The 1,153,433-nt window shown below is 37.3% G+C and overlaps 6 protein-coding genes and 1 pseudogene across 9 annotated transcripts; 4 read left to right on the top strand and 3 right to left on the bottom strand.

Annotated features, from left to right (window-relative positions):
* Nucleotides 1-39,896: 39,896 nt before the first annotated feature.
* Nucleotides 39,897-43,709, top strand: PRDM8 (PR/SET domain 8; the record flags this gene model as incomplete). The annotated part of the gene is made up of 3 exons (XM_081231195.1): nucleotides 39,897-40,115; nucleotides 41,109-41,340; nucleotides 41,763-43,709. The coding sequence occupies 3 exons, from the start codon at nucleotides 39,897-39,899 to the stop codon at nucleotides 43,367-43,369; spliced, it is 2,058 nt and encodes a 685-aa protein (XP_081087321.1). The 3' UTR covers nucleotides 43,370-43,709.
* Nucleotides 43,710-111,502: 67,793 nt separating this feature from the next.
* On the top strand, nucleotides 111,503-130,588 carry FGF5 (fibroblast growth factor 5; the record flags this gene model as incomplete). Its single annotated transcript, XM_081243446.1, has 3 exons — nucleotides 111,503-111,863; nucleotides 119,618-119,721; nucleotides 130,241-130,588. 3 exons carry the CDS (start codon nucleotides 111,503-111,505, stop codon nucleotides 130,586-130,588), a joined length of 813 nt encoding a protein of 270 aa, XP_081099572.1.
* A 47,053-nt stretch (nucleotides 130,589-177,641) lies between these two features.
* CFAP299 (cilia and flagella associated protein 299) lies at nucleotides 177,642-817,713 on the top strand (the record flags this gene model as incomplete). Of its 2 annotated transcripts, XM_081232737.1 has the most annotated exons (7): nucleotides 177,642-177,752; nucleotides 196,345-196,475; nucleotides 423,192-423,282; nucleotides 455,614-455,664; nucleotides 711,841-711,983; nucleotides 798,297-798,426; nucleotides 817,506-817,713. In XM_081232737.1, the coding sequence occupies 7 exons, from the start codon at nucleotides 177,642-177,644 to the stop codon at nucleotides 817,599-817,601; spliced, it is 753 nt and encodes a 250-aa protein (XP_081088863.1). In that variant the 3' UTR covers nucleotides 817,602-817,713. The 2 variants fall into 2 exon arrangements, with proteins under 2 accessions (XP_081088863.1, XP_081088864.1); XM_081232738.1 differs by lacking the exon at nucleotides 455,614-455,664.
* On the bottom strand, nucleotides 251,137-251,616 carry LOC308617197 (dynein light chain 1, cytoplasmic-like; annotated as a pseudogene). Its single transcript has one exon. The product of its transcript is annotated as a dynein light chain 1, cytoplasmic-like (transcript).
* Nucleotides 817,714-881,250: 63,537 nt separating the features above from the next.
* On the top strand, nucleotides 881,251-909,863 carry BMP3 (bone morphogenetic protein 3). Its single transcript, XM_081252652.1, has 3 exons — nucleotides 881,251-882,087; nucleotides 898,662-899,572; nucleotides 905,963-909,863. The coding sequence occupies exons 1-3, from the start codon at nucleotides 881,763-881,765 to the stop codon at nucleotides 906,152-906,154; spliced, it is 1,428 nt and encodes a 475-aa protein (XP_081108778.1). The 5' UTR covers nucleotides 881,251-881,762; the 3' UTR covers nucleotides 906,155-909,863.
* A 30,062-nt stretch (nucleotides 909,864-939,925) lies between these two features.
* PRKG2 (protein kinase cGMP-dependent 2) lies at nucleotides 939,926-1,031,041 on the bottom strand (the record flags this gene model as incomplete). Of its 2 annotated transcripts, none has more annotated exons than XM_081239170.1 (18): nucleotides 939,926-940,064; nucleotides 942,507-942,573; nucleotides 952,946-953,008; nucleotides 954,000-954,122; nucleotides 958,262-958,425; nucleotides 974,229-974,370; nucleotides 976,434-976,523; nucleotides 978,714-978,850; nucleotides 980,720-980,873; nucleotides 982,221-982,319; nucleotides 986,379-986,447; nucleotides 989,668-989,762; nucleotides 991,590-991,667; nucleotides 998,807-998,870; nucleotides 1,002,254-1,002,359; nucleotides 1,003,777-1,003,890; nucleotides 1,008,503-1,008,669; nucleotides 1,030,572-1,031,041. In XM_081239170.1, the coding sequence occupies 18 exons, from the start codon at nucleotides 1,031,030-1,031,032 to the stop codon at nucleotides 939,969-939,971; spliced, it is 2,289 nt and encodes a 762-aa protein (XP_081095296.1). In that variant the 3' UTR covers nucleotides 939,926-939,968. The 2 variants fall into 2 exon arrangements, with proteins under 2 accessions (XP_081095296.1, XP_081095295.1); XM_081239169.1 differs by having other exon boundaries at nucleotides 980,807-980,873; nucleotides 1,030,572-1,031,032.
* A 30,361-nt stretch (nucleotides 1,031,042-1,061,402) lies between these two features.
* LOC308622214 (ragulator complex protein LAMTOR5-like) lies at nucleotides 1,061,403-1,061,630 on the bottom strand (the record flags this gene model as incomplete). The annotated part of the gene is made up of 1 exon (XM_081243460.1): nucleotides 1,061,403-1,061,630. The coding sequence occupies one exon, from the start codon at nucleotides 1,061,628-1,061,630 to the stop codon at nucleotides 1,061,403-1,061,405; it is 228 nt and encodes a 75-aa protein (XP_081099586.1).
* Between the last annotated feature and the right edge of the window lie 91,803 nt (nucleotides 1,061,631-1,153,433).

Here is a 1,153,433-nt window from a genome sequence, read left to right on the forward strand (position 1 = left end):
TACCGAAAAACTACTAGAGCTAATCAATGAATTTGGTAAAGTAGCAGGATATAAAATTAATGTACAGAAATCTCTGGCATTCCTGTACACTAATGATGAAAAATCTGAAAATGAAATCAAGAAAACACTCCCATTTACCATCGCAACAAAAAGAATAAAATATCTAGGAATAAACCTACCTAAGGAGACAAAAGACCTGTATGCAGAAAACTATAAGACACTGATGAAAGAAATTAAAGATGATACAAATAGATGGAGAGATATACCATGCTCCTGGATTGGAAGAATCAATATTGTGAAAATGACTCTACTACCCAAAGCAATCTACAGATTCAATGCAATCCCTATCAAACTACCAATGGCATTTTTCACAGAACTAGAACAAAAAATTTCAAAATTTGTTTGGAAAAACAAAAGGCCCCGAATAGCTAAAGCAATCTTGAGAACGAAAAACGGAGCTGGAGGAATCAGGCTCCCTGACTTCAGACTATACTACAAAGCTACACTAATTAAGACAGTCTGGTACTGGCATAAAAACAGAAAGATAGATCAGTGGATCAGGATAGAAAGCCCAGAGATAAACCCACGCACATATGGCCAACTTATCTTTGATAAAGGAGCCAGGAATGTACAGTGGAGAAAGGACAGCCTCTTCAATAAGTGGTGCTGGGAAAACTGGACAGGGACATGTAAAACTTTGAGATTAGATCATTCCCTAGCACCATACACAAAAATAAGCTCAAAATGGATTAAAGACTTAAATGTAAGGCCAGAAACTATCAAACTCTTAGAGGAAAACATAGGTAGAACACTCTATGACATAAATCACAGCAAGATCCTTTTGGACCCACCTCCTAGAGAAATGGAAATAAAAACAAAGATAAACAAATGGGACCTAATGAAACTTCAAAGCTTTTGCACAGCAAAGGAAACCATAAAGAAGACCAAAAGACAACCCTCAGAATGGGAGAAAATATTTGCAAATGAAGCAACTGACAAAGGATTAATCTCCAAAATTTATAAACAGCTCATGCAGCTCAATAGCAAAAAAACAGACAACCCAATCCAAAAATGGGCAGAAGACTTAAATAGGCATTTCTCCAAAGAAGATATACAGACTGCCAACAAACACATGAAAGAATGCTCAACATCATTAATCATTAGAGAAATGCAAATCAAAACTACAATGAGATATCATCTCACACCAGTCAGAATGGCCATCATCAAGAAATCTAGAAACAATAAATGCTGGAGAGGGTGTGGAGAAAAGGGAACACTCTTGCACTGCTGGTGGGAATGTGAATTGGTACAGCCACTATGGAGAACGGTATGGAGGTTCCTTAAAAAACTACAAATAGAACTACCATATGACCCAGCAATCCCACTACTGGGCATATACCCTGAGAAAACCATAATTCAAAAAGAGACATGTACCAAAATGTTCATTGCAGCTCTATTCACAATAGCCCGGAGCTGGAAACAACCTAAGTGTCCATCATCGGATGAATGGATAAAGAAGATGTGGCACATATATACAATGGAATATTACTCAGCCATAAAAAGAAACGAAACTGAGCTATTTGTAATGAGGTGGATAGACCTAGAGTCTGTCATACAGAGTGAAGTTAGTCAGAAAGAGAAAGACAAATACCGTATGCTAACACATATATACGGAATTAAAAAAAAAAAAATGTCATGAAGAACCTAGGGGCAAAACGGGAATAGGGACACAGACCTACTTGAGAATGGACTTGAGGATATGGGGAGGGGGAAGGGTAAGCTGTGACAAAGCGAAAGAGAGGCATGGACATATATACACTACCAAACGTAAGGTAGATAGATAGTGGGAAGCAGCCGCAGAGCACAGGGAGATCAGCTCGGTGCTTTGTGACCGCCTGGAGGGGTGGGATGGGGAGGGTGGGAGGGAGGGAGATGCATGAGGGAAGGGATGTGGGAACAGATGTATATGTATGACTGATTCACTTTGTTATAAAGCAGAAACTAATTAAAAAAATAAATAAATAAACTTAAAAAAAAAAAAGAAAAAAAAATTAAAAAAAAAAAGAAAAAAAAAAAAAAAAGAAAAATCAAAATCTATCAACCAACAACATAAAGTCACAATGCCAGGTACCTGATCACAAATTGCAAGACATGCACATAAACAAGAAAATATGACTCATAACGAGAATAAAATTCAAAGTATAGAGAAACAGAAAAATTACATAAATGATGAAACTAGAAGACAGGAATATTATAAGTTAATATAAATAAGCTCTCTATATTTAAGAAGGTAACAGAAAACATGATCATGATGAGGAAATAAATGGGAGTTGTATAAAAAATTGTACATATAGAGATGTAAAATACTATATCTGAAAAGGAAAAAAAAGACATGGAATGGGGTCAACAGCAAATTAGACATTAGAGAAGAAAACAGTGAATTTGAAGACATAAAACTATTAACTTTCCAAAGTGAAAGACAAAAGGGAAAAAAATATGGAAAAATAAGTGGGCAGAGCATCAGTAATCTAGTCAAACTTACAAATGATTAGTAGAACTCCAAAAGTGAGAATGAAATAGTGACAGAACACAATATTTGAAAAAATAATGGATGAAACATTTCCAAATGTGATTAAAGTACTAAACTCACAAATCTAACTCAATGAATCCCAAGCAGGAGAAACTTGAAGAAAAACATGCAAAGGCACATAATAATCAAATTGCTGAAATGATCAATTCAGTAAATGCCAAAAAAGAATGGTTTATTAAATTCAACATCCACTTGTGATAGAACTCTCCATAAACTGTAGATAGAAGTGTATTTCTTCAACCTAAAATATAATCTATAAAAAAATCTATCACCAATAGAATACTCAGTGGTGAATGACTGGCTACTTTACCTGTAATTTTGGAATAAGGCAAGGATGATCACTCTCAGCACTTTTATTCAACATTTCCCTGAAAATCCTAGCCAGTGAAACAAGGCAAAATAATAATAATAATAATTTTAAAAGTCACTCATGTTGGGAAAGAAAGAAATTTTAAAAAAATATTCTTTTTTTCATAAAGGGTACATGGTCTATGTAGAAAATCCTAAGGAATCTACAAAGTCTACTAGTCTACTAGTAGATTCTACTAGTTCTAGTAGAAGGAATCTACTAGTTCTAGTAAGTGAGCTAAGCAAAATCAGAGCTAAGCAAAATCACAGGATAAAAGGTTAATCTACAAATATCCATTTTATTTCTATATTTTAGCAATACCCATTTGGAAATTAGGCATTTGTCAATTTTTAAAAGTTGTGCAACTTCGTTTTTCCTTCTAAATAAATATTCACTACTGCACTTAATTTTCTATTCATCATTTTGTATTCTTGTTCCTTTTTTAAAATAAATTTTCTTTATTTATTTTTTTTTAAATTTATGGCTGCATTGGGTCTTCGTTGCTGCGTGGGGACTTTAGTTGCGGCGAGCGGGGGTTACTCTTCGTTGCGGTGTGCTGGCTTCTCACTGAGGTGGCTTCCCTTGTTGCAGAGCACGGGCTCTAGGCGCACGGGCTTCAGTAGTTGTGGCACGCAGGCTCAGTAGTTGTGACTCGTGAGCTCTAGAGCGCAGGCTCAGTAATTGTGGTGCACAGGCTTAGCTGCTCCAAGGCATGTGGGATCTTCCTGGACCAGGGCTCGAACCCGCATTCCCTGCATTGGCAGGTGGATTATTAACCACTGTGCCACCAGGGAAGTCCCTGTATTCTCGTGCTTAATGAAATTCTCCCAAATTCTACATACTTCAGGCCCCATAAAACCTGGGTCCTTCCCTAACACAAATATTAGGGTCTACTTAAATAATGTCTTTATTGTGTACCTCTGTAATGTGGAACAAGCTTAAGAAATAATTAAACTAACTAATGCAACATTCTGTTTGCTTCCTTCCAAAAGAATAGTTCTGAATTATCAATGAGATCATTGATGGAAAGCACACCATATCCATGCAAATTATTATCTTTATTATCCTTCTAAATACAAGCATCTCACATTTGTTTGATAACTATTTTGTGATCTTCCAGTAAGTGTATGACACTCCTGGGGCTGTGGAGGGTATAAGATAAAATACATCCAATACTTGCTTTCAGGGAGTTCACAGTCTCCAGTATAAGAATACTGTAAACTGAAGACAAAATTAAGATATAAACCGTACATTAATGTTATGAACTGAATTATGTCCCTCCAAAATTTGTCTGTTAAAGCCCTAATCCTCAATATGATGGTTTTGGAGAAGCGGCCTTTGGGAGGTAATAAGGTTTAGATGAGGTCATGAGGATAGAACCCTCATGATAGGATTAGAGCTCTTATAAAAAGAGACACCAGAGAACTTGCTCTCTCTCCTCACTGTGTGAAGAAGGCAGCTGTCTGTAAGCCAAGGAGAGAGTTCTCACCAGAATTTAACCATGCTGGCAACCTGATCTCTGACTTCCAGCCTCCAGAACTGTAAGAAAATTCATGTTGTTTAAACCACCCAGTTGATGGTACTTAGTTATGTCAACCAAGGCCAACTAATACAGTCAGCAAATTTCAACATTTTAAAAATTATAGACCCATTTTAAAGTGGAAATTGTGATCCAATACATACATATACACACACTCAGACAAAGGTTTTACAAAATAATACTTACACTTACTATATGCTATATACACTTTCTCATAGTTTTCTATTCTAGTCTACTTCATTTTGTAAAATGCTCGTTACAACTCTCAATTTATTTCATAATTTCCTAATAAATCACATCCTATCATTTGAAAAATGTGACTATTTTATCCTATGGGGTGTGTATGAAAAGTCTATTAATATAACCTATACAGAAATCTTTATTAGCTCTAATAAAAATTGTTTAGAGCTCTATTGAGTGAAAAACAAGACACTGAAATCCTAACTGACCTTCTCCCAATTATTCATATATATTTTATTAGAGCAAAGACCTTAACTGTTCCTCTATATACATACATATTCAAGAGCACACACATATGCACACACGTATACTCGCATGTCTTCACCTCCTGTATCTATATATTAAAATTGATTGCTTTTTCACAGTGACAACTGCATTGAAAGCTTCCTGCAGGGAATCACAGGAGTCTGGGTGAAGGGGTTATTTTAGTGGTTCCTCACCATCCGACAATTGTATTGAGCTACAAGAGCTTTCTGACAAGACTTGGCAAGCTTTGCATCATACTCAAGATTGTTTATTCTGTTGGAAAATTTGTCATAAAGGGGTTTGGCTCTTCTCTAAAGTATGTTCTGTGTGTGTGTGCATGCGCATGTGGGCATGTGTGCATGTGCACATATGTGCATATATATGTATATATAGATATTCTATAAAATATTCAATATATAGATATAGATGGATATAGCGAGATATTTTCTTAATTCTTTAATGGCAACATTTGTACCTGAGTTATTATAATAATTATTGTTATAATGGTAAATATTTACTTAGAAAATACAAGTTTACGGAATGAAGCTGAGAATCTACCTCCTCACTATAGCACTTAGCTCTATTTAGAATGCATTTTTCAGCATCAACTCTTTATGTCTTAGATCGTCCACAAGAATAGGTAGAGTCATTGTGTAAAGAGAAGATGTTTTAAAATACAAGAATATTAATAAGTTTCTATTGTTCCAGTAGATGAGCAAACGTTTTACTCAATCCATTTCTCTCTCTGCATCTGAGGAAGGCCACTTCAAGAATGGGCAAAATCAGGCTGGAGTAGGGGCATGACCAGCAGCTTTGAAGCATCCAAGAAATGTCTTTGGTGTAACTCCTGAAGTCATGCAGAACAGTCTGTGATAAATCAGTCGCTCTCAAACCCCCAGCTGTTTAACCATGCCACAGTGCCATGCAGATTAGCTAAAGAGATATCTATTGAAGTGAGGGTTGGGTGATAAAGGGAATAAAGGGATGAGACGATGTGAAAATCCAGAAATACAGATATATTAACTACCTCTTGTCATTTGGAAATGTGCCCAACTTATACCAATTTTAAGCCACCTACTAGTTGACTGATCACAATAACTGAACCCAATAATTTCCTTATTTTGCAAATTACTAATAAAATCTAGTTACTGCATTTCCAAGTTTCCAAGTCTCTATTTTTTTCTTCATCTCCCTAGTTTATCTTCTCTGCAACCCATATTTCCCATAAATCCCAATCTTTATTTCCTGATTTTCCCAATATGATTGGGCCTTCTAAATTCCACTATATGCTGTTCACTCTGACTATGATGTCTTCCCTCCCTTTACAGTAGGTCCCTATTCATCTCTCAATATCAATTTCAGATAATCCTCCTTCTGTGAAGCCTTCTCTGACCAACCCAAACAGAATGTATCACGATACCTCATACCATGGCTGCAAGGCCTTCATGGTCTTTTGGCTTTTCTCTTCTTTCTCTCCTATTAGTATATAACCTCCTTGATGGTTGAGACTGTGTAATATTTATGTTCTATCCCCAGAGTCTCTTACAGAATCTGTTTCTAGGGTATTGAGTAAATTGATTGATTGATTAATGTCTGTCCTGGGTTAATGTCTACTGTTCTTGGGAATCCTACTTTGTTATGAAGTACTTTTCTCTGACCTTTCTGAATTTTTCAAAATGTATTTATTAGAAGTTCATGAGGGTAGTTCAAACTTCTTTATCCAAAAATCTAAGCAAGCATCGTGGCCTAGTCTCACTTGAGAATTTTGACTGATGGTGGTTGATATTATTCTCTGGAGTAGGTCTGCATTACATTGGTTCCTTCTAATGATCAGAGGCAAGCTATTTTGAGCTTTCATCACCACTATTACTTTTTTCTTATTGAAGGACTTCTCTAGTAGATCAAATATATCTAATAAGTCTTAGGTCCATAATAAAACTAGAGTAACAATATGTCACAGTTTCTGCTGAATTTGAGGATGCTTTCCTCTCTAAGCTAGACTTCTTGGTCTGAAGATAAAAACATTTTAATTGTTAATGGTCCCAGAATTGGCATTATTTTCTCAGTAATTGGAGCCCAATGATAGAGGGATTACTTGTTCCTAATTGCTGATTCTCTGCATGTTTGTCCAATATTCCATAGCTGGAAGGAGAAATAGTGTTCTTACACTTAGTATTTTTTATTATTTTTTTCCATTATTATTTTTTTCCAGGCAGAAATTTGGAACTATTTCACCTGTGGTGAAACTCAATTGTAATACCTTTTATCTTCCTTGGATTTCAGAGACAAGGTTTTCCCTATTTTATATATGAATATATACATATCAAAATACTAATCAAGTATAATTCCTAAACAAAAGGAGCTTTTAAAAAGGGATTCATTTTTCTTTCAATTCATTGATAAGTGTTCAAAAAGGAGCCCAGCAACCTTGAGCCACCTTGTTTAAGAAAAATAGTTGGACTATACCAGTCTTATCTGTACCCAAGGGAAGGAAAAGTTATTATTACATGGTAGCATACCAGGGACCTCAGGCCCATTTGGGGGATTTTTCTATAGGGCCCCTATAACATAACTCCATCTACTTTTCCTATAGAAAGTCTAAGTTCTCAAGTTCCCCAGAGAAACAATCCTTCCAGACTATTTTCACCTTTAGGTAAGAAGAGGTTTATCTCCCAGTCCCAATGTCTGACAGTGAGACTACAAGATGGGCAATTCCAGTAACTGCTCTAATGGGAGTTCTGTTACCTTATCCTAGAGCTCCCTGATTCTTGATTTTATCTTCCTCTTTGGAATGGCTCTTAGCACCCATTTCCTAGGCATTCAGTTTCTCCTCCCAACCTTCTGTTAATGTCCTTAACATCTCTTCATGGTTGTACATTGGGTCTCAGACTAAACCTGAAGGCAGTTTCCTGACGCCCGCAGACTCTGTTGTCACACCCCTTCCCAATGCCTTCAAACTACTATTGCTGCCACCACAGAATTATTAGGTTGACTATTAGATAGAAGAATAATTCAATAATCTAAACAAGACATGAAGAACTGAACTGAGGCATAGCAGTGAACATGAGAGGTCCACATTTGAGAGGCACTTAACTTACAAACAAAATAATCTGGTGATTTATTGCTGGTGATAGAAAGGGAAGAAGCTGTTAAACAGAAATGGAAATCAGACTGCTCTTCTAGTTACTAGTTACTGCTTGAAAGGAAAGGGTATGAGTGTGTGTGTGTGTGTGATCATGGGCAACCATGGGGAAGACCTAAGGAGAACCAAGTGAAATTTCTTATATTAGACCATTTTTGACCTATAAAATGTCAACTTCATTTGATTTCAACCTAAAAGGATTAAACCCAGAAGGAGCCATTTCCATTGCTGACAATCTTATTTGCATGTTTCACAACTTTCCATTTCCAATATTCTTTCTAGGTTTTTGTGTGTACAGAAAAATACTCATTGGTAAGTAGTACAAGCCTCCTTAGGTCTCTAAACTACCAGCAAATCTACAGATGCTTTCTTTTTAATAATAATAATGCTAGATAAGTGCACTTCCACAAAGATTATATCATATTATCCTCACAGTAATATCCCCAGGGAAGATATTATCCTCATCGTACATATGGAAACAGGCTCAAAGAGGTTAAACGGCTTGTCTGATGACAAGTGGAAAGTAATGACCTCTAAGTATTCTAGCTGCTGGTCTGCTGTTCTTTCCACTTTGTGTGGATTTCCTATCTATGAAACAGAAAAGAACCAGCAGGAAAAAAAAAAAAAACCAACAAAACAAACAAGGTCAACTTTTATTCTCTAAACTGTGATATTTTATATGGGCTTAAAAGTTATTAAAACTATCATTATTTCCCTTTTTCAAAGTAATTATATCTGCAGACCTCCTCTCACATTACATCCTATGGAACTTTACTGTTGGGAAGACCACTGAATAGCCTTCCAGTAAAGTAACTTTTCCTGTTCTCCTGCCCAAATTTGCCTTTCCTGGTGTTAGTTGCTTTCCCCTAATGACCGCTGTCTAGAGAACATGACCAGTGTTTTCTTTGTTTCATAGAATAGGCCTGCAGAAGACTTTGGATTTTAATTTGAAAAATAAATAAATGCCCTTGAAATAGGATAAATGTATTCCCCTAGGCCTCTTTCATTAATATAAGCTTCATGAAGTGCAGAGTTCATTAGTGAGATTCAAGGTTAGAGGCAGAAGACCACACAAACTTGGAGATGCCTTAAAAAATAAGAGAGGAAAGTGTGGTTTATTAGTTATACTAGTTACAGAATGAACAGCATGTTGTATGTGCTGTGTTAGAGGTATGTTATGAATAACAAAAGCCCTGGAGCATTTACATATTTGTTTTCAGCAATCCTGGCAGTTGGATTTCACCATTCTATGCCTCTTTGCCAGAATCACTAAACACTGGTACATATGGCATCTGAAGTACCATATGCCATAGAAAATGTTAGCTGATGCCTATACTTCTATATTATATTTTTATTTCAGATTTTTGCAGTTTGAACAAAGAATAGTAGAAAAAACAAAATATTGGACAAGCAGTAAACAGTAAAGTGAAAAAAATGCCTTCAGAGAAAGCAAATAAAGGAAATGAATCTACCATGAGTTAACACGGCTATATGGTAATGAATTAGATATGGGAAGTAACTGTTTGGCATGAATAAATTTAGAGAGCCTTTCAACTATTATTTTGGAGTTAAAGGCTGCAACATGAATACTAAGTGTTGACATATTTTCTTATCTGATTCTTTCTGACATTTCTTGCTAAAATCAGTCTCCATTTGATTGAAATTAATTAACATGAAGGCTACAGTCAGTGACATCTAAAATCCAGGTTAAACAGAAAAATTCAGATACCAGGAATTATTTTGCAATATTTATTTAGATTTTTGACTGAGATTTTCAGCTAATATCTAGGGTTTGTTTTTTGTTTTTGTTCTTAGACACAAGACTCTAAAGTTAAAATCAGTATAATTGAATACTTGGCTCTCTCAAAACAGAGAAATAAACAAAAATCCCATGGCCAACTGTAATGTTGTGATTTACAAGAAATACACATAATTGGTCATTCATATGACCAAAATATATTTCTCATATATATTTGGTCTTAATTCACAGTTCCTGGCTCACAGCTCCCAAATCCCTTGAAATTTCCTGAGTGATGGTAACAGTAATAGGAGCATCTTTTGTTATAATATTTGGTCTCTTGTCCTTAGTTCCTGAAAACACTTCAAAGCCATAAAAGTCAAACAGGTGTCTTGTTATTCATAACAAACCCCTTTGCACCACAACTGGGGTTATGTTAATCAAGGTGACTTTTGGCCTGGGTAACCAACCATAAATAGAGGGCTGGAACTTTCAGTGCCACCCCCTGATTTCCAAGAAGAGGAAAAGGGGTAGAGATTGAATCAATCACCAATGGCCAATGAGTTAATCAATCATGCTTATGTAATGAAGCTTCTCTAAAAACCTGAAGGGGGCTTGGAGAGCTTCCAGGTTGGGGAACCAGAACACTTCCACATATCACCTTTCCAAGCCCCAGGCTCCAAGAGGACAGAAGCTCCCTTGTTTGGGACCCTGCCTATATGTCTCTTCATCTGGTTGTTGATTTGTATTCTCTAATATCCTTTTTAATAAAATGTTTCTCTGATTTTTGTAAGCTGTTCTAGCAAATTAACTGAACCCAAAAAAGGGGTTGTGGGAACCTCTGATTTACAGCCAGTTGGTAAGAACTACAGGTAAAAATCTGGACTTGCCATTGGCATCCTGAGTTGGAGGGAGTCATTGGAATCTCCAATTTGTAGCCAGTTGGTCAGAATCACAGGGACTGGTGATTGCCATCTGAAGTGTAGGCTGGTCTTGTTGCACTGAGCTCTTTATCTGCTGAATCTGATGCTATCTCCTGCTGGTACCTGAGAATTGGATCCAGGAAGTCAAAAGACCAACCTTTACCACTAAGAAAAACAGCAAAATAGCTGAATAGCTCTAGTGTGTAATAGGTAAGTGATAGACCATTGGGAATGACTTGGTGAATATATTAATCCTAAGAGAGAACTGCTTATTCACAATTTTCCAAAGGCAGTTTACTCTTTTTAATAGTCTCAAAAATTGGAAGTAAAATTCTTAGTCTGAAATGGTCTGGAATAGGGAAGTCATCCAAAATTGTGCAAACTGATAAAATATTAGGATACTTCACCCTGGTTGAATGAGTGAACTTAATGGAGTAAGAAGTGAGAGAAAAAAGAAAAAAAAACACAACAATGTAAAGCATAAAAGTTGTAATAGTTTGGCTTAAAATCATCCAATAATATTAATAGTTTTAAAGTAGATTTGTGTAGTGTTTTGTCAGTGTCCTCCAGAGAAACAGAACTAGAACCTAGAAAGATAGACAAATAGATAGATAGATAGATAGATAGATAGATAGATAGATTATGAGGAATTGGCTCACACAATTATAAGGCTGAGAAGTCCCCCAATCTGCCATCTACAAACTGAAGACCCAGGAAAGCCAGTCGTAATTCCAATCCTAGTCTGGAGGACTAAGAACCAGAGGAGCCAATGATATAAATCCTAGTCCAAGAGCAGGAAAAAAACAATGTCCCAGCTGAAGCAGGCAGGCAACAAGGGAATGAATCCTCCCTTCCTGTTTTCTGTTCTGTTCAGGACCTCAGCAGATCAGATGCTACCCACCCCCATCCGGGAAGACAATCTACTTTACTGAGTCCACCAGTTCAAATGCTAATCTCATCCAGAAACACCTTCAGATACACCCAGAAATAGTATTTAGCCTAAGCACCCCATGGCCCAGTCAAATTGACACACAAAATTAACCATCACAAGTAGTACTTTACACTTTTAAAAGCACATTCTTGTTCTTTCCCATTAAAAAAACAAACAATTCTGCACATTGGATATTAGTGCTTTCTCATTTCAGAGATGAAAAAACCAGCTCAGAAAGGTTGTCCTTGTGTCCTTATGTCTTAAATGTATGTTGGAATTACCTGCTATTTTAGAAGTAATACCACCAAAAATTAAAAACAAGATATTTTTTTTCCAGAGGAACTGTATATTTCCCAATAAGATGCAAAACTACAGGTGATATAGAATCTTAAGCTTTTCCTAAAAGTTTGCTCTGTATAGGGCCTCTAAAGAGGTGTATGTAAACTTAGGCCATATTACCCATGTCCCAATCATTCCAGAACCAAAAATCTCAGGCTCCCAAACTTATACAAAGAAACCAAAACTATATGAGGGCTCTTTATAATGCTAATGTGATCCTCTCGAACACAGCTCTAAATCTAAAAACATAACAATGTAGGTATATTTGTTTCCTTAGAGCTTTCATAACAAATTAATGACAAACTCTGTGGCTTAAAACAACAGAAAAGAGTTCTCTCATAGTTCAGGAGGCCAGTAGTCCAAAATCAAGGTGTTACTCTATCTGAAGACAATAAGAAAGAAAAATGTCTTGCCTCTTCCAAGTTCCAGTGGTTCCAGGCATTCCTTAGCTTATGGCTGTATAACTCCAGCCTCTGCCTCCATCTTCCCATGGCCTTCTCATCTTCCTATGTGTCATTCTTCTGTCTTCCTTACAAGGACACTTGTCATTGGGTTTAGAGCCCATTCAGGTAATCTCATCTTAAAATCCTAACAATTATATCTACAAAGACCATTTTTCCAAATAAGATCACATTCTCAGATTCTAGGGATTAGAATGTGGCCATATCTTTTGGAGGATGATACCATTCAACCTACTAAAGTCCACTCTCTAGTTCCCCAAAATTCATATCTGTCTCATGTGTAAAGTATATTCACACTATCTCAACATCCTCCAAAATCTCAACACATTAGAGCATCAGTTCTTAAGTCCAAAATTTCATTGAAATATCATCAGCTCAAAAGTCCTGAATCTCATCATCTATATCAGGTATAAGTTAGACTCTGAGTATGATCCATCCTGGGATAAAAGTTTTCTTTTTGTGGATATCTAAACCAAGAAAACAAGTTACTTGCTTCCAAAATACAATGGTGGGCTAGACATAGATATAGACAGGATAGATATTCCCATTCCAAAAGGGAGAAATTGGAAGGAATATAGGGGTCACCAGTTCCAGGTAAGTTAGAAATACATAAGGGAAAATTTCATTAGGCTTCAAACCCTATGAATAATACTCTGTGTTTTAATGCTCTGACCTCTGAGATTCCATAGGTCTCTGTACAACTTGCAGTGGCTGCACTTTTGGAATCATCATTACTTTTTTTTGAAGGGTAGCATATGTTTGCAGCTGCAATTTACTGCTTGAGTAATTTTAGAAGCCTAACAGCTTTCTCATTTTGTTCTGTTTCTGTCCCTTTCAGTCCAAACTAGCAGTGCTCCTACTGATGTAACATTCTCAAAAACCTTGTGGGTCTCCCTTATACGTCACAAGGGTCCATAGCATTAGACAAGAGAGTCCTCCAGAGATATTTCCAGAATAACCTTATCTCTATTCCTGCCTTCTCCTAAGATAATTGAGTGGATCCATGAGTCACATGACTAATTGCTTCAGCAAAAGTTTATCCAGCCATAACCTTGGCCTTCTCTCCAGAACACACTTCCTTAGTCAGTCTCCTAATATTAGCATCCTTTGAAATCTGGATAGGCCAAGAACCTCCCAAATCATCAAATGTTGGTTCCTTTTTGCTTAACAGTTCCTTCCTCAATTTACCTCTTTCCTCCTGTATTTTACTAAGCAGAATAAAAAAACAAACTAACTAAAAACAGGCTTCATCTTCAATACTTTGCTTGCAAATCTCTTCAGCAACATATCCAATTTCATCATTTACGTCTGCTCTCTCCACATCTGTAGAACACAATGAAGCCAAGTTTTCTGCCACTATAACAATTCTTCCAGTTATATTTTAAATTCCTTCAATTTCCAATAATGTGTTCCTCTTTTTCTTCTGCATCCTTACCAGAATTGCCTGTAACATTCATGTTTCTCCCAACAGGCTTCTCAAGGCAATCTAGATTTTTTCTATTATGTGCTCAAATTTCTTCCAGCCTCTACCCATTACCCAATTGTTATATAAATGAGCCAGAGATAGCCTCTGTATATTGGCCTCTAGGTTGTTTACTTCTTCACAGAAGGCTCCACCATCAACTCTACCAGTGTCAAATTCAAATTTTCACATGCCCAGTTGTTTTAAATGTACCCCAAATAAGCAGATTTTTAGCCATCTGAAGCCTGCCTGCTTTGCATACCCCATAAAATTGCACACAATATCTGCTAGCCATAGATAAGACAAACTCTAGAGCAGTAAAGATCCTAAACTGCTGCTGCCCTTTGAAACTCAGAGATTCCCTGTTGGGCTGCTGAGCAACATCACCTCTCCTAACACCTTTCCCTCAGGAATTCCCTTGCCCTGCTCCATTTCAGCATGGTAGCCCCTCTGGACAGTCTCATGCATCTCAAACCTGTCAAAGTACCCAAATAAAGCCTGTTTGTGCAACTACCACCTCATGGTCATATTTTTCCTGAGATCAGCCTCTAAATACCTCAAAACCCCTAAAGTAGTGATAAGGATGAAATAGCCACTTTCACATTTCTCAGCTATATGTCCAGCAGCACTCCACTTCTCAGTACTATAGTTCTGTCTTCTTGAGAATGTCCAATAAATAAAAACAACAGTATATAACCTTCTCAGATTAGCTGCTTTCACTCAGCCTAATGCCTTTGAGAAGCATCCGAGTTCTTTTATATGGCTGAGTAATATTCCATTATATATACACACCACATTTTCTTAAACCAATCTTCTGTTAATGGGCACTTAGGTTGTTTCCATGTCTTAGCTATTGTAAACAGTGATTTTATGAACATTGGGGTACATGAATCTTTTCAAATTAGAGTTTTCATCTTTTCTGGATATTTGCCCAGGAATGGGGTTGCTGGATCATATAGTAACTCTATTTTTAGTTTTTTAAGGAACTCCATACTGTTTTCCATTGCGGCTGAACCAATTTACATTCCCACCAACAGTGTAAGCAGATTCCCTTTTCTCCACACCTTCTCCAGCATTTATTATTTGTAGACTCTTTGATGATAGCCATTCTGACCAGTGTGAGGTGATACCTCATTGTGGTTTTGACTTGCATTTCTCTAATAACTAGTGATGTTGAGCATTTTTTCATGTGCCTGTTGGCCATCTGTATGTCTTCTTTGGGGAAGTGTCTATTTAGGTCTTCTGCCCATTTTTTGATTTGGTTGTTTGATTTTTGATATTGAATTGTATGAGCTGTTTGTATATTTTGGATGTGAACCCCTTATTGGTCACATAATTTGCAAATATTTCCTCCACTCCATAGGTTGTCTTTTCATTTTGTTGATGGCTTCCTTTGCTGTGCAAAAGTTTTAAGTTTGATTAAGTCCCATTGGCTTACTTTTGCATTTATTTCTTTTGCCTTGGTAGACTGATCTGAGGAAATACTGCTACGATTATGTCAGAGAATGTTTTGCACATGTTCTCTTCTAGGAATTTTATGGTGTCATCTCTTATATTTAGGTCTTTAAACCGTTTTGAGTTTATTTTTGTATATGGTGTGAAGGAGTGTTCTAATTTCATTGATTTACATATAGCTGTCTGTTTACATAGCTGTTTACATATAGCTGTCCCAACACCTCTTGCTAAAGAGACTGTTTTTTCTCCATTGTATATTCTCCTTTGTCTTAGATTAATTGACCATAGGTGTGTAGGTTTATTTCTGGGCTCTCTGTTCCATTTATCTATATGTCTGTATTTAAACATTTTTGAGTATTCATTCAGTTTATTCATTGTTTTTTTTTACTATATCTTTTTATATAGTTTTTTAGCAACAGCTCTAAGGATTGTAAGATAACTAGTTATCTTTTCACAGTCTACTTTAGAACGAGTATTTCACCAGTTTAAGTAGAAGATAGATATATTACCACCATATGTGTCTCTTTACTCTCCCCGACAAAGAAAACCCCATCATTAAATGTTCCCTCACTTGCAATGTGTTCAGTTGTGGTAAAATATACGTAACATAAAATTTACCATTCAAACCCTTTTTAAGTGTACAGTTCAGTGGCATTAAGTTCATTCACATTGTTGTGCAATCTTTATCCATCATCAGAACTTTTCCATCATTCCAAACCATATACCCATTAAACCATAACTGCCCTGCCCCTACCCCCACTATTCTACCTTCTGTCTCTATGAATCTGCTGCTCTAGTTACCTCATATAAGTGGAATGGTATAATATTTGTTTTTTTTTATAATATGTCTTGCTTATTTCCCATAACATGTTTTCAAGATTCATTCATATTGCAGCTTGTATCAGTACCTCATTAGTTTTTATAGCTAAATATTACTCAATTGTGTGAATATAGGATAATTTATCTACCCATTCATCAGCTGATGGACATTTGGGTTGTTTCCACTTTTTAGCAATGATGAATAATGCTGCTTTGAACATGTGTGCACAGGTTTTTGTGTGGACATATGTTTTCAATTTTCTTGACTGTATATCTAAGAGTAGAACTGCTGGATCATTAACTCCATGTTTAACCTTTTGAGGAACTGTCACATACTTGCTAACACTTGTTATTATCTGTCTTTCTTACTATGGTCATATTAGTATGTGTGAAGTGGTATCTCATTGTGGTTTTGATTTGCATTTCCCTAATGACTAATAATGCTGAGCATCTTTTTATGTGCCCATTGGCCATTTTCCCACCTTTTTTAGAGAAATGTCTAGTCAATTCCTTTGCTCATTCTTTAACTGGGTTATTTATCTTTCTACTCTGGGATGACTGGTACCAGCAGGATTCTCTTCCACTCTTTCCTTGACCACACCTAGCTATTAAACTCTACTAACTCCTGGCCTATTGCTCTAATGTTCTCAACAGTGCCTTTGCATTTTTCAGAGAAATATAAAAAAACAATCCTAAACTTTGTATGGAACCACAAAAGACCCTGAATAGCCAAAGGAATCTTTAGAAACAATAATAAAGCTGGAGGCATCACATTTCCTGATTTCAGACAATATTACAAAGCTATAATAATCAAAATGGCATGGTAATGGCATAAAAACAGGCACATAGACCAATGGAACAGAATAGAGAGCATAGAGATAAACTTATGCATACACTCTCAGCTAAACTTTGACAAGAGTGCAAAGAACACACAATGGAGGAAGGATAGACTCTTCAATAAATGATGTTAGGAGCACTGGATATCCACATGCAAAAGAATGAAATTGGAACCCTATCTTACACCACTCACAAAAATTAACTTGAAACGAATTAAGCCTTAATCAAAAATTAACTTGAAATGAACTAAGACCTGAAACCCTAAAACTCCTGGAAGAAAACATAGGGGAAAAACCTCTTGACAGTGGTCTTGGCAACGATTTTTTGGATATGACACCAAAAGTACAGGCAAGAAAAGCATGAGTAGACAAGTGGGACTACATTAAACTACAAAGCTTCTGCACAGCAAAGGAAACCATCAACCAAGTGAAAAGGCAACTTATGGAACGAGAGAAAATATTTGCAAACCATCTTTCTGATAAGTGGTTAGTCCTCAAAATGTATAAGAAACTCCTACAACCCAATAGCAAAAGAACAAATAATCTGATTTAAAAATGAAGAAAGGATCTGAATAGACAGGTACACAAAAAGATGCTCAATAGACAGACACATGAAAAGATGGTTAACATCACTAATCATCAGGAAAATACAAATCTAAACCACAGTGAGATATCTTCTCATACCTGTTAGGATGGCTATTATTCAAAAGACAATAGATAACAAGTGTTGGTGACGATGTGGAGAAAACGGAACCCCTGTACACTGTTGATGATAAAGCTATTATAGAAAACAGTATGCTGGTTCCTCAAAAAATTAAAATACAATGACTATATGATGCAGCAATCCCACTTCTGGGTAAATATCCAAAGGAAACAAAACCAGCATCTCAAAGAGATATCTGTATTCCCAATGTTCATTGCAGTATTACAATAACCAAGGTGTGAAATCAACTTAAGTGTCTGTTGATGGATGATGCATGGATCAAGAAAATGGGGTATATATTATATATGCAATGGAATATTATTCAGCCATAAAAAAGAAGGAAATCCTGCCGTTTTTGCAATGGATAACATTATGCTAAGTGAAATAAACCAGACAGAGAAAGACAAATACCATATGATCTCACTCATATGTGGAATCTAAAAAAGAAGTTGCACTCATAAGAGACAGAAAATAGAACGGTGGTCTCCAGTGGCTGTGGGGTTGGGGGTGGGGGAAATGGGGAGATATTGGTCAAAGGATACAAACTTTCAATTATAAAATGAGTAAGTTTTGAGGATCTAATGTATAGCACGGTGACTATAGTTAATAATATTGTACTGTGTACTTGAAATTTGCAAAGAGAGTAGAACTTAAACATTTTCAGCAAATAAAGGTAACTATGAGGTGATGAATGCTTTAATTAACTTGATTGTGGTTATCATTTCACAAAGTATATGTATATTAAATCACCACCTTGTACATTTTATATACAATTTTATTTGTCAATGATGCCTCGATAAAGCTGGGGGAATTTTTTTTTAAAAAACACACAAACTAACAGTTCCCAGGAGCAGAGTTCCTCTTAAAACTAACCCAATCACACTGTGGCTCTTTAGATGGAACAGTTTCTGAGGTCAGTGTTTGATATTTGTACTAACCCCAGAAGGATTACTTACAGCTCTTATTTCCAAGTTCGCTCACACAAACTAGTTGCCTTACAATCCAGGCTTCATCTTCAGTAGATTCACAAATCTCCTCCCAACTGCCTTTTACCACAACCTCTACTGTTCCTGAAAGTAAGCCTTAGGTTTAAACTTCACCACTCTGCTGCAAATGAAGTCAATTCTTTCAGGAAAAGATTAGGAGTTATCTGCTTCAGGACCTAATTCCCTACCCCCACCCCCACCCCCAAGGCAAAATTTCTGAGCCAGGGCTCTGGAGCTGGGGGTGGGAACAGTGACAAGCTTCTGAGTGACACCCCTGTTCTAGGAACTGAGCGCTTAGTGCAGGAGTGAGAGTGTGGTGGGGATGGCAGCAGCCTGCAGTCCTCTCAGCTTGCTTCTCCTGGCATGGAATCTCTGCCTCAAGGACTGGCGAAGGGGCTGGCTGTGCCCCAGGATTCTCAAGGCACCACACACCCAAAGGAGAACCTTCATTCCACAAGTAAGGGTTGGGCAGACGAAGGAAGCGCCATCTCCTGACCACACTCACCTGAGATTTAGCCTCAGCAATAGGCAGCTAGAGGCAGGAGCAGGAATCCTACCCCTACTGCAAAGAAAATCCTCCAGTTGGGACCTGGGGGATAGAGGGAGCCCTGTGTTCTTGGCTGCAGCAGTCTAGAGTTGAGTCTATGCCTCAGTGAGTCAGGAGAGGGGTTTGGAAGGGGTCTTAGTTCAAATACGGCAGACTCTCATCTTTCTTACCAAATTGTCATAGATTTTCTTGAATAGGTATTTCTTCATTTGCTGTTTGCCTTTAGGACCATTTTCAGAGGCTTTAAATGAATCAGTCAACAGAGTTCCCCATGGCTGTCATGCCAGAAGTTGGTCTGTTTCAGTTATATTCATTGTTTAGTTGTATGTGGTGCATCCAAAATTATTCATCTTTGCTGCTCACTCTCAATTTTCAATTTTTCTATAGTTAATTTGTTTCTCTCCATTAAAACAGTGATTGCTGGGCTTCCCTGGTGGCGCAGTGGTTGAGAGTCTGCCTGCCAATGCAGGGGACACGGGTTCGTGCCCCAGTCCGGGAGGATCCCACATGCCGCGGAGCGGCTAGGCCCGTGAGTCATGGCCGCTAAGCCTGCGCGTCCGGAGCCTGTGCTCCGCAACAGGAGAGGCCACAACAGTGAGAGGCCCGCGTACCGCAAAAAAACAACAAAAACAAAGCAAAACAAAACAAAAACCAGTGACTGCTAATTTTATATCAGGCCTCTCAATTTTTTAAACTCTTAGTGTCTAGGAAATTCATAAATGAGGCTTCTGATTGTGCTAATTAATATTTAGAGTAAATACTCAAGACTGTTATTCGTTATAATGTTTATCTAAAATTAGAAAAGAGAATATGTTTCTTTACCACTGTTTTTCATCATTTTGACTACAGGTTAGTTCAAGTATAGGAGGAAAGGATAGTGATGGCAAAACTGGAAAGAGGAAAAATTACTTCAGTCTGAAGTCCACACAGACTTTGAACTCAAGAAAAGGCATTAATAGGATTTCCTATTGCTGTGGGGTTGATTTGTTATGAAGTAGTCACTTTTTGCTGAATCTTGGCTGACTTCCTTGAAAGCAACAGTCAGCAAGTGACTAACCAGGCCCAGCAAGACTGATCCAAACACAGGAAGCCACAAAATGATGAGAGACCTGGGGATGCCCAAAGTAAGTGAATAGGGTGTACTTTGAAATTCTTCCAGGTCCTGGCTTGCAAAGACTGCCAAGAGCTCTGGAAATCTTTCATGAGTGCTAGTAGGAACTTTCAGCCAAAGTGCTCTGAGAGATGATTCTTAAAAACTTGGATGGTTAGGTTTACAAAGCCTGTTAAGTTTTTACCTCCAGTCGGAATTGTGCTTCGAAAAGATGTTTGCAGGGAGGGTTCTCAGACAATCTTTCTGATGAATAATAATAGTTTTGTGTTGATTATTCTCCATCTGTCTCCCCAAGATCCAATCTCCAACCTTCTATGCCTGACTCGGGGTCCTCGAAAGCTGACCCATGTAGATTCATCATCATGCTCCAGTACATTGCTAACTAGTTTCCAGTTGGGTTTGGCCAATGAAAGATATCAACATGAAATTGGAAGATGTGAGAAGAGAAAGATTGGGTGTTTCATCCCTGCTCCCTCCTTGCTATGCCACTACCTCTCTGGCAGGAGCTATATCCCTATGACTCTCACTGAGCCCTTCCTCCAAGGTTCCAGTCCTTACTAGGCTCTAGAAACACTAATTCCTCTCCTAAGAGCTTCTTGTGGTGCTGTTTCTGTGTGCTTCATCAGGTCATTTGTTCCCATAGCTGTGCCCACATCTTTTTAAGTAGTCTCTTCATATGATCCATTTGGACTAAATTCTGATTCCTGCTGGGTCCCTAACAGTTACTACATTTAAAAACCTTTCATTATTTCTAAGTCTCACTGTAACCCTGCAAGGCATTATTAACATTATTAACAGATAAGGACATAGACTTAAACAGGTAAAATACCCAAAGTCACACATCTAGTGAGGCACAGTGTTGGGATCAAAACTCTAGTCCTTCTAACAAGAGGTATTTTCCTTGTTGCATTTAGTTTTGTAAACAAGTTCTATTTATACTTTTCTTCCAAAAAACTAATTTTATTTAGATATGTCAGATTTTATGTCTGCTGTCTCAGATTGATTAAGCTTGAGCCCTTATTTTGAAATAGAATTTGATGAAATTTACAAAGAAATTGCAAAATTCAAGTACAGTATCCCTGACTGATAAGTTTTAATGACTATAGTGAAAAGAAAAGAATTTTATTTAAAACAATATGATAAAACTTGATAATCTACTCTCGTCTGCTGCTAGCATTGTCTTCTGCCTTGAGTTTTTTTTGCCAGACACCCTTGGTTGCAACTCGACAACTATTTCCAGTAACCTTATCCCTATCTTTTTACATTTTAAAGGTCAGTTCTCCCAGACTTCTCTGCAGGTATCTGTGGCCAGGTGACCCAAATCTGGCTAATAAAAAGTGAACGTATTTCCTTCACATAAATGGAAAGAACTACTCTTCTTTGCCTTGTTCCTTTCTTCATGCTTAAAACAATGGTGTGATGCCTGGAATTATAGCAGTCATCTTGTGACCATGAGCCAGTATAAGAATACCCAAAATTTTTCATAGTATATTTATACTAAAAAGAGTATTATAATTTTATACAGTATATATATATATATATATATACATGTATGTATTCAATAAAGAATATACTCAAGTTAAACACTGAGTTCCACAAGCCCTCAAACCTCTGAGTTTTGTTGTTGTTTTATTAAATATTGCATGGACAAAAATAATATTTGTAAAATATGTGCATGACATAAAGAAAACAATACACTGACCACCTAGGTAACCACAACCCAGCCTAAGAAAAAGAAAAACCCCAGAGGCAACTTCTATCCTAGATTTTATCTTTATCCATCCTTTGCTGTTTTAAAAATTCCCTTGCTTTCCCTTGTTCGTCTCTATCCCCTTTGAAAGGCTAGGAATTGAAATAAGACTTTTACTTTTTCTTTCATTCATGTTGTTAATATATGCAACACTTTAGTCCCCCAAACACACTTTACCGTTTCAAATGCAGTAAAGATAGCCTGACAGCCTCCCTCCCTCCTCAAATTACAAGGCAAAGAGGACTGTGCAACATTAAAAACGGAAAGGTGCTCTTTATATCAGTTATCAGAAAGCCTTGAGGACAGAGAAGTTCATATTTTCAGAGCTGGTTAGATAAACAGAGGTACACATGGGGTGGGGCAGGGGTGGGGAGAGAAAGAGAGAGAGAGAGGGTGGAAGAGAGAGAGAGAGAGTTTGGAAGGGAGAGAGAGAGGGTGGAAGGGAGAAAGAGGTCTTACAGTTAAGGTGGTAGGCGGTTGATCTTTGTGTGTTTTTAGAGGAGCAACTTCAACTTTGAGGTTTTGAAGGGGTTCCCCTGCCCCTGCCTGAGCTCATCCCTGGGCAGGCAGACCCCTGCCCATGCCTCCCTCCTGAGATCCTGCATATGCTTTCTTGCTAAATGACTCTTCGCACCGTTATCTCCTCACGGGATACATCTGTTGGGTGCTGCTCATCCTCAGCTCCGCGTTCATTTCTTCGTATCTCAACACATTGTTTGCTCCAGTCCTGGTGCCAGGGTGGAAGGGAGCCATCCCTCCCGTCCCCGCTCTGGGATTGGCAGCGAATGAATGATTGGCAGCGGGCATCTCTGTCAGGGCTTTGGCATGCTGCAGAGTAGAAGCCCTGTGCTAATGAATGTCATCTACACCTACCAGATGTGCCACTGGGTGCCATGCCAGATCTTTTACATAATGCCATTCTGCCGGACACGAGACAGCTGGGGCGGGTGTGTGTGTGTCTTTTTAATGCCTTGAGGTGGGAGTGGGAATGCCTTGAGGTGGGAGTGGGTATACCTTTTTTTTTTTTTTTTTTAAATCCAGACTTCCCGCCACCACCCATACACCCAATCATTTCCCCCTACATTGAGCTACAACCTATGGCTGAGGGCATCTCCCTCAGAGATAGCCCCGAAGCTGGAGAGCGTGAGTCCGTTTGACCGGGTCCCTTGGCTCTCTCCCACACTCATCACCTTTCCCCTTCCATGAGCTTGCTCCCCGCCACCATCTAAATTTAGGAAAGGGGATTTTTTTTAAGTTAAAGATATAAAAACATTGGAGGGTCTGAAATGAAAAAAGGAGAGGGGAGAAAGGACACACCCTATCCTCTCCTTCCCTACGCTAAAAGTACAAGGATGAGCTCCCCATCACCCCTCCCCCTTCCTTTTCTACGGTCCACCGGAAACTAGGTGGTATTTATCCCCAGGAGTGATATCCTGTCAGTGTCTGTCCCACTTTCTGGCTTAAGTAGTTGTCTGAAGTAACGTGGAGTGTCCAAAAATCCATGCCGTGTGGAGAGGACTGTTTCCTGGAGTGGGATGGACAAGGTGGGAGGAAAGGGAAATGAGAAAACCACTTCTGACGGGCAGCGGGTATGTGCGCGTCTAGGAGTGTTTTGGTGCCCTCCCCCCCACACACACAGCTCTCCACCCGCCAAGGCGAAATAGCTGGTAGGAGGATGGACTGCCACGCGGGGCCCCCGCTCTTTCTGTTAGACCTGCCGGTCAGTACTGCCCCGGAATTCCGGGCGCTTAAAAGGGGCAGACGCCTGCTCCTCCTCCCCAAGGGCCATAGATCCTCACTCACACCTTCCCCCCACACCCCCAGGCATCCGCTCCCACGCTCGGACCCGGGCCCCTTGCGCGCCTCGGGCCGAGCCGCCAGGCCCCTTCCCTTGCACCCGCACCTCCGCCCGCTGCCGAGGCTCCAGATGGCGGCTCCTCGCGCTCGGCTCGCGGGCCCTAGACGCCGCCCGGCAGCAGCCGGCGGTCGCTCCCTCCCTCCCAGCTGCTGCGGCTGAGACCTCGACCGCTCGGCGAGGAGGGCGGGATGCTCCGCCGGCTCGGAATGGTGCGGGAGCCGGGCCGCAGAGGGGAGCGCAGGAGCCGCGCCCGCGGGGAAGGAGTCCTGCAGGCCCCAGGTGAGGAGACCAAGGGGGAGGGTGCGGGGAGGGGAGCCTGCCCGCCGCCTCAGCACCCTCACACCCACCACCGTCTCCCGACCTTCCTCCCGGCACCACCTCCACGTCCCCGGCGCCGGGGGCCGAGCACGCGCGGGATCCGAGCACTCGCTGGACCGCCGGGAGCGCCGCCCAGCCGCCAGGAGGGGGCGCCCAGCACCCCGGAGGCCGGGCCCAAGGGCGGGCTCCGCCTGGGCATCCCGCCCCAGCCCAGTGGAAGGCTGTCCGGGCCGGAAAGGTGCCCCCTTCTGCCGGGGAGCGGTAATGCCCACCAGCTGCGACCACCCCCTTCCCCCTTTTCTCCGCTCTCCTCCCTCTGCTCTTCTCTCTCGCTTCCTATTTGCCTTTTTCTCTTGCTGGCCAGGTTCCCTTCTTTCTTCCCGCCTTCCCCCTTGCATCCTGGACCTTTCCTCTCCTTCCCTGGTCCCACCAACCGCGCGGTCAGGGTTTGTCTGCCCCCTGAGGCGGTGGGAAGTGGGGTGTATTTCGTGCCTAGGCTCTAGCTCCTCTCCACGGGTGCCTCCCGGGTTCCCCCGAAAGCAGCTCTGAGAGTGGTGGCTCGTGGGGTTGAGGTTACTCTCTTCCTGGCCTGGGCCCGGCGACTCTTTGACTGGGACGCGGGGTGGGGGGTAGGGGGCTGCGTTTGGGAGCAGCGCTTCCCCTGAACGCGGAGCTCGGAATTCCCTTTACTGGAGGGTTGTATGAAGTTCAGCGGCCTGGTACTGAGCACCCTTCTCCCACGCCAGAGTCAGGACACTTCGAGGGCATTTTCCCTTACACAGACCCCTATAAGACCTAAAGTCCGCCTTCCCGGACAGTCCTCACTGCGGTCCTCCGTAGCAGTTGTTCTGGGATGGGGTGGAGGGAGGAAGGCGCTAAAAGGCCGCGACGCCTGGCGTCGCGCGCCCAGGCGTCGCGCGCCCATCTGACGTCCCCTCTAATCCCCCAGTGCTCTGGCGCGTGCCCACAGACCCTCCGCTCGTCCCTGCTCTCGGTCTTCGGGCATTAGACCCCCGATAGCACGTTCCGTAAGCTCCCAGTACAAATCCCCTCGGAAACATTAATCACAACCACCAGAGAATGCAAAATATGTGCCGTGCAGTGTCTGCCTTTTAATCCCGAACGTAATTCTGGAAAGCAGCATCAGACAGGGGCTCTATTAATCCCTTACACGAGCAAATGCAATCTCTGACCTACTAGACTTGTTTTCCTGCAATTTCACGAAGAGTTAGCCTCGCTAGAGGAATATTCAAAGAGAAGGAAAACCGTGAGAGACTGGAGACGCGGCGCAGTGTCGCAATAATGGGGTGCATTTCAGTCAAAAGGCGCTCCTGCAGTGGAGTGGGATCGCCAGCCAGGAGTCCTGAAATTCCGCAGGGGTGGCTGCGGAGTGTGTGTGTGTGTGTGTGTGTGTGTGTGTTGGAGGGTGGGAGGGGTGGGGTAGAGTTAGCTAGGCGGCAGGCGCCTAGTGAGATTGGACCCCCGAGAGGAAACCAGTTCTCTTTCCTCCGAAGGCTTCGGACACAAGTGACCTCATTTGGGGCTGTTCCGTTGCGACGGCGTTAGGGCAGGCGGAGGGGTCAGGGTTTCACCCTCTGAGGCCTGTTCCTCGCACTTGAGATTTCACTATCCACTCTCCTGCCGTTCAATCAATCATGTTCCCCTTCTCCATTTTATTCAAAACGGTCTTCCAGTTCCCTCATAACCGTAATTTGCACCATTGCCTTTTATCTTTGATTAATTAGGAAATCGAAAAAGATAATGGAGGGTCGGGCCAATAAATTAGCCTTAGGAGCCGACTGACGGACTTCTGGGGCTGCTGTGTGGGTGGGCGCTGTCCGCAGAGGCTGATGGGGGCTGCCGCCGGCCGGGCAGAAAGGGGTTAAGTAAAAGCGCGCGGTGCCTGCTGAGTGGAGAGATCCGCTCCGAGACAAACCCAGTGGCCTCAAGCAAAGACTTCTCCCTTATTAAGTGGAGACTCTCCAGTGATTTTTAGCTTTTCCTGTTTGGGTCTAGAAAAGGAGAGATGAGAGGGCTGGGGGAGGGGGAGGGCGGGACTCCTGTTTCTTCCAAAGAGGCCTCCCTACTAGCGCATGAACAGGTTTAAAGCTTGGTGTCTTTAAGCTGGGGTCTATTTCTTCCGGGAATATAAAGTTATATTTACTTTTGCACCCTTTCCTTCCCACTCCACTTGCCTACTAGTCTGAAGGAGGGTGGGAGGAAGGGAAAAAGAGAGGGAGACAGAGAGAAAGAGAGAGCGATTGAGAGATTCTGCTATTATGATCAAATCAGTAATTCCCTGGCCCAAGAGGAAAGCTCGTGGAGTTGTTCCCTGCCCTCGCCAAGGCGCCAGGCGGGTTCCAGATTCTTCTTTTCGCCCTCCGCGAAATCGATCACGCCTCCCAGACGGCTGAAGATCACTCTGCCACTCTTCACAGCTTCGTCCCAGCCTCTTTAGCTTCCAATTGAAAACCAATTAAAGGTTTCTATAAATCTGTTAGTTCCCCTTTTATCTGGAGACCCCTGATGCATGCGATATTGCCCTTTAGATGCCTCTTCCGTGTTTTGTTTTACAATTGTTGTATCAATATAATGCGGCCTTTCTTCTCCTGTCTCTATAGATACAGATACACAAGGAAAACCAAAGCTATTCAGTCTCCTCATTTGTCCAGCAGCCTAACAGTGGTGCCCTTTCTCTGCTCTGCTTTCCCTGCTTCAGGAGCAGCAGTTATGGTAGAAGCAGATGGCTACTGATTGGGGGAGCTTTGTGGCTCTAATACTGAATACTTTATGGAAAAGGACTTTATCATGCTTCGTTGGGCAGAGGAACAAGGGGATGAGATTTATGGCCAGGAAAAATAAATCTTTTCCAAGTTGCAGCTCCTTCTCACCAGTTGTTGCCTTTGCCCTGGGTTGGGGGGGGCAGGTGTTGAAACACTGAGGAATTGGTTGTATTTCATTTCATTCTCCTTTCTGCTAACACGGTTTTACTCAGGGTCTGAGAGGAGAGCAGAAGAAGAGCCAGAAGTTTATAAAATACCTTAGATTGCTGTTGCTGCATCAGTATTCTCTGCCCTCAGGAATAAAGCAGAAGGGTATGGTCTTGAATGCTGTTTGGGGCCATGTTTCCCCCAATGTCCTGTTAGTTCCTGGTAAAACATCATCCTCCATTATCCTATTATCTATAGAAAACAGAAAAGCATGTTAGTGCTTCCATCTGAAAAATCAGAAGACACTGGTATTGAAAGAGTGGGGCAGTGATGAGGCATATGGTGATGTATGTATGCTCCCCTTTTTTGCAAGGGTCTGAGCTCTAAGGATGATTAAGGGATGTCTGTGAATGTGAGCTCCTGGACTCTTAATTGAATTTTCAAGCTTTGGGGAATATACAGATCCCAACCCTCCACTAAAGGCCTAATTCACCCCAAGATAATTCACCCCTGTGTCTTCCCCTCCCAGAAGCCAAGACATAATGTCACACAGAAATGCTCTTAACATGTCTACGGGCAGCCAGGTGCAGAGAGATGGAAGACAACCCCAATTCTGGGTCCTCCATTCCATTTCAGACAGACTCCTTGTCTCATTAATATCTGAAATGCCATTTTTTTACTCAAGAAACATTTGTTGAGCATCTTCCATGTTCTAAGTTCCTTTTCCCTGCCTTTCCTATTCTTTTACCTTGACCCTAGAAACTGAAGAGGAAAGGCCAAGAAGGAAAGGCATGCAGCTTTCAGAAGTGTCACCTACCTTACGGCCACAAGCTGCTTCTTCCCAATTCCGTGTGCACCACAACCCACACAGCAACATGCACCTGTGCATTCTGCTTCTCTCTGAAGAGGATACAAAGATTAGGAGAGCTAAGATCTAAAAATTATGTTTACTCAGCATTTCAAAGTAGCAGACACTGAGGTGCTTTAATTAACTGTTTAGGCTCTTACGATGTGCTAGACTAAATGCTCCCATAGGCTTATTGCATTTAATTCTTATGACCCTTTGAGTTAAGTATTATTAACGCTAGTTCACAGATCCCCTTCCTTCACAGGAAATAGAAGAACAGAGAAGTTAACCCAAGCAAGTGGTCCAGCTGGGGTCTGAACCCAGGCTTGCTTTTACAATACTCATAGCGACCCTATGAGACAAATGGTGTTTTTGCTATTCTCCAAATAAGGAAACTAAAGCTCAGAGAGATTAGGTGATTTGCTCAGACACACAGCTAGTAGACTGCAGACCTGGGGTTCAAACATAAGTGTCAGGATCCCAAATTTTGACCTCTTAACCACTGGTTCCAGGACCCTTCGGAAGAAAGAGCCTACACTGACCTCTGTTACCTGTCCCTGCCCGGGCAAGAGGTTTCGCAGAGCGTGAGACTGCGTGAGACGCAGACGTAGGCCTACGGCAAACGGACCGCGCCTGCCCAGGGCTGCGGCCGCGCTTAGCCGGCGGGGCCCAGGGAGAAGGTTCTGCCCAGCAGCGCCGCCTCAGACTGGACTCCGTCGGCCGCGCGGCCCACAAGGCCCCGCGCAGGCCGCGTGCGGGCGTCGGGGGCGGGGCGGGGCCGGGGCGGGACCGCGACGCTGAGGCCCCGGCGGCGACGCCCCGTACCGCAGCGCTACCCAGGCTAGGCTGTGGAGGGGAGGTCCAGGGATGCCCACCCTGCCTCCGGGCCCGCCTGCTCCCGAGGGCCGCAGCTGAGCCCCGGCCTTTGGAGGGAGAAGAAGGGCCGCGCCGCTCCGAGGCCCTGAGCCCTGGTGGGAGCAGGCGACCCAGGCTTCAGGTTCCTCTGGCCGGCCAGGCTTTGGCTTTCTGGCCGCGGCACTTGAGCCAATCAGCGATGCGTTCACAGGCTTCTCACCCCACCGGGTCGTAGTGCCCGGACTTCCCTGCGTTTCTAACTTGCGCCGCTGCCAGGTCTAAAGAAAGGACTCACGGCCGGGATGAGGGATAGAAGAAGTCCAATCTCCCAGCCTACCGGCCGAAAACCGCTCGCTCTTCCGTAAAGTCTGTTTGGGACCTTCCTTTGGCCGTAGAAGGGATTCCTGAACACCTGGACACATTCCTCCCGCCTGCTTATTTTATCCTCCAGTACCTCCTTCCGGTGTTCCTAGAAACATCGAGAAGTCCTCAGGCTTCACTGAGTGGCTTTGAAGGCGGGTGCACAATACAATTCTTAAATTTTCTGAAAAGGAAGCTGAGGCAGTGTTACTAACGGTAACAGTAGCCAGCCCTGAGATAGGTATTTACTGTGTGTCAGGCGGTGTTCTCTGCGCTTGCTAAATACCAGCTCGGCCCTCACGGTAACTTCATGAAAGGAGTTGCCTTTATTACCCTCGGTTCACAGAGGAAGGCCTGAAGCACAGACAGGTTAAATTACCTGCCAAGCGTCACGGGTCGGGATTCGAACACAGGTAGTTGCCCTGATGGAGTTGCGGCCCAAACCTGAGTTGTTGGTCGTGCTTGGGTCAGTTCCCTAGACGTCTGAGAATGTTCCTTAATGAAGGCATTGCGACCTCTCTGGGATGGCCAAGGCTGAAATGAAACTAACCCCAGCTCTTGGAAGTAATCCCTTACCATCTGCTCAGCAACTGGCTTTCAAAAGCGCGCTCGCCCTCGTTCCCTCACTGAGTCCTTACCGCGACCCGGGAGGCAGCTCTTGGCAGCCTTAGCCTGCCTGAGGAGGAAGTCCAAGGCTGGGAGAGGTCACTGGCAGCCCAGCTAGTGAGACATCAGAACACAGACCCCGTGCCCTGGGAAAGGGGGGCGGGGGAGGGGGGCGGCGGCTGAGGACCGCGCAGGGGGCTGGGGGATGGGAGGGAGGGAGCTGGTGTATGCAAAAGCCTAGCGCTCGGGAAGCCTTTCCACACGGAAAGCAGTCGCTTAGCAGGAGGCTAGAGTTGGCACTAATTCCGCGGAGGCGGTAGGAGGTTGGAGACCACGGAAAACTTGGAGGAGAGGAGGCTTAACTCCACTTACTCCCAGCTTAGCCCAGGGCGTGTCTGTCGCGCGCTGAGAGCACTGCGTGGCTTCTTCTTGCCCCACGTTCCTGGTTTGCTAACGCTGCTTCTAAAAGAGTAACCGTCCGCTGAAGGCTTGTTTGGTTCCTCCCAGGTCCTGTCCAGTGTCACTCCTTGGTGACTCATTCCAAATGTAGTGGGAGCGTTGTCTGCCCTTTGTGATACTGTCCGGGTAATGCCCTCCCTGGGTCTCTCGCAGGAAGACCTCCTTAGCCCACATCTAAGCCTGTCTCTGTCATTTGGCCTTCTCTGTACTCTTAGTTCTACTGAGACATAGGCACAGGAGATCCAGACATCAGGAATGGTCTGCGGCCAGCAAGCACTTCCCTGCCTTGCTTTGAGGCCCAAACGTTGGGCCCAAACTCAGCTGTCAGTGACTTTAGGGATAGAAGAACTAATTCAGTCCCCCAGGTAAGAAATGGAACCGGCCACACTCTCAGAGCATTGACTTTCCCCAGGACATTTTCCCAAGTTCAGAAGATCCCTGGAAACGTTGACTTCCTAGTGCCTCAGGTAAACTGACTCTAGCATGTGGATAATGCTATGAGGCATCTGATCACATACACAAGGTACTTGTTACTACAATCATATGTATAAAATATATTCTTTAGAACTCTATTGTTTTGCTTCTCCAAGACCAATTGCTCTCCTATATGACTTCACACATTTTCTCAAAACCATCTTACATGAAAACATGCAACAAGGAGAAGTGACTGCTTTGTAGACATGCAGCCAAGAAAAATCTCTCTCTGTAATACACACACACACACACACACACACACAGCCATGTCTGATCAGGTATAAAATTGTTCAGACCTAAATTGAATTCTAGGCCTTCAGGAAACTGAACATTCAGGACTTTAAAGTCAATATGTTTATTCTTCTTAGGATTTTGTGAATGATTTGTTTGACAATTCTGGATATTATTTATTTTAAAAATATGGATTTTCCTTAAAACTTTAGAGGACATTATTAATTATATCTTGCTTACCTTTATATTACATCACCAGAAGACTAGCAAATCAATGTGGAAATTGGCTTTTCAATAAGTAGGTACAAGAGAACAAATATAAGTTTCAATCCCCCTGCCTATTATTTTTGCCACTTTTAATGTATATACAATACTGTTTATAATAATGTTGCTATTACTGTTGTTTGTGACAAGCTGATCTTTGAATTCCTTAAGAGACCACTTCTCCAAGTATTAGGATTGAAGAAAACCTACTCTGGTAGTTTTTTAGTGCTTATGCAAATCTGTTAAAAGCTATAGGCCTTCCATATAATATTTGGGGAGACATTCCCCCATTGATGCTAGATTAATACCCCTGGATTAAATCATGGAATACCTGCAATTAATTTGAACTGAAATCATAAAAGATAATTTTCACTCAATCCAATTTGCAAGATGACCAGGTAGCAGTTTGGGTATGAGAACATAGTTTGTGGAAAAAATGAAACTATTTCCAAGGCTCTAACAAAGAAATGTGAATCATCACTGTTGTGGTCACTGATTGATATCTACTCCTCCAAGCCTTTTCATTCCTTTTCTTTTTTTTTTTTTTTTTTTTTTTTGCGGTACGCGACGCGCAGGCTCAGCGGCCACGGCTCACGGGCCCAGCCGCTCTGCGGCATGTGGGATCTTCCCGGACCGGGGCACGAACCTGTGTCCCGTGCATCGGAAGGCGGACTCTCAACCACTGCGCCACCAGGGAAGCCCCCTTTTCTTTTTTTACCTCTCTTTTCCTTAGAGAAAAACAGATGTCTCTCTCCTCAGGCTTCAGGAAAGTATGCCATGGACAGATTCTGAGCTAGAAAGTCCAGGATGTGTGCATTCTGACTAGGCCCCCTTCCCAGGAGAGAATGCTGCTCATTCCCCAGCAGCCCAATTTACAATCTAAGTCCATACTTTAGAGGGCTAGCTTCGACCAGGTTCCAGGGAGTCGAATCTGCCTAGTATGAACCCACTGTTTCAATAAGCACCTCTCTTTTAACTCAGGAATTGCACACACCCTAAAATAAAGAGGAAAAGAGGTGGAACTCAGGTACTACTGAGTATTGGGATCATGCCCCTTCTCCTGGCTGTGGAAAGAAATTTGATGTAGAGCCTCTCAACTTGGTGACATTCCTAAAGCCTAGAGTCAGTCTTCTCAAAATCTGATGTTCCCTCTAATTTGAGACTGCTAGACACCCCTTGGTCCCCTGTCTGCCTGGAAAGCCTGGCCCAGAGAGAGAGAGTCTCAGAGGGGCTGACTATGCCCTGTCTACATTTCCTTCCTCCTACCCTACTCCTCCTACTAAGATACATTCAAGAGTTGTGTGTATGATTCTGGGAAGGACTTTGTAACCTGAGGATTTGACAGAAAATTCCTTGCTAGATCTCTAGATATTCATCTGGGGAAGGGTATAAAATCTGGGAGAATCCAGGGGGTCAGGATGCTGCATATTAGATCTGGTTCACAGGTTACATTCACATAGGTGAGCATGAGGCACTGGTTTCAGATCTCTAGTAGTTGCCTTCAATATTACCACAGTTTGCTTGCCCTGCTGGAAGTCATTCTCAGAAGCCATTAAGCCAGCTGACTACGACTTAGATCCAGGAGAGAAAATGAATTACACAAAGCTCTCAAAGGCTATTCAGCTTGAAGCTGAACTCCAACAAAAGGAAGGGCAAGTGGAACTTGAGATCCCTCTGAGAGAAGGTTTTAAACTTGAGAAATGTAGGTTATAACTATAATGATGATAGCTTTAGTAGCAGCAGGATTAAGAACAGTTACCATTTATTGAGAAACAGGAAAAGCTGAAAAGAGAAAAATGTGAGTCAGTAATAATGATCCCTGCAGTTGGAAGCCTGGAGTCCCTCCTCACAGGCTACAAAATTATCCATCCTTTGAGTCTCTGGCTGTCCAAGAATGAGCCTGGGAAACCATTTATGACCTATTGAACCAACTGTAACTCTTGGTGAGGAACAGACCCATACTGAAATTGCCATGAATACTTATAAAAAACAAAGTGCCCCCTCCCCATCCCTGTAAACCATTATCCAGCTCAGCAAGACTCCCTCTTCTTGCCTCTAAGTTAGACCTTAGAAAGTTCCTTACCCTCCTTGGTGAGGCTAGGGCAATGCAACACCCCTCCATGAAGTTCCTTTCTCTGCCTCCCCCAATCTCCTCATGGCCCCTTCCAGAGACCTCCCTGTAGGAAATTCATAAGTTGAGGAAAATGTCTCCACCATCTATCTGCTTCTTTGGCATCCTCTTGTCTTCCAGTGTGTAAATATATATAATATTATATATATATATATATATATATATATATATATATATATATATATATATATATATATTTTAACTGAGCCTTTGCTGCTGTAGTGCTTTGGTGATACGATTAGAGGGGGATGAGCCAGGACCTAGAAAGTGATAGAGAAAGAAAAATAATGTGTTTTCATTCTTATAAAATAAGAATCCTTCTGAGTGAGTTATTCGTAGAGACTTTACCTGCTTCCTATTACAGAAGTTGAGATATTTGGGGCCCCCTTTCTCTACCCTGGGAGGAGAAACGACATTTCCATTCTAATGCTCTCAAGAATCAGATTTCCTTTCTTACCCTTTCTCCATCCTCTCACTTAGGTCGCAAAAGGCACCACCTCGGGAATCATTCATCAACCTCTCTCCAGCCTTCTCTTCTAAAACAATACTGCAGTTGTCTACTCATGTATTTTTTGCCATAACTGCAAGAAGCCTTGTTAAAGTGGGGAGAGGCAAAAATACCTTCACTCTTCATAGTCATCCCTCTAATCATTTAATTGGAAATAAAATCCCAGGGAAAAGAGCTCCAAATATATGCATAAACCCATTGTTCCATGTGAATTATATAAAACTATTGACCGAGATGAATCTTTATAGTATTGTTTTAGGCTGAATAAACGCCTCAACTCTTCATTTAGTACCAGTGAATTCCAGTAAGAAATAATGCAGAATGATTTCAAAGTGGCTTATGCACCATTTTAGCCCATAAATTTCTAAAAAAAGAAAAGTAATCTGTAGATTTTATTTACCTCCAATTAACAATTTTCATTTAGACCATTTATATTACCCAACGAAATGTGTATCACTTAAAGTACTGGGAAACCCTCAAAGTAGGAATTTCAAACTTACTATTACCTATATTTGTGGGTTTGTGGCTGTTGTGTAAATCATTTAATACATAAGACAAAGAGTTGGTTGGATTCATAAAATGTAGGAAAATTTTTACCTGGGGATTTATATCTAAAATCAGCAGCAGAAATCTAATTAGGGGGTAGGTAACTGAAACTGAGAGGAAATATCATCTGATGGCCAGATTCTCAATACATCTCTCCCCTCTTTGATGTATAGAACCTTAGTTATTTTCTAGCTTGAGATTTGGAAAGTCAAGCTCCCTCACCCCCAATTTAACTACCAGAAACATCTGTTATTTTATACAAATTGGAGTCTAGGTTTCAGTACCTCAAAGGAGACATAGTCTAAGTGCTCTTTATATTTAAGAAAGGAGAGGCCAGGGAAAAGAAAAATGCCTGCCATTTAGATTTTAAGGTTTTCCAGAATGCTTATATTCTGGGGTGGATGCTTTTAAATTTACAATATGTAAGAGGATTTTTTAAAAGTGTCTATGCATGGACTGATGACTTTTCCTGGGAAAGGCAAACTTCCTATTCTCTTTAAAAAACAAAAACAAACAAACAAACAAAAAGCAAAAGAAGGCCCTAAGGAGTGTTTCGTTCTACAGTTTAGGAATTAGGTTCGAAGACACAGCACTCCTCCCCCCGTCCACACACACACCTTTGCTGTAGTTTCTAAGGGACCACAACCCTCTTATGGCTACTTCTGTATCTTAATTTGCTGTTGTTTACACCTGTGTGTCACCTGCTCTTACTTTTTCCTTCTCTGAATTCACTTAAGTGAATTCTTCAACACTGCAAGTTATTTTTCAGATGTTTGAGGCAATTCTTTTGACATTTCTAATCCCATCACCCTTTCTTTAAACAAGTGATGGGGGGGATGCATGTGTGTGAGTGAGATGGGGGGAATAATGAATGGAGCATCCAGGTATAAGCCAATTGGTGGCTAAATACCTTGCAGATTCTTATATAGAGACATGTGAGAGCCCTCAGCATTAAGCTTTGGTCATTACATGAGTTGACCTTGAGCAAACTATTTTAAAGTGTGCACATGTGCATAAGAGAAATGATATGTTAAGATGAAAGACAACTGTAGTTTGAGAAGGTTTCTTTGAAAACTCAATAGCTAACCTGAAAATTTAAGGGATAATTCTTCCTTTACTTCCTAGTATATGGGGATTTTGCAACCCTTCTTTCTCCAAGTCCCAGCTTAATCCTAGACAACGGCTCTGTCTGGTCAGAAGGACTCAGAACTTATGTGGGGGCCGGATGAAAAGAGAAGGGGAGGGAGAGAGAGAGACAGAAGGAGGGAGGGAGGCAGAGAGAGAGAAAGGAGAAGTCGGTGGGAAATTCCTCGCACTTTTTTTTTTTTTTTCCTCCTCTGCAAAATCCTTTCCAGGCTTCCTTGTATGGTAGGTGCCAGCGAAGAAAGGCGCTCCATGCCTGGTTGCCTCACTGGGTTCCGGAGAGAGGTCTCTGAACCACAGGATCATCAGAGTAACACTGCACACACCTTTTCCTTTTAGGCTGCTCTTTGCCAACCCCCAATCCACTTACCTTATTTAAACACTGGCTAAAAACTAGGCTGTCTCCTCAAGTCGTGGTTCTGCTTTGTCCACTGTAGCGGCTACACGTCCGATTTATCCTAAAGCTAACTGATTGCCCTCTTCAACGTAGTGGTGTTGTGGATGAGGCTGAAGGAGTGAGACTGTCTATACCACTCAAAGGTCTTTCTTCCCTTAGGAGCAGAGAGTTAAATGTCGAAAATGAACCCCGAGATCCCCCAGCGAAAATGTGTTGCGGGCCCCTGTTGAAGGAGTCAACTTTCAGGCTGTTAAAGACCTCAAGTCATTAGCATCAGCTGCTGCGCTAAAGGGGCCAGCCAGCGCCTCTAAGTGGCTTAGCGCACAAACGAGGCTCCCGAGACGGCGTCGGCCACTCCATTCACTCTTCCACCACCTGCTGGACGTGAAAAGCTCTCCGGAGCCCATCTCGGTAATAATTTTTACTTTAACTCACACTTCCCACCCCCGGGGGGTCTTAGACTACCTGCCTCCCCGGCAAGGGACCCCCTTGGGGATTATGCAGAACGCTCCAGGCTGACGGCGGAAGAGCCGGAAAAGCTTGAGTCCCGTAACCTGGGTTTTCCCAACCAGTCCCCTCCTCACCACTTCCCCCGCCCAGGTAAGTGTGTGCTGGGACCAAAAGACCCTTGTAAATCCCTTTCGGAGGTCTGGCGGCGTTCCTACTCCATCCCTCTTACCCATCTCCGTGTTCAAGGAAAGACTGCGCCAAGTTCTCACCAAAGCGCACCCTTTCTGAATCTTGCTCGTGAGGACTTGGTAGTGTGAGCGCTCCTGGAGAGAGCTGACGCCGGTTTATCACCCCCAGGCAACTAGCTGCTCGTGTCAGCCGCGGCTGGAGGGCCAGAGAATCCCGCGGGGCTAAACCTCAGCCCCCTTTCCCTTCACAGAACTCAGACTCAGGCAATGCGCGCGGGATCCGTGAGCGCGCTGAGTGGCCAGCTGTCTGCCAGAGGTTCTCCAGGTGCCAAGCGAAACGGGAAAAGGCCCTCTCCAGGTCTTTTGGTACTTCCCTTTCCGACCACAAAACTGATTCCCCCCCACCACCACCACTCTCAGAGGGCCGAGGCTTTAGGAGGAGGCGGGCCGGGCCGCGCTCGGAGAGGCGTTGCCACTTGGGGAAAGCGCTCGGGGCTGCGGGGCTGCGGGGCACGGGCAGGCCGGAGAGAACGTTTCCAGGCAGGCGGCGCCGCCGTAGGGAGCGCCCAGACCAGCAAAGAGTTAAAGGGAGGGGACGTGGGCTGTCACGCGTCATTGGGCAGATTATGTGCAGCAAACAAAAAGTGTGTGTCTGCGTGCCAGTCAGTCACTGCATCGGGTCCATCTGTACAACTCTCTCTCTCCCCTCATTTCTCTCTCCACGTCTCTCCATCTCTCTCTCCTCTCTTTAGGCAGAGCCTACAAGACAGCAACACCAACACCTCTTGACATGGAAATACACTGATACAGTAGGCAAAAGAAACACTCGATTGCATCTCCCGGTTCCAGGTGGCCTTATCTGGGCGATTTGGTCCTGACCTTATTCCTGGTAAGTCTATTTGCATTGATGGGAGAGGAGGGTGGGAGGAAGGCAGGTCTGGTGGGGAGAGTGGAAAATTTTGTCCTCCGTCTTCTCATTATCCAGAAAAGGGTTGGGGGGGATAATTATTGACGGGATCTCTACTGCCAATAGGGTTATACAAAGGGAGGAGGGGTGGAGAGCCCTTTGGCGAAGAAGCCAGCGACTGGGGAGCGCGCGGCCGCCAGACAATGCCTGCCTACGGGGGAGGGCGAGCGGCCGGCGGCAGCGACGGCTTTCGGCGAGCCCAGCGGGCTCTGGGAGGATCCCCCGGGCGTCTGAGAACCCGGGCTTAGAGGAGGATGCAGAACTGTGAAAGGTTAGGTGGCAAAGGCGACCGCGCGCGGGCGGCAGAGCCCAGGCTCTCGCCCAGCTGTATTGTGACCGACTCGAGGCTCGTGGCGGCCGCCGCGGCGACGCGAACCCCTATTAGCGCGGCGTAGCGAGGATCTTTTCACCGTATTGTTAGGTAGAACTGCATTTTAATGATTGGTCCCTGCTGTTGCCCGAAGTGACGGGGCGACCTCTCGGCACAATGAAACGCTTGTGTGAAAGAGACTTTTAAAAGGAAGAGAAAAATTGGAGCATAAAACGCTGAATTGAGGAAATTGAAAAGGAGAGAATAGGATTCCGTTGAAAAGGAGGTTCTGAGAGATTCTGAGGGATTTTTTAAAATGTATTTAAATTTGCAGTTGGAAATCAGAAGGGCTACCTTGTGTTGGGTAAAATGCCCAGGGATAGATGCTGTAGCATAATAAAGTAAGTTTCTACTGTATGGATATTTTCTCTTATTCCTGCCTGGCATATACAGCCCATACTTGACATTTGGGGGATGTAGCAGAGTGAATGGAAAAGAGGCTGACCAAAGTTTCATGCTCTGTTAGCTGGAAAGAAAAAGTAAAAAAGAAAAATAAAAGCACTACCTTGTAATTACATTTGCAAGATTAAATGGTTAATAGACATTAAGATAAAAATGAACATGACTAATATTATTCCATGAAGAACAGCTTCTGAGGAAAAGAATTAGGTTTCCCTTTCCTGCTACTTAAATTGTACAAAATATACGTAAACAACTGCCTATGGAGACGTTATTAGGGAAAAAAAAAACAACTTGGAGGAATCTTTTAATAAGTCAGAAAGAGTAAACAATGCAGTTAGTTTAAAGACACTTTAAAATTTAAATATCTGTTTTGTTTGTTTAATGATAAGTCTTGTGGGGGGGGGTGTCCAGAGGCAAAGAAAGGAAAATGTCTCCTTATGACAGCTTAATAATAGAGAGCTCTCCATCGGAGCATCACTTTCTGAATTACTGTGGATTAAACAGCTGGAGAGCCCACCGAGGTCTACTCAAGCGGGGCTGCCCCCTCTTACCCAGACAAGGTCCTATCTGGGGGAGTGAGCATTCACTAATCATTACACACGCGGTATTTCAGACTGGGGACCCTTCAGTCCTGCCTTATACCTGCACACTTCATGAGGCACATGCGACTCTATCCACCCCCTTGTATAACAAGGTAACTGGGATTCACCCTCATCCATAAATAAGCATGTCGAGAAAAAAATAATTACCTCTGCTTGCTGCTTTTAATTAAAGCCCTCGGAGGGACAGTGTTGGATTATGGTAATGAGCAGACAGACGTCCCCTCTTGTAGGCTGCAGAGAAAGGTTAGCTGACATGGAATCAGTGGCCCTGACACTCTACTTGAAATCCATTCGCCATGCTCCGCTGTCTCCGCCTGCTCGCAAATGCTGCTCCCCTCTTTGGAAGAAAAAATAGAATAAAATCAGCTCCCCGGTGCCCAGTTCAATACATAAGAGTAGAAGAGAGGAGCTTTCTCCCAAGGGTTAGAAGTTTCTTTCAGTCTGGAAAGTCTATAGGCTAGTAAAAAATCCTATTGTTCTTCCCTTCTTTCTCCCTCCCCCCAGCCTCCCCCAAGGTAATGAAAAAAGCGATCTTCTCTTTCCTAGCCCAGTTTTAATTTCTCTAGCAGTCAGTCTGCTCTGAGCTCCCCCATCACAATTTTTAAAAATAATTTTTAAAGGAAAAGAAAGTACTCTTCGTTGGCATCTTTGTAATATGCCAGATTTAATCTGCCATTGGCTTTATTTTTGAAATAGAGCGATGCAAAAACCAGGCAAATTCAAGAAAAATCTGTCTAGTAGTCAAAACGTTCTGCCTGGGTCCATAGAGGCAAAAGGAGTAATGTAACTCGCTTCAATTGTCCTGTGTATCTGTCTTCAGTGATGGAGGATTCGGGCATCCAGAGAGGCATCTGGGATGGAGATGCCAAAGCTGTCCAACAATGTCTGACAGATATTTTTACCAGCGTTTACACCACCTGCGACATCCCTGAGAATGCTATATTCGGTCCCTGCGTCCTGAGCCATACTTCCCTGTACGACAGCATAGCTTTCATAGCTCTAAAGTCCACCGACAAGAGAACGGTCCCTTATATCTTCCGGGTAAGTCTTGGCCGATGCTGTGTAGGGTTATGAAGGTAATATCCTTTTGAAAATGGGCTAAGAATCATTCTAATGACAAGCTGAAACAGGTTCTGAATGTAGAAAATGCAATGATACGTGCCATTCTATTTTACACACCAAAAATTAGAAAAGGAAAATTAAACTCAAAAGTATTGTTAACTGATTTTCCGAAACAAGTGACAAAATTTGATTTTGAATGCCAGATATGTCTAAATCAGTGCCTCAATTCTGGGCTTTCCTGGAGATGAACACCACTTCCTTAACATTTTGGGAGGTTTCACTAGGGTTGAGGCTATTTGCATACTAAGTACTTGCTATAAGTACTTTTATTATAATTATTGGGTGCATTTGCCTTCCAATCCCAGAGGCCTCTTGTTCCCTGGAATATTACTCTTTCTGGTTAAGCTAGCTAGTGCCTAGAGTTTGTACTTATATAAAAATGTTTATGTTTTGACAATAAAACATCATTAAAGTCATATGTTTGAGTGTGAAAAGTCCTCTCACTTCCTATTCTTTCTTTACAAAGAACTATTAATTGTTTAAGCCAAAATTAGGAAGATGAGTGAATGCCACAGAATAATTTTTAAAACCTAAGCCTGTTTTTACTTCTAAAACAAAGAAAATTCCCCATACTTTTGCAACGTGGGATAATTTAGCAATCAATTCTCAAGAGGTTAACACTAATTTGAATTGTAAGAAGAAATTTGCTAATTTGGTGTTCAACCAATATATGATGACTTAAATAATCTACATAATTGATGCAGCTTTCTAGGAAAGTTATCTTGCCTGCCGGCCACAAACATGAGGATGGATGTCAACTCGGGTCAAGTTTTTGGAAGCTTGACCTCAGATGATTCTTTGGGAAAGAGTAACAGAGGAAATGGCCCTGGATCCTGTGGCTTCATTCTCTCACAAGAGTCTCCCTCCCTCATCCCCTTCCTTCTTGTATTCTTTCTTTTTTCTAAACTGTAGGTAGACACCTCAGCGGCGAATGGTTCCTCAGAAGGTCTGATGTGGCTGCGTTTGGTCCAATCAGCCAGAGATAAAGAAGAGCAGAACCTTGAAGCCTACATAAAAAACGGACAGCTGTTTTACCGCTCTCTCCGCAGGATTGCCAAAGATGAGGAGTTATTAGTTTGGTACGGGAAAGAACTGACTGAGTTACTCTTGCTCTGCCCCTCTAGATCCCACAGCAAAATGAATGGTAGGTTGGCTCTCGACCTGCGTCTGGGCCCTTAGCTAGCGGGGGAGCGACGCAGGGAGCGGCGGGGCTCACTCTGGCGCTTTGGCGCGCCTTTCCTCCCTTGGAGCGCCTCATAGAGAGCTTCTGAGATATAGTCCGGAATGAAGCTGGGACAGCTAGGTGAGGATAACTCGGGGCACGCTTGGCTTAATGACTGCACTCCCCCCAAACCAGGAGGGAAAGTTAGATCGGGTCTTTCACGATGTTCTGTACTCAGGCACTCAGGCCCTGAGAGGCGAAGGTGGATTTGTGAAGGGGGTGATGGCAAACTGGCCTAGAAACGATGCTGAGTAATCATGTGGTGTGTGTGTGTGTGTGTGTGTGTGTGTGTGTGCGCGCGCGCGCGCGCAATTGTGTGTATGTGGTGTTTGCTCACTAAGCAGGGTCGTCCCCTTACACATGCCTGGAATGCAGCCAACGTTTCCAGTTTGAGTTTCCCTATGTGGCGCATCTGCGCTTCCGCTGCCCCAAGAGACTTCACAGCGTTGATGTGAGCCCCCGAGAGGAGCAAGGCAGCGGCGTGGGCACCAAGGATCACGGGGGCGGCGGCAAGGACCAGCAGCCGCCGCAGCCGCAGGAGGCACCCTTGGGTCCCAGCCCCAAGTTCTGCAAAGCCGGCCCGGTCCACCACTACCCGGCCCCCTCCCCCGAGGGCGGTAACCCGCCTGCGGCTGGCGGCGGCGGCGGCAGCGCGAAGCCGTCCACGGACTTTCACAACCTGGCGCGGGAGCTGGAGAACTCCGGGGGAGCCAGCAGCTGCTCCCCAGTGCGGAGCCTCAGCGGCTGCAGCGACCACCAGGGGGCGGAGCTGAGTCCCGACGGCAACGCCGCGGGCGTGGGCAAAGGGAAGAGGAAATTCCCGGAGGAGGCGGCGGAGGGCGGCGGCGGCGGCGCGGGGCTGGTGGGGGGCCGGGGCCGCTTCGCCGAGCGGCCCCCGCCCGCCTCCAAGGAGGACCTGGTGTGCACGCCCCAACAGTACCGCGCCTCGGGCAGCTACTTCGGCCTGGAAGAGAACAGCCGCCTCTTTGCGCCGCCCAGCCCGGAGACAGGCGAAGCGAAGCGCAGCGCCTTCGTGGAGGTGAAGAAGGCGGCCCGAGCGGCCGGTGTGCAGGAGGAGGCGGCCGCCGACGGCGGGAGCACGGCCGCCGAGGAGCAGGACGCGGGCGGCGGCGGCTCCGCCACGCCCGTGGCCGCGTCGCCGGCTGGCTCCGAGAAGCTGCTGGCCCCGCGGCCCGGGGGAGCGCTACCCAGCCGGCTGGAGGGCGGCAGCCCGGCGCGGGGTAGCGCCTTCACCTCGGTGCAGCAGCTGGGCGGCGCGGGCGGCAACGGCGCAGGGGGCGGTGCAGGCTCTGGGGCCGCGAGCGGGGCGGGCGGCGGCCAGGGCGCCGCGTCGGACGAGCGCAAAAGCGCCTTCTCGCAGCCGGCGCGCTCCTTCTCTCAGCTGTCCCCGCTGGTGCTGGGCCAGAAGCTGAGCGCGCTCGAGCCCTGCCACCCCGGAGACGGTGTGGGCCCCACCAGACTGTACCCCGCCGCCTCCGATCCTCTGGCCGTGAAGCTCCAAGGAGCTGCGGACCTGAACGGAGGTTGCGGGTCCCTGCCGAGCGGCGGTGGCGGCGGCGGCGGCGGGCTGCCCAAACAGAGCCCCTTCCTCTACGCCACCGCCTTCTGGCCCAAAAGCTCCGCCGCCGCGGCGGCCGCGGCGGCTGCGGCCGCGGGGCCCCTGCAGTTGCAGCTGCCCTCGGCGCTCACGCTGCTGCCGCCCTCCTTCACCTCTCTGTGTCTGCCCGCGCAGAACTGGTGCGCCAAGTGCAATGCCTCCTTCCGCATGACCTCCGACCTGGTGTACCACATGAGGTCGCATCACAAAAAGGAGTACGCCATGGAGCCCTTGGTGAAACGAAGACGGGAGGAGAAACTCAAGTGCCCCATTTGCAACGAGTCCTTCAGGGAGCGCCACCACCTCTCCAGGCACATGACCTCGCATAATTGACACGGAAAGGACTCCAGCTTTCCACGCGCGCACACGCACAGTCGAGCTCTGCAGGAGCAAACACACGAGGACATCCACCACCTCCTTGTGACCTGAAACATCTCACCCCCCCACACACACACACGTGCTCTGCCCCCAACCTTTATATCCAAGTGTTTACCCGTGACCTACACACACACACACACACACACACACACACACACACACACACGAGACAAGATGGTGGATTTTTGATTGGGTGGGGTGTTTAAGAGGTTTTTTTTTGAATGCACGTATTTTCACTTTCCCCAAAACAAAGTACATTTTTTAAAATGTCATATATTGCAACATATTGATGCATTTGTCATACGTTTCTACTTAAATTATTAAGCACTTACGATTTAGATGGAATAATATGTAAGGGCAAAATTTATTTTAGATATAAAGTAAAGGAGGAGGGTGAGATGCTTTCTGCATCTCTTGATTACAGTTTGTGTTCCTACAAAAATAAGCAAAACAAATAAAAAGGTGGTCACGATTCAATTTAAGTTTCCAGGGGGAAGTGCATGTATCATGAAATGATTATGGACTTCAATGAAGAATGTCATCATTATGTAAATATGTATTTCCTTTTAATACAAAGTGTAATTTTGTGCCAGTGAAATGGAGTCTGAATAGTTATGTGTTTCTTTTATCCCTGGAAAGATTTATTAAACTTTATATAGATTATCTGGATATGTTGGATGCTTTGACAATAAATGACTATTTTCTTCAAAGCAATTATTGGGAAGGTGTTTTAACATGTTTTTTGTAGCTAAGGGCTACACTCTGAGTAGATACCATATATTTTCATTGAGTGCCCGAAAAGAAGGGGAAGAAACTACAGAACAGAGGAACGATAAACCCTACCCCACTTGTATTATTTACTCTAAGCCAGTTTTGAGCCTGAAAGTGAGAAGACAAAGTTTGATTATTATTTGGAAAATCTTTTATCTGGAGAGTGTTGAGCTTCTTGATCAAAGGACAAATCATCTAAACAAAGATGCCTGCCATGAAGCTAACCTGTCCCTGGGATGTCATCATTCTTTTCAGCAGCAGGATAACTAGCATTTTCACAAGTGGCCAAAGACAAATAATTTTCAGACCTGGATCAGGGAGACCAGGTGAAAAGCCCACTTTAGGTTCTACTAGTGATGCTTACATGGAAGAGTATGTTGTGCTCTAGAACCCTTCAGCTTTCTGTCATTACCCATTAAGAGACCCAATGGAGAGCTTCTTTAGAAACCAAGGTGAAATGGCCATGGTAGTGTATGTATTGGCCCAGTTTTCCCTGCACAGACTTGAACAGCTGCACATCCTCTGGAAAAAAACTAGCCCTGGAGCATTACAATACAGAAGACCTTGAGAACTTTCCTCCTCTCCCTGCCCTTTGTCTTATGAAATGTCCCTCTGTACTCTTCATATACTGACAACGGTTCTGAAACAGAGTGTGTGTATGTAGGTGTATGTGGTATGTCCAGAAACCATTAGATGCAAAACCAAATGAATGATGATCCTTTAGGTCTTAGGGTAGCATGTACTTAATCCATGGACATCTTCAGAGTCACTCCACAGGTGTTCTAGAAACCAATATTACACTGTTTTATCTATCACAAGAGGTGTTCTTTCCCATCTGTAATTCCTTCCTTCACATCTTGCCAACCCTCCCCTATATCAGAAGAAGGATATTTGTGAGAAGTCTGAAATGTGAAACTTGCACAAGGTCTCATTGCAGGCCTTCGATGGTTTTCCCTAAAAGGATTTTGAAGCCTTCATTATCTTAAGAGGACCACATAATGAGTTACCATTAAGCAGGTAGAGACCAGGGGTAAGGCAAAGAGATGTATCCATAGTGTGATTGGTGGAAAAAGCAGGTTGACTTTCTTAAGATTATCTAAGTACTTTTTGTGCTACATTTCTTTGAGTCCTGATCTCACTTTTCCTAGGCAACAGTTGGGTGATCTGAAACACTAATCCCCAGCAAAGTGTGATGAGAAGAACAGTCCAAAATTTCCGTTCTAACTCTTCTCTGCATGACTAGTATGACCTTGCATCATTATTGGTATCATTAATTTACCTGCATTTTGGTTTTCTTATCTGTACAATGAGTGAGACAGGTTCTGCTATCTTTAAAGCACTTCTGGCACTGGAGAATTGTTTTCTCTAATGGGCTAATCAGGCTCCAATTAAATCTAAAGGGGGCTTTCTAGAGAAAAGACCAAGATTGCTTTGGAGTAAATTTGATGGCAAGAAATGAGAAAGATATTTGGAGGTAAATGTAAGGTGGGCCGCAAGAGATCCTTAAACCACTATGCCTGAGAGGCTGACTAAATTATCCATGCCTGGAACACGAGTGGATCTCTAGAGCAAAAGTTTCTTAAAAACCAGCCAACCAACCCAGGTTGCCTAAGGCCTAACTTAAAAACAAAAACCAAATAACAAACAAAAAACCTGGAATGCCCCCTTTGTTTCTGTCCCATCCTTCCAGAATCTTCCTTTCACTAGTTTTATTACATGTTGGGGATTCAAAGATGAACTTAGGTCTACAGAAACAGTAAGTAAATACTGCTTTTTGAAAAAGACTTCCCCATAGTGTAGAAACTTATTTTTTGAAGGACACATGTAGACAATTTTGAGCTCCCCCTGTGTTTTCCTTTATATGGTCATTAATTTAATCACACAATCAGGAAGAAAGCCGAGCCTTGGCTGAGCTAATGCCCAGGCGATCCAGGTAGGTGTGTTAATGGCAGACACTTTAGGGCTGGGCAGTTTTGCTGACCAGTCTGCCTACAAGACTTTCTTTGGCGGGAAGCAGTAGGGGAAGGGTGCCCAAAGCTAGTTTTGCCTTCAGCCAAGACAAACTGAGAAATGTTTTATTTTAATGTTGCATTTTCAAGCTTTTGGATGTATCTTAACTTTGTCAAATGAGAGTTTCTAAAATCCCATAACCCCACTCATCTGCCAAGCTAGCTGAGGTTGCTGGCTGAAGCCATAGACGTAAACGTCTGCACCCAGCTGCGGAGGAAACAAGGTCACAGGGTCATGCAGGCTTGGAGCAGGCTGGTGCCATGAAGTCCAGGCTGGTGGCCTGAGCTCCCAGTGCCTGCCGAAATCACACGTCGTAAAGACTGGGGGAAAGGCAGCTCAAGCGGCTGCCGCACCAGCATTTGCTGTCCCAGTCAGGGGCAGAATGCTTGAGATTGACCCGGCGCCTAGCGTCTGCGATCTCCAAGCGTGCTCTCTGCACGGACTGCGAACCCCTCTCCTCTTTGGGCGTTTGCGAGTGGGAGGGGGGACGCCTCTATTTTCCCAAGATGAACTTGTAGAGTGTAGCTTACGCGTACAGGCGTGCGGAAACCGGAGGGTTGGGGAAAGAATGCACGCACATCTCTGCACCTGTTCGCAGGCGCTGGAGAGCCGAGACCGAAACCGGACCCACCCGGGAAAGTTCCCAAGGTCCTGGGCCCACTCCTAGGCTCTGTGGCTCTCCGAGGCCCAGAGGACCTTGTGTAGCCGTCGCGCCCGCGGGCCAGCCCGTTTCGAGCACGTGCCGCCGCAGTCGGGCGCCTCGGTGGAGGTGAAGGGACAGGGGTCCAGCGGCGTGGCGCATTTCCCCCTCCCACTCCCGTCTCTGAACCGCTGTGCACCGCCCGCTTTCCGTCGTCTATTAAGTTTGCCCTCCCCGCAGCTTATCCCTTTAAGCGCCCTGTCCAGTGAGCGTGCCCCCCCCCCAGAGCGGAAACCTGGGACACCCGGGACCAGTCATACCCAGAAAACGACCAGGAAGTGCACGTCCTACTTCCCCGACTGTGAGGGCCCCAAAGTGGTCTTGCCTCGTGAGTCAGGGGCTTCTCCTCTCTTTCTCCATCCATGTCCATGATCGGCCCAGACTCCCTTCCGCCCGCTAGGACCGTGCAGCCGGCTCGGGTGGAGGAGTCCACGATTGGTCTGCAGGGCCCCGGGGAGATGCCCTTGGGGAGGCGCACAAGCTCAGGTCTGTGGCAGCCCTCAGCCCTCGGCGGCGCGGAGACTCGGCGCGTAAGCGAATCATCGCCGACCGACCGACCTAGCGCGGGCAAGCGCGGCGACCGAGAATCCACGTGCAAATCTAAAAAAGGCTTTAGATTTCTTTTTTCTCCCCTTGCCCAATCCCATATTCTGGAATCGGTTGGCTCATTCTGTGGTATCTCCCGTTTCCCCTTCCCTCGATCCCTCCTGACTTCCACGCTCTTTTCCGTCTCTTAAGTACTTCTGGAGATTTGAGATCTTTCCTGGAGTTTTATTAGTAAACCCCTCTTTGATGATTCTCAATCATTCAGGCAACTAACTCCTATGGTAGTCTCACCAGACCAACAGGAGACTGCACTGTCAATTTACTGGGCATTGAGGACTACTGCACACCCTACCCGGGTTTTCAAAGAGATGGGCAAGTGCCAGTACCCACCCAGACAGACCCCACACACATACACACACCCCCACACACACCCATGTGTGTCGCTTCTTGAACAGTTCCTCCTAGGAGAGGAAGCAGCTGTCCCGACTTTTGAACTGATGTGCTTTTAGCCTTGCTTGGAAATATGGTCGTCCCTTGAAGGTGCAAAAATACCTCCAGGGGGTGTAGAAATACCTCACACCATTCCCAGTTCAGCCCAGAAACTGAACTGGGGATGGGTGAGAAGCTGGGCCACTTCCTTTTCCTCTTCCAAATGCGTTTTTATTGACAGGTGGGCCATGAAGCCTAGAATGATCAGGCAGAAACATAAGTGTTAGTTAGGCCGGTGGACCTGAGTGCCTTCTGGCTCCATAATCTGGCTGGGCGGGCAGAAGGGGCACTCTCTGCCTCTCTGCTTCACAGATCCTACTCCTAAGGCAAATTTTGCTTTTCTTATTTTAAATTGGATTTAAAACTTTTTAGAAACATGTCTATTCTCCAGGACTTAGAGGATGAAGAAACTGAAGTAAAAGTTCTTATAAAAAATTACTTTTAAAAACTCTCTAGGGTTAGAGGTCTGGTAAGGTGTTCTACTTGAATAGCTAAACTGGTTATGATAATTGTTATTTGCTTATCCCTTTACGACTTGTGTGTTGTGTGTACTGGAATATATATGTATGCATGTTTGCACACATAGTATATATTTACACATATATGAATATATTATGTGCACATATATGTATTCATATATACAAATGTACATATCCATTTTAGTACACACATAGACACAGAAATGGCAGGCACTATTCTAAGTACTTTTCATATGTTGACTTGGTTTAATTCTCACAACCTACCCAGGAGGAAGCCTCCTAAGGGTCCCACTCCATCAAGTTTTAGGATTGTGTGGTTGGTTTGGCTGTCATCTTGGAACAGAAAGCTGAGATGCAATACCAGAATGTAAAGGAAAGAATAGTAGCTCCTAAGTCAGTAAGCCTGTCCGAATTTTGTGACCCTTCCATCTGTGTGTCTCAGTTTACTTTACTTGAACTTGTGAATAATACTACCTGTGGGTTTATCACACAGATGTGTCTTGAAAAGCAAATAAAAACATTCATGTAGAAGCTTTGAGACTATTATACACGATTGACTTCACAGTTGGTGAAAGAGATATACTTTTAGCCTCAACCTATCTTCCTCAGATGGTCAGGAACCTCTATAAGAAATCCTCAGGAACCGCTATAAAGGAACCTTCTGTGGCCTTGACTTTCTTTAATGATCTTTGCTCATTCTTAAGCACAGGTGGGAGTAACAGCTGGTTTGATTTTGTGGATGTGTATTTAACTACTCAATGCTTCTTCCTTATGTCCCAAACTTACAGAAGAGCCACTGAAAAAATATTTGAGAAATAAAATCAATCAAGCCATCCAGGGATATGTAGTTTTAATTGCCTTAGCTAGAATAATCTTAAACTATAAGTACAATGTGTTCCCGGCACTTAAAACTTATATGCAATCAAAACACTAAAAATGAAAAGGGCTATAAGAGGAGTCCTAGCTATAATTTTCCTTGGTGTAGAAAAGACAATCAAAATGTAGAAGAGTAGCCCATTTCTCTTCCTGAGTACCATGTAACAAAGGGCATCTTGCTTAGAAAGATGTCTCAGTGCTTAATGAAGACAACTCAGGGTCTGCAGATCATGGGGATCCATGAATGATACTAAACCATGAGTCAATGTCATTAGAAGGGGGCCCTGACTCCAGCTCACGTTTTTTAGTATTTTAAATGGACCTTGAGCTAGAATGCATTATTTTATTGTACATTTCCCCTCCTTTAAAATGGAGATTTGAAGAATACCTACACTATCTTCTTCCCTTTCCCAAATCTTCCAGGGAGTAAATTCTTCAGGGAAATATTAAGAGCCTTTGTAAACCAAAAACAGGAATGAGATTTGGAAAAAAAAAATCATGGGAGAAAAGTAACTAACTCTATCAGTTATTTGTCCCTTCACTTCTTTTCAGATGTCTAGCCACCAATTCCAAATTTCTTTCATCCCCGCCCCCCCCCTTTTTTTTTTCCTGGAGAAAAGCAGGACTGTGGCTTTCAGGGGAGAAATCCAGAAAACAGGCACACCCTTGACCAGCAACCCAGAGCACATCTTCTTTGGGGGTTGGAATCTGGGAAAATGTAGCATAATTACACTTTTCTCTGGAGATTCATCTCAGCGGGGTGTGCCGGTGTTACACTATTGCTTGTAGACCTCAAAGTAGACTTTTCAGTATTTAATAACTTTTTTGGTGAAGTGTGCAACTTAAAAAAAAAAAAACATTTGAAAGCATTTGATGGCTTTTTTCCTCCCAGACAAACAAATGAAGTACGATCTGTTTTCCCCTCTGGCAAGATTTCACTGGGTCTTTGAAAAAGAAAAACATAGCCAAACAGCGACACCCAGCCCCCAAAATGATGCAAATCATGCAGTTAGAAAAATCTTAGTATCCATAGGATTCTCTAGGTTCAGCGGGTCCAAAATGGAGGTGGAGGGAAAAAAAAGGGAGGAAATATTACTGCAGGGTCCCTCCTAGAAAGAGAGGTAAATCAGACTTCTCCATTAAAATCCTTTTGGAGAGAGTGTAAGTTAAACTATTTGCTTTAGCAGGGCTGGATAGAGGTAAATAATGAATGCCATGAAGTTTATCTTCATGGACATTTAATGTGCTCTCTGAATTCCATCTTCTGACTCATCCTCATCCTCAACTCATCCTCAGTTGCCTCTGCCTTATGGCTTTATTATATCTCCCTTTGTCCTTTCCCCTCCAGCAAAAAGATGGTATAGAAAATTCCCACCAGTATGAATAAATAGGAAGAAAAAGTTTGAATTGACTTGAAGGTATTTTTTCCTCCATTTGCTTTTTGGGGCTTAATTTCTAATTTTGGAACAATCTAAGGAAAGATGAGACATTGGTATGCAGAGGTACTTCTCTTTGGGAGTGATAATGCCTAAAACTGCTTTCAAATCAGAGATCTTTGATTTTGAGACTGCACTTGAAAGTGTTTAGTAAGCTTGCAAACATGTCTAAACTTAAAACCAGGGAGATATTTAGAAAACCTACCTTTCAAAAATCTAATTCCGCGCATAGTAAAGATAACAACATTGTAAGACAAGTTTCGTCAAGTTACAAGATTACCAGCAGCTCACATCTGAATTTCTTAAATCCTTTAAATATTTAAAATACATCTATTTTGGTATTAAAGCAATTTATAGCAGCTCAAAAACAGGAACATGGGATTTCAGATAGCACAAATTCCTCTCTTTTCTGGGATGGTGGCTTTCCTTTGAACAGATTTCAGGAGAAGAAATTTAAAGTTTAATCTGTACAGTTTCTGAGTCCGTGTCATATCGGTTCTTTACAACAGCCTGTTCAGGGACCCAGGAGCATAGTCAACTGGAAAATCAGGTAAAGATACTGAAAAAAAGAGGACTTCTGGTAACAACTTCACAATTTCATTGACTCAGTGAGAGAACAACTCCAAAAGCAGGTAATTCCCAGAAACTCATATTCTCAGAAATTTTCATCGGAAATGATAGAAAGAGCTATCATTTCTATCATTACTCTTCTATTAAAGAGTTATTAAGAGCTCCCAGAGCATAGGAAAAGTAATATCTTTGGGATTAAAGAGGCCCCAGAGAGAGAGAAGGAAATCTCTAAATCACCTATGTAGCTGTTAAAAATGCAGATTCTCAAACTCACCTCCAAAAATTGAGTAGATCTCATCAAAGGCCCAGAATCTTGCATTTTAAACAGTCATTAGGTGATTCTAGAGCAGGTGGTTCTCGATGCACACTTTGAGAAATACAGTGCAGGGGTTAGAACAGCAACCAGCCCTATAGAAACTTAAAGTAAAATGTGTGCATCCTCAGTCTAGAAAATTGCTCTGTTTCTGAAATACTGAGGCTAAATTGAATTATAGTGCTATGAATATACATTAAGTTAAAAAAACTCTTCAGTGATGCTCTATCTTTGTTTCAGATCGATTTTTCTTCCATTTCCGGTGTCTCATAACATGTTCACATTTTGCTGTTTTTTTCTCACTCAAGTCTTGGTCACTTTGAACAACAAAAAATTATAAATGCATAAGAAAGCCTCTGTTAAAGAAAACTTTTAAGCTAAATCTTTATGGAAAAAATTTTAACTGTTCATGATCATCACCCCCTGAGGGGTTTAATTTTTATTTTTTGGATTTCGATACATTAGGTTTTCTAAAATCATGTCACAACTTATTTGTATATGTGTGTTCACGGCCTGCACCAACTCATACTCTGACACCAAGCTCCTAAAAGCCCTCTTTACCCATGGGTTTTGGATGGGTAATAGCAGCAGAATTGAAAATCTCTTGAGCTACCCGTTTGCTCCGTTCCAGCTGACCAATCAACCACTGCTGCTTCTCTGGTGATGACTGCACAGAGGCTGCCGTTTCTGATGGTGAGTGATTCTAAGCCAAGAACTCCTGCTGCAGAAGCTACTGGTGCCAGGGAAACAGTCTTCACCATTGGCTTCATCTCCCTGAATTTGCTAACTCGTAACTACAGCTTCTACCTAGGAATCAGGCCTAAATCTGAGGAGGTGGCCAGCAGAGCCTGGCAGCAGGGTGGAGGAGGAATGCAGTATTCACAATAACCCATCAGTTCTGATGTTGCCCATTGTCTCTGAACACAATACAGGCTCCTGGAATGCATTTTTAATGGAAATATAACTGTAATGAGCCTGCCCTTTTGGGCTTCTAAGTTTGTCAGGACACACCCGAATTCAAGGGTAGATGCAGTCTGATACTGGGACCAGAGCTACAAGATCGTTTTAATGTCCACACAGTGCTATGTTATAACAGAATCCTGCTAAAAATTAGATTGGATTTCAGATCTAACATCTAATCTCCTTCCTGTTCTGATATTCTCTAGCTGTGTGACCTTGGATGAACTAACTTCACCAAGCCTCAGCCTTTTCACCTGTAAAATGAGAGGGTTAGACTAGATCAGAGCTTCTCAGACTTTTGGGTTCATAATAATTACTAGGGCACCTGATAAAAAAGACTTGGCTCCATTTCTGGAGATTCAGAATGAAGACAGCAATGGCCCATGTGGAGGAATTTGTATTTTAATAAACCCTCTGGGTCATTCTCTAACCACCTTTGGGAAATATTTGTCTAAAATCAGTGATTGTCTACTCAGGTCTCAGAAATGATTGGGAAGTTTTTTCAAAATACTCATGACTGGTCCCACTGCAAATTAATTCATCAGAATATCTGGGTCTGGGACCAGGCATTGGTGTGCTTTAAAAGTTCTTCTGTGTGGCAAGGGTCAATAATCAGTGGATTAGATAATCTCTAAGGTTTTTCCTTAGCTCTAGAACTCGGACTTTCAATCTAGGATTTTTGGCTCTACCACAATACCTCAGTTTAGAAAATGGGGCAATCTGTGTATACAGACTTACTCGTTGTTATGGTCTGAATTGTGTTCCACCCTTAAATTCATATGTTGAAGTCCTAACCCTTAGTACTTCAGAATGTGACTATATTTGCAGATAGAGCCTTTAAAGAGGTAATTAAAGTAAAATAGGGTCATATGGGTGGATCCTAATCCCATATGACTGGTGGCCTTGTAAGTAGAGGAGATTAGGACACACACAACACAGACCTTCAACCTTGTGAGGACTCAAGGAGAAGGCTGCCATCTGCGAGCCATGGAAAGAAGCCTCTGAAGAAACCAACCCTGCCAACACCTTGATCTTGGACTTCTAGCCTCCTGAATTGAGAGAAAATAAACTTCTGTTGTTTAAGCCCCCCAGTTTGTGCTGTTTTGTTATGGTAGCCCTTGAAAGCTAATGTATTAGTCAAACAGTTTTCTGAAACTTATCTGACTTTAAGGAAAATAAGATTTGTCTTATTATTCATTCAGAACCAACTTATCTCTAGTATGGACACAAACTAAACACACACACACACACACACACAAGTGATTTAATGAGTTTTTTTTTTCAAAATCTTGATGGAAGATAGGCTATGGAAATAAGTAAAAGCTATGACCTAATCTTGAGGATGATGTTTTAAACAGGACTAAGAAAATTTTCAGTGCTTTTTGCTACTAGCAGTAAATAACAAAACTGATTTCAATTAAACAATAAATCACTACCAAATTTTTAATGTGATCATGTAAATTTAATGTAAATTTTAATTATGAGCATATGTGAAGCGAAATTTATTAATTTTAATTCTGGGTTTTATAAGACAACCCTGTCCCCTATCTTAATACATCTTTAATTTCTTATGACTCTTTCTTAAGGTTTCTTTAGTCTTAATTTCAGTTGGGTCAACTAAAAAGGAAAACTACTCAAAAAAAGTAATTTCCGGCATACCTTGGAAAAACAAATTTAGACCGTAAAGAAAAAGATATATTGCCACCTAGTGGAAAATAGGCAGAATCATCTGGTTGTAATTTAGGTTTAAACTACAAAATGGTTAGTACAAGAAATGTTTTAAAATGTATTTTGATCATGAATAATTATGCTTTGTTAACGAAAGGATGTTCTCCATGTTTAGCTGCAATATCACCTTTGACTTTTATATATTCTTTACTTTTATTTAACAACTGCTCATATACATGTAGTATATGCTGCTTGATAAAGTTGAACTTAATCTTTATCAAAGATATTTAGCTAAAGTGACAAAAGAATTTACAACTAAATATTAAATATTTACCACCCACAAAAGGTCAGTAATATAGTAAACAGCCAATGTAAATATAGCTGACTGAGCTTGGGCAAGTCACAGCTCTGGACTGTTTCCTCATCTAAAAAAATGGGGTTGAACTACACGATTTATTAGACATTTTCAATTCTAATATGTTCAGATTATATATCTATAATACATGCTTATACTTATTAAGGTCACGGTCTTTTTAATAATTAGGAGAGTACTCAAACTTGGTATAGGAACCAGTGTTGGTGAGTAAATAGGTGTATGTCTTTGGAATAATGTTTCAGCACAGAACTGAAAGAAGCTTATTAATGGGAATGAAGTTCCTATCTATTTATTTGGTTGCCAGGTTCCCAGGGGTTTTTTTTTCCATAAGAGTAAGATGACATGGCTAATTTTAACTTCAGCAATTACATTCTATCCAGCTAAGTTATCCTTGCAGCTTCTTTTTGGATATAACATCCTTTATTGTTTCCTGTCCTAAACTTTTAGGAAGCTGCTAGTAACTGATTTACTGTTGCTGAACTTTAATAAGCATGAAGGATAATATTAACTACTTGGTAATTCTGTACGTCTTTCTTACCATAGGTCAGGGAAGGAAAGGAGAGTTTCAAGATGCTTCCCTTTTAATAGCCCTTGGTATGTATCAAGAGTGTCACAATCCTTGATTATTTAACCCTCCTATGTGTATGCCCTCCGAAAAGGTCCTATTTCAAGTGAGGTAAATCAGGGAGCTTAAGTTATCAAATTGTTTTGGCTCAAATTGTTGGATACAATTTCTTGCTGTACAGCATTAAGGTAGAAGTCTTTCCCTTTCAAATAGGATGGATTTAATGTGCAAATGTCAATATGTCTATAGGAAATATGGAAGCATGCTAAGTTAGTAGGTGTCGTGAAATACTACAGATAGGTAGTTTGCTATAATCACTCAACTTTTAAATAATTAATTGTGAGAAACTGCATTTATATGAGCATTAAGAAAATAGAAGACATAGGAAAGATTGTTATCAAACTTCTGTTCGAGGCTTTATCCAGAGATAAGGCACTAGGGAATGCTAATTGTATTATTTCTAGTAACTTCCCTTACTTGTCCCTTTTTCTGTCCCACCCTCACCCCCCAACAGAGGCAAGAAAGGAAAAAGGGACAAAAGAGAGAGAAATGACTAATTTTCCAGAGTACATTTATTCTAATAAAGTCACAGAAAGTTGCTTCTGACAGCTGAGAACAGCGAAGACATCTAGGGTCTCAGTTTTTTCTTCCTAGAAACTCTTTTTGTGTGTTCTCTTTAGCAATAATTGATTCTTAGGTGCATATTGTGATACTTTTTACCCATTTTACCTATTCTATTTTCAAACAAGCAAAACGGAAGAAAAATAATATTCTAAGTCTCCAATATGTAGCTAGAAACTACCTATCTTCTTATAATGCATAACTGTTTCTCCTCTATTTCTTTTTCTAAATGAATAACCAGATCCACCTAGTTTCAGAGGTAAAAGTTTCAGTTAATAGTGTGAAATACTCTTTATTCTATCAGATTACATGGCTGCTTCACATCACTTTCATTATCAATGTCACCAGCCTGTTATATATCGTCAAATTTCTCAGTTAGGTAGGTAGTTTCAGCAATAAAATATGAGAGAGGGGTATACTGCATGCTTGAAACAATGGTTGCATGTGACAAGGACAAATTAAAGGTCATGACACATGTCATTAGGGAAGCAATCTCTATAGGTTTGAAAAAAAACTATCAGATTGATCTATGACTTAAATTTCAACATAATTTAACATATCTGTTCCTTGAACAGATACATCTGTCAACTGATTACCATTATTATTCTCTTTAAGATAGCATTTTCCCCTGCATTGTAGTGGAAGAGTACTAAAGAACATATGAAATAATGAGATGATTCCTGCTCTAGGAATATATTATTAAACTATTCCATTTCAACTAAAGAAGGCATCTTAAGTACAGACTCATGGAATGGGTACTTTGTAAGGTAACTTTGCTTTGACTGCATTGATTTTTTCCTTTTTATTATCCAAATGCACTTTCGTTTGATACACATTCCAGGGAAGCTGAGTATAAAAAGTCAAAGGTTTTTTTTCACAATAAATGAAAAGAAATTTTTGAAGTCGTACATGTTAAATTCCAGGCATTTTCTATGGCTCCTAATAGAAAGAAGTTGTAGTATAATGAAATAGTTTGGAAATACTGCTCGTACTTAGAATTCAGAGAGAATTAAGATGGAAGAATGTCCCAGAAATACAGGCGAAACTGACAATAGTTCTTTGTGATAAAATATTGGTCTGCTTAACAGAAAAATGTTTTATTAACCCTCAGTTCTATTGATCCCATTTATACATATGCATGATAATAAGCCTATTTATATTCAACCAAATATTCATTTGGCAAGCAGCCTAGAGTATTCTACTATTCTAAGAGTCAAACAAATGCCTGAGAGAGTCAAAGTCTTTGTTTCTTTTTCAGTATCTCAAATCATAACAATTCTTTGTCGTCTTGTTGCTGCACTCTGAAGAGCATATGAATTGACAGGCTACACAAGCTGCCTAAATGGCTTTCTCTATCTACCTTAGAGGTAGAGTCTTCATTTGGGGCTTATATATGATATTGTTAATACCTCTGTGTATTTGAGTGGATGAATTTGGCTTCTAGGTGGGCTGAAAAAAGTCACAAGTTTTAATTTTATTTCATCTTGTTAGAGATTTTTTTTCTTTTGGTTCATTGGTGGGAAAAAACTTAAGTCAGGGTTCAGAATTATTGGCTAGGCAGCTAATAAGAATGATTATTCAGGGCTTCCCTGGTGGCGCAGTGGTTGAGAGTCCGCCTGCCGATGCAGGGGACACGGGTTCGTGCCCCGGTCCGGGAAGATCCCACATGCCGCGGAGCGTCTGGGCCCGTGAGCCATGGCCGCTGAGCCTGCGCGTCCGGAGCCTGTGCTCCACAATGGGAGAGGCCACAACAGTGAGAGGCCCGCGTACCGCAAAAAAAAAAAAAAAAAAAAAAAAAAAAGAATGATTATTCAGATATTGAGATTACTGATGACCTAAGGAATGACCACTGCCCTTTCTTGCTTTTCTAGGTTTTCTGACTCCAAAAACAGGTATCCGAGTCAGAGAGACCATGGCATTTCTTCTCGGTATTTGTCTGTGCAGTGTGTACTGTTGGCAAGTCACCTTACTTTTCCAAGCCTCAGTTTTCTCCCCTGTAAAGTGGAATACTGAAGACCACATACGGTTGTTGTAAAGACTGGAGATAAAGTTTGGAAGTCCAAGTCACCTAGTAGGCACTAGATGCATAAAAATTATTTTCATAACCCCACTTTCTAGGTCTTTGTGAATTTTCCATTTCCTTGGGGTTACTCAACTTTATAAATTGTTTTCTCCCTTTTGTGAATGAAGGGAGGCATCTTCGGTACTCTATGTGTACAGAGAAGAGGATGTTGCTGGGAAACTATGAAAGGAGATTTCCTGGGATGCAGACTCTTTCTCTTCCTGAGAATTGCAGACGGGAAACTAAGCCAAATACAGCTGGAGCCTGAACCACGGACTCCTCCACTTGACAGATTAGATTCCTTGCCTTCCCTCAACATCTTGGGTAAAAATGCGCTCCCCCAGACTCCTCTGGAAGCTCACTACTCCAGAGAGCTCCCTTCCCTGGTGGTCTGGTGGAGCCCAGGAATGCTGGCCTTTAGGGCACACTGGCCAGACCTGTTTGCTCACTCAGACTCCGAGTGAACAGCATGGGAGGTCTTGATAAGCTGGCTTCTTAAGCACGTAAGGCACGTTCCGAGCACTTGTATAGGCTGGTGAGACAAACTGTCAAGTGGTCGCTAAGAAGTCTGCATTCAAAGAAAAAAAAAGAATAAAAGAAAAGTTTTTATTAGAATATTATCCTATTAGAGCCCTAAAAGATGATTCTATATAGAATATTTTCAAATCTCTACGTTTAACTTTGGAAAAGAATTATCCTATCTCTTTAAATAGCCTTCCAGTTCTCCTTTTTTCCTAAATTACCTGGATGCTAGAAGAATTTAAACCAGGAAGGATGAAAAATTCGTGGCTCTGTAGTTTTCATTCTAAAGGAATTGAGTAAAAAGGAAAAACAAAACATGAAAAGTAGATGAAAGTAATACTAAGCTTACACACCCCATTCCATTTTAATATTTCTCTGAATGGGTGTGGGGTTGAGCTACAAGAGGTTTTCAACTGTTACTGAAATCTTATTAGTCCCATAAAACTATATTATATTAGTTAAAGAAGACCTATAAAGTTCTCCTTCTAAAAATCTCCTCACCTCGAGATGATTACTGATTTACAAATTTTCAGAAATTAATTTTTAATTAATTTTTAACTGTAATCAAAAATTACAGTTTTTCTGGGTTAGAAAGAGTAAAATGATCATTCCAGGAATTTTCTATGCTCCTTGGAACTTGCACAGAATTTCTATGTTTACTTGAAAATACAGTTTCTGAATATATTTGCTTTTATATTCAAGAAATTTCATCTTAACTTTTTTTTCACTCTTTGGGAAAAAATGGTTCTTTTTTTTTTATTAGAATATATCATGATTTTTGAAAAGAAATATCATCTTTAACTTGGTGAGAACATCTTCTACTTTTACTATTTTATCACCCTACTGTAAATCAACATCTTGCCTCCAACTTATACTTTTTAATGAACTTCCTTCAAGATCCTGAAGTCAGGAAACAACTGGTGCTGGTTCGTGGGACTTATTCATCAGAGGATTTAAGCCCCTGCAGAGGATCGGCCTCATATTTTTAACTGGAGTATAGATGATTTACAATGTTGTGTTAACTTCTGCTGTATGGCAAAGTGATTCAGTTATAAATATATAATTCTTTTTCATATTCTTTTCCATTATGGTTTATCAAAGGATACTGAATATAGTTCCCTGTGCTATACAGTAGGTCCTGGCTGTTTATCAGTTCTGTATATACTAGTTTGCATCTACTAGTCCCAAACTCCCACTCCATCCCTCCCCCATCCTCCATCCCCCTTGGCAACCACAGGTCTGTTCTCTATGTCTGTGAGTCTGTTTCTGTTTAATAGATAAGTTCATTTGTGTCATATTTTAGATTTCACATGTAAGTGATATCATATGGTATTTGTCTTTTTCTGACTTACATCACTTAGTATGATAATCTCTAGGTCCATCCATGTTGCTGCAAATGGCATTATTTCATTCTTTTGTGTGGATCAGCCTTATTTTATTTATTTGTTTTTAAAATAAATTTAATTTATTTATTTTTGGCTGCGTTGGGTCTTTGTTGCTGCATACAGGCTTTCTCTAGCTGACGTGAGCAGGGGCTAATTTCTGTTGCGCTGCACGGGCTTCTCATTGGGGTGGCTTCTCTTGCTGCAGAGCACGGGCTCTAGGCACGTGGGCCTCAGTAGTTGTGGCATGCACGCTCAGTAGTTGTGGCTCACAGGCTCTAGAGCACAGGCTCAGTAGTTGTGGCGTACGGGCTTAGTTGCTCTGCAGCATGTGGGATCTTCCCGGACCAGGGCTTGAACCCATGTCCCCTGCATTGGCAGGTGGATTCTTAACCACTGCACAAACAGGGAAGCCCCAGCCTTATTTTAGAATGTGAGGAATCAGCACGTGCTGTGGGTCAGTCTTGCAGGTGAGCTGTTGACTGACAAAGTGGGAGGTGAAAGAAATGAAGCACTGGGCCCACAGAGGCAAGTGCTGGTGAGATCCTATCACTCATTCCTTATAGATCTAAGCCGTGTCTGTCCTGGCCTGACTGGAAATGCATTTTTGGCTGATAAATGCTATTCCATGTGTGAAAAGTACTTTTTCAACTTTATTATATTTTTTAATAAATTTATTTATTTTGTATTTATTTTTGCTTACATTGGGTCATCGTTGCTGCACATGGGCTTTCTCTAGTTGCCTCGAGCGGGGGCTACTCTTTGTTGCAGTGCACGGGCTTCTCATTGCGGTGGCTTCTCTTGTTGTGGAGCACGGGCTTCAGTAGTTGCAACACACGGGCTCAGTGGTTGTGGTTCATGGGCCCTAGAGTGCAGGCTCAATAGTTGTGGTGCACGAGCTTAGTTGCTCTGCAGCATGTGGGATCTTCCCGGACCAGGGCTTGAACCCGTGTCTCCTGCATTGGCAGGCAGATTCCTAACCACTGCACCACCAGGGAAGTCCCCTAAAGTTTATTTTAAATATATTAGATTATATCAGGAGAATTTATGAACTTCTTTTGAAATTATGATTTTAAAATTTTGAAAACAATCAAAATAAATACCTTATGTTACTAAATCTGTTTTTAAGATATGTTATCCAGATTCTGTGCCTTCAGCAACTTATATTCATAATAAAAACTTATTTTTTTCAAAGTGCAAAACTTTTTTTTAACATCTTTATTGGAGTATAATTGCTTTACAATGGTGTGTTAGTTTCTGCTTTATAACAAAGTGAATCAGTTATACATATACATATGTCCCCATATCTCTTCCCTCTTGTATCTCCCTCCCTCCCACCCTCCCTCTCCCACCCCTCTAGGATGTCACAAAGCACAGAGTTGATCTCCCTGTGCTATGCGGCTGCTTCCCACTAGCTATCTATTTTACATTTGGTAGTGTATATATGTCCATGTCACTCTCTCACTTTATCCCAGCTTACCCTTCCCCCTCCCCGTATCCTCAAGTCCATTCTCTGGTAGGTCTGTGTCTTTATTCCCATCTTGCCCCTAGGTTCTTCATGACCATTTTTTTGTTTGTTTTTTAGATTCCATATATATGTGTTAGCATACAGTATTTGTTTTTCTCTTTCTGACTTACTTCACTCTGTATAACAGACTCTAGGTCCATCCACCTCACTACAAATAACTCAGTTTCTTTTCTTTTTATGGCTGAGTAATCTTCCATTGTACTGTGGTGCCACAGTACATGGTACTGTATGTGCCACATCTTCTTTATCCATTCATCTGTTGATGGACACTTAGGTTGCTTCCATGTCCTGGCTATTGTAAATAGAGCTGCAGTGAACATTGTGGTATATGAATCTTTTTGAATTATGTTTTTTTCAAGGTATATGCTCAGTAGTGGGATTGCTGGGTCAAAATGCAAAACTTTATACATGAATCTCAGAGTCCACTAGATGTCACTTTTTCAACTTATTTCCTTTAAAAACAGAACAATTTAGCTTTGATTCCTGCCACTGAATCTTTTTTACATGACTTTGTTTTCCACGTTGGAACTTTTGATTCCTTCCAGAAAAATTACTTCTATTTCTTAATCTCTTTTTCCTGAAATCTTTCTAATACTGGGGTCATATGTCCTTATGTTTCAAGTATATTTTCTATTGTGACATTTTTAATGACCTTCCTAGATATCTAATTAAGTCTATATTATTTTTGATTATTTAAATATCTCTATTTGAACCCTAGCATCTAGAACACATGTCTATTTCCCGAAGTTTTCATGGACTTTAAAATGCTGTATTAGTGTGAAAGAACCAGAGTACAGTCTTCCTAAGACTTAGAAACAGCTGTTCAATTTCTGCTTTTTGTCACAAACACTAGTGCTGATGAAAATCATCCAGTATCAACACCTGTTGAATCGAATCTCTGAATTTCATCGTTCTTGATTTAATTTCCCTAGTGATCCATTAGAGCCATGTTCTGAATCACTTTTTAAAAAGCAATGACTCTAAAATGTGAATGCTTAATGTATTTTTGTTTATCTAACACATTTTTTTGCTTGAGGCTTGACTAGCATGAAAATGTTCACAAGCTGCTATTACATTGCTAGTACCACTACTTGTACATAAAAAGCCACTTTACAAATGTATCTTTGTGTATATATAGTCTTGTGTACTTTTCACTAAGCTGTCTGACATAAAGTTACAATTTTCTGTCTTCCCAGTTGAATAAATGCCCTCTTCATAACTATATTGATTTTCAGTTATTCTTAAAAAAAATTTATCCCAAGTCAGCAGTTTTTAAACTCAGAAATACTACCATATCTCATTTCTCTATGAAATGGAGGCATTTGTAGGGAAATCACATAGATTTATTCTTACCTTCCAAAAGACTATCTCTTTATATCATTCACTCAACACTTACCTAAGTACACTATAACAGAGGCCCTTTTAACATAATTTCTACCACTTTTGAAAAGATCTTACTGAAGAAAATATTTGATATCTGAAAACAAAAGTTAAAGCAGCAGGTATGATTTAAATCATTCTACATATAATACATAATTTGAACAGTATTACTTGTTGAATTTATTTTCATGCACGAATATAATACAAGAATAATTTCTCCATGTAAAATACTGAAATATTACAGAGACGAGGCCATCTCCATTGTTTACAAGGTCTAATCTCCAAAGCGGCCCAAAGATACCTTCTTTTGTGTATTCTTCCAGATCTTGTGATAAATATTTACATTCAAATGCTTCAAGCAGCTAGAATATATACCATACTATTATTATACATGTGTACTACATGTTTTATGTACCATACTACTATTATATACATGTACTACATGTTTTGTTTTATGTACATGTGTTTTTAAAGTAAATGTTATACAACATTGAACAAATTGTTCTGTCATTTATGAGCTTGATTTTTATTCAATAATAGATGTTGGAGTTATGTACATGTTGGTTCCTATAAATCTCTCTCATTCTTTTGATCTACAGAATAAAGTCTTTGAGAATAAACCTGTCTATAGCTGAATTACCCATTTTCCTAGATAAGCACAGTCGTTTCTCTTTCCTCTTAGAAACAATGTGCGTATGTGTGTATATTCTCCTACATGTGGTCATGCCTTCCCCTACACTGAATATTGTGAAAAGAATTGCTAGATCATAGGGAAGAGGCACTGAACATGTTAACAGATACTGCCAAATGGCTCTCCCAATGTTTATCAGTGTTTCACCAGTGTCCTCTCTACTAGCAGCAATTGCAGAAGAGCGGACTCCTCACACCCAGGTCCACAGTCATTACTTAACTTTACATTTTCGGTCATTTCTATGGTATCTCATGTTTGAAATTGTACTTGCCTAGTTATTAATGCTAATTATGTTCACCATATTTCTGTACATTTATTGGGTATTTGTATTTCCTCCCCTGTGAATTTCTTATTCATATTTTTTGCCCCTTTTCTACTGCATCATGTGCTTTCTCTTACTAATCTCTAGGAGATTTTACATATTTTGACTATCAAGTCATTATTGGTTATATTTACGCAAATATTCTTCAAGTCTCTCTCTTGACTTTTAACTTTGTGATTTCACTATCATAAATTTTTTTATAGTTTTATGTGGTCAATTTTTCAATTCTTTCTCTTATTACTTTAATTTTGTTATCTTGCTTAAGAAGACCACTCCCACTCTCACGAAAATATATATTTTATATATTTATCTTATATACGATTTTTTCATTTAATTCTTATATCATTTTATTGTTATAATTATTATTTAAGTATTCAGATTTTCTTATTTTTTTAATATCCTTATTGGAGTATAATTGCTTTACAATGGTGTGTTAGTTTCTGCTTTATAAGAAAGTGAATCAGCTATACATATACATATATCCCCATATCCCCTCCCTCTTGCTCCTCCCTCCCACCCTCCTTATCCCACTGCTGTAGGTGGTCACAAAGCACTGAGCTGATCTCCCTGTGCTATGTGGCTGCTTCCCACTAGCTATCTATTTTACATTTGGTAGTGTATATATGGCCATGCCACTCTCTCACTTCGTCCCAACTTACCCTTCCCCCTACGCGTGTCCTCAAGTCCATTCTCTACGTCTGCATCTTTATTCCTGTCCTGCCCCTAGGTTCTTCAGAACCATTTTTTTTTTGTTTTAGATTCCATATATATGTATTAGCATAGGTATTTGTTTTTCTCTTTCTGACTTACTTCACTCTGTATGACAGACTCTAGGTCCTTCCAACTCTTACAAATAACTCAATTTCATTTCCTTTTATGGCTGAGTAATATTCCATTGTATATATGTGCCACATCTTCTTTATCCATTCATCTGTCAATGGACAATTATGTTGCTTCCATGCCCTGGCTATTGTAAATAGAGCTGCAATGAACATTGTGGTGCGTGACTCTTTTTGAATTATGGTTTTCTCAGGGTATAAGTCCAGTAGTGGGATTGCTGGGTCATATGGTAGTTCTATTTTTAGTTTTTTTAAGATCCTCATTTACATTCCCACCAACAGTGTAAGAGGGTTCCCTTCTCTCCACACCTTCTCCAGCATTTATTTTTTGTAGATTTTTTTAATGATGGCCATTCTGACTGTTGTGAGGTCATACCTCATTGTAGTTTTGATTTGCATTTCTCTAATGATTAGTGATGTTTAGCATCCTTTCATATGTTTGTTGGCAATCTGTATATCTTCTTTGGAGAAATGTCTATTTAGGTCTTCTGCCCATTTTTGGATTGGGTTGTTTGTTTTTTTTAATGTTGAGCTGCATGAGCTGCTTGTAAATTTTGGAGATTAATCCTTTGTCAGTTGCTTTATTAGCAAATATTTTCTCCCATTCTGAGGGTTGTCTTTTCGTCTTGTTTATGGTTTCCTTTGCTGTGCAAAAGCTTTTAAGTTTCATTAGGTCCCATTTTTTTTTTTTATTTCCATTTCTCTAGGAGGTGGGTCAAAAAAGATCTTGCTGTGATTTATATCATAGAGTGTTCTGCCTATGTTTTCCTCTAAGAGTTTTATGGTGTCTGCCTTTACATTTAGATCTCTAATCCATTTTGAGTTTATTTTTGTGTATGGTGTTAGGGAGTGTTCTAATTTCATTCTTTTGCATGTACCTGTCCAGTTTTCCCAGCACCACTTATTGACGAGGCTGTCTTTTCTCCATTGTATATTCTTGGTTCCTTTATCAAAAATAAGGTGACCAGGGGCTTCCCTGGTGGCACAGTGGTTGAGAGTCCACCTACCGATACAGGGGACACAGGTTCATGCCCCGGTCCGGGAAAATCCCACATGCCACGGAGCGGCTGGGGCCGTGAGCCATGGCCGCTGGGCCTGCATGTCCGGAGCCTGTGCTCCGCAACGGGAGAGGCCACAACAGTGAGAGGCCCGCATACCACAAAAAAGACAAAAAATAATAATAAGGTGACCATATGTGTGTGGGTTTATCTCTGGGCTTTCTATCCTGTTGCATTGATCTATATTTTTGTTTTTGTGCCAGTACCCTACCATCTTGATTACTGTAGCTTTATAGTAGAGTCTGAAGTCTGGGAGCCTGATTCCTCCAGCTCCGTTTTTCTTTCTCAAGATTGCTTTGGCTACTCGGGGTCTTTTGTATTTCCATACAAATTTTGAAATATTTTGTTGTAGTTCTCTGACAAATGCCATCGGTAATTTGATAAGGATTGCAAGTGTACAACCTTGTTCCTGTTCCTGATCTTGGAGGAAATAGTTTCAGTTTTTCACCATTGAGAGCCATGTTGGCTGTGGGTTTGTCATATATAGCCTTTATTATGTTGAGGTAAGTTCCCTCTATGCCTACTTTCTGGAGAGTTTTTATCATAAATGGGTGTTGCATTTTGTCAAAAGCTTTTTCTGCATATATTGAGATTATCATATGGTTTTTATCCTTCAGTTTGTTAACATGGTGCATCACATTGATTGATTTGCCTATATTGAAGTATCCTTGAATTCCTGGGATAAACCCCACTTTATCATGGTGTCTGATCCTTTTAATATGCTGTCGGATTCTGTTTGTTAGTATTTTGTTGAGGATTTTTGCATCTATGCTCATCAGTGATATTGGCCTGTAGTTTTCTTTCTTTGTGACATCTTTGTCTGGTTTTGGTATCAGGGTGATGGTGGCCTTGTAGAATGAGTTTGGGAGTGTTCCTCCCTGTGCTCTATTTTGGAAGAATTTGAGAAGGTTAGGTGTTAGCTCTTCTCTAAATGTTTGATAGAATTCGTCTGTGAAGCCATCTGGTCCTGGGCTTTTGTTTTTTGGAAGATTTTTAATCACAGTCTCAATTTCAGTGCTTGTGATTGGTCTGTTTTTATTTTCTATTTCTTTCTGATTCAGTCTTGGAAGGTTGTGCTTTTCTAAGAATTTGTCCACTTCTTCCAGGTTGTCCATTTTATTGGCATAGAGTTGCTTGTAGTAATCTTTCATGATCCTTTGTATTTCTGCAGTGTCAGTTTTTACTCTCCTTTTTCATTTCTAATTCTATTGATTTGAGTCTTCTCCCTTTTTTTCTTGATGAGTCTGGCTAATGGTTTATTAATTTTGTTTATTTTCTCAAAGAACCAGCTTTTAGTTTTATTGATCTTTGCTATCGTTTCCTTCATTTCTTTTTCATTTATTTCTGATCTGATCTTTATGATTTCTTTCCTTCCACTAACTTTGGGCTTTTTTTTGTTCTTCTTTCTCTAATTGTTTTAGCTGTAACTTTAGGTTGTTTATTTCAGATGTTGCTTGTTTCTTGAGGTAGGATTGTATTGCTATAAACTTCCGTGTTAGAACTGCTTTTGCTGTATCCCATAGGTTTTCGGTCATTGTGTTTTCATTGTCTTTTGTTTGTTGGTATTTTTTGATTTCCTCTTTGATTTCTTCAGTGACCTCTTGGTTATTTAGTAGCATATTGTTTAGCCTCTGTGTGTTTGTATTTTTTCCAGATTTTTTCCTGTAATTGATATCTAGTCTCATAGCGTTGTATTTGGAAAAGATATTTGATATGATTTCAATTTTCTTAAATTTACCAAGGCTTGATTTGTGACCCAAGATATGATCTATCCTGGAGGATGTTCCATGAACAGTTGAGAAGAAAGTGTATTCTGTGGTTTTTGGATGGAATGTCAAATAAATATCAATTAAGTCCACCTTGTTTAATGTATCATTTAAAGCTTGTGTTTCCTTATTTATTTTCATTTTGGATGATCTGTCCATTGGTGAAAGTGAGATGTTAAAGTCCCCTACTATGATTGTGTTACTGTTGATTTCCCCTTTTATGGCTGCTAGCATTTGCCTTATGTATTGAGGTGCTACTATGTTGGGTGCATAAATATTTACAATTGTTATATCTACTTCTTGGGTTGATACTTTGATCATTATGAAGTGCCCTTCTTTGTCTTTTTAATAATCTATATTTTAAAGTCTATTTTGTCTAAGAGAATTGCTACTACAACTTTCTTTTGATTTCCATTTGCATGGAGTATCTTTTTCCATCCCCTCTCTTTCAGTATGTATGTGTCCCTAGATCTGAAGGGGGTCTCTTGTAGACAGGATATATATGGGTCTTGTTTCTGTATCCATTCAGCCAGTCTATGTCTTTGGGTTGGAGCATTTAATCCATTTACATTTAAGGTAGCTATCAACATGTATGTTCCTATGACCATTTTCTTAATTGTTTTGGGTTTGTTATTATAAGACTTTTCCTTCTCTGTGTTTCCTGCCTAGAGAAGTTCCCTTAGCATTTGTTGTAAAGCTGATTTGGTGGTGCTGAATTCTCTTAGCCTTTGCTTCTCTGTAAAGTTTTTAATTTCTCCATCAAATCTGAATGAGATCCTTGCTGGGTAGAGTAATCTTGGTCGTAGGTTTTCCCCTTTTATCACTTTAAATATGTCCTGCCACTCCCTTCTGGCTTGCAGTTTCGGCTGAAAGATCAGCTGCTAAACTTATGGGGATTCCTTTGTATTTTATTTGTTGTTTTTATCTTGTTGCTTTTAATATTTTTTCTTTGTATTTAATTTTTGGTAGTTTAATTAATATGTGTCTTGGCATGTTTCTCCTTGGATTTGTCCTGTATGGGACTCTGTGCTTCCTTGAGTTGATTGAGTATTTCCTTTCCCATATTAGGGAAGTTTTCAACTATAATCTCTTCAAATATTTTCTCAGTCCCTTTCTCTCTCTTCTTCTTTTGTCACCCCTATAATTCAAATGTTCATGCATTTAATGTTGTCCCAGAGGTCTCTGAACCTGTCCTCAATTCTTTCCAATCTTTTTTTCTTTATTCTGCTCTACAGTAGTTACTTTCACTATTTTATCTTCCAGGTCACTTATCCATTCTTCTGCCTCAGTAATTCTGCTACTGATTCCTTCTAGAGAATTTTTAATTTCATTTATTGTTATGTTCATCATTGTTTGTTTGCTCTTTAGTTCTTCTAAGTCGTTGTTAAATGTTTCTTGTATTTTCTCCATTCTATTTCCAAGATTTTGGATCATCTTTACTATTATTACTCTGAATTCTTTTTCAGGTAGACTGCCTATTTCCTCTTCATTTATTTTGTCTGGTGGGTTTTTGCCTTGCTCCTTCATCTGCTGTGTGTTTTTCTGTCTTCTCATTTTGCTTATCTTACTGTGTTGGGGGTCTCCTCTTCGCAGGCTGCAGGTTCATAGTTCCCGTTGTTTTTGGTGTCTGCCTGCAGTGGCTAAGGTTGGTTCAATAGGTTGTGTAGGCTTCCTGGTGGCGGAGACTGGTGCCTGTGTTCTGGTGGATGAGGCTGGATCTTGTCTTTCTGGCAGGAAGGACCGCATCCAGTGGTGTGTTTTAGGGTGTCTGTGACCTTATTATGATTTTAGGCAGCCTTTCTGCTAATGCGTGGTGTTGTGTTCCTGTCTTGCTAGTTGTTTGGCATAAGGTGTCCAGAACTGTAGCTTGCTGGTCGTTGAGTGGCGTTGGGACTTAACGTTGAGATAGAGATCTCTGGGACATCTTTTGTAATTTGTTATTACTTGGAGCCAGGAAGTCTCTGGTGGACCAGTGTCCTGAATTCAGCTCTCCCACCTCAGAGGCACAGGCCTGACACCTGACTGGAGCACCAAGATCCTGTCAGCCACAGGGCTCAGAAGAAAAGGGAGAAAAAAAGAAAGAATGAAAAAATAAAATAAAATAAAGTTATTAAAGTAAAACATAAAAATTTATTAAAAATAGAAATTAAACAGTACTAAAAAAAGAAAACAAAGAAAAGAAAGAAAGAAAACAACCAAACCAAAAATCAAATCCACCAATGATAAGAAGCACTGAAAACTATACTAAAAAAAAAAAAAAAAAAAGCAAAAAAAGACAGAAAGAACCCTAAGACAAATGGTAAAAGCAAAGCTATACAGACAAAATCACACAAAGAAGCATACACATACACACTCAGACAGGACGGGGTTAAAGGAGCAGCTGATTAGAGAGCTCTGGCTCACTCAGGCCGTGGGGGAGGGAGGGGTACGGAATGAGGGGAGAACATGTGGTGGCAGAGGCCGGGGTGATGTTGCACTAGCCTGATGCGGCCATGTGTTCTCCCGGGGAAGTTGTCCCTGGATCATGGGACCCTGGCAGTAGTGGGCTGCACAGGTTCCTGGAAGGGCGGTGCAGATAGTGACCTGTGCTTGCACACAGGCTTCTTGGTGGCTGCAGCAGCAGCCTTAGCATTTCATGTCCGTCTCTGGGTTCCACACTGATAGCTGTGGCTCACGCCCGCCTGTGGAACTCGTTCAGGTGGTGCTGTGAATCCCCTCTCCTCACGCAGCCTGAAACAATCGTCTCTTGCCTCTTAGGCAGGTCCAGACTTTTTCCCAGACTCCCTCCCGGCTCGCTGTGGTGCACTAGCCCCCTTCAAGTTGTGTTCACGCAGCTAACCCCAGACCTTTCCCTGGGATCTGACCTCCAAAGCCGGAGCTTCAGCTCCCAGCCCCTGCCCACTGCAGCAGGTGAGCAGACCAGCCTCTCAGGCTGGTGAGTGCTTATTGGCACTGATCCTCTGTGCAGGAATCTCTCTGCTTTGCCCTCTGCACCCCTGTTGCTGTGCTCTCCTCTGTGGCTCTGAAACTTCCCCCCTACCACCGCTAGTCTCCACCAGTGAAGTATCTTCCTAGTGTGTGGAAACTTTTCCTCCTTCACTGGTGCAGGTCCCATCCCTATTCTTTTGTCTCTCTCTTTTTTTTTTTTTTCTTTTGCTCTACCCAGGTATGTGGGGGAGTTTCTTGCCTTTTGGAAAGTCTGAGGTCTTCTGCCAGCATTCAGTAGGTGTTCTGTAGGAGTTGTTCCACATGTAGATGTATTTCTGATGTATTTGTGGGGAGGAAGTTGATCTCCATGTCTTACTCCTCCACCATCTTGAAGGTCTTTTCCCAAGTCTTCAGATTTTCTGAGGATTATTTTTGTGTGTGTGAGGTAAAAATCTCATTTCATTCTTTTTCCCAAATGGATGATAAATATTCCTTACACCCTTTGATGAATAGTTGACATCTTCTTACTTTTATGATAATGTAAATTTCCTTACTTTCACAGAATTATTCCTGGGCACTTTATTATTAATTTATTATTGTTTATTATTCATGCATACCTGTGTAACACCACCTTTAAAAAGTAGCCCATGTTTCACTAACAGGCATATCAAAACCTTTTTTTCTTTCTTCAAATAGCAAACTTAATAGCAAAATTATCTTTGCTATTTTTTCTCACTTACTCTTTCATATTAATTTCAGAATTAGCTTATGAAGGTTACTGAAAAATTCTACTGAAAGTCAATAATTGCACTGAATTCACATATTAGTCTGGGGTGAAATGGCATGTTGAGTCCTCTCATCAATGAATATGTATCTCTGAAATTTTTATGTCACTTTATGTCCTTCAGTTAATGTGTTTTTCTAATACACTGGTCTTGCCAGCTTTATTCACAGTCATGCTATAGTTATTGATATTGTGAATGAAACCTTTTATTATTTTTCCATTTCTCATGATTGTTTGTGTAAAAGAAAGCTACTGACTTTTAAAGATTGGTCTTGTGTTTGTCTACCAAAATGGATTAATTCTAAATGTTAATTCTAAATCTTAATTCTAGTAGTTTGTCAGGTGACCCTCTTAGATGATTTTTACATCAGTGATCATATCATCATCAGACAATGACAGTTTTATTTCTCCCTTCCAAAGATATATACCTCTTATTATTTTTCTGGTTTATTGCATTTAACTAGGATCTTTAAAATGCTGAACTGAAGGAATATTGGGCATCTATGTCTTCTATTGACTTTAATGGGAAAATTTTTATTATGTCATTATGACTTTGTTGGGTTTTTGCAGCCACTTTTTATTAAGTTAGGGAACATGATATTAGTTTTTAATCTGCATATAATGTAATAAAATATTATTCTTGTTAAACAGGGTAATCACTATTTTGAAAGTGTTGAGTTATAATGGATTATTGTGTTGCTCAGTACTCCAAATAAATTGCATACAACATGAATTAGTCTATTCAATATGAGTGAAGCTGAGGCTCATCCTAGAAAAATAATGAGAGGCAGCTAAAACCTCTGATCTAATCTTTAGGTTTTCTCTTAATTGAAATTCTTTTTTCTAAGGCTGTTTGTCAGAGAAATCTGAAGCCAAAGGTATAAAGAATATACCACTTGTGTGTACTAAAATATCAGATACAACACAATTTTAAACTACATATTAAATACTTTGTCCAGGTTTTCCTAAGAACACTGCTGCTTAAAATTTACTGACTAATAGGTAGTCCATTATTGGTCTTGGCACTGTTATAATGAATACTTCTAACCAATGACAGTATAAGGAGTCTGTGATTTATTCAACAAACATTTAAAGAATGCTCATTTTGTGCCGGACATAGAAGGTGAATATTGAAAACTGGAGAAAAGTTGTGCCTCTGAAAATCTGAGTTGATTTAATTGTTATTGTCATATTCTAGAAGTAAAAACAGACATTAAAACTTATATATTTACCAGTGGTATATTACAACAGTTCTGAAAGTTCGGAGATCCCTGAGATACTTTTGGGGAGTCCATAATGTCAGTACTAACTCATATAATCTCAGTCTCTCACACTGGATAGGGGTGTTCCAGAGGCAATAGGAGGTGTGTTATCACAACAGACTGAATGCAGATAGGAGAATCCAGCTCTCCTTTAATCCAGATAGTAAAGAGATTTACAGAAATGTAAAACAAAGCTTCTCTTCCTACTAAATTATTTTTGGTTTTGGAAAATATGATTAGTCCTCATAAAAGATATACAATTCCATGCTCACAATTCCTTATGTTAAAAACCTTGGAGTTATCCTTGATTCCTCTATTTTTCTCCTATTCCTCATGCAAACTATCAGTAAATCCTGTTGGCTCTATATCAAAATGTATCAGAATATGACACATATCTCATCATTTTTGCCACTACCAACTGCCTGATCCAAGCAAAGATGATCTCAAGTCTGGATTATTATCAAAACATTCTAATGCTTCTCCTTATTGAAGCCCTTTTCCACCTTCAGTGACTTGATCTGACTTAAATTTTATTTTATTCCCTTTTTTTTTTTTGCTTTTCTTTTTAAAAATTTTATTGAAGTATAGCTGATTTACAGTTGTGTCAGTTTCAGGTGTACAGCACAGTGATTCAGATACATACATACATATATATATATATACATACATACATACATACATACATACATACATATATATATATATATATATATATATATATATATATATATATATATATATATATATGAATCTTTTTCAGATTCTTTTCCCTTACAGGCTATTACAAAATATTAGATATAGTTCCCTGTGCTATACAGTAGGTCCTTGTTGGTTGGTTATCTATTTTATATACAGTAGTGTGTATGCATTAATCCCAATGTCCTAACTTATCCCTTCCCCCTTCCTTTCCCCCTTGATAAGCATAAGTTTGTTTTCTATGTCTGTAGGTCTATTTCTGTTTTGTAAGTAAGTTCATTGGTTTTTTTGTTTGTTTGTTTGTTTTAGTTTTAGAAGTCCTGGCTATAGCAATCAGAGAAGAAAAAGAAAAAAAAGGAATCCAAATTGGAAAAGAAGAAGTAAAACTGTCACTGTTTGCAGATGACATGATACTATACATAGAAATACTAAAGATGCTTCAAGAAAACTACTAGAGCTCATTAATGAATTTAGTAAGGTTGCAGTATACAAAATTAATACATAGAAATCTGTTTCATTTCTGCATTAAATTTTAAACTAATTACTCCAGGAGCTGTGCTGAGGATAGACTTTAGAGGGAGACAAGTGTGGGATCAATGTGTTCAACTAGGAGACATTGCAATAATTTAGGTGAGAGTGATTGCAGCTCTACCTAGGCTAGTGGTGGTAGAGATAGTGACAGTAAATGATTAAATTCTGGATGGCTTTCATTATGGGAAATTTCAAACAGATACAAATGCAGAAATAATAGAATAATGAACTCATATGTAACTATCTCCCAAACTCAACAACAATTGACTCCTGACCAATTCGTGTTCATCTCTAATTTCCCACTCTCTGCTTTAATAGATTATTTTGAAGTATGTTCCAGACAGCAAATCATATGTAATCCTAAAAGATAAATTTTCAAAAAAAAAACCATGATCACATTTTAAAACTTAAGACTAATTTCTTAACATCATCAAGTATCAAATCAAATCAGTGTTCAAATTTCCTTGGTTGTCCCATACTAATTTTACAAACTGTTTGAATTAAGATCTAAATTGCAACTGATCTATATGTTTCCTAAACCTTTTAAATCTACAATTCCTTTCTTTACTTTTTTCTTGTAATTTATTTCATGAAAAAATTGGCCATTTGTCTTATAAAATTTCCTACATTCTAGGTTTTTTGGATTGCATGGTAGTGTCATTAAATCATGTTACTCTGTCACCTTTATTTCATGTAAACTGGCAGTTAGATCTCTAGAGACTTAATCAGAATTCTTCATAGGTGGTACTGTGAACATGCATCAGGAGCCATCTGTCTGTTGTTTCACTTAGGAATGATAATGACCATTGATGGTCATTGCCTTGATCCATTATTTCATCAAATGTTGAAAAATGGTGACATTCTAACATTTCTTCTTTAATTATTATTAGCTGGAATTTTTCTGTCTGTAATTTCTTATAATTACAGATTCCTTGGAGCTTGAAGTGGCCCCACAGATAGAAAATCTAGCCCATTTTACAGTTGAGGAAATTAGGGGCAAAAAAATATAAGTAACTTCCCCCAATACACATGGTAACAGTGTTGGGACTCGATTCCTCTCTTTTAGTCAAATCTCTGCTCTCTGTATTACACCTCTTTGAGCATTGTAAGCTTCTTTGCAATTGTTGAATGACAACTTTGTGTTATTTTAACAGAATTTGAGACCCCAGTAAGTAGGTGGAAAGGGATTTTGGGTGATGGTTGAGAGGTGGTGGAGATGTCCCAGACTAGTCTGGCTACAGGATTTGCAGGGCCCAGTGCACGACGAGTGCAGCAGGAGAAGAGTGCCATTAGAGGTATTAAAATAAAAAAGATTTTCCTTTTCTTCTGCTTCTCTATCTCAACTTGTCTTGTTTTTTTTTCATTAGCTATTTAATATGGTTCTAAGTAAAGAAAATTTTAAAATGTAAATTATTGCATAAAGTTTACTGTTTATCTTCATATTGTGTGATGCCAGTTTTAAATGTAAATATAAGAATATTGAACAAGTTTGCAGAATCAGTCACTGAAATTACACAATTCTATTTTGTACCTCATACATGTGGCTTTGTAGTTTGTTCTTATCAGAACAGTGGCAATCTGCACAAAACTAACTCAACTGTTTTTATTTCTTTTCTTAATAGACACACATTCTACCAATAGTCTTTGCTTTTGGCTTCCTGATAAGTAAGGAAGGCCTGAAAGGAAAAGAAATTGTGCATTTTCCTATCTTTCCCTTTTCTTCTATGTCTTTATTTTCAGCATAAGTGGTTGGCTAATACAAGAAAGCAGCACACCACCATTGCCTTCTTTCTGCTCTCAAAGCAAATTCTGGTTCAGACTGAAAGTGTGGCCCTTGGGGACTGTCAGCAGCACTCCCTCACCCCCCCTTTCTTGGTCTTAGATGTATCAAACTTACCTCGTACTGGCTTTGTGCCTCACTGAACTCCCACACATCATGGGTCCACTGGAATTCTATGCTCATGGGGATCACAAGCACGAAATATGAGTGGGGCAGCGAGGAGCAGAGGTGGACACTCATGTTGGGCATATCCTCTCTGTTCTCCCTCATGCTTCCTTGTCCCACTAGACTTCATATCCGAAACATAATTTCAAGGATAAAATTATTAAGAATTTCAAGGTAGTAAGAGCAGAGTGTTAAACCAAGCAGTGTCTTTCTGAGCCTAGGGCCCTGAGCACCTGCACAGGTCACGTGACCATGAAGCTGACCCTACTTCACATTTTCCTGTAATCAGTCAGGAGATCCCTGGCTTGCCTGTGCAGTAGCACCAAGCTGGTCTGCTTTGCATCACCTCTTCCCTTCCTCCCTCACTCTTTCAAGGAGCTTTTATCCAGAAACTCTCCCTTCATTCCTGACACTCATCTTCTACAGGGTTTCCATTGCTTACTGACATTTTATTTTATTTTATATCACTTTAATTTAATTTAACATATCTTTGTGCCAGTTATCTAAATGATCTGATCACTGTTTCTCTTTACTAAACTTCCCCATCTTTACAAAATCATTTATTATTAACATTGTACATTATAACAAAACTATTGTTTGTCTATTTTTCTTATTCCTTATGAAATGTGTCCTACAAATACAAGGTATTTCTACCAGAAATTTTCCCATGAGTACATTTCATAACTTTCCATGTTGCAAGGGTGATCGTCTATAAGACTAACAGTAGTAAATACTTTGCCTCTTTAAACTTTAGTCCACGTTACTTGGTTTTCTCTTTTAAATATTTGTATCTTCCAAACTTTATTTTCCTCTAAATGTGTAGGGATTGAATTATCTTTCTTCACATGTATTTTATCATTTAATGTTTTCATTTAGTTGAGCCATCAGAAATGCACATTTGCAATGACTTTTATTTCAGAAGAAATATGAATAATAGAGCTTGAATTTCTTTAGCATTTTATACTTACCAAAGCATTTCATTTACACATTCTCATCTGATCTTCATGGCAACCCTGGAAATGATTCACAAATGTATTTTTAGTTTTAAAATTAATAAATAACATTTTGTGTTATATCATTTTAAGCATTTTTATTTTTTCTTCCAATTTTATTAAGATATAATTGACATACAGCACTGTATAAATTTAAGGTGTACAGCATGATTTGACTTACATATATTGTGCAATGATGACCACAATAGGCTTAGTTAACATCCATCATCTCATATAGATTTAAAAAAAAAGAAAAAAAATCTTTTTTTTCCTTGTGATAAGAACTCTTAACAACTTTCAAATATACCATGCAGCAGTTTTAACTATAGTCATCAAGTTGTACCTTACACCCCCAATACTTCTTTATCTTATAACTGAAAGTTTGTACCTTTTGACCACCGTCATCCAATTCCCCCACCCAGAAATAATGTTTTAAATAGCATATTAACATACTTATTCCTCTCATTCTGAGGTTTAAATTTTTACAAGCACTTCTTTGGAAATGATACATTAGCCTCCTCCCCTTCATGGCAAACAAATAAACATAGCCATTTTGAGGTCAAATCAGTTAGGTTGGTTGCTTACTACAGTTAGTCAGTCTAAAAGCACAATAGAATAACTTTAAAATAAGTATTTCTTTATTCTAATACTTTTTAAATTTGCCCTGTGCTTATTTTCTAAGTCAAATGTACAGTATGGTAAAAGAGGAGGTCAAGTAATCAGGCCTCGTTTTTTCCCAGTGACCTCTTGTGTTAAGCAGAACTCAGTATTTCATTGTTACAAAACATGGGTACAAACATATCATAAAACTAGACCCAAGCCCCCAGTTTCCTTGAAAATGTTTCATACATTTTCTCTTTCCAAAATTTAAATTACATAGGTTCATTCTTTTTTTTTCTTTTTCTTTTTCTTTTTTTCTTTTTTTTTTTTTTGTGGTACGCGTGCCTCTCACAGGCTCTGGATGTGCAGGCTTAGTGGCCAAGGCTCACGGGCCCAGCCGCTCCGTGGCATGTGGTATCCTTCCGGACTGGGACAAGAGCCCATGTCCCCTGCATCAGCAGGCAGACTCTCAACCACTGCGCCACAAGGGAAGTCCACATAGGTTCATTCTTGAAATTACAATTGCTGTAAAATATTCTTTCTTACCATGGCAACATATAAGGAGAATTTGGAAAACCATTCAACTTTCCCTGCTGGTCAAATGAACCAACATTCCCTGTTACACAGCATCATAGTTAGCAGACTCCTAAATGTCTTCTCATTCTGACTATATCACCTAGTTAACTCTCTCGGAAATTATGTATATATATAAAATATAATATATAAATATAATATTTATAATTGTATGATATAAAACATATAATATATAAATATATGTCTATAATTTATAATAATCTGAGAGAAGCTCTAAGCTATCTATTCTTAGGCGAGTTTTATCAAGGTCTCATTGTTTGTTGCCTTCTTTACATTTTATTCTGATTACCAATTTCTATTTTAAATTCAGATTTCTCTTCCTTCTGCTCACTTTCCATTCCTTCATCTGGGACACACCAATTCTTGGAATACCTTTGAATATTCACACTTCCTCTCTCTGTAGTTTCACTTTCTTTCCTTTTCCTTTCTCAGGTGTTCAGTTTCTCTATCCTCAGGTCCTTCCATACCCTCCCCTCACCACTCCCTCCTTCCAATTGCTATAGCTGACTAGGAGTTGTCAGTTCCTAAAAAGGAGAAGGAGGAAGCATGTATTCGCACCCTACACTTTTTGGCTATTTTCCTACTATTGTTCCTCCTCTACCTCTCCCCCTACCCCCACACCTTCCTTTCTGTGACTATTAACTTCTCTTCTAGGATATTCTCCCCATTCTTTCTTCCTTTGGTAATTTCTTGTAACTGCTACTGGATTCTTTCAATCATTACTTCTTACCCTTTTAGGTGGTAGTTATCATGTTACAGTCTCAGGATACAGGTAAAAAGATACAATTATTGTTAAAAAAAGAAATATCAGTTATTTAAGTCACTGAGTAAGGGTCACACTGACCATTAATCTTGGAGCTTAGACTACAGTCTGGTGTCCCCAGTCCTAGGAGTTCCAGCGTTCTCCCATATTCTTGAATATTATGAGTCATTATAGTAGATCCTGGCTTGCCACTAGAAAAACAGAAGTGAGTGCCCTCACTTTTGTAAGAGGCCAATAAGGGATATTATAAGATAATTATGCATTCATGAAAGAAACAGAATTGTGGATATTGTCAGTGTCTTAAGAGGAATGTCTGTTGAGTGTGTAAAGAAGCCCTGAGGATGTATCCTCTTGCTTAAGTTCACACAGAGACAAAGACACCTTATACTTTATTCTCCAGGGCCCTCATGAAAATGATTCACAGCAAAAATTTATCAACATGCAAAATTGGTTGGTGGAATTGGGAAAGATTAACTCAAAAAGAGGAAGAACTAGATTGGACATGACAACTGTCCTCAAATAGCTGAAGTGCTATTAAATAGAATAGCAGTTAAATAAATAATTAAATTGATTTCCAGAGGATGATAATTGGACCAAAATTGGAAGCATATTTTTACTGCTTTAAAGAAAATGAGGGGGTCTTTTGCCTATCTGTACATTTTCCCCTCTCTTCAGATTATATCTTTTTTCTATGGCTTAGCTACTCTAGGTGAAAGGGGTATTTTCTCCATCCTTTGGAAGATTCTATAATGTAAATCCTTCAGGACTGGCTTGACATATTAAATGGAACTAAAAAGAATTTATTAAATTTTCTACCACAGTGGTTCTCAACTAAGGATTTTTTTTTCCTCCAGGAAATATTTGGCAGCATCTGGAGATATTATTGGTTGCCACATTTGGAGTGCTGCTAGGTAGAAGCAAGGGATGCTGCTAAACAGCCTACAATGCACAGGACAGTCCCCCCAGAACAGAGAAACTTTTCTGAGGTTGATAAACCCTGGTCTATCAAGACAGTAGTCCATTTGACAAAGCTATTCCTAACTAGCCCTGCTGCCTAATCCTGTTTTCCATGTCAGAAGTAAAATATTACTTTATCCTTTCTCTTCATGTTTTCTAGCAAACTCTTACCATTATTTTCCCTTTCCAGGCAGTTGTATATTTTGGGTCAACTTGGTAAAGATCTTACACTCAGAAAGATGAAGGAGAGAAGCATATTTACAATTTTCAAAATATGATACTTGTTAGAGGTGTCTATTAGGAGTAGCCACGAATAGCTTCTTAATGTGATTAGGTAATACCTTGAGTTGCTAATTTAAATTCCTTTATCTCTGTATTTCCCATTCCCCTGATCTCCGTCAGAGCAAGTGGCTGACTATATACTTTATTGTGCTAGAGGAACTACATGGCTGGGTAGAAGCCAAAGCATCATGCAGATATTTCAGGGTACTGGAAATCCAAAGAACACTTAGGAGAACTGAGAGGGTTTGTGGATGAAGACACAGGGACAAGGGAATTCTCAGGTATCAACAGGGTGCCTCAGAACTCAAGGGCATAGGTAGTGCTCTCCCACCCACAGACTAAAAGCACAACCTCCAATATTGTGGGTAAGGGTAGCCTGGAGGCAGACATATGAGGAGAGAGATATTTGGGGGCTTTGAGGCTCAGGTAGCATTGTCAGAGAGGAAGAAAACCTTTGAGAAAAGTGTCTGGTGAATTCATACCACAAATACAGCATACACCAGCACAAGTTTAATAATTCTTAAGGGATAGCTTAGGGTGGATGAATGGTCATTCCAGTGGCAACATATATTCACAAACAGTTAATAGCCAAGACTCCCTACTTCTCCCCCACCTTGCCCACAACATGGGGAGAGGGATGAAGATCGCAGGAATCACTAGTAATTTGCCAATCTGACATAATAAGGACCCAGAGAAATAAACTCAGTTGTTACATAAGATGAATTATATTCCTCGCACCTAAGAATTTGGAAATTCATATCCGTTATAGGCGAGTTGTGCTTAGTTCCCTATGACTGAATAATATATAAGACAAGGCTTCTTTCTTCAGCCATTAAGATAGCGTTTTTCAACCTGCTAAGCATAGTCTATTAGTGAGTTGTGAATCTGATTGGTGGGCTACAACATTGTAGAGAGAACAGTGTAGATAAGGAAAAGAAAAGAGAGTCCATAAAAAGTCTCAACCACGGCTAACTTAAGTATTAGTTTGTGAAAGTGTATATTGGAAGCCACATAAAATGCACTTCTTCAAACAAAATGTTTTAAGAGCTTGGCCCAGGAGACTACTAGGCCTAGTGCCACCATGTCCTACATTCTGGCTGACTGCATCCAGAAGGCTCTCATCTCCACACAACTTTGCACGTTTCATCTAACCCTTTTCCACCTTCTTCCATAACCCTCACACATTTTCCACTGTGACATCTGAAGCTCCTGTTTTGTCATGAGAAAAATCCACGATGTCTTCAACTGCATTTCTAAATGTTCCTTCATCTTTTTGCTCTAATTTAATCTCTGTTCCCCTCTAAACAAGGGACTGTGATTCCCTGACAGCTTTCTCAAGTCACAGCTATTTCTTTCAGTCCCTTTGGGCCACTGAGTCAGAATTGAAGTATGTGTTCTTGCCCCTCACTTCTCTGAATCCAAGCTTTGGAGTCATATCATTGGATTATACCACTTGCTACCCTCCTTGTTGCTCCTTGTTGGAGATGTCTACAGATGCCCAGATCTTATTTCCTGAAGATGTTATCTCCCCTCCCCCATCATGTATATAATTTATTATTTCTGAACTATCTCTTAATGGTTCCCATATCCATATTATACATCCTTCAATACCCTTGCTGTTCTTTGATCTGCCTTCCTCTAAGGATATTGTCCTTCACCCACAACCATAGTCGCAATGCCTTAACCATGCTGATTGGCTTTACTTTAAATTCATTACCATTAACTTTAGGGCTCTCTGGTAATCCAACTACATTTCCCTACTCCATTCACTCTCCCACTCTCTGAGATACTGCTCTTCTCTTCTTCAGTTTCCAGTGCATTCTTTCCCCTTTACATTCTCAGATGAAACAGAATCAATCCTTATATTCCCACTATCACATCTTCAAGATTATCTGAATCCATGACCATTTACTCTGCCTTTCCCCTTGCTACTGTGGGTGAACTATCTGTACTCTTGCCTAAGACCAAGTCCTACACCACTGGTTCTCAGTGATTTTATCCCTCAGGGGGTACTTGGCAAAGTCTAGACATGTTTGATTATCACAACTTGACTATAGGGGATGGGGTGTTTCAGGCATCTAATGTATAGTAGGGTCATGGTTTCTGCTAAGCAGTCCTGCAATTTACAGGAGAATCCCCACAATAAATAATTTTCTGACCCAATGTGTCAGTAGTGCTGAGGTAGAGATATCCTGACCTACTCTAGTGCCTTGAATCCCATCCCAGCATTTCTCTCCTCCTTTCTTTGTATCATCAAATTTTTCCTCTTACCTTATCGTTTTGTCTTCATACCAATATATGATTAATACCCTCTATCTTAAAAAAACTATTTTTCTCATTCCTGCATTCCCTTCTAACCACCTTTCCATTTCTCAGATCCTCTGAACAATAAAATTCATGAATGAATGAATAAATTTTCCAAATCCTCTTTTCTTGTTCCCTCTTGAACCCACTGCAATCAGGCTTTCTTTCTCACCATTTAGAAAAATAGCGTTTGTCAAGGTCACTGATGAGGATCTTCTTGCCAAATTTAATGGTCAAATTCTTCGTTCTCATCTAACCTAACTGTCAACATTTAATGTGAATGCTCATTTCCTCCTCCTTGAACTAATTTCTTCTCTTGGTTTCTGGCCACCTTTCTCTCAGTTTTTCTCTTACCTCACTGGCCAGGGGTTTTCAGTCTGTTTTGTTTTCATTTTATTTGTAACTTAACTTTAAAGTCTTTAGACCTCATTTGGATTGCTTGAATATATAATTAAAGAATAATTTTACTTTGTGTTTTAAAAAAAAGTCTTTAGACCTCATTTGTATCTACACAAGTTTCCCAGGTGACCTCGTCTGGTCTCAGGATTTTGTTTCATGTATACACCTATGGCTTTGGAATTTGTATCTCTAGAGCCAATTTCGCCCAAACTCCAGACTTTTACAATCAATACCCAGTCAATGTCTTCATGTGGTTACCCAATAGATAGCCAAAATAGAACTCCCAACTGATTTTCTTCTCCAGATCGACCCTTCCAGGAGTCTTCCCTATCTCACTTAATGGCATATCCCTTCTACCAAGTTGCTTAGTTCAAGAATTTTTGTGTCCTTTCTGATTTCTCTGTTTCTCTTGTACTCCATACATTCTATCCATGGGTAGCTCCTGCTGGTCTATCTTCAAGATGTATCAAGCATCCAACTACTTCAGTTTCTTTCAGTGCAAATGCCTTTGTCCAACCATATCATCTCAGCACTAGATTATTTCAATAGTCTAATAGAACTTCTAGCTTTGACTTTTGTGCCCCTTACAGTCTGTTGTCTATGCAACAGCCAGAGTGATCCTTTGGAAAATTAAGTCAGATCACATAATTTTGCTCAGAAAACTTCAACAGTTTCCCTTACCTCTCAGAATAAAATTCACAATCCTTACCATCATCTGTAAAGTCTCACATGATAAGCATCCACCTGTTCTCCTATAACTCTCATTCTCTCTCATTATGTTTCAATCACATTGACCTCCTTGTTCTTCCTGAATTGCACCAGACATGTCTTTTTCAGAATATTTTTTGTCCATATCTTCACAGCTTGCTTCCTCACATTTTAATCTCTTTGCAATGGCAATTTGTTAAAAAAATAAAAATAAAAACTGTCCTTGATCTCTCTATATAAAATAGCAACATTCTATCCTCCAACCAAATATCTCCATCCTGCTTACTATGATTAATTTTGTAGTGGTTTATTTATCATTTGCCACCCTTCACTGCAATGAAAGTTCAACAAAAGTTTTGGTAGATTTTTGTTGTTGTTGTTGTTGTTGTTTATGACATCTCTAGTACCTAGGACAGCACCTGGTACAAAGTAAGAACTAAGAAAAAATTTTTGAATGAATAAACCAATCTAGTCATACCTATAGGTTGACATTTTAAGAACCTCCATTTAAAAAATTATTAATGGGCTTCCCTGGTGGCGCAGTGGTTAAGAATCCACCTGCCAATGCAGGAGACACAGGTTCGAGCCCCGGTCTGGGAGGATCCCACATGCCGCAGAGCAGCTAAGCCCATGCGCCACAACTACTGAGCCTGAGCTCTAGAGCCTGCAAGCCACAACTACTGAGCCCACGTGCCACAACTACTGAAGCCCGCGCGCCTAGAGCCCATGCTCTGCAACAAGAGAAGCCACTGTTATGAGAAGCCCGCACACCACAATGAAGAGTAACCCCCGCTCAGCACAACTAGAGAAAGCCTGCGTGCAGCAACAAAGACTCAATACAGCCAAATATAAAAATAAATAAAGTATATAAAACAATTATTAAGTGTGTTAGAAAACATAATATACAGTAAGGTATTGAAATTAAACTCTGCTTTGCAACTCAACTCTCCCCTCATCAAGACTGACACTTTGGAATCCTAGAGGAATATCTTCTAATGTGAGACAACTTGTCAAAACAAACATAATAAAATATTGATGCAATTCTATCACAGTGAATTATGTATGTAATCATATAGTTACATAGTGACAAGGCAGTATCCAAATACAGCATAGTAGCAATCATCAGTGACTCCTTATTTTATAGGACTTTTAATGCAGTAATCTGGCATCAGTAAATATTTACTCAATTGAATTGTATGAGAGAAGTGTTTTACAATCATCGGTAATTAGCCATCTTGATATGTGGTCTCAACACAGCTATCAAGCAGATAGAATTGGGGCTATAACAAGATATTTAATCTCAATCTAAGAACTCTGGGTTCTCAGAGTATTTGGGGACACCCAGATGTTCCTCTCAGATCATGGTTCTTTGAGTGGAAAAAAAGCAAATCATCAACAATAGATGAAAAAAAAGAAATATCACTAAGGCTCTTTTCTCTTTGTTTTCCTCTCTCCATGTGGCTGCAGTGTGTGGACTGCCTTCTGGCATGGGAGCTCTGGGTGACTCGCATGTCTGCTGGGGTACTGCAGGCTTCACTGTCATCATGGTGTGATCCTCCCAAGCCAATTTGGGGCTGCAGGCTACCACCTCCACTCTCATCACATTTCCTGTTTGTTCAGGGGGTACCTGTCATCCTGCTATGACAGTCTGTTCTGCCCTGCTCCTTTATCCCCATGCCATCATCTCTGCTCTTTCTCTGTTATCAGTAGTTCCTGAACTCTGGTTACCGACAGCTTGCCAACAGCACACTCTGTGCCCTTGTCATCTCTCGCCTATCACACCTGCTGCTGCCACCTGTTCCGGTACCTTGCCAACATCTCCCCTACTGCCTTCAGTGCTGGTTATGCTCCTTCAGGGGAAAAGGTTTTTTTTTTTTTTTTTTTTTTTTTTTTTTAATTGGTGGCTGCTGCTGGACAGTGACACAACTAAACAGTGACATCTGGGAAATATCATGTCATCTGTCCTTGAGCTGGTGTACTCACTCTCTTTGTTGCCTAGATATTTAACCACCAAGTTCTGAGGTCTGTGGTGTTTACTGTTCTAAGAACACTCCCCACTCCTCCACTCCCCAGCTTTCTAAGAACTGCAACTTCTACCAAAATAAAATCTAACTAACTGTTAATTAAAACTACTCCATTAAGCTTGTTTTTAAGTGTTGCCCTTTGATTGTCATATCAAAATTTAGTTATGGGGAGATGAAAGAAGGGATATTTTGCAAAAGTTTGGTTTCAGCATCACTGATGTTAGCTAAGATGATAGAGATAAGTCGAAATCAAAGAGCCCTATTACGTTTATAGGTAAGTCTGAATTAAACTTTTAGATTTTAAGGTGAATATTAAATTGGTATACGATCTGTAAAAGATACATAATTAAGATATTGATGACTATGCCACATACATCTGGGTGAATGATGTGCCCCATAATATTCTGGGTTTTTTTCCAAAATGCCAAAGAGAAAACTCGAGGGTGGGAGAGGGAGAGCAAGGGAAAATGAGAGAGTATGTTAGAGGTTAATATACATTTTCAGAAAACAAGATTTCTTAAAAACTTACATTTCTATAGAATAATAGATTAATGCAGATCCAAAGATCAATAGAAATCAAATGATATGAATGTGCTATGTAAGCAATTAACTATTATGTAAATATAAGGATTATTTTTAAGGAGGTTATTTCTGAAGCACAGCTAGAAACAGTAAACTGATCTCTTAAAATGGCAGTCTATTTCATTTATGAACAGCTCTCACTGCTAGAAAGATTACACCAAGCCAAAAGCTAATTTCACTTATGCTAGTTCTATGTTCTAGAATGATACAAAATAGCCCAATCTCATTAGCAAACCTCTTAAAACAATTGAAGATGTAAGTGTAAATTCCAGAATATCTATGTTTCTGTAAAAGTGAAAAATCAAGAGTTTTATGCATTGTGGAGGAGGTCTGTGGAGAGATATATAGCTTTTTGACAAGTAATCTGACAATATTTATTCAAATAAAGATTGCTCATAACCTTTGACCCAGCTATCCCAGTTTTGGGAATCTATCCCACAGAAATAACATCAAAGGTACATTTGAAAGTTTTGCATTCTAAGTAACTATGGTTAAAAAATACTGGAAACAACTTAAGTAACAGTGAAAGAATATATATTTATTGTATATGATTCTATGGAACATAGAGCAATTATTTAAGAGAATGAACTAGATTCATATGTACTGATCTAGTCTAAGAAGGCCACCCTTGGCATATTTTTATATGAGGGAAGCACAATCATGTGTATTATATCATCTCATTTCTTAAAACAAACAAAAAAACAACCCAAATATATATATTTGGGGATATGTGTTTGAAATAGCACAGAAAAAGGCATGGAGGAACATACTACTAACCAACATAGATTATATTTTTAAAAAACACACTTTGATGTAAATCAAATGGCAAGATATTTTTTGATTCACTTCCTAGAGTAATGAAAATAAAAACAAAAATAAACAAATGGGACCTAATGAAACTTAAAAGCTTTTGCACAGCAAAGAAAACCATAAACGAGATGAGAAGACAACCCTCAGAACGGGAGAAAATATGTGTAAATGAACCAACTGACAAGGAATTAATCTCCAAAATATACAAACTGCTCATGCAGCTCAACATCAGAAAAAAAGAAAACCCAATCAAAAAATGGGCAGAAGACCTAAATAGAAATTTCTCCAAAGAAGACATACAGATGGCCAAGGGGCACATGAAAAGATGCACAACATCACTATTAGAGAAATGCAAATCAAAACTACAATGGGGTATCACCTCACACAGGTCAGAAAGGCCATCATCAAAAAAATCTAGAAACAATAAATGCTGGAGAAGGTGTGGAGAAAAGGGAACCCTCTTGCACTGTTGGTGGGAATGTAAATTGATATAGCCACTGTAAAAAAACAGCATGGAGGTTCCTTAAAAAACTAAAAACAGAACTACCACATGGCCCAGCAATTCCACTGTTGGGCATATACCTTGAGAAAACATAATTCAGAAAGATACATGCACCCCAGTGTTCATCGCAACACTATTTACAATAGCCAGGACATGGAAGCAACATAAATGTCCATCAACAGATGAATGGATAAAGAAGATGTGGTACATATATACAATGGAATATTACTCAGCCATAAACAGAATGAAATTGGGTCATTTATAGAGATGTGGATGTACCTACAGTCTGTCATACAGAGTGTAGTAAATCAGAAAAAGAAAAATATCGTATATTAATGCATATTTGTGAAATCTAGAAAAGTGGTACAGATGAACCTATTGGCAGGCAGGAATTGAGATGCAGATGTAGAGAGAGGATGTGTGGACATGAGTTGGGGGAAGGGGGAGTGGGATGGAATTGGGAGATTGGGATTGACATATATACACTACCATGTGTAAAATAGATAGCTAGTGGGAACATGTTGTATAGCACAGGGAACTCAGCTCCGTGTTCTGTGGTGACCTAGATGGGTGGGATGGAGGAATGGGAGGAAGATCCAAGAGGATCTGTATATATGTATACATATAGCTGATTCACTTCACTGTACAGCAGAAACTAGCACAACACTGTAAAGCAACTATACCCTAATTTAAAATATATATATAGGTCCCTTTTATTTGAATGTTTGCATTCTTTTTTAAATTTAAACTAATATCTAAAAATACAAAACATATTTTTAAAAGTAAATGTCAATCTATGCTGATCTCTAACTATACATGAAATTGAAGTTTCTTTTAGTATTTCTTCTGGTGTGGAAATTATACACAGTGACAAATTTATACAGTGACAAATTCATACCTAGGAAACTCTTGGTTTTCATACATGAATCATTAAGGATCCTGTTAATCACTGTTCAACTCTAATAGTTATGGCAATAAGGCCTCTGTTTTTTTTAAGTCCTCACTTTTATATTTCGATTGAAATTGGGAATACAACCAAATAAATGTAGAAAAGTTAAAACTCCAAAAACATGTATAGTCCTTCCAATTCTATTTTCTATGATAAACATCCTCTGATCATTCAGTCAAATACTAATATTATCAGATCTTTTATACTGTATTGTCTGTAATTCCCTGGTCCTATTGTAAAATATGTCATACTGTTTTGGAAACAGTTTTCCATATCTTTTTTTTGGCCCCGCCACGCCACATGTGCAGATCTTAGTTCCCTGACCAGTGATGGAACATGTGCCCCCTGCATTGGAAGCATGGAGTCTTCACCACTGGACCACCAGGGAAGTCCCATCCATATCTTTTCTAAAGTATTCCAATAATGCAATTGATTTTGAGAAGCCTTGTCTCAATAGAGATTTACATTGAGATTGTGGCAAACTAACAGTCCCAAGGTCTTTTACCTGTGTTGTACTTATGAATGTTTTAACACAAGCTATGTTAGATTCTCTGCCCCATCTATCTTGTACCTGAGCAATTGATTTTTTTTAAGCCTACATGTAGGGCTTTATCATTATCCATTTTCACATTGACTGCGTGCACCATGTTAAAATTTTAAAAGGAACTAAATTGTACATACTGTGTGACTAAAACTATGTGAAAAATACACTACTTGTTAAAAGAAGTGAAAAAGAAAATAAACAAATCAGAACTGTTGACTGCGAGTATGGTTAGGAGTTAAAATCATAAGTGATTTGTCCTCCCACTCCCTTCTGATAGCTTTCTAATTCTCTTTAATGATATTTCAGTGAAAAATTATATTCTTTTAAATACAAAAATTAAAATAACCTTCATCTTGTTTGTTTGAACAAACTGCTATATATCTGATGATGACATCAGAAAAAAACCTTGGGAATATTTAATAGTGGAGAAGCAAGAGAACCCAGTTGATAGGATCTTGGGTGCTGATGTGGCCTGTTTCCTGACTTAAAAGGACAAAAGGCAAAAGGGAAAAGAGGAGCTGTTGTTTAATGGGTATAAATTTTTAGTTTTGCAGGATGAAAACGTTCTGGAAGTCTGTTTCACAACGATGTGGCAGTACTTAACACTGCTGAACTAACACTACTTAAACATGGTTAAGGTGGTAAGCTTTACGTTATGTGTGTGTTTACCACAATTATAAAAAAGTGTGAAAAGAGCAAACTTCAATATTAGATATGGTGGATGGGGAAGAATATGATCACTCAAAGCATTCTGGCTTGGAGAAACTTGGTAGAGGGTTATTGCATTAATGGAAGAAGTGAATATGTATGAAGAGGAGCAGTTTGGAGGGAAGATATTAATAGATGCTGTGGTGCTTTGCACCATCTCTCCTTTGCACACATATTTCATCCTTGCTGCAGTAAGCAGTTCCTTGTGTACCACCAGGGTCCCATCTCAAACAGGAAATGTACCTCTCTACTTTTCTACCACAGGGCTTTCTTCTAAGGTGACAATACCCTCATCCAGCACGTAGATGCAGCCTGGAAGTGGGAGGAAGAGGAATCAATGGATAATTGCTCCAACTTCCCCAACTTTCTATGAGACAATTTTGAGCCAGTTTCTACAAGGTGCCCAGCATGTTCCCTGTGGGTCTGTGCCCCAGTTACTGATGCTGGAAACCAGTTCAATAATCTATCCTTTTTTTTTTTTTTTTTTGGCTCTCACCTCATTTCTGGTTTCATTCTCTCATTTCTCTTGTCTGCTTCCTAGGATTATCTTCCAAATAAACTATCTACACCCAATCCTTGTCTCAGGCTCTGAACAAATCTAAGATAAAGAAAATGAATGATATTTAGGACGTGATAAAGTTTTAGGAGTCTTTGGGTGACTCATTGAAGATGTCCATTAGAAAGTTAAAAATTAATTACTGGCATTGCAAAAATAGTCTTTCCATTGTCTTGATCCATTTTGCTCTTCACCCTTTCAAACTTTTTTCTTTCTGCCCCTTATGTGCATTTATCATTGTTCTGTGCCCCTTCTCCTATTTTACTGTTTTTATTTTTAAAGTCTGAGATCTCAAGAAAGTTTACTGAACAGAAATTTTGTTTAAAATGCCTCAACTTTTTCTTCCTCAAAAGGATCATATGTGACTATATACAGTTCTAGCTTCTTTTCAGAGAATCTTTGGTCTCTCTTGAGTTTCTGGCCCTGGGACCACACCTAATTTTTTCCTAAATCTAATTGCTCTAAATAAGGGCATGTTCCCTTCTGTGTGCCTTTATTTCATCAAATGCAAAGCAGTGTCATTAAAAACAATGGGAAAGAACATAATAAAAGATATTTTGATCATGCTTGGTCTTGTCAGTCTAAGAGAGGTTTAGTATTATAACAAAGTGAGTTTTATTTTCTTTTAAAAAAATCTCTAGGAACCTGTTATGTCCATGTGTCACATCTTATTGGATGCACAGTGTCAGAAATGTGGTTAAAATCTGGAGAAATCCTGGATCTTTGGCACTTTTCCAAATGCTAAAATAAATCCTTGCAATAATGAAAGCTGTTTGTGTCTGGGAAAAGTGAAAGTGTTCTGCTTGAATCAAAACTGTTGTTTCAAAGAGAGCAAAAAGTGAAGAGCTTGGAAGATGAAATGATGTTAATCCACTCTTGTAAGTTAGAGTATTCTTCTTGTGGCAAGGATGCTGTGATCATGTTTCCTTATCCTAATCCTTCTGCAAGCACAGTGATCCCCATCTCCTGGGATATCACTTTTCCTCTATGCTTTGTTTCTCCTAGTTTTGTATATACTCTCTATTGTCTTTTTCAGAAGTAACTGTTTTCTACAATATTTATTGTCTTTATAAGGTTTAGAGAACTTGTTAGTTTGACAAGCTTAAAGAAAATCATTGGAAATTAGGCATTTAAAATACACTAATTCAATAATTTTCACAAAAAAGAGTAACTTTAAACAAAAAAAAAAGATATTGAAAAAACTAGAATAATCAAATGTTGGTGATAAAAATGGTCAGAAATATCCTGATTCTTCTCCTAAGTTTGTATATAAGAAAATGAAGGTCCATGCAGTTTATATACTATGCAAAACCACATACCAATAATCAACCTTGCCAGGACTAAGATATACTCTTTCCATCATTTAATGTAGTTTAATTGAAATGGGCTGCAATGTGGTCTATAAAACCTGAAATAAGGTAGAGATAAGTGAATTTTTCTGTTGATCCTGTGTTTATAACATCTGTCTGTTTTTTTTTAAGACTCTTAGTGATTATCCAATTGAATTGCTTTTCAGATTTTACATGTTACTGTTGAGGAAAACCCGATGTATGGAGAAAATAAAGAACTTGGCAACCACATAGTTAATCGATGGCAGAGACAGAACAAGAACCCATTGATGCATTCACTCATTCATTTTTCCACTCAGGCAACAAATATTTCCTGAGTGCATTCTCAGTTACTGGAATCATGTGGATTCAACAAATGACCAACATAAACACAGTTCCTGCTGTGATGGAGTTCGTGACCATGGAGACCATGGCTGGGCTGCTATAGATCCAATGGTCACATGAGAAAGAGAACTTGGGAATATTTAATTGTGGAGTAGCAAGAATTCCTCATTGTTAGGATCTTGGATGCTGGTGTGGCCTATTTCCCCAGCCTAAAAGTATAAAAGGTGACAGAAATATCGACAAGATGAAAAGGCAGAGGGCTATGTACCAGATGAAGGAAGAAGATAAAACCCCAGAAAAACAACTAAATGAAGTAGAGATAGGCAACCTACCAGATAAAGAATTCAGAACAATGATAGTGAAGATGATCCAGGACCTCAGAAAAAGAATGGAAACAAAGATCGAGAAGATGCAAGAAATATATAACAAAGACCTAGAAGAATTAAAGAACAAACAAACAGAGATGACAAAACAATAACTGAAATGAAAAATACACTAGAAGGAATCAATAGCAAAATAACTGAGGCAGAAGAACAGATAAGCGACCTGGAAGACAGAAGGGTGGAATTCACTGCCGTGGAACAGAATAAAGAAAAAAGAATGAAAAGAAGTGAAGACAGTCTAAGATACCTCTGGGACAACATTAAACACAACAGTATTCACATTATAGGGGTCCCAGAAGGAGAAGAGAGAGAGAAAGGAGCCGAGAGAATATTTGCAGAGATTATAGTCAAAAACTTCCCTAACATGGGAAGGGAAATAGCCACCCAAGTCTAGGAAGCGCAGAGAGTCCCAGGAAGAATAAACCCAAGGAGAAACACACTGAGACACATAGTAATCAAACTGACAAAAATTAAAGACAAAGAAAAATTATTGAAGACAACAAGGGAAAAATGACAACATACAAGGGAACTCCCATAAGGTTAACAGCTGATTTCTCAGCAGAAACTCTACAAGACAGAAGGGAGTGGCATGATATATTTAAAGTGATGAAAGGGGAGAACCTATAGCCAATATTACTCTACCCGGGAAGGATCCCATTCAGATTAGATGGAGAAATCAAAAGCTTTACAGAGAAGCAAAAGCTAAGAGAATTCAGCACCACCAAACCAGCTCTACAACAAATGCTAAAGCAACTTCTTTAAGTGGGAAACACAAGAGAAGAAAAGGACCTACAAAAACAAACCCAAAACAATTAAGAAAATGGTCATAGGAACATACATATCAATAATTACCTTAAACATGAATTGATTAAATGCTCCAACCAAAAGTCACAGGCTTCCTGAATGGTTACAAAAACAAGACCCATATATATGCTGTCTACAAGAGACCCACTTCAGACCTAGAGACACATACAGACTGAAATTGAGGGGATAGAAAAATATATTCCATGCAAATGGAAATCAAAAGAACGCTGGAGTAGCAATTCTCATATCAGATAAAATAGACTTTAAAATAAAGAATGTTACAAGAGACAAGGAAGGACACTACATAATGATCAATGGATCAATCCAAGAAGAAGATATAACAATTATAAATCTATATGCACCCAACATAGGAGCACCTCAATACATAAGGCAACTGCTAACAGCTATAAAAGAGGAAATCGACAGTAACACAATAATAGTGGGAGACATTAACACCTCACTTACACCAATGGACAGATCATACAAACAGAAAATTAATAAGGAAACACAAGCTTTAAATAACACAATAGACCAGATAGATTTAATTGATATTTATAGGATATTCCATCCAAAAACAACAGATTACACTTTCTTCTCAAGTGTGCACGGAACATTCTCCAGGATAGATCACATCTTGGGTCACAAATCAAGCCTCAGTAAATTTAAGAAAACTGAGATCATATCCAGCACCTTTTCTGACCACAACACTATGAGATTAGAAATCAATTACAGGGAAAAAATGTAAAAAACACAAACACATAGAGGCTAAACAATATGTTACTAAATAACCAAGAGACCACTGAAGGAATCAAAGGAAATCAAAAAATACCTAGAAGCAAATTACAATGAAAACACGACAATCCAAAACCTATGGGATGCAGCAAAAGCAGTTCTAAGAGGGAAGTTTATAGCAATACAAGTCTACCTCAAGAAACAAGAAAAATCTCAAATAAACAACCTAACCTTACACCTAAAGGAACTAGAGAAAGAAGAACAAACAAAACCAAAAGTTAGTAGAAGGAAAGAAATGATAAAGATCAGAGAAGAAATAAATGAAATAGAAACAAAGAAAACAATAGCAAAGATCAATAAAACTAAAAGCTGGTTCTTTGAGAAGATAAACAAAATTGATAATCCACTAGCCAGACTCATCAAGAAAAAGAGGGAGAGGACTCAAATCAATAAAATTAGAAATGAAAAAGGAGAAGTTACAACAGACACTGCAGAAATACCAAGCATCCTGAGACTACTACAAGCAACTCTATGCCAATAAAATGTACAACCTGGAAGAAATGGACACATTCTTAGAAAGGTATAACCTCCAAGACTGAACCAGGAAGAAATAGAAAATATGAACAGACCAATCACAAGTAATGAAATTTAAACTGTGATTAAAAATCTTCCAACAAACAGAAGTCCAGGACCAGATGGCTTCACAGGTGAATTCTATCAAATATTTAGAGAAGAGAGAACACCCATCCTTCTCAAACTTTTCCAAATAATTGTAGAGGAAGGAACACTCCCAAACTCATTTTATGAGGCCACCATCCCCCTGACACCAAAACCAGACAAAGATACTACAAAAAGAGAAAATTACAGACCAATATCACTGATGAATATAGATGCAAAAATCCTCAACACAACACTAGCAAACAGAATTCAACAACACATTTAAAAGATCATACACCATTATCAAGTGGGATTTATCTCAGGGATGCAAGGATTCTTCAATACACACAAATCAATCAGTGTGATACACCATATTAACAAATTGAAGAGTAAAAGCTATATGATCATCTCAATAAATGCAGAAAAAGCTTTTGACAAAATTCAACACCCGTTTATGATAAAAACTCTCCAGAAAGTGGGCACAGAGGGAACCTACCTCAACATAATAAAGGCCATATATGACAAACCCACAGCAAACATCATTCTCAATGGTGAAAAACTGAAAGCATTTCCTCTAAGATCAGGAAAAGACAAGCATGTCCACCCTCGCCACTATTATTCAGCATAATTTTGGAAGTCCTAGCCACAGCAATCAGAGAAGAAAAAGAAATAAAATGAATACAAATTAGAAAAGAAGAAGTAAAACTGTCACTGTTTGAAGATCACATGGTATTACATGTATAGAATCCTAAAGATGCCACCAGAAAACTACTAGAGCTAATCAATGAATTTGGTAAAGTTGCAGGATACAAAATTAAGGCACAGACATCTCTTGCATTACTGTACACTGATGATGAAAAATCTGAAAGAGAAATTAAGGAAACACTCCCATTTACCACTGCAACAAAAAGAATAAAATACCTAGGAATAAACCTACCTAGGGAGACAAAAGACCTGTATGCAGAAAACTATAAGACACTGATGAAAGAAGTTAAAGATGATACCAACAGATGGAGAGATATACCATGATCTTGGATTGGAAGAATCAATATTGTGAAAATGACTATACTACCCAAAGCAATCTACAGATTCAATGCAATCCCTATCAAATCACCAATGGCATTTTTAATAGAACTAGAACAAAAAATCTTAAAATTTGTTTGGAGACACAGAAGACCCTGAATAGCCAAAGCAGTCTTGAGGGAAAAAAAACAGAGCTGGAGGAATCAGACTCCCTGACTTCAGAGTATACTACAAAGCTACAGTAATCAAGACAATGTGGTACTGGCACAAAAACAGAAAGATAGATCAATGGAACAGGATAGAAAGCCCAGAGATAAACCCATGCACCTATGGTCAACTAATCTATGACAAAGGAGGCAAGGATATACAATGGAGAAAACAGTCTCTTCAAGAAGTGGTGCTGTGAAAACTGGACAGCTACATGTAAAAGAATGAAATTAGAACACTCCCTAATACCATACACATAAAAAAAGCTCAAAATGGATTAGAGACCTAAATGTAAGACTGGACACTGTAAAACTCTTAGAGGAAAACATAGGAAGAACACTCTGACATAAATCACAGCAAGATCTTTTTTGATCCACCCATTAGAGTAATGGGGAAAAAATAGTATAAAAGGCAGTATGTTTTTTTGTCTACTTTTACCTGGTCAGTTATTTAAAGGACTGAATAAACCAATGTGACACTTTGCACACTGTAGCGTGAAGAACTAAGGAGAAATGATCAGTCATGAGCACTCCCTTCTAAGATCTTTCTGTGTGTAAGCCATACTCTATATGACTGATGTTTCTGTAGTAAGACAAAGTGAAAGAAACCTTTGTTAGCATTTTGATTGCGTTTCTTGCCAGTGTTTGAACCTAGATCAACCTTTGTGGGCCAGCCTGGCTTAGTGCTGATTGTCCATTGAAAGCTACTGAAAAGTGTAGCTGACTATAGTGTCTAACCCTAGGAGCAGAGAGACTGGTGGTAGGTCTCATGCCATTTGTTGGTTGGAAACAAGTTCATACAAGCAAGCCTCCACATTTAACTTCATTTATGTACTTTATAAACCCTAATGCTGATTTTCAGCTGCACACACTGATCTTTAGTTTCACACAGTTTTTACCCAACCATCAGAGAAAGGTTGATATGGTATGGTCCCACTCCTGAGCATATATCTGGAGAAAATTATAATTCAAAAAGATGCATGCTCATTGCAGCACTGTCTACAATAACCAAGACATAGAAGCAACCTAAATGTCCATTGACAAATGAATGGATAAAGAAGATGTGGTATATATATATATATATATATATATATATATATATATATATATATATATATATATATATATATATATATATATATATATATACACATATATATACACACACACACACACTGGAATATTACTCAGCCATTAAAAAGAATGAAATATTGCTATTTGTAGCAACATGGATGGACTTAGAGTTTATCACACTAAGTGAAGTAAGCCAGACAGAGAAAGACAAATATCATATAATGTCACTTATAGGCAGAATCTAAAAAACTGATACAAATGAATTTATTTACAAAGCAGAAATAGACTCACAGATATAGAAAATAAACTTATGCTTACCAAAGTGGAAGAGGGGGGAAGGGATAAATTAGGAGTTTGAGATTAACATATACATACTACTATATATAAAATAGATAACTAATAAGAACCTGTTGTATAGCACAGGGAACTCTACTCAATGCTCTGTAATGGCCTATATGGGAAAAGAATCTAAAAATTAAAAAAAAAGAGTGGATATATGTATACATATAACTGATTCACTTCGCTGTACACCTGAAATGAACACAACATTGTAAATCAACTATGCTCCAAGATAAATTTAAAAATAAAAATAAAAAAATAAAATAGATAACCAACAAGGACCTACTATATAGCATAGGGAACTATACTCAATATCTTGCAATAACCTATGATGGAAAAGAATCTGAAAAATAATATATACATACATATACATATATATATATATATATATATATGTATATATATAATTGAATCACTTTGCTATACACCTGAAACTAACATAACATTGTAAACTATACTTCAATTTAACAAAATAAATAAAACAGATAAAAAAAGAATTTGATAGTATTAGGCTTGTTTTACCCTTGAGCCTGAAAAAATTGTTGAAAAAAATACCATTTTTGGAGAGACTAGCAGGACCAATTGTATTCTCAACTCCTTTTTCAGCTTAGGTGATGTGGGAGATGGACTTTGTTTAATTATCCCATAAAAAGCTATGTAGAATAAAGCTGTATAGATAAAATTGTGGCAAGTAAGAATACTTTATCAAGAATGGGATACATTGAAAAGACATGAAGGGAGGACCTAATCTAGATTTGGGGTGGGAGATGAGTCAGGGAAGGCACTTGAGTGGAAATAGCTTTTAAGCTGAGATCTTTTTTTTTTTTAAAAGGAACAAAAGAGAAGAAATTAGTTAAGAAAAATTGTGGGAAGTGGAGGGCTTATTTCAGAAGACAGAAGCCCATGTACCTTTCTTCTAACATTTTCCCCCATTCTTTGTGTTTTCCATTTAAAGGACTGATTCTCTTATACTTTGTATTTATATTGTGTTATGTATATCTTAGGGCCAATTACAACCAAATGAAGGTCTTGACCGTGGTGATGGTTACATGTCTATGCATTTGTAAAACTGAGATCAGTACACCAAAAAAGAATGAATTTTACTATATGTAAATTTTTATTTATTTATTTATTTATTTATTTGCGGTACGCAGGCCTCTCACTGCTGTGTCCTCTCCCGTTGCAGAGCACAGGGTCCGGACGCGCAGGCTCAGCAGCCATGGCTCACGGGTCCAGCTGCTCCATGCATGTGGGATCTTCCCAGACCGGGGCATGAACCCGTGTCCCCTGCATCGGCAGGCAGACTCTCAACCACTGCACCACCAGGGAAGCCCTATATGTAAATTTTTAAAAGAAAGAAAAACAAAATGGAAATAAAGTAGAGCATTGACTACTGTTGTCCAGTTGCTCCTTGGGCTTCATGTAAAGAAGCAGTAAGTAACACAGAAATAAATGTGTGCTTCCTGGAAATTCTAATCTTACCCTGGACTGTTTGCACTTGTTTTTATTTGAGTGTTTTATGTTTTATTTTCCTAATACAGGAAGGACTCTTTAATATGCCTCTAATATGTGGACTGGCTAGGAAAATCCCTGCAAGAAGAATACTTTTTGTGACATACGGACGTGACAAATGGAGTGTCATTTGAAGGCTTTATTCTGGCATTACGTGGCAGGTGTCTTTGCTATCTAGAAAAGATATGCTACCCACACTGGGAGAACCCATGATATAGGTGCCTGAATATCATCACTCCAGAAATGGGAAGACATCAGTGATCATTATTCCATAGCCTGCAAAACTTGTGTACTATTGTTGGTAAATTGGAGGCCTGTCACTTCGCTACATGTCATCTGATGACATTGTTTCTGATATTTATGACAAAGGAAATCCCTTGTGATTTTTACCCATCAGGATAAAGAGCATTTACTTTTCCTTTCACAGAATTGAAGAAATCTGACTTAGAAAAGGAAGGTCCATTTAGATGCATTTGTTAACTTGCATCAAAATGTGAAGCCCTCTCTCTTCCAAAATAATTTCCCCCAAAATAAGTGAATGGAAAAGCGGGATTGCATTTTGATGGTTAACGGTATTGAGGCACCCAACGTGCCAGGAAAGGATAGTACTGCTTTTTTTTATGTGCATTAGTTCCTTGGCTTTTACAACAATAATCAAAACAGCACTTGGAGACAGAGGTTATCACCAGTTCCATTTTACCAGTGAGGAGAGTGAGGTTCAGAGAGGTTAAGAAAGTTGGTCCAGGTTGCAGAGCTACGAGTATTATGCCTGTGCAGATGATTGCGTGTGTGTTTCATGTGCCAAGGTCAGGTGTGATTATGGAGAGGAGTTATGCTTCATAATTCATCCAGTCAGCCTCTAATGTTCATGTTTAGGTGCTGATTTCTTCTTGTTGGGCCTGCATCTTGTTTCAATTCATATTAAGATCTCAGTACCGTACTTCCTGGTTCCCAGAATTTACATAGAAGTTAGTTTCCTGTGATTCCCTTTAAGAAGCTGTAACCAAAGTGTCCCCCAGATTTTGCTTTGTTAACAGTCCTTCTTTCAATGTCAATAGATTAGGTGTGAACCAACCGCAATGGAGAGTGCAAGAGTTTCCTACCTCCTTATTAATCAATGCAAAGGTAATTTTTTTTTTTTTTTTTTTTTTTTGCGGTTCGCGGGCCTCTCACTGTTGTGGCCTCTCCCATCGCGGAGCACAGGCTCCAGACGCGCAGGCGCGCAGGCTCAGCGGCCATGGCTCACGGGCCCAGCTGCTCCGCAGCATGTTGGGTCTTCCCGGACCGGGGCGCGAACCCGCATCCCCTGCATCGGCAGGCGGACTCTCAACCACTGCGACACCAGGGAAGCCCACAGAGGTAATATTTTTAATAACAATTTCAAACGTTTCAAAATGCTTTACCTTGGTAACAAACCAACAGTGGTCTTTGCCACTGAAAGTTTCTTTTTGATTCTTTTTTTTCTTAAAACATATTGACCTTTAAAATTTTTAATCTTAGACATGCCCCCAAATTTTCCCTATGAGGCCTTGTTATAGTAAACCTACAGTCCTGTTGCTCATCTTTCTCTGAACAAATCAAAACACATTACAGGTGAAGCTTAATGAAGTAAGAGGTCCTAAAATACTTTTAAAAAAAACTTTGAAAATTAATTGTATATAAGGAAAACTCTTAAAACTGACACGTTTGTGTCTCAGTTTTACTCATGGAGAAAAGGCTGTGAAAACAGGTTAGAGTTTGTTCCAAGTGCTCTCCTCTGGCACCTCAGACACTGTGAGGTTATTCAACACAGTCTGTGGAAATTATTTGTTTGATTTTAAGACAAGTAGCTTTCGCTACCATGGCGTCAATGTGTCTGCTACCAAGGTATTCCCACGTGGAAATCTGACGAGAATTCCTTTTCTTTCAAAGGGCAAGTTATCTGGATACATTCTCCTACTCTGCAAACTGCTGTACCTGCTAAAGGCCTAAGAGTCAGAGAAGATGACACACCAGTGACTCTTGCTGCTTTTAGAAGTACTAGCAGTATTAGGACCACTATTTGAAGAAGACACTTGCAAATGCAGATTGGGCATCTTTACTTTGATTATCTTCCTTTCCTTTAGTTTTCCTCAAAATAAAGCCGATAAATCTCATTCATCTTATATAATTCACAGATGTTCAGCTGCTTTCAGCTGCTGAAGTACCTATAGGGAATCACAATCTAACCTTGTAAGAAGTTGCTGAACCGAGCTCTTCTGTCACAAATTATGACACACCAGCGCATTAAATTTATTTATTTTACTGTCTACATTTCTCCAAAGGCAAGGTGAACCGATTAAAATATTTTTATACTCATACATTGTTAGATTTTTTGTATATTAGGGAAGTGCATTACTCTGACAAATTTAACATGAGCAGCTATAATTTTTATAATTATATAATTTTAATTATAAATTAAATTTGTGTGATAATTTCTCATTTATAGTCACACCTGTGCTCCTATTTACTTCTCAAAACAAAGAACACCAAAACAGAAATTATTACCCCTATTTTTACAGAGAATGAAAATGAGACTCTAAGGTTTGAGTCACCACACAGTGATTGTGTGTGTGTTCATGTGTGGAGGTGAGCTGTGGAATTAGAATTCAGGTATATTGGTTCTCGTTAGGGATCTTTTCCACCATTGCCCCTGTTGTCTTTACAAAACAAACTGAGTTGTGAAGCACTGCAGGCTTCCACTCTGGAATTTTTAAAAATCTGGATGCAGGAGGTTTGCTTTGTTTTGTTTGTCAAGTGTGGGTACCACAAAGAACCAGCTCCATTGCTATCACATAGCCCATCCCCATTTTCTGGCTCCAGATCCATCTGTCTTTGTGTTGTCATCACTGCAGAATTCTTAGAGGAAGTAAGGTTTAAAGGATAACTGGTGTTTAGTACGTGTGTGTGACCCTCACTTCTTTCCTTACTTCTCTCTTCTCACATCTACCCACTCCAAATATAGGGTGGAGAGGAGTGGGTGGAGTTGTAACGTAAACTTACAGTGAAAAAAAAATTAGAGGGAAATAACAGCAGCATCTCTGAGTCAGTTTCTCTCATTCAAAAATTATAGGGTGAAATAAAATATCTGAACTAGAGTGCTGTTTCTCCTTGTTCTTATTCTACCTGAAGTCCCTGGAGGATAAACTGAGAAGTGGATGTTTCGGTAATGAACCCAAAATAATGTATCTCAAGCTGGGGAGCTGACTCTCAATCATCCAGTTTATTTATTCATTCAACAAATAATTATTGGGCACCCACAATATATGTCAAGCATCATTCTAGGTGAATGATAAATATTTGTGAACAGAAGAAAGATCCTTATCATCGTGAAGCTTACATGCTAGCAGGGTGAAACAGACAATAAACAATAAATACAATAAGAAGTATATCCTGTAATATATTAGAAAGTGATAAGTACTTCGAGCACATTTGTAAGGGTATTGCTCCTAGAATCAGACTGAGTCTGAACCTCAGCTCTACCACTCCCTGGCTGTGTGACTTGGGTAAGTTACTTATCTACTCTGTGCCCCAGTTTTCTTTTCTTTTTTTTTGCGGTACGCGGGCTTCTCACTGTTGTGGCCTCTCCCGTTGCAGAGCACAGGCTCCGGACGCGCAGGCTTAGTGGCCATGGCTTACGGGCCCAGCCGCTCCGCAGCATGTGGGATCCTTCCAGACGGGGGCACGAACCCGCGTCCCCTGCATCGGCAGGCAGACTCTCAACCACTGCGCCACCAGGGAAGCCGCCCCCCCCCCAGTTTTCTTATGACTATAAAATAGACAAGACAATAGGGCCTACTCCATAAGGTTGCTATGTGCATTTGATGAATTAATACCTGGCAAGAATGCCTGATTGATGGTAAGAGCCACATAACTGTTTATTAAGCAAATAGCTGCTGTGGAAAAAAAATTAAAAAGAAAAGCAGCATGAAAGTTAGGGAGTATGGAGCCTGTAGTTTTTTATAGGGTGGGCAGGTAATGTTTGGGAAGAAAACATATGAGCAAAACCTTGAAAGAGGTGAAAGAGACAAATATATTGAGAAGAGTAGTACAAACAGAGGAAGTGACCTTGGTAAATGTCCTAAGGTGAACGTGTGGCTGCTAAGTTTTGAGAACTGCCGGGGAACCAGTCTGGCTTGAACAGAGTGAGCCTGGGGTTCAGTTAGGGGCTGGAAGGCCACTGGGAGAAGTTTAGCTTTTATTTTAGGTGTGAAACGAGAAGTGATTGGCAGTTTTTTTTGTTTTTTGTTTTTTTTTCGGTACGCGGGCCTCTCACTGTTGTGGCCTCTCCCCTTGCGGAGCACAGTCTCCAGACGTGCAGGCTCAGCGGCCATGGCTCACGGGCCCAGCCGCTCCGCGGCATGTGGGATCTTCCCAGACAGGGGCACAAACCCGTGTCCCCTGCATCGGCAGGCGGACTCTCAACCACTGTGCCACCAGGGAAGACCATGATTGGTAGTTTTAAGGAGAGGAGTGGCATACACTGACTTTTCTTTTGAAAAATATTGCTATGCTGCATTGACAATAAATTGAAAGGGTGGAAAGGCCAAAAGCAAGGTCTTTTGGGAGGTGATGATGGCTTATACCTGGGTGGTTACAATGGAGATGGTATGAAGTGTGTGGATTCTGCATATATTTGGAAGATAAAGCCAAAAGGAGCTCCTGATAGATTGCATATAGTGGGTGCAGGAAAGAGAAACATCAGGAGTGAATCCAAGTTTAAAAGTTCTCTTAATGATTTCTCCTCTCTGCTCTCATTACCTACAATTTTATTCGTGCACCCCCGTTTCCTCTTTTTATCTTATGCCAAGAGAGCTCTGAGCCTAGGAAAAGTCATAACGTAGGGAAAGGAGACAGTGGGACAGAAGAGACAAGCAAAATCCATCTGGAGGAGGAATTTCAAGCTGACAGAATATAGTGGAAAACAGTTCCAACTGGAAAGAGATACAAATGGAAAGGCTCGATGGCTCCATTCTTACATTCCCTAGCTTTGTGGGTTATCTTTCACCAGATGAGCCAGGATCAAGACGTTTCTCTGAGCTGGCGTGGATTTCTATATATCTTGATTATGGGGAACAAAAGGTTAGGAAATCTAAAAATAAATATTGGTGCTAAAATCTATCTTTGAAAAATGTAGACTTTTAATCTCCTCTCTCTCCTTCCCAAACTTTTGTATCATTTCATTTTCTTCCTTCTCCATGTGTGGACATAAACTGTATTTAAATAGCTGAACTGTCAAAGAATAATCGATAAGTTCAGGAACTGACACTGACTTTTTCCAGAGAAGTCCATTAAGCTGGTTATACCTGTCTCTACATAGGACCAGCCCAGTACCACGAATGCGCTCCAAAGGGTGATTTTCTGAAGGAGGTTGTCATATGGAAAAAATCTTTGTCCCATTTTTCTTGCTCTCCCAACATTTCTTCCCATTATCTCTCTTTTCTTCTTGCTTCCCTTCATCCACTCTTAGCAATTGGATATTCATACATAAAAGCCATTTATAGTTTGATGCCTCAAAGCCCTCATATCTGTTAAACTACAGTCTCCTTTAGAAAGGAATTTCCTCAAACCTGACCACATTCATTCACTCATTAACAGATGTTGCGGCCCCAGGCTGCATTTCTGGGGAGTAGGTAAAGGGAAGGGATTCATCGACATCTTCTGTCAGAAGTCAGTAAGCTATTATTCAGCCCTCCCGGGCCCTAAGCAGGTGCTCTTTCCTTTCTTCTGACAATAGCAAAGGTTCCCAAGACCCCAGATGACAGTCTCTACATTAGTACTTACTGACTCCACTGACAGGTGTTTGTTCCTCTGTATAACCAGACAACAGGTGTTTGCCCGGTGCAGCCTGCCAAAAGCCAAGGAGCCAGAGTAGAAAACAAAGCCCATTTGTGAAAATGATTACTGTAATTAAGAGCCATAGTAATGCAAACGATGAAAGCTCATACACATTCGCACTTACACTCTCCCAAATTCTCTGTTCCCCTGGACAGAGGAAATGACAGACTACAGATCACCCAGCCTTACGATATACTTTTAAATGCTAAAGTTCTCGCTTCTTTGGGGGAGAGATTGAAACGATTATTAAGGCATCTTTTGAAACCATCCCACTTAAGGATCCTCATTTAGAATTTATGTCATTGTGCATTTGGGGGATTACAAGGCAGTGTATGCTGAAGGAGACTACCTCTGAGGGGCTTATGATTTACTTGAGAGCCCCGTATATATCCATAAGAAACGTGAAACAGCTAACCAACACCAAATCACAATACATTTGGTGGTGACCCTCATTACATCAAGTTCCACTGTGTGCCCCACGGCCCCCCAGCAGGAAATTGCCTCAGTTACAACCAGGAAAAGTCTTGATAGTAATATGCTGTGTGCTTCTCAATTCCTTCCCTAAGAAGCATACATGAGCTTCAGAGCTAGGGCAGATAGCAGAATGGTGTGCATAAGGTAAATATTTCTTTTCAAAAAATCTGTGAACATACATCTGTCACTCATTTGTATTTCAGGAGCTAAGGATCCGCTCACTGCTCTGATCTGAGTGGGCTAGTGGAATGAAAAGCAAAGGGTGGAATGCACCAAGGGTGAGGACACAGGTCAGAAGATGTCATGGACTTTATCAATTTGATTTTCATATTATGCATATATAATCACAATATACAAAATAAATTATAACTGTTAAGTCCCTCTGCTCCATTTTCAATCTTTTTTTATATGTTTACATGGGAGCTGAAGGGAGGCATGTGGGTAGTTCAATTCTAGCTGTTGCATACTGTGATTAATATTACTATTATTTTTGCCATCAGGAGCTTCTTTATTTTAACAAATATACAGAAGTGTAAAACTTATATTCTTTTTTTTCTAGTAAACAAGATAATTATTATTCATCATATATGGTTTAAAAATGCTTATACAGGGCTTCCCTGGTGACGCACTGGTTGAGAGTCTGCCTGCCGATGCAGGGAACACGGGTTCGTGCCCTGGGAAGATCCCACATGCCGCGGAGCGGCTGAGCCCATGAGCCATGGCCGCTGAGCCTGCGCATCCGGAGCCTGTGCTCCACAACGGGAGAGGCCACAGCAGTGAGAGGCCTGCGTACCGCAAAAAAAAAAAAAAAAGCTTATACAATTTTCAATTTTGTAGGCCTTTATATTCCCCTCTCCCAACTCTCTAGCCAAGTTTAAAATGCCTTTTATTTTGATTTTCTTAGTGTATTACATAGTAAGATCATATTTTATTTCAGTTTTCTATAGTTATTATTATTATTTTATTTTATTTTTTATTTTTTGCGGTACACGGGCCTCTTACTGTTGTGGCCTCTCCCGTTGCGGAGCACAGGCTCCGGACGCGCAGGCTCAGCGGAAATGGCTCACGGGCCCAGCCGCTCCGCGGCATGTGGGATCTTCCCTGGCCGGGACAGGAACCCGTGATCCCTGCATCGGCAGGTGGACTCTCAACCACTGCGCCACCAGGGAAGCCCTCTATAATTATTAAAGGGATAAGTAATGTATTATGATTCACTAAAATAGAGTAATAAATAACTTACATACTGCGATTATTAAATACTTTTATAGTGTGATTGCCAAAAGAAAGGTCCTGGATTTTTCAGCTAGGTATTTTTCAATGTAAAAAAAAAAAAATGAAAGAAGTAGAAAAGGCAGTTCACAAATAATTCTTTTAGAGGACACAGGAATGGGACGCTTTTTTGCTTTTTTTTTTTTTTTTAAACAGCTTTTGGTTAAGCCGAAAAAAATTTTGGGGCTTCTCAGAAAGTTCTGGATTATTAAAAAAAAAAAGTATGAAAGGAGTATTTCTCTAGAATGTGATGTCTAAAGTTTTATTGGGAGAAGAACTAAACAGAAGCAAAACATCCACTTGGTATTGTTGAAGATATCTTTCAAATTCTGTGTACTTCCCTGCCAACAGTTGCATCTTCAATTTTGGTCCCCATACTGCTTTAACAACTGAAGAAAAATAAGCATCTTATTATGGAAAAAAAAAAACTGTCTGTGTGGACTGGCTCTCAGTCTTAGTCTGAGAAATCAGCTTTGATCAAATTACTTTCTGAACAAATGGGCTTTGACTGGGTCGGTGAAAAGATAGCCCATGTGTCCCGGGTTTCAGCAGCTTCCTATCTGTTTATCACTGGTACCAGGCTTGGTCTCACTTCTGTTCTCTTCCTCCTGTCTCATTTGGCACAAAAAGGATGTCCTAGAAGAGGACACTGTGCTTCTTTTCTCTTCATTCCCCCACCTTCATTTTTCTTGAATGAGTGCCCATTTGCTTATGGCCTGTCTCTCTGGATACAAACCAAACATCCAGAATGCTAAAGCTATTCCAATAGCAGCAACTCTAATTCACCCTCTTTATCTCTCATGATAAAAATGAGAGGTGAGAAAAGTCTCTGATTCCTCACTCTTTTTGCTACCTGACCCACTTCTTACTGAGAATTGAGACTGGAAGTACCACACCTCTCTTCCTATGCTCAGAACGGCCTCTCTAGACATTATTAGATACAGATTGTGCCAGGAACAAAACCCATCATAAAGGCAAAGTGGGCTCTGTTTGGGTCAGGGGATGGTGGCATGATCTCAGATGACGACTTTTGTACTCATATGTAGCCAGCACAAGGAAATACATCCTCCATCTTCAATGGCTGACCCTGGACAGGATAAGGGGCTTCTAGTACTTTAAGAGCAGTTATTTCCTGCAATTGGATATTGTGTGCTGAGATAACTGGGGGCCTGTAGTGCTTTGGGACTCAGGGCATGGATGTACCAGAAACTAAAGCAGTACTAGTCACCAGGTTAGTTGGAAAGCATTAGAAATGAGCTTTATGAGAAAAAGTAACAGATTTCATTGAGTCAATTCACAAAAGATCTCTTTCTACTAGCAAGGGCTGCTTTGCTTTCTGACTCCACAGATATGGAGGAGATCAGCTGCCTGTGGCCATTTCAAAACAGCTGCCTCTTCAGCAAGAAGTAATAGACCCTGGAGAAAGAAGAAGAGATCTAACCTCCGGACCTGCGGAGTGCCTAATCACTCTGTCAGCACCCTGCCTGTGCGCCCTCACTCTGTTTCCTTGCCGCACAGCCAGCCCTTCCCACCCTTCTCAGCCTGCTCAGGGCTTCTTTAGCCACAGGCTATTTGTTCCTGTAATTGCTGCCAACTTGGCTGGTGAGAAGCCAGGCCTGGAGGAAATAGAGGGTCCTGGCAAGAACGCGGACTGACGGCCCCAACAGGGTCAGCGCCTGAGTCCTCCCACAATGCAACTGTGCCTCCGACAAAAATGCTATGGAACTAGAAGTCATTGTGGGGTCACCAGGGACCTGGTTAGCAAAAAGCAGTGCTGCTGTCTGGATTCAGCCTCTGAGTGTGTGGAAGGGCGGTAGGGATGGAGAGGGAGGGACAGATTCAAGCCCTTCACTTAGGAAAAAATTCTGAAATCCTCTGGGCTTTTGTCTGCTTGAATCAAGCAAAGAAAACCAGTCCTTGCCTTGAACTGCAAAAAACCAGACTAGGCAAACCTCATAGATTGTGGGCACCTCCAGCAGAAGAGATGAGGAGAGACTGACTTGCTCTGAACAGAAGCCTGTGCGAGGTCCGCGGGGACCCTGGCAGCCTCGTTCGTGGGTTGGAGAGCCTTCCGGGCACTGTGGTTTGCACTGCCCAGGGTTGCTCATCCTATCCCACCATCTATCTCTGGTCTTTCCCTCCATCACAGTGTGATGCACTGTAGGACGGACCAGGCTTTGGCCTCTCCTCTGGAGCCCTGGTCTCAGAGACCTCCAACATCTGTTTACACCCAGAGGAAGGTTGTAATTAGTAAGCTTGTCCCTCGGGTGAAGGGAAGCTTGTCTTTGCCCTGATCTCTTTCTTCCTAGACTTTTAAGTGCCAGCCTGAGGATACAAGTCATTGTATCTTGCTTTGAATTGACTCCTGTTGCTGGTAACTGGATCATAACTATAGCTACAAAAGACCTATGAGAAATTCATCCTTTGGTTCCCACACAGAACTAGGGGAGGCCTGGAAAGAAAGTTCAGGTGCTGGGGCTAGGAAAGGTGAACCTGAGGTGGTGAGGCTAGAGAACGTGAGGCCGAGAGATTGAAGAGCTGAGGAAGGTAAACCCGAAGAGATGGGGACCAGAGCTATGCCTAGATGACTGGTGGGACCCATTCACCTGTTAGTTTTTCGGTGCCCCGTCCAGTGGAGATGAGTGGAAACTAGCCTTTATCTCTGCAGGTAGCCAGGAGCCTGCACCTTCTCCCCGAGCTTGCTTCCGCGTCACGGAGAGCGCATGAATCAAGAACAGCACGGCGCAGCGGCCGCGGGCGCGTCTCCGCCTATGCCCTGGCGACCTTGATCAGGCTCACTGGCCTGTGAATGGACTGAGGGATCGTCTCCAGCCAGGGGGCTTTTGATGATCCAGAAAATAACCAGAAAAAAAAAAAAGTGGTACAGGCTTGCTCTCTCTTTTGAGTGGAATTTATGGGAGTAGAGCCCGGGTAGCCAAGACCGTGAAATGAGAATTTTTCCGACCGCAGATTTGCGGTGGACCCAGGCTCCGCGGATCTGCTGCGCCGAGAGTGAGACAGCGCGCGGGCCAGGGAGGGCGCAGCCGGGAGCGCAGGGCGACTGGCTCTTCTATCGGCGGAGCTGCGGAGAGAGGGAGCTTGGCTGTTCAGCGCACGGGACAGGCGCAGTGATGTCTTCTTTCACTGTTCAGTTTTTGCAGGTCTTTACATTAAAAAAAAAAAAAGACCCAAATACATGTTCAACCCTCTTGTAGATTTTTAAAAGGTTACTGGCACCCACACTACTTGCTCACGTACACCATACCGATTCAGTTTTAAGGACACACTTTTTTAAAAAAAGCATCCAGGAGAGTTGAGAAGGAACCTGGAGTCTAGTTTGCCAAACTCAGTCACAAGAGTTGGTCACTGCTCTCCACTTAGTGAATGCTCTGCTTTTCCGAAAGTTTCAAGCTCGGACCCCAGAGGAGGTCGGAGTGCACCTTGCCACCCTCCAGGCTGAGCTGGGCTAAAACCTGAGCAGGTGTCTTGGCCTTCCTGGGTCATCCCTAGACAAGAGTTTGATCCCCAGCTGGAATCTTGCAGGACATGAGAGGGATACGAGAATGGTTGTTTCACTGGGGGTGGGGCTTGAGGAGCTGAAAGAAAGAAGAAAAGAAAAGGCGCAATCTCAGTTCCAGAGGCTCAGCCCCAGAGTGGTTTTGACCTCCTGGGTTTGGGAAGGAGGCTGATAGTGCCTCTAAGGCCAGCCACTCTCCTGTTCTTTCAGCAGACTCCTAGAGAAGAGGAAGGGTGAGACACAAGCAACTGGATTTACTTTGGAAAATCTTTGTCACTGGAGGAATGGGTGACACACAGGGGAACTTAGTGATGGCATCCAGCACCACCAATGGGTCTTAAACCCTGACAGCTTTTTTAGAGACCCAAGGACATCACTTGCAGAAAGCACAGTGCCCAGCATTCCACAATCATTCACCCTGGAAAGAGACAATGCCAGTCAAGTGGATAGTCCTGAGGGACCACCCGTCCTCAATGTCCACTTTCAGGATTGCCTTGCAAGGGTCTGCTTACCTATGGTGGTTAAACCAGAAGCTTAAAGCTTGAGCCTAGCACAGCGGAAAAAGAAGAGGTGTTCAGCCCAGTATAGCATCTTATATAGTGCCCAGGCCATGCACACCTATGTGTGATGCGCCCATTCTTCCCTTTCCCTCGCTCCCCCACCCCCACCCGCCCCGTGGCTTCACTAAGTTGTCCAGGTGATTTTCTGTTTACAGCTGCCTTGATGTTAAGTATTCTAACCATGGGAGACTTCCAATCCTGAAAAATAACATATGTTTTGTATGCTTTTCATTACTGAGATAGGAATCCTTAAGTGGGTACTCAAAAATGGAGAAAGCCACCTCTTAGCATCAACCTTGGCTTATATGAATTGACCTTATCGGTCCAAATCACAGCCTTTTCATTAAAATGAGCAATGAATAATGTACCAGAGTGTAGTTTAAAGCTTCAAATATGTTTTCAGATGGAAATATTTCAAGAATGCAAGCCAGGTATATTTCTCAGATAAATGACAGTAGGGGCATTACATACACGGGAATTCTCCGTTCTCAGGTTTCCTGAAATCCAGCGCGCGCATCATTAATCATTCATTGGAGTCGGCCTTCAGTCAATGGCAGCTCTGAGTAAGCTGAAGCGAGCCGTTAGCTAATCCTTCCTGCCACGGGGATCCTGGGGTGAGAGAGGACAACTGGACAGTTAGTCACATGTGCTGGTGCCCAGACCCTACCCCTCTTGCCCGGCTCCGAGCACGGTGTGCGTGTGCGCTCACCCTCCCGGGCGCAGACCTAGAGCTTCCCAGAAGGAAGAACAAATTCGGTGGCATTATGTTTAGCGCGCGACCAAGAGTTTCCCAACAGGAAAGCAGCTCGAGCCCTGGCGTAAAGGCTTAGGGCAGCTCTCTGAACGCTGAGTAAATCCATTCATTAGCTCTTTAGTAAATCAGTAGCAACAACAAAAGCCTTCTCCCACCGCGCCACACCAAAGCCTTCCAAGTTGCGCTGCGAACACTAGCAGCTGTGGGATCCCTCGGCGGGACGCAGTTCCCGAGAGATCCCCGGGGCAGGGGTTGTAACAGTCGGGTCTGCTGGGCAAAGGGAAGGGAACCTGGAAACTGTGTCCTGGGTAGGCGAGAGCGCATTGCTGGGACGCAAGCCTGCGGCAGAGGTGCGAGAGACGAGAGCTCACTCCCATGTTTCACCCTCCCATTCCCGTGGCTGCCCCAGGAGGACTCCAGTGCTTGCGGGGAGCTGAGCTCCGCGCAGCGTTGGCTCGAGTGGAGGGTGGCCGTGTGGCGCGTGAGAAGTGCTGGGGTGCGTGGCCTCGGTGTGCGCGCGCCCAGCGTCGGGGCGCAGCTTCTCTCCGCCTGGCTTCTCCTCCCACTCACCCTCTCCCGTCTCCTCCCTCCTCCACACCCCCGCCCCCAGGACGGCGAGGCTCCCTCCCCGCACCGGCCGGAGAGTACACAAAGCGGCGGGTGAGGGGAAGCCTCGCAGGCGTGCACCGAGCAGTGAGATCACTGGCGTTATAAATATCCCAGTGCCAGCGCCGAGATCCGTTCGGGTGGCCTCTCTCTCTCTCCCCCTCTCCCTCTCTCTTCCCCGAGGCTATGTCCACCCGGTGCGGCGAGGGGGGCAGCGCCAGAGGCACACAGCCGCGCGCGGGCTACAGAGCCCAGAACCAGCCCTGCAAAATGCACTTAGGACCCCCGCGGCTGGAAGAATGAGCTTGTCTTTCCTCCTCCTGCTCTTCTTCAGTCACCTGATCCTCAGCGCCTGGGCTCAAGGGGAGGAGCGCCTCGCACCCAAAGGGCAACCCGGACCGGCTTCCACCGGTAGGAACCCCGGAGGAGCCAGCAGCAGCCGGAGAAGCAGTAGCACGAAGTCTTCCTCTTCTTCTTCTGCCTCCTCCTCCCCCGGGGCTTCTCTGGGCGGTCAAGGAAATGGCTTGGAGCAGAGCAATTTCCAGTGGAGCCCCTCGGGGCGCCGGACCGGCAGCCTCTACTGCAGAGTGGGCATCGGTTTCCATCTGCAGATCTACCCGGATGGCAAAGTCAATGGCTCCCACGAAGCCAATATGTTAAGTAAGTTGCCTGCTCTCCTATAAAACCTGTCCTAAGCGGGCGGCGGGAGTCTCGGGGAGGGGGACAGCTGGTGATTCCCTGGTCTGCAAGCCCACCTTCCGGAGCCCCGGCCACTGGGATCCAGCTGGCCCTCCAAACAGCCGGGCGGGTTGGGTGGAGATGCGTCTACGTGGCGGGCACACACTTTCCCTTCTCGTGGGTACGAGGAATGGCGATTACCTGGGTGTAGGCTACTCGGAGGCTGGTGCAGACAGGCACCTTGTTTCCAGTTTGCCCTGGTCCCAAAGAGGAGCTCCAGTCAGTGCCTGGAGAAAAAACAAAAATCTCCTTTCTCCTCGTTTAGCTCCTGTTTACCTTCTGCTTCTGTTTACCAGACTCGCATTTTTCACTGGGCATCAAAGCGCACCCCTTTTCCCTGCCCATAACTGAACAGTTTTATTTAGAATAATCAAATCTCACATACTGCCCCTCACAACGGCTACCATACCCCCAAATTAATATTATATATAATGTATATATACATATGTGTATACGGATATGTCATTGTAGATACGTACATATTTACACATTGTATACATATAGAATATATATGTATATTATACGGACGACCAGACATTCCCTGTTTGGAAGAAGACAGTGATCTAGAAAACTGGACACGTTTAGAGAGGGAGACGTGATGGACATTAGAATTATTAATTGCGGAGTTGGGTTTAGCACCTTTTAGTGTCTTGAAACCATGACCAGATCTTGTGAGGAAGAGTGGCCCGCCTTTGGTCCCCAAGGACAAGTAGGGGAGAGTTCTTTATTTTAGAAGAAATTCAGAGGCGGTTCAGTTCGGTACAGGTGAAAATTTTGTAGGTTTTTTTTTTTTAAGCCAAGTTTTACATTTTCTTTCTGAGTTTAGCTCTCTCATTCCCTCCTTTCTCATCTTCTCCTCCCTTCCACCCCGTCTGAGTTTTCAGACCGTCACTGCCATTCCTCTGATTCCTCTCACTGCCCCCCTAGGCAGCAGAGGGGAGAGATGATTTGCGGTTGTATGCGGGACTGGGGAGATCTCTGCGGGCCTTTTCCTCCATAGGGCCAGATGGTCTTCCAGCCGGGGTTAGTACAACAGACAGAAGCACAGCCCGGGCCTCAGAGGGACTCAGGGAGAGCGGAAACATGGCCAGGAGATAGCGATGCGCACATGGTCACCCGGCTCCGGAGTGTCAGTCTGGTGGCTCCCAGGTGTACTTAACTTTCTCCGTCTCAAACCAACGACCCCACGGGTTTCTTCTTACCCAAGCTCCGGAGGAGCGCGGGCTCCAAAGCGGGGCTGGCATCTGGCACCCGGCCCCGACAAGGGTTGGACGTGTGCACGTCTGTGGGATGGCCGGCCAGCAAGCTTCCTCCGGGGGATTCAGGAGGCTGGAAATGGAAGAGCTGGCTGTTCGCGCCGGAAGAGGAGTGGGTCCACGCCAGCCTCCTGCCCCTGACTGGTCTTTCGGGCTCTGCCGCTCCAGCTGTCTGTGTTGCACGTGGCGAGGTGTCCTGGAGCACCAAACCCGAGAGGGGGCCTTCCCTGTCTGCCCCAGAGAGTCCCAGGCCCTCCCACACGCTCCTTAGAGGTGTCCGCTTTTATGTTTTAAGGTTCATTACATTCACTAAGCAACTGACCATCTTCGGTGATAAAACGCAAGGTCAGTTAGGGCGAAGGGGAATTTCCTGAGATTTAAGGGTAAGCAAGAGTTGTGTCTAGTTCAGTATTTCCATTTGTCCCACCAAACTCTTTTCCTCCACCAGCCATCAGAGCTCATTCCCCACTTCTAGTAATATTTTCCCTTTTCACTTACATGAACACTGTTTCTATTCTGTTCTTGCGGTTTATCCAAAAAAATCAGTCTCAACAGAGGATAACTTCTGTGTTCCCAAGGGAACATCCAAAGTTAGCCTGCAAGGAGGGCAGATTGGACCCCAGGGGGGTAAAAGAATGTGTGGGAGGTGGGTTTCGGTGTGCTAGGGATCTCTGAAAACCAGACTTATTCCCAAGATATTCACCCTCTTCTCTTGGAAGAAACCATAAGAGACAAAGATTTTTGCAGCTTAGGCCTTGTGGAGGGGAAATTGTAGAAAAGAATAAAAAGGAAAAGGAGAACAGATCAACAAAGAACACATTCAGCTAAAGAAGACATTGGCCAGTATTTATGTCTAAGGTACATTTTATTTTAAAATCCACTTTGAAAGGTATCTAACAAAGAACAGACACAAAACACTGCTTTGTTTCTTAAACAAAACTGAAGTGCCTAAATAAAACTTTCTTAATTTAATGAACACTTTTCTAATTCATTTCAGTTTATAACAGCCTTTCAGAGTTTAGCCTGTGCCTTTCACTTGGCTTGCAATCATTCACTTATTCATTCATCCATTTATTCATGTACCCAACATAGGATACCTAGCTCACCAAGCTTGTTATTTTGGTTACTTTTGGGTTAGTTGGGATTTTTTTTTCCTTTGCCTTCCATAGGTTTTTCTCACAGAGGAAAGTATAATTTAAGTGTTTAAATCATGGTGATTTTCAGCTTTGTGATGTCTGGAATGTCCAATAATATATCATAAGATTTCACTACCATAGATCCATGAAGAATTTATGAAATACGTCATGTTTAAAAGGATAGCAAGTCATTTGGAAGTTTAAAATGAATCTCTGTCTTTAAGTAGCTGTGAAAGAAAAACAGAACCTGCTAATTGCAGTTGGTCCTATACCTCTTTGTAGATAGCACTTGATGGTTTCCTGATACATAATGTAAACTCAGGAGTTGCTTATGGAATGTTGGTTAGAGTAGATGAGGAACCATTTGTCCAAGTCTCTCAAGAGAAACTGAGAGAGCTTGGACCATGAGGATCATGGAGAATACATCAGAGTTTTACCTCATCGTCTAATTCTATGGTCTGTGAGTTAGCAGTGATAGAAAACTTACACTATTTTGTCACAGCTTGCTACTTCTGTAAAGAGTCAAAACTTTGCCATGCCAAACATTGTAACAGGTTCTTTTAAACTCAATAATTTTCTGTAATGTTTGTTAGAAGAAATAAATAAATGTTGGAATATGTTTCACAACTATCTTTTGACCTTAAAAATTTTGCAAACTGTGAATATTTTCTAGTTTGGCTATCAGAAGTACACTGGCCATAGATTTGAAGCATAATTTGTTTAGTTAAGGAATACCACTTAATATATTCCTAGCTTCTCTTATACAGTAGTTATCCCAGGTTTTGAAGACAGGTAAAAGAGTCGAGCTCATTGTACATAAACTCTTATTATAAGGAAATACTAGGGAAGGGTGAAGAAAGATGGGCAAGACAAGATAGATGATAAAATCCCACTACTGAATAGAAACAAAGACTTTGTTTTAATTTCTATGCTTTTAAGTTTAGTTCCAAAACAATGCTTCTGTTGGCTTATCTTGGGCCATTGAAGAATAGGCAATCAAGTAATTGTCAATTTAGGGGGCAAAAGCTTAAGGTTATAGCTACACAAAGCCAAATTGTTCACATAAAATATAGAAATTCCAATTGTGTATTTTTGTCTAAACCAAACCCTCAGTTTTACTAACTTTTAAAAATCTGAATTCACTATCAATTTTGACGTTAATGTAGAGTCAACCTTTATAGTCCCCAAAGCCTAAATAAACCAGAATCTCTATCTTCTGTATGGAAAAACTTAAGTAGGAAATTTCTATGTTGCTAACTTAATCAATGAAGACTACTAAACTGGATATTTCAAGACTCAGATTTGATAAAGACATGGCATATTTGTTGCTATGTGAGCACAAATAAAGAAACTTCCATTTTAAATGATTTTTCTTGGGGCTTCCCTGGTGGTGCAGTGGTTGAGAATCTGCCTGCTAATGCAGGGGACACGGGTTCGAGCCCTGGTCTGGGAGGATCCCACATGACGCAGAGCAACTAGGCCCATGAGCCACAACTACTGAGCCTGCACATCTGGAGCTTGTGCTCTGCAACAGGAGAGGCCGCAATAGTGAGAGGCCCACGCACCATGATGAAGAGTGGCCCCTGCTTGCCACAGTTATAGAAAGACCTCGCACAGGAATGAAGACCCAACACAGCAAACATTAATTAATTAATTTAAAAAAATGATTTTTCTTTGAGGATTTTTCAGATGGGCTGTTGAAAGCTTCTGAATACATGGAATATCTGTATATCTTTGTCATTCACTGAGAAAAGAGAGAAAAAGGAGAAGTCTACATAATTGTATCAACAATCATTGATAGTGTCCTAATGTATTAAAAATTCTAGAGGGGACTAAGTAAGAAAATCTATATCTGGAATAATTTTACTTTGTAACGCATACTTATGCTTGTAAGTAAGTGGATTAAACAGTGTATAATCTGAGAGACACTGAGTTCTTGCATCCTTCAACCTAGATGTCAATCGCAAAATTCCACCAAGAGAGAATAACTCCTTCAGTTAAGCACTGCTTTTTTCTTTTGATCCTCTTAAATGTGAACACCCTAAGAAAGATAACACATTGTCACTTGCACTTTAACTCTCTCCCTGCCCCACTCCCCCAGCAGTAGAGGGCCAAAAGAGCAGGAGAGTACTAAGACATGTGTCCATACATGCATACACATGGGGTGTCCTGAAAAGGAAGAGAGGTAGTGAGAAGGTCAAAGAAACAATCCAATTTAGCAAACATTCATTGACTATCTATGATCTGTGAGACACACTTGGCCTTCCACAATTTTGCTTAGGGATACCATCTGGGCTTCCACGTGAATTGTAAATTCCCATCAAATTTATTATTACTGACTCCTAAGAGGAACTTACTGAAATTGAAAAAAAAATCAGTTTTAGAGAAATGTTTTCTGGAATTTATATACGTGTGATTTAATGCACATGGGTTTAAAATACTTAGAATTCTTGAATGAGTTACTGAGATTTGGCATGAAAAATCGATAGGCCTGTGATCTTTTCGGGGTGCGGGAGCAGGATGTTGAATTGTGGAGCTTGTAGAATCTGCTCCTATATTCTAGGAAAAAAAGACATCATGAAATTGCTGTTGAAATTACTTTGGAAACTATGATCTTATCAAGGTTCCTAATATTACACCATAATTACATTATTTAGGACATCATACCAAAGTTGCTTATTTGAAAAAACAATTATTTCATCTAATCTCATCTTTTCTCTTTCCTGCATTCTTCATAATTTTAAATAGAATGATATATGTAAAAGTATGTTTTTAAGCTTTCAATTAAATATAGTTTTCATAATATTATAAAATCTTTTCATTCTCAGGCATATCATTTTTTATACTGGAACTTACAAGAAAAGAAACCATACAGTATGTAATAAAATAACACTTTCACATATGTTATTTCCTCTTCCCCATATTTAAAATTTATTACAATGCAAATTTATATAACATATACATGCAGAATGTACAGTGTTGGGAAACAAGTTGAGTCAAAATGGGTCTTTCTTAAAAATAGAATATGTTGTCAGAAACCAATAGTTTACATAAGCAAAGCAGTGCTCCCATTAAATAAGTATTTACAGAGTCCTTTTGTCTTGACCTCTTAAATGATAGCCTTCAAACATATATGCTTAATGAGAATTTTATCTTTTATTCTACCATGTATTTTTTCCCCACTAATACACAATAGATTTGCATTTACAAAACCAGGTAATTTTCCAGACAATGGTATAAAAAACTTTTAACAATGCAGAACCAGGAGTAAATTGGGGGAAACATATGGTCAAGTCGCCTTTTCTACCAACTCCACATTGTCTCTTTTGTGGCTGTCATTTAACACATAGATGATTTCTCATGTTCTCCCTGTCTCATTTTTTAACAGACATTTACACAGCATTCACAATCACATCCCCCATCTCTGAAATATCCAAAATCATTAATGCGTTTTTCAATATTATTCTGTAATTTTGATAGAAATATAACTTTGTATCAGATGTTCTATTCATGTTTTATTAATAATATTATTACAGCACTACATTGTATAGTAAATTTATCTTTACAAAGGATTCTGTGTGCTTTGTTTCTATTTGATAAAATGATAATTCTTTTAAACCTTTTTTGGGTATGCATCACAGTCAAATAATTTGCATAGCAAAATGTATTGTAAATAGCATTTTGAAAACATTTTGAAGGAAAGAATTTTTTGAGACAGTTTTTTTTTTTTTTTTTTTAGGAGTTTCTTCCTAGAAGCAGAAGTAGTTCCTTTCCAACAGTTTTTAGATTTTTTTGGTTTGTTTTAAAGAAATATCCACTAATAAAATGGTAGCTACACTTTTCTTGAGATGTGTTTTATTTACGCTAGGCTAAGAATGCTTATCACAAGATCAATAGTTCCTTCATGAACTTTCTGATCAAGTATCTTTAAGAAATCAGGTTGAATAAATAAGTGGCAGTATTTGCTACAATTATAGGTATTAGGTCGCATTGTTCAACATAAGTGATCTATAACGATATTCATATATGTGCTTACATGTATTATATATATATATATATATATGTTTATCCACAATACACTGCATTTGGTAAGTTGAATAATTTTATATGTACTTCAAATACTGCAGGAGGAGACTGCTATTTTAAGGAAATCTGGTGGATTTCTCTATTCGTCATAGTCCTATTGACATATTCTAATTAGAATATGTACTCAAAATATTACAGATTGAAATGTTGAGATGTTTTTTCCCTCCTCCCTCCCATCCTTGCTTGCTTCCTTCTTTTCTTCCAGGTCAAGTCCTTTTTTAGCTTTAGTGAACCATATTATTTTGACCTTTTTTTTTCATTTTGTTGTAGGCAATTAACAAAAAGCTCTATGCTTTTCTTCTGTTCATATAACATTACATACAAGTTTATGGTAAACAGGCAGTAATCCCAATTATATACAAACTATGAGTTTCATCTTCTTAAAATACTCTAAACTGTGGTGTGTGACTCTCTTCACCCAGTGGATGTGGACTTTCAAATTATTAAAGGAGACAGAGGGACATCGACTTGATAATTCTGACTACTAAATGCCAAATATAAATAATAACGTAATAAATACCTCATTAAATTTTTTCCAGAAAAGTCACTCAAAATGCAAGATGTCTCAAACCATAATCCATCAAACACTTCACTGAGCCAATAGTCTCAGATTATTTATATTGCTTTCAGTATCTTATGTATAATCTTTAAATGAGCAACTCACTAAATGATAGTGTGATATATATTGATTTAGCAATTTGTATTATGATCATTTGAGAAGAGAGATTTCTTTTATGTAAATAAGTATTATTTTCAAGGCTTCCAATGATTTATACTAATCTTGAGTACCATCTTCTGTGCTTTAATAGTAAAAGTACTGTATTATCTCTGACAGAAAAACAATGTATGAGAACTGTTTTGTAAAACATTTCAAAAAGTCTTTGCCATTCCTTTAGAACTTGAAAAGATTCTACTGTCAAACATTGACTACTAAAAGTGACTTATCATTTGTAAGAAGAAGAAGAATTACTAATGAAACACACATTTTTGAACCTTGAAATTTATCATTTTAAATGAATACTTGAGTGCTAGACCTTTTTATTTCTTTTACATAATAAATGTCACAAAAAATAAAGATGTTAAATACTTAAAAAAAATCACAGTGATAAAGAATGGAGACAATCTACGTAGAAATTTAATTATTCACAATGGTATATAGAAGAGTCTGTGTTTTATTTTGGGATTTCTGTCATCCTAGGTATTTTGGAAATATTTGCTGTGTCTCAGGGGATTGTAGGAATACGAGGAGTTTTCAGCAACAAATTTTTAGCGATGTCAAAAAAAGGAAAACTCCATGCAAGTGTAAGTAGAACCACTTTATATTTGTTAAAGGTGTTATAGAGATTTTACATTTGTAAAATGGAACGAAGTGATTTTCCAAATTGATAGATAGGACAATTTGCCCTGAGAACTTAATGTTTTTCTGTTTTTGTAAAATTATATGTACATTAAACCAAGAGAATTGTATGTGTTTTTGTAAGTAATCATTTAAATATTTTATTTACTTGAGAAGATAATATAGAATCCACAAAAAGTTTTAAGGGTAAGTGTATTTGAAAACAGCATTCTCTAAGTGATTGCCATTATTTATTTCTTAAAAGTGGTCCAAGTGAGGAGAAATGTTATGGAAATACTATATTTTTAATTTACATGTTTATGATGATTGTGTGTGTGTGTGCTCAGTAAATCATGTTCTTAATTTTAAAAGCTACTCATGATGTCAAAAATGGAGTCTAAGTAATATAACGTATATTCATATTAATAAGTATGGAGGGAAGAAAGCAATAGTGAGAAGACTTTGACCTTTAATAGAGAAATTTAATTTGACTCATTTGAGAAATTTTCATCTTTTTTTTTGTTGCATCAAAAGCACTTATTAAAACTATGAAGACTAATTTTACACTCTTAAAAATTTCTTCAGCCCACTTAACACAGTTTATAATCAATTTACAAATTATAGATTTCTATGCTTTTGAAAATGCTTATTACTTGGGAAGCATTAAAATGTTTTAAAGATAATAAAATATATTTAGCTTAGTTTTCCCGCTCACAGATTCTGTGTATTAGTATTAGTAGTATGCACAGCCCTTAAAAGTGATTTATGCTTTTTCTGTAGTGTACTGAGTTTTGTCATATTAAATCATTTTAAAAAGCAATTCTTCTTTAAAGCTACTCCTTTAATCCTTATTCACTTTAATTCTTATTAAACAAATTGGAGAAATATCACCTTTCCAGTTTCCAAAGTATATAGTAAGTTTTAATTGAGTGCAATCAATTGGAACTTGCTAATTATGATTTCTTCTTTACAGTCCTTTAAAAAATTGAATGAGAATTTCACTTGGTTTAATGTTTAAGACTTTCAATTTTCCTTTCTCTAGCATCTAAAGGTGGTTTTTTAATATCTCTTGGAGGAGACAGTAGAATTCAAGCTATTTCTACAGTTATTTGAGTATTAAATGAGATAATATGTATAAAGCTTGTTAGAACAATATTAAATACCTTGTAAGTACTCAATAAATATTACCTATTATTGAATGATAATTTAAATATAGTCTAAATATAATAAACTACTAAAATCTCAGTTTATTAAGATAGATGGGAAATCTTTGGTAACCTCTCTGATCATCCATTACAAGAATTATAACCAGATTTACTTATTTCATCTTCTGAGCTGGTAAACCACAATACAGTGTTCATAAAATAATTGCTCTTTGATTTATTACATATCTTAAGGGGAAAAGTTCTTCATTGCTGTGGAAAAGTAGGACATGCCATTTTATTTTTTAAAAATATTTGATTTTTAAAAATCCACATACAAAATAAAAAACAATGATCAAATGCATCTACACTGAATAACTTTTCCTTGATCTACTTTATGGTGGTAAAAGATTGAAACACCTTCAAAATCTAAGCACCATAATAATATGCAATGCCTAAAAAGAAATTCTCTTTTATTGGTTTGCTTGTTTTGGGTGAAAATCTTAATTTTTTAAATATTCTGATTCATGCTTTAGTACATGCAAAAAAATAGACTACCTTGGGGAAGCTTAAGGATAATTGCAACAGAAAGCGAAGTACTACAAATGGATGCCAATTAGAAAGGTCAAACTGAAAGGTTAGGTTACATGATTCCTCTGTCAAATGCAAGTAACAAATTTCCAGAAACTTGACCCAAATGTCTAAGGATGGCTGGCCGAAATAATGCAGATAATGCAAAAACAGCATCTGTTATTCTTTCTCATCTTGGCAGGCTAAAGTTATTTCATGGAATAATGACTTTTAAACAGTACAAAGCAAGCCTTGCTCTTGTCACTCACTGAAGCCCTTTGATATAAAAGTCATTCTGATGACTTTGAGCTGAATTATAGATAAAAAAAATAAGCCCTACGATTATGTGGATTCTTTCTAAACCATTTGTCCAAGCCCACTTTCTCTTAGCATTTATCAGCACTTTTTCTCTAGGTGGAAACCTAATTAAATTATAAAGTGATTTATTTTTAAGGAAGTTGAATTTAGAAATAGTATCAATTCTAACCATTATTAGTTTTATGCCAGATGGTTTCTTTCCTCTTTTCAGTTTCTAGCTAAACATGTTAAAAAAATATTCTTATAGCTAGCTTTAAATATAATTATTTGATTTAGTTTTGGTTTTTACAAAATTTCATCACCACTAAAAAGGCTAAAACCCCTTATACTTTTAGGATTAAATGTTGCTTAGGATTAGTGAGTTGCTTTAAATTAATAATTGTGCAGAGGCATTTAAAGAGTACCTTTATAATCATTTCAAAAATATATGTATATAAAACCACGTTGTGCATCTTAAACTTACACAATGTCATATGTCAATTATATCTCAATAAAACTGGAAAAAACATTTAAATAAATAAAGAGTAACTTTAGGGTTTTATTTACAAAGTAAATGTGAACTATAAATCTAAAGTATTCATATAATTCTGGGGAAAGTAAACCTATAGCGTATTGAGAAATACTCATGGATAATAGGAGATTTTCAACTTCATTTTTATAGTAACAATCAGACTATTAAAAATTAGCTACTTGTCAGAGGTAAAAGATTTGCATATTTCTTTAAAATCTCTTTCATTCACATTATCTCATTACATAGTTAGGTGAGGAAATAGTCTCAGAGATGTTAAATATTTTCCTAAGTTATCACAGTTAACAATTGATTGAAGCAGAATTACATAATTCAAAAATTCTCTCTCCTTTTAAATGCTACAATACTTGGTAGGGAAAAGTTAGCTTGAAAGAACGTATTTTGTTTCATTTGGAACTATTTACTTAGAATATTTTTGGTTGCTTCTCTCTCTCTCTCTATTATTCTAAACCCCTTCGGAGGATCTTTTTTTCCCCATCTACTTCTGTGTCTCCTACTTGATTTTAAAGTCTAGAAAGGAAGGGATGTGTGCACCACAAAACTTGTCACACAGTTTTATAAATGTTGGTTATTCAGTGTGAAGATGAGTTGCATAGGGAACCCCTTTTAGGATGTACTTTCAGAACAGAAAAGAGATCTGTTTTGTTCACAGAAACTCTTCATTTAGAAAATGCTTCATTGTCAGTGGACAGGAAGATGGTAAACACTATTATCAGGCCAGAAAGTTTAAACTTAGGCAACATATATGCTGATTTCCTTTGTGTGCTAAGTTTTTTAATTTGGTAAGAGAAGTTTTCATTGAACTTCGCCATCTCGGTGTGCTCTGCTCATGCACTCAGTCAACCTACATACTCATAGTAATCTCCATGCAGCTCTCCTTAAGACCTTGACTGATTAACCCTAAGTAGACAATGCATTTAAATTCCTAGTGTGCAGGTTTTTTTCAGCATCCTTTACCAGGATGAAGGTGTCTGGTCTTCTTCTCAAGATCCCTTGGGAATCACTGAGAGTAAGAGCAAGTAATTGCTTCCCCAAGAGCCATGAGGGTTAGTCAGAGCCTTCACTGTGGCCTGTATCCTCTTTCTCAACTTATTCCCAGACTGAGGTGCTTTGTGGGGCTGAGCACCCTTCTCTTTTGGTCTCTATCTCTGCCTGCCTGTCTGTTCGTGCTCCTCCTCACTCTGTTCTTGCTCTCTCCTCAGGTTTATTGTCTTTATCCAAAGTTGCATAGGCAGCCTTTCTGGATTTATCTGAGGGTGGGTCTAGATGTAAGAGTAGAAGGTCTTGAGTGTGGTGGTGAAGAGCACAGTTCCATTGTGTCATTCTAGTTAAGACACACTGTGTCATTTTACTTAATCTTTCTATTCCTTGGTTTTATCAGCTATAAATGGAAGAAAATTATAGTAAAAATACATGGTGATATTTGAGGATCTTAAATGAGACAATACGTATAAAACACTTAGAATATTTCCTGGAAAGTATTCAGCATTTAATGTTAGAACAGATCTTCCTGAATTTGCTCTCAGGCAGCTGTTTGATGATCCTCTATCCCCTCTCAGAATACTTTCTGATTTTGGGGTCAGGCAGCTGTGACCCCCTCAGATATTTAGACCAGCCGCAAATCCCATTTATTATTGGCCTATTTTTTCTTTAGGTCCAAACTCGTCTTGCATACAGTAGACCCTTTTCTCCTGGGTTTTTCTTTTTCCAAGGAACCTAATTTGAAAGCGAAATTCCCAGTTTCAAGATCTTAAAGAGGCAAGGATTTCCAATGGTCATAATCTCATAATTTTTTAAGATCCTTCTTGTGAATTGTGGTTTTCCCCTTAAAAAATCTAAATCTTGAAAAAAAGTGGTTATCATGAATTCTTCAGTCTTTTCATTAAGTATGCATGTTCACTTATTGCCTGTTGAGGAAAAACATTTTAGCTCATTTTAAAGATACAGAAAGAAGCACGTGGTAGAATTATTTTTGTTTCTCAGGGTTTTAGGGAATGATGTTTGGAAGGAAAGCTAATTGCAGAATTTACGAAATAGGCATGGAATGTGTGCTTGATCAGCCCTAAGCAAGGACTAGAACAGCCTCCCTTCCTGGTTTCAGAGGGTGCCAGCTGGCTTGCCCGGGATGAGAGTCTGGACTAGACTTCCTGAGCTGGGGGCAGAGTGAGGAGGAGTCCGCAACCCCTAAAGATGGGCATGTTTGTTGAAAGGGGAAACGGAGGCTTGAGTAATGGTTATCATCGTCATTAAAAAAATAAGTGATTAAGCACTCCAATCTTGCAGTCAAGATCCTGAGCTATATAAAGGCATTGATAGAAACTCGCCTTGCCCTCTAAGAGCTTTCAATTTACATAGTAAAATTGAATAGCTAGTCATTCAGGCAAAAAAATGGGTTCTGTGTTTTGCCTTCGCAGTAAATGTCAGTTTTCTCTTAATTTCACACTATGTAAATCTGGTTAGAGGGCTTATTTTATTGAGGAAATCTGCCTGTGATGAATCAACTTGTAATTTCATAGACCCATTTCAGCCTAAAGTGAGAGATGGTGTTCTACGTCTTAGATGGTTGGAGGAATGGCACTTGTTTTTCATCAGTATTTTAATATGGAGCAACTTCAGGGCAGGTAGGACTATATAGAAACCTAGGAGATGCCTTGGGTTTGTACAGTGTTACAGAAAGAGCTTGAATCTAGGAATCAGTAGATGAGATTTAAGTCACAGACCTACCCTGGCATGTGATAAATGTGGGGCTTTAGACGAATCCTTTTCTTTACTCTTCTGTCTGGGAAATCAGGTAATAGCATCCTAATAGTCATGGAATTATAGCAAGAATTAAATAATATATGTAAAACACCTGGCACATGGTAACCCTCAATAGCCCAGCTTTTTTGAGCTATTAAGAGCATCAGACAGTAAACTATCTTATACCATGCTTCTACAAGTGTGGTTCTCACCTCACCTGCATCAAGATCACACAGGATGCTGGTTAATGATGTGATTCCAGGGTCTCAGCTCAGACTTACTAAAACAATCTCTGGAGATAAGGTCTGGGGAATCTGCATTTTGAGCTGGTTCCCTGAGTAATTTGAAGTCAAATTCAAGAGGTTCAGAGGAGGATAAATCATGTGGCTAACATTCTTCACTACTTTACCTCAGGTTGATTTAAATCCAACTTGTATATTCCCTTGGTTGCATGAAGAACTGAAACACAGAATGACCAGATACCTAGTGCCAAGCAGGAAGTATGACCATGCTCTGGAGATGGTCATACATCAACTGACCCATATGAGGCTTGTGAAGTAAAGAGAAAGAGGCAGCTCCTGTATGTGCATGCTGCCCTGTTCTGGAGTTCTTTGCTTGGGAGCAGTTGGAGCAGGGTCCGGCTTTCAGCCTTCACTCACCACCAGAGGTGGGTGCTTTTGGGCTGGGCACATCCTACATAACCGTACAAAACAGTCTGGGCTTAGGTGACCTGACCCGGGCAGTCCCATTTGTGGGACTAGGGGTGGGAAGAAAAATGCATTGAAAGGAAGCAGGGGAACTAGAAGAGTAGGGATGCAGGCAGCAAGAAAACTTTGCTTAGAGCACAATTTGGTCTTTAATTATTTTCATTACAGTCTATAATAATAGTTTAATTGTTTAATAAATATTATATAGTCTATAATAGCATTTTAGTTACTTATATTTAATTATTTCTTAACTTTATAAAATTTTTCAAGAGAAAGAGGCAAATCAAAGAAAACAAAGTGAAATAAAGAAGTAAAATCGATTAAATGATTAAATAGCCTGCAGACTCCAGGGTTGGTACTGCTGTTAGTCCAAATTCAATCCTCTTTATATACCTCTTTCATACAATGCATATTTACTTCTTCCGTCACACGTAATGAGAATAGGGACTTGTAGGCATAGCTTCAACTCATTTGCTACAAGATTCTCAATCATCATAGAGCATGTTTACTAAGGAACAAAACTATGTTAAGAGGTTTTAGAAAGTTTTTAAAAATATTGTTTCAGAAAGAATTCCCTGTTTGGTTTAATTGACCTTCAGATTTTAATTAAGCAGAATTAGTCTTTTCTGGAATATCACAGTCAAAGTTTTACTTTCTTTGAACTGAATTTGACCTTTCTTTTAAATATTCACTGTGTGCCCTCATCACGCGAGGAGATGAGTAGAATCAAGGTAAGGTATCCTCCTAAGCCAAAAATTCTTGTTTTATTTAATAGCACTATATTGCCCCACCTCTGAATAATTTGCATACTCAAGCAGAAGTAGTTTAATTTAATTTTCATCTGTTTTTTTCAGTTAAGACTCCTTTAAATTACATAGAAATCAGCCAATTTAAACTTGTTAGTTTTGCAATTATGGCTTGTTGACTATAACTTATTTTTACACTTGCAAGATCAAGGAGAAATTATAGAGAAAAACATAGATAATTTAAGTCAACAAAGAACACGGGCAGGACCATCCTATATTGTTTTTCATTGTAAAAGTGACAACCAGCACAGTGTCTGGCATGTGATATACATTTGATAAATATCTGTGGAATGAATCCACAAAGAACTGAGTTTGAAACAAAGATAGGGGCTCTTTATGAACATTTTAATGAATGCGTTTTTTGTAGTGGCTGATGGTGGTAGGGTGGAGGTTATGGGGGTCCTGATTTCAATAGCTTATTTGAAATTAGATTGACCTCTCTACTTCACAGCTGAACTGTAGATAAAGTCTGTATGTCCACTTCCCATTTTCTAGGGAAATAATCCAGTTCTACTGTTTTAAAAGTATATATATTGCTAAAGCACTTTTTATAATTCAAAGGAGATTTCAAAAATTAAAAGTAACCTGGAAAGTTTATTATCTAAAATTGTGTAATGGTAAATGGCAAATATATTTAAATGGTTCTGCTGCTTGGTGACTCTGTTGTGAAGATGCTTCATGCATAACATTAGGGACAGAGATGAACTGCTTAACGTCGCCGTGTTGTCTGAACAGGGCCGGGAATACTGACAGGAACAGTCCATCCCTCCAGAAGAAACCAGATCTCCTGATGAAAAACTCACTATGTTTGTTTCAAATGGTTTTGTTCCAATATAGCTGGAAGAATTTTTCAGACAAAATATTAAATTAGAAGTCAATTATGAAATCCAAAACAGTCTGACTGCCTCCCTCCTGTTTTAATGTGGGGTTTGGAATGGCTGAGGGCCAGCAAGTAGTGTGGGTCCTCAGAATTCTGAACATCTCTACCCCATGTGACAGTTAGGTGACCCTTGAAAAATCTAGAGCCTGAACAGCTATCCTCTTTAAGTCTTCTCTTAAGAAAGAACTTAGAACATGAACCTTGAGGGGGAAAGGAGAAAGTGTTCAGATGGAATAATTTTCGGGGGTGGCGTCGATAGGTTTTCACGCTATGAAAGACAGTAAGATGGAATTGCTATAGGTTAATATACCATGTGTATGTGTGTATGTGTGCATGCACATGCATGTGTGTCTGTTGGCCACATCAATTAAAAAAGACATGTTCCTTCTTTATTTTTTTTGACACCATTAAGGAAAAAATAAGGTTAAATTATGCAGTACACTTAAAAAAATCTAACGGTCAAAATTGAATAAAGCAATCACTGCTATCTTTATTTCAGGAAAATGATTTTTTTTGTGTGAAACAAGGGTAGAAGTAAGGTCTATAATGTATTATACATTAAAAATGTTATTCAAATAAATTTTAAGAAAAAAATCTGAGGCAGGGTAAATATACCTGCTACCCTTTTTAATGAAATCTCCCGCACCTTTCTAAAATGCTTGGTCTTTTCTGTAGCAGAAAATATTCCAGATGGTTATAGCTTTTATTTTAAAATAAAACTTTGGGATTATCTAATTGAATGGGAGAGCATCGAAGTCCCTTTAAGAGCTAAGCAGACAAATCTATGTTTGACTTGTAAGAAAGACTTTTTAATTTTAAAAAAAAAGGAACAATAAATGTGTGCTCTTCTAAAGGAATGGCAACATAGTACCCTTGTCCTGGTTATGGGCTTGTAGGTTATGGTGGGATGAGAGAAAGCCATTGGCAGTTGTTCTTTAAAATAGCGGCTTAATAAAATAGCAGCTTACAGCCTGCTAGAGACCCAGTCCAGGGAATCCTTAGTAGATAAGTGCTTATATATAGCTTCATAGACTCCAAATAAAGAGCTTTATTGATTGAACTACACTCGAATGTAAATAACCTGGATAGACTGTCGTATATAAGATAAATGTGCTGCTGGAAATACTCTGAAACTGGTTGTCTTCTGATATTGTCAGTACCTTGCACAAGTCAAAAATTCCATGTGGCCATGGAATTCTGTGTAGCTCTGTGTAGACTGCCTTGCAATGTTCAGACTTCTAGATTACAGTGTTGGGATCTGTATTGCAGAAGAAAGTTTGGCATTATTAGAAAAGCAAGGGAATTAAAGGACTTTTAATTCCATTATAGAACCTCTTGGTTTGATATAGAAAGAATCATATCTGTGTGTGTGTGTGTGTGTGTAGTGTTCTTATATATAGGGGTCAAGATATTGTGGTATTTCTAAGCCCCGGACATTTATACAAATGGTGCTCCCTGAAATTGTGAAACATGTTAGTCTAGTCCAGGTTAGGGATTTGAATTCTTTGGGGGCTATGGACTCTTGTATTTGATAAAAGCTCCAGATCCTTTCCTTAAAAATATTTTGATTCTCACAATAGGCTTACAGTTGCAAGGATTGTGGATAAAGAACCTAGAGCTAAGAACTCAACTGGCAGGACTGGCATTTGATTGAATGTCTGTCTGACACATTCTAACTTGCTTCCCCTATACTGTGGTCGTTCAATTTCCTCAATACGGCAAACTCAGCCTTTTCAGAGCTTGTTGTGGCCGGCTTTCTCATCCTCATCCCTTCTTCCTTTCTCCGTGCGTCCTAAGTGGAAGTCACACTGAACTAATTATAGTGGTGTCCTGATGACCTGTGAACACACCAGTTCTGCCCCCTGAAATCCTTTCTCACGTCACCTGCCTTGCTCACACCTTGTTGGACTTGGAGACTCAGCTCAGAAGTCAGCTTTTCTAGGAAGACTTCCTGCCCTCTTCCCTGCTACCTCCATCCTCTCAGATGCCCTTCCTCTATGCTATCATTGTATCCTCTGCATACCGCTGTCATAATTCCATTTATCAAGCTGCATCGTGATGGATGTCTACTTCTTTGCTTAGTCCACTGTTCTGTGAGCATTTCAAGGGCAGAGTTGTGTGTGTGTGTGTGTGTGTGTGTGTGTGTGTGGAGAGAGAGAGAGAGAGAGAGATCTGGCTGAAGTATTGTTAGTGACTCCAAAGGTAATTTTTTTCTTCCTGCCATCAAATATACTCTCCTGTATCACTGTGTGAAGATACATTCTTTCCTAAAGAACTCTAACATATGCAATATTAATAGGGCCATATGCTACCCCTTTCTCAGCACCATGAAGCATGCTGATAAGATTGAAAAATGTATTCTTGTTTCAAAGGATAATATGACCCCATTTCTCTGAATAATATAGTACTATTTATTTTCTTGATGGCTTAAGAGGGGGGAAATCTTATAAGTTAAATTTTTAACTAAAAATTTCAAAGTAATTAAAAAGAGTAATAGAATTTAAATATATGAGTTCTTGTTATCATTTTTATATACATTGATATTATTTCACGATTGTACATAGTAAACAGAAATCAGCATTACAAAGATGAATAAAGTAGGAATATAAAAACAAAAATAGTAATTTTAAAGCAACTCTAAAAGAAGCAAATGTGTCTTTATAAAAGAGAATGTAGTAGGAGGGCAGGGTTCAATGGAATTCTTGTTTTTTTCTTTACAGTAAAAGACCTCATTTTATTACATGCTGAAAAAATTATCACTATTTGAATTTCCTCTTCTTCTTTTATTCCCTAGGCCAAATTTACAGATGACTGCAAGTTCAGGGAGCGATTTCAAGAAAATAGCTATAATACCTATGCCTCAGCAATACACAGAACTGAAAACACGGGGCGGGAGTGGTACGTGGCCCTGAACAAGAGAGGGAAAGCTAAACGGGGCTGCAGCCCCCGTGTTAAACCTCAGCACATCTCTACCCACTTTCTGCCAAGATTCAAGCAATCAGAGCAGCCAGAACTTTCTTTCACAGTTACTGTTCCTGAAAAGAAAAAGCCACCTAATCCCATCAAGCCAAAGGTTCCCCTCTCCGCACCTCGGAGAAGTCCCAACACAGTGAAATACAGACTCAAGTTTCGCTTTGGATAATATTCATCTTGGCCTTGTGAGAAACCATGTCTTCCCTTCAGGAGTTTCTGTAGGTGTCTTTGCACTCTGAAGACAACTTTTTGGACACAGCTTCAGTTACACTACACTGTAGTGAAGTCAGGACATTTGTTTCAGTTTGGCTGAAACAAAAATGTCTCCTGATAGGAACTAAACTGGAATTCTTTGTACCAATGTAGGGAGCTCACTGCTTTAGTTCAGTATGACATAAAGCATTTTGCTTTATGTTTGGTGCATACTGGGACTCTGGTTCCAGAAAGTTAAATGGTGGGGATTATGTATTTTTCTGACTTCTACAGATCAACCTGAAAAAGCATACGATACATTTTTACTTTTCGTTTCCAAAGACTATTTTGATGCAGATAAAAATATTTTATTAACGTTTGTTTTTTTTTAAAGTACCTTGCATCGAGCATATTTTCTTACTTTTGTTATTTTTAATTAAGACATAAAACAGCCATTTTAATGCAATTTATGAATTATAAATGTGTTTATAGACTGTTTATAACTTGTGGATTTCTTTTTCATTTTTCTTATTCATTGCACTTTTAATTTTTATTGTGATTATTATTTTTTTTACCATACCTCAGATAATGTAAGTTAGTCTTGCATCTTAAAATGTTTAAATTATCTTCAACAGCACCAAATGCTGAGCTTGGGTTTGTATGTGTGTGTGTGTGTATTTGTGTGTGTGTGTGTGTGTGTATAAATTCATGCTATTATATGGAATCCTGCCTTTTTGGTGGCTGGGCTACAATGAGTGGGAAGTAAGGAGAAAATATAAGGACTTTCTAGGTGGAATTAAAAGTTGGAGATAAGGAAAAGGATTAGAGGTACAAGTACACTGAGTTTGCAGCATTTACTGATATCTAATTCTGCCTTGCCTTCACTTCTCCTTTTATCTACCCTGCCCTCACTCTTTAACAGCTGGAGGAATACATTTTATTCTGTCCATCAAGCATACACTATGAAACCAGAGTGCTTAAAATACCTCTTTTATGACCCTCTGCTATCTCCACTGTATAGATCCACAGGGAGCAACCCACTTAGTGGAAAAACACAGAGAACCGAAGGAGATGAATCATGTAACAGTTACTCATGTCAAGTCCCATTGTCAAAAATATTCTTATTACTCAGTTAAACATACTTTGAGTTTCCTTTCCTAAAGGTAACCATCCCAGTGAATAGATCTGCCCTTTTATAAGGAAAATTTCTGATGTATGTTTTTAAAAAGTTGGCTGTGCGATATGGGAAACTTAATTTGGGAATTTGATGAGTTGAAAATGGCACTTAATTGTCAACCCAAATACTGGATGTTGAGCATAAATCACAGAAAATTTAACTTAAAAGAATTTATATAATTTATTTTCTTGGGTAATCATTTTTATGGAATTCTATGAAACATAAGTGTTTATCTTCAGAAATGTGGCAATAAAAATGGTAAAGCTAATGTTTAAAAGTATGTCTCATAGGAAGAACAAAAGCATTCACAGAAAGTTTATGGTTTGTATTTAAGCATGTTTCTTTTCTTTTAGAGGATATTGTTAAACTTCTTTTAAAAACAAAGTATGTTTTATTTTGATGCACAAATGCAAAATAGAAACTCAGCAAAATTGAACTTACTACCATTTAAGCAGACTGCTTTGTTTTAATGGAAATTATACACATATATATTATATACAATATATATAAAATCCATCCATCAACTAAAACATCACACGTATACTCTAGTATGGTGTTTTATTATAAAACTAATAATATGATTAAACATTGTTTGCATTTAATGAATAATTTTTTATTTTTAAAATTTATTATTATTATTTTTGCCACACCACGAGGCATGCGGGATCCTAGTTCCCTGACCAGGGATGGAATCCGTGCCCCCTGCAGTGGAAGCATGGAGTCTTAACCACTGGACCACCAGGGACATCCTTTAATACATGATTTAAAAAATAAATAAAATGCTACAATAATTTTAACTAATTTATACATTAAATATCTCCTAGATTAAATGAAATGAAATTTTGCCAACACAGATATGTCTTACTCTTATCTAATTGGCATATCACATATAGACATGGTATAAAGCTAAAAATAATCCTCTAGTTTATTTCAGTATATTGTTAAAAATTGTGCACTGTATATCAAGTTCTTACTAAACATGAGAAATAAAATTGCAGAACAGAAGAACAGTAGACATATGTCCCTAAATGGGCGAGGAAACGATGACTTTAATGATGATTAACAACAAACTAAGTTAATGTATATATTGTATTGGACAAATGTTGCTAGTAATTTATGTTAAACTAAAAAAATTACCTTATCTTGTACTCCTAGTTTGATTTGATTAGCATATGGAAGTTCAAGTAGAATAGCTACCAAATATATATTATGCAAGGCAGGACTTATGAATTTCAAAATTTAAAGCCAAGCTAAAATTAAAAACAAAAAAAACTTTAAATTACACTTCTCTTTAGTTTACTGGCCATACACAATTATATTTAATTAAAGCTCACTGAAGCAAAAAGTTACCTAAATTAATTAATTGAAAGAACTCATGTAGAGAAAATATGTATAAATATAATTCCTTACTAATACCTAGTACTTTTTAAAGGGGTCCTTGCTTACGTAGTTTTGGTGATTTCAAAGTAACTAGACCTATCTAATATGAAATAAAATTGTTTAATTGAGATTGTGTTCACCTAAAAATGTCAATGAATTTTACATTACAATTTCGGAACCTCATTTGTCTAGAAGAGAGATGAAAACACCTTCAGAATGACATTTCAGTTTTATTAATTATGTTTAATTTAATTTAAGATAATCTTTATTTGGAGCAACAGTAGAGGTAAATAGAGGTTTCCAATAAGATGTAATAATATCATGGTTTTTATTTCACAAAATATACCGTCACTTCTTTCTCAAGAAACTAATTTGAGAGTGTGGGTATATATAAATTATCTTAGTTCTTTTAGCTGAGTTATAGTGACTCAGCTGTACAAAACTGTGTGACAGTGATAAAGGACGCTGACAAAAGTTATTTCCAAATTTAACAGTTATATCATCTTAGATGCTTTTATTTCCTGTACCTGAAAATAAAACACCATAAATCTAGTAGGTAAATTTTCTATAAAGTTGATCTTGAAATAGAAAACTGAACAATTGTCTTACATTAACATTTTTACCCTTCCAAAAGAGAGAGGAATTAAGCCATAACTTCCCACATTTTCAATCACGAAATGAAAATACTGCACTAACCAAAAACTTGAATTCTGGCACGATTTCTACAGCTGCAGAAAATTTCTTGTACAGTTAATTTAAAAAATAAAAACAGTATGGTAGACAATGCTGTAATGGGAAGAAAACAAAAATATCTTGTCCAAGGAATTCTACACCTTCTTCAAGATTTATTTCATTGCTACAACTAAATTTTGATCACTTAAAATCTTTTTTTAAGCCAATCATCTTTTTGCACATTTTGAAAGCTTTTCTTTCTTTACTTAAAATTTATTTATTTATTTATTTTTGGCTGTGTTGGGTCTTCGTTGCTGCACACGGGCTTTCTCTAGTTGCGGTGAGCGGGGGCCACTCTTCATCGCAGTGCACGGGCTTCTCATTTCAGTGGCTTCTCTTGTTGTGGATCATGGGCTCTAGGCACGCGGGCTTCAGTAGTAGTGGCACGTGTGCTCAGTAGTGGTTCGTGGGCTCTAGAATGCAGGCTCAGTAGTTGTGGCACACGGGCTTAGCTGCTCCACGGCATGTGGGATCTTCCCGGACCAGGACTCGAACCCGTGTCCCCTGCATTGGCAGCTGGATTCTTAACCACTGTGCCACTAGGGAAGCCCAAAAGAGACTTTTAGGTAAGTGAACATGACTCCTCTATTTTTCTTTTGTAAGTCATCTAATTGCACTAGTCGGTTTTTGAAATAAGATTATCATATGATTAGGCATTAGTCCAAGAAAAGCGTTACCTCCTCTATGTCATTCCACAGGAGAGAAGGGAGGAGAACCCAGCCTGAGTCAGTGGAGGCATATTTTACATCTAAGAATCACATACAAACCAGAAACTAACACACCATTGTAAAGCAATTATACTCCAATAAAGATGTAAAAAAAAAAAAAGAATCACATAAAACATTCAGAGATACCATCAGACAACTGAGCTACAAATCATCCATCAGTATTTAAGCAATTTTATGTAATAAAAATACTAGATTAGGAAGCAATAGCTCTTACATACTTTTAATTTTATTAAGTTGTCTTTTGTCCCAACTCTGATGTGTGATTATCAGAGGTCAATCTCTAGGCCCTGTTTCACCCATGCTATCTCAAACGTCATTTCCAGCTTTGTCATCAGTGATTGTTTGAGTCTTAAAATGTTGACGTACCAAAAAGAGGACATGGTTCCTCTTCAGGCAAAACTAAAAGTCTATGTCCAGTTGAAATTGCACAACCACATGAAAGGAATTGTGAAACAAATAATAAACAGATATTTTAAAAAAAGGCCTGGTCTTAGATTAAGAAAAATAAATAAACTGAGTGTGAGATTGGATCAAGACATTTAAAAAATGGGAATCAATTCTGGGCTTACTTTTCTTTCTTTTCTTTTTTTTTTTTTTCTTTTGCCCTGCCAAGAAGCTTGTGGGATCTTAGTTCCCTGACCAGGGATTGAACCCGGGCCCTTGGCAGTGAAAGCACTGAGTCCTAACCAACCGACCACCAGGGAATTCCCCTGGGCTTACCTTTTCATAAGGGACTTTGCAAATTTGCATTAATTTCCTATTAATTAAATCAAATTTCCTATTAATCCGGATAGGAACAGTCAGAGTAGCATCACTGTTGATAATACATAGTTCATGACCTTAACTAAACATGTAATCATTGAACATCTCTGTTCGGACCAAAATCGCACTTTCTCCATGAAGCCTTCTAGAAATTCATGAAGAAATATGAGTGATCTCATCTTGACACCACTCCTTCAAATATGTATAACTCATGACATTCCACCACCATTCCCTTACTATCCCAATAATTCAGTATTTTCTGAGATCCTGCTTCGCCAAGACACTCAGCTAGTGAAACAGTTCATCATTTGCTCAATACTTGTTCATTATGTTCCTTGTAGAGGTTGACATCAACATAGTCTTAGATTTTGAACTCCTGCAGGGAATATAGCTGCTCTCTCCTTGCACGTTGCCCAACCCAAGTTCAGGCTAATAAAAGGAACTTAAGAAATGCTCTTAGATGATATAGCAATTTTGAATGATGTGTTCCTCTGACTTAAATGCTTCGTGGAGGTTATTGGACATTCTATTTATCCAAAGTACTGGCTGTATAATTATAGCTATAGGTCCCTATATGGAATATGTTAGGTGCTCAGAAAAAAAGCTTGTAGGATGGATATTAGTGCTGAATAAGATTTACTTGATGAAGAGGATGATGATGGTTAAGAGAATTCCTGTGACATACAAAATGGCTCCAACAAGACTCAGAACAGCGGCTGCTTCCCTCACTTTACTTGGATTTCCCACACACAAATCCCAAGTCCAGACTAGAAATATCAGGCACTTGCAAGCTGCATTTAAACATCAATAAATTAGTCATCGTATGAAACTTCTGTTTCATTGACAATCAGAAAAATAGGTGACTGTGCAAATCCCGATGATTTTACTGTTTACAGGCCAAATAAGCAGTCCAGTGGGATGTCAGTAGGTATCAGTGGGAGGGTGAAGACTACTTTCTGGTAATTTGTTTCTAGACATGTTTTTTTCCCTTTTGTCAGATAAACTCTCTCAGAGAAGACCGCCTTTTTCTGTACCCTACAGAGAGATTAGTGAATGCATAATCACACAGTGACAGGTCTGGTTCCAATGTGTTTCTCATTAAATTCTCTGTCATTCACTCTGTGGGAAACTGGAAAATTTAACAGATTTTCATACAGGGAGGTGAATTTCTGCTGAAGAGGCAACACAATGTCTTTTACTCTCCGGAGTGCAATTATCATTCTGCTGCCACAGCCCTGCTTCATTTTCCATAGGGCTCTCTTTGTGGGATGCGTGAATTCCATAACCTGTTTCCATACTTTGACACAGGTTATATATTTACCTTTTTAAAAGTTTGCTAGTTGTTCTACATTCTTCTCCGTAAAAGGCTCCTGAGAGCAAGTGGAAATATACTAGAATATTAAATGCACCAGAAGAAGATACAAAGACCTCCCTAATAATCAACATCCTAATGGAGAATGGGACAGGACGAGTTTAAAGTCTAGAAGCGAAAAGCATTCAAAAGTTGTATGTTCTCTGTCTATTCTCTCTCTCTCTCTCTCTTCGCATACAAGATGCATTACAAAGGGGGGAAAACATGTTTTCTGTTTAGGTAATGAAAGAATAACAGTCATGGCAATGACTACTATAAACCTCCTCTGAGACCTGCAGTTCCTGTAAATGATGATGAGGAGGGAAAGCTATGCCCATTTATGTTGCCACATTTATTATATCACTGAGTTATAAAACTGAGTCAGCTCTGAGTGAGAGCTTGCTTTCACCTTGGAAATCATGCTACCTGAGATTCTCAGCCTTTACTGTCTGGAGAGCAAGAGAACAAATGAGAAAAAGACAGAGCCCGATATGCTGGTACAGAGCACAGACCACAAGATCTCTCTACTAGTTAAGGGAGTTTAACATTTAATTATGAGAAATCAACTCTGTCCAGCAAACTCCAAGGTCCAAAGGAAACTACTCAAACTAAAGGGGTAATGATTTCTTGGTTGCTAATTTATGGCAGAAATCTCTAATACATTTCTAATAAAATATTCAATGTTCATTTAACCCCTTATAAGACACTGGCATAGTGCTGGGGTTCTAGGGATAGAACTAAACATAGCACCTGTTTGGGAGGAAACTTACATTCTTGCTTCTATTGTCAGGGTAGTGGATTATTTCTTTTGAGTGTTTTATCCAGTTCTCAGTTAGTTAAAATGACACTTATTCTTGCCAACGGAATGTAATATGTTAGGATACTATTTACCACAATAGACCCCAAAGCTTAAGCTGTAGGTTACATTATAACTTTGGAAGTACTTCACAAAATTCTTTGGTACTCCCTTTGGAAATTCATAGCATGTTTTCTATTGGTTATTGAAAAAGATGGAAGATTATTCTACACTCATTGAAAGACAATTAGGAAGACAATCGAACATAGTAAAATGGGACGTACATTTTTCTATGGAGACCTCTAATTCTATCTGTTGTAACACTGACTTGATAGCTGGGATTGGAAGATCAATGGCCAACTGATTTCAGTATTGCTTAGAAATGGGAAAAACTGATTTGTGCTTCCCAGAGTCTGATATTTTTCCCACGACAAAGATGTCCATGGGATAGGAACAAGTGTGTGGGTAAAAAATCAAAATGTGAACGTGGCCCTGAGTCTTGCCTAACTTTTCAGCTCTTTTCTACCTGTTTGCAGGAAGCTGGAAAAATTGTTAACAATTTAGAACTTAAACAAAACAAAACAAAACTACCTCCCACTGTTGGTTAAATAAAGGATTATATCAGACTCCCTTTGAGAACAGCTGTTGCTTCAGGGGCTGCTAAGATTACTGCAAACCAACCTCCCCCAGGACATGTGAGGGGGTTGGCAAATGTTACGGTGTCTACCTTAAGTGTTAACAGAGGCACTCTTGCAGTGCTTTCAGACAGCGTTCCTGTAACGTTGGCCTGCAGTCAATATGTATTTCATGTCTCTCGCCCCCAGGGTGTGCTCAGAGGACCACCCTGCAAGTGTCTACCTCTGTGGTCATGGTCATGCTGTGGGAGGAAAGGTAGGTGTCGAGCCAGAGACAGGATGTTCAGTCAGGATCCAATGTGGTTAAAATTTGGGATCACTGGTCTGGCTGTAGGGAATCTGGAGACTTCTTCATGTCAACACTCATTCTGGGAGGAGAAGTATGTCCACCAGGGGATTATCATCAAGCATCAGTGTGACTCACTCAAGGGGTAATGGAAGGAAACATTCATAAGAGGTGAGGTTGCAGGTTAAAGGAGAAATAGAGGCCTCTTGGACTTCTCACCAGGGCTTTCACTGTTGAGGTAATGTACAATGTCACCTTCCATTTAGGAAGGAAACTCTCAAAATTTCCCAAAGACAGGCACACAAATGGGAAAGGGTTCTTTTCTCCTTAACTCTTTAAAACCTGTCATGAATGGTGCATTGAAACAGTAATGCACTAAGTGAATATATAATAAACCGAATGATTCAGGATATGGTCAAGGTTCTGATTGCATAATAAAGAAATTCACAGGCCAGAGAGGGTATTACCTGTTTTGTATTGCTGAAGAAAATATAAGGAAAAATGAAAATGAAGTCTCACATTGATTTTGGGGCCTAATATTACCTTCCTTGCACCCTAATGGAGGATGGGTCTAGTTGTTGTAAACCATCATTTGGATGCCTTACTTATTCATCTCCTGCCTCTTTATTTTCCATTGACACTGGTTGAGTACCTACTGTATACCTAATACAGTACCAAGTATTGGGTACACAGAGATAAATAAGACATGGTTTCTTCTGTCAAGAAGCTTCTAGTCTAGATGGGAAGGTGGACAATTCAGCAAATAAGCCCTATACATGCTATAGTGGAGGGGCTGGGCCAGGTAGGCAATAATATTAGTATCAGAACTTGACTACTCTAATTACTACTACTACCTAATATTGGAACAGTGCTTTTTGGTTTTAACTTAGCACTTTGGGTTTTCAGAATATATTTAGCTACCTTACCTAATTAGATGTATAGTTAAAACGCTTCGAAGGAAATGAATAGTTTCTAAAGTTTTGTCATTTGAACCTTGAACCCTGTTGTGCTTCATGCAGATTCCCTCTTCAGTGCTGTGACACTCATTCCCCAGCTGCCAGAAATGTACCTACTCAAGGCTGTGGCCCTTGTCCCTTAGAGAACAGTCCTGTCCAAGATTATACCCACTCCCAGGGGCACCATGAGGACAATGATTGGCTGATTCAGAGATTCAGTGACCTAGCCACTTGCCACAATTTGCAATAAATAAGGAGGACCACGCTAGCTTCAAAGTGCCCCCAGGATCATCTGAGGCCTTCGTTGTAATCACACAGAGGATCACCTCCTTCTAACCTGCCTTCTTCACCTCCTTACAGGTAAGGATGCAGATAAAATACAACATTTTCAGTTTAATTAAAATTCCAGGTATATCCCAAGTAATGTTTTAGTATTAGTGTACTCAGATGTTGCATGGGCTCCCTGTACTTTTATTTGTTGTGTTTGGCAACCATACTTAGAGAAGTTACTCTCGAGCGTACTCCCCAATAAACGTTCTGTGTGCTACTGTCAGCCACAGATCGTTTCCAGGGAATCCATTCTCCAGGAAAAGGTACTATGGGCACTCAACAGCAAGGGTTACCTTGGATGGCCAATGAAAACTCAGAGAGGAACAAGAATAGGATCTAGAAGTTTCTCCTTCCACATTTAGGGGGACGTATTTCAACATTTTCATGGGCATAAAAACTGTTATACTCATAAGCAATGCCAAATTCAGAAGTTTCAGTGGCTATACAACCGCTAAATTGTTTTTTATCCAAAGTGTGATCGTAAGGCATCAACTTTTCACTCCACCAAGATATTGGCTGTCAGTCTATGTGTTTGTATGTGTTATACCAAAGCATTTGGACTGTATTTTCCTAAAATTATGCAAGGAATGCAATCATTTTGTGACTTACCACCACCATTTCTGAAAGTCTCTTAAAAGGTTGGTCACTCCTGCCTTTGTGAACCGCATGTTTTAGTTATTTTCCAAAGTGCCACACGCCCTTGGTCTTCCTGCCAGCTCAGTGGCTAGCTCCGTGCAGATTCCCTCTTCAGTGCCGTGACACTCATGAGCCGCTCCTTCCTCATCTCTTGGGCTACCCCTCTTGCAGCTGACCTCTAAATCCTGCAGGACCCCAGGGCTCAGTTTTCAGCTCTTTTCAACTCTCTCTCTCTCAAAACTCACTCTCTGTGTGACTTCATCTCTGCTTTAAATACCATTTGTATGCTGATGACTCTCTAATTTATTTATTTATTTATTTATTTTTTTTGCGGTACACGGGCCTCTCACTGTTGTGGCCTCTCCCGTTGCGGAGCACAGGCTCTGGACGCGCAGGCTCAGCAGTCATGGCTCACGGGCCCAGCCGCTCCGCAGCATGTGGGATATTCCCAGACCAGGGCACGAACCAGTGTCCCCTGCATCGGCAGGCGTACTCTCAACCACTGCGCCACCAGAGAAGCCCTGACTCTCCAATTTAAATCTCCAGCCTCAACCTCTCCCAGAGCTCCAGGTTCACATAATCAGCTGCCTACTCGACATTGCTCTTTGGATTTCTAACAGGAATTTGAGCTCTAGACTGTCCAAAACTCAACTCTTGTTCCCAGATAGCTGAAGTGTCCAAACTGCCACAGTTCAATAAACAGCATGATGATATATTTAGTGACATGAGGCAAAAATCTAATAGGAATCATTTTTGTGCCTCCTCTTTCTTTCATAACCCTCATCCAACGTACCAGTAACTCCTTTTGCCCAAACCTTTAAAATAAATCCTGAATCCTCTCTCTCTACTCCATACCTCAGTCCAAGCCACCCTCATTTCTCACTCCATTTATTGCTACAGCCTCCCAACTGGTCTCTCTTCTCACAAGAGTGGATTTTACAGAGAAATCAGAGTAAAATTTTCAAAACTTAAATCATGTCTAAGTCCTGCTCAGAACACTTTAGTTCCTTCTCTGTCCACTAGAATGGACCTGGTCCCATCTTCACTCTCCCATCAAATCTCCCACTCTCCAGCAGCCTCACTCCCTCTGTTCCAAACACAATGGCCTGGAATGCCTTCCCTCCAGTTCTCCACCAACTGCACTCTCTCTCTTTCCTCAGAGATGCCTTCTCTGATAGCTCTGTTCAAAGCCTCTTCCCCAAGTTAACTCTATCTCATCCTCTCTTTATTTTCTTTAGCGCATCTTACACACTCCTTAATTATCTTACAACCTTCTGTGTTTACTGGTTTCCCCAGGGGAATGTAAGTAGTCTGTCTCCTCCCAGTAGAATGTAAGCTCCTTGAGGGAAGCCACCTTGTTTGTTTTATTCATTGCAGTATCTCAGACACCAAGCAATGTGCCTGGCACGTAGGAGGCACCCAATATTTATTGATTGAATGAATGAATATGGTCAGTTTTGTTGCGATGCTTCTTTTGAGAATGCTAATTTGTTCCAACTTGATTGATATGTAAAGGAACAACTTGAACAGATTGAGAATTAGTGTTTGCTTATATGAAATTTCATCCATGAGAAATATTATGCATTTCAGATAAACCAAACTGCATAGACATACACAATATATACTACACACTTCTCATGAAGTCAGTGAGTCACACCTGTCCACGTCTGGTTTTACAACTTTCCACTTGATTTAGACAACCCTCCTTCAACCATTTTATGGACTGAATTGTGTCTCCCACAAATTCATATGTTCAAGTTCTATCCTCCATGTATTTGAAGATAGGACCTTTAAGGAGATAATTAAGGTTAACCAAGTGTATAAGAGTGGGGCCCTAATTTGATGGATTGGCTGGGATTGGTGTCCTTATAAGAAGAGTAAGAGGCAGCAGAGAGCTCCCTCTACCCTCGCACTGATGCAGAGGTCCACGCAACAGAGGAAAAAGGCCACATGAGGACACAGAGAGCAGGCAGTTATCTGAGAGCCCGGAGGAGAACCCTTACCAGAATCTGTCTACTGGAACCTCAGTCTGGGACTTCCATCCTCCAGAACTGGAGGAAATAAATTTCTGTTGTTCAAGCCATCCATTCTGTAGGTTTTGGTGACGGCAGCCGCAGCAGACTGGTACAAACCACTTGGCAATAACTCAAAAGCCACACCCCTCCCTACAGCCACCCTGGTCACACAGTCTGGTACGCTCCCTCCTTTTAATTTCCCCCTTTCTCCTCTTAGCCTTTTTTGTATTTTTTTCATCTCTGTTCTTTTCCTCTCTTCAGCGCTCTTTTATTATAAAAGTATTGTCTCACTTTTTTTCTATCACTTTCTTTCTCTGTTACTTATACTGGAAACTTAAGTATAAGCAAACTTAAGACTTTTGAAAAGGTAAAATGGCATATTTATATTTATATCTATACATATGTATATATTTGTTAACCATTTAACATGTATAATCTGTGCTGTCATTTTTATTAGGTTTCTATCCCTTTTTAATGGGTCACCTGAGGAAGTTTTGAGTGTTGTATTCCTAAATCCCCCCCAATTTTCTCCTGTGGTTTTTATTGCATAATTTTGTGTACTGCAGTGATTTTTTAGAAATGCATATGTTGGGTTATAGAAACAAATATATCCATATATTTGTGTAAATATAAATATATACAACTATATAGATATGTTATATATATATAACAAATATATAGCAAAAAATGTATCCTTACTTTATAGATGAAGCAAAGAATTGAAACCTTAGGCATAAGTCATAACATATTCTTTAGTGTGCCAGGTGAGCTTCTGTCTTGTATTTTCTGACATTAACCTTCATTTTTAAACATTAGCAACCATCTTTAATCTGATCATCTTTGAAATGCGTTGTCTTTTTATGATGATATTTGCCTTGGCAAAAGACATGAGGATATGGCTTAGATAACTTAAGTCCAAAGTGTTTCATTGACAATGCTGGACAGGTTGAAATTTTACATGGTATACCCTTATTACTGGATTCAATCGAGTTGACAGTTGTTTGATTCATGCTTTATTTCATTTTGTAGGTCAAATATACATTTATTATTAAATAATATCAGTTTAAAATCACACAGGTCAGCAGCAAATAAAAATATCAAGCAGATTAATATATAAACAATCATTTTATTACAGTTTTAAGAAACCATGCATTTTATTATAAGATAATATTTATCAAACACAAACTATGTATAAATCTGTAAAAATGACTAAAGAAGACTTCTTCTGTTAGTTGTTCCATTTACTGGGTGCATTCTCCAAGGTGGGGAGCCATTGGGTGAACTGCTTGTAATAGAAAGAGCTGCAATTGGCAGATGTGAGTCAGTGTCCTGACCTTAGCCTTGCCATGAATTAACTGGAAAGGGTTAGACATCTTAATGGGGAATAACTTGATGATTTGTAAAGTTCCCCAGCAACGTGAGCTGGTGAATTAGTCAGGGTTCTCTAGAGAAACAGAACCAATAGGATCGATCTATCTATCTGTCTATGTAACTATCATCTATCTATCTATCTATCTAAAGAGGCAATTTATATAGGAATCGATTTGTATGATTATGGAGTCTGAGAGTCCCCTCATCTGTCATCTGCAAGCTGGAGAACCAGGAAAACCAATGATATAATTCAGTCTGAGTCCAAAGGCCTAGAACCAGGAACACTGATGTCTGAGGGCAGGAAAAGATGGATGCCCCAGCTCAAACAGAGAAAATAAATTTACCCTCCCTCCATCTTTTTATTCTATATAAGCCCTCAGTGGATTGAAGGATGCCCAAGCACATTGGGGAGGGTGATCTTCTTTACTCAGTCTACCCATTCAAATGGTAATCTCTCCAGGAAACACTCTCCCAAACACATTTAGAAATAATGTTTTGCCAGTTATCTGGCATCCCTTAGTCCAGTCAAGTTGACACATAAAATTCACCATCACAGCTGGGTTTTCTGATGTTCTCCCTCCAGTCCAGCTTCCAAATTGGCTGCCTTTAGGGCTGAACCTCTGTTTAGGCTGTAAATGATATTGTGGAGAACTCTTTGTTCTTCCACCAAAACTCCGCAGACCTCTGTAAGCTTCCTTTAGGAAGACCTTAGAGGATGAATAGGAATAAGACAAAGTCTTCTGTAAGAACACAGAGTCCTTCTAACTTTGGAAAATGATGTACTCAGAAATGATCTACTTAATAATTACAGACTACAGGGCGAGAAGGGGGAGAGGATACCAATAAGACATGGCTAGTTTAATCAGTAAAGTTAATTGAATGAATGAAAAAATTAACAAAGATTACTTTCTTTGCTGGTGTGTGCCAACTCTCTAAAGTCTTTTAATAACATTCCACTGTGGGGTAGAAGGAGTTGATGAGATTATTTCAATTTGGAGGTAACCAAAACTTTTAAACTCTCCTACTAGATTTAAATCTTGTTTTCAACTTGACTATCCCAAAATAAATCACACTTCCTAATGTAGCTCCCGTTAACCTATTGATATAGAAACTCAATTCTCTTTTAAGACTTGTTTTCCTTTCTTACAGTGAATATTTTCCAAATTAAAGAGAGAGAGAGAGAAAATCTTACAGTTATAAACACAAATGTGACAAAAAACAAGACAGAGATAGAAATGTTTATAGTAAGATGTAGGAGGTTGCATCTTAAATTGCTTCTAAGGCACTATCCAAATTTAAGCTTTTAAAATTACATAAAACTCACTAGTTTTAGATATGTTGATTGACCAGCTGCTACATTAATTATAATTTAAGTCATTTTTTGAAAATCTCACTGAAGTGGACAACCATGGTAATAGCCCTCATAAGAACTTACCTTAAGATGTGCTTAAATATTTCAGTGATAAGCCACACATTCTAGTAGTGAGGTACTCATTTTACAAGAAAGGAACAATACCATGTAAATAATTTAAAAACAATAAATCATTTAGAGTGGCTTTAAACCAAGCTTCTGATCTTGTCTCTGAGAGAGTTAAGATTCATTTTCCACATATCTTGAGTGGGAGAAATGAGAACACTCTTGTTATCAACAACAACAAGAAAATGAACGGACGGCTGAGTTCTACAAAAGATAGTCTGTTTTGTCTTCAGAATACAGTAGGGGGCAAAGGAAAGGGCACTTTAAGGAAAATGACACACATATTTTTAGCAGAAGTTACGACCACTCATATGATCCAATAAAAAATATGTCCCATCTACATAATAGCATCATGCTTACTATTGTGTTAATTGAACTCTGTACTTTTGATACATTCTCTATTCATGTAAAATTGTGGGTAGCAAGTGATAGAAGTCAACAGTCATGGCAATTGGACACTCTGAAAATCTTTCTTCTGTGACTGAGTCAGTCTCCTCAGTGGATTACTAAACACATTCCAGAAATCTTATAAGTTACTACTGGTCTAAAAATGGATATAATTAAAGATGAGTAAACCTACCACAGAGCTTGATGTAATCTTTAATGGTAATTAGCACAAACTATTTACAATGGACTTTTATTCCACTTTTTTAAATACCGCATCTATGTTACTACAAGTTCATATACCTTACCATTACAAAAGCAACCCCTCCTCCAACATATTCACACAAAGCAAAGAGATATCTGCATTGTAACAGTTCCAGAGGAGGTAAATCCAGTAACTATGGTTGTCACTTTGACCGGAGTCCCGCTAGGATCTGGGGATCTTTCATGGATTTCACTTCAGAGATTTACCAGTACATACCTTTGGGTTTGGGAGTACTGTGATTTGGGGTGATAACTTCCTAAGATATGACTGTCTCAACGTTAAGTTGCTTTCATTGCTATACCACAAGCTGCTTTCCATGGTTGGGGGAGAGAGGACTCATTTATAAAATTCTCCTTTTTTGTTCAGTTCTGGTGGAGTGTTATTAAATTCTAGAAAGTTAGGCTCCTTTTCTTGCTGTCTCATAGTTTTCTCTTAACTCAGACACTAACTTTCCATAGTAATGCTTTGCATTCTATGTAGACTTGCTAAAAGACTTATGAAATAAGGCCGTTTCCAGATAATTAGCTCTATTTTTTCATTCATAATCGACCATTACTTCTAATAGGCCAGGTACAGTGCTCAGTGCTTTCATCCTATATCTTTAGCCCTCACAACCACTGCAGGTGAATGAGTAATTTCTCCCTTCTCAGGCTGATGAAACTGAGGCTGAGGGATTAAGTCTTCTAGGATCACAGGGCAAAACTGAGAATCAAATCGGGTTTGTTTTTTGCCCCTGTGTTCCCCAAGTTTTAGCTTAAAAGCAGTGTGTTCATCCTTGAAACTCTGTTATATATTACATCGTTCAAAACCTAAATGTTACCTTCTCTATTGAGACAGCTATGGGGGGTAGGGTGCAGGGGGTATCTAGGGTTTAGAAAAGAAGAGCAAATGGTCAGATGTAAATTCAGTTTTCTATGCCTGCTCGTGGAGAGTTTATGACTCTGTGTGTTGGTATACAGAAGAGATGCACCAAGCTCTGAGAAATAACAAAATGACTGGTTGGATAAGGATTATGGATATTGAGTGACATGTATGTCACCCTATACATCTGGAGATGCCCACTGATCTTTTAAGGTATTGAATCCTTTTTACTTGTCCATTCTGATTTTTGATGAATAACATACAATTTTTCTTTCCGTTGTTACACCTACATATCAGAGATTAATATCACCTTCAATTTTAAAAATTTTGACATCAAAGAACCAGAAAACAAATGGTAGGAATCAATCATCACAAAACTCAGGACGCAAATCCTGTCTTTGAGATACGTTTGTCTTATTAAAATTTGACCTGATTGTAGCTGAGTAGTAGTTGAGAATATTTCCCTTTTTCTTAGCTGTCAAAATTCAGTTGATACATCACAGATCCCTAAAACTATGTAGGGAACTCTTCCCCTAATTCCACCTGCTTCATTTCTAAGCATCTGTAATAGTCATGGCTGGGTTCAGTGAAAGTTCTTCTTGCCATGAGCATGAGATCATGACCTAAGTAATTACAGTGAGCATGCAATGAATATATGTGGTGAGTATAATGTCAGGAAATCATGCAAATTTTATTATCGTCAGTGAAGTGGTGGCTGGCTGGTGGAGAACTTGTGAGTATTTGCAACTGGTAGCTTCTAATTACTCTGATTTACTTGTAGTTCCATTCATAAGCTTGCTGCTGTGTTGTTCCTGACAGCATTATTGCATTTTACAAGAAAGGAACAATACCATGAAAATAATTTAAAAACAATAAATCATTTAGAGTGGCTTTAAACCAAAACCTAATGCAGTAGCTGGCTGAGGACTTGCTACACTTGACAGGTAGCTGGCATGCAGAATTCATCTATGAATCATAAGTATTTACTTTAAAAATTCCCCAATCCAAACCAGGCACATTGAAGAAAAAATAAGATCTAAGTCTCCTCCATTCTGCCTCTCCTTCTCCTTCTCCTCCTCCTTTTTGAGGCAAAATGGGAAATAGACAAATTAAATTTTATATAGGATAGTTCTACTGAGAACACAGATTTGCTGAGTTATGCTAGGTAAATGACTAATTAAGGCTGAGTCTCTGAGCAGAGCTGACTGAGTGTTGGAAGAGTACATAGACACGCCTGTGGTGGCATCCCCCCCACCACCCCCGGAGGGAATGACTGGAAATATTGAGAGCAGGATGAGAGAACAAGCTGCTACGTAACCAGTTCCCACCTACTCGCAGGGGAAGATGGAGCTCTTTCTCTTTGGTCATTTCTATTCACACAAGACAAAGCAGATAATGAAAAGCAAAAACCCACCTGGTAAAGCTTCAGCTTAAGAAAAAAGGTAGGACTACTTCCATTATGCCGGAGGTAGCGTGGGTCTGCCAGCTGCCTTTGGACAACTGAGTTCCTACTGGGTACCAAACATGTCATTATCTCTTGTAATCCTCTCAACAATTCTCTGAGGTAGGTATGATTATCTCCTTTTACAGATAAGGACAAAACCTGAGTTAGATTAAGTAATTTGCCTGAGGTCACCAGCTAGGAAATGACTTTCGGAATTAAGTCTGAATCTGTCTGATTCCGGCAGCATTTTCCCTCCTGCCCCTGCTTTGTATCGCCCATCCCTCCCCACAAGTCCGACTTCTTTCTGAACTCCATCTATATTTTTGACATGCTTGTGAGGCCATCCTGTGAACATTCAGAATGGTGGAATCCCTGAAACTCAGTGAGTCAGGCTATGTCTAAAACATCACTCTTGGAACAGACTTGTGTTTGCCAAGGGGGAGAGAAGGATTGGGAGTTTGGGGTTAGCAGATGTAGACTATTATATATAGAATGGATAAACAACAAGAACCTACTGTATAGCACAGGGAACTATACGCACTACCTTGTAATAACCTATGATGGAAAAGAACCTGAAAAAAAAAATATATATATATATGTGGGTACATATATATATCTTGGAATCACTTTGCTGTACAGCAGAAATTAACACAACATTGTAAATCAACTATAGTTTAAAATAAAAGAAAATAAAATAAAAGCTCCCTCTTCCACCTCTCCAAAAGGGGTCCCCTAGCATATTCTGCGAGTACCCCATTGTAAGGCAGTAGGGCACACACATGGATTGCTTGAAACAGATGACAGCTCTGTTTCTTTTCTATACATTGCTCCTGTCCGCCCCCAGTAATCTCCCCAAGTTCCCAGCTATCTTGTTTTCTCATTAAATGTTTCTCTTTCAGGGGAGACCTCACCAGACCCTTTAAAAATGCCAAAGTGTTTATTTTTTTTCTAAAATACCAACATTCAAATATTTATTTCTTTAGATTAATGGTTCTCCAATGTTAGTCTGCATAAGAATTACATGGAGCACTTGCTAAAACACAGATGGCCATCTTGTGAATTAAAAATGTGTAATGCTCTGGCTCCTGGTAGGCACTCAATAAATGTTAGTTCCTTTTTTTTTTTTTTTTTTTTTTTTTCTTTTTGCGGTATGCGGGCCTCTCACTGTTGTGGCCTCTCCCGTTGCGGAGCACAGGCTCCGGATGCGCAGGCCCAGCGGCCATGGCTCACGGGCCCAGCCGCTCCGCGGCATATGGGATCCTCCCAGACCGGGGCACGAACCCGTATCCCCTGCATCGGCAGGCGGACTCTCAACCACTGCGCCACCAGGGAGGCCCTGTTAGTTCCTTTTTTAGTCTACATTTTAAATGATCCTCATATCTTCCCGATTTATGTTTACCTTGGTGTCCCCCAGACTTTGAATATCAGTTTCCTATTAACCAACAGCAGTTTTCTTGAATTAATGCATTTAGAAGGAAAATCAGGGGTATTTTTACCCACTTATTTGTACTGCACGAAGAAGCAAAATCTACCTGGCATGGACAAGAGACAGTGTAGTGTAATCACAGTTGTGCTGCATTTGTGGAAAAAGATCATGCCTTTAGAAGGTTACTCTTCAAATGTATTAGAAATATTTTGAGGGAAAGAGAGTTGTTCTTTAAGAACTAAAAGTAAATGGCAGAGTCTAGACGCTAGACGCTTACTAAGGATACTGAGAAGGAAGTACATTTGCGAGAGGTTAGGTACTGATCAGAAGGGGACTTGGCAGTTAGTTAACAAAGAATCTTGCCTTCTGTGGGGAAATATCATTAAGGAAGAAGGAACCTGGTGGGCTTTTATCAACTGCTCAGAGTAGTGGTTCTTAAAGTGTGGTCCCTAGACCAGCAGCAACAGCATCCCCTGTGAAATACAAATTCTTTGGTCTCATCCTAGACCTACTGATGTAGAAACCTTGGGCGAAGGCACAGAAATCTGTGTTCTAGCAAGCTCTCCAGAGGATCCTCATGAATAGGAAAGTTTGAGAACACAGTCTTAGAACAGTTTTCCTAAAGAAAGGCTCAAAAGACCTAGGATATTAGCTATGACTTTGGTCTATCACTTGCAGTAGAGTCTTTCATAAGGACAACTTAACAGTGGAGCAGTAGAAAGGTGATTCTCAACTCGTGGCTGCATATTAACATCACATGGGGGCACTTTAAAAAATACCACCAACCACCAGAAAACCAACCAACCAAATGAAAAAACTCCACTCTGGGCTACATCCTAGCAATTGCATTTTCCTTGAGGTGGGGTCCCAGGCTTCCATAATTTTAAGGCTCGCTCAGATGACTAATGTGGTGGCCTGGGTTGAGAATCACTGTTGTAGAGACCTGAAGTTTGGAACTTAAAATACCATAAGAGAAAGTTAGTGATATTTCCTTAAAAAACACAATTTAAGTACTGGATGATAACAGCCACCAGTTAGCTGAGTTATCGGAGCTCCTGTCACAATTAGGAGGCTGTCTAGATGGCAAGGCCACTGCCATTGTTCCTAGTCTGACCTGTCAGCAGCTTTTGCAGGCTGCTGGACACATGCACAAGTAGAGTTGTATACCCTTGAACAGAGCCCACTGCCCCTTTTGCAACTGTGCTCTGTGTGAGGGGAAAGTAGAGAGGCTCATGGAAAGAACTTGGTCTCAGAGGGAGAAAATCTACACTGGAGCATCTGCCTCACCACTAACAAGCTCTAAAATGAGGTCAAATATCTTAAGTACTCTGCACCTGTTTCCTTGTCTGTGCTACTCAATACCCTTCCTCCACCTTCTTTAGTTTCATGCAAAGCAGATATTTGTACATTTACTTATTAAGGGACAACATGGTCTGATGCATCACAGGTCTCAATCCTTGAGTCTTATTCCTTTGGCTCTTTCATTTATTAGAGTTAACCTTTCCCCTTTTGATAAATAAGATGGATGCTCTAAGGGAAACACAGAAATTGCTGGAATTAAGTTCACACTATGAACTGAGAGTGTCCACTTTACCTCTTTCAACTGTAAAATCAGTTGAAAGCAATCCATTCAGGTACCTGTAAAATCAAGTTTTCATGAAAGGAATGGAATTGGCTATAGAAAATAAGAAGCTTCTCTGGATGCCTTTTTTAACAAACTGCGATTAGATGTGCTTAAATTTGATTTCATGATTCTTTTTTATTATCAAGTCAACTTATAAGCTGAGAAGCACATTCCTGTCCTCTCATAAATGATGCTCCAGATAGTATGTGATTCTGACAGGTACCATATGAAGCATATCATATAATAATTACGGTCCATTCTTCATGGTTGGTTTCAACAGCTGGATTTGGAAACCGTACAAAGATCAGATTCTAAATGGAGTGCTTAGGAAGGAGACAGATATGGCCTCTGGCTTTATTGCTCCTATACTCTATCCTTCTTACATATTAATATTGTAAATATTGGTTCTGCTGTAGCATAAAAGGACTCTTTTCCCATCTCTCTCTCTCTCCCTACCTTCCCTTTTGCCCTCTTACTCTAATGTATCTCCAAGTATTATTAAGTCAGAAAAGTTCACTTAAGAGGTTTATATAAACTTTCATTTTTGTTGAGGCATAGGTCAATTGATAAATGCCAGTTCTCATTCACGTGCTTTTAACAAATCTCAAAATACGTATGTGTCTATGGATACATGTGTGTGCATGTGTGTATGCACATGAACACACGCATGCATGCGTGCACACACACACACATACACACATTTGCAGCCTTAATAGCAAAACTATTCCCTGCTCTTTAACCAAAACATGGTCTTGGAGGCAGTCACATGGGCCAGGACTAGAGGTTGAACCAGGAAGTACTGAACTGGAGGAAATGAGACCACTTCTAGTTAAAGATACACAGTACTTTCTAACTAGCATGAAAGATTGTTATCAGGGAAGACAGAGATATATTTGCTGGATTTCAACAAAACTCTTTTACCTAATTGGCATGTGAGATTGAAAAATGCTATTGTGATTCAACAAGCAGCCCCTATGTCGCACATCTCCTATATGGGTCTATGAAGCTTAGGAAGAATATTTTTCAGTTACAACAGCTGTTTAAAATCATGTATTGAAACATGCTGAATTTAGACCCATACCTTTGAATTGCTGTACTACAAAGGGTTAAATCAAGTTAAAAACATTACAAGACACTCAATCATTTTGCTCTTAATTAAAATAATAATATTAGTGAGAGAAAAATTATTTGAACTATTGGTAACTAAAAAAATTATTTAAAACTTTATGAATTACATTTTATCTCATCCTTTTCAATTTCAATTTAATATATATTTATAACACAAACATGATATAAATATGTATTACATATTCATATTTTATGTTTATAAGGGAAGGTCACCTATATAGGGGACAATCTATAACAGAAAATTAGTAACAAAGAAGACTGCTGAGTGGGTGAATTAGAGTATTGGGTTCATCCACAAACAAAGGCAATTATGGTTCTTTTATTAAAACAAACAGACAAACCAAAAATAACAATCCAAAACCCCTACAAATCTTATTGAGGACTTATAAGAAGGTGACTGTTTTAATTCAGCAAAAGAGATGCAAGCTGTATATCAAGACAAGTTCTCCAACTATGAGTTGTGAAATATTTCTAATACATATTAGGAGTTTGACAAGTAGAGTTTCTTGGATGCTATGATGTGTGTGGTACCTATGAGGCTTGGGGAATTAGATGTTAAGAGACTTTTCACAATCCATTTTATAACTACTGATGATCAATCGTACCTCCTGTTTTCTCTTCCATCATATCTGTATTTAAACAAGAATTTCAGGTGAGAGAAATTTCAAGCTGAAAAAACAAAGGTGGATGGATCAATAGGCAGAGAGATGTATGGTAGATGAGTGAAAGTTATTTCAGCACCCCCCGCCAAAGTCTCCATACCTTTTACAATTAACCCTATTAATAAAAGATTATTTGAACCCAAACCCCAAATTTTATATCTTTATTTATAAATTGCATAGAGTTCTATTGTACCAATATATAATTATCAGTAATATGTATCAAAACAGAGTAAATATTTTTATATTGCTTTATAGCATATCCAAGGAGATTTTTTTTGTATTATTGAGTTTTTTAATCTACCTTATCATCTCCCCCCTATCTTTCACCAGGTAGAGGTGTAGTTTTTGTTCATTGAACACTTTTTGAACTCCTACTATTTCCTAGGTACAATACTAAGACCTCTAGGTGATACATAGAGGAAATAGGCTTGTCATATCTCATCTATTGTGTGCCTAGTGCCTCTGAAAAAGATACACCCTAGACATAATAGCAGCTGTTGAATTAATGAGGGCATATGGTTCAATGCAGGCTGTGGTTTGTTATCTGCTAGTCCTCCATCCAGGTAGTACTGCCTTCCTGGAAGTAAAGGAGATAATAAAGTGAATGCTAAGGTACAAAAGTTGGAAAATTATATATATAATATATATAGCATATATATACTTTATACATGAATATATATGCTTTATATACAGCATATATAGTATGTATATGATATGTTATATGTTTATCTTTTAAATTTAAAGTGTTTCAGTAATATTAATAGTAGACAGTATCAATGTATATGTTATAAGAGGAAATTATAGTGTATTCTTATTAGCTCTCAATTATAATTAAAATAAACGTGAGTGTAAGACAAATTATTAGTTAAGATTTTCAGATAAGTAGGCAAAGAAAGGAATAGAATCCAAAGTCTATATGAGAACTTACCATGTGCCAAGCATTGTGCTAAGTTTTTCAATGTACATATTCTCATTTCATCTTTTAAGATAACTCTTAAGCTAAGTAGTTCCATTACTTTCAGTTTACAAAGAAGAGAGCAGGCTTAGGAGAGATTTTGTGATTTACCCAATATGACACAGCCACAAAAGGGTAGATCCAAGACTACAATTCAGATTATTCTGGTTAATAGCTAAGGCTCTGGAGTCAATTCTAGACTGACTTTCCTACCTCTTTACTAATAGGGATGCTCCAGTGTTTTCACTGAGATTGAAATCAACAGCATTTAAGTACAGTTTGTGGAGGCATGTTTGGATAAGTCACTTGTAAGTAAGCGTTCTCGCGGTTTGTTTTGTTATGAATTAATGATAACTGAGGCTATCAACTCTGGCAAATTTTAATATATGTTCAATAACTGTCTTTATAACAGTTAAAGCTTGGTCTTAAAAAATGTATGAGTGGCAATGGTTAAAAATATGAAATATAACCAGCCAGATTAGAAGACTAATTACTTAAACCTTTCCTGTGATTATATATATTTCACTTCTAGAAGCATGTAATACAAAATATCCCAAAACAGAGCTGAAGTTCTATCACAGATTAATCTATTTCCTTCTGATTAAGGGTTTTAACCTCATTCTAAATGCAGCATCTTTTTCTGTGTGTCACTCTCCTAACTTCTAGATAAAACTCCTTAAAAGAGATATTTTCTCAGAAATTTCATGGTCATATTCCTTATAATATACATTGGTTCTGGGATCACCTCACATCCTGGGGTCAGGAGGTTGCTCCTGAACTCAGTACCTTCTTTGGTAACTCAGTAACCCATCAGCTGAGCTCCTTAATGAGTGCCTCAGAAACATAAGTCTAATGAAGACAGCCATATGTGGCTGATAGATGGAATTTGGACAGAGACAGAGAGACATGTTGAAAGCTTCACAGTGTTCCCGGAATCAATTATATAATTCTTGACTAACTTTTATTGCTTTGCTATTAGTCTTGTGCCAAATGCTGGTAGATTTGTTTTTTAATTCAATGTGTTACAAAGTGATTGCAGGGGTGGTTTTTTCTATAGAGGGGAAATTAACCATAAGTGGCAGGTATTTATGTTTTGTGATGTGGGGGACACATACATCAAAATTTTAATTGGCCTCTTGTGGGCAAATATTCTATTGTCTTATTTACATTACTACAAGTTTATTGCCATAGTGATGTGACATTGCTCTTCTGTACTTTTGATTGCTGTATAAAACTCTATTCTAAAGAAATTTGTCTTATTTTATTGAATCAAGTACTACTGACCCTGCGATTGGTTAGATAACATATTCTTTCAAAATAAATGGTAATACCATCTTTATTTTTGGCAGAGAGGTAACAGTTTTACTATGGGGAAGTAAAGTGGTCAGAGGGAACAAAGGTCCAAGCATATATTTAAGAACAGAAAAAAAAGGGAAGAAAAGGAATATTTATCAGAGAATCATATATTAGTGAAAAGTAGATTTGACAAAAATGAAAACTCCATGTATAAATTTGGACTTAGTATACTCAATGATTTCATTTAAGACTAAAATGTGGTAAATTATTATTTTAAAGGCATTACTAAGAAGTAAAACTATCTCTATTTGAGATGACATGAACTTGTATATAGAAAAAACTAAGGAATCAACTAATAAACCATTAGAAGTAATGGACAAATTCAGCCAGGTTGCAGCATATAAGATAAATATATAAAAATCTATATTGTATATACATATAAGAGTATATATTATATACTCTTGCAGTGAACAATTCAAAAATGAAATCTAAAACAATTTCATTCATATAATAGCATCACAAAGAATAAAACGCTTAGGAGTAAATTTAACAAAAGAGTATGAAGCTAATACTCTGAAAACTACAAAATATTATTGAAAGAAACTAATCATCTAAGTAAATAGAAAGACATCCTGTGTCCATGGATTAGAAATCTTAATACTGTAAAGATGGCAATATCCCCCAAACTGATCTACAGATTCAACACAATCCCTATCAGAATACCAACTGGCTTCTTTGTAAAATCTGACATGCTGATCCTAAAATCCATACAGAAATTCAGAGCACCCAAAATAACCAAAGCAATTCTGAAAAAGAACAAAGTTGGAGAAATCGAATTTCCCAATTTCAAAGCTCACTACTACAAAGCAACAGTAATTAAGACAGCGTAGTATTGGCATAAGGATAGACATATAGATCTATAGAAAAGGATCAACATCTCTATCGTCAGTTGATTTTCAATAAGGGTGCCAAGACCATTCAATGAGGAAAGAAGAGTCTTTTCAACAAATATCAATAGGACAACTGAATATCCACCTTGAAAAAAAAAAAAAAGTTGGACTACTACTGCATACTCCATGTGAAAATTAACTTGAAATTTGTTAAATGGAAACTCTAAAACTATAAAATTCTTAAAAGAAAACATAGGGCTAAATCCTCATGACCTTGGATTTAGTAGTGATTTCTTAGATATGCTACCAAAAACATGAGCAACAAAAGAAAAAGATTAAATGGACTTTATAAAAATTTACAACTTTTGTGCTTCAAAGGGCACTACCAAAAGAGTGCAAAGACAACTGTCATCCCGAATAGCCAAAGCAATCTTGAGAATGAAAAATGGAGCTGGAGGAATCAGGCTTCCTGACTTCAGACTATACTACAAACTACAGTAATCAAGACAGTATGGTACTGGTGCAAAAACAGAAATATAGATCAATGGAACAGGATAGAAAGCCCAGAGATAAACCCACTCACATATGGCCACCTTATCTTTGATAAAGGAAGCAAGAATATACAGTGGAGAAGAGACAGCCTCTTCAATAAGTGGTGCTGGGAAAACAGGACAGATACATGTAAAAGTATGAAATTAGAACACTCCCTAACACCATACACAAAAATAAACTCAAAATGGATTAAAGACCTAAATGTAAGGCCAGACACTATCAAACTCTTAGAGGAAAACATTGGCAGAACACTCTGTGACGTAAACCACAGCAAGATCCCATTTGACCCACCTCCTAGACAAATGGAAATAAAAACAAAAATAAACAAATGGGACCTAATGAAACTTAAAAACTTTTACACAGCAAAGGAAACCATAAACAAGACAAAAAGACAACCCTCAGAATGGGAGAAACTATTTGCAAATGAAGCAACTGACAAAGGATCAATCTCCAAAATTTACAAGCAGCTCATGTAGCTCAATAACAAAAAAACAAATAACCCAATCCAAAAATGAGCAGGAGACCTAAATAGACATTTCTCCAGAGAAGATATACAGATTGCCTACAAACACATGAAAGAACACTCAACATCATTAATCATTAGAGAAATGCAAATCAAAACTACAATGAGATATCATCTTACACCGGTCAGAATGGCCATCATGAAAAATTCTAGAAACAATAAATGCTGGAGAGGGTGTGGAGAAAAGGGAACCCTCATGCACTGTTGGTGGGAATGTGAATTGATACAGCCACTATGGAGAACAGTATGGAGGTTCCTTAAAAAACTAAAAATAGAACTACCATACGAGCCAGCAATCCCACTACTGGGTATATACCCAGAGAAAACCATAATTCAAAAAGAGTCATGTACCACAATGTTCATTGCAGCTCTATTTACAATAGCCAGGACATGGAAGCACCCTAAGTGTCCATCAGCAGATGAATAGATAAAGAAGATGTGGCACATATATACAATGGAATATTACTCAGCCATAAAAAGAAATGAAATTGAGTTATTTGTAGTGAGGTGGTTGGACCTAGAGTCTGTCATACAGAGTGAAGTAAGTCAGAAAGAGGAAAACAAATACCATATGCTAACACATATATATATGAAATCTAAGAAAGAATAATAAAAAAAAGGTCATGAAGAACCTAGGGGCAAGATGGGAATAAACACACAGCCTTACTAGAGAATGGACTTGAGGATATGGGGAGGGGGAAGGGTAAGCTATGACAAAGTAAGAGAGTGGCATGGACATATATACACTACCAAACGTAAAATAGATAGCTAGTGGGAAGCAGCCGCATAGCACAGGGAGATCAGCTCCGTGCTTTGTGACCACCTATAAGGGTGGGATTGGGAGGGTGGGAGGGAGGGAGATGCAAGAGGGAAGAGATATGGGAACATATGCATATGTATACCTGATTCACTTTGTTATAAAGCAGAAACTAACACACCATTGTAAAGCAATTATACTCCAATAAAGATGTTAAAAAAAAAAGACAACTGTCAGAATGAGAGAAATTATTTGCAAATCATATATCTGATAAGGGGATTGTATCTAGAATATAGAAAGGATTCGTATGATTCAATACTGAAAAGACAAGTAACCCAGTTAAAAAATGGGCAAAGGATGTGAACAGACATTTCTCTTAAGAAGATATACAAATGGTCAATAGGTTCATGAAAAGATGTTCAGTATCATTTTTAATCAGAGAAGTGCAGATCAAAGCCACAATGTGATACCATTTTTCCACCCACTAGGGTAGTTATAATCAAAAAGTCAGATAACAAGGGTTGATGAGAATGTGAAGAAATTGGAATCCTCATACACTGCTGGTGGGAATGTAAAATGGTACAGCCACTTTGCAAAGCAGTGTGGCAGTTCCTCAAAATGTCACACATGGAGTTACTACATGTCCCAAGAATTCAAATTCCAGGTATATATTCAAAAGAAATGAAAACATATGCATACAAAGACATGTACATTAATTTTCATAGCAGCATCATTCATAATAGCCAAAGGGTAGAAGCAATCCAAATGTCCATCAACTAATGAATGGATAAACAAAATGTGGTTATCCATGAAATGGAATATTATAAAAATAGGTATGAAATGTGTATACGTGCTATAACATAGATGAACCAGATGCTAAGAGAAAGAAGTCAATCACAAAATACCATGTATTTTGAGATTCCATTTACATAAATTATTCAGGATAGGCAAATCTACGGAGACAGAAAGTAAACTAGTGGTTGCCTAGGACTGGGGGTGGGAGTCTGGCTGGCTGGGAATAACTAAAAGGTACAGTGTTTCTTTGGGGAGTGATAGAATGTTGTAAAACTAATTGTGTTAACAGTTGCACAACTCTTTGAATAGACTAAAAACCATTGAGTTATACACTCTAAATTTGTGAATTATATGGTATGTGAATTATATTTCAATACAGCTGTGATCAAGAAAAACATTATTTCTGAGGCAACAATCACACAATTTTAAGTATCCAGCCCTTTCAACATGGGTTTTCCAGTTATACTTGTGCAAAATAAGGAAACATTTCTGAAGAGAACTTTATTTGTTCTGGATGAAGAAACATCCAATATACTTCAAAAATACAGATTCATTTAAACTTTGGTATGTCACAATGCTTACTGTGAAGTTATAGTTGAAAAGGTCAAGGGATGTGAAATAGGAGAACAAATTCTTTAGACTTTTTTCTTTTTTAACAGGTGCACCATATCCAGAGAAACAGTTGGTGTAACCCCTATATCCATCTTTTTTGTTGATATCTCAGTAGAAAAGACTATTTTCAGAAAGTATTGTCTTGCCAACGAGTTATACGTTTACAACCTGTCATTCTTGCCCAGCTACAAAAATAATCTTGGGGCATCGCACCAGAATCCTGAAGAGCTGGCGCAAGAGCCAATTCTGCTTGCCTCTTGTCTCTCTTTTGCCTCTGAGCCTTTCTACTTAATAAATCTGAAAAATGTATTAGTCACAGTGGTTTTGGATTCTGCTTTCCTAAAGCTCTCTTCTAAGTGAGCTGTTGCGCTTCTGAATTAAAATTTCCCCACTCTTTGCCATCTTTCACCCTGTGCTTTTCCATTCCTAAAATGTCAAAGTATCAAGCAGATGGAATTACATTTGGAACATGGGTTTAATAGGAAATGGCTCCATGCTTTTAGCAGATCTGTAATTGTAGTATTTTTATTTATTTATTTTTTGGCCTCACTGTGGCATGTGGGGATTTTAGTTCCCTGACCAGGGATCGAACCCATGCCCTCTGCAGTGGAAGCATGGAATCTTAACCACTCGACTGCCAGGAAAGTCCCCTGTAGTTGTAGTATTTTTAAGAACAATAGACTATTAATAAAGGACTCATTGAATCCAGTTCTCTGTCTCAAGTAACTATTGTGTTAAAATATTCAATACTGTAAAATAAAATCAACACTGGCCCTTTGCTAAGGTACCTAGGAAGTTATCATAGGCCAGATTTTTGTCTAGTAATTCTTTAGAAGAAAGAGTTTTAGGTACATTTGGATATACTTCAAAACTTTTTTTTTTTTTGGTGCATCTGGGCTAAAGAAGTTAAAACACTTCTTCGAACCTCATTTGAGCAGAAGGTTAGAATAGCTTCCTTTTTGCCAGGGTCTTGTGCCAATGGAGCATCAGGCAAGGACATTTTGTTCTGCCCTTTAAAAGGATAGGCATTATGTTTCGTTTAACTAGAAGTGTACAAAGATGCATTTCTGTGATTGGGAGTACATTTTTTTCTTTACTGGATTTCAGACCTACATGACTACAATTATGTCTTATTGCATTGCTGACTATGGCTAGGGAAAACGTGAGGATGAATAGTGCCAGAACAACTGACCAGGAACTAGGAGTCCTTCTGGCTTCTAACACTGGCTCTGTCACTAACTCTGCCTTTGGGTAATATTTCCATCATCCAACAAATATTTATAAGCACATACTGTGAATGTGCAAAGTACAGTCTAGATGTCTAAACTCATAGGATTTCAGTTTCCTCATCTGTAAAATGAAACATGATTTTTAAGCTGTGAAGTAGATTATTCTCCTATGATCCAGAGAGCAGAAGTTAACACATTTGACCTTTGTTCTAGAGAATCAGAAATTTTACCCATATTTGTACACCATGATTTCTCACTCATAGGGAAGCTCCCTCTATTCTAAGTGATGTTAATAAAGTCTTGTACATGCCTTAAACTAAATTTTGAAAGTCACTTTAAATGAAAATTGTGTGCGTGCATACAACCTGACAGGAAAGTCAGCAGTGGAAATGTGACACTGGGCAACTTATGGTATGGTGTCACAATTTTAAATGACTTGAGATTCCCTCCAGTCTGAACAGGGAGGAATGACAAGATATTTTGTTAGTCTTGAAAATCTGCTGGATTCTAGTCCACTTGCTCCTTTATTCTTCTCCCCCTTTTCAAGAAAAAAAAAAAATGACCAAATGCAATGAGGACCAGTGTAGCTGTAGCCCAGTAGGGGCTAGCAAGTGTTCTTAGTTGCAGTCACATTATGGTATACAGACCACTTTATAAACTGCCCTTTGGTCCTTCAGCCCTGCTTACAATCAATCTGCTTCCTCATGATGGGGGATGGGGAGACCACTGAAGCATGGGCTCTGTTTTTTTTTTTTTTTTTTTTTTTTTTTTGTGGTACGCGGGCCTCTCACTGCTGTGGCCTCTCCCGTTGTGGAGCGCAGGCTCCGGACGCTCAGGCTTAGCGGCCATGGCTCGCGGGCCCAGCCGCTCCACGGCATGTGGGATCTTCCTGGACCGGGGCACAAACCCGTGTCCCCTGCATCGGCAGGCGGACTCTCAACCACTGCGCCACCAGGGAAGCCCTCAGAAGGCATTTATAAGGAAAATAACCTCCACAGGGAAAGGAAAACTCAGAACTTCTTGTGTTTTAGGAAGTAGAATCATCTGGTGAGGAATGTTCCCTGAGTATCTGTGTTTGCTTGGATTTTTCTCATTCTGGTTACAGTTTCCATTATTTCTGTTACCATCACCCCTGGGCCACTCTCTTCTTATGTGCATACAATCTCTTGTCTTTAGGCAAACTTATTTTTAACACTTTTTTTTCCTTTCTAAATACTAAAGTAGAATAAAAGGATTACAAGAAACATAAATATCTTGCTTACCAAGCACCATCCGTTCTGCTATAACGCAATTGTTGAAATCTTAGGAAAGCTTGAGTTCTCAATAATCATGTAGGGAAACAATTATTTCAAAGAGGAAAAGGTAGGAGAGGTGCAAGAAGGATTCACAGTCAAAACAACAAAGTTATTTTAAGGAGCAACACTAATGATCCTTGGCTGGAATTTCAGGTAGGTTTCCCGTGGAGTTTTTGGCTGACAGGCCCGATGCCCTTCAAACCACACCGTATTACAGCTTTCACCTGTAGGTAAAGCTGTTCCTGAAGGGCACTATTGGCAGACACAGAAGTAACCATTGGATCATGCTTTCAGGTTGGGGAGACTCGAGCAGGAGCGCTACCCACAGGAAGTTGGAATAAATGCATTACTCAGGGAAAGACGAAGCAACGTGGAAGAAAAATCCATCTCCAGGCCAGAAGCAATGGCCAAGGTCATAACTGGGGAAGTAGGGTAAAATATGGGCACAAAGGCAAACTCAGATTGTAAATGGAAGAGTAACAAACTTCATCAGTAATAGAGAGGTCAGAAACTAGTTGGAACACAGCGTATAAATTAGGGCAATTGGTTCTGGACCAAGAACCTTGAATAGTGATTAGAAGCCAGCTGTCATCTAATGTCTTGGGTGCAGAGTTTATGGATTGAAGAGCTCATGACTTCAAAAAAAAAAAAAAAAGGAAGAAAACATGGTCTCTGTTTTATGTAGCTCATTTCTCTTAATTAGCTTCACTGTTTAACTATGACTTTAAGCTGTAATTATCACTGTCTCTCAGTAAAGTAAGATCTAAAGGATTTATAGGATTTGACTATGGTTCCCAACTAAATAAACATAATTGGGCCTTGATTTTTTCGAACCTAAACCAACACAATATGTTAAATGCTGGCTTCTCAGGAAAGCTGTCTTAAATAGTTTTTTTTTGACCCAACAAAAGGTTTAATTACTTTTTTTCTGTTAGTATCCAAAGACCTACATAAAAATTACATTAGCCTAAGAAAGCTATTGATTAAGATTGATTAGCATGTGGAGGAACAAATTAGTTATGTAATCATGTATATTATAATGGTCAATAAATTATACAGGCCTATAATAGAAAGTGTGCAAGTATTTCATAAAAATAATATCGTTCTTTGCTCTTGAATAATTATGCAGGCTAAACTTTCGGAAAACAGTAGAAGCGTTAATTCTATTTTAAAATTACTTAGCATATTTTTAGTTTGTTTTAAATTAAAAATTAGATTTCCTCCTTTGTATTAATAATTATTTGGAAACATTGAGTGACTTAGTTTAATCAGAATGATTGGCAAAATACATCTTTTTTCTTTCTTTTTTTAAATTAATTTTTATTGGAGTATAGTTGCTTTGCAATGCTGTGTTAGTTTCTACTGTACAGCAAAATGAATCGGCTATACATATACATATAGCCCCCCTTTTTGGATTTCCTTCCCATTTAGGTCACCACAGTGCATTAAATAGAGTTCCCTGTGCTATACAGTATGCTCTCATTTGTTGTCTGTTTTATACATAGCATCAATAGTGTATATGTGTCAATCCCAATCTCCCAGTTCCTCCCCCCCACTTTCCCCCTTGGTATCCATAACTTTGTTCTCTATGTCTGTGTCTCTATTTCTGCTTTGCAAATAAGATCATCTATATCATTTTTCTAGATTCCACATATATGCGTTAATATATGATATTTTTGTTTTTCTCTTTCTTACTTCACTCTGTATGACACTCTCTAGGTCCATCCATGTCTCTACAAATAACCCAACTTTGTTCCTTTTTATGGCTGAGTAATATTCCATTGTATATATGTACCACATCTTCTTTATCCATTCCTCTGTTGACGGACATTTAGGTTGCTTCCATGTCCTGGCTATTGAAAATAGTGTGGCAATGAACATTGGGGGACATGTGTCTTTTTGAATTATGGTTTTCTCTGGGTACATGCCCAGTAGTGGGATTGCTGGGTCACATGGTAGTTCTATTTTCAGTTTTTTAAGGAACCTCCATACTGTTCTCCATAGTGGCTGTATCAATTTACATTCCCACCAACAGTGCATGAGGGTTCCCTTTTCTCCACACCCTCTCCAGCACTTACTGTTTCTAGGTTTTTTGAAGACTCTCACTGTCGTGGCCTCTCCCGCTGCAGAGCACGGGCTCCGGACGCGCAGGCTCAGCGGCCATGGCTCATGGGCCCAGCCACTCCATGGCACGTGGGATCCTCCCGGACCAGGGCACAAACCCGTGTACCCTGCATCGGCAGGCGGACTCTCAACCACTGCACCACCAGGGAAGCCCTGTTTGTTTTTTTGATATTGAGCTGCATGAGCTGCTTGTATATTTTGGAGATTAATCCTTTGTCATTGCTTTGTTTGCAAATATTTTCTCCCATTCTGAGGGTTGTCTTTTCATCTTTTTTATGGTTTCCTTTGCTGTGCAAAAGTTTTTAAGTTTCATTAGGTGTCATTTGTTTATTTTTATTTTCATTACTCTAGGAGGTGGGTCAAAAAAGATCTTGCTGTGATTTATGTCAAAGAGAGTTCTGCCTGTATTTTCCTCTAAGAGTTTTATAGTGTCCGGCCTTACATTTAGGTCTTTAATCCATTTTGAGTTTATTTTTTTGTATGGTGTTAGGGAGTGCTCTAATTTTATTCTTTTACATGTAGCTGTCCCGTTTTCCCAGCACAACTTATTCAATAAGCTGTCTTTTCTTCATTGTGTATTTTTTTAGCCGCCTTTGTCATAGATTAGGTGACCATAGGTGTATGGGCTTATCTCTGGGCTTTCTATCCTGTTCCACTGGTCTATATTTCTGTTTTTCTGCCAGTACCATACTATCTTGACTACTATAGCTTGGTATAGTCACATATTCTTGATAGCTGCCATTGCAGTAATACTTTAAGGCAAATAACTCGATTTTTAATTAAAGTAAGGGACAATATTCTTAAACTACATTTTAAAAAAATTCAGGAATTTATACTACATGTACACTCTTTCTGGAATATGTAATCTACTGGGAACATGAAAGAACACAAAGTAAAAACACTTCTGCTCCCCAGAGTGGTTATCATGAAAGGCTCTCAGAGTACTTTGCAATCCATTTTTATTATCAGCCCCTTTACAAAACCCCTCAAAATCCAGTAACTGACTCATAAACTAAATAGTAAATGGAAAGGGAAAAAATTAGAAGCATAGTGCATTACACATGGTATCGTAAACAGATGCCTAAGTTATCATTATTAATGCATTTGGTTATTGATAGGTATGCATATAGAGCCACATTTTATGTGATAAAACTTTATCACAGACTCACTCACAGTCATTTCAGTTGTGTTGTTGCCATCACCTCATCTGTCTCAATGTTCTATAATGCAAATCAGAGATACTAACACTAATGTGTCCTGGAAGAAAACAGGTTTTAAAGAAATTTGAAATTCTGAGAATAGCAACAATTTTGAAAAAGAAAATGTGGGCCATTATATATGACAGTAGATATTCTGAATGGACATAGAAAAGGAGAAGTCTGAGGAGAAAGGTAAAAGGACTGAGAAATAAAAGTGTTAATGAGGTCCAGATAGAAAAGGTGGCAGCTGGGAATCTTTTAACATGGTCACACAATAACACATTCGTGTTATGTTCATTAAAATAATTTTACATTTATTGTGCGTATTGCTGAAACACTATAGTTGCTAGAAATATTCACTCTTGGTTACTGAAATTAATATTTTTGTGTGCCTTTGGCTAAAGTTAACCACATCATTTTGGCAAGTGGTAACAGTGTCTATTTATATAAGCTTTTCATTTTTCTTCATAAATACATTCTAAGATATTAATATATTTTGTGTTCGGATTATTTGGTTAGGGTTAGCTTTATCTGTCTGAATTTTCCTAAAAATAATATTCATCTTCTCTGTTTTCATATTCAAAAATTAAATTGCTGTGTAGATGTCAATATTGGGTGGGTAGTAGTGGTGGAGGGAGGGAGATGGAAAGGGACAATTTTGAATAAGAGAGAAGATTGTAAATTCACATTTTTTGGACACACTAAGACAATATGATAGTCTTGCCAAACGTGCTGAGAATTTTGGTCATACAATAATTTAGTACAATATGTGTTTTTCTTAAGGCAAAACCCATTATAGGGGAGCAATTCTACTCTTTCCCCCTCTTTTTAGAGATTTTCTTTAGGTTAAATCCAAACACTTAATAAACATTATGTTATGTTAGAGTATCACAGAATTTTGAAGCTAGATGTGATCTCACAGATCATCTACTTCTCTTAGAGAAGATAAAATTATTTTCTGACTTCTTAAAATACAACATTCTTGCACTCTTTCTATTAAGTATGTCCTTCACACATAGAACCAATTTTTCTCACCTATATCTCACTCTGTACACTGTAAATATTTTCATCATAACTCCTATAAATTTTTCATTTCCTCATTTGTTTAAAAATATATTTCCCAATTCTGCTTAGTTCATCTCCTTCTTTTCCTTCACTCAACCAACTACCAGTTCAGGCCCTCTATCTCCCATGCCTAAATTATAATATCCTTGAAGATATAAAGGACCAGGTTTTATTTTTTGTTGCACTTTCAGGGCCTAGCACTGTGCCTGATCTGGCTATGTTAAATTATTACTGAGTGATTAAGTTTATTGCTTTGATAAGTAACGTCAGTGGGAAAGATGGAACAAAACATCTTTTATTATAATTACTGTGATTAATTTATTTGTAGTCAGAGAATGTTTGATATACTGGAGAATTAGAGCCAAGTTCAATGCGTGAATTTTCCCTTAATGGAATTGACATCGCTTCCTTTAAATGCTTCTTCTAGAGCGATTAAAGAAGTCTAGTGATCTTTCTCCCTGTTTTGTATTGGCTTAGTTGTGACCGGAGTTGTATTATTACCATGGCTGCAAAAACACTTTAGTACCTGATGAGCCCTGACACTGTACTCAGAGGCTAGAAAGAAGATGTTGGTTTAAAATAGATCAAGCTTCTCCTCTGATGAATTCTATAGAGGTCAGTGCATATTTCAGAGGTGCTAAATATACTCCTCAGGGAAGCAGTTTGTTTCCACCTTGTCTCTGGAGTTTTAAAAGTGTCACTTTTTATTTTCTCCAGAAATTTCATCTGAATTTTTTTTTTTTACCTTCACATCAGTGCCTCATTATTTGAGTTTATTAAGTAGTTGCAAGCTTTCATTAAAAACCAACCACATCACTGTATTTCTTATTTTGAGCAGGCAAAAGTTTGATCTGAAATGAAAATTTTCTGAATCTTATTTGAGGGTAAAAGTATGTATTGAACTTGAAATCAGTTGTTCCTCTATACAGTTTCTTCCCCAAAGGTTTCTAGAATCCATCTCTCCTAGGTGTAATGTGTGAGATGGAGGATAGAGATTGTCAGATGAAAGAATGTGGATGGCCTTGTCAGCCATGTTAAAAAAAAAAAAGAAGGGAAAGAAAATTTACTCTGAGGACAATGGGAAGCCCGTGGAGGTTTTCATAGGAGTGTGATGAAATCAGATCAGTGTTTTTAAATAAACACTTTGACTCCATTGTGAAGAGTGGAATGGAAAGGGTGCCTATGGGATTTAAGGAAACCAGAAAAGGGGCTATCTTTGGAGTCTAGATATCAATCTCTGGCTTAGGCAAGAAAGCAAAGACAATGAGATTGGAGAGAAATTGAAGCCTTCAAGTGATGTATTTGGGAGACTGAAATAACAAGTCATATATTTCAAGGGTAAAGGAGAGGCAAGGATCACAACTGTCTTCCAGGTTTCTTCCACGAACCACGGAGTGGAGAAAGAAAGATGTATACTGAAGGAGGGAACACATGGGTAGCAGCAAGTTTAGGAAGCATGGGAAGAGAAAAAAATTCAATTTTATACATGTTATCATCTGGCGATGTATTGTAGGCAGTTGGTTATTTGGGCTGGAGCTCAGGAGAGTGACCGGTCTAGTTGCATAAACCTCGGAACCGTTAACATGTAGGACATTAGTTATGGATGTGGATTTAGTCTTAAAGTCAGAGTATAGAAGCAGAAAAAGGCCTATGAGAGAACCCTGAGACTCTCCAGTTTTTAAAAGCTAGTTAAGGGGAAGAGGAGCCAACAAAGGAGACAGAAAAAAACCCAGCTAATGGAAAACCAGTCAACCACTCAACCAACCAACTAGCCTTAGGGCAAAGTAATGTGATGGAAGCTACAGGAGAGTTTTGAAGAGAAGGGAGTGGTCACAGATGCAAATGCCCCTGAGAGTCAAGTACTATGAGGACAGAAAAAATATGTAGGAGATCATATTGGTGAAGATAGTTTCATGGAACAGTGTGTAACACTAGATTGGAATGTGCTGGGCAGAAAGTGAAAGGTAAGAAAATGGGGATAGGGATTGTTGCTAACGATTTCAAGAAGCCTTGCTGTGAAAGATGAGAGAGCCTATAGCTGAAGCAGGCTGTGGGGTTGATGGGGGGTTGTTTTGGGGTTCATTTGCTTGTTTTAAAAATGGGAAAGGAAGTACGACAGAGAGAGAGAGAGAGAGAGAGAGAGGGAAAGAGAGAGGAAGAGAGATAATGATACAGTAGTGAGAAGGGATAATGAAAATAAGAAATCCCGAGAAGGCAGAAGGAGAGAACCAGTGTAGAATGAAGGTCTAAGAGCACATGAATGTCTTCCTTTGAAACAAAAGGGAAGAAGTAAAGGATTTTTATGTGAGTTAACTTGTATATTTGACTACAGGATATCTAATCTGAAGACCTTTACTTCCCTTGTGATGTAGGAGTTAAGACTGTCTGCTTTGAGACCAGAGGATATAGGAGTAAAGAGAGAATACAGAGTAGGAAAAGTCATTGTAGGACAAAAGAGAAAATTGAAGGGAAAAAACATAGTAAAGATCGGGGGCACTGCTGAGCAGCCATTTGAAACTGGCAGCTCTGCATTGATCGTGGTGACAATCTATTCACGGGTCATGTCTTTTGAGAGCATTTGGCCACTCAGGAGAAGTGGCGTTTCAGGGTAGAGCCTGATTTCCATGTAGGCAAGGAGGGTGAGAAAATTTTCAGTGAAATTGTTAGGAAAATCTTATAGAGTCACTGAGAGCCCAAGTTTTTTTCTGTTCCAAGGAGATGGTTGAGGCTACCATATCCATCATCTATCCCACAGCACCGTAACTTTCAAACATTTATTAGCTTCTGACACTTGTCATCTCCACTCCTGGGAACAGTTCCCTCTTATACTTGTCTTTCTCTCTTCTGGATCCTTCCTTTTACACTGTCAGATACAGTCAAGGAGAAAACTCTGGAGTTATGACACACGAACCCATCATGTCTCCATGACCGAGAAGCTGTGGAACCAGAACTCCAGCACCTTTAATAATTAAGACAGTGTGGAAGTCCCCTGATCTCATCACAACAAATACCTTAAATAAATTCAGTGTCATCATTATTATAAAGCACAAAAGAGCTCTCTTCAGCTGATGATTAAGTAATAGTGCTCATCTGTAATACACAGAAACTTTACAAGCAATTGGGCATCATCAGACACAAATCTCTTATCTTTTTAGCGTGAGCATATGTTTTTCTTTCTTACAATATGGTAATGTATTAAGATAATTTTAATAGGGCTTCAAGTTCTTAGAGTGTTTAGCATCTTATTAACATAATAAGCAGGGTATTCCCATTCTTAGCACGTCAAAATATCAAAAGTATGTTTTCTATTCACTTTCCCAGATTTCATGGTATATTGCTAGATATTTGGACATAGAAAAGCATAGAGTTTAATTTGAAATTCTTTCATATACTTTCACCAGGTAGGTATAATGCCAACACCTTTTTAATTCTAAGAGATAATGATGCTTAGATTTTGTTTACAGTCTTATGATTTTTATTTTGATATTGTGTCATTTTTTTTAACTCAGTAAACTAAGCTAAATAAGGTATATATTTTGTTAGTCTTACATAGCAAGTGTTTCTTTTCTCTTACGTTTTGGAGTTTTGTTGTGAATATACATAATCCTTGCCGGTCCTCTTGCAAAAAAATGGAATATCTGGGAATGGGTGCTAAATTCAGATTTCAATCTTTAAAAATCCTCAACTTTAAGTAAGAATTCATGTTATCCAAAATAAAGTATTTCCCAATCATAACAAAGACTTTGCAATAGGAAATAGAGACCTGCTGAAGCTTGTTAATTTCTTTAATGCAATTTTTTTTAAAAAACATCTTTATTAGAGTATAATTGCTTTACAATGGTGTGTCAGTTTCTGCTTTATAACAAAGTGAATCAGTTATACATATACATATGTCCCCATATCTCTTCCCTCTTGCATCTCCCTCCCTCGGACCCTCCCTATCCCACCCCTCTAGGTGGTCACAAAGCACCAAGCTGATCTCTCTGTGCTATGTCATGCAATTTCTTTCATGCGATTTCTCAGGTACAGGTTTGAAACTGCTTTTGAACTTAAATTGAAAGTTAAGCAAAATACAATTGAATTAGGCCTACTATCATGCAAGCCTTTCTGTGGGAACCAAGCCTATGTTTACACATTTTCATTTTTTCTTTCACTATTCATAGAAAAACTAATTTGTTAAAAATCATCCTCAGTGTTTTGAGTTGGAACACATTACTAGATTCAATGACTGAAAATACTTTCATGATTGTTTAAGTTTAGATGTTTCAGAGATTACTTCATCAAAGAGCTGTTGATTTAATGAGGTTTCCATTGAAAATGCATAGTCACAATGGATAATAGATAATAGAACGATATACAGGCAAACAATAACCTCACATTTTACTAACATATAGGTCCTTGTAATCAAACTGCCATAGTTTAATGAACCCAAAGATTCCCTAGATGCTTTACAGTTTCTCGAAGGCAATGAGATTGTGATGCAGGAGGACTTCAAAGCTAATATAATAAATATAAGCACTCTGGAGGCTTTAAGAGTAAGACACGTTTTGTTCAGTAGTACGTGATCATCACTCACAGTCATTTTCATTTTACCCTCTCTTCTTCCACGATTACTATCTCTGCAAGCAATTCATCCAAGCACGCAAAGCCTCCCTACGAGTTGTCCTCCTTAGTCAGCTTCCTTTCCTCTGCTCTCCTTACTGGATCCCTCACAACTGTCGGATGAACTTTTCTAAGCATTTCCTTATGCTCAGTTCATCCAGAATAATGCCTCTTTCAAGAGGAATTTATAGAACTCTCTGGATAATTGAGAATACTGAGACCCATGGATTTCTTCTCATCCTTGGACTGTTTGAATTTTCAAGTTTTTTGGACATGAAAATCTTTTTAGATTAGATGATATCAAAGTGGTGGTTGTTAATTTTAGAATAAATACTAGTTAAAGATGTAATTCATTGTTGACACTTAGGAGAGTGCTTGGTATGCAGGGTGCACTCAATAAATGGTATTATTATTATTAATGTTGTTGTTGTTATTATGTGTCCAGGGTTTCTCTCTCCTTTCTTTCTGTTCTCCTAAATTAAATGATTACAATGCATTTAAAAATAATGTCCAGACCTAACAAATGAAGAGGTAATAGGCACTCTACCTAAAAAAGAATTCAGAATAATGATAGTAAAGCTGATCCAAGATTCTATTTCCAAGATCCATAATCTTGGAAATAGAATAGACAAAATGCAAGAAACAGTTAACAAGGACCTAGAAGAACAAAATATGATTCAAGCATCGATTAAAAACACAATAAATGAAATGAAAAATACTCTAGATGGGATCAATAGCAGAATAACTGAGGCAGAAGAACAGATAAGTGAGGTGGAAGATAAAATAGTGGAAATAACTGTTGCAGAGCAAAATAAAGAAAAAAGAATGAAAAGAACAGAGGACAGTCTCAGAGACCTCTGGGACAACATTAAATGCAACAACATTCGAATTATAGGGGTTCCAGAAGAAGAAGAGAAAAAGAAAGGGACTGAGAAAATATTTGAAGAGATTATAGTTGAAAACTTCCCTAATATGGGAAAGGAAATAGTTAATCAAGTCCAGGAGGCACAGAGAGTCCCATACAGAATAAATCCAAGGAGAAATACACCAAGACACATATTAATCAAAGTGTCAAAAATTAAACACAAAGAAATCATATTAAAAGCAGCAAGGGAAAAACAACAAACAACACACAAGGGAATCCCCATCAGGATAACAGCTGATCTCTCAGCAGAAACTCTACAAGCCAGAAGGGAGTGGCAGGACATAATTAAAGTGATGAAGGAGAGAAACCTGCAACCAAGATTACTCTACCCAGCAAGGATCTCATTCAGATATGATGGAGAAATTAAAACCTTTACAGAAAAGCAAAAGCTGAGAGAGTTCAGCACCACCAAACCAGCTTTACAACAAATGCTAAAGGAACTTCTCTAGGCAAGAAACTCCACAGAAGGAATATACCTACAATAACGAACCCAAAGCAATTAAGGAAATGGGAATAGGAACATACATATCAATAATTACCTTAAATGTAAATGGACTAAATGCTCCCACCAAAAGACACAGAGTGGCTGAATGGATACAAAAACAAGACCCATATATATGCTGTCTACAAGAGACTCACTTCAGACCTAGAGACACATACAGATTGAAAGTAAAGGGATGGAAAAAGATATTCCATGCAAATGGAAATCAAAAGAAAGCTGGAGTAGCAATTCTTATATCAGACAAAATAGACTTTAAAATAAAGACTATTAGAACAGACAAAGAAGGACACTACATAACGATAAAGGAATCAATCCAAGAAGAAGATATAACAATTGTAAATATTTATGCACCCAACATAGGAGCACCTCAATACATAAGGCAAATACTAACAGCCATAAAAGGGGAAATCGACAGTAACACAATCATAGTAGGGGACTTTAACACCCCACTTTCACCAATGGACAGATCTTCCAAAATGAAAATAAATAAGGAAACACAAGCTTTAAATGATACATTAAACAAGATGGACTTAATTGATATTTATAGGACATTCCATCCAAAAACAACAGAATACATATTTTTCTCAAGTGCTCATGGAACATTCTCCAGGATAGATCATATCTTGGGTCACAAATCAAGCCTTGGTAAATTTAAGAAAATTGAAATTGTATCAAGTATCTTTTCCAACCACAATGCTATGAGACTAGACATCAATTACAGGAAAAGATCTGTAAAAAATACAAACACATGGAGGCTAAACAATACACTACTCAATAACGAAGTGATCACTGAAGAAATCAAAGAGGAAATTAAAAAATACCTAGAAACAAATGACAATGGAGACACGACCACACAAAACCTATGGGACGCAACAAAAGCAGTTCTAAGGGGGAAGTTTATAGCAATACAATCCCACCTTAAGAAACAGGAAACATTTCGAGTAAACAACCTGACCCTGCACCTAAAGCAATTAGAGAAAGAAGAACAAAAAACCCCCAAAGTTTGCAGAAGGAAAGAAATCATAAAGATCAGATCAGAAATAAATGAAAAAGAAATGAAGGAAACGATAGCAAAGATCAACCAAACGAAAAGCTGGTTCTTTGAGAAGATAAACAAAATTGACAAACCATTAGCCAGACTCATCAAGAAAAGAAGGGAGAAGACTCAAATTAATAGAATTAGAAATGAAAAAGGAGAAGTAACAACTGACACTGCAGAAATAAAAAAGATCATGAGAGATTACTATAAGCAACTCTATGCCAATAAAATGGACAACCTGGAAGAAATGGACAAATTCTTAGAAATGCACAACCTGCCAAGACTGACTCAGGAAGAAATAGAAAATATGAATAGACCCATCACAAGCACTGAAATTGAAACTGTGATTAAAAATCTTCCATCAAACAAAAGCCCAGGACCAGATGGCTTCACAGGCGAATTCTATCAAACATTTAGAGAAGAGCTAACAACCATCCTTCTCAAACTCTTCCAAACAATATCAGAGGAAGGAACACTCCCAAACTCATTCTACGAGGCCACCATCACCTTGATACGAAATCCAGGCAAGGATGTCACAAAGAAAGAAAACTACAGGCCAATATCACTGATGAACATAGATGCAAAAATCCTCAACAAAATACTAGCAAACAGAATCCAACAGCACATTAAAAGGATCATACACCATGATCAAGTGGGGTTTATTCCAGGAATGCAAGGATTCTTCAATATACGCAAATCAATCAATGTGATACACCATATTAACAAGTTGAAGGAGAAAAACCATATGATCATCTCAATAGATGTAGAGAAAGCTTTTGACAAAATTCAACACCCATTTATGATAAAAACCCTGCAGAAAGTAGGCATAGAGGGAACTTTCCTCAACATAATAAAGGCCATATATGACAAACCCACAGCCAACATTGTCCTCAATGGTGAAAAACTGAAACCATTTCCACTAAGATCAGTAACAAGACAAGGCTGCCCACTCTCACCACTCTTATTCAAGTTAGTTTTGGAAGTTTTAGCCACAGCAATCAGAGAAGAAAAGGAAATAAAAGGAATCCAAATTGGAAAAGAAGAAGTAAAGCTGTCACTGTTTGCAGATGACACGATACTATACATAGAGAATCCTAAAGATGCTACCGAAAAACTACTAGAGCTAATCAATTAATTTGGTAAAGTAGCAGGATACAAAATTAATGTACAGAAATCTCTGGCATTCCTGTACACTAATGATGAAAAACATCTGAAAATGAAATCAAGAAAACACTCCCATTTACCATTGCAACAAAAAGAATAAAATATCTAGGAATAAACCTACCTAAGGAGACAAAAGACCTGTATGCAGAAAATTATAAGACACTGATGAAAGAAATTAAAGATGATACAAATAGATGGAGAGATATACCATGCTCCTGGATTGGAAGAATCAATATTGTGAAAATGACTCTACTACCCAAAGCAATCTACAGATTCAATGCAATCCCTATCAAACTACCACTGGCATTTTTCATAGAACTAGAACAAAAAATTTCAAAATTTGTTTGGAAAAACAAAAGACCCCCAATAGCCAAAGCAATCTTGAGAACGAAAAACGGAGCTGGAGGAATCAGCCTCCCTGACTTCAGACTATACTACAAAGCTACAGTAATTAAGACAGTGTGGTACTGGCATAAAAACAGAAAGATAGATCAGTGGATCAGGATAGAAAGCCCAGAGATAAACCCACGCACATATGGCCAACTTATCTTTGATAAAGGAGGCAGGAATGTACAGTGGAGAAAGGACAGCCTCTTCAATAAGTGGTGCTGGGAAAACTGGACAGGGACATGTAAAAGTTTGAGATTAGATCATTCCCTAACACCATACACAAAAATAAGCTGAAAATGGATTAAAGACTTAAATGTAAGGCCAGAAACTATCAACTCTTAGAGGAAAACATAGGCAGAACACTCTATGACATACATCACAGCAAGATCCTTTTGGACCCACCTCCTAGAGAAATGGAAATAAAAACAAAGATAAACAAATGGGACCTAATGAAACTTCAAAGCTTTTGCACAGCAAAGGAAACCATAAACAAGACCAAAAGACAACCCTCAGAATGGGAGAAAATATTTGCAAATGAAGCAACTGACAAAGGATTAATCTCCAAAATTTATAAACAGCTCATGCAGCTCAATAGCAAAAAAACAAACAACCCAATCCAAAAATGGGCAGAAGACTTAAATAGGCAATTCTCCAAAGAAGATATACAGACTGCCAACAAACACATGAAAGAATGCTCCACATCATTAATCATTAGAGAAATGCAAATCAAAACTACAATGAGATATCATCTCACACCAGTCAGAATGGCCATCATCAAGAAATCTAGAAACAATAAATGCTGGAGAGGGTTTGGAGAAAAGGGAGCACTCTTGCACTGCTGGTGGGAATGTGAATTGGTACAGCCACTATGGAGAACAGTATGGAGGTTCCTTAAAAAACTAAAAATAGAACTACCCTATGACCCAGCAATCCCACTACTAGGCATATACCCTGAGAAAACCATAATTCCAAAAGAGACATGTACCAAAATGTTCATTGCAGCTGTATTCACAATAGCCCGGAGCTGGAAACAACCTAAGTGTCCATCATCGGATGAATGGATAAAGAAGATGTGGCACATATATACAATGGAATATTACTCAGCCATAAAAAGAAACGAAACTGAGCTATTTGTAATGAGGTGGATAGACCTAGAGTCTGTCATACAGAGTGAAGTAAGTCAGAAAGAGACAAATACCGTATGCTAACACATATATACGGAATTAAAAAAAAATGTCATGAAGAACCTAGGGGTAAAACGGGAATAAAAACTCAGACCTACTTGAGAATGGACTTGTGGATATGGGGAGGGGGAAGGGTAAGCTGTGACAAAGCGAAAGAGAGGCATGGACATATATACACTACCAAACGTAAGGTAGATAGATAGTGGGAAGCAGCCTCAGAGCACAGGGAGATCAGCTCGGTGCTTTGTGACCGCCTGGAGGGGTGGGATGGGGAGGGTGAGAGGGAGGGAGATGCATGAGGGAAGGGAAGTGGGAACAGATGTATATGTATGACTGATTCACTTTGTTATAAAGCAGAAACTAATAAAAAAAATAAAAAAAATAAAAATAATGTCCAAAGTGCCTTTTAAAACATTTCAGAATATATTAATTAAAAGACAAGTCAGTAATATCCTAGAGATTATTGTTTACATCACTTAAAATTTGTACATTAATGACATCCTAATTTTGAGATGACTTTTTAAATTAAGAAAGCTAACTGAAGGTGAAGTATCTTACCAGATGTTTTCATTAAAAAATGTTTTTGCACTTCTATGAAAATCTTCAAAATCAATTCAATAAGTACTTAGAGAGCAACTTCCTCAGGCTCAAGTGTTGTACTATGTGTTAATTCCTAAGGACGATTTGTAGAACGTTAAAATCCAAAAATGGATTCTGAAAAGTTTTGCCAGTTGCCAGGTTGGATTACTTTAAATCCATGTTTTAAAAATGCAAAGCTGTTCTAAAGGAAAAGTCTTTAGTAAAAACCTTTACTGTCTAAGTTTCCACAGATATTGTACCCTTTGAAAAAGGCAGCTTCAACAAGCCAAGGTCTTTCATTGTGTGCTTACTGAAACTTAAAATGTAAAAAGAAAAAAAAAATAAAAACAAGCACTTGGGGCCAAAAGAGGTCTTCAAAGATATTTAGTTAAGTTTCTTTCCTTTGGGAAATTCCCAAATTCTTCCTTGTATCCAAAATTTTTGAAATAACACAATCATTAATGTATTTTGTTGTCGGATTTGTTCACAAGACCATTTCCAGAAACTTGTTTTGAGATACTCTCCCTGCAAAAATGGGTCTTCAGTTACTTGAGAACTAACCCTGAAATTTTTGTTTTTCACAGCACTGTTTTAGAACAAGATTAGAAGCGCTGATCTATAGTATTTTGTCTACATATTCTTTTAAATTTTGGATTGCAATTTGCATCTCTCCCGTGGCTGCATGTTTCGCCGAAGTCCGAGTCAGTTGACGGTGTCAGACCTAAACTTGGAGTGGGTAATTTGAGACGGCGTTCCTAGGAGTTAGAATGAAGCCTGAAACGTTAGCAAGACACGGGGGTGGGATTAACGTCCAAAGCTCCGCACCGGTTCCCAACTGATTGGAAGGGACGAAGTGGGTGGAACCTTCTGACCCTGCCCCCCCCCCCCGCCTCCGTTGCTGGGGACGCTCCGACCAAGGCAATCGCAATGGATCAGGAAGAGGGGTCGACCACCGTGGACAATATAGTCACTCAATTCAACACCTATGAAGATTTCCTGGACTCGCAGGTCACTACACTGGACTTGTACTACCTGCAGGTAAGGGCGGCGGCCCCGCAGGGTGGCCACAGCTTCGCGTTCCTCGGTCCCTCCCGAGCCCCCGCGTCGTGGGGTGTTCGCCCCCTGGCGGTGGACCGCGGGAACGGCAGGCCCTGTAGTTTCCCGACTGCTGTACGGCGGGGCCTGGGTCCGTACGGAATTCGGGCCCCTGGCGTCCGTGACCCGGCACAGAGCCGCGTACGCGACCCGGCACAGAGCCGCGTACGCGCGCACGCGCGCACGCGCGCGCACGTACACTCGTTGCGGGGCCTGGAATGTCTGTACGGCGGCCTCCGTCGCCCCCCTCCTGGCCCGTGCCCCTTCCTGCGCCTTTGAGGAACGGGGCTGGATTCCGAGGCCCGCTGAGATCCTTCTGGGGGCTGCAATTCAGGTCTGACACTGTTTCTCTCTCCTTTGCCAGTTTGTACTAAAGAACAGAAGACAGTATCCTTCCAGGTGTTTCTGGTATATGCTGGGCATTTGGTTCCATGAACTTCCACCCCAAGCTAGTTGACTCAGAAAGCCCTTTAATTACGGGTACACGTTGCAGCTCCCTGGCATTGCAGGCATGAGCTGATTTATTTTTATCGAGTTGATTGTTCACAACTATTGTTGATAGTTAAAAAAAAAAATCCTGCAACACAGCAAAATCGGACGTAATTGGGATTGGCTACTGTCTTCCTCTCAGCAGCCATCCTCCGACCTGCTTCTTAAAGGTGTGGGGATGGGTGGGAAGCTGGTAGGGGGCGGGGGGGGGCGCGCGGAGGGATGGAGTTCTTGTGCTCTTCGGGGAGAACCAAGTTGAGCGGGGAAAATAATAGACTACGGGTCCTGAGAAGCAGGAGGTGGACGGTGGTCCCTAGAGCCCTGGTGTATTCCCAGACCAGGCCGACTAAATGGGCACTGACTTGGATTCTCCTGCCCTGGAACCATGCCACAGAGCCGCCAATTGCCCCTCTCTATTTAGGCCAGAAAGAACAAGGGCCTCTGTTTGGGCTCACACCACACCTGAGTCTGAGAAGGATTTGTATCCTGCAGCCAATCCCCAAACTCCTTATGAGCAACCACGTGATTCATCCATTTAGGGGACTGAACTTTTTGGACTCCAATGATCGTGTTCAAAGTGAGATTTTACTTCAGTGTGGATTCCAAGGTCTGAAAAGTGCTTATCCTCCAAAACACCTTCATGTTCTAGATAGGAACATAATTTTAAGGAACTAGAATCATCTAATTTTAGTCCTATCTCTGCTAAGAACAAGTTGTGTGACCTTGGACAGATAATTTGATCTCTCTGGAATTAACTGTTAAAAAAAGCCAGGTGGTATTTCCAACATATCTTCTGATTTCAGAAACAAGCTTTTTAATATTTTATACAGATAACATGTTTAAAATCATGAAGTTTCCGTTTTATGCCTTGCATGGGAGTCACTGCAATGAAGGGGAAATAGTAGTGGTGCCAAACAATGTTTGCATCTAAGGTTTTGAATATCTAAATAAACAAGAATGAAATATAGACAATAAATATCCCAATAGGCTATAATCATCTTTGTAGCACTTGTGGAAAATTGCCAAGCTTAAGCTTGATATTCTTAAGAAGGGTTTCAATTTTTTTAAAGGCAGAGTTTTTTTTTTCATGTGAATTAGAAACTAAAAGCATTAACGTTGATTAGGAGCGAGAAATTAATACTTTGTGTTTCATCAATCAGAATTTTAAAGGTCTGCAAAATGGAAAATGGTGACCATGTTTAGGCGAAAGGTAAAGAAATTTACTTTTAAATTTGGCATTGGTTAAGACAGTTGCTGTCAGCCAGCCTCTTTCATTGGCCACCTTAGCGCTGGCATGATGGGCACAGGGAGGAAGATGGAGGCTACACATGGGCCCAATAGGGTAGGCTCCCACTTGCCAAGGCTGATGTAGCTACCGCTACCTCAGAATGTCCAACTTGGATGACAGGCATTCGACTGTCAGCAAGCAAGTCGAATGCCTCCGATATAGCATCATTTTTCAAGGGAACCAACTAGCCACTTGGTGGCAACTAAAAGCATTGGGCCCCTTCAACTTTGGAAGGGTCAGCAATTCAGTGGGATAGGAACAGCCACATTTGGTAGTAATGGGTTTGCCTCTTCTGGCTATAGTCATAATACTGCTCTGCTACCTAATGGAATATTTTTTTCTCTTGGCTTTATTGAGATCTCATTGACATATAGCACTGCCTAAGTTTAAGGTATAGAGCATAATGACTTAACTTACATATTTTGCAAAATGATTACCACAATAAGTTTAGTTAACATCTGTCATCTTATGTAGATGAAAGCGAAAAAAAGAAAAAAATGGTGTTTTCCTTGTGATGAGAACTTTTAGGATTTACTCTCTTGGCAACGTTCAGCTCTACCACCCAGCAGTGGTAGCCGTCGTCATCAGGTTGTGCATTACATCTCCAGTCCTAATTTATACCTGGAAGTTTGTACCTTTTGACCACGGGCATCCAATCCCTTCTTCTGGTAACCACATATCTGATCTCTTTGAGTTTGTTTTTTTTGGGTGTTTGTTTGTTTGTTTTTAGATTCCACATATAAGTGAGATACAGTATTTGTCTTTCTTAGTCTGACTTATTTCACTTAGCATAATGTCCTCAAGGTCCATCCATGTCGTTGATGATGGCAGAATTTCCTTCTTTTTCATGGCTGAATAGTATTCAGTATGGCTGAATGGTACACCACTTTTCTTTATACATTGATCTGTTGATGGACTCTTTTGTTGTTGTTTCCATGTCTTGGCAGTTGTAAATAATGCTATAATGAACACGGGGGTGCAGATATCTCTTCAACATAGTGTTTCTGTTTCCTATGGATGTATTCCCAGAAGTGGAATTGCTGGCTTGTATGGTAGTTCTATTTGTAATTTTTTGAGGAACTTCATATTGTTTTCCATAGTGGCTGCAAGCATTTCCTTTTCTCCATATCCTCACTAGCATTTGTTATCTCTTGTCTTTTTGATGATAGCCATTCTAACAGGCTGTAGTAGTATCTCATTGTGATTTTGATTTTCACCCTACTGATTAGTGATGTTGAGCACCTTGTCATGTACCTGTTGGCCATTTGAATATCTTCTTGGGACAATATGTCTATTCAGATTCTTTGTCCATTTTTAAATTAGATTGTTTATTTTTCTGCTATTGAGTTGTATGAGTTTTTCTTTTTTTTATATTTTGGATTTTAACTCCTTATCAGATATATGATTTCCATTCCATAGGTGGCCTTTTCATTTTGTTGATCATTTTGCTGTGCAGAAACTTTTTAGTTTGATGTAGTCCCATTTATTTACTTTTGATTTTGTTGCTTATGCTTTTGGCGTCAAATCCAAAAAATCATTGCCTAGACCCTTCAATGAGCTTTTTTCCTGTTTTCTTCTATGAGTTTTACGGTTTCAGGTTTTACATTTAAGTCTTTAATCCATTTCAAGTTAATTTTTGTAAGTCATGTAAGATTTGGGTCTAGTTTCATTATTTTACCTGTGACTATCAAATTTTCCTAGCACCGCTTATGGAAAAGTCTGTCTTTTCTCTACTGAGTATTCTTGGTTCCCTTGTCAAATGTTAGTTGACCATATGCATGGGTTTATTTCTGGGCTCTCAATTATGTTCCATTGGTCTATGTGTCTGTTTTATGCCATTACCATACTATTTTGATTACTATGATTTCCTAATATAGCTTGAAATCAGGAATTGTGATGCCTCCCAGTTTGTTGTTCTTTTCCAAGATTACTTTGACTGTTTGGGGTCTTTTGTAGTTCCATATAAATTTTAGGATTTTTTTTCTACTTCTGTAAAAAAAAAATGTCATTAAAATCTTGATGGGAATTGCATAGCATCTATAGATGGGGTCTTATGGAATGACTATTTCATCCACAGGCACAGGGTCCTATTTACCACTGTGTCAGACTAGGGACCTAGGCTACAACAGAGGAGCTGTGGGAGTAAGGACCTGAACATGTGGTTCACTTTTAATAATATATTCAGAAACATTCAGAGCTGCCAGCAGATAGATCATTGGAATGGGTTGCTAAAAGCATAAATGAAGTGCCAATTTGGAGAGGATAGTTTCAGAGAATGGGTGCCATCCACCATGATACAGCATATACTTAGCATCCAAGATCTTTGCACTGAGCTTTGTTCCCTTTTTCTGGGAACTAAGAGGTTAAAGCACCTAACCCAAAGAATTTGGACTTTCTTTCCTCACTGGGGGCTCCGTGGGTTAATTGTCTTGGTACTAAATGGGGGAACATGCCATCAGGTGACTTGGTGAGAGTCAGTTGAATTAGAAGTTATAACACTTGCCTGGAATCTTCAGGGTACTTGTCTAGGAATCAGGAGGCAAGAAGAGAGTCACCATCTCGGCAAGCATAATTGAGCTTTACTGTCAGGAAAAGTTAGGACTTATAAAATCAGTCATGAAGAAATGTGTTTGGAATTCTGGTGACTCACTTGGATGCCTCTTGGTAATCTCTTTCTTAGTTGTGGTGGTAAATGTACAAGGGCAGCAGCCCAGACTTGAAAAGGGCATGGTGACCAGGGGTTCAGAGCCCTCAGCAATGAGGGTCTGGCTCACACCACTTGATATGCTACCAAGACCAGTAGAGGTGTTAGCTGAGGGTGAGGGGAATCTAGACTAGGAAGTAGAGGTAGGAGATGGTATTTGTGTGGTTCTGAGTCAAGCTGCAGCAGCGAGAGCTGAAGTTTACCCCAGTATCTTTATTCTTCTTGCATACATCTGAGTAGTCTTCAAAAATATATATATATACTTAATAAATTTTATTTATTTATTTATTTATTTATTTATTTATGGCTGTGTTGGTTCTTCGTTGCTGCACACTGGCTTTCTCTAGTTGCAGAGGGCGGGGGCTTCTCATTGCCGTGGCTTCTCCTGTTGTAGAGCGCAGGCTCCAGGGCACATGGGCTTCATTATTATACTACATAAATATTTTCATTATATGTAAATATATATATTATTCTTCATTTATATTTTCTACACAAAAGGTAATATTTATATCTTTCTGTAACAAAAAAAAATCGACATTAAATCTTGGAGGCCGTTTAATGTCACACTATATAGATCTTCCTATTCTTTATAAGTTGCTACATTGAATCCATTGTTTACTTAGGTTGGTCCTTTGGAAGTTCATTTTCCTTATTGCAATATCCCAAACAACAGTGAAATGAGCGTCTTTTGTACATCCTTTTTGTGTGCAGTTGTAAATGTATCAAAAAGTAGAATTGATGGGTCATAATAAACATGGTCAAAGTGCCCTCCAGAGTAGTCATTTACTCTCCCACCAGCATGTATGAGACACCTTTTCTCTCAGACAGTCACCAGCACTTGATATTGTCAACCGTTTTATTTTTTGTCAAATCATATGGTGAAAAAAAACTCTTTGTTTTAATTTTAATTTCTCTGATTATTAGTGAGGTTGACCATCTTTTAAATTTTTCCTGGCCATTTGCATTTCTTTTGCGAATTGCCTATTGCTCTTCCTTGATTCCCCCCGCCCCCGCCCCCAGCTTGTTTTTCAAACTTTCTTTCCTCTCTTCAGGCTCTTAGTGGATGACATCATCTCTCCAAATCAACAAAAAGAGTCAATCAGTCTGGAACTCTCTTCAGTTTTCTACCATGAAACTTATAAAACTACCTTAATTTCTGCCCATCCTCTCTTCCTTCCCACCTGTGTTAATGGTGTCTACCATGCATGGTGCCTTTCTGAATACACTGAATCTGGCATTTGAACACCCATTATCATTATAATGTTTTGGGAATTTTCCCAACTCTGCGTCCCACCTCCCTAAGGTAGAGGCAGAAATTCATTTTCTCAGTTTTCCTTGCTGCTAGTATATCTTTGTGTGACTTAGGCACTGCCAATCATATACACCTACATGAGACTGCTGTATAGGAAAAGAGTGACATGAGGAAGAAAACACCATGTAGAATCTATTTTGTATTGAATGAGGTGGTTGAGGCTCTTGACTTTCAGTTGATGCAGTGGCAGAAGTTCGGGCGTGTAATGTCCTAGGTCAACATGGTGAGTTGCAGTATATGTTTTCAGTGGTGGCAGTGAGGGATATTTGCTGAAATAGTTTGTATGGCTTAGAGTATTGTTTCTGGCTGTGTAGCCTTCAAATTTCACTTTCCCAGGGATCTTTTGAGCTATTGTATTTTAATAATTCCTTTTTATGCTTGGACTGACTACAGTAAACCCTGCTGTTTGCAATTAATAGGCTTGATCGATGATGGTCACTTGCATTCTCTACCCTTTCACTTCATGTATTTAGGGGACAACCTCTATTGATTAGCTCCTCTCACCTTTAATTCCAACAGTCCCTTCTGTGCTCAATGAGGTATCTCCGATTCTCCCCTCCATATCTGTCTTTTCTTCCTTTTTTGCAGTTATCCTTTTTGAATGAATTGTAAAATCCTTAATCTTCATTTCCTCCATCTTCCGTTTTTCAACCCACTGCTAGCTGGCTCCCATCTTCACATTCAATAGAAATTGTTCTTGCCATGGTGACAAGTGAGGGATGTGTCACTAAATCCAATGGACACTTTCTGGTTTAATCATTCAGTCTTCCATTGGAAGGATGGATTGGATTGTTTTACAACTAGAGGCAAGAAGATTTTTTCTGAAGCTTTTTAGGTATATTAAAAAAAGAAAATGTTGTGGCTTAAGTAGACACTGTGGACTTGTAGAGCCCTGGATATAATCAAGCTTGCTTCCTTCCTTGCTTCCTTCCTTCCCTCCCTCCCTCTCACTCTCCCACTTCCTCCCTCCTTCCTTTCCTTCCTACCCATCATCTGTCTATCCAATTTCCTTGTAAATATGAGATAGAATAAATCTATAATAGCACTAGGAGACATGAAAGGATGCTACTCTACAGGATCAGAAATTGTGCTTATTTCTGCTAAGTTAGAGATTGACAAGATAGAGAAAACCATAGCCCAAAATGAATAAATAAGAACAGTGTTGGGAAGGTAAAGCAGATTTAGAGAAAAGTCAGAGGTAACAATAATACAAAGAGCAAGAGAGAACCTATAATTGATTAAAGAAGTTAATTCTGCATTAGCTAAGCCAGAGGTGTATCCTATCCCCAGCATATACCTACAATGTTTAACCCAAGGATAAATGAGAGAACTGCTCTCTAAAAAAAGTGCCTAGCAAGGAGTCCTGGAGCAGGTAAAGGGGCTTGAGAGATAATCAAAACTAAGTGTGAAGTAGCTAGATAGTGCTAGAAGTCCAGAATAGATGTTGGAGAGGAGAAGAAAATCTGGAGAGAGTTACACTTGTTACCAAGTCCTTTTTATTTTGGTAATTAGGTTGGAAAGGGTGGGATTTACCCCAGACCGCCTTCCTTCTTCATGTCTGCATCCTCAAGTGGAGTCTGTACATTTCTATACTCTGCACTTTTACACATAACTACCTCGGTTCATCTATTCAGAGGAGAAACCAGTTAGGGAATCAGATCTGTATGACTATAGAGGGAATCCATGCTAATGACTTTGCTAATTACGCAGTTCTCTATTCATAACTATGTATTCCCAGATGTTTGAGGGAACACAAGAGCATGGAAGAGAGGGCCTAAGATGAATAAGGAGAACAAGTAATGTCAGACAAAACAAAACACTCAAAACCTTGAGGCAACTTTAAATAAATTCCAATTTTCTACCTTACAGGCATTTTAATATGTATAATATGAAGTCTGTAAGCAAAATAATAGACTGGTATGAAAAGGGAGCAATCAGAGAGCAAGAAAGAATTCTTAGATATTAAAAACTTGATGACATTTTTAAAAGAGGTAACTAATGGAAGGACAATGTCACTTTTAAAGGACAATTTAATGATCTGGAAGTTAAAGTTGATGTAATTACCCAGAATGCAGTAAGAAAAAAATGAGGAAAATAAGAATTATATGAAGAAAAGTATGAATAAATAATTCCAGGAGGCTCAATATTTATCTAATAGACATTACAGAAAGAAATTATACAGAAAATGAGGGGGATAAAATAATCAAGTAAATAACAAACAACAACAGAAATTCTCTGTGTTGGAGATAAGTGCAAGATTGTAAGTGCCCATCTTATAATCAGTTGCTTAGTAGGATGAATGAAAAAGATCCACACCTTGGCAGATAGTGGTAGAATTACAGAACTCTGAGAATAAAATGGTAGTTCAAAAATGATTCAAATTACATGACATCAAAATTAAAAATTTTTGTGTATTGAAAGACACCATCAATAGAGTCAAAAGGTAACCCATAGAATAGGAGGAAATATTTGCAAATTATATATCTGATAGGGGTTAATATCCAGAATATGGAAAAAACTACAGTTGAACAACACAAAAGCAAATAACCCAATTAAAAATTGGGCAAAGAACTTGAAAAGATGTTTCTCTGAAGAACGTACACAAATGACCAATAAGCACCTAAAAAGGTGTCATCAACATCATTAATCATTAGGGAAATGCAAGTCAAAACCACAATGGCATATCACTTCACACCCATTAGGATAGCTATTATCAAAAAAAAAGTAGAAAATGACAAGTGTTGGTGAGGATGTGGAGAGACTGGAACACTGTACACTGCTGGTGGGAATGTAAAAATGTGCAGCCATTTTGGAAATAGTATGGCAGCTCCTCAAAAAATTAGAAAGAAAATTACCATATGATCTAGAAATTCCATTTCTGGATACTATGTAGCCAAAAGAATTGAAAGCAGGAACTTGATCGGATATTTGTATACTCATGTTGATAGCAGCATTATTCACAATTGCCAAAGGTAGAAGCAACCCAAGTGTCTACTGATGGATGAATGCATAAACAGAATGTGGTATATATCTACAATGGAATATTATTAAGCCTTTAAAATGAAGGAAATTCTGAAACATGCTACAACATGGAAGTCTTGAGGACATTATTCTAAGCAAAATAAGTAGCCACAAAAAGAAAAACACTGTGTAATTCCACTTAGATGAGATGCCTAGGGTAGTCAAATTCACGGAGACAGAAAGTAGAATGGTCATTGCCAGGGTCTTGGGGGAAGGGAAGATGGGGAGCTATTGTTTAACTGGCACATAGTTTCAGTTTTGTAAGATAAAAAGAGTTGTGGTGATGGATGGTAGTGATGATAATGTCACAATAACATGAATGTACTTAATACCACTGTACTGTACACTTAAAATGGTTAGTTTTATGTCATGTATAGTTTACCACAATTTAAAAATAAATTCAGAGTGTCAGCAAATAACCTGTAAATGGGAATCAGCTTGATCCTAGACTTTGCATTCCTAATAGTGATTCCTAGAAGAAAATGGAGTAATATCTTTAAACTTCTTAGGAAATTTTACTTTGAGCCTAGAATTCTGTCCCTGGCTATATTCTGTCCCTGTTTGACCCCTGAGATTCTGTCTTACCTTGAGTTCTATCCTACCCCAGCGTGCTCTGTGCTGTGTGCCCCAAGAGGTTGATTTCTGTTGACTACTTCAACTGGACTCTTTACATTTGGCCAGTTGGGTTCAGCCAATAAGAGGTGCCAGTAAGAAATTAGAAGCCAGGAGGCTGGGCATTTTTTTTTTCAGACTCCTTCCATACTATGCTGCAGGTTAGCAGTCGATATTTTCTTCCACCAAGCCAAAATTCAGGGTCTGATAACACTGCCCTACAGCCATCTCCCTGTGTCCTATTAGTTGCTCCCTTCCCTTACCTCATTTGCATAGGTTAATGGCTACTTATACAGTAGCTTACTGTTGTTGCTAGCTGCAGGGTATTTCATTGTCCCACTTGGATTTCTCTTAACCTGGTGAATACCTTTGTAAATTAACTCAGCCATTCAGTTTCCTTCAGTTTCTCCATTTAAGTACATCATCTATTTCCTGCCTGGACTCTGAATAAATAAACTAATATTCAAATGGGAATGCAAAATGAAGAGTTTTTTGGGGAAAATCAAGAACTCATAAAACCACCGACAGATCTCTTCTGAATTCATAACTTGAGCAAATGCTTCATATATTTTTACACAGATTTTCAAATTATTACTATAAACTTGTATGTAGTTTTCTTTTATCTGTTGTTATGGCTCTTTTCTGATTTCTAAAATTGTTTGCGTATTCCTTCTTTTCCACCATAAATCTTGCCAAATGTTATCTATTTTATTGGTCTTTTAAAAGAATAAGCTCTTGAGGGACTTCCCTGGTGGTCCAGTGGCTAAGACTTTGTGCTCCCAGTGCAGGGGGCTCGGGTTTGATCCCTGGTCAAGGAACTAGATGGACATGCCGCAACTAAAGATCCTGAATGCCACACCTAAAGATACCGCATGCCGCAACTAAAGATCCCATGTACTGCAATGAAGATCCTGTGTTCCGCAACTAAGGCCCAGTGCAGCCGAATAAATAAATAAGTAAATATTTAAAAAAAAATAAAAAAGAAGAAGCTCTTGAAATCAACTATACTTCAATTAAAAAAAAACAGAATAAGCTCTTGGCTTTCATTAGACAATTAAAGTTGACTGGATTTGTATATTTTAATTTCTATTTTATTCATTTTCATAATGAAATGAACAATTTGTTCAGTTCTTTTTTATTAATTCTTTACTTCTATATCATTTTGGTGTATTTTGTTATTCTTTCTCTAGTTAAATGGTTAGCTGTTTATTTTCAAGCTTTCTTTTCTCTATTAAATGCACTGATGCAGTTTTTCCGTGTATTTTATTAAGCTTTCATATACGATTTCCTTGCCAAAATTTTTAAACTCTGTATGACAAAATATATCATAAATCAAAAGATAAGCAACTATCTGAGAATAAATATTTGCAAAATGTATACTCAACAAGGACTTGCTGTATAGAATATAGCTTTATAAATCAATAGTAAATAAAAAAAATCCAACAGAAAAATGAGCAAATTTAACAAACAGGTAATTCTTTTTTTTTTTTTTAATTATTTATTTATTTTTTAAATTTATGGCTGTGTTGGGTCTTCGTTTCTGCGCGAGGGCTTTCTCTAGTTGTGGCAAGTGGGGGCCACTCTTCATCGCGGTGCGCAGGCCTCTCACTATCACGGCCTCTCCTGTTGCACAGCACAGGCTCCAGACGTGCAGGCTCACTAGCTGTGGCACACGGGCCCAGTTGCTCCGCGGCATGTGGGATCCTCCCAGACCAGGGCCCGAACCCGTGTCCCCTGCATTAGCAGGCAGATTCTCAACCACTGCGCCACCAGGGAAGCCCAAACAGGTAATTCTTTTATGGACACTAAAAAGTAATAATTATATGAAAAGTTGTGCATCTATGGCATAATATCTTTATGGAAAAAAGCTTTTAAAAATCATGAAACTATGTCAAATATTTTACCCTTTCATAATGTGAGTAGTCCTGTGTAACTAACCTGCCACCAAATGGCTGGCTAATCCCCAAACCGTGAGCTTCTCATTTTCATTTCCCAAGGCCTTCAACACACTTGGAAGCAACCAATACAGTTATGTTTCTTATTGCCACTAAATTGTCCTCTGGCAGCAAACACTTGGTTACCTAAAGCTCTGTTTTCATTGCACGTCTCTAAAGGTGATAAATAACTTGGCCTCTGAATTTCACTGACTACAGTATAATCTTTTCTACTGTAAACAGGGCTTGTAATACTTTTAATAAGATCAGAGAACCAATTCTAGGTAACCCAGAACCAATTCAGAGAACCCACCCTTAAATTTCTATTCCTCTGGAACCATTGCCAATAGCTAATTGTGACTCATTCAGGGTTCAGTCAGAGAAGCAGACACACACACATACATATATATGTAGATGTAGATGTAGATATATATGTGTCACATGTATTTACTTTTTTTATAGAGATTTGCTGCTACACAATTATGAGAACTGTTTAAATGGTCAATGAAAGGCTGTTTCTTTGGTGTCTGGTGCTGGAACCTGAAGTCATTAGGACAGACAGCCAGGAAGGAAACGTACATGAGAATTGTGGGAAACAAGGGCAAACAGACCTGCAAGGATGAGCTAGAATTCATAAGGACAAACTGGAACTTGGATCAGGCCCTCACCTCTTTCACACCTCCAACTTTGATGCTAGAAGAGATCTGCAGAAGAAGCTGACACCTTTAGTCACAGAACTTAACATACTCATGCACTTGGCCCAGGAGTTGGAGGAGGTACAGGAGAAGCTTCTATAAGAGCTAGAACAGTATGGCTTCTCCTTTTCTGTCTTCCAAATCTATTGCAAATGTCTCTTGTGGCCCAATCTAACCTGTAACTATCTAAGGAAGAAAAATTTTGGAAACAAAGCTCCAGCTTAGCTAAGTTGACAGAATACAAATTCACTGCATCTGCCACATGTTAATCTTTTCACAAGGAGAATGTATTTATGTCTGACTTATATAATTAAAAATTAATGAAAGTAAGAGCATGTAATTTTCTTAAACCATTTTATAGGACTTGTGTAACCCTGACATCAATCTAGAGAAGGATAGGGCTTCCCTGGTGGTGCAGTGGTTGAGAGTCCGCCTGCTGATGCAGGGGACACGAGTTCATGCCCCGGTCTGGGAAGATCCCACATGCCGCGGAGCGGCTGGGCCCATGAGCCATGGCCATTGAGCCTGCACGTCCGGAGCCTGTGCTCTGCAACGGGAGAGGCCACAACAGTGAGAGGCCCACATACCGCAAAACAAAACAAAACAAAAACAAAAACAAATCTAGAGAAGGATAGCACAAAATGGAAAGCTAAAGACTAATTTTACTTATGAACTGGAGGAAAAGAAGTGAAAAATGAATCTAGGACTATATTAAGAAATAATAGATCAGAGACTACTAAGTACTACTCTTAAGTAGTGTGATTTATCATAGGAATGCAACAATGAGTTCAGACAGGAAAGATTGAACTTCTCATCAGAAATAATACAAGTCATGGGACAATGGGATGACATCTCTAAAGTTCTGGAAGGTAAAAAAGTCAGCCTGGAACACTAATCCAGCAAAAATGTCTTTCAAAAATTAAGGTGAAATCACTGAAGAAATCAAAGAGAAAATTTTTAAAAATTCCTGGAGGAAAATGAAAAAGAAAACCCAACAATCCAAAATCTAGGGGATGAAGCAAAAGCAGGTCTAATAGGGAAGTGTATAATGAAAGAAGGTTTACAAGAAACAAGAAAAATGTCAAATAAACAACCTAACCTTACACCTAAAGGAACTAGAAAAAGAAGAACAAACATAACCCAAAGTGAGTAAATAGAAAGAAATCATAAAGATCAGAGCAGAAATAAATGATGTAGAGACTAGAAAAACAATAGAAAAGATCAGTGAAGCTAGGAGCTGTTTCTTTGAAAAGATAAACAAAGTTGATAAACCTTTAGCCAGTCTCATCAAAGAAAAAAGAGAGAGGGCCCAAACAAATAAAATCAGAAATGAAAAAGGAGAAGTTACAACTGACACCACAAAAATACAAAGGATCATAAGAGACTACTATGAACACCTATATGGCAATAAAATGGACAACCTAGAAGAAATGGACAAATTCCTAGAAATGTACAATGTCCTAAAACTGAACCAGGAAGAAATAGAAAATATGAACAGACCAATTACCAGTAATGAAATTGAATCAGTAATAAACTCCCAACAAACAAAAGCCCAGGACCAGATGGCTTCTCAGGTGAATTCTACTAAATATTTAGAGAAGAGTTAACACCTATACCTTTCAAACACTTCCAAAAATTAAGGCAGAAGTAATGCTTCCAAACCCATTCTACAAAGCCAGCATCACCCAGATACCAAAACCAGGCAAAATCAGACCAAAAAAGAAAATTCCAGCCCAATAGCCTCAAAAATCCTCAACAAAATATTAGCAAACTGAATTCAACAATATATTGAGAGGATCATACAGCATGATCAAGTGAGATTTATCCCAGAGATGCAAGGATGGCTCAATATCCACAAATCAATCAAAGTGATACACCATATTAACAAATTGATGAAGGAAAATCATATGATCATTTCGATGGATGCAGTAAAAGCTTTTGACAAAATTCAATATCCATTTATGATAAAAACTCTCAACAAAATGGGTATAAAGGAAACATACCTCAATATAATAAAGGCCATATATGACAAGCCCGCAGCTAACATCATATTCAACAGTGGAAGGCTGAAAGCATTTCTTCTAAGATCAGGAATAAGACAAGGATGCCCACACATGCCACTTTTGTTCAACATAGTATTGTAAATCCTAACCACAGCAGTCAGAGAAGAAAAAGAAATAAAAGGAATCCAAATTGGAAAGGAAAAGTAAAATTGTCCCTGTTTGGAGATGACATGATACTATACATAATAAATCCTAAAGATGTCATCAAAAAACTACTAGGACTCATCAAGGGATTTGGTAAAGTTGCAGTATACAAAATTAATATATAGAAACCTGTTGCTTTTCTATATGCTAACAATGAACTATCAGAAAGGGAAACTAAGAAAACAATCCTGTTTGCAATTGCATCAGAAGAGTAAAATAGTTAGGAATAAATCTAACTAAGGAGGTAGAAGACCTGTACTTGGAAAAACTTAAGACACTGATGAAGAAAAGTGAAGGTGACATAAACAGATTGAAAGATACACAGTACTCATGTATTGGAGGAATTAATATTGTTAAAATGACCATACTACCCAAGGCAATCTACAGATTCAATGCAATCCCTATAAAAATATCAATGGGATTTTTTTCATAGACCTAGAACAAATTCTAAGATTTGTATGGAAACACAGAAGACTTCAAATATCCAAAACAATCTTGATAAAGAAACAAAGCTGGGTTTCAAACTATAATACAAAGCTATGGTAATCAAAAAAACATGATACTGGCACAAAAACAGGCACATAGATCAATGGAACAGAATAGAGAGCCCAGAAATGAACCCACCCTTTAATGGGAAATTAATCTTTGACAAAGCAGACAAGAATATACAATGGGAAAAAGACAACCTCTTTAATAAATGCTGTTGGAAAACTGGACTACCTTCTCACACCATACACCAAAATAAATTCAAAATGGATTAAAGACTTCAATGTAAGACCTGTAACCATGACACTTCTAGAAGAAAGCATAGGCAGTGTGCTCTTTGACATTGGTCTGGGTAATATATTTTTGGATATTTCTCCCCAGGCAAGGAAAACAAAAGCAGAAATAAACAAATGGGATTACATCAAGCTAAAAAGCTTTTGCACAGCAAAGGAAGCTATCAACAAAACAAAAAGGCCATGTACTGAATGGGAGAAGATATTTGCAACTGATATATCTGAGAAGGGGTTAATATCCAAAATATACAAAGAACTCATACAGCTCAACATCAAAAAAACCCCAAGCAACCTGATTAAAGAAATGGCAGAGAATCTGATTAGACATTTTTCCACAGAAGATATACAGATGGCCAAGAGGTATATGAAAAGATGCTCAATATCACTAGTCATCAGGAAAATGCAAGTCAAAACCACAATGAGATATCACCTCACATCTTTCAGAATGACTATTATCAAAAAGACAAAAAATAACAGGTATTGGCGAGGGTGTGGAGAAAAGGGAACCTTCATGTACTGTTGGTGGGAATGTAAATTGCTGCAGCCACTGTGGAAAAGAGTATGGAGATTCCTCAAAAAATTAAAAACAGAACTACCATACAATCCAGCAGTTCTACTCTTGGGTATTTATCGAAAGAAAATGAAAAACATTAATTTGAAAAGACATGCACCCCTGTTTTCATCATAGCATTATTTACAGTAGGCAAGATATAGAAGGAACCTAAGCACCCATCCACAGATGAATGGATAAAGAAGATGTGGTTGCAATAGCATATTATTCAGCCATAAAAAAGAATGAAATTGTACCATTTCTGAAAACATGGATGGACCGACAGGGCATTATGCTTAGTAAAATAAGTCAGACAGAGAAAGACAGATACTGTATGATCTCACTTATATGTAGAATCAAAAAAATCAGAACAAATGAACAAATATAACAAAGCAGAAATAGAGTCAGAGATACAGAGAACAAACCGGTGGTTGCCAAAGGGGAGGGAATTGGAGAGAGGAGAGAAATAGGTGAGGGAGACTAAGAGGTGCAAACTTCCAGTTGCACAGAAGTAAATGAGTCACAGGTATGAAATGTACAGTGTGGGCAATATAGTCAATAACTATGTAATATCTTTGTATGGTGACATATTTGTTAACTAGATATCGCGGTGATCATCTTGCAATGTATAGAAATATCGAATCACTATGTTGTGTGATAGGACCTAACTTAGTGTTTTAGGTCAATTATACTTCAAAAACAAACAAACAAACATGCTCATAGAAAAACAGCAGATTTGTGGTTACCAGAGGTTGGGTTGTGGAGGGAGGGGGAATTGAATGAAGGCAGTGAAAAGGTATTGAACTGCCAATTATAACAGAAATAAGTACTAGGGATCTAATGTACAGCATGATAAATATAATTAACACTGCTTTATGTTATATATGAAAGTAAATCCTAAGAGTTCTCATCCCAAGGGAAAAAATATATATTTCTATTTCTTTAATTTTGTATCTATATGAGATGATAGATGTTCACTAAACTTACTAAGGTAATCATTTCGTGATGTCTATAAGTCAATTATATCTCAGTAAAACTGGAAGAAAAAAATTAAGGTGAAATCAATATTTTTTTCAGTAAAACAAAAGCCACGATACTTTTGTTGTTAGCAGACCTTTACTATAAGAATTGTTAAAGTTTTTTAGGTAGAAGGAAAATCATATATTAGTAGGAAACTTAGGTCTACACAAAGGAATGAAAATCACCAGAAATGCTAAATATGTGAATAAATAAAAGTATTTTATTTCTCAGTTTCTTTAAAGATAATTCTTTAAAGATTATTGACCATTTACAGTAGAGAGATGGCTTGTAATTCCACCAGTTAAAACATAGTAATGGTTAAGTGGGGCAACAACTTCAACTTTGTACTTGATCTTGTCATTTGTTGCAATATACATGAGTGTCAGTGAGTGCAGAACTATCCAAATGATTCTGTGTGGCACAGGTAAGGCACACAGGAATGCATAATTCATTCCATATACAAAGTTAGTACAGCAACTTTTTAATGGTCTTTATTATGTAAAATACTCTGTTGACCACGAGCAACTTATATTCCACTAGAAGAACCCCACAGTCTCAGCAGAGCTCACTGCGAGTTCTTCCCATAAGCTCACTTTAAGTAATGTATTTAAGACAATTTACACTCAAATCATTACACTTTTGTAAATCAAACCCGAAATCTGCATCGCTTTTTCATTTAAATAATAACTCCACTAGGTGGAGGCATTTGCTCAGTTTTGTTGTTCGCACTAAAGCAACCTGGGATAGCAAGTATAGTGAGCAGGGGAACAAGTCAGAAAGAAGGCAAAGCACCCTTGTGCAAAGCCTGGTGCTTTGCCTTAACTTGGCAAATGTATCCATGTTGCTACACAGAGTTCAGCATTTGCTTTTAGTGTTTAGCAAAGCAAAGTAGCAAAGTTTTCTAGGTTGATGCTGTCTAAATTTTTTTGTTAGAATAGTTGGAACTTTAAAATAGCCACCATGGGTTGTATAGATTATTAACCACAAATCTTAAGTTTTCTTATTTAATTCTGTTAGACAGTTCTTGCATTCAACAGTGATGTAGTAAGTAAGGGTCTGTAACAATAAAATATATGCTGTTTTCTCTATTTCAGACATTTCATGTTTAATGTAAGGATAATGTAATATGTTAATCTACATATTTTTATGTAATACATAGCCTTTATATTAGTAACTTCAAGTAAAATGTCACCTATTCAAGTTTTGGGGAAATGCTGTTCTTTTTTGAATATGCTATGCAAGTGACAAAAATGTGTGTGACAGTTCTTAAAGTAACTGAAATATAAAAGATCTAAAGGACTGTGGGGAAATTTTTTTTTTTTCAGTTTGAAGCTTCTTGTCATCTTCTTGGGTTTCCACTTCTCTGCTTTTATTGGTACCAACATTATATGGAAACAATATCTTTCTACTCAAATAGGAAATTCATCTGTCCTTTGTTTTGTATTTGAAGTTATAATGCTCTGTGTCATCAGTTAATTGACTTCAAGGAAGTAAGTCTCTGAAATGTTGAACTTGCTGAAAGCAACCCAATTTTCTTCTTGTGCAGTTGGTTTTTAAAAAGTCTTTCTTGTATAAATGCTATTGTCTATAGTTTTATTGTTTTAAATATACTTTATTATCTACAGCTGTTCTCATAAATTGATTAAAAACATTACAGACTTTTGTCCTGCAATCCCTTAGAGAAAATTTAGTGCTTGATGTTATTATTATTATTTTTTCGTCTTACATCTTTGGGAAAGGGATGACAAATCAGATGTTTATAAAACTATTGTTAGAAAGAATTCTAACTTTTCATATCTAATAGATCTTGTCTCATATTTAAATATTCCATTTGATTTTTCATTTAAAACAATTATTCAGTATACATTGGATACAATAAGATGTCTCATTAATCCACAAATGTAACAATTGATTTTCTTTTTAGGATGAAGGCCTGGCCCGCCAGTTGGTGGAGCTAGGCTACCGCGGGACTGGAGAGGTGGTGAAAAGGGAAGATTTTGAAGCAAGGAAGGCAGCTATAGAGATTGCAAGGTTGGCTGAAAGAACTCAGAAAAAGTAAGTTTCCATGTTCCAAATGGATTTTATATTGTACAGTCTCTGGAAAAATCCAATTTTGTTGGCATTGTTGTAATTTAGAAACATTGGTTGGAGCAGGTAGAACTTGGAATATTCTAAGCATTTGTTCTGCAGATCAGGAACTGGAGGAACTGTGATATGGTTGTGATAAAGCCACATGCAACTGTGAGCTACCAATTTAAAAATATAAATACCAAAATATGGCCATCCTACCAATAAAGTCCTGTTTACACATAGCTCAATATTATTGGCTTTACACATTTATATACTAAAAGTATGAGTGATTTTGCCTTAGAGTTCTTTGTACTTCTGAGGCCTGTAAATCTTTGGCTTCATTTATGTTCTCACATTTTTGTAAACATTGATTCATTGAACTCTATTAACGATCACTGGCTTTTGTTAATATGACTCATATGTGGTTATATAAAATATGAATCTAATAAAGTATGTTAGGAAAGAGATGTACACCTAAAGTGAACCGTATCAAACTAAGACAGTCTGAAAAAGACTTGACAAAGTAATTATCTATTTACTTTTTAAAAATGAATGCTGAAGTTTTAAATGTTGGTGAGAAAAATTACTTAGAAATTGGTATATTATTCTTAGATAACATTTTAAAAAATACCCAGTAATTATGAGTAGAAGTCTCCCATGTATTTATTATAAAAATGACATTTGGTAGTGGAATGTGAATTGGTTCTGGGAATGTGCAATTTTAATTGATTGTTCTAGTGGTTCTTGTATTTCAGAACCCTAGAATATTGTCATTTAATACAGTAACATTCAGTAATATACTAGTTTTCTATTGCTGTCATAACATATTACCACAAATGTAGTCGCTGAACACAACACAAACGTATTTATTCATAGTTCTGTAGGTCAGAAATCAGAGTTCAGTGGCTCAGCTGGATTCTCTGCTACATATATCACAAAGTTAAAATCCTAGTGTTGGCTGGACTGAGTTCTTTTCTGGACGCTCTGTGGATGAGTCTGCTTCCACCCTCATTCAGGCCAAATTCAATTCCTTGTGATGATAGGACTGACGTCTCATTTCCCTGTCACCCGTCAATCTGGGGACTCCTCTTTGCTCCTGTAGGCTGCCCACATTCCTTCTCATGCTTTCCATGTGGCCGCCCACCAGCAAGAATGGGTCAAGATCCTGCCAACCTTTAAATCTCTCTGACTTCTCCTTATGCAAGTCTTCCCTGACTCCAGCCACAGAAAGATCTCTCCTTCTGAGGGTTCATGTGATCACACTGGGTCCATCTAGATAATCTAGGGTAATCTCCCTATTTTAAGGTCTATAACCTTCATTACATCTGCAAAGTCCCTTCTGTCATGTACTGTAACATACTAATAGGATTAGGCATGGGGATCTTTGAAGGGGCCATTCTTCTTACCAAAGGTAAATTTATATAAAACTTCACTAGTTTATGCAACACAAGTGTACTTGGCTTCTATTTGTAGAAAATTGAAATGATGCAAAATATATGTGTACATGTGATGTGTCATATAAAACATCAGGGGAGTCTTCTCTTTCTGTTTTTAATCAATGAATGTTTATCAGTCAGGAGCAGAAGTATAGAGATTTTTGTGAGATTTTATAAGGAATTAATGTATATTCATATTATAGATGTATCGTATTTTATATCAAGAGGAGTTGGTCATGTTTACAGTATAAATTCTATCCATGTACATGTCCATTTTGTGTTTGGCTCAAAATGAGTATTTATTCTATTGATAGTCTCTTTAACTGGCCAGAGCTAGAAGTCATCAGACTACTTAAGTGCCAGTCTTGAGAGACTAATCCCCACACAGAGCTGCTAAAATCGGAAAGCCTTTTCATCTGTGCATCTTCTCATCTGCCTTTGTAGTGGGATGGACCCCATATGTTTACTCTTTCCTTCCCTGCCAGGTCCATTGTAGTGTTATTGGCAGCAGGGCCAGCAGAGTGTGGACACCAAATATGTCCTGTGCCTATATTTGCTTGAGGATTACTTTGAAAATATGCATGAACACGTGACTGCCTGCCAACTAGTACCAACTTGGAAACACGTGATTCTACTATCAGATTATCTTAAATTCTCTAATGTGTGGGTGAGCAGCCCCAAGTAGATCACAATCCTCTTCACTAGCAATCATAGAGCACCCGTTTCAAGAAGTGCTGGCACCTAAGAGTATGTCACTTACTTAGAATAGTTTCATAGATAAAAAGGGTCTGGTTAAAGATATTGGGAGGGGGTATTTTGACAAGAGTTTTGCCAGAAGAAGGCATAAAATGAAAAAAAATTATTTTGACCCTTTATTTAGTCATTCACTTCACAAATACTCATAGACAACCATACTCCATTAGGCACTATGCTAGGCGCTGGAGATACAATAGAACATAAGACTTAGACCCTGACCTCAAGAAATTTGAGGGTTAGATAAATGAAAGACAGTTACATAGCTGGTGGGAGTATACAATGGAAAATAGTTTGACAATTCTTCAAATAATTAAACATAGAGTTACCATATGACCCAATAATTCCACTCTTAGATGTATATCCAAGGGAATTGAAAACAGAGGTCCACTTAAAAACCAGTGTTCCTAGCAACATTATTCATAGTAGCCATAAAGAAGCAACAGCCCAAATGTCCATCAACTGATGAATGGATAAAAAAATGTGGTACATAGATAAAATGGAATATTATTTAGTCATAAAAAGGAGTGAAGTACTCTTACCTGCTACAACATGGATAAACCTTGAAAACATTAGGCTTAGCAAAAGAAAGCAGACAAAAAGATTGTAAATTGTATAGTCCCATTTATATAAAGTGTTCAGAATAGGTAAATCCATAGGGACAAAAAGTAGATTTGTGGTGGCCAAGGGCTAGAAGGAAGAGTGAAAGAAGAATGACTGCTAATGGGTATGGAGTTTCTTTCTGAGGTGATAGAATGTTCTGGAATTAGATTTTGATGATGACTGCACAACTTTGTGACTATACTAAGAGCCATTGAATTGTATACCTTAAAAGTTTGAATTTTATGGTATGTGAATTATATCTCAATTAAAAAAGGCAGTTACAACAGAAGATAACATATGCTATCACAGGTGTTGTGGCAACACCCTAAAGTCGTACTAAGTCAAGATTTGAAGGATGTGGAGAACAGGGAAGGCTCTTCTTAAGGCATGACTGCTAAATTTACCTTTAAAGGATAAGTAGGAGCCAAGCAGGCAAACAAGGGTATGAAGATGGACACATTTACTTTGCCTCAATTCTATGATAAATTTTTCTTCTTCACAAATCATTTGCTCTACCTCTTTGTTTTAACTTGTGCCTATTCCCTTGCTAAGACGTTTTTCCCCCCTAAAGTTGTGCCAGCTAGAGGCCACTAATTTCCACATGTACTGGATTGGTGGTGGTGGCAGTGGTGGTGGTAGGTGGGCTCTGCATTCTCCTAGCTTCTTCATGCTTTGCTTCAAAGCCATCTCTGCTTCACTATCATGTAAACAGCATCTCTCATCTCTCTTCCCCTGAGATTCATGCCAGCTGGGTTTAGTAGCCACAAGGCAGAGACTATAAAGTTTGGAAAGAAGGGATGGGATAAGTTTCCCTGGTGGTTACTGAGGTAGCTCCCATCATAAGTCCTGGAGAATTTCTATTGGTAGTAAGAAGTTCAGTTGATTTCTATGGGTGATGGAGAGATAGACTTTGACTGTTTGCACAGAAGTTGAATATTGGGTTCTTGGGATCTAGTTAGTAGTTATAACTGAGTCATCTCTCAGGCGGAACACTTTCCTGGAGGAGCTTGTAAGACCGTTGGCCTCTTCACTTTGGGTCAGCTTATCTTTTTAGGAGATGAATTAGCTCTTCTTAAAACTGCTTCTGAGATAATGACCTTATTTTACTGAAACACAGAATCTGAAACATAGATGGAATAAATGGCAGCCCTGGTGGAACTGATAATTATACTGCCTGGCTGTTGCTATCTTCTCAAGAGACTTTGTGATGAGCCTTTGGGAATTCTTGTAAAGTGAGCTTGACAGGAGTCTCAGATGCTGAATATATAGGGATCTCTGTGATCTTTTTTGCTGAAATGAAGAGGGTATCTGTGGTGATTAAGGAGAAGGCTCTTATGTCCTTTTATCCTCTGGTACATCTGGGACTAAATTTAAAAAGTTGGACAAGTCCCCAACCTTTTTTATTCTAGCCAATCTAGTCAGTTTATCAACTGTCAACTATTTCTGGTATGATTGGAGTATTATTCTTCAATTTGTTTTTAAAAATAGGAGTTGGAAGTATCTATTAATTGATAACATGCTCTTTTAATTTTATGAAGATGAAGTTGGATAAAAGGCCAAAATTTGTTTCATGTAAAATGACTTTACTCCATTCACTTTATGATCAAAAGTGAATACCATATGCTAGTAAATTAGATGAATTTCTGTAAGTTTAAAATGTTCTGCTAGATAAAATCTGACTTCTGTGAAATGGTTTCAACTTTTTGCTTCGTTTCAAATATTTTATGTTTTAAAAGTTATTCTCATACATTTTATAGCTCTTAAACAAAAAATAGGGAGTTGTGGCTTGTCACAGACTAGCTGCTCCAGGAAGCAGACAGTGAGGGTTAAGAGTGCAGATGGTTTGATGGGGACGTAACACCTGTGAAAGGAAAAGTGAGGAAACAGGACTAAGCAGGGTCAGAATCTTGATGCCAAAGTTACAGAGACTCTCCCAGCACAGTGGAAAGCTCCAGGGTAAATGTTGTCCATCAAAGAAGTCCCACATTGGGTGAAATGTTCAGGCCCTGGTACCTCTTCTGTGCCCAGTCATTGCCTGACGGCTGCCCCCAAAAGTGTGATCTCAGCTTGAAACTGAGGCAGACCCTGGAAAGGTTCACAGCTGGAGGCTGTCAGCTCAGCAACTCCTCGAGGCAGAGAGGCCTTTCTCCATGGGGTATCTGAGTGATGTGTTCACATGCCTGCCACGGTTCACCCCTTGTGACATACAGATCCATTTTGTGCATGCAGGGAGCAGTTCTTCCAGAGCACTGAGGGCCTTTCTCCTGGGCAGGATACTCAGAAGAGGAAAGTTAGTCCCCAACACTGCTGTTGGTCTGGAGGCCAGAGGTGGTTCTCATCATCTCCTTCTTCCATTATCCATCCTAAATCCTCTGCCTTCAGCTGTCACCTCTCTGAGCCTCAATCATAAGATGGTGGAGGCCCTGATAATCCTACTGTCCTTAGGCTGGGGTTGTTACATTTCTCATTCTCATTTAAAATTCTATAAGGGGGTACCAAGAGGTAGCTAGGTGGGCCACTCGAGTTTGTCACTTGTTACTCTCTACCCCCATTCTGTAACAACAGTCCTATCTCTCTTGCTGATCAGCAGCAATTACTCTTCACAAGATAGTGTCTCTCTGTCTTGCCTGCTGTTCGCTGGGCACAAGACGCCCAAAGTGCTCACGTGGCAGCCATAGTTTGTAGTTCAGTGAGACACTTGCTGTTTTCCCTGGTGAGAGTGTTCTAAAAGATGGCGCCCTATCCTTGAACAATATTGCCTCTAAGCTGGTGATTCAGCTGTGCCTTAAGTGGACCATTCCAACACTTTCAGGCTGACAGCTTCTGATGGGGTACTGTGTGATATGTACAGAAGATCCCATGGTCATGAGCTCTCTCCCACACCTTTTCTGTTGTACAGCGGGTTCCCTGGTTGGGGTGCTATATTGTGTTGGATTCCATGCCTGCAGATCAGGCATTTTGTAAGCACCCAGACAGTGGGGCCAACTAAGACCAAGGAGGCAGAAAAGGCACACTCATATCTGGAATAGGTAGGTATTCCTGTGGGACTGAACTGTTGTCCCTTCTTGGTTTATAAAAAGGACCCAGTGTAGTCAGATTGAGTCCATTGTTCTCCTTGAGGAATAATGACCTACCAGGGGCTCAATATTGGTCTCTGTTGCTGGCAAATTGGACATGGAGAAATAGAAGTAGCTAGACTGGCCTTGGTAAGTGGGAGTCTATGCTGTTGGGTCCTTGGATAACCTTCATCTGCTCTACTTTGTTCATGTGTCCATCATGCCAGTATTGAGAAGACTGCTGACAAGGCTGGCTGACATCAACTGGCTGAGCCCTTTTGTCTGTTTGGGTTGTTTAGTGCATCATTTTTGGTGGGTGTTATAAAAATCTTCACACTTGTACTCATTCCCCTATATCCATCCACGTGACTCAGACATTCCTAGTCTCCACCTTTTTTCTTCACAGTTTCCTGCCCAGCCAGCCAGTCCATTCACCATTGCTTATGAGTCTTTTTTCATCTTTGGGACATTTCTTTTTCCTTATCCTTCTACACAAAGTGGATGATCAGATGTGTCACCTGAAGTTCTGCCCATTTGGGAAAGTTTTTCTTCCCTACTGTAATTTAAGGCCATCCTTGAATTTTATAGGTTGAAATGTGTTCTCCAGCAAAGGTATTTTGAAATCCTAATTGCCAGTACCCTAGCATGTGACCTGATTTGGGAATAAGATCATTGCAGATATTCAGATCAATGATCCCTGGGTGGATCCATGGACACAGTGGACCTATTATAAACCAGCCCTTGGCCAGGATTCCATGTGTTATCTTACCCTCCTATGACTTCACTCTAATAGTGGGACCATGATGATGCTTTGGATCTCCAGATACCAATCTCAGCTATGACCCTGCACCCAATACTCTATCAACTATCTGGCTATTCTCCTTTCCTTAGTGTCTACTCATTTAAGTAAATGGTTAAAGATCCTTTGGGGTAAGAACAGAGGGAATCATGGCAATGGATAATTGACATAGTGTTACAGGTCTGTTCCTCTAGGACAGGGTAATTTCTTTAGTCAGCAGGTTCCTAGTCTGAGAAGTGGATCAGGTAGAGATACTGGGCAAGACATCCTGACTTTCTATTGTGATGGCTGCCTTCAACCTCAGATAATTAACTTTGATTTCTTGTTGTGATACAGATTGAGTAGTACCTCTGTTGACCGCCTATCTATTTTGCCTCAAGGGATGTCGTGTTCAATAAACTAACTTCATGACTTTCAAGGTTAGGGTCCTTGACTCTGAGCTTCTTGGTCTTTATAATAATTACAAGTCCCTGGATTCTTGAGGTTTAGCTCCACTTCTGAGTCTGCAATATATGGTATTGGTAATTGCTCTCTCTCAACTGGTTGGATATTGTAACATTACTGAGATTACACACTGAATTTTTCTTCCTTTCCTCCCTCCTTCCCTCTGCCTCTTTCACCCTTTTTTTCCTTCTCTTTCTCTCTCCCTCCCTCCCTCTCTCTCCAACAAGCAAGTAATTACAGATGGTGTTGATATTTTCAAGGAACATCATATTATCTGTATCTATCTATCTATCTACCTGTCTACAGGTGTATCCATATTATTCTTTAGTTGAGTACTTATATGAACGTGCTCATAAGTGCAATTAATTCTATCTCAGAGAGTAAATGGACCCATTGCTTAGATGAATTGATTATTTTTGTATTTGGCAAGTTGTTAACGGTGCCACATTTATAGATCTTAGCCTATTTGAACTTAAAATAAATCTAAAAATAGTCACAGAGAAAAATATGTTGACAAAATCCAATATTGATGACAGTTCAGCTAATGATTAATCAAAAGCAGGTGAAATTCACATGTTTAAAAACGTTATAGCCCTTTTCTTCAGAATATTATTTAGATTTGTTTCTTTTTTGTTCTTAATTTAGCTCTTGGTTTAAATTGTGTTAATTCATTCAATACTCATTCATAGTCCCTTTGTAGGCAAATTCAAGGATTTCTTCTCAGATTCACTTTGCTTGGTTGACGTCTACTGATGCCTTTAACAGCAATTTGGAATTATCCATTTCTTGAAATGTTCCCTTTGACTTTTATTACATATAACCTCCCATTTTCTTCTGTTTGCTGTTGTCCACTATCTTTGCTGTATCTTCTTCCTTCTCACTAATTTGGATCCCTCTCAAAGGACAGTTTTTTTTCACCCTTTTTTTTTTTTTTTTTTTTGCGGTAGGCGGGCCTCTCACTGTTGTGGCCTCTCCCCTTGCAGAGCACAGGCTCCGGACGCGCAGGCTCAGCAGCCATGGCTCACGGGCCTAGCCGCTCCGCGGCATGTGGGATCTTCCCAGACCGGGGCACGAACCCGTGTCCCCTGCATCGGCAGGCGGACTCTCAACCACTGCGCCACCAGGGAAGCCCTCACCCTTTTTATACTCCACTATTTTCATATATCAACCACTTTTATGTTTCCAGTTTTCCTGTGTCAGATCTCCAATCCTGACTTCTTTCTTGGGTTTTTAACTCAAACATGTTTGTTTTAATACTGTGTTGTCAAACCAATAACAAAATAGTAAAAAAAAAAAAAAAAAAAGTCTCATTATTGTTCCTTTACAGATCCACTCCCCATACAAAAATTCCATTTTTTAATGCTGGTAATACCATTTTTTTAAAAAAAAACTCTATAGGCATTATATTTTACAATATCTTCAAAGTCTACTTGTGAGCAATTCTAAAAGGCAATTAACAATGGATTTCTGTTGACTTCTTTGTTCAGATTTGCTCCTACGTTCATACATTTTCCACTCTACTTACACATTGCTAATCCAATTTTTCTTCAGATTGACTTTTATTGCGATGTCTTACCTGATTGCTCAACCTCAACTTTCTTCATTCTCTAATACCATGCTGCCTGATCATACATCTGTGAAACAGCTTTCAAAACATCTCTTTCCTCCTATCCCTTCCTCATTCCATTCCTTCCTCTTTCTATCAGCATCTAAATCTGCATCTCTACAAAAGAGTATGAGGTATGAATATGAGTTTACAAGGGAAATAGGAATACCTCATAGCAACAAGACTTTAAAAGGTAGAGAAGCAAAAGTAAAGGTGGAAGAAATGCAGTGAAGCTGAGGTTGAGCTTAGTGCCCAAAATGTATGCCAGATTTGGGAAGATAATGCAAAGAGGTAAATATCTACATTACATAATTCATTATGTCCACCTGGAGCAACAAAACCATTGACAAAAAGTGTAGATATTCCTGGTTCTGAGAGCTGTAGGGAAGGGAAAAATTTCCTCCACCCACTTAGGGTCCCTGGATTCATCTGAAAATTGAATTGACAAACACATTAGCAGGAGAAAAGGATACAAATTTATTTAATATAAGTTTTACATGGTACAGGATCCTTCAAGAGGAAATAAAGACCTAAAGAAACAGACCTGAGTATTTTATACTAGGTTTGATGAAAAGTAGACAGTTATCAAGGAATATGACAGATTAAGGAGGATGAGGTAATTCTAGTAAACTGGGGGAAACTTAGCAAGGCCTGTTTATTAGGATTTTTCTTAGCATTTCTTTGTCCTCAGAGAAGCGAGGATTGTTCAATATTTGTAAATCAATCAGTGTGGTACACCACATTAACAAACTGAAGAATGAAAGCCATATGATCGTCTCAATAGATGCAGAAAAAGCTTCTGCTAAAATTCAACATCCATTTTATGATAAAAACTCTCCAGAAAGTGGGCATAGAGGGAACCTACCTCAACATGGTAAAGGCCATATGTGACAAACTCACAGCTAGCATCATACTTAATGGTGAAAAGCGGAAAGCATTTCCTCTAAGATTATGAGCAAGACATGGATGTCTACTCTCTCTCCACTTTTATTCAACATAATTTTGGGAGTCTTAGCCACAGCAATCAGAGAAGAAAAAGAAATAAAAGGAGTCCAAATTGGAAAAGAAGAGGAAGTAAAACTGTCACTGTTTGCAGATGACATGATACTATACATAGAAAATCCTAAAGACTCTACCAGAAAACTACTAGAGCTCATCAATGAATTCAGTAAAATTGCAGGATGCAAAATTAATATACAGAAATCTGTTGCATTTCTATACACTAACAATAAAAGGTCAGAAAGAGAAATTAAGGAAACAATCCTATTTACCATTGCATCAAAAAGAATAAAATACCTAGGAATAAACCTACCTAAGGAGGCAAAAGACCTGTCCTCTGAAACTATAAGATGCTAATGAAAGAAACCAAATATGACACAAACAAATAGAAAGATACACCATGTTCTTGGATTGGAAGAATCAGTATTGTCAAAGTGATTATACTACCCAAGGCAATCTAGAGATTCAGCACAATCCCTATCAAACTGTCAATAGCATTTTTCATAAAACTAGAACCAAAAATTTTAAAATTTGTGTAGAAACACAAAAGACCCCAAATAGCCAAAGCAATCTTGAGAAAAAAGAAAAAAAGGGGACCTGGAGAAATCAGGCTCCCTGACTTCAGACTATACTACATTGCTACAGTAATAAAAATAGTATGGTACTGGCACAAAAACAGAAATATAGATCAATGGAACAGCATCGAAATCCCAGAGATAAACCCATGCACCTATGGTCAATTCAATTAATCTATGACAAAGGAGGCAATGAAGAAAAAACAGTTTCTTCAATAAGTATGCTGGGAAAACTGGACAGCTACATGTAAAAGAATGAAATTAGAACATTTTCTAACACCATACACACACAAAAAAAACCCTCAAAATGGATTAAAGACCTAACTGTAAGACTGAATACTATAAAATTCTTAGAGGAAAACATAGACAGAACACCCTTTGACATAAATCACAGCAATATCTTTTTGGATTTGTCTCCTAGAGTAATGGAAAGAAAAACAAAAATAAACAAACTGGCCCTAACTAAACTTAAAAGCTTTTGCACAGCAAAGGAAATCATAAACAAAAAAAGCCAGCCTACAGAGTGGGAGAAAATATTTGCAAACACTGTGACTGACAAGCGATTAATCTCCAAAATATACAAACAGCTCATACAGCTCAATATCAAAACCAAACAACCCAATCAAAACATGGGAAGAAGATCTAAAAAGACATTTCTCCAAAGAAGACATACAGATGGCCAAGAGGCACATGAAAAGATCACTAATTATTAGAGAAATGCAAATCAGAACTACAATGAGGTATCACCTCACACTGGTCAGAATGGCCAACATCACAAAGTCTACAAATAATAAATACTGAAGAGCGTGTGGGGAAAAAGAAACCCTCCTACATTGTTGGTGGGAATGTAAATTGGTACAGCCACTATGGAGAACAGTATGGAGGTTCCTTAAAAAACTGAAAATAGAACTACCATACGAGCCAGCAATCCCACTACTGGGTATATACCCAGAGAAAACCATAATTCAAAAAGAGTCATGTACCACAATGTTCATTGCAGCTCTATTTACAATAGCCAGGACATTGAAGCAACCTAAATGTCTGTTGACAGATGAATAGATAAAGAAGATGTGGTATATATATATATATATATATATACACACACACACACACACACATATACATACACACACACACACACACAGTGGAATATTACTCAGCCATAAAAAACAATGGAATAAAGCCATTTGTAGCAACATGGATGGACCTAGAGATTGTCATACTGAGTGAAGTAAGTCAGACAGAGAAAGAAATATCATATGATATCAGTTATATTTTTGTGGAATCTAAAAAAAAAGATGCAAATGAACTTATTTACAAAACAGAAATAGACTCACAGACATAGAAAACAAACTGATGGTTGCCAAAGGTGGGGGAGAGATAAATTAGGAGTTTGGGATTAACATATACACACTACTATATATAAAATAGATAACCAACAAGGACCTACTGTAGAGCACAGGGAACTATACTCAAAATCTTGTAATGACCTATAATGGAAGAGAATGTAAAAAAAAATTATATATTCATATATATATATATCTGAATCGCTTTGCTGTACACCTGAAACTTACACAACATTGTAAACCAACTATATTTCAATAAAAATTTTAAAAAATACCAAGAACATTGAAGTTATTTGTTTCAGAAAGCAAAGCTGATGTCGTGCTTCCCAGTCCCTTTTTAATTTAAGGACCTCAGAACACAGAGTTTATCTGATTGTGCTCTTCTTTCCATTGCATGCTATTTCCATGAGGCCTTACTAGGCTCCTCTTTAATGAAAAAATTTTAATGTTTTCCTTCTTTATCCCCCATTTTTAATTGCACTTCTCTTCCTCCTAATATACCTACTCTAGAATATTGAATTTGTTTCCCTCTCTTTCTTCCTTTCATACATTTAAATGTATGCTTTCTAGAAAAATCATGTTTAAAGTTTTGCAGAAATATGAATTGCACTATATATACTATATTTCTTATAATTAGTTAGTAGTTTATTTGGGGCAGTAGGATTTCAATGTAGGTAATCATATCATTTGCAAATAATGATATCATATTGTTTCTTCCAATTATTTTGCTTAATTTGTTTTTCTTTTTTTTAATTGTCCTTGTAAGGCACTCAAGTACATGGGTCAATGGGAATGTTGATAGTGGGCTTTCTTATATTGTTGCTGATTTTAAAGGGATGGTGTCTACTATTTCCCTGTTTATAGTGGTGTGTGTGTGTGTGTGTGTGTGTGCACATGCATGTGTTTGTATGTGTTTGACCTGGAAAGTTCCCTTCTATATGTGGTTTACTGAGATAGACAATCATATGGTTTTTTTCCCCTTTATTAAAGTGGAGAAAGATACTTAAGGTTTTTCTAATACTGAACTATCCTTGAATTCCTGGTATAAACTTAAGTTGCTCAGGTTTATTATTCATTTTTGGACTCAGATAATAGCAACTTATCTGGATTGTCTCTTGGATTTTTCTACCAATATTACCTGTTAATCACTTTATTTGGTATCACCATAACAAACTAACTCTTTTCTTCAGGGCTTTACCTTCTAACCATCTCCCTATTTCATTCCCCTACCTCTCCCCTCTGGGGTTAAATCAATCTTTTATAAGCCCCATTTTAAGAATCTAAGGATTTTTTTTTTACATCTTTATTGGAGTATAATTGCTTAACAATGGTGTGTTAGTTTCTGCTTTATAACAAAGTGAATCAGTTATACATATACATATGTTCCCATATCCCCGTCCTCTTGTGTCTCCCTCCCACCCTCCCTACCCCACCCCTCCAGGCAGTCACAAAGAACCCAGCTGATCTCCCTGTGCTATGCGGCTGCTTCCCACTAGCTATCTACCTTACGTTTGGTAGTGTATATATGTCCATGCCTCTCTTTCGCTTTGTCACAGTTTACCCTTCCCCCTCCCCATATCCTCAAGTCCATTCTCTAGTAGGTCCATGTCTTTATTCCTGTCTTACCCCTAGGTTCTTCATGACATTTTTTTTCTTCTTAAATTCCATATATATGTGTTAGCATATGGTATTTGTCTTTATATCTTTCTGACTTACTTCACTCTGTATGACAGACTCTAGGTCTATCCACCTCATTAAAAATAGCTCAATTTCATTTCTTTTTATGGCTGAGTAATATTCCATTGTATATATGTGCCACATCTTCTTTATCCATTCATCTGATGATGGACACTTAGGTTGTTTCCATCTCTGGGCTATAGTAAATAGGGCTGCTATGAACATTTTGGTACATGACTCTTTTTGAATTATGGTTTTCTCAGGGTATATGCCCAGTAGTGGGATTGCTGGGTCATATGGTAGTTCTATTTGTAGTTTTTTAAGGAACCTCCATACTGTTCTCCATAGTGGCTGTACCAATTTGCATTCCCACCAGCAGTGCAAGAGTGTTCCCTTTTTTCCACACCCTCTCCAGCATTTATTGTTTCTAGATTTTTCGATGATGGCCATTCTGACTGGTGTAAGATGATATCTCATTGTAGTTTTGATTTGCATTTCTCTAATGAGTAAAGATGTTGAGCATCCTTTCATGTGTTTGTTGGCAGTCTGTATATCTTCTGTGGAGAAGTGTCTATTTAGGTCTTCTGCCCATTTTTGGATTGGGTTGTTTGTTTTTTTGTTATTGAGCTGCATGAGCTGCTTATAAATTTTGGAGATTAATCCTTTGTCAGTTGCTTCATTTGCAAATAGTTTCTCCCATTCTGAGGGTTGTCTTTTGGTCTTGTTTATGGTTTCCTTTGCTGTGCAAAAGCTTTGAAGTTTCATTAGGTCCCATGTGTTTATTTTTGTCTTTATTTCCATTTCTCTAGGAGGTGGGTCCAAAAGGATCTTGCTGTGATTTATGTCATAGAGTGTTCTGCCTATGTTTTCCTCTAAGAGTTTGATAGTTTCTGGCCTTACATTTAGGTCTTTAATCCATTTTGAGCTTATTTTTGTGTATGGTGTTAGGGAGTGATCTAATCTCATACCTTTACTAAGGATTTTTTAAAAACACACTTAATTAACATAGGTCTGGTCCTAATTGAACTAAAAAACAAGGTAGTCCCCAGCTGTTTCTAAATCTGTAGTCCAGGCAAGGGACCTGTGCTTGGAATGGACAAAAGAAACAGAGCAGAAAATCAATGGTATCTGAGGGATGAAGGATAAATAGAATACTTTTTGGTTTTAACTGCACCAGGGGAACAGGGATGAGTAGAATGATAAGACTTTGGCAGAAAATGTTTATTTGAAGACAGGGGCTTGATTCTGTCATTAAGAAATCAAGATCTACTACCTGGGTAACTCATTGGCTAACTGAGCTAGTTAGAGCATTTTTACTTTATGCCTCCATTGTTTAATTGATAATGAAAATAACTAACATTATTGAACCCATAATAACATTCAGATATTTAGTACTAAAATGCTTTTTTTAGTATTTACTTATTAAAACCATTTCATGGATGCTGAAATTGGTCACAGAGAAATCAAGAAACATGGCCAAAGTCCTTCAGTTGGTATGTAGCTGAAGATTTAAATCTAGGCCAGAGCCCACAGTGGTTTTCTAGTTTAAGAATTGATTACTAGATATTTTAAAACATTTTCTAAGTATCATGCCTTAAGTGAGAAGTTTAATGAGTCTTAACCTGATTATTACAAGTTATGAGGTAAAAGTTTTGAAAAAACAAATGGAATGATTTAAATAAACCTGTGGCATGTAGCTTTTTGCTATCTTTATTAATTTGAATGAAGTTTTAAAACTAAATTCAAGCCCATGAAAGTGTTCATTTTTTATCAAGTCACTGTATAATTTACTATGTTAACGATCTATTAATTCCTTTAACCCCTGGTTACTGTATTTATTATAATAGGTTAACATTGAAACGGTATTAAGATTGAGCCTGGAGAACCTAAAAAATGCTTATGTTCTACACACACACACACACAGAACACACACACATGTATTCTCTCTTTCCCTTTTCTTCCTCTCCCTTTCTCTTTTAATGTGTTTAGAGTCACTACTGAGGGACAATAAGTAAATGGAATGATATTTTCCCCATTGCTATATGTTGCTCTCAAGTTTTTTAGCATATTCGCGTAACTAGTTTGCTTAGTTGACAAATTATTTTTCTTGTTTGTTTTAGTTTTTATTTGATGGGAAAATTCTTTATAACCATCAAACCATATATTTGATCTGAGAGAAGGATAGCAAAACCTCACTACAATGGTCCTTTCATCTACTTAGAGATGTTCATTTCCAGTAATCAATGTATAATAAGGAGAGGTGTCAGGAGCTGGGTAAACAGAGTTTCTTCCAGTTTCTCATGAGTCAGTTCAGTACATCGTAAACACCTTTGTTTTCCTCAAACATATTTTCAAGGGTAATTGCAAACATCCATTGAGAAAATAAAATAAATAAATATATATATATATATATATATATATATATATATATATATATATATATAACATTTCATATATGCGATATTCAGATAATGATTTCTAAAATTTTATATTATGAATTTTATTAGCATCAGTATTAATTTTAGAGACAGGTAGTAAGCATTAAGTTCTTTCAAGTGTACAGAATCCTACTAGTAGAATTATCCCAATCAAGATGATTGTAAGTGATCTTTTTTAATTAAAATGTTGAAATAATTTCCAGATGTGAGCTAATTTCTTTACTTGACACAACTTATACACTCTAGAAAACATAGATTTTCTTTTAAACCAGAGGGGTTTTTTGTTTGTTTGTTTTTGCCATAACATTAAATGATTGTATGGCACATCCTTGAAACAAATTATCATCATAAAGCTACTAAATTTTTAACATTAAAATTTAATTTCCCTATTTGTTGGGCTAATGTTATGACTTTTTAATTTTGGACTTTAGTTTATATATTATCTTTTTCTTTATGTCTGTATGTTGAATGATATATCCATATATCATAGAACAACAGTATATACATATATATATATATATATTTAGAAACAGACTTTCATGGCAGTGAATAGTTTGACAGTATAGTGATCTGAGTGTATTTTGTGTATAATATAATAATAATAGTTAGTAGTATGTAGCTATCACTTGCTGATATGTGCCAGGCACCATAGATCATTTTATGTGTTTTAACTTATTTAATGTTCACAACCACCTTTGTGGATATAGGTATAATTATCTCCATTTTACAGTGGAAAAACTCAGTACATAGAGTTTATATACAAGTTTAAACAACCATTAAGAGGCAGATGAAGGATGAAGCGCAAGAAGTCTGGTGTTAGAGCCTGGATTCTTAACTACTACACTCCTTGCCTCATGTAATATGTCATTAAATGCCATATCCTCAGTACATAGCCTCTTCCTTATATTCAGTACATTACTCTGTGTATTCTTAATCATGTATGTCTTATGAAGAAGGTAATACTAAAGTGAAATTATAAGCACCAAGTACCACCTGATAATATTGGATTTGAAACAGAAGTCACGAAATGCGAAGGTTTATCTTTATCAGAATCTAAGTAGCTTGTTTAATTCACTTTAAGTAGCAGATTGGGAAGTAGAGCTTTTTGATGACTAAACTTCATGTCCTTAATATGTTTACTTTAACACAATATTAAATCAGTTCTGAAGGTGCAGGTGTGTTTGGGTAGCTTTTCTCTCTTAGTAGTGAATTTGTAACATTAGCAAAAATGTTTTTGCACCTGGATTTGGACAGTGATAACAGACTTTCTCAGCCTAAGAATAAATTTGGACTCCTTAAAATTTTGTTTCTATGATTGAAAAATAGTCTAAATCTAAATGATTTTGGAAAACCTGCAGCAATAAATAAATAAAATTTGTTTACATAGGTGCAACAAAATATTTCCTTTTAATAAGGATTGTTTCTACTTGTAATAAGTTAATAATCTTCAAGCAAAAGGGGCTAGAGACAGTAACTTGTTTGTGGAGTCCGAGGCTGTTAACGCATAGGTTTAAAAGGATCCTGCTCTTTTGAATCCTTTTCCTTTTTTATTTCAATATTAACTGACAGTTTTGACTTGTTTCTTTTGTGAACATGAAGCTTGTTCCTGATATAGACTCTGCACTAGCTGTTATTTTTGTTTGGAAAACTCTTCTGCCTGATTGATAATTATGTGGCTGGCTTCTTTATGTTATTCAGATCACAGTCCATATCTCAATATCGCAATAGAGGTATCCCCAGACTGTCAATCTAATCTGGCCACAGTCATTTGCTTCAACATTGCTCTATTTTATTCTTCTGTGAGGTCAAAAACTTCATTGGTTGGACTTCCCTGGTGGCCATCCGACTGCCAATGCAGGGGACATGGGTTCGAGCCCTAGTCCGGGAAGATCCCACATGCCGCGGAGCAGCTCAGCCCGTGTGCCACAACTACTGAGCCTGCGCTCTAGAGCCCACTAGCCACAGCTACTGAACCCGTGAGCCACAACTACTGAAGCCTGCTTGCCTAGAGCCCGTGCTCTGCAGCAAGGCAAGCCACCGCAATGAGAAGCCCGTGCACTGCAACGAAGAGTAACCCCCTCTCGCCGCAACTAGAGAAAGCCTGCATGCAGCAACGAAGAACCCCCCCCAAAAAAAAAAATTAAAAAAAACTTCATAGGTTTTTGTTTGTATTGATTGATTGATATATGCAGTCTTTCTCCTCAGCTACATGTAAGCTCTGTATGAACATGTGTCTTTCTTTTGCTCACCACTGTCTCACCAAAGTCAGCCTTAGTGCCTGATAGATGGTAGGTTCTCAACTACTAGTTGAATAAATGACTTTTTGATTCAGGACTTGAGAGTGCCAGGTGCTGGATGTATTATGGACAAGGTAGCAGTAAAATGGTTTGTCATTCAATTTGCAACACTAATGTTTATCTAGCACTGACAATGGAGTCCCAGATATGGCACCCAAGAACTTCACCCGAGTTCAGAAACTTAACACATGCACTTTGAACCTACATTATTAAAATAAATCACACTGCCAAAACGTATACCTCCATATATCTTTTAAAAACTTAGGTCTAGGTGCAATTAGGTACTTAGGCAAATTGCTCCTAATTTAGATTGTGAATCAATGGCAATGATTAGCAAGTCAATGGTTAAGTAACAATTATAAGTAATATATAACATATATAATATATAAATATATATAATATAAATTCTATATTTATGGTATAAATACACATTACATAAGCTTTACCATTCTAACCATTTTAAAATGTACAATTCAGAAATGTATATTCACATTATTGTGCAGCCAATCTCCAGAACTTTTTGGTCTTGCAAAACTGAAACTCTATACCTGTTAAACAAAACTCCCTATGTTTCCCCTTCCCCCCCAGCTCCTGGCAGCCTATTTTCTGTCTCTGAGTTTGACTACTCTAAGATACCTCATGTAAGTGGAATCATGCTGTATTCTCTGTTTTATGACTGGTTTATTTCACTTAACATGATGTCCTGCAAGGTTCATCCATGTTTTAGCATGTGTCAGAATTTCCTTTGTCATTTTCTGAAGAGCATATTATTTTTTCTTCATTTTAGTCTTTTTTCAGCTCCTGAAAAGGTATTAACTATATCCTGGATATAGTTATTATATTTAGCCTTGACAATAATTATTATCAACTCACATGCTTTTTTTTAAATTGGCTGATCAAAAACTGCAGAATTATGGGTGATATTTTTTATTATACCTACCCGTCAGGATATGCCATGTCTTAACTGAAAAATAAAAAAGGTAAATCACACACAGGAAAGACTCAAGAGGAATAATTTTAAGGAGGCATAGGGATGTCGATATATTCAGCACACGTTATTTAATGATCTTGTATATTTGCTTCCAGAATGTTAGTAGCACGGGTCCTGGGCATGTTCTCCTGGCAGAGGCAGGGATCTAAGGGAGAGAGACCCAGACTTGGAACCAGCACACTATCATTTCTGTACCATCCTATTCACCAAAGTGAGTCCCAAGGCCAGTCCAGACTCACGGGATGGAAAAACAGACTCTGCCTCTTGATGGAAGAAGGTGCAAAATGATATTGCAAAGGGCGTAGTTGTAGGGAGAGGTATGAAAGATTGAGCCCATTTTTGTAATAATTTGATTCATTTCTATTATCACAAATTAACCAACATTCTGAATTCTGCATTCACTATCCCCTTGCTTTCCTTTTAATATAATTTTATATCTATATGTGTTCCTAAAAAGTAAACTTTTAATTTTAATTGTTTTGACTTTACAAAGGATGGTATTGCTAAATATCCTCTTTGGGGATTTACTTTTTCACATAATATTTTATTACTAGGAATAATTCATGTTGTTGTGTGTTGCTATATTTTATTTATTTTTTGCCTTCTGTATAACATTCTGTTGATGGTATCAGCACTGAGTCTTAAACATCCTTGTTGATAGGAATTTGGGTTGCTTATAGGTCTTGCTGTTGTGAACATATATCCTAATGCATGTGTCTCCTGGGCATATCCCACACACTGGGATATATCAGTTGTAGAGTATGTGAATGTTTAATTTTACTTCCAAAGTAGTTGAGACAATTTGCCTTCCTACTACCAATTAATAAAATATCTTTTGGCTCTCCATCCCACCCAATACTTGTATGGTCAGAATTTTGTTTTATTTTTGCCACTTGAATGTTTTTAAAGTGACTTCTCAATGTAGTTTTGTGTTCCCTAATCACGAAAGAAATTGAATTGAAAATACCAATATGTTTATCGGCCATATACGTTTCTCTTTTGTGCTTTTCTTATTTTCTTGCAGCAATATTTTATTTATACTTGTTTCAGGATTGTATACTTCAAGTAGTTCCTTCTAGTCTGTAATTTGTCTTCTCCCTTAGTTTAAGGTGTCTTTTGATAGTCAGAATGTGAAATTAATTTGGGTGTGAGGTTATGAAGAGTCATGGAGTGAGTTATACATTTGCATTGTCACACACAAAACAGAGATGCATATTGTCCTCTCTTCCATACATTCCTTAGATTGTGTACTGCTGTTTGAGGGAATGGTTAAGAATGGCAGGTGCGCAGAAGAGGCTCGGAAAATATGGAACAAATTGGGAAGAAAATTCCCTATTTAAAAAATTAATTTCTAAAATGAAAACATTGCTTTTACTGTTTTTCTTCAAATCATTGTAATGCTTTTCTTTTTACGTCTTTCAGTTTTAGCATTCCTAAATAATAAAGTGGTCAAGTGATGTCTTAAAAATATAAACAAATGATAAATATATGTGTTAGGGAACTGTATAATTTTGGCTTAACATGTTTGTGAAGTGAGAATTTGTACATAGTTCAGTAGCTTCACGAAGGTAAACAGAAAAAACATGAGAAATATTAGCTGGTTTCAAAAATAGTTATTTATAATAGTTCAAGATAAAAATTAGAGTTACTGGCAACTCTTAACACCCTCTGAAATGTATCCCTTGATAAATACATTCAGACATTTAAAGCAATACGTGTCTGAAAATGCTTAATGTATATCATTAAAAGATAGAGTCTAGATAAAAATTATGAAACTCAAGTCAGATTTAAAATGTGCTGGCCTCACCATTTTTACAAATTTATTGACAAATTCATCTGTAAATTTTAACCTTTTTGTTTCCCGTGTTGTTATTACTTGTTTACAAGTTACTCCTATAAAATCTGTCAGAATATGTCATCTTAAATTAGAATAAAGTGGATTTCTACATACATGTGAAGAAAACATATTTCTTAAATGTCATCAAGATGTAAATGTTGATGGTTATTTCATGGATTGTGTGAATTTTGATTTTGTTTTCACAGCTTTTCTATTTTAGCTTTGATAGAAGTTAGAAAAATGTTCTGAAGCTGTGCGCTTCTAAATTTGGTCCTTACTGACAGGAAGGAATTATTTGAAGCACCCGAAATCTGATCTGAGCCTTGGAGGAAGGTACCACAAGATGATAGCATACATGATTACAAAGCAAGGAGGATTAGAAAGAGCAATATATTTTTGGAAAAAAAGGGCAAGCACACCGCTTGGAATGTTTTATCAAGAGAGGGATACAGAAGTGAAAAGTAATCCTTTTGCTTTATTTGGCATTATTGCTGTGTTCGATTTTGGTCTTTGCATTTGGCAAAGTACATGGAGACTCTGGAGAAGGTCCAGCAAAGATCAGCAAAAGTGATGTAAGGAACGGGGACTAGCTCCTAAGAGAGGGCTCAGTGGGATCAGAACTGTTTAACTTGGAGAAGGGAAGACTAAGGGGTGATTTAACTGTCTTCAAGTATTTGAAAGGTTATTATATGGAAGATGCAGAACAGATGTTCTTTACTTCCACAGGAGAGCAAATAAAAGGAAATAGTTTTAAATTGTAGCCAGAGAAAAAAGTTCAGTTGGTCATAAGGATGGACATAACTATGAAGAAGGGATTAAACATTGAAGAAACAGGTGACCAAGGAATATGGGGAAATTCAGTCCTTAGAGATCTTTAAAACTAGAATAGACAGCCATCTGCCTAGGATGGTTTAAGTGTCTTCCACCTCAGTGCAGGGAGCTACCCAGTTTCTCTTTCTGAAACTCTTCCCACTTTGAGATTCTATGCATGTTGTTTCTACTCTTTCAGAGTTACCTGGAAGATAGTCAGTTAGTAGTATCTATCCCAGGATAGAAGCTAGAATTCAGCAAAGGCAGAGATCAAAGGGCTACCCGGTGTTCCCCTGAGTATCTCTGATCTCCTTCTAACTACATAGGTATTAGTGATTGGAAGAGAGAGGAGAAAGAATTTCTTACCTGTTCATTTGTAGAACTATAGTATATATGTTCTTTCTTCCCGGACCTTTCTGAATATGCAATGGTAATTCAGGGATTATGCTAGCTACTGTGATATGGAAGGTCAGATATTGCACTAAATTATCTCAGTCACAGGCAGGTGGTGTGTTTCTCCTTTCACAGATAAGGAAACCAAGACACAGAGAGTTTAGTCATTAGCTTAAGGTCCTTCAATGAGTTAGTGACAAAGGCAGAATTCTTGTTTGGACTTCTTGTTTGTCTCTGTTCTAATGAGAGGTTATATACGTTTAGATGTGTTCTTCATTAATAATGGCAGCTTCTGTTAAAGAATAGAATGTGGGTACAAAAGTAATAATCATCATTAGGAGAATATAAGGAAATATGTGTTGAATGAATGAGGACCCAAACTTAGATTTGAAGTAAAATTTGTGATGTTTGTGATATATGTCATAATTAAGTTGCTCCCTTTCACTAAAGCAGCACTTTATGTAACCAAAGATGATTATTTGCTTTGGCTATTTGATCTATAGTTAGGACAATTGAATAGTGGCCTCATGAATCATAAAAACTTTACAATTCAAATAAGCTTTGAAGTTTGAGCATCTATACTTCCTAAAGACATGAGTGACATGAGATATTTCAAACTTCCACAATTAAGTTAAACACAAAATGATAATATAACTATTTTAGAGGAAATTTAAATAAATCAAATGGTATATGTTTAAGTTGATGTTTGATTCACTAATTCTTAATGGTCCTCAATCAATACCTCATTTAATTTTATCACTGCCTAAAGTTTGTTTAGAGTTAACTTAATCTGACTCTTTGTATTTCTAGTAAAAAATACTTCTGGGAAAATCTAAATAGATAGAGGGAAGGGATGTGGGAACAGATGAATATGTATGACTGATTCACTTTGTTATAAAGCAGAAACTAATAAAAAAAATCTAAATAGATAAAAGGGATATAAACAATCTATTTTTTAAATTAAAGAGTTAGCAATTAACATACTACAGTATTTTTCTTGTTTTTAGAAAAAATAATACCTTTCTCATTAATCTATCCAATGATAAACTTTAAAGAACCGGCGGCTATGTATTATGAAGTCTTAATTTGTTAGGGTAGTAGAAGTGTGAAGTCTTTCACCCTATTTTGTTACTGTTTCATTGCTGTGATTCTTGGGAAGCTTATCAGGCAAATAATGTTAAGAGCACTTGAATATTATTTTCTAGGATAAGATTTCTCTTTGCTCAATTTCTCTTTTGTATTCCATAATTTAGATTTCTTTTATTTTGTAGTAAAGAGAAAGAAAGATAATAAATAACATTTATTGAACACTTACTGTCAGTGCCACAGAGGGCACCATCTATGGTACAGTCTATGCAGTGGTTTCTTTTTTGTACGACAGGTAAATCATCTAAATGCTCTGCAGGTATTATCTCATCTAATCCTGATACTCATCCTATGAATGGGACTTTGATTAGGCTCCTCTTATGGAATAAGAAACGGAGTTTGTGGTATGTAGACTACAGTCACAAAGAGGTTAGTTAATGACTCAGGTCACCCAGCTAGTAAGTGGAAGAGTAAGGATTCATACTCAGGCAATCTAGTGACCATGCTTTTGGCCTCATACTGTGCTGCCTGTCTTTTTGAGACCACTTGCCTATGAAAAATCTCATAACTGTCATTTCAATAGTCCAAGCTTTCTGTACCTTATTTCTAATTGATAGTTTGCATCAACATAGTATTTTTATTTTTTTGCTTATTAAACACTAATCACAAAACCTTTACAATTCAAATAAATATTTGTTTCTTCTAAGCTATGACTAAAATGAATGCGTTTTGCATGACACATTTTAGGATAAAAGTTAAGCATGAAAAAGCTGTTTTTGTTTTGTTCAAGAACTTATAGTTCAGAGAGATTAACACATAAATTCAACTAAATATATTGCTTGAATCAGAATGTGCTAACTGGTATAAGAGAAGTATAAACAACATATTCCAGAAGCACAGAGGAGGGAGAGATTCATTCTCACTTGGCAAGTGTAGTGCCATGGAGCTTGCTATAGGGAGAGAGAGCTAAAGGCTATGTATTAAATAGGGTAACTACAAGACGTGTGGGCACATACGATGTGCAGTACGGGAAAGAGAGACATTCTTTCCAGCAGTTTATGCCCATTGAGGACTGGGGGGAATGCAGCAATGTGTAGATATATCTCTCAATTATTTGCTGGATTATGAACATCAGAAATGGCACTTTGACACACACACATATCCATCCATCTGGCTATTCACTCTTTTATCAAATCTCTGGTTAAAGTAATATCAGTTAATTGGGATGGTGATTGTCTTCCTTAATAAGTATGCATTTAAAAAAATTTATTTATTTATTTATTTATTTATTTTTGGCTTCATTGGGTCTTCGTTGCTGTGTGTGGGCTTTCTCTAGTTGCAGTGAGTGGGAGCTACTCTTCCTTGCGGTGCACGGGCTTCTCATTGTGGTGGTTTCTCTTTTTGTGGAGCATGGACTCTAGGCACTTGGGCTTCAGTAGTTGTGGCTTGTGGGCTCAGTAGTTGTGGCTCGCGGGCTCTAGAGTGCAGGCTCAGCGGCCATGGCTCACGGGCCCAGTTGCTCCGCGGCATGACCAGGGCTTGAACCCGTGTCCCCTGCATTGGCAGGCAGATTCTTAACCAGTGCGCCACCAGGGAAGTCCAAAGTATGCATTTTTTCAACCTCAAGAAGATTTAAAATGAGTGTAAAAGTGTTTAAGACTCAAAATTTTAGAGCATTAATATCTCTGTGTTAAGGAAGAATCTTCATAATTATTGTATTTGCTTAAAATGAGCAGATCTCAAGCTTTTAAAATGATAACCTAGTAGCTTCAAATTAAAATTTATAATTGACTAAGTAGTTTTGACTTGTGGTTTTATGTATAAATATTTCTAAATTTATATGTTGTATTAGAACATTTAAGAGAACTTAAGATTACCCTTTTAATATGTTTTCTGTCTTTAGCTACAAACCTGCTTCTCTGTTTCTGTGTTTATACCATAAAATGACAGATGCAGCCTTATATACCTTTTTGTTCAAGCAGTCAGAAACTCATAAAAGTCATGAGTCACAACTGCAAATTTCTAGGAGCAAAAAGTGTGATTGACCCAGGTCCAGTCACTTCTGGCTAAGGGAGCAAAGTCTATGGTCCATTGTCCTCTTAACAAGCATGAATATCTTCTCTGAAAAGCAGACCCAGTCATTGTCTTGGAGTGGGGTGTGAAGGCCATGCAGGAAATGGATGGGCATTTCTGGTGTAGTGGGATATGTCTGGAAAATGCAGCTAGAGAAGAATATTATTCCAAATCTAATATTTTAATAGAAACGAGTTCAAAACTTTATCCATGATAATTAAAGGATTTTTACATAGTTCTAAAGTGGTTTTGCATCAAGTTTAAGGAATAAAATGAAGCATAGTAAATAGGTCAGTGATTTTCAATTTTTTTTGTTTTTTGTTTTTCCTTCAGCAGAATCTTTTTGCAAATGAAATCTCATGTGCAACTCCACAAGATAGAACAGATGTGGGTGGAATGCTGTGGCAGAAGTATTGTCAAGGGGTATGGAACCCTCGTTGCCCCATTCTCTGAAATATATGTTATATCCTAATAGGTTCTATCTTCTACTTCTATTTCTAGCCCCTTTTCCACATCCAGCATCCACATGAAACTACCCTTGGTGTACTGTAGAGGAATTTCATCTTTCTTGACATATTTATTTTAATTTTACTTTTCATTTTCACATGTGCATTCTATGTGAATAGTTTCATATATGTTTATGTTAGGGACCTTGAAGGGACTGTTGAACATTTTGGTTCACCAAGGGGACCCTACCAACCCAGACCCCTGGCTGGAACACAGATGTGCTGAAGCCATAGTTGTATTGAATGAATATAGATAAATTAATAAAATTATAAAGATAGGGACCATGTCACACTGTAAAAACCATTCACCTAACAAAAGTCTAGTAGTTGTGCAATAAATATTTGCTTAATTAAGTCAACTTAAAAATGAAAATAGAACCTCTATCTAGTGCTGCTTGGTAGTGTTACAATTGTGGCTGTGATAACATATCTAGTGAAATTTTGCCTGTCTTTCTGGATTAACTAAGGTGCAGTTCAGGCCTAAAAAAATGACTTAGGAGGCTTAAAAGTTGTTACTAATTTTCCATTTCTGAGTTTTTTTTCCCCAAATAATTCTATACTGTAAAGGAGGTCAAATAAAAAAATACTCTTGCAAACATTTACCACTTGCATAAAAATTACTGCCACTTGTATAGTGGATTATTAATTTGTGTATAATCCTACATCAACACATTGAATCTGAGTGAAATAAATTTTTGAATTTTGTTTTATATATGTGTATATATATTTAAATATTTTAATTAAGACTTGTAATTAAAACTACTTTTTTTTTTTTTGTGGTACGCGGGCCTCTCACTGCTGTGGCCTCTCCCGTTGCGGAGCACAGGCTCCGGACGCGCAGGCTCAGCGGCCATGGCTCACGGGCCCAGCCGCTCCGCGGCATGGGGGATCTTCCCAGACTGGGGCACGAACCCGTGTCCCCTGCATCGGCAGGCAGAGTCTCAACCACTGCGCCACCAGGGAAACCCAAGACTTTACTTTTTAAAGGAGTTCTGGGTTCACAGCAAAATTGAGAGGGAGGTATAGAGATTTCCCATATGCCTCCTTCCGACACATGCATAGCCTTTCCCATTATCAACATCCCCTACCAGAGGGGTACATTTGTTATAATTGATGACCTTACATTGACACATTGTAATCACCCCAAATTCATAGCTTACATATGGTTCACTCTTGATGTTGTCCATTCGGTGGATTTGGACAAATGTGTAATGACATGTATCCATTATTACGGTATCATATGGAGTATTTTCACTGCCCTAACATCCTCTGTGTTCCATCTATTCATTCCTCCCCTATCAATCCCTGATCTTTTCACTGTCTCTACAGTTTTACCTTTTCCTGAATATCGTATCTTTGTAATCAAACAGTATGTAGCCTTTTCATATTGTTTTTTACATTTAGTAAAATATGCACTTAAGTTTCCTCCCTGTCTTCATGGCTTGACAGTTCATTTCTTTTGAGTGCTGATTATTTCATTGTCTGCATAGTCTACATAGGTGTAAATGACAGTACTACTTATTTGTCTGAACTTGTAAATCCACACATTTCTGCTCACCAGAAATAAAAGAAATATAGCAATTTTCTCTATGACATTTCAATAAACTTCATCCTACCATTCACTGATTTGAGTAAAATGAGGACAGTTCTCAAAAGATGCTATTATAATGAGCAAACCAAATAAATGAAGTTACTTTATAAATTGCATCATTGTGTTATAATTACTGACTTAAAAATTAATTTAAACCTATCTCCCATGTATAGATGTTGAAACCTGGGGATTTGGTAAAGGCCCATAACATTGACATTCAGAAAAGGAAGGCACCGTGGCAGGATTTCTATCACAACAGCTCACCAACAGTAAGATAGCCCCATTCTGCATGTGAGATCAAGAATAAATGCTCAGATGTGCTGGTGGCTCTTTCCTTGAGGTGGTACTCAGCATGTTGTGTTTCTATTTTGGCAATACTAGGTCATTTTTACTATTACAGAAGGATTAGTTTCACTGTTGGTTGGCAATTTGAAATCCAATTATATTTTATATTTCATTACACTGAAGAGTGTTTCCAGAGCTTTGACCTAAGATGCCAGGTGATGCCTTGCCATGTTTTAGGGAGGTTTTGACAAGGGCGTGGTCATGATGTGCCCCATGATTCTGTGGCTCCCAGCCCTCATCTCTGCCCTTGGATCTTATATCCTACTCTCCTCTCACTAAAACGGAGCTCTGGTTTTGCTTCTCTCTAGGTCAAAACCCTTTAACAGCTTCCCTTCACTCATTGTTCCAACTTACTTTTCCTATCTAATTCCTCACCTCTCCTCTTGCTATTTACTTTCACCAAGATAAGATGCTTCTTATGGCTCACACAGGCCTTGGATTGTCCTGCTTCTTTGCCTTTTCATATTACTTTGTTTGTTGAATAACCAAGTGTTGGGGCTGCTTCGTGCCAGACACCTGTCTTTCTTAGCCTCCTCATATGCTGTAGAATCCTATCCATTATTCAAAGCCCAACTGAGACACTTCATGAAATCTTCCATGATATACCTTGATAGCCCTATTCTTCTCTTCTTCTGGGAGCTTATGACATATTGTCACATTATCTGTATTTTGCTCATGACAGATCACATTCAGTCTTGCATTATCATTACTATGTAAGGCTTTTAGAGCTTCTATTAGATTATAGTCTCCTTGAGGACATAGATTATGTTTTAGTCCTTTTGCTTTCTCCATAATCCCTAGTGTGGTACTTTGTAGATTGTCATAGATGTTTGTGGAATAAATAACAGAAATTAGATTTTAGACCAGTTTTAATTCAAACTGATTTCCATGTTGAGAAATTAGGAGACTGATATATCTACTTTATGATATTTTGTGGTCTTGGTACAGTAGCTTTCTAAATAATTAGCACTTACTGATAACTTATCTTATAGTCCCATGAATTTTTATTTCCCTCTGTCTTGTCTTTCTCTTATTTAAAATGTTTGGATAAGAAAGATAAGTAGGAAAAAATAGAAAATAATTTAATGTAAACCAAATCAGGTTTTGAACCTGTGTTCCCCAAACTTCTTAAAGAGGTGATTCCATGAATGGCCTTTAGAGGCTCTGGGAACTCCATGATATTATATGCAGATCTTGTGGGTGAGTCAGTAGTTTTTATCCAATTCTCAAAGGAATCTTTTACACAAAAGCAAAACAAAACAACAACAATAAGAACAAAGAACCCCACCATTCTAATTAGTCTTCTTCATCCTTCTACTTTATCCCGGCACTTCAGAAAAGGTCACTATATATGAAAGGGTTTTTGGAAACTAAATTCTATGTATAAATTAATTTTAGGCATTATGGTTGTCAGCAAAAGTCCATGTGATAAAAACAGTTATTTAGTATAGTTCACTAAGAGACCATTCATTAGTAAGACTTAGAGAAGTGAATGCCAAAGTCGTTTTTTTTTTTTCCTGTCTTAATGAGATAAAATACAAACATGTGAATACAGCAGTCTTAAAGGCTGGTGTACTATTATGAAAGAGCATGTGATTTGTTCCCTAAATACTAAAAGAGTGAAAAAATGCTGCCTTGCTTAAAGCTGACCGAGGTTTAAGGAAACAGAGAATGCAATGATTCTGGAATGACACTCTCATTCCATTGAATTTGTACTCATAACTATCCACCATAATTCAGTGTCCTATAAAGTCACTGGTATTACATACCTGATGGAAAACAGTCCTCTGTAGTTTAGGAAATAAATAGTTTTCCTCCTTACTAATCTAAAAGCATTGTTTTTTCCAGTGCTACCCAAATTAAGAAAACAATCTTCAACTTAGCCCTCCACAGCATGGTTAGTGAGCTGCATTTCTAACTGCATCTCCCAGGACCTTCATACATAGAACCTAAGTTTCTTACAAATGAGATTACTTGCAGGGCCTTGCACTTTTTCAGCTTTTTACTTTTCCTCATCCTGTTATTTGTTCCTTAAAAGGAGTTAACTAACTCAATTATTTATTCCACCAGTTTTTATTGAGTAAGTACCCTGTACCAGGACTGAGCACCAGGTATCTTACTTACTGATAAGTAAGATATAGTCTTCAGGTAGCCAATACTCTGCCCTGGCCATTAGATAGGGTAATTAGATAGGATAAGGTATTAGTAGATGATCAGTATACATTTTATATACATAAAAATGTATATAAAATAGCCTTCACAGTCATTTACACATTTTCATGTAGAAAACCTATTTTTTTCTGCCTGGACACTTGTACTGTATATGTATACCAGACAAACATACTGATCATCTACTAACACATTCTTACCTATGTGTCCTTCTTGAAAACATTATTTTAAGAAATATTCTATATTGTGAACTAATTTTTGACAAGGGAGCCAACAATACTCAATGGAGAGAAGATACTCTCTTCGGAACTTCCCTGGCAGTCCAGTGGTTGAGACTTCACCTTCCAGTGCAGGGGGTGCAGGTTTGATCCCTGGTCGGGGAGCTAAGATCCCACATTTGCAGCCAAAAAAAACAAAATATAGAACAGAAGGAATACTGTAACAAATTCAATAAAGCCTTAAAAAAAAAAAAAGACAATCTCTTCAATAGACGGTGCTGGGAAAACTGTGTATTTACATGAAAAAGAATGCAACTGGATACTCCTGTATCATACCACTCACAAACATGAATTGGAAATGTATTAAATAATTAAATGTAAGGTCTGAAATCATAAAACTCCAAGTAAGAAAACATAGGAAAAAAGCTTAAGTCTTTGCAATGATTTTTTGGATATGACACCTAAAGCTCAAGCAACAAAATAAAAAATAAGCAAGTGAGACTACATCAAACTAAAAAGCTTCTACACAGCAAAAGAAATTATCAACAAAATAAAATGACAACCTACAGAATGGGAAAAATATTTGCAAATCATACATTTGATAAGGTGTTAATATTCAAAATATATAAAAAACTCATGCAACTCAATAGCAAAAAATAAAAAGAAATAATAATAATCTAATTAAGAATGGGCAAAGGACCTGAATAGACATTTTCCAAAGAAGCTATATGAATGGTCAACAGGTATATGAAAAGGTGCTCAGCATCACTAATTATTAGGGAACTGTAAATAAATACCACAATGAGATATCAGCTCATGCCACTTAGAATGGCTGTCACCAAAAAGAGATAACAAATGCTAGTGAGAATGTGGAGAAAAGGGGAACCCCCATGAAATATTGGTGAGATTGTAAACTGGTTCAGCCACTATGGAAAACAGTATGGAGATTCCTCAAAAAATTAAAAATAGAACTATCATGATCCAGCAATTCCATATCTGGGAGTATGTTCAAAGGAAATGAAAAGTGGTATATATAATGGAATATTATCCAGCCATTAAGAAGAAGGAAATCCTGCCTTTTGTGACAGCATGGATGGACCTAGAAGACATTATGCTAAGTGAAATAAGCAGATAGAGAAAGAAAAATACTGTATAATTTCACTTATATGTAAAACCAAAAAAGAAAAAAAAATGAAAAAGAAAAAGAAGAAACGCAAACTCATAGTATAAGAGATCAGATTTGTGGTTGCCAGAGCTGGGTGGAAGTGGGAGGGGGAATTGGAGGAAAGTGGTCAAAAGGTACAAACTTCCAGTTATAAATAAGTCCTGGGGATGTGATGTACCATATGATGACTACAGCTAACACTGCTGTGTTATATATTTGAAAGTTTCTAAGAGAGTAACTCCTGAGAGCTCTTATCACAAGGAGACAAGAGTCTTTTTCTTTTTCTTTCTTTTTTTTTTTTGTATCTATATTGGATGATGGATGTTAAATTGCTGTGATAATCATTTCATGATATATGTGATTCAAGCTGTTACACTGTACACCTTAAACTAATACAGTGCTGTGTGTCAATTATATGTCAATAAAACTGGGGGTAAAAAAGACAATAAGAAAACAGTGAAAAAAGAAGAGAGCACAGTGCCAGGCAAGAATAGTAGCTCAATAAATATCTCCTGAATAAATGAACAGAAAGGAGAAAAGGAGCCCTGAAAATTTAACTGGATTATGATGGGCTGGATTTCAGAGCTTCTGGGATCAAATGCAACAAAAAATATTCAGACCATCAAAAAAAATTCTAGATGACAAAAATTAATCAAAATTAATAATGGGGAAATCATGGCATAATAACTGGACTATTGGTGATCCCTAGAATAGACTGATATAGTTGGGATTGCCAGATTTAGCAAATAAAAATATAGGACACCCAGCTAAGTTTGGTTGCCAGAAGCCCTTTGCCAGAAGCCCTTTCCTCAAATGTTTGGAGTCCTCTTCTGGTTCCTGGGACCTGTTAAGACCAGTGGTGGGTTCTGGAGCAGCACCTGACAAGTTCTAGACTGTGTGGGCTGCAGTCCCTGTGTTTCCTGCTGGGGGAGCTCTCCAACTCTCTACCTTGAGGATGAAGCCAATTAGATGTCACAGGAGCTCTGGGACTTGAGCTTTTGGGGTCACTTCAGCCCACCATGGCTGGGCTGGGATTCTGGGGGGCAGTCTGCTGGGAAGATCCCTCTTCTCACTGGTGCAGTAATTCTTTCTCTGATTGGGCAAGATTGAGTCACAAGAATGGTACTGACATACAGATTATTGGTGACTCACCCATGCAGGTCAGTGAACAAATTCAGGGCTCTGGGAGACTGAAAGAACCTTGTGCTTGAACCACTTGGGCAGGTGTAGGCATTGTCAGTGTATTCCAACTGTGGTGCTGCCTTGAGTCTACTCTACTCTCAGCACTCCCCACCCCTGCCCACCCCTCCCACTGCTGGCATCCAGGGCAACCACCCACCTCTCTGCAGGTGTTCCTCCAAAGTGGGCATGCCCCTGCCTCTGAGAACTTTAGAAATCATTGCTCTCAACACCAGTGGGCCCTACTGATTTATATCCTCTCTTGTCTCTGATCTATGTAGATGCATGTTCTACTGGTCAGTCTTAAGCCATGTCAGAAAAGAGGGACATTCCTGACTCTGGTGGAACTCTTCTCTTGCGGACCATGGCTCTTCCCCTAACCAGGACACTAGTGGCAGTGTGTGGGAGGCAGGTTCTTGTTTCAAAAGAATCCACATTCTATGAATGCAGTGATTATAACCAGAAGACTTCAGGAAGAGGCATTGAAAGATGTTTGTTCTGTGTTATAAAAATCCAAAGGTAAATTTAACATGACCAGAAAATGAATTATAATTCACACTTTCCTGCATGCTCTGGGTAAGACTTGCTTTTGTGTTTATCATCAGTAAAGCAAGTATCATCTTTTGAATGTCACTGGATGCCATGCCAGCATTCACAAGTGACATGAGGGATGAGGCAGGTGCCTAAGGAATGATGTAATTAGCATGAAAGAACTGGTATTAGGGAAGTGCAGAGGCAAGAAGGTGTATATTGTTTCAATACAAACAAGTGCCAAAGAGTCATGGCATTATGAGTAATAATAGTGCTGCTAGCTTTTACTTGCTGAAGGGGATAGGAAATTAACCAAGAAAAGCACACTTGATAATAAAGAACACAAAGAGATAGTTCCTGGACTTGTTCAAGAGGGGTTGCTACCTAGATATTAGGAGGAATTTTCACATGTGTTACTGGACTGAACTTGGGTCTTCTTGCCCGCCATGCAGCCAAGCCAATCTACTGACACCACTGGGTTGTGGTGAAGAAGAGTGTAACATTTATTGCAGGCACCAAGCAAGGAGAATGGGTGGATTATGCTCAAATGACCTGAACTCCCTGATGGCTTTCAGGGAAGGGTGTTTTAAAGGCAACATTTGGGGTGAGAGTTGCAGCTCATGGACTTTCTTCTGATTCATTGGTGGTGAGGTAACAAGGTGATGTTTTAGGAATCTTAACAATCAACCTTCTGGTTCTAACCAGTTTAGGGCCTGGTGCTTGTGGTCAGTGTGTCCTGACCTCCACCTGGGTGGCAGGGATATCTTAGTTTCTGTAGAACAATTCAAAGACATGCATCAGACTGTTATGTATATCCCTTGGGGAGGAATAGGACTCTGTTTTATCACTGAATTATTGTTTAAGCTACTTTTCTTGCTTAACTGCTTTTTCTTTGTTTCTGCATTCCCTCACTTCCCTAATGAGTAACTGTTTGAGTCTGCCCTTTGGAATTCAGGGGAGGCCTAGGAGAGTAAAGTTTTTTTTTTTTCTACAAATAAGAAACTGGGGACAAAGAGGGGCTTTTATACCTGGGAAGGCCCTGCATGGTCCTGCTTGGTTTCAACCCTTCTTTTTCTTTGATATTTCTCAATCCTGATGGGAACAGAGGACAGGGCAAGAAAGAGAATACAGTTTTGGATAAAGAAGTTAATCGTAAACCTGACAAAGAAACTCGGTTTTAGGGGTACTTGGTTTCACAAACACTGATTGGACAATACAAAAATACTTAAGTACCTGTTTTCTACTCATTTTACTGAATTCTTATCAATCACTAGACATCATACAGATTCATGAATTTTTAAAATGAATTATTTAATCAACTAGTTTATATAGACAGGGACCCTACACACCCTAGGGGCAGCATAGCCAGAATCAGCACTTTGTCCATGGATTGTTTGGAAGGAATGGTACCATCTGTTCCTGGAGACTGTTTTATTTATTAGTCATTTTTTACCTCTTGCAAGGCCTAGCCCATAGTTTCTCACATGATTTTTTTTTTCACATTGTACACTGAGGACATATGGTAAGCTCTCAATAAATATTTGTTGGATGAATAATAGCTGCTTAATACTTACCTGTTGAATTGAAAAGGATAACTGTATAACAAATGGCACAGAGAAAATGCTTAGCTGTTACTCCTGGTAATTATTTCTCCATTGGGGGATAATAAAAAATATTTTCCTGTTATTTACTACTACAGATAAATTTCTGAGAACACCCTTACATAGCTCTGGGGATACCTTTGCTAGACCAAGGATTATTCTCACCCTTTCTTGTCCTTGGGGAGAACTGATTCAGGCTTTGTGAAGAAAATGTTTAGTGTTGTTTTCTTGTTCCATTATCTGTTCCTAGGTCTTTTCATTCAGAATCCTTGTAAAACAGGTGTATAAATAGAATTGTTTTCAATGAAAGGGAACCTTGCCCTTAGCAAGCCACTGAACAGTTGTTTTCTGCACCTGCAGTAATAAAATTCGAGAGAGATAATGTATTGAATTTTAATCACATGCTGCCTTGTTACATATTCACTGTTTAAAAACATTTCCTTTATTGTGGAGTTGTTAGTAAAAAGGCAGTGTTGCCAGTTAAGCCACTGAGTGGCCTGGGGAGTGATTTTACACTGGGGAATGATTATAGTCTTGTGTAAAAATATCAGATTCTTAGGTTAAAGTGAAAAAGACTGGTAAAAATGCTTGATGAAAGCTGTGCTCACCAGAAATGCTTCAAGTGTGTGTGTGTATTTAAGGTTACAGATGAAGTTGGATTTTTATCTAAACACACAGAAAAAGATCATTTAGTCGACAGCTATGTATATTAAAATTTCGATAGCATCAATATATTTAATAAAATTGACCACTGAAGGGAAGGGGAGCAGATTTTGCCACCCCAAAATATGTCTGTTTAGCATAAGGATTATCTTTACCTGGTTATTTTTTAAGAAACAGCAGAAACAGAAAAGCTTCAAAAACTGAATAGAAGTAAGAGACGTTGACAGATATAAGGGAAATCTCCATTTGTAAGGACGTCTCCCTGCTGTAACAGGAGGAGGATGATGACCAAATCTCTAGAAACTCTTATCAATGGAGAAGGCTATGACTTAAATCTGTATAACAGCATTAGCCTTGTTTATTGTGCTTTGCCTGATGATTTCCCATAACTGGTTCCCCTACCCCAACGTTTTTGTCTTTAGGTGGAGATGGTATTTAAGGCATTGCTTGGGCCATTTCCTGGGTACTCAGTTTTCCTGGGTATCTCCCATATTTATAAAAGGTATACATAGTATTAAGCTTCTGTTTGTTTTCTCCTGTTAATCTGTGTTTTATTATAGATTATCTCAACTGAGAACCTGGAAAGGTGGAGGGAAAATGATACTTCCTCCCCAACACAACCAAAGACAGTTTAACAGAGTTCCTAGGGCTGTCAGTTTTCTTGTTACTTGACTTTTAAAAAATATTAGACTTGTTTCATGTTGACTGTTTCCACATTTATTTACCTGAACATATTCAATGCTTATTTAATAGAGATTATTTCAGTTATTTTTTAAAAGGAATTATGAAAGGGAAAAAAAAGTTATTCTTATTAGCCTTTATTATTTTACTGTATATTTTAATATGATCAATGCATTATGTTTTGCTATGTTTTCTGGAAGACTAGATATTTTCTTTATATTGGAATATGGAGTTCTCTATTATGGAGTTTTTCTCAAAAGGTGGAAAATATATAAAGATGAAAAAGTATCTGCTCTTCTTCATCCTCAGGTAAAAAGTACACAAAAAAACTAAAATGTATGAATTTAGTGGTACTGATGAACCTAGTGGCAGGGCAAGAATAGAGATGCAGAGGTAGAGAGCGGACTTGTGGACACAGGTGGGGAAGGGGAGGGTGGGACGAATTGAGAGAGTAGCATTGACATATATACACTACCATGTATAAAATAGCTAGCTAGTGGGAACCTTCCATATAGCACAGGGAGATCAGCTCCGTGCTTTGTGATGACCTAGAGGCATGGGATGGGGAGGGTGGGACGGAGGCTCAAGAGGGAAGTGATATGGGGATATATGTATACACATAGCTGATTGACTTGGTTGTACAGTAGAAACTAACACAACATTGTAAAGCAATTATAATCCAATAAAGATGTAAAGAAAACAAATAAAATGTATGAATTTAGGTTAATATAATATGTTAGAAATTAGGTTACCTATATGTTAGAATTTTCAGAGATTCAGCATAGCATAGTGTGGGATTTCCCAAACTTGCATGTTCATAAGAATCTTCTGGGTGTGTCACCTTGGTGAGTGTCAAGACAAAAGGCACAAACAAGCCAAAGATCAGGAGGCGGAAGTATTTATTACTTGCAGCAGTAAGGAGAACACCAGGGATATTTCCCAAAGTAATGTCTTCCTGAACAGCAAAATTGGGGAAGTTTTAAACTAAACATCATGCATATTCATGAAGGGGTTTCAGCAGAGGAGAATTCAGCATAGAAGTGGGGCAGAAGTGGGGCAGAGGCCAAGCTCTAGCTTGACTGAAGTCTGGAAAGGTCAACATCATCATCCATTCTTCACCTGGGTGAGGGCCTTAGTTCCTGCAGAACTCAAAGATATGTATCAGATTGTCATGTTATATCCCTTGAGGAGGAACTAGGACTCTGTTTTATCACTGAACTATTGTTTCTAGACTGCTTTTCCTTTGTTCCTGAATTCCCTTACTTCCCTAAGGATCATTAATTACTGAGATCTGTTCAAGGACAAGCACTGTGGCCCGGCTTAGATCACAAAATGGCTCAGGCCCAAAATAGCTTCTCTTATGTCAAGAAAGCCATGCTTGATTCTCTTTCTCCAGGGACTCCCTATCACATCTGCTTACAGGAGGACTTCTTGCTAATGTAGATTCTTGGGTCCCCCAGGCCTGCAGAATCAGAATCTCCAGGGAGAGGGCCTGGAGTGCTTGTTTAACATACAAAACATTGGGTAGTGGTTAAGATCAGGTGTTTGGGACTAGAATATCTGAGTTAGAACCTTTATTTCATCATTTTTTAACAGGTTATTCATGGAGAAGGTATTAAAAGTTGTAAGCCTCAGTTTTCTCATACATAAAATGGGGGAAGTGGTAATGCCTACTAAGAGGGTTGCTGTATGGATTAAATGAGATGGTAAATTGTGTCAGGTATTTAGTACAAGACCTGGCACTAGGTAAACGTTCAATAAATATTAGCTACTATCATTTGTAGTATAATATTTAGTACATATTCAAATAAATTTTCTCAAAGAAATTATGAAATACACTGATTATTTAAATAGGTTGGTTACTATTTAATGTGAGAATCAAATAAACCAAAATGCTATTTTCAGCTCTTTGAAGCTAATTAAGTCTTTTGAGCTTTTCCCTAACAAAAAGGCACATTTATGCCACATAATATTCTGGCATTTTAAAAAATACAGCATTTTCCTGAAGTAAAATGTTGCGTTGGGTCTTTGTTGCTGTGCATGGGCTTTCTCTAGTTGCGGTGAGTGGGGGCTACTCTTCATTGTGGTGTGCGGGCTTCTCTTGTTGTGGAGCACAGGCTCTAGGCATGCAGGCTGCAGTAGTTGCGGCACGCAGGCTCAGTAGTTGTGGCTCGAGGGCTCTAGAGCACAGGCTTAGTAGTTGTGGCGCACGTGCTTAGCTGCTCTGTGGCATGTGGGATCTTCTGGGACCAGGGCTCGACCCCATGTTCCCTGCATTGGCAGGTGGATTCTTAACCACTGCACCACCAGAGAAGTCCTGTAAATTGTTTTTAAACCACAACTGTTAACATTTGAAATGACCTAATCAGGAATCCAAGGGCTAAAGGACGTTAGTTAGCATTCAGAGAGACAATTATCTGAATCTGCAAGAGAGGGTTTATTAACTATCATAAGTGATTTTAGACAAAAATTTTCGTTGATTAAATGGGAGCTTTCAATTTACGTGGATTGGGTAGATACTATAATGTACCACCACTTTTGCATGGTTGGGGTAGAAAAATTAGGAGCGTCCATCAGCTTGATCCCTTTGGATTGATACAGATATGTTGACTTTCCTTCAGTCCTTTATCCCAACACTTAAAGGATGGGTCATTGTGTGATTCAGCTAGGCACTCAGATCAGCTCATCCTGCCCACAGAATGCTGTGTTTGTCTCTGAATCTTTAATATGAGGCTCTTCCTGGAGAGCCCAAGGGCAAGTGTGGACTTCATCTCGCTTACAGACCTGGGTTTGTGCCTCCTTTCTATAAATGTTTATGAATGTGGGGGAATTCATTGTGAAACTAACTTTGTTTTTCACATATTCTCCTGGTGAGTTATAGAAAAGGACATGTGCAGCACTCACCTGCCTTTGATCATTAAAGCTACTAAGCAAGAGATACTCAGAAAAAAAAAATGTGACCAATTTTGAGTGACCACTGTTAAAAGATAAACTGAGACATATTAAAAATTTTAAAAGCGTTTTTGAGCAAAAATTGACTTGAATTGGGCAGTGCCAAACCAGAAGTGGTTAGGAGCACTCCTTGGACAGGATCCAGGGGAAAGACTTACCTAGAGAGGATGAAGAAGCAAAGAAAGGAAATTATTGATTGGCTTAAAGCCCTGCTGGCTGTTTGTGATTGGTTGTGCTTATCATTTTGATTTCAAAACCATGAGGCATTTACAGGCTGAAATTTTGGTTTGCTTACATAGGCCACCCAGACATTAGTACCACCGCAGTCTGATGGCTTCTTTGTTTACTTAATTTAACACCACGTAAGTTTACTTCAATTCACACATACCTCCTAGTTTCATTGCAAGTTTTAAAGGTTGAAGGTCAAAATCTTAGGGATTTTAGTATTCGTTTTTCAATCCTTGGTATCATATATTCACTCAAAAGGGGCAGTTCTGCATATCTCTTCCAGGTTCATTGGCAGCTTGAAATAGAACATGGCAGGAATGTCCACAAGTTGGCAAACTCCACAAACTTCCCCAACCATCCCCCCCACCCCAGAGCTGTTTGCTAAATACTTACCTAGGCTTTCATGGTCTGGTGTCCATTCTGACAGGTCTGTACTCATGATTCACTGGATTTAAAAAAGATTCAGAATAGTACCTTTGCATAGAAGATAAAGGTCAGCAAATACTTAAAAAGCTCATAAATTTCTTGCTTTCTTTCTGGACCACGTTGCATTGCTGGGAGACAATGTGGAATACAGCCAGCTAGAAGCACAGAATTGGCCTGGGCCTTTGGCATAAGAGGTTGATTTTAGATGAAATTCAGAGATAAAACCCAGATAAAACCAAGACAGGTGATGGAGCTGAATAAAGAAACTAAGGTTCATGTATTAATTTCCACAAGTATCTCTTAATTTTCTGTTGGTAATAAGGATTGGTAGCATATTTATTGTTCTTTATGTAAATGTTCTTCAGTTAAAATTTTTCTTTTGAGATATTTGTAGATTTATTTGCAGCTGTATGAAATAATACAGAGATCCCATGTACCCTTTATCCATTCTCCCTCAGTGGCAACATTCTACAAAACTGTAAAACACAATAGCCTTGATGTTGACACTGATGTAGTCAAGATACAGAACATTTCCATCACTACAAGGATCCCTCCTAATGCCCTTTTACAGCCATGGCCACTCCCACTCACCACCACTCCTTCCTTATAACCCTTGACAACCACAGATGTGTTCTTCATTTCTATAACTTTGTCATTTTAAGAATGTTATGTAACTGGAGTAATACAGTATGTAACCTTGAGATTGGCTTTTTTTCACTCAGCGTAATTCTCTGAAACTTCATTGAGGTCATCGTATGTATCAAAAGTTCATTCAGGGCTTCCCTGGTGGCGCAGTGGTTGAGAGTCCACCTGCCGATGCAGGGGACACGGGTTCGTGCCCCGGTCCGGGAAGATCCCACATGCCGCGGAGCGGCTGGGCCCGTGAGCCATGGCCGCTGAGCCTGCGCGTCCGGAACCTGTGCTCCGCAACGGGAGAGGACACAATAGTGAGAGGTCCGCGTACCGCAAAAAAAAAAAAAAAAAAAAAAGTTCATTCATTTTTATTGCTTGGTGGTTATTCATGGTATGGATGGACCACAGTTTGTTTTATCATTTACCCATTGACGGATATCTGGGTTGTTTTGGCTGTTATGAATAAGGCTGTTTTAAACATGGGTGTACAGGTTTTTTGGTGAATGTAATTTTTTATTTCTCTGGGATATATGCCCAGGAGTGCAATTGCTGGGTTATATGGTAGTCACATTTAAGTTTTCAAAGAATGTGCCACACTTTTTAGAGTTCTGTATCATTTTTATATTCCCAACAGCAAAGTATGAGAGATCCAGAGCTTCTGTATCCTTGCCAGCATGTGGGCGTGTTACTGGTTTTTATTTCAGCCATTCTTGAAGGTGTATCTCATTGTGGTTTTAAGGCATTCTTACTGGCTAATGATGCTGGACATTTTTTTTTTTTTTTTTTTACTTATTTGCCATCTGTATGTCTTCTTTGTTGACATGTCTCTTCATGTCTTTTTCCCATTTTCTAATCGGATTTTTTTTTTTTTTTGACGGTTGAGTTTTGAGAGTTCTTTAGATATTTTAGGCTAGTCCTTTGGCAAATATGTGGTTTGTAAATGTTTTCTCCTGGACTATAGCTTGTCTTTTCACATTTATCATATGATCTCTTGCAGAACAAGAGATGTTAATTTTGATAAGTTCCAGTTTATCATTTTTTTTCTTTTTGGTGTTGACTAAGAGCACTTTGCTTAATCCTAGATCGTCAGGATTTTTTTTTTCCTTCCAAAAGTTTTATAGTTTTATATTTTAGATTTAATCTGTGGTCTATTTTGAGCTAATTTTTGTATAAAGAGTGAGACTTAGGTGAGTTTTATTTTTTGGTTTATGGTTGTTTAATTGTCCAGCATTGTTTATGGAAAAGGTGTTTTTTTTTTACATTGAAGTGCTTTTGAACTTCTGTCAAAAATCAATTGGTTATATTTGTGTGGGCCCATTCTGGCTTCTCTGTGCTGTTCCAATTTCATTGATTTTTGCCCTCTACTTTTTTCATCCTTCTGCTTGCTCAGAGTTTATTTTGTTCTTCTTTTTCAAGGTTCTTGAGGTGGGAGCTTAAATTATTGATCTGAGAATTTTCCCCTTTTCTACTGCATTAAGTTCACGCTATAAATTTTTTCTCTCAGCTCTATTAGCAGTCTCCCACAAATTGATGATGTATTTTCATTTTCATTCTGTTCAATGTATTTTTAATTTCTCTTAAACCTTTCTTTTTTTATCCATTTACTATTTAGAAGTGTGTTGTTTAATTCCTGTTTGTAGATTTTCCCATTACCTTCCTTGTTGATTTCTAGCTTAATCTCTTTTTGAAGAACATACTGCATGTGATTTGAATTATTTTAAATTGTTAAGACTTGTTTTATGTCCCAGAATATAGTCTATCTTGGAGTATATTTCTTGGGCAGTTGAAAAGAAGGTGTATTATGCTGTTGTTGGGTGAAATGTTCTATAAATGTTGAGATTCTGTTGGTTGATAATGTTGTCAAATTCTATGTCCTTGCTGATTTTCTGTTTGGTGGTTGATTTATCAATTGTTGAGAGAGGAGTGTTGAAGTCTACAAGTATACTTTGGAATTTACTTCTTTTTATTTTCAGTTACAGCACTTTGGGATTCACATAATTTGCAGCTCTGTTATTTGGCTCATACTCACTTAGGATTGTTATGTCTTCAAGGTCAATTTACCCTTTTTTTTTTTTTTGCAGTACGCGGGCCTCTCACTGTTGTGGCCTCTCCCGTTGCGGAGCACAGGCTCCGGATGCGCAGGCCCAGTGGCCATGGCTCATGGGCCCAGCCACTCCACGGCATGTGAGATCTTCCTGGACCGGGTCATGAACCCATGTCCCCTGCATTGGCAGGTGGATTCTCAACCACTGAACCACCAGGGAAGCCCTACCCTTTTACAACTAGATAATGTGTCTCTCTGTTTCTAGTAATTTTCTTTGCTCTAAAGTCTATTTTATGTGATATTAATAGAGCCACTCCTATTTGCCTTTGATTAATGTTTACATGATATATCTTTTTAATCCTTTTACTTCCAGGTGACCTATATTGTTACATTTAAAGTGAGTTTCTTTAGACAGTGTATAGTTAGTCCATGGTGTTTAATTCACTCTTCCAATCTTTGTCTTTTAATAAGTATATTAGGCCATTTCATCTAATGTATGTATTGATATGTTGGTGTTTAAGTCTGCCATTTTATTTTTTGTTTCTTGTTTTCTTTTGCCCATATTCCTATGTATTTCTTGAACCTGTTTTAGACCTTGGTTTTCATTTATCTGTATTGTTCGTGTGTGTGTGTGTGTGTGTGTGTGTGTTTCTGCTTTATAACAAAGTGAATCAGTTATACATATACATATATCCCCATATCTCCTCCCTCCCACCCTCCCTATCCCACCCTTCTAGCTGGTCACAAAGCACAAAGCTGATCTCCCTGTGCTATGCTACTGCTTGCCACTAGCTATTTTACATTTGGGAGTGTATATATGTCTATATATACACTACCACACTCACACTTTGTCCCAGCTTACCCTTCCCCCTCCCTGTGTCTCCAGGTCCCTTCTCTAGTACGTCTGTGTCTTTATTCCCGTCTTGCCCCTAGGTTCTTCATGACCATATTATTTTTTTTTGTAGATTCCATATATATGTGTTAGCATACAGTATTTGTTTTTCTCTTTCTGACTTACTTCACTCTGTATGACAGACTCTAGGTCCATCCACCTCACTACAAATAACTCAATTTCATTTCTTTTTATGGCTGAGTAATATTCTCTTGTATAAATTTGCCACATCTTCTTTATCCATTCATCTGTTGATGGCCACTTAGGTTGCTTCCATGTCCTGGCTATTGTAAATAGAGCTGCAATGAATATTGTGGTACATGAATCTTTTTGAATTATGGTTTTCTCAGGGTATATGCCCAGTAGTGGGATTGCTGGGTCATAGGGTAATTCTATCTTTAGTTTTTTAAGGACCCTCCATACTGTTCTCCATAGTGGCTGTATCAATTTACATTCCCACCAACAGTGCAAGAAGATTCCCTTTTTTCCACACCCTCTCCAGCATTTATTGTTTGTAGATTTTTTGATGATGGCCATTCTGACTGCTGTGAGATGATATTGCATTGCAGTTTTGACTTGCATTTCTCTAATGATTAATGACATTGAGCCTCCTTTCATGTGTTTTTTGACAATCTGTATATCTTCTTTGTAGAAATGTCTATTTACGTCTTCTGCCCATTTTTGGATTAGGTTGTCTGTTTTTTTTGATATTGAGCTGCATGAGCTGCTTGTAAAGTTTGGAGATTAATCCTTTGTCAGTTGCTTCATTTGCAAATATTTTCTCCCATTCTGAGGGTTGTCTTTTCATTTTGTTTATGGTTTCCTTTGCTATGCAAAAGCTTTTAAGTTTCATTAGGTCCCATTTGTTTATTTTTGTTTTTATTTCCATTTCTCTAGGAGGTGGGTCAAATGGGATCTTGCTGTGATTTATGTCATAGAGTGTTCTGCCTATGTTTTCCTCTAAGAGTTTGATAGTTTCTGGCCTTACATTTAGGTCTTTAATCCATTTTGAGTTTATTTTTGTGTATGGTGTTAGGGAGTGTTCTAATTTCATTCCTTTACATATAGCTGTCCAGTTTTCCCAGCATCACTTATTGAAGAGGCTGTCTTTTCTTCATTGTATATTCTTGCCTCCTTTGTCAAAGATAAGGTGACCATATGTGTGTGGGTTTATCTCTGGGATTTCTATCCTGTTCCATTGATCTATTTTTCTGTTTTTGTTCCAGTACCATACTGTCTTGATTAATGTAGCTTTGTAGTATAGTCAGAAGTCCAGGAGCCTGATTCCTCCAGCTCCATTTTTATTTCTCAAGATTGCTTTGGCTACTTGGGGTCTTTTGTGTTTCCATACAAATTGTGAAATTTTTTGTTCTAGTTCTGCGAAAAATGCCAGTGGTAGTTTGATAGGGATTGCATTGAATCTGTAGATTGCTTTGGGTAGCAGAGTCATCTTCACAGTGTTGATTCTTCCAATCCAAGAATATGGTATATCTCTCCATCTATTTGTATCATCTTTAATTTCTTTCATCAGTGTCTTATAATTTTCTGCATACAGGTCTTTTGTCTCCTTAGGTAGGTTTATTCCTAGGTATTTTACTTTATTTTTTTTGTTGCAATGGTAAATGGGAGTGTTTTCTTAGTTTCACTTTCAGATTTTTCATCATTATTGTATAGGAATGCAAGAGATTTCTGTGCATTAATTTTGAATCCTGCAACTTTACCAAATTCATTGATTAGCTCTAGTAGTTTTCTGGTAGCATCTTTAGGATTCTCTATGTATAGTATCATGTCATCTGCAAACAGTGACAGCTTTACTTCTTCTTTTCCGATTTGTAATCCTTTTATTTCCTTTTCTTCTCTGATTGCTGTGGCTAAAACTTCCAAAACTATGTTGAATAATAGTGATGAGAATGGGCAAACTTGTCTTGTTCCTGATCTTAGTGGAAATGCTTTCGGTTTTTCACCATTGAGGACGATGTTGGCTGTGGATTTGTCATATATGGCCTTTATTATGTTGAGGTAATTTCCCTCTGCCTACTTTCTGGAGGGTTTTTATCATAAATGGGTGTTGAATTTTGTCAAAAGCTTTCTCTGCATCTATTGAGATGATCATATGGTTTTTCTCCTTCAATTTTTTAATATGTTGTATCACATTGATTGATTTGTGTATATTGAAGAATCCTTGCATTCCTGGGGTAAACCCCACTTGATCATGCTGTATGATCCTTTTAATGTGCTGTTGGATACTGCTTGCCAGTATTCTGTTGAGGATTTTTGCATCTATATTCATCAGTGATATTGGTCTGTAGTTTTCTTTTTTTGTGACATCTTTGTCTTGTTTTGGTATCAAGGTGATGGTGGCCTTGTAGAATGAGTTTGGGAGTGTTCCCTTCTCTCCATTTTTTTACAGGAGTTTGAGAAGGACAGGTGTTAGCTTTTCTCTGAATGTGTGATAGAATTCGCCTGTGAAGACATCTGGTCCTTTTGTTTGTTGGAAGATTTTTAATCACAATGTTAATTTCAGTGCTTGTGATTGGTCTGTTCATATTTTCTATTTCTTCCTGGTTCAGTTTCAGAAGGTTGTGCATTTCTAAGAATTTGTCCATTTCTTCCAGGTTGTCCATTTTATTGGCATATAGTTGCTTGAAGTAATCTCTCATGATCCTTTGTATTTCTGCTGTGTCAGTTCTTACTTCCTCTTTTTCATTTCTAATTCTATTGATTTGAGTCTTCTTTTTTTTGTGTGTGTGTGGTATGTGGGCCTCTCACTGTTGTGGGCTTTCCCATTGTGGAGCACAGGCTCCAGATGTGCAGGCTCAGCAGCCATGGCTCACGGGCCCAGGCACTCCGTGGCATGTGGGATCCTCCCAGACTGGGACATGAACCCGTGTCCCCTGCATCGGCAGATGGATTCTCAACCATTGCACCACCAGGGGAGCCCCTCCCTTTTTTTCTTGATTAGTCTGGCTAATGGTTTATCAATTTTGTTTATCTTCTTAAAGAAGCAGCTTTTAGTTTTATTGATCTTTGCTGTCATTACTTTCATTTCTTTTTCATTTATTTCTGATCTGATCTTTATGATTTCTTTCCTTCTGCTAACTTTGGGTTTTTTTTGGTGTTGTTCTTCTTTCTCTAATTGCTTTAGGTGTAAGGTTAGGTTGTTTATTTGAGATGTTTCTTGTTTCTTAAGGTAGGATTGCATTGCTATAAAATTTCCTCTTAGAACTGCTTTTGCTGTTTCCCATAGGCTTTGGGTCATCATGTTTTCATTGTCATTTGTTTGTAGGTATTTTTTGATTTCCTCTTTGATTTCTTCAGTGATCTCTTGGTTATTAAGCAGTGTATTGTTTAGCCTCCATGTGTTTGTATTTTTTTTTTTTACAGATTTTTTTTCCTGTAATTGATATCTAGTCTCATAGCGTTGTGGTCAGAAAAGATACTTGATACGATTTCAATTTTTCTTAAAATAACCAAAGCTTGACTTGTGACCCAAGATATGATCTATCCTGGAGAATGTTCCATGAGCACTTGAGAAGAAAGTGTATCCTGCTGTTTTTGAATGCGATGTCCTGTAAATATCAATTAAGTCCATCTTGTTTAATGTATCATTTAAAGCTTGTGTTTCTTCATTTATTTTCATTTTGGATGATCTGTCCATTGGTGAAGGTGGGGTGTTAAAGTCCCCTACTATGATTGTGTTACTGTCGATTTCCCCATTTTTTGCTGTTAGTATTTGCCTTATGTATTGAAGTGCTCCTATGTTGGGTGCATAAGTATTTACAATTATTATATCTTCTTCTTGGATTGATCCCTTGATCATTATGTAGTGTCCTTCTCTGTCTCTTGTAATAATCTTTGTTTTAAAGTCTATTTTTTCTGATATGAGAATTGCTACTCCAGCTTTCTTTTGATTTCCATTTGCATGGAATATCTTTTTCCATCCCCTCACTTTCAGTCTGTATGTGTCCCTAGGTCTGAAGTGGGTCTCTTGTAGACAGCATATATATGGGTCTTGTTTTTGTATCCATTCAGCCAGTCTGTGTCTTTTGGTTGGAGCATTTATTCCATTTACATGCAAGGTAACTACTGACATATATGTTCCTATTACCATTTCCTTAATTGTTTTGGGTTTGTTATTTCAGGTCTTTTCCTTCTCTTGTGTTTCCTGCCTAGAGAAGTTCCTTTAGCATTTGTTGTATAGCTGGTTTGGTGGTGCTGAATTCTCTTAGCTTTTGCTTGTCTGTAAAGGTTTTAATTTCTCTGTAAAATCTGAGTGAGATCCTTGCTGTGTAGAGTAATCTTGGTTGTAAGGTTTTCTCCTTCATGACTTTAAATATATCCTGCCACACGCTTCTGGCTTGCAGAGTTTCTGCTGAAAGATCAGCTGTTAACCTTATGGGGATTCCCTTGTGTGTTATTTGTTGTTTTTCCCTTGCTGCTTTTAATATTTTTTATTTGTATTTAATTTTTGGTAGTTTGATTAATATGTGTCTTGCTGTGTTTCTCCTTGGATTTATCCTGTATGGGACTCTATGCACTTCCTGGACTTGATTGACTATTTCCTTTACCTTATTAGGGAAGTTTTCAACTCTTCAAATATTTTCTCAGTCCCTTTGTTTTTCTCTTCTTCTTCTGGCACCCCTATAATTCGAATGTTAGTGCTTTTAGTATTGTCGCAGCAGTCTCTGAGACTCTCCTCAATTCTTTTCTTTCATTTTTGTTTATTCTGCTCTGCAGGAGTTATTTCCACTATTTTATCTTCCAGGTCACTTATCCGTTCTTCTGCCTCAGTTATTCTGCTATCAATCCCTTCTAGAGAATTTTAAATTTCATTTATTGTGTTGTTCATGATTGTTTATTTGCTCTTTAGTTCTTCTAGGTCCTTGTTAAGCATTTCTTGTATTTTCTTCATTCTTTTTCCAAGATATTGGATCATATTTACTATCATTATTCTAAATTCTTTTTCAGGTAGACTGCCTATTTCCTCTTCATTTGTTAGGTCTGGTGGGTTTTTACCTTGCTCCTTCATCTGCTCTGTGTTTCTTAGTCTTCTCATTTTGCTTAGCTTACTGTGTTTGGAGTCTCCTTTTTGCAGGTTGCATGTTCGTAGTTCCCGTTGTTTTTGGTGTCTGCCCCTAATTGCTAAGGTTGGTTCAGTGGGTTGTGTAGGCTTCCTGGTGGAGGGGACTAGTGCCTGTGTTCTGGTGGATGAGGCTGGATCTTGTCTTTCTAGTGGGCAGGTCCACATCTGGTGGTGTGTTTTGGGTTGTCTGTGACCTTATTATGATTTTAGGCAGCTTCTCTGCTAATGGGTGGGGTTGTATTCCTGTCTTCCCAGTTGTTTGGCATGGGTGTCCAGCATCTCTATTGTTTTTGGTGTGTCTTTTTGCATAGCTTTTTGGCGGTTGCACTAGATTACTTATATTGATATATACGTAATTTATCCCAATCTGTGACTATTATCATTTTTCTCTTTTGAGTTAAATATAGAAGGCTTACCTACTGTTTAATCATTTTATTTTCCTTTGTTTAGTACATAATTGTTTTAAATCTCTCCTCTCCATACATTTAATCAATCAGACAGTGTTACAATTTTTGCTTCAACCATCAGTTACCTAATTGTTCATTTACCTCTTCCTTGTTTCACTCTAGCTTAACGACCACTCATCTGCCCCACTTATTACTTATAAAATATAAATCAGAGATAAAGTGCTGTAGATGGGGTAATATCAGTGCCACCCTGCTGAGTGCAGGGACTGCAAAATAGTCTCCGTCCTCAGTCAGGGGTAAGGTATGGGAATAGGGTCAAGTTCATTGGCCAGTAGCACAATATTTTAGTTCTTGTCATTTTTGTTTTCATTAAGTTTCTTTCTGATTTTGTTTGGGTTATGAATGGTAAGAAATTTGGAATCCTTATTGAAAGAAGTGCAAAATGTGTCTGAAAACCAAATATAACATTTAAAAAATTAGTTTCTGTTTCTCAATATCTGTATCCTTGCTTCAGGATTCCTGCTAATACACACAGTGTCTGTGAAAAGTAGAGGAAAACACTCTCACTGGGGGAAGAATTGTAAAAAGGTGCCATTTTTAGGGCTGCTCTAGCCCCACAATATGTGGGCTGAATTTTCTACCCTCACCCTCTTAGTAGGGTCCCTCTCTGCTGGGCTCAACCTGCCTCACTGCTACCTGTGAACCTGCCTTACCTCTCTGAATTTCTCTCATGTTTTGATCTAAAGAAATTTTCTAAGAAATCTGCTCAGATATATTATTTTTCTTTTATTCTGATATCTTGGTTTCTTTCAAGAGGAAAAAAATGTATATTAAATATAGATTTATTTCTATTCAAAATTCAGTATTAATAAAAGCAATTGTATCTCTTACCACACCCATCATAAGTAATTTCCAACAACTGGTAACAGGTGTTTTGAGGAAAATGGGACTTCATGGTCAAAAAAAGTTGTGAAAATGGTACATAATCTATCCCATTTTTGTATATTTATATAGTAACAACTCTCAAAAGTTATGTAGTAAATAAATTCTTGCTTAACTTTGTTTAATCTAGCATTTAACTATATAATTCTACATAACTAAATAATACAAATGTATTTAACTACAGACTTCCTCTCCAATATATTTCATTTTATTTTACTTTGCATATCACCAATTAATAAGTTTTAGTCTATTAAAGACTATTAAAACCAATTTGAGCTTGGGAAATATAAGTTAAAAATAATTTATTTGATTTCTACAATATGTGGGATGTTATACTATGAACTGATATAACTAATCTTTTTTGGCTTTTTAAAGTTAATAACAAATCTGTAACTTTACTGTCATCTCCTCTATAGGAAGTTCTCTTAATCTGCATCTTATGGACCTTTTCAGGTTCCAATGAATGGCATGAACAGTCCCCAAATTGGGTTTGATATTTTGTGTAAGATGTGAACATTTCTGTAGAAAGGGCTCATTGTTTTAAAATTCAGTCTTCAAAGAGTTTGTTTCTCTTGTAAGATTAAGACCTACTCTTCTATAGGAGGTAGTTACCACCATTAGTGTAGTTTTTCCTTTCCCAAATCAAGGCACTGCATTAAACAGCAATTTGTGTATCTAAACAAGATATAAAGATACATTATAATATATGGGTGAAGGCATTTAGGACATTTTGTTTTTATTTCAACTACCTATAATGATTATAACTTGTATAAAAGGGCAGGGGAAGTCACACACTTTATGTTTTTATATTAAATAGCAGATTCAAAAATTTTTTTCGTTGTTGCTTTAGTTTCCTAATGTGTTTTTTTTTGTGTTTATATTTATTCACAAATGGCTATTAAATAGCGACTAGTTGCCATATATTAGATATTATGAAATAAAAAGAAGAATCATCCGGTGATTTTAAGGGATAAGTCTTCATTTGAACTTTACATTTCTTGGACAATAATTAGTAAGGGTAATATGCTAGAGAGCAGGCCATTGCAGAAGGTGTTCTCCCCCCCACAAAAAAACAACAACAGAAATTGAAGGGATGCATTTTTAACAGTTTGTTGAACAGCTAAACTTACTCCTGTTTTGTTACTTCAGACACCTGTTCTGATGCTATTCCTTGGCTCTGTATCACAGAACTTCTCATTAATGACTGTCCTTTTATTTCCAGTTTGATTCTTAATTCCATAAAATTTCTATTTTCATTCTTCCACTATTCCTATCCATCCAACATCTTTTTATAAAAAGTCTATTTTATATTGAAAACAGGCAGGCACCATTTTTTATCTGTATTCTATAAAGTGATGCGGGCAGGATTTAGATCCCAGTGTGTAATTTTAATAATTTAAGTGATCTGCCTGGGAATAGGGAATGGCTGAGTGTGCAAAATCTGAAACCTTGACCTTAATAGCATCATGTTTGAAAAAGCTGAATTAATTACTCAAAGAAAATAATGTACAAATGTAGTAACATATGAAGAAAATGTTTACTTGGGAGAAAAATGAATTAATTATGGTAAAAAATTTTCAGCAGAAACAACACTGCATTCTTTTAAAGTGAAATCATGAATAGAGGTAAACTAATATTTCCGGAATTACTGACACTCCATGTACAACGTGTGTATTTTTCTTGGCCTTAACATTTTTTTTCCCACTAAATCAGATTCATTGCATTTGGCAAGATTTTCAGAAAGAGCATGAGGTTATTTGGGGGATGAGTATTTGACATGTTCACACAATGTACAGTTCAGGGTTCAAAGTTGAAATCACAGCACTGTTTTTCTTGACAAGAATTCTCTCTGGCAAATTGCCTAGGAAAATTCTGGTAGGTTTCCTTGCATCCCACCCAATTTTCAACTAATATTGTAAAATCAGTCATCAACTGGGACTAACTAATTGCTCTAGAGTTATTTATCTGAATAAGATGACTCTCCATTAGACTTGTTGAAACAATAGGACACATTTAATTGAAAGACCCAAATATTCTTTTGCGTAAAAATTGGTGAGAAAATATATGTTGAATTTGTATCTTTGATAATATGACAATTATATTATTGGTAAGTTATAGAAATATCTATATATCTCAGGATAAAATCTAAGTAGGAACTTCTTAGAAATGTTTCTGCTCTAACTGCATTTAATGACATGTTACTGTTGTACTCTTACTATGACATCAGCATTTTCACTTGTTAATTTATTTTGGTGGCTATAGTGCTGAAATTTTTTGTCATTTTGAACTATAGACTCTGCCTCATGGAAAATATTATAGTGGTATTCAGAGAGTATAGACTCAGATTGGCTATTATAGTGTGAGTCTGAAATTTGATTTTAAGAGTGTGAGCATGTTGCTGAATCCAAGTTTGTGTGACTGACTCACAGTAAGGCCAAACAAACCGAAATGTCAGAATTCGGAGCTGAGAAAGGTATACTGTGAGGGCCAAGCAAGGAGAACAGGCAACTCATGCTAAAAAAACCCAAACTCCATGATGGTTTTCAGGAAAGAGGTTTTTTTTTTCTTTTTTTCTTTTTTTCAGCATATTATGCTTTATTATTTCAAGACAGGTGAAAACACAACTGAAATGCAAAAAAGATTTGTACAGTATATGGAGAAGGTGCTGTGCTGGATCGAACATCTCATGAGTGGTTTGTGAAGTTCCATGCTGGAGATTTCTCGCTGGACAATGCTCCATGGTCAGGAAGACCAGCTGAAGTTGATAGCAAACAAACTGAGACCTTAACTGAGAACAATCAATGTTATACCACACTGGAGATAGCCAACATACTCAAAATATCCAAATCAAGCGTTGAGGAAGGAGGTTTTAAAGGCAGAATTTGGGGTGCAGACTGCAGGGTGTGTGATTTTCTTCTGATTGGTTGGCAGTGAGGTAACAGGGCAGTGCTCCAGGGATCTTGTGCTCAGCCTGAAGTTACCATCCTCCACCTGGGTGGAGTCCTTATTTCCTGCAGAAGAACTCAAAGATAGTTAGGTACATCCCTTGAGGAGGAGCTAGGACCTTATTACTGCACTATTGTTTGACTGCTTTTCCTTTATTTCTGCATTCCTTCACTTCCCTGCTTAGTAACTGTTTGAATCTGACCTTTGAAACTCAGGAAAGGTTTAGGAGGCTGAAGTCTTTTCCCTACAAATGAAAGTGGGGACATGAAAAGGCTTTTGTACCTGGGAGGGACCCACAGGGTCCTGCTTGATTTCAAGCAGGCTGTGAAATGTTGAACAACTAATGTAATTCTAATGGAGTTCTTCAGTGTCTTCCAATAGAATTAAATATTGCTTTTTGAAAGAAGTTGATTTGGGATTAAGAGCTGTAATTTGTAATGTGTCATTGCAAAACATTATGTAAAATGGCCATGTTTGTAAATATGCAAGGTTTAGGTAAAATAAGTAATTTGGATGCTAAAGCAAAAATTAGGGATGCAAATTTTTTTTTTTTATTTCCAAGTTTTCTTTCCTGTATACTATCAACTCTCTGCATTTTGTAGTTAAATTGGTGCTGTGTAGAACCTGAAGCTTTATAGCAAAGTTCTACTTTTTTCTATCTAACAATGTTTACAAGCATTTCACCATCATAAAACATTTTTCACTTTATATTTTATTTTTATGTTTATATTCACAACAGAGATTCATTCATTTATTAATATGCATTTATTGAACATGAATTATGTACCAGGCACTGTTCTAGTCCCTCAGAATTTACTAACGACTAAGACAAGAACAAACTTCCTACCATAATGATGTTTACATTATAGCAGGAGAGAAGACAATAAACAAACAAATCCAATGGCTAATTCTTAGTTCTCATCTTTGTTGGCTTACAGAAGCATTCAACAGAGCTGATCTTTTTCAATAGTTTGCAACACTTTACTTAGTTTTGGGATTTCCCCAGGTTTTCTTCTCTGTCTGTTCATTCTCTATTTCCTTTGCTGGTTCCTCCTCATCTTCTTGATTTCTTAATATTGACATGCTCCAGGGCTGTCCTTGAACTTCTTCTTCTCCTTGTCTTCTTTGCATCCTTGATGATTGTATTTATTAGCATGGCTTTAAATACACTCTCTACTCTGACAACTGCCTACTCATTAGTCTCCAACTTAGACCTCTCCCTGGATCTCCAGGTTCACTATGGAATCGTTCACTCCATATATCTTCTTTAATATCTGATACACATAAAGTCCTGATTGTACCTTCCAGATTGGCTTGTCCTGCAGGCTTTTCCATTTTAGTAAATGGTAACCCCAGCCAAAAATCTAAGAGCTATCGTTCACTTCTCTTTCTCCTCTAACACATCTCTAGTCCATTGTCTTTTTGATCTCATTACCCCTCATTTTCCCAACTCCAGCCATTCTAGCTTCCATGCTGTTCCTCCAGTACACCTTATATGGTTCAGCCCGAGGGCCTTCTGCTGGAAATCTCATCTCCCAGATTTACTCATGACACACTCCCTCACATCCTTCAGGTTTGTTCCCAAACTCACTTCTGTGAAACCTTCCCTGACCTATCTATTGAAAAATTATACACCCCTTATTTAAGTTCCTTCCTAAGTTTTTCTTTATTACATTTACCCCTGTCTAACATACTATGTATTTTACTTCCTTTGTACTTTTGCTAGCTCCTCTCCTGCTAGAATGTGAGCTCCATGGGAAGGAAATTTCATGTTTTGCTCTGTACCTGGAATGGTATCTGGCAGGTGGTAAGTCCTCAGTGAAATGTGGGGCTCCAGAGCAGAGGAACCACATCTCTGCAGGGTTTTCCTCCCTCCTTCTTTCCTCACCATTTCCCCTCCTTCCCTTATTCCTTCCCTCTTTCTCTCCCTTCCTTCCTCCCTTCCCTGGCACCCTTCCTCTTCCTTCTCTTTCTTCATTGTTCTTAATAGGCTTGGAGAAGCTGCTGAGTTAAAGCCAGTTTTCTATTTCTGGCTCTCTGTTTGGATTGGCAGTCACTTGGTTATGTGGGAAATCCGTGCCTAGTCTTCCCGAGGTGTACGCTGCCTGGGCATCATAGAAGCCTCTTCATCTTCAAGGTCATGGCCTATTTTTTTTGTTTGTTTTGTTTTGCTAACTGCTTTATAACCACAACAAACTAGTACAGAGTATGCCCTGTACAAAGCAACACATTAAAGATCGAGGTGTTCCCTTGGGCAAAGCTAAAGATTTCAGTCTGTGGTATTTGGAATTTAGGCTACAGTCCTTGTTTTTGGATCGATCATTGGGTGTGTGGCACAGTCCATGCTTTTAACCAGATTTGAACAGGAGAATGGCCACTTGGCCCAGGTAGAAGTAGATGAAGTGTTTGGTTTCATGTGTCACATAAGTACCGAAGTTCCTCCCCACAATGCAGTGCCAGGTGGGGTTCTACTTCTTGTCAAACTCCTTCTTGATATGGGCAGCAATGTCCTTCTCTATATTTCTCCAGTGCCTGAGTAGCACACTCCACCAAGTCCTGTTGCATCTCCTCCAACATATCGGCATTTTTGATCACGGCCTTTCGGTCACACATGGTTACCAAAGAGCAGCGGCTGACCTACTGCAACGGTCTCCTGGGGGAGAGGCTGGCAAGGCTCAGACCCTTAGAGAGGAGCGGTCCCTACTGAAGCCATGGCGCATCTATCAGGGTCACAGCCTATTAACCCTATAATTTGAATTCTGCTCCTGGCAGCTCAGCAGTCATTGAATGCCATTGATATGTGGCTGCAAACGTTCTGCTTGGGGAGTGGCTTGTTATTCTAGTGAGTGTCTGAGCTGCTGCCCACCATCGTGGCTCTGGATAACCCTCCTTTAGCACCTCCTATGCTACTGTGCTACATTCACAGACTTATTTATTTTTCTCCATGGCAGTAAATTGTAAGCTCTATGAGAATAGGAACAGTTTTTGAATAGCAAGGCCTAGGACACTGCCTTGGTCATGAAAATAAATATTTGTCGAATAAAGGAAGGAATGTCTAAATTACACTTATAGATAGAAAAATCTAAAAACAAATAAAGATGACAACTATTTTATGATGATAAAATATTGGTAATAAGCACATAGTTTTTTCTTTCATTTGTTTTATCTATGCTATTTCTAAAAAAAGTCTTTGTCGTTTTTTGGCACAAAGTTTCCAATTCTTATACAGTGTACACCCTATTTTTAATATACTTTCATTCATGTTAATGGGAATCTGGAGCTGGATGAAGAGGAATAAGTGTGCCTAGCTTGCCATCTTTCCCAGAATATTTTCACCAATGTTTATGTTTTTTAATAAATGTGTTGTAATGAAAAATACTTCTCAGCTTTTTACTCACCTTATATGCTTGATAGAGCAATAAATGACTTTGTCCACTCTCAAAGAATAAAAATTTATTCTCATCAAGGAGACTTAAAAAAAATATCTGTTCTTTGTGTGACAAGGCAGGTCTTGAGCAGTTGCTTCCTGCACCTATTGTCCTTAATTTTTTCTGTTCATCTCTTCATTCCCAAATATGCAAAACTACAGAGAAAAAAGTTATAAAAGGCTAAAGATATGTGATTTCTCCTAAGGTGTTATTCTGTAGGAACATCTGGGTGTGTCATGTACCTGAGTGATTATAAAACAAACATTTTATATATGTTTGAAAACAGGTCATTCCCCTTAATGTGTGCACAGCCTTCTAAATAATATATCCCTATAGTCTATAGCAATGCATTCCTAAAAATAATCCATGGTGATAACTAAATGCTGCTTCTAGGAATGGAAGAATAGAAAAGAGAAAGATTTGTGAAAAAATGAGAATAGTTTACCTCATTGAAAGTACTGGTTCAAGTTCTTCTTTTCTCTGTTTCTCAAAACTACAAATGAATCATTTCATTCTTCGTATGTAAGCACAAATAGCTTTGATGGTTATAAAGAAATAGTTCATGCATTTGTCATTGATTTAAATTACTTGAAAACCATTCCAATTTTAAGCAAATAATTACATGTCACAATTTCATGCTAAATATGTTGTTACTTTTTACTAAAATCTTAAGTGTAAGATTCAGTATAATATAAAAATTACATAAATAAATACCAATTAATTCATTTGCTCTTAGAGTAACCATCTTACTCAGAGTGAGTTAAAAAAAGGATACCCAATTTTTATCTTATTTGAAATTATAAAATTATTTTAAGAAAAATTTTGGAAGTTTTATTTTTCTGTATAATCATTGGGAATTGTGTAGAAAATTTATTATATTTATTATTTATATATTATTATTATTTTATATGTTTATTAGATGTGTATAGTGCTTCACGTTGCCAGTATCATCAAGTAAAATGCTGCCAACCCCTTCCATATGTCATACTTTTTTAAAATATGTCTTTGGTGTCTACACAGTCATGGCCTCATTGCAGGGATTCAGTAAATATTTGTTGCTTAGTCCGTTCATTCATTCTTTCATTCAACAATTATTTATCAAATGCCTATTATGTATCAGATATTTAATGCAAAAGGTAAACTAAATTTACATTTATTTATATCAAAATTTCTATTTTGGATGTTATACCTTGGAAAATATTCTATAAATATCATTAAGTGAGCAGTTATTCCTAAAATAATGTTCTATTCACCTTAGTTCTTATTGTTATAAATACTGGTTCACAAAACACTATGTTAGATCCCAATAATGTCACTTATTTTAAGGCTGTAGCAAGGACATTTTTTGCTCCCTGATATCTATGATCCTCTTCTCCTATAATGAAAGGACTCTTGTTTTGTAGCAGGACATGTGGCTACAGAGTAAGCACTGCATTTTCTAAGCTGCCTTGGAGGTGATGTGTGCGGTTTCCAGATTTTCCTTAAAGGACGAAGAGCTGGCCCTCTGCCACCTTTTCCTCATCCTGCTGCTTTGAAAAGTGTTTGTGGTGATGGATCATCTTGTACCATGTGGATAAGAGCAGTATCTGAGGGATGACAGAGTTACGTGATAGAAAAAGCCTGGGTCCCCCATAAAATCCCTAGACTATCATTTCCATACTGTAATGTGAAAGGAATAAAGCTCTATTTTCTTTTTTTTTTTTTTTTTTTTTTGCGGTACGCGGGCCTCTCACTGTTGTGGCCTCTCCCGTTGCGGAGCACAGGCTCCGGACGCGCAGGCTCAGTGGCCATGGCCCACGGGCCCAGCCACTCCGCGGCATGTGGGATCCTCCTTGACCGGGGCACGAACCCTTGTCCCCTGCATCGGCAGGCGGACTCTCAACCACTGTGCCACCAGGGAAGCCCTATTTTCTTTATGGACTGTATTTGAATCTCTGTTATGAATATCCTAAGACAGACTTTGGTACCAGAAATGGGGTGCATGAAGTGGCATAACCTAGATCTGTGGCATAATATGTTTAGTACTTGGGAGGCAGGAAGCACAGACACAAATATTGGAAGTTGAAAAGCTGGTTGATCCCTGATATGCTGAGGCAAAGCATTGATATAACTATTGATTACAGTATTTCAGAAGGCAGATTAAATGGTGACGGAGGCCATACATAACATTAGGGGAAATCACTGGAAAGCTGCAGGATCTTCATGTGTGTTGGCAGCTTCTTGCTCTTCCAGCAAAATCCTATGACAGAGATGAACTCAGGCTAGAGTTAACCAGTCTGCAAGCAGAGGTGGAAGGGCATATAGTTCTGTTAAGAAAGGCTCTTTGTGCCAGGTTAGCAAAATAATTTCACTGAGAGTCCTATAATTTGCGGCCTTTTGAGGGTTGAAAAAGTCAACTCCTTCTGTATTCCAAACCAAAGCAATTATAGCTGGTAGCTTCAAAGCCACTGCCTTACTTACTAGGAGATAAATTCAATGTCCTGCCAGATTTGGGAGCCAGATGAGAAGCAAAATCAAATTAAGAGTATTGCTTTTCCACCCAAACAAAATGGTTTAGATAGCCTGGATGTAGCTTCCATCCAGAGAGGGGGTAAGGAAAGCACACAGGGTAATAAGGAAAAGACAAGCATCTTCAGCCTTAAAGAGTACATCTAGATTAAATCTTTGGCTATAGTTACTTACATATGGAACTAATCCAAAACAAATTGCCTGGAAGCTTGCTAAGGTTTTGAGGGAATTGTATGGCTACAGAACAACAACATAGCCTGCAAAAGCCTGTAATTGTTCAACCCTTTAGAAAATTCCTGAGCTGCCAAATCTGGACCAGCAAGGAGAAGGCTACAAAAATATCGCAGTCTCCAAGAAGAGCAATCTTTGTACCACCTGCTTGATTCATGGCAAGGGAGGACAAAAGATAGGAAAGCACCCACCAGGGGATAGAACCAAAGGCTTTGGAAGAAAGTGTACATTTCTTCCAGGAAAGCGGAATCAGGGCCTTCCAGATGAGACTAATCCATTGTTGGTTCATGGAATATTTGTAACGCCTACCTAGTAGGATTTGATTATTGCCATGGCCCAGAGACTGCTATAAGTTTCCCAATCCCTCTTTGCTCAATAGGGGCAGTTTAGTTTGCAATATCTACTTCTTCACAAGCCATGAGTATTGAGTGTATGGGGACAGATAAACTTGTTTTAGTTTGTAGGTTGCCAAATCATGAGGCTCCACATCCATGATTAATGAAGGGAAAGGGCTATACATCATCCAGAGGGGAGACTTTTAGCTGGGTACAGTAACCAGTGGGACTTCGGAATTTTCTCCCTTGTGGAGGTGATCAATGTATTCTATGTGAAGGAGAGAGATTGTGATGGATATTTGGGTTGCCACATGAATAGACTGTGGCAAATAATGCTAGTTGTATTTAAATGTCCATTCTCTCATTTAACAGAGACACAGGCATACCTCTGAGATGTTGCAGGTTCAATTTTAAACCACCACAATAAAGGGAGTATCACAGTTAAGTGAGATACACAATTTTTTTTTGTTTCCCAGTGTATATGAGTTATGTTTATACCATACCATAGTGTATTAAATGTGGAATAGCATTATGTCTAAGAAAACAACGTCCATGCCTTAATTAAAAAATACTTTATTGCTAAAAAATGCTAACCATCACCTGAGCCTTCAGTTGAGTCATAGTAGTTACATTAAAGATCACTGATTTCAGATCATCACAACAAATATAATAATAATGAAAAAATTTGAAATATTGTGAGAGTTAACCAAACTGTGACACAGAGACATGAAATGAGCAAATACTGTTGGAAAAGTGGCACCAAAAGACTTGCTCCTTGCAGGGTTGCCACAAACCTTCAATTTGTAGAAAACAATAACTGTGAAGTGTAATAAAGAGAAGCACAACAAAACAAGGTATGCCTGTTAAGCCCCTGATTTTTGGCTATGTGCAGGACTGCCAAAAATAAAGTATTTTTACCTTCCTTGTAGTTAGGTGTGGCCACATGACTAATATCTAATGGATGTAAGGAGACTTTGTGGGTGCAGAATCTGGGATGTTTTTAAAAGGCAAGTGTGTTGCATTTCTGTCACCCTTCCTCTATCCCATTTTTTTGAACACAAATGAGGTAGTGAGCTATCTTGGCACAAGAACAAGGATGATTTTGATGGAAAGGTAGACCAATAAGATAGAAGGAGCTTTTGTCCTTGGGTAACTTTGTGTAGCAGAGCTCCCATACTAGTTGTGTATTGCTTCCCTTAAGAATATTTCACAAGGGAGAAGTAAACTTTTATTACATTAAAAGGGTTGATATTTGGGTCTTGTATCAGTCAGATATTGCTGCATAACAAACAATATAAAAATTTCAGTGACATACAAAAATAATCATTTATTTCTTGCTCATGATTTTATGAATTGGTTGGAACAGTTCTATTTCATACTTCAGGTAGAATGGTAAATTCTGCTTCATATTCTCATACTTCTCCTAAGATCATATGGGTGTGTATACTGTTTGTAGCTAATAGTTATGAGAGCCAGGTAAATGACTGTAGTGAACTGTCCTACATAATAGTGAACTATTATGCATTTATGAATATCATGTAGGTGAAAGAGAAGTTGAATGATGGTTTTGAGTTTTGAAGGTGTAATTTAGTACTGTATTGAGTGGAAGTAAATTACTATATCAGTGCTAATGCTAGTGTAGCTATACAAAAATCCTGTTATTTTCCCATCTCTCTATCTAGAACTGTATAAAGGCCTGGTATTTTACCCTACTTGCACACTAATAAGTTAGCCTGCTATAGTTTTATAGATGCTGATGGGAGACAAGACTCTTGGGTCAGAGATGATGAACAATTTATTATTCACAGCATTAGCAGCAGCCAGAAAATCAGCATTTTTTTGCACCTGTTTTCTGGGCTCCAGTTGCCATAAGGAAACACAAAGAGGGTGAGCTGATACCTGCACACTCTATGGGTTGCATTACAGAGAAGAATCCAGAGCATACTGAGCCCAGATTTTTTATTAATGGGTAGTAAGCATCCTGCCTTTTGCTACAGAGGGGAGACAATGTCTTTATCTTCCAAAGTTTTAAACAAATGTGTCTCTTACTGCATAGTAAATACCACATCTTCCAAGGCTGTTCACGATACAAACATACTTGAAACGATCTTCTGGAATAAAGGACAGTCAGTATCCCTACTAGCAACGGGTGTAGAAATGAGAGATCCATGGAGAACTGTCTCCCAAACTGCTTTTGCCAAAGTCATTAGTGACATTCTAATTTTTGTTCTAACGTGTACTTTTGTTTGCTTATCTAACTTGATCTCTTACAGCTTATGGCTCTATTGTCATTTTACCCATTCTGGTTTAATTACACCATTTTCTCTAGGCTTTCTTCTTACTCCTTTGACTTTTTATTCATTCTTTCTTCATTTATCAAATATGTTTTGAGCACTTCGTATGCTCCAGGTAGTCTTGTAGGCACTGAGAAGGGAACAATACAGAAAAAGCACCTTTGCTTTCATGAAACTTGCAGTCTAGTAGGGGAAGTCAGATAATAAGTGAGATCAATTAAATGACATATAATATTTTAGGTGGTGGCAAGTACTAAGGAGAAAATTAATGCAAGGTAAAGGAATAGAGGAATAGGAAGATTCCAGTGGGTTGCCATTTGAGAACAAAGGCTTTACTGAGAAAGTAACATTTGAATAAAAACCTGAATTAAGTGAGCAAACCTTGAGGCTGTTTGGGCCCTATTTGAGAGTGGATGGAAGAGATCTAGGGAAAGCCAACAGGAAATGCAAGGCCTTGAGCCCATAGTGGGCTTTGTGTGTCTGAGGAATAGCAGGAAGTGTCCTATTACTTTATCCGTTTATTGTTCAGCTTCCAAAGGTCATCCTAACTCTGACAATATAAACTTAATTTTTTTCTACAAATTTATGGTTTTATGTGTGTGAGTGTGTGTGTGTGTGTGTGTGTGTGTGTGTGTGAGAGAGAGAGAGAGAGAGAGAGAGAGAGAGAGAGACATGCTTCATCCATTTGTAAGAGTTAAGGTAGAGAATTTTCCAAAAGGTTATCTAGTTTTTCTAAGATAATTTATTGAGTAATCTTTTCCTTTCTCCATTGATTTGAAATGTTACCTTTGTCATTTAAAGAATGAAAATAAATTCTTATCTGAATTAAACTTTTTTTTTACTTTCTTCTGTTGCATTCATCTGTCTATCAATTTTTAAAATTCATGAAGAAGCTATTTTAATTATATGACTTCTTTTAGAAATTTCTAGACTTTCCTCCTTATTTTTCCAATTGAAATGTATAATCCCTATGTCTGATTTCAACATTTTCTTGGTATTTTAATTTATATTGCACTTAATAGATGACAGATAGATAAATAGATAAATGAATACGGCAACTGGGTCATCCCATACAAGAAAGTGATTTGTTTATTAATTTATTTAAATATTCTTTTATACTCCTCAATAGATCTTTAAGGTACAATAATGTGTCTTTTTGGTTATTGGGTTTATACTTAGGCCTTTTTTTTTCCAATTGTGTTTAGGTGTTAGTAACATTGAACATAATAGAGAAAAACACATCTCCGGACCCAATTTTAACAGTTAATATGCTTTATTGTCAGCCTCAGGTAATTCTTAGAATTCAAGTTGCCATTATTATGTTTATTATTCTAATGAAATTATGACATATCCAGTATAGAAAGTATAGAAAGTTATCAAACATATTTCTAAGTGAGAGTTTTGGTGTTCTGGGCTTTGCGTATATAACAATGATGAGGCAGTTACTGATCCTGTGACAGAAACATACCCCAAGTGATCATCTAATCTTCTGTCTCCCCCTGGATAGAGCTAAATTAAAAACATCAGGCAAAGCAGCTTAATGTACTTATTGGAGATTTAGGTCAAGACAAGAAGATCCACATATTCCTCTGGTACAGTCTGCAAAGCATAGAGTAATTTTGCAGATGGACTTATATCCCAGTGGGGCGAAGATATACCACCTGCATTTTTCTATTTTGTTTTGATTTTTAGTCAAAGTTTGCATGATGGCATGGAGACTATCCCACTCACTTTCCTACCATAGTCTGATTATTATTTAAGTCATGATGTTTATCAATAAAGTTCTTTGTTTTGTGGGTACAAGTAAAATATTCAGTTTTTCTTAAGATTTATTTTCCTCTGAATTTTCACAATGAAATTGTTTCATGCTTAATTTTATTATTTTTATAATAAAAACATAATTACTTTTTAAATTATCTCTAGCTTCATTCTTGGTTTCCTTATTTCCTTATTGGCTACTGATATTAACAATTAGCCAAGCCTGATTCTTGATGCAATTTCACAATTTTTTTCATGTAGAGGTAGAAAAGGTTTACTTCTAAAAGCAAATAAATGAAAATAATTTAATAATTTTATTAAACATGATTGTGTGTCTTACTGGATTCAGAAATCTATTTATTAAAAACATTTAAAATAATGATCATAATTGATAATTATAGTTTTTGAATTTTCCAGGATTACAATTAAATTAAATAATTTATAATATTTTCTACTTTGCTAACCATGTGCTTAGCTATCAAGTTTTCAATCCGTTTTGTTTTGTATAATTTCTAAGAATGCCAACATCTAAAAAACACTGACAAACTTATCTTCTGAAGCTAGAAAGTCCCACAGTCTCCTTCAGTACTTTATTTTTAATTCAATTCAATACTTATAGATATTAATTTTTCACCAAAATGTACAACTTCTTTCTCAAAGCTAGAAGGTTACTGATTCATAAGGTAGATTACCTTGTTACTAACTCAAATAGCTTTTTGGTCCCCCCCCAAAATTTCTCTCTTCCTCTTCTCTTCTCTCTTCCTCTTCCCACATGTCTTACTTGCCTGGAAAAGATATGCAATAAAGCAGTGGAGCAAAGTACATTATGCTGGCACAAAATTTTAAAAAACCCATTATTTTGAGATTGCTTATAACAGCAAATCAAGCCCAAGAAGCTAGTTTTAGAATTAAGTCCTAGTGCTAGAAAAAGAGACACCTCACATAACTGCAAACCTTTAATTTTACCAGCCGATATAAAAACTTATCAATACTGTATTTGATACCAAAGAGGGGAAGAGAATAAAAAAGTTGCCTTTTCAAACAATGCTCTTAGTAAATACGTTGACATTCATATCAAATGAGAGACAATATGAATCCAGAAGAATAGTACATCATAAAGTTTTCGTTACACGTGGATGATTCCACAGAAGTAATATACTTATATCATACAGCTTGGAATCCCTGAAGACAAATGCTTGGAAGAATATTATTTGCTCCAAAGAAGCTCTATATCAAACATCTGAGAATAAAATGTTCAAAGTGGTAAAGGGATACTTGAAACCAATAACATACTAAGGAAGCACTCACCAAAATATCTTTGGGCATTGAAGGTTATGTTAGGTTGTAGGAAAACATGAGATTTACATCAAAAGTTCTTTTTAAATGCTAGAATTCAAAAATACATTATTTAATTAACATTAGATATGTTTAGATATGTCAGTGTTTGTCCATAGATTTACAGTCCATATTAAAAGATGTTATTAAAATGGTGATCGCTAATAAAAAATGAGGGTAATATATATATAATGGTAATTAAATCCAAGCTGTTAAAATATCTTTTTCATCTTTATTAAAAGAAATATGATCAGAACACAATTTCATACTGAAGTACATTGGTTCTTCAAGGAGAGTTAGGCAAGAATTTATAAAATTATTGATGAATTGTGTGTGTGTGTGTGTGTGTGTGTGTGTGAAAAAGAGAGAGAGAGAGAGATGGAGTGTAAGGAAGAGGAGGGGCTGGTTTCTTTGCATATTTTTAAAAGACATTGTTGTTGGCTTTCAAAATAGTGCATTTTGTGCTTTTTCATCTTCCAAGGAGCTTAATTAAAGTATCTTAACAGGTACTGATAGAGTTAATGGAAAAATCTGAATCCTGAACATTTAAGATGAGCAAAACAACATCTGTGTAGGACTGAGGAAAATCTTTAATATTTTTAAATACTTGAAGGTTTAAAGTCAGCCTTACCACCAGACTGTTCACTGTAAAATTTGTCCCACATAAAAAAGAGGGAAGACATTTTAAAGGGCTGATTGCTCCCGTGAAATATTGATATAATTTAAACAGAATTATCTGAATTCTGATAATGTTGTAAGAAAACAATTGAAATACAAGCAACGTATATTCATTTGATACCACCTACTTGTGTGAACAAAATTTGTTATTAATATCACTATGAAAAATTTAAGGAGATCATCATTAAAAAGTCTTGATAAGGATTTGTGTATAGCTATTTCGAACATAAAACCATATACTAAAGCATTATGTCCACAGATGAAATTTCATGTTTCTTATTAAAAGTTAGAAACCATTTTTTGGAAAGTGCATTTATAGTCGATATTTTAAATCTTCCCTAATACTTTGTACTTTATTTATATTATAATCATAAAATGCAAAGGAAATTTAATACTTTTTTCCTCTAAGTCTTATATAGATGCTCCCAGAGTCAGTTTTGTGACAATTTTATTTCTATGTGTGTCATGAAAAAAAGGCTGTGAGTCACTTCTTTATAATGCAACAAGGGAGAATAGTGAGTCAATAACTGGTGAAATTATCAGGGCTGAAAAAAGCAGCATCTTTGAAAACAAGCAGTGAAGAAGGAGTTGGATAATTTTCATCAGAATAAAAAAAAAACAAATGAGGTAAAGCTAAAGTAGATTAGGGAAGATAACTGTTCTTGGGAAGTTGAAAACTCTTTGTCGATTTTTATACAGTGTTTTAGTAATTGTGCTTCTCAATTATGTGAAGTGTTTCTGTAATGCACTGAGCAGCTGGGATGAGGACCAGTCTCCCAGTGCTGTACCCAGCCCAGCAGCTAGCGCCCTCCCAGCCCATGATGGTGCTCAGGTAGCATTTGTTAAGTGAATGGGGGTTATATTAGTTTGCTCCGGCTGCTGTTACAAAGTATCACAGACTTGGTGGCTGGCTTAAACAATAGAAATTCATTTTCTCACAGTTCTAGAGGATGGAAGTCCAAGATCAAAATTTTGGCAGGGCTGGCTTCTTCTGAAGCTTCTGTCCTTGGCTTACTGATGGCTGCTTTCTTGTAGTGCACAGACATCCTTGGTGTCTCTTCATGTGTCTAAATTTCCTCTTGTTATAAGGACACCAGTCAGATTGGAATAGGGTCTGCCTATACAGTGTATCTCCAAGTATAATCATGCTCTGGGGTACTGGCGCTTGGGATTTTCGCATATGAATTTTAGGGGGATACAATTCAGCCCATAATAGGGGTGCAGCAATGCAATTGAGACTCTGTAAGAGCTCATTTAAAAAAAAATTTGAGTTAATATCTTTCAGTGTAGGAATGATTTTCATGATATTCAGTAATGATAAAGGAAACATAGTTCTGTCAGGTATACAATTAATATAGTTAATTATCTACAGAAATACTGCTTTCATTTAAACTTTTTTTTAATGCTTGATTTAGTGTTTGTTTTCAATCTTTTGACAATATAAGCCATTCATTTCCTTTCCTCTTTGACAACAGTTATACAAAACATTATACAAAGGCTAGAAATGTCAGTGATAGATGGCTTAGATTAATTTAGTCTCCTCCTCACCTTTGCCCATTACTCTAAAAAGCTATGCTACTGAGAAGGTGGGGCCTCATTTAAGACTGTCTATATTGATCTGATAATTACTCAGTGAAAGACTAGATCCCATCTTACCTAAATCCTGAGCCTGTTAATTGGAAAATTGTTCCTAGAAAACTGATGGTACACCAGTAAACACTTAGATCCTGCAGTAAACACTCAGAAAAATGCTAGGGATGTAACCTGTTAACTTGTGCCTCATGGGTACAAGAACAGTTGGTGAGGGTAAAAATATAAACCCACTGGAAGAAATATAAAAGTAACTTCCAGAAGGTCTTAGGAGATCTTCACCCTGAAGAGACACGACCCTGCTGATAGATGTTTGCTGGGGGCTTGAGGCAGGCAAGCCTGCCCTCTGCCTGGGAGTGCTGCCATGTCCTGATTGGTGCATACAGTAAGCTGTATGTCGTAACCTGAATTCTTTCCATACTTTAAAGGAGCAATTTAGTCTTTGCATGGCTCTGTGGGTATATTTTAGTCGGTTATATCATCCTGTTGGGGCAAACAGGCCCTCAGCTATTCATTTCATTCCCTACTTGTTCCTCTTGATACAGAGGAATGCCCAGCAGAATAAGTTACAGGATATGTGAATCCAAATTAGTTTTCTTCTGGCTACTGTCGTTTCTGGGAAAGAGAAGTGGATAAAATTACGTTTGTAATTTCTTCTGAGAATTGTTGGTCTCTCAGGTTTGTAAAGGCCTTGGGTATCCTGTATGGAACTAGCTGAGTTATGTTAACATGCTGCTGTTTGGGTAAAGACGATTGTAAAATACATCTCATGATTGATTTTAGATGACAGAAATTGAATGCCCTTTGGAGCTAAAGCTATTATTGTTAATACTACTAACATTAAAAGGGCCATCAAACCAAGCTGAATGAAAACAATGTGGTACAACAACAATAAGTCTGAAAGATAAGGTAATTAAATTATTGTATTTTACTTGATTACTTGTTAAGCAGTAGGAGTTGTGGGGTTAGATTATGGGATTTGTTTGAAGGGATATAACACATTTCTCCAAATGAAAACATCTGTCCACACTGGTGTTTTCCATTAGTCATCTTCAGGGATGTTAATTTAACTTAAAACAATTCACACTACTCTGTTGATGATTAATTTGAAAATGATGTTTGCATTATTAGTTGAAGTCAGAGACACCGTGAGAAACGGTAGTAAAAGCACATGGCCATGATGATGCATTTAGTACTTAGAATGTTTACATTAAAGCAGCCCCTGGTGTTTGCACAGGGATTGAGAGCAGAGGAGAAACCAACATTGGCACAGGTTATTAAGATGCCTGACTCAGGAGTCAACATAAGCCCTGAGTAGAGTCTCATAGAAACTGCAATCTTATCAAGTTTCATGTGATTGATATAGCATGCACTCACCTATTATTCTACAAGGCTATAGGGTAAGCAGTGAGAACTCAATCTCTTTTATTTGTTTATATCTAAGAAAAGGTTTTAAAATAACAAAAACTATTAGGAGAGATCATGCTTTTGTCTAATGAACCTTGCATATCACAAACACTCCAATTTTTAATAGACAACAGAGTTTCCTCTGAGCATTCAGGCAGAGACATTTACACTCCTTTAAGAGTACTCATACTAAGAGATGTGTTCTCATATATCATCCCTTTAATTCATTTGTTCCCAAATTTTAGTGTGCACGTATCCTGTCCTATACATCTTAATTTAATTAGTCAGTATGCTGGCCCAGTAATCTAAATTTTTAACAAGCTTTAGAAATGCTCTAAAGAAACATTTTAAAAAATTCACATATACCTAATCCTCAAATTATTCCTTAAAAATAATCCCACAAGCCTGATGTTCGTTTTTACCTAACTAGCTATTTTCCTAGCATTTTAGCTTTACAGTAGCTTTAAAGGTCAGAGAAGATTTTTGGTTCATTATGGCACACTAATCACATGGTATGGTGTTCTTTACCATTTCAGACACCTCAAAGGGATTAAAACATATAAATACATCATTTTGAAGATAATAGGAGGTGACCATTAGTGGTTGACAATTTACAACAATTTTCTGGCAGACAGAAAGCAGTTTGGGGAGAGCTACTGGAGGAAGCAGGATAGAGGGGGCCAGGACCTGGAAGGGAGTTGATCTACCCTGCTGAATCCTAGAGAGCCTCAAGATTCTGGAATGCCAGTTCTGATGAACAACAGGAGTGAAGAGTGAGTTGAAAAACAAGACCATTAAGATCTATATATGGAAGGTCACAATAATCTTATACTTCACATGGTGGACAGAGTACCCAACAATGACCATCAACCCACTTAAGCAAAATGTTGGAAGTTTCCTTCTTTTAGAAATAAGTGACTGTCTGAATGCATGTGGACAGCTGGTGTGGGAGTTGGTCCCAGATCAAAGACCTCAGCATTCTGGGAGGTAGGAGTTCTCAAGCATAAGGACCAGCTCATCACTGAAAAATTCCACCACCATCCGTGCACACGTTGCCATGTTATTTAGGTTTTTATTGCCTCATTCCTAAATGTGAAAAGATGACTAATGTTCAACAGATATTTGAGGAAAACTTGAAACATAAGAGAGAAAAACTAGGGTAAACATATTTAAAAATACCTACAAATGCACACACAGTCTCAAATGAAACAGACACTTATTCAAATTATATGGAGATTTTAGTGAATTCTCCCACCACAGACTCATACACACTTTCACACTCTATTCAGTATTCTTAAAAACAAGGGTACAATGCTGTGTGAAAACAACACTTGGAGAACAAGAATAAATTTTTTAAAAATATAGGCTCAATAAAAGATTTCAAATGTAGGACCAGTAAAGTTGAGGAAAATTCCTAGAGAGCAGGAAAAAAATACACTGACTGACCTATTTCACTTTATAACATATAGCCCAAGGGAATAAACACCTCCTTGAAATGCCCTTAAAGTTTAAGTTACTATTTTCAGATACAAATTTTGACAGTCACTAGTATACAATATTCAGTGATTCACACATCAATGAATTATCCTTTATTCATTCATTATCTGGTATTCATTGAGCATCTACTATTTGCCTATCATTACTCTAAGTACCAAGTAGTGATTGATACAGTGATCAAAATGTACAAAAAATTTCTGTATACACAGAGCTTATGTTTTTGTTGGGAAAGATAGACAATAAACAAAACCCAAAAATATATAGTATGATAAATGGTCATAAGTACTTTGGAAAAAAAATAAAGCAGGTAAAGGAGATAGGAAATGTGTTGCTGGGTGTGGGGTTGTGAGGAGGATTTTATGGAGGGTTGGAATCTATAGAGTTTGTGTTTCAGACATATCAAGTTAGAGATGCCATGTAGAAGTCCAAGTGGAGATGGAGAGGGCAGTTGGGTAAGCATTTTGGAGTTCAGTGGAGAGATCTGGGCTGGAGATATTAATTTGTGAGTCATTCAAGTATAGTAGTATTTAAAGTCATGTGAATGGATAAGATAAAGAAGAGTTACAGGGAATGAGCCCTGCCACATGCCAGCACGTAGAGGTCCCTGTGACGAGGAAGAACTTCCTAGCAGAGACAGAGAAGGGTTAGCCAGGAAGAGACCAAAGGGAATATGGTGTTCTGGATACCGAGAGAGGAAAGTATTTTGAGGAGGAGGCAGTAGTCAGTCATTCCGAATGCTTTTATAAAAATGTTTTCATCTGCAAATGGGTAGTGATAGTGCCCTTCTTATTTTATGAGGCTTTGAGAATAAGTGAAAATGGGAGAGTTATACTGCACAAGTAGTTTACACTATACCAAAATGTAGCCACTTCAAATACAACTTTGAAGTAAGCAGAGTAGAAGTAAATTACTGAGTTAACCACTAAATTGAAAGGGAAGGGTTACACTATTTGATGATCCACAGACAGCATTCCCCCCAACCCCCCAATAAATCACATGGGACATTGAGTAACTGTCTTTGTTATTTGCCTATGTCCTAATAGCATCTCTGAAACCTGAAATCATTATTGGGCCATGGTGGAAAGTTGTTTTTGGTAATTTCCCTAGTTTGGAGAAGAGAGTCAAAGAGGCTACCCTGTTTGTGGTATTTTAAAACATATTCTTTGAGTTTTCTCACTTATGCAAAATTAAATGGAGTGATAGATGTTTAACCACTGAATCGCTTTGGCTTGGATGCATTGGCAGGGTAGCAGGAAAAGTTCTTGCTTTTAATATATTCTTTGGGTGCCTAGAGTGCTCTTAATACTTCACTTATTATAAACATTGATACAACAACATATGTTAACTTGTTGAGATATTATTTGTTGGTCCTTTGCGTTTCCTTCCCTCATTTATTGATATTTTCCTAGAGCTTCTGCCTGGAGTCCTGGAGTACAGAGAGCCCAATCTTTGAAAGTAAGGAGAGGTACAGAACAGGTTTTCTTCCTGACTCAGTAGGATAGAAGCTGTCAGATCTTTTGAGTAGGAGTGAATCCATTCCCACCTTAGAGCAGTACCTTGCACCATGGGCCTAGGGAGCCTGGTCCTCAAGAATGGAGGGTCCTAGCCATACCAGGTGTGACACAGGGGAAACCTTCAGCTTCCAGGGCCTCTGTGGCTAGAGGCAACAAATGTCATTCTTCTGTGATCTTCAGGTGGCACTGGAACAAATTTATGTGCAAGAGTTCCGTATAGTGCCATCATACAGTACCATCTCATTTTTGCCCTTGATTCATAGGCTACTGCTCAAAAATTCAAGGTTTTTTAGTCATAGCTTTTCAACCCTAGCTTTGCTGGTTCTTCCCTGCCCCATGGGTCATTTTCAAATGCCTTCCAGGCCTTCTTTAACTACATTCTACTTTAACACTAATTTTTCATAGACTGCTTCATACAACACTTCACTTTTGCCCTAACTGAAACTAGGCCCCCCTGCTGAGGATCTGATTTTTCTGGCAGCCATCTGCAAGAGAGACTATTTATCCATCCTGTGTTTCACAGAGCTTGTAGTTTTCTGTTGATTTTCTATACCATTTCCTGCATCTTCCAGTAACAATCCTCCTTCTACTTTGAGACTTATTCCTGACATCCATCTCCATCCTTCTGTGACATATTAATCCATCTCTTGTGTTTGTCAAGGGCTTTGGCACCTAGGTCAAAATTTTACTTGGCATTCCAAGTGCCTTCATGTTTTACCATTACTTTCTGTGGTTCACACAGCTCTGAAAGTTCACAGTTCTTACGATAACCTGCCAGGTGGCTACATCCTGGAACCTCTCATTCCCAGTACTCCTCCTTCTTTGGACCCCAAAATTCTACTATCTTTACTTCTAGTCACAATCTCTAATATTTCTAGCTTTCTCTCCCCTCCTTGGTAATCTTAATCTCCAGTTTCTTAACTTCTTATAGTCCATATCTCCTTCCCCTTTTGGCTTAACTTCATTTTTCTCTTACTACTTAAATCTTCCTTTGCTTGTGTTCTCAACTTCTTAGCTTGTCTCTGTCTTTGCCTCTTTCCTTTTTCCCTTCCTTTCTTCCTTCCTTCATCTATATCTTCCTCTTTATCTTTCTTTTTATCTATCCATCCATCCATCCATCCATCCATCCTAACTTACTGAAACCTACCCCTTATGTCAGCAACTTGGCTAGCTCTTCACCGAAAACTTTTTTTTTTTTTTTTTCTTTCTAGCACACAGGCATCCAGTTAGGTTTTAGCATGTGTCTGAGGTCTAGCCAATAGGCTGTGAGTGGAAATAATGTGTGCCACTTCTAGGCCTGGCCTATAAATAAACCTCTGGCATGACCCTTCATCTCTCCCCCAGTCCCATCTGCTGGTTGGATGACAACACCCAAGGTGTTCTTGGAAGTCGCATGTTGAAGATGGGTGAGCCTTCACTAGCTTGACTCCCTAAATGACTTCATGAATAAATCCCTATTCCTAAATAATTTCAAATGAATGAGAAATAAGCTTCTATTGTATTAAACAATTGAAATTTCTAAGTTAATCTGTTATAGCATTTAGTGTTATCATAACCAAAGATAGATCCACACCTCTGCCTTTTTTTTCTTCCCTATGTTTGGTCTGTCACTGAGTGGTACTGGGGAAATTCTCACCATCGTGTGGATTTGTACTAAAATCTACCACCTTCAACTTTAGCTGGATTGTCAGTTGTGCTTGATGATCACCCTGTGTATCATGTTTCTTCTTTTTCTCATTTCATTCAATAATTATTTTATTTATTTTACTATGAACATCCTCATTTGGGTATATGATTTGCATCCTGTATTATAGAAATAGGAAAGACCTTGATGTATGAACTTTTTCAAGCTCCTACCCAACTCTGATCCCTTTCTTCCCTCCATCTACAAACATGCCTGCATTCATCACTTTACCCTAGTTCCTTGAAAGAATTGATTCTCTTTCTCCTTGAGGCTAATAGCTCCATTTGGATATTCATATCATTTACCTTCTTAGAGCCTTTGGTCCAGTTGTGAATCTCAACAGGGCAGCAGTCATGCTAATTTAACCCATCCTTGGATCCCCAACATGAAGCATGGTACATGATACCTAGTGGGTGTTCAAAACAAATTTCTTGAGTGAGAAAATAATTGCATTTTCTTTATTGTATTTTCAACATCAACCTCTCTACTGATACTTTTCCTCCTTAGTATATAGTCGATTCTGTCCCTGTGAAAAACAAATAGAAGTAAACAAAACTTCCTCAACCTTTAAAATCCTCGAACTCCTGCTCTATTTCTCTTTTATGAGCAACCTTTCTGGGAGAGCTATCTACATAACTCTTCTCCTCCTAAGCCCACCATAGCTAGACTTCTGTCTCCATTGCTTCACTAAGCTGTTTCACTTGTTTGTTAAGCAAGACTTTGTAGTTCTTAAATTAAAAGTACATCAGCACTCTTCTTGTCTTAGTTTCCTTGATTTCTCTGCTGGATTTCATGCTGTTGTCACTCCCCTACCCCCACCACAACATGTTCCCTTGACACATAGTTTTGGTTTTCTTCCTATCTCTCTGCTCTTGCCCTCCCACCATCAATTTATCTATTCATGCTGGTGGTACTGATTTGCTTTCTTCTCTCTTTATAGATTCTAAGTGATCTCTTCCCACACATGCTTTCCCAATTTACAACAGTCCCAACCTCTGCCCAGTTTCAGATCTGTTTATTCAACTATTCACTGGATGATCCATAGATGCTTCAAACTCAACATGTCCCAAAGTGCATGCATTGGCCTATCACCCAGGGAAGCTTCCTCCTGTTCCTAAATTTTCCTTTTCAATGATAACAAAGTCCTAATAACAGTCTACACTGGAAGTTTTAGTTCTTTTTTTCTTCAACATACCACTTCAGTCTAGAGTATTGGAGGATGAGGTTGTGAGGGCAGGAGAAGTTGACTCCTAAGTATGACAGAATAGGACCAGGTGAATATCTGAGCAAAATGGGAAGTAGAAGAGGAAGGTATGCACGTCAGTTTGTTTTGAAGTTGTGCATCTGAGAAAAGAAGTCACCTGCTCCCCTCAGACAGTGCGTGGGACAGGAAAAATCTTCAAAATCTATCTTTTGGCAACAGTAAGTCAGAATAAAATGACTAAATATTAAAAAAATCTTTTTAACACAAGACTTATTAAAACTTTTATATAACCAAGGAAAAGAAACAGGAGACTAAACACTCAGAAGAAAAGCAAAACTTGTGAAAATCATGTATAGCAAATGGCTATCTTAGAAACACTATCATAAGAATGAACCAATTAGGAATGAATGCTATAAATTATATGAAGAAAGAACATGAGGTATGATCAAGAAACTGATCTGAAGAATTTCACGAACAAAAAGAAATAACCTTAAAGAGATTAAACATATCTTCTTATGAGTACACCAACCCTATCATGTTAGGGTCCCACTCTTACGACCTCATTTAATGTTGATTATCTCTCTAAAGGCCCTATCTCCAAATAGAGTCACATTGGGCACTAGGGGTTCAACATATGAATTTTAGGGGGACACAATTCAGTTCTTAACATTATACTAAACACAGTAGAGGTTCACTGAAGTGATATTTTGCTTACTAGGTAATATTATTACTCCCATGGCATAGGCTCATATGCACAAACGTTAAAGCTCTGCCAGTCAGACCTGGTCTTCATTATCTACAAATGTCTGCAACATTTCATTTTTAAAGTTAAAACTGGCTTTAAGTGAGAGATGCATAAAAGTATCTAAATTCTAGCCAAGACCATGTTATTTTTGGCCACCTTTGACTAAATAACAAGAAAACTAATTTTGACTTTATTTTGTAAGGTAAAAGAAATAAAAAATTGCACACTCTAGTGAAGAACTTCCATGCCAAGTTTAAGCCTGGAGCCAATGTTAAAACCAAATTATAACTCTGTAAAATGTAGAAGTTTGCTAGAACCTTAACATTACTGTGCTGCCAATTGCTTACTGTAACATTTACTTAACATTACTAGTCCTTAAGCTAAAGGAAACTGAATGTGGCTGCTTAATTCAAGACACATGAAACTATGTGCTGTATTTTCTGTGCATTTTACTCTTTTCAGCATTCACTAAGAAAAGGATGATTTTTACCTAAGCAGTGAAAAAGGTAACATTAATTGGCCACTCAAAACGTTGCAGTGCTAAATGGTACACCCATAGTGTGTGATGCAGAACTTTAAAAACACTGAAATTTTCCAATATTTAAAACTTTGCTCCTAACATTTTAGAGCTTCACAGATGAGGTATATCATCCAGGATTCCAAACTTCAAAGGCTTAAAAAATAAACTACAAACTAGCAAACTTTTTGTTTTTGTTTTACTTCCATTATTTTTGTAACCTTTCCTTTTAAACACATTTTCTTGCATTTGCCATTTGCAGATAAAGTTAGTAGTACTGAAATAATTCATTTTTAATAAATTTTAAATGGGATAAACTTTCTGTGAGTTGTACCAAATGACATAAAAATGTAAATTCCAGAGATTTTATAGTTTCTTCTACCTTCTCATAATATTTTGACATCTTCTAGTGAGCTTCATATTAAAAAGGTACCTGGCATGTTATTGATTAATAGAAAAACAAGGAACCTGTGAACTGCAGAGAACACTTTTATGTCTTTTACTTTTTCAGTTATTTAATTTTCTACTCTGGCAAGATAAAACTAGCTAGTATTTTTTTCTCTTCTATGATGAGCCTAAACTTTTTTATTAAGTATGGCATTAAAATTATAAATTATTTCATAATTCCATGTAAAAATGATTTTCCCATGGCTAAGTTGCTTTTAGGTATTGATCAAAGTTGATTTACAATTAATAATGCAATAAAAATTATGATTCCTGGGTGTGTGTGTAACCTAAATGATCTGGATTATTTTATTAGATTACCATGCATTGTATGTACTGGACCTTAGTTTCCAGCAGACATAAGTCAAGAATAGACAAAAATAGAATTTGACATTCCTGTTTTATATGGTACCCTAATTTAGATAACAAAAATGCCAGAGATACAGACTAAGGTGACAGGGGAGGAGGGCAGTGATGTTGGGAGGTCATAATTCCCTGTGAAGGGAGAGACAGGAAGGCTCAAAGTGGACTGCATTAGAAAAGAGGTGGTAGAGGGTTGCAGAGGCAAAGATTCCAAAATGCCCCACAGATCCCGGGAGCAACCTGAGATTATGCATCGGGACTGGAGTGAGGGAACCAAATACTTCAGTTTTCTGTATCTATCACTGCCCTTCCATCCCTTCCACACCCTCAAAACTGTTGCTATATTATGAGGTAATTAAAATAGATCCCTTTCCCTCCCTCTCTCCCCTTGGAGAGTGAAAGAGAAAGAAACCAAGGACGAAATGGAGTGAGTGACACAGAATGAAAAAAACAAACCAAGCCAACACAAAAACTAACAAATCACAGCCTTTCGACACATTTTGGAGCTTTTTCTTAATGTTTTAACCCTCTGAAGACTGTTCTTTCCTTGGACATACATGAGCAAGGCTCCTGAGACAGTCAGTCCCAAAGAAAACAAAAAAGGAGTGCCTAATGAATAAACACTTTGTGTGATTAATGTTCACAACCCTGAGGATTGCAGCCGGGCAACTCAAGCTGTATTTCACACACAGACGAATGTAAACTCCTCTTTCATTCAGCGGCCATAATTTCTGGGAAGAAACAGATCCTTGCACAGGTTCAGAGGCACACAGAATTTCCAGTTTTTGAGGCCCCCAGTTGCAATTTTCTAATTTAAAGGAGGATTCCGGAAAATAATTCAGGGTACCTTAAAAAACTCAAATCATTTTCTAGTAATTTAAAATGTATATGAACTAAAAATCAAGGGGAAAATATCTAGTTTTTATGTAATGTCATCTCAGACCAGAATGGCATCGACTTACGTACAAAAAAAATGGCACAAAGTACAAATTAGAAGCCCTTTTTGAGCCCAAATCTTTCTAGATCCTTTCTGAAAAAGGAATAACAAGTATAAGTCATAGAAATACCACCAGGATAGTCATTGTTATGTTCTTTCAAACAAAAGGAACCAAGTATTTTAAGGTTTTAAAAATTCTCTGTGAATTGATTATCAATGTTGGAAGAAACAAAATATGTGACGGTTTCTCTCAAAGTATTTTTGAAATAAATATGTCTAAAAATCTAAAATAGGTACAAAGCATTTCGAACCATATTTCAAAATGTTTAACCTGAAGGCTCAGTTTGGAGGTATGGTCCTGTTATGGACTGTTGACCAGCACTAAAACTATGGTAGGTGGTCATGGAGGCCTTCTGCTCCTGGGCAATTGCTTTCCTTCTAATTACTTTGAAGCCAGCTGTGGTAGAGAGCCTTATTCCCCTTACCAGCCCACCCCACATCACAGAGAGTCAGCTGAAGGCAGCATTTTTCATCCCTCAGGTCTTCAATTCTGTTTTCACTGATCTAGCCCCTGAACCTGACCACAAGTAATCTCTAACCCCCCGTCAAATGCTCTGTCACCCCAGGCTGCTGCAGTCTTGCATCACCTCAGACCCTTACATGGCAGGGTATATGTACAATGAGAGTAGCTAGAGATGTATGTCAGTACCAAAAGATGAAATATCTGCAGGCTAAGGCTTTGTTTAGAAACTTGGAAGAAGGTAATCCCATGCCTCTCTCTCAATTACACAGAAGAGATGGTTCTCCATTCTACCGAGGACTTTAGGGTCAACATTCTAGCAGAGAGCTGTGGAGAAGGCTGTAGAGATATTGTCTTCAAGCTGTGTTTGAATAGTGGGTCAAGTGATTTTTCTCTTAGGTTGTGTTTTCCTGTGTGGGTTTGGGGCAGGGGTGTGCTGGAGCCAACTTTCACAAACTAGCAAGACCATTAGGCACTTCTCTTCCCAGATAACCCATCAGTTGGTAGCTTGAAATTGGCCAAGGTGCGAGTGTTTACACCTTTACACCATTCATACTGGCAAATGCTATCAATCAGGGCCTCTGTCCCTCCTTTACCCTACCCCAGCCAGGTTTGGGGATATTGATAGTTATTGGAGAAGAGCAGCTAAAACCATTCTAAGCCAATGCCTTGGTGGTACCACTGTCTTAACCACTTCCTAAAATGCAAACCTTGCTTCATTTTTCTGCTTTTTTCTCATCTTTATTTTGCTCTAGATTTCCTCTCCAGACTAATCCACTTCCCCTCTCCAACTTTTCCCATTCTAGCTTTCTTGTAAGACCATCTGCCTCCTGAATCTCTTCCCAGAAAGTTCCCCAATTCTTTGCCTTGTCTCAGTCTGGCAGGCTTCTACATCCACAACTTTGCCTGCACCTGCATCCCTCTTTTTTTTTTTTTTTTCCCTTTCCTTTCCCACAGGGTGAATCAGGATCCTTAATTTGTTTTCTTTTTTTTTTTACATCTTTTTTTAAAATTTTTTTTTATTTTTTGCTTTATAACAAATTTAATCAGTTATACATATACATATGTTCCCATATCCCCTCCCTTTTGCGTCTCTCTCCCACCCTCCTATCCCACCCCTCCAAGCGGTCACAAAGCACCGAGCTGATCTCCCTATGCTATGCAGCTGCTTCCCGCTAGCTATCTACCTTACATTTGGTAGTGTATATATGTCCATGCCGCTCTTTCACTTTGTCACAGCTTATCCTTCCCCCTCCCCATATCCTCAAGTCCATTCTCTAGTAGGTCTGTGTCTTTATTCCTGTCTTACCCCTATATTCTTCATGACATTTTTTTCTTAAATTCCATATATATGTGTCAGCATACAGTATTTGTCTTTCTCTTTCTGACTTACTTCACTCTGTATGACAGGCTCTAGGTCCATCCACCTCATTACAAATAGCTCAATTTCGTTTCTTTCTATGGCTGAGTAATATTCCATTGTATGTATGTGCCACATCCTCTTTACCCATTCATCCGATGATGGACACTTAGGTTGTTTCCATCTCCAGGCTATTGTAAATAGGGCTGCTATGAACATTTTGGTACATGTCTCTTTTTGAATTATGATTTTCTCAGGGTATATGCCCAGTAGTGGGACTGCTGGGTCATATGGTAGTTCTATTTGTAGTTTTTTAAGGAACCTCCATACCGTTCTCCATAGTGGCTGTACCAATTCACATTCCCTCCAGCAGTGCAAAAGTGTTCCCTTTTTTCCACACCCTCTCCAGCATTTATTGTTTCTAGATTTTTTGATGATGGCCATTCTGACTGGTGTGAGATGATATCTCATTGTAGTTTTGATTTGCATTTCTCTAATGAGTAAAGATGTTGAGCATCCTTTCATGTGTTTGTTGGCAGTCTGTATATCTTCTGTGCAGAAATGTCTATTTAGGTCTTCTGCCCATTTTTGGATTGGGTTGTTTGTTTTTTGTTATTGAGCTGCATGAGCTGCTTATAAATTTTGGAGATTAATCCTTTGTCAGTTGCTTCATTTACAAATATTTTCTCCCATTCTGAGGGTTGTCTTTTGGTCTTGTTTATGGTTTCCTTGGTTGTGCAAAAGCTTTTAAGTTTCATTAGGTCCCATGTGTTTATTTTTGTCTTTATTTCCATTTCTCTAGGAGGTGGGTCCAAAAGGATCTTGCTGTGATTTATGTCATAGAGTGTTATGCCTATGTTTTCCTCTAAGAGTTTGATAGTGTCTGGCCTTACATTTAGGTCTTTAATCCATTTTGAGCTTATTTTTGTGCATGGTGTTAGGGAATGATCTAATCTCATACTTTTACATGTCCCTATCCAGTTTTCCCAGCACCACTTATTGAAGAGACTGTCCTTTCTCCACTGTACATTCCTGCCTCCTTTATCAAAGATAAGGTGACCATATGTCCGTGGGTTTATCTCTGGGCTTTCTATCCTGTTCCATTGATCTATCTTTCTGTTTTTGTGCCAGTACCATACTGTCTTGATTACTGTAGCTTTGTAGTATATATAGTCTGAAGTCAGGGAGCCTGATTCCTCCAGCTCCATTTTTCGTTCTCAAGATTGCTTTGGCTATTCGGGGTCTTTTGTGTCTCCATACAAATTGTGAAATTTTTTGTTCTAGTTCTGTGAAAAATGCCAGTGGTAGTTTGATAGGGATTGCATTGAATCTGTAGATTGCTTTGGGTAGTAGAGTCATTTTCACAATGTTGATTCTTCCAATCCAAGAACATGGTACATCTCTCCATCTATTTGTATCATCTTTAATTTCTTTCATCAGTGTCTTATAATTTTCTGCATACAGGTCTTTTGTCTCCTTAGGTAGGTTTATTCCTAGATATTTTATTCTTTTTGTTGCAGTGGTAAATGGGAGTGTTTCCTTGATTCCACTTTCAGATTTTTCATCATTAGTATATAGGAATGCCAGAGATTTCTGTGCATTAATTTTGTATCCTGCAACTTTACCAAATTCATTGATTAGCTCTAGTAGTTTTCTGGTAGCATCTTTAGGATTCTCTATGTATAGTATCATGTCATCTGCAAACAGTGACAGCTTTACTTCTTTTCTGATTTGGATTCCTTTTATTTCCTTTTCTTCTCTGATTGCTGTGGCTAAAACTTCCAAAACTAACTTGAATAAGAGTGGTGAGAGTGGGCAGCCTTGTCTTGTTCCTGATCTTAGTGGAAATGGTTTCAGTTTTTCACCATTGAGGATGATGTTGGCTGTGGGTTTGTCATATATGGCCTTTATTATGTTGAGGAAAGTTCCCTCTATGCCTACTTTCTGCAGGGTTTTTATCATAAATGGGTGTTGAATTTTGTCGAAAGCTTTCTCTGCATCTATTGAGATGATCATATGGTTTTTCTCCTTCAATTTGTTAATATGGTGTATCACGTTGATTGATTTTGTATATTGAAGAATCCTTGCATTCCTAGAATAAACCCCACTTGATCATGGTATATGATCCTTTCATGTGCTGTTGGATTCTGTTTGCTAGTATTTTGTTCAGGATTTTGGCATCTATGTTCATCAGTGATATTGGCCTGTAGTTTTCTTTCTTTGTGACCTCCTTGTCTGGTTTTGGTATCAAGGTGATGGTGGCCTCGTAGAATGAGTTTGGGAGTGTTCCTCCCTCTGCTATATTTTGGAAGAGTTTGAGAAGGATAGGTGTTAGCTCTTCTCTAAATGCTTGATAGAATTTGCCTGTGAAGCCATCTGGTCCTGGGCTTTTGTTTGTTGGAAGAATTTTTATCACAGTCTCAATTTCAGTGCTTGTGATTGGTCTGTTCATATTTTCGATTTCTTCCTGATTCAGTCTTGGCAGGTTGTGCATTTCTAAGAATTTGCCCATTTCTTCCAGGTTGTCCATTTTATTGGCATAGAGTTGCTTGTAGTAATCTCTCGTGATCTTCTGTATTTCTGCAGTGTCAGTGTTACTTCTCCTTTTTCACTTCTAATTCTATTGATTTGTGTCTTCTCCCTTTTTTTCTTGATGAGTCTGGCTAATGGTTTATCAATTTTGTTTATCTTCTCAAAGAACCAGCTTTTAGTTTTATTGTTCTTTGCTATTGTTTCCTTCATTTCTTTTTCATTTATTTCTGATCTGATTTTTATGATTTCTTTCCTTCTGCTAACTTTGGGATGTTTTTGTTCTTCTTTCTCTAATTGCTTTAGGTGCAAGGTTAGGTTGTTTATTCGAGATGTTTCCTGTTTCTTAAGGTGGGATCGTATTGCTATAAACTTTCCCCTTAGAACTGCTTTTGCTGCATCCCATAGTTTTGGGTCGTCGTGTCTCCGTTGTCATTTGTTTCTGGGTATTTTGTAATTTCCTCTTTGATTTCTTCAGTGATCACTTCGTTATTGAGTAGTGTATTGTTTAGCCTCCATGTGTTTGTATTTTTTACAGCTCTTTTCCTGTAATTGATATCTAGTCTCATAGCATTGTTTTCGGAAGAGATACTTGATACAATTTCAATATTCTTAAATTTACCACGGCTTGATTTGTGACCCAAGATATGATCTATCCTGGAGAATGTTCCATGAGCACTTGAGAAAAATGTGTATTCTGTTGTTTTTGGATGGAATGTCCTATAAATATCAATTAAGTCCATCTTGTTTAATGTATCATTTAAAGCATGTGTTTCCTTATTTATTTTCATTTTGGATGATCTGTCCATTGGTGAAAGTGGGGTGTTAAAGTCCCCTACTATGATTGTGTTACTGTCGATTTCTCCTTTTATGGCTGTTAGTAGTTGCCTTATGTATTGACGTGCTCCTATGTTGGGTGCATAAATATTTACAATTGTTATATCTTCTTCTTGGATCGATCCCTTGATCATTATGTAGTGTCCTTCTTTGTCTCTTCTAGTAGTCTTTATTTCAAAGTCTATTTTGTCTGATATGAGAATTGCTACTCCAGCTTTCTTTTGGTTTCCATTTGCATGGAATATCATTTTCCATCCCCTTACTTTCAGTCTGTGTGTGTCTCTAGGTCTGAAGTGGGTCTCTTGCAGACAGCATATATATGGGTCTTGTTTTTGTATCCATTCAGCCACTCTGTGTCTTTTGGTGGGAGCATTTAGTCCATTTACATTTAAGGTAATTATCGATAGGTATGTTCCTATTCCCATTTTCTTAATTGTTTTGGGTTCGTTATTGTAGGTCTTTTCCTTCTGTTGTGTTTCTTGCCTAGAGAAGTTCCTTTAGCATTTGTCGTAAAGCTGGTTTGGTGGTGCTGAACTCTCTCAGCTTTTGCTTGTCTGTAAACGTTTTAATTTCTCCATCAAATCTGAATGAGATCCTTGCTGGGTAGAGTAATCTTGGTTGCAGGTTTTTCTCCTTCATCACTTTAATTATGTCCTGCCACTCCCTTCTGGCTTGTAGAGTTTCTGCTGAGAGATCAGCTGTTATCCTGATGGGGATTCCCTTGTGTGTTATTTGTTGTTTTTGCCTTGCTGCTTTTAATATGATTTCTTTGCGTTTAATTTTTGACAGTTTGATTAATATGTGTCTTGGCATATTTCTCCTTGGATTAATTCTGTATGGGACTCTCTGTGCCTCCTGGACTTGATTAACTATTTCCTTTCCCATATTAAGGAAGTTTTCAACTATAATCTCTTCAAATATTTTCTCAGTCCCTTTCTTTTTCTCTTCTTCTTCTGGAGCCCCTATAATTCGAATGTTGGTGCGTTTAATGTTGTCCCAGAGGTCTCTGAGACTGTCCTCTGTTCTTTTCATTCTTTTATCTTTATTTTGCTCTGCAACAGTTATTTCCACTATTTTATCTTCCCCCTCACTTATCCGTTCTTCTGCCTCAGTTATTCTGCTATTGATCCCATCTAGAGTGTTTTTTATTTCATTTATTGTGTTTTTAATCGATGCTTGATTCATCTTTAGTTCTTCTAGGTCCTTGTTAACTGTTTCTTGCATTTTGTCTATTCTATTTCCAAGATTTTGGATCTTGGAAATAGAATCTTGGATCATCTTTACCATCATTATTCTGAATTCTTTTTCAGGTAGACTGCCTATTACCTCTTCATTTGTTAGGTCTGGTGGGTTTTTATCTTGCTCCTTCTCCTGCTGTGTGTTTTTCTGTCTTCTCATTTTGCTTATGTTACTGTGTTTGGGGTCTCCTTTTTGCAGGCTGCAGGTTCGTAGTTTCCGTTGTTTTTGGTGTCTGTCCCCAGTGGCTAAGGTTGGTTTAGTGGGTTGTGTAGGCTTCCTGGTGGAGGGGACTAGTGCCTGTGTTCTGGTGGATGAGGCTGGATCTTGTCTTTCTGGTGGGCAGGTCCACGTCTGGTGGTGTGTTTTGGGGTGTCTGTGGGCTTTTTATGATTTTAGGCCATCTCTCTGCTAATGGGTGGCGTTGTGTTCCTGTGTTGCTAGTTGTTTGGCATAGGGTGTCCAGCACTGTAGCTTGCTGGTCGTTGATTGAAGCTGGGTGCTGGTGTTGAGATGGAGATCTCTGGAAGATTTTCACGTTTTGATATTATGTGGAGCTGCGAGGTCTCTTGTGGACCAGTGTCCTGAAGTTGGCTCTCCCACCTCAGAGGCACAGCACTGACTCCTGGCTCCTCAATTTGGGATGATTTGTTGTCTATTCATGTATTCCACAGATGCAGGGTACATCAAGTTGATTGTGGAGCTTTAATCCGCTGCTTCTGAGCCTCCTGGGAGAGGTTTCCCTTTCTCTTCTTTGTTCTCACAGCTCCTGGGTCTCAGCTTTGGATTTGGCCCCGCCTCTGCGTGTAGGTCGCCGGAGGGCGTCGATTCTTCACTCAGACAGTACAGGGTTAAAGGAGCAGCCTCTTTGGGGACTCTGACTCACTCAGGCCGGGCGGGAGGGAGGGGCACGGAGTGCGGGGCGATCCTGCAGCGGCAGAGGCCGGCGTGACGTTGCACCAGCCTGAGGCGTGCCGTGCGTTCTCCCAGGGAAGCCGCCCCTGGATCCCGGGACCCCGGCAGTGGCGGGCTGCACAGGCTCCTGGAAGGGCGGTGTAGACAGTGACCTGCGCTCGCACACAGGCTTCTTGGCGGCGGCAGCAGCAGCCCCAGCGTCCCACGCCCGTCACTGGGCTCCGCGCTTTCCCCTGCATCCCTCTTATTCAACATGTGGGAGAATATTTTCCTTTCATGTGCCCTCCAATGCTGGAATATGTAGTAGAGACTAAATAATGTAGATCTTAATGCTAAGTGATATGATACAAGTGTGCATGAGAGAAAGAAAATGTTGATACTACATAGGCATTGTGTTACCTGTCTTTTGCTTGTTTGTTTTTTTGCCCTTATACGTAATCCAGATTTTTCACTTATAAGATTGAACAAAAGAAATGTAACCATTGTAAATGTCTTTAATAAAAGAAGATACTGAGAACCAAAGTGAACATTGATTCCTTTGTTAGCTTTAGAAAACTCATAGGTAAATGTGGTTTAGAAAGGGATGTTAATTACAATAGAATAATATCCAACCACTACATGGAATGAAGTTCTGATACATATTACAACATGGATGAACCTTGACATAAGCCAGGCAGAAAAGGACAAATATCATAGGAAATACATAGAGACAGAAGGTGGATTAATGTTTATCAGGGGCTGGAGAGAGAGGTAATGGGAAGTTATTGCTTGATGGGCCCAGAATTTCTGTTTGGGATAATGGAAAGTTTTGTAAATAGTGGTAGTGGTGCACAACACTGTGAATAATTAATACCAATAAATTGTGCACTTAAAAATGGTTAAAATAGCATATTTTATGTTATGTTTATTTTACCACAATAAAAAAATACCCTAATTGAAAAAAAAAAAAGAAAGGGATGTTATTTCTTGATACTCCTCTTTCATTATTCTTTATCTCAGTGAGGTATATATTTAGAACCTTTAAAATTCTAGGCCAGTGGTTCCCAGTAAGTGGTCTCTGACCAAGCAACATCAGTATCATGTGGGAACTTGTTAGAAATGCAAATTCTCTTGGCCACACCTCAAGTCTACTGAATCAGAAACTCTGATGGTGGGGGAGGGGTGGACGGGTGGGGGGAGTGGGGGGATGAGGTGTTCTGTGTTTTTCACAAACCCTCCAGGTGATTGATGCCTTCTGGTTTTGAGAACCACTCTTCTGGGCTGTGGCCACAGAGTTGACTGCCAATGCAGTGCTATCTTTTTATCTGAAGGAGAACATGGGATTTGGAGTAACAGGTTGTGCATAAGTGTTTAAGATGAAATGCATGAGTATTTACTATTTATGTGACCTGAGGCAAGCTACTAAGTTTTCTCATGTGTACAAAGGTTTTCTCATCCATTAAGTGGGGATAATGACAGTACCTAATTCAAAAGATATTCTGTGTGCAAACACAAAAAAATTCGACATTATTATACATTTAATATTAATAATAACAGTATTAACAATAGCTAACAATATATAGGAGGATGCTGGGTTAGGATGTTAGGAAAGGGCATCATTTAATATATTATCTGTGGGTGCCCAATCAAAGAAAACAGGTGAGAAATTTCCTTTGAAGGTTTAATGGCAGGAAAAATGTTTTATTTTTCCCCAAGTAATAAGTGCCCTTGTTCACTTCTGCTAATGAGAATTATATAATTTTTCATGTGTTCATTTTTACTTTGGTTGCTAAGATACTCAGGACCCAATTTGATACTCAATCCCATCGATTACTCAAGACTTCTTGTATAATACATTTACTTCCCTTAGTTCCTTGGTTCTATTTTTTTTTAATTCACCTTATTTTGTATAAGTCCCTAATTATAAGTTCCTTCACACTTACTTTTTTTTTTGTCTTAGTAAAAAATAGAAGAGAGAAAGAAGAAAAAACCTAAGAGTATCATTTGATTTAGTAAAATAACTTTATTTAATAATGCTAGGAATACCAGGAAAAATCTCCATAATGACGGAATGCCTCTGTGTTCTTTCTGTGGTCATAAGCTTTCTCATGCTCAGTCTCTCCTCTGCATAATGAAAAATGATTTTCTGGGACCACATAGTGAGAAGAGCACTAGCCAGTATTCAGGAAAACCAACCACAAGCCTCTGCTACCTTGTACATTTCATATATTCAGTTCCCTCATCTCTTAAATGGATTATGAAGATCAAATAAGAAAATCTGTGCAAAAATGCTTGGTAAATAACAAAGCTCCACACAAGTTGAAGCTGATGTATACAAAATTTTGGTCACATAGATACCATTTGTTAAATGAATGGAGAAACAATGAATGAATTGATTCTTCATCTGCCTTCTTCTCTTTCCCTCTCTTTCTATTGCTGTGCCTGAGTACACTGGCTTCCAGAACAAAGTTTAGGGCAATGTTTTAATAAATGAAATTCATTTTGTCATTAAGAACATGGTATTCAGTTCATGTAGATATCACCTCAAATGGAAATGTGATACTTTTAAGCACCTTATACAACTGTAATTGTTACTATATGTATTGTTACTGAGTCACTTGGTGTAATTTAATGGCCTGTACTTGTTTTTATTTTCTTTAGATTCAGTTGTGGATATGACAGTTGTCTTAATTTCATGTTGACTTAAAATTTGTCATTTATTTTGTGAATCAGGAATAATAGCATGACATGTTGTTAATGAAATCCTTGGATGCATTTTGACAGTTTTTACCAAAGTGCCATCTTTCATACAGCAGAAAATTGACTCAAGAGAAATGTTCAAAACTGAGAAAAAAGAATAGAATAGGGGAGAGAGATTATATTTTAGCAGAGAAGTTAATTACAAATTTATTTATTTGCATTTTATAGTCAACCATTTCATACAATCAAGCAGTTTGGGAACCATATGAAATGAAGTTAAATTCTAAATGAAATAAGTTGATATTATTAAAAAGTGGTAATCATGAGATTAATAGTAATTTTACACTATTACCAGGCACTGTATAACCAATAAAATAACCCCCTACAGGGAGCTATCACACATCTCCATTTTGTAAAGGAAGACCTGAGGCTTGAGAATTTACATAATCTGCTCAAGCCTCATAGGTTGTTCAGCTAAAATATGAACTGAGATTGTCTGCCTTCAGAACATATATATATATATATATATATATATATATATATATATATATATATATATATATATATTTAACATCTTTATTGGAGTATAATTGCTTTACAAATGGTGTGTTACAACCTATATTTATAACCATTGGCTACCCTAAAAGTTATTATACACTATTTTAACACTGTTTTTGGTAACAACAGACAGATATGTCAGAAAAGTAAACCCACCCCTTCCCCCCCAAAAAAAAACCCACATAAAACCAAAACAACTTCAAAAAAGCAAAACCCTAAAAACTGAAAGAAAAAAAAAAACCCAAGCCCAAACCTATTAACAAATGTTATTTTTATTGATACATTTATTGGTAATGTATGGCATAGTCCTAATATATTTTTAAAAGGCAATGCTATGCCCTTTAACAGACTTTGGCAAGAATAATCCTCTTGTGGCATTAATTCCATGCAACCATAAAAAGAATCCTTGCTAAATGCCAGCAAATGAGGTGGTAATAACTTCAAACTACTTTACTCAGCAGGGAGATGCTCAGCAGGGGGAAAAAAAGATCTGCTCTCCATCTCTTAAAATTTTCAATGTAAAACAATGATATGAGGTTCAGGTGTGCTTCATGAACCCTTTAAGTTGAGGATGTATTAACCTGCGAATTAAGATGTAGCAATTTTACAAAAACGGTCTATTTTCAGAATTTCGCATTCAGACTCCACAGCGTGACCGCCAGTGTTTCTTTAGCTGCTAGATGGGAGAGCCCTGCGCGCCTTCCCACACACCTGTGTTTACATTGAGGCCTTGGCAGCACATGACCCGCAGCCATCCCTCACTCACAGCTTTCGGTTTGCTTTCAGCCATGGCAGGCCGCACTGTCCCTGCACTTTCACTAGCTAGCACTGTTAGAATGTTGACTCAGGAGTCCTAAGCTTGGAATTTCATATAAATCAGTTTGTTGAATCTCACTCATTTTAGAATGTTACACAGACATTTTCTAAAATCCTAAACTGGAATTGATTATGTCTTGAAAATACTGTTGAACTTTAAAAAGGGAGTGGGGCGGGGGAGTTGTTTTCATGTAACTTTTGCTTTTATATGGACTTAAGATATTTCTCCCCATTTGCAACTCTTGAAAAATAGGGATCATGGATTTAAAATGAGTTAGTTATTTAGCAAAATAGACAGCAAGACAGGAGGGGGATAATGTTTCTTTGAGGCTTCTTAGGTTTCAGATACAAGATATTAAAGCAAAAGAAAGCTATAACAATACAACTTTGCAGTGATGGTTAAAGTTTTTAGATGTTACTTTTCATGAAAAATTTGATGCATAATTAATCTTTTCATCAAAATATATGCCACTGCTCTCAGAACCGGATGAATGAATAGTGAGTGGAGTGCACTGACCTCCAGATTTCTTGGGAGATAGCAGGTACTGTGGCTATATTCAACTACAGTGAATATGACTGATGTGATTAATTTATTCATGAAACAAACTATGCTTTCCAAAAGTTCATTGCTGAAGAAGATAATCAGCTCCTGCCCACAAGGAGCTTAAACTTGTTTAGGGGTTAGAGACAAGCAAATAGACCATTACAATAAGAATAAATAAGAAGAGAAGTATGGGATGTCCTGGAAATCCACAGGAGGGACCCCTAACCCAGATGCTGTGGGACCGGGAAAGCCTGTACACAGAGGGGGATACAGCCAAGTTGAGACCTGACAGGTGAGTAGAGGCCAGCTAGGTAAGGATCTGGGTAAAGGATATTCTAGGCAAAAGGTAGAGATGTATGAATCCCCAAAACCAAAAACATATTTCTACAAAACAAATTTTGTAAAATGAGTCTGAGGCCAGTATCATTAATCCTTCCCAAGTGGCTCTAAGGTTTAATTTTAAATTTGTAGTTTTCAATAGGCTTAAATCATCCCATGCTTAAAAAAAAAAAAAAAAAAATCCAAGGTGCTATTTTTTATAGGGAGGTGGACTGTCTCTCAGGGAATATCTCTTTTATTTATATATTTTGTGCCCTTTGGGAGTAAAATAGAAAGAGCACAGCCTGTTCAAAAAATTAGAAATTTTGTTTTAGTCCATGAATTACCAAAAAGAGTTTGATTATAAACTACATTAAAACTAAAGATCTTTTTGATATTAAAAAAATTTCTACTATTAAAAAAGTTTATTATAAATCATTCTTTTTACTATTTAAAATACGTTTTGACCATTTAAAATTATGATTTTAAAATTGAAATTAAATTAATTTACTGAATAACATTAAATTATAAATTTAATTTAATTGAATAATTTAATGAATATGTTGAAATTAAAATGGAAATTTAATGAATAAGTTCTGGGTCCTCAGGTACAGTATAGTGATTACAGTTTGTAATACTGTATTATATACTTGCAAGTTGCTGTGAGAGTAGATCTTAAATGTTCTCACCACAAAAAAGAAATGGAAGTATGTGACATAATGCAGGTGTTAGCTAACATTATCATGGTGATCATTTTGCAATATTAAGTATATTAAATCAACATGTTGTACACCTTAAACTTACATAACATTTATATTCAATTATATATCTCAAGGGAGCTGGAAAAAAAATTTGTTTTCATCACATTATGGCTGTGTCTCAGGTTTCTCCAATTTTGTATTATCAGCATTTTCATTAAGCAAAGGACATGCTGAATAATAGAATAAGAAAAATGTGTTTATTTGAACAATTATGTTTGGGTACATAATTTATCTGGTAAATATGATTTTATATATAGTTTTAATTTACTGAATTATGACTCTTTTCAAAAAGCTGAGCAGTGAGTTTACAGATCTCACAAATAATACTCCTTATTTTTAAAATGGAAGTAAGAAAGTGATTGTAATTAGAAAATGTTTTTTCCACCTAGAAATTTCCTGGATGGGACAATAAAGTCAGTTTTGGAACACTTAAAGTTAGTGAGGTATTGAATAATTCCCTGTTCATCTATAAAAAGCAAGCAATCTAAAACAAATTCAGTTTTCTTCTTTGATATGGTAGGGTGGGATGAAAAGTATATATGTTCAAATATGACTTTAAAACAATTTTCTGAGGGGCAATTCAAGATGGCAGTGTAGGAAAATCCTGAAGACTCACCCCCTCCCATGGACACACAAATTGTGTGTGTAGAACCAATTGTTCTACGTTTGGAACAAGTCCTTCTGAAAAAGACCTGAAAACTAGCTGAATGGTTCCTCCCCAATAAAGGATAAAAGGGCCACACTGAGATGGTAGGAGAGACAGAGACGTGGTCTCACCAAACATTCAACCCTCCCACAGTCAGGAGGGATCTCACAAATACAGAGCTTCTTTCTGAGGAGTGAGGCATTCATGCCCCACATCAAGCATCCCAACCCTTGGGACCTGTACTGGAAAGAGGAGCCCCCAAAAGGTCTGGCTTTGAAAACCAAAGGGACTTACATCCAAGAGACCCAATGGGCTATAGGGAACAGAGATTTCACTCCTGAAGGACTCACGCACAGAGTCACTCACCCTGGGACCCAGCACAAAAGCAGCAGTTTGAAAAGCACATAGATCATATGTGAAGGAGATTCATTTGCTAATCTTAAAGCATCTGTTGGAGTGGCAGGAGCCTGTTGGCACTCTCTCTTGGAAAAGAGGTGATGTGGGGTGCCATTTCTGTGTTCCTCATCTACCTTGCTAGCAACAGTGGGCATGCCCTGGCCCCAGACTCTCCTACAGTCCCACAAAAGCTGGTAGGTGTTCCCTAGCCTCATGCTCACCTATGGACCTGCTAAAGTCAACAGGAGCACACTGGCCTCACACTCTCCTGTCACTGTGCTAAAGCTCGTGGGGGCCCACAGTCCACGCAGCTGGTCATGCTTGTTGCCATCAGGTTGTGCATTTCTGTCCCCTGCAGAACTGAAAACAATCAGAGAGACTGTTCTTGGCAGGCTTTGTACAGACAGTAGACTGAAACACATCCCTAGTCATCCTGTGAAAAAGGCCTATTTACTTGCCCTGGAGCTTCAGCCTGAGCAACAGACTTCACACATCTAGAGGCTACTGAGGTGCTCTCAGTGTATGTGGGCCAGGGGAACCATCTTTGCACTCTTCCTTGGCCTTGCTACAGCTGGCCAGTACTTCCCAGAAAGGAGCTTATACACTTATCTGGACCCCTGATTTTTGTTATTTTCATCAAGAGGACACCTCCAGATCACATGGTTTGGAGGCCAGCAGGGTTTATGATTGAGGTCCCACAGGACTGTGTATGTGTGCATACTTTAAAAGCTGCTGCCTGAGGGTCTGGCTTCCATTCAGCCTGAAACTTGTGCTGACTGAGATCCCTCCCTCTGGAATGCTGACAGGTCTTGGCACACCCTCAGTAACTGGGACCTATCAAGAATAAATCAGGCTGCTTAAACAATCACAAAGGTTTGAGAGACAACTAAGAACTAGGGTAAGGTTGAATGATGTTTCATTTCTTATATAAGGCCACTCCTTCAAATCTGGAAGAGTGAGTTTTTTGCCCAATACATAGAAACAAACATGGAGAGTCAAGCAAATGAGGAAACAGAGGAATATGTTCCAAATGAAAGAACAAGATAAATCCCCGGGGAGGGGGGGAACTTAATGAAATGCAGATAAGTAATTTAGCTGATAAAGAGCTCAAAGTAATGGTCATAAAGATGAGAACTTCAACAAAGAGATAGAAAATACAAGAAAGTAGCAAACGGAAGTTGTGGTTGAATAAGAATAAGAATATAATAAATGAACTGAAAAATACACTGGAGGAGTTCAACAGCAGACTAGATGAAGAAGCAGAAAGGATCAGTGGTCTGGACGGCTGACCAGTGGAACTCACCCAAACAGAATAGCAAAAAGAAAAAATAATTTTAAAAAGTGAAGGTAGCTTAAGGGACCTATAGGACAACATAAAGCAGAACAACGTTTGCATTATAGGTGTCCCAGGAGGAGAAGAGAGAGAGAAAGGGGCAAAAAACTTATCTGAAGAAATAGTGGCTGAAAATTTCCCTAACATGGGGAAGGAAATAGACATCCAGATCCAGGAAGCCCAGAGAGTTCCAAATAAGAGGAACCCAGAGAGATTCACACCAAGACACATTATAAGTAAAATGTCAAAGTTAAAGATAAAGAGAGAATCTTAAAAGAGCAAGAGAAAAAACACTTGTTATATACAAAGGAATCTCCATAAGACTATTAGCAGATTTTCAGCAGAAACTTTGCAAGCAAGAAAGGAGTGGCATGATATATTCAAAGTGCTTAAAGGGAAAACTTTCAAGTAAGAATACTCTACCTGGCAATGTTATCATTCAGAATTGAAGGAAAGATAGTGTTCCAGACAAGCAAAAAGTAAAGGAGTTCATGACGAGTAAACTCGCCTTACAAGAGATGTTAAAGGGACTTCTTTAAGGTGAAAAGTAAGGGCACTAATTAGTCACAAGAAAACATATGATTATAAATATCTCACTGGTAAAGGTAAATATATAGTAAAGGTAGGGGATTAATCACTTATAATGCTAGTATGAAGATTAAAGGACAAAAGTAGTAAAAAAATAAGTATAACTACAATAACTAGTTACACAGAATAAAAAGATGTAAAATGTCATGTCAAAAGCATAAAATGTGGGGAAGGAGGAATCAAAATGTAGTGTTTTAGAATGTGTTCAAACTTAAATTGCTACAACTTAAAATAGAATGATATATATATAGTAAGTCCCCTACATATGAACCTTCAAGTTGCAAACTTTCAAAGATGTGAATGTGCATTCGCATGTCCAATCACATAAGTTAGTTCACATGTCTGATATACATTGTCACGTACATGCATCCTCTACAAGTGGTTGTGCTTTTGTGTACTTTACAGTACTGTATAGAGTACAGTAGTACAGTATCTTTATGTCAAGCCCAGGATGTTCAGAAGCAAGCATAAAAGCAGTGATAATGTAGCTGGTACAGTACTACCCAGACATCACTAGATCGTTTTTTCAAGACAGTAGGTAGAATTGAATCCAGCAAGGAACCAGAACCTGTGCCATCAATATCAGGCATGAGTGAAATTGCAGCTTGTCCTTCATCTGTTATTGCTGACAATCCTTCAGCTATATCCCTCACCTCCCCTCCCTCTTCCAGTAAGTAACTCTTCTTGCCTATTCACTCAATGCCAGCCCCTATATGCCAGCAGTTGTACTGTACTACTGTACTTTGCAAGGTAGTGTACTGTAAAGTTAAAAATGTTTCTTTTTTGTGTGTTTGTTTTTTATGTATTATTTGTGTGAAAAGTATTGTAAACCTATTACAGTAGAGTACTATATAGCCGGTTGTGTTAGTTGGGTACCTAAGCTAACTTTGTTGGACTTATGAACAAGTTGGACTCATGAATGTTCTCTTGGAACAGAACTCGTTCATATGTAAGGAACTTACTATACATACACAAATATACATACATAGGCTATTATATGTGAGCCTCATATAACCACACCTAAAAAATGAACAGGAGATAAACAAAAGATAATGAGAATGGGATCTAAGCATAACACTAAAGTAAGCCATCAAACCATAAGGGAAGAGAACAAGAGAAGAAGAAACAGAGAACTACAAAACATCCAGAAAACAACTAACAAAAAGGCAATAAGTACATATCTATCAAACTTACTTTAAATGTAAATGGACTAAATTCTCCAATCAAAAGATGTGGAGTGGTGGGTTCAAGATGGTGGAGTAGAAGGTGCTCACTGCTTCTTGCAAGAGTGCCAGAATCACAATTACCTGCTGGGCAGTCATTGACAGGAAGACACTGGAACTCACCAAGGAAGATACCCCACATCCAACGACAGGGGAGAGGCTGCAGTGAGATGGTAGGAGGGGTACAATCACAGTGAAATCAAGTCCCATGGCCCCTGGGTGGGTGATTCACAAACTGGAGAACAGTTGTGCCACAGAGGTCCACCTCACTGGAGGGAGGGTCCTGGGCCCCACGTTGGACTTACCAACCTGGGGGTCTGGCAACGGGGGGAGGAATTCCCAGAGAATTGGACTTTGAGGGATAGCAGGATTTGATTGCAGGACTTTGACAGGACTGGGGGAAGCAGTGACTCCACTCTTGGAGGGTGCACACAGAGTGGTGTGTGCATCGGGACCCAGCGGGAAGGAGCGGTGACCCTGTGGGATACTGAACTGGACCTGCCTGCTGGTGATGGAGGGTCTCCTGCAGAGGTGGGGGGGGGGTAGCTGTGGCTCACCACAGGGACAAGGACACTGGCAGCAGAAGTTCTGGGAAGTACTCCTTGGAATGAGCCCTCCTGGTGTCTGCCATTAGCCCCACCAAAGAGCCTGTAGGCTCCAGTGTTGGGTTACCTCAGGCCAAACAACCAACAGGGAGGGAACTCAGCCCCACCCATCAGCAGACAAGCAGATTAAAGTTTTACTGAGCTCTGGCCACCAGAGCAACACCCAGCTCTACCCACCACCAGTCTCTCCCATCAGGAAGCTTGAACAAGCCTTGTAGATAGGCTCATCCACCAGAGGACAGACTGCAGAAGCAAGAAGAACTACAATTCTGGAATGAAAACCACATTCACAGAAAGATAGACAAAATGAAAAAGCAGAGGACTATGTACCAGATGAAGGAAAAAGATAAAACCACAGAAAAACAAATAAATGAAGTGGAGATAGACAGCCTTCCAGAAAAATAATTCAGAATAATGATAGTGAAGATGATCCAGGATCTTGGAAAAAGAATGGAGGCAAAGATTGAGAAGATGCAAGAAATGTTTAACAAAGGCCTAGGAGAATTAAAGAACAAACACCTAGAAGAATTAAAGAACAAACAGAGATGAACAATACAATAACTGAAATGAAAAATACACTATAAGGAATCAATAGTAGAATAACTGAGGCAGAAGAATAGATAAGTGACCTGGAAGGTAGAATGATGGAATTCACTGCTGCAGAACAGAATAAAGAAAAAAGAATGAAAAGAAATGAAGACAGCCTAAGAGGCCTCTGGGACAACATTAAACACACTAACATTTTCATCGTAGGGGCCCCAGAAGAAGAAGAGAGAGAGAAATGACCCAAGAAAATATTTGAAGAGATTATAGTAAAAAACTTCCCTAACATGGGAAAGGAAAGAGCCACCCAAGTTCAAGAAGCTCAGAGAGTCCCCGGCAGGATAAACCCAAGGAGGAACATGCTGAGACATGTAGTAATCAAGTTAACAAAAATTAAAGACAAATAAAAATTATTAAAAGTAACAAGGGAAAAATCACCAATAACATGCAAGGGAACTTCCATAAGGTTAAGAGCAGATTTCTCAGCAGAAACTCTACAAGCCAAAAGGGAGTGGCACGATATATTTAAAGTGATGGAAGGAAAGAACCTACAACCAAGATTACTGTACCCGGCAAGGATCTCATTCAGATTCGACAGAGAAATCAAAAGGTTTAGAGACAAGCAAAAGCTAAGAGAATTCAGCACCACCAAACCAGCTGTATAACAAATGCTAAAGGAACCTCTCTAAGTGGGAAACACAAGAGAAGAAAAGGACCTACAAAAACAAATCCAAAACAATAAGAAAATATTAATACGAACATCCATATTGATAATTACCTTAAATGTGAACACATTAAATGCTCCAACCAAAAGACAGGCTCACAGATTAGATACAAAACCAAGACCCATATATATGCTGTCTACAAGAGATCCACTTCAGACCTAGGGACACATACACTCTGAAAGTGATATTCCATGAAAATGTAAATCAAAAGAAAGCTGGAGTAGCAATATTCATATCAGATAAAATAGACTTTAAAATAAAGAATATTTTAAGAGACAAGGAAGGGGCTTCCCTGGTGGCACATTGATTGAGAATCTGCCTGCTAATGCAGGGGACACAGGTTCGAGCTCCGGTCTGGGAGGATCCCACATACCATAGAGCAACTAGGCCCGTGAGCCACAACTACTGAGCCTGCACATCTGGAGCCTGTGCTCTGCAACAAGAGAGGCCGCAATAGTGAGAGGCCCACGCACCACAATGAAGAGTGGCCCTCGCCTGCCACAACTAGAGAAAGCCCTCGCACAGAAACGAAGACCCAACACAGCAAAAAATAAATAAATTAATTATAAACACCTACCCCCAACATCTTAAAATAGCAAGTGGAGTCAGAATGATAAATTGTTTATATATATATAAAAAAAGAGAGACAAGGAAGGACACTACATAATGCTCAAGAGATCAATCCAAGAAAAAGATATAAGAATTATAAATATATATACACCCAACATAGGAACACCTCAATACATAACAGCTATAAAAGAGAAAATCAACAGTAACACAATAATAGTGGGGGACTTTAACACCTCACTTACACAATGGACAGATCATCCAGACAGAAAATTAATAAGGGAACACAAGCTTTAAATAACACAGCAGACCAGATAGGTTTGATTGATATTTATAGGACATTCCATCCAAAAACAGCAGATTACATTTTCTTCTCAAGTGCACATGGAGCATTCGCAAGATAGATCACACCTTGGGTAACAAATCAAGCCTCAGTAAATTTAAGAAATTTGAAATCACTTCAAGCATTTTTTCTGACCACAACACCATGAGATTAGAAATAAATTAAATGGAAAAAAAACGTAAAAAGCACAAACACATGGAGACTAAATAATAAGTTACTAAATAACCAAGAGATCACTGAAGAAATCAAAGAGGAAATCAAAAAACCTATAGAGACAAATGATGATGAACACATGACAATCCAAAACCTATGGGATGCAGCAAAAGCAGTTCTAAAGGGGAAGTTTATAGCAGTATAATCCTACCTCAAGAAACAAGAAAAATCTCAAATAACAATCTAACCTTACACCCAAAGAGACTAGAGAAAGAAAAACAAACAAAACATAGAAGGAAAAAAAATCATAAAGACCAGAGCAGAAATAAATGAAATAGAAAGAAAAAAAGCAGTAGCAAATATCAGTAAAACTAAAAACTGGTTCTTTGAGAAGATGAACAAAATTGATAAACCTTTAGCCAGACTCATCAAGAAAGAGAGGGAGAGGACTCAAATCAATAAAATTAGAAATGAATAAGGAGAACTAACAACAGACACCACAGAAATACAAAACATCCTAAGAGGCTACTACAGGCAACTCTGTGCCAATAAAGCCAATAAAATGCACAACTTAGAAGAAATGGACAAATTCTTAGAAAGGTATAACCTTCCAAGACTGAACCAGGAAGAAATAGAAAATATGAACAGACCAATCACAAGTAATGGAATTGAAACTGTGATTAAAAATCTTCCAACAAACAAAAGTCCAGGACCAGATGACTTCACAGATGAATTCTATCAAACATTTAGAGAAGAGCTAACATCCATCCTTCTCAAACTCTTCCAAAAAATTGCAGAGGAAGTAACACTCCCAAACTCATTCTATGAGGCCACTGTCACCCTGATATCAAAACCAGACAAAGATACTACAAAAAAAAAAAGAAAATTACAAACCATTATCAGTGATGAATATAGATGCAAAAATCCTCAACAAAATACTAGCAAACAGAATTCAACAGCACATTAAAAGGGTCATACATCATGATCAAGTGGGATTTATCCCAGGGATACAAGTATTCTTCAATATACGCAAATCAATCAATGTGATACACCACATTAACAGAATGATGACTAGAAACCGTATGATCACTTCAATAGATGCAGAAAAAGCTTCTGACAAAATTCAAACCCATTTATGATAAAAAGAAGAAAGTAGGCATAGAGGGAACCTACCTCAACATAATAAAGGCCATATACAACAAACCCACAGCAAACATCATTCTCCATGGTGAAAAAATGAAAATATTTCCTTTAAGGTCAGGAAGAAGACAAGGATGTCCACTCTTGCCACTACTATTCAGCATAGTTTTGGAAGTTTTAGCCACAGCAATCAGAGAAGAAAAAGAAATAAAAGGAATATAAACTGGAAAAGAAGAAGTAAAATTGTCACTGTTTGCAGATGACATGATACTACACATAGATAATCCTAAATATGCCACCAGAAAACTGCTAGAGCTAATCAATGAATTTGGTAAAGTAGCAGGATACAAAATTAATGCACAGAAATCTCTTGCATTCCTATACACTATGAAAGATCAGAGAGAGAAATTAAGGAAACAATCCCATTCACCATTGCAACATAAAGAGTAAAATACCTAGGAATAAACCTACCTAAGGAGGTAAAAGACCTATACTCAGAAAGCTGTAAGACACTGATGAAAGAAATCAAAGGTGACACAAACAGATGAAGAGATATACCATGTTCTTGGATTGGAATAATCAATATCATGAAAATGACTCTACTACCCAAAAAAATCTACAGATTCAGTGCAATCCCTGTCAAATTACCAATGGCATTTTGTACAGACCTGGAACAAAAAATCTTACAATTCGTGTGGAGACTCAAAAGACCCTGAATAGCCAAAGAAATCTTGAGAAAGAAAAACGGAGCTGGAGGAATCAGACTCCCTGACTTCAGACTATACTACAAAGCTATGGTAAACAAAAAAAAAAGATGGTACTGGCACCCAAACAGAAATATACATCAATGGAACAGGATAGAAAGCCCAGAGGTAAACCCATGCTCCTTGATCACCTAATCCATGACAAAGGAGGCAAGGATATATACATTGGAGAAAAGAGTCTCTTCAATAAGTGGTTCTGGGAAAACTGGACAGCTACATGTAAAATAAAGAAATTAGAACATTCCCTAACATCATACAGGAAAATAAACTCAAAATGTGAAATAAACTCTAAATGTGAAACCAGACACTATAAAACTCTTAGCAGAAAACATAGGAAGAACACACTTTGACATAAATCACAACAGGATCTTTTTTGACTCACCTCCTAGAGTAATGGAAATAAAAACAAAAATAAACAAATGGGACCTAATGAAACTTAAATGCTTTTGCACAGCAAAGGAAACTATAAATAAGATGAAAAGACAACCGTCAGAATGGGAAAAAAATTGCAAACGAATCAATGGGCAAAGGATTAATCTTCAAAATATATAAACAGCTCATGCAGCTCAATATTAAAAAAAAAAAGAACCGAATCAAAAAGTGGCCAGAAGACCTAAATAGACCTTTCTCCAAAGAAGATATGCAGATGGCCAAGAGGCACATGAAAAGCTACTCAACATCACTAATTATTAGAGAAATGCAAATCAAAACTACAATGAGGGGGCTTTCCTGGTGGCGCAGCGTTTGAGAATCTGCCTGCCAATGCAGGGGACACGGGTTTGAGCCCTGGTCTGGGAAAATCCCACATGTCGCAGAGCAACTAGGCCCATGAGCCACAACTACTGAGCCTGCACATCTGGAGCCTGTGCTCCACAACAAGAAAGGCTGCGATAGTGAGAGGCCCACGCACCGTGATGAAGAGTGGCCCCTGCTTGCCGCAATTAGAGAAAGCCCTCACAGAGAAACAAAGACCCAACACAGCCAAAAATAAAAATAAATTTTAAAAGGAAAAACTACAATGAGGTGTCAGCTCACATCAGTTAGAACGGGCATCAACAGAAAATCTACCAACAACAAATGCTGGGGCAGGTGTGGAGAAAAGGGAACTCTCTTGCACTGTTAGTGGGAATGTAAATTGATACAGCCACTTTAGAGAACAGTATGGAGGTTCCTTATAAAACTAAAAATATAATTACCTTATGACCCAGCAATCCCACTACTGGGCATACACCCAGAGAAAACCATAATTCAAAAAGACACATGGACCCCAATGTTCATTGCAGCCCTATTTACAATAGCCAGGTTATGGAAGCAACCTAAATGCCCATCGACAGGTGAATGATTAAGGAAGATGTGGTACATATATACAATGGAATATTACTCAGCCATAAAAAGGAACAAAATTGTTTTTTTTGGAGAGATGTGGATGGACCTAGAGACTGTCATACAGAGTGAAGTAAGTCAGAAAGCAAAAAACGAATATGTGTATTAACACATATATGTGGAATCTAGAAAACTCTTGCAGATGAACCTGTTTGCAAGGCAGAAATAGAGACACAGATGTAGAGAACAAACGTATGGACAACAAGGGGGGAAAGCAGGGTGGGGGTGTTGGTGGTGGGATGAATAGAGAGATTGAGATGGACATATATACACTAATGTGTATATTATAGATAACTAATAAGAACCTGCTGTATTAAAAGTAAATAAATAAAATTAAATTAAAAAAAAAAGATGTGGAGTGGCCAAATGGATAAAAAACAAGACCCCTCTATCTGCTGCCTATAAATGACTCACTGTAGATGTAAGCACACACAGACTAAAAGTGAAAGCATGGAAAAAGAATTTTCATGTAGATGGAGACCAAAAGGAAGCTGAGGTAGCTATACTTATATCAGGCAAAATAGACCTTAAAACAAAGAGTGTAATAAAAGACAAAGATGGGCATTACATAATGAAAAGGGGTCAATCCAACAAGGAGATATAACATTTGTAAATATTTATTCATCCAGCATAGGAGCACCTAAATATATAAAGCAAATATTAATAGACCTAAATGGATAAACTGACAGCAATATCATAGTGGAGGATTTTAACACCCCAGTTACAGTAATGTACAGGTCATCCAGACAGAAAATCAATAAGGAAGCATTGGCTTTAAATGAAATATTGGACAAGATAGACTTAATAGATATATACAGAATATTCCTTCCAGAAAAGCTAGACTATATTCTTCCCAAGTGTACATGGAACATTATCCAGGAAGGATCATATGTTAGGCCACACAAGTCTCATTAAATTTAAGAAGATTGAAATCATATCAAGTATCTTTGCCATGGTATGAAACTAGAAATCCATAAGAACACTGGAACAATTACAAATATGTGGAGATTAAACAACATGGTACCAGATGACCAATGGGTCAGTGAAGAAATCAGAGGAGAAATAAAAAAAAAATACCTTGAGACAAATGAAAACGGAAATACATGTACCAAAACTTATGGGATGCAGCAAAAGCAGTTCTCAGAGGAAAATTCATAGTGATACAGACCTAACTCAAAAAACAAGAAATATTTCAAATCAATGATCTAACTTTACACTTAAAAGAACTATATAAAGAGGAAAAATGAAGCCCAAAGTTAGCTGAGGGAAGGGAATAAGAAAGATCAGAGTGGAGATACATGAAAGAGACTAAAATGCAGTAGAAAAGATCAATGAAACTAATAGTTGGTTCTTTGAAAAGATGAACAAAATTTACAAACCTTTAGCTAGACTCACTAAGAACAAAAGAGAGAGGACCCAAATAAGTAAAATTAGAAATGAAAGAGAAGTTACAAGGTGTACCAAAGAAATAAAAAAGATCATAATAGAAGAAATGTATAAATTCCTAGAAACATACACTCTTCTAAGACTTAATCATGAAGAAACAGAAAATCTGAATAGACTAATTATTAGTAAGGAGATTAAACCACTGATCAAAAATCTCTCCCCAAATGAAAGTTCAGAACCAGATGGCTTCACTGGTGAATTCTACCAAACTTTCAAAGATTCATTACCTATTCTTAAACTCTTCCAGAAAGTTGAAGAGGAAGGAATGCTTCCAAACTCATTTTACAAGGCCAGCATTACTGATAATTAAATCAGAGAAGTACACCACACAAAAAGAAAATTATAGGCCAATATCCCAGGTGACCCTAGATGCAAATATCCTCAGCAAAATATTAGCAAACCAAATTAAACAATATATTAAAAGGATCATATACTATGATCAAGTGGATTTATTCCAGGGATGCAGGGATTGTTTAACATCTGCAAATCAATTACCATGATACACTACATTAATAAAATGAAGAATAAAAATCATATGATAATCTTCATTGATGCAGAAGAAACATTTGACAGAATTCAGCACCCAGTTATGATAAAAAAAAACTTTCAGTAAAGTCAGTATAGAGGAAACATACCTCAACATAGTAAAGGCTATATATGACAAACACACAGCTAACATCAAACTCAATGGTGAAAAGCTGAAGTCTTTCCTCTAAGATGAAGTATAAGACAGGGATGCCCACTCTCACTAATTTAATTCCACATTATATTGGAAATCCTAGCCAGAGCAATTAGGCAAGAAAAATAAATGAAAGACATTTAAATTGGAAAGGATGAAGTAAAACTGTCATTTTTTGCAAATGAAATTATTTATATATAGAAAGCCTAACGAGTACATTAAAAAAAACTGTTAGAATTAATAAAAAAAATTCAGTAAAGTTGCAGGTACAAAATCAATATACAGATATCTGTTGTGTTTTTATAAAGTAACATTGAACTATCAGCAAGAGAAATTAAGAAAGCAATGTCATTTACTATTGCATCAAAAAGAATAAAATACCTAGGGATAAATTTAAGCAAGAAGGTGAAAAACCTGTACACTGAAAAATATAACACATTGATGAAAGTAATTGAGGGTGATGCAGATAAATGGAAAGATATTCTGTGCTCATAGACTGGAAGAATAAATACTGTTAAAATGTCCCTATCACTCAAAATGATCTATATACTCAGTGCAATCCCAATCAAAATCCAATGGCATTTTTCAAAGAAGTAGAAGAAATAAACCTAAAATGTGTATGGAACCACAAATGATCCCAAGTAGCCAAAGCAATATTGAGAAAGAAGAACAAAGCTGGAGGCATCACACTTCCTGATTTCAAGCTATATTACAAAGCTATAGTAATTAAAGCAGTATGGTATTGGTATAAAAACAGACACATAGATTACTGTAAGAGAATGGAGAACCCAGAAATAAACTTACACATATATAGTCTCAATTAATTTCCAACAAAGGAGTCAAGAATACACCATGGGGAAAGGACAGTCTTTTTAATAAATAGTATTGGGAAAACTGGACAGCCACAAAAAGGTGAAATTAAGCTACTATCTTATACCATGCACAAAGATCAACTAAAAAGTGGATCAAAGATTTGAATGTAAAAACTGAAACCATAAAACTCCTAGAAGAAAATACAGATGGCAAGCTCCCTGACATTAGTCTTCACAGTGATTTTTCATGTTTAACACAAAAAGCAATGGCAACAAAAGCAAAAATAAACAAGTGAGACAACATCAAACTAAAAAGCTCTGCACAGGGCTTCCCTGGTGGTGCAGTGGTTGAGAGTCCGCCTGCTGATGCAGGGGATGTGGGTTCATGACCCAGTCCGGGAAGATCCCACATGCTGCGGAGCAGCTAAGCCCGTGAGCCATGGCCGCTGAGCCTGTGCTCTGCAATGGGAGAGGCCACAACAGTGAGAGGCCCGTGTACCACACACACACAAAAAAAGCTCTGCACAGCAAAAGCAGCTATCAACAAAATGAAAAAGCAGAGGTACAGAGTGGGAGAAGATATTTGCAAAGCATATATTCAACAAGGGATTAAGATCTAAACTATATAAAATACTCATAAAACTCAACAAGAAAAACAAACAACTTGAAAGTTGCTAAGAGAGTAAACCTTAAAAAGTTCTTATCACAAGAAGAAGAATTTTTGTTATTTTGTATCTTGACAGATGGTGACTAGACTTATTGTGATCATTTTGCAGTGTATACAAATATTGAATCATCATGTTGCCCACCTGACACTAATATAAAGTTATATGTCAATTATACTTCAGTTATGAAAAGGAAAGAAAAATCTCTGCATCTCACCATCAATATACTATGACAATTATTTAAATATGGCTTTATATCATATAATGGGATGCAGGTAATGGGTCAGGTTAGAAATATTTTGCAGAATACAAAGAAGAATTAAACTGAGTCGTATAAGTGAGTAGAATTTGAGATTTAGTATATAAAGCAAAAAAAAAAAGAGAATGTAAAGAATATATTTATAAATTGACCATTCATTTATTCTTCAATTCTTTCAGCAATATTATTTGGTCATGGAACTATCATTCAATGTTTTGGGGATACAGAGATGAAAAAGACATACATGGTGCCTGTGTGCATGGGGTTTATATTCTACTGAGGAAGTAAACAAATCAATTTGAAATCCAGGTTTAAGTGTTAATTGATAGTATGAGGAAATGAAGCAGAACACGGTGCCTGGGCTGACTTGAGGTGGTGCAGTACAAATGAATGGACAAATGAATGTTCACGGGTATGGGGTATATGCGGGGTGTTCAGTGCTGAGAACACGGGTGTTTAAAGCTAACTTAGTGGGCATAATTGAGAACCTCCAGGGAAAGTGATAGAAGTAAAGAGGGCCAAGGACAGAGTCCTAGACCACTTCAAAACTTAGACATTAGGAGAGGAGGATGATCTAGCAAGGACACTGAGAAAGAGAGTCAGTGAGGCAGGGTGGAAGCCAGGAGAATGTGCTGTCCCAGAGGTCAGTAAAGAAAGGTGTTGACATGTACAACGTGAGAGCTGTGAGGTTCCGTTTTACTGGGGACTTACTGAGCACTATAGCCCAGGATACAGCCCCTCAGACAGCTCTGAGGAACTGCTCCAAAGAGGTAAGGGGGGAGGTCAGCATATATGTGAAGAGTACCTTTATAGAAAAGGGGTACATGCAATCAAGCTCACATCTTGGTAGAAGGCTACTGCTAGTCACAAGGCACAGATACGTTACTTAATGATTTTAGTGCTTTTCTAAGTATGAGAAGTTGCAAGAAATTGGGTTCACAAAATTTTCTCCTGAAAATATCTGTCTGAAGACATGTTCTGGCGGTTCTCCCAGAGCACAGAGTGACTCATTCCTGATTTCTGTCCTGAACTACTTTCAGGGTGTGTTGAAGGTCAGCGAATGCAGTGGCTAATGACTCAGTCCTTGTGGAGCCAGATGGCGAGTGACATTCTTTAGTTGGCAGAGGCTGCTAAACTCTTACTGGTCCCTGGTGAGGCCAAGTGGTCTGTTTTTTTTAATGGATGAAGTGCTGTAATAAGGCTGTCCCTCCTCCAGCCACTAAAGCATCAATGGCAGGAGTAATGAAGGAGTTCTTGAATCTCCAAGCTCCTGGAAAGATCCCTTCTTTCTTAACACTCACAACTTCACCAACCACTTCTGTCTGCCTTGATAGTGTTGGGATGAAAACTTGTCCTCTTCCAACTTGGGTCTAGTGTTTGGGGACCTGCATGTAAATTGGTAATAGAAAGATTAACAGGAGAAAAGACAAGGTTCATTTGTACGTTCACAGGTATGGGGTATATGTGGAGTGTTCAGTGATGAGTAACTCACACAGTAGCCAGAGATAAAAGGTTTATATACCAGAATTCACAAGGGTGGGGTGTTGGGTTAGGGTTTCACTGGGAAGGTTTGGAAAGTTTTGTTGGGCTTTTTGATGCTAACGGGAATGAGTAGTCTGTCTTCATGGTAGCTGAATTCATAGGAAACTCCCTTGGAGGGGGTTTAAAAGTAGCTGTACTTTTGAGAGACTTTACTTCAGGTCAGATAGATGAAATTCAGATAATATTTCTTTCTGCATCTTCTATAGTTCAAATGTTTTCACTTAAATTAATCTTTATACCAACTCTTGGGGTCCAAGTGTTTCTCCCATAATGGCATCAGGATTAATCTCATGTTCTGTTTCACTGTCAGTTATACAGACACTCAAGATTTCCAGGAGTCCTTATCCCCTGGAATTTCATTCCATTTATGCATCTCCTTTTCTGACTCTATCTTCCATTTCTTTCCAAGTTTTGGATCCCTTTCACTGTGCTCTCTGGAGCTCTTGTATGATCACTCTCTTCACTGCCTACTGGCTCTTCCTCAAGGACACTATCTCCCCTGCAGCCCTCTTGAATAATGATGAATTTTACACTTTCATACCCCTGGGACTGCTGTTTCTGGACAATTTTCCTTTGTCTGCTCCAGTCTCCCAGCTTTGAAAATCATGTCTTCAGACTACATCATCTACCACCCCTGCTTCTTGATGTTCTCTACAAACTTCAGTTTAACCTCCTGGATCTGTCAGTCTTTTTGAACTGTTAAAAGATAAACTGAAGCCTATGAAAAATTTCAGGAGTTTACTTGAGCAAAAAACGATTTTAATCAGGCAACACCAAACCAGAAGTGGTTAGGAGAGCTCCACCAACAGGAGCTCAGGGTGAGACTTTTATAGAGAAAAGGCAGAAGCAAGCAGGGAAATTATTTATTGACTACAGCTTAAAGCCTTGCTGGCTATTTCTGATAGGTTGTCCTTAGGTTTCGATGTTGTAACCTTGAGGAATTTATGGCTTAGATTTTGGTTTGCTTACTTTATAGGCCTCTAAGACATTAGAGTCACCTCAGTCAAATGGCCTGTTGTTTAAATAACTTAACAATCCCCATACCCATCATACTCTTGGGGATTCAGTAAGCATGGAGGTAAACCTTTCAGTCTGGCTACTCAGATCCTGGCTCTCTTCTCCTCCAATGAGCTTGTCCACCAATGAATCTTATCCAACTCGTCACACCATCAGACCCTAGATCTTGCATTACACTTTCATACCCCTGGGACTGCAGGGATATCTGCAGTCCCTCCATAATCTCAATTTCAAATATCTCATTTTCTCAACACCACACTGATGTTTCCACAGATCTCTCTTTAGTTCTCTAGATTTATTCTTTGACTCTCATGAGCCCTATAGCCCATTGTTCCTACACCTTTTAAAAACTATCCCTTAAGTCCCTATTCTCCCATTTCCCTCCCAAGTTAGTTTGAATTCCATAATGCATCATTATAATCCCTCCCTTGCAGACATTGTCAACTCACTTGCTTCTATTTTTTGCTTTATTATTGTTGCTTGGCAAAACTCCAACTCTGGTTAAATCCAACTCTCCTCTCCTTCCACACCTACACTTTCAGACCTGAACATAGCTGGAGAAAATCCTGCAAAAGTGACTGTTCTTTTTTTGAATTCTTAAGAACTAATCTACATGAACCCTTAGTGATCCCACAATCCTACAATATTTCCCTAGTGCATTTGTTTACTCCCCCACTTTCCTAAATCAGTGGTCTTCAAACATATTGTTCATTTATTCCTAGAAGAATTTTGAAAAACTCTACACTCATGTATTTTTTAAGTTTATATCTAATATTTTCACCATAATTTAAATTATTACAAAGGATGTCAAGCCTGGTATATTGTATGCCACCTTTTAAAATGTATCCAATGGAAACTAAATGCCATAGCAGATATGTCCACTATTTTCCATTTAAAAACCCAGACAAGATGTTCCATAACAATTCAAAATGTTTGTCACCAATGTTTAACTTTAATTCCATTCTACTTACCCTACAGAATTTTATTTTGTTCTAATGAATTTTTCTTTGTGTTTGATAGCCTTTCATTTATGCCCTTATCATACTTATCTAGAATAACAATGCCTATAAATAAAAATTTACAAATTATTTGTATTCCAAGCATAGTCCTCTAGCCTCTAAAGTAGTTAATGGATTATTATCAGTACAAATATTTTTAGTAAGTAGATGATCAAATATATAATCTTTTATGTATTTCATAAAACAATAATAAGCCTAAAAATAAAAAAAAATTACTGGAAGTTCAGGGTCTAAAGAGACTGACAATTTTTAAGCACCAATAAATATACGCAACCAATGAAACCATTTTGTTTCTGAATGCAATAGTTGGGTGTGAGTTGATTCTATTTCCTTGCATTTTCCTTAGATTGAAAGTTTTACTCCCTGTCTTAATATATTTATTATCATTTAATTTATTATCATTTATGAAATTTAAAATCCTTGCTTAGAAAGACATGACTGTAGTGGAGTGCCCTGGGAAAAAAACCCCCATATTTTGGGGGATGAGGGTGGGAGCGGAGGGTGTTGACGTGGTGATTTCACATAAAATTTTCAAAGAAGCCTACTTTAAAAAGGGAATGTGCAGCAGTAATATCAGACAGGTCTTGATGTGTAAAGTGGTTCCTGGTTCTTGGAGTATGCTGTCTTCATTAGATTGATATGCCTAGTGTCGATTATCACAATTCAAAATGATTGTAGACATTTTTGAAAAGGTAGGGTTCCAGAAGAATGGTCAAATGGGTATAAATTGTGATTTATAAGGAAAAAATAGTAGGACTTTGGTCTATTTAGTCTACCAAAGTAAAAGCTAAGGAGTGATATAACAGTTTTACAATGCCAAGCACAGCACCTTGGTGAATATTTCCTGCATTGAGTTGGATTATGTAAAAGTTGAGTTTAAGGTTGCCAGTTTATCAATAGCCTCTATTAAAAAAAATGAGACATAGGGGGCTCAAAGTAAAAAGATATAGATTTGAAACACTTGAAAACAAATTATTTAAGAATTAGAAATGAAGTATACAAAGAAAACTTGGAGGTATCTTTTCTATCCCAAGCCTTTTAAAGTACTCTCTGCATGAGGTTAATATCTTTTATCGGATATAAGGATTCCATAGTCAAATAAATTTGGGAAATGCCGAGATAAAGAAAATCAAACTGATTTCTTTTTTTGCCAGATTTCTCAGATCATTTAATATGCTAACATGCATAAGAAAAGTGGATAAATACTTTTATATTTTGTGGAACACACTCTGAGAAAACACCAAATTAGACTTTAATAAATGTTTCTATCATTAATTGGTTTTTACACCTGTGAGGTAAGACTAGGACATATTTCTGGTCAAAAGTGCAAATATTTGCCCCAGACTGATAAAGTAATGAATTATTTATTATGAAAACTGGTCTATTTGGAATAATGGCATTGTAAACAAATCCATTAGTTAAAAAATTGAAATTAGATATTTTAATGTTAAGTGGTCATGTAGAACTTACTGCAGCGTTAGAAAGTGCTACATCACTTTAGTCCAATGAAATTGGTTACTTTAGTAAATTGAGACTACATCTTGAAAAATCTTTATATTGTACTTATTCAGTACTAACTGAATTAAGTGGACACCTGGAACATTAACACATTTTGGGAAGCCTTAAGAGAACCAAGTGACAGAAAGCTCACAGCCTATTGCCATAGAGCTAAAACATGTGTTCTGATTTATGCTGGCCAAATATCTGCTAATAGTTGTATCCAGACTTTTTTTTTTTTTTTTTTTTTAGTGGTTATACCCAGCTATAACAATTTAATGTGAACCTGGGCAGTACCTATTTGATTTATCCTTTCCCTTAATGTACTATGGCATTTTCCTTAAAATCAAATTAATACAAAACTTTTAACTGTGTTTTTTGTTCAAGTATTATCCCCATGCTTTCTTATTGATTGCATAGTACTCCAAGGATATTGTAAAGATGCTTCTGGTTGTTTATTTGATGGATTGTTTCAAAGAATTACATTTTTAAGATAGTATTTCCAATTAAAATAAATGTCTAATTACAGTATGTGTAGAAAAACCTCTGAAGTTTTGGTATTGGATTTATTCTCATTATTCATAGCTCTACTCAATTTACAGAGTGCAATAAAATATGCATTTGTCCATGATGTATTTTTTTAAAAAATCATTCTATATTAATTTAGCTAATAAATTATCTGAACAAGTATGTGCTATTGTTAAGTATCAACTGATGGCCAGAAAGTCAATCATTATCCCTGGAAAATTATCAAAATACCCCAAAGACATATTTTTAGACTATTAGTCTCTTTAAGTCATGAAAGCAGAAATGGCATGTTCAAAGACAATGACATCGTCATGTATGGCAGGTGGGAAAGCATAGTCATAGATACTTCTAAGAAGAGGCAGCACTTTGTTGGAAAGGCTTAGTATCAATAGAGGCAACCAACAGATGTTCCGAGGATTTGGGGTCTGACTTGTAAAGACAAATAGTCTAGACAAGGATGCCAGTGTGTCACTGAAATGAAGATGCTCTTGTGAAGTTCATAGCTGGTTGTTTCTGAAAAATCTCTTTATGCCACAAAAACAAAATAATGTGCTAAAATGATTAATTACCACCACTTAAATCCCCCCAAAGGCATAGCAAATAACATATTTTAAGATCTATGTATATTAGTGAGCTATTGATTTTTTTTAAATTTATTTATTTTTATTTGTGGCTGTGTTGGGTCTTTGTTGCTGCACGCAGGCTTTCTCTAGTTACCCTGAGCAGGGGCTACTCTTCGTTGTGGTGTGCAGGCTTCTCATAGCAGTGGCTTCTCTTGTTGCTGAGCAGGGGCTCTAGGCTCACGGGCTTCAGTAGTTGTGGCATGTGGGCTCAGCAGCTGTTGCTTACGGGCTCTGTAGTTGTGGCTTGCGGGCTCTAGAGCACAGGCTCGGTAGTTGTGGTGCATGGGCTTAGTTGCTCCGCGGCATGTGGGATCCTCCCAGGCCAGGGCTCGAACCCGTGTCTCCTGCATTGGCAGGCGAATTCTTAATCACTGCACCACCGGGGAAGCCCTATTGATTTTTTTTAAGTTAACAAAATTGAAACTCACTGTAGAGACTGCACTCAGCTTAAGGAATTTTAAAAAACTCTGTTGAAAGAATAAATTCACCTATTTTACTGGCTTTGCAAAGTACATATGACATAATTTTGCTAATATGAATTTTGTTTTCTTTAGAAAATTTTGATTACTGACTGTAGCCACTAAATGTGGTTAAAATTTTAAAACTAGAAGGAAACTTGGAGATCTAGTCTTTATTTCCTTATTTTACAGGTTGAGGATACCATGCCTGACCCTGAGGGCTTAAAAGTGACTTGTTTAAAAATTTCATGCTGATTGGTAGCAGAGCTGGGGCTAAAATACAGGTGTTCCTGCTTCTAAGCTGAAAATAGAAAATATAATTGAACGAGTATGTATTTGTTGTTACCAGTTAACATATGGTGATAGTGGTGCTACCATGTATTTTTCCCCCCATTTATATTCTGTTCCTCTAAGAATTGTTCAATATGAGCCTGGTTTATTTTAGGACCTGGTACATGGCTAATGCTCAGTATCGCACATTTAATTAGAAATCCTATTCCAAGAAGTGGAAAGACAAAATATTCTGGTATATATGGCATTATTTGAAAATATGGGAACACACATGTTTTGAGTGAATATATGAGAAAGGCTTACTATCTAAAACTGGATAATAATAAAAGAAGTGGAAGTGTAAAATGGCTCTATAACTGCACAGGTGGCAACTCTATCTGGGAATATAGAATTTAAGGAAAGATTTTATGACGCTTGAAATTCTTTTACCAGAAATGTGTACTAGATCAATAAGAAAGTACATATTACTGTTTGTAGTAATATTGGTACTGGCTCTAACTGCCCTTTCTCTTTTTTCTGACCAAGAAGCAATATTAGAGCATGAGAGGAAATTCAGAGTGAAGTCTCATGGACTGTCACTTTTGTCTAGATGATATTTCTATCATTTGTTTAATAATAATATTACCCATAAAGTATTCCTTTTGGAAAGATTAAAATACCACTCAAGATTTTAACACTACTAAGAAATCTCTTATTAAGTCATCCAAGAAATGAGAAAGTTTTAGCACATGCACTTAATAAAATATCTTGGCATTCAGGCTGTCATGACATATGCATTTTAGCAATTGTTGAAGTTAGTAAAACAATAAAGAACAAAGCAGTAGAGAATAAATTAAGGAAAAAAAGTCTTAACTCTGTGCAGAAATTTGAGGAGGTAGCAAATAGTATATTGTTTTCAATAATCTAATAATATCAACTAGTGTTTTTGAAGGACTGATACTAAGTCAGGTATTGTGTCCAATCTTTTACGTAATTTACCTTTATCCTCACAATAATCCTATGAGATATTTTTGGTCTCAGTTTCTTAGATAAGGAAAGCATTGCCCAGATAATTTCAAAAATATGCTAAATCAAATAGCCATTAAATGCTGTAGCTGAAATTTGAATCAGGTGTCTCTCTGAACACTAGCTCTTGGTGAATGATAATGTCATCTCAACGTTTGTCTTTTAAATGTACTTATTAGTGTATATGTAAATTCCAAAGAAGGGACTTCAAAGAGAACTGAGGTAGACAGAATAATGAGCCTCCGAAGATGTCCATGTCCTAATCCCTGTAATTTGTGAATGTTACCTTTCTGACAAAGGGGAAATAAAGCTGTAGATGGAAGTAAGATTGCTAATCAGCTCACATTAAAGTAGGGAGATTATCCTAGATTATTGTGGTGGGCCCATTGCAATCCCAGGGGTGTTTGAAAGTGGCTGAGAGAGGCAGAAGAGGAAGTCATGTGATCACAGCATCCTATGTGAGAAGGATTCGACCTGCATTCTGGCTTTGAAGATTGAAGGAGGCCACAATCTAGGAATGCAGGTGCATTCTAGAATGTGAAAAAGACAACGAAATGAGTTCTCCCCTAGAGCCCTAATTTACAGAACTATAATACATATATTTTGTTTTACATCATGAAGTTTGTGGTAATTTGTTATAGCATCAATAGAAAACTAATACACCAGGTGCAGTTTTATCGTTCTCTTTCTAATTATGATGAGTTACATAGATGATTTCCTATTTTTTATTCTCTTCATTGGATTATGGATACGAATATGTTTAAAAATCTTCTTGTCATTCTCAATTTTGTCTTCATTATATACTAAGTTTCTCCATAGTCTTTTAAAATGTGTTTAAGCAAGATTAAAGTATAGTTATAACAAGATGAAGTATGGGTTCAATTTTTTAAAATCTGAATGAAAATAATAAAAAATCTTCAGGAGTAGTTTGTAGTAGTCAGTTCAAAACAGTGTACATGAAATGTTGAAAATATCTTAAAAGTAGTGTTCTTAAAACTTTCCTCCTTCCTTCTTCATTTTGTCCCAAACAACTTTGTGAATCAAAGAACTAGACTCTTGTTGTTGCTGTTAATTATTTAAGTTAACTTTGAAACTCTTGTTAAAACATTTTCTTTTACAATTAAAAAACTAGGATACTTGAAAGTTAAAATTGTTGTTTTGTCCTATACCAATTTTATTTATTTTAATTTACTTGTTTATTTTATTATTTTTTAAATTAGTTTCTGCTTTATAACAAAGTGAATCAGTCATACATATACATCTGTTCCGATATTCCTTCCCTCTTGCGTCTCCCTCCCTCCCACCCTCCCTATCCCACCCCTCCAGGCGGTCACAAAGCACCGAGCTGATCTCCCTGTGCTATGCGGCTGCTTTCCACTATCTATCTACCTTACGTTTGGTACTGTATATGTCCATGGCTCTCTTTCACTTTGTCACAGCTTACCCTTCCCCCTCCCCATATCCTCAAGTCCATTCTCAAGTAGGTCTGTGTCTTTATTCCTGTTTTACCCCTAGGTTCTTCATGACATTTTTTTTCTTAAATTCCATATATATGTGTTAGCATACGGTATTTGTCTTTCTCTTTCTGACTTACTTCACTCTGTATGACAGACTCTAGGTCTATCCACCTCATTACAAATAGCTCAGTTTCGTTTCTTTTTATGGCTGAGTAACATTCCATTGTATATATGTGCCACATCTTCTTTATCCATTCATCCGATGATGGACACTTAGGTTGTTTCCATCTCCGGGCTATTGTGAATAGAGCTGCAATGAACATTTTGGTACATGTCTCTTTTTGAATTATGGTTTTTCTCAGGGTATATGCCTAGTAGTGGGATTGCTGGGTCATATGGTAGTTCTATTTTTAGTTTTTTAAGGAACCTCCATACTGTTCTCCATAGTGGCTGTACCCATTCACATTGCCTCCAGCAGTGCAAGAGTGTTCCCTTTTCTCCACACCCTCTCCAACATTTATTGTTTCTAGATTTCTTGATGATGGCCATTCTGACTGCTGTGAGATGATATCTCATTGTAGTTTTGATTTGCATTTCTCTAATGATTAATGATGTTGAGCATTCTTTCATGTGTTTGTTGGCAGTCTGTATATCTTCTTTGGAGAAATGCCTATTTAAGTCTTCTGCCCCTTTTTGGACTGGGTTGTTTCTTTTTTTGATATAGAGCTGCATCAGCTGCTTGTAAATTTTGGAGATTAATCCTTTGTCAGTTGCTTCATTTGCAAATAGTTGCTCCCATTCTGAGGGTTGTCTTTTCATTTTGTTTATGGTTTCCTTTGCTATGCAAAAGCTTTGAAGTTTCATTAGGTCCCATTTGTTTATCTTTGTTTTTATTTCCATTTCTCTAGGAGGTGGGTCCAAAAGGATCTTGCTGTGATTTATGTCATAGAGTGTACTACCTATGTTTTCCTCTAAGAGTTTGATAGTTTCTGGCCTTACATTTAGGTCTTTAATCCATTTAATCCATTTGGTGTTAGGGAATGATCTAATCTTATACTTTTACATGTCCCTGTCCAGTTTTCCCAGCACCACTTATTGAAGAGGCTGTTCTTTCTCCACTGTACATTCCTGCCTCCTTTATCAAAGATAAGTTGACCATATGTGCATGGGTTTATCTCTGGGCTTTCTGTCCTGTTCCATTGATCAAACTTTCTGTTTTTGTGCCAGTACCACACTGTCTTGTTTACTGTAGCTTTGTAGTATAGTCTGAAGTCAGGGAGCCTGATTCCTCCAGCTCCGTTTTTGTTCTAAAGATTGCTTTGGCTATTCGGGGTCTTTTGTTTTTCCAAACAAACTTGGAAATTTTTTGTTCTACTTCTGTGAAAAATGCCAGTGGTAGTTTGATAGGGATTGCATTGAATCTGTAGATTGCTTTGGGTACTAGAGTCATTTTCACAATATTGATTCTTGCAATCCAGGAGCATGATATATCTCTCCATCTATTTGTATCATCTTTAATTCCTTTCATCAGTGTCTTATAATTTTCTGCATACAGGTCTTTTGTCTCCTTAGGTAGGTTTATTCCTAGATATTTTATTCTTTTTGTTGCAGTGGTAAATGGGAGGGTTTTCTTGATTTCACTTTCAGATTTTTCATCATTAGTGTACAGAAATGCCAGGGATTTCTGTGTATTAATTTTGTATCCTGCTACTTTACGAAATTCATTGATTAGCTCTAGTAGTTTTCTGGTAGCATCTTTAGGATTCTCTATGTATAGTATCATGTCATCTGCAAACAGTGACAGCTTTACTTCTTCTTTTCCAATGTGGATTCTTTTATTTCCTTTTCTTCTCTGATTGCTGTGGCTAAAACTTCCAAAACTAACTTGAATAAGAGTGGTGAGAGTGGGCAGCCTTGTCTTGTTCCTGATCTTAGTGGAAATGGTTTCAGTTTTTCACCATTGAGGATGATGTTGGCTGTGGGTTTGTCATATGTGGCCTTTATTATGTTGAGGAAAGTTCCCTCTATGCCTACTTTCTGCAGGGTTTTTATCATAAATGGGTGTTGAATTTTGTCGAAAGCTTTCTCTGCATCTATTGAAATGATCATATGGTTTTTCTCCTTCAGTTTGTTAATATGGTTTATCACGTTGATTGATTTGCATATATTGAAGAATCCTTGCATTCCTGGAATAAACCCCACTTGATCATGGTGTATGATCCTTTTCATGTGCTGTTGGATTCTGTTTGCTAGTATTTTGTTGAGGATTTTGGCATCTATGTTCATCAGTGATATTGGCCTGTAGTTTTCTTTCTTTGTGACCTCCTTGTCTGGTTTTGGTATCAAGGTGATGGTGGCCTCGTAGAATGAGCTTGGGAGTGCTCCTCCCTCTGCTATATTTTGGAAGAGTTTGAGAAGGATGGGTGTTAGCTCTTCTCTAAATGTTTGATAGAATTCGCTGGTGAAGCCATCAGTTCCTGGGCTTTTGTTTGTTGGAAGATTTTTAATCACAGTTTCAATTTCAGTGCTTGTGATTGGTCTATTCATATTTTCTATTTCTTCATGATTCAGGCTTGGCAGGTTGTGCATTTCTAAGAATTTGTCTATTTCTTCCATGTTGTCCATTTTATTGGCATAGAGTTTCTTGTAGTAATCTCTCATGATCTTTTCTATTTCTGCAGTGTCAGTTGTGACTTCTCCTTTTTCATTTCTAATTCTATTGATTTGAGTCTTCTCCCTTTTTTTCTTGATGAGTCTGGCTAATGGTTTATCAATTTTGTTTATCTTCTCAAAGAATCAGCTTTTAATTTTATTGATCTTTGCTATCATTTCCTTCATTTCTTTTTCATTTATTTCTAATCTGATCTTTATGTTTTCTTTCCTTCTGCTAACTTTGGGTTTTTTTTTGTTCTTCTTTCTCTAATTGTTTTAGGTGCAGGGTCAGGTTGTTTACTCGAGATGTTTCCTGTTTCTTAAGGTGGTCTTGTATTGCTATAAACTTTCCCCTTAGAACTGCTTTTGCTGCATCCCATATGTTTTGGGTCGTCGTGTCTCCATTGTCATTTGTTTCTAGGTATTTTTTGATTTCCTCTTTGATTTCTTCAGTGATGACTTCGTTATTGAGTAGTGTATTGTTTAGCCTCCATGTGTTTGTATTTTTTAGAGGTCTTTTCCTGTAATTGATGTCTAGTCTCATAGCATTGTGGTCAGAAAAGATACTTGATACAATTTCAATATTCTTAAATTTACCAAGGCTTGGTTTGTGACACAAGTTAGGATCTATCCTGGAGAATGTTCCATGAGCACTTGAGAAAAATGTGTATTCTGTTGTTTTTGGATGGAATGTCCTATAAATATCAATTAAGTCCATCTTGTTTAATGTATCATTTAAAGCTTGTGTTTCCTTATTTATTTTCATTTTGGATGATCTGTCCATTGGTGAAAGTGGGGTGTTAAAATTCCCTACTATGAGTGTGTTACTGTCGATTTCCCCTTTTATGGCTGTTAGTATTTGCCTTATATAGTGAGGTACTCCTATGTTGGGTGCATAAATATTTACAATTGTTATATCTTCTTCTTGGATCGATCCCTTGATCATTATGTAGTGTCCTTCTTTGTCTCTTCTAATAGTCTTTATTTTAAGGTCTATTTTGTCTGATATGAGAATTGCTACTCCAGCTTTCTTTTGGTTTCCATTTGCATGGAATATCTTTTTCCATCCCCTTACTTTCAATCTGTATGTGTCTCTAGGTCTGAAGAGGGTCTATTGTAGACAGAATATATATGGGTCTTGTTTTTGTATCCATTCAGCCAATCTGTGTCTTTTGTTGGGAGAATTTAGTCCATTTACATTTAAGGTAATTATTGATATCTATGTTCCTATTCCCATTTCCTTAATTGTTTTGGGTTTGTTACTGTAGGTATATTCCTTCTGTTGTGTTTCTTGCCTAGAGAAGTTTCTTTAGCATTTTTTGTAATGCTGGTTTGGTGGTTCTGAACTCTCTCAGCTTTTGTTTGTCTGTAAACGTTTTAATTTCTCCATCAAATCTGAATGAGATCCTTGCTGGGTAGAGTAATCTTGGTTGGAGGTTTTTCTCCTTCATCACTTTAATTATGTCCTGCCACTCCCTTCTGGCTTGTAGAGTTCCTGCTGAGAGATCAGCTGTTAACATGATGGGGATTCCCTTGTGTGTTATTTGTTGTTTTTCCCTTGCTGCTTTTTTTTTCTTTTTTTTCTTTTTTCCTTTATAACAAATTTAATCAGTTATACATATACATATTTTCCCATATCCCCTCCCTTTTGCATCTCCCTCCCACCCTCCCTATCCCACACCTCCTCCCTTGCTGCTTTTAATATGATTTCTTTGTGTTTAATTTTTGACAGTTTGACTAATATGTGTCTTGGCGTATTTCTCCTTGGATTTATTCTGTATGGGACGCCCTGTGCCTCCTGGACTTGATTAGCTATTTCCTTTGCTATATTAGGGAAGTTTTCAACTATAATCTCTTCAATTATTTTCTCAGTCCCTTTCTTTTTCTCTTCTTCTTCTGGAACCCCTATAATTCGAATGTTGGTGCGTTTAATTTTGTCCCCGAGGTCTCTGAGACTGTCCTCTATTCTTTTCATTCTTTTTTCTTTATTTTGCTCTGCAGCAGTTATTTCCAGTATTTTATCTTCCACCTCACTTATCCGTTCTTCTGCCTCAGTTATTCTGCTATTGATCCCATCTAGAGTATTTTTCATTTCATTTATTGTGTTTTTAATCGATGCTTGATTCATCTTTAGGTCCTCTAGTTCCTTGTTAACTGTTTCTTGCATTTTGTCTATTCTATTTCCAAGATTTTGGATCTTGGAAATAGAATCTTGGATCATCTTTACTATCATTATTCTGAATTCTTTTTCAGGTAGTCTGCCTATTACTTCTTCATTTGTTAGGTCTGTTTGGTTTTTATCTTGCTCCTTCACCTGCTGTGTGTTTTTCTGTCTTCTCATTTTGCTTATCTTCCTGTGTTTGGGGTCTCCTTTTTGCAGGCTGCAGATTCGTAGTTCCCGTTGTTTTTGGTGTCTGTCCCCAGTGACTAAGGTTGTTTCAGTAGGTTGTGTAGGCTTCCTGGTGGGGGGGACTAATGCCTGTGTTCTGGTGGTTGAGGCTTGATCTTGTCTTTCTGGTGGGCAGGTCCACGTCTGGTGGTGTGTATTGGGGTGCCTGTGGCCTTATTATGTTTGTGAGCAGTCTCTCTGCTAATGGGTGGGGTTGTGTTCCTGTCTTGCTAGTTGCTTGGCATAGGGTGACCAGCACTGTAGCTTGCTGGTCGTTGACTGAAGCTGGGTGCTGGTGTTGAGATGGAGATCTCTGGGAGATTTTTGCCGCTTGATATTATGTGGAGCTGGGAGGTCTCTTGTGGACCCGTGTCCTGAAGTTGGCTCTCCCACTTCAGAGGCACAGCACTGACTCCTGGCTGCAGCACCAAGAGCCTTTCATCTACCCGGCTCAGAATAAAAGGGAGAAAAAGTAGAAAGAAAGAATTAGTAGAAGAAAGAAAGAGAGAGAGAAAGAAAGGAAGAAGGAAAGAAAGGAAGGAAGGAAGGAAGGAAGGAAGGAAGAAAGAAGAAAGGAGGGAGGGAGGGAGGAAGGACAGAAATAAAGAAAGAAAGGGAGGGAGGGAGGAAGGAAAGAAAAAGAAAGAGTGAAAGGAAGAAGGTAGGGAGGGAGGAAGGAAAGAAAGAAAGCAAGAAAGAAAAAGAAAGACAGGAGGGAGGGAGGAAGGAAGGAAAGAAAGAAAGAAAGAAAGGGACGGAGGGAGGGAGGGACAAGGGAAGGTCAGAAAAAAAGAAAGAGAGAAGATAAAGTAAAATAGAATAAAGTATAAAATATAGTAGTGTTATTAAAAATAAAAAAGTAATTATTGAAAAAAAAAAAAAGGACAGATATAACCCTGGTACCTATGGTGGAAACAAAGCTATACAGAGAGAATCTCACAAAGCAGCATACACATACACATTCACAAAAAGAGAACAAGGGGAAAAAATCGGAAATCTTGCTCTCAAAGTCCACCTCCTCAATTTGGGATAATTCGTTGTAAAAAGAGGAAAAAGGGGAATAAGTCTGAAATCTTGCTCTCAAAGTCCACCTCCTTAATTTGGGATAATTCATTGTAAAAAGAGGAAAAGTGGAAAAAATCTTCAATATTGTCCTCAAAGTCCACCTCCTCAATTTGGGATGATTCGCTGTCCATTCATGCACTCCACAGACGCAGGGCACATCAAGCGGACCATGGAGCTTTAATCCGCTGCCTCCGAGGCTGCACAGAGAGATTTCCCTGTCTCTTCTCTGCTCTCACAGGTCCTGGGTATCAGCCTTGGACCTGGCCCCGCCTCTGCACTTAGGTCACCGGAGGGCGTCCGTTCTTCACTCAGACAGGACGGGTTTAAAGGAGCCGCTGATTCGGGGGCTCTGGCTCACTCAGGCCAAGGGGAGGGGGGGCATGCAGTGTGGGGCGGGCCTGCGGCACATGAGGCCAGCGTGATGTTGTACTAGCCCGAGGCTCTCCGTGCGCTTTCCCGGGGAAGCCGTCCCTGGGTTCCGGGACCCCGGCAGTGGCGGGCTGCACAGGCTCCCCGGAACGGGGGATGGACTGTGACCTGCACTTGCACACAGGCCTTGTGGCGGCGGCAGCAGCAGCCCCAGCGTCCCATGCCCGTCTCCGGGGTCCGCCCCTTCAGCCGCAGCTCACACCCGTCTCTGGAGCTTCTTTAAGCAGCGCTCTTAATGCCCTCTCCTCGCGCACCAGGAAACAAAAGGGAAGAAAAAGTCTCTTGCCTCTTCGGCAGCTTCAGACTTTTTCCCCGGTCTCCCTCCGGGCTAGCCGCGGCGCACCAACCCCTTCAGGCTCTCTTTCTGCCGCCAGCCCCATTCCTCTCCCTGCGCTCTGACCAAAACCCGATACGCGAGCCTCAGCTCCCAGCCCCACCCGCCCTGGCGGCCGAGCAGACAAGCCTCTCGGGCTGGTGTGTGCCTGAGGGCACCGATCCTCTGTGCGGGAATCTCCCTGCCTTGCCCTCCGCACCCCTGTTGCTGTGCTCTCCTAGGCTACTCCGAAGCTTTCCCCCTCCGCCACCCACAGTCTCCGCCCATGAAGGGGCTTCTTGTGTGTGCAAACCTTTCCTCCTTCACGGCTCCCTCCCACTGGTGCAGGTCCCCTCCGTATCCTTTTGTCTCTGTTTATTCTTTTTTCTTTTCCCCTACCCAGGTATGTGGGGAGTTTCTTGCCTTTGGGGGGGTCTGAGGTCTTCTGTCAGCGTTCAGTAGGTGTTCTGTAGGAGTTGCTCCACGTGTAGATGAATTTCTGATGTATCTGTGGGGAGGAAGGTGATCTCTGCGTCTTACTCTTCTGCCATCTTCCTCCGAACCCCCTGTCCTATACCACTTTTAATACCTGATTTTTTGGCAATAGTATTGAAAGCATTCGTTTTTATAACAGTCCCAAAAATTTTCTTTAAAAGAACAAATTCTTAATGCTAAACATGGTAGAGAAAATATCATTTTATTCAAATATGGAAGAGGTATTGAAATAGTATAGTGATTTTTAAAATAATAAATGACTTGGTCTCAACTTGCATATGTTTACCTTTCTCTTTTCCTGGTTTTTTGGTCTTAGTGAAATATAGCTTTTTAAACAAACTTTGTCTGCTAAATATTATTAATTTCAATTTCTCTGTAACTGTAATGCCTGAATAAAATGAATAATTGAAGAGATCAAATATAAAAAATTGATTTCTACTAAAAACATCTAAATCATATTCACTAAAGATACCTAACAAGATGCACTGTTGTGTTAAAGGAAATGTATTTGATAACTGTAACTTAATAATATTTTTATCTGAATGAGTGTAAGTGAAGTGAATACTGATGGCAGAAATTGAAGTACAGGACTACAAGCTAAATTTTTTTTTCTTATAAGATTTGCCTTCCTCCATCAGAAACATTTGTATAACAAATTTTAGTTTTAATTTACCATTATGAATGCAATTTTATTATAAAAACTTTAAATATAAAGGAAAATTATTGCAAATTTCAGCACCTACTAACCCAGTCACTGTAAGTGTTCCTGCTCTTTTTTAGTGCATATGTTTTTATATAGCTGGGATAAAGGAAAAAAAAAATTATCGTATTTGTCCTATACAAATTATATTTCAGGGTAGAAATGGCCCTAGTTCATGAGAGAACATTTTTTATAGGAAAATTCCAGCTAAGTACCATAGAAGGAATGACAGCATTAGCAAATCACATTTTGCAATCCTATTGAAATAAATGAATTAGTAGCAGCGATGAATGCTTAAACCATTAGGAGAGAGAGTGACAAGGAAGTTTATAATGGAAGGACTGGGCTGTGCTCACCTGGGCTTAGCATCACTAAATGGAGGCAATGAGGCATTATGTGTTTCCTCATGCGATGCTGTATATATTTCACAGCACCATCTATGACATAGTCTTGCTAAAGAAGTTGAATTTGACTAATATAGCCTTTAGCTCTAAGTACAATTTCTATGAGATATGGAGGATAAAGGAACAAGTTGAATTATAAAAGAGGAAGAAATCAGAAAAAATCAGAATATGGAGTATTCTCAGGACAACCAACCCAATTTCTCCAAGTCAATGGCATGGATAGGTTGGTGGAATGAGGTGGTTCTTATTTACAAGAGAATTAAAAAACTAAATTAAATGTGTGGATTTTGTTAGGATCCCAACTTTAATAAGCCAACTATTAAAAGATATTTTTGAAGATGACTGGGATAAATTTAATAGGAATGATATTAATGGAATTTGGTTAAGTGTAGTAATTATAATTATGTAAGAAAATTTACTTTCCTGTAATACCTGTAGAAACATTTGGGGAAAAAATGACATTATTTGAGGACTGACATTGTCTTCTAATTATTCATCCATGGGAAAGTGCAATAGATGGTAAACTAGTAATGGTTCAGTATCTTGTCTGTTTTCTGTATCTCTGTTGGAAAATGATATAGCTTATAGCAACTTCAAACTCTTATGCCTGCTAATTTTTAAATACCATGACTTCAAATAAGCTTGACACTAAAAAGTTAATAGTAATAATTTTGGACAGAATACCAATATAATTTACTAGTATACATAAAATATAAAATAATAATTTTAGACAAAATACTATTTCCAATTGGTATATAGATGAACCTGTGAAGAGATCTCTAAGAGTGTTAAAATATTTTGAGCCTTTGTATGTTTAAGTAGTAAAATGAAGACTTAACTGGAACAACTCTGCAGAAGTAACCCAAGAGAGTGGGTGTAAATGAATCCTGAGGAGTTTTGGAAACACGTAAAAATCCCAATCAAGTATACTGGAATGTTGTCTCAGAAAGGTAGAGCTGGATTTTGGTTGCAGCTGAGAAATTTTAAAACCATCCATTCATTTATTCATTAGTGGTTATTGACTGTACCTTACTATGCAGCAGGCTCTGTGCTAGGTAAAAGAGCAACAAACAAAATACCATGGTAACTGCTCTTAATAAGCTGAATATATTATTATATCTTTTGCAAAGGAAAAGCTCTGTTGAAAGAAAAGGAGATGCTCAGCATGGAACCTGGAATCAGATGGCAAGCTTATGTCAATGTGTTTCTTGGCACTGCCCAGATTCACCTTAATGGTTGCCTGAAACAAAAGTAATTACTCCATTTTCCTTGTCTTCAAAGAACAATGATATTTATTTAGATTTAACAGAAAGGGTCAGCTGGAGCCAAAGGTGTTGTGGCCTCCCTGAATGTTTCCTCTCTACTTTTCCTGTTTCTTCTTGGAGATGGGTCCAGAGGTAGATTCCTGCTAGTTGGACAACATAGATTTCTCCAACAAGGTAGATCTAAAGGTATTTTTACTATTATTTTTAAAACGATTTCATGTATCCTTTTGTTGAGTTGGGAGCTGCCATTCAGATGGCCACTGCTCACTTACTGCTCCTCTTGGTAAGCCCTGAAGTTGGCAGTTCTCTTCAGTTGCTGACCAAGGAGAGAGGTAGGGTTGAATGTACCAGCAATTGGTCTTTGGGCAGCATGAAAATTAAGAGTCTGTTACTGGATGAAGTTTCAACTTCAGTCAGTGTCACAAGAAGACAAGAGATAATATGGAAGCTAAGGAAGGCAAATGTAGAAAGCAAACATGGCCCTTCATCTAGCTGGGCTATGTCATGTAAGGCATTGGGATATTCGCCTAGCTGGAGAGGTACAAGTAACCATGGTTACATATAAAACCTACTTTATTTCAGACAGCTGACCTCCTCTTTATCTCTGGTGCTAGGAATCAGAGTTCATTTTCCCACCTTTCGACCTAACTGTAATAAAACACAGCTTTTGTATAAGAAGTTTTGAAACACGTTCCTTTAATGATTCTACCATAGCATTCAAACTTGTCAGACTACTTGGCAAATATATCCTTAAGTTATGATCTACCAAGCTACTAATTATAACTTTATTTTTATTGACCATTAAGATTATTCAACTATCTGCTCTTGTTGGAATCCATGACCATTGAAGCCACCTTCTGATTTTAAATATGCTTTCTTTGTCGCATTTCTTTTTTGGCAGTTACAGTTCCCAATGCAGATTAGCTGTCTGGTTTTATAGCAATCTCTTGGGATTTGGTTAGCAGAAATCAGCATCCCCTGAGCCTGTTTACATGTGACAACCTGCCTGTGTGATCAGCCAACAGCTTCAGACATTTGGAGTCCTCATTGCAACTTGACTTTATATTTTTCTAGATCTATACTATCTCCTATAGACTATAACATAGTCTATATGTTATAGACATATAACGTAGTCTATATGTTATAGTCTATAATATAGACTATAACATAGTAAGCAGAACTTTCTTCTTGAATGTCAAATCCCAAGTGTATTTGGGAACTTTATATAGGTTGGCTTCATTTCTCCCCATTCCTAGGTGCTGCTGTAGTGTAACATTATTTCAATTATGTCAATACTTTGGGAAAATATACAGAACTTATATCACCAAAGGCATGCAAAAAATAAATTTAGTAATTTCAAACTATTAGTACATTATTTTAGCAATAATGGAACATGCATTTAATTTTTAAAAAACTGTTTACTTTATCAGAAGCTGTTACAGTGGAGGATTACTGGACTGAATGTCAATATTATGACATAGTATGAGTGTGCTTCCTGTTTGGTAATTGTGATCATTGTTGCTTTTGTTGTGGTCATCCATTTACAATGCTTGGTGTTAGTTTATTTATCTCTTGTAAAAATAAAATACAGTGTGTGTGTGTGAAAAAAAACGTAAAAAACAAAAAAAACATTAAATAAAAATAAAAATAGGGCAACATAACAGTCAAAGATTTAGAGAACAAACTAGTGGTTACCAGTGGGGAGAGGGAAGAGGAGAGGGGCAATATAGGAATAGGGGATTTTGAAAAAGGGTTATTATGTGATTATATGAAATCATGTGTGTGAAACTTTTTTTTTTTAAGAAGATGTTGGGAGTAGGAGTTTATTAATTAATTTATTTTTGCTGTGTTGGGTCTTCGTTTCTGTGCGAGGGCTTTCTCTAGTTGTGGCAAGTGGGGGCCACTCTTAATTGCGGTGTGCGGGCCTCTCACTATTGCGGCCTCTCTTATTGTGGAGTACAGGCTCCAGATGCGCAGGCTCAGTAGTTGTGGCTCACGGGCCTAGTTGCTCCGCGGCATGTGGGATCCTCCCAGACCAGGGCTCAAACCCGTGTCCCCTGCATTAGCATGCAGATTCTCAACCACTGCACCACCAGGGAAGCCCATGTGAAACTTTTGGAAAGCAGTATAGAACTTAAAGAATCTTTCATTCAGTAAAACTAAAAAAAAAAATATTTACTTTATCAACAATGATCTTTGTCAACTATGATGACTTAGGTTTTTAAAAATAGTAATATACATTCTTTTTTTCCCTGACATATCTCCTTCTGTTCTACTGAATATCGCTCTGTGAAGTTTCACTACAGTTTTTCACATGGTGAATATATGGATCTTTTTGCCTTAGGTAAAACCTCTCAAGGCTGTGTCACCTGAGGGTTTCAGAATACTTACATATGCCTCCTGGCTTTGACTCTTCTAAACCTTAGCTTCTTTGGTACTTGGTCTTTCTTTGTTTCACTTCTCTGTTTCAGCCTGCCTATATTGCCTCTCTTACAAAGCCTCCTGACTGATTTAACAAGTCACCATCTACATTTTTTTTTTTTGAGGTACGTGGGCCTCTCACTGTTGTGGCCTCTCCCGTTGCGGAGCACAGGCGCCAGACGTGCAGGCTCAGCGGCCATGGCTCACAGGCCTAGCTGCTCCACGGCATGTGGGATCTTCCCAGACCAGGGCACGAACCCGTGTCCCCTGCATCGGCAGGCGGACTCTCAACCACTGCACCACCAGGGAAGCCCTCACCATCTACTTTTGTTCTACTTTATCAATGTCCATCCTATAGAGTATAAGACCCATGGGTGCAGAAACCTCTTCTGCCTCATTCACTAATACCCTGAGTTGTTCTGGATTATAACAGAGGTTAGATATTAAATAAATGCTGAACCAAGTGCCTCTTTATATGATGTTTCTTCTTCTAGAAGTAATATAATTTATATATTCTGGGAATTCCAAATTTCATTCTTCACATTTAACAAAACTTTCCTGGATTTTTTTTTTTTTTTTGGTTTAAATTGGCACTTAAAAAAAATCAAACACATTTGTTTTGAGATCTCATAGTTTTAAATCCAGTGAAGTAAATAGTCATTATATATAAAATTTAAACCCTTACAACTTTCCAATAATTCAGTAAAATATTCTACAGAAGGGTTTACTGACTTTTTAAAGACAATTTTACTTATAACTTTTTATTATATAAATTTCGTTTTCTCTAGTATTTCTATAAAGAGGATGTTTTTCTTGGTTAATTAATCTTGTTTGCATCTCCATTTTAAGAAAGGCAAATCTTTTGTTTTAACAGTGCCTGAGTAGCCTGTCATTCTCCCAACAAAATGTTCAATTCAACATTTAACAATGTTTGCCAAGAGTAAAAATATTCTGAAATGAAATACTTTTTTAATGTGTTTAATTTTGTCTAATATGGATGTCATTAAGCTGTGGATCAAAATTATTTAACTCTAATGAAAATAATTGTAATTTGCTTTTCAGGAAAGACCCCATATTTTATGTAATGATTATTTTAATGAGGAAGATTTTAAAAAATTCTAAGGATAATTTCATAGTTTAAAAATAGAATTTATATAGGCTGGATACCAGAATTTTTTGTGTTTCATATGTTCATAAAAATAGAGGTAGAAAATTAAACTTAGAATTCTGAATGCTGTTTGATAAAAGCACTTAAACAATAATGAGTTTTGCTCAGCTTTTAAAAGAGAACTCATCTGGAAAATATGTTATGCAGGACAACACATATGATATGCATACAGATACCATAGTTAACGTTCATAAATAGGACATAAGAGTAATATAGCCATTTTCTTTCTCTAGTTAAGGAAATGTTTTGTTGTAGTCAGGTAAACATGACGTTATACAACCCATATCTGTGTGTAATAACTTTGAAAAACTACTTTTCTGTTCATTCTCACCTGATTTCATGAGTTAATATTTTTGAAAATCCAATGTCAAGAAGGGTTAATGATAGAGATGTTTGTAAAAGTAAATAAGCGTGTAGTGGCTCATGATAAACTAGTTCTTTGGGGGATGCAGGGAAAATAGTTGTAAGCAATAGGAGGTCAAAGGCAGAGAGCTTTTATGTAGGATAAAATGGAGGGACTTGCAAGTATGTGTAAAGGAGTCAGGAAGAAATACACCTTGATATAGTATAATGCTAGTTGCTAGTTTAAATAATTTCAATGGGCTCTGGAGTATATATAAGGCTGTATCTAGCTGTATGGTACCTGGGATTGGTGATTAGGGCAAGATGATAGTAGCTTGGGGTGTGAGAGCCTGATAAAAGGTATGGTTTGGGCTTTGAATCAATTGGTTTATACATGAAAGGTATAAGGAGAGGAGAGTCCTTTACTGTCTCTAGGAAATTGGCTAGCCCCAGGAGGGGCCAACTCTCCAGGGTCAGCGAGGCCCCAGTTGTCACAGCATCAGAATAAAGAGATGCTTAATACAAGTCTCTCACCAACCCTTAAGGTTGATATAGTATTTATAATTTATTTCATCTAACTGCATGCTTCATACATTCTCATGCCTTTAAAATTCCTTATATGCTAATGACTTAATTTATATCTAGCTCTGGCCTCTCTTTGAACTTGAGCCTGAACTGTGTCATCAACATCTCATACCTGGTTGTATTATATTCTTGAAGTTAACATTTTGCTTGATTTCCAAACCCATCCTTCATCCCAAACTGCTCCTCTTCCCATTATCCCCAACTCCACTATGTTAGACAAAGTCATTATCAAAGTACCCTAACTGTTCCCACGTTTTGCTTTCCTGTAGTACTTCACATAATAGGCAGTACGATTTTTTTTTTTTTAAACATACATCTGATCAGGTAACTCCCTTGCTTAAAACCTCTGCTTGGCTTCCCTTTATATAGAGAGTAAAATCTAAACTCCTTACTGTGGCTTATCAGTGCCTACATGATTTGACAGTTGCCTGGCTTTCTATATGTATTTCATACATTCTACCAGTGCTCATGTGCTCATGACCCTCTGGCCATGATAGCCTCCTTTCCATTCATCACACCCCAAGTGCATTCTTATTTCCCTTACTTGTATTTACTCTGTTTGGATTGCTCTGCTACGTGTTCTACATGTGTGACTCTTCATCGTTTTGGTCTGGGCTCATATGACAGTGATGTTAAGCAGTCTTCCTTGATCACTTGAATTAACTAACCCATCCTCTACTCCTTAACCCTATGTCAATTTTATTTCCTTCATGGCATTTTTTAAAAACTTACAATTTATAATTATGTTTAGTTATTCAACTATTTATTGTCTTTTACTCCACTGAATTGAAACCCTCAAGACACCTGAGACCCAGTCTCTTTCTCTTTCCCATTGCTCTAATATCACCCTTATGTTTTAGTAACTGGAATATACACATAGTCAATATTTGTGGAATAAAACAATATATTAATATATATGGTAGACTCAGAAAAACAAAGTGATCATCTGTGGCAATTAAGAGTCTTAATTCCAGTATATTTGACTCCAGGTCCAGCAATTTCTCAATTATAATCTACAGAATGATGTCTCTGTTTTACCTCATCTTTTAAAAGAAAATCATCACAATTTATATGCTAAATTTTATTTTGTTTTCTTAAGGCATATAAAGGTAGGCTAGATTTTATGGATCTGGTGTTCGTCCACAATGTGAAAATTCAGTATTAGCTTACATTTTACAATGAAGGTAGCAAGAGGAAGGAGAAGGAAAAACTATTTAATTTGGCTGAAACTCTAATTTCCTTCTTGAAATGTATCCTTATATTGCTTACTTTACTAGCAGAAAAGCATCAGCAGCAAGAACAAATTTTACCTATATATTTAACATAACATTTTAAGAAATCATATAAAAATCACAGACACATTTAGCTGTCAATTTTGGGTTATTGTGAAATTTTTAATGTGGGTAAAACAATTATAATTTTTCTTTATTTAGAAGAAAATTTTCTTTAATTTCTACCAAAGTAATTATACAATTCATATCAATTTTTTTGTTTAATTTTCTTAAAGCAGTAATGCAAGTTTTGTTAGTTAATAAGTGACTTTGCCCATTTCTTTTTTTAATTTTTTTTAAAAAGTTATTTTTATACAATTTTTAAAGGTCACTTTCCATTTACACTTTCCAGTTATTACAAAATATTGACTATATTCCTTTTGTTGTAAAGCACATCCTTGAGCCTATCTTACACCCAGTAGTTTGTATCTCCCACTTCCCCAACCCTGTATCGCGCCCTACCCTGCACTGGGAACCAGTAGTTTGCTGTCATTTCTTTTGACATAGATTTCCTTAAGTGGCTTTGATAAATGAGACTCTTGAAGTAAAACAGAAATATGTTAACTTAAAAGGTAAGGAATAGAGTATCAAATGAGATAAAGTCAATACTTGTTACTCTAAAAGTAACCTTTTATAAAAATGATATTCAATATAGAAAATAAAAAAATAAGCAAAAATGATAAAGATTGCCTGTAATTCTGTCACCTTGTTTTGGTAAATTGATATATTTCTTTCCCTTTATTTATATATATATGTGAATCTGTATTTTATATATTATTTAAAATTTGGATCATACTATACATTCCATTATGAAACTTCCTTTTTAACCTAATAGTATATTATGGGCAATGTTCAAAATCATTGCATATTTTTTGTAACTTATTGTTTATTTATTTATAAATATATTTTTAATAAAAATGTATATATTTAAGGCATACAACATGAAGATTTGGTATGCATTGTGAAAGGATTTCTGGATACCCACTGTTAATTAACATATCCATCACCCACATATTTAACTTTTTTATTTTTTTGTTTTGTTTTTTTAAGATTTTGCATGTAAGTGAGACCATGTAGTACAGTCTGCCCTCCCTATCCGTTCTGCATCTGCAAATTCAACCAACCACAGATGGTAAATATTTGAAAAAGAAAATTCCAGAAAGCTCCAAAAACCAGAACTTCAATTTGCCTCACACCAGCAACTATTTACATAGCATTTATATTTTATTTACAATTATTTACATAGCATTTACATTGTATGAGGTATTATAAGTAACCTAGAGATGATTTATATTATACAGGAAGATGTGCATAGGCTATATGCAAATATGACACCGTTTTATATAAGAACTTGAGCATCCATGGATTTTGTTTATCTGTGGGGGGTTTTGGAACCAATATCTCATGGATACCGAGGGACAGCTGTATTTATATTTCTTTGTCTGGTTTACTTCACTTAGCATAATTCCCTCCAGGTTCATCCATGTTGTGCAAATGCCAGGATTTTTTTTAAACACAATAATATCCCATTGTATATGTAAACCACATTTTCTTTATCCATTCAATTGTTAAAGGACACTTAGGTTGTTTCTATACCTTGGATAAGATAAATAATGCTTCATTGAACATGGGAGCACAAATAACTCTTCAAGATAGTGATTTCATGTAATATAATTTTTTTTTTTTTTTTTTTTTTTGGGGTATGCGGGCCTCTCACTGCCACGGCCTCTCCCATTGTGGAGCACAGGCTCCAGACGCGCAGGCCCAGTGGCCATGGCTCACGGGCCCAGCCGCTCCATGGCATGTGGGATCCTCCTGGACTGGGGCACGAACCCGTGTCCCCTGCATCGGCAGGCGGACTCCCAAACACTGCGCCACCAGGGAAGCCCCATGTAATATAATTTTTAATGGCAATATCATTATATGGATGTACCATGTTTAGGATTTTTATTGTACTTTATATTTCACATTATTCTTTTCTTGTAATATAAAAAGAATAATGATAATATGCTTCAAACTTGAATTTTCTTACTAGAACACTAATAGATTTTTTTTTACCATGTAATGATTTAACCTTGAATCTAATGTTTCTGACATTAACATTTCTGCATTATTGTACATACCACTAGCGTTTGCCCCATGTACTTGTTTCATCCCTTTAATTTTTACCTTTTTTTTGTGTGTGTATTTTTTTTTTTTTTTTTTTTTTTCTTTTTGCGGTATGCGGGCCTCTCACTGTTGTGGCCTCTCCCGTTGCGGAGCACAGGCTCCGGATGCGCAGGCCCAGCGGCCATGGCTCACGGGCCCAGCCGCTCCGCGGCATATGGGATCCTCCCAGACCGGGGCACGAACCCGTATCCCCTGCATCGGCAGGCGGACTCTCAACCACTGCGCCACCAGGGAGGCCCTGTGTGTGTATTTTGATATAGGTATATCTCTTGTTAACAGTGTGCATGTATTTTTTAAAAAATATATATTCATCTAAGTGGAAAATCTCTGGTAGTTAAAAAGAGATTTTAGCCTACTTTCAATATTTTTGTTTAATTTGTGTTAATTTTAGTGGGTGGGTGCAGTATATGTCCATGAGCTACTTCAGCCATTTTAGTCTATCTCCTCTTTTTTTAATTGAGGTATAATTGACATATAACATTATATTTGTTTCATGTGTACAACATAATAATATGATATTTGCATATATTGTGAAATGATCACTGCAATAAGTCTAGTTAACATCCATCACCATATGTATAATAGTTACAAAAATTTTTTTCTTGTGATAAGACCTTTTCAGATTTACTCTAACAGTAGCTTTCAATTATTTATTATAGTATGATTAATTATATTCACCATGCTATACATTACCTCCCCATGACTTATTTATTTTATAACTGGAAGTTTTTATCTTTTAACTCCCTTCACCTGTTTCATCCACTCCCCATCCCCTGCCTCTGGTAACCACCATTCTGGCCTCTATATCTATGAGGTTTGTTGTTGTTTAAATTCCACATATAAGTGAGATCATATGATATTTGTCTTTCTCTGTCTGACTTATTTCACTTAGCCTAATGCCCTCAATGTCTATCTGTGTTGTCAAAAATGGCAAGATTTCATTTTTTTATGGCTGAATATACACACACATACACCCCACATTTTCTTTATCCATTCATCCATCAATGCGTACTTAGGTTGTTTCCTCTACCTCCTCTTGATAGCTCTTTTTCTAAGTTTAATAATAAACATAAAGTCAATATTTCTCTGATTAAAGCCCACATTCTAGAGTATGATGGCAAAAGTCTCATAACTTCTAATTAAGTCTTGCCATTTTAAATCTCTTATTTTATTTACATAAAATATCCATTAATAGCCAGCCTAGCTCTAAGGAATTTAGAAACCTACTTATTTTATTGAGTTCATTTTGTTGCTGTTGTTGCTCTTTTTTTTTAATGACAGGCCTATGCATTTGCATTTTGAAATGTTAACACTTGATTTTTTTGGTCAGAGGGAATATTACCTACACTTCCATTTAGTCCTCAGACCACTGCAATCTGGATTGAACTCCCATCTCAACTAAAATTGCCCTTGTCAGCATCACCAGTGACTTCTAGTTAATCAATCCATTGGTCATTTAATACTGCTATCCTAATTAAACTCTCTGATGCTTTTGGCATTATTGAAAAGGGGCTCCCAGAAGAATATGGTGAGAAACCGTGAGAAAGTAGTGTCTTAATGGGCAGTCTCCTTTGGGTTGCCTTCTTCCATGTATGGAAGGTAGTTTCATTCAGTGTTTAGTCTTTGAGTTTGTTCTCTTCTGATTATTAATTTCTCCTTGGAAGAGCTCATTTAAAAGTTGTTTCCTAATTTTTCACATACAAGAGCCTGATATATTTTATTATAATAAAATCCTTAAATTTAAATCTGTGTAGATTGTGCAGTATTAGTAAAATTAGACTATACCAAGCTACCATATTTTAAATTGCAATAATTTTGCTATTTCAATATGCCCAATTTTTCATTTGTTGGAATAACCAGCTATTTTGTTGAAACTGCTGTCAAAGCAATGGTAAATTTATTCTAAAATGTTTTAATATTTGTGGTATTTGGCACTATATTCAATAAGTCTTTAATTATATCTGTTAGAAATACAAGTTCCATCTGTCTTACACGTGCATCCTACTCAGAGTATGGCACCAGTGCAAGTCTGTTTCCGATGCTCATAAATAAGATACCAACAAACCCACAATATTGGTACAGACTGTTCTGGACTAGGTTCTAAAACGTTAACCACAGGAAGTGATTTTAGTTCTTTTTTTAAAACCTTTTTTCCCTTCCAGCAGGCCGCCTACGTGCTCATTGTGGCACTTTAGATTTCCTGGATCTTCTAAGTACTCAAAATTACTGGAATAACCAAGTGGAAGGCAATCTTATTTACTTAAATAAAATGTGGACATATAACTAAAATGATAGCTGCTAAGTCTGATTTTTCTGAAACTGGGGATTTTAATAAAGCCCATCGAAGCTTGTAAGATGTATGGTCACAGCAAGTACAGACTGGTACATTAATGGTCAACCTTCCTGATAATTTGTAATATAACATGGGCCTTCATAACTCTAGCTTACCTTATCACTGCTCTTGGACATTTGTATTTACAATATGAGCTATTGCTTATTGAAATTGAAATTGTTTTAAATGGGAACAAAAGTACTAAAAATGGAATTGGTGCATTGTGCTTAATAGTGAACTCAATTTTTCTCAGGAGACACTTTCTTTTGTAATTAAAATAATGTATTATTTATTAATTTCTATTTATATATAAATAGAAATAAGTGTATATTTATAGTATATAAATATATAAACATGTCACAATTAATTTATTAAAATTAATCTTAAAATAAAAAAAATTCTATTCATGTAACTGAGTAGGTTTCTAAGAATTGTCTTAACAGTTTGAACTTGTCTCCACATTTTTGAACACAGAAAAATATTTCTACAGTGTTCATAGATGACACTATGTTTGATGTAATATTTATTCTCTTTATTTTTTCTTGTTTATAACATAATAGAGTAAATGAAACATATAAAGTTTAGTAATTTGGAAGATATGGTTTTTCATTTTTTAGGATGAATTTTAATTATTGTGATCATTTTACTAAGGTTATAATTGATTGTCTTGGTTCTGCTCAGTTCTGCACAACTGCCCAATATTTTACCCCATGGTAAATAATTTGAAATACTTTTATGTTTTGGGTGGTCCATTTTAATTATTCTTGATAAAGATGACTGATTTTATAAAAGGCCATGATATAATCCCTCTCCTACTATTTTTATTTTATGAAATGCTTAGATGAATGAGTCAAATTTGATGCTTTCTTTAATTTTGCCCCACATACCCACTTATCAAGTAAATTAAATTTGAAAATTTCCTTTATTCAGGTGGTTCCAGGTAGAAACTGGCAAATAAGAGATCCTGACTAAACGCTTTTCATTTACTGAGAATTTAATCTGGTGCTTAATTGATCAAACTCTAGAGGGGAGTAAAATTTAGGTAGGGAAGTGGACAAGGGTGGGGAAGGGTAGAAACGTGTTGTTAATTTCCTAAAGGGCATGTGAGAGAAAGTGTGAGATCCAAAGATCTCTAGGATTTTGAAAGACCATCTGCCCTCCATGGTAGGAATTATTAAACTGAGTTATCACAGAAAACCCTAGGAATTACATGGAACTGGCAAACTGAGATTGTTGTCCTTTAATGTCTGAACAAGCTTACTCTCAACTCTTGATTTCTCCAAGACATCCTTATGGTTATCTTTACCACAGAATATCTTGAAAATGTAAGTCTGTATTCACTGCTTTTACTTCTCAGTCCTTAAATATCAATCTGATTTCCTCCCACCATTTTGTGAGTTCTTCTGGAAAAATCTAAGTCCACTACTGTTTTTTATCTTCATCTTACCCAATCTCTTGATAGCATTTGTCACTGAGACCAACACCTCCTTGATAATATCTCAGCTTCTGCCTACCATGTCACACTTCTCTCTTAATTTATCTTCTGCCTTCTGGAATCCTTTTTTGGGCTATTTCCCCCGATCTACTTCTTCTACCTAACTTTACTAGTTAGGTTTCTCACATATACTTTATTGTCCTCCTTTTGGCATGTTTTTCTTTGTCCATCTCATTTATTCCTATGGCTTCAACTACTGATGACACCCAGTTTTATATGCATACAAACCCCTTCTTAGCTCATGAGCCTGGATCACCCATGAAACATATAATTACAAGCTGTGGTAGGTGTTAGAATAAAGCTCCATTAAAGCTATGAGAATAAATAAACAATTTAGGGAAAAAGAAAGGAAGAATCTGACCCATTGGGGAAAGGGTGGTTAGGGAAGACTTCCTGGAGGAACTGGTAATTAAGGTGGAATTTGAAGGCAGTGGTGGAAATGATGTCATGAAGAGGTAGAAGAACAAGCAAGATTCTTGCATCCTGTCTAAAACTGAATTTGCCAAACATCATTCTCATGGTAACGATACCTGACTAAAATCCTTCAGTGCTATCTTATCATCTACAAAATAAGGTTAAAATCCTTCCGTCTAGGACTTGAAGTCCGTCATATCTCAAGTTAATTTTCTTCTAATTTCTAGAACTCCCTCTGATCTACTTGGTTGGTCCCTAAACATAAATGTACACCTAATACTTTGTCATTTGTTTTCCACTCTTTTCTTTACCTAGATTGTCATTTTTCTTCCACATTTTGTTCCTGGTGAGCATCTCTTACTCATCATTCAAAGTCCAATGAAATATTGCGCCTCTGCAAGTTTCCTACACAATGGGTTTTTGTAGAACTTTTCACGTGACTTTATTATGTTCCCATTGTATCATGCTCACAAGAGGCAGTGTTGTATTGATGCTAAGAGCAATGACCCAGGTCACAGACTGCCTGGAATCAGTATCCTGATTCCTCTGATTGTTACCTGTGTGATCTTGTACAAGTTTATGATAGTACTTCATAGGGTTGTTGTAAGGGCCATAGGTATCTCCTTTTATTTTTTTAAGGTTTTTAAAATAGCATTTGTTCTTAAAAGTTAACATGTGCATAATAGGAAACCAAAAAACACAAGAAGCAAAAAACAAAGTCATCCATGATCACAAGCAGTTACTGTTTGATGTGTTCTTCCAGGTCTCATTTGTGTATCTATACAACTAAGCATCCATTTGTATGTAATTAAGATCATACAGTTATGTATCATGTTTTTCACACATCATGAATGTTTACCATTTCAAAGTCCCAAAGCTATGTGTATTTTGATAACCAAGAATACACTACACCCACTCAGTCTGGAAGGAAAAAATGTAATCCTGCCTTTCTTGGTGACAAAAATTTCATAAAAGACAAAAATGGCAGTGGGCCTCTAGATAAAGATATTGGCAGAGTTATGATTAAAATACTACATTCCCTTAATTTTCAATTAAAAATGAGACATAAAGCAACAGAGTACACAAAGTATAATGTTTCTAAGAGGATTTATTATCTGATCTAAACTGTTAAAGTATTAGCAAGGATGTATGTTTCCATTGAATTACTTAATAATGTATTCCTATAGTACAGCCAAGATATGCACACACATCGATGGTTATCATCAAAATATAAATATGAGCACATCCACATACATCCCTCCTTTTATACTGCCCTTTACTGTCAACCTAATGAGCAAGTTCTAACGTACATTTCTCAGAGATGGTTTAACAATTCCATGTCCAAGATACTGCTTTTTTAATCAATTATAACAAAGATATTTACAAATTAGTTAATTCACTAGCTCTACTTTTTATCATACATAGTCACCTCAGAACATCTAAAAAGCCTAGATGTTGCAAAATAAAGAATGAACCTTGGCTATAATAAAGATAGGTACTTTACAAAAATACACATATATACCTAAGTTTATAACCTAAAACTGTCTTCTAGATATGGAGATATTAGCCAAGAGCCCTTCCCTTCACTCTTCCTCTTACCCCTCCTCCAGCACATCCTCCAGCTACTAAGTACAGGATTATATCTAGCTCTAAGAGGTGGATTAACATAAACACTCCCAGAAAACACAGCCCTTCCTAAAAACCAACAAAAGGACATTTATTAAGGGGTTATTTTACTACCTCTACTTTTAATATACTTTGGGCATTAGGACTTGCTTATTCTTTACTACATAGCAATATTAACTAAAATGCACAAATAGAACAATGGTTAGACAATCCGAACTTGTCTAAAGACTCATGGGCACAGAACCCTTTTCTCTGTACTTCCTTCCCTGTCCCCTCTCCTCTCCCCCACTACCCAGTGAACAGCTTACTCTCCAAGACTCAAGTTTAATAATCCCACTCCCCAAATACAACCGTTCCTATGAATTAACAGAAAAAAATACCTAAAAGGTGTTACTTTAACTCACTACTTTCAACTTAATGTTGTGCACTTTTACACATCTAGAAAGACTAGATATGTCAAACAAGGATTTTAGTTTATCCACTATACATATACATAGTAGCATTGAATGAACTGCACACGAAGGCTATAATCTCAAAGTGTCTTCTAAACAGGGACACTCTGGCCTAGAACCCTTCCCCTTCTCATCTCTGTCAACCCCGTGGACAAGTGTAATAAGCATCTGTAATGCTTAGAGAGGATTTTAACAATTTCACTTCTTCCAGTTGTTTTTAGGAGTCCTTCCTATGAATCTTAATACAAAGTGTGAACAGTGTATTTATTTGCTATTTTTGTCATACACTGGCCACCTCTTTAACATCTAGGGAGACTAGATGTTGTAAATTTGGACGTTTGTCCTTTATGTACACTGTATACACAGCTAAGTAAAACAAAATGCAGAGACATATAGACAATGGTTAATCTTGCCTAACTATAAACATACTGGTATAAAGCCCTTTGCACCTTCTTCTTTCTCCCTGAACCAGCACAAATAAAATAATGTGTACTGCTCACAGAGGTGGTTTGATCATTTTGATCTTTCCATTTCTAGAAGACAGTATCTCATATGAATTTTCACAAAAGGACATATCTATGAAATGTGCGATTTCACTACCTCTAACTTTAACATACTTTGTGCACTCCTAAACATCTAGAAAGACTAGATGTTTTAAATAAGCACTTAAGTGTATCCACTATATACACGGTAGTGTTGAATAAACTACACACGTAACAATGGTTATATCTGAAAGTGTCTTCTACCTAGGAACATTCTAGTCTAGAACCCTTAATTTCTCCCAATTCCTCCTTTCCACCATCCATCCAACAGTGGGCGAGTACAGGCACGTGTGTCACTTAGATGTGATTTACAATTTCACTTCCAAAGGCCCTTTTCAGAAGACGGCCTTCCAATGAATTTTAACACAAAGTGTACAAAATGTGTTAGTTTAGTGACTCTACTTTTGTCATACATTGGCAACATTTTTAATATCTAGAGACTAGATATTATAAAATTGGGACCCATTTGCCCAGTGTATATGTAATATATAAAGTTAAACAGAATGCATGTAACATATAGAGCAATGGTTAAGTTGAAATGTTCTAGTACACACTAGCAAAACATCTTTTGCAATCTTCCCTCCCACCTCCCTCAACCCAATGAACAAGCACAGAGTATATTGCTCAGAGAGGAGGTTTAACAATTCCATTTCCAAAGACAGTATTTCCCATCAGTTTTTACAAGCTATTTACAAGAAGCATTATTCCACTACTTCTACTTTTAAATACATCAAGCATTTCTAAATTTCTAGAAAGACTAGATATTTCATATAAAGAACTTACTTGTCCACTAGGTAGGTATTTATTTCTTAGAACAGTGGCTGACTTGTATTAAGCAGTCACTTTCTTAGTTGTCACTTTTTTCTTATATATCAACCTGTATGTTCAAACTACAAGACTTTTGGGGGCAGAAGCTGTCTTATTCACCTTTGTGCTGGCCACAAAAGTAAATGAAAAAATAGATATTTGTAAGACTGAGTTGAAAAGGATGCCACGGCATTAAAGTTCAGGCTTTAGTTAGTTGATCGGGTGATATTTCCTATTATGCATCAGAACCATTCATTCATTCAACAAATATTTATGGATAGCCTACTCTGTGCCCGGAACACTGCTAGGAACTAGAGATAAGATGGTGAGCAAAGAAACAAGGTTCATGCCTTTGTGAATTTTATAGATGGTGGTTAAGAAAGATACTAAACAAATAATCATGCAAATAGATGTATAATTCAAACTGTCTAGTGCTATGAAGGGGTGGTATGTGGCATTTCTTGTGCTTATCATCGGGGGGAGGTTGACTTGATTTAGGAGGTTATGAATGGCTTCCCTGAGGAATTGATACATGTTCTGAGATGGGATGGATGATCAAGTTGGTGGTAGAGAGAACCTGGTAAGCAGGGGGGAAAGATGCCAGTGTGTCTGGGACAGAGAGAGCAAGGGAGAACATGGTAGGAGATGGCACAGTAGAGGTAGGTCTTTGTAGAGTAGGAGTATATTTTGTATTGTGAGAATAATGGGAAAGCATTTTAAGTACTGGGTGTTATCAGTTTTGCACTTAAAAAAAAAAAAACTAATTCTCTGCCTGCAATGTGAAGAGCAGATGGATAGGCCTAGAAAGGATCTAAATTGGTATCTTAGGACGATGATGAGATGTTTCCATTAGTTTGATGATGATTAAGTAACGTTAGGAAGATGGAGAGACTTGGATGGATTTGAAAAAAACAAAGAGATGGTATCACATACATGATAGCCCTTCCTGGAGCTCATGTCCAAGGAAAGCCTTAAAATGCATACAAAGTAGCAAAGTAGCCAGCTGCCCAGCATTTTTAATTAAATTTTGTACTTTATGATTTTTTTAACTTACCTTTTTATTTTTACTTAAATATGTACTTAAATTGTACTTAAAATCCCAGCATTATAGATTTTTTTCCTTTAGAATGGATCATCTCTTTCTAAAATTCCATTCAGAGAATAAAATAAAGCTTCCCTTTTAAAAATATATGCACTACTGGGAAGGAAATACATTAAATTATTTTAGATTTTATTTATTAAGACCCCAATTTTTAAGATTTGGGGGAGTTTGTGGAAAATAGAGGATAAGAAGGCACTTTAGAAATCAGAGATTACATGGCACTTTTTGGCAAGGTCAAGGCAAGTGGGCTGAGAAAAGGGTAGCACGTAGTTACTAAAGCTAAAAGGAACAGGAGTGAAGAGGAAGATGGAGAAGGGCATATATGAAAGGACTTCTCTTTCTCTCTCTCTATATATATATATATATGTGTGTGTGTGTGTGTGTGTATGTATGTATGTATATATGTATATATCTCTCTATATATATACACACACACATATATATGAAAGGATATATATGTATATAGCATACATATATGATGAAGGCATATGTATGTGTATATACACACACACACACATATATATATGTATATATACACATATATATATAAAAGAGATGGAAATACATCTTATCTTTTCACAATTTTTTCTAGATTAGTAATATATTTAGTACTTATGATTTGCAACTTTTATTTCTTTTATATTCTTTGAAATGTTGAACTGTACTGCTAAGTTATACGTGTAGTGACCAAAATTTAATCCAGTTATTTTCTGAATGGAGGAACAAACTTGTTACATTTTAAAGTAATGCTCTGTTCTCCATTAGTTTGCTTGTGTAGGTGCTAATTGACGTATGAAATGATATCCTTTTATTACAGGGGAGTGACATAAGCTTTCATCATTTTCCTGTGCAGTTGTACTTGTTTTGACAGAGGCTAGGAATGATACAATAAAACTGTTAAAAATAACAATATGAAAATGACTATTACTGTAAAAAATTTAAAAGTGGAAGTCGTATAAAATGTGAATATCGTTATGAAAAATCAGTTCAACTACCTCTTATTTTCCTAGCCTATTTCCCAAGACACTTAGATATTAAGTGATATAAGAAGGGTGCTTATTAAGATATAAGTATGTATAGTAATATATGTGAAGATACTTTTTGTGAAGGGTTAAAGTCTATAATATATGAAGAAAAGATATTTTTTATTACCTCAAAAGGAAATCCTATGGGTCATACCTTTGTGGGGTTTTTGTTTTGTTTTGTTTTGTTTAATGTCTGCTTGGCATTTTCTGCTTGTGGATAAATTTGAATGTACTTGTTTTATGCTTTTTTCTTGACTCAGTTTGGGAGATGACATTTAGATGTAAGTGATAAAAATGACATTGAATTGCTTGTGACTTTAAATGTAAAATTCTACTATTCATAAATCTCTAGACTGAGTTATGGTAGATAGATATATTTTCACATCAGTCCTCATTTTAAGAATTTTTGGTTGTAGTAAATCCAGGTGAGACTCTTTGAGACACATATTTACATAAAGAGATTTCTAGATGTGGGAAATATTCTTTTTTATAGTAATGTGACTATTGGAATCCATGGGGGTTGTGTACATGCAGAGATAATAATACTATAGTGAGAAAGTGTATTTGTCAGAGGGGAAATCTCACTGAGGCTAGACTAGCTAAATTAAAGTCTGTGGTTTGCTATTTCTATGAAATTCTTCGAATGAAATTTTTACTACCACCTTTGTTTTTATATCTGTTCATTGTTTTGTAGGGAAACAGAATTAGGGTAACAAACTAATTTCTCTGTCACTTGAGTGAGTGTCAATATATTGATTGATGTCTTGATATAAAGTACTCAGTATACGTATAACTGAATCACTTTGCTGTACACATGAAACTAACACAACATTGTTAATCAACTATGCTACAATATAAAATTTAAAAAATAAATAAATTTAAAAAATACTCAGGAAGCCCTTGACTGAATTGTGAACTGGACAAAGTTTGTCCTTTTTTCCTGAATTAGTTCCCCAAAGCTCTTCTCCTATTCCTAATCTTCTAGCTATTCCTAGCTATTCTTTATCTGCCTCAAAAACTTCAACTCTCAATTACCTGATAAGCATCTCAAAAGCAGTGGGATATAAAAAAATAACACATAGATTGGTGTGAATTATTGTCAGTGTTCTAGTTCCAGAGTTGTTTGTTCAGTTCATGGAAGTTCAGTATAAAATACAGAAAAAAGAAAAGTTGATCATGCATGGCCCATGGTGATTAATCCAATTCTATGAACTAAAGTCTATCTAACAATATTTTCCATTTTTAGATGATAAGGCTACAGTACTTTCCAGAGTTATTTACATTTTAATGGAGAACTGAATTTACTTCAAAGAATCCATCTCTTAGTCATTTAAAACCTAGTATCAGATTGTCCTGTTATTTCCAGTTCTAGAGATTTTGATTCTCCTGTATCTCATATTTGCTCACATTCTTTTTACAGAGGTTTATTTCTTCATGTTCATAAGAAACATATATGTGTTTTTATGTTGGTAGTTGGGGAAAGGAGCTGTCCTTATCATCTTAGGTCATCATGTTGCCACAGATTCCTGAAGGCATTGCTAATAGTTAAACTTCAGAGTAACAATCCTTGGGCAATGTGATGGGAGGGGCATTCTTTGGAGCATCACATGATCTTCCCACTCCATCTGCTCCTAAGGTAGATCCTGATTATACTTATTTGAAAATATTGTTAATGTGTTTGGGAGCCTTTGGAACTATATCCTATAACAAGAGTGGAGGCAATTTTCTAAGTAGTACATTCAGAGTGTTGCATTAATTTTATAATACTAGCTTTAGAAGCATTACTTTCTTGGATCTTTCACAAGTATTCTTTTGGAAGATTGACTTTTAATTAAAATCTAATCGATCACCAAATTATGTTGATCCCAGTTCAAAAAGAGATCTTAAATTTACTGACATCTGCCAGTTTTCACTGCCACTGTCCTGGTCCAATCACATCATTTCCGCTAGAGAAAACCACCACATTGACCTCCTACCTGGTCTGGGTGCTTGCAGTTTGGCTCTTCTTCTCGACAAACTCCCTATCTTATGCTTTTACAGCAGAAACACATTACAGGTGCCAAACTCTAAGCCTTAGGAACTTTCGTAATGGACTCAGGTTCCAGAAGCTTCACTTATTGGGGATTTATGTTATCTTTTCTTGATTCAAAAACAATAAATTACAACTGATTTCCATATAAAGACAGATGACACTTTTGTGTCAGTTTTGTCTTTATACTGTACACTATAATTAGTCAGACCAAAATAACTTTAATTATACTAGCTAGATACATTTTTAAAATTGGTCTCAGCTGGTATACAAGAATAATACATAATTGAGACCTTAAAATTATGTCATGTCTACTGCACCCTAGGAAAAAAAAATTAAAAACCTATATTTAGATTATACTGAGAAATGTGTTATTTCTTTAGGGGAAGCAGTTAGTATGAATTTGATTTTTTTCTACTCATTTACCTATATTCTGAAATTTCCACACTTCTTCCTTTTTAATATTAATATCCAAATAAATTGACCTTCCATGTAATAACTTTCTTCACAGAGAAGGACTGTGTAAAGATATTATTCCGTGATATACTTTGGTATAACAATTATTTTTTTATCGTGTGGTAGAAAGGTATAATTTTTTTTCTGATTCAATCAATTCTATGGAATAGATGGTCCTGTAAAAGCAATTTTTTGTTTTGATTTGTTTTCTGTCTAATGTAATAAACAAAATAAGGAAGAAACTTTTGCAGTAAGAACTTAGTTGTATAAACCTTGTAATGACTCTATCCTGTATCAAGTAGGTGTTGTCTTCAGATTCCCTTTATCTCTTCAATTCTAATCAGCTGTATTGACTATCTAAAGTAAATTTACTGGAAAAACAATACGGTGACACACACACACACTCATATACTAGAGCCAGTCCCCTCTTGCCAACTTAAGGACATCTCTCCAGGCATGCTGTCTTCTTTCAACATAACCTTTCCTCTCACTATTAGGTCATTCATGTCAGTGGAAAATTTTACTGTAATTTTTCTCATCTCATAAATCCCAATCTTAAGTCCATATTTCACTCTAGATATCATACCATCTCTCTGTTTCTCTTTACAACAAAACTACTTGAGATAGTTATTTATACTTTCTGCATCCAAGTCTTCTCCTCTTATTATTTCTAACCTTAGAAAAAATTGTATTCAGATTTATTGATTAGCGCCATGTAGTGTACAAAATCTATTTTATTCTTTTATGATTTCTTGAACCAGTGAGTTTTATATAATTTTTCCATTTAATATTATTAAAACCTTTTTGCTTTCTATCATCTTAAAACCATGGCTATTAAATAGTCTCCTTTTTAAAAATTCCCAATGAAAATATACTTAAATGTGACATTTCACTTTTTAAAAAATTCATGGGGTATTTTGTACCTACCTTTGTGGCATGATAATTACCATTTTATCTTGGAGGGACTATATTCACTAGCAAGAAAGATAGTTTATTAGCAATGCCCTCTGGTATGGTCTTACTGCAGGGTGCTATGACTTGAAACATATACCAGTGTTTTTGCTATCATAAAGTTGCAATGCTTTTCTTCTTGAACCTACTCTACCAGGCTTCCTTCCGTCCCCACCTCTCTCCACTTAATCTACTCTTGCTCAGGTCACCACTGATCTCCATGTTGTTTTTTTCCAGTGGCTGATCCTCAGTCCTGGTCTGACAGAGACAATCACTGTATTCTTCTTGAAACAACATCTCTGCTTGGTTTCTAGGACTCTTTCAGGACACCATATTCCTCTAGTTTCCTTCCTATCTCATTGGTCATTCCTGCTCAGTCTCACTGACTGGTTACTTTTAATATTCCATAATTATAAATGCTTGAGTATTCTAGAGCTAAGATCTTGACCTCTTCATATCCACTTACATGTTATTACTTCCAGACTTCTCCCATAAACTCCAGACTTTTATACTCAGATGTCTATTGGACATCTCTACTTAGATGTCTAACAGGCAACTTAAATTTACTGTGTCCAAAGCTGAACTTTTGACCTCTAATTCCATCTCCAAATCTCCTTTTTCCCACAGGCTTTCCCATATCAGGAAGTGGAAGATCCATCCATCCAGTTGCTCAGACCAAAAAATATTTGAGTTACCTTGACCCTTCTCTTCCTACCTCACCCCAAATCAAATCTGTCAGCAAATCATGTAAGATCTACCTCTACAATATATCCAGAATTGAATCATTACTCAATAACTCCACTACTACCTTTCTGGTCTACACACCACCATTTCTAGCCTGGAATATATATACCATACAATAGCCTCTTAACTGGTCTGCTTGATTCTGTGCCCTTCCCGCTTCCCCACCACTTTCTTTTCTCAACTCAGTAGTCAGAATGATCATATTAATTTAGATCAGTTTAGTTCTCTACCCCAAACTTTCAGTACATATTGTTTTCCTTCACTGTACAAGCCAAAGTCTGCATGATGGCTTACAAAGCCCTACCCAAACTGGCTTCTCTTCACCTTTCTGACCTTACCTCTTACCGTTCTCCCCACTACTTACTTCACAGAAGCCGCACTGACCTTAACATGTCACACAAACTCCTAACTCAAGGACCCTGCTCTTGCTATTCCTGTTGCCTAGAACACTCCTCTTCCAGATCATACCCTTCCTCCTGAGTCACAACCTTACCTTCTTTGCACCTTTGCTTATGCATCACCTTCTCAGTGAGGCCAACCCTACCACCTACCATATGACTGAATATATATTTACTTGCTTATGTGGTCATAGTCTATCTCCACACTAGAATATAAGCTCCAGGAGGATAGGGACTTTAGTTTTCTCCCTGCTGATTTTCAAGTGCCTAGAACAGTGCCTGGCTGGGTTATAACAATGCTTATTAAATGAATGAATGAATGAAACACAATACAAATGTTCTCCATCTTCACCCTGTAATTTTATTCATTCTTCAAATCTTATTTTATACTTTACATCCTTTGGGAAGGCTTTATTTCCCCTCCTGCCCCCATGTCAAGAGTGAATTAGCTGCACCTGTTAGCTGCAGTCATTGCATCCTATACTAAGCCATATTTTTGCACCTTAACACACTGCCTATTTTCATATGTGCCATCATGGAGGGCAAATACCAAGTGTTTACCACTACACATTCAGTAACTGTATCATAATACGTATTCAAATAATTATTTGTTGAATAAATGAATCACATATATATTCTTTATTGGGATTCTACCAGTGTCACAGAAATAGTATTTGTTGTGTATCTAATAATTATCTTTATTGTATGCTAAGATTTGTTTTATGCTTCAAACCTCTTCTTAAATGAATAGTACATGGGTACCTTTTGAATTAAATTTTAAAACATACTGTTGGCAACCTTGACAACTTGACTATTCACTAGTAAATGTTTTAAATAATACACTTATTACTCTTTGCTTAATTTTTAGACCATATTTTCTCTCTCGGGGAATTGTGTTGATTTATTGCCCATTATCAGATTGAAATCCTAGATAAAATCCAAGTTCATTGTCTTCAATAATCTTTATCAGTGTTAGGATCTGTTTTTATTTTATTTTATTTTTAAAATTTTATTGGAGTGTAGTTGATTTACAATGTGCTGTTAGTTTCAGGTGTACAGCAAAGTGATTCAGTTATACATATACGTATGTTCATTATTTTTCAGATTCTTTCCTCATATAGGTTATCACAGAATATAAAGTTCCCTGTGCTATACAGCAGGTCCTTATTGGTTATCTATCTTATATATAGCAGTGTGTGTATATTAATCCCAAGCTCCTGATTTATCCCCCCCTACACACGTTTCCCTTTTGTAAGGGTAAAAACCATAAGTTTGTTTTTGATATCTGTAAGTCTGTTTCTGTTTTGTAAATAAGTTTGTTTGTATCATTTTAAAAATTAGATTCCATATACGAGTGATATCGTATGATATTTATCTTTCTCTGTTTGACTTAACTCCACTTAGTATGATAACTTCTAGGTCCATCCTTGTTGCTGCAGATGGAATTATTTCATTCTTTTTTATGGCTGAGTAGTATTCCATTGTATATATATACCACATCTTCTTTATCCATTCCTCTGTTAAGGGACATTTAGGTTGCTTCCATGTCTTGGCTATTGTAAAGAGTGCTGCAGTGAACACTAGGGTGCATGTACCTTTTTGAATTACAGTTTTCTCTGGATATATGCCTAAGAGTGGGATTGCTGGATCACATGGTAGTTCTATTTTTAGTTTTTTAAGGAACCTCCATACTGTTCTTCATAGTGGCTGTACCAATTTACATTCCCACCAACATTGTAGGAGGGTTCCCTTTTCTCCACATCCTTTCCAGCATTTATTGTTTGTAGACTTTTTGATGATGGTCATTTTGACTGATGTGAGGTGATACCTCAATGTAGTTTTGATTTGCATTCCTGTGATAATTTGTGATGCTGAGAATCTTTTCATGTGCGTTTTGGCCATCTCTATGTCTTTTTTGGAGAAATGTCTATTTAGATCTTCTGCTCATTTTTTAAAATTGGGTTATTTGTTTTTTTGATAGAGCTTCACAAGTTGTTTGTATATTTTGGAGATTAATCCCTTGTTGGTGGCTTCATTTGCAAATATTTTCTCCCATTCTGTGGGTTTTCTTTTTGTTCTGTTTAGGGTTTCCTTTGCTGTATATGATCTGTATTTTAACATCTTGCTTTTCTTTGAAGGAAGGAAAGAGGTCAAGTAAGTTGCTTTAGATGAATCTAACTTCTTATAACAGTTCCTTAAGAGCTAACTGGCTTCATTTAGAACTTAGGTGTAATAATGAAAAGCAAATGTTGACTATACTTTTGGTAAAGTTTAAAACAAAGTAAGAATTAATTTTTATTTTATTCCTGACACGATATACAACAGAATATCATTTTAACACAGTCCAGTTGTTTCACATTTTCAGATATTTTAAAAGTCTCATAAAGTCTCCAAATAGACCACGACACATTGCATAAATTTGTTGGAACGTTGATGGCCTGGAATAACAATGTCAGTCCTGCAGTCAGCACCATATGTATTGTTCAGAGATTAAATTTTATAATAAATTATCAAGATATTAAACATTTTGAAGCAACATGGGTATTTGGAAAAAAAATTTAGAAGGCGCCTTCATGTCTAGTCTTATTCCTTATTTAAGGAGGAGTAAAAATATATAATATATGTTAGAAGACCATCATAAAATTGTTAAAATGAACTTGATTTGTAAATGCTTATAGTCACTTGCTGTCTGAAAATGTGTATAAATAAAACTATCATTTCTAGATTATGTTGGGTACAGGAAATGTCATTTTACACTTTTATTCTAATTAATTATGTGATACATATGAAAAAATTAACCTAAGTGTAATCGTTTTAAGTAGGTATTATATGCAAGTTATATCCATTTTAAGTGTTAGGCTCAACAGTCCTTTATTAAAAATAAATAACTGTGAATCAACCTGTAAACATTAAATGAAATCATTTGTAGCCAATAGTATTTTAAAGCATGTTCCACTTTTCTTAACCAGAATTTTGGTGGATCTTGGTCCATCTGCTATTCAATATGCTGGGGAAGTCTTTATTCATTTCTCCAGAGAAGGGAATACTGAGAAAAATGTTGAGAATAATGGGAAAAGCAAGAGAATGTCTTGCTTCAGGAGGGTATAGGAATGGGGCTGGGGAGAAATTCAAAGGAGAATTGATAAAGCCTTTATCTCAGTCTGGGGGATCCTTGAGAAAAGAGTCGTGTACTCTGATTGCCTCCCTCTAATAGTCGAGCCCCAGGTGAAGATCAATAGAGATCTCAACTGAGATCCCAGAGCAGAGGAGACCTAGACCATACCCTTATGGAAGGATCTGGGACCTGGAGACCTGGCAAGTAGAGATGGCTACATAACACGTCTAAGCAGACTGCCCTGAGGTTAACCCATAGTTTTCCCATGTACCACCATGCTCTGCAGTGACTAAAAATCCTCAGGCACCCAAAAGGGTCATGAAAATAAAGGAGAGAGTTTCTGGGTAAGATTCTATGATGAGAATTAAGTTTGACAGAATTGTAACCTCAGTAGACTGACTTCCATGGACCAGACCACAGATTAGGTAAGATTCAGAACGTGTGAGCCTGGGCAGGTGTCACCAAGGAATACTCCCAACCCTATGTTTTAATACTACATTAGACCCTTAGCATGTAGACTCAATCCTAAGCAAAAATAGCTGGAGTTTGGGTGAGTTCAGAAATTAGATTGTTATAGAAAAATAAAGGTTTTGTTTTCCCTTACAACTGAATATGTGGGTAGAGCTTCATACCTATTTCAAACGTCTTTTTTCAAATATATTGAAAGTTTTAACTAATATGTATCCTTAACTCAATAGACAACCACAGTTCATATGATGACAGTGGAGAATTGTTTTCTTAGCTACATTTCAGGGGCCATTTGGCTGGTATATGGAGCTCTTTATACAGTTCTGATTGGCAAAAATATCTTCTACAGGAACTGTAGAATATGGGTTGTCCTGACCTTGGGAACATTTGAGATCTATACAAGAGGAGAATCCAGATACTCTCCATCATATATACAAAAGCACCATGGGTAAATAAGTCCCTATCTGTTGTGCTTAAGAATAAGTAAATAAAAGCCACCCTCAGAGATTTTCATGTTTCCAGATCCAACACTGAGTAATTTCCAAGTTCATGGTGAATTGCCTCCTCTCCTCAGTGTTTATAGATTTTCTCCGGAACACAGCTCTCCAGACACCAGAACAGGCCAAATGACAAGTTGCCAACAGAGCAATATGGGAAACGGTTGAGATTACATTTTAGACAGAGAACCACAAACTTCTAGAACTAGAGGTCAGCTCTAGAAGTTTAGCTTTTCTTGACTATAAATCTGGAAGGTAGCTTCCTGACCCCAGGTGTTGCCATGATGATCTTGGTGACTAATGAAGGGAATGAGGGAAGATGTTTAAACCACAGGATATGGTATGGTTGGAATTAAATACCTAATTATGGCTTATATAAACTAAATAATAAACACATTTGCTCATGTACTCTGAATATGTGGAATTATGTAATTTTTGTTTTAAACAACTTATAAAAAGTAACAGCATGGCACCCTTTATTTTTATTAGTCTATAGCATGCTAAAATATATTGTTAAATCTTGAATTTATGTGAAAGTATTTTAGAATAAGCTTGAGTAGAGGAGGCAGAATTAAATGTGAGTATTTATAGACAGTAGTACTCTGCACACAGAGGAAACAAAAAAGTTTTTTTTTAATTTATTTGTTTGATTTATTTATTTTTGTCTGCATTGGATCTTCATTGCTGGGCATGGGCTTTCTCTAGTTGTAGCGACTGGGAGCTACTCTTTGTTGTGGTGCACGGGCTTCTCATTGCGATGGCTTGTCTTGTTGCAAAGCATGGGCTCTAGGTGCACAGGCTTCAGTAGTTGCAGCATATGGGCTCAGTAGATGTGGCACGTGGGCTCAGTAATTGTGGCTCGCTGGCTATAGAGTGCAGGCTCGGTAGCTGTAGTGGATGGGCTTAGTTGCTCCATGGCAAATGGGATCTTCCCAGACCAGGGATCGAACCCATTTCCCCTGCATTGGCAGGTGGACTCGTCTTTTTTTAAAATAAATTTATTTATTTATTTATGGCTGTGTTGTAGTTTCTGTGCAAGGGCTTTCTCTAGTTGCAGCGAGAGGGGGCCACTCTTCATCACGGTGCGTGGGCCTCTCACTGTCACAGCCTCTTTTGTTGTGGAGCACAGGCTCCAGACGTGCAGGCTCAGTAGTTGTGGCTCATGGGCCCAGTTGCTCTGCAGCAGGTGGGATCTTCCCAGACCAGGGCTCGAACCCGTGTCCCCTGCATTGGCAGGCAGATTCTCAACCACTGCTGCCACCAGGGAAGCCCGGCAGGTGGACTCTTAACCACTGTGCCACCAGGGAAGCCTGGAAACAAAGTTTTAAGATGTATTTGCTTTCACATGAAGTAGGCTTTTACTTAAAATGAAATGAAAGCTGACTAAACACCAAATCTTTTGTTATGTGTGAATAAACACGTGTGAATGTGGCTTTTAGTCAAAAATATATTGTTATATGCACTCATAGCAGTTTTCCTTAGTCAAACCTTCAATCTTGACCTTTAAGTGTGAACATTGGAACTCTATATTGTGATCTTATAAAGTTGCCTATTTCTGAAAAAACTAGTAACTAGCAACAGAATTTATTAGGCCATATACATTAGGGATACATAATTATTCTTTCTTCACATAGAATTGACTATTACCGATGTTAGAATTAACTAATCAGCAACAGAAAATCACCATACATTTTGAAGATTGAACATTTTGTTTCATTGAGGTGAGTAATGTTAAAGTTACCTAGAAAAAACATGGATTTATCATAAAACTGATTCCCTGATTATCCTCTGTCCCCTGACTTATCCTGCTTCCCTCACTGCTTTTCTCCTCTGAGCAGTCCCTTAACAGTACAAAAGTACACGAATCCCTGACTCAGGCTTTGCTGCTAGGTGCCTCTGTTTGAGTCAATCACTGATTAGGACAGGAACCATTTATTACTCATCTCTGCATCTCCACCACCTTGCACAGTTCTTGACACATTATAGGTGTTCTATAATGTTTGAATGAAAGGGCTTTCTAGGATGGTTTATTTTGGTAGTAAATTTCTTTCAATTTAGTATTGTCCAAGACATAATTGTGGAGGATATAAATTAATCTTCCTTCATAGATACATACTTCCCTCTAACTTCCTGGTGTGGTTTTTCCAGTAAGGCCCCCAGCTCTAGACCATCTCAGACTCCAATCTCAGACTTCTAAAATGTTTATTTCTTTGATTGCCTATTTTAAACTCAGTTTCTTTGGAAAGGTTTTGAATTCATAGAATATTAGAATGAGAGAAGCCTTACAGAATATCCAGAAAGGAAATTGTAAACGAAAAAATCTCGGATATTCAGGAAGCAGGAAGAAAAGAAACAATGAAAAAATCAGAGGTGTGGTTACATATAATGGGTTATCCTTTTTCTCCTGTGCTTTATAAATCCTATTCTGATGATCATAACAAAATTATAAATTATCAGATGTAACGATCTGCTACACAAGACAATGATATTTAAAGATGAGGAAAGTAAAGGGACTTAAATGGAAGTGAAGTGTCCACACTTAAATAGGAGTGGTAAAAATAATGATACCAGTAAAGTATTATAAGTCACATGTGTATACTGTAATTCTCTGAGCAACACTATGAAAACTACACAAAGAGATACAGTCAAAAACACTATAAAGCAATCAAGTTGGAGTCCTAAAAAATATTCAGTTAACCCACAGAAAGGCAAGAAAAGAGAAACAGAAGAATGAGTTCCAGGAGAAAGAAACAGAAAAAAATTTAATAAAAAAGGAAGACTTAAGTTCTAGAGCATTGACACCTCAATGATACCAATCAAAAGACAAATTGGCAGAGTGGCTTAAAAAATAACACAACCATGTGCTGTTTCAAATTCAATGACATAGGTTGAAATAAAAGACAGAAAAAGGTATACATGAAAATATTAACTTTAAAAATGGAGGATTGGGGCTTCCCTGGTGGCGCAGTGGTTGAGAGTCTGCCTGCCGACGCAGGGGACATGGGTTCATGCCCCGGTCCGGGAAGATCCCACATGCCACAGAGTGGCTGGGCCCGTGAGCCATGGCTGATGAGCATGCATGTCTGGAGCCTGTGCTCCACAACGGGAGAGGCCACAACAGTGAGAGGCCCGTGTACCTCAGCAAAAAAAAAAAAAAAAAAAAAAAAAAAAAATTAAAAAACCCCCGCAAGATTGCAGTGGTTGAGAGCCCGCCTGCCAGTGCAGTGTACATGGGTTCAAGCCCTGATCCAGGAAGATCCCACATGCCACAGAGCAGCTGGGCCTGTACGCCACAGCTGCTGAGCCTGCGCTCTGGAGCCTGTGAGCCACAATTACTGAGGGTGCATGCTACAATTACTGAAGCCCACGTGCCTAGACCCTGTGCTCCACAACAAGAAAAGCCACCTCAGTGAGAAGCCCGTGCACTGCAACAAAGAGTAGCCCCACTCGCCATACCTAGAGAAAGCCTGTGAGCAGCAACGAAGACCCATAGAAGGTAACTGGGTAAATTTGATTTCATCCAAATTTAAAACTTTTGCTATGTGAAATTCTATGTCAAAAGGATGAAAAAAGCTACAGATTGGGAGGAAATATTTGCAGGCTATTTATCAACAGAAGACTAAAATGTAGAGTATATAAGGAACTCTCAAAACTCAACAGTAAAATATAGTCTAAACAGACAATGGAAAATCACCATGAAGAGGCATTTCAATGAAAAGGATATACGGATGGCTAATAAGCACATGGAAATATGTTCAGCATCAAAGAAACACAAATTAAAACCTCCATGAGTTGTTACTGCACAGCTATCAGAAGGGAAAAAGTGAAAAAAAAAAATAGTGACCATACCAAGTGCTCGAGAGGATATGGAGAAACTAGGTCTGTCACTGGTGGGAATGTAAAATGGTACAGCCTCTTTGGAAAACAATTGGCAGTTTCTTATAAAACTAGACATGCAATTGCCATATGATCCAGTAATTATACTCCTAGGCATTTATCCCAGAGAAATGAAAACTTATGGTCACTTAAACTCCTGTACAGTGTTCATAGCAGCTTTCTTTGGAATAGCCGAAAGCTGAAATGACCCCCAATGCCCTTCAACAGATAAATGGTTAAACAAACTGTGGTACATATATATTGTGGACTACTACTCAGCAATAAAAAGAAAGGACCTGATTCATACAACAAATTGGGTGAATCTCCAGGGAATTATGCTGAGTGAAAAACAGCCAATCACCAAACGTTACATACCTTGATTCCATTTATAGAGCATTTTAAAAAATTGAAGTGTAGTTGATGTGCAGTATTGTGTTACAGATGTATGATATAGTGATGCAAAATTTTAAAAGTTATATTCCATTTATAGTTATTATAAACTATTGGCTATATTCTCTGTGTTATACAATATGTCCTTGTAGTTTATTATATACATAATAGTTTGTAACTCTTAATCCCCTACCCCTATATTGCCCCTCTCCCCTGTGCTCTTGCCACTGGTAACCAATAACTTGTTCTCTATATCTGTAAGTCTGCTTCTATTTTGTTATAGTTACTAGTTTGTTATATTTTTTAGATTCCACATATAAGTGATATCATAGAGTTTTTGTCTTTGTCTGACTTATTTCACTTAGTGTAATACCCTTCAAGTTATAGCTTTTTTTTTTTTTTCTTTTTTTTTTTTTTTGCGGTACACCGGCCTCTCACTGTTGTGGTCTCTCCCGTTGCAGAGCACAGGCTCCGGACGCACAGGCTCAGCAGCCATGGCTCACGGCCCCAGCCACCTCGTGGCATGTGGGATCTTCCCGGACCGGGACATGAACCCGTGTCCCTTGCATTGGCAGGCAGACTCTCAACCACTGTGCCTCCTGGGAAGCCCAGTTATAGCATTTTTTAAATGACAAAATTTTAGAAATGTAGGACAGATTAGTGGCTATCACAGGTTAGGAACAAGGGAAGGTTGAAGGTGGGAGGGAGATGAATGTGGTTACAAAAGGGCAACAGGAGGGATTCTTATGATGATGGAACTCAGTATCTTGGCTAGGTGGTACATACAGGAAGCTACACATATGATAAAACTGTATACTACCAAATCCACGCACACATACCTGAGTTCAAATAAAATGGGAAAATTGAATAATATTGGTGGATTGTATCAATGTTGATATTCTGATTAGGATTTTATACTATAATGGTATTATACTACCATGCTACCATTGGGAGAAACTAGAAAACGTGTACAAGGGATCATTCTGTATTATATCTCTTAACTAAACATGGACCTACAATTTTCTCAAGTGAAAAATCAATAATTAATAAAAAGTTATCTCAATAATAAGCCAGAAGAAATTCAAAGAATGGTAACTTTAATTATAAATTTAAATATTTTTGTTATAGTCTTATTCAGTATAAGGGCAGTATTATTTCTTATTTATTAATTGCCTATAGAGTTCATTTTTCATTTGGGAACTTTATGTTCACACTTTGTTATAAGATAGTTATTCATGTACAGCCAGTTCTAAGATATAAAATATATTGAGGGGGTGGACCTTCAAGATGGTGGAGGACTAAGACATGGAGATCAGCTTCCTCCTCACAAGTACATCAAAAATATATCTACATGTGGGACAACTCCTACAGAATACCTACTGAATGCTGGCAGAAGACCTCAGAGTTCCCAAAAGGCAAGAAACTCCCCACATACCTGGGTAAGGCAAAAGAAAAAAGAAAAAAACAGAGACAAAAGATTAGGGATGGGGCCTGTACCTCTGGGAGAGAGCTCTGAAAGATGAAAAGTTTCCACACACTAGGAAGCCCCTTCACTGGTGGAGACGGGGTGTGGTGGTGGGGGGAAGCTTCAGAGTCATGGAGGAGAGTGCAGCCACAGTGGTACAGAGGGCAAAGCAGAGAGATTCTCGCACAGAGGATCGGTGCCGACCAGCACTCACCAGCCTGAGAGGCTTGTCTGCTCACCTGCCGGGGCGGGCAGGGGCTGGGAGCTGAGGCTCGGGCTTCGGAGGTCAGATCACAGGGAGAGGACTAGGGTTGGCGGCGTGAACACAGCATGAAGGGGCTAGTGCGGCACGGCTAGCCGGGAGGGAGTCTGGGAAAAAGTCTGGACCTGCCAAAGAGGCAAGAGACCATTGTTTCTGGGTGCATGAGGAGAGGGGATTTCTTTCCTGTGTGCCCACAGAAGGCAGTTCACTGCCTACATGAGCTCCAGAGACGGGTGCAAGCCGTGGCTCTCAGCTCAGACCCCAGATATGGACATGAAATGCTAACACTGCTGCAGCAGCCACCAATAATCCTCTGTGCAATCACAGGTCACTATCCACACAAGCCCTCCCACTCCCTGGGAACCTCTGCAGCCCGCCACTGCTAGGGTCCCGTGATCCAGGGACAGCTTCCCCAGAACATATGGCACACCTCAGGCTGTTGCAATGTCACGCTGGCCTCTGCCATTGCAGGCTCACCCCGCATTCCAGTTATGACTACTGTACCCCTCCACCCCCAGCCTGAGAGAGTAAGAGTGCCCTAATCAGCTGCTGCTTTAACCCCCTCCTGTCTAGGCAGGGAACAGGTGCCTGAGGGTGACCTACACGCACAGGTGGGTCCAAATCCAAAGCTGAACCCCAGGAGCTGTGCGAACAAAGAAGAGAAAGGGAAATCTCTCCATGCAGCCTCAGGAGCAGCGGATTAAATCCCCACAATGAACTTGATGTACCCTGCATCTGTGGAATACCTGAATAGACAATGAATCAACCTAAAATTGAGGCAGTGGACTTTGGGAGCAACTGTAGACTTGGGGTTTGCTGTCTGTGACTAATTTGTTTTTGATTTTTATGTTTATCTTAGTTTAGATTTTAGTGCTTTTTATCATTTGTGGATTTGTTTATTGGTTTGGTTGCTCTCTTTTATTATTTTTTTAATTTTAGTAATTTATTATTTATTAAAATTTTTTTTTGTGGTTATTATTTTTTTCTTTCTTTTTTCTCCCTTTTCTTCTGAGCCGTGTGGCTGACAGGATCTTGGTGCTCCGGGCTGGTGTCAGGCCTGAGCCTCTGAGGTGAGAAAGCTGAGTTCAGGACATTGGTCCACCAGAGACCTCCCAGCTCATGTAATATCAATCAATGAGAGCTCTCCCAGAGATCTCCATCTCAATACTAAGACCCAGCTCCACCCAAAGGCCAGCAAGCTCCAGTGCTGCACGCCCCATACTAAACAACTAGCAAGACAGGAACACAAGCCTACCCGTTAGCAGAAAGGCTGCCTAAAATCATATTAAGTTCACAGACACCCCAAAACACACCACCTGACACGGCCCTGCCTACGAGAAAGAGAAGGTACAGCCCCACCCACCAGAACACAGGCACCAGTTCCCTCTACTAGGAAGCCTACACAAGACACTGAACCATCCTCACCCACTGGGGGCAGACACCAAAAACAGTGGGAACTATGAATCTGCAGCCTGCAAAAGAGACCCCAAACACAGTAAGTTAAACAAAATGAGAAGACAGAGAAATATGCAGCAGATGAAGGAGCAAGGTAAAAACCCACCAGACCTAACAAATGAAGAGGTAATAGGCAGTCTACCTGAAAAAGAATTCAGAGTAATGATAGTAAAGATGATCCAAAATATTGGAAATAGGACAGAGAAAATACAAGAACTGTTTAACAAGGACCTAGAAGAACCAAAGAGCAAACAAATGATGATGAACAACACAATAAATGAAATTTAAAATTATCTACAAGGAATCAATAGCAGAATAACTGAGGCTGAAGAATGGATAAGTGACCTGGAAGATAAAATAGTGGAAATAACTACTGCAGAGCAGAATAAAGAAGAAAGAATGAAAAGAATAGAGGACAGTTTCAGAGACCTCTGGGACAAGATTAAATGCACCAACATTCGAATTATAGGGGTCACAGAAGAAGATGAGAAAATAGAAAGGGTCTGAGAAAATATTTGAAGATATTATAGTTGAAAACTTCCCTAACATGGGAAAGGAAATAGTCAATTAAGTCCAGGAAGCACAGAGAGTCTCATACAGGATAAATCCAAGGAGAAACATGCCAAGACACATATCAACCAAACTATAAATAATTAAATACTAAGAAAAAATATTAAAAGCAGCAAGGGAAAAGTAACAAATAACATACAAGGGAATCCCTGAAGGTTAACAGCTGATCTTTCAGCAGAAACTCTGCAAGCCAGAAGGGAGTGGCAGGATATATTTAAAGTGATGAAAGGGAAAACCCTACAACCAATATTACTCTACCCAGGAAGGGTCTCCTTCAGATTTGATGGAGAAATTAAAACCTTTACAGACAAGCAAAAGTTAAGAGAATTCAGCACCACCAAACCAGCTTTACAACAAATGCTAAAGAAACTTCTCTAGGCAGGAAACACAAGGGAAGGAAAAGACCTACAATAACAAACCCAAAACAATTAAGAAAATGGTAATAGGAACATACATATCAATAATTACCTTAAATGTAAATGGATTAAATGCTCCAACCAAAAGACATAGACTGGCTGAATGGATACAAAAACAAGACCTGTATATGTGCTGTCTACAAGAGACCCACTTTGGACCTAGGGACACATACAGACTGAAAGTTAGGGTGATGGAAAAAGATATTCCATGCAAATAGAAATCAAAAGAAAGCTGGAGTAGCAATTCTCATATCAGACAAAATAGACTTTAAACTGAAGACTATTACAAGAAACAAAGAAGGACACTACATAATGATCAAGGGATCAATCCAAGAAGAATATAACAATTGTACATATTTACACACCCAACATAGGAGCACCTCAATACATAAGGCAAATGCTAATAGCCATAAAAGGGAAACTTGATAGTAAGACAATAATAGTATATACATATAGCTGATTCAGTTTGTTATAGGGCAGAAACTAACACACCAGTGTAAAGCAATTATATTCCAATAGAGATGTTAAAAAAAAGACACATATACCCTAATATTCATTGCAGCACTGTTTATAATAGCCAAGTCATGGAAGTGACCTAAATGCCCAACAGATGAATGAATAAAAAAGATGTGGTACATATACACAATGGAATATTACTCCGCCATTAAAAAGGAATGGTGTTGGGTCATTTGTAGTGTCATGGAAGGACCTAGAGACTGTCATACAGAGTGAAGTAAGCCAGAAAGAGAAAAATAAATATCACATATTAATGCATATGTGTGGAATCTAGAAAAATGGTACAGATGAACTGGTTTGCAAGGCAGAAATAGAGACACAGATGTAGAGAACACACTTATGGACACTAAGGGGGGAAAGCGGAGGTGGGTGGTGGTGGTGGTGGGGTGAATTGTGAGATTGGGATTGACATATATACACTAATACATATAAAATACATAACTAATAAGAACCTGCTGTATAAAAATAAATAAAATTCAAAAAATAATAAAATATATTGGATATTTTTATAATTATAAAATTCCTTGATGAAATGGACCTGCTGATACTTTTTTTTTTCCTTTTTAAAAAAAATTATTTATTTTTGGCTGTATTGGGCCTTTGTTGTTGTGCACGGGCTTTCTCTACTTGAGGCGAGTGGGGGCTACTCTTCGTTGTGGTCCGCGGGCTTCTCACTGTGGTGGCTTCTCTTGTTGCGGAGCACAGGCTCTAGGTGCACAAGCTTCAGTGGTTGTGGCATGCAGGCTCAGTAGTTGTGGCACACGGGCTTAGTTGATCCACAGCATGTGTGTCCTATTCTATTTTTTTTCCTTCCTGATACCTACCAAATGTCATACAACTTAATTCTGATATTAACTATATGTAATTAGTGTCCATCTCCTTGGGTTTATGGACTCAGTCCCAAGATTTTCTCCACTTCAGACACCAGTTGCAAGTGAGGTGCACAGGAGACCCACATTTCTGCATGGTTGAGTACAAATTCAGGGGTTCTTATGACCTCCCCTCAGGTTTGTTAATTCACTAGGACAGTTCACAGAGCCCAGGAAAATTATAGCCAGATGGAAGAGATGCACCGGGCAAGGTATGGGGGGAGGGGTGTGTGCGTGCAGAGCTTCCATGCCCTCTCAGACCACACCATCCTCCCAGCACCTCAATGTGTTCACCAACCCAGAAGCTCTCTGAACTACGTCATTTAGGGATTTTTTTGGAGGTTCCATCATGCAGGCATGATTGATTAAATCGGCTATTGGTGATAAAACTCAACCTCTAGCCTCATTCCCCTCCCTGGAGTTCTGGGGGTGGGGCTGAAAGTTCCAGCCCTCTAATCACGTGGTTGGTTCTTCTGGCAGCCAGCACCCATCCTGAAGCTAAGATCATGGTTGCTCAAGTTGGACTGAGTTCAAGTCCCACTTCACTTATCTATAAATTATTTGGGCAATCTACTTAACCTCTTTGTGCCTCTCCATAACTATAGTAAAAGTACCTACTTCATGAGTAAACTAAGTACACATAAAATGATTAGAACTGAGGACACATGGGAAGCATTCTATTGATGTTGGTGATTGTTACTTTTGACATGAAATACAGGAGATGCCATAGCATTTGATAATTTATGTTTGAGTGTATTACAGCTATAGTCAATACAGATTTGTAAATGATTTTTTCTGAATTGATAAAATAATTAATATCTTAATTTGGCCAATATTTTGTATGAAGAAATAAAATAATGGTTTAATATAACTAATATATTGAAGTATTCAAAACTACCGGTTCATATTTTTACACTAAAGTGAATAGACATATTTTAATATCTGGTTTTTGGTAAGTCACTAGTTACTAACAATGAAGTTAGTGGCTATGGATGTGATAATGAAATTAGTCACTGTGCAGCATTTAGGGTGTATTTTTTTTTCTTGAATTTATTAAAGACTGGAATCTTCAGACAAACCATATTGCAACATTTATAAAGCTACTGACCCCAGGCCCATCATATGACCTAAAGATTGACTGAAGAGAATCTTTATATATCTTAATGGTATGTCCAATAACTGTAGTCAAACCAAGCATAAAATAACAGGTCCTCTTCTCTTTAAAGTTATATTAACTCAGGAATTGCCTTAATGCTAATTTCTCTTAGGATCACTGAAAGGATTACTCCATTGAGGCTAAGATTTCATATGAAATCCTGAGAGAGTCATAGAGGCCTAGAGTTGATTTTTTAAAAATTCTTAAGTTTTAATTATTGATCAACATATATGTTTTTTTGTTTTTTGTTTTGTTTTTTTAAAGAGAGTGTCCCCTCAGCCCCCTTCAGTTTTTTTAGGACCTGGGACAAAACAAATTGTTCAGCTCTAACTCCCAACACTTTTATATGTGTGAAATCAGAATAAAATGAAGATGAAGTACAACCATAGAAGAGGAAAATAATAAAAAGGTCAATTCTGTTTGGTAGAGATGGCAGGCACACATTTTACACATTATATACTAGTACCTTGGGAGTTTTTTATGTATGTATAAAATAAAACACATCTTTTCCCATCAGCCATCTCCCTGATTGATTACCTCGATATCTACTAATCTGAAGAAAATGGGAGAAAGTGATGCAACTTGCTATGCTAGGAAGAGCTGTGTCTTGCAAGAGAAAATTGTACTCAACTTCTAATGAACAACTTATAGAGTGGCAGTATGCTTATGGAGCACACATGGAGAACAGCTCTAAATGGCAGTACTCAGTGTAGTGACACATATTTTGGACCCAGATGACGATGCAGTCCTCAAGGCTTTTATTGAGTAAGTTATATATTATATGAGTGAGCTGTCCAACAAGAAAACTAGAGCCATTTAGTAGTGGGGTACTATAGGATAGAAGCTACCAGTTAAGCTCAAGAGATCAGACTGCCTCAGTTCAAATCCCCAGCTCTACTGTTTAGCAGCTGTGGGGGCTTGTGTAAGTGGCTTAACTTCTTTTTTTTTTTTTTTTTTTTTTTTTTAGTTTCTGCTTTATAACAAAGTGAATCAGTCATATATATACATCTGTTCCCACATCCCTTCTCTCTTGCATCTCCCTCCCTCCCACCCTCCCTATCCCACTCCTCCAGGCAGTCACAAAGCACCGAGCTGATCTTCCTGTGCTATGCGGCTGCTTCCCATTATCTATCTACCCTACATTTGGTACTGTATATATGTCCATTCCTCTCTTTTGCTTCGTCACAGCTTACCTTTCCCCCTCCCCATATCCTCAAGTCCATTCTCAAGTAGGTCTGTGTCTTTATTCCTGTTTTACTCTAGGTTCTTCATGAATTTTTTTTTCTTAAATTCCATATATATGTGTTAGCATACGGTATTTGTCTTTCTCTTTCTGACTTACTTCACTCTGTATGACAGACTCTAGGTCTATCCACCTCATTACAAATAGCTCAGTTTCGTTTCTTTTTATGGCTGAGTAATATTCCATTGTATATATGTGCCACATCTTCTTTATCCATTCATCCGATGATGGACACTTAGGTTGTTTCCATATCTGGGCTATTGTGAATAGAGCTACAATGAACATTTTGGTACATGTCTCTTTTTGAATTATGGTTTTCTCAGGGTTTATGCCTAGTAGTGGGATTGCTGGGTCGTATGGTAGTTCTATTTTTAGTTTTTTTTTTTTGTTCTTGTTGTTTTTGTTTTTGTTTTCCTTGCTGTATGCGGGCCTCTCACTGTTGTGGCCTCTCCCGTTGTGGAGCACAGGCTCTGGACGCGCAGGCTCAGCGGCCATGGCTCACGGGCCCAGCTGCTCCGCGGCATGTGGGATCTTCCCGGACCAGGGCACGAACCCGTGTCCCCAGCATCGGCAGGTGGACTCTCAACCACTGTGCCACCAGGGAAGCCCTATTTTTAGTTTTTTAAGGAACCTCCATACTGTTCTCCATAGTGGCTCTACCAATTCACATTCCCACCAGCAGTGCAAGAGTGTTCCCTTTTCTCCACAGCCTCTCCAACATTTATTGTTTCTAGATTTCTTGATGATGGCCATTCTGACTGGTGTGAGATGATATCTCATTGTAGTTTTGATTTGCATTTCTCTAATGATTAATGATGTTGAGCATTCTTTCATGTGTTTGTTGGCAGTCTGTATATCTTCTTTGGAGAAATGCCTATTTAAGTCTTCTGCCCATTTTTGGATAGGGTTGTTTGTTTTTTTGCTATTGAGCTGCATGAGCTGCGTATAAATTTTGGAGATTAATCCTTTGTCCATTGCTTCATTTGCAAATATTTTCTCCCATTCTGAGGGTTGTCTTTTGGTCTTGTTTATGGTTTCCTTTGCTGTGCAAAAGCTTTGAAGTTTCATTAGGTCCCATTTGTTTATCTTTGTTTTTACTTCCATTTCTCTGGGAGTTGGGTCCAAAAGGATCTTGCTGTGATTTATGTCATAAAGTGTTCTGCCTATGATTTCCTCTAAGAGTTTGATAGTTTCTGGCCTTACATTTAGGTCTTTAATCCATTTTGAGCTTATTTTTGTGTATGGTGTTAGGGAATGATCTAATCTCATACTTTTACATGTCCCTGTCCAGTTTTCCCAGCACCACTTATTGAAGAGGCTGTTCTTTCTCCACTGTACATTCCTGCCTCATTTATCAAAGATAAGTTGACCATATGTGCATGGGTTTATCTCTGGGCTTTCTGTCCTGTTCCATTGATCAAACTTTCTGTTTTTGTGCCAGTACCATACTGTCTTGATTACTGTAGCTTTGTAGTATAGTCTGAAGTCAGGGAGCCTGATTCCTCCAGCTCCATTTTTTGTTCTAAGGATTGCTTTGGCTATTCGGGGTCTTTTGTTTTTCCAAACAAATTTTGAAAATTTTTGTTCTAGTTCTGTGAAAAATGCCAGTGGTAGTTTGATAGGGATTGCATTGAATCTGTAGATTGCTTTGTGTACTAGAGTCATTTTCACAATATTGATTCTTCCAATCCAGGAGCATGGTATATCTCTCCATCTATTTGTATCATCTTTAATTTTTTTCATCAGTGTCTTATAATTTTCTGCATACAGGTCTTTTGTCTCCTTCGATAGGTTTATTCCTAGATATTTTATTCTTTTTCTTGCAATGGTAAATGGGAGTGTTTTCTTGATTTCACTTTCAGATTTTTCATCATTAGTGTATAGGAATGCCAGAGATTTCTGTGCATTAATTTTTTATCCTGCTACTTTACCAAATTCATTGATTAGCTCTAGTAGTTTTCTGGTAGCCTCTTCAGGATTCTCTATGTATAGTATCATGTCATCTGCAAACAGTGACAGCTTTACTTCTTCTTTTCCAATTTGGATTCCTTTTATTTCCTTTTCTTCTCTGATTGCTGTGGCTAAAACTTCCCAAACTAAGTTGAATAAGAGTGGTGAGAGTGGGCAGCCTTGCCTTGTTCCTGATCTTAGTGGAAATGGTTTCAGTTTTTCACCATTGAGGACGATGTTGGCTCTGGGTTTGTCATATATGGCCTTTATTATGTTGAGGAAAGTTCCCTCTATGCCTACTTTCTGCAGGGTTTTTATCATAAATGGGTGTTGAATTTTGTCGAAAGCTTTCTCTGCATCTATTGAAATGATCATATGGTTTTTCTCCTTCAATTTGTTAATATGGTGTATCACATTGATTGATTTGCATATATTGAAGAATCCTTGCATTCCTGGAATAAACCCCACTTGATCATGGTGTATGATCCTTTTCATGTGCTGTTGGATTCTGTTTGCTAGTATTTTGTTGAGGATTTTTGCATCTATGTTCATCAGTGATTTTGACCTGTAGTTTTCTTTCTTTGTGACATCCTTGTCTGGTTTTGGTATCAAGGTGATGGTGGCCTCGTAGAATGAGCTTGGGAGTGCTCCTCCCTCTGCTATATTTTGGAAGAGTTTGAGAAGGATGGGTGTTAGCTCTTCTCTAAATGTTTGATAGAATTCACCTGTGAAGCCATCTGTTCCTGGGCTTTTGTTTGTTGGAAGATTTTTAATCACAGTTTCAATTTCAGTGCTTGTGATTGGTCTATTCATATTTTCTATTTCTTCCTGATTCAGTCTTGGCAGCTTGTGCATTTCTAAGAATTTGTCCATTTCTTCCAGGTTGTCCATTTTATTGGCATAGAGTTGCTTGTAGTAATCTCTCATGATCTTTTGTATTTCTGCAGTGTCAGTTTTTACTTCTCCTTTTTCATTTCTAATTCTATTGATTTGAGTCTTCTCCCTTTTTTTCTTGATGAGTCTGGCTAATGGTTTATGAATTGTGCTTATCTTCACAAAGAACCAGCTTTTAGTTTTATTGATCTTTGCTATCGTTTCCTTCATTTCTTTTTCATTTATTTCTGATCTGATCTTTATGATTTTTTTCCTTCTGCTAACTTTGGTGGTTTTTTGTTCTCTTTCTCTAATTGCTTTAGGTGCAGTGTCAGGTTGTTTACTCGAGATGTTTCCTGCTTCTTAAGGTGGGATTGTATTGCTATAAACTTCCCCCTTAGAACTGCTTTTGCTGCATCCCATAGGTTTTGGTTTGTCGTGTCTCCTTTGTCATTTGTTTCTAGGTATTTTTTGATTTCCTCTTTGATTTCTTCAGTGACCACTTCGTTATTGAGTAGTGTATTGTTTATCCTCCATCTGTTTGTATTTTTTACAGCTCTTTTCCTGTAATTGATGTCTAGTCTCATAGCATTGTGGTCAGAAAGGATACTTGATACAATTTCAATTTTCTTAAATTTACCAAGGCTTGATTTGTGACCCAAGATATGATCTATCCTGGAGAATGTTCCATGAGCACTTGAGAAAAATGTGTATTCTGTTGTTTTTGGATGGAATGTCCTATAAATATCAATTAGGTCCATCTTTTTTAATGTATCATTTAAAGCATGTGTTTCCTTATTTATTTTCATTTTGGATGATCTGTCCATTGGTGAAAGTGGGGTGTTAAAGTCCCCTACTATGAGTGTGTTACTGTCGATTTCCCCTTTTATGACTGTTAGTATTTGCCTTATATATTGAGGTGCTCCTATGTTGGGTGCATAAATATTTACAATTGTTATATCTTCTTCTTGGTTTGATCCCTTTATCATTATGTAGTGTCCTTCTTTGTCTCTTCTAATAGTCTTTATTTTAAAGTCTATTTTGTCTGATATAAGAATTGCTGTTCTAGCTTTCTTTTGATTTCCATTTGCATGGAATATCTTTTTCCATCCCCTTACTTTCAATCCGTATGTGTCTGTAGGTCTGAAGTGGGTCTCTTGTAGACAGCATATATATGGGTCTTGTTTTTGTATCCATTCAGCCAATCTGTGTCTTTTGCTGGGAGCATTTAGTCCATTTACATTTAAGGTAATTATTGATATGTATGTTCCTATTCCCATTTCCTTAATTGTTTTCGGTTCATTATTGTAGGTCTTTTCTTTCTGTTGTGTTTCTTGCCTATTGAAGTTTCTTTAGCATTTTTTGTAAAGCTGGCTTGGTGGTGCTGAACTCTCTCAGGTTTTGCTTATCTCTAAAGGTTTTAATTTCTCCATGAAATCTGAATGAGATCCTTTCTGGGTAGAGTAATCTTGGTTGCAGGATTCTCTCCTTCATCACGTTAATTATGTCCTGCCACTCCCTTCTGGCTTGTAGAGTTTCTCCTGAGAGATCAGCTGTTAACCTGATGGGGATTCCCTTGTGTGTTATTTGTTGTTTTTCCCTTGCTGCTTTTAATATGATTTCTTTGTGTTTAATTTTTGACAGTTTGATTAATATATGTCTTGGCGTATTTCTCCTTGGATTTATTCTGTATGGGACTCTCTGTGCCTCCTGGACTTGATTAACTATTTCCTTTCCCATATTAGGGAAGTTTTCAACTATAATCTCTTCAAATATTTTCTCAGTCCCTTTCTTTTTCTCTTCTTCTTCTGGAACCCCTATAATTCGAATGTTGGTTCGTTTAATGTTGTCCTATAGGTCTCTGAGACTGTCCTCTGTTCTTTTCATTCTTTTATCTTTATTTTGCTCTGCAACAGTTATTTCCACTATTTTATCTTCCATGTCACTTATCCGATCTTCTGCCTCAGTTATTCTGCTATTGATCCCATCTAGAGTATTTTTCATTTCATTTATTGTGTTTTTAATCGATGCTTGATTCATCTTTAGTTCTTCTAGGTCCTTGTTAACTGTTTCTTGCATTTTGTCTATTCTATTTCCAAGATTTTGGATTTTGGAAATAGAATCTTGGATCATCTTTACTATCATTATTCTGAATTCTTTTTCAGGTAGACTGCCTATTGCCTCTTCATTTGTTAGGTCTGGTTGGTTTTTATCTTGCTCCTTCACCTGCTGTGTGTTTTTCTGTCTTCTCATTTTGCTTATCTTCCTGTGTTTGGGGTCTCCTTTTTGCAGGTTGCAGATTCGTAGTTCCCGTTGTTTTTGGTGTCTGTCCCCAGTGGCTAAGGTTGTTTCAGTAGGTTGTGTAGGCTTCCTGGTGGGGGGGACTAGTGCCTGTGTTCTGGTGGTTGAGGCTTGATCTTGTCTTTCTGCTGGACAGGTCCATGTCTGGTGGTGTGTTTTGGGGTGCCTGTGGCCTTATTATGTTTGTGAGCAGTCTCTCTGCTAATGGGTGGGGTTGTGTTCCTGTCTTGCTAGATGCTTGGCATAGGGTGACCAGCACTGTAGCTTGCTGGTCGTTGACTGAAGCTGGGTGCTGGTGTTGAGATAGAGATCTCTGGGAGATTTTTGCCGCTTGATATTATGTGGAGCTGGGAGGTCTCTTGTGGACCCGTGTCCTGAAGTTGGCTCTCCCACTTTAGAGGCACAGCACTGACTCCTGGCTGCAGCACCAAGAGCCTTTCATCTACCCGGCTCAGAATAAAAGTGAGAAAAAGTAGAAAGAAAGAATTAGTAGAAGAAAGAAAGAGAGAGAGAAAGAAAGGAAGAAGGAAAGAAAGGAAGGAAGGAAGGAAGGAAGGAAGGAAGGAAGGAAGGAAGGAAGGAACAAAGAAAGAAAGAAAGGAGGAATGGAGGGAGGAAAGATGGAAAGAAAGAAAGGAGGGATGGAGGGAGGAAGGAAAGAAAAAGAAAGAGTGAAAGGAAGAAAGAAGGGAGGGAGGGAGGAACGAAAGAAAGAAAGAAAAAGAACGAAGGATAGAAAGGAAGGAAGAAAGAAAGACGGTAGGGAGGGAGGGAGGGAGGAAGGAAAGCAAGAGAGAAAGAAAGAAATGAGGGGCGGAGGGAGGGAAGGAGGAAGGGAAGGTAGGAAAACAAGAAAGAGAGAAGATAAAGTAAAAAAAAATAGTGTAAACTGTAGTAGCGTTATTAAATAAAAAAGTAAGTATTGAAAAAACAAACAAACACACACACACACACAAAAATGGACCAATAGAACCCTGGGACATATGGTGGAAGCAAAGCTATACAGAGAAAATCTCACACAGTAGCATACGCATACACATTCACAAAAGGAGAACATGGGGAAAAAAATCGAAAATCTTGCTCTCAAATTCCACCTCCTTAATTTGGGATAATTCGTTGTAAAAAGAGGAAAAGGGGGAAAAATCTTAAATTTTGTCCTCAAAGTCCACCTCCTCAATTTGGGATGATTCGCTGTCCATTCATGCACTCCACAGACGCAGGGCACATCAAGCGCACCGTGGAGCTTTAATCTGCTGCCTCCAAGGCTGCACAGAGAGATTTCCCTGTCTCTTCTCTGCTCTCACAGCTCCCGGGTCTCAGCCTTGGACCTGGTCCCGCCTCTGCACGTAGGTCGCTGGAGGCCGTCCGTTCTTCGCTCAGACAGGACCGGTTTAAAGGAGCCGCTGATGCGGGGGCTCTGGCTCACTCAGGCCGAGGGGAGGGAGTGGCACGCAGTGCGGGGTGAGCCTGTAACGGCAGAGGTAGGCGTGATGGTGCACCAGCCCTAAGCGCTCCATGCGCTTTCCCGGGGAAGCCGTCCCTGGATCCCGGGACCCCAGCAGTGGCGAGCTGCACAGGCTCCCCGGAAGGGGAGTGGACAATGACCTGCGCTCGCACACAGGCCTTGTGGCAGCGGCAGCAGCAGCCCCAGCGTTCCACGCCCGTCTCCGGGGTCCGCGCCTTTAGCCGCAGCTCGCGCCCGTCTCTGGAGCTTCTTTAAGCAGCGCTCTTAATGTCCTCTCCTCGTGCACCAGGAAACAAAGAGGGAAGAAAAAGTCTCTTGCCTCTTCGGCAGCTCCAGACTTTTTCCCCGGACTCCCTCCGGGCTAGCCGTGGTGCACTAACCCCTTCAGGCTCTCTTCCTTCTGTCAGCCCCAGTCCTCTCCCTGCGCTCGGACTGAAACCCGATACCCGAGCCTCAGCTCCCAGCTCCGCCCGCCCCGGTGCCCGAGCAGACAAGCCTCTCGGGCTGGTGAGTGCCTGAGGGCACCGATCCTCTGTGCGGGAATCTCTCCTCTTTGCCCTCCACACTCCTGTTGCTGTTCTCTCCTCCACTACTCTGAAGCTTTTCCCCTCCACCACCCGCAGTCTCCGCCCGTGAAGGGGCTTCTAGTGTGTGGAAACCTTTCCTCCTTCACGGCTCCCTCCCACTGGTGCAAGTCCCGTCCCTATTCTTTTGTCTGTTTTTTCTTTTTTCTTTTGCCCTACCAAGTATGTGGGGAGTTTCTTGCCTTTTGGGGGGTCTGAGGTCTTCCGTCAGCGTTCAGTAGGTGTTCTTCTCGGCTTAACTTCTTACTATCTCTGTATTCTCATCTGAAACATGGGAATAATAATAACTACCTGATGGAGTTATTATAAGTAGTAAGTATTATTCTTTGAACAATGCCTAGTACTTAATAATCACTCAACAAATGCTGACTATTTTTAATTTTATTATTTGGCAATTTAGTAATAAATTTTGTACAGTTCAAGAACAAAACTTTCCTATTTGATTTCTACTTTGTAGTGATTAGTACTATTGATGTATTTCAGGATTCCTTGCCCTTTGGTACCTGTTTTCTATGTTTATCATTACATTATTTAAAAGTATGGAATTTGAAATATTTTGTAATCCATATAATTTTTAGGTATGGTCATGTCTGACTACATCAGGGAGAATGTTTATCAATAAGCACAACTCTGTAAAAATCCAATTTACCTCATTGTGTTCCTCATTAATGTGTCCTGGAAGACTGAAAGATTGTAAATAGGAACCAGATGCTATGAATCTTTAACATATAGCTTCAAAGTCATTGCAAAATTTTTAACCTAAATACAATCACAAATATTTAGCTCACTAGAGCCACTGTAATGGAAGGATACATAAGTTAGAAAGCACAGAAGTAAGGCCATATTTACATTCTAACAAAATTCTAGTGTTTAAATCCATGCTGAAAGCCAGCTTGTGAAAATACAGTGCAAAACTGGTTGATTTGTACCTTATATTTTTATTTAAAAACTTGCATGCTTAGATAAAGAACATTCAGTGTAATTAAAATTTTTATTAAATTCAATCAGGGAGCATTTGAAGTTATAGTTTACAAAGTGCAAATTTGAAAATTAAATTTTAGACTTTACTGCTAACATATTGTAAACAACTGAACCTTTCCCACAGCCCCCGACACCAGTCCCAATATTGGATATCATAGTGGTCAAGAGTCCAAACACAAAGGACAGGCTGCATGAGTTCAAATCCCAGCTCATATCACTGCTGGTGGTGTGACTTTGACTTTGGGGAAATTATTTAGCCTCTCTGTGGCTCAGTTTCCTCGTCTGTGAAACAAATTATGCTAGTACAGTACCCACCTCATAGGGTTTCTGTGAGGATTACAGAATGTATATATTCTGTATATATTGTATATATATAAGATGTCTCTCTATATAATAGACACACACATATATACACAAGTGTGTATATATATGAGTGTGTGTGTCTATATATATTATATGTATATAGAAAATATATAGCTGAAGAATTTCCACGTCCCTATATTTGGCTTTCTCCTAAACCATTGTTACTCTTGCTGCCTTTCTCTAGGTATAAGGGGAGAGAAATCAGACTTTTCAATAACATCTTTACTCTCCTGGCCTGGGAAAAATAATGAAGCTGTTGAAATTTGTTTTTTTATAGCATTCCGTCTCCCCTTCTGCACTCTTGTCTCTTTTCCAGTATTCAATATTCCCTTTATAGCCACTCTTAAAAAGTAATGCCTTTAAGCTGCCCACACTGGTTTTCTAAAGTCCATTTCTCTAGTGCTTTTCTTGTGTCTGCCTTATCACAAAGTGTTAAAATAATAACTTCTTACCCTCTTGCCCCTTCCCATCAATTCAAAACTTTTTTCTTATGTGATCAGCACTTGGGACCATACCCACTGGCAAATACACACTAAGGTGTGACCTACTAATAGCCTTACCTGTGGCTCCCTTCCTCTGATGGAAAAAAAAAAAAAATCTGTGGCCTTGCACTGGAGTAGTGAAATTGGAATTTTGCATGTTGATTTGTATTAGTGGGTATGAGTGATTGGAGAGGTGGCTGACACCCTTGGGGTAAAGCTCACTGTAAAGAGAAGTAGATAGCCTCGGTGCTAATATTTAGTGAAAGTAAGTGTCATGGAAAGGTAAAGAGAAGAATCTAGAAACTAAGGTAGTTTAACATAAGCAATCTTTATTTAGAGTCACTGTCTTTCATTCAGTTACTTAGAGTACTGTTTATTTCCTTTACAGCTCCTAAGCCACTATCTAAAATTGTCTTGAATAACTTTGAGAAGGGGAGACATGAGAACACAGATATTGTGGATCTTGTTTACCCACTGTATCTCCTAGGGTAGATGCTCAATAAATCCATGTTGAATACAAGAAATAGAAATGGGCCTATTTCCTTTTGACATCTTTTTGGCTTACTTGCCTCAACAGACATTTTTTTTTTAATAAAAATTGAATTTTTGTGTATTTTAAATGAAAATTGATAATGAATAGAGAAGTTTTTAAAACCTATTCAAACACAACTCTGCATTTTCAACCCTATTAAAATGCACATATGCACGAATTGCAGCGACATTATTCCTGGGGCCTAGAGAGAGCTTGAAGGGAATGCACAAAAGATGCTAACACAGCTTTAAGTGGTAGCAAAGCCAGAGCAATACAAATGGGTTTTAACCAGTTTTCCTCTCTCAGAGGTGTTTCACTGACCTTCTCTGGGATAGCCAGGCCTAGGAAATACCAGTTGGGCAATAATATTTAAATAAATCCATAAATAAATGATTTCAAGCAGTTGTAATGTAACCTGATAAGCACCTTTAATCAGTTCTCAACCAATGTGTTAAGTAACTTCTCATTATCCAGCTGCAGAGAAATTACATTAGAGCCTTTGTGCAAAGATAATCTCTGGATGTGAAGATCAAGAAAGTTTAGTAAAATGTATTTGATGACTAGGTGATAATAATATTGAGGAAAACAATACTTTGTACTTGTCTCTAGAGGATTAACTTCAATTACATCTAGTACCATATTTGACATTTTTAGAATTTTTCTCTTTCTGTCTCCACATAAATGATTACTGATAATGATTAAAATAAATTAATTACATGTTTTAAATTTTGTTGAAGGCATAAAATAAATAGTAGATCAAGAATATTTCCAATTATACCCCAAGCAGAGTTCAAATTTTTAAACTTTGCTGAATTTCCATTTAAATAAAAATGTATGGAAGAATTAATTATGCATTCATTTTTTGGTCCCCTGATATTAAAGAGACCATTTTTGCTTGTGACTTTGTCTGGGTAGTGTCAGATTGTGTCAGTTATCCCAACATAATTCATAACACTGTCTTTGACGCTCAGCAATATTGTGCTTTGATTGATACAGCATATGTACATCCTACCTAGTACAGATAATTTGTTTGTGATGTGCTTTTATAATCTAAAAAATTCTGGAACTTTTCATGCTGTGATTCACACGTAGTGGTGCAAATTGTGTCCAGTCATAATAAACATCAGTTCTTCTGCCTGGTCATTCTTACCGATGCTGCTTTGTGAGGCATTCCTCCAAATACTTTGCCATGTTCTTTAAAGTAAAAAAGTATTACTCCTTCTTAATATGTTTTATTCAAGACATTCAAAAATGCAAGTCCACTTTTCCCCCTAATATATTAACATATCTAACATGTTAAGATTTTTATTTGTGCAGTACTTAGGAGTTTGTGTTATTACTCAGTAGAGGAAAGATCTTTTGGAAGCTATAGCTTCATTAGTCAACTTCATCCTCAGGTAAACTCTTGGCTTCTGGAAGCATCATCCTGGATGTAGCATAATGTCTGTTATGCAGTAGGCACCTAATAGATATCTGTTAAATGAATGAATGAGTAGCAATAATAGTTTTCTAAACTTTAAAAATATATTAATTTATTTTAAGTTAATGGCATTATTTTTCAAGTCATCCAAGCTACAATGCGAATAATAAAATTCTTACTTGAAAAATAGCCAGTCATTAATATCCACATTTATTAGGATACACTAAAGGAGAATTAACTAAATTACCCCAAGTGAGATATTAACTGAGAAACTTTAACCCATTTATGTTTAAATATGAAGGAAGAAAAACAAAAAAAAACAATGTAGAGGGGAGAGTACCCATGAAATAATTGAATTTCTTGTCATGGTGAATGGTGGACCCATGAATTTCTTCAGACTTGCCGTTGAAAGCTTATCAATAATTATTCTGGAGCCCCTTAAAAATATACTTTCCATATTATGTTACAAATTTCTTTAACGTTCAGAGAGATGGCTTGTGATTTCAGCCTAACATCAATTTTAAAAATACACCATATTACAGAGGAGGAAAGCTTGGGACATCAGTAGGCTGTGAACTTTTCGGCCAGTAATTTGAAAGCAGAGTTTGAGAACTGCACTTTAAGGAATGGGCTTTGCTCCTTTGATCATGTTATTAATCTTTCAGGAATTTAATAACACTTAAGCCAATTTTACAATTAAACTAAGAGGTAGTCAATAATTACAAAAAACTATAAGTGTCTGTAATAGCATGTGATGGGAAAAGAAAGGATCAGAGTGGATCAGAGTTTTAAACGTTTTTAATTCTTCAAGTCAATTGGAAGAGAATTATTGGCATAAAAATAGGCTAATTCAGGTGAATTACCAAAAGGTGACCAGCAAGCCACTATCAAATTAAAATGATTGTTTAAAGCCCACTTGTCCCTTGATGTTGCAATTGAATCCCATCAAAGCACTATGCTCTATATCCTCTTTTCATTCCTAACCACATTTTTTGTATACCTGGCAATTTTTTCCCTACCTTTCTCACTCCTTTCTCTTAGTTTCATCTACCTCTTTTAGTTGTTAAAAAATAGTATCATTTTATGTCCTTTTTTAAGTAAAAAAAAAAAAATCTAATGGAGATAAAAGCATAGTTGCTTCAAAGTTCAATAACTACATATTGAAATTGCTGGAATAAGTAAAAAATTGACCTTACTGGGGGACCAAACCCCTCTCCCACTGTAACAAGAGAGAAGACAGAAAACATGCATGTTGATGCAGCTAAGTTTGTAGGTCTGATGGCAGAAAATTGAGGGGATGCTGTTGGCTTTAATTTTTGTTGTGTAATGCTAAGGTTATTATTTTATATTGAGCAAGGGTATAGCCAGAGTTTTGAGATGAGTGGAGATTTTTTTGAAAAGGTTGCATGAGGACTGGAAAGAGAGCACTTGCTAGTGATACCTAAAAGTGTCCTAGACAGCAAAGTGAGCTGTTGATATTGGAGGCCACAGATATTTAGTGACACTGACATGCATTACTTATTTTCTCTAGCAAGCTACAGCTTTGCAGGTTTAGAAGGAAGACATTCAGTTTAAATCAGTGAGGGTGTATTGTAGGGATAAGCGAGGGAGTTGAGGACATAGTAAGATCAATTGATACGGTGCACTATAGAGTTGAATATGAGAGAGATAAAGTAGAGATATGATTAGTGTATTTGATAGGGAGAAAGTAGAAGCATTAGAAATTGGGTACCTTACTAAAATCTAAGACTGGTGCAAGGCAGAGAAACATTGTGTTATAGAGCTAGGATAATGGACAGGTGTGGTTGTTTGAGTTTCAGAGTTTGGCAGTGGACCAGTTGCAGGTTATGAAAAGAACCAGGATACAGAAAAGAGAGTTGGATGGTAAAGTGGAGTAGAAGTGAGGTTCACTGAAGATGAGGAATCATGAGAGATTAAGCTTGTGCTTTTGGACTTTGAGGATACTCAAGGTGATATTAGCAATTGGTGTACAGGAAATAATGCTGAGAAAAGCACGAAGCCTTCAGTGAATGTGGGGCAATGGCTAAGAGATTGATACATAAATAGTAACAAGGAGATTTAGAGGGTAGAAAGCTGGAATGCAGCATAAGCCTTTAAAGATCAGAGGTTCTCATGGAATTCTGTAGGCATAAAGATCTAGAGGCATCACTGAGGATCTGGAATTATGATAACTAGTCATCTTGACTCTAAAGTAAAACAGAATATGAGGAAATGAGCGGATTTTTCCCATGAGTTCTATATGGGAAAACCAGGTTTGAATCAAGGCAAGGACATAGAGAAGATATTCAGTGAAAATGTTCAGAATGCATGTCTCTTTGTTCTTCATGAAATACTTTTTTGGGACCACTCTGTTTTTAGAGGGAGGAAAACCAATGTTTGGTCAGATGAGAGGAATTACAGAAATGTATGGAGATATGAATTTAAGAGAGAGAAAATGACCGACAAAGGTTACACCTTGGGTGGAAAGATAACAGGGCTGAGAGAGGAATGCTGACTTAACATGCATCAGATTTCCTGCCCTGGTGAATGGGAGTGTGAGACCCTCAGCTTGCTCAGAACAGTCACTGATGGCCTAGTTTGGCATTTAAGCTAGGTTTTAACAAAGTGAGTAGGACTTTGCTTAGAAAAAAAAGCATGGGAAGCTGTAACAGGCAGAAGAAATAGCACACACTAAGAAATGCAACTATGAAAGTACTTTTCAAGTAAAGTGAATGCTGTAAAGTTGAGTATGGATAGAGCCACAGCATATGTGGGCAGGAGTAGTAGACCATAAGCCTCGATTGTAAAGGAGTAAAAAAGTTTTATCAGTGCTGGTGATGAAATAAAAACTATTTTTATCTTTCTCATCTCTGTAACCTCACTTCCTAGCATAGTTACTAACACATAGAAAGCACTCTGTTACTATTTGTTGAACAAATACATTTGCAGTTACCTAAAGCTTTGAGGAATCAACACATTTGAGTTAGATTTCAAAAAAAATTGAGAACAGACTGGAATGGGCCAAAAACATTGAGGTGTAATCTAATATCGGGACCAATATACAATTTTAGCCTCATGTTCAAGAAGTCAACCAGCTAAGTACAGAATGGTGTGGTGGTGTGGTGGTAAGCCGAGCTGAAGAGCAGTTTAGGACTGGAAAATGTAGGGGCTTTAACTGACCATAGCCAAATATGTGTCCACACTGCCATATAAAGGACCCAAATCATGGATCCCCAAATATATGTCGCTCACTAGAAGTTACTAAAGCAAAGTGGGTAAGAGCCCAGAAACCTACAAGTTAGTCCATACCTAAAGCATCATTTTGGGTTCTGAGCACATAATTTTTATGATTCATATAGTGTAAGAACTATAGTTGGTGAGTGTTGGATGGGCCAGAACAGAAAGAGATACAGCCTTTCTACTCCTTGCCTGCCTCCCCATCTCCATTCTAGGCAACCACGAGTTTGGGGGTCTCACTGGAGAGCTGCCAACAGATCTTTGAAGACAGTATGAAAGAAGCACATGTTGACTTTTAAAGCTCTTTAAAAGTTCTTTATTTAATTTTCTATGTGTTCACTCTGTTTTGAGTACTTAGTATGTTTAATTGTATCATATGACACAACCAGAGAGAAATAAGCCTATCTAAAACATTGTTCTGGGAGGGGCATTCCTTAACTCATTTTATCTCCTCTGAGCACCAAAATGTTGACTTTTACCAGCTAGCTGGGGTATATTTAGCAGCATACCTTAGAGTTAGTTCACTTGGTCCTGTTCTCTATCAGCATTTTTTCTGTGATTATCTTCTCTGACACATTAGGGAGGGCTATACTCTGATCTGCCAAAAGAATCTACTGATTGCTTAAGAATTTTTTCCTTAAATTTTCCTCCTTTACCTTTAATATGGAATTGTCAAAACATTTCCCAAGATGGTAGTGACATCACCATCACAATAGCATAAGACATTCCTTGTTTTTGTCGCCCCCATAACAACAAAAATTTGGCATTTATTCATCCACAAATAAAACTGACTCTGTGGGACTTGTGGGATCCAGTACCATATGCCAAGGGACCTGGAAAGAGTCTCTCCCATCTGTGCATCAGGTAATAGACTGACAGACCTCAGGACCAGCTGTGGACCCTGCAGTAGCCTGTGAACCAGTTCCAGCCCTCTCGGCAGTGGTCCAGAGCACCTGGAGAACACTGACCTGGGCAGCTACCCATGGAGGGACAAGAGAGCCTTTGTGGAAATCTAGGTTTCCAGAGAAGAAGTTGTAGCACTCTGATGGAGAGGGAAAAAGTATGAGTTTGGATGAATTGGAGTGGATAAGTAGAATAACTTGACTTTGCCCACATCACCCATCTCCCAGGTGGCACAGCTTAGGCCTAAATGAGACCCATTTGGCCTGAGATGTCTCCCATGGGGGAAGAGAGAAATGGTGAATGAATGTGAGGCTTCTCCAGCTGTGTGGGATGCTGCCAAAGAGACTCATTTCTCTCTTCCAGCATCCAGAGTCCTAAACTGAGAGCTTAATGACTGGGAGGAAGAAGGAGATTGGGAAAGAGGCATATATGATTCTAGGAAGGTATTAAAGGGATGTAGTTTCTGATGGCTGCATAGTGGACTCCATTAGGAAGCTTGCCCATGAGCCACTGGGGAAGCCTCATGTGTGAATTACCCCAGCTGGCCCTTGGGTACCTGCAGTACCTGCATGCCTTTGCCCACTTCCCCCTACTCTGCTGCTGGCTCCCTGTGGTCACTCCAGAAAGCAGGGAGAGTGCACTTTGGTAGGAGGCCAGTGAGCAAGCACAGAAAGCAGGCCAGGTTCTGTGGGCCAGAGGGAAACCACTAAAAAGTCCCATGGTAGGGCTACATTCAGGAAGACAAAGAGGGGCTATCAGCAGCCAGTCTGTTGCACTGTAGGATTGAGAGAAGACATACAAGCTTAAGAATTATGCCACAGTGGGAGCAAGAAGTATGGAGCAGGCATATTCATACAAGGTCTGAGAAAGCCTCAAAATGTCTACCAGGACTGATGAAAGGTATTGTTACACTGAAGTCAGTTAATAAAGATTGGAGGAGGTGACTGCTAACTCAACTGTGAAGACAGCAATACAAAACTCCAGGGAATAGGAAAAACCAAGGAAACATTATGAAAGATCACAATAATCTTCCAGTATCTGAAGCCAAAGACATGGAGAGCTATGATTTATGCAATAAAGAATTTTAAAAAGCTGTTTTAAGGAAACTCAATGAACTACAATAAAACACAGAAAGACAATTCAATGAAATCATTAACACAATGAGAAGTTTAACAAAGAGATAGAAGTCCTAAAAGGAACCAAACATTCTGGAGCTGAATAATTTGGTGAATGAAATAAAAAATGCAATAGAAAGCATCAACCACAGAATAGAAGAAATAGAAAAAGAATCTGTGCATTAGAAGATAGGAATTTTGAAAATACCCAGCCAAAGGAAAACAAAGGAAATGGTTACAAAAGGGAAAGGGGGGGGAGGGATAAATTGAGAGACTGGGATTAACTTATACACATTACTATATATAAAATAGATAACTAAGAAGAACCTACTGTATAGCACAGGGAACTCTACTCAGTACTCTATAACAACCTATATGGGAAAAGAATCCAAAAAGAGTGGATATGATTCACTTTGCTGTACAGCAGAAACTAACACAACATTGTAAATCAACTATACTCCAATAAAAATTAATTTAAAAATACTGCTGCATTATTTTAGGGGTATGTGTTTTCTCACTACAAGCAGATATTATCACATAGTAAATGCTTATCTTCAGATGCCCAGCTTTAATATTTATTAGCTGTGTAACTGTGGCAATTGCATAACCTCAGCTTCTTAAACTATAAAATGCGGATAAGTAGTAATGACCTATTTCAAGCATTATTATTCAATAATTTAGAACATTATCTAGTACACATGAAGTATCAGTAAATTTATTAAGAGTGTATTCTGAAATGTATCTTCATTTTCATATGACAGCCCCATTGTTCAAGAGCAATAAGATACCTCCCTATGCAAATCAAAGTTTTTAACAGAAAAAAAAAATGAAAAAGTAACCCATAGAATGGAAGAAATTATTTGCAAACCATGTATATGATAAAAGGGTAACTCATACAACTCAGTAACAAAAACAATCTGAATAAAAATTGGGCAGAGGATCTGAATAGACATTTTTCTAAAAACAACATACAGATGGCTAAAAGGTGCATGAAAAGGTGCTCAGCATCACTAACATCAGGGAAATGCAAATTAAAACCACAGTGAGGTAGCACCTCAAACCTGTCTTATCCAAAAGACAAGAAATAACAAGTGTTGGCAAGGATATGGAACAAAGAGAACCTTTGATGGGGAACAAGGATACGGAACAAAGGGAACACTGTTGATGAGAATATAAATTGATGCATTTATGGAAAATAGTATAAAGGTTCTACAAAAAATTAAAAATAGAAGTATCATATGATTCAGAAATCCCACTTCTGGGTATATAGCCAAAGGAAATGAAAACAGAATCCCAATGAAGTGTCTACACTCCCAAGTTTACTGCAGCATTATTCACAATAGCCAAAATATGGAAACAACCTAAGTGTCCATCAAGGCCAAATGGATAAAGAAGTTGTGGTATATACATATATAATGGAATATTATTCAGCTATGAGAAAGAAGGAAATTCTGCCATTTGGGACAACATGGATGCACCTGAGGGCATTATGCTAAGTGAAATGTCAGACATGAAAGATAAGTAAGTGTATGATATCACTTATATGTTGAATTTTAAAAAGCCAAACTTGTGGAAACAGAGAGTAAAATGGAGGTTACCAGTACCTGAGAGCTGGGGGAAATGGAGGGATGTTGGCCAAAGGGTAGAAATTTCCAATTAGAAGATGCATACATTTGAGGGATCTTGTGTGCAGCATGGTGTCTATAGCTAACGGTACTGTATTATATACTTGAAAAATAAGAGAGTATATCTGAAGTGTATTCCTCACAAAAAGGAAATGGTAATTATATGATGTGATGGTAGTGTTAGTTTATGCTACAGTGGTAATCATTTTGCAATATGTAAGTATATCAAATGAACACCTGGTACATTTTAAACGTACACAATGTTATATGTTATACATCCCAATAAATGTGGGAAAAATTTCCCATGGATCATCATTAAACATTCCCTACAAGCAGTAGCTCAGCTATAATACACCTTCACCAAATTATGCCCCACTAACGTACAAGTTCAAGGTACTGAGGTCAGCCTTGTATGTGAGAAGATGAGACCCTGATGATTCATATCTACTCACGCATAAGTGGTTGTGCTAGCAGAAAACACCCAAGTCATATATACTTTCAGAAAAGTGACTTTAAAGACAGTAGACACATTTTTAAAAATTAAAACTGTGGTTAAGAAGACTTTATGGTGGTTTTTAAAAAACTATAAAGTATGTTCTAGCTTATTCTACAAATAATTTAAGGTACCTTATAGCAAGCAAATATAATTTAGAAACAAAAAAGAAAATGAAGAAAAAATAAAGATATATGGAGCTAGGGTTATGATGTCTATGAAAACACATACCACAGTGTGCCATGCTGGTGAATAGTGGACCACCAATTTAAGTTTTTTATCAGTCAATGAAAAAAGGAGAAGCAGACTCACAGACATAGAGAACAAATTAGTGGTTGCCAGTGTGGAAGCGGGAGGGGCAATATAGGCATGGGGGAGTGCGAGGTACAAACTACTGGGCGTAAGATAGGCTCAAGGATGTATTGTACAACATGGGGAATATAGCCCATATTTTGTAATAAATGGTAAATGAAAAGTAAACTTTAAAAACTGTATAAAAAATGAAAAAAAAAAGATGAACTCACAGGACAAAGGAATTATGTACATAAAGAAATAGATAAAACTTTTGCCATAAGAGCAATGACACCAAATATGTAGACAAAAGAAAGTCTTAGGATCATTTGAAAACTTAAAAATAATACAAAAAATTAGATATTAATAACTGAAATGATGGAGGTTTTAGGTTCATTCCTGAAGGATTAAACTGACAAAAAACAGTTCTTGTATGTATTGTTCTAAGTAAAACTTCCACCAAATGATATCAGATTTGGTACAGATTTTCCCTAAGCACAATAAGAGATAAATTTTATTCTAACTATTATATGACTATCACAAAGTTGATATTCACTTGAATATTTTACTCCTTGATTTAAATTGAAGTGGTTTCTATTTCTGTTATATGAAACTAATGTTTTTATACTTGAATGTTAGGACAAGTAGTCTTTGGCTATGACAAAAATAAGAGAATGGTTTTATTTTAACATGCATAAAATGTCTTGTTCTGTGTCAAATGTTTTATACACTTTTCTGAAAATGGTAAATTACTTAACTAAAATATTAAAGAGTTATTTTACCACTTTCAGAAATTTCCCTGAAATAAAAGGTAAATACAAGTAAATGATACAATAAATTAAGGGGAAAATTTTCATAAATAGTCGAGTGGTTGCAGAACAGGAACCTATAATTTTGAATCTCATACCCAGTTCTGATTTTTATCACAGTATTCTCTTGAACAAATTTGTACTATCTGTACTGTAATTTATGCTCATACAACAGAAATCCATCTTGCCTTACATGAGATGATATTTTCAAAAGAGAGAATGATAAAAATACCCATTATGGTATTTACACCATAGATTTTTTTTATCATTTTAAGTAAACTTCAAGGAATGCCCTAAGTCACTATAGAAGCAGCTGAAATTCATCCAAAATGAATAAGACATCAGATAATTTGTTGACCCAGTCTTTTATTTATTAGACAGTGTTACCTTGAAAACCAATCAATTCATTCAACAAATATTTAATAAATGTCTGCTTCAAAACACTGTGCTATTTTCAGTGCCAAAAATAAAATTATAGGTGACATATTCTCAGCCTTCAAGGGGCTCACGGTCTAATAGCAGAAATTAGACTAATACAAATGTATTAAAATGAGACTTAAAGCAAGCTCAGGAAGAAGGAGGAGTTGGAGAAGGGGGAATTTAAGTATGAATAGTTTTTTTTTAAGTAGACAGAGTAAGTTTTTACTGCTAGTATATGAGCTGAAGACTGCCAAGAGATACCTTTTACTCAAAGATATCTCCCTCACTATCACTTTAGGTCTCAAAGGCTTTTATGTTATTAAGAGTTAAATGGCAGTTTAATCATTAAACACAAATGTCTTGGAAATTTAACATCTTCAGATCTAATGATTTTCTAGTATTCATTTTTGGTGTCCTAGAAAGTGAAGAATCTTGGGGTAATGGGAGGAAGAATATGACCTAGAAGAACAGAAGAGCACATAAAACAGATTCTGAAGGCTAGAGTGCTATGTGATATCCTTCTCAGTACTCATTTCTCTCAACCTAAGGTCCTGCTTTATGTGGCCAAACATAGGATGCTGGCCCTGGAACCCTGAATTTTAAAGCTTGTTGCTTAATAGAACTTCCTAAGCTTTCCCACCAGCGATTGCTGCCTGACTGTCTGCCAGAACTTTGGTAATATTATTAAGACTCTTATTGATGATCACTTACCCCAAGATCATCACCTACCACCTGCCCAGTGTTTCCAGAATTTATTTACTGAATCCCCCAAATTTTCCTTTACCTTAATATTTAAATCCATTAAAAAATGACTGTATGTCCTGCTTGAAATAGATTCTTCAATATTCATTACATTTTTTGGGTTCACTCTCATCTCCCATGAAACTAGGAGTCATCCTGGACTCCTCCCATAGTCTTGCTCCCAATTTCTGGTCAATTACTAACATCTACCTATTTTACCCCATAAATATATCCAGAACACATTTTTTTCCCTCTCCATCTTCAATGCCATTTCCCTATTTGCACTCATCTTTACCACTGTTCTGACCTCCTTTATTTTTCCACATTCTGTCTACATAATTCAGGCCCTTAGGATCTTCCTCCCCAAACTACCCCATAAGCATCCCTTTATTTTAAAAAAAATCATATTGCATTCTTATAAATCTCTTTTCTTCATTCTGACTTTTATCCAGTTTGTCCTTCAACCATATTCAAGTCCTTATAAGGGAAATATTTTTAAAATACATTAAATTTTCTATATTATTTTCTATATGTCATTCATACTGGAAAGTTTATTTTATGTTATTAAATCTATTTTTGAGGAGAATTTTAGATATACACATATATGTAGAGAGAATATAATTAACCTTTTTTTGAAACTAGCACTATTTACTAGAATTTTTCAAGTTGAAGTTATTGCTATTTTTATTGAAAGTTTTTGTATTTTAGTTTTTCTAAAATATTTTTATTACAAAACAATATATATTTATTTAAAAAGTTAAAAAATAAAATTGTGTGAAATAAAAAGCACAAGTATCTCTGTCTATATCCTTAATACACTCCTTGGAGTAAGCTACCGAAAATATTATGGTAGTCATTCTTTCAGACATTTTTTAATAGAAAATGTATATAATTTTTATATATGTACACATGCATGTACTTTCTACATATACATGGAATAATATATTGTGACCTTCTTTTAAATCATTTATCAATATATTTTAAATATCACTTCACTTGGCGGATATAGATTTACCTTATTACTTTAATATATGGATGTCCTATAATTTATTTAACCAGGTTCTTATTGATGGACATTTAGATTTTTCCCAATTATTTACCTTTATCAAAATGCTACAGTGTTTGCACAGCAAAGGAAACCATAAACAAAACGAAAAGACAACCTATGGACTGGGAGAAAATATTTGCAAATAATGTGAATGATGAGGGCTTAATTTCCAAAATATATGATCAGTTCATATACTCAATATCAAAAAACAAACAACCCAATCAAAAAATGGGCAGAAGACCTAAATATATATTTCTCCAAAGAAGACATACAGCTGGCCAAAAACACATGAAAAGATGCTCAGCATTGATAATTATTAGAGAAATGCAAATCAAAACTAAAATGAAGTATCATCTCTCCCCGGTCAGAATGGCCATCATTAAAAAGTCTACAAATAAATGCTGCAGATGGTGTGGAGAGAAGGGAAACCTCCTTCACTGTTGGTGGGAATGTAAATTGATGCAGTCACTATGGAAAACAGTATGGAGGTTCCTTAAAAACTAAACATAGAGCTACCATATGATCCAGCAGTCCCAGTCATGTGCATATGTCTGGACAAAACTATAATTTGAAATGATACATGGACCCCTATGTTCATAACAGCACTATTTACAATACCGAAGACATGGAAGCAACCTAAATGTCCACTGACAGGTGAATGGATAAAGAAGATGTAGTATATATATACAGTGAAATATTACTCAGCCATAAAAAAGAATTAAATAATGCCATTTGTAGCAACATGGATAGACCTAGAGATTATCATGCTAAGTGAAGTAAGTCAGAAAGAGAAAGACAAATATATGTGTAATCTTATATGTGTAATCTTAAATGTGATACAAATGTACTTATTTTTGAAACAGAAACAGAGTAACAGACATAGAGAATAGATTTGTGGTTGCCAAGGGAGGGGGGGAGGGGGAGGAGGGATGGATTGGGATTTGGGTATTAGCAGATGCAGACTACCAAAAGGTCCTACTGTATAGCACAGGGACCTATATTCAGTATCCTGTGATAAACCATCTCTCTCTCTCTCTCTCTCTCTCTCTCTCTCTCTCTCTCTCTCTATATATATATATATATATATATATATATAACTTTGCTGTACACTAGAAACTAACAAACACATTATAAATCAACTATAGTTCAATAAAATAAATTTTAAAAATGTTACAGTGAATATATTAATATATTTGCTTTCTTTCATTAGTATATTAGTATAGTAAATTCTGAGAAATGGATCCTTGGGCTAAACTATGTATATTTTAAATTTTAATAGATATTTCCAAATAGTCCTAACCAAATTTTACCAACTTACATTCCTAAAAATGGGCTATGAGATTTACTGTACTCAGTGACCACAGGCTATTATCAAACTTCTTTTTTATCTTTTCAAATTTCCAAATGAAAAATGATACCCCACTATATTTTTACCTGTACAGTTGACCTTTGAACTACACAGGTTTGAACTGTGTGGGTTCAGTTATAAGTGGATTTTTTTTTCGATAAATATGTACTGCTGTATTACAAGACTTGTGGTTGGTTGAATCTGTGGGTGGAGAACTACCAATAAGGAGGGCTGGAGGGCTGACTATGAATTTAAACCCTGATTTTTCAACTACGCTGGGGGAAGTTGGCATCCTTAACCCCCATGTTGTTTAAGGGTCAACTGTACTTATTAATGAGTGTTGTTGAGCAACTTTTCACATATTTATTCATGACAAGAAAATTGATCAACGGTTTTCAAATTACTGTAGTCATTAAGACCACTAAAATTCAAGGATGTCTTTTGACCTCCAGGAGACTTTCTTTTTATCCATGCCTAGAAGATCATGTTCAAACACCCTCTAATGCATGAAAGAAGAGTGATGGGTAGACATTTATTTGAGAACAGATGAAATATTTTGGATTCATATTGGACAAGGAAAGACTGAGAGAAGAATTGACTTAAATTTCTAAGACCATGGACACTATGATAAATTGAACATAAACTTGCTCACTCTGATGAAATGTTATAATGTGTTCATTATTGGGTGAATGCTTTGATTGGCCAGGCATGTTAGTTAAGAGTGGAAATTGACTTGGGTGATTTTTTTATACTAATCCACAGATATCTGAGAACATAGGAATCAAGTCATATTCCACTGAGTTTTACAACACCCAAACCTTGGAATTAACCCTGGAGCACTCACTTCTCTTGAAACGCAATAGTGGTTGAGATCATTGAAGGAGACTACAGCCTAGAAGGGGAAATACCTAGGACAAACTTCGGAAGAACTCAAACTTCTATTTAATATAGTACTCTCTTCTACTTTTCTTGCAACTTATATATCTAGCCCAGAGTTTCCCAACTTTAGCATTATCGATAATTTGGGTGGGTTTTTTTTTTTTTTTTTTGGCATGGAGATCTATCCTGTGACTTTTAGGATGTTTGGCAGAATTCTTGGCTTCTCCCACTAGATGCCAGTAGTAACCCCCATTTGTAGCTATCAAAAACATTTCTAGACATCGTCAAATGTTCCTGAGGGGCAAAATCACCATTGATCTAGCCTAAGGTTTCTTTTAGCCCCATATATACAAATATCTAATTACCATGCCTCTTGAATGTTTCAAGGAGCCTCAAATTCAATATGACTCAAACAAAACTAATTGTGGAACTCCTGTCTCTAAATCTGGGTGTTTAACAATCCTTGCTCACTCAATGAAAAGCACCACAACCTCTGGCTATGCAAGCCAGAACCTAGATAACTCTCTTTTTCTAGATGTATTCATTATCTACTGATGTGTAACAAATTACCACAAATTTAGTGGCTTAAAACATCACTCATTTATTATGTCACAGTCTCTGTGAGACAGGAGGAGTCTGCACACAGCTTAGCTGACTCCTCTGCTGAGGATCTTATAAGGCTGTGATCAAAGGGTCAGCAGGGCTTTATTCTTTTTTTTAAATAAATTTATTTATTTTATTTATTTATTTTTGGCTGCATTGGGTCTTCATTGCTGTGTGTGGGCTTTCTCCAGTTGCGGTGAGCGGGGCCTACTCTTCGTTGTGGTGTGTGGGATCCTCACTGTGGTAGCTTCTCTTGTTGTGGAGCACAGGCTCTAGGTGTGTGGGCTTCAGTAGTTGTGGCACACAGGCTCAGTAGTTGTGGCCCGTGGGCTAAGTTGCTCCGCAGCATGTGGGATCTTCCTGGACCAGGGATAGAACTGTATCCCCTGCATTAGCAGGCGGATTCTTAACCACTGCGCCACTGGGGAAGTCTGCAGCAGGGCTTTATTCTCGTTTGAGGGCTTGACTAGGTTAAAATTTACTTCAAGTTCCTTTTGGTTGTTGTTGAAGTTCATTTCCTTGTGGCTGTGTGACTGAGGGCCCTGACTGTTTGCTGGCTGTTGTTTGGAGGCTGTCCTCAGGTCCTAGAGGTTACCCACAGTTCCCTGCTCTATGATCATCTCGATAAGCAGTTCACAGTATCTGATATTTGCTTCTTCAAGGCCAGAAAAATAATCTCTCTCAGTCTGTTAAGACAGCCTTCTATGACATAATGTAATCAAGAGTAAAATCCCACTACCTTTGCCATATTCTATTAGTTAGAATCAAGTCACAGGTCCCACCTGTATTCAAGGAGAGGGGATTATATGAGAGCATGACTCATTGGGGGTCATCTTAGGGTGTTATTGCCTCCCTAGAAAATCAATCCATTATCAAGACGTGAATTTTATCTTAACATGTTTATCTATATCTACCAGATTCCATCTGTCTCCTCCTCAGCCTTTCTTATGAACCTGTTCCAGTCTATCGTCATCATTTATCTGGACTGTTGCAGTGTCTTCTTTAATGTGTTTGTCTATACCCACTCTGGTCTTCTCCAATCCATTCTCTACCATACAGCCAATGTGATCTCTTTGAAATGCAAATATATTCATGTCCCCCTTTTGCTTAAATCTTTCCAAAGGCTTTCAAGAGTTCTTGATAGATAAAACTCCTCATCAAAACTTCCAGGGCTCCTGCTAATTGGTCATTCCTATCAAGATCCCTGATCTCCTGCCTCACTGCTCCCCTTCACTGTGTCTGCTCCAGTCATTTCAGCTTTTTTCAGATCCTTTTCTCCCTTCTGCCACAGGGTCTCTGTATACATTTTCTTCCTTCACCTAGAAAGATTTTACCTCTCATCATCACCCAGCTCACTTCCTCAGAGAAACTTTCTGACCTCTATGTATATAAACTCTTCTTATGACAAATTCCTCCTCTTGGAATTTATAGCGGTCTCAATATTATAAATGAGTTTATGGTTAATTGAATAATGTCTCTCTCTTCCACTAGAAAATAAGCTTTATGAAGGCAGGGACTGTGTCTGATTTTGCTTACTTTTTAGCCTCTGCATGAAGTACGAGATCTGACATATAATAGGCATTTATTTTTTTATAATTAATTTTTATTGGAATATAGCTGATTTACAATGTGGTGTTAGTTTCTATTGTACAGCAAAGTGAATCAACTATACATATACATATATGCCCACTTTTTTGGATTTCCTTCCCATTTAGGTCACCACAGTGCATTAAGTAGAGTTCCCTGTGCTATACAGTATGTTCTCATTAGTTGTCTATTTTATACATAGTGTCAATAGTGTATATGTGTCAATCACAATCTCCCAGTTCCTTCCACCCCACCTCTTTCCTCCTTGGTGTCCATACGTTTATTCTCTATGTCTGTGTCTCTATTTCTGCTTTGCAAATAAGATAATCTATACCATTTTTCTAAATTCCATGTATATGTGTTAATATACAGTATTTGTTTTTCTCTTTCTGACTTACTTCACTCTGTATGACAGTCTCTAGGTCCATCCACGTCTCTACAAATGACCCAGTTTCATTCCTTTTTATGGCTGTGTAATATTCTATTGCATATACATACCACATCTTCTTTATCCATTCCTCTGTTGATGGACACATAATAGGCATTTAATTTTTTTTGGTTTTAGTAGATGATTAATTGATCAGAGAGATAATTCAGGAAACTGCAATCATATAGGAGATATGGATACTTTGTTTGGTTTTTAATATCAGCTGATTCCACAATGAGAACAATACATACATGTACTACTTAGCAGTCATATATCTAACAGTTTTTGAGGGTCAGGAGTCCAGGCATAGCTCAGCTGGGTCCTCTGCTTGGGATGTACTATGATTTGATTGTTTTATACCTTACCCCCCCCATTCATATGTTGAAGTCCTAACCTCCAAAGAAGATGATATTAGGAAGTGGGGCCTTTGGGAGATGCTTAGGTCATAAGGATGGAGCCCTCATGTATGGGATTAGTGCCTTATAAAAAGAGGCTCCAGAGAGATCTCTGGCCCTTTCCACCATGTGAGGACACAGAGAGAAAATGCTGGCTATGAACCAGGAATACAGCCCTCTCCAAAGAAGGCAGCCATGCTTGTATCTTCATCTTGAACTTTCAGCCTCCAGAACTGTGAGAAATACATTTCTGTTGTTTATAAACTACCCAGTCTATGGTATTGTGTTACAGCAGCCCGAATGGACTAAGAAAGGCTGCAATTAAATACTCTGAAAACTTCAACTGAGATGAATTGCTCAGGAATTTTAATCAAGAAATTAAGAAAATGTATTCATTTGGAAAGTAGCTTGAAAGACTATATTTTGGCATAGAAAATAGAAAATTCATTATATAATATTGAACAGAAGTTCAAAGTGAAAAATAACTCTCTATTCCTTTAGGGCCCCAAACCTTTCTACTGCCCAGTTAAAAAAGTCTTTCATGCAAATTCGACTAATACATAGTAAATTAAAATCATAAATCTCTAGACACTAGTGACATAGTTTCTACTATTTATGCTAATGTATATTTATTAAAGAGCAAATTTAAATTAAAAACCTGTGTGTCATCTCTTCAATATCATTCTGTCTTAGCAATTTAAAGGGAAGTGAGGGCTTTCTTGGTGGCGAAGTGGTTGAGAATCCGCCTGCCAATGCAGGGGACACGGGTTCGATCCCTGGCCCGGGAAGATCCCACATGCCGTGGAGCAACTAAGCTTGTGTGCCACAACTACTGAACCTGTGCTCTAGAGCCCATGAGCCACAACTACTGAGCCTGTGTGCTGCAACTACTGAAGCCCGTGCGCCTAGAGTCCATGCTCCACAATGAGAGAAGCCACTGCAGTGAGAAGCCCACGTACCGCAACGAAGAGTAGCCCCTGCTCGCTGCAACTAGAGAAAGCCCACGTGCAGCAATGAAGACCCAACACAGCCAAAAATAAATAAATAAATAAATATAAATAAATAAATAAATAAAATTTTAAAAAGGGGAAGTGAAACCTTCTAAATATTCTAATGATTTTTAATAATGAGTATAGATTTTTTGCATTAGTACAATCCTGCAATTGCAATTTATAACTTTAAAATCAAATGAGGTATTGCCATTTTTTAATGGGCTCTCTTGGTAATTTGTTGTTTTAGTAAATAAGGTTATTCTACAGTTTGTAAGGTATGTACTGTGATTCTAATTAAAACTGATCAACAAACATAAACAAATAGACAAATAGACAAGCAGAATGGATTTACTTAGCTGTTCTATTGCATCATGTCTTATATCCCTTTTAGTTCCCAGTCTAGCCAGCACTGTATGCATCCTAAGAGCCTAATATCTAGTTTTTGAATAAACACTTATATAAGGCCTTTATTTTGAGATGTTACAATTAGACAAAAAGTGCACTTTGAACTTTTTCCATCTCTTTCCAAAGTACAGTGTACAAAAGCAAGATATCAGCTGTGTGGCCTTGGGGCAGTTACTTAAATTTTTCAAGCTACATTTTCCTCATCCAGTACCTACCTCATTTATTATTGTGAGGATCAAATGAGATAAAGCACACAAGTGCTTAATAGAATGCCTAGTTCATACTAAACATATTCAGGTAATATTAGCAGTTGTTACTTGCTCTTTATATAAATTCATCATCATCTTTCAGAAATGTGCTCCTCAGTGCTACATCATGCTTGCTTGTCATGGAATCATTGGGGACTTGCTAGTAAAAAAAATTAATCTTAACAGTAACATTTGTTTCTGTAAAAAAATATTATCCTACTCAGATTAGAAGCATTTTTTCATGACAGATTAGCATAGAAACAGACTTGGAGGGTTTTATAAGAATGTGCCTGTGACCTTTTTCTGTTTATTGCATCTTTCCTCACAATGTTTGCCTATGTAGGTGTTGGCAATGAAGAAGCAAAAGAGGGCATAGGGCCTTATTCATATTCCTAAAATACCACTTTTTTCATTTATCCACCTTTTACAAAAGCCCTTAACAACTTTCTGTTGTTTAGAAGACAGTGTGCAAAGCCAGAATCAGAGAGTGAAGGTCCCTCTATATTCAGGCCTTCCCCATCTTTCACCAGTGATTCCTCTTTCTCTTGTACATGCTGCCCTAGCAGGATTGGTCTGCTCTCCATTTCACTGGAACTGCATAACCATTCTCACATCTGCACTTCCATTCATGCCCTTTCTTTTCCTGGTGTGCCGCCTCTGTTTCAGAGTTTATTAAGTCTTTATGGCTTCTTATGATTGCTTTTCCCAACATTGTGTGTATGCTTGAAAAGAAGGGATACTCTATGATGTTGTTATATAAAGAAAATAATTCTTGGAGAAGGGTGGTTAAAGAACTTAGCCATCTCAGACCTTGAAGAAGAGAATGATTGCTGTCTTCTTGTTTCACAAATTTTGTGATCTCTGCATTAGGCTTGCAAGCAGCTAGGGGTGGCTCTCACCCCTAACTTCCTTCTCCTATTTCCTGATTCAGAGCCCCTTCTACATTTTGGTTAATGGACAATTCTTGCAGTCTGATAGATTATGTATTAAGATTTCTGGTTTCTCGTGTGGCTGCATTTTTCACTTTGTTGTGTATTATTCTCATAAATAAATGGAAGGAGATATAGCGGAAGCTGCTCGATAGTTTTCATCTTACTGGAAGCCCTTCTATATCTGAATTTAATGCCAATCATTAGAATTCCTCTAGCACTCTTTTGAGCCCATTAGACCCTCTCTCCTATATTTGCAACCTCATTCTGCTCCTGGATCTTTCCCTACAACATGCTTATGCCACTTTGTTTGAAAAGAAAAAGGAAAGTACTTTCCTGTGTCTCCTTCCAGCCGTTTTTCTTTAGAGTCATGGTTCATGGAACCTTCTCAGTCTAATGTCTAAGTGTCTCCATTTGTAGTGGACATCATGGAGAGATGGTTAGATCCCTGTCTTATTCTGTTCACTCTGCTATAACAAAAATACCATAGACTGGGTGACTTGCAAACAACAGAAATTTATTTCTCACGGTTCTGGAGGCTGGCAAGTCCAAGATCAAGGCTGTGCAGATTCAGTGTCTGATGAGAACCTGCTTCTTGGTTCATAGAAGGCTGTCTCTCACTTTGTCCTCGCATGGCAGAAGGAGCGAGGGAGCTCTCTGGGGTCTCTTTCATAAGGGCACTAATACCATTCCTGAGGGCTTCATTCTTATGACCGAATCACTTCCTCAAAACCCTACCTCCTAATACCATCACACTGAGGATTAGATATCAACATATGAATCTGGGGGGAACATAAACATTTGTCTATAGCAACCCCCTTTCAGATCAAAGCCCTTCTTCTCCAGCTGTGGGGAGATTATTGGCTGCTATAGCCAAACAGTTGAGCTCCTCTCCAGGAATTGCCCTTACAGAAGGACGCTGCCTGGCTCACCTCCCAGGCCTACTACCCAGACCTCACACGCAGCCCACATCCAATAACCAGTTGATGTCAGGATATAAATGTCTGGTCTTCTTGCCTTGAATTGGAATAACTCTGAAGAGCTATGTCTCTGTGAGACCCCTTTTGCAACCGCAGTATAGTTAAACCTTTCCCCTTGCACATTCCTTTACAACAATGATGAGAACACTCACCAATAAACCTCATACACATAATCCTAGATGCTCAAAGTCTGATTCTCAGAGAATTCAACCTACTGCTCTTAGCAATATTCCTTTCTTCTAGAAAAAAAAAAAATATTTCCTGTTTTCTGCTGATAGTTATTAAGTTCTGCTGTTCCTGTCACTTTACTGCCTTACACCCTAAACTAGAGCCTTACACAGTTAAGAGCATCTCATGTTCCAGAAACATCTCATGCTGTTTCACACCTCCCACTCCCTGGCTTTGAACTTGCCCTTTGTTTTCCCTTCAGAAATGCCACATCTCTCCCACATTGCATTGCAATTCTCATTATCTTCCAGACCCAGGTCACAATCACTGCTAAGCCACTTCCAAAAATGTGAATTTGCATTCTCGTGCAACATTGTGTTTTTAATCACAATGTCCCACATTGTATTATAATTATAATAATTATTATAATAATTATTAATATTCCTGCCATCTTCACTAAATTGTGTGTTTCTTGATTTATTTATCTTGGCATTCCCACCTCTTAGTATGGTATCTAGAGTGTAATAGATAGCTAATAAATGTTTTTTGAATGAGTGGATGAATGAATGCAGTGGCAGAGGAGAGAAGGAGAGAGAATCAAGAGATAATTTAGCACTAGATTTGATAAAGCTTCATAACTATGGCCTGTGGGAAAGAAAGGAGCTATCTATCGGTACACTTGTGTGATAGTCAGGTAGAAATATCTAGAAGTATCAAAGAAATAGGAGAATAAAACCTGTAAAAGAAAGGTGGAACCCCCGCATCCAAATTTGGGAGACATGTATTAGCACTTTTGTTCTGTGATTGTTTGGCAATTAAATGCTAGAGTTCCTTCTCCTTGGGAAACATTTACTCTCATGTCCTTGATTACTGTAACTAAGGATCACCAAATCTTTATTTCAAGTTGACTAGGGTCTTTTCATACCCATATATCCAACTGCCTATTAGATATCTCCTCTAGAATCCATTAAAAATTTATTTACTGAGCACCTAATATGACCAGGAACTTTTCTAAGTGATAGGAATAGTGATCAAAACAGACCGATTTTTTTCATGAATTTTCCATTCCATACAAGGATATAGATGATCGACACATAAATAAATGCATAGTATAATTTCAGGTAGTGATGAGTACTATACTATGAAGAAAAATAAGAATGTTTAAACAGTTAGAAAGGGGCAGGGTGATATTTTAGATAGGCTCAGAATGGGTTCATCAGGGAAGACCTTCCTAATAAAGTGAATGAGTATAGCAGCGAGCTATGCAGATATTTGATGGCAGAGTGTTCCAGGCAGAAAGAGGAACATGTACAGAGCCTTGGGATGAGAGTGTGTTTGGCATGTTTGAGAAATGGCAAGGAGAACGGTGACAGCATAGTTAGAGATGTGATCAGAGAGGCTAGTTGGAGGGGCATGACCTTGGAGGCTATGACCAAGGTCATATCTAAAGATTTTGGATTTCATTCTGTGTGAGATGGGAGGTCTTTGGAGAGTTTTGAGCCAAGCAATGACACAATCTGACTTAAATTTAAAGGGTTCACTCTGGCTGCTATATTGAAAATCAGTTATAAAGGGACAAGGAGGCCAATTAAGAGACTGCTGCAATAATCCCAAGAGAGTCCGTATCTTGGACTAGGATAAGAGAAGAGCAAATGGTGAGCAATGGTCAGATCAGACTCTGGATATATTTTGAAGTTAGAGCCTATAGGCTTTGCTCATGGACTAGATGAGAAGAGACAAGGGTTCTTCCTGGATTTTGGCTTTGAATATTCTACAGTAACCTTAAAGACAGTGTATTCAAAACTAAACTCATCTTATTCACTCCAGCTCTCATTCTGGTATTTAAATTTCAGTGTCCCAATATCTCTTGCTTATTCTGACCACTTTTTTCTCCTTTCTTGGTCTACCCAAACAATTCCTAAATCCTGCCACTTTTACTACCTTACTGATATTAAATACATTCACATTTATTCACTCACTATCTTATTTCAGGCCATGGAACTACCTTGTTTGGATTACTCCCACAAACTTTCTCTGTTTGCCTTCAGAATATCTTCATTTCAATCTACTCTCTGCATGTAGCCAAAGCAATCTTTCTCAAACTCAGTGAAACATTTCAGTGACTTCTGTGATCTGGCAACAGTCTTCTTCTCTCTTGCTGGATTCTTCAAGCCCCAGGCTCTTGCACCTTTGCCTGCATCATATTCTCTTACATCCAGCCCTTTGCATGTGCTGTGTTCTCTGCTCATAGGCTCTCTTCCAATTCCTTCTTGAGAATAGGTATGACTCATGTCTCAGGTCTCAGTTTAGTCATGTGAACAGTTTGAGAAACCTTTCCTGGTTCATTTTTATAGTATACTGCATTGTATAAGACAAATAATGTTCTTATTTTCTAAACATGAACTAACATCATTGAATTTTCAAAACAGTAATCAATGCTTTTGTATCTCTGTGTTGGATTGTTTATTTCCTCTCAATCTGTGCTGGTAGTTTCACTCATTTACAGTAAAATTAGTTGGCCATTTGAGTCACCCTAATGTGGTTTAATCATTGCTGGAATACAGTCATGTATTTCACATGGACACATTTTTATCCTGAATTTTAGCAGGGAAACATTTTAAAGAGCTATTTTGCAACTGCTGTGTTTAGTTTTAGCTTTTGTTTTTCTTTTCTGTGTGCATGGAGAGAGTCTATGGACTCCTTGCTCACCTGTACTTGCTAACTCACTGTTTAGACACAGGGCCTTCCTTTTGTTGGCAAACAAGGTAGGTTGTAAGAAAAACCCAGGAAGGTGAGGGGACCTGTGGACCCAAAGGAAGGACAGTGAATTACATACAAATTAACTGAAGTAAAAGACAGCAGATTTTCCTTTTTCTAATATGGTGAAAAATTTTTAAACACCTAATCTCTTGTTTTGAAAGCAGTATTTGAACACAGTGAGGGAAAAAGAATGTGAACTGAGGGAAGAAATTGTATAAATCACCAAGTTGAAATATTTTCCTTAGAGACTATAAATACTAATTTTTCAAATGCATGTGAGTTAGCAAAGCAGGTCACACGTTCACTAGTGTGGTGAGAATATTTATGTGAAATACACAAGGGGTTTCAACATCTAGATGTTTGCTTTGGAATGTGATTGCAATGACATCACAAATATATTTGAAAATATGTCTGAAACTATGATCATAGTGTTTCAAAATTTGAAATGCCAAGAGTAGCAAAATATATCATGTTAATATTGGTGATTTCTTTCAGAAATAGTATAGATTTTATTTGTAAGATATAAATACTTCCTGAAACAATCAAGTGAAATGTTTTTAAGATAATATGGGTACCCTGCTACCAAGTTGCTATTTTCTAGAGAATATCATTTGTAGAAATCTCATGCAAAAAAGAAAGTCACTTAATTAAGCTGTAATCTAGTTTTCTTTTTCTATTTCTGAACTATAAGGCATTTCTTCTTTTTTATTAAATAATGATGTCTATCAAGCCATTCAACAAGTATTTATGGAGTATCTCCTATGTGTCAACCATGTTCAGGCACAAGGGTTCATCAGTTAACTAAAAGTAAAGTACCTACTTTGATAGAGGCTACTCTGTGGAGGGAAGAGAGACAATAAATAAGTAACAAGACAATGTATTGTATGTTACAAGGATGATAAATGCAGAGAAGAAAAAGAAAGCAGAAGAGGTAGGATACAGAATGCTGGAGGAGACGGGCTGGGCAGCCATTTTTCATAGTGTTCCCCAGCAATGCCTAATCAATATGATGAGAGTGAAGAAGAGATGAAAGGAAATTTAGGAAGAAAGCCAAGCAAATTTTGGGGAGAAAGTGCTCCAGGCAGAGTGAAAGCATGTACAAAGATCTTGAGGTGGACGTGTGCTTCCAGGAGTGGCTAGAGTGGATAAATAGTAGAGCCGATAGGAAATGAGATTCAAGATCTGTGATGTGGGAGTGGGTGATGGCACAGATCACATAGGGCCTTGTGATCAAGTTTGTATGTCAACATACAAACTTGAAGTTTTGTTTTGGAAAAAGATTGGAATCTTTTAGATGGTTAAAAGCAGACGCAAAAATGGTTTACATTTTAGAATATGACTGTGGCTGCTGTGTTGAGAGGCAAAGGAGGGAGTGGGAAGACCAGTTAAAAGTCTAGTTTTATAATCTAGGCAAGAGTTGAGGATAGCTTGACTATGATGGTAAGAGGGTGGAAATAGAAAACCATGGCCAGGTTCCAGATATATTTTGAAGGTAGCTTTCAAAAAACTTCCTGATGTCTTAGATGTGAAATGTGAGTGAAAGAAAGAAATTGTGAATTATTTGAAATTTTTTACCTTTATATTTCTTTTTTATCATTTTTAAAAATTTTATTGAAGTGTAGTTTTTTTACAATGTTGCGTTAATTTCTTCTATACAGCAAAGTGACATATATATATATATATATATATATATATATATATATATTCTTTTTCATATTCTTTTCCATTGTGGTTTGTCACAAGATATTGAATATAGTTCCTTGTGCTACAGAGTAGGACCTTGTTGTTTATCCATTCTATATATAATAATTTGCTTCTGCCCATCCCAAATTCCCATTCCTTCCCTCCCCTACCCCCATCCCCCTTGGCAACCACAAGTCTGTTCCCTATATTTGTGAGTCTGTTTTTGTTTCATAGATATGTTGATTTGTATCATATTTTAGATTCCACATATAAGTGATATCATATGATATTTGTCTTTTTCTTTCTGACTTAATTTGCTTAGTATGATAATCTCTAGGTCCATCCATGTTGCTGCAAATGGCATTATTTCATTCTTTTTTATGGCTTAGTAATATCCCATTGTGTATTTATATATATACTGCATCTTACTTATCCATTCATCTGTCAATGGATATTTAGTTTGCTTCCATGTCTTGGCTATTGTAAATAGTGCTGCTATGAACATAGGGGTACATGTATCTTTTCAAATTATAGTTTTGTTACCTACCTTTATATTTCAATTTAAACATTGCTTTTTAATGTTTAGAACATAATTTTAAATAATTCTTAAAGTGCAAAACGAAGTACTTGATAATTGTACTGGTTTTTATTATTTTAGCTTGTGGCTCAAATATTTGTTTTCAAATGTTACTCCACCTGCAGCTGATACAATTTTCCAATTTAGAATTAATATTTTAATTATAATACTAAATTATAGTCTTTTATCATCTTTGAAAATCTACAGAAAAAAACCCAGAAAGACTATTTTAGTCTGTGAGAAGCAACTGATGGTGACCTATTGAATATCCGTTCTTGTCTTCATTAAAGAGAGATCTCTGATTTGGTTCAAGGTGGAAATGTGCCCAGCTAAATATACTTGCTTTCTCAGCCTCCTTGGCAACTAGACATGGCTGTGTGACCCATTTTTGACCATTAAAATGTAAGAGGCAAGCACAGGTGATGAGACTCTGGGAAAGATATTTTAAGGTACAAAGACAAAGATGACACGGTGCTTCTCCCTACTGCCTTTTCTTCTTCTTCCTACTTTGAGTTGTCTTAAAATCTCAACTGAGTATTTAATGTCTTGGAGATCTGGCTATTTTGGGAATACCTTTTCACAGTTTAATACTTCTAGTTTTTTAAATAAGAGAAATAAGCATAAGGAAGAATGTGACACTTTTCTAGATATTTACTGCTAAGTGTTGGGAAAAGGTTTGTTAGAAGGGAACAAGATATTAAAAAATACTTATTAGGGCTTCCCTGGTGGCGCAGTGGTTGAGAGTCCGCCTGCCGATGCAGGGTACACGGGTTCGTGCCCCGGTCCGGGAGGGTCCCACATGCCGCGGAGCGGCTGGGCCCATGAGCCATGGCCGCTGGGCCTGCGCGTCCGGAGCCTGTACTCTGCAATGGGAGGGGCCACAACAGTGAGAGGCCCGCGTACCGCAAAAAAAAAAAAAAAAAAAAAAACTTATTAGTCCATTATAAACTTCTTGACTCTTTTGGTCATTTATCTGCAACATTCTGGAATGTAAGATTGGAAAGCCATATTTATCTTACCCATTCTCTATAGTGTCAGGTAGATTTAGAAATGTCTTCTGCTCTGTCCCTTAATCATATGGGTGGGCTAAGGTTTAGTTTCCTGGTTTGTAAAATAATATCAGTAGTTATTTTCTGATTAGTTTGTTGTGAGTATTAAATGACATAATATTGGTAAATTATGTAAATCCTATGAAATTCCGCAGCCTATGTCTAGCACATGGTAAGAGCTAATTACATGTTAATTGCTACTATTATTGTTGTTATTTCATTGATATTTGGAAATCTATATGTTATTTGAGTAACACAGTAAAAAATTTGGCAAATAAACTTTAAGTTGAACACATTGTTTATAAAGCAGAAAGAAAACTCCACAAAGCTAGAGAGACCACAGATCTGATATAGTTACACCAAATTTGTCTGCCAAGCTAGTACAAAGGACTTCCTACAAGGAGAAACCTAATGGATAGCTAAGTACTGTTCTTTACCCTTTTCTTCCCATTACTTTAATGTCACTGGGCCAAGCATCTCAATACTAAAAAACTTCTTAATAATTTATTATATTCTTGTTGTTTCTGTTTTCCATCTGACAATGTCTAAACCTTATATGTACTATGACATTGAATTCCTTGAAAGTATTGTCTTCCTTTAAAAAGCTTTTTACCTGCTTTACTGTAATCTGAGTTGAGCAATCTCACATGCTTGTCTGTGGAACAGGATTTAAGAACTCATTAGAAATATTAAATCCAGAGGCAAGCACAGGTGCAAGACTTCTGGCTTCAATTTCATTTGCATAATAGTAGCTGGGTAATTGAAGCTGTCAGTGGTTACCTGGCCAAACACAAAAGATAAAAACACGGTATTCAAGCATGGTTCCCTAAAGCTGTCTACCTTTTAGTCTTTACAAACTTGAGTGAATGTTGTTAACATTTATTAGTATGCACAGGTGTGGAATTCTAGGATTCCTATTTATAAATTCTTTTACTGGAATGTCGCAGTCTCTTCGTTAAACCTTATTTTTGACTCTAGCTAGAAAAGAAGTTTTTGCCACTAAATACTTTTTTCCTTTCAGGGTGGGTACCTTTTGCAACTTTAATTATAGAAGAGCCTTAACAGTTGGCAAAACAAAGCTACTGGGTTTCCGGCCTCGGGGAAACTTTAAAAAAGGATTGTGGCTGATTGTATGGACTAAATATGTAAGGTCCAGGCATTTCTCACAGTCTTTCAATATTTGAAACAAAACAAACAAACAAAAAATCAAAAAAACCTTCTAACAACAATTTAGCAATACATATCAGAAGCATTTTAATGTCAGTGAATCCACATCATATGCACACATGGTCCAAGGATGTTCATCATAGAGAAATTTATAAGACAAAACCTGGGAAGCTTTCTACAGTAAAATGTGGAACCCACATACAATTGAATACTAAGTTGTCCTTTAAAGTAATATTGTAAAAAAAAAAAAAAAAAACTGTTTTATAACCTAGGAATATGTTCTTGACTTCTTAAGTAAGAAATAAAACCCCAGATACGTTGCATTGTATTATGTAAAAATAATGGGAATATACATAACTGTTGATTAGATCCAGCACTGTGCTCAGAATAATTGTGAGGCAAACATTATCATAACTGGGAGAGAATACTAAGATTAATTATTGATAACTGCCATAGGTAAAGAAAAAGATACTAATGTCCTGAATGCTATATATTTAAAATTCTTGCCCCAAACAGTAAAAGTGATCATTTCTGGGAGGTGGATTAAAGGTTATTTTATTTTTCTATTTTTGTTTATCTTTGATTTTTGAACCTTTGAGCAATAACTTTGTTACTTTATAACATTAAAAACACACAAAAAATTTTTGTGAATCTTTCCTTAAAAGCAAATTATCCGTAAGTTAAACATAAAACTCATAAAGAAATCAATCCAAAATTTTTCTGATATATTTTTGTTAAGGTTTAGAAAGTTCAGATAACTTTTATAACATTTCTATGTGAGGTGATTCCATCGGCAATGTATGCTGGCCTGGTCTTAGTAGTTAAATGTACTTTAAGTACAACACAATTAATCTTGATAATTAGAAATAGAAAATTATCTCTTAAGATTTTGATGATTTTCTTAGGCTTTAACAAATTTAACTTTTGTTCTATTTATCCACAGAAACAAAATGATTTACTGTGGTGTTAAAAGAAAATTTTCCACAGACAATTTACTGATCCGGTTGGCTTTTATTTAGTGAATCAAGAAGCATCTAGTCTAGAAAATACAATCATGTTTCAAAGAGTTGTATAAGGCGAGAGGGTTTTATAGACCAAAGTGAGCAAGAAGAAGGAATTTACACTGGGCATTTTCTGATTAGTTACAGCAGGGTTACTTTCCTTAGATGGAGCAAAGGGAAGTATTAGAGCCGGGTCAGGTCACTTGTGTTGAGCTGGCAAGTATTGAGTGGTTGACTCAGTCTTTCCCTTTCTGAGAGAGTCAAGCATAGGAACATAGATAAGTTTTCATTTGCTGATATGGGGCTTAGCGTGCGCTAGTCCATCTTGTGCCTTATCTGGTTACTTCCACAGTTGGTAATCAGTTGAATATGAAAAATAAGGTTTTTAATTTATAGTTTTATGTCGGGAATATAAAGACATTTTCTTCTTGTTTCAGAAAATAAGCCATGGGCAAATGAGAAAGAAGTCTGAAAAAGAGTGGGTATATGTATACGTATAACTGATTCACTTTGTTGTACAGCAGAAACTAACACAATATTGTAAAGCAACTATACTCCAATAAAAATTAAAACAAAACAAGACAAAAACAAAAGCAAAACAAAACAAAAAAAACAGAAAGAAAGTAATCCATGGGCTCCTGTTATTAAAATAAAGAATGACAATCTCCAATTTAAAGAAAATAAATGGATTTCATTATTCATCAGTATTTTTAATTGGACATGGATTTTTTTCTCTTCTTTTTTTAAATGTAGGAATGATTGAAACATTTGGATGATAGGAATAACCAGAGAGAAATTTGTAAGACTATCAAGAAGTCTTTTAAGAATTCTAGATTCTGCAGGATTTTTACCTGATGTCTGAACAATAAAAATAGTAAGGATTAAAAGAGAACTTTCATCCCACTCATGCCAGTCCTGGATGAGATGATGGGCTATAACTACATTACAAAGGAAAGAGACTCATAGTTTAGCTAATTTGTGTGTGTGCCTGTTTCGTTGAGGAGAATCATTTTCAACCTGGGTAGGGCAAAGCACATACCATAAACGTACAAAAAGTTAAGCGTGAAGCATATTTTCTAAGTCCCATTTTTTTAGCCCCCAGAACTCACATGTTAGGAGTATAACAGAGTGGCCATTTTGTTTTCAGAGTCATTTCTAAGAATGAGAGACCTGACAGGGGACCCTACTTTAGCTTTCCAAACAGGAAAAGAATTCAGTTTCAGAGACTCTAGACTGAGGAACTTCATGTCAATCCCTAGCCCTGTTTTGGAACATATAAATAGACAACTGATTGGTAAACACTTAGTGAAGGGGTGATATTAACAGTAGAACAGAACCCTGATTCTTAGGAACAAGAATTTTAACAAACTCTTTTCCTGTTTTGATAAATGTACTAGCTTGATAGTCATTCTTTTAGCCTTGAGTTTTAATGGTGTATGACTGAAACTTGCAAATACCTTGGGCAGTTAGATAAAAATGACTTTAAGGTTTGTTAAAATCAGTCTGTGTCAACAGCATGATGTAAGTGCTTACAAGTGTAGAGCAGAAATGCTTTCCCATTGTACTCTCAGTTAACCACCTGCAGAGTATAGTTCTGAATTGTGGGAACTTTATTTTATAGGAAATACTTTAAAATTGGAGGTTATTCAGAGAATGGTCATCAACTAATAAGAGCTCTGGAACCATGTGTGTTGAAGTTGTTAAGGAAATGGTGATATTTAGCATAAAGAGGTGAGGTATAAGGTGGTCACAGAAAAGCTATCCTCAGATAGTTAAAGATATGCCCAATGGATGGCATAATTGTGAGGATTAGGAAAACAAAACTAGAAGCAGTAGGTAGTAATTTCAGGGAGGAAAATATTAACTCAGTGTAAGGAACCATTTTCTAATCATTAGAACTGCTCAACAATGGGATAACTGGCCTTTAGAAATTTCCTGCCATGGAAAATATTGCTGCAGAATCCAAATTACTGCCTTTCAAGGATGTCACTAAGTGGGCTGCTACACTGGGTAGGAATCCTTAGATTCTCTGATTTTGACTCTAGTTTTGTTCTATATAAACAAATCTGCATAATTATTCCACTAGGTGACTCTAAGTCATGAAATACATGTATCATTTAAAGATATTTTAATTATCCTACTCTGAGATTCATTAGATGAATATTATTTCATTAACAAAAACTCATAGAAGAGTGCTACATCATCCACAACTCTTAGATTAAGGTACTTTAAAATGTGTCGTATAAACAATAGGGTTCACATTTCTACACTGTGACTTCCTTGGTAGGCTTTTACTTGTCTCACAGTGCTAAAGACATCTTCAGATTAAGGACAAGTTTAAAGGACATATTGGTGGTTTTCCAGGGAAGTTTCCTAAATTGAAATTTGTCTACAATTTCTCTCACTAAATTTAATTAACTGGAAAACTTTCTATTAATAAAATGATCTCATTTGCTTATTAGATGTATTGGTCATTTATAATATTTGTGGCTTTGCACCATCTTTGAAACACATGTTCTGTATTTGGATAGTTCTTCAGATTATATGCCTTGGACTCATGGTTTAAGATTTGTACCCTGGATTTTGTTTTAATTAGATGTGGTAAGGTGACAGGCAAAGAGACATCTGCCTTTGAAAGACGAATTTATTACTTACATTTTCTAAGAAAAGGGACATGCCATGCTCCGGAGGGCCACATGGAGAAGCACCAGGTTTTGTCAGGAGGCAGAAGCAGGAGTGAGGGGGAGAGCGTGGCTGAGAGCCTTTATCATGTTTTCTGTGGGAAAGGCAAGGCAGGGCAAGGGAAACAACTTAGGGTTGGCTAGTTTGAATAATGTCAGCCGGCTCTGGGAAATAGGGGTAGTCTCTAGTTGTTTGTGATTTAGGACAAGAAGAATATTGGCTTGGTGTGTGAGAGTTAGGTAAAGGAGTTGGTTGGGACTATGGAGTCTTGATTGGCTGGAGGGTTTGTAATATCATCTTCATATACCTGCAAAATCTGGATTGCAAGGGAGATGTAAACAATTTCAGCTGTTAATTTAGCTCTGTGATTATTCAGTGCCAAATAGACAAATATAGAATTAAAACAAAACAAAACAAAACACAGAATGCTTCCTCAAAGTAGAAGTCAGGATCATTATCCTAGCCTCTCTTGCTTCTAGGGCATGAACATGTGACTTCCACTTACAAATCTCTTGATTTGCAAGAGATCTGTATTTGGAGGTGTCCAAGGTGAGAGAATCAAGACATTTGGAATACATTTTTTTGGCAAGTAAAGAATCTAGTTCTTGGGGCCTGCAGTGGGGAATCTTCTGGAATCTATTCTTAGTATTTTTGATATGAGCTATGGAGTCTATAAAAGCACAATGTCTTGACTAAGTGCAGAGGCTAAGTGCTTTTGCAAAGCTATCAACTCAAAGTAATTGAGTAGCTTCTGTTTCTGGATTTCTGCCCTTTTTCAAAGTTATGTGATCTCCTTAAGATCCTTTGATTAAATCTGATTTATGCTTAACCTAGCCAGAGTGGATTCTGTTGTTTGAAACTAAGAACATTGAGATATACAGTGACTTTCTAGGAGTCTACATTTTCCTGAATTTTCTTTTAATAAATAGAGAATCCAGACATAAATAGTTGAAAATATGTTTAACTATTTTAATTAAACATGAATATCAATAAACTAATTATGGCTTGAAACTTAAGTATCTACTGAACCATATGATGAAAGGCAGAAATTGTAAGTGGGTTAAACAAATAATATGTTGCAAGATTGTGTAATTCCAATACCACAAACAATGACAGGAAAAAAAAGTAGGCAAATTAACTTGTAAACTTCAGTTGTAAATATAGACTTTTATGACTATTTTGATGACATAAAGAGATCTAGAGGAAAACAACTCTTTACAATGAACAACTTTAGTTAGAAATGAAAACAAAGTCTGTTTATGTGGAGCAGAGAGAGGAAAGACAGAGTTGGCAATCATACGTCAGGATGTTCAGCACACCCCTACCCATGGATAGCAACCTAAAAACCTCTGGTTCAAATAAGAAGGATGAAATGTGTATTTTCTCTACATGTAGGTTTTATTTCCATGATGTACAGTCAATAATGTATAGTTGAAACTTACAAAAAATGAAGAGTTCTTAATGTGCCACAAATGGCCCCAAGTAATTTTTTTCCTATGTCATATAAGAAAACTTTGTAGTGATTAGCAGGGGGCTATCTAACAAATTTTTTCAACTCTTGCAAAACTCTCATATGTTTCTTTGATGGGGATTTTTATTCTTGATAATTATCAGAGCTGCTAACCACAGAGAAGGATCAGAGAAGCAGATGATTCACTTCTTGCTCTGATCTTTGTATCCTAGTCAAATTAAAACCTTTTTACAAAAAAGAAATTTGCTTCCTCTAAGACATTTAGTAATGTATGTTGCTTTTTCCAAGAAACATGATGGAGATATTATTTTATGTGATTTAGACATAATATGAACAGAAAATAAATGTTTCATATGACAGGAAAGATAATTGTGAGAAATAATATACATGCCATTTTTCTAACTTTCCTTAGACATTGCAGAAATATAATTTCTCTGTTTCTGTGTATTCCACATAAATATGGTTATGTTTATTTGAACATTTTGTTTTCATGTTGCTTCATTGTGGTTGGTAGTTTTGACCATTATAAGGATTAAACATTTCTTCCAAGAGACAGTTGTGTTAGTTCAAAGTTATAAATGTGTTAAATATATATATATATATATATATATATATACACACACATATGCATATTATGAATATTTTTCTTCTTAACATTTTACATTAGTTAAGAGAACATTAGGATATTTTTGATGTAGTGTTATATGCCATTTCTACAGGTTTATTTGACACTCATACCTCATAGGTTTTATCAAACTTCTAATTCTCTGTTTAATATTCTGTCTTCTTCTATTTCATTTATAAGTTTTTAAGAGAAGGATATATTATCACATTTCTTCTTCTAGTTTTTATCAAAGTAACTGATACAGTAGGTAATTCATATAATAATTCACTCAATTCACAGACATTTATTGAAGCACTCTGCTGCTCATTGTGTATGCAGAGTTAAGCGAGGTAGATAAGGTTCTTGGTCCCACCAGCTTCACCCCAGTGAGGATAATAGACATTTCCCAATTAAACACAAAAATAAATTTTATAAGCGCTATAAAGAAAAAGAAAAGGATTCCATGTGAATTTGTGGGAACTCTAAAATAATGTGGTAGGAATTCCAAGTAGTTTATTTATTATCATGGTACTAGGCCACTACTGAGCCATTGGCCAAGGATTGGCAAGGGAATCAAGTTTGAAGGCATATTCACAAGAAAAATAAGAAAAAAGCCATTGTAAAACATGAGAGCTAGGCTAGAAATATCCATCTACATAATTAATTATGAAAACTCTAAGATATGAGAAATTCAGTTTGTATGACTGCAGTGTGTTTTGTCTTTTCCCTGTGAGGGAAACTGTGGCCCTACCAATCTCCTCGCTCTGTGTGAGTTTGTGTGAATTAAGGCTCTGATCAGGATATGACGGTTTGCTTAACTAATTTTCCCCTTAGTATTACTTTCTTTTGTAATAAAACCTTAGTTTTAATCTGCTGTATTTTCAAGTGCTGTAATTATCTTTCATTGAAATTGTGTAATTGCCTAAATTAGAAAGGAGGTCAGGGAGCGCTCTCTGCGGATGTGACATTTAAGCTGATATATTATAGATAAGCAGGAATTAGAGGGACAAAAGAATATTCCAAATAGTATTTTCCACAAAGGAAACATCTTGTAGGGAGACCTGCGGCGGGAAACAGCATTACACGTTTCAAGAACTGTACATGACCAGTACGGTCAAAGTAGTGAGAGGGAGAGAGTGGCAAGAAAAACCTTGCAGCACTTTTCAGGACAGGTTTGTGATTTTTATATTTTATTCCAAGTTCTGCAGGAAACAATTAATTAGAAGGGTTTAATCAAGCAAGCAACACACACACATGCACACACATACAGACACACATATTTTTAGGGTACTCTGGCTTCAGTGAGGAAAATTGACTGGAGAGTAAACTTAGAGATGCCAGCTAAGAGGCTATTGTAATTTTGAACATAAGTGATGTCTATGGGTTGGATTTATGATAGTGGCAAAGAAGACAGAGGAAGTTGAGTGGATTCTAGATATATTATAGAGGGAGACCTAGCAAGACTTGGTGAAAAGTGAGAGGGAAGGACACAACATGATTAAACTATTGAAATGTTTACAGTGTTTCCAAAAACATATTTTATATGTTTATGTATATACTTGTTACACATATATTAATAAATGTTCTGTGAAATTACAGAAACTCATTCTGTGGTCAAATGAATTTTGGAAACACTGAGTTTAGGCAAGGTTAAAAAGATTACTATAAGAGTTTTCCATGTCTTTAATACACTAATGTGCACTGTGGATTTTCAGCAGGGTGACAATAAAAACTCTTGTATTTGATGAAATTCTTGTAGACTTAGCCTTTTCCTGAACATACTTTGTGATTTGCTGCTTAAAGGAGTAAATGAGCTCTCATAGAAACATATTAAATTCTGAATTTTAATAAATTTTTCTTTTAGCTGATTGAGACTATTTATGTGTTTTAGGAATTGAGATAAAAAGGGATTTTAGAAAAAACATTGAAAGCAGAATATAATGTTTGATAAGTTTATTAGACAGAAAAAAGTGTATATGTTATAAATGAACTTTATCATTGCTGCAAGGTAAGAGGAAAAAATGAAAATTTATCTATGGAAATTATCCATAGATAAGTGCAAGTATCTCTTTATATTTTAATTGAATCATCTGAATCCTGAGTCACCATATCCAACTCTTTCTTTCCTACATTTAAGTACACATGTATCTACATAAGTTGGGCTGATCTGATATAGGCAAATTTTACTTTTTCATAGCCATGTCTCAATTTATGGCTCAAATGTCTTTAGATTTTTTAAATAGCTAGTGGGAAGCAGCTCATAGCACAGGGAGATCAGCTCAGTGCTTTGTGATCACATAGAGGGGTGGGATAGGGAGGGTGGGAGGGAGACGCAAGATGGAGGGGATATGGGGATATATGTATACATATAGCTGATTCACTTTGTTATACAGCAGAAACCAACACACCATTGTAAAGCAATCATACTCCAATAAAGATGTTAAGAAAAAAATGTCTTTAGATTTTTGACTGGGTAATATCATCTTCTTAACTGGCTTCAAAATAGGTTCTGTTTTATTTTACTATTATTAATTATTCATATGGAAAATGAAGTTAGAATTTGACCCTGATCCCTCTTCTTTTAATCCCTACCATTCTTCTTATCCTAAGTTAACATTGTTCCTAACTTAACGTCTCATATGATTCAGGCTGTAGCAACGTATATAACTTAGAATAATTTCTAAATATTTTAAAGTATCACTCAACACAAACACACACATGCACAAATACACACAGATACACACACAGACACACACTTCTAAATATGAAATATGAAGGACAAAAATTAGCTCTTCACATATACTGGGCTATGCTATAACCACATAAGAAGAGCTTCTCAGTGAAAATTTTTTCCCCTTTCTGGAAGTAGTGGGTTTTACAAACTTAGCAGAAAACTGATAAAGAAATTATATATATATATATATATATATATATATATATATATATATATATATATATATATATATATATATACACACACACATATATATATTGTTAATGCTGGTTAAGTGACATGGGACATGCTGCTGGTAGCTCTGTTAACTGTTTGAAACGTTTGTGCCAATATTTGGTCAGGTGTAGACTTCCAGTTTAAGCCAAAACTCCCATAACCATGGAAACTGTTCAACTGAACTTGTGAGCAATAATATTTTTTTAAATCGTTTACTCTGTGGAGATTCAAATATCATATACTAAGTGTAGTTTTTACAATTACTTGTTCATTTTATTAAACAATAAAAATGCGGTATTAAGATCCCTACAAAGGCATTTCCTGTACATTAGATTATGTAAGTAGCAATCAAATTTTTATAGTAGAATTTTCAGCTGACAACATGCCAACAATGTCAAAATGACTAACAATCTAAGCTTTAAAAAATGACTTCCTAATCCAATTATTTCTTATAAAGGATAGCACATTTTAAAAGTATCTTTAACATAAAAGTAAAATATATGATAGAAAGATAGGGTATACATAAATAAAATATGTTTATTCTGACAGCATATACATTGTTACTTCTAATTCATATACATTGTTATTTCTAACTCATATTCTAAGTCCAGATATCAACTAACTGTACTATAAATAATATGTGTTAAAACTTTTTTCCCTTGGAGTAGGTTTTAGTTTTATACGTGGAAATTTATGTGTACAATTCCTCCAATATTAAATCTAAGATTTCTTCAGTTGACTAATACTTGAATTTTGGTGTATAAAAATTTTCATGTAAGTTATGTATCTACTAATGTTTTTAAAGAAGCTGAAACCATTTTATTTACTTAAGATAAGAACGTAATAAAATTCTTTGCCTTTCAAGGTAGTAATTAGATACAAATAGCCCCTTAAATAATAGAATCTTGTTTGTTTTCCTTATTGGGGCAACCTAACTAGTACATGCTGCTTGGAACATCAGTTAATAAAAGGTATTAAAATATTGCTGGTTTAAATTGGAATATGATGCTGGTAACACAGGTGACCAACTTGATTCCTTTTGTATTTGGAGAAATAGAAATAGATTCTACTTTTGATGAAGTAGAAAGTGCCATCAAAAGGAAATGAAAAAGAAAAATGTCTGTTCCTTGGCCCTGACCTGTAAAATGCTTTTGTAGCATATATATAATTGTGCCACCAACTCTGAGACAGCCAGGCGAAATTCCCAACCAGAACAGTATGGGCCATAGTGCTTTTTATTAGAAATGAGTGGTATATTTAATTATCTAGACTTTAAAGTCTTCTAATATGTCTCCTATGTATTTGTATGGTCTAGAATATTACAAAGGAAGCCATAGAGAGGAAAAGAAAAAGGGAGATATTTTGCTAACATGAAAGCTGACTTTACAAAGATTTTTGAACAAGAGTTTATTACTACATCTAGAAGCTTTAGTCTTAGAACATATGTGAATGAATAGCCATTTATGAATAGTAGACAAATTTATGAAATGAAAGCTAAATTAAAATATAGTTTTCCATTCATTGAATGTGAGAATCATTTATTTTGAACATAAACATGAAGGTTTATAATATTTTTCCCGTAGGAAATAAACTTCATTTTACATCTTCTAAATAAATATTTGTTCTGGTTAACCCTTCTTTTGCAAAACACACCACAGCTTTAGATATCTGTTTTGTTTTGCTTATAGTTCTGTGAGTCAGGACTTCAGGAAGGGCTTGTCTGGAAAGCTGGTCTTTGCTCAGTAGACTCTGAGGGGGATGGAGCTGGAGGGTCCACTTCTAACATGGCCTCTTCACTGATATGTCTGTGGCCTCAGTACTCTGTCTACCAGTGTCTGTCTGTCTGTCTCTCCCTCTCCTTCTCTCCAAGTGACAGTTCCCTCTCCAGGAATTTTTTCTGGTGGCTTGGGCTTTTCACAACATGGATGTTGTCTCAGTGTAGCTGGCTTACATGGCAGTTGGCTTCTGAGAGAGTATGTTCCAAGAGAGAAGGAGAAAAGATGCCAATTCAAGTACAAGCTGGGTTTAGAACTGGCACAGTGTTATTTCCCTATATTCTGTTGTTCAAAATAATCAGATTCAAGGGGGTGGAGAAAAAAAGGCTACTCCTTCTGCTGGGAGGGATGGCATGAGTGCAATACATACGAGTATGTAGGATGGGAGATACTATTGCTGCCATTTTGAAATACAGTCTAACACAATGTCCAATAAATCTTTTAAAAAGCCGTGGTCTAGATGGATACTTTATGATTTACCTATTTGGGAAGCCCACATATCTCCTTGATTGGAGCATAGAGAGAGGCAGGTGAAGATAAAAGACACTCAAAATTTAAATGTTAAAGTATAACTTTACTATACCAGATATCTCTTTCTCTGTTTCGATCCTCCATCAAATTATGGCAATAATAATTATAATGATAACAAAAATAGTTTTATTTATTGAGCACTTACTATGTGCCATGCACTGTACTAAGGGCCTTGCATAGATTATCTTAGAGCCCACAGCAATACTACTGCATTATATACTGTTATTATCAACGATCTTTTTTCATTCTAGTTTCATTCTGGGCTGCCAAGAATTGCTAACATGCAGCAGACATTTTTATCAATGTTGCATTTATCTAATGTCTTTTACTTTTTTTTTTTTTCAACTTGGGTATGTCAATCAGAGTGAGTTCACAAAGCAGAGTAAGATATATAGTGCTATCTTATAGGCAATGTTAATAAGAAAAACAGGCATGTTTGTTTCCCATTATTATAAAATTAAAGAGCTAACACAACAGGGATAAAGAACATGAATAACAAATATACATATGCATATACATATGCATACACACATATGTTGTAGGAGTGCCTGGAGAAGAAAAAAAAAAACATAAAATTAGAACTAAGCATTATACTTTAAGGAAATTTTCAGAAATAAAAGACTGGAAGGGCACACTACTTTTCCAGAAAAAAACAGAATAGCCTACAAGACATGTAAAATAGAATTTAAGGAAAAAGAAAAGAAATGGCTCTGGGTATACAGGCAAAAAAGACTTCTTAGGGAAAGCAGCTCAGATTGTCATCAGACTTTTCAGTGTTTTATGCAGCAAATAATGGAGAATGTTTAAGAGACTCAAAGAAAGAAATTATGAGCCAAGGATTTTTTTTCCAGCCAACCTAAACTTCATGTACAAAAGCTGCAAACACGCTTTCCTGGGCATGCAGAAACTCAGGAATATTTTTCCCATGAGCCTTCCTGAGGAATTAACAAAATAAGACACTTCAGACCACTAAGATGACCAGAAAGACGTAAACCAAAGACTCGTGGTCAACAATAAATATATATTTATCTGTAAAACTAAGACTAAATGGAATATAAGTGAGGGAGTATTGTGTAACATTGTTGTATACACTGGCAATACAGATAGAATTAGCTATCAAAAATAAGGGAAAGTATATGAAGAATAAAGTAAATTCACTAACTGCCTTATAGGTATTAATTGAGAGGAAAAGGCATATGATTCTACATTAGATGTTCAGAGATAGGAAAGAGTGGTAGAAAAAATTGCTGCTAGTTAATTTCAATATTTTTCATAGTAAGAACAATGAACATTAGATAAAAAGAAAAAGAGATGGGCAAGAGTTTTATATAAAGGTGTTCATATAAAGGTAATCATTTGAACAAAATACAGGCCCTTCATAATGCCAGGGAATACATAGAAAAAAAGATGTATCTTCATAGTGGAAAAACCGTGTGTGTGTGTGTGTGTGTGTGTGCACTATATGCAATGCGAATCAGTATGACATATTATAATATAAAGCATTATGACACAAACTAAGGCCAAATTTATCAATTACATCAGTATATGTAAATGAACTTAATTCAACTATAGAAACAAAATGGTCCATATTTTATATAAAATATATAAATTAGAGAAATACAGAAATGTAAAAATAAAAAAATGCAAATACTCCAGACACAAATAAAAGAGTTATAATTTTGACATATAACAAATTAGTATTAAAATAAAAAAGCATTAACAGACAATGAAGGACAAAGTATAGTGCTTAAAGCTATAATTCACAATTGTAGATATGAGTTAATATTACCCAATTAATAACCCAAGAACACAAATTGATAGAGCAGAAACACAGTAGAGGAAGTGATAAATGGCAGAAACACACTAATAATAGGAGTCTTTAGCACATTTATCTTAATACAAATCAGAACAAGCAGGCAAATATTTACTAGAGGGATGAAAGACAATGTAATTAATAAGTCCGTTTTTATTAGTATATAGTAAACTCTGAACTCTGATAACAAAGACTTCACCTGTTCAAGTCTACATGGAACAATCTCCAAATTGAACTATATCTTGCCACACACGTGCACCAAAAAAGAAAAAAAAATCCCCTTAATAAATTTCACTCCCTTGATTACTACAAAGAGCATTATCAGACCACAATTCAATTAACTGACATTAATAGCAACAACAATAAAAACGACTTTAAAATAAGGTTTTTAAAATCATATTATTAAATAACTCTTGGGTCAAAGGGGAAACAGAAAATGAAATAGCAGAATTTCTTCAAAATAAAAATAGTGAAAATACAACTATCAGAATCTACAGATACAGTTAAAGCAGTTTTCAGAGAAAAATGTATAGCATTAAATATCTCTATCAATAAAAACAAATGAAATAGGTACCCAATTCAAAAGGTAGAAAAAGGACTACAGAGTACCCCCAAAAGTAAAAGGAAGACATTAATTTTAAAATCCAAATAAGTGAGAAAAATGTAGAATTAATAATATATCCAAATGCCAGTTCTTTGAAAAAAATTAACAAAATAGTCAAACAGCTAGCTAACCCAGCTAAGACAAAAGGGAGAAACTAAAAGTACATAAAATGAGAAATGTAAGGGGTTTTAACTGTTAAAACAGAAGACTTTAAAAAAATCAATAGAGACTACTCTGTATTTGTAAACAATAGATGAAATAGATAAATTTTTCCAGAAAAATGCAGCTATCCAAAATTGGTTACGGAAGAGATTGTGTTAATAGATCAATTATTATAGACAGAAATGAAGTAGATGGTGCACAGTATGATAGTATTTATGAGTTCAGTTTGGTGATCAGACTCATGAAAACACATGATTTTAATCTAATATTACATTTATTAGATTAATGGAAAATATAGAGCTGGAGATAAAACAGTGGAGCATTTTACTCTCTTCGAAAGGCATAGCAATAATTCAGGTACACAGCGTCTACAGGAGCCAGGATACATGTGGATAACCATGACACAGAGAAGCTGCAATTCCAGTTTCATGCCAATCTTTTACACTGTTCTAGTCAAGGCCTACATTTCAATTTAAATCTCCCTCAATCCAGTGCAGTCCCATACAGCAGATGAGCAGACAGAAATTCCATATCTATCTCCATTCTGTAGTTCTAAAGAAAACAGTTCTGTGCAAATGGATTAGAGATTGTTCTCTTAGGCAGGCCTGGATTGACACAGGCCTGAAATTAACTTTTTTTTAATTGAAGCATAATTCTGTACAATATTATGTTACAAGTATATAATATAGTGATTCACAATTTCTAAAGGTTATACTCCATTTATAGTTATTATAAAATATTGTCTATACTCCCCGTGTTGTACAATACATCCTTGTAGTTTATTTTATACCTAATAGTTTGTACCTCTTATTCCCCTCCCCCTATATTGCCCCTCCCCCCTTCCCTCTCTCCACTTGTAACCACTAGTTTGTTCTCTATATCTGTGAGTCTGCTTATTTTTTGTTGTATTCACTAGTTTGTTGTATTTTTTAGATTCCACATATAAGTGATGCCATACAGTGTTTATCTTTCTCTCTGACTTATTTCAATTAGCATAATGCCCTCCAAGTCCATCCATGTTGCTACAAATAGCAAAATTTTGTTCTTTTTTATGGCTAACTAGTATGATTCAAACTAGTTAAGGAGCTGCACTAAAAAGGAGTTCCAGTCACAGTGGTGTCACAGGAATTCCACCAACCTTTTAAATATCAAATAATCCCAGGTATTAGACTACTTCAGAACATTGAAAAAGAAAGAAAACTTCTAAATTCATTTTATGAAGTGTGTTTAACATTGATTCACAAAACTTACAAAGCTTATATGTAAAGAGATATCTACTAACTTTGCTTATGAATATGATACAAAAATCTTAAATAAAATACAACAGTACATCAAAAAATAATACATCATGATTAAGTGCAGTTTATCCTAAGAATACAAGGGTGATTCAATAGAAGTAGATAGGAAACAATAAAATCCATCATATAAACAATATTAAGGAGAAAAATCTTTATCATTTCTATTTTGGTTATTTATTACTACAAATCAAACCACCTAAAACTCAGTGGTTAATAGTAATCATTTATTTATTTGCTCATGATTCTGCAATCTGGGCATATTTTGGTGGGGATAGCTTATCTTTACTCTGTGTGGCATCTGTTGGAACTAGAATATCCAAGATGGCTTCTTCAGTTACATGTCTTCTCATCTGGGACGTTTGGGGGCTGGCCAAACATCTCTCTTCATGTGGACTCTCCAAGTAGCTAGCTTGGGATTTCATATAATAGGACAGATTCAGAGTAGCAGGACTTCTTACACATGGTGGCTGGCTTCCCCAAAGTGAAGAAGTGGAAGCTTTCTGGCCTTTTTAATGTCATTTCTTAATGTCACTTCTACTATATTGTATAGGTCAAAGAGAGGAGTAGATTCTACCTCTTAGTGAGAGAGAGCAAAACTCATGTTATAAAATAAAAAAAGAATGCATGAGACGGGGGATATTGTTGCAACCATCTTTAGAAACATAAGTTATGACATTTAGAAATTTAAAGTAATCCTGGTAAATGATCATCAGTTTTTGAGCGTTTTTGGGAACTAGACAATTTAATTATAAAATTAAAAATGTATTTGCTTTGGAAAAAGCAAATAAGTGGGAATACCCACAAAAACCCTGAAAAAGAATAGCAGTGAGAGGGGGTAAATTTACCAGATATTAAAAGATATAGTTTTTATAATCAAGACAGTGTGGTACTAATGCACGTACAGACAAAGCAACTGAGCAAAATAGAAAACATAGGAATAGACTCAGGCATATATGGAAATTCATTATTTGATAAAGACATCATCTCAAGTCAGTGTAAAAAACAAAGGTGGACTTTTAAATAAATGGTGTTGGGAATAGGCAAATGGAAAAAGTTATAAGTGGATCAACTTATCACACAGACAATTATGGTACATTCCAAGGAATTAGAGATATAAATGTTAAAACATATAAAAAAAGAAACCATTCAAGTTCTAGAAGAAAACAACATGAATTCCTCCATAATTTGTAAGTGATTCAAAATCCATAGTCAGGAAGGGAAAGATTGATAATTTGATAACACAAATAAAACATTTGCTTGTTAAAATGCACTCTAAGCAGAGTAGGATGACAAATGAAAAACTGGGAAAATATTTGCAATTCATATCACAGAGAATAGCTAAAATTCTTCATGCTTAAAGAAGAAAACAGGCCAAGAATTTTAGAGAAAAATGAGGTATCAACATATAGTCCACAGAAAAGGAAATGCAAATAATCTAAACATATGAAAATATGTTCACTTTAAAAAAAATAAGATAAATACAAAAAGTGTACTGAGATAGTTTCTAACCTATCAAATCAGCAAAAATCTAAAAACTCTGGAACATACTTTTTTGGCGAGTCTGTGCAGAAACTTATAAATGGTACTCTTATAAATGACAAGGAGGACGACAACATAGCCCAACCCCTTGAAGGAGAATTTGATAATATTTAACAAAATAAAATACTAATGCACTCTTTGACCAGGAATTCTGCACCGAGGTATTTATTCCAAAAATATACTGGCAAAAAATATGAAATGACCTATGCCCAAAGTTATAAGCAATATTTGTCCTAACAAATAACAGAGAACAACCCAAATGACCATAAGCAGCTAAGTGACTATATTATAATAGAGTACTATGCAACTAAAATAGGAGTGAAAAAGTCTCTTACTGCTATAGCATAATTCTCTGAATATAATGCAAAGTGAAAAAGCAAGGTTGAGATAAATGAGTATAGGATGCTACTATTTACAAAATAAATATAGAGCTAGCTAGCCAGATGATAGATAGATATGCTTATATTTTAAAAAATAACAGTTAAAAAGGCAATATAAAGCTAATCTTTTTATTTAAAATGATGATCTATATAGAAGGGAGGGAATAGAACAGGATAGAGGGAACTGGGAGAGATACAAGCTAGACTTCTTTAAATCTCTAAATTGTAGATTTGACTTTAGAATTCTAAGAATATTTTCTATAATTATAAGGCAAATTTTAAAATAGCTTAAAAACTGAAATAAAATTAAATAAGTGAACCTAATTATGTATCTAGCTGGGATCATAGCTATAAAGAAGGGATGTTTTTCAAGTGTGGTAACTTTACAACACAGTAATGTGGTCATGCATCCCTACTGGATTATACCCTAAGGAAAAAAAGATCTGCAAAAAGTCTTAAAGTTTTTTTTCAAACCATATTGTTGATGATAATGTTGGCAATTTTATTTTGAGACTCTATTTGTGATAAAGCAAGTGAATTATTGTGTTGGTGATTTTGAACCTCGGGATTTTTGTTTTGGATGAAAGGAGATTGTGGTTGTTAGGAGAGTGTACCTCACATAAGGAGTGTAATTAACTGAGGGCCCCATCAGATGGTTTTGAAACGTATTGTGCATTTGCACCCAGGCCACAACTCCCATAGGCTGCTTTCCCTCAGTGACTGAGTGTGGCAGGGATATTAAGGGCAGATCCATTTCTGGGGGCTGTAACTCTGTATTTGCTGACTTTGGTTCAAGGACATACGTAGAGCTTTGCTGAACCTTCCTTAGCATAGCAGTTGAGGTCTCTCTTTCTGTCTCCTCATTCTAATGTTGTCCCATCTTTTCTAAACTCTCTTTATCACTAAGGGTCAGACTTGCATCACAGTACTGCAACTTTTATTAAAGGGCTAACACAGGGGTTCATACAGAGGACATCAGGCAGCAAGCCTTCCTAACAGCCTTCTTTAGGTATCTTTCTCCTCAGGGTCCCACATGGGATACCCCTCTCCTCCCATACAGCGCCCCCCTCGTCTGTATACTCTTCTGCTCTGAGCACCCATATGTCCACTATTCCTGCCACATGACAGACCTTACTGCCTCATACATTTGTTGAGAAATACAGTGTGGGCTTCTGCTTAGACTGCTTTTCTCTGGTGAGGAATTGCCCCCTGGAATTTCATTGTATCAAATTGTCTTCCTCTTCATATAGAATCTTTCAAAAGTTATTAACAAGAGACACACACATAAAGACTAGCTATAAATAGCATAAAGATGTTGAACCTCAAGACCTTCAGCTTTCTAAAGCCTCATGTGCATGACAACCTCAGCGTTCTCTGGAGCAATAAGGCTGATTCCCACAGATAGAGAGGAGTTTGGAGGCAAGCATTATCAAACCAGGGGTTACTTTCCTTGCCTTCTATTTTCTCACTGGCTTTCACTGTATAAATATAACCAGAAGATGAGGGAATATACTTCAGACCAGAAAAAAGATTTAGCTGCCTCCCAGAGGAGAGTAAAAGCAAAGTTATATATTAATGTGTTTACAGAATAAAAGCAAACACGTTCAGAAACTACGAGCATTTATTTTCTCTCTAAGCAACTTTTTTCTCCTCAAAGTGTGAGAACATCTTAACCTACCATATTTAAGAATTAACTAGAGAAACTTGCCAAATGTACCAAAAAAATGAGGAGTTCATTGACACTTTCTCACACAGAAGCCAAACCATTTTGTTCCCTCAAAGAAAAGCACAAATTTTCATCCAGGCAAAGTGGAGTTTGACTGATGTAAGATACCGCAGATTTTTCAGGACTCCCACTTGGGTTTTTCTCAAAATAGAAAATGAAAAGAAACAGCTGTCCAGTGTGCATGTTAGCATTTCTTGTCTTTCGTCCGTGTGCTTCTGACAGTTGAAGTTTTTTCCCAGAAATGTTGATAGCTTTACTGTACATTTGATAATTTAAAAACTCTTTCACACAGAAAAGGGTGCGGAAGGTGGTGCCATTCATCTTCTTAATGGAAATTTGATTCTCATTCCTTCTCACCAATAAATGAATCTCATTTCTCAAGTAGTCTCCTTTTCTGAAATTTATTACAATATAAATTGATGACCTCCTGGAAATTCTGTGGGAATCACCGTATATGGTATAAAAGTTCCTAAACCTTAAATGTCTCCAAATGTATTCCTGACTGATTTGACTCCTAAGGAACATTGTTTCAATTACATTTTAAGAAAAGAAAGAAAGAAAAGCCACCAAGAATAGCTTACACAAAAAGACAGAAGACTCAAAAACCACACATTGGATTTAGCTCCACGATATTTTTCCTCTTGGATCTTCAAAAAATCATCCCTCCAGTATTAAAGGTGGATTTATGCTCAAAGGAAAGGACTTGAAACTGTTCAGTGGTTGCTTTTTTCCTTGTACACAATTTCTGGTATTCATTCTGGTATTCAGAGGACATACAAATCAGACATAAAAGTAGGTACATACAAAACATAAAAGTAATCAAGGAAATGCAAATTAAAGGCATGATGAGATACTAGTACAAATACACTGAGTTGCTTAATATTAAAAAGTCCTAAAATACAACATTTTGGGAATGATATGGAGCAAAGAGAACTCTCATGTTCTAGTAGTAGGAGTGTAAATTTGTTCAACCATTTTGGAAAGAAGCTGGCATTATTTTGTAAAGTTAAAGTTACAAATATCCTACAACACAGCTGTTCCATTGCTAGCTATATATCTTAGAGAAATTTATGCTCAGGACACATGTACAGGAAATTCTAGCAGCTTGTTTATAATACACCCAAACGAGAAACAACTTTGAGGTCTATGTTAATAAAAAGGATAAATAAATAATTTTATATTCATGTAAAAGAACTCAGTGAAAGTGAGGTATAGCCCCATGCATCAGCATGTATGCAAAAATGTACATCAAAAATATTAATGAAGGAAACAGTATGTTAAAAAGACACACTTCATGATCCCATTTGTAGAAAGTTCAAAAACAGGCAAATTAAACTATATTGTTTGGGGATACATACTTAAGTGATAAAAGATAATGATGATCATGAAAGTTTAAGACAGATAAGGGAAAAGTATTGGAGTGGATTTCATAAAAGTAAGAAAGTGGATACCTGTGGTGATGATGGTGGTGGGAGATGGAGTTGAGAGCAGGAAGGAGTAAGTGGGGGTCCTGGAGTGTCATCATTGTTCTATTTCTTGACTAAGTGATGAGTTACAGGGGTTGGCTTTGTCATAACGGATTAACTACGTTTTATGCTGTTTTTATGTATGTTAGTTATATTCCACACATATAAAAGTTAAAATAGTCCTATAATGCATGTATTAGTTTCATCTAAATTCACATTCAAGATAAGGAAAAGGAAGTTTTTCTCTATGCTATTTGAGGCAAATTCCTATGGTCTGGCATTTGGAGTTTTTCTGTGGTTATCTGGCTTGAAATTGTTTGCACCTTGCTAAGGATAGCTGGAGAGGAACAAATAGCTGACTGCAGTAACTTAATCTAGCATATCTCAAGAGGTAAAAATTTGCTAAGTTATCCCACATGATAAAAGAAAATTTGAAATATCAAAATTGTACCAAAGAAGTGATAAGGCAAGCAAGACAATATTGCAAGAAAAAATAAAATGTGGGAAATGAGTTCTGAAGGGAGAAAGAATATGCTATGAAAAGAATAGTGTGCACCTCTCATCCCACTCCCACCCTGCCAAATTCATATGCTGAAACCCTAACCCCCATTGGGATGGTATTTGTAGACTGGCCTTTGGCAAGTAGTTGGGTTTAGATGAGATTATGATGGTGGGGCCTTCGTGATGGGTTTAGTGCTCATATAAGAAGAGATACCAGAGAGTTTGCTCTTGTTCTCTCTCTGCCATGTGAGGACACAGTGAGAAGGCAGCCAGATGCAAGCTAAAGAGAAACAGAACATGCTGGTACCCTGACCTCAGACTTCCAATGTCCAGAACTGTGATAAATAAATTTCTGTTATTGAGGCCACCCAGTCTGTGGGCATAATAAAATACTATGGTATTTTACTATGGCAGCCTGAGCTGATTAATACAGAGCAAATATACAATGACAAATTAAGAAAAGGAATGTGAAGATTTGCCAATTTAAAGATATTTATAAAACATTTTATTGGGGGAAAAATAAGATTTTTTTTCCTCCCAATTTATGTAAAGGACAAAACAAAAAGTATCATGTTGTTCTGGAAAAAATGTGCAAGATCATCACTCTCTGACAAAGCAACAGATGCCCTATGATAAAGGACTATAAAAACATACCTTCCTATTTCATACTCAAACACTCAAATGACTTATCTAAAAATTCACACATTATTTTAACTAAAATTAAATATTTTTCTTCAACTTTGCAAACAATTTTTTCCATTTTGGCCTCTAAAAAATCAAAATTATATTATTTGAGACCATATAAATACACATACATACAAATAGTTTTGTCAGTAAACTCATCATGGGAAATAAAACTGTTTATGAAAACTACTTTTTCATAAAAAGTGTGCTTGTTTTTAAGAAGATAATAGTATAGAGTTTTTATAATAATTTTTTTACTTATTTACTATTTTTTACTTTATTTTTTACTATACTCTCCATTTAATTTTTCCAAACTGAGTTACTAAAAATCCTTTTAAAGAAACTGAGGCACAGAGAGGTTGAATTACATATTGAACCGAATGCTAATGAGTTGAATGTAACTTCTAGAAATATGAAATATGAATGTGGGATATATAAGCAACATAATTAAATCATAAAGCCAGTAGCCTAATTTTTGAGGATTAAGAATATATTTAGTCATTCATGTAGAATTATATAAATACGTTTAGCTAATGATTAAACAAGGTTGGTAAAAATTAACTCACCCATATGATTGTTACACCATTTTGAAAGTGTGGTAGAGTGTAAACAACAAAGATGGAGTATTTGCCTTTATAAAACTTATAACCCTCAGATTTTGTAACAGAACTACTTCATTTCTTGAGGAAGTAACTCCTTTTGTAATATTTACTTAAGCAAGGTTTCTCAGGTCACTGACTGTTAAATAAATCTAGTTAAGTAAGAGTAATGCACATTAAAGATTTAAGAATTCCTTACCACACACTCAGTATTACCTTTCTTTTCCAATATTTCTCCTTGCTGAGAAGTTTCAGATTCTCAGATGTAGCATGTTATAATAATTGATTATTTATATAACTTTTTTTTTTACTCTGCTGCAAATAGCTTAGGGGTTATAGACCGTATCCTCTCTGTTCCCAATTTATATAACAAAAATACTTTTATCTTCCTCATAGAGGTTATAAGAAATGATGTAAGTCTGTGTATGTAAGACTTGAACAATATACTCTTAATGTATTGTCAGTGTGACAGTCACATTTCTTAAGCTGATTATAAATTAATGATGCTTGGTGATTGATGATAGAGTATGATCATTTTACATTACAAGTTGTACAGCTGCTAGGGGGCTTAGAGATTATTTAGCCCATCATGAAACCCAGGTTCAGAAAAACATGATTACTTGGACTAATCAGTTGGTAAATGGATAAGAATTAAAGACTGATGTCCCATCTTATATTTCAGTTTAATTTCCATTATCTCATGCTTCCATTTAAAATACTTAACATTTTGACTGTTTAAAAAACAATTCGTTTTAATTAGATAAGTAATACAGTCTCCTGTGATATCCTCAGAATATTATGGATAAGGTTAAAGTCTAGTTTGATAACCAAACCAATCCCACAACAGCATCTTTGTTGGAAGGGTGAGCAATTTCATATGGTGAATATATCTGTTTAGATTAAGTTTAGTTAAAAATAATAGAAAAAAACAAAATGACAGTGGCTGAAACCAAATATAAGCCCTTTTTAGTCTCATATTCCAGATGTACAGATGGTGTCAATCAAGGCTGGGTTGGTCCTCCACGGTGTCAGGGACTCTCCTTCTTTCTCTTGTTTCTCCATAACAGTGGCCTCCCACTTAAGTCAAGATGGCAGCTGGAGCTACAGTCATTATATGGCATTCCAACTACAGGCAAAATGGCACCCACCCCCTTTAAGTACAGAAGTTGTATGTAATTTTCACTTGGATACCATTGTGCAAAAATTAGTCATATGGGCATAAGTAGCTGCAAAAAATGCCTAGAAAATGTAGTCTTTATTCCAGGAAGCTACATGCTCAGGTGAAAACCGGGGTTTTATTTTTATGGAAAAAGGGAAAACAGTGTGGGTCAAATTAAGTGTCCAGGGACAGCAAAAATTCTACTGCAATTATTTCCTTTTCCTGCCCTGCCCAGATACCTGCTAAAAACCTCAGCTGTTTGCAAGTGAGCTAGGCCTGGCAGAATATTAGGAGTTCCTTCCCTGCTAATGAATGGTACCTAGAAATCTATTCTTCTGACTTTTCATGTCTGATAAACTTGGGAATAATTTTGATCTTCCTTGGTACTCTCATAAACATCTACTCCCAGGAACAATAACAACAATGCAACAAAACAGTAAGTTGAAAAATATGTGATAAAATGAACAACTCACCAACTGATACTATATATGCTTTTATGGGTACACAAGTGTATACGTAAGCAATAGACAATAACCTTGAAGGATGCATGCAGAAATGATAATGATGGTTACCTTTCGTGTTTTGAGGCTGGGGTTGGTGATCAAATTGGACTTTAACGTATCTGTAATGGTCTAAAGATTTACAGCAAAGTAAGATGTATTTGGGGAGGTGGGAGGAGTGGGGAGTAGACTTACTATATGGAAACCTTTAGGAGCTCTGCAGTATCTTAGCTAGATAACCATCATGTCAATTATAGGTTTTGGTTGTGAGCAATAGAAAGCAATTCTAATGAACTAAATAAAAAATGAGATTTATTGGAGGAGCACTGGTTATCATAGATTTGAAGAAAAAGTTGAATGATGAGGTTATGTAGTAGGAATTAAGGACACTCACTACAATTCCAGTTGCTTTTCATCCTTGTGTCTCTGTTTATGATGTACGTTCTCTTGAGGTTAAGTGATATTGGTTAAGCTTGAGGTATATTCATTCGCTGGGGTTTAGGAGGTAAGAGTTGTGAGTGGGTACCTTAAATGACTCTGTTACCAAAGCATAGAATGTGGGAGGGACCATTTTCCAAATAAAAATTAGGTTCTGTTATCAAAAGTGGGAAGGGATGTCAGGGAGGCAAAACCAACAGGTGTCTATGACTATCAGAGAAGACCACATACCAAAGTCTATTTCATTCCTTCACCTATAATTTTTAGAAGTTTTGTGGGTCTGTGGGAAAATATTCTGCTTTGGAGCTAAGATTAGTGAACTTAATTTCCAAAAGCATCTTTATTTGGTTAAATTACAATGAACCACATTATTTAACACATTTTGTATACCTTTAAATTTTACTCAGAAATTGTTTTCTTTATTGCTCTTGTTTACTGAGCTATGTACTCTCAGCCTTTGTTTGCTTATGCTATAGAAGCAAGGGGTACCTAGGATACTGTTTACAGATATTTGCTACTCTTCCCTGGGCAGTATTATACTTTTCCATCCCATTGATTTCAGGCATGGCACTTGCTTTGGCCAATCAAATGTGAGTGGACATGACATGAGTCTCTTACAAGCAGATGCTCTAAAAGCCAGCGTGTGACCATGTTCCCTCTGCACAATAACCACAGAGGTTTCACATAGAGGCTATTTCATGAGCCTCCCAGTTCATCCCTTCAAGATGAAGAGCCACAATCAACCTGCTATTGATGCATAGCATTATTGATAAATAATCCTTTGTAATTATAAACCACAGACATTTGGGCCACTAGTTACTATAGCATAACCTAACCAGTCCCGATTGATAAACTTGTAAAACTAATTCTCTGTTCAAACTTCACAAAGAATTTCTAACTCATTCTGATTTTAAATATAGACCATAAGCAGGAAATTAGGTAGAAACTGACCAGTGATGAAAAGATTAACCTGTGAGCAATAGAGAAACAATGCGTGTTTTCTGGGCAAGCTTCTGACAAAATAAATTTGATATTTTGGAGATTTATTTTCAGAGCAGTGCATAAGTGTATTATAATATGAAAGACTCACTTTTGAATAGCACAATAAATTGAGAAATTTCTCAAACTTCTGATTCTCTGCATTGGTACCAATGAGTAGTTAATGTATATTTAGATATTTTGATTATTAGTTGATATTGATACTATAAGCCAAGGCACATAAAACTAGAAAAGGAAAAGCTGACAAGCTGTGATCAACTTAACGAGTTTAATTTATAGTTCAACAAAATTATCAGTAGGTTACATATTGTACATGCCTATATTGATTTAAAGAAACCTGGTAGTAATCTCTCTTTAACTCTTTACAAAAAGAAATCACCAGGTCTATTTCCCTCTTAAATATTTCCTTAATCTATCCCCTCTTATTCTTAGCAGCACTGCTTTAACTCAGGTCTTCATCATCTCTTACTAAAGCCCCCTAATTAATCTTTCCAGTGTGGCTCTCCTCCAGCCTATGTTTATCACAATGCCTGGATACTACTACTGAAACACAAAATTGACCATCTTATTTCCTTGCATACGACCCTTGTGGTTCAATATCTCCTAGAAGATAAGGCTCAAGCTCCTTAATGTAGCATACAAGGCCTTCCTGGTAAGGCAGCATGGCCTAGTGGTTATGAGAATGAGTTTTAGAACTAGACTGCCTGAGTTTGAAAACAGGTCTGCTCCGATTAGCTGAATGGCCTTAACTAAATATTTATAACAGTATGTCTGTAAAAATGTTAGCTTTTATTAATATTGTATGGTTTCTCCTTCACTTCCTGTGCTTACTTTCTGACTGTTTTGCAGTTACCCAAGGGCACCTGGCAGTGTTTCATCTCTGTTCTTTAATTCCTTTGAAGTTACTCATAACTCTTTCCTTCTCCCATCACCGTCAGCCCCAAACTGGCTAATGCTGTCTCATCTTTTAACATTTAGTTCAACGATGGCTTTAAAACTTATTAAGTGACTTATTTATCTCTTGTAAAAATGAAATACAGTGTGTGTGTGAAAAATAATAAAAAAAAAAGATTAAGTGACTTTTCCCTGAATAGGTAAGATATTTCTCTTATGATTCAATATCCATCCATATCTCTATTATTACACTTATCACATGGTATGATATTATAATGTTCCTGTATCTGTTCACCTCCATGACTACAGGCAACTTGAAAGCAGGAATTATGTCTCATTCATCTTTGTCCCTAGTACAGTTCCTGGTACATAATAGACATGCAACAGAAATGTTTGTTGAATATATAGAACATTGCTAAATAAAGAAATGCTTATTATTTCACAAATCACTCTTGAGCTCACTCTTTATTTTGTGGTTCAGTGTTGCTTGATCAAGATCGCTGTGATAAATTTTCTTTAAAATTTATTTCCAGAGAAAGTCATTTCTCTCTTAAATTCTTAATGCTTTCTTTTATCTGGCAAAGATAACCTAGTTTCCTGTCTTGCCTTGATTATCTCCACTCATAAAACTTAAACAGTGCTCTGTTCCAGCAACTGAATTGGCTTAAGTGGCTAATATTTTAGTTTTCTTATATTAAATTAATAAATTATACTTAAATTACAGGCAATTTAAAATTATTTTTTGTAGTGAGGGGAATAAATATATTGAATTTTCATGGCGTAATAAAAAGAATAATATGGGCACATAAATGGAATTAACTGTATCTGGTGTGAGTATTGATATTATTTATAAACTTGATTCCAATTATTTGTAAATAAAGACTGTATAACTGAAATTAAATTGAATAATCTAATTGATTATAATAATTGTGTATGGTTTATAATGATTTCATATAATATGTATATATAGTTTTAGTGTTAAAGGGATTGTCACTTGGAATAAAGAAGCATTGCATTTTGTACCCAGAGTATTTTCAACATATTTGTTTATCTAATATATTATAACTGAGTACCTGCTTTTTATAGGACATTAACAAGTGCTTGTAAAGACATACATGATAATTTTCTGAAGGCTCTGGCAGTGAGAGAAGAAGACAATCGCAGTGGAATAGTAAGCGTGAGTACATTTCATTCAAAGGCTAAAAATGTATACCTTAAATGCACAGTTAGTATATAATGTATAGTTAGTTAAGAATATAACTTTTACTACTGTCTCTGAAAGGTAATTCATGAGGGATGTAATATAGCTCTTTATTATTTATATATTATAAGAATATATGTAGAAAAAATTTTATTCCAATTTACATCTGTAGAAGTAGCCAAATGGTGAAAAATATTAGTAGTATTCTATGTATTTGCTGTGAAGAAAATGTCTGTATTTGGTAGACTGGTTGTCATCTCCAACTCTGTGCTACTCCTGTGTTGAAACTTCATGCTTCTTTTCAACCCAAACTCCTACTACACTTCTCCAAATCATGTCATCCACTCATCCCCAAGGTTTTCCCCACCTACCTGATTCGCGCTACCTACAGAAGATAGAGTCTGCCCTATCGTCGTCCTATCTGAGGAGGTGTGATAGAAACCACATAATGGAGAGATATGATTTTGAATCATACAAGGAGAGCATGCTCTTGCTTTATTAAAATATGTGCTAGATCAAATGTTTAAAATTGCTAATATTATTTGGAATATTTGCTTTCATGCTTTGCTAATATAATATTGGTGATAACAGTCTTCTGTAAGTCTCAAACTGTTCCAAGTTAAGGATAAAAATAGACAAATATTCATGCTGAAACTGTAATAGTGAATTACAGAAAAATAATCAGAAGTAGTACAATGAAAAATTTTGAGCAACAGATAACTATGTTATAAGGATGTCTATTTTTACCAAAGTTTTCTCAATAAAAAAATTGGCATTTTTCTCACTATCATGTCCCTTGAAAATTTCACATGCAGATAAAATCTTCAGTGTTCTTCATAAAGAAAAAAAAAACATGCTTTCGTTAGAGAATTGTATAGAATGATCCTGGACTTGAAAGCAGGGAAAGTTTCTTGGTGGAAGTGGGCTGAGTGAGGTTGGAAATATGGGTGGGGACTAGACTTAGAGGACTTTGTCAATCACAACAGAAAAGTTTGGAATTTATCTGATCATTAATAGAAGGAGCAGCTAGAGAGGTAGGAAGAAAGGCAGAAAAATGTGGTAACATAGGAATCCATGGTAAGGACTTTCAAGAAGGAACAAACGATCATCAGTGAACAAGCAGGATAAGAACTGAAAAGGGATCTGTTGTATTTGGGAACATGCACATTTAAAAGAAAAGAAAGTTTGGCAGAACAAATTCCATTCATAGGAAGGATAGAAATAAGTTTTCTTAGGTTTGAAAAAAAAATGGCCCATGGTTAAACAGTAGCATCAACAAACACAAACAGCGTTAGATGCGCTAGACCCATGTTTTTCTTTTTACTGCAGTGGTGTACTTCCTCTCAAAAATGTCTTTTTAACCTTTCTATCCTATTGGTATTTCCTTTAACAATGAATGATGGTCTCATCCACTCATTTACCCACATCAAAAGTATGTCAGTTATAATAAACTTTCTTTTTTGAAAGTCTTTATTGAATTTGTTACAATATTGCTTCTGTTTTTTATGTTTTGGTTTTTTGGCCACGAGGCACATGGGATCTAGCTCCCTGACCAGGGGTCGAACCTGCATCCCCTGCATTGGAGGTGAAGTCTTAACCACTGGCCTGCTGGGGAAGTCCCATAATAAACTCTTTATTCTCTTTCACCCATGTTAAATGAGCCACTAAGTTCTTCTAAATGTGTCAAATCGCTTCACTTTTCACCATCTCAAATATCATTTATCTACATTCAAACACCCATCATATCTTAAATAGATTACTCTAACAGCCTCCTAAATGATACACCTGTGTATTTTCTTGGCCGACTCCCATCCATTTTCCAATCAATCAACATATATTTCTTGTGTACCTGCTCAAGCCTGAAACTGTTTTAGTCGCTGGGACACTGGGGCACTGCAGAATCTATGACCTTAAAGTGTTTATATTTTAGAGAGGGAGATAAAAAATTAGTAAACAAAATAAAAATGGAACAATTAATTTCAGCTCTGTATAGGTGCTATGAAGAACATTGAATTAGAATATGTAATATAGAGAGATTGAATAGACAGTGGTCGGTTGCTTTATCTACTGTATACAGGAAAAATTACTTTAAGGAGGTGATACCTGTTGAGACTTGAATGAAATGAGGAAGATAGCCATGGAATTTGAAGGGTGAGATACCCCAAAGAGATAAATATTTGAGAGGGAGAGATATCCCAAGAAGAAGGAACAGGTATTAAAATCTCCTGAGATAACAGCAATCATGGCATATTCAAGAGATGGTAAGAAGACCAGAATGGCTGGAAGGCAGCTATTGAAGGGAAGTAGAAAGACAGATGAAATCAGAGAGGAGGTCAGCAGCCAGATCATGTAGGTTTTAAGGAATTTTGATTTTATTCTTTTTTAATTTTTATATGTATTCTTTTATTATTGTGATAGAAAGTTGATGGACAGATGATCTTTAGCAGAGAAGTGACCTGATCTGGTTTACACTTTAGAAAGATTGATCTCATTGTTGCTGTGTGGGGTAGAAGAATGTGGTGAAGAAGTCTAGAGCCAGAAGCAAGGAGATAAGTTAGGGAGCTCTTGTAATCAACCAGCAGGAGATGAAACTCTCAAAACAGCATGGTTGTAGTTGAGATGGAGGGAAGTTACTGAATTGTGTCTATGTTTTGGAGGCAAAGCAGACAGGACTCACTGATGGATTGGATGTGGAATATTAAAAAGAGGAAATTAGGATGACTTCTAGGTTTTTAGTTTGAACAGGTGGGGATGATGTTGGCACTTACTGTGACAGGAAAAGTTATTTCAGGAATCAATAATGAAATAGCTCTGTTTGGGCTATATTAATTTTGTGATGCCTATTAAATATCCAAGTGGAGAAGTTGATTGGTTATTTACATATATTGGTTTCGAACTTGGGAGAAGTTTTGGCTAGGATATAAATTAGAAAGCTATCAACATCTAAATGGTACATAAAGCCATGGGCTTGCAAAAGTTTACCAGGCAGAGAGTGTGGGTAGAAAGAGTGAGGCTCTATGACAGATTTTTAGTACACTCCAACATTTAGAGATCTGAAATGTGTGAAAGAACTAGCTAAGGAACCTGAGAAGTAACAGAAAGGAGAAAAATCAGGTGAGAGCCATGCTATAGACATGGGAAAAGAAAAAAAAATTCAAAGGCAGGAATGCTCACCATGTCAAATGCTGCTGAGAGGTTAAATAAGATGATCTATTAGTTTCTCATGGCTGCCATAACAAGTTATCACAAACTGAGTGGCTTGAAACAGCAGAAATTTGTTCTCTCACAGTTCTTCTGGAGGCCAGAAGTCTGAAATCAAGGTGTCAGCAGAACCATTCTGAAGCGTCTAGGGGAGACTCTATTCCATGCCTTTCCCTTAGCTTCTGGTGTGTCTGAGAGTCATTGGTGTTCTTTGGTTTGTAGATACATCACTCTAACCTCTGCCTCCATCATCACATGGCATTCTCCTTATGTATCTGTGTCTCTGTCTTCTTTTCTTATAAAGACACCAGTCATTTGATTAGCTCCCCCTCCCCTGGTTGAATACCACTTAATATTAATTCCATTACACCTACAAAGAGCCTATTTCCAAGTAAGGTTATTTTCACAGGTACCAAGTGTTAAGATCTCAACATATCTTTTGTGGGGGGGCATACAGATGATGAAAAGTTTGCTATTGTTTTTGGCTAGGTAAGTATCATTGAGTATGTTGATGAGGGCTGTTTCAGTGGAGGGCTGTGGTTAAATGTCTCGTTGGAGTATGTATAGAAAAGAAGAAAGTGTGTAAGTGAAGATAAGGAGGTCAACTGTTTTTGAGGATTTTTGCAGTGAAGTCTAACATAGACCTTGAATGACAGTTGGTACAGGGCTGGGGGTCTAGGAAGTTTGTTTTAAGATGGATAATATTAACCAAGTTTATGTTAACAGGAATGACCCAGTAGAGAGAGGGATATTGATGGCACAGTGGACAAAGGGGATCTTTGCTGGGGTTCAGAGCACCAGGAAAGGGTTTGTCTCTGAGAGGGGCAGAACCCACTAGCAGGAGGGAAGAAAGAGTATATAGGCACATCTGCTAAGTAGGTTGGTGGATTTAGATTTGGGAAGATGAGATAGCTCTGCTCTGAGTTTATCTATTTTTTTCTACATTGCTGCTCCAAACGACCTTTAATTACATCGCTATGTTTTTTTTTCCCCTTAGAAAGTATCATAAATTTAACTTTTTTTTGAGTCATTTAATGTTGGGTAGGTTGTCATTGATTTGGAAACAAGCGTCTTTTTTAGATTCATAGCTTGTTTGCTGACTTTGAAAATAACATCTGGTCATTTATTTGGGCCTTTGAATTTGTGATACTATTATAATCAGCAGACTACAAATCATTGTATCAAGGGTGGCATTTAAGGCTTAATTTTCTATGTCCTAGTCTTGTCTTAATGAAGACTCCAAATAGTTTTAGAGCAAACAATTTACAACAGAATACAACATATTTTAGAAAGATCTAATTATTAGGATCATGGGCTTATTTTAAAAGCCATTTACTAACTGGATATGCTTTTTAAAAAGTAGTCCTATAAAATATACAATATTCATGAGATTTGAATCTATATTAATTCACTGTCAGCAGAAATTACATGTGAATTTTATGAGGTCTGAACTCTCTGAGGGAAATGACTATTTCCTGAGCATTGAGATTTCTCTACATCATGTGTAGGGTCAAAATAAATGGAGAACTTCAAGCCAGAGGCACATTTGCTACTCTTTTTGTTTCATCTTATTGAAAGTACATACGAGAAAAAATTATGTTAGAGTTTTAGAACTGACGTAGTTGACTTGACCTGCATGGCCTAATAAGGTTTGAAGGCTAATTTCATAGCAATTTTCCTAGGTAATTTTCTTTAAATGTAGCTAGGAAGTTAGAAGAAGATTAGCTTTACTTTCCCACACTCATAACTTTTTATTTTATTTTTAAATTGGTGAAGCCAGGTTTCAAATGCTATTTAGTGTAATTGGATCTTGTTCTGAGTGTCCTCTTTCTCCCTCTGGTCAACTAATTGCAAATGTGATTTATTAGTTTTCTCCACTTAGGCTTTGAATTTACTCTTCTATAGAGCCTGGAGCTTAGGAAAACAGCACTCCTCTCTGTCCCCCCATCTCCAGGGGCCTCCACCCTAATATTTTCAATGTGTAAGTTATAGGATTATTTGCTTATTATATACATTTATACCATTCCCACAAAGCTGCTGCTTGGGTGTGTAGTCTTGGGCTATGCCCTGGGAGAGAATAGGGTTTTATGAAAATTAGAAATTTATATAGCTGTTATTTAAAGAATAAAAAGTCTTGAAAATGTACTTCCTTTAAAGCTTTCAGTGGCTCAGTGGGTCAGATGTTCTACATATATATATTGTTTAGATAAGTCCCTTTTTTAAGAAGCTTGTAGTAAGCCAGAGGTAACTCAACTTAATTCAAGAATTAGTATTATTTCATGATTGCCTCTGAATTTTTTATATAATGTATACAAAATAATGTGTATGTATAATATATGAATATGTATATATACGCATATATACACACATATACAAGCACTATATATAAGCATATATATATATATATATATATATATATATATATATATATATATATATATATATGTATGTATGTATGTATAAGCACACATTTCTTTTTTTACATCTTTTCCAAAATACTCTGTTTTAAATTACTATGATGCTCCATGCATTTTGTTTAGACAAAACATTGAGGCTTATGTGTAATTCATGTACAAAAATGTTTGAAAGGATTAATTGTGTAGTACTTCAAATGACAGCTACAATAAGTATTTTTTCCTAGTAATATAACTATTTAATTTTATTTTAAATGTGAGCTATTCATGTAAGAAAACATTTCTACCTCATGACTCATGTATTCCAGATTTAAAACTTTTTAAAAGACTAAAATGACTAACCATTTTCTTCTCATTGGTAAGCAGATTTATTGTTTCCTGGGAAAGTGTAGTTTTCTGATTGCTCATGCTCTGAAGTGTTTAACACTGCCACCACAAGGATACATTTATTAAGTGTATGTTTATAACAAGTGCTTGGAAAAGCATGTTAAACAGGTCTGGTTCTAGATACCCAGAAACTCAGATTGGAGGCAAATCATAGTGATGCTAGTGGACATTAAAAAGTTCACAGAGAACTGAACATATTGTGTGAACATATGAGATAGTGCAAAATGCATTTTCTCAGAAAAATCAGTGGAAATGTTAAATAATTAAATCTTTAAATGAGAGTGAGATTAAAGGTGATTTTTTTTTTTTTACAATTTCCAGAAATGTCTTAATAGAAATGGTTGAATTACAGAGGATGCTTGAATGAAGATGTTACATGCTGAGGGCATTTCATGTACATGATAGAGACTAAGAAAAATATTTGAGGTCAAGATGTGATGATTGTATAAAGAAAATACTAGATAGACAACAGAGTGAAGAGGTAAAATGAGTTCTTCTGAGACAATAGTATCCAATTTCTTTCTAAACTGCTCTGAGTTTTTTATATAGCTGATTAATCTTTTTTTTTCTCTTCTATCTTGGTGTCTATGACATGATTATCTTACAGTTTTCCAACTTTCTTCTGATTTTGATCTCAGTCTCTTTCTTGGGCTGACCACCATATACCTCCATTTGACCTGCATCTCTTCCACTATACACATTTTCCCTTGGTGAATCACCCAGACACATGAACTCACTAACTGTAAGCTTCTTGCTACCAAAGCAGAGGTTTAGCTCTTTGCTGTCCATCTATTTATTAATTTATTCACTTATTTAGTAAATGGTGATAACTGGCTCTGTGCAAGGCGTTGTATGAGCTTCTGAGGATACAGTGGATGGCAAGTGCCTTACAGAGCTTAGAGTTTCTTGGAAAAGAAAGTGTATGATCAAGTAAACATACAGATAAAGCAAAATTGCAACTGTGAAAAGTGCTATGAATGAAAAACACAAAAAGTTCTGATTGCATTTAAGTAGGCTGAGAGATGATATGATCAGATTTTTAGACAAAAAGGATCAGTGTGCTATCAATATAGAGAATAATTTATAGAAAGCATAAAGCAATAAATGCATTGCAAGATCTGATAAGAGAAGATGAATGGTAGCCTGGACCAGGAAGATGATAGGGAAGATAAAGAAGATTTGAGAGTTATTTAGAAGGAAAAGTGGACAGGAATTGGTGACAGTTAGGATATGGCTAAGGAGGGGGCTGAGGCAAAAAGAGTGGCCATGGATAGTTGGCCTTCACAGCTGGATAGGAGGTGCTGCTACTCTTTGAGACATGGGGCAGTGAAAGATAGGGGAATGGGGTACAGAGATCATGGGTCTGATTTTGGACATACTGAGTGTGAGTTGTCTTTGACGAAAGAAGTTGTTGAGATGTTAAATAGAGAGCTGGGGAAGAAGCTCTAAACTCTATTCCAGTGTTTATCTCCACATTGCTATACCTCAGATACTTACATTTAATCTATAGCTAAATGAAAATTCTGTTCCTCATCTATTCCTCAGTTATCACACCCAGTTGGTGACAAAACATGGTCAACTCTACCTGGTAAATATGTTTCAAATAAATGTGGGAGAGTGGCAAGAAAACCAAAGTGGTGGGTGACAGCCAGCTTGGAGGGCTCTGTTGTGCTGTGCTCAGTAGCGTGGGTAATGCCCTGAAGATGATGGCTATCCATGAAAGAATTTAGACAAATGGTCCATGTGATCCAATGTGTATTTTAACAGTACATCGGGGACAGGATGTAAGGAAAAGCATGTGTCTGTAGAGATAGGAGATGAGATATGAGACAGAGAGATCACCTGAGCAGCCACTGTAACATTTCAGATAGATAATAAAAGGCTGGGATAAAGAAATGACAGAATGAGTGGTGGGAAAGGATGGATTTGTGTAATTCAGGACATAACTTTGTTTTTTGATAAGGAAATGGTGAGAGGAAGTTTTGAATACTGTTTATGCATTTCTGTTTGAGGGATTCAATGGAGCATATAAACAGCTGATGATAATTTTATTTATGGGAAGAGAAGTGTGATCCTGGCTTTAGAGGATTTAGTGTAGTTCAGTGGCTAAGAGCATAGAACTTTCAGTAGACAGTAACTAGTCTAAAGTTCCAGATTTACTATTTACCCAGTATTACAAATTTCTAAAGGACTATGGTAGTTTTCCCTAAACCACAATGTCCTGCTCTGTAATGTAGAGATTAAAAGGGTACCCTCATCTTAATAATGATTGAGTATTGAAAAGAAAATAAAGGTTAAACACTTGGCACACTGCATGATACATGACAAGTATTTAATAAATAATGTTGACCAGTCCCTCCCATCAGGAAACTTGCTCAAGCCTCTTAGATAGTCTCATCCACCAGAGGGCAGACAGCAAAAGCAAGAAGAACTACAATCCTGCAGCCTGTGGGAAAAAACCCACTTTCACACAAAGATAGACAAGATGAAAATGCAGAAGGCTATGTCCCAGATGAAGGAACAAGATAAAACCCCAGAAAAACAACCAAATGAAGTGGAGATAGGCAACCTTCCAGAAAAAAGAATTCAAAATAATGATAGTGAAGATGATCCAGGACCTCAGGAAAAGAATGGAAGCAAATATTGAGAAGATGCAAGAAATGTTTAACAAAGACCTAGAAGAATTAGAGAACAAACACCTAGAAGAATTAAAGAACAAACAAACAGAGATGACAAAATAATAACTGAAATGAAAAATACACCAGAAGGAATCAATAGCAGAACTGAGGCAGAAGAATGGATAAGTAACCTGGAAGACAGAATGGTGGAATTTACTGCTGCAGAACAGAATAAAGAAAAAAGAATGAAAAGAAATGAAGACAGCCTAAGAGACCTCTGGGACAACATTAAACACAACAACACTCACATTATAAGGGTCCCAGAAGGGGAAGAGAGAGAGAGAGGACCCAAGAGAATATTTGAAGAGATTATAGTTGAAAATTTCCCTAACATGGAAAAGGAAATAGCTACCCAAGTCTAGGAAGTGCAGAGGGTTCCAGGCAGGATAAACCAAGGAGAAACACACTGAGATACATAGTAATCAAATTCACAAAAATTAAAGACAAAAATTATTGAAAGCAACAAGACAAAAACAACAAATAACATACAAGGGAACTCCCTTAAGGTTAACAGCTGATTTCTCAGTGGAAACCCTAAAAGCCAGAAGGGAGCAGCATGACATATTTAAAATGATGAAAGGGAAGAACCTACAACCAATATTACTCTACCCAGCAAGGATCTCATTCAGATTTGATGGAGAAATCAAAAGCTTTACAGACAAGCAAAAGCTAAGAGAATTCAGCCCCACCAAACCAGCTCTACAACAAATGCTAATGGAACTTCTCTAAGTGGGAAACACAAGAGATGAAAAAGACCTACAAAAACAAATCCAAAACAATTAACAAAATGGTAATAGGAACATACATATCAATAATTACCTTAAACATGAATGGAATAAATACTCCAACCAAAAGGCACAGGCTCACTGAATGAATACAAAAACAAGACCCATATATATGCTGTCTACAAGAGACCCACTTCAGACCTAGGGGCACATAGAGACTGAAAGTGAGGTGTTGGAAAAAGATATTCCATGCAAATGGAAATCAAAAGAAAGCTGGAGTAGCAATACTCATATCAGATAAAATAGACCCTAAAATAAAGAATGTTACAAGAGACAAGGAAGGACACTACATAATGATCAAGGGATCAATCCAAGAAGAAGATATAACAATTATAAATCTATATGCACCCAACATAGGAGCACCTCAATACATAAGGCAACTGCTAAGAGCTATAAAAGAGGAAATCAACAGTAACACAATAATAGTGGGGAACTTTAACACCTCACTTACACCAATGGACAGATCATCCAAGCAAAAAATTAATAAGGAAACACAAGCTTTAAATGACACCAAAGACCAGATAGATTTAATTGATATTTATAGGACATTCCATCCCAAAACAGCAGATTACTCTTTCTTCTCAAGTGCGCACAGAGCATTCTTCAGGATAGATCACATTTTGGGTTACAAATCAAGCTCAGTAAATTTAAGAAAATTGAACTCATATCAAGCATCTTTTCTGACCACAACATTATGAGATTAGAAATGAATTACGGGGGAAAAAACGTAAAAAACACAAACACATGGAGACTAAACAATATGTTACTAAATAACCAAGCGATCACTGAAGAAATCAAAGAGGAAATCAAAAAATACCTAGAGACAAATGACAATGAAAATACAGTGATCCAAAATCTATGGGATGCAGTAAAAGCAGTTCTAAGAGGCAAGTTTATAGCAATACAAACCTACCTCAAGAAACAAGAAAAATCTCAAATAAACAACTTAACCTTACACCTAAAGGAACTAGAGAAAGAAGAACAAACAAACCAAAAGTTAGTAGAAGGAAAGAACTAATAAAGATCAGAACAGAAATAAATGAAATAGAAACAAAGAAAACAATAGCAAAGATCAATAAATCTAAAAGCTTGTTCTTTGGGCAGATAAACAAAATTGATAAACCATTAGCTAGACTCATCAAGAAAAAGAAGGAGAAGACTCAAAGCAATCAAATTAGAAATGAAAAAGGAGAATGTACAACAGACACCACAGAAATACAAAGCATCCTAAGAGACTACTGCAAGCAACTCTATGCAAATAAAAAGGACAATCTGGAAGAAATGGACAAACTCTTAGAAAGGTACAACCTTACAAGACTGAACCAGGAAGAAATAGAAAATATGCAAAGACCAGTAACAAGTAATGAAATTGAAACTATGATTAAAAATCTTCCAACAAACAGAAGACCAGGACCAGATGGCTTCACAGGTGAATTCTATCAAACATTTAGAGAAGAGCAAACACCTATCCTTCTCAAACTCTTCCAAAAAATTGCAGAGGAAAGAACACTCCCAAACTCATTCTACGAGGCCACCATCACCCTGATAACAAAACCAGACAAAGATACTATGAAAAGAGAAAATTACAACTAATATCACTGATGAATATAGATGTAAAAATCCTCAACAAAATACTAACATACAGAATCCAACAACACATTAAAAGGATCATACACAATAATCAAGTGGGATTTATCCCAGGGATGCAAGGATTCTTCAATATATGCAAATCAATCAATGTGATACACCATATTAACAAATTGAAGAAGAAAAACCATATGATCATCTCAATAGATGCAGAAAAATATTTTGACAAAATTCAAAACCCATCTATGATAAAAACTCTCCAGAAAGTGGGCATAGAGCGAACCTACCTCCACATAATAAAGGCCATATACAACAAACCCACAGCAAACATCATTCTCAATGGTGAAAAACTGAAAGCATTTCCTCTAAGATCAAGAACAAGACAAGGATGTCCACTCTCACCACTATTATTCAACATAGTTTTGGATGTCCTAGCCACGGCAATCAGAGGAGAAAAAGAAATTAAAGGAATACAAATTGGAAAATATGAAGTAAAACTTTCAGTTTGCAGATGACAGGATACTATACATAGAGAACCCTAAGGTTGCCACCAGAAAACTACTAGAGCTAATCAATGAATCTGGGAAAGTAGCAGGAAACAAAATTAATGCACAGACATCTCTTGCATTCCTATACACTAATGATGAAAAATCTGAAAGAGAAGTTAAGGAAGCAGTCCCTTTTACCATTGCAACAAAAAGAATAAAATACCTAGGAACAAACCTACCTAGGGAGACAATAGACCTGTATGCAGAAAACTATAAGACACTGATGAAAGAAATTAAAGATGATACCAACAGATGGAGAGATATACCATGTTCTTGGATTGGAAGAATCAATATTGTGAAAATGACTATACTACCCAAAGCAATCTACAGATTAAATGCAATCCCTATCAATTTACCAGTGGCATTTTTTACTGAACTAGAACATAAAATCTTAAAATTTTTATGGAGACACAAAAACCGTGAATAGCCGAAGTGGTCTTGAGGGAAAAAAATGGAGCTGGAGGAATCAGACTCCCTATCCTCAGAGTATACTACAAAGCTACAGTAATCAAGACAATATGGTACTGGCACAAAGATAGAGATATAAATCAATGGAACAGGATAGAAAGCCTAGAGATAAACCCACGCACCTATGGTCAACTAATCTATGACAAAGGAGGCAAGGATATACAATGGAAAAAAGAGAGTCTCTTCAATAAGTGGTACTGGGAAAACTGGATAGCTCTATGTAGAAGAATGAAATTAGAACACTCCCTAACACCATACACAAAAATAAACTCAAAATGCATTAGAGACCTCAATGTAAGACTGGACACTATAAAACTCCTAGAGGAATACATAGGAAGAACACTCTTTGACATAAATCACAGCAAGATCTTTTTTGATCCACCTCCTAGAGTAATGGAAATAGAAGCAAAAATAAACAAATGGGACCTACTGAAACTTAAAAACTTTGCAAAACAAAGGAAACTACAAGCAAGACGAAGAGACATCCTTCAGACTGGGAGAAAATATTTGCAAACGAATCAATAGAGAAAGGATTAATCTCCAAAATATATAAACATCTCATGTATCTCAATATTAAAAAAATAAACAACACAATAAAAAAATTGGCAGAAGACCTAAATAGATATTTCTCAAATGAAGACATACAGATGACCAAGAAGCACGTGAAAACCTGCTCAACATCACTAATTATTAGAGAAATGCAAATCAAAACTACAGTGAGATATCACCTCATACCAGTTAGAATGGGCATCATCAGAAAATCTACAAACAACAAATGCTGGAGAGGGTGCGGAGAAAAGGGAACCCTCTTGCACTGTTGGTGGGAATGTAAATGGATACAGCCACTATGGAGAACAGTATGGAGGTTCCTTATAAAACAAAAAATAGAATTAACCTATGACCAGGCAACCCCACTACTGGGCATATACCCAAAGAAAACCATAATCCAAAAAGACACATGCACCCCAGTGTTCATTGCAGCACTATTTACAATAGCCAGGTCATGGAAGCAACCTAAATGCCCATCGACAGATGAATGGATAAAGAAGACGTGATACATATATACAATGGAATATTACTCAGCCATAAAAAGCACGAAATTGTGTCATTTGTAGAGACGTGGATGAATCTAGAGACTGTCATACAGAGTGAAGTAAGTCAGAAAGAGAAAAACAAATAGCTTATATTAACGCATATATGTGGAACCTAGAAAAATGGTACAGATTAACCAGTTTGCAGGGCACAAATTGAGACACAGATGTGGAGAACAAACGTAGGGACACCAAGGGGGGAAAGTGGTGGGGCGGGGGTGGTGTGATGAACTGGGAGATTGAGATTGACATGTATACACTGATATGTGTAAAATGGATGACTAATAAGAACCTGCTGTATAAAAAAATAAATAAAATAAAATAAAATAAATAATGTGATTTCTGCAGTAAAAGAAAATGTAGCATTCTAGAGCTAAAATTGTAAATAAAATAGAAATTGTAGAAAGTATGCAATACTTTTGTTTATAGTTTTTAAGGCAAGCATTGAATAGTTTTTAGTCCATTTTTAGAAAAAATCGTGGAAAAGGTTCCTTGAGACCATAGATACTGATAGATTTTATTAGAGATCTAAAGATTTTTGGTCATTGGCAAGATATTATAGCAATCAGAGTATTTTTAAAAAGACTTTACATTATGGATTTTTTTTAATGTTATAGGAAACCATATAGGAAACCACAGTCCATTTCATTAATTTTCTGCTCCTTGCAAACCACTTTGCTCTTTGCCATAATATTTGCTGTTTTCCAAAGACTAAAAAGACACAGGCCAGCCCTACAGGGTTTCTAGTGTGATAAGGTTACATAACTCTTTTAAGTAGCTAAGTGGCAGGGTAGGGGCGGGTGAGGGGAGCTGTTATTTTTCAGGTGGTAGTAAACAAAGAATCCTGCATTTATTGATTCCACAAAAACAAAAATAAAAAGTCCCTTCCTAATCAGAGATTGATGAAGATTGAAATGAAGGGTCACAGCTGTTATGGGTTGGAAAAATAGAACCTGTTGACACTTATTTTCCCACTGAATGTTGACTGTGTAAACAGTTACATGGCTGACTAGTTTGGGCTTTGAAGTATGCATTATTGAAGCTGGTATAAAATCACTTGTTACAGGTTTTCCTTCAGAGTCATTCAAAGAAACTACTGTATGTGGGACAGGAAAACCTATGAATTAGGCAGTTCCTAACATACCCATTTCCTGTGTTGAAATCTCTATGAAACATAAGATTGAGTTGTATATGACCAGTAACATTGTGCTGACATGATCTTTTCCCTCCTTGCTGTTTTCCAACTTATATAAAATGCTCCCTTTCAAGAAAATGAAGGTATTATACAGATGTTTATTTCCTTTTTAGTTGAATCCATGCTTGTCCACTAATAAACCCTATGGAAATTATATGACACATACAATCTTACCTTCATTTTAAACAAATTACATCAATGTTTGGAAAATAGAATGCACATCAACTTCCATTTCACTAAAAAAAAAAAAGTATAGTCAAGTAGATCTTTAATTTTTTTTATTTTCTGGATAAAAATATGATACAGTGGCAGTGAGAAATTCTAAAGAGTAGAGATTATGGAGCCATATTCAGCTGAGTTTGATTCTTGGATTTCTCACTTATTATACACTAAGTTCTTCAACTCTACAATCTGAGTTTCCCCACCAACCATATGGGGATCATAATTTTCATATAGTTCAGATACTTCTAAAATAAAATTATACCATGTTTAAAGCACAAATAAACCTAATCCTTAGTAGTGTTTAATAAATTATAAATAGTATGTGTTGTGTTAGTTCATGTCCTCTAGAAGCAGAGTCTAAGATGCAGATTTTGGTGCAAGTGATTACATGAGAAAGTTTTCGCATATGAAACCTGTTAAGGGAATGAGGGATGCATGATTGTATAGAAGAAAAAGGTAGGCAGAGATGTGTTTTCAGGGGAAATCTAGCCTCAGTCTGATCACACAGGGGGCTCTGGAGCATGAATCGTATCAGATTCATTCTGCCTTGAGGTAAGGGGGATGTGCTTATATACACTCTCTGTCCCCTTTCCTGTCTCCATCAATTAATTCTCAGCTGCCACAGGGGTTGGGGGAGGGAGGAAAGTGGCTCCAGTCACCAAAGGACAATCCTTTCTGAGGGGAGTGCAAGTGTGAACCATTAGCCGTTAACACCTGCAGCATCTGGAACTGAGTGTACCAGCCTGGGAAAAGGGGATCTAGGAGGGACCCCACCAACATACTCTTCAGATGCAAAAGCTCAGTTTCAGCCATTTTTGAAAGAAAGGAATGCCCCTCTTTCAATAATGTAATCTTATAGACAAAAAATATTTTTAAAATATTTAAATTTATCAATCACTTTTATACAAAAATTTATTTCTTTAGTGTTACCTTTCCATAATCATTTGAATTAAAATAAAATGTATTATACTGCAAAGGCCTCTTCATTTACAAATAATCAGAAGTTCAAACATGGTTTTCAGGTCCAGAAATTTTTCATATATTAATAAGCTTTCCCATTTAAGTCTTATTTCCGCTAGTACATGTCCCTATATAGATAGAATATTTTGTCAAGATTGACGGAATCAATGACCAGTGACTCTACTCATGAGTGAGCAACCAACCTCACATTCGAGTGCATTCACCAAAGATATGTTTGTGAATATAGTAAGAAATAAAGTCATTATAAGGAATGGAGATACAGTTTATTACCTGCTAAACACAATGCATTTTCACATCTAGTACAATATTTTTGGATGCTTTTTGTTGTTTATGGGATATGAAAAAAAGTAAAGTTGATATATGGTTACCAAAATTTGAAAATGAATCTCTTTGCCACATTATGGAGTTATTATATCCCCAATGTTCTGTGCAAACCAGTTACCTTGGTTCTTTGTCTAAGGGTGAAATGTAGTAGAATTGTTTAGATATTAACGAAGGTCTGAATATCCTAAGAATGCATCACTTTTCTCCATAAATGAAAATAGAGCTAAAAATGTTTTTTAAAAAAGCACCAGTTTACTGACAGCAAGTGCCCTGATATGAAAGATTTTGTGAATTTCCAAGTCCACAGTCCCTTAAGCACCAATCTAAAATCCACAAAGTTCTGAAAACCAAAGGACTTTTTAAGTTTGGAATAAAGTAAATCAGCATTGAAACCTGACCTGACATGAGGCTATTTATGGAGTTTATCTCATTTAGTGTGACTATCCTTTTAGTTCATCACAGAAAAATTAATGTGTTAGGTTAATGGATGCTGTCCTAGGCTTCTGTGGGAATGTGGATTGATATTTGAATATCCACCATGTTACCTTACCAAAATCCATATATTCTGAATTCTAAAACAATTCTAGCTCCAGAGATTTCAGATAAAAGTTATGAACCTGTATACATATAATACAAAGTATTAATTATGGTGCAGTGAGCTGTATAAGGAAACAAAACACATCTTAGTGGTCTAATGCAATAAAAATTTATTGCTCTCTCATTTTATGCTCAGTCTCTTGTCCAAGTTAAACTCATAGTAGGGCTTTTTCTGTTTCTTGCATTCATTCAGGAACCTATATTGATAGATGTGCTCTATTATCCTCATTATATAGCTTCTGAAAATGCTCTTGTTATTGAGAATCCGCTCAGGGAGGAGAGAGAAGAGAATCATGCAGACATTTCTTTATGGGTCAAGCCTGGACGTGTTGTTTACAGTACTCTGTCCCACTTCTTGTGCTTAGGACTCAGTCACATGGCCTCACCTAATTGGGATGACTGGGAAATGCAGTCTAGCTCAGTGACAGGAGGAAAAGAAAATGTAATTGATGATCTAGATGTTCCTGGGGTCTGCCACATATGCATATGTACACATTATATTATATATATATATATATATATATATATATATATATATATATAGTTGTGTCATATTCCCAAAATGTTTATTCACAGAAAAATTATTTTTTAATTAAGGCCATCGGTGATCTTTAGTAAATAAATGACATTTACATTTCTAAAAATAATGGCAAACTCTGAAAAAGAAGAATAATGGTGTGGGTAACCAGTTTTACCAGATAATAATACACATCAAAAATCTATCATTACTAAGTCAATTTGGTACTGGAGTGTGAAAAGATAGAATACTTAACTATGCTAGTAATCAGAGAAATGAAAATTAAAATGAGTTACAGTTCATGCCCATAAGATCGGCAAAAATTAAAAAGACTGATCTTTCCAAATGCAGGTGAGGATGTGAAGAAGTAGGAAACCATGTTCAGAGATGGCAGGAGAGTGCATTGTTAAGTGCACTTCAGAGAGCAATATGGCAATATCTGGTTGAAAGAAAGATGTACACAATCTTTAAACTAGTAGATATATATCTAAGAGAAACTGTCGATCATATATATATATAAGAAGATAATTACAAGTAAGTGCATTATAGCATTGCTTAGAATAGCAAAATAACCTAAATGTTCACAGATATGAGAACAAGTTGTGGTCTATTTATGGAGTGGGATATTATACAGCAGTCAATGTGAAAAGCTAGGTGTATTCTGTATATCAAAGTGGAGTCATCTTCAAAACATCATTTTATGTTAAAAGAAAAAAAAGTGTGTTTCAGAATGACATGTGCAGGATGACCCTCCCTCAGTTACTGACAAGCTCTGTTCCTTTCTATGTCTCAGTTTCCCTATCTGCCTATTGAACTAATCACAGTATTAAGTTTGTAGAATTGGTGTGAAGTTGAAAGGAACTAACACAAGCAAAGTGCTTGGAACTCTATTTGGAGCACAGTAAATTCTCAACAAATACCATTATTAAAAACATTTATGTAAGCTTTAAAAACATACAAAGTCACTGATCATTTTTTACGGATATACTCATGTTCTAATTGTATAAAAACTTCATGGGGTCAATATACACCAGATTTTGGAAAGTGGTTATATTGTGCAAGGTAAGAAGAGGTTGGAAAGGAAAGAGGGGAGAAGAATAGAACTGAAGAACAGGCTTTTATGTAATGTTTTATTTCTTTATAATTTATGATGCCAGTATGGGAGAATGTAAAGATTTAAGCAAGTTACTTAGCTGGATGTTGGCTAAGGTGTATTAGTTATGGTAGTTATGATAATAAATATTATTCATGGTAATATTTTTTGTAATTTTCTTTATGCTTAAAATATTTCATAGTCATAAATGGAAGGGAAAACAGATTATAATGTTTTTGGAAAAAATCTTAAATGAGTGAGTTTAAATTTTTATAAGGAAATAAACGAAAAATGCAGCCAAGAAGTCAAACACACAGGGCAAATTTTGGGGTGGCAGCTCACAATTCTTTTGCCTCTGAGAATGGAACCCAGATCCAGAAGAGGACCTCCAGAGGCCGCAGGTGTCCTGCTTTCCCCTCTGCTCCAGATGACTGATTCATGTTGGGCCAATAGGATGTTCTCTGGTGGGAAGGGACATTAGAAATGCTGAGATACACAACCAAGAAGTCATTGATGCCAAGAGAAATGGTCCATGAACTCCAACTGCTGAGTTATCTGAGCTGCCTATGCATCTACTCTTATGTTTTGAACATTCAATCCTGCCTTTGAATCTGGGAGGTATTGCAGGACTGTTCCAATAAAACCTCCATTTTGCTTAAATTAGAGTCCAATTCCTGGCTTACAGCAAGGGAACCTACAATCTTAAAATTAGTAAAGTTTATCTCTGATAGAGAGGGGATAATCATTTAGCAGAATCCTTTTGTGGGAATATGATATTTCCAATTTCATCCAGAAGAAACCTCCAAAAGCATTGGTAAACTTGGAATCTATGGATTCATGTTCCATGTGAATCTAAGAAACCTATTACTTCTTCTAAACCCAGTTCTGTGTACTTACTTTTCACACAGCAATTCAAAGGTTAATTGAAACAAATTTTTGAGAGATGCAATGCAAAATGCTGTGAGTCCAGTGAAATGTAAAATTAATGGATGTGCCAATAGTGGTGATATACACAAGGACTTTTATTTTTTAAATGTTATATGTTAATTAAATTATACATCTGTTACTCTATATAAGTAAGGAAACATTTACAGATTGTTTTGTACTTGGACATGTGCAGTGGAGGCCCAGTATATTCATGAGGCTATTTGACCATTGATGCAACATATAGTAATATTTCTTTCTTCAAATCCATACATTTTAAGAAAAAACTTCTGGCTGCTTAATGTTAACAAACACGATGATTTTCATAAAGTGAGTGGTACAAAAACAACAGGAAAAGAAAATTTCTTGGTACATAAAGTATGCTCTTAGAAATGAATGAATTAACTAGCTCTTCTGTCAACAGACAGTTTCACTTCCTGAAATTAACAGAGGATCTCATAAGGAAGTTTCTACTGGAAATTAGCTGTTTACTATAATAAATAATAGAGCTGACCTTCAGAACAATAAGAGGGATATAACAAAGATTGCTCTTTAAAATTTATTAACATTTTTGCTCAACCTAATTTGTAAAACGTGATGGTGAATTTGACAGAAAGTTGTAATACCTAATAGTTCTAATTTACTGTTTGTGGTGTTAGGAAAAAAATATGTTATATCATATTCAAAAGATTTTTTCTTTTGTTTTTTCAATTGAATATAATTTAGAACTTTAAGAGATTAGTAGATATGTTCTTAGCAAGGTCTGGATCACAAACAGAAACTTAGCAGCCATGTTGATTTCTCTTTTCCTCTTTAACTCCAGTATGTGGTGAATTAATTAAGTGCTCTTCTTTTTTCCCATATTCTCCAGTCCAAGCAAAGGTATATATTATAGCTCTAAACACGTGACAAGATTGTGTTCCTTTAGATGAGAAAAACAGTGTAGTGTTGCCAGGTGCCTTTCTTTGGACCAGTTCTACACGTCTGACCATTGCTGGTCTCTATATTTACTAATCTTGGGTAGAGAGGCTCCAGGGGAGGGACCAGATCTATACCAATGTCTTCATTAAACTCAAGATAGCAAGAATACCTGCTTCCTTTGGCATGGTAGGGGGCCAAATACATTTATACTCAGCTTTAGTTCTTGAGAGATGGAAGAAAAATCTCAGAAGGATCATTTTATCTGTCACTCTTTTTTTTTTTTTTTTTAGAAATCTCTATTCCTCTTCATATTTGATCAACATAGAGCCTTTGCAGTGTTTACAAATTACAATTACAATTAAGATAATTGTCTTTTATTGAATGTTCACTTTTTGTTGGCACTTGTAATTTGTCAAATTTATTAGCATAAACTTATTCATAATATTCCTTGATCATTTTATTATCTGTAAGATCTATAGTGATATCCACTTTCATTCCTGATATTGGTAATCTGTGTCTTCTTTTTTTTCCTGAGCTGTCTGGCCCTGACGTTTATCAATATTATTGGTTTCCTTATAGAACCAGTTATTTGCTTCATTGATTTTCTTTATTAATTTCATATTGTTTATGCCATTGATATTTGCCCTTTATTATTTTGTTTCTCCTGCTTACTTTGGGTTTAATTTGTTCTTTTTCTAGTTTCTTAAGAAGAAAGTTTAAGTCATTGATTTGAGATTTTTTTTTTCTTTTCTAATACAGGTGTTTTAGTGCTATATATTACACTCTAAGCACTGCTTTAGCTCCAGCAGATATTTTGATAGGTCATGTTTTCATTTTCATGCAATTCATTTGATATGCAGTGCAAGTTACTTTCTGATTTCTCCTTGGATTTCTTTTTGACCCATGAGTTATCTAAAAGTTATTATTTAGTTTCCAAATATTTGGGTATGTTTCAGCTTCTAAGATTACCCCAAGGTCTAAGATTAATTTATTAACTTTGATTACCTGTGCCTTTTCTTCCTTTACTGCCATGGTCTTATCATTTGAGATCAACAGACTAATATATCACTGTTCTAGCTGATGTTCTTTCATCCTAGTATTGTGTTCTTATGTGATCCCTGAGGAGACTAGAGGTTTTGGTTTTTTGTTTGTTAATTTTCTCTGTTGCCTAAATTACTTCTTTGTCTTCTGGGGGAAATCATTTTGTTGTATTTTTGTCTATCATCTTGCAAGATTCTTCATTCATGTTTAAGAAAAAGACAGCATAAAAACTGACTATGAGCTCTGATGAGTTTTGCATTAACCTGTGGTTGGTCAAGGAGTTTACCATAATGCAGCAGCCCTCTTAAACTTGGAAGACTTTGTTCCGTGGCTGTTCTGATTCTCCCCAGGGACTTTGTGCAGTTTCTTTAAATATTAATCTTCAATTCTTTGGGTGTTTGAGGGTCATGACTGTCTAGCTACTGATAATTCTGTTCATGCAGGTGGAGTATATTTTGATTGGCTTTCTTGTTTCTAGCTCACTTCTTAGCCTTTGACACTTATGTAAGTGGAATCTCTGAGTTCTGAGCTTCTCCAAGGCTCGGCTGATAAAACTGGTCTCCTACTTGGATGCAGTCCTCTCCCCACTGCCTCCTGCCATCCCTTCTTCCTTTCCTCCTTTGTGAATAGGCCCAGTTATACATGATTCTCTTTTATTAATAGTGACAGGTATATTTTAATCCTTGATAGTTACAGAGCTTTATTTTTTTAAAACAGAATTATGCCATTGTATCCTCACCACCAAGAATCTAACGTTTGATATGAGCATAGTGTGCTCATGTATAATTTATAAATTATACAAGAAAATATTCTGTTCATTTATTAATGTAATTTTTGGTAAAGCAGATTTTCCCATATTTTAAAGATTTCTAGGAATACTAAGAAATGTAATATATGCACCAAATTATATAGGAAGTCTTTGGGTGTTATGTTGAGGGGGCTTGTTCAACACTTTGTGTGTATGTGTGGCTTTGCAATAGGTGTTATTTGATGGGCCAGAACTAAGATGACTTCCTAATTAAATGCTTTCTACCTTATTGGATTGGGGTTAAAAATAAAATGACATCTCAATTATTTGAGAACTAATATGCTGAAATGAATATAAAATTCAACCAAATGCTGTTGTTCTGAAGACCTAAGGGATAAGGTATTGTTGGAAGAATTCTGCATACCACTTTGGCATCTGTAGTCAGTTTTGAAACATTTATTATGTATGTATTTACTTGTGTGTTTTCCGAGGTAGTGGAGTTCTTAAAGATTCTTGGTGTAATATTTGGGGAGAAGAAACCTCCAGTTCCAAAATATTTTCTCTTTTGGGAGAAGGGAAGTTGACAGGGCACGGACTATGTAGCACTCTACATCTGGCCCATGGTGAGGGCTCCCATCACACTTACCAGTCTTTGTGTGATTCACCTGAAGGAAATAGAATTAGGAAAACAAAAGATCTCATTTTCTATTGTTATCTTTTTAGAGTCTGGGGGACAGAGAGGGATTGTGGAATGAGGGCAAAGAGAAGGGAGGGAGGGAGGAGAGAAAGACAAGATACATTTGACACCAATTTCATCATGAACCATAGCATCTTAGAAATGAAGGGAGCAGAGTGCATCTTGTTCAGCCCTTTTCCAATATGGAAATCCCTTTTTCAGCTTCTCTGACAGAATAGTTTAAATACTTTCATTGTCAGGGAGCTCATTTCTCTGTAGGTTGTCATTACATTTCAGAGTCTAACAGTTAGAGCTGGGAAAAATCTGCCTCCTCTTAGTTCCTTGTCTTCTGGAATAATATAAATAATGCTGCTGCCACACTGATTTTTGAGGATAGCTTTCACTTTTTTCTTTTACATTTTCTGGCCTTTTTAAGTTAAATTTTTTATTTCCTTCAATCATTCTTTATTTAACATTCAGTATTCTGATTGATTTTTTTCTTGAAACTCCCTAATTTTCAGTGTCCCTTAACAAACTTCTTAAAATTAAATTATAACATACATATAAAAGTACACAACTTGTAAATGTGCAGCTTCATAAATTACCATAAATGAACAAACCCCTTGATCAATACCCCAAATAAGAAAAAGAACATTACAGATATCAAAAAAGCCCCCTCTGTGCCCATTTATTCACTACTCCCCTACCCCCAAATATAATCATATTCTGATTTCTAACACCATTGAACAGTTTTGTCATTTTTGAAATTTTATGTAAATAAAACCAGGTTGTCTGAGTTCTTTCACTCAATATGTTGTTTGTGAGACTCATCCATGTTGTTGTGTGTAGTTGTAGTATATAGTATTTCATTTCTGTGGCTTTTCACTGTATAATAACACAATTTATTTTTCTATTTTACTGTTATGGACTGTGGTTTGTTTACAATTTGGGACTGCTAAGAATGATGGTGCTATGAACATTCTTGCACATGCCTTTGTGTGCATATGTGCATGAATATTTCTATTTCTATTGAGTATATGCTTATAACTGAAATTGTCAGGTCATAAGTTATATATATGTTTAGCTTTAGTAGATAATGCCAAACACTTTCCAAAGTGATTGAGCCAATTTACATTCCCAGCAATCATGTATGAGAGTCCCTATTGCCTCGTTCTCATTAACATTCATTTATTTTAATTTTTGATTTTAGAAATTCTAATAAGTGTGTGATGTTATCTTATTGTGGTTTAAATTTGCATTTCTCTGATTATTGATGAGGTCTTCCATATGTTCATTGGTCATTTGGATATCCTCTTCCGAGAAGTGTCTGTTCAAGACTCTTCCATTTTTCTACTGTATTTTTTTGCCTTTTTCTAATTGATTTAAGGCATTTTCCATATATTCAGGATAAAAAGTCTTTGTTGATTGCTTGTGCTGGAAATATCTTCTCCCACTCCGTACCTTGACTTTGTGCTCTCTTAATGAAAGTTCCTAGTTTTAATGTAGTTTAATTTATTAATCATTTCCTTTATGGCTAGAGCTTTTTTCTTTATCCTGTTTAAGATATCTGTGCTATTCCAAGATCATAAATATATATTCCTATGTTATCTGCTAGTAGTTTTATTGCTTAATGTTTACGTTAGATGTATATTTTACCTGCAATTACTTTTTCAAATATGGTGTGAAGTAGAGGTCAAGTTCCACTGAGATACCTATTGTACATCCTAACAAAGACACCAAGCAGGCATAGATATAAAAATTTGAATTTCCAAATGGAGGTCTGCATTGAAGTTAAAGTTTTAGGAGTGTTCAGTGTGCAAGATGCTGCTTAAAGTTATGAGATTGATTGCTATTGCTAGAGAAATGAGCAGAGATTGAGAAGAAGCCTGAAGACAGAGCCCAGGGGCATGCCAACACATCACCTAAAATTACGTTCAGTACTCTGCTACATGTTAGTGTGGAGTACAGCATACTAACATAGGGCAGAGTATACTGTAGATTCTGGCCATCTGGATACCACCTTCAGTAGTGCATCCCATGATTGTATTGGCTTATGCCACAGTCAAGGCAGAACATAAACTTAGTTCAATGTTATGGCAAGCCAGAATGTCATATTTTTTAATATGAATTGTTAAGCCAAATGCTTCATTCTGCACTAATGGAGTTAATTAGTTGGCATATAAAAGCAACAATTTATATTTTTTTCTTGAGCATTTTATGAGGTTTTCATGTTATTCGGCTTATTTGTCTCAACCTATCAGAATATTTTGGAATTCTAAATAATTAATCCAACATGTTAGCTATCTGTCATACATACAGACATTCAACATTTATAGATTTGATAAGCAAGGGACTAATAGGGAATATTGGATACTATACGATCATATCTTGAAATCTTTGGTACACTAGAAACCTTCCTCCTCTAGCTGTCATTGCTCCCAATCTCAAACCTTGTTTGAGCAAAACTGTTCAACTATGTCTAACTTACTGTCATCCAGATCGTATTTCCTCAGCTTTTCTAGGAAGGAAATCTTGAGAGAAGCCATCTTTGTTTGAATTCTCACTTCAGGTAGTCTTGAGTGGGGCCCCTAATGCTGAAATCTTGCCTACATTCTTGTCAAAGTAAATTACTTCCAGTGGCAATTTATTTCACCTCTGCAAGAAGGAATATCCACAAGATGGTATGATGCATGCCCAAATGTCACATTTGGCCTCCAGCCACCTCCAACAGTGTGAAAGTAAAAACTGTGCAGAGTAGCTTTTATTCAGCCAAATTCACGAAGAAAAAGTCCCTGAGCGTTCATTCATTTCAGCTGCAACATTTACGAAGTGCCTGTTTTATGCAATGCACTGTTTTAGATGTTATGAAGAGTGTAACATGAATTATGGATTCCTGCCATCACACCATATACCTAATTTAGAGGTCTGTCACTTATACTGCTAGTGAGTCCACAGCTCTGTAATTTTCTTCATTTTCCACGTAATTTGTTCCCAGATCATTTCCTGTGCTATCATTGTTTCTTTGAGACACCTCTTCGTTACAAGGTGCTTTTCTAAGTTCTTTCTAGCAGTGACAGTATTTGACTCTTTACAGCCACATGCCTAATATTCCTATCCTGTGAACCACCTTTGATTCTCTACTGTCATACAGAGTGTTGGTAATGAGAAACAAGGACACTGAGTCTTTTAGAGGTTAAGTCATGTAGTTTGTGGCCAGCGGGGTCTAGAAAATAAATGCCCTCATGTCCAGTTTTATTCTTTTTTCACTAGTCCACAAAGTGGGACTTCAGAATTGCAGAGGCGCTGAATTTAAGGACCCTTATTAACAATAAATACAGACTCAAAACTCTCTTGGGTGTACCTCATGACCATGTTGTTGTGAATTTCATGTAAAATGAGGTACTGCCGCTCCTGATCTTGCAAGCTACTACTGTTACACTCCTAGGAAATCTTTGAGGTCTGAAACTTGTGTTTAGATTACAAGGGATCATTTATTCCTGAAACATTTACAGTAGTGTTTTTATAAGGCATGTGACCAAATCATAATATGTGCCTTTAGTGATGAAGGAATAAATGTTGTTGATTATCAGTTGGAAACTTGGATGTTATACACTTGAAATTGGGATACAAAACAAAACAAAAAGCTAAAGATGACCAGATCTCAAAGAGAAAAATTAGTAACCCATGAATAATAAACAGAGAAAATATTTTTAAAAGGTAGGGTGTCAGAATACCTCTGAGATCAGTTTAACATATATGATCCGCACTTATATATAGCAGATTACCTAAATTCAAACTGACCATGGCCACCGTACGGGAGCAGTACTTTTGAAAGAATGAGCTGTACTAAAACAGTTTCTGCTGTATATTAGGCACAAATATGCTTTCCTTCCATGTTAGGCATGCAGAATTTTTTCCCACCTGTTTATTTTTCCTTAAACAAACATATTATCTGATATAACTAGTCCAAAGAAAATTTTCTCTTCCTCTGTGTGAATGAACTCCCCTCTTACCCTTTTGCTAATTCCTGGAGTTCTGATGTAGTTCAGGATCTTATATTACATCCATGTCACTTTTTGGAATCACTTCAGTGGTATAGTGACTTGAATTATTTTCAAGTATTTAATCAGCTTCTGTTTGTCAGTTTTCTCCTTTGACAGTGTAAATTTATTTTCCAAATACAAATGTATGATAATACAGACTGGCCTCCCTGTGCTGTTGAGGTTTGAAACAAAAAATAAGCTTTTGTCTTAAAGTCTTTTATAGCTGCAAAAAGTGGCAAAATTAAGAGTGCTTCATCAAGTCTGTACTGTAGCTCTCATGACAGTTATTAAATACTGTGGCTGTTTATTTTCTTTTCATCATTGAAAAATTAAGATGTTTTTCCATGGGAATGGACAGCTCCTAAAGGAATGGTTCTGAGTTTCCAAAATATAAGGAAGAAGTTTTCTAATAAATGAATTTAGACTTATTCTGTGATTTAAAAAAATAGTAGGTGCTGGATTCAGGTTTTAGATTTATAGCTGAGCTCTGATATTTACTAGTTTGAGCACTTTGGGAAAAATGATATGCCCTTTCTGTACCTCAGTTTCCTCAGTTATGGAATAAGGATGATAGTGGCTCTCAGTCATTAGATTATAGAATGCTTTAAATGAGATAGAGTGTGTGATGTGCTTAGTGAGTGCTCAATAAATATTAGTTATTATTAAGATTTACACACAAGATTATTATATAAAGTAGTGACCTTCCCAGAGGGTTGAAGAATGGCATCACTAGGAAAGATTTATAAGGTTCAGTTACCTTTTGTATACAGGTGATGAAATTGAGACTCAGAGGTGACAGGTTATTATAGCTAACTTAATTACCTAAAAAGGTAAATTGAAGAGGTTAAGCTTTTAATCTCACTGTTTTATCATACAGCGTTATTTAAAGTGGAAATTTGTGCTAGTATGACTTAACTTATGCCTAAGTTTTGAGTTTATCTGATTTGGGTACTTAAAATTTTTCATTTGATGAAATTTTCTTAATGGAAAATATACCATAGTTTGTGCATTTTGAGATGTAAGTGGTATGAGTAAATAAACAATAAATACTGTTGGAGTTTGTGGACATTATATATGATTTCTCTGTTCCTTACCTAAATTTGGATTTGATTTAGAGAAGATCCTAAAATCAGACAGAATGGGAAAATGATATTGATCTTCAAACAGATAAATAAATATATATTGAATGGGTGGCTTAGGATGAAAGCAAATGGGCTTGCCATTGCTATTCTTTTTCTCAGGATAGATTTTGGAGCAACTAGCCTAAAGGGAAAGTTCGCTCTACAGAGTGGAGTTTACGTTTACCTAGGATCACTACACCACTTCACAGTTACAGCTTTTTTAGCTCTACCTAGTTGAGCGAAGCAAGGATTACTAACTTGTCCATTTCTGTAGGGAGGAGTAAGAGGTAGAACAGGCAGTTTTCTTAAAAATCAAGAGGTTCCAAGTAAGTGTAGATGAGGAGAATGCAGGGATGAAACACTAGATGCAGGCCTGTTAAAGTTGGACTACCTGGCAAGAATGTTGGCAGTCACTGCAGTTGTGTAAGATTATCATTATCCTAAAGGCTCTAGCTTAAGAAATAACCTAATGAAATAAAAAACATATATGTAAACATGGAAAGGAAGAATCAAAGAATCAATAGTGGATGATGATGTCATTTTTTTTTCAAAGTTCAAGAGAACTAAATGAAAAATTATTGAAACTACTAAGTGAGAAGACCAAATATCAGATCTTTGCCTTCTGCCAGAGAATTCCAGGATAAAAATTTAAATATAAAAAGTAATTAATCATTAGATTTAGGTTGATGAGAGACAAATCCAGCAGCCCTGGTGACTAACCTCTTTTCCTCTCTTGGTTGCTTAGCAGAGAACTGGCTCAGAAGGTGTAAGTTAGTTCAACAGAAGAACAGTCACTGGGGTCCAGAGGCAACACCTTTCTAACAGGGCCATCCCCTGATGAGGAGGTTTCTACTGATACAGATCCCATAGATTTCCCTGACCCTTAGCCTTACAAATATGTGGGGTATTACTGATGCGAACTTCCTCTCTGCTGGAACATTGGCCGTGTGCACATGGATATGAGCAGTGGATGATGAGAGTTGAGGGCTGGGAATGTTGTGTGTTCTACTGCTTCTCTGCTTGTCAGTTTTCTCTTGATAACCCCCATGTTCTATCTGCACTGTAAAGTGTTGGTGGTGTTTGCCCATGACTGGCAACTAGGAAGCAAAGGGGGACACCCATGTTTCAAGGTGAACACAGGAAAACAATCAATAATCAAAGTATGAGTCGTACAAAAGTATGAATTGCACATCACATCAGAAAGGCAGAATGGGTAGATGTCAGTGACCTTGGATTGGATGTGTCCCACGAGGCCAGTGTGATACCAGGAGGAAAAATTTAACCCTGGGAGGATCAAAAAGAGAACAGGGAGGAGGAGAATTCTGAGCCATCAGAATATTTTTCTCAGAAAAAGTGTGTTTAAAGTAACTGAGTTTATTTTACACTGGCACAATTACATATTTTTCCACCAGTTGAAATGGGGACTCACGAGGTAAGTTCAGTTATACAGAAAAAAAACTTAAAGCTCCATTTTTCATGGCTGAGTTATGTAAAATTCATACCTCAATGAAAAGAGAAATTGTTATTTGTATCCTACTTGAGGTCATGTTAAGATAATTTACTCATATTTTAAAAAGTGGGAGTTAGATGATTTTCATTGAAGAGATACTTCTGTACAAATATATTCTCTTTTGATCAACATTTACTTTTCGACCAAATGCTTAATAAGTATGTCTGTGACTTTATTTTCCAAGGGTAAAAAGTGGCCTAATGGGAGAAGAAAAATACCAAAATGATTTTCCTAATGTGTTTCCATAATAATAATTTTTCCTTAAACATAAAAGAAGTTACACTAATACATCTAACTCTAGATACAGACTGGAAAACTGAAAAACTAGATTATATAGCCAAGAGGAAATAACATTATGAAATACTCCTACTGATTTACTACATTACCTTTTAAATAAAAGAAATAGAAACAAATGTTAGGAATGTTCTTTCAAGAATAGTTTTTGCTTGTGATATTTCATTCTGGCTCTAAACATAACCTACAAATGAAATGAGGACATTTATTTGTTTTTATAGAAAACCAAAAACAGTTTGTTTTGTCACCTACTTGATAACGCTTCATTATGCCAACTTTCTTTTTTTGTTTTTGAATCTTTTTCTTGAGAAATAATTTTAAACTATAGAAAAGACACAAGAATAATATAGACAGCATCTGTATACATTTTACCCAGATTCACCTATTGTTATCTATCATTTTTAAGGACACTTTTCAAAATTTTAATATATTGAGTACTTAAACTAAAGTTAGTCATGCTGCATTGTTTTGTGTGTTTCATGGGCAACATCCCTGCTTCCAGGGAAGGACAGCTCTAGCCAGTCCACACAAGTCCTCTTAGGGCAACAGGAGCCAAATTGCCTTTCTTTTGTAATTCTAGGAGGGGCCACTCCACCTGTTGAAAGAAAAGTCAGTGAAGCTCCCAACTATTCTACCTAATGAATAAATTAAAAAACAATAAATAAATAAATGTGTTAGCAAGTAAATAAGTCTTAACAATGGTATAAATTTTAAAAGTGAAAGTCCCATTTTCCAATCTCACTACTCCTTCTGCAACTAACAGTATCTGGTAAATCTTTCCAGAAAATTTCTATGGATGTACAAAGATGTATGGCCATCACTATAGAAATAGGTATATATTGGGTTGGCCAAAAAGTTAGTTTGGGTTTTTCCATAAGATGTTATGGAAAAACCCAAACTAATTTTTTGGCAAACCCAATAGTTATAGACATATATAGAATTATAAATACACTTGTAAGTGGAATTACAGATATAGATTTGGAAATCCTTTTCCATATATAGTCTAATGAGATTATACTGTATATACTCTTCTGTAGCTGGCTCTTTCCACATAGCAATATATGTGAATTAGCTTGTGATATTAGGTCATATAGATCTACCTCAATCTTTTTAAAAGCTGCATAATATTTCATTGTGTGTATATGCCATAATTTTTTAATCCATACTACAAATGATAGCATTTAATTTTTTTTCTTTTTACCTTTTGCTGTTACAGAACTAACAAATATCCTTATCTTAACTGAGTTTCTGTAAAATAAACTTGTAGCAGGGTATTTGTGCATTTAAATTGTGATAATAATTGTTAAATAATTTTGATAATGGTTATTTGTTATTTCTTGTGTTTGGAACACAATATGCATTCAAAAATATTTGTAGAAGGAAGGGAGGGAAGGAGGTAGAAAGGGAGGGAAAGAAGTAAAGAAGACTAGTCTCTTGGGGACAGTTTCCTTTACCTAAGTGAAGAAGAAGAGGGACCTTTCAGACAAGATTATGATTGCCTTTACTTACAAGTTTTCTACTATGCTTTATATCTTTGTATTTGCATACTTTTAAAATATTATGTAATTTTTATATCTTTCAGAGGCCAACTTGACTCTTACTTCCTCAGAAAGCATATAAGAAATAGAATGTTAAATATTTTTATTGTATGGTCCTGTCATACCCTAAACTTCTTCATCACACTTGCATTTTCCTTCAATGTCTGTCTCCTTAGATCAGAAGCAAGAAGCGCCATAAGGATCGAGACCATGTGTGTCTTGTTTGTCAGTGTATTCTCTACATGAGGATGTCTGGGTGTTCAGCATTTGTTAAAAGCAATAAAGGTGGCGGGGAGGAAAGAATTAGAGAGAGGGAGACAGAGATAGGGAGAAGTAGACACAGAGAGGGAAAAATAGAGAGAGAGAAAGAAAAGAAGGAAGGGAAAGAGTGATGGAGGGAGAGAGGAGAGGAGGGAGATGAGAAGGTTGATGATGCCAGGAGTTAGAGCTGTAAATATGGGAGAAATAGGTAAAAATGAATGGTAAGAAAGAAAAAAAAACTCACAGATATAAGAATCTCAGTATTTTCTGACTAGAATCAGGAAACACTGGGACATTTTTCAGCAAACCAGAGGAGTTGACCATAGCTTGGTTTCTGACTGCAGAGTGAAAGCTATGAGTGTTGGAAGGTCCAGAACGAGAAGGATTGTTTGGAGGACTTGTTTTTCCATAAAGTGGTGCAAAGAGAACTGGGAAAGGTAACACTGTAAAGGTGAAATATCTGCTTTCTATTCCTAACGCTGTGGGAATAGGAATATAATTATGATCATGAATCCATCATAGAGGGACCACTTGAAAATTGCACTGGACTCAAAGCTCATGTAACATAAGAGTATGAAGGTTATATGAGGTAGTTTTGCTTATTTTTATTTTAGATTAGAATGTAATGTAGTGGAGACATTTATAAAACATTTCCTAGCTAAAATTTCTTTTTGAATCTACTACATTATAATTATATAACTCTTTATCTATATTTCTATGTCTCTATATACATACAAAATATAATTATAATGCATAGAGACATTCACATTCACAAATGAACCATCTTAAATTTAATATCATTCATAAGTGTTGTTAAACCTAAAAAATTAGGAAGTAGATTATTCAATTTATAAGCTTCTTGCTTTTTCTGTTTCACTCTCCTTTTTTGGGCCATATGTCTGTTTTCACCAACAATGGAAAGTGGGTTCTTGAAAGGAAAGTAAATGAAATATTTAAATGATTAATAGCAGGTTGCACATTTTTTGTTCATTTTACTTATCAATATTCTCATATTATCAATATGCCTGATTGATGACTGATACCAACAATAACAGAAAGTGGGATTCAAATTATACTCTAATAGGACCATTTGTTAACCTATGGAACATGCCTCATTTGGATTTCCTCTCAATTCATTGGAGTTAAATCAACAGGAGGCTGATGCTGCTTATACCTTGAAGAAGCAACTGGCAGAAAGTAGTGATCGTGGAAAAGTTTCCTTTACAAGTTAGAAAAACATTTTGCCTTCATCCTACATATACTACACTCCAAGTTCTACTGCTACCGTTTTCCAGATTACTCACTGGCTTGATGAATGGCAGTTACAAGTAGTGCTTTTATTGCAATACACAGATGTTGTTTTCCACAATTTTCATGAAGTAAATGGAGGGCTTTCATATAGAAAAACTCATTTTGGATGTAATAAAAGAACCTAGATTTCTACTTTTTAAAGATCCATACAACTCCTACATTTTTATTCTTATTTTGTAAAGAAAGTTTATTTAAAGAACCTGTCTTTCTTGGCATTGATAGAAAGCAGGTGTTACCTAATGGGATGAAGCCAGGAGGTTTAATGAGGAATAATAGAGAGTTAGAATAATCATGCTGAGGGTCAGAAAAGGGTTAGAATTCTTATATACAACTGAGTAAAGCTAACAGTGTGTGTGTGTGTGTGTGTGCATCTGTGGGCATATATGCAGAAAGAGAGAGAGAAAGAAAGAGCGAGAGGTTGAGAGGGAGTGGATGATTAAAAGGAGGTGAAAATAAGGAAACGTTGTGTGAAAATATTTCATGATAAAATTTAATTCTACAAATGATTTGGGATTACCTACATTTAAGTTTATTTCAATTGTTTGAGGCTCACAAAGTGTGTGAGACTTTTAAATTAGGGCTTATAACTCAATATAAAGAAATCTAGGGATGAATTTCTTGGAAAAGTTTCTGAGGGCTTTTTGTATAACTCTACTATTTGCTATTTGAGCACCTTACTATATCCAGAAACTTAAGGTTGTTTTGGGGGGAAAAAAAGTTTACATGTTGTTAAATAACATGACTTTATAAATCAGTAGGACTCTTGCCTTGTCTATAATTATTTATACTAACAAAATTTTATAATGAAATCTGAATAATATTCATAGTTATCACTTTCTCCCCATATGTCCCCTTCCTCCACACATGCATGGCCCTCCCCATTATCAATATCCCTCAACAAAGTGGTTCATTTGTTACAATTGATGAACCTCATTGACACACTGTGATCACCCAAAGTCCATACTTTGCATTATAGTTAACTCTTGGTGGTGTGCGTTCTATGGGTTTCTAAAAATCCTCTGTTCTCTGCCTCTCCATCACTCCCCACTGGCCCCCAGCCTCTGGCAACTACTGATCTTTATATACTGTCTCCATAGTTTTGCCTCTTCCAGAATGTCATAGAGTTGGTATTATATAGTATGCAGCCTTTTCAGATTGGCTTTTTTCACTTAACATTATGCATTTAAGTTTCTTCCACATCTTTTCATGGCTTGATAGCTCATTTCTTTTTAGTACGGACTAATATCCCACAGGTCATTTATCCATTTACCTACCGGAGGATATCTCTGTGGCTTCCAAGTTTTAGTAGTTGTGAATAAAGCTGCTGCAAGCATCTGTGTGAAGGTTTTTCTGTGGATGTAAGCATTCAGTTCTTTGGGTAAATATCAAGGAGTGGTCTGATGATTTTTTAATGGTGCTTTGAATGTTTACAACTTCCCCTGTCTTTTGTTTATATGACATTGGTGAAATTTTTTATAATTTCTGTTTTATGTATAACAGTATGTTTTGGTAACTTTTCAGTGGTACCTAACCGCCTATATATTTGCCTGTTTGTATGCTACATTCTGTGACTTTTGGTGACCACATCTCTGTGCCCAATAGTGGATTTTTGTCTGGTAAAATAATGATTTTGTTTTAATAGTTCATAAATGACCCTCAAAATGATAAAGTGAAAAGAAGCCAAAAATTCTAAATGTCTTTGAACAAACCAAATGCATTTTAGTAGTTATTTCCTTCTTTGAATCATATCCAGCCAACATTTTACCCATGGGAAGTTTCTTGAAACTTTACAAAAGGCAGAATAATACTCATTAATATCTGTGGATTTTCAGGTAATTTGCATATTTATTTAATCTTTATATTTTATGAGATAGTTCTAATTTATTAATTGAAGAGATTTCAGTTACCCTTTGTAGTGCCTCTTTCTGATCACATTAACTTCTTTAATTTAATAGAAGCTCTAATAAAAATAAATAACATCAGCAAGATGCAGAGGGAAATGAGGGTCTGCTCTCTGTTCACAGAAGACATTACACTGGTTTCATGGGAATGAGTACCCCTGAATTCATCTGAACCCCCAGTCCACCCCAACTGGACATAGTGCCGAAGTAGTAAAAAGATGCACATTTAAGGAAAAGAGAGCAATTTTTTTTCCAGCTTTATTGAGATATAATTGACAAATAAAAATCATATCTATTTAAATGTAAAATATGATGATTTGAGCTACATATATATTATGAAATCATTAACACAATCAAGCTAATTACCATGTCCATCACCTCACATACATTTTTTGATGAGAGCACAAGATCTATTATCATAGCAAATTTCAAGTGTACTATACAGTATTGTCAACTATAGTCATCATGCTGTACATTAGATCCCCAGAATCTATTCATCTTATAACTATTTGTCTTATACTCTATGACTAATATCTCCCCATTCCTCTCTCACTCCCCCACTCCACAGCCCCTAGCAACCACGATTCTACTCTTTGCTTCTCTGAGTCTGGCTATTTTAATTAGGATTTCACATATAACTGAGATCATACAGTACTTGTTTTTCTGTGTCTGGTTCATTTCTTTTAGTGTAATGTTCCCAGGGTTCATCCTTATTTTTGCACATGGCAGAATTTCCTTCTATTTTATGGCTTAATAATATTTCATAATTATAATTTTATGGCTGAATAATATATATATTTATATATACTGCATTCCCATCAGCAGCATAGAAGAGTTCCCTTTTCTCCATATCCTCTTCAACACTTATCTCTTAACTTTTTGATAATAGCCATATGAACAGGGGTGAGGTGATCTCTTTTGTGGTTTTGATTTGCATTTCCTGATGGTTAGTGATGTTCAGCACCTTTTCATATACCTGTTTGCCATTTGTATGTTTGCTTTAAAAAGTGTCTCTTCAGATTGTTTGCACATTTTTTTAACAGGATTATTTGTTTTTTTGCTGTTGAGTTGCGTGAGCTCCTCATATAATTTGTGTATGAACTTCTTATCAGATATATGGTTTGCAATTATTGTTCTCCCCAAAGAGTAAATTCTAACAAAATGGTATGCTAATTTGATATCTAAAGAGAAATAGCCACTTCTTGTTTTTGTCTCCCATTCTATCCCATGTCTTTCCTGTGACACTCATTACATACTCCCTTATATTATAGTAATTTGCTCTTACATCTTCTCTCCACATTTAAAATTTTTCTTAAACTCACTGTTGCTAAGCCCAGTGCCTTAATGATAATAGTATGTTGGTTTAATTAATCAATATGATTTAAAGACCTTTTATCAGAATGGACTTAAAGCTAAAAAGTCCTTTGGGACCTTATTCTCAATACTATACAATCTAAAAAAGTGACATAAGATCCTTTCTAAGTGTAAACCCATGGTTTGTGTTCAGTGATAATTATAAAGACTTTTTATACCCAGGTCCCTGTCTTAAATCTTGTGATTAGCCCAGAAACTTGCTGGCAGGAGGGTTTCATCAGTAATGGTTCAATTGCTCTGGGTGGCCTATAAGCATTATGTCATTATCAGCTGCAGGATGAGCTGGTCACACTGTTTGTAGGTTCACTAAGTTGTTCTATCAGCTCTCCAGAAGTAAATGCAAATAAACGGGTTCCAAACCCCTTCAGAGCACACTGTAAATCTTTGTAACTTCATGGCCAAATGGTAAACCGCAGGACCACATGACTCAATTCCCTTGAGACAGTCGTGTTATTCCTGTCAGACTTTTCTTCCCTCATTCATCAGCTGGAGGCTTTCATCTCCTTTTAAAGTCATGGCCTTTCAAGTAGGGGTGAAATTACACCTGTCAGTAATAAATGTGCCCAGTACTCTCTATCATTGTCATTTCACAAAATATATTAAAAGGAAACATAGCTTATTCCAATTCAGTTAGCAACACTTTTTTCTTTTCTCCACAGTACTTTTCAATACCTTCCAGTTATGTAATTGTTGAGAGAATTTAAAACATTCTCACGTAAGATGGTTTAAAAAAATTCCCCTAAATCGGGGAACCTTGAGGAAATTAGCTTCCATGTGAGCTATACGTTATATTCAGTAACTGCATTAAGCTTATTTGACAGAAAGATTTAACTGTATACATAATCTACAACGGCAATCTAAATGTGTCCCTTAGCACACTTGTTCTGTTTATTTTTTCTACCTTACCCTCTGATAACTTTGTGTTTGCCTGTAATACCATACAGCAGGTGCACCTGGACAGCCACCATTTTATTTACATAGAGAACAAAGTTAATGTTTTATCAAATGCAGGTCACACCTGGGTTGAGACTTTAGTAGGAAGCAGGGTTCAAGTCAAAACTGCAACTTGCTTTCAGCCTGATATTTGAACTCCATTGAGCAAACTCTCTTGAGTTCTCTTGAAAGTTCTGAGGACTTGGTCTCTTAACTCCTCATTTACTGAAGGATGAAAGGGAGGCCGGGAGACTGAATACATTACTTGTAGTGCTACCACTCTCTATGGTAGGTCTGGATCTAAGCAATGAGAAAAACTGAACTGTGTCATTATTGTCCATACCATGAACTCCATACACTGTCCCAGGTAGAGAATTCTTGAAATACAAATCTATTTGGTCTGATGTACCTGAGGGTGAGAGAAAAGTTTGGGTCAATTTCCTAAAACTCAACTAGGTAAATGAATGAGTATTGTGTGAACTTCACAAATCACTGATAATGGTCATACTGTAAAGAGTTTTTGTTGTAGTTGTTGTTATCCCTCAAGGAGAAAGTATGTGCCAGTTGTTCTTAGGTTAGTGATACTGTGGAGAAGACATGAATACCATTATCCACCACAATTATTAGCAAAAAAATTGAATTTTATTTTTTTCAGAACACCAAAGAAATATATAATTCTTCTGTCTCTGTACGTTGTTACTTACCCTGTGTTGTCCATTTTCTTATTTCCCCTAAGGAGAAAAAAAAACACAGTAAACTAAAAAAACAGAGCCTAAAACTTAGTGAAAAGGGTGGGTTGACTCAGCGTGTTACTAAACTAAAAAAAATTATGTCAAAAGCACAATGCAAATTTAATTTGTCTGGAAATGATTACATCAGAGTCTGATGAGAAAACGTCTGAAGTATCTATTTGAAGCTTTATCAACTAATATCCTCTTTATAGAAACAACCTCAACCACATATAAGGCTAAAAATGAATTACTATTTTTTAATGTGATTTTTTTTGATTCTTCTTTAAATTTTTAATCTCTATTGGAGTACAGCTGATTTACAATATTGTGTTAATTTCAGGTGTACAGCAAAATGATTCAGTTATACATATACATGTATCTATTCTCTTTCAGATTATTTTCCCATATAGGTTATTACAGAATATTGAGTAGAGTTCCTTGTGCTATTCAGTAGGCCCTTGTTGATTATCTATTTTATATAAGTAGCATATACATGTTAATCCCAAACTCCTAATTTATCCCTCCCTCCGATGTTTCCCCTTCAGTAACCATAAGTTTGTTTTCTAAGTCTGTGAGTCTATTTCTGTTTTGTAAATAAGTTCATTTGTATAATTTTTCTAGATTCCACATATAAGTGATAGCATATGATATTTGTCTTTTTCTTTCTGACTTGCTTCAGTTAGTATGGTAATCTCTAGGTCCATACATGTTGCTGCAAATGGCATTATTTCATTCTTTTTTATGGCTGAGTAATACTCCATTGTATATATGTACTGCATCTTTTTTATCCACTCATCTGTCAATTGCTTCTGTTTATCCGTAGGTTGCTTCCATGTGTTGGCTATTGTAAATAGTGCTGCAATGAACACTGTGGTGCATGTATCTTTTTGAATTATGGTTTTCTCCGGATATATGCCCAGGAGTGGGATTTCTGGATCATATGGTAGCTCTATTTTTATTTTTTTAAGGAACCTATATACTGTTCTTGATAGTGGCTGTACCAATTTACATTCCCACCAATAGTGTAGGAGGGTTCCCTTTTCTCCACATGCTCTCCAGCATTTATTGTTTGTAGACTTTTTGATGATGGCCATTCTGACCCATGTGAGGTGATACCTCATAGTAGTTTTGATTTGCATTTCTCTAATAATTTGCAATGTTGAACATCTTTTCATGTGCTTTTTGGCCATTTGTAAGTCTTCTTTGGAGAAATGTCTATTTAGATTTCTGCTCACTTTTTTTAATTGTGTTGTTTCTTGTTTTGATATAGAGCTGCACGAACTGTTTTTATATTTTGGAGGTTAATCCCTTGTTGGGTGCTTCATTTGCAAATATTTTCTCCCATTCTGTAGGTTGTCTTTTCATTTTGTTTATGGTTTCCTTTGCTGTGCAAAAGCTTTTAAGTTTAATTAGTCCCATTTGTTTATTTTTGATTTTATTTTCACTACTCTAGGAGGTGGATCCCAAAAGGCATTGCTGCGATTTATGTCAAAGAATGTTCTGCCTATGTTTTCCTCTAAGAGTTTTATAGTATCCGGTCTTACGTTTAGATCTTTAATCCATTTTGAGTTTATTTTTGTGTATGGTATTAAAGAATGTTCTAATTTCATTATTTTACATGTGCAGTCCAGTTTTTCCAGCACCACTAATGAAGAGACTGTCTTTTCTCCATTGTATATTCTTGCCTCCTTTGTAGATTAGTTGACCATAAGTATGTGGGTTTACTTCTGGGATTTCTATCCTGTTCCATTGATCTATAAATCTGTCTTTGTGCCAGGACCATACTGTTTTGATTAGTGTAGTTTTATAGTATAGTCTGAAGTCAGGGAGCCTGATTTCTCCAGCTTCATTTTTCTTTCTCATGGTTGTTGTGGCTCTTTGGGGTCTTTTGTGTTTCCACACAAATTTTAAGATTTTTTTGTTCTAGATCTACAAAATAAAACCATTGGTAATTTGATAGGGATTGCATTGAATCTGTAGATTGCTTTGGGTAGTATAGTCATTTTCACAATATTGATTCTTCAAATCCAGGGACATGGTATATCTCTCCATCCGTTTGTGTCATCTTTGATTTCTTTCATCAGTATCTTATAGTTTTCTGAGTACAGGGCTTTTGTCTCCTAATGTAGGTTTATTCCTAGGTATCTTATTCTTTTTGGTGCTATGGTAAATGTGATTGTTTCCTTAATTTATTTTTATTGTCTTTCATTGTTAGTGTATAGAAATGCAACAGATTTCCATGTATTAATTTTGTGTCCTGCAATATTACTGAATTCATTGATGAGCTCTAGTAGTTTTCTGGTAGCATATGTAGGATTTTCTGTATACAGTATCATGTCATCTGCCAACAGTGACAGTTTTACTTCTTCTTTTCCAATTGGATTCCTTTTATTTCTTTTTCTTTTCTGATTGCCATGGCTAGGACTTCCAAAAAAATGTATTGCGTTTTGTGAATCTCTTTATCTATATAAGTGATTTGTGAAAATTGAGTTATTCCTAGTTCTTTACCCAGATAATCCTTATACTAAATAATTTTCTGTGGTTTAAAGTGTTCTAATACTATTTCCACTTAAATAGCTTTTGAACATTCCTCTCAATTAGGTGCAAAATGCCTCTGAACACCCCAAACCCTAATATTGTGGCCTTGGGCTATCACTCCAAGTCTTCTTCCATTTAACGCATGGTTCTTAAGAAGCTTGTTTTTCTGTTTTATTCACCTTTAGAAGATAAGAAGCACCAAAACAAAGCAATTAAGTACCATAGTGAGAAAGTAAAAAGTAACAGGAAGGAGAGAAAGGAAAATAACAATGACGTGCTAGACATTTTATTAGTCTCTTTTACATTTAATGCTCACAACCTTACATGAGGTACATTACTTATTTCACAAATAAGTACATGAGGTACATTACTATCTCACGAATAAGTAGGCTAAGGCATAAGGCATCCAATTTTCCTCAAGGATAATAAGCAACAGAATTGGGATATTAACTCAGGATATTTTACCTTCAACCAGTGGGGAAAAGTCAGAAGGCTGACATGTCACCTATACAGTGAGTTTAAATGTTGTCTAGTGTGTTTGTCAGAGCAAGAAGTAGAGAATTCATTTTAGGGAGATTCATAGAAATGGTTAAAATATACAGAGCTTTGAAGTCATTGGTATAATGTCTTTTGTGGAACCTCTCATTTTCTAAAGATAATTAGTACATTATTTTACATATTTTTATTGTCATTGCCTGAATCATTTAACTCTGAAACTGATGTGACCCCTCGGGTGTCTCAAATAAATTTAAATAACTCAGTTCCTTAAACTCAATTCATTATAATCCCAAATTACATTATTTCCTTCACTCTTTCCCCAAAACTTGGTCACATACATAATGCCAATCAGGATAAACAGAAGCACTTGTCTCCTGCCCCATTTCAGCTGGCTTTTATGTTTTACTGATATGCACCCCTACCATGTAGCAGTATTTTACAAAATGCAATCCACAGGTCACCTCCATGAGAATCACCTATGTTCCTCTTTGTAGAAAGCTGAATTAGGTCATCAGGGACTGGGGCTTAGGCACTTAAATCTGAGAACCGCTGTCTTTCAGTTCAACATCATTTCCCTTTGCACATACGATGGTGGTGTTTTGCACTGACTGCATTTTACAATCCGTCTACACCTACAAAGTTAATGCTTGCCCAAAACCCTGTTAACTGAGACAGAAGTGATGGGGAAAACAAATGTCTGTCTTTGGTTTATAACTCTGAACACTGTTGGCCATGCTCTTCCTATTCCTTTGCCAAAAAAAGCAGGCTGGAACATATTTGATTCATTCTCTCCAATTATTTTAAGTTATTACTGTTGTTTCCCAATTAGTATGGAATTAGGTTTTGTTAATTGATGCTATTATTCATGAGCCCGTCTTATTTGTTAAGTACATTTGTAATCTGTATTCCATTTTTTCTCTCCGTATATATAACAAATCATCCATTTACAAGTCAGGTTTACCCCAACAGATTGTTAATGTAAGGTTACACTGAAATTATGGTATTTTTCCTATCTTAATGAGAAGAGTTTTGATTAAAATTAACTGCTATCTTAGAATATTTCGTCTCAAGGGGTGATTCAAAACACATAGGGTGTTCCTGACAGAAAGTGTCCTAGGAAGTGCATTTGTATGACTAATAGTGACCAGGTCCCTGTAGCTCTATATTTAATACAGATGACAGAGGTACATGGCAGTGGGGAGGCATCTTCTCTAAATTAAAGGCACTTCTGAAAAAGGAGATCTTGTTGTAGCAGATATCACAGATACTCTAATTAGAGAAGATGGCTCTGATTTGATGTGGGTGATGGGGAAGAACTGGGGCCAGGTGTTCTGCTGGAAAAGCATGTGTCACTGTGTCCTTGGAAGCCTAGCTGCACTCCTGAAAGGTTAGGAGGCAAAGTTCATGTGGTTTGTTTGACAGAGAAGTTAGGTAATATGGGACAATGCTTTTTTTTTTTTTTTTTTTTTGTAAGAATAAATGCTGTCAATTTCTGGCAATGTGGCTCTTTTTAAATGTGGTTGCAAGTCAAATTTAAATGTTAGGGGCAAATTAGGGGTTTGGGATTAAGAGATACAAACTACTATCTATAAAATAAGTGAGCAACAAGGATATATTGCATAGCACAGGGAATTATGGCCATTATCTTGTAATAAGTTTTAATGGAACATAGTCTGTAAAAATACTGAATCACTATGCTGTACACCTGAAACTAATGTAATATTGTAACTCAACTATACTTCAGTAATGTGTTATCTTATTGCATTGAATGTCAGTTACCTGGATTTCAGCATTAATAGATCTTTACTTCAAAACTAAATAATAAAATTTCTACTTATCCCTGCCTATAAAAAAGTAGATGAGTTAGTCCCATTTACCACAAGTTTTGAAAAAGCATTGCATACACATGCTATTAAAATGTTGTTTGACGTTGACATGTTTTGAAATGTTTTCTGATCAGAAGAGGAAAACATGATTTTAATGTCAACAAGAAGAAGACACCTTTGCTTGCACTTGTACCAAAACTTTATGAACTATTTTTAACTATAGACTCAAGTTTCCCATTTCTTTATGGATATATTTAAATGTTTATCAACTGATTATATTTCAAATACCATATTCTATTATGGATTTCCTCAATGGTAAAGAGTATTAAAAGTTCATTTGTATTTTAATAGTATACTTTACTTGAAAATCTCTGTATTTTTATTTCATTAACTCTTTCCTTCTCTCTGTGTAGTCAATTTTTGGCTAATACTGAGAACTGAAATTGCTAATATTTACTAAGATGAACAAATTAGTGTATTAAGTTTTAGAAATCCTGATTTGAGCTTAGGGAACTGTAAACAGAGTGCAGAATTTAGAAATCATTGGCTATTTACTGGTCAAACATTGTTCATTGGCTAGGTAAATAATGATATGGAAGCAAACTTGTACAAGTGCAAAGTAAATAACAATGTGTTTACTTTTTTCTAATATCTCCATCTATTTATAACAAAGTATTATGGGTTATTGGAAGTCAAACTTTTTTACAAAGTAAATCTTTAGGAATACTTTAATGCCTAACTGCAATGTGTCTACTTTAGAATAGAAAACTGACACCACTGATTCACCCTAGGTGGGCATGCATCTTGGTATTTTCAAAAATGTTAGCTTAGAATTAATTTCTGTCCCCCCTGTTTCACTCAGCAACTTTTACAAGACCTGAAAGGCATTATTGAAAAAACCACATTATTGCTTGTGCACATGGAGTAGAGTAGGTTTAGTTGGGTGGGTATCTGGGCCCTCACTATCTCCTTCAAAGTAGAGCAGTCTGGGGGTTACTCTCAACGCCATTCCTTCAGCTGCTTGGGAGCTGGTAATTAGCCTTAATTATCCACTGCTTAGTTACTAACCCTCTCCAGGAAAGGGGAGCTATTTCCTCTGATTGGTTAATACAAACTCTGATGTCTAAGAGTTAACCTCACGTAAAATTATAACAAGTATCACAGTATTGTGTTGTATTATGTTGTATCATATTCTATTTTCATGTAAGTTTTGTTTGTGTGTCTTCCCAGGTAAACTGTAAACTATTCATTTTGGGTGTCAAGACTGGAACCAGGCCAAAGTAGCTCTTTTTTGTGAGTCCTACACTTATGGCTGCCCCCAAACATATAAAATTACAATGAAGGGTTAAGAATCTGTTCTAACCTATAAGCATCTTATGGTTATATTAAGGAAGGTCAAACCTGGAAAGAATAAGCTTTTACTCTTTCAGGTTTTTGAAGAAAAAATAAGAGGTCGAGCAAGGTTTACTCTTGGAATTAAGTGGTAGGAGGTATTGTATGAAGTCAAGTTATATTTAAAGAAAAAAGTATTATCTGCAACATGTAAGATTTTTATCTCATGAGCATGTAAGTAAAGAGAGTAAACAGCTTTTCTTAAACAGACACAGGACTGAAGGACAACCAAGCAAATACATAATTTGATAATAATTAAATATTAAGTCTTTCAAGTTTGTGATCAAGTATTCTTATATTCAAAATTGTATCATGGATACAAAAAAGTTAAGGACCTCTACTGTGTTAGAAAAGAATTAGAGGTATATAAAAGTAATTTAGAGGTGAAATCATATTAGGTAAATATAGATGAAGTCTTAGAAGATAAAATGGAAGCACAAACTAAAATCATATAAAAATAGTTGAGGTAGCAGGAAGGGAGTTCTTTCTGAAGGGTCTTGCAGCCAGATCAGTCACATGAACTCTGATTATTTCCATGATTTTTATTACTAATAAACTAAAAAAATATATATCAATTTTTCCCAATTCAATTGAAGAGGAGATAGCTAATAAAAAGTGGATTTTTACTTATTGTAGTTAGAGTAGGGTTTACTATATTATAAATAGAACAAACTACTAGTTAAGGGCTTAAAGTAAGTACCTTCTAATAGCAGAAATGAAATAAAATTTTTATTTAAAGCACTGGTGAAACTCATAATAAAAATTATTTTTTAAAAATAGAGGAAGTGTGACATCTATATATGTAATACTTATTACTTTTTTGGGGAACCCAATTTATTATTCCAGGATGACCCAATTCCAGCATGTGTGAGTGTGTGTGTGTGTGTGTGTATGTGTGTATAGGCTTCCTCACACCAATGAGCAATTCTTAGACAGACACCAGTACATGTCCAAGAATTTGACTTAATTCTGACCTATCTACTTGGAGATAGCATCAGATTACATAGGTAAAGGGCTCAGTCACACAAGACCACTCTTCACTTCAGATGTCAAATACAAGTCCAGTTTGTTATCTGTACTTCTGACCCACTGACTATATAAATCAGTGGTTCACATGACCCCTTCCTTGGGTTTGGTTAATTTACTGGAACAGCTCACAGAATTCAGGAAAACCCGTTTACACACTAGAGTCCTGATTTATTACAAAGGATATTACAGGATATGGATCAACAGTCAGATGAAGAGATATATAGGGTGAGGTCTCAGGCAAAAGAGTTTCCATACTCGTGGAGCTTGGGGCCTGGCATAGTGGCACCTGGAAGTGATCTGGTTCCCCAGCCTGAAGGCTCTCTGAACCCCCTCCTTTTGGGTTTTTATGAAAGCTTCATTACATAGGCATGATTGATTAACTCATTGGTCATTGGTGATTGATTCAACCTCCAGCTCCTCTCTTCTCCCTGGAAATCATGGGGGGGAACTGAAATTTTCAACTCTCTAATCACATGGCTGGTCCTCCTGGCTACCAGCCCTCATCCTTAGTACTTTCCAAAAGTCACCTTTCATAATATGAATGTATACTCAATAGTGATGGAAAGGGGTTTGTCAAGAACAACAAAACACCCATTTCATCTTTGTGGCTCTGAGGCAGTTTCAGGGACTGAGGATAGGAGACCAAATATTGTCATAAAAGTTGTTCTTATTCTTCTTATTGCTTAGGAAATTCCAGGTGTTTTGGGAGCTGTGAGCCAGGAAACGTGGATGAAGATCAAATATATACGATAAATATATTTTGGTCATCTGGATGACCAAGACTATATTTATTTCTTATAAATCATGATATCACAATTACCAAAGTGATCTTTGGTTACCTTTCAGTTTTGCAAAGACATTCAGAACTCAGGGACAATTTTAACTTGTTGAATATTTTATTAGAAGGTAATTGATTGACTTGTCTGAACCTGTGAAAATACAAACTAGATATGAAAAGAATTACCTATACAGCATTAAAATCCAGTGAGAATCAGTTTACCACCAAAGGAAATAATTGGGAAAGATCCCTACTCCAGTTTACACTTCATCGTGATATATTAGGGATACATCACTTATCAAAACGTGTTGAATCAAAATGCCACGAGGTCGCAGTGGCCTGCTCAAGACAGTGGCTTTTCAGAGGGCACTGAAGGCCCTTTAGAGTTGACATTCTATTTCTATCTTGTATTTTTCGATAATTGAACTTCCTGTTTAGACACATGGCATTTTCTGAATACATTTAATGTTGGAAAACATTTAATTACTCATTTCCTTAAACTTTATTATCTTCTTCAATCCTAAAAGAAGGAAAGAAGAAAATATTATATTTAATGTGCCAGCCACCCAACTAGATGCCTTACACATATTATGTATCTAGAATGTAGTTAAATATTCAGCAGATATTTAGTACTCTTGAAGGACTGAAATAAAGTATATTTTCCTTCATCTCAAAACACAGTGCAAACAGATCTTTACCAAGCACCTATTAAACCTCTCACTCTCTAAGCTCCTATCACTCTCTGTGACAGTTGATTTGATTTGCCTATGTAAAATATCTGTCCACATATGCATTTTATGTTTAGGGATATATTCCAGGGCGATTGCGTCTAATGCAATGATTTTGTAATATTTTTTTCTCTATTGCAATGTGCTAAGCTGAGGTTGAGAGAATTTGTCATGATGCTGTTAGCAGTCCATTTTCTACTATAAAAATGACTAAATAATCTTATTGTAAACTTATTGTTTTCCAATTCCCATATAAACATTTTGATATATTAATGAAAAATGCCATTAGTAGTCAAAAACATTGAGAGAATGAGATAATACAGAGTTGTGGAAACAATTTTAAAATATGTGATATAAAATACAAAGCATTTTGTTACTGTTATTGTTCTTAGGTTGAATGCTATGTATTTTCACAAGTTACATTTATGAAAAAAGATACAAAAAAATCCATGCAACAGTACACACTTTTCTCAACACCTGTAGGCAGAGTACAGTGGTCAAGGCTGTGCAGTGAATTTATAGATAAGAATCTTTGGAGTCGAATGTTTGCCATTACCCTTGCTTATTGATAAGGGCAGTAATATAATGTATAACTTTATTTATGAGTGGCTTATCAGTGGATGACTCCAGGAAAGAATGAAAAGAGCAATTTGTTGAAAAGGAGGTGACTACAGAGGTGCCAGGGACGTCTTGGTAATGAAGGAGGTGTTGTTCTACTCTCAGAGATAGCACAGGAAGACTTCTGAAAGGGCTTTGTGATTGAGAGCTATTGAGACTTTATTCAAAGATGTTCATAAAACAGTTTTGAAATGAATTTAATAAATCTTTCATTTGTATTTTCTGTTTGATCTACGATTGAGTGAACTTAGACTACGTTACTGTTGCTTCAGAGGAATGGTTTTATTTCTGATGATAAATTCAGGTTGGACTCCTCATTCCTGTCATCATTCTCATCCCTTGATTTAATTAGTTCTTTGAGGCCATGTTTAATCAACTTTACACTGACTGAGTGATAGTCTCTCCTGTCTCTTTTGTATCCTTAAATCTGTGCCCTGTAGAAAGTCAGAGCCCTGGCTTTATAGCAAAGTAGATCTGGGTTCAAATTTTGGCCTAGCTACTTTCTAGCTATGAGATTTTTGGCTATTTATCCTCTATAAACCTTACTTTCCTAGTGTATAAAATAAGAAAAATGATGTCTGCCTTTGGGGGTTGGTTTGTGATGAAGACTAAATGACACAAGTATTTAGAGCACTTGGCCTACATTATTTAGGTAAATTGGATCTATTTCTGTGACTGCTACTTCCAGGCTCTGGAACTGTCTCAACAGCTCTATCTACTTCATCAAGTCAGTCACCTTTAGTAAAGTTACTGACACCCTTTTCTAGTGGTCCCTGTGAGTATTTCCAGTGGAGAGCTTCCCTCCTTCAATTATTGCCTTAAATATTTGGTATATTATGAAATTTTTTTTTTTCTGGGATCCAGTTATGGGTGTGAAGCCACATCAGTTTTATCCAAGATGCTTTGAAATGTGTGCTGTGAATGTTGCCACTTGAAGATGACTTCTTCCCTTCTCCCAAGGAGTAAGCTTGGAACCTATTTAAGAGAGTAGTTAACATTATGAAGACTTATGAAAGATTAAATACCAGATTCTAAAAATATTGCTTTTGGACTCACTGAGTAAAAAGCTCAACTAATAGTTAGACAAACATTGGAGATCCTTGGGGTGAAGGAGATAAGGACTCTTTCTAGAAGATCTTAGTTGTAATTATTTGCTTATAAATAATTAATACAGTATGATAAGTGCTTCAAATGAGGTGTCAACCCAGTGCTGGGGCATGCAGAAAAGGCAGATATTTGGCCTGGATCTTTAAGGAAGTGAGAATTTTCTAGGACATTGGGGGAAGTGTGGGCTGCTGAGGGTAATGTATTAAGGAAAAAGGCTTTTATAGTCTTAGAGTGAAGCATTGTGTTAGGAATGTTTTTGTGGACAAAGAAGGCACTTAAAGTTCAATACTACAAGCTGAGAATGCAGAAATAAGTTGGGGTCAGATGCTAAAGGCCTTGAGTGCCATGCTTAGAAAGTCAGTCTCTTTCCTGTAAGGTTGGGGAACAATTGGATTCTTTAATACAAAGATCTGCCATGATCATTTGTATTAGAATAGTAATTCTTCTGGTCATGGAAGAGGAGAAACTGATAGTGGGAGACTAATTGGGAGACTGTGGCAATAGTCAGGTGAGAGGGGATGTAAGATGAAGAAGGGCATTGAATAGGAGTACAACAGTCCAGGTGTACTGTGACTTATACGGGGGAGCTTCTGTTTTCTTCTTCACATCAACATGGAATGATTTTGCCTGCACCATGGCCCTACTGTCTGGATCAGGCCATCCTCAGATGAGTTAGATAAGAGAATGTTGATCAGCATTCTCTTTCAAATCTCAGTATGCCAAAACGTTCTTTCTTAGATAAAGACTTTTACATAAGCATCTTTTCTAAAACCATCTTGTCTCATAATATGTTAACTTTACCAGTCTTTATAATTTTTCTTATAGATATGTTTTTAACAATAACTTGCATTTCAGGTTGGGATAACACAGTGAGTTCATATTTAAAGCACCACCTCTGCTTCAAAAAATAGCAGTGAGAGATGAAAATAAAGAATATCTAAAAGATATAGCTGGGCTCAAAAGCAAGATCAGTATCTCTATAGACCCAAAACATGGTTTGAGTCACATGGTCTAAAAATCTTTATGTAATACTTGAAACTAGAGAGAGTGGGCTTACTGCTTCATGTCTGGGATGGGAATGACTCTTGCTTATTCTGGCGCCACTCAGGAAAGGAGGTTAGAATTATGGTTGTGATTGTGAGCCTGGGACTATGGCATTATAAGACACAGTAGGTCAAAGTAGGCAAGAATACCAATACATCACTTTTTTTTTTTAATTGAAAATGAGTCAAGTTGCTCATTGGCTTAGTGGTTAAAGCCTGTGTTATCACTGATATACCCCAAAGAAGGACCTATTTTATTGTTGGATTCTGGACTTAACTCATTAGGAGCCTAAGTGGATACAACTAAAGTACAGAAGAATAAGAAGGGCTTGTAGTAGGTGAGAGAGAGAGAAGTGAGAAAGAAAAGGTGGAGGAGAGAGGGGATTCCTTTCATTCAAATGAACTTGCAAACCAAGATTCCAAAGTATATGAGCAAACTTAATGTTAAGAAACACAGCCAACAAACTAGGTAAATGTTCACAAGAATGCACCCACGATGAAATTAATTTTAGGGAATAGTCTGATAATAATATTCATGACAAAAATTAAGAAACAAAAAAGGCAGAAAGGAAATAAAAATAATTAGATATGAATAGAGCCAAGTTACACTTTTGGAAATACAACTATTTTTATTGAAGTTAATAAAAGTATTAGATGGAATAAATTCTAGATTGAACATCATCTAAGAGAAAATTAGTGAACTGGATGATTGGACTCAGGAACTCACCCAGAATATAGCACAGAGAGGCAGAGAGATGGGAAATACCAAACAACTAAGAGATATGGAGGATAGATTGAGAGGCTCAACATATTTTCAATAGGACTTCCAGCAGTTAATGGAAGTAATGGAGCAAAAGCAATATTTCTTATTTGTCTGTTTATTTATTTTATTTTGTGACAAAGAAAAGGAAAACACTGACTAATGGTAGAGTAAAATTATTTCAAATTCAACCTCATCACTCTGCATCTGTGAAAGTTGCCTATGCCAGACATTATAGCAGTTATCAGAAAAGTCCTGTCTTTAAAGATATCTTAAAAGGAAAATTTGCAGCCTGCTTTAAATTTTTCTTCTACTTTGTAAATTGGTGAATACCATTGTTTTAAAAACTGTAGCTTGAGTGATAACTAAATTTAGAAGAGTGCAATATTTAAATAAATTATGAGATAATAAACTTAAGAAGTATTATGTTTTGGAATGCTTTAGAAAAGACCTTAGTGACAACTATAATGTTGATATTTTTCTAGTCATATTTTGTTCAAGGCAAATGAAAGACATAAGCTTATTTTTTAATATCAAAAGCTTTGATAACTGCCACTTCAGTAGATCTACAGTTCAGTGATAGTTGGTGATCATAATCCTGACTCTAGACACATTCCAAATTACACAATTTCTTAGAAAATTAAGAAAACAAACCACCAAATTAGGTGATGCAATATGTTGAAATTTTGAGACCATATTAATAATTCAATTGTAAAAGTACCAGTTTTGCTAAGGTATATGATCTGCACACACACACACTACATCACAACTATAAATCAATATCTCAGGATTCTTATTTTCTTTTAAGGGCTTGCTTATAAATGTATCTTCAATAGTTTCCTAAAACTTTACAACTTATAAAGTAGTTTCCTTGGTATAGTATTTGAAAATATCAATTGTCTTTATATTTTGGAAACATAAATAGTTCTGTAGTTTGATATTCTTCCTTGAAAATCTTTCATGTTTCTTCTACTTGGATAAACTTGTCAAAAGTTTGAAATAGCCCAGGGGCCTGGAAAATGCATTGCTTTAGGGCCATGGGACTCATTCAAAGAAGAACAAAGTTATGACGTTAAAGTTTTCATCATATACACTTAATTATTTAGTACATGGCATTTAAATTATTTATTCATTACATGTTAGTACTATAGATGGAAATTAATGATCCATTTATTATTAAGTAATATATTGACCATAACTGCATGATATATTTTTATAAGAACTTAAATGATATTACTTGATTCATGGTAGATTTTCCATGAAATCAATGCCAAGTATAGGTAGACTTGTTAATTACTTTTTTCACTCAAGCATATGTAAGAGTTATGTTAACATATTATTTTAGCACAACATATTTTGGAGATTAATTAAGTCTAATATGAGAATAGACCCTCACCAAATCCCCTTAATGACAGGAAGATGCCATTTAGACTGTTAAAATATTAAAATTAGAAAGTATAAGAGAAGTATGATCAGTTGTAGGGATATTCATAAAATACAGTTACTTCCTGTATTAGAGAATAGTGTTGTTTAAATTAATTATAAACTAACATTGTGTTCACATCAATTGGCCCAGTCTTTGATATGTTAAACTGGTATAGTCACTAGGATTATCTTTTTAACTTTAATAAAAGATACATTGGTATTTTAATAAAAAACACAATAAAAGTGTTGATTTTGTGATTATTGAATGTTACCAGATTAGTAGATATAAATAGTAAACTGCATTATTATTTTATAATTGATTTTATATGAAATATCTGTTGATATGATATTATATAATATATGCTTTGTTAATTATATTTACATATACATTATTAAGTGATAAATTATATAAACATCGTGAGATTTAATGCAAATACTTAAAATAGATGCTCATATAAGTATTAAGCACAAATTATGAATTAAACACTAGGGCTGGAAATTAGTAGTTGATAAGATTAAACATTAAAAAAGAAAAATATATATGGTGGGATTCCTGGCCATATGCATTCTTCCCTTTTAATAATTTTCCATTAAGTTAGCATCCTTTCCTTTATGCTTTTTGGTATATTATAATCCTAGTAGATCAGATGTTGAAGTATTTATCTGTTTCATTTTGAAAATGAGAAGGCACTTCACTTTGCCTCTTGCAATGTTCAAATACTAGCATAATTCTGACTGTATGAACATATTGTTTTCAAATCAATTTGCATAAAATTCCTTTCAAATTTTTTTCTTTTTACTCCATATCATCATGGATTATGATTGCTTTTGTCATGTTAACAATAGTAAAAGCATTTTGGAAAATTAGAGTTATTCAGAACATTTTATCTGAGGTTTCATTTTGTAGTTCATTTTATTGATTTATTTCATTATGATATGAACATTTTGTAATAAAAAATCATTTTCTTGTATCAAAATTGTTTTTATAACACTATGGCTTTCTTTTCACAAAGGCCAAATACTCCTGGTTATTATTAACACTGTGTTATTTATTTATTCTTTTCTCCATATTAGTTAATCCATTTATTCACTCATTCAATGCATCTACGTTTATTCAGCATATTTTATGTGCTTAGCAAATGCTAGCTGCTGGTGATAAAACTTGACAAGTCCCTGGATATCATGGAAATTAATGTTCCCTAGGAGAGATAGACAATAAACAATAAGTAAATGTAGAGTGGTAACTACAATACTATGAAGAAAACAAAGAACAAGAAGAATGACTTATGTGTGGCAGACTAATTTACATATACATGCTTATGAGAATACATACACTTACCATTTTTCATGCATATAATGAGAAGTAAAATAATTTTTTGGTGGGCAGGTGCCTTTTTGCAAGTTTCTTTGTATATATTCAACACAGTGATAATTGAACAAGAGAACATGTATTATCAAGTAAGTAGAAATTTAAATATCTCCTAAGATCTCACTAGTGGAAATGTTTTAAACCCATTTACCTGATTTGTAAAAGAGAGAAAAGAGAGTAAAAATAATCTATGTGAATAATGTAATTTTAATAAGCACAATCCATATTGTGTTGAAAACTCACAATATGATGAATAAAATATTTTATATGAGTGACTTTTATTTGATATAACAATTAAGACATAAAATATGCTGAAAGGGCATATATTGAACATGATTGTCTTTATCTCTTTAAAATGCCAATTTTGAAAAAAATTAAATGTTTATCTTAACACTTCTTAAAATTGGGAAACTTGTAAATCATATACATTATGGTAATAAAATCTTCCTTTTTAAAAAATGTGAACATGACTACTTAACTTTTTAAATTAGAGTTTAAAAATTACCTGCTAATTTTAATAGACCGTATTACTTGGTTTAATTTTTTGTTCTTAGGACACATTTTAGTAGATTATGCCATGGCTTTAGGGTCTTATATATGGCAGGATACTATCAGGAATGTAGATACTTTCTTTCTTCAATTTTCTTTGAGTCTAATTAAGATTATAACTACCATTAAAAAATTAAATCTTGCTCCTTTGTTTCTGAATTTCACGGGAGAATAATTTATTTTGAACTGTACTGATTATTTACTTTGCTCAAATTTGTACGCTAATAACAACTGCATTAATGTATGAGAAGCAATGTTTCCTGAAAATAGTCTTAATTACAGATTTTTTTTCTTCATGGCTTAATTTTTTTCCCTCTTTAAACATTTTTAATATGCAGAGAATGAGAACCCTGAAACTATTAAAACAAAAATCTGAGTGTAAACTCTTTCTCACTGAGAGGAAAACTCATGAGATAGCACAGAATAATGGTGAAGAGTAGAGGTGAAGGGGCTAGAGCCAGATTAAGCTTACTTCAAATGAGCTCTGCTGTCAACTTCTTGGGCAAGATCATCTCTGTGGTTCTCAGTTCCCTCATGTGTAAAATAGAGGAGATAATATCTTCCTCAGACTGTCATTTTCATTATATATATATATGTGTGTGTGTATATATATATATATATATATATATATATATATATATATATATATATACATATACACACATATACCTATATATAGATATATAGATATATGTACATAGGCACATTTAAAAGAGTGTGCCTATTTTATAAACACTCTATTAATGTTTGCTATTATTTTTTAACATTTTCACCTAACTGTTTAAACATTCTACCTTGATTGCAATGATTGTAAAGTAGTGTGATCTTAGAGCATAGAGGTTGAACATGTGCGACAAAACACACTGTTTTGGCAGGCTACTATAATTGAATTATTAAATTGTACTCAAAATCACAACCACATTGGATCTATTAATTTGAATTTTGTAAGCTTCTAAAAGCATTCAGTTTTCTTTTTTTTTAAGTTCTTTGGAGACATCATTATGAACGTCTACTATCATTTAATTGTAGTTGTATTAAAGTTATGTTGACAAAGAGTTCCATTGAGTGAATGCCTGTTAAACTTGAATTGCTAAAATATAAAAGCTGTAGGCTATGCATTCTCTAACTTGAAATCATCAAAATGTGAATAGTGAAATACAATTAACATTATGTATTCCACTGAGGTCATTGTAAATCATTTCATATTATGCTATCTACCAAAGGAATTTAATATATGAACTGATTAATTGTACAAAAATTGTACTTTCTTAATATAGGCACCCTTAGAGTAATCTAGCTTTATAAAATTCTGTAATTCTTATAAAGTAGGAAATGAATTTCATGCATGTTTATGGAAAATTTTCATTTATAACATTTTAGCTTATGTTGACATTTAACATACATGGAACTAAGCTGGAAATAGCTGAAATAGTGATTGTCATACATGCAGCTTTCCCCACAGGAAGTGTGTTTCATGAAAGAGAACTACCCACCCCCCCAGAATATTGAATCTGGAATGCAATCTCCCTAACATGAAGTAAAGATCTAGAATCTGCTTTTCCTTCTCCTTTTTTCTTCCTGCTGCAAACAGCCACCCTATAACAAACAGCCACTTTCACTTTCCTACTTTACTTCCATTACGTTTAGACAAAATAAATAATACTCAAAGAAAATAGATTTACATTTTTAAATTTTGTTAAAATACAGCATTTTATTAAAAGCTAAGATAAATTCTCTGAAACAAAATTGCTCATAAATTTAATGTATGTTAGTGACTGCTATTTACTCTTTATCTGTAACTTATTCTTAGAATTGAAATTAATAGAAGAGAAATGTAAAGGTAAAATAAGCAGGTTATTTCATTATTTTACATGCTCATTTACGTTTTCACAGCTGCCCTCAGATTCCCCTCAGGTAATACAGCAGTAATTTGCTAGGAAGTGGATTTTTATGACCCATGTTAGTATTGAAAGTAGCAGCAGGCATTCATCTGTCAATTTGTAGTGTTCTAACAACCATGGGCCCTCACTTATTCAACTTTACTACCTTAGGCAACTGCAGAAAATTTGGAGATCTTAGATCTTTGGTTAAATATGGCCCACTGATAATTGGATAGTTTTACATTCTGATAGAATTATAAATTATATGTTTCTTGGAAGAAACTTCACATAAATTCACTAATACCCAAAGTAAGTGTACCATGAAAAGCAAATCTTATCAGCATTTCAGTTAGTTAATAGGAGTACTATATTATTACCAAAATGACAAACCTTTTAGATACTATCACAGTTGTCATGTATCATGGTCACTAATATTCCTCAGAAGGTTCAGAAAATAAAGGCCCCTCCTTCTCCTGAAGGCTCACTCTCTTCTTCAGGGTTACAGACAGCAATTTGAGAGGGAGAAAGAGGACAGAACAGCAACCTTAACCTTGGCCATTCAAGCAGTATCAAACGTCACAGCCAGATCCTTCTCAGACCCTTCCTTTTCAATATTAAAATTTCAGTTGTGGATGAATGGAGCGTTTCATTTATAACCACTCAGAAATTTTATTGAGTGGTTCTAAAAGTTTACTTTTCAAAGGAAAGCAATAAAAAAATATTTTGCAAAAGAATTTTTTTAAGATTAAAAAAAAAACTGTTCACAAGTTGTAGCATTTAGCATCTTTAGCATTTGTCCATGAGTAGTGAAGGGGATGCTTAAGTGACTATTGAAATGTTAGGGTTTGTTAACATTCACCTCGACCAGACATCTTCACATTACAAATTAGGGAACTCAGAGAGGCTAAGAGATGTGCCCAAAGTGACATAGTTGTTGAAAAAGCTTGTTCTAAATGAACATATCTTGGCATCCTATATTTATGATTTGCACAACACCATATATAGAATAGGATAGAGCAGGAGTCAACAACTATGGTCTGTGGGCCAAATGCAGCCTTTTTTTGTAAATAAAATTTTATTGAAGCACATCTATGCTCATTCAGTAACATACTGTTTATGACTGTTTTTGTGCTAGATGACAAAGTTAACTAATTATAACACAGACTGTATGATTCCCAAAATATAGAGTACATACTATTTGGCTCATTACAGAAAAAGTTCACTAACCCCTGGTATAGAGAACTAAGGTATGAGTGTGTGCTAGAAAAGAGAACAATTGCAGTGTTTTAAAAATTGTTGTTCAATGTGCCTATCAAAAAATAGTTTGGAACTTTACTCTGAATCTCCAATCAAAAATAAAGATTATAGCCTCCATGGATGTTATAAAGCCTGGGTCTTTCGTAAATTACTTTTGTTCCTTTTTTAGAGATCAAGAATCTAAAACCCATTGTATTATGTTTAATGATCATAAAATCTTAGTATGGAAAGGCTATATAAAAGGTATGACTAATATTCTCTAAATTGTATTCCAACAAAATAGAGGGTAAATGAGAAAAAAAGTCATTGTCAGCAAGGTATAATAGATATAATATAATGTACAGTAAAAAGGAGAAGTGATAGACATGCATTTTCATTCTTGTGAAACTCCCTTACTTTGGAAAGAAATGGTTGTCAATGCCTGTGCATTTCCTTGACAGATTATACCATGGTGCACAATGGCAGCATTTGTCTTTGGTCTGTGGACCTAAGACATTCAGTATTGATGGGACCTTTTTCAGTACAGGTAATAATAAGGTGGTCAGTCATGCAACCGAAAGATCGAGTTTAAAGTTAAAATTAAAGAAGAATTCCCAGCACTATAGCATTTCATTTTATGTAAAGCTCTTCACCAGCCAGGCTCGTTTACTTGTCATAGGTCCCCAAATGAGAATATAAGGTTGACATGAAAGGTACAAGCAAGTAAGCTAGTCTTATTCCATAGAAAAGGAGCTAACAGAAACACTAGAACGAGCCTATTAGATGACTTAAAAGAATGGCAAAGGAGTAATTAACAAAAGTTTGTAATCTCTATCATGTCCTTTAAAAAAATAACATGTCCAAGCAGCAGTTCAACCAAAGGTCATGGTGCCTGACTTCCCAGTCTTCACTGGAGAAGCCACTGGTAAAGAGTCAGTACAATGTGTTTCTTTTGTCACACATAGTTGACTCTCTTAAAATAATATTTAATTTACAGTATCATGGTTGATTTCTAGCAATAAAGACAATGTTTCTTTAACTTTCTACTTGCACTTACATAGATGAGAGGGAAACTGCTGACTTTTGTAGTGTTTAGAGTTCAGGGAGATTAACCTCACCAAACCCTCTTGTGTTGACAGATAAGGAAACTGAGGCTCAGAGAGCCTTATTTCCAGAGCTACACAATGTGTAAGAGTGTGGCTGATAGAATAGAAACAAATGACACCAACCTTCTGTTGTAGACTCTGCACAGTACCACTTTAATTCCCTACTTGGAGAATTTTTATTCAGTTTATTTGTTGAGGTGCAACAAGGAGTTAAGTTATGCCAAAGGGATCCAATTTGAGGACATTTCCTTCAACATTTAAATATTATCATGAACTTTACTGATACATATGCTTGTGGTACTATAAGCTTTGACACCTATTTAGCCATCCTTCTTAGGTCTAGTCATAGGTCCCCAGGTGAGAATACAAGGTGGACATGAAAGATACAAAGAGGTAAGGTAGACTTATTCTTATTTTTTATTCCAGAAAAAGGGAGCTAGAGACTTCCAGAATCAGAAACACTAGGGCACGCCTATTGGATGACTAACACATGGAGTCTAAGACTTGGGTCACACTTTCCGGAGAACATAAGTGCTAGGTTACAGCTCACAGTTTAAGTGACTAGAACAAGTCCCAGACTAGAGTTTCTGGACACCAAAGCTATCACATTTCCCAGTGTTCTATCATTTCCCCATCAGTTCTTACTAAATTTAAAGCCCTTTAACAATTCCAATTGTGATCCACTATGGGAGCATGCAGCCATTCTTATATTCGGTGAAAATATTAGAGCACTCAGTTTGTGTCAGATTGTCTTAGTCTGCTTGAGCTTCCATAAGAAAATATCATGGAGTAGTTGACCTAAACAACAGAATTTTATTTTCTCACATTTTCTGGAGACTGGAAGTCTGAGATTAGGGTGCTGGCATGGTCAATTTCTGATAAGGACTCTCTTCCTGACTTGCATATGTCCACTTTCTGAATGTGTCTTCACACAACAGAAGAACAAGGACAAGCTCTCTGGTTTCTTTTCTCATAAGGATAGTATTCCCATCATGAGTGCAGTAACCGCCTACCATGACTTCATCTAAACCTGATTACCTCCCAAGGGCCCCATCTCCAAATATTATCATACTGGGGATTAGGGCTTCGACATGTGAATTTGGTGGGGGGGGCACAATTCAGGAACTATACCAAGCATGAAGGATACAAGGATAAGTAAGACATTTCCTCTAGCAGGGAAGACAGATTTAAGAAGAAAGGATCACAATACAATATGAAGAGTGCCATCAATGAGTAAATACAAACACTCTAAGGAGTGTAGTGGGCTGTATCATCTGTTATTCATCTCATGGAAGAGATGAAATTTAGGTCAAGCTCAGAAGGACATGGAGATGATTTTGGTTTGGAGAAGACGGAGGTAATTACAATTATTCACAGAAGGACTAGCTACATAACTTGTGAGAGGACCAGTGCAAAATGAAACTGGAGGGGCTTTTGTTCTAAAATTATTAAGAATGTCAAGACAGTGACAGTGAAGTATTCAAGTATGGGCTAAAGGACAAATACTGTATGATTCCATTTATATGGGAGTACCTAGAGTAGACAAATTCAAAGAGACAAAGTAGACAAGTGGCTATAGGGTTTGGGGAAGGGGAGAATGGGCAGCTACTTTTTAAAGGATATGGAGTTTCTGTTTGGGATGATGAAAAGTTTTGGCAGTGGGTGGCAGTGACAGTTGCACAACAATGTAAATGTACTTAATGCCACTGGACTGTACACTTAAAAATGATTAAAATGCTAAATTTTATGTTATGTCTATTTTCCACAATAAAAAAATAAATAAAACAAGTGTGCGGCTCTTCTGAGTCCAGGGCACTATGTGACAGCTGGGAGGTATGCCCATGAATCCACCTCTGATATGCGACAGCTAGGAAAATGCTGATTCCTTAGATCTGCTCGAATGCCAGAGGCATATGTGTGGGTGTGTCAGGGCTGAGAGGAGACGAGAGCTGGAACAGTAGACTGAGACCAGGTCATTTTGGCCCGTAGCATTGCTTGCCTACCCAATGAGGTTTACCCTTCTTTCCTCTTAATTGGCCACCTGTTTTGTTCAGGTCTTGTGCCCTTGGGCACAGTAACCCTATCTCAAGTTCAGAGCTTAATACTGATTAGCCTGTGAAAACAGAGCAGTACTCAGAGTATTCGCATTGCCAGTGGTTAGTTAAGCAGCAGCCCCAAATTCATCTTCACATATTTTCCTCCACGGAGTGCTAAGAAACACATGTAATCATGTTTCAGGATTAGTCCTGGGAATTTTATAATTCCCCCAAAGTGAACTCTGGTAGTGACACTAGATATCACCTGTAATACTCATTGTATTTGTTTAAATGTAGTCTGTTTTTAATCTGTGTCTATTTTCTGGTGAATTATTGTTTTCCTCCTGTGTGCACATTGCTTACATTCTGTGTCTCAGAGGGTTACTCAAGATTAATTAGTGGCCCCCTGTATATAGAAAGTGACAACCTCTGCAGTTAATCATTAGGGAATATCATCCATACTTTGATCAACAAACTCTAGATAAAAATATTTTACATTTCCATGCAGGTATTAATGGGATATGTAAATAAATATGCTATGTCCATTAGCTAAATTTTCTGGGTAAGTCTGTCACTATAGATAGAAAAATTTAATGACGCTAAATATGATATCAGATGAATTACATGAATTTGAAAAATTTTATTATACAGAATATTATTTTGAAAGACTTGATATTTTGATCAACAAAGCATTTTAAAAACTAAATCAGTATAGTTATGCAGATATAACATCATCATATCTATAACTTAAAAGTCATTTCTGCAAATTTAATATATTCATCATAGCATATTTGGCTACATAAACAGTTTCTCTTTTAAATCCGATATCACAGTGGTATTTATTCAGAGATTGCACAACATTTTGCCCTATTTATCACCTTAGTTTAATTACTTTTCAAATTAGGTATATACTTTGTACAAGATATTGTGCTAGGTGCTATACAGAATTTAATCATGAATAAGAAATCTACCCACAGCTTACATTTCGTATGAAAGTAAAAATGATTGTAACAAGAAAGAGTAGAAAGGGCATCACATGGATATGGCCACACAGTGGGGGACATTCACATATCATTGAGCTGAACAGGAAAAGGTATCATATGAGTTAAGCAAATGGGATAGGGAGAATCTGTGTAAGCTGAAATCAAGCAAAGTACAATTCGGCAAATATTTAATGAAGGGGTCATTTGGGGTAGCGAGGAACTTGTAAAATCAGTGGCAGGTACCTACTTCAGGAAAAAGGGATGGTTCTGTTTCATGGATATTTAGGGGTAACTAAATGAAGCTAATGGAGGGGGCATGGGTTTGCATTTAATAGGGCCTTTAAAGGCCAGTCTGAGGAGTTTGTGCTTAATCTGTTGTTTTTAGGGAGTTAAAAAATTTATAAATTGCAAATTATCATTCTAAATCTTCTGTCTAGGAGAATTAATCTGTTAACAGTATGAAGAGTAATTTAAACTATAGAAGGATAGAGGCCACGGGATCCAGTTGGAAGAGATACGGTAAACATAAAACCTCACAGGAGTTGGCAACTGACTAAATTTGGATTTAAGTACTGTTCTGAATAATCTAGCCAGCCAGAAAAATGAATGTTGGCATTATTAACTGAACTAGGAAAGTCACGAGAAAAGTTGATTTATGACAGAATATAATCAATTGTTTAGACATTTTACAAATTAGTAGGAACTCTTGAGGTTCACTGTGCCAAAATTACCAGTATCTACCTTGGTAATTTGATGAAAAGTCAATAGTTGTGCAAGCATACCATAGACCTACTACATGGGCTACAACATGCCAGACCCTACTTTAAGTGCTGGGATATTAAACAGTTAATAAAAGGGACAGAAACTAAGACCCTCCTGTCATGGAGCTTACATTTTAGTGGTGGAAAACCAGCTAAGGACACTTGAATGAAATAGGAGGAAAATCCAGAGAGATGCTAAACTGGAGTAGAAGTAAAGGAATTGTTTAAAGAAGGAGAGAGTGACCTACTGGGTCAAATGCTGCTGGTAGAGGAAGGGGAAGACAAACAAATGGTCTTTAGATTTGGCAAGATGAAAGTTGTTGGTGACTTCATGAATAATTGCTTTGAAGAGAAGGATGAGGATAGACACCTGAGTGGAGTGGTACCAATAAAAAAAAGAAGAAGAGGGAATAAGTGTGAAAGACCCTACCATTTATCAGAAGACTTTGCCATAATGAAGAGTATAGAAAGAGGCCAGTGGCTAGAGAGGAAAGAGGGGTCATGGAGTCATTGGCTTGTCTGTTTTGAAGTGGATGAAATTGTAGGATATTTGTTTATTGATGGAAAAATCCACTAAAGAAGGAAACATAATGATGAAGTAAGTAAAGGGAAGAATTCTAGAGCAATGTCTTTGAATAGGTGAGAGACAATGGCATCCAGCATGCAAGTTGGAGAGTTGGCTCTTGGATAGGAAGATGGATGATTCATCCTGTATGATAAGGGAAAACAGAGTTTTGGGGTCCAGATGAAGGGATTGGTAGGTATGATTGAGGGAACATATGGAAGTTCTGTTCTTACTGCTTCAGTTCTCTTTGCTTCAGAAAAATAAGAATCAAGGAAATTAGCTGAGAATGAGTTTTTTGTGTAACTCTCATCAATAATCAGAAACATATTTTATAATAGATTTAAAGGAAAAAAGAGAAAATTTTCATGTTACAATGTAATATGTCTTTTTGAAAGATATTTGTAACATTAGGCAGTACAGGCTGCTTTAGTATCTGTATGAGATATTGATTTTTGCATCATGCAAATTCTAAGATATAGTGTCAATAGCTCTAATGTCCATCAATAGGGAAGTAGTTGAATTCATTATGGTACATCCACACTGGAGAATACTGTGCAGTTATTAGAAAATAAATTTGTTAGCTCTACAGCTACTGGACTAGAGGTATTTCCAATATATCTTTGTCAAGTGAGAAAAGCCAGTTATAGGGTAATGTAGTTATTATGATCCCAGATTTTATAAAAAACAAAGCTTGTGTCTTGTGTATATTTTTGTATATCATGTTATTAATATGAAAAATCAATGCAAAAGGATACATAGTAAGCTATTAGCATTAATTGACTTTTGGGGAGTGAGAATGAAAGAGTGATGGAGGGATTAATAGCTTTATTTTTACATATTTTTTCACTGTTTCACTGATGAAAATGAATATACTTTTATTTAATTAAAAATTAAAGAGCAAACAGGTATAGAGACTGTGAATTATTCAATATCATCCTTCAGTAACACACCCAACACCAGAAACCAGACTTAACAATTCCATTTTATGGTTCTTTTTATGAAAAAAACTATATCGACTTTTTTCATATTTTGGACTTTTTGTACCACTATCCTATTTTCTTCTTCCTGTATCCCCATGGAATTACAGATCAGTTGGTAATTGGATTGAAGGAAACAATAATAAGTATTTGTCTAAGTGTTCTATGAAGCCTGATTCAGAAGTTTAGAGAATGCCAACTTCTGTTCCTTGAGTGGATTTTGCAACCTATTTGGAAGAATTTTATGCCTGAGGCAGCTGCTGCCCCTGTAATGGGCTTATGTATGACTGGGCCTGTTGCCTAACTTCATAGGGCAATATTTCTCATGCTTCATTATGAAATGAAATAAATTTTTAAATGCCTAATTCATAGCAAAACTGTGAGCAAAAACAGAAAAAAGGATATTAGACGCAGAAGTATTTTTCACCTCCACTCTCACTGATCTTTCATCAGTGTTTGTTGCTTTACTTCTTGAAAGACTTTATTAACCTAGCTTCTGTGACACAACATTCTCCCACAGAAACCTTACCACATTTATGTTTTCCAGCTCAGACTTCCTCCCTGAGTTCCAGAGTACCTACTTTACATACAGATGCTCTTCATTAGATCAAAACTGGAAACCTGACATTGCTCAAGCTGAATTGTGCATCTTTCCCATCACTGTTCTCCAATGTTTGCCATCTCAACAAATGTTGAGGGTCCTTAAAATACTTATAGTTCTTATAACTGTAACACACAGAGGCAGAAGAGGGGGAACCAGAGAGATGTCTATCATTTATCCAGTTGTAGAGTTGTACTTCAACGGCAAGCAAAGAAGTGAGGCCTACAGTCCAGTAGCCCATGAATTACTTCATCTCATCCTGCCAGAAACTGTGAGAATGAGCTTGGAAGTGGATTCTCCCCAGCTTGAGCCTTCAGAAAGTCTGATATTTAGCATCTTTTATCCACTTTGTTTTTTTCTATTTCCCTGTATTAGTTTCCTTTTGCTGCTGTAACAAATTACCACAAACTTAGTGACTTAAAACAACACAAATTCGTGATTCTAAAATGCTGGAGGTCAGAGCTTGAAATAGGTATCACTGGGGTAAAATGAAGGTGTTAGCTGGGCTGCATTCCTTCTAGAGTTTCAAGGGTAGAATCTGTTTCCTTGCCATCTCCAGCTTAGGGTGGCCACCTGCATTCCTTGGTTTGCCATCCCTTTCCGAATGTTGGGCTGCATCTTTCCCATGCTGAATCTCTTGTGTTTACTTTCTTCTGCCTCTCTCTTCCACTTATAAAGACCATTATGGTTACATTGGACTCACCCAGATGACCCAGGCTAATCTTCCCATCTCAAAGTCAGCTGATTAGCAAACTTAATTCCATCTCTAACCTTAATTCCCCCTTGCCAAGTAACCAACATATTCTTAAGTTCTATAGATTAAGATGTGAGTGTCTTTTGGGGCCACTGTTCTACCTAACACATGGGTTCACCCTAGAAAATGTGTGCAAATTAGATGCACACACAACAAAAGGAGAGTAGAGTGGGGTGTCAAATATTTATAAAGTAATTGGAGTGAGAGAATGTGAAAGCAAACATGATATGAGTAGCATGAGGCTATGGGGTCAGGAATATCCTTTCTTCTGATGTGTTCTTAGGTGTTCCAATAAAATCACACTTGTACAGTAAGAGTTTAATGTATGAGTTTGGAAACACAAGAGAAATAAAAGAATAAAATAAATTGGTTATTGGACATAATTAGTACTTATTTTTTCCCCTATGTCTAGGCTACTTGTGACAGTGAATCTCCTGATGCCACACTTGTTCAGTGTGGCTGGAGCTATGCAGTTGGGAAGCATCCCACAGCAGAATGGTGCTGCTGGGTCCCCGCCTTTAATTAGCTCCCTTTCTTGGGCAAAGTATGACCTGTGTCCCCAACTAGAAAATGAAAAATTCTCTTCCACTTCCCAAACTCTGTGATTTTTATGGTCCATACTAGTCAAAAATCATATTGCCAGGGAAAACTCCCCTCTATATTGTAGAGATAGTCTGACTTTTATTTTGCCTTGAAAGATTAGAATGTCATTATCCAAGTAGATGACATTGAGAGCAAGAGGTTTGAATTTATAAAATGCAAGTAACTGCCTAGAATTATAGCTGATTTAAATTAATGTTATATTCAGAAGCTGAATTAATTACTTCTTTAGGTCACCCTGCAACAGTCAGTTCCAAGTCATCTAACTTATGAAATGTAAAATAACTAGGAAAAAAGGGAGAACTAATAGCTCTCTGGGTGCTTGAAATGTCTTCCCATCACTTGGATTATTTTTGAGGTGGGGAAGAGACATTTGGCTTCTATTGTGTGGGGTTCTTTCTATTGCTTGGCATATTTTCCAAGGCCTTCATGACTCGGAAGGTTAAGTGCCGGTTGTGCCTTTTCTCACAAACAATATCAAGTAAAAATGAGGAAAGTGCTTGGTAGACATTATCTGCAAAGAATTTTTGTTTAGAACCTGTGTTTTTACTGTGGTTGAATTGCTTTCAGTCCGAAATATTTGAAATTTAGCATGACCTCCAAACATGTGGTTGTTTCACTCTTTAGCTTTTAGGACTGAGCTTTTAACACACAGTCACCGAAAAGGCAGCATCCTTTCCTAAACGTGGTTGTATCTTTGAACCATAAGTTAATGAAAATGGATGATTTCAACTGCCAAACCACAACAGTGCCTCCAGTGTCTGTAATCTTGCTTTGAGCTGGCACAAATGCATGTGTTCTGCATCTGTATTAGAAAGTTTTGCCTTGACATTCCTTCATCCCATGCAGTATTTGTTAAAAAAAAAAAAAAAAAAACAGAAAAAGAAAGGAGTGGACATGCTTCATCCAGATGTGATATTTAGTCAGCCTGGAAATTCTTCCATGATGTCTTTCCTGTCACCAAACAGCACCATGCCAGTGCTGGCTTCCTGCATCCAATTTAAATTGTTGATTGCTGGTGACTTATTATCCTAATTTCTCATCAGCTGATTACAATAGATCTACTGCCCAGAATATGAGTGCTGCAGTTTATTCCAAAAAAAGTCTTATTCTCAGTTTCATGTTTACAAATTCTACATTTAATTAATTATCTCCTGTGTGAGCCACTTTAATTTTTGAGTGTTTTGAAAGGTTAGAAAAAAATCAATCCAAATCATTTTGAAAGTTTTATCAGAAAACAAGGTAATGTGTCACACTTTTATCATATTCATTCCTGGAAAACAATGTATTTTGACTGGTGATATTCACTGTCTTCTCCAAATCCTAGACTCCAGATAACATGGAAATTCTTGAGATTGTTTTGTTCTTCTTTCCACATTCCCTTTTCTCCCTGCCCCTGTCTCTTCTCTCTCCCTCTTTTTTCTCCTTCCAAACTATAAGCCATATTTTGTGTGCTAATAAAGTAACATAAATGCAGAATGGGTTACTAATATTTTAAAATATAAATAATATTTAATAATATTAAATATTATTAATTATTTAATAATATTTAATAATGTTTTGGTTTTATATTATATTCTCCAATCTGACACTGTGATTTTGAAATATATAAAGTGAAAAAAAAGACTTGAAATTGGATTTCAATTAGGTTTTTCAGTTTTTTGAATATATAAGTATTTCCAAGCACTGGAAAATGAAGTGTAGGAGTAGTTTGTTGTTAAAGTATATGAACAATTCTCCTTAAAATAACGTGTCAAATCATAAATATTATGGAGAAAGCATCTGTGCCAGACAGTGGACCTACATGCCCTAGACCAGAGAGCAGTGTCCTTCAAACCATGTGCTAATGAATGCTAGGTTTCACAGAAACTCTCTGAACATTCCCTAAAATATAATTTAAAAAACTCTCACTTGCATTGTAAAATTTTTTAGGTCCACCAGTTTGTTTACTTATGAAGAAAGGTGTATTTCTTTCTGGTGTAGACCAGCGGTCCCCCACCTTTTTGGCATCAGGGACCGGTTTCGTGGAAGACAATTTTTCCACGGATGGGGCAGGGAGGGGGGATGGTTCAGGCAGTAATGCGAGCGAGAGGGGGGCGGCAGGTGAGCAGATGAACCTTTGCTTGCTCGCCCGCTGCTCACCTCCTGCTGTGTGCCAGGTTCCTAATAGGCTGTGGACCTGTACCGCTCCATGGCCCTGGGGTTGGGGACCCCTGGTGTAGACCATGGAATAAACTCTCAATCAGGGTGCAGTTGGCTCATCTGATAAATCTTTTATCAAATGGATGACTGTATCGTTGCACTGGTCATGTTAAAAAGAAAAACTCACTTCTGTGCGTGTCCCCTTATGTAAAATGGTGGAAGTAACAAATAATTTTCCTACATTCAGAACCATGTAATCCAAAGTTGACTATGAATATTTCATAAAGCATAATATGTACAGATGTACATCATATAATTTATAAATATACATATATAAATATGCATATATGTGTATATATGCATATATGTACATAGATAAGTATATAGATAAGCATATATTTATAAATAAAGAGATATAGATAATCCTCAAATATTTTTACTGGTAGAGATGTGTGAACAATAAGTTTAGAGACTATAACTCAAGAATATAGGCTCTATAAGGGAATGGATCTTTTTATCAGTATATTTCTTGAACTGAGCACAGTTTATTGCACGTTTTGGGAGTCAATGAACATTAATTAATCAATTCAACTCACTCGCATAGAACTCAATTAAAAATCAGTCAAGTCTCAGATACATTTGTTTGGTGGATGCTCTTATCTTTGTTGTCAGTTGAATAACATGAAATAATGTTTTAATGGCAAGTACTAAAATGGTATTACATATAGATTTCACATGTATTTTACGTTTTCTCTCTAGTTTATATTTCTAACAGGGATTCCAAATATTGTTAAGTAATTAGTACAGTAGAAAGCCTCTAAATCTACATTTCATGACTCACTGGACTATGAAATGATCCATTTCCTCTGAAAGCCCATGGTAGGATGGGCCCTGTGCACTCCTGCTCCCTCTAGCTGTGCTGTATCCTAATCATTAGCCATTTATTTTATTATTTTATTATTATTATTATTATTATTACATCTTTATTGGAGTATAATTGCTTTACAATGGTGTGTTAGTTTCTGCTTTATAACAAAGTGAATCAGTTATACATATAAATATGTTCTCATACCTCTTCCCTCTTGTGTCTCCCCCTCTCCCACCCTCCCTATCCCACCCCTCTAGGTGGTCACAAAACACCAAGCTGATCTCCCTGTGCTGTGCGGCTGCTTCCCACTAGCTATCTATTTTACATTTGATAGTGTATATATGTCCATGTCACTCAAGAGCCATTTATTTTTGTTTCCCTACCTGTGTATGCTAGTTGTTATCTTATTTACTATTACATTAAATTTAATATTTAATTGTTCACGTAATTGAGTGTTACGTAAGGAGATGAAATACGGGAGCCAAAAAAAATGTTGTTTCTAAGAAAAGTAAGGTAAATGCTTTGGAAAGTTTTGGTTATAATCACAGTTAAATTAGGTGTAGAAAAAATAATTATAAATTATTGGAAAGAGAATCATAAAAATCTAGATGATTTTCCTGTGCCAGTTGCTTCTAAATATCTTTGAGTTCCTGTCATGTTTTAAAGAAACAGATACTAGACTTTATAGATGATGCATAAGAAGCTCTGAGGAGCAGCTGCTTACTTAGAAAAGGCTTATCCATAGTTTTAAAATGGGATAAATTGGAAGATTGGGATTGACACATACACACTACTATATATAAAATAAATAACTGATAAGGACCTACTGTATAGCACAGGGAACTCTACTCAATACTCTGTAATGGGAAAATAATCTAAAAGAATCTTAAAAAGAGTGGATATATGTATATTTATAACAGATTCACTTTGCTGTACACCTGAAACTAATACGACATTGTAAATCAACTATACGACAATAAATCTTTTTTAAAACGGCCACAATGTGGACCTTTGTATGTTTTACATGAAAAATTAAATTGTTTGTATCCTTTCATAATCCTCTGCTTAACTGTTTTTTTGACACACAGACTACTTACCAGACTAACTGTCAGTAAAGAGGCCTTCTACCATAATTCAACTTTGACATTTCCTTTTATTCCTCTTTCATGCTTCTGGGGCAATGTTATTGAAAGATCTTGAGACTGAAAAATAAGGAGTTAAAAATCTATTACCATTTGCAACTTAATTGTGTGAGTCATGATTTTTTGATATTGTACAACCTAGAGAAAATTCAGAAATAAGTGAAAAAGTACAGCTGTTAGGCATGAAAATAAATGTTACTCAGATTCTCTTTTCAAATGTCTCTCAAAACAGCCTTATTGTTTTCACTGATTAACTACAAAATACGTAAAGATCATAAATGCAAACATAAACAAGAAATTCTAAAGCACATTTTGATATATTGGGGGATTTATATAAGGTTTCATCAAAAAAGTATTTCTTTATCAAAATATGCTTCAAATACCTTAAAATTTTCTGGCAGATAGAGGGAAAGGTAATTGCAGAGAGGAAACTCAGCAAAGGATGGTACAAGAGAAGCGGAAAGTACTTATAAAGAAGGGTAGAAGCCATTGGTCCTGGAATCAGGGGAGGGAGGGAGCTGCCTGAAGGCCAAGGCATTGGACCTTTTAAGTAAGTGTCTTTTTTGAGCCACTGACGTTGCCTGAGTCTGAAAATGACACTAATTGTTAATTTATGGAACATCTGTTAAGAAGGGTATGAAGTATTATGGGAGAGCCTATGAAACGATGACTAATTCTGCCTGTAGGGAAGCTTCTTCATAGAGGAGATGACACTTCATTTTAACTTTAATTTAATTCATTCTGATGGATCCATATTTCGGATCTACTTACTGGGCATAATTTGAAGGAGCTAGAGACCAGAGGCAGAGACAGTGATACTGATATGGTACAATGGAAAGTAATTTGTGACTTTAGTCAAACAATTTCCCTTCATTTTAAGGTAATTACTCTTGAAGTTTAAAAATAAATTCCAAATTAGCAGAATTTAAATTAAGAAATTATCATTTCCTCCTGCTTTATTTGTCCTTTTCTCTTACATTCAGAAAGTCCACCACTAACTAACTTAGAGGCATTTGACTGAAGTGAAAAATTAATTTAAAAAACCTTTAGATCAAAACTGATCATTATTTCTAAATAAAATGAAATATAAAATGAAAATACAATTTTATTTTGTAGAAAAATAAAATGTTTGCTCAAATTGTAGTATTATTAAAAGACCACTAAAGTTGGATTTTAAATGTTTTTGAAAGATTCCTAATTGTTGTCATATGGTTCAGTTTCATGTATGTTTAGGCATTAACGAGTTTCCTTTCATAAATCATTGAAAAATATGTTCCTTGTGAAATGGTCTTTCAGTTTTATTCATGATTAATAAGGGAAAGAAGTAAAATTGTGTCTTTTTTTTTCTGTGCTATACGGGCTTTCTTTTGAGAGGTTAGCTTGTAAATAAGCAAAATAGTGACAAAATAGCTTCATAATACAGAAATGCCTTATATAATACATGTGGTATAAGAAATATGCATACAGTTCATATATAGAATCATTTAAAAATATGTTGGGAAGGTTAATATTTGAAAGCGTTTGCAGAATTCATAGTATTCACATATTGAGATCTGTAATTTTTGTGTATTAGGTATTTATTTTTTAAATAACAATTTTAAATTAATACTTAACGAAAAACTTTTTAGAAACATCAGTAAGACAAAAAAAAAAAGTACTTTTTATCCTACCATCCCTCCAAAATACTTTGTAGCATATATCTTTTATGGATACATAAAACTATGTAGCCTATTTTTTTTTACTGTTTTCTTACAAAAATTATATTGATATATCATTTTTTAAGCTTCAATTCTTTACTTAGCATATCCCGTTAACATTTTTTTAATATTCTAAATCAGTTTTTAAGAACCAGATCTTAAGGCTTACACAAATGTTATCATATTGATATATCATATTTAATTTAGTCATCTGTGGTGGGCATTTACACTGTTCATGTTACCTCTAATGTAACCATGAAGGTGAACTACCTGAGTTGTGCCCATCTCTTAGAGGACAGTACAAGGATGTAGGCAGTAAGCGTCTTAAGGCTTTTGATTTGAAGTGTGAAAGGGCTATCCAATTTAAATGCCTACATTCTCTGAACTCTCCCATCCTAGGTAGCATCATTCTTTCATCATTGTTTTTATTATTTTTATTCTTTGTAGTTTTCTGCTTAAAAATCATTTCTTTGGTATTGAACATGTTTTACATTTATTGGCTATTTATATTTTTGTGAACTGCACATTAATGTACTTTTCTGTGAATTTATATGGTATCTTTTGTCATTTAGGTTGCCAATATTTTCCTCCTCCTGTCCCTTGCTTTGATATTTTGTTTATGGCATTTTTGAAATGCAGATATTTATAATTTGATCTGTCTAGTCTAAATATCTTGCTTCTTTGTCTAGGCTGTTAGGTTCATGCACGTGTGTGTGTGTGTGTCTGGGTCTGTGTGTGGTATGGGGCTGTAAATGGGCACATAAAAGGAAAAAGCACTCAGATAAATTTTGAAATATTAATCCACTACATATTATTCAATTTCATTCAGGACAAAGTCAAAGTCTATTTAAACAGTCCATATATTTATGAATTTGAGGATTCACTTAAGTTGCAAGGTTAAGGCCTTAAAAGTGTTCTGGGGCTAATGAATTCTCTCTAAAAGAAAGATAATGCTCTTACAATCTATGACATACTCTACTCAAAATTAGTGTACTTGGGTGGTTTTGAGAATAGAACAGAAGAGAGAATTCTTACAAAAATGAAAATCTGCACTTATGCTAGGAGATAAAAAGTCAGTGGTATGATTAAGTCTCTCAAAACACTCAAGACAAATTAGGCTGTGATTGTCACAATGAAATTTTCATCTGATGAGAACTCGAAACTCAGTGCATGGTTGCCAATAAATGTTTCCCATTAGAAGGGACACTGTACATTTTAGATGATGAAATACTGTTGTTAATGGATATAGAACTTCAACAGTGCCAAAATTATTTCATCAAGTGAATTCTCTGCATGCGGTGAAATTTCACCATGTACAAAAATTTTATGAACAGTATTTTAGAAAATATGTATTTATATATTTGACAAAACTATAGAGAAAAGTAAAGAATGAAAAACATAAATTTTAGGTTAGTAGTTACCTTTGGGAGAGAGGAAAGGGAGTGTGAATAGGGTAAATAGGGGCAAAAAGTTACTGAGAATGTTCAAAGTGGTGGTGGTTACACAAGTTATTATCATTATTATCCCTTATGTATACATTATGCCTAGGCTTTGTTTGAAGAAGCTATTAAAATATTTTAATAATTTTTGAAATCACAAAAATATCTAAAATAAGTACAGTGATAGTCAATACTTCTGAATGTGTCCTGTGTGCCAGGTACTTCCTTCATGTCTGGTTCCCCTTCCCCCGTCATGTTTCCACACTCTATTGACCTCCTTCCTACCTGTCTTGTGTTTCTGTTCTGCTTCTGGTGCTCTCTCACTGCTCTCTGGTGGATGCCTTCCTGATATGGCTGTTCAGTTTTCTCTGCCAAAATACCTTGGGTAAGTTCTCCCCAAGAAGCATATTAATGAGCTTGAGCTTCTAAACCTGACTCACTTCCAATTTACTTATCTTACATGTGCCCTATTGCCATAGAGTCTCAGATTCAGGCCCCCCGTGCTTTCCAAACGGTGAATTGACAAGTCTAAAACATTAATACTATATGAAAACTGTTAATAAAAGACATAGAGCCTCTTCTCTCCTTTGTCACATGTTATTGATGGCCTTCAGAGACAATGGCCCACACTTCTGCTGTCCACTTAAAACTGCAAAATGATGTTTAATTTTTATCCCAAACCTCTTTTCTCAGCTCCACGTTTCTATATTCAGCTGCATGCCCTACTTGTATAGCAAACATATACTAATGTGGATACATAATTCCTCACACTTACCCTAAACCTCCTCTTCCTGTGCTATGTGTTGATGAATTGCAGGGCTACTGCCAAATGGTGCAGATAAGAGTCATAGGAGGCACCCTGAACTTGTCCCCCCATTCATTTCCATTAACTTCACCCTGGCCATCTGTTTCCCTTCCTCCTTCCGTCTCACTGCTATAGTTTTAGGGCTTCATTCTTACTCAGCTAGATTATGTATGTAGTAACAAATTTAAAATTACAAATGACCTCCTTATTGACCTATCATATTGCCTCCTCAAATTCATTCTCTACACAGAGTGAACATCCTAGAACATCGATCTATCAATATCATCCTCCTGTTCAAAAACCATTTCTCCTCAATGTCTATATCAGTGGTCTCCAAAGTACAAACCTTAAGGGTGGGCAAGACATATCAGTGTAGTGCAGGAAGAAAACATTAACAATTATATTTATATTTGTTTTTTTAATTTATTTTTGATTGAGGTATAATTGACAATATAACATTGTGTAAGTTTAAGGTGTACAACAAGTCAATTTGATACATTTATATATTGCAATATGATTAAGACTGTAGCTTTAGCTAATGCCTCTATCACATCACATAATTATAATTTCTTTTTTTGTGCTGAGAACATTTTGTGTTTGTTGTGAATATATAAAATTAGGAAGAAATTAATCTTTATTAGTATTAAAATGTGTTTTGGCTGGATTGGCACTGTTTTTTTTTTCATTCAATCTATATAGTCTATGGCCATTGGTTATGAACAGTAACAAGATATATTGAGGAGCAAGTGGGAATTTAAAAACTCTAGCAGGTCTGCCCTGGTGGTGCAGTGGTTGAGAGTCTGCCTGCCGATGCAGGGGACACGGGTTCGTGCCCTGGTCTGGGAAGATCCCACATGCCGTGGAGCAGCTGGGCCCGTGAGCCATGGCTGCTGAGCCTGCGCTTCCGGAGCCTGTGCTCTGCAACAGGGGAGGCCACAACAGTGAGAGGCCCATGTACTGCAAAAAAACAAAAACAAAAACAAACAAACAAAAAACTCTAGCAATTGGCTAATGGTACCTTTACTTATTTTCTTCCTTTCAGCATATATTAACGTATTGCAGTTCATGTGTGACAAGTTACTTGAATTTACTGATGATAATATCTAGTTTTAATTAAACTAACCTTCAGAACATGGACAAGAAACTAACAAATATTTCTGCAAAATGAAAGAAAAGGAGAGAGGGAGAAAGGGAGAGGGGAGAGGAAGGCAGGAAGGAAGGGAGGGAGGGAGGGAGGTTGGGAGGAGGGAAGAAAGGAGAAAGTGAGGGTGGGAAAGAAAGAAGCCCTGCTGATTAGGAATAATACTAATGATGAACACACAAGTAATAGTTTGCAAGTGGCAGAGCTGACCCTTCTACATTTGGTACAAACTCAAATAATTCACATTGGAGATAAAAACGTGGTGAGCTAATTAGAATAAGAAGTTGGCCAAACTAAATTATATTTTAAAATTAGATTTTAGAAAGAAGACAGTTGGAAATGTGGATTTACAGCCATTATATTTAACAGTAAATCTTACCGGAAGTATATACTGAGACTTCAACTATTAGTGATGAAAATATGAGGCTCCAACGATTTGCCAAGTCAAGAACCTAGAACCTGAAGACAAACTAATTTTTGAAGCAAACTCTTGCTTGCTATAGGAGAAAACATTTGAAAACTGATTTAAATATGTTCCACTATTATATTATTTCATTGATGAAAATAATTTTAGGACAATTCCAAATAATCATCCATGCATTTAAAATTTTAGAAAATAAATCTTTATATCTTTTAGATTATTTTTAAATGAAGAGGTTTTTGTGATTTTAGGGAACTATTTGTTAAAAATAAAAACTGTATTTCTTAAACATTGTCTTTCCCGCACATTATTGAATAAATTTTCTAAGTGAGGAAAAATTTCCTTTAGGGAGACTAGATTAAATAAAAGACATTTTAAAAGTAGATAAAAGCTCTAATATCTAATATCTTTCAATTAATTTGTCTGGAAAAAAATTAACATTAGAGAAGATGAAAATTTGCTAGCTGAATTTTAACCAAAAAAATTGTGTAATTTGTGGATGTAATTGAAAAATGAGTGTCATGATTTAGTGAGTGCATCTTGGTTTGTAACTTTTCTACTTGCATCTAAGTCAGTTTGTGAGTTATCTTTTTTCAGTTCTGACAGACATCAAGAGCAAGTGGGCAGCTAATCCAAATTTAGAACCAGGTTTTTAAAGCACTATTTTACAAAGTATTAGAAGTAAATTTGGGGGTGGGGTGGGAAATGAAGCATGTTTATTTTAAAAATATTCTAAATTCAAAATAGAACTACCATATGACCCAGCAATCCCACTACTGGGCATATACCCTGAGAAAACCATAATTCAAAAAGTGTCATGTACCACAATGTTCATTGCAGCCCTATTTACAGTAGCCAGGACATGGAAGCAACCTAAGTGTCTACGACAGATGAATGGATAAAGAAGATGCGGCACATATATATATACAATGGGATATTACTCAGCCATAAAAAGAAATGAAATTGAGTTTTTTGTGGTGAGGTGGATGGACCTAGAGTTGGTCATACAGAGTGAAGTAAGTCAGAAAGAGAAAGACAAATACTATATGCTAACACATATATATGGAATCTAAAAAAAAAAAAAAAAGGTTATGAAGAACTTAGGGGCAGCACGGGAATAAAGACACAGACCTACTAGAGAATGGACTTGAGGACGGGGGAGGAGGAAGAGTAAGCTGGGACAAAGTGAGAGAGTGAAATGGACATATATACACTACGAAATGTAAAATAGATAGCTAGTGGGAAGCAGCTGCATGGGACAGGGAGATCAGCTTGGTGATTTGTGACCACCTAGAGGGGTGGGATAGGAAGGGTGGGAGGGAGATACAAGAGGGAGGAGAAATGGGGATATACATATATGTATAGCTGATTGACTTTCTTATAAAGCAGAAACTAACACATCATTGTAAAGCAATTTTACTCCAATAAAGATGTTTTTAAAAATTCTATATTTCATCTCTATTGCATCCTTTAAAAAATATATTTGATGTGTGTTTAAACATACATCCATGTTAGTAAAGTAATAAATATATATATATGTATTTATTTATAATAAAAAAGGCACAAACAAAATACTTATGTGTTTTATTTTCACTTATAGTGCATATTCTTTAAAAGATTAATAAAATAGCATAAATTTAGGATAGTTATGGAATATATGCTATTTAGGAGAGGCAGGATAAAATTAAAATTAAAAGTTTTGACAAGATAAATAGGGCTATTCATAATCCTGACCATCTAATTTAAATATAGTGTATAATAAATTTCGCTATCTGGTTTCCCAGTTCTCCTAGAGGAAAGTACTTGTGAGGTAGGCACAGGCAAAGAAATGTGAGGAGACAGCTGACATCCTGAAAGCAAAGGGAAAATTAAGAACTATCTCAAAAGTGTTTACTCAGTTGTATAATACTGTACATAATACAAGATGGATATTCATGATGGTATCAAGAAACACTTTTTTTTTATTAAAATGGTTTTGATTTTCACTAAAATTATTTGAAGATTTTTTTTTAAATTTATTTTTATTTTATTTATTTTTTTTAGGAGATAAGGATGGTCTCTGCTTTATTTCAAATACATTTTGAAAATAAAGTCAAAAGAATTCCTGATGAATTCAGTGGGGTATGAAGGAAAGGTGGATAGAGGAACAAGTGGAAATGAGGGAGTTACTATTAACAAAACTGTGGAAAGATAATCCTGGGTCAGATTTCTGGGGAGATCAGATTGGGAGTTCACTTTTGACACCTGAATGTGAATATCTAATAGAAAATTGTACTTATGAGCCTAAACTTTGGGACACATAACTGGATTATGTATACAAATTTGAGAGTCATTGATATATAAAGAGATTATATTAATAAAATCATGACACTGGATGAAATTACTAGAATGGTAAAAGTAGGGAAATTGAAAAGCAAAGAACTAGAACTTGTACCCTGGAACATTCCAGCATTAAAAAGTCTGAGAAAAGAGTATCAAGCAATTAAGAATGATAAGGATTTACCATGGGCATAGGAGTGGTGTGGAAGCCAGGTAAAGAAAATGCAGAAGGAAGGGAGTATCAACAGCAGCAGTATCAAATGCTGCTAGGTCAAAGTAAGGAAAGACCTGAGAATTGATGACCAGGTTTAGGAACATGGACATCAAATCCTGACTGAGTGAATAAAGAAAGAATGAATGGACAGGAGCTATAGATAGCAAATAAACTTCTTTGAGAATTTTTTTTTTTTGGGGGGGGAAAGAAGAGTTATATTAACGTTAGAATGCTGAAAAAGAATAGCTTTTGGAGTAAAATCAACAGTTGAAATCAGTTGAAGTATCAGTAGATTTAATTATCTCCAACGTGTTCCATGCATTTCTGTCAATTATCTCCAACAAGCAAATGAGTTCTGCTATATTTCACTCATTTTAAATGTCCTTATGGTCGGTAGTGTATATATGTCCATGCCGCTCTTTCACTTTGTCACAGCTTACCCTTCCCCCTCCCCATATCCTCAAGTCCATTCTCTAGTAGGTCTGTGTCTTTATTCCTGTCTTACCCCTATGTTCTTCATGACATTTTTTTCTTAAATTCCATATATATGTGTCAGCATACAGTATTTGTCTTTCTCTTTCTGACTTACTTCACTCTGTATGACAGACTCTAGGTCCATCCACCTCATTACAAATAGCTCAATTTCATTTCTTTTTATGGCTGAATAATATTCCATTGTATATATGTGCCACATCTTCTTTACCCATTCATCTGATGATGGACACTTAGGTTGTTTCCATCTCTGGGCTATTGTAAATAGGGCTGCTATGAACATTTTGGTACATGTCTCTTTTTGAATTATGGTTTTCTCAGGGTATATGCCCAGTAGTGGGATTGCTGGGTCATATGGTAGTTCTATTTGTAGTTTTTTAAGGAACCTCCATACCATTCTCCATAGCAGCTGTACCAATTCACATTCCCACCAGCAGTGCAAGAGTGTTCCCTTTTTACCACACCCTCTCCAGCACTTATTGTTTCTAGATTTTTTCATGATAGCCATTCTGACTGTTGTGAGATGATATCTCATTGTAGTTTTGATTTGCATTTCTCTAATGAGTAAAGATGTTGAGCATCCTTTCATGTGTTTGTTGGCAGTCTGTATATCTTCTGTGGAGAAGTGTCTATTTAGGTCTTCTGCCCATTTTTGGATTGGGTTGTTTGTTTTTTTGTTATTGAGCTGCATGAGCTGCTTATAAATTTTGGAGATTAATCCTTTGTTAGTTGCTTCATTTGCAAATATTTTCTCCCATTCTGAGGGTTGTCTTTTGGTCTTCTTTATGGTTTCCTTGGCTGTGCAAAAGCTTTTAAGTTTCATTAGGTCCCATGGGTTTATTTTTGTCTTTATTTCCATCTCTCTAGGAGGTGGGTCCAAAAGGATCTTGCTGTGATTTATGTCATAGAGTGTTATGCCTATGTTTTCCTCTAAGAGTTTGATAGTGTCTGGCCTTACATTTAGGTCTTTAATCCATTTTGAGCTTATTTTTGTGTATGGTGTTAGGGAGTGATCTAATCTCATACTTTTACATGTCCCTATCCAGTTTTCCCAGCACCACTTATTGAAGAGACTGTCCTTTCTCCACTGTACATTCCTGCCTCCTTTATCAAAGATAAGGTGACCATATGTCCATGGGTTTACCGCTGGGCTTTCTATCCTGTTCCATTGATCTATCTTTCTGTTTTTGTGCCAGTACCATACTGTCTTGATCACTGTAGCTTTGTAGTATAGTCTGAAGTCAGGGAGCCTGATTCCTCCAGCTCCATTTTTCGTTCTCAAGATTGCTTTGGCTATTCGGGGTCTTTTGTGTTTCCATACAAATTGTGAAATTTTTTGTTCTAGTTCTGTGAAAAATGCCAGTGGTAGTTTGATAGGGATTGCATTGAATCTGTAGATTGCTTTGGGTAGTAGAGTCATTTTCACAATGTTGATTCTTCCAATCCAAGAACATGGTACATCTCTCCATCTATTTGTATCATCTTTAAATTCTTATATCAGTGTCTTATAATTTTCTGCATACAGGTCTTTTGTCTCCTTAGGTAGGTTTATTCCTAGATATTTTATTCTTTTTGTTGCAATGGTAAATGGGAGGGTTTCCTTGATTTCACTTTCAGATTTTTCATCATTAGTATATAGGAATGCCAGAGATTTCTGTGCATTAATTTTGTATCCTGCAACTTTACCAAATTCATTGATTAGCTCTATTAGTTTTCTGGTAGCATCTTTAGGATTCTCTATATATAGTATCATGTCATCTGCAAACAGTGACAGCTTTACTTCTTCTTTTCCGATTTGGATTCCTTTTCTTCTCTGATTGCTGTGGCTAAAACTTCCAAAACTATGTTGAATAAGAGTGGTGAGAGTGGGCAGCCTTGTCTTGTTCCTGATCTTAGTGGAAATGGTTTCAGTTTTTCACCATTGAGGACGATGCTGGCTGTGGGTTTGTCATATATGGCCTTTATTATGTTGAGGAAAGTTCCCTGTATGCCTACTTTCTGCATGGTTTTTATCATAAATGGGTGTTGAATTTTGTCGAAAGCTTTCTCTGCATCTATTGAGATGACCATATGGTTTTTCTCCTTCAGTTTGTTAATATGGTGTATCACGTTGATTGATTTGCGTATATTGAAGAATCCTTGCATTCCTGAAATAAACCCCACTTGATCATGGTGTATGATCCTTTTAATGTGCTGTTGGATTCTGTTTGCTAGTATTTTGTTGAGGATTTTTGCATCTATGTTCATCAGTGATATTGGCCTGTAGTTTTCTTTCTTTGTGACATCCTTGCCTGGATTTCGTATCAAGGTGATGGTGGGCTCGTAGAATGAGTTTGGGAGTGTTCCTTCCTCTGATATTGTTTGGAAGAGTTTGAGAAGGATGGTTGTTAGCTCTTCTCTAAATGTTTGATAGAATTCGCCTGTGAAGCCATCTGGTCCTGGGCTTTTGTTTGATGGAAGATTTTTAATCACAGTTTCAATTTCAGTGCTTGTGATGGGTCTATTCATATTTTCTATTTCTTCCTGATTCAGTCTTGGCAGGTTGTGCATTTCTAAGAATTTGTCCATTTCTTCCAGGTTGTCCATTTTATTGGCATAGAGTTGCTTGTAGTAATATCTCATGATCTTTTGTATTTCTGCAGTGTCAGTGTTACTTCTTTTTCGTTTCTAGTTCTATTGATTTGAGTCTTCTCCCCTCTTTTCTTGATGAGTCTGGCTAATGGTTTATCAATTTTGTTTACCTTCTCAAAGAACCAGCTTTTAGTTTTATTGATCTTTGCTATCGTTTCCTTCATTTCTTTTTCATTTATTTCTGATCTGATTTTTATGATTTCTTTCCTTCTGCTAACTTTGGGATGTTTTTGTTCTTCTTTCTCTAATTGCTTTAGGTGCAAGGTTAGGTTGTTTATTCGAGATGTTTCCTGTTTCTTAAGGTGGGATTGTATTGCTATCAACTTCCCTCTTAGAACTGCTTTTGCTGCATCCCATAGCTTTTGGGTCGTCGTGTCTCCATTGTCATTTGTTTCTAGGTATTTTTTAATTTCCTCTTTGATTTCTTCAGTGATCACTTCGTTATTAAGTAGTGTATTGTTTAGCCTCCATGTGTTTGTATTTTTTACAGCTCTTTTCCTGTAACTGATATCTAGTCTCATAGCATTGTGGTCGGAAAAGATACTTGATACAATTTCAATTTTCTTAAATTTACCAAGGCTTGATTTGTGACCCAAGATATGGTCTATCCTGGAGAATGTTCCATGAGCACTTGAGAAAAATGTGTATTCTGTTGTTTTTGGATGGAATGTCAAATAAATATCAATTAAGTCCATCTTGTTTAATGTATCATTTAAAGCTTGTGTTTCCGTATTTATTTTCATTTTGGATGATCTGTCCATTGGTGAAAGTGGGGTGTTAAAGTCCCCTACTATGATTGTGTTACTGTTGATTTCTCCTTTTATGGCTGTTAGTATTTGCCTTATGTATTGAGGTGCTCCTATGTTTGGTGCATAAATATTTACAATTGTTATATCTTCTTCTTGGATCAATCCCTTGATCATTATGTAGTGTCCTTCTTTGTCTCTTCTAGTAGTCTTTATTTTAAAGTCTATTCTGTCTGATATGAGAATTGCTACTCCAGCTTTCTTTTGGTTTCCATTTGCATGGAATATCTTTTTCCATCCCCTTACTTTCAGTCTGTATGTGTCTCTAGGTCTGAAGTGGGTCTCTTGTAGACAGCATATATATGGGTCTTGTTTTTGTATCCATTCAGCCAATCTGTGTCTTTTGGTGGGAGCATTTAGTCCATTTACATTTAAGGTAATTATCGATAGGTATGTTCCTATTCCCATTTTCTTAATTATTTTGGGTTCGTTATTGTAGGTCTTTTCCTTCTGTTGTGTTTCTTGCCTAGAGAAGTTCCTTTAGCATTTGTTGTAAAGCTGGTTTGGTGGTGCTGAACTCTCTCAGCTTTTGCTTGTCTGTAAACGTTTTAATTTCTCCATCAAATCTGAATGAGATCCTTGCTGGGTAGATTAATCTTGGTTGCAGGTTTTTCTCCTTCATCACTTTAATTATGTCCTGCCACTCCCTTCTGGCTTGGAGAGTTTCTGCTGAGAGATCAGCTGTTAACTTGATGGGGATTCCCTTGTGTGTTGTTTGTTGTTTTTCCCTTGCTGCTTTTAATATGATTTCTTTGTGTTTAATTTTTGACAGTTTGATTAATATGTGTCTTGGCGTATTTCTCCTTGGATTTTTCCTGTATGGGACTCTCTGTGCCTCCTGGACTTGTTTAACTATTTCCTTTCCCATATTACGGAAGTTTTCAACTATAATCTCTTCAAATATTTTCTCAGTACCTTTCTTTTTCTCTTCTTCTTCTGGAACCCCTCTAATTCAAATGTTGGTGCGTTTAATGTTGTCCCAGATGTCTCTGAGACTGTCCTCTGTTCTTTTCATTCTTTTCTCTTCATTTTGCTCTGCAACAGTTATTTCCACTATTTTATCTTCCACCTCACTTATCCGTTCTTCTGCCTCAGTTATTCTGCTATTGATCCCATCTAGAGTATTTTTTATTTCATTTATTGTGTTTTTAATTGATGCTTGATTCATCTTTAGTTCTTCTAGGTCCTTGTTAACTGTTTCTTGCATTTTGTCTATTCAATTTCCAAGATTTTGGATCTTGAAATAGAATCTTGGGTCATCTTTACCATCCTTATTCTGAATTCTTTTTCAGGTAGACTGCCTATTACCTTTTCATTTGTTAGGTCTGGTGGGTTTTTATCTTGCTCCTTCTCCTGCTGTGTGTTTTTCTGTCTTCTCATTTTGATTATGTTACTGTGTTTGGGGTCTCCTTTTTGCAGGCTGCAGGTTCGTAGTTCCCGTTGTTTTTGGTGTCTGTCCCCAGTCTCTAAGTTTGGTTTAGTGGGTTGTGTAGGCTTCCTGGTGGAGGGGACTAGTGCCTGTGTTCTGGTGGATGAGCCTGGATCTTGGCTTCCTGGTGGGCAGGTCCACGTCTGGTGGTGTGTTTTGGGGTGTCTGTGGACTTTTTATGATTTTAGGCCACCTCTCTGCTAATGGGTGGCGTTGTGTTTCTGTCTTGCTAGTTGTTTGGCATAGGGTGTCCAGCACTGTAGCTTGCTGGTCGTTGAGTGAAGCTGGGTGCTGGTGTTGAGATGGAGATCTCTGGAAGATTTTCGCCGTTTGATATTATGTGGAGCTGGGAGGTCTCTTGTGGACCAGTGTCCTGAAGTTGGCTCTCCCACCTCAGAGGCACAGCACTGACTCCTGGCTCCTCAATTTGGGATGATTTGTTGTCCATTCATGTATTCCACAGATGCAGGGTACATCAAGTTGATTGTGGAGCTTTAATCCGCTGCTTCTGAGGCTGCTGGGCGAGGTTTCCCTTTCTCTTCTTTGTTCTCATAGCTCCTGAGTCTCAGCTTTGGATTTGGCCCGGCCTCTGCGTGTAGGTCGCCGCAGGGCGTCTGTTCTTCGCTCAGACAGGACAGGGTTAAAGGAGCAGCCTCCTCGGGGACTCTGGCTCACTCAGGCCGGGCGGGAGGGAGGGACACGGAGTGCGGGGCGAGCCTGCAGCGGCAGAAGTTGGCGTGACGTTGCACCAGCCCGAGGCGCGCCGTGCGTTCTCCCAGGGAAGCCGCCCCTGGATCCCGGGATCCCGGCAGTGGCAGGCTGCACAGGCTCCCGAGAGGGCGTTGTGGACAGTGACCTGCGCTTGCACACAGGCTTCTTGGCAGCGGCAGAAGCAGCCCCAGCGTCCCACGCCCGTCACTGGGCTCCGCGCTTTCAGTCGCGACTCGCGCCCGTCTGTGGAGCCCCTTTAAGCAGCGCTCTCAATCCCCTCTCCTCGCCCACCAGGAAACCACGAGGGAAGAAAAAGTCTCTTGCCTCTTCAGCAGCTCCAGAGTCTTCCTGGACTTCCTCCCGGCTAGCTGTGGCACACCAGCCCCCCTCAGGCTGAGTTCTGACCGCCAGCCCCAGTCCTCTCCCTGCGCTCTGACCGAAGCCCGAGCCTCAGCTTCCAGTGCCGCCCGCCCCGGCGGGCAAGTAGACAAGCCTCTTGGGCTGGTGAGTGCCGCTTGGCACCGATCCTCTGTGCAGGAATCTCTCCGCTTTGCCCTACCCAGGTATGTGGGGAGTTTCTTGCCTTTTGGGAGGTCTGGGTTCTTCTGCCAGCGTTCAGTAGGTGTTCTGTAGGAGTTGTTCCACGTGTAGCTGTATTTCTGGTGTATCCGTGGGGAGGAAGGTGATCTCCGCATCTTACTCTTCCGCCATCTTACCCGGAAGTCCTTATTTGAAGTTTATCACTTGAATTATTACACTCCAATATTGAAATTTTTTAAGATATTTTTTCTCAATAAATTAGACAGCCATGTAGTGTTCTTTTCTTGCTGGACAGTTCATGTGAGTGTTTTATGAAATTATTCACTGCCATGAAGTCTGTGTCCAATTTGCTCACATACTAGTAATATCTGTTATGTCGATGTGGGTATGCATGGTGTGCTCATTAAGGAGAATTCATTTTTATATACGAATACAATAGGCAAGCATTAAGCTGATTTTTTTTTTCAGATGCTCACTCGTTGCAGTTACTCCATTTCAGGCATAAGATTTGCTTCAAATTGTGGCTAACCTGATTATAAAGCTCCATGATTTTGGAGTACTGGGGAATGATAGGCATCTTCTGAAAGCTGATTAATAAGATCAACAATACTAATACATTATTGGGCTCATGTGTATCTTTCTAATTGCTGATGTGCAAGGAAGATGAAGCATATTTAATGATTCATTATGTTCTTAGGATAAAGAGAGGCACAAAAAGAAAGGCATAAATTTAGATGGCAGGTATTTAGGTGGTATTTACTGGTCAGTGTAGGTGGCTCATGGAACTTTCTTAAATTCTGCAGTGTTCCAAAGACCTGATAGTTCTTATTAGGTCTTGTCAGACTCTATACTAAATAATGTGTTTATGGTTCTTGGTTTCTTTCCTTTTTTCAGCGTTTTGGTCACGCTGTGTTTCAGGTCTGATTAATCTTATTGTGAAGTTTACTGTCGTAAATGAATGATTATCTGGGGATAAAATGTCAATAGAAATTTAAAGTAAGCACACAACTATAAGAGTGTCCACAGATACACCACCTATATTGTACTAATTTATTAATTTGTACAATTTTATATTCATTATTCTAAATATTGTTTTTAAAAAATAATAGATATTTCCACTTATATAAGTAAGAAATATTCTAAGACTTCTGTTTCCTAATCCCTTTTGTCAGAGCCCCCCCGACCAAAGGAATATTTTCATAAAAGACATTAAGGGTGAATTCTAGGCAATGCCACCTAATTATCAATATTAACTTATTACTTTTATTTATAAAAATAATGTCCTAAGAGTTTGTATTCTGCACAGAATTAATGAAAGACAGTGAAGGTTTTCAGTGAAACTGATTAAGTTGAATAGGCTTTTTCCATTAAATTATTGATAACATATCACTTGTCCATTTATCATTTCCAGTAATTAATTGCTAAACAGTCTCTCTAGCATAGTGGATAGAAAGAAAGGATTTACTATGAAGTAAAGGTGACACTGAAAAGTACTAAGATAAGCTAACTTCCATTGGTGCCTTATACAATATCACTGAAATACTTATTTTAAAAACCAATATTCTGGAATCATGGCAGGAAATACATTTCATGTGTCTTAAATTTGAATCTATATAAAAGCTAGAAAGGATACTGGATAGACAGACTTGGTATGGTAAGTGGGTCCTGCAGCTGTGTTGGCTTCACAAATGCTTTGCATGTATCATTCTTGAAGAGCGAATAATAAAGCAGTCTCCTCATCTCCAAGGGCATGAGAATATTTTTTTTCCTTTTAATAATAGTCCCAAATATTATCTTCATTTTATTTCCTTAAAATGTTTGAAACAGTGAGTAGACACTTCAACTTGAAGACACAGCTGTTCAGTTCATCAGGCACAAAAGAAGCCCAACAATATCCTCAAAGTGAAATTGAAATTGTAATTACGTGGATTTTAGCTGCTGAAATTATAAACGTGGGGACCCTTCAAGGGAAGCTGGAAAGCTGCCAGCTGCGATTTATGAAAACATTCGCAGATATCACAAAGAAATTTACATTTTGTCACCCTCTTCCCTATGTTGACATGTAAACCATCTCCCTGATCTCTACCACGTACTTCTTCTATTTGAAGGTGGAAGTCAGGTGGTTTGAAGTTGCTTTAATGATTTCCTCTCATCTGCTCAAAATGAGCAGCTGCAGTAAATTGTGCAGCATCATTCTGCATATGCATAGACCAATGCTCAGCTCCGATTAAAAAGAAACTGTGACTTTATTTTCTTGGCTATTTCAGTTTGCATTGAACATTTTTAAGGCAGAACTATTATTGTTGCATTTCAATACTGTACAAAATGGACTATTATTGTTATGGGGCCTTTGAGATATATTTTAATTTACTTAATGTACACTTTGAAAATTTTTTAGAAAATTCTTTGGCAGAAGCTAGAAAAATTTTTTCCTTTTCAAAGTTTCCAAAACATTCTATTTAGTATTTTTTATGATTACCCCTCAAAATTATTAATACAATTTTGTGTTATTGAAGATAGTCATTTGCTTTTATCAAAGCCATGTGAAATAATTAATGTGCTCCCTGCCATATATTTCTTGTTATTAGGACAAAGCTAGAACTTTGTGACTTTTCATTAGCTTTCATTTTTTTTATTCAATTCTTGTGTCTGTCCAGCCATACATTTCTTCTATTTTTAAATTATTTCTTTTTATTTTTTTTGAAATTTTTAACGTTTTGAAAATGTTACCTTTCTGAGCATACCTTAATATTAACTTAAATTTTAATTTATTATTTATAAAAAGCTTTGGATTTTTTCATAAAGAATCTCCAAACAAAAAGAAAAATGTTGATTATCATTTGTATTTGGGGTCAGCATCTACTATTTAAACTAATGCTGAAAACATGTAACTTTCATCTATAGTAATCTTGTTTATTCCATGAAAATTCTAAATTCTAAAGGATTCCTTGGAAGGAAAGTTAACACTTAAAGTATAAAAAAAAGTTTTTATACCCATTATTATGAATTTTGAAGTGAAAAATGATTTTGAATTATTATCAATATTTTAAAAATATTTTCTAAATATGATAATGCAAAAGTATCATTAAAATATTTTTTAATATACTACTTGTATGTCTCAAAATTATGAGACATCTGGGGTTAGAATTGTTTACCATGGCTAAATCTATTGCTCACTTCTAAGACTTGTTTGAATTCTCTTTGTAGCATTTGATAGTATTAGCCATTTAAGCTTTTTGCCTTTTTCTCACTCTCCCTCCTACTCCAGAGCTCGTACTTTTTCATAGCAGCATCTCATGTCACAGCTAGCCTCTTAAATATGTCTGAATTTTATTCATGTTTGTATATTCCTTTCTTATTAAACTTATTCTACCCTGGTTACTTCTTTTTTTCCCCAAGTTTTCACCTCATGCTCAAGGCTAACATATCTTTCTTCATCTCAGCTCTCTCCTATGAACTCCAGAACCATATCAAGTGCTGCTGGAAATCTCCACTGAGTTGTTCTACAGACACTTTAAACTCAGCTTCTCCAAAACAGAACTTATTATTTTTCATTTCCCCCTCTTCCAAGCCCTGTGTTTCCCCACTACTACTTGAAAAGCCCAGGAACATGGACATCATCCTATAGATAATATCTTCCTTCTAACCTAATCTCTCACTATACTCATCAAGGCTTATCAATTTTAGCTTCTCAATACTGATAGCAGAGTATCTCATTCAACAGCCATTCCAGCCCCTTTCTATTTTGACTTCTCAAATTCTAGATGCTGGAAAATAATATAATTACATATTTCTAGACTGTCTTGCAACTAGATTTCTACATGTGACATAGATACCTCCAAATAGGGAGGAGCTAAGCAAGAAGATGCAGTAGTCACACTCACCAAACACCATATCTTCTGTCAAACCTTGAGGGTACCATCTGATTATTTTGGACAGCTGAAGCAGAAACCCTAACATCAAAGTTCCCAAGGGATGAAGAGTGATTGAACATTTCTTATGACTGACCTGCATTCAGGTTCCATAGTCTGGCATTCAAGGTTCTCCAAGATCAGCTCATCTACTTTTATTTTCTTTTTGTCCTCCCATTACTCAGACAAACAGGACTGACTTTTGTTATAACTGCTTTTGTTATTCATACCTAAACCAGAATTTCCTGTGGTCAAGCCTTTATTCTGCATTTTCTTCCCATAATCGGTCCTAACCTCACCCCTACAAATGTAATCTTCCAATTCCTAGATCACTCAAATTCTATTACTTCTCTTATCGTTTTATACATTGGAATTCACTTATTTACATGATGATTTTTTTTCTGTTCTACCCTTTTGTAATTTTCTTTAAGAAATAGTTTATGTTTTTTTCTTTGTATCCCCACAGCTTTTAGCTTTCAGTCTTTGAACCTTGAATATTTAAATATTTTGAATGTATGCATGGTTTTGATTAAGGATTACTGAGATATGAATGGAATTATTGACCAACATTTTATATTGTGGTAAAATACACATAGCATAAATTTTGCTATTTTACTTTTTTAAACTGTACAGTCAAATGGCATTACGTATATTCAGATGGTTGCGCAACTATTAGCACCATCCATCTCCAGACTTTTTCATCTTCCCGAACAGTAACTTTGTACCCATTAAACCAAAACTTCCCATTCTACAATAGCTAGCCCCTGCCCCACGGAACCACCCTTCTGCTTTCTGCCTCTATGAATTTGACTACTCTAGGTACCTCATGCAAGTAAAATCACACGATATTTTTGCTTTTGTGACTGTTTGTTTCTCTTAGCATACTGTCCTTAAGGTTAATCCAGGTTGTCACATGGTCAGAATTTCATCCCTTTTTAAAACTGAGTAGTGTTCCATTGTATGTATATACCACATTTTGTTTATCCATTCATCTGTCAATGTACATTTGGGTTGCTTCCACCTTTTGGCTGTTGTGAATATGCTGCTGTGAACATGGGTGTAAACATATCTGTTCAAGTTCTTGCTTTCAATTATCTTGAGCATATATCCAGAAGTGGAATTGCTGGATCATATGGCAATTCTATATATAACTACTCTACTGTTTTTCACTGTGGCTATACCATTTTAAATTTCCACAAGCAATGCTCTAATTTATCCATATCTTTGCCAATGCTTGTTATTTCTGTTTGTTTGTTTGTTTTTGATAGTAGCCATCCTAGTGGGTGTGAAGTGGTGTCTCTTTGTGGTTTTGATTTAATTGCCCTAATGATTAGGGATGTTGAGCATCTTTTCATGTGCTTATTGGCCATTTGTATGTCTTCCTTGGAAAAATGTTTATTCAAGTCCTTTGTCTTATTTGTTAATAAGGTTGTTTATTTTTTTTGCTGTTGAGTTATAGAAGTTATTTTATATATTCTGGATATTAAACCCATATCAGATATATGGTTTGAAAATATTTTCCGTTTTGTGGACTGTCTTTTCACTCTGTTGATAATATCCTTTGATGCATAAAAATTTGTAATTCTGATAAAGTCCAATTTATCTACCTTTCTTTTTTTGTCTGTGCTTTTACTGTCATAGTTAGGAAATCATTGCCAAAACCAGTGTCATGAAGATTTTCCCCTTTTGTTTCTTCTAAGAGTTCTATGGTTTTAGATCTTATGTTTTGGTCTTTGATCCATTTTGAGTTCATTTTTTGATTATGCTCTAAGGTAAGAGTCTAACTTTGTTCTTCTACATGTGGATATCCAGTTTTCTCAACACCATTTGAAAAGACTATTCTTTCTCTGTTGAAAGGTCTTGGCACCCTTGTTAAAAATCATTTGAGAATACATGTGAACGTTTATTTCTGGGTTCTATATTCCATTCTCTTGGTCTATACTTCTCTTTATGCTGGTACCACACTGATTACTTTGTAGTAAGTTTTGAAATCAGGAAATGTGAGACCTCCAACTTTGTTCTTTTTCAAGGTTGTTTTGACTATTTGGGGTGCCTTGAAATTTCATATGAATTTTACTTATGAACCACATTTCTTTGTCCTCTTTTTACTCAGCCACACAAATGGGCATAGAATAAAAGCAATTAGTATTCCATCAGTTTTTTTTGTGAAGTAGAATATTGCATATTTTGGGATATTAATAATACCTGAACCATCAGAATACAAAGAAGACATTATTGTGTAATGGAAACAACCTTGAATAGCAGTTGAGAAGTTGAGAGATTCTGGTTCTAACCTCTAACTAGCTATGTGGTCATCAGCAAGCTATTTAATCCATCTGAGACTCAGTTTCTTTATCCTTATACTGAGGATATGGAAATGGATTATATCTAGATGTGTTCTAACTCTGAAATTTTTATGAAAAATATAATTTTTGGAAATTCTGCATGATAGCATTTTAGTTCCTTTCCCTACCTACTCCTAGCTAGTATTATGATTATGAAAATTAGTCCTTCTCTCTCTCGAATGTAGGTGTAGCCCTTCCTGTGGCAAAGGGAAATCTCTTGTGAATTCTGTACATGCATATGTTTGTTAATGCCCCATCAATCAGGAGGTTGATGAGGTGGAAGTTTAACAAAGGATGAAAGACAACTTGTACCCAGGTGTGCAGAAAGGAGTAAGTTGGGTAAACAAGAAAAAGCACAAGGGGTTAGCACCAGAGCAAACAATTAGGAGAGGCCAGTGGAGGAAAGGCGGTGGGAAGCTTGTAGAACTGGAAAGTTTGGGACTGGAATGCTGGAAACTGGGGCAGTAGAGGACATTTCCACTTATGCATCTGAACTAGAATTAGGACTACCCACATCTTTAGTTGCTCAGGGACTTAGAGATATAGAAGCAGAGAAAAGGAGAGAACTCTTCCTGACGTGTTGAAAGGGAAGGGTGAAGCATAAAAACTAGATTAAATTAGAAAGAGAATGTAATGTAGCATAGCATTAGCCAAAGGTAATTTAACAGATGGCAAGATGTGTAAGATGCATAATTATGATCCTGACCAGTAACTACGAAATATTCAATAAAGTCCCCTAAGCTCATGAATGCTTTGTGTGAGAAACATTTTGGTGTGTTTAAACTGCCAAAGGGCTAATTCTCATGCCTGCATCCATGTAGCCCAATGCAAAGGCAGCCCTTGAATTCAAGAACTTGGAGAATATTAGACCACCAAAAGTTCCCAGAACTTTGGGGAAGGCCTTGGAAACTTACAACTTTAGAAAGTGGTGGAGAAAAGAGATACAAGGTGATATTGGAATATAAGTGAAAGAGAAAAGGGAGAAATTAGCTGTTGAACGGGCTGATTTCAGTGGGATATACAAAAAAGGTCAATTTTATTCTTCTCCAATCGCTGCTTTTAGATTTGTCCCGTGGAATCTGCCTTCCTTTTCCCTGGACAATATCGCAGGCTTAGTTTTCTATTTTTTATCCCACGAAAAATAGTCTTACGGTTAATTCAAATTCACTTTCAGTTTTTAAAAGTCCAGTCCAGTCTAAATCAAACTTTTAGTCTAATGCACAATTATTATTATCAGATAAGGTCTCACCTTACATTTGGGGTAGGAAACTGTGATCTGTTTCATTGTTTATTTCATATTCTTTTGAATAAGAAGAACAATAGCTAAAATTTGAGTGCTAAGCTGTGCATTCTATGTGCATAGCACATTTATTCTTTGTGACAACCATATTATGGCCTCCATCACATAAGTGAGGAAACTGAGACTGAGAAGGTGAAGTCCCTTTCTCAAAGGTCATATTTTCACTGCTTTTAGGCTAGATCTTCCCCAATAAGACAGCATTTTATGCATATCACTTAGATTTCATTTTTCAAGTTTCACTCTATCAAATCTGGCCCACTGAGATCCTTCCAATGTTTCTGACATCCAACCCCTTTCTCCTAGCTCTTGAAGGCTGCCAATGGATAAAACCTTCCCTGTCATCATCCCAATTGTTGATAAGACCGTTGAACAGATTGGTACCAAGAGCAGAGCCCTGAGGTCAACTGCCAGAGAGCAGTTCTTACGTTGTATCAATTCATCCTTCAACGTTCTATGCAGGCTGCTGATTTACAGGTTGTGAATTAACTCTCATTCAGCCCATTTTTAAAAACCTGGTCCACAGATTTTGTCAAATTATTTTTTCCTTCCCTAGTATAACACCTTTATCTTAAAGATAATATGAGAATGAATTTGCTGTTCTCTGGGCTGATGTGGTGATCGTGGTGGGCAGAATACAGTGTAAATATGAAGACTATATAAACTATTATTTTTAAGTTCACAAAGTGAAAATATCTCAGGGGATCTCCCAATACATTCTGCTCCATGACAATATATTAATAAGTATATTATTTATTTCTTAAATATCTATAAGTCCTCATGCTTCTTAGTAACAAAACCTAGTGCCTGATGTCTAAATTTTCATAAACTCAAAAAGTCTTACAGAAGATCCCCTTGAACATTCTATCTAATATTTTCTTATTTTATCATTACCAAAAATGTTTAATAGAGGAGACTGGTATTTATTTTATAACATAAAACCTACAGGATTACCTGGAAAATCTCCATTTTCTTTTAATTAACCTAATGTGGATCTATCCACATTGAATTTAATGAAATATCTCTTGAACATATTTGTATTTTTAGCTTTACTTTTAAGGTTAATGAGTTCCATATGTTTACTACTGAACTGCCTAAAATAAATATTTTATAACTTTTTTTATAATTTTAGTTTTGAAAAATAAGAATAGCACAAAATTTATGAGATATTTATTGAGTACACACTATTTACACAGTGCCTTATCCATAACAGATGCTCAATAAGTATTTATTTAAAGAGCTTTTGTGTTATGGAAATCTCATGTATTTTCTTTTCTGTATTATAAAATGTCTTTCTTTGAGTGTCAAGGAGTGCACATTAGTTCTAGTCTTAATATTTGGGGGAGTAGTCCCTTTTTATAAATTTTAGAATTTTATAGACTTTAATCATATCTATTTTTAAATTTCAATTTCTAAACTGTAGTCCCAGTTGTTTCTAATATAATCTTGTATGAGAGCTACATACCATCCTTGCTAATTGCAGTTGTCCATTTCTGAATCCTTGCCAGAGTAGTTGTGTCTTTTCTGTTCCACAACTGATTAATCAGAATGTAAGCTTCTAGGTATGAGTGACCATTATTTGTTGTTCCAGGGCATCTTAAGATGTTTTTCTTTGTTTTATTTCTGTCATTTATCCTGAGATAGCTATTTTTAAATCTTTCTAACTACTATATGCTGGTTTAATTTTTTAGAATCAGGAAGTCATTAATATTATCTAAACTAGACCCCTTCTCTTTGAAATGAATTCCTTTTTTCTTGTTCTTCACCCAATGGATAAGGTTTAGCCACTCTTACCCAGGACTACTAGGCTTTACATCATTAAAAACTCTCATTACAATTACCTTCACACTTTTCTTTTTCTGAGTAAAAGTACATCTTTCTGTAGGTTCTATTATATCTGTTTACACAGCCTCAAAACTGTTTCTCGGGGCTTCCCTGGTGGCACAGTGGTTGAGAGTCCGCCTGCCGATGCAGGGGACGGGGGTTCGTGCCCCGGTCTGGGAAGATCCCACATGCCGCGGAACGACTGGGCCCCTGAGCCATGGCTGCTGAGCCTGCGCATCCGGAGCCTGTGCTCCGCAACGGGAGAGGCCACAACAGTGAGAGGCCCGCGTACCGCAAAAAAAAAAAAGACAAAAAACAAAACTGTTTCTCTTCCATTGAAGCCTAGGCACTTCAGACATGCATGTATATTATGTCTGTCCCAGTAACGTCTCAGAAAAAATTTTAAAAATAGAATTGGTAAAATATTAACGTTCATATAAACAGTACAATGATATCAATATGTATTATTTGTGTAATTATATACAATTTAAATATTAGAAAATTATTTAAAATTTGTATCTGGATGTTGCTTTATCAAGGTGACAAAAATAGGAAACTTATCCACAAAGCCAGAATTGAATACTCTATACAATGCTATTGTCCTTTAAAATTTTCAGATAAAAGAGACTTTGGGGCTGGCTGCACACATTCAGCTAACATTTCTCTGTAGTTTTCATCACTTATTCTAAGACGCTCTTGTTCAGCGAATGAATTTTCAGAATGTTATTAAATTTAGGTTACTAGTTTCTTAGATTTGGTTTGAGATCTCTGAGGGGAAAACTGCAGAGCGTCACCATTAGCTACCCAACACATAATGTCTGCTTTCAAAACAATGAGCAGGGAAATGTGACCCCGTGCTTGGGAATTGAAATCTTGCCAATTGCACTGAAGTGTTACATTCATTATGTCATACCACACACATCTGATAAGGGAAGACATAATGCTGTTGGATAGGTTCTTGTATACAAGAACTCTCTAGGTCAAGTAAAGGGCTGTTTTTCATTTAATAACTGAACTATGCAGGTGCTAATTTGGACCATATGTAGGACAATGAAGAAATATATGTTACTCTACAGTGGAATGGTAGCATGTGTGTGAATTTATATTAAGGGGGATTTTTTGATTAATTAAGGTGCCTATGCTCTGGTTAATTTAAACCATGGAAATCAATTAACATAACTTTGTAAAAAATAAAGCTTGCAGAAAACTGTCATAATGCTGAAATTTTTCCTGTTCCTTCTCTTCATACACCCTGACTTTTTGAAGCTCCCAGTGGACCAGTTCATCTGAGAGAAACATATTGGACATTGGGAAAGGCCAAATTAGAACTGAGGCAGCAACTGACTCCCTCATTAAGTATGCCTGCCATGGGATCTACATAGTATATCTGGCACAAGTATTACTGAGTGATTCAGGTTCTTAATATTTTTCATCTTCTTGTGGGAACTAAGTTAGAAAAAAGGACCCCAGAGGTAACATGCTAAGAACCATTTTCACAATTTAATTGCAAATTTGCCCTAACCAACCAAATATAGCCTACATATTGAGGATTAAATAAATCCATGAGAACTTTGGTGAAAATTTCATTTGGATGCTATTAGGATCAACTCCTAAGAGAACTTTTTAGATTGTTGACCTATCTAGTGAAATCCACATTTTGCAACCTTCTGCCCTCCAGTTGCTCATATGCCTTTCTAGCTTTTTTGTACTTTCTTCTTGCTCCTTTTTGAGATTATTTTATCCTTTTATATCCTTTTATTTGCATTGCAAATATTATTCTCTTCCTAAAAGAATCGTTAGAGCTGAATAATTTTTTAGTTCATTATCATCATACAAATGCATGTGAAGAAAAATCTTGTCACCCTACTGGATACAGAAATGCTGCCCCAGGTCTCCCTATTTCATGGGTCTTATTGCTATTGCACAACGGCCGGGTTTATGGTGCAGTGGCAGCACATAGATGCCATTCTTAATTTTGAGGAGCAAGAAGATTTCCAGATAATGTAATTTTTGATCATATCTTTGGCACTTAACCAGGATATGGCCCTTCCTGAGCCTAGATTTCTACTGTGATGTGAAGCATCTGCCCTGCCAAATGAAAATATGGACTGATTTCCTCCAAAGTTGAATGTAAAACTGATCTCCACTCTACAGTGCAGTGATTTGGAGACCATGTGCATTTTCTGTTTTTCCCTTTACATTTCCAGCTGAAACCCCCTGTGTTATGCTCCTTATACAGTTGTTCCTATATCCCTATAGCTTGCTAATTGGACTTATCACCTCTAAAATACCCACACATATCAGTTTCATAAATCTCTATAAAACGTAGTTTGCAAAAGTTACCCCTTCTCCTTAGAAAACACTCTTGTTTCTGAAATAAATCCTGAACCCTGAGCTGGATAATTAAGTCATTACACCATCTGGCCCAACATACCAGTCAACTTTCTCTCCTGCCACCCTCCAGTGTGTCTTCACTTGAACAAATCTGACCCATCACTGGACTTTTGAAACTGTTATGTCAACTCTTCTCTAATCTGTGCTCGCCCAATTCCGTTTCCCTGGAATGTGCTCCTCCCTCCTCTCTATTTATTAAACTTCCGTATTTCACATTCTTATCTCAAACTCCAGCTCTACCACCCTTGATCTCCTCAGCCTCAAAACTCTTGAAATTAGTTATTGTAGGATCTCAGAATTTTCATACCTAAAGGGAGCTTTATAAGTGACCTATTTTAATAAGCTCATTTTATAAGTAAGAAAACTGAGAGCCATGGAAGATAAAATTAATAGCTTGCTATTGAAGAAAGCTTTAAAGATACACAGAGGAAGGATTTATCCCTGGGGAAGGGGGTGGGTGGAGGGTGGGCATTACAATTGCAGATTCTTTGAGATCAGAGTTTGGGTCTCATACCCATCACCTAGCAAGTATGTAACGGGTGCTTTGTAAATAATTTGATGATGACATCCTGATCAGATTTACATGATAGAAAATGGTGACCATTTTTCATCATCTAAAGGCTATCCAAAATGTAGAGTATTGGCATCCATCATTAGAAACTTTGCAACAAAAATATTAGGGTGGCCAAAAAGTTCGTTCAGGTTTTTCTGTACCATCTTATGGAAAAATCCAAATGACCTTTTTGGCCAACACAATAACTTGTAAAAATCATTCTTTCATCTCAGCAGATTAATGCCCTTATAGCTGTCACAAACAGCTAAATTTAATCATAGAGGGAGTCATTCCTAGTGTTTACTATTTATACATAAAAATTATTTTAAAACTTCCATTTTAAAGTTTACTATGAATAAAATTGTCACTGCCCTAAGAACTGGTGTTTCTGCCTCACCACTTAATATTGGAAATACAACAGTTGAGTTCTGAAAGTCACACGTGGAGTACATTCTTTGGAATCTTCTTTGTTTGATCACTGCTGAACAACACGCAAAGCTTTGTATTTTTTCACCTGAATAAATAGTGCCCTGCATTTCACCCTTTGAGGTCAATACATATGTCTCACAAGACAGGCGTTCTTCAGCTCTTTCCTGCAGATTCTAATGAAAAGCAAAAAGTTCAGCACTCATGCCACCTGACTGAGAGTGGAGGAGTCTGTGTTTTTTATTCTTATTTTGCAAGACCAGATGCTGGTCACCAGTAGTTTTATATATGGTAATGTTTTCTCAGTAGGAAGGAAGGGTACATCTATATACTGCTCTCAACTTTATCTACCAACATAGCTTCAAAGTAGATGACTTGCCAAATACACTGAATATTTAAATATCATTGTAATTTGTAATAACAGGTGTGCAAAAGAGTTGCCAGTATCTGCGTAGTGTTTGTGAATTTAATTATTACTTGCCAGAATAATTAATATTTAATTGATATTTTGAATTCTAACGGCAATAGGTCTTTAAAAAGTTTCACTTTCATTAGAAATTGTTGTGTTTATTATTCATAAATGTCAATTGTGGGTGGAAAACATGTTTACTATTTTTAAGAAATCTCAGATTATTTACAGCATGTATTTAGTTGAAATTGTTTTCATTGTGTCTTGAATCTAACACTTTTTAAAGTAACGTAAAGAAAAACTACTGTGATTTAATTGTGCAGAACAAATGCATTATAAGGTTTAGAGTCCAAAGCAGAAACCAAGACTTCATTTGTGTAGCTTCGATGAGTCTCCATAACTTGACCTTTTTTTAGATGCAGGGGCCAAATTTGGGGTGCTAAAATTTTTCTAGTGGTTATCAGACCATTTAGGTTTGCTAACAAACCCTATACACTCTATAGTGTTTGGAAATGTCTCAAAATAACATCATTAAACAAATTAAGTATGTGATGAGAGCCACATTAATATGAATGTGCACATGGTTTTCTTATTTAGGCACAGGATAATATTTCGATAGCACATTCATACCTCATCATTCATTTGGGGAAATATTTGCTGTGTTGTTAACTAATAGGCAGTGTGGACTATTCTGGATAATCCTAGGTATATTATAAAATTGATTTCATTAGCATATCTTACCAGTTAAGTCTAGTAATAATATATGGACTGCTAGAAGCTTCTTGGCGTTTTTTTGGTTGTTGTTTTTGTTTTTGTTTTTTGCTTTTTACCACCTAGCTTATTCCCACTTACCTTATTCCAGGGAAAGCTTCCTCACATGCAGTGAGGTCCAGTTGCTGTCCTTGGCAGGTACCTTCACTACCCAGATGGGACAAGCTGTATTTTATTCATCCACATGGTTTTTGTTTTTGTTTTTGTTTTTTTTCAGAATGAAAATATGGCCCAAATGGATGTGAGCACCTGTATAAATGTTGTTTGTGTTACTCCCCACCACCACATCCTCAAATGTTCCTCTCCTTTCATAAAGCTAGAGTTGACTGTATCAGAAATCCACCAATGCAAACCACATTTTTATCATCTTAAATGGTACACAAACTTGGGCATAAATAGACAAAAACCTCATGTATATAGGATTTTTAAAACTATAGAAGAAAAATTTGAGTCACTATGTCTTAAATTTACTAATTTAAAATGATTCATTCGTTCAGTGGACGTATAGGAAAGAGGAGAAGCTGGATTTCTTCAGAATAGTGTGGTTTTCCTGAACCATGTGAGAGGAGAACCTCCTGACAGCAGTTAAAAGTGACAAATGACAATCAAATACCAAGATAAGAGACAGAAAAATAAAGAAAGCAACACATGATCTGTGAAAGTACAGTGAATCTACAGACTTTATCACCTGGTCTCTAAAATGCTTCTTTCTTTAATAATTACTGTCTTCTGTGTTCTATATAGTAAGGATACAGAATGGTGAATAAGGATATAGAACAGCAAGTAAGGATATGGACACTGAAAATGTAGAACAGAGGATAAAACAGGCAAAGCTCCTCTTTCTATGTAATTTATGTTCTATGTGGGGACACACATAAATAAAAATAAACTTGATCATTTCATGGGAAAAATACAAAAGGGAATAAAAACAAGGCATGATAAAGACTTTCAAAGGGTGGTTATGAAAGGCTTATCTGAGACAGTGACATTTGAGAGGAGGGCTAAATGGCCGGAAGAGCAAAAGGAAGAACTGATGAAAGTGTTCCAGGCAGAAGGAATAGTGAATGTGAAGACCTTGAGGCATAAATGAATTTAATGTGCATGAAGAACAGTAAGAAGGCCAATATACTTGGACTATGTAAGTGCTGGGAAGAGTGGTATGAGATGAGGGTGGGAGGAGGTAGCCAGACACAAATCACGTGTGACCTTTTGTGAAGATAAACAGTTTGGATTATATTCTTTTGTGTCAGTGGAAAAAAATTAAGTTCAATATATTTGAGACCATATAAAGCTGATGCTTTTAAAATTTCTAGTTACCAAGAAAATGGTCTATCTCAGAAATAGAGATCCTGGTTAAAGGTGACCTTGAGGAGGATGAATTTCTTTATAGGATAGCCTAAGGCTTGGGAGTAATTTTAGACGCAAATTGTGTTTGTGCAATCACTGTTCTTGTTGTCTTTTTAATTGCTGTCACTCTCATAATAGAACCCTATTACTTCAGCTTTCCAAGTCTATTCAAATAAGTACAGGGGCCACGACTAGCCTTATCTCCAAACAAATGAATAAATAAACAGAATAAACCACAACTGCAAAAGACAGACTGAAACAAGAATCAAGTGGCTCCTGCCTTTTGGACTTGGTGTTATTAACCTACACAATTTAGGCTAAACCTCAGCAGTGACATTGGGTGACAGTAGTAGAGACCACTCCCTGGGAAGGGTCATGAAAACCTCTTAGATTTGTAGAATTGTGGCTTTGGACCACGGTGAAAGGTAAGCGTGATCATAACATTTAGATTTCTCACAATGGAAGTGAACAAGAGCAAGATTTATGGATGCTACTACTCAGCTTCACTTTAGCCCTCCAATTTACCATGCATGACATGGGGCAGTATGTCTCAAGATCTGTCCATACAAAGTGGCAGTCAAGATAACTTGTGGTTGTATGAGGACAAACTTTTAATTTTGTTAGAAATATATTTATTTTAATGAATATTATAAGGAAAAGAACTATAACAAATCAAACTAAGGATTTTGTAGACAGTATTGCTTTAGACAGGTAATATTTAAATGGAAATAGTACCTTATATGACAAAAATTGTCAACTCATAGCTGAACGATGGAAGATTGAGGAATGGTAGCCTTGACCTAACACAGATACCAAAATTGAAATTCTGGTGCTTTGACTTCCTAAATGTATGACTTTGGCAAATCACTTGAATCTTTGAGGGACCACTTCTTATAAAATGGGGGGAATATTCCAAATTTCATCATTATTTTTGTGAGAATTAAATGAATTAATTCATTTACAGACACTAACATAGTGTCTGTCCTATAGTAAATGCCCCAAATTAGCAGTTGCCATTAATGTTTTCTACCACCGTAGGCTCCTTGAAGACAGATATTTTCTTTAATACATTTACATCTCTAGAATCTAGCCCAGTGACCTGGTAGTCAATGAATGTTTTTGAATAAATAAAAGAATGGATGGATACATGAATGACTCTACTGCAATTGAATTTCTTAATCAGTTAAATTAATTGGATTTCTTTCTCAACTTTTGTTCAATCCAGTAAATATTTTTTAGGTGCCTACTACATATTAAGCACTCTCTTAGTTAGATGATCATTGCCTTCAAAGACTTCACAACATATGCCACAAAATAATTCCAACACAGATAAGAATTAGAATCCTAAGCATGTTAAGCTTATTTGGAAAATTACTAAATGTTTAATATTTCTGGCACAATTTGAACTTCCTCAGTCCTCATAAGCTTACTGGTACCAAAGAAATCACTTAACAGTGATAATTAAATTTTGCAACTTCTTTCTCCTCTGCAGTAAGTGCCTTAAGCTTGCAGACCCCAAAGGGGTATAATTGATACATCCCTTCACCCCAGCAATTTACTTTTGTCTGAGAGTAGTCAGTATTATCTCAGACGTGTTTATTAAAAAAAAAAAAAAAAAACTTTGTTCCAAACAGTTTCTGCATTTGCTCTGTTGGGCAGGACAGGCTGTCTGCTGGGCTATGTGTTGCCTGTCAACATTTCACTCTACAACTTCATTGCTGCTCCAACAGATACCATGTTATCTATGGCTGCTTTTCCAGACTCCACAATTTCCAGCCACCTGCCACATTTTCCCCAGACGCAGAAAGCATACTTATTATTCCACCAGGCAGTACCAGAAACACTCTGAATCCCCATAGTGCCCAAGATGGGAAGCAATCTGTGGCAAAATGGGCAATGGGAAGTTCACTTTCCTCTGACTTATACCTTATTAGAGTTGCCCGAGAAATGCTGTTAGCTAATATTTTACGGCTTCTTCAATTGTTACAGGTAGTCAAGTTCCAGAGAACAGTTGAAGAGATGGTCAATGGCTATATATGAAATAGCTCCTTACCTCTGATAACCAGGGCTTTGTTATTAGTGCAAGTTTACACTAGTTTATTGTACATTGCCATATGTATATGCCACTGGCTCTTCAAACTCAATATTTCAAAACTTTAACTCATTATGTTACCTTTCAAACTTACCTTGAATCCTAATCTTCTGTCCCATTTTTTTCATCTAGTTCTTGGTTTATTGGGTTTGTTTGGTTTTTTGTCCCTGGGTTTAAATTCTCCCAGAAAGTTCCTAAGTCCCTGGCTCAATAGATTGCTAGGTTATCACACATGCCTGAACTTCAGCTCTGGACACAGTCTATACTCAATTTGGGATCCCTAGTTATATGTGTGGATAAAAATGACAAGAGTTGGCATTGAAGAGGTAGGCAGTATCTGTATAGTGAAACTTAGTTTTTATCCTCAAAGTTATTGGGAACCATTGAAGCAGGGAAGTAACTCACCAGGATTTAATATTAGACAGATCCTTTTGGCAGGATTAGGGTAGATGTATTGGAAAGAACTAGAAGCAAAGAATGTAGTAACCATATAGGTGAGATAAAATGAGAATCTGAAGCAATCTATTTGTTAGGTATAAAGGAAATAAACTGTGTAGAATTTGGTATACTAGCCCAATAAAGGAGGTGAAGGAAATTGAGAAGTTAAAGGTGACTTTTATCTTTCTGTCTTCTAAGCTGAGGTCAGTATAGCAAAGTTGTTAAATATGCAGTCTCCAAAGGCAGAATACTTGGTTTTACTACTTACTAGCTCTGTAACCTTGGGCAAGTTACTTAAGCCTGCTTTTCATCAGCTATGGTAGTAATTGCTTCCTAGGATTTTTTGGACCACTAGTGAGTTAATATTTGTAAATACTTAGAACAGTGCTTGGCACACAGTAAGCATTCAGATAGCTTTAGTTATTACTGTTATAGTTTGTAGTTAATATAATACTTATTATTTTATCTAATGGATTGTAATGGTGCCACTAATTGGAATGGGCAATAGAAGAGGCAAAGTATACTTGAAAACTAAGGTAATGTTTTAATTTAGACTTACTGAGTCTGAGGTGCCAGTCCTATGTTCAGGTAGCAACATACCACCAGAAGATGAGCCTGCAGTTCTAGCAAGGGGTCTGGCTAGAAGAATGTGAGTAGGTAAGATTGCCTTCTAAAAAAATGTGCTAGAGTTTGGGAACTAAACAGAAACCAGTTTGTTCAGGAAAAAATAAAATGAGAATGTGATGATAGGATGTCTAGCATATTCGTTCAAGAAGTTGTAGATGAGAGAAAAATATGTATGGCAGTAGTCAGAGAGAGGAAGAATTTTTTAATAAAGTTTTTAAAAATAAATCTTAAAATATTTTAAATAAAAAAGTAGATTTAATATATTTATAGACTGAGTTTATACAAAGCCAGAGGATGGCAAGGAAAGGAAAATGCTTAATAAAAATCAAAATAAAAACTAATATTAATTATTTACTAATGAAAAGGCATACTTATTTTGTGTCAGCCACTGTTCTAAGTACTTACATGCATTATCCCACTGGACCCTCAGAACCAAGCAAGATGTGTACTGGATGAGGAAGCTTGGAGTTTGAGAGGCTAAGCTGGACTGTGTGGCCTTGAACCCAGGACTACCTGTTACCAAAGTTATTGTCTCTAAGCACTGTACTATTTTGCTTCCCATACGTGGAATAAAAGGGATAATGGACAGGGATCCTAAAAACAAGAGTTCGGGTTAGAATTGAGAACAAAAATGGAAAAATCGATGTAATAACCTATAATAGAAGAGAATGTAAAAAGAAGAATATATATATTTATATATATATATGTATAACTGAATCCCTTTACTGTACACCTGAGACTAACACAATACTGTAAATCAACTATATTTCAATATTTTTTTAAATGAATAAATCAAGAGCATCAAATAGTTGAAGATATGGTTGAAGAATCTTTGGCTTGGGTTAGAAAGGAAGATATTAAATGAGTGAGAGGATATAGAGAACAGATTTCTCATACCTTGGACACTGTGAAAACAGAAATATTATTTATATTAAAAAATGTCTAAATCCTAATATTCAGTTGTCAAACACCAGTCATCAAAAAAGTTTAATGAACTTACTGCTTTTTCAAGAATACCTAAATCTGTTGCTTCTCTTGAGGAAGTGCTAAGACTCCTTTGGCAAGAAGGATTCGAAAGTGATATTTAAAAATAATAATCCTAGATGTGAGTCCATTTATCTAAACTGATTTTAGGCAGGAAATACAGTGAGGTTTACTGGTATGTCTATCTGTCTATTTTTTTTTCCACAATAGTTTGAATGTTGTTAATGGGGTAATTGTTAGCAGAAACCTTCTCCTTATAGCAATGTTGGTGGGCTTTAAAATCCCTTGTACTTAAATTATCTTTTTCCCCCTTATTTTATCTATGCAATATTTACTTGAGGGGAAAAAAAATCCGTACTGATTCATACCAGGCTTATAAAACAGAATGTGTGCTTCTACTTTTAATAGGCAAATGAAATAGAATGATTATAAACAATGGACTTGCCAATGTGATACTACTAATCAGCTTGTTTAAACAAAACCCAAGTCATGTGCCAAATACCTGCCATCTTGTTAAGGAACAGTTTGTGTTCTTTGTATGTGGCCAGATTTTATTCCCCAGAGATTTGATGCTATGAGGCTGGAATTCAATTTGTATGTGGTTAGGAATGATATTAGGTTCTAGACACACTGCCAGGACATATCTTTCCAAACAGGTGGGAGAATGAGGTGGAGTGGAAAAACTCTACAGTGATGCTTGAGGAGATGCATAAATAGATTTATTTTTATAATGGCCTTTCAAAAATTTCCTCAGCCCTTTTCAGTTACTCAAGTTAATCACAAGGTTAGGACGTTCTCATTCTCATTCTCAATACTCATTACCCTGTATTTTCTTTTGCTTAACACAATATAGAGGATGTATTTCAATGTTTGTAAATATTCATTTTTCAGAAACTCTTTTTCCATACATTTCACGAATCCATACTTGGTTTATTGCATTTTTCCCATCTGTTTAAAAGACATTTATCAATTAAAAAAACTTATGGCACGGAAAATTTCTCTTGGAAATGCTGCAGAAATAATTTATTTTTCTGCTTTAATATACAGCACTAAGCTGTCCCTTAGTGAAAGGGAGATAAATATCTTACCAAATGTCTGAAATGTTGGCATTGGTACAAGCTAATCTGCATGTCTGTGATGGATATTAGGTCATTCTAGAAAACTGTACGCAGATAAGACCATACAACTACTTTTATTTGTCCCTTTTTAAAGTTTTTGCTATTTGGGTAAGTTCTGGAATTTCATTGAATATTTTTTTCCTGCCCATTTTGCCTCACAACATCTGCTAAGTGAGAAATAAATGAATCTGCAAATATTTTACATTTTATATTTTTAAAAATAAACATATGAAGTCTCAATTAAGTTTGCCTATATTAAGTATTTCATGCTAGTTAACTGCTAATGGGGTTTAAAATCTTGTATCATATAACAAATAAGCCTCATAAGATAAATTGGAAACTATTCCAACTGAGTCTGTATTCTGAATCATGGAGCATTTCGGAACTAGCCTTGGAAAAGTTGACATAATGGAAGAAAAAATGCTTGACTTTCTGGAAAGATATTATGGAAATAAACTGTGCTAATGCCATCCTTCATAGTTAGATCAACCTCCAGCTTGACATATACTCAGCTGTCTTCTTCCTACTTACGTCTATTTCACCTTCCATGACCTGTTTTGTCTTAGTGGGACTGGAGGGGAATCTACTCCTGCCCCTTAACACAAACATAGCATATGTCTTCTTAATAAAGAAGTTAATAGGTCTTGGTTGCTTCAGGTTAACCCCAATTAACATCTGTAGTTTTCTTATTCATTAAACTGAAATCTTTGTGATCAAAGACTGTCTTTGATTGGACCTGGATCTACTGACCTACTACTGTCTGTAACTAACACCCTATGACCTTAGAGGAAATGTCAATTTTTGAAGACCTAAGGAAGGAGCAGTCTAGCTTGCCCTATATATATATATCTCCTTAAAGACAATGAAGTGTTAATATAGTCAGTTATTGAAATGATATTGATCATCGGCATATCTTTTGTCCTTCTGTACAGAATAACAGCAAATTTCTTGTGACCAAGGATGAAAATTTTAAACAATAAGACTTGAACCCTGGGAAATTAAGACCTATAAACAAAATTGAAATATCTATAGAAATTTTTAGAAATATCTATAGAATTCTCTCTGGTCTCTGCCCCTGTCTTCTCTGTTGCTGCCCAGTTGTCCTTCTGTAATCAACAGTGCATAAATAATCTTGGCCCTTCACTTCCATACAGAAAAATAAGCAAATTTCTATTTAATTATTACAGAGCAATATCTAATCTGAAAACCAGGTAAACTGACGCACACAAGTTTGCTTGTAATTGGGAGAAAATAGAACATCTCTTTCTCAGGTCACTTTCCCTTAAATTGTGATATTTTTGTGAAAACACTCCTTGCCTTTGTTGTCTGCATGAACTATTTTTACTGGGACTTGGGAAAGGTTGTACATAGCAGTAGCAGCTTTTGGTGTCTTAGGAAAAGTCCCAGTTATGTGATGAAAAGAGCATGGGCCACCTACTCATCTATGTGGGCAGATCCTGTCTCTTCTACTTTAACTCAAACCCTTGGCTTCTCCGAGCTACCTTTCTATTTTTAAAAAGAATTAAATAATTTAATAAATGTAAAGCATATGGAACAGTGTATGGAACACAGAAAAAATCAACAAGCCAACAATCAATAAATCAATTCCTGTAGATAGTTATGCACATATAAGGTCAGCCCATGGACTTTGCTTCAGCAGGCACCCAAAACCCATTACACACCATAACTCTATGAGAAAGCTTAGAAGGAACACTGACAATTGTATATATTCCTGAAAGAGCAAATCTATTTGTAAGGCCAAATTAGTGCTTCAATAAGTTCCCCATTATAGTCACAGCAATCTTGTGAAAGAATCATATCTCAAAAGCCCATAAGAAATAATGGAAGTGATGGTAAATGGTTAGTTATTCCTAATTTTTTAACCAGAATATCCTGTATTAATGGCTTATTTACACACTTAGATTTTTCTTCACTGTATTTCATTGATTATGGGAAATATAAAATATGAAAATGTCAGTTCTGATAGTGGCAAAGAAAGCTGTGAATTGTTGTAATGTGATAAGGACGTATATAGTTAGATTTGGTCTAAAGGCAGAAGAATATAATAGCAAGGAATAAGTGACAGGATGTAGCAAAATACAAGGATTTGGAACCAAGAAGAGTAGCTAAATTTCCTTACTTACCCATTTTCCTGAATTTAAAGTGTATTCTCATATTTTGGTGGTTTTATAGGTTATGAAATATTTATTTGCTTAAAAATAACTATAATGAAACTGCTGGATATGCTACATAGATGTTGATATTCAGGACCCTCTACACTCTATCATAGTCTACTTTCTCAGCCCTTTCTCCTCTCTTTCTCTGCAACCACCCAACAAGATAAATATATTTCCTTCCAAAAACGTTGTCTTTTTGTCTCAACTTTGCTCTTCTATTTCTATGCCTATCTTAGTCCATCTCCAGTGGACAATATCCAGCCCACTTCCTCATAAATCTAGATTAAAACTGATTAAGAAACCAGCGGCTGGGAAAGGAAAAGAAGCAGAAAATGTAGGTTATCCTTTTAAAAGTTTGTTAGTAAAAAAGAGAAATGTGAAATAATGTTGCGAGTCCTTGAGGAAGATTTCCTTTCTCTTTTCTTTTTTCCTTAGAATTTTGCTTTAGACTGAGAAAATTAATAGAGAAGAAGAGAAAATTGTATGTACTGGGAAAATGAGGAAGCTTGATAGAGAAAACCTGGAGGAGGTGAAAATAAACTGAATCAATAGTAAAGATGGAGCTGTATCTAGAGTCTAGGAGGTAGTGCATGATAAGGCTTCAAAGAGATGCTGGAGAGTTTTTTATAGATAGGTGAAAGTTGAAGAATTTGAGTGAACTCATTATCATGGCCTGCATCTTCTCAGTAACATAACTGCTGAAAATGAGAAATGCAGGGTTGGAGATGATGGACACTTAAGAAGAGCAGAAAAGTTCTGGAAAGGCTATCATAGGAAATAAGATAGGTTGTCAGCTGAATTTAAGGAATGCAAAGTTAAATTGAAGACCTAGTTGAGATTAGATACATATAGAGATGATGCAAGTTGCAATTAAGGAATCTCATATTTTGTTCATTTCTAAGAATAAGGCATGATGAGTACAGTTACATCTTATGATTAGGTTCCTGATAGACATAGCAGATAAAAGGCATAATTACATGTCAGTGTTATTGTTGGCAAAAGATCAGACATTCCTGAAATTGCAGAAGCAGCATGCCTTTCTTCAAGCCTTTAATATTAACAAAATGGATAACTATTGGTTGCTAAAAAATAATCTAATGTAATACCAGCTTGTCCTAGATAGAACTATATCTGCAGATGTACCAAGCACTTATGGAGATTTCAGTCAATTCTAATAAATATAAAATTCTGTTTTATAGAATGTTAATATACATGGTTTTACATTACTGGAACTGTCATTTAAGAAGAACTAAGACTACAGGATTAAATGGTTATTTTGCCATTTTAGATACAATGATAGTAATTGGATAAGGCTCACCCAGTTTTTGTATAGATAGGAGATCATAGAACCATTGGCCTTAGACTCTAATACAGGTTCAAGTAGAAACTAGACATGGTAATGACAATGAAGTCAGAAGTGCTTGACAGGCATTGGAGGGACAAGAGTGCTAGCAGTTTTCTTCTTCTTTTTTAAATTTTTTTTTGAAAAGATTGCTAGCAGTTTTGTCTTGGAAAGAAGAAAGAGAGAAAATGGAACCTCCTCTTTGCCTATATCCACAATTACATAATAATAGGGTATATATGTCCATGCCGCTCTTTCACTTTGTCACAGCTTACCCTTCCCCCTCCCCATATCCTCAAGTCCATTCTCAAGTAGGTCTGTGTCTTTATTCCTGTTTTACCCCTAGGTTCTTCATGACATTTTTCTTTTAATTCCATATATATGTGTTAGCATACGGTATTTGTCTTTCTCTTTCTGACTTACTTCACTCTGTATGACAGACTCTAGGTCTATCCACCTCATTACAAATAGCTCAGTTTCGTTTCTTTTTATGGCATGAAGAACCTAGGGGTAAAACAGGAATAAAGACACAGACCTACTTGAGAATGGACTTGAAGATATGGGGAGGGGGAAGGGTAAGCTGTGACAAAACGAAAGAGAGGCATGGACATATATACAGTACCAAACATAAAATAGATAGCTAGTGGGAAGCAGCCGCATAGCACAGGGAGATCAGCTCGATGCTTTGTGACCACCTGGAGGGGTGGGATGGGGAGGGTGGGAGGGAGGGAGATGCATGAGGGAAGGGATGTGGGAACAGATGTATATGTATGACTGATTCACTTTGTTATAAAGCAGAAACTAATAAAAAATAAAATAAAATAAAATAAAGTATTTTACAGTTGTCATACACTTAGATTGGTAAGAAAGGACTCATAAAACAGTATAAGTAAAGCAAATGACTGTACTAAACCCAGAAAATTGTTGAAAGAAAAGTGGTTAGCATGTTCTAATTGGGATTCTAAATATAACTCATATTTCCTGCTGGCTTTGAGTATTTGTTGCAAAGAATGAAGTGCAGTGATAATGATTATCCTACTGGTCATACAGGGCCAGCCTCATTCTCTTCACAGATTGATATATGACTCAAGCATCTGCCTATTAACTTACCCCAGTTGCCAGTATTTTAAATTGCTATGAGCCAAATATCTCTTCTGTACAGTTGATCCATTTATTTTAATGGGTGCCTTTTAATTTCCATCTTTCTTTTCTTGCTGCTACCCATCTTTCTATGTAGTCATTAGAAAACAAAATGTGGCCACACTTTTTGGTGGAAACATTTCATGTTAAAAGTGAACACTTTGAAAGCTTTTTTGATTGGTGAAAGAAATGAGCTTGGAATAATGCAACCAGAGACTGAGTGGGAGTTGCCCCTTTCAGAGGTGCCATTCTTAGGAGCTAAAAATTAGGTGTTTAAAAGTTTACCTTGAGGGAATAACATGTAATATAGTTTGAAATAAAGGTATAATAACCTTATGAAGAAGAGCATTATAACTGATACCGTTGTGAAGGGGGTGAAATTGTTAAATGAACGACTTTGATAAAGTTTTCATGCACAAAATGTATTCACTAGCTTTCTACATAGAGATCTGCTTTTACTTTGTAATTTGTAGTCCCTAAAAGACTTTTTTTAAAAAATAAAGTCCGTCCTTACACTTAAAAAAAAATAATAATAGGGTAATAGTAACTGCTATAAAAAATGTGCCACAACGTTTATAATTGCTTGAATAACTAGCTTATTTCTTGCTCAAAAAAACAGTCCTGAGCTATTCCAGTTTAATGGAAAGTAAAGAATGTTTCATTCCGCTTAGTCATTCAGGAACCCAGGTTAATGGAGTCTCTGTCATACTCAAGACATGGCTTCCAAGGTTGTATAGTTGTCTCCTTCAAATGAAAGAATGAGAACGTTCCTGGAATTTGGCTTCTGGGAAGTTTGATGGGCCAATATAGAAGTGTAGCACGTTGACTGTCCTAAATTTTGTTCTATTATCCAGAACTTTGTAATGGGGCCAAACCTAATTGTAAGTGAAGCTAAGAATGTAATCTAGTTGTAGGCCTAGGAGAACAGGAAAAGGGGTGTAGAACAACTCATAGTTGGTGCCATGCTAACTGCTTAGTAGGCATTGTGACAACAGTAACTGGTATATTAAGCTAATATGGAAGGTTATCTCTTACCTAACCCTAATTGCCACTTAATGTTTGGGAAAACGTGGCTGGTTTCCTTCTGGTTAGATCATGTTTGGATACATTTTTAAAATTAAGAAATCAGCAATTAACCTCATTATCCAACATTTGAAAACTGTTGAATAGTTTTAGAATTCACCTGCTCAGTGCCATTATTATACACGACCCTTGATGATGAGGCAATGTGGAAAATTCTTATTTTTCCAAGGACACAAAGTCTTATCCCCACTGTGATTGGCAACTGTAAAAATAATGAGTGCATTGGAGAAAAGACACCTTCTTCAATAAGTGGTGCTGGGAAAACTGGACAGGTATATGTAAAAGTATGAAATTAGAACACTCCCTAACACCATACACAAAAATAAACTCAAAATAGATTAAAGACCTAAATGTATGACCAGACACTATCAAACTCTTAGAGGAAAACATAGGCAGAACACTCTATAACATAAATTACAACAAGATCCTTTTTGACCCACCTCCTAGAGAAATGGAAATAAAAACAAAAATAAACAAATGGGACCTAATGAAACTTAAAAGCTTTTGCACAGCAAAGGAAACCATAAACAAGACAAAAAGGGAATCCTCAGAATGGAGAACATATTTGCAAATGAAGCAACTGACAAAGGATTAATCTCCAAAATTTACAAGCAGTTCATGCAGCTTAATAACAAAAAACAAACAACCCAATCCATAAATGGGCAGAAGACCTAAATAGACATTTCTCCAAAGAAGATATACAGATTGCCAACAAACACATGAAAGAATGCTCAACATCATTAATCATTAGAGAAATGCAAATCAAAACTACAATGAGATATCATCTCACACCAGTCAGAATGGCCATCATCAAAATTTCTAGAAAAAAGAAATACTGGAGAGGGTGTGGAGAAAAGGGAACACTCTTGCACTGTTGGTGGGAATGTAAATTGATACAGCCACTATGGAGAACAGTATGGAGGTTCCTTAGAAAACTACAAATAGAACTACCGTACGACCCAGCAATCCCACTACTGGCCATATACCCTGAGAAAACCATAGTTCAAAAAGAGTCATGCACCAAAATGTTCATTGCAGCTCTATTTACAATAGCCAGGACATGGAAGCAACTTGTGTCCATCAACAGATGAATGGATAAAGAAGAAGTGGCACATATATACAATGGAATATTACTCAACCATAAAAAGAAATGAAATTGAGTTTTTGGTAGGGAGGTGGATGGACCTAGAGTCTGTCATACAGAGTGAAGTAAATCATAAAGAGAAAAACAAATACCACATGCTAACACATATATATGGACTCTAAGGGAAAAAAAAGTCATGAAGAACCTAGGGCTAAGACGGGAATAAAAACACAAACCTACTAGAGCATGGACTTGAGGATATGGGGAGGGGGAAGGGTAAGCTGTAACAAAGTGAGAGAGTGGCATGGACATATATACACTACCAAACGTAAAATAGACAGCTAGTGGGAAGTAGCCGCATAGCACATGGCAATCAGCTAGGTGGTTTGTGATGACCTAGAGGGTTGGGATAGGGAGAGTGGGAGGGAGGGAGACTCAAGAAGGAAGAGATATGGGAACATATGTATATGTATAACTGATTCACTTTGTTATAAAGCAGAAACTAACACACCATTGTAAAGCAATTATACTCCAATAAGGATGTTAAAAAAATGTTCTAAAATTTAGTTATTGGCCAATGCTGTAAATAAAGTAAAAATGATTGAATTATATATTTTAAATGGGTGAATGTTACTGTATATGAATTGTAGTGAGATAAAGCTGTTACAAAAGTACTTTTAGCTGATATGTCCTTTATGAATTTCCAGACTATTTCTTAATTAAAATTTTCACTTAACAAAAGATTTAAAAAATAAAAAAAATAATAATGAGTGTGTTTTGACTAAAGAGGATGATAATATTCATTTGTTAAAGTAGTGGGATTTTACATATTTTTTTTCATTTAAAAAATGTCTGCTATTGCCTCAATACTGTTTATGCAATAAATAAAAAACTCTTGCTTTTTAAATGGTGAGTACAGTTTTCTCAAATGTGTTTAAGTGCCTATGTTATGTTAATGTATATGTTACGTTTAAAAGCCTATTATGGATTTTTCAAAATTCAGATTATAATTCTTTTATAATCTTAACTTGACTTTGAATGTAGGCTCTCATTAGCGAGTATGCCCAGATGCATTCCTTAAAAAATTGTCATCATTATTGACCTTTGTTACTTTGTGGTCTGTGCTATGTCTTAAGAAAATATTGTTCATTTTTTCTCATATTTGGGAGTTGGGTTTGTGTGAACATATCTTAAAATGTTAAAAATTTTAATTAAAATAAATGAGAATATTCCAGAATCCCTATATTGTCTAAGGATTAAAGGAAAAATTACTTATATTAAGTCTTGTCCTCACTAGTTAGCACAAGCTTCAAAGAATAATGGTTTTCCCAAAAAAGAAAGGTTTCTGGGAAAAACATGGATTCAAATCATATTTGACATTATTATTCTCTTCTCTCCTAATACCCTCCCAACATGCAAATATATAAATTCCTAATAATAATTAATGAAATCATATATGGAATTATAGCCTGAATAATTGTAAGGAGAAATTTATAAAAATTTCATAGATACATTGAATTTCTTCCTGCTATGGGACAGAGGATTATGTGACAATGTGTATGTCTCTGTGTGTGTACCACGTGTGTATGTTTAGCATGCATATAAGACTGAGTTTTTCAGTTTCCCTTTGCTCTCATACCAATTTGTTAGAGTGAAATTTACTGAATAGTTTTATGCTGCAGTCAGTTTTGACAACATTTCTATGGATAATGAGATATACCTATGGGCTTCTCTGGTTTCAGTAATAAGCATGAAACATTGATTTCATCACTTAAGTACTACCTACCAAAGTATCTCCATGTCAAGAAAGTTGTACTTAAGTATACACAAAAATTAACTGGATAGTTTAATAGAAGTGTAGATTTCTTTTTTTTTCTTTCTTTTTTTTTTTTTTTTTTTTTTGTGGTACGTGGGCCTCTCACTGTCGTGGCCTCTCCCATTGCGGAGCACAGGCTCCGGACGCACAGGCTCAGCGGCCATGGCTCACGGGCCCAGCCACTCCGCAGCATGTGGGATCTTCCCAGACCGGGGCACGAACCCGTTTCCCCTGCATCGGCAGGCGGACTCTCAACCACTGCGCCACCAGGGAAGCCCAGAAGTGTAGATTTCTAATGAAATACAATTAGAAGGGCATGAATATTCATTTATATAAGCACCCCCTCTAAGGTGCTCGCTCCATGGACCACATGTCAAGAAACACTGCCTTGGGTAGTGTATATATGTCAACGCATATGTAAAATAGATAGCTAGTGGGAAGCAACTGCATAGCACAGGGAGTTCAGCTTGGTGCTCTGTGACCACCTAGAGGGGTGAGATAGGGAGGGTGGGAGGGAGACAGAAGAGGGAGGGTATATGGGGATATAAGTATATGTATAGCTGATTCACTTTGTTATACAGCAGAAACTAACACAACAATGTAAAGCAATTATACTCCAATAAAGGTGTTAAAAAAAAAAAAGAAACACTGCCTTAAGGAGTGGCTCAAGGAATATTTCAATGTTCAACTCCTTTATCATGAATCTTACATCAAGCCTTATGCAAAATGATGTTTCTGAAATGAATATTTTGTGCCACCCATATTTAACCTGAATTCTGTAGTAACACATGAAGTTCCTGATTAATAACCCACCCAGTTACCCTTTGAACATGAAATATCTAAGCTGTAGAACAGGGGCTTGGAAACTATGGCCTGTGAGCCAAATCTGGCCTGTCTGTTTTTGTTGGGCTTATAAGCTGAGTGGTTTTTCCATTTTGAAATGGTTTAAAAAAATCAAAAGAATATTTCATGATGTGTGAAAATTATATTCAAATTTCAGTGCCCATAAAATAAAGATTTTTAATTTTATTTATGCTCATCTGTTTACATATGACCTATGGCAGTTCATATGCTATAATGACAAAATTAAGTAGCAACCACTGTATGGTATGCTGTCATCACTTTGCATTGCTGTTCAGCACACTTCAAATCACAGTGACACAGTTATAATTCTGTGTAGTCTTTCAAGTGCCACACGTATGGTCATATCACATCATTGGCAAAGCAGTGGCACTGTGGTTGTGCTAAAATAATAAAATATGTCAACATCACCAAATTAAGCACTCACTAGTAATATTCCCAATTGATATGAAAACAATAGTCAAAAAATTATATAATTAAAATGGAATTTCTCACCATAGCAGAATTCCTTCACAAAAATAAAAATGAGAATGAAGATGCAACCATAGTAAGTTTCTGAATCATTCACTTGATAAACAAGGAAAGTCATTTGATGATGTTGAGTTAAGTCATGTTTGATTGCAATAGTTAAAGAAATTTATTGGGAGAAAATAAACTTGTTTAAGACTATTAGCTTTTTTGTAAGAACAGTTGCTGAAAGAATTGAGGATGTTGGGAGGAGCATCAATAGTCAGTTGAAAAACAAAACAAGTGATTTCCTTGGCTGTTGATCAGCCCATGAATGTTGCTGATACTGCTGTTAATTTGAGCAGTCAATGCCAAGTGTAAAGTAACAGAAGAATTAGCCCCTATGAATAGACCATAGGCAAGAAATTTGTAAAGAATTTGAAAAAACACTAATTCAGTACAATCTGAAGTGGAATCAGCTAAGACGTTATAATAGTGTTGAAGATATGTATCGAGCAGAGAAGGATTAGTTAAACAAATTTACAAAGTTTGTGAAAATGAAAAGGTGTTTAAACTATTATTCATCACCAGGGACTTTGTGGATAATATTTGAATTTATAATGTATTATTGCACTAATTGTGTTAGTGGTGAACTTCGTTCACTCTTGTGGCTTTAATGACTGTCAGTTCCAGGCATTTTTTTGTCAGAAATAGAGACTGAATATCTTGAGTTGCCCCACCATGTGGCAGTTCAATGGTGTAACAGTGGTCAAGTTTTATTATAGTTTTCTTTTTTTAACTCAAGGCTGAGATTGAAATTTTTCTGAATAGGAAGAACAACCTTTAATGACTATTTTTGAATATTAAATGATTTTGGAAATTAGCTTTGTTTCAGACTTGATATTGTTTCTTAATAGATTCAACCTAAACTTATAAGCAAAACAGTGCTTATATGTGCAACTTTTATTGCAGTGAAGTCATTTCAACAATGACTTATGTTGTTTGAATTAAATATGTTACCTTTCTATTGGTGTGTAACAAATTATTACATAGTAGGCAGCTTAAAGCAAAACCTATTTATTAACTCACAGTTCTGTATGCTGAAATCAAGATGTTAGCCAGGCTGAGTTCTCCGAAGGGTGCTCTAGGGAAAAACCCACTTCCAAGCTCATTCTTTTTGTTGGCAGAATTCAATTCCGTTTAGTCTTAGGACAAAAAAATTGTTTCCTTGACGGCTTCATCAAAGAACCACTCTCAACATCTAGAGACTGCCCACATTTCTTTCCACATGGTACTCTCCATTTTCAAGCCAGCAATGTACATCAAATCCTTTTCATCCTTAGAATATCAGACTTCCTCTATCTCTGACCTCTAGAACAGGTTTGAAGGGCTCCTGTGGTCAGACCTAATCATGGGAGTAAATTCCATCCCCTCACAGTCTCAGAGATTATACAGGGTGTATACACAGAGTGTGGGGATATTGGGAGGCATCTTAGAATTCTGCCTACCACACATTAGTGATGTTAAGGTGCTTTATGCACTTCCATTGCTGTTGAATGGTAAAATGAAAAGCAAGATCTCCATTTCCACACAAATTTGCAATGGGTATATTTTCTGAACTCAAACTATAGATCCAGTAGTGTTTTTCAGACCTCTAGGTAAGTACAAAGAAAATTTCAATAATTAAAAATCCATTTAACTGTGCCATTGAGAAGCTTTGACATAACTCCCAATTAGAAGTGATCCATCTGCAGTGTAATAACATGCTTAAGGGAAAATATCAAAAGATTAATGTAGTAGAACTAAACAGATTCCTTCCAAGGAATGAATATACTCAATTAAAATCGTATTTTTATAGATTGATATCAGTAGTTGGCAATATCTGTCTTGTGAAAAGACATTCTCAAATATGAAATACATAAAACCTCATCGAAGATCAGCATTAACAGATGAGCATTTGCAATTGATTTGAACAATATATTTGAACTCTAATTAAGTAAATTATTATTTAAAAAAACAAGGATTTCAATTTTTGGTAATAGGCTTTCCTTATAAAAAGTTGAATTCTATCATTACTATTATTGTTTGAATTTCATCAATAAAATGTTTATTGTTATAATTACATAAGTACATAATTTCCTTAATTTTGTGTCTTGACCAACAAAAATCTAAAATATTTACTATCTGTCCTTTTAAAGGAAAAGTTTCCTTGCTTTAGAATGGTGCAGCTGTCTGTGGGTCAATGATGATAGTGATGTCATATATAGTATTGGCTATACAGCACCTTCATCAAGAATGTCTCTATGATTTACATCTTTGTGGTTACTAAACTCCTCAACCTCCTCAACTCCTTCGTTTCTTTCCATGTATTAATCTAATAAATATTTAGCACCTATTAGGTGCCAAGTACTGTGTTAGTCTTGGTGAGAAGTTACAGGGTGAATGACAGGCTTAATTCCTGCTTTCATGGGTTTTCACTCTAGTTTGGATAGCAGAACGAAAATAAAATAAAATTAAGTAAAATAAAGTAAAAAATAAATGTGTGAAATATTTATAAAGTTTAGCTAATGCTATTCATTCATTCATTCAGAATGCTTACTGAGTTCCTTTCTCTGAGCCAGGCACTATTCTAGGCACTGTAGATTTACTGGAGAAAAAAAAATAGTCAAAAATCCTTTTACTAATGGAGTTTACATTCTAGTGGAAGAAACAAGCAAAACTGAAAAAGAATAAATGATCAGTTGCCATTATATCGAAGAATCGGGAATCCTTTTCTATGGTGAACACTGAAGTTGAACCTAAATGATAAGAAGAGCTGTTCTTACAAAAAATGGAAGGAAGAGTGTCCTAATTAAGGGAACAATGTGTGTAAAGATCCTGAGACAGAGCCTGTTTTGGTCATCAGCACCCCCAGCACCCAGTAGGTCTCAGTAAATATGTTTCTAAATTTGTTTTTGTGGGGTGTAGCATAGCATGTGAGGAAAAGAGTGGTATAAGATGGAGGGAAAAGACATTATTCAAGGTATTTCACACTTTAAAAGGAAGTTAGATTTATTCAAAGTGAAGGGTAAGCCATTAAAGAGTTCTACGTGAAGGATAAAATCATACATGCATGTTTTGAGAAAGTAATTTACTACATCATTCCCACTCACCACCACCGCATGTGATCCTCTCCTTCACTCAGTGGTCTAACCAAACTACATTTAACGTCATTCCCTAAACATTTTGTGCCCTATCAGCATTCCATGACACAGCTTCATTACTAACTATTCTTTGAAGCCTTTCCTGACTCTCCTAGCAGATTTAGTTGTTCCCACCCCATCAGGTTCTTTATAGCTTTGATATTATTGTATTCTATATTACATGTTAGCATTTGTCTCCAATGACTTGAACATGAATTTTCCAAATACAGGCTCCAAATCTTACTTATGTTTCTATCTTCTTCTTTCACTGTGCTTGCAACATAGCAGGTATTCAGAAAATGTTGACTGAATAAAGAAAACCATGAAACATTTTATCTCCTAATATAAGATTTAGTTAATATTACTTTTTAATAGTGACTGTAATTTCCATGAGGCTCTCTGGTGGATTTATAAAAATTAATCACTTTCACTGTTGTGGTCATCATAATTTGGATAAGTGTATTTGGATAGAAAAAGAGGAAAATATTGAGTTTAGATTCCAATTACTGATTCCAATTCAGATTATGTTTTTAAAAATACTGAATCGGTCCAGCAATTCTGCTGTAAATAAGGTGATATTTCATAAAGGTTAAGGACGGGGAGTGGTAAATATCTGATGTATTTATTTTAAATTAAAAACATAAGAAAAATAGGTGATGTTATAAAATAAAATTCTGTATCAAATTAAGAGTTATAAGAATTAAGATTTTTATTGAAGTACATTGATTTACAATATTATGTTAGTTTCTGGTGTACAGCATAGTGCTTCAGCATTTTTATAGCTTACATGCCATTAAAAGTTATTACAAGATAACAAGATAATGGCTATAATTCCCTGTATTATACAATATATCTTTGTTGCTTTTCTATTTTATTCATAGTAGTTTGTGTCCATTAATCCCATACCTCTGTCCTGCCCCTTGCCCCTTCCCTCTCCCCACTGGTAACCACTAGTTTGTTTTCTGTATTTGTGAGTCTGTTTCTATTTTGCTATATGCATTCATTTGTTTCATTTTTAGATTCCACATAATGTAAGTGATATCATATGGTGTTTGTCTTTCTCTGTCTGACTTATTTCACTAAGCATAATATTTTTTAGACCCATCCACGATGCTGCAAATGGCAGACTTTTCTTTCTTTTTTACAGCTGAGTAATATTCCATTATATATATATATAATATATATATACAATATATAATATACATTATATGTATATTCCATTATACATATATAATAATATTCCATTTTATATATATATCACCTTTTCTTTATCCATTCATCTATTGATGGACATGTGGGTTGCTTCCATATCTTGGCTATTGTAAATGATGCTGCTGTGAACATTGGGGGGTGTGTATCTTTTTGGATTAGTGTTTTCATTTTTTCCAGACATATACCCAGAAGTGGAACTGCTGGATCATATGTTGTTCTGTTTTTAGCTTTTTGAGGAATCTCCATGCTATTTTCCATAGTGGCTGCACCAATTTACATACCCAGCAACAGTGTACAAGGGTTTCCTTTTCTCCACATCCTCACCAACATTTGTTATTTGTAGACTTTTGGATGATAGCCATTCTGACAGGTGTGAGGTGATACCTCATTGTGGTTTTTGATTTGCATTTCTCTAATAATTAGTGATGTTGAATACCTTTTCATGTGCCTTTTAGCTATCTGTATGTCTTCTTTGGAAAAATGTCTATTCAGGTCTTCTGCCCGCTTTTTGATTGGGTTGTTTGCTTTTTTGATATTGAGTTGTATGAACTGTTTAACTATTTTTGATATTAACCCCATGTCAGTTACATCATTTGCAAATATTTTCTCCCATTTCATAGATTGTCTTTTTGTTCTGTCAATGGTTTCCTTTGCTATGCAAAAGCTTTTAAGTTTGATTAGGTCCCATTGGCTTACTTTTACTTTTACTTCTTTGGCCTTGAGAGATAGATAGAAAAATATATTGTTATGATTTATGTCAAAGAGTGTTTGGCCTATCTTCTCTTTTAAGAGTTTTATGGTTTCAGGTCTTACATTTGGGTATTTAATCCATTTGAGTGTATTTTTGTATATGGTGTGAGGAAATATTCTAATCTCACTGTTTTACGTGTAGCTGTCCTCTTTTCCCAGCCCCACTTATTGAAGAGGGTGTCTTTTCCCCATTGTATATTCTTGCCACTTTTTTCATAGACTAATTGCCCATAGGTGTGTATGTTTATTTCTGGGGTCTCTATTCTGTTACGTTGATCTATGTGTCTGCTTTTGTGCCAGTACCATGCTGTTTGGATTTCTGTAACTTTGTAGTATAATCTGAAGCCTGGGATGATGATATCTCCAGCTTTGTCTTTTTTTCAAGGTTGCTTTGGCAATTTGGGACCTTCTGTGGTTCCATATGACTTTTGGGATTGTATGTTCTAGTTCTGTGAAAAATGTCATGGGTATTTTGATAAGGATTGCGTTAAATCTGTAGATTGCTTTGGGTAGTATGGACACTTAAACAATATTAATTCTTCCAGTTCAAGAGCACAGGATATCTTTCCATTCCTTTGTATCAACTTCAATTTCCTTCATCAGTGTTCTGTAGTTTCCAAAGTATAGGTCTTTCACTTCCTTGATTAAGTTAATTCCTAGGTATTTTACTCTTTTTTGATGCAATTTTAAACAAGATTTTTTTTTTACTTTCTCTTTCTGATAGTTAATTATTAGTGTATAGAGCAGCAACACATTTCTGTATGTCAGTCTTGTGTCCTGCAACTTTGCTAAATTCACTAGTTCTAATAGTTTTTTGGTGGAGACTTTAGGGTTTTCTATATAAAGTATCATGTCATCTGTAACTAGTGACAGTTTTATTCTTACCTTCCAATTTGTATGTCTTTTATTTCTTTTTCTTGTCTGATTGCTGTGGCTGGACTTCCAATTTGCTGTTAAATAGAAGTGGAGAGAATGGGCATCCTTCTCTTGTTCCTGATTTTAAAGGAGAGGCTCTCAGCTTTTCACCATTGAGTATGATGCTGGCTGTGGCTTTGTCATAAATGGCCTTTATTATGTTGAGATATGTTCCCTCTATACCCACTTTGATGAGACTTTTTATCATGAATGGATGCTAAATTTTGTCAGATATTTTCTCTCTGTCTATTGAGATGGTAATATAATTGTTATTCTTTCTTTGTTAATGTGATATATCACATTGATTGATTTGTGAATATTGAATCATCCTTGCCTCCTTGGAGTAAATTCCAAGGATCATCATGGTGTATAATCCTTTTATGTAATGCTGGATTCAGTTTTTTAATATGTTGTTGAGCGTTTTTGCTTGTATATTCATCAAAGACATTGGCCTGTAATTTTCTTTTTTTGTAGTGTTTGTCTAGTTTGATATCAGGGTAATGGTGGCCTGGTAGAATGAATTTGGGAGTTTTCTGTCCTCTTCAAGTTTTTGGAATAGTTTGAGAAGGATAGGTATTAGCTCCTCTTTATATGTTTGATAGAATTATCCCATGCAGCCTTCTTCCATTCCTGGACTTTTCTTTGCTGGGAGTGCTTTTATTACAAATTTAACTTTACTGCTAGTGATCGGTCTGTTTAAATTGTCTGTTTCTTCTTAATTCAGTCTCGTCAGGTTGAATCTTTCTAGAAATTTGCTCATTTCTTCTAGGTTGTCCAATTTGTGTCAGCTGTTATTTCTCCTCTTTTATTTCTTATTTTTTTTATTTGGGTCCTCTCTACTTTCTTCCTGGTGAGCTGGGCTAAAGATTTTTCAATTTTGTTTGTCTTTTCCAAAAAACATCTCTTGGTTTTATTGATCTTTTCTTTTCTTTCTTTTTTTTTTTTGATGTCTATTTTATTTATTCCCTCTCTGATCTTTATTATTTCTTTCCTTCTGCTGACTTTGGGCTTTGTTCTTTTTCTAATTCCTTTAGGTGGTAGTTTATGTTGTTTATTTGAGATTTTTCTTGTTTCTTGAGGAAGGCCTGTATTGCTATAAACTTCCTTCTTTGAACTGTTTTTGCTGCATCCCAAAGATTTTGGAGTGTTGTATTCCCATTTTCATTTGTCTCAAGGTATTTTCTGATTTCCTTATTCACCCACTAGTTTTATAGTAGCGTGTTGTTTAGTATCACTGATTTTTTTCTTTTGTAGCATGTTGTTTAGTCTCCATGTGTTTGTTATTTCCCCTTTTTCTTTCTGTAATTGATTTCTAGTTTCATATCATTGTGGTTGGAAAAAATGCTTGATATAATTTCTATCCTTTTAAATTTGTTGAGGCTTATTTTGTGGCCTATTATGTAACCTATCTTGGAGAATGTTCCATGTGCACTTGAAAATAATGTGTATTCTGCTGTTTTGGATATAATGTCCTACAGATACCTATTAAGTACAACTGGTCTGTTGCATCATTTAAGACCGCTGTTGCCTTATTGATTTTCTGTCTGGATGATCTGTCCATTGATATCAGTATGGTGTTAAAATCCCCTACTATTGTATTATTGTCAGTTTCTCCCTTCATGTCTGTTTGTATTTGCTTTGTATATTTAGATGCTCCTGTATTGGATGCATATATGTTAATGAGCTAAATGTCTCTTGTATTGATCCCTTTTTCATTCTGTAATGCCCTTCTTTGTCTTTTGTTATACCCTTTGTTTTAAAGACTATTTTGTCTGATATGTGTATTGCTACCCCAACAATCTTGTTGTTTTCAGTTGCATGAAACATCTCTTTCCATCCCCTTACTTTCAGTCAGTATGTGTCTTTAGCCCTGAAGTGAGTCTCTTGCAGGCAGCATATCGAATGGTCCTGATTTTGTTTGTTTGTTTGTTTGTTTGTTTTATCCAATCAGCCACCCTATGTCTTTTGACTGGAGCATTTAGTCCTTTGGCATTTAAAGTAATTTTTGATAAGTATTTACCTACTGCAAGTAACAATTTTATTACTTGTTTTCTGGTTGTTTTGTAGTTCTTCATTGTTCATTTCTTTGTGTTTCTTTCCTTGTGGTTTGATGATTTTTGTTAGCATGCTTGTGTTTCTTTCTTTTTAGTATTGTACCCATTTTGGGTTTTGATTTGTGGTTAGCATGGGGTTCATATACCTTGACCTATAACTATATCTATTTGTTTTAAACTGGTAGTCATTTAAGTTCAAACACATTCTAAAAGATCTACAATTTTTTACTCCCTCCCCCTACATTTTGTGTTTTGGGTGTTATATTTTACATCTTCATGGTTATACCTTAACTGTTTATTGTATTTATAGTTGCTTTTACAATTTTTTGTCTTTTACAGTCTTTATACTGGCTTAAGTGTTTGATCCTCAGTCCTTACTATATACTTGCTTTTCCTGTGGGATTTTCTCTTTCCTATAGATGTTTACTTCTTTTCCACTTAGAGAAGGCTCTTTAACATTTCTTTTAGGGTTGGTTTAGTATTGATGAACATATTAAGTTCTTTTGAGTTTCTTTTGATATTCATGTTACTCCCATATAAATTTGGTTCCTACCTTTATCTCTAAGATTAAAAAATATGTAATTTATTGCACTTGATTCAGTGTCATTGAAAAGCAGAAGGAACTCAATAAATGTTAGATGGTTATATGAAAGAGTGAATGAATTTATCCTCCTCAAGTATATTAATAGCAAACTCACACTTTTTTCTTTTACCCATTAATTATATTTATTTTTAGTAACTTCAACATTTACATAATGATAGTCTTAATGTTCTGATTTTACAGTTTCTCATCTTTCCTGGTTCTTTTAGGTTTCATTGGTACATCACAGCAGTTACCCACTTGCAAGACTGCTTCATGTGTCATTCAACACTGCTCATGTCCAGCATTATCAAATTTATAAAAGAAGAAACTCCAATATTTTCAACTTCCCCTCATTCTCATTCATTATTTATGGTTACCTTGCCATAGCAGCCTCCAGTTTTTCCTCACCAGTGTATTGTGTCTTCAGTTTCATTCTTATGCAATGTGTTTCCTTCTTTTAGCTACATTGGTTAATCTGCCATTTTATCAGTCTCTCAACTAACACAACCTTATTGTATCTTTCTCTCCTGGTAATCTTTATAATCACCAATAATGTACTTCTTCACTTTGCTGTTTAGATCACCTTTACTTTAGTCCATGCCATAATTATCAGTTATTTTTTGTATTAGAATTGTGTAACTTCTAGGGAATATACAACCTCACCATTACTACAGATAAATAGCTCAACCTGCCAAGTATTTATTTATTTCACAACACTTCTTAATTCCAACCCTTCCTGTTCTAGACATTGTAAATAAATTCTAAAGTTCCAAATGTTTCATTTAAGTTTATTTCTGTCCCTTTTCTGGACCGTAATCCCATTATTTCTAATTTTGAATATTTAAAACTTCATTGAATGAGTCACATATGTTACTAAATTTTAACTATCTGTGCAGCAAACACAAAATGGTAGTAAATGAGCATATTCTTTTAGTTCACGAAAGTATCATTGTATATGTGGCTATTTGCCACCACCACTTTAGCTGTGATGAATTAGAGAAAGTGGTCTTTGGAGGAAGGTAAATTTCAGGAATCTGATGAGGGACTATCTTCAGGTCTAGGCAAAACAAATCGGGAGCTTCCAATTATTTTCATCCATGAGGGACAGGTAGTTTAATCTTGACACTATTGGTTTCAAATCAGGAAATCTGGACCCAATATCAATAGCAATCAGGAATGTTAACTTTACTAGTATATCTGAGTGATAGCTGCTTACCAGCAAACACAACTGTGGGCAAGTTTTTCACTTAAATTGTTTCACTTGATATGATTTTCACAGTTTGGTCATTTGATGCTTACACCATGTTTTCTTGTTAGATTTCAACCAGTTCTCCCTTTGAGCTGACTTGGAAAAAAAGGACTGATCAAATTTATGCTTTATGCTTTTACACTTTTTTATTGAGTTATAATTAGTATATAATATTATATTAGTTTCAGTGGTACACCATAGTGAATCAGTATTTTCATATGTTATGAAATGATCTCCGCAATAAGACCAGTTATCATCCATCACTAGTTGTTACAATATTATTCACTATATTCCCTCTGTTTTTATAACATCCTGTGACTTATACATGTGCTTTTACATTCTTGTTGTCTTTGCAGACCACCTAGAAAATAGTCCAATCCTTGTAGGGAATAGATTTTTTTAAATCTTTTTGTTCTTTATGTGAATGTATTCCAGATTCTTTTTACTTTACTGAATATAGGTGAAAGTGAGTCCAACATTCCACATGATGTCTGGCATTTTCTTTATTAGGTTCATTGTACTATTTACAGTTCAAGTTATTCTCTTTATAGAGATATTTAATTGGGAAAGACTGTCAGTTGGTAGTTTTCTTACAAGGTTTGCTAGGATTCTATTTTAAATTCGTGTAAAATATTTATGAAAAAATGCCTTTGATGTTAGTATTTTTAACATACTGAAAGAAGTACATATGGACATGTTCAAATAGCTTTTTCAGTGGAGAGAGTCATTTAGGCAGTAATAATGTGGTTAAAAAGCAAATAACATGTAAGAATGATAAATCATAAGAAAATGCCCTTGAATTTGAACTTTCAGTTACTAATAACCAAGAGCACAACTTAAAATATTAAAATAGATGACTATATGCATTGTTTTAATGTAAAGAAAAGCTATATTTAAAGAGGGAGTCAGGGTATGGTTAGTTTGATATCTGATCTGTAGAGTATCAGTCTTAAACCTGTAACAGTCACACAAAATAAATGTCATCTCTGTTTTTACTATTATAAATACTATAGCTATTAACACTTTTGCTTTTTTTTTGGTAGCTCAAAAAAGTGTACCAAACCAATGTAAGCCCAGTAAATGTTATAACGAAGGCAAATATATTTTTATAGCCAAGTGCTTTTGCATTTAGATATCGGTCAGTAGCTAGAAAAATCCATTTTTCTTTTTGGACTTTAGCTGTTTGATTCTTCCACATGTTTTACATTTGTTAAAGGATGTGGCTTCTTTGAAAAACATTTTAACTTACAGCCTCTCTGTTGTATGGGTAACTGAAAGTAAATGATGCTGTTGTAAAGTATAAAGACAAAAGAAAATTTTGCCAAGGTTGCAAACAAGTATAAGCCTGTAAAACATATATGTAATCTGGCTTAAATATCACAGTTGTCAGAAGCACTGTTATATATTGCTGCTATCCTCATTCATATTTTGATATAAATCGCTACCCCTATGATTAAGAACAATTATTGAGCAAGTTTCTTCCCAAGTTTAAATTTCTTCTTCAATCTGAGTGTATTAGTGCTTCACCTATCCCCTAGTAGTTCAGATGCTGGACAATCTGATTCAGTAGAGGCCCATGGTGTTCTGTCATCTGTAAGCTAGATAAAATACAACACAAACACAGCCTGGTTCCTTTGGGTCATCAGGCACAGGGTTGATCAGACTGGTTGAACAAGAAGTGTGTTTTGCTAAGTCAACACTTATACAGTGATCTAGATTTCACTCATGTTGGTGGCAGTGTACAAAAATCTTGTTTTTTGCTTAAGCATGTTGCTTCAACATTGTAGGAGCTCAAGACATATCTGGGGAAGAAAGGTAGGAAGATAAGGAGGGAGCTTGGGCCAGTAGATAACAGGGGCTCTCATTTTCTTTAAAAAATATTTTAACTTTAAAGGCCCTATGGCAATTATTAAGCACATAATGAATGTTAACAACTATCACAGTTATTCAGCCACAGCACACTATGACACATATACTTAATATTTACAGCTATGCATATACAGTAAGTAGTGCACAATTGATTGACTTCTCATATCTCTGATAACCAATAAAAATCAATGGCTATTAGGAAACTATCAAATTTATCTGAATACCAGCTGGAGAAATTGATCTCAGAATGATGAGAATGATAAATCAAGATTGAATTATATAAGGCGGTGGTGATAATTGAGTAGCTGAACAAATTTTTATGGGATTAAAAATTGGGGCTCAAAGAGGGAAGGAAGCTCTGTAGCCAGCTATCTTCAAGAGCAAAACATCAGAATAATGTGAACTGGGAGAGAATTTTATCTGAGCTTCATTATTTGAGACCCAATGTAGAGGTAGGTGAAGTCTTCTCATTGGCAAGTATGATTGAGAAAAAAAGGTTTCCTTTGTTTAAGGAAAGCAACATACAGAAAATAGAAAAGGAAATTTGATTTTTTTTAGGGATGCCAAAAAGGGACAAACTTGGGATTGAGAGAAAGAAGCTCAAGTAAACCTACCAGGGACGCAAGTTCTAATTCCAACTCTTCTGCTAAGCTGCTGGGTGATTAAGACAAGCAACAGTCTCTCTAAACAATGACTTTCTTACTTTTGAAATAATTATGTTGGAATATCATGCATTACAGATTGATGGCCTGGTCTCTAATTTGAAGAACTGAAATGAGACTTTTTGTCCATGATGTTTGAAAGATTTGAATCTAAAGCCTTAAAGAAGCTCTTATACATTTCCTGATTCTACCAGGACTCCCCTCCTCTACCCTTTGTCCTCCTTGCTCAAGCACTTGCTTTGCCCTTGACAGTGTTTGATTTTGAAGTCTCTCTACTTCTCTTTCTATTGTCTTTTGCTGTTGTTTTTTTTTGTGTGTGTGTGTGTTTTGTTTTTGTTTGTTTTTGGCTCTAAAATTTCATCAGTCTCTGTAGATAATGATAGAATGAACAGTAATACTGGCTAGATTTTGGCCTCCTTTTATGTGCTTGACAGTAACCCTCAGAAACACCTTACAGGGTCAGTAACATTACAGATGATGAAATTGAGCCTAAGGGATGCTAATGACTTGTCTGAGACCACATACCTTGTGAGTAGCAGGGCCACGGTCCTAATTCTCACCTAACTGGAACCAAGATTGAAGGTCTTCCCATTGTACCATACTTCCTTAAACTATTGCTCACTATTGCTATTTTTAAAATTATGAACCTAAAAAGTGGAAGTACTTAGTCATCTTGGAGATGTCCTTATCCAGAGTGACATATTTCCTAATTATGCTGTAAAAATGAGTTGCTATCGTTCATCAAATAAGGTTACTTCAAGATAGACCCTCCCAGTAGGCTTAAGAGATACTTCTTTGACCGAGCATTGTAGAACACAAATTCTAAGAATTGATTCTGTTCTCTTAAAGCAGATCAAAATGTAAAGTTGCAGTTATCATCCCAATGTTTAAAGTTATATTTTGCTTGCATTTCTAAAATGCAGGATCCTCTGTAATGTTAATTTTACTACCATTAAATTTTCATGTTAGTAACGAAGAAGCAATAGTTATCTAGTTTAAAATGTTGTTCAAAAAGTCCTCAAAAGTTTAATGAAGCCAAACTTCTTGTAAGTTCACACATGCTGAGGCTGTGGTAATGAGGTAACCATACTTCTTGAAAGCTAAAGGTACAGGTGTCTGACAACATGCACCCTTTATGTATTTAACACATTTGGTTACTTCTCAACAGCCATACTGCCCTGAGAACAATTATCTCCTAACATCTGCTCCTTAAGTACTATCTGAATTATGACTGTTTAGCATACTAAGAAGAAAACCCTACATCTGTACCACTGTTAATATTGCAAAGCCAGTACAGCCAGGATAGAGTAGATTGGCTTCATTTAACCTCATGTATCAACATAAACTTCAGATAAATACTAAGTCCAGAATCTAGGTTATATGTGATAACATAAAGTATGACGAAGACCAGCTAACAATGGCAATCTTCTTTTCTTAGCTACTAGATTGAGCTTGCTGTGCTGGCTGTACAAAAAAAAAATCTCATTTTGACTTGAACAAATTAAATGTGTAAATAAGTAATGATGACTAATTGTATGATCCATACTTAACAATTTTTAATTATCTTCTTCACTAAAATGAGTAAACTGTAAACTTTCAAATCAACAACCAAATGTATTATAATAGAGCCAAAGACTTTTTAAAAATCAGATATAGAAATGATTTGGAATCATTTGTCTTTCCATAATAACTTGATTACTTCAACAAATCAGTGAATAGTTTGTTCAAAAATGATCTGTTGACCTTTAGATTTAACAAAATGGTACTAAAGTTTCTGCTATGTTCATATGTTTTGTACACTCTGACCAGTATTGTACTTTGAACCTGCAAACAGAAACTTTCGTATGCCTCCATTTCATCATCTCTCTGTAGGGGTGAGAGGTACCCTATCAGAGGGGTATCCTTTCATCCATTTATTCTTTGAGAGCCAACAGTGTGCCAAGCACTATTCTGGGTGCTAGGGAATAGTGGTGAGCCAACCACTGAGTTGGGAGCCTAGGAGAGGGTGTAAGAACTGACTATTTCAGAATATGCAGGAGTTAACCTGATGGATGGGGCATGAGAGTGCATTCCAAGAGAGCAGAGAGACTGGAGCAGGGGCATGGAGGTGAGAGACAGCACTAAGTATAAAGGACTAAAGGTTAATGGTGTTTATGGAGCCTAAAGTAAAAAGAAAAGGCTGGAGAGTTGGGCAAAACTTGGCTACAAGGATTCTGTTAATGGGTTTGAGCCCCTGAAGGGAGTCCACTGAAGAGCTGAAGTCAGAAGAACTGCATATCCAGCAGTGCAACAGGCAGCTGTGTGCAATTTTGAAAAGAGAACTATCAGACTTTAAGGCAAGAGGCCAAGCAAGGGATGATGATGGTCTGAAGTAAGCTGTTCTTGTTCCTTAGAAAATAAATCATTCTCTAGAATGTAGGAAGAATTCGAGGATATCAGAAGAATCCTACAAAGACATCACCAATAGCAACAATGGTAACATCAGTGGCAACAACAGTAGCAACCAGAATTTATGGAGAGCTTACTTGGTGCCAGGCACTCTGCCAAGACTTTATATACTCCAGCACAATCCTTACTGTGACTTTTTGAGTTAGGTACTCATTATCTTCATGTTGACAGAAGGTCACAGAGCTAGGAATTGGGTGAACTGAGACTCAAAGCCAGATCTTTTTTAGAGCTATGGTCTTAACTACTATGCTATGCAACCAAGCTTATTTTATTTATAACTTTAAGTTTGCATAAAATACTAATGACTTTCAGAATAAAAACTAAATAAATTTGCCTACTAAAGTAGTCAAGTAAGTGGGCTTTGTGACTGCTTTTGCCCACCCTTCAAAGAGGCATTTAACTTCCAAGTCTGCAGTCATTTTGACAGGTGCTTAAACTCCAGAGGAGTCTGCTCATACCTAAGCAGAAGTAAGCTGGAAGCAGGCCCTATTAAATTTATGAAGTAGTAGAATATAGTTTCAGCCCTTCTTGTCTCTTCACCCTTATTTCTTATAGACTTTTTTTTTAATAAAGCATCTTTATTGGAGTGTAATTTCCTTACAATGGTGTGTTAGTTTCTGCTTTATAACAAAGTGAATCAGTTGTACATATAGATATGTCCCCATATTTCTTCCCTCTTGCGTCTCCCTCCTTCCCACACTCCCTATCGCACCCCTCTAGGTGGTCACAAAGCACCGACCTGATCTCCCTGTGCTATGTGGCTGCTTCCCACTAGCTATCTATTTTATGTTTGGTAGTGTATATATGTCCATGCCACTCTCTCACTTTGTCCCAGCTTACCCTTCCCCTTCCCCATATCCTCAAGTCCATTCTCTAGTAGGTCTGTGTCTTTATTCCTGTCTTGCCCCTAGGTTCTCCTTTTTTTTTTTTTTTAGATTCCATATATATGTGTTAGCATACAGTATTTTTCTCTTTCTGACTTACTTCACTCTGTATGACCGACTCTAGGTCCATCCACCTCACTACCAAAAATGCAACTTCATTTCTTTTTATGGCTGATTAATATTCCACTGTATATATGTGCCACTTCTTCTTTATCCATTCATCTGTCAATGGACACTTTGGTTGCTTCCATGTCCTGGCTATTGTAAAAGGACCTCCAATGAACATTGTGGCACATGACTCTTTTTGAATTATGGTTTCCTCAGAGATATGACCAGTAGTAGGATTGCTGGGTCGTATGGTAGATCTATTTGTAGTTTTATAAAGAAACTCCATACTGTTCTCCATAGTGGCAGTATCAATTTACATTCCCACCAACAGTGCAAGAGGGTTGCCTTTTCTCTACACCCTCTCCAGCATTTATTTTTTGTAGATTTTTTGATGATGGCCATTCTGACTGGTATGAGATGATATCGCATTGTAGTTTTGATTTGCATTTCTCTAATGATTAATGATGTTGAGCATTCTTTCATGTGTTTGTTGGCAGTCTGTATATCTTCTGTGGAGAAATGTCTATTTAGGTCTTCTGCCCATTTTTGGATTGGGTTATTTGACAGAGGATTAATCTCCAAAATTTACAAACAGCTCTTGTTGACTTTTATCCTCTTCACTAGGTTATCTGTGATTTAATGCTGTCTTTCCCACCTCTTGGGATAAAAGTTATCTGAGAAACTGATTTTAACATCTATGATTATTAGTGACTCAGTGGGATATTTCTCCTAGAGGATGTTTTTATATGAAGAGTGGGCTATGCAAGGAAAGATAACAAAGAGAGAGGCTTCAGAAGTACTTGGAATGGGTTGCTTCCTAGAAGGACTAACTGTAATTTTTAAATAGTCATCGTATATGATGAATATAAGCATGCAAATTACATAGTCAAAAAATCTGTATTCAGATTCTGTCCTTCAAAGCAAACGTCTGATTATAATATGACTTTCATTGTGGTTGGACTGCCTGGAGAGGGTGCTCTGAGTAAAGGTGAAGTACCTGGATACACAGTCCATTATAGTTCTCAATTTTAATCCCTAAAATAACATCTGGTTTTATCTGTTACATGTCTATCACCTTTGGTTAATGTGAGTCAGTTTCTGAGATGCAAATCCATTCCCAGAATGCTCCCAGATCAAATTCTAAGTCTGACACACTGAGGATAGGCTTGGAGTAATAGTGAATCCATCAAGCAAAATACTCTCTTTTAATGCTCTTTTGCAATAATCCAGATTGTCTTCCTATGTTACACCCTTGCTTCGCTATATGTCACTTCCCTATGGAAAGTTTTACAAGACCTGTTTAGAAATTCAAAAATTGTAAGCATCTCCATCTTAGGACTTGGAAGGGAGATGATAGAGTTCTGAGAAAGCTGGCTTCTCCATTACCTCTAGAACATATCATGTAGAAAATTGAGCCCGTTTTGGAAATCTACTAATCATGCTTCTGACATTGATGACTTCTTACATTATTCCAGGGAAAAATATCAATTCTGACAGCTGACAATTTTTTTTATAATTGCAGTTAATCAAAGAGTTTATTTTAAGGCTGCCTAGAGTTCTTACTGCATTCCACATGGCTGACTCTTGGCAAACTTAGGAGTACTGATAGTCTTACTAAAACCTCATAATTTTCCAGGTAGTTCCCTGTCTTAGCCAATAAATCTAATTTTCTCTTCTCAAAAGTCATTAGACTTCCTGGGCAGTGTACCAAGTTGGGCAGATGTTTTGAAGATGTTCCGATCAATCCAAATTAGGAAATAGGTATTTAAAGTTCACTATATAAACATAATAGTACTGAAACTTGGATGTATGATTTAGGTGGAACACAGAAAAAGAAACACAAAACATTTTGCTGCCTCTGTATGACCCGAACTTTAAGAGAGGAGAAAAAAAAAAAGAGGTAAGTTGGCTTACCACAGATATATTTTGATATCCCCATGAATCCTGGCAATACTTAGGTCTGTTTGCTGTTGATAATAACAGATCAAGAAATATTTTCCACAAAAAGCTTTGTTTTGTGTTTTGTGATGGCATAAATTATTTTTCTTGTTTCTCATCTAGAAATAGCATATATTTTAATTTCCCGAGGGTTGTCATAAATATTGCACTTCTGAAACACCTAAATGAGCCTATAGAGTGATGTCAAAGAAATATATTCCATTGTTCATCAATTTAGTTAACGTTATGGGAAAGTGCTTTTCAGAAATAAAGCATTTGTCTTTTAAAAAAGAAAAATTGCTATTAAATATAAAAAATACACATTTTTCCCTTGAATGGATGTCTTCCTTACATACTTTTTTTATAACATTGCTATTTAAAATTTGATTGTGAGAGGGAAGACAGCAGAAGGAAGAACTACAATCCTGCAGCCTGTGGAACAAAAAACACATTCACAGAAAGACAGACAAGATGAAAAGGCAGAGGGTTATGTACCAGATGAAGGAACAAGATACATCTCCAGAAAAACAAGTAAATGAAGTGGAGATAGGCAAACTTCCAGAAAAAGAATTCAGAATAATGATAGGGAAGATGATCCAGGACCTCGGAAAAAGAGTGGAGAAAAAGATCGACAAGATGCAAGAAATATTTAACAAAGACCTAGAAGAATTAAAGAACAAACAAACAGAGATGAACAATACAATAACTGAAATGAAAAATGCACTAGAAGGAATCAATAGCAGAATAACTGAGGCAGAAGAATGGATAAGTGACGTGGAAGACAGAATGTTGGAATTCACTGCTATAGAACAGACTAAAGAAAAAAGAATGAAAAGAAATGAAGACAGCCTAACAGATCTCTGGGACAGAATTAAATGCAGCAACATTCACATTATAGGGGTCCCAGAAGGAGAAGAGAGAGAGAGAAAGGACCTGAGAAAATATTTGAAGAGATTATTGTTGAAAAATACCTTAACATGGGAAAGGAAATAGCCACCCAATTCCAGGAAGCACAGTGATTGCCACACAAAATAAAGCCAAGGAGAAACACGTTGAGACACATAGTAATCAAATTGGCAAAAATTAAAGACAAGGAAAAATTATTAAAAGCAGGAAGGGAAAAAATAACATACAAGGAAACTCCCATAAGGTTAACAGCTGATTTCTCAGCAGAAACTCTACAAGCCAGAAGGGAGTGGCAGGACATATTTAGAGTGATGAAAGGGAAGAACCTACACCCAAGATTACTCTACCCTGCAAGGATCTCATTCAGATTTGACGGATAAATCAAAAGCATTACAGACAAGCAAAAGCTGAGATAATTCAGCACCACCAAACCAGCTCTACAACAAATGTTAAAGGAACTTCTCTAAGTGGGAGACACAAAAGAAGAAAAGGACCTACAAAAACAAACATAAACTAATTAAGAAAATGGTAATAGGAACATACATATCGATAATTACCTTAAATGTGAATGGATTAAATGCTCCAACTAAAAGACACAGGCTCAATGAATGGATAGATAAACAAGACCCACATATATGTTGTCCACAAAAGACCCACTTCAGACCTAGGGACACATACAGACTGAAAGTGAGGGGATGGAAAAAGGTATTCCATGCAAATGGAAATGAAAAGAAAGCTGGAGTAGCAATACTCATGTCAGATAAAATAGACTTTAAAATAAAGAATGTTACAAAAGACAAGGAAGGGGGCTTCCCTGGTGGCGCAGTGGTTGAGAGTCTGCCTGCCGATGAAGGGGACATGGGTTCGTGCCCCAGTCCAGGAAGGTCCCACATGCCATGGAGCGTCTGGGCCCATGAGCCATGGACACTGAGCCTGCACATCCAGAACATGTGCTCCACAACGGGAGAGGCCACAATAGTGAGAGGCCCGCGTACTGCAAAAAGAAAGGAAAAAAAAAAAAGACAAAGAAGGACACTACATAATGATCAAGGGATCAATCCAATAAGAAGATATAACAATTATAAATATATATGCACCCAAGAGAGGAGCACCACAAAACATAAGTCAACTGCTAACAGCTATAAAAGAGGAAGTCAACAGTAACAAAATAATAGTGGGGAACTTTAACACCTCACACCAATGGACAGATCATCCAAGCAAAAAATTAATAAGGAAACACAAGCTTTAAATGACACAATAGACCAGATAGATTTAATTGATATTTAAAGGACATTCCATCCAAAAACATCAGATTACACTTTCTTCTCAAGTGCACACAGAACATTCTCCAGGATAGTTCACTTCTTGGGTCACAAATCAAGCCTCAGTAAATTTAGGAGAACTGAAATCATATCAACCATCTTTTCTGATGACAACACTATGAGATTGGATATCAATTACAGGGAAAAAATGTAAAAAACACAAACACATGGAGGCTAAACAATATGTTACCAAATAATGAAGAGATCACTGAAGAAATCAAAGAGGAAATCAAAAAATACCTAGAGACAAATGACGATGAAAACACGATGATCCAAAACCTATGGGATGCAACAAAAGCAGTTCTAAGAAGGAAGTTTTTAGCAACAAAATCTTACCTCAAGAATTAATAAACATCTCAAATTAACAATCTAACCTTACACTGTAAGGAACAAGAGAAAGAAGAACAAACAAAACCCGAAGTTAGCAGAAGGAAAGAAATCATAGGGATCAGAGCAGAAATAAATAGAAACAAAGAAAACAATTGCAAAGATCAATAAAACTAAAAGCTGGTTCTTTGAGAAGATAAACAAAATTGATAAACCATTATCCAACCTCATCAAGAAAAACAGGCAGAGGACTCAAATCAATAAAATTTGAAATCAAAAAGGAGAAGTTACAACAGACACTGCAGAAATACAAAGCATCCTAAGAGACTACTAAAGCTATTCTATCCCAATAAAATGGACAACCTGGAAGAAATGGACAAATTCTTAGAAAGGTATAACCTTCCAAGACTGAACCAGGAAGAAATAGAAAATATGAACAGACCAATCACAAGTAATGTAATTGAAACTGTGATTAACAATCTTCTAACCAGCAAAAGTCCAGGACCAGATGGCTTCACAGGTGAATTCTATCAAACATTTAGAGAAGATCTAACACCCATCCTTCTCAAACTCTTCCAAAAAATTGCAGGGGAAGGAACACTCCCAAACTCATTCTATGAGGCCGCCATCAACCTGACACCTAAAATCAGACAAAGTTATTCCAAAAAAAAAAAAGAAGAAGAAGAAAATTACAGACCAATATCACTGATGAATATAGATGCAAAAATCCTCAACAAAATACTAGCAAACAGAATCCAACAACACATTTAAAGGATCATACATCATAATCAAGTGGGATTTATCCCAGGGATGCAAGGATTCTTGACTATACACAAATCAATCAGTGTGATACACCATATTAACAGTTTGAAGAATAGAAACTATATAATAATCTGAATAGATGCAGAAAAAGCTTTGACAAAATTCAACACCTATTTATGGTAAAAAAAAAAAAAAAAAAGCAAGTAGGCCTAGAGGAAACCTACCTCAACATAATAAAGGCCATATATGGCAAACCCACAGCAAACATCATTCTCAATGGTGAAAAATTGAAAATATTTCCTAGAAGATCAGGAAGAAACCAAGGATGTCCACTCTTACCTCAATTATTCAACATAGTTTTGGAAGTTTTAGCCACAGCAATCAGAGAAGAAAAAGAAATAAAAGAATACAAATTGGAAAAGATGAAGTAAAAATGTCACTGTTTTCAGATGACATGATACTATACATAGAGAAGCCTAAAGAGGCCACCAGAAAACTTCTAGAGCTAATCAATGAATTTGGTAATGTTGCCAGATACAAAATTAATGCACAGAAATCTCTTGCATTCCTATACTCTAATGATGAAAAATCTGAACAAGAAATTAAGGCAACACTCCCATTTACCATTGCAAAAAAAAAGAAGAAAATACCTAGGAATAAGCCTACCTATGGAGATAAAATACCTGTATGCAGAAAACTATAAGACACTGATGAAAGAAATTAAAGATGATACCAACAGATGGAGAGATATACCATGTTTTTGGATTGGAAGAATCAATATTGTGAAAATGATTATACTACTCAAAGCAATCTACAGATTCAATGCAATCCCTATCAAACTACCAATGGCATTTTTTACAAAACTAGAACAAAAACTCTTAAAATTTGTATGGAGACACAAAAGACCCTGAATAGCCAAATCTGTCTTGAGGGGGAAAAAAAAAAAACGGAGCTGGAAGAATCAGACTCCCTGACTTCAGAGTACACTACAAAGCTACAGTAATCAAGACAATATTGTACTGGCACAAAAACAGAAATGTAGATCAATGGAACAGGATGGAAAACCCAGAGATTAACCCACACACCTATGGTCAACTAATCTATGACAAAGGAGGCAAGGATAGACAATGGAGAAAAGACAGTCTCTTCAATAAGTGGTGCTGGGAAAACTGGACAGCTACATGTAAAAGAATGAAATTAGAACCATCCCTAAAACCATACACAAAAATAAACTCAAAATGGATTAGAAACCTAAATGTAATAATGGACACTATAAAACTCTTAGAGGAAAACATAGGAAGAACACTCTTTGACATAAATCACAGAAAGATCTTTTTTGATCCACCTCCTAGAATAATGGAAATAAAAACAAAAATAAACAAATGGGACCTAATGAAACTTAAACATTTTTGCACAGCAATGGAAGCTACAAACAAGACGAAAAGACAACCCTCAGAATGGTAGAAAATATTTGCAAATGAATCAACAGACAACGGATTAATCTCCAAATATATAAACAGCTCATGCAGCTCAATATTCAAAAAAACAAACAACCCAATCCAAAAATGGGTAGAAGACCTAAATAGACATTTCTCCAAAGAAGATATACAGATGGCTAAGAAACACATGAAAAGCTGCTCAACATCACTAATTATTTGGGAAATGAAAATCAAACTACAATGAGATATCACCTCACACCAGTTAGAATGGGCATCATCAGAAAATCTACAAACAACAAATGCTGGAGAGGGTGTGGAGAAAAGGAAACCCTCTGGCACTGTTGGTGGGAATGTAAATTGATACAGCCACTATGGAGAACAGTATGGAGGTTCCCTATAAATCTAATAATAGAATTACCATATGACCCAGCAATCCCACTACTGGGCATATACCCAGAGAAAACCATAATTCAAAAAGACACATGCACCCCAGTGTTCATTGCAGCACTATTTACAATAGCCAGGATATGGAAGCAACCTAAATTCCCAACAACAGATGAATGGATAAAGAAGATGTGGTACATATATACAATGGAATATTACTCAACCATAAAAAGGAACGAAATTGGGTCATTTTTTGTGACGTGGATGGATCTAGAGACTGTCATACAGAGTGAAGTAAGTCAGAAAGAGAAAAACAAATATCGTATATTTACACATGTATGTGGAACCTAGAAAAATGGTACAGATGAACCGGTTTCCAGGGCAGAAGTTGAGACACAGACATAGAGAACAAGTGTATGGACACCAAGGGGGGAAAGTGGTTGTGGGGTGGTGGTGGTGTCATGAATTGGGAGATTGGGACTGACATGTATACACTAATATGTATAAAATGGATAACTAATAAGAACCTGCTGTATAAAAAAATAAATAAAATAAAATTCAAATATCAAAAATAATTTGATGGCATTTGATGATTTTAAGAAATTGAGAGTTTATTATCCCCATTTTATTGGCAAGGACTTCAATCTAATCTTTGCAATGATAATGAATGCAGAGCTACGTTTAAAAGTCATGTCCAGTGTTTCCATCAAACCTTTAATTTGTACCCATTTCGATGTAACTAAGAGATAGAAAACCTGTACTGTAAGCAATTGTTATTTTTCTGGGACCCTGATTTGATTTTCATTATGTCAGAAACTGAAAATAAGTCTTTTATTTGTAAACTTACTAGGATAATGTTCATGGGACTGAAAGAATGCAGGAGTTGTAACCTATAATGCTATAAACCTCCAAATGGAAAGAATGAAGAAAGCAGACCTTGCTCAGTAAAATAGAGTGAGAAAATCAATATGATAGGTGTGTTAACAATCCCTTTAAAACTTTGAAGCAATATGTTAACACAATGTGGCTTCTATATGGGTGTCTTATTTGTTCCTCCCAATGATCCTGTGAGAGAAACAAGTTACATAGTTTCACTTTGCAGATCAGGAAAAGGAAGCTTAGAAAGCTAAAATATCTAATGTCTGACAGCAAGTGAGTGTCAGTAAGGATAACTCTCCCTCCTAATATATGATATAACTACGTTAATTTGAGCTTCAGTTGAGTCCATTGGTGACATGTGCACCTGCTTACATCCATGCAAATACAACTTGAATGTAATCACTTCACTGTGTCTTACCTTAAAACATTCACTCCTAACATGTAAGCTTACATCTTGTATATGCATCCTGGTTCTTCTACTACCAAGATACATGACTTTGATCAGTTATGACATATTTTATGGCCACTCTACTTATTTATGGTAGAAATGATCATCCTACGCCCTTATAGTTTGTGCCACTGAGTAAAATGGCATGATAAAGCACATAGTTCTTAGCCTAGTACATAGCTAGTTCTCTACAATCTAGTTTAGTTGAATCTGAATATGTAAGTATTCAACACATAGCTGTGGATTAAGGAATCTTTGCTGGTTCCAAAGCAATGCCAATCCTGAAGGTCTCTGAAGGTCTGCCATCATTATCAATGATAGAGAATTTGCCCTGGGGATGCAGATAAAATTTTCTAATTCTATCAAGACGTTTGGAGGAGTGTGCTTACATGTTCTCTGGTGTTTGCTTCAGACCCAGATTCTAGAACTATCTCTGGCTGTACATTGAAATTTCCATGTCTGTTAGGGAATTTATTCATTTACTCAATAAATAATGAGTTGCCAACATTGTGCCAAACAGTCTGTGTAGTGCTGGGGCAACAAAAATGAATAAGACAGACAGGCCTCTTCTTTTTATGGAGTTTGCAATATATTGAGAAGATATACAGCTAAAAAATAACTATGAAAAAATGCTATGAATATTATGATAGGGGAATTTGAGGTTAGGACACTTAGAGGAGTCTAGCCTAAATGGAATGGCTTAACTAAGGAAGTGAGCATGTTTAAGCAAAAAACTGAAGGATGAGTTGAGTTAGCTGTTTTTAAATGAGAGAAGAGAACCAGAACGTCTGTCAATGATTTTGTTCTGTGTAGTTCCAGCTTCTCCCATGACATTTGAGATATACAAAGTCATATTTGAATGCTTTGTTGTGACCACTGTGTGTTGCTGGAAATAAACTCAGGTCAGCAGAAATCACATATGACTATTACTCTTTCTTTCCAAATACTGGTAGACAAAATATCTAAATTCCCCCAAAATGTATCCTGGAAAGGCCTTTAAGTTATTTATGTTTCAGGATCTCTGTTTAAAAAAAATTTTTTTAATGTCTATCTTTATATGAGAATGCACTAGGGGCTTCCCTGGTGGCGCAGTGGTTGAGAGTCCACCTGCCGATGCAGGGGAGGCGGGTTCGTGCCGCAGTCCAGGAAGATACCACATGCCGTGGAGCGGCTGGGTCCGTGAGCCATGGCCGCTGAGCCTGCACGTCTGGAGCCTGTGTTCCACAACTGGAGAGGCCACAACAGTGAGAGGCCTGCATACTGAAGGAAAAAAAAAAAAGAATGCACTAATAATGAAAATGAGAACTACCATATATCTAGCGCCTGCTATGTGTCAAGAAAGCTTTTGCATTCATTAGTTCTGATCTTATCAACAACGCCATAAGTTGATATTTTTATCACCATACTGTGCAAATAAAAATTGAGGTGCAGTTTGTCTAATTCTTTTTTTTTTTTTTTTTTTTTTTGCGGTACGCGGGCCTCTCACTGTTGTGGCCTCTCCCGTTGTGGAGCACAGGCTCCGTATGCGCAGACTCAGTGGCCATGGCTCACGGGCCCAGCTGCTCCGTGGCATGTGGGATCTTCCCGGACCGGGGCACGAACCCGTGTCCCCTGCATCAGCAGGAGGTCTTTCAACCACTGTGCCACCAGGGAAGCCCCTCTAATTCTTATTCTATTAATCATGAAGTCTTACTTTTATAAAATATTACATGTGCAACTGTGTGCTAGCTAAAGCATTTGACTTTCCCCATTTCACAAATACCTTCTTATTATTAATCACTATAATTTTTTGACCATTTTTAGTTTTATAATTATAACTGTGTATTAATTCTCCAGTATGTATTATATTTCTACGACCTCTCCTTTAATTTTACACTTGGTAATAGTAATGCCCTACTAATTGTTGAAACCAGAGTCTATGTAACTCAAGGAAGGGTAAGCGAGAACATGAAGAGGTGAAGATGATGCACAATATTGTTATAGTGATCATTAATATAGTTTTTCTACGTAGACTCTACAATAATTTGAGTAACATTGCATGGCAGTACTAACTCTTTGGAACATTGTACCTAAAAATATGGAACAAAAACATGAGTGATTCTAGCAAAACTCAAGGAGAACAAAAGACATGGCAGATTACCATGCTTCCTCTGGGACAGGGACCAAGTCTTCAACTTGGTATCTGTGGTACCCACATTATGCTCAAATTTTTGGTGAACTGAAGAATAAACAGGTGGTCTGAAACTAACACAACACTGTAAATCAACTATACTCCAATATAAGATAAAAATTAAATTAAAAAAGTAAAAAAAAATGTAACAATATACAGATGGAGAGGAAAGAATCTCGTCAATAAGGAATGTGTTTAAAATGGTTATTTTCGGGCTTCCCTGGTGGCGCAGTGGTTGAGAGTCCGCCTGCCGATGCAGGGGACACGGGTTCGCGCCCCAATCCCGGAAGATCCCACGTGCCGCGGAGCGGCTGGGCCCGCGAGCCATGGCCGCGGAGCCTGTGTGTCCGGAGCCTGTGCTCCGCAGCGGGAGAGGCCACGGCAGTGAGAGGCCCGCGTACAGCAAAAAAAAAAAAAAAAAAAAAAAAAAAAAAATTAAAAAAAAAATTAAAATGGTTATTTTCATCAACACAAACATATAGGAGCCATGTCTCTGTTTAGTATTTTGGAACAGTTGTCACTGTTTCTGTGAATTGAATATACAGGTGGAAGGGGAAAGGATCTCTACAATAAAGAATGTGCTTAAAACAGCTATTTTCATTCATGCAAACATACAGTAGCAGTGTCTCTGTATAGTATTTTGTAACAGTTGTCAAGAGTAAACAATTGGGAACTTCCCCAGTGGTCCAAATGTTAAGACTCTGTGCTCCCAGTTCAAAGGGCACAGGTTCGATCCCTGGTCAGGGAACTAAGATCCTTCAAGCCACACAGCACAGCCAAAAAAAAAAAAAAGAGTAAACAATTGATGGTAGGGAGACTTTAGTAATTTAATAGAAGAGAAGGTTTTAAAAGTACTGAAAATAAGAACAAAAAATAAAATAATTCTTAAAAACATATTTGTATTTTATTTTATTTTATTTTTTGTGGTACACGGGCCTCTCATTGTTGTGGCCTCTCCCATTGTGGAGCACAGGCTCCGGACATGCAGGCTCAGTGGCCATGGCTCATGGGCCTAGCTCCTCCGCGGCATGTGGGATCTTCCCAGACCAGGGCATGAACCCGTGTCCCCTGCATCGGCAGGCGGACTCTCAACCACTGCACCACCAGGGAAGCCCAAAACATATTTGTATTTTAAAAGTCAATTATATATTAGGTCACAAATAAAACATCAGTAAGTATTCTGATGTAAAAATATTACATAAAATATTCTTCAATCACAAGACAATAAAATTAGAAATTATTCATAAAATAAAGACCAAAAAGCTCCTTCCATCTGTAAATTAAAAATAAAATCTTCTATTAAACAACTTTCAGATTAAAAGGGAAAAATAAACTGATCTAACAGAATTTGCAAACAGTAATAATAATTAAAAATACTACAGGGCTTCCCTGGTGGCGCAGTGGTTGGGAGTCCGCCTGCTGATGCAGGGAACATGGGTTCGTTCCCTGGTCCGGGATAGTACCACATGCTGCGGAGCAGCTAGGCCCATGAGCCATGGCCGCTGGGCCTGCGCGTCGGGAGCCTGTGCTCCGCGGCGGGAGAGGCCACGGCAGTGAGGGGCCCGCGTACCGCAAAAAAATAAATAAAATAAATTTAAAAAATAAATAATAAAAAAAAAAGGTTCCGGCGTCGCAGTGAATTTGAAGTTCCGAGGAGAAGGCGCTGCGCCCTCGCCCTCTAGAGGTGAGCAGCGACTAGTTAAAATTTCGTCGTCACGCGACGTGGCTGCTGGTCGCTACATTACCTGTGGTTTGTTCTTTTATTCAGCAAATGTAGAAGTCAGCGTCGAGCGCTTACCTTGTGTGTTGGGCTCCGGGAACCTACACATCGTTCCCGTGTCCCTAGCGCTCACCTGAGGACTGGGGCAGTTCTTACGATCCACACAGCTCCACAAAGAAGCACCCCGGACGGCCCCGCCCCCCAAGTTTATCTTGAGTCACAGTTAGAGACTCAAAGACCAGGCTCCAAACCTACCTCCCCCTACAAACACTCGCTCCCAGATGTCCCCCCCGTTGTTGGCCTCTGAGTTGTCCCTCTAAGGAGGTCGTTCCTTCCCTAGCCTCTTCCCTTCCTTTTACAAATGTTTGTGTCGGAGACGTGCTCAGTCACTGGGGACACATCAGAGAATAAGATGTAAGATTTCTGCCCTCAGGGAGATCACAGTCTGTCTGGTGGGACTGATGGGACAATAAACACACACAAAAACCCTTTCGGGTCCTGGTAAATGATCTGAAGATAATAAAACAGGGAGACATATGGAAAGTGATGAGAAGGGGCTACTTGAGATGTATGAGTGTCCTATGGCTGATGTAACAAATTACCACAAGCTCAATATTTTTAAACAACACATTTATTAGAGTTTTGGAGGTCAGAAGTCTAAACTGGGTGGCAGGTTCCTTCCGGAGGCTTCAAGAGAATATCAAAAAAAAAAAAAAAAATACTACATATCGGGACCAATGGCATATATTTAAACAGTAATCAGAAAAAAATCCAATAACATTGAATTAAGACCTTTGCTGCTACCATCTTAGTGCATAGGTGGAGAAGTGGGGGAGAAGCAGGTGAATGAGATGCCAGCCCTGGATAATTTTCAAACAGTTAAGACATTTTCATATCTGACTATTGTGGGGTAATGGGGACCAGATTTACCTTCTTCATGAAACAACTAAAGAAATAAATTAAAATGTATGAAACAACGGTTGTCCTGCCATTGGATATCAAGAAAATAAAGGGCAGTTACCCCTGAAAATGGAAAATAAATGAAATGAGCCCTGCAATTTTCCCAGGTTGCTGCCTGGAGAAAGTGTGTAGGTTGCAATGCAGGGAGGGGGAAACCAGGCAGAGCCCAGAAGTCTCCATAAGATGAAGAGATGAAATTGGTAACCTGGGGAGGCCAAGGCAGCTATAGTTCACTGAGCAGTTGACTGGAGAAGAGCAAGCTACACAGAGGGACAACATCTGAGATCTGTAAAGGGTCCCTCTCAAGCAATCAGCTGAGTATTAGTGATGCATGTGAGCAACTTGTCTGGAGTTGGGGGGAATTAATTTCCTGAAAGGGTGATAAAGAACAATCTTTAAAGCCAACACAAGACCAGTAACTTGAGTGGAAAACCTCATAATTCACAGAGCATTAGGTAAAGTACTCAGAAAGGGTTTGCCTCAGTAATAAGAAAAATTAACCCTAGACTAAATGTTGCTCTGGCCCCACTTAACAAACCTTAAAAACAAAGCTGAATGGATGAAACTAATTCCAAGTAATTAGACAACTTTGCAGAATAAAGCTCAAGAATATTTATAGGTATACAGAAATATCCAGCACTCCAAAAGGTAAAATTCACAATGTCAGGCATCTAATAGAAATTACCAAAAATACAAAGAAACAGAAAAATACTACACATAATATATTCTATTGAATGAGGAGAAAACTCAACCAACAAAACAGACTCAGAATTGATACAGATGATAAAATTAATGGTCAAAGATATTAAAATAGTTATTATAACTGTATTCCATATGTTCAAGTAATTAGAGAAAAGACTGAACATGTTAAGTAAAGAGTGAGAGAGTGGCATGGACATATATATACTACCAAATGTAAAATAGATATCTAGTGGGAATCAGCTGCATAGCACAGGGAGATCAGCTCGGTGATTTGTGATCACCTAGAGGGGTGGGATAGAGAGTGTGGGAGGGAGGGAGATGCAAGAGAGAAGAAATATGGGGACATATGTATATATATAACTGATTCACTTTGTTATAAAGCAGAAACTGACACAACAATGTAAAGCAATTATACTCCAATAAAGATGTTAAAATAAAAAGAAAAGAAAAGAAAAAAAAGAATACCAAGTACAATGCAAAAAAAAAAAAAAAAAAAAAAAAGAGTTGGAAGATACTTTTTAAATGACCCAAATTGAACTTCTAGTGATAAAAGCTATAGCAGGGCTTCCCAGGTGGCGCAGTGGTTGGGAGTCCGCCTGCCGATGCAGGGGACACGGGTTCGTGCCCCGGTCCGGGAAGATCCCACATGCCGCGGAGCGGCTGGGCCCGTGAGCCATGGCCGCTGAGCCTGCGCGTCTGGAGCCTGTGCTCCGCAACGGGAGAGGCCACAACAGTGAGAGGCCCGCGTACCGCAAAAAAAAAAAAAAAAAAAAAAAAAAAAAAAAAAAAAAAAAAAAGCTATAGCAGTTGAAATGAAAAATATACTGGATAAGGTTAATAGTAAATTAGACATTGAGGAAAAAAAATATTAACAAAAAAGATGCAGTTATTGAATTAATGACAGAATCTATCCAAAATTAAATGCAGAAAGAAAAATGAAAAAAAAAAAGCAATTTTGAAAGCTGAGGGATAACTTCAAACAACCTAATATATGTACAATTGTAGTTCAGAAAGAAAAGACAGGGATAGAAAAAAAAATGAAAAGAAATAATGGCTGAAAAATTCCAAATTTGGTGGAATCTATAAACCCACAGATCAAAAAAGATCAATGAACCCCAAGTCTAAGAAGTATGAAGAAAATTACACTAAGGCACAGCACAATCAAATTTCTTAAAGCAAGTGATAGAGATAAAAATCAGAGATAAAAATCTTAAAAGCAGCAGGAAGAAGGGGAGGAGAGAGAAAGTACATTATATCCAAAGAAACAAAGATAAGGGAGACAGCATATTTCTGGTAGGAAACAATGCAAGTGGGAAGACAATGGAGAAACGTCCTTAAACAACTGAAAGAAAAAACTGTCAAACTAGAACTTTTTACTCAACAAAATAATTATTCAAGAAACTAGCAAAATAAAGACATTTTGAAACATAGAAGAGCTGAAATACTTCATCGCCATCAGACCAGTACTACAAGAAATGTTAAAGGAAGTGATTTAAGCAGGAGGAGAATTACACCAGATAGAATCCTGGATCTACACAAAGGAATGAAGGACACCAGAAATGGTAAGTACATTGGTAAATAGATTTTTTAATTTATTTAAATATATTTAAAATATAATAAACTGTTTAAAGCAAAAATAATGACAAGTTGTGGGTTTTCTAACATATGTAGAAGCATAATCCATAAAAGGAAAATTGATGAATTGTATTTTATAAAACTTTAGAATGCTATTCTTCAAATGATGCTCTTAGTAGAATGAAAAGACAAGCCACAGACTGGGAAAAATACTTTTAAAGCATATATCTGATAAAAGACTTGTATCCAGAATATATAAAGAACTTTCAAAACTCAATTATTAGAGTACAAACAATTCAATAATAAAAGCAGGCAAATGACTTGAACAAATACCTTACCAAAAACAATACATGGATGGCAAATAAACACTTGAAAAAGTGTTCAACGTCACTAATCTCACTGGGGAAATGCAAATTAAAACTGTAACGGGATACCACTTTACACCTATTAATATGTCTAAAATAAACAAGACTGATTATACCATCTGTTGGCAAGGATGTGGAACTCTCATACTCTATAGTGGGAATGTAAAATGGTACAATCACTTTGGAGAACTTTTTTGGCAGTTTCTTAACTGTTAAACATACACCTACTATATGACTTATTCTCCTAGTCAGTTATCAAAAAGACTTGTACATGAATGGTTGGAGCATGATTCATAACAGTCACAAGCTGGGAACAACCCATATATCCATTAACAGGCTAAAGGATAAAAAAGCAGTAGTATAGACATACAAAGGAATACTACTTAGCAAAAAAGGAATGAATTGCTGATACATGTTCCAACGTGGATGAATCCCAAAATGATTACGCTGAGTGAAAGAAGCCAGATAAAAGGGCCCATAGATGATTCCATTTATACAAAATTCTAAAAATGCAAACTAATCTACAGTGTAAGAAAGCAGATCTGTGATTGTCTCAGGATGAGAGGTTGGGGAGAAGTAGGAGGAAGGGTATGGAAGGCAACAAGACAACTTTTCTGGGTAATGGGTATGTTCATTATCCATATTGTCAGGATGGTTTTACAGATTTTATGCAGGTAAAACATAAATAGTACACTTTATATGTGTGCATATTTTAATGTATGTCAATGGTACCTATTAAAATATAAAAATAAAATGAATAAATGAATTGAATACCTACAGTCCCCCACAAAAAATAAACTAGATAAAAAACAACAAATCAAAGGAAGCTCAAAGGAGGAATTATTAAATATAATAGTAGAGATAATGAGGTAGACAATGGATAAATAGCCTACCTAACTAATAATTCAAAACCTTGCTGTTACAAAAAAACCCTAAGAGAATAGACAAACCACCAGCTAATTTCGTAAGGAAAAAGGGAAGGGAAGCAAAATTACACAAGGTAAGAAATGATAATACATAGATCTCTGTTAAAACATAAATATCTCATTTCATTTCACAATAAATTCCAGAAATTTTAGTACCGTCCATATCTTTGTTTCCTTGAGTTCATTTCTTCATAGACTCAACAGCAACTGCAACAACTGTTTAGAAGTTAGATGTACACAAACTTGTTATGGATAAGACTGTTTTATCACTGACAGTTTAGAATTGTTGGCTCATGATACTAATAAAAAGCAGACTACTTTTAGTTGGTTTTATTCTTTTAAAATTTTCTACACACAGTGCACCCCTTTCTTGCCTGTACCCAGGTAAGACCATTTCCATCATCCCACCCTTGATATGCAACTACATCCAACTACTTTCGTAATATTTCCTATTGAATAGTTTATTTTCATTATTTTTCTAATTCCCAGAAGATTTGCCTTATTCTCTGAATGTTTCTTTTTTATATCATGGATGTACTTCTTTCTTTTAACTCTTTGAGGTTATTAATTTTATATATTTTTAGGTTTTTATTTTGCTTTCTTCATTAGCATGAAGAGACTATATTTCCCCTGAGTCTCATTTTCAGTTTGTCTTTTTTATCACCTTTTTTTTAATGTTAGAAATTTCCCTCCAGTGCCTGGAGATCCTTGGTTTACTTATATTTAAGAAGATGCACTGAAAAGGCCATTTAGAAGGTCTCTATCCCTGTGGCTGAGTTTTTCCAAAGGTACAAAAGTAGATCTCACCATGGAGGTACTGAGTGAAGAAGAACCTAATTAGTTATGGGAGCCCTACCCCAAGTCAGATTCTTTCTCTCCAGAGGTCAGCACAAGCGAGTACTTCTCTAATCTTCTGCCCACAATGGAGATTATAAAGGGGGCAACTATAGACTTCACTGCCAACCTGAGAGTTAAGAAAAAGGGGCTGGAGTCTTCTTTTTTTTTTTTTTTTTTTTTTTTTTTCCTTTTGCGGTACGCGGGCCTCTCACTGTTGTGGCCTCTCCCGTTGCAGAGCACAGGCTCTGGACGCGCAGGCTCAGCGGCCATGGCTCACGTGCCCAGCCGCTCTGTGGCATGTGGCCCGGAACGGGGCACAAACCCGCGTCCCCTGCATCGGCAGGCAGACTGTCAACCACTGCACCACCAGGGAAGCCCTGGAGTCTTCTTATTCAGACTTTCTGGTTTGTTGTCTTTCACTTCATGATTCTGTTTTCACTGTGGCTTCTGATCCTCCTGCTTGACTGATCTCTGAGTTCCAGAGACCCTATGTTTTTCAACTTCTCTGAACTCTTGCATTGGTAAGGGAAGGAGAGACACTTTCCTGGCTGCCAAACCTAGGGAGGGGATGGAAGATAGTTCTAAGTGGTATCTACTTAGGCTTTCACATAATTTTGATTTCTGTCCCATTCCCAGAGGAACCTTCTTACACCGAGTGCCTCTAATTTTCTTTCCCCTCTGCAGACAACACTTGGGCATCAACCTCTTCTGCTGTTAACTAATGCTCAACAATCTGCTTGATATCTTCTGTGGTTTTGTGGATTTCTCTCTTTGTCACTCATTTCCTCCCTAATTCTCTTTTCTCTTGTGAGTTTATGCAATCTGTATCCTTTTACTGTTGTTTCACTAGGCTTTCCAGAGGGAGCAGAGGTAAATGAGTGTGTTCAATCTGTCAAATTTAACCAGAAGCTTGTATGTATAAGACTCTTCCTGTATGACATAATTAGAATAATAACATTAAAATTTATATACTGAAGCTGTCTGTAATTTTCAAGCGTTTGGGTGGGTTTTCTTTTGCATTTTTAAAAAACTGTCCCATTAGGTGATCACTAATACTTGGTAAGGTTAACTTAGAAGAGAGAAGAAAATGTCTCTTAAAAAGCCTCCAAATAAAATTTTTTATACTTATTTTAGGTATATTTAATGTATACTTACTTTAAATATATAGGTATATTTAAAGTATACTTACTTTAAATATACTTAAAAATAAATATATTTATACAACCTGTGTTCAAAGTTGAATAAGTAATTATCAAATAATGAGAATTAAAAGGAAAGAAGAAACAAAATGTATCAAGAAGATTGACTTTTTTCCCCACACTTCACTGGTGTTGAAATGTGTTATGAGCTATCTTTCTTTGTAATGCTTTTGGCACTTCACATTCATAGCAGATCAAAACTAGCATATGTTCTTTTCCTGATTTTCCATTTCTTCACTAACTTAAACGTTGTGGGGACTGGCTGTATTACTCACCAATGGTGAAATAAAGTAGTTGGCTTGAAATTGCTTTAAATTAAATCTGATATTTCAAAGATACAATCCATGTTTTGACAGTATTACCACAACACCCATAAGGTATTATATAATCAGTTGGATGCAGATATGTGTTTATCAGTTGGTCTTTTCTCATCTAGGAATACTTTTCATGATTGTATTGTTTTTCTTTCAGTTCAGTAATTTCCCTCAGAGAAAATCTAAAGGTTTCTTCTTTCCACACCCTACCCCCAGCCTTCCAGGAAAAATAAAGTAAAAAATAAATAAAAGAAACTAGATTGCCATGAGTTAGGGCAATGTCCTATATGTTCCAAGATAACATTTAGATATTTTAAGGAAAATATTTACTTTCAATGTGAAAGAACATCTATGTATCCTTTCTAGAAAAAATATTTTTATTTCAGCTCACTAGTAAAATATGTCATAGTCAGCATTCCAGGTCATTTAACGAAGGTATCTACATGTTCTTATTTTCCTTCTGGAACATTTTATTTACTACATTACTGCTATAATATTTTAAAATAACTAGAATATCTTCTGAAAATTATTTAACTAGGCTGTACTTCACTTTAGTCCTCCAAGAGGATAAAGAATGTAGAAGATGAATTGTATTAACTTACATGCACTATCATGTGTTATTGCTTAAAGGACAACAAATGCCTGGAGAAATATGTAGGGGTGGTTAAGAGTAATGGACTCTTAAACCAGACTACCTGAGTTCAGATCTTATTTCCACCACTTATTGTCTTGTGGAAGCATGGCCCTTGGTGTCCTCATTTTCAAAATAAGGCTAATAATAGTACCACATAAAAATGTTAAGAAATTTAAAGAAAGGTAAGACATAAAAAACATTACATAGGGCCAGTTACTTAGTAAAAACTCAATAAATGTTATGTATTAATTGTCATTATTGTCATAAACTAGTAACAATATTATTATCATTATTATGAAATCAAGGAAGATCATTTTAAGATGTTGTCTAAGAATATTCTGTTGTTAGACTTGGGACAGATCTTTTAGGTCTTGAGTCCTGACTTCCTAGGCTTCTATTGACAAGCAAAACATATTTCAGAAAATGGTCTAGAAAACAAATGTGAACTTACTGGTAAAATATGTTAGGAAATTCCTTATCCTATTTTGAAGTGACAGCAATATTAATAAATTTATAACTAGAATTTCTTTTTGCAACTGTTAATTGGCAGCCTAAGAAAAGCTCAAGTCAATTATGCATTTAATGAATAACAAAAGAACAATTGCTATGTCTAAAACCATCAATGTCAGGGATTTTCCTTCAGAACATATTATAATTTAAAAATTAATACCAATAACAAAATTCCAGTTGGTTTTGGAAAGGAAACTATCCTTAATATCTCCATATTCAATCCTCAGTAAGTAATCTTAAAACTGATATGATTTATTGCACAATAGTGATATTCCTTTTTTATCCCCTTATTTTTCCAAACCTGTAGAATATTATTTCCTCTAATCTTAGTGCTTTTCTCTTTAATTCTGAGTCTAAAAAACGTTGGCTTAGCACTTTCCACATATTACAATGATAGCAGAGTAATAGGCTAAAAATATTGTGGAAAAACAAAAACAGTAGACTGAAGGATGTTAGTATAGATTCTGTTTTCTTTAAAAAAAATACTCTTTTTTCAGGAGCAGCACTTATTTTAGTTCTTTCTTCATTTGCTTTTGACCTCAGATTTATGAAGCTATTCAGAGCCATATTCTATATTTATCTTTTCCTGTTATAATTTCTTTCAAACTTACATTTCCTTCTGTCTTCCCAATTGATCTCATCAAGTAAACTAGGAGACTGGGAACCAACCTAAATCCTTCCTTCTTCCATATACTCTGCATTCAATCAATCACCTCATGCATTTTGCTTTTAAAAAATCTCTCAATTCCATTCTCTCTCTGTCTTTTCTGTCCCTATCTTAGTTCCTGTACCAGTCCCAAATATGAGGACTTGAAGAAATAATCATCCTTGAAACATAGCCTTCAAACCCACTATTTCCACATTACTGTCAATGTGATCTCTATAAAACGTAGTACCTTCAGAAGTCACACATTGCCCATAGGGCAAATCTAGGCTTTTTAGGGTGAGAGATAAAGCCTACTTTTGCTGGTTCCTGCCTACCTATTCAGTATCTTGCTTTGATCTTTGCACCAATTTATACTCAGTTTTTAAAGGATGCTTTTGCTCCCCCCAACCCACATACAACCAAAAGAGATCTACTCCTTTTTCCTGTGATCAGGAAAAGTGAGTTCGATTAACCAAGACAAAGTTTCTTAGATAGATGGAAAAAAAAGATTGCAGATTGCTGTTGTAGGCTGTCCCCCTTCAGTGATGAGATTGAGATTACACAAAAGAATGGAAGGTAGATGCATCTTTATCCTAATAAGTATCTACTCCGGGTGCTGCCACAAAGCTTTCACAGATTTCCTAGTCATCAGTGGAACTGAGGCCACCAGTTTGGTCTCATAGGCAGAACAGTATATAAGGTTCTGTGTGAAAGCTTTGGCTTACACCAGTGCCACCTCAGAGCTTTTATAGGTTGCTGACCCCTCAGCCTCAGCAATGCCACCTTAAGCATGCCTGGAAGGAAATTTACATATGTTTGTGACCGGCAGCCTCTTAGGCAGGTAGCTCCCAATGGTCCTCCCCTCCTGATATTCATGCACTTACTCTACCTCCTTCCCTCAAATAAGTTGGACCTTATGACTCACTTTTAACAAATAGAATACAGCAGAGATTATGGTATGTCACTCTTGAAATTGGGTTATAAAAAGACTGTGGTTTCCTTCTTGAGCACTCTCTCTTAGATGGCTCATTCTGGGGGACGCAAGCTGACATGTTATAAGCAGTCCTGGGAAGAAACCCACTTGAGTGAGCTTGGGAATTAATCCTTTATTTCAATCAAGCCTTGAGGTGGCTGTAGCCCTGGTCAACAGCTTGACCACAGTCTCCTGAGAGACCCTGAGACAGAGGGATACAGTTTGGCTTGGACCAGATTCTTAGCTCACAAAAGCTGTAAAATAATAAATGTTTGTTATTTTAAGCTGCTAACTTTTAGGGGTCATTTGAGCAGTAAATAACCAATACACTGTTCCTTACAACTGTCACCCCTCCATGCAATGCATTGGCTGCCATTACCTTAATTACACTGCTAAAGTACTGAACGACTTTAGAAATTCCCATACACACCGAGTTGTTTCATTTCTTCCCTGCTTTTCGCATGCCTTTCTTCTTCCTATCTGCCCTTCATCTTCACTTGTTTTCTAGTCTTACTCTGAGATTCCTGAGATGGTAAACTTACATAGCACTTCCTCTCTATTATTTCTATGCTTTGTACCTACTGTTGACTTTCTATTGTAATGATGTGAGAGATCTTCTGACTCATAAATACATAACCTAATTCTATGTGCCTCTTTTCTCTGTGTGTGTGTTTAAAGATGACACCTACTTTTCCTCTTGGAACATAACAAGTAAAACCTTTGTGAGAGTAGTAAGTCCCTGGTTTATTTATTTATTTATTAGCTTTTGAAAGCTTCAAAATGCCAATCAAATCACATACTGAAGCAGGTACAAGGTAGTTCCACATTGTTGGAATAAACGTTAAGTTAGACTATATGGGTAAAAAAACAGACAGTAAAATCACCAGATCTTCTGCATTTTAAAAATGCCCTGTGGCAGGCTTCCCTGGTGGAGCAGTGGTTGAGAGTCAGCCTGCTGATGCAGGGAACGTGGGTTCGTGTCCCGGTCCGGGAAGATCCCACGTGCCGCGGAGTGGCTAGGCCCCTGAGCCATGGCCGCTGAGCCTGCGCATCCGGAGCCTGTGCTCCTCAACGGGGGAGGCCACGACAGTGAGAGGCCCGCATACCACACACACACAAAAAAAAAGCCCTGTGGCAATTTTCCTAGAAACCTCCACTGACAATAAAAAGGAAGGCACGCATGAGGAAATGCACAATAATGGCTTGTAAAGTAACTTTCAAATTACAAGAAGTCAAACGTTCTGGTTTCTGTCAGGGCCCAGTGGCCATTACTAAGGTTTAATGGGTGCAGGTGTGGTTGGTTCTTAACACGTTTTTGTATTTACTTAATCCCGTTATCACTGCCTGTTATCCCAGTGCCCACTCCGTCTGTTCGCCCTCATCGTTCACTCATTTAGCACTGCCTTCTCAAGCTCAGTTTACCAATGGAAAGGAAAATAATTCCTTGATTTCACCATAATCTAGTAGTGAGTGACCTTGTATTCTTAAATTCATTGGCCTAAAACTATAGAAGCTTTTGGCCAAGTTGATTTTCATCAGCTTTTCATGCGTTTTCTCATAATGATTGTCACGATTATGACCAGTCCATTTCCTAGGTATAGAATTCTAAAAAATCCCTGATTTTTTAAATTCTCATCAACCCTCAGTGTGGTTCTTTACTGATTTATTTCTATAATTCATAATTTTTATTATCAGCTTCTCATGTGTTTGCTATGCTATAACCCCAAATTGCCTCATTTCTGAAAGCTTTCATAAACTTTTCTTTTTGTTATATGATTTCTCCTTTAAAATGCTGTACAAATATTCCCCTGCATTAAAAAAATATATATTGTATGTTTTGAGTGTAGACACTGAAAGCAGGAAAAAGACCAATCTGATTGGAAGTGTTCCAGGAGGTTGGAATATTTGAAAGAAAGCGTTCAGTTTCATGGTTTTCCTTCATAAATCTTGCTGTTTACCTGGAGGAAAGCCATAGATACTCTGGGAATTTGCTTTAAATTGACCTATTAGATCTCCTTGCTGTTTCCAGATGCATAGAATGACCTGCTGCTTATTCTTTGATTACACATTAACCTTGCTTCCTCAGCTTTTCAATAATTAAGAAATTATCTTCCCTTTTGACTGGAAATACAGAACACAGTGAGACCACATACAAGGGTTAGTTAAGACATGCATACGAGTTTTCATCTAAAATAAGAAAAGAAACAGCAACTGGAGAAGAATTATTTTGCAACACTGTAATATTTAATTATTACTGTTCCAATTCAACTTTTAGACGCAGAGTAGCAATTGTCCCTAAGGGTCATTATTCTTCTCCTTTATCCCCAGGAATCCCTCTTCTAACTTCAAGATCAACTTGAGAAAAGTATTCTCTGGTACCCTTTCCTGAGTCCCCACACTGAATAATTGTCACATTGCTGTATTCTCTTTTGTTTACTCTAGACTTTGAGCTCATTCTTCTCAGTATTCCTCATGTTAGAAAAGAGTCTGTTACATAATAGACTCTCAACAAATGTTTTGAGGAAAGGAAGCAAGAACGAACTTCAGGATAAATTTTTCATTATTTGCCAAGAGCTATGATAATAAATTTAGCATTGTTTTCTAACTGTTGATGAATCATAAGCCTTATTGAAGCATTTGGCATGGGTTACTTTCAAAACTCCCTGGAATATACACGTATACTACTAAATCAGTGTTAATTGGGCCCATATCAGTAATGTGATTATGGTTGCTTATCATCTGCATGTGTCTATAATTTTGAGACAATAATATATAAAGTTCTGCACATAATAATTTTGAAGTTTACATAAATCTACTAGCCTGAACTATAACTGAAAATCTATGAATGGGTATTAAATCTAAATTAACACTTGTAAAGGCATGCAAATAAATTTTTAATGAACTACCAAGTTACTCTTTGAACTTATGCCAATTTTAATGAACAACTAATTTTGTCTCAGCTTAACGTAGGGCATTAGAAAGGGAATAAAATAAGAAGTATATAGATAGAGCTCTTATAGGAAAAATAAGACAGTTTCTAATAAAAGTCATTAAATTTATTTATTTATTTCCTTAGTCATTCATGAAATAATGAGTTTCTAAAAAGCGCCAGGCACCATTCTAGCTCTAGGCTGTAGCAGGAGAGAAAACAAATTCCCTACCCTCAGGGAGGTGAAATTATAGTGGTAGAGATAGACCATAAACAAATCTATCATATACTGATGATAAAGAGACACAGACAGATAAACAGACAGATAGAAAGAATAATGTCAGCCTCTGATAAGTGCTATGAAGAAAACTGACAGGTCAGAGAATGAGTGGGCTATTTTGATAGGTGGTAAGGAGAGAGCTCTGTATCAGAATGTTGAGATCAGGATCTGAAAAGGTTTTCTACAAGTGAGATAATTTTGAAGAATATATACATCTAACAACTTCTGTATTTAACTCAACCTGATTGTGTAGCTTGTTGTCAAATTTGATATTTATTTTATATGTCATTGAAGCATTGTGTAAGTATATATATAGTGTATGTTTATACACACAATATGTCTGTTATATAATACTGTGTTTCATTCATAGCAAGGTTCAAGCAACTTTTTAAACTTATTTTGTAAATGATCATTAAAGTATTAGGGTTTCTTTGAAGCATGTTGGCAGGTAATTAGTTAATAGAAAACAGTCGGGTATGATTTTAATCTCTAGGAAGAAGTTGGGTTGAAGTCATTGGTTTCTTTTTCAAGTTCAGGTAGCTGGTAACATTTTCAGACAAGATAGAATTTTGTTCTCTTCATCAGCAGTTAGGAGTTGGATCTGAGAGAACATATTGCCTCTAAAATTAAATCAAACTCTTTTACTCCCATTTAGTGAGATATTGATTACACAAGGAAATATTAGGTTTTGAAAGAATATGTCTAGATAGATAAAACACTTCTTATTTCTACCTTATAGAGGAGATCTAAATCATTGTCCCCAAAATCATAAAAATAACTGATAAATATGCATTTAAATTCATAAAATATACTTGATTTCAGAAAGTTAATGTACTGTCATGTGTGGTCAGAAGCCAAGCTTCATTCCACATTAAGCAATGCTCACTTTTGGTCCATAATTCCTTGAATTTCCTATGCTAATCCTGTAACTTGGAATGTAAATGGTAAAGGAGCAATCTCAAACCAGCACAGAAATATTCAGCAAAAAGTATTTGTAGAACTATGACTTATACACATATAACGTGTTGCTAGAAATGACAAAAAAGGAAGGAAAATTTTGAACATCATAACCCAACCTAATTCTTTAGATAATTTATATTTATTTATACTATTTTCCATATATACACACATACATACACACAGACACACACGCACACACACAGGTTTATCTGATCCCGTGGTTAGCTTTTGACCTCTGACAAAATAGAAAATGCATTTTATGATAGCCATTAATACATGCATATAAATGATTATAAATATAAAATAATGTTAAATTGAATTTTGAGTCTACAGTATATAATGACTTGGTTTTCATGAACTATTTTCTGGCTTACTAAGTAGGGATCTTTAAAAGAGAATATTCAGCTGCTCAGTGGTATTTGAGAATGAGTAGAATTGAAATCTATAAAATATGACTTAATTTGCCACATGTCAGAAGCCATAAAAGCAAATGTATCTAAAGGTCTTTCATGCCTACATGTATAACACAAGTGGTCTTTTTCATCATTTATAGTAAATATGATTACTGCCAGATTGTAAATATGGATCCAGGCTGTTCCTTGGGAAATTTAGTTCAATCTGTTTTCAACTCTTTACAGATGTGAGTTTTCCATAAAGATAATATCTTTGTATTTTGCTACAAACTGTAAGTTAGATTATTTCATTTATCTCTTAAAGGAATACGATAACATTACTTAAGTAATTCCGGTTAAAACTGAATGTTCATGATTTTTGTGAAAGAAGATAATAGAAGAAAAGGGTAGGAAAATAAGATGGCAGTTTCTTCACAACAGAGACATCTCATTTTAAAGACAGCAATATAATGACCTTATAAGAAGTGCTATTGCTGTCTTTCCATTGTTTGGATGTCCTAGAAAGAATCCAAGGACACTGTGCCTCATTTAGGTCCTAGTTGTAATCCCTGCTATGCCTGTGTCTCTGTTTGTAACCCTGACCAGCCAACTCAGAGATGTTCACTATAGTTCATAGGAACAGGGAGAAAATAGTGGAAAATAGATGAATAGGCACTTATTTTCACTTTTGAAAAACTTGATATACATATATTACTAATGCAGGTCAGCCTTGACATTTTGAATGTTAGGGCACCATTTGGGGCAGATAGTCCTGCTTCCCTGCCTATGAGCACCTCCTTTGTCTTACCTTTTATGGTTTTCTTTTTTTCCTTTTTAAAGACTGTTCACTTTATTAATTCCTATTAACACATAAGATCTACCCAGCATATAAATTATTCCTTTTAGTCATTTATATAGTTTACAGGAAGTACATTGATTTTTTTTAAGAATTTGACCACCTTTTATAATAATAAGCCTCAAATTTCTCCTCAACTTGAGAAAGTGAGTTCCATGATTGAAAAAAATTGAAATCATCTCAGATACAGATCACTTCAAAAATTATGCAAAATACTACTCCATTGGTTGGGAAGTTGGGTTAGTCACCTTATATGTGGCAGTGAGGGATAAGAAAACATTTCTGATAGATGAATAAAAGCATTCTGAACTAAGGCTTGCCCTACCAAAGAGGAATTTCTAATGTATTATTTGTTTCAACCAAGACAAAGCCAAATGACTCATCTGGCCAAAAACTAAAAATAATAATTGGAAAGGACAGATAAACACTGATTTTAAAATGAAGATCATAAATATACAAAGTGTCTAAGCCAACTCCACAGTGTAGGCAGGCATTAAGTCACAGAGAAGGACATGACCTCGAAACAGTGACACAACAAACCTTCAGAAATGGTGGCTGCACATCACAGTGTTGTAACACCTCAATACTCATGTTTGGTGATTCATCCAGAGGCCATGTGCCTTAGCCCATCTTGTAGTGAAATCTCAAAGGGATATTTCTAATCTGCTCCACATGCCCCCTGAAACTGTTCAGATGGTTACAAGCAGTGAAGCAAAATATGATGTCCTATACTCAACAAAAATAATGTTTGAATAGGGTGCAATATATTTTAAGAGCTAACATATAAAGATCTTCCACTAGTCTTTTTTGGGGGAGTATTGCTCTACAATGTTGTGTTACTTTCTGCTGTACAACAAAATGAATCAGCTATATGTATACATATATCACCTGCCTCTTGGACCTTCCTCCCATTCCCCCCACCCTGATCCCACCCCTGTAAATCATCACAGGTCACCAAGCTGAGCTCCCTGTTCTATACCACAGGTTCCCACTAGCTATCTATTTTACACATGGTAGTGTATTTATGTCAAATCTAATCTCCCAGTTCATCCCACCCTCTCCTCTCCCCACTGTGTTCACATATCTGTTCTCTACATTTGCGTCTCTATTCCTGCTCTGGAAAGAGGTTCATCTGTACTACTAGTATTGATATCATTATCTCATTTCATCCCAACTGCAATCCTGTGGGTTATCAACTGTTATCCTCACTTTAAACACAAAGAAAGAGAATGAGAGACCGCCATCTTGAATCGAGTGTTGTCTGCAACTTCTGCCCACGGTCCTGAAACTGAAGTGATGGGCACAGCCACGTCGCACCAGGAACTCTGGTCTGAGGTGCGGGGGCAAGGCCTCCGCACACAGCACCTTGTGAGCAAGTGAAACCAGACTAAGCACAAAGGTAAGGGGGAAAAAAAGCTTGCAAGATCTCAGTTCCCAGACCAGAGGTCAGGCCTAAGCTCCTGTGGTGGGAGCTCCAAGTCCAAAACACTGGACGAACAGGGAACCTCAGACCCCAGGGAATATTAATCTAAGTGAGGCCTCTGGAGGTCCTCATCTCAGCACCAAGACCCAGCTCTATCCAACTGCCTGCAAACTCCACTGCTGGATGTCTCAGGACAAACAACCAGTAAGAAAGGAATAAAGCACCACCCATCAAAAACAAAAACAAAAAATGAAATGACAAAAATATATGTTATAGATGAATGAGCAAGGTAAAAACCTACAAAACCAAACAAATGAAGATGAAATAGGCAGTCTACCTGAAAAAGAATTCAGAGTAATGATAGTAAAGATGATCCAAAATCTCAGAAACAGAATGGAGAAAATAAAAGAAACATTTAACAAGGATCTAGAAGAACTAAAGAGCAAACAGTGATGAACAGCACAATAACTGAAATTAAAAATACTCTAGAAGGAATCAATAGCAGAATAACTGAGGCAGAAGAACAGTAAGTGAGGGGGAAGATAAAACAGTGGAAATAATGGCCAGGGAGCAGAATAAAGAAAAAACAATGAAAAAAATTGAAGACAGTCTCAGAGACCTCTGAGGCAACACTGAATGCACCAACATTCGAATTATAGGGGTCCCAGAAGACAAACAAAGGGAAAGAAAGCATCTGAAAAAATATTTGAAGAGATTATAATTGAAAACTTCCCTAACACGGGATAGGAAAGAGTCAAGTCCAAGAAGCACAGAGAGTACCATACAGGATAAACCCAAAGAGAAATACTCTGAGACACATATTAAAAAAAAAACTATCAAGAATTAAATACAAAGAAAATACATTAAAAGCATCAAGGGAAAAGCAACGATTAACATACAAGGGAATCCCCATAAGGTTAACAGCTGATCTTTCAGCAGAAACTCTGCAAGCCAGAAGGGAATGGCAAAACGTATTTAAAGTGATGAAAGGGCAAAACGTACAATCATGATTACTCTACCCAGCAAGGATGTCATTCAGATTCGATGCAGAAATTAAAACCTTTACAGATAAGCAAAAGTTAAGAGAATTCAGCACCAGCAAACGTGCTTTACAACAAATGCTAAAGGAACTTCTCTAGGCAGGAAACAAAAGAGAAGGAAAAGGCCTACAAAAACAAACCAAAAACAATTAAGAAAATGGTAATAGGAACAAACAAATTGATAACTACCTTAAATGTAAATGGATTAAATGCTCCAACCAAAAGACATAGACTGGCTGAATGGATATAAAAACAAGACCCATACATATACTGTCTACAAGAGATCCACTTCAGACCTAGGGGCATATAGAGACTGAAAGTGAGGGGATGGAAAAAGATATTACATGCAAATGGAAAACAAAAGGAAGCTGGAGTAGAAATTCTCATATCAAATAAAATACACTTTAAAATAAAGAGTATTACAAGAGACAAAGAATGGCACTACATAATGATCAAGGGATCAATCCAAGAAGAAGATATAACTATTGTAAATATTTATGCAACCAAAAGAGGAGCACCTCAATACATAAGGCAAATGCTAACAGCCATAAAAGGGGAAATCAATAGTAACACAATAATAGTAAGGGACTTTAACACATTACTTTCATCAAAGGACAGATCATCCAAAATGAAAATAAATAAGGAAACATAAGCTTTAAATGACACATTAACCAAGATGGACTTAATTGATATTTATGGGACATTCCATCCAAAAACAACAGAATACACTTTGTTCTCAAGTGCTCATGGAACATTATCCAGGATAGATCATATCTTGGGTCACAAATAAAGCCTTGGTAAATTTAAGAAAATTGAAATGATATCAAGTATCTTTTCCAACCATAATGCTATGAGAGTAGATATCAATTACAGGAAAAAAATCTGTAAAGAAGACAAACACATGGAGACTAAACAACATGTTATTAAATAACCAAGAGATAACTGAAGAAGTCAAAGAGGAAATAAAAAAAATACTGAGAAACAAATGACAATGAAAACATGACCACCAAAAATCTATGGGATGCAGCACAAGCAGATCTAAGAGGGAAGTTTACAGCAGTGCAATCCTACCTCAAGAAACAACAAACATTTCAAATAAACAACCTAAACTTACACCTAAAGCAATTAGAGAAAGAAGAACAAAACCCCCCAAAATTAGCAGAAGGAAATAAATCATAAAGATAAGATCAGAAATAAATGAAAAAGAAATGAAGGAAATGATAGCAAAGATCAATAAAACTAAAAGCTGGTTCTTTGAGAAGATAAACAAAATTGATAAACCATTAGCTGGACTCATCAGGAAAAATAAGAAGAAGACTTAAATCAATAGAATTAGAAATGAAAAAGGAGAAGTAACAACTGATACTGGGGAAATACAAAGGACCATGAGAGATTACTACAAGCAACTATATGCCAATAAAATGGACAACCTGGAAAAAATGGCCAAGTTCTTAAAAAAGCACAACTTGCCGAGACTGAACCAGGAAGAAATAGAAAATATAAACACAACCAATCACAGACACTAAAATTGAAACTGTGATTAAAAATCTTCCAGCAGACAAAAGCCCAGGACCAGATGGCTTCACAGGAGAATTCTATCAAACATTTAGAGAAGAGCTAAAACCTATCCTTCTCAAATTCTTCCAAAATATAGCAGAGGGAAGAATGCTCCCAAACTCATTCTACCAGGTGACCATCACCTGGATACCAAAACCAGACAAAGATGTCACGTAAAAAGAAAACTACAGGCCAATATCAGTGATGAACATAGACGCAAAAATCCTCAACAAAATACTAGCAAACAGAATCCAACAGCACATTAAAAGGATCATACACCATGATCAAGTGGGGTTTAGCCCAAGAATGCAAGGATTCTTCAATATATGCAAATCAATCAATGTGATACATCATATTAAAAAATTGAAGGAGAAAAACCATATGATAATCTCAATAGATGCAGAAAAAGCTTTTTCAACACCCATTTATGGTAAAAACCATCCAGAATGTAGGCATAGAGGGAACCTACCTCAACATAATAAAGGCCGTATATGACAAACCCACAGCCAACATCATTCTCAATGGTGAAAAACTGAAACCATTTCCACTAAGATCAGGAACAAGACAAGGCTGCCCACTCTCACCACTATTACTCAACATAGTTTTGGAAGTTTTAGCCACAGCAATCAAAAAACAAAAAGAATAAAATGAATCCAAAGGGGAAAAGAAGAAGTAAAACTGTCACTGTTTGTAGATGACATGATACTGTACTTAGAGAATCCTAAATATGCTACCAGAAATCTACTACAGCTAATCAATGAATTTGGTAGAGTAGCAGGATACAAAATTAATGCACAGAAATGTCTTATACTCCTATACACTAATGATGAAAAATCTTAAACAGAAAGTGAGGAAACACTCCCATTTACCACTGCAACAAAAAGAATAAGATACCTAGGAATAAACCTACCTAAGGAGACAAAAGACCTTTATGCAGAAAACTGTAAGACATTGATGAAAGAAATTAAAGATGATACAAACAGATGGAGAGATATACCATGTTCTTGGATTGGAAGAATCAATATTGTGAAAATGACTATACTACCCAAAGCAATCTACAGATTCAACGCAATCCCTATCAAACTACCAATGGCATTTTTCACAGAACTAGGACAAAACATTTCACAATGTGTATGGAAATACAAAAGACCCCCAATAGCCAAAGCAATCTTGAGAAAGAAAACCAGAGCTGGAGGAATCAGGCTCCCTGAATTCAGACTATACTACAGAGCTACAGTAATCAAGACGGTATGGTACTGACACAAAAACAGAAATATAGATCAATTGAACAGGATAGAACCCCAGAGATAAACCCATTCACATATGGTCACCATATCTTTGATAAAGGAGGCAAGAACATACAGGGGAGAAAAGACAGCCTCTTCAATAAGTGGTGCTGAGAAAATGACAGCCACATGTAAAAGAATGAAATTAGAACACTTCCTAACTCCATACACAAAAATAAACTCAAAATTGATTAAAGACCTAAATGTAAGGCCAGACACTATCAAACTCTTAGAGGAAAACATAGGCAGAACACCCTATCACATAAATCACAGCAAGATCCTTTTTGACCCACCTCCTAGAGAAATGGAAATAAAAAGAAAAATAAACAAATGGGACCTAAGGAAACTTAAAAGCTTTTGCACAGCAAAAGAAACCATAAACAAGATGAAAAGACAACCCTCAGAATGGGAGAAAATATTTGTAAACAAAGCACTGACAAAGGATTAATCTCCAAAATATGTAAGCAGCTCATGCAGCTCAATATCAAAAAACAAACAACCCAATCCAAAAATGGGCAGAAGACCTAAATAGACATTTCTCCAAAGAAAATATTCAGATTGCCAACAAACACATGAAAAGATGCTCAACATCACTAATCATTAGTGAAATGAAAATAAAAACCACAGTGAGGGTCTTCCCTGGTGGCGCAGTGGTTGAGAGTCCGCCGGCTGATGCAGGGGACATGGGTTCGTGCCCTGGTCCAGGTCCAAGAAGATCCCACATGCCATGGAGCAGCTGGGCCCGTGAGCCATGGCCACTGAGCCTGTGCGTCCAGAGCCTGTGCTCCACAACACGAGAGGCCACAACAGTGAGAGGCCCGCATACCACAAAAAAAATAAAAATAAAAATATTCAATGAGGTATCACCTCACACCAGTCAGAATGGCATTCATCAAAAAATGTCCAAACGATAAATGCTGGAGAGGGTGTGGAGAAAAGGGAACCCTCTGCGCTGTTGGTGGGAATGTAAATTGATATAGCCACTATGGAGAACAGTATGGAGGTTCCTTTAAAAACTAAAAATAGAACTACCATATGACCCAGCAATCCTACTACTGGGCATATTCCCTGAGAAAATCATAATTCTAAAAGAGTCATGTACCACAATGTTCATTGCAGCACTATTTACAATAGCCAGGACTTGGAAACAACCTAAGTGTCCATCAACAGATGAATGGATAAAGAAGATATATACAGTGGCACATATATACAATGGAATGTTACTCAACCATAAAAAGAAACGAAATTGAGTTATTTGTAGTGAGATGGATGGAACTAGAGTTGGTCATACAGAGTGCAGTAAGTCATAAAGAGAAACACAAATACCATATGCCAGCACGTATGTATGGAATCTAAAAAAAAAAAAAAAAAAGGTTCTGATGAACCTAGGGCCAGGACAGGTATAAAGACACAGACATAGAGAATGGACTGGAGGACATGGGGAGGGGGAATGGTAAGGTGGGACGAAATGAGAGAGTAACATTGACATACATACACTACCAAATATATAATAGATAGCTAGTGGGAAGCAGCTGCATAGCACAGGGAGATCAGCTTGGTGCTTTGTGACCACCTAGAGGGGTGGGATAGGGAGGGTGCGAGGGAGACGCAAGAGCAAGGGGATATGGTGATATACATATGCATATAGCTGATTCACTTTGTTATATAGCAGAAACTAACAAAACATTTTAAAGCAATTATACTCCAATAAAGATGTTAAAAAAAAAGAAAAAAGAAACAGAATGAGATAAGTTAAGGAGTCTGTGAAAGGTTATGCCTTGATGGTATGTATGAAACTAATGACATAGTTTGTTTAAAAATATTACTAAAATGACCAGCAGATCCAATATAATATGAACCAAACCTTAATTAATTAAGTTGCAGATTGGAATATTGCGTGTGGGTATGATGCACCAAATAAATTTTTCTTTATGTTTCTAGGAAGTCTTCAAAAAGATTGCATTCAGTTTGAGAATTGTGTTTATAGGTCTCATTTAGTAAAAATGAAGTATAGAGTAGCATTTTTTTAACTTCTTTAATAAACTTTTTATTTTAGAATAGATTTAGACTTACCGAAAATTTGTGATGGTAATATAGAGTTCCCATATACCACATTCCCAGTTTACATTACTATTAATGTCTTACATCGGTTTGAAACATTTATCAGAATTAATGAACCAATATTGATTCATTATTATTGACTAAAGTGCCTACTTTATTCAGATTTCCTTAGTTTTTACTGAAGGTCCTTTTTTTCCTCCAGGGTCCCATCCAGGATACTGCATTAGATTTAGTCACCATGTTTCCTTAGGCTCTTCTTGGCTTCTCTGTTTTTGAAGACTTGACAATTTGGAGGAGTACTAGTCAGAACATCCCTCAGTAGGCATTTGTGTGATTGTGTTTTCATTTGCCTGATATGTGTCTTGAGCTAAGAAATTTCCCAAGGAATTCAAATTCTACCTCAATTTCGTAGAATCTTCTGGCTATCAATCCTATATGAGTTGAGGTAGTCATGTTGTAAAAACCCAAGGTACAAGCAATTTAGGACCTGGAGCTTTTCTGCAAGTAAAACATTGGAAATATCACAGAAAACAAAAAGTTTGCCTGAGTCTTGGTTCAACCACTCATTAGATTTTTGTACTGAGTCAAATAAATTAATCTCCTAGAGCCAGTTTACTCATCAGTAAAGGGCAACCTTCTACTTTAGAGGATGTTCTAAGGATTAAAATAAATGAAGCATGCTACATTTCTGATATAGTTCCTTGACATAATGTTCTTAATAAGTAGTGCTTTAAAAATATTATTAGAGGGCTTCCCTGGTGGCGCAGTGGTTGAGAGTCCGCCTCCTGATGCAGGGGACATGGGTTCGTGCCCCAGTCCGGGAAGATCCCACATGCCGCGGAGCGGCTGGGCCTGTGAGCCATGGCCACTGAGCCTATGCGTCCGGAGCCTGTGCTCCACAATGGGAGAGGCCACAACAGTGAGAGGCCCCCGTACTGAAAAAAAAAAAAATTTATATATATATATATATATATACATATATATATATACATATATATATATATATATATATATATAATTAGGTACCACATGTAAAGAGTTGGGCACAGCATAGTAATTTGTGAAAATATTTAATTTGGAAATATATACTATTATACTAAGGGAAGTAACATTTTTTGCACTTGGTTTCACTAGAATCTATTCAGCTTTTAGGGTGCTGAAATTTCGTTGTTCATCAAATTTAGAGGTTGATATCAATCAGGTTGTCGTGACTTCCTTCAGGAGCAGAGATGGGTCAGCTCTTTAGTGTCTAATCACCCTTGAGTAACTAATGATTAAAATTACATTCATAGTCAAACAAGAGTTAATTCTATAGTGAAAATAATCTAGTATTGGGACAGATGGCTGTTTTTATAGACTTCTATTCAAGTGGATAGTGAAAATTGAAAAAAGGTAGTATATAGTCTAACTGAAATGCATTTTTCATTTAGCCTGTAAAAAGTAACCTAATCAAGCCCATTCAAATCTTGTGTGCACAAATAAGGGCATTAGAAAAACAAACTAGGAACTAGGAAATGGTTGTCAGAATATGACAAGTGGGGTAAGACTGAGTGATCATGATAATAAGTACTGGCCTTTGTATCCATGGCTTTAAAGAAAGCAGAATGGGCTCAATGGAAATTGGGCTCTGAGCCCAAGAAGAATTAGGCAGGGAGCCTAAAGGAAACTTAATGTTCTCTGCCTCTTCTTTCTGCTTTCCATTTAATTTGGTTTTGGAAGAAATCTCTATTTACAGGCCAATTTTAAGTTTATCTGAAGCAGGTGGAAGATGGTTTTAAGCCTACTAAGATGGAGAAGCAGAGAAAGATACAGGAAAAGAAAAGGAAAGGGCGCCACTGGCGTATGTCAGAGAGACTGTCGAAATATTTGCAGATAGGATTTGATGCTCTGTAATATAAAAGAGATTTATAGCTTTTGCTTGGGTGAGTTGGATATTTGATTGTTTTTCTTTGTTTCATAGTTTAGCTAATCTGTCCTCCATTATTGTAATAGAATTGTATTAATCTCAAAAGAGCACTGGAATACTTTGATTTACTAGACAACATTTCCATGAAATAGGTTCCACATATTTGTAAAGTATATCTAAATATAAAGAGGACTTAGAAATAATACATCCAGAAGGAATATAAATTTATTTGCTCCAAGCAGTATATAGAAGTTCTTTTTACATGTGTACTATGGTTAAACGCTCTTTAAGTTTTTACTAAGTAAAGTTTCAGAATATATCAGGTATGGAAGGAACTTTATAGTTTAATATATACACAGTACATGACTGAGAAATTTACAAATGAACTTACTCCACGGCTCTTTAAGTTTTCGATAAATGTACATGCTAGCTTGATAGTGATCTTAATTTTACTAAATGTAGTCAAATTCTGTTTTAAGCAAAGGGCATAATATTTATCACATCAATTCCAGACACCAAAGTCTAAGGTGGACTCAAAAGTAAATTGGTTGAAACAATTGGCAGAATATCTCAAATCAACAATTAATTAAATTTATGAAACTTTAGAACATAAGTAGATGATGCACAAAATAATTCCTTTCCAGCTCTAGGGACTGGGGTTGCCATTTTTGAGTGGAAGAGCTTTCACAAATAGAATAAGAGGAACCAAAAATAACAAAGAAGATATGCAATTAATAAACTGAATAATCAAGTGATGCTAAGGTGATGCTTATTATATCCTAATGAGTTGATTATATAATTAAGGTCTAAAGAATGCAGTTTGTCACATTAATAGTGTCACTATTAAATATAAAATAAAAATTGAAACTGGAGAAAAAGGTATTTTGACCAGAATCCTGAGTTCCAGCTAGGTTTGTTGCTTAAAATCTCTATTTTTTAACAAACATTTTCAAGTTGGGACCATCTATAAGTTGGAATTGTTTTATCTATAAGTAATATTGTTGTGCAGATTAATTAAATCTGGTATAGGCTCCAAATGAAAACACTTAGAAAATTGTAAAATGCCATCGAAAGCAAATATTATTGTCTCTGTTAAAGGCATGTGCTCTTCCCAAGTTAGCACATTCAACAGCCTTCACACTGAACATATTTCTAGATAATAATTATAATTATAATTATATTCATAGGAAACACAGACTCATTTGGTAGTCTAATTGTTTACTGCTTCGAGATAACAAAACAGCATTAAAATTAATGAACTTTGAGGCTCTCAATATAGCCAATATTTCTGAACACATTTTGCAAAGTTGGGAAAAAAAGAATGGCTACATGCGCAAAAAAGAAATATTCTTGGGTCCAAGCTTTCTTTATTTTATTTTAATTTTTTTAAGGAGGAGCATGGTGGAACTAGAAAGCCTCAGTGAAATCAATCAGTGAGCAAACAAATGGCAACCTTGTGTTTAGAGCTCAGCTGGCTTACAGATGAGTCTGTTTTCTTCCAGTACAGATGCCATTAGCGTATCTATGGACAATAGCCCAAGCATCCAACTCTGTTTCCCTAAAGCAAGGCAGTAGTTCTAAACAGAGTCTGTGATTTCACGACTAATCAAATTACTTTGACAAGGAGAAGTCACTTAAAAAAAAAAAAAAGGAAAGTGCCAAGACTGTTAGTACTTAACCTTAAGCACAGTGGTATGCCTTCATAGCTGTGCAATTGTTAGCTGAGGGCTTTCTAATCTGCCCATTGGGATTATCAATGGTTTAAGGGGAGCTGTTCTTTAGCACCCAGCAGTTAGTAGGTACACATCATATTAATGGAGTGATAAAGATTTATCACATTGAATAGAGTTGCTGGGATTTAACTGCCCTTGTCTGGATTTCTTAAAAATCAATATTCCAAGCAAAGATTGATGTCTATCATGTTCTTTCTCTTTCCCTTTTTCCGTGTCTCTTTGCTTCATTCTTATAATGACACTTCCCAGATTTCCCCAGGTTTTAGCCCTGTAGTTTGTCTTGGGATAGCAAGAGGCAGCTATTAGCCAACCAGTGATGATTTTGTTTCTATGTGCATGTGTCTGTTCCACTGTGACACAAATTTTACCTAATTAAAATTATTTCTGATATGGATAGGGAGATTCCTTAATTTCAGTGAGTTTGATGTGATATATATGAGAGTTGACATAGTTCTTAGGAAATATGATTTAAAACTGGGCAGAACTTTGTAAGAGAAAGATTAGGGTCAATAACAGATAGAGGAAACAAACACCAGACATTTGAGTTGTTTCTGGTTTGGGCTATCACAAATAATGCTGGTGTGAACATTCGTTTATGGTGGACTTGTGCAAACATTACTATAGGAAATATACATATGTGTGTGTGTGTGTGTGTGTGTGTGTGTGAAATAGCAGTAGAATTGCTGGACCATAGGTTGTTTTTAGGCCCACATTTAGTAGAAAATATTAACAGGTGCCCATAATAGTTTTAACATTTTATATTCCTACTGGTGTGTGAGACTTGCAATTTGTCTGCAACCTCACCAAAACATGGGATTGTTGACCTTTTATAGCCATTCTGGTGAGTTTATAGAGGTGCCACATTGTGGTATAAATGTGCATTTTCTTGATTTCTAATGGAATTGACAATTTTTTCATATGTTTACTGGCCACTTACATATCTCTTTGTTGAGGTTGTGGAAGCAGTTGTGAATTTTTTATTGGTTTGTCTTTTGCTTGTTGATTTGTAAGTGTTCTTTACATACTTTGTATTGAGGCTTCTGTCCATTATATGGATTGTAAACATGATTTCTCACTCTATACCTTGCCTTTACATTTATTTCCTTAATGGGTGAAAGTGAACAGACACTCCCAATATGAATGTAGTCCAGTTTGTTAATCTTCTTCATGAGACTATAGCTATATATAAGATAGTTATATAGTAGAGTTCTGAAGCAAATTTTCACTTCCTTTTCTTTACTCCCTTGTCAGCAACCATGAATAATAAGAATAATCCTGGCTATGATTTCTTTTCTTTTCTTTTCTTTTGGCATTTTTAAGCAATAATTTTATTTTTTTAAGTAGATCTTTATTGGAGTATAATTGCTTCACAAGACTGTGTTAGTTTCTCTTGTACAGATTCCATATATATGTGTTAGCATGTGGTCTTTGTTTTTCTCTTTCTGACTTACTTCACTCTGTATGACAGACTCTAGGTCCATCCACCTCACTACAAATAACTCCATCTCGTTTCCTTTTATGGCTAAGTAATATTCCATTGTATATATGTGCCACATCTTTCTCCATTCATCTGTCAATGGACACTAGGTTGCTTCCATGTCCTGGCTATATTTTTAACATATTTATTGGAGTAAATTGCTTTACTATATTGTGTTAATTTCTGCTTTATAACAAAGTGAATGAGTCATACATATACAAATATCCCCATATCTCCTCCCTCTTGCATCTCTCTTCCACCGTCCCTATCCCACCCCTCTAGGTGGTCACAAAGCAACGAGCTGATCTCCCTGTGCTATGCGGCTGCTTCTCACCTGCTATCTATTTTACATTTGGTAGTATATATAAGTCCATGCCACTCTCTCACTTCATCCCAGCTTACATTTCCCCCTCCCCATGTCCTCAAGTCCATTCTCTACGTCTGCAACTTTATTCCTATCTTGACACTAGGTTCTTCATAACCTTTTTTTTTTTTTAGATTCCATATATATGTGATAACATATGGTATTTTTCTCTTTCTGACTTACTTCACTCTGTATGACCAACTCTAAGTCCATCCACCTAACTACAAATAACTCAGTTTCATTTCTTTTTAAGGCTGAGTAATATTCCATTGTATATATGTGCCATATCTTCTTTATCCATTCATCTGTCAATAGACACTTTGGTTGCTTCCATGTCCTGGCTATTGTAAATAGAGCTGCAATGAATATTGTGGTACATGACTCTTTTTGAATTATGGTTTTCTCAGGGCATATGCCCAGTAGTGGGATTGCCGTGTCGTATGGTAGTTCTATTTGTAGTTTTTTAAGGAACCTCCATACTTTTCTCCATAGTGGCTGTATCAATTTACATTCCCACCAACAGTGCAAGAGGGTTCCCTTGTCTCCAAACCCTCTCCAGCATTTACTGTTTGTAGATTTTTTGATGATGGCCATTCTGACTGGTGTAAGGTGTTACGTCATCGTAGTTTTGATTTGCATTTCTCTAATGATTAGTGATTTTGAGCATTCTTTCATGTGTTTGTTCACAATCTGTATATCTTCTTTGGAGAAATGTAAATTTAGGTCTTGTTCCCATTTTTGAATTGGCTTTTTGTGTTTCTGATATTGACCTGCATGTAAATTTTGGAGATTAATCCTTTGTTAGTTGCTTCATTTGCAAATATTTTCTCCATTCTGAGGGTTCCCTTTTCGTCTTGTTTATGGTTTCCTTTGCTGTGCAAAAGCTTTTAAGTTTCATTAGGTCCCATTTGCTTATTTTTGTTTATATTTCCATTTCTCTAGGAGGTGGATCAAAAAGGATCTTGCTCTGATTTATGTCATAGAGTGTTCTGCCTATGTTTTCCTATAACAGTTTTATAGTCTCTGGCCTTACACTATAAAATTTAGGTCTTTATCCATTTTGAGTTTATTTTTGTGTATGCTGTTTTGGAGTGTCCTACTTTCATTCTTTTACATGTAGCTGTCCAGTTTTCTCAGCACCACTTATTGAAGAGGCTGTCTTTTCTCCATTGTATGTTCTTGCCTCCTTTATCAAAAATAAGGTGACCATATGTGCATGGGTTTATCTCTGGGTTTTCTATTCTGTTCCATTGCTTTATATTTCTGTTTTTGTTCCAGTACCATACTGTCTTGATGACTGTAACTTTGTAGTATAGTCTGAATTCAGGGAGCCTGATTCCTCCTGCTCTGGTTTTCTTCTCAACATTGCTTTGGCTATTGGAGGTCTTTTGTGTTTCCATAGAAATTGTGAATTTTTTTGTTCTAGTTGTGTGAAAAATGCCATTGGTAATTTAATAGGGATTGCGTGGAATCTGTAGATTGCTTTGGGTAGTATAGTCATTTTCACAATATTGATTCTTCCAATCCAAGGACATGGTATATCTCTCCATCTGTTGGTATCATCTTCAATTTCTTTATCAGTGTCTTATAGTTTTCTGCATACAGGTCTTTTGTCTCCTTAGGTAGCTTTATTCCTAAGTATTTTATTCTTTTTGTTACACAGGTAAATGGGAGTGTTTTCTTAATTTCTCTTTCATATTTTTCATCATTAGTGTATAGGAATGCAAGAGACTTCTGTGCATTAATTTTATTTCCTGCTACTTTACCAAATTCATTGATTATCTCTAGTAGTTTTCTGGTAGCATCTTTACGATTCTCTATGTGTAGTATCATGTCATCTGCAAACAGTGACAGCTTTACTTCTTCTTTTCCGATTTGGATTCCTTTTATATCTTTTTTCTTCTCTGATTACTCTGGCTAAAACTTCCAAAACTATGCTGAATAATAGTGATGATAGTGGGCAGCCTTGTCTTGTTCCTGATCTTAGTGGAAATGGTTTCAGTTTTTCACCATTGAGAACAATGTTGGCTGTGGGTTTGTCATATATAGCCTTTAATATGTTGAGGTAAGTTCCCTCTATTCCTACTTTCTGGAGGGCTTTTATCATAAATCATACTGAATTTTGTCAAAAGCTTTTTCTGCATCTATTGAGATGATCATATGGTTTTTCTCCTTCAATTTGTTAATATGGTGTATCACATTGATTGATTTGCGTATATGGAAGAATCCTTGCATTCCTGGGATAAGCCCCACTTGATCACTGTGTATGATCCTTTTAATGTGCTGCTGGATTCTGTTTGCTAGTATTTTGTTGAGGATTTTTAGATCTATGTTCATCACTTATATTGGCCTGTAATTTTCTTTCTTTGTGACATCTTTGTCTTGTATTGGTATCAGGGTGATGGTGGCCTTGTAGAATGAGTCTGGCAGTGTTCCTCCTTCTGTTATATTTTGGAAGAGTTTGAGAAGGATAGGTGTAGCTCTCCTCTAAATGTTTGATAGAATTAGTCTGTGAAGCCGTCTTGTCCTGGGCTTTGTTTGTTGGAAGATTTTTAAAGACAATTTCAATTTTAGTGCTGTGATTGGTCTGTTTATAATTTCTGTTTCTTCCTGCTTCAGTCTCAGAAGGTTTTGCTTTTCTCAGAGTTTGTCCATATCTTCAAGGTTTTCCATTTAATAAAATGGCATATAGTTGCTGTAGTAATCTCTCATGATCCTTCATATTTCTGCAGTGTCAGTTGTTATTTCTCCTTTTTCCTTTCTAAATCTATTGATTTGAGTCTTCTCCCTTTTTTTCTTGATGAGTCTGGCTAATGTTTTATCAATTTTTTTATCTTCTCAAAACCCAGCTTTTAGTTTTATTGATGTTTGCTATTATTTCTTTCATTTCTTTTTCATTTATTTCTGATCTGATATTTATGATTTCTTTCCTTCTGCTAACTTTGGGGTTTTTTTTTGTTGTTGTTCTTCTTCTTTTGCTAATTGCTCTATGTGTACAACTAGGTTGTTTATTTGAGATTTTCTTGTTTCTTGAGGTAGGATTGTATTGCTATAAACTTCCCTCTTAGAGCTGCTTTTGCTGCATCCCATAGGTTTTGGGTCATCGTGTTTTCATTGTCATTTGTTTGTAGGTATATTTGATTTCCTCTTTGATTTCTTCAGTGCTTTCTTGGTTATTAAGTAGTGTATTGTTTAACCTCTATATGTTTGTATTTTTTACACATTTTATCCTGTAATTGATATCTAGTCTCATAGCATTGTGGTCAGAAAAGATACTTGATACAATATGAATCTTCTTAAATTTACCAATGCTTCATTTGTGACCCAAGATATGATCTGTCCTGGATAATGTTCCATGAGCCCTTGAGAACAAAGTGTATTCTGTTGTTTTTGGATGGAATGTCCCATAAATATAAATTAAGTCCACCTTGTTTAATGTATCATTTAAAGCTTGTGTTTCCTTATTTACTTTCATTTTGGATGATCTGCCCATTGGTAAAATTGTGGTGTTAACGTCCCCTGTTTTGATTGTGTTACTCTCAGTTTCCCCTTTTATGGCTGTTAGCATTTGCCTTATGTATTGTGGTGCTCCTAGGTTGGGTGCATAAATATTTACAACTGTTATATCTTCTTTTGGATCGATCCCTTGATCATTATGTAGTGTCCTTCTTTGTCTCTTGTAATAATCTTTATTTTAAAGTCTGTTTTGTCTGATATGAGAATTGCTACTCCAGCTTTATTTTGATTTCCATTTGCATGGAATATCTTTCTCCATCCCCTCTCTTTCTGTCTGTATGTGTCCCTAGGTCTGAAGTGGGTCTCTTGTAGACAGCAGTTATATGGGTCTTGTTTTTTTACAATTCAGCTAGTCTAAGTCTTTTGATTGGAGCATTTACTCCATTTACATGTAAGGTAATTATCCATATGTAAGTTCCTATTACCATTTTCTTAATTGTTTTTGGTTTGTTATTGTAGGACTTTTCTTGTATCTCCTGCCCAGAGAAGTTCCTTTAGCATTTGTTGTAAAGCTGGTTCAGTATTGTTGAATTCTCTTAGCTTTTGCTTGTATGTAAAGTTTTTAATTTCTCCATCAAATCTGAATGAGATCCTTGCTGGATAGAGTAATCATGGTTGTTGACTTTTCCCTTTCTTAACTTTAAATATATCTTGCCACTCCCTTGTGGCCTCTAGAGTTTCTGTTGAATGATCAGCTTATCACCTTATTGGGATTCCCCTGTATGCCATTTGTCGTTTTTCCCTTGCTGTTTTTAATATTTTTTCTTTGTATTTAGTTTTTGATAGTTTGATTAATATGTGTCTTGGCATGTTTCTCCTTGGATTTATCCTGTATGGGACTCTCTGTGCTTCCTGGACTTGACTATTTCCTTTCCCATATTTGGGATGTTTTCAACTGTAATATCTTCAAATATTTTCTCAGTGCTTTTATTTTTCTCTTTTTCTTCTGGGTCCCCTATAATTCAACTAAATGTTGGTGCTTTTAACATTGTCCCAGAGTTTTCTGGGGCTGTCCTCGATTCTTTGCATTCTTCTTTCTTTATTCTACTCTGCAATAGTTATTTCCATTATTTTATCTTCCAGATCGCTTATCTGTTCTTCTGCCTTTGTTATTCTGCTATTGATTCTTTCTAGAGAATTTTTAATTTTATTTATTGTGTTGTTCATGATTGTTTGTTTGCTCTTTAGTTCTTCTGGGTCCTTGTTAAACGTTTCTTGTATTTTCTCCAACATATTTCCAAGATTTTGGATCACTTTTACTATCATTACTCTGAATTATTTTTCAGGTAGACTGCCTCTTTCCTCTTCATTTGTTTGGTCTGGTGGGTTTTTACCTTGCTCTTTCATCTGCTGTGTGTTTCTCTGTCTTCTCATTTTGCTTAACTTACTGTGTTTGGGGTCTCCTTTTCACAGGCTGCAGTTTCATAGTTCCCGTTTTTTTGTGTGTCTGCCCCTAGTGGCTCAGGTTTGTTCAGTGGCTTGTGATGCTTCCTGGTGGAGGGGACTGGTGCCTGTGTTCCGGTGGATGAGGCTGGATCTTGTCTTTCTGGTGGGCAAGTGTCTGGTGGTGTGTTTTGGGGTGTCTGTGACCTTATTATGATTTTAGGCAGCCTCTGTGCTAATGGGTGGGGTTGTGTTTCTGTCTTTCTAGTTGTTTGGCATAGGGTGTCCAGCACTGTAGCTTGCTGGTCATTGAATGGAGCTGGGTCTTAGCTTTGAGTTGGAGATCTCTAGGAGAGCTTTCACCATTTGATATTATATGGAGCCAGGAGGTCTCTGGTGGACCAGTGTCCTGGACTCGGCTCTCCCACTTCAGAGGCAGAGGCCTGACACCAGGCCAGAGAACCAAGACCCTGTCAGCCACGTGGGTCACAAGAAAAGGGTGAAAAAGAAAGAAAGAAAGAAAGAAAGAAAGTTATTAAAATAAAAAAAACTTTTTAAAAATTAAAAAAAAATTAAAAGTAATAAAAAAGAAACAAAACACAAAGAAAGAAAGAAGAGGGCAACCAAATCAAAAAACAATGCCACAAATGCTAACAAGCACTAAAAACTACACTAAAAAAACCCCGGGCTTCCCTGGTGGTGCAGTGGTTGAGAGTCCGCCTGCCGATGCAGGGGACATGGGTTCGTGCCCCGGTCCGGGAGGATCCCACATGCCACAGAGCGGCTGGGCCCGTGGGCCATGGCCGCTGAGCCTGCGCGTCTGGAGCCTGTGCTCCGCAGCGGGAGAGGCCACAACAGTGAGAGGCCCACTTACCGCAAAAAAAAAAAAAAAAAAAAAAAAAACCCAAAACCAAAAAATGGACAGAGAGAACCCTAGGACAAATGGTAAAAGCAAAGCTATGCAGACAAAATCACACAAAGAAACATACGCATACACACTCACAAAAAGAGAAAAAGGAAAAGAATATATATATATCATTGCTCCCAAAGTCCACCCCCTCAATTTTGGGATGAATTTGTTGTCTATTCAGGTATTCCACAGATGCAGGGTACATCAAGTTGATTGTAGAGATTTACTCTGCTGCTCCTAAGGCTGCTGGGAGGGATTTCCATTTCTCTTCTTTGTTTGCCCAGATCCTGGGGTTCAGCTTTGGATTTGGCCCCGCCTCTGCATGTAGGTCACCTGAGGACACCTGTTATTTGCTCAGACAGGATGGGGTTAATGTAGCAGCTGATTGGGGGCTCTGGCTCGCTCAGACTGGGGAGAGGGAGGGGTACGGAATGCGGGGCAAGCCTGCGGTGGCACAGGCCAGCATGACGTTGCAACAGCCTGAGGTGTGCCGTGTGTTCTCCTGGGGAAGCTATCCCTGGATCACGGGACCCTGTCAGTGGCGGGCTGCACTGGCTCCTGGGAAGGAAGGTGTGGATAGTGACCTGTGCTTGCACACAGGCTTCTTGGTGGCTGCAGCAACAGCCTTAGCATTTTGTACCCATCTCTGGTGTCCATGCTGATAGCTGTGGCTTGCACCCATCTCTGGAGCTCGTTTAGGCAGTGCTCTGAATCCCCTCTCCTCACGCACCCTAAAACAATGTCCTTTTGCCTCTTCTGCAGTTCCAGACTTTTTCCCGGGCTCCCTCCCAGCTAGCTGTGGTGCACTAGCCCCCTTCAGGTTGTGTTGATGCACCCAACCCCAGTCCTCTCCCTGGGGTCTGAACTCGGAATCTGGATCCTCAGCTCCCAGCCCCCACCCACCCCAGCAGGTGAGCAGACAAGCCTCTAGGGCTGGTTAGTCCTGGTCAGCATCGATCCTCTGTGTGGGAATCTCTCTGATTTGCCCTCTGCAACTCTATTGCTGTGCTCTCCTCCGTGGATCAAAGCTTCCTCCCCGCCACCTCCCATCTCTGCCAGTGAAGGGGCTTCCCAGTGTGTGGAAACTTTTCCTCCTTCACAGCTCCCTCCCTGAGGGCAGGTCCCATCCCTATTCTTTTGTCTCTGTTTTTATTCTTTTTTCTTTTGCCCTACTCAGGTACGTGGGGAGTTTTTTGCCTTTGGGGAAGTCTGAGGTCTTCTTTCAGCATTCAGTAGGTGTTCTGTAGGAGTTTTTTCCACATGTAGATTTATTTCTGATGTATTTGTGGAGAGGAAGGTGATCTCCACATCTTACTCTTCTGCCATCTTGAAGGTCTCCCCCCTGGCTATTGTTAATAGTGCTGCAATGAACATTGTGGTGCATGTCTCCTTTTGAATTATGGTTTTGTCAGGGTATATGCCTGGTAGTTGGATTGCTGGGTCATATGGTAGTTCTATTTTTAGTTTTTTAAGGAACCTCCATACTTTTCTCCATAGTGGTTGTACCAATCTACATTCCTAGCAACAGTGCCGGAGGGCTCCCTTTTCACCACACCCTTTCCAGCATTTATCATTTCTGGATTTTTTGAGAATGGCCATTCTGACCAGTGTGAGGTGATACCTCATTGTGGTTTTGATTTGCATTTCTGTAATAATTAGTGATGTTGAGCATCTTTTCAAGTGCTTCTTGGCCATCTGTATGTCTTCTTTGGTTAAATGTCTATTTAGGTCTTCCACCCATTTTTTTAATTGAGTTGTCTGTTTTTTTGATATTGAGTTCCATGAGCTGTTTGTATATTTTGGAGATTAATCCATTGTCCATTGTTTCATTTGCAAATATTTTCTCCCATTCTGAGGGTTGTCTTTTCATCTTTTTTATGGTTTCCTTTGCTGTCCAAAAGCTTTGAAGTTTCATTAGATCCCATTTGTTTATTTTTGCTTTTATTTCCATTTCTCTAGGAAGTGTGTCAAAAAAGATCTTGCTGTGGTTTATGTCAAAGAGTGTTTTTCCTATATTTTCCTCTAAGTGTTTTATAATATCTGGTCTTAAATTCAAGGCTTTAATACATTTTGACTTTATTTTTTGTATGGAGTTAGGTGGTGTTCTAATTTCATTCTTTTATGTGTAGCTGTGCAGTTTTCCCAGCACCACTTATTGAAGAGGCTGTCTTTTCTCCATTGTATGTTTTTGCCTCCTTTGTCATAAATTAGGTGACCATATGTGCATGGGTTTATCTCTGGGCTTTCTATTCTGTACCATTGATCTATATTTCTGTTTTTGTGCCAGTACCATACTGTCTTGATTACTGTAGCTTTGTAGTATAGTTTGAAGTCCGGGAGCCTGACTCCTCCAGCTCCATTTTTCTTTCTCAAGATTGCTTTGGCTATTCAGGGTCTTTTGTGTTTCCATACAAATTGTAAAAATTTTTGTTCTAATTCTCTGAAGAATACCACTTGTAGTTTGATAGAGGTTGCATTGAGTCTGTAGATTGTGTTGGGTAGTATAGTCATTTTCACAGTATTGATTCTTCCAATCCAAGAACATGGTACATTTCTCCATCTGTTTATGGTATTTTTGATTTATTTCATCCGTGTTTTATCGTGTTCTGAGTACAAGTCTTTTGCCTCCTTAGGTAGGTTTATTCCTAGTATTTTATTCTTTTTTTTGTGATGGTAAAAGGGATTGTTTCCTTAATTTCTCTTTCTGATTTTTCATTGTTATTATATAGGAATGTCAGAGATTTCTGTGCATTAATTTTGTGTCTGGCAACCTTACCAAATTCATTGATAAGTTATAGTATTTTTCTGGTGGCATGTTTAGGATTTCCTATGGTTTCTTTGTGTGTTATTTACATTCTCACTTTCTATATTATCTTGGTAGCATTCTGCATATGGTTTCTTTGTGTGTTATTTACATTCTCACTTTCTATATTATCTTGGTAGCATTCTGCATTGTTGACTGCATGCTAGTTTTACTCAATTAGCATTTTCCTTTGTCTGCCCTGACATAGCTAGTACTTAGCTGATTTTTTGTTACTCAGTCTTTTTTGTCAAATTCTATGATATCCAACTTGAAATGGTAAAATTCATAGCACTCTCACTCATAAACTTTCTTTTTTTCTCACAGTTTATTCCATGTCAGGTGTTCTTATCTGTATTCATGGCTATATGCTGAAAACTTACACACTTATATCTTCAGATCAAACATTTTTTCTGAATTCCTGATTTATCAGCTTACAGACACTTGAAATCAAATATGTCCAAAAATGAACTCATGAACTTTCTACAACTCTCCAATGTTCTCTTGTTAGGTAAATCAAACCTATTGTCCAAGTTCTAGGGAATCATCCTTTATACCCACCTTTTCTTTTTCACCTGTTACATACTGTCGCCTGCATAATCCTGCCTTCTATTTATTAAATATTTCTCTTTTCAGCCACCACCAAGTCATAGATTACACCAACAACTCTCTAATTAGTACCCTTACATTAACCCTGTAGCCCCAGTGCCTTTTTCACATTAAGAGTAATCTATTTAGGATGCAGAGGAATTCCCTGGTTGTCCAGTGGTTAGGACTCCACCCTTCTACTGCAGGGGTCATGGTCTGTTTGATCCCTGGTTAGGGAACTAAGATCCCACATGCCTCGAGGCTCACCCTCCCCGAAAAAAAAAGATAGAATTCAAATATTAAGTTGTCATTCCCTTGTTTAATCCCCTTCAGTGATTTCCCATGCTTTTTGGGTAATAAAAATCCCTTTATCCCTTAAAGTAGCTTAAGCAATTGGACATAATTTCATCTTGTTGACTTATTCAACCTCATCTCTTTTCACTCTCCTAGATGAGTGTCTGTTTTCCCTACTAGATTGTAAACTCCAGGAAAACATAACTGTTTTTTTGTCTTTTTTTGACATTTAGTAACTATTTAGGGGCTTTTTTTGTTTTTGTTTTTGTTTTTTGCAGTATGCGGGCCTCTCACTGTTGTGGCCTCTCCCGTTGTGGAGCGCAGGCTCAGCGGACATGGCTCATGAGCCTAGCTGCTCCATGGCATGTGGGATCTTCCCAGAACAGGGCACGAACCCGTGTCCCCTGCATTGGCAGGCGGACTCTCCACCACTGAGCCACCAGGGAAGCCCTATTTAGAATATTTTTGCTGAATGGATGGAATGTATCATGGTGTTTTCCACATTCTCATTTATGATGGAAAATCCCTTTTTTGGTTTTAGATGTTATCACTGTTTGTGAATTTGCTCAAGTTGATTTTAATACAGTGTCTTTATTTATCATATCCCTAAGGTGATCTCTTCTCATCCATATGCTCTACCACCATTTACTTATAGACCTGGGACTGGCTTTGCCCTCTTGGAAGGATTGTACATTCTGATTATTTGCCCATGTGTTCAGCCTGTGTATTTTTTGCCACACTGCAACAATGGATGGGGTTCATTCTTTCTTTTTGGTAAACATTTGGGGTCCATTATTAAAAGTAAACTTCTCGAGGATTTTAACCACCCCGTCACTGTTGTCAGAAGGAACCTTAGTCCTCCACTTCTGCGAGGTGAGAGGGAGTCCTATTGGAGGAACACCTCCAGTGCCTCCACTTCTTCTCTTGGGCTCCTGCTTATAGATGGATTACGTTTGGGACTGGAGAGATTGAAGAGAGATGGGTGTCTATTGGACCATGTTTCTCAGTGGGTGGGGCTAATGTGCATTTAAGCCAAAATATACATTCCTTACTCCAGTTCCCCATCCTGCCTGACCTTATCTCTCACCACTGTCCCTGGTTCACTGCGCTGTAGCTGATCTTTCTTACTGGGAACACGCCAAACTCCTTTTGCCTCAGGGCCTTTGCACTTGCTCTATCCTCTGCCTGGAATGCTCTTCCTCCAGTCCATCCTGGTTCTTCTAGTCACTGAAGGCTCAGCTCAAATGTCATCTCCTTAAAGACCTCTCCACTAACCGCCCCCCCATCTCAGACTCCTATTTTTTCCTTTTGTCTTTTACATTTCTGCTCCCCCACTGAACTGTAAGATCCAAGAGGGAAGGGACTTTGTGTCACTCACAGTTTCCTCACATCCAGCACAGTGGCTGGCCCATAGTAAGTTCTCAGTAAACATCGGTGGGATGTGTGGCTTTCCCGCTCTCTCTGCTTCCTCCTTCCCTGTGTTAAGATGGAGAAGGGGGTTGGGGAAGCCAGAACAGTTACCTCTCTCCAGCTTCCCTGAACCTGGGGGGGTGGGTTGAAATCTGGGTAAGAGATGGGAGGTGTCTCTGCCTAGTAAAGAAAAAAAAAAAAAAAGTAAACTTCTCCCCAAATATACAATACAACAGCATGAATACCATACTACTTCCTAATTAACAACTCTCTTAATTTTCTCTTTCTCTATAGAATGATATGATTTTTTTCTCTTTAACCATTTCACATTCACTAGTTAATAGGAAACGTTTGTGCAGACATGTATGGTAGGGCTCTATTTACATGCCATTAAATAGAAAAAGAACATTCATCCACTTATTTTAAAACATTTATTGAATAGTTAGGGAATCATGAATAATAATGCTACATGGTGTTCAACGCATGGAGGTAATACTGAGTATGAGGTACAAGGCTTTGGAATGTACAACCTGGTTTTGAATCTTCATTGCATCACATAGGAGCTGTTCAAGCTACTTGTTTTGGTTTCCTTATGTATAACATGGAAATAAAATCTCATCTTATAGGGTTGTTGTGAGGATTAAAAAAGAAGCATTTATCACAGTACCTAGCACTATGTAAGCAATTAATAAATCTTGGCAATTACTAAAGTGAAACTTAAGAAGATAAATCTTTTGCCTGAAATGATTGCTTATACTATAAAATATATTTTAAAATATGACATATGCCAATACTTATTTTTTCTAAAGTAAAATTTCTAATATTGTATGAATAAGTTATACAAATCCATGACAAATCATTTAAACTGTTTAAAATAGTATTATAATGAAAAGTCTCTCTGCCACCATTTTCGAATTACATTCGAAAGTAATAATATTTTTAAAAAATAAAGGATATCAATTTAAAGTATTCATAATATGCTTGACACATCTAGATCATTGTTAAGTGTTTTGCATACTTAAATGGGAAGAGGATTATTTGTGTTTAAGTCATGTTGAAAGCTGCAGCCCCTGTGTGAGTTACTTTTGCAATACCATGGTTTGATCATGTTGTGACAACATCAGAAACAAAAAATGCTTTGGATTATGTCAGGCTCTGCTTAAACTATTCTTCAAGAAAGACAAAATCATAAAGAATGCTGCAAGTTAATACCATGTTCAGAGTTTCAGAAGTTTGGTTCACATTTTACTTCTCAACTTATAATGTAGTCCTGAGAAAGGAGGGAGGAAAAGGAAAGCATGGATTCCAGGCAGCATGATAAATTTCCAAACACAAAGTCTTATCAAGTACATGCATTCAGAGTAGTAAAAGTTGAAGGAAGTGAGGAGCTTTGTTCAAAAGAGAGAATTGTCTTTCCAATTTTCTTATCTTTTAAAGTTTATTCTTTGAAAAGTTCAGGTTAGTGTTATTACTTTCATTTTTCCAAAAGTGTTTCCATGATTTTCTCTGCTCTGCCTTCTCTGAATATCAGAGTTGCTGCTCACAAATTTTTATTTATTGAAAATTTAACTGACAAACAGGGACTGTGAGAAATACCATGAAGAAGGAGTAGAAGAAGAAAAAGATGGGAAGGAATGGCAAGAAGACAAAGAAAAGACAGGAAGAGGAAGCAGAACAAGGGGAAAGGGATGAGATCCCTGCTCTCCAATGTCTAAAATATTCACCTGTACAATTATCTCTAACTAAAGAGTAAAATTATATACTCTATTAGTTTGCTAGGGCTGCCTTAACAAAATACCATACACTGGGTGGCTTCAAACAACAGAAATTTTTTTTTTCACAGTCTGGAGTCTAGAAGTCCAAGATCAAGGTGTCAGCAGGCTTGATTTCTTCTAAGGTGACTCTTGAGCTTGGCTTGTAGATGGTCTTCTTCTGGTGTTTTCACATGGTCTTCCCTCTGTGTATTTCTGTGTCATAATTGCCTCTCCTTGTAAAGACACTAGTCATATTGGATTAGGGTCAGCCCACATGACCTCATTTTACCTTAATTACCTCTTTAAAGATCAATTTCCAAATCCATTCATTCTGAGGCTTAGGACTTCAACATATGAATTTTGGGGAACACAATATAAGTTTCTATAGTATGTTTTTGAGCAAATTAGAACACAAAAATAGTAGAACAATTAATTCCAGCCAAAGAAATTTGGGAAAGTTTCATAGTAGAGGGAATATATATTCCAAAATTCACATACATATCACATGATGACAGGTTTGAATTTTAGGGCTATAGTCATTTTCAATAAATACTTAATATATTGAATATAATAATATTGTATGCATGAGTAGGATTAATTTTTCAGGGAGCAAAGTAAGTATAATGTCCTTAGCTGCTATTTATGCAAGAGAAATTTTGAAACATTCCAAGCCCTCTGCATTAACATTCAGTTCAAAGAAATATTCTATATTAAAGATTGTTTTAGTTATAAGTGTATACATGGTCTGTTTTCCAAAATTATTTCCAAGTGTATGTGCCCTAATACGTTTCCCTATAGTTTTACCTCTTTGTTATCACTCTGAAATAAAAATCTGAAATGAAAAAGAGTTAGGTATATTTACTTTAAAAGGGGAAAAAAGACCATTTTTTAGTACATTTAAGTTTTAAAAAATTAACAAGTTGTAAACCAGGAAGTGAAAATTTATAAAGGTATGCAGACACCCTAATTTGAGTTGTCTTCTTTTTGTTAAATATTAAATCTTCTTTTGAAAGAAATGGTGTTATATTTTTGTAAAACATAATCAGACTGGTTTAAGTTCAGCTTACATTTCTATTGTTTGCAACTACTCCTATACTGAAAAGATGAAGCATTCTATTATTTTTTCCACATACTAATTTATTATGTCTTCTATAGACCAAATGCTTGAGCCCCCGCCCCAAATCATATGTTTAAACCTAAGCCTCATTGTGATGGTATTTGGAAGTAGGGTGGGGCCTTTGGGAGGTAGTTATGTCCTGAGGACAGAGACCTCATCAATGTGATCAGTGCCCTTATAAAAGAGACCCAGAGAGCTCCTTTCTCCCTTCCACCATGTGAGGACATAGTAAGAAGCTAGCCATCTGTGAACCAGAAAGCAGGTTCTCACCAGACGCTGAATCTTTCGGCACTTTGATATTAGTCATCCCAGCCTCCAGAACTGTGAGAAATAAATTTATGTTGTTTATATGCCATCCAGTCTGTGGTATTACAGACAATGTCTCTGTAAAGTTGGATACCAAGAACAACTTCAAGAAATGCATCTGTCATTGGGGGGGGGGGAAGCCATTTCAGCATTTTTAAATAAGAAAAATCTCAATAGATGAAATCTAATACGTTCTTAAAATAATGCAGACTGTGATATATGGAGCCTTTGCTTAAGGATATGAAGTAGAAGTACTTACTTATGACAAAGTTGAAAATTAGGAAAAGGATGATGATGATAATGGTAATGGTGATGAATAACCAAAAGTATTAAGTAGCTGGAAATTGTCTTTGATTATCCTTTATCACTTTTGGTCCAGAGGAAGCAGACAACTCTAAACATTTTTGAAAGCCCATTATCTAGCACCTGGTTCTCAAAATCTATACTTTCTCTACATCTAAATATATTATATACCTCTCAATTCTGTTACACTACCAAGATAATTCTCAGTGCAACTGAAATGGTATTAAGAAGAACTTTCTAAGAGTATTATTAAGGTTAACTTTAGGCAAAATGGTACGCTAGGAAAATAAGTGTATTTAAATTACACGATCACCTAAAATTGGTCTTTTATATCACAGAGTTTATATGCGCATCCAGCTTATTATTTTGATTTGAATAATTACTTATGATTAAGACATGATCTGATTTCTTGATCATATATTAAATAATTCATTCTATGTATTTTTTAATTTGAAATTTATTTCTGCTGTAACATAAATTAGAAATAGAGGATTCATGGATAGCTTAGACCATGCTATAGCTATTATGATAGTTATGTATGCAGTTGTTAATTTTTTAAACCTTTATTTAAATATTCTATTCAATGTAAAAAAAGACATATATCACAAGCTGTGGTTCACGGTATTATCACAAAATGAACACACCCAAATAAATACCACCAAGATCAAGAAATAAAACACTGCCAGCATCCCAGAAGCCCTCCTTTTACCTCTTTCATCACCAATGCATTATTCCTCCTTTTTATTCTCCTCTGTAAAGCAAACCAATATCCTGACTTATAGCTATATAGATTAGTTTTTCCTGATATTGAATTTTATGTAAATAAACCATGCAGTATTCTTCTATGTTTGGCTTATTTTGCTCAGTATTATTATTGTGGGATTTATGTTGTTGTGTGTAGAAATAGTTTATTCATTTTCCTGTTTGAAAATGTCTTAAATTATGTTCCCCAGAAGCCTGGGATAACAGATTATGTTAAACTGATTTTATCATTCCTAATAAAATCCAAAAGAAAAAAATGGTAGGGGACTGTGGGAGGGGGATAGAGAAGGTTAGAGGCCAAGCAAGGTAAGTACAATATACAGCAAAGTTGCCAGGAGGAATTGTGTCCAATCTCACAGGGGAGCCCTGTGCAGAGTGTAACTTGAATACAGAGTTGTCTGGATCAGGGCTAGAGGAGTTGGGAAACTTAGACTCTTGCACCTGTCACTCATTGGTTAAGGATTGACCAAGGTACATAAATTTTCAGGCACTTCTGGCTCTCTGGGCGCACAATAAATTAGGTTCCTGTAGTCTAAAGACAGCCTTCTGATCTAGGTGCAAGTGTTGGCTGCTGAAAATGAAAGTACACCAAGGAAGATGGCAAAGGAGTACAAGCACATACGGATGGAGCGCTGAAGATCTGTTACAAATAATATACCATTGTATAAGTACGCCAGGATTTATGTATCCATTATATGGTTGACAGACATTTGGGTTGGTTTCCAACCCTTGGCTATTATGAATAATGCTGCTTTGAACATTCTTTGACTTCTCTTTTGGTGGACTTCTCTATACATCTATACTTCTATACTTCTCTGTACATTCTATACATCAATATAGGAAATGGACCTAGCAGTGGAATTACTTTGTCGTTAGTTCCTCGTGTAGTACAAAATATTAGCAGTTCTCCAGAGTAGTTTTAACACATCCTCATCAGGAATGTGTGAGACTTCCAGTTGCTCAAGAACCTCAGCAAAATTTGAGATCTGTCAGTCTCTTTTTTAGCCATTCTAGTGAGTTGCATTTTCCTGCAAACTCTAATATAGAGTTGACTTTTTTTTATCTTTATTGGCCATTTAGATATCTTTTTTTGTGAAGTTATGTGTTTCATATTTTATTGTCTTGACCTTTCTCTTGTTGATTTGTAAGTGTTCTTTATATTGTTTAGATTTGAGCCCTCTGTTGGTTACATGGTGCAGTAGGCTGAATAACAGCCCTCTAGATATATCAGGTCCAAATCTCTGAAACGTATAAATGTTACTTTATGTGATAAAAATTTCACAGAAGTGATTAATTAAGGATATTGAGATGGAGAGATGACCCTGGATTATCTGGATGGACTGTAAATGCAATCATAGACATAATTTTAAGAGGGAGGCAGAGGCAGATTTGGTGAAGACATAGAGGATAAGGCGACAAGGACTTAGAGCCTTGTCGTCACAGCCTTAGAAGCCTGAAGCGGTAAGGAAGAGATTCTCCCTCTAGGGCCTGCTGACAATTTGATTTTGACCCAGTGATGTTGATTTCAGACCTCAGTCACCCAGAAGTGTGAGAGAATACCTTTCCGTTGCATTGGTTTTTGGTAATCAGTTAGATAAGCTTTAGAAACTAATACACATGGGTTGCACATATCATCTCTGCCGTATAGCTTGCATTTTCATTCTTTGAATGGTGTCTTTGATGAAGAGAAGCTCCCAAAATGAATGTACTCCAATTTATCAATCTTTTTCTTATGGTTAGTGCCTTTTTCTTGCCATGTTTAAGAAACATTTCCCTGTCCTAATGACATGAATATAGTCTCCCATATTATCCCATTTTATCTTGCATATTTATGTTTACCAAACACCTAGAATGGGTTTTCGTACATAAAATGAGGTAGGGAAGTCAGGTTTTATTTTTTCCCCCTGTATGGATATCCCTTGGATTTGGGACCATTTATTGAAACAACTGTCCTTTCCCCTCTACCCTTTAGAGGCACCTTTCTTGTAAATGAGATGATTGATTCCATAGAACTGTCTCTACTTTTGTCTCTGTTCCATTGATCTATTTGTCTGTACTTGCACAAACACACCTTGATGTTAAGCAGAATAAGTTCTCCCATCTTGTTATTCTTCAAGGTTGTCTTGGCTATTTGACCTTTGCAAGTCCATAACTGTTTTACAGTGATTTTGTCAATTTTCACAAAAATATTAGGTGGAATTTTGAATTTTATTGACTCATAAACCATTTTGAGAAAATTGGGAGCGTGTAAAAAAATGGTCTTTTCAATTCATGAATATGGTATTTCCTTCTATTCATTTTTCAAGATAATCTTTTAAAATTTTTACTAGATTTATTTCTAAGTGTTTGATGTTATTATCATAAATGATAACTTGAAAATGTCATGTTCTTAACTCTTTATGGCTCTTAAATAGAAATATGATTGATTTTTTAAAATATTAACTTTCTATCAAGCCAAATGGTTAAACTCATTTACTCTAAAAAAATATTTTGCATTTTCTATATACACAATCATATTATATACAAATAAACTATTATTTTTTTCTTTTAAAACTCATAGATGTTGCTTTTTTTCTTTTCTCCTTTTTTAAAATTTCATTGATGAGGCTTTCCACTACATTTTGAATAGAATTGCTAATAGCAGGCATCCTTTTTTTTTTCCTGGTGTCAGAGGGAAAGATTTACCAGTATGAGTTATGCTTAGATTTTTTTGTTGATTTTTTATAAAATTAAGAATATTCCCTTCTAATTTTAATTTTGCTGAGATATTTTAAATCACAAATTTACACATGCTTCGTTCTGGATGTTACTTGAGAGAATAATTTTATTTCCACCTCCCCATTTATTCTGCTTAATGTGTTGAATAACCTCAACTGATTTTCTAATATTAATAAACCTAACCTTGCAATGACGGATTTTTTTTATATGACTAAAATTCGTTTGTCAATTTTTTTTTATATAGAATTTTATTTATTTATTTATTTATTTATGGCCACATTGGGTCTTTGTTGCTGCACGCGGGCTTTCTCTAGTTGCCGCGAGTGGGCGTTACTCTTCGTTGCGGTGCACGGGCCTCTCATTGCGTTGGCTTCTCTTGTTGCAGAGCACGGGCTCTAGGCGTGCGGGCTTCAGTCGTTGTGGCTTGCGGGCTCTAGAGTGCAGGCTCAGTAGTGTGGCACACGGGCTTAGTTGCTTTGCGGCACGTGGGATCTTCCCAGACCAGGGCTGGAACGCGTGTCCCCTGCATTGGAAGGTGGATTCCCTCGTTTGTTAATATTTTAAACATAAATATTCACAGCTATATTCATCGATGGGATCGGCTTGTAATTTTCTCTTCCTGTAATGTTTTCAGATTTTGGCATCAAGATTATCTTAGCCCCATAAAACAAATTTGGATGTATTTTCTCTTTTTCAGTATTCTGGAAGAGTTTTTACAAGATTAACACTGTTTCTTCCTTAAGTGATTAGTAAAACTTATTGATGAAACTATCCGAGCTAGAGTTTTGTTGTAGGAAAGATTTTTATTTATGTATTCAATGAAATTATTTCTTCTTATGTCAATGTAATGGGATGTGCTTTTCTAGGAATTTTATATCTTCACAGACTTTCCAATTTCTTTGCATAGACTTTATGAAATTATTTTCTGACCTTTTTAAAGTCTGTATGACCTGAAGTAATGTTCCTTTTACATTCTTGGAATTGATTATGCTTTCTCTCTCTCTCTTTTTTTGAACAGTCAGTATCACCAGGTGACATTTTTATTATTATTATCAAAGATCTAAATTTGTCTATGAGATTCCACTCTATTGCTTTTATCTTTTATATTCCCCTCATTGTATTTTTCAACATTTGTTTTTTATTGTTTTTCTGTCTCTCTGAGATGAATACTTAGGGACTACTGATTTTCTTCTTTTTTTTTTTCTGTTCTAATATACATATTTTAGGCTGCTCCACCCTGTACTTTAGGTCTTCCCTTTGCATAGTGCCTTAGACTGTCCTCCTACCACCTCTTGTCCCTCTCCCAAGAGTAAGAAGACTGCTCTTACCCAGTGCTTGCCATCCTGCTGGGGTGGGGGACAGGGGCATTTTTTCTTGATTAAGAACTAGGTGTAGGTAAGCACTTTGTCAATGGGTATTGAAATAGGGCATTCTCAGTGACTCTGTCCCAATCCCAGATTCAGGTCTGGGACATACATGTATCCCCCTCCTCTCTTCTTCTCCAGGGGCAATGTGGACTTTTTCTTAGTTCCATTCTTCTAGTTGCAGTGAGTTTTACGGAGGTCCCTAAGGGTGACAGTTTTTTTTTGGCATTCCCCCACCATTTTAAGGTCTTCCCCCCCCCCCCAGGGAAATGAGAGGAAGATCTGGTCAGGTGTTGCACCTTTTCTAAAAGTGGTCACTCTTCAACTCCCCTAGGCTGTGCCTTACATATACTTTCTCATGACTCTTATTGTTCTTTTTTTTTTTTTTGCTGGAAGAACCTGAGTGCTTGTGTGAATTTCCCTTGTGTTTGTGGTTCTCACATGTTCTATATTCTCTTGCTTTCCACAGTCAGCCTTCAGCAGTTTGTTAAAATTTTTAGCTGAATTCTTCCAGATGTTCACTGGGATCCACTCTAGGTAAGCAAGAAAACTTGTATTCTGTCTGTGGAGATGCCTGCCTTTCCTTAGACTTCATGATAGTTAGTTAGTGACTTCAATTCTGATGAGTTCAAGAAAAGTTGTGTTTGAAGGTTGTCGAAGGTATTATAGGTATTGTCTACCTCCTGTGTGGAACCAGGTGTTCATTTCTAAGTCATTAATGGTCAATCGGCAACAAGGATCTTAGTCTTAGAGGTCCAGGCAGTCTGAAGTTTTCTAGGTCAATAGTAACCAAATAAGATAGAGCATAGTCTATGGACGGGGTGAAGAGGGAAGAGGTAGATACATGGGCAGTGGTTTTATTTCTCTACTATTGTTGCCTGATAGTTTTATAGAAAGAGTCATAATGTACCATTCTTTGGTCTTCTCTTTGAGAGAAGTGAGTAGAACCAATAGGCATTAGGCTAAATACAAAATTGCCTGCTCTGGAGTCAGATCTAACAAAAGAAAAGAAACAACCAAACACAAATCATGGGTAAAAAATGCTAAACTCTTTGTAAGACATTAAAATCTAGTACTTCTTTCCATTTCATTTGATTGAGTTTGAAACCATTCTTCAATGTTTTTTTCAATTATATATTATGACAGAATACTTTGAGACTGAAGTTAAAGGACCATAAATCATGTAGAACAAATACTTAAAACATTGTGTAGAAAATGATTTCATTCAATTATTAAGTTCACCCTTTACTCTTCAGGGTGATAATGAATAATGAAAGTAGAAGTTGAGCTAAATGGGAAGTGGAAATCCAACATAATCCAAGATAGGTCCTAGATAGGTCTTTGTGAATGCTTGAGAAACTCAAGGGCTTCCTTTCTAATTCTTGGGCAGTGAGCAGTGACGTTTTCATTAGAACTCTGTGGCCAGCAGAAACATCCGCTTAGTTCATTTTACTAGCAAGTATTTTTGTACTTCTACATAAATAAATAAAAAAGACTGGTTCAAGCAGGCCTATTTCTTTCCTTTGGTGCTTTTGGTAACAAAGAGCTACTGTCAGTTTTAGGGCAGCCCTCCCATCCTGCCCATGGTCTCTCATTAGAGATATCTGAGAGCTATATTGTGTGGACTCTGCTCTCTCCACCTTCAAGAAAATGTTACCCAAGTTCGTTAAATGAAGGGAAAAACACATGTCCTCCGTTAGAGCCCTTCTTGTCCCTCAAAATTTCATCTTTCTGTTACTGACCAGGGTTCTTGGATTCCTTAATCAATAGAAACTGATAAGAGGCCAGACAAGAAATTCAGGCAAGGCTTTCTTGGGACTCATGCTGCAACATGAGGGAGTGAAAACAGGTAACAGGTTCCCTTGCTCACTCCCTGAGTGGGGGTCGAGCTGGTCCCTTAAGTAGGGTGAGGGTAAGGGCAGGTCCTGGGGTCAGGCAGGAGGGGTGGCCTGGGTGTTCTGCTCACCCACTTGGTGGTGCTGTGTGCAGGGATCCTATGCAGGACCCTGCTTTTGCCTCCAACACCTCAGAAGTGGCACTTGGGTTTTGGTCTTTTTGTATCATGTTGTTCATAATTTGCTCCAACTGAGTATGTTATTTTTAGTCCCTTATCTTTTCTTTGTATTCTGTTGCTTGGAGAGACGTTTGTCTAGATGCAAGCACTGCAGCAAAGGGTCCCAGGTCCCAGGTCCCAGCCTGTTTCATTTTCAGAGGAAGCCCATGTACTTCTGCTTTGCAATTTAGGTAGTTTTAATATAGAAAATACTGTGCCTACTTTGAATCAATTGTAATAGTTCTCCATCTATACAATCAAATAGCATGTTAGATTAATCTGTGTGGCTTCATTAGTTTTGTTTTCTGTGCCCCATTTTTCATTTTTTTCTTTCTTTGAAGAAAGTATGGTTTAGATATTTGGCTGGTTGCCTTTACACAGTGTCACTGCATCTATTTGTCTTTATACAAACATATTACAGTTTACTCTGTAAATATGAAAACCTGTGATTAGTTTCCTATGTTTGACCACCATCAGTGAGCTTAAGATTGTTATCCCACAACTGAACTCAGTTGACAGGCTCCTCAGTACTCTGTGTCAGGAGTTGGCAAACTATGGCCCACAGGCCAAGTCTGGCCCATCACTTGTTTTGTACACTCAGGAGCTAAGGATGATTTTCATATTTTTTAAATTATTTTTAAAATAACATCATAAGAAGGGTAATATTTTATGACACATGAAAATTATGCCATTCGAATTTCAATGTCCATAAATCGAGTTTTATTAGAACTTTATTTGCTTACTATTTTTCAACAATTTATTGGAACGGCCACACCCATTTGTCTTTGAAATATTTATGGCTGCTTTCTGCTATGAGAGCAGAGTTGAGTAGTTGCCACAGAACTGTATGTCCCACAAAGCCTAAAATACTGATCTGCCAATTAACAGGAAATGTTTGTTGGCCTCTGCTGTCTATAAAGTATCTAGATTGATCAAGATCAAGAATATTTCAAGGAGAAAGAAGTGTGCCAAACAGTAGATGATGCAAAGGAGTTATCATTGTTATCATTACCTAGAATTCATGATGTCCTAAAATGTATTGGATTTTTACAGAATAATGTAGTTGATATTTGTGGTTACATGCAGCTAATACTGATTCCTCCCCAAGAATGCCCACACCATGGTTGGGGTTTTAATCAGTTTTAAAATAATGAAAATAATCACTCAAACCACACCTAGAAATCAGTACTATTTTTCTATTCTCATAACACATCAATGTTTGGTTTTTCTTATGTTCTGGTAAGTCAGTTTTTATAATCTCTCTTCATTAGTTTATATGAGACATTGGACAGAATTTTTTTTTAAAAAGAAAGCAAAATTATAATTAGAAGTAAAATATCGGATATTTGATAACTACTGAAAGTTCAATTTTAAAAATATATTATTAATCAAAAGATTGTTTAAGATTCAAAATTCAGTAAAAAATAATTTTAAAATTGTATTTCTCATGACTACAAACAATTGGGATTGTCACCTTTATCCTGAAAGCTTCTATAGTTTCTTACCAGAGCTAAGATTCCATTATTCATATTGCTTGCTTAGTATTAGATATTAGCAAGTTAATGTATACATTTTTTCATTGTTAAACATCAGTTCTAACTTTTCCACAAAATCACTTTTTTAATTTTCCCAATCTAAGTTGACTTAAACTGATGTTTCCTCCTGGACCTATGTTTTACAACATATGACTTATATAAACAATAAAGGATAATAAAGAATTTCTAAAGGACAAAACTTTGTGGACCTAAAAGATATTAATACAGATATAACAATATTACCCTTTTCAAAGTTTTTATTAAATTGATTGCAAAAAAAAAATGTATGTCAGGCATGTAAAGATGGTATATTTTCTAAGGCTAGCAAAACAGAGAGAATTATATGTCAAAGGTGTCCAGAAAGCAGAAGTAAACTTCCTCAGATATGGATAAAATCAGGGTAAATTGCATTGGCCAAAAAGAATTCCTACCATCTTCTAAATATTAAAACAGCAGGAAAGCATTATTAATGTTTTTTGTACTGTCCTGGATTCTTATTCTTAAAATTAACTCTGGAAAAGAAGTGGTGAAGCTCACTCAAATTACTTTGAAAAATATATTTATATTTTTATAAAAAATAAAAGTCATGACCACAAAAAGACATAAAACTTGATTTGTGTAATATTTGTGCTTAAAACTTCCTATTTCTTTTTTTAGCGTGGTTTCAGTGAATCACTTTATTTCAATAAATCTTTTTGAATGCCTCTATTTGCCAGGCACTGTGTTAGGCTCTGAAGGAGGATATAAACTTGGTCAGTATGTAGACTGATTCTCCAGGTACTCACAGTCCAACAGTTGATGTAGAATTTGGAAAATTCCTACATGGCCAAATGTGTATCAGATAAGGTTATGAGAAAAAAGATTTAAAGTGGTAGTCTGAGATCCTATTAAAGCGAAAAACTTGAATGCCATGGTTATACTTTGAACTTCATTTGTACTCATTAAAAACTTTTGAGTAGAGGGTAGTTATGATTATAGTTGTGCTTAAGAACCATAGAAGAAAAATGTGAGCAAAGTTGTTTTTTGTTTTATATGTTTGGTTTTGTTGTTTTATGTTGCTCCTTTCAACAACTATTCTGACCTATGTTAAGAAATGGGAAAAATATCAAATTAATAATACTGACTATTGTATATCCATGGCAGTTTTGACACCACCATTATTTCATTTGTTTGTGGAATTATTATAGTTTTTTGTGGAATTATTTTATTGTTGTTCTTGTTGTTATTAGAGTATAGGACAGACTTTCCATAAACATAGAAAACTGGAAGTATTTGATATCAATGTTACAGGGATTTAACAAAAATAGAAATAATGATGATTTACATAACTTTTACACTGAATTTATTTACTAACTTAATTAATTCCATAACTTTATTCCATATTTTATTCCTGATTTTCCATAGCTTTATTTACCTCAATATGGACTTAATCTCCTTAAGTTTTTATTCTTATATGTTAAAAAAAACCTCTAGATCTTATCACAGCAGTTTTTTTATTTTGGATTGTGTTATGGGTAAGTTCGCCCATAGCTGCAGACAACCTTTTTACAAGTCTAAGAAATATGTCCAAGGACAGAGAAAAATCTTTATTTAGCTTACCCTGATTTAGTCAACTTTATGGCTTTCATAAACTCTTCACAAAGCTAGACTGTCTTTTTAAATTTTCATATTGGTTCAATTTATTTCTGCAATGAACATCTACTAGGAAATCACTAACCTGAAGTTTGATCTTTAGCATGTTTAACAAAGTATGAAATAACCTGAAAGAGAGAGAAATAGTGGTTATTACTTTTTGTATCAATCAGGGTTTCATCACAAAGCAGAACTACTCTACTATGAGCATTATGGAATAATGGACCCATTGTAGGAATTCCATCTTACATAGCTGTGGAAGAAGTTGGGGAATAATTTAGGTGTCTGAAAGGAAGAAGAGTTAAACATAGCACAAGGGAGAGATGGAACAAACTAAGACCCACTACCCCTTCTGCATCTATTTCCACCATATCTAACCACAATGACATTCAAAGCGCAATGGCCACTGGGTAATTTCCAATTTCCAAACCCTGTGCAAATTTCTCTTTTGCCTAACTTTAGCCAGGAACTATCTAGGGAAGGGGATTCTGGAAACAGTTTCAGCTTAGCTAAGTTGATGCAGTACAAAACTACCACACTGCTCTTTTTAAAAAATAATTTATATATACTTTCACTTATTTTACAGTTATTTAATAAGCACTTACAAGTTTCCAAGCCCCTTGTTAGTTGTTGAAGATACAGTTCTAAACAAGAATGCCACTTCTCCTCAAAATTCAACTTTTTTTCAGGGACAAAAATGTAAGAAACAAAATAAAAGTGTAACAAGAAGTACCGGTAAAAATGGGAACGACAGAGGCCTTTCCAAAAGAGCTCACCAGAGAAGACTACCTGGGCAAAGAGACATCTAAACTAGTACCTGATGGGTGAACAGATGTGATGGATGATGGGGGAGAGAATGTAGAGGAAGGAACGTAACATGTGAAATGCCCCAGAACCAAGATATATCATGGTGTCTTGGGAGAACTGAAAAAAGTTCAGGATAGCTATCAATAGAATGCTGAGTCCCCAGGAGGACAGCGTAACCTGTGATGAACAAATTACTGTTTATTTGGTAAACTGTTATAAATATATTTAATTTCTTCCTGTCCCCATACTCATTCTGATAGTAATTCAGTTAGCTGAGGATTGTCATTTAAAAGTTCTTCTGCTCCTAGATAAGAGTGTGCTTTAATTGGTATTATTGTCTCACAGCAGATGTTTTAGAAATAATTATACCAGATAGGAACTGCATTTTATTTTAAAAATCTCAATTTAAATTTGTCTAAAAGTATAATATAAACAAGAACATGTGTTTAAGAAAATGTTTTTTTCTCTCTCCATATCCTCTTAGCAACAAGTCCTTTACTTCTGGGTGGTCACTATGGTGGTCTTTGTTTTTCCAAAGGAAAATATAAGAGGACTCTCCTGTAAACTAAACCACAGTGGAACTTTGCTTAGAATTAGACTACTAAAGAAACCACAATCATGGGTGCATTACTTCCTGTTGTTATCAGCATGGTCAATCTCTAGTTACCATGATATGCAGCACTATTCAAACCTGAAAAATTTATACATTTGTATCAATATAGGGGTAAAAGAGAGAATGCTTCACCTTAAATTAAAATACCCAGGCTATAAAAACTAAAGTATAGGGACTTCCCTGGTGGCACAGTGATTAAGAATCTGCCTGCCAATGCAGGGGACATGGGTTCGAGCCCTGGTCCAGGAAGATCCCACATGCCATGGAGCAAGTAAGCCCATGTGCCACAACTACTGAGCTTACGCTAGAGCCCATGAGACACAACTACAGAAGCCCACGTGCCTAGAGCCCATGCTCCACCACAAGAGAAGCCACCGCAATGAGAAGCACGCGCACCACAAAAAAAGAGTAGCCCCTGCTCACTGCAACTGGAGAAAGCCTACGTGCAGCAACTAAGACCCAACACAGCCAAAAATAAATAAATAAAAATAAATTTATTAAGAAAAAAACTAAAATATATATTCAATAAAGTAGATGTCTACACAATGTATACAGGAAAAAAAGCAAAAGATTTCCTCTATATCTACAATAGCCAACTCTGTAAAGGACAAAAGTTAATAATAAATATAAAATAATTAGATAATAATTAGAGAAATAGCTTAACAAAAAAATTCAGGCTTTAAATAATGTTAATAAGCTCTGATCAAATTTCCAATGCAAGTTTATGCACTTTTAAAGGCGATTTTAATATTTCTTTTAAGTAATAGTCAACCTATGTTAGGAGAGCATAAGAGAATCCTGTATAGTAAAAAAAAATATGAATCTACAAATATCTGATAATGTGATATTGGTACAGAAGTAGATAAGCAGATTAATGGAGATGAATAGAAAACACAAGAACAGAAATGTGGTTGAATATCTTTGTGCATGTTTATGTGTGTTTGGGGTTAAAATATAATAAAGTATCATTTTAAATCAATAGATAAGTGATTAATTATTCCATAAATGGTGCTGGATCTTAACTTGGTAAAAAATATAACACGGGCTTCCCTGGTGGCTCAGTGGTTGAGAGTCCGCCTGACAATGCAGGGGACATGGGTTCATGCCCCGGTCCAGGAAGATCCCACATGCCACAGAGTGGCTGGGCCCGTGAGCCATGGCCGCTGAGTCTGCGTGTCTGGAGCCTGTGCTCTGTAACGGGAGAGGCCACAACAGTGAGAGGCCCGCGTACCGCAAAAAAAAAAAAATATATATATATATATATATATATATATATATATATATATATATAAAACAGTATATGCGTATATTAATTTGATGCAATTCTGACAAATTTAGGTTAAGTTTTAAAAATTGAAAACCTACGTTTCTTTTCTTGCAAGTTGATGGACTAAGATAACATCAAAAACTTCCCCATATACATAGAAATGCTGGGGATGAAATATAAAAATGTTGATCTCATGGATAAAAATCACAAGAAAGAAAGATACATGAAATAAATGATATGCTTTTCCTTTTGCCTGGGACAGTCCTGCCGTCCAAATGTAAGTGGACTTCAAAAAATATCTTGGTTTGGATGACTCCACTAATTATAAACAGGAACTAGAAGCTCATGAACTATTAATGCACCTGGTCCTGGTGTGGGGGATAGAATATGGTGAGAATTGAGTTTGTAGTTTTGATGTCAGTAAGTTAGAGCGTAAGTTTAATGCTCATGTAGGAATAGGATATGTGGTCTTGAGCTCACCAGAGGAAGGGAGTTGGGGCCCTTAAAGTCTGTACTGTAGTGAATGACATACTTCTAGATCCCCTTTCAATAAAATACTTATTATTCCAGTTCTTAGGAGTGCCTGGCAGACAGTCCTTTGCTACCAGCCCCCTTTGGAAATTGCCACAGCTAAAGAGAGCTATTTCACCAGAGCCATTGCCCCTTTCCCAGGACGGCCAGCATCCAATGACTGAGCGACAAGGGCATAAAGACCTGGCCCTGTTTCCTCAGTGAGAAAAAAACTATAAAGGGCCATCCCAACTTCAAAGCCACACATAAGGTCAGCAGAGGCATTTAATGTAATTGCATACAGTTTAACTTCTTCCATTGTCCAATCTTATTTCCTTTCTTTTCCTTCCAGAGGTGTTAATCCCAAGAGCATTCCTAACAAATGGCTTGAGCACTAAACTCTTTTTCAGTCTGTATTTCAGAGAACCCAATCCGTGACATGTACACTTGGTGAAAGAGTGGACTACAGGTAACCTGCCTAATGGCACAAGAGGGTTATCTGTTTTTCCAAGATACTGCATAGGAAGGGGGAAAAAAAGACTATTTGAGAAGTCTAACTGCTGGATGTGGGCCTAGCCCACGCTGAGGTCCAAATTTACTCTACCCACGTGGTTCAGGAAGCTTTATGCTTTATAAAACATATCAAGAAAATTCACTTTATATTAATTGGTAGACATAAATATACTAAACTAGAGTTTCAAGAATTTAAGATAATTAGATTGAAAATTTTAAATTAGTGTTTTTAAATGAATAGATTAAAAAATAAAATAAATAGGTCATCAGAAAGAACAAGACACTATGAAAATGTTAAATTTTAAAAGAACTAATGTGAACTTCTAAAATGTAATAAAAGCATTGTATTATAATTAAAGGAGGGGAAAACCTCAATGGACAGATTAAATAACATTAAAGAAATGGAAGAGAAAATTAGTAATTCAGAATATAGAATTAAATAAATTATCCAGAATGAAGGATAGAGATATAATATTTTGTAATTAATAAAGAGGTTATGACACACAAATGATAAAATGAGATGTTGGACCACACATCTACTATAAGTTCCAGAAGGACAGAACAGAGAAAATGGCAGTGAAGCAGTACTTGAAAAAACAGTAGCCAGGAGGGACAAGAGAGCGGTAAGGGATTAAGAGGTACAAACTACTATGTATAAGATAAATAAGCTACAGTAATATATTGTACAGCACAGGGGATATAGCCAATATTTTATAATAACTATAAAAGGAGTATAATCTATAAAAATTTTGAATCACTATGTTGTACACCTGAAACTAATATAATATTGTAAATCAAAGTATACTTCAATTTTTTTAAAGTAAAAAAAATTTTAAATAAATTTAAACAAACAATAGTCCCCAATTTTTTGAATTGATGAAAGTCATGAATCTTAAGACTTGAGAAGCATAATGAGTTAACAGCAAGATAAATAAAAATAAACCATCACCTAGACAGAACATAGTGAAATGTATAACACCAAGAACAAAGAGAAAATACTCAAAATAACTATAGAAAAAATCCAGGTAATCTACCAAATAAAAACAGATTGACAATTAAAATGTACACAATAGTATGAAACGTCAACGACAATAGAGATCAAAAGACAATGAGAAAATAGCTTCAACTTTCACAAGGACAATAAATGTTACACTAGAATTCTAAACAGTTGTTTAGGTAAAAATTCTACTTATACAGATGTGTAATATATACAGGAAATAATTTGCTCATTTTTAAGCACTTAAGATAATTGAATTTTATCCTCTCTACACAGTTGCAGTATGAAATCATTAGCAATGGCCAAAGACTAGTTTTATATCATTTATGGGGTCTTTTCAGCTAATACAACACTTTGACAACATTTCTACATAGCCCTCACACACACACACACACACACACACACACACACACACAGAGTTAAATCAGAAAGGAGTACCATTTCTCTTTTACGGAGAGTGAGATTGAGGTTCTAAAATAGTTTGAGACTTCTTCAGACGTTTTTGACTCGTTCCTTTGCTCTCTTTATTATGCCACACAAATTAAAACCAAGCAAGCAACCAAAAAACAACAAAAAAAGAACTATCATGAATGTTGAGATTTTGTGAGTGCCAGATAACATTCTAGAAATGACATTTTGTATTTGAGGTCTAAGTAACTGAAATTTTGCCAGATCTCATCAAATTTTGCTTTGCAAATTGCTATAAAGCCATTTCCTCATTCCTATTTAACTCCTTGCTTTAAGAATCTTAAGTGGAGAGTCAACTTGTTAAAAACTGTGTGTGATTGTGTGTATGTGTATGTTTTAAAGGAGCAGATTTTAATTTTAAGCAGATATGAGTCCTGTTGCATTTCTGTTAAGCCCTGAATGATGCAATAAGGACAATAACAGACTTACTATTATTTTCAGTATTCAATTGTCTCCTTCTTATGACTTTTATCACCTGACTTATTGCTCTATTATTGGATGACTTTCATTCTTTTGAAGAACTTAAGTTGATTTTTCCATTTATTATTTATCAAATACAACTCTCCTTCATCAAAGTAGAATCTCTATTTTTTGTTCCACTAGTTAATTATCATTTCCTTTTAATTACCCTATGTACATCTTTGTCAAATAAATTAATATTAGCATTGATGTTTTAAAACTAGTGCTATAATTTCTAGTAAAATGTATTATTTCTAGTTATACACAATATGTTTGCTTTGGACTTGAAAATATATTTAGTGTTTCAGTTTTGCAAGTGAGAGCATTTTAATAAGTGAGGTCCAGAGTGCCATTAACATTATTAGCACCCATTTTTTCCCTTTCAGGAAGGCTGAATCATCAGTAACCAAACTTTAAAAATGCTACCTAAGATTCTAAAACACAGCTTTTAAAAAGTGTAGAGGTTTCCACAGATGTTATCAAGAAGTTGTACGATCCATACACCTGAGAAGTAAGAAGGCATCACCTAATAGTAACTTGTATCTGTTTACTATTTTAAGTATAATGGCTTACCCTAAAGTCAAGGAGATAGAGGTGGTTCAACAATCTCTAATGAGAAAAAAATCAGTGGAAATATAAAAAATCCAATCTATCCAGATGATATTTTATTCATATCTACTGAACAAAACATTTGATTTTAACTGAACTTTATACATTTTCTGGCTGTTCCATACTATATAAAGACTAGCATGTAATTACTAGCAATGTTAAAGATAGATTCATATTTGCAACATGAAAATAAATTTATTATTGAGCAGGCCTATTCTATTGCTTTGCCTAAGTAGGTCCAATATTTAACCATCACAAGTATACAGAAAATCACCAGGTTTTTTGTTATGGGAAAATCAAAGTGTTTTGTTAACTGAATACATCATGTAGAATTTCCTTCTGATGATTCATTTTAATTCAATACATATTGATTAAGCTTCTACTGTGTACCAGATGCTTTGTTAGATTCTGGGGTCAAGGGTCGAAGACAGAGATACCAGGAAGAATAAAACATTTCAAACAGTCTGCCATTTAAGGGGAATATAGACATGCAAACATCCGGATAGAGGGTAGAATAAAGTATGCCTTAAATAGAACTATAAATAACAAATACTGTGGTTGCTCCAAGGTTGGAGTGATTAATGATGTCTGAGGGGATTCAAGTAAAGCTTTAGGCAGCAAGAGATATTAATTTGATCTGTGATGTACAGCAATACTTTCTAAAGATGGAGAATAAGTAGGTAAGCAGAGCAGATTAGATAACCTTAGGTTAAGCCTTTGATAGAAGTCAATATAGTCAGTTGAAAGAAAAATTTAAGGTTTTTATAATCTTCTTGGAAATAATGATATATATATATATATATATTGTTAATTGCTTGCTAGGTGCCTGACATTTTGCTTTGGCTTAATGAGAATTATTTCATTCAATACATGGTAGTATGACAGAGTTATTACTATCCTATTTTATTGATTCTCTAACTCAGGATTAGTGAGTCTGTTATAGAATTTTACTGAGTGTGGCATAGCTTATTCGTAGCTATATTAGATTTATATTGCTGTGCAACAAATTACCATAAACTTAGTGGCTAAAAACAATTCCCATTTATTATCTCATAGTCCTATAGGTCAGAAGTACAGGTCCAGGTTAGCTCAGTCCCCTGTTCAGGGTCTCACCACACCTGTCATTCTTATCTGAAGCTCAAGAACCTCCTCCAAGCTTATCTGTTGTTGGCATGATTCATTTCCTTGTGGCTGTGACTAAGGTCCCTGTCTTCTTGCTGGCTGTTGGCAGGGGATTGCTCTTAGCAACTAGAGGCTGCCCACAGTTCCTTTCCAGCTGACGCCCATAAGAAGTTCACAATGTGTGTGTTTGCTTTCTTCCAGGCCAGGAGAAGCTGATCCCTCTGACTTCTAAATACCTTTATAGATTGTTATGATGGAGTCTTATATAATGTAAAGTAATCACTGAGTGACAATCCTATCACCATTTGGCATAAAACTTAACCTGAAAATGAGTGACTATTCCATCATATTCACAGGTTCCACCCACATTTGAAAGGAGGTGACTATACAAGGTGTATACACCAGGGGACCAAAATCTTGGAGGCCCTCTCAGAACTCTCTGCCCTTACAAATGCAAAATACGTTCACTCCCCTTCTGAAGTCCCCCAAAGACTCATCCCATCACACCATCAGCTGTAGTCCAAAATCTCATTATCTAAACAAAAATTTCATAATCCATTCAGGTCAAGTCCAAAATTGTATCTAAATCTCCTTAGCTTAAAGTAAAAACATTTCATCATCCAACTTATCTTAATGGAGTATAGATGAGGTTCCTACCAAAATCCATAAATACAACTCTTGGGGCACACTTCCCCTCCATCTGTAGATCTATAAAATTAAACAGAAAACTAGTCTGTTCACAACATTCCCAACATACAAGGTGAGACAGACATATCAGATTATAAACATTCTGTTTCAAAAGCAGAGAAATGGGAGGTCAAAAGGAGTCACTGGTCCAAAACAGTTCTGTAATCCCGAGTTTCTTGATTACTTTGTAAAGGCTGTGAATAATTCTCTGTGGCTCTTCATTCCACCCTCTGGGCTCTAGGTTTCACCCTCTGAGTCATCCTTTCTCTTTATGAAAAGTAGTTTGCAGTTGAGTAGTTTATCTGCCTGCTTCTTGGCAGCAGAATTTCGGGGCAGGGGTGGGGAGGAGCAGTCTGACAGCCTCCTTTCATTTTGTACTTCCTCTGTCCTTTTCAGGCCAAGCTTGAGATGTTTGTACTAATAGAATTTTTTCAAGGACTTTTTGGGCCTTCCATGGATTTCCATGACATTCACTCCATTAGGCAAAGCCATACTCACAAATCTTTGTGAGATAACTCCTTTCTCTTTGGCTCCTCTTCTTAGAGGTCCTCCAGTTTGGTTGAAGTGTGTGAGACAACTCTTAATCTCTTGAAATAGGCATAATCTAAATCCAGACCTCTTTTACTTTAAAGCTCCTTCTTTTAATGTTAGGTTATACTGCCATCTCCTAGAATTATTTTGAAGCATATTTCATAATTTAATATGTTAAAGCCAAGATAGATGTACATGCTTTTTCAAAGTATCAGGCACAGACCAAATTTATTTACCTCTAACCCATAAAGAGATAAATCCATATTTGCTCAGAAATATAGGTATTTGATACAGAAATATCTTGCATATATAAACATTAATTACAATACTGGTTAGTACAGTTAATATAACTAAATTTGTTCTTGTACCCAGTCAATTCAATTGAATAAAATCTATTACATGATCTCAACCAAAAAAAAACTACTTTGGCACTTTTGTGTGCATCTTTTCAGCTTATATTATTAGTTAGAAGTCTATTCAAGTACTAGTAAATGGTAAAGTATAAGATAGGGTTTTTAATCTCACTTAAGTATTAGGCTAACTATAAGCAATTAGGTCTGATATGGTAGAGACCCATGCCCCTTCCATGTTGTTGCTCAGCCATCCTCAAAACATGTCTTCCATTATGTCCATTATGTACTCTAAGGTGGCTCCTCTGACCCCTGATGTAACTCTAGCTAACATGGACAAGGGAAGGAACAAAGAGGGCATGTCCATGGATATTTCTATTTAAGAGAATGACTAACAGTTACTTTCTCTCACATCCCATTTTTTATAGAGTCTAGTCAAATAGCCATTCCTAGCTGCAAAGTTCTCTAAGAAATTTAGTCTTTGATGGACAATGGCAGATTCACCAAAAAATTTTATTATCATAGAAAAAAGGAAAATGAAGATCAGAGGACCATTAGCAGTGACTGACATATATTTTGTAATTGATGCCCTGAGTGTTGTTGGCCAGTACTTCAGGTTGTTATGACTGGTTTTGGCCTATCATTTCTGGCTAACAACAGTAGGCAAATCACATAGGATATGAAAATCTAAGGTTTTACTGACTCTGGGCAGAGAAGCACATTTAAGATAGCAACCAAATAAAGATCAGTTGTCAATAAGAAATTAGTAGAAAATTTTTCCTTTACAAAGGACATTATAAACATCAATGGAGCCTGAAGAAACATGACAAAAATGTCAAGAGTTGCCAGAAAAAAGTGTGGTGCAGGCATCTGATTGCTTCAGAGGTTGTGAGGAAAAGAGGATATGACTGACATATAAAGACATGGAACACAATAGTGTGGGGGAATAAGTGCTATTAATTTCATTCAGCTCTATTCAGATGATGCTCCCATTTCAGGGAACTCATCTCTAGGCTGGATAAAAGTGACTCTATATAAATCATTAAACTAAAATCTCACATATAATTAGGTTAATATTTGTCTATAACCACTTGAGAAAGCACATTTTCCTAATATGCACTCTTTTCTTTATAACTGTCATTAGTATGAATTTAATGATATAACCACAGAACCAGCATAGCTCAGATATAAGGAATATAATCAGATATCATTTAAATATCCTTTAAGAATTGTGGCCTGGCATACTGTAAGAATATGAAACAAATTCAGAATAGCATTAAACAGGGGATAGATTCATGGAATCCTAGTAAATATTAAAGTGAGTAGCGTATGACTCAAACCAGACAGAAGATATTCTTTGCTAAAGTTTGCTGAGTTGAGAGCCCTGAGTTGATGTTAGCCAGCACCACGTGGAAGGTATGGACTTGAATCCATGGTTGTTATAGTGACTAGTGGCCCAATATGTCCCTCATTGGCAAGGGAAAAATCCATCTGGATGTCTGCAGTCCATTTTTTCTTTCATTCTGCAAAAAAAAAAAATGATGATCCCAATTTTCTTTTTTCCTTAGTGGATATTTTTCTTTAGAACTCCAGAAGTATTAGAATTGCAAATATAAGTGATAAAGAGTAAATTGTAAGCATGGCCTTATTATGTTTTTGTTAAATCTAGAAATGCAGATTTTTAAAATAATTTTATCAGTCATTTTATTTGATATTTTAAATATTTTAATAAGGAAATTGGAAGTGATATTTAGCAGGTGAGCCTTAGATTTCAATTAAATGTGTACCTGAGTAATTTTTTGAGACTTGCAATTTGTAGGTCTAAAGTTATAAAAGAATGTTTCATGTTATTAGTGAGTCTTAGGTGTCATACTTCAGAGTTTAATATATTTGGGTTACTAAAGTTATTTAAGTACTCTAGCAAACTGCTAACTTGGAATAACAGACTTACTTAAAAATAAAATTAATAACAAATTTATACATGAGCTGTAGTTGAAAGTGTTTCAAGAAATTTAATTAACTAAGTTTGTAAATGGTAGAGATTGTTAAGAAATTTCAGTTTATATTAGACTGGTTAAACATTAATCAAAGGCTCTCTTGAAAGATATTGTTAAAATTTATTCAATTTATGAAAACAATAATGAAGAAAAATATAAGATAATTTAAAATTTGAAGTTAAAGTCTTAGGTAAAATAGATCTGTGATTTTGTGAATTTATTAACTTTAGTATTTAAAGAATCCAAATAGCTATAATTAATTTTTTTAGGCACAAGAGTTAACCTCACAGTCACCAAAATTTGACACAGACAAATATTTTCTTAGGGGGAAGGATAGTAATACTTATATTTTGAAAAATAAGAGTAATACCAATTTAAACAAAACAAAAGTGCATATAAAAACTAAGTATCTTTTACATGTACCACAATGTTCATTACAGCACTATTTACAATAGCCAAGACATGGAAGCAACCTAAATATCCATCAACAGATGATTAGATAAAGAAGATGTGGCACATATATACAGTGGAATATTAGCCATAAAAAGAAATGAAATTGAGTTACTTGTAGTGAGGTGGATGGACCTAGAATCTGTCATACAGAGTGAAGTAAGTCAGAAAGAGAAAAACAAATACCATATGCTAACACATATATATGGAATTTTAAAAAGCCATACTGATGAACCTAGTGGCAGGGCAGGAATAAAGACACAGACATAGAGAACGGACTTGCGGGCACAGGGGGAAGGGGAAGCTGGGATGAAGTGAGAGAGTAGCATTGACATATATACACTACCAACTATAAAATGGATGGCTAGTGGGAAGCTGTCTCATAGCACGAGTTCAACTCGATGCTTTGTGACCACCTAGAGGGGTGGGATAGGGAGGGTGGGAGGGAGGTTCAAGAGGGAGGGGATATGGGGATATATGTATACATATAGCTGATTCACTTTGTTATATAGCAGAAACAACACAACATTGTAAAGCATTTATACTCCAATAAAGATGTGAAAAAAATTTTTTTAATTAAAAAGTTTCCCAGTTAAAACAACAACAACAAAAAAAAAACTAAGTATCTTTGTGCACTTCTAAACATTCTCTTCCAGTGGCATATATCCTTCCACATTTTTTTCTCTGCTAATATAAATACATACATTTATATGTATAAGCAGTTAAAGTTTATTTTCTCTTTTTTGAGTAAAGCACACTTTTTTGGACAAAGATTTTTTATTGAAGTATAGTTGATTTACAATTTATATTAATTTCAGGTGTACAACATAGTGATTCAATATTTTATAGACTACATTCTATTTTAAGTTATTATAAAATATTGGCTATATTCCCTGTGCTGCACAATATATCCTTATAGCTTATTTATTTTATACATAGTAGTTTGTGTTTCTTAATCCCTTATACCTATGTTGTCCCTCTCCACTTCCTACTCCCCTCTGGTAACCATTAGTTTATTCTCTATATTTGTGAGTCCATTTCTATTTTGTTATATTCATTCATTTGTTTTATTTTTTAGAATCCACATATAAGTGAAAACATATAGTATTTGTCTTTCTCTGATTTATTTTAGCAAGCTTATTACTCAGTAGGTCCATCCATGTTGTTGCAAATGGCAAAATTTCACTTTTTTTATGGCTGAGTAGTATACATAACTTTATCCATTCACCTGTCGATGGACAATTAGGTCGCATGCATGTCTTGGCTATTGTAAATAATGCTACATTGAGGTTCATGTATCTTTTCAAATTAGTGTTTTCATTTTCCTCATATATATGCCCAGAAGTGGAATTGCTGGATCATATGGTAGGTCTATTTTTAGTTTTTTGAGGAACGTCCATACTGTTTCCATAGTGGCTGCACCAATGTCATTCCCACCAACAGTGTAGTAGGGTCTCTGTTCGCCATATCCTCACCAACATTTGTTATTTGTGGTCTTTTTTATGATAACTATTCTGATAGGTATGACATAATATCTCATTATGGTTTTGATTTGCATTTTTCTGATGATTTTGACATCTTTTCATGTGCCTGTTGGCCGTCTGTATGTCTTCTATGGAAAAATGTCTATTCATATCATCCTTTAATTAGATTGTTTTTTGGCATTGATTTGTATGAGCTGTTTATATATTTTGGATATTAATCCCTCATTGGTCATATCATTTGCAAATATTTTCTCCCATACAGTAGGTTGTTTTCTTGATTGGGCAATGGTTTCCTTTGCTGTGCAAAAGCTTTTAAGTTTAATTAGGTCCCATTTGTCTATTTTTACTTTTGTTTTCTTTGCCTTAGGAGACAGATCCAAAAAAATATTGCTATGATTTATGTCAAAGAGTATTCTGCCTATGTTTTCTCTGAAGAGTTTTATGGTTTCCAGACTTACATTTAGGTATTTAATCAATTTTGAATTTACTTTTATATTTGGTGAGAGAAAATGTTCCAAATTCATTCTTTTACATGTAGCTGTCCAGTTTTTCCCAGCACCACTCATTGAACAGACTGTCTTTTCCCCATTGTATATTATTGTCTCCTTTATCATAGATTAATGACTATAAGTGTGTGGGTTTGTGTGGGTTTATTTCTGAGCTCTCTATTCTCTTCAATTGATCAATGTTTTTGTGCCAGTACCATGTTTTTGTGCCAGTACCACGCTGTTTTGATTACTGTAGCTTTGTAGTATAGTCTGCAGTCATGGAGCGTGATACTTACAGCTTTGTTCCTTTTTACCCAAGATTGCTTTGACTATTTGAGGTCTTTTGTGTTCCATATAAATTTTAGGATTATTTGTTCTAGTTCTGTGAAAAATGTCATGGATATTTTGATAGGATTGTATTAAATCTGTAGATTGCTTTAGGTAATATGTATATTTTAAAAACATTAATTCTTCAATCTGTGAACACGGGATATCCTTCCATTTCTTTGTATTGTCTTCAATTTCCTTCATGAATGTTCTATAGTTTTCAGAATATAGGTCTTCCACCTCCTTGGTTAAGTTTATTCCTAGACATTTTTGATGTGATTTTTAAACAGATTATTTTCTTGCTTTCTCTTTCTGATAGTTCATTATTAGTATATATTTAGAAAAGCAACAGATTTCTGTATATTAAGCTTGTATTTTGCTATGTTATTAAATTCATTATTAGTTCTAATAGTTTTTTGGTGGACTTTAGGGTTTCTATATATAGCATCATGTCATCTGTAAATAGTGAGAGTTTTACTTCCTCCCTTCCAATTCTGATGCCTTTTTTTTTTTTTTTTTTTTTTTTGTAGTACGCGGGCCTCTCACTGTTGTGGCCTCTCCCGTTGCGGAGCACAGGCTCCGGATGCGCAGGCCCAGCGGCCATGGCTCACGGGCCCAGCCGCTCCGCGGCATATGGGATCCTCCCAGACCGGGGCACGAACCCGTATCCCCTGCATCGGCAGGCGGACTCTCAACCACTGCGCCACCAGGGAGGCCCTCTGATGCCTTTTATTTCTTCTTTTTTTTGTCTGATTGCTGTGTTTAGGACTTCCAATAATACTATGTTAGATAAAAGTGACAAGAGTGGGCATCCTTGTCTTGTTCCTTATTTGAAGGAAAAGCTTTCAGCTTTTCACTATTGAATGTAATGTTAGCTGTGGGTTTGTCATAAATGGCCTTTATTATGCCAAGATATGTTCCCTCTATACCAGCTTTGAACAGTTTTTATCATGAATGGATGTTGAACTTATCAAGTGATTTTTCTGTGTCTGTTGAGGTGATCATGTGATTTTTATTCTTTCTTTTCTTAATGTGGCATATCACATTGATTGATTGATTGCAGATACTGAACCATCCTTGCATTCCTAGAATAAATCCCACTTGATCATGTTATATGATACTTTATATATATTGCTGGATTCAATTTACTAATACATTGTTGAGGATTTTTACGTCTCTATTCATCAAAGATATTGGCCTGTAATTTTCTATTTTTGTAGTGTCTTTTTCTGATTTTGATATCAGGGTAATGGTGTCCTGGTAAAATGAATCTGGAAAACACGCAGACTCTCTGGCAGATACATTGGTGATATATGTCAAAAAGCTTAGAACATCCATATTCTTTGATCTATTGGTTCTGTTTCAAAATATTTACAGGCAAGGATATTCATCACAGTCATACTTTTTAAAAAATTGGATAAAACTAAACATCCAAAGAAAAGATTCATTAAAAAGTTGTCTTCATTTGGTGAACTATGATGTAGCTATTAAAAACTTTGTTTCAGAACAATTTCATGAGGATATTGCTTAGTGGAAAACTAAGCTATAAACCTATGTATAAATATGCTCTAATCAAAATGAATATGTAGTATAGAGAGATATATTTGTAAGGTATCAAAGAAGACAAGAAAGTATTACAACATAGTTTCAATATCTCAGGTTGCTAGAGTTACAGATTTTAAAATATATTTTCCTTATGCATCTCTGTATCTCCAGGTTTTCCTCAATGGTTATGCACTACTTTAATAATTATACATAAAACATTATGTATTTAAAGTGTAATAACAAGAATAAGGGATATTCAATTTTTATATATTCATTCATTCATTCTATTCACTAATTCATGACTAGGCCTCTTCCATCTGTAACATACCATATTTATTTTCTTGCTATTTGGTTCTGTTTATTTGGTGTAATTTTAGATCATCTAGTTCATCAGTTTAGGGAATGAAATTAGAGCACACACTTCCAAATTCCAACCAAGCATTCTTTGACTGAGTCTACACTGCAAAACAAGAAATAATTTGAAAATTAACTAAAAGAAGCACCAGAACACTAAAAGTGAAAAATAAAATCAGTGCAAATATGTTTGTACAAAAGTTTAAAATCTTGGGCTTGGGACATTTTGGAGAATATTTCTGAAACACTGGCCATCCAAATAAAACAAGTTTGTCTGGGATGTAAATTCATAAACAAAATGGTTGTATGAAGTGAGAAACGCATGAGTCTTTGTTTGCTTCGATATTATTTTTAACACATTGGAATATTCCAGTAAGTGATTTGAATTGCAATTTAGGAACCAACTGAGTCAACAAAATAAATATGACAATTTGATGCCATTTGAGGATATTGGAATTTTATAAAAGAAATTGTCTTGTAGAGTAGATGGTGGTTCTGGCTCAGGTTTCATCTCTTTTACTTTTTTTGTACCCCTGGATTGAGATCGTTGCCACCAGGTTCAAAGTATTCTCTTGCCAATTCTAACACCATGGAAATAATTTTAAAAGTGCAATGGATGAAATGCTTCAAGGTAATGAGGCTCTTATGACTGTTTAGGATACAAGGATACCCTTGTACGGGTGATCAAGAGAGGGAACATACAGATATATCATGCTAATTTGGCAATTTTCACACTTATTTTAGGACCATAGCCAGAAGTTCAACAAAGCATGCTTCTCAGCGGTTGCTCAGCCTCTACTTAAATGTTTCTAGAACAGAGAACTCTCAATCTCTCCCAGGTTCTTAACTTGGGATCACAAATGCCATAGGAGTACCTAAACAAGTTTTAGGGATCATATAACACCTTGAAGTTACATGCAAATTTTTGGATTCATGTGTTAGTTTTCATATCTTAAGTTCCCAAAAATGTCAGCATCCTCAAAAGAATTAAGAACCATTGCAGAGGTAGCTGATTACATTTTCAAATAGATCAAGTACTTAAAAAATACACACACACACACACACACACACACACACATTCATTCTGGGACAAAACAGAATAAGTCTAGTAATTTGAGCTGATTATAACCCTTTAATAGAACAAATAATTCACCATTAATCCTAAAATTTCCTCCACTCTAAACACTCTTATTTTCTTAAACATTTCCTTTCTGAAGACTGGTTGCCCCATCACCATGTCCGCTTTCTTTTATACATACTCCACTTTGATCATTTATTGCTTCTTCAAGTGTGGTTCCCAGCTTGCATATTTCAGGTGTGATCTAAACCACACACACATCAAAGGGGATTAATCCTCCTCCTATTCTGTACCCTCATAGAGAAATGTTTACCTTTAGGAGGGAGCCATAACAAATGTTTCTCATCTTTGAAAATCAAATAATTTTTCATGTATTCAGATGTAATATTTGCTACAATTCCATAAAGTATAATGAAATTGCATATCCCCCATTTCTACTCCAGCCCCCACACCTACTTCATCTACTCTTTTCTATCACTAGGACATTTGATTGTTTGGCCTCACCTTCTGTTACGTCACTCATGTGCTTGCTTTGGCTTTTCATTCAGACTAGGCAAGGTTCTCTTTAATTACATCAGTGCTGATCTTAACTAACACTTCTACATTTTCCAGCATGGCATATGGAGAAATATAAGTCATACAGCTGTAAAACACTGAAGTTTGATTCTTAGTTCTATCTCTTATTAGTTGTGTGATCTTGGACCTTTTATCTAACATTTCAAGGCATCAAGTTCTTCATCTATAAAATGGAAATATTAATATACAATTCATAGTGTTATAAGAATTAGAAAAGATTATCTCTACATATTTTTCTAGAACAGCTTTCTTCTTTCCATCTTTTCTACATTCAATTTTTAACAGCATTTATATTTTTATTATATTATATACATGTAGAAAACTGAAGAATGCTCAGTAAATGCTTAGCAAATTTTAGGCCATATACCGTAGGCATCCCTCTACCCTTTAACGTATTCTACTATTGTCCACACCCCCGCCACTTATTCTTCAGTTTTATCCATGCTGACTTTCTTACTGTTCCTAAAACATTCCACACAAACTTCCATTTCAGGGCTTTTGATTTGCTGTTCACTTAAGCTGGATTGCTCCCTGCTTCCCTCCCCCATCCCTCCAGTTAAATAAGTATTTCTTATTTCTTATCTCCTACTTCATGTCTTTATTTTTCAAGTGAAGCCAACCTGTCAAGATTGCAACACTTGCCCTCCTCCAAACATAGGACATAAACCTAGAATATCCTGACATGCTAGAAATCAAGGAAGCTCTCAAAGAATATCGGGGTTGTGTGGAAGACAGTTTCATAATCAAAAAAGAAGAATGATAGCTAAATGAAACTTCTATTTCTGGCTACTATGGAGTAATCTCTATCATCAGACCATCTCTTCTACTGAGTATAATTATAAAGGCAGGATAAAAAATTAATAGATAAATAAATACAATGTTTTACAGTTAATCAGTGGACAACAACCAAAGCAGCCAGCATTTGAGGGCTCCGCATTCCAGAAAGAAATTTAGGTGACTCAACTTTCTTTGCCATTTTCCCAATGGAATATTAGGCAAATTTTAGTCACAGAACTGAGGTGCAACAGAAAACAATAACCTAAAGCAGGGGTCAGCAAACTGCTACCTGAGGGCCAAATCTGGCCTGTTGTATACGCCATGCTCATTGGATTACATAATGTCTGTGGTTGCTCTGCAGGACAAGGGCAGAGTTGAGTGGTTTTCTCAGAGACTGTCTAGCCTGTAAAGCAGACATGAATTTGTCTCTCTCACAGAAATGGAGGGACAAATATTGGATTTTAGGGCTGCCAGTGCCATAATAGAAAGGAAACCTAAAAGTATCAAAGAGCCTTGGAAAATACATGTTTTTCAGTTGAGACCTCAGAAAGGCTATGGTCTATGACTAAGAGCAAACTCAAAATAAAAAGACTTCACAAAACCCAACTCCCATCTTTGATCCCTCTCGGCCCTTGATTGCATCAAAGTCCTTGATTTTTACCAACTCTTCTTGACAACTTGAAGAGTAGTAAATCCTCTCTGGAAGAACATAACTTTATCCAGAACTTCTATAATTTTTCATACTCAATGCCTTACATTTAATCAATAACTACCAGAAATGTCAGGAGACAAGTGAAAAGCAAGAGAGGAAAAATTTATAAAAAGGGAACCTGGAAGTGTCAAGATAATGAAGTTACCAGGTGTAGACTTTAAAACAACTGACTAGTATATTTAAGAAAATAAATGACAGTATTGATAACTCACCACAGAGTCATAATGTATGCAAAAATTGAAAATTCTAAAAGTGAAAAATACTAATGAAATTAAGAGCACAACAGATATGTTTAGCAGAAGATAAAAACTATACTAAAGCAGTGAAAGAAAGAAAGATGGAAGATACATAAAAAATGTAAGAGACATGGGACCCAGTGAAAAAACATAATATACCTGTCACAGGGGTTCTAATATACAGGAGAGAGATAATGATGTGGAAGCACAATTTGAAGAGATACTAGTTTTAAAAAAATAATAAACTAAAGATATCATCATAAATTAATAAAACCTTATTAATCCTAAAGAGTATGAATGAAAAGAACCCACACCTATGTAACCATAAAAAAAATCTTCTGAAAATTTAAGACAGGAAAAAATTGTAAAAACAGCAAGAGAGAGAAAGAAAAAAAAAATTTCCCTCAGTGAAGCTGTAGTAAGACTGACACCTAACCATGAACCAGAAAGTATGGAAACCAGATGAATCTGATCAGAGTTATAAATATAACTATAAAAGCCATAAGGATATAGAAGATCATGTTAAATGTCATCAGGTATAAAGTCAGCCAAATCCAGAATGTTGAAAATTCTAATGGCATATGGTTTCTGCATCAGACAGATAGAAGAACAAAGAGGAGAATGAGAAGAGGAGAAGTGGAGAGGAGAAAAGTAGGAGGAGAAGGAAGAAGAAGAAGAAAAGAGGAAGAGGAAGGGGAAGGGGAGGGGGAGGGAGAGGAAAAATAAGAGGAGGAGGAGGAGGAGAAATTATCTTGAATGCATATTAATCTAATGTAGTGCTGGAACTTTGCATGTGTCCCAATTTTAATAAACTGAAAAAAGGCATTTGCAAAACAATTGGGGAATTGTAGGTGTGATAATCCTATTTTGGATATGTTTTTTAAAGCCCTTGACTCTTAGAGACATATACCAAACTACAAACACAATAGTATGATATTCATGACTTACTTTAATAGAATTCAGTGGAGATTTAAGATTTACCAGGTTGATGATTTTTTTTAATTAATTTATTTTATTTATTTTTGGCTGTGTTGGGTCTTCATTGCTGCACGCAGGCTTTCTCTAGTTGTGGCAAGCAGGGACTACTCTTCGTTGCTGTGCACAGGCTTCTCATTGTGGTGGCTTCTCTTGTTGCAGAACATGGGCTTTAGAGGCGCGGGCTTCAGTAGGTGTGGCGCGTGGGCTCTAGAGCACAGGCTCAGTAGTTGTGGCACACAGGCTTAGTTGTTCCATGGCATGTGGGATCTTCCTGGACAAGGGCTTGAACCTGCTTTGGCAGGAGGATTCTTAACCACTGCACCACCAGGGAAGTCCCACCATGGTGATAATTTTTGAAGCTTGTTGATGAATATAGGAATATATGAATATAGGAAATCTATCATATTACTATACCTATATTTGTGTTTTAGAACATTTCTATAATAAAAAAGCCAAAACTTTAAAAAGAGAAAGAAATTACTTTTAGCTATTTGAGTTGAACAAAATGAGATTACAGTTGATATTTTAAAAAGCCATATCTGTGGAATTATTTTATTATACCTAAGTCCCAGTTATTTCCTCAGAAACACAAAAAGTCAAAGCAACAATTCTAGATTCCAAAGTTTCAGTCCTTTTATAGAGGTTTAGAATCATTTTTAAAAATTTTTCTTCTTTCTTTCAAATTTGTGATGTAGACACTGCTTCAAGAATGCCTAGCTAAAATGCAACAGATATTTACAAACCACCTGTACAGAATGTGCTTTATACACCAATTTGGAGAGGAGCAAGTCTTACTGTGTACCTGTACTGGTCCTTAGAGCTCCTTTGTGTGAATTAGAGAAAAGGTCCTAGTGGAGGCCACTTGTTTGGGATCTGGGTTTCAGCCTTTGCTGATCCCTCAGCTGGGCATTATTGTTTAATGAACAAATTAAACAAGTTCTTGAGACAGCCTTGGGATTATGGAATATTTTCTCCATCATCCAGGCTCTGCTATTCAAACTGATTTTTTTTTCATAGAAAATTACTGATTAACTACCCCCTCCTCCTCTCACTGGTTTTCAACCACCTTCTTTCACACTGCTGGTGCAAACTGCTTTTAAGCCCTTAAAAGATGACTGTTCTCTCCATATGACATGAAATCCTCCCCTTCACGTAAACCAGTGCACTGCAACACAGCCATTTCTTCCACAGATTTATAAAGGGATAGAGAACAACCCACACCTTCTTTAAATTATACTCTGAGTAACTGTAGATTCACATGCAGTTGTAGGAAATAATATCTTCTTGCATAGCTTTCCCCTTTGCTAACATCCTACAAACTATAGTACACTATCACAACCAGTATATTGATATTGATACAACCCATCAATCTTATCCAGATTTCCTCAATTTTATTTGTACTTATTTGTGTATATGTACTTGGTTTTTGCAGTTTTGCTGCATGTATAGTTTAACCCACACATTTTCACTTGTATGCTTTTGTACAGTTACCATGTGTTAACTGAACCATCATAAAAATAACTAACACATATAGTATTTAATATATGCCCAACAGTGTTCTAAGCATCCTACATATATTAACTCACTTAGTACTCAGAACAAACTTAGAAAGTAGGCACTATTTATTCTCTCCATTTTAAAAATGAAAAAACTGAGGCACAGAGTGTTTAAGTACTCCACTCCTGTGTCACATAGCAAACCAGGGGGAAAGCGCAAACTTGAGCAAGGCATTCTGATCCAGTGTCTGTGCTCTTAATCTTTACACTGTATGCCCTGACAAATTAGTTCATTTTTCAGCTCTTCCATACTTTCTAAATGGGCTTACTAATTGAGAATTTTTTGAGCCAACATCTCTATTTCAATATGTCATCTAGTTCTGCGACAGAAAATTTATTTTTTGTGACTCTAAGTTCAGGTCACAGCCAGCCCAACACCTAGCTATCTATCTATCCTACTTTACTGGAGTGGCATGAGGATTAAGTGAGACCCAGCAAGTCAACTCTCTAGCACAGTGTTGGAGAGATAATAACAAGAAATTTTTGCCTTCTTTCCCTTTGAATCTGTTATTCCTTCTTCATTTCACCACAGCTGGGTCCAGACCCTGTCATTACACACCTGAATTCCTTAAGATAATAAATTAAGATATTCAGACACTGTTCATATATATACTGTATCAGACTGTAGCCTTTTTATTTCCTCCAGCTTCTCCCAGCTCTGCCTCCGCTCTTCACCCACCACAGTGACACTTATTCTTCTTCTCATCCAGCTGGCACATTATTTCCTAAATCTTCACCTTGTCACTCCCCTACTCAGCATTGTAGTGTCTTCTTCTCAATCTTTGGCTGTCAGTTTCTATTTATTTATTTATTTGTGAGAAGAGTAGTACTCTTCTTTGAAGAAAGCATATGTGAAATTCCAGTATGTAATAGATATTGGGAAAAAAAAAAAAAAAGGTCTCCAGAATCCCATTGAATAAAAGCTCCAGGCTCTGTGGAACACAGCTTAAAAACACCTCTGCTTTTATTTGTTCCACATTTACATTATTTCATACAACTCATTCCACCCCTCTGGACCTTCCTCTCCTCTTCTCCACATTTCCATTTTTGTTGCCATGGTTATTCATTGTTTGCTTTGATTCATACTTTTTTGTCCTTACCTGAAATGTTCTCCTTCCTCCCCTCCACATTTGCAATTCTTATTAATTCTCCAAACAAACTCTAAGACACTGCCTCCGTTTATCACTCCACTCCAATTCCTTGTTTTGCTCCCCAGCATCTCTTTGGCTGCTATTGCCTGTACCAATGCATCCTTTTGACATTTAATAATATGTTGGCTTATGTTGGGATTTATGACTTCTGATGGTCTCTTTGTTCCATTACAAGCTCTTGAATGGCAGTGCAACTTTCTCAGAATCCCATCTTTGCCACTACATAATCAGGCAAAGTACTTCTTTGCATTTCCATAACAATTAGCAGAGCATACTACATATAAGGCCTACACAGACATTTTTTGTTAAATGAATAGCTGAAATGTTTACAACATCATAGCTTGGGGTATAGAAATTATATGAGGTACACAGTGTTTAAGGAAAATATTTAAATTCTGGGTAACCTTAGAAACAAGCAAATGATTCTTATTGGCCTCATAGTTCACTTAAAACCAAGAATCCCATTCAAATCTGTTGCTACAGACTTTTAGTTAGAAAAATGTTTGTCTTTGATCATATGCATAGAGTTATTGCTAATGACTTATACTAATGAAAATTCAAATAGTTTTGCTTATACGCCTATACAACTGAATCTGGGAAAGAAACATATGTAAAAATAATATCTAAGCCTGTCAGTGATTGCACAGTCAGTGACTAAATATACACAGTCTATGTTTACAGGAGAAATACAGTTGGTATGTATAAATAAAAATCTATGTTTATGGTAGAAATGCAGTTGGTATAAATAAAAAAGGTTAAGTTGATCTTTTTCCCTAAGTATGTTATGCCTATGAATTGGATCCCAAACTCATGTATTTTCATGCTTATGCTGATTCTTTGTGACAAACTTCAGCCATAAGAAATTTATATAAAATGTGTATTACATAATTGTCACATTCATAATTGTATACTTTTCATATTTAGACATTATCATACCATATTGTTTTCTTTAAAGGAGATTTATAATTAATCAAGTTCAAGAAGTCATAGTATGAGATATTAAGGAGATATTAAGATATTAGTATCTCATAGTATGAGATATTAAGGAAGGGAAGAAGAAAATTCTGATGCCTTCAAGTATCTGATATTGTTGAGTAGTTTAAATAATCCTATTTTTGGGGAAAAGTCATACTGTTTTCTTTGTTTCAGGGAAAGTGACAAAGAGGGCAATTATTTTATCATCATCAGAACTGTTCGATTAATATCATTGATCTTGAAAAACTTAAGAATGGTTTTAATAATCAGTAACAATATTAAAGTGGTACTTCAAAAGAGCCTGGGGGCTTCCCTGGTGGCGCAGTGGTTGAGAGTCCGCCTGCCTATACAGGGGACGCGGGTTCGTGTCCCGGTCCGGGAAGATCCCACATGCCGCGGGGCGGCTGGGCCCGTGAGCCATGGCCGCTGAGCCTGTGCGTCTGGAGCCTGTGCTCTGCAACGGGAGAGTCCCCAACAGTGAGAGACCCGCGTACCGCAAAAAAAAAAAAAAAAAAAAGAGCCTGGGATAAGAGTGAATGTCAAATAAAACAGATATATGCAATACTGATATGTTAAATGAAGAGGAATAGGTAAGCACCTATATCTTTGTATAATACTCTAGAACGGTAGATTGTTTTTGAGATTTAATCTTCAAGGGTTAGATTACATAAAGAGCAGAAAGGATAGCCAATAAAAACTTGACTGTCACAGCCCTTGATTTTGGTTTGCTGGAAACTAGAATAAGACGATTTGCAAGGCCTGAGGGGAAATTATTAAGACTTGTTCATCCAGTAACCACAGGGGAAGGTTTAATTAACAAGATTGTACACTGATTTTTCTATAGCCCAGACCATGACTCAAAAATTTAGGTTTCATAGCTGAGTATATAGGATAATTGAAGAAATTGACCAGATTATACAGGGTAGGAGTATAATTTAGAAGACAGGGAGTGGAACAGGTGTAGTGTCTGAATAACTCAAATCACCAAGCCACAGTAAAATAATAATTCATAGGATCACTTAGAGAGGTAATATAATAATGTGGTGTAGCACATGGAATCAGGAATCTGACTGGCCCTTCCAGGTGTGGCTGTGCAATTCCAGGCAAGCCACTCAAGCTCTGTACTTCAGTGTCCCCTGTGGAATATAATAGTCATATCAACTACTTCATATAATTGTTGTGAGGTATGAGAGATATTTATTATTTTTGCCCAGTATCCATTTACCCTTCTTCTAATCATGAGACCCTAATACCCTAGTTTTCCTCTGGCAGCCACTCCTCCTCTACTTTTATTTATTTATTTATTTATTTATTTATTTTGTTTTTTTGTGGTACGTGGGCCTCTCACTGTTGTGGCCTCTCCCGTTGCGGAGCACAGGCTCCGGATGCGCAGGCTCAGCAGCCATGGCTCACGGGCCCAACCGCTCCGCGGCATGTGGGATCTTCCTGGACTGGGGCACGAACCCATATCCCCTGCATCAGCAGGCGGACCCTCAGCCACTGCGCCACCAGGGAAGCCCCCTCCCCTACTTTTAACCTATGTTCATCAGAGGAAGCATGTGATTTAACCTGACCAATTATGGTGTCCTTCCCCTGGCTCTGTGATTGGGTCAGAGACATTTATGTTGTCCAGTCAGAGCAACAGTAATACAATGAGAAATTTTCTGGGATTGTTGGGAGAGAAAGAGGCATTTTCTTTCCCACTGGACTGGAACTGAGAAGAATGTAAGGCCGAAGCTGCTGGGAGCCTTTGCTGGGGAGAGCTTGAGAACTAAAATAACATGGGAAGAAGGCAAAGCACAAGGATGGAGAGAGACAAGGTGTGTTTAAGCCCCTGAATCTAGCAGTTTGTGAAAGAAGCTCTTGCCTTGTCTTTTTAGTTACTTCAACTAAAAAATTCTTTATTTTATGAGGGGAGGGGGGTTCACTTAAGCCAGTTTGAGTTGGGTCTTCAGACACCTGAAACATAAAGAATGCTAACCATATGAGGTTTAAGTGAGACAATACATATGTATATATATATGAACGAGGATAGAGGATAGGAGATATATATATATATACATATATATATATGTATATATATATATCCCAGTTTCTAAAACACACTGGTGCGCAGGAATATTACAAACACTTCTGTGTATTCGTTATATTCTAGATACTATTCTGTTGGCTTCACATAATTATCTCATTTAATCTTACAACCTATCAGGCAGGGTATATTAGTTACCTATTGCAGCATAATAAATTACACCAAAGCTTAACATTCATTGTTTCATAGTTTCTGTAAGTCAGGAGTTTGGACTCAGCTTATTTGATGGTAGTCAGACTCATAGTCTTTCCTGAGGTTTCAGTTAAAATGCCATTTGGGATTACAGACACCCGAAGACTTGACTGGGGCTGGAGGATCCACTTTCAAGAGAGGAGTAAATGAACCGGTAGAGACAGAAGCTTCACTATCTTTCATGATTGAGTATTGGAAGTGATACTCTGCCACTTGCATATCATCCTATTGCTTACACAAGTTATCCCTATTCAGTGTAGGAGGCGACTACACAAGGACGTGAAGACCAGGAGGCAGGGACCATCAGGGGCAACCGTGGAGACTGGCTAACCACACAAGAGTATGTTATTATCTCCATTTTAAATATGAAGAAATTAAGGCAGAATATTTAAGTAATTTGTCCAAGGTCACATAGCTATTACATGATAAAACATGATTTGGGGACTTCACTGGTTGCACAGTGGTTAAGAATCCACCTGCCAACGCAGGGGACACGAGTTCGAGCCCTGGTCCGGGAAGATCCCACATGCCGCAGAACAACTAAGCCCGTGTACCACAACTACTGAACCTGCACTCTAGAGCCCACAAGCCACAACTACTGAGCCCGTGTGCCACAACTACTGAAGCCCGCATGCCTAGAGCCCGTGCTCTGTAACAAGAGAAGCCACAGCAATGAGAAGCCTGCGCACCACATTGAAGAGTAGTCACCGCTCGCTGCAACTAGAGGAAGCCCGCACGCGGCAACGAAGACCCAACACAGCCAAAAATAAATAAATAAATAAATAAAATTTTTTAAAAACTTAAAAAAAAAAAAAACCCAAGATTTAGGACTTATCCAGTCTTTTTTCCAGCATCTGCTCTCTTAATCACAATGCAATGCTTTTAAGTTAACTGTCTCAGTAAAAGTTATTTATTACTTAATTATAATGTGTTCAGCAACTCATTTTCCTTCATATATTGATGTAAAACTATAGAATGTAAAACAATGTCTCTCTCACTTTAATGTTGAAACATGTCTTTGTTTTAAAACTATAGTAAATATTAGTGAGGCTTAAAATAATGTATCTTTGCAAAAGGCTGTTTCAAAGAGAGTTCATGTATATTAAGGCATTTGGAATAACTTTCCTGACATCTCCATTGGCCAAACCCAAACAGAAGCCAACCAGTTTGGGAGCCTTGAGTGCACTTCTCAGGATCAGTCTTCAGGGAATGGAGACAGGCAGAAACAGGCAAAGAAGTTCCACTGAGGCAAACAAAGAATTACAAGCCCAACATCCCTACACCTTTAATTAGTAAATAACTTACTTGGAAAGAAGCAAATTGTAAGTAAAGTGAAAAATTAACCCTATGTAGAGCACAGTTTTAGGGGATTTTCCAAAAAATTTTAGCTCACCAAAATATTCTGAATGGTTAATATTTCATCCATATTCCTTCTTTCTTCTTGCTTTAAATAGCATTTTTTCCTAATCCTTTCATATTGAATTTTTTTGGACCAACAGTATGTTTAGAAGGCTTTACCCACTGATAAAGTCAAGAGTTTAATGACTGTACAAATACCCTTATGCTCTGCTGTTCATATGGCATGTTCCATATTACAGAACAGGTAAATGTTTTGTGATTAATAAAGAAGACAAGTTGTATCCAATAATTTTATTTAAACATTATTTTAACAGAATCAAGTTGGCTGATACATTTTGCCAAATTTTGGTATCATTTTTCTTTGAGAAAGTATTTGTGAATACCCTAACAACAAAAAGAAACCTCTTTTTCCATGTCACTATGGCTTTAGCACTTCATCTTTAGCTTGTCATTATTTATTTATTTAAAGCTAAGATTCTTATTTACATGTGTTAAAAGTTCCCTGATGAAAACAAAAGGTTATACTTTCAGGGATATCTATATATGGCGCCCCACTTTCCCACCTCTACCAATGGTATCCCACGTACTTCTGTCCTTAAGCTAAGGTGTTTTCTTCTCCATCATGTCTAGAATTTTTCTTGCAGAGCATTCCTAAGATCACCATTTTCTTTCCATTTCCATGGGCAAAATTTCAATCCATATTCTAATCACCCCAGTAACACTCTGCTGGGCTCATGCATTAAATGCACCAAACATTCATTTACTAAAGTGAAAATATGAAATTATGGAGTCTTATGTAAACACACTTGTTTTGGATAATGATGACACAGCAACATCTTTAGATAGTAAGAGTCATTAGACCGCATGGAGCATAAAAAGTCAGGATAGAAGTTTTGATCATGAGGCATATAGAGCTGCCTGTTGAAGCCATATGAATAGATATTTTCCCAGTGATTAGAGCTGCCTGTTGAAGCCATATGAATAGATATTTTTCCCAGTGATTACTAGAGTCAATATTCTTCACAGAGTAACTTTTTTTTTTAACTGAAAGAGTCTATAATTGGTTTCATCAATATAGGAATGTGCCTTGCTTCAAAACACAGTTAAAGTAACTCAGAGCACTAAAATAGTATTTTTGAGGTAGGCTTCTTGAGTCTGGCAATAAAGCTCAATGCTCAGGGCCAAGCAGAACGGAATAATGAAAAAAAAAAAGAAAACTCTCATAAGTTTTAATTCTTTTTCTTTCAATGTCAGAAAGGACCTCCACATATTTTCTAGAAATCTTGTAATTTGGAATTGCTATTGTCTTTGGCTCTGATTTGACCAGTAAACTAGTTACCCTAAACTCTAAGACCTCGTGATAGACATGTGGCTGGTGAAATAGACCCTCTGTTTAGTGGACTATGGTTTCTTCAGAAAGAACTATAGTACTCCAGGCTATTTTAATGTCAGGGCTTTAAAAGGATAACCCTAGTGCAATTAAGTCATAGTTTGGAGTGGAAAGGGGGTGGGGAAGGAGATATTAAAACCAATGAAAACACTGCTGACCAAATTACTTTGGCTATTTGATGGAGCAGATACATCAGATTAAAAAGTGGTGATTTGCAATACTATGTACATAGTACAGTCCAAGAGGGTTTGACTTTCAGATTAATGAAGCTGTAAAGAAAAATTGCCACCTCTATGCTTGCTTACTTTTCAAATATGAAATACTTAAAAACTGAAGTCTAATTATGGACTATAGTCCTCCAGTGAACATTAATAAAAGTTTGACCAAACCTAAATTACGCTTTGCCCAACCTTTTTAAAGTCAAAAATAAAAAACAAAAACCCTCAAACAATTATAGTAACAGTGCTGTGTAGGAGGTTTGCAAATATATGATACATTTTGACAGCTGTTTTTTACTGGAATCCTATCAAGATAATCACTACAATATTTTGGAATGCTTAAAATGAGGGAATGCTAAATTTGTAGCTGTGCCTCAGCCACTGGAGGCCCCGGAGTTCGAAAGTGCTTTGGGTTGCTGTAGTGCTACCAATTCTCAAGTCAGCCACATTCTGTAACTCAGATTCCCCAGTGATTGATACAAAATATTCACTTTAAATGTAATCCCTCACTGCTCAAAATGTTTATACCATTTTGCTAAGAAGTTTGTCCCTCTGACACACTGGATCAATAAAATGGACAGGTAAGATATTCAGAGATTTTCCCCATAAAATGGGCTTGATGATTATAAAATAACACTCCCAAACTTGTAAATAACAGATTGCTGGGAAACTAACAGAAGGAATAAATGAAAGTGTACAGAGTTGATGCTTGACCCTGTCATCGTCAATAGTATCTTAGATAACGATGAAATACAGATAATGTTCTATTTATCACCTGGCCTGTGAACTATCTATAGTAACCATATAGTAGCCATACATATCTATGTGGTTAATTTAATTCCCCCATGTTGTTTTTGTTATTGTTGTGTGTGTCTGTTTTATTTAGAATAAAGGGAACTTTAGTTAAAAGCACTTTTTGCTATCCTTCCACCCCTTTTCTTCCCTCTCTTTACTCCAGCTCAGTCACCTTTGCTTACATCTGTCACAGCCCAGCTGGATCCCTGAGCTTCTGCACCTATATGGAAGCACCTGAGTCTGAGGCTCCCTCCCTTCTGATTCTTTCCTTCTCTCCCAGCACTGGACAACAAAGTATCTTCCTCACACTACCTGAGAGCATCTTGAGGAAGCCCCAGAAAGCCATGGTCTGTAGCAGATGGCAAACAGGAAACCCAAATCTTACATCAATTCCAGATCCTTTTCACAGTGGGTCCCTGAAGTTATTTGCTCCAGCCCTTATACCAATCACTGTATGAGACAAAACCTGCAATATTTAAGGCATACACATACACTCCAACTCCAGTGTATCTATTACCATCCGCTGCCTCTTACTTTCAATTTCTAGGAATGTCAAACAAATGGTATTCTTTCCTCTCTGCTTTTGTTAATGTTGTCCATTCTGCATGGAAAAAAATTTATAAATTCTCCCCACAGCTCAAATATCAGTTAACCTCCAAGTTAACATCTGTGTTTCTTTTTTTTTAAATTTATTTTATTGAACTATAGTTGATTTACAATATTAATTTCTGCTGTACAGCAAAGTGATTCAGTTATACATATATATACATTCTTTTTCATATTCTTTTCCATTATGGTTTATCTCAGGATATTGAATATAGTTCCCTGTGCTATACAGTAGGACCTTGTTTATCCATTCTATATATAATAGTTTGCATCTGCTGATCCCAAACTCCCAGTCCATCCCTCTGCCACCTGCCCTCCCCCTTGGCAACCTGTTCTTTATGTCTGTTCTTTATGTCTGTGAGTCTGTTTCTGTTTGGTAGGTAAGTTCATTTGTGTCATATTTTCAATTCCACGTATAAGTGATATCATATGGTATTTGTCTTTTCTGACTTAACTTCAGTTAGTATAATAATTTCTATGTCCATCCATGTTACTGCAAATGGCATTATTTCATTCTTTTTTATGGCTGAGTAGTATTCCATTGTATATATGTATCACATCTTCTTTATCCATTCATCTGTCAATGGACATTTAGGTTGTTTCCATGTCTTAGCTATTGTAAATAGTGTTGCTATGAACATTGGAGTGCATGTATCTTTTTGAACTACAATTTTGTCCAGATATATGCCCAGGAATGGGATTGCTGGATCATATGGAGACTCCATTTTTAGTTTTTGAGGGACCTCCATACTGTTTTTCATAGTGACTGCACCAATTTACATTGCCACCAACAGTGTAGGAGGGTTCCCTTTTCTCCCGTGTGTTTCTTTCTAATCCCTGTGTATTTAGGCCCTCAAACTTCAGTGTGCACCAAAACCTGCAGGGCTTGCTGCAGTTCAGATTCCTGAGTTTCTGTTTCAGTAGATCTGAAGTGGGGCCTGAAATTTTGAATTTCTAACAAGTCTCTAGGAGAAGTTGATACTGGTAATGTAGGGAGACACTTTGAGACTCACTGTTCCAGGTTCTAATCAAACATAGAAAATGATAAGACAATGTAGGGTTTCCCCAACTCAACTGTGAACTCTTTGAAGGCAAAGGACTTGGTTTAGAACCCGTGAATGCAGAACTCACGGATGAGGAGAGCCTAATGTACTATAAGCCATTTTATATAAGAGACTTGAGTATCCAGGGATTTTTGTATCCGAGGGGGCCCTAGAACCAATCCCCCTGCAGACACCAAGGGGCAACTCTATGTACTTTCAGTACCTGGGCACAGTGCCTGACACTCAGTAAGCAATCAGTACTGAGAAATAAAATCTTATAGACTTGGGAGAGAGGCAGAAATGCGTCTTATTGTACCAGCAACTAGCTGAACTAGCTGTTTGGTAACTTGGGTATCTAATTTTAGCTGTCAAACCTTCAGTTTCCTCATCTATATGTATGGATTAAAAACTAGGATACCTCATATCTGGTTATTTTATTAAATGAAATGTATTGACATATGTTACATATATAAATATATGTTTGATATAATCCTCTCTATTGGTTTTCAAGTGTGTGTGTGTGTGTGTGTGTGTGTGTGCGTGTGTATAGTGATGAGCTCATTGCTAGTGCATCTTAAGTACTTAGTAAGTAGTATCTTATTAGAATTATGAATAAATTTGTTTGAAAAGTCTCTCTCTTCTGGCTACTAACCATATTAACTGCAGAGTTTGTACTGGTCAGCTTCTATGGAGGGGTGGGGGTGAGCAGTGAGAGCAAGAGGATGAAAAAAGCTATTACATAGAGGACAAGGGGACACATGATAGGTCTCTGAAACATGATTTTCTGTGGTAATTGGAAAGTCCTTGTTTATTAAAAAGTGGTTTAGGGTTAGACAATATGTTCTTGAATTTTCAAAGCTTTGGTTTTCATTGGAATGGATAAGCCTTTAAATTAAATGTGGTTAACTTAACATAAACATCTAATACTTTCTTCATCTCCTATAGCTGCTCTCCTTGGCACATTGCCAAGTCATTTGAGGGTTGCTGAAATACAGTTCTTGAATAATGATTAACATATAGTGTGAGATTAGTTTTCCATCTGGAGATTTTGCATGTGTGTACACTAAAACATGGAGGTATTTTGACTAAGAGAAAGTCTCAAATTCTGGGAAGTATAGGTGAACAGCTATCATCTGATTGAAATATACAACTGGCCTCTTCTGACCAGGGTTGGGCAGGAAGGAAGGTGCTTCAGTCTGTCAGGGCTTTAGAACGTCATTGAAGCTATTCTTACCACCAAAATCCTGAAAACTGAGAAATATCTTACTCCTATGTTGGAGTGACTTAAGTGCCAAACTGATTTCTTAGTATACTTAGGCGGGGGTTTGCGAGGAAAGCAGAATGAACTTTTGGAATTGATTTCAGTTAGAACCTAATCTACTCTACTTACTTTAAATAACTTCATTAACTTGGGTAAAAGTTAATACTAATAGAAAATTACCTGATATAAGATTATTATGAGTTTGTTAAAACGCTGACAAATCATTCTATCCTAAACATCCTTATAAATCAGTGCTCAGTTATTTTCACCATCTGTGAATGTAAAACCAAACATTATTAAGTGTATACTATGTTTAGGCTCTTTGGCATGTGTTTATTCTTCACATGGCTGATGTTTATCACTTCCCTGGAGATGAACAAGCAGAACCTCTGAATAAGAGAGATTTGCCCAAGAAAATAGCTCTTAGTAAGCAGATGTGGGACCAGTTCCTGACTGCAAATCTAGAATTTACTATATTTCAGCTAAATCCTCCTCATCAAGGATGAAAATCTATTCACCTGTTCACACATTTTAAAACTGCATTAACTTTCTCTGTATGTTAGCCATCCAATTATTTTGTTGATATAGACCCCTCACCTAAGAGTTAATTTGCTTTCAAAAAAATAAAAATGTGCTTTCTACCCTCACATATTCTACTCATAATGGCTAGGTAAGGTAGGTACTAATATACCAGTATTTTATTTCCTTAGTAAGAATCAGTAGGAGACTTGCTCAAGATCATCCATCAAATAAGTCAGGGTCTACATCACTGTATTCTCTCCCCACAAATCCACTTTTTTTGCATTTCCATGCAAAGTCCTGTTATAGTTCTTTTGTGCATAAAGTAGGATCAAGTGTTATCATTTTTATTAAAGCATTATTCTAATTTACTATTTACGAGTTTGAAAACCACCAGGTTCCATTTTAAATGCGTAGGTTTCCTTGAAATATGAATTTACCTGTGGCCAAAGGATGTTCTCCATTGTTTTCTAGTTCACACTACCACTTTGCAGTATAACACAGACAGATTTCACAAACTCCAAAAGGTTTGGAAGTCCTTGTCTTAATTGTCACAGTATGATTTTCTTTTTCATAGACACTGGGATTCATCTTGAACCACAATCAGCATACAGATGATAAACTAGGAGATTTACCTGCTAAAGATATCACAACCATCACATGTGAGCAAAGAACATTTAATTAAGGATGAGATTAGTAATATTCCATCCAAAATCCTAAATAGCAGAAACGGTTCCCATGTTAAAATTCTAATGGGACACTTATTTTTGAATATATCTGAAACCATGAACTATATAAGTGAGGTTTTGCAATTTCTAATGATATAACACCAAACATGCATGCCTTCTCCCTCAGAGGAAAAACAAAAAAATCTCTTAAATTTTCAATGACTAGACCTTAACCAGATCTTAACATTAACAAAGTTTGAACTTGAATTTTCTGACTGGTTGTAATTTTCATTATTATTCTAGAGAAAGGAAATACATTACTTAACAAGTCTCCTTTTGTTTCATGAACATAAAAGATAAAATCTCCCTGTTATGGATGAGAATTTCAGGGGAAAAAACTATTTAAGTCTGTGAGCTTTAAAGTCAGACAGACTGGATTTGATTCCTAGCTCTGTTGTCTCCTGTGTGAACTTGGACAAATATTTAACCTCGTTGACTCTTAGACGAGGGGATAACCATGGGGATGATGATACCTACTTTCAAGAACAGTAGAGAGGGTTCAGTGAGATAATCCACAGAAAGTATTTAGTACCATTCTTGCACATGGGAGGTCTTCAATATATATTAGCAGTTACAGCAATTACTGAGACGTGGTACATATTTTGATAAGTTAGGAGTAAACCCTTCATGCACATTAGAATCTAATACTGAAATCAGAGAATGAATACATGATTGGTGAAGGAGAAGTAAATTAACACGTGCTTTACTGCATTTTTTTCACATCTTTATTGGAGTATAAATGCTTTTCAATGTTGTGTTAGTTTCTGCTGTACAACAAAGTGAATCAGCTATATGTATACATATATGCCCATATCCTCTCCCTCTTGAGCCTCCCTCCCACCCTCCCTATGCCATCCCTCTATGTCATCACAAAGCATCAGGTTGATCTCCTTGTGCTATGAGGCAGATTCCCACTAGCTATCCATTTTACATTTGGTAGTATATATATGTCCATGATTCTCTCTCACTTCATTCCAGCTTCCCCTTCCCCCTCCCCATGTCCTGAAGTCTGTTCTCTATACCTGCATCTTTATTCCTGCCCTGCCACTAGGTTCATCAGTACCACTTTTTAAAATTCCATATATATGCATTAGCATACGGTATTTGTTTTTCTCTTTCTGACTTACTTCACTCTGTATGACAGTCTCTAGCTCCATCCACCTCACTACAATAACTCCATTTCATTTCTCTAAAAGCTGAGTAATATTCCACTGTATATGTGTGCCACATCTTCTTTATCCATTCATCTGTTGATGTACACTTAGGTTGCTTCCATGTCCTGGCTATTGTAAATAGTGCTGCAATGAACATTGTAGTACATGTATCTTTTTGAATTATGGTTTTCTCAGGGTATATGCCCAGTAGTGGGATTGCTAGGTCATACGGTAGTTCTGTTTTTAGCTTTTTAAGAAACCTCCATTCTGTTTTCATAGTGGCTATATCGATTTACATTCCCACCAACAGTGCAGGAGAGTTCCCTTTTCTCCACACCCTCTTCAGCATGTATTTTTTCTAGATATTTTGGTGATGGCCATTCTGACGAGTGTGAGATGATATCTCATTGTAGTTTTGATTTGCATTTCTCTAATGATTAGTGTTCTTGAGTGTCTTTTCATGTATTTGTTGGCCATCTGTATGTCTTCTTTGGAGAAATGTCTATTTAGGTCTTCCACCCATTTTTGGATTGGGCTGTTTGTTTTTGTGATATTGAGCTGCATGAGCTGCTTGTATATTTTGGAGATTAATCATTTGTCAGTTGCTTTGTTTGAAAATATTTTCTCCCATTCTGAGGGTTGTCTTTTCATCTTGTTTATGGTTTCCTTTGCTGTGCAGAAGCTTTTAAGTTTCAGTAGGTCCCATTTGTTTATTTTTGTTTTTATTTCCATTACTCTAGGAGGTGGTCAACAGGAACTTACTGTGATTTTATGTCATAGAATGTTCTGCCAATGTTTTCCTCTAAGAGTGTTATAGTGTCTGGCCTTACATTTAGGTCTTTAACACATTTTGAGTTTATTTTTGTTAGCTGTTAGGGTGTGTTCTAATTTCATTCTTTTACATGCATCTATCCGTTTTCCCCAGCACCACTTATTGAAGAGGCTGTCTTTTCCTCATTGTATATTTTTGCCGCATTTGTCAAAGATGAGGTGACCATATGTGAGGGAGTCTATCTCTGGGCTTTCTATCCTGTTCCATTGATCTATATTTCTGTTTTTCTGCCAGTATATACTGTCTTGATTACTGTAATTTTGTAATATAGTCTGAAGACAGGGAGCCTGATTCCTCCAGCTCTGTTTTCTTTTCTTAAGATTGTTTTGGCTATTCAGGATCTTCTGTGTTTCCATACAAATGGTAAAATTTCTTCTTCTAGTTCTGTGAAAAATGCCACTGGTAATTTGATAGGGATTTCATTGAACCTGTAGATTGCTATGGGTAGTATAGTCATTTTCACAATATTGATTCTTCCAATCCAAGAACATGGTATATCTCTCCATCTGTTTGTGTCATCTTTGATTTCTTTCATAAGTGTTTTATAGTTTTTTCAGTACAGGTCTTTTGCCTCCTTAGGTAGGTTTATTCCTAGGTATTTTATTATTTTTGTTGCAGTGGTAAATGGGATTGTTTCCTTAATTTCTCTTTCTAATCTTTCGTTGTTAGTGTATAGGAATGCCAGAGATATCTGTGCATTAATTTTGTATCCTGTAACCTTACCAAAGTCATTGATTAGTTCTAGTAATTTTCTGGTGGCATCTTTAGGATTTTCTATGTATAGTATCATGTCATTGGCAAACAGTGAAAGTTTTACTTCCTCTCTTTCAGTGCGTATTCCTTTTCTTTTTCTTCTCTGATTGCTGTGGCTAGGACTTCCAAAACTATGTTGAATAATAGAGGCGATAGTGGACATCCTTGTCTTTTTCCTGATCTTAGAGGAAATGGTTTCAGTTTTTCACCATTGAGAATGATGTTTGCTTTGGGTTTGTCATATATGGCTTTTATTATGTTGAGGTAGGTTCCCTCTATGCCCACGTTCTGGATACTCTTTATCATAAATGGTGTTGAATTTTGTCAAAAGCTTTTTCTCCATCTATTGAGATGATCATATGTTTTTTATCCTTCAGTTTGTTAACATGGTGTATCACACTGATTGATTTGCATACATTGAAGAATCCTTTCATCCCTGGGAAAATTTCCACTTGATTATGGTGTGTGATCCTTTCAATGTGTTGTTGGATTCTGTTTGCTAGTATTCTGTTGAGGATATTTGCATCTATGTTCACCCATGATGTTGGTCTATAATTTTCTTTTTTTTGTGATATATTTGTCTAGTTTTGGTGTCAGGGTGATGGTGGCCTCAGAACGAGTTTGAGAGTGTTCCTCCCTCTTCAATTTCTTGGAAGAGTTTGAGAAGGATAGGTGTTAACTCTTCTCTAAATGTTTGCCAGAATTTGCTTGTGAAGCCATCTGGTCCTGGACTTTTGTTTGTTGGAAGATTTTTAATGACAGTTTCAATTTCATTACCTGTGATTGGCCTGTTCATATTTTCTAATTCTTCCTGGTTCAGTCTTGGAAGGTTGTACTTTTCCAAGAATTTGTCCGTTTCTTCATGGATGTCCATTTTATTGGCATATAGTTGCTTGTAGTAGTCTCTTATTGTCTTTTGTATTTCTGCAGTGTCAGCTGTAATCTCTACTTTCTCATTTCTAATTTTATGGATTTGAGTCCTCTCTCTTTTTTTCTTGATGCATCTGGCTAAAAGTTTATCAATTCTGTTTATCTTCTCAAAGAACCAATTTTTAGTTTTATTGATCTTTGCTATGGTTTTCTTCATTTCTATTTCATTCATCTCTGCTCTGATATTTATGATTTCTTTCCTTCTACTAACTTTGGGGGGATTTTTGTTCTTCTTTTTCTAGTTGCTTTAGATGTAAAGTTAGATTGTTTATTTGAGATTTTTCTTGTTTCTTGAGGTGAGCTTGAATTGCTATGAACTTCCCTTTTAGAACTGCTTTTTCTGCATCCCATAGGTTTTGGATCATCATGTTTTCATTGTCATTTGTTTCTAGGTATTTTCTAATTTCTTCTTTGATTACTTCAGTGATCTCTTGGTTATTTAGCTGTGCACTGTTTGCCTCCATTGTTTGTATTGTTTACAGTTTTTTTCTGTAATTGATATCTAGTCTCATAGCATTGTGGTTGGAAAAGATGCTTGATATGATTTCAGTTTTCTTAAGTTTACTGAGGCTTGATTTGTGACCCAAAATGTGATCTATTCTGGAGAACATTCTGTGTGCACTTGAAAAGAAAGTGTATTCTGCCACTTTCAGGTGGAATGTCCTAAAAATATCAGTTATGTCTATCTGGTCTATTGTGTCATTTAATACTTGTGTTTCCTTATTTATTTTCTTTCTGAGTGATCTGTTTATTGGTGTAAATGGGGTGTTAAAGTTCCCCACTATTATTGTGTTACTGTCAATTTCTCCTTTTATGGCTGTTTGTATTTGCCTTATGTATTGCTCCTATGTTGTGTGCATAAATATTTATAATTATTATGTTTTCTTCTTGGAATGATCCCTTGATCATTATGCTGTGTCCTTCCTTATCTCTTGTAACACTCTTTTTTTTTAAGTCATCTGATATGAGTATTGTTACTCCAGATTTCTTGTGATTTCCATTTACATGAAATATCTTTTCCATCCCCTCACTTTCAGTCTGTACGTGTCCCTAGGTCTGAAGTGGGTTTCTTGTAGACAGCGTATATAAGGGTCTTTTTTTTGTATCCATTCAGCCAGTCTGTGTCTTTTGGTGGGAGCATTTAATCCATTTACATTCAAATTGATTATTGATATGTATGTTCCTATTACCATTTTCTTAATGATTTGGGCTGGTTTTTGTTGGTCTTTTTCTTCTCTTGTGTTTCCCACTTAGAGAAGTTCCTTTAGCTTTCTTTGTAAAGCTGGTTTGGTGGTGCTGAATTCTCGTAGCTTTTGCTTGTCTGTAAAGCTTTTGATTTCTCTGTCAAATCTGAATGAGATCCTTGCCAGGTAGAGTAATCTGGGTTGTAGGTTTTTCCCTTTCATCTCTTTAAATATGTCTTGCCACCCCCTTCTGGCTTGCATAGTTTCTGCCAAAATATCAGCTGTTAAGCTTATGGGTATTCCCTTAACATTCCATCAAGTATGTTATTTGATGTTTTCCCCTTGCTGCTTTTAATATTTTTTATTTGTATTTAATTTTTGATAATTTGATTAATATGTGTCTTTGCATGCTTCTCTTTGAGTTTATCCTATATGGGACTCTTTGTGCTTCCTAGACTTGATTGACTATTTCCTTTCCCATGTTAGGGAATTTTTTGACCATAATCTCTTCAAATATTTTCTCAGACCTTTCTTTTCCTCTTCTTCTTCTGGGACCCATATAATTCGAATGTTGGTGCATTTAATGTTGTCCCAGAGGTCTCTGAGACTGTCTTCAATTCTTTTCATTCTTTTTTCTTTATTCTGCTCCCCAGCAGTTATTTCCCCCATGTTATCTTCTAGCTTACTTATCCATGCTTCTGCCTCAGTTATTCTGCTATTGATTCCTTCTAGAATATTTTTAATTTCAGTTACTGTGTTGTTCATCACTATTTGTTTGCTCTTTCATTCTTCTAGATCCTTGTTAAACATTTCTTGTATTTTCTCCATTCTCTTTCTGAGATTTTAGATCATCTTTACTATCACTACTCTGAATTCTTTTTCAGGTAGGTTGCCTATCCCATCTTCATTTATTTGATCTTGTAGGTTTCTACCTTGCTCCTTCATCTATAACATATTTTTTTGTTGTTTCATTTTATTTTTTGATGGATGGGGCTGTGTTCCTGTCTTACTGGTTGTTTGGCCTGAGGTGTGCAGCACTGGTGTTTGCGGGCAGTTGGGTAAAGCCAGGTCTTGATGCTGAGATGAGGATCTCTGGGAGGCCTCACTCTGATTAATATTCCCTGGGGTCTGAGGTTCTCTGTTAGTCGAGTGGTTTGGACTCTGTGCTCCCACCACAGGAGCTTTGGCTGACCTCTGTCCTGGTAACCAAGATCCCACAAGCTGTGTGGCATGGCAAAAAAAAAAAAAAAAAAAAAGAATAAGAGGAGCAGTACAATAACAAAGAATAAAAATAAAATAAAATTAGAAAGATAAAAAATATATTAGGAAAAATAAAAATATTATTGAAACAACTGCAACAAGGTAAAACAAAACCACAACAGAAAAAAGAAAAAAAAGTGGGGGTGAGCACGAGCCAAAAGAAGTAGAACAATAACAAAGTATAAAGAATAAAATAAAATTAGAACAATAAAAGATTTATTAGAAAAAATAAAAATATAAATGTATCAATGACAACAAGGTAAAAGAACCCCAACCTAAAAGAAGAAGAAGAAAAAAAAGCCTTGAGTATGGGGGCAGAGTTTAGGTGGGGGTGGAACTTAGGCAAGGGCAGGGTTTAGGGTGGGGCAGGACCTAGGCAGCTGGAGGGGGGGGCTTGGCTCAGGACCCATGCAGCTGGAAAAACCCTTGGGAGTGGGGCCTAGGCGGGGCTACGTTCAAGCACAGAGAGGGGCCTCTGCTTAGGATGTGCATGGAAGGGGAGAGGCAGCATGTCTAAAGGGGGACCTCTGGAGTGTGGAGTTCTGGAGTTTGGAGGTAAAGCCCTGGGTGAGGGTGTGTGGGTGGGGGTTAGGCCCAGAACGGTTGGAGGGGTTCTCAGAGGGGGTCTCCAAGTGTAGAGGTAGGGCCCTGGGTGGGGGGTTAGGGATGGGACTTGGGCTCTGAATAGTAAGAGGGAGGCTCTGCGGGCAGAGGATTAGGCCTGGGAGCCCAACAGGCTCCCCGGTGAATAAGTGGACAGGGAAATCACTGGCCACATTCTGTTCCTCTGTGCTCCCCCCCCCAAGGTCTCCCCAAACCCTGCTGGACCCCTAACCATGGGTGGATCCCACTGGGTATAGGAACTCCTCCCCTCCTCCAGCCACCCCTCATGGGTGCGGGTCCCATAGGTCTGGCCTTTACTTTTGCTCCGCCTTCCCTCCCTCCCACTCCCTCAGGATGCTGGCAGCTGGAGGGGGCTTCTGTGTACAGAGGATCAGGCCGGGGATCTCAGCAGGTTGCCGGGGGGCCCAAGTGGGCAGGGGAAATCTGACCACACACCCTTTTGATCCTCTACCCTCCCAATGGTCCCCCAATTTCCCCCTTCAGGCATGGGGTCCCTTCCCCTCCCCCAGCCGCCCCTCAGGGGCGCCAGTCCCCTCCTGCATCCACTTCTCCTCCCCCCTCACTCCCCCCCACACCCCACATCCTACCCAGTCACTGGGGGCTCCTCCCATCCCCTTAGGTGTCCGTGTTCCCCCACCAGTGCCTGGTAGGTGCTCTAGTTGTGCAGAGATGTGAATTCCACGTCCTTCTAGTCTGCCATCCTGACACCACCCCTCCCCCCAGTCTTCGCTTTACTGCACTTTTGCAGACCCTTAAATAGGTGCGAGCTGACTTTAGAAAGAAAACTAGCCTAGGAATAATGACGAATGAATAAAGATTTCAAGGAGTTAAGGTGTATTGTTGCCTACATAAATGATCAATATAAACTATAGAAGCTCACTGAAAAAGGAAATTGAGACCATATTCCCTCTCAAGGAAATATTGACAAATATATATTTAAAATGCATAAAATCTTAATTGTCCACATGTTCTGAATCTTGGCAGACAACATCGAGGAGCAGGGTTATCAAATATTAACAACTTTGACCAAGAGCTACTAAACAGAAAACACACCAAATCAGTTGAAATTAATAACTGGATGTTACAATAAATTTGATCTGAAAATTTATATAGTGTTATCAGATTATTATCTATAATTTTATGTATGTAGCTTGAAATTTTTATCAGGTAATAATTTTCCAATATGGTCATCTACTACATGTGAATATTAAAATTAATATTTATTTAAAGTTAAATGAAAATCTAATCTCAGTGGCACCGAGTTGGATCTTCAATAACAAAAAAAACAGAATATAATCTCTGTTTCACACTATTGACTTAGTAAAGCTTTTGTAGGCATCTGGTAGGACTGTACAGCAAAATTGTATCTGGGTTGATTTGGTCTCGTAAGAAAGTTGAAATTTCTGACTGAGTTGCAGTAGGATTTAGTATTCTTTTGGATTAAATTCATAAACCATGAGTGATAGACCAGACAAGTAAGTAGGAAAATGCCTCCTAGTGATAGTGAAAGAATTAAACAACCTTTAGAAAACATAGAAATGCATTACAACTCTAGAAATTCTGGGTGAATCATAGTGTTAATATATGATGCTGTCATTATGAATTTTAAGTATAATTTTATTTATTTAATCATGAAAATGTTACATTTTTCAGTGGCTGTGGGTTTGAGACAGTACTGTTAGGCAAATAGTTGAAGGTTGTTAAGTAAACCACACTTGGAAATTCTTTTCTTTATATCCCTACATAAACAAAATCTGTATTTTGAAATGTTTGTTCAGATAGATTTTCTGCATTTATCCCTTCCACAACCCAATTTGTGTAAGCAATTTGAATTTTGCAAGACCAACATATATCCATGTACAACTCTTAGGTCTAACAAAAACTTGGTCATCTTATGTTTTGGGCATATTTAGCTATGGATCAAGGGGAGATTCTGAGCTTGGTCCTCCCACAATATTTATCTGAAAGTAGGGATCTAATACTATCCAATTTTCTTATTTCCTGAACACGTAATTGAGAGACAGCTATTTCTTGTTCAACAACAAAAACAATGAATCTTGAGCTTCAAAAATTATTTTCTGTATGCTAAATGATTAATTTTTGAAACAATGCTTTTGAGAATTTTCTACCTGCAATAGTTATTCCTCTCCCCAAAAAAAGCATTATAAAATAAAATTCATGAATAACAAATGTAAGTAATGTATTGATTTTTATCCCTTTACTCTAAAATTTTCAGTGAAATTTTCTGTGAAGTGAAATCCAAATAAAGAGAAAAATGTATTGTTAGTCATTACTTAAAAAAATGGTTGACAAGAAGTTGATAGGCTGTTCATTAAATTTACATATATAAGAGAGAATAAAGGCTGCATTTTAAAGCATTTGTTCCAAATCAGTTTTATGAATTAAGTCAGAATCTTGCTTTTTATTACTCATGGTTAGCAGAAGAAATCATGAAGTGGTGTCAGTCATGTTCCACTCATCACTGGTGGATTGTTTTCAGATTCTTCTCAAGCTCTGTATAGTTATGGCATCAACTGGGAAGGACGAAAGAGAGCAAAGTAGATTGTCCAACAAATTGGAAGAGGCAAAACTTTGTGCAGAAAAAGATGTCTCTGACTTTCAGAAGAATGGGTTAAGTAAAGTCTCAAAACAATTCTGCCCAAAGCACTCTTTGCTTTCTCACATTCAAGCTCCTGTGACGTTCAGTAGAAATGCAATCCTTATGTTTCTGATTCATTTTCAACTAATTCAGCACAACAATGTTTTGCAAGCACTTTTTGATGTCAGAGAAACATGTTGTGTGTTTCTATAAAGCCATTTTTGCTGAAGCAGGAAGTTACAAATTAGCATAAAGAACAAAACACTGTATTTTTCAAAACATGATTTAACTGTTCAAAATGAATTAGCCTAAAACTTTCAAAATAGGATTGTTTTATTCATCATTTTAATTAAAGGATTTGGAAACATTGTTATCTCCAACACCTGTCTTCTTTTACAACAGAAAGACTAGATGCAGGGAATGTAGAAATGGAAAGAGGGAGTAAATAACTAATTTTAAATGTATTTTGAATGCAATGGGACAGAGGTTTTAGAACACTTAAGCGTATCCGTTTTGAGGCCTGGATTTACTCAAGATATATGTTTTTAGAAGTGGGAGAGTTCTTTGAGTTGTGGTATATATGATTGTGGTATTGTTTATTTTTCATTTCTTATTCTCATTCTATCATATTTCATTTTAAAAGAATAATAGAATTATGGGTTCTTTAATACATGCCTTCAACTCGGTTTTATTATTAGCTGCTATGATGTCGGTTCATTAGTGGTCATCTATGAGCACTTCAGATTTTCCCTCCACCATCTTAGAAGCTCCCAGATGCACTCCACTTTTTCTGCCATCAAAAACATTCTTTGATATTTGAAACCTCCAGTGTTTAGAAGAAATTCTGGGGAAAAGGTCAATATTTGAAATGAGCCCCGCCATGCCTTCTTTCATTCCTTTCCATCTCCCTCACTTGGTATAATTTGAAAAGATTATATTGTCTTTCACTTGGCCTTTCTTCTATACAAGTAATTTTTGTTCATTTAACTATAATGAATTTCCTAAGGTTAAAAAAATACAATATGTAACAAATTGCCATTCTAAATTATGCATTATTGCATTATTAATCTGTATGATTTCGGTAAATCTTTCATACTGAAATCTCTCATTAACCTTAAACCAAAACCTGGAAACATCTTTATTTATAAAACCTGGAAATATCCTTTATTGACAAAAAGTTAATGGCAGGAAGTTGATATAAAGGATATATTTTTTAAAGGAGTGTCAAATGGCATACAATAGAATAATTAACAGATTCAGCTCAATCTCTTACATCATCTGCATATTAGAATTTAAATAAAAGTTTAAAATTCACCCATGTAATCAGTGTTGAGGACATAATTCAAAATAATTTTTTACTCCAAATTTCATTTATGTTCTTTTAGCTTATGAACACTTATTAAGTGCATCTAGAGTTTGTGGGAGAACTCTCAGCCTGTTACAGGAGATAGGTGTATACCAATGATTACAATATAGTGTAATAAGGGAAATTATTAACATACATATAGATATGAGAGCATCATCAATGAAGAAGTGGTCAATGTTAGCTGGGTAGCTCAGAGAAGATCTCGTAAAGAAAAGCATTGAAATAAGTTTTGAAATGTTACTAGGATTTCACCAAGGGAATAAAAAAATTAAAGGCTTTCCATCAAAGAGATTAGGATATTTAGAAGTCTGAATGAATGTAAAATTATCACAGGCTGGGTCACAGAGTGTATACCAAACTGGATCACAGCCTGGACCATGGGCTGATTCAATGATCAGCTAAGGGTTTGGAGAGGAAGGTGGAAACTGGAGCAAGGGGAGGCTTACATTTATCCTATCCTATGGGTCAGTTCTGTCCAGTAGAAAACAACACCAGTTACATATGTAATTTTAAATTTTCTAGTAGCCATATTAAGAAAGAAAAAAGCTGGTAAATTAATTTTAGTGATATGTAACATACAGAATATAATACATTGCACTTTATACATAATATATAAAATATATTTTATTTAACTCAATATGGCTAATTATTAGCATTTCAATATCATCAAAATAAAAATTACTAATGAGATATTTTACATTTTTTATACTAAGTTGTCAAATTCCCATGTGTATTTTACTCTCATGGTACATCTTAATTAGGACTAACCACATTTCAAATGCTTGAATAGCCACACAGCCACCACAGTGACTGATCCAGCTATAGACAATAAGAAATATTTTAAGCAGGGGAATAATATGACCAACTTGTGTCACTCTGTTGGCAATTTGAAAGATGGATTAAGGTGGACAGATTGGAAGCAAACAGACTGACTGAGAAGTTATTGCAGTAGTCCCTATAAGGACGAGGAGATTTTGAACTAAAGTGGCGATCATGGGGGTGCCATGGAAATGGGGATTGATAGTAGAGCTGAATGGACATTATCAACTTGATAGTGGGTATGAGGGAGCAGGGTTCCAAGAATGATGCATAGTTTCTGATCTAGAAAAGTCTTAGTTGATTGTCTTCTTAACCTAAGTGTTTTATATGTGACTCTGTGCAACATAATGTAAGGGTTAAGAGCCACGACTCTGTAGTCAGTCTTCTTGGGTGTGAATCCTGTCTCTAACACTTACTAGTAGTGAGTCTTTGGACACGTTACTTAAACTGTAGTTGAGGGTTGTTGTGAGGATTAGCTGAGTTAATAAATGTAAAGCATTTAGAGCAGTGGTTAATGAACCATTAAATTATGTGTCAGCTATAACTTTAATCTCTTGAACATTGATCATTTATGTATAAATTATGAGGTAATAACACTCTTATAACAAAAATATTCAATTAACTGGAGCACCCACAACCCATCTAGATAAATGAGAATTTGCTGATTTGTTTTTTACCTTTACATCTAACAGTGGAATCATTAGAAATATTAGGAAACATACCTCTAAAATGGTTTTGTAAATCAACTTGTGAGTATAATGGAGGCATACATATTGTCAGTATATTAGCAAACATGACTGAACTTAAGAAAATTTACTTTATTCTTATCCATATAGTTACACAGACTTCTGTTGTGGTTTGTGAAATTTTCATGCAGATAATACATAAATTTAAGCATTTAACCATTGCCTCTTTCATTCTTCTCTACTCTCTATATACTATTTCTACTGATTTGCTATTATTATACATGCTCCTTATCGTCTTTATTCATATACTTGATCTCTAAATAATTTCAAGGAACAATACTATGTCAGAGTACTATTAAATTCCAGATGACCTTGACAAATTGAGAATAGTCAAACTTACAGAAAATATGATGTAAAGAAATGAGTGTTGCCATGTTTGAGAATTTACTATATTATCACTTAATTTTTGCAGTCACCCCATTATTATCATTTCCATTTTACAGGTAAAAGAAACTAAGGTACAGAGAAGCTAAACTTTACATTTTCATTATTAAAATTTACATTTTGGGAACACGAACAGAAACTTCAGGGTGCACTGTTTAAGTTAAAGAAATTTTGAGAATGGCATCTGTTATAGATGATATAAAAAATACAAAATACGAAAAACAAAAATACAAAAAATACAAAAATAACACTTGCAAGTTTTCACTATACTCTGTATCTCTAACACTTATCAGAGTGCAGTTTTTGTAACCACACATTAAAAAAAAAAAAGAACAACAAACCTTCAGAGGAAAGTGATGCAAGTAAAGTCTTCCCACTGAATTATAATGCTTCACAAAATCAGGGACTATATCTCTTTAATTCATAAAATAAGTGATTTTAAATTAAAGCAAAAATATTTCTAGCAAATAATCTTTGAATACCTATTCAGAGCATGGTAATGTGCTAAAAGCTCTGAGAATACAAACAAATGTAATAATCTCTGCACTCAAGAATCCTATAACATACTTGGGGAGAACTATAATAATTAATAACATGTAAAATAATAATAAATCAGATATAAGAAGGAGGTCTTAAATGCTAGAACAGTAAACTACTAAATAGCAACCAAGGGAGGTTGTGGACTCACTTCTCTTTGCACATTCTTAAAAATGAGGCAAGTCAAATCATGCTGATTGATTTAATGATTGAAAATGCCCAATTTCTTAAATATATTCTACGTGCCAGTAATTGATGAGCACACTGCCAATGTTATCATTTAACATCAAGTCCTGTTAAAGAGGTTAATTCATAATTCCGCATCTTCTACCTCTCTTTATGTTTTCAGAAAAAGACCCTTTGCTTGCTTTCTAAAACCGTGTTACTAAACTTTAGTCCATTAGGTATTTATTGAACATCTACTATGTAGCAGGCCCTGTGCTAGGGTCTGGAGTTGTAAAGATGTCCTTGAAAAACTTTTCTATGGCAGTCAGATACAGAACCAAAATATAATGTGAAAATACTAAGGAATTTACAAAGAGAGTTTCATTCAACAAATTTTATTGAACTCCTATCATGAACCTGGCAGTGTTCTAGAGGTGTACCACTGGAGATACATTACAAGCAAAACCAGCAAAAATCCCTGCCCTCTGGAGTTCATTTTCCAGTGCAATTGGACCTACAATGAAGAGATAATTAATTCCAGTGATTGAGAAGAGTCAGTAGAAACTACAGAGGGCCTGGACATTTAGGGTAGGCTTTGAAGGATGAACTGGAATTTGCTGAGTTAACAAGGAGGTGTCAGACATCGCTAAAGGAAGTTGAAGGCTTTCAAAGGTCCTGAGGGAGACAGGGCTTCCAAGGTATCTGTTCACACACAGCACTCACTTCCTCTTAGATGATAATATATTAAGGAAATCTAAAACCTATTAGATGGCAGAAAATGCCAGAATACCTCTAGGGTGTATCCTGTTGATTTTTAATCATCTGAAGACATCAGTTTCTCTGTTAATAATTGTAAAATTATAGGCTGAATCATATTAAGTATGCTTTGAAGATAAGAAAGAATTACCCTGGGACCTATTCATGAGGGGTCAAACTTGTCAACTGAAGGAAGGCTGGCGGTTTATAGAAGTAAAGTTGTGCTTCTTCTCGTAGAAGTAAATTATCCCCCTTAAACAGGGTTCTCTATTTTAAAGACTGATTTTTTTGTTTAAATATATAAACTGGGACTTCCCTGGTGGTGCAGTGGTTAAGAATCCACCTGACAAAGCAGGGGACATGGGTTCGATCCCCGGTTCAGGAAGATCCCACATGCCACGGATCAACTAAGCCCATGGGCCACAACCACTGAGCCCACGTGCTACAACTACTGAAGCCCGCGCACTGCAACTACTGAAGCCCACGCTCTTAGAGCCCATGTCCCGCAACAAGAGAAGCCACCGCAATGAGAAGCCTGCACACCGCAGCGAAGAGTAGCCCCCACTCGCTGCAAATAGAGAAAGGCTGCGTGTAGCAACAAAGCCCCATCGCAGCCAAAAAATAAATAAATAAATAAATATATATATATATATATATATATATATATATAAGTTTTTTATAATGCGGGTGATGAATAAATATAAAACACTTTGGTCCTCCATTTTGCCTACAGATAAAGCCAAATATTTTAAAGAAAATTTATCTTTACATTGAAATGTATGTATGCCGTAAATGCATAACCATCTCACGAATTAAAACATAGAATTACATTGCAGTTTTTTGAGTTAATTTGGTTTAAATTCAAAATTAATAAATATGTCTGTCAGTTGTGAAGTAACTAATAGATATTGAACTACACAATAACATACACATTTTAGGTTGTGCTCGTCACAAAGAAGCACCAGAGGAAAATCAGAAAGTATTCGAGACATTTATTTCATCCATCAAAAAATTCAGTGACTCGGGTACAATACATAAAAATGATTTAATTTTTAATAAAAAGACTTTAGTAGGAAAATACACTCTTAAAATCTGATCTTTAATAAAGGTCCCTGGGCATCCATCCTAGGTTATGGCACAATGAACTGAAAAGATGCTGTTCTTTTGCTCTAAGTAGTTTAAAGAAGGGCTTTCACATTGAATAAACATGATAGAGAGCATGCATTAAAAAAAATTCTGATAGTAATTTATTGTATTCTCCTGATGAATAACAGTTTTCAGACATTTCAAAGCTTACGTGCTAGGGAGCCTCAGTTCAGTAATGGTGGATCTTGGAGTTAAAATGAAGACATAACCCATTTCACTGTGTCATAATTAAAAGTCAGGGTTGAGGTGGGGAGGTGGGTGGGGGGACCTCATTGGTTGAATCGCCCTATTTCAAAAATTTGCGTGCAGATGTCACAAACAGGAAAAACCAGGAAGAGAACCTGCCTATGGACTGTGAGCAATTTAAACCCTGTTAGTCAGGAGCAAAGAAAACAAAGGGGGACATAAGCATTTAATTTTTTAATATGGAATTTTAAAAAATATTATGCATATATTAAAGGATTCCGTATATAAATACTCAAAAGTTCACAAGATTATATTTTAGTATTTCCATTTTGATACTGAAATACTGAGTCAAACCAATTAATTTGGCTGTTAAAATTTTCTAAGATCCATATGTTTATGATAAAACCAGATTCGCCGGTTACTAATCACAATTCTGTTTGAAGAAGGAATTTGGCATTCATAGATCATGCTGCTACCTTGGATGACCTTTGTGAAGGCATTTGCATGCACAACGGTGGAAGCATTAGTTTAACGTGAAATGCCAAACATAGTGATGTGTTGTCAGTCTGTATTTTAAGTTATTTTCCTGCAGAATAGCACTGTGATTTCATAAAAAAAAAATTGTTAAACTTAATTCTGAATTCAAATGTATACTCCACATTACTCTAAAATACATTGTTAATTCTGACGTGCAGGGAATTTATTGAGTTTTGTGAAGTAAAGATCTTTGATTTCAGTATATGTTATGTGGTCAACACTACTGCCTTTGCACTGAGTATGTAGTGATCCTTTTCTCTCTTTCCATAAACTAAGCATTACAAAAGGTGCTAACCTGTCACTTCATGTGCTGCACATGTTAGACATTAACTGATATGATTTTTCAAGCATCTCCTACATGTGACACATTTAGGACTAAATGCTTGCAAGAGTCTTGATTCTAAGAGCCACAATTATAGGTTAGAGCCCACTCTCCCTTTTTATTTGTGGTTAAGTTTTAATGTGGTCACAGTACATAGTCCCAGGATTTACAATCAGATGGATTAGCCACTAACTTATGCCTCACATAAGCATTATAAGTTCATATGCATACCTTCCAGATGCAGAGAAAATGCAAAGACATTTTCATAATGGATTATTCAGACCATTTTGAGTGGGGGGAGAAAAACAATCCAAAGCAAAAACAGCTTTTACATATGGCATCCATAGCTGTAACACTCACTATTTTGCAGAAAATGCTCAGATGAAGCAAAAATGTCCTGACAAAGACCAAAAAAAAAAAAAAATTAACCCAACAAACTATTTATAGCTATAGCTCAAGCTGTCAAATTTAGAGTAAACCTTTTGCCTCTAACCACATTTGCTGCAGAATTCTGACTAATTGCAGGCTACTCCTGCTTTGCATGGATACATCTGTACCATTGCACACCCTGTAATTATATGGGAAGGCATCACTCATGATTTTGTTGATAGTGTATTATAGCTAAATCCTTTAGGTGGAAAGAGGAGGATTGCATTGTTTCGATCTAGGTGCAACTTTTAAGGAAGTAAAATTGTCCACAGAATAAATCATAAAAGTGTTCTACGATAATGTTTCATACTTTTTCTTAACTGCATAGAGAGAATCTTTAAATTCTATGAAAGAGAAAGAGAGAAGGAGAATGAGAGATCTCTACACAGCCAGGATTATTCCCTCCAAGTGTATATTTGAAATGAGTCAATTACCACCACCCTAGTTCAGGCCCTTATTAGTTCTTGACTGTTGATTGCAAGGATCCTTAGTGCAAATGTCTCCTAACGGATTGCATCAAGATCCTCATTCTTCAGTCTCTCCCGGACACTAACCATTGGCACAATCTTCCCATTTCCTTATTTCTATCATGTTATGCATCCTGCCAAAAACTTCAGTGACTCTGTTCCTTGCAGAACTTCCCATACCTGGCTTTCACAGACTTCCAAATCTGTTCCCAAACTCCTCTTCTTGGTGTATCCCTTCCTATAGGGCTACATCAATATTGTGTTTGGAAATGCCCATGGCCTACTGAATTCAGATTGTCCAGGTTTGAGGTCTAGTCACATTACTGACCAGCTGCATGACTAGGAGCCAGTGATGTAACAACTCGGGGGCTCAATATCTTCATCTAAGTGGCTCTAATAATTTCATCCACATTTTAGGGTCTTGGTGAAAATTCTAAATACTAATCAACATGTCAAACACTTATAACAGTGCCTGGCATATAGTAAGCACTCTCAAATTGAGAGCTATTTTTATTGCTGTTGTTGTTTATTGGAGAATACATACCAGGTATCCTCTGGCTAAATCTTTCCTCCAGAAGTATATTATCTGGAAAGCCATGTTTTAATTATTTTTTGAATTTGCAATTTTTTAGACTGATCTTGATGTCTGGTAACTTACTTGTTACTTCCTAGTCCTTGAAGAAATATAATCAGAGTCCTCTACCTCTGTGAGCACTACCTAGCCATCTGCAGTGGGTTGAATAGTGTCCTTCCAAAATTCATGTTCATCCAGAACCTCAGAATATGACCTTATTTGTAAATAGCAGCTTTGAAGATGTTATTATTTAAGAATCTTGAGGCTAAGTCATCCTGGATTTACAGTGAGCTCCAAATCTCTTGTCTGATATCCTTCTAAGAAGAGAGGCCACAGAAAGACACTGAAAAGAAAATCATGTGAAGGCAGAGGTAATGATTAGAGGGTTGTATCTGCAAGCCAAGGAACACCAAGGATTGTTGCAACACCAGAGCCTAGGGGGAAGCATGGGTTGCTTTCTCACTTAGAGCTGCCAGAAGGAATTAACCCTACCTACACCTTGATTTTAGACTTCTGGGCTCCAGAACTGTGATCAATTTCTGTTATTTTAAGCCATCAGTTTGTGGTACTTTGTTATGATAGCCTCAGGAAGCCAATATGTAAGCATAATTTTATCCATCTTTCAAGTCTCTGTTCAATTCCTCCCTATGTGGTGAAACCTTCTCTAATTAAATCACTCCAGCCTGACACAAACGCTCTCTGTTCTGAACCTTCACTGAAAGGCCATCAGCCCTACTCATTTGGTTCCTATCTTGTCTTCCCTTTTTGCCTTTGCACATGAAGGACTATAAACCTTGTAAGGTTGAAATCTTATCCCCACACATTTTTATACCCCTTAGAGCAATTTTAATGCCATAGGCTGTGATAAATGTTAATTAATTGATCCAAATCACCGCTGAACTTTATGAATAATATGATTCTGTAAATTTATTGAAAATTCTGCCATTAAAAACAATTCATTTAAATTGCAGTCATCTTTTATCAAGATATTGTTAGTATATAATTATATATTTAAAATATGCAAAATGTATATTTAAATACCTTTTCAGTGATACATGTCACATTGATAGCCAGAAGCATATGTATCCATCATCAATTGCAAAAAATATGATATATTCCCAAAACAAATACAAATATTATATATAATACATGGCCATCACGGTGTAGTTATTCTTTAACATATGACTTAATTGTATACATTGTGATCAGCTATGATAATAATTTGTTTCTCATGTAAATTCTTTAGATGAAAATGTTTGCATGCTTGAAAACATGTAATCCAACTTTGCCATCTAAGTTAATATGACAGATGTATTAGTGACTGTTTCATTGAGTTGTTCATAGTTACTGCTTCAAAGACTGTAACTAAGGCCATGGGTTTTATTTCCTTATGGCCTACCTAGGTTTGCAGCTACAGACTGTCCCCTTTACCACAGCTGGCTGACTCAAAAATTTGTGACACTGGGTCAGATGTGTCCACTTTGTGTTTAAAGGGCAGTGAGTTGAGAAGCTGCATTACTGGAGAGCTGGTTGTAAAGGGCATCAAAGATTGAAGATAAGGCATCTGGCACTTCAGACTTGAGAGCTTAATCTTGGTGTAAACTGAAGGCCCAAAGCCAAAATTGGATGAAAAGGGGAGCAGGTGTAAAAGCAGAACAAAACACAAAGACAGAAATTTGGAAAGAATCAGGGAATCAAAAAAAGCTAGAATAAGGCAGGATTATGGAAGGTCATAAATACATAAAAATGCAATGTATGAAGTAGCTGAGGAATAACAAAGTGATGTGAAAGGGGATTGCAATAGCAGCCACATAGTTTCAACAGTGGGAGATAAAGTCTCTTTTTAATGAGTCAGTAATGTATTTATACATTCCAAAATTCCAAAAGTTAAGCTTGTAAAAATGGCGACTAGGTTGTGTCTATCTTCTGTACCCAGTAAGCCGAGTTGACCAATGAGTCATAACTGGAAGGAACGGTTTTCTGATTGCCTTGGGTTTGTTTGTTTGTTTGTTTGTTTCTGTTTTTTTGCTTCAGCATTTATTGATCACCTGTTAGGTGCCATAAGCTTCTCTGCACACATAGTCCCTACCTCCCACAAGATTGCAGAGGTGGTTGGATGTACGGACACTATTAAAGTACAGGTGACAAATGTTTTGATAGAAATTTGTATGTAGTGGGATTACATATTACATAAAAGAGTACCCTCCTTTGTTTTGGAATTCAGCAAGGAAAGCTTCCAAGATGAAATGGCACTTAAACTGAAGAAGGAGGCTCTAAAAAGTGGTGGAAGCACTAAAATTTATCATGAAAAGTAGCTTGCATTTATTCCATTTATTTAGTTAGTAAGTACTTATTGAACCACCTACTATTTTCAAGGCACTGCAGAGGGCTTGAAAAACCTTTAGAGCTTTACAGTCTAATCTGAACCTTGCAGTCCAGTGCAGGCAACAAATATGGTCAAATTAGCAGGAATAGTTTTTACATTGCTTTCAAACCAATAAAACATTCACCTAGGAAAACTAGAGCATTTGTGTTAAAAATGGAATGGCTACAGAGGAAACACTTTGGTTAATCATAATTTGTATGAACAATTTTCAGATCACTTTATCCTAAAAACTGGCTACAATATGGTTGAGACTTCTATATTAATCATTACAATGTATGTTGGTTCCATATTTCACATTTGGGTCTAACAATATCACTAATATATTTATTTACAAGTATACCGATTAAAGTCTGCAGACATTTCTTTAAGAGATTATTGACTTTTCACATGAAGTGTTATTTTCTATTTTAGTGTTCTATTAACTTTCAGAAAATGTTAAATTAGAGGAGAAAACTGTGTTTCTTTAAAACTTTAAAATATTTTAACTGAACACTTCATAATATAAGACTAATATGAAAACCTCTCATCACATATTAAATTATAGGATCCATATAAATGCTTATTCTACCTCTATGCATGGATGTTGATATGCAAGTAAAAATCCACATGCTTAAAGTACACTTATTAACACAGAAGAAAATATTTATATTACCAAAGTTCAGATTGTCATTAAATAGATGAGGAAAATTATTATACTGGGTCTTTGACATAAACTGAGAAGCAGTTTTCTATCACTCAACAACTAGATTTATGAAAGGCAGGTTTCCATGAACAAAGGAATGTTTCTGGAGTTTAAAGGTTTATTCTTAAAACTATATTAAATTCTTCAAAGGATTTTTTTGTGAAAATCAAGGAGCATTGTATATAGGGTAACAAGCAATGAGGAAAAGTGGCTCTCTATATGTATTTACAGGAAGGACATCTTCTTTTTATCCTAGTATATTTATTGGCAGTAGGTATCTGTTGCAAATAATAAGTCTTCTGGGCTTGTCAATAAAACCTATGGCTCATCAACTAAATCTGTACCAAATGAGGCAGAACTTACATGAATCAAGACTTTGATTTAATTCACACAGAATTCAGAAGTTTAGGAAACCGGAGTTTATTTAAACATCTATTGGGTGAGGAGGGGATATGTGGAGTAGCCATAAGGGATTTATGAAACTAACAAATAAATGAAAATAACATCATCACTCTGACAAAAATCATTGTCAGAAATATAAGTATAGATATGAAGCCAAACCCAATGCAGCCAAAAATTTGGTATAATTTCTTACCCAGAAAAAAAAAAATCAAATTTGAAGGTGTATTGGAAAAGTCCTTAGCTTATTGTAAAATCGGTTTGTCTGAATTTATTGTCATTGCTAAGTAAAGATAGGTTACATTTGATCGTGTTTATTTTCTCTTTTCTAATTAATTACGTTTTTAAAAGTTGGTATACATTATTCTACATATTACAATCTGCTGTGACTGCATATATGTTAGCTATCTCTCAAAAGTACTGGAAGGTTTTATTTAGCACAACTATTTTTCTTTCTCTGTCTTTTGTCTTTGCGCTATCCTAGAACTTTAAGAAGCAGACTTCTACTTCTCAAAGCTTTGTAAAGTGTGTTTGAATAAGTTGAATTCAATTACACTTCATCACTTCCCTTAAACAAGTGAGCTAATGATATTCTTTCCTTTTAAAATGTTGTTGAGACATCCACACGTGCTCCTCAGGAACCCCCAAACTTGTTAAAAGCACGTGCCTGTTTCATGCTCTGGAAGTGTACTTGATGTTGGCATTTGGTATCAAACCCAGATGGACATGAGTGTCATCATGTCGTTAGTAAACCCATAGAGAGGCATTTTTTTCATGTTTATAGTGGATTTTGAAGGCCTTTAGATAGTTTCAACAAAAGGGGAATACTTGAGCCAGAACACACATTCCACAGAAAAATATGCAAGAAATAAACTCCCCAGTGAGTTTTGTGTTCATATGATTTTTTTCTAAGATTCTTTGTAATTTGGGAGTCATTTTAATGTCTCCAACTAGTTTAAGCTCTACATATGTGATTTAAAATACTTCCTTGGAGTATTTAGCAGAGTTCTTTTTACTTGCTTTTAGTTATTAATTTAAAATGAAGGTTAAAAAAACTCTTCATTTTCTTTCTTAACAAATTAAACAGCTTGGCTGAGAGGAAGTCCCTAGTGAATATTGATGCTAGAAAAATAAGCCGGGAAAAGCCTGAGGTAACCTCTTAACTGCATAAGGACAGTAAAGGAGAATAAATAAAATAAAGAATAAAATTTGCTCCTAGGATAAAGTTTGCATTGAAAATTCTGACCCAGGTATCAGGATAGTGCTCCGAGACACATAAAATCTAGAAGACATGCCACCCAAGACATATAAAATCTAGAAGACATGCCACCCATACATCTCAAATGGATACATGTTCTGTGCGCACACGTATACATACACACATACAAATGTACATACACACACACCAGTCAGAAGAAGTTGGCCAGTGCAGTCAGCACCTACATTGCCCAAAGGCAAACTGGAATTATTGAGTACAAATATGAACAAATAAGCAAACTTGACAAACATTTGATGCAAACCAATAGCCAAAGAGAAGTGTCAAACTCAACAGAAGAATTAGCAACCAAACAGAGAAAAACTTTAAAATTGGCATTTAATGTACTTAGAGTTAAGAAGATATTGCATCTATAAAATAAAGTTAAGCTACTAAGAAAGAGAAATAAACCTTTGTAAAATTAAAACTATGATGTTGCAAATGCAGTAGATTTCCTTTCTCAACTCTGTTCCAACCCCTTTGTAACATAACCTATTGCATGCTAGAGACTGGGAAGTCTGTATTTCTCAAACTCCTTTCCCTCTAGGTATCTGCGTGGGACCTAGATGGATTCTTAAAAGGAGAATGCAATGTGTGAAGTTTGGAAGGCAGACGTGAACGTGCTGAAATGGAGGCCACACTTGAGCTGCTTTTGTTGTGTCTGCTGGCAAGTACAGTCAGGGAGGCATTTGGCTTTTCTGAGGTAGCTCTAGCAGAGTTCCAAATGTCTGTCCTCTGGCTTCAGGGGCATTCAGAAGCAGCATGTGACATCTGTTTACTGGTACATGTCATGGCTGAGGCTGCATGTTCTATAGCCAGCAGAGATGTAACGTAATGACACCTTATCCCTGAGCTGGAACTGAGGCACTTAGACATGGAGCCAGCAGTTGTGGTGGCAGAATCTTCTCAGCAGCACAAGTAGCAGCCCTCAGCCTGGCCAGTTCTGTCATGCTCTGGGAGTTGTTCCAGGACTTCCCAATTACGGACTGCTTCTCCTGACCTTCAGATGATTTTGTAAACGTCTAATTTAATCTATTACATTTTTTCTACCTAATCTAGCCAGAGGGCAGCTGGAACCCTGATTGATATATGTGATAATCTAAATAATACAGCTTCATATATATATATATATATATATATATATATATATATATATATATATATATATATATATGGGTTGAAGCACAAAATAGATGCATTTTGAAGATTGAATTGATGAGCTGGAAGATCAAAATAAAGTAATCTCTAAAATGTAACACAAAAGGACCTGGAGATGGAAAATGTGAAAGAAAAGCCAAAGCATAAAAGATAAATATACGATTTCCACTACTTGTCTAAAAGGAGTTCTAGAAGGATAGGACTGAGAAAATGCAAGGAAAGAAATAAAAAAAGAAATAAAAGAAACTTCCAGTATTGAAAATAATTTTCAGAGTCAGGTCTCAGAAAGTCACTAACTACAGACCCTTTCTGTTCTAGTTATATTTAATATATAAGAAGGTTGAAATAATAAACATGAAAAAACTCAAGAAAGAGGAAGACATCAAACTAAATATATAGTGGTATTGTGTGATGAGGCATTTGTTTAAAAATTAATTAGATGGCAGGAAAAATAAAGTAGCAAACATTGCTAATCACAATAAACATTAATTAATAACAATTATCTATTAAAATAGGTACTATAGCCATCAATTTGTTATAAGCATACTGTGGAGCCCTAAAACGTTCTCCAAGTCAATCATAAAAATAAAATATAGCAAGTAGCAGAACAATGTGTAAATTGTGACCATAATTATGTTTGAACGTTGTGTATAGTACATATGATTAAATGTGAGTGCATAGGTAAATGGTTAGAAAGGTATATGTCAAAATTTTAACATTGTTTCCCTCTGAGTAGGAATTGAACTAGGGTTGGTAGTGGTGATGGAAAACTGCAGTGAATATTTTTTACCAATAAAATATTTTTACAATACTTGTAATATTAAAAATTAGAAATATGTTGCTACTTTCCAAAGATAATTGTATCAATAAAAACATTTTGAAATCAGAAAAAAATTATTACAACATAATCATAAAACTCCTATCTGACAAACCATTTCTACAAAGACACTCGTAAAGTCAATGAATTAGTAGAGTACATCAGAATTAGAGAATAAGGTTTTTTATAAAAGACACCCTCTTTAGGATAATAATTCATATAAAATACATGCAAAATTTCCCCAGGAGCAACTCACGCTACAAATGATTTGTGAATGGTTGTGGATAAGATTCTCCCAAATTTAGAACCAATAAGTAAACTATAAGAAAGATAAAATAAAATGTAGAATCTGCATTAAGTCTGGAAAAAAAATTATCATTGTACCTTCAGCAGTAAAGGAAAATGCATCCTTCTAATATAGAAAATGTTATAATGGGACTATTTCGATTTGAAAGCAGGTATCTTTTAGTACCATCACTGTTTTTCCCTGATACGATACAAATCAAGAAACTTTCTGATATCAGTTTGTTTTCACAAGGAGATTTTTTTCAACTGTCAGCCAAGACAAATATTTTGGTCCTCATGTCAGTTATATACTCTGTGAAAATTAATAGATTGGAGTTTTGATATGCATATCATTCTTATGAATTCTGTTAATGTGAATCCATTCCTTTTCTTCTCATCAACTGATGAGAATACATGGGATATAATATATAGTATATTAATATACAGACTGATATATAAATGATAATATAATTTACATGTATATATTCACAGTTTATATATTTTGTAAGTATTGATATATGAATAAATTAAAATTAATTAGCTTTAAAATATTAATATGAACATACTAAAATTACATTACAAATCCAGCTACCTTAATGTGGCCTTCTTGACCCCAAAATACAAATTAGATTGCCTTGGTATTATTTTTTTATACCATCATGCAATTTTTCCTCACAGATCTTATCATAGATTCTAACTGTATATTCACCCATGTGGATATTTGTTTAATATAATAAAATATGTTTAATTCCACTAGACTAGAAACTTTATGAGAGCAAGGGCCATCAGTAATTCACATATAGGACAAATCTGACACATATGTAATTAGAATTATTTCTTGTTCAAAACATTTTTATAGGTAGTTTCAAATATTTTTTTCCAAACTTTTCTTTGCCTCTTAATTTTATCCATGTCTTAAAATGAAGGTTTTAAAAAAAACTTTTTATTATGGAATAATTTTTTTTTTTTAATTTATGGCTTTGGTGCCATGTTTGGTATGTTCATCATCATCCCAACTTTCTTCTAGTGTTATTATTTTTCTTCTAGTGCTTACATAGTTTTCCTTTTATGTTTTAATCATCTTTAATTGATATGTAATCTATTTTGATTTTAGAAAATAATTTTAAAAAATTTCCTTTTGTTTGGGTCCAAATAGTTTGCCAATTTTTTTTCCAATAGCTTTTTATTGAATAAACTGTTCTTTTACCACTGTTTCAAAACACTACTTTTTCATATACTAAATTATTTTATATGTACTTATGTCTACTATATTATGTTTGGTTCCACTGCTCTATCTGACAACATCTTAGCTGGTAATAGAATATTAAAGTTCAACTGTAAATGCATCATTACTCTTCTCTTTAACATATCATTAGATTCTTTTACATTCTCACAAGGAAATATAAGGAACTGTTGTATCAAGTCACCTTCACCCACCAAAAAAAATAATCTAGATGTACAATAATTTGCTGAAATTGGAAAAAGCAGATCAAAGAGAACTATTAGAATAGAGATTTGGAGAGCCTTGGTAACACTTTGACATAAGGAACTAAAAACAATGAGTTTCACATTAAAATGTGATGTAGATGTCATCATTTCACTGTGTATATGTATATCAAATCATGTTGTATACCTTAAATACATATGATTCTTATTGAAACAAAAACAACAATAACAACAACCTAGTAGTCCCTGATTTGGGATTGGGAAATATATTACCCGTAAAAACCTGTTCCATCAAACCAAACAGGATAATATACTGTCCTGGCAAAATGGTGGCTGTTGAACCATCCCTTCTGTCTGCTTCTCCCCCTCCCTCAGGTTTCATATTGCCTATATGAAATGCTGTCCTTTTACCCACTCTTTAAGATTTTTGCTTATTAAGTCATTATGGTATGATTCAATTGAATTAAATAAAACTCACTCACTAAAAATCTTAGAAAAAATAAAAAGGAAAGAAAGGAAAGGAACACCTAAATTACTGGAGCACATTGAAGGGAGGTAAGCTGAGAGGTTCTCTCTCAACAGAAAATAACCCAGGAGGGGAACGAAGATACTTTCACTTCATACTGTTATAAACCAAGTTTGGAAAGTGTATACATGTAACTCAGAGTGAGAAAAATGACTGCTTATATGAATTGGAGGACACGTGCAATACAAGGAGAACTGGAGGAATGTGATGTTCTTTGACTTAGGTATATTAGGAAGTCATTGTATATGAAACTGATTTCATGTGTGGCAAGAGAAAGCTGAAAATGATAACATTTAAGCAGTCAGTCCTCAACTAGGAGAAGAAGCTGTGTAGGATTTATGAGGGCTTCAAGTATGTGAGAAAAATTTCAGAGAGTAAGAACTGTCTGCGGGCTTCAGAAAAGTCACAAGAGGTCTTTAGAACCGCCTCGGTGTAAAGATACTGATGAAAGGCAAACCACATCAGGGAGTGCAGGCAACCTAAGACTTATGGTTAGGAGTGTTAAGAGTGTGTTAGCTGAAAACAAAGATCAAACCACCTGGTAGATTTTGGAGACTGTTGAGAATGGCTTCACACCAAAGTTGTACTAATGAGCCAACCAAGTCCACAAGAAACAAGTTTCCAGGTCAAGTAATCCAGGGAAGTGGTCAAAATTAACTTGATGTCTAGACAAATAAAAAGAAAAAAAAAAGCAGCTAACTGGTATAGAGGAGGAAATTGCTGTAACTTACAATCTCAATAAGGATAAGTAAGTGAACAGTAGAATTATTCATTTCCAGGCTACAGGAATGATGTCTGAGAACACTGACCTTAATCATTTCTTTTCTATTTACCTAAACTAAAAAAAGTCTATTGGGAAACATCCCAACTCATAAAATCCAAAAAAGCTTTTAGCTTGAGTAAGTACTGTGAGAGTCTTAATATAAAACTGGCAAAAACAAATACAACAGTTTTGTCAACACCAGCCTCCTATTTTAGAGACCTTTTAAAAGGCTTCATTCTCATGGACAAAGTGTGATGAGTTTTCCTAAGACTAACTCTAAAAGCTAACTAGCCAAAGTTCTTGAGAACCAGCTGAAAATTTTCAGAAAGTAGCTTTTCTTTCTTTCTTCCTTCCTTCCTCTCTCCCTTCCTCCCTCTCTCCTTTTCTTCTTTCCTTCCTTCTTTCTTTTCTTTTTTTTTTCTCTTTTTTCTTTTTTTGGTCTCCAGACAATTTGAGAAGTGATAAGAGAATTACAGATAAAAGTGGTTGTATCACAGTAGCCGAAAGAAATGTTAGTAATATAATAAAGTTTGAAACAAATGATGCTTTCCTTGACTTCTAAACACTTCTTTAGTAGCATGTGGATTTACACTTCAGTAAATTTCCATTTTAAGAAACATAGACGGGTATATGATCACTATTACATCTTATACGATAACACTAAAGATTAATGGTGATATATTAGGGTTCTTTTTTCACATATCTCTAAGTAGCCTAAAGACCACATATGGATGCATTCATTCAGTTATTGAACAAATATTTATTGAAATTGTACTATATGAAGGACTGTTCCAGACCCAGTGGATACAAGAGGGAAACAACAAAACCTCTAACCTCGTGAAACTTGAATAAGAGATCAGACCAAAGCTAGAGATTAATGAGAACGGGATCAGATCAGGAGATAAATACCATGGAGTTAATAAAGAAACATGCAGCTACAATTTGTAGAACAGGCAGTTGGGGGCAGTGTGTTTGAGGAACAGCAAGAAGGCCATTGCTGCTGGAGCAGACTAAGAGCAAGAGTGTGGCAGGACATGAGGTGGGAGGGAGTGAGGTGCTAGCCTTAGAGGTGTAGCTCAGTTTTAGGCAGAGGGGCGATGTGATCTGATTCATGTTTTTAAAGGTTACCTGTGGACGCTATGGATCAGTGTGGTGGGCGGGCAGAGAAGGGGCTGGAAAGACACTATCAGTCTCTCTGTTTCACTTTGCCTCGCCGGGCACATTGCCTGGCACACATTGATAGTTCAGTCAGTGTTCACTGAGTGAGTAAGTGAATGAATGAAGGTATTTATGACTGATGATAGATTTTATGAATATAATAAATAGCAACTTCTCAAGCGATATAAGCTGTCATTTGGAATAATAGAGGTCATTAGACAAAGAGGAATATTTTAAGCACTGAGAACCAGTTAAAAGATTCCCAGCCTAATAATCCTGAGCCACTTTTAACTTTACCACATCCCTTTAAATGTAGTGAATAGGGTCCATAATATTATTAGAGTAGTTATGGGGAAAGATGGAAAAGAGGATCACAGAACTGAAGTATCATAAAATAATTATGCTAAGTATTTTCTACAAATTAGCAATTCCTTCAGCAGAAATTGTTTTTGAATATTATAATTAAGATAGTAAATCTCATACACTTTACTTTGAGTGAGCCTAGTAAATAAACCAGTAACCTTCCCATGTATGAAGGGGCATTTGGAAATTCATCACAGAACAATCATGGTAAGAAGCTCCATTCTTAGTTTTGGGTCTCTGAAAATGTAACTTGAGGAGGAAAATGTTTCCCATTTGAAAAGAAGTTTATTTCTTTTTATTCAACTGTGCATAATAGACTTGAAAAATAAAAAAGTTCAAAATCATATGAATGATTCTTAGCTCCTTTAATAGTAACACCCCTCCCTCACTTTTGGAAAACAAATTATACAAACAAACTTCTGAAGAAGAGAACTGCCTCAGGACCAAGCAGAAGATGTGTTCTGGTGAAAGCTAAAATGGAAAAGCAGCACACCTGCTCACAGCTGGTTCCCCCCTTCACATATCTCACACGGCCTCGCCATGTGAAGTCTCGTCCAAGTCAAACAAGTAGCAATTTTAAAGTAGCACCTAAAGAGGAACTCAGGCAGACCTTGCCAGCAAAACCCCAGACGTTAGAAGTTCCTGCTGCACAGGCTTTATTTTCATTTCCTTGACCCATTTGCCAAGAGTTGTTACTGATGGCCCACTAGGCCTCCCTGTGCACAGCACACCAATAATAAACAGAGGCCGGCTGACACCAGAGACACCTGCAGAACACTCACAGTGCAGGATTGTTCATCCAAGGGGGAACGTTTGGACTGAGGGTGGATGGGTAATCATCCTCTGGCTCAGTACACACACTCACAGACACACACACAAACACACACACACACGCACGCACACACACACACACACACACCTGAAAGAAGTTTACCAAGGACCCTCCCGAGGGCTTGCTGGACTGCCAAGACGGCTAATAGAAAAGAACAGCTGACTGTGAAAAGACCTCTGTATGCAGTCATCCCCTTGTATCCCAAGCACTTGGACTTGCTGAAATTAATTTTGCAGAAGTTGGGTAGAAACTGCACGCAAGAGTTTACACAAAGACTTGAAGGCATGGAGCTTATTATTCCACTTTCTCAGGATCCGACTTCTTATTTATTCATAAATTACACATTTGCCAATGAAAATACTTAGTTGAAGGTCTGATCAAGCAGGTGCATTCATGTAACCTGAAAAGCCTTCACTAATATTTGAAAACTTTTCAGAACTGGATTTCTTGGAATTGACAACAAAGGTCATTTTTTCTTCTATGAATTTGAGTTTGAAATATTTTTCTAAATAATTCAGAAAATATGATTTAAGTTGGTAATGAATAAATGGGAATATATGTAGTAACATTCATCATGTTATGAAATAAATATTTCAAATATATTCAAATATAATAATTAACATCTTTAAGGAGCCTGCTTGGTATTTTAAATATTCAGTACACTCAATGCTTTTGATTAATGCTTATTCATGACAGGAGAAATAAAGGAAAGCTAACTTTTATAATGTTGTTGCTTCAAAAACCTAAGATTCAATTCACTTATAATATTTTTAAACTGGATAAGATTTATGAGAGGGCATAAAAAGAGAAAATTATTGCACCCAAAGATGTATCATAACATAACCAAGGGCCACATAAGAAGGGGCACAGAGTTAGCACAGAAACTAGATTTCAAGCTTCTAATACAATATACTCTTTCTAGAATATTGTACAGCCTATCTTGTGCATGGCTTCCTTTGGTATTTGTCAATGGTACAGTAATTTTCTGTAAGAACAATGAGTAAAAAAAATTGGGTACTATCTCAAATTGTTTAGGTATTCTAGCAAATTGAAATATTTTGGTTTTGTCTCATTTTTTTCTCATTAACAATCTCTCTGATGGTCTTTAAAACAACTTACATCAATCTTAGGAATAGTCAAAACCATTCTTGGACCAGAGAGAACGCACCAGCTGCAGTTTAAGAGCAATGCAGCTGTAGAAAGTATGTGAGCAAAACCTGAAGCTGGAGAAAAGCCAGTTTGCCTTAAAAAATTCCACCTGGACCGACTTAGCACCTCTTCCCTTGACTTAACCCTAAACACATGCCCTTGGACACCTCAGGGACAGGAATGAAACCTGGAGAGAGCAAGAGGCTTGGTTTGTGTTGCCAAGATTGCTCCCAGGACCCTTCCATTTCCTGTTTCCCATACCTCTCCTCTTTGCTCCAGCAGATAATTGAAACTCAGTATAGCCAGTAGTCAATCACTGCTACATATTAATAAATCAGATACTGTAGCAATTCCCTCATATTGTCTTTTTATTGTTTTTATGAAAGAAATCCAAGGGGTATACTGGGGACTTTCTTTCACTGCATGTAACCAGAATTTAAATAATAAATAACTTGGCTGGTACAATGCTTATTTAGGTACATTGTTTCAGCTATTAAGAAACAATTTCCAAAAAAAAAAGAAAAAACTTTCCATATTCATATTCTTCAGAATGCTTATTCTTAAATAGATACACCACTTTTGTACATCCAGCAGCTGAAATATAGATATTAAAGTTCCTTTAGAAGATTCAGGAAATTTATTATGCCTTTGTTTATTCATGCATCCATTCATTCATTTATTCAACAAATACGACTATAGCTTTCACTGACTGCATATATCTATTTGTGCCTGATAGTGTGTTAAATATTCTGCACAGATCATAACATTTAAACTTTGCAGCAATGCATAAGTAAGTACTGTCATTATCCCCCTTTTCTAGATAAGGGAACTGAAGTTCAAAGAGGTTAACTTGCCCAAGGTTACCCAGCTAAGAAGTTATAGAATTAATATTTGAATAGAGTTGCTTTCAAAAATGTTAATTATAGGTTCTAGGCACCAAGTACATGAGGATTCACTGTATAATTCTTTCGCCTTTTCCGCATGTTTGTAAATTTTCATAATAAAATGTCAAGAGTAAAATCACTTCTATTTTCATTTCCATGAAGCTTTCCTTGATATATCAGATTGTGATTCATTTGATATTCGATATGTGGAGCTACATTATGAACACTAATGCAAAATTAAGACAATCGCAGATAAACAAAGCTGAGGAAGTTCATGACCACTGGACCTGCCCTGTAAGAAATGTTCAGGAATCCTACAAGTTAAAATGAAAAGACACTAGACAGTAATTTGAAGCCATATGAGGAAATAAAGATCTCAGTAAATGTAAACATACACACTAATGCTAAAATCTTCACAAAATACTATCAAACTGAATTCAACAGCATGCTAAAAGAATTATACATCATGACTAAGTGGAATTTACTACTGAATGCAAGGATGGTTCAACATATGAAAATAGATTAATGTAATACACCATATTAACAGAGTGGAGGAGAAAAAATTTGCATGGTTATTTCAATTGATGCAGAAAAAGCATTTGGCAAAATTCAACATTCTTTCATTATAAAAAGACTCAACAAGCTGAGAATATATGGAAACAACCTCAACATAATAAAAGCCATATATGAAAAACCCACAGTGGACATCACACTCAAAAAAACTGAAAGCTTTTCCTCTAATAGCAGGAAGAAAGTAAAAATGTCCACTCTCACCACTCCTATTCTGCATAGTACTGGAAATCCTACTGAGAACAATTAGGCAAGAAAAAGAAATAAAAGGCACAAATATTGGAAAAAAAGAAGAAAATTATGTCTGTTCATGATACAATCTTATATGTAGAGAACCTTAAAAATTCCACAAAAAAAACTCTTAGAGCTAATAAATTAATTTAGCAAAAGATCAGGATACAAAGTCAACACACAAAACTCAATCACATTTCTACATGCTAACAATGAACAATCTGAAAAGGAATTTAAGAAAACAGTTTCATTTACAATAGCATCACAAAGAATAAAATACTCAGAAATTAACTTAATGAAGGAGGTAAAAAGTTTGTATGCTGAAAATTGTAAAACATTGCTGAAAGAAATTATAGAAGACATAAGTAGAAACACTTTCCATGTTCATGGATTAGAAAATTTAATATTGCTAAAGTGTGCTTACTACCAAGAGTGATCTACAGATTTTATGCAATCTCCATAAAAATCCCAATGAAGTTTTTAAAGAAATAGAGAAATCCATCCTAAAATTCGTATAGAATCTCAAAGGACCTCAACAGCCAGAACAATCTTGAAAATGAGAGGCGTTGGAAAACTCTCTAATTTGAAAACCTATTACTACAAAGCTCTAGTAATCAAAACAGTGTAGTACAAAAACAGACATATAGATCAATGGAATAGAACAGAGAGCCCAGAAATAAACCCTCACATATAAGGACAAATGATTTTCAACAAGGGTGCCAAGGCCATTCAGTGGGGGAAAGGACAGTCTTGTCAATAAATGGTACTTGTGAAACTAGATATCCACATGCAAAAGAATGAAATTAGACCCTTAACTACCACCATATACAAAAATTAACCCAAAATGGATTAAAGTCATAAATGCAAGAGCTGAAACTATAAAACTCTCAGAAGAAAACATAGGACAAAAGCTTCATGACATGACATTAGGTTTGGCAGTGATTTTTTGGATATGACACTAAAGTCACAGGCAACAAAAGAAAAAATAGACAAATTGGATTTCATGAAAATTAAACCATATTTTTCATTAAAAGATTATATGAACAGAATTAAAAAGGCAACCTACAGAATGAGAGAAAGAATTTGCAATTCACATATTTGATAAGGGATTAATATCCAGAATATATAGAGAAATCCTAAAACTCAACAACAAAAACAAAACAACCAGATTCAGAAATCAACAGAAGACCTAAATAGACATTTCTCCAAAGAAGATATACAAATGGCCAACAAGCACGTGAAAACAAAAACAAAAACAAAACCTCAACATTACTAATCATTAGGGGGACGCAAATCAAAACTGCAGTGAGATACCATCTCACACCATTAGATGGCTACTATAAAAAAAAGAAAAGAAAAGAAAACCTAGAAAATAACAGATACTGAGAAGGATGTAGAGAAACTGGACCCATGTGCACTGCTGATGGAAAGTAAATGGTATAGGTTCTATAGAAAAAAATATGGCAGTTCCAAAAAATTTTTAAATAGAATTACCATACAATCTACCAATGCCACTTCTGAACATATACCCAAAAGAATTGAAAGTAGAGTCTCAAAGAAATGTACTTGTACACCTATGATCATAGCAGCATTTTTCACAACAGTTAAAATGTTGAAGCAACCCAAGTGTCTATCAGTGGATGAATGGATAAGCAAAATGTTGCATGCATATACAATGCAATATTATTATCCTTAAAAAGGAAGGAAATTCTGACATATGCTACAACATGGATGAACCTTGAAGATGTGCTAAATGAAATGTCAATCACAAAAGCACAAATATTATATGATTCCTCTTATATGAGGTACCTAGAGTATTGAAAAATCATAAAGACAAAGTAGAATGGTGGTTACCACAGGCTGGAGAGAAGAGGGAATGATATAGAGTTTCCATTTTGCAAGACGAAAAGAATTCTGGAGATGGATGATGGTGACGGTTACATACCAGTATGAATATATGTAACACCACTGAACTGTACACTTAAAAGTGGTTAACATAACAAACTTTATGTTATATGTATTTTACAATTTAAAAAAATTGAAAATAAATACAGACACTAAAATGCATAGTCATCCAGCTATTCCAGAACATACTTATTTTATTTTTATAGATTGTCATCAAATTTTTAAATTTGTTATAGGATTCACAGTTGTCAAATAATGCATGTGAAGGCCATCCAGATTCCCATATCCCAGCATGAAAAGCACTTAAATGAACAAATAATCACAATAAAATACCATGTATACTATGAAGGGGGCAAATCCATAGAAAAGTGATCAAGCCTAATTGAAGGGAAGGATAACCTTCCAGAGGAGTGAGGAGAAGATGAGGCGAGATGGATATGTGCTTTGGGCAGAGGAAATATATGTGCATAGAACCAGAAGTAAAAGAGAATTTAGCACATACCAGGAATGAAAATGTTCATTATGGCCTGAAATTATGGTAGTAATCCAGGTAAAAGGTCATATAGGCTGGACTAGGGTAATTGCAAAAAGAGTGGATACAAGTGGGCAATATTCAAGCTAATTAACAAGTGAAAGAGTCAGAAAATGGTGACTACCTATGAGAAGAACAAGGAATTAAGAATGATAATAACAGCTGACCTTTATTAAAAATTATTATTATTATTATTTTTTGGCTGTGCTGCACGGCTTGTGGGATAATTTTAATTCCTCAACCAGGGATCGAACCCTGGTCCACAGCAGTGAAAGCGTGGACTCAATCACTGGACCACCAGAGAATTCCCAACAACTGAGTTTTAAAAAAGCTCATCATGGCCCAGGCATTGTATTAAGCACTTTACATAAATCATCTCACTTAATTCTCACAATACTCTATGAGGTATTTACTAATTTAGAAATGCTGGGTAACATGTGCAGTGTAGCACAGATTGGAAATAGCAGAATTAGGACTGCAATCAAGGACGGTTCACTCCCAAACCCATGCTCATAACCACTATCTAGACAGTCTCTCATCAACTGGGTAGAAGGTATGGCCATTTACTGAACAATAATGGGAGAGGGTGTATTGGGGAAGGGGGTCAAGATAATGAAAATATTTTTTAAACACCTTAATGGAAGTGGATGTTATATATAATTTATTAGTTTCATGATCTAAATATCAAAAGAAGTTTTACTATTTCTCTTAAGTTAAGCAGGTCAAATATTAAAAGCATTTAATAATGAACAGCCAATAGAAATTAATTCTATTTACCCCATTGTTTCTCAGCCTAGCTGCGAGTCAAAATCACCTTTAGCATTTTTATTTATTTATTTTTATTCTTTTTTAACATCTTTATTGGAGTATAATTGCTTTACAATGGTGTGTTAATTTCTGCTTTATAACAAAGTGAATTGGCTGTACATATACATATATCCCCATATCTCTCCCCTCTTAATCTCCCTCCCTCCCACCCTCCCACCTTTAGCATTTTTAAAATCAAGGCATGAGCTTCCCTGGTGGTGCAGTGGTTGAGAATCTGCCTGCCAATGCAGGGGACACAGGTTCGAGCCCTGGTCTGGGAAGATCCCACATGCCACGGAGCAACTAGGCCCGTGAGCCACAACTACTGAGCCTGCGTGTCTGGAGCCTGTGCTCCACAACAAAAGAGGCCGCAATAGTGGGAGGCCCACACACAGTGATGAGGAGTGGCCCCCGCTTGCCACAACTGGAGAAAGCCCTCACACAGAAACGAAGACCCAACACAGCCATAAAGAAAGGAAGGAAGAAAGGAAGGAAGGAAGAAAGAAAAATCAAGGCATGTCTGGAGTTCACCCCATGGAATAAATATATGGAGAGGTATCTGTATCTTTCTAAAAGTTCTCAGAGATGCCAGGGCTGAGAGCTGCCATTATATACAATTTATGGCAGTGTTTTTCAAAATGGGAGAGCAAGACTGATGGCATTAGGAATTCAGGAGTACTTATTAAAAATGCAAGTCCTAGGTCCCCTCCCATGCTTCTATATAGGATCTCTGGGAGTGTAGCTCAGAAACTACATTTTAACTGACTTCTCAAGAGACAGTTATGTACAATAAATTTTGACAACTAATAGTATGTGGTATTTATCTGCATTCATATTATAGAGGCATTTTAATAATAAAAGCTATACCATTTAATCTTCCAAATGTATAACAGTGATACTATATATTGAGGACATACCATTTTAACATCTAATAATTCTCTGTTCCTTTTTGTTTACTTTTTAAAAGTATAATACTCCATTTCCAATCATTCCCAAATCAGTCACTATTGTATGAAAGAGAGAACACAAATCCTTGAATCAATAGGAGCTGGTCCTCCGTAATGGTGTTCCAAATAATTTTGCATGTCAGAACTGTATTATGCCCATTCATAATAAATCTAGGCCACGGCAAGGTTACAGGAGCTGTTTCCAAATAACGCTTCCACAGAAACGTGTCAGAATTGTTTTTCTGTGTCAGAACAAAGAGTGCAATAGGAATGGATTTTTACTCCTCTGATGATTCAAAATATTTGTTGTTTAATGCTAATGGGCTTTGAGTCTCCCCAGGAATTGGCTTCCCATGTGTCTATTAGTTAGGGCTGTCATGTACAGTGGTGCAGGATGTGCACTGCACAACTCCAGGGGACACCATGCATACTATGCTCTATGACGTGCAACATGGTGACAACTCTCAGAGGCAGTAATTAAATCCCAAAGAAATTTTAAAATTCTAAATTAAGTCTTATTTTACTATTTTCTATGGCATCACATTGGGAAATTTGTCCTTTACTTGAAATGGTACATGTACATTGTTGACTAAATAGCTCGAAAGTACATTGGTAAATAAAAGTAAGACATGTACTCACCAAAGATAAGATCATTGATAAATTGGTTCAAAAAATTATAAAAAAACTGTTGCAGCTAGTCAAAATAAGTTCATACAATTTTTTTAAAATATTAAATTTTAAAGTAAAGTTTTAATTTTTCCTTAATTTGGCTTTAATTTAAAATGTAAAGATTTAAGATTGTTTATTATAATCTTGACTGCCTATGTAAAAAATAAACTGCTTTTTTAATTCGTTCGCAAATCAATAGTGTTTATTATCACAAAACCTGAGGTCCCACTTAGAGAATGTGTTTTTCTATTACAGACATATAATGATTAAGTAAATGTTTTTATCAGAGATTTGAATATAAACATTTTCACTTTACATGTACATTAGAAGCAAGAAGATAGTATATTTCAAAATTTCAAGAAATTTGACATAATTATTACCATTTAGAGATACCTAGCTTTAAAAAATTCTTATTCTTAAAAAAAAATCAGGCATATCTCTTTTACTCTTGATGTTTGCTTTCTTAATCTTCTAAATCCAAGTATTACAAAAGAGTTTTAACCTGAAATATTCATACCTGGAAGAGAGTATTATACTTGAACTTTTGTGAGTTTATAGTAATTATGTTTTCTTAACCATATATTTTAATGATATTTTACTTTACTTTAAGACACTATGCCAGTGAGCTAGAGGCATCCTGAAGCAACTGGGGGCCTGATGTGCAAGAAAGGCCATAGTCTCCTCATCTGTGAAGTGCCTCCCTTACTTCATGGGTTGCTGTATACATTATTTGAGACCATAAAGCTCTTTCAGAGAGAGTGCCAGGCATCAAATAAGCCCTTAATGGTTGCAAGTATCAATTATGTTGTTACCAGTGCTACAATGGCTGATGCTTCATGTGAGGCCAAAGTGTTTTGGAAACTCTGAATTTTATGACTAAAAGAATGTTCACTAGTTCTGTGAAAAATGCCATTGGTATTTTGATAGGAATTTCATTGAATCTGTAGATAGCCTTGGGTAGTATGGTCATTTTAACAATATTAATTCTTCAAATCCAAGAACGTGGTATATCATTCCTTCTGTTTGTGTCATCTTCAATTTCTTTCATCAGTGTCTTGTAGTTTTCTGAGTACAGGTCTTTTACTTCCTTAGGTAGGTTTATTCTTAGGTATTTTATTCTTTTTGATGCGATCGTAAATGAGATTGTTTCCTTAATTTCTCTGTCTGATATTTTGTTGTTAGCATAAATGCAACAGATTTCTGTATATTAATTTTGTATCCTGCAACTTTACTGAATTCATTGATGAGCTCTAGTAGTTTTCTGATGGCCTCTTACAGTTTTACTTGTACCTTTCCAATTAGGATTCCTTTTATTTATTTTTCTCCTCTGATTGCTATGGCTAGAACTTCCAAAACTATGTTGAATAAAAGTGGTGAGAGTGGGCATCCTTGTCTTATTCCTGATCTTAGAGGAAATGCTTTCAGCTTTTTGTCACTGCGTATGGTGTTAGCTGTGGAACATTTTGGATGAGGCTAGAGGCTGTCATCAGTACTTACAGGAGAGATTTGCACCTCGGACAATGGGCATCCACCTACAGAGAATAATTTCAGAGACTTCAGTGACAGACTGACTCAAATATCTCTGCCATTCTTCTCTCATTTTGGAAATGTGTTCATTAGAACCAAAAATCATTGTTCCTTTAGCCTAAACCTTTATTCCTTTAAGATATAAAAGTTTGGCTAAAGTCTTACATACTGCCTTCTTACTTACTCCTTACTTCTCTTCACTGCCAGCCAATCACTTTTCAAGTTCTGACAATGTCACCTTCAACTATTTATTGAATAGTGCTTCTCAAATTTTAATGTACATAGAAATCAACTGAGGCTTTTGTTAAAATGTAGGTTTTGGTAAGACTTAGGGTCGGACATATTTCTTAAACTAAATGCAACTTAGTATAGCATCAGGATTAAAAAACAAAAAACAAAAACATTATTACCAGCACTCCAGAAATCAGCTATAGTGGGCTGAATGGTGATCCCAAAGCTATCAAGTCCTAATCCTGGAAACCTGTGAGTGTTACCATATATTGTAAAGTTTCTGTAGATATAATTATAGTAGATCCTTGAAATGAAAAAAAAATTGTCCTGAATTAAGCAAGCAGCCTCTAAATGCCATCACGAGTGTTATAAGAGAGACGGAGGGATTAGACACACACAAAGAAAACCATGTGAAGACAGAGGCAGAGATTGGAGTGATGTAGCCACAAGCCAAGGAATTTAGTCACAAGAAGTTTAAAGAGGCAAGGAACAGATTATCCCCCTAATACCTCCAGAGGAAGTGAAGACCTGCCAACACCTTTATTTGGAACTTAACAGCCTCCAGAACTGAGATTGAATTAAACATCTGTTGCTTTCAGCCACCAAGTCTGTGGTAATTTTCATAGCAGCAAGAGGGAAATAAATATACCAGCTTTAAGTCTTTTTTAAATGAAATATCTCTCATCCTTAGGTGCCATTAAGACTCATATACTTTTCTGAGAACACTTTTTAGGGAACGTGAATGAAATGAGTGAAAAGTCCCTGTCTGATATCTTCATATTACTGAATGACATAACTTGTTCATTTTTTTTTCCATTTTACTTTTCAATTTCAGATACAGTTACATATTTAGCATTGAGAAATTTCTGTATCTCAATTACTGGCCCTATTTATTTAATTCTTAATTATTGTAATTCTTCAATTGATTTAGCACGTTTACCCTCAGCCTGTGTATAATGATAGGATTTGATTTTTCTAAATAATCCCTGGTTGTAGCTAATAATTGAATAACCCCTTCTAATGTAGAAGCAAAGTAAGTAGTCGAAATTTCTTGCTGCATTGTTTTCTATGCAACTTATAACAAATTACCACAAAGTTAGATGCTTAAAACAACACAATTTAGTATCTTACAGTTTATAGTTCAAAAGTCTGACATGAGTTTTATCAGGCTAAAATCAAAGTGAAAGCAGGGCTGAGTTCCTTTCTGCAGATTTATAGAGAGAATTAGTTTTCTTATCTAGCTTCTAGAGGTTGCCCACATTCCTTGGCCCATGGCCCCCTTCCTTTATACTCAATGCAGCAGTGTTGCAACTATCTGATGACCCTTCTTCAAGAGTCACAGCTCCTCCCTGATCACAGTGGGAAACGTTTTCCTCTTTTCAGGACCCTTGCGAATACATTGGGTTGACCCAGATGATCCAGGCTAACCTCTCTATTTCTAGGTTCTTAACCTTAATTACATATTCAAAGTCCCTTTGCCATGTAAAGCAACATATTTACAGGTTCTAGAGATTAACACATGGATATCCTTGGGGTCCATGATCTAACCTTTCTAGTTCCGCAACCTAATTTTCATGATGTAGGAGATTTTAATATTTCGAGTTACTTTTAGAAAATAAAAGAGCCTTTTTGATTTTTTAATCTTAACTATTTTCTAAAGTCACTCACTCTAAGTAAAATACTTATTTAAAACATTAATCATCCAAATATTTTATATTTGTATAGTGCTGCTAAATACAATTCCAGGCTTTCAGTCATTTTGAGAATCATTGTTAGAGTAATTTTTATCCTGGAATTATTTTTCCTAAATTAAAGCCATATAATAATTTTAGTAGTACTATTTAAAATATATTGTTTAATTACTTGTTAGATGATCTTTCTTGAAGTGAAAGACAAGAATTATCCTATTTTTATAAATTAACAAGATGAGATGGAGATATTGATTTTACCAGTGCCTATCAAAAAGGAAAAAAAGAGCTAAAATAAGAGGCCACAAATATTTTACCTATAATCCTTTTTGTGGTTCTTTAAATTCCATTGTAACCAAGTTATTGATTCATTGTGTTTTTCTAACACGTTAACTGAATGTGTTGCCTAAACATTAGAGAAAACTAGCAGACTCTCATCTGCCGATTTTTTTTTTTAGGTATGTGGACATTTCTGCCTGTCTCAAATCCACAAATTCATCAAAATGTATTCATATCCCTCTCTTCCAATGAGCCTATCCTGATTATCCCAGTCCACAGTGATATGGTTCTTCCAAAGATTTAAACTGTTTCTTTGGTATATTGTTTATTTGGTACACGTGAGCTGCCTTGAATTATGCATTACTTTTTCTATGGATAAACATTTTCTTCCAAATGAATTGTGAACTACGTGGTGGCAAATGATATTCATTATGTTTCTTCATATTCCACTTGTGCTGATCATACTGTTCTGCCCATTGTAGGTAATTATAGCACATTTGTTTGTTGCTCAGCAGTATCACATCCCCATCCTCATCATCATTATCAGCATCATCTGTAAGCATTTACTGAGAAAATGACAAGTCATTGTCTAGAACAGCAAAGAATGTCCTCAGAAATGCTTAACACATGTTTTTCTTGCATCATACACAGGAAAGGAAATACTGTCTTGTACTGGTGAATTCATGGGCCAGTTATGAGCACAAAAAGGCAGTGGAATCTAATGAACATTTTAAGGGATTAAAAAAAAAATCAGGAGATCTGTTTCCTACTCCTTCAGGCCTTCACTAGCAGACTAACTCTAGGCAAGCTAAGTTATCTTGGTCATTGTGCTGTTTCCTCATCCTGCAAAATTGCCACTGTAGCAATATCTTTCCTACATATACCACTAGGCTATACTGTGGGTATATTTTAAAAATAGAAGATAATTTATTTTAAAAAGGTATATTTCTCATAAAAACCAAATTCTCTTTCATTGTCATCTTAAAATCACATTCTCAAATGGGAATTTCCAAGGGGATAAATGGTATTTAAAAGACATTCTCTGTGGAATTCCCATTTTAAAACTCCCTTGAATGTGTTTCAAGGTAATAAAATCCCCTCCCCTCCTCTGCTATAGTGTGGAGACACTAGAGCAATTTACTTGTCTTCCTTGCTTCTGAGACCTTGAAGTTTCTGAAAATGGGCAAGAAACGATCAAGGTCCTAGCAAGGAAAACCCCAGCCCATGCTGAAGCCTAATTTATATGAAGTGTTATTGTTGTACCCACTCTACAAATTGTACTCATTCTACAGATGACAAAACTGCCTTACAGGATTGTTGAGTTGCAAATGAGTAAATATTTGTGAAAACCCTTATGCAAAGACATTGTTTTTAGGTGCTTAACTCAGGAAAATTGAAAAAGTTCATTTATTAATCTATCTGCTTTGCTGATGTTAATAGCTTCATGTTTATTAAAAATTCACAAATCTGACATTTCAGATTTGAATGATTCAGTTCATGTTTCTCATAATCAATCTATGTGATTTGAACTAGATGTTGTATGTTATGCTTTAATCTTCATTAATTAATCTTCATTAATAAATAGCAGCAACTATTTCTATGGCTATGACTATCAAAAATGTTTACATGTTTGATAGCCTTAAAGTGCCTAAACAAATCATACAGACAGAAAGGACTTGGATGACTTGATATTTTAAAATTACATAAATATAAGTAGACAAGTTGGTATTTTGTTTTAAAGTAGATGCTATTGGGTTATTTTGGCATAATTATCATGGTTAAAAATAAAACTATTTTAAATGGGCAGATAACAAAGATAAACACACATTTATTATTTTTTTAATCTTGAGATCACAATGTTGTATTTGCACATTACCCTTAAACCACATCCTGCATGTTTTGAATTTCAGAGAGTTTAGGATTAAGGGCAGTTCTTTTTATCTTATGCTTATTCTCAGAGTTTGTTTTGATTTTTTTCCCCTAGCATGATACATAAGAGTTTTAAGTTCTTTAAAGATCCTCTGGACTTATGAGCAAAGGAAGAAGAGGATCAAGATGATCTTATTTTTATTTAATATTTATTAAGCATACAAGTTATTCCAGAATTTTTGGAAAACACCAAATGAAAATAGCCTCCAAAAAAATGTTTACCTCTTAGATTTTTAGTTTCAGATGTCTAATCATTCCTGCCACTTTCCTTTTACATATGAGAAAAATAAGTCACAAAATGCTTAAGTTGCTTATCTCTGGTCATATAGCTGGTTAAAAGCAGAAATTAGAAGGGCCCCTGATGTTTTCCCTCCTACCCAGTCTAGACTCTTTCCAGTATCCCAAACTGCCACTCATGACAACTAAGTGTTTCCAAGAAGGATGAATATGTCATTATACATTAGAATGGAGGAAGATTGATGGCAAAGATGGTGTCCTATTCATCCATGTGCCTAGCACACAATAACAATAAACACTTTACAAACATACACTGAATAGTGGAGCTGCTGACCAGTGCTCATTTTGCTCTATCACATAGCAGTGGAATCAGTGCATCATATTTGCCTGAGGGAGGCATCTTAATTGAAGCCTAGCTGTTCAATTAGCCTCGATTTTGTGGTCTCATGGGCAATAAAGGTCACAAACTCTTCCTATCTAGAAGGAAATAACCTCTAGAACACTGGTCTTGAAGATCTTAATGCTCAAAGTGACCATACAAACGTCCCTGTGCAAATAACATTTTACAACGCCCCCAAGTTGATGTTCTAACACAGTCCCTCACTGTATTGTTCTGCTGCCCAGATGAGCAGACAAATCCACACAGGCTCAGAAATTCCTATTATAACATACTCCTTAAACAAGATTTTTAGAGACCAAGAAAGTAATTAAAATATTACAAAATTATGCTTGGTAATGTAAGGTACATCTAAGGTAGTAGTACAGTTATATTTCAATCTAAATCTAAAAAATTATATTTGATCCCCAGACAACTAAAACTTGTGTGACAACAAACTTCCCCAATAGAATGCTAAGATAATAATCCAGGCAAATGGGTACCCTCATTTAAAATGAGATTTTTGTCCCAAATCCCATGATGAGTGAAACTAAAACACAAGAAGGATGCCTTTTTGTCTGTACTAGATTTTGTCTGAAGTGACCCAAGACACTTGAAATAGACGAAGAGGAACTTCTTGTCTCCTTTTCACCCAAGCCGTCTTCTGTAATTCTTTGTTTACCAGGCTAATGAGAAAATCTTGGCAAGAAAACAAGCCAGAGGAAGCTCTTGGCTTCTAATTCTAGCTCTGTCACATATAGTTATAACTTGGGGAAATTACTTCTCTCAAGTCACAGTTTTCTAATCAGTAAAGTGGAGGTGATAAGTGTGCTTGTTTAGTTAGTTCATTGTGAGTACTGGATGAAATAATGCATGTGAAGTGTTTAGCACAGTGCATGGCCCAGTCTACACAGTGCATGAACCAGTTTGATCATTTAATAAATATTAGATTTTAATAACAATAGCCGAAGCTTTGATGTGAGCTTAAATGGGATGTGGGAAGAGGATGCCTTTCAGCCACCTATAATCTTAGACTCAGGGTCACCTTGGGCACCTTAATAACAGTTGCCCTTTCACGTGATTCAGCCTAAGTCCTTAGGCTATGACAGCAGGTGTTGCCAACAGAACCTCCGAGTAATCATGACTGTTCACTAGCATTAAGTTTTCTTTTCCTTCAGACTCTTTGCAGGAGTGGGTAGTGGATAGGGTTTGAGGGTCTGGCGTATTCTTGCTAAATCCAATCTTATTATCATTTCTTCAACAATAATGTAACTTAAATGCCAATTTACTGCCTAAAACGTGACTAAATAGAATTTATGACTGTTGTGTTCATATTGGTTGCAGCAGCCTTCTAGTCCTGAAGATTGGGACAAAGTCTTATACATCTCAGTTGTCTTTTCTGTTCCATCCTCCATTCTTATCACAGCACCGTCTGCTCCAGCCCCATACTTTCTTCTCCAGAAGACCTTTTAAATTCTCCAGCGATGTCTTTAAATTAAAACTCATCGTACTCTTACATGAAACTACTCAGTGACTTCCTATTGCATTTTTTCCCACCGTTATTGGAATATAATTGCTTTACAGTGTTGTGTTAGTTTCTGATGTACAACAAAGTGAATCAGCTATATGTATGCATATATTCCCCATATCTCCTCCCTCTTGAGCCTCCCTCCCGCCCTCCCTATCCCACCCCTCTAGGTTGTCGCAAATCACGGAGCTCATCTCCCTGTGCTATGCAGCAGCTTCCCACTAGCTATCTATTTTACATTTGCTATTGTCTATATGTCAGTGCTACTCTCTCACTTCGTCCCAGCCTCCCCAGTGAGGTGGATGGACCTAGAGTCTGTCATACAGAGTGAAGTAAGTGAGAATGAGAAAAAGAAATACCGTATGCTAACGCATATATGTGGAATCTAGAAAAATGGTACTGATGAACCTAGTGGCAACGCAGGAATAAAGATGGAGACCTATCTCATTTAAATCAAATTGAAAGCCATTCTTAGAGCCCACTTAGCCTACAAAATTTGGGTCCTACTTAATCTTAAAATTTATCTCATGTCATCCCTTCCCCACCCACTTCTCTATTCTCACAATAATCCAGACACAATGACCTTCTTTCTATATTTTTGAACAAGCCAGGCGATTTCCTGTAAGAGGACCATTGCATTTGCTATTCCTTCTGCCTCGTATGTTATTACCTAGCATCTTCCCACGGCTTTTGTATTATTCAAGTTTCAATTAAAACATTTTCTTCTCAGAGAGACCTGATTCAACCTCACTATCTAAAGTAGCTAGGTCCTTTCCAATTAATATCAACTTCATTGTTCTCACAGCACAGTATCTATACCTACAATTATTTGTTTACATATTTATGATTCTTCTTTCTCTAATGAAAAGCACTGTAGTGAGAACAAGGACCTTATCTTATTCACCATTTATTATCAGTGTTTAGAACAGCAATTTGCTTATGGATTCTCAATAAATATTCATTAAACATGAGAATGAATGAATGACCTGAAATCTTTCTTTAGTCGTAGTCTCGTCTCCACTGACTCCCCGTCCCATACCTCTGAAATGTATTCAGCATTGCATAATATTGTTTAGGACTTTGCTACTTTTATATCAGTTAGCTTTTACCTAATCCCTTTAACTCTCTGCATCAGGGGTCCCCAACCCCCTGGCCTGTTAGGAACCGGGCCGCACAGCAGGAGATGAGCAGTGGGAGAGTGAGCAAAGCTTCATCTGCCGCTCCCCGTCACTCGCTTGCTCGTGTTACCGCCTGAACCACCCTGCCCCCCAACGTCCGTGGAAAAATTGTCTTCCACAAAACCGGTCTCTGGTGCCAAAAAGGTTGGGGACTTCTGCTCTACATGGCCACCCTGCATTTCACATTCCAGGTAATGCTGCACAGGCTTCCTTTGTTCATTTGCTTACTGATTGCTGGGTGGGGCACCATCACCTCTCTTTGGGGGCTGAGGGTGGAGAGGTGGACATTTATTAAACCCTTGGATAAGCCCTTGTTTCCTCCAGAAGGTACTCACTTCCAGGCAATGTTGAAGGGCAATATCCTTTAGACCATGCACAATCTTGTATAGAAGGCAAAGTATGGCAGTGTGAGTTTTTCCAATCCCACCATGTTCCTAATTTATACATAGGGTTGAGGACATCTTACTAGAGGATGTGCTCATTGTCATAGCAACAATTTACAACTAATTTTGAGACATTCTTCCATGCTTGCTGGGAGGTAGTCTGGTGTTAGAGAGAGCAAAGACTTGAGTTTGGAAACTTTCATTCAGAGTCCCAACATGGCCATTTACTAGCTGTGAGTCCTTGGACAAAATATAATATTTTTCTTATGTGATTAAAAAAATGAAAATAGAAATGCCTAACTTACTTAATAGAAATGCAAGTAAAGCCCCTGTCACGTAGAGGACTATCAATAAATTGTGACTCTTATACTTCTCACCATCAAGGGTGCATATGAATCATGCCCATTTTGAGGTTAACATTTGGAAAGTATGTAGAAGAAAGATATTTTTCTTCTCTCTTTTGTTCAGTTATGCATTTAATCAATAAACATTATCATATGTCTTCTCTGTGCTGGACATGAGACTTGACTGTGGAGGAACAAAGGTACATGATGGTAACATCCCTACTCACAAGCAGCTTACAGTCTAACAGGGGGACAGTCAAGAGACCAATTAGGTACAGTATGATAGTTGAGAGGAGAGCTAAGAAATGGGTTCTGTGGGGATACTGCATAGGGGCAGGGGGTGGGTCCACAAAATCCTCCAAGAAAATGATTCTAAGAATAAGAGAAAATGCCCAGATGCTAAAGGAGAAGAAGTTCCAGATTTCCATATGGAGAAGTTGCCTGTCTTCTTCATTAGACTGTGCACTCCATGAGGTCAGGTTCTTATTTCGTTCAGTATTGTATCTCCAGCACCTAGGACAGCGCCCGGTGCACACTGGTCTTTCAATAAGTATATTTGAATGAGCTCCTCCAAAGCAAAGTATGATTAACTCTGTTCAGTAGCCTATATTAAAAGATATAGATGAGTTTTTTAACTTCAAATTGTATGGAGACAATGAAAAAATCTTTTGAGGTTGACAGAAATCAGTCTATAATGAGAATGATAAATAATTTACTACACATTCATATTCAGTGAATTATAGAACCTCACTATATAATGAGTTCAGGTATCAATTTATAGTTTCTCCTCACTAAGGAAGTGGGTTTAACCCAGAATTAGTCTTGTTAATTGAAGAGACTATGTTCTGGCTTTGTCATATCTTCATTGTCAGGATGCAGTTATCCCACTGGGATGACCACGTTCTGTCAGCCTCTCTTATTTCTGCTTTCTTAGTCTTTGATCATGCCTGAAGCCCTTTGATCCAAACCAATAACACCATGCAAATTTCTAAGTGCCTATCAGCTTGCTAAAAAGAAGCCACATGTGATGTCATAGTCATTTTCCTCTTATTCCCAGATTGTCTCTTATTCTCCTAAGCAGTTGTATCATCCCTGCAAAATGAATGTTCCATCAATGTTAATGGTGGAAAGGAAGTAAAAATCCCTTTGTTCATAAGAATCACTTTGTTTTTGGAATCTGAATTGAAAACGAAACCTCCCTTCCTGCCTGCCACCCCACGAGCATAGCAGAGGCTTCGTAGTCAAATGCTTGGGTACAAATCCCAGCATTATCACTAACTATTCCACATACATTGATTTTGCTTCTTGATAGCCTCTTCCATTCTTCTCTCCACCCTACTCTCTACCTAGGGAGGCTGCTTCTATGGGGTACACACATGGTATCAGGGATCTGGACCCAATTAGATTTGGCCAATATGAGGCTCCAGCAGGAACGTATTTTTTCCCTTGATCCTCCTTCTGTGAGATTACCTATAGCTATCTATGTCCTTTGACATCAGTTATCTGCTCTGCTCCAGAATGCTCTCAGCCTGTGCATCCCTCCTTCCCTCTTGGGTTCTGATAAACTCTCCCACTTCGGGGTGAGGGAGAGGCCTGTGGTAGGGATAGTGTCAGTTTCAGTACTAGTAGCCCTGGCTTCATGCAGGATCCCTTGTGATGACCCTATATGACATCCATTAATCCCTGCGTACATACACAAATGTTGCCATTGTTTTCTGTTGGAATTCTGACTGACACACTAACCATATAAGCCTGGGCCCTAGTGCCTCCTCTTGCTTTAGTTTTCTTATGTGTAAAATAGGATTAATAATGTTACCTACATTATGGGATTTGTGTTAGGATTAAATGAGAGAAATTTTGACACTTAGTAAACACTCTTTAAAAGTTAGCTCTTAGCACTAGTATTATTTTGTTACGTGGTGACATTTTCTGTGAAGCATGATTAAATAAATAGCACGCTGGCAGTTTATCTTGTTGGACTTTGTTTAATCACTTCAAATCCAAAACCATGTTGGTTATACACCTTCTTTGAACCAAGGGCCAGGGGAGATATTAAGCATACAAAGTTAGATAAAGATATAGTCTCCAGTCCCCAAGGACCTTGAACACTACAGTATAAAATAGTAAGTGCAAAAAGAAAAATATTTTTAAAACTGTTATGGGAGCTCATGTAACAAGCAGAGGAAATTCCCAAGATACTTCTATTTTCAGAGGGAAAAATCATTGAATGTGAGGGGAAAAAAAGGGTATTGTTGAAAGTTTGAGGAAAGAAGATATAAAAAAATGGGAGTGTGGGAGAGAGCAAGAGCTTATCATAGACAATTATTATGCAATCACTATAGGTCCAAAGGAGTTTATGGTCATTAATATTTGTGAGAAGAGTCATTATAGTTTTCTTTTTTTCTTGCCAAACTCAGTCATAGCTATGCAAAAACAATAAAAGGAAAGTTGGGTCCAAACAGTACTGGAATTTTTTCAATGAGTGTAACAGGATATGTGCAAGGAATTTGAAGAGGTATGCAAGTGAACAATTATGATGCTCCACCATGGAATCTTAGCTGTATAAAGTGGAAAACGAGTATATAAAAAGGGTAGTAAAGATTGAAACATGGTAGTTTAATGGATCAGCAGTTCCAAAGGTCTGAAAGGGCCTCCAGATTATATGAGCTAGAAAAATAGGAGGTGGAGGTTCAGAGAGTGGTATGTTTGGAGAAAAGATTTTGGAATCGTGTAGTTAAAAAAGAGTATACGTCCATTATAGAAAATTTAGAAAATATCATGCTATAGAAAAACATATACACTCTACACATACACATTTGTGTATAAGGGTGTGTTTCTGAAGTTTTTACTTTCCATTATCCATCTATCACTGTACCAATGATATAAGATTTAATTATTGTAACTTCATATCTAATAATGCAAGTTCTGCTGTTTATTCTTCATTTTCAAAATTATCTTAGATAATGTTAGCCACGATCTTCAAGGTAAAATTCTAAGGAATCAAAAGTACTCCATTGGTATTTTGCTTAAAATTTTAATACTTTTATTTTATAATAATATATTTCCTTCAAGAAAAGGGAACACTCTTGCACTGCTGGTGGGAATGTGAATTGGTACAGCCACTATGGAGAACAGTATGGAGGTTCCTTAAAAAACTACAAATAGAACTACCATATGACCCAGCAATCCCACTACTGGGCATATACCCTGAGAAAACCATAATTCAAAAAGAGACATGTACCAAAATGTTCATTGCAGCTCTATTCACAATAGCCCGGAGCTGGAAACAACCTAAGTGTCCATCATCGGATGAATGGATAAAGAAGATGTGGCACCTATATACAATGGAATATTACTCAGCCATAAAAAGAAACGAAACTGAGCTATTTGTAATGAGGTGGATAGACCTAGAGTCTGTCATACAGAGTGAAGTTAGTCAGAAAGAGAAAGACAAATACCGTATGCTAACACATATATACGGAATTTAAAAAAAAAATGTCATGAAGAACCTAGGGGCAAAACGGGAATGAAGACGCAGACCTACTTGAGAATGGACTTGAGGATATGGGGAGGGGGAAGGGTGGGCTGTGACAAGGCGAAAGAGAGGCATGGACGTGTATACACTACCAAACGTAAGGTAGATAGATAGTGGGAAGCAGCCGCAGAGCACAGGGAGATCAGCTAGGTGCTTTGTGACCGCCTGGAGGGGTGGGATGGGGAGGGTGGGAGGGAGGGAGATGCATGAGGGAAGGGATGTGGGAACAGATGTATATGTATGACTGATTCACTTTGTTATAAAGCAGAAACTAATTTAAAAAATAAATAAATAAACTTAAAAAAAAATGGAAAAAAATAATAATAATATATTTCCTTCAGCAATGTAGCCTCTTTGTTTAGTTTTTATGTTATTTTAGAAAAGTTTTTCATAAAAAATGTTTGGAAGAATGTTATAATTTTTAAAAAGCATAATGCAAATAAAGATTGCATGCACAATAGCTAATAGTTTATTTCTAGTGTGAATCTGAGCTATTATTTTTCTGTGTAGATATTTTGTACTGGTTTCAGTTAGCTGTCTCTGGTTTTCTAAGTAAGCTATCAGTCTATATACAAATATGATATTTTTCTCCTTTCAAGTATTTAGACCTTATATATACTTTTAATATTATTTTCATTCATTAAAATTTCCAGAACATTTTGGATACTAACAGTGATGTCAGACGTTACTAAGTTCTTAACCTCACTGGTAATGAAAAGAAGAACCTTTTTAAATATGGACATAATAATAATAATAATAAAGTCAATGATTCTCTTCAGAAATCAAATCTCCAACAGTCAAAAAATGAGCAAAACTCTTAGGTTCTTTATGGTAAATATTTATAGATTGCAAAAAATAGCCACCATTTTTCACTTTGTCTTTTATCCATGCCCCTTTGCAATGACACTTGGCAAGTGATCCCATCAAGAAGAGAAGTCAGTCTGCCTGCCTCTTGAATCTCAGCTGGCCTGTGACCTGCTTTGTGCAACAAGATGTAGAAGGAAAAGTCTGCTGGTTCTCAGAATAAGCCTCCAACAGGGAGGACAAAAGCTGTCTTTCACATAACCCTGAGAAGTGTGTGAATAGTGAAAAGATATGTCTAATTGCAAATGAATAAAAAGATATAGAATTTTGAAATAATTATCAGCATAAAAAATTCGGAAAATAACCTGTATCAGAGAAATTTATAATGACAGACCTTTTGAAATGTTAGAAAACACTTGTCTGTCCAAACTTAGATTCCATTTGCAAAATCATTTCTCTTCCAAAACAAAACAATTCCCTAAAACTAATGATTCATAAAGGCATTCCAGAGTCTTAAAATTCTAGGAGATAAAATTCTTTCTTCATTTGTCTTTATCAGGGGCATGCTGACAGTCTCAGTGGGGGAGTCACCAGTACTTAGCTTGTCTGACAGCTTTCATACCCTGAAATGGATGTTTCAGTTTTTGTGCAGCAACATACTGCTTAGTGCGCTTTTTGTTTAACTGACTTTGGCTTCACTGTTGAAAAAGTCCCGTTTCGATGTATCAGGTTTATGCCTCCTCATTAGGGATTGGCAAGAAAAATCAGGCAACACATGTACTCAACTCATAACAGGTTTATGAATTTGTATTTTAATCCACTTTTGGGAAAAGACAAGCAGCCAGAGATCCAAATGATATATTAATGGTCTAAATTGTACTTTAATTCATCTTTTCCCAACACATGAGAAGTAATGAGGACCTAAATAAGCATTCCATAAGTCTTTTGATTCACACTTGAGGTCACAGACAATCTCAGTAAAATCTCAGGTTCCACATGCTCCTTGGTGTCTGACCCCCCACTTCAATTTCAGGAATGCTTGTATCTTGATATTGATCAAGAGCTTGTTCTTGTACTTTTCATTGTTGTTTTTGTTACTTAAAAAAAATTGTGTCTTTTGCTTAGGTTGCAAATAAATGTAGACCATTATTCATGGTTTCAAATGAGTATCATTTGATTTACTGAAATACTTGTGTTGGTTGTAACTTGAATTATTCTAGAAAAGATTAAAGGGTCTTATCTAAGGACTATGAACATTTTGGAAGTTTTCCTTTTATAAACATAGCATCATCATTTAAAAGAGCCCTTCGATATATAAAGTATAGAGTTTTCATGCGTCTTTTGGGAAATTAACTATGATTAAAAAGTTATTAGAATGGATAAGATCATATATTGTATGATTCCATTTATATGAAAAAAAAATCCAGAAAAGGAAAGTCTATAGAGATACAAAGTAAATTAGTGATTGCCTGGGACTGCGAGTGGGAACAGGGATAACTGCAAGGGATCTCTTTGGGGTGATGAAAATATTCTAAAGCTACATTTTGTTGCACAGCTCTAGAAATTTACTAAAATTCATTGAATTATACACTTAAAACTTTAGGATGAATTTTTTATTATGTAAACTATACCTCAATGAAGCTATTATATTTTTTAAAAGAAAAAGAAAGGTTGGTAGAGAAGTTTAAAACAATTATTTATAACATTTTCTAGTTATATTGAAACGACAGAGGTATCCAAATAAGAAAGCTTTCAATTACTAAAATATGTCACACTCAAGCTGAAATAAGCCTGATTCTTCAAAGGGGCTCCGTTAACCTATTATATCCATTCTGGATGCCAGAATCATGATTTTACTGTCAATTAGGCCCATCCTGTATAATACCTGGAAAGATTGTTTAAATTTTAACTTCAAAATACATCCAAAGTTTTAACTGAGGATGACTAAATTTAACAAATGAATTGAACCATGTACTGCAAGCTAAACATAATTATATAAACTTAGATAATGGAATTCTGATATGATCATTCCATTTCCTTATCCCAAAGGAATTGACAAAACTCTTAACACAGTACAACTACAATAGTGACAATATAGTAAATTGTTTTTTAAGCAATAGATAATATTTACTGAGGTTTTATCATGTATTAGGCATTGTTATGTGCTTAGCAAAAATTTAATTCACACAGCAACCCTAAGAGGAAGGTGTTATGACCATTTTGTAATAGAGGAAACTGAATCTTATAAAGGATAACTAACTTACCAATGTCACAAAGTAAGTAGGTGTCAGCGTCAGCATTTTGATCCAGGTCTGTGTGTCCACTTCATGATGGTTAGGAGCATGGGCTTCATGGGAAGTAGGTGTGTGAGTGTGTGTGCCCCACTCTCTAGCTGCATGTCCTTTGGGAGGTTCCTCAAACTCTCAATGCTTTGAGGTCCTACATTTATAAAATGATGATAATAATGCTATCTAGCCATTATATATATTTTAGAGAATTAAATAAATTAAATAAATATATGATAAATATAAAGCTAATATTTTGCTCAAAACATAGTGGGTTCTTAATAGATGATAGATAGTAGTATTAATGGTAGGAATAATTAGTATTCCCGTTGGAGGAAAATACACATTTTATAAATGAACACATTAAATTAATTAATCAAGAGCATCAGTTAACTTCATTCTAATTCTCTAACTACCTCTCACCTCTTCTATCTCGCTGTTTTTCTACTACCCTACACTGTGCTTTTTTTGAAAATTAATTAATTAAATTATTTTTTATTTTTAGCTGTGTTGGGTCTTCGTTGCTGAGTGCTGTCTTTCTCTAGTTGCAGCGAGCGGGGAGCTACTCTTCACTGTGGTGCGCAGGCTTCTCATTGCTGTGACTCATCTTTGTTGCAGAGCACGGGCTCTAGGCACACAGGCTTCAGTAGTCGTGGCATACAGGCTCAGTAGTTATGACTCGCAGGCTCTAGAGCGCAGGCTCAGAAGTTGTGGCACACGGGCTTAGTTGCTCTGCAGTATGTGGGATCTTCCCAGACCAGGGCTCGAGCCCATATCCCCTGCATTGGCAGGTAGATTCTTAACCACTGCGCCACCAGGGAAGTCCCTACACTGCGTTTTGGTTTTTTTTGTTTGTTTGTTTGTTTGTTTGTTTGTTTGTTTTTGCGGTATGCGGGCCTCTCACTGCTGTGGCCTCTCCCGTTGCAGAGCACAGGCTCCAGACGCGCAGACCCAGCAGCCATGGCCCACGGGCCCAGCCGCTCCGCAGCATGTGGGATCCTCCCAGACCGGGGCACGAACCCGTGTCCCCTGCATCGGCAGGCGGACTCTCAACCACTGCGCCACCAGGGAAGCCCTACACTGCGTTTTTAATGATGCATTTCTAAAGTTAAATTTGTAATTTCCTGACTATCACCAGTTACTATACATCAACAGTTCTAATCAGATTTTTTAAATAATTTCATAAAGTGTGTTGTTCATTGGGAGGATTTTTCATTTTAGCAATTTTTTAAAATTTTACTTAAAAGTTTATTTTTTATATATACACTACCAAACGTAAGGTAGATAGCTAGTGGGAAGCAGCCGCATAGCACAGGGAGATCAGCTCGGTGCTTTGTGACCGCCTGGAGGGGTGGGATAGGGAGGGTAGGAGGAAGACGCAAAAGGGAGGGGATATGGAAACATATGTATATGTATAACTGATTAAATTTGTTATAAAGCAGCAAATATATATATATAGATAGATAGATAGATATAGATAGATAGATAGATAGATAGATATAGACATATATATACTTTTACACATATGTAACCATACTTGGAAAGATATGAATAAAGTAATTTTCATTTGGCCTGTACAGATTTTTGTGAAAACATCTCCTTCTGATTATTTTCTTAGGTCTAAAATTATAGAAATTTTAGTTGAACATTTTGTTTTTATTGAAAAATAAAATGAATCATAGAAACAATGATCACAATAATTCCTGGTGGGAAAGAAACAGTATTTTCATGTTGTTTACAAATTGAGTGAATAGGGCAGAAGGTAAGGCTTTGGCAACACCTAAATGTGAATTTAGCAGTTTCATGAAAGACAAAAGGAAGAAATTATTCTGTTACTCTGTAGAGTGGAAAGACAAACAGGTAGAAGGAAGAGGTTGCAAGAAGGCTTAACCACAATGTTATATCAGCTTCAGGTGTACCACATAGTAATTCCATATTTTTATAGGTTATACTCCATACAAAGTCATAACAAAACATTGACTATGTTCCCTGTGCTGTATATTACATCCTTGTAATTTATTTATTTTATATCTTGTGGTTTATACCTCTTAATCCCCTTCATCTATTTTGCCCCTCCCCCCCACTACCCTCTGGTAACCACTAGGTTATTCTCTGTATCTGTGAGTCTGTTTCTGGTTTTTGTTTTATTTGTTTTATTTTTTAGATTTCACATGTAAGTGAAAATATACAGAATCAGTCAGCTATACTTCAATAAAAGAAAAAGAAAAAAGAAAGAGGAAGCTTAACTAACTAAATGCTTAGGTCTAAGCAGAGTTTTGGCCTCTTGTTTATTTTGGTGTGTTTTGTTTTGTTTTGTTTTGGTGGGTGTTCAGTTTGGTTTGGTGTAGAGACTTGCTGGATTTTGCAGGAACCTACTTAAGGGCATAGGACTTATGAATATAGAGAGGCATTAAGAGTTTGAACAACCCCCCCAAAGACACACAGTGAACATGGAGGGAATCACACTTATACTCAGTTTGGCCTTACTTGAATTTATCTAGCTTCAGAAACCCCCAAAATCTCAGGATTCACAAAAATCACAGAGCAGGCACTTAACTCTCACAAGACTAGAGAAGTGAGATTTGAAAGTTATTCAGATTTCCATGGACAGAGGGCTTTAACACACATGGGAAGGATATATATAATAATGTAAAATAGTGAAATTATGGTCAAATATATATCATTTTAGACAATCAGTCATTTTATCCACAAGAACATTAAAGACTAAAGATGTTTAGGTCATTGACTAAGTTAAAAATTGAACAGTCAAGCTTGTATTTTTTAATTCTTTACAATCTATATTTATTCTATAATATTTAAGTATTTATTCTCTTGGATCTAGAACTTAATGAGAGAGAGAAATTTACCACAGTGATGATGACTTATTCTACAGTTGTATCAATTTTTGCTTTAGATATTTTAAGGCTATGTTTTCAAAGGTTCATTCAAGTTTAGAATTATTATATCTTTCTGTAAGTGGAATATTTCATCATTATCTAGTGACTCCCCATCTCCAGTAATGAGTTTTGCCTTAAAGTCCATTTTGCCTAATATTAATATGCCAATACCAGTTCTCTTTTGGATAGAAACTATCTTATGTGTATTCTTTGATTATTTAATTTTCAACCTTATATTTTACTTCATATTTTTGTATTCACTCTAATAATCTTTGTCTTTTAACTTAAACATTTGGCCACTTACATTTATTGTAATTAATTATTTTAATTTATTATTATTGCATTAATTTGCTAGAGCTGCCATAACAAAATACCATAGACTGGGTAGCTTAAATAACAGAAATTTATTTTCTCATAGTTCTCAAGTCTAGAAGTCCAAAACAGATCAAGGTGTTGGCAGATTTGGTTTCTTCTGAGGCCTTTCTCCTTGCTTGAAGATGGTTCCTCTCACTGTGTCTTCACATGGTCTTTTCTCCATGCACACAACCCCCCAATGTCTCTCTGTGTGTCCAAATTTCCTCTTCTTATAAAGTCAGATCGCATTAGGGCCTACCCTAATGGGCTCATTTTTACCTAATTAGCTCTTTAAAGGTCCTTTGTCTAAAACATTCTATGAGGTACTCAGGGTTAGGTTTCAACATATGGATTCTGAGGGAACACAATACAGCCCATAATACTGTCATTACTTTTGTGTATTTTACTTGTCCTGACTCTTCCAAATTTTTCCTCTTCCTTCTTGCCTTCTGTTTCATTGATTGATTGTTTTTTTTCCTCACTTTGTTTTATCCTCTAATAATTTAAAGATGATATACACTATCTCCTGTTGTGACCCAAATTTATACATACATATTTAGCAAATTCTAAAATTAATCAGTATAACTGCCCTCATTCTAAAAAAATTTAGACACTCCAACTTTAACTCTGACAACTTTCTCCAAACATACATTTATATAAAAAATTTTAGGCATACTGTTATTTTTATTACAGAAGATACTTTTATTATTTAACACAGTCAACATTTGTTTATATTTACCTATATATTTATAATATTTGATTCTATTCCTTATCTATTCTATTTTTTCTTATTATTCTACTCTTTATCTCTAACTTGCAAGCTGGAGTCACATGCTTTTGCCTGAAGTACATCCGGCAGAATTTCTTTGAACAAGAGGCTGTTGTTAGCCAAGTCTCTTATTTAATTAGTTATTTATTTGGTCTAAAAAATCTATATATTGTTCATCGTAAAAGTGTTTTCTCTGGACGTAACTCTGGAATGAGTCTTCTTTTCTCTGAACACAGTGGAGATACTTTTTCATCCTTTTTTTTGTTTCTCGGCTTTATGTTGCTGCAATAGGTCTTGTTAGTCTCTCTATCTGAAAGACTGGATTTTGTTTCCTGTCACCCCCACCTGACATAATAATGAAATCTTTGCTGAGATTCTCTAAAGTTGGGCAAAGTTGGGCAAATACCTGCAAGACAAGGATGACTTTAGGTCACCTTAGATAGCAGTTCCTCTCTGGGGTCCTGCTTTCATTTATTTTTTGGACTCTGAGTATTCATCCTTTTCTTGCCAGTGTATCAATGCATGTTACAAGTTATTTTTTAGATTTTATCCAGATTTCGTATCTGTTTTCAGCAGGAAGATCAGTTACAATATCTGGTATGCTATTCTGATGGAAGAATAAGGCTGGTCCATCTCTCATTTAAAGAGAGAGAGACAAAAACAGAGACAGAGAGCGACAGAGGAGCTTTCTTTTCTGTTAATAGAATTCCATTTGAAAGTAAAGGACTTATTTTGGATCTTTTCCCCCCTCTCTGTCCCTGCATGATTTGCCTTACATCATGAGCAGCCTTGATTGAATAAAGATTACAAGCACCTTTCATATTACATATGAAATATGTATAGCTCATGGCCTTGTTTAAGTAGGGACAGCAAAGTTAGTTATTGGTTTATTTGTGTGAGAATCTCAAGAAGTCTAAGTTATTATCCACTTAAATTTTGTGTTGTATAAATTAAAAACTAGGTGACCAAAAGCATGGAGAAATCCATATAAATTTAACTGGGAGTTACATGGGGGAAATGAGAAGGACTATGGATTGAGTTTATACACAATTGGGCACCGGAATAACAATGAATATTAGTCCATCCAGGCATATCTATGGGAAACATCACTAATCCATCACAACCCTCCCTCCCCTTGAACTAAGAAAGTGCCTCAGAATTCTTCTTAGCACAGTCTTCTCAGCACCCAATGCTGTTCCATAGTAAGCTGGAAGATGAAGCATCAGCAGAATAACAAATAATTGTAAGTTGTGCCTCTGTTCCTCCATTTTTCCATTGGCATATTGTTAGCAACCTGTTTTCATAGGTGTAGCAGGGAAAAGAATTATTTCAATTTTCTAACTTCATCCTTTTGGAAACTCTGCTATCTAAGGTGACCTGTGTTAGTGCTCCCTATAATTGACTACACAAAGACCCAACAAGTAACAATCCAGTAATTGCTCAAGAGGAACAGGAAGGCTTGTTTGCAGGTTCTTCCAAATATAGAACTGCTCCATGAAATTCTTCATTTTGATTTACATTTGGAAATGAATACATTACAAGCTTTTCCAATTACACTTAGGGTTTTTTTCTTTTTCTTTTTTTCCTCCTAGAACTTGAGATCAATGTCTATTGGCTTGAGCAGGAAAAGACTACAATTCTTCTATTTGCATTACCTTGTTTCCACTTTAGGGCCTTTCTACCAGCTGTTCCCTTTTCCTGATAGGCTCCTATTCTAGATCTTTACAAGGCTTACCTCTTCTTAGCCTTCAGGTCTTGGCTTAAAGACCTCCTCAAGGTCTTTTCTGATTACTCTACCTAGAGCATCCTTCACCACCACCAACTCCTCTAGCCAACCATCTTCTTTATTTGCTTTATAACACTTATCCCTCACTGTAAGTATTGTTTTCTTTTCATGTCTATTGTCTGTCTCTGCTTACCTAAACATAAGTTCCAAGAGATCAGGACCTTTACTGTCTTGCTTATCACTGTATCCTTGGCACATTCAACAGTGTCTCACATGTAGTAGCTGCTCAAAGATATTTGTGAAGGAATTGATACAAAGGAGAAATATGTACTTTAAAATGATGACAAAGAGAAGACAGTGGGACTGGGAAAAAGTAAATAATGTATTTCAAATACTGAAAATAATTTCTGTCCTTAGGAAGACTTCTATGAGTTATTTATTGATATTGTTATATACAACTGCTATATATAAACATTGTATGCATGTTCAGTTAACTTTTCATAAAGTTCTTCACTGCCAGGAGAAAATAATAATAACTACTCCATAGGATCATGGTAAGTATGAAGCATAAAGCACTTAGAATAGGATATGACACACGTATCACTCAATAACTGTAGATTTTATTATCATGTAAAATTTACTGAAATGAGTTTTGTTCATTTACTCTCTCCATTCTCTATTTTTCTATGTACTAGTCCGTGATCTTTATCCGTGACAGAAATTCTCATGGGCAGGAGGTGTCAGGATACATTGACTATGCCCACAGGCTAAAGATTGAAGATTTTGAAGTCTACTTTAGTGGAAAAAAAAGACTTCTTCCAAGACCCACAGATATGAGGTAAGTTGTGCATATTTTTCACAACTTCAATAAGAGAACAAGTTTCTCAGAGGTAAAGATAAGGATTTTAATTTTATTTTCTGGAATGCTAATGTATATATAACAGGAATGTGGTAAGAGTGGTTTGAATAAAAAGTAAATACATTTTAAAACGGAGAATGAATATAGATGCATATTTTCCATTAACAGCCTGAGGAAGGGAACTCTTCAGAGATGAGATAAGTAAAGTCTCAGTGACATTCCTTTTAAATGATAAGTAGAGCCTAAAATTTGCTACTCTCACATGGCTCTTGCACCACTTGGGACTTCATCTGTCTAGAAGCCTCAAGAACAGTCCATGGAACACATTCTCCTCCCACTTTTTTTTTTTTTTTTTTTTTTGGTCACCAACCAAAATCCAGGCCTCTGAGTAGCTCACCCTCATTTACTTTCACCACTGGCCTATATGGGTATTTCTTCTACTCATGATTCTTTTTACTATTGACCCCATCCTTTCCTCTGTAACCCTTATCCCACCACATAGGATCTACTCTATAAAGTCAACCTATTTGTAGATCTCGATCCTTCTACCACCTCCTGAATAGCTCTCAAGCTAAACTTTTTATTCTACAACTCTCACTTACCATAGAACACAAAAGTAGTAGCAGCATTCTGCTTTAACTCTCCACTGCTGTATCCAGATTATTTAACACTTTTTAAAATTGGGATATTAATGAGAACCTGCTGTATAGCACAGGGAACTCCACTTCACTGTACAGCAGATTATTTGACTCTTTTAACAACACTATTCCTCTGACATTCCTGCCCTCTTGTGTCCATCCTTCTTGCTATTATCTAAAGACTTCATAACCCATCACCATTTCATGGACATACCCCTTTTCCTATCCAACCTAGATGCATAGCAAAATCATTTAACTTGTCTCCTGCAATAATCCCAGCTGCCCATGTCTTTTTGTGCTTTGGTTGTATCTGTTCTGATAACCCTCAATAGCAGATTGACCCAATTATCCTCTTGCTTGCACCATTAGCTTGACCCCTGGGTAAAGCAGAAGGAAATTTTAAGAAATTTCACAAAGGTGTGGATGGCTGCTACCAATAATTTATGGTCTCCAAACTCAGCCAGCCCCTTTTTGGCCCTCAGCTACCCATTTATTTGCTGTTTCTCAATTCGTAGTTTCACCATTCTCCCCCCAAAGTATTCTGAAGCTGCACCACTCTCTCAAAACCATTGTTCTCAACTGCTGACCCTGACTCCTGTCCATATTTGCCGCACATTTCATGGAGAACGTTGAGTCTAAACATAGAAGCCAACACCTGATCTGTCTGTCTCTCTGTCAACCAAAATCAGCTTCCTCACTAGCTGGCGCCCCCCTCAGAGTGCTCTTCTGATTATTCCCAATCACAATTCCATTCTGGCTGCTATTGGCCCCTGGGCCCAACATCCATGTTCAGAACACATCTGCCCCTAACTCTTAGAACACCACATGCCCTCCTTCCCTCAGCCCACCTCTCAGAGGCCCAATTTGCTGCACACTTGTCCACATTCCCCCAACACAGCAAGGCTTAGGCTTCCCCAAAGACCACAAGGGAGTATATGCCCTCAGAGTGACTCAGGCTTTTCTGGTGACATTTCTGAAATAAAATAAGTGGCTGCACTCTCTACTTTTTGAAACAGTTTTTTTCTGGAAAAAAAATAGTAGTTCATTTTTATTAAGTGATATATTCCTTTATACATGCATCTACTCTCACCACATTTTTCCAGATTCGGAGAGAAAAGGACTCCTTGACTTGGTTAGAGCTAATTTATTCTACTTGTTTTTTTATCCTTTTCACCATTCTTTTCACTGAAACCATACTTCATCTATTGTTCTCTTTTTTATATATATACATTCTCAAACTGACTCTCCCAACTGGCTCTTTTATCTTGTCTCTAAACATGCTGGAACCATTTCTATATTAAAGAAAAGAAATCCTCTACCTCTCTTATAATTTCCAGCTAAGCTCCTCAAAAGAACAAGTGTCTCCAACTCTCACTTCTCATGTAGGTGCTAACCCATTGTAATTAGCCCTCTGCCACCATTATTCAAGTGAAACAACTCCTGCTAAAATCAACAGTGACTGCCAGTTTCAAAATCTTATGCACTATTTTTATTTCTCATCTTATTTAACTTCTCTACATTATTTAATTACTGTTGATCAATCCTTATGCTGATTAATTCTTTCTTCTCAAAACTATTCAAATATTCTAACATTTTATGTCAGAATCTCTCATTGAACTCTCCCCTTGTTTATTTCATGCATGTTGATAATCACCAGAGTTCATCCTTGGACTTCTTTTCTTACCATATGCATTCTCTTGAGTGATTTGATCACTTTTCTGGAGTGGTGTTGTCTTTGAAACTATAACCCTAGCACAGATCTCTTCTTTATTTAAGACTCAATTATCACTCACTTGAGAACCTTCTGAGTATCCCACTAGCATCTAAAACTTATTTTCAAAATTAAAATCATTTTTATCTGTGAAACCTACTGTTGCTTCTGTGTCCCCTTTCTTGGCAAATAGTACCACCCTGGTAACCCAAGGCAAAATCCAAATGTTATCCTAGACCTCTTCCTCTCCATCACCACCACCTCTATAACTAAAGATTTACTAAAAATACTAGATTCTGTTATCTTAAAAGCTTTGTTTATATTAAAGCAAATATAAAATATGTCATTTCACTTGTAAACACTTCAGTATGAATCTTCATGTGATAACATTTTAAATGAAACCATCATGACATTATACCTAACAAAATAATTCCTTAATATCATCTAATACCTACTTAGTCCTTATTCATACTTCATTGACTATCTTAAAGTTATCTTTCCATAGCTAGTTTGACCAAATCAAAATCCAAACAATACTGTGTTATTCTTTTACTTTATAACAGCCCCCTTCCTTCTTTTTATCTTTTATGCTGTGATTTGTTGGAGAAACTAGGTCATTTGTCCTAAGCAATGTCATATTCTAAATGTGACTGATCGTGCTCATGCTGTTGTTTGTTACATACTCCCTCTATCCTCCTATTTCCTGTCAACTGGCTTGATGAAATTCAGTTTCAATTTTTTTTAGGTAAGTTTATTTAAATTTGAAACTCTGTGAGTTTGATCAGTGGGTTCAGGTGGTGTCAGTCTGATGACTCTATTATAAAGTTTCCATCAAATTTCACCCAGTGGTTTTAGCATACAATAATGAAGGCTACCTAAATGTTTTTACAAAGGTTTGTATAATTGTGATTTTCTAATTCTATCATTCATTCTGCATTTTTTAGCTAGAATTCTTCCACAGAGAATAACTTTTCCTCATTGTTTATTTGATTGCCCTGAAATAGAATTCAATTCATGCAGAAAGACAAAGTAAATGTTTTATTATTTTCCTTAGTTTATGAAAAAATGCAAAGCTGAAAGCACAAGAGTATACAGATAGTGCCAAATTGTTTTCAAAGTGGTTATGCTATTTTATATCCACCAAAAATACTATATAAGTGCTCTCATTAGCCCTCATCCTTACCAACACATGACATCTACGAACTTTTTTTTCCACTGTGCTAAGTTATAAATGATCTCTCATGGTGGTCTTAATTTTTATTTTTGTGATTACTAGTCAGATTGAGCATCTTTTATTGGTTGTTCAGATTTCCTTTCTTTGAAGTATCTGTTAAGACTTTTCCTCATTTTTTCTATTGGTTGTTTATTCTTCCTTTTCTTATAAATTGTAGGAGTTCCTTTTATTTTTTTGAATATTGATTAATCCTTTGCCTTTTATACATATTGAAAAATATAATTTTCCAGTATGTAATTCTCCTTTCACTTCCTTTACATGGACTTTTGATGGTCAGAAGCCAGAAGTTTTGAGAGTAGTTCATTTTATTAATCTTTTCCTCAAAGGTTTGCATTTTTTGTGTTTTGTTTAACAAATTCCTACCTTTCTGGAAGTCGTAAAGAGATTGTCCTATAAAGTACTGTAGTTTTGCTTTTTATTTTATATCTTTAACCTACCTGAATTTAAGACTGTATATGGTGGTTAGGTAAGGATGCACTTTTTGTTTTTCTCCTCCATATGACTAATAATATGTCCTAGCAACATTTATTGAAAAGTCCACTATCCCTTCTCCCACATCTGCAACACCATTTGTGTCAAAATTTGAGTTCTGTATGTGCTGGGTTGTTTCTGGGCTCACTCTTTTGTTTTACTGGTCTCTCCTTAAAATAATAAAATCTTACTCATTTGTTATATGTTCATAATAATTCTCGATATAAAGAAAGGCAATTTCTCCATCTGGTTTTTCTTTTTCAAGAGTATCTAGTTTATGCTTGTCCTTTACTCTCTCATATAAATTTTAGTCAACTTCAAATATTCACACACAAAAAATGGTGTAATCTTGATTGGAATTGTTTTCAAGTTATGACCAATGTACCACTGATTGACATCTTTATGGTATTAAGTCTTCCATTTATTTATTTACATTTACTTATACCCTCTTTAATGTCTTTTAATAATATTTTATAATTTTCTCAATTAGAGAGTTTTGTCATTTTGGGTTTTTTTCCCTCCTTGGTGCCAGATAATTTCTGAGCTTTCAAACAAAATTAGCTCTATTACGAAGACCCCACTGTAAGATTTTACCATGTTGAGTTTAATTTAAGCCATCCATCAGAATCATACTTCAGAATTTTCACTCAAGAGATTTCATGCCATTAAATGACTTAAACAGTTGTTACTAGAGGAAAAAAATATCTTTGGTATCCATAATTCCACACTTAGTTTGATTCAGAACTAAAACAAAGACTTTTTAAAGCTTTCAAAATGTCCCTTTCTATTTACTTATTTTTTGACATGCTGTTTTATTCTGTGTAGGAAGAGACAGTAGTTCTGTGATTAGAATCCTGCCTTGCATTTTTACTGTGGAAAGCATAAATATGAGCAGACAGCTGCAACTGTTATAAAGTGCAGCAGTAGAAAGGGCTGAGAACTTGATCATCTTGTCAATTCAGACTTCATCTTGACCACGTGTTTACAATTCAGTACCTTCATTTGGGCATGATTGTGAATAAACTATAAGCAAATAGCATGTTACCGTTTACCAAGTTCCTTTACACTTCCCTAGAACAACTTTGTGAAATAGGTTCAACAAGCATTATTCTTAACATCCGAGGGAGGATAAAAGAGGATAACTCACTTGCTAAAGTTCACAAGTGAAACAGTGATAAGTGAGAACAAGTTCTTAGGAATTCACTGCTTACTTCCAAAACACTCTTCTAGGTTTAAAAGTGTTTGTATCCTGAGGACATTTGCACTATGTAGAATCCTTGAGTTACATTCTGCCCCAGATTTAGCTGCTTAAATTTCTGTATTTATGTATTGTTGAACAAAGATCTAAGGTCTGCCTGTTGAGCTCTACCCATCCCTCAAATGGAATGGTCAGGAGGAAATGAAAAATTTCTCTTTGTGTTTCTCTTTGGAGAGTCCATGAAATATTCATACCCTTGACCGAAGAATGCCCCTAAATACTAAAGCTTAGAGAGGTATTATTGTCAAATTTCCCTTGCCGTCCCATTGTCTGTTTTATTAAAACATTGAATGTGCCAAATCTCTGAAGTTAGAACTATAAAGTTGCACTTGTCCTGTGCTTAAATGCATTCTCATGAAAACATCTGGTAACATATTGGCAGGTTCTGAAGTTAAAAAAAAAAAGACTAAATGACTCAGTGCTTCTACAAGTGGTATATAAAATATTGCCTATTTTAAAGTTATTAATATTATTCCACATCTAAAAATGGTGACCAAACATTAGAATATCAATTTAGTCTCTTCAACAGATATTTGCTAGATTTGAAAGAGAAGGGAGTGCTTTGGGGGCGAAAGTGCTGATTGAAGGAGATTTGCCATAACCATCTAGCTCCTAGATATTCAAAGCGTGGTCCATGGACCAGGAGCACTGATACCACCTGAGAGCCTGTAAGAAGTGAAGGATCTCAGGCTCTATCCCAACCAGTGAAGCAGAAATTGCATTTTAACATGATACCCCAAATTTAAATATGCATATTAAAGTTTGAGAAGCATACTCTAGACCTGTGCTGTCCAGTAGGGTCGCCACTAGCCATATATGGCTATTGAGTACTTTCAGTGTAACTAACCCTGAATTAAGATGTGTTGTAAGTGCAAAATACACACCAGATTTTGAAGACATCATAAAAATATAAAATATGTTATTAATAAATTTACATTCACTATGTGTTAAAATAATAATATGCTAGATATATTGAGTTAAATGAGATATATTATTAAAATTATTTTCACCTATTTCTTCTTACTTGTTTTTAGTGTGGCTACTAGGAAATTCAAAATGACATATATGGCTCATGTTTATGGCTCACATTATACACACACACATACACACACACACACACACACACACACAGCACTGTTCTGGTCTGCTGGTCCCCAACCCAGAGGTTTACTCCCATCCTGATCTTTAGGGCCAATACTTATCTTAGGTAGGTGTGATATGAGAAGTCATAAACCAGAGATCACTATTTAATAGTGTCTGGCTGCAGACATGTTTTATTTGGCCTGCACAATATATTTAAAAGTTGTGTCAATGTCAATGTTCTAGAAACAGGAAATGTCACATAAAATATCTTTGAGTTGCAGATTCTCCTAAAAACTAATAAGGTCTTCCCACACTGAACCTACATTCTCTCATTCCAGCCATGATCTTGAATTAAATAGAAGCTGATCCATGAGATGAGGTATGTTCTCACCAGATTAACAGAGAATTGCCCACTCATACTTATTGGTAACTGCACTGTCATCCTTGAGTCACTCATTCAGATAACACCTATCAGATTCTTCTAGGCATTTGAGTTGGTTACTTCCAGTCTAAATTCCCACCTTAGGTTTTTAAAGTCATATTTGCCATTAGCCCAGTCTTGAACTCCTTTGCTCGACCCCTCTGGGTAGGTTTAACTTCAGCCCTTGGGCTCTCTCAGGTTGTTCCATACCACTGTGACTGGTCTGACTCAAAGCCTGAGATGGTTATGATGCTGATGATAAAAATTAACTGAGAGCTTACCATGCACAAGGCACTGTGCTAAATAATTTATATACATCATTTTACTTACTCTTTACAACAACTTTATGGGTTAGGAATATTTTTCACATTTTAACAGCAAAGAACATGCATCATAGTGGTGTTAATTGACTTAACCAAAGTTACACATAGATAGTTGCACTCACAATCCAGGACCAAACAGAGATCTGTGGAACCCCAGATGCCATGATTTTTTTTAATCGATGTTACATGATTCTACTTTAGGACTTTGTCATGAAAAGATATTTTCCCCTTTGGTCTCATATCCATATCCTAGTCATTGTCAGGTCATATATTTCTTTTGCAGATGTGTATCTGACTTGACAAGACCTAATTTGGGGTTGTTTTTCAGAACTTTAAGCAATCCTGCTATCCATGGTTAAGACTGGGGAATTTTAGCCATCCTGTACCCACCCTTACCACTTCCTCCCTTCATTGAGCTTGGCAGAAAACAACTCTTTGTACTTGACCAGGCTTTTATTTTCAGTCACTATGAGTAAGAATTATAGTGTCCCACAGCTTTGTGTGTGGAAGAGCTCAGGACAGGATTAAAAGTGGCCTTTAATTATGGCTTCAGCCTAAAAATCTTTAGGGAAAAAACTGGTCCTGACTTGTTGAACCTCAGTTACGTTCCAGGATACTTTTAGAATCTATTCATATCCTCTGAACTGTGGTTCACATAATTTTTGTAATATTTACATGGAATTCTTTTACAAATAAATTTAATTTTCTAATACTTAACTCATTTTAGTTTTTCCTTATCCAAAGGTAAACATTAACTACTATCTCTCACGGAAGACTCAAGGATGGAGAAGAGAGATCTGAAAGATGGACCTCCTTCTGTTGGTCTATAAAACCCAAATATACTAGAATAGTTCCTACCGAATTCCTACTGAAATATCTGTCTACATTATTCTATGGTAGAATTCTATCTAGGCTGTTTGGTTCATTGCCTTAAAAAAAGTCAGAATCCCAGAACAATTATCTGGTAGTATCTTTAATTGTCTAGAATGTGTTTCCCTGAAGATTATGTCTCTGGGTAAACCTTAAGTGAATAATTAGAGATCTGAGACAACCTCTAGTTCAATGACAACATTTACTGTGGTTGTGACAGTATTATTCTTTACACAAGATTTTTTCCAGCATTTAGAACAATTTGGTAAAATATACATAGCATAAAATTTACCATTTTGACCATTTTTAAGTGTACTGTCCAGTGGCATTAAGTACATTCAAACTGTACAACTCTGCCAACTTTTATTATAAAATTTAAAATTTTTTTGAAAAGTTTGAATAAAAGTACAATAAATGCCAATATACTCACAACCTACACTGAACAACTGTTAACATTTTTCCAAATGTGCTTTAACTCTCTTTAGTATGTTGGTGTGTATGTATGTGTGTGTGTACCATTTTAAAGTAGCTTGCAGATTTTACCCCTAAATGTTTCACCATTCATGTCCTAAGAATAAGAACATTCTCCTATATAATATTACCATTATCATATATAAGAAAATTAATAATTATTTCCTATTATTGTCTAATATCCAGCTCATATTCAAATTTTCCTAATTGTTCCAAAAAGTGTTTTGTAGCTGGTTTTGTGAACCATCATCCAAACAGTGTACAAAAATTGCATTGCTTATGTATTTTGACTCTCTTTTATTCTAAGATAGCACCTTCTCCCCTACTTTCCAAAAAGGTATTTTTTTCTTGGTTGTGACATTGTTTTTTTAAGAGATAAGGCCAGCTGCCTTTTACATTGTCCTGTATTCTGGATTTGTCTGATTGTTTCCTTGGAGTATTATTTGATTTGCTTCTCTCATATCTGTATTTTCTTTAAACTGGGAGATAAGTCTAAAAGCTTGATTGTATTGTGTAAATATTTTTTCAGTAAGAATTCTCTATTGGTGACAACTATGTATTGCATAATATCAGAAGGTGCATAATGTCAAGTTGTCTTATAGTTAATGATGCTCAATTTGACCCCTTAGTTAAAGAAGAATTGTTAAATATTTCTTCTGAAAAGCTACACTTTATTTTCCTTGGGAAAATTTTATAGTAGCTAAACTAGTATGAACTAACATTTATGTATTTGTTTATTTCCTATTTAAAATCTATGTTTTTTAAAAGAAAGACTATTAGTAGCAAATTAACCTTGATATCCAGAGATTTTCATTTAATTTTCTAAATCAAAATAAAAGACAGCATTTTTATAACAGAATTCAAATAAAGTTATACTGTAGAGCTGTCATAAATCATAAACAATTTCCAATATGTAGATAACCTGTGCCCCAAAACTACACTTGTTTATGGAACTCAGAACCATTTTCCTAGAGAAACTATTAGTCCATTTCCTAGGTCAACTCACAAAATGCCAAACCCATTATTTCTTTTGAAAAATTAATTTTGTTTTATGTAACAAGAAGAAACTCTGTGACAACAAATAATGTCTCCACCCTCTTGCAAGTTCCCTGCCTCACATATATGGTGACCATTCCATTTGGGTTAATTAAATAAGTAGGGAAACACCATGATAATCTTCCTTCAGATAACATATCTGTGACCATCATGGAATCAAAAAAGGAAGGTAATATGCTTCAGGGGACACATCTTGCTCTCTGGAACAGTAGGCAAGATGAGTTCCTATTCTTTGAATACATGTAAATCAATACATTCTGGGTAGATTCTGTTCAAAAGTCCAACACTCATAACTTGGGGAACACTATCAATCTGGTGATGATTGAAAATCTAAATATCTAAGGATGCTTAAGTGTAAATCTCACAAGTGAGAAGAGGATTAATGGCTTGCTTAAGCACAAAAGGGTAAATGTAATAGAAGTGATGTGAATTAAATTTTTACATGATCATGCTATCTATAGAATTAAGAGGAAACTATGGAGAGAGTAAAGATAGAAGCAGAGAAAACAGAGGCTATTGGATCTAAAATGTGAACTTTCTCAGTGGTAGTCCAGTAATTCCATACACTGGGTTTTCTGTTAAAGTTGGTCTAATCATGGGTCCTTAAACTTCAGCATACACATGAATCACATAGAAGACTTGTTAAAAACAGATTTCTGGACCCTAATCCCAGAGCTTTTAACTTAGTAAAACTAAAGTAGGACCTGAGAAATTGTATTACTAATAAATACTCAAGTGATGCTGATGCTGCTAGTCCAGGCACCACACTTTAAGAACCACTGGTCTAGAGGATGCCTCTACTTCCCCCTGTCAATGCCAGGCATCAGGGCTGCCTGAGGAAAAGCTGGATCTGCATAGCAAACAGTGACAGTTTTACTTCTTCTTTTCCAATTTGGATTCCTTTTATTTCTCTTTCTTCTCTGATTGTTGTGGCTAGGACTTACAAAACTGTGTTGAATAAAAGTGGCAAGAATGGTTGCATAGAGTGAGAAATTAGAAGTTTTTAACAAAGAATTAGAAAATATAAAGAACAACCAAACAGAATTAAAGAATACAGTAACTGAAATGAAAAATACACTAGAAGGAAGCAATAGTAGACTAAATGAGGCAGAAGAATGGATCAGTGAGCTGGAAGACAGAGTAATGGAAATCACTGCTGTCAAACAGAAAAAAAGCAAAAAGAATGAAAAGAAATTAGGACAGTTTAAGAAATCTGTAGGACAACATCAAGCATGCTAATATTCACATTACAGGAGTCCTAGAAGGAGAAGAGAGAAATAGCTTGAGAAAATATTCGAAGAGACAATAGCTGAAAACTTCCCTAATCTGGGGAAGGAAACAGTCACCCAAATCAAGAAGCACGGAGATTCTCCTACAGGATTAACCCACAGAGGAATACACCATGACATATTGTAATCAAAATGACAAAAATTAAAGATAAAGAGAGAATACTAAAAACAACAAGTGAAAAGCAACAAATAACATATAAGGGAACTTCCATAAGGCTATCAGCTAATTTTCAGTAGAAACTCTGCAGGCCAGAAGGGAGTTGCATGATATACTTATCATATATACTTAAAGTGATGAAAGAGAAAAATCTACAACCAAGAATACTCTACCCAGCAAGGCTCTCATTCAGATTTGATGGAGAAATCAAAAGCTTTACAAACAAGCAAAAGCTAAAAGAATTCAGCACCACCAAACTAGCTTTCCAACAAATGCTAAATGATCTTCTCTAGGCAGAAAAGAAAAAGCCACAACTATACACAAGAAAGTTACAAAATGGAAAAGCTCACTTGTAAAGCCAAACATACAATAAAGGTAGGAAATCATCCACACACAAAGCTAATAGGGAGGTTAAAAGACAAAAATCATTTGTATCCACAATAAACAGTTAAGGAATACTCAAAACAATTAGATGTAAAATATAAAATCAAAAATGGTAATCATGGGGGGAGGAGAGTACAAATACAGTGTATCTAAAATGCATTTGAAATTAAGAGATCAGCAACTTAAAACAAGTATTTATAAATACAGACTCCTATACAAAATTCTCATGGTAACCACAAAACAAAAATCTGTAATAGATATGCACACAAAAAAGAAAAAGGAACCTAAACATAACGCTAAAGATAGTCATTATATCACAAGAGAAGAGAACAAAGAAGAAAGAGGGGAAAAAGAGCTACAAAAGCAAATCCAAAACAGTTAACAAAAAGGCCATAGAATGTACATATCGATAATTACCTTAAACATCAATGGATTAAATTTCCAACCAAAAGACAGAGACTGGCTGAATGGATACAAAAACAAGACCTGTATATTTGCTGCCTACAAGAAACTCACTTCAGATCTAGAGACACATACAGACTGAAAGTGAGGGGTTGGAAAAAGGTATTCCATGCAAATGGAAATCAAAAGAAAGCTGGAGTGGCAATTCTCATATCAGACAAAATAGACTTTAAAATAAAGACTGTTACAAGAGACAAAGAAGGACACTACATACTGATCAAAAGATCAATCCCAGAAGAAGATATAACCATTGTAAATATATATGCAGCCAATATAGGAGCACATCAATATATAAGGCAAATGTTAACAGATATAAAAGGAGAACTTGACAGTAACACATTAATAGTGGGGGACTTCAACACCCCACATACATCAATGCACAGATCATCCAGACAGAAAATTGATAAGGAAACATAGGCCTTAAAATGACACATTAGACCAGATGGACTTAATATTTATAGAGCATTCCATCCAAAAGCAGCAGAATGCACATTCTTTTCAAGTGCACAGGGAACATGCTCCAGAATAGATCACATGCTGGACCACAAAGCAGCCCTCAGTAAATTTAAGAAAACTTAAATCATATCAAGCATCTTTTCCAAGCACAAGACTGTGATTCTAGAAATCAACTACAAGAGAAAAAATAAAACTGCAAAAAACACAAATGTGGAGGCTAAACAATATGCTACTAAACAACAAATGGATCACTGAAGAAATCAAAGAGGAAATAAAATTTTACCTAGAGCCAAATGAAAATGAAAACACAATGATCCAAAACCTATGGGATGTAGCAGAAGCAGTTCTAAGAGGGAAGTTTATAGTGATACAATCTTACCTCATGAAACAAGAAAAATCTCAAACAAACAACCTAATGTTATGCCTAAAGCAACTAGAGAAAGAAGAACAAATAAAACCCAAAAGTTTTGTTTGTTAGTAGAAGTTAGTAGAAGAAATCATAAAGATCAGAGCAGAAATAAATGAAGTAGAAACTTAAAAAACAGTAGAAAAGATCAATGAAACTAAAAGCTAGTTCTTTGAAAAGATAAACAAAATTGATAAACATTTAGCCAGACTCATCAAGAAAAAAAGGGAGAGGGCTCAAATCAATACAATCAGAAATGAAAAAGGAGAAGTTACAACCAACACTATAGAAATAAAAAGGATCATAAGAAACTACTACAAGCAACTATACACCAATAAAAGGGACAACCTAGAAGAAATGGACAAATTCCTAGAAAGGTACAATCTCTCAAGACTGAACCAGGAAGAAATAGAAAATATGAACAGACCAATTACCAGTACTGAAATTAATTCAGTAATTTAAAAACTCCCAACAAGCAAAAGTCAAGGGCCAGATGGCTTCAGAGGTGAATTCCACCATTTAGAGAAGAGTTGACACTTGTCCTTCTGAAACTATTCCAAAAATTAAAGAGGAAGGAATACTTCAGAATCATTCTATGAGGCCACTATCACCCTGATACCAAAACCAGACAAAGATAATACACAAAAAATAAAATTACAGGTCAATATCACTGATGAACATAGATGAAAAATTCCTCAACAAAGACCAGCAAACCGACTTCGATAATACATTAAAAGTATCATATACCATGAGCAAGTGGGATGTACCCCAGTGATGCAAGGATTTTTCAATATCCAAAAATCAATCAATGTGATACACTGCTTTAACAAATTGAAGAATAAAAACCATATGATCATCTCAATAGATGCAGAAAAAGCTTTTGTTGAAATTCAACATTGATTTATGATAAAAATTCTTCAGAAAGTGGGCATAGATGGAACATAATAAAGACCACATATGACAAACCAACAGCTAACATCATTCTCAATGGTGAAAAACTGAAAGCATTTCCTCTAAGATCAGGAACAAGACAAGGATGCCCATTCTTGCCTCTTTTATTCAAAAACTAATTTAAATTTTAGTATAATCTTTCACTGTTTTCATAAATATGAAGAATATAGAGTGTGATATGTACAAAGTGTCTGAATTTCCTTCTGGGTTTTGTATAGAAATGATTTCCTTTATATTATCAAATTTCCATTTGGTTCTACTTTGTTACATAAAAGGAGTTTGTAGGGCAGTAAGTCAGGATACAAGAGCTTATATAATGTAGAACTTGAACTGCCAAATTACTTATAAAATTAAATTCATTCCAGTTCTACTAATTTGTGAAATTGAATGAAGCAATGTGAGACCAGTTTCTTTAAACAATATATGATTTCATTTTCAAATGTTACAAATTTTTTCACATAAATTTCAAAACCAGAATAACAATTTGAAAAATCAAGCTGATCTTAAAGATTTTGTTGTAAAGAGAACACTCTGTGTGTTATTTATTTATTTATTTATTTATTTATTTATTTATTTATTTATTTTGCGATACGTGAGCCTCTCACTGCTGTGGCCTCTCCCATTGCGGAGCACAGGCTCTGGACACGCAGGCTCAGTGGCCATGGCTCACAGGCCCAGCCACTCTTCAGCATATGGGATCTTCCCAGACCGGGGCACGAACCCGTGTCCCCTGAAATGGCAGGCGGACTCTCAACCACTGCGCCACCAGGGAAACCCTTGTGTGTTATTTTTTATTTTCCCTACCCCTACTTTTAGGAGTAAGGCTGCTCATTTTAAAAGAATTAGATAATTCAGTTCAATTTGATGATTTCTCAGTTTGTTTTCATGAGCAAATTAGAAGAATGAAATCAAAATCCTGATTCAATTATGTCTTACCTTTGTCTATTTCTATAAGAGGATCCAGGAACATACAAAGATTTCACACCTAGCCCTAGGCACACTCAGCTGAAGAAGGCAAACCCAACTGCAGTTTGCCTGAGCATTTGCAATTCAGGAACAATTAATATAATTCTTTGATTTCCTGACTTTCCCACATTAGCACAATTAGATGTTATTTAGCTATGGAAACAGCAATACAGTGTATATATTCAAACTCTCACACACACAAATATTGTAAAGGCTTGTTAACACATTCATATTCTGAGTCATTTATGCTCCATCACACATAAATTTGTAAAGGCACAACAGAAGGGAAATTAACTTGATGACATGCATCTAAAAATTCTATACCAACATTTTTATTCTTTTAACTCTCAGGATCTTTACTTTATATCAAAATTTATATTTGATTTTTACTTATTTTTACATAATAATTTTTCAAGAAAGAATGTGAACCAGATAAGCCCTCAAGCTGTGTAATTCTGATTCATGAACACACCTTACAATCCGGTAACATGTGCATGCACTTCTGTGCCGAAATTTAATGAAATGGAATAATGGCACTTTAAATGGTTTAGCATCTTTAGTCATAACCCAGAATTCAACCTCTCATTTCCCTCCCTTACCTTCAAATAAGGAAAGCAATAAACAAGTCCAACATGAAAAGGAAAGTCATTGGGAATGCCAACAATCCTTCTTATTAGTCCCCATAAGCTCTATCCATTATCATCCATCTGAATGGAAGCCTGCATGTCCGATCCTTGGGATTTTACTGTTTAAGTTGGAGAGTATGCTGGTGCTTAAGTCCTTTGTCTGTGATGAACTGTCAAGAAAGTGCAGAAAAATGAACACAGTAAAGAAAGGAAAGAAAATTATTGCTTTAGTTCATCAGCTCATTTTGATTGAAGCCACTTTAAAGGCATTTGGGTGAAATACTCTGTAGAAATTAGTTAATCAACCTTTAGTAGAAAAGAACAAAATTAGAAACTTTCTCAATTTGCTGGAAAGGTCCATTTTCTTTATTTCCAAATGCATACTTTATGTTCTTCGTAATTTGAGACCTTGTTTCCACTAGTTTTCAAAGAATACGTAAGATTTGAAGGATGCAGAACCAGATAATGATGTTCGGTGCTTTTTTATAGGCAAGTTTACTTGAATACCTGCAGAAAATAAAAGCATACATGTATATATGAGAACTGTCACAAAGAGATTTCAGTCACTGTGTCTGTGAAAGCCATGTAGGATTAAACCATAGTTTAGACTTGTATAAAGATGAAAATGAGCTATTTAGCTCATCTGGGAAGCAGCTGTACAGAACTGTGGAAGGCAGTGGTAAGGAAAAATCACTATTCGGTAAACAAAGCAACAGAAAGATGGTGAAAAGGGTAAAGGAATAAGAAATTAGAATCCATTTAAACAAAACTTAACTTGGATGAATGAGGAAGAAAGTCTTTTTCTGCCAACTCAGTAAATGTTTAATCTGGAAAAGCATGCTTCCACGTCTGACTTATGTTTAATATTGTAAATATTACCTCTTTGATTTTTTACTTTATTTTTGATGTAAATTTTTGTTTATTAACCAAAATAAAATAAAAATCAGTGGAGAGATGTATTAATATTACAAATGCTAGATATTTCAAATAAAATATTCAAAATACAAAATAATACCTGTTTTCTAACCTGTGCTAACAGAAGCCACTAAAGAAGAAAATTGAAAATATTGGAAATAATAACCCTTTTTATTTTTTGAATATGAGTCACCTAATATATTAAATGCTATGAAAGAAAATTCTCTAAATGACCAGAGAAGTAGTCATTTTGGTATACTTGCAATACAACATGATTTTGAAAGTGAGTATAAATCATGTAAAAAGAGCAAAGAAAGTAAAAATGATTCACTTGTGTTTATCTGTTTGAGCACAGTATTATAATGTTTTGTATGCAGGAATGAACTAGCTCCAAACTGAATTGTTTCTTAATTTTCTGAGGAATTACTCTGAGGGAGGCTTCTACACTTCAAGTCAGCCATACAGATTAGCATGTGTATGCCAAAGGCTTCCTGGCCCTTCTTTCTTGGGCTTCCAAAAGTCAGGTCATGTGTAAGTCAGTCCACAAAAAGAAGATAAATCGAATAAATTGGAGGTCTACCTACTTGGAAAGAGAAATAAGTGAAATTGTGCAATAACTTTCCTCTGCTTCTGCATGTAAAAATAAAGATAATAACTTACATCTGTGAAAGAGACATGTACCACAATATTCATTGCAGCACTATTTACAATAGCCAGGACATGGAAGCAACCTAAGGGTCCATCAACAGATGAATGGATAAAGAAGTTGTGGCACATATATACAATGGAATATTACTCAGACATAAAAAGAAATGAAATTGAGTTATTTGTAGTGAGGTGAATGGACCTAGAGTCTGTCATACAGAGTGAAGTAAGTCAGAAAGAGAAAGACAAATACTGTATGCTAACACATATATATGGAATCTAAAAAAAAAATGGTTCTGATTAACCTAGGGGCAGGACAGGAATAAAGATGCAGATGTAGGGAATGGACTTGAGGACATGGGGAGGGGGAAAGTTAAGCTGGGACGAAGTGCGAGAGTAGCATTGACATATATACACTACCAAATGTAAAATAGATAGCTAGTGAGAAGCAGCTGCATAGCACAGGGAGATTAACTCAGTGCTTTGTGACCACCTAGAGGGGTGGGATAGGGAGCGTGGGAGGGAAGCACCAGAGGGATGGGATACGGGGATATATGTATACGTATAGCTGATTCATTTTGTTACACAGAAGAAACTAACACAACATTGTAAAGTAATTATACTCCGATAAAGATGTTAAAAAAAAAAACTAGGGAGTGAAAGTTGGACATGGGACAGGATATTTACTAGTGTCAAAGTATCTTCCCACAAAAATACTTATTAATTACAAAGGGAAAAAGAGAAACTTTATAGTGGAGACATCTGGGCAATGCCACCTTACTCTAGTGAGAAAACTACCAGGCATGGGGCAAATCAACTTCAAATGCCCCTCAAGGGGATGCAACATCACACATCGTTCTATCAATATGTAGTTCCTGCCCAATACACATAATCTTCATGTGATTGTGAAGACACATCAGACAAGCACAAACTTGTGGATTCTACAAAATGACCTGTGATCTTTTGAAATATTAAGGTCATAAGAGTCAAGGGAGTGCTGAGGACATGTTCCCAGAGACTAGACAAAGCTAGTTGCAACACATGATCCTGGATGGATCACTTTCCTAAAGAACATTACTGGGAGAGTTGGCAAAACTTGAGTAATGTCTCTGGGTAAAGGGTACATGAGAGTTCTTTGTACTGTTCTTGTACTGTTCTGTGAGTTTGACATGATTTCAAATGAGAAAGAATAAATATTATGTTGTTAGAGTTCCTGAGAGTGTACTATTGGAATAAACCTTATTTGGTCACATGGAAAGAAAAAATAACTTACATTTGTGAGTTTATAGCACATTTTCACAAGCATTTTGTTGTTTTAATATTCTTCACCCATACATTTTATTTCACTAGTAATTGTAACACAATGACTCAGAATAATAAAATGTTATTATTATTAATAACATTAATAACATAATAGTAAAATGTTATAAATACTATAATAAAATATCTACAATGTATTACAAGAACACAGTTTAAGGTGTGATTAATTAATCACTTGGGGGAAGTACAGGAGAGGCTGCTGCAAGAAAATAATTTGGCTTGTCCTTGAAAAACAAGTAGGAGTCTATGTAGTAGAAAAGTGGAGGATGGGGTATTCCAAATAGGAGCAAAATCTCATGGGAAACCATGACATATTTTAGGAACAGTGAGTAACTGATACTTATTCAGCAATCTTGGTCTCCTTGATACATCATATTCTAGGACCAAGCTGAAATGAAATATAATACACATAGAGAAAGAGGAAGGTAGGCTGGCAGGAAGTATTTTAGCTGGTATTCCAAAGCAGTTTCTATAATTGTAGAAGAAATTAAACATTTTTAAATCTTTGTCATGAAATTCAGTAATAATATATTAACACCTACTATGAGCTAAGCTCGATTTGGCAGTGGGAATTCAGCAATCAACCGTAAAAGGCTAACTTCTCTTGAAGTGCTTATATTCTGGCAGATAAGACAGAAACAAAAATTATTAGATATAATGACCAAGGTTCTTAGTTGCAGACAACAGAGTCTACTAAAGCTGGCTTAAGCACAAAGAGATTTAATAAGAATATAAATAGTTCACAAAATCATTTGGAGGACTGAAGAAACAGACTCCAGATTGAGTTTCTACACTTAAGTCACACTGCAGAACTGAGCTGGCAAAAAGCTGCAACTTCCACCACAATCAGGAAACTACATGATCAAGAAGCTTCTACCACTGTTGACAGCTCCAGAACCATGCTGGTTCTGCAACAATCAGGAGCTGCAGTATCTTGAATTTTCTGCCACATCTGCCACTTCTAGAACTGTGCCTTTTCTGCCAAAATCTGTTTGAGCAAAACTGTTCCTTATGGCCCCCCCATAACTTATTTCTAAATTAATTACCCCTGTGAGAGCTTCTAAATGGTGGAAACTAAATCACATGGAAAAACCCAGCTGCAAGGTAATTTTACAAAAGTAGATTTTAGGCCTCCTACCTCAGCAGTTCAGGAAGGCACACCAGAAAGAGATTAGAATGGATATTGAGCAAAACAATCCATGTTATCTGACAAAAGTAAATGAAGAGTAAATTGCATGATTTACAATTTGTAATAAATAATTTCAAAGAAATAAATAGGAGGCTAAGAGAGAACAAGCAGGCAGGAGTTGCTCTATATAGGATGAGTAAGGACAGCTTTTCTGAATAGGTAAAATGTAGGCTTATTCCTAAAAGAGGAGAGTGCTTCCTAACTTTCCACATGAAGAGTGAGGAAAGATGATTTTAGGCAAAGAGATATATAGAGTCTAGTAAAGAGTGAGATCTCTAGAACCAAACTGGGTCAAAAACTTTCTCTGCCTCTTGCTTACTTTATGATCTTGGGCAAATTACTCAAACTCTCTCATTATTCTTGTTTATAAAACAAAGATAATAATAATACTACCAAAGAAGGTTACTGTGAGGATTGTATGATTTAGTGTGTGTAAAGTACTTACAACAGTGACTGACACATAATATGTGCAGTAAAAATGGTTGTCATTGTCATTAACTTTTCCTACATGTTAACTCTGAGTTATCTATGAAATAGGTCTAGAGATACAAATTTGAAAGTATTCAACAGAAAATTCGTATTTAAATCTCTGGGAAGAAATGTTGCTAACTAGGGAAAAGAATAGAAGAGATATAATGTGAAAATGCCAAATTTTAGATGTTGGGAAGGGAAAAGAACCCAGTAAACTAAACAGAAGGAAGGTACAGTAGTATAGAAGGAAAAGGAGAGCCTAATCATGCGATGGAATTCAGCATAGTGATTATAGTTAATAACACTCTTTTTTTTAAATTTTATTTATTTATTTGTGGCTGTGTTGGGTCTTCGTTTCTGTGCGAGGGCTTTCTCTAGTTGCGGCAAAAGGGGGCCACTCCTCATCACAGTGCGCGGGCCTCTCATTATCGCGGCCTCTCCCATTGCGGAGGCTCCAGACGCGCAGGCTCAGTAATTGTGGCTCATGGGACCAGCTGCTCCGCAGCATGCGGGATCCTCCCAGACCAGGGCCCGAACCCATGTCCCCTGCATTGGCAGGCAGACTCTCAACCACTGCACCACCAGGGAAGCCCAACACTCTTATATACTTGAAAGTTGCTAAGAGAGTAGAGCTTAAGTGTCATGACAAAAAAAGAAATATTATTTATGTGATGTGATAAAGGTATTAGCTAACACTGTGGTGGTAATCATTTTGCAGTATATAAGGGTATCAAATCAACACAGTGTATACCTTAAAGTTATACAATGTTATATGTCAATTATAACTCAGTAAAGCTAGGGAAAAAAGAATGAAGAAGTGCCATCTATTGATTAAGATGAGCATTTTTAAAAGTCCATTATGTCTGGAAATGTGGAGAACATTAATGAACTTTCTAAGAACAGTTTCTGTCACATGGTGGTGGTATTGGGAAAACTGTATTGTAGTGGATTGAAAGGCGACTTGGCAGTGGAGAAAGAGAAACAGCATGAGTAGAAAACTCTAGAAGTTCGATGAGAAAAGAAATCAAAGTGGAAGAAATTGCAAGTGTGTGTGTGTGTGTGTGTGTGTGTGTGTGTGTGTTGGTAGGGGTAGATGAGAATAGTAGTCAATCAAGGAAGAGAGATATGAGAACTAAAAAAGTTCCTTAGGACAAGATAGAAGAGCAAAAACGAAATGGAATGGCATTCAAATCATCCCATCCTATGCCATTCTAAATCAATTCTTTTATATTTTTCTTTTATATGTATACATGCCCATTTCCTATAACTACACAATGATTATAATAGGGAGGTATTAAAATAGCAATGTCTTTGTCTGGTTATATGCCTTATATTTAAAGAGCCTGGGCTTTGGAATCACTCAACCTTCATTTCTAATTCTGGTTCTGTCATCTTGGACAAGCGTTTGACTTCTATGACCCTTAGTTTCTACATCTTATAAAAGTTGATAAATAATATCTTCCTCAAATGATAGAGGATCATATGATCATATGGTATAGCATGTAAAGTACCTAACATGAAAACTAACCCATAGGAGATGCTTAATATATTAAGGCATTGTTAATTATTTCATTAAGTGCTGAGTGTCAATGAGTAGTGAAGTTGGTTTAAAAAATGTGGGATTAAAAGGAATTTATGAAGACCAGTAAAAATGTAAATTTCATAGACCACTTATCATGTGGAATATACTTTGAGAAAAATACATGAAGTGCTAGAATAATTTTGGTTCTAAAACTGGAAAATGGACAGTTGTGAAACAGCATGAGAAAAATCACAAGTCACCACCATAGCAAGCAACTATACACAAATCAGACGGCAAGGTTGCGTATTGAGGCAGGACTCTCCCTTGGGGCATGAAGGGGTGGAGAAGGAATGTGGAAGCGTAAACAAAATATACCCAATGCAGAATAAAACAGTTTCAAGTATAGAATCTGTAGCATAGACTAGAACATGCACACATCAGCGTGCACACACACACACACACGAACACATTACATATTAAGCAATTTTAATTTTTGAAATCCATTGCTTTATCAAAGGGTTGATTTTTTTTAGCAGCCCTCAGGATCTGCTAGAGACATTCTCTTCTCCCTTGCATGAAGCAGTATAATTATGTAAAGTATGTTACTGGATATTCTTATTAAACATTCTGGGTCTTTCTGAGGGTGAAAAAAGAACAGAAATCATTTGCTCTCATATTCCATCATAGTAAACATTTTCAAGAAAGATGTTTGGCTTCACTTTGTCAATTCTCAGATGTTTATGGTCCTTAGGTATTGCCACAGGTATATGACAGCTTGTTTTATCTGCTTGGAACTTTAAAACCCACTGAAATTGGGTCACTGTGCAAATATTCATCTTATTCCACTGTCTAGAATGACAGGTTTCTGGACTACAGATTTAATAATTATTAACATATTATCCTCTTGGCTCAATCACTGTCAGCTATTTGTCCAACTCTCTCATTTTTTTCAGATATGGATACCTAGTTTAGCTTAAATATGACTAGAGACTTATTAAGCCGACAGTTTCCAAAGAGAACTCTAAATTAATCTTCTTTCAAAGTTTTAGAATAGTTTTCATTTTTCCTTCTCAAAAATTGCCAGGTAAATTCTCCCCCTTCTTCCTGAGTTGGCCAATTAGTTTTCACCTTAGGCTAATGTTTGATTTCCCTCTCCCCATACTCTAATCTCCCCATCTCTAAAGTTACACATTTTTACACATATTCAAGAGTGGCACTTTAAATAGTAAAATTGTGATATTTTTCATCTGAGTCAGGTTCCTCCCTCTTTCTCATTGTGAGATGCCCTGAAGTTACATTTCTCTGTGAGAAAACTTTAAACATTTTCCCTAAGGAAGGAGAAGCTGCAGAACATGTAACCCAGAGAGCCCTTTCTTTCTCTGGGGCCAGGATGGAAGTAAGAGCTGTCTCAACCATCTGCATATCTACAATAAATATGTGACAGAAGATGGCTCCTGGCTTTCAGTACTGTTCTTTTTTTCCAATCTGATTTAGGTAATCTCTAGTTAGGACTGCAGTACAGTCAGCCCTCAATATCAGCAAGTTCCACATCCATGGATTTAACTAACTGTGGATCAAAAATATTCAGGAAAAAAAAAAAAAAAAAACAGAAACTTGCAAAAAGCAAACCTTGAATTTTCATACTCTGGCCACTATTTACACAGGATTTAGATTGTATTTACAACTATTTACATAGTATTTACATTGTATTAGGTATTATAAGGAATTGAGATAATTTAAAATATACAGGAAGATATACATAGGTTATATGCAAATACTGCACTGCTACATTTTATATAAAGGACTTGAGCATCCCTAGATTTTGGTTTCTCCAGGATGTGGATGAGGGGTTACTGTACATCATCAGCCTTTGGTTAAAAACAAACAAACAAAAAAGGATGGTTGGTTTGCTAACCACAGAAGAAACGGTTTCAAGAGAACATCACTTTTTATAAATGCAGATTTATGGAAGTAATTTTTAAAGAAGTTGACAAACAATTTTTTAATTCCAATTAGGTTTTATAAATGTTCAAATACAAGAGTAAGTTATTTTTACAGAGTAAAATGGTATACAGACATACCTCATTTAATTTTATTGAATTTTATTTTAGCTTTTTATACGGCAGGTTCTTATTATTTATCTATTTTATACATATTGGTGTATACATGTAAATCCCAATCTCCCAGTTCATCACACCACAACCCACCCCCACAAGCCACTTTTCCCCTTGGTGTCCGTACTTTTGTTATCTACATATGTGTCTCTATTTCTACCCATACAGATGAACCAAACTAGTTCATCTGTACCATTTTTCTAGATTCCACATATATGTGTTAATATATGATATTTGTTTTGCTCTTTCTGACATACTTCACTCTGTATGATAGTCTCTAAGTTGATCCACATTTCTACAAATGCCCCAATTTCATTCCTATTTATATTACATTGTATATATGTACCACATCTTCTTTATCCATTCATCTGTTGATGGGCCTTTAGGTTGATTCCATGACCTGGCTATTGTAAATAGTGCTGCAATTAACGTTGGGGTACATGTGTCTTTTTGAATTATGGTTTTCTCTGGGTATATGCCCAGTAGTGGGATTGCTGGGTCATATGGTAATTCTATTCTTAGTTTTTTAAGGAACCTCTATACTATTCTCCATAGAGGTTGTATCAATTTACATTGCCACCAATAGTACAGGAGGGTTCCCTTTTCTCCACACCCTCTCCAGCATTTGTTCTTTGTAGATTTTCTGATGATGCCCATTCTAACAGGTGTGAGGTGATAGCTCATTGTAGTTTTGATTTGCATTTCTCTAATAATTAGTGATGTTGAGCATCTTTTCATGTGCCTCTTGGCCATCTGTATGTCTTCTTTGGAGAAATGTCTATCTAAGTCTTCTGCCCATTTTTTGATTGGGTTGTTTTTTTTTTTTCCTAATATTGAGCTGCATGTGCTGTTTATATATTTTGGAGATTAATCATTTGTACGTTGATTCGTTTGCAAATATTTTCTCCCATTCTGAGGGATGTCTTTTCATCTTGTTTATAGTCTCATTTGCTGTGCAAAAGTTTTAAGTTTCATTACATCCCACTTGTTTATTTTTGTTTTTATTTCCATTACTCTAGGAGGTGGGTCAAAAAAGATCTTGCTGTGATTTACGTCACAGAGTGTTCTGCTTATGATTTCCTCTAAGAGATTTATAGTTTCCAGATTTACATTTAGGTCTTTAATCCATTTTGAGTTTATTTTTGTGTATGGTGTTAAGGAGTGTTCTAATTTCATTCTTTTACATGTAGCTGTCCAGTTTGCCCAGCACCACTTATTGAAGAGACTGTCTTTTCTCCATTGTGTATCCTTGCCTCCTTTGTCATAGACCAGTTGACCATAGGTGCATGGGTTTACCTCTGGGCTTTCCATCTTGCTCCATTGATCTATATTTTTGTTTTTGTGCCAGTACCATATTGTCTTGATTACTGTAGCTTTGTAGTGTAGCCTGAAGTCAGGGAGTCTGATTCCCACACCTCCATTTTTTTTCTCAAGATTGCTTTGGCTAATCGGAGTCTTTTGTGTCTGCATACAAATTTTAAGATTTTTTGTTTTAGTTTTGTAAAAATGCCATTGGTAACTTAATAGGGATTACATTGAATCTGTAGATTGCTTTGAATACTATAGTTATTTTCACAATATTGATTCTTCCAATCCAAGGACATGGTATATCTCTCCATCTGTTTGTGCTATCTTTGAGTTCTTTCACCAGTGTCTTATAGTTTTCTGAGTACAGGTATTTTACCGCCTTAGGTAGGTTTATTCCTAGGTATTTTATTATTTTGTTGCAGTGGTGAATGGAATTGTTTCCTTAATTTCATTTCTGATCTTTCATTGTTAGTGTATAGGAATGGAAGAGTTTTCTGTGCATTAATTTTGTATCCTGCAACTTTATCTAATTCATTGATTAGCTCTAGTAGTTTTCTGGTGGCATCCTTAGGATTCTCTATGTACAGTATCATGTCAACTGCAAACAGTGACAGTTTTAATTCTTCTTTTCCAGTTTGTATTCCTTTTATTTCTTTTTCTTCTCTGATTGCCATGGCTAGGACTTCCAAAGTTATGTTGAATAATAGTGGTGAGAGTGGACATCCTTGTCTTGTTCCTGATCGTAGAGGAAATGCCTTCAATTTTTCACCATTGAGAATGATGTTTGCTGTGGGTTTGTCATATATAGCTTTTATTATGTTGAGGTAGGTTCCGTCTATGCCCACTTTCTGGAGAGTTGTTATCATAAATGGGTATTGAATTTTGCCTAAAACTTTTTCTGCATCTATTGAGATGATCATATGTTTTTTTTTATTTTTTGCTTTATAACAAATTTAATCAGTTATACATATACATATGTTCCCATATCCTCTCCCTTTTGCGTCTCCCTCCCACCCTCCCTATCCCAACCCTCCAGGCGGTCACAAAGCACCGAGCTGATCTCCCTGTGCTATACGGCTGCTTCCCACTAGCTATCTACCTTACGTTTGGTAGTGTATATATGTCCATGCCGCTCTTGCACTTTGTCACAGCTTACCCTTCCCCCTCCCCATATCCTCAAGTCCATTCTCTAGTAGGTCTGTGTCTTTATTCCTGTCTTACCCCTATGTTCTTCATGACATTTTTTTTCTTAAATTCCATATATATGTGTTAGCATATGGTATTTGTCTTTCTCTTTCTGACTTACTTCACTCTGTATGACAGACTCTAGGTCCATCCACCTCATTACAAATAGCTCAATTTCATTTCTTTTTATAGCTGAGTAATATTCCATTGTATATATGTGCCACATCTTCTTTACCCATTCATCTGATGATGGACACTTAGGTTGTTTCCATCCCCGGGCTATTGTAAATAGGGCTGCTATGAACATTTTGGTACATGTCTCTTTTTGAATTCTGGTTTTCTCAGGGTATATGCCCAGTAGTGGGATTGCTGGGTCATATGGTAGTTCTATGTGTAGTTTTTTAAGGAACCTCCATACCGTTCTCCATAGTGGCTGTACCAATTCACATTCCCACCAGCAGTGCAAGAGTGTTCCTTTTTTTCCACACCCTCTCCAGCATTTATTGTTTGTAGAGTTTTTTTTTTTTTTTTCTTTTTGCGGTATGTGGGCCTCTCACTGTTGTGGCCTCTCCCACTGCGGAGCACAGGCTCCGGACGCGCAGGCCCAGCGGCCATGGCTCACGGGCCCAGCCGCTCCGCGGCATATGGGATCCTCCCAGACCGGGGCACGAACCCGTATCCCCTGCATCGGCAGGCGGACTCTCAACCACTGCGCCACCAGGGAGGCCCTGTTTGTAGAGTTTTTGATGATGGCCATTCTGACTGGTGTGAGATGATATCTCATTGTAGTTTTGATTTGCATTTCTCTAATGAGCAAAGATGTTGAGCATCCTTTCATGTGTTTGTTGGCAGTCTGTATATCTTCTGTGGAGAAATGTCTATTTAGGTCGTCTGCCCATTTTTGGATTGGGTTGTTTGTTTTTTGTTATTGAGCTGCATGAGCTGCTTATAAATTTTGGAGATTAATCCTTTGTCAGTTGCTTCATTTACAAATATTTTCTCCCATTCTGAGGGTTGTCTTTTGGTCTTGTTTATGGTTTCCTTGGCTGTGCAAAAGCTTTGAAGTTCCATTAGGTCCCATGTGTTTATTTTTGTCTTTATTTCCATTTCTCTAGGAGGTGGGTCAAAAAGGATCTTGCTGTGATTTATGCCATAGAGTGTTCTGCCTATGTTTTCCTCTAAGACTTTGATAGTGTCTGGCCTTACATTTAGGTCTTTAATCCATTTTGAGCTTATTTTTATGTATGGTGTTAGGGAGTGATCTAATCTCATACTTTTACATGTCCCTATCCAGTTTTCCCAGCACCACTTATTGAAGAGACTGTCGTTTCTCCACTGTACATTCCTGCCTCTTTAATCAAAGATAAGGTGACCACATGTCCGTGGGTTTATCTCTGGGCTTTCTATCCTGTTCCATTGATCTATCTTTCTGTTTTTGTGCCAGTACCATACTGTCTTGATCACTGTAGCTTTGTAGTATAGTCTGAAGTCAGGGAGCCTGATTCCTCCAGCTCCATTTTTCATTCTCAAGATTGCTTTGGCTATTCGGAGTCTTTTGCGTTTCCATACAAATTGTGACATTTTTTGCTCTAGTTCTGTGAAAAATGCCAGTGGTAGTTTGATAGGGATTGCATTGAATCTGTAGATTGCTTTGGGTAGTAGAGTCATTTTCACAATGTTGATTCTTCCAATCCAAGAACATGGTACATCTCTCCATCTATTTGTATCATCTTTAATTTCTTTCATCAGTGTCTTATAATTTTCTGCATACAGGTCTTTTGTCTCCCTAGGTAGGTTTATTCCTAGATATTTTATTCTTTTTGTTGCAATGGTAAATGGGAGTGTTTTCTTGATTTCACTTTCAGATTTTTCATCATTAGTGTACAGGAATGCCAGAGATTTCTGTGCATTAATTTTGTATCCTGCAACTTTACCAAATTCATTGATTAGCTCTATTAGTTTTCTGGTAGCATTTTTAGGATTCTCTATGTATAGTATCATGTCATCTGCAAACAGTGACAGCTTTACTTTTTCTTTTCCGATTTGGATTCCTTTTATTTCCTTTCCTTCTCTGATTGCTGTGGCTAAAACTTCCAAAACTATGTTGAATAAGAGTGGTGAGAGTGGGCAACCTTGTCTTGTTCCTGATCTTAGTGGAAATGGTTTCAGTTTTTCACCATTGAGGACGATGCTGGCTGTGGGTTTGTCATATATGGCCTTTATTATGTTGAGGAAAGTTCCCTGTATGCCTACTTTCTGCAGGGTTTTTATCATAAACGGGTGTTGAATTTTGTCGAAAGCTTTCTCTGCATCTATTGAGATGATCATATGGTTTTTCTCCTTCAATTTGTTAATATGGTGTATCACGTTGATTGATTTGCGTATATTGAAGAATCCTTGCATTCCTGGAATAAACCCCACTTGATCATGGTGTATGATCCTTTTAATGTGCTGTTGGATTCTGTTTGCTAGTATTTTGTTGAGGATTTCCGCATCTATGTTCATCAGTGATATTGGCCTGTAGTTTTCTTTCTTTGTGACATCCTTGTCTGGTTTTGGTATCAAGGTGATGGTGGCCTCATAGAATGAGTTTGGGAGTGTTCCTCCCTCTGCTATATTTTGGAAGAGTTTCAGAAGGATAGGTGTTAGCTCTTCTCTAAATGCTTGATAGAATTCGCCTGTGAAGCCATCTGGTCCTGGGCTTTTGTTTCTTGGAAGATTTTTTATCACAGTTTCAATTTCAGTGCTTGTGATTGGTCTATTCATATTTTCTATTTCTTCCTGATTCAGTTTTGGCAGGTTGTGCATTTCTAAGAATTTGTCCATTTCTTCCAGGTTGTCCATTTTATTGGCATAGAGTTGCTTGTAGTAATCTCTCATGATCTTTGGTATTTCTGCAGTGTCAGTTGTTACTTCTCCTTTTTCATTTCTAATTCTATTGATTTGAGTCTTCTCCCTTTTTTTCTTGATGAGTCTGGCTAATGGTTTATCAATTTTGTTTATCTTCTCAAAGAACCAGCTTTTAGTTTTATTGATCTTTGCTATCGTTTCCTTCATTTCTTTTTCATTTATTTCTGATCTGATTTTTATGATTTCTTTCCTTCTGCTAACTTTGGGATGTTTTTGTTCTTCTTTCTCTAATTGCTTTAGGTGCAAGGTTAGGTTGTTTATTCGAGATGTTTCCTGTTTCTTGAGGTGGGATTGTATTGCTATAAACTTCCCTCTTAGAATTGCTTTTGCTGCATCCCATAGGTTTGGGGTCGTCGTGTCTCCATTGTCATTTGTTTCTAGGTATTTTTTAATTTCCCCTTTGATCTCTTCAGTGATCACTTTGTTATTAAGTAGTGTATTGTTTAGCCTCCATGTGTTTGTATTTTTTACAGCTCTCTTCCTGTAATTGATATCTAGTCTCATAGCATTGTGGTCGGAAAAGATACTTGATACAATTTCAATTTTCTTAAATTTACCAAGGCTTGATTTGTGACCCAAGATATGATCTATTCTGGAGAATGTCCCATGAGCACTTGAGAAAAATGTGTATTCTGTTGTTTTTGGATGGAATGTCCTATAAATATCAATTAAGTCCATCTTGTTTAATGTATCATTTAAAGCTTGTGTTTCCTTATTTATTTTCATTTTGGATGATCTGTCCATTGGTCAAAGTGGGGTGTTAAGGTCCCCTACTATGATTGTGTTACTGTCGATTTCTCCTTTTATGGCTGTTAGTATTTGCCTTATGTATTGAGGTGCTCCTATGTTTGGTACATATATATTTAAAATTGTTATATTTTCTTCTTGGATCAATCCCTTGATCATTATGTAGTGTCCTTCTTTGTCTCTTCTAGTAGTCTTTATTTTAAAGTCTATTTTGTCTGATATGAGAATTGCTACTCCAGCTTTCTTTTGGTTTCCATTTGCATGGAATATCTTTTTCCATCCCCTTACTTTCAGTCTGTATGTGTCCCTAGGTCTGAAGTGGGTCTCTTGTAGACAGCATATATATGGGTCTTGTTTTTGTATCCATTCAGCCAATCTGTGTCTTTTGGTGGGAGCATTTAGTCCATTTACATTTAAGGTAATTATCGATAGGTATGTTCCTATTCCCATTTTCTTAATTGTTTTGGGTTCGTTATTGTAGGTCTTTTCCTTCTGTTGTGTTTCTTGCCTAGAGAAGTTCCTTTAGCATTTGTTGTAAAGCTGGTTTGGTGGTGCTGAACTCTCTCAGCTTTTGCTTGTCTGTAAACGTTTTAATTTCTCCATCAACTCTGAATGAGATCCTTGCTGGGTAGAGTAATCTTGGTTGCAGGTTTTTCTCCTTCATCACTTTAATTATGTCCTGCCACTCCCTTCTGGCTTGTAGAGTTTCTGCTGAGAGATCAGCTGTTATCCTGATGGGGATTCCCTTGTGTGTTATTTGTTGTTTTTGCCTTGCTGCTTTTAATATGATTTCTTTGTGTTTAATTTTTGACAGTTTGATTAGTATGTGTCTTGGCGTATTTCTCCTTGGATTTATTCTGTATGGGACTCTCTGTGCCTCCTGGACTTGATGAACTATTTCCTTTCCCATATTACGGAAGTTTTCAACTATAATCTCTTCAAATATTTTCTCAGTCCCTTTCTTTTTCTCTTCTTCTTCGGGAACCCCTAGAATTCGAATGTTGGTGCGTTTAATGTTGTCCCAGAGGTCTCTGAGACTGTCCTCTGTTCTTTTCATTCTTTTTTCTTTATTTTGCTCTGCAGGAGTTATTTCCACTATTTTATCTTCCACCTCACTTATCCGTTCTTCTGCCTCAGTTATTCTGCTATTGATCCCATCTAGAGTATTTTTTATTTCATTTATTGTGTTTTTAATTGATGCTTGATTCATCTTTAGTTCTTCTAAGTCCTTGTTAACTGTTTCTTGCATTTTGTCTATTCTATTTCCAAGATTTTGGATCTGGGAAATGGAATCTTGGATCATCTTTACCATCATTATTCTGAATTCTTTTTCAGGTAGACTGCCTATTACCTCTTCATTTGTTAGGTCTGGTGGGTTTTTATCTTGCTCCTTCTCCTGCTGTGTGTTTTTCTGTCTTCTCATTTTGCTTATGTTACTGTGTTTGGGGTCTCCTTTTTGCAGGCTGCAGGTTCGTAGTTCCCGTTGTTTTTGGTGTCTGTCCCCAGTGGCTAAGGTTGGTTTAGTGGGTTGTGTAGGCTTCCTGGTGGAGGGGACTAGTGCCTGTGTTCTGGTGGGTGAGGCTGGATCTTGTCTTTCTGGTGGGCAGGTCCACGTCTGGTGGTGTGTTTTGGGGTGTCTGCGGACTTTTTATGATTTTAGGCAGCCTCTCTGCTAATGGGTGGCGTTGTGTTCCTGTCTTGCTAGTTGTTTGGCATAGGGTGTCCAGCACTGTAGCTTGCTGGTCGTTGAGTGAAGCTGGGTGCTGGTGTTGAGATGGAGATCTCTGGAAGATTTTCGCCGTTTGATATTATGTGGAGCTGGGAGGTCTCTTGTGGACCAGTGTCCTGAAGTTGGCTCTCCCACCTCAGAGGCAGAGCACTGACTCCTGGCTCCTCAATTTGGGATGATTTGTTGTCCATTCATGTATTCCACAGATGCAGGGTACATCAAGTTGATTGTGGAGCTTTAATCCGCTGCTTCTGAGGCTGCTGGGAGAGGTTTCCCTTTCTCTTCTTTGTTCTCACAGCTCCTGGGTCTCAGCTTTGGATTTGGCCCCGCCTCTGCGTGTAGGTCGCCAGAGGGTATCTGTTCTTCGCTCAGACAGGACAGGGTTAAAGGAGCAGCCTCTTCGGGGACTCTGGCTCACTCAGGCCGGGCGGGAGGGAGGGACACGGAGTGCGGGGCCAGCCTGCAGCGGCAGAAGTCGGCGTGACGTTGCACCAGCCCGAGGCGCGCCGTGCGTTCTCCCAGGGAAGCCGCCCCTGGATCCCGGGACCCCGGCAGTGGCGGGCTGCACAGGCTCCCGGAAGGGCGGTGTGGACAGTGACCTGCGCTCGCACACAGGCTTCTTGGCGGTGGCAGCAGCAGCCCCAGCGTCCCACGCCCGTCACTGGGCTCCGCGCTTTCAGTCGTGACTCGCGCCCGTCTGTGGAGCCCCTTTAAGCAGCGCTCTTAATCCCCTCTCCTCGCGCACCAGGAAACCAAGAGGGAAGAAAAAGTCTCTTGCCTCTTCGGCAGCTCCAGAGTTTTCCCGGACTCCCTGCCGGCTAGCTGTGGCTCATTAGCCCCCTTCCGGCTGAGTTCTCGCCGCCAGCCCCAGTCCTCTCCCTGCGCTCTGACCGAAGCCCGAGCCTCAGCTTCCAGCGCTGCGCGCCCCGGTGGGCGAGCAGACAAGCCTCTCGGGCTGGTGAGTGCCGCTCGGCACCGATCCCCTGTGCGGGAATCTCTCCGCTTTGCCCTACCCAGGTATGTGGGGAGTTTCTTGCCTTTTGGGAGGTCTGGGGTCTTCTGCCAGCGTTCAGTAGGTGTTCTGTAGGAGTTTTTCCACGTGTAGCTGTATTTCTGGTGTGATCATATGGTTTTTATTCTTCAATTTGTTAATATTGTATATCACATTGATTGATTTGCATATATTGAAAAATTATTGCATTCCTGGGATAAATCATACTTGAGCATGTTGTATGTTCCTTTTAATGTGTTTTTGGAATGTGTTTGCTAGTATTTTGTTCAGGATTTTTCAATCAATTTTCCTCAGTGATATTGGTCTGTAATTTTCTTTTTTTGTAATATCTTTGTCTGGTTTTGGTAACAGGGTGATGGTGGTCTCATAGAATGTGTTTAGGAGTGTTCCTTCCTCTGCAATTTTTTGCAAGAGTTTGAGAAGTATGGGTGTTAGCTCTGCTCTAAATGTTTGATAGAATTTACCTGTGAAGCCATCTGGTCCTGCACATTTGTTTGTTGGAAGATTTTTAATTCCTGTTTCAATTTCATTACTTGTGATTGATCTGTTCATATTTTCTGTTTCTTCATGGTTCAGTCTTGGAAGGTTATGCCTTTCTAAGAATTTGTCAGTTTCTTCCAGGTTGTCCATTTTATTGGCATAGAGTCGCTGGGACCAGTCTCAGGATGCTATGTATGTCTGCAGTGTCTGTTGTAACTTCTCCTTTGTTATTTCTAATTTTATTGATTTGAGTCCTCTCCCTCTTCTCCTTCATGAGCCTGGCTTATGGTTTATCAATTTTGTTTATCTTCTCAAAAAACCAGCTTTGAGATAGCCTCATCCACCAGCAGGCAGACAACAGTAGCAAGCAGATCTACAATCCTGCAGCCTGTGGAACAAAAACCACATTCACATAAAGACAGACAAGATGAAAAGGCAGAGGGCTATGTACCAGATGAAGGAACAAGATAAAACCCCTGAAAAGCAACTAAACGAAGTGGAGATAGGCAACCTTCCAGAAAAAGAATTCAGAATAATGATTGTGAAGATGTTCAAGGACTTTGGAAAAGAATGGAGGCAAAGATCAAGAAGATTCAAGGAATGTTTAACAAAGAACGAGGAGAATTAAAGAACAAAAAGAGATGAACAATAAAATAACTGAAATGAAAACTACACTAGAAGGAATCAATAGCAAAATAACTGAGGCAGAAGAACAAATAAGTAACCAGGAAGACAGAATGTTGGAATTCACTGCTGCAGAACAGACTGAAGAAAAAAGAATGAAAAGAAATGAAGACAGCCTAAGAGACCTCTGGGACAACATTAAATGCACCAACATTTGCATTATAGGGGTCTCAGAAGGAGAAGAGAGAGAGAAAGCACCTGAGAAAACATTTGAAGAGATTATAATTGAAAAATTCCCTAACATGGGAAAGGAAATAGCCACCCAAGTCCAGGAAGCGCAGTGAGTCCCATACAGGATAAACCCAATGAGAAACATGCTGAGACACATAGTAATCAAATTGGCAAAAAATAAAGACAAAGAAAATTTACTGAAAGCAGCAAGGCAAAAAACAACAAATAACATACAAGGGAACTGCCATAAGGTTAACAGCTGATTTCTCAGCAGAACCACTACAAGCCAGAAGGGAGTGTCATGATATACTTAAAGTGATGAAAGGGAAAATCCTACAACCAAGATTACTCTAGCCAGCAAGGATCTCATTCAGTTTTGATGGAGAAATCAAAAGCTTTACAGACAGGCAAAAGCTAAGAGAATTCAGCCCCACCAAACCAGCTCTACAACAAATGTTAAAGGAACTTCTCTAAGTGGAAAACACAAGAGGAGAAAAGGACCTACAAAAACAAACTCAAAAAACTTAAGAAAATGGTAATAGGAACATACGTATCAATAATTACGTTAAATGTGAATGGATTAAATGCTCCAACCAAAAGACACAGGCTTGCTGAATGGATACAAAAACAAGACCCATATATATGCTGTCCACAATAGACCCACTTCAGACCTAGGGACACATACAGACTGAAAGTGAGGGAATGGAAAAAGATATTCCATGCAAATGGAAATCAAAAGACAACTGGAGTAGCAATACTCATATCAGATAAAATATACTTTAAAATAAAGAATATTACAAGAAACAAGGAAGGACACTACATAATGATCAAGGGATCAATCCAGGAAGAAGATATAACAATTATAAATATATATGCACCCAACATGGGAGCACCTCAATACATAAGGCAACTGCTAACAGTTATAAAAGAGGAAATCAACAGTAAAACAATAATAGTGGGGGATTTTAATAACACCTCACTTACACCAATGGACAGATCATCCAAAATGCAAATAAATAAGGAAACAGAGGCTCTAAATGACACAATAGGCCAGATAGATTTAATTGATATTTATAGGACATTCCATTGAAAAACAGCAAACTATATTTTCTTCTCAAGTGTGCACGAAACATTCTCCAGGATAGATCACACCTTGGGTCACAAATCAAGCCTCAGTAAATTTAAGAAAACTGAGATCATATCAAGCATCTTTTCTGACCACAATGCTATGAGATTAGAAATGAATTACAGGGTAAAAAACGTAAAAAACACAAACACATGGAGGCTAAACACTATGTTACTAAATAACGAAGAGATCACTGAAGAAACCAAAGAGGAAATCAAAAAATACCGAAAGACAACTGGCAATGAAAACAAGACGATCCAAAACCTATGGGATGCAGCAAAAGCAGTTCTAAGAGGGAAGTTCTTAGCTATACAAGCCTACCTCAAGAAACAAGAAAAATCTCAAATAAATAATATAACCTTACACCTAAACGAACTAGAGATAGAAGAACAAACAAAACCCAAAGTTAGCAGAAGGAAAGAAAGCATAAATATCAGAGCAGAAATAAATGAAATAGAAACAAAGAAAACAATAGCAAAGATAAATAAAACTAAAAGCTGGTTCTTTGAGAAGATAAACAAAATTGATAAACCATTAGCCAGACTCATCAAGAAAAAGAGGGAGAGGATTCTAATCAATAAAATTAGAAATGAAAAAGGAGAAGTTACAACAGACACGGCAGAAATACAAAGCATCCTAAGAGTCTACTACAAGTAACTCTATGCCAATAAAATGGACAACCTGGAAGAAATGGACAACTTCTTAGAAAGGTATAACTTTCCAAGACTGAACCAAGAAGAAATAGAAAACATGAACAGACCAATCACAAGTAATGAAATTGAAACTGTGATTAAAAATCTTCCAAGAAAGAAAAGTCCAGGACCAGATGGCTTCACAGGTGAATTCTATCAAACATTTAGAGAAGAGCTAACAGCCATCCTTCTCAAACTCTTGCAAAAAGTTGCAGAGGAAGGAACACTCCCGAACTCATTCTATGAGACCACCATCACCCTGATACCAAAACCAAAGATACTACAAAAAAAAGAAAACTGCAGACCAATATCACTGATGAATATAGATGCAAAAATCCTCAGCAAAATACTGGCAAACAGAACCCTAAAACACATTAAAAGGATCATACACCACGATCAAGTGGGATTTATCCTAGGGATGCAAGGTTTTTTCAATATATGCAAATAAATCAATGTGGTACACCATAGTAACAAATTGAAGAATAAAAACCGTATGATCATCTCAATAGATGCAGAAAAAACTTTTGACAAAATTCAAGACGAATTTATGATAAAAACTCTCCAGAAAGTGGGCATAGAGGGCACCTACCTCAACATAATAAAGGCCATATACGACAAACTCACAGCAAACATTATTCTCAGTGGTGAAAAACTGAAAGCATTTCTTCTAAGATCAGGAACAAGATAAGGATGTCCAATCTCGCCACTGTTGTTCAACATAGTTTTGGAAGTCCTACCCTTGGCAATCAGAGAAGAAAAAGAAACAAATGGAATATAATTAGAAAAGAAGAAGTAAAACAGTCACTGTTTGCCGATGACATGATACTATACATAGGGAATCCTAAAGATGCCACCAGAAAACTACTAGAGCTAATTAATGATTTTGGTAACATTGCAGGATACAAAATTAATGCACAGAAATCTCTTGCATTCCTATACACTAATGATGAAAAATCTGAAAGAGAAATTAAGGAAACACTCCCATTTACCTTTGCAACATAAAGAATAAAATACTTAGGAATAAACCTACCTAGGGAGACAAAAAACCTGTATGCAGAAAACTATCAGATACTGTTGAGAGAAATAAAAGATGATACCAACAGATGGAGAAATATACCATGTTCTTGGATTGGAAGGATCAATATTGTGAAAATGACTATACTACCCAAAGCAATCTACAGATTCAATGCAATCCCTATCAAAATACCAATGGCATTTTTTATGGAACTAGAACAAAATATCTTAAAATTTGTATGGAGACACAAAAAACCCCGAAGAGTGAAAGCAGTCTTCAGGGGAAAAAATGGAGCTGGAGGAATCAGACTCCCTGACTTCAGACTATACTACAAAGCTACAGTAATCAAGACAATATGGTACTGGCACAAAAACAGAAACATAGATCAATGGAACAAGATAGAAAGCCCAGAGTTAAACCCATGCACCTATGGTCAACTAATCTATGACAAAAAAGGCAAGGATATACAATGGTGAAAAGACAGTCTCTTCAGTAAGCGCTGCTGGGAAAACTGGACAGCTACATGTAAAAGAATGAAATTAGATCACTACTTAACACCATACACAAAAATAAACTCAAAATGGATTAGAGACCTAAATATAAGACCGGACACTATAAAACTCTTAGAAGAAAACCAAGGAAGAACACACTTTGACATAAATCACAGCATGATCTTTTTTGATCCACCTCCTAGAGTAATGGAAATAAAAAGAAAAATAAACAGATGGGTCCTAATGAAACTTAAAAGCTTTCACACAACAAAGGAAATCATAAACATGACTAAAAGACAACCCTCAGAATGGGAGTAAATATTTGCAAATAAATCAACCAACAAAGGATTAATCTCCAAAATATATAGACAGCACATGCAGCTTAATATTAAAAGCACAAACAACCCAATCCAAAAATGGGCAGGAGACCTAAATAGACATTTCTCCAAAGAAGGCATACAGATTGCCAAGAAGCACATGAAACCCTGCTCAACATCACTAATTATTGGAGAAATGCAAATCAAAACTACAATGAGGTGTCACCTCTCACCAGGTAGAATGGGCTTCATCAGAAAATCTACAGACAACAAATGCTGGAGAGGATGTGGAGAAAAGGGAACCCTCCTGCACTGTTGGTGGGAATATAAACTGATACAGCCACTATGGAGAACAGTATGGAGGTTTCTTAAAAAAAGTAAATATAGAATTACCATATGATCCAGCAATGCCACTACTGGGCATATACCCAGAGAAAACCACAATTCAAAAAGACACATTCACCCCAATGTTAATTGCAGCACTATTTACAATAGCCAGGTAATAGAAGCAACCAAAAGGCCCATCAACAGTTAAATGGATAAAGAAGATGTGGTACATATATACAATGGAATTTACTCAGCCATAGAAAGGAACGAAATTGAGTCATTTGTTGAGACGTGGATGGATCTAGAGACTGTCATACAGAGTGAAGTAAGTCAGAAAGAGAAAAACAAATATCGTATATTAACACATATATGTGGAACCTAGAAAAATGGTACAGATGAACTGGTTTTCAGGGCAGAAATAGAGACACAGATGTAGAGAACAAACGTATGGATACCAAGGTGGGAAAGCCATGGGCGGGTGGGAGTGGTGGTGTGATGAATTGGGTGATTGGGTTTGACATGTATTCACTGTTGTGTATAAAATTGATGACTAATAAGAACCTGCTGTATAAAAAAAATAGGAAAAAACTATTTATTAAAAAAGTAAGGAAAAGAAATAAACAATCATACAAAAAAAACTTTTAAAAATTTTTTAAAAAAGAATCAGCTTTTAGTTTTATTTATCTTTGCTACTGTTTTCTTTGTTTCTATTTCATTTATTTATGCTCTGATCTTTATGATTTCTTTCCTTCGACTAACTTTTGGTTTTGTTTGTTATTCTTTCTTTAGTTCCTTTAGTTGAAAGGTTAGATTATTTATTTGAGATTTTTCTTGTTTCTGAGGTAGGATTTTATTGCTATAAACTTCCCTCTTAGAACCACTTTTGCTGCATCCCATAGGTTTTGGGTTGTCATTTTTTCATTTCCATTTGTTTCCAGGTATTTTTTGATTTCCTCTTTGATTTCTTCAGTGATCTCTTGATAATTTAGTAATGTATTGTTTAGCCTCTGTGTGTTTGTGTTTTTCACGTTTTTTCCCCTGTAATCGATTTCTAATCTCATAGTGTTGTGGTCAGAAAAGATGCTTGATATGATTTCAATTTTCTTAAATTTACTGAGGCTTGATTTTTGACCCAAGATGTGATCTATCCTGGAGAAAGTTCCATGTGCACTTAAGAAGAAAGTGTAATCTGCTGTTTTTGGATGGAATGTCCTATAAATATTAATTATATCTATCTGGTCTATTATGTCATATAATGCTTGTGTTTCCTTATCAATTTTCTGCCTGGGTGATCTGTCCAATGGTGTAAATGGGGTGTTAAAATCCCCCACAATTATTATGTTACTGTCGATTTCCTCTTTTATAGATGTTAGCATTTCCTCTATGTATTGAGGTGCTCCCATGCTGGGTGCATATATATTTATAATTTTTATATCAGCTTCTTGGGTTGATTCCTTGATCATTATGTAGTGTTCTTCCTTATTTCTTGTAACATTCTTTATATTAAAATTTTTAAATTCTATTTTATCTGATATGAGTATTCTAATCCAGCTTTCTTTTGATTTTGATTTGCATGGAATATCTTTTTCCATCCCCTCACTTTCAGTCTGTATGTGTCCCTAGGTTTGAACTTGGTCTCTCATAGGCAGCATATATATGGGTCTTGTTTTTGTATCCATTCAGTGAGCCTGTGTCTTTTGGTTGGAGCATTTAATCCATTCACATTTAAGGGAATAATCGATATGTATGTTCCTATTACCATTTGCTTAAGTTTTTTGGGTTTGTTTTTGTAGGTCCTTTTCTTCTCTTGCTTTTCCCACTTAGAGAAATTCCTTTAGCATTTGCTATAGAGCTGGTTTGGTGGTGCTGAATTCTCTTATCTTTTGCTTGTCTGTACAGCTTTTGATTTCTCTGTCGAATCTGAATGAGATCCTTGCAAGGTAGAGTAATCTTGGTTTTAGGTTCTTCCCTTTCATCACTTTAAATATATCATGCCACTCCCTTCTGGCTTGTAGAGTTTCTGCTGCGAAATCAGGTGTTAACCTTATGGGAGTTCCCTTGTATGTTGTCATTTTTCCCTCATTGCTTTTAATAATTTTTCTTTGTCTTTAATTTTTGTCAGCCTGATTCCTATGTGTCTCAGTGTGTTTGTCCTTTGGTTTATCCTGCCTGGGACTCTCTGCACTTCCTGGACTTCGGTGGCTATTTCCTTTCCCATGTTAGGGAAGTTTTCAACTGTAATCTCTTCAAATGTTTTCTTGGGTCCTTACTCTTTCCCTTTTCCTTCTGAGATGCCTATAATGTGAACGTTCGTGCATTTAATGTTGTCCCAGAAGTCTCTTAGACTGTTTTCATTTCTTTTCATTCTTTTTTCTTTATTCTGATCCACAACAGTGAATTCCACCCTTCTGTCTTCCAGGTCACTTATCCGTTCTTCTGCCTCAGCTATTCTGCTACTGATTCCTTCTAGTGTATTTTTTCATTTCAGTTATTGTATTATTCATGTCTGTTTGTTTGTTCTTTAACTCTTCTAGGTGTTTGTTCTTTAATTCTTCCAGGTCTTTGCTAAACATTTCTTGCATCTTCTCCACCTTTGCTTCCATTCTTTTCCCAAGGTCCTGGATCATCTTCACTATCATTATTCTGAATTCTTTTTTCTAGAAGGTTGCCTATCCCCACTTCATTTTGTTGTTTTTCTGCGGTTTTATCTTGTTCCTTCATCTGGTACATAGCCCTCTGCCTTTTCATTTTGTCTATCTTTCTGTGAATGTGGTTTTCCTTCCACAGGGTGCAGGATTGTAGTTCTTCTTGTTTCTGTGTCTGCCTTTTCGTGGATGAGGCTATCTAAGGGGCCTGTGCAAGCTTGCTGATGGGACGGACTAGTGGTGGGTAGAGCTGGATATTGCTCTGGTGGGCAGAGCTCAGTAAAATTTTAATCTGCTTTTCTGCTGATGGACGGGGCTGAGTTCCCTCCCTCTTTGGCCTGAGGTGACCCAGCCTTGGAGAATAGAGGCTCCTCAGTGTGGCCAGTGGCAGACTCCAAAAGGCTTATGCCAAGGAGCACCTCCCAGAATCCCCACTGCCAGTGTCCCTGTCCTTGTGGTGAGCCACTGCCACCCCTTGCCTCTGCATGAGACCCTCCAACACCAGCAGGTAGGTCTGGTTCAGTCTCCCCTGGGGTCACTTCTCCTTCCCTTGGGTCCCGATGTGCACACTACTTTGTTTGTGCCCTCCAAGAGTGGAATCTCTGTTCCCCCCAGTCCTGTCGAAGTCCTGCAATCAAATTCTGCTAACCTTCAAAGTCTGATTCTCTTGGAATTCCTCCTCCCATTACCGGACCCCCAGTTTGGGAAGCCTGAGGTGGGGCTCAGAACCTTCACTCCAGTGGGTGGATATCTCTGGTGTAATTGTTCTCTAGTTTGTTAGTCACCCACCCAGTGGTTATGGGATTTGATTTTATTGTGATTGCACCCCTCCTACTGTCTCTTTGCAGCTTTTCCTTTGTCTTTTGATTTGGGGTTTCTTTTTTGGTGAGTTCCAGTGTCTTCCTGTCAATGATTTTTCAGCAGTTAGTTGTGATTCTGGTGCTCTCGCAAGAGGGAATAAGCACACGTCCTTCTACTCTGCCATCTTGAACCAATCTCCATACCTCATTTTGTTGTGCTTTGCAGTTATTGCATTTTTTACAAATATAAGTTTTATGGCAACACTGCACCCACCATGTCAATTAGCACCATTTTCCCAACAGCATATGCTCACTTCATGTCTCTGTGTCACAGTTTGGTAATTCTCCCAATATACCAAACTTTTTCATTATTTTTATATTTGTTATGGTGATCTCTGATCAGTGGTTTTTGATGTTGCTGTTGCAAAAATATTATGACTTGCCGAAGGCTTAGATGCATGATAGCATTTTTTTTTTTTTTTTTTTTTTGCCGTATGCGGGCCTCTCACTGTTGTGGCCTCTCCCATTGCAGAGCACAGGCTCAGTGGCCATGGCTCACAGGCCCAGCCACTCTGCGGCATGTGGGATCTTCCCGGACTGGGGCATGAACCCATGTCCCCTGCATCGGCAGGCAGACTCTCAACCACTGTGCCACCAGGGAAGCCCCATGATAACATTTTTAGGCCAAAAAAAAACATTAAAAAAAATCCTACTACTTTGTTTTTTATTGAAGTATAGTTGACTTACAATGTTGTGTTAGTTTCAGGTATACAACAAAGTGTTTCAAATTGTTTTTTCTGATTAGATTCCATTATAGGTTATTACAAGATATTGAATATAGTTTGCTATGCTATACAGTAAATCCTTGTTCCTCATCTCTTTTATGTATAGTAGTTTGTATGTGTTAGTGCCATGCTCCTAATTTGCCCCTCTCCTTTCCCTCTCCCCTTTGGTAACCATAAGTTTGTTTTCTATGTCTCTGAGTATGTTTCTGTTTTGTATGTAGATTAATTTTTATTCCTTTTCTAGATTCCACATATAAATGATATCATATAGTATTTGTATTCTCTGATTTATTTCACTAACTATAATATTCTCTAAGACCATCCATGTTGTGGCAAATGACACTATTTCATTCTCTTTTATGGCTGAGTAATATTTCATTGTATATATATGTACCACATCTTAAGCCAGTCATCTGTTGATGCACACTTGGGTTGTTTCCCTGTCTTGGCTATTGTAAATTGTGCTGCTATGAACATTAACAAAAAGTATTTTTAAATTAAATTATGTACATTATTTTATGCACACTTTTAAGGCACACTTTTTGAAGACATGCTATTGCACAGTTAATAGAATACAGTATACTATAAACATAACTTTTATATGCATTGGGAAATCAAAAAATTTATATAACTTGCTTTATTGTGATATTTGCTTTATTTTGATGGTCTGGAACCAAACTTGAAATATATCTGAGCTATACCTGTATATAGGATATTATGGTAGTGGATTATTGAATTATATTTACACATAAATATGCAATTTATGTATATATATTGTAAATAATCAGTGAATATTATTATGCTTCAAATAAATTGAGATTATTTCAATATTTTGGATAATTTCATATAAAGCATTACACTATAACCAGGTCATTATGATTTACTAGACTCTTAGAAATCCTCAAAGATAAGTCTTTTAAATGAATTTATTGGCAAAGACAAAGTGGGAAAACCTAAATCTTTAGTGAGATGATATTGAAAGTTCCTACCTTTTTGGATAGAGGAGACTATGGAATGCTACAAAGCATCTTTCATTTTGACAGCTGTTGCCCCACTGGGACACCCTGACCTCAGAATTCAAATCACATGTCTGTCTGCAGATGTGTCAGGGATAAGAAATCCTCAGTGTTGGTGTTGTCCATGACTGTATATCATTGGTCTGCATAGCCGAAGGAGAGATTTTTCCTAGTGGTCCAACAAAGAACCTAAAATTCCAGAGAAATTGGGGAATGGAAAAGGGAGAAGTTTACCTCTGTTTATTATCCAGAAGGCAGATTTCTAGTTCTATCACAGTTACATAGAAAAAAAAATAAAATCAAATACAAATAACTTTTCCTAGGTGTTCTTATCATAACACTTATTTTCATAAGTGTTCTTATCATCACCCTTATTTTGGTTGTAATTATAAAGATAATTTACCTTTAGTGAAGACAAATAGTATACAAAAGTATAAAGAAAATTAAAATCATCCATAATTTTATCACTCCAAGATATTACTGTTATTATTTTGATATTTCCTTCTGGTATCCCTTTAGTTGTGAAGATATAAAATTAGCAATAGCAAAATTGATATCAATATAGGTACACATAAATAAGTAGATCCTAATACAAGTTTTTTTCAAAAATTTGAATCATGCTGTCATACAAGATTATTTCAATTGCTCTAGTAAATACTTTTTTAGAGCACATATCTTCCTCAACTTATAATGTGGTTATATCCCCATAAACCAATTGTAAATTTAAAATATTGTAATTGAAAATGCATCAATACACCTAACCTACCAAACATTATGGCTTAGTCTAGCCTACCTTAAACTGCCCAAAACATTTAACACAGGGGCCCCCAACCCCTGGGCCACACAGCAGGAGGTGAGTGGCAGGCAAGGAAGCAAAGCTTCACCTGTATTTACAGCCACTCCCCATTGTTCGCATTACTGCCTGAGCTCCGCCTCCTGTCAGATCAGTGGCAGCATTAGATTCTCATAGGAGTGCAAACCCTACTGTGAACTTCACCTATGAGGGATCTAGGTGATGTGCTCCTTATGAGAATCTAATGCCTGACGTGAGCTGGAACTGAGGCAGTGATGCTAGTGCTGGGGAGTGGCTGGAAATACAGATTATCATTAGCAGAGAGGTTTGACTGCACAGAGACCATAATAAATCAATTACTTGCAGACTCATATCAAAACCCTATCAGTGAGTGGCAAGTGAAAACAACTTCAGGGCTCCCACTGATTCTACATTATGGTGAGTTGTATTATTTCATTATATATTACAATGTAATAATAATAATAGAAATAAAGTACACAATACATGTAATGCACTTGAATCATCCTGAAACCATCACCCCACCCTGGTCTGTGGAAAGATTGTCTTCCACAAAACCGGTCCCTGGTGCCAAAAAGGTTGGGGACTGCTGATTTAACAGTAGCCTACAGTGGGGCAAAATCATCTATCAGAGAGCCTATTTTATGATAAAGTGTCAAGTATCTCACATAATTTATTGAATACTATACTGAAAATGAAAAATAATGGTTGTATGGGTACAGAATGATTGTAAGCATATGGGTAGTTTATCCGTATGTACCTGTGACCACATGGCTGACTGGGAGCTCTGGCTGCTGCCACTGCCAATGCCCAGCATTATGAGAGAGTATCATACTGCATATCACCAGCCCAAGAAAAGATCCAAATTCAGAATTCAAAGTACAGTTTCTGCAGAATGCATATCACTTTCACACCATTATAAAGTCAAAATATTGTATGTTAAAGCATCGTTAAGCTGGGGACTGTTTGTAATTATTTCATTTATTGTAAGGAAGTTCCTCAAACATATATCTGAGAGGCATCTATCAGTCAATTCAGTGAAACCCATTAAATAATTTTGATTATCTATAACGTACACAGCAGTGTAACACATAGTCATTAGTCTCAAGAAATTTTTATTATTCCCTGCACTTATACAGGGATTCACAGAAAAATAAAGTTAAACTTAAATTTATACTTAATCATAGAGAAACATTTCAGAATTGCCCAAAGACACATATACTTAGTAGAAACTCTATCACTTTTTATTTGGCAATACACTTCATAGAGGTAATATTATTTCAAAATGATTCGTATGATATACTTGTGTGCTTTAGATTCTACTTAGAGCAATACATGTGCAGTGCAATTAGTTAATTATCTATGGATTTAAAGTAAAATTGAAGGTTTCCCAGTTTCAAGTGTATCATTTTTGGAAATGTTGCCTTCATTGCTCTCTGCCAAGCATGATGCTAAGTGTTATCTGGCTTAATCCTGCAATTCAATTGGAGGAATGACATGTTTGGTCTGAGGAACCCTGAGTCCAAGCAATGCATCACAGAACATGGTTCAAAGTCAGGTGGGAACAGCTTCAACTATTTTTAGAGTTGTGGAGTGCATATTGGCAAGTCAGTGAGTGAGGCCTGCTGCAGTAACGACATAAAGACACCTGCCTCTCTCCACCCCATCCCACCCCAAGGTCCTGGTCAGATTGGCAGGTAGGGTCCTTTTGCTTGGATGCTATGGGGAATGCTTTAAGAAGCTCTACAGTGGATAATTTCATCTTTTGTTTCATACCCTAGTTAAGGGAATGCTCTTTTCCCCCTCATTTTCCTTGAAGGACTTTTCCTTGGGCTTTGCCTTTCCTCACAATTGGCGTGGTAATATCTGGAGAGACCTATATTGGAGACCAGGCCAAGATAAAAGGAACAAGGAGGCTGTTCAGCATGTTTTTTATAGGCCTTAAGTCAACCTGGTCTAGGAAAGCCATCCATGGTTCAGCCCAGCTCTCAAGAGAATGCACTGGAATTTGGAAGAAAAGCCTAATAATAAAAATCATCCACGTATACATCTTAGTGAGAAGAAGTGAATCTTTTGATATGCAGTAAAACCGATATTGATCCTCAGGGAAGCCGGTGAGGTGATATGTGTCATAAGTAGCAAACATGAGTATCTTAAGCCTTTGTCACAGGCGATAACAACCGTCTGCTAAATATGAGGAAGAAAGCATTGTACGGTGGGAGATGAATACAAAATGGTTTTGCGATATGATGGGCTGTTGTTAGAATATCCAGCTTTATGATATTTTAAAAGTATGTGTGATATAATGAAATTCTACATGAGTTTGTAATAAAGACATCAAAATTTTATAAGTTAAAACAATTTTTAAAAGACACAGTACTCCCACTCCCTATACTTTTTAAAGTTCCCCATTTCTTGAAATTGGGAAAAAGCTGGAAATGCTTAATTACACTAAAAGAACACTCCTTGGTTACAATGCAAACCTATGTACTACTTGCCAAACAACTTTTATCATTTCAATTATTTGATCATTTTAGTCCAACTTAATGGTTACTATATTTGAATCTAGTCCATTCAGTGAAAAAAGCCAGGAATAGAGGAAAACAGCTATTAAACCAAACTTACTGGTGAGTTTGCCCATTGGTAAGGACTGCTATCTAATTCCTGCTCTTCAGCAGAGACTGCTGGGCTGCTTTCCATTGTTCCTTCTAATCACTAAAATAGTTTTTAACCAGAAAATATGTCTTTTTAAAAAAGACTAGAATTCTAAAGACTTGGATGTACACAGCAGTAATAGTCTTAGTACTCAAAGAAAATCTCCTGACAGTGTTTTTACTCTGAATCTCCCTCACCCAGAAAGGTTCCCAAAAGTGCATCAAGTTCACCAGGAGAAACCTGCCAGGAAGCTTAAGGGAGCTCATGCCCCATCACCTTGTTTCTGCAGTGGAGAAACGGTTCTTTTAGTTACCGTTAGCTTTCAATGCAGTTTCCCTGTGGCAAAGCGTTCGTCCTTGCAATTTTTCATCATGCTTTTTCATCTTGAGATTAACAGGCAAATGAAAAATGGTTTCAAATTTTGCTTCAGGGAGCCTGAAATGTCTTGTTCATTGGTGTTGGAATTTCTCAGTTCTCACAAACGCTTCTACTACTTTTTCAATGGTCCCCAATAATAACTGTTAGTGAGTGTGTAATGAACTCTGGTGTTTCAGTTGAGACACTTTACATCTGTATATGATGACAACTTGACTGCAGGTAGTGGACAAATCCTGTGAGTTACATTTATCAACGCTGTGAAAACAGCCACAAAACACAAAGTCAAGTACACTTAATTTATTTTGCTGATAGGATGTCCCATAGAGTTTAAACTTTAAGAATATTTTTTTGAGTTAAAGTTTTGTGTTCCACCACTTCTTTGTTTAATATTTTGAGAATATGGGTTTAGCATGACATTCCTACCTTCTTAAGTAACAAGGATTGGGAAAAATTAGTGGAGAAGTGATCCAAGATAGAGTTGCTCCCATGCCAGGATTTTATTTTTCCATACTTTGCTTTGATGATGCACCTGCCCCTACACATTAGAGTCAGGAGAGAGAAAGCATTTCTTTAAGGGCTGATTCTCATTACACCTCCAGATTAAAATGGCCTTTGGAAGTAAGTGTGCAAACCAAATTGCCTTGTTGGTATTGGTGTACTATACCTTGTGTAATATCACTAAGGTTGTTCAAATTGTCAATTGACATATTTGCTGAAGCAGTTTGCAAGTTTATTGAAGTTATCTTTAGGTGTTAATGCTCACCTCTTTCATCACCACTTTACTCTTGTGCGTGATCTATACCAAAAATATAACTCTGGACCTAATGCAAATATTTGAAAATGCATTTTAAACATACACACATTAACGTGCGTGTGTGCACACAAACACACATATGAACTCACATTCTGCCTTAGTCCCACCTGATTTGAGCCCTCAGGTAATGAGAGTCATGCCCTGATGCTGACATTATGACCCAAACTTCTGGAAAGTCTCATAGCATGGTAAAGGCTTTTTACTCTACCAAATATATACGCAACTTCATTAATTCTCACAATTCTCCCCAAATTTCCAAATGCAAAACCTGTAAACAACATACTTAAAACATACATCTAGAGTGGTGGCTGTGAATTTAAATCCAAATCTATTTTACCAATTGACTTTATATTTTTTACTACTTGAATACTAACAATTAACTATATTTTGTTCCATAGTCACCAAACTTTAGCACGTGCTTGGGCTAGTTCATGGTTGCAGTAAAAAAGGGTTCAATATTTTCTAGAATTTATCTGGATATTTGTTACAAGATTTAGTTTCCTAGGACTTCCGGGTAAGATGGCGGAAGAGTAAGACGCGGAGATCACCATCCTCCCCACGGATACACAAGAAATACAGCTACACATCGAACAACCCCTACAGAACACCTACTGAACGCTGGCAGAAGACCCCAGACCTCCCAAAAGGCAAGAAACTCCCCACATACCTGGGTAGGGCAAAGCGGAGAGATTCCCGCACAGGGGATCGGTGCCGAGCGGCACTCACCAGCCCGAGAGGCTTGTCTGCTCGCCCACCGGGGCGCGCAGCGCTGGAAGCTGAGGCTCGGGCTTCGGTCAGAGCGCAGGGAGAGGACTGGGGCTGGCGGCGAGAACTCAGCCGGAAGGGGGCTAATGAGCCACAGCTAGCCGGCAGGGAGTCCGGGAAAACTCTGGAGCTGCCGAAGAGGCAAGAGACTTTTTCTTCCCTCTTGGTTTCCTGGTGCGCGAGGAGAGGGGATTAAGAGCGCTGCTTAAAGGGGCTCCACAGACGGGCGCGAGTCACGACTGAAAGCGCGGAGCCCAGTGACGGGCGTGGGACGCTGGGGCTGCTGCTGCCACCGCCAAGAAGCCTGTGTGCGAGCGCAGGTCACTGTCCACACCGCCCTTCCGGGAGCCTGTGCAGCCCGCCACTGCCGGGGTCCCGGGATCCAGGGGCGGCTTCCCTGGGAGAACGCACGGCGCGCCTCGGGCTGGTGCAACGTCACGCCGACTTCTGCCGCTGCAGGCTGGCCCCGCACTCCGTGTCCCTCCCTCCCGCCCGGCCTGAGTGAGCCAGAGTCCCCGAAGAGGCTGCTCCTTTAACCCTGTCCTGTCTGAGCGAAGAACAGACACCCTCTGGCGACCTACACGCAGAGGCGGGGCCAAATCCAAAGCTGAGACCCAGGAGCTGTGAGAACAAAGAAGAGAAAGGGAAACCTCTCCCAGCAGCCTCAGAAGCAGCGGATTAAAGCTCCACAATCAACTTGATGTACCCTGCATCTGTGGAATACATGAATGGACAACAAATCATCCCAAATTGAGGAGCCAGGAGTCAGTGCTCTGCCTCTGAGGTGGGAGAGCCAACTTCAGGACACTGGTCCACAAGAGACCTCCCAGCTCCACATAATATCAAACGGCGAAAATCTTCCAGAGATCTCCATCTCAACACCAGCACCCAGCTTCACTCAACGACCAGCAAGCTACAGTGCTGGACACCCTATGCCAAACAACTAGCAAGACAGGAACACAACGCCACCCATTAGCAGAGAGGCTGCCTAAAATCATAAAAAGTCCGCAGACACCCCAAAACACACCACCACACGTGGACCTGCCCACCAGAAAGACAAGATCCAGCCTCACCCACCAGAACACAGGCACTAGTCCCCTCCACCAGGAAGCCTACACAACCCACTAAACCAACCTTAGCCACTGGGGACAGACACCAAAAACAACGGGAACTACGAACCTGCAGCCTGCAAAAAGGAGACCCCAAACACAGTAACATAAGCAAAATGAGAAGACAGAAAAACACACAGCAGGAGAAGGAGCAAGATAAAAACCCACCAGACCTAACAAATGAAGAGGTAATAGGCAGTCTACCTGAAAAAGAATTCAGAATAATGATGGTAAAGATGATCCAAGATTCCATTTCCCAGATCCAAAATCTTGGAAATAGAATAGACAAAATGCAAGAAACAGTTAACAAGGACTTAGAAGAACTAAAGATGAATCAAGCATCAATTAAAAACACAATAAATGAAATAAAAAATACTCTAGATGGGATCAATAGCAGAATAACTGAGGCAGAAGAACGGATAAGTGAGGTGGAAGATAAAATAGTGGAAATAACTCCTGCAGAGCAAAATAAAGAAAAAAGAATGAAAAGAACAGAGGACAGTCTCAGAGACCTCTGGGACAACATTAAACGCACCAACATTCGAATTCTAGGGGTTCCCGAAGAAGAAGAGAAAAAGAAAGGGACTGAGAAAATATTTGAAGAGATTATAGTTGAAAACTTCCGTAATATGGGAAAGGAAATAGTTCATCAAGTCCAGGAGGCACAGAGAGTCCCATACAGAATAAATCCAAGGAGAAATACGCCAAGACACATACTAATCAAACTGTCAAAAATTAAACACAAAGAAATCATATTAAAAGCAGCAAGGCAAAAACAACAAATAACACACAAGGGAATCCCCATCAGGATAACAGCTGATCTCTCAGCAGAAACTCTACAAGCCAGAAGGGAGTGGCAGGACATAATTAAAGTGATGAAGGAGAAAAACCTGCAACCAAGATTACTCTACCCAGCAAGGATCTCATTCAGAGTTGATGGAGAAATTAAAACGTTTACAGACAAGCAAAAGCTGAGAGAGTTCAGCACCACCAAACCAGCTTTACAACAAATGCTAAAGGAACTTCTCTAGGCAAGAAACACAACAGAAGGAAAAGACCTACAATAACGAACCCAAAACAATTAAGAAAATGGGAATAGGAACATACCTATCGATAATTACCTTAAATGTAAATGGACTAAATGCTCCCACCAAAAGACACAGATTGGCTGAATGGATACAAAAACAAGACCCATATATATGCTGTCTACAAGAGACCCACTTCAGACCTAGGGACACATACAGACTGAAAGTAAGGGGATGGAAAAAGATATTCCATGCAAATGGAAACCAAAAGAAAGCTGGAGTAGCAATTCTCATATCAGACAAAATAGACTTTAAAATAAAGACTACTAGAAGAGACAAAGAAGGACACTACATAATGATCAAGGGATTGATCCAAGAAGAAAATATAACAATTTTAAATATATATGTACCAAACATAGGAGCACCTCAATACATAAGGCAAATACTAACAGCCATAAAAGGAGAAATCGACAGTAACACAATCATAGTAGGGGACCTTAACACCCCACTTTGACCAATGGACAGATCATCCAAAATGAAAATAAATAAGGAAACACAAGCTTTAAATGATACATTAAACAAGATGGACTTAATTGATATTTATAGGACATTCCATCCAAAAACAACAGAATACACATTTTTCTCAAGTGCTCATGGGACATTCTCCAGGATAGATCATATCTTGGGTCACAAATCAAGCCTTGGTAAATTTAAGAAAATTGAAATTGTATCAAGTATCTTTTCCGACCACAATGCTATGAGACTAGATATCAATTACAGGAAGAGAGCTGTAAAAAATACAAACACATGGAGGCTAAACAATACACTACTTAATAACAAAGTGATCACTGAAGAGATCAAAGGGGAAATTAAAAAATACCTAGAAACAAATGACAATGGAGACACGACGACCCCAAACCTATGGGATGCAGCAAAAGCAATTCTAAGAGGGAAGTTTATAGCAATACAATCCCACCTCAAGAAACAGGAAACATCTCGAATAAACAACCTAACCTTGCACCTAAAGCAATTAGAGAAAGAAGAACAAAAACATCCCAAAGTTAGCAGAAGGAAAGAAATCATAAAAATCAGATCAGAAATAAATGAAAAAGAAATGAAGGAAACGATAGCAAAGATCAATAAAACTAAAAGCTGGTTCTTTGAGAAGATAAACAAAATTGATAAACCATTAGCCAGACTCATCAAGAAAAAAAGGGAGAAGACTCAAATCAATAGAATTAGAAATGAAAAAGGAGAAGTAACAACTGACACTGCAGAAATACCAAAGATCATGAGAGATTACTACAAGCAACTCTATGCCAATAAAATGGACAACCTGGAAGAAATGGACAAATTCTTAGAAATGCACAACCTGCCAAAACTGAATCAGGAAGAAATAGAAAATATGAATAGACCAATCACAAGCACTGAAATTGAAACTGTGATAAAAAATCTTCCAAGAAACAAAAGCCCAGGACCAGATGGCTTCACAGGCGAATTCTATCAAGCATTTAGAGAAGAGCTAACACCTATCCTTCTGAAACTCTTCCAAAATATAGCAGAGGGAGGAACACTCCCAAACTCATTCTATGAGGCCACCATCACCTTGATACCAAAACCAGACAAGGATGTCACAAAGAAAGAAAACTACAGGCCAATATCACTGATGAACATAGATGCGGAAATCCTCAACAAAATACTAGCAAACAGAATCCAACAGCACATTAAAAGGATCATACACCATGATCAAGTGGGGTTTATTCCAGGAATGCAAGGATTCTTCAATATACGCAAATCAATCAACGTGATACACCATATTAACAAATTGAAGGAGAAAAACCATATGATCATCTCAATAGATGCAGAGAAAGCTTTCGACAAAATTCAACACCCGTTTATGATAAAAACCCTGCAGAAAGTAGGCATACAGGGAACTTTCCTCAACATAATAAAGGCCATATATGACAAACCCACAGCCAGCATCGTCCTCAATGGTGAAAAACTGAAACCATTTCCACTAAGATCAGGAACAAGACAAGGTTGCCCACTCTCACCACTCTTATTCAACATAGTTTTGGAAGTTTTAGCCACAGCAATCAGAGAAGGAAAGGAAATAAAAGGAATCCAAATCGGAAAAGAAAAAGTAAAGCTGTCACTGTTTGCAGATGACATGATACTATACATAGAGAATCCTAAAAATGCTACCAGAAAACTAATAGAGCTAATCAATGAATTTGGTAAAGTTGCAGGATACAAAATTAATGCACAGAAATCTCTGGCATTCCTGTACACTAATGATGAAAAATCTGAAAGTGAAATCAAGAAAACACTCCCATTTACCATTGCAACAAAAAGAATAAAATATCTAGGAATAAACCTACCTAGGGAGACAAAAGACCTGTATGCAGAAAATTATAAGACACTGATGAAAGAAATTAAAGATGATACAAATAGATGGAGAGATGTACCATGTTCTTGGATTGGAAGAATCAACATTGTGAAAATGACTCTACTACCCAAAGCAATCTACAGATTCAATGCAATCCCTATCAAACTACCACTGGCATTTTTCACAGAACTAGAGCAAAAAATGTCACAATTTGTATGGAAACGCAAAAGACTCCAAATAGCCAAAGCAATCTTGAGAATGAAAAATGGAGCTGGAGGAATCAGGCTCCCTGACTTCAGACTATACTACAAAGCTACAGTGATCAAGACAGTATGGTACTGGCACAAAAACAGAAAGATAGATCAATGGAACAGGATAGAAAGCCCAGAGATAAACCCACGGACATGTGGTCACCTTATCTTTGATTAAAGAGGCAGGAATGTACAGTGGAGAAACGACAGTCTCTTCAATAAGTGGTGCTGGGAAAACTGGATAGGGACATGTAAAAGTATGAGATTAGATCACTCCCTAACACCATACATAAAAATAAGCTCAAAATGGATTAAAGACCTAAATGTAAGGCCAGACACTATCAAAGTCTTAGAGGAAAACATAGGCAGAACACTCTATGGCATAAATCACAGCAAGATCCTTTTTGACCCACCTCCTAGAGAAATGGAAATAAAGACAAAAATAAACACATGGGACCTAATGGAACTTCAAAGCTTTTGCACAGCCAAGGAAACCATAAACAAGACCAAAAGACAACCCTCAGAATGGGAGAAAATATTTGTAAATGAAGCAACTGACAAAGGATTAATCTCCAAAATTTATAAGCAGCTCATGCAGCTCAATAACAAAAAACAAACAACCCAATCCAAAAATGGGCAGACGACCTAAATAGACATTTCTCCACAGAAGATATACAGACTGCCAACAAACACATGAAAGGATGCTCAACATCTTTGCTCATTAGAGAAATGCAAATCAAAACTACAATGAGATATCATCTCACACCAGTCAGAATGGCCATCATCAAAAACTCTACAAACAGGGCCTCCCTGGTGGCGCAGTGGTTGAGAGTCCGCCTGCCGATGCAGGGGATACGGGTTCGTGCCCCGGTCTGGGAGGATCCCATATGCCGCGGAGCGGCTGGGCCCGTGAGCCATGGCCGCTGGGCCTGCGCGTCCGGAGCCTGTGCTCCGCAGTGGGAGAGGCCACAACAGTGAGAGGCCCACATACCGCAAAAAGAAAAAAAAAAAAAAAACTCTACAAACAATAAATGCTGGAGAGGGTGTGGAAAAAAAGGAACACTCTTGCACTGCTGGTGGGAATGTGAATTGGTACAGCCACTATGGAGAACGGTATGGAGGTTCCTTAAAAAACTACACATAGAACTTACCATATGACCCAGCAATCCCACTACTGGGCATATACCCTGAGAAAACCAGAATTCAAAAAGAGACATGTACCAAAATGTTCATAGCAGCCCTATTTACAATAGCCCGGGGATGGAAACAACCTAAGTGTCCATCATCAGATGAATGGGTAAAGAAGATGTGGCACATATATACAATGGAATATTACTCAGCCATAAAAAGAAATGAAATTGAGCTATTTGTAATGAGGTGGATGGACCTAGAGTCTGTCATACAGAGTGAAGTAAGTCAGAAAGAGAAAGACAAATACCATATGCTAACACATATATATGGAATTTAAGAAAAAAAATGTCATGAAGAACATAGGGGTAAGACAGGAATAAAGACACAGACCTACTAGAGAATGGACTTGAGGATATGGGGAGGGGGAAGGGTAAGCTGTGACAAAGTGCAAGAGCGGCATGGACATATATACACTACCAAACGTAAGGTAGATAGCTAGTGGGAAGCAGCCGCATAGCACAGGGAGATCAGCTCGGTGCTTTGTGACCGCCTGGAGGGTTGGGATAGGGAGGGTGGGAGGGAGACGCAAAAGGGAGGGGATATGAGAACATATGTATATGTATAACTGATTAAATTTGTTATAAAGCAAAAAAAAAAAAAAAAAGATTTAGTTTCCTTCCAGCTATGGCACCAGATTAAAATTTGGAATTTAATTGTGACAATCTTAATGATAAATTCATAATTAGCTGTTCTAAACAGATATGAAAAATGAATATATTATGTAATGGTCTAATGATTCCAAAGGAATACATACCAGTAATATATATTTTAGAGTCCTAGGAAACATTTAAATTTGATGTACAATGTATGCGTTGCTGCTGTAAATTTTTCATTCTGAGAAAGTTTTTTTTTTTTTTTTTTTTTTTATGCCTTGCCTTTCTTAAACTTCAAGTGGAAAGAGAAATTACCGTAATTTTTAAATTCTTATTCATTTTTACAAGTTATTTCATTTCAATATTCCAAAACAATAAATAAAATCTCTGTGATTTTAAAAGGAAAAAATGGCCTATGTAAAATTTAGAAAACAGTGTGCTTTAAACTCTCTATTCAATTTCTGAAGCAGGCTTGCAATGAAAACAGGTTTTTTAAATGGTTCAATTTAGTCAGATAATTGAATTTTTGAAAACCATAAATGGTATTCAAACAACCTGCTATTAATTATGTTTTTAATAACAATTGCTTGAATTAATTCATACTTTAAAAAGTCCACAAATTGATATTTACATCTAAATTCACTATGCAAGGAAAAGGTTCAGAATAACTAAACATATGTTTGATCATAAAACGTCCTCTTAACCCAGCAGATTAGCACACCAAAATTTACATCTGAACTTTATCTCCAAATAGACAGTTTATTTTACATGTTATTGACTTCATTAAAATGGTCAGTGTTATCATTTTCTACTCCAAAAGGAAAATAGTCTGGGAAATATAAAGTGAAAGTTCTCTGCAAGATTTGTACCTCCCTCTCTAGTTCTCAATATAGATTACTAGGGCTTCCCTGGTGGCGCAGTAGTTGAGAGTCTGCCTGCCGATGCAGAGGACACGGGTTTGTGCCCCAGTCCGGGAAGATCCCACATGCTGTGGAGTGGCTGGACCCGTGAGCCATGGCCAGTGAGCCTGTGCATCCGGAGCCTGTGCTCCACAACGGGAGAGGCCAGAGCAGTGAGAGGCCCGCGTACCCCGCCCCCCAAAAAAAAAAAATATATATTATTAGAAGTACTTCCTTATTTAAAAAAAAAAGCAATTTGGATAATGTAATAAATGTTCAGTAACACTTTATCTTACAAACTTTTCCTAATCTTTGGCTTTCAGTTTTTTGACTCATCCCAAACTTAACATTTTATTCTTAAAATAAGTATATTTAAAGTATTTATACATTTAAAATTGAGCACTTCAAGAGTACCTAAATAAAATGAAACATAAGTGGTTTGTTCCTTTTTTGTTTCTCTGCCTCTGGTCAGATCCATTATTTAAAGTTTTTGCTTGATTTTGGTTTTTTAAAGCCATCTTATATATAAAATATCTCCTTTTCTATTGCAATCACTCTTTTTTCTAACCTTTCCCATCTTTTTCACTCATACACTCCTCCCATTCTATTCTGCCAAACTCACTTCTGAAGACATTATTCTGACATAAATACAAATTGGTTTTACAAGAATTTTCATATCAAATATACTAGTGAATGTGTTGATTAAAGGAGAAAGAGAATCAAAACATTTTTTGGTTTAATTTTATGACCAACACAGGTGTTGGATAGATTCGGAACCAGGTATCTATTCCAAATGGCAGATTTTTTTTTTTTTTACCATTTATTTGTCTGTATGCTAAAAAGAAATTTAAGTTGAGTACATTTATCATCCAAATTGATGTCAGGCTTAGGTTGTTAGGAAAAAATCTGGCTGCAATAAGATGCTGGTCAATTCCATAAATCTCATGATGACTTTCATGTTATACCAAAGCACATCACACCAACCTTTAAAACCATACCACATACCAGAGGAAGGAAATCAGAATTGCTTCTGTCAGGATCTACATAATGCCATAAGAAGTACTTCTTGAAAGGGAAAATGATTTACAAAAAAAAAGAAGAGGCACTTGTTTTACATTCAAGAAACCTGTGTCTATTTACTTGAAATTTTTTTATACCATGCAAAATGGTTTAGTCTCTGACATAACTGACATAGAACTCTATTTCACAAGCAGAATTTGGCTTGAATTATCTAAAGATAAAAATGTGTATTTTCCTTTTTTTAACTTAAGGAATGCTGACCTCAAGGCAATATGCCAACATTATTTAATAGCTTCTGTTTTCAGAGAAAATATTAAGCATTTGATCCCCTGAATTAAATATTTGATTTATTGAGATGATTAAGTATTCTGTGGGCCTTTCAATCTGTCAGAGAAAAAGCAAACAAACATACAACAGTAATTTCATGCTAGTGCCTAATAGAGCTGGATGCACTGAAAATGCAAAAGAAATGTAAGATGCAGTGCTCCTTCTCCAAGAACTTATTCTACCTCCACCAGCATAATTAATATTTAGGCTGCAGTTAGATAATACCTGGGCATCAGATTATCACCACATACCTATCTTTACCAGGAGACAGGCAAGGGACTCATGGTCAGTGGCAATGAAGAAGGTACAACCCTAGATCCATATGACCTAAGACAGACCGAGGCAAACAATATGTCATCTTATTAGTCAGAGTCAAGAGAGAACATTAATCAGAAGAGCTAATTGGCACAGTTGAGCAACAGTGTTGAAAGCCCTTGGAGAGGATAGACATGACCAGTCCTGGAACACTGCCTTCTTCATTGCGTTGGACCTGTGGAGGCCATAGAGTGCTGTAGACCTGAGCAGGGCTGCAATCCTAACAGACAGAGAAAGTTGACACATCCATCAGGGCTAACCTGGTGTCCTGAATACTTCCTGTGTCAGACATAAGTGAGGCTCACTCAAACTCAACTTCATCCTCATTCTTAGCAGCACAATCTCTTGTGATCTCATGCTAGAGGATCCAGCTACTGGGTCTAAGAAGACCCTGAAAGTATGAATCCTAAGAGCTCCTAGAGTCTTCTGGTGGATCCCACAAGCATGAGTTAGGGATAAAGGAGGGTCAGAGAGGACCTTCAAGGGGGAAAACGGGGACCAGAGAAAACACAGGTCTTGATGGTCTGATTCTCCACCCATACAGCACTGCCTACCACAGTTGATCTCCACCACTAAGTACCACTGTAAGGGTATTTTGACATTTTTTAGAAGGGCACTCCAAAAATAGGGGCCCCTGACATGTAAGCCCTGCTTCCCTGGGCCTAGGAGCAGTACTGTCAGAAAGAAGGGCTGGAGCTAGGCTTGGAAAGATAGTAAGGATCCAGATAAGAATAAAGAAGGACTTGACAGTAAGCGAGAGAGAAACGTTGGAAGGTAACAAGAGAGAGATCCCAAATGAGAAAGAAGAAAATAAATTACATGTGAGAAGCAGGGAAGAGACTAGCCAGTCACTGCTTTAAGGTGAGCTGAAGAATTGTGGTGAACACTTTGTACTGGCTCATTTGTTTTTGGTTCCAACTTCCATCTAATATGCCTTAATGTGCTATGGAATCCGGAGCTAAAAATCACATTGCTCAGACTCCAGTACAGCTAGACTCTGAGAAATAGGTTTTCCTACTTCAGTTTGGATGTGTGTTTATGGAGAGGGAGGTGGGTGGTAAGCATCCAGTTTGGGAGTGTGAACTATGGCTCTGAAGGAGGTAGAGGGAACTGGAATTGTAGAGGCAGCTTCCTATTTGGACAGGGGCTTCCCAATTTTGACAGAGGCTGAGTGGTTCTGAAACGCAGAGTTATAGAAGGAGTTTCCCTCATTTGGCATGCAGTTTCTTTCTTTATTTCTGCCTTTAATCAGTTTATTCCAAGATGTAATCTACATACAATAAAACTTCCTGATTTTAAAATGTACAACTTGTGAGTTTTGGCAAATGTATGCAGTCATGCAAATACCACCAAATACCACCACAGTCAAGAATCAATATAGAACATTTTCATCACCCCCTAAAATATAACTTTCACCCTTTTGTAGTCAATCCCCAACCCCCAATCTGGCCCTAGTGGTCTGCTTTTTGGTACCATAATATGTCTTTTTCCTGAATTTCATAAAAATGGAATTAAACAGCATGTAGTCTTTGAAGTATGGCTTCTTTCACTTAGATTAATGCTTTCAGGATTCATCCATGCTGTTGCATGCATCAATGGTGTATTTCTTTCTATTGCTGAGTAGTGTTTCATTATATAGATATGCCACAATCTCTTTATTCATTAACAAGTTGATGGATATTTTAGTTCTTCCCAGTTTGTTGCTAAAATGAATAAAATGGCTATGGCAATAAACAAGTCTTTCTGTGGCCATACGTTTTTGTTTTTCTTAGGTAAATACCTAGCAGTAGTATTGTTGGATATGATAAGCTCATGTTTAACATTTTAAGAAACTGCCAAACTTTTTCCCAAAGATGCTGTAACATTTTTTGCTTCCACCAGCATTTTATGAGATCCTTTTGCTCCACATCTTTACCAACATTAGTATTGTGAGACTTTTTAATTTTGGCTACTCTACTGTGTATGTAGTGTCAGTTTCTTAAGCTCAGCACCATTGGCATTTGACGCCAGATAACTTTTTCTTCTGTTTATTGTAGGATGTTTAGAAACATGCCTGTACAATAACAATCCTCTAGTTATAACAACAAAACCTGTCTCCAAACATTGTCAAATGTCCCCTGGGGGCAAATAACCATCTCTTTATTGAGAACCTCTAACGTAGTGGTGTATCATTTTGAATTTAATTTCCATTTCTCTAATAATGAAGGCAGTGTGCATCTCTAAATGAGCATATATATAGGATTCTTCAGGTTACCTGTCTCCTCAATTGAGCTTTGATAGTTTGTGTCTTTTAAGGAACTTGTCAGTCTCATCTAATTTGTTAAATTTATTTAACAGAAAGTTATTCATAATAGTCCTTCATTATCCTCTTTACCATTTGTAGGATATGTCTACTTTCTTTTTTCTTGATCAAGTCAACTGGAGTCTTATCAATTTTATTGATCTTTTCATGGAGCAAGGTTTTAATTTCATAGATTTTTCTCTCTGTCATTCTTCTGTCCTCAATCTTACTGATAAAAGTACACTTTTATCTTTATTATTTCCTTTTTTCTTAGATCATTGATTTGAGTTCTTTTTTCTTTTCCAGTATAAGTACTTATTGCTGTTTCTCTAAGCACTGCTTTAGCTTCATCCTACAAATTTTTATATATTTATTTACACTTTTTTTCATCTAAAGTACTTTTTAAATGCTCTTGTGATTTTTTTCTTTGATCCATAGGTTGTTTTAAAATGTTTGGAAATTTCTCTCAATTATCTTTGTAAGCATCTTTATTTCATCTTCATTTTTGAAAGATATTTTTACTGTGTATAGAATTCTAGGTTGACAGATTTTTTTTTCCTTAGGTACTTTAAAGATGTCACTTCATTTTCTCTAGAAGACATAGTTTCTGATGAGATATTTTCTATCATTCTTATCCCTTTTTTTAATCTGCACATAATGTATCATTTTCTCTGGTTTTTAAGATTTTTCATCACTGATTTTCTACAATTTGGTATATTTTCCACAATTTTTGGTGTATTGCTGCCTTGGTGCATTTTTTTTAATGTGTCTTCTACTTGAAGTTCATTGAGCCTCTTACAGCTGCAGGCTTGTAGTGTTCACTAAGTTTAGAAAATTTTAGGCCTCTATTTTTTCAAGTATTTTTTTCTGAATTCCCTCTTTCCTATCCCCTCTGCATCCTCCCTCTCTCTCCTAACCTCCTTTGAGGACTCCAATTACACCTTTGTTAGCTCACTGAGCTTCTGTTAAGTTTTTTTGGATAGCTTCTATTGCCGTGTCTCCAAGTTCACTGGTATTGTTTTTCCTTCTGCAATGTCTAATCTACTATTAATTCCATCAAATTTATTTTTTATTTCCAATACTATATATTTTTTCTTTACAATTTCATTTGGGTTATTTTCATATTTTCCATGTTCTCTCTTTACCAGGTACATTATTAAGCATATTTAAAACATATATACTGGTTCTTTTATAAACGAGGCCCATCATCTTTGTCACTTTTGAGTATATTACCATTAATTGATATTTTCTTCTGGCTGTGGATCACATGTTGTATATCTAGTATATTGATTAGAACTGGGTATTGTGGATTTTACATTTTTGGGTGCTGGATATTTTTGTATTCCTTTAAGGAGTGTAGCACTTTGCCCTGAAATGTAATTAAGTTATATGGAATCAGTAAGATCCTTCTGACATTTGTTTTCAAGCTGTGTTTGGGCAAAGCTTGATTCCTACAGTCCAGCTGAAGGGAACCTGAACTACTTTAATCCCTTGGGTGAGTTCTGGGAACTCTTCCTCTGATACTTTAATAAATTCCTTATTTTTCAATTCAGCCAGGGCAGGTTCCAGAAAATTCTAACAGAAAGGGAATAATGGTTGCTGGGATTATATAATTAGGAGAAAATAAGTTATAAAAGACATTGAAAGTCTAGCTGAGCAGCCAAGTTACAACTCAATTCAAGAGTAAGGATGGAACTATTATGGGTTTTTGAAAAGGTAACTGATAAAATACAAGGGAATAAAATCTGGGGTGAAGTAATTTGTGTTGTGTATTCAAGGAAAGAAAGTGTGGAAATAGGGAGACCAGCTAGGAAGTTAAGTAATCCAGCGTTTCCCAACAGTGTTGAGTATGGAGCAGTAGAGAGAAGGTGGTTACTATGAGCAACATTTGGAAGGAAGAAATTATCTGAAAGGAAAGGCCTGGTGACACACTGGATATAAGATATTAGTAATGGAAAAGTCAAAGCTGACTCCAAGATTTCTAGCCAGGGTGATACTAAAAGAGATGGGCAAGGAAAAATAGCTTTCAAGAGGAGAAGATGAGCAAGTTTTGGACTTGCGTTTCCTGATGAAGGTGGCACATCCAAGTAACCATGTCCTGGAGGCTGTTGAAAGACAACTGTGTTACAGATAATAGATCAGGGCAGGAGACCTAAGTCTAGACAAAAAATGACATGGTCAGTATGGATGAATTTAGTCACTTCTCAAATGCATTACCCTTCAAAATTTTATCCTCATGTCAGTCTTACTTTGGTAAAAGAAAAACTAATAATAATATTTTCTCTGTTTTAGATTTTGAATGTCTTTTGGTTTCTAGATTTGAAAAGGAATTAGAAATATCATAATAATTCAAGGGAAGCTATTCTTCTGTGTAATTACTTACACAAGTATTGGAAGCCTCACGTAAGATGTTGTGTTTGAGGGAACTCCAGCTCATATTCTTTACCAGAATTTTGGCTAACCTTCAGATAAACAAGCCTCCAAATCGTTCAATAGTCACCACCAGCAGTTGCCAGGCTAATGCTTTCATTTCCTTTCCATGGAACATTTCCCAAAGAATCTGAGCCTTTTGTGCTTTGAGGAAGGATTTCATACAGCATAAATAGGCTCTAAAAACACAATAGATTATTATTTTGCTCATTTCATAATACAGACAGCTTCCAGAATACATCACACAATTTTCTGTTCTGTATAATTTCCTAGGGTAGCAATCCATTCACCACTGTTACTCTAAATTAATCATTAGACAAAAACATAAATTATAGCATTCCAGGGGACTTTAGAAATCACCAACTCCAGATGCTTTCCTATATAGATATAGAAATTGTCGGTAGGAAATGGTATACTTTCCTGTCCAGATTAATGACACAGTTAGAACTAGACTTAAATGTGATGTCTGTTCAGTGCTACACGCTGTACCATTATCTCTGCTCATTGAAAGTATTTTTAAAGCCTCTCTTAAGATAGGAAGATGCCAATCAAGCATGATTTTTTTATTTATTCACCTTAAATGTTGGTATCTTACATTGCCCTGTTTTTCTATTGCACTCATAAAGCAGCTGGGTAACACTGCGTAATCTCCAATTGACCTATGATGATTCAGTTCATTTCACAACACATCTAAAACAAGCATTTTGCCTATATCTCTTTTGTTACTGCATGCCTTGATTCTAATTACGAGATGAATTTCTAGTTTCCATGGCTATGAATAACAAAGTAAAATTTCCCCCCACTTTAAAATGGTGGGGAAAACTAACAAATGATAGAATCTAATTTATGATTAATCATATCTAGCTAATCCTTGTAGACCCCAATTTACAAATGATTTATATTCCAGAAGTTTGCAAACTGGCTATTAGAAACATTTACTGTATTTTTCCAACAATGTTACATATCGAAGTCAGATCTGTTCAATGATACTATTACTTCTGTAGTGTGCTATGTGTGTGTGGGTGTCTGTAAACTTTAATGGCAAACTGATAACTGTCTTTTATCTATAGTAGTGGTTTTATGTAAAAAACATTTTATAAGTTCTAATGTTTATACCTAATATCTAATATAATAATATATCTAATATAATTTAATAATATATAATATCCAATAACAGAATTTTCCCACCCTAAAGGTAAAAAATTTCCTACCCTACTCAGTCACAAGTGTCACAATCCAGCTCCAGTAGAGGAAGAGAGGGGGATAGGTAAGGAAGAGAGACTGAATGGAATCTTACAGGCAGTGTCTGGGCTGCCTCAGTAGCAGCTTCCCCTAAATCAGGGGAAACTCTGGGTTCAGGGAAGTGGTTTCTGAGGATGTAAGTTCTATTTACAGTTTCCATCTGTAAGGAAGCTAAGTAGAAGTAAAAGATCTGTAGACTGTGTTGTGGCTGAGGTCTCCAGCAGCAGCACAGGCCCTTCTGTCAATCAGGAGGGTAAAGGAAGAGCCCACACACAATAGCATGTGTAACTGTTGGTTGTAAATTGTATAAGCAAAAGCCAGGGACTGTCTGTAGTTTCCACAATTTGGCACTGAACCCCAAACCCTGAGGACTTAGATTTATTTTCTTCTTATTATTTCAGTAAATGCACATTTAGTTCTAAATGTTAATTCCTAAAGCATACTACAAGGAGCAAATTACAAATAACAGAATATTCCTAGTTAGAATGGTTTCCAGATTCCACAATTCAGGTTATAATCCAATGTATTATATCAGTATTTAGCCTCCAAATGTTTTAATAACCATGTTGAATTACCATGCAACCCTCTAATTCAACTTACTGGACAAATGTCGTACATGAAGTTCAAGAATTTAGCCTCAGGTCACAATCATGTCTAAGACAGAAATGCAGTCATCTACAGTTCTCAGAACATTATAATTCAAATGGGTAGAATTTTCTGTTATAATTTCAGGCTATTGCAATATTTTCCATCTTCAGCTATTACTATGAGATCCTCAGGTGAAATTGAATTATCCATTACTTCAAGTTAAACAGTCCTCTCATTTTACAAGCTACATGAGAAACTATTTTCTCTCTGAGTCAAATCCATGACTCACAAGTTCAGTGTCTGGATCATTTCATTTCTAGGTGGGCATCATTTTCTATTGTTTTGGTCCAAGTTTATCTGGTTCACATAGAATCAGGACATCAAGTTCATTAAAGGAAAATTTATTGTGTCTATAATTCCAGGCCAATGTTAGATACTACTATTGCAAAGATCACCATCCAGATAAAATCAAAGGGAGCTGTAATTTTCTTACATGAACCTAATTCCCTCAGTTGTCAAAAGTAGGATGCCTACCCCAGATCATTTGCATAGGCAGGGTTTGATGTGCCCCCGTGTACATGGGCCTGCTAGGATACCCCATCCAGCTCCACAATATAGGCCACAAACATAACTTCTCTCTTAAAGAATTATCTAACCTTTTTTTTTTTAATTCTTAGTAAAAATTTGGACTTGTAAAACCTCCTCTATGCAGAATACTACTCTTGTGTGATGCACTTCTCCATCTCCAGCCCCACCCCAGGATCTTGCACTGAAGTTACTTCTACAATTATACATACCTTTTCAAACTTATAGAGCAAGACCAATAATCCTGGTCAAAATTCCTTCCTGACAAATAAGGTAATAAGCAGAATTTGTCAATATCCATCAAATGAATATGGAGCTGGACTCCTAGCTCCTCACTCTGAATGTGACTCATCTATGTTTTCTCCATTGAATACACACTAGATCCCACTGGAGATGAAAGTATTTCCTAACTAAACCAAATTGAATCAATGCTAAGTAAATCAAAGGGGGGTGGGTCATATAGAATATGAGCCAGATTGTAGTGTCAGTGTACCTAACCTGCTTCCTGGACTGCAGAAGAGGCCAAGATTCATGACTTAGGTCTTCACATGATGTCTTTAGGTCTTGAGAGGGTATGCCACTTGGATATCCTCTTACCCTCTAGTTCTAACCCCTTCTCCTACCTTCTCTTCCCATAATGCATGTTCCTTTTAGCTCCTTTCTGTGTGAAGTCTCCGAGCCAGCCTGCCCTAAGATATGTGACTTTTACTACAAAATAGTGATGCCTCAGCCTCCAGTCTCTTTATGTTACTTCCTAATGATGTCCAGAAGTCCCCTAAATATCCATGACTTCTTTCTGCCAGAGGAAGCGAGAAGCTCTGGCCTCAGTTTCTAATATTTTTAGGAGTATACATGGGGATTTGGGAAAGGAAAAGTTGAGATGTGGTTAAGGTAAGGATGAGGACTTCTATTCTGGGCTGTGGCTGACTTTCTAAAAGTAACTGAGTAAACCCAAAAAGTAAAGCCAACTTACAAATAGAATATTATTTCCCTATCGAGAGTTACTCAACCTAATCCTTCTAAAACCCACAAAGTACTTCTATTAACATGACTTTTATTCTATTTCTCATGAATTAAATAACCATTTTCTTATTTATTAATATGCACATTTGTCTCCTTCCAGTCTAAATTTTCATGACACCGTTCCCCCCATATTAATTGACAAATGCAAGCACCAAGCCCAGTTCTCATATCCTTAATCTTTAAATAGTTCAGCTTATCCTCCCACATATCTTTATTATTTTATTTTCTAAATTTCTATTTATGAACCTACTATGCATTGGGCATAGTGTTAAGTGATTTTATAAAAGATAAATAAGATACAGTTCCTTCCCTCAAGGAGCACATTGTCCAATAAAAAGTTAGAGACATAGAGAAACAATTATAAAACAGTTTAGAAATAGAAAGATATAGATATGCCCAGGGCATATCCAATTATAGAGGAAAACATAGAAAGAATTCATGTGGGGAAAAGACAGGGCTTTCTAGAGGAGGTGCCAACAGAACTCATTCTTAAGGAATGCATAGGCTTTTCCAGGCATGGAAGATGGGGAAATGGCATTTGGGCAGAGGGAACAGCATGAACAAGGGCAAAAAACTAAACAACAACAAAAGCCATAGGAAAGGAACTATTCACAGTTCAAGGTTGCTACAGCATAAACCTCAAACTGAGAGCTATAAGACATGAAGGCCCATGCAAACCAAATTAAGAAGCTTGGAATTTATGCTACAGGTGATGGTGAGTCATTGAAAGGGATTTGCATCGGGAAGCAACGTGGTTAAAACTGAGTATGAGAAACATCCTGGAGGTTGTGTTGAAGATGGACTGAATAGATATAAGACAGGAAGAAAGGAGACAGACAAGCTAAGGGCCTGGATTAGGGCAGTAGCGAGGGAGGCAGGATGACACGGGACCTGATATGAGAAATATTAATGAAGGGAAACTGGCAGAACTGAGTGGAAACTGGCTATGTGGAGAGGAGAGAGGAGAGTCAAGCCCAATTCCAGATCTAAAACATGAATGTCTCTATAAACAGAGGTATCAACAAATATATGAAGGAAAATTCAGGGTAACTCTAGTTCAGGGGGAAGATCAAGGACTCAGTTCTGGATATGTTGCATTTAAAGTGCCAGTGGAATATCTAAAATACAGTAGATAGATATATAATTCTGAATCTCTGAGATGTCCAGGCAGAGAAATGGATGTAGAATTTTTAAAATATAAATAATAACTAACACAATGAGAGAAAATGAAGTTAGCCAAGGAGGTCGTTCTTTATACCATTAGCAGTGATAATGCTCCTTTTATAGGAGTACCAGTTTTGTTTACTGTTTTTGAAGAATGACTATTATTATTTTGTGTATATGTGAATAGTACATATGTTTTGAGATAGACAGTTGACAAATATCATTAACTTTTACTTTCAAATTAAAATATATAAAGGTAAGGAAACAGGTACAACTCTTTTTCCTGATTTTATGACTAAAAGCTTGAGAGGTAATTTTAAATATTTTTCTCAAAAATAAAACAATAACTTACTGTTTATAGATGGATTTCATGTCAATTTTTAGTGTCCCTGATAAAAACTCAAGAATACTTTTTTTCTCAAAATCAGCCCCCCAGTTTATACTTCAAGATTTTTCATATAATCTTGCAAAGCATATCACGTCCAGACATACTTGGAAACAAAGAAAACCATGTATTTTATTTATCTATTTAATACACATATTATAATAAAGAGTTTTCTTTTTCCTTTATTTAAAAAGAAACAATTTTGCTCTTTTTGGACTTAAAAATGTTGTATGCTCATTGTGGAAAACATGTAAACTATAAAAGCGTGTAAAGTATAAAAGAGAAAATCAAAATCTCTCCTAACTCAAAATCCTGAAGTGTTATAAATGTTAAAATGTTATAAACAGAAAATTTTACAATAATTTTAAATGTTATAAATATAAACAGTATACATACATATATAACATATATAATATACGTATATATAGCATACATAGACACACATATGTTAGGAAAAGATAGAAGATTGGCTATTGGGCAAAATTCTGTTCAGTTCAGTGACTGTAGGTCAAATGTGTGCCATGTAATCAGTTACATGCCTGCTACTTGCTAAACAAAGACAAGAGCAGCAAAACATTTATATTTTTCTTAAATAACCTATTCCAAGGGGGAAAACATCACTAACTCAAGGAGGGTTTCCTTCCTGGTTGTTAAGGGCTTTGCCTTCAAAGGATTGCTGCTAATACAAGTTTGCCCCTAACAAATCAGGGAGGGGGTTACAGACATTCTCAGGCACACCTGTTTGTGGAGTTGGAATTGAATCTAACTGGGTCCCAAACTGTGTACCTCTCACCACCTCTACCACTGTCTCTTCCACTACAACCTTTCACTTTTGCCTTTCATTATAGTCTCTCAGGATATATACAAAAACAGCATGTATAGTGTATGTGTCACTCTAAGGTCCAGTAAGCATTCAAGAACATATTTGCCATTTTTTACTGTGATATTACTATAAAGAGGGAAAAGTTCTATCAAAGGTGGCGGCAACTGTCAAGTAGTCAATCGTATGTGTAGGTGTGTTCATGGATTTGTTTTTTTGCTGTCTTATTGTATATATGCAACTCTGAATCTTATATAGTAAGCACTTTATCTTCTCTCTGAAAATTATTCATGGATATCAGTTACAACAGCTGCCAGTACCTCACTTTATGGTGCTGTCTTTAGTTAAACAATTTTCAATTATTAAGCATTATTTCAAAATAATTTCAGTGCCCTCTAAGGCTCTTTGTCCTCCATTGGTTGAAGTCTCAGGACTCCTACAAAATATGGACCTTGTTTGGATTCTGACTTGAGCAAACTCTATGTAAAAAAGAAACTAATAAGACAATTGGTGAAATTTGAATGGTAACAGGGTACTTGGTGGTATTGAATAATTATTGTCATATTAAGGTATGATAAAAACTGGTAGTTAGATTTTTTTTAAAGGCTATCTTTTAGAGATTAAAGAAAAGCTGTTTCTCGACTTATAACACTTCTGACACCTGATATGGGGTGTGGGGTTTCCCTTCACGAATTTTCCAACTCTCAGGACACCAACTGGGTCTCCTCCAATTTAATGCAAGTCTGACACTAACTACCCAGAGTTAGAGTCAGACTACACAGGTTTAAGGTCTCAGTCCCACAAGACTGTCTTCATTTCAGATGCTAGTTGCAAGTAATGGGTCCCCAAGTTTCTGTCCAAGATGGCTGCAAAGTCAGGGGTTCCCACTTCCCCCACCTGGTTTGATAATTTGCTAAAACAGCTCATGAAAGTCAGGGAAATATTTACTTATGTTTACCAGTTTATCATAAATGATATTATAAAAGACCCAGACAAACAGCCAGAGAAGGAGGTTCATAGGGTGAGGTCTGGAAGGGTCCAAGAATGCAGGAGTTTCTGTCCCGTAGAGTTTGGGGTGCACCATCTTCCTGGCACAGGGATGCGTTCCCCAACCCAAAAGCTCTCCAAACCCCCATTGGTTGGGGTTTCTATAAAAGTCCCATCACGTAGGCATGAATGATTAAATCATTGGCCACTGGTGAATCTCTAGCTCCTCCAGCCAGCCCCTCTCCCCTCCCTAGAAGTTCAAGGGTGGGACTGAAAGTTCTAACCCTCTAATCACAAGGTCAATTCCTCTGGCAACCAACCCTCATCCTGAAGCTATCTAGGACCCCACCTAGAGTCTGCTCATTAGCATACACTCAGGGATGGTTGAAAAGGGCTTAGTTTGAATAACAAAACATTCTTCTCTCACTCCTACTGCTCAAGAAATTACAAGGGTTTATTGGAAGAAGACCAAATATATATTTCCGATTTATATCACAATATCACAGAAATCCATACTGAAGTTTTTTTCAGATGAAATGATATAAAGTCCGGAACTTGCTAATTTGGTTGGTGGGAGTGAGTTTGTGGGAGGGGAGAGACGAAACTGAGGGACGCTTTGTGGATAATTATTGATGCTAGATAATGGGTACATGGGGATTTGTTACTCCAGTCTCTACTTTTAGGTGTGTTTGAAATGTTTCAAAAAACATTTTTTTAAAGGGAAAGAGGAGATCCCTGAGTCTCTAAATAAATACTCTAGATAAACATTTTGTAAAAATTACCCAGTAAAATGCCCTCCGATATTTTCTACTCCATTCTACACCATTCTGGATTTTCATTCTGACTGTGGTCCAGCAAATTGATTTTGCAATTCAAAAAAGACTCATAATAGCTGCTGTTTAAAAACCACTGTTCTCTACATGTTCTACCTCCCAGTCTGCCTTTTCCTACTACTAGCTCCTCATCGCTACTACTTGTTGCAGACCCAGTTTGAGTAAGAATTTGGCCTCCTGATTGCCTAGAATAAGAGTTTGGACCACATAAGTTGAGTTCAAACCATCACTATTTTAAATAATACTGTGAAGAGTCTTTATGTGCATATATCTTTGTCTATAGTACCTAGAAGTGGAATTGCTGGGTCAAGTGATATAAATACTTACAAGACTTATTATGCACATTGCCAAGTTGCTTTCCAAAAATGTAATAACTTGCACACTCACAAGCTATCAATGCACATGCTGGTCTCATGGCACACTTGCTAGTAGGAAGTTTTACACGCTTCTTAATTATTCCCCATTTTAAAAGTCAAAAACATTATTTTTATTATTAACAAAGTTTATGCTCATTTCAATTATTCTTGGTTATTATTTTATTTTCGTGATCTGTCTATCCTTGGTCTCTCCCAACATTAAAATTTAGGATCATTGAAATTTAAAAAATTACTCTATAAGAGAGTTTTATAATTTAAGGATATTTATATGACGTATTTCCTTATTTTTTGTTTGCCTTTATTTTTATTTATGACTTCTCATGACATAAAAATATTTTAAATTGTTATGAAGTTAAACTGATCTATCTTTTCCTTCAGGATTTCTTCCATTACTTTTAAGCTTGAGAAACCCCTTGGTATGTGCCAATCAAATAAACAGTAACCTACATGTCTTCCCTTTCATTTCCTCTGGAGGCTTTATAACATTCAATGTGTAGTCTCTTTGGGTCTTCTTACTCTATCTTTACTGAACAAAATATTGCTAATTTACCTTTTTACATTTTGTCATTATTATCAAGTTCAAATACTTGTCAAAGGCATATCTTACCAGCTTTATTAAGGGTGAAACAATGGATTTTTAAATGCAGTGTGTTTTACCCAACTATAGTGATCTCTGCCACTCAGTTTCCAATGGGGTGCCTGATACTCCGGTCATACTGACAAGAGAGTTATGCTTTGTATAAACAAAAGAGGTTGATGAGTATGTGATGTGGTTGAAGGACAGTCAGGAAACTGCCTCACCTCCCACACAAAAAATGTGTCCTCTTAAAAGTGACAGAGCATACACCCCGACAATTAGAGATCCATGAAATTGGCAAATGAAAGAAGTCACATACTATTTTGTGCTAATGTATGAGTAGTTCATAATGTCCTGACTCAAAGCTCTTAGCAGAGCAGTGAAGACAAAAGGACAAAGAAGGTGACAGTAGACCCAAGAGCAAAAGAGAAGCTGATGCTGACGATGAAAGTCAAGTCATACCTCTCATGGCAACCTCATGGTAGTGGAGGGAAAGGTTAAACATTTGTTGGAAATAACCAAGTGCCAGGTACCACAAGAAGCTCTAGGAGTAGTCAGATAAAGCTGGTTCCTACCCTAATGAGGCTCACAGGCTAATTGAGAAGACAGAATAGTAAATCAATTGTTACAGGACAGAACTTTTGTTTCTGTTAGTAGGTAACTATTCAGGCCAGAGACTGGCATATAGATTAGGCTAGGTGAGGGTTGGAGGTTCCCTTGAGAGGTACTGCATGATATCTGATTTGGAGAATGAGTAGTACTTAATTAGGTGAGAAAAAGAAATGTGGAGAGGACAGTCCAGGCAAAGAAAACAGCATGTCCAATGGTAGAGAGGCACTGACAGGGCCTGGAATGACATGTTTAAAGAAATGCAGATAGTGGGAAAAGCTTAAGAGAAATCTGGGGTTGGGAGTGTGTGGGGCAGCCAGAGAGGCAGCTTCCAGGTTTTGGAGAGTTTGTGTGTTAAGCTACAGAGTGTGTTTAAAAAGCCATAGGTGTCAAGAAAATATTTTAAGCAGGGATATAATATCTGATGTGATATTTTTAAAGATATCTGTGATTGCAAGAATGATAGATAATAGGGAATGCAGACAAAAGGGGGAGGGGGACTGATTGTGAAAGTATTGTATTAATTCAGGTAAGAATTGGTATATTATGCAGCATTTGGAGAGGAGTATGTGGACATGAGAGGTTATGGAGATAGCATCTATGAGACTTGATGGGAGACAAGATGCAGGGTGAGGAAGTGGGAAAAGCCTGAGGTGACCCACATTTCTAGATTGGGTAACAGGGTGGATAGTGGTATCACTTACTGATGACTCACATTCATCAGATCATGGCTCATAAACGTGATAAGACATTGTTTCTTCTGTTTCACTGTTAAAAAATATCAAAGGAAGAAGGAGAATCATTTGTAGGAAAAAGACTGAGTAGCATTGTAGTGTAGTAGAAAGAGCTCTGGTATAAAAGAACAAGTATAAGATAATGGTCTCACTTGTAAATACAAATCATTAAACACTTTATTATTTAAATAAAGAAGGCCTTCAAGGGAGATATGTCACTTGAGGAAGGAGAGCTGAATGAGCAGCTCTGATTCTTTCCACTTAATGTTTTGCCCCCTCAATTCTTACTACCTTCACCATGATGGGCCCCAATGAATAAGTGCTCCCATTTTCATTCTATCCCAGAAGAGCCAGCACATCTTTTCTCTCTTTTTTTTATTTTTTTGGCTGCTTTGGGTCTTTGTTCCTGCGTGTGGTCTCTCTCTAGTTGTGGCGAGCGGGGGCTACTCTTCATTGTGGGGCATGGGCTTCTCATTAAGGTGGCTTCTCTTGTTGCAGAGCATGGGCCGTAGAGTGCAGGCTAAGTAGCTGTGGTGCACGGGCTTAGTTGCTCTGCGGCATGTGGGATCTTCCCAGACCAAGGATCGAACCCATGTCCCCTGCATTGACAGGTGGATTCTTAACGATTGCACCACCAGGGAAGCCCCAGACATAAATTTTTTTGAAGATAGTTTTCCATAGCATGTACAGAAATACAAAATTGTCCACTGAAAAGTCAAAGGCTATGAAGTGTTTGGCTTCTCTTTCTGCCTAAGGTTGTTTTTCTACTACATGGATTCTCATTGCTTTCATCTGTGTTGTTTCAGTGTTATTTTTGTTATTTCTCCCTGATCACATTCTATTTATAACTGATATTCTGCTTCACCAATCTCGAGTACAAAATGAGGTCACATTCCTTTTAATATTCAAAATATATTTTGAGCCTCCGATCCATCCCAGCCTCCCAACTGTGATAAAATGTTTATTTCATCCTCAACATACTCCTTTAAGCTAACTCCAAAGCACTTACAATGCCTACTATCTTAGCTTTCTAATGCTGAGTAACAAATTACCACAAATTTAGCAGCTTAAAATAACACTCATGTCACCGTCCACAGGTCTGCACAGTGTGGCTGGATTCTCAGTTCAGGGTCTCACAAGACTGAGATTAAGGTGTCAGCAGAACTGCATTCCTTTCTGCATGCTCTGGGGAAGAATACACTCCAAGCCCATTTAGACTGTTGGCAGAATTCAGTTCTATCTAGTTATAGAAATGAGGTCCCCATGGTCCCTCCATCTTAAAGCCAGCAACAGTGCATCAAATCCTTCTCATGCTTTGAATTTCTCTGACTTCTGGCTTCCTTTTCTGTTTTTAAGGGCTCTTATGGTTACATTGTGCCCATCTGGATAATCTAGGATTTTCTCCCAATTTTAAGGTCAAACAATTAGTGAAGTCCTTTTTGCCAAGTGCCATAACATATTGCGGATCCAACCCCAAAGAGCAGAGATCACAGAAGATATTTTGAATTCTGCCTACCAAGCCTTCCAAAGTGAGTAAGTCTTGGTTACTATCCTTTGAAGGACACAAAGTCACAAAATCATCTTCAGTAGCCAAGGAGCCGCCTTTTAACACGTTGTCCCTGTTGAAACCCAGCCACCTAGAAGCTTAGATGCCTTCCCTTTCTAGAGAATTGTGATTTAAACACAGAAACTCTAACGTTCATAAAATCATCTTACTTGTACTGCCAAATGATCCTATTTCCTAGACAAACATAGCATACCAGGCAGATAATGCCTAGCAAAACTCCTATCCACTTAAGAAAAGTACTTTAATGACCTGGGGTTCTACTGCTAATCTGGGTGATGTCTCCAAGTATAGCAGCGGAGAAGGAAGTCTCTCTCCTCCAGCATTAAGTTCCTCCATCATAGCTTCACGCTGCCTAAATTTTGTTTCATTAAACTCACTTATAATATAGTTCTAAATTGCACATCTCTTTTAGTTTACACAAATTCAAAGCCATTTTACCTCAAAGCACAATTACAGTGCCTGAGCCTGGGGGAGTGGCCAGTCTCCCTCACAACATACCTACACTCTAGTTTTCCCTTCTGGTTTCTTTCCCTGGTCCCTAGGACCCAAGACCCGCCATGATTTCCTCTTCCTAATATACTGACATTTCTTTAATGAAAAGCCTTGCCTTGTCACATAGTCATGACTAGAAAATTCTAATTCTAGAAATATATCCACAGATATGAAGGAAAACTATGGTGATTACAGGGCAGAATTGGCATACTACTCATAGAAAGATCAGTAAACCTAAAGAACATCTCAATATTCATAATGTAAAAATGAGTGTGAGGTTGCTGAGTGGAGCAATAGTTCAAAATATATTCATATTCACAAAATTTGAGGCGTCAAGACTTCCAGATAGAAAGAGTATGTTAAGTCAAAGTGTTTGTTATTTTTAAGTAACAGAACTCTAATCTTGTAATTCCAGTAGAAGCAACAGAGATTACTTATCTATACAATCTCCTTAGCCTAAGATAAATGCTCGCTAACCCCAAAGAGAACAGTTACCAACAATAGCCATCAAATTTTGGCCATTTTCTCATTCCTTCCTTGCATTTGACAAGGGGATCTCCTTATTGTTTTTTCATGCCTTCTATTCCTTTTGGTTCTCATGGCACTGTCTTACTCCTCGTACATTCATATGCAATTCTCTGTCTCCTCAGGCTCGACTCTTATCTATACTCAGTGCAAACTGTGACATCAAAAACATAAAATGTGTCTACAAATAACAAACGTTGGTGAGGATGTGGAGAAAAGGGAACACTTGTACACTGTTGGTGGGAATATAAATCGATATAGCCACTGTGAAAAACAGTATGGAGGTTCCACAAAAAAATGCCATATGATCCAGCAATTACACTCCTGGGTGTGTATATGGAGAAAAAAAATGAAAACACTAATTCTAAAAGATACATACACCCCAATGTTCATAGCAGCACTATTTACAGTAGCCAAGGTTTGTAAACAACCCGTGTCCATCAACAGATGAATGGATAAAGAAGAGTTGGTGTATACACAAACACACACACACACACACACACACACAATGAAATATTACTCAGACATAAAAAAGAATGAAATTATGCCATTTTTAACAATGTGGTTGGACCTAGAGTGTATTATGCTTAGTGAAATAAGTTAGACCAAGAAAACCAAATACTCTATGTTATCACTTATGTGTGGAATCTAAAAAATAAAACAAACAAATGCATATAACAAAACAGAAACAGACTCACAGACATAGAAAACAAACTTATGGTTACCAAAGGGGAGAGGGAGGGGAGAAGGGACAAAATAGGAGTATGGGATTAACAGATACAAACTACTATACATAAAATAGATAAGCAGCAAGGATTTACTGTATAGCACAGGAAATTTTATTCAATATTTTGTAATAAGCTATAAATAAATACCCTACCTAATACATCATTATTCTGGACATTAAACAAGAGTATAAAGGTGAAAGCTCTTTGTAAATGACAAAGCACTACATCAGTATAAAATAACAAGTGGCAGTTGTTTCAATAATAATATCAGAAAGAGAATGAAATTAAGGTAGGGCTCTCTGGGACACCCACCCCATCCCTGTACCATTCCTTCAGGTTTCTGCTTTGGGAAAGTGCTTCCTTGGCAATCTCTTCACCGGGAATGGCCACATAGCCCAGTTTCTATATGACTAGCCACTGGCATTCTTGCTTGACCTTGAGGTTCTCACTTTATGATTTGCAACTGAGAAGTTGCAAATACTTCTCAGGATGTTTCTAATACTTGCTCTGATTGCAAAATCAGAAAGAGCTTTGTGTAACTCATAATTCTATCTCCATAGCCTTACTATGGGAAGATATGGTTATAAGTACATCTGTGATTTTCACCTGCTTCTTTCCCATTGCATGGAACTAGCAATGAAGCATTCCAGACATCCCACCAGAGGGCTAGGGTCTTCAGTGAGGAGGCCAGCATAGGAGTATGGAAGAAGTTATGGAATACTTCCTCAGAATCTCTCCCTGTAAGAAGGGTTCCTCTTGACAAGGGTTACATTATTCTCTACTGTTGGGGACTTATCACAAATAGTCAAATATCCCAGGTATTATATTACATTCATTTCTCCCTTAGCACCTTCCATAACCAGTCCATATACTTGACATTGCACTTTGGGTTCAGAGCACATAATATGATGAACATGCTAGACAGGTGACCATCTGTTTTCTGACTCAAATGAAAATTAGGAGCAATAGCCTGCTGGCAATGAACACTCCCTTCTATCCACTGCCTTAAAGGGTTAGGAAAGCCAACCTTACCAGCTCTCCTTGCTTCCTTTGCTCTGAGCCACTCTGGCCCCAAAGGGAATGCACACCCAAACTTTCTGCACTTTGGTAGAAGGCAGTTAATAATCACATTTCACATTTAATTCTCAATCCACAGTAATTTGCTTTCTGCCTCATTAGCAGTAAACTACTGAATATCTCTCATAAATGTTAACACTGATTATGAACATTTTTCAGTTCTTATCTAATCTAACTTTTACTATCTTTTCTACCTGGAATGCTTGGCCCTGCTTCTTTCCATCAGGAAAATCTCATTAGAAATATATTTCAGCAAGATATGTACTGTTTTTAACCTCTACCATCCAAAAATACCTCACACAAATTTCTATTATATCATTTTTCATGCTGTATTATAATCCTTTGTTTGCATTTTTGACATGTTGAATTGAATTGAATGACACTTCTGACTACCTGTCACTAGGGCTTTTAATGTTCTCAATTATTTTAATAATTACAGTAGGTTGTTCAACAGTTATTTATATTTTCTCAACTGGCATATGCATTTATTAAATAGCTGATTGAAGTTAGAGATACATTATATAGTCATGAATAGAAGCCAAGTTAACTAACTTATGGAAACACTAAACTTTAGATTTCATATTCTTACCAACCAAAATAACTGACCAAACCTATATTTTTACATGGAATATGATATTTCAGGAAATTAGTTTGTTATAGAATGTTTTACTGCTTTGATATTATTTGAAAAATAGAAAAAGAACAGGAGTGTTTATTATTCTAGATTAAATTTCATGTCTCTATACCACAATTGCAATTTCATATAATATAATTTTTCCACAGCAATAAAATAAAATAAAAAGTATCAACCATAAGAAAACATGTTTTAGCATTTTTTAAACAACTTTATCATATTTTTGGCAAACTTTGGAAACATTTTGCACAAACATTGGATAAATCAGCTCTAAAACAGCAGTGTTTAAATGGTTTGTAGGTGTAGAGACCACACATCTCAGTTTTCCTGGCATCGTCTGGGCTTACTCTTATTGTCTTGGCAGCTTTCTTCTTTCACAGAAGGAGGCTAGTTTGAACAGTAAAATTGTAAAGCCATCCTACTTACAGACTGTCTACAGAGAGATTAAAAAGGAGACAATAATGTTTAATGCTTAAATGTCCCCATGACTCTCATAAAATCCCCTGAATTTTCATTTGTCAATAAAAAATCTTTTTTTAAAGAAATGAAATATTGGTGTAAACCACTGTCAGTTGTTTTTTTGGTTTTTTGTGTTTCTATTTATTTATTTATTTGGCTGCATCAGGTCTTAGTTGCAGCACGTGGGATCTTCGTTGCAGTATGTGGGATATTTCGCTGCTGCAAGCAGGCTCTTTGTTGCAACATGGGGGCTCCAGAGTGCGCGAGCTCAGTAGTTGCAGCACACAGGCTCTCTAGTTCTGGTGCACGGGCCTAGTTGCCCCACGGCATATGGGATCTTAGCTCCCCAACCAGGGGTCGAACATGAGTCCCCTTCAATGGAAGGTGGATTCTTAACCACTGGACCACCAGGGAAGCCCCTCAATAAAAATCTTTTGATTTCACAAAAACCGTTTTTGTAGGTTTTTTATTTTATTTGTTTTTTACAAATTTCCTTTAAATATGAATATCTCTCTGTCCTAAAAATTATATCTTATAAATATTCTTTATTTTTCTCTCAAATGAAATGTTTTTTTTAACTTTATAAGCATATTCAAGTATTAGGTACTGTAAATGCCTACTGGTCCAACTGTTTAAAACCCCAAAATATTCCATAATTAATAGAGATTGAAACAACTCCCTCCTAATCATTATGAACTATTGGTTATATTCATGGGGAAAATCTCTTAGATGGTAATAGCTTCTATTTCAGTGATGTGTTCTCTGTGATTTCAAATTTCCTGTTCTTGTGGTAGTGATCTTATTTTTTCCCTATGCTTTATGTACTGGAGACTACAATTGTTATAGTCATTATTTTTGTTCTGTATTCACCCCTAAGGCCTTGGATTGCCTTTAAATGTATTTTTATGTGCAATTTTTTCTAACCTTTGATATCATTGTCCATTTTGTGCTTCCATAATTTCCCTAAATATGCCATTTGCACTCCATTTGAAGGAAGATATTGAGCAAAACTAGGGCAAACAAGTATTCTGGAGACACGGCTTTGAAATTTACTCCCCCTGGTGGTCCAGTGCTCTGTTGTCGTGTAATGTCACAAAAATATTTTCTCTGGTATCAAGAGTTATCATGTAAAATAGATGACAAACAGGTAACTGTTTCCAAAAACATACATGAGGACCCCCTTATTACTTAGTGAACAGATTTCACACATATTTATCTCAATTCATTATCCCAACTTATTTGTATAAGTTGTGTATAAGTACACTCTCATACAACAAAATGCCCAAACCTTGGATGTTTTTCATGGGGAGCAAATGGAAAATTGTTCTTTTATTCCTAAACCTTAAATAATTTCACATAAGTTACCCCCTAATTTCTTCTATCTATTTTAGATACAGTATGTTTGAATTTTTCTATAAGTATTTTCTAGATGTGACCACTTAGACATAAATTAAAATAACATATAAGAACTCATTGAATCAAAGGAGGCTTTCATAATAACAGTCTATTACCATTGTAAAGAGCCTTTGCAATATATAGTTCAACCTCTAAACTTTAGATAAGAGAAAACTGAAACCACTGCATGAGGGTTTAGATTTCCTAAGTCCCAGATCAATGTTCTAGATCAATTCTCTTAATTACATTTTAAAATAAATTTTCTTGCTACTTCTTTATTTTAATTCTGTAATAATTAAAAATACTGTAATAAACTGGATCACAAATAATAATAAAGATGGACATATATCATTAATTTAGTCAATGAATATTTATTGAGTGCCACTTTTTTTCTTTTTTTTTTTTTTTGGTACACGGGCATCTCACTGTTGTGGCCTCTCCCGTTGCGGAGCACAGGCTCTGGACGCACAGGCTCAGCGGCCATGGCTCATGGGCCCAGCTGCTCTGCAGCATGTGGGATCTTCCCGGGCCGGAGCAAGAACCCGTGTCCCCTGCATCGGCAGGCGGACTCTCAACCACTGTGCCACCAGGGAAGCCCCGAGTGCCACTTATTGATAGAGACAGTACAGCAAGTTTAAACAGGTTTAGAAGGTGGGAAAAATTTATTTTCTGATATGTTGAGATTGAGGAGTCTATGATTTATCCCAGTAAGTATTTACAATTGAACAGGTCATGTGGATAAGCAGCTCAGGTGAGAGAACTGAGATGGAACAGTGGTCGGGGTAAGCTGGCATAGAGAAGATAGATTTAATTATAATATATTAGGATAAAAGTGTGATGACCTGGAGAGAATCTAAGTTTGGGGAAGTTTTTAAATCTCTTTTCTCTTCTTTCTTTTCCCCTTTTTATTCCTTTATTTCCTTTTTTACTTCTTTCTCTCTCCCTCTCTTTTTTTCTTCCTTCTTTCAATCTTTTCCTTGTTTAGCTGAAATTTATATGTTTGTTAGTTCTACGAAAAGTTTTATAGTGAACAAATGTATGGATACCAAGAGAGAAAGGTGGGGTGGGATGAATTGTGAGATTGGGATTGACATAAATACACTATTGATACTATGTATAAAATAGATAAATAGTGAGAACCTACTGTGTAGCTCAGAAAACTCTACCCAATGCTCTGTGGTGACCTAAATGGGAAGGAAATCCAAAAAGGAGGGGACATATGTATACGTATAGCTGATTCACTTTGCTATACAGTAGAAACTAACACAACATTGTAAAGCAACTGTATTCCAATAAAAATTAATTGAAAATAAAAGAAATCAAGAAATAGCAGATTAAAAAGAGCATTTGGATTCGTGACATCAGCAAGATAGCAGAGTAGGAAGCCCTGGACTCTCCTACAGCAAATACACAGATTCAGCAATAATTCCTAGACAAATTCCCTTTGTGAGGAATCCAGAAACTAATTGAAAGGTCCCTGTACCCCCAGGCAAATGTAAAGCAAGCCTCACCAAAGCCAGTAGAGAGGTTTGGGACACCCTCTTACTGGAATCCTTACTGCCAGCATAGCACCATATTATGAAAAAGAAACACCCTAGCTCTCAGCTTCTCCCAAGGGAGGCAGGGGTTGGTTTGTGTATCCAGACTCCCAGCTCTTCTAAGGGGGGGGGGAGGGTCCCCAGAGGACTAACTTCAATTTCGCCAGTCTTGGAGTTCTGGTGGGCCAGACACATTCCATGCACCTGGAGGAAAATGGCGACAGCAGCTTGGGCTGGTATACATCATATATAGATCTTACTCCCTGCTCATCACAGAGCAAGTGACAAAACCCACAGCTGCCTGCTTCTCCCTGGGGAGGGAAAAAGTTAGAAGAGGCCAGTGAATCTCTGTCCAGTTGCTTGGTGGAGGTCTTCTCCTGTATAAGGCCAGTCCATGAAGACTGGGAGAGGTGCCTACTATGTCTAATATGCAGGCAGCAACACAGAAAGTCAAGGAAAATCAAGAATCAGGCAAGAATGTCCCCCCCAAAAGGAATAAGATAAATCTCCAGATACTGACACTACAGAAAGGTACTGATAGTATACCTAAAAGAGAATTCAAAATAACTGTCATAAAGGTGCTCACTGAGGTCAAGAAAACAATTCATGAAAAAAGGGAGAAATTCAACAAGGAAAAAATATTAAAAAGTACAAAACAGAAATCATAGAGCTAAAGACAATAATTAAACTTTTAAAAAAAACCACTAAAGTCTTTCAACATCAGACTAGATTAAGCAGAATAAAACATTGATGAACTCAAAGACCAGTCATTGGAAATAATTAAGTCAGAGAAGCAAAAAGAAAACAATGAAAAACAGTGAAAAAACCTTAAAAGAGTTATGGGACACCATCAAGGAACCAATACACATATTATGGGATTCCAAGAATGAGGAGAGATAAAGGATGAGAAAAATTATTCAAAGAAATAATGACTGAAAACTTCCAAAATCTGGGGAAGGAAATGGACATCCAAATCCAAAAAGCTTAAGGGACACGAATCAGATAAATCAAAGAAATCTACTTCAAGACACACATTATAATTAAATTGTCAAAAATCAAAGACAAAGAGAGAATTTTGAAAGAAGCAAGAGAAAAGCAACTTGTCACATCCAATGGACCCTCCTCGCCTTCTTATAAGACAATTAACAGATTTTCAATAGAAACCTTGCAGGCCAGAAGGGAATGGGATGATAGACTCACACTGCTGACAGAAGAGAGCTACTACCAAAGAGTAATATGCCCAGAAAAACTGTCCTTCAAAAATGAAAAAGAGATAAAGACTTTCCCACACAGAAAAAAATGCTCAGAAAGTTCACCACCACTAGATTTGCCCTACAAAAAATGCTAAAGGGAGTTCTTCAAATTAAAATGAAAGGATGCTAAAAAGAAACATGATAGCATAAGAAAATATGAGACTCATTGATAAAGGTAAATATATTAAAAAATTCAGAGTAGTGTATTACTGTAATGGCAGTGGGTAAATCACTTTTAATTCTACTATAAAAATTATAAGACAAAAGTATTAAAAAATAATTATAACAAAAAAGTTAAAGATACAGTATGAATAGATATAAATTTTGACAATAGCATAAAGTACATGGATGGGAGAAGTTAAAATGTAAAGTTTGTGTATGTGATTAAACTTGTTATTATCATCTTAAAATTAACATTCACAACTATATTTTATGTTAACCCCAAGGTAACTACAAAAAAATACTTATAGAAGATACACAAAAGAAAAAGATCAAGTATTCAAAATATATCAGTAAAAAAATTAACAAAACAAAAAGGAAGACAGCAAGAGAGGAAAAGACAGACAAAAGAACTCCAAGACTAACAGACAACAATTAATAAAATGGCAAGAGTAAATCCTTCCCTATCAATAACTGCTTTAAGTATAAATGGATTAAACTCCCCAATCAAAATACAGAGTGGCTAAATTGATTTTAAAAAACAACATATATGTGGTCTAAGAGAAACTATTCACAACAGTCAAGATGTGGAAACTACCTAAATGTCCATTGACAAATGAATGGAAAAAGTAAATGTGGTATATACATACAATGGAATATTATTCAACCTTAAAAAAGAAGGAAATTCTGCAATATGTGACAACACGAATGAAACTTGAGGGCATTATGAAAAGTGAAATAAGCCAGTCACAGGAAGACAAATACTGTATGATTTCACTTATATGAGGTAGCTAAAATAGTCATATTCATAGACTCAAAGAATGGAATGGTGGTTATGTGGGGCTGGGGAGGAAGGGGGATTGAGGAGTTAATAATCAACAGGCATAAAGTTTCACTTAAACAAGATGAATAAGCTATAAAGCTCTGCTGTACAGCATCGTACTTATGGTCAACATAATGTATTGTACACTTAAAAATTTGTTAAGAGGGCAAGTCTCCTGTTAAGTGTTCTTACCACAATAAAATAATTTTTTTTTAGAAAACGTACTTGTTTTAGGTTCTATAGACTAGGTCTGAGACTGTATTCTAGTATTTACTAGTAATGTAAACTTCAAATTTTTTATTATCTTCTCTTAGCTCCAGTTCACTCATCTATATAATAGGAATAGTAATAAATAATATATAGGGTTCTTACTAAAATCAAATTAAACTACATAGATATAGGAATATCATAGTTCTGTTGTATATTAGATACATCTTCTCATACAGAATTTTTTATGGCAAAGCCTTTTTATAGCTCCTGCCTCTTTAGGATCCTGCTTTCTCTACTTTTCCCTCTTCACACCATGGAAACATGTTCAAGAATATTTCATCTTTTTTTTATAAAAAGCTGACCTTTAATTTTTTATATCCCCAGTGCTGCCCTAGTTTTCTTGTTTACTTTATAACTAAATTAATAAAGGAATTTTTTATTCAGTAATCTGTTCCCCTCTTCCCTTAAATTCTCTATAACTGAATTTTGCTTCCACCATTTCATTTTACTGCAACTGCTTTTCCTGTAATATCCTTCCAAGTGCAAATTTTGATGAACTCTCTGCATTCCTTATCTAATATCTGAGGCATTTGACACTATTGTCTTTCTTAAAGTACTATTTCTTGATATATTTTCCTCTCTTCAGTTTTTGCAACTAAGTAACTCTTTCCTGGTTCTTTCTGATGCTTCAGATCACTGTTTTTTACTCTCTATTGCTGATTTCTCTTCCTACTCAATAAAATTGATGTTCCAGATTTCATTCTTATCTCCATCTTCTCCTTTGTCCATCTCAGTCACCTCTTTGAATTTAAACACTGCTGGTACTTCTAGATACATTACTCCATCTAAGAAAACTCTCTAACTTCAGGTTTTCATCCATTATCTATTTATTCCATTAATATGCATTTAACATCTACCATTGTGAGGCGTGGGCTGAAAAAAGGAATTGGAAATAGGGCAGTAAAAAACACAAACCCAGATCCTTGCTTTCATTTTCTTGGATATTTCATAAGGATTTCAAGTTCAAGACGTCTAAAACTGAACTACACGCCCCCCACCCCACCTCCTGCAATCTGTTCTTTACATTGTATTTTATTTCCTAGTAAATAATTCCATCCACTTAGGTATTCAAACCAGAAATCTGAGAGTAATCCTAGACTCTTATCTCATTGATGTCTCTCTCATAACCATTAAATCCACTTTTCAATGTCTTCTCAAATTCAGTCCCTCATCTTCATCCACAAGTACACTTCAAGATCACCTGGGCTCTGCATGTATAAAAGGGGGTAGTGTTATGGCTACTTCATGGTGTTGACAATAAGGTTGATGAGATAATAGATTCATTTGTTCATTCAGAACAGTACCCAACACATGGTGTGGTGCTTATTAAATAAGTGTTAGTAATCTTTATTAAATACTAATAATTATTAGCTATTAGAATTGGTATGTGAAATGAAACCTGTTTCCCTTCCCTGCCTAGTAAAACAAAAGTATTGATTAACAATCCAAATCACGTCATCAAAAGTACCACGTGCTACACAAGTTAACATTTTTTGATAAAGTGTATATATATAAAATCTGCCTGTACTTCAATAAGTCTTTTAATTTGAGGTCTGAGCAACAAGATAAGGATGTGTGATATAAACCATGCCACTCTGAGCATAACTATGACTCAAACATTTTATTAGGATTACATATATCTATATATCTCAGAAATATATGTATGTGTGTGTATACATATATATATAAGATTGAGGATCATACCCATTTCCCCTATTCCAATTTGTGAATCTCCTAACTGAACAGGCAGGAGGATGGAGGTCAATTTATCTTCTTTATTATGGATTAAACTGAATTGGGGGACCCAGCTTCGATGCATAGTCAAATTGGCTTGTAATACTTTTACCACTGGATTGAATTTATCACCAGTACTATAGGCTGCTCTCCTATCATCACCCTATTGGGCATTGAGCCTGCCATTATAAACTTCACTCATGAAAGCTAGCTAAAGTGAGGACCTAGAAAGCCATGAATGTTTAGCTCCTTTTCTCAGTTCACTAATCAGATAGTCATTCCTGCTCTCTTGCGGAGGCTTGATTAAACAGACAGAGATGGTTGGAAAACCACTTTTCCTAACACTGTGCCTCAGAAAGGGCAGACACTCCTATGTCTTGGCCATAGAAGGAGTTAGAGGGGAAGAGAGAGAATAGTTCTCACTAATATGCACCCCCAAAGATATAAATATATGATCTATATAATCAGTTTTTTCTGAGTATTAAAAAATTTGAGGGTAAATATATTACATTTTCAGGTAGTAGCAAAAAGGTGATGCCTCAGAAAACAATGTAATTCAGAGTGAGTTTAATCAATGAAATCTACTCTTTCAAAATGAAGAAGAGGAGTAATAAAGGGAAAAACAACCCAGAAATAGGATAAGGGGAAACTGATTAAAAATAAATATTACAAATATTTGAGAGGCATACTGGGCTGTGAGCTCTACATGACTTAGCTCTGTGGCTGTCATTTTAAAAGCAAACATAATATTAGAAATATGTTAATGGGAATAAGATATGTAAAAATAAGAGTATTGAGGATACTTCCAATGCACATAACAGCATTATATTTGTTTTTGACAAGTAAGTATAAAATGAGAGATGGAAAAAAATAGAAAGTTTCCATAGATGAACATCCAAAGAAAGGATTGAACAGGCAATGTTGAACAGGAGAAAGAACATGCATATGCTTTGAAACACATAGATCTGGGTTGAAATATTAGCCCTATGATGTATCAGTTGCAGGGTGTTAACTATGTTAGTTGAACTCCCGTAGTATCCTTGTTTTGTCTGTGAAATAAGAGCAAATTCATACGGGTGTTGTTGTAGAATACATCACATCATGCCTGGCCTCTGGTAACCTCTCAAACACAAGTAGTTTTCTTACTGCCTGGGAAACATATTATTGAAAAATAGAACCTTAAAGAAATGAATTAATTTGTTTTGAATGAAAAGAGGTGACTTAGCCTGCCTTTTCTTCCAGTAAACAGTCTCTTAATACCCTGAATACTCAATATCCTGAAGAGTCTGAACTAGAAGAAATAGCCTTAAATTGCATCAATTTTCTTCTTGACTTCCTGGGAATATGATACTGGAATAGGTCTTAGGTCCTAGAGTGTCCAAACCAGGAAATCATGCAAAACAGTCATAAATATGTATCTAAATGATTTGAAAATAGCCCAGTCTAATCTTTTCTGCAAGAATTTTAATCACACATGTGGTCTACATGATTGTATGGACTGTGATCCTATCCATTTATTTTGAAGCTGAACTGCCCCTAATATTTTCTGAAATATATTTGTCAATTTAATTCATTATGCATATTAACTCCTAATAAATATTTATTTCTATAGTTTTTACAACTGGGACAGTCATGTTGCTGTTTGGAATTCAACTCCCAACTATGAAGTGATTGCTGATAATCCAGAAGGCTTACTTTTCAAATACAAAAGAGACAGAAAAATTCTCAATGTGGACCCTAAGGTAAGTCTGCTTTTACACTTAGGTATCTCCTCAAATTTTACTGTATCTCTACCATCATTCAAAAATTATTAAATATTTGACCTTAAGCTTTTAAATTTAGAAATGAAAAGCTATGTGGAAACTTAGAGCATCTACTATTCTTAAAGAAAAAAACTTCAAAACAATAAATTATCAGAAATCAACAAGGAAGAATTTGGGGGGAATTTAAGTGGAACTCACGTGTGGGAACACTTCTCCATGCCTGACAGCAGAATTAGGTAAGGGAGCCAGTGACAGCAAATCTGTTTGCTCTGATTCTGGGGAGTCCAGTCACTTTCTGCTCTGAAAAGGGAGATGAGTCATTTAGGGAAGAGAGACTCTCACCTCACATGCGTACCTTTTTTAATGTGACTAACACTGAAAACAGTATTGTGCTTAGTGCATTTCTGAACATTAACTTAGAAAATACATTTGATTTAAATATTTTAAAAACATGTCCCATGATATTTTGAATTTGTTCAAAGACAAATGTTTACATCTTACATATTTTCAAAGACTACATTTACATCATGACTTTTAATCATGATTTGTCATATAGCTGGGGGCGAAGGTTGAAACGTAAAAGTCGTATGCTTGGGTTGCTTTGGTGTTTTTTTTTTTTTTAACTTTTGGAAAACACGTTACTCACATGACAGTATCAGTCTAAAATCCAAAGTCAAGAGAAATAATTCTTCATAGTGAAAGAACAGAAATTGTGTGATATGCCTGGGGTAGGTAAAGGATGGACCGAAGGTAAAGGGGAGTCTTAATCTAAAAAAGTTTTCAAAAAGTTTTTCAAAATAAAAAATATTTAATTTCATATCCACTTAATGTAGTTCTTTGCTCATAAAAAGTACTTAGTAACTATGTGCTTCAAAAAATGAATAAAGGAAATTTTGTAGCAAGAAATAGATTCTTGTCTGAATCAGATACAGCTTCAAACACAAGAAACCCCAAGCTGGTGACTTAAAGAGAAAAGAGACTTCTTTCTCTCCCACTCGTAAGTCTAGATAGTGGCTGTCCAAAGTTGGAGTGGCAGCTACACTGTCATCTGGGCCAAGGTGGCCCTCATCCTCTTAGGCCAACATAGATCTCCAGCCAAAACAACCACCTTTTAAACAGAATGTATGGAAGAAGGTGAGTAGGTACAAAGAACATGCCCCCACTGCCTTGTAAGGAAGTTTCCCCAAAGCTACCACACTCATGGTCCCTTATGTTCCATGGCAAGAGCTTAGTCACACGGCCATATCTTGCTACATGGAAGGCTGGGAAATGTAATCTTTATTTAGGTAGCCATATGTCCAGCTAGAAACAAGAGTTCTACAAAAGGGAGAAAAGAAGTTTGTGCAGACAACTAGTAGTTCTGTTACTAGATTGGTCTTATGGACCCCGCCCCCCACCCTTGTGTCCTAGCCCGGCTGAAGACCCCTGCCTTGGCAGGGGAGCTTCTTTTCCTGTTCAGATTTGCACAGGCAATAACAAAACTGATGCTGAGATTGAAATAACACAGGCTTTATTCAATGGCCAGAGAATGGAGAAGCAGGAACTTAGTGCACAAATCAACTTCTAGTCAGGGGGTGATCAAGGCAAGATTTTTAAAGGTAAGGTTAATGACAGGGAGGCATATGCATTGGCTTTCTGGGAATAGGTGGGGTTCTTCCTGGAACTGGTTGCCACCTCCTTTTTTTCCTTCTATGGTGCAGTACTTCCAGTTATGGCCACTGGCAGGCGTGTCACTTAGCATGATCGTGTATTACAATGAGCGTATGATGGGGCTCAAGGTCTACTGAAGACCAGGTCATCAGCCATTTTAGATTTGGCCGGTTCTAACCAGTTCTGGTGACCTCCTGTTTTTCTATTCTGGCAGTTTCCTGTGAGACAAAGATAACCCTTCTCCACAGCTTACATTCCCTTGGGGGAGGGGGAGAGTTAGAGTTAACAACCATGGTGACAGTTTCTGACCCAACACTATCTCCTTCAAAAGAACACTACTCTCGGGGCCTCCCTGGTGGCGCAGTGGTTGAGAGTCCGCCTGCCGATGCAGGGGATACGGGTTCGTGCCCCGGTCTGGGAGGATCCCATATGCCGCGGAGAGGCTGGGCCCGTGAGCCATGGCCGCTGAGCCTGCGCATCCGGAGCCTGTGCCCCGCAACGGGAGAGGCCACAACAGTGAGAGGCCCGCGTACCGCAAAAAAAAAAAAAAAGAACACTACTCTTTTTTTTTGTTGTTCTCAGGTTTCTCATTAGTAAGATGAGGGACTGGACCTGAGCATCAGTAGGGCCATATTTATTATGAATCTATGAATAGCAGAGAAGTTTATGAATGCATCTTCTCTCTGGTGGTGCCTCTATACTCATCATAGATGGGTGTCAAAATGTTATCATTTGTGGCAAATTACAGAAAACTTAATAAATAGCATTCACAGAGTCTTTTCCTTTTTGAAGGCTAAACTATGTACATAAGAAAAGATATAAATTGATTTATAGAATCATTAAGATGTATGAAACAAATTTTTGAATCAGTTTTGAATGATATCACACAGACTCTTTCAGGGCTCTATTTTAACTGATGCCATATACATATATCAAGAATGTATGTCATGAATTAGAGTTTTTGTCTATGTCTTTGAAGAATCATTATTGAATCCAAACTGCTGCTTGACTGGTTCAAATAACTTTAACTAAAACATGCATTTACAAAGTAATCAATCATGATCTTTCAAAGACTTAGTCAACAATCCATGAAATATAACATCTTCCTCTTTTTTCCTGGAAGAATTTAATTATAACTCAAAAGATTCATGATGAGTCTGAAGGAAAGGTACTTCCAAAATCTTGGAGAATGAACAAGGATTTGGTTAACTAATGATAAGAGTTAAGAATTATTGGGTGAGACATCCAATGATATTTGGGTACTTCTATTTCTTTAAATTTTATTTTAAGCTTATCTTTTTACAGATAAAACCTTACTGGAAAAGAATGTTGGTCTCAGCATTAATAAACAAAATTCTAGGCCTTACTTTACTATTAACTGGCTGCATGGCCTTGAGAAATTCACTTTACCTCCCTAGGCTTTACTGTTCACAACTGGAAGATGAGAGTCTGTTGTTGTTGTTGTTATCATTGTTTTCTGATCTCTGGAGTCCCTCTACAGGCTCAGACATGATTCACAGAGATTCTGACTCAACTGGGCTCAGAAGTACATATTTTCATAAGTGGCCAGTGTGATTCAGCTGTAGATTGCCATGAACCACAATTTGAAAAAGTCTTATCTATAAAAACACAATAATCTCAAGAGATCTGGTACTCTATTCCCAAACACAAGTGTTCTCAAACAAAATATAACACATATATTTTCATTTTTATGGACTAGATATAAAAGTAGCATGTACATCACCTACCTGATTTCTTAGCTTTTTCACCCTCATCAAAGAGCCATGATCCTTTTATATTTCATGCATCCACGTAGCAGCTCTTACAGGCCTGCAGGAGAGTCAAGAAATAAGCTAATATGTCAAGTTTTTTTAACTACAAATAACAATACGAGTTACATTTTTATAGGCAGTATAATAATTTTTAATAATTCTTAATAATAATTCTTAATAATTTTGCTGACAATTCTTCCTAAGATGAACACCTTCTAATAACTCCATAGTTAAAATGCTATAAAATGTTGTAAGAACAGCACAACTCAACTCTCCTTCAAGTACTGTCTTTGAAATATTTTATGCTTAAAATTAAAGGGGTCAAGATAAATGAAAAGTGGAAATACTGGTAAACAGGATGTGTTTCCTTTGTACAACACAGATGTAGACTCATTAATTCTGAAGCATGGTTCCTATGAAACATAGTTGTTTGTGAATGGTAAGAGTGGAAAAAAGAAAATTGTGCAGGTCTTAGAACAAGTAATATGAGTTCATTGGTTAAGAAATTCCCAATGCAATAAGAGTTTGGTTGCACTGAAAACAGGACCACTGGCTTTAACTTCCCTGCAGCTGTATAACATCTGGAACAAATAAGGTCAGTTTCTACTTTTGAGTGAAGAATGCTTGTCTAAGTGATTCACACCCACCAAAATGTTTCCATTGTATTATCTTTAGAAGGACTGAAGGGACGCACTTTGCACTCACTCCTCTGCATTATCTGGACAAATGAGAAAAACTAGGCATTTTTCTTTTGCTTTTAGGAAACATTAACCTGAAAGAGTTTGCTTTGAGTCTTAGCCTAACATAGGTGGTCTAAAACCTTCATGATCTACTAATAAAATGAGAGATTGTAAAAAATGGTTAAAATAGGAAAAATCTTCCACAGTTATACCAGCTTTTTTCCTTTCCCCTCCCCTCTTCTATTTACTAATGTGAGAACCCATCACCTGGAAAAATGTCTGGTTGATAGGTACTTAATATATATTCATGTAACAAATGATTAAATGAATGATTCCCTCCAAACACACAAATATAATGCTATAGTAATTCAAAGTTGAGGAGTGGATTATGTCACAGATGCTTGAGGTAACAGTGATAGCTAGAAAGGGTACAGTTACACCATTCTGTATTGATCCAAGTAAGTCAGAAAATAAATTACAGGAACTTATTGGTGGAAACAGCTAGTGTTGCCATAATTATAGGCTTTGTTGAGGTTATGCAGAAACCTTTATTTTGGTATGTGCTTTCAAGTGTTCTTGTGCAGTCCCAGGAATATGTAATTTAAGCTGTCTCAAATTAAGACTGTTAAATTAGAATATGTTTTTGATTTATGAACAAATTGACACAAACATGTTAAATGACTTGCTCAAGGTCACAGAGTTCATCATTAGTAGAATCTAGCAATGGAGCTTAAACATAAATTTGAGACACCATAGGGAATGTAAAGATGAGCAAGAGTTCAACCCTTGCCCTTTAAGTGCTTGAAAGATTTTTAAGGAAACAGGCATGCAAAAAATATAACTGCAACATAAGGAAGAAAGTGATATGTTTCAAAAAAGAGAAATGCTTTGGGGATTCAGTGGAAGAAGAGATGACTTTTGATCTAAGGCAGGAGCCAGTGGAAAGGGGATGGTGAGGGGACAGCATTGGGGATTATTAGGTGATTATTAATAGAGGAGGTAATCTTTTAACTGAAATTGAAGAATGATTAAGAATTGAACTCATAGAGATGGAGAAGAAGATAATGCCAGGAATGAAACCTATTAACAAAGATAAGGTTGATGAGTGTAAAACGAAGGCAAAGAAAACCTAAATAGTTGAATTTGGCTGCTGAATTGGTTTGGAGAAGGAGCAGAATGGGAATTGAGCATGGAAAGGTCATGAAAAGCCTTGAATGCAAGACTGATGAGGACCTTGGAGTAGACTTGACAGGAAATGGGGAAATATGTCCAGGCTCTTGTGCAGGGAAATAACAGGAAGAAAGTTGTGCTCTAAGGAGATTAGAGGGTGTAGATTATGACAGACTAGGGAGAAAGACTGGAGAAGATGAGAGCATAACAGTAATCCAGGTGAAGAGCAAAGAGAACCAGAATTAGGGGCCCTACCATAGTTAGGATATTTCTGACTTACATTTTTAGTATCACAACTACTTGGCCATCCAGGTAAAGACAAAACTTAGAGAATATACCAATGAAGAAAAAGTGGTTGAGAAATCTCACTTTACTCCAACACTTAGGAAAGAGAAAGAGAGTTAGTTCTAGTTCTGGATGAGTATAGAGAAAAAGGTGAGCTGGATGGATGTTAGTCAGTCTGTCGCCTCTTCATTCTTCCTTCCATCCTCCTGTTCCTCATCTGATGTTTACCGAGTAACTACTGGGCACTCTGAGGTATAAAAATGGACCAGAAAGGTGGGTTTCTTGCCCTAAAAAGCTGATAGGTAAATTGGTGGGTGGGTGAGAACATAAAATACGCACAGAAATGGCAAGCTGGAAAGTGACCTGAGAGGAAAGAAAATGCTCTAAGAATTCAAAGGAGGCAGAAGTTAATTTGGACCTAAGGCATTCAAAAAAATGTTAATGAAAGAGAGAGCATCTGAACTGGATCTTGAAGGATGAGTATGGTGAAAACAGGAGGACTGGAGCCAAGGAGTATTCTGATAGGAAGGAACATCACATAAAAGGTATGGAAGCACAGAGCATGCGGCTACGTGGGAAGGGAGAGGAGCTCCTTTTGGCTAAAGAGTCATTCTCAGCATGGGCCAGACATCAGAACCACCCAGAAAGTTTTAGAATATTTGATCCCCAAAGATTCATCCCCAAAGATTCTAGTTTAATTGGTCTGGGTGGAAGGCCTGGGCATCCATACTTTTTAAAAGCTCTCAGGTGATTCTTAACTGCAAGCAGGGTTGAGACCAAGGTACAGGAAAGAGAAATAGCAGAGAAGTTGTGAGAGAAAATTGAACTCCAAGAGTGGAAGCCAAATCTAATGAGTTTTTGCCATTCTTCACAGTTCAATGAAAATCTGTACCATTTGTGTTATGACTTAGAATAAAAAATTCTGAGTACAAAAATGATTAAGACATTTTGAAAGGAGGATTTTTTTCTGTTGGCTAAACTCCAATTGGTGTTCAAAAGAAAATCAATTGTATGAAAAATGTGAAATTCAGTAAGACAGAGGCTCCTTTTTGTTACTTTGTTCAGTGTCTAATAGAGTGCATTTGAATATAGTTCCCTGATAAATAGCTGATAACAAAAACAAGCAAACAAACAAACAAACAAAAATGTTAAAAGATCTTAGAGATGCGTGGTTTCTATTAGATGTAAAAAATTGAAACAAAAGACATTATTATAGCATAAACCTTTCTGGTTCACCCTGAGTGTCACAGAACTTGGACAGTATGCAATGCAGACTGTGCATTGATTTAGCAGGATGTATTTCTTTTCTCTTTACATATCAATACTCCTGTCTATACAGCAAGCACTCCCCAACCCAGTCTCCTCTTTTTGAAAATTACAACTGTTCAAACATAAAACTGTGCTACTTTGGAATGCAAACTGTTATCACAAGAGCTCTTCATCAACATCCAGCCCACCATGGCTTGATTAGTAGCAATTTCCTTCACTTCAATATAACATTTCCCCTTCCTCTCTCTTAATGCCAGCCAATCAGAAGAACACTAGGCTCCACCCCCTAGAGGTTGAAACTGCATCAGTCTGTGGCAAGGCCCAGGAATTCGTATTTTTTTTAATATTTTATTTTATTAGAGTATAGTTGATTTACAATGTTGTGTTAGTTTCAGGTGTATAGCAAAGTGATTCAGTTCTACATTTATATATATTTTTTCTTTTTCAGATTCTTTTCCCATATAGGTCATTACAAAACATTGAGTATAGTTCCCTTTGTTATACACTGGGTCCTTGTTGTTTCTGTTTTGTTTGTAGTAGTGTGTATATGTTACTCCCAAATTCCTTATTTATGCCCCACCCTACCTGTCCCATTTGGTAACCATAGGTTTGTTTTCTATGTCTGTGAGTCTATTTCTGTTTTGCAAATAAGTGCATTTGTATCATTTTTTTAGATTCCAGATATAAGTGATATCATATGATATTTGTCTTCTGTCTGACTTATTTCACTTAGTATGATAACCTCTAAGTTCATCCATGTTGCTGCAAATGGCAATATTTCATTATTTTTTATGGCTGAATAGTATTCCATTGTATATATATATATCACATCTTCTTTATCCATTCATGAGCCAGTGGATATTTAGGTTGCTTCCATGTCTTGACTATTGTAAATAGTGCTGCAGTGAACATTGGGGTGCATATGTCTTTTTGAATTATGGTTTTCTCCAGATATATGCCCAGGAGTATTTTTAAATATCTCCTCAGGTGAGCTTAAAGATTAGCTGGATTTGATATATACTGCTTTTCATAGTGATATATCATTAGCTATTGTTTTACCTTACCATATATCAGTAAAGTAATCAAACTTCATTCCTCTAAAACACCTTTTAAGTCAACAGTCTTAATTTTAAGTAGTCTAAATTACACATTCCTGAAACTGCACAAACTGACTACAAAGTACAAACCATACACCAAAGGCTTCTGGATAACCTCCACAGTAATATGAATGACCGCAGTAGATGTTTCCACTGATAAATCGCCACTATTTTTCCTTCCCTACTTGGATCATTATAGAATGAGGGTGATGGTACTCATTCTTGCTGTCATGGCCTCATCAAGAATCATTTTGTCAGGTAGGTTTGCCCAGAGGCTTATATGAAACATACATGACAGAGACTTATAAAGCATAAACTGAAACGTAGGGCAGAAACCCTTTCTGGTCTCTAGTGCTAGCATATGGCAGGTGCTTAGTAAACATCTGTGGAATGAATAAACTGAATATTAAATATTTGTTAAAGAAATGAATAGGAGGGCCAAAAATTTCCTGGAAACTTTTGAGGTTAACTTTAAAATATTTTAGGATCTTAGACATTTGAAACATATGTAGAGTTAATACTATTTCTAAAGAGTTGAAAATTGCCAGAGTAATTGACTCTGGTGCTTTTCTGTCCTTGGTAGGTGAGTTAACCCTGGGGGTCCTTTGCTGAACTTTGAAGTGCTGAATCTAGGTGTCCAGGACAATGGCGCTGTGTTAGGTTCTTGGTATTTTATTATTTTTTTAAATGAATGTATAATCATTATTGTGTATGATACAGATGCAAAAAGACACAAAAAATCAAAAAGCCAAATTTTACTTTCTTTTTCTATGAGCAAAACAATATCTAGGTGAACAAGGTTTAAAATTAAATTAACTTCTACTAATGAAAACATATGTTTTCGTTTTGGGGGGGTTTGCTTGTTTGTTTGCTGAATTTAGAGGACGATTCCAGCAATACCTCCTCACAGCTCCTCTCTCCTCTGTTCCGCAAACCCCTAACCAAACACTTGCTACTATTAGTAGGAAAGGTGTTAATTGCCTCCTAATGCTGCCTCCCAGTTCATTGACTATGTTAGACTCATCTGGGCTTGTCACAGGCTGAAATTTCTCTTCTCAAAATGGTGGCCCATAACATTCCTACATCCTTTCCGCAGATGGTTTGAATTTATTCTCTTGAAGCTCCACCCTCACTGAAGGTCCTCAGTTTTACAGTCTGTCTTTTTACAGGGCCCAGGTATATTTCCTATTGTATAGTTTTAAAAAGAACCCATATTGACTAGAATAGGTTTAAGAGAAGCTATGATTTCTTCAAAGTCTGCAACAGCATTCCCTCAACTCCATGCAAACTTGAATTAATGGGGCAGGGGATACTTACTGAATCACCAGCACCACTTTTTTGGCTCCTGGATTTTCCTCAGAGGGCTCTTGTAAAAGTTGCTTTTTAACTGTGGCACAGTCACAGTTATTAAGTAAAGCGGAGACCTTGCCAACTTTCTGGTTTTGCTGCCCAAATTACTGAATGTTTGGTTGATTATACACCTAAAACACCCACATACTAAGAAGCTTTTAAACATTTTCTCCCCTGGGAAATCACCTGGTATACCTGAACTGGAAGTCCACCACATATAAATTAAGTATTTACTCAACTAACTGCTAAAATCAATGGCCTTGAAGAATACATTAAAAATTACACAACAGAGCTTGGCTTTTATGAATTAAAACTCCTAAAACTTAAATGTGATGACCTCTTCTCAACCTGGAAAACTGATTTTAATTCTTATGCAGTATTATGCAACAACCCCTAGAGATAAGCACATTGTTGTTAATTGTCCAATATATGAACTCATATATAAGGTGTAGCACAGAAAAGGTGAGCTGGAAGAAAGAAACAATATATATATATATATAATTTAAAATTATTATATATATATATATCAATGCTTAGTAATGAAAGTATGAATGATAACCCTTCACCGTCCAAGTTGAATATCTGCTGTGAAAAGAAAAGTGCATATTTCAATAAAACATACATGACAAAGGAAAATTGCTGTTTTAAGCCTCCGACTAGGAAAGCCTAATCAAACATTATGCCAATGGTAAAACAGACCAAAACAGAAATGAGAATGGAGAAATTTGAGGAAGAGAGCTTTAGCCCTAATTCATGCTCACTTTTTTGCAAAATTTGTCACAAATCAGGACAAGGAAGGAAAGAGTGGAAGGTTAGTTTCTTGGCTAAATGAAAGGTTTAAGTAAGAACAAAATAATTGTTTCCTTCATGATTTCAAAGACTGATAACTAATGATAGAGAAGCAGGCACCAGAAACACAGAATCAGGTGTGGAGTCATTGTTGATGCAATACCACAGTTAATGGATCATTTCTAATTCAAAGAGAGCATGATTTCTTCTGGGTCTCAATAGTTGAACACGTAGTCAGCTCCTTAACGATTCACCACCCCAGCAGATGCTTACAGTTTCTGAGTCACTGAAATCCTAAAGCAGGTTGAGGGATATTGAAATATATTGGAAAATGGAACACACTAGCATGAATAGTGATCAAGTCCATTGGCAAGAGAGAAAAATCTCATGTTGATAACTTCTAAATGGTTACTGCTGCTTGGGATGTCTTCAGCATAAGTATTGGTGGCCTCAGTGATACACATAGCCTCAAATAGCTGAAGCAAGAGTAAAAAACACAATAAAACAAACAAACAAATGGCAGCCCCAACTTGGTAACCCAGAACACTGCCTTAACAAGCACATGAGGCTGCTCTCCAGAGAATAGGTTCTTAACCTTTTGGGAAACACAACTTATTTTAACAATCTGATACATTTTATGGATTTGCTCAGAAAAGAAAATGCACACATGGGGCCACACACAGGGTAATATAATAATATTTTAGGATATTCACAAGACCTGCCTAAGTCTTTTAATGAATTCCACTTGAGAACTGAAGACCTAAGGGCTCTCCAAAATGCCTGGGATCAATTGAAAGGGGCTAGAAGAACAACAGGACAAGTGGGAAAGTGTGGGGAATAACCACCAGGACTCAGGCAGGGAAAAGCTGTTTAAGAGGGCAATAGGTAAAATGAGTTGGAGTTAAATAGATCTTATCCGCTTCGTGATTAGGGCAAATTACTTAACCCTTTTGGAGCATTTCTCTACCTCGGTTTTCTCATCTGCTAAATCTGTAAAAAACAACCATTTTACACAAGGTTTTTGTGCTGATTAAATAAGAGAACGTGTTTAATGTGCTATTGAATAGGTGCTCTGTGAATAGATATTGTTTCCTGGTGGTGTATCAACTTAGAAAAAAAATGAAAGTTCTAAAAGAATTTCATTTTTTTATTGGAATAGTTAAAAACTGGGTATAATCCATATGTCCATGACTGGGCAATGATTAAATAAATTATGATACATCATCACAGTGAAATAGTATGAAGCAGTTTTAAAAACGACTTAAAGCTATACTTATTGAAGTTGATGTGTTAGTATGGATAGATATTTATTTACACTATTAAATGGAAAAATCAAGCTGTAAAACAATATTCTACCCTATAAAGTACTCATCATTTATATAAGAATTTCCCACTGATGGACATTTAGGTTGGCTTCTGTTTTTCTCCCTAGGTTTAAATAACAACTCTCTATAACCAAGTTTCTGATTTTTTCTTTAAGTTGGACTCCTAAAAACGAAATTGCTTTGTCAAAAGATACATACATTGTAAAGCTTTAGAGAGATATTGTCAAATCACTTGGCAGTTAACCCATATCAATTTACAATTATACCTGAACTGTTTAAGACTGCCCCCAAACCATGCTCTATTTATTTTGCATACTTTTGAAGCTTTGTTAATTTTATAGTTCAGATTAATTGAGGGTCACTTTGATTTTCATTTTCAATTATTATCAGGGATGAACATTTCTTTCACATGCATGTTAGTATATTGCCCTCTACACACTTTTCTATGGCGTTTTAGTAGGTTTTTTTTTTCATTAAATTTAAAGTATGAAATGTAGAAAATCTTTGGCTTTCATATTTCTTTGTGACACATTCCAATTTAGATATCTATCTTTTCACATTTATAATATTTTTGGCATACAAATTTTAAATTTTATATAGTCCAAACTATTGATTTCCCTTTCTGATTTCTTCCCATGTTTCTATGTTTAAAAAGATTCCCATACTAAGAATGGGCAAGTATTTAATGATATTTTCTTGTAGATTCGTTTATGGTTTCCTTTATACATTTAAATCTATAACTTTTCTCAGATTTTGTAGAGTAAGTTTAGAGTCCTTTTACTTTGTTTGGTCAATTATTCTTTTTCAGTTATTTATAACCAATGATCTTATCCCAGTGTCTTGTTTTACTCATATTTTATATTTGTCTTGGAGTCCCCATCTCTCCTGGGCCAGGCTCCGGACGTGCAGGTTCAGCGGCCATGGCTCACAGGCTCAGCCGCTCCGCGGCATGTGGGATCCTCCCAGACTGGGGCACGAACCCGTGTCCCCTGCATCGGCAGGCGGACTCTCAACCACTGCGCCACCAGGAAAGCCCAGGCAGAAGTCTTTTAGCAAGTCCTTACAGTGCTGTGAACTTGGAGTCAGAGTTTTCTAAGTGCAGAATTTTCTCAACGAACTGCATTGTTTGTTGTTGTTGTTGTTGTATATGTGATATTATTTCTAGCATTCTTGTTATCTATCATTAAGGATATAAAATGAGCATGTATCAAAGATTTTTAACTCATTAATTAATGAGGAACTGGTAGATGTTACTATTGATTCCAAGAAGAATTCAGAGCAGAGACATATAAAGGGAAAAAGAAATTTTGAAATGAATTTACAACTAGATGCAAAACTGGTCTATCAAAATCAGTGCAAAACTTAGTTGCAGTCCATCAAACACAACTTCTTTGCATTTATAGAGACAAGAATTGTTTGCATTATTATCAGATTTCTACCACTTACAGAGTTGTAATATCAATCAAAGATGAGAAAAGCTAAATTAGTAAGTAGTCAAGATAGTCACCATTTGTTTCTTGCCCTTTCAGTCTCTCACAACTTTCCCTGACAGTCTCCTCCCTTCTTTTTATCATAATAATTTCAAAGAAAGATTATTCTTATAAAATAAAGCTGGTCTCATTAGAGTTGACTGATTTTTTACATAGGTGAAGTAAAAATTTTATTTTACTATATTGGACACCTTAAGTTGCCCATGTAAACCCTAAATCCATAAAATTTTGAACAAATACTAAATTAAACTGTGCTTGGAAATTTTCATAAGAACTCTCAAATTGGATTTTTAAAAACCTCTATTATTTGTTGACCTGAGGCTAGGAAACCAAGCCCAAGGAATGCTCAAGTTAGTTACACAGAATATATAATATTCTTGGATTTTTTAATCCAATAAATAGGCCAGAGCTTCGTAGGCATTGCTTCCATAAGTAAAGTCAAACTTAATCCCTGAAGAGTGGCTGTTTCTACCTGATTAAATAAGCATTATTTTCAAGTATGACATTCTAGGCAAGGCCCTGATTTTATAGTTTGTACAATTATATTATGTACAATTATAGATGACGGAGCATTATTGAACCTATGCAAATAGCTAAATGTCCATGGAAAGTCAGGAGACTTAATATAAATTTCTGAATCCTGGAAGAGAAGTGGGAATCAAGTATCAGTTAAAAATGTTTCACTTCAAAAGAAAAAAAAAAAAAAAGGGCTTACCTGGTGGCGCAGTGGTTGAGAGTCCGCCTGCCGATGCAGGGGACACGGGTTCGTGCCCCAGTCCGGGAAGATCCCACATGCCGCAGAGCGGCTGGGCCCGTGAGCCATGGCCGCTGGGTCTGCGCGTCCGGAGCCTGTGCTCCGCAACGGGAGAGGCCACAACAGTGAGAGGCCCGCGTACCGCACAAAAAAAAAAAAAAAAGTTTCACTTCAGTTTACAAAAGCAGACTTTACTAAATTGCAATGGGTTACATATTGCTTAACAAGAGAGAGATAGGGTAGTTCTTATATATCTGAAAATAGAACCTTAAAAGAATATCAAGAATATTCCAGACAAATAGCCACAGTATAATTTCTCATATTAGTTCATTCAGTCTTATTATAATTGATTCCTGTTCCACTGGATCTTTGGTTAGCTGTCCTATGCAGTCCTCTCGTTTGGTCATAACAGGACCTGGAAATCCTGACTCAGTCCATCGGCGGTGCAGTTTGGAAGTTGTCTAATCTATGTCAGCTCAGCTTTGAAGTGTCAATAATTGAAGTACCTGGTATAGTTCTTTTCTACAATATTCTGACACTTTTTTTCTTAGTTGAAGACAGATTCTCACCTGTAACTATAAGAGAGACTTCAAGGAAGCATCAGAGTAAAACAATACCATCTGTAGGTGATAGGGACTTAAAATGGTTGAGTGATTTATTACTAATAATTTTCAAATGTGAACGGTCTGATGAGCGTTCATAATAAGAATAATGCAGAAAACAAAATGGTTAGTGCTTTCTGTGGCATGCAAAACGAAGATGATAAAGCCATTCCCTGCCCCCCCCCACAAAAAAATGACAAACCATCTAAGGATAATGCTTAAATTTATTTTAAACGAAGTTTGTGAGTGCTGTATTTGATTCAGAAAAATGGATGAAAATAATTTTATAGAGGAAGAACTATTGAGATATGACATAAAATAATCCTGAGATATAATTATTTATACCAGTAACATCAAGTAAGAGTTTCAGTAAGTCTGCAGTAGGACCTAAACATTTGTATCATTAAAAACAAGAGCTGAAATTATGACAGATAACATTATACTACTGTTGTCTAATATCATCAGACTCAGTACCACCAGAACTCTGCTAAATATAGCAAAACCTGATGGAAATATTCCTAAGAGTTGCAATCAGTGTTTTCCCTGAGGGTAAAGCCATATTATAAGACAGCAAGAGCAATGACATAACTCCAGGGACTTCCCAAAAAGCACACAAAATATCTGAAATATTTATGTTAATAACATTATACCTATACAAATCTAACCCCGGCAAGGCTGAGCACCTCTTCTGATTTAAACTCTTCCCGCAGAATTCTACAGAAAAATCTAATTCTTTCTGGCGCTTCTTTTCAAAGGTGAAAAAATAAATCTTTGTGATTTTTCCAGCGGCCCTCTGGAAAATCGCAAATATAGTTTCTGGTGTAAAATATATCTGGAAGGTCTTAATTTTTTCTATACTTAGGATCGAATTATGGAAAGTCAAAAATCAGGAAAAAAAATTATCAGAAGATATTTGGACACTTGATCAAGATAGGATCAAGGTGCTACAAAAAAAATAATACTGAGTTAACTAATTAAACATTTAAGACAACAAAACGTTTAAAAATAAAGATTACATTAACATGATTGTAAAGAACCTTAGCTCTTTATAAGTGAGGAATTTTTGTTCTTTGCTTTCTTTTATTTGTTTCTTATTTTTTCTTTTTCTTAAACAATCAAGGATGTAATAAATTCATCATAAAGCACAGAAAATTATTCTTGTAAGACACAATTTGCTACCTAGACAGAATACACAGAAGGTTTTAAAAAAAAAGAAAAGAAAAGACTTTCATATAGTAGGCAAAGGAATTAGCCAGTAATCAAGTCCATCAAGACAGGTCAAACTTAACTAAAATTTAGCACATTTCATCACTTCTATTCAGACTCAAGTACTATAAACCAAGGAAAGGAAAATTTACTTCCGAATTTTGTCCTTCATTTTGCTTTTTCATATCACAGCAATTCTCAGGCGATCCATGAACTCAAAATAATTTTTATATTAATAGTAAGATGTTATTTCTGTTAACATTTCAATTATATTCATCATAGCTATGATCAAATGAATCAGTATTTTAAATTTGCTCAATTTCCACTTCTAGTATGGTAAATATTGACAGTTATAATCCACATAAAAGTTCTTTGTGGTCTTCAGTAAGTCCCAAGATTTTACAGAGGTTCTGAGATAGAACAAAAGAGAGAAAAATAAAAGCCTGAAAAGCACTACTATATATACATTATATAGTTATGTTTAATATATATTGTGTATAATTATAACAATGTATAGCAGTGATTTTTTTTAAAGATTTAATTTTATTTATTTTTGGCTGCATTGGGTCTTCGTTGCTGCACCTGGCCTTTTTCTAATTGCGTCGAGCAGGGGCTACTCTTCATTGCCGTGTGCGGGCTTCTCCTTGTGGTGGCTTCTCTTGTTGCAGAGCACAGGCTCTAGGAGCACAGGCTTCAGTAGTTGTGGCTTGCGGGCTCTAGAGCACAGGCTCAGTAGTTGTAGTGTACGGGCTTAGTTGTTCCACGGCATATGGGATCTTCCTGGACCAAGGATCGAACCCGTGTCCCCTGCATTGGCAGGCAGATTCTTATCAACTGAGCCACGAGGGGAGTTTCTATAATAGTGATTATATATATATAAACATATTTAAATTATAAATATATAAAATTTATATAAATTATATTTATAAATATATAAATTATAAATATATAAATGTATAAGTTATATGTAAATTTGTTATATGTTTATATAGATATGTCTAATTACTACTATATACTGTTATAAAGCCTCCACTATAGGATATAACTACTTTCTCTCTGAAACACAAAAGCAAAGAGACAGTGTTATTAGTCTGTCCCTATTGCTTATGATGTAGTCTCAACCATTCATATTAATTGTGATTTTTAACCAAAGTCACTTCTATTTCATAGGGAAAACTAGAGGTAGATAACTAAGTACTGTCTCTCTCCCAAAAGCATTTTAACAGACAAGCAAAGTTTATATTACATCTTTGTACAGCCACCCACAGATCTTTTTAAAAAGACAAAATGAACAGTTCATTAACATGACCCAAGATAGGAACTTTCCATTGGTTATAAGCAAAGTATATAAACTTAAAATTATGCCTAATAATTAGGCATCAAATTTTCAGTATTCTATCATAATTAGAAACTATCTGGATATCATATGAATATTCATTATGTAATTCAACCTAATAGCCATCTAAGTTTTTATGTTACTTAAAGATCTGGGGAATTATATTCAGGCTGACACAATAAACAAAATTACTGTTGACATAAAGTTGTCAGAATAATGATTTGAGTTTGTTGAATACAGACTTACATTTCTCATTATCTTAAAGATTGTGTTGGAGTAACGTTAACTTATTTGACCAGTATATCTCAATAAGTTTAAAAAAAGTAAACCCAAGTACAGTAGAATAAAATGTATATGCTTATGTTATACCTAACATTGATAAATCAGAGGACAAGCTGTTTGCATTAAACCAAAATTATTACAGTAGTCTGGTTTACCAAATATTTATCTCAATTATATGACCTTAAGTTGTTTAAACATTTCTGTGAGAATAACTTTTTAAGGATAGCACATTTAGAGTATCCAAACTTTAATTTCCATATTTTCCTGGAAGTTTATAAATATTTGACTTACATAAGAACTTATTTGTATAAGAACTCTATAGGCCAATCAGAACAGAGTTTCTTTAATTTAGGAGACTTTTAAATCTAATTTATGAATTCCTCCAGAGATAGGAAAATATTATATACTCACACATAAAGATACAAAGGCCTTTCTGAATTCTAAGCATATATACACACAGACATGTAGGGAACTTATAGCTTCAAATCTAAACATTAGCCACAGTTCAAAAGTAAACGCAAAGAATTTACCAGTCCATATATCAAAGAGTTGTCCTCTTTCCTGATGTGCGTGGGATTCTTAATTTCTTCAAAATAGACAAGTAAACAAATAAATAAAAAGTGCTAACAAATCAGATTCTCTGTTATTTCTCCCTCAAGAAAGAATAAATCTCGGTGATCTATTAATCTATTTACAGAGATCACTAAGGTTAAGACATAAAATCAAATTTCAAATCATTGTTGTCACCAATGGGTGACAACATTGGGGGAATGTGGGAATAATAAATGTGGGAATAATGTGGGTGGGGGAATAATTATTCATTGTAAAAGTTCCAAAAACACAAACAAAATGCAAAAATAGCAAAAAGGAAGATATGTAAAGTAACAGAGGATCAACAAAGTTAAATAAAATTAATTTACAAATTGGTACAAAGCAGGTCCCAATACAGGGCAATAATCAATTGCATGCCACTGGGCACAATTAATTTGCATCTTTGTAGACCAGAATATATTGCATTATTATCAGTTTTCTCCAACTTAAATATTTTTTAAATGGCACAAAAACGTGGACGGGTAAGCCACTCGAGACACCCACTCTTTTTGTTTTACCCATTTCAAAATCTTTACAATTTTACAAACTCTATTTAACCAAAGATGGGTCAAATATATTATTTCTCACTAGTGTAAGAAAATGAATACTATGGGGAAAAGGCAATATCAAAGCTTCTCTCTAGTCCCAGATCTAAATTTCTTATCATCTCTTCCTACAAGAGAAGGAGAGAGAGCGAGTAACATCATTCTTTTGTACTTCAAATATAGAAAAGGCCCAATGACTAATATTTTGCAATTGTAGATATTGTCTGACTTGTTTAGCAACTGTTTTCTCTTACCAGTATCACATTAGTGAACGCTTGCCCCCATAGGTGTTCCCTAGGAGCCTGTAAGCATGACAGACTATCGTGAATAAAGGCAAAAGGACCAAACTTTTTTCACAGATTACAATACAAAGGCGAAAAAAAAGTAGATCAAATAGTTTTTAAACTGATAAGAAGTTTTTTATGAAACCCACCAGGGACAGGTAGTTAGTTCCACTAGTCTGAACCAATTCCAAACTTGAGACATTTTTATTTGACAAACTTGAAATCAAGATAGTGTTCTTTTTGACTTATTACCCTGCAATCACATGTGTTTACCCTTCCCTGGGAACTTTACAGAGTTAGTGACCCATGGGGTTCAGCAGAATCTAGACAAGCATGAACCTGGGGAACACTGCTTTGATCCTAGATATTTTCAGTAATGTCACAACCCAGGGCCTCAAAGCTCCTGATTGGAATTATTACCGCTCCTGAGAAAAATAATCTGGGGGGAATCACAAACATATTTCCATGGCCACAGCCTTCTTAATTCTGTTTGCTACAACATTGAAGCACGAAGAAAATTCATTTAATGCTAATTATTTTCATGGACTCGACTGATTAACGATATGATTTATATATTTTAGGCTCAACCAGGTGACAACTCTACTAGAACCCCTATCCAGACAGAGCTCTACATACAAGCTGTCATTTTTGACCACGTTTCCAGAAGAAAGACTTAACTACCAACATGTTAGATGGTTTCCTAATGGTTTGCTAAATTTAAATGACTCCTGTAACCAGAAGCAAATTAGAATAATAAATGAGTCCTGTAGCTATAAGGCAAATCAGAATAATAAAAGTTGATAAAGAAATTAGAAAGAAAATCATGAACTTGACTATCTGTATTGTGGTACAAATAACTTCTTAATCTGATTTGAGGTTTTTCTAAATTTTTTTCCCCTAAACCCTGAAGCTAATTGCAATAGTTCATGGGAGAAAATCTTGTTGCTACTTCAAAGATATAGTAATTAGTGACTTCTTTTGTACCTCAGATTTTCCACATTTCCAAATGTTCCAAAAATGTTCTGGGTCCTGCTATTGCCAAGTATAGCAGGCCAAGCCTTATACCACATGACAGTGCTATCTCCCGAAATCACTGGAAGACAGGCATAAGGAAATATAAATACAAGGTTTTTAGTAGCACTACAAGAGGAAATATAATCTGAAATATCCCATGAGATGATTTATAAAATGATTGAAGTGTTTGATATGTTTATGTACCTGGACAGTATGAACCCCATGACAATAAAGCTGAGAAAATGAAATCTAAAGGAAACCAGAAGATTTTAGAGAAATGAGGACCTCAGAAGACTGAAGAACACGTTTTCCTAATATGCCCCTGCAGGTGGCTTTTATGCAGAAAAGATGTTCAGAGGCCATTTGTGATTTAAGATTAATATTTGGCTCTTCCTCTTCTCCTTTCCATTGTCTTTCTTCCCTTTCTAAACAATCCAGTTCTAAAGCAATTAGGTGGAGACAAGCAAGGTAGAAGTCTGCTCAGTGTAGGTATGGGGGTGGGAGAACCCGGAGCAGGAATTCCCCAGTTACAATGGGGTGACAAGGCTGTATTCATGGTGGAGGTGATGGTCTGGCACGAGGTGTCAGATCTCAATCTAGGTGAGTAGAGTGGTGTTAAATTAGAATTGGATATATTGGTGTGATCTCATCATTTTCAATATATACAACAGGTACAGAATATATGTTAATGTGTGTATGTCTGCATATTCCAATGCTCCATCCACTGAGAGGGCCTTGGAGCAGCAGCACCCTATATCAGTGAGCACACCTAGCACCCAGATCTTAGTTTCTCAACAACATTTTCTGCCAAAGGGAAGAAGGGATCCTTATAAAAATGACTGATCCAGGGCTGAGGCAGGTAAAATAAAAGAGTCTGGAATCTCTTTCTGTGCCAGAAAGAAAAGCAGTTCTGGAAAAATGAAGGGGACTTATCAAAAGGACACAGAATCCACCTTGAAAGTATTCCCGCTGACCAAATCTGGGACAGTTTGAGCATCAAAATAAGTAGTGATAACAACAGGCATAAAATAGGAAACCATGAGTCTATACTGATCTATGTAAATGAGTAATTGATGAGGAATGGGATATTTACATAGTATCTCACATAAAATACTTATTAATTACAGAGGGAACAATGGGAAAACCTGAAAGACACCCTTTCATAAGTGATCAAAGAGAATATGATTAGTAATGGGGTGAACTGAATTTGTTCCCCACCGAATAGGATGCAACAGAGGAACTCAGCATCCCTTTTGTAATAATCCTGCCAAAGTTGCATAACCTGAATCTAATCAAGAGAAAACACAGACAAACCCAAATCCAAGGACATTAAACAAAATAACTGGCTTGACATCTTCAAAAGTGTCAAGATCATCGAAGTAGAAGACTGAGAAATTTTCCCAGATTGAGTGAGACTAGAGAGACATGATAATCAAATGCAACACAAGACTCTGAGTTTCATCCATACCGTATAAAGGGAATTTGGGGACATTGAATGATTTCTGAAGATTAGATGGAAGTAATATAAAACTATTTATGTCCTGATTTTGATGATTATATTGTGGTTATATTAGAAAATGTCCTTGATTGTAGGAAATTACACTAAAGCATTTGGGAGTCAAAGGGCATCATGTCAGCAAATTATTTATAAAATTTTATGGGGAAAAATTATTTGTGCTGTACTTGCAGCTTTTCTGTAAGTCTGAGATTGTTTTTGAAATAAAATAAATATTTGATTTATTATATTTATCAATTCAAAACTCTACTTATATTTTAAGTATGTATACAAATTAGTTTGTTCTATCTATAGATTTGATGAAATTTTAGCAATCATTTTTATTTCTTCTATAGTTCAGTTAACTAAATTCCTTTAAACATTTTAACTTTTATTTATGAACTTCATTACATTCAATTTTGTAATGATTTCAAATTTCCAAGTAACAAATAAACTTTCATACACATTTAAATAGCTGTCATAAATTTAATAAATTAAAATTGTAATGATTCATGTTTCAATATAGTTCAATAAAGTTTCAATATAGTTCACAAATTTATAAAATTTCAATTTAAAATAGTCTGAATTAACTATTCAAATATCACATTTTATTTTGTTTTTAAATAAAAGTAACTTCTATCAAGATTTAAATTTCTCTTAATCCCTTTTTTCTAGGAGCTGCCTCTCAGCTGATCTAATTTAGATATTTTTTTCTTTTTTTTATTGAAGTATAATTGATTTGCAATGTTGCATTACTTTCAGGTGTACAGCAAAGTGATTCAGTTATATATACTTTTCATATTATTTTCCATTATAGGTTATTACAATATATTGAATATAATTCCCTGTGCTATACAGTAAATCCTATTGCTGATCTATTTCATGTATAGTAGTTTGCATATGTTAATCCCATACTCCTAATTTATCCCTCCCCTCCACGTTCCTTTCCTCTTTGTAACCATAAACAGTAAGTCCCCTACATACGAACCTTCAAGTTGCAAACTTTCAAAGATGTGAAAGTACGTTCACATCTCCAATCACGTAAGTTAGTTCACGTGTCTGGTGTACATTGTCATATGTGTGCATCCTCTACAAGTGGTTGTGCTTTTGTGTACTTTTACTGTACAGAACTGTATAGAGTACAGTAGTACAGTATCTTTATTTCAAGCCCAGGATGTCCAGAAGCAAGCATAAAAGCAGCGGTGATGTAGCTGGTACTGCTAAGAAACGCCAAGCAATAACAATGGAACTTGCTGTGCCTAGCAAGGAGGAAGAGAGACAAGAGGAAGAAGGAGTAACTGAAGAACTGAGGAGATTCACGACACAACAAATGGCCAGGGGATTTTCTTCATTTGAGGAGACACTGTTAGTTTTTCAGGCACAGGACCCGAAAGTAGAATGGTACGCCAAGGTTGAAGCAATGTAACCTTCTGCAAGGTTCAGAATGCAATCCAGCGCTACCATGTCATCTATGATGAGAAAAAAAGAGCTACTATCCAGACATCACTGGGTCATTTTTTCAAGAGAGTAGAAAGAATAGAATCCAGCAAGGAACCAGAACCTGTGCCATCAACATCAGGCATGAGTGAAATTGCAGCTTGCCCTCCGTCTCCTATTGCTGACGATCCTTCAGCTCTACCATCCCCCACCTCCTCTCCCTCCTCCAGTCAGTAACTCTTCTTGACTGTTCACTCGATGCCAGCCCCTGAATGCCAGCTGTTGTACTGTACTACTGTACTTTTCAAGGTACTGTACTGTGAGATTAAAAATGTTTTCTTTATTTTTTGTGTTTGTTTGTTTGTTTTTTATGTATTATTTGTATGAAAAGTATTGTAAACCTATTACAGTACAGTACTATATAACCAGTTGTGTTGGTTGGGTACCTAGACTAACTTTGTTGGACTTAAAAACGCACTCTCTGAACGGAACTTGTTCGTGTGTAGGGGACTTACTGAATTTGTTTTCTATGTCTATGAGTCTGTTTCTGTTTTGTATACATTTTAAACTGGAAAAATAATGCTTACCTATTAAATACTCTATCCTCTAATATGCCAGTGTTTCTTAAATGTTTTAACTATTTTAAATATTTTTAAGTGTAGGTATTTCAAATATTTAAAATACTTTGTATATTTACAGATTATTCCTATATTTAGTCCCATGGTTTAAGACACAAAAATTAATTATGTCATCACAAGTAATTTTTACTTTACCTTCTGAACTGAATTTAATGATAGTAAATACTGAACAGAGATTTGAGTTGGGTTATGGGATGTTTTTGTTTGCTAGGGCTGCCATAACAAAATACCACAGACTGGGTGGCTTAAACAATAGAAATTTACGTTCTGACAATTCTGGAGACTGTAAGTCCAAGATCAAGTTATCAACAAGTTTGGTTTCTTCTGAGGCCTCTCTCCTTGGCTTGCAGATGACATGCTTCTTGTTGTTCTTTGCATGGTCTTTCCTCTGTGCAGGCATCCCTGGTGTCTCTCCATGTGTCAAAATTTCGTATTCTTGTGAGAACAACATTCAGATTGGATTAGAATCCACCATAATGAAATCATTTTAACTCAGTTATCTCTTTAAACACCCTTTCTCAAAGTACAATCACATTCTGAGGTACCAGGGGTGGGGGTGGGGGCAGGGTGGAGCTTTAGTTATGAATTTGGGCACAATTTGGCCCATAGCATGGGTTGTGGACTACAAATACCCAGGACATTCTCATGATTAGAACCTCTCGTTCAATGCTAAGCCAAGTCTAGACTTCTGAGGGTTCCTTCTGAGGTTCATGTCTTTTAAATGTGAATGGCCTTGGATTCATATGTCATATTGCCTAGTTTTATAGCCTGATTTAAGTTTGCAGCACCCACCCAGGTTGACTGATATTCAAGGTTTCCTTCTATTTCTGATTTTTTTTTTCATATTCTTTCTGTCAACAGAGCCACAGTTCCTAATAATGTTTAAATAACATCCCATTTTGTTGAGCTTATCTCTCACATCTTACGTTGCTCTGTGGTCGCAGTACTGAGGTCAAACTAATGCAACTATTAGAAATTGGAAATTCCTTTTATGGAAGCTCATTAGGTTGAATTTTACCCAGTAAAGAAGAGAGAGCAATTAGAAAGCTGTTGTGCCTGAGTCCAGGGTACACGAAGAAAGTAATTTTAACTTGAAGTTAATGGTTGAATGCAGGGCCAAGGAAATGGAATATGTGAAATGAATGTGAGAATCAGCAGAACAGCAGGCCAAAGACACAGGACCAAAGAATGAGCTAGCCAACAGAAAGGAAATGAAACCAGAAATCGAGCAATGCAGTACAAAGTAAAGAGCATTAAGAACCAGACTGTTTGGCAAGCTGATGTTGGTAATTGACCAAATCACTTTATCTCTCCAGACTTTGGCTCTTGAAGGTCCCTTCAAAATGCAAAACATCTACGATTTCTCCTTGCTGTTTTTCTAATCTATTTATAGACTCCCTCAGATGAACAGAATAACCTTGCTAGGTAAGTGTAATTTTCTCCAAGTGATAGTTTAAGCGCATTGTCCAAGACTCTAGTTGCAAGTGATGGTTATCCAGTTTGAAGCTTTATTATAAAAACACTGAGGGGTCTCCAAGAACTAAAGAAAGGAATATATCTGCATCCCAGGAACAATCATAATCAAACACTTGAACACTATCAGACGTCCCGCTCTATCTCATTACTGTATTTTTCTCTGTGCATCATTATTCTCTTCCAACAAAACAGCCTCTCTGTTTCTCCAGACACACTTCTCTCTCTTCCTCTCCCCCTTTCCCTCCCTCTCCCTCTTCCTCTCTCTCTTCCTCCCTCTTTTCTTCCCTCCCTTCCCTCTTCTCTTTTATCACCAAGTCCTCTTTTTTTCTCAGAGAAGGGAAACTTGACTCAACATCAGTCGGGAGCCAAGCTCCACTAAAATCTAGAACGGTCAGGCTGGGCAGATTTATGTTCTCCTTAATACAACTATAACAATTTTGTGAATGAATAAGAATCTTCAAAAAGCAGGTAATTCTGTGACAAAACAATGCATCCAGTTCAATGGAGTAGAGACAGAGTGTAGGAGAGAGAAAAGGGAGAAGTCTGGGATGCTAAGGTACTCAGTCATTGGAGTAGCAATTCATTCTTCCTCTTTTCACTGGTGGTGACAAAAGCAAGAAAAGCAGCAGTGACAATGTGACTGCATGAATATTCTTTTTGTATGATTCCTGCTTTATAACACAGCTTTCTAAGATAAGAAATTATACAATTAAACCTGCTTGATCTATGACCAACCTCCTCAAATGTTATTGTATTTTCCAGAATAATATGATTTAAACAATCGACAATAACCAGAAACTATATTAATCTCAAGGAAATTAAAAAGAAATACCTACTTATTTAATTATAGAGGACACACTACTTACTCATTTGTTTGTTTCTTGTGAGCCACATACTCTTCCAGGGGCACAATAGTGAATAAGTGCTTCCCTCAAGAAATTCACCAACTTGGATTAAAAAGAAATCTGAGGGATCTTACACTTTTATTTTTGTTGCTGATGCTGCTGCTCTTATGGGTGGATTTCCTCCTCATTACAGCTACCAATAGATTGTTACAGGTATTCTATGAATTGGCCAAGACTTTCCAGAACCATATGAAGTCATGAGGATGACCATGCTGGTTTATTGGGAATACCACTAGGGAAATATTTCCCAATTCTGTGTTCTGTAGCACACTAGTCTTTTTAAAGTATCTTCCAAAAAATAAAATTTTCTGTGGTTGAATAAGGCTGAGAAATTGCACACCACAGCTTTCTCCTAGAGACTCACAATGTGACATTTTTTTTGACTCTGGGAAGTTCCAAAATAAAGACAGCTCTGTAAGTGTGTTTAAGTTCCCACACAAATTGTCCACTGATCAACACCTCTCCATTTTCACCATCAAACACCTATTAGTGTCTGAGTTACCAGAGGATTTCTGTTGTTTGCAAGCCACAAAAACAAATCTCACACATTTAAGCAGATATAGGAGTATACTAGAATCCAAGGAATGGTTGAAAGCTAAGACTCAGGAAAGAAAGAATAAAGAATTCTGGAAGACTCTCTGTCAAACACTGTCAGTAAATAAGCAGAGTTCCATGCACTTCCCAGTCTCTATCAATCCCAAATTCCAAATTCTCAGGAGATGGAACCTGATCAGCCACAGGAGGGTTAGGTGTCCCCCACTGCATCAGTCAGCAATGGTCAAGGTCAAATGGCAGACATAACACTTGGAAGTTCATTCCTATGTCTCAAGGGCTGTTTCTAGAGAGGGGGAAATTATCATAAGTTGGGAAGACATCCAAGAAATATCTACTATGAAATCTCTTGAAACTAGCAACACACTTAGTTAAAAATCATTAGTGTGATGTTGACCCTTGATTTAATATTAATATTTTAATCTGGGGGGAAATATACTCCTATTCCTAATGCTGCTTTGAGACTTAACCAGGAATGGATGTCAGTGTTTCCTTCCAAATGCAATTTTGCCATCAGTTGAAATTATTATTATGAATAAAATTAAGTTATACAGTGTGCTATGTGTATAAATTTTGAGATGTCTTCCAGGTAAAAATGCTTCTTGAATGATTTCTTCAATAGACCACCCAAATTGTTTTGTTCATGTATTATTTGAGATTTCTGCAATTCTATTTATGAGTGCTTTCTATGTATGTAGTTTTCCTCTTTGCCAACAGTTTATTTATGGACACTGGATATTGAATTTTAGGTAACTTTTTTAATTAATAGAATTTATTTTCTTGGATAAGTTTTAGGTTTACAGAAAAATTGAGCAGAAAGTATAGTTTCCAAATAACACAAGTACTCTTTTGTATCCGCCATAACAGTTATCAAAGCAGATATCCAAATAGTGAGACCTAAATATTCCCTGTGCCTCAGGTACTCATCCCTCTCCCTCTATCTCCTTTAACCTCTGGGAACCACTTATCTTTTTACTGTCTCTATAGTTTTGCCTTTTCCAGAATGTCATATAGTTGGAATCATGTAGTACATAGCCGTTTCAGAGTGGCTTCTTTCACTTAGTAATATGCAATTAAAATTCCTCCATGTCTTTTCATGGCTTGAGAGCTCATTTCTTTTTAGTGCTGAATGATAGTCCATTGTCTGGATGTACCACAGTTTATTTATCCACTTACCTATTGAAGCATCTTGGTTGCTTCCAAGTTTTGGCAGTTATGGTATAAATCTGCTATAAATAACTGTGTGCAGGTTTTTGTGTGGATAGATTTTCAACTCATTTGGGTATATATCTAGGACTGTGATTGCTGGATCATATGGTAAGACTATGTTTAGCTTTGCAAGAAACTGTCAAACTGTTTACCAAAGTGGCTATACCACCAACAGTGAATGACAGTGCCCATTGTTCTATATCCTTGTCAGCATTTCGTGTTGTCAGTGTTTTGGATTTTGGCCTTTCTAGTACGTATGTAATAGTATTTCAGTAGTTTTAATTTGCAATTTCCTAATAACATATGATATTGAGCATCTTTTCATATGCTTATTTTCCATCTGTATATCTTCTTTGGTCAGGTATCTGTTCAAATATTTTGTCACTTTTTAATTGGGTTGTTTCCTTATTGTTTTAAGTGTTCTTTGTATATTTTGGACACAAGTCCTTTACCAGATATGATTTGCAAATATTTTTTCCCAATCTGTGGCTTTTCTTTTCATTCTCTTAAAGTATACAGTATAGTTTTCTCATACTATCTTTAAAAGACTCTTTAAAAATCAAAGTTGGCTTTTTCCATATTTGAGAAAAGTTTTTATGTAGAATTTGGACTATCTTTTTAAAAAAGTTTGACATAATTCTCAACAGTAAAACCACATGGCTCATAGCTTTTCACAAAAAAATTTTGATTATTTCGGATAAGAGAAAATAATGCTTTTTATTTCTTGAGCCAATTTGAATGTTAAATTTTTCTCAAATATCTACTGCATTGAAATTTTCTAACATATTTTCATAGAATAGTATATAATATCTTCATAGTATATTTCCTCTATACTTTTTTGTGATGTCAAATATCTAATTCCTATTTTTAAAATTTGTGTTGACCTTTTCCCTTAATTACATTCATAAGCTATTTGGTTTTAAAGCGCTTACCATTTTATTTTTTAATTGATTGTGATTCTGATTAATTTTATTTTTATTTTTATTCTTCACCACATCCTTCTTTATGCCTTTTTAGGTATGTTTTGTTGTTTTTCCCAAACTCCTTGAGTTGTGATTAGTCATTTATTATTTATTTGTTTTTTAAAATAATGAAAGCTTTTAACACAAAATCTTTCCTTCTGAGAACAGCTTTGGCCACAATCAACAAATTTTGAGAATTAGTGTTCTCATTTTTCTTATTTTGTAAGTACTCCAAACTTGTAGACTTGCACTTGCCTGTAGCACAAAATTTTTGTTGAATCCTTTTTTAATTTCAAAGTAACCCTAATTACTTTTATCTAAGGTTGTGAACATGATTTATAATTTTACTGCATTGTTGTCAAAGAACATTGCCTTTATAGTTCCTACTTTCGGGATTTTATTGCTTTCTTTTGTTACTTAGCTTACAGTTAGTTTTATTTATTTATTTTTTAGTTTAGTGTTCCACAGATGGCTGAAAAAACTGAGTATTGTTTTAATATGCATTTAAATTTTATTAACATATTATCCAAGTACCTATATCTCTTCTTTTATGTGTATATCTGTGTATGTATGTACATATGTATGAATGTATATATTTTGACCCATCAGAGGCTAACAGAGATATATAGTCTAGCTTTCTACTAAAAAGTGTTTATTATTCCTTGTAAATCTAAAAATTTTTTGTTTAATTAATTTTGAAACTCTTCTTTTGCTGTTCTTCATGGGCATTGTCAACATTGGTTTTACCTTTACTAAAAGAAAAGAACCTTCAATTTCCTTTTTTTTTTTAACCTGAATCCCATTTTTTTCTGAAATTTAAAATACCAACCCTACTTTATATCTGTTTTTATTTGTCTGATAAATAAGTGCCCAATTTATTACCACTCCCAACATTTTTCAGTACTTATTAATGTAATCTTAAGTTATAAGGCTATATTATTTTCATTTTTAATATATCCTCTCTTTCAATAATATCTACTGAAATTTAACATCAGTTTTGTAGCAATATTTATGATAGTTGTTCTCGATTCTGTTTTTAAAGTGCTTGAATGTCACCTTCAGTTTTGAAGTTTTTATAGAATGAAATCTGTATTCTTAAATTCTAATTTTATCAAGTAATTTCCTTTTTTTAAAAATTCCAAAATTACATTTACCTTCTCAAGGCGAATAACTCAAACAAGATTGAAAAATAGAAAACTGGAAGTCAAGTCCCCTCCCTCATAGGTCAGGGGGAGCGTGAAGTGAGTTAGATGCCTGGGCATAAAATTTAAGGAGGTATTTAATCTCAGGGTGCTTCCTCTACCCTGTAGCCTAGGTGCCTCATTCACCTCACTGTAGGTCTGGCTCTGCTTTCTTGTATTCAGTCCACTCTAGAAAAGGCTCTACTGCTAATGGTTTCTTCTCTCTCTTTCCAGGAAACTGTCTGTGGTTGCATGTATATGTATGTGTGGCTTTTTTTCCCCTAAATACTTAGGAGCATTGCTACATGCCACTTCTTATTGCTCCACACTTAGAATGAAGGTCACCCACTCAGTTCAATAAATATTAAGATGCCTGCTGTTGTAGGCATTTACGCAAGACAAAGACCAAGAGAACATGAACATATTTCAGTCTTCCTAAGTACTACATGCTGTTCCATTGTAGAAATGCACCATAATGTTTTTAACGAGTCTGGTATTTATGGTATTTAACTATTTGTTGTCACAAACTGTACTTTTGTTAACATCCTTTTTCATGTATTTTTCTGCCATGGAGTGGATTTACATGTAGGAGAAATTCCTGAACATAGAACTGCTGGGTCAAAAGGTATGTCTAAATGTTTATGGGTATTATCAAATTGCCATCGCAAAATGTTACACCAATTCATAATCCTAAAGTGTATATGAAGGTGCATCTTTCTCCTCACTGATACTGCATCTTAGTGATCTTTTCATTATCTGCCTCACTAATAGGTAAATATTTGTTTTCCATTGTAGTTTCATTGTATTTATTTAATCATAAGTGAGTTTAAACATATTTTTATGTATTTATTGAATACCTTTATGTATTTTTGCATTTTTGCCTACTTCTTATTTTGATGTTCTTTATTTTCTAATTGATTTGGGAAAGTTTGGGATATATAAAGAATTATTTTTTTCTGAAATATGTGATGCAAATATTTTTCTCAGTTTATTGTTATTTGATTTTCTATGGTAACATTTGTTGTGCAAAAGGATTTAATTTTTAAATAGTCAAGTTCAATTGTGCTTAGCTTTTGCATTTAATGGCAGAAAGATTTCCCCACTCCAAGATGGTAATAACATTTAAAATTTTCTTCTGATACTTTTATCATTGTTTAGATGTACATTTTTGTACATTTGTGATTTATTTTGATATAAGGGATGATGCAGGAAATTTAAAATAATGTTTTTCTCAAATAGCTATTAATTTGTCCTAGTATTTTTCAAAACAATTCACTTTTTGTTCACTAATTTAAAATCCCAAATTTATCATAATAAATTCACCCTTTTTTTAGTTCATTTCTAGTATCTATATCTCATGTATTGCTGGGTCATTGCATGCTTTAATTTCTTTTTTCTTATAATAGCTTTTAATGTCCTTTAGAGCACGTTCATCTTCATTATGTTTTTCATAGTTCACACAATATTTTTTTACATTATCTTTATCCAAAAGGGCATATAAGGAATGTATGCATTTAGAATAATATCTGTCACATAATAAATACTCAATAAATTTTAGCCACTTAAATTAATTGTCCAATGAAGTAAAATCTATCTAGACCTTGAGAAGATGGTGACATTTCCACTGTCTCCACTCACTCTGCACTTGGATATTGCTTGAATTATCTACTCACATATGTTCCTCAACCACAGCAGAATGCATGCAGCTGTCCTTAGCAATCATTTATATTGGGTATCTGTCCTAGGCTGAGTTAGGACTTTCTCCTATGCTCATCTTGCCAAGCACCAAAGATACTGTGACAATTGTTATTCCCAGCATGCACTTTTACCAAGATTATTCCTATCTGCTCAAGGGTCTTGTACCTGGGGCATACATACACACTACTGCAAGGATTCCTTCTTCTTCTTGTGCGGTTATTTTAAGAGTGGTAAAATAATAGTACACATGTGAGAGAGCAGCGCTATTTTTTTTATTTTTTATTGAAGTATAGTTGATTTACAATGTTCTGTTAGTTTCCAATGTACAGCAAGGTGAATCAGTTATACGTATACATATATACACTCTTTTTTTTTTTAAGATTCTTTTCCCATATAGGCCATTTACAAAGTACTGAGTAGAGTTCCCTAGGCTATACAGCAGGTTCTTATTACTTAACTATTTTATATATAGTAGTGTGTATATGTCAGTCCCAATATCCCAGTTTATCTCCAGTAACCATAAGTTTGTTTACTACGTCTGTGACTCTACTTCTATTTTGTAAATAAGTTCATTTGTACCCTTTTTAAAATTAGATTCCACATATAAGCAATATCATATGACATTTGTCTCTGTGTCTGACACTTCACTCAGTATGACAGTCTCTAGGTACATCCATGTTGCTGCAAATGGCATTATTTTGTTCTTTTTTATGGCTGAGTAATATTCCATTGTATATATGTATCACATCTTCTTTGTCCATTCCTCTGCTGATGGACATTTAGGTTGCTTCCATGACCTGGCTATTGTAAATAGTGCTGCAGTGAACTTTGGGGTACATGTATCTTTTCGAGTTATGGTTTTCTTAAGGTATATGACCAGGAGTGGGATTGCTGGGTCATATAGTAGTTCTATATTTAGTCTTTTAAGGAACCTCCATACTGTTCTCCATAGTGGCTGTTTTTAAACTGTATTCTTCAGAGCCCTGAAGTTACGGTTAAAAGCCTTAAGGACCATCTCAAAGTGCAATAGAAGGCAGAGCTAATGGAGCTCCAAGATTCCTGTGCATTTTCAGCTACAACACCTCTTTATGTTTCAAGAAATACTTCATTGGGACAAATGATGAAATTATTTTTAAAATAAAGGTTGGGGAATGGAGGACAAGACAGCAGAGGACTCCTATCTAACCCTCTAGGTAGTATAGACCAGGGTTTCTCAGCATCAGCACTATTGATGTTTTCAGCTACAAGCTTCTTTATTGTAGAGGGAGATATTCTGTGAGTTGTAGGATGTACAGCAACAGCTTTGGCCTCTAGCTAGTAGCAATCCTTACACACTTGTAATAGAAAAAAATGTCTGCAGACATTGCCAAAACTCGCATGGTTGGCAAAATCATCAGCAGTTGAGGACCACAGGTATAGATCATGCCTTGGCATCTTGAGGCCATAATAGCGGTTGTGTGAAGCACCCCATATCTTTCTTCAGTTTGACAAGTTTGCTTTTGATAACAAGTTATGTATTTCAATCCATTTTATCAGACTTTAATTAATAGGGGTTCCCTCCAGGCTCTGTTAGATTTAGTAATTTAGTGTTTATAAGGTTAGGAAAACTGCATCAAGTCCTCCTAGTGTGATAGCACTTAATACCAGCCTCCTTGAAGATTTTAAATTGTATGGTACTGCCATAGTAATCAGAAAATTATTAGTTAATGAGGAACAGCAAATAAACATAAATCAAGCAATGTTTTCTCAATGGTGGGTTTCAGCCTCCAGTAGCCCATGAAAACATGTATAAGAATTGGACACCTGATAACTGATACCTTGAATCAGTCTTTATTTTACTTTCACTTCTTTCTCACCGGACCAATTTGGATCTCAATTTCTCCAATATTTGATTTGCTCTGTTCTTACACTTTGGAAAATACTTGAGTGAGTACTACCAGCTTTCAAATCTTCCTTTTGGTTCTCACAATCCTTGCCACTGATGATTCTTATTTTAATAATATCTATTTTTAAAGATCACAACTGTCAATTTTGAAGAAAAGATATTTTATTTCATTTTCAGATGGCTCATAATGGGAAAAAAGAACATTATTTGAAAGATTTCCCCTTCTCAGGCAAAATTTTCTTCCAAAAAATATGAACATTCATCCAGTAATGTGTTGTGGTTATTTCTTTCAGGAAATCAAATAAGTAGGTATTTGCTAATCTCATTATATAATAAGTAAAATTTAAAATTGAAAAATAATTTCTGCTTTTTCTTGGCAGTTTATTAATTCCATAGCTGGCATGTGATAATGGGGAAAAATGTGCTTACTATGCAAGTTATAACCACATGTCAAAGTCAAAAGGTCAGTAAGATTATAAACCAAATTTTTAGTTTTTAATTTGCCAATTTTGTTTTTTTTTTACATCTTTATTGGAGTATAATTGTTTCACAATGGTATGTTAGTTCTGCTTTATAACAAAGTCAGTCAGCTATACATATACATACATCCCCGTATCTCCTCCCTCTTGCCTCTCCCTCCTACCCTCCCTATCCCACCCATCTAGGTGGTACAAACCACCGAGCTGATCTCCCTGTGCTATGTGGCTGCTCCCCACTAGCTATCTATTTTACATTTGGTAGTGTATATATGTCCATGCCACTCTCTCACTTCATCCCAGCTTACCCTTCCCCCTCCCTGTGTCCTCAAATCCATTCTCTACATCTGTATCTTTATTCCTGTCCTGCCCCTCGGTTCTTCAGAAACATTATTTTTTAAGATTCCATATATATGTGTTAGCATATGGTATTTGTTTTAATCTTTCTGACATACTTCACTCTGTATGACAGACTCTAGGTCCATCCACCTCACTACAAATAACTCAATTTCGTTTCTTTTTATAGCAGAGTAATATTCCATTGTGTATATGTGCCACATCTTTGTTATCCATTCATCTGTCAATGAACACTTAGGTTGCTTTCATGTCCTGGCTATTGTAAATAGTGCTGCAATGAATATTGTGGTACATGACTCTTTTAGAATTATGGATTTCTCAGGGTATATGCCCAGTAGTGGGATTGCTGGGTCATATGGTAGTTCTATTTTTAGTTTTTTAATGAATCTTCATACTGTTCTCCATAGTGGCTGTATCAGTTTACCTTCCCACCAACCAGTGCAAGAGGGTCCCGTTTTCTCCACGCCCTCTCCAGCATTTATTGTTTCTAGATTTTTTGATGATGGCCATTCTGACCGGTGTGAGGTGACACCTCATTGTAGTTTTGATTTGCATTTCTCTAATGATTAATGATGTTGAGCATCCTTTCATGTGTTTGTTGGCAATCTGTTTTTCTTCTTTGGAGAAATGTCTATTTAGGTCTTCTGCCCATTTTTGGATTGGGTTGTTTGTTTTTTGATATTGAGCTGCATGAGCTGCTTGTAAATTCTGGAGATTAATCCCTTGTCAGTTGCTTAATTTGCAAATATTTTCTCCCATTCTGAGGGTTGTCTTTTGGTCTTGTTTATGGTTTCCTTTGCTGTGCAAAAGGTTTTAAGTTTCATTAAGTCTCATTTGTTTATTTTTATTTCCATTTCTTTAGGAGGTGGATCAAAAAGGATCTTGCTGTGATTTATGTCATAGAGTGTTCTGCCTATGTTTTCCTCTAAGAGTTTTATAGTGTCTGGCATTACATTTAGGTCTTTAACCCATTTGGAGCTTCTTTTTGTATATGGTGTTAGGGAGTGTTCTAATTTCATTCTTTTCCATGTAGCTGCCCAGTTTTCCCAGCACCACTTACTGAAGAGGCTTTCTTTTGTCCATTGTATATTCTTGCCTCCTTTATCAAAAATAAGGTGACCATATGTGACCTTTTTTGTGTGGGTTTATGTCTGGGCTTTCTATCCTGTTCCATTGATCTATATTTATATTTTTGTGCCAGTACCATACTGTCCTGATAACTGTAGCTTTGTAGTTTAGTCTGAAGTTTGGGAGCCTGATTCCTTGGGCTCCATTTTTCTTTCTCAAGATTGCTTTGGCTATTCTGGGTCTTTTGTGTTTCCATACAAATGGTGAAATTTTTTGTTCTAGGTCTGTGAAAAATGCCACTTGTAATTTGATAGGGATTGCATTGAATCTGTAGATAGTTTTGGGTAGTATAGTCATTTTAACAATGTCGATTCTTCCAATCCAAGAACATGGTATATTTCTCTATCTGTTTGTTTCCTCTTTAATTTCTATCATCAGTGTCTTATAGTTTTCTGCTTACGGGTCTTTTGTTTTCATAAGTAGGTTTATTCCTAGGTACTTTATTCTTTTTGTTGCAATGGTAAATGGGAGTATTTCTTTAATTTCTCTTTCAGATTTTTCATCATTAGTGTATAGGAATGAAAGACATTTCTATGCATTAATTTTGTATCCTGCTACTTTACCAGATTCATTGATTAGCTCTAGTGGTTTTCTGTGGTATCTTTAGGTTCTCTCTATATAGTATCATGTCATCTGCAAACAGTGACAGCTTTACTTCTTCTTTTCTGATTTGGATTCCTTTTATTTCTTTTTCTCCTCTGATTTCTGTGGCTAAAACTTCCAAAGCTATGTTGAATAATAGTGGTGAGAGGGGACAACCTTATCTTGTTCCTGATCTTGGAGGAAATGGTTTCAGTTTTTCACCATTGAGAATGATGTTGGCTGTGAGTTTGTCATATATAGCCTTTATTATGTTGAGGTAAGTTTCCTCTATGCCTACTTTCTGGAGGGTTTTTATCATAAATGGGTGTTGAATTTTGTCAAAAGCTTTCTCTGCATCTATTGAGATGATCATATGTTTTTTCTGCTTCAATTTGTTAATATGGTTTATCACATTGATTGATTTGAATATATTGAAGAATCCTTGCATTCCTGGGATAAAACCCACTTGATCATGGTGTATGATCCTTTTAATGTGCTGCTGGATTCTGTTTGCTAGTATTTTGTTGAGGATTTTTTCATCTATGTTCATCAGTGATATTGGCCTGTAGTCTTCTTTTTTTTTGACATCCTTTTCTGGTTTTGATATCAGGGTGATGGTGGCCTCATAGAATGTGTTTGGGAGCATTCCTGCCTCTGCTATATTTTGGAAGAATTTGAGAAGGATAAGTGTTAGCTTTTCTCTAAATGTTTGTTAGAATCCACCTGTGAAGCCATATGGTCCTGGGCTTTTGTTTTTTGGAAGATTTTTAATCACAGTCAGAATTTTAGTGCTTCTGATTGGTCTGTTTATATTTTCTGTTTCTTCCTGGTTCAGTCTCATAAGTTTGTACTTTTCTAGGAATTTGTCTATTTCTTCCAGGTTTTCCATTTTATTGGCATATAGTTGCTTGTAGTAATCTCTCATGATCCTTTGCATTTCTGCAGTGTCAGTTCTTACTTCTCCTTTTTTCCTTTCTAATTCTATTGATTTGAGTCTTCTCCCTTTTTTTCTTGATGAATCTGGTTAATGGTTTATCAATTTTTTTATCTTCTCAAAAACCAGCTTTTAGTTTTATTGATTTTGCTATTGTTTCCTTCATTTCTTTTTCATTTATTTCTGATCTGATCTTTATGATTTCTTTCCTTCTGCTAACTTTGGGGATTTTTTGTTCTTCTTTCACTAATTGCTTTATGTATAAGGTTAGGTTGTTTATTTGAGATGTTTCTTGTTTCTTAAGGTAGGATTTTATTGCTATAAACTTCCCTCTTAGAACTGCTTTTTCTGCATCCCATATGTTTTGGGTCATCGTGTTTTCATTGTCATTTGTTTCTAGGTATTTTTTGACTTCCTCTTTGATTTCTTCAGTGATCTCTTGTTTATTAAGTAGTGTATTGTTTATCCGCCATGTGTTTGTATTTTTTACAGATTTTTTTCCTGTAATTTATATCTAGTCTCATAGAGTTGTGTTCGGAAAAGATACTTCATACAATTTCAATTTTCTTAAATATACCAAGGCTTGATTTGTGACCGAAGATATGAGCTATCCTGGAGAATGTTCCATGAACACTTGAGAAGAAAGTGTATTTGGTTGTTTTTGGATGGAATGTTTTATAAATATCAATTAACTCCATCTTGTTTAATGTATCATTGAAAGCTTGTGTTTCCTTATTTATTTTCATTTTGGATGATCTGTCCATTGGTGAAAGTGTGTTGTTAAAGTCCCCTTCTATGATTGTGTTACTGTCGATTTCCCTTTTTATGGCTGTTAACATTTGCCTTATATATTGAGGTACACCTATGTTGGGTGCATAACTATTTACAATTGTTATATCTTCTTCTTGGTTTGATCCCTTGATCATTATGTAGTGTCCTTCTTTGTCTCTTGTAATAGTCTTTATTTTAAAGTCTATTTTGTCTGATATGAGAATGGCTACTCCAGGTTTCTTTGATTTCCATTTGCATGGAATATCTTTTTCCATCCCCTCACTTTCAGTCTGCATGTGTCCCTAGGTCAGAAGTGGGTCTCTTGCAGACAGAATATATACAGGTCTTGCTTTTGTATGAATTCAGCCAGTCTATGTCTTTTGCTTGGAACATTTAACCTGTTTACATTTAAGGTAGTTATCGATATATATGTTCCTATTACCATTTTTTAATTGGTTTGTGTTTGTTATTGTAGGTCTTTTCCTTTTCTTGTGTTTCCTGCATAGAGAAGTTCCTTTAGCATTTTTTGTAAAGCTGGTTTGATGGTGCCAAATTCTCTTAGCTTTTGCTTGTCTGTAAAGGTTTTTATTTCTCCATCAAATCTGAATGAGATCCTTGCAGGGTAGTGTAATCTTAGTTGTAGGTTTTTCCCTTTCATCACTTTAAATATGTCTTGCCACTCCCTTCTGGCTTGCAGAGTTTCTGCTTAGAGATCAGCTGTTATCCTTATGGGGATTCCCTTTTATGTTATTTGATGCTTTTCCCTTGCTGCTTTTAATGTTTTTTCTTTGTATTTAATTTTGATAGTTTGGTTAATATGTGTCATGGCGTATATCTCCTTGGATTTATCCTTTATGGGACTCTTTGTGCTTCCTGGACCTGATTGACTATTTCCTTTCCCATATTAGGGAAGTTTTCAACAATAATATCTTCAAATATTTCTCAGCCCCTTTTTTTTTTTCTCTTCTTCTTCTGGGACCCCTATAATTCGAATGTTTGTGTGTTTAATGTTGTCCCAGAGGTCTCTAAGACTGCTCAATTCTTTTCATTCTTTTTTCTTTATTCTGCTCTGCAGTAGTTATTTCCACTATATTATCTTCCAGGTCAGGTATCTACTCTTCAGCCTCAGTTATTCTGCTATTGATTCCTTCTAGAGAATTTTTAACTTCATTTATTGTGTTGTTCATCGTTGTTTGTTTGCTCTTTTGTTCTTCTAGGTCCTTGTTAAACATTTCTTGTTTTTTCTCCATTCTATTTCCAAGATTTTGGATCATGTTTAGTATCATTACTCTGAATTCTTTTTCAGGTAGACTGCCTATTTCCTCTTCATTTGTTTGGTCTGGTGGGTTTTTACCTTGCTCCTTCATCTGCTGTGTGTTTCTCTGTCTTGTCATTTTGCTTAACTTACTGTGTTTGGGGTCTCCTTTCTGCAGGCTGCAGGTTTGAATTTCCGTTTGTTTTTGTTGTCTGCCCCCAGTGGCTAAGGTTGGTTCAGTGGGTTGTGTAGGCTTCCTGGTGGAGGGGACTGATGCCTGTGTTCTGGTGCGTGGGTTTGGATCTTGTCTTTCTGGTGGGCAGGTCCTCATGCAGTGGTTTTTTTGGGGTGTCTGTGACCTTATTATGATTTTAGGCAGCCTCTCTGCTAATGGGTGGATTTATGTTCCTGTCTTGCTAGTTGTTTGGCATGGGGTGTCCAGCACTGTAGCTTGCTGATCATTCAGTGGAGTTGGGTCTTAGCTTTGAGATGGAGATCTCTGGGAGAGCTTTCACCATTTGATATGTTGTAGAGCCAGGAGGTCTCTGGTGGGCCAATGTCCTGAACTCAGCTTTCCCATCTCAGAGGCACAGGACTGACACCCATCCAGAGCACCATGGCCCTGTCAGCCACATGGTTTCAGTGTCTTTTTCATTCCACGTCCTTTCTGCAAGATGAGATTTGAAGAGACAAATAAACAACGAGCTCACTCTCCAGTTGCCTCAGGACCAGGACTACTACTCCCAGGAGGCTGCATGGCATACAGAGCAGTGTCCTTCCCAGACTTCCTGCCAATTATTTTTAAATTGGTCAGTGTTTCTTTCAGTTTATCTCTGTATGAAGGATTAACTATTATAATGATGAGAAATTCCAGTCTAAGTCCAAAAGTGTACTAAGGAAGCTGAAAACTTAGAAAATCACATACAAATGGCAGGGTTGGGCAGGGGCATGGAATCAAACAAATAAAAACCTTCAAGAGACTCCTGGAAATGTAAGTTATAGAAACCTGTGATTTTGCATTTCTGTACCTAAACGCACATTTGCCAAATTCTACAACTGTTATTGTTGACTGTAACTCTGACCAGCCATATCTGTAATGCAAAGTTAAAAGGTACCCTTACTTATTTCTCCCACACGATACATACCAAAACATCCCAAAAACCTTCACCAACGTTAGTCTTAGAAGATCCAAGTTCATTTTCTGTTGTTCTACCCCCTGCAGTATACTTGAGTAAGTTCTTTAACTGCTCTGGGTCCATATTCAGCCGTGCAGCTCTCACGTGTCATAATTCCTTGACTGCAATCAAACACAGTTTAGAATATTGTACAGGGCCTCTCTCCCCTCATAGGGGTTTAGGAAGAGTCTGTGGGCACTCCTCCAGTTATCTCCTGATGAGAGTCTGCATGCACCACATAGCATCAACCTGAAGGCCTGCATCTGACACTGTCACATACTGTGAAGTGCCTAGAAATATGAATATTCACTACCTAAGCAATGATGTTGTTAAAGTGTGTATTATTTATTTATTCATACAACAAATACTAAGCACCTACTATGTGCCAGGCAAGCTTCTAAGCCCCGGGACTGAAGCAGTAAACAATATATTCAAAGCTCCTGATCCCAGGGATCTTACCTTCCAGTGAAGAACACAGACAATAGACAAAGAAACAGCCAAGGATAACATTATTCTATAACTTTCAACTGTGCTTTTAAGATTGAGGAACAACTGTAGCATAATATAAATTGCTATGATTTTGGACTCAAGAGACCTTCATTTGTGTGCCAGTTTATTCACTTTTTAGCTGAATTATTTTAAGTAAATCACAATTTAATTTTCCAATCTTCAGATCCCTCACATGAAAAAAAGTGATAATCATATACATTTTGTTAGAATTAACTGATATAAGACCTGAAACAACCCCTTGCAATAAAATATTGAAAAAGAGAAACATATTTATAAGGTTAAAGTCATCTTCAAAAAGTACATTCTGTTTCAGTGCTATGTCTTCTTTTAATTGTCCTTTTTAAGGCTAGTGAACAATTCAAAAATATTCAGAAGTGCAGAATTCTTCCTGTTGCCCAATGTAAAACATATCCTGATGTTCTGTTAGCTTCAGCAGAGCATCAGTAGGCAATGGCAGAACAACACGGGCACAGGGCCAGGAAAGAGGTGGCTAAACCCCAAATTAAATACAGATGATCCTATCTCAACTGTTAACATTTTTGAGATGCAAACCTCAATACCCTGATATTAGACTGAGATTCCATTGCTTGATATTTTGATATGTTTCTTTGAAATAGATGCAACCCACTTAAAAAATGCCAAAGGAATTTACTAAACATAATGAAATTTAGGGTGGAAATATTAAATGCCAAGTCAAATGCTTGCATTTCAGTCTGAAAGCTGACAACATAAAATGAGAAAATATTATAGATTAGAATTCAATTTGGGGACTACCAATTTTCCTCCATTAATTGTATTCATTTGACAAGATGCAGTCTGTTTTTTATTTTTACACTGTACATTATATAAGGATGTTTCATCTAAGTTGTTATATCACATAGTCAGTAGGGGTATGCATAGCCCCCTGATACAGGAACATATATTTTTACTGTAACATTTCTGTGCCTCAGCCAGTCTCCCAAAACTCAGATGCATTTTACCAAGTGCCTGTTGAATTTTTCTGCCTGAATAAGTCATGGCACATTAAGCTCAACAAATTCAAAATGGAATTCATAATATTTCTTTGTAAACATTGTCCTTCTGATATTTCCATTCCCATTGATATCCTACGATATCCAAGAATTTCTACTTAGTTCAAAGTCTGTCTAGTAGATCTCCAATCCTGTGTCAATTCCTCTTTACATTCTCAGTGCCACTGCCCTGACCAAAGTGCATCCTGTTCCTTACCTAGGGAGGATCAAAAGCCACCTAATTAATTCCTAAGACAAGCCTCCTCCCAGTTGCAATCCACCTACATTGTGAAAGACAGAATAATGTCCCCCAAAGATCGCCATATCCTAATTCCCAGAACCTGTGACTTTGTCACCTTACACAGGAAAAGGGGAGTTTGCAGATGTGATTAAGTTTAAGGACCTAGAGATGGGGAGGTTATTGTGGATTATTCAGGTGGGCCCAAGCTAATCACAAATTCTTAAAATCAAAGAAGCTTTCCTCCTGTGATCCGAGGACAATGTGACTAAATGGAAAAGGTCAGAGGATGCAAGGTTGCTGGCTTTGAAGATGAAGGGAGGGGGCCAGAGACAAGGAATGCAAGCAGCCTCTAAAGCTGGAAAGACCAAAAAAAAAGGGGGGGGGGCAGGGAATCATTCTCCTCTACTGTCTCCATAGAGGAACACAGTCCTGCAGACACTTGGATTTTAGTCCAGCAAGACCTACATCATACTTCTGACCTTTATACAGGACTAGAAGATAATAATTTTGTGTTGAGACACTAAATTTGTGTTAATTTGGTACAGCAGCAATTGAAAATGAATACTCATGTGCTGCTAGTTAGTCAATTTAAGAACATCCCTATGCTCTTATTCCAGCTCAAGACTGTAGCAACCATTCTCCTGTCAAGTGTAACTCCAGTGAGTCAACATTATATATAAAAGAATTTATAATATTATTGTAGACATCTTCCAGTATTTCCCTTCACCATTACATACCTAAGAAATGTCTATAAGCTACTCTCCAAATCGGTCGTTCACTTTCCCACCACTGTGCCTTTGCACATCTTTTGTCTGGAATTGCTTCCTCTTTATCTCCACTTGCTGAGATTCTAGTTGTCTTTCAAATTCAAAATCCATTGCCATCTCCTCCAAGTGACCTTTTCTGATTTCTCTGCAGGAGATGAATCATTTTCTCTTCTGTGCTTTCTTTACCCTGTTTATGTCTCTTAATTTTGTTTTAGTTCCTTCTAACTTCTTAATACAGAAATGTTTTGTCCTTATTAAATCTATGAGCTTTTCAAGAACAAGAATGTTGACTTTTATCTTTGAACCCCCAATGCTCCGAGTTCAGGTCATTGTAAATAAATACTAAAGAATTTTTTTGTTGAACAGAAAGAATAAAAGAATGAATAAATAAATGTGTAGAAAATGCACACATTTATGTCATTTCCTCATGACTAGTTTAAAGAACTGGTGTAACATATCTGATCTGCTTTAAAAGGAACACTTTAGATTTTTAAAACTAATTTTATTGAATTATCTTTATGGTACTAAAGAGTAAATATCATAGTACAGTTTTAGAAGGCAGTCATAATAAAAATCTTCTGATACAACGTATTATCTGGGTCTCTCTGTAACATACAATGCAATAAACATTGTAGATAATCTTCAGACCATGACCATTCTTGTAGTCTGAACAATTTCCCTATGGTTGATATGATTCTTTAATGATGTTCCAATGTTTGTTTCTCCATTCTCTGATTTCCTTATTTTTCCATGTTTTGAAAATGACAATGTTGTTGTCTCTAAGCAATGTCAGCCCAGAGCCCTAGGCAGACAGAGTGAGACAAATGTGCCAAACATATGGATGACAGGGCAATGATTTTCCCAGAAATGATAACCACATAAAAGTTTTAAGAATGTCCTCCTTAGCTTTGGGACTTTTTCACCAAAGAAAGGGCACATTATATGGGCTGAAGTGGGAGTCATACAGAGGGATAAGGAAACTGGTTCAATATTTTCAGAAAAGAGGATCACCTTCTTGACATAGAAAATAACTTCATTATTCCTACATAATATTGACTCTACTTCTAAAAGGGCACTGTTGGAAAATGGTATTTCTATGAAACAAGAAAATCAGTGTTGTTGGAACTAACAACACTTAGGAGACATAAAGGGAGAAGTAATTCAATTATATTGGGGACGTTGTGTATTGAATGCCTGCTCTGCTGGGCACTAGAGGAAGAACTGGAGACACCAAAGCTAATAATATAGGGCTTTGCCCACAGGAAGCTTAAATTCTCAGCCACTTCATACTTGTTTAATTCACTAAGGGGTTAATGGGCTTTCCATGATTTATTTTCAATGATTCAACTTTTGGTGAATTAACCTGTTTCTGAGAAATTCTAAGAATTTCTGAGAACTGAAAACATAGTAGTAGGAATAGATAAATAAATGATTTTAATTAAATGGGGTAAAGAGTATGACAGAAGTTTTCACAAGATTATTTGATAGTCTAAAGAAGATGCACAAAGACAGCTTTCTGGATGAGGCGATACCTAAGATAAGTCCTAAAGAAGGAGAGGAAAGACCCAGGCAAAGGTGAGACATCTACAGGAAAAGACTTAGAGAGAGAACAGGATGTGTTTAAGGGACTCTGCATAAACGAGGCTTGTTGGAACAAAGTGTCTGCAGCAGGATGTGCCCGGCAAGATGGGAAGGAGAGGTGAACAGCCAGATCATGAAAGGCCTCCTACATGCTACCCATGCATTTGTATTTTGTATTGACAAACCTGGGAAAACTAGACAGAAAAAGCTGAAGTATCAATAGGATTGAGGTAAGACAGAATGGAAGAAGGGGCATTTTAATTTGTAGATTAGATGACATGGGATTGAAGAGAGAAAAGGAGAGTCTTGGTTAGTTCTTGAGCTTCTGCAGAGATATGACTGGATCACTCAGTGTGATGGAAACATTGGAGCTGGAGAGATGAGAGACAAGAAGGTCACTTAGGAGGCACTTGCCATAATTCATGAAAGAATCATCAGGGGGTGACAGAGGTCTAGAAAGAAGAAAACAGATGTGAGAAATATTGGGGAAGTAGTATTAACATGATTTAGAGACCTATTGGCCATGAGGGAGGAAGACATTGCAGATGACCTAGTGATCTCCAGCCTGGGAAACTGGGAAAGTGATGATGGCATTAAGCGATAGTAAACCTAGTGAAAGTGGCACAGATTTCATGGCGGAGGTGGGAGAAAAGCTTGCTTTATTTATTATGTTGACTCGCACACATTAGCCCAGCATCTTCATGGAGCAGCTGAAAATTATCCAAGAGCTAAAAGTTTATAATTTAGTATGACTTTTCATTTAAAATGTTTTCTAAAATGTTGCCCAAACATGTCATTAATACATAAAGAAGATGCACAGAAGTGGCTTTTGTACCAGTCTCAGAGTCGTTTCTATGTAATTTTACTTAGCCAAAGGAAAAGGCATTAATATTTGCCAAATACCTGTTATATGCAGGCACTGTTTTCGAGTATTTTTGCATACTATATCCTCTAATACTTGCAAAACTTGAAGAAAATGATGTCCAGGAAAGTTTAGGAAACTTAGAGGTAGTCATCTCCGACTATAGCCTAAACCTTATCTTTGTAAGTTATAGGCTCTCTGTGCCCAGGGCCACAGACTAGCAAATGCTTTTCTTTTCTGAGCACAAAGATAGGCCATAGACAGAATAATACTTTATCTTTTGAGGGCACTTAGCTTTGTACATCTTTGGTAAAGTGGTAATCCATTTGGTCTTGTGTGTGAAAGGTTAAAATTGTAATATATCATTTGGACACTGGATGGCAATATTCTAAACAGGCTAGTCTACTTCCCTATGTTTGGGACAGTCTTACACCAGGTTTACATAATAAATCTTCATTTCTGAAATCCTTTTCAGTCTCTGGCTTTCTGAGCCTTGTATGGTATTTTTACCAATAGAAAATAGAAAAGCCAATTTGGCTAAACCTGCCAGTCAGTCCATCCAAACACTTGCAACAGGTCAATCATATTATCCTTAATGAAGGAAATGATATACACAGGATATTAACTCCAGGAGGCTAAGAGCTAAGTTTTCTCATAGTGAAATTAGAAGCTGAACCCACTCAAATAATTTCTGCCCCACTGCAAAATGTGAGCGTCAATAATTCTGCAGCATTCACATCTGATGAACATATTCTGATATAGATGTGGTCTGGGTGTGAATATGTTTCATTGTCCCCAAAATTGGAGAATCTGTGATCATATGGACCTGTTTGGGGCAGCATAACACCAGATTAGAAACTTGAGGCGGGAGAGATGAGGAGAACAGTGTCAGTTGGCTGGAGTTTGGTATTAAGACAAAAGGAGAAGGATTGTGCGTGGAAATAAGGCAGAAGGGGCTCATTATCTGATTTATCTGTGCATGTATAAGACTTTCCCTGTCTAAAAGAAGGAATATAGAGATGGGTGGGGTTTTATTTTTTGTTTTTTGTTTGTTTGTTTGTTTGTTTTGAGAAATTCAAGGATGTGACTTGCAGCCAGACTTGTACAATTTCAAAAAGTCATATGCCAGGTCCCTCGGTGGTTCATACTCCAGGAAAATTACCCAGTTTCTCCAACTTTTCATAGCTAGATCTTAACAATAGATTAGAAATCAAAGTTAATGAATAAATTCCTGAAGCCAGCCATGTGTCATAAAAGCACAGATCTTGGCCATTTCCCTGGCCAGTGTCTCAAAATGATAATAACCAAAAGCACCTGGTGAAGCTCAGCTCTTGGGAACAGCTGTCAAAGCTGAACCTGCTTCAGGAGCAAGTGTGTACTCATCAATAACAGCTTGCTCTCCTAAACTCTGCTGCCATTCTCTTTCTAGTGCAAGTGATATTATGAAACACAGGGGAAAATACTATACCTTAAAATAAACAAAAAGCACTAGCAGCAAAAAGTGTTTCCATACGAAAAGCATATAATATGTGTATATCATTCAAGTGTTATCTTCTGCTGTATAGTATGATTTCTATGTGAGTTTAACTGAGATTGCTGAAAATTACAGAAGATGCTGAAATATGAGATCAAAATCATCTTAAGGTTAAAAAGAAAATATCAGAAAGCTAATCTATTTTATTGGATTTTAATCCCGCCAATTTCTAAAACAGGGTGGAACTGAGGATAGTTATATCTTCTCTGAGTAGCGATTAGCAGTTTCTGGGTATACAGCAACGTAACAGCAATATGCTAAAGAAAAAGGTTCTGTTTAGAAGTAAGAGAGCGTGCATTTGTTTGAGCAGTAAGGGAAGTAAAACATCATTTTTTAATTAAATGTATATTCGCATTTACATGTTATACATGCAGTTTTTTTAAAGTTTGAATGTATACTTTTTCTAGATTGTTTACTACACTTGTGAGGAGGCAGCAATGAAGATAGTTAGGCAGGTGGTTGTGGATGGATGTTCACAGAGGTTATCAACTAAAAATCCAGTGGATCTTAAACTCGACTCAGTAATTGGGAAAGTCTTTTAAAAATAAAGCTACATCCTAGCTCTCAGCAATCAACATCTTCAGACAGTGGCACATTCATATACTGTCATTAGAAATCATGAGATATCCCCTTTCGGTTGGGTGCCATGGCCCAGCCCAGCAGGCAGCACTCTGGGGGAGGCTCCTTTCAAGACAGCTCAGACCTAGCCACCATCCCAAATGTCCCTGATCTTCAGGAAATGGCATGCTCTATTTCTCCACCAATAGGCAGCTTACCCAGCTGTGGACTGCTTTCCTCACTCTGCTAGCTTCCCACTTTCATAATTCTCCAGGTGGGAAGCAACCACTTATCCCTATAACTACATACACTCCTGACCCTTAGAGAACATGCATTGAGATCATACCTGATGCTTTGGTCCATGCCCATAGCTGTGCTTCAGCCTAGTCAGTATCTGGTGCATGCCTGCCCAATCTTCTTAAGTGTTTCTTGACTTAGAGACTCTCCTTTGGCTGAGAAAAGAAGTACCCTCTTCTCTTCTCTGGGAAGAGAAAAGTCAAAATATTTCCTACTGCGACACATTTCTTTAGGAAATTGATTTCTCCAAATTGTAATTTTCTTTCCTATATGCTTTAGATGAGTACTGCTAGTTAAGAGACAAGCTCACTCATCATGCAAAAAGAGGAGATAAATTTAGTAATTCTCTTTAGAATAGGGAAATATTTATCTCTTATTTTTTTCCACTTTCTGCCTTAGCCAACATTTAGGAAGTCACTTTAACACCCTGTTCCACAGATATTTAAACTCAAGTCAGCTGAGTTCAATAATAATAATATTGTGATGGTTAATTTTATGTGTCAACTTGACTAGCCACGGAGTGCCCAGATATTTGGTTAAACGTTATTTCTGGTGTGACCCTGAGAGTGATTTTGGATGAGATTGACATTAGAATCAATAGACTCACCAAAGCAGATTACCTTCCCCAATGTGGGTGGGCATCATCCAATCCATTGAAGGACTGAATAGAACAAAAAGGCTCAGTAAGAAAGAATTCTCTCTCTCTCTCTCTCTCTCTCTCTCTCTGTGTGTGTGTGTGTGTCTCTCTCTCCCTCTCTCTGCCTGACTGATTTTGAGCTAGGACGTGGGTCTTCTCTTGTCTTCTGACTTGGACTTGCATTGAAACTTTTATCTTTGGCTCTCCAGGTTCTCACCTGGACTCAGACTGGAAGTAAACCATTAGTCTGCTGGGTCTCCAACTTGCAGACTGCAGATCTTGGGACTTCTCAGCCTCCATAATTGTTTGAGACAATTTCTTTTAACAGATAGATTGATTGATCGATAGATAGATAGATGGATAGATAGATAAAAAGATATCCTGCTGGTTCTGTTTCTCTGGAGAACCCTCATACAGATATGTAATTCTTTCTCAACACTCCCTGTTAAACTGATTCTGTTGGCCTATTCTCTTACCTACACCAATTCCCCACCCTAGACTCCATGAGGAAGAACTTATCCTATAACTTTTCCCTTCTCTGTTTACCGCAGAACAATCTCAACTAATTTGCACCAACTCAGTTGAGGTTAAAATGTATCTACATTCGGAGACCTTTCGTGCCAGGTGTTAAAGTTTTGGTAGCTTGATGTTGGCAATGGTTTAGCATTCACAAAATTGGTGAATGCTAAAAATCAGGATTGGGGGGAGGGGATATAGTTTTACTAACACCAGTCAAAGAGAATAATATAAAATTTGTCTTAAAACTACCCCCTCCCTAAGGCTGTGCACTATACAATAAGCATAAATGTTACATTAAATGGATGTTAATAAAAAGTTTTTATTAAAAAATTAAAGTAGTAAAAAAGTTAAAATATAATAATACCCCATTCCCCTAACCCCAAGACTATGGCTAGCTTTAGACTTGGAAACCTAGCTTGGAAACAATGACAAGCATCTTATCTATTCTCTTTTCTTACTTTCGTAGTTCTCCTCTGCCGCTCAGTACCTGCTGTCCCTGATCTTTCTAAGGTGGGGGTTCAAATGAAAGGAGCTTGGGGAGAAAGCACACAGCTTTAGGTAGCTGGTGCAGTTGTAACCTGGCATTGGTTCCCCATGACTGAGGTGGCTTCACAGTCACTAAAATTCTTCTACGGGTTTCTTTTGAGGTCAGAGTTTTCAGGCTGGAGACCTTCAAATGGTCTCTGGCTACTTCTCTGGCTGATTGTTTAGGTCATTCTTTCAGCCTTTGGATTCAGACAATCCAGGCTTCTATTGAGGTTACATGGCCCTTCCAGGCAGTCCTCTTACATGAGATCCCTTTTAAGATGACTCCAAATAGAATCCCTCCCACTCACCTACATTTGCCTCTCCCTGCATCTTCTCCTTTAGAAAATAGGTACTTGCAGTCCTCAATCTGCTCTGTCCCTCAAGAGTCTCTTGTCCTTGACTTTGCAAACATGAGTCAAGGTCACTGTGTCCTCCAAACCCCAGATGGCACAAGGCAAGATCTCTAAGCAATTCTCTTGAAGTGTCCTTTCCCAAGTGGGCTAACGTGAAGAGGAAGGATCACCCAAGTGCCCCTCATTGGGGAAAGGAATCCATACAGCAGAAAAATGACTTTCCAAAAATGTTGTTCTCCCAATTTTTTTTATTGCCTTGTGATGGATAATGAGCCAATAGCAGCCACACAAGCTTTATGGCTTCTCAATACATCCTGTATAGATAGTCTGGCATCTTGCTTTACTATATAAGGAGAACTTGGTACCTCTATTATTGCTCTAGGAGCAATAGCTCTATTGCTTTGGAGCCTCAGCAGAAATTCTGAGATAAAAAAGTCATATTTAACATCTTATTATATATGTACCTATAAATATGTTTGAATTAATATATAAAATAACTTGAGCAATGCATATAATTATTACAACTTAACCTCTGAGGAAAAGCATTTGGGGGATATATATGCTTTTCACTATATAGTTTTCTGTGGTATGTAGTTTATTTCTACAAGGTGGATGTATTAACATATTCTGTTTTAAGAGAACAAGATGGCTCTTGTGCCCATTCAGTTTTAAGAACCACTGACATCTCAGTATCTATTATTTTGTTTAAGTAACTTACTGTAATCTGTAGTACTTCCACTATTTGTGTATATTTTTACTGTCTGCCTCTCTCTCTAGACTGTAATGTCTAAGGGTTGTTTGTATTTTTTACTAGTGTATCACTGGCATTAAGCAGTTAGTAGATGTTCTTTGCTGAAGCAAAAATGAGAGACAGAAAAACGGGAGCTAGTAGAACACATAGTTGGTGGGTATGAGACAGATGGGAATTGCAACAGTGCTCTTCAATGTTTTATTTCTTTTTAATTGTTTGGTTTTTTAATGTATTACATTGTTCAAAATGAGAGGTTTTGAAAAAGAGAAAGCTGAAACAAATATAGGGGGAAATAAATATCTTCTTTGACTTAGTAGTAGTATATATGTGTGTGTTATTTTCTGAAGTTTTGGTATTGGTATGTATAAATATTTCATAATTTGTAATTTTTAAGGAAAACATAAAAATTAAAACACCAGATGATGTAATAGTTTTAAAAACATTTGGCTTTGAAGTCAGAACAACAGCAAATCTGTTTTATGCCACCCTCTGTCACCCAGGCTGAGCTACCAGAGACTTTAGGCAAGTGACCACTCCATTTGTAAAATGAAGAAGATGGCAAAATTATGATATATGTGTGTTGAAGTGCCTTGTAAAATCTAACATAGGATTCAAATATTAATATTTTTTCTTATTATTTCAAATTCTTTAAATTTGGGACTACACTTTCTTCTTCTTTATATACTCTCCAACCATTATTTCAGTACCCAGTTACAGGACTGTTCTCTTTATTTACTGAATATAAACTAAGATTTTTCAAGGTTGGCAATGGAAAATAATCTCCACATGGGAAAAAGTCAGTAGGCATTGTAACCTTAACTTTTGTCTCCTTGGAAATGCATCCTCCATATGGGAGAAAGGCTGTTAATTATGGCTGCCAAGAGCGCAGCATCATCCAGGGCCACTGCTCTCTTGTCAATGTGGCCTCAGTGTTCATCCATGACTTCCCTGCTCTTGGCATGACTGGCAATAAGCCAACACATTAAATAGACTTTACTAAGTACTTGGAGATAGTGAAGGAGGAGAAGAAAGAAGAAAAAAGAAAGAGGAGGAGGAGGAAGGAACAAACACCAGACCAAATAAAGATTTAAAACTCTTGATAAAAGATACACTAAACCAAATAATCTTATTTATAAAATTTTCTTCCCCTTCAGAAATTCCAGACCCTATCCCCAGCCTAAGCAATTGCCTTGCCTCCATGTAGAGGACTCTGTATTAGCACCCATAGTCAGAATATGCCCACTGAAAGATATTTTTACAACTGAAAATGCATAGTCAAAGAACAGGACACATAAACACACTCACACATACACACAGCTGTCTTTGATCTTAAACTTAATATAATTTCAAGACTTCTTAACCAAGACGTTTCTGAACTATTCACCAGATAGATTATGATTAGTGTCTCAGAAACTCAGAATTTTAAAGGGGTTCTAAGCTTCAAAAAACAAAATCTTTACTTGTTTAAGTTTGATGTTAATAACATGATCCATATTATACAATTTAGTCAAAGTAATTAAGACATAGAGTAAGCTGAAGAGTTGCATTTTATGATTTTCTGTGGTCTAAAAACACATGCCTATTTTCCAGCTTAAGTAAGATTTAAATAACAGGGAGAGAGAATTTTTCTAGGGTTCTATAAACTTCAAATATTTCATATTAGTTATAACATAAAACTTAAAGGAATTGTTTCTGTCCCTGGAGAGACATTTTTCCCTTACCTATTATTTAATTACCTAATATTTTAATAGAGATAGTCTTAAACTCAGGAAGTGAAACAACATAGAAAAGACGCATAAATCTCTTGAGGTATAAATGACCTCGGGCACAGATCAAAAACATTACAGCCATTATTATTATAAGAGAATGAAACAGGGGCTTCCTAATCAAATTAGTGAAGAAAAAAATAAACTTTCCACTGCCAAATTATGGTATTCGGTAGTATGGAATAAATTCACTTTTTAATATGAGTATAACATGAATCGTGTCCAATTATGTAATTTGAAAACTCTACCCAAAAGAAACAGAGTGTAATCAGCACTCATTCAGAAAATAATCCAAAATTCAAAAGAGGAGAACTTGTTCTCTCAGTGTATTTAAAGTGTTGAATATCCATTATATTTTTTGAATAATACCAAATTAGTCAGTCCAAACGGCAACTCCTTAAGGATCCAACCATTTGTGATCCACTTTCAGGCAAACATTCCAGCTTCTAGATCCCTTCCCTGTAGAATATATGTGGGCAAAATTTAGTGACATCCAAGCAGCCCAAGGTATTAGACTATCCCCTACCTATTTATTAATGCATTCAAACTACATCTAGTAAGTGCATATCACATACCAATTTCAAAGGTGTGAAAGATATCACCTGCCTCTATGGGGCTTACTAAATAACAAGGAAATGATTAAATAAGCAATATAATATAATGTGGTGATAATTGAGAGATAGAGTATTCTGTAGAAGTACGTGGCAAAAGTAACTAAATATGTCATGGGATCTGTGGGTGTGGAAGGGAGCAAACTCCAAGGAAGTGATCTGAAAACTCGCGTGTGTCTTTCTTCCCCATGTCTCCATTCATTTTCTCCTCTATTTTTCTTTTTTTTTTCTTTTATCTTATTACAAATATTTTTCTTTTTCTTTTTTTTTTCTTGTCCCAACCTGCCTAGTATTAGTTCCTTTACTCTTGCTACAGTTGGAAATGACATAGGACTTGACCAGCAGTCCTCTTTACAGCTAAAACTCACTTAATTCAGATCCAAATTCAGTTTCCTAAAACCACACAGAAACCTACGGCCTTGCTAAGTGAGTGAGCACTGCACTTGTAGTCAGAAGATCTGGATTTGAATCCTGTTTTTACTGAGTAGTAATAGCTGTGTGGCTGAGGAGAAATAGCCTCTCAGAGTCTCAGAGTCTTCATCTTCATAATGAACGTACCTTACAGGGATGTTGAAAAGGGAAATGTAGTGAAAATAGTGTACGAAATAAAGAGTCAAATGAAAGGGAATCTTATCAGCCAAGAAACAAGTAAACCAAAAAAATGTGTATAATTTCTTTCACTCGTGAAATGTTTTAAGAGACTTTGTTTTGAAATACATGAAAACTTATACTGCAGTTATGCCATCTACAAAATGAATCACATGACAGAGTTGAGATAGCTGGGGCTGTACTGGGTGTGTTTTTTTTGTTTTTAGTGGATTTTGTTAGTGTCTAAGTGTTTGAACATGTCTAAGTATCTTAACATGACAGAGTTTGGAGAATTTTTTTTTTAAGACTGTACGTTCATCATATATCCTACTCTTTCCATTTGTATAGCTTTTTAAATGATAGAATGAAAGCTTCTTACCATGTAAATTCTGGAAGCTGTCTTAAGCTTAGAATGGACTTACTTAATTATTCAAAATACATAGACATGGATTTATATTATTGTCGACAATTTTTTTAAACATCTAAAAAATACTGAGTAGTTTACACTTTATTTTCCATCATCTGCAACTACAGAGTCCTCAAAGAAATAGCAGCTCAGGGAGCTTCCCTGGTGGCGCAGTGGTTGAGAGTCTGCCTGCCGATGCAGGGGACACGGGTTCGAGCCCTGGTCTGGGAGGATCCCACATGCTGCGGAGCGACTGGGCCCGTGAGCCACAACTACTGAGCCTGCGCTTCTGGAGCCTGTGCTCCGCAACGAGAGAGGCCACCATAGTGAGAGGCCCACGTATTGTGATGAAGAGTGGCCCCCACTTGCCACAACTAGAGAAAGCCCTCGCACAGAAATGAAGACCCAACACAGCCATAAATTAATTAATTAATTAATTAACTCCTACTCCCAACATCTTAAAAAAAAAAAAAAAAAGAAATAGCAGCTCAAAGGAAAAAGGATACACTATTAGTGAATTACCACGGTCCTTGCATTTGCAATAGACCCTCGTCCAGGACCTAGAGTGATAACCCACTCTTCTCTCATAGTATTACCAGACAGTAGGTCACCTTTTAGCAGAAATTTTTGGAAGAGTGTATTTTAAACTATATATATATTTGTATTTTATATTTATATGTATATATATTTGTATTTTATAAAATGATTTTGTCTACTTTATTTTCTTGTAAGATAATTTTTAAGTTTCTCTTTCTTTGGACAAGGCCATGTTCAATTCAGAGCATTTCAGGAAAACTATCTACCTCTATCTTCTTGTTGACTAATTCAGTCATCCTTTGAACAAATATTTATGGAGGAACTAGTATGTGCCAGGTAACCTTTCAAGGGTTATTCCATCTCACTCTCGAGACAACACTGAAAGTTACATATTATCCCCCATTTTAAGGGTAAAGATCCTTGGACAGAGAAAAACCAAATAAAATTCTGTCAAAAGCACACATAAGTGTTCTGTCATCCATATCTTTGTGGAATTAGTTTGCTCATCTAGGCACACTGGACAGTAAATGCCAAAACCTGTTCTGAACTGTTTTTCAGTGGCACCCCATCACTGTAAAAAAGGCACTTTGGAATCATTGTGTCTTGGCTGAGGGCACTCCACCAGATTTCCACTTCACACAACAAACGCAATTCGATAGAACCCGGGAAGAGGGAATAGGAATCCTACTCCTATCTAGAGGATCTGCCACCTAGTGGTGAAGTCCTCTGAATTAGAAGTTGGGTGCTTCTGGATTCCTAAATTATCTGCCCTTTTGTTTCTCTGGCTTTCAAAAATGGTATTGGCAAGTATTTTCCTCCTGCATTTCCTGCTTTTTATAACTTATAAAATCCAAATTTCAGTATTCCGCACCAAATGACAAAAGTAAAGCATTTGGGAATTTTCAGAGGAACGGTATTTTTGCAGACACTGCAGTTTGCAAAAATTCTGAAGTTGAAGTCTGAAGAAGAATGAGACTTACATTAAATGACAGGGAAGAAGTCTATCATTTCTAAGTCTTATGTAGGTATATAATTCTGTATTTTGTGTTACAATCCTATTCTGCCACTGAAACATTCATAATATTGAGATTTGGGACCAGGATGAAATTTTGATTTGGAGTGGGAATGAACTGAGTCACTCATTCTTAGATAAAATGCACACAGTCAAGAGATCCATGACTATCTGTGAGACAGATGGGAACTCCTGATGCATACCAGGCAACTTTTCTTCAGCAAAGAAAACAAAAACCCAGGTGCAGAATGTATTGGAAAAGTGCAGATGGGCCTTCAAGGGTGTTCACTGTTTACAAGAAAAAGGAACAGAGCTCTCATCACTGAGTGACCACTCTTCCCGGGGATCTATTTCCCCCAGCTGGTCTCAAGCAGCATATCCCCCCAAAGGCCCAAGCAGCAGCTGTCAATGACCTCTGGCCCTTCAAAGGGAGAGGCTGGGTGGCCACTGTCCCCCTGTCAAGACGTGCTAATTACGTGAATGCTGAGAGTCAGAGACTACACACTAGAACAGTTTTTCCATAGCTTGTCTGCCTCTCACACATCTTTCTCTTGTCTTCAGTCTTTTTAAGGAAAACAATTTCCATTTGTTTCTATACAGATTCCTGGCATCTTTTCCATCCAGTTGTATGTTATCAGCTCCCAGTTCTGTCTGAAACATGTTGTTATTTCCCCAGATTGAAATTGGGGAATTGAAAGTCAACAATAACAAGAGGAATTTGGAAAGAGAGAAGGGTCCTCTTGATACCTACCCTGTGCCAGGTGCATGTCCATCATTTACAGATGAAGCTTCATTTGATCATCATCATAACCCCTACAAGAGAACATTGCTGTTCACACTTGATGGGCAAAGAAACTGAAGCTAGGGGAGACTGATACTCTCCACAACTCTCTAATCTCTCCTCTCCTCATTTCATCTTTCACACTACTTCATTTATCTTTGTAAAATTCTGATTATTTCATACTCCACAGCCCTTCCTTTATCTAGTCAAAGAAGTACAAACTGCCTTGTCTGCCTTTTAAGACGTAGTCTCAGCCTGACCTGTATCAGCTCTATCCTGGGTTTCTGCCCTTCCTCACACAGCTAAGGCTTCCCTCACTTACCTATCTTAACCTTCATTCTCACCCTTCTCCCAGGGAAATTTTACCATATTTTGCAAATCAGCACAAATACCATCTCCCTAGTGAAATCTTGTCTCCACCTTTAGTATGTGTTAAATCCATTATAACTCTTAGCATGTTAAACTTGTGCCTCTTAGTCCGTTAAAGGTGATGTTGAACTATCTATACCCACACTGAAAACCATCACCAAAGTGCAATATTATAATGATCTCCACAGGACACTGTATTAGACATATGTAAGGAGAATTAGAGAAAAAAGGCTGAATTTCTGATCTTGTCTGAGCTGGACTGAAAGAAAGAGAGAAACAGAGAGTAGAGAACTGAGTCACATAATATAATATGAAATTAAGTTTCCAAGTAAAAATCTATTATCATTCTGTTTTGTCTAGAGGTGTTGATATCAAAGATTTTCAGACACATGTGCTCTATAGGGATGGCTCAGGTGAAGGAAAATTCATATTGCCTCCCTACAATTGATGAGAACCTATTCATTATCTCATTTTATACATAAGCAGAGATGTACTGATAAATGTTTAACAATAAGCTCTCTGAAATAAAAAGGGGGCCTTGATCTGTAGTCTTTACCGATTTATTTAGTGTAAATATTTCTACTACTACTATTTCAATTTCAAACTACTGATAGGACATCTCTGATCACAGAGTTAGGAGAGTTGTGCACACCAGGCTCTTAGGAGCTGGTACAAGCCCCTCCAGCACACCTCTCTAAAAGCCTATTATCCCCATTAAGCAGATGAGGAAACTGAGAGTCAGAGAGGTTTTATAACTTGTGCAAGTCCACCTTGTAAATATATTGAAGACATGTGTTTTTCATCTGACATGTAAGATTACAAATTCCATTCTTTCCTGCTAGAGCAGACTGTCTGGACAGAGTCAATAAGTGACGGCATTAAGGACATTGAACACAGACACTTCTCAGTCCCTTGATGCTTCTACCAGAAGTAGAGAAGCAGAACACAAAGGAATAGTCACACTGTAGACAAGTCTTCAATAAAATATTTCAACAGGGGAGAAATATCTGGTAGCATATAGTGATAATTCTCAGAAAGAGAGAGGGATGAACAGGAATAGAGCTTTTGCCTTTGCACATAATCTTCCCTCTACTTTTACAAGCCCTTCATTTTCATAGAAACACACTACTTTCCTTTAGGCCTTAACTTAGTCACACAATGAATTTCTCCCTGTAGTTTGTATTTTTATCCCTCCCTCATTTCTTCCCTCCATCCCTCCCATCTCTCCTTCCTTCCTTCTTTCCTCCTTTCTTTCCTTCTTTCTTACTTCCTTCCCCTCTTCCTCATTTCTTTCTTTCCCTAATACTATTTTATTGTTGCTCTTTCGTTATCAAGTCTGAAATTATATATGACACTGTTTACCAGTGATGTATACCACATATAATTCATCCTGCAAAAGTCATTTGGCCAAATGGGATACAAAAAAGTAGTCACAGAGTCAGGATCTGTTAATGGGGGAACAAAAGTGTGTTGTGAGGGTCAAATAAATTTACCCACAGGCATAGAAAACACTCTCATTGAAAGTTTGGAGTGAAAAATTAATTTCTGGGATAAGCAGCTGAATTTTGACCCTTCTCAGTATGTACAAACCAAGGTTAAGGTCTAAATGTTTGTGCATATAACTTTCAGATCTTAATATCTTACAGAGAAAAAAGATTATAGTACTATAAAGAATGCACAAAGTACACTTCCTTTTATTCCCATAATGAACCTGCCTGATACACTGCTTAACACCAAAATGAATTTCTAACTTAGCCTTTATAAGAAAAAGGACCAATTCTCTGATAGTTGACGTTGCATATCAAGTGAAATACAAAACTACTCATGACAAAAAGAAGCCTTCCAGTTAAATCCAAGGAGGCCACACACTCAGAAATCACTTTGTAGCCCTTGGCTTTTGGTCTAAAGTATTCCCAAGGGAAGAATCAACCCCTCTCCCACCCACCAGCACCCTCTTCACGTCTCCCATTTGTCAAGCCATTTGTCAGCACACAGCAGTCTCCAAAGTGCCTGGACTTTGTCAGATTCTCATCTGGGAAGCAAAGCAAAGCTGTTAAAGTCACTCACACAGCCACCTTCTTACAATGACCAGAGCCCATTCTCCAAGAAACCTGCCCCTCCTGAGCCACACTCATGGAACAGAGCTTTCTGAGTAGCTGTGAAACATCTACCTAGAGAACCATTAAAGACTGGAGGAACCGAAGGGACAAGAAACAGGAATTGAGACCTGGCTCTCAGTGCCTCCAGGCCTCAGTTTCTTCATCTTTACATTAGACAGGATCTGGACCAGATGATTTTAAGGTCGTTTCCAGCTTCAAATTTCTATAACACAAATAAAGGCATCACTAGGGTGTAGTTTACTTTTTTAGCTTCATAGATAAGATTCAGTGATTCTACAAGTAACATAAAGTATTTTAACTTTGGGGATGTTTGTCCCAAACAGACCAAATGTGATGTACCAGTGTGTGCTTTGGAACTTTGCTTGGTCATCTTGGAAATTCTGAAACAAAGGATATATAAGTAAAAGATCTCAAGAAGGGATGCCACCTGTCTATGCAGGAGGGAAAGAATTTGATTTCCAATTAGCACCCACAGTGGGTTAGATGTTTGAAGTAAGTACACTAAGTTGGTAGCATCTTGGTGTGGTCACATTTTCTATGGTCTAGTCTCGAGCGTTCATGGTTTGGAGCATATTAATAGGTGCTTCACTTCTCTTTGAGATGAATAGGCTCCTAGATCCTGCCTCACACTGATGAAATAATAATAACTGCCACACAAGGACCCTGTCAGGCACTTTCCCCACAATACGTATTTTAGTACTCACTAGAACCTCATCAGTCCCATCTTATACAAGATGAGGAAGCTGAAGTTCTGAAATGTTAAGAAATGCCCCAAATCATACAAATTGTAGGAGGCAGAGCTTTGTTTCAAACCCTGGTCTCCCTAATTATGAAGCTAACTTTTCCTGATATGCCAATACAAATTGTGGTCCAAAGACTACCTGCATCAGAAGCACTTGGGGTGTCTGTTTATAATGTAGGTTCCTGGACCCCAGGCTTGACCTTCCACACAAGGAGTGTGTGTGTGTGTGTGTGTGTGTGTGTGTGTGTGTGTTTCTGGGGAAGGGGGACAGAAATCTAAATTTTTTTAAACAAATTTTAAGTGATTGTTTTACCCATTCAAATTTGAGAACTTCTGCACAATACTATATTACCTTTCGAAGTAAAACTTACAGAACCTGATATAACCCAAAATGTAATTATAGAAAGAGTTATAAAAAGAAATATAGATGCCAAGAAAATGGTAATACTCAGGTTGGTTGGGTCTATTCTGTCCCCAGCACATGAGAAACTAAACTCCTCTCAGAAGGGCTCTGGTGAGCGAGCATGGGGTAGGTGCAAAGGGGTTTGGATCAACTCAAGAATAACATCATTATGTCTGGGTCTACAGTGGGCCTAACCTGACAGGGGAACCTCTATTTCGGCCAGATCTAGTCTGCACTGATAAATTCTTGCTCCTTGTCTCCCCTGACCAATTCCAATCTTCCATTGATACACACCATCAGTTGGTGTGCAGTAACATTAATGAGGCTATGGTTCTTGCTTTTACCTCCTGAAGAAGCAGCTTAGGTACATCAGTTAGAATGGGATGCTTTCCTGATTGCACTTTTGCAAACTATTTCTTCAGCAGGGAATGGATTTGCAGTTAATTTAAGTAGCTAGCACATATATACAGTGTTCTAAGGACTTGACTTGTGTGATCTTAGATAATCTTAATTAATTAAGCAACGCTCTGAAGGAAGTACTGTTAATTGTCCCCATTTTACAGATGCAGAAACAGAGACACAAAGAGATCAAGTAAATTTCTGAGGGTCACACAGCTCTAAGCAGCAGAACTGGGGTTTGAACACATGGAGCTGAGCCCTCGTTCATTCTCTTATCCACCCTGATATACTGCTTCTAAGAATACTTCATATGCTTATTTTTACTATTTTTATTCTTTGATGATGACAAAACCTCCACATTCAGGTGACATTTTAAAGAAAAGATTGTGAATGTAACAATTAAAGGTACAAGTGACTCAGCATTATATATATCACACACACAGGAGAATACCTGAAAAAAACTCAATTGTCTTTATAATATCCATTTGTCATCTTTCCCATAAGCATAACACCCATTCCCATTCAGGGATTATTTTGATTGAACAAATCAATTTTAAAAATGTATAATTACATAATGTAAAGTCTACACACAAATTTTCACTGGGAATATAAAATCAACTGGATGAAACAGTATAATGTAAATAATACATCACTTCTCTCCTATGGTTATATCAGCCCTCCTATGTGTGTCTGGATGTTTTCACCAATATACTATTTCAGGATCACAAGAACTCATTAATTACACCTTCTATTTCATAATACTACCATTACCACATCACTGCTGATGCTGAAGACATCTTCCAAGTCAGTTGAACTAAGTCCTACTTTTTATATTTATTTTTGAAAGATTCTTTTGAAGCTCCATGGCGTAAGGAGGTGAGGGTCTGCAGGAATGATAATAGGCCAGATACAATCTGTTTCTACTGTTTCTTCCCTTTCAAGTAAAGACCTGACTTAACACAGTATCCTGAAATTTCCACTCTGTACTCACCAATATCGCTGCTGGGTCTCTGTCTCATAGAGAGACAGGGTTGTTGGAATTTTCCAAAGTGATTTAGGAAGCTGTAACCTCCTAAAGTTTGGAACTGGCCAATGCTTCTTCTTGAAATGTTCATTTTATTTTTATAAACAAATTAAAGGAGAAAGAACTTCTCTTTCTTTTTCCCGACCCTTGCTTTGATTTTATGTTTGGTTACTAAATAGTAACCTGTGTACACTATTTCATTTTTAAGAAAAACCCCAGCAAAGTTACCCCAGTTGAACAGGAAAAAATTCTATAATGCTACATCAAACCTAGATTAAAGTTAATTATAAATAATACAAAGAAGATTTTAGACTTCGTGCTTTACCAGGTAAGTCAAGTATTCAATCAATACATGAATTACCACGGATTAAATATTACCAGTCAACAAACGATTAAATGATTCAGTTCTAGGTGAATGACTAGATGGATACCAACAGACCATGAAAAAGAATATCAACTAGTCTTTCATTCTAGAGGAGGAATATCACATATTCACCTTATGCATAAGGTCTATGGTTGGCCCCTTGAAGAGCATGTATACAGCACCAAATCTCCCAAGGGGTTCCAAGACAACCTTGATTTCAAACATCTTGCCGTGTTCACCCCAGACAATTACTGAGTGGCCCCTCTGTGCCATACAGAGTATATTACTGTTTGTCAAACTGTGTGTACTAATTTTTTGTTTGGAAAATATGGTCAGAATAGAGTTTTACTTTCTCCATCATCAATCAGCTTTAAGAGGGTGACCTTTCAAAATGTATCTGATAGAACTTGGACTTGAATTAACTAATTTCAAGAGTTCATGTTTCTGAAACCAGATTGCCTAGGTTCATAGCACAGTCCCTATTTGTTACTCACTTGTTGTGTGAACTAGGGAATGTAACTTAACCCCATGAAGCTTTAGGTTCCTCATCTGCAAAGTGAATAATAATAGTATGCATTTCACTGGGTTAAGATAACTTAGTAAGGTAATCAACATAAAGTTCTTAGAGTAGTCCTTAGCACATACTAAGTTCTCAATAAAAGTTAACTCAGTATTTTATCTAGGCTGACTATTAATCAATTTAATTGACCATTGACTGATGCCAACACAAGTATATTGCCATCTTACCTCAAAAATGGCTCTGTACAATAAGAAGGGTGTACAATTTGTACTATGGATTTGTTGATATAATTTAACCCATTCCTAGAAAATTGTCTCACCTTCTACCTTGCTCTTAATTAATAGTGTATAGCTACTGTATTGTTGTATAATTACCTTTACAATGTGAGAAAATATTTTTGTCATTTTTTTAGTGTCAATAAGTTATTACTTTAATTGCTTACTAAAGGAAAAAACCTTTAGGATGACAATAACACATCTTCCTCATTACCTACCTCCATACATTTTCAAATAAATGGAACTGCCTGTTACACCAGGACCAAATTATTTCAAGTATTGCAACAAAGATATACTCATTTGCTATTTTCTTTTCTGATTTGTCTATTATTAAACATTGATACATATTTTAAAAATCATATATCTTATTTTCAATGTCTAATAGAAGGTTGGCAAATGAAATATCTATATGGCACTTTTGTTAACTTGGGATAAGAAATATTTATACATGACATTTTTTTCCCCCAAGAAAACAACATAAATAGAAGTAATAATCTGGAAAAGCACATGAGCAGGAGAATCTGAGTCCAACAAATAAGAATCCATTAATTCTTGAGAAGTAAATGTTACAATAAACAATTACAAAAGTTCTAACTGAAGCTTGCAGAAAACCAGGTCCCATGGGTCCACTATGGGAAGGATGGATAGCATAATATGTGAGAATCAACTGGGTAGTGCTAAAGTAGTGTCAAAGCACCAAGTGGGGGAGGGGGGTGGGAGGGGGAGGAGGTTTATTAAGACACCTGTAGAACAACTTTAAATCACATCATCTACCATAAGCACCTCCCAGTCTTGCAGTCGACACAGCCTCACTCATCGTAGGAATTCAAGAAATCTTAGCTGGATGAATGAATAAATGAATGAGTTTGGTCTTGGACTGTAAGAGGATAGGAAGTGCAGACTAATATATGTTGTGGGTTTTTGGGTTTTTTTTTTTTTTCATTTGTTTGGTTTTTGACAGAAGGGTGATCAAGTAACCTACTTCTCTAAACCTCAGTTTCTTCTTTAGGAAAATGTATATAGTAATAATATTATAATTGAATAATCCTTCCTACCCCAAAGGGTCATTGTAATATTCAAATGAGTGCACTCTGGAATTTACAAATGCTCTACACAATTAAGTAATTTTTATTTCACTTCCTTGAAAAAAGTGAAAAGTCCCTGGTATGTTCCCACAGATTTTGTCCCTTTCAATCTACCTTTACATTATCTAGGGGGTGTTGGGGTGAGGTTAAGGATAGAGTGGGAAAGGGAGAAGTGAGCATTTGTACAAAAGAAGTTGAAGTGTCTTCAATCATCTTTCTCCATGATGGAGAGGGATTGTCTGCAGAAGGTGTGAATGAGAGAAGGGAGTCTCCATTTTTTTCCTCTGTAAGTCAAACATTGGATGGTTTATAGGAAACAAGGTGTGGTGAGTCCCCAAGGAAAAAGGTGAGAGCAGTTACAACCATAAATGGAGGAACAGTCATCACAAGTTCAAAGTGTGAAAAGCACAATTAGTCAAGCATGACTATTTTAAGCTTCGCTTGCACTCAAAGCAAGCAGTGTGTGAGAAGCTTAGGCCAACACCCTCTCCCTTCTGAAAGCAGAGAGAAGACAGATCAGAAAGGGGAATCAGGGTTTCTTGTGTTAAAATATTAATTATTTATGGGTGGTACTTTTTAAACATAGCCAGGAGTTGCTATTGAAATGCAAATGTGTGTTTATTGCCCTGAAGGAGATGTTGTAAAAAAGAAAAAAAGTAGACAATACCCAGAGCTGGAAATTGCCCTCTGGGCCAAAGGCAGATGTTGGGCAAGAGCAGTAACAGGCAGAGAGGACAGGAAGAAGGGAGGAGGGGCAGGGGAAAAAGGGCCAGGAAGAAGTAGAAAAGGCCAGTATGGACATCCCATGAAAGCTGATAAAAAAGTCACAGCTGAGCCTAGACTTTGTCACAATCCAAGAAAGAATTCACAAGGTTTAGTGGGTAGAGTGGTCAATTACTAAGGATTGAAACACTCTCCCACTGTATATAGAAGTAAATACGGTCAAGCTGATCTATACTGCCTTAATAATGTGAAATGATACACATCTGCTCCTGGTGAGAAGAGGACCAGATTTCCCCTCTCCTTAGCGTAAAAGTTGGCTTAGAAATAAAGCAGCCTTAGAGAACCCAAGTATGGAGCAGAATAGCGATATCACTAGAGATGAAATAGAGAAGAGGCAGAAAAGGCTGAACTTCCATAATATTTATTGGAGAGATTTCCCACTAATCTTTTTTACCCAGAAATGGTGACAAGAGAGGAAAATTGAAGACTATTAGGAATGGGTCTGGAAGAAATAGGAAAAAACTGAATAATCAAACTCCCATTGTTCCATCACGTTCCCACGTTAAACCGTACTGGAATATGAATAAAAACAACAAAAACAATAAGAACAACAACTAGTCTTAGACACAATCACTCATCCAAGAACTGTTGCTATTTCTGGATAATTTGATACATAAAGGCAAAATGCTAAGGAAACTTGAATACATACAGGTGGGCTGGGAAGCAAGAACTAGAACCAAATTCATATCTTTATGTCTCCTCTAGACTCAAAGTGCCTTTGTATGTGAGTCCGTGTACATTAATATGAAATGTCACAGAACTACATATTTCATTTAGAGGTTAAACCCAAGTCAAATGGAATTTACACACCGTTTTTTAAAATTTATTTGTTCAATCAAAAATTAGGCATGAGTGCTTCCTCTATGTCACATGCCCTGCTGAGTTCTGGGACAGAGCTGTGAGCAAAGATAGGCATAGCGCACATAAACTTTATGTCCAGGTCACAGAAACGTAAGAGTGATGATGAATCTCCCCTAAGTTACCCAGGCCTTTCATCCTTAATCAGATGGACAAAAGGGACCGTTAGATGTGTTTTTATCAGAAAAAAAAAAAAGAGAGAATCAATTTGTACTGCAGAAAGATGATGCATTACTTGTATGCAAAAATGGATGGATGGGAAGGAGAATCAAGAATTTGAAAGGTCGGAAAACTGTTTAATGAGGTTGCTGCATAAACAGTCCTCAGGACACAGAAATGTAAACTAGAGTGGTGTCAATGAGAATATTTTTAAAAGGATCAGATCTTTACCAGAAGAACTGGCAAAACTCTAGAACAATTAGAAACAGAGGGTAAAAGAAGAAGGAAAGATTGCAAAATTATGAGAAGCTTTTGGTTGAGAAATTCCACATGAAAAGGAATAATTTCCTAATATAAATGAGCTAAGTCATTCTAAGAACCATAGAAAACCAAGAAATCAGTAAGTTTTCCTCAAACCGGTGGTAACTGATAAGACACGTCAAAATGCTCACAGCTCTCCAGGCACCGGGGTCAAGAGTGGTTCTTAGATTTCTAGGTTACTTATCTTAACTTCATCAGTAAGATCCTTAATGTTAACATATGCTGCATTAGAGCTAAGTTTGTTTTACAGTTGGTGGAGATATCATTCATTACACCAAAAAAGGTAAGTGCTAGAGGAAGAAAAACACATTGAGAATGACCTCTTATTTATTCTTAAGGACGTGGCTTTATCAACTCACCTCGTTTCACAGACCAGAAGATCTCCTTGTCAGAACACACTAGGTCTCAAGGATCCCAAATTTAAAATTAGAGGGTAAAGATTAAGGATAAAGTGTAAAGAACACTCGATCAGGAAGAACTTTTTTTTTTTCCTAACCCTACCCTGCTACTTACTAGCTATGTGCCTTGGATAAGAAAAGCAACAAACACGCTGTAGCTAAATACACACACATACACACACACACACACAACACTGGGAAGTTAGTGGAATTGATTCATTCGTTTATTCATTCAACAAGCTTTTATTGAACATCCTCTTTGTACTAGGCACTGTTCACCACCCTGGGGGATGGCAGAGGAAGAATTATAAGGTACTAATAGTGACACAAAAGACAACACAGTATGCTGGGAATGCTTCCAGAGAAGACTGGAAAGCTCCCCTTGGCTATGGAGAGACTTCACAAAGGAAATAAAATCTGCACTCTCTCAAATGTTGAACAAGCCTTTGCCACGTGTTTCCACTGTGGATGACTTTCCTACTAGAAAGAACTGACTAGTAATCAGAAAACTAAAACCCATTTTATTGACATTTAAATGATTTTGAAACAATCTTGTAAATTTTAAACTTAAAAGGTTTTCTTTCCAGAGAATAATATATATTCTTTTGAGACGAGGTTAATAGGATGTAAAGAAATTATCCTGTTTGAGAGAAATTAAGAAATTTTATGAAAGTCTCAAAAACAGCTGAACAAGATTAACAATTCCATATAATCTAACAGAGATAGATAAAAATGTTTTAAAATAGTGACCTATTCATTCAATATTTTTACAAGTACATGAGTTCTTATAGGTTTTTTGATGTGTTTCATTCTTCTTTGTTCTACTGAAAAGACCTTAGTAAAGAAAATAATCCCGCCAAGTAAAGGATTCTGTTCAATTGTATGAGCATTTATAGAAGCTTCCTGATTTTTTTTTTTTTTTCGGTATGTGGGCCTCTCACTGTTGTGGCCTCTCCCGTTGCAGAGCACAGGCTCCGGATGCGCAGGCTCAGCGGCCATGGCTCACGGGCCCAGCCACTCCGCGGCATGTGGGATCTTCCTGGACCAGGGCACGAACCCGTGTCCCCTGCATCGGCAGGCGGACTCTCAACCACTGCGCCACCAGGGAAGCCCCATGATTTTTTTTAATCCATGTTTTATTCTTATGATTGGGAGAATCAAGGCAATAAGAGTTTGTCTTTTGAAACAGTAATTACTTGATTCTATTCCATAGTTCTGTGCATCCACGCATGAGGATTCACAGTAGGTCTAATAGGCAACAGTTTTTGCCTCCTACTGTAATATTCAAAAAATATTTTCTGTTGTTTCTTTGAGATATGGGTTATAACATGTATTTTTAAAGGTAACTTTTAGAAATGACATATTAGAACAACATAGTAAAATTTGTACTAAATATTCTCTAAATTAGAGTGAAGTGATACAGTATCTTGAAAGAGAAAAAAAATCTAGTTGTAATTTGCTGAGTTTCTACTTTGTGCCAAGCACATTACATTATCTTATTAAATCCATTACATTACCTTAGTTCCCATAAAGCACATTACAGCCTTGTGCTTAAGAACACTAGACACACTAGAGCACTATGCTTGGGGTCATATTGGAGACAAAATCACCAACAAAAAGCACAAAAATGTGAAAAACATGGCATCAGCTAGACTGTGAAAAGGACACCTGTTTATAGTGTGAGAGCCGAAGTAAGACAGCAGAGGGTTGCCTTGTTCAACTTCAGCTGGGGATGTGCACGGTGGACAGCTCACATTTTTCACCACACTGCACATGTTCATGAATGCCTGAAAAAGTGCCAAATATTGATTTTGAGGATACAAATAAATTTTAGCAAGTGGGTGAGTTTGCAAATACAGAATCTGCACATAATAAGGATTGACCGTAATTATCATTACTCCTATTTAATAGAGAAATAGAGAGAGCTTAAATAACTTGCCCAAGGACATCCATCTAGGAAATAACTGACTCAACAATTATTCAAGCTTAGCCTCATCTAAGGACTTTAACCTTAACTAATTTTTTCAAACAGTCAACGTGCTAGAAGGCTTAGGTTAGAAGGTTCTAGAATCTCAGTGGCTGGGTTCAAATCCTAGTTCTACCATTTACTATGTGTTTGACCTTGGAATATTGGTTAACCCCTCCAAGCCTGATTATGTCACTGGTAAAATGAGGACTGATAACAATCACTACATAATTGGTGATTGTGAGGATTAAACAAATAATGTCTGTAAAATGACTAGTACAGCTCATAGCATATGAAATGACTGTTAACCACTTAAACGCTCTCTTACCCTCTCTGTAGCTGCCATAGAGTGAGTGTCAATGGAGTGAAACACCGCACCAGGAAAAGAGTATTTGTGTACTCCTTCCAACAACCTTACAACAAATTTTGTAAATGAGTATATTGAGGCTCATGGAGGTTTAGTAACCTGTTCAAGTCCCCTAAGCCATTAGTCGAGAACCCAAGATTTATTTTGTTTTGTTTTGTTTTTATTGAAGTATAGTTGATTACATTGTTGTGTTAGTTTCAGATGTACAGCAAAATGATTCAGATATGTATGTGTATACATATATACATATATATATATATATATATGTACATCTCCTTTTTCAGATTCTTTTCCCTCATAGGTTATTACAAAATATTGAGTATATTTCCCTGTGCTCTACAGTAGGTCCTTGTGCATTATCTATTTTTTATATATAGTACTGTGTATAAACCAAGATTTGAATTCAACTCTTTTACTCCAGCCAGTGTATTTTTAATGTGTCCTCTCACTGTCTCTTTGGTCCATCACTGCAGTATCTGTATTTGAAGAACAATTATCTCACTGAGTTGACGTGCACCGTAGCATAACATGCTACCCTCTTCCACCTGCTCTGTGCTTCTAGATTCAATTTCAGATAAATTGGAAATTCTCTATTTGAAAATGTAACTATTTCAGCACTCTGAAGTATTCACAATTCTATGTCAGTTTTATAAAAAAAAAATAGCTCATTTCACGTTTAGTGCCCTGCAAAGTATACTGTCAATATCCATATTTTTATGAGATTTCTTTTTGAAATGTCTTATTTCCATTGCTTCCTCAAGATTGTATTATTGTAGACATCAAATTTTTCAAGAGGCATTTAAAGTGATGACTGTGATGATTAATTTAATGTGTCCACTTGGCTAGGCTATGGTGCCTATTTCATCAAACACTAGTCTAGATGTGGCTGTGAAGATATTTGTGGATGTGATTAACTTTCACAATCAGTTGAACTTAAATAGAGCAGATTATTTTCCATAGTGGGGTGGGCCTCATCCAATTAGTTGAAGGTCTTGAGAGCAGGAGAACACTGACTAATCCAGTGACCAACCATCGTGGTTTGCCCAGGATAGAGAGATTAAGTGGGACATGGAGCTTTAAGTCCTAAAGCCAGGATAGACTTGGGCAAACCAAGACGAGTTGATCATCCTACATTAAAGTGTCTCTTCCTGCAGTAAATTGTATGGCGAAAAGAAATATTAGTGTTACACAGATTTGCAGGATCTTTCCAATTATTGTTGGCACAAAGTTATCTAGCCAATCACAAGTCAGACTATATTAATTTAACACTGCACTAGCTTGTGTGTGTGTATGGTAAAGTACACATAACACAAAATTTACCGTTTAAACCATTATAAAGGTATACATACCAATGCGCAATCATCACCACTAGCTAATTGCAGAATCTTTGCATTACCTCAAACAGAATCCTATATCCATTAAGCAGTCACTCTCCCCAGCTCCTGGCAACCACTAATCTGTTTTCTGCCTCTATGAGTTTGCCTATTCTGGCAAATATATCACACTGACTTACAGGGCTGCCTGAAGGAATTGAGTTTTAAGCCTGGTGGTTCAACAACACAGATTATGAGAAAGAACAAGGAAAAGTGTTATGGGGTTTAAATCATTTATTTGCATTCAGCAACTCTTTATTGAACAGCTACTATGAACCAGATGCTTTTCATAGTACTGAGGCTCTAACTGTCCTCAGAGTCATGGAGTTGACACAGAGGGTCAGCCATTTAGTGGCAAAATGATTGGATGTACTGAGTTCATGGAAAAATGGAAATGGAAATAGAAATGTAGCTGATGGAAGTTAGAAGCCCTTGAATTCTGGACCGAGGAGTTCACATGTTAACTCTGTTAGGCCCTGGACAGTCACTGTAGATTCCCAAAACATGAAGCAACCAGGCAATCCTCGGCTTTCCTTGTCCTGTTGCTATGTGGACAGAGATAGGGGACATCAGCAAGTGATTCTTCTAAGCTGGCATGAAGACGAGTGTGGCTGCCATGGAAGAGGGGGAGAATAGAAATGACTGTGGACATGGAAAAGAAGGCCTTCCACTTTTTCACAGGATAAAAAAAAAAAAAATCTATCCAAACTGCTTGGAACGGGGCTTAGCTATGCATTCAGATATCACTCTCTGATAAGAAATACTATAAAACACCTGTGTTAGGTAATAAAAGTCAACAACATCTCCTTTCTATCAGGACTTCTATATTCATCAGTGGTTAGTAGGACTTCTACCATGGCCTGGCAAGGGGATACAAACAGGTCCACCTCTCTGCAGAACTAGAGATAAGTACTTCCACAAGATATTACCATTATGATATTACATAGATCAAGTTTACAGTCCTGTAATAAAACCACTAATAACACTTTGTACTTACGAATTGCCTCACACTGAAAAATCTCAAATGTTTTATAGACCATAAATTCTCCCAACACCCTTCATGAGATAAAGAATGATTACTCTCCCCTACTAACAGATAAAGCAGAAACTAGCTTAGCTGAATGACTTGCCCAAGGCCACTGAGGTAAGACAGAAGTCCACTTGTTCTGGAGATTAAAGCAGGGCCCATCCTGGACTAAAGAGGGTGGTAGATAATACTTTATCCCAGGGACTGTTTCTATTTTCCCTTTCTTTTTCTACCTATTTCTGGCAACTCTCCCTAGTTTCCCTCAAGGTGTTAACATACCTGTTGATAATGCTCAAAGTGTTAGCCTTCCCGGAGATACCTACCTTTTTATTAGGGAACTCTTGAAGCCTGGATGAATTTCAAGAACCAAGGAAAAGAGCCCTTTGAACTGCTGATGGACAGTTTGTTCCCTTCTCATTGCTCACAATGTCTACTGCCCAGGGGACCATTCAGCCCCTGCTCTGCCACCCCAGAGAAATCTCCAGAGAGAAACCTCTTCTCCTACTACGTCAACCAGTATACTTTGAGGTTTTGCTTTGTCTTAAGGACAGAAGTGGAAACAAAAAATCACCTTTGTGCCCAGAAGTTTCTGACATCAGGACCCATCTTGTTCTGTCTGAGCTACCTCCTTTTTAAGCAGCAGGATACCTGAAAACATTTCGTCCCTCCATTCTTTGTGCCCAAATATTCTTAGTAAGTGAATTGTGCCTTGATATTTACTGGGAATACAATCCAAACACTGCCACCAGCTGGGATTTCTTTCACCTAGCAGGACAGACATTTCCCACAGCAATTCCAAGATCAGCAACATTTAAGACCTTTTCCTACCTAAATGGGGAAAAATTGGAACAATTTGAAACCACTAGAAAAATACCTGGTTGTCTATTGCCCTTTGTTGGAACTTATATATGATTTCCTAAATTAGTTTCAAATAGTCAGTCTATTACACATGATTCAAAAGGAAAGTGGGAAATAGGCACTCAGGGGCTGAGGTTTGCTCTATGATCACTTGCATATATTTTATGACATGCATCATTTACAAATATTGGAGAAGGCAGTTACACTCACATTATGTACAAGTGCTGAATGAACAGAGAAAAATATTGAAAAAATTTTTTCTCCCAATCGTTTTCATCACTGGAAGAGTAGTACTGCTTTTCTCTAAAAAGGAAACACATTTCTGCTATCAACATGAATTTCCTCTGTATACAGCCCTGTTGGGGTTTGGAGATATAATAGACTATCCCAAGTTTAAAGCTTCTCTTTTTCATCTTTATGTCATCTTAGGTGACAGAACTAGGATATCACTATTTGTGCCTCAGTGTTCTTATTTCAGTTACTTTTCTAAAGGGTAGCTACTGAATATCTACTGTAGGCAAAAAGCTCTCCCAGGCACTACATGTGATTCTTGTTCTTAGGAGGCTGCATTCTAAATAGAGACGCAAATGTATACAAATGCCCATTTTACATGGTCAGTTAACTTCTCGTATGTTTATGTATCAGATAATAATGGTCTGAAGTCATCCAGGAAAGCTTTACAAAAAAAAATAAAATCTGAAGTGTGCTGATCTGGAGAAGATTCACATTTTGGTTTGGCTTGGGTGTCACATGAGGAGGAAATTTGCATCAGAGTGTTTTAAAGCAAGAACAGCTGCCATAGGACAGCAGCATATTCCTTGAGGGTATTCCTTGTCAGTTCCTTAGAATTCAAAAATATATGCTGAACTAGCTACAAAGATCATCACAAATCTCTTTTTAATTATTTACACTTCCTTCAAAATATGGATTTCAATAAAATGTATAGTTAGTATAGATTTAGGATGACAAAGATGAAAAAGAAGCAGCCTTTGGTCTTGCTGAGCTCAGGATCTGTCAGCTTCCATTCAATGTTAATTCCAGTCCAGCCAAATCCTACTTAGCTCGCCCAGCACTACCCAGACACTCCTGCTCTGTTTACAGCTCAGCAATGGTTATCAGGATTCACGACATGGATACCTGAAACATTTATATAGCATTTATGCAATCACTCTTCATTGCCTAGTAAAGACGGGTTTGCAGGGGCTGGCTCCTTGCCAGGGTTATCTAGATCTTAATTTTATAAGTCAAGAATTTACCCCAGAGTTCAAAAATTGAAAAACAGGGTGGAGGAGTTGTTGGTGCTGATCATTTGTGGTCAAAGAAAGCTGTTTGCTTTTCTGTGGGCAGATATCCAGGAGCAGTTTCCCTCAAGGAAGAAATGATAGAAAAACACCTGGAAATCCTAAAGTGAAAGTAGAGAATAAAATTAGTTCCCAGTGGTGATATTTATCATTTCTACACCCCCCATCTTTTTAAAGGATTATTACATTTTTAAAGGATTCATCACCATACCTAAGCAACTTTAATTGATCTTGTTAAGGTTTTTACGTGGGTGTTTTGAGCAGCTATGCCTGGAAATTTATTTGCAGGGTGAAAAGGCAGATGCTTGCAGCCATGCCAATGATTGGATCCCTGGGTTGCCAAGGTGACAAATGAGATCACCTCCCTCCAGATACTGGAGGGTCAGTAACTTTTCAATCCATAGTCCTACTGCCAACCATCATATGGACTGCATTTAGAGGTAGGGCCAGTTGGGAAGGAAGAGGGACAAAAGGAGGTGGAATTAAGAGAGTGGGAAAAGGTAGAGAGAGAGGTGTAAGCCTGAGAGTGGAAGAGGAATGGGGCAGCCACATGTATTTCTGCATTGCCAGCTAATCCTCACCTCTGGGGGCTTAGAGGCATGACTACCCTGGAGAGTACTATGGACATATGAATGGAAATGTTCACTGAATTGTGCTAGGTCACAAAATAATTTAAGTGTTATACTTTTAGAAACTCAGTTTAGGAAACAATCACCAAAAGGGTGAGGGAGAACAGAGAGATGAACTCTAGGAACAGGAGATTTTTTTTCTTTTAAGTAACGGCTTTTCCCAAAAGAATCAAACGCAGTAAACTGTCATGTACCGAAACAGCTAAGCCCAAGAGAGAGAAATCTGCTGGTAAAAAGATCTTTAGGAGGCCATAAGAATTAAAACACAAATTCCAGAGGAAGGATGCCACCTGAACTGCCTGAAGGAAGAAGCTGATTAAGATGGCAGGTAGAGTTCCACATGCAAATCCTATAGACAACACTCGGAAAACAGTAGGACCAGCACTTGAGGAGACACTCCAACTATCAAATCACAAGGACTAAATGAACAGCCAGTGGAAGGAAAGATTCAAGACAGGCTTGCAAAATTTCTCATGCTGTGATTCAAGCATGACATAAAACATTCTACCAAAGGGAAAAACATCAGTTGTTATAAGTAAAGTCCTTTCCTTTTTCTTGGGGGAGGGAGGAGGTGTAATGGCATATTCTCATAGCATCATTATCAGTTGAAATTTTCAGTATAGGTGGAATTGAATAATACAAGGGAGAATATGACTGGGCATGTCAGTTATAAAACCTTAGTGTACATGTGGTTCTGATATATTGATTATGAAGCAGAATCAACATCGTCAAGCATAAAAAAGGATCCAGCCCCCTCACAGTATAATTTCTTTATTTTTTTATTAAACAGTAAAAAGTCAAAATACAGTGTGGTTCTAAAGATATAATTAACACGTGGAAATATTCTATGCCCTAGGCACAGAAGAAGGGAGACTGAGAAGTTATATCCCAAGATGCTAATTTTGGTTTTGTTTCAGCCCTATGACAATGGGTAATGTGAAAGTATATCAAATACTGTTTCTGCCCTTAAGGATCTAATTATTTTTCCTTATTATATTTGTTTAGTCATCTTTAATTTTCACATCGTTCAAATTTTAAGGAATGTCTTAGTTGAAAAGCAGTTGAAATGAATTCAGAAAAAAAGGGAATATGCAACAGCTAAAATCAAATTATTTTGTGTTATAGGAAGATAAACATGTTTTATTCTATGTATTTACATAGGAAAACAAATGTGTTTGGTGGGAGATGTCTGGTGCAACACCCCTTCATCTTGTCACTAGTCAGTTGGATTCTGTTCCGCAAATATTATGTTAAGCATGTAATGAAGTGTAAGGAAATTAGAGGAAGGTGGTGGGCGTAAAAGATGAATAACTCTCCCTGCCTTTGAATCTAATAAGAAGTCAGATAAATGTAAGGACACTTCCAGGTCTCAGTTCAAATGCTGGGTCTTCAGAGGATGTCTCTTGACCACCTCATCATCCTGGAATAACCCAACATCCCCTTCCAGACACACATACCATTCTAGATCCTGTTACTTTGCTGTATTATCTTCATGATACTTCTGTGAAATTCCTAAATTTTCAGCTTGGTTTTATTGTCCATTTCTCTTGGAATATAAACTCCATGAGGGTAGGATTTCAATGGTCTTTTGTGTGGCTATATCCCCAACTTCTAGAATAGCGTATGGCTTATAATGTACGCTCAATGAATATTTATGAATAGATGAGGAAGCACTTGCCTCTGCCTCTCTGGGTCTTGCTATCTTGACCCCAGATTGAAAAAAAAAAAAAATGTTGTTCCCATTGCCTGTCCAGCACCGTAGAGGGACTTCTGATACATGATGGATGTCCAGTTAAATAATTGTTAGCAAAAATTATGGTAGGACAGGAGCCAGGAAGAAAAAGACCCAAAAAGCAGAAAATCAAAATGTGGTATAAGTCAGATGATGGAGCTGTATGTTGATATCTGTGTGTTTATTTCCATGAACCTTTAGTCAATTATTGTTTGCAAGTTCCAGGCTTGCGTCAACTATGTGACAAAAATCCAAAATTAAATTAGTTGTGTGTTCAAGCTTAGCTAGAATGAGAGAGAAAAGTGTAGCAGAATCCTTTTGTGCAGTGCAGTAGTAAAAATAGGAAGCAGCCAGAGAAACATGGGGCAGATGGAAAATCGCTGGGGACGAAGAGTCAGACAAGAGGTTCAGCCACTTCTTCCACAGGTGGATGTTCTCCCATTGCTGCCAACACTGAGGGTGTTGGGTTTTATTAGAGAAACAGCTATTTCTTTATAAAAGTAAACAAAAGCAGCATATGACAGAATCTCTTAAGTGCTATAAGAGGTACTAAATGCTATGAAGATTTAAAGGATTAAGAGCTCACAAGCCATTGGACTGATTAGGAATCACTGCACAGAAAAGGTAGCATTTTCAGATGGATCTTGAAGATTACAAACCAGGCAAAGGAAGACTGCAAGTGAAAAAAAAGTGGAAAAGAACCATCTACTCTGGCTAGAGCATAGAGAATATGTGGGAAAGAACAGAGATACACCAGAAAACTGGGCTGAAGACATACTGTGGAAGGTTATGAGTATCAAACTGAGGATTTATTTTGTTTTGCTTAAGTTTAGTTGGTAATGAGCAACTACTTATTTGTTTTTGAGAAAGCTTATAATATTACTGAATTAAGTTTTAGGAGGATAAATCTAGTAGCAGTATTTAGATGATTACCATGGTAGGCAGAATTCTAAACTGACTCCAGTCATTTGTACAATCTTCAGTGTAAGAGAAAGCTATAGATATGATGGGATATCCTTTTGGTGATTATACTATATGGCAAAATTGAGTTTAAGAAGGGGAGGTTATCCTTGGTGGGTGGGCCTGACCTCAGGCAAGTCCTTTAAAAGGATGGGGACTCTTTCTGGAGAAAGAGATTAGAAGCACTGTATAAAACATCCAAGAAATTATCCATTGCTGGTTCGAAGATGGAGATAACCACAGGGTAGAAATGGCAAGTGGCTTCTGGGAGCTGATAACAAGACCAACAAAAAGATGAGAACCCAGTCCTATAACCATAAGGAACTGGATTCTGTCAACACATGAATGAGCTTAGAAGAAGATTCTTACTCAGAGCTATCAGATAAGAACACCACCCATCCAACACCTTCAATCTGAGACCCTGAGCAGAAACACAGATGAGCCCACCTGGATCTGACCTACAGAACTGTGACATAATAAATGGGTGTTGTTTTATGCCTTTAAGTTTGTGGTAATTTGTTATACAGCAATAGAAATCAAAAACAGTTGGAGTGACAAGGAACTGGAAACCATTTGGGAGACAACTCATCTAGATTAGAATATATTAGCAACTAAATGAAAGAGATTGCAATAAAAATAAAGAAGACAGATGGCAGAGATATCACAGAAATAACTTGCTGGGACTTAGCAATGATTAGATATGGTGGTCAGAGAGATAGAGAAGGCAAATGTGACTCTAAGACTTGGAACGTAGATGGCTATAAGGATAATGGTGCCATTCACAGAAGAATGGAAACCAAGAATAAGATGGTGGGGAGGGTGCTGATCAGTTTCATTACAGAGGCACAGAATTTATGATGCCAACAGAACATCCACAAGTTTATAAAAAATGGAGCCTGAAATTTTGTAGATAAGGAAAGTCATTTGGGGAGTTTCTGAAAAGTGGATAAGAGTACATAGCTAAAGTGACTTAACTACCAAGGAAATAGTTAGAGAGAGAGACTGGTATGAAGTTGGAAGAAGATCCCAGAAGAAAGGCCTCTCCTACTTCTGTGCTCTGGATACTTCCTCTGCCTGGAATATCGTATCTGAAATGGTCCTGGAAAACCACTTATTTAACTTTCAGATCTCAGTTCAAGTATCATCTCCTCCACGTAGCACTTCCAGCTTTATTCAGCCATTCAAAATTATCTTAACGTTTCTTAAGTGATAATATCCCTATCTCCCCAGTAGACTAAGTTTCTAGAGGATAGGGACCATTTCATTCCATCTCTGTATTCTCAATACCAAACTAAGCATCCAGAACACAGTAGAGGACTTCCCTGGTGGCACAGCTGTTAAGAATCCACCTGCCAATGCAAAGGACATGGGTTCGAGCCCTGGTCCGGGAAGATCCCACATGCCACAGAGCAACTAAGCCCACGTGCCACAACTACTGAGCCTGTGCTCTGGAGCCCACGAGCCACAACTACTGAGCCCGCATGCCTAGAGCCCGTGCTCTGCAACAAGAGAAGCCACCAAAATGAGAAGCTTGTGCACCACAACGAAGAGCAGCCCCCACTCACCGCAACTAGAGAAAGCCCGTGTGCAGCAACAAAGACCCAACGCAGCCAAAAATAAATAAATAAAACACAGTAGACACTAAATATTTGTTGAATGAATGAAACAACAATATATGTAATCAAAAAGATAGGAAGAAACCAGAATAGGTAAGATAAAAAAGGAAGAGAGTTTCAAGGAGAGAGTGGTAGATACTGTCAAACACTCAGGTAAGGATGAAGCCTGGGGGTGGGGGTGGGAGGAGGGTGGCAGTTGGATTGGTGGTTAGAAGGTTAGTGCCTAATACAAGGACATTTTCAGTAGAGTACAAAGATCTTGTTACAGATGGTAAGAAATAAAATGAAGTGACATGATTATAGGTAGTGAGAAAGTGAAATGTTAGGTGTAGACTACTTTTTAAACATGCTCAGAGATCAAAGAAAAGAAAGTGAGAGGATGATAGTTTGTGAAATAGATATGGAAAAGAGTTTTGATGTTTGTTTTTGTTTTTAGAATGGAGAAAAACTAAACAAGTTTACCGGCAGAATAGAAAATAACTAATAAATGGATTGAAGATTCATAGACTCTCAACATTGGGAGGGTCCTTATATCAAACACTGTTAGTTACTTTACATTTTCCATTGTCCCTTCTTCCTTGACAACTGAACTCAGATTCTATTTGCAATGGCAATGTGCCCAGGTTGAGACAAGATACTTCAGTCCCCCTCATTCAGATAATTTTGAATGACTGCAGGTAAAGATGGCCATGAGATAAGATTTAGACCAGTGAGATATAAGCGATAAGAGCCAGAGCTCTGAGAGAGCATTTGTTTTGCTTGATGAAAAGGAAAAGACATAGCTGGTGCCTCCCCTTTCCTCCTTCTTTCTTCCTTGAGCAAGGGCTGGATGGCTGGAGTTGCAGGAGCCATCTGGTGACCCTGAGGCAGTAAGAGAGAAAAGATGAGTCACCTAAAAATTACTAATGACATTGTCAACCCACTGAACAAGTATCAACAGCTCTTTATCTGCAGATTTCTTACAACAGGATGAAGAATAAATCCCTGTATGTTTAATCCGCTGTGAATCAGATATATATATATATATATATATATATATATATATATATATATATATATATATATCCTTGCAGTCAAGTAAATTTGCAACTAATAAGGCTTTAAATATCTTTAATCAACCTTCTGATATTTGAATCAGTTCTAAAATTTCTCCAAGTTGTCATCTACCTTATGTTTACATACTTCCAGAGGCAGGAAATTTATTAGTTATTAAAACTTTCCAGACCATTTTGGAGAGTTTGGACCATTAGAAATGCTTCTCTTCTCAAAAACATTCTATGGTTCCCTACTTTCCCCTTGATCTAGCATTCAAGGTCCTCCATAAACTCATTCCAGCCGGCAGTCCATCTCTATTTCCTGTATTCTCCAGCATACATGCTCTATTCAAATCAGATCAACCACAGTCCCAACAGGCACAGCCTTATTAACACGGCAAGCTCATTCTTACTTCTGCAACTCGTCTCTTACTGCTATTCTTTCCTAAATTACAAGTCCTTTGTGTTTGACTTGTCTAAAGTCCTACTTATTTTCCAAGGCTAAAAAGAGACTCACCTTTTCCAGGAAATCTTCTCTGGCTACTCCATCTCCCACTGATTTCCTCCTTTTGACTGACACAGCAAATTGTGACACAGTCTACAAAACATGGTTGAACACTACTTCTCCCATTATTTGTTAGTTGGCCCACGTGGGTTTCTTTGGTTCACCTACTAGAAGGTTAAACTCCTCCAAGCCTAAGACACAATCTTCTTATATATTTTCCCCACAATTGCTACTGCAGACTTGTGTAAGTATTCAATAAAAATTGTCCACGGGATGTTTTTAGAAAATAAATATATATAGTGCTTAAGAAGGCTAATAAGAGGACATGCATTATATATATATATATATATATATACACACACACACACACACACACATATACATATATACATGTATACACACATACATATATACATGTATATACATGTACATACATGTATATACATATATATATATACATATACACACACAGAGAGACATGATTTTGTGGTCAAAAGTAGAGCTCAACTCAACGGAATCCACTAAAATCTCTAATTTGCATCTGCTGTTAAATTACAGAAATGTCTTTCTTTAACTCTCCTTGTGTTTAGGAAAAGAGACTGATAAGTGTCCTCTGATTCAGTGGTTGGCAGTAACAGTAATAGCTACTCGCTAAGATAAAAATAGGAAACTCCTATTACTAAAATATAAGACAGATTTTAATTAACCAGACTCAATAAGAAATCAGACCATGTACCACCATTGGATTCAATTCAGAAGTTCCTTGTTTTGCATAGCTACAAATCCTCCAAGTATCAGGTAAGCCAGATGCTGAGCCAGAATTATGAATCCCATCTTTCATCCATTTTGGGGGAAGGCATCTAAAGATACCAGCATTCTGAGACAACTTAAACCATCCAGATCTGTGATTCTGTGAACTCTGATAAAAGAAACATTGTGCTACGGATGTGAAGTATCATAAGATGGCATCTCTAGGTACTCTGATGAGGGAACTATTACTCCCAATTCAATTTGCTTTCAATTCAGTTTCTCAGGAGGTCACTCAGAAGGTCTGACATGAGTGTCATTTCTTTGTCATTGAAGAACATTATGCTGCTGGCTTGATCTGTTCATCCCTTGCTCCATCTACTTGGGTGTAGGTTAGCTGTAAATGAGGCACTTTTGGTCCAGGATCTGGCTGCTACAAGTGTTCTTCAGTTTGCCAGCTTTTATCCACACTTTTTTATCTGGTCTTGCAATTACAGGTGAGAGTCCCAGGTAGGGGTTAGTCTACCCGCTTAATATCTCCTTGTCACTTTGTTTACTCTGAATGTAATGGCTGGTCACTAAAATATAAAGATGAGTATAGCTTGACCTCTGTCTTTTTTTTTGACCTCTGCTTTAGACAAAAACATACAAGCAATCTCTCTTAGCTCAGAGCTGATTCTTCTTAAGCATTTGTTATGTGCTAGGCACTGTACTAATCTCTTGACATGGGCTGTCCCATGATTTTTTACAATGACCCTGTCAACAGGAACTATTACTTTATACTTACGACTCAAATAAGAAAATGGAAACACAAGGAAGGGAAAGTATATACATCTAGAAAGAAGTAAGGGTAGACGTTGAAGACATGTGGTCAACTCCAGCAGTCACAGCACAGCTTCTAAAAAGGATAAATTACATCGAGTACAAAGTAGCAGAAGTAGCAATGGAGCTATGCACTAGAGCTAAAGGAAGGGAAGTCTTGGGGATGGTTTCAAAATGGAGGAAGGTGAAATTTAAGCAATGCAGACTGGGACTGGGAGAGTGCCAGAACTATATATTTGAAGGTCAGAGGTGACCACCAAAGCAGGAGATTTTTTTCTCAATTTGGTATCCTCTCAGGGCAGGTTATAAACATGTGAGAAACACTGAAGGCAGGCCAAGAAAGAGGAGGCAGCTCACAGAACTGAGAGAGAGCAAGAAGCAGAGGGAAAGAACCAAAGATTCACAGAAAAAAATCAAAGAGGGAGAGAATTTCCAGGGCCTATTAAATTTTGCAACTGGGTCTTCATTATTATTTTATTTATTTTATTTATTTTTTTTTTTGCAGTACGCGGGCCTCTCACTGTTGTGGCCTCTCCCATTGCAGAGCACAGGCTCCGGACACACAGGTTCAGCAGCCATGGCTCACGGGCCCCGCCGCTCCGCGGCATGTGGGATCCTCCCGGACTGGGGCACGAACCCGTGTCCCCTGCATCGGCAGGCGGACTCTCAACCGCTGCGCCACCAGGGAAGCCTGGGTCTTCATTATTAATCACAAAAACTATTATGTTCTTTATGCCAGGCAAAGATCACACACACACGATCTCACATGAGTCTCACAACCAGCCTTGAAGTTTGTGTTATTATCTGCAGAACAGTTCCATGGGTGGCCAAGGGCAAAATCCAAACCACAAAGGGTTGAGAAGTGACTTAGTGGGGAGGATGTAGTCTGCATTCGGGATAAATTTGGAATGCAAAGAGATTGAGCCCCTACTGGAGGCTAGCCAGTGTGCCAGTCACTTTAGCACTGTCTTCTATTGTCATCCAAACAAAACTCTAAAAGGGATGTGTCCTTATTCACCTTCAAAGAAGAAAGGGAGACTTGGACGCCCAATGTGATCCCACAGCCTATATTCTTTTCCATAAACCCCACTCTGTTCCCACCGAGGGAACAGACAGATACGCTGCTACAGACATTTACTGAGGTCTTTACTGCAACAGGCCAGGCACTGTGCTAAGAACATGTACCTGAATTGTCACACTGAAACTTCAGTTTAAACGCTAGTTTCTTAGAGAATGGACTTGAGGATATGGGGAGGGGGAAGGGTAAGCTGGGACAAAGTGAGAGAGTGACATGGACATATATACACTACCAAATGTAAAATAGATAGCTAGTGGGAAGCATCTGCATAGCACAGGGAGATCAACTAGGTGCTCTGTGACCACCTAGAGATGTGGGATAGGGAGGGTGGGAGGGAGGGAGATGCAAGAGGGAAGAGATATGGGGACATATGTATATGTATAACTGATTCACTTTGTTATAAAGCAGAAACTGACACACCATTGTAAAGCAATTATACTCTAATAAAGATGTTTAAAAAATAAATTAAATAAATGGTAGTTTCATTATTAATAGTGTGATGATTAATGGCTTGAGCCCAGGAATCAGACTGCCTGAGTTTGGAGCTCAGGTCTGCCATCTAGGAGTGTCCTTTTGCCTCAGTTTCCTCATCGGTAAAATGGGCTTTCTCATTAAAATCCTTTAAAGATAATACACTTGAAATCAAAAGAACAGCGAGTACCTAGAGCGTGATAAGTGTGGGGTAAAATGTTAGTTAGCTAGTAGTTTAATCGCCATTTTACAGCCAGGAAAGACAGGGTGAGGAAGGATCTAAGAAGTGCTAACTCTGAGAGCCCACTCTGGATTCTGGCGTGTTCCAGAAGACTTTCCATTTCACCACCGCTCACAAGAATCCTCTTGAGGGGGAATTTGGGGGCGGGGGTTGTAGTGTGTTTGCTTGTTTATTTGTTTTAAGACGGGATTGACTCCACTCGCACGTACTTTTCTCCTGGGGGCGGGGGGGGGGTGGATGCAAAGTGAAGATGCAGAAGAGAAGGAGCGATGATGGGTAAGCTCTCAGAGAGACAGGGAGAGATGGCAACCCGGCACAGGTGCAGGGTCCGCAACCTGGGTCTCGAGAGGCCCACTAAAGGAAGCGAGAATGGTGTTCACATCTTGATGTTGTTTGGAATCAGAGGCGAAAGTGTCCAGGAAGAAGTTTATTTTTCCTCTGCTCTCTTGTTGGCCGGGACATAGCCAATGTTCTTGCAGGGATTAAAAAAATAATAGCCCGTCCCTCCTACCCTTTCCTTCTTCCTCGATCTTCTTTCCCCCTCCTCTCCCTTACCACCCCCAGCCCTGCTTCCTCTTCTCTCCCTCCCCCTGCTGGTTTGCTGGTTACTTCCCCCTTCCCTTCTCTCCCGGCTATAGCGGGGTCCCAGCTGTCTGCGAGGGCGAGGGATACAGAGAGATTGGCTGCGGACTGTACAGATCAGCCAGAGAACGAAGGCAGTCTCTCTCTCTCTCTCTCTCTCTCTCTCTCTCTCTCTCTCTCTCCGTTGCACACAACACACACACACACACACACACACACACGCACGCACGCACGCACGCATACACTCAAAACTCGGACTGGCCGCACCGCGGCTGCTCCAATCCTTGCAAAAGGCGAGCGAGAGCCCTCAGGACCGCGGCGCTCAACCCCGCTCAGTCTCTGCGCCCGACCCGGAGCTAGTCCCCGTGCCCAGCGCGGCAACTTCGGCCGGGTGTTCCCAAAAATAAAGCAGGGAGGGAGAGTACAAACAGATCCGAAAACACCCCGGCCACACACGCCACGACTTCAGCTCTTTCTTGGGGTCCGAGTGGAGACTGCGCCGGCAGCGCCCTGCGCTCGTGAGGTCCGCGCCGCTGCCGGGGAAGAACCCACCTGCCGGTCCGCGATCGACCGGCGCAAAAAGTGGGGCTGGTCGCTGTCCTGCTCAGGCAGCGTCCGGGCTCCGGGCGCCCTCGCCCAGCTCGTTGGGAGTTCAACCTTCCTCTCTGCCGCCGGCCCCGCGCGCCGCAGAGGGAACCCCCAGGACGCAGCAGCGGACGCGGACCTCGCTATGGCTGGGGCGCGCAGACTGCTCCATCTATGGCTGGGCTGCTTGTGCGTGAGCCTGGCGCACGGACAGAGACTCAAGCAGCATTTCCCGGAGCTCCGCGAGCCCGTGCCAGGCGACCGCACGGCAGGTGGTGGCCCAGACCCCCTCCCGCAGCCGCTCGACAAGGTGTCAGAGCACATGCTGCGGCTCTACGACAGGTACAGCGGCGGCGGCAGAGCCGAGGCGGCGCGGACACCGGGGTTCTCGGAGCGGGGCTCGCCCCCTCTGTTCCCCCAGCCCCTGAGCGAGGGCAACACGGTTCGCAGCTTTCGAGCCGGAGCAGCAGGTGAGTGCCCGAGGCGCCCCCTTTCCGCGGTCCCGCCCCAGGTGTCTCCCGGGACCCCCACGGCTTCCTCGTCTGCCCTGTGTTACCTAGAGACCTTCCCTCGCTCTCCAGCTGCCCTCCGAGCCCCTCGGTCCTGTCACACCCCGCATCCCGCCTGTGAGTCAGCCCAATGGTAGAGTCCGAATTGAGAGGGAGAAGCGGAGAGAAGGGCGCCGAGCCCTGGAGGGGGTCGGCTGGAGGAAGTGCGTGAAAGAAGGGAAGGGGCTGCCCCCCCCGGGTCCTCCTGCCCTGGGTGTCTGGAGCTTTTCTGGGGTACCTTGTGCTGATGTTTCTTAAGTCGGTCAGCGGAAATTCCCTTGGACTGGGCTTTAGCCATATTTACCTAGAGGCAGATGTCATTTTATGCCAACCACGGGGGCACCAGAGAGAAAAGTCACACCTGAACTAGATGCCTTCCCTCGGGCTTTTAGACAGTCGCTTCTCCAGACCTTGCACCTCCTCTTAACTGGTGTCCTCTGTTACTAGATTTGACACTTTCTACTTGATAGTCCCTTGGTGGCAAACACACAAACTAAACCAGGTGCTTGGGTGTTTCGATTATTTAAAACCCATCTGGGCAAATAGGGGCCGTACCACCCACCCTGGGAGGAGTTGGGAGGGAGGGGAGCAGCCGTGGATGTAAACACCTCTTGGAATCCGCCGATGAAAATCTGCTCATCCCGTTTTTCAACACACAGATCACTGCGGACTGAAATTCATGGCTTAACAAGGTTTCTCCTGGCCCCTGCGGTGAAGCGAATAACTTATGCTAACAGCCTGCCTCCCTTGTGCTAACAGCTTGAGGGAAAGTTTCCTGGACACTAACTCGGTTTCTGTGCTTTGAGGATGCACCAGGCTTTTTTGTTCACTACATTCATGATAAAGGGACCTGTCTTCAGTGAACCGTTGAAAAATAGCCAAGAACTTCAAGTAAGGAGGCCATGCCTCATGCTCTATCAGTTCTGTCAGAATCACTAGAAAGAAATCTCCCAAAGCTTTGATATGTAGGACTCCTGGAAAAGAGGCACACAAAAGCATCCATCAAGGAAAGCCCTAGGTTGACACTGTAAATATACTCTAGAGCTCATAGGCATGATGACATTTACAATAAACGTGAATTATGCTTTCTAATGCAGAAGTCTTCAGCTATAGTCTGAGCTGAACCAGATTTCACTTTCTTCTTAAAACCACGAGCATGATCTATAAGGAGTTGGCCTTTGCTACGGAAACAGAAACCTGCTCTGGTTCATCCACAGTGTGTCAGCCACTTGAGAAGGCTGTCCTGACAGCTGACCACACCAGTGAATGTCCTGTTTACTTTAGTGCAACTCCAAGGGCAGAGCTCAAGGAAGAAGTAGTGTGGGAGAAACAAGGGTAGTTGGGTGGGCAAGGCAGGTGGCAATAATGAAGACACTTGAATCATTCTTATCTTGATATTCATTTTCTTGGTACAATTCCTAGGGAATAGCTGAGGTACCCAAAAGGTGAATAGCATTTTTGGTATCAGCAAGTTTCATTTTAGTATGAATCATGAGGTTTGGAGGTAGCACGTGAGTTTGTTTCATTCACACCTATTGTATAGTGTTTTTGTATGTTTGTTTTAGACTGAGGGAACCATGAGTGGGAGATGGATAAGGATTTGAATAACTCAGGCCCCATTTACTTTTTGGGTCCAACTCACTCCATGCATTATAATTTCAGAGTGTCCCTTATCAGCCTCTCTGTAGTCTTATACCATCAAATGATAAACTCTGATACAGAGGCCAGAAGTTCCCTTGAAATGATGAACTGCAGCTTGAAGCATATATACAAGGCTGCGTGCCCTGATAAGAAAAGTAATTCCTTTAACATCCTAGAGACTGTCTTAATGACTTATTCATCAAATGTAGACACTGGTTTTTGTGGAAGCTGAAGTGTCCTGTTACTACATTGGAGACTCCTGGAGAGACTGTTCGCCTTGGACCCCTTCCAAGAGTGTTTAGTTACTAACACACTAGAAGGACCTTATTATGAGGCAGTTCTGGCTTTAATAAGGCAGGGCTCCAGGAAGGTGCTAAGGCTTTCGTGTGTGTCTCTCTCCTTTATCCATAAGAGCATTTCTGTAACATCCTTCATCTTGTGACATATGTTCTGATGCAGGCGAAAGATGCTGTCTGCATTAATAAATTAGATATGTTTTCTAGTCCGTAGTGTTTAAGTTTCACAACGTATGGGCTTCTCCGTACCAAGGATGTTACAGATTTTAATGGAAGGTCAGGTGTGTGCTGTATCTATGGAGTGGCTGCTGTTCTGGCAGACTTTCCCAGTGCTTATTCAGGTTGAGTTATAGCCTTAGAGCCCTATTTGCTCCTTGGAACATACCTGATTAAAATTATTTATTGTTCTAAACCTAGAATATCTTTGGTTGAAATTTAGCTGCTGTGGTCTCCCTCTGATTACTTTCTACTTAAACCATTACTTGATGGTGGGTGGCATTCATCCTAAATACACTTTCTGCTAACCCTTTTCTCCTCCCTCAATGGTGTGCAGTTGGTGTGCCAAAACCGTAAGTTTGGAGAACTCATAAGTCTTTTTGTGATGTGTAAGGGTTTACATAAAGATATGTTTTATCTTTCCCTTTGTAAAATGTAATTTACAAAATTATTGATGACAGAGAAGTTCGGCTTTAGAAAAACACACCGTCTTAAAGGAAGACAAGAGGGATATGAAATCAACTTTTATTTTAATCTTAGTTTAAGTTGTCCTTGGCTTCTATGTAATAAAAAAAAAGAGTATTTTACATGAGGTTTTCTCCTGGCTTGATCCTTTAAGATACATACTTTGTGTTCATTAGTTTCTCATCATTTCCATAGTCACTTAATCTTATTTTTCTTAATCATAAATTTAACCTCTTTAGGGAAAGCAATTAAAGCACAGATGTTCTTATTAGGAAACTATCATTATTTTAATTTATGACATGTAACTACAAAAATGGTTGCATTTCAGTGGATTTATGTCACCTTTAAAAAAAATCACACAGACTTCATAGACAAAAAGAAAAGAAAATTGAGGAAAGTCAGACCCAAAAGTGAATATTTTCCTTCAGTGAGAAAGGGGAGAGTCTTTCCTACTGTAACCAAAAGTCTTTAAAAATGAAGAATTATAAAGTGACATGTTTCTGAAGTGCAAGTCTAAAATATAAGGCTTTAGGAAAGATATAATTAAGGGCTAAACAATCGTTCCAATAGGAGCCAGTCCTGTAAAATTCATGGGCCAGTGGGAAAGCATCATTTTTGATGGATTTGATGGCAAAGGGATGTAATAACTTTATTAAAACACAGTTACCTTGAAATTCCTGGCACCTAGAAACTAGGCTTGAAATTAAAGAGTACTTAGATTATCTGATGTTTTTATTCCAAGAACAATAGTACATCTGGAGAGGGGGAGCTGGATGTGCAGCTGCTTTGAATTACACACTACTTTGAATACATGATAGCCCTTAATGAAGTTTTTACTGTAATAGGCAAGACAGCTTTACAATCTCTGACATTTAAAAATCCATAAAACCATGAATTCTTGATTATCTATGCTAATGGAAAAGAGAAAGAGAATGTATTACATAGAAAGTAATTTAAATTTAGCTTTTTAGTATAGTTAGACATACTCAAAGAGACCAAGAGACTACGAGGGTCAATGAAAAACATCCCCTAAGCAGATAATTCACTCGGGGAATATTTGTACATTAAAAATATATACATAATTAAGAATATATTAAAAGGGTTACAGACATTTTATCAAAGCAATGGAAATGTATAAGCACTTAATTGACCCAGTTCAGATTTTTCTAAAAATTAAATAGAGATGTGGATGTCAAACCTGCTCGTAAGCATTTTGGGATTATACAATTTTGTTTTTGGAAGAGGATTTAAAGAAAGCAAGTCCAACCCCTTACTTAAATGGAAGAAGAAATGGGCATCATGATGTATTTGTCAGAGAGTTTTTCAAACATACTGAGCTCATCTCAAAACCTATGATTTCTAATCATCTTATTTTCTAGGAGAAGATTTTTTAAAAGAGGGTCTTTAAAAAATGTTAACAGGTGTTACATAAAATTGCATTCCATGGTCAAATAAGTTTGGGAAAAATGATCAGTTTGCTTTGGGACCTTTCAGGTCCTTTAAATGCTGGTGGACCCTCTTAAGAGTGGATCACTTTCTCCCCAAGAGAGCATTTTAGAGAATTATGGTTCTAAGATATCTATTTGGGGAAACATTGGTTCAGAGCCTCCCTAATTTCTCAAGAAAGAAGATATGCAAAATTCAAGTGAATATTATGACTGAAAACTGTCTCATTTCTCATTTGTTTATTCAGGATGTTTACTTACATTGTTAGCTTTTGGACTTGAGTCCAGTTGGCATTGTATAGTTGGCCCTCCACATCCCTGGTTACCAGGGATCCAACTACAGATTGAAAATATTTGAGGGGAAAAATTTCAGAAATTTCCCAAAGGCATAACTTGATTTTGCTGAATTATAAATACTCTAGAGATGGTTTAAAGTATACAAGATGATGTGGTAGGTTATATGCAGATACTATGCCATTTTATATAAGGGACTTAAACATCTGTGGATTTTGGTATCTTCAGGGGTCCTGCAACCAGTTTCCTGCAAATACCAAGGGCCAACTCTACCATCTCCCTGATTAAATATCTTAAACTTCTCTGAATGTAATTTTAGAGTTTCTGTCATTAAATTTTATTTTGCCTGTTTCCCTATGAATTCTCCTTCATTGTTTTCTTCTATAAGATTAATATTTATTTTTACATCTAATCTGGTATTATTCTTTTAAAAGAAAAGCTACTTTATTTGTGGAAAAATTCGCTAGAGATCATGCACATCACTTCTTTAATGTTTTACCACAATTAATCCTTAGTTATAGACACCTATCAAATCTCTTATATAATCCCAATTTGTTTGCTGTATTTATTGGATATAATAAAGATCATACCTATCAAAAAGCCTAGTGAAAATTATTGAGCAACTTTGCATATACTTTGTATTTGCTATTCAGGATTTTTGTGCTCCTACATCAGAAATTTTCTCCTAAAATTTTAATGGTTTTCTCATATATCCAATGTGTATACCCTAGTAATCAGTACCTTAATAACTTTATTTCAGTGGTATGGTGGAAAGAAGTTTGGCTTCACAAATAGTCTCTATTTGAACTTTCCTACGCCAAGTTTCAATTCAGAATGAATTTTTAGGATTATGTTACAAACACATGAAAATAGAATTTTGTAATGGAAACACTGACATAGGATTAATCAAGTGACACAAGTATACCAGGATAATATCTACTTTGGACCATAGTAAACCATGGCAGTGACCGAAGAGCCCTCATCTATGGAATATATTTAAAAATCCATAAATTTGCTAGTCTATTCATATGTTAGTAGTGGCTGTGTCCTAGAATATTTTCAGGGATGATATTATTAAAGGCATGAATGTCTCTTTATTCATCTGAAACATCAGCATGTAAGTCATAAGCCAATTGACCGTGGGGTTTTATTGACTCCTTCAGTGATCTACCTTCCTTTATGACCCATCGTTTCTTGGCAATAGAACCACAGTAAATGCAGTGCCTTGATTTTATTTAGCCACACTGTAAATAAAAGTGTTTGGACAAACAGATCCTACTGTATTACCAACTTCAATATGTTCTTCCTTTATTGAGTGAGTAAATATTAAATATTCCTATTAAATTTTATAGTAAGTGTTAAATATTCCTTTTATAAAATAATTGCATCCAATAGCTTTAGAAATGAAAGCTTCTTTGCCCAGTCCTCTGATTTTACAATTAAAACTATTGAGACCCAACATGATCTTCTTTGCTTTTCCTTCAAAGGAAATTTTAATTTAATTGCATGGAATTAATCTAAAGATTGTTTGAATTGAGTATAATTTGCTGCACTTAAGCATGAGTTAAGATAAATGGTTTTCAAGAAGAGAATAAATTCCTAGAGTTTCAGTTTTTCTATTTGTTGAGGCTAAGCATTAAGAGATCTAAATGCTAATCTTGGCTGAATTGCTAATTAATAAAGTTATCTAATATTGCTAGGCCTAGTGTTGACATCTATCAAATGGCTTAAGTCACACCTACTGTACTAGTCTCACAGAAAGATGGTGCAACTTAATTGAAAAAAATTGAGTGTGAAAATGCATTAAAAGTTTGGAAGCCCTATATAAATGAGGTATTCTTAATATTTGGAGATATTGTTTCTCTCTAGCTTCCCACAAAACCTTAAACCTACATAAAATATTAATAATTGCAATTGTTTGTAGCATAAAGGATATATCTGGGTAGCAATGTAAATACGAAGCGGTAGTAGTCCTCTTATAATACGGTCTATGCTATGCCAAACCTACATTCAAGAAATTACTGTTTCTGTCCTGACCTTGGTGGCTGCATGCAGCAGAGTTGCACCTTTTTATAGTGATTTCTTGAAGTTAGTTGTTCTCAAAGTATGGTCCCTGGATTGGCAGCAGCAACATCACCCAGGAATTGTTAGAAATCCTCCAGCCCACCCAAACCATCTGAATCGTACTCTGAGCTTGGGGCACAGAAATCTCTGTTTTCACAGGCCATCAAGGTGATTCTGATGCATGTTTGAGACACTCTGTTCTAAGCTCATGTCTCTGGAGTTTTGAGTATCTTATAACCAGCGTCTGAAATCTAGGATTGATTAACGTTCTAGTTCTGGTCTCATCTGGCCCTTTTAGTGGGCCTTTCCCCCAGACAAATGGTTTATTAATTTATGTAAGGGTAACTTTCTTTCACTTTGGAAGGTATATTAATGTCTTTATGACAGTTTTACCCTGGGGAGGAGTTCAAAAGTAAGCTGATAAAGACGTCTTACTCTTCTTTCACAGCTGCAGAGAGTTTGGGGCCTGATAGGGTTGCTAGAAAGAGGATGATGGGGCAGGGGCCAAGTCTCTGGAGGGCAAAGAGCATATCTCATTTCATGCTTGTATTCTGAAGGCCTGGCATAGTTTGCCACACAGTAGTCACTCAGTAAATATTTCAGTTGACCTGAATTAGATGTTCAGAGGACTAGATAAGAAAAAATAGTAGAAAAGCTGTTTGCCAGGCAAAGGATCCTTTAAAAATAAACTTGCCATGAAAGAATTCCCCACAAGGCACTTTACCACATATACATTGAATGGCAAAACTATTCTATTTTATATACCACTGTTCTTGTAATGCTTCTTTTCTGATGAACTGAAACTCCAACAGTACTTATCCCCAAGAAGGCCCTTTGCTGACTTGAAAGTTTTTTCACTTGAAAGCTTTTTCACTTTAATGTGAAGTAGGAAACACTTTAGAATCTGGTAAGTTTATACCATTGCTCATTCAACAAATTTGACAAGTATTTTTCAGGATATCAATGCTCCAGACTGTGCAAAGAACTAGGAGTTCAAAACTTTAGCTGGACATGGGTCTACCCTCTGAGAGCTCACAGTCTAGGAATGCCCTTGGGTGGAGGCTAAGAGCAGATAAACTGATTAGTGAACATTTTGCTGTTTTAGAAAAACATACACTATACCATCTTTGGCCATGTTTTACTTTGGACATAGAGAATGGTTGTTTTGAGATCCCACAAAAGTCAGTCATTTCACTGGAACCCTGCAAGAAAAATCACATTCTGACTTTGTGTTCTATTTAGAATCTCTCCATCTCACCTTTGCCCGGAAACAGAAGGTGGCATAGAGGAAATGCAGCCTTGACTTCATAATCTACAGCAAATATTCAGCCAGTGACCTTGGGCATATATGGCCCTGTCCTAGGCACCCCTGCATTTCTAGCAGCTGTGCTTTGTTTGGAGAAAGAGGTGGAAAAAAAGAGTTGTTCTTAGTTACATATTTTCTGTATGACTAAAATGTTTTCCCTGCTTCCTGGGGATTTAACAAATCATCAAGATTTCAGTTAGTCTATTTGTTTTAAAATCAGACTTTACATAGAAAGCTTTCCATTGTATATTCTATTTCCCTTTGAAAACGTTCTGTGTGGGCCAGCACGAAGGTGACCTTCCACTCACCACTCCCTGGGCACTGCCTCGGCTGCTCCCTGAGAGGAATTGAACTGTCGCAATAGTACAGCTGGTCCCAAGTCACAGTATCCTTGTTGAGCCCTTGGTTTCATGAGGTGCAAGTGCTTTCTTTTCAGATGAAAACAGAAACAGATCTTCTACCTTTATCTAATAACCAAACTCCTAAAAAAGTCCATATAGGTAGTCCAAGACCTGGATTCCTCTCCAAAATCAATGCTCACCAGCTGGCTGGCTTTTACGGTCCTTCATTTTTACATTTCTACAATGAATAGGTTGGACTAAATCTGTTTATTCACAAAAGAAGCATTTATTGAGCACCGCTTAAGAGTTAAGCTCCATGCTTGGGACTGAAGAGTCTGATGTAATTACTACAGAGCCTTGTCTTTACGGAATTTATGGTCTTAGGAAGGAATAACAATATAATGAAAATAGTAATAGAGGAGGGGTCTGAACCGAAGGAGTGGGTTGTCGTGACAAGCTTGCCTCTGCTTTGCCTTAAAAATCGAATCTGGATAATAATCAAGGAGAACTATGTTGGGTGAAAGCATTTCAGGGAGAAGTGGCAGCAGCCGCAAAGTCCTAACAGATGTGCAAAGGAAAGTATGGCTTGTTCTGAAACTCACCTGACTTCTATACCCCTTTCCAATTCACAGGTATTATGACTCTAGAAAATTCAGAATAAGATTATCATGCCAATGGCCCATCCTAACTAGACCACAGTAGACGTATGTATTCTCAGCAAGGAAAATCCAAGCCTGTGCTAGTGCCAGCAAACAGTAAGAAAACAGCACCACCTATTGGTAGTTACATTTTGGCATCAAAAAAGTTTCCTTAGGAAGAGCTGGAAATATAGCCTATCGTAGTTCCTTGCAAGGGATCTGAGAGGTTATCTAGTTCACTTTTCACACCTTCCCTACCATAAAGAGATCCTCCTGTAATAGTCTTGAATTATGACCATCTCTCTTCTGTCTGCCTGGTCCCACAGGGGTCTCACCCTCAGGCTAGACACTTAGAAAGTCATTACTTAATGTTGACCTTGATTCTGGTTCCATTCAGCTATCACCTTAAGACTTAATTCTCATCTTTGACACTGACAAGAAAAACCCTGATCTCTCTGTAACCCCTCAAATATTTGCAGACAATTCTCACGTCACTGATTAACCTTTTTTTCTTCTTCTTCCAGAGCAGGTATTCTCTATTTAACTCAAATTTGTAAGAAATAATTTTAAGACCAACATCTTGGTTACTTTCCTAGTTGCTCTCTTTTATATCAACAAACTAGTTAAAATGAGAGCACCCAGAATTAAGCATGCAACCCTAGGTAGGATTGGATTGGAGTGGCACAGTTCCGTTCTCTAATACCTGAAGACTACCAACAGCCTAAAAATACACAAACTATTGTTTTGTAACCTGATAACATCTGCCATTGCTTTTTAATATTATTATTATATGTTTGTTCTTATTAACCAGAAAGTATACCTCCGTTTCCGGATTCATCGATTCCAAATAGGTAAGTATCGGGATATTTCAGAAGAATAGAAAAAGTGAAGACGAAAGCATTTTTCATTCACTGATATTTCAACATAGATATCTTCTTCACAGATAAGTCTGGTACTCATGGGGAAGAGAGAGAAGGCTACAGCAAAACTCCTGTTGTTAAGTATACGAGAAGATACTTTTTTGAAAAAGATTAATATAAAATCTAAAAAAGCATGAGAGTAATTGCATAGATATTATTACCACATATTTCAACTTGCAGGGAGGTATTTATCTTATCTTATATACTCTACTGCACTCATCTACTCAACTCCATGCAGCTCTCTCACTACTCTTTTTGTCCATTTATCAAGACTAAGTATTTGTTGACTTGTTTTAGGAAAAAGAGCATTGACTTGCACGGAAATGAAATACGTAAAGTCAGGGAAGGCAAAAATAAAGTATGGGTTAAAGAAATCAAGGAATGTTTTGTGGAACTGTTGAGACTTCTAGCTCATTTTTTTAAAAGACATGGGGAGGAGGGAGATCTAGGACAGGCAGAGGTAATGCGTCTCCTCATCTGGGTGGAAATAGCAAAGTCATCGAGTGCTACGTATCATACAACACCTTTAGTTAGGAGCTAAATGTGAATTGGCCATTCCTTTTCTGAATTTCGGCAGTTTAGGTGTCTGTAAGGACTTTGAATAACTACGTTAGTCTGGGATATTTTTCTAAGTTTCCATTAAACATTGGGAATATTGCTTATGCAAAATCTTCCAGATGTCCAGCACTGCTTGTGACTAGAATGTGCTGCTTTTATCTCCTCCCCAACACTCCTTTTTCCTCTATTTTTTTTTTTTTTTTTTTTTTTTTTTGCGGTATGCGAGCCTCTCACTGTTGTGGCCTCTCCCGTTGCGGAGCACAGGCTCTGGATGCGCAGGCTCAGTGGCCATGGCTCACGGGCCCAGCCGCTCCGCGGCATGTGGGATCCTCCCAGACCGGGGCATGAACCCGTGTCCCCTGCATCGGCAGGCGGACGCTCAACCACTGCGCCACCAGGGAAGCCCTCAATTTTTTTTAATTGAAGTATAGTTGATTTACAATGCCATGTTAGTCTCAGGTATACAGCAAAGTGATTCAGTTATACATACATATATATATATATATATATATATATATATATATATATATATATATATATATATATTCTTTTTCAGATTCTTTTACCTTATAGGTTATTGCAAAATATTGAGTGTAGTTCCCTGTACAGTAGCTCCTTGCTGGTTATCTATTTTATATATAGTAGTGTGTATCTGTTAATCCCAAATTCCTAATTTATCCCTCCCCACTTTCTTCTTTGGTAACCATAAGTTTGTTTTCTATGTCTGTGGGTCTATTGCTATTTTGTATATAAGCACATTTATATTGTTCTTTTTTTTAGATTCCAAATGTAAGCGATATCATATATTTGTCTTTCTCTCCTCATTCTTAAAAGTCTAGTTAAAGGTTACATCTTCCCCCTATGTCCCTCTTCCCCATACATGGTGAAAGTTCATTGCTCCCTCCTTTGTACTCCAAAAGCATAGTTAACACCTTTGACGGAAAGTAGCATCATCATGGCGTAGCTACCTGCATATTAATCTTTTCCCCTTGTCCTGGTGTGGACAGCAGTGGCCATTGGGCAGCCCTGGGACCCAGTCAAGGGTCCAGCACCTAATAGGTGTTCAATTCATATTTGTTAAAGTAAAACATTTGTTTTGCTTTAGTTCCTGTTCTTTGTTGGTTGTAGTGGTTGTATATGTGTAATACACAAATAACACAATTGAAGCTATGTGTATAATTGCTTTGCCATAAAGCACTGTTGTTCAACTGCCCATCTAACTATATTTTAGAGCAGTTTACTGGTCTTAGACTTTTGATTGCAGGTTGAACTGAATAGCTACAGCTAGAGGGAAAATTTAAAAGTATTCACCAAAATTATCTTAATATAATTTCCTTAATAAAGGAAGTTGTGTTGCATTCCAAGAAAATAATCTTTTGCTCCATTTACATTTTGGTTTGCATATTCATGTTTAGCAAATTCTTAATTCTTCACGCCTTTGAAAAATAATGCCTTTTTTCTTTCCTTTTGGACTATATGACCACAAAAATGGTGGTCATTCCACTGTGCAAGAGAAATTTACTTTGAACCACAGATGTGAATCACATATGTAATTTAAAAATTTTAGTAGCCACATTAAAAAATATGAGAAGCGAAAAGAGAAATTAATTTCAGTAATATATTACATTTTAAATGTTCTTCACCCACACCAACAAGCAATTCTTGAACACCAGCAGGGGGTCTGAGAATTCAACTGAATTCTGCCACCATCTACCAAAAGACAACATCAAATTCCCTAGGTAAAGGGCTCAGTCCCACAAGACTGTCCTCCACTTCAGATGCCAGTCCCAAACCCAGGTTGTTTCCTGTGCTTCTGACCAAACTAGCTACAGATTGGAGTTTCCCACAACCTCCTCCTTGGGTTTGGTTAATTTGCTAGAGTGGCTCACAGAACTCAGGAAAGCCATTTACTCACTAGATTACCAGTTTAGTATAAAAAAGATATAACTCAGGAACAGCCAGATAAAAGAGATGCAGAGGGCAAGGTAGGGGAAAGGGCTTGGAGACTCCATGCCCTCTCTAGGCATTCCACTCTCCCAAATCTCCATTTTGTTCACCAACCCAGAAGCTCTCCAAACCTTGTTTTTTAAAATTTTTATGGAGGCTTGGTTACCAAGTCCAAGTTTGCTCTGCTCGCAACAGGACAGGACAAAAAATTGGAGACGAGGTGTTGAGTCAAGGAATACAATGTTATTTGGAAAGCCAAGAAGATGGCAGACTAGTGTCTCGGAAAAACCATCTTATCAGGGTTTGGATGCCAGTTTCTTTTAGAGCACAGAGAGGGGGAAGAGATAAGGAAGTAAAGTAAAAAGACCATAAGTTTTGCAAATATCCCCTGGAATGGCCAGCCTTGGGGAGGGGGTGTGTTAAGTTCTTCTTTCTTGATGCCATCCTCAGGTGGGCAGGATCCAGTTGTTTCCCTGAACAAAGGCACTTTGGTTTAACATTCAGACAGAGGGGCAGGATTCCCTGAGGCAGGCCATTATGTATAGACAGTATCCTTTCAGTGAACAAAAGCAGCAGAAAGCAAAGGTTAAAGTAAAAGAAACAGATCCAGTATGTAGTCACGTTTGACTCTTCCCTGTTACAGCTTCATTCTGTAGGCATGGCTGATTAAATCATTGGCCATTGGTGATTAATTCAACCCGCAGCCCCTCTCCCCACCCCAGAGGTGGGGATTAGAGCTGAAAGTTCAAACCCCCAATCACAAGGTTGGTTCCCAGGCAACCAAACCCCATTCTTAGGTGACCTCCAAAAGTCGCCTCATTAACATAACAAAGGACACCTTATGGCTCTCATCACTTAGGAAATTCCTAGAGTTTTCGGAGTTCTAGACCAGCAATGGAGACGAAGACCAAATATGTATTCCTTATTATAAATCATAGTATCACAACACTTAACCCAGTGTATCCAAATATTATGATTTCAACACATAATCAATATAAAATATATTAATGTGATATTTTATACTAAGGCTTCAAGATACAGTGTGTATTTTACACTTACGGCACATCTCAATTCAAACTTAAGTGACTAGTTGCTATCATAGTGGACATTGCAGGTCTAGTTAGCTAACATTCATTGAGTTTTTCCTAAGGGCTATGTGCATTACCTGCATTCTTTCAATTAATTCTCACAATAACTCTGCCATTGATACTATTGGGTTCATTTTACAGGTGAACAAACTGAGACTTGAAGAGTTTAGGTAATTTGCCTGAGAACAGCTATTGGGTGTGGTGGAGCTGAGGCTGGGCCATAGGGCTTTGACTTCAAACGAAGGCACTGAATTAAAATTAAAGCCATCAGAAGAGGCAGTATGGCGAGTTCCGTGACATTTATGAGACGATATTGAAGATTAGACACAAGGTGAAGGCTGGTTAACAGCAGGGCACAAGGTGTCTGGAAACATGTGTGAAAGAAGGAAATATTTTGAAGCAAAATGTAGGGGAAAGGAGTAGGATTGGTTTCCCCAATAAGACACCACCACCCACATCCCTCAGAGTTCATTTCTTCCCTGCGTGTGTTCCTTTGGCAACCATCTGATTGCCACATACTTAGAACAGAGTGACTTCTCTTCCTTCCATTTAAAACTTCCATCTGGGTAAAAGTACACGCTCTTTGAATGTATGAATTAAAAGTATGAATTAAAGCTAGAGTCTGAACAAGCCTGATGCCATGGCTTTGTTATAAAGTTCTGTAAAATATTATCTTGGTGTCATGGATTATACAAACATTCACAAATGGCAGTTTACTCCTTTTCCCTCACACAATGTTAGAAATGAGTAAAATATGTTTCCCACTGCACTTCCCTTATAAATGGGGATTCAATGAACTCATTTTAAGTTTCCAGATCTTTATAAAAATGTTTTGTGTTTACTAAAATATGTTTTTGATCAAGAGCATAATTTCACGATTGCATGTATGTTTCTGAAACAAATATGTATATGAAACTAGTGTATGGAGGAGGGCCCAGGCTCTGGTGACCGATCCCAGGACAGGGGATTCTTGAGCCTAAGCTCAGCCTTACCATTAGCTCATTAGATGATCTCAAGAACAGGAACCAATTTCTGCCCTTACTAATCAATCGCCCATTCTGTTACTCTCTCTCATTTCTGCATCTGAAGACTTGGAAATACAAATTGCCCAGTTTCAATAAATTTGTCGCACTCTACAGAAGCAACTTAACACTTATATTCATGTAATTACATAAACTTTAGACAAGCTCCACAACAGCACTCATTCTTCATGACACTTTGAATGTGTGACTCATTTTTCAGATGTTATCTGAAGATGGAGGTACATGGTCTTGCTTAACCACCCTCATCCTGAACCCTTAACTTTGTGAGGAAGATAGAAGAAGGGGTAATCCCTGTATTATGGTTAACACCAGCATGAACAACAATAATAATTTATACTTGAGAAATACTTACTGGACCCTTTATGAACTGATTTACACACATCTCATTTAATTCTGATGACAGGAGTATTATTCCACTTAATGAATGAGAACACTAGTTACGTAGTTAATAAGTGGCTGAGTTACATAGTTACATAGTTAATAAGTGGTTGAGCCAGGATTTGAATCAAAGTGAATTTACTTCCACCAATGCTTGTAACCAGGAGGCTAGATGCTGCTTCAGATAAGATGTTATCATGACACTGTGCCAAAATTATAGCAATAGTTCTTGGCAGTCTCATAATTAAAAGCCAGAACTCTCAGCTCTCATACCACTAAGTTTACAAGTGTGTTTCAGTAAAGGAAAGAGAAAATTAGTAAAAATGGCTGATCCTTGCCTTCATCTTCATCCAGTTTATAAAACTACTCCTTTTGTTTAATTGTGGTGAAAATTACATAATTTAAATATAGCTATTTTTAAGTGAACAACTCAAGGTCATTTGATACCTTCACAGTGTTATGCAACCACCAGGTTTATCTAGTTCCCAAATATTTCTATAATCCCAAAGTAAAACCCCCTACCCATTAAGCAATTTCTCCACATTCAGCCCCTGGCAAACACTAGTCTGAATTCTGTCTCTATGGATTTACCTGTTCTGGATATTTCACATAAATGGAATTGTACAACATGGGACATTTTGTGTCTGACTTCTTTCATTTAGCACAATGTTTTCAAGGTTCATCCACATTGGAGTATTATCAGTCCCTCATTCCTTTTTATGGCTGAATAATGTTCCATTATATGACTATACCACATTTATCCATTCACCCATTGATGGACATTGAGTTGTTTCTAACTTTTGGCTGTTGTGAAGAGTAGTGCTGCTATAAACGTGCATGTACATGAACTTGTTTGAACACCTGTTTTCAATTCTTTTGGGTTTATACCTGGGGTAGAATTGCAGGGTCATGTGATATTTCTATGTTTAACTTTGAGGAATTGTCAAACTGTTTTCCACAGCAGCTGAACCATTTTACATTATAGCCAGCAATGTAAAAGTGTTCCAATTTCTCCACATCCTCACTAACACTTGTTATCTTGTTTTTCTTATTATAGCCAGTCTAGTATATGTCAAATGGTACATCATTTTGGTTTTGATTTACATTTTTCTGATGACTAATGATGTTGAGTATCTTTTCATGTGCTTGTTGGCTATTTGTATATCTTCTTTGGAGAAATGTCTATTTGATTCCTTTGCTCATTTTTTATTGGTTTATTTGTCTTTTTGTTTTGAGTTGTAAGGGCTATTTTTATATTCTGCGTCCTAGATTTTATCATATATATGATTTGAAAATATTTTCTCCATTCTGTAGGTTGTACAGACTTTCTTGATAATGTCTTTTTTTTTTTTTTTTTGCGGTACGCAGGCCTCTCACTGTTGTAGCCTCTCCTGTTGCGGAGCACAGGCTCTGGACGTGCAGGCTCAGCGGCCATGGCTCACGGGCCCAGCCGCTCTGCAGCATGTGGGATCTTCCCGGACTGGGGCACGAACCTGTGTCCCCTGCATCAGCAGGCAGACTTTCAACCACTGACCCACCAGGGAAGCCCGATAATGTCTTTTGATGCACATAATTTTAAGTTTTGATGAAGTCCAGTTTACCTATTTTATGGATTTATCTACTTTTTTGATTTATATGTTATTTTCTTTTCTTACTTGCACTTTGGGTATCATATATAAAAATCCACTGTCAAATCCAAAGCCATGAAGATTTTACCCCTATGTTTTCTTCTAAGAATTTTATGATTTTAGTGCTTATATTTAGGTCATTCGTTCATTTTGAGTTAATTTTTGTATAGATGTGAGGTAGGGGTCATGTTTACTCCTGTTTACTTTCTTTTTTTTTTTTCTTCCTAGGAGCCCTTGAAAACGAGAAACTGCATATTTTTAACCTGACTTCTCTAACCAAGTCTGAAAACATTTTATCTGCCACACTGTATTTCTATATTGGAGAGCTAATAAATATCAGCCTGAGTTGTCCTGTGTCCCAAGGATGCTTACATCATACCCAAAGGAAACACATTCAGATTGAGCTCTCTACATGGATCCTCAAATCTACCGGAAACCAAAGTCAACTCCTGGGTCATCTTTCAGTAGATGGAGTGAAACTTCATCGAGATTTTGTTTCCTGGCTGTCTAAAGACATCACTCAACTTTTGCGGAAAGCCAAGGAAAATGAAGAGTTCCTCATAGGATTTAACATTACTTCCAAAGGCCACCAGCTGCCAAAGAAGTTAACACCCTTTCCTGAGCCTTATATCTTGGTGTATGCCAATGATATTGCGATTTCTGAGCCCGAGAGTGTGGTATCAAGCTTGAAAGGACACTGGAATTTCCCCACTAGAGCTGTGCCCAAACTGGATAGCCATATCAGGGCTGCCCTTTCTACTGAACGGAGGAAGAAGCGCTCTGCTGGGGTCCTGCTGCCTCTGCAGAACAATGAGCTTCCTGGGGCAGAATATCGGTATAAGGAGGATGGGGTATGGGAGGAGAGAAAACCTTACAAGACTCTTCAGACTCAGCCCCCTGAAAAGAGTAAGAACAAAAAGAAACAGAGAAAGGGACCTCACCAGAAGAGCCAGACGCTCCAGTTTGATGAACAGACCCTGAAGAAGGCAAGAAGAAAGCAATGGATTGAACCTCGCAATTGTGCCAGGCGGTACCTTAAAGTGGACTTTGCAGATATTGGCTGGAGTGAATGGATTATCTCCCCCAAGTCCTTTGATGCCTATTATTGCTCCGGAGCATGCCAGTTCCCCATGCCAAAGGTAGCCATTGTTCTTTGTCCTGTCCTTCCTATTTCCACAGAGTAGAAAGGCACAAGTTGAGTGTGTGTTTTCATTTACAGAATCCATCTGGACCTTTATTCTTGCATTCTAAAGTGTAATAGGTAACATGGTTATGCTTGGTTTTTCTTTAATGGTTGTTAAAGTAATTTGAAGTCAATATTGGTATGAAGAAGGACATGAGGAAAAATATGTATGTGTAAAACATGTTTTTTGCATTGTTTCCAAACACAGTGCATATTCAGCTACCTGGTCACATGTGAATCTGTGCCGGTCCACAACAAGCAAGCCCCAAATGGTAGAAGGCTGATCTTTGAAGGGGTATTCAGGGAATGAGTGAATATCATGAGAGCAAAAGGAAGGACTAATTGGACTGATGCCCTGGTTCAGTACATCTTTTGATAGTCTCTTGTGAGATGAATTGTCATCATGGGGCTTAAGACCAGGGTTGGGCTAGGAAAACTTACCTCATGAAATCCACCAGATGCTTATATCATTTGCCTCTCTGATAAATATCAGGAGTCAGAATAGGGGACAATGACTCTGTAGACTTCTAAGACTCATTTCAACCAGTCAGAGCTTACCTGTGCCTCTTCCCAAATCAATGGACTGAACTTCATCCCATCAGTACTCAGAATCCTGACAGATATATTCTCAGAAGCCTTCCCAATCCCACCTCCATCTTGCACAGCAAGTCCGAGCGACTGTTCTCTTTGAATTTAGAGTTAATAAAACATATTTGTACCCCTTTGCCTTCCGTTAAGCTTATTGCTGCACTTTCATTCTTAGCTTGTAACAATTTGAATTATACAGTGAAAAGTGTTCCTAGAAATAGAATTCAGGGAAAGAATAAGAGTGTTTATTTGTTTCATTTTGTTTTTTGTTTGTTTGTTTGTTGCAAAACTTGAGGTGAATCAACTTCTGCTATTGTATGTTGATGGAGGAAAAAAATTATTTGCCTCAAAAAGTGACCAACTTCTGCTTACAGATCTTTAAAGCAGCTTGTTCATGTTACAGGCCTGTGATCATGGGATGCTAAGGGCAACACACCCATAAAGCAAAGGGCCGACTGAAAAAGACCAGGTCAGCCTCAGGGCCAGCACCTTGACTGAAATCCCATTTTCCTGTTACAATGTCTCAGGAGGATGAGCTTTCTACATTTTCTAGACCTTGTGAATTCCATGTTTTGTCAACGCAAACACAAAGTAAGCATTATATACATTTATAATGACATAAACTGCCTTATCTTGTCTAAATATTTATAAAGGACATTTTACTGATCAAACGAAACTTGGTCAAACTGGGATAGCATTTAAAACACACAAAAAATATGCCAAATATAACAGGCAGTGATGAATCTTTATTTTACAATGTGGCTTGCTTTGTAACATTGAGAGGCAGAAATAGATTCAAACTGTCTCTAAACCTGGGATGACTGATTTTAAGTGGGTCTCTGAGTCTTCCAAATAATTCCTCTCACTCTCATAAACGGTGGTTTCTTTTAGGTAGCCTGGGGAAGGAGTTTCCCTCTTTCCTCTTGACTCTAGATTTTAAGACCCAGGGAGCCATGATAACATGGAGATACTTAGTCAGTTAGCTTACCTGGCCTGGTCTCCACATTACCCCAATTTGCCTCTCCCACTTCCTGTTGGCTCCGCCTGCTTTTCCTGTTCAAAAAACTTGCTTCCATAGATCTTCATCATGGCTCTCAGTGATCTAAAGAATAATAATTCAAAAACTTATGAGGGTTAAGTTAAGAATAGAAGAGATAAGTTTAAGGAAAGAAGTGAGGTAGTGCAACAGAATGATTAAATGTGCATGCTCGATCATAGCTGGGTTTCTTAACCTTATGATGCCTGCAATTTGCCTCAGGATCTTGTTAATCTGTAGGTTCTGATCCAGTGGTTCTGAGGGTCAAGGTTAATATTCTGCATATCTCACAAACCCCTAGATGTTGCTGATGCTACTGGTCCACACATCGTACTTTGAGTCGTCAAATCCTTTTGCCTTAAAACTTGGTTCCACTTCTTACCAGCTTTGTGGGGGTTTTTTTGTTTTGTTTTGCTGTTACTTTTGTTTTTTGCTTGGGGGGAGCTACTCAAACTTTCTGTATGTTAGTTTTCTCATCTTTGAAACAGGTACCACAGTAAATAAAAATATCATAGTATCTACATAATGAAAACAGTGGGAAAATGAGATCATAGAGCACCTTGTGCTTAGTAGGCACTCAACAAATTTTTGCCATTGACATGAATTATTCATGGCCATTGCTTATTATTATTGTTGTATTAATGGCCAATGGACTGAGGAGAATAGAAAATCAAATGTAGGAGACTGAAGAAAAACCACTTAGGAAAAGGGATCAAAAGAATAAAAGATGTAAGACAAGAAAAAGTTTTGTATATATTTCTTACCCCTTTTTAAACATCACAAAGCTACAAACTGGATTCTCCCTTCAGTCCAACAGTCCATAACTTCTTTGGAGGGTAATAGAATCAGGAGGGCATTGGTTGCAGCTCTGAACTCATGATAATATTTGTCAAAACTTGAGATGGCATCAGAACTGCAGGGAGACTTAACAGGGATAAGGGTGTTTTCTCTCTGAGTTGGAGATTTCCTTCTGCCAAGTTGAGAGTAGAAGTTTGGCTGTGATGTGGAGTTCTCAGTCTCATCACCTTGTGTGGATCTGCTTTTCAAGCTTTTTAGTGGTTCCCTTTAAGTGTTCCAGGCTTTGTGTCTTTCAAATGGTACAGTCACCTAAAGGATGGGAAGCGTGAAGCAGTGTGAAGCTGTGACATCAGGGGTAACTAATCAGTGTTCCTGTTATCAGCAGTGTCCAGCATGGTAAGCAGAGTAAACTATTTAAATAAAAATATAGTCTGAGCAACAGAGGAAAACAAGGTCTCTGACCAGATCTGCACAAACACATGTGGAATAAGTGAGGTGCCAAAGAGCTTTCAGACTGTAGATATACATTTTGCCCCAGAGAAAATTTCTCCCAGGCCAGACTCCTCTGCTGGCCCTCCTTCCTTCTGGCCTCCTGAGTGAGAGCCTGCTCTCTAGAGCGGGTTCTTTGTCTGCAAAAGTTGACAACCTGTCTGTAATTCAGAACAGCTGTGTTCTGCCTTTCCCAAATTCCAGGCTTTGCCCTTTCACTGATTCCAATTAGATAGTTTCTGGGCTATCACACCCATGTGGGCTGGAAGAGTGTGGAGCAAAACCCCATGGCCTGAGTCAGGAATGAAGGCTTGGAGCTGATGACATACTCTCCCCTGCTAATGCATTTGTAATCAAATTCAACTAGAGGACATCATCCACAGCTTGGCAGGTGCGGGCCTGACCACTGCAGATTTCATTCACAGACATGGCAGCTTGAATTTTTCTGATTTCTAGCCTCTACGGCCAATCTGTCCTCCCAGGGAGAGAGACCCCTGGCATTCTGCCATGAGATGAGAAATACCCATGTAGCTTTAGCCAAGCCGTATGCTTTTGCCTCCCCTCACCACCATAAAAGAGATGGAAAACAGAGATTTCAGATGAAAATGATTGAGCCATTGTTGCTGACAGAGGTCCAAGGGAGCCAGCAAGGATTGGAGGAGTGAAGGACTTTTTACATGGAATGGTGCTAAGGCTGGGAATAGCAAAGACACAGAATTAGGGAGCAAAGAAGCTAAACACTTTGAATGAAGCATCCTATATAAAGAAGAAATTCACATGGATGAGGTCAAAATGATGTGCCCTCAATTAATTTCCTGAGGTTCCCAGTTCCAATCTCTGATCATGAAGATGAACTCTAAAAATCCTAAATCTTGATGTACCGAGTTACCTAGGCAAAAAAAAAAAAAAAAAAAAAAAAAAATGACCTAAACAGATGTCGATGTCATGTTTCACCTTCAATAAAAAGGGAGACTGGGGAGAAAAACAACACAGGTTTGCATTTGTCATCACTAGATTTCTTAAGCTACGTAAAGAGAGTCCTGAGAAATGTAATCGGAGCTCAAAAACAAACAAAAATGATAAACTGGCAAATGCTCCACAGTAGCAAATGACCACATGGATCTTTTGTGCATGATATAATTATTCCTGGTCATGGCAGCTTGATCAGAGAACTTCACAGTGAGAAAAAAGGGGACAACTCCCTTGAAAACTGAGGTTGCTGATAAGACACACCAGCAGGGAATCAAGGGCTTGCACCTGGATTCCAGTGAGCCCACCAGAGACAGCTCAGAGTTCCTGAATCTATCATTTGTGAGTTAGAGCTAAAAAAAAAAAAAAAAAAAAAAAGACAGGAATTTTCCTAGGGAACACCCATGAATATTTTCCATATCTGCGCTAGGTCTTTTGCTCAGAACCTTTTATTTTTGTTGATGGGAATTATTTCCACAGAAATAGGTACAGTGGAGGGTATGTTATTATTTATAAGTATTTCCTCCATTTGGCAAGTATTAATTCAGTGCCTAGAGAGCCTGCTCTGCTTCAGGCACTAAGGACCAGCCGTGCACAGCAGGATTTATGGATCAAGTCCTCGTCTACTTAAATAGATCTACTTTATATGAAAATTAAATACTATAGGAGTCAGTAAAACATTAACAATAACAGAATATTGTCATAAAATCTATGGTTTTTAAGAAATCCTTTGGGGAATTATCATATGCTGTTTGGATGATTGAATCTTAAAAATAAATTAATAGAGAAAAGTGTAGCTGCAAAAGTTTTCTTTAGAAATCACCAATACTAATGAAATAGCAAACAGTGGCCATTGAGCCCTGTTGTACAATATGGATTGCAGTTTATCAGTTACACAGATAGTATTGTTGCCACAGGGCACGTGATATGCAAAATAGAGCAACATAGACTTCTTATCCTTAAGGGGAGAGAATACCTTTCTTTGCAATGCTACTTAATTGTAAGTTAACTACTCTTGTTACACTTAAAATCTCTAGGAAGAAAGAGTAAATAAGGCAGCTGGCCATCATCAGACTAATTTTAAAATAATTTATGCCTGTTAGCAATAACGTTGAAGTCTAATGTATGCATAATTTTTTTCACTAAGATTGAAAGATGAGATGAGACAAATCAGATTTGCCTTTTTTCTTCCCCCCCAATCCTATTTTTTTTTACCCTGTGCCAGCTTTCTATATTATTTGCTTCTTCCTTGGCTTGTATATACTCTTAACCTTTTAACTTGTTCCAGTTTCCCATACTGGGAGTTTTAGGTGTGTAAAATTAGAATACCAATTAATTCACTGGGGGCAGAGGTGTCTCTGAAACATGGCTCAAAATCTTGACATTAGAAAACCAGAGTTTTGGCCTAAATCCCACTCCTGAATTGACACATGATCTCTGGCAAGTTACCAAATTCCTGTTTTTAAATTTGTTTGAAACAAAACTGGTTTCGTCTGCTTAAAAGAGACATTGGGGAGAACTAATGTTGAAAACTGTGGCACCGCTCATGAAGAAGTTCTTACCACTCTGGCAATAACTAAGCATTCTGGACTTGGAAGAGTGACCAGTCTTCAATGCTTAGCAGAGCTGGATGATACTCTCTAGATAAAACCACACATCTCCCGTGGATGTTAATGATCCCATTTGGCATTTCTGGGGAACAGCTTTTACCCAGGTTTCTTTGGTCAAACTTCTGACAGCCATGGGATAACCTCAGGCCCTCTAGATTATTCCCTGAGGATATGCCCCAGACATAGAAGACGCTACAACCTTTAAGTCCGAACCCATTGAGCAACAGTGACCCCCAGTGGCCAATTGTGTAATCACCATCAATTCATCCTGGTAGTAATCATTAAATAAATCAATGCCTCTCGACACACCGGTGTTATTTTTAAAACAAAGTATAAATTTCACTATAGCAGTGGCAAAAATATCTATGTTAAATAGGTTTTTGTTAAGGGTTCTTTATGATTAGCATAGGATCAAGATCAAATTGTTTCTGTTGCAATCCTGTTATACAAAACAACCTAGGGTGTATTAATTCTCTGGGGAGTAAGTCATTTTTAATTAAACGATTCTTGCTTTAAAAACTGGATTAAAATCCTCACTCTACATGTCTACATGACTTTAGACATGTCGTTTAAGCTTTCTGAGTCTATGTCTCTACCTGTAAAATGTACGAGATGGCTGTTTTGTTGTAAGGATTAGAAATATTACACAGAACATGCCTGGCACTGAGCCGGCACTTCGTAAATGTCAAATCACCATTTTGGTGATGGTGATATTGGAGGTTGGGTTGAATGTGTAATGATGCCAGGGCTTTAGTAAGCTGTTGAAACAGATTCATAATATATACATTTTAGCGACGAGGGCTGGAGAGCGGAAAAGCAGTTCCACCTAATTGGTGTTCTCCCTTTTCTTTTCCAGTCTTTGAAGCCATCAAATCATGCTACCATCCAGAGTATAGTGAGAGCAGTGGGCGTCGTTCCTGGGATTCCTGAGCCTTGCTGTGTGCCAGAAAAGATGTCCTCGCTCAGCATCTTATTCTTTGATGAAAATAAGAATGTGGTACTTAAGGTATATCCAAACATGACGGTAGAGTCTTGCGCTTGCAGATAACCCGGCAAAGAACTCATCTGACTGCTTAATTCAATCATTAGTTTATTTTTATGGACTTTCTTTTTTTGCACTGCCAATGCCTTTCATTTCAAAAGATATTTTAATAGTCAAAAGAGAATGAGTAAATAGACTGATGATTTCCACCAGGGAGAACTGGACTATATCTGTTTCTGAATGTAACTCAAAGCAAGATTTTAGAAAATACGGACATCTCTTTCTTTAAAAAAAAAAAAAAAATCACGCAAGACAAGTGATCAGACTGTTTTTAGAACTATTAGAGAACAAACTGATTTATTTTTGTAATGGGCTTTGAAAATAGATTGGAAAAACCCAATACCTTATCACTGATCTCTGCTCATAGAGAATAGAATCATTTCATATCTTAAAGTAGGCTTATTGCCTTAGATTCCTGAGCAACGCATCAAGTGCTAAATAATCCTATCAGCTCTGATGTTTATCTTAAAATTTGTGGAGACTTGTTTACCTGTGTTTGTCTCTACAGGTCACTGTGTGACTAGCTGAGTGCAGAGTGTGTGCTCTGTGTGGATGGATGTGAGCACATTGCCAGGGGCGTGTGCCCTCTTTAGGAAGGTTTGCTTAACATGGCTTTATAATTCAGTCTGCACAGGATTCTTGTTTTTTTTTTCATTTCATGTTCTGACAAGCTCCATTCAGTTATGAGAACTTTACCAAAAAGGATAGACTGATCCAAAAGCATATGCAGAGAGTTATCACTTGGCTTAGCCATTTATTTGGAAATACTGATGTTTTCATATCATGGCCTCCCAGGAAAGGGAACCAGCAACCCAATTTTCAAAAACCCAGATGTAATTCTTCTTCCATATCTATTTTCCATGAGTGCTTTCATTTGTTCTTTTAAATGGAACTTAAAAATTCAGTTAAATGTTTAATTCTCTTGATATGCCTTTACTTCCTATGAAGTAATCAATAGATACCAAGGCTCAGAGGTGGAGGGAATATTGGAGATTTCTTTAAGTGACAATCTAATCACAATCACACGTTCAATATCGTTGTTCAGCCACGTCCAGGTCCAGGCACTTTTTGACATGGATCAAGGTCTTTGGCTCAGATGGGGAATCTACATTTTAGCAAAACTCACTAAAATTATCCAACAAGCATGGAAATCAAATATAGACACTTCTTGGTGTTTTCCAATTTCTATTTGTCATAAATATCTCCTCTTAACACTTTTGCCTTCAAGAAATTGTTTCAAAAATCTTTTCCTCACTATATTTATGTGTGTGACAGAAATGTTTTCAGACCATGGATTGTTGCTGATATTCTATCTGTGGTTAATCCTTATCTCAGTTCAGCCTGACCTGATTAGAGTCAACTAAGCCATTTCAGAGGCTGTGAAGTATCAGAAGACACAGGGTTTGCTCTGTCCCTGCCTATAGCTATCTAGGGTGGTTCATAATTTAATAATACTAATTGAACATCTACTTTCTGAAAGACATGTGTTAACTTCAGTGTCTTCACTGGTAAAATAAAGAGGCTGACTAGTTGAGCTGGAAGTCCCTTCTGCTACCGAAAGCTTGGGTTTACAATACAGTACTTTCTATGTCACACACATCTTCCTTGAATGGATGGTAGCAATAGAGCTTAAAAACACTGCAAATATAGCTAGTCATAAACCAAAGGAAAAAACATCCTACTCTTCAGTGTTTATGAGTGAGTATGGCATCCTCCATGGTTTAAGTAGTATTTCTATCTTATTGGAAACCCATTAAAAAAGTACCATGAAAAGAAGTTTTTGACACTTCTGGAGTATGTGTTGATGCCATGAATGAGACACACCTGTTCTAAATAATGAATTAAGTCTTGGTGCCTGAGTTACTATGGTTTCTTCCAGTCATTTTTTGTTCTGGTAGCATAAAGTTAATGATTCAAAAGGAAACAAGGGATGAAATTATTTTTTACTAAATTTTGTCAAAATTTTGAAAACAAAATTATATAGTAGAAGTGAGGCAGTGTGCGGCTACCCTATCCTGGTCATATTGTCTTTCAATAAAGAAAAGTTTTCTTTCATTGGTAGGTTGAAATGAAATTCTTAATTTAGTTTTTTCTAGAAATGTATCAACCAAAACCTCTAGCAATGCCCAGTTGTACTTCTCAGCCTTCTTCTATCGTGATGTCTGTCTGTTACCTTTCTTCATTTAAATTGATGCCCACTTGTTACAGATTAAATCCTACAATGGCCAAAAAAAAAATTCTCTAAATAATATTTTATCTTTAAGAACGATTGATATGACAAAATTACAACACAATGAAAGAGTTTGAGCAGTAGTTATTTCTCGGTGACCTTGTAACCATCATTTTCTACTGTATTGAGAAAATATTACGGTTTAAATGGGAAAATGTTTAGTCCCCCAAAGTAAAGGAAGATTACTTTTAAAGGGGTTGAAGAGGTTGAAGTAGGAGTTGAAATAAATGAGTTAATATTTTAATTAATAAAAATTTACATGAAATAGTTGGAAAATTGAGTGATTATTTCACAATTTGTTAGGTACTAGTATCTATATAGTTACTATATAAACTTTTTATAAATGTCTTGATATTGAAGTGGCATTAGTGAGAAGAGAAATTATATTTATAATGGCATTTCCTAAATCATGCCTCTTTCTCTTCCAACCACCCTCCCATCCCCATTCCTACATATGAGACACACACACATAGTTAGTTAAAAATGAATTTTTTTTCAGTAACTCTTCCCTTGAATTCAAATTCAGGGAGTGCCGATGTCGATATAGTATTTTCAAAGTTTTTTGTTGTAACCTGTGTAAATTAATATGCAATTTACAGGATTTGGGGTTGTAGAATTTAAACTGGAAGATTGGACTCCCCAGATCTCAGGACTAAAATATTCCAGATCAATTTTGACACTCACCTAGCTATATATTAACTGATGATCATTTATTCATTAAGCTAAGATTTTTTACCTTAACATTTCTGGAAAAAAAAAAAAACCTTTTTGCCCATTTATTATTTTCATAGACAATCATATGTGTATACTACTATTATCAGTCTGGCTTATAAAAATGTTTTATATAATTACATTATTCAGTTTTAGTCTTTCACTTTTCTCTGTGCTAGCAAGTAAGAAATGCCTAGATATTGACTTGGTTGAATCAAGGCTAGGTTAAAAAATAGTTTTGCACACCTGATGTGTAAGATTAAATATGAGATTAAATATGATACCTTGGTTAAGTCTGACTTCTCTGTATATCTTTTTTTCCCTTGAGAATTGTATTTTAATGTAGTTTATAGGTGCTTAAATGATCCCCTTTTCCTAAAAACCAAGCTTTCCCTTCGGCTTTCCACAGTAGTTTCTGTAAATGTTTTAGTTGAGAACTGAATGCTTGTACAGTCGATGGCAATTTTGAAAATATATATTATATATGTATATGGAAAAACTTTAAAGATGCTTTTAATTTATTTAATGACTGTTGCCTTCCTATCTACAATGGTAATAATTTTTGTACTTAGATGGTGAGAAAAAGTTCTTTTTACTACAATTATTATGTGCAAAATGACATTTGATTCTTCAGTACATTTGCTAAAGGGGCGTATTGCAGTGAAACTGTGAAGGACGCTTCACTACTGATGTGTAAGCTTTGCTGGCTTTGTATCACTTTCCTCCGGTAATGGAGAGCTTTTCACTATACAGTTTGGAAATAAAATTGCTTAACTGAACGCCTCCCCATTCTCCTCTACTTATCATTGGGAAAGACCACAATTTCAAAACTTGAAAAAGTTGAAAAACTGTGCTGCATTTGAAAAGAGATAATAAAGTTTGGGCACAGAGTTGAACATTTTCAAATGGTATCATGAATGGAGCATCATAACCTACAAACAACATAACATGAAACATAATTAACACTGTGAGACAATATTGAAATATACCCATAAGGAGAAAACTCTTATGTCTTCCGAACTTGAGAAACTCAATTTGAATTGTTTCATATTTTCCTTCTCTTTCTCTCTCTCTCTCTCTCTCCCTCTCTTTCTCTCTCGGCATTTCTTGTTTAACCACAAACTCCACTTAGAAAATTTTTTTCTGGATGCCTGTTATTTGACAATAACTTTATTTCATCTGTCATTGTTACCATGTCCTGTCCATTTTAGGATGATAAGCATCTAATTTAATTAATCTGATCACTGTGATGTATTTCACCATTTTTGTCTAGGCTATACCTTTCTCTTTAAGAAGAAAAATGACCTGAGGTTAAGAAACAAAATATACTTTCATATTATTTTCACTCATTTAATCTATCTCTGTTACATTTATTCTGTGTTGTTAGACTGTGTTGTTTCATTAAAAACCATAGCATTTTGTAACTGCCAGGCACTCTAAAGATCACGTTGAACAAGTTCCTTAATCTCTCCATGCCTCACTTATCTAAAATAAACTTCTTGCTTTATAGGGTTGTTACAAGGTTTAAAGAGATTATATACATAAATTATGTTAGGGTTGTTACAAGGTTTAAAGAGATTATACACATAAATTATGTTGCCAAGCGCCTGAAGCAGAATAAAGATTTAGTTACTATCAATCATTATTTTTATCTAATCCAGTCTTCTCATTTTCCAAATAAGGAAATGTAGACATGCTGTGGTTTACACCTATTTGGTTGTCTACTCATCATACCCGCTTCCGAAAACCGGCTCCCACCAACAGACATGGGTTCCTTGACACCAACAAAGATGGGCATCGGACAGTTCAGAGAGAGAAGAATGAATCTGGCACAGATAGAACACTGAGCCTTACAGAGTAAGGAGAATGGCTGCCTTGCTCCTGATGATATTCCAGTTTCTGCTCCTGTCTCTCAGAAACTGCACTTTCTCTCCTTGGGTGACATGAGATATCCCTGCAAACTCAGTAACGTGCTCACTCTTACATAAGCAGGTTTGAGCCCATGTCTGTAAATTGCAGTCCAAAGAATCTTGACTACGCTGTATCGAGTTGTTGAGTGTGCTCAGTGTCATCTGACAAACTACTAGGAAAACTGGTATTAGAACCCTTTGTAACATCATGAATGAGAGAAAGCATCGTGAGGGAGCAATGTCTTTGAGGTCAAAAAAGCTTTATATTAGAATCCTGGCACTTCCAGTTACTATCAGGGTGACATGTGCCCTTGAGGAATAATAACCAGGTCATCATGCCATCAGGGTGGTCAGTTCTGTGACTTGTGAAGACTTCCAAAAGGGTCACTGTTGTAATTCATTGACTCAGTTCTCATGCCAGAGGAATTGCCTTGAAATATCTCTTAGGATAAGACTTTGCAGCTATCAGCAGAAGATATGGTGGAGGTAAGGGTTGAGAATAAGAACTCTGAGTACAAATCCATATCATCCTATAAATCACTTAGTACAGGCACACCTCAGAGATGGGGTCAGTTCCAGAGCACCACAATAAAGCAAATACTGCAATAAAGTGAGTCATACAAATTTTTTGGCGTTCCAGTATATATAAAAGTTATGTTTACATTCTACTGTAGTCTATTAAGTGTGCACTGGTATTATTTCTTAAAAAAAATGTACAGACCTTAATTAAAAAACACTTTATTGATAAAAAATGCTAAACTTCATCTGAGCCTTTGGCGAGTCGTGGTCTTTTTGCAGTAGTAACATCAAAGTAGACTGATCACGGATCACCATAACAGATATAATAAGAATGAAAAACTTTGAAATATTGTTAGAATCACCAAAATGTGACACAGAGACACAGAGTAAACAGAAGCTATTGGAAAAATTGTGCCGACAGACTTTCTTGATACGGTTGCACAAAATTTCAATTTGTAAAAAACACAGTATTTGCGAAGTGTAAAGACATGGGATGTTTGTATTCCTAAAGACTATTCAGCTTGTACAAAACCCTGTCTTAAGCTGCATGAGCTGTTTTTAAATTTTGGAGACTAATCCCTTGGGTGACAGCCTGGATGGGAGGGGAGTTTGAGGGAGAATGGATACATGTATATGTAGGGCTGAGTTGTTTTGCTGTGCAGCTGAAACTATCACAACATTGTTCATCGGCTAGACTCCAATATAAAATAAAAAGTTTTTAAAAAGGGGGTCACAGAAGAGAAAGAATCAAGTCCACGTGTGGACAACTGCCACACCCAGGGAGGGGCAGTAACACCAGATTACACCTGTGCCTAACAAGAGAGACCTTTCCTTGGCCTTCTTATCTCTTTTTCCTTCCGTTTACCTGACTTTGCAGAGGCCAGAAACGGTCAGTGCAGAAGGAGGCGAAGCGAAACCAGAGCTGAATTGTCCACACTCCTACAACTCCCCGATGTAGGTTTCTGAGCCTGGCACAAACTCAAGCTCGGGGAGGGGAGAAATTAGATATTGAATGAGGGTTTGAAACTTTAATATTAGACTGGACTGGGGCTTTCAAAATCTTGAAGTGGTGGGAAAAGCTACAAGAACTCTCCGGGATTTTATCCAGCGACAGAGAAGACTGATTCTACAGTGTTAGGTTTAAAGGGACAGTGGTGAGTTGGAATAAAGTTACTTTTGGTTTGCTTGCTGCCAAGTCAGAAAACCAGTTACCTTTGTAATGTTGCAGTAATCAAACAAGCTAATGGGTGGGAGAGCTCTTTGAACATTGTAAAATGTTATACATATTTGGCAATATTGCTTATTCATTTATATGCATATAGATATAACTGAAAAAATAAAACAGAAAACACCTAGTAAGCATCAATTCAATGCGAAGAAGGTCCTATGCCAGATGTTTAGAGGATGTAAAAATAAAGATGACATTGTCCCTGCAAAAGCAAACAAACAACAACAACAAAAAAACACAAACCCTATCTTAATTAGCGGAGATATGCTTGACGATATAGAACATCAATGTCTAAGTTGTCCACAGTCTCAGAACTGGAAATTAGGTATATGTAACTATTATCAAATGAATATCAACAAGTAATGCTAAAACGTTATCACAGTGGGCAAAAGCACAATGCCACAGGTTTATACATTTAGATCCACAACACAAAATTTAAGGATCCACAGGTCTTCTCTTCATGCACTTAGGTTCACAAAAAAAGGATCTTCTCATGGTATGAGTTTTCACACTTAAATTGGGTTATAATATTCATTTTTTTTAGTTGTATTTGGTGTAACCCTGAATTCTGGCCCTGGCATTGCTAAGCTCTGGGCTTGTGTGCTTTGTTATGTTCCTTCACCCCCTGGTGGCCTTAATTTTCTCTTCAATGGTCTTTAAAATCCCCTCCTTCTCAAGTGTAACAGATTCTATGATCCAGACATTCTTACTAAATCACAACTTCCAAACATTTTTGTCCTGATCATGTCTTCGGAAGAAAGAGCCAAAGTACTGATGAAAGGAAGAGTGGGAAGCAGGTGAGAAAGGACTAGGAAAGGGGGTCAACCTGCCCTCAGCTTAGGTGATCAGAGATTCTATTGCACTTCTATCCTATGATGGTGCTTTTGAGATGCCTCTACCTTTCATGCCTGTATTTAACTTAAAGCACTCATTCTCTCATTTTAATAGGAAAATAATTTTTTAAACTAGATTCATCTGTCATTAATTAGAGAGGCTAGCATGGGAGTTAGGGGCTCAGGCTTGGAGCCAGACTATTTGCATTAGAATCCCAACTCTGTCTCTTATTAGCTGTGTGACCTGGGACAAGTTATTAACCCTCTCTGTGCTTCATGTCCTCATGTGTAAAACAAGAACAAAACACAGAACCTACCTCACAGAGTTGTGAGGATTACTTGAGTTATTACACATGCAACACTTAGAAATGTTTACAGCACAAAGTAAATGTCCTAGAATATTAGCTTTTTGATTTATTAAATGTATTTTATACATTTCCATGAATGAGTCTTCATTTGACCCTGAGATGTAGGATCGCAGGGATTATCCTCATTTTACTGATCAAGGGGAATCACTGGTTTAACTGAAGTCAGAACCATGGTAGCTTCAGAGCTGAAATTCAAGCAGTGGTTGACTCACCCTGTTCTTTTCTTTTCCACTTTGCTTCAGATGCCTCTACTTTAAAAAAGCCATCAGAATATGTATTCCCTTGGAGTTCTGAAAAATTGGGGGGAAATAAGGGGATTGGATAGGGAGCAAAAAGTAAGTTTTGCTTGACTAGTGTTTGGATCTGAGGCCTCTCCCCTGGAGCTGAACTTCCCTGCCCAGCTCCAAGTGGTGTAGAGACTGTCCCATGAGCTGAGATCCTGGAACGTGGAAACATGTGTATTTCAAACAGATAATTCTGAAAAGGGGAAAGTCAGAGAGGGACTGAACTGTGTACTTTCAGTTTCCATTTCTTCATAACATCAATCAGATCAGTTGCTCCCTTTAAAAAGAAAAGATGGAGACAGGAACTAAAAAGGGTGCTCCCACACTGTTCCCTCACAGAGAGGACAAAGGACCCGTCACTCCCTGTGTGGGACACAAGAGGGAGGTGGGGTGTTACTCAGAGCCTCCATCTCCAATCCCCATAACGGGGTCACTTGGGAAGTGAGGCACTTCCTTACATCCCATTCAGCTCAGACAGCCCAAGAGAACAAGAGCACAAGTGACTGGAATCTTGAATCTTAACATGTCCCCACTGAGAAATAGGGACCAATTGGCGAATGGCCAGTTCTGACTCTGTCACCACTAGGATCGTTGCTCCTTTACCCCGGGGGAAGCCACTCCTCCCCAGGACGTGCCTTCTGCTATGTTCCCTCTTGCCAAGTGGGGTTGAAGTAAAGCCCCATTTATGGAAAGGTGAAGAATGGGGTAAAATACCTCCTCTAACATCCCTGTGATCAAAACTGTCTTCTATCACTTTTTAAATTATAATGAACATTTGTCATCAACCTAAAAGGAGAAAACACAATATACAGCAATCATTTCAGGTAGATGTTAGGATTTGCTTTTTAAGAATTCCCCTGGGGACTTCTCTGGTGGCGCAGTAGTTAAGAATCCACCTGCCAATGCAGGGGACACGGGTTCGAACCCTGGTCCGGAAAGATCCCACATGCCACGGAGCAACTAAGTCCATGCACCACAACTACTGAGCCTGCGCTCTAGAGCCCGTGTGCCACAACTACTGAGCCCGCGTGCTGCAACTACTGAAGCCTGCGTGCCTAAAACCCATGCTCCGCAACAAGAGAAGCCACCGCAAAGAGAAGCCCGTGCACCGCAATGAAGAGTAGACTCCGCAACTAGAGAAAGCCGTATGCAGCAACAAAGACCCAACGCAGCCAAAAAAAAAAAAGAATTCCCCTACCCTGTTTATTATGCCGATTTTTTCCAGACCCATCAGAGGATGTGAAAAGAAAACCCATCTTTGATTTGCCTCAAGGCCAAGGTTGTCTGGATATTTGAGCTCTAGCCTGTAGGGAGAGAGACGTCTATCCTGTGAGACAATTGGAGGCTGCTGATAATTAACAAGATGAGAATATGAAGCTTACTCCTCCCCCCACCCTTAAGTGTGTCGATTTTAGTTTGTGACAACTTGGTTTTCATTTTGTCCTCACTTCCATCTGGGGCATTGAAACACTGTTGTGAGGGCTATAAGAAATCCAGTCCCAAAGAAAGTTCAATTGGAGAGTAGCAGGTGTTTTCCTCCCCCCCATTCCCTTCATCCCAACCCCTTGCCCAGTATCTTTTGCTCTCATACACGCGTGCACGCACACACACACACACACACACACACAGATGCTAGCTCCACTGCAATGTCGCTGAAGCAGGGAGGGAGGTATGGTTATCTTCCAACCCCTTGACTCAAAATGGTAGCCAACTGCATTTTCAGGCTCAAAACACAGGCAAACTGCCATCAGGTTCCAGTCCAAACCAAGTCCCACCTCATGGAGGCTCAGGCCAGATATGAATGCAGCAGTTCAGAGGTGAGGCAGTTATCTGCAAGAACCATGTGACAGAACTTTTCCCAAAATGGACTTACTTAAGAGAAACATTTTGGTGTTTATAGGACTTCAGCTCTGCTTTCTGGAGATTTTCCATCACTATAAACACTGACATACATACATATGAACATGCATGGACTTTTAAAATTGGGTCCAGCATATGTAATTTCATTAAGTCATCTTATTTGTTAGAAATGGGAGAAATTAATGACACAATATCAAAATTTTGGCAGTCGAAACAGTCACATAGACAAACACTATATGGAAACTGGAGCCCATACTCTGGTGTCAATAACATGAGTTGGGAAACTTGGAGCTGTTGGTAGTGTTTGGAGGAGTTTACAATGCAGAGGTGGCTAGCCTGTCTGGCAAGGGAACATGCATCAGGAGATAACTGAGCCCTTTGGAGCTGTGCTTTCTACTTCCTTTGATCTGAAGCTCACTTTGTAACACTTCCAAGGGACAACAACAAATATTACGAAGTTTAAGATTTGATAGATTGGGCTGAGAGCACTTTGAAGTTGCTAAAGTCATCAGTAGTTCCCATTTCTGCTAGCAGAGTGGTATAGGAGTTGCATTTTGTTTGTTGGTTTGGTTTTTTGTTTTTGTTTTTATTAAAGTATAGTTGATTTACAATGTTGTGTCAATTTCTGCTGTACAGTAAAGTGATTTGGTTATACATACATATACATTCTTTTTTATATTCTTTTCCATTATGGCTTACACCAGGATATTGAGTATAGTTCCTTGTGCTGCACAGTAGGACTTTGTTGTTTTTCCATTCTATATTAGAAGTTTGGGATTAGCAGATGCAAACTATTATGTATAGAAGTTGTTTTAAAATTCTATCCCACTCCAACTAGTTACAGAATTAAGGTCTAGAACTCATCATCGAGATGAGATATTTCCATCCTGTAGAAGGCAGACTCCTCTACTACATTCTGCTTTGAACTACCTATTAGACATGTAAGAAAATGACCCCATGGTTTGAGAACAAGGGAGAGATCACCCAAACATGAGTATATTGATTTAAATTAAAATGTTGTATTTTATTTATATTTTTTAAAATCTTAAAGAACATTGGACTGTGTTATTATTCTTTCTTAGGCCGCTTGCAGCTTTCTGGAATAAAATCTGAATTTGTGAGAAGGCTCAATAGCCCCAAGAATTGTTACCAGGCACATATAGATGATGGTCTACAAACCTGAATTAGGATACACAGAAAAAAATAAGTGCAAAATGGAATGATTAAATCTACACACTCAATATTTACTGATTGAAAGGATTTTGTTTTACATTTATTGCATTTCTGGGAAAATGACAGCATCAAGTCCTAGACATTTATGACTGATGAAAAATAATTATTTTGCTTTTAAAGCCTCTTACTCAAAAAAAGAAAATAAAAATGTCTGTTTTGAACCACTGGGAATTTGAAGAGTGTTACATGACCAATGACCATCAGTCTTAAGTAGTAATGTATTCATTAATCCATATAAATAGTAGTGGCTAAAAGTGGAGGGACCCTAAATAAGAGGCTCTTCAGTAGTTTGAATGATAGGAAACTTAAATTTTAGTTTTGGCCCAGGTTTTAAAGGTCTAGCATCTGATACTAAACCATTCAGAAAAATTCCCTCAGTAGACCAAAGAGTTAGGAGAGCTTGAATCTAAGGCTGCACAAATACGGTGGTCACTAGCCATACAGGGCTGTTTAACTTCAAGTTAATTAAAACTGAATAAAATTAAAAATTCAGTTCCTTAATCCAACAAACCACATTTCAAGTGCCCAATAGTCACATGTGACCAGTGGCTACTTTATTGAACAGCACAGATATAGAGCATTTTCATCATCACAGAAAGTTCTCTTGGATAGAGCTAATCTAAGGGATAAGCAGGAAGTAGTTTCACTTTGACTCTTCAGAAAAATGTTGTCTGTTTTATTGTCTCTCATTTGGACAAGGTGGACTATCAAAGACAGAGATCCTCGGCCAATATGCAGGTTCTGAAACGCGGTAAAAGATGCAGGGCCCTCCTGGCTAACTAACATTAAAAAAAAAAAACTATTACAATGTGTAGTTTATAACCCGTACTTATTTAAGATTCTATGTTAATCACCCTCTAACCTAAAATCTGCCTCAGGTCATTTCTCCTGGCACTGGATCCAGTTTTTACTCACCTGCTATTTATGATACAGATGTTAATTACCAAACCCAGCTATGCTACTCTTTCCGGCCTTACACTGCTTCCCACAGAAAGCTCCCAACGCCTGTCCCTTGATTCTAAACAACTTCGTAAGATAACATTAGATCTGTCCCCAGTTATTCCTGAGCCATTCAGTCCACTTTTGTGAGAAACTGGTCTTTAGCCCTTTCTGAACATTTGGAATATGTGTGGGTGATAGATGAACAGATACATTAAATACTGTTAAACCATTTCACCCTTTTTTTTTTTTGCGGTACGCAGGCCTCTCGCTGTTGTGGCCTCTCCCATTGCGGAGCACAGGCTCCGGGCGCGCAGGCACAGCAGCCATGGCTCACGGGCCTAGCTGCTCCACGGCATGTGGGATCTTCCCAGACCGGGGCATGAACCTGTGTCCCCTGCATCGGCAGGCGGACTCTCAACCACTGCGCCACCAGGGAAGCCCCACCCTGTTTTTCATCAACAGTTATCATCTCAGTTCCTTTTTTTTTTTTTAATTAATTTATTTATTTTTGCTGTGTTGGGTTTTCATTTCTGTGCGGGGGCTTTCTCTAGTTGTGGCAAGTGGGGGCCACTCTTCATGGCGGTGCGCGGGCCTCTCACTATAGCGGCTTCTCTTGTTGTGGAGCACAGGCTCCAGACGCGCAGGTTCAGTAGTTGTGGCTCACGGGCCCAGTTGCTCTGCGGAATGTGGGATCCTCCCAGACCAGGGCTCGAACCCGTGTCCCCTGCATTAGCAGGCAGATTCTCAAACACTGCGCCACCAGGGAAGCCCCTCAGTTCCTTTCTGATAGTAACTCTGCTGATTAATTTTTCTACAAGCAAATGATTTGACAACCATGTAAAATGTTATAGAAGAAAATCACAGTATTGTTAAAATTATATATTTGTATCTTATAAAAAGGTGAAATCGTTATCCAACTTTCTTGTCTGTCCTCATTCCTTTGAGACAGATTGATTGCTATTAAAATAAGTAATAAATATTTAAAAATAATTATGTCCTAAAGGTAGCCATTTTCCAGGCTAAAATAGAAAGTTGTGGGTATAAACTAGACAAAAGCAGTCAGTTTCAGACTTGCCAGTTTCTTTTCCGTGTGATGTTGGGTCTTTGCCCAGAGAAGCTGAGGGGAAATCTTCAGTCTCTATAACCCAGAGAGAATATACTTGCTTTCTGTTTTCTGAAGGACTTATGTCCCTCTAAAACCCGTTTTAAAAATTGTTTTTAACTTTCCAGGGTACACAAGCCTGTGTCAGCTGACTGCAAGTGTTAATGTTTCTGGACTAAGAATGGGATCATGTGTGTAAAATATATTTTAGTTATGTTTTCAAAATGTGTGGGTAGCTCTAGGATATTTTTTCTCAGAATCCCATCTGCAGAGATGAATGGATAAATGAAAATGAGCACTGATTTTTTTCATTCTTGCTTACAAGTCAGTTTAGAGAAAAAGTTCATAACTGAATTAAGATTTTTGAAGTGGAAGCTGAGCTGGTTGAGGTTGAGAAGTGCTCATAAATTCTGATTGAGAAATCCATAAATTAGTATACTTATTTACTTACAAAGCTAAGTAGATTTAAATGAGAGTTTTGGAAAGACTGGAGAGGAAAGAACTTGCTTTGAAATTCTTCCATGGCCCAGAACAAATTTGTGATGCTTCTCTTTATCATAGTCTTTCTCTCATTTCATGCAGGAAGAGCTCTTTCCCTGCTGTTATTCTTTCTCTTTGGTGGTGTGTAGACAGAGTGTGTTTATGAACACATACACACCCACACACATACAGTTACAAAAAGTGTTTTTCCAACTACTCTCCCCCACTCAACAAATCTACATTAAACTCTCTCCCCCGTCTCTCTGATGCACCTGCATTCTGATTTTCTGGCTAGGAAAGAGAGAGTGGAAACTTTCAGAAACTATCAAATGCCTCTTAAATCAGCCAGGTAAATGAGTTACACATGGCTTTTAGTGTTCATGGGAATTCCCAAATAATATGGAGAGGAATAAATACAATCCACAGAAAAAAAAAAATACAATCCACAGTAATTCATGGAAACCTATCAACAGCCCATAGTTTATTCCAGCGTTGTGAATCTTTTTGTTGTGGAATACTTTGTGCACCATAAAATACAATATAACTTTTAGTTATTATTGGTTTCTATGCATTGTATCTATCAATTCATTCTCAATTCCCAATAACCTAAACCTAATAAATCTTCCTGATTTTCTAAGTGTGAATAAGAATGCTAAGACTACTCTTTTATTTTACAGGTGTTACATAGATAATAGAAACAAAAATCATAAAATTCTAAGATCCTCAGTATGAATAATAATATTCATAGTATCTTTCATTTTTTAAGCAATGGACAATACTAATTTCTTTTCGTAACATCTAGTTTAATCTTTACAACAGCAGAACCCAAGACTTGGAAAAGGTAAGTAAATGTTAAAGACCTTACAGTTAAGGAAAGGTAGATAGATTCCATGTGAACTCTGATTCAAATCTGAATGCAAAGCTAACAGCATAGCCATTATGACTGACAGACTTGCTCCATTAATAGTGCTTCCAACTTATGACAACTGACAAAGAGGATGCCATTCTGTGAGATATGATTACTCCAATTCTATAAATAGTAAACATGAGACTCAAAGATAATATTTTCTAAATGTATATGGCAAGTTATGGTACTTTCCACCTTTTATTTTTTGATTCTCTTACTTTGTAATTATTTCATTATTACCATATTTATTTATCCATTCCACAGTTATTTAGTGAGCTTTGTGCCAGGCACTCTGTCAAAGTTGGGAATACAAGCTTAAACAAGATTATCTTGGTGCTTGCTCTCAAAGTGCTCACAGTCCAGTAGACAGGTGATCCAGCCGGCAAAGCAGAAGGACACGCCAGGATGCAAAGAAGACCAGGTGGTGTCCTACCCCCTCAAAAATTCCTAGCACATCATATGGAGAGCAGCAGTCAGCAACCTCTATTCTTGACCTGACAGGCAGTAGAGATGATTGTTGCTGCCTCAGGCTGGCCATCACAGTACAATTATTCAACTGCTAGAAACCTGGGCTTACAGCCAGGAACCACCCAGAAAATGCAGGAGCCATTTCCTGGCAACTGAGACTAATTGTTCCAGGGCATCTGGTCATAAATTCAATAAACATTTATTGAGCATGTACAATATGCTAGGCACCAAGGATGAAAAGTCACATAATGCATCACGGGGACACTGACGTGCAAGCAAATGATAGGAATATGGCATCTGTGCACCATAGACGTGGACTCAGGGCACCATCGGATTCTCCCAACCCACGTCCCATAAGGAAACCATCCAGATTCGAGGCTGATAATAAAACACCAGCCATTGTGAATGCTGTACAGTTCGAGGGAATCAAATTAAGAACCTTATAACCAGAATGATCATCCATCTTAATTTGCCCAGGTCAGTTCCCAAATTACATCTTGCGTTGGCTTAATTAAGCACCTCCTTTTACTCTCATAAATTATATGGTTGCCCACCGTATGTCTAATGGAGGTTAATATTTGTTTCGTTTTAATACACAGTGAATGGCTTAATTTTCATTTCTGGAACACTGACTATGAGCAATCATAGTTCTTGCAGCTATCGCCACCTAACCCATCACAAGAATTAGATGCAGTGGTATTACCCCTGCTCTCCAGATGAGGAAACTCTAATTTTGGAGAGTCCAGTTACTTGCCCAAGCATCACAGAGATATTAAATGGTAATGCCAGGATTTAAACACAAGTGCTGTTGGGCTCATTGTAGCAGCCAATGGAGTAAGTTTGACAGCAATGTTAAGGACTAAAGAGGAAGACTGTCCTCAGAGAAGCTTAAGTGGGAGACAATCAGGACCTGGCCCATAAGTATAGAGACAGGATTGTCACCACTGTGGTCACCAGTGAGCCCAGGAAAGGCCTGTATCCTCAGTCATCCCCACCACCCCCTTGTCTACACTCATCTCTCACTGGCCATTTCTTCAGCTCTGACACCTGATTCTGACCACAGCACACACACCACCACGTTGGGGGATGACTGAGGGCAGAAGGGATGTGTCCTGACCATGCAAGTTCTTTGTTACCCTGCCTCCTGCAGAGACCGTCTTTCTGTCTTTGCAAGTTTCCTTTTTACCTCCTTCCGTATGGAGCCTTAATATCGTGCCTAAGGGATATGAGAAGAGAGAATTTTTTTACCAGTGAAATGGAACTTTTATGGTCTGTGAAAAATACATCTCTCTTGTTAGTTCCTTTATTTAGCTCTGTAGTGCAATAAACTGAAGCAGGAAATTATACATTTAGATTAGGAAACACTGTGGAAGGCATAGTTAGAGATTTTTGTGGAAATTTGCCCCAGTTGCTCAGGCTTTATTCCCATCTTCAATAAAAGTTGCTTAATCTATCTGATAACAGAAGTAATTTATCATACTTGTGAGAAATACAGACAACAGAGAAAGTATAAAAAGAAAGTGAAAATTGTCTGTAATTTCACCACCAAGCGACAACTACTAGTAGTGTTTTAATTTATATCTTGCTGGATATTTTTCCATGGTAATTCATGTGCATACACAATTCACTACTTTAGTTTATTTATTTATTTATTTATTTATTTATTTATTTATTTTGTTACATGGGCCTCTCACTGTTGTGGCCTCTCCCGCTGCGGAGCACAGGCTCCAGACACGCAGGCTCAGCGGCCATGGCTCACAGGCCCAGCCACTCTGCGGCACGTGGGATCCTCCCAGACCGGGGCACAAACCTGTGTCCCCTGCATTGGCAGGCGGACTCTCAACCACTGCGCCACCAGGGAAGCCCCCACAATTCACTATTTTAATAAAATTGTGACATACATATATTCTTTTGCAAGCTAGATGTCCTTAATGTATTATAAATATTTTATGTTATAAATGTAGATCTATAAAAATTTTCATTATAGTATAACAGTTTAATATGTGGCTCTATCCCTATTATTTAACCATTCCTAAATAACAAAATATTTAGGGTTGGTTGCTTGTTGCTGGTTCTTTTCTATTTCCTTTGCTATTATACAAAATGCTACAACAAAGATTATTAGAAATACATTTCTGTGTAGCTGTCCATCCAGTTGTTTCTTTTAGATATACTAAAAGTGGAATCTTTCCCATCTTGATTGAAAGCACAAAGCCTTATAATAAAAGATAATAAAATATTATTATTAACAGTTAATTAACTGCATAATTAAATAGTAATTAAAACTAAATTCACTACTTAAAAGTTGACTTAATTTATCTATTTGCTTGGTAAGCTTAAATGTATTTTTAATGGATTTTTGACTATCTGTAGTTCTCTTCTGAGAATGACCTGTTTATGTACTTTGCTCCTCTTGTCTCTAAGGAAGTTTTTTTTTTTTATTGCTATTCATTGGTAAAAATTCTTCATACATTAACGATATAAATTTTTTATCTGTTGTTCATGTTCCAAATGTTTTCCCTAGTGGTCATCTGTCTTTGGCTGATTGTGAATTTTTAAAATCGACTGTGAGGGCTTCCCTGGTGGTGCAGTGGTTGAGAGTCCACCTGCCGATGCAGGGGACACAGGTTTGTGCCCCAGTCTAGGACGATCCCACATGCCGCGGAGCGGCTGGGCCCGTGAGCCATGACCGCTGAGCCTGTGCTCCGCAATGGGAGAGGCCACAGCAGTGAGAGGCCCGCATACCGCAAAAAAAAAAAAAAAAAAAAAATCAACTGAGAAGTATGTGTGTATATATTTATATGTGTATATATTTACATATGTATACACACACAGAATAGATATGGACAAGGATATAGCCAAGGACAGTCACAGACACAGATACAGTTTAATATTCTATGACACCTCCTCATTCCTACACCTATGAGTAATTATCTAACCCTCAGACATCTACATGGAACTCTCTTGTGGCCTTCTGCTATGGAATTTAGTACCTTCTAGAATGTATTTTCAATACTTACTTTAAACACATTTCTTTCTTGAACTTTAAACTTTTTGAGTCCCACAAAGCACTCAGCAGAGGATCTGGCCGGTAGTAAACAGAGGAGTGGAGAAAAGCTATGCATCTCATGCTGTCACCCTAGACTTGCAGAACCTGTCCCACAGAGGTTTAGCCCCAGGATCTGCCTGAAGTCACATAGCAGAAATGATGCTCCTGATGCTTCACCAAGTAATGTGCCCACCAACCTCCCATGTTTCACATAATAATAAAATACGTCACACAAACCATCAGAGGGAGGAAAAGCACTGCATGGCCAACAGGGCCTCAGCCACACAGTCTCCTACCTGCAAAAGGAGGGTAGCAGAATGTCTGACACAGAGGCCTAAGGCTTTGTGCTTTGTTGTTGCTGTTGTTTTATTCGGTCATGACAGCCCCCTCGGACAACAGCAGCAAGTCAAATCTCAAGATCAGGACTGGTCTATTTTGCTTTGCTTTCTGGAAGCAGCTAGATCCCGGTTTGTTATTATGACCACTAGATGGAGTCCAGTTATTAGTCTGAACGAGACAACACTGCATGTTGAAGGGCATCCCAGCTTCCATGGTCACCCAGAATGTGACCCGCCACTGTGCAGAAGGCTCTGTGACAGCCCTTGCTTCCGAAGGGGACAATTCTAGATAAGTCCCGGATCAAAGCGTTTTTTCTTTCTCTTTGTTGTGAATTAATTATCCTTTTGTGAGGCTCTTCAGCAGAATTTTGAGTTTGCATTTAAATGTTCCTAGACTCCCACTTCCTCTCCCTCTCCTCCTCCCTCTCTCCTTTATTTTTTATTGTTTTTAAAGAGAAAGAGTATTCTGTGCACCCCTCAGGCAGATATCTCTCCTCAGTCAGATATTTCTGCTCCCAAAGCATTCTCAGTTATTAGATTTGCCTGGTGAGAGAATATTGCTGCACTGAAATAAGAAAAAAAAAATCGAGAAATAGTTTCACCTCCTCATTTAATCTAAAGGATTAAATGCCAAATGATCTGGAATGGAATTCCTCTTGAGCACATGTTCAATTACAACTTTTTCAGGAAATGATACTTAAGCGTGCCTTTTGTCACATTATTGTTTGATCAGTTTTCAGAGAGGATGTGGCAAATTTTGCAATTGCCATCCTTTTCTATGCTTTGAATACTGCTTAAATTGCAGTTTTTAAAAGCCACTTTCATTTCCCTGACCTATCAAATATAAACACAAATCAGATGTGGCTGAAAGTAGGACAAACAAAACCCCAAGTGGCAGTTCTAACCCTGAGCACTCATACTTTTTAAAATTCAAAATCATTCCGCTTCATTTGTATGAAAATGAATTGCCCCAGCTTCCCTAGGAGGCTTACCATCAGTTAACAATCCTCATTTAGAAGTAGAGAAAATAACTCCTTACAGGTTTATACTAGTATGTCTAATATTGTTCCCCTCTAAACAGCTCGAGCTGGGTAACAAATGTGACAGAGCCACCCCTTCATCAACCTTCACATTACTTACCTTGAGAATGATTGCGACATTTAAAAGAGGCTTGGGAAAATAATCAACCATTTAACCAGACAGTAATAGAGCACCATAAGTATGACTTTTACAAGACAGAGGAAGATTTCAGGTTAAAACAAAACTCCCTGGTATATTTTTGATACTTAAAAAAATATATATTATTTCCTATCTCTGTAGGTTTTCTCTTAATGTACAATATACCGTTCAGGCAGAAAAGTAATCTAATATCTATCTTCTCTCTTCCTAGCTCTCTGACAAACACCAACATTCTCAAGCAAAAATGTGTGAGGATGGATTAGGTCTTGCAACTTGATGTGAAGGTCAGAATGTTGGATAATGTTGATGGTCCATAAAAATGTAAAGATGACATCCCCTGAATTTACTGAAAATATTGGCATTTCTGGATAATGTATCAACATCTCATTGCATTCATAAAAATATAATTTGGCATATTTGTGCAACTCGGTCTAATGTGCTCTTTTATTTAACATACTAATCTGAACATTTTAGGGTCTCTGTTAGGTTATAGTTGGGTTTTTTTAAAAAGCAGTTAAATTCTAAAAAGAAAATATTTGTGAAATCAACAGATTCAAGCCATGCTTTAAATTCTGAGATTTTTGTAAATGGAAACAAACTCTATTCATTGGGAAGTATTTAAAGGTAATAGACAACCAAACAAATTCAAATTTAATTCAATATATGAATATCATAGTGGTAAAAGAGTATACTGGAAAAATATATTGGATTAGGGAATCAGAAGACTGAGACACTAATAGTTTTGCTGACACCAGTGAAGTTACATAAATCTTCTGGGCTCAGTTACCTCACCCACAATTCATTCAGTCATTCATTCAGTCATCCAAGAAATACCTACACATGCCAAGCACTATTCTAGACACCAGGTAGAGCGCTCTGTCTTCATCAAGTTTATATTCTACTGGAGGAAAACAGAAAATCAGCAAAATACATAGGTAAATATATTAAATGTAGATTATATTAGAGAATGGTAAGTGCTGTGGAATAAAATGACAAGAGGAATAGGGATAAACAATAGCAAGGCATTTGCAATGCTAAGTAGAGTCATCAAGAAAAAACACACTGGAAGGTGAGATTTGAGTCAAAATCAAGGAAGGCAAATGTGGTGGGGGAAGACATTCCCAGCAGAGGGAGGAATCAGTGCAAAGAGCGCGAGGTGGGAGTGGAACTGTCATGTTTGAGGAAGAGCAAGAAGGCTGGTGTGACTGGAGTGGAGTGAGTGGGAGAAAGAAGTGGGGCAGGAAGTCAGGGAGATTGCAGAGATGGAGGTGGAGTGAGTTAGACTATAGGAAATGAGTGATTTGGGCTCTTCCTCTGAATGTGATGAGAAGTCATCGTGGGGTTTTGTAGAGAGAAGTGATATTGTCTGGCTTATATTTGAATGGATCGCCTGGGCTGCCATATTGGGAATTAATAAAATGGGGGCAGAAGTAGAAGCTGTGAGACCAGCAAGGTTACTATTTCAATAATCTATGTAAAAGATAATGGTGGCTTGAATGGGGAGGGCAGCAGTACCTGTGCTATCAGCACCTCAAATCAAATTTAATAATTCAGATGACAATGATTTGGAAGTTGTAAATTTCTTCACAAATATATGATAGTAATCATGTTCTTATTTTTAAAGTTTTTGACTCTTCTTTTTCATATACTATTCCAGATCAACTTCAGAAACATTTTGTCAAGTTCATTAGAAATATATATAACTTCTCTTACAAAGAGATTTTTCCAAATTGGATCTTAAATTTTATCTTTATAAAATGATTTATCAGTAAGATTAAATATATTTCCCTTAATCTATTTATCTTATAAATTCCATTAATGCATTTCCAAATAGTTAAGAGTTAAACTACCTGGTTACAGTGAATAAATCTTGTGATATAGTTTTGGATTTGATTTGCTGATGTTTAAGATTTTGCAACTATTTTTATAAGTAGGATTGGTGTACTTATTTTGTTGTTGTTATATAGTATTGATAAAATTGGGTATCATGGTTTTATTAGCTAAGAGAATGAATTTGGAAGTACTTTTCTTTCTTTGTGCAGAAAGAGTTTAAGTATCAAAAGAATGGTCTGAATGCTAGTAAAGGATCTGGGCTGATTGCTTTGTGGGCGTAGGGAGTTATTTCATTTCGATCAATCCAGATGTTATACCTCTACATGAGTTGATTTTTAGTGATTTATATGCTCTTGGAAATTATCCTTTTATCTATGTTTGTAATTTATTTTATCATTTAAATTAATCCACATCTGTAGTTTTTCCTTTTCTTATTCCTACCATCATTTATTTATGTTTTCTCTCTTTCCCCCATGTTGATCTTACATATTTTTCCTATTATAATGATCTTTTCAAAAAAAATCAGCTTTTTTCCCCTTTCATTAGGTAGTGCTTTAGTCAACAAAATATTTTCTTCTAATTTCCTTGGATTTATTTATTTATTTTTCTACCCTCTTATGGGGAATATGGAATTTACTTATTTTCAGTTCTTATAGTGGTTTAGCAAGCTCATGTAAGAATAAACATTTTCTGAGTACTATTTAACTATATCTCATAAGTTTTTGAAATGTATTGCTCATGTTCTTATTAACTTCTACCTTGAAATTTTATATTTTAAAGTCACCTTTAAAACTTAGAGTCATTTGGAAAAAAACTAATTTCCTACTTGATAGTTGTTTGGGAGCTACCCTATTATTGGTTCTAGTTTTATTGCCTTGCATGTTTCGTGGTTTTTTCCAATCTACTTTTTTTTTTTTTTTTTTTTTTTTTGCGGTACACGGGCCTCTCACTGTTGTGGCCTCTCCCGTTGTGGAGCACAGGCTCCGGATGCACAGGCTCAGTGGCCATGGCTCACGGGCCCAGCCACTCTGTGGCATGTGGGATCTTCCCGGACCAGGGCATGAATCCATGTCCCCTGCATTGGCAGGCGGACTCTCAACTACTGCATCACCAGGGAAGCCCCCCGATCTACTTTTGAACACAATAAATACATCTTTGATAAATCTAAAGACCCTTTATCTCAAATTTAATTTAACATATAACAATTTTAATTTGGATGTAGTATTTTTAAGAAAAATGAATTTAGACAAAGTAATTATCTGTCATTAAATTTGTGCCTTGGAAAAAAATACTCTAACAGAAGTACAAATGGTTACTGATACAGATGTAGAGTGGAAGAAAGGAGAACAATCCTAAAGAGTTCAAATAATCTCAGCAAGAGATGCTGTTAGCCTGAACAAAGATGAGAGATGCAGAATGAGGAGTTACGTTTTGAACTGAGTTTGTGATAGCTAGAAAATTTAGGGTATATGATCAGAGTCCTGTTGGCCTGCAGCTCAGCTGTAAGGTCCGGTCTAGAGGTAGGAAATTGGAGTTACAGTTACACAGGTAATAGTAAAAAATAAAGTAGGAGGTGGAGCCATTTGTAAAGAGTGAGGGGCCAGAGGAATTGAGAAAAGTGGTGAAAATTTGATTTGACAGAGAGCAGTTGTGAGGAATGAAGAGAAAGTGAATACCAGAGTCCTGAATAGAGGATTAAGTCCAAAGTGTTGAATTGATAGTTGTATCTTTATATAGGCTAGTTGGTCTGTATAGGCCACGGAGTCCGAGTCTGACAGCAATTTGACCCTCTCTCGAGAGATGTGGGAAGAAGAGCAGGATTTGGGAGATGAAAGAAGAGGAATTGTGTTTTAGATATGTTCAGCAACCAGTACAAAAACTTCTAATATAGTAAATAAATGTCCAGAGTCTGACTAAAGAGTAGAAATAACAGTGAGCTTTAATTCAGGTAGTAAAAAAAATTAAAAGATGAATAAAACCTGGCAAGTGGAAGAGGAAGGTGTGAATAAGGTGGTATGACCTAATATTTAGCAAGCATATTAGAACTTTACTCCATGCCTAAAGACATTTCCTTAGGAGGCTACACACTCCAAAAATTTTGGCAATCTCCTGGGTTACAAGAAAGTACATTTCTTCTCTTGATAGCAGCACATTATTTTGAACCAAAATGGTATTGTTTATCATTCCTATTAGTCTATATTTTTACACTTGGCTGGCATGGATTTCTGATGTGTTTCCATATATCTTTAGGTTGCCCTTTCCATCTAGAGAGAAGTTGGAGTAAAGGATAACTTGATTCATAGCATGATTCTATAGGTGACTTCCCTGAGTAGCTAAGAATCTTTTGAATATATACTTCTTCCCACTAAAAATAATCTTGTTCCTTATTTTCATACTTGCATATCATGAATGCAAGTCATAGAAGCAAAAATAAATAAATAAATAAATAAATAAAGTCTTATGTGAAAGCTAGGAGATAAATTTGATGGGACAACCCTGCTAGGAATAACCAGAATTGAGCTTGAGTTGGAAAAAAATTAGAAAACTAACCAAGGAGAACTAAGAAAGCTGCATTGGAGTCTGTGGATTGGATCTATTCCATAGAAGAGAGGAAATGTAGACTCCTACAAAAGAAAGAAGTGATGAATCCAAGAAGTGAAGAGGATTGTTAGAGCAGCTGGAATCCCAACTCTGCTTTGTTCCAAGGAAAACTAAAAATATAGTAGAAATTGAAGTTAGCATGAAGAGGGATAAAAAGATAAAACACTCCACCATCTAAAACCACTACAACATTACTTGTATATAATATACATATTTTGACTGACACCCTGGAACAGCATATGCTTGATAGTATTTTTGAGCACTACTGTTATGTCTGGTTTAAATTAGTACATGAAAGGCAAGGTCTTTCATTTTAACTAGTTTTGCACCCAGAAAATATACCACACAATGAGTAGGATTTAAGACCATTTTTTCCCCCTAGTAAATGGTCATAGTAATGGGAATGCTGTTATTTATCCATACTGACCTTCAACTATGAATAAAATGCACACAGAATTTTCTTTAAAAATGTTGGTTGAATACATGTTTGAAGTGTTTCTTTCCCCTCCAGGGTAAAATATCCTCGTCTATTAAGTAGTAGAAACTATTACTTCATAAAGTTGAGGCATAAAGTTCAACTGAGATAAAATTTATAATGGACTTAGCACACTGCCCGTCACATAGTGCTTAAGATGTTAATCTCTTTACTTTTTTTTTTATTTTTAACTTGAACAATGTAATCACCAATATCTGACAACACTACTTGAAAAATAACTGAGACCACAAACAGTTCTTAGAAGAAGAAAGAATATTTTTTTTAAAAATTACATATACATATACACATATACTTACATATACATATATACACACATATAGATACACCTGTATACATCTGTTTACTCACCTAGAATGTTGAAAATCCCAAGAATCATTCTTGTTGTTTCTTCTCGTTATCTCATTCTTTGCATCCAGTCCTTTCACCTGTCACCCCTTTCCAAAACATAACCTCAGTATCACTCCTTGTATGTGACCCATTTGACATTCTAGTCTGAACTAGTTCCATTAGTTTTCCCCTGAATTAAACACTTCAACTGCCTGCTAACTGATCTGCCTGCTTCCTTTACTCCCCCACCTATGTTATGTGTTATGAAGATAGCACAGTCACCAGAGTGATCTTTTGAAAACATAGATCAGCCCAAGTCACTCTCCTGTTCTACAGGAGAAAAAAAAAAAAAAAAAAGAAGGCTTCACATTTCTCTTAGGATAAAAACCAAACACTTGCCTGTGGTCCATGAGGTTCTGCTAATCTGGCCCTGCCTACCTTTCTGAGCTCTCACTATTCTGGAAACTTACAAGACTTCTGTTTCTCCAACATGCCAAATTCATTAATACCTCCAACAGCTTTTGCATTTAATTTCTTTGCCTGGAACACTTTTTCCTAGACAGTCTCAAGGTTGTTTCCTTTGTACCATTCAAATCTCATCTCAAATGTCACTTACTCAGGAAAGCATTTCCTTACCACTTATTCAAAACCATTCTCACCTCTCTTCAGCCTCACTCTGTCACACTAACCTACTTAATTGTATTAATAGAGTTTATTGCTGTGATGAAAATGTCTTACTTATTTTTTTCAAAGAGGGAATAATTCTACTTTTGAATTATTAATGTGATCTTGTTTTTGGCTTCCTGAGAACACATCTTTGTTCTTTTCTAGAATCATCCACCTGCCGATTAGGATTAGTTCCAGTAGGGTAGAACTGAGAAAGTCTTAGGTGACATTATGCTTTTGGAATTCAAAAGCCAAGCTTTGGTCCTGAGAAAGGATTATCTAAATTCCTCTATGTCCTTTAGCTTATAAAGGATCAGGCTTTGTGGAAGAGACCAGAGAATTTTATGTAAGTAAGGTAAGTCCAGACAGAAGAGAAAGAGGAGGAAGCCTGCCCTTTTCTAGCCTCAGGGAACTATGGAAGGAAGGAAGGAGGAGAGGAAGGCGCTCCTTCCCATGTTTGGGATTCATAACAGGCTGCTCTAGGATAAACGTCAGCATAGTAACTTTGGGGACACGGCGTAGCCTGCAGTACAAGACTCTGAGCTATTTCATCCTAAGTCCCCTAGGCTTCTGCATTGTAAAAACAGAACCTATAATTCTGAAGGTCTTTTAGGTCGCTCATCAGAGGGCATCACCTTAGTAGGGAGTAGGTGGCTTTGCAGTGAGCAGGTCTCAGCTAGAGCTGGAAGGGACCACAGTCAATCCCCAAAGGTCTTTAGTGCCAGGAGTAACCACAGGGAAGCTCAGTCATTGAGGGAGGGCTTGGGCCCTGTCTCAGCCCAGAGAGGACAAATGATGAGCTCCTCCAGCCATAAACTTCTGCCATGAACATCAGTCAAACACATGGCAACCAAGTAGATATCTGGCCTAAGAGCTTTGACTCATCCTCCATCTTGCTCAGGGACGTAATTAGATTCTCTCTAAAGGAGAATCTGAGAAATTTTGTCTAAGAGAGACTGAACCTTTTGAAGAGCAATGATTCTCAAACTCTGGTTTATCAGAACCTCCTGGGGAGCTTATAAAGCCCACAGTGACCCATGCTCTTTGAAGTGGAGTGGGGCCCAGGCCTTTATACTTGTATTAGTTCCCATCAAAAGTTGATATCCACCAAAATTTGAGAACCACTGCCCTAAAAGGACTGTTTAAATTACTTCATTGGATTAACTTTAAAACTAGATGAGACTTTTCATGTCTCTCCCTCTAACCAGTGGGTGGAAGCCCAAAGGAGATGAGATAAACTACAGATAATTTTTTAAGTTATATTTTATCTATGCACATCCAGATTTGATGTTGAATTAAATTTTTTAATGCCCTCCATTTGTTTAACAATTTACTGTCATCCTCTTGCAATTAGAACATATGTTTCACGATGGAAGGGGTCTTTATGTTGTTCACTGCTAAACGCCAGGTCTGGTACAGAGTAGTCACACAAATATTTGTGGAGGGAATTGACCAATCAGTTGGTTAATTAGCTAGTTAATGAAGTTATGCATATGCATGTAGTGGAGAGAATTTGGTGTCAGAAGATACTCTGCCTGGGGATGATGGAGAAGATGGGGGAACAAGGCATAGGAGATCTGGCAGAAGCAGAACTAGATATTTTTCAAAAACAGCTAAAAACACCCAGTGAAGTAAATCGCCTGTTGCTAACAAGTGAAAGCCTTAATTTGGATCTGTAGAAATAGGTCAGAATTTAGAGGTAAGGAACAAAGAGTCTGTAAAAGTTTGATGCAAAGATTTATGTAAATAAGAGCTTCATGCTGGAGAGGCCTGAGAGGGTATATCTGTCACCTGCCTTTAAAGTGATTTGATATAGTGAAATCTGTACTTGATGTTCCCCAGTCTCTCTTTTTTTTCCAATAATTTTTCTGGTATCTATCCTATCTCTCTGATGCAAGTATATGTTTTAAAGTGAATGTTCTTTATTATAAGATATAAGTTCAATGTATAAAACTTAGAAGAAAATATCCATGATCACGCCACCTGAAGATCATCACCTAGTCATCCAATAAGTATGAATATATATTAGGACTGTGATTTTTGTCCTCCTGCTGTATCCTCAGCACTTAGAAGAGTGCCTGGAACAGTGCTCAATTAATAATTGTTGAATGAATCTACTAAGACATGCATTAAATATTTTTCTTCATATTCACTATTCCTTAGAATGATTCCACTTACTCCCTTTGATGAAAAAAAAAAATATATATATATATATATATATATTTTTTTTTTTTAATATTTTTACTAGCCTTTCTTTACTTTCTTTGGCCTTGACTCATGGATCAAATTTTTAAGTATTTCTAGGCATACCTTAATGTTTTAACTCTCCTTGCCCCATTTGCTCTACTTGGTTTCCAGGATTGATGCATTGCTGGTATTCTTTCTTGATCTCATCATATTTTCTTCTGCTTTTCATTTTCCCAGCGCATGTCCACTTGGTTTTTCCTCACTGAGGAAGTTTGTATTTGTCAAAACAAATTTCATGTTACTTTTTATTACACCATTTTAAATTTATAACAAACAATTAAAGAAACAAAAATATCTTGGTTTTGTACTTTCCAAAACTGAAAATTCTCGAGCTCTAACTCAATTTAGAGCTTGCCTGTAAATTACCTGAGTCAAATTGATATTGCTGGTTTCAGTTGAGTAATGTGGCTTGTGCTCTATGTGCACTTCGATAAGTGAAGGTGGGTAGAAAGACAGGAAGCAAATCTCATTAGTTAAAAATTCTAAGTAAATTACATAAAAATAATGACATATATAGGTTTGAAATTGAGTGACTTGGTACTGTGTCAATTCAGCTAAGCCAGAAATATGTTCCCAGATTTTCCTTCTCTGTGTGGTTCTGAGTTTGGCTTTGCCACAAGAGAAATCTGCATAAGACCTGAAATGCCAAAATGAATAGCAGACATATTTATACTCCAGACGTCGGCACAAGACCAAGCACAGTTGGAGCTCATGCACATTTTTGTTGATTTGCTGCCTCACCTTGGTGGTGAAGGGCAGCATTCAGGCTTGTGGTTCCTTTAGCTCCAGCCAGATTGCTCCATTGGCATCTGCACATCCCGAGCCAGGTACATGTAAAAGGTGTCAGCTTATCCTGCAAGCCACCCATATGGCCAAGGTTGGCAACCATGAAATACAGATACAGATTCAAAAGTTCATCTTCTTGGGTTCTGGCTTGCCAGTTTGTTCTCTTGTGCCCACTTTGTTCTTGTTTCCCTTACTTCATGTCCGTCTTTCCTTCCCAACCTAGTACTTTAATTCAACACGCATTTCTTATCTTACAGTCTCTGCAGGTCAGGAATCTGGGAGTTGTTTATCTGACCCCTCTGGCTCATGGATTCTCACTGGGCTTTGACCAAGTATTGGCTAAGGTTACAGTCTCATCTGGAGGCTCAAGTGAAGGAGGATCTACTTCCAAGCTCACTCCTGCGGTTGTTGGCAGGATTCAGTTCATCACAGGTTGTGGGACTGGGGGCCTCATTTCCTCATTGACTCTTGGCCAGCAGTTCCTTTAGTTATTTGCCACATGAGCCTCTCCATAGAGAAGTTCACATCATGGCAGCTGGCTTCTATCAGAGCAAGCAAATGAGAGAGCAAGAGAAGGTGAACAGAAGAAGATTGACTTTGTAACATAATCTCAGAAGTGACTTCCCATCACTTTTATTATATTCTATTTGTTAGAAGGAAGTCACTAGATTCAGTCAACACTCAAGAGGAGAGGATTATAAAAGGGCATGGACACCATAAGCAAGGATCATTGGAAGTTATCTTGGAAACTGACTACCAGAGCCTTTCAAAAGGCAAAAGACCTTCCAAGCATCTTAAGCATGTGCTGTACACACCCTCACTTTTAAGAAAATAGAACTAAGAATCATTATTTCCACAGCATCTTCACAGAAAAGACTTGAGTGTAGCTTTTGCCTAATGGAGTGGATCATGAATTTATACATTGGAAATTCACAAAGTTTTTAAAAGAAATGTATCAACTTGCAATGAAGAGAGAGACAAATTTTAAAAAGGCATCTCTACCACCAAACATTTACAGGCAGGAAACAGGCTAAGAAGTCTATTCAGTTGAAAATACCAGCCATATCTTATAGAAAAAACAAACAAACAAAAAGGCTAACTCAGAGGCAGAACCCAGATTCTACATGGTGGGACCAAGAGCTGCAGAGAACAACTCACAGGGAGTAGGACTGAGCCGTGAGCAGTGAAATGGTAACACGTGTCACACCAGATTTCAGAATTCTATGGACCAGTGCTGCTTTGTGCCTCTCATCTTCTCCCTCTCAGAATGCAAGAATCCGTTGTGGTTATCCACTGGTCGTCTCGCCATTCAGTGTTGTGAGTGTGGTGACAGATGACTTGTTAACTAAGTGTACAGGCTTTCTGACCTAAAAGAATGTATCCAAGGAATTACACCTGAGGAGTCTTTATCCACACCTGAATTGAACTTAGATGACAAGATCCCAGACCTTGACCCTGAGTCTGATGTAATGAGATGATATTTTTAGGGAGACTCTTGAGAGGGAATGAATTTATTTTGCATATGGCAGTAATGTAAGTAGTCTGTGGCCAGAAAGTGGGTTGTGGCAGTTTTAAAACTTGCGTGCAAATTCTCTGAAACTCTCTTCATTAAGAAATGGAGCCTATGTTCCCTCTCCACAAATCTGGGTGGGCTTGTGCTTCTACCCATAGAGTATGGCAGAAGCGAAGTGATGTGATCCCAAGGCTGGTTCATAAAGTTTAGTGCAGCTTCTCCCTGTTGGCTGAAATACTTGCTCTTGAAGTCCCAAGCCACCGTGAAAGGAGTCTGACTACTTTAAGGATGCCATAATGTGAGGAATTCAAACCATGTTGAGAACGTGTGTGGGCACACTGAACAGCAGTCCTAGTCTTTGAGTTGTCCCAGTCCAGGCTCCAGATACATGAGTGAACAAGGCTTCAGGTGATTCTAGCTCCCAGCTGTTGAGTCACCCCAGTCTTTGAATCTTTTCACCTGATGCCCCAGATTCTGTGGTGCAGAGACAAGCCATCTTTGCCATGTGCTGTCTGAATTCCTGACCCACAGAATCCCGAAGAATAAAATGGTGTTCCAAGCAACTAAGTTGTGGGTTAATTTGTTATATTGTTATAGCAACTGGATCTAAGCTATGTAAAACCATCACAGCTAAATTGAGAATGAAAGGCATATTTGAGGCCAATATTTAGCTTTGAAGGCAGTCAATAGTCAGTGTGTTTATAATTATTTTAGAATCTTGTGTGTATGAGATAATGGATGTAAATGCTCCTAGTACAATACCTGGCAATAAAAAACCAAGGATTTATTATTATACCAAAAAGAAATAGACGTATTTCCAACTGGTTATTATCAATGACCTACAAGTAATAATATTCTAGCCCAGTGTTCCAAAGCTTTATCTGTACCATCTCTAAGTTATAGGTAAATAAAGATGTGGTTTGTTATTCAATGTCACACAAATCTGGACAGAGCAAGAATTCAAACCCATAATTTTTGACTCCAAGTCTTACTTTTCACCACTACATTCTCCTCCCTCCAGACATTTTAATATTTAGAGAACATATCAGGAAATTACCATTGTGAAAAGATGGCCCTGCAGAGAAGAGGCTCAGGAATGAAAAATTAACTCTGCACCCAGAAAAGACAGATTAGGAATGACTTAATGATTAGGAATATGACGGGTCTGTATATAGGGGGATAATTTTCTGTATTTTCTAAGAATATATATATGTACATATACATATACATATATATCCTTAATTTATAAAAAGTTAAAACTTAGAAACTTAGGTGAGCAGTGAACTCTTAATAAAGCACTTCATTTTGGTGAGGGTTAACTCTTCATCACATGCACTAAAATTTGATTAATCATCTTTACTTCATGATTTAAAAGAAAAAGAAAAGATTGATACTGGATTTAATTGGTACAATTGTGCATACAGATACCAATGATACATAAGGTCCAGGACTAAATGGTTATTAAGTCCCCTTTAATTCTAATAGAGATAGTAACAGTAGCTCCCATCTACGCAGCATTGATTATTTCATTGAAATTGGCAAAGGACTGTCTAGGTATCAATTTACTCCCCAAAACCGGCGCCTAAAGTAGGTATTATTTTACTGTGCTTTTTCTACAGGTGAGAAAGCTAGTACTCAAAAAAGTGAAGTCATTTTCGCAAAGTCGTCCAGCTACAAAATAGAAATGGGATTGTATTAATGGTTCAGTCTCTCATTTCTCCATCTTTATAAAGTACTCCAAAGGAAACACAATAAAATCACATGTGGAGATTATATATTGACATGGCCAGTCATAGCCAAAATAAACTTGTAGTACCCTAAGTTGGTTTTTATTTGTATATATGTAAGTCTTTTTTGAATTACAACTATTGATCACCTTTGAGAATATCATTGCTAGTATAACTGTACAGTTCTAATATCCACCCAATACATAAATTCCCTACATTTATAGGTGGGTAATTTAAAAATATATACATGGAAAAACATACAGTGCTTACAAACCAAATTCAAATAAAAATCTTTAAAAAATCTTAGAAATTCATTAAGCGGGTTATGTTGATCCTATTAAAAATGGTTCTTCTATGTACAATACATAAACTTTAAAAATACTACTACAGGAAAGAAAAATTCTTTGGTTCAGCAAAAGGATTCTAAATGTGGAAATTTAATTTGTTAAGGATGCACCTTCCTGGGTTGGGCCTCACTTATCTGGTTTAACACTTCAGAAGCAGATAGATGACTCTCTGAATGCTGAAAATATGGGTGGATGTGGATAGCGATGCTTTTCCTATAGAACATTAGCATATGAAAGTATAACCAGAAGCTTGAATAATGCAGGAACTTCGATGTTATTTTTACTCTGCCAGATCAAAAAGACAAAGAGAAAATCTGTTTCCCATCCATTTGGGAAGGAGGGTGGGAGAATGATCATGATCGATACATAAAAACATGCTACTAGTTAAGTTCTTAGGTTACTGGTGTCCAATGCTATTGAAACAAATCTATTCATTATTTTGAAGACTGCAGGGAGGAGCCGGGGGTGGGGGACAGATGCTGGATGTCCCTTTTACCGTCCCATCACTTCTCTAGCGGCTTGCCTGCCTTAACAATCTAAAATTATAAACACTCCCATGACTCAAATGTCTCCTTAAAAAGTTATTAATGCAGCAGTGATTAGGCGTGCATCAATATTTGCCAATAGGATTTCCATTAAAATTAACTGTGGTTATTTCTATACTCTTGGTTTATTAATAGCAACAATCACAGAACTGGCCAAAATATCTCAGAGTTTCAAAGAGTCAGCATTTATACCTTTTAGAATTTTTTTTTCCCTCCATATGTAATGGAAAGGAAAAGCCTTCACAATGTAGTTCCTGCATGTTTTCTAATTTGATTGTGAAAATATTTAATATATAAGATAAAACCTTTCCAAAGGCCCATCAATTAACCAGACATTATAACCATCTTTAACAAGACTTTTGAAAAGTCTCTGAGGTATCATAGCTGGTCACAGGAGAATAAAAATATTTTTTGCTTTGTTTCTCAGTTCCCCAATAGAATATAATTATCTGGCCGGATTCATTAACTCATCTGTGTTAGAAAGTGGTACCAATGACTAATACTCAAATTTGCCTTTCCCCAGACTAGGTTCAGAAGCCTATCAATATTAGGTTGAACACAGGTGAAAATCAAGAACTTCTGTTGACTACCAAGTTTACTGCAAGCCATGACTTCAAGACGCCATAATGCTTACGTGGGATTGTTGAGAACGGGGGAAATCTTCCAGAATTCACCCTTGTTCTTCCTTCTATTTGAATGACTTAGTTGCTCAAGGGCAAGACACTTTTTAAACCTTATCAGGACTCAAAGGAGACAAATATGATTGGGATGGAGCAACAGATTGCAGAGAAAATGGTGTCCCTTTGACAAAAATGGTTCTGGCTTTGGAGAGGGGAATAGGATAGCCTTCAACATTTGAGAAAAGCAAAGAACAGAACACAAGAATACTTCACAGCATCTAAATGAGACATTATCATTCAGAACCACCTCCGCACCTACTATTTCCCACTCCCAGCCCATGGGCAGGGATTTCTTTTATCTAATGGTCTTCTAAAAGATAGTATAATACTCTGAAGAGAAATAATCAGTGTTGGATTGTTGGTCCTTATAGTCCTCTTGTGTATGTAGGGCAGTAATCATTTTTTCTTCTGTCAGAAGTCTTTATCCCAGCCTGACAGCTCATCAGGAGGCACCCCCTTCTCGGGAGGATACTTGTCAAAGTAGCTGTGATCTGTGGGTCCACTTAGCTAGTAGAAAAAGGATGAAACCAAAGGTGAGGATAATGTTGATGAAGCATGCTAGAACATATGGGGAATGTTTTCGGTATCTGAGCACTAATTTTCTACTGCAACCACTTGTCATGTACATATAAGGAAAAGATAACCAGTTATCCTTTTTTTTTTTTTTTGCGGTGCGCAGGCCTTTCACTGTTGTGACCTCTCCCGTTGTGGAGCACAGGCTCCAGACGCGCAGGCTCAGCGGCCATGGCTCACGGACCGAGCCACTCCGTGGCATGTGGGATCTTCCCGGACCGGGGCACGAACCCATGTCCCCTGCATCGGCAGGCGGACTCTCAACCACTGCACCACCAGGGAAGCCCCAGTTATCATTTTTGAGTTATACTCTCAGTCTCATGAGATCTCCCCTTTAGAACAAATGGATTGGGTCCCAGAATTATGTGCAGTAGGAGCTACCTGGCTTATGGAGTTATTTCTGAAAGAAAAGGTGACAGGAATGATGCCTCTTTTTTTTTTTTCAAATTGGAAAATATTTTAAAGGAAATATTAAAAAAATCAAAATTTGCCAGAATCCTTCTTCCACTTTATAATAAAGTTTCTCACTGATCTTGTATTTTTATAGGGTTAATTGACCCATATAAATTCTCCAGAATGTCAAACAAAGGGACAATTCAAAATACTAGTGACCTTGTTGAAAGAGTGAAATGACTCTGGTATTAAATTACTTTGCAAATCAAGTGGTTTCCAATCCTTTGCTTTCAAACAATCTTCATTAGTACCTAATTGAATTATCAGCTGATAGATCACTAAAAATACTATTTATGATCCATCATAATGAGTTTTTGGGGGGCATAAGGAGACTACTCAGAAGGTGCTCAAAGTGACACTGCTATTATAAAATCCTCTGCTCTCATTTACTTATTTATGTGAACACAACTCTTAGCACTTTCATCTATAGAAAAATAATTTCAAAAAGAAAGAGAATTGATGTGGAATCTGATCCCATTTTTTAATAAATAATATTCATCCGCAAGTACATTAAATAATTTCTTTTCAAAAAATTTTTGTTTAATAATTATTTAAAAAATTTTAATATATGTATGTTGTTTGATACTGCATGCTACAAAAATGTAATTATAACTGAATCCAGAAGAAATATTTGTGTTGCCAGCGAAATTTTTATTCTCACAAAAATTTTTAATTTTATAAAACTAAAATTGAAAGGCACTTAAAGAATGATTAATAGAAGACCACCCAGTATAAAACTCTTTTACATTTGGATGAAATTTTATAGAGAAAATCTAATGGAAATATGAAAATAGGAGTTTAGAGGGAAAAAGTAGTCATGTAATATTTCTATTTTTTAAATGGCTGATGGGTTTCATATCTCAATGGCATTTAGATTACACTGGATATATTTAAAGGGGCAAAGTAAGAGTAATGTTTTACTGTAAAATGTCAATATTTACAACATAATAGAAATTACATTCTCCACAATGCCTTAGACATGTAATGAAAAAATTCAGATGTCAATCTAAAAAAGGTACAAAGATCCTCAAAATTCCTTTACACAGGGCTTCCCTGGTGGCGCAGTGGTTGAGAGTCCGCCTGCTGATGCAGGCGACGCGGGTTCATGCCCCGGTCCGGGAAGATCCCACATGCCACGGAGTGGCTGGGCCCATGAGCCATGGTCGCTGAGCCTTTGCGTCCGGAGCCTGTGCTCCACAATGGAAGAGGCCACAGCAGTGAGGGGCCCGCATACCACAAAAAAAAAAAAAGAAAAAAAATTCCTTTACAGATAACACAACATAACATTTGTAGGGTGTGGACTAGATTATTCCTGAGCCATCCCCCTCCCTCCCCAACTTAGCAAATGTTCTGCTTTCTCTGGAGCTGTGCTGTCCAACCAGCAATGCATGGGGACTGAGCACTGGAAATATAGCTAGTTGGAACTGAGATGGCTGAAAGTGGAAAATCCACTTGGGATTTTTGAAAATTTAGTATGAAAAAAATAAATGTAACATCTTTATTAATATATTAATATTTTGTGTTTGTTACATGTTGAAATAATATTTTAATGTATTATGATAATTAGAATTAATTTCACCCATTTCTTTTTACCTTTTTTAATACGGATACTGGAAAATTTTAAATTACATGTAGGTTCATATTATATTTTTAGAACCATCTGTCAGCCTGACCAACACTGGCTACCTTGGGATTTAGATTTACATGTAATCCATTCTTAAGAGCTGAGCTAAGGTCCACTGAATACGTAATACTATTTAGACCATATAGTCACAATTGCAAAGACACTTTCACTTAAATTTAAAAACTGTTAAAAAATTTTTTAATCTATTCTACACACACACACACACACACATCTAAAATCTGTTTACAAAAACAAATACTTAGAAAAAAATCAAGAGAGTAATATAGTAGATACCATACCTCTCTTTGTAAAGGTGATGGAAGGTTCCGTGCTTTCAGTCCTTCCCAATTAAAACCATTTAACCACCTGAGAAATCAGAAAAGTACAGAGAAATATTACTTATCTGATAAACTATTAGCATGTCAAGTCATCTGTCCACCCATTTTGTTGCCTGCTCCCTGCCTGCAACAGTATAGCTGCAAGTGATCAGAGGAAAATACCAACCATGCCCACACACATGTGTATCTCTCACATTAAATCCATGCCCACTACCCTAAGGGAGGCCTTTAACACTGCCCAGCAGTCAGTCTAGATTTCCCTGTTGTTCCCCTCCTCACACTCCCTTAGACTCATAATCCATACTTCGTCCTCTCTCCTCAAACTTTCAGACCTCCTATCCATCTTCCCTCCCAAATGATGGCCTGACTTCCTATTTCACTAAGAAACCAGGAGCAGAAAAGAGAACTTCTACAATTTTCCACCAGCAAACCTTCCTGTGTACGCACATCTGTGTCTTCCCCTTCTCTACTGCACCGTGAATGAACTGCCCTTGCTTCTCGCTAAGGTCAGCTCCTCTACTGTGTATTTGATCTTGTAGACATTCTCTATTCAGACATGCTCCTTAAATTCTCCTCCTGAATCTTTAACATCGTCTCTCCTGGGGCATTCGAATCAGTATGGAAACATTTAAATTCTTCCAACCATAAAGCAATCTCCCTTGACCTGAACTCCCCTTCAACTCTCACTCCATTTCTCTCTTCCCATTGGAGGAAAACTTGAAAGAGTAATCTAATCACTGTATCAACTGCGGACAAAAAAAACTGTTGCCTGCCACTCCAGTAAACACTAAATGTTGCCTGCCCTGAAGCCGTCAGCCATTGCAGCCACCTGATGGGGAATTCAGGATGGAGAAAAACTGAATACTGGCCTTAGATAGTTAAGATGCATATCTAAGGGATAATTTCAAGGAGCCCAAACTCTTACATCTTCCCATACATAGAAAAGCAGTAAAGTCGTTGACTTGAGATGTCTTCTATTTGTGATTAGCGGTAAATTTTTTTTCTTTTTCTTTTTAAAATTGAAGTATAGTTGCTGTACAGCAGTATGTAAGTTACAGGTGTACAATACAGTGATGCACAATTTTTAAAACTTACACTCCATTTATAGTTATTACAAAATATTGGCTATATTTCCTGTGTTGTACAATATATCCTCGTAGCTCATTCTATACCTAATAGTTTGTACCTCTTACTCTCCAACCCCTATATGACCCCTCCCCACTTCAGCAGTAATCTTCCAATGTTGTACTACATGGTTTTGTTTTTAAAGCAAAAACTCTTATATATCCTGATTCCTCCTTTACCTCTTTGCAGCAGTTCCTCAGAGCTGAGAGGTTGTCTCCTGGGCTATAGTCCTCAGTAAGGTCTCCAAATAAAACATAACTTGCAACTTTTAGGTTGTGTGTTTTTCTTCAGTCGACACTACCCATTTTCTCCTGGGCACACAGCAATCAGGCTTCACCCTCTCCACTCCAGCGAATTCCCTCAATTCTCAGTTTTCATCTTACTCTTAGCACAGCTCATCACTCACACTTCCCGAAACACTTTCTTCACTTGGCTCCAGAGACATGCCGTTGTCCTGGCTTTCTTCCTACCATCTTGGGTGCTTTCTCTCATTTTCCATTGCTATTTCCATAGGAAGTTGGCATGCTCTGGGGCTCAGTCCTTGGACCTCTTCTTCTTCCAACCACTGCCACTTTCTAGGAAATCTCATTCACTCTTGTGGCTTTAAATAGCATGTATAAACTGATTACTCCCAAACTGCTATTTCCACCACCACCCTGCCCCCCTCCACACACACACACACACACACACACACACACACACACACACACACTGCTTAACAGGCTGCTAGCTAAAAGTGCTATTCACCATCTCCCCACTGGATGTCTAATGGGCATCTAGCTGTATCAGGTCCACATTGAAGCTCCAAATTTTCCCCAACAAACTTCCCTCAACTCTTCCAGTTGCTCAAACCAAAGACTTTGGAGTTATCCTTTCTCTTACATCCTATCTCAGTCCATATGTAAATCTAGTCTGTTATGTTCAAAATATATTGGTATTCAGAACCTGGCCAATACTCAACACCTCCACTCTACCAGCATGGGCCAAGCCACAGTTATTTCTTGCCTGTATTAGTATAATAACATCCTAACAGGTCCTCCTGCTTTTGTCCATGGGAAACAGCCCAGCAGCAAGGGTGATAATTTAAAATGCAAGTCATTTGGAGGAAATATTTCCTCCAACATTTTAAGTTTGGAGGAAAACTTGAAAGAGTAATCTAATCACTGTATCAACTGTGGACAAAAAAAAAAAACTGTTGCCTGCCATTCCAGTAAACACTAAATGTTGCCTGCCTGAAGCCATTTATTCACATCATGCCTTTGTTCAAAACTGTCCAATGCTTCCAATTTCACTCAGTGTAAAAGGCAAAGTCATTACCATGTCTTTATTAAAACCCACAGGCCTTATCACCCTTTCCACCACCTCCCTTCCCCCACCCTGCCACTGCCCTACCTTTCTCTTTCTCTCTCTCTTTGCTCCTTTGTCTCCTCAACATTCTTCCAACAAGCTTGGGATGTTCCCACTTCAAGACCTTTGCACTTGAGCCCCTGTAGCTGAATTGTCCTTTCCCCAGATTTCCACATGGTTTGTTTCCTCAATGCCATCAGGTATTTTCTCGAAGGTCATCTTCTTAGAGAGGTCTTTGTTGGCCATCCAGTCTAACATGGCAACCCCTCCCCAACCCCACCCCCATGTACTTCCCATCCTCCTTCCATACTTTATTTTCTCTCCTTATAACTTACTGCCTTCTAATATACCTACTATACACTTGACTTAATCATTTTCTTTATTTTCTGTCTCCCCAACTAGAATGCAATCTCCATGAAGGCAGGGGTTTTTGTCTGTTTCCTTTCCTTCTGTGTCCCTAACACTTGCAACAGTACTTGACACAAAACAGGGGCTCCAATAAATGTCTGTTGAATAACTGATATGACTCTACAAGAGAACACCCTTACATAGGACCTCTAACTATCATGTCTTACAGTATCACACTGCCATGGTGGTGATGCTATTGGTGAAATGTATATAAGAGGCTCCAAGATAAAAAGTATTTTGCAGTTATCTGTAATGAGAGGAGGCTGATGGCCAGATGAAGTTCTGTCATTTATTGCTTCCAAACTATTAATCTAAAAGGAAGGACTGATCTGGTCTTTAGGATACGTATCAGGCTTGGTGAGCTGGAAATGCAACACCAGAAATGAGGAGGACTTGCTCCTCTCAGACAGAAACAATGTACTCCCTCTCTCAGAATCTTATAAAGAACCTGGAATAATACTGTTTAAATCCACTGATCTTTTCTATTGGGACACTGAGGTCAGGTCAGCCAGCCAACAAAAATTTATGGAAAGTCAACTTGGTCCCAGGCATCAAAAACAACAAAGACCCTGCTTTTAAGATATTTTTATTTTGGCAGGAGGTAACAAGTAATCAAACAAAAAAGTAAACAATATGAACATTTACATTAATTTCATATACTAATACGTACTAGGAAGATAAAAGAGAATAAAATGGTGAATGATGACTGGGATAGGGGTGGGCTGGGAGGTGCTGCTTTTAGCTAGGGTGCTATCTGAAGAAGTGATATTTGAATTGAGGCCAGAATGAAGAGAATGGAGAAGCCATGGGAAGATTTGTGGCAATGACCTTCTGAATGGAAGAAAGTGATAGGAATGAGCTGAAGTGTGGTGAGTGGAGGGGAAACGAGAGAAAAATATGATGTCTGAGAACCAGCCAGAGGCCAGATCCTATAGGGTCTTGTAGAACACAACAAGGAATCAAGATTTTATGCTTATCAGGAAGCCAGTAGAGAGTTGTAAGGAAGTGATGCAATCTAAATATGTTTTCAGAAGACGATTCTGGCTGCTATGTGAAGAATAACCGCAGGGGGGGCAGTTTAAGGGTGGTGGTGGGAGGTATCAGAATGAAGGCTGGGAGATTTTAGGAGGCCCTCATATTCATCGGTCTGTCAACCGTATACGAAGTTACCCTTTTCTACCTTTTTCAATCTCCTCCCTCTAGTGGAGTTGGTTTTGGGTCACTCCTTGACTGGATTTCCCATTCCAAGTCTAAGCTTAGCAAGAGAAAAAGTACTAAAAACAGAAAGGGCGGGTTCTTAGTACATTCCATTTCATATGCCATTCTTAACCCAAAGTGACATTTTAGTCTACACTGTTGAGTCTCTAAGCAAAGAGAGTCAGACAGCAATGCTAGATGTATGACTTCCCTTGTCCTTGCTGCAAAACCACAGAAGTCCTCTCCATGATCCACCCATCACCTCCTTTGCACAGACCGAGGCTCCAGTTTTAGGGATTTCTAGGCACACAGTTCTATGGATTCCTTTCTTTTGCCACCGATAACTGACACAATTCCTTTTCACATATTTTACGATGCTCTCTACCCAGATGCTACTCCATAAATATTAATAAAAATCATTACTGTTACTCTACTGAATCAAAGAGCCTATGCATTTCTTGCTGAGTACTTGTTACAATTTGACTTATGGCAATATTTACTTAACATGAGTGGTTATTCACTTAACACCTGGCCTTTTTGACACTAACCACATTTTAAGTAATCCAAGTGCCAGCATGCAGTCATGTGTGAAAAATATTCACTAAAGAAATATTAGCAGCAACTGTACATAAATTGCTTCTTCATTTTTAGAAGAGTAGTAGCTATTCTTGAGAGTAAAATTCTAGAGACTGGAAATTTTAAAGGTAACATTAAGAGACCTGAAACAAATTACTCCTCTACTTAGCAGGAAAGATTTAATTGTACCCTAGAAATGTATTATCCCTCTTTTCAGAGAGGTGTCGGGAGACATGATTGGTACCTAGTTTACAAGTTAACTTATAAACAGGAGAGGAAGGAACTCTATTTTTAAGAAAGATGATTTAACACAGACTGGACAAACATATAACAATATGCCACGTTTAACTGTATTGTTTTTAGATACAAAATTGAAGTAAATGATTCTCCAAGGAAAAAAGATGTTTTACTTTAGAGAGGAGTGGGAAAATCTGCTGGCAAATTTTAGAAAGAATGTTTTTTTTAAAAAAACATTACAAGAATATACTGGGTAGTGAAGCTATATATGCCTTGGAGACTTATGGAAGGTTATAGAACACTCCTATTTGAAAGCAAAGAGAATTCTATTTTTCAGACCCCCGTGCCCCATCTTTGTATGCTAAGAAGCACTATGAAAATCAGATGAAATAATGTTTTTGATCTTCCTGAGCTCACTGGAAGGCACTGTGTAAATTTGGTACATCTTATTAGTGAACTCTGCCCTACACACAGCAGCTTCAGCTGTATGCTTCAGCTACTTGGCAAAGAACACCTTGTCTGTTAAGAAGAGTGGACAAATTAATCCCTATGGGGAAGGAAATTCAAAATTCTTCATTACCATGCTGAAGTGAGAAAATCCTTTAGCGTGAATTTGCATGTGCATCTAATCACAATTTGACAGCTATATTTAAATGAGCCTCAGGTAAATAAGAAGAGATAAAAAGGGAACCTGTTAACAATTATATCACTTCTATTTCCCATCTACCCCAGAGCAAACATGAAGACACTTCTTTAATGAGATAAAAGAGGAAATACATTGGAAGGGGGACTTTAATTGACTGGACACTTGTTTGTTCAATATGAATGGTGTGTCTAGGTGTCATTTTATCATGAGAAAAGAAACTGTGATAACAGCACGTAGGAAGAGAGATAAATTGGAATCTAAGACAAATAATGAGCTTTACACTAAAGACAATCCAAAAGATGACAAAGAACAATAAAATACGTATTTTAATGTCTATAAAATCCACAGATGTGTCTGTCTCCATCTCTTCCTCCCTCCCTGCTTCCCCATCCCTGTCCTGATATATCCTTATGGCACAGCCCGATATGAATTTACAATGTTGAATACATGGCTTTATTTCAAGAAACTTCATGAATAGATAGAGCCGGGCTGGCAGCTTGGGGATTTTTTTTTTTCTGAGCTGCACCACTGCTGTTCAGAAAAACGAATAGTGTTTCTATTCAGCAGCATCTCTCCCTTTATTTTCACACTGTGTTGATGTACCCCTAATTCTTCAGTAAAAATATCCAGAGAGGAATAAAATGTTGAGAGGTGTTTTTCTTTCTGAAAGTGAACACAGCAGTGTGCTCAAAGGTTTTCAGTAATGAAATTCTCAAATTTATTTTTTGTACTATCAATAGGTGATGTTTCACTTCTGTAAATCATAAACAAAATCAAAACATCTCAAGGATTGCAGGATTTAGCTAGGCATAGATTAAAAAAAAAAAAAAAAAACTCCAAGGTCTGAACTTCCACATATGGAATGAAATCAGAGAGTTTATATCATGGAAGTTATTGATGGTTTTAAAGACCAGCTTTAGAAATTCACAGACCTGAAAAAGGTGCTTGTTAGATTATTACATAAGGAGAAAACACTGTTTGAGGTTTTGTGGAAATCAATGTACTTTACTCCAAAAGTAAAATACGATAGGAAGCTTCAAAATGTGGAGAGCTGGTCAAAGGAAAATTAAATTTAAAATAAGTATATAATATTAATTAAAACTGAAATAGAATACTATTTAACAGTTGGTTTAGCTGACCCATTCTCTAGAATATTGAGAACAATAACTATCCTACTTTAACTGTAAATGAAACGTCAAAATTAGAACTTGATTCCTTTATAGATCCAAGTTAATATTAAAAAATAATAATGGAGATTGCAGCAGATAAAAAGCTAAGTTGCCATAACTTGAATATGTGATTTTGTCATTTGTTTTATAACTTCATCACAGCTAGTAAAACATAAATTAAAAATAAAGCACCAAAAAGGAAAACTTGATCATCTGTGTAGGGATCTTTACAGACTGAGAGAAGCTTCAAGATTACCACACTTTAAAAATAAATTTCTATGGGACGCAGCAAAAGCAGTTCTAAGGGGGAAGTTTATAGCAATACAATCCCACCTTAAGAAACAGGAAGCATTTCGAGTAAACAACCTGACCCTGCACCTAAAGCAATTAGAGAAAGAAGAACAAAAAAACCCCAAAGCTAGCAGAAGGAAAGAAATCATAAAGATCAGATCAGAAATAAATGAAAAAGAAATGAAGGAAACGATAGCAAAGATCAACCAAACTAAAAGCTGGTTCTTTGAGAAGATAAACAAAATTGACAAACCATTAGCCAGACTCATCAAGAAAAGAAGGGAGAAGACTCAAATCAATAGAATTAGAAATGAAAAAGGAGAAGTAACAACTGACACTGCAGAAATACAAAAGATCATGAGAGATTACTATAAGCAACTCTATGCCAATAAAATGGACAACCTGGAAGAAACGGACAAATTCTTAGAAATGCACAACCTGCCAAGACTGACTCAGGAAGAAATAGGAAATATGAATAGACCAATCACAAGCACTGAAATTGAAACTGTGATTAAAAATCTTCCATCAAACAAAAGCCCAGGACCAGATGGCTTCACAGGTGAATTCTATCAAACATTTAGAGAAGAACTAACACCCATCCTTCTCAAACTCTTCCAAAATATAGCAGAGGGAGGAACACTCCCAAACTCATTCTACGAGGCCGACATCACCTTGATACCAAAACCAGGCAAGGATGTCACAAAGAAAGAAAACTACAGGCCAATATCACTGATGAACATAGATGCAAAAATCCTCAACAAAATACTAGCAAACAGAATCCAACAGCACATTAAAAGGATCATACACCATGATCAAGTGGGGTTTATCCCAGGAATCCAAGGATTCTTCAATATACGCAAATCAATCAATGTGATACACCATATTAACAAGTTGAAGGAGAAAAACCATATGATCATCTCAACAGATGCAGAGAAAGCTTTCGACAAAATTCAACATCCATTTATGATAAAAACCCTGCAGAAAGTAGGTATAGAGGGATCTTTCCTCAACATAATAAAGGCCATATATGACAAACCCACAGCCAACATTGTCCTCAATGGTGAAAAACTGAAACCATTTCCACTAAGATCAGGAACAAGACAAGGCTGCCCACTCTCACCACTCTTATTCAACATAGTTTTGGAAGTTTTAGCCACAGCAATCAGAGAAGAAAAGGAAATAAAAGGAATCCAAATTGGAAAAGAAGAAGTAAAGCTGTCACTGTTTGCAGATGACATGATACTATACATAGAGAATCCTAAAGATGCTACCGAAAAACTACTAGAGCTAATCAATGAATTTGGTAAAGTAGCAGGATACAAAATTAATGTACAGAAATCTCTGGCATTCCTGTACACTAATGATGAAAAATCTGAAAATGAAATCAAGAAAACACTCCCATTTACCATCGCAACAAAAAGAATAAAATATCTAGGAATAAACCTACCTAAGGAGACAAAAGACCTGTATGCAGAAAATTATAAGACACTGATGAAAGAAATTAAAGATGATACAAATAGATGGAGAGATATACCATGCTCCTGGATTGGAAGAATCAATATTGTGAAAATGACTCTACTACCCAAAGCAATCTACAGATTCAATGCAATCCCTATCAAACTACCACTGGCATTTTTCACAGAACTAGAACAAAAAATTTCAAAATTTGTTTGGAAAAACAAAAGACCCCGAATAGCCAAAGCAATCTTGAGAACGAAAAACGGAGCTGGAGGAATCAGGCTCCCTGACTTCAGACTATACTACAAAGCTACAGTAATTAAGACAGTCTGGTACTGGCATAAAAACAGAAAGATAGATCAGTGGATCAGGATAGAAAGCCCAGAGATAAACCCACGCACATATGGCCAACTTATCTTTGATAAAGGAGGCAGGAATGTACAGTGGAGAAAGGACAGCCTCTTCAATAAGTGGTGCTGGGAAAACTGGACAGGGACATGTAAAAGTTTGAGATTAGATCATTCCCTAACACCATACACAAAAATAAGCTCAAAATGGATTAAAGACTTAAATGTAAGGCCAGAAACTATCAAACTCTTAGAGGAAAACATAGGTAGAACACTCTATGACATAAATCACAGCAAGATCCTTTTGGACCCACCTCCTAGAGAAATGGAAATAAAAACAAAGATAAACAAATGGGACCTAATGAAACTTCAAAGCTTTTGCACAGCAAAGGAAACCATAAACAAGACCAAAAGACAACCCTCAGAATGGGAGAAAATATTTGCAAATGAAGCAACTGACAAAGGATTAATCTCCAAAATTTATAAACAGCTCATGCAGCTCAATAGCAAAAAAACAAACAACCCAATCCAAAAATGGGCAGAAGACTTAAATAGGCATTTCTCCAAAGAAGATATACAGACTGCCAACAAACACATGAAAGAATGCTCAACATCATTAATCATTAGAGAAATGCAAATCAAAACTACAATGAGATATCATCTCACACCAGTCAGAATGGCCATCATCAAGAAATCTAGAAACAATAAATGCTGGAGAGGGTGTGGAGAAAAGGGAACACTCTTGCACTGCTGGTGGGAATGTGAATTGGTACAGCCACTATGGAGAACGGTATGGAGGTTCCTTAAAAAACTACAAATAGAACTACCATATGACCCAGCAATCCCACTACTAGGCATATACCCTGAGAAAACCATAATTCAAAAAGAGACATGTACCAAAATGTTCATTGCAGCTCTATTCACAATAGCCCGGAGCTGGAAACAACCTAAGTGTCCATCATCGGATGAATGGATAAAGAAGATGTGGCACATATATACAATGGAATATTACTCAGCCATAAAAAGAAACGAAACTGAGCTATTTGTAATGAGGTGGATAGACCTAGAATCTGTCATACAGAGTGAAGTTAGTCAGAAAGAGAAAGACAAATACCGTATGCTAACACATATATACGGAATTAAAAAAAAAAAAATGTCATGAAGAACCTATGGGCAAAACGGGAATAAAGACACAGACCTACTTGAGAATGGACTTGAGGATATGGGGAGGGGGAAGGGTAATCTGTGACAAAGCGAAAGAGAGGCATGGACATATATACACTACCAAACGTAAGGTAGATAGATAGTGGGAAACAGCCGCAGAGCACAGGGAGATGAGCTTGGTGCTTTGTGTCCGCCTGGAGGGGTGGGATGGGGAGTGTGGGAGGGAGGGAGATGCATGAGGGAAGGGATGTGGGAACAGATGTATATGTATGACTGATTCACTTTGTTATATAGCAGAAACTAATAAAAAAATAAAAAATTTAAAAAAATAATAAAATAAAATAAAATTTGCTTATTTGTGTACCATTTGAAAAAATAAAAAAATAAAAAAAAATAAATTTCTAGATTTTTCTGGGCAAACAAGTAACTATGTACCTGTGTTTCTTAATGTCATTGATTCCATTCTTCAGATTTCCTAGTCTTTCCGTTGGATTTTGCCTAAAATAAAAATTTTAAGTCAATTTATAGTAATTATGTTTGAGTGAATTTTACATTAAAATTTAACAATTTTTCTTTATTCATCCATTCATTTTGTCAACAATATTCATAGACCAGGCACATCTGAGTATACAGGAGATGGAAAACACATGCCCCCTCTGGGGGAGCCACAGTCAAATTACAGTCAGGAATATGAATATATGTATTCAATATCTATGTATCCCAATATATAGATATAGGTATATACATACGGATATATAGATATAGGTATCTCCCAGTGCTTTAAATGAGCTATGAATAAATGCTTAAAAGAACAGGATGAGGCCACCTTACCAAGTCTCCTAAGGAAACGAGGGAAAGCTTTAGAGAAGCATTTACAACAGAGCTGAAATTTTAGAAGCATGCAGAAATTTCTGTGGGCAACTCACAGCTAGGTTTCATGTTCTAAATTTACTAAATTTTAAAGCTTCTTAAAAAGTTCAAGTGTGCAAGAAAACTGCAACAAAATGAAGCTTAAACAAAATTCTAGAAGTCTTCTGTTCTCCAATAAATTATTTTTAGTGGTAAGTAGAAATTTGGAGTAATTTAAAATAGGAGTACTTTTTTTTAATGAAGATTGAAAGAGGACATATAGTAACACTTTATCATCACCACTAATTTTCTCTCAGAACAACAAGGCTGTAAACTACTCCTTTATTAAGCTAAGTTTTGTGGTTCTATTTTCCTCTAACAGACAAAGATGATTCTCAATCTGCATCTGAACAATCTGCACCTTTTTTAAACTATAAGTAGGTACTGTGTATTACATGAAGGAAACTCAAACTTCTAGCACAGATGGTAAAATAGAAAATGATTTTCATTAAATAAAATTTAACTACATAGAAAAGTACAAAAAGTAAGTATACACCTAACTTTAAAATGTGTGGCAGCAGAAATGAGAAGCCTTCACACCTTCCCCCAAGAACAAGGTGTTTTTAATAGTCATTCTCACCTGCAAAGCCTACGAATCAAATCCTCAGGTCGTCTGGTTATCTTTCTGGGAAAATCCATTTTTTCAATTCCTTTGAGAATCAAATTGTAGGTCATCATTTGGTCAATCCCAGAAAAGGGTGGGCTAGAGAAAAGCCAAAATAGGACACTAGGACCAGCATCTGAGACACATTTACAACTAAATTTCTTTTCTTTTTTTCCCTCCCTCCCTCCCTCTCATGAGTTGTTTTATAGCAAATCTGGATATATGCTAGAAAATAATTTCATATCACTTAACAAAATACACACACACACATACACACAGAGGTAATCTGTCAAATGGTGATAATCACTAAAAAGAAAAATAAAGGGGAGGACAGAGAGTGAGAGAGAGAGGAGGTGTGTTTTTCTTTTTTTAGATACAGTGGATAGGAAAAGCATCTCTCATATGTTGGCAGTTGAACAGAGGTGGGAGTGAATGAGCCACACAGACAAGTGATTCCAAGACAGCAAGTACAAAGGCCAGGAGTCAGGAGTGGACATGGGTCGTTCTTGGAACAGAAAGGAGGGCAGTGTTGCTGGTGGAGTGAGGAGGCAGGAGAGAGTATAAGAGATGAGGGCAGCATGGTCATCTCGATCTAGTGGGCTACAGGAAGGACCTGGGGATATGCTCAGGTCAGGTGATCTAATTTACAGAAGCCAGAGTAAGCTTTTTAAAAATGTGTTGAAAATAAACTGTGATGGTACTAGCGGTGGGGGAAGGCAGGACTGGTAGCCTGGACTTGAACGGTAGTGGTGAAGGTGGTGAGAAATGGGATTCTGGATTATTTCGATGGCATAAAGTCAACAGGATTTGCTACTGGGGTAAATGTGGTACGCAGGAGAAAGAAAGGATTCAAGAATGATACTGAAGTGTTTTGACCTATAGAACGGAGCTACTGTTTACTAAGACTGATGTGGAGTTTAGGCTGGGAGTGCACAGGTTCAGAGCAGGTTCTGAGGAAGAGAATTGAGTTGCATCTTGAACATCCAAATAGAGATGCTAAGCAGACAGTTGCATTTATGAGTCTGACATTCAGGGAAGAGGTTAGGGCTGGAGGTATGATTCTGGGGAGTCATCAGACAGTATCTATGGGCCATGGGGCTTGGTTATCACCCAAGGAGTGAGTGGGTAGGAAAGAGGTCAAGGACTGAAGTAGCCCGATGCCCACTGAAGAAGGTCAGGATGACAAGAGGAATCCAGCAACAGACGCTGAGCTGGAGCCTCTAGCATGGGGAGAGAAATGAGAGAAAGGGAGGTCTTAGAAACCATGAAGAGAGAATTTCAAGGCAACTGTTGCTAAGACGAGTAAGAAAGCACTGGAAATTAACCACTGGATTTGGATAACATGTTCATGCATGAACTCTGCTTTTAAAAACACTTTCATACCTATTCTATTGTGTCATTTAATTTTTGAAAATTAAAGATGATTTTCATGAATGACTCTGTTGTATCTTGGTCACGCTTGAGACCTTTGGATACTGAGAGTTCCCACTCTTGGTAATGAACCTGAAACAAGTTCGGTGCACCAACTTTTCAATAATCTATGTTTCACTTGAAAAGAAAATGAGGTAGAAAACAAAAACCATTGCTACAATTCCTTCAACTTATTTATATATTTACAAGTAGGTTGTGTTTTGGTTTGGTTTGGTTTTTTAGTTCTTTTCTTTTACCTCCTGACTTTAGGGAATTTTTTTTTTTTTTTTTTTTTTTTTTGCGGTATGCGGGCCTCTCACTGTTGTGGCCTCTCCCGTTGCGGAGCACAGGCTCCAGACGCGCAGGCTCAGCGGCCATGGCTCACGGGCCCAGCCGCTCCGCAGCATGTGGGATCTTCCTGGACCGGGGCACGAACCCGTGTCCCCTGCATCGGCAGGCGGACTCTCAACCACTGCGCCACCAGGGAAGCCCAGGGAATTTAAATTGAACTTTTCTCACGCCCTACCCCGAAAGCCTTTATAACAGCAATTTTGCACCTTCTTCATGACAGCTCAAGGTCACTTCAGCAACTCCAAGTTATTGAGGATTTTTTTCCCCTTCCTTATTCTCTCACTTTATTTCCCTACTTTTTGTGACAATTTATTCCAGCTGATGAAGACTGAAATGCATATTCTCCAGTTACAAATAGAACTACCATATGACCCAGCAATCCCACTACTGGGCATATACCCTGAGAAAACCATAATTCAAAAAGAGTCATGTACCAAAATGTTCATTGCAGTTCTATTTACAATAGCCCAGAGACGGAAACAACCTAAGTGTCCATCATCCGATGAATGGATAAAGAAGATGTGGCACATATATACAATGGAATATTACTCAGCCATAAAAAGAAATGAAACTGAGCTATTTGTAATGAGGTGGATAGACTTAGAGTCTGTCATACAGAGTGAAGTAAGTCAGAAAGAGAAAGACAAATACCGTATGCTAACACATATATATGGAATTTAAGAAAAAAAATGTCATGAAGAATCTAGGGGTAAAGCAGGAATAAAGACACAGACCTACTTGAGAATGGACTTGAGGATATGGGGAGGGGGAAGGGTAATGGGAGGCATGGACATATATACACTACCAAACGTAAGGTAGATAGCTAGTGGGAAGCAGCCACATAGCACAGGGAGATCAGCTCGGTGCTTTGTGACCGCCTGGAGGGGTGGGATAGGGAGGGTGGGAGGGAGGGAGACACAAGAGGGAATGGATATGGGAACAGATGTATATGTATAACTGATTCACTTTGTTATAAAGCAGAAACTAATACACCATTGTGAAGCAATAAAAAAAAAAGAGCCATTATGAATGTCTTAGAAATGCAGTTGACAAATTTTCCAGGGATGAGGAAACAAACTCTTGAAATAGAAATCCTTGTGTCCTGAGACCTTAATCAACTTTATCTCTGAACGACTACCTGGAAATTTTTCTCTTTTTTACTTCAAAATCTTAAGCAATGAGTATTTGAAAATGATTACAGATAATATCAAATAATCTTTCATGTGGACAAGGAAAAAGAATGGAGCCATGGGTAACCCAACATTGAAATACGCAGTGTAAATAGTTCAAGAAGATTCTACAAAACTCTCCTTTTGTAACGCAGGGGTTGAGACTGGAATCCCCGTCACTGGGCTCATTCCAGCATTTCTTATGCCATTTCAAATGCAAATCCTCCCTGACATCAAGACTGAGAATATTTGGTTGTAAAGGCTTAAAAGAATGACCAAATCAGTTAATGAGAAATGGAGGTAGAAAACCGGAAAGAAAACTACCTGATCTGAATCCTGTGTATACAGCCATGCATTATATTAAAAACTTATGTATAAGGCACACGTGTTTAATGAAAAGTGTGTCATATTTAGAGTCAGAAGACCTGAGATTAAATCCTTGATCTTAGGCAAGTAGCTCTCTGACTCAGTTTTCTAATCTATAAGATTTAAATCATAAAATAATCATAATACAAATTTAAATCATAAGATAATAAACAATTTCTGCTTTAACTTCCATACAAGCTTGTGAAAACAAAATTAGATAATACACATGTAAGTGCTTTGTAAGCTGTCAAGGGCTTTATAAATATGAGGTAATATGTGTGTGTACATGTGTGTGTATAAGTGTGTATGTGTGTGCAGGCAGGTTGAATATTTGGGATCCTGGATTCATTAATACAGCCCTTTAATCGCTTCAGGAATGGCAATCCAATTTTAACTTGTAAAACTCCTGCTGTGTCTTGTCTCTGTTCATTAGCACCTCTAGAAAGCAGTTGACAAGGGGATTAAAATTTAAATCCAGAAATGTTGTCTTCTTTCAGCATTTCTGGTGAATGATTTATTGGGAAGATGGAAGAACATGGCTTAATTTAATTGATCAATGGATTTAATGGAACTATGATTGCTATTTTCTCAACTACAAAAAAAATGAGGAAATAATAACAGTCCACAACTTCAATTTCCTTTCTTATTTTTATGATGGATTCCCCAAACCTTCACACACTTGATATATTATCTATAATAACAGGCCTTGCCATTCTAGGTAAACCATAGCAATATTGTACTCCTTTCCCGCACCTTCCTGAATCTTTTCACCATGTTACAAGCTAGAAAGCATGTTATATATGACATAATGTGAAGAGGAAAAGGCATCATGCTTAATCAAAAACACTTCCAAAGTGTTAAATTCTTAAATCATATATTTTTTATCATTAGTAAGTTATTTTTGCACTTCTCTAAAGAAGAGACAAAACACAAGGTACTTACTTGCCTGTGAGGAGCTCATACACTAGAATTCCCAGGGACCAAAAATCCACACTGAAGTCATGTCCTTTGTTGAGAATGACTTCAGGAGCTACGTACTCGGGAGTTCCACAGAACGTCCATGTTTTCTGTCCAGATCCTATTTTCTTAGCAAATCCAAAGTCAACCTGGAAAAGAAGATCAAAGAAATTTTCAGAGACCATAAAACTCACATTCTTCTTTGTCTTCCTCTAACTTCTTCAATCTTCTTTCAACACCTCCATCCTACCCTTCACACCACACACACACACACACACACACACACACACACACACTCCACTGACCCTCTCATTTATTCTTTTGCAGGGCCAAGTGTAAATCTCGTTACATTGGAGAAAATTCCATGCACACACCTCTACGCCCACGAGGACAAGAGGGATGGTTTAGCAAGGAGAGACCCTTACAACCAAGGTGAAGCTCAGGGCAAGCAGACAAGTAACTTGCAACTCAGTAGTGGTATTCATTGGCAAGAAGAGAGAAGGGGGAAGTGATAGACCCTTGTGCCCTTTGAGCTTCATCATAAAAGGAAAAAATGATAGCAGAATTGAGAGTTTGGGAAAGGGACTGTTGTTGAGAAGAAGAGGGGCTTAAAATTCTGGACAGTCTTTAAAAACCTTCATGCACAATGTCTGCACCCTCTAAATGCTGGCAGTCCAAAGTAAAAGCAAGGATCATCCCATCTCAACTTTGGCTGAACTCTGTACACCCTCAGTCTCTCTCAGGGTGGTAGCACTTGCATTAACTTATTTATCCTGCAAAAATACTGTCAGCACTCACAATAGGCCAGGCTCTGTGCTGCAGATACAGTGTTGACTAGAAGAAGCTCAGAGTACTGGGAATACTTAAACAGATGTGATTAAAAAACTGCCATGTGAGACAGGATATAGTAGAAGATTACGCAAAATATAAACTCAAAGAGCCAAAAGACATAGAATTCTGGAACATTAGGGAGAAGATGGTGGGGAAAGACATCATTAAGAAGTAACATCTGAGCTCAGCACTGACTGAGGATTAGGAACTCTCCCAGCATGATGAATGGGTGCTACCCTCTTCTGTCTTTTCAGGATAGGCCCTTCCACTTCTCTGAGACTCTATTCAATGAACTCCGTGAACTGAATAAAGACAGGAAAGCAAGCTGGATCAACAGAAGGCCCGCTCATTAAATCGAGGCAGTGTATATGACTGAAGCCCTGTCCTGCAAAACAAAATTGGTTTCCTTCCACAGGGGCGATTTAGCATGTACTTTTCATCTCCAATACCTAAGATATTATTTTAGTAAAACCACCCTCCACCTCCCTCAAGTAAACAGACACATAAATTATAGCTGGGCTTCAACATGCACATTTTAATAGATTCATTACACATGGACTATCTCAATAATATGGCAATAATCTTGGCTAAAAAAATTAAATAAATCAGGTTAACACATCAAAATAGGCCCTCACCTAAAAAATATGAATCAGTGAACTATAAAATCTAGCCCTCATTTATTTATTCAAATATTAATATTTAAAATATTTGTCATATGTTTAAAAATCTCTTAGAAATTTACCTTTTTACTAAGGCTTTTTAGTATTTATCACATAACAGCAAGGATATCCTTATTAGAAAAAAGGGAATTTAAACAACCTAATTTGAAGTGGGCTTTTACTCTTTTCTTTTATCTACACAGAATGACTCACAAAGATTGTACCTAAGAGATGGCTGGGAATATTATGAAACTAAAATTTTTAACTAGCTGAAATTAGCATATCTACTTATTCCTCAGATAAAGAACCAATATGAAAATCTTAGCTAATTTTATAAAGACTGAAATTTAAGAGACAAGAAAGCAATGTTTATAATTGCATTTGCATCCATGCATGTATGGAAATATTATATTTTGTTGTTCTGTAACAGCCTTTCAACTCATTTTTTAAACTGCACTTAAGTTTCCCATGTAAGGATGACTGGAAGTTCATTCGATGCTTAGGAGAGCTTTTCTAGTTCTGAAAGTAAGAAATTTTAATTTGAGTTCCTGATTTTGCTTTTGTATTTACGTATTGACCCAAAGAGATGGCAATAATTATATTAAGATTTTAAGATTTATGAAAACTTACCACTTCCTTTATCTCCTTTGATCTTATCAACTTTAGTCTAATCCATTTGGTTGGAGGAAATTGATGCTCAGACCTATTCAAAGTCATATGCCAAATATAGAAGGTCCCAGATCTTCTGATGTGAAGTTCTGTGTATTTTCTATAAAAAATTCACACTACCTCTGTCTTGTACCAGCATGGATACCACCACGAAGCCTCAATCTTTTCTTTAACCTTTATCTTCTAGTCAATAGAAAGTAAGTTCTTTCCTTTGTTCATTCAATGAATATTTATTGAAAACCATTAGGTACCAAGCACCAGGGTACGGACAAAGCCCCCAGTCTTCTTAGAGCTTATATTTAAGAGAAAGAGGCGAACATGCATAAAAAATATAATATCATATAACCAACAAGGACCTACTGTGTAGCACAGGGAACTCTACTCGATATTTTGTAATAACACATAGGGGAAAAAAATCTGAAAAAGAATGTATATATATATGTGTGTGTGTGTGTGTGTGTGTGTATACATGTATACCTATGTATATATATAACTGAATGACTTTGTTGTATACCTGAAAGTAACACAACATCATAAATCAATTATACTTCAATAAAACAATCAAAAAATATATCATAGCATATGTAATATTGCCAGATAGTGATATATGCAATGGAGAAACATACAGCAGTTAGGTACTGAGATCAACAGGAATTATACTTTAAATGGGGTGATCAGAAAAGTCTCTCTGAGGAGGTAGCATTTGAGCAGATTGGAGCAGAAATCTGCATGAAATAAGAATGAGAGCTTTGTAAAAATCTGAGCAAGGATGATTCTGACAGATAAAGAGCTAGCACAAAGGCCCTAACTTTCGGGAACATGCGAGGTGAAGATCAAGGATTGGCAAGAAGGCCACTGTGTCTGGGCCATAGTGTGTGAGGGGAAGTGGCAGGAAGTGAGGGCAGATTGTGGAGAGGTCTAGTAAACCACGGAAGGAGTTTCAGATTTGTTTTCTAGGAGGCCACTGGAGGGGTAGACTCCAGCGGTAGAGAAGGGGTATGCATGGCTTGACTAATGTTTGAAAGGGCTCATTCTAGAAGATAAGAAAATAGACACCTTCCCTTTAAAAATGTTTTTTTCCTAGCAGAACTGGGTTTTCAAGAAGAATCTCTGGAGAAGCTGCACACAGGTTTTCCCTTGTCTCTGTTAAATTCCCATTATGAAAGACAGCTTACATTATGCTGAAAGCTTAAAAACACTGTCTCCAAAGATCTTAACAAACCAGAAGGTTATAAGATGTTTCTATATCTGAAGCAATGATTGGTTCATTCAGAAAGAAAAATTAGCACTGTGGCTTGTTGGAGCTGGTATCCAGTAAGTATTAGCTTTTTCCCAGAAGTTTCTCTCTGGGTCAGTAAATTTGTCAGCTACTGGTTCTCTTGGTCACATTAAAAAAAAAGATATAAAAGGACCAGTCTAATTAAGCCAGATGATTCATAGAGACATAACATTCCCCCAAAAAATATTTATGTGGCATTTTTAGGGCCCTTACTTTGCCCAAGTCTAGACAAAGGTTAAGTGGAATCTATTTATCCTATCCACCAACAACTAAGGAGGATTTCATGTCCCTGTGATACTAAGGTCCATCTACTAAAACGGACAACTGTGGATGGCTTCCACTGGAGGCAAGAGCAAGTGAGAAAGGCAAAGGTATGGTACGGATGAGGCCTTCACAGCCACACCCCATTCTTCAGGTGACTGTGGTGACTCACCTGAAATACTTAGAGTGTTTAGTGGAAAGTGGGAACGGTGATGGGGAGCTTTGCACACAAGAGAGCAAACAAAAAAACTCAGATCATCGGAGGCTCAACTCACAGGCCGCCGCCTCCTTGAAGCCTCCCTTGAATTTACAGAACCAATTCCTTTCTCTTATGAGGTTCTTTAACAGTTTCTATTCCACAATGACCTCCGCTACGGCAGCACTGCCTAGTTGTGCATGACTAAATCTAGCTCCTGGAGGAGAGGCATTACATCCTATTCATTTTGTACCCCCTACAGCATTTGTAGCACAGCAGATGGTCAACATGTGTTTGATGAAAGAATCTGAATGAAGACAAAACTGTTAACATCCGTTTCAATAAGATGTACATGTATAATCTTCACAACAACTTTATGAGTTAGGGACTATATCTCAATGTTAAAGATGACAAAATTAAAGTCTAGCAAGGTCATGGAGACATAAGATGAGACTGAAACCAGGTTCCAAAGGAACCTTCACATTACAGGTAAATTCATTAGTAAGTAGATTTTTAAGGGAAAAGGAGCAACATAAAAAGCATGTTAGTGGGAAAAGTTTGTCACTTAATAAGTACAGCTAATAACGGTCTGTCAAAAAGAATATAGAGTCAATGATTACTTTTATTTTTCAAGTTAAGAAATACTTGACACACAGAAAATAATGTGACATACATGCAAGTTATAAAGTATGAGAATAAAAACACCCCAGTATCCACGACCAGTTTAATAATTCGAACAGAACCAATGCAGAAGCCCTCTGTGCTCCTTCCATACTGTCCTTCTACCTCTTGCCAAGAGGCCACCATTACCCTGACTTTTTGAGTTTATCATTTGCTTGCCTTCATTTCTAATGTTCCCACATATCTAATATCCTTATATGATATATAGTTCTCATTTTTAAAATTTTTAGATAAATCTTATCTATTCTTGGGCAAATTGCCTTTTTTCACTTAAAAGTCGTATTTTTGAATTTAATCCATTTTGCAGTACATTTACATTGCTGTATCATACACCACTGAAAGGACATGCTGTAAATGGTGTAAAGTTTTTGTCCGTTACGCCATGGATGGAAATTTGTCTTATATCCAATAGCGTGTTATCACACAAAAACATCATTTAACATTAACAGGTATGTATTTGCATTTGTTGAATTGGATGGAGCACAGTGACGAGCTGTTAACATCATTTCCCATCTTGCCTACTGGATATGTGTAAGAAGGTAGAATTTCTGGGTCAAAGACATGGTATGTTCAACTTCACTGTTTATTGTCAAATTATTTTCCTTAGGTCCTATATTACGAACCCCTTCACAACAGCAGTGGTAAAGACTTCCTATTGTCCTACATCCTCACCATCCTTCAGTGACATCAACTTTTATTTTTTGCCATCTCTAAGTATTAAATCACTGTGGTTTTAATTTGCAACCTCCCATTAACAATTATTTTGAGCTACAGCATTATAATTAGTTCTGATATGTGAGAGAGTTCCCCCCCATGTTCTTGTTTGCCCTCAGAAATGTCTTGGCTATTCTTGGCCTTTGGTCAGTCTGTTTAAACTTTAGAATCAGCTTGCCAAGCTTCATGGAAAGCTCTGCTGGAATTCCACTGGAAGTGGATCTAATCTGCAGATCATTTTGCAAAGTATCGATACCATTAGGATGTTGAGTCTTCCTATTTTTAAACCTAATACATTTTTCTGAGTTAATTAGAGTAATGCTAGCTACTGCAACAAAGATATCCAAGAAAGTATAGAAGCTTATACTCTCCATTAATTTACTTCTTCCTCACATAATGGGTTTTCCTGAGCAGCAGGGAAATCTCCTCCAAGCAGTGGTTCAGGGATGCAGGATCCTTCCATCTTAGGGTTCTGCCAACTTCAAATTGGCTGTGCTCATCGGCCACAAGCCAGAAAGACTGCATAGAAATCAGCTGCACAGATCACCATCAGCCCAGGTCTGACAGCGGTGCAAAGCATGTCACCTCACATTTCACAAGCTAGATCTGTGTCAGATGGTCACAACTAGCCACAAAGAAGGTTGGGGTAAGTTTTCTGGCTCTGTGCCCAAAAGAAATGAGAATGAACCTACTAATTTAGGTCTTTTTAATGTCTTTCTATAAATTTGTATAAGTTTCTCAGTAAAGCTTTCACATATTTTTGTCAGATCTATTCCTAGATACATTATATTTATATTATATAAATATATAGATTATATTTTTATGCTTTTTGTAAATGGCAGTTGTATTCCTATTTATCAGTTATGTTTCTGGTATTTAACCTTACATCCAGCAACCATATTGAACTCTCTAGTAAATTCTAGTAATTTGCTGTTACATTCTGGATTTCTATAGTTAATTGTATCACATGGGAAGATAGGTTTTGTTGTTTATGTTCCAATCTTTCTTTTAATTTTATCTGTAACTTTCTGCATTGTGTAGAGCCTCCTATAAAATACTGAACCTCCTGCAAACCAGGAAGAGAGTTCTCACCCAAGCCTAACCATTTATATAGATAATATACTATATACTATATTATATGTTGTAGTAGAGTTGCCCAAATACTTTCTAATCATGTAACTCTCTACTATAACTGTAGTTGTGTTTACTCATTATAGCATTTATCTGTACCGCTTCTTTTTTTCTTTTGATCAGTATTTTCACAGTTTGTTAGTTTTATTAGTTTTTCAAAACATCCTGACTTCATATCCTTTTATATTTTATTAATTCATGGTCTTTGTTTTTTTCCTTCTCTTTTCTTTGTTTTTTCCTCCCTTTTCCATATCCTTAAGTTGAATACTTATCTCATTAATTTTTAGCCTTCTTTATTTCCTAGTTGAAACATTAAAAGCTATAAACATTATTCTATCATTTTAGTTGCAACCCACATGTGTTGATATGTAGTATTCTCTACTGTGCAACTCTGTTTTATAATATTCATTAAAATTTATTCTTCTTTGATCCTTGAGTTATTTTGAAATATCCTTAAACTCCAATGAGATGAATTCAAAAAATTTTAGTGATTTCTTCCTGTTTTTTATTTATTTATTTTTTTTTTACTTTAAATTTTTAAAATTTTATTATGGTAAGAACACTTAACATGAGATCTAGCCTTTTAAATTTTGAAGCAATTTTTAAGTCAGCCATACAGTTCTTTTTTTTTTTTTTTAACATCTTTATTGGAGTCCTGTTTTTTAAATTTTGTTACTGATTTCTACCTAACATACTTTGATGTCACTGAACAAAACCTTTACATTCCTAAATATTTTGGGAGTGAAGAGGAAGTGACCTCAATGACTTTTTTTTTTAACAAATTGTTTATTCGGTTGTTTCATATTTTTTATTTATTTATCTTTTGGCTGTGCTATGCAGCATATGAGATCTTAGTTCCCCGAACAAGGATTGAACCCACAGCCCCTGCACTGGGGGCACAAAGTTTTATCCACTGGAGCACCAGGGAAGTCCCCTCATCGACCTTTCATTCATTCTTCTGTGCTAAGCAGTGTGTTACGTCCAGCAGTAAATACCATAGCACAGTTGCTGCCATTATGGGGCTATCAGCACAGACGGGCACAGAGATCATAAAGAAGCAGGCAATAATATCAACATTTAATGTATTTTCTTATACAATACTAAATGTAAGATTAAGGTGTTCTGTTATCACATGAGGTGTATTGCTCACATGAATTAATAGCACAGTCATATAGAACATTTATTAATGAGTGACAGCTGAGATTTACTGGACTACAACCAAGTTTTCTCCTGTGCAACCCCAAGAAGGCTAGCTACTATATAAATTCTGCTTGGGTTGAGAACAAGGTCAGTTTTTAACTCTTTAAGTACTGTCCTACATCTTAATATCACCCCAGATTCATTCATTATAACCAGAAGGAGGACTCATAACCATGACTGCCTTCATCAGCTCTCCCTGGCCTTGAAAGTGAAGAAAAATTTAGGAAGTTATTGGATGGGCAGATGAGAGATGGTAATGTGAGAATATCCATTGTCCTTTAGTAGTATCTGCTAATGTTCCGTCTCCACCTAATACGTTTCCTGATGGAGACGGCTTAGACCAGGTGGGCTCCATGTGGGACTGAACCAGGCTGGCAATCTCGATCATGAATTGGGGAAGAAGAGTAGAATCAAGTCTTCATCCCTCACTACAAACGCATCTTCTGTAATGATCACTAAAGAGCAAACCTCTATAAGCCTCCAGAGAGACACTTTCAAAATGCAGACCTTTCTCCTACTTAGGTCTTTTTTCCAGGCTTTTGCTGGTTATTCTTTGCTGAGGGGAAAAAAGCATTTCCTTATTGTTGTCCTTAGATATCTGACCTCTCATTGATATTGCCAAGAAATGATAAAGGAAAATGAAAACAGCACTTATGAAAATTTGAAGAATGAGACCAAGGTCATCCTTTCAAGGAGTCTTTCATCCTCAAGGACATTCATGTCCAAGTCTGGAGTGCCCAGTGTCCATCACCCAGACATGCATTCCTGATGTGCTGGACCAGGCATCCTCACTGCCCTCACTTCTACTGTGACCCCTTCAGGAACCTTCAAAGGCAGCAGCACTGTTAGGCTGCCAGCTGCCAGCCCAATTCCTATTTTTTTTATATTTGCTGAAACTTGCTTAATGACCTAGTATATGATCAAATTTTGTTCATGTGCATTCTCTAAATATTGGGAATATCCTACATGCCAATTATATCAAGTTTATAAATTGTGTTGTACACATCTTCTAAGGTTTTAGTGATTTTTGGTCAGAATGTTCTATCAATTTCTGAAAAAGGTGTATTAAAATTTCCAACAGTTGTCCATTTCTCCTTACTAGTTCTGTCAAATTCTGCTTCCTTTTTTTTTTTTCCTTTTTTTTTTGCGGTACGCGGGCCTCTCACTGTTGTGGCCTCTCCCGTTGCGGAGCACAGGCTCCAGATGCGCAGGCTCAGCGGCCATGGCTCACGGGCCCAGCCGCTCCGCGGCACGTGGGATCTTCCCGGACCGGGGCAAGAACCCATGTCCCCTGCATCGGCAGGTGGACTCTCAACCACTGCGCCACCAGGGAAGCCCTGCTTCTTATTTTTGAAGCATTTTGGTAGGTAAATAAAAGATCAGGATTGTTACATTATCTTGGTAAAATGAACCTTCCATCGTCATACGGTAACCCTCTCTATCTTTAGTAATACTTCTTTCCTGATACCAACATAATGAAACCTGCATTTCAATTTGCTGAATATTTCCCAGACACATTCTTTTCTATCCTTTTAATTTCAAACTTTCTGCATCCTCATGTTTTAGGTCTGTCTCTTGTAAACATCATTTTTATTTTTGAAATCTATTTGACAGTGTTTGGCTTTTATCTGAAGAGTTAAGTCTGTTTACATATGTTAAATTTCTTTCTACTTTCAATTTGTATTTTCTCTTTGATTATTTTTCTAGGTTTCCTGTTCTCCTTTGTTGCCTTCTTTTAAAATGATTGACATCTTCTCCCACTTTTATTCCAATTACACCTACTCTCAGTTTACCTGCTGCTGTTGTTCAGTTATTTAGCATTTTCTCACTTTTAATACTACATAGTAGAGTGAGAATTATTACTTCATACCATAATTTTGAAAGATTTAACCACATGTTTACCATTTTTCTATAGTCACCACTCCCTGTTGCATCTCAAACCCTTCAACAGGGATTTTTCATCTCCCTTAAGCACATCCTTTTGTAGGTGGTTAACACTCTTTATCTTTGTTTAAAAATGCCTTTATTTCACCCTTCTTGAAAGATAATTTCTCTGGATTTATAATTCAAGTTTGTTGTTATTTTCTCTCAGAATTTTAAAGCTATTATTCCACTGCATTCTGGTTTCCATGGCTGCTGTTGAGATGTCAACTGAAAGCCTAATTTTTACTCCTTTATATGTAAACTGTCCTTTCTCTTTGGTAGCTTTTAAGACTTTGCTTTTGTTCTGCACTTTTGCCACTACAATAGCCAACATCCAAGACAGCCTAAATGATTCCCTTGTCCTGGTATTCAGAGGTGTCCTCTCTCAAATCAGGGCTGGCCCCGTGTGGCCAACAGAGTACAGTGGAAGCACCAGTGTGGGACTGAGAGTAAGTCTTAGAAGGCAGTGTAGCTATTCCTCCGTCTCTTGAATGACTCATTCTGAGGGAAGCCAAGCCGCCATGCCATGAGGACGTTCAACCCAGAAAGAGACTCATATGGAAAAGAATTAAGACCACCAACTAACAGCCAGCACCAGTTTGCCAGCCAGAGGGGTGAGTCACCTTGAATGTGGATCTGCAGCCCTAGCCGACACTTGACAGAACTTCCTGAGAGACCCTGAGTCAGAACCAACCAATCGCACTACTCCCAAACCTCTGACCCACAGAAACTGTGAGAGATCATCCACGATCCTTGTTATTTTAAGCCATTAAATTTTGGAGTGATTTGTTACACAAAGACAGAAGCTACAATAAATACAATTTGTCTCAGTTGGGATTTGTTGGGGTTCCTTTACCTGATGATTGGTATTTTCTATAACTTCTGGAAAATTCTCAGCCATTATTTCTTTAAATACTTTTCTCTCCTCTATATTTTTATCTTGGACTCCAACTGAACATTTTAAGAACTTCTCACTCTATTCCCCAAGTTTCCTAATTTCTTTTATTTTCCATCTTTTTGTGTCTCTGTGCTTCATTCTGTGTAAATTAGTTTATCTTTCAATTCACTGATTTTTCTGTTCACTTGGGAATCATCCACTATTTAACCTTTCCATTACATTTTTCAAATTGATGTATAATTTATAAGCAATACAATGCACAGATTTTTGGTGTACAGTTCATTGAATTTTGATGCAGATTATACTCATGTAACCACAACCACCATATATAGTCAAGAGACAGACACTTGCATTATCTCAGAAAGTTCCCTCATGCCCCTTTCCAGTCAAATGCTCCTCCCAGAGGCAACTGTTGCATTAATTTCTACCCCCTATTCTACAATAGATGTAATCATAAAGAGGGATAGTCTTCTGTGTCTGTCTTCCTTTTGTTCCACATAGTTTTTAAACTTCATTCATATTGTTGCCTGTAGTAATTCTTTGCTTTATACTGTTGAGGAGAGTTCCATTGATGAATATACTACTATATGTTTATACATTGAATTGATGATGGGTATTTGGGCTCCTTCTGATTTGGGGGCTTTCAGGAAAACATTGTTATGAAGATTCTTGTCTAAGAATTTTGAAAACACGATTTCAATTTTCCTGGATAAATAACAAGGAGTGGAATTTCTACTAAGGAGTGGAATTTCTTATTGTAGAATAGGGGTATGTTTGACTCTATGAGAAACTGACAAATTATTCTTCAAACAGTTTATCATTTTGCTTTCCCACTCAAAATTTAGGAAAGTTTCCTCACCAACATTTGGTATTGTCAATCTTTTAAATTATAGTCACTCTAGTGGATGTGATATGTCACATCTTTGTGGTTTTTATTTGTGTTTCCTAAAGACTATTGATATTGTCTATTGATCATGCCTATGTCTTCTCTTGTAAAGTGATTTTTCAAGATCTTTGATCATTTTTAAAAACTGGGTTGTTTGTCTTTTATTACTGAGTTCTTTATATATTTCTGGACACAAGTCCTTTGTCATGTAATGATATATTGCAAATATTTTCTACTAGTTTATGGCATGACTATTCATTTTCTTAACAGTATATTCTGATGATGAGAATGTTTTAATTTTGATGAAGTCCAATTATTGTGGACTGCATGTTTGTATCCCCCCTCCCCAAATTTATATGGTGAAACCCTAATCCCCAGTGTGATGGAATTTGGAGGTAAAGCCTTTGGGAGATAATTAGGTCATGAGAGTGAAACCCCCATGATGGAATTAGTACCCTTATAAGAAGAGATAGTAGAGAGACCTCTCTCTGTGTGTCTCTCTGTGTGTCTCTCTCCCATGTGAAGAAAAGAGGAGACAGCTCTCTATAAGCCAGGAAGTTGGCCCTGACCAGACACCAGATCAGCCAGCACCTTGACCTTGAAATTTCCAGCTTCTAGAACTAAATAAATCGTTGTTTAAGCCACCCAGTCTATAGTATTTTTGTTATAGTAGCCTGAACTTTTCAAGCTTACTACTACTTGTGTTCTAAGAAATCTCTGCCTAGCCCATGTTGTGAAGATATTACTCTATGCTTACTTCTGGGTGCTTTATAGGTCCATGATCCATCTTGAATTAATTTTTTTATATGGTGTGGGGTGGGAGTCATGTTCCATTTTTTGGCCACGTATATCTAATTGTTTCAGCAATACCTGTTGAGAAGACTGACCCTTCCATTTTTTCTAAAAATCAGTTGACTGTGTATGTCTATTTCTGGACTTTATTCTGTTAGATTAAGTAATTTGTCCTTACACCATTATCATACTGCCTTGATTACTATAGCTTTATAGTGAGTCTGACATCAGATTATAAATTGCTCAATTTTGTTCTTCTTTTTTCAAAGTGGTTATTGACTCTTCTAAACTGTGTTTCTGTGTAAATTTTAGAATAAACATCTCAGTTTCTAAAAATGGCTGCTCCAATTTTTATTGCATTGGCCTTAAATCTGTAGATCAACTGGACAAGACTGAACATCTTATGAAATACTGAGTTATATGATTTATGAACATAGTGTATTTTACCATTTAGTCATTTGTCAATAAAACTTTGTAGTTTTCAATGTAGAGGTCTTACACATTTTTACACATTTATTTTATGTTTTGATGTTACAAATGGCATTTTAATTTCATTTATAAATATTTACTGCTAGTATATAAAATTTAAATTTTTATTTGTATATTGACTTTGTACCTGTAATTGTGCTTAATTTACTTATTCTTTCCAGAACTTGTTTGTAGATTCTTCATTCTTTTCTACATAAACAATCATGTTGTCTGCACATAAAGACAGGTAGCTTCTTCCTTTCAAATTTTGGCCTTTCATTGCTTTTTTGTGTTCTATTTCTTTTGCTAAGACCTCTGTTACGATGTTGAAAAAAAGTAGTGAAAGAAAATAATCTTGTTCATAATCTAAATGGAAAATATTCAATATTTCATTGTCAGGTATGATGTTAACTACAGTTTATTCTTCATACCTTATACAATAAAGAGTGCTTTGAAATGAACAGCTGTATTAATATGGATTTCACCCAGTGTGGTTCCCTATTTTCAAGGTTTGAATGTCTATTTCTTGTTGCTCTCCAATGCTTTCACACATTTTTATACATATATTATAATTAACCTCAGCAAGGAGATTAGTCCAATGCAAGCTACTCTACCATTAATGAAAACTTCCATTGAATATTTAATTTCAATTATTATATTCTTAATTTCTTAATAGAAGTTTTATTTGTTATTTTTTTCCTAAACATGTTAGATCCTTTTTGAGAGTCTCTGTTCCTTACTCATTTGTTAGTCCCTCTCTTACTTTTAAAAGACTTAGATGTATTTATTTTACATTTTGTATCTGATTACTGGAATATATGAGACTTTTATGTGCCTGCCAAATAGTGCTTCTAGCACCTTTTTTCTTCATGCATATAAACATTATTTTTTAATGTGAGCTTATATTCCCTGGAAGTTTATCTCTGGGAGTTCTCTGTATCCTGAGTTGAGAGAACATTCTTCCAGAGAGAATATACATTGATTCATAGAAACTTGGGCATGCTACCAACATGGATCCATTTTCATTTAAATTTTTTCTTGGGGCTCTCCATCCTTGAAGACTGGGCACCCAAAACCCCATGAAGACCAGCCTGTGGCCAAGTATTCTTAGACTCTTTTGTTCCTCTACCAAGAGCCCAATAATGAGAAAAGCATGTTTTCTTGCATGTACTCTGCCTTTAGACATGAGATTTTTCTCCTGTTTTCTATTTCTCTGAGAGTACAATCTGTATGATTCCTGGCTCTTGAGAATGTTCTCTGATTCAACTTTCCACACTGCCCAGATCCAAAACTTGGTCTCCTGTTTCCAGAGCGAACAGCAATTAAAATAAAACCTCTAGGCCACCTAGGATTGCTGGGTGCCCACAAGACAGTAGCTTCAATGTTTGAGTTCCACCCTTCACTACTGCCCAATTTTGGTTCTCAGCCTCAGGGGGCTCCCAATGCTGTCTTATAAAGTCAGCAGGCATATAATACTGCTTTTCATGTTTCCTCTAGTACTTGAGACATTTTGTAGTAAGAGAATTTCAATATATCTGGTTTGATATATAGCTAGAAATGGAAATACTCAACATTTACTTTTTAATTTCTAAAGGCTTTAGTTATTACTCTTCATTTAGCTGGTTGTCAAATGAGTTAGCTGATAGATAACAATGGCTAACAGAAGAGATGGTTATGGATGTCTATGCCTATAAATACTGAATATACTACCTGATTTCTTAAAAATGGGTATGAAAAGAAAAAAACAAATATCGTACTTTAATGCATATATGTGGAATCTAGACAAATGGTACAGATGAACTTATTTGCAGGGCAGGAACAGAGATGCAGAAGTAGAGAACAGACATGTGTACACAGTGGGGAAGGGACAGTTGGACGAATTGGGAGATTAGCATTGACATGTATACACTACCATATGTAAAACAGATAGGTAGTGGGAACCTGCTGCATAGCACAGGGAGCTCAGCTCGGTGCTCTGTGATGACCTAGATGGGTGGGATGGGGGTGGGGTGGGAGGGAGGTCCAAAAGGGAGGGGATATATGTATACATATAGCTGATTCACTTCATTGTACAGCAGAAACTAACACACAATTGTAAAGTAACTATACTCCAATAAAAAAAATAATTGAATAGAAAAAAATAATTTAATGGATAATCTACCTCCTTCATGATGGTTTTACTTCTAGAATATTCCAAAAGGTTTTTCTAAAGAGCTGTAAGAGCATAGCCAATGAAGGAATTGTGAAGGAGACAAGTGATTAAGGCCTTGTGTTAGTACCTTACCAGTTCCCAAAGCTGACTTTCATGGATAAAGTAAAGCTTGAATGCATCAAAATGTTTCTTGGAAGTTAGCCAGATTTCACATGAAAGGACTTACTTTACTCCTTCACTATGGAGAGAAATCACCTAGCAATTACACATTGTGAATTTAATTCCTAAGGTTAAATTGAACACTATAACATGTGGATGATAAAACCCATCTCATCAATTGTTAAATATATTAACTGCAAAATGTTTATTTAGCACAGCTTTACACTCTAAATGGTAGCTATTATTATTTCCATATAAAAAAAGTTCTGTTATTAGAAACTTCTAATACCTTTGTAAATGTTAAGTTCAGAGATGGTTTAATGTCCTTGAGCTCCTGACAAAATGGACTCAGGGAAAATTCATCCTGGGTTCCCCATCCTGACGAGGTTCCCTCCTGAGATCCAAAATGCCTGCTTTCTACTATTATGACTGCCCAGTTCTCTTATAGTTTTGCACCAGAAGCAGTTTACGTGACAGGTAGCATTTTTTTCTGTTGTGCGACATGCAAGGGGATTCACGTTAGGCATGCTATCCATTACAAAGATGCATGGCAAGGGAAGTCTCTGTCCTCAAGGAAACTACAGTCTTGTGTTCTGATTCTCAACCCTGGTTGTACCTCACTCACAAATATTTTTTTAAACTACCAACATTCGTATGTGTATCTTTTCCCCCTCTACAGACAGTGGCTGTCTTGGGACAGAAGCCGTACTATCTTCTTTCCTTATTCCTCATAGCTAATCCCTATATGTAGCAGGAATTTATTAAAACCTACCTGAAATTATATGAAAATGCTAACAAAATCCAATTTTAAAGGCATTCTATTATTTGAATCCTTAGTAGGAGTCACAAATATGCTTGAAACCTGTAGTGCCTAGGCCAAAAAGAATGTACTTGTAGCATCGCTCCCTGTGTTAAGTGTGCTGATTTCAAAGGCCATATCCCCCAGAGTTAAAATAACAAATGTACCAAAATTAAAAGAGAATTGCAACTGTAACACAGCTTTGTGTTTAGAAATATCTCATACGATACTGTAAGTTGCAGAATTTGTCTTACCAATTTAAGATAGCCCTCAGCATCTAGAATTAAGTTTTCTGGTTTCAGGTCTCTGTAGATAATGCCTAGTCGATGTAGGTAATCGAATGCTTCTGTCACACAAGCAACGCAGAATTTGGAGGTGGGTTCATCAAAGCTGCCTCTGCAATGAAATCATTTTCCCTCTTAATACTCTAGACACACATCCTTGTTGTAGATTCTAGGTGTCAATTATTATATAGTAAATTTATGCAATATAAACGTTTTGTATGGCATTAGCACTAAAAAATACTTCATGCTGCCAATTAATTAGACCACTGATTATAAAGAAATTTAGGGGGATACTTGATGCAAACAAGAACCACTTCACTAAAATTAAAGTGTCTACATCCAAACAATTGTTTCTGGCAATCATATATGAACATATAAAATGGAAAGACAAGAAAATAAGACTTTTCAAAGACATCTCTGGCAAACTCTGGGGAAAACTATTTCAATGGAGTGCTTGAACCATACTTCTCCATTTGATTGCTTGACTAAAAATGACTCAAGTGATCATTTTCGTTTCCTGTTTGTATAGCTTGTAACAATAACCCATGTAGAAACGGGGTCATAACTCTTTCCTATTTAGTGCACCTTGATGATATTAGAGTTGCCCTGTGTCAGCACTGTGTGTAGGTTTACATACTGAATTATTAAAATGTGGTGGTGATTTGCTGCATGGTATAATAGAAGGCTGTGGCTTTGGAATGAGAGAAACTGGTTTTGACTCCTTCTTCTTCCACTCACTGCGTCCTTAGGCAAGTTGTTCGGCTGTTCTGAGCCTCAGATTCATATCTGTAAAATGGGTTTACTACTGACTTAACAAGACTGTTTTATGGATCAGGTAAATTGCCTAACACTAGAGTAGGAACTCCCACCTCTAAATAGATTTATATTTTCTAAAAAGATTTGCCTATGAAAGCAAAGATGGAAGACACAAATGCTTCTGCAGGTATCATGCAAGTTTCCTCAACACTTCCAGGTTTCCCCTATTCAGATCCATCCAACCATATGTTCCTAGTACAACACATGAATCTCTACTCAGATGCTCAAAAGTCTCTTATTACCTAGGTCAGTGATTCTTGACCATGAATGCACATTAGAATTGCCTGAAAGGCAGTTAAAAATCATTTTCTGGACCCATTGCAGCTGAACCAAATCAAAGCCTTTGGCATTAGGGCCCAGCATTTTTACTTTGTAAAAGCTCCCCATGAGACTGTGACGTGAAGCCAGGGCTGAGAACCACTAAGCCAGGGAATGCTGTCTAAATGTTTGGCCCGGCATTAACTTCCACAGCCTAATGCAAAGCCATCTTCCCATCTCCTTTTCTGCTGCCCTTGTCCTCTATTCAAATTCTGCTCTTACTCAGCAAGTTAAGACACTTAATCCTATCCTAACTTTCCTGCGGTTCACCTTCCTCTCTGCCTTTCCAAATTTTATCTTTAGAGTTTAGCTCAAGTCCTTCCTTGGCCATCATATTTTTCTATCTTTCCTCTTCTCCAAGCTCACTATCCACAACACTCATTGGACATTTAGTTACAAACTGCCAACTTCTTTGTCATATTTAGTTTTCACGTTAAATAATGAAATGTTTTAGAATTGCACATTACATTATCTCCCAAAATAAAATCTAAATTCATTGGAGGAAAACGTTATACTTTGAGGGGTTAGAACAGTTTACTTTGTTTAGAAAACTCCCACACTGTCTACTATGGAGCCCTGTAGTAGGTTGAGCTTAGTAAATACCTGTGGTTTTGATTGTGTGGAAATAACCCCTTTTGTAAAACTGAATCTTTGCAGACATTTCACTCTGCCTTTCAGTCCGGGCTTCACCACTCTCCACCCCTTTCATCATCTCTCTTCTCAAGATTCAGAATTAGTAACATCTGGGTTTATACTTACTCTGCCTCATACTAACCATGTGGCATGGATGGTTCACACTCTAAGCCTGGGCTTCTTTAATCCCTAATATGAGAATGACAATAACTGCTTTACAGGGTGCCTATTACATGATTATAATGTTAGCTAAGAAAATATCACTATTACTACTTTTTTATCATGATAATACGTTCTTAGACTCATTTCTTAATAACTTTCTTCATGCCTCTTTAGAAGATCATGAACATAGCATCTTTTAGATGACACAGGAGACAAAAGTTATTGTTTATTATTCTTTTTCATTACCTGTCTCTTAATATACTCCATAGCTCCCCACCTAAGCAGGCCTCCAGAAGCATGTACACATACTTATTGTCCTTGAAAGTGCGATATAATCTGTGAAGATAAAGAAAAGCACAGTTATTATTAGAAATCCAGTTTTAAAATGTCTTCCAAGTTGCTTAAGAGCATCATCAATAACACTTTGGAAGATGGTCCTCATCTCCTTCCAAACACCCTCCGGCTACAGCAGGCTGCTCCCTGAACACTCTGATCTTTCTTCCTCCCTTACTTGTGCCCCTGTTGACCCCTTTACTTGGACTCCTCTCCCGCTACCCACAGACTGAATTCTTAATCTCAGTTTCAATGTAAAAGTGTTATCCATCCCTCAAGGCCAAGCTCAGGGTCTTCCTTCCTGAAAAAGCAGTTCATTAACCCACCCACTAGATATGGCCTTTCCTTCCTCCCCAAAGAGACCTCTGCATAGTCTCCTTTAAGATCTGCCTTGTGTAACACTTATTCATGCCCATGTCTTATGTCCTCTAGTTGGTCTCAGGAAATAGACTCTGAGACAGAAATCTGTAAGCAGCAAGTTTAGTGGGGAATGCTCTTGGGACCAACACCCACGGGGGAGGAAGGAAGCAGACTTGGGCAGAGGGATAGTTGGGCTGTGACCTAATTTTACAAAAGCCTCAGCTTCAAGGAGCTCTGCCATCACTGGATGCAGGATGTACCTGGAGAAACAGTATGGTCTTGGGCCATGTGGTTCTCTTCACCTTAGATCAACGGCTGGAGAGGGAATGAGCTAGAGTCCCCAGCTGGCAAGACTCCCAGAAGCTGGAGGAATGAAAGCCTCAGTCCAGATGTGGGATCTGGGCATATTTCAACATTGGATGAAAGCAGTTTCTGGGTCTTACTCAAGAGATGTCCTCATCTCCCTAGCACCACGCCCAGGCTAATGCAGACAGCAGAGCAGCCATATCACACACAGACAGCAGAAGTAATCTAGTAAGTGGTTCAGTGTGGGCTCTGGATCCAGCTGCCTAGGCTTGAATCCCTAATTGGCCGTTTATTAGCTAAGCAACCTCAGTTTTCTCATTGTTTTTGTTCAATGAGGACAATCATAACAGTTACCTGTTTTATTATGAGGATCATAACAGATACATATATTCATTTCATTACATGTTGATTACATATTATTGATTACATGTATTAATTTATTTTATATACAATATAAATATAATATAAAATAAATATAAATTATAATATAAATACAACATATTTTAAATAAATATATTATATACAGTATATATAAGATATTTTTAAATTTTTGCTTAGAAAACTGCCTGGCACATGTTACTTTCTCAACAATAAGTGCTGCCATTAATGTTTATTCTTAATATTATTATTGCCCTACTCTATGCCAGATACTTTACAAAGAGCTGGAAATGAGAAAATGAATAAAACCTAATCCATGCCCTGAAGCTGCTCATGATAGTTTTTAATGAATTACTGATTAAAAAGCGGGGAGGGGCACAAAGTCAGACAAAGATAATTGGATGACTCTATTGCCGGCATTGCATGGGTTCAGACATTTTTTATCTTGAAAACAAATGGGTCTGAGAATATGGATGGGCAGAGAGACTCTCTCAAGGCATTTTGATCAAAAAGCATAGATGCTACTCATTATAGAGGCACTTTACATCACCCAGAAATCTCTAAAGCTACACTCCAGGAGCATTAAGACAGGTAGGAAAAAATATGCCTTAACTGGCCTACACCACTAACCCATGAATTCACAAGAGAGCCATGGCCTAGAATAATACATTTCTCTTGCAAACTCTGGTGATAGCTAAAGAAAGCAGTAACTGTAAAGGCGGTGGATCTTCTGGCATCTAGGCACCGCTAGGACCAGCTCCTCAACAACCTAAATATGTCCAGATGCCACTTCTTGTCGAAATTCAACAGCAGCACATCCCCTAAGGGGTTCTGAAAGAATTCTTGCTTCCCAAATTCTGCATTGGGTCTGAATTCAATAAGCAGTTCAAATTATTGCCACAATAATTTTATATTCACACACACACACACACACATACACCCCATACGCTTTCCTGAGATTTATCCAAGAATAAAAAAATCTGGACTCTTGACTTCAGATCTGAAACTTCTAACATTTTATGTGTCATCGCTGTGACTGGGCTGGAGAATTCAGAGCGGGGCCTCCTCTTCCTCCTCTGTCCTCTTGCATGGAAACACTCAAAAGGAGAGCCTAAGATGCTAAGTTCTGGGAGCGAAACGCTCGCTTACTTCACGATGAAGGGGGAGCACAGCTCTTCCAGGATCCTCTTTTCTGCGTAGACGTGCTCCTGCTGTTTCGTGTCAACTATGTGCTTTTTCCTTATACACTTCATTGCAAAAGCAACATTCTCATTTTTTACCTTAACCTAGGGAAGAAGAGAACAAGCCCTCAAAATGAACTACTAGGAAAGATTTGCAATATCTAGGGACATGTTAACTAATGAGAGTTCGAATTCTTTCACATTTAAATAGCATGTAAGCTTTTAACCACTTATCCCTCCGGGAACTGAATTTTATCCAGGTGTACCCACTTCCTTTTCACTGTAATTTCCAAAAGAGTTCACGTATCTGGAACATGGCTCTAGAATGCTTGTATTGAAACAAGAAAAATACTCTAGTTAGAAGATTGAATGTTTAGAAATCTCTTCAGTTTTGAGTATGTGACATGAAAAACTTTGGCCAGAATTGCCAAAAATCGTTCTTTCTTAATAGTCACTACTTTGAGTTTCAAAACAAAGCATATTAAATCAAGATTCATATCTGCACGATCCAACATAATAGCCACTAGTCGCATAAGGTTATTAATTTTAAATTGATTAAAATTAAAAATTCAGTTCCTCAGTTGCGTGATCCAAAAGCTCTCCAGCCACATATAGCCAGTGGCACCCTACTGGACACACAGATACTGAACATTTCCATCAGTGCAGAAAGCTCTGTTGGAGTTCATGCTCTAGATGGACAAACAGGATTGTCCCTTAAAAGGAAATTTTTAAAATTTAATAAGCATTCAGTTAGACTTTTAAAACTCCACTAGCAGCCTATATTTGACAAGTAATGAAACTGTGCAGAAATGGTTGCACCCCACATTTTGTTCACAGTTGCCATTAGTGCTGCCTATGACTTTTAAATCAATGGTGGAATTATTGTTTCAATTATTATTATCTAACTATATAAAAAGGAAACCTCAGCATTGTTAATTCAATCCTTTTGCCAAGATTTTGATGAAAAATACAGCAGATGGATCTCTCCCTTATCTCTCCATATGGCAGAAGGAACACTACACATACTCTTTGGCCTATTAAGAAATTGTTTCTTCCCCCCTTACCCAAGTATTGACTGGCTGTAAAGTGTACTACCCAGAGTCTCCTGGAAGCATTTCAGATCTGCTCACACCCAGGCCACCCAGCAGATGGAAGTGTCAGCATAGTTCCCAAGGTTAATGTACAGTGAATTGTTACAAATCTGCTGGGCAAAGAAGGGCTTGGTAATTGCCAAGGGTTCAGAGCCATCTCTACCCAGTAAGGTCACAGATCTCCATTCTACCATTTCCTCAGAGCACTTGATCTGACAGCACCGCTCTGCTACTCTTTGGAAGCTGATTATAAAGCTCAGAGCGGTGGTGATATGGAAGATGCAGCCGAAATCAGGCCATGAGTCCCCAGCTGTCCTGACCAGAACTACCGAAGGCTGCTCTTCAAACATCTCCTTGCATCAGCTTTTATTTTTTTTGGATAGAAAATTTGGCAACCCAAAAATAGAATAATGAAAGCCAAATACAGACATGGCAGGGGAGTTGTTTAAGAAATGAAGCTATGATATTAAAGATTTCATTTCTATGACACTTTCACTGGACACATTCTTCTTTGCTTTAGCATATAGTTAATGCATCTTGAACGTATGTATACATACATTTTGCTGTTAGGAAACACATTTTATGTTTTGTAGCCTTTGGGTATGGTTACTGGTACATTCTCCAATAACTGCCCTCAAGAAAAAAAAAATCACAAAAGGATGTGGTGTAAGAGGCTTGAAATAGCAGCTATATTGTTATAAGTTACTAGCACAGACTTGCTATTACACAACATAAAGAGTGAAAAGTGTACTTTCTCAATTTCTGTTCAAAGCAATGTTTAGACAGCAATAACAATGCATATATTCCTCCGAAATACACTGGAATACAAAACAAAAAAAAGTCAAAAGGCTTCTCTCAGATGCTTGAAACGTAAACCCCTTACAAGCTCAACTCTTCCGAACCCACCAACGCCCAGTGTTGCGATAATCTCAAGGTTCTGGAATGGGGATGATGAGGAAAATCTGGCCACTTTCTCCTTCAGCTGAATCATCTCCAAAGAGAGTGCTTTGGACAGCTTCCAGCTAGACATGGATCTCCTGTAGGAGATAAGAGAAACTTTACATACACTCCCTTGGGCAAGCAGGGGTCACGGCACACATAAATTCCACCCTTACAACAGTCTTATTTCTGCCAGTAATTACTGCCCATAGTTACCACAGAGCTTATCTCAACTTTTATAGGGTCAGATTCAGTTACATCTGGGGAGAAAAACAATAGACTATACAAATAAAAACAGATATACTCACACGCAATAAAAAATAGACAAAAGTCAAACTGAATCAATGAGAGGTAAAAACAGGTGAATTGTGTGGTATTTGAAATACATCTCAATAAAGCTGTTTAAAAAACAAAGAATCAGTGAGAGGAAATAAAACCAGAAAAGAGAGCCATTTCCTTTGTTGCACATACAGGAGGATTCCACACTGAGAATCTTTGCCATATTTTGCTATTTTTGTTAGATCTTGAAGAGTTCTCTGGCTGAACCAGAATAACTGCTTTGTGAAACATGAAAAATACAGTTCATATTTTATGTCTAAGCATTGTTACTTGGAAATACTCAATTCTCTTTTAATTAGAGTTTACTGTTCTGGGTTACATATTTATAAATTGTTCTTACTACAAAGGCCTTTGGCATAAAAACTGCAAGTTACTCCCTGCAAGAAAAAAAAACAAACTTATGCAGTCCTGACTGAATGCTCTAATTTAACTCAAAGGTCAGTCTTCTAGAACTTTCAGCTCTTCAATTTTAATGGTACTATCTGGTGAATATATGCTTAAGTATTCATTTTACAAAATGTTTTCGCAAAGGATTTTCAAATAATTTTAATTTTACAAAGTATTGCTTCTATTAAACAACAACAAAAAAAAACATTTTCATCAGTATTACTACATTTAGAACCCAACACACAAGACCATGGGCAATAGCTCCCTTATATTTTGAAATAACCCAGACTCTAGCCCTAGCTCTTTACCTGGAATCAGAATGAATGGGCTATGCTATGCCTTGGTATTCCTGTTTGATTTCCATGGGCAAGAGAGCCTTCCTTTCTGAATTAATGTCCTTTTGAACTAAGTCACCAGTCAATGTAAAGAATCCCTTTCCCAAGGTTCCCTATCAGGAAATTTCTGCCTAACATTACTACCCATCACTGAAAATAAGAAACTATTTATTGACTAAAATAATAGCCATACTATTATTATCCTGGTAGAGGATACCAGGCAAATGGTATCCTCTTTGGGGAAGAACAATTTAAAAGAACTCCCCCAAATTTTCTAATGGCAACACACTAAAAGTTACGCCACAGCAAATCACACCCTTCAGTCCCCTTCTTTATCAACTGCCAGAAGTCACATCCGGCTTAGGAAAATATTCCTCCACTTACTTCGCATGTCTTTTTTCATCATCACGGTTCAGGTTTGCCACATACCCTTCAAGGTATTTTTGGAGTTCTTCAAAAGTCCCGACTGTTTGGTTGAATGTTCTAAATGAATAAAATAAGAGAAAATAAAAAGCTCAGCGCTGAGAGTTACCATTGCAACTTGCCATTCTTCTTAAGCTCATAAAAGACTATTTGTATGGTTATTCACAGCTTTGCAAATTGATTTTCAATAATTTATGTTACATTAAAATTGCTGTCACATGTAGAATAGTTATTGGAAGCTATATAATTGACCCTTTGAGTTTCTGAAAGCAAAGAGGCTATCAATGAGAAGAGACACCATTTCTGTAATTTTCCCCCTTGTGGTTCAGGTTTATCAATATTGTTTTTTTGTTTGTTTGTTTTTGTTTGTTTGTTTTTTTAAAGAAGACAGTGAAAAGGAAATAGGCTACATGATCTGTTTACTGAATCAACAGGTTACATGGGTTCCAGATTTTTCTAACTTTGCTTAACCAAATTAATTAAGCTATTGATTTTTAAAGTCAAGGATACATTTTATCTCTTCTTTGTCCCTAGATAATACTACTCATTTCACATTCCTTCATAATTAAATCCAAATTGTTTACCTTAACTTAGTAGTTCCCTGAGGCTCAGCCAGCATCTTCCCCTTACCTCCCTCACCCTCACGGAGCATAGGTTTGTTAAGTGTCCCATCTAATCTGCCTGTCCCCAGTCCCTTGTCTCTGGGAATTCTTACACAGGGCACTGCCCATGAGAAAAAAATAATCCCCTTCCTCACCAAACAAACCTATTTTCTGGATTATCCTTCCAGTGCTTCCCGCACCCCACACTTGACAATCTACCTGGATTCGTGATTTTCAGGGTAGTTCTCTTCCCTACTACAAAACAGTATCCTTCTAGAAACCATGCTTTAATCACCTCAGTAAATCTTAGGCTCCTGGACATAAAGAAATGAAAGGAATGAAAATTTACCTCAAAACACCTAAAACTGAAACTAATAAACCAGAGTTCACCTCATTAGTGTACTGTTGCCACTTACTGCCTGCCTAGCCCTGAAGACCTCTACCCACATTTAACTGACCACCAACCTACACTTACATTATTAAGTACATCTTATGCACTGTGCTGGGTATTTTCCATTTCCCCCTTCAGATCTACTCTGCACTCATTTCTGCCCTGCTCCGTGGACCGGCTTTGCTGACTGTACAGTAGTGAGAAACAAAAGAGTATTGCCATGAAATTTCAAATTCCCAGTGGTTGAAATTTTCAAGTAAAAGGAAATACTTCTTGTACTTTGCATTTTTTTTTGGTCTCTTTTTTTTTGTTTTTATTTATTTATTTTTTAACATCTTTATTGGAGTATAATTGCTTTACAATGTTGTGTTAGTTTCTGCTGTATAACAAAGTGAATCAGCTATAGGTATACATATATCCCCATATCCCCTCGCTCTTGCATCTCCCTCTCACCCTCCCTATCCCATTGATTTTATTTATTCTACATATCACCATTATCTTGCTTGCTATGAAACTAATTGAAGTATTGTTGTAAACAAATTTTATTTTTTAAATGTGACACTGGTGTCACAGGTCTATAGAAATTCTCCACAAACTAAAGTTTAAATGGCTACAACATTCTAGCTGTAACATTCAAATATGCATTTTTAAAATTATGAATTAGGAAAGAAGAAATAAAGAGCCATAGGCTTTCAGCGACTATATTTCATTGCAAGGATGGTGCCCTTTATTCAGCCAACATCTGGATCGCTTCCTGTTATGCCAAGGACTATGTCTAATGCTGGCACAGCGACAGCAGTGAACAAAGTAAATGTTTCTGTCCTCATGAAGAAACAGAAGAGTGAGAAGACAGATGTTAAATAAAGCAATCAAATAAAGTGTGAACAATGATGTAAGGGTGCTATGGGAGAATTATTACAGGATCTTAATCGAGCTTTATAAGTGATAGCTACGATGATCATATAATTTAACATCCAAACTGAATGTTTTCCAGACTGAAGGGGAGTGTCAATCATAAACATGTTGGAATAACCAGAACTGTCCCAGGAAATCCAGGATGTAGGTCAACCCAGTCATACCTGATATTCAGTTTCTCTTATGCACAGAATAAATTCATGTAACTTTTAATGTCTCATTGTGTCTAACAGGACAGTACTCTCTATGTTATAAGAATCTCAACTATGCACATGTAAATTAAGCATTTTAAAATTATAAACTTCCAAATAATTTATAAACTCTATAAAAACCATTGCATCCTATACATGGATTATGAATCCATGAGATATTGTATAAATATTTGGTTATGTGATTATAATAAAGAAAAGGGGGAGGAGTTCTTCCTTTCTATCCTGTTTTTAGTCCTTGCATTTTGGAGCAATTTATAAGATCTTACCACACCGCCAATGCTATTTAGTGCATGCATATATTTTTAAGGAACTCATATACAAAACAATGCATTGTCAGGGCAATACCATATTAATATATTTTCCATTTGAGAGATGACACCAAAGATTACTTTCATCTGAACATGCTTTGCACTTCCTAGCCCTATGCCTTTGTTTTTAAGGTTTACCTCACCTGGAGAGACTTCCACATTTCCTCTTTGCCTAGAAAACTCCTGTGAATTTTAAGCCCCATTTCCACACTTAAAAAATAAAGTAAAACTTTCCCCACTTCACAGTATTGTGATTGCTTCCCTTCTGAACACATGCTATGGGAACCATATGGCATGGTGGAAAGACTGCTGAAAGGCATGAGAAGACCTGGGCAGGAGCCCCTGTTCCTTCACAGATGACACTGTTGGGGCAATTCTTTAACTGACCTGGACTTACTTTTTTTATCTGTAAGGGAAAGATTAAAGTAACTCAAAGTGATACTAAGAATTATTGTCCTATGTGTGGTGATGGATGCTAACTAGACTTATTGTAGTGATCATTTTGCAATGTATACATATATTGGATCATTATGTTGTACACCTGACACTAATATAATATTATGTGTCAATTATACCTCAATTAAAAAATAATAAAGAAAGAAAGAATTGGTAACATTTTAGGCATGTTATGTTATTGTGGTCATGTATTAGAAATAATACTTAGCTTTTAGAGATACTACTAAAATTCATAAATGAAATAATTTTATGTTTGGAATTTGCTTGAAAATAGTGTGTAGAAGGCAGGGGGAGGATGGCAAAGTGGTATAGATAAGGTTTTAATTGATAATTCTTGAGCTTGCATGATGGGGTCCATAATATCATCCTATTTTTTAATATGTATTAAATTTTCCATAATAAAAAGATTTTGTAAAATATTCCAAAGTTCTTTCCTGCTCTAAATCTCTATGATTCTATGTTCAATAAATGTTGTGTTCAATTAGCAATCATCTACATACTCTTGTGATACCTATTGTCATTTTATTATTTTTTGTTAATATTTCATATGAGTATGCCCTATTTCTTTTGACTATACATGGGTTTTGTCAGACAGTGGCCTAGTTTTGGTATATTTGAATTTCCTTTTTTATATCTAGATAGTCAATAAATATTCAACTGATTAATGAGAGATCCAAGGAGTCAGATTCAAATTTGATTTGAAGTGAGTTAAGGACACAAAATGAAATATTCTGAAAAATAACCTCAGACATTTAGAGATTAATATTGACACACATCTTTTGCAAATTACTAAAAACATTAAATTAAAACTTCTCTGGAAATACATCTAGCTAATGAACGTTTTATATTTTGAGAGAGGTTTTTGATGGCTTAGAGCATTTTAGCAATAAATTATGAAATTGTTCACTACATTGTATGGGGAAAAATCCATGAGAGTAATAAGCTTATTTCTCTGTAAGATGCAGAATTTAAACCAGTCTATTGCTGATATTTATGTACAAACTCTGCACACAAAATATTTAGCCTGCCAGCATCTGCCACTGCCGCAGACAGATTCAGATCAGAAGGCCCAGTTCCTTCCCATGAATTTTAATAGAATGTACTCGCAGCTGAGGATTGGCCAGCGTTTCCAAGTGATGATGAAAGGGAAGACAGATGGGCCCTTGTAGTAACAGAAGGCCAAGTCTTCAAAGGTGGCAGTAGCCTGCATTCTCCGACAACATCAGTATACTCACTCACGATCTATAACCAGGCATGAAACATCATTTTCTTCAGCAATAATATTAGCTGATCTGACATCTTCACTGCAGATAAAAACAGGAAAGTCAATTTTCTAGTGAGAAATTAAACATCCATTTTTATTAGGGAAATCTGCTACTGGTATGAAACACTGTCACTTAAACCTTCCAAAGATTATGCTCTTTTTTAAAATCATAATTTATTCTCTACCCCTTCCCCAAAAAAGGATTTGAAATGTGTCCTAATAAAGGGCATGCACACAAGGAATACAGAGGAGAAGAAGCTAAATGCACTGAGAATGTAAAGGAATCAGTGAGTAAAACTGTGCATGGAATTTCATTCTGCGCTCTGTGTTAGCCCAAATAAGATAGCCCTACTTTGACCAAACAGGAACTGCTAATTAATAAGCAGCCAAAATTGGAATGAACTGATCAAAGAAATTTATAAGAAAAACATTGAAGTAATTAACTTCTAACAAACCAGTCAGGAATAAAACCTAAAGAAAGTGTTGTTAGTGTCATATCACCCAGTGAACTAAAGAAATACTAAAACCTTTCATTTCATAGTCTAAGATGTACATTTTCCATTAAAATCTCTGAAATCAGAGCATGCCTTACAATTGACGATGAGTCACAGTGTAATTAATAGCACCGTCTTTCTTAGGGGTACATAATATAATAGTGCATCTCACAATAATCCCCTTAGATACAATGAATTATAGCATATGATCTAATGATGGTAAATTTAATTACCTAATGAATACCAATGGGTCAAGCACCAGGTAAAGTATTTCTTTAGAGACCTTTGTTTATGTTAGTTGTCTCCCTCTATTAGTTACAAACTAAAGACCTTGAAAAGAAGGTACATCCATATGGTACTCAGTGCTCTGAGATTTATTTAAGGTAACTTGGAGCAGCAATCATATTAAGACTGCTCTAAGCAACTTCATCAAAAACAGCATCACAGGCTTCCCTGGTGGCGCAGTGGTTGAGAGGCCGCCTGCCGATGCAGGGGACATGGGTTCGTGCCCCGGTCCAGGAAGATCCCACGTGCTGCGGAGCGGCTGGGCCCGTGAGCCATGGCCACTGAGCCTGCGCGTCCGGAGCCTGTGCTCCACAATGGGAGAGGCCACAACAGTGAGAGGCCCGCGTACCGCAAGAAAACAACAACAACAACAACAACAACAAAAACCAGCATCACAAAAAGTATAGTTCTTTCATCTTCCTTCAGCGATGGGACAGGGAAAACCCTGGCAGCCCATCTCTCATTCCAGAGAGGTCCCCCATCCACATAGCTGGCATCCAGAAACCTTCTGACATAACCCACAGTCCCTCCCAAGTTTACAGGATCCTTGCTAGAAGACACAGGTGAAACATTTCAGCTTGATATGCTTTTGAGTTGGGAGCTGGGTAGTTTACACTCAACTTGCATGTGTGTAGATATCTATATGATATGATCTTGGATATGGGTAAACTATTTGCTTTGTTAGTTAAAAAAAAAAGAGGTATGGCATCCCTTTCACTTGTCAGTGTCATGATTTTGACTAGGAATATTCTCTGCAAACACTGTACAAGTATTAGATGTTTACAAATACACATCTGTTTCTTTCATAATAACTGTGTAAGTGCCACAGATTTATTTTTGCACATAAAATGCTGAAAGAACTCCTGGGACTATTTAATGGAAATACATGGAAAATACACAGAATATAAGGAACATTGAGCCACAGTCAGTGGCCCTAAAAAGTGATAGCATAAAAATGCACAAAAATGGAAAAATATTTGTATCCAACTCTCCTCCTCATTGATTTTAGCTTTACATTGTAAATGCTTTGGGGAGTTGTGTCTTTATTAAATATAAATCCCCATGTTTCTCATGGGAAAACACTGTAATTGGCTGGTTGCAACATAGAGCACAAATTATTTCAGATCCAGCATAACCAGACAGCATATTTCCTTTCCAGAGCTATTTTGAGTCTATAGTGTATTTATAAATAATTTCTCTGCACTTTCAAACTTTAATAGTTTTGCTTGAAGGTATGAGAAAAATAATGTTAATGTTAAGAACAAATACATTGAAGTCTTGAATAATGGTATTACATGATTGCTTTACGTCAACAAATTCATATTCTGTCACAAATAAGCAAACAAAAGAGGACAATTTCCCTGTTATTGAAATAAGTTGATTACCAGCTAGAAAATGGGAAATAAAAATTCAACTTGTCTTTAAATTCAATTTTTAAATTGTTTACAAAATAACCATAACTTAACTTACTAGGATTAAGTAGTTTAATTTTCTTTAAAAAATAAGAGCTTTATGATTTTTAAAGAATCAAATTTGTCTTCAGGTAATATATGAACACTTTTTCTTTGTTCTGTACTGAATGTAATCCTGACATGTAAATCAGCAGAACTAGGGCTTCACAGACAAAAATTAAAAGGGAAGAAAAATGAGCAGACACACTACTCATTTTTATAAGCATAAATATGAAATAAAAAGCATTTAGTAATAACATAAATTTTAAGTTCTTTCTTAATTAATTTCAAGTATTCATTTAAAAACATATGTAACTCCAAAAAAGAGTGTGTTGCTCAAAATTCTAACTTGAATTTTTATAAAGTTACTTATATATAAGTAAAATTTTTTTCAGACTTGAAGTTGTTTTCTGAGTTCCAGGAAGCACATAGTGTCTCCTGAGCAATTTGATTAATCTTTACAAATGTTTCTTCCATAACTTAGATCAACAGTAACTAAACTCATATCTCAAAAGGCCTAAGGTTCAGGTAGAAATGTCAAATACACCATTTTGAGTTGTTTCTAAAGCTTGCAAAATGAGCCAATAAAAATTCTTAAGAAAATATTACCTTTGACATAATGATTTAAAAACACAAAAAATATGTAAAGTCATTATTTGATCATTTCTTAAAGGGTGAAACAGGACAATATTTCAAACCTTGAAAATATAAAAACTCATTCTTATGGGAAAATTTAAAATTTCATGTCTTTAATTTCTTTCTCTTTTAAACTAAAAATTCTAAGAGAACACCAATTTTATTTTCACTAGCAGACTTAAGACTTTCTAAAATTATTTCCCGTGCAAAATTAGTATACTTATTTCCTGCTTAACAATGAATTTTTTAGAATTCAGTTTAAAATTTTTGTTTATTTCCTGGATAATGGCTGCCATTAATTTGGTAGCTCAGTTTGACAACTCTCAATGGGGAGGTGCACATGCAAAACAACCAAAGAATTATCTAAGTATGGAATATAAATTCATGGATTCACCTGATAAGAGCTTTTTCTCCAAAATATTCTCCTTTCTGCAGAGTTTTTATCAGTTGTGGTTGATCATGGCCCTCAGTACTCTGGGTGACTTTTACCTAAATGATGTCAAATAATTTAAGAAGAGAGAGAGAGAGAAGAAAATAAGGAAAATCTGAACACATACCCATTCAACCAGACCCTCCCGTTCTGTATAAACTTGCCTCAATAAGGAAAAATTAAAGCCTTTGCTTTAATTTTGCAGTAGTTATGACAATCTAACTATAGTCACCTCATTTGGATGGACTAGAAAATCCTGTGATTGAACACAATCCACCTTTTATAAGAGGAAGCTTCTCCATCCAAACCTCACCACTCAAAGTTATAATTTTTTACATGAATCCAGTTATTCCTTCCTAAGGATGCTCAAAGCAAATAATAATGGTCCTGTGGGAATTTCATTTTTTCAAAAAGCTAAATGGAGTTGACAAATCAATCAAGAATAAGACTGAGGGCTTCCCTGGTGGCGCAGTGGTTGAGAGTCCGCCTACCGATGCAGGGGACACGGGTTCGTGCCCCAGTCCGGGAGGATCCCACATGCCGTGGAGCGGCTGGGCCCATGAGCCATGGCCGCTGAGCCTGCACGTCTGGAGCCTGTGCTCCGCAGCAGGAGAGGCCACAACAGTGAGAGGCCCGCGTACCGCAAAAAAAAAAAAAAGAATAAGACTGAGTATCAAGACTTCTAAATCTCATGTCCATGACTGACTTATTGATTCCTGTGTACCCTCTAAAACTGAATATAAAATGTGGATATGGAGGAGGATCCACAACTTTCATGACAGTCCCAATGTGATCCACAGCCCAGGAAGGTTCAAGAACCCCCATAGCAGAGCCAAACAAAAACTTCAATATTCCTTTTTGTGGCTAGCATTATTCCAGTTCAACATGGTAAGAAGGACTGCATCATTCTGATTAGAAATTCTGGTTAGCACTTATGGAAATCACAATAAATTTAAAATTTTTTAAATGATAAATGCAATTTGTTTATTAACCAGAATTCTTTCAAAATATGAGGTCCAGGTTGAGGAGAAATGAGAAAAAGTGGTTCTGAGTGTTGAAGAGTTTCTGAAACTATTATGTCAAAAAAGTTTTTTCCGTCACTGGGGGCCCAGTTCAAAGTTCAACCACAAACCAGTTTATAAAGGGCAGTGTCTGATTCTCTGATGATAAACTCTTCCATGGAAGAAAGAGCATTTGTGAAAATCTGACAGTTTATAGACACAGGTGCTCAAGATTTTATCCTTGCCATTAATATTCCACAAATGCTTTCTGTCTCTGAGGAACATTGTAAAGAGTCAAGCTGGGAATAACCAGCAACATGTTATCCACTCAACATCTAGTTAAGAAAAAAGATTTGTTGTCTATATTAGCGTAAAATTTTCATCAGCATCTAAATCAACTTGAGCAACTGTGTACGAACTGAAGTGCTGAGCCATATTCTACAGCTTGATGCCTGATCATACTGTCCTCAATTGTCTAGTTCATTCTATTCCACCTGCTGTTTGTCCTATCAGTAGGATGGGGAAATGTTCCAGCCCTTGATCTTAGACCCCTGGGCTGAGAATCACACACTCATTGGATTATTAGAAATAATCCAGTCATTTTATACACAATGAAACGACATCCAAAGAAATCCAAGTGACCTGACTAAGGTCACTAAGAAATTAATACATCAGCTGGAACCCAAGACAAGTCTCCTGTGGGCCCAAAGCCAGTGCTCAGATTGCCCCCGCCACTTGCCCAGGACTCTTCTGAGCAGAAGGTTCTTTAACTGCTCACTGCAGACAGAGGACTTAGGCTGCAATGCAGAACACTGCTGCGTTTATGGCCAACAGATTTGATATGATTCTTTGATTTACTTTAAGTGAGCTTTAACTAATAGTTACCTTTCCTTTTGCTAAAATGAAAAAGGTACTTCCTTCCTCGCCCTCTCTAATAATGTAATCTCCTTTGTCATAGTATTCCTATGGGGATGAGAGAAAAAGAAAAAGTTAGATGCAGCGGAGACGTTCAGATGACACAAATGAAATAGAACTCCTGGTGTTTTAGAAATGAGCATTCCACACCTGTTTCTGTTATTTTTTGCTTATTGTAATTGTAATCTTCTTAAATACTGTAGTCTTAAACCATGAAAAAGTAAGGAGACTTTTGTTTGTTTATCTGCATTTATGTTTATCTTTCATGGAAAAAAAAGTTCACCTGGAATAGTGAATTTCAAGCATGGACACTGAAGACACAAAGAAACAAGAGCAAGGCAATTATCACCGATCCACAGGTGGGCTTCACCCAAATAATCTAAATATAAACTGTTTAGTGATCTGCAACAGTCTGAAACTGGTGCTAGAGTTTAGAAAAAGGACAAATATTATCTAATAAATTGAAAATATTATCCTCAATGGATATGAGGAATATCAGCCTCAATTCCTAATTTCTTTCAGAGCAATCGTTGCGAAAATTCTACATACACAGTAAGGAGCTCTTTCATATGGATTCTTTCCAAAGATTTATCATCATGAAAGGTTGACATTAGAATTTTTACATGTAAATTCTGTTTTTCAACAAAGTTTAACCTCATGAAATCCTAAACTGTCACTTATTTCTTTGTTTCCCTCATATAGGTGAGTGTAATCAGAGAATTCTTGTCAGCGAAAAGTAATTCATCCACCTGCCAGACCAAAAAAGCAATTCAGTCTCCTAGAAAATAAAAGATGGATTAAACTTTCCATTCCTATTTTGCTTTAATTTGATATTGCCACAAAGTCATAGAACTAAAATGGATCTCTTAATTATTTACACAAACAAAAATGGGCTTGTTTAATTTTCGTAAAAGGCATGAAGAACAACACAATAGCTCTCTCTTATTTTTATTTTAGACTTGAAAATAAAATCCAAACAAAACTACTTTTGTGTCTGCTATAGTTCAGTATCATTTTGGGTCATTTACTCTTAAAACATATTTACATTTATGGAATAAACATTACTCCTAATACTAATAAACTTACCTTTTATTTACATAGCAATATATACATTTTATAAGGCATTCAACATCTCATGGAAGGAAACAGAATATCTCAGGGGAAAAAGCACTTTTGAAGCCATAGAAATCTAGATTCAAATCTCAGTTCTGCTTTGAATTTCACTTTCATCAATCCAGAAAATTCAAATAAGAACATTTATACTAAAAGATTGAGAGAAGATAAGCACATTAGTTTTCTATTGCTGCTGTAACAAATAACCACACACACTTAGTGGCTTGAAACTACCCCCATTTATTATCTGAGTTTCTGTGGGTCAGAGAGTCCAGGAATGGTGTGGTTCACCTGAATTTCTCTGTTCAGGATCTCTCAAGGCTGAAGTCAAGGTGTCAGTAGGGCTGTGCTCCTTTCTGGAGGCTCTGGGGAAAAAATTGCTTTCAAGTGTAATCAGGTTGTTGGCAGAATTCAGTTCCTTGCGGTTGTAGGATAAGGTCCCATTTCCCTGATGGCTGTGAGCTGGGGGCTGCACCCTTAGCTCCCAGTGACTTCTCTCCTGTCCTTGCACAGAGCCCCCGATATTTCAGAACCAGTAAGGGCACATGGAATTCTTCATACACTTGGAATCTCTCTGACTTCCACTTCTGCTGCATCTCTCTGATTCCAGCCAGAGAAAATTCTCTGCTTTTAAGGGCCCGTGTAATAATACTTGACCCACCTAGATAGTCCAAGATAATCTCCCTTATTTTAAGGTCCCAAACCTTAATTACATCTGCAAAGTTCCTTTTGCCATGTCACATAACGCATTTATGCATTCCAAGGTTTAGGATGTGGATACTTTGGAGGGGGTCCATTTTTGCCTACCACCATAAGTCAGTTAAAGACAATTAATTTTTGATGCATTAAAAGCATCTGAAATGTAGTAAATACTCAATTAATGATTGCCATGTTAAGGGGGAGGCTGAGAACGGTTTGCTTAGATGTTACTTAAATCTTCTGGACCTCAGTTTCCTATTCTATAAAATTAAGATGGTATGACCTACCACACCTAAGGATGTGTGAGGACTAGGTGAGATAGTCACCTGGTGACTGTTAATTCCTGTGAAAGAGTCTGTGAGCTGGTCATCAATGTCTTCCACAGGTAAACTGCATTCCCCAGCCTCCCTGCTGTTAGCTGTGGCCATGTGGTTAACTTCCAGCTAAAAGGGTCTGAGCAGAAGCAACATATGCCACTTCCATGCCAGGCCAATGAACCATTCCAGACACGTGCCTTCATACTTGTGCCCCAATTGTAATGGCATGTCCCAGAGAAATCTTGGGAGAGGGACCATGTGGAAGATGGCAGAGTAGCCATCAGCTTGGGTTCCTGAAGGATTCTGCATAGCCACCTAGGACCATCCTCCCTGAACTGTTATGTGAGCAGGAAACATGCTTCTGTTCTACCTGGAAAATAATATTTTGAGTTTTTACATCACAAGCTGCTTACTCCAACTATCTATTTTTTCTCATTATAGCTCTATCACAAACCTTCACTCCATTCAAGTGTGATTTTACCATTGAGAAGACTGTGACTCGCAAAGGTTAAGTGAGTGACCATGACACTGCAGTGCAGGGGTCTTCATGATATAGTTAATGTTCAATTCTCTTTATTAGAACTGCTAGTGTCACGGTGGACGTTCCTGTTTCAGGCGGTCTCAGGCTCTCCTGTTCCTATCTCAGTCTCAGTCCCCATTACCCAGATGGAGCAGAAGGAATCTGGAGAATTTCTGAACTGCTTATAGGCTGTTCTTCAGTTATTAGACAGCCTCTGGTCTGTGCAGATGTGCAGCTTTAATTTCTGTCAGTCGGAGAAGCCAAAAGGCAGAAGCTGGAAAGGGAACACTGAGAAAGAGCTTTGTTGTTTCTTAAGGGGCAAGCTTCCTAGTGGTATTTTTCCCAGGGATGAGTCTTTGTCACCCAAAACCATGGAAGGAAGATAAATAATACCTCCCAGTGTGTTGACAGTAACTTCATAGATCAGAAAAGACTGTGGACGTAGATCAGAACAAAAATATATAGTGGTAAGTACTGGCTACGATGCCAGACTAGCCAGTGTTTGTCAACTGGGGAGTGCAGCCAGTCTAGCCAGGGTGGTCACCAAGACCAAAAAGAGAACTGCAAATAGTGTGGTTTATTGGCCGGTGGTTACATTGCAAAGAGGTCCCTTAGAGGACCAAGAAGCCATAGACCCTACCCTGTGAAGCGATGGTTTTCAAGCAGTTTTTACCCTGACCTACAGTAAGAAACATATTTTACATATACACCCACATACACACATGTGAGCGTGCACACACACATTTCTATAAAACTGAAACATATCTGAACAATACTTATGCTTACTACTCTGATATTTTTTTAAAGTGTTCCTCTAGATTGACTGCATGACCTACTAATGAGTTGTGTCCCACAGTCTGAAAAAGATGATTTAAAAGAAGATATTTAGAAACACTGAGAGTAGGTACTTAGTACATGGCCAAAAGGAAACTTAGGAAATCAATTCCAGGGCAGACTGAGAGATAGAGGTTTAAAGTAAACCATACACTGGAAAAAAAAAAGAAGAAGAAGAAAACCATACATCAGAAACTGCTAAAGACAGAAAGCGTTTTTCATGTAAAGAAAATGCTCATTCTGTGATAGCTAGCAAAATGATAGATAGAGCCTGAGTGCCTGTAAATAGAATATATGAAACCAGAATTAAAATCTAAGGTGATGGAGGACAAAGACAAAGAAGCAAGCCTATGATTTCCTTAGTTTCCTTAGTGTGTGGCTAGAAATCTTCATCACAAAGAAGAATTGATGATACACAGTCATATGTATGATCACACACACACACACACACACACACACACACAAACCCTGCATCATGTGACCATGTCCCTAAGTTGACTGTTTAAAAAACTGTATACATTTATTGGGGTTTGCTACCAGCTAGTTTTGTTTGTCCAAGTACAGTAGTTAAAACACCTTAGAAATTTTAAAGCAAACACACCTGGATTAGGTGGACCCTATCAACCATTCCGGCATAATTTAGCATCTGATTGCTTATTTCTAAGGAACCAGAGCCTACAAAATGAAAATCAACAGAAATTCCTCCATTTGGGTGAGCCAACTGTATAGAATTTTGTAACTGAAACACTGAGACAGCCCGTAGAGATGTGACCCAGCACCCCCTTATTTTATAGATGAGATGACCCTGATGCCCACCACAATTAACTGACAGCTGCGAGGGATAGAGGCTTGACCATAAACCTTAATCTCCAGACTTTGGACTAACTAACTTTCTAGGTCACCTAGCTGCCCCCCCCTTTAATTAACGGGTCCATAAACTGGCAAAATCCACAATTATCTCAACTTTCTTATGGTTCTAGATGTAACCATTAAAATGAGAAAAACCCTCTGGCTTATGCAAGTGTTAGCAGGAACTACAAGAAAGGAAGACCAGACTTTCAAAAAATGATGAAAAATGGAAAACTTGTGACTAAAGAGGCAGACTATGGCAAACCCTAAATATATATATTCAATTCATAACTTTAAACTTTAAGAATCGTGTTGTTAAAATGTTAAAATGTGGATTTCTGGGTCCCTACCCCAGAGTTTCTGATTCAGTAAGTGTGAGGTAGTACCTGGGAATCTGTCTTTTAAGCAGCATCACTGGTGATCTGATTAAGGACAAGGACATTTCACATTCCCCACCCCAGTCCCACTCCAACTAGAGCTCCAGTTTCATGAAAGATGCCATGTCAGAGTGGCAGTGTAGAGGGTCACTGGGTCAAATACCAAATCTCTGTAACAAAGAGTTCCGTAACTTTTCAATCCACCACACAGTCAAATCCCAGGCTTCCCGGATCTCTCACCGAGAGTGGGAACAGAAACTCTTCCCACTCTTGTGTTCCGTACGACCCAACTGCCAGGTACGGAAGTCACAGTGTCATTTTCATTATCATTAATAGTCACACTGCATTTGGAATCTGTGTCGTGCTTTAGGGTGTTCATTAGTTAACTCTTAAAGCACACCAGTGAATATGTTGCTATTTTTCCCACCCTCTTTTTCCCATTAGCCCATGAGAAGAAGTTTAAAGGCAATGTCTGCCTCCATAACTGAATACTTTGGGTGATGTATGTTAAAGCAAGAAATGCTGTTGGCACACTGCACATTCGGGCCACGTGGTCTAGGACTTCAACAAACAAAAGTCTTAACAAACACATCAGACCAACTGCATGGTGATGGGAAATTCTGATACTCCCTCCCCGCCCCCTTCACAAAAACTTAAAACCACCCCAAATCAACTCCTAAATAGCATGCCAGATTCAGCCTGTTTTTCTCAAAGATTATGGAGCCAGTTTGTGGGACAGCTGGCCCTGGAACTCAGCAGGTGCTCTGTCATAACTCCAATGCATTAGTGATTGGCTGTGGTCAGGACCCAGTTGATGGGTCATTAGTCCAAGCTATGCTGGTAAATTATGTGCTTTTCTTAGCGCTAAATAGATCCCATTACTCCCTTGTTAATCACTTTCGAATTTGTGAATTTTCACACATTACAGAGACACACATTTGTTTGCCAGGTATGAATAAAGAGCCCTTTATAAACCACACTGCTGTCTGCAAATGCTAATATATAATAAAACCTCCTACGTGTTTTAAAAGATGAGACTTTCAAATTCGAATTGTGTGTTAATTAATACTAGGTTGGAGCCCCCATCTATATATTCTGTAGCTATTGCTTGTGGCTACTATAAATATGTCTAATGTACTATTTATTTTTAATGATACTAAATTTTAATATTTTCTGTCAGCATGGAATTCCCCTCTGGTGAATCTACTCTATTAGTGTTATATTAAAAACAGATTTCCTCGGTTAACAGAAAAATATAGGGCCTCTCCAGCTTTAAAAAAATTACTCAGAAATTAGGATGAATTATTAATTTGTAACATCTGTGATTGGGTTATGTTACACTGAGAAAATCCCAAGAGATGCAGGGCAAGCAGTCCTCTTGAAAATGACTTCATATCTGAACGCTCTGGGGACACAAGGCCAGGCACTGTGTCATCATGGCCTGTCCTTGATAAACTGCTGGATGGGTTCCATGAATTGTAAATGGAAACATTACTGGTGTCACTTACACTTAAGGATAAAATGGTTGGTGCTCCCTTCTCAACAGGTATTAGTTTACATTGTATGTTGAGATTGACAGAGGCATGAATCTGTCAACAATCAGTCTTGCAGGGTATTTTTTGTCTCCCACTGAGAAGAACTTTATAAAATCTTAAAGTCTACATCTGATTCCTTTACTATTCCTTACCTCCTTTAAATTCCCAAAAAGCAATTTGGTTTCAATGAAATTGACCAACACACACCAAAAAAAAGTTAGACGGAGGTTATTTACTTTGAATATTAATCTCTGAAGAGGTTTTTGTATAATGCAAATTATTAGAATCCAAGGTACATGTCATAAAAACATTATTCACAAAAAGACTTGACTAGTCTTGGACAAGAACCAACCATCTGCATGATGCTTAATATGAATTTTTGAACATGTTCCAATACGCCATTTTCCCCTAGATGTTAAAATAGGTAAAGTGCTTCTTAAGTACAGGGTTTTTTTGTTTTGTTTTGTTTTTTAATGTCTTTTCATAGCTTAGAGTTTTCAAGTATGGAGTGTTTCATAGCGTGATTCAGAAGCCTGTTCACGAAAGTCCCAATATACCCTTTCTCTACTCCATTACCTAATTATGCATCACAGACTCCTTCATACTATGAAAACTCTGTAAGGGATTGTGATGTTAATTGCAGAAAATCAAATGCCTCTTGAATGAGGCAGATAAGTTTTATAAAATATACTAAAAAGATTAAAATATGTAAATCAAATGTCACTTTACACATGCAAATCTAATTTTCTTTTATATATTTCAAAGAGTCCCCGAACCCCACCCCAGCCCCTTAATCAGTGTGAGTTTTCACAATAGAAAAAGGCTCTTGGTCTCTGTGGACTGGTGATCACCATCGTTTCCTTTATAATCATTTACAGTGCTAATAATGATTAGATTATATAATCTTTTAATGAAATATAGTTTTTACTTTAAAATTTCTTACCACTTCCAAGCAGTCAATGATCTTGGTTAATTTATCTTCAGGTAAATTCTTCAGCAAGGATACGCTGCATAATTAAAAAGAAACCTTTATTTAATTATCATCATAAATTAAACTATAAATATACACCTCTACATAGATTCATGCATGCATTTAAAAAATATAATGCACTTTAATTTTTCCAAAGTAAGCCACCAAATATATCACACATAAATAACTGAATTTCAGATACATTGAAATTATATGATCACATATAACAGCAGACATTTATCACAGGTAAATAAATAAAAATAGTAAGACCCCATGAAAGGAAAAAAATCAAATTTTGTTTCTTTGGAGAAAAAAAATTACATTTGTTGTTGGCTTTCGAAGTGAATCACATCCAGAAATGTGTTCCACATCTCAATATCTCTTTTATTAGCATGGATGAGGACCTCTGCTTCCAGAGGAGAATCAGATTTTCATCTAAATCCTTGTAATTAAGTAAAGACTGAATCCAGGAGGGAATGTAGGAATTAGCATGGAAATGATCTTGATTATTAGTCATATTGTACCGTCTTTTAAAATTAATGGTAGCCAGAGGCATGTAATAGGAACATTTTTACAGATAATAATAATATACAGAGAATGATGGAACACTGAAATTGTTTGAAAAAAAATCAAAAAATTCCACTCAGTATGATTAACCCATCAGTATGATTAAATTGTTCTTTTAGAGAAATTTCTACTTTACCCATTTTTACTCAGGACTGTTTATATAATTTCTAGAAGATAGATACTTCTTTCTTAACATCTAAAATTTGACACCCCTAAGGAAAAAATGATGCTCCTCCATAAATGCATGATTGGATCTGAGTTTTGAAAAGAGAGATCTAGACTCATTCTTGAACACAAGGACCAGGAGGCACGTAGCCAGGAGCTGGGTCTAAGAATGTCTGCATCTGAATCATTTGTAATTGCAGAACACTGGAACATGCCCAATGGGAGAGCAGATAAATGAACTGTGGTCGAGTCAGATAACAGAACTCTACAACAGGAGAAATGACTGCACTAACCAAGTAGACGAACCTTAAAAAATGTATTGAGTGAAAAAACTGACTTGCAAAAATAACACCAATTTTGTAAAGTTCAAAAATAGGCTAAACCAAGCTACAGGCAAAATAATAAAGAATAGCAAGGTTACAATTACCAAACTTCAGAATACAGACTACTCCAAGGAGAGGAGGTACCCCCAAGGAAGGCTAGAAAATGACATAGGGGAGCAAATGAAAATGTCAACAACTTGCTAACTTTCTACTTAGTCTGGGCTGTAGCTTGATGGGGCTCACTTTGTTATTATGTTATTATAACTTACATGTGTACTATGTATCATTTGATACGTGTCAGATACTTCATAATAAAAAGATAGGGCTTCCCTGGTGGTGCAGTGGTTGAGAATCTGCCTGCTAATGCAGGGGACACGGGTTCGAGCCCTGGTCTGGGAGGATCCCACATGGCGCGGAGCAACTGGGCCCGTGAGCCATGGCCGCTGAGCCTGCGTGTCCGGAGCCTGTGCTCCGCAACAAGAGAGGCCACAACAGTGAGAGGCCCACACACCGCGATGAAGAGTGGCCCCCGCTTGCCACAACTAGAGAAAGCCCTTGCACAGAAACGAAGACGCAACACAGCAAAAATAAATAAATTAATAAAATCCTACCTGCAACATCTTCTTTAAAAAAAAAAAAGATGTAAATGGAAAAGAGCTTACTGTATATTATGAAACAAAGAGAAATGTATTTCACTAATATGTCACCTTATGGTGAAAAGGTAAAAGGGTTAACCAGAATTTTTTTCTATATAGTGGCATATAGAAGAAAAGGGAATACTTTTTGTTCCTTTGGTTTAATTGACTAACACATGCCCGTCATGAAAGTTCTACTTCGGGTCCAAACTGGGCACTCTAGCGTTAGTGAAAATTCTCTCCTGTAAGCCTATCACCTTTGGGGATTGGTGAGGAAATTGATATGAGAAAATATCTTTTGTCTGTCTCCCCTCTAGGAAGGCAGAGGTCAGGTTTATCTTGTTCACCACTGAATCCACAATGTTTACGCCTGGCAATAAGTATTCATTGAACGAATGCATGAATGAGATACCAGAAAGAAGAAAAGGAGGGAAGGAACCTGTACTAGTAAATTCTCTGAGCTCCCTCCACTAAGGCAGAACACACTACACTCCAAGGGGAAACCTAGTGGCTCAGGTTTTATCTCAGACATGATGCAACCCATGGGCACCGGTTTATTTATGTATCCTTTTTTGGCCCTTGCATAAGTGCAGTTTATTAGCTTTAAATACTGACCTGCATTGCTCAGTTGCTGGATTTTGAGATTACCTAGACTCAAGTAGACCCCACAACATGATGGCTAAGGCACTGATTGTCACACTGTCATTACTGCAGCTCTCTTCCAGGAGTCATTATTGTTTCCGGGAAAGTAAATCAGCAAGCGTCCATATGAAAAACCTCAATGCCTGCAATGTTCTACTGATAAACAATGCCTTCATTCAATATTCACTGAGTCCTCACTATATGCTAGGCACGGCACAGCCCTAAAATCATTGACTTTGCAGGCTACTTATGCAAGATAAAGTCACTATACTTAAAAAGAACTTAGAATTTATTTTTGGAAACCACAGGATATTTTATTGTTATTACCACTTATCAAAGGTTACATTTCATTACAGTATGTATTGCAGTTTCACAGACTGTCAAATCTCCCACAAAAGACACAGAAATAGTTTAAATAAGGAACTTATACTTTCCAAAAAAATGTTTTTAGTGTGTAGCTGACCTTTTCAGTTACAAAGGTACTTGTTTCTCTGTAATTTGATGCATCCAAGTTGTTGGGGGTTCAGAACAGTTGACAAAATGTGTATGTTCCAAGGATCCATGTCGTGATAGCAAGCATAATAACATTTTTGGCAAGTTAATTTGCTGCAAATAATAGTAATTTGGAAGATGGCGTGGCTATGCCAATGAGAAAAAATGTCTCAGGTAAAGCAAGTGAGGACAGTAAAATAATTTATTTTAATATTATTTTAAGCAAAGCATTATTATCTTTTGTTATCTACTTCCAAATTACAGGACATCTTTCAAAGTCAACTGAGCAACCCAAGTGAATATTTTAGGATTTTATGCACATTATTCTATACTATGTGCAATGACTCCATCAACACAAGGGCAAAATTAGCAAGAGAAATAAATCAGTGAACAAGACTAATGGGAATGAAACATAATTCTTCATATATATAGTGGCATTTACTGCAAGAGAATACTTTTGTTCCTTTGGCTTAATCATATGGAAAATGTTTAAATAAGAAAGACTGTAGTAAAATAATTACTCTGATAAAACTAACATATCCACAATATGGCTACACCACCTTGTGCTCTTTCTGCCACCAGCGTGTTATTCTTACCTTCTGAGGAAGTTTCTGTACTGTTCATCTCTAGTTTGAGCTGTCCTTCTCATTATATTCTGGAATACCTCTCGATCTAGTGCCCATGTTTTAACATTGGTAATAGCTTTAGAAAAATCAAGAAAATAATAAAATATTGTTTAGCTCTCAGATTAAGAAAACATTCCAACATGTTAATCAATAAATTTTTCAGGTACTCTCATAAAATGATATTTCTTGAACAATGCATTATTTAAGCATGCAAATGGAAGGAAGTAGTGATGTAAAGAGCAGGTAATTTTATAAAATCCTTTTTGACTTTGAAATAAATGATGATTTGAAAGTGAGCAGCAAAATATTTCCATTCTAATTATGTTTTGCTTAGGGTGATTTAAAATTAGTTTGCAATCCCTAATTACACACTACATCATCAGGAGGTATTTTAGATTTGTGCTGTGATACAAAAGAAAGCCAGCCAGCCTGTAGCTAATCCAGAAAGTGAAGAATTCACAAGCAGATAATTGAAAGTTAAAGATCTCTGCGTGTGAGTCTGTTTTTGTGTCTTTTTATATTGTTTAGACACTGTTGCTAACGAGAGCCAATATATTTTAAGAATCTCTATGGTTACTTTTACATAAAATATATAAAATCATTTTCAAAGAGATTATGCAAGACAGTTTTTGGGACAACCTTTTCATAGGAAAGACATTAAAAGCAAGAATAAAATCTAAAAAGGAAGAAGAGCAGAAGTAGCAGCCCTAAAAAATCTGTATGAAATTATGGTAGTAAGATATTTTTTAAAGGAGTGATGAGAGCCTACAGAAGAGATCAAAATCAAAATCTCTGGTTTACTAAACTTTAGAGTGAATTAGAATTATTTTGACATTCTTGTTAAAAATAGAGATCCCTGGGCCCCATTGTCAGAGATTATTTGGAGTGGAGCCTCAGAATCTGCATTTTTATCAAATACTGCAACAATGCTGACACACATAACCTCGTCCCAAACTCTGAGAAACACCACATCTAAGTAATTCAGAAGAAAACCCGATATTACCAGGAATAAAGTCGATAAAAACAAGAACCCTAAGGAGAAGCAACTGAACTAATCCCAAAAGTCACTCATGAAAACTCTCACTAATTAATTCATATCCTTTTTGATATTTATACACTTTTACTGGTTTAATTAAATTTTCTGGTTTGTAATACGGTCAGAACCTCATGGAGAATAGAAAGCAAACATGCTGGATGAGCCAAAGGCAAATGTCTACATAATAAAAAATTGAAGTGGCAACGATAGAAAATACTGGAATCAATTCTGTTTAAAGCCATATTTTATATACTGGTATCTGACAGAAAGGTCTTTTTAAGCTTGAATCATTTAGACAAGGGCTTCAATATAAATCCTTTTATAAGCATAGCCTTTCTATTAATGAGAGCATATGGGGCACAGTGGGAGACAAAAAGACTCAGGATGCAAGAGTGTCTTAGGTTATCTTTAACGTTGTGTAACAATTTTAAAAATACTGTATTTCATCTCCTGTTACCTTTCACAGAAGCAGTTCTTGTACAGTTGTATAAAATGGCTAGTTCTCCAAACGTCGTCCACATAGGAATGGATGATAGCCATTTCTCCCCTTGGAACACCTCTAGTCGACCCTCTATCAAGTAGAATGTAAGAAAACACAAGTAATCAAAATCCACCTGGATTCCATAAGTTAAAAAAAACAATCAGAAGGTATACAAAGCATACAGATAAGATATCTTATGATTCTCATTATAATAAAGTGGTTAAGAATGCAGACTGAGGCCCACTCTCTATTAGCTGATTAGCCTGAAGAGTTACCCACTCTGCCTGGGTTCCTCATCAATAATGGGGATAATATTAATAATATTTACTTCATACAGTTGTGAGAAGTAAGTTACTATAGGTAAGGATCACAGATCCATGGCTAGGACATAGTAGATGCCATGTAAGTGTTAGCTATTGGGAATTCCCTAGCGGTCCAATGATTAGGATTCTGTGCTTCCACTGCAGGCAGACACAGGTTCTATCCCTGGTCGGGGAACTAACATCCCACATGCTGTGCAGTGCAGCCAAAAAAAAACCCACAAAAAACAAAAACAAACAAACAAAATCCCATATTATTATTATTGTGATTGTTACAAAGTTCTTTCCTGAAGCAGTGGATGGCAAGTGTTTCATTTAAAATTCATTCTACCCCATGAAAAATGTAGCACATGAAACTACTTCTCTTGCACAGGAATACAACAATCACTGTATGTCTTGAAAACACAGCACAGGTGTTCACACTGGCAGAAGGACTAACTTGTCATAAATGAGAAGTATGCTGGCCCTGGAGTCAGGCCGCCTGGCTCTGACTAGTCTTTGGCCATGTGACCTGGGGTACATTACTTCACCATGCCTTGCTTGTTGCCTAACCCCTCATTCACTGAAATGCATTAATAAATGAAGTCACTAAGAAGAGAATTAAAAGACAAGCCACAGACTGAGAGGAAATATTTTTGCAAAAGACACATCTGATAAAGAACAGTTTTACAAAATATACAAAGAGCTCTTAAAGCTCATCAGTAAGAAAACAACCTAATTAAAAAATGGCCAGGGTTTCCCTGGTGGCGCAGTGATTGAGAGTCCGCCTGCCGATGCAGGGGACACGGGTTTGTGCCCCAGTCCGGGAGGATCCCACATGCCACAGAGTGGCTGGGCCTGTGAGCCATGGCCGCTGAGCCTGCGCGTCCGGAGCCTGTGCTCCACAGCGGGAGAGGCCACAACAGTGAGAGGCCCGCGTACCACAAAAAAAAAAAAAAAAAAAAAAGGCCAAAGACTTTAACAGAGGCTCACCAAAGAAGATATACAGATGGCAAATAAGCACGTGAAAAGATGATCCACATCACATTTATCAGGGAAATGCAAATTAAAACAACGAGATACTACTACACACCTAACAGTATGACCAAAATCTGGAACACTGACAACACCACATGGTGGAGAGGATGTGGAGCAACAGGAACTCTCATTCATTGCTGGTGGGAATGCTAAATGGTACAGCCAATTTGGAACACAGTTTGGTGGTTTCTTACAAAATTAAACATACTCTTACCATACAATCCAGCAATTGTGCTCCTTAGTATTTATCCAAAGGTGCTGAAAACTTAGGTTTACACAAAAACCTGCACACAGATATTTATAGCAGCTTTATTCATAATTGTCAAAACTTGGAAATTACCAAGATGTCCTTCAGTGGGTAAATGGATAAACTGTGATACAACCAGACCATGAAATACTACTCAGTGCTAAAAAGAAATGAGATACTAAGCCATGAAAAGACGTGGAGGAACCTTAAATACATATTTCTAAGTGAAAGAAACCAATCTGAAAAGGCTAAATACTATATGATTCCAACTATGTAACATTCTGGAAAAGGGAAAACGACAGAGAAAATTAAAAGATTAGTGGTTGCCAGCGGTTGGGGAGGAGATGAATAGGCGGAGCACAGAGGATTTTTAGGGCAGTGGAAATACTCTGTTTGATATTATAACGATGGATATATGTCATTATACACTTGTCGCAACCTAGAGACTGTACAATACCAAGTATGGACGTTGAGTGATTACGATGTGTCAATGTAGGTTCATCCTTGGTTTAAAAAAAACTGTACCTTGCTGGTGAGTGATGCTGATAACAGGAGAGGCTGTGGATGTGGGGAGGCAGGGGTATATGGGAAATCTCTATTCCGCCCTATCAATTTTGCTGTAAACTTAAAACTGCTCTAAAAATTAAAGTCATAAAAAAAGAAAAAGAAGAGTGCTTGACACCAATCTTTGGCTAAGCAGAGTTTGGGGGAAAGGAGAGGCAACTTCCTCACCATGCTTCTGCCCTGGCAATTCTCTTCTCTTTTCCCTTCAAACAAATGCAAATAAAACCTTAGCTAATCAAAAGCATTTGCAAAAATGACCTATATTCTTAGAGGAAGAAAATGGTGGGGTTATTTCTCTTTCCCTTGAAGAACTGGTCTTTCCTCCTCCTAATTCATCACTAAGTAGCTCTGGGTCATCTCTGTCCACCCACTCATTCAATGCATCTGATATGAATACCTATGCTGTGCCAGGAACTAGCCCAGGTGAGAGAGAGACAGCGTAGACAAAACAGAAAAGATATTTATCCTGTTAGAACTTATATTCTAGTAAGAAATAAATTGTTTTGGCTCTGAATCTTATATATTAGTTATGCAATTTAATAATTTCTCATTATAACTAAATTCTATTCCATCAAAACTACTTAGCTTCACTGTTGAGTTAGAATCATGGAACTTTATGCATTTCAAGTTTTTTTCCAATTCGTTATGGCACATGGGACTTGAGCAACACTGAACTATTATATGGAATACCAAAAGTTTAAGCTAAATATGCTTTTACTATTTGCTATTCTTGCTATATTTTATAAAGGGGAGATTTTGAATTAACAAACTAATTTGCTCCATCAATTAAATCACACAATTCAATTTTTAGATAACATCATAATTAATTCAAATAAGAAAGCATCCAATTTTCATTTCCATGTGTGCTATAGCCCTGACTTCAATAACTATATTGATACTGACTTCTGTTCAAACCCTTTTCTCCCCAAGCCTTTCATCAGAGTTGCTGGCAAAGAACAAGATGAGCTGACATGAGTTTCCCATCCTTCCTTGCAGGTTTCCAAATATTGGTTGACTTAATGTCCTATCTTCTCTTGCCAGAATGTTCTAGTGTTGCTAATGTAGAAATGAAAGAGCCAAGAGAAAAGTTGAAAGAGGGGGAAATTGTTCTGGGTCACCTGTCCCTAAAACTTGAAGGCTGGCTAAATTAAGACTGTAATTCACTTCTTGGGGAGAATAATTACTTGAGGATGACTATAATAGTTTTAAGGCCGTCTACAAAGACGTATGTGGCAAATAATACACTAATAATTATGCAACTGGCATGTTTAAAGAATCAAAATAGAGAAAACAATCTTTTATACACTGTCAATAGATGTGTATTAATTTGTTTGGATAGGCAACTTCTGCTCTACATCTAAGGCCTCAAGGAAACAAGAATCATAAAAGCATTGCTTACCTTTGTTTCTTAGTTTCTGTGATTCTTTTTACCCCTCTTGCTATACAAGGATTTGTCTAAAGTTGCAGGCCACTTACCAGAATGTAACCTCCCACAGGAATCATGTCTTATTCACCTGTGTCTCTCTCAGAACTCAGCACTGGGCTTTGGCTATAGTTGGCCATCAATAAAAAATTATAAAGTTTATAAAGCATTGCTTAGATCGTCAGGACCTACAGTGCAAAATAAAAGGCCACAGCACATCCCAGGTTACCACTACCTCTGAGCAAGCCAGTTAACTTTTCCCCCTAAAACTCAAAAATTGGGAGCAATTCAGAATTTGACAGGGCATTCAGTAACTGTAAGCTCTGTTCAGATGATTTCTTGCTTCTATATCTAAAAAAAAAATTGTTGAATTCCAGTATAAGATTTATATGTTTGATAGGCATTTGAGAAATAAATCCTTTTCCTATCTAACCATTATAATCTACCCAGCATGGAAGCATGTTCAAGGGATCATGTATGGAAGAAGCCATTTAAATGGTTCTAAAAACACCAGCTTTAACCTTAAGGCATTCCATTTGACTTATCTGTTGGTTAAATGTACCTAAATTGTCTTTTGAAATCATTGGTATATAATGAAAATATTTTACAAAGTCACAAAAATAATTGTTTTCTTTTCCATGGTACAACAATGTAAAAAGGTCAACACAAGCAGCAGTGTTTTGAATGCTCTGAAACACCTTCTTGCATATGTTGAGTGAGTGGCATTGTGATTAAAAGTATGGACTCTCTAATAAGATTGTTTACATTTGCATTCTACCTCCACCACTAATGAGCTGTGTGGCCTTGGGTAAGTCACTTAACCTCTCTGTGACACAGTCCACATAGTAACATGAAGATAGTAGCACTTGCCTAACAGAGTCAGTGAGTTGAAATGAGATCTTTCTATTAAGTTCTCAGTAGGATGCTGGACATATAGAAAGCATTCTGTAAATATTAAGTATTAGCGACATGACAATTAGATCAACAAGGTTACTATTTCATGAGCTCAATCTGTTATGTTTTCTACAAACAGAGCAACCAATTTTGCATTTTTATAAATGTTTGCAAAAAATCATTAAACTATAGGCAAATATTTATTATATGGTGACTGGAAAAATCTGTGAAGCCCACCTGCCAGTACAAAGATATGGTTTCCTGGTTCTCCTTGCTTAATAATGTAACTCCCTTGCTGGTAGTTTCTCCCATACATGCATTCCACCATGTCTTTGATCTGCTGAGGATCCAGTCTCTTCAGAAATTGATTTTTATTAAGGGCATCTGTAATGAGCTTCTTCTCACTGGTATAATGGAAAGAAGATGTTAGTTACAATTAGTGAAAACTATGATTTGCTGTTTAGAGTCACTTCATATTTATTCTTGATATTACTACCTAAGTATTTACAACTTTTCCAGCAAGGAAAAAATTTTTTTCTAGCCCCACCAACACCTGACCCTTAGAACTACCATACTTTACTTGGAAATCCTTTGAAAACATTTTTGAATATTTTTTTCTGGTAATCATTATTAAATCTATTTTATCATCACTCCTAATTGTCATCATCACAAAGGTAGCATCCTTCAAGGTCCCTAGATGAAATACTAATGGACATATGATTTTCAGATGGGAAGCAGGTCTGGTTGGTAGGTAGAAGGTGTATCTAAGGGACTATAACACAGTATTCATTCACTGATGTATACACGCGTGCCTAATTTCTACGGTGCTAGTCATTCTATATCTTATTTAATCCTCACTACTATCCTGTGAGATGATTATTCCGACTTTATAGATAAGTAGACTAAAAGCTAAGAAGCAACTTATTCTCCCCTAGGATTTAAATCTAAGTCTGTGAGTCTGAAGTCTGTGCTGCTTCCATTCCATCTGTTGCTTCTTCTGAGCTGGAGAAGTCAGCTCCCTTGGGACTCATAAGGTTTGATCAGACATAGCAGGTGATGGTGATAGTTCAGGTTTGCCTATGTTTTGACTCTTAGTATGTCTAGACTAGACAGAACCTACATTTCCAACCTCCCAGCCTATTCACTCCCCAAATCACAAGCCCACTTGTTGGTAATCCTAGAACACTCCAGTTTCTTTTGGAAAAGAAGTAGCTCAAAATAATTGCCTAATTTGCATCAACTTAAATTTCTAATGTTCTAATTAGCATACTTTATATGTAGATATCATAGAATTACGAGCTGGAAGAAAAGTTGCCTAAGTCAGAATCTTTGCACAATATATTTGCTTTCACTAAAATTCAGTGTGATTCTTTTAAAATATGGGTATTTTCCTGTATTTTTCATTCAAACTCTCTCCCATACATAGCTTTGTTGTTTAAAAACTTGTGATCTTTTCTGCACAGAAAGTGTTCAAGGGAATTCCCTGGTGGTCCAGTGGTTAGGATTCAGGACTCAGCGCTTTCACTGTTGGGGTCTGGGTTCGACCTCTGGTCGGGGAACTAAGATCCCACAAGCCAGGTGGTGCGGCTAAATTAAAAAATAATAAGAAGAAGAAAGTTCTCAAACACAAGGTAAAAATTCATGGAATTACATACTTTATGATCCTATCTATCAAATCATTAGGCTTCATGAAGGAAACAGAACAAAGTCTTGTACAGAAATTCCTTCTTCCCTACTCCATCAACCTCAGAGCCATCTGAACTCTCTGGGCTCCTTGAGAATTTCCTTCCTCCTTCATCTAATCTATCACTATGTCTTGTCAATTCTCTTTGCAAAATATCACTGTTATCCATTTTAGTTTCCATTTTCAAGGGTCACCACATCCAAGAAAAAATCTTAGGTCTGGATAATTTTAACAGCTTCCTTTTTGGTTTTTCAGCTTCCACCTCTTCCCCCTGCAGTCCATCCTATACCACACTATCAGATTCACATTGGTAAATTCATCTTGACTTCACCCTGATTTCAATCTTCCTTCATCCACTAAAACCAACAATTCATTCAATTAAGATACACCGAAAGAATACTTTTGCAAGATATTCTCCTCAAGGGTAGAACTGTGAACAATATCATAAAAGTTCCAGATTTCACAAGTCTTTCATGCTAGTGTAACATTCCAGCAAGAGTTTCCTCAATGCCCACATAATCCAATTTCCCAAAATATGTTCCAAGAGTCACTGTTCCTTTATAATCAAAAGTTTGCTGAGTTTAAACAATTTTGGAAATTCAGCACGCACAGTTTAAAGGTTCAAAGAAATCTTGCAGGAAACAAATCTGTTTAAACCAATGTTTCCCAAACCTCAGTGTCTCCTTTATTTATTTCTTTTTTTTGGCTTAACTTCTATTAACATTCCATGGAAGTGTTATCAAAACCCTTTTGCCACAGAAGACAATCAACTTCCCACAATCTGGTATTCCCCATTTCCCACCATATGCCTCCACTCTATCCATCTAACACTTACTCCCTAACACAAATCCTTTGTTACAGATAGACTGGTCTCCTCATTGTCTCCTATGCTTGCCAGCTTTACCTTCAGGCTTGGCACATGTTTTCTCCTTGAATTTAGCTTCTTCTCCCCTCAACCTACCCAAACATTAGACATCTACCAAGAAACCCCTTTTGACCTACTCAACCCTGCCTGGATACTGTAGCTCACACAGTCCTTCTGTTCTACCCTAAACTCCTAGAGTACTTGTTTTCATGTCCATCCAACTCACCAAATTTATCAAGCAAATACTTAAGACATAAAAATTAGTAAAGCATGGCCCATAGCCTCAAAGAGTTCCCAGATCCTCTTAATTTAGTTTAGTCCATAAACACATTGTAATATTCTATTAGAAAAGAGTTCTTGGTACTTCCCTGGTGGCATAGTGGTTAAGAATCCACCTGCCAGTGCAGGGGACACGGGTTTGAGCCCTGGTCTGGGAAGATCCCACATGCCGTGGAACAACTAAGCCCATGCACCACAACTACTGAGCCTGCACTTAGAGCCCGTGAGCCACAACTACTGAGCCCACATGCCACAACTACTGAAGCCCGCATGCCTAGAGTCTCTCTGCAACAATAGAAGTCACCACAATGAGAAGCCCGCACACCACAACGACACTCGCCACAACTAGAGAAAAGCCCGTGTGCAGCAATGAAGACCCAACTCAGCCAAATAAGTAAATAAATAAATTTATAACAAAAAAAGAAAGAAAGAAAGAAAAGAGTTCTCTCTATGAGGTTTTCTCCAAACTAAATCATAAATACTTAGAGGAGTGGGTCTTGTCTGGAATTTTCTGTTTACAAAGCCGCACACAGCAGTGATTAAGAGTATGAAGTTTGCAACTTCTCCTATAACTATGATATAGGCCAGCTATTATAAGCACAACTCTCCTTGCTCACACAAAACAAGTATAAAAGTTGATTAAAATCTATATTTACAAATCTGTTTGACAGCATTGGAGACCTATCAACTTAGCAACAGCTTGATGAATGATGATCAGCAAGAGAACATGAATTTGACATTCACCTCTGCTTTTTCCTTCAAGGCATTTATTGATTTGTAGGCAGCATTAAGCAGAGTTTTGGCAGTCTCAAAGGGTTGGGAAGACACAAGTCAGTGTTCAAGACACACCATGAAAGAGGATCCTGGTAAACACTCAGAATTTCAGATGGGACATCTAAAGGGCTGTAAACTAGAAGTAAAGACTAACAAAAAACAGGCAAAAAGAGCCCCAAACCAACTTTGAAACTATTCCTATTTTGGCTAAAATTATTTGCCCCTACTTAACTGCCTGTGAGAAGCAAAGATGAATCTTTTCTGTAGGCTGTTCACAAAATCTAGGACTCAAATTTTCTCTATGATTTTTCCATAAGCAGTATCTGGCATGATATCAAAATCTATCAGGCATACCAGGAGAAAAGATCAAATGACTGACTGAAGACCAAGAGGAAAAAAAAAATAGAAACAGACCCACAGTAGATTAAAAAAATTGTATGTATCAAGCACAAACTTTAGTACAACTATAATAGGTTTAAGAAAATCAAAGATAAAATGGAAAATGTCAACAGAGAACATGAACCTTTTTAAAAATCAAGTAGATATTCTAGAATTGAAACATACAATATCTGAAGCTTGGACCTCAATAGATGGGTTTAATATTTGATAAGACACAGCTGAAAATGATTACAAACTGAATATGGGCAGGTAGAATATATCCAGAGAGAAGACTGGAGAAGATCTAGGATAGAAAATAGAACAATAAAAACAAAAACAAAACAAAACACAGGAGACATATATGGCATGATAGAGAAGTTGAGCATATATATAATCTGGACCCCCAAAGAAAGAGAAAGAATTGTCCTGAAACAATACATGAAGGTATCATATTCAAGAATTTTCTTAAATCATTGAAAATGTATCAAGCCATAGTCAATAAACTCCAAACAAAATATATACATTAAAAAATATTTAGTCCCATCATAGTCAAATTCTTGGAAACCAAATACAAAAAGACAAATCTATGAAGCAGCTGGAGAAAACAGACATATTACCTTCAAACGACCAACAACAGGACTGACTTACTCTTCAACAGAAATAATGGAAACCAGAAGACAGTGGAATATCTTCAAAGTGTTTCAGAGTGCCTATTCCAATGTCTTTACCCAGTGAAAACAGCCTTCAAAAATGAGAGCAAAATGAATATATTGTCAAAATGTTATTCCGTTGGCAACAGACTTAACAGAGAAGGAAAGTGATCCTGGATGGAAACTAGTAGATGTTAGAAGAAAGAAAGAATGGGAAAAGTAAATATGTGGGTGACTAAAGGAAACTCATCTTTATAAAAGAGTAATAATAATACCTTGTAGAGTTTGAAATATGTGATAAACAAAATGTATGAAAACAAACAGCCAAAACTGCATGGTCAGTAAATGGAGTTAGTTAACATAATTTAAAAGCACTAATCTATATTGGAAATTGAACAAGTTAGGGATGCATGTTACAATTTAGGGTAACCCCTACAAGATTAGACATAGAATGTTTAACTAGAAGAGGAAATGGAATAATAATATGTACTTAATTAATTCAAGAAAATGGAAAGAAAATAGAGAAAAAGAAACCAAAGAAATGAAACAAATAAGAAACAAGTAGTAAGATGTTAACGTTAAACCCAAATATTTTGTATTTACATTAAATATAAATGTAATAAATACCCCAATTAAAAGACCAGATTGTCAGACTGATAAAATAAATAAATAAAAAAGAAAATACCAAGTATATGTTGCTTATAAGAGGTATGCCTTAAAGATAATGATATAGAAAAGTTCAAAGTAAAAAGGCAGAAAAAGATATACTATGCAAACACCAATTACAGGCATATCTCAGAGATATTTTGGGTTCAGTTCCAGATCCCAACAATACAGCAAATATTATAATAAAGTGAGTCACACAAATTTTTTGGTTTCTCAGGTTATGTTTACACTATACTGTAGACTATTAAGTGTGCAATAGCATTATGTCTAAAAAGCAATGTACACACCTTAATTAAAAAATACTTTTTTGCTAAAAAATGCTAACCATCGTCTGAGCCTTCAGCAAGTCATAGTAGTAACATTGAAGATCACTGATCACAGATCACCATAACAAATACAGTAAAAATGGAAAATGTTTAAAATATTGTGAGAATTACAAAAACATGACACAAAGACATGAAGTGAGAAATGCTGTCCAAAAAATGGGGTGCCTATAGATCTGCTGGACACAGGGTTACCACAAACCTTCAATTTGTAAAAAATGCAATATCTTAAAGTGCAGTAAAGTGAAGCACAACAAAACAAGGTATGCCTGTAGAAAGAAAAATTTCCTTGATACAGGAAAGTAGGCTTTAAAGAAAGACATTATTTCTAGAAATGAAGAGGAATATTTTATATTGATATGTTCAGGAAAATACATATATTCTAAATGTGTATCCATCTAGTTAGATACCATCAACTTGACAAAAAAATAACTGACAAAATTAAAAGAAGAAATAGACAAATCCACAATCACTTTGAGAGATTTAAAACATCTCTCTAAGAAATAATAGAATAAGCAGACAAAAATTAGTTAGAAGATAGAAGATCTAAACTCTTGATTATCAAACTTTACTTAATCTCTTGACCTAATAGCTATTTTAAAGGTTGTATTCAACCAATTCGGAATACACATTCTTTTCAAGTACACGTGGAACCTTCACGAAAACTGACCTTATGGGGACTGTAAATCAAACCTAACAAATTTCACAGGATTGCATAATACAGAGTATATTCTTTGAAAACAGTAGAAGCTAAAAATTTAAGCTAGAAATCAATAAAAAATCAGTAACAAAAATAATCAGAAAATCCTCAAACGTTTGAGAACTGAGTAATATATTTCTGAACAGGTCATTGATCAAAGAAAGATTAAATCATAGGGAAGTCAGATAATATTTTGAAATAAATGATAAAAATGTGATTATCAAAACTTGTGGGATGCAGTTAAGTCAATACTAAGAGGAAAACTTACAGTATTAAATAGATACATCACAAAAGAAAACAGATTAAAAGTGGATGACTAAGTGTCTATCTCAAAGAGCTAGAAAAAGAAAAGCAATTGAGCTCAAAAATGGGAAAAGGAAATAACAAAATAGAAACAGATAACACGGAAAGAAAAAAGTACAATGAAGAGGATCAAGAGAGCCCAAAATAGGTTATTTGAAGAGTCAAATAGAACTGAAAAATTCATGGCAACTGGGAGTGGGGTGGGGAGAAAGGATAATTACCAGTGTTGGAAATGAGAAAAGGGACATCACTATAGATATTATAGATAGGAAAAATGAGTGGACAGTATGAATAACTATTTTAAAAATTTAGATTAAATGAAAATTTCCTAGAAAAATATGCAGACCAAACCTTATATAAGAAAAAAATAGAAAATTGGATTAGCAATACATAAATAAAAAATAAAAACTATCCCACAAAGAAAATTCTAGACCCAGATGACATTACCATTAAGTTTTCCAGACATTTAAGGAAAAAATTATTAATCTTACATAATCTTTTCCAGAAAATAGAAAAAAGAAAATTTCCCAACTTATTTTATAGTGTCAGAATAGCCTAATAACAAAAACCCATATTACAAGAAAGAAAAATTAAAGGTTAATATTCCTAATGAAGATAGGTACAAAAGTCAAAAACAAACAAGTCTAGACCAGATTGAAAATTAATGTAATTAACCACATGAAAAGAATAAAGGAGAAAAATACATAGCAAAATCTTACTGTATGAGGAAAAAGTATTTGATAAAATTAAACACCTGTATATGAGTTTTAAATTTTAAAAAAAACCACTTAGTTAATTAGAAATAGAAGGGAATTTCCTTAATCTGATAAAAAATCTATAAAACAAAACAAAAACAGAAAGTATCATATCACATGTGTCATATTGAAAGCTTTCCTCCAGATATCAGAAATGGGACACTTCAATTCCACCCTGAATAAAAAGTCTGAGCAAACTTAATAAATTAAGAAAAAAAGAAACAAAAGGGAAAAAATATATCAAGGATATAAACACAGTAAAAGAAGAAATAAAATTGTCATTCTTTCCAAAAGACATGGTTATGTAAATTGAAAACTCAAAAGAATGGACAGGGTAAAATCATCAAAATTAATAGGTGATTTCAATAATCTCACTGGATTCAAGGTCAGTAAACAAACTCAATCGTATTTCTATATCTCAGTATCAAAGTGAAAACGCTAATTTTTAAATGACATCATTTTAAAAAGATCAAAAATATCAACTATATAAGATTATATACAACAAAAATGTGTAAAATCTCTACAAACAATATTACAAAATATTAAGAGAAATGAAAGAATAGCTAAATAAATGGAGGCATATAGCAGAGTCATGAATGAGAAGACAATTTTTAATGATGTCAATTCTATTCAAATTGATCAGGTTCAATGAAATCTCAATCGACATTCTAAAAAATTTTTTATGAAAATTGACAAGCTAATTCTAAAATTCTTACAATCATAAGAAGGCCCAAGAATAGCCATCACAACATTGAAGAACAATAACAAAACTAGAAGACTTAAGGTAATGGATATCAAGAATTATTATCGGGAATTCCCCGGCAGTCCAGTGGTTAGGACTCTGCGCTTTCACTGCCGAGGGCCTGGGTTCAATCCCTGGTTGGGGAACTAAGATCCCACAAGCTGCACGGCGTGGCCAAAAAAAAAAAAAATACTATTAATCAAAATAATTGAGAGACTATACTCTTTGCACAATGAGGCACAAAAAAGACCTTGGGACCTGAATAGAAAGAACTAAAACCCACCTAAACATATATAGATACTTGATTTATGACAACGGTTGTACTACAGAGCTACAGAGGGAAAGCAGACATCAATGGAAAACACATAAATTAAAAAGTGTTCACCCTGTTAATTATCAAGGAAAAGAAAGTCAAAACCACAATGCGATACCACAACGTAAACATACCCACCAGAATGGCGAAAATGAAAAAGACTGACAGTGCTAAATGCTGGTGAGGATGGAAAGTAGCAATACTCATACACTGTTGGTGGGGGGTATATATTTGTCCAGCCATTTTGGAAAACTATTTGGCAATCTATATTAAATGTGAACTTAGGGACTCCCTGGTGGCACAGTGGTTGGGAATCCACCTGCCAATGCAGGGGACATGGGTTCAATCCCTGGTCTGGGAAGATCCCACATGCCATGGAGCAACTTAAGCCCGTGTGTCCCAACTATTGAGCCTGTGCTCTACAGCCCGCAAGCCACAACTACTGAGGCCACGTGCCGCAACTACTGAAGCCCACGTGCATAGAGGCCGTGCTCCACAACAAGAGAAGCCACCGCAATGAGAAGCCCGCTCACCATAACAAAGAGTAGCCCCCACTCGCCGCAACTAGAGAAAGCCCGTGTGCAGCAACGAAGACCCCATGCAGCCAAAAATAAATAAATAAAAAACAAATAAATTTATAAAACCAAAATGTGAACTTAGATAAAATGTACCACCCAGAAATTCCATTCCTAGTTATATACCTATCATAAATCATATATAAATCAAAAGTGCAAAAATGTTCATGGCAGCATTACTCAAAATTGCTAAACACCAGAATCAACCAAATGTCCATCAACAGTAGAACTGATAAGTTGTAGCGTAATCACAACAAACACTATAGAGCAACGATAATTAATGAACCATCGCCACACACAATATCATAAATGACTCTCACTATATAAACTAAAGGAGCCAGAGTCCGTAGAGTCCATACTCTATAATTCCACTAACATAAAGTTCAAAAATAGGCATAGTAATCTATGATAATACTAGTGCAGATAGTGGCTACCTTCGAAGTAGATAATGGATAGGGATTGGAAGGGAGCAGAAGGGGCTTCTGAGGTGCTGGTGAGGTTCTATTTCCTGATCTGTTTGGTGGTTACATGGGCGTGTTCACTTTATGATTTGTTCACATCAATAAAAAATTCATTTAAAAAATAAAATGTGTACATAGCTTTGGAGGCAGAAGATCCTAGGTTCAAATCCCAGCTCTGCCACTTCCTAGCTGTGTGATCTTAACCTTTCTGAACCTCAGATTTCTTCTTTGTGAATAGAGCTTAGTAATCATACCTGCATCGTAAGGATACTATGCACATGAACTCAGATAAGGTGCTAATATATGTCTAATAAATGGCAGTGATAGTAGTAGTTGGCAATAGTAGTGGTTATGGTATGCTTTTTGTGGGGAAGGGTGGGATGTGAAAAGTTCTAGAAACCACGAAGAAAGAAAGAGGCACTGCCAAGACTCTCTGCTTAGTTCAAAGTTCCTCCAATAGGGTTGGATCTCGAATTTATGTACATCAGTGGCAGTGTGCCATAATCCTTTTACACCCACTACTTACATAATCAATATTCTCTGAAGCAATAAATTCCTGTCCTCTAAGTTGCTTCAGGAAGTTTAATTTGCCAAAGTCCACTGACAGTTCTTGTTAAGCTGGGCCCTCAATCTTCCTTCTCTGGCCCTGTTTACTAGAAGCCTGTGTTCTCACTGTTTGTTTTTGTCAGGTCCGACAAAGCATGTGTCTTGCAAACTTCTCTGCACAAGGCTCAGTGCCAAGCAGGGACCAGAGGCCTCCACCTACTTTCTTATCTGTCAAGAATTTCTTGTGAGCACAAAGGCCAAGGCAACTTTACTTGTGCGGCATATCATAGTTTAATTATATATACAAATAGGAAGTATATTCGAAGGCATATTTGTCGAGGGCCCAAGATCTAAAGCTGGGATGCCAGGGTCTGATTCCTAATTTTGCCACTTACGAACAGTGGAACTCTGGGCAAGTCACTTAATCTCAAGTTTTCTCAGCTATAAAATGACAATGAACACAGTCCACAGGTCATAGGATTTCTATGAGAATTAAGTTAGCTAACAATACTGAGCACTAAGAACATGGCCTGGCACATAAAATATATTACAGAAGGAATAGCTGTACTATTATATGTCAGCAAATTACCAGCAACTTTAAAATCTTCGAGTTAAAATAGCTCTAAAAACGCTATACTTGCGAACCACCACTATTTATTAAGGGAGACTCCTTCACAATGTGAGTAAAACTCCTGACAATCCAGGTCCCCCACCTGGCCAGCCTCCCCATGCTCGGGGTACCCCAGGCCCACTGAACTGCTTGTAGGTCCCCAAATGTGCCAGGCCGCTTGGTCTCCCAGCCATCCATTCCTCCTCAAAACCCAGCTCAATGTCGGCTCATCTATGGAGGTGTCCCTGATCCCACCAAGCACAGGATGCTCCCTCCCTCCTTTGTACACCCATCTCTTAGAATATCAATCACACAAGACTGCAGTACATTTTGATTTCCCCAAAGAGACCAAGATCTTCAAGGGTGACAACACTTTCTTCATCCTCTTACCTAAAATCAGAATTGCACCTGGCACAAAATAGGGACTTAACAAAATTAATACTAAAGGACATTCAAGTTCTTTCTCCTAGTTTAAAAATCCTGGGTACAGAAACAAGAGTGGAGGTGAGAAATGTCCATCACCCACTAAACAGGCACAGAAAATAAGCAAGATAAACATCTATTTACTTCTCCCCCAAATTTTTTGAGTAATAAACCAGCAAGAAAAAAATAGCTAATAAATGCACACGTTTATAATTTGAGAAACCAGCATGAAAAGATGAGGTCATTCCATGAATAATGAGAAAATGAGCATGACTTTGTCCTGTCAACTCTCTTACCCTAATGCCCACGTAATTAAGTACAGTTGTAATTGAATCATGTTTACTGTTACTTCATGCTTACAACAAACATTTCTCTCTCCCTTTCTTAAATGTGTGCAGATGATCCAATTTCCGGGACCATCAAAGAACAGAGCTTAATAATGAAATGTTGAAAACCAAAGCATATAAGGAAGTTAATCTGACACACTCAGTGATATGCATAATCAACATTGCGCTGCATGGTAATTAGGTAGAAATGGTTAATAGTTCTCTTAGATGTCTGTAATGAGCATTGCTCTTAGAGTGTCAAACTGAATATTTCTAGAGTCAGCTGCAGGGAAGCCTGTTCCTATAACAAAATGGTTCTCAATTGTCACTGCACATTAGAATCATCAAGGGACCTTCTGTAAATCCTGATACCCAGGGCCTTTACCTCAAACCAATTTAATCAGACTCCCTCGGGGTGGTACCAGGACATCAATATTTTTTAATACTTCCCTGGTGATTACAATGTGCACTTAAGCTTAAGAATTACAGCTGTAAACAAGAAAACACAAGGGAGCTTGAAGTTGTTCATTCCCTCTATTTTCCCACAGCACTGGGAACAAGCCTCCATTGAAGGCTCAACAAGCAATCAATCAATTACTATTAAGTAATTAATGGCTGATTAATTAACAATAATCAATTGATGTTCATTTGTCACAAGACTTTGCTGTATCTTATTCTCCTTTACAAGATAACCAATAAGAGAAAAAAGAATAAGAAAAGAGAAAACCATCACTGTACCTCCTTCCAGCATCCTATATGGAAACTGAACCAGCCTGGCACTTAGAGGCACGCTGTGAAATCAGCCCCAGGACTTTTTTTTTTTTCAGTTGTGGTAAAATGCACAACATAAACTGTACCATCTTAACTACTGTTAAGTGCACAGCTCAGTGGCATTAAGTATATTCCCATTATTTTGCACCTATCGCCACCACCCATCTCCAGAACTTTTCTAAACTTCCCAAACTAAAACTCTGTACCCATTAAACAATAATTCCCTATTCCCTGCTCCTCCCAGCCCCTGGAAACTTCCATTCTACTTGATGTGTCTAGAAATCTGATTGCTCTAGGTACCTAATATAAAGTGGAATAATTTGAGTCTGACTTATTTCACTTAGCATAAAGTCATCAAGATTCATTCATACTGTACCATGAAAAAGGAAGGGCTTTCCCTCCTTTTTAAGTCTGAATAGTATCTCATTGTATGTATATACTGCATTTTATTTACCCAATCATCCATCAGCGAGTATTTGCGTCTTGTGAATATGCTATGAATATGCATGTACAAGACTCTGGGCTTTTTATATATGGCTTTACATATCTAGCATGGCCAGATTCTTAGTCAGAGAATCTCATACCAGAGATGCCAAGGGGCCAGTATGGTGTGCAGAATTCTAAGATGGCCCCACTGTCTCTACCCATCTGGTGTCAGGCTCTTATACAATCCCCTCCCCCTGAGTGGAGATGGAACCTGGGACTTGCTCCTTGACAACGCAATATAGCAACTGTGATGGGAGGGTCACCCAGCGTATGTTATATAAGACTTCATCTTAGCCTACAGTAAAGAGATTCTCCAGCTGGCCCTGAGGCAGTAAACAGCCATGTTGTGAGAGGGCCCCCGTCATATGAGGGGGACATATGACAGGGAACTCTGGGCAGACCTCCAGGAGCTGACAGCAGCCCCTGGCTGACAGCCAGCAAGAAAGTGGGGGCCTCAGTCCTACCACCACAAGGAACTGAACTCTGCCAACAATCACTTGAGCTTAGAGGAGGACCTCTTCCACTAGAAAGCTCTAGAAAGGAACACAGCCGGTTGACACCTTGACTGCAGCCTGCTGAAACCTTGAGCAGATTATCTAAATAGCCTCACCCAGACTCCTGACCCACAGAAATGCCGAGATAAAAAATATGCATTGTCTCAAGCTGCCAAGTTTGTGGTAACTTGTTATCCAACAATAGCAAACTAACACACCTGGGTTTCCCTGAGTTTCTGGTTCCAAGGACTATCAAGTAGTATCTTCTCCTGCTCACTTTTTACCTCCTTTTTTCTCACCTCATCTGGAGAGAAGAGACTGGAAGCTACAGATCTTTCTTTCCTTTATATTTCTCTAGAGCTTGATTTGTAAACCCCAAAAAGACTAAGAAAGTTGATGCTTGGAATTTACTAATTCAAATTAATTTGTCATGACAAACAAACACTCCTGGAATGATTCAAAGGAAATTGGGGACTCTTGCCCCTAGATCTCAAAAACAAAAACAAAAACCTGTCAAACAAGACTGCACTGAAAAATCTACAACTCACCAATGTGTCTAAGGAAAGTCTGCATGGAGGAGAGCAAATTATCTTAAAATGAGATTTTGAAGAACGAAATCAGGTTTAGTTAAAGGATCATTACAACAAATATATCTTTCACACAGAAGGTATTTCCAGAGTCTAAAAACTGAAAAGCTTTTCCTTGGCTTTAGATTTTTTCCCCCTTCTTGAGAAGCAGTTTAAACCCTAGAAAAAGTCAGGTGATGAGCTGAGCTGCTCAGGCTTTGCAAAGAAAGGGGAGGCTCCCTGGAAACTGACTGCACTGGCAGAGGTCAGTGATGATGCTTCCCTCTGATTGGACAAGCAAGGAGAAAAGGTCACTGTCTTCTCAACCATACTGTTTCTACTACACTCTTTCCCGGGAATCTAGCAAGGAAATGGGCAGTGTCCAGAAAGGCATGAAATGTGTGTGAGGGAAAAAATGGGTCAGGAACGAGTAATCCATTTCAGAGGACACTTAAAAGCCATAAGTAAGGAGAGCTGGAGGCTCTGCCCAGGCTCTCAGGACAGCTGTTCAAAGCCAGCCCTGCTATATTCACCTGGAGTAACTTACTTAGAGGCAGCAGATCCACAAGCTGCTATAAATATCCCATAAAGTAGTAAGAGAGCAGGCAAAATATAATAAGTGTAGGTTTCAGAGTTGTTCCGATTAAGTGGCAGCTGTCTTGGGATCTAGGTGAGGTTGCCCAGCTTTAGGCACTACTGACGACCACCATGGGCTAGTTACTTACTCTTGGTAAGCTGCATACAATAATATTCACCCGGTAGGTTTGTTATGAAAATAAATGAGATAACTCAGTGTCTGGCTATACTAGGTACTAGAAATTGGTACTGATGGCCCTTGACTAGTCTGATGCTGAGAGAGGAGGAAAATTAGGAGCAAACAAAATAAACATATAAGTGAAAGGAATGGGGGAGAGGAGACAGAAAGAACTACAGAAAAGAAAGGAAAGAAAACAAAACTAAAGAATTCAATACTCGATAAATATTTGTTGAACTGAATGTGTTCATCTGAAGGCGTAAAGGGAATGTTTCTAGCCAAGGCTATGGGGTCAAAAATGGCTGTGAGGCTTCCCTGGTGGCTCAGTGGTTGAGAATCCGCCTGCTGATGCGGGGGACGCGGGTTCGTGCCCCGGTCCGGGAAGATCCCACATGCCGCAGAGCAGCTGGGCCCATGAGCCAGGGCCACTGAGCCTGCACGTCCGGAGCCTGTGCTCCGCAAGGGGAGAGGCCACAACAGTGAGAGGCCCGCGTACCGCAAAAAAAAAAAAAAAAAAAAAAAAAAAAAGGCTGTGGTTATTGTGCAGTAGTATAAAAACATCACAGAACATGCTGTAACTCAGGAACGCCGACCACCAGGCAAGGGAAGGGTGGTTCCGAGTCAGCTGGGAACTTAAAATGAGCACTTCAATTTTTGATTTTCACAACGATTAGTCCTTGGGTCCTGAGTGTTTTCTGAGGCTTAATTACACATTTTTCCTAACACCTAGCAACTGACAGACTGGAAGATGTGAGGATAAAGTGAGAAGGAACAGAGGGCGACTATAAACCAAGCAGAGGGTAATTTGAGAGGCTGAGAGAGGGCTTAGGTGGGGTGCAGAGTGAGGAGAGCCCAGGCCCTTTGGCTTCTAGAGAGAAAGAAGAAAAGGCAGGAAGAAAAGGAAGTCCTGGGCGCTGGGTGCCAGGACTCGGAAAATCTGCCAAAATCTATCTCACTTCTCTGAGGTGTCAAGGCAGCTGCCACTGAATTCTAGGCAGGTTCTTCAATTCCTCCGCGCTCCTAACCTCTCCTTTTTCTGAAGTTTAACAGCACTGCCTATCCCCTCTACACCCCTCACCAACCCCAAGGGGGAGCCATTCACTTTGCAGGCTGCTCCGGCTCTAAGAGTCGTGCACACAACGGTAGAGAACACACTTCTCACATCAGGCAGACTCACACGGGAAACCTGGCTCAGCAGAGGACCCTGAGCAAACTGTTGAACGCCTCTGAGCTTTCGTTTCACCTTTGGTCCAAGGTTAAAGTAACACCTACCTCACTAGGCAAGTCTCCATGAGATAATACACAGAAAACAACAGACGCCTAGCAGTTGCCCAAACACTTGATTTTCTCACCCCATCCCTGAGTAGCCAGGTCTGATCTGGATGTCTAAATGAACGTTATTGCTATAAAACATTCTGATTTCAAACATCCTAACAACAATAGCAGGGAACTGTTTGTAACCATATGAAAAAGAAATTAGAAACGTATCTATTTCTAATTATTTAATTTTTTACAAGGCTTCCCAACTAAAATATGAAGAATCCTCCTCTAATTTTCATTTTGGTATAGTGGGATACTGCTGTTGTTACAACAGACTTTTTATTGACGTATACTTGGTTTAAACATTGTGTTAGTTTCAGGCATACAGCAAAGTGATTCAGTTATATATATGTATTCTTTTCCAGATTCTTTTCCATTATAGGTTATTACAAGATAATGAATACAGTTCCCGGTGCTGTATTGTCAGTTCTTATTTAGAACAGACTTTAGGTAGCAGATTTCTTGGTTTTGAATCCCGGTTCCTATATTAAAAGCTGTGTAACCTTAGGCAAGTTATTTAATTCTGTAAGCCTCAGTTTCTTCATATATAAAATGATACATAATCACATCTATTATGATGGTGATAATAATATCTATTTCATGTGTCTGTTGTGAGGATTAAATAATCCAATATTTGTGAAGCACTCAGAGTGGTGCCTGGCACATCATTAGCGATGTAGAAATGTTGTTATTACTATTATCATTATCTTTCCATGCAAACACTTCTGCTCAGTAAAAGAGCTGTATTTCTATAATGCACATTGAAGTGCTCGGCACTGCTTTAGAAAGGAAGAACAAATAATAACAAACACACTCTTTCTTCCTGGCTGTTTTTCCACATCTTATTTAAATGCGTTACTCACCAGCATCTTCAACTTTTACCTATTCTCTGCTCCTGGGGTGGGAGTGACAAATGAGACCCATTGTCCTTCCTAAAACTAGAGTCAACATCTGAAGTCAGATGGCAAGTCTTTGTTTTACCTCTCCTTTTCAAAGAAGAACAATAGTTTCAGATGATAGTTAAGGCGTTCTCAGTGAAAGGAAGTCATACCAGCGACTTGCCAGATGTCTCTGATTAATTTGCCTGTGTTCCACCAGACATTCTGCACGAGCTCATAATTTTGTTCTGCTGGTGCTGAAGTTTGTTAAGCAATGTCTACATCAACAGAAAATTTAATTTCAGTAAAAGGTCTGACCTCTGCAGGCATGGTTGTCTTGGTGCTCAAGGCAGGTCAGACATGGACAGAAATGTGATCTGAGCTCTTTCTCACCCACCTTTGCCACTGATACTCAGTTCTCAGCCCTGAGAAGCTCTGTACCTGTTTCAGAACCCATTCGTGCCCCTCCATATATATCAGTCTGTACCATCAGATGGATCAAATCCATTCTCTGTGTCCTTTTCACACAGGCCTGAGCTCTGAGGATCTAGCACTTGGTGAATATTAATGAAATGGGTAAACTCTGCTCAACTCTGCTTGGAAGAAGCGGGGAAGCAGCATTGTTCGTCCTACCAATCAATACAGTGTATCAAAATAAAGCAGACTGGTGCCCAAATGAACCTGACTTGAGCCCTTTGATCTTTGTGGGTTAAGAACACTAGTATAGGTAGATAGGGTCGGGGACCCCCAGAGGAAGAGAACCAGACATATCTTTCTTGACATAAGAGAAGCCATTTTAGGCCTAAGCCATTTTGTGATCTAAGTCTGGCCACAATGCTTGCTCTTGATCAGGCCAGAAAATAACCATATTGGAGACAATAAATCAGTTGTAAAGACTCCCAGTTCTGTTTCAAAGGTAAAGATCAGTCTGAAGCATATTCTTGAGCTATTCTGCAGGATCCAAAACTCCCTCAAGCACTCAACCACCCGATTAACTGGAACCTAAGGAATGATCATGCTGACCTTTATTGATTTCAGTCAACTAGAGCCAGGACTCTGTCAATCTTTGCCCCATTTCTACGCTGAATTCTCCTCCATGAATATGCATACATTGCCCAAGCCCCTTCATAAATATGCATGCACCCTTAGTTAAAACTTTCCCAATTTTGCTGTTCAGGGACATACTGCTTTGGGAAATATCTTCGGTGCTCTCTTTACTTGCCGCAAGTAATAAATCCTTCCTTCTCCTGCTCTTTGGTTTGGTAGTGTCTTTTGGCTTGACACCTACCCAGAGGCAAATCCAGTCTTTGCACAACCGTTTTTGGGATGGTAGAGGGAAAGAACTGGTTTCAAAGTCAATCTTGGGTTCTATTCTTAGCTCTGCCACTTACCATGGCCTATTCTGCAACTCCCCTGCACCTGTTTCCTCACTTCTCCAATAGGGGAGAAGCATGAAACAATCTCTAAGGTTCTTCCAGCTCTAAAGTCTTCAGATAGTTCTTGTAATAGATTTAAATCAGAGATCAGAGTATTTGATATACTGGAATGCTCTGACTCATCATGATTTATGATAATTCAGAAAGGCTGAGTACCTATAAAAAAAATGGGCTACATGCCCACATGGTTATATGCTTCTGAAGATCTAAAATGGTCAGTGGGCACAAAGCCAAGTCCCTACAAAAGGCTATGATAGACTGCAGGTTCCATTCAGCTGAAGAGGGATTCCACATTGTGCCCACCTCAATCTGACAGGCTTATTTTAATTTTCTGTGACATTGTCCTAATACCGAACACAGGTCTTATTTTGTCTGTAAGTTCTCTCAAACTTCACTACAGTCACAATTCCCACCTCAAAAGACAGCGGTTACAGTCAAAACCACATAATCTAGAACTGCAGTATCCAATACAGTGGCCATTAGACACATGTGGCTATTTAATTTTAAAATAACTTGAAATTAAAAATTCAGTTCCTCAGTGGCACTAGTCACATTTCCAGTGCTCAACAGCTACATTCTGCTGTTGGCTACCATATCAGACAACACAGATTATAGGACATTTCCATCATTGCAGAAAATTATCTTGAACAGCACTGAGTTATTCTAGAACCTGATCTTAAAAAGTAGCCCCTTGGGGCTTCCCTGGTGGCGCAGTGGTTGAGAGTCCGCCTGCCGATGCAGGGGACACGGGTTCGTGCCCCAGTCCGGGAAGATCCCACATGCCGCGGAGCGGCTGGGCCCGTGAGCCATGGCCGCTGAGCCTGTGCTCCGCAACGGGAGAGGCCACAACAGTGAGAGGCCCGTGTAACGCAAAAAAAAAAAAAAAAAAAAAAAGTAGCCCCTTGAATTTTGCAAGAGACAAATTAAAAGAGTTCTCCAATGCCATTAGAGCATATAAGTTCCTCCAGATAAAGCAGGGAGGTGCAACTATACTATTTAAGCTCCCCCTTCCTACCTTACAAGTACACTTGCTGGGTACAAGACAACAAAGATGGCATGAGTGGGCTGCCTGGCAGTTGCTGAGGTCCACTTGCCATTTACAATACATCTGAGCACAGGGGCCTCAGCAAACTCACAGAGTGAGGTGGCATGGGTTTGAGAGTCTCTCATGAATTACCGAATCTGAATCCTCAAATTCGAAATCTATCATCCCCCCAAATGTTCTTCTCTGGTTTCTCTCAGTACTTCACATCTCCCCCACGCTGTTGATTGCAGGAGGGCTGGAATCTCCCCCTACTTTCTTGCTCACTGTTAAATACTCATCAGAGACATCCTGTTAGACAAAAAGACTAAAAAACCATTCAATGACCTTCTGATCCAGTGTGGAAGGGGAACCTGATCCAAAATGTAGTTGACACGTATTAGTAAAAACAAATTTATTCATAAAGTCAGCCAGGAAACTTTATAAAGTTCAACAAATAAATCATGAGAACCTAAAACTAAATGAAGGCTCCATTTTGACTGCTATCTTAAATTCTCTAATATCTAACAGGAACTGCTTGGAAAAGTAGCCAAACCAATGGACACTGTCCATCATCCTTTTATCAGTGAATGGTGCTCTCATCTTTTCTAATGTTCTAACTTCCAGAAAGTTTTTTCTTACAAAATTTTTGATAGACTGTATAAAGACTGTATATAAAGACTGTATAAAATTTATATTTGGATAAATTATCCAAACTTTACTTACAGACTTTCTCTAAAACTGGAACTATTTGAAAATGGAAAATGAATTATAATATTGAGCACTTTCAAAGAACTGGACATTTTTAAATCTCTGATTTAATTGATGTTAGCTATCTGCGTTTAGCCACTTATTCCAGACTTAAGGGGAAAGACATTTTGTAAGGGAAATTGCAGGGAAAATTCAGGTACAAATGTCTGCAAGGGGAAATAAGACATAAACCCGTCAATGACAAAAGAGTGGTTCCCATATTCTAATTAATTTTTCAATTTAGAACCAAAAGGCTCTATGAAAGCATAAAGGGATTATGAAGGCATAAATAATCTAATTTGGTCTCTTTAGGATTTAATCATTAAGGAATCAGTTATCCCATTTCTTCATCATATCCCCAACACAAACTTATACCCACTGGGCCTGCCTTTATGATGGATGAGGGGAATCACTGCTCATCCTTATTCATCCATCCTTATAAGGGCTATAATGTCTTTCCTCTCCTGTGTCCCATTCACTACAGACAGGTGGTTTGGCCCCAAAACTAACTGTGCTTAGCTATTGATTTCCTTTACCTCGTTATAATAGAGCTAATAAAAAATACAGAAGAATGTACTTATCTTGGATTGTTCTGTTACCTAACACCAGGAGAACAGTGTTTTGCCTCAAGACAGGCATAAGTCTTTGGAAAAAATAATTGAAAATAATCTTCATTCAAGAGGAGAAATCTGGTGGAATATGTAGGAAGAGGGTCAAAGAAGATGAATTACTATTAAATTCTCTCGCAGTTCTCCTAGATATATAAGCACATTGTTATTGAAAGAATTTTTGTGGGTAAATAATATATTGTCTTATGTATATATATATAGTATGCATAACATATGTATGTGTATAGTACATAGAGAGAATGCATAATACAATTATTATATGTGCATATATCTCTTATACATCAAAAGAGAACACTATGATGTTCAATTTTTGAAAAACAAGCGTAAGTTTGTAAGCAACATTTATAATTTCTGAATTCACACCATTGAAAATAAATAATTATTATTTTTGCAATGGGAATAGATAAGACCTTTCTAAGCCAACTAATAAATAAACTCTTGGCTTAAAAAAAGTCTTCTGAACTCTAACGTCAATCAGATTCTTTCAACCACAGAGTATTATGCGTTTATAATCCGGCATGACTTGTTTCCTTAACAAACATTTATTGCTCATTCACTATGTGCCAAGCACTGTCAACAGATTGATGAATTAAACCTCCCTTTATAATCCTGTTATCAAAATTAATCATTTATTTGTTTAAGTCAGATGTTTTATCTTGATTTATATTATTTATGTGTGTGAATAAATTAAAGTTGTTTTAATTTCACAAATCTTGGATTTTGCAAGAAGGATCCAGGCTCAGCCAAGACATTATCAAGGCAAAAGATCTAATTTCAACTAATAAATATTTACTCATTTAAAAATAGTGCAGAAAGGAGACCCTAACTCATAATGTTTCTAATCAATCTTTCCTGGTTAGGAAATTCAAACTTGAGCCAGAAAAGAAACGTACCCACACACACCCACACCCACACACACACCCACACACACACACACACACACACACACACACACAAGAATACTGTGGGAAATATTTACATGTTCTTTTAAAAATCCTTATTTTTAAAATTAATTCTAGCTTTTAATTGTTCCCTCTGCCTGAAGTAAGTGTCCTTTCTACCTGGTCTATCCTCCTTTTTCTCCTTTGGGTCTCAGTTAAAGGTCACCTCCTCAACCAGGTCTCCATGACAATCCCAATTCTGTCCCCTCCTTGACCTTCTCTCCCCCTTAATCCCAGACACCACCCACTCTACTGTCAGTTTTATCATTTCATTAATCTTAATTAATAATTACACAATGTTTACTTGTTTCCGTGTATACTATCTTCCCACAGGAACTGCTCTGTGTCTATTTATTCACTGATATATACTTAGCATCTAACACAGTGGCTGGGAGAAGGCAGTGCTTAACTAAAACTGTGGGATGAATGAATGAATGTACCCCCCTCAGAGGCATCAGCTTATCCCTTTTTCATGATACCTGCAGACTAAGTGCTAAGAAGTGGCTTTTGCTATACATATTCATAATTCAGCGTGATTTGTGTACACCATTAAGTCTACTTCTTTGGAAGAGAGAAGAGCAGACTTCCTACAACCACCTCTGCACTCCCCTAGGGTTTTCAGGATAACAGAAATGACTTTTGTAAACTCGGTTCCTCAGTTATGCAAATCACAATTCAAAGTCCAGGTAAAGCAGAGTCCTGCTTTAAAGAGAAGTTCTACTTAAAGGGAGACCCTGTTGCAAAACAAAACCCTTTCAGAAGCCCCTCTATCCCCAAAATCTGAAAGGGTTCATACGCGCTTCTCCATTGAGGAGACTCAATAAATAGCGTTCTAATGTTTCATAATATTTAAGGCCACCTGAGTCCAAAAGCGGGTGGGAACTTACCTGGAGTCCTTTCTGACTCTCGCTTTCTCAAAGGAAAATTCGGGGGGTTTGTTGAGGTCATAGGTTCGGGTGGTGGGCTCAGCAGACACACCAGCCTTCGCTCCCCTCCTGCTATGGAGGGAGACCAATCCCGAGGTCTTGCGGTGGCCCTCAAGAGGCACTTTATCCGGAGACGCCTGACGCGGGCTTCCTCCCTGAAGGTGTACCACATCCTGAAGCTTGTTCAGCTGGATGCACTTGTTCTGGAGCTCCTCCGTGAGCTCTGCAATGGCCACAGTCTGCTTGGACAGCTGCTCCCGTAGCTCCTTCAAATGGTACTCCCGCTCCTGGATCTCGGCATCCTTCCTCCTCAGCTCTCTCTCCAGCTCTGTCACCTTGCTCCGGAGGGCACTGGTAGTGAGGTTCCCAGAGTGGCCATCTGGATTCTTGGAATGTTTGGGTTTCACGGAACCATTTCCCATTTTGCGCAAGGACCTAAGAGAGGGCAGAGAATTGGGGATTCCCTAGTGGAGTTTCACTTCCCAACCGCCACCGCCGCCCCTCTCAATCCGCTCTGTTTCATAAAGAGAAACACAGCGCTCATGGCGTTTTGGTAACCAATAAATTCCCCCACGCTTCCAGAAGGAAAGCTATGGATTGATTCCCTTTGTCCCTCAATGAGGAGGAGCTGGCACTTGGTTTCGTTCTTCCCCATCCCTTTGCTGGCCCAAGCATCCCACATAATAAGTATTTTGCACAAACGGCCTGCGTTACCTGCTCTTCTCTTTGGTTGTTCTCTCCGGACAGCTGTCAAAAGCATCACAACAAAACTGCGATTCGGATGTCAGCATGGCAAAGATAAAACACCAAGAGCAGCTACCGCTGCTAGCAGAGGCTTGTTAATGTCACAACTCTCACAGCTCCCTGAGTGGCTACACTAAGAAACCTCCCCCTGGTTTAGAAAATAACACATCTGCACTTCGGGAGGAGGAGGCACAGTTGGTGTTGCTGTATTAGCACTTTTCTCCAGCCGTGTGTGCCTATTAAGTTTGGCTTTTCTGACAACTCTGGCTGTTGCAAACTTCTGGATGGCAGTTACCAGAAGGTAAAACAGAGACATGGGGGTTCTTCTACATCCTTTACTTTATATCCTAAAGCCAAGATTGTCCAAAAAATAACAACCTATGGTACAATGCTCTATTATTTTCCTGTAAAGAATATCCTCAGTGTAGGCCCCAAAGTAGTTACTAATCCAGTGAGTCTCAGGATGTAATAGGCAGACTGGGGATTATGAGGCATGATTTTAGTTGATTCAAAAATGTTTTTTTAGGGATTTCCCTGGCACAGTGGTTAAGAATCTGCCTGCCAGAGCTTCCCTGGTGGCACAGTGGTTGAGAGTCCGCCTGCCGATGCAGGGGACACGGGTTCTTTCCCCAGTCTGGGAGGATCCACGTGCCACGGAGCGGCTGGGCCCGTGAGCCATGGCCGTTGAGCCTGCGCGTCCGGAGCCTGTGCTCCGCAGCGGGAGAGGCCACAGCAGTGAGAGGCCCACGTACAGCAAGGAAAAAAAAAAAAGAATCTGCCTGTCAAAGCAGGGGACATGGGTTCGAGCCCTGGTCCGGGAAGATCCCACATGCCGCGGAGCAACTAAGCCCGTACGTCACAGCTACTGAGCCTGAGCTCTAGAGCCCGCGAGCCACAACTACTGAAGCCCGCGCGCCTAAAGCCCGTGCTCCGCAGCAAGAGAAGCCACCACAATGAGAAGCCCGCGCACCGCAATGAAGAGTGGCCCCTGCTCGCTGCAACTAGAGAAAGCCCGCAGGCAGCAACAAAGACCCAACGCAGCCATAAATAAATAAATAAATAAATAAATAAAATTTATTTTTAAAAAAATGTTTTTTAGTTCAATAGCTATGTATTTAATTTAACATTCATTAGAAATATAAATAATTGGCACCACAAAATTTTGAGGTTCAGTAAGATAGCTTGATTTACTGAGTCAATTCAGTGAAAATAGAAAAGAAATCATCTGCAGTTAATACGCACACACGAGCAAAATCAAAAAGAACTGGAAAGGCTGAAGTTTGGAAAATACTGCTTTGATTAATTATCATAAGGTTTAAGTCTTTTTAAGCTAGCTACTTAAATTTCATACCTTTGCACGTGTAATTTTTGACAGCCATAACCCAAGAAACTTGTAAACTAAGTTTGAATGACCACTTATTATCTAATAAGAGATAGATGGAAGTTTGAAGTTATAAATCTCACACATTCTTGGCCCTCTCTCTCCCCAAATTTCAAACTCTGAGAGAAATAAAAGCTTAGACCGATTTCACTAGCTCTACCGGAATCATCATGAACATTTACAACAAAGACAAAGACATAAACAGCCTCTAAGTTTCAAACTGATGCAACCAAATAGTCAATGCAGGTCACCTAAGATGGATGGTAGAAACAGAAAATAAATGCACTTATAAAAGTAATCTTGCAATACCCAGACATTCTTCATAGAATTCAGGTTCAAAGTAGTCGTTAATAAACATTAGCCTCCAGGGAACTGCCGTAATATGTTGCAGAGTTGTGGCAGGTCTAACCTTTAGGTTTCTGTGGACTCAGCAGCATTTACTATTCTTATATATTAGGAATATATAAAAAGGTTAAGGAGACTAGAATTCAAAGAAGTGGCCCAGGACACCGTGGTAACCTAAATAAGCAATTCAGAAGATGTTAGATTGGGACCTGAGAATAAACTTGAATGAGATTCTGAATGACAGGCATGAGAAGGGTACCCCCAAAGGGATCTTAAATTAATGTGTGCACAAGTTTTTAACATGCAGCAATGAGACATCTCCTAGATGTGTTTTTTTGGTTCATGGACAAGCATTCCTAATCTAAGGCAGGATAGAGGGAGGGGAATGGGTGGAAGAAAAGAAATTGCCTTATAAAGAACAAAAGTAAGCACAAACATTTTAAAATCTAATATTAAACTAACAACTCATTCTTTATTCATAGAACAATTGTTTACTAAGACCAAACTAAGTGTCATGTACTATACCAGCGGCATAGCTCCATGAATTTGCAGTCAAATTCGACACAGAGAAGAGCTCTAGCATTCTAAATATGAAAAGGCTTAGAATCATTTTTGCTCTATGTTTGGTAGTCAAAACATTCTGTACCAATCCAACAATTTTACAAACCTGAAACACAATTAGGCAGAGGTGGTTAAATTCTCCCCAAACACCAGCTATTCTCTGGCTTTAATGAAGTCAGTTTGGAAGCTGAATAAATCTTTCGAGCTATTTAGAATTCTAAAGAGGGATGAAATGAGAGTAACGAACCCATCTTTCAAGTCAATAATTTAAGATATGTAAGGACTACTGAATGACTCAATACTAAGTCTGATTTCTTACTTAGTTCACCCCTTTCAATTCTGGTGTCCCTCAAGCCAAGGCTTCGAGTGTTTGGCTTCATAAAACCTAATTAGACTCCCTCTGTTTCCTGTCTGCATCAGTCACTAAGAGAGACAAGCTATTTCTCAAATATATATTGCCAGTCACAACTGAACTACAGGATTTTGTTCCATCAATCTAGCAACTATAGGTTCTTAGAATCATTCTTGTAATCAGAGAACAGCATGCAAAGTAATACGAAATGAGCTTGGAGATAAAGATCAGGATATTTTTCCTTCCAGTTTTATTGAAATATAATTGACATATAGCACTGTATAAGTTTAAGGTGTACAGCAAAATAATTTGATGTATACACACCATGAAACGATTACCACAAGTTTAGTGAACGTTCATCATCTCATAGATACAAAATTTAAGAAATAGAAAAAAAAATTGTTCCTTGTGATGAGAGCTCAGGATTTACTCTCTTAATGGCTTTTATATGTAACACACAGCAGTGTTAATTATATGTATCATATTGTACTTGACATCCCTAATATTTATCTTACAACTGGACATCTGTACCTTTTGACTGCCTGTATCCAATCCCCCACCACCACCACCACCTCTGGTAACCACAAATCTGACCTCTTTTTCTATGAGTTTGTTTGTTTGTTTTCATAGCATAGTGAAGTAATAAGAAATGAGCATGGAGACAAAGATCAGGATTTGACATAAGCAATGAAGTCAAGCCAGCCAGGGTAGAAAAACAATCTGCCTTTTCCCAGCTGTGTAACCTTCTATAAATTACTTAGAATCCTCGGTTTTCTAATCTAGAAAGTGGATATAATTATACCCATCTCATAGATTTATTATAAAGATTATGTTTGTAAGGTATCCTGTGCATTGTCAGGCATGTAGTACACACCAAGTAGCGTTTATAGTATGTGACTAGCAAGGCACTAAGTGACTTGGTATGAGGAAATGCCCAGAGGGTATCATTACCGGGTGGGGAAGAAGTCTAGTAGACTGGATGTCTTCCAGAAAAGAGGTCTTTAAAGATGAAAATTATTGGGGGCGGGGGAGAGGGGTATCCTTACTCTGTCTTCATTAAGACAAAAAGTCATTCTGGAACAAACAACCTGGGAAACCCTCCCAGTTAAGCGAAGCCCCACCAAAAGATGAAGACCAGAAAGTTTCATAAGCAACCCAGCCCAGGTTCCAGGACTGCGAGGACTACTCCTTTGTAATTCCCTCATGTAGCCTCTATCTATTTAAACATATTACACTGAAATCCTTAAACCAAAAGGGCCCACCTAATTATCTTCAAAGGCAACAAAAAACATGGTTCACTTTGAAGGGGATATTCTTCTGCAGCCAGGGACAGGAGCAAGGAATACAATGAGCAGTGGCATCTAGCAAAAGAGAGGAAAATTATATAAAGTTATAAATTATTATTACATTAATTTAATCACGATTTAGGAAATGTCATATACAAGAGGTAACTAGAAAAGACACAAGAAAAGCAAAACTGACTGTGGACGCTCTGGCAGGCAGATTAACACCTGACAGCCAATGTGGGAGGAATTAGCCTTTGTTGTCTGTTTCTCCTCCAGCTCTAAAGTAGTTTGAAACCAAAATCTTGGCTGTGATCTAGATAGTATCTATTTTTCTCTCTACCCATCTGGATTCTGATATATATATCTATAAATACAGGAGATGGTATAATGCTGGCTAATGTTATAGAGCCAGAGTCCCAATCCAAGCACTTTCACTTAGTATTTATAAGCCCTAGGCCTTGAAATTGGGCGGGAATGTGAATAATAGAAGAGGTGGATAGACACATAGATAGATTGACAGATAGATAAAATAACGTTGCATATCATTTAGAATTGTTAGAGGGTTAAATGAGATAAACCATGATAAGCATTTAGCACAGGGCTTGACGTATAGTATGTGTTCAATAAATATTAAATATTATTGTTATTACTGTTAACATTATTTAGCCAATAAAACAACTCATTTTAGTGGAAAAACTTATTGATCAAAAAATATGTACTAAAGTAACAGGACATTATAGGAGAACAAAGTTAGAGTGCTGATAATACCAGACTTCAAGACTTACCATAAAGCTTCAACAATCAAGAAAACGTGGTATTGGTGAAAGAATAGACAAATAGATCAATGGTACAGAATAGAGAGACCAAAAACAGACCCACAAAAATTTAGTCAACTGATCTTTTACAAAGGAGCAAAGACAATTCAATGGGGAAAAGATAGCCTTTTGAACAAATTGTATTGGAACAAGTGGGAATCCATATGCAAAAAAAAAAAAAAAAAAAGAATCTAGAAACAGACTTTACATCTTTCACAAAAAATTGTTTAAAATGAATCAAAGTCCTAAATGTAAAGCACAAACTATAAAACTGCTAGTAGAAAATATAGGAAAAAATGGAAGTGATCTTGAGTTTGGTGATGACTTTTGAGATAAAACACTGAAAGCACAATCCATGAAGGGAAAAATCGATAAGTCGGACTTCAATAAAACTAAAAACTTCTGCTCTGTAAAAGACACTGTTAAGAAAATGAAACAACAAGCCAAGACTGGGAGAAAGAAGTTGCAAAACACATATCTAATAAAGGACTACTATCCAAAATATACAAGGAACTCTTTAATATTCAACAACAAGAAAAAGAACAATCCAGCTGCAAAATGGGCATAAGATCTAAACAACCACCTCACCGAAAAGATACACACGTGGCATATAAGGATATGAAATGATGCTTAATATCCTATGTCATTAGAGAATCTCAAATTAAAACAATGAGATACCATGCTCCTTGGTATTTATCCAACTGATATGAAAACACAGGTCCACACAGAGGTTTACAGCACTTTTACTCATAATTGCCAAAACTTGGAAGCAACTAAGACGTCCTTCAGTGGATGGCTGGATAAACAAACTGTGACACATCCAGACAATGGAATATTGTTTGGTGATGAGAAGTAATAACTATCAAGCCCTGAAAAGACATGGAGGAACTTTAAATGTATATTGCAAAGTGAAAGAAGCCAATCTGTAAAAGCTACATCCTTTGTGATTCCAACTATATGGCATTCTGGAAAAGACAAAACTTGGAGACAGTTAAAAGGTTAGTGGTTTCCAGGAGATTGGGGAGAGGGAGAAAGGAATGAATAGGTGGAGTACAGGGGTATTTGGGGGCAGTGAAGCTATGTTGTATGATACTGTTATGGTGGATACATGTCATTATATATTTGTCCAAGACCATAGAACTGAACAACAAGAAAAGTGATCTCTAATGTAAGCTATGGACTTCAGTTAATAATTTTTCCGTATTGGCCCATCAATGTATCACATTGATGCAAGATGTTAAGAATAGGGAAGGGGAGGGGAGACTATGGAACCGCTCCATACTTTTCACCTTATTTTTCTGTAAACCTAAAACTGCTCGAAAAAAGAAATTCTATTAATTAAAAACAAAACAAAACGTGTACTAGGAGTGAACGCAAGAAAGCTGATGGCATATTTAAGGAACAGGCTGAAATGCATGATGGGTGAAGGAGAGTGATGAGAAGTGAAGCTAAAACAGTAAGACACTAGAATGAGCTACTGAAAATTTTCATTTGCCATTTACGGTATCTGGATTTTAGTGTAGGTCAAGTTTTTTTCAAGTTATATGGTCAGATCTGTCCTTTAGAAAAATAAACAACTTTTTTTGGCAATAAATATGGAATGGAGGGGCTTCCCTGGTGGCGCAGTGGTTGAGAGTCTGCCTGCCGATGCGGGGGACACGGGTTCGTGCCCCGGTCCGGGAGGATCCCGCATGCCACGGAGTGGCTGGGCCCGTAAGCCATGGCTGCTGATCCTGCGCGTCCGGAGCCTGTGCTCCGCAACGGGAGAGGCCACAGCAGTGAGAGACGCGCGTACCACACACACACACACCAAAAAAAAAAAAAAAAAAAAAAAAAGGAATGGAGTCAAAAGAGCTCAGAGGAAGAAAGACAAAATAAGAGGCTATAAGAGGCTACTGCACCAATCCAAGTAAGAGAAGATGAGGACAGGGTTAACATCGGAAAGTGTCCCCACCTTATTCTAATATCTTGAACTCAAGAAAAAGTGAACCATCTCCACAGTAGCCCAAAGAGAAAAACACTATCATAGGGGATTTGGCAAAAGCTATGGCTATAGGCAACTCTGCAATTTCCTTCCCTTCAATAAATCACGAAAAGCAGAATGGATTCTTTTTCACGATATGGGCAGGTTAGCCCGAAGTCAAATGAATGACACAGCCTTCTCGAGATAGTTTTATAAGTACATATGAAACCGATGCATCTGGTGTTACTCTTAACTTTGTCTCACCAAATGTCTTTTAGAAAATAATTAACCATCATTGAGTATATAAACCACTGCTGCTCCTCCCTGAAGCAACCACAAAGAGTTGTCCTTGTGAGAAACAGCTCACGTTCATATTGATTCTACAATTAAAAGCGTCTGTCCATCTGACCTTGTGACTGTTGACCTCGGGCTCAGTTTTGAATCTACTGCTTGTTTTCTCTGTCTATGGCATTTCAATTTGTGGAGTAGTTCTCTCTTGTCAGGCAGTCATATGAGCTTTTATTGTACCAAAGTTTCAGCTACTCCTGAGGCTATCTCCTTGTAATGGCGCCCTAACACACACACCCCACAGAATGTTTACAGTGAGTCTTATAAATGCCGCATATCCCATATGTTCACTGCCAAATGTAGTAGCATTCCATTCAGCTATTTTGGGGTGCCATAGTAGCAGATAAGGAGGCAAACACACAGAAATGTAATTATATAGGTGTAGGTCCAGAGGCGGTAGCTGATGGAATTTGAGTGATGTTAAGAAGAAAGATGAAGATCTGGAAGTTTCCCTTGTGGCAACTGGGTAAGAGAAGATGTCCTTAACCAAACTGAGGAGCAGATTTGAGGGATATGACAGTGAGTTTAATTTTGGACAGTTTGAGGAAACTGTGGAAAGTTTAAGGTCAAGAAGTTCAGTAGGCAGTAAGAAAGAAGGGACTAGAAAATCAAAAAGGGGGAGCTGAAAATACCTAGCAATCATAAGTAAAGGTTGAAGCTGAAGAAGTAGATAAAAGTGCCCATTAGATTGGCAATGAAGAGAAGAAAAGTGTTTAGGTCTATATGAAGTTTGAGAGAAAAACTAGAGACGGTAAGAAGAAGCTATTGTGTTAGAGAAAGGATGTGGAAGGACTAATTGTATAAGACAAGATGGTGGCAGTAATACTGCAGAGGCAGAATCTCTAAACGTGGTAATTAAATGGGTGCACCAAAAGGGGAGTCAAAAAAGATCCCAATGTTTTGATCTTGGCAGGCGGGGAGGAAGGCAGTACTATGAACTCATTCATTCATTAAAAATGAATAGAGCACCATCGTTGGGTTAGGCACTGTGACACTGACCACAGTCAAGAGAATAAGCAAGCTTTATGGGAAAAGTGATGAATCTGGATTTATATTTGTGGACTTTGAGGTGCCTATGAGTCATCAAGGTGGAAATGTCTAACACATGGTAGCAAAGAAGAAAGGTCAAGGCAAGAGAACACTTCATAGGTAAGAACTGAAGTCCCACTAGTAGATGAGATCACTGAGGGAAAAAAGAAAGGAATGCCTCTATGGTTACGTATGTACATTTAGATGGTACCTGTGGATATTATTTATAGGAGAAGAGGAGGAGGAGATGCAAATAACAAAAGCAGAGAAGGAACAGTTGTACAATAGGATATCTAGAAGTACATTGGAAGCCATAAAGACAAGATTTCCAAGAGGTGAGCAAGCTGCAGTTCACATCCCAGAGACATATCAAAGCACTTGAGGGAAATGCACTGAATTTAGCCTTCACAGAAGAGTTGGGATAGAAACCGGATTACAAAGGACGGTGGGAAGAGCTGACACTGAGAGCAGGGACTTCAACATGGTACCATGGTTCATGCAGGGGATTTTTAGAATAGTGAAAACTTGAGAGTATTTTTAAGCCCCAAATAATGAGTCAGTGAATATAGAGAAAATGAAAACATAGGAGAAGAGGGGATGATTGACAGGAAAATAGCCTAGAGGAAGCAAGACAATATGGGCTCAAAAGACTTGGGCAGCATCCAGGCAACATACGCCTTCACTGTGAGGTGAATTAGCCCTCACTTGTAAGGATTTCAGAGGACTGAAATGGAGCATTCCAGGTAAAAGAGAAAGATCTCTGTGTACCATCTTTTTATATCGTTTATTCTTAGTTACACAATGTTCCAATGGAGAAGATGGCCTCTAATTCTCCAAAGATAATTCTCCACCATATTAGCGCCTACCCTCCTGCGTAAACCTGAATAGTAGTACTGGCAACACCTACTGTGTGTTTGTAGGTAATCGCCTTCTCCAAGAGTTAAATGAAACTTGCAAAGAAGAGTCCACAATTTCTAAGGCACTGTTCGGGGTGGGGAGCGCAGGCAGGTGTCTGTTGCTCTCTTCCTTTACAGAGAAGCCCCCGGAACCGCAGCGACGAGATGAAGACCAGAGCTTCATCCTTTCTACCTGCTTATTCTGCCTGCGTTGTGCCTTTGCAGGGTTTCAACTGCTATGCATCCGTACCCTAGTTCTTCTCAAACTTGAACCCCTTGCTTTTTCTCTCATCCCCAAAGTGACGGATTCGATTTTGTTTGTTTACTCTTGCTTCTTCACCAGGAAAAACAGAGCGAGAAATGTGAAAGCGCCTCACGGTGCCGAGAGTGACACAGGACACCCACACAAGTTTACAAGTGCTCGCCCAAGTCCTCGTCTCCTGGCAGCTCCCCGGAGCTCGGCGAAGCGAAGCCGGGAGCGCACGCCCCGAGAGCACTGCCAAGCCCCTAGCCCGGAGCATCAGTCTGGGACGCCTGGGCTAAAGGAATGAGAACCTGACGTCTCCCCACCCGGGCTGAGCTCGCCCCTCGTCCCGAACCAAGCTTCTGGAAATCCGGTAGCCTCCCACTGCCTCCCGGAGCTCCCGGCTGGCTGCCACCCCGAACGAACGCACCGCGTGCACACGTCCACACGCCGGCAGCACAGGCACGAGAGCGGCTGGGTGTGGAACGGAGGCGCACCGCACGCACCGCACGCCCAGCCGACACCCGCGCGGACCCCGGCCGCGGCCCCCCGGCGCCCCTCGGTGCCCGAGCCCCCAGCCCGCGAGCCTCACCAGACAGCCGGGAACTTTCCAGGTGCGCAACTCGTCCCCTCGGCGCCGCCGCCCCTGCGTCTCCGCGTTCGCTTTCTCGCCGCCCTCCCTCCCCAGCCTCCCGGGGCAGGTCAGTTTATCCAGGCCTGGCGCGGGGCGCGTAGCGCGGGCCCGGGGCTGCCGGCGCCGCCGCTCGGGCTACGTGGGACCGGGGGGCACGGGCGAGGGCGTTGCGCGCACAGGCTGCGGCGGCTCCGGTGCTGCCGCCTGGCTCCGCCGCGGGGGCCGGTGCAGAGGAGACGCGCTGGGAGGGAGGGAGGGGGGAGGGAGGGAGGAGAGGCGAGGACGAAAGGGAGGGGGGCGGGGGTCAGTCGGGGCGATGGCGTGGAAGAACAGGGAGCCGGCTTCCCTAAAGGTGGGGTCACCCACCCGCGCACCCACACCGGCCCCAGCCTTTACTCCCAAGACACGCTAGCGGCGACAGCATCGCCCAGAGTGAGACAACTTAAGTAGGGAGATAGCGTCGTGGTTGTAAGCATTTTTTTTTTCGTGTTATTGTTTCTATTTCAAGTGTGTGGGACGAGGCTAGAGGAAAGTTCAGGGAGGTGTTCGTCTTTTCCTTCCCCTCCTTCTCTCCTCCCGCCCCCGCCCCCGCCCCCAGGTCCGTTTTCACTGCAGGCTCTCTCCCACCTCGCCTTCACTCCCAGAGCGCAAACAGGCGCACGTATCCCGGACGTGCTCTCCTCTGTCACACCGGTCCCCTTCTAGAAGACATGTGACCCTGGAGCAGCTTGGCGACGCGCTGTTCCCGGACTCTGGAGCCATAACTTGCATCGAGTTTGCCAGTTCACATGATGCTGGGGGCAGTGGTTTGAACCGAGTTTCAAGGGACCTTCGGAATCTGTAGGTCTTCTGGCAGGGAGCTTTCTTGATCACCCAAGCTGGTAATCCTCTCCCCGTCGCCTTTTGATTACATGTTTTTTCCTGAGGCTCGCATTATGGTTTTCTAAATATATATATACCCCACCGCATTATTTGCTGTGCCCTGGAGTTGTGAGATCTCCGTGTGGCTTGTCCCCTTTTCTCCTGCCTCCAGAGGAATTTCACTGGTAAATCCTCGAAGACAAGGGCAGTTTCTGTGCGGAGGAATGGGCACTACAGTGAGGGTCTATTCACTCACTGTGCCTCTAGAGAATGTTAGAACCCAGCTCCCTTGGGTTTTAAACCACAGGGTGGCAGTGGGACTCGTGTAACGCCGGTCTGCGCTAGTACATATATAAACTTACATAGAAGTTAGGCCCACGTAAAATATGTTGAATAGGGCCATTAAATTTCAAAGAAGGGAAAATGTAGTCCTGGTTTTTGTGTGTGTGTGCTAACTGGAAAAAAATCGGCAAAAGTACAAAGTACTTTTTCATGAACACATGAGAGAGTCTTTCCATCTGACGCAGGCCTTCGAAATAGCCCAACTAGAGGAGATGGGGATGGAGAAGAATTCCACAGGAAAAGGGAAAACAATTAAGTCATTGTTAAGTCACTGTAATAGTGGACATTTAAGTCAATGGCCTTATGGACAGTTAAACAACAAAAAAAAGAGAAAAGCAGAGATTTTCAAAGTCCTTACATTTAATTTAGTACATGGGGGTGGTGCTGTGGGTAACTAATTAATGGGTCCAAAAATTGATGTATTGGGCCAGAACTTGCATTTTTTAAATGAAATAGAATAGGATAAAAATATCAGAGACATTTACACATAGTACAAGTAAATATGCTCTATAAACCTTTCTCTTTGGTTAAATATGTAAATGTGTGTGTACTGGGTCAACCGTGTAATATGTATTTTCTTACTGTTCCTTGCACTGATGTAGTGCAGGCTGCTACCCAGAGTCAGAATTTGAGGGAGAACGTAGGTTCCTTCCTAGGGATCCTGTGCTCTGTCAACAGTGCAGAGTTATAGAGAACAAGGAGGAGGGTGAAGAAGAGGAGGAGAAGAGGGACCATGTTTGAGCTCTTTATTCATTCTTCCCACAAATGTGCTAGAGCAGTTTCTATGCCTTAGGCCAGGTGCTAAAATCTGGGAACTTAATGGTGAGCAAAGTCAACATGTGATCTCGGCACTTTAGAATCCGATGGGGGAAACAGACATCAATCAACTAAACACAAAAGTAACTATATATGTGATAAATGCTATGAAGGAAAATATGATATGAGAGCAAAAATGATGGCATCATAATTTAGATGAGGGAGGCTACAATTAATAAGTAACCCAATTTAAAATGTCTTCAATGATAAGGAAATTTATTGTTTCATATGGCAAGAAGTCCCAAGGTCAAGAGGCTCTATCTGGTGAATTCAGCAGCTCAGTGCTGTCAGGGAAGGCCCAGGGCTGGTTCCGTTATTCCCCTGCCACCTCCAGCATGCCAGCATGGTACTGGGTCTGCCCCACCCATGGTCCCAGGAAGGCAGAGCAGCTCCCGCTAGGACAGACAGTCCTGACAATGCCCCATGGTAGCAGAGTATGTCCTTTTTCCAGAGTGAAAAAATCTTTCTCAGAAGCTTCTAGCAGACTTCTCACCCGTCATCAATCCAAACTAAGTCACATACCCACGCATGTCTAAATGCTGGGAATGAGGGCGGCAGCGGGGAGTTGAGGATTACCGCAATTGGTCAAGGCTCTTCAGGATTTGCCCTTGAACTTTTCAGGATTGCATTCTTTGAGGAGTCGATACTTAAACAAAAAGGAGAAGGTGGCAGTGGATGCTGGGTAGCCAATCCAGAGTCTGCTACAGGAGCCCAGGGATGACACCTCTGAAAAAAATGACATTTAAACTTAAGATGAGTAACAGCAAGGAGTGAGAAGGAAGCACCTTCAGGCAGAGGGAGTCGCGTGTGTGGTCTGACTGTGCCACGTGTTAAAGGTGTACCTGCAATTCCTCATTTACTACGTCGACCCAAAAGGGTAAGTGTACCTGAGGAAGCAAGCCCAAAGGGTTAAATAACGTGATCCAGTTTACAGAGCTTATAAGTCACAGAGCCAGTCAATCTAATTCCAGAGCCTAAAATCTCGGCTCCTGCCTCTACGGAGATGGTGAGAAGCCAGAATTCACTGGCCTTTCCCGGCCACTGACTGAGAAACAGAGCGCCACCTCCAGGCCCCATCTGCAAGGTTTCTCTGGGCCCACTGGTAGTGCAGGACCCGTGTTCATGAATAAGTCCTCTAGTACTGTGTGTACCTCCGCTCCACTGGGTGTCATGGTCCCCACCAAGCACTGTCACCAGAGCGCTAGCGCTCTCATGGTGTCAAAGCTCAGAGATGGCTTGTGGAGATGTGGAGAGTAAAATGCCCATTTTTGTGTTAAGAAGCCTTTAAGCAGCCTTGGTGTTTTAGAGAAATCTGTTTCTCGTACTTTCTTTCTCACATGGACATGCATCTAAGGGACTAAGCTGGGAACAGGTTGCTTCCCCTGAGCTCAGACTCCCAAGGCCCTGCATAACTGAGTTCTGGTTCATGTTCATCTAGATGGAATACTATTCTCTTGGGATAAGTGCCCTCACAGGAGACTTTGTAGTTGCCCTTGCACTTGGTCACCCCATTAGATCAGCCTTTGTGCTCACAACGTTTGAGCCCAGCTCAGAGCACCCCGGGGTGCAAGCTGAGCTCTCTCCTATGTGCCACCAGAAGCAGCTCTTCTGAGGACACGAGAGGGGCACATCCACCATCCTGGTTCCCACTGTTTCTCCCTGTCTCTTTGGTTCTGCTCCCTTCTCTCTTGTCTTCTTTCATTTGTCTGCATGCTTATGTATCTCACCAGATTGACCTCGTGAGAAGCCATTTCAATTTCTAAAGCCAGAACCTTAGGTCACTGTGCCCTTCTTTCACTTCAGCTTTGCCAAACCTTAGCCCAGGAGAAATACTACCATTTGCTGTTGGCATTCCTGCTGTCCAGGGGCCGGCATCCTCAATATGCTTATGAAACGGGACCAATTGATTCCACCACCGTGTTCCTGCTGTCTAACCTCCCTGCAGCCCACCATCCCTTTCTTCACTTCAAAGCCATTTATTCCCTCCATGAAGTCTCCCTGATTCTGCAGAGTGGTGGTTCTGTGACCCCACAAGAGCATGCTGCCCCAAGTCTCAAAGGCTCGTCAGCTTGTCTCCATCCTTTATTGGACATCAGAGCAGGGACGTTGTTGTTTTAACTGTTATATCTTCAGAACATACATAGCTGAAGTCTTTTCATAATGCAAAAAACAACCCCCCCCAATTCCACTCTTTAATCTACTGTCTCTGTTTTCTTAAAAGACAAACAAAAAGCACAAAAACTATTTGCCAAGATACTAGAGACCTGAGAAAGAAACCTATGGGAGCCCATTACACACATCACACAATCTTCTGGGCCTAGTGCTGGGTTCTCCATTCCACTTTTGTCTCTCCAAGGGGACAATGGCTTCTCATTTGCCAAATCCCTCCCTGCTGATCCCTGGTGGGGAGGAGGGTGAGCCCTGTGCTCATTAACTCACAGCGCATTAGGGTAGTCTCCTGGCCCTTCCAGGCAGCAGCCGGAGCCTGCAAGTGCCTCCCATTTTGAATTGACCAGTCTCTTGCCCACATTCTCCTTGAAAGACCTTCCTCCTCTACCCCACTCCCATTCATTTTAAATTTTCCCAGGATTCTGTCCTTAGCCCCTTCCTTCCTCCTCTCCTCCCTCCCTTCCTTTCCTCCCTCTCTCTCCCCCCACCCATAGCTTCAATTATCACTTCTCAGTGCACTTCCTTTTTCTCAGCCCTTCTGGTGGTATTTATCACACTCTACTTTGTATTATTGTTATCTATCTACATGGCTTATCTCCTCTACTTGATGGTAAATACCTGGAGGGCATGGTTCACATCTGATTCATCTCCCCTGTGTCTCTCACAGCACCCACTGAAGGTCCAAATCCTAGGGATAGAGAGAGTTATGACTTACTACCTAGAAGAATTGTATTTAATTTCTGAAATTCTATAGAAAGAATTTGAAATGTGTTCTTGATTTTCCTTCTAGAATAAAGACAATTGTTTGGAATAATGACACAATTTAGAAATTAATAATCTGCCTAATTAGCAAGCAGGTAATAGTAAATTTTACTACAAAAGACCAATATACAAATACATTTTATGTTCTGTTTCTACCTGCACATACTGAGTTTTAGTCCCTAGTGCACTGACGTTCCTAAATTTTTCTAATTATGGGTGTAGCCAATGTGCACTAACTATGCACTAGGCTCACAGTGTTTGGCATCCCACATCCTGTACTATTTCAAAATCCATGTGGACCATCCATTCAGCACTTTGGCCTCTCAACTCCTTAGACCTAATCGTGTCCGCTCAGCTTCAGGCATTCACTGCCACAGTTAGACCTGGAATCTCCTCTAAAATCATGGAGGCTTGTGCACCCCAGAACAACTTGGCCCTGCCTGTCCCCAAGGCTTTAGCCCTTTGCTTTTCTTCTTAGACACAGTGGTCTCAGCAGGACCTCATTCCTTTCCCGTGGTTGTAAAGCCCCGGTGAATGCTGTCACCGACCTCAGCCTCCTCTGGAGTCAGGACCAGACCAGCATGGCCTCCATAACACCCACTGGAGAGGGAGCCTCAGTGGTTCCAGCTCCCAGGTCTGACCTGGCTGGACCCACAGAAGTTCTGGCTTCCCTAGCTGCTGCCTGGAGGGGCCCAAAACTCACCCCAGAGATATAGTGGAATTAATGTGCTGTGGAGCTGACTCTGACCATTGAGAGACAACAGCCAGGAAGAAGCCAGCAGGTAATTGCTGACCCTTCCTGCCCATCCAGGAGCTGTTCCGAGATGCAATGGTTCTCTACTTCTGGCTACTCAAGCATGACTCAGCAACCAGCTTTATTTTCTAGAGTAGCTGTGACAGATTGATAATGTATCACCTTGAATCTGCTTTCTCTCCTCTCCATCATTTTCTCTTTCTCCCTCTCTCCTGTTTCCTTAGGATAACACCCCCTCATTAAGAATTAGCACGTGAGCTTTGCCTCAGGCTCTGTTTCCTAGAGAACCCAGGCTAAGATAAGCCCTTATACTCTGTGACCACAACTTTCCATCCTTCAAGCTTATTTGCTCAGTTATTTTCTCTTCATGTGTGTTTGACCTTAAAGTGACCTCTAGTTCTTTGACCCTCTGTTTTCTTCCTCCCTGTCTTTACCCTGCTTCTTACTCAGTTTAGTGTGCAGTCCATTATTTCACACTCTTGGTATTTCTCCCCAACGATGTATTCTGCAACAGCCAGATGAAGCCCCCATCCTGGAGGAATCCCACTTCTCACCTTCTTTTTCTTTTTTTTTTTCTTTTTTAATCTTCTTTTTCTTATACTTGGACAGTGAGTGCTAGTGGAACAACGTAACTATAAGCCCTGTTCTCATGGAACTTAAGTTCTGGGTCAATGGTAGCATATTAGGCTGGTAAAGCCATTCTGGAGAGCCATCTTTACTCAAATTAAGATTAAGTACAGCTCACTTGCAATTCTGCTTCTGAGTATACTATATAGCCCAGAAAAATTCTCACACAGGTCCCTATGGGGACACGTACAAGGATGTTTACTGAAGCTTCTTTTGTGTTATTGTGGTTAGGGAAGGTACTTAGGTATCCATCTCCAGGAGAATGGATATGTAAATTGTTCTTGGAGATATGCCATAGAATATTATACAGTACTTAGAACAACAGATTTGATATTCACAAGGAAAAATGATATACCTTAAATATATAGTATCTAATAGAAAAATGAAAGAAATATGAGATATGTATATATATAACACAATACTCTTTGCATAAATCGAAAATATGCATAAAATAATTTACAAAAACACATACAAATAAAAAGATATAAAATTAGCACATTGGAACGTTTGCCTCTGTGGGAGAAGGGGAGTGGGAGTAGAATATTTGAACAAAGGAAAGAATAAGGCAAAAAGAAAAAACTCTGGAGGAGGAGAGATAGAATAGAAACAAAGAATTAAGAGACCTTATTTTCCAATATTGACAAGGGTTATAAAGACTATAAAACAGAACGTAGGTTGTATTTGGAAGACGACTTCCAAGAGGTGGTCAGAGGTGACCTCCCTGAAGAGGGAGCATTTGAGTGAAGCCTAAGTGATGAGATAAAACTTACCATAGGATGTTCCAGGGGAAGTGCATGCAGGGCAGAGGGAAGAGCAAAGGCCAGGAGGCCACAAGGAGCTTGGTGAGGTGCAGGAGCAGGAAGAAGGCAATGGTGGCTGGAACATGTGAACTTGGAGGAGTGTGATGCAGGATAAGTCAGTGGGGGAAAGCTTGGAGTCAGATTGCATAGGGCCCTGGAGGCACTAATAAAAAGTTAGGGTTTTTTGGGCTTCCCTGGTCGCGCAGTGGTTGGGAGTCCGCCTGCCAATGCAGGGGACACGGGTTCGTGCCCCGGTCCGGGAAGATCCCACATGCCGCAGAGTGGCTGGGCCTGTGAGCCATGGCCACTGAGCCTGCACGTCCGGAGCCTGTGCTCTGCAGCGGGAGAGGCCACAGCGCTGAGAGGCCCGCGTACCGCAAAAAAAAATAATAATAAAATAAAATTTAGGGTTTTTGACCTCTGTAAATTCTTGATACCAACCACTTCTGGTTGCTAAAGACTCCCTAGCAATCCTGCTGAATTTACTTGGTCAGCTCTTTCTCTTTATTATAATAAAAATGACCAACTTTTCCTCTTTCTTTAAACCTTCTTCTCACCACTCTTACTCAGGTAGCCTCACTGACTCTTCGCAGAGAAAAGAGTAATAATAATTGTCATGAAATGAATTGTGCCCCCCCCAACACCGGCTCCAAATTCATATGTTGAAGTCCTAACTCCCAGTACCTCAGAACATGACCTTATTTGGAAATAGGGTCACTGTAGATGTGGTTAATTAATATGAGGTCTACAGTGTGGGCCCTAATGCAACACGACTGATGTCTTTATAAAAAGGGGAAATTTGGACACAGAGACAGACACGCATACAGGGAAGATGATGTAAAATGACCCAGGGAGATGGCCATCTACAAACCAAAGACAGAAGCCTGGAACAGACCCTTCCCTCACAGCCCTCAGAAGGAATGAACCCTGCCAACACCTTGGTTTCAAATTTCCAGCCTCCAAAACTGGGAGACAGTAAAGCTCCCAGTGGTTGTTAAGCTACCCGATTTGCAGTGATTTGTTACATCAGCCTTAGAAAAACGAATATAATAATAATAATTAACAGGTGTAGAACCCATACAATGCATATGAGCACTGCACTTGACACGTGCTAAGGCAGTTAATCCTCATGAAGACCCTAGGAGATACTGTTATTATCATTATTACTTATTATTATTTTAAATAAGGAAACGGAGGCACGGAGAGAATAAGTACAGCTCATCAGTAAGGCGCTACCTCAGTATTCCCACATCAAATTTAGAAACCCATCTGCACCAGGATGCATCCTTTCCTCCCTCTCTTCCTCTTAGGATGATGTGTCCTTCATCCCGTCTGTGCTCCCACCTGTGCTCTTTATCCTTCCCTGCCCCTCTTTGTTCCTCAACCTTGTGATTCTACTTCTGAATCTTTCATCTTCCTGTTCTTCCTGATATCTTTCCATTAGTGTATATATATATATATATATATATATATATATATATATATATGCTAATTTATATACATTAGGAATTTAAGTCTCTCTCACCTTATGGCTTATAAGTTTCTCCCACCTTAAGCAAAGGCTCCTTCTGTTATATCTTATACAGCTCCTCCTCAAATTTCCCAGCGTCCACACTCACTGTCTTCATTTCCTCTGCCTTTCCTTTGACCTTCAGTGTATCAATTTCTTAATGCTGCTGTAACAAATTACCACAAACTTAGTGGCTTAAACCAAGCAACAACACACACTTATTTCCTTAGAGTTCTTGAGGTCACAACTCTGAAATGGGTCTCACTGGACTAAAATCAAGGTGTCGTCAGGGCCGTGTTCCTTCAGGAGGCCGTGGAAGAGAATCTGTTGCCTGGCCTCTTGCGGCTTCTGGAAGTTTATGTTCCTTGGCTCGTGGTCCCCTCCATCTTCAAGGCTGGCATCTTAGCATCTTCAAAGCTCTCTCTGACTCTGACCTTCCTGGCTCCCTCTTTCACTTATAAGGACCCTTGTCATTACATTCGGCCCACCCAGATAATCCAGGATAATCTCGTCATCTCAAGATCCCTACCTTAATCACATCTGCAGAGTCCTTTTTTTGCAAGTATAATATCTTCACAGGTTCTAGAGATTAGGGCGTGTACTTTGGGGGAGCTGTCCTTTTGCCTACCGCACTCAGTAATCTGGCTTCCCACCACCCTACCGAAGATACTTTCCCAGAGATCACCAATTTCTAGTTTCCTTAGAAATATGTGTGTCTTAGTTGACCTCTCAGCATCATTGAATGCAGGTACTTCTCACAGGAGTGGCCTCAGTGACCATGTATTCTCCCAAGTTTCTTTCCTTCTTCACAACAGTAGACTCGCCTTCCCAGTCTCCCTTGCCAATGACTCTGTCTCTAACCGTAAATGTTGAAAGTCCTTGCTCCCCTAAGCAAGGTTGTCTTTCCTCTTTGTCAGTGACCGACCTCTTAAAAGTAGTGCCCCCTTTCAGTTCTGCAGTAAAGACAGAGAAGCATAGAGAACCCCTCGTTTCCATCCCTATTTGTGTGCTGGTGACTCCCGAATCTCCATTTCCACGTGACACTTCTCTTCCATGATCCAGAGCAGATTGTTCAGCTACCTTTGTGATATTTCCACTCAGGGACCAAGATACAAGTCACTCGATATCAACATGTCCAAAAGTAAAGGAACATCTTGTCCCCAAGAACTCCCTTCAGTGTCTCTTATACAAATAAGCTGTTTTCCAGTTAGATTTCTTAGTCTGGAATTTAGGGAGTCATCCCTGTCTCCTTCTCTCCCTCACTCCCCATAAGAAACGTGTCCCAAGGTCCTGAAAATTCTGCCACACGCATCTCTCTCATATTCAGGAGATTCCCTCCATCACCACCATCAACATCTTCTCTTGCCTGAGCTGCCGAAAGAGTCACCTCATCGTTTCTCAGCGGCCACTCCTGTTCCCACACCAAGCCCTAGCCCATCCCCTCCCTGTTGTCAAAGTGATCTTTTAGACCATAAAGCAGACTTTGTCACTTCTCTGCTCAAAGCCCATTAATCTAATAGGCGTATAGCCACAGTGCTTAGAGCCATATGTTAGCAAGGACCTGTGGAATTATATGGGACCTGGAAAAAAATCATTGCCCCCCGTGCTACAAAAGAGAAAAATACAAAGTGTTGAATTAAACATCTACAAAGGATGACATTATGCTAACTAGCAATTCAAGTGTACGTGTGAGTATATGTGTATATTTGTATGTATACGCATATATATTATCAATTTTAAAGCAGAAAACAAAAGGAATAATTTAGCCATATAAAAACACAACTTTAAAAAGTATTAATTTTTAAAATTTTTTTCCAAAAAAATATGTCTGCATTTTCGTGATGCCAGTATATTTGCTTAATATGCTGTGGAAATGGAGCCTCCAAAAATCAGAGTGCATAGGATCTATAAAAATCCCCAAATATTTCTACCTCCAAGGCCTTCCCACTGCGCTGACTATAAAGTCTCAAATCTTTAAAGTGGCTTTCCAGCACGTCAGGCTGAATTTTGTAGCTTGCCTTGGGAGGTGTCCCTATTGAAGGAATACACTGGCCTCCTAGGCAGCCCTAGACCAGTGCATCTGATCACCTGAGGAGCTTGTTCAAATGCAGGTTCTGACTTGGTAGATCTGGGAGGAGGCTGAGATGCTGCACTACATTTTTCATAAGCTCCCAGGTGACACCACTGCTGCTGGTCCACAAGTCACACTTAGAGTGGAAAGACCCCCAGGGGCAGCCTTGCCTCCTGCTGGCCACTCCAGTAATGCTAAGAGCTCCATAGCATCTCAACTGGTTTGGAGGTTCAAGCGCTAGGATATGCGTGTAACCTGATGGAAAATTTTTGTGGAAGAAGAAGATGATTTTAAAGATTAGAAGCTGAGAGACCACGATGCTTTCCTGTATGCAGTATTGGAGCTGAATGTGAGAGGAGAGATAGCTGGAGAAGCACATACACTTACCTTTGTGTGTGCTTGTGCTCTGGACGTTCACACAGCCCTGGGCCTGCCCCCAAGCCTGTCTCCCTAATGCTAGGATCTGGCTGAGGCTTTGCCTGTGTCACAGCTTTTATCAAGCAGTTTTATAATCCTATGTTTATGTACCTGTTTTAGGATTAAACTGTAAACTCCTATGCAGCCCAGATGAGTTCTTCTTCGAGGTAATCATTCAGTAGAAGTCCACTAATAAAAGAAGGATGTTAAATCCCCATTCAAGTATAACTTCCAGCCAGAAGGCAACATTGTTCTGGAATGCTGGGAAATAATTCCATCCCACAGGACAACCTTGGTACAGTAACTAGAGATGTGTTGTCTGTTTTGACATTTAGTTGCCAAGTGCCCAACAAATGGAAATAGCACTTAGCAACAGCTCTATAAATGGCAGCCCTAGCTATAAATTTAAAAAGAATACCCATGCCTATCTAGTAATATCTAGTGAAATGGAGCAGGACCCTGTGGTCTATGCCCCCCATGTCCTCAGCCTGCCTTTTGTCTGTGGAAAAACTTTAGCCAAAGAATAAGTTTAATCAGATAAGTGAAAAAAGAGAGAAACAAAGGAAAACAGTCAAAGGAGACCAAATAATAATAGTTTAGTCATTAAACATAGTCAAGGACCTTTAGTTCCTCCTTAAGGGATACAGGTAATATTCTGAGCCATATCCTGTGAGCTGTCTTAAAGATACTGAAGCCCGCACCAGGTGGAAGAAGTTAACTACATGAGCAGGCTGTAGCCATGACATAAGCTGCCACAATTCCGAGAACTGGCCTCAAAGAAATGGAAACAAACCGACCTGAAGATTAACCATACCTGAAGCAATCCAGATGATGCTGGTCAGACCACCAGTGACCAATTTCAAGATGACTGTCAGAGCCAACTGTACTGTTTCTACGTGTAACCCCCTCCCTCTGGCTATAAAAGCTCTTGCCCACTGGTTGTAGGAAGTGGGGAGTCGGCCTTTGGACAGGCATCCACACTCCCCCCTCCCTGGCTGCCAGCATCCAAAATAAAGCAAACTTTCCTTTCCACCAACCTTGCCTCTCTATTGGCTTTTGAGTAACAAGCAGCCAGACTGCACTTTCAGTTACACTGGGATATCATAAACTGTTTGTTAATAGTAGCTGAGTTTTGTTATTGGTTTGTTCCATTTGTTGTTTATGTCGTTGTTATTAATACGTTAATTGTATTAGACATAGTGTCAACTTCCAAAGTAATGAAAGATAGATAAAGACAACTTGAGTGCTATTATTGTTTTTCATTTGGCTCTTTTAGAGTATTGTGCCATGTGGATATGGGCTATTATTTGCTCACCCTGTCATTTAAACAGCAAAAACCTGGCTTGAACTATATTTATCTTTCCATGTAACCATTCAAGAGGAACTAAAGCCATTAGGACCTCAGTGAAGATATAAAGTTGTCCTATTTCCCAAACCCAGACTATCTGTAACTGATGCTTCCTCTCAGAAAGTCCTCCAGACACAAAAGGTTTCATTTAATCAGCCAGCAATAACATTTCCCTGAAAGAAGGGTAACTGAGGTCCCTGTTTAGTTTCAGTACTTCAGAAGGTTAAGTTGTTTTTCAGATTTTGCTCAGTCTGTGTAAACAGTGTGCCGCTAAATGAGCTCATTGATCACCATAATGCCGGGCAGAATCATCTGCTCAAGGAAAGCAAATAATAAATCATCTCCAGGCCTGTATCAAGCCGGCATGTTGCATGAAGAAGCTGGTAAAACAAGACTACGCAGTCTTCTGTCTTAGCATACTGTCAGATGTCACTGTTTATTTCATGATCTGGCCAATCGGGATCACCGCAGATTAACCTAAGCTACGTGACCCTCTCCTTGTCTCTGACCATGCTATTCTTTGTTACCGACTTGGCAATTTACATGTCCAGCTTCCCTTTGGAGACCCGAACTGGGAGTAAACCACCAATTTAATTGTCAGTGTGGTCCATTTAAAACAGGCTCCTACGTTTGCTCTGATCTCTATTTCATTTTATAAAGGCCAAGTTTCCGTAACTCTTTATCAGGGGCTGGCCATAGGATACACAGTATCTTCTCAGCCAGGTATTTGCAAACATTCCCAATATCCCTAACACAGAATGGGTGGTCCATCATTATTTCTTGAGTGGATGTATACATGTTGCTAGGCTCCTTCCTGTAAGACCAGAGGTGAACACGACTTTGTTTTCTGGCAATTTAATAAAAGTGAAAATGCTTGAGGATCAATTTCTTTTTTAATTATAGATTTTTATTAGAAATTCTGCAACTGTGATTAAGAGTTATTTTATTTTCCCCTATCACTGAATGGCTCCTTCATTGAGAGAGCATTTCAGAAAGTACATAATTAGCACTCTCCAGGAGCTGATTGTAATGACTCGCCCTTGAACAGATTTTCTGTAGGAGTTGAGGCTCCCTGGTGCTGGAAGAAGATGGCTTTGAGAGACTTGCAGTAGGGAGAATGGATGTCAGAGTTTGGCCTCAGACCAGAGAGTAAATATCTGGTTCCAGCTGCAGATCCCTGGTGAAGCAGAAATAGCATTGCCCTTGTGGAGAGAGTAGGTTCAGAGGAATGAAGTAGTGAAGGGAGTGGGTGTCCAGATCCTTGTAAATGATTCACCTTCTGCCTTCACACCCCACCTACACACCAGCTAGAAGGAAGCACACTCTAGGCAATGCTTCCTGAGAGGGCAGTGGGTCTGAAACTTCTTATGAGTCCATGTTTGTCTAAGTCAGTCGTTCTCACATTTTTGGTCTCAGATGAGTTTAACAGTCTTAAAATTATCGAGGACCCCAGCATACTTTTATTTATGTGGGTTATATCTATCAACATTTATCATGTTCAAAAATAAAACTGAGAAAATGTTTGTAAGTATTTATCTTAAAATAACTGCTATACATCATTAAATATTAACATAAATGACATCATTTTATGAGAAATAACTGTTTCCAAAAAATAGTGAAGAGAAGCATTGTCTTATCGTTTTGCAAATCTTTTTAATGTTTGACTTAATAGAAGATAGCTAGATTTGCATATTGACTTCTACATTCAGTCTGGTGTTATACCACATACCATGTAGTGCCTGGGACAGTCCACTGAATGGGAATTAAAAAGACAGATAAGAGCTCAGTATTGTCCTAATGATTCTGATCTGTAACTCCCTGAAAAGCTCTTGGGGACTCCCATGGGTTGCCAGGCCACACTTTTAAGAACCACTGTTCTAATTTATAAGACCCATACTCCTTTGTATGTCATGGATGGTCCCAAAGGCATCTTACCACAGCGGCTGTCTTTGGGATTCAGCCCAATTGGTTTCCCAAGCTCAGGCTTCCAACAATTGGAAAAAAAAAAAAAAAAAAAGAAGGCTGTGAATTACTCAGCTCTTGGGTGCTTTTTCAATTCCCAAGTGTAAGTAAGTGAATGAATGAATAAATGAATGAAATAATGAAACTGTTCCTCAATTTTAGTACTTTCATTTTCTTGATCTTAAAATCAGATTGTAGTCTCCATTATGAAGCTGGATTAGCTGCATTCAATCTGAGATTAACAGAGATTAGACAAATTTTTGCCTTTTTGTATGATCTTTTTTATCACTTGCTCCTAAATCTTTTTCTTTTTTAATTTATTTTTGGCTGTTTTGGGTCTTCATTGCTGTGCGTGGGCTTTCTCTAGTTGTGGCAAGCAAGGGCTACTCTTGGTTGTGGTGCCTTCTCTTGTTGTGGAGCACGGGCTTCTAGGCGTGCGGGCTTCAGTAGTTGTGGTGCACAGGCTCAGTAGTTGGGGCTCGTGGGCTCTAGAACGCAGGCTCAGTAGTTGTGGCGCATGGACTTAGTTGCTCTGCAGCATGTGGGATCTTCCTGGACCAGGGCTTGAACCTGTGTCCCCTGCATTGGCAGGTGGATTCTTAACCCCTGCACCACCAGGGAAGTCCTGCTCCTAAATCTTATAAAGCACGGAGGGAAAACTGCCACATGCCGGGCTTCTAGTCACCTATAATCATTCATTCAGCCAAATCATTCATTGACTAAATCATTCGTTCTGCCAACAGACTTTTATTCAACTTTGGGGATTCAAAATTTAAAAAGGCAAGGTCTCTGTCTTCTAGAAGTTCACAGTCAAATAGAAGATGCTGTGACTTTATAATCCATGCACGCATTTATTCAGCATGCTCTAATCCATTCGGCAAATATTTGGGAGGCATCTATTATGAGCCATGATTAAAGCAGGTGGGCAAAAAGCCATTTCTTGTCTTGTGGAATTCAACCAACTGGGGCTACAAACCCAAATAAGTAATTAAAATATAAATTATTGTGACTTATCACAATAAAAGTAACTACAAAACTCTCCAGGAACTTGGAGGAGAAAGTGAATATTTGGCTAGGAAAGTTAAGGAAGATTTCTGGCTTGGCAAGAGGCTAAGAAACAGGAACATTGATTCTGTGATCTGAAAGAGCCAGGTTCCAATGCCACCTCCTCATCACCCTAACCTCTCTCAGTCTAAATCACAAGGTTGTGAATACGAATGGGATCATGTCTGTGTAGTACCCAGGACAGTGTTGATTACCATAATTAGCGAAGTGATGGCATTCTTTAGTTGGAAATGCATCAGGCATATGTTCTAGGTGAGGAAAATGACACATGCAAAAGCCAGGAGATGTAAAAAAAAAAACATAGCATATCCTGGAAACGAATGAAATAGAACAAAATTGATAAAGTTGGTCAAGTAAAATGCCACAAGGTCCTTATTGAGGTAAGGTCAGGATTTCATTGCTTTTGCTCAAAAATCGCTCCCTACACCACCTACAAAGAAAAATAAGATATAAAAGCCTTTGATAAAGTAAATCACAATGCTGAAAAAGAGACAAATAGGAGTAGCTTTCTGAGTATAAGCCTAGATAACATTTTACAGTTTTTATCAAAAAGTGTGTCTGCATGGAAATGGGCTTTCCAGGGAGCTAGAGGCAAAGATATGATTAAGAGATTCCTGACACTTGCTGTCGTTTCTCCCCTTGGATGAAGTTGTGGCTTTGTCAACGTTGAATCTGGATCAAGAACCAGTAGAATGCCACGTTTGTAAACATTCTCTTGAACAGAAGGCCAGAGTTTGTAAATTCTTCAGGGATGGTGCTGTAAGTTTACACATAAAAGTGCAGTGGTGGCACTTTTTCCAGATCCAAGGCACCTCTGCCATGCAGGGACAGTGCTGCCAGACCAGTTGTGCCCACCAGAAATGCTAGAGGCTAGGAGAAGCTAGGCTTTGTGGCCACTCTGCATCCTGTGAAATCGCGAATGTGTATTAGCTCCCCAGGGCTGCCTTCAAAAACTACCACAAACCAGGTCCTTAAAACAACAGAAATATATCGTCCCACAGTTTTGGAGACTAGAAGTCTGACACCAAGATGTTGGCAGTCCCATGCTCACTCTGAAAGTGGAAGGGGAGAATCCTTTGCCTCTTTGGTAGTCATCAATCCTTGGCATTCCTCATCTTGTAGCTACAGGATCTCCATCATCATGTAGCATTCTCCCCTTGCGACTGTTGTCCAAATTTCCCCTTTTCATAAGGACATCGGTTATATTGGATTAGAGCCCACCCTAATGGCCTCATCTTAACTTGATCCCATCTGCAAAGACCAGTTTCCACATAGGGTCACGTTCCTAGGTACCAGGGATTAAGACTTCAAACATACATTTTCAGTGTAATATAATTCAATCCATAAGAGTATCCTTGGTGAATTAATTTTGGAACTGAATCTAACAGTGTGTGTGTGTGTGTGTGTGTGCGCACGTGTGCGCGTGTATATGTGTGTCTGTGTCCGTGGTGGTGGAGTGAGACAGAGTCCCTCTTTCACCTGTCCAACACCTACCTGAAATAATACAGAGTCATAAAACTAATATATCAAAGTACCTTTGATTCACAATGTTTAAAGTCAATTTAGGTACCATTTGTGAAGTGAGGAATAATTTGCTATGTCTAGAAAATACGTTTGGGCCAAATTATGAGATAACAAGGTATTTGTACATAACCATTTAGGGATTGAGGAGCTATTGATGTTTCTAAGTAACAAAGTGATATGAGTAGACTTGGTTACAGAAAGGTTACTCTGGCAATAAGTGTGAGTAATGAGTAATTTCCCAGGGCAAATCTTAGAGGCAGAAATAGCAATTAGAAAATCACTGCAAGAGTCTGGAGAAAGAAACTGACTGGGGAGGGCTGGGGATATAGGTGTATATGGCAGTGGACAGGTATGCTGGACCAAACAGTGACCAGAAAGAGGAGAGGAGGGGAGTGATTAGGAACATTCTGAGTGACATGTTGGATGTGACTAGTAAGAAAGAAGAATTGAGATCGACTCTGAGGTGATGAGCTTGGCTAAGTGGGGAGAATATGTCACCATTAATGGGGATGGAACGCACAGGAGAAAATGCAGATTTTCTAAAAAGTGAAGTGAATAACAATGCAATGTAGAGGGTGCTATACAGGGATAACAAAGGCATGAATGTTATTAAAAATATTTGTGAAAAACTGCCTCTGTCTGGGCAGTTATGCAAGGGCACTGAGGTGCAGTGTCCTCTACTCTAAAGGTCTGCAGTTACCCCACACTCAAAATGACCCAAAGGATTGATTTGTCCCCTTTACTGTCAACTTGCCCCATTCCCCCACAAACAGTCCTATATTCCTTACCTCGGTAGGTAGCACCATCATTTACCTGTCTCTTAAGCCATGAAACTGTTACCTCCCTCTCCCCAGATCCTCATATCTAGTCATCAAGTCTTGCATCATCTTATAAATCTCTTGAATTGACCTGGCCTCTTCATTTCCATGGCATCTGCTCTACTGAAGGTTCTAGTCCGCTCCCATCTGCATTATTGTCACAGCACCTTACCAAGTCAATCCCCCGGCACACTTGAACTAACTCCAATGACACAGCCAGAGTGCTCTTTGCAGAATGCAAGTCTGATCTGTTGCTGTGAGACTTAGCAATCTCATATCACTGAGACTCAGCTTATACACACTAAGACCTTTCCCTGCCCCCTGCCTCACAACCAGCCAAACAAGGTCCAAACTCCATAACATGACCTACAAAGCCTTGGATGTTTTTACTCCTGCTTATCTCTAGACTTTGTCTCTTTCTATATGTGCTACCTTTAGCACATTTTAGCCCATTTAAGAATTGTGGAACTTTATAATCGCTGAATATTTCTTGCTTCTGCTTTGCATGGTGTTTCCTCCAACTGGGTGTCCTTCCCCAACTGCTCCCCTGGAATCCCCTCCCCTTTCATACTCTCCCTGACACTTTCGTGCATAACTCATCTTACTCTCTTTCCCTCTTCTACTTCTGTATGATGACTTGCTTCCCCTGTTCCACTTACAACAGCACTGTGTCATTTTTGATGCAGCTGACTCCGCAGGTCACCCACAATCTCCCTGAGGGCAGGGCTGTCCAAATTCCATTCCACAAGCAGACTTGACATCTGTTTTGTTTCATGCACTGTCCTTTTGCTCAAGATACAAAGATGAATAGGTTCCTCACTTCAAGTTTCTGAAACCTGTGGACCAAAGAATTGGATAATTCAAACATTGAAAAGGAGCTTATCGCCTAATAGGAGAGTCAAAGAAAATAAAAATGTAGAAAGAAAAAATAAGTTGGTACAGTCAAAAGTGAATTATTACAGGTCAGAATTTTAATGGATTTGGTTAAAAGCCACTGCAAGACATACAGGCCAGGGTAGCTACAGTATTGTCTTTAAGGCAAACCATACAGATCAAAACAGAACAAAATGAGAGTGAATTTCCAAATATAAAAATGATGACATTTTTCAATTCTTTTGAAGAAGAAGTCACTAGACCGATACATTGCCTCTGACAGTTTATTCACAACAACTAAAGTAACTCTCAACTCTGCTTTGCTCCACTCAAAATAGAGAAATGGTATACAAATAAGTATTTTAAAAAATAGTAGAGTAGCTAAGGTATTCATTTTCTGATCAGAACTGGCCTCCGGAATCATCTGACCTGACTTTTGACTGACAGAAAACTTTTCTGCCACTGCCATCAGCACCTGTAATCTAGCCACACCCATTTCTCCCTGGGGTCAGTGCAGTCGGGTCCAGTCTGAACTTCCCTGCTCCTCTCTTGCTCTCTAATAGGCTTCTCTGTTTTTTTCCCGCCTTCTAACCAGATCTATTAAACATAACAAAATTCTGTCTACAAAGTGACCTATACCTTCAAAACATGCTAATACCATACGCTAACACATATATATGGAACAAAAAAAAAAATGGTTCTGAAGAACCTAGGGGCAGGACGGGAATAAAGACGCAGACCTACTAGAGAATCTACTTGAGGACACAGGGAGGGGGAAGGGTAAGCTGTGACAAAGTGAGAGAGTGGCATGGACATATATACATTACCAAATGTAGAATAGATAGCTAGTGGGAAGCAGCCACATAGCACAGGGAGATCAGCTCGGTGCTTTGTGACCACCTAGAGGAGTGGGATAGGGAGGGTGGGAGGGAGACGCAAGAGGGAGGAGATATGGGGATATATGTATATGTATAGCTGATTCACTTTGTTATAAAGCCTAAACTAACACACCATTGTAAAGCAATTATACTCCAATAAAGATGTTAAAAAGAAAAAAAAAAAGAAAAGAACAAAGAGAGGGTTTTAGATTTAGAAAGGAATTTCCAAACTCTCATTCATTGGCTGGAGAAATGAAGAGACATAACCAAGGTCATACATGGCTTATTGGTAGCCGTGTGGGACAAGAGCCAAGAATCTGTGATCTTCAGCTCATTGGACCAAAAAGAAAACATGCTATTTTCTTAACTAGTATTTTGATAAGTCAATCCATAGAATGTCCAAAAGCAGCTTACTCTAAAATTAATGGAAAAGTGTCCAATGCACATTCCATGACTGGCCTAACTACTGGAACTCTCATAGTTCTATAAGATAATTAACACAAGGTATGATTGAGTCCCTGTGACAGGCTGCTGGGGAACGGATATGAAATGTCAAGAGGCCGTTTTGTGCACCGCTGTTGTAATGCCATCATGTTTCTAGATCATGATAATGTTCCCTGATTCTAGACACACCATAGGAATATCAGTGGGGACCAAGGTCAGCTTAGCTGCTTGCTGGGCTGGAACAAATATCGCCCCAGCATGCTCATCTGACAGGGTTCTGCAGCAGCCCAGATCGAGTCCTTGTGAACCTGTGCACAGGACTCCAACAGTGGATGGATTCTTCACTGTGTCCTCCAGGTGCTGCTCCAAGGTCGCCCCCATCCCGCTCTCCACCACCCGCCCCGGGCAGGACCCCGAGGTGTGTCACCTTCTCCTGCTTTGTTCTGAAGTTCCAGTCCCCAGTTTAGCTTGCAGGTCACTGCATGGTCTGCATATCCATCAATAAGAGGCAGCCTGCTTTCAGTCAAAAACACTCCAAACATTTTCCCTTCTCGGGGCCTTTGTTAAAAGGCTAGATTAAACAAAAAGGCTCAGCAGATCTAGATCAGCAAAACTATCTTGAAATTATTAAATATTCGAAATTTCAAAAGTGAAAACACTAACCTAGTCGTAGTGGAAAAACCGTGAATCTGGTGGAACTTGCTTCCACCTATTTTGTGGTTTAGTCCTGTTTCGCTTTTGAATTACATCGCGATTACATGTGTCTTGGGGAAGAGGAAAACAATCGTCTTTTCAGAATTTAAGTCTTCTTTAGGTCTTAATTTAATCCTGCTTTCACTGTGTGAATGAAGGCGTCTCCTTACCTTCCAGCCGTGGGTCTCACCTTCCATTAACCTTACTTAGGTAAGCCTTCTTGACCCTCCTGCTCTACCTCACTCCTGTTTAAATGCCACTTGCTCCTCTATTCCTCCCTTCCGTGGCCCCGGTCTGGGCTGCCATCATCCTTGACCTAGACTACTGTAGCAGCTGCATCACTGGTCGCACTACTCTTTTTTTTTTTTTTTTTTACAAATTTAATCAGTTATACATATACATATGTTCCCATATCCCCTCCCGTTTGCGTCTCCCTCCCACCCTCCCTATCCCACCCCGGCTTATTTATTTTATACATAGTAGTTTGTACCTCTTCATCCCTTACCCCGATCTTGTCCCTCCTTCCTTCTCTCCCCCATTGGTAGCCATTAGATTGTTCTCTATATCTGTGAGTCTTTTTCTTTTTTATTATATTCACTAGCTTGTTTTAGTTTTTAGATTCCAATCTACCTGTCCCTGCACTACTCTTACTTCTAATCCTTTCAATCCATTCTCCACACAGCAGCAGACTATTAGAATAGGTCAGATCACTCTCTGATTAAAATCCTTCAGGGGCTTCCCACTTCATTAGAATAAAATCTCCACTTCTCTCACTGTCCCATGAAAGCCCCATGACCTGGCTCCTGCCACCCACCCCCCATCCACCCAGCCCCCGACAGCTCTGGTCATTGGATTTCCATTAAGGTTCTTTCTCCATCCGATCATGATCATTCACCCTCAAGACTTTGCACTTCCTGTTTCCTCGCCTGGAAATTTTCTACCTCTTCCTAAAATGACAGCTTCTTTCATCTTCAGATCTCAGCTGAAATATCACCTTCTGTATGGAAATCTTATCAGCTCACAGCCTCTAAAGATGGCCTCACTTTTGTCCCTTTCTTTTTTGTTTGTTTTCCCATAACGTTTTATCACAAGTTATTGTTACATCTTTGTTTATTTGTAATTAATTAACTTATTGGTCTTTGGGGCTGAAAGTGAGCTCCATTAAAGAAAGAGAGGTGTCTCTGACTCGTTCACATTGATATTCCTGGTGCCTAGCACATTAACTGGCTCATAATAAGCCACTCAATACATATTTATTGAATGAGTAATCCTTTACTACACATTTTATGTATATTTATATAAAATTTTACAACTTTAATTATGTTTGTATGTGTTCTTTTATTGACTTAATGTCTTCTTCTACTTTACTAAAGTTCTACAAGAGCAAAGATCAAGTCTACTTTGTTCACTGATGCGTTACTGGGACCTTGCAAGTAATAAGGCCCTTGCTGTTATTTATTTCATAAGTAAATGCATGAAATAATTATCAATCAATGGAAGACACTTAAAAAGGTAATACTAAAGAGTCCAGATAGGCCACTGAGTTATAAAACAAAGCAGATGAACTCTGCTTTCAAAAACCTAAACTGGGGAAAGGCAGGTTTCAGCAGGTAATGACTTCCTATAATCCCTTTAATTGCTTAATTCTATCTATAAAAATTAAGATCTAATAACCAGCCTGTTGGATAGAGATTTAATTTTCTTTTTTTTTTTAAATCAGGGATCCAGTCTTGTATGTTAGCGTCTACTTGAAACGAACTTGGTTTATGGGGATAGAATGTACTTAAAAACATCTATGATGTTTAACAACCTAGTCCTTATTTTTTGGATATCGGCCTCAATATAATCTTGATGGAAAGTTCTGTTCAAGAAGTTTCCAGAATTGATATTGGAGCATAATGTTGGCCTACACTTCTGATCCGTGGGAAAGCTTTTGTGCCATAATGTCAAATGGCTATTGTGGTAAATGGCAAAAATGACCACAAGACCCTGTACCTCCTTCCACCAAGAAGTAGAGTCCATTTCCTAACTGTTGAATCTGTGCTGGCCCTGGAACTTATTTTGCTCAGTAGAATACGGCAAGAGTGATAGTGTGCCAGTTCTAAGTCTCCATTTCAAAAGACCTTATAGCTTCATTCTTACTCTCTGAGAAACTTGAAATGCCATGTGAACAAACTTGGCTAGCCTGCTGGAGGGTGAGAACACAGTGAGAGAGACCCCAGTTCTTTCAGACACCTCAGTGGAAGCCATCATAATCAGCTGGCCTGGCCAATCCACCAGCTGCCTGCAGATGCATGAGAAAGCCCAGCTGTATTAGTCTGCTAAGGCTTATACACACACGCGCACACACACACACACACACACACAATGGAATATAACTCAGCCATAAAGAAAGAATGAAATTTTGCCATTTGCAACAACAAGAATGGACCTGAAGGGTTTATGTTAAGTAAGTCAGACAGAGAAACACAAATACTGTGTAATTTCACTTATATGTGGAATCTAAAAAAACAAACAAAACAGAAACAGATTCATAGATGCAGAGAATAAATTAGTAGTTGCCAGAGGGGACGGAGGTAGGGGGGTTAGGTAAAAATAGGTGAAGGGGATTGAGAGGTACAAATTTCCATTTATAAAATAAATGAATCATGGGGATATAATATGCAGAAAAAGGAAAATAGTCAATAATATTGTAATAACTCTGTATGGGATTAGACTTGACTTATCATGGTGATCACTTTGTAATGTATTTAAGTGTCAAGTCACTACGTTGTACACATGAAACTACCATAATATTGTACATCAACTCTGCTTCAATTTTTTTTTAAATGCAAAGTACCATAGACTGGGTGGCTTAAGCAACAGAAATTTATTTTCTCATAGTCCTGGAGGCTAAAGGTCTGAGGTCAAAGTTAGCAGCGTTTGTTCCTTTCAAGGGCTCTGAGGGAAGAATCTGTCCCAGGCCCTGGCTTGTAGACAGCTGTCTTCATGTTGACATAGTGTTCTCCCTGTATCTTCACATCATCTTCTCTCTGTATGCATCCCTGTCCAAATTTTCTCTCCTTACAAGGACACCAATCATATGCAAATGTGCATTTGAGTGGCCACGTGGGGGAATCACGCAATTCACCTTGTAACACTAGCCAAGATTGGTAAAGCAAGGAGAACTGCCCAGCTCAGCCTAGCCCAAATGGCTGACATACAAAATAGAGCCAAATAAATAGCTGTTATTTTAAGTTACTAAATTTTAGAGTAGTTTGTTACCCAGCACAGGTTAACTGGCACAGCCATATTTAATTGAATTTCAGTGCACTTACTACTTGGTTTTAAGACTGTAGACTATAGCAGTCTGTTTGAGCTGCTATAACAAAAGATGGGTGACGTAAACATCAAACATTTATTTCTTATATTTCTGGAGCCTAGGAAGTCCAAGATCAAGGCACTGGCAGGTTTGGTGTCTGATAATAGCTGTCTTCCTGGTTCATAAGATGGCCATCTTCTCCCTGTGTCTTCACATGGAAAAGGATGAGGGAGCTCTTTAGAGTATCTTTCATAAGAGAACTAATCCTATTCCTGAGAGCTCCACTCTCTGGCCTAATCACCTTCCAAAGGTCCCTCCTCCTGAGGGACCATCACTTGGGGATTAGGTTTCAACATGTGGATTTGGAGGGAAAACAAACATTCAGTCTATGGCAGTCGACTTTCCAGCTATCGCTAAGTGAGTTACAACAGCTGTGCTGGTTACATGGAAAACTTACTGTGATAAACATTCACTGAAAACATACTTAATCCCTCTAGTACTCCAAGGATGAGCTAGTTGTAATTTACCACAACTAGTTAATTTTTTCTTTCAGGTTATCCTTTGTGAGCTCCAACAGCAGTGATCACTTCAAACTCAGATTTAGTACTTTCCTATCGATATCTCTGCCAAAAGTATGTTATTCAAGGTATGTTCTTAACCAAGTTTAACAAGGCCTATTTTCTAAAAAAATCAAATCATCACACCTCATAGCACCCTCACATAGATAGAAAGCATGGTTTATTTATTTTTATGTGTAATGTTCATCTCTAAATACCAATATTTTCACGAAAATTAGTCTTGAGAAGTTAAATTTCATGCAAGTAAGAAATGTTTCCCCAACTGAGTAAATATTAAAATGAGCAATTCTACTTTTTGACAGACAGTGTTAAATGTGGTCATCAAATTTGACTTAGTATTCCACAGGGTATCCTAATGTTTCAGGCAATATCTCAGAGCTCTTAAGAATCTCCCAACCAACTGTTGCTTTGAAGGGCAGTTTCTTCACCTAGCAGGAAGTTTTTCTAGTTTATTCACCTTTGCTTAGAGTTCCATATTTTCCTCTTTTAATATTTCCTACATATTTAAGCACAGCTAAAAATGTGACCAAAAAATGTTTTAAAAGTTTTACTTGGTTACGAAGCTTTGTGATTCTAATTTTAACTGGATTAATCTCACTCAAAAACCCTTCCATGCCTGTTGCACATGTTATTGTCCAACTTCATGAAGAATTTAGCAACTACTCTATGTGGAAAATGCTGAGAATTGAGATGCTTTTGCTGTTGAAGGAACATTACTCATGCTCTAAAATGCAATTTAAACCTAAGTCAATGTTATATGCAAGTTAACTTTTATTTTGAAAATACTTTTGTAAAAGCTTAGTTTCTTTAGGATTCTTGACCAAAAATCAGACACTCCTACTCTCAAAAGTAACACTATGGTCCCACCACCACAGTTTCTCACTCTATTGAGGGCTAGTTACTGTTCAGCTTCAAAGCGTCAACATTTTCCCCTTGTGGCTATCTGGGGACATGGCTAGGTTTTGCCATTCCTTGAGGGTTACACTGCTTTCCTTTTTGCATTGGCTTTAACTGGGTATCTGCCATTTCCTATGTTCCAGGAAGTCTGCTACTTTCTACCTGGCTCTAATTCAGTTTGTTAATATACAGCATTTATCTGGCTTATGGACATAGAGTAACTCCTAGATAATTTCACCTATGCTTGCCAATTGACTATACCAGATAAGAGCCTTACCATCAACATTAGGCTGCCCAGAAATTCTTTTGTGCTTTGACCTTTCATTTTAATAGTCTGTAGCTGGACAATGTTGGTTTGGCATATAATCATCATTTCTTTGGCTGGGGCCCTCTTTCTGTCTTTCATCTCTGGTAGTATAATAACCATCTTTTTTCTTTTTAAAATTTTCTTTTTATCTTTGCATATTGGAGGACATGAGAGCTCTCCAATTTTGCTTTGCTTTCTTCCTTACTCTGGAAATGCTCTAGCTCCTTCAGGGGTCTCTTTCTCATCTAATTTCCTTGATTTTGCCAGAATCAACAAGGAAGCATGTCTTGATGTCGTCCTTCCTGAGCAGAAAGTCTATGTGCCAGACCATATTAGACAATTTTTTTCTCCAGAACTTTCTAAGTTGAAGTGACATTGGTGTCTGTGTTCTTGCAAAAATTGCCATTGGAATCCCCCTCTTCAAGGCTTCCAGCAGCTTCCCCTGTTCAGAAAATACTTCTTTCCCACTCAACAAATTTTCCAGAGATCTGGAAAGAAATGTTTCTCTGTCCAGGAATATCAGTTCGTCTAAAAACAGACAAACAAATAAAATGTGTATCCAGTAACAGCAGCCAGAACTGTACCTTTACCTTCCCCTGATTTACCATTTGAAAAATAGATTTCTGAGTCTGTGGTCACTAGGACTCCAGGGGCCGGGACATAGAGCATTAATCTAAATAAATGATTCTGACAGTTTTAATGATAAATGTAACTCATATCAGCTAAACTAATCAGTCATTGTGAGGGTCAGAATAATCTTAAGGCACGTTTTGTCCTGGGGTCACCCTTTGGGGCATCAGATACCACCTGGGACTGTCTGTATCGCTAGATACATGAAGATCACTAAATATTTGAAAATGGCTTGAAAACCTTTTTAGGCATAAGATATCCTCAGAAATTCAGATAAATTTGTGGGCTTTGGTGGGTTGTTTTTTTTTTTTTCGGTACGCGGGCCTCTCACTGTTGTGGCCTCTCCCGCTCTGGACACGCAGGCTCAGTGGCCATGGCTCACGGGCCTAGCTAGTCCGTGATATGTGGGATCTTCCCAGACCGGGGTACAAACCCATGTCCCCTGCATCAGCAGGCGGACTCTCAACCACTGCGCCACCAGGGAAGCCCTGGTTTTGTTTTGTTTTTTTAAATAGAAGGTAAAAATGCTTAGATAACTGGAATGCATACCAAAAAAAGCAAAAGTGGAAGGAATCAATATTTATTATGCATTTACCCTAGGTGAGACACGTTGCAAAATGATCTCTGTATTCCTCATAATAAACCTTTAAGTAAATTTTACATCTCTATTTTATAAATGAGAAAACTAAGACTTGAGATCTCTAAGACTAGAGATGTTAAGCTACCTGCCTGAAGTCACAGTGCACCCTGGCTAGTATGCTGATATGATGAAGCCAGGACTGTAACCCCTTTCCAAAGGCCATGCTTATTCTGCTGTACTTGTCTGGATTGCTGAGAAGCAGAAGCAAAAAAGAAAAGGCAAGGAGATAGGATTGATTTATTTTGATCATATTTCATACATGATTTATTTTCCATGTATGCTAGAACTTAGGAAAATGATAAGTATGTTGTGTAAGATAGCGTCTCGTGATTGAACATGGAGACCCTGAATGTATATGTTTTCTGCAGAGTAAATGATGACTGAAAAGAATGACAACAAAATTGAAGTTATATTGCTTCGGATCAAGTAATGTGAATCAAGTACTCTATGTCCATGCTTTTACTTCCACAGACCATCAGAGGCACAGTGTAGTGGTTAAGAACTTGGGCCTCTGAAGTCAGACTGTGCATGTTCAAAGACCTCTTCTTCCTCTCATCAGCTGTGCTGCTCTGGGCAAGTTACTTAGCCTCTGTTTGCTGCTGTTTCCTCCCTTGTAAAATGGGGATGGCCTTAAAGAAGAGCTTACGTTGTTGGGTTAAAAAGATTGAATGAGCAATACATAAACATTATTTAGAGCTGTTTCTGGCTTACAGTATGCACTTAAAGCATGCTGCCTCATTATCTTCTGCTCTGAATCTCAAAAATCCTGTGCAAACATGAACCATAAGAACCTATGGTAGTATCATTAGACGGTTTCTGGAGTTCTTAAAATAGTTCACAGAGTTCTTGGGAACACAATCTGTATGATAAGTAGCTGGTAGAGAGGCCTAGACAGCAGGCCATCAAGACCAGTGGTTGAATCCTGATTCTACCACCTATTAGAAATACAACCAGGGTATCCCAGCTAAGCATTTTTCCATATCTGTAAAATGGGAGAATAGTACCTCAGAGGATTATAGAGGAGATTAATAAAATCATGTTTTGAACAGTATCTAGAGGCTCTCAAGGAATTATTAGTGTGTGTGTATTTTATATATATATATATATACATATATATATATATATCATATCATATCAGTTCAGTGCTTTCAAGGCCAGAATATGAATTTCTTTGCTTGGTGTCTTTTGAGCTTACCTACCTAAACCTTATATTGATAATGTCTTAAATTAGTGTGGTATGTTTCAGCTTACTCAGTGCTTTACATCCATCATCTCATTTAATCCAGAAAATAACTTTGTGAGACAGGTATCATTATTCTTAGAATGTAGACTCAGGATCACAAAGTTGCTAAGTAATTGAGCTGGAACTTGAAACCAGATCTTCTGAGTAAAGGTGTCTAATGACAGTTTTTCATGTTTCTCTACTGTCTTCTGAATGTTCTCAGGAAAATTTTTTAAGAATATGTAGACCAGGAGTTATACATGTCTCCACCATACATATTACATTGGCCAAAGTGAAACAAAGAAAGAAAGTCTTTCCTAAAAGCAAGTAGATAGTTTCAGAGTAGAGAAAAAGAGGAAGAAACACAATGATATGCTTCATCTTTTGCACATATCTTTCCTTTGCAGTTCTCAAGTCAGTAAGAATCATGTGACAAATTAGTTTACAGAGTTCCCATTGAAATTTGTGAACCCAGAAAAGGTAGGCAGGAAAATAAACTGGACAGAGAATCAAACTTTTTATATTTTATGTTTTCACTTATTTTTTTAAATATATTCTGTTTTCATACACACACAAATATGAACATTGAGAAACCATTTTAAAACCCAGTAGAAGTATTATTAAATTACAAAAAAGACATAGTTGATAGGGATGTGTAGATAATTACTATGATTTTTTCCCCCATAATCCACCGTCAATAACTTATTCCAGTGGTATAAGCTGACATTTACTTTCTTACCTTTTTTAAACTCCTGGGTTTCAGCTAAAGTTCAGTTTCCAGGAAATCCCTCCCCATTTGGGGTGACTGTGTACCACAGCCTCAAATTCCTCCCGAGGCCCTTGCCCATGTACACAGTCATACAACTCACCGTCTGTTCGGGCTGGTTTGGTCGACAGTGCCCATGTGACAAAATTATATCCCTCGAGAAGGAACTGGAATGAAAGAGAACAGATATTACCCACTCAAGGACGGGTTTAGTAGGAAACCATGGACGCTAGCTGGCCATGATCACAAGCTTTGCCAGCAGGCTCTGATTTTTGAATTTTGGTCCCTTGTATCTGTCATGCTTCTTTTTAAAGAGTGCTGAGATGTAGAAAATATAAAACGAAGTCTTTTTTATCCAGGAAGGCAGCCCTGCTGATTTTCACACTGAGAAGTTTAAACAGAGAGGTAGAAGATCAGGATATTATAATAACCACTTTCTCCTTGATGGAGAAAAAAATACGGGGGTGTTACAAGTCGAATATAAATATCGACACCTTGACAAGCCAAAAAGGACTAAAGAAATAAGACTGTGAATCAAGCTGTACTGTGATTCACTTTTGGTTAATGAAACTAACGGATTGACTAAATTTTTTTGGCCCAAGTGATGCATTTAAATGCCTGGTTATTTGCTATTTCATTCAATATCACACATTCCTTCTCCCACACTGAAGAGAACACTGTCACTCAGAAAATCAGGGCTTTCTGTTGTTCCCTGTGACTGTTCTGTGAGCTTGTTTATCAGCTACACAGATGTGCTACAAGGTCTTTAGTTGGCTTGGGACCACAAGTGTGTGGTGCAAAAAAGACCTCACCATGCAATTTAACAGATTCCAAAAAAAGGAACAAAAATCCTGAGAGAAGGCATTCATAACAGTAAAAATTATGGTTGGTGAAACTTGGCTGAATTGGCTGAGGAATTCTTCATCCTTCTAAAAAGATTTGCCTCATGTATTGGGGTTAAGTTCAGTCCTGAAAGGACCTATTTGAAATGCTGTTCTTGCATGTGGCTGAGGACATACTACCCCAAATTAACCACACACAAATGTCATTTTTAGTCTTTCAACATTTGATTAAAACAAGAGTTCACATCCTTTGAAGCACAATTCTTTATGGTTGCAGTATAGTCAGTAAGCATTGACATACTTATTATGTTCTGATTAAGTGAATATTCTGGTAAGATAAAATGTTACCCATAATCAATTTTTATTTCAATGTTTATTTTTTGAGAATCATGCTAACGTGTTAGACTAGTGTTCTCTGCTTTGAAACTCAGTATATGGAATATAATTGAATTATTTCTTTAAAAATGGTAACGTAAAAACAGAGTAAGATACTAAATATCTTAAAAAGTAGCCTTTTGAATTTGTAATCACTATGAATGTAGGGCCTTGGAAATAGAACATAAAAAAGGAAATACCTGAATAAGGAATCTGGCCTCCAGAACAATGCTTTTGATAGCTTTAAGTATCTTGGCATGCTTTTAGTTTCCCATTATGATTATTAATATATATTTTTAAAATGATGTTGAAGAAGATGATGACTGGTACAAAGCTAAGGCTATATTCTAAAAAAGCTATTTGTAAAAATTCCATGATTTATGAACACAGCAGTATGATTCATAATAGCTGGAATATGGGAGCAAACCAAGTATCTACTGACAGATAATTGAATAAACAAAATGTGATATATACATACAATGGAATATTACTCACCTTATTCATACGATGGAATATTATCTAGCCTTAAAAAGGAAGGAAATTCTGTCACATGCTGCAATATGGATGAACCATGGGGACATTATCTAAGTGAAATAAGCCAGTCACAAAAAGACAAATACTGTGTGATTTTACTTACATGAGATAACGAGAGTACATAGTCAATTTTATAGAAAGAGAAAGTAGAATGATGATTGCCAAGAGGAGGGGCAGGGGGGTGATGGAGAATTGCTGTTTGACTGGTACAGAGTTTCAGTTTTTTTTGTTTTTCCCACATAAAAACACTTTATTACCATATTAAGCAACAAGTTTTGTTTTTTTTTTAATCCCTACACCCCCCCCACCCTCCCACTTCCCCCCTTGGTGTCCATATGTTTGTTCTCTACATCTGTGTCTCTAGTTCTGCCTTGAAAACCAATTCATCTGTTCCATTTTTCTAGATTCCACATATATGCATTAATATACAATATTTGTTTTTCTCTGTCTGACTTACTTCACTCTGTATAACAGTCTCTAGGTCCATCCACTTCTCTACAAATGACCCAGTTTCATTCCTTTTTATGGCTGAGTAGTATTCTGTTGTATATATGTACCACATCTTCTTTATCCATTCATCTGTCGATAGGCATTTAGGTTGCTTCCATGACCTGGCTATTGTAAACAGTGCTGCAATGAACATTGGAGGGGTGGTGGTGCATGTGTCTTTTTGAATTATGGCTTTCTCTGGGTATAGGCCCAGTAGTGGGATTGCTGGGTCATATGGTAATTCTATTTTTAGTTTTTTAAGGACCCTCCATACTGGTCTCCATAGTGGCTGTATCAATTTACATTCCCACCAACAGTGCAAGAGGGTTCCCTTTTCTCCACACCCTCTCCAGCATTTGTTGTTTGTAGATTTTCTGATGCTGCCCATTCTAATCAGTGTGAGGTGATACCTCGTTGTAGTCTTGATTTACATTTCTCTAATAATTAGTGATGTTGAGCAGCTTTTCATGTGCTTTTTGGCCATCCGTATGTCTTCTTTGGGGAAATGTCTATTTAGGTCTTCTGCCCATTTTTGGATTGGGTTGTTTGTTTTTATAATATTGAGCTGCATGTGCTGTTTATATATTTTGGAGATTAATCATTTGTCTGTTAATTTGTTTGCAAAGGTTTTCTCCCATTCTGAGGGTTGTTTTTTCATCTTGTTTGTAGTTTCCTTTGCTGTGCAAAAGCTTTTAAGTTTCATTAGGTCCCATTCATTTATTTTTGTTTTTATTTCCATTACCCTACGAGGTGGGTCAAAAAAGATCTTGCTGTGATTTATGTCAAAGAGTGTTCTTCCTATGCTTTCCTCTAAGAGTTTTTATAGTGTCCAGTCTTACATTTAGGTCTGTAATCCATTTTGAGTTTATTTTTGTGTATGGTGTTTAGGGAGTGTTCTAATTTCATTCTTTTACATGTAGCTGTCCAGTTTTCTCAGCACCACTTATTGAAGAGACTGTCTTTTCTCCATTGTATATCCTTGCTTCCTTTGTCATAGATTAGTTGACCTTAGGTATGGGGGTTTACCTCTGGGCTTTCTATCCTGTCCCGTTGACCTATATTTCTGTTTTTGTGCCAGTACCGCATTGTCTTGATTACTGTAGCATTGTAGTATAGTCTGAGGTCAGGGAGTCTGAATCCTCCAGCTTCATTTTTTCCCCTCAAGATTGCTTTGGCTATTCGAGGTCTTTTGTGTATCCAAACAAATTTTAAGACTTTTTGTTCTAGCTCTGTAAAAATGCCATTGATAATTTGACAAGGATTGCACTGAATCTGTACATTGCTTTGGGTAGTATTGTCATTTTCACATTGATTCGTCCCATCCAAGAACATGGTATTTCTCTCCATCTGTTTGTGTCATCTTTGATTTCTTTCATCAGTGTCTTACAGTTTTCTGAGTACAGGTCTTGTACCTCCTTAGGTAGGTTTATTCCTAGGTATTTTATACTTTTTGTTGCAATGGTGAATGGGATTGTTTCCTTAATTTCTCCTTCTGATCTTTCATTGTTAGCATATAGGAATGCAAGAGATTTCAATGCATTAATTTTGTATCCTGCAACTTTACCAAATTCATTGATTAGCTCTAGTAGTTTTCTGGTGGCATCTTTAGGATTATCTATGTATAACATCATGTCATCTGCAAATAGGGGCAGTTTTACTTCATCTTTTCCAGTTTATATTCCTTTTATTTCTTTTTCTTCTCTGATTGCCATGGCTAGGACTTCCAAAACTATGTTGAATAATAGTGGTGAGAGTGGACATCTTTGCCTTGTTTCTGATCTTAGAGGAAATGCTTTCAGTTTTTCACCATTGAGAATGATGTTTGCTATGGGTTTGTCATATATGGCCTTTATTATGCTGAGGTAGGTTCCCTCTGTGCCCACTTTCTGGAAAGTTTTTATCAGAAATGGGTTTTGAATTTTGTCAAAAGCTTTTTCTGCATCTATTGAGATGATCATATGGTTTTTATTCTTCAGTTTGTCAATATGGTGTATCACATTGATTGATTTGCATATATTGAAGAATCCTTGCATCCCTGGGATAAATCCCACTTGATCATGGTGTATGATCCTTTTAATGTTGTTGGATTCTGTTTGCTAGTATTTTGTTGAGGATTTTTGAGTCTATATTCATCCATAATATTGGTCAGTAATTTTCTTTTTTTGTAGTATCTTTGTCTGGTTTTGGTATCAGGGTGATGGTGACCTTGTAGAATGAGTTTGGGAGTGTTCCTTCCTCTACAATTTTTCAGAAGAGTTTGAGAAGGTTGGGTGTTAGCTCTTCTCTAAATGATAGAATTCACCTGTGAAGCCATCTGGTCCTGGACTTTTGTTTGTTGGAAGATTTTTAATAACAGTTTCAATTTCATTCCTTGTGATTGGTCTGTTCATATTTTCTGTCTCTTCCTGGTTCAGTCTTGGAAGCTTATACCTTTCTAAGAATTTGTCCATTTCTTCCAGGTTGTCCATTTTATTGGCATTGAATTGCTTGTAGTAGTCTCTTAGGATGCTTTGTATTTCTGTGGTGTCTGTTGTAACTTCGCCTTTTTCATTTCTAATTTTATTGATTTGAGGCCTCTCCCTCTTTTTCTTGATGAGTCTGGCTAATGGTCTATCAATTTTGTTTAGCTTCTCAAAGAACCAGCTTTTAGTTTTATTGAGCTTTGCTATTATTTTCCTTGTTTCTATTTCATTTATTTCTGCTCTGATTTTTATGATTTCTTTCCTTCTACTAACTTTGGGTTTTATATGTTCTTCTTTCTCTAATTCCTTTAGGTGTAAGAGTAGATTGTTTATTTGAGACTTTTCTTTTTTCTTGAGGTAGGTTTGTATTGCTATAAGCTTCCCTCTTAGAACTGCTTTTGCTGCATCCTGTAGGTTTTGGATCATCGTGTTTTCATTGTCATTTGTCTCTAGGTATTTTTTGATTTCCTCTTTGACTTCTCCAGTGATCTCTTGGTTATTTAGTAACATACTGTTTAGCCTCCATGTGTTTGTGTTTTTTACATTTTTTCCCCTGTAATTTATTTCTAATCTCAGAGCATTGTGATTGAAAAAGGCACTTGGTATGATTTCAGTTTTCTTAAATTTACCAAGGTTTGATTTGTGACCCAAGATGTGATCTATCCTGGAGAATGGTCCATGTGCACTTGAGAAGAAAGTGTAATCTGCTGTTTTTGAATGGAATGTCCTATAAATATCAATTAAATCTATCTGGTTTATTGTGCCATTTAAAGCTTGTGTTTCCTTATTAATTTTTTGTCTGGATGATTTGTTCATTGGTGTAAGTGAGGTGTTAAATTCCCCCACTATTATTGTGTTACCGTCGATTTCCGCTTTTATACATACCCCAATACATAAGCATTTGCCTTGTATATTGAGGTGCTCGTATGTTGAGTGCATATGTATTTATAATTGTTATATCTTCTTCTTGGATTGATCCCTTGATCATTATGTAGTGTCCTTCCTTGTCTCTTGTCACATTCTTTATTTTAAAGTCTATTTTATCTGATATTAGTATTGCTACTCCAGCTTTCTTTTGATTTACATTTGCATGGAATACCTTTTTCCATACCCTCACTTTCAGTCTGTATGCCTCCCTATGTATGAAGTGGGTCTCTTGTAGACAGCATATATATGGGTCTTGTTTTTGTACCCATTCAGCAAGACTGTGTCTTTTGGTTGGAGCATTTAATCCATTCACGTTTAAGGTAATTATCAATATGTATGTTCCTATGACCATTTTCTTAATTGTTTTGGGTTTGTTATTATAGGTCTTTTCCTTCTCTTGTGTTTCCCGCATAGAGAAGTTCCTTTAGCTTTGTTGTAGAGCTGGTTTGGTGATGCTGAATTCTCTTAGCTTTTGTTTGTCTGTAAAGGTTTTAATTTCTCTGTCAAATCTGAATGAGATCCTTGCCGTGTAGAGTAATCTTGGTTGTAGGTTGCTCCCTTTCATCACTTTAAATATATCATGCCAATCGCTTTTGGCTTGTAGAGTTTCTGCTGAGAAATCAGCTGTAAACCTTATGGGAGTTCCCTTGTATGTTATTTGTCGTTTTTCCCTTGTGGCTTTTAATAATTTTCCTTTGTCTTTAATTTTTGTCAACTTGATTACTATGTGTCTCAGCGTGTTTCTCCTTGGGTTTATCTTGCCTGGGACTCTCTGTGATTCCTGGACTTGGGTGGCTCTTTCCTTTCCCATGTTAGGGAAGTTTTCAACTATAATCTCTTCAAATATTTTCTCGGGTCCTTTCTCTCTTCTCCTTCTGGGACGCCTGTATGTGAATTTTGGAGCATTTAATGTTGTCCCCGAGGTCTCTTAGGTTGTCTTCATTTCTTTTCACTCTTTTTTCTTTATTCTGTTCCATGGCAGTGAATTCCACCATTCTGTCTTCCAGGTCACTTATCCATTCTTCTGCCTCAGTTATTCTGCTATTGATTCCTTCTAGTGTATTTTCATTTCAGTTATTGTATTGTTCATCTCTGTTTGTTTGTTCTTTAATTCTTCTTGGTGTTTGTTCTTTTAACTCTTCTAGGTCTTTGTTAAACATTTCTTGCATCTTCTCGATCTTTGCCTCCATTCTTTTTCCAAGGTCCTGGATCATCTTCACTGTCATTATTCTGAATTCTTGTTCTGGAAGGTTGCCTATCTCCACTTCATTTAGTTGTTTTCTGGGGTTTTATGTTTTTCCTTCATCTGGAACATAGTCCTCTGACTTTTCATTTTGTCTATCTTTCTGTGAATGTGGTTTTCGTTCCACAAGCTGCAGAATTATAGTTCTTCTTGCTTCTGCTGTCTGCCCTCTGGTGGATGAGGCTATCCAAGAGGATTGTGCAAGCTTCCTGATGGGAGGGACTGGTGGTGGGTAGAGCTGGGTGTTGCTCTGGTGGGCAGAGCTCAGTAAAACTTTAATCTGCTTGTCTGCTGATTGGTGGGGCTGTTTTCCCTCCCTGTTGGTTGTTTGGCCTGAGGCAACCCAGCACTGGGGCTCTTTGGTTGGGCTAATGGTGGACTCTGGGAGGGCTCACCCCAAGAGCTACTTCCCAGAACTTCTGCTCCCAGTGTCCTTTTCCCCACAGTGAGCCACAGCTACCCACCCCCCACCCCTGCAACACCAGTAGGTAGGTCTGGTACAGTCTTCCATGGGGTCACTACTTCTTCCCCTGGGTCCTGATGTGCACACTACTTTGTGTGTGCCCTCCAAGCGTGGAGTCTCTGTTTCCCCCAGCTTTGTTGAAGTCCTGCAATCACATCCCACTAGCCTTCAAAGTCTGTTTCTCTTGGAATTCCTCCTCCCATTGCTGGACCCTCAGGTCGGGAAGCCTGAGGTGGGGCTCAGAATCCTCACTCCAGTGGGTGGACTTCTGTGGTATAATTGTTCTCCAGTTTGTGAGTCACCCACCCAGCGGCTATGGGATTTGATTTTATTGTGATTGCACCCCTTCTTCTGTCTCACTGCAGCTTCTCCTTTGTCTTTGGATGTGGGATATATGTTTTGGTGAGTTCCAGTGTCTTCTTGTTGCTGATTGTTCAGCAGTTAGTTGTGATTCTGGTGGTCTCGCAAGAGAGAGTGAGCACACGTCCTTCTACTCTGCCATCTTGAACCAATCTCCCAGAGTTTCAGTTTTGTGACATGAAAAATTATGGAGATTGATTGCATAAAAATGTAAGTGTACTTAACACTGTCGAACCATATGTACACCAGAAATGATCAAGACTGTAAATTTTGCTGTGTATTTTACCACAATTAATTTTTTAAGGTAAAATGTTCCATGATTTAAGCTTGTAGTCTTGTCATTTTCTCCTCTTTTAGATTCATATGTAGAAAAAAATGTAGGTTGAGGAAAGGATAGAATTAAGATTTTTCTATACAGGAAGCTTGAGGAAACACAAGGACTTAGTACAATAGCCTTGGTCTCCATTTTATAGCAGATAGTGATGACAAGAAATACATTCTTTCCAGGAAATCAAGGAAGACTGTTTTCCTAAAACTTTCTTGTTCTCTAACATTTTCTTATTCCATTAATTATCTCCCCTATCATTTGTTTCTTTCATTTCTCCATCCCCACTGGCTCTTTTCATGCAGTCTACCCAACATCTTGGGACTCCTAAATCCATTAACCCAATTTTCCTCAGTCTACCTCTTATCTTTACTAGTTCTTAATATGTATAATGTGGGCTTTATATACAAATTGGAGCTGACTGGGAAGTATTTAATAAGAGAGGGAGGAAATTTAAAATGCTAAGTAGGTACTCTAAACCATTGAATCAGGATTTAAGATTCAAGCCAGAGCTGAGAAAGCAGGCAGTGGCACAAGTGACAAGAGAAATGGCTGGAGAAGGAGCCAAAGGAAAAGAGAGACCAAAGTACAGACCAGGTCTTCAGCTAGGGGCACAAAGAGACCCAGCATAAGGCCAGGTATGGAGGTGATATAGGATATAGGATCAGTGCTTCCAAAGCTTGTTAAAATTTGAACACAGCCTGTATTCCAGCCATCTATCTTCATTATGGCCCTATTAAACTATTTGCTCCTCCAACTTTCCATGATTTTATTCATCCTATTCTCAGTCTAGTTAGAGTACCATCCAATAGAACTTTTTCTGTTGGCAAAGTGTTCTCTATACCTACATGGACCAGTACAGTAGCTACTACCCACATGTGACTAAAGGCTGATATATTGAATAGCACAGGTCTAGAATGTTCTTCCCTATTTCCAAATCTTTTAAAACTCTACATTTTTCCTTTGAATGTCTAACACTATTGTGAATATTGCCAGTGTTCCACCCAGAGCCTCTCAGACCCCTTTTACTGCTCTGTGTGCCTCTCAGCTTTTGCTTCTAATAGCCTGTACTTATGACTCTTCAGAGGACTGTCCTGAAATTACCGGAGAGATTGTGCACAAAGGGGAAGAGGTCGGAGAGCTTGGGAGTTTATGCCCTGCCTCACCTCCTATCCCCCACTCTCAGGGCATCACTCTGCCTCTGACCGACCAGTCCAGGAGCATGAAAACCCAGCTGTCTGACTCAGGCCAACTCTGAGATAAAACACACCCCTGAGCACCCTGCAGTGTCAAGTTGAAGGTACATTCTGCCAGACTTTGCCTGAAATCTTGCCCTTCTGCTTGGCTTCTTTCTTTCCTTGTCCTGCTTCCCTAGATTCCTTACTCGTTTCTCCTGGGAGCACCTCCTTAATAAACCACTTGCACATAAATCCTCATGCTAAGATATCAGGGTCTTGTCTAGGGAATTCTAAGGCATACTAAAATGCTAATTGCTCTGTGAAACTTCCCCCAGTCCCCAATCAGTATTAGTCTCTAATTCCTCTAAGCAGCCATAGCACTTTATTTATTTATATCTATAGTACAGCACCAAGTAAGTGTCAGATAATTACATTCATGACTGGGTCCCCAACTAGAATGTGAGCTGTTTGTGAGTAGGGATCATGTTATATTTATCCTTGTATCCTCTTGCTCAATGTCTGTGTATTATATATTCTATAAAATATTTGTTGAATTTATTCCAATATAAAGGAAAAGGTGGATAAAATGTTTATCATTTTTAATAAAAATATTTAATGATTTTAGCTTATTTAAATTGTACAGAGAGAGTTTTTGCCATAAGACATTTATTTATTGAACTATAGATTCTTTCCATAGTCAGTGATGATGGCTAGCAGTTCTATAAATTGAAAAAGATTAACATAAAAAAAGGTTCATAACTCACAGACAGAGACAATGACAATAATTCCTGATTTTAAGGAGTTCTTCAAACTTTAGAGTTTTTAGAAATTCAACTGGCAATGATTCAGATACATCAATTAGGTGAATCAGGGCAGCACACACAGTAGAAAGAAAAAAAGCCATACCTTTCCCATCTTTTGTTGATCATAGTTAGTAAAACATGGACAATATTGAATTTCTTGTAGCTCTTTAAAAACATATAATTGAGACAGTAAATACTTATCAGATGAACAAGTAAATAATGTTTAATGTCAAGGAAAAAATAGATCACAAAGTAGTACATATTTTAAAAACCAAAATATACATAGGAAATAAAAAGAAGAAAAAATTATACCAGAATGATAGAAATGGCTTGCTCTGAATAGTGCCATTTTGGGTGATTTCTACTTCCTTGCTCATGCTTTGTTGAATTTTCCACATTTTCTACAGTGAATATGTACATTTTTTGAAACTAGAGAACAAATATATTTTAAAAAATTTCTAGCCACATCCACATCTTTTCAGGACTGCCTACTCCAAAAATCAGCAACAATAATCAAACAAAAACTCAAGTCAGCTTTACAAAGAGCAAAATAAAAATAACAGAGTTGTTTTACTCATTGAGAAATCATTCACAATTCAATCAGCTGTAGAGTAAAGCTTGGTGCTACGAGTCAGGCAGACCCAAGCAATGTACTTGTTATGATAGAGACGTAACCCAACACAAACCACAGGGAGCCAATTCAATTGCAGGATTCGATTCTTTCCTTACATGCTCTCATGTATGTATGTATTTTACACACAAAGCCCATGTCATTGTGCCAAAATGCATTAATTCAACTATTTGAACATTTAATTAGCAATTCAAGTTCATCATTCTTACTTTGAATGATTATGTTAGAAGCTAACAAATTAATTTGGCTAAAAGAACTGAACTGTGCCTTATACTGTCATGTAAAGACTTTTTTAATGGACTAAAATTATTAAATTGGAAATAAATCACTCAGAGAATTCCTATTGACCAAACTGTTCATATTCTTCAAGGAAATATCCTGGGAATCGCCTGGCGGTCCAGTGGTTAGGACTGTGCTCTGCCATAGCAGGGGGCCCGGGTTCAATCCCCCGTCGGGAAACTAAGACCCGCAAGCCACCCGGCGAGGCCAAAAAAAAAAAAAAAAAATCCAAACATCCTAACTTCTTTCCCTTTGAAATTCACCTTTGGCAATAAAATTGTAAAAAACAGAAACCTGATCTCAACCTCATTGTATGGAGAGGGAAATGATCTATAAGGCACAAAGTTTTTAGGTAAACTTAATATTAGATTCCTATCTAAGGAAAACTTTTGTTAAGTGCATAGAAGTATTTCTTTTTAAAATGTGTTCATCTTTATTTCCACATCTTAAGCATATAATAGCACTGAAAGCTTCCAAGAACTTCTCCAAAGTGCTTAGCAGAAGTGTTCCACCCCTCTGTGCCAGATGGGGCGATTCAGCACCGCTCACACCCCAGCCCTACACTGTCCACCGTCTGGGTGGTCTTTAGCGGAAGCCCTCAGAGGAGTACTGATTAGGACCAGAATTCCCTTGCCATGCACACAGTTTCTAGTGTCAGAACCCAGCCAGCTAAAGCATCGTAGCTATCCTAAAATAATAAAAACAATTAATAGAATTACCGCAAGGGGAAATCAATTTCTACTTATAGACCTACTGGCAGAACAGCTGTTAAAATTCATTAAATTGGAAGTTCCTGTAGTAGCTTCTTGAGGATGTTTTTCAAAGTCTTTGGGCCACTACTATAAAAAATGTGGTTAAACATTTTTCATCAGAAAGTATTTTTGCAGGGAGGACATGGAGCACATTTTGAAATCTTCATAGGATGTAAGACTGTGGCTGGACCATATGCAAAGTTTACATTACAGTAGGTTTTGACAGATGGGCTCATTGTAGTTTTAAAATTTAAGAAGGGGAGATCAATGGCTGCATTAAAAACCCCAAAAACCTTTCCACTGAGCATGATTTTCTTTATCAAAGAAACTTCTATAAGATGTTTATAGATTTTCACAAGTCTGGCTACAAATTCTGTAATAAAATTCTTAGCTAATGACAAGAGCAACCTAAAGCCTATGTTACTTTAATTTTTTTTAAGTGTGTTTATCTACCTTTTTCTTCCAAGGATATTTCCATGCTGTTACAATTAGGACTGTGCTGTTATATAGATGAAATATTTCAGGAAGAATCCTTATAATGCTAATAATAAGGGAATGTGTCTGATGAGAAAAGAAATGAGTTTAGCTGTTCTCTGTCCTTCAGATTCTTCATCTCTTAAAAAAAAAAAAAGGAGTTTGAATAAGCTGATCTCTGAGGACTTCTTTGGCTTTTGAGTTCTAGGAAACTAGAATTCCAAGAGTCACCTCTAAATACAGAGTTTAATGCATGCATTCAGCAAGAATTTGGGGATTGTTGACACTGCAAAACAGTGTTCATATATGTATCATTTACGGTCTTTGATTATAAATACCAGAACTCAACTCTGGCTAATTGCAGGTGAAAGGGAAATCATGATGAGGTCAGAGTGGGGCTCACAGGGGAAACCTGAAGAAGCAGAAGCCTGAAAGGACAAGAACTAGGGCTTTGGGGAGATCTAAGTGGCAGATCTCCAGGACCCTGCACTGGCTCCAACCGTTTTTCTTCTGTTCTTCAGTCACTAGGCTCAAGAGTCCACGTGTGGAGAAGAGTCCATTGCTCACATGATGGATTGATGCTCTCTATTCATTTTGCCCTATTCCAGGATCCCTTCACTTATGGTAAAGGCTAGAAAGCTAAAAACTATATTCCCCAGTCTCCCTTGCAGCCAGTGTTCTGGAAGAGAATTATTGTTCAGCTAGTCACATGCATTTCTGTGAGATTGGAAAGGCAGAAGTGAGGTAGAGACCACACTCATGCTGCTTCTGCAATTTCTACTCCAGAGCATGGATATCAAGATGTTTGATTTTTCTGCAACATCTCTAGCCAAGGTTCCAATACCCAACCACTAGCTTAATAAGTGTTGAGAGGCATGGCATAGCTCATCCATATTATTGGTACAGTCCCAGCAGACGTCATGGCTCTGGAACCACCAATTCTGGCAGTGAATTCTAACCCCAGGTCACAGCCAAGGTGGCATATTCCTGGAGCCCACAGTTGCAGTGGGCACCAGAAGTTGGCATGGTGGCTTCCTAATTCCTCACCTTCCTGATGGGAGTCATTCTCTTTGCACACCAATCTTGTACTGCCAGTAATTCCTGGAAGCCTTGTTCTCTGTACTAAATCCCCTTCCACTTAAATAGCTAGAGAGAGTTCCATTAGAGTCTATTTGGCCATCGTGGTTCATATACTCACCTTGCAACTAGAAGAAGGCAGGACATGTTCTTTTGGGGAAAAGATCACAAACACGATGGAAGAGAGATAATTCTCCTCCAAAGTAAATAAGGCACCATTAGCAAAAAAAGAAGAGGTGATGGATTGTGAGTGGCAGAAAACAATAAACAACTATCCTGCAAATGAATACAAAGATAATTAAATCAGCATTATTTCAAAAGTGTGTTGCAGGTCCATTACACAAGCCAAAGTTTTCTGAAGTTTTACAGTGTTACAGTGCATTGTGAAAGCTTAACTATCCTAATGGAAGGAGTTAGAGAAGGCTTCATAACGTGATATCTGATCAAGTAGATATGAAGGGCTTTCAGAGTAGTGGAAAATTGATAACTTAATTTGTAGTGTGTGTGTGAAGTATCTAAATATAGATTGATGGGTTGATTAAATAGTAAAAAGAAAAGTTTCATTTTGATTTTTTTTCTCAAATAGGTGTAAATTTCATAATTGGAAGGAACCCTAAAAAGGCAACTCAAACAATTGAGACACTATAGACCCCTGTTAGCTAGCAGAAGATTCCAAGGGCCCAACCTCAGTACTTCCAAGCCCTACCCAGAGGGCACATAGAAGCAGGCAGCTTCCTATCTCTGCCCCTTTAATTGCCCTGTGCCTCCTAGCTTCCTTAGATAGAAAATGGATTTAATTCCTGAACGCGTCCAAATGCTAAGATTTGTTATCTATGGACTCCCATATCACCTGATTTTTTATGACTTCCCAACATTTTTCCCTAGGCTTAGTTTTCCTCTCAGAGTCATGGTCACTAGCTCATGGATGGGCCCCTAGGGATATAAGATAGTCCTGCTTCCCCCAAGGGAAACTAGACCCCTATTATTTCTTTCTCAACTCCAGCTAAGGCTGCAGTTTTATTTCTATCCTGATTCGTGACTGCTGTTTTTCTCACTCAGCCATTTCACACATTGAGTTCAACTTTTACCTGCATTGGAAATATTGCTGAGACAATATTGTCGAGACAATATTGTCACAATGATGCTTTGACCCAAACTCACACAATGTGTTTTATCTGCCACCTGGTAGCATCATCAACAGCAGGAAGGGAAGGAAAACTAATACTAATTGAATTTCCATTATTCATCTGGTACACATCTAAGACTTCTTCCATGTGTTATTCATTGAATATAATTTATACAGTGGTTTGCATCCCCAAACACATCCTTCAGCCTGTGTCAGCACTTCCCAGGGACTGGCTATGATAGAATTCAATTTCGTTAAATATCTCCCTCCCAGCAGTGCCCTTTCTTCCACTCATTCTGCCTATTAATCCAGGTGAGCCTCAAGCCCACCTCACCTGCCCTTGCCTTCGCCACTGCCATCCTCCAGAGGTCCTCTCTCTCTTCTTTCTTATTCTTGCCTGACTCTAAGCTTTCTACATGCAGCTCTGATCTCATCCCCAAATTCAAGTCAATTCTAAGTCAAATGCATCCAGTACCTCAGATGCTATTGACCACACAGAGAGGGAGAAATTGTGATAAGAACAAAACTTCTAACATTCCTACCAGTTTTCTACAACTGTGTCCATCTGTTTCAAATCAGTGGCATACATTAAGTGAATGTGATTCTCCCAACAGGATAAAAATGAGTAGATGTTACTTATCACACAGTTTCTCATAGCTTTTCTTCTTTACTTGACCTTCCACGTTTTCTTTCCAAGTGGCAAGAGGACTACTAAAAGAGAAGTTTCTGAATTATGATAGAGTGTTCCCCAAAAGATTAGAGAGTAAAGATAAAAATCATAGATCAAAAAAGTGAATGAACAGGGCTTCCCTGGTGGCGCAGTGCAGTGGTTGAGAGTCCATCTGCCGATGCAGGGAACACGGGTTCGTGCCCCGGTCCAGGAGGATCCCACATGCCGCGGAGCAGCTGGGCCCGTGAGCCATGGCTGCTGAGCTTGCACGTCCGGAGGCTGTGCTCCACAACGGGAGAGGCCACAACAGTGAGAGGCCCGCGTACCGCAAAAAAAAGAAAAAAAAAGTAAATGAACAGTAATATAAGCAGCCCTGAGGAGACTTCCGTGAGCTGCTAAAAAGAGGAAAGTCCTGATTCCTCTATGTACAAGCTTGCACACACACACATGCACACACAAACACACACCCCCTCACCATTTACTATTCTGTCGTAGTGTTTAAAAATCTGTGTTGCGGGCTTCCCCGGTGGCGCCGTGGTTGAGAGTCCGCCTGCTGATGCAGGGGACACGGGTTCGTGCCCCGGTCCGGGAAGATCCCACATGCCGTGGAGCGGCTGGGCCCGTGAGCCATGGCCGCTGAGCCTGCGCATCCGGAGCCTGTGCTCCGCAATGGGAGAGGCCACAACAGTGAGAGGCCCGCGTACCGAAAAAAAAAAAAAAAAAAAAAATCTGTGTTGCATTGCCTCCATTTTTTCACACATTGAGTTTCTAAGCATAAAAGCTGTAAAAAAAAAAAAAAAACCCACTATTTTTACAATCAGATTTCTGGGATTAGGTGCTGGATGAGACTTTGGTTTTTTAAACAATTATGGCCGTGGCTGAGAGAAAAGGTGCTAAGTTTCTAAGAGAACTGTGAGAAGCTGCATCCAACCACTTCTCCAAGGCTTGAGGTGTCAGGACAAGGCATTTCTATTCCCCCTCTTCTCACCCCTCAACAGTATAAGAGGAGAAATGGGAGCTAGAAAGACTTCATCTTTTCGGGGAGCACAGTGTGTTACGCAAGGTAACTATTTCCTCCCTTCAGCTACCCCTACTGGGACGAGAGGACTTTTCCTCCCTGAGTCCAAAGGAGGGCAGCCCCACAAGAAGTCTGATGAGGTTTGTGGTGACTAGGAAGTAGACACTGATGATTCATTTTTTGGTTACATATCTGATTAGGAACTGAGCTGGCTCATCTTTGAAATGCCATTCAAGCAAGGAAAATGGAATACTGGAAATCTTGCTGGGAACCCCTGCAGCATAGGGGCAGAGAACTTAGTGGAGGAATGCCAGCTGATGTTACCAGCTGCATGTCAGAGTGTGGTAAGGACTAAGATATTTCAGCATTTTTGCATCTTACGTCTCAGACTATGAAGTAATAAAACGTGTACGTGCTTCATAAACATTTCTCTGGAACTGGTTTCAAGAAGAGGCTTCAAAACTAATTTGAGCAATGACAGCTAAACAGAACAAAATGAGTCATTTTTCCTAGTAAGAATTTTGAAAGGAAACACATTTAGATCTCCCTATTTTGTTGTGCTTGTTCAAAAGAACTGCTCAGCCCTTATAGTCTCCGTTTACATGGGTTGTTGTATAACTGAAGTAGCTGTAATATTCCCACCATCATGAAAACTTCCAGTGGTGGATTTTTATGATTCACCTTTGTCCTCCTGCTTTCATTTGTGGACCAATAGCCAAGCTGTATTGAGAAATGTTTAACAATTGGGCCTCTTGTGGTGGGGGGAGAGGTGAGATACGACTGATTTTTAAAGGTATAATCACACCTGACTCGCCACCGTGGTTAATTTCAGGCTACCAACGTGACACCACTAAATGTGGGGCTGGGAAGAGAGGAGCAAAGTAGCTCTCAGAAGCCAGTATATGCATCTCCAGGACACCACTGAAGTGGTAAGTGTGATAGTAAGAGCCATACAATCTGCACCACGGGTCCAATTAAAATGCTATTGTACTGTTACTTTCTATTTTATATTAAATGTCCTTCCTCCAACAGTTCAAATTGCATAGAAAGAATAGTTATAGTACTCAAGTACAAGCAAGAATGGGAATGAAAAGGAAATATAGGACATAAAAAATATCAGCTATTCAAAAAATATCAGCTATTCAGAGAAGCCTTCCTAGATGAAGGAGCTAATCGTTCGTAGCATGGTATGTACCAATCCTGTTTTTTTTTTACGCGGGCCTCTTACTGTTGTGGCCTCTCCCGTTGCAGAGCACAGGCTCCGGACGCGCAGGCTCAGCGGCCATGGCTCACGGGCCCAGCCACTCCGCGGCATGTGGGATTTTCCCGGACCGGGGCATGAACCCGTGTCCGCTGTATCGGCAGGCGGACTCTCAACCACGGCGCCACCAGGGAAGCCCCCAATTCTGTTTTTAAGAGGACAAAACAATAGTCCCACTAGTTTTAGATTCTTGCCATAATGGCCCCTACTGCAGCACATCTTTTTTTTTTTTTTTCTTTTTGCGGTATGCGGGCCTCTTACTGTTGTGGCCTCTCCCGTTGCAGAGCACAGGCTCCGGACGCGCAGGCCCAGCGGCCATGGCTCACGGGCCCAGCCGCTCCGCGGCATATGGGATCCTCCCAGACCGGGGCACGAACCCGTATCCCCTGCACCGGCAGGCGGACTCTCAACCACTGCGCCACCAGGGAGGCCCACTGCAGCACATCTTAAAGCACGGGTCTTTTGGTGGATTTGGTGCTGTGGTGTGTAAAGTACCTCAACACTGTGGGGTACTAGCTCATCAGCCACACTTGGAGGCACAGCTCCTTGTCCTCTGCAAAGGAGAAAAGACCAGAGTCGAAAAGTTAGTAGAGTTCATTTTCTAAAAAACGGAGTTGTTTCCCCCAAGCTGATGGAGGGGTGTACTAGCAACAAGCCACAGAAGCCCAGGAATTCTTTAGAGCCAGTAATTTCAAAAACAAGATTTCTACAGCACCTCTGAATTTGTAGTCTGCATCCATTCAGATTCTCAGCTGTAGCCCAAGTGGAGATGAAGATGACCATGGCCCAATTAAGGTGCTGTCTCAGAAAATGAAATCAAAAGATTATGGCTCGCACTGTTCTTTCTTAGAAGAAAACACCAAAAAGTCATACTGTTTTCAGTCAAAAACAAAAAAAGCAAGAGAATTAACAGCATGACCTCAATTTCACATCTGCATTAACAATTCAAGAAGAACAATTTTGCAATCATCTATGAGTAGAAGATTCTATCACTGGCCTGATTCAATTACATGTTGAACCGAGGAGGCCAAGTCTATAAAAAAAAAAAAAAGCATAGCAAAGTGTTTCTGAATTTTCACACAGAACTTTTACAGAAGACTCACTTTGATTTTGAGGTGCTACATTTACACATTCCAATTATGCCCTTATAAAGTTCAGTGAGCAGCGTGAGGTCAACCCAATTAAATGGCAACATGAAGACCTTCTTTCACTTCCTGGTCCATCCCTGCCCAAGGCCAGTCATCCCATTTTATAATAACTGGAAGCTTAGCATGGAGCTGAAGTTTAAAGGTCTTACTATTTCCCTGCTTTTTTTAATTTGAAGAAAAGGCTGTTGTAAATGGTTTCATTTAAAACCTATTCTAGGAATATATAATATAATTTAGTCCCTCATCACCAAAGGAATAAGCCAGAGGTACTGGACCATATTTATTTGCATTTTGCCACTTGTCATAATCCATTCTCCTCTTCTTCATAGAAAGATAGATAGAGAAAGAAAGAAGAGACACAGAGAGAGAAAGAGAGAGAGAGAGAGATAAATAAAGCAGATCAAGATAGGCTAAACTGCCTCAGAGGAATATACTCATATTTTAAAAAGTTTCTTCAGTCATGCAAAGGTGGAAGCCATCTCCAAAATGTGTCAGGAAGTTATCAATCCAATGTTGCACAGATTGACAAAGAAGAAACCTGAACGAACAAGGCTAAGCCCTTTGAGATGACAGCAGGCAGAGTGTGACTTGAAAGACTAAAGCTCAACTCTGAACATTTCGAGTCGTACCTACCTCAGAAGCCACTTCTTGTTCGAGCATTTCCAGTGGAATTCCCTGTGAACTTATGGACCAGGAAATGGCCTGCCAGGGACTCCAGCAATAGAGTGACATTTATCTTGGTATAGCTTTATGAAACTGACCCCATGTGGGAAACAGATGACCACCAGACACTCAAGGAACTTTCATAATTGTGAGTGAAATTAGGGCAGCCACAAGCAGGTTGAGACAAGAGTACTATTTTAAGGATTCCTTGAAGCACAGCTTCAAATGACGAGGCCCAGCTTTGTCACATTGGTCTGATGGGAAAGTAATTTTACAGACCTTAGGCTAACACATGAAACTCAGAGCGAGCAAAAGGCTCAGATTCTGCAAATAGCAGCTGCAACTGCACTTCCAGGAACAGAATGGGTCCTTTCAGCCATTCCGATTCAAACTATCAGTCTCTGTCACTGTCATCTTGGAATTGAAAGGTCAATGCCTGCAAGTGATCTGGCCTGCATAGAGAAATTAATTTGGAACAATTTGCCCCAGCAACATAAATGGCAAGCAAAGTGTCAAAATATAAAGGACTGTTACTGATCAATAGGAAAAGAAACAATGCCCCAATGTTTTGAACTGGGGAAAGAATATGAAAGAACAATTTTTAAAAGTAGAACTACAGTCATCAGTAAGCATATAAAAAAAAGTTCAAACTAAACATTGATCAAAGACTTAAAAGACACCATCAACAACATATCAGTTTTTACTTATTTGAAGATTTTTTTTTTCTTAATGATAGTGACATGTAGATGGCAGGAAAATGGAGGCTCATATGCATTAATTTATGTGTTAAAAATTTATTGAACACATTACACATGCCAAGCACTATTCCAGATGCCAGAAATATAGTAAAGTAACAATCAAATCAAGCAAAATCTTTGTCCTCATGGAGCTTACACTCTATGAGAAGAAGGAAATTAATAAATTATTAAAATACTTTCAGATGGTGATAATCCTATAGAACATAAAACAGAATAATTGGATAAGCAGTGACAGGAGAGATGTCTACTTTAGACTGGTTAGGGAAGGCCTCTCAGAGGTGATGATATTTGAGTCATGATGGCAGTGTGAGCACAATTCTATCCCTAAAAATATATGTTAAGGAAACTATGAATGTCTAAAATATTTAACTGTAAAGATGTTCATTGCAGTCTATTTTATAATTACAGAAAGTTGGAAGCAACATAGAAGGCACTGAAATGTTCTGCCTTTTCTTTGTCTGTCTTGGATCACTGGTTACGGAGGAAGCCAGATGCCATGTTGTGAGCCGTCCTATGGAAAGGTCCATGTGGCAAGAAACTGAGGCCTCCAGCCAACAGCCAAAGGCCTAGGCTTGGGAGGGATCCTGTAGCCCCAGTCAAGACTTCAAATGACAGCAGCCTTGTGACTACAATCTTATGAGAGACCCTGAGCTGTTCCCAGGTTCTTGAACCATGTGTTGTCTTAAGATGCTAATTTCCTTAAGACAATTTGTTACACAGTAACAGCCAACTAATATACCTGACCAGCAGGATGCTTTTAGAAATTTGAATTTAAATGCTTTTGGATTGGAAAGTATCTCCCAATTTGCCACAGACTCTATCTCTACCCACCTCAGGCTTTCACCCAGTTCATAGAGACATCTGAGCTGAAGATACCTGTATGATCATCAGGTATTCAGTGGAAGTTGCATATTTTAAAGAATTGACCCAGGCCGTATGTTTTTCTAATTCAAGCCAAAAAAAAAAAAAAAAAAAAGTTTGGCTATAAAAATTGTTTGGGAAAGGCAGACATGAGCTAATTCCTACTCCTATTGCATCCTGACATCTTAAAGTCTATAGGGTGTGCTTCATAAAAGAACTCTGTTTAAATTTCTTTAGTCTAATTTTTAGTCTAATCTTGGTCTAATATTTCCCAAAATTTAGTTAGTTACCTTTCCTTTCTTTGTTTCTTTCATCTTCATTGCATGATAGCTCTCACCATACCATGGAACACTTCAAGAAATGCTGTGCCAGTTGCATATCAGAGCTCCTAAAATTGTGAGGTTTGCAACATCACCCACGGTGGACTAACAGAGATATGAATTAGAGTCTTAGCTTTTTTGTGCTAAGTGAATAGCTAGAGTCCTGCGTGACCTGGTGTCCTAGGAATTTGCCTTGCCTGCTTTTTTATTATAATCCATTGCCAAAAACAGGTGCATAGGGGAATCATTCTTTAAGCATTAAATTGCTACCATATTTTAAAATCTTGCCTAACTTCCCTCCACTATCTAGCTGACACCTAAAACAGGAATGCATGTTTATTTAGAGGTTAGCTTTAAGAAAACAAAACAAAACAAAAATTAAAATCAAAACAAAATAAGAATGAATATAAACCTAACGTTGTGTTATTGACTACTTGGATGTCAGTAACATAGTTCTTTCCCCATTAATAAGGATTATGGAAAACATAATCAGTTTCCTAAAAGCTTTTATCTGATGGAGATTTCTGAGAATTACCAGAAGGCCTAAAAACTCTACTAAACATTGTAAATGTAGCCCACCTACGAGGACAGGAGAACATCTTGGCCACAATGCAGAGCCATGTCATAATCAAAAAGTCATTCCGTCTAGTGTGGCCTGGCATAAAGATTGACAGCAACAGAACAGATAGACCTGGAGGGACTAAGGCCTGAAAAGCCCACTGGTGCAGGGTCAGCACTTGGTTACTGGGAGGTTCTGGTCCAATTTTAAATCCTGTAGTGCAATTCAATGAGGCAGCAAGAATCCATTATCTCCAGAGTACTACGACCACAACCTACTGGTGGAATCTAGGCCAGCAGCTGATGTAAGAAATAGCATAGTTCAATGCCTCGCTGCTCAAAGTGTGGCGCCTGGCCTATCAGCATCAGCATCTCCTGGGAGATAGATAGAAATGCAGAATGGCAGGTCCTTTGTGAATGCTCTTTGTTAGCTGGCCTATAAAACATATAATAGTGGTAATTCATAAAGATGAGCTAAACTGGGGAATATCTAAACACACACGCACACACATGCACATTTGTTCTCATGGCAACATAAATCCTGTACATCCTGCCTAGTGCCTGGCTGTCACTCAAGGAAGCAGAAACTGGCACTTGGAGTAGATCACCCAGATGGTGGCAGGAACAGGAGCAGCCAGGTGTGGGTTTCCTGGTTGGTGGCAAGGCAGGCAACCTGAAGCATACCTCAGAAGGAAGAAGTTGAATGACACCAGATACCATCAGTCCTTTTTTTTCCAATGGGAGAGACTTAGAAGGGCTGCTATAGCTTAGAAGAATTGTTAATGGTATTAATTTGCTCCCATCTGTATCCATAGGTGGCCTTTGTGGAGAGAAAGAAGGGAATGTATGGACATTGCCATTTTCCATCTTCTGACAAAGAGTGTCCTCTTCTTCTCCAAGTACGTTGCTGGGTTGAGTTGTCTTCGTTTGGATTCCTCCTGAGGCCGACCCTGAGACAAGATTCCAGTGTAAGTGGTTTAGCGAGGAGGTGGTGCCAGGAAACCCTGTAGACCGCAGAGAAGAGAACAAGAGGGAAAAGGAAGCCAGTGAAGAAGAAAGATCAATCCAGTTACCACCGCAAGCAAGTGGCCCTTATCCTCACTGGGAGCCCTAGGAGTCAGTGAGGACTCAGCTCAGAGTTTTCCCTGCAGGTAGCTGGGCATTTTGTCCACAAACTCCCATGAGTGATTGGAGGGAAATAACTCCCCTTTTTGAGGGGCAATAATTCCCCTTTACTGCCAGCCTCTCCTGGCAGTCAGAGAGCCTGCAGGCAAGGACCAAGGGTGGCAACAGTTAGAAGTCAGGCGTGGGTGTGTGGAAGTGGTAACTTGTCTGCTACAAAAGTCAATTTCTGTCTTTCCTGATGGCTTCCTCTTTCACTTTCATTTATGCTTGGTCTCTTTCCCTAATCCCTCTAGTTCTTCTAAGTCACCTAGTTCCTCTTTCTAGAAGAGCCAAGGCTCACCTGTCTACCTGATCTTTCAGGCAAACTTACCTGCACTGCTGCGAAGGTCTGGTCAGTCTCCTCCGTGTTGTTTTCTACCCCCGTTGGACTCTGTTAGGAGTCTGGGATGCAATTAGATATCACATGGAGGATAGTTAATAGAAATCTAGTTTCTTCACAAGCATGCATATTTTAATAACTTTTGGTAGCAACCAACCACTTTGAAAGCTTGACCGTTGCTGTTTCCCTGATAAGCTATTCAATTTAATTCACTTGGTTGTAGTAACCATTTGGTAATTAATCAAAGAGGAAAAATATTTGAACCACTTAAGTATGTGCAAACATTTTCTCTTCATATTGACTTTAATCACAAATCACTTTCTTTCTGTTAAACATCAGTAAGCGAATTTTCCAAGTCTGATATGTAAAACCTCTGAATTCCCATTTCTTCATAGTTAACTAAAAGTTGAGACTGTTGCTTCAAATCTTACTGGTTTTTTTTTTTTTTTTTTTTTTTTTGCTGATGAGATAAATGATTTTATGTGTCCTATGACTTTAGAAAGATCACACTGTTTATTCATATTAACTATTACATTTTGGTTAATAGTTAAAGTAAAAATGTCCACCCAACCTTCCCTCCCTCCAAGATTTTGTTGGGGTTCAAGGCAGGCCACCTCCAAATGCACCTCAATGGCATAGTGATTATTTTGAATTAAAGGAACTTAAGAAATGGCCAACACAAGAGGGACACCTTGACCCTCCTTTCCGTCGCCCTGAAACAAGAATTAAATCTCTCATGTGAAAGGTACACTCTGCATCTGGAGGTAGAAGGGCACCCTTAATTGCCAGAGACAGGGAATTAGGACCAAGAAGCCTATACAAACAAACACTGTTACTTCTTTAATCTACTACCTCAAGCCCAAACTCTGTTTTGATTCTTCACTAATTGAGCACTCAAAACCTACGTTTCTTTGTGCTGTCAATTTCTCACAAATTTATATTTTGTCGGTCTAAAAAGGATAAAAGCTACCAGCTTTGACCACTTCTTAGATCCCATTTCTATGAGACCTCCATGAGCATGAATTAAAATTTGTTTCTTTTTCCACTGTTAGTCTTGTGTCAATTTTATTATTACTCAAGAGGGAAATTTTCCCCTTCCAAACAACTTCTTCCAGGGAAATGTTAATCAATGAAAATTAAATAAGTCTTTCTAGGGAAAGAAACAATTTATGCCTTTTCAGTACATAAAGGGCATAAAGGTATCTATTGTTTCAATCTGAAATGTCAAGGTGGGGAGGGGGGGAAGAGACAGAGAGAGAGAGAGACAGTGCAATAAAACTCTAGAATCCTTGAAGGAGAGAAGAGTTGCCAGTTTAATGATGTAGGCTCAAAGGCCTAAACACAAACATTACTGGAGGCATTTATCCGGAAATTACTGAGAGGGTTTTGAGTTGTTTTTGTTGTATCTTTCGAAGTACTCTAGAAAAATATTGAAAGGAAAACAGTCCAAGATGTCTAATTTACATCTTAAAAAGAAAGTAATTTTTTGACAGTTACTTATAAAGCACATCAGTTTAAAAAAAAATCTCACTGTGTTTTGCTATAATAACCTCAGTGCTGCTTCTAAAAGTATCCAACAGCCCAGGGAGCAGTTTGCACATTCTGAGATCCCTACTGACTCGAGAAGGAATATTGTAGTTCTCAGATAAAGGGGAGAAAATAACATATAAAGTAAAGGTTGTGTGTTTTCTCCTTTCTGACCCAAATGTTAGGAAGTGAAAAGTCCAGAAAACAATGTTAACTCATCTGTTCCTCTGCAATCTGATTTGGACAATGATTGAATTTTCATCTTCAGTAAAGCAAACTTGGAGCCTCTGTGACATGACTATGACAATAACCATAAGCTCAGATTTCTTAAGGCCTATTAGTTATGAAGTTGCAAGCTTGATATTTTACCAACATAGTATGTCTCACTCTATTTTTTTTAAAGACTTTAAAGCTGGATTACATACTGTCCTTGGGAGTAGCAAAAGAAAGTACTTTGTTTTCCCCTCCTCACCCCAAATTCTCCCCAACACCTGTATTTAAGATGAGGCCTACCCTCTGGGTTATATCACTTACATGTTTCTGAGTATTTTACATATATTTACTCACTTAATCCTCATGAAGATCCATGAGGCATGTACTATCATCATCTCCAATTTATAGATGAAGAAACAAAGGCACAGAGAAGGTAAGTAATTTTTCCAGGTAGCACAGTAAGTAAGAGATGGAGCACGGATTTGAACCCATGCCACCTGGTTCTGGAATTCAAGATTCCTAGGAGTTGGCCTTCCCTAGGTTCATCAAGGGTCCTAGAAACAACTGTGAAGGAGACAGGGTGGATTGTTTTTGGTTTGCTTTGTTTGTTTTGTTCCGAGGGTTTCTTCATTGTTTGGGAAACACTGATCTCAGTGTCTCCTTACCTTTTCAGGACTCCCTTACCTAGAGTCTAAAGTCTCCTGATTCTTTGTAAGAGTCCTGGTCATTTTCTTTTTTTTTTTTTTTTTTTTTGCGGTACGCGGGCCTCTCACTGTTGTGGCCTCTCCCATTGCGGAGCACAGGCTCCGGACACGCAGGCTCAGCGGCCATGGCTCACGGGCCCAGCCGCTCCGCAGCATGTAGGATCCTCCCGGACCGGGGCACGAGCCCATGTCCCCTGCATCGGCAGGCGGACTCTCAACCACTGCGCCACCAGGGAAGCCCTCCTGGTCATTTTCTAACCAATGTTATTAAAATGTTTACATGCCTCCCTCCCCAAGCTCACTCTTATTAGTCTTTGCAGTTCTCACAGAATCTAGCACCCTGATTTGTATATAGGTTATCTTATTTATATATTGATATATGGTTTTATAGTATACTTATATTTACAGTTATATAATGCATATACATGCATGTAAATGTATATATGTATATATGTCCATATAGAGAGTATCTACCATAGCTTAATTCAGTTCAACAACGCAATGATCTGACTCTTCTCACTCTGCATGAGAAAACCAAGCTATTTCTCATGCTTGAGTTTGACCATACGCCCACATAAATATGACAGCACCCTCAGTCTATCACACACTGGAAAATCTTTAGACTCTCCGAAGTTATCATGCTATTTATCAAAACCCAATACTAAATTTAAGTCTTTCACGTACATGTGTTTTCTAATATATCTGCCCCATTTTTGAAACATCTCAGCTGTTGCACATCACATGCCACTTAGAAATAGGAAATGATTCCAATATGTTTTTTAAAGTATGATATGCAGATATATTCTCGTATTTCTAGAGTCTTCAGAAACAAATGGTGACAACTCACCAATTCCTGCTGAAGATACATGCATAGGCACACATGATTTCTCACCCACAATAATCACCAAATCTAGTTAGTACGAGTAGATTCTTCCAGGCTAGTGAGAGAGGGAAACGAAGTTTCACGATTTCAGGAAAGGAATGTAAAGCAAAATAGCTGTGATGGAGGAATGGAACTAGTAAATAAAAACTTAAGATTCTCAGGAACGTTCTTTGAATCCCCCAAATTATAACTCTTTTTTAAAACTATAGGTTTTTAAGAAAAAAACTGAATATGGCAATTTACAGGCATCACGTCCACATGGTTCTTAGGAAATCAAGGAAAGGCAACTTCTTATATTCTTTTAAGAATATGTATGGATCTCAAACCCTTTCATTGGAAATGTTTCAGGTATCACTGGTGGAAGAATGTTTTACTGGGCACAGAAAGAACATGGAAGTGTATTTCGAAAATAATCTAAACCCAGAATGGGGTGATATTGGTGAGAAGCTTGATACAACACGGTGAAACCTGGCCCCTCATTCTAGTCGAGGTTCTGCTGGGTATGGGCTCTTATCTTTTTATCTTCCTTCTGCAATAATTGTTTCAGCCACCAAAAAGAGGTTGAGCTGGAAGATCTCTTAAGCTCCTTTTTTTCAGGGTTGTTTCAAAAGAATCTGAACTTTGCAGCCCATATTCCGAAAGTGCCTTTAACAATCACAATTTATATGTTTGACTCAAGTGGGATAATAAATAGTACAGTCATGATGACATGTATGTGATCCCAAAAATGAATTTGACTACTCTGATTTTCTCTCTGATTATATTGGCTAGCTATTTCCCTAAATTGACTAAAACTTGTCTGTTGTTTAGAAAATCATGTAGACATAGTAGTAGTAGTCATTAGACAAAGACACCTTTGAGGTGAAGATGGCTTTAGTAAGATGAAGATGGCTTTAATAAGGTAAAGCCAGGGATCAACAATATTCTTTTTCCTCCTAATGTTGCTGGTTTAGTGACATGATTTTATTTTGACTAAGTTATAAAGCCAAGGATATGGTGGTATTTAACAACATGATATTAAAGTTAGCCTGGAATATTATTGTTTTATGATCAGTGCTCAATGAAGGAAATTAGTATACCTGAAAAGGTTGATCTGTATCCTAGAGCTAATAGTAGAATAGATTTGTCTCATCATATTAGGGACCTTCTAAATTGTTAATGAGATTTTCTGTTGACACAATAATAACAGTAGCATTCAGGCTCCCAAGGCTGGCTTTAAACATCTGCTTTTGCTGTTAAAGTTATTGTTCACTTCATCTTAAAATAGGAATAATACAACACTCAGCTTTTCTAGAAATAGATCTATCACTGGTAAAACAATGACAAGTGAGAACACTATTCTATAGATAAAGAAAATTTATATTTAACTATTTAATAAATAGAACCCAGTCTTAGATAAATCACAAAGATAGACCCTACTATGGGCTGAATTCTGGCCACCCAAAATTCATACATTGAAGCTCAAGCCCTCAATGAAACTGTATTTGGAGATAGGACCTTTATTACTAAAATAATTAAGATTGAATGAGGTCATAAGGGATTTTAGGATTAGAGTCCTTATAAGAAGAGGAAGAGAGACCAGATCTCTCTCTCTCTTTGCCATGTGAAGACATAGCAAGAATGTAAGCCAGGAAGAGAGTCCTCACCAAGAACTGAATCAACCAGCACCTTGATCTTGGACTTCCAGCCTCCAGAACTGTGAGAAATGCATGTCTATTGTTTAAGCCACCCTGTCTATGGTATTTTGTTATGCCAGCCTGAGCTGACTAATGTAGACCCTATCATGGGTGACAAAAATCAACGTTTTTAAGTTAGGATAAGTAGTAGGTGAATGTGCTTTTTAATGTCTTCTTGCCATTATTGTTCACTTGTTTGTTTGTTTCTCAGAAGTGGAGCTCCCCAATATGGCCCGAGAATAGACTATTCAATGAAAGGCAAGAAACTAGTGTGTAACTGACATACAATTCTTTACAAGATCTCCTGTGTTCTTGAGGAACCCAACCTAAGCTTCTGACCTCTAGATTAGCAGCTAGGCTTATACCTTTTCCTTACGTTATCCAGTGACACCTGTCCTTGTTTCCTTGATCTGGCTCGAATTGCTGTCTGTCTCTTTCCAATTTGCCTGCAGGACCTGTTGAAGAAGAGTACTAACAGTACTATAAATTTACAGATCTCATGAGATTGGTAAAGATAGGAAAAATAAGTCCATCTGAACACTGCTGTTGTTTGAGCCCTGATGTCAGATTCATTTTTATCTGCCCAAGTGGGAATACAATAAAAATGTTCCAGAAAAAAAAATAGTGTTTGTTTCTTCTCATAAGAGTCATAGCAGACAAAATAGCTGGGTGAGAACTGAAAGAGTCATAGCAGAATTGCAAAGATAGAAATAGATTAAGTAACAAACATATGCTGTGGATAAGATTTCTGGAGCATACACTATGTAATGCGTACTCTGGGGGCATAAAGAAGTAGAATCTGACCCTGCATGTGGTGTAAGATGATGTCATGAAACAACACAGCACAAAATCAATCAACTTGTATTTACTCAACCCTAACTATGCTCAAGGCATCATACTTGATGCTATGGCATATAATCAATTTTTCTATAGGCAAGTGCATACATATGCATGCTAGCAATAAAAAATAACAGTAAATTGACTGGAAATTTGTTATACTTACATGGAGACAATAATTCTTCCCTCACAGCCTTTTGGGGGATGGGGAGTGAGGATTAAATGGAAAGCAAAATACTTAAGTGCTCCAGACAAACTTGGGTTTGATTCCTTGCTCTGCTGCTTATGAGATAATCTTAGGCAGGTACTTCACCTTTTATTAAGCCTCAATATCCTCATCTAGTAAGAAGGGATAATAATAGTAGCTTCACATAATTGGTGAGAGGGTTAAATAAGATGATCTGTATAAAAGTGTTTAGCACAATGCCTGGCATTTAGTAAGCACTCAATAAATATTAGCTAATTCATTATATGCATTTAAAGTGCCCAGCACAAGGCCTGATTTATATAGTTGTTAAACACGTTATGTCTTATTGTTTTTTCCCTAATTGTCAAAGAAAGAAGATTATTAACAAGAAATAACATGCACAACTGTTATATAGAGAGTGGATAAACAGCAAATTCCTACTGTACAGCCGAGGGAACTATATTCAATATCGTGTGATAAACCATAATGGAAAAGAACATGAAAAAGAATGTATATATATGTATAATGAATCACTTTGCTGTACAGCAGAAATTAACATTGTAAATCAACTATACTTTAATAAAATTTTTGAAAAAAGAAAGAACATGCACAACAAATATTTAATTAGAAATAGATGAAGAAGGAGAGAGCAAAGGAATGGGGCTATAGTCTTACCTAATCTGATCTACAGACAGACATACCCAAAGTCAAATAGCACTAGAGGAGTGGTCCCAAAGGATGCCACTCAGGAGTCCTGCAGGGTCTGATGTAATCAAATCCATAAGGAAATGCTGTTGGCAGTAACTTCAGAATAGCTCTCACCACCATCACTGCTACTACCAGGTCCAGGCCACCTCATCCTGTACTGGATTATCGGAGCAGCCTCCTGACTGCTCTTTCAGTCCCTCTTCTCTCCCCCTTATACTCTATCCCCATGTAGCTAGGGTGATTCTTTTAAAATGTAAATCAGACCGCATCACACCCCTTTTTAAAACCCTATTGTGGCTTCCAATTTCACTCACAATAAGCGCCCCAATCCTTGTAATGTCCCATGGGGCACTCATGATCAGCTTTCCCACTCTGCACCCATTGTTTTTTGGTTCTTGACCTCATCTTCTTTTACTCTCCCCAGGCCCCTCCGTGCCCTGCGGTAGCCTCTTTGCTCTTTGTTGAACATTCCAACTAGCTCTTTGCCTTACGGCCTTTGCACTGGCTGGTCCTACTACCTGGATCTATTGTCCCCAGGTATTCCCTCTTCTTCTTCAAGACTTGCTCAGACTCAACTTTTCGGTGATTCTTGCCTCATTTAAAATTGCCTCTTTCCCCTCAGCATTACTGATTTCCCTTGTCTTGCTCTACTTTTTATTTTTCCATAGTAGTCATCAACTATTTAATTTACTTATTTATTATGGTTATTGTTCATTTTTTTCCCCCAGTAGAATGGAAACGTCTGCATTCACAAGGATTTGTGTCTGTTTTGTTAAGTTTGTTTATAGATCTAAAAGAATGTCTGACAAATGAGTATTCAAAAATTATTTACTGAATGAATGACTAGTCTATTACTAATATTTATAGTTTATATATTACTACTGTTTATATTAGTAATATATTTGATTAGTCTCAGTAAGTATAATATATTCAGTAAAATATATACATTATATATACTTTTATATTAGTAATATATTACTAATAATTCTAATATGCCTGCTACCTTTAATTCTAACATACTATTTTAAGTTATTAATAATATTAGTAACTACTAAAATTACTAATAATATAGAATTACTAGTAATTCTAATATGCTATTAATATAAAATGGACAGGTAAGGGTTTGAGGTATCACAGCCCCTTGAGTCTGTTGGACTGTGTATCATTGCAAAAGAGAATCAATCCTTGGACAGCCTGGCTAGAGTGCTTAGAGGTACCAGTAGAAGGAAGCAAAGAAAGGGAAAAGGGTCTCCCTGGCTGTCTCTATGGAGACTACTAATGAAGCCATTTAGGCATGCAGTGGTTATATCTTAATTGGCTCTTTGAATAGGATTTTTAGGTAGACGACTTAAATCAGGATCATCTAGCAAGTCACTGAAAAATAAATCCATTGATCTGACCGATTATGTGATGGGTCATTAATGTCTGGATGTAAACTTTCCAGAAATTTAGCGGCAAATGCACACAGAAATGCTGCATTTACTGAACTCACCAAGAAGCACAGCTCATGGAGTCAACATATCCATCATCATTATGTGTGTCAGTAAGTGTCTTTAGAGAGAGATCCGAGGAATGCCTCTGACCCTGTGTGCCCATCTTACCCCTCTTACTAAGGGAATTCCTTTGTTTTTGTACTTCCCTCCCTCTACCCCCAATCTGTGGCGTGGACATGCATCCCCTTCTTACTGAAGCAGCAAAATCTTTCCCACTTCTTCCCCACACACATTGTTTACCATGTCCACCTTCTACCTAAAGTGTGGAATGTATATTTTCCTCATACAAAGGCAAGGTCCTGTTCCCAACAATTTGTTTCAGTGGGCCACAGAGGAAAATAGGTGTTTTTTCACATAACTAGATGTGGAATATGGACTTTTTCTTTCGACAGTTTACTGAGTGATATTTTTTTCTCTCTCTCTCTCTTCTTTGTTTTTTCTTGTTTCAAATCTCTTGTGGTGACCCAAAACCTTGTGAGCAAAGTAAAACGTCTAGAGCTTGGCAGTGGAATGTACTTGCAGGAAACCTCTTTCTGAATTCTAATACATATATATTTTTTAAATTTCAATCAAATAGAACACTGAATTCTATTCAGTTTTCTTCATGTGGTGGAGAATCTCTTTATTTAAACAGAGGAAAGTATTTACTATACTCTGGACTAAGTACTCTATGAATGTAAATTGGAAAGGCCTGTTTTCTAATAGAAACCATGTCTAAAATAAGAAGACTTTAAAGGAAATTTCTGAATGCAGAACAGCCACAAAGCATTTCAGACTCTGTTAGTGGGATAGTGACTTCTCTGTTTAAAAGTTTTATGTTACTGGGGACTTCCCTGGTGGCCCAGTGGTCAGGACGCCACGCTTCCACTGCAGGGGGCCCGGGTTCAATCCCTGGTCCGGGAGCTAGGATCCCACACGCCTTTTATGTTACTGTAGGAGGGTAGCTTATTGAGAAGGACTTCTCATTGGTTTCGGTTGCTATTTAGTGACTAGGAGCATTGTCACCTTGGTCTGTTATTCCAGAATGACGTTCGTTGCAGCACGTATGCCTACATTATTTAAAAAATATATATATATCTGTGGCCTTTTCCTGAGTTGAGGTGAAGGCAAGCACTATCAGTTTGGAAAAAAAGGACTATTGCCCATTCCTTTCAGCAGAAGCCACCTTTATAGGGATCTAGAGCATTGCAAAATCATCTCAAAAAACATTTTGTATTAAATGGCATATAAATAATGAATAAAGTGTTATCAAAAACACCAGGCAAGATGGCTAGCCATGTAACGGAGCACCGTGTTATGGGCAGAACAAGTGAGATGGGAGAGTCAGGAGAGGTTAAATAGAAATGATGCCTCTTTAGATCACTGAGAACGGGCTGTGAGGTGCCCTCGCACCTCATCTATGAAACGGCCACCAACCGCTGTGTGGTATGGCTAAATCACACGGGAAAGGCATACGGTCGCACGTGGTGTCAGGGGACCCCATACGTAGCAGCTGACAAAGCGTTTTGGGCCCCCTGGTTTTGTCACTGTGCCCAGAGATGCAGATGCCAAAAGGAATGAGCTTTCAACAGCCTAAAGAGCAGAGGGCCCCTTGTTGAAGGGCACACACAGTAGCAGTCTTCAAAGACCCACAGATGTTCGAGCCACAGAATCTTGAGTTTGTTCAGATCCCACGCGCCTTATAGATTTGCTTTAACTTCTAACAGTGAAATGGATCAAATCATAGATCTTTTTTCACTGACCCTAGAGTTGAAGAAAATGATGCATTTCTTCCAGATTTGGTCTGAGGAAATTTGAATAAGAGATGAAGTGAGAGAGGTTTCCATTTCACCTTGACAGTAACTTGGATTGATTTGTTTACTTTTTTTTTTTTTTTTTTTGTGGTACGTGGGCTTCTCACTGTTGTGGCCTCTCCCGTTGCGGAGCACAGGCTTCGGATGCACAGGCTCAGCGGCCATGGCTCATGGGCCCAGCCGCTCCGCCGCATGTGGGATCCTCCCGGACCGGGGCACGAACCCGTGTCCCCTGCATCAGCAGGCAGACTCTCAACCACTGCGCCACCAGGGAAGCCCTGATTTGTTTACTTTTAAAGGGCTCTCTCAGAGCACGACTTTGCCTAGTTCACATCCTACTGCCCTGTATGGTTTCGCATACTTGCTTTTAGGCCTGGGATGGGAGGAGACGAGAATCAGCCCTGTTGTTTCACAGGTGCATCCCCCCAAATGCTGGAAGATAGTGACATGTGACCCCAACATTAACAAATAACAGGGAAAATATGCTTCTGTCACCAAGAATAGTACTGCCAGATGATTGGCACAGGAGGAAAACGCCAAGGAATCATTTTCCTAGTTTGTAATGAAACCTTGTTTTTGAAAAAGAATCTTAAAGGTGAAGGGAGCCTTAATGAAAAGGGTTGAGATTGAAGATTTTATTTGCCCTACTTGCTCTACAAATTCTCTTTAACTTAAGTCATCCTTAGATCTAACCCCACATCCACCCCAAGCACTATAATACTTTGTTATAATGAGTGCCAGAAACAAGTCTCCAGTATGTGCTTTGGTTCCAGTAATAAACATCATCTGTGGAAAGAGAAAATATGGATGGTAATCAATGGCAGAGTCTACATTACACCTAAAATCCTCTCTGAGATAGTAAATAAAGTCTGTCTGACCCAATATGGCTTACCTTCATGACTTGATTCAGAGTTATTAATTTCACCCTGTTAATAGTATGAGGCAGAGAAACAAAATCACTGGACTATTCAGTTCATCACCTATACCAACTTGACTTTAGTTAAAGGAAAAAGATCCCCACCTAGGTAGATGAGGGACTGTATCAGGTGTCTGGGAGACTCAGGAGCATTAAGCCTAGCTGAAGAAAAACTTCCACCATGGCATTTTGGATCTGCAAGCCCTAGAGCTGTTGCTACTCCAGGTTCAAGTCTATAAAACTCGCACCACTTTCCACCTGCTTCATTCCATCCTTCTTCAGTCCCTCCTTCTTTCAAGTAATGTCCAAAGGCCTCAGGGAGAGTATTGTAAACTCTACTCATATCATGAGCCTGATCTGGCTGGCTGGACTTCCATTCCTAGAACGCTTTCTGCCTATACAATTCATCTGGCACAGGAACCCTGAAGTGCAGCCTTGCTTTACCATTTAATTGCATCCTATTTACCCGTTACCTTCTTCAATAAGTCTGAGAGCCTGTATGGAGCAGACCTTGGACTATGTTAGTACTTTTCCCCTCTTCTTCATCACCCCTCCCACAGTGCCTTATCCTGTGTACAATTTAAGTGAATTGCTTTGAAATAAATCACTTTACTGAGTAGGACTATATTCCTTTATAGGGAACAATGCCTTATGACAAACTGGTTCTGTGACACTGGAAGTTTATATTCTAGCCCCTTGGGCAAATTTTCCAAAAAAGTTTCCAACTGTAACAAACATTTCTCCTGAGGAGCAATTAAAAACCAAATCTGAATGGACAAAACTGTCTTACTAATGGGCTGAAGAAAATAGCGATGTCTTAAAAATCATTTGATTTGGGAATAATATTACTATTTTAGAATTGAACTACTTCATTTTCTACTTCTAATCTTTTGAAGATTATATCCTCACATTGGAAAGTGTTGATGAAATGTTTAATAAGTAAAGACTAATTGTAAAAGAGGTCTGCTGGCTCAAGTCTGTGTAAACATAGGACTTAAAAAAAAAAGGAATTGTATTTTATGAAAGACCCTCTGAGACTGTCCTTTGTACAAGAAAACAATTTGTAAATTGACCTTACACTACAAACTCTCTGTCTTCTTAGTCTGACGTGCGGTGCCAAGCTTAGCAATCTGTAGACTAGAAAGGTGTGCATCACGGATGGATAGTAATAGCGACACCAAGGTTCTTTGGTCTGGAAGGTGAGCATTTCATTTTTCTGCCTCACAAGCAAGAGAGTGTTCTGTCACAGGATCAAGTATATTTCCCAAATAAGGAGGAAAAGCAAGACAGCATATCTATTCTATGTTGTCTAGAAGTCTTGACTACAGCTGTTAAGGCTCGCCTTTTTAAGGATGGAGATAAACTTCATTGCTGCTGTCATATGTACTCTGGCAGCCAGAAACTAGAAGGATGTAAGGACAGCAATCCTCCTGTCTAGGGCAGGGTCCCAAGTTGCTAAACAGTCTCCCAGACTTGAAGAAGTGAGTTAATGCGAGCAGTTACATTCTCATGGTCAGCGTTGTGATCTTGCTCTAGTTCTCCCCATATTTATAAACCTTTAAACCCAGGGTCCTGGTAAACACTCCACCCCCTCCACACACACACACACACACCAGCCTCTTTCACTACCTACCCAAACACACTGCACAGCATTTCCTTTTCTCTTGGGAACCAACAGAATCAAGCATACAGAGTATTGGGGTTGTCTTTTGTAGCGGATCTTCCCTTTATGAAGAGAATTATTAAAATGTATGGATGCTATTTTATGGCATGTTGCCCCAGAGTTCTTCGCGTTTAGTTGGCATGATTCTGTCCAGCAGTTGCAGCTTTCAAAAGTTACCAGCAAGTGTAAAATTTCTGCTAAAATCATTGATACTAAATTCCCTACCATTTCCCATATGAAAGTCCTCCTACAAGCAGGTATAGAAAGCTTTACCAACTGAATGATATGCATTGATTATTGAATGAAAACTCCTGCCATGCTGTATCATGTTATATGAACTAGCATCAATTGAGCTTATTCTATATGCTAGCTACTATGCCAGCTGCCTTTGCATGTTATTTTATTTAATCCTCCCAACAGTCCTAGGATTTACATATTACTCCAATTTTTGCCAATGAAAAGTGAAGGCTACAGAGGTAATTAGTAGTAATATGAATTCAAAATCAGGTTTTCTAAACCTAATGCCAGATTTTTTTCAACGATATCAAGACGCCTCTCATTTATTTAACTTCTCAAGCTCTGAAACAAAATACCAGCAAATTCAAAGTTAAGAATCATTCAGTAAAAGACCAGGCTCTCTAGACAGAAAAGAGAATATGTTTACTTCATCAGTTAAAATCCCAGTATACCCTCTTTGCTTGGAACCAAAGTTAAATTGGAGTGTATTCAAGCTGTATGCTTAAAATATACAACAATATTGGTGTTCAGTCACTTTTTTTTAGAAAAAGAGTTAAACTAATAACTCACTCTCACTGTAAAATGAATGGGAAATGTTCTACTGATTTCCTGTCCTCATTTTATTCTATTTCCCATGGCTCAGATAGAGGTCAGGAGAAAGGCATTTCCCTGTGTCCTGCACAAACATCCAGCTTATGTGAGGACACTAGGATCCAATAAGACAGAAACCTGAGGCTGCTACGGGAAGCTGAAAGGAAAGAATTATGCCTCCACTGCCTTTCCCTACAGCAAGCCCTAATCCCACTGCCTCTGAAGAGCAGGTGTTACTTATTAAATCATTTACTTTATATCTCAGTTTTTAATCTTTCACTAATAAGAACACTGGACAAAGTTCATCAAGATTTATTGGGCTGTCCAAATGTTTAGTCAACAGGTCATATGATGTTAGAGTCATCCAGAGTAGTCTGTTTCCATAGATAAAGATAATAAAAATTTATGACCATGCATGTTTTTGGCAAAAGGAAATTGAATTGCATCCTCAAGTCCAAACAAAAGCACTTCTATGTAATTGAATAAAGTAATATGACAGTTAATTATTTTGTTATGATAACTCATTGTTGTATAAATATCATCTTCTCTGGGTTATTTTACTGAAACCAATCAGTGCGTCTTACCTATAGACAGAGATTTCTGGTGTTTTTACCTTCACCATCTCCTCTGAAAGCCAACCTTCAGAGATCAACGTGAGAGCCTTGGAAAAGAGCATGAGGATGCTGAAATTTTCAATAATTGTTCAGAGGAAAAGCAAATGAAGAAAGCTTCAATAAGCAACAAAATCTATGAAACTTTTGGAGAAGAATGTTTATATTTGTTCTTTCTAATGACATATAGTGCAACACAAGGAATTTTATTTAGATCAGTGATGCTCAAACTTTGGAATGCAAAATGATCCCATGGGGAGCTTGTTCATAATTCAGATACCTGATCCTCAAACCGTTGAATATTCTGATTCAGTAGATTTGGGTAGAGCCTATAATTGCAATCCCCATTTCCAGCTCTCCCTGTGACCTTCCCTGCTTTACTTTTCTTCCCGGTACTTATTACCTTCTAAGATCCTGGATAAGTAAATTACCTAGTGTGTATATTGTTTCTTTGTCAGTTTCCTCCTATGTGTTTTGTTCACCAGAATGGTGTCTGGCACAGAGTGGTGCTCCAAGGGAAAGAAGGAAGGCAGACAGGGCTATCAGCTATGTGGTCTTCTCAGAGGTCTTTTAGTCTATTGTTAGAACCAGATGGCGATCTCAAGATTGAAATGTCCATTTAAATTCCTAATAAACTGTGTGCCAGGCCTGGCACAGGCTATTGATGATTCTTTTGAGAACTGACACACACCAACCCCACTCTCCTCACTCTTATCTCCTGGCCAACTTCCCTGCCTCTCACTACTTCTCATCAGACTATGTCAAATGTCAGGAGAACAAGGAAAGGCTAATGGAAATATTGTCAAGGACTAAGACAGGTTCCTTCTCATCTAAACATGAAGGAAGGAAGGAAATGTGAAAGAAGGAAATAAGGGATTAAAAAGAGAGAGAGAGAGATAATTTTCTAGTTTGATCTTGGAGCCAACTGAGTGGGACTTTGCCCAGAAACTGCCTAGTTAGTTACACGTGCTAATCAACTTTCACATAAGAATACACTCTACAGAGCATATCGTTTTGGATTCACAAAAAGCCAAATCTGAATCATCTTAGATCTCTCCTTTCTATAGAGTTTGATATGCATTACATTTAAGGAGGAAATTGTGAGAAACTTGGCTACACTTGGACATTAATGAGCTGGGAACTTGGTCGAGGCTCACATGAGACTTAACATCTTGAACTCACTCCACCAGGCTAATTAAAGGGAGCCAGAAAAAAACAAAATGGGGCTAAACTGGGAAAATCTTAGGTTATACTTCACGCTGTGTCATTTAACTATTTGAATGTCTGTCTTATTTAAAAGAGATCTAATAATGTGATAAGTATGAAAATCGTGTAATGGATATTTTTGTTATTGTTTTTTAGAGGCATTGTGTTATTTATAGAACAGATGGGCCCAATTGACTTAGATCATAGAGTAAGTTTCTATAAGGAAAATTTCCCCTACTGACTTCTATTACAAATTGGAGGATTCCCAGAGAAAAAAAGTAGTATAATACTGAGGACTGCAGCTTCTTTCAAAACTCTATAACCCAAGAAGTGCTCACAACTGTCTTTCTTCTATCTTATAGATCATGTTTGGGTTTTCTGACATATTTGCACCATATACTGCACAAATAAAAATTAATCTGGAGAAAACAAGTTATTCTTTTAAAAACTATTCTCTGGATAGGTTAATCTTACCACTTAGTGATTCAATAAATAATTTTTATAAAGCCCAATAACACTAAGCACTGGAGGGAATTAAATAAATTTGGTCACTGACAAGCTCTATATAGTAAATACACTGTAGAATGTCAGACAATATATATTACATATATAACATAAACTCAGCATTTTTCTATAGCTGGGAAAGGTCTAGAGAAATAAAAGATGATTCAGTCCTTAGGTTATAAAATTAACAAACTCCAATACCTTGCTGTATTTGTCTATGAGGCTCTGATTTGCAGCTTGAAGAATCCCATCAAGTGCCCAAACAAAATGAATGAAAAGCAAAGAGCATAACATTAAAAAGGTAAATTTAAGACTGAATATATATGTCACATCAATGAACAAATGGTTAGAAGTCACCTATAATAACAAAAGGATTCTTAGACTGGATATAGACTACAATCCAATAAATGTTGATATGATACATTTAAAACAAAGCAATTTGGAAACATTTCAGGAAACTTAAAAATACAGTTCTTAAAATTAAAAAAATAATAATAACGTGGTTGGATGATAAAGTCAAGAAATTCTCTTGTAACAAAGCTAAAGGAAAATGAAAGGTGTAATGAATGTTCAGCCCATTAAATTGAAAATAATCACACAAAGGGATATTATTTTGAAATTTTAGAATGTTAGGAATAAAGAGGAGATCCAAAAACTTCCAGAGAGGAAAAGATCAAATACAAAGGTCAAAGAAAGCAGACATCCCAATAGCAACATGGGCTACTAGATAACAAAGGCAAAGTGCCTTCAAAACTCCAAGAGAAAATAATTTCAACATCAAATTCTAGAATCAAATGCAAATGGAGATGGTTTGTGGAATTTTAAGTGCTCACTGTAGTAAATCTTTGTTTTGTAGATTTGAAGGGCCATAGTTTTACAAGTTTATGAAATCATCACTAGTTATAAATATTAAGTAAAATGAAGTCATATAAATTATTATTTTCTATTTGAAAAAAAATTTAAGTGAAAATTATTTAATCATTTTGGGGCAGAAAAAGACAATATAAGATTGGTATCTTGGTGTCTGAAATCATTTTATGGTATGCATTTTAAGAATATTGTTTCTTATATTGCGTGTTGGTCAAAGGGTACAAACTTGCAACTACAAGATGAATGAGTTCCGGAGATCTAGTGCATAGCATGGAGGTTATAGTCAGCAAGACTATGTTGTGTACTTCAAAGTTGCTAAGAGACTGTATTGCAAAATGTCCTCACTAAATAGAAATGATAATTATGTGAGGATGGAGGGGTTAGCTAACACCACAATGGTAACCATATTGTAATACATAAATGTATCAAATCAACAAGTTATACACCATAAACTGATACAATTTTATAGGTCAATTATATCTCAATCTTAAAAATCATTCTGCTGTACATCTTAAACTTTAAAATATATTGTTTCTAACTATGAAAATAACCACTAGAAAAAACAGTTAAGTGTTAAAAGCAGTTGCCATGTAGAGTAGGACTGTATTCAACTGGTTTTGTGGGGGTTTTTTTTTCCTTTATAAAGCTTCCCCAGATGATTCATTTTTTAAACTATCATATATATTTAGTCTATTTTAAATGTTTAATAAAATAAAAGATATTCATTACAAAATAAATGAACAACAAAGAAATCAACACCTTCTGAGCTCACCATTACTTAAAACACTGACCCCAGCCATTTTTATCCCATAAAGGTAGTTTTGCTAGTGTCCAAAGTGTAAATACTCCCACTATGATTGGTTTCAAGCTATCAACATGACATCACTGAGTGTGGAGTTGGGAAGAGAGGCAAAGCAATTTACCATTATCTAATATTTCTACCATACAGATATCAGAAATTTAAATAACCTTAAGAGCACAGATAATACTGAAATGTAGTAAAAGTATTAGGAAATGATGAGTTTTGAGTACTTATTAACTTTATTTGTAATTCATTGCACTGTAGATTTATATAATTTAATATTTTTTAAATAGCTGTTTTTAAAACATGCAAATTCCTGGAAATTTAACAATTGTCACTCACAAGCCTGTGTGAGCCAGATTCAGCACACAGCTGACAGATGACATTAACATGCCATCACACTCTTGTGAAGTTCAATGAATGTTAGATGGATGGATGGATGGATGAATAGATGGATCAAAACATAACTAACTGAAAACACTAGCCATTCAAGAGGAAATTATCAAGGATGGGTTTTCTCTTTTGTAACTAACATTTTGAAAATTGAAGGCAATGCATCCACAATGACAGTCATTCTGTGTGGTGCTATTGTCATCTATACAAGCACTGCTGGTTGTTCTTTTATTTAAAGCATCATTGGTTATTTTCTGACAGTTTTGGCTACATTCATAAAAAATTGGAATGTTTCATCAGGAAGCACTATCTTGAAATCTAAAGAAACTACCAATAGTCATCAGAAACCGTAAACCAGGAACCAGAGTGGATATTTGCCTGGATTATCTGATGAGGCTGTGTTAATAGAATTCAGTTCTTCAAGTAAATTACAGGTATTTGAGGGCAGATATTGTACCTGGCTAATTTTTCTAGCCTCAGTAGCACTTACACAATGTTTAAAAGTAGACTGGGATTTACCACTCAAGTATTGCAATAATCTTTTCTTCTAATAAACTGTGCACTCTCCTTGAAAGTGAAGTTTTTATCTTGTCAACTCTATATGCCAGTGCCAGGCTGCTATTAACCTCTCATTAAATATTGGTTCAGGTAGATTGAAGAGTTATCTAATAAATATTTATTGAGTTAAATTAATTAGACTGAATCAGAACCTAATTTAATGTCATGTTGGCATAGTCCAAAAAGGGCTATCAAAAAAGAAGGCTTTGTATCATTAGTCAGTATAATATATGCTATTTGGATTCAAATTATATCTCTATATCTTATATGCTTCCAGAACTTCATCAAGTACATAATTCCCATAAACCTCAGCTTCTCCATCCTAACATGCAGATAAAAATAATACGATCTATTGTTAAGTGTTTAACATAATACTTGGCACACAATAAGCTCTTAATAAATGTTTGCTGCTATATTATTATGACTTTGTGTCATAGATAAATCTGATATGTGGTCATAAAGCATGATTGGCCTAAAGGGTAACTTAGGTCTTTAAAACAGTGAAACATACTCCCAATTGCCAGCCACAAATCTTCTCATAAAATTGAACTTTATAATGCTCATCAGATTGTCACAGTTTCCCTTCAAGATGTAATCTGTGATTCATTAACCTAAATCCAGACTAGATTTTAAGGGACTATTGAATTTTGATCTTTTTCTGCCTTAGGTTTGCCTTGGAGATAGGGCATGCTAATAAAAGCCACATATTGGTCTTCACATTATTTCAGTGGATCTTCATGTCAACCATGGATGCTAACACATTTTATTAGCCCTGACCGGAAAATGGATCCTTGAAGGCAAAAAGCTCAAGCATATAATACAGGATTTTGATTCATCAGTCCCTTCCACGCAAAGCCCTTTCTAGTACAGAATATTGCCTTTCTTAGATTGCATAAGATCTCATCTCGCTTTTCTCACCAAGTTTTCTATCTTGAGATGTGTGGTCCAGGGAAATCAATTATGTGCATTTGCCCCTTATCCTCGGTTGTTAAAGTGAAGTTGTATACCGAGACAGTTTTTTAAAAAGAGCTGAAAATTTTTTGATACCTTTTCAACTGAGAAGTGGGGTCTGTGTTTCCTTTCTTGGCATCTGGGTGGGCTTATAACTGCTTTGACCAATAGAGTATGACAGAAGTGACACTATGTTGCTTCTGAGGTTGGTCATTAAAGGGCTCCCATCTTTCACCTTGTTCCCTGGAGTGCTGTTTCTTGGAATCCTGAACTGCCATGGCTGCCTTGTTTAGAGAAGGCCCAACCCGTATGCAGAGGCCAGAAATAGACTTTCTGGTCAATGGTTCCAGGTGAAGCCAAACTTGAATCCCTCCAGCCCAGAAGTCAGACATGTGAGTAAAGAAGCTTCCAGGTGATTCCAGCTCTCAACCATTCAAATCACCACTAGCTGTTCTACTCTTCCCAACTGAGGCCTCAGATTTATGGAGCAGATAAAAGGGTCTCTACTGTGCTTGGTCAAACTTCCCGGCCTCCAGAATCTGTGAGCATGATAAAATGGTTGTTGTTCTATACCACTGAATTAGAGGTGGTTTGTTTTTCAGCAATAGTAACTGGAACATTTAACATGAGCCACAGGGAAGCCATAGAGGTGGAAATTCACTGCAAAAAAGAAACACACTGTTTGAGGGTGGGGCATGGAAAGATGATGTTGCCAGGAAACCAGACTCAAGTGCTTATTGTACAGGTATACAGCATTTCCTACCCTTATCTTTTTAGTACCAGCAAATGTTGTCATCTTCCTCCTAATCCTCTGGGTCTACTTGTTGTCTGATCTCTGATGTTACCCTAGATACCTCAAAGATGGCTCCAAGACAATTTCCCTGATTAACTATACGTGAGATATAGCTGTAAGTGGGGAGAAATTTTTTAATTGAAAGAAGGAGAAGTCTCTCCTTCTGGGGTAAGAAATGAAAAGAGCATAAGTTTGGGAAAGCTCTTTTTATAAAGGTTACTCTTTTTTTTTTCATTAAAAAAGTTTTATTAGATACAGAGACATAGAGAACAAACGTATGGATACGAAGGGGGAAAGTTGGGGGGATGAATTGGGAGATTGGGATTGACATACATACGCTATTGATACTATGTATAAAATAGATAGCTAATGAGAACCTACTGTATAGCACAGGGAACTCTACTCAATGGTATGTGGTGACCTAAATGGGAAAGAAATCCAGAAAAGGTTACTCTTGAATTCTATTCTTTTGAAATAAATGATAGAGGAGTGAAAGAATAAGAAAAAACATATTTTTTAAAAGCCTGGTAGAAAAGAAAGATGTTTTATTAATTTGTCTTGCCAAATCATTCATGAAATTTTATGATGCCTACAAGGTCCTAGATATTTAATAGTGTCTGCTATTGCTCTTTAACCTGATGTGTCTTCACAATATAAGTGATGTGACCAAATATTTAAGACTCGGCTACATGTATTGCTGTATTTCTTTTTTTGTTGTTGTTTTTTTGTGGTACGCGGGCCTCTCACTGTTGTAGCCTCTCCCGTTGCAGAGCACAGGCTCCAGACGTGCAGGCTCAGCGGCCATGGCTCACGGGCCCAGCCACTCCGCGGCATGTGGGATCTTCCCGGACTGGGGCACGAACCTGCATCCCCTGCATCAGCAGGTGGACTCTCAACCACTGCGCCACCAGGGAAGCCCTCTGTATTTCTTATTTATATTGCTTAAGCTAAAAAATCAGTTACAAAACTAAAAGCTGTTATAATATTCATGGCTGCAAAATAAGTGAATCTCATACAAATGAAAAGTACAAAAATAATAATTAATACATTTTAATAAAAAACAATACTTTAATTTAAAAAGGTCTCTGTAACTCCCTGTATTTCTTTAGAGGCATTATTTGACATAGCTCTTGGTAATGAATAACAGCTCCAATTAAATAATAATAATGGTGATTACCCATTTAAGGCTTATAACAAACTGCCCTATGAATTGGATATGTTTTCCCCATTTTTACAAGTGAATAGATTCAAGAAAGTGTCACTAGTAAAGTAGAGCCAGAACATAACAGAGAGTGGTCCATTCTCATAGTGGCCTGTATGCCAGGCTAACTGTTTAAATAGCACTTGATAATTTAGAACGCATTTCCATGTGCATCATTTAACCTCATTGAATCTGGAAAGCAATGCTGTGAGCCAAACTGTGCTTTCTATTTTATAGATAAAGAATCTTCAGGGCTTCCCTGGTGGCGCAGTGGTTGAGAGTCCACCTTCCGATGCAGGGGACGTGGGTTCGTGCCCCGGTCCGGGAAGATCCCACACGCCACGGAGAGGTTGGGCCCTTGAGCCATGGCCGCTGAGCCTGCGCGTCCAGAGCCTGTGCTCCGCAACGGGAGAGGCCACAACAGTGAGAGGCCCACGTACCGCAAAAAAAAAAAAAAAAAAAAAAAAAAAAAAAAATCTTCAGCTCAGGGAGGCTGAGCAAATTTCCCTAAGTCAGACCATAACTATGAAATGCTTTTGTACATCATAATTTCTCAATAAATAATACTTGAAATGTGTTCATCTTGAGAATGATAAAGAATTTATCAGTTGGAAATATGGTGGCTTGTGAAGGGAGATTTTAGTTTTGTGGGAGACATTGTTAAGAAAAAGAATAAAAGACTGAAATATCAAAATTAGGTAACAAAATGAATATTAGTTCAAATAAGAAAATAAATCACCACAAATTATAAATTTTAAGAAGCTGAAAAGTACCTAGGACATTGCAAAAATCCAGAAAATAACAAAAAGGTTTTTTTTGAAATAACTGCTAACATAGTTCTGTAATAGCTTTTCCCTACGTTTTTGGTTGCATGATCCTTTATCACCTTTTTATATGTTAATTTTTAAAAATAATCTATAGAAAGAACAAAAAGATAATTCATTCTTCTAATAAGACTAATTGAAATCTGTTTTCTTTAATTAACAGTTGAGATGATTAAATTACATGACCTGCCCCTCCCTGCCACAGGCCTTCTCCCTGTTTGTAAAAAATGAGTACGGCTTTTTGTCCAATAAACACAGATAAATTCTGATAAATTCTATTTCAGCAGCTCCTATTAACAGTATAGTAGGCTGACAATTGTATATGTTGCATTATTGAGTATATTCTGTACATGAGAGAACTTCTATTTTGACTAGGAATCAACAAGAATGAAATCCTCTGTTTAAAATTGTACACATCCAGTGATTGAAATAATTTTCCATAAATTAGCTTTTGAGTCTATATATTTCAAGCCATGTTTCTCCTCAGGACCCACCTGCTTCCTGTTCTAAGTACTGGTGTGTCACAATACACCTCCAATCCTGCACTTTGTGTCGCACACCACACCTGAAAACCACATCACAGAGGAAAAACCAGTTATAATTTAACGATTGTAAACCCCATAGATAATACCAACCTAAATCTGCTCTCATCTCAAGTCCCCAAAATGTTCACAGACACTCCAAGGCCTCCTGACAGAAGAGTAAATATGACAGAGAGGAGGTCAGAGAAGAACAACTCAGACGTCCGAACAGATTACAGTTAAATATTCTACTTTTGTGAAACTTACAAAAACACGTGTCTGTAGGAAAACATTGCTTGGGCTGCTTCAGGGCCTAGAAATTTAAGCTTCCTCAGTGACATGGTGAACTACCTCTGTCTTCATGAAAAGAGTGGTAGAGAAGAGTCTGCAGAAAGATTGAAAAATTATTAGCATCTCAAAAGCTTCCCTTAATTCTTTGACTTGGACTTTCTTGGGCCAATCAAGAGGGAATCGAAATTCTAATTGTCTGAGGATCTGTCCACAGCGTCTTTTTTTTGTAGATGAGCCTCATCTACAGTGGTCTGTAAAGGGACAAACCTGAGCACTTAAAGTATCCAAAGAATTGAAGCTGCAAAACCGTGTTATCTAGATCAATTAAAAAGGGTTCTTGGGCTTCCCTGGTGGCGCAGTGGTTGCGAGTCCACCTGCCGATGCGGGGGGCGCGGGTTCATGCCCCAGTCCGGGAGGATCCCACGTGCCGCGGAGCGGCTGGGCCCGTGAGCCATGGCCGCTGAGCCTGCGCGTCCGGAGCCTGTGCTCCGCAACGGGAGAGGCCACAACAGTGAGAGGCCCGCGTAACGCAAAAAAAAGAAAGTGTTCTTGGCTAAGTTCATTTGCATATTTATATTAATTCCCCACTTCACTTCAACTGTATGATCTACAGGGCTTCACTTAGTTATAATAACCCTTCATCTATCAACCACAACTCATGCTAACGGTAAGTGTTATCTATCTGTTCAGTATAAAGTACATTATAATCCACAAGGAGCAGTCATTTTCAGGCTCGAAAAACTTGAACAAGCATGATGGCAAGGGAATGGAAACCCAGGATAAGTGGAAAGCAGTTGGAAATAAAGCTCTTAGTGGCTTTAAATAAACACAAATCTCCAGACAGAGATGAATTCCTTCCTGAAGAACTGAGAATTGCAAATGTGAATATTGCTCATTTTTGTAACTGTTGCATAATTACAGAAAACAGAGGCAATGTTGAGAATCAAGAAGTAGAAAAGTTGCCACTCCAAAAAAGAGGAGATAGACATATTTGGTGTCAATTTCTAACAAAATGCTAAAACAGATTATTATTTTATCAAGTCGGAATTTCACAATTACCAACTCAATAATCAAATTTGATTTCTGTCTACCAGCTACAATTCTAGCTGATAAAGAAAACAATCTACTCGTTTCTAAGTTGAACTCAATGCAACTCAGCCATATTCTCATTTAGGTTTATGATTCAGAAAGACTCTCTCTCAGTGTTTTTTCTCTTCCTTTCCTCCTTGAGGTTGATTCTAAGCCCTAGGGAGCACTTTAGAAATTTCCATGTTGTCTCCCTTGCCAGTAGGGAGGAAGCTGATTATATCTGAGTTAGCTCTGTCTGCTGACATCCTGTGTGAGGCTTCTGCTCCATATATAAATCCTTACACAAGGTCCTCGAGGCAGACAATGGACATCCCTCCCTTCGAGAGCAACCTAGTTGGTCCTCGTGGAGTGGGATAGGCTGCCACTGGAGTCTAGAAAAAAACCCCATCAGCCTCAGCGGGAGATATGACCAAGGCCCAGGGTCTCTTCTCAGAGAGATCACAGGAGTCACTAACTTGATTATGTCAGGATAACCTGGTCCATTCCCATGTGTTTTTGTTAAGAACCTTTAGAGCAAATTGATGCTGCTCTTATGAATTCTGAATGATCCTCATTTGCAGAAGTGAAAATGGTAGCACACAAGCCTGGATGTGTCAAGATGAGGGAAACCCCTGAATTGCCTGAGAAATTGCAGAATTCAGTGGAGTTTTCTTTGATTTTGTAAGATTACATTTGCTCCTAAAGAGCAGAATTGGAATTCAACAATAAATTGAAGCTTAGTTTTAGAAAACAAATGTTCTGTTTTTGTACAGCTAAGCTGTGGCTTATAAAATTCATACCACTGTCTTTTAAGCACTTAGAAAAAGAAGGATTTATGACTCAGAGCCCATAGAAGTTTACAAACTATAACTCCTATTAAACTAAACACCATTTCTCAATTAAAAAAAAATCTGAGAAATCAGGGAAATATTGTACACTTGCATCTTTTTTTATTGAAGTATGGTCTATTTACAATGTTGTGTTAATTTCAGGTCTACAGCAAAGTAATTCAGATATATATAGATATATCTATAGATATATCTATATATTCTTTTTCAGATTTTTTCCCATACAGATTATTACAAAATATTGAGTATAGATCCCTGGGCTATACAGTAGGTTCTTGTTGGTTATCTATTTTATATATAGTAGTGAGTAAACATGCATCTTGATTGAAGAAAATTAATACATTTTTTAAATAAATACTTTTTTCATAACATCTCAGAGCCAGAAATGACATGGGAACAGAATTACTTTAAATTCTAATATTTCAGGGACTTCCCTGGTGGTCCAGTGCTTAAGAATCCACCTTCTAAGGCAAGGGATGCCGGTTCGGTCCCTGGTCTGGGAACTAAGTTCCCACGTGCCACAGGGCAACTGAGCCCACGTGCGACAATTAAGACCCGACATAGCCAAAAATAAATAAATTTAATTCCAATATTTCAAATGAGGAAAATGAGGTTTAAGTGACATCCTCAAGGAGAAACACTCAAACAGTAATAGAGACCAAATTTAGAATCTGGACTCTTGTCTTTCAGACCATTTACAGGCATGCTATATGTCAGATGCTGTGCTAGAAGTTAAGGACATAAAGATGAACAATCATAGTCTTAGCTTTAGGAAGCATGAAGCTAAGGCAGGAACATTAAAATGAACCCCAGGTGACTCCAATCTCTGGGCTCAAGGGAGTTCCTGGCACTTTTCTTTGCGGGCACGTGCTGGAGATAGCTCTCAACCAGCGCACATAGCCGAGTGTATGCGGCTCTTCCCAACTGTACGTTCAGTGACGTTATGTCAGTGTATTGAGTTTGTCAGTGGTGAGAAAATTCACACCAGGAGAACTGGCAAATCCACAAACGTTACAAATCAGGGCTTTCCCCTACCACCACAGCCAGTTTTAAAACCTTTACCAGTTCACCACTGCCTCAGGGATTCTCTTGTTTTTCATCTTCTTGTTGCTGCCACCTTCTTCTCCAACCCTGAACTCTGTTCTCCACAAGGCTCCCCAAATATTCTTGTGCCCCTAAAAAAAAAGTTCTTGTCATTCTAAGGGAATTGAGGGTAGTAAAAAGGTAACAAGAAATCCGATAACATGAGGAAGTTACATCAGCTCCTATAGTTTGCATTTTTCTTACCACCCTGGCCTCTAGTCTTTTTCTTAGCTCAGCTCCGAGTTCATAAATGAATAAGATAATGTATGTAAAGCCCCTAGTACAGCGCTTGGCACATCTGGATAGGCCTTCTAGTTCTTGGAAGTGCACTTAAATGATGAGGCCAGTGAACAAACATTCTGTCTTTGATATATGATCTGGTGAACACAGGCCCAGGCCATGAGCGCTGTGCCTGCCTTGCTCATACCTCATCTCTTCCAGTCCTGGTACTCTGTGCACACAGCCTGTGGCTATTTCTTTCCACGCAGTTATCTGGCCCTTGAAGTTACCGAGCCTGGTTTTGACATTAAATGAACCATATGCTAATGAAGTGAGTTAACCAGTGTTTAGTATTTGGATTGGGAGGGAAACTTGTGTTGAATCTTCTCAGCAACTTCTCAATCCTTTATTTAACATTGCTTGAGTAGTAGCAGATAGAATACCAAGAGTCCTTTTATTCCTTTAACTAGTTAATTAACATCTCAAGTAATAATCCAAGACAGGCTCCAAATAGGGCATGTGAGAGATGAATTCTAGACGTTAAATTGTTCTTAATTTTGTCTGTACGTAGAGATGACTTCCTGACCAGTTCTAGGAAATGCTTAAGCAAATGAACTTCATTACATATCAGTTGTCATCTTCTGATGAATGCATATTTTAAATAGCCTGTATTTAAATACATTCTTTAGTGAATGCAAAAGATATTTCTATATTTAAATCCAAATGGCCTTGGCTGCTTCCCTCAGAGATGTAAATAGGTTCATTATCTTCTCAATGAGATTTTTGTGTCCATTAGGGTATATTATTACATTATACACTAAGAATTGGCACAGGATGTAAATCACACTGATTATTTTTCTGAAAAGCATCTGATCTAGATAATACTAAAAATTGCCCTCGCGTAGGAAGAAGATACTACAAATCCACCCTCAGTTTTTAAACATAATCTCTATCCAAATATGTTTAAAGGTTTAAAGATACATTAAGGAAATGTATTCACTCAATAGAATAAAGAAAGCAGGGTTAATATGGAAGTATAGTTAAACTATTTTTGGTAAATCGGGGGAATATTAGAATAAATACATGCATACCACAAGGTCCCATCCATTTAGTTCTGAATTTTCAACCCAAGAAGAATACAATCAAATGTTACATTCAGAGTGTCCATAAGATAAAAAATAACTAGTTGAAGAAAAGTACAGTTCTTACCATATACAAATATTCTTCTCACGGATGCTCAGCTCATAAACAGTAGACCTGTAGTATAATGAGTTTAACAAGTTTCTCTAGCTATTACAGGAACATGGTTTAGTCTATCCTCAGGCTCTGGTGCTATTCTTTCTGTGACCAGTGATACTGGTGATAGAATCTGTGCCAAAGAGCAGTGGTGTGAACAGATCCATCTAGTGATGTTTTTCCTCCCTTGAGTAATGGAGAAATGGAAAATTATTTGTAAGAGGTTATATATATATGATAGAATATATAGATGAGACTGCTACAGAAAGAGGAAAACAGAATGATTTTTAAAATATATATTTATATATGTTATAAAATATTTGTTATATTTATTTATAACACTGGAGTTGACCTTCTTATTGAAAAACCCACTTATCTGGGAGAAGGGAACAAGGCAAGCTCCTTCTGAAAAGCAGAATTGATTTCTGAGGTAAAGGTGGGATTTGTTTGCATATTGAAGCAAAGAATTTGGGGGCAAGGAGAGAGGAAGATTGAACTCATGGTTACCTAAGAGTGTAACTTAGAGAAGCCGGTGGGCCAAGTGGGCTTTGACTAGGGTTTACTGACAGCAAAGATCGTTAGAGGCTCCACATTGTTCAAGGAAAGTCAATTCTGATGACCTTCATTCAGCACAAGGTCTTAGGAATGGGGGGAGGACTGGTTCCAACATGGGGATAACCAAAGCCAGAAATCACTCTGAAGCTTAGCCCAGTGGCTGTGCTTTTGGTAACAGCCACTGGCCATATGGGTATGTGCTAAAAAGAGCCTTAGCCTAGGATTCTAAGCAGAGGGCTCCAGTGACTCCTTGGACAGACAGCAAGCCACTCCCCAACCATCTGACACCAGATTGTAGTGGCCAGAGACAATGGCAGCCACGGACTGATCCATTTTTCCGATTTTCCTTGTACCTGGCATTTGGAAGCAGGGCTAATCCCAGCCTCCTTCCCCAAACTAATTACATCCTCAAGGTTGTTGGACAATTTAGTGAGAGAAAGTATTAAAAGTGTAATTCTGGACTTCTAATGAATAAGAAAAGTGGTCTTCTCAAATGACTGTTGGGAAAAATGCAAGAGATATGACCATATTTATTCCCCAGCCTTGTGAAACATGGAGTAACAACTACATGGGACTCAGGTACAGCACAGTGATCGAGCATGGGGAGCTGATCAGCCTCACAGTTAGCCCTACACTTGCCAGTTGGCTTCTGCTAAGCTATGTACAATGAAGGGAAAGGAATCAGGATGCACATTTATCCAGCGTTTATGTCAGGCAAATAGATAGATAAATGAATGAATGAATGCCACGTCTAAAGAATGGTCAATATAAATCTTAATGCCTAAATAGCTTCCTATAACTGAATGATTGATGAATTAATTTGGAGAAGCCATTTTTAAAAAAAAGTATGTGGTGTCCATCCAAAGTGCTTAATTAGTGATTATTAAAAGCATAAACATATTGTGCGCTAATCATTTCCCTCCTGCACACTGCCACCAAAGATGATGCCCACTATAATATTCAACACTCCTGGGTGAAATATCCTCTACCAGTTAGTGCTAAAGGGAAAAAACTTATAGATAAAAGGAAACATATTTTCCTTGATATCCTGGTTTTCATTCATTCTCTCTATTATTCACTTAAAGTACCAGTTATGTGACAGGCATTTGCTGTGCACTGGGCATATAAAGAGGTGTAGAACACAGTCCCTAACCTCTGGAGATGCCCAGTTATAATGGAGGAGGAAGACAGGCACATACAGTGTTACAGGATGCTAAGGGTGGTGTGGGTGCATAGCAGAGGGAGTGTTGATCCTAGAAGAGGTTGAGAAAGACCTGTGCAGGAGGAGACCTATGAGCTGAGTCTTGAAGAGTAAGGGAGAAGCAGGAACCAAGATGAATCTGGGGTTTCAGACTCGGCAAGCTCAGGAATCATGGTGCCTTTAACCAAGATAGGGAGTGAACAAAGGAGGGCTCATTTCTGGAGGAAGATAAAGAGTTCATCTTTAGCATTTCACCTTGATACTGCTGCCTTGGTTTTGATCCCAGTGTGGCATGGTTGACAGGCAAGGGCTTTCACTTCAGCTGAACCAGGATCATATCCTGGCTCTACCATGAACCAATGATATTTACCTTGGGCAAATTTCTTAAACCCTCAGGGCTGTGACTTTCTCATTCATAAAATGGTACTGATGATACATACTTCTTAAATTACAAGGATTAAAATGTACCATAGTAACTAAATCTGTAATCCTTTTAGTAATTTTTCTACAGACCTCCCTGAGCCCAATCTGAACCCAAACTGAAACCATTTTGCTCCTGCTTGGTCTTTTCTTTTTTTTTTTTTTTTTAGTTAATGTGGATTTTTTTTGTTTGTTTTTCTTCTGAGACTAAGAAAAGGACTGGAACCAGTCCTCCCCCCGTTCCTGAGACTATACTGAGGTAGAGTTGATTTACAATGGTTCAGGTGTACAGCAAAATGATTCAGTTATACATATATATCTATTCTTTTTCAGATTCTTTTCCATTATAGGTTATTACAAAATATTAAGTATAGTTCCCTATGCTCTACAGTAGGCCCTTGTTGGTTATCTATTTTATATATAGTAGTGTGTATCTATTAATCCCAATTTCCTAATTTATCCCTCCCTCTCCTTTTGCCTTTGGTAACCATAAGTTTGTTTTCTATGTCTGTGAGTCTATTTCTGTTTTGCAAATAAGTTCATATATCATATTTTTAGATTCCACATAGAAGTGATATCATATAATATTTGTCTTTCTCTGACTTACTTCACTTAGTATGATCATCTCCAGGTCCATCCATGTTGCTGCAAATGGCATTATTTCATTCTTTGCCAATGAGTGGTGAACTTCTTTCTATTGCTTACAATCCCATCCTTCCTGTCATACAGGCTGGTTTCCTAGTGACCCACCTTCTACCTAGAGCTGAATCCCTTATTCTCACCATGCTTCATAGCCAGTGTTGGGAAGCGTACCCTATCTCAATGTTGTCTTTAAGCCTCAGGACAGGGAATGAATAAAAATAAGGATACATACTGTCTCCCCAGTTCAAATCTGTATCACCTGTTGGGACCACACGTTGCTGATGGATTGGGTGTTTACAACTATGAGTTTTGTCCTAACTTCCTTCATTCTTCAATCCTCCATCCTCCATGGGGAGTGATGTCCTCCCACAGTCTTGGGATGAAGCCAGAATACAGAATAATGTCATTCTGCTGGACTGCTCACATACATTGGAGGGTGACAGCTGGATCCCAGACAGCTGTTGTATGGCAGGCTGAAGTGGGATAATCACAAGCTGGGAAGGAAAAGGAAATGCTTTCTGCATTCACTGAAGCATAACTTCAAAAACACAGAAAAACTGGAGACAATTAGGAAACTCAGGCTGAAGCAGTCAAAAACAGCAAAATATCTTTCAGATAGCTGCGGCCAGTGGTAATTAAAGAACGTTTCCTGTGTGCTCAGTTTAGCAAGGACTGCTAGACCATTGAGGGTATTTCTGGCTAAATGCTCATCCAGATTTCAACACTGCCTCTGTGAGCAGGATGGCCACATGACAGTCTGTTAATCTCCCTGTCTATTTCTCAGGGCATGCAGAAGTGGGGCCTAGCAGCCACTCTTCATTCAGATAAAAGAACTTCAGCAGCCACAAGAGAAAGGATCACAGCACATGAGGTTAGTGAGTGGGGCTATTGGGCCAAATAGTAGACAACCTAACAGGTTGATACCTAGGGATGCAATGTGCTTCAGCAAAAAGAGTCAAAGGTAGATTTAAATCCCAACTCTGCACCAGTGTGAGACTTTGCTTCCTGGCCTGTAAAATGAAGAGGAAAATACCTCTAATGGTTTTCTAAAAATTAAATGCAACAATATGTAGTGTGTTCATAACACATGGTTTAAAAACAATTAGTCCCCTACTCTTTATATACTGAGGGAAAACAGGTACAGAAGTGACTTCAGCTGTGCCTTTAGCTATGACATCTGTGACTCCCCCAGTGCTCAGGTTTTGTTTTTTTGGTTAAAGAGTTAAACATGATGTTGTCACAATCTAATTGCGTCATTCCACTTAATGAGCTCACTGATAAGTAATGCAATTGCTTTATCATCTAGCTCCTTCCCTCTGTGAAGAAGTAACCTTGTGGACTACTCTCAGTTATGATACATGTTATAAAAAGAAAAAAGTAACCACCAAGTCACATTTCCTAGCTTGATATCAGGAAGGGGGAAGGATAGGGCATAGGCAAGTTTCTGAGACCTTCCTCAATCAAAGCATCCTTACTTTGAAATGTTACATAGACTGGCTTTCCCATAAGGTCTTTCTATACCCAAAGGATTCTATGACTGAAAAATTAAGTTTGAAAATCACTTTTCTATAACATTTATGTTCATGAGAACACTTGGATAAAAAGGCAACAGTATTTTTACATCCTAGGTCAATTAACATGGCTACCCCATTCATTTAGTCTATGCAGGACTGGAAATTGGTATATAACATAGAATGTTCCTGCCAGAAATGTCTCTGAAATGAACTAGTTCCTGAAATGATATAGGGAAAAGGAAACATTTCAAGCATACTGGATTAGGGGTTCTCAAGACCATCCTCGGTTTTGATGATTCCCTCGGAGGACTCACAGGATCAGCACATAGAAATACTTATGGTTATAATTATTACAGCCAAAAGATACAAAGCAAAATCAATGAAGGAAAAAGGCCCATGAAGCAGAGTTTGGAGGAAACCAGGAGCAGACTTTCAAGAGTCCTCTCCCAATGGAGTCACACAGCAACAAGCTGGAACAACACGTGCAAAATGTTCTCTACCAAGAAAGCTCATTAGAGACTCAGTGTCCAGGAGTTTTGTTGGGGGATGGGCACATAGGCATGCTCTGCCTAGCACTTACCAAAATTCTAGACTTCTAGAAGAAAGCAAGTGTTCAGCATTAACCAAATTGTTTGTACAAACAGTTTAGAAACTGTGAGCCACCCTTACCAGTTAGAATAACATGATCCATCCCAAAATATAAGTTCTCAGATGCCAGCCAAGCCATTCATAAAACAGGAGTCAGGTCTGCTATGTTAACTCTTTTTGTGCATAGATATCCATTAAATAGCTTGAAAGTCAATGACGTAAGCATGATATAAACATCAGGATGTGAATGACTTTAAATCATCTGTTACCATATAAATGCCATTATAGGCATTCCTCCAAGAGGAAAGAGATATGAGAAAGACTGGAACCAAGTGAGAAGATTCTGTAATTAGTTATAATCAGTGCCATAAAATGTGAACTTTGTGATTCATAGATCAAGATCTGTACATAAATAGGAAAAGAAGGGCAAAGCCATTGCAATGAGAGGACTGTAGTTAAAATATCTTAGATCATAGCTTAATCCTCTTATTTTACAAGTAAGGATAGAGAACCCGAGAGATTATTTGACTTATCCAAGATCACACACCTGCCTATGGGCCAAGCAGAGCGTAGAACCCAGCTGCCAATTCACAGCAACACTCTGTCCCCCTTCACTTCACTGCACTAGTCATATTCTGAGGTCCCTGGGAAAGACAATCTCTAAGTGTAAACATATTGCTTAGAAGGTGTTATGTCAGGGAAAATACAAAGTTACTGTAGGAATATTACTGCATGCCTGCAAAATTAATTAATCCATAAATTAACAAATACCTTCCAACCCCACTGATGATATTGAGAAATGAGCTCCAAAAACTTTCTCAAACATGTAAAATAGGAGTGTTATTGTGACAAGGTTAATGAAATGAGGACATGGCAGGCCTGGGACAAGTGGTCATGCCAATTGGATGTTAGGTTGAATTTCCCAGGGTATGTTCTTGGGGAATTTCCTCTATCTTCAAATAAGGTTTGAGGTTTTTGTGTTTGGTATTCATATAGCTTTTACCTTCACACATTCTACATTGATTTTCACAAATCTCCTTTCTTCAGTAGATTTCAATCTTTCACTTGGGATTGGCCTGAGTTAAGTCACCATGGGATGTCTCTAACTGCCAGCAGTGGGCAAAGGCTCAGGTACTACAGAGACAGAGGTGGGCTCTGGGGAAGGGGCTGGTGTCAGAATCTGAGCCAAGGGGGAATCATCCTTCAACTCTTCATCTTGTTCCCTCCCCACCTTCTTATTTCTCAAAAAAAGCACCTTTCAGGGTGAGTATGAAGGGACATTGCCCAAACTCAGACTCACAGAAGCCCTCACTGCCCCCTGGGGGTGAGGGGTTGTGTAGAGTGACAGGCAGAGTGGGCGTAGCCCTAGCCAGCTTTATACAAGATGTTAAGAGCTAAGAAAATGTTAAACCTTAGAGAAGAAACAAGGGTAAGTAAAACACAGGTCTGGTCCTTGGAGGAGATGGATAATATAATGAATAACTACCAATTGCCCGTTTCACTTATGTTTCTCTATCAATGAAAGTGATGATTATTGGAGCAAAGTCCAGAAAAGGGGAGGAGATTGTAAATGGCTGTGCAAGTCCCCTTGGCCCCCATACATTATATCCTCCTGCTTGAAAAGAGCATGGAGCACCTACAGGAAAGCAGGTGGTCTTCTAAGAAAAGATATGAAATGTCGAGATCAGCAAATGTTGTCCTCATTTTTAAAAAGGAGAGAAGGTAGCTATGGCAGATAAAAGACTTTATCTTGAGTTTCATCCAGAGCAAGATTCTAAAAAAGTAGTAATAAAAAATCGTGGTATTATACTTGCCACATGGCAGACATTGTTCTCAGTCCTTTATGGCAACAGTTCCCAACCTTTTTGGCACCAGGGACCAGTTTCGTGGAAGACAATTTTTCCACGGACTGGGGGTTGGGGGAGGGGTGGGTGGAAATGGTTTGGGGATGATTCAAGCACATTAAATTTATTGTGAATTTTATTTCTATTATTATTACATTGTAATATATAATGAAATAGCTATACAACTCACCCTAATGCTGACAAGAGGCGGAGTTCAGGTGATAATGTGAGCGATGGGGAGCAGCTGTAAATACAGATGAAGCTTCGCTCACTGGCCTGCTGCTCACCTCCTGCTGTGTGGCTCAGTTCCTAACAGGCCACAGACCAGTACCAGTCCATGGCTCCAGGGTTGAGAACCCCCACTTTATGAGACTTAACATCTCATGCTCACAGCAGCCCTCTAGATAGGTAGGGAACAGATCCCCACTGGCAGGTCCTTTGGGATCTCACCTTCTCGAAATGGGCTCACTGAAAATTTTCTCTGAAAATGACATTCTCTGCTAGAAGGAAATTCTGATAAATACAATTTTTTTCTACCACATGCTATAGAGGAAAAGATGCAGATGGAGGGAAATAGGCTTCTTTTCTAACTGTAAAAAAAAAAACTATTAAAATCCTATTCTATGTTCTGAAGGTGCTGCCTTCCCTGTCCCAGATGATCTGAAGTTTGTGGGAGAATCATTGAAGGGCCAGATCAAGTTTCCTAAAGTGGAGGACAGTCCCTCCGCTGTCACTGTCATTTATGGTTCTGGGAAGGTGAGCCTGGTCTGTCCCTTTTCCAAACGTCTGTAGCCTTTCCTCCAACCCCAGCCCAAGAGAGGAGTTAGAGTCCTTTAAAGATCTTTGTTGGATGTGTAAGGCACTTAAACCAGGAGCAGTCCCATAAACCTTTGTTTATTCTGAATAGTGGCCTATCTCTTATTGTTCTTTCAGGTTCTTGTAACTCCTGGTACAAGCGTTTTCCTCCTTTTGCATCTTACCCTTGATTTTATGAAGCCAAGATTTTAGAGAGAATTCTGTACAGCTATATCTCTCCTCATATTTTCACGGACATTTGGAAATCTGAGATCCTAACTCTGTGTCCTTTGCTGAACTCTGAGGATACATCTGACCATGGACAACCTCCTCTTCTTGGGCAGCCAGGTCCTCTTTCTTGTTGATCAGATTTTGATCTAGAACAGTGATTCTCATGGTTTCCTTCATCATCTGAAAATTGATATTGACAGGAAACTAGGATAAGACTTGGGTTTTTTTGTTTATTTAGTTTTGTTTTTGTTTTTAGCAGAATAGGACTTACAAAAGCTATACAAATTGCTGAATTTTAACGTTAGTATAATTAATATATTTAGGTGTTTTTGTTCGTTTTACAGTTTATATGTATAATTATGAAAGAGCAAGAGAATAAGGAAAGGGGCATGAGAAAGGAATTTCATTGCTTTTGTTTGGTTGAAAATGATGCTACTTTAATGTACAGCAAGTCATGTTAAAAAAAAATCTGAATAACTCAGTCTTTTAGCTCCATTAAGAGCAGAATAAATTAGTGGTTCAGAGCATGAGCTTTGGAGTTATATGGGGCTGCCTTCAGATGCTGGCTGCTTTACTTACCCACTATATGACTTAGTGGCTTTAATTTTTCTAACATACAATTTCCTCATTTATGTAATGTAGTTATTAAAAGACCTCACTGGGGCTTCCCTGGAGGCGCAGTGGTTGAGAGTCCGCCTGCCGATGCAGGGAACACGGGTTCGTGCCCCGGTCCGGGAGGATCCCACATGCCGCGGAGCGGCTGGGCCCGTGAGCCATGACCGCTGAGCCTGCGCGTCCGGAGCCTGTGCTCCGCAACGGGAGGGCCACAACAGTGAGAGGCCCGTGTACTGCAAAAAAAACAAAAAAAACAAAGACCTCATTGTGAGGTAGAAATCATATAATACATAAAATATGCTTATTACTTTGCTTGGCACATAGTAAACAGCTAAAACTTGGTAGTTACTATTTTAGTAAGGACTAGATAAGTCCCTGCATTAATTCAGGGTCAGCCTCATGAATAAAAAGAATAGGACTTGTGGTTTAATATAAGTTATGTCCTCATGATTTGCTTGCTCATTCTCCCACTGGCCTTAAAGCAGTAAGGTTCTTGTGTCTAGCTTATTATTAAATAAGCTGGATTCCAGAGAGTACAAGCAAAAGGCAATTTTTTTCTTTCTGCCACTAACTCTTTGAACCCACTCCCTCAACTGGTTCTTTCTCTGACCCTGGATGAATGCTGGGCAGGTCTCACAGCTCTCCTGGTTACTATTAAATGGTAAGTCACTTTTAAATAAGTAAAAAGTTAATATTACGTGGTAACCACATAACTCCAAACTCACATTCAATTTAAATCTCCGCCATACAAGCTTAGGTCTCATTTAGGTCTGCAATAAGATTGGGAGGTGGAGGAGGGACACTGTCTGCTTCTCTATCTCTCTCTTTGGTCTTCATTAAATAAACATTGTCTGAAAGAAGGAAAGATTAAGTCAGTCCTAGCTTCCAACATCTGCTTATTAAATACGCTCTCAAATCCTGGCTTCCCCATGGCAGCCTCAGCTGGTGTCACAGAATTCCTTTAGCTGTGGGTACAGTTGTTCCCATTTAGGCAAGGAGAGAAGTATTTGGAGTCTCATCCCCATCGGTCTGGCTTCCCTCTGCGCAGGGTCTCAGGCTGTGCTAGCGAATCAGGGGAAAGAAACCATGAGAGTCAGCCAGGTTGGCTCATGACCGTGTGTCATGGACAAGACAGGCTACACAGTTTGTGGAATCCTGTGCAAAACAAAACCCCAGGATCCTTGTTCAGAAATTATTCAGAATTTCAAGAGAGTGACAGTAGAGCAGTAAACCAAGAAGGGGGCTCTTCTGAGCACATGGCCATATGTAATTATCACACACCCATGAAGCCAGCTCTGATCATGGAACAAATCCAAAATGACAGAGTGATGGGAAAACAGAGTTTCTGTTTCCAGGCAAGGGTGGAGACTAAGGACAAAGTCCCAAGAAAGATGAAAGGAGGCCGTTCAGAAAGAAAAGGCTGAAGACTTCTCAGAAACAGACTTGAAGGGTGCTGAGCTGGTTAATAAAACCACAAATTCGTGCTATCATAAACCAGTGTGCAGAGCCGAGCTCTGGACACTCAGATGCAGAGTGAGGGGTGGCCTTCCTGCAGAGCTTGCCTGGCTTTCCCTGTGGGCAGAGGGCTGCTAATCAAAGCTCCAGTGAATTTTATGAGTGGAGGAAAACATTAAATGGGAAATGGAATACTGAAATCTGATGAGGAACGGCAGAAGGAAAAGTCCCCCATCTGCCTACTCCTAATTGACAATAAGAAGAAGGCTCATAATGCATAGGACTTCAGACTTTCCAGAGCAATTCTGCATCCATTGTTTCACAGACATGGTATCTGTGGCCACAGAATCACAGGGCTGAGTTTCAGTTAAAACACTCATGGGTAGATGGGCACATTCAGAGTCCCCTTCCTGAGAAAACACGTGTGAGAAGACTGGCCATTTGCCGTCATAACTTCACTGAGCCTGAAATCCACTCTGGGCTCATCCCTGCCCTGTGGGCGGCCTCACCCTCCTCCTGCTGATGCCGTTCCTTAGCAAGACCGGGTAGAGCATGTGAACAAGGGGACGGACACTGATCTGCGGGGTCAGCAGTCCCTTTCCCTCAATGGGAGATTTTACCTCTTTTGCAGAAGTCAAAACACCTTCCTAATCTTAAAATGCTGTGAGCTGCTTCAGTGTACACTATTCTGCGATGTCACTGTGGCTCAGATTATTTCAAAAGGGTCCCCTGATATGGAAAATATCAGAAGCCCTCTCTAAAGTAGTTCAAACACTTGACACTTATAACTGAGAATGTAAACCATGACAATTTGATTTCTTCTTTACTTTCCTCTGGATTGCCACCTTTGTTTAAATCAAATATAGTTTTTTTAACTATCCTCACTATAGATGTTTAACACATCAAAAAGATACTTTAATGTTGAACACTGTGTTGTCACTAATATGTTTTTAAAGCTTATTTTTTTAAAAAGACAGACTTTATGTAGAGTATATATATTATTATGTAATGTTAGTATTAAATAATATAATACAATGAAAATAGTATTTTATGTGTGTGTGTGTGCGCATATGTTTATTTCTGGCATCAGAAGGAGTTAATTTTTTTTCTTTTTAATCATTTAGATATGAGAAGAAAAAGAATCCTAAAGTCACTTTGTTACAAAAATATCCCCAAATCTGGGAAACTGGCCCAAAACCTAGGAAGATTTGAATTTCATATTGAACAAACAAGGTCAACCAGAGAAGAACTTTCTGGTAAGCATTTGTGCATAAGAATGCAATTAGAATTCGTTCAAAGAGAAAAACTGAAAATAAATGGAGAAGGTAAGAAATCATAAGCCACACTTGGTTTATTTCAAATTTACCCTTGAACTTCATTCTTAAGTACAGTGTTTGCTGACTCTTGCTGAGGTTTAAATGCCTTAATGAAGATGTGTTTTTCTAAATAACAGTTTAGTTAAACCTTTGATTAAGCACTTAAGCCTTGTTGTTTGAATTCTAGGACCATAGTAGTATTCCTAGAGTTTGCAGCTCACCAGCACTTCAAAATTTAACTGTGATGAGTTAATAAACCTAAACCTAGATATAAATGTAGGTACAGAGCAACTATAACCATCATAATGATATATACATGCAAAAGCATAAAGAAATTTTCTCCACTCACTTTTCCTTTCAACACTGAACTGAATATACTTATTTTTTTCTTTACTGTTCCCAGAATTTTCCTTGATGATCTATTATTAAGATGCATTATTAGAGAGTTCTTAGAGTTTATGAAAGTGTTTTGAAAGGCAAGTTATTTTCTAGTGAAATCAGCACTTTTTCTTGCAGCAGATTACTGGATATCGCAGACGTTACTCATAAAATACCTGTCAACAGACAGGGAAAGAAATCTAATTGTGTCATAGATAGAAGCTACATATATCTTGGTTTGTATAAGCAGACAATATTATGTTAAATGAGAGTTTCACAGGAAATTTAAGTCTTTTGTATAAACCAAGGTGCTGTTTTAGTAATGATATACACACAAAAGTGTCAGTCTAAAATAAATAGTTAAATCTTATACAAATATATATGGACAACTCATTTGACTTATACTAGTTTTGAAGGCAAATGTACAATACAGCCATGGTTGTGTCCACCTCTAGGAAAACATCCAAGAATCTAAATGTAAAATATATTATTTAAGGGCTATACTTTGCTGATATAATGTGTTTGTACTACCAAAAAACAGGACAATAAACATTGCTAGAATAAGCTATTGTTGAACTTTCAGTTTCAATATTTATCCCTTACCAAAACTTTTTCTATCCTTCTCTTACTGTTTTCTACCTTCTTTCTTTTTTTTTTTTTTTTTTTTTTGCTGTACGTGGGCCTCTCACTGTTGTGGCCCCTCCCATCGCGGAGCACAGGCTCCGGACGCGCAGGCTCAGCGGCCATGGCTCACGGGCCCAGCCGCTCCGTGGCATGTGGGATCTTCCCGGACCAGGGTATGAACCCGTGTCTCCTGCATCGGCAGGCGGACTCTCAACCACTGCGCCACCAGGGAAGCCCTCTACCTTCTTTCTTAATTTAGTTTTCCTTTTCATCACCTTGCCAACTCCATGAAAGCAGATACCTATGCTCTGAAACTCTTCTTTTTTTAATATCACAGTAACAGTTAACAGTATTTAGACATCTAATCAGGTTTTCTTCTTATTCAGAATGATTCATCTATACACCAAAAGCATAAGCAATGAAAGAAAAAATAGATAAATTGGACATCAAAATTAAAAACTTTTGTGTTGCAAAGGGCATCAAAAGAGTGAAAAGGCAACCCACAAAGTGGGAGAGTATTTTTTAAAATCATATATCTCTTAAGGGTCTTGTGTTTAGACTATCTAAAGAACTACTACAACTCAATGATAAAAAGACAACACAATTTAAAAATGGACAAAGGATTTGAATAGACATTTCTCCAAAGAAAATATGCAAGTGGTCAATAAGCATATTGAAAAGATGTTCACCATCATTAAACATTAGAGAGCTGTTAACCAAAACCACAGTGAGACACCACTGCATACCCACTAGGATAACTGTAATCAAAAAGTCAGATAGTAACAAGTGCTAGTGAGGAGGGGGAGAAATTGAAAGCCTCATACACTGCTAGTAAGAATATAAACTGGTACCACTGTTTTGAAAAGAGTCTGATAGTTTTTCAAATATTAAGACATACAGTTATCATATGATCCAGCAATTCTACTTCTCATTTTATATCCAAGAGAAATGGAAACCTATGTTCACACAAAAACTTGTACACGTGTTCATAGCACTATTCAAAACAGTTAAAAAGTGGAAACAACCCAAATGTCCATCAACTGATAAATATAATAGGTAACCAAAATGCAGTAGTACATCTTTACAACAGAATGTTATTTGTCAATAAAAAGGAATGAAGTATTGATACAACATGGATGAACCTTGAAAACATTACGCTAAGTGAAAGAAACCAGTCACAAAGGAGCACATAATTGTATGATTCTATTTGTGTAGAATGTCAAGGACAGGCAAATCTATAGAGGCAGAAAGTAGATTAGTGGTTTTCTAAGCCTGGAGATGATGGGGAGATCAGGGATGATGACTAAAGAAGCTTAATAAAAAGAGGTTCATCCTCTACCCACCGGCTCTGCTGTAGCAAAAGATCAGTGAGGCTGCAAGTTGTTGGAAACTCCATCTCACTAGTCTCCACACATTTGTGTACTCACCTGTTCCCTGTGGTGGAGAAGTTCTACATTTATCATCAGAAGTCCTGGGTTTTGCATCCTGTCTGCCTTTAGCTATATGACCTTGAGAAATTCACTTAACCTTTTCAAATCTTAATAAAATAGAGATCATAATAACTATCTCACGGACACATAATGGAAACTAAATGAGATGACATGGCTTTATTAACTGTAAATTACTGTATGAATGTAAATAGTTGCTATTAGCATTTCTAATAGCAATATCTAGGTCCTTGATACTTAGCCTACCACAGAAGAAGACCTGACACACATCACCCAACTACATCGCTTGCAGAAGCCAGAGTCTTAATTTTACAGTGAGAAATCACACTGCCAAGACGATTGGATAGTCATGTCAGTCTGTCCACTCATTTCCTTCCCAGAAGAGAAATCTATTGGGGAAACTCAATTACCATCGGAAGGTTGCTTGGAGAATACAGAATCAGAGTTGCAGGAGTTAGATGATCCTGGGAACATTACCCTGAAGATAGGGAAAACTACTGAGTTCCCTTCCTTCTCTACAGAAATAGACTTGTCAAGCAGACTAGACATCATTCCTTCTTTAGTGCAGGAAACTGCTCACAAAGATGCCCTTTCACCCCTATTTTTGCAGGTAATTCTTCTTCTACTCAGGGTGTTTGTAACTACCTCAACTTCATCACCCATCTTCATTTCCCCCATTGTCATAATAAACCAATTCGCAATTTCATATTTTTCTGTCTGTTGTATTTTGTAGGTAGACTGTTTCCCTGGTGACTATTCATGACTTACAATTCCCCAGCTCCCCACACAGAAACTTGGATCCAGTCAAGGTTCCCCCCACAATCCACAAAGAAAGCTAATCTAATCTACATGGCACAGCTTCTTTTCTGATCCAGTTACTTGTCTTATCTCCTTCTAGACAATTTATCTCAGGCCTAAAAATAGAGTTCTCTACAAATGTGAATTAGTATGATCGCTGTAAGCTCTGCAGATCGATACCTTGATGGTCTGTCATCATGGCATGATTAGAACCTGCTGGTAAAGCACAGTCCTCAGTCTCTCTGGCCTTTCTCCAGCACACTCTTACCACTATATATTTTTTAAATCAGCTTTGCTTTGGAAGAATTTCAAAAGCAGAGAAATGAAATAACCTTCAAGTCACTAGACCACCAATATCCACTTTACTCTCATTGTGAGTTTTCTACTACACTAGGATGAGAAATTAGTTATTAATAGATTGATCTGGTATTTCCAGAAATGCAGATATCATTATGGAGGTCACATGGCATAGTAGTGGGAAGAATGTGGACTTCAGGGCCAGGGAGTTGGAGAGTTCTGACCCAGCCTCTTATTAGTAATGTATCTTGGTCCAGTTACTTAACCACTCTGAACCTTACTTTCTTCATCCACTATAAATATCTTCATTGTTGACATCCTGCAACAGTGAAAAATAATCCAAGATGACAGGGATTGTGACTGGCATGTTGTAGGTACAATGTAAAGGGTAGCTATTATTTTCTTAAAATTTTTATTGGAGTATAGTTGATTTACAAGGTTGTGTTAGTTTCAGGTGTACAGCAAAGTGAATGAATCAGTTATACATATACATATATCCGCTCTTTTTTAGATTATTTTCTCATGTTTATTCTGCCTATATAGTCCATTACAGAGTATTGAGTAGAGTTCCTGTGCTATACAGTAGGTCCTTATTAGTTATCTATTTTATATATAGTAGAGTGTGAATTACTACTGAGATCTTTGCATTCTTTAAAAAGGCCTCTATCAAACAGACTTGTGGTTGCCAAGGGGAGGGGGGTAGGAGAGGGAAGGAGTGGAAAAATTATTATATATATATAAAATGGATAAACAGCAAGGTCCTACTGAATAGCACAGGGAACTATATTCAATATCCTATGATAAACCATACTGGAAAAGAGTATTAAAAAAAAGAATGTATACATATTTATAACTGAATCACTTTGTTGTACAGCAGAAATTAACACAACATTGTAAATTAACTATACTTCAACTTAGAGAAAAAAAGATTATTTTCGTGAGTTTAAAATCAGGATTAGTCATCGCTTGCTATGTGGCCTTTCAAAACTCTGGGTCTTTCCATTCATTATTTGAAAAGCAAAGAAAAAAATGATACTTTTAAAAAGTAATAACAGTGTGGTTAAATAAGATTTCCTCAGCACACTGAATTTTTTTCTTAATACATTTCCAAAAAGTGGCTCAGTGTATATGGAACCTTAGTAAGGTTTATGGGGCAGACTCTTAAGAAATGGTCTTCTATGTAGAGAAACACAAACAGTATCTGTACAAATTTTCTCATCTGATCTCACCTACTATTTCAAGAGAGAGACAGAGAAGTACCCCACAGCATTACAGGCCTCTGACTTCCAAGCCTCTAAGTTTTTATACTACTGTTTGACTTGGAAAACCCATGGTCAGATGCCTAAGCTTTTTAAAAAATCAAACACCATTTAAAAGTCCTGCTAACTGCATTTCCAAGGTTTTATAACCTGATTCTTTTCCAGAAAGGAAAGAGTGATCTGCAGAAGGAATATGACGTAATGAAACATTTTTCCTGAGTCAAATGTTTTGATTTCTAAAAATGTTCTAAGTGTTGATGACACTAGTGCAACTCTTCTGCTGAATGAAACAGAAGCAGGAAACAAAGAGAAATCTCAGAAAAAAGGCCTGGTATGGGATACCAGGTGCAACACAGTCCTAAAAAAAGCAAAGGTAGTTTTTCAGATTTCTTCTCTTTAAGAATGTTGTCTGGGTTGTTCATATTCTTGGGATCGCCTTTCAGGTTTCTTGAGCCTGTCCTGCCTCAGCCATCACATCTTTCAGTCACTCAAAGAAGAGCTGCCTGTCTGTTTTCCAGTGAACACTTAGGAAAGGAGTATTAGTCTGCTCAGCGTGTCGTAACAAAATACCATAGACTGGGTGTCTCAAACGACAGAAATGCATTTTCTCATGGTCTAGCATCTAGAAGTTCATGATTAGGCTGCCAGCGTGTTCTGGTTCTGATGAGAGCTCTGTTACTGGCTTGTAGATGGCCATTATCACAACCTCTTTTTGCATGGGGAGGGGGTTGGGGGTGGGGTAAAGGAGAGAGAGGAAGCAAGCTCTCTGGTGTTTCTTCTTATAAAGGCACTAATCCCATCATGAGAGCCCCATCTTCATGACCTCATCTAAACCTAGTTACCTAGCAAAGGTCCCATCTCCAAATACCATCACATTGGGTATTAGGACCTCAATATACAAATCTGGGGGCGGGGTATAATTCAGTTCACAGCACCCTTCTAACCTGCCTTTTACCATATCAATTCACTGAAATTTAATGGTTTCATGGTTTATTCTGCCTTATAGTATGACAATCATTCACCAGGTGAAGTGAACTGATATGCTTAGAGAAGTTAAGTTTTAAAAGTTAAACTCCACAACAGGTAAAGACACAGACGTAGAGAATGGATTTGAGGACACAGGGAAGGGTAAGGGTAAGCTGGGACAAAGTGAGAGAGTGGCATGGACATATATACACTACCAAATATAAAATAGACAGCTGGTGGGAAGCAGCCGCATAGCACAGGGAGATCAGCCCGATGCTTTGTGACCACTTAGAGGGTTGGGATAGCAATGGTGGGAGGGAGACGCAAAAGAGAGGACATATGGGGACATATGTATACATATAGCTGATTCACTTTGTTATACAGCAGAAACTAACGCAACATTGTAAAGCAATTATACTCCAATAAAGATGTGAAAGAAAGAAAGAAAGATAGATAGATAGATAGATAGATACAGGGGATATTAAAAAAAATCTGAATAGAAAAAGGTCAATTGTTTATTGCCCAAAAGACTTCCTGTGATAACTCTACCTTGATGAGTCTGCCAAAATTCAGAGCTTGGTGTTCAGTCTTTCAGACTCAGAAGTCAGATTTTTGTAGATGCGGCATTCAAAGTCAATTTCTAATGAAAAAAATTCGCATTCACATAAGTCAAGAAACCAATGTATATATAAGAATGCTAATACATTGGAAGACAATGAAAAACAAAATCTGTCACACACACACCAGCATACTCAAATTGACAGACTCCGAATTCTAAGGGGTTCTTTTTTGAAAGTCAAATGATAATTAGAAAGCTGTTTGCTAACAAAGACCACAGAAGATGAGAGATTATTTGCATAATTAAAATGTTTAATATAATGAGGCTAAGTAAACTTAATACATCCAGCCCCACTGTAGAAACAGCCTTAAACCAAAGGGATGATGAATACCAGAATCTATTGGCGGGATAGATGATCTCCCTGAAGAGTGCCTGATTTAGCCCTCTCAAGTTGCTCTGATTTTCCACACTTCTGCTGTTAAATAACAGCATGTATCCTCCAGTTTTGCTCAGGCCTGGGAGCCACTGGATCTCTCCAGCCGAGGGATCAAAATGAGGGGGTTCAGAACAGAGACTTGGGAGCCAGATGACCTTAGTTCTGCCACTTCTTGGCCACATGCCCTTGAAGACTTTATTGAAAATAGCCTAAACCTCATTCCTCCATTGCAATATTAAGAACATAATCCCATTTAACTTGCAAGGTTGTTGTAAGGGTTATGCTTGTAAAGCTTTTAGCACATTAACCTTAGTAAATATTAAATAAATATTACCTATTATTTAGTAGATATTTGCAAATCTCTGCTTTAATTCATTATCTGATTTTATAGTTTAACTCCCAGGGTACCATCTCATGTCTCTTAAATCCACCTTTCCTATAGCTGAGGTTTGTCTCATGTTGGCCCCTGGAACCTACCTCCTATCAGATTGATGGTAGAGACAGTTGGTATAACTCCTTCTAGAGCACACACTGACTTCTCTTCTACCTTGCTAGATTAATTTTAACAGAAGACTTCTGGAGACAATGTTATTTACCACTTTTCTAGGACAAAAGTTCATCATCGTTGTGGAAAGCTTGCGATGGTGTTTAAAAGAGGAAGCAGGGGCTTCCCTGGTGGCGCAGTGGTTGAGAGTCCGCCTGCCGATGCAGGGGACATGGGTTCGTGCCCCGGTCCGGGAGGATCCCACATGCCGCTGAGTGGCTGGGCCCCTGAGCCATGGCCTCTGAGCCTGCGCGTCCGGAGCCTGTGCTCCGCAACGGGAGAGGCCACAACAGTGAGAGGCCCGTGTACTGCAAAAAAAAAAAAAAAAGAGGCAGCAGGAGAAGAGGACCATAGAGATAAGAGGCAGAGGTGAATTGCTTATGTTCTAAAGGGTTTTTCAAAACCCACAGTTACCCTTTTCCTTTATCTAATTATTTCTTTATTACAAAATATAATACATCTATCCAAAAATGCATGTACTAGCTTTATTTGTAATTATTTCCTTGCCTTTATTTATACTTTTACTAACTAAACAGTATTCCCTAGCTACTTTATATAAATGTGATCACACAATATTTTGCATTTGATTTCTTTATCTTAATTTTATGTTTTCAACTTTAGTTTCTGCTGTTGGCTATAGTTGTGTTCATTCATTTAACTAGTATATGGTATCCCATTCTAGGAATACAACACCATTTATTTACCCATTCATTTTTGATAGAAATTATTTTAGTTTCAGTGTTGGCTGTTACAAATAATGCTATTTTTATTTTTTAATTTTTATTTTTTATTTTTTTGCATTACGCGGGCCTCTCACTGTTGTGGCCTCTCCCGTTGTGGAGCACAGGCTCCGGACACGCAGGCTCAGAGGCCATGGCTCACAGGCCCAGCCGCTCCGCGGCATGTGGGATCTTCCCAGACTGGGGCATGAACCCATGTCCCCCGCATCGGCAGGCAGACTCGCAACCACTGCGCCACCAGGGAAGCCCTAATGCTTTTTTTTAAAACATACTTGTACATGGCTTTGGGTGAATCCATTAAAAAAAATCCAGTGGACATTCTAAAATTGAAAAAAAATGTAACATATGAAAGTAAGAACTCTACAGACTGGTTTAACAGCCGATGGAACACAATAGAAGATAAAATTCATCAGTTGAAAGATCAAAGCAAAGGACTCCAACTGAAGCATAGAGAGAAAAAGGACTGGGGGAAATAAAACAAAATAAAAAACTCTGATGTTGGATTGTGTGACCTGCCCTAGAGCCAACCAGTCAGAGGGTTTGTCTTCCCTTGACCACATGATTGGCTCAAGAGTTGGTGTGTAGTTCAGTTTGGTGCAATCAGAGCTAATCTTGGAGCTTGGGCTTCAGCCACCAGAATGAGATATTCTCTTTTCTACTGGACTTGAACCTGGGCCTCAGACGTTAACCTGGAGCTTCTGGGCTGGTGTCCAGTCAGGGCCAAGAGCAGAGCATAGCTGAGTCCTGGTAACATCATTTGAGGCCCTAGAGAGAGAGCTAAACCAGTCGTATCCCTGGACTGGTCAGTTCTATGAGCAAATATTTTCCTTCTTGCTTTAGACTAGTGGAGGTTTTGTTTTGTCACCTTCAATGAGAGTCCTAACTATAAATGCTCCTTCACTCTTATGCATTCTCCAAATGCCCTCATCCATGCCTTCCACAAGGAAAGGGAGATCCCATATTATGGAGAACTTTAGATCAATTTTCTGTCTATCTCCCAGCTAATATATAATCTTCCTTCTGGACCTTCTCCAATAAAGCAACAGCATTGATCTTGGAACCTGGCTGCACACAGGACATTTGTGCTAAGCTCTTCTTCCTCCTTGGGTCTCAGTTGACCCATATTCATCTAGCAAACCTTTGCATTCCTCTGTACCTTGTTCATTTTTGGACCCCTAAGTTTAATATATTGTTTTAATTAATGTTTTAGGAGCTAAACTCTTAGCTCTGATTATGTCTGAGTGGGAGGGTACATGATACCACCCAAGCATATAAAATGAAGGCTGAGAAGGACAGTGTGGGTCAGGGTGAGGGTTTACCTCCTGTCTGGATTTGGCACTTGAGTTCTTAGGGAAAGGATGTGAGTCCTACCTCAGTTGGGGAAAGATGTATTACTGGCTCTTCTTCTCCTTTAAGTCTAGTTGGTATCTAGTTCATGTGGGTACCAGGAAGGGATGTACTGTGGTGTAACTTTTGTGGGCAGTTTCAAAATGAGGAACTGACTGTAAATTTCAATTGCTTCTGCTTTTGAATCTGAGGAGGAACGTAAGGATCAAAATGGCCATCAGAAAGCCTGCTTGCTTAAATCTCTATAAATTGACTTCTCTGAGCTTCACAGCCTGCCCCTACTGAGTTCTCTTTCCTCTCCCCTTTACTTTTCAGATGTAATACTCCAGACCCTGGGCTCTCTGCTCTCTGCACTCTAAAATCTGGGCAGGACACTGTTCATTGCATGGCTAATTATTCTACACGTTGTAAGAAACTGCCCCCATTTGAAACTAGATTGAAATCTCATTTTCTTCCAGTTTTATACTGTTCCTTAGTTCCTCTCCTTTACTGGAACAATATTGTTTTAAACTCACAGATAGGACCTCAGTTCCAATATCTCTTTTTATTCTTTGCTTTGTTCTTTGTGTCCTCCACAGCTCCACACACATAAACTTGACTAAGTCAGAACATACAAACTGCCAGGCTGTATGGCTGGCCCACAGATAAGTGTTGTTCAACATTTATAATATATTTTTAAATCGTGTCTTTGTTACACACCGTTAATATCGGGAGAGCCTACATAGCAATTCTCACCTCAGGACTCTCTCAAAATATCAGGATGTCTGGCACCCCAGCCCATCTTCCCTCATGGCAGCAACTAGCTAGAGCAAAGTAACGGCAGCCTCTTTTGTCTTAGAACTGGTCCACTTCACTGATTTATTCTCTCCTTGAAGCCCGAGGAAGGCGACACGAGGCAGAGTAGTGACCAGAGGGCTACAGACAGTGTGTTACTGTGCCGTCCTAAGGAGGGACAGATGTAGCTCAGAATCTGGATGTTGAGGGACCTTGTAGTTGGAGTTGGAGACTAGAAACCCAAGCAGTGATCTCTGTTGATGGACATGGGACAAAGGAGGCATCAGAGGATGTTAAAGAGTGACCACATGGTGGCCAAGATCAGAAGTCCCCAGTGCCTCAGCACTGCCAAGGAATGGAATGAGGAAAGGAACAAACTAAGCTGTGTCATCAAATTTTTTCAAAGTTATTTCTCCGATACATCTGAATAGATAGACTAAGATTCACGCTCTCCACATTATGGATGGAGGCTTCATATTAAAATATTTTTCCTCTGCATCCCCCTACTGACCACTATTTTCTTTAATAGTTTTTAATCCCACTCACTTCTGCATAATCTCCCGACACAGCCGATTGCCAGAAAGAGTATTTTTCAAAAGAGTATGAGCATCCACTTAAGCATCACCTGGGGAATTTGTTGTTCTGGTTAGTATTGCTGTTTAGCAAACAACAGCAATTGTTCCTCCATTTGAGCAGAGCATGGCAGGCTTGGCTTGTCTCTGCTCCACAAAACGTCAGTAGGTACTGCTTAAAGGTGACCCATATCCAGGGACTGGAATCTCCAGAACACGGGCTCAGTCACGTGACTTGGGGTTGTTGCTAGGTGTCAACACTCAACTGGGGGTTCAGCTGGAACACTTATAAAGAGCCTCGCCATACAGCTGCTTGGCTTCCTTACAGCACGGTGGCTGGGTTCAAACAATAAGCGTCCCAAGAGGCAGGAAGTAAAAGCCAGGTTTAAGTCCTGGGCCCAGAAATCTGCACAGCATCCCGTCCACTGTGCTCTATCAGTCAAGTGATGAGTGTGCCCAGAGTCAAGGAGAGGGGACATGGACCTCAGCCCTCAATGCCAGGAGCGTCAAAGAATATGGGGCCATGTTTTAAAGCTGCTACACTTATTTAAAAAGCAGATCATTAGATTGTACCCTAGACCCACTGAATCAGTATTTCTGAGGCTTGAGGCTGGGAATCTAGTGTTATTTTGTTTGTTTGTTTGTTTGTTCTTGCGGTATGCGGGCCTCTCACTGTTGTGGCCTCTCCCGTTGTGGAGCACAGGCTCCAGACGCACAGGCTCAGCGGCCATGGCTCACGGGCCCAGCCGCTCCGCGGCATGTGGGATCCTCCCTGACCGGGGCACGAACCCGTGTCCCCTGCATCAGCAGGCGGACTCTCAACCACTGCGCCACCAGGGAAGCCCTGGGAATCTAGTTTTAATAGACACCTCAAACTTTTCTTAAGCAGTTAAATATACACTTTATATATCATCTTGGAACCTCCTATTTTAACATAAAAGTTCCACCTCCCCTATGTTTCTTTAGCCAGGAGTATTTCATGGTATCCACAACCTCATTGCTTTGTGTGATGGGAAGGGACATGGTAAGGGGTCTATTCTAAACTTGAATTCCTCCCACACTGCAAGAAGAGCCGAGCACAAGAAGGTGGAAGGGACTGAGTAAGAGCAGGGCTGGTAACACTAAAGTCTTCATGGATCTGCAGCTGCACATATGATAGGAAACTTCAGCTGATTTTTATCCTGCAGCATCCCTCATCTTTTAGGAGATATGCTTCCTTTCCACATAAATGTTAAGGAGAGAGAAATTATTTCAGCAGGGGTGTGTATTAGTCGGGTTTCTCTGAGAAGCAGACCCCAAGATGCGGACTGAATGCACGGTTTATTTGGGAGGTTCAGGGTTACATGAGACAAAACAAGTAAGGCAGCCAATTGGAGCCCAGAATGAAGCCAGCTACCTCGGGGGCAACCAGAGCCTAATCCAACGAGAGGCTCTGGGAAAAGGCATCAACACATACACATCTGAGTTATCCTGCCAAGGGGCAGGGGAGCTGGGATATTTGTATTCCCACCCTCAAGTAATTTGTAAGGATGCCCCTAGGGAGTCATTAATTCCTAGGCATTTCAATAGGTAAAGCAGGTTCTAGCAGCGCAGAGTAGGTATTGACCACTGTGCATGGAAATGGTAAGGGACCCAAGAAGATATGAGAACATACCCACAACGTGTCAGAAGATCTTACATCCGTGCACAGGCTTAATCAAAACAAGTCCGAATAAGGATTTTGACATTTGAGAATTTCCAACTGGTTTTGTTGGAAATTATAATTATTATGATTCTCTGTTCTATTGTTTTAGATTATACCTGGAAACTACTTATTATTCTTGGAGATAAAGAATCTGCCTAACTGGGAAACCTGCACTATTTCATCCTGAAGAAAGTAACACTCTTATCAAAGAAAGAATTAACTTTTGAGGTACTTTTGACCTTGTTTCCAGATGTGTGCTTTCCAGATATACAATGGCCAGATTGGAGGAGCGCAGGCAATGGTACAGAGCAGATGCCTGAAAGCTTTAGGGATGTCTGATTCCATGAAGACCCTGGCTTTGCGGACTACTTTGATGTCATCTTTCCCCGTTTACTGTGGTGTATTTTACTTTACAAGCAGGGGGAACGTCTGAGTTATTTCAGCTGGCTTCACTCTTTTAGGTAGTGTTGGGTTGTTTGGCAAGGGCTGTGCTGGAAATTGCCAGTGATAACATATGTGCTGTCTTTGTACTTCCTAGCATGCTTTCATGTTGCTCCGCCTCATATCTGAGCCAGCCCCAGTGTTGCCCAGAAGACCATTCAGATGTTAGTCTCCACATTCATTCTCTTTAGAAGGCAAGGAAATTGTAAGGCAAGAATGAGTATAATTATTCACTCAGGAGGGGCCTTGAGAGGAGATCCCAATTATTTTGATTATGTTCCTTTGATTTGTAAATCTCTCTGCATATCATTTTCTTCCCCCACAGGAAGCAATCTTCTTCACAGGCCATTTCTACTGAGTAGAAACCCAAACTGCAAAACAGATAGAAGAAAACATTAGACATTATCTATGACATTGAAGGAGGGAACACTTTATTAAGACATAAAAATCACTCTTCTTTTGCTTTAGAAGCAAATTCAGACTCTAACTTGACCTCCAAAGGCTGACAGGCTGACATGCTGAGCTGACCTCTGATGTCATCTGTCCCCACTCCCTGTCTCCTCCCATGGGCCTTGGTTCTGTCCCCCAGTGCAGCAAGCCCACTTTGGGGCCTTCGCCCTGCCTGGAATGCTGTGACCTGTGCCTGGGTAGCTTGTGTTCATCCTTTAGGCCTTGGCTTTAATGTCACCTCCTCAGAGAAGCCTTCCCTGACTGCACCATCTTATGCACCTCAACTTTTACCTTATCTGAAACTTATCCATGATCCAAAATTATCTGACTTTTTGTTTGTTTGTTTATTGTATGTTTTCCCCACTAAAGAGTTTCATTAGAGCAGGGTTCTGACCTCCATTCAGCACTGTATTCCCAATATGTGGCACACAGTCAGTCCTCAATAAATTCTTGTTAGATGGATGAATAAATAAAGGAGATGCTTGTTGGCAGAACAGAGGGTTTGATAAGCTTAGAGCAGGACTGAAAGAAGCAAGAGAGGAAGGAACTAAGGAAAAGAGTTCCCAAGGGTAGTAAGAATAGAAAAAGAGGCAAGGGCTTCCCCCTGGGCTGGGCAGGCTGCTTAACTACCCACTCCATCACCTTTCCCGTCATTGTGGCTTCAAGCTCAGCAGAACATTTTAAAGGCAAAGATATGAGGGGTAGGAATCAGCCACTGTCATTCACTCCAGCCCATCCCTGAGCTGAGCTCCCAGCCTTCTCATTCCTGCAAGGAGCCTGGAGGACACAGCCAGGCAACCAGTGGCCACAGCATCCTGCCTGCAGCACAGCAGCTTGCCCAAGCCCATGGGAGGACCAGGCTGTTGGCCACAGTGCTGGCCTTGTCACCTCTGCCTCCCTCTCCTGCTGGCCCCATTTATTCCTGGCTCCTGTATCTCTCTTAGGAGCCTGAATCCGGGATTTAAAAAACTTGGGAAGGGCAAAGATTATTTCTAACAATGAGCTGTGGGATGACCTTCATCATAGCCAGAGCCTATATTTATGAGGGCTAACTAGCTGAGTTAATCTCTTCAAATACAGAATTCCATTTAAGCTCACAACCCCTCTATGAGGTAGCTATTGTTATATCCCCATTTCTCAGGTGAACAAACTGAAGCTTAGAGAATTAAACACTTTCCAGCATCACAAAGCTCAGCAAATGATAAAAATGACATATAAACCTAGGTGTAAATGCTTTAAAGTGTCGTGTCCCCAAAATGAGTGAAAGTATACTTTAAACTTTCTTCCTGATTTTGGTACCTTTCCCTCAGTTTAACTGAGTAGTTGGTTCCTTCTTCCATTACTGGTATGGGAGATAAATATCTAAATATATTCGTGTATTTTCCTCTAGTGCCACCATGAATTCCAAAGAAATGTGGCAATCTTTGCACATCTGTTTAATTTTTTACACAAGGTAATTGTAGGGGGTATGTTTTTTATTGTTTGCTTTCTGGGGACTTCCTCCTTGCTTGCGCTAGGCCGCAGAAAGCTTCGCATCCTTTAAATCAAACAAGTGTCTTCTACCTGCCCCTCACTTTCTGTGCGGTGCTGCCCCCTAGTGGCTAAAGTAATATGCAGCTTCGGCTCAAGCAGTAACAGCCATCTTAGGGGCTCAGAAGCTCTCTTAAGGTGCCCAGAGACATACAAACATAGGGTCAATCCTACACTCAGTGGATTCTTCAAAATAATTTGCCTGCCTGTATTAAATGGCACATGGGCAACCACATGCTGTCCCTGCCCAGTAACTCAGGATTAGGATATGGGTTCAGAAAGACTGAAAGACACTTCCAAAGGAGACATGCTTCATTGCATCAGCTTTGGGTATGGAAGCATTTCTCAGTTTCTCCCCCCATCGATCAGAAACTAGGAAAAAGCTGTAAAGTGCACAGAGAAGACAGCGGTGGCAATTAACCTGTGCTCTACAAGCAGGGCCTTCCTTCTACATGTCCCAGAGGGAATGTAAATCAGACGGCACTGTTGTTTTTACAATGAAATATAAATGTGGAATGCAGCCCACTTCTTAGGAATTCTGGCCTTTTCATCTGACTGAGGGAAGGAGCAGGGCCTTTGCAGGAAGAACGGAGAGGCTGGTAATAATTCTCTAAAAAGCCTCCTGTTAGAAGGAAGTACAGGTGAAAGATGTGAGTATATTCAAGATATTGTGTTTGTCTGTTGTGGGCCCTTTTGGAGTTTGTGTATCAGAAAAACAAAAACTCTGAAGCTGTGTCTACATAACTTTACAAGATTGACCAGGCTGACTGAATTAACCCATGATTCAGTCAGACAGGTTTCACTGATTATTTTCTTCCGCGAAACACACCAGCCGTTCTGACAATTCATAGAGCAGCAAAACCAGCCCCATGAGTTAGGCCTGACCACAAAATCTAGCCTAAGTTAGCAAGATTTCGGACTTGGACTCAGTTCAAGGTTGCTTTCACTTAGGTTTTATTACTAAAGGAACAAAAACAGTGAAAACATTATAGAAGGCATCAAGGACACAAATGCGTAGATTCGCTGGTGTCTCCAATTTTCATCCCCGTGGTACATCCAAAGGTCAGTGGTCATTGCAGCCCATGTGGGGTGATGAGCCTCCCAGGACAATGGAGCCGCACGCAGATCTGCCAGGGAGACCTACATGTCAGCTAGACATCCTGAGCTTGAAGAGGAATACAGCAGCAGGCGGAGAACCTGGGGTTATTCTCTTGGAGAGGCTGGAAATGCATTCAGTATAAAGTGCACTTATGTGAAGAACGGTATGGATGGATGGCAGATTGTCCAAGGAGTACAAGTGGTAAAATACATTTTCCCTACTAAAGGATCCCTGAATCTGTAGACAGATATACAACATTCATACAACATTCTCTGCAGGTCAGAGTGGTCAGGTGACCTAGCCAAAGAGAGATAGAAGTCCCTGGTGAGGGCAACCTTCCCCAAGTAAAAAGACAAGGCCTCATTAGTAAGACAGGACAACATTCAAATTTCTTTCACCGGGCTTCCCTGGTGGCGCAGTGGTTGAGAGTCCGCCTGCCAATGGAGGGGACACGGGTTCGTGCCCCGGTCTGGGAAGATCCCACATGCCGCGGAGCGGCTAGGCCTGTGAGCCATGGCCGCTGGGCCTGCGCGTCCGGAGCCTGTGCTCCGCAACGGGAGAGGCCACAACAGTGAGAGGCCCGCATACTGCAAAAAAAAAAAAAAAATTTCTTTCACCCCTTTGCTCACACCTGGAACACAAAACAGGAGGCTAGGGTGTGCAGCAGCTATCTTGTGACCATGAGGCAACAAGCAGGGAAATGAGGGCTTACGTGTTAAAGATGCTGGAATGGGTCACTGATGGTACTGCTGAGCCGCCACACCTGCCTTGGACTGGCTTCCCTTCCCTGCATTTCTTCGTGTGTCAAAAGAATCCTAATATTTAAGTCCCTTGTTCTGTCCTGTCGGTCCCAGACTATTAATGGTAATGCTCTGGGCTAGGAAGGTCTGAGGCACTTGCCCTGGGCCCTGTCCCTCCTAGCAAGCTCCACAGACATTCCCAAGCCCACATCTGGGCCCAGGGTTGTGTCTAGGCCCACACTTGCAGTGCTTATTATGATCACAGGAGACACTTCAGTAAAATAAAAAAAATTTTTTTTTAAGTTCAGGGAACTTTAAGGAACAAAATTTATTACTCAGAGTTCCTGGAAAGTATACTGCACACCCGAGGGCCAAACAGTGAGATCACGAGGAGAGAGTCAGGGACAGAGACAGAGAGAGAGAGAGATGGAGAGAAGGGACCTGGGCTCTGCTTTGGTTAGGGTCCGAGGGTGAGGTGTCTGGGGTTTTGCAGGGTCACTCATTATGGGCTAATATGAAGCATGAGGGGGAATCAGGGCTCAGGAGATTAGAGGGAGGATCACACATAGGGTCTGTCATCCAGGCGGTGCAGGGAACTTCAGGGGTGTGGGTGGCCTAGTTCCTTACCTGGTTGTTCTGCTAGAGTCATACAGCTGGGGATATGCTTAATCAAAGTAGATGTCTTTTGAAATGGATGCCTCCACAATCACAAGCTTAATGGCAGGCGCTTACACTCACCCATTCTCATAGAGTTTTCTGTTGCTTATAGCTGAGTAATACTTTCCTAACAGACTGTCTCAGTCTGCTCAGGCTACCAAAACAAAATACTGTAGACTTGATGGCTTAAACAAAAGAAATTTATTTCTCCCAGTTCTGGAAGCTGGAAGTCCAAGATCAAGGTGCCAAGGATTCCGTGTCTGATAAGAGCCCTCTCCTGGCTTGCAGATGGCCACCTTCTTGCTGTGTCCTCACATGGCTTTTCCTCAGTGTCTGCTAGTGCAGAGACAATGAGATTTCTCTCTTTTTCTCTTTTTGTAAGGTCACTAATCCCATTATAAGGGTCCCATCCTCATGAAACAATCTAGACCTTATCACCTCCCAAAGGTCCCACATCCAGATATGATCAACATATGAATTTTTAGGGAAACATAAACATTCAGACCATAACACAGATATATTTACAAATAAACATGTAAGTTATAGAAGCTTATCAATATTCCTTTAGTTGCCCTGTGTTTTCACTTGGGATATACAAAGCTGTCCTATAAGTCATAGTATAGAGCAACTGCACTGGCAAGGCTATTCTTGGGGATAAGAAGCAAAGGTTAGCATTTGATCCATTTGAAAATTGGGCACAATTTACCTTGCTAGGCTATGCTCACTTAAGAGACAGAAAACAGTTTGATAACAAGTATCCATTTAATTATTTGGGTCATAAAATTTCACTTTGTTTTTTGGATTCAGATTGTGAATAAGCAAAAAATAATTTATATTTGGCTATCAAGTTTAGAGACGCATATCAGTTAAAAAAGGATACACATAGACATATAGAGACTTTTTTCTTTAATTTAATTTATTTTTTTATACAGCAGGTTCTTATTAGTTATCTATTTTAGACATATATACGTAGTGTATATATGTCAATCCCAATCATATAGACAATTTTTATCTTTGTTTCGGTTCCCAGCCTGTTTCCATCACCTCTTTTTTTTTATTGACAGAAACTCCTCCAGCATATCATGAGGAGGAATAACCCAGGCTGTGAATAGTTGTAAAATCATCAACATACAGTAGACCACTAGGAAATGAGCTATAACCATGAATTCATAAAAATTTGTAAAGAAATAGATTGGAATAGTACACTTGAAAAAGAAATTTTACAGTAAAATACAAGATGCCTTTGTGTTCATTCAGCAGAAAAGTATCTGGGTATCATTGCAAGAGAACTATTAGCATCATGCGGGATGCATAAATGTGTGCCTAATAGTGACTCACAACTGTAATTTTAGGTCATAATTATGCCATGCATTTTTATGTGTTTTCATGTTTTCTGTTGAGTACTTCTATTAAAGAATCAAAGCAAAAAGAAAAGAAAAACAACAGTGAGAACATTTTAAAACATTTCATTGGACTCCTGAATTTTTTTCATTCCTAACAGTTACAGAGAGCCCTAAAGATAGAGTACATTTTAAAATTTCCCTTTCACATCCATAAATCAGTCAGCATGATATAAGAATCCTCTAGGTTTGTAACTATGGCTTTATATCCCACAAGAGGTTGGGTTTTTCCTTGCTCAGTAAGCTAACACCTTCCTGAAGTACCAGCTGGGATCTTGGCAGGGCTTTGAACACAGTGTCAGCTAATGAAGTGGCAAATATGTCTAGTTTCAGTGTTAGAAATTATGTCCAGGCAGAGAGGTTTGGGTTTTTGTTTTGCATTTTTTTATTCTTTTTAAAAAGATAAAAGATCAATTTTAATCATAACATATCTGGGAAGTGGTTAGATCAAAATGTACCACATAGCTTCTATAAATGCCACACCCTATGGTCTGTAAACAGTGCTGAGCTTCAGACAATACTTGAGCCATTGGGGATTACAGTCAGAGTTAAGTGACCCCAGAAGCCATGTCCTGCCCTCTGGGGACTCCTAGACCTCTCTTTTGTCCCAACTTCTTCTCTGAGACACTATAGAGATTATCCAGATTTTCTGTTGATGTCTAAAGTCTACCTTTGGAGTTTGGATCAAACTAGGTTTTCTATGACCACTCTAGAAGTACTTAGAGCTCTATGTTGAAAGGAATTAAAACTTCAGGAATGCTTTGGACAAGTAAACAAGACTGCCCTGAGTAGATGTCATAGGTGATTAAAAATGCCTGGTCCTATTTCCTTCCCCAAGTTTTTTCTCTTCCCTTCCACACATGTCCCCAAGGGGCCAGAGATATTAATACAGACTCAAGAAAGACCTCTCTTCTAGGACTTAGGGACAGAGTAGTGGTTCATTTTTATTATCCATACTGTAGCCTCTTCCTTATAAGGGGTTTAAGTCTGTCCAAATAGAAATTAATAATCTGAAGTTACAAAACAAAATGGAAGGAAGGAAGGAAAGAAGGGAGGGGCAACAAGCAGAGGGGAGGGGAGGAGAGGGCATAGCAGAATATTCAACTACAAATGACCTGTTGCATTTCACGATAGAAGATTTGAATTTTGCTGATTTATTTCTTGGTAAGACATATTTTTAAATCCCATAATTTACATTGTGTCATGAATCTTTGAGTCTCTACTTGTATCTAAGAGGCTTTGGCATCAATCCCCCTGAGTTTTCTTCATATCATCATAGCTCTCGTTCTAAGCAGTATCTTTGAGGCAAAGGGGCTACTGGGGCTATTTCAAAACTCAGAAGTTTGAAGACTGGAAGTACTTCCTGACATTTGTTTTGAAAAGTTCATCACTTTAAACCCTTGAAACTGTGACCCCCTTCACTTTATATCTTGCCTGATTTTTCTCTGAGATGTCAACTGTATCTGAGAGTAAAATGTCATGTAATGTCCTCTAACTTTCTAGAAAACATGTGAAAATAGCATGGCTTGCAAAATAATAATCTAATCTGCTGAAATGCACCTCTACAACTATGTATTCCGTGGTTATAATTGAAACTTCATTTCAAATAATAAATATATTTTAGAATACTTATCCTGTTTCTAACAGAATTTCAGTTATACAACTTGAAAATAAGAGCAAGTGTATGAAGTCCATTTTGTTGTATGTATGTTTATTTAATAAAAAAAATTTTTTAAGAAATATATGAAATAAGTTGTAGCTGTTTGAGTTCACTTCTGTTAAAAATATTTATCTTTGACAATTCAAATCTTTCCCAATTAAATCAGATTCTTTGATATTCATATAACCCTGGTATATAGTTTAAGTAGATTCTCTACAAGTATGGTGATGATGACCACTCTTTGGAAGTACTGGGATTACAATTTTTTTTTAACATCTTTATTGGAGTATAATTGCTTTACAATGGTGTGTTAGTTTCTGCTTTATAACAAAGTGAATCAGTTATACATATATATATATGTCCCCATATCTCTTCCCTCTTGCATCTCCCTCCCTCCCACCCTTCCTATCCCACCCCTCTAGGTGGTCACAAAGCACCGAGTTGATCTCCCTGTGCTATGTGGCTGCTTCTCACTAGCTATCTATTTCACGTTTGGTAGTGTATATATGTCCATGCCACTCTCTCACTTTGTCCCAGCTTACCCTTCCCCCTCCCTGTATCCTCAAGGCCATTCTCTAGTAGGTCTGCATCTTTATTCCCGTCTTGCCCCTAGGTTCTTCTGACCATTTTTTTTTTTTTTTAGATTCCATATATATGTGTTAGCATACGGTATTTGTTTTTCTCTTTCTGACTTACTTCACTCTGTAGGACAGTCTCTAGGTCCATCCACCTCACTACAAATAACTCAGTTCTCTTTCTTTTTATGGCTAATATTCCATTCTATATATGTGCCACATCTTTATCCATTCATCTGTCGATGGACACTTAGGTTGGTTCCATGTCCTGGCTATTGTAAATAGAGCTGCAATGAACATTGTGGTACATGACTCTTTTTGGATTATGGTTTTCTCAAGGTACATGCCCAGTAGTGGGATTGCTGGGTCATATAGTAGCTCTATTTTTAGTTTTTTAAGGACCCTCCATACTGTTCTCCATAGTGGCTATATCAATTTACATTCCAACCAACAGTGCAAGAATGTTCTCTTTTCTCCACACCCTCTCC

This window comes from Mesoplodon bidens, assembly GCF_964165515.1.
Source record: "Mesoplodon bidens genome assembly, chromosome: 1".
Taxonomy (NCBI): Eukaryota; Metazoa; Chordata; class Mammalia; order Artiodactyla; family Ziphiidae; genus Mesoplodon; species Mesoplodon bidens.

Bases quoted from the DNA above. Each gene is read 5' to 3' on its own strand.
- BMP3 (XM_081252652.1), top strand. From the start codon at position 881,763: ATGGCTGGGGCGCGCAGACTGCTCCATCTATGGCTGGGCTGCTTGTGC. The intron at 882,088-898,661 runs GTGAGTGCCCGA...TTTTCTTCCTAG, and splicing joins CTTTCGAGCCGGAGCAGCAG to GAGCCCTTGAAAACGAGAAA. The intron at 899,573-905,962 runs GTAGCCATTGTT...TTTCTTTTCCAG, and splicing joins GCCAGTTCCCCATGCCAAAG to TCTTTGAAGCCATCAAATCA.